At 45.3% G+C, this 875,762-nt stretch overlaps 1 protein-coding gene across 1 annotated transcript; it reads left to right on the top strand.

Annotated features, from left to right (window-relative positions):
- The first annotated feature begins 79,915 nt into the window (after positions 1-79,915).
- On the top strand, positions 79,916-643,490 carry LOC147726456 (complement component C6-like). Its single transcript, XM_086960580.1, has 18 exons — positions 79,916-80,067; positions 108,165-108,342; positions 171,724-171,880; positions 186,242-186,386; positions 194,753-194,894; positions 240,029-240,161; positions 300,664-300,864; positions 349,740-349,980; positions 425,503-425,628; positions 439,214-439,380; positions 462,273-462,498; positions 481,902-482,073; positions 494,675-494,786; positions 558,458-558,590; positions 582,583-582,774; positions 607,927-608,008; positions 616,366-616,604; positions 643,109-643,490. The coding sequence occupies exons 2-18, from the start codon at positions 108,197-108,199 to the stop codon at positions 643,294-643,296; spliced, it is 2,802 nt and encodes a 933-aa protein (XP_086816706.1). The 5' UTR covers positions 79,916-80,067; positions 108,165-108,196; the 3' UTR covers positions 643,297-643,490.
- The last annotated feature ends 232,272 nt before the right edge of the window (positions 643,491-875,762 follow it).

Genomic DNA, 875,762 nt, shown 5'->3' with positions numbered 1-875,762 from the left:
TAATTACATTTCTTTCTCAGCTGTGCATCCAGAAGCCAGACTCCCCGCCACACCCCAGGTTCTTCGTTTGCTACTAATCTTCAAGCAAGAGCTCAAACACTCCTGTCTACATGGAAATTAATCACGTGCTATGGATGAGAACGTCTCTGCTCCATAGTATTCAGGGATCAATGGCATGAGACTTCTCTCCCATCCCCATCTCCTCCTAAAACCATGCACACAACTCACTACTGATTGAAGATGCACTTTCATTTTTTGAGATTAAGCTATTCTTTTTTCCAGAGCTTGTTTTAGTTCTTATTTTAACTCTTTTTTAGGTCTGGCTCAACAGAGCAGCTGTCACTACACCTTATGTGATCAACTATTGCAGGCGATGTCTGTGCGTCTCCCTGCCTGTGCTGAAAATGGATGTGCTAAAAAACGTGTTGAGTCTCTTGTTTTGTACACTGTGCAGGCGTATAGCTTCAGGATGGGTGTATGGGGTGGAACTTCTCCTCCCTCCCACCTCCCCCCCACCCCCCCAAATAATTGCTCTGTCGGTTACGAGGCAGCATAAACGGTTCTGCTGCCGGTAATCACGAGTTTACTTTATCCAGATTACTGGGCCTGGGAGGAGGGGGTACGTGGGAGCACCGGCAGGGTACACTCCTGAGCTCAAAACACAAATCGAATTAAATTTGCACAATCCCAGAGGAATGGGCCTCTCGCTGCCTGTCATTTACTCAATTGTGCTGCTGGGGGTGAACCCTCATTCCTTGATGCCTTTGTCAGGGTGTGGCACCACATTCAGGGCCCAGAGCTTGAGCAGCTTGATAACATTCACTGTCTCTGCATGCCGGTGATTTTATCTGCGATTGGAATTCTACTCGTTCGTCCTGGGGGCGCTCTGCTGTGCTCACTCGTGAGGAGGCAGGGGGGCAGGCAAGTGGGGGAGACTGACGCTCTTTAGGTGTGTACATTTTACATTTTTACCACAGGTCGCATGTGCACTTGCTGTGTATATGTGCTCGACTTGTTCAGAAACTCTGATTTATGAGTTTCATGTATTAATTTATGTATGTTTTGTCTTGCCAGCAAGTGCTTTGACCCCAGGTCACCCCCCTCGCCGCACGGCTCCTCGTAGCTGCCCGAGTCTCTGCCCTCTACACCGCCGCTGCCGAGGGTTCACCCCTGGTATCCGGTGGCTGTGTTCTCTGTGTTTCCCCCCTGTGCTCTTCTGCTGTGTTTTTCCCCCTGTGCTTTATTGCTGTGTTTTCATTTTGTAATTTCTCATTTTGTATTTTGTTTTGTATTGCCTTCTCAGGCGCTCCTTGCGCCCCTGCCCTCTGTGCCCCCCGCCTCCGCTTCCTGCCGCTGCTCCCCGCGCCCCCACCCCCTTTTCTTGTGGTTTCCCGGTCCTCACCCATTGACCACCCCGCTCCCGCCTCCCAGCTGCTCCTTCCTCCCACTTCGTCTCTTATGGAGGCCGCGCGACGAAGGTAAGTGTGACCTGACCCCAGGTCACCCCCCTCGCCGCACGGCTCCTCGTAGCTGCCCGAGTCTCTGCCCTCTGCACCGCTGCTGCTGAGGGTTCACCCCTGGTATCTGGTGACTGTGTTCTCTGTGTTTTCCCCTTGTGCTCTTCTGCTGTGTTTTCCCCCCTGTGCTTTATTGCTGTGTTTTCATTTGGTAATTTCTCATTTTGTATTTTGTTTTGTATTGCCTTCTCAGGCGCTCCTGGCGCCCCTGCCCTCTGTGCCCCTCCCCGCCCCCGCTTCCTGCCACTGCTCCCCCGCGGCCCCGCCCCCTTTCCTTGTGGTTTCCCAGCCATCGCCCATTGGCCACCCCACTCCCGCCTCCCAGCTGCTCCTCCCTCCCACTTGGCCTCTTATGGAGGCCGCGCGGCGAAGTAAAGTGTGACCTGACCCCAGGTCACCCCCCTCGCCGCACGGCTCATCTTAGCTGCCCGAGTCTCTGCCCTCTGCACCACCACTGCCGAGAGTTCGCCCCTGGTATCCGGTGACTGTTCTCTGTGTTTTCCCCCTGTGCTCTTCTGCTGTGTTTTCCCCCTGTGCTTTATTGCTGTGTTTTCATTTTGTAATTTCTCATTTTGTATTTTTTTTTGTATTGCCTTCTCAGGCGCTCCTTGCGCCCCTGCCCCCCGCTTCCCGCCGCTGCTCCCCGCAGCCCACCCCCTTTCCTTGTGGTTTCCTGGCCCTCGCCTATTGGCCACCTTGCTCCCGCCTCCCAGCTGCTCCTCCCTCCCACTTCGCCTCTTATGGAGGCTGCACGGCAAGCCCGTCTGCGCCCGTCCGTGCCTGGACCGTGCCCAGCGCCAGAACCCCTGGAGCCCACGCCCCCCGCAACGCCAGACTGCACTATGACTCCAGCACCCTCCACGCACTCAACACCGAACGAGACCACCCCTGCTACTGATCCATCCCGAAACGCACCCAAGGGCCCTTCGCCTGCCGGAACTGCAGATTCACCGCCATCCAGCCCACCAAACTACCAACCAGAGAACCCAACCACCTCCGCTGCATCCTCCTCAACACTCGCTCCTCTCGCAAACACACCATCGAACTCTGGGACCTCCTAGACTCCACCACTCTTGACGTCGCCTTCCTGACGGAGACCTGGCTGAATGCCACCTCAGCACCAGACATCGCCATAGCCATCCCACACGGCTACAAGGTCTCCCGCAGAGACCGCACCAATGGAGTGGGAGGGGGAATCGCCATCATCCACAAGGACACCCTCAGAGTCTCGACCAACACCGACGACACCCTCACCATCGCCGAGCACATGCACTTCCAGATCCACACCGACCCCAACACCACCCTCAGAGAAACACTTGTCTACAGACCACCCGGACCACGACCACAGTTCAGCGACACCATCGCCGACCTCGTCAGCACCCACGCCCTCGCCTCCACGGACTACATCCTCCTCGGGGACCTGAACTTCCACCTCAAGAACAACAATAACGCCAACTCCACTGCCCTGATCGCCAACCTCGCCAACCTTGGACTCAAACAACTCGTGACGGAACCCACCCACGTAGCCCCATCTTCTCCACCAGCCCCCACATCTCCTTCAACGACACCACCGAGCCCCACTGGACCGACCACAGATGCGTCCACTTCACCTTCAGGAAACACAGCACCGCACCGAACAGCTGCCACGCCGCTGCTGGGGCAAGATCACCAAAGACCAACAGACTACCACCCTCGCCCTGAGACCACCCACCTACCCAACCGACCCAGACACCACCGCGAGCAACCTCAACCAGTGGATCAACGACTGCGCCGACACCCTCGCCCCTCTCAAGACCTCCACAACCAACCACACCAACAAGAAAGCCGCTTGGTTCACCGAAGACCTCCGGATCTCCAGGCGCACCTGCCGGAAGCTGGAGAAGAAATGGCTCCACGACAGAACACCAGACAGCCACACAGCCCACAAGAACGCCAGCCGCAGACACCACCAATTCATCAGGACCGCCAAGAGGTCCGCCTTCAAGGACCGCTTAGACAGCAACGCACACAACACCAAAGAGCTCTTCAGCATCGTGAAAGAACTCTCTAACCCCAGCTCCCACCATCACAAGACCTGTGCGACTCCCTGGCTGCCTTCTTTCACCGCAAGATCACCGACATCCACAACAGCTTCAACTCCGACATCCCCGCACCCACCACCGAGTCCACCACCCTTGCGTCCACCACCCGCACCAGCCGCCTGACCGCCTGGTCCAACGTCAGCAACGAAGACACCATCAAAATCATGAACTCCATCCACTCCGGATCCCCATCTGACCCCTGCCCTCACCACGTCTTCAACAAAGCCAGCACAACCATTGCGCCCATGCCTCCGAAAAACAATCAACAGTTCCTTTGAGACATCAACTTTCCCGGAAAGCTGGAAGCACGCCGAGATCAACGCCCTTCTGAAGAAGCCCAAGGCGGACCACAAGGACCTCAAGAACTTCCGGCCCATCTCCCTGCTCCCGCTCCCGGCAAAAGTGACAGAGAAGATTGTCAACAAACAGCTAACCCGCTACTTCGAAGACAACAACATCCTGGACCCCTCCCAATCCGGTTTTTGCAGCAACCACAGCACGAGACCACCCTCATCGCCGCCACTGACGACATCAGGATCCTGATGGACAAAGGAGAAACAGCCGCCCTCATCCTCCTGGGCCTATCAGCAGCCTTTGACACAGTCTGCCACCGCACCCTATCAGCACGCCTCCATGACGCCGGAATTCAAGAGAAGGCCCTGGCCTGGACCACATCCTTCCTCTCCGGCAGAACCCAGAGCGTCCGCCTCCCACCCTTCCGCTCAAAATCCACCGAGATCATCTGCGGCGTCCCACAGGGATCCTCCCTCAGTCCGATGCTGTTCAATATCTACATGGCACCGCTCGCCCACATCGCTCGACAACATAACCTCAACATCATCTCCTACGCAGATGACACTCAGCTGATCATATCCCTCACCGAAGACCCCCACACCGCCAAAGCCAACCTCCACAGAGGAATGAAGGCCGTAGCCGACTGGTTGAAGGACAGCAGACTGAAGCTGAACTCAGACAAGACGGAGGTCCTCCTTTTCGGACCCACCCCATCAGCCTGGGACGACTCTTGGTGGTTCAAAGAAGGGGGTTGCTGCACTGTTCCTCAGGAGGGAGAAAATTTAGGAGAAGCTGACGTGACCTAAGGTGTGGGTAGTACACCTTTGGGCATCCATTTAGTTGGATGTATTTGCCTCACACACCCAAAAGGGTGTCATGCTTCATCATTGGCGGTTGCTCCTCGTCGGGGGGGCGGTGCAATCCCCAACGGGCTCACCTCTAGGAGGGGCTCTTTAGCGGAGATCTTTTGTATCCAACAGCCCTATGGTGAAGTGAGGGTATGTGGGCAGAGTATCAGATGGACTCGGTGTAGTGATTAAAATGCAGTAGGGGATGCCGGAAACAACTTTATTCTGGGGGTCCCCCTACTACAATTAAAACCAGTGGGGAAAGGCGAATAGCTAGGGGTAACCAAATTAGGTAAAGTAATCCTAGAGAGGCCTTCAAAAAGAGTGGGTCAACATGTTTCTCGCATTTGGTTAATCACCTGCGATTCATCAGGACCTTTAAAATTGAAGTGAAGAAGAATTTTAAACATGCGAGTGTCATGTATGTGGTGTAGGTATATATTACCTTGGTGGGAAGTCCTATGCCTAAGGGTCAAGGTCTACGAGCCACATGAATGCTCGGCGGGTCAGTTCTACGAGGGCAAACCTTCAGGTGTGGCTTGCTCGTCCCGTGACCGCGTGGGTGCACCTACCCATCTCCGCCGAGTGGCCCACATCGCTAGGCACAGCCCCGGAACCCACAGACCACGCACGCAACCTGGGGGTCATCCTCGACTCCACCCTCTCCATGACCAGGCAAGTCAACGCTGTCTCCACGTCCTGATTCAACACGCTCAGAATGCTTCGCAGGATTTTCAAATGGATCCCTCCTGACACGAGAAAAACCGTCACCCAGGTCCTCATCACCAGCAGACTCGACTAAGGGAACGCCCTCTACTCAGGAACAACAACCAAGCTCCTGAGACGACTTCAACGAATCCAGAACGCCTCGGCATGACTGAACTTCGACGTCCCCCGACGCAGCCACATTGCACCCCACCTGAGAGACCTGCACTGGCTCCCTGTCAACAAGAGGATCACCTTCAAACTCCTCATCCACGGACACAAAGCCCTACACAACACCGGACCTATGTTATGTTAAATGTTATGTTAAATGAACTTTTTGAGCGCAACTAACACCGTTAGGTTCCTTGGCGCTTTGCTGAGGGAGCCGGAAGAAGAGACAGAAAGAAACAGCAAATTATAAGACTCAGTGAAGAGGAACGTTTTGAGGGAGGATCTAAACTTGGAGTAAGGAGAGGACAACCTAAGAGATAGGGGTAAGGAGTTCCAAAACGACGGGGCTAAAAATGAAAACCTAAGGCCACCGTGTTTCTTCCTCTTGAATCTGGGCACTGATAACAGGGCCATCTGAGATGACCGGAGGGTTCGAAGAGGGACATACGGGTGGAGGAGAGAAGAAATAAAAAGGGGGCTGTGACCTGCAAGAGATTTGGAAATAATGCAGCCAAGCTTGAATTTGCAGCGGGCAGATATCGGAAGCCAATGGAGACTTTTTAAAAGGGGGCGAACATGTTGATCTCTGGGTTGGTGGTAAATCAGGGGGGCAGCCTGATTTTGAATCAACTGGAGTCTCCTAAGTTGATAAGCAGGAATGCCTACGTATAGTGCATTTGCGTAGTGAAGCCTAGACATGACTAACGCAAGCAAGGCCAGAATAAGGGCATCGGTGGTAAGTAGGCGAGAGATTTTGCGTATTTTCCTGAGTTGGAAATGGCTAGAGGAAACTACGGCGCTTATCTGGGGCGTCATAGAGAGGTCGTTGCTTATGACTACTCCCAGACTTTTGTCTGAATTGACAGGGCAGGGGGGGCTGCCAAGGCTAGCAGGCCAGAAAGAAGGGTGCCAGGGATTGGAGGATCCCCCGACAAGAACCAACTCGGTCTTGTCGGGGTTGAGCTTCAGGTGGTTTGAGCCCATCCAATTGCTGATGAAACAAAGGGTGTTTTGAAAGGTGGAGATAGATTCATCAGAGGAGTCGATGGTGAAAATTAGTTGAATGTCGTCCGCGTAATTAAACGCGGAGACATTAAAACTGCGGAGGGAATGGATTAACGGGGCCAGGTATAAATTAAAAAGGAGGGGGGATAAAGAAGAGCCCTGTGGGACACCGCAAGTCAGCTCGACTTGAGTAGCGGAGAACTGGGACAGCCTGACTGCTTGATGGCGTTGAGTCAGGAAAGACCGAACCCAGTCCAGGGCGGTGCCCTGGATACCAGCCTCTCTGACACGGTCAACCAAAATACCATGGTCGACCGTGTCAAAGGTGGCCGACAGGTCCAGGAGGACCAGAGCCTGACAGGTATTAGAGTCGGCCCCCCTGCGTAGTTCGTCCATCACAGAAAGGATGACTGCTTCTGTGGAATGCGCAGGTCTAAACCCAGCCTGCTGGGGGTCCAAGACACACGAGTCCTCCACAAAAGTGCCTACATACCTCAACAACCGTCTCAGCTTCCACACCCCCACCCGAAACCTCCGCTCAGCCAACCTCGCCCTCGCCACAGTTTCTCGTTTCCGGAAAACCACAGCCGGCGGCAGATTCTTCTCCTACTTTGCAGCCAAGACCTGGAACGCTCCCCCCACCAGCCTACGACATACTCAGGACCTGCTGGCCTTCAGAAGACTCCTCAAGACCTGGCTCTTCGACCAAGACGGAGGTCCTCATCCTCGGACCCAACCTCTCAGCGTGGGACGATTCCTGCTGGCCAACCACTCTGGGGACAGCACCGACACCCACTGACCACGCACGCAATCTTGGATTCATCCTCGACTCCTCCCTCTCCATGTCCAAACAGGTCAACGCCGTCTCCTCCTCCTGCTACAACACCCTCAGCATGCTCCGCAGGATCTACAAGTGGATCCCGACCGAAACAAGAAGAACGGTGCCCTCGTCAGCAGCAGGCTGGACTATGGCAACGCACTCTACGCCGGAATCCCAGCCAAACACCTACGATGACTACAGCGCATCCAAAATGCCTCCGCCCGACTGATCATCAACGTCCCCCGCTGCAGCCACATCACCCCACCTGAGAAATGAAATGAAATGAAATGAAAAAAATATTTAATAAAGCGCACTGCGGCCAAGCGGCTTCCTGGCGCTGGGGACCTGGTCAGGGCTCACAGAGGGAATCTGGGGGACCTAAGAAGGAAAGGCCTGGGTAAAAAGAAAGGTTTTAAGGGCCTTTCGGAAATGGGTGTAGATGGGGATGGAACGAATGTGAAGTGGAAGGCTATTCCAGAACTGGGGGGCCAAAACAGAGAGGCGAGTGCCACCAGTTCTGGATTTGCGGAAACGGGGGATGTGCAAAAGGGAGAGAGAAGAAGAGCGAAGGATACGACTGGGGGCGTGGGATGAGATTAGGGAGGAGATGTAGACAGGGGCGGAGCGGGAATGAGCTCGAAAGGCAAAGCAGTCTAACTTAAAGAGAGATCTGAAACGGATAGGGAGCCAGTGCAGAGATTTAAGAACAGGAGTAATGTGAGAGGATTTGGGAAGGGAGAGAATGAGGCGAGCAGCTTGATTTTGAATGGCTTACACTGGCTCCCCGTTGACAAGAGGATCACCTTCAAACTCCTCACCCACGCACACAAAGCACTCCACAACACCGGACCAGCCTACCTGAACAGCAGACTCAGCTTCCACACCCCTCGCTGCCAGCTCTGCTCCACCAGCCTCGCCCTCGCAGCCGTCCCCCGCATCCAACGAACAACCTCAGGCGGTAGATCCTTCTCCTACCTCGCCGCCAAGGCCTGGAACACCCTTCCTACCCACCTACGGCAGACCGAAGACCTACTCGCCTTCAGAAGACTCCTCAAGACCTGGCTCTTCGAACAGTAGAGAAGCTTCCACCAACCCCCCCCTCGTCCCCCCCCCAGCGCCTTGAGACCCTCACGGGTATATAGCGCGCTTTATAAATGTAGTGATTGATTGATTGATTTGAAGCAGCTGTCAGTTATTAGTAGCACTGTAAGAAAGTCAGAATTTTTTTTTTTAATTGATTCTAGGAACGCGCATTTGACGTTTAAAACTTGTGCATTTAATTTTGGGTGACCAACAGCGAGGCATTGGACAGGATCGGCTTTTAGGGCACTGAGCACCTGGCGCTGCGTGCGGGGGTGCCGAGTTGGGGAGCTGTTGAAAATGATTGACCCTCCAAAGTCATAGGAAATCTCGCCACTGTCACTGTCATATCCACAGGCATTTATAGTAGACAGCAGTAGCAGAAATAAATCTGTGCTGGTCTGCACTTCAAGCCAAACTTAGGCTCTTTGTCGCTTTGATGTGCCAGATACACGAAAGCATTTGTCGTCTGTTCGTTCGAGTTAAACCTGAACACTTGTGGTCGGATCGTATCAATAGGTCCAAACTTTGGAAACACGCTCATCCAAACTTGGCGTAATTGAATGATGACATCACAAATTAATGCCCATAGGTAAGATAAGCATATTCTTGCAGTCTGCCATGAACATTTACCAAAACCATGATTTGACAGATAAAAGACCATGTAAGTCTACCTGAGTATATGCAAAAAGATTACACATAAGAGATAAGATACGAGAGGAGGAAGTATGCACAAGCTCACCTCACACCAGAGATTATTTCTTCTATTTAACCCTGGTCGTAGTTTGCATAGTAGCACTACGCGTAGCTACACGAAGTGCACTTCGCACTACGCAAGCTACGTGAACTGCGTAGTTCAGTAGGGAAAATGCTGTTCGCACTGATTGCACAGTGCCAGATGCTTGTCCGCACTGTGCAATCATTGCAAACGGCATCTTGCACAGTGCAAGCGGTCGTTTTCTGCCGCTTGAGTAGATATGTACTCGAGCTGAAGCTTTCTCAACGCGGACTGGTAGTTTCTCATCTCGAGCTGTCGCAAGCACACGCGACCACTCGCAATGAGAAACCTGACCTCCCTGCTTTGAGAATCTCGCCAGGAGACTTATTTTCCATGCTTGTGCTCAGCAACTTGATGTTGCTGATCGCGAACGAGGAAAAAGTCTCACTGGGATGTTGATTTTGCTCGCTCGCGGTCGCCAACTTGACGTTGAGGACTGCGAGCAAGCAAAACATGCCTGCCATGCTACGCGTTTTTGCACTGTGCTACGTGCAATTCACGTAGCGCGTAGTAGCGCAAACTACGCATGCGTAGTCCTACGCCCAGGGTTACTTTACATTTATATATGTTGTTTTTCACTTATCTCATTGCACTTTTATATGTATGGCACATCTAAAAAAAAATATGTTCACCTCCTGGTCCATATTTGCCTTTCCACTCTAGTATTAAATGTTTCCTTTTCATGTGAGCTAGTTACAGAAATGTATCAATTGGCTTCATTCTTAGCATGTCACACATGTTTACTTGTCTTCCCTGGTATTTCAGCCATCTTCAGAATGTGCTGCGAAGAAATGTAAAAAGAAAATTTCTAAAACGGCTCACATTTTACTAGTTGCTTTTTATGGAAGAATCTAGACAGGCAAGGGACAGGCCTGTGGCACCTTTTTTAAATTATATTAAATAGTCACAATATTCCTAATAAACATAGAAAATACTTGTGGCTGTAAAAAGTTTAGAGAAGTAAAATACCCATGCACAATTGCATCTGTGTTAACGCTTTCTTCTCCACCCCTGCTTGTGAACCACAACAATAGGCCACACTGCACTCACTTAATTGTCTGTCCCTCCATACACAAACCTCTATTGGATAATGATTCTCTGAATATTTTTGCTGAAAATACGTGTCATCTCATTCCCTTTCACTTCAATACATGCCAAGGTGTACTGACATTGCACGATAAGAGATTAACTCTCTGGCGCTCAAGCTCAACATCGAATTACTCCCACTTTTTGAAATGTGCCTTTTTTTGCAGTCACCCCAGATTTGTTTCCTTTTTCCTGAACCCTATTTTTGCTTGTTGTTGCACTATGTGCACTTTACCCCAACTAACCAGGGGTAAAGTGCTGATGCTCCCCCTTTCAACATGAAGAAATCGGTATAACCCTAATTGGCACATCTGAGCTACCTATAAGTCCCTAAAATATGGTACAAAGCGTACCAGGGGCTGTAAATTAAATGTCACTTGTGGAGTATAGCACCCAATCTACCATCCATCTCAGTGACAAGGCAAACGTGACTGCAGGCTTACCAAGTGTGGCCTAGGTGTTGCAGTTTTAGCAGTGTAAATTCAACCTGTCTTCTTGACAGGCCAAAATCTTCCTTTAAATATTTACCCCTAATCATCCCTAAGTAGGCCTTATTGCTCATAAAGCGGAGTGCATGGCATTTACAAGTAGGACATGTAGGAATTTACTGCTAAACATGGCTTGAGAGTGAAAATACCCCAAAATGCTAGTTTGACTGCGGCATGGCTGATTGTTCCACTGGAAAATACTGGGTTACATTATTATATTTAATAAAACCAATTTCTGTTTGAAAGCAGATAGTATCATATCTCAAAGACTGTTTTTTAATAGTTATTCGAAATGCAATTACATTTTTAAATCACATTCTGTATAACTATTAAGCAAAAGGTACTTTGTAGAAAGTAATTTCTTTACTGCCTAGAGCTTCCAGAGCACATTTGTGTGACCTCTGACTGTCATTTGGCCACTGAATAGTAGGGATAGGTGGAATGTCTCATTCCGCCCGTGCAATTGGTGGAATTTGTAGACTCCAGGTTACCAGTGCAACACAGATTTCCTACCAAATTCCGCCAATTGCCTTGTGCCAAATTCTTTTTCCAGGCTCCAGAAATCCGAGCTGGCAAGCAAAATTTGGTATCTCCTAACATGATTTTCTAATGCAGTCAGTCGAAAGTGGTCGAGAGCGGTCCTCGGTCAGACAATAGCTTTTCGATTAGATTTGCTGCGGCTCAAGTAGATTTTCTACTTGGGCGGCAGCAAAATCAACTCAAATGGCCACACCGCATGGTGCAGTTCAAGCTGATTTTTCAGCGCTCTTCATGCTACCTGTGCTAAATTGCAGTACGAGCAGCCCAACATGCATATTTTACGCCTGTTGGTGGAACTCCACTGAATCTCGCTGAGTTTTTATGTACCTCATTGGAATTCAGCTGAGTTAAACTCTGCAACTTCTGCCCACCCCTGCTGACTAATCCCTTTGATGAAGAGTGAAGTGGCTCCCAGACAGGGATAAAAGGCCTTGGGTGTGGGAAGGTGTTGTGCTTTGTTAACAGGATGGTCTGTGAGCTGGGCACAGGAACTTGATTAATTTCAAAGAGGACAACCCTGTCCTAAGCAGATGTAACTACCACACAGGCTTGCACTTGTCTTTTGTTCCCACAGTCAGACAGGCTCCAATGGCAGTGGGCCTCATGTTGACATTAGTGTCAAATCCTGCTGGAGTGTCAAAACCCGCTTGACTATTCTGCTGGGGTTTTACATACAACATGTGGGGCTCACTTCACAGGTCGAGGACAAGATGCCAGAATAATTCTTGTGTATCACTGTCTGGTTGCTGGACAACTCAGCATTTCTTCTACCAGACTTCTGTCTCTGAGTTTCTAATGTGTAGAGGGACTGCTTCAAGCTGGATTTTGGTGTTAGATGTGGGATGACAAAAGGATTACCATAGTACACTCCCCACACACACACCAGCCCTCAGAGCCTAAGATAAGTGTGGTTGAAGACTGTCACCATCTTGAAAATAATGCCCAGAGTGGGTAGTATTAGCCCCGGGAAACTTGACCCCATTAGTTAGGGAGTGTCCAGGGGGTAATTCCACCCAACAGCTCGTGTCAGGCACATATGTAGCATCTCCAGGCACCCACACCAGAACACTCCTGGACATGAGGAAGATCAGAAGTGAATTGAAGCTGCTGATCGCAACCCAAGAAGAGCTCTGGAGGACTGCACCTGCTCTCCCTTCTACTCAGTACAAAGAAGTAGACTCCAAGGGTCATAAGACTGACCTCCTCTTCATTCTACAGAAATACAACAGCGTATCGTGGGAGTTCTCTAAGACAAATAATTAGAAAGTAAGGTCCCAAGAAGCGTGGCGTTTTCCTCTGCATCAAATATTCATAATTATCCCCTTGTTTTATATACACAACATTGCTACATGCCCCATACATAGGTAGGTCACTAGAGAAACGCACCACATTCCAGCCAAATGTCGGAACCAAAAACCCTAAGCTTTAGAGAGGAGGACATTGGGGAACTTTTGAGAAGATCATCCACCCTCAATATCGGCAACCAAACGACCAACCCAAGACAAAAATCAGAGATTGAAAAAATCGCCAGACTAAAGAAATAACAGATCAGAACGGCGCTTCAGGAAGTGGTACTTTTGGAGCACCTGAGAGCGTGTCCTATTCTTTAAGACTACAAGGAAAGAATGTACGAGTCATCTTTGTAGACCAACCTGAATAACTGGGGGATTTCAGCCATTTCGGAACTAAGTGCTCACGCGATTGGATGTTCCTATCTATCAAGTCAGCTGAGAAGTTGAATCACAAAGAATTGGAACTCATCAAAGAACTTGGAGAGGCTCTACTATGGCTATCGAAAATGTCAAAGCACTTTCAAATAAACTGGAAAAAGACAGCGCCCTGTTTAAGAATAATACAAAAAACCTTTAGAGCATGAAATTACAAAGAGACATCATTAATTTCAGTGAAAAGAAGGTATACCCATATCTGGACAGAGATTTCTACAAACAACCCGAACACACAAAGGTTCTAAGACAATTCTCAGGAAGGAGCAAGAAGAAATTAATTTCATTCTCAGGCACCTCATCATACTCTGACGGTTCAGGTGTCGCCGAGCCCTCCACCAGTATCAGAGGTAACCAACAGGGTCAATTCTTCCTAGCCCCTGAACCTTTTTCAAAGAGAGGTCAAGGATGCTCACCAGCTCAAAACAGAGCCAAACGATGGAGAAATCACCACGAGGAGACAGACGTACAGATGGTAGAAACAGACCTGATTCCCATCTATAATCTATCAAATTGGAGCCTAGACCAGGAGGAGACAAAATTATTGATCAAAGGCTTGTCCTTTATTCCAGCTACACGTTCAGACTTTATTCAGGCCAAACTCGAGATGATTCAATTGTTCCGGAAGATGCGACAATAGGTATTCTTCTCAGACCAAATTAAAGAAACCAGAAACCAACTACTCTGGCTTAAAAGAACCTTCAACCTTCTGTCCACCGAACACCAGCATGCCTTTGGAACTTCAAACATTTGAAAAAAATGTTATGAGAGACATTGAAGTTCTAGAAAGGAAAAAGACATATGTGAAATTGAACTTGACAAAGAATGAGAAGTAAGCCCTGAAAAGAATCAAGAATGACCATCATAGAATTATCAAACCCGCCTACAGAGGGGGAGGAATAGTCATCATGGAGAGGAATGACTACGAGAGGGAGGTACTTCGCCAGCTAGATAATCCAGAGCATTACAGGAAAATCTGAGGCAACTTGAGTACCACATTTGTAAATAAAATAACTGAGCTACTTCGGGAAGGAGAAGAAAGCGCCTGTGAGGTTCCGTGACAATTGTAAGTGGTGTTTTCGACTCGCACGAATATGGTCGAGTCTGGTATCTATGAACCGCAAATGACGAGTTTAGTGGGTGTACGCAGTTTCACTGTATTAACCTAAACCGTTCGTCTGTTACGTGGGTTTCTTTATCTGTACCCACGGGTTCCATCTTAGATACGGCATCCATTTTGTCCCTTGCCCTCAAGTAGCCAGCGAACGGACGTTGTCCGCTTCTCGACCCTGGGATTCCCAAGATATCTGCGGAAGACACATGTCCTTTGAAAGTGTCTTTATGACGAGGGGGATGATACTGTAAGGCAGATGGCCCCGCTCGAGGCTCATCTTGCCGTGCCGGTTTATTGTCTCAGCCGTGCATCTCATTAGGCACGTCCCTTTGATGCCTGTAGCTCGTGTTTCCCGATACTTCCTCTTTTACACCCTTTCCGATCTCCCCACTGTTTCCATCTTCCTCTGCACCTGTCCCTGTTCCTTCTTCGATCTGTTTTACTGCCGATTGGAATGTACTAATGGTGGGAAGATGGGTTTTTACAGTTGGGAACCACCAAATGTTTCCGCACTTATGTTTCGGACTCTGAATGTATCAAAGTGACCAAAGCGACCCCTCTCGGGGATAATTATGGGAACCAAGTTGTAAACCTTTGTGTACCGTGTAAACCTATGGAAGAAACATGTATAAAAGGAGCGACCCACTTGCAGCAATTTGAAGCAGTCTCCTCAAGTTGCACGTGTTGTACTTGCTGTGACTTCTGTGTTCCCTGCAGTAATAAACCTCGAATCTTTGACGCCGAAGGAAGTGTCCCGTGTCTCTGTCATTCGTACGCCGGAGCAGGTTACCCACGAAGGTTTCAGGTGTTGTCCCCTGGCACCGCTGGGTCTTAAATAACCCAGTCCTTCAGTTGGCGCCCAACGTCGGGCTGCATCAGTGGTACCGGTCCAAGCCCGACGATCGTGAGGAACTTCGTGTGAAATCTCCGAGGGAAGGTGCACTCCGCTTCATCGATCCTGTTGTCGAAATAAGTGGCACAAAGACTTTTCCCGCGAAGATTCCCGCCTCCTGACGGCTGCGACGGACTGCTGCCCTGACTGTAGACCTGTTTTGGCGCCTGGCGTAGACCTTGGTATAGCGAGACGATTGACGGGCCTTCCTGGTGGCGCCATCGATCTTTGAGTTAAGTATTTGTGGGTCGCTCCCAGAGTTCTTGGTTGTGGTTGCTTAGTTGTTGCATGGTTCCATTGCATTTGTGGTTCTTGGTACTTTGTTGTGTTATTTGACGACTGCAGCCGCCAAAAACCAAGGGTTTTTGCTCTTTGCTGGGACTTGGTAAATCCCGTAACCCTTGAAGTTTGTGAAACATGGCTAGTGTGCAAGATGCCTGGTCGCTGTACTTTGTTTAGTTGTTTCAGACGTTGTGGTACGGATTCCCGACTGGAGGACTCTTGTCCGATACCTCCGGTTGGAACTCCCACTTATGAGCTCTACAGTAAGCACGGACTAGGTCCTATTACTTTTAATGAATATTGGATTCGTTACACCAAAAAAGATGGTGTCCTTAGTTGGCCACCTCATGGTAGCTTTGAGACCCCGATCTTAGATAATCTTGAGGCTAAATTGTTTACGAAAAAGTCAAGGCCGGCCATGTTTGATGCTTTTCGGTTGTGGCGTAAAGAAGCCCGACAGAGAGAGATTAGGCAGACTAAACGTAATCAGAGAGATGGTGTTGCTACCATTGTAAAGAAAGCAGAGCAGTTTCAGCGTGATAAGGAGGATAAGGAAAAGGAAGTGTTTGATAGGCTACAGCGTATGTCCATAGATAAATGCTATCCTGCTTTGCCTACGGAGTCGGATAAGAAGGAAGAATCAGTTGAGGATCCTTTAATGTCTTATCTTATGAAGTCGCCACCTCCGTATGTACAGGGTACCGCAGCTCCTGTGGTTCCCCCTGTACCTGCTCCTCAACCTGTTCCTCAACCTGCACCCGTTCTTCCGACTGTTCCTGCTCCTTTGCCTACTGCTATTCCCACTGCTCCTCCACTTCCACATACTCCTGCTCCCGCCACTGCTCCTGCTCTACTTACTCCTGTTGTTTCTTCTGTTTCTACCCCTTCTCTTGTTAGTCCTTTGTGCTATACTTCTCCATCTACTCGAAGTCGCACACCTCCTGTTGCGGCTAGCTTCTTTAATTCTCTCGGACCTGTTCTTGGGTCCGCTGGTTCAGACGGTCCTCAAAGGCGTAGCCAGCTTCCCGGTAATAGGGAGCGTGCCGCGCTGTATAATATGGCGATGGGTTGGATGACATATCCTCTTAGAAATCCTCCACGTGCTGTACTTGAAACGTTCTGTCAATTTAATATTCCGACACAGAGGTACGTTTTCGAGGAAATGTGCAAGGTTTTGCGCGATCAGATATCGGCCGATGCACCTGACGATGTGTTGACCGCTTTGTCTGATCTACAGCTTCAGTTCTCGAACGGACTGATAGTGGATACCAACGTTCGACGTGCTGTTGAGCGGTTATTATCTTTCCGTCCCACTCCTATACCTCAAGCTTTGTTTGTTGAGGACGTTGAGAGACAGTTAGATGCATCTAGTCAGTTTCCCATGCGGGAAGTTCCACCAGTGTGGATGCCAGGTGACGCTAATGTTAATCCGCCGATCTTGCCACATTTCCAGAGAGTATGGATTCATCTCCCATGGAAACGATCGGAAGTTTTACAGGTGAAACAATCTTTGCCTGACCCTCGCAAAAATCCTGCAGGGTACTATAAAGAATTGTCGCAGCTCGTAGACGCTACGATAATGAATCTTGCCGATATTGATATGCTGTTTGGCAATGTCGTACCGCAACCGGTATGGGCTAAGATTCGTCAGGAAGATCATGCAAACGAATTGGGTGGTGATTGGGCTGCCCTTACGGCGGCAGATACACGACAAACTGGTGGTGCTAAACCCGAGCAGTTGATTGCTGCTCTCCCTCAGAGAATAATTACGCTAATGAAAACACTTATGCCAGCTATGAGGGTGAACTGGGACAAATTGTCAGCTTGCAAGCAGAAAAAGGACGAGAGTGTCTCTGATTTCTTTACGAGATTTGAGGAGGCATTCATCGATCATAGTGGTCAGGATATGGGCACTGAGGGTGGTCAACGGTTGTTTGTGGATAAATTTGTCTCTAACTTACTGCCCGACTTGAGCAATAAATTGAAAAACTCTGAGAGTGCGTGGGCCGTCTCTACCTCGGCTCAAATATTGGCTACGGCACAGTATTATGAGAACAGAGAAAAAGAGGAGAACGACCGCGCTGATAAAAAGACGAAAGAACTTAAAACAAAAGTGTTGTTACAACAGGCTTATCCTCCGCGTTCGAACCAGAGTGATTCACAGCAGCGGAATCGATCGCAGCCACAATCGAATAGATCGCAATCTCGAAATGACTCCTCCTCCCAAAGGTCTTCGTTAGGATACAATCAGTGTGCCTATTGTAGACAGGAGGGTCACTTAAAATTCAATTGTCCTGTTCTAAATGATCGAAATAGTGGTAACTCCTCTAGGGGAGGTCGTGGTGGTTCTCAGCAGACATCACGTGGTAGAGGTTGTGGTGCTCAAAATGATCGTTCAGACAACTCATCGAATTCCAATAACTGTTTTGATCAACGTGGATCATCGCAAGGACGATCTGCGCAGTACAATGTAGACGATTATTACGTCGATCAGGGAACTGACGACAGTAATTACTAGGACAGCCATAGACAAGGAGAGGGAGTGGTATCAGTTCCGGTTGATCAGAGAGGGCCTTACGTCGCAGTTGCTACATCGGGCGTCGTTGAGCCTTTTCTGTTGGACACTGGTGCAGCGAAAAGTTCCATAATGCATTCGAAAACTCCCTGGCGCACCTTTGTCTGGCTTAACAAATGTTTCTGTTGGATTCTCTGGCGCCCCCGTTAGCAATCCAGTTTCGCGCCCTTTGCCTCTTACAATTGGGCCTCGTGAGCTTGAAGCTCCATTGATTTTGACTACTGGTTGTGGTGAAAATCTTTTGGGCCTGGATTTGCTAAAACGTTTGTATGCAACTTTGTATTGTTCTCCTGCAGGAGTAAAGCTTACGTTAGGAGAGAGGGTTGTCTCTCCTATGTACTTGTCTCTCGATAAGCTTCCACCGGAATTGAGTTCTCTTCCTACATCTTTGTGGGCAACAGGTCCCAATGATGTGGGCCTGCTTGACATCTCCCCTTACGTTGTTCAACTGAAATCTAACGTGCGATTGCCACGTATTCCCCAGTATCGTATCTCTCTTGATGGTGAACGTGCATTGTTAGCGATCATCTATGATCTGATCGAGAAAGATGTTATTGAAGAAACTCGGGGAAACGTGTGCAACAGCCCTGTACTGCCTATTTTAAAACGTACTGATCCTTCGAAACCACCTGTTTATCGTTTTGTTATTGATTTACGGGAGGTAAATAAAATTGTGATTCCTCAGTTTCCCGTTGTGCCTGACATCACGGCGCTACTGACTCTGATTCCAGCTTCAGCATCTTGGTTTTCGGTGATCGATCTGAAGAATGCGTTCTTCAGCATTCCGATTGCCGAAGAAAGCAGAGACCTTTTCGGTTTCTCTCTTGGTGGTCGCAGCTTCCGGTTTAAACGTGCTCCTCAGGGCTACTGTGAGAGTCCATCGATTCACAGTCAAGCCTTGAAGGGTCAACTGGATGCGTTTACGTTGCCGGTTGGTGCGGCCCTGATCCAATATGTCGATGACTTATTGGTAGCTGCAGATACTCAGGACACTTGCAAAATTGTTACGGTATCATTGCTGCAACATCTCTGTGACTTACATCACAAGGTGTCACCTTCTAAACTCCAATATTGTTGTCAAGAAGTAACCTATCTAGGTCACTTATTGTCAAAGGAGGGAAGGCGGTTGACCCCAGAGAGAATTGCAGCAATTGCGCGAATGACTGTGCCAGCAACCCAAAGAGATGTGCGTGCCTTTCTAGGTATCACGTCATACTGCAGACAGTGGATCCCGAATTTTTCATTGTTAGCGAAACCATTGGTGGCTCTTACGTGCAAGGATGTTTCAACTCCTTTACCATGGACGGAAGAATGTCAGAAGAGTTTTTCTGAATTGCGTGATTCATTGTGTTCGGCTCCTGTGTTAGGTACCCCTGACTACAGTAAGCCGTTTACATTATATGTTCACGAGAGGGAAGGTTGTGCTTTGAGTGTTTTAACGCAACCTTTTGGTGGTAAGCAACGTCCATGTGCATATTTTTCCTCGACCTTGGACCCGGTAGCTAGAGCATTGCCGAGTTGTTTGAGAGCAACAGCGGCAGCTGCGGTGTCCATCCGACAATCAGCAGGATTGGTCATGGATAATATGCTTACGGTGATGGTTCCGCATGCAGTTGATACTCTTTTGAATCGTACGAAAACTCAGCACTTGACGAGTGCGAGGTTGTCTGGATACGAGTTGACGCTGCTGGCAAGTCATATTCAGATAAAACGTTGCAATGTCCTGAACCCGGCAACTTTGCTACCAATTAGCACAGAGTCAGATGAAATAGCAGAGCATGACTGCTATTTGAGGACTGAAGAGGAAACAAAAGGTCGCGTGGACCTTAAAAACACTCCTTTGGAAAACCCGGATGGAACTTTGTATGTGGATGGTTCATGTTTTAAATTGCCGAATGGTGATGTGACTACTGCATATGCTGTTGTAACTTTGAATACTGTTGTGGAAGCTGCGAGATTGAATCAGAACTCTGCCCAGGCTGCAGAACTGATTGCTCTCACTAGAGCGTGTGTGTTAGCGAAAGGGAAACGTGTGAATGTGTTTACCGACAGCCAATATGCATTTGGCGTCGCCCATAGTTTTGGACGGTTGTGGAGAGAGAGAGGTTTTATGACGTCGCATGGTACGAAGATTCAGCATGGTCAGCTTGTGAATGATCTTTTGGATGCACTTACGTTGCCTAAGCAGGTAGCGATTGTTAAATGTAGTGCGCATCGTAAGGTGACGGATGATGTCGGTCGTGGTAATGCATTTGCGGATGAGACTGCTAAGGAGACTGCCCGGAACCTTAGCACCCGAATGTATGTGACGAGTTCGGTTAGGTGGCCTACGGAGACGAGTATGTGTGAGGATACTATCGAGAGTGTGATAGCGATACAGAATGAGGCCACCGAGACTGAAAAGGCGAAGTGGAAAGAAAGTACGGGAAAGTTGGATGCGAATGGTTGTTGGATTGATTTGTCGGAACATAAGAGATGGATGTTGCCAGATGCGTATGTGCTGGCTGTTGTGACAATGGCACATGGGTTAGCACATATTAGCGTGAAAGGTATCTGTAAGTTGCTGTCCCCTGTGTGGAAGAATGATGGTATCATGAAATGTGCTGAACGTCTGGTTAAGAATTGTATGGTGTGTATGTTATACAATCCTGGTAAGGGAACCCCAACACCCCCTGGTAGTTTTGCTCCTCCTTCATGTCCTTTTGAGGTGATTCAATTAGACTTCATCCATATGGAGCGATGCAATAACCTGAAATATGTTTTAGTTGTTGTTTGCGCATTCTCCCGATGGATTGAAGCCTATCCTCTCAAAGACAACACTGCTCTGTCAACTGCGAAAATCCTACTGAAGGAATATTTTCCTCGGTATGGAATGCCTCGGATTGTATGGTCTGATAACGGAAGTGAGTTTGTGGGGAGTGTGATGAAGAATGTGTGTAAGGGCCTTGGAATTAACCAAAAATTCCATAGCGCCAATCATCCCCAGTCAGCTGGTTTGGTTGAAGGGTATAACGGCACCCTTAAACTAAAGCTAGCGAAGATTCAGGCTACGACTGGTCTTTCGTGGCGTGACGCTTTACCCTTAGCTTTATTGTCAACAAGGGCGACAGTACACTCCCGAGTAGGGCTCAGTCCCTATGAGATAGTGTTCGGTCGTCCTGCAAATGTTTGGGGGGTCCCTAGACCGGGTGTGTTCTGTAATCTTGAGTACCCAATGTTGATTGACTATCTTCATGATCTGACTGCTAAACTGAGGTTAATTCACCAACAGGTTTACGAAGCATTGCCGACGCAGACGGAGGGTCCAGGCCACCAGCTCCAGCCCGGAGATTGGGTGGTGACGCGCAATTTTGCCCGTAAGAAGAATTTGGAACCCCGTTTCACTGGACCCTACCAGGTTCTCCTCGCCACGAGAACTGCCGTTCGTCTAGAGGGCCAGAAAAATTGGGTGCATGCCACCCATACGAAGAAAGTTCCTATACCGTTACCGGCAGACTCGTGGGTGAGGAGTGGCATTGCTTCAGCTGAATCCGAAGGATTGCCGGCTTTTGTACCTTTTAGCGACGCACAACCTGTCGGAGAATCCTCAGTACAGCAGAAAGACACTGTTGAACATTTGTTACCAAAAGACTCAAGACCAGAACATTCGACTGATCAGCAGAACTCTGTTCCCTCAACGGATCCTTTGTTTGATGAACAGACACGTCCTAAGAAAACTCGATACTTTTTGCGATCCAGTACTAAGGACAAATAAAAAGATTTCGTTCTGTCCCTTGACAATTGCATTATCCCGTTTTCCACGATCAGTCTGAATACCCGTATTATTGTAACTATTTTTGTATATATTGAAGTTTCGTTCCACATGTATTTTTGATTCCACAGCTGAGAGACATTTTTGCATATACATTGTGAATAAAGGCCGTAGGGCCGCGCGTGTACTTCTTTCTGGTTAGTAGGTCTTGACGCTAGGTTAAAGACCGTCGGTTCCTGGGAACTCCTAGGGATTGACTACTGCTACACAGAACGAAGTGCGTCAAGAAACGTTGCGGACGGTCATAGGGGATGGCGTTTTCAAAGCTGATGGACTTGGAAGAAGCTCAGGCGCAAAGATTCAAGCTACAACAACTTAGTCGTACCAAATGCTTTATGTTTCAAATATTCGTGTTGCTTTTGACTGTTTCTGCATTATTGGCGGGTGGGGTGTATTACATGATGTCGTACTTCTTACCTTCTGCCATACCTACTCCTACTTCTGACCCTAAACTTACCTCCACTGCATCCCCTCATTCTTTCCATATCTTACCCGAACACGAGCAGGCTAGACGTGCAGAATTCCGCAATAATTCCTTTATTCAGCTTCTTCATCAGCACCAGTTAGTGGTTAACACTACTAATTGTTGGGTGTGTGGGCTGATGCCACATACCACGGATAAGGGAATTCCATATCTGGTCTTACCGTATAGTTCTCAGGGTTCAGCTCGAGCATTCCAAACAATGTTTCGAAGCGCACTAGATTCTTACCCCAGTCGAGAGCCACGATCTCCCTACTTTGGCCCTGGCTCGTATCATAAGCCTTTGTCGATAGCGATAGAAGATTTGGATAGAGATATCTATGAGCCGTCGCTCATCCCAGAGGAAGAGGTACAAGCCTATAGGGTCCTGAGTAAGGTCGAGTATAGTGCGCTCACGAGTGAAAAACAGCTTAGAAGCTCGCCTCCGATATGGGTCGTACCCCACATTGGTAATTTTTGTCTAATGGGTCGTGGCCGAAGATCTAAGGCTCGACTTGGAGAGAGTGCTTGCTCCGAGAATTACATTCTGCCGATGGTCTCGTCCCCTGTGTTTCTGGCTGCCAAGGGTACATACTTTATCTGCCATGATTGTGCGTATGCATGGTTGCCCTCCGACTTTGTGGGCTCATGTTTTATCGCAAATTTGTTGCCTCCGACGTTCACTGTAGATGCAGATTATCACAAGACTAGAGTTGTGAGAGGCGTAATTAGCGAAGAGGATACTGCCGGTCAAGAGGCAGGAGACTTTTTCAAGGGTTTCCTCCCGTTTTGGGGGCCTATGGCTAATAGTAGGAACCTGAGACAGTTGACTCGGGTGGTGGAATCGACAGCTAATATTACTGCCAGTGCCCTTGGTAATATCACCACAGAACTTCAGGCGGATAGACTTATGACGTTACAAAACCGTATGGTTTTAGACGTGATCTTAGCAGATCGAGGTGTGGTATGTAAGGTGATCCATTCGAGCTGCTGTATTTTCATTCCAGATAATGCTCCGACTGTTTATCAAGCCATCTCAAAGTTGCATAAGATCTCTGAGTCCATACACGTGGACGTAGGGGATTGGACGCTACTTGGGTGGTTTTGGGGCCTGATGTCGACTTGGGGTTGGAATATTCTGATGATTATCGGAGTTGTTGTGGTGTTCCTGTTCACATGTTGCCTTTGTGTGCAGTGTGGTCCTGCCTTATGTGGCCTCTGTGCTACAACGTGTATAAGACAGCCGCCTGTTACCAAGGGAGCTCGGTTGGACAGAGCTATGCTGCAGCAACATCTAGATGGTTTGATAAATATCGAGTATGATTCCGACTAGTGCTTGCCTACGTGAGGGCAAAAGGAGCGTCTGAGGTTCCGTGACAATTGTAAGTGGTGTTTTCGACTCGCACGAATATGGTCGAGTCTGGTATCTATGAACCGCAAATGACGAGTTTAGTGGGTGTACGCAGTTTCACTGTATTAACCTAAACCGTTCGTCTGTTACGTGGGTTTCTTTATCTGTACCCACGGGTTTCATCTTAGATACGGCATCCATTTTGTCCCTTGCCCTCAAGTAGCCAGCGAACGGACGTTGTCCGCTTCGCGACCCTGGGATTCCCAAGATATCTGCGGAAGACACATGTCCTTTGAAAGTGTCTTTATGACGAGGGGGATGATACTGTAAGGCAGATGGCCCCGCTCGAGGCTCATCTTGCCGTGCCGGTTTATTGTCTCAGCCGTGCATCTCATTAGGCACGTCCCTTTGATGCCTGTAGCTCGTGTTTCCCGATACTTCCTCTTTTACACCCTTTCCGATCTCCCCACTGTTTCCATCTTCCTCTGCACCTGTCCCTGTTCCTTCTTCGATCTGTTTTACTGCCGATTGGAATGTACTAATGGTGGGAAGATGGGTTTTTACAGTTGGGAACCACCAAATGTTTCCGCACTTATGTTTCGGACTCTGAATGTATCAAAGTGACCAAAGCGACCCCTCTCGGGGATAATTATGGGAACCAAGTTGTAAACCTTTGTGTACCGTGTAAACCTATGGAAGAAACATGTATAAAAGGAGCGACCCACTTGCAGCAATTTGAAGCAGTCTCCTCAAGTTGCACGTGTTGTACTTGCTGTGACTTCTGTGTTCCCTGCAGTAATAAACCTCGAATCTTTGACGCCGAAGGAAGTGTCCCGTGTCTCTGTCATTCGTACGCCGGTGCAGGTTACCCACGAAGGTTTCAGGTGTTGTCCCCTGGCACCGCTGGGTCTTAAATAACCCAGTCCTTCACCTGGCTATCGAAGAAGGAAGCAAACTACTTAATAATCAAAAATCGCAGAAACCTTTGCTATACATCCTTTCCAAAATTTATAAAGATCCTGTGAATCCCCCCAGAAGACCAATAATCTCAGGGGTAACATCAATTTTGGACAGACCAGCAAAATATGTTGACATATTCATAAAACCACTCAGTCCTGCATTTCCCAGCTATTTGAGAGACACTATGCAAATGATCAACATCCTTGAAGGCATGCCATTTGATCTAATCTCAGACACTCTGGTCATGTTGGATATCGTCAGCATCTGCACAAACATCCCTCAAGATAGTGGCCTAGAAGCACTTGACCAAAAGTGTAAGAAACAGGCTCTATATATACTGCACCAAAGTGAGGTACAGTGTGTATAGAGTCCAAGGGTCTCCAGAGGTTTTGCAGAGGTTAAGGTTAGATAGAACCTTACTCTCTAAAGTGATAGCTTGGTCGATCAGTAAGGCAGTATTAGAGGACAGTGTAAAGCATTTGATGTACACACTCAGTCAGCAAATGGTCTCACCCACTCAAGAACTGAACTCAAGGCCAATTGTTTTGTATAAAAAATATACTGTTGTTTTTTTTCTAGAACCAAGCCAGCCTGGTGCAGGTAAGCATAAAAATACTTTTCAGTGGTAAATTACTTGTATGAACACAGTTCAAAACAGCAGTGTAACTTGTACTGGTTTTGGTTACAGTTTTAAGAAAGCAGTTTGCAACACATTGCCGGTATAGTACATTCAATTGAATGGGCTTTTTTAAGTAAAATGCAGTTAATTACTTTTCAGATTTTTTTGGATCCTAGATTCAGCCTTGGGACATTTCCTGAAAACAGGTGAGTAAATGCATTTTGGTTAAAGGTACAATTTTTAAGGAATAATATTGCATTTCAAAAGTGGACACTTAGAAACTTTTTTCATATAGAATCACCAATGTTATCCTATGGGAGGAAATTCACTTAGCAGGTAAGTTAGGTTATCACTACTTTTTCTTACTCAGTGCTGGATACTGGATTCAGCACTGGGACGTTTCCGGAAAACAGTTGAGAAAATCCGTTTTGGTTATTAGGCTGATTTTTAAGGAATATTTTCAGTTTTCAAAAGTCGACACTTGTTGGGAGAAAAAGTGTCAATGTTATCCTATGAGGAAAAATGAGTTATCGGTTTCAAGGTAAGTAATTGGTCTTTTGAGTTAAGGTTCTTCGGTTAGACTCAGCGGTCTCCCAGGGTCAGTGATGCACTGTTGTTGCACCCTCAGCGGCACTCGGTGGCCTGGTGCAGAGTGTTGAGACCCAATGTTATCCTATAGAAGATAAGGGGGCTCCAGTTAGTGGCGGCTGGTAAGCAGGCCACAGGGTTGTGGGAGCAAAGCACCTAGGGTTAGCTCAGGACTAAGTTAGCACAAATGGGGCAGCCGGGTGCAGGGTGCTGTTTTGAGGTTGGGTGCCCTGTTGATTTTAATGGAGATTCTCCGGGACAAAGAAACACTGCAGTCACGGGGAGGAGGATCTTCCAGGAGTGACCACCACTTCGAGGGGTAAATTGGGATGTAGTGGGATGGTTAGGCACTGTTGGGTTCGGCACACAAGGCCGTGGGGCATCGGGTGCAGGGGTGCCTTGGGACGTTGGATTTTCTTACCTGTAGGTAAAGGTCAGGGACCAATGGGTCCCTTCCCTGGGGCAGTTACACCCAGATACTGCCACTCTCCAGTGGGAGGGGGGCAGGAGCCTGTCCCTGGTCCGTGGTCACCCCATCCTCAAGATGGTGGAGACTCGAGGTTGTTTCAGGCACCCGAGGGCAGCAAGCTCTCGACCCAGGGGTCCAGAAACATGTCTGGTGGTGGCAGCCTAGGCAGTCACCCAGTCAGGTCACTAGGAGTTGGTCGAGTTTCAGGAGTCACCTCTAAGATGCCCTCGGTCATGCATTTTAAATTAAATCCCACCCTGGCATCAGTGTATGTTTAATATGCTGAGGAGTTTGATACCAAACTTCCCAGTCTTCAGTGCAGCCCTTATGGTGCTGTGGAGTTTGTGATGACAAACTCCCAGCACCATACACTCTTAATGACAGCACTGCACTTACAGTGCCCAGGAATGGACCTGGGTACTGTAGGAGTACAGGGCTCATGCACCTGTACCCTCACCACTGGCAAAGGGCACCCAGCTAGAGGGGTGACTGATGGATGCAAGGACAGTGTTTTCTGGGCATGGCACACAGGTATGTGTAAAGGAAATTGTTGTGGGTAGGGTGACCTGCCCGCAGACTGTGCGCTCAGTGAACGATGAAACAACGAGGTTTCTTCTCAAAGTTCGATTTATTTAATTCACACCTTGTGAATCCTTGAACTGATTATCGAAATCAAAGTATTAAACAATGGCTTCTTGCATACATAATTTCCATCTTATAACGCAATGTTCAAGCTTAACATCATTTTAAATCCACCCAATGCATTTCGGGTCTGAAAACCAAGACCCTTCATCAGGGGTCTGAAACAAGGGGAAAACAGGACCAAATCAGTTACTGCATCAATGTGTTCACAATGTTAACACACGTACGTGGTGTTCAAAATAAACGTTCTACCTTTGAAATCCAACCGCAGTGTAATATAAAAATCGGGAATCAGGTGCATGAAACTGGATAAGGTGCCAAAACGTGAATCAGTAAGAAATCAAATAGTGATTTGAGTAGAAAAAGATCGAGAAATAGGAGAGTGATATATCAGATGCATTACAAGTTTCACAAAACAGAGTAGAAAACGGAAAGCACAGTTCAAAAATTAATATGGAAAACACTCACGAAAGGACCGGAAAGAGCCACGTCTCAACTAGCTCTGTGGAGTTTGAAAGTCTAACAAACCGGAATGTGATCGCGGGTCATGTGATCAGTTATGACCAACCAATAAGAAGAAAGAAGTTCTCTCTTGCTCCCACCACGTGATATGAGTGAAAACGCTTCAAAATAAGGAAGTGCCAGTGTGTTCGGCCGTGAATGATAAAGTTACATACAAAACATTGAAAAGTAACGTGTGAAATGTGGAACATGAAACATCCTGAATATCAGCGAGCATCATGAGTCAAAACAATATTCGAAGCGTTTCGTGAAAAACAACACATAACAACCAGATCAAAGGATTTCTTAGGGGGACCAGTGAAGTTCAAAAGTCAATGTGAGATACTCAGAAGGTAAGTCATAGGAAACATGAGTGTTCTATCCAATCATTCATCCCGATCGGGTGAGCAGAATTTAATTTTTTAATCCAATAAAACTCAGCTCTTAGTCTTTGTTTCAAAGGGTCCATGTCTAGGCGTTGTGGGATAGTCTCCAGAACCATGAATCATAATTGTGCTATCTGATGCCCAGCTTCTTTCCAATGGCTTGCTATAGTGGATTACATGTTCACGAGTCGAATATTACTCTTATGTTCGGTTATGCGAACTTTGATTTAACGTTCGGTTTGACCCACATATACTTTGCCACAGGGGCATTTGATTGCGTAGATACAGTTAGTGGTATCACAAGTGCTGGTATGATGTAGTTCAATGGGATTGCCTTTGGTAGGATGTGTGAAAATTTTCCCCGTTATCACATTATTGCAATGAATGCAATTTTAACATTCCTTTCCAGTTCACAAATTCTTTTTTGGATGTGTTTAATAGTTCTTTCAAATTTTTCGATCTTTGGAATGCAAATGTAAATTTCTCACTGTATAAATCTTTTAAATCAGGTTCGGATTGAATCAATGGCCAATGTTTATTGATGATACGTTTGATTTTGAAAGATTCTGTTGAATATTTCATGACACAAACTGTCTTTTTCCCGAGAATTTTTTCTTTCTCTCGTTATAGAGTTTCCCTGTCCACTTTTTTGATTTTGCTGAGAGAGGTTTCTAAAATGTCTTGTGGATAACCTCTTTGTAGGTATTTTGCTGTTTGTTCCTTAAGTGATTCTTGTAAGTCATCATCATTAGTTGTGATTCTTTTCAACCTGATGTATTGTGACGTGGGTAGATGTTTTTTTAAAGATTCCGGGTGAAAGCTTTGAAATAAAAGGCTTGCATTCCTGTCGTTTTTTTTTGTGAATACTTTTGTCCTTATTGAGTTATTGTCTATCATCACTTGTACATCCAAAAATGCAATTGATTCATTTTCAATCGTGTGTGTGAATTTGATGCGTTCATTATGCGTATTGAGTGTCAAAATGTTCATCTCTAGTTGTTCTTTTGAGCCCTGCCATATTACAAAGATATCGTCTATGAAACGTTTGAACATTATGAGCCCTTCAGTCCAAACTTGGCTGTGTAAGATGTGATCGGTCTCAAATTTGTGCATGAAAATATTGGCATATGAGGGTGCCCCCCCAAAGTCCATCGAAGTGCCATTGCATTGGTTAAAGAATTGTCCTTGCCACTCAAAATAACTGTGATACAATGCGAATTGCATCAACTCCAAGATCAACATTTTTTGAGATTCTTCCAAATCGCTATTGAGTAGACTCCATTCCAAAGCTTCAATGCCCTCATTGTGAGGGATAGACGTGTACAGAAAATTAACATCTATTGTGCATAACCAATATGTGATGCCTTAATGTAATGTCACAGTTCTGAGTAAATTCAAGAATGTTGTGGTGTCCTTGATATATGTGACACTCTTCTGCACGATGGGTTGTAGAAATCTATCTACGAACTTACCAAACAAGCTGAGACTATGGGTCTGAAAGGAGGATTGATGGGATCCTTAAGAATTTTTGGCAACATGTACAGTTGTGGTCTTCTAGGATATTTCATTACAAAGAAAGCGTGAGTCTTTTGACTGATCCACTTCATTTCCAATGCGTGATCCAATATTTGTTGCAGGATTCGTTGATACTCTTGGGTGGGATCCGCCTCAAGTGGTAGATAAATGTCTTGGTTGTGAACATGATGATTCACGCTGTTTACATAAAATTCAGTGTCCATCAGGATAAGTGCGCCACCCTTATCTGCTTTCTGAAACGTCAGATTCTTATCATGACTGAGATTTTTCAAAGTGTTCCATTCTTTGGGTGATAAGTTGCTCTTGGTTGACTTATTGAAAGGAATTTTTTGAACTTCCGATAAAACAGATCTTTCAAAAGCTTCGATGGTGTTTTGCGAAAATGGAGCACAAAAGGTACTCAAAGGTTTAAAGTCTTTGTCCCAAGTGTCAATCGTTTGTGTGTCTTGAATGTCTTTGAAGAAAAATCTTAATTTCAGATTCCTAAAGAATTTGAATAAAGATATTTCGGTCTCAGCTGGATTAGAACGATATGTAGGTACGAATGTGATTCCTTTGTTAAGGAGTTTTGTTTGTGCCTTAGTGAGATTCTTTGATGAGATGTTAATAATTAGGTCGTTTTTGACATCTGGCTCCTGGTCCTTTTTGCCACTTCCTCTTTGGTTTCTTTTGCCCCTTCTTGTTGTATTCCTATTGTTGGAGGAGCGTTTGCTGCCAGACTTATATCTAAAAAAGCCGGTTGTTGTTGAATGATTTGGCTAGTGGAAGGTTTGGCTATGGTTTTACTAGCTATATTCACTGGTGTTCTTGATTGAGCTATGTCTGATTCGGAAACGACACTTTCTTGCGAAGATGCTGTACCAGATTTTTGAGTTTGCTGCTGTGGTTGCCATTTTCTCTGGTTGTATATCTCCGCCCACGTGTAAACTTCTTCAAGTTTATAGTCCAACATGTCTCGTCGGTACTTACGCACTTTTCTTTCATTGACTTCTTTCGCATACCGTTCTGATTTGTTGTTGATGTCTTCTAATGTTTTATACAGCTCTGGAATTTTGTTCATTTCCGACTTAATGTTCTTGATCTCCTCCTCAATTTCAATCAATGCCTTAGAGAGTTCTTCTACGATCAATAAGATCAAATCTAAGGAACATTTGTTCAAGATTTGGTACCATTTCTCTATAAATTTTTTGCTATTTTTACAGAGCCTTGGCTTTAGAGCTATCCTGAGTCCCCGTGGTATTCTTTGATTTTGTGATAGTGAATCAATGTGGTCGCATGCAACCTTTGGTTGATCTCTTTTTTGCTTATAAATTCGAATTGCCTAATTAATTTAGCTGTAGTTGTTTTTTGCGGAGTAAATGTTCTGGTCTCCTGTATTAGCCTGTATATTTCTTTAGCAGCTTCTGCTGTGTATCCAAGGGTCTCAGCTTTGTTGGTGGTTAAAAGGGCTATGTCATCGAAGAACTATTAAACACATCCAAAAAAGAATTTGTGAACTGGAAAGGAATGTTAAAATGCCAAAATTGCATTCATTGCAATAATGTGATAACGGGGAAAATTTTCACACATCCTACCAAAGGCAATCCCATTGAACTACATCATACCAGCACTTGTGATACCACTAACTGTATCTACGCAATCAAATGCCCCTGTGCCAAAGTAAACGTGGGTCAAACCGAACGTAAAATCAAAGTTCGCATCACCGAACATAAGAGTAATATTCGACTCGCGAACATGAAATCCACTATAGCAAGCCATTGGAAAGAAGCTGGGCATCAGGTAGCACAATTAAGATTCATGGTTCTGGAGACTATCCCACAACGCCAAGACATGGACCCTTTGAAACAAAGACTAAGAGCTGAGTTTTATTGGATAAAAAAATTTAATTCTGCTCACCCGATCGGGATGAATGATCGGATAGAACAATCATGTTTCCTATGTCTTACCTTCTGAGTATCTCACATTGACTTTTGAACTTCACTGGTCCCCCTAAGAAATTCTTTGATCTGGTTGTTATGTGTTGTTTGTCACAAAACGCTTCGAATATTGTTTTGACTCATGATGCTCGTTGATATTCAGGATGTTTCATGTTCCACATTTCACATGTTACTTTTCAATGTTTTGTAAGTAACTTTATTATTCACGGCCGAACACACTGGCACTTCCTTATTTTGAAACGTTTTCACTCATATCACGTGGTGGGAGCGGGAGAGAACTTCTTTCTTCTTATTGGTTGGTCAGAACCGATCACATGACCCGCGGTGCACATATCACATTCCGGTTTTTTAGACTTTCAAACTCCACAGAGCTTGTTGAGACGCGGCTCTTTCCGGTCCTTTCGTGAGTGTTTTCCATATTCATATTTGAACTGTGCTTTCCGTTTTCTACTCTGTTTTGTGAAACTTGTAATGCATCTGATATATCACTCTCTTATTTCTCGATCTTTTTCTACTCAAATCACTATTTGATTTCTTACTGATTCACGTTTTGGCACCTTATCCAGTTTCATGCACCTGATTCGCGATTTTTATATTACACTGCGGTTGGATTTCAAAGGTAGCACGTTTATTTTGAACACCACGTACGTGTGTTAACATTGTGAACACATTGATGGAGTAACTGATTTGGTCCTGTTTTCCCCTTGTTTCAGACCCCTGACGATGGGTCTTGGTTTTCAGACCCAAAATGCATTGGGTGGATTTAAAATGATGTTAAGCTTGAACATTGCGTTTTAAGATGGACATTATGTATGCAAGAAGCCATTGTTTAATACTTTGATTTCGATAATCAGTTGAAGGATTCACAAGGTGTGAATTAAATAAATCGAATATTTTTGTGAAGATGTTTTTTAAATTCTAAGTTTGGAAATATCACTTTGAGAAGAAACCTCGTTGTATCATCATTCACTGAGCACACAGACTGCAGGCAGGTCACCCTACCCACAACAATTTCCTTTGTACTTTTAAGGCACGGTCAGACTACGTGCGACGACTGCAGCGCCATTTTTTATTAAACTACTAACACAGAATAACAACTTCAAATAAATTGAGTGCACAGTGATAACAATCTTTCACACAGGTATGTGTGCCATGTGGACTCTTCACTTTGTTTTGCACCAAGACACGCAGCCTGCCAATGCAGTGTGTGAGTGTCAGGGTACAGGGCCTCTAAAAGAGGTCTTCCCTGGTCACAGTGCCCTGGGTACCTGTGGTACCACTTAAAAGTGGCTGACCTGTGGCCGACCTTTGGCCAGAGATGCAGATTGGGTTATTTTTTGGACGAAGAACACAGGCCCTGGGAACCTGATTGGCAGGGACCCAGGGCACACCAAGGAAAAGTGCATCAGTAGTCTTGCAAAAAGTGTGGGGGGTGGGTTACTGGAACAGAAACCCACTTTCCTACACAAAGTGAAAGTGCTCCCTGGTTAACTTATTACTGTGATTGGTTATCCATGATTGGCATATTTGTTTTACCAATAGGTCACTAGTAAAGTGCTTGGAGTGTGCCAGGGCAGGTGATTCAAATGCTACTAGTGGGCCTGGAGCACTGATTGTGCCACCCACATGAGTAGCCCTAAAATGGTGTCTCAGGCCTGCCACCGCAGTGCCTGTGTGCAGTCTGTGAACTGCCATGTTGTCCTGGCCAGTGTACACACTTGCCAAGCCTGACCCTTTCCTTTTCTTACGCATTGGACACCCCTATGCTAGGCCCAAGGTACCCCCTGGGCAGGGTGCAGTGTATGTGAAAGGTAGGACATGTACTAGTGTGGGTAACATGTCCTGATAGTGAAATACTGCCAATTTTGTTTTTCACTATTGAAAGGCTATCTTGCCCATAGGATAACATGGGGAATGATGTGTAACATATTTACCTGCATATCTTTCCATAGCGACAAGATAGTAATATGGAATCTGGTATCTCTGAACTCAGAAATTAATAACACATATTTTTGTGAAGATGGTTTTTAAATTCTAAGTTTGGAAATATCACTTTTAGAAAGTGGCTATTTTCTTGTTCAGCCTTTCTGCGTTACTCTGCCTGTTTGTGGATTGACTGTCTGGTTTGTGAGTGACAGGGGCTAGGGTGGCTCCAGGAGACTGGGTGAGTCAGCACTAGGCCGAATATTCCCATCTGCATGTAGAGTGGTGGGGAGGAGTAGCACCTGGGTCTGAATAGGGCTGTGCCTGCCTTCCACAGTGCTGGCTCCACCTCCTGTGGTGTGTCTGATGGCCCTGGCCCACACCCACAAAGGAAGAAGATGTGCCCTGGCAGAGTGCACCCAGAACTGGTTTGGACTGGGTCCAGGACCCCTCACACAGGAAGAACTAAGACTTTGGGGGTATAAAAGTAGAGCTAAGACCCCTGTAAGATTAGATTAGGACATTTCGTGATCAAGAAGGAATCTCTGCCAAAGAAGAACATCCAGGAAGACTGAGGAAAAGTGCTGCCTTTGCTGAGTGTCTGGGAGCTGACCAGCAGTTGCTGTAATTGCTGAGGAAGAGGACTAAGAGACTGTCTTCTGTGTGCTGTGTCCCCCTTACTTTAAGAGGAGCTGTGCTGTGTGCTTTGCCCCTCTGAAGCCTGCCAATCTCCAAGGGCCTGAGAAGAGCTGGCCTCCTGTTGGAAACTCAGGGATACAAAAGTTCTCAAGAACACACCCTTCCAGCTGCTGTCTGAGTGTCTCTGCACACAGCCTGTGTCTTTGTGAAGCTGCCCGTGTGAAATCTGACTTGGTGTGCTCATCAGCACACAGCTGGGGCCTGTTGTGAGGTCTGCTCTGCCTCAAGCGTGATCTGTCCCAGGATCAGGCCACTCATGCCCTGTGCAGACTAGTGTGCCACTGAGGAACTGCGGAGCGCCTGCTTTTCCCCAGTTCGCTGTATGTGCGTTGATTTCAACGCTGCTGGCACGGTATAGAAAAGGAGCGAAGAACTGGGGCCAAAAAATCACCGCCTGGAGACCCAGGAGCTTCATCAGCATTGTTCCTCCTGTCCCCGCCTAAAGAACAGAAAAACCGGGCTGGGATTGTTCCCAGCATCGCGTGTTGCCCAGCAACAGAAAGGCTCATCCGAACGGATCCGCGCTGAGAGTCGAGGAAGCGTCCAGTGTCTCCTGGCAACCAGGGCTTCACCACGCTCTGCAAATGGGATCGGAGTGCGCCCGAGGTCGGAGATCGCTGCCTGGGGCATTATTAACACATAATCTTGGAGAATTATGTGCTGGGCCAGGATTGTAGCATTTTGCTACGAAGGGCAGAGGGTGCATTGTTCTTTTTGTCCGTGAAGGACTGGGTTCTTTCCCAAGCAGTGCAACCTATTTAGCCCAAGTACAGCGGGGGCATTGTTGATCGGGGCGCACATTTTTACAGTGTTTTCCCCGCATTGAAAACCGAGTCTGTAGCCCAATTGACTCCCTGAGTCACTTTGCTATTGAAGGAACATTTATTTTCACAAGGATTACAAAGAACACTACAAGAGAACCTTTTTCTTTTAAAACATTTTTTAATGGTGTATGTTGGTGTTATGTCATTTTGATCTGCCTAATCTATATAAAGATAACTTTATTTTTATAAGTAACCTGAGTGGTGTCCATTTGTGGTGTTTCACTATATTACTGTCAGCGCTGGTACAAATACTTTACACATTGCCTTGGGGATAGGCATGTCTGCTCATGCCAAGCTACCAAGGGTGTGAGCAGGGGTTATCAACATTGTGTTTTACTTTTACCCTGACTAGAAGTAAGGGTCCCCATTTGGACAAAGGTACTTACCTCTGCCAACTAGAGACCCCCAGATCTAACAAAGAGGAATTCAACTTTTTAGACATCATAGTCAAACATGAAGACAACAGAAGGAAAGTGCATCTTTACACACAATGTTTGCCTTACCCCCTCTTAGAGCCATCATAGATGCGGAAATTGCCTTTTGTGTGCAAGCACAGTAGAGGGTGAACATTTTACCTATCACGCCATAATAACCAAACACGCTGAATTCACCATCTGCAACACAGGGAATGTGATATATTGTGTGATTTGCCCATGCAATTTGGCATATGTTGGTAAAACTACCCAGGACATTAAGAGGAGGATTACACAACAAAGCTCTCACATCAAGTGCAAAATATCAAATGCTCCAATGGTGCACCACTGTAGTGCTAGAGGCACTCTTATGGTCTGACACCACGTGATGACCTTTGACTACCATCATTTTAATTGACTCTGGTCTTTTACTTTACCCTAGCATGAATGTACGACCTCCTTCATATGCCTTGTTTCTCATGAAGGTTTATTTCTTGCAATCTTGCTGTCTTACAGTGAGAGCTGTCACAGAGTATTACAGCCTTGTCAAAAACAGAACGTGTGAGATGTGCATTTGAAAGCATGAAAGAGAGAGAGATGTGAAATGTACTTTTTGGACTCCAAGTGCAGTGTTATGAGCAGTGGTGCACAAATGTGAATTGTGTTGTACATTGAAAGATGAAGAATGTGATGCTATAAGCAGTGGTGCACAAATTTGCATCATGATGTACATTGAGAGATCAAGTATTTGATGCTATAGGCAGTGGTGCACAAATGTGCATTGTGTTGTATATTGGGAAGTATTATGAAGTTCTTACTATTGGCTTTGATATGGCCTGTTGTCATCGTGAATTCTGCCTCTGCCTTGCTTGAGCTTTTCTTCTGCAGACAGGCCCCCAGAGTGTTTGCAAGTTGTTTGGGTTAATTACGTTTAAGGTTGTTTTGTGAGAGATTGTTTAATGTACCCTGGAAGGCTTTCGAAAGCTCCATTAAGATAAAGGCTGGAACATGTGAGAAAGTAGAGGGAACCTGGGAACTCCTTTTGCCCTGGAATGGTTGCATGGAAGGTGGCCAATTCCAGTTAGTTTCCTTGGCACAGAGGGAAAGACTCTCAAACCTTCTAATGTGTTTTGAGACTATAAAGCCGGAGAATCTTGGCAGCCAGCTTAGGAGTAGTGTCAAAGAGAGGGAACAGAAGCGGACAATTTTTAACGGGGTCCAATGTACGTGTCCTATAAAGTGATAAGCAACAGCAAGAGTACAGAGTTCCCCCGGGAGAAGTCAACTAAATGACTACAACTAACCTCTCTCTCATTGAGTTTGAGTCACCGGTTGAACGACTTTTGTCATCCCACCCGATGATAGTCCAGCGTCATCATCGGTGAAAGTGTGGTCACTAAGGGTTGAATGAGGCTTGATTACCTAACCGTCTCGCCTCAATACCCCTTAACCTTTCTTTTTAATAAAGCAGTGAGCCATGCTATTAAAATTTCGCCCAATGGACTTTTTTTAATCTACACTCACGCTCACTATTGCACTTTTTTAGGCCCCTCACACTCACACACCCATTGGCAATGGAATAAAAGAACTCCGCCAAAGTGCAGCATCCTGTGCTGCCCGACGGGCATTGCACCGCCAGCCTGTCGCAGGGGCAGGATACCGATGATGACGCTGGACTATCATCGGGTGGGATGACAAAAGTCGTTCAACCGGTGACTTGTGTGAGGTATCCTTAAATTCCGCAAAGGGTTCACAACATTCACTTCTCCTGCTAAACTCAATGAGAGAGAGGTTAGTTGTAGTCATTTAGTTGACTTCTCCCGGGGAACTCTGTACTCTTGCTGTTGCTTAGCCAGCTTAGGAGCTCATTTGTGCCTGACTGCTAACCGGCTCCTCCAGCTTGAGTTGTCAAGGATGTCAAGTGAATGGTCAGGTGAGGTGATTTGTTTCTGACTAGTGTCATTGTGATGTGTGGTTCCAGTGGCTGTGGTCATTTGAGGGGTTTTGTTTGTGATTTGTTAGTGATTCAGAGAGCACATCCAAAGTAATAATTTGATGCATTTATTGTATATATCTTTCTGATTTCTTGCAGGATGCCCAGTATTATTTGCTGTTTGTTTATTCATTATTATTATTCACACATTTAACTGTTGCATTTACCAAGTGTGTTATTATTGCTTGCATATAAATATCTCTATCTATATACATTTGAATGTTGTTAAGTTGGCATCTGGGAAAGACTTTCTGTTAGAGAGCATTGCATAAATAAAACCCCGAGCCTTATTCTAAAAAGATAGTCTTTGCATTTTGTAAAGTGAATCCCCTTTCTAAGTGATGTGCTTTATGTCTCCTGATTGGCAGTGTTTGGGCCATTATGTGCGGTGGTATTCTGAGGGCGAGGCAAGACATTTTAGCGTCACAAATAGGGTTTACGAAAAGTACAATGTTAAAAGGGAAAGATGCTCTCTAAAATGTTCATGTTTTCAGTTGCAGATTCCTAGATGCCAACTGAGTTATGTGAGTGAGAGGTTGCCTCTAATATATGTTTAAAATATGAGGGGCAAGCACAGATATTTAAATGCATACAAGATTTTCCTCTTAAAGAGGGTAAACAACTTGCTATTACAGACAGAAAGAGTTGTGTCATTTTATATGCATTGCTCAGAATGTGTCAAAAATGTGGACAGTTGGAAAAAGCACATAATGAGCTGCAAAGGGAGTTAGTTAAAACTAAAGAGTCAGACTTTTTAACATGTGAAAATAAATCACTGAAAAGAGAGCTGAAAATGTACCAAGCACCAAAGCTGTTTATTTTTCCAGGTTGTTTAGACTGTACGTAGAGCTTTCTAGCCAGGTTGGTTTCAATTTCATCAAGGAACTGTTCAGCTTTGTAGTATTCTTTTACCCATAGGAAAGAGTTTGTCAGTGTACCCAGGGCTGGACTTGTCATAAGTGTCATAAGTGTACTCAATTTAAAATTCTTAACACTTCTTTTAAGATCCAATTTGGTGATTAGAAAACCATCCCCCTTCCTCCAGGTCTTCCCGGAGCCTTACTTTCGTCACGCTTTTCAAGGTATCTCTTACATATTTAATCCAGGGGAGATTGCCTGCTCCTGGGAGACCTAGTAGCTCTTCCAGCCCTCAGTGATAGGAAAGCAACTAAGGTGTTGGCCAGACTCTTCTCCACTACAATAGTGGTCAAATGACAATCCCTTCGGAAATTGGCCTGAGCCCCACATCCAGCCTTAGAGGGATCAACGGGGTGCCAACCAATTGACTCAATAACGGCCTCAAGAACCGATTCTCAACCACTTCTAGGTTATTGGCAGCTTTATGTCTCCAGAGCTCCACACCATAGAGAATGGAGCCCAGTGCTTGGCAAGTATAAATCTGGGTTCTTGGGAAACTGGTTTAAAGAAGGACCCCCAACGGACCTACAGCAGCCCACCAATATGTTGCTCCAGTTTGAAACTTCACTTGGAATTATGTGCTGCCCAATCCAGCCGCTTGTTGAAGGTGATTCCAAGGTGCCCAAAAGTGTGTCCCATTCAGGGTGGGATAGAGCCACATTATGCAGCACGAATTCGAAACCATGATTTTGTTTTTCCCACATTTATTTCCAGGCCCCTCTGTGTGCAAAAGCTACTAAATTTGCCCAGAGCCTTCTGGTTGCCCATGGGCGACATAGATAAGAGGAGTGTGTTGCCTGCAAACTTTAGCGCAGGCACCTTCAAATTAGCTTAGGAGCATCATTATAACACATGTTCAAGCGGGCGACCATATCTTTGAAATACAGTGTGAGGAGTGTGGGGCAAGGACACAGCCCTGCCTTATGCCTCTTTTAACCGGAAACAGTGCTGTCACTTCTCCTAGCCGACCACATCGGACCTGGGCACACTTCTGATAGTGGAGTCTTTCAATGGCTAGACGTAAGTAAGTTGAAGCACCCATCTCAGCCAGTACATGCCACACAACTTTCTGGGTACCAAATCGAGCGCAGATCTCAGGTCAACAAACACCATGTAGAGTCTTCCACCTTCAAGAGCAACAGTTTTCAAATATAATAACTGCAACCTAAACACTTGGACTACAGTGGACGTGCAGTTAAGGAAACCTGCTTGCAGATGGCTTAGGAAATCATTAGCCTCCATCAACTCTTGTAATCTTTCTGCAATGACTCTATTAAATTATTGTTGGGTGGTATTGATAAGGCTAGTGATAATTCTAACTATGAGTTGGATTTTAAAATACTACTCTGAAAATAACACTTTTAGAAAGTTGCCCCTTTTCTACCTAAACCAAATATGACTTTCTGCAGTACCCATGGTTGCATGAGCATGAATAGCTTTCCTGTCAGGGTCTTATGTATTCCTTCCAGACATGGGAAAATAATGGCTTAGGTGTGGGGCAGGGTGTTGCTTTCCTGAGCAGGTTGTCCTGGGGGTTGTACTCAGCCTTCCTGAGCTTGAAAGGGTGGCCTTGTGTTGCCCACCCACTTCCTGACTTTTAAGGGCTGCCTGCCCTGTAACTGACAAATGTAGCTCACGCCTAAGTGTGCCTGTCCATTGTTATCCTAAACAGATTGGAGCCAAATCCAGGACGGTTAGACAAACATGCTTGGGGATAAAAGTGGATGTGGCACTTTAAGATCCTCTCATCAGAATACTTCTGGACCTGAGAAATAGTCAGAAGAAGGACTGCCCTGCTGTCTGAAAAAGGAAGATTGGACCTGCTTGCCTTGAACTCAGGCTCCCCAGAATGGACTCCAGGGGTCAGTTGACTGTCCTCCTGTTTAATCTTCAGGAACACAACAAGCTTCCAAAGCCCTCCCTGCAAATGCCCATTTGGCCGCACCAACTGTAATTGCCGAGACCTGCCTGAACTCTGCTGCTGGCCTTTGCTAGAGTGAGTCTTAACCGCCATGAGGTGTTAACCAGGTCCTGGACCCTTGGCTGGCTTCACCGTGTAAACTCCTCCTAAAGAAAAGGAAAAGATACAGAGATTTGGGGCTCCACACAACCAAAAAGTGACCCCTTCAGACCCGGAATCGACCACCCATGACGACCGACAACGTAAAGCTCCAGTAGGAACTGCTCTTGATGCCAACAGTGACCATTCACAATTACTGCCAATATGAGGATCCAGCGAGACCAGCACGTTGTTCTGAGAGTGGCAGCTCATGTCTACTGCCAATGCAAAGCTCCTGCGATGACCGGTTCTTCACACCAAAGCAGCGACTATCCACAGCACCCAACCTACTCCTCATACCAACAACTAACTCCTCGTCGGCCCCTGCCAGCGCAGACAGCAGCTCTTAACGCAGACTTGAGAAGGTAACTCTTCAGCGAGCCAAACCTGGTCCCTCTATCTGACCGTGCTCCATCACAGCCAGCCTGATTTTGTGACTTTCCCTCGGCCCAGCACGACCAGGATGACTGCAAGTGGCACTTTTAGCTTTCAGGCACTATTTTCACATTAAAACGTTGAATATTCATAACTCTGGTGCTATTGTTTGGATTTTTAGCGTTTTAATGAATTTTATTTAGTACATTTTACTCTATATATCTAAATTGGTTTGGGACTTCTCTTGTGTTGTATTTTCACGTCATTCATTTTGGTGTGCTGCATAAAAGCATCACACATTGCCTCTAAGTTAAGCCTGCCATTCTGTGCACCATGCTACCTGAGGGTTAAACACAGGTTGAGGGAAATACTTTTGTGGTTCACTGTGGCAAGGATTGTGTTTATTATTTGAGTGGGGCTTCCACCCTCCTCAAACAATAACCCAATCTCTTACAGTTATGTTTTACAAAAAGCACAGATGTTTACTTGGTGAAATCTGCTCATTATGTTAACAGACGTCCCATATGGGAAAAGCTCAACAGATATCTACAAAATAGTCAACCTCCATGAAGCTGTAAACCTCAAACCTTCTCTACAACCAACAGGTTATCTTTAGCTCATTATCGAATTAGTGATGTTTGGGGGTGGTCTGAGACATACACACTTATTGCGAACTTCTGTCAACAGTACCTGATTTATACATGGATAGACGTCTCTCTCTACTTGCAATTTTCATTTATTTTGCTTTAGATTCGTATATTATTTCTATTTGTATTACTTTAACCATAATATTTGTTTTTGCGTTATTTGTTTTTGATAAAAACTCAATTCAAATATTTGGACTAAAAAGGAAAGCACGTCTGAATAGTTCAATTTTCAAGAGTTTTCTGAAATACACGTAGTTTGGTTCACATCTCAAGAAGAGGTTCAAGGCATTCCTCAATTTTGAGGCTTATACTCCCAGGCTCTGTTGAATTGTATTAAATTGAGACTTTATGACTAACTTTACAATTAAAAGCAGCAGCGGCCCGTCCCCTGCCAAAGTGAGGGATGTGGGGCGGGCAGGGCCGTAGGAGGGAAGTCTGGAAGAGGGAGGAAGGAGAGGAGGGTTCGGGGATTAAAAAATAATAATAATACAAAAATAAACTTGCCTTAACGTCGCCATCAGCTCTTTCTGCTTCTGGCTCTGCCGTGCGGCCAATCCTAAAGAACCTCTCCCATGAGAGCAGCTTCAGGATTGGCCTGAGCATCAGCAGCTTGTGCTCCCAGGCAGACTGGGAGCCTGTGCCTGCTCTCTCCAGCCCCAGCAACTCAATTGGGTCTGGAGAGAGCTTCACTGATCAAGAGGTGTTTGGCCAGCCTGAGCCGGCCGGCCAAACACCTCATGTGCAGTGAAGGGAGTACCCACCACTCCCCCACCAGCAGTTTCATCACTGGATCCACCCTCAAGACTCGTCAGAGTCCTGTCGGCGGGTCCAGGGGATAAAAAAAAACGATAATAAAACGTGTTTAAAACCTGTTTTATTATTGTTTTATTTGCTGATGGTGTCGGGGGTGCGACGCTCCTCCTATCTAATGGAAGGAGCTGCCGCAACTGATTAAAAGACAATGCATAGCTTATAAAACAGAATTTTAAATTTGATACTGTAGCATGAGGCACATAATGGTATGTAATTTTTTTTTAAAGAACACTTATTTAAAGAGCCTAACTACATGAATCTAAAATGAAACTAAGTTCAACTGCAGCCTATATTCTTTGCCTTTACATGGTACTTGTATCCTTTCGAAAACCTGTTCTATTCGTTATACTTTTTACAGTTTTGATGGTCTTTGGGATGATATGTTTCTTTCTGGCCTTGTCTATCTAAACGTGTTCGCTCCAGTGACTCTTTTCCTGTAAGTACTGCTGTAGGAACAGAGCATTACAGCAGCAATCTACCAGGAACACATTTCCTATGGTCGGTGTGGCCCAGTAAGTGGATTTGAAAAACGGTACCCAATTAAAACATAATGCAAAAGAAAAATAATAATAAAGCATATGCGTCAGTGTTTGGAGTGTGGGTTCTGAATATTTGCTTGGGAGAATTGGTGTACCTTAATATCCTTGCCAAAATATCAATGACGAAAATATTGACCACTTGAGTTATTTCCTATTGTGCATGCAAACACAGATGCAATAGCCATCTCTTAATTGTTTTCCTTTTGTTTTAAGAAAAATTATCTTTGAAGCAAATCATTCAAAGATCCATTAGTTATTTACTTTTAAGATAGTTGTTGCACCTGCATGCGCTCACATGGCGGCCATGAAGCAAAAAAAGCATTGTTAAAGCAGATGACACACAGCTGCTTCTTGCCTACGATACCAATACCCCCAACATTCATGAAATATTCTCTGAAGGAATGCTGAAAATGAAGGCATGGATGAACCTAAATTTTCTCCAGCTTAATACAAGCAAAACTGAAATCATGCTGTTTACGGAGGCAGTCACCAGCTGGTCCCGAGTTGGTGGCCGGAAGAACTAGGTGCGGCTCCAACCCCTAAACCAGTTGTAAAAAACCTAGGGGTTCTTGTTGACAATAAGTTAAACATGGAGGAACACATTGCATCCACGAAACGGTCCTGCTTCAATGCCCTCAGCCTCTTACGGAAAGTCTTTCACTTCCTCCCCCTCAATACCCGTAAGACCCTGGTACACGCACTGGTACTAAGTCGGCTGGACTTTAGTAACGCGCTTCTTATCTCAGCGAAAGACTCCGCCTTACAGGCCTTGCAGGTGATCCAGAATACAGCCGCCTGATTGATCACCAATGCCCCCTGCCGCACTCCCTCCCTTCCCCTTCTCCACAAACTGCACTGGCTCCCGGTTCGCAAAAGAATTCACTTTAAAATCTGCAGCTTAGTCTTCAAAGGTCTCCACCAGCTTGGTCCATCATACTTATCAAATAAATTGCTCGGAAGGCAAAGGCCTACTAGTTATCCCCCGCTTCAAGAAAACCAAATGGGGAGGTAAAGTCTTCTCCCACCTTGCGCCCAAATTGTGGAACTAACTCCCGGAGACGCTGCGATTAACCAACAATTACCTCAGTTTCAGGAAGAAGTTGAAGACATTCCTGTTCTGAGCTAGTCGACTTTACCTATATAGTCTTTATGTTATGTTATGTTGTGTTAACTTTATTTTTGTATAGCGCACGGCTACTCCAACGGAGTGTCCCGGCGCTTTATGGTGGCAGCTCCTGAAAACATAACAAACAAAGAAATCCAGAAAACAGCTAGACAGCACAACTAAAGAGTAAAAAGCCAAGTTTTAAAGCCTTTCCTAAAGGACAACAGATTGGAGGTGCAGCGTAAGACCAATGGCAGAGTGTTCCAGAGCTGGGGCGCTCTCAAACCAAAGGAACGCCCCCCAATCCGAGCCTTCCTGACTCGAGGCACCACAGCAAGAGACAGAGAGTTAGAACGCAGTGCTCTAGTAGGACGATAAAAAGCAAGCCTACGTTGGAGATATTTAGCTCCCAGACCGAAGAGTGCTTTATGGGCGAGGGTCAGTGCCTTGAAAATTATCCGCTTACGGATAGGGAGCCAATGGAGTGACTGTAAGAGTCCGGCCGCTCTGGCTCGCCTGTGAAGGCCGAAAATGGCACGCGCCGCAGAATTCTGCACGACCTGTAATCGCTGCAGTAAATAATCCGGGAGACCTAAATAAAGCACGTTGGCATAATCCAATCTGGAGCCGATCAGAGCTTGCACTGTTATCTTCCTGTGCTCTTCAGAGAGCAGAGGAAGGAACTTCCGGAGCATCCTAAGGATGCCAAAACATGAGCCCGTGAGGCCGAGAATCTGAGATCTCATCGTCAGATTGTTGTCGATCTTAACTCCCAGGTTTTTAGCGCGGAAGTATCCCATGTGGGGCGATTCATGCACTTTATAAATGAGCCAAATAAAATAAATTAAATAAAATAGGTTTCAACTGCAAGACCAATTGGTTTGTCAATGCTGATTCTTTCTGTTTGCACTTTAAGAAATAATGTTATAATATTCTCAATTGCTGCTAGTACTGAGGTGTATATGTAAATACAATTTTGCCTCAATAGTGGGAACATGTAAACAGACCAGCTAATTAAAAAAATATGAGTGGGCATAACTCACGTAATTTGCTGTAGAGTAAATAAACTGCAAAATATAGCAGAATTTCACAAAGAGGGTAACCCTGCATTTAGTGCTATTTTCATAGCGCAAAATGCATTAGTGTGTCAAAAATGAACCTGAGGATGCATTTTGCAATATAATTATCTCTAAATGCAATAGAACAGTAACCGCAGCAACCACCACCAGCTCCTACTCTGTTCCTATTCTATTGGGTAGATTTGTTGCCTCAAATTACATGAACGGACATAATCGCATAATCTTCTGTCATTTTGTACCACATAAGTAACACGTAATTACCTAAATTAGTCCAATTACTCCAGCGTAATTACAGTTTTGCCCAAGTCTACAAAAAAAGATTTGTGCCAGTTCCCTATTTTAAAAGCAACTTTTTACCCCAGTTGGTCTTCATAAATGTTAGTGCAAATGTGTGCATCAGTGGTGCAGATTAGCCTAAAATCCAGGGTAACAGACATAATATGCAATATCTCACACACACTTTCTCATACACACTCTCACACTACTCATGTTACACACAATCATAAACACTCACAGACTCTCACTGACACTCATCCCTCTCTCACTCACTTTTGTCGGCGCAGACAAAGGTACCCCAAAATTTAGACACCCCAAAATGTACCTTAAAGTTCCCACATTTTACTGGACCAGATACAGTGTTAAACCTCAGTTTCATGAGGTTATTTGTCCCCGCGTTAAGCTATTTCTCAAAACATCAAACGTTTTGAAATACTATTAACTTAATAAATGGTGGGCCCACTCAATAAAAGAGTTCTAGATCAATGTAAAGTTAAAGTTTTTTATTACAGAACGAAAAAATAAAGCAATACAGAGTCAGTGCCATGATGGCTCTCAATGCAGAGTTATACAGAGAATGCAAAAACAGAAATTATTCTAAGTCTCAAGTGGGCAGCATAATCGAGATGGTAACTGAGAGCATCCCTAGTAGGACAGGAAAGTCTTCTGGCTCACCCAGAATATCAAGTGTTTTTTTACATTATTTTAGAGATTACAGATTCTGCAGACACACTGTGGTGTAAGCAAATGTACCATTTCATCAGCAAATCAAAGCACATGAAAAATAAACGTCATACTGCCATAACACTATCCGACTACATGAATAATCATTCATCACCCTCTACGCTAGAGATGCTCGAACAACAATCACGGGTTATGTGAATGAATAGGACACAGGAAACAAACCGAAAGACCTTGGAAAATGATTGAGTTATGACATAAAGTTCACCAACAGCAGAATAAAAATAACAGTGGAATTCAATAAGTACATCTCAGCTTGTCTGTGTACTGCAGAGTTTGCAAGGAAAGTTTGAGTGACAGGGATGTCTTCCATCTTAGACAAAATGGCATTTGCACTCAATTTGTGGCCTAGTTAACATATATCAGGAAAACACACTTCTACACATCATATGCGTTCCAAAAGCATCAGTAATATATTTGCCTGGTCAAGTGAAATCAAGAGTGAAATTGCATTCTGCACATTGCTAATGATGCTGCACAAAAAATATGTGTTACAGCAAACAAATGATGGACGGAATGCTGACAATGCAAACATTCTCCCTAGTCAAAAGATTTGGGTTAAATCCATTGTTCTTTTGCCCACTACGCCACCCCAGTTTGGACCCAGCCATATGCAAATCAGTCTTGACCATGTGCCTCATGGGAACAGTCCAGACCGAACTGTCAGGCCACGTCCTCCCTGGACCGGAAGCAAGCATCCTGGGACAGGTTTCAGGGTATGACACCCTTCTTCAGCCAGGCTAGCTTGAATCCAGTGGCACAGTGAGCAAGGGAATCAAGTCTGGGCACAAAAAATATGAGCACAAAAAAATCTTTCACTTTTCCACACACTCTCCCTCACACACACACACTCTAGCAGTAAATTACACATACACATTGTCAATCACACAAACTGTCATTCATGCTCCCATTGTTTCCAATCTGCTTATGTTGTGTTATATTCACAGCAGCTGCCCCTTTCAGGCTCATCTTACCATGCTTGGTAAAATCATTCAATTCAAAACAAATGGCTTTCTCAATGCTTGCTTTCACACATGATCATGATAACATGATAAAATGGTGCAATTGCATGAAAAGGTGAACAGGATCTAGGTTTGGTTTTACATGTGGGTAAAGCAGTAACACTATTTGAAATGGGCAAGCCAACTTTGTAGAATAATTAGCCATCAAGTGATCTTTTGCCAGGGGTGACTACCTTAGGCAAACCTGGCTTCTAGCCTGTAACATTTTGAATTTTTAGATTAAATTCCCAACCATCAATGTTAACAAAATATCTAACTGCAGAATGCACCATTGTAGTGCCTAAAAAGCCAGGACTGGATGAAGTTGTCACACAACCAAGGAGCCAATTGGCAGCACGCAAAACTTTAAAAAAATAAATTTTCGGATTGAGATTTATGGCCTTAATCTTGGAAGCAATCAAAGGTATACCAGTGAAATGTTGAAAGGGCAAATACTGCATTTTTGTGTTGTTATTAGAATTCCTGTCTAATGGGAAAACATTCACACACAGATCTTGCAAAAAATGAAACTGCCCACCACAGTGATAGATATATCTCCCACTACAGTAGACCTTGTGGCACCCGTTGCACCACCCGTATCCCCCAGACCAGGTAGTGTGACTCTAAGATTATCTGAGACCCTTGTTTTCTGCTCTCTCACTTACCCACCTACACCTTTCCCTAGTTTTTGAGCTAATATACTGGCTTTTTGACATGGAAAAACATAAGACAACGGACGGGGTGCCTAGGGCACCGAACGGGAAAAAAACATCTCTTCAGAAAATGGACGGTGGTGTAATTGATAGAATTGACTTGCTCTTGTCAGAGTGTACTGACATTATTTCATCTAACTCTGGGCTACCTAATTTAAGCCCAACGGTCCATGTTTGAAAAACCACCTTTGAAATCCCTTGCGTCAGTGCCAGAGGAGAACGAGGACCCGTCAAATCTTGTCTGCCGCGATAGTCTATCAATAACCCAGGAGACTCCAATGATAGAATGCAGTTATAGATCTTCTATACTGGACAATGTTGATCCTGAACCAGAGAGTTGCGCTCCTACAGGGAGAGATTGCATGAACATTGAGACTATTATGATGTTTCTGAGTTTGTTGGAGGTCATTAAAGAGTTAAAACAGCAGGTTAAAATCCTCTTTGTTGCTGTTGGAAACCATATTGAGGGGTACACTAAAACCCATGTGTTGGTGGGGGAGTGGTTGAGGGGAGACGTACTGTGGTAAAGGTAATTGTCCATCTAGCCATTTAGATCAGTGCCGTCCACTCCTAAACATAGGTGTCCCACCCCCCACAGCCCCACCCCTGATACAAAATCATCTGAGAAATAGTGTGGAGTGGATGCCACCACAGAGGTTGTTTGGAGACTCTGGGGTTGTCAGTGAGGAGCAGTGGAGGGGGACAGGGGCCCTACGCAACCCTTCCCCACCCCCGTTAGCTCGTGGTTGTTGAAAAATGGGGCCCGAGGGGGGATGGTGCTAGGGCAGCTGTATATCTTGCTCATGTTCCAAAATTGCTTATTGGGTCACGGGAGAACAAAGATCCCTGACAAATAAAGTCATTCACTTGTTCTGTGAAACCAGACACTGCAATTCGATTATTGGGAGCGATATTCTAGATGTGGAAAGGCTCCCAACCTCAGCTGGTATGCAATATCTAATTTGGGTTTCTAATCCACATAACACCGTCCAACTTAAATTTTGTGCTCCGTCAGCTCTCCTGAGAATTCAGTGTGCAAAGACAGATAGGGGTCAGGTAATGAGACAAGTGGTGTTAGAAGGAATGACCAGTGACTGGAGCCTATGTTCCCACACACTCTGCATGTACTCGAAGACGTGTGGGCTGAGAATTTGTTGCCACTCTTCCCTCAAGGAGAGGAACCTCCCAGGACTAGGGATCCCATCCTGGGCAGTTTAGCAACTGCTTGTATAGGCAGGAAGTGCCGATGGTATCAATAATCGATACTATGCCTATTGAGAGTAATTTAAAAGCTAATCCAAATCCATTGGAGGCTGATTCCTCTTTGGAATCATTGGTAAGGTTTGCTTCGTGGAATGTCGCAAATAGCCAAACTTCTGCCTGATGTCGAGTGGAGCAAATTTATTGACTCCTTATACATATGCCTACTCCAGGAAACTTGGTGTCTTACACCATTTTATAGAAATGGGTACACATCCTTTTGTGTCGAAGCAACAAAGAGTACTAGGGGAAGGCCCTCAGGGGGGCTGGGCATTTGGATTACGACTTTGCTTCGATGTACGATTAGCATCCTGCCCTGTGATTCCAAGGACATTTTAGCAATCAGACTTCCTTTCCCCTCTGGTCTGTCCCTAAAATTAATCAATGTTTTCAATAGAGTAGAGGGTAGAAATGAAGAAACTACCATTATTTATGAACTTGAGCAACTGCTTCTGAAACATGGGGCAAGAGACCTTACTATGGTGGCAGGATATCTCAACTCAACCTTCGAACCGATAGCCACTGCTCCACATGACTTAACTTCTTAGTTGGATAACCATTGGGGCATACCCCACTTAGAACTGCCTACAGTTAGTCAGTCTCCAAAAGCAGGCCACCTGCTGGCATTAACACTTGAACACGATCTTAGAGCCACTAATGGCAAGTGTACTTCGGATCACCAGGGCCAAGTCACATTTAATAGACCCTGTCGAGTGAACACTGCTTAAATAAGACATGCACTAACATATGTGCTAGATATACATATTCACTATTAAATCTGCCTTCTCAGTTGGCATACTCGCTGCAAAAGATTATATCAGAGCACTACTCAAACTATTTTCCCTATTCCATTGAATGCATTTTGATAATTGTCTCCTTAAATCTCTTCCCTTTCTGTCCTCTTTTTCTGTGTTCCTTTTTTAGCCAGATAGCGACCTCTGACTCTAGTGAGTAGAAGAAATAAAAGGGTATTGGGAGAGAGGAAAAAGATAGAGTTAAATAAATGGTGCAGCAATAGGAGCAAAGTAGAGAGAGAAGGCATAAAAGCATGACGTAAACACATGGATAAGGTAGAGAGAAATATAAGATAAAAAGAGAAAGGCTGGGTAGCCAGGAAGATACATACAGATACATACAGATAAAAAGAGGTGGGTACAGAATGTACAGAATAAGAAGTGGAGCAATAGGCATGGTTTTACAGTGAGGTAGACGATAGAGCTAGTGAAAGGGAAACTTGGAGGGAGGCAGAAGTGTGGCTTACATCAAGGGGTGACAGAGAGTTACTAGTTGAAAACAGAAAGATGAATTATACATAAAGGCAGAGAGAAATAAAGGTAGATAATAGATTAGGTAGTGAGAGGTGCATGAAGGGATTCAAGGTAAAGAGAGCAGTGAGAAAAAAGAGAGGGGCAAAATGCTAGGATGTATATGGAGAGACAGGTCAGGTAAAGAGAGCAGTGATAGAGAGAACGGAAGAAAGAGGAGGCCTGAAGGGTAGGCAGTGATATGAGGCGTTGAGTTAAAAGAGGTAAAGTTGGGAGACATAGGTGAGGCACAGCAGTGAGGTAAGGTTTAGACAGCGAGAGGGAGACCCACAAGGGTGAGAAATAGAGAGTGTTGTGTGATGAAGAAAGAGGCAGAGTCAGAGATGTCTGTTAGAGAGAAATGTACAAATAGCACCGTAGTAAGAGGGAGGTGAGGTGGGAAGGGTGAACTGAAAAAGAGAGAAGGTGCTGAAATAGAGATGAGGCAGAGAAAAGGTGCTGAGAGAGAAAAGGTAGAGGAAGAAAGGTATCAAGAAAGAGTTAAGTACAGAGGTGAAGAAGGTAGGCATCAAACAAATGGTGAGTGAAAGACAGTGGGCATTTATATATAGATAGATAAGTGGGTGAGAGATGTGAGAGATGTGAGACAGAAATGAGGTACAGTCGGAGGGGTTAGAAAGTAAGCGGGTTAAAAGCGAGGTCAATGTTATTATATATATATAGAGTGACAGAGGCTAGGTAAAGAGAATGTTGCGGTTGACGAGTCTTCAAGTAAATGGAGGAGAGGCACAGACTGTGAGATGGAAACAGAACAGTACCTACAGACTTTAGTCGAGATAGCAGTTGAGTAAGATAGAGGGGTAAGGAGGTAGAGATCTAGAGGTAGGGATAGAGATTGGTAAAGAGACAGAGGTGAGGTCATGAGAGCGGGATAGACCGACGTAGGGGTGACAGCGGTGTATTGATATGATTGATAGAGAGGTTGGGTAAATCTATGTGATGTGGAGAGTTCAAATAGTGTGAGTACTGTGTTACTACCATAAAGTTGTAGTGATTGGTAGAGAGGTAAATTTAAAGTGATGAGACAGAAGAAGTGAGGTGACGATGGAAAGAGACAGAAAGTTTATTCTTTAATTTAATTGACATAAAATACATGAGAACATGAGGGTTAAGTTTGCGCAGGTAGGTATGCACTCTTAAGAGTCTGCAAAGTGTGCATTCCAAACTAACAAAAAAAAGGAATCTTAATACTATGCACAATGTTTTTATGGCAGTCCTGGCTATCTTGCTCACTTTTACCAGCAGGGCAGTTGAATGTCGGTTGTCTTGGGCAAATTCCCACTATGCCTGTGCCTTAAAACCATTCTGCAACAAGTGACAGAAATAAAACAAAGATCAGAATTGTTCAGTTACTCACACAATGACATGGAACCTTGCATCCAGGAGTACAGTTGATCGGTATCAAGGTACAAAAGTTAGGGGAGTGGTCTGGCCACGTGACAAGATGGCTGCTTAGGTCCGGAGCTCCGTGCTGTGAGGGAGCTCCAGACAAAGGCAGTGGCTCTTCGGCGATATTGGAGCAGCTTCTGAACTGCTCTCCTGACAACGGAAGGTCTGGGGAAAAGGCATTGTTAATTTTATTCAAAATGGCAGCCCCTTCTGCACGCTTCAGCTTACACAATTAACTCCCTTCATACCGGATGGCAAAATCACTTCACAGACTGTTTGAGCAGCGCAGAAGACCGGAAAGGCTGGAGGTGAGACGACGATTTCTCTTTGACTGGAGAGCACTTCCAGCTGATTTATGCCTTAATCATTCTGCGCTTTAGCTTCATATGCTGTAACAAAAGGCTGCCTGCTGCCTCCTGAACTCTGTGCTAAGGTGTTATTTACACATCTTAAGTATTTACCTCAGTAGAAACTGTGGAGTTTAAGAATGAAAAGAAACATTGTATATGAGGGCTTCAACTTCTCTGCAGTGCTACTGAGGTAACGTGAGTGTGCTACTTAAAACGTTTATCTTCCTGTCATGTAGCATTAACCCTTATACAAACTCCAATCATTCACAAAAGTAAAAATTTATATTTGCTTTATTTTGGATGACTGGAGCCCTTGAGGAGACTTTATAATTACTGCAGCTGGCTTTTCAGATGGAAACTATTTTCAGCTCGGTTTTTTCTTTCTGAATGCTTCCTGTTAAACTGGAAATATAAAGGACTGAAGTAATGTAAGGAAGTTAAAGAAGTTTTAATTGATGTCAGTCCACTTCTGAAATTCAACACTCTGCTGCCACATGCTGACAATACCCGAGGTGAATTCATGTGTTTCTGCCTATTACCCAGTATATTTTATTCAGTGAGGAGACTATTCATGGCAGAAACCTACGTGAAATCAGCGAAGCGCAAAAAAAAATTAAGGCCTGTCATGAGCACATAGCTGAGGTGAGGAGAAAGCGGAGAATACGTCAATCATCCTCTAGTTTCTTCACTGTTCTGTGGCTGTGTATTGAAGTGCGTTGTTTTTTGTCTACGAGCTTCTATTCACACAGAATCAAGTCATGCTTGCCTTCTCATTCTCTCATTTATCTGGGTGAGGAAACTTTTCTCTTTTTCTCACGTTTGGGCATCATTTTTATATTCCCTCATCTCTGGGATCCTCAATTCAATAGCAGCTGCTTTCACCTATCCAATGCTGTAATTGCTGATTCCTTGGCAATATTTTCATCTTTGTCAACTCTGACTGCTGTTGATAATATTGATCTCCTATTGTTTATTTCTTGCCATTACTCTGGGCTTCTTTACTCAATATGGAGCCCTCTCACACCACGAAAGCGCATGGTAATGCTTCTAGCATATGTAAAGACCCTGCAACTGGTAAGCGTCTTAAAAAAGACCCTCCATATCCATCAAAATCTCCGCTCCCTGTCACACTGGAAGACATTATGGAAGAATTACGCCTTATTCGCCCTTGTATGACAGATACAGCCATGACTCTTCAGAGGTTAGACGACAAATGGTCTAGTCTAGATATGAGGCTGACAGATGTGGAGAAAAAGATCAGTGATGCTCAGGTTACCAGTTTAACCAAGGAGGTGGAACAACTCAAGAAAGCTTCAGAAGATTTGGAAAATCGTAATCGACGTAATAATCTCCGAATTTATGGTGTGCCGGAAGATTCTGAAGGATCAGACATCATCCAATTTTTGAAGACACAAGTCCTTCCTATTACTGGTATCCCTAAACACTTAGACGTTAACATTCAAAGAGCTCACGTCTAGGTCCGAAGAATTTGTCTACTACTTCAAAGCCCAGCGGGATCATTGCATATTTCCTTCTATATTCAGAGCTCATGACGATTCTTCAGAATGGTAAACAACACAAGCAATTATTATGGTCTGGACATAAGGTGTTTTTCACTCAGGATGTTTCCAAAGCAACTGCTGCTCGACGGAAAGAATTCCTGGATACTGGATGAATGCCGGATACTGTCTCATACACCCGTATTTCTTCAAAGTGACCTATAAGGAACGCACTTTCAGCTTCGATGACCCAGCTGACCTTCGGAAATTCATCCACACCCATAAAGATGAACTCAGCAAGCCTTAATTTTTCAGTATTTTTATCTGTTGCTTGATATTGTTAATTGTTGCCTTTTTTTTCTCTTCCTTCTTATGTAGTAATGTCTTTTTACTATCTCTTCTTGTCATAGGTTCCCTCTGTGCAATTGTAATGCGTATTTCCCTTCTTCGTGCTACCCTGATGTTTGTATTGTTCAACCCGGCCCTCTGACATTCCTTCCTAATTATTGGTAAGTCTCCTTCATTTGTTATTCTTTGGTTGTAAATGGTCATTGGTGTTCTTCTTTTGACTACTCATGTTTTTTTCTCTCATCATGACTATTGTAACTTTGTTAGTGCTGTCTCCTGCTCAAGCGGTAGTCTGGTCTCCGCTGCCCGCCTCCCACTCCACTGTTTTTCACTTGCATGTGTTTCACGACTGAAGCCATTTGGCTTTTTGTCATCTTTTTTTTGCTTTCATTTTTTGGGGGACTTTTTCCCTCTCCTTTTTTTCCTTCTATTTATCTCCCCTTCTTCTTTTTCTATTTTCTTTTCTCTTTCTTCTCTCTAGTCCTAGTTTCTCTTCTTACCCTCTTCATTACTTCCTTCTCTTTCTTTTTGGTAACTCTTTCCCTATTTATTTACCTTTTACCTTTATGGTGCATATATGGACTGATCTTTTTTCTATCCACACTTCTTTCGATCCTCTACTCTCTTCTATCCTTCTTTCCTGCTTTTTTGCTCCTTCTCCATATTTCTTTGATGCTTTTCTACTCCTTTGCCTATTCTCTTCCTCTCTATTTAAATGACTGGTCTTAGAATAATTTCCTGGAACGTCAAAGGACTTCGAAATCCTATTAAAAAACAACATGTTCTTTCTCATTTAGCAAGACTGAAATGTCAAGTTGCTTTATTGCAAGAAACACATTTATCTCTACAGGATTTGCCTGCATTGCGTAAACAATGGGTTGGAGCAGCTTTCTGCTCTCCAGCTGTTACTCACAAAAAAGGTGTTATTATTTTATTTCATAAATCATTGACTGTTCAGTTACTTAATGAGTTACATAATACTGAAGGTAGATGGCTGTTTTTGGATAGTACTGTTAACAATGTTAAGTTTTCTTTTTGCAATGTTTATGGCCCTAATGGTATCGACCCCACCTTTTGCAATGATTTTTCAACGCTCCTCTCCTCCCATGCCACTGAAAATTTAATTGTGGGAGGTGATTGCAATCAGCTGATGGATCCCTTTTTGGACAGGAAATCACAAACCAAGTATGTTCCCAACAAGATGCAAAAATCCTTTCATAGAGCAATGTCTTCCAGAGGCCTTATTGACTCTTGGAGACTATCCCACCCTGACTCTCTTGAGTTTTCTTTTTTTTTTCCAGTTCATGCCTCGCATTCACGTATTGACTACATTTTTCTCACCAACATGCTTTTCAGTTTATGACCAGTTCAGAAATAGGTTCCATTCTCATTTCCGATCACGCCCCTGTTATTTTAGACATGGATTACCCCTCTCCTACTCCCACTTCTAGACGCTGGCGCTTTAATAATTCTCTCCTTCTAGATTCTCAGTTTGTTGAGCACTTTTCGTTGTTCATGGAATACTTTTTTCACACTAACGTTCATTCCACCTCTGAGTTTCACTTTATTTGGGACGCCTTTAAGGTTACCGTTAGAGGTTGTATTATCGATTATGTATCTGGAACATCTCTATTTAACTACCAATTCTCCTAATACATTGTCTTCTCTTTTATTGAAGCCAAGATGCAATTTAATAAACACTCTTGGGATTCCGCTTCCAATAGCCTTCTTAAATGTAATGCTAAAATGTACGGTGGGCGTAATAAGGCAGGCAAGTCACTTGCAAATTATCTTAAAATTAAACAACAAAAAGCTAAAATTGTATCCATTACCGACTCCCATGGTACACTGCAGTCCTCTGATGCTAAAATCCTTGATTGTTTCGTTCAATATTATTCTACCATTTACTGCCCAGAATCCAATCCCTCTTCTGCACAAATTAATTCTTTCTTTCACTCCATTCCTAAATCTCCTGATAATCTTGTTGATCTTTTCTCCCGATATACTCCTATTTCAGAGAAATCAATCAATCAATCAATCAATCAAAGCATTTATATAGCGCACTACTCACCCGGAGGGTCTCAGGGCGCTTGGGGAGGGGGGCTCCGCTACTGCTCGAACAGCCAGGTCTTGAGCTGCTTCCTGAAGGCGAGGTGGTCTTGGGTCAGGCGGAGGTGGGTCGGGAGGGAGTTCCAAGTCTTGTAGAAAGAAATACTTAACGCCATTACTCTCTTGCCCAAAGATAAAACTCCTGGCCCAGATGGCTTTACGATTTGTTTCTATGTTCAATTTAAAAATATTTTATTACTGCATCTACTTTCCTTGATTAACTCTTTTCTAGCCAAGGGAGAGTCACAGGGATCTTTTACTCAAGCCATGCTCTGTCTCATTCCCAAAAAATATAAAGATCCCTCCCGTTGTGAAAATTATCGGCCCATATCCCTTATTAATACTGATTGTAAAATATATGCAAAAATGTTAGCATTGCGGATTAATCATATTATTTCAGATCTTATAAACATATATCAGTCTAGATTTGTTAAAGGTATATCCATTACGGATAATTCGAGAACTCTTCTTAATATCATACATCTTGCCTCTAAAATGGACTCCTCTATTGCAGCTACTACATTAGACGCTGAGAAGGCTTTTGATCGGGTAAATTGGGATTTTATGTTTGGAGCATTAAGATAGCATGGTTTCAGTCCCCTTATTCTTCGTTATATTCAATTGCTTGATTCTGCTCCTTCTACTTCTATTTGGGTAAATGGTTCACAGTCTGATTATTTTTTCCTCCGTAGGGGCACTAGGCAGGGTTGCCCCGTCTCGCCCTTCTTTTTGTTCTTGCTTAAGAACCGTTTTTGGAAAAAATACGGCGTTCTTCCTCCTATACTGGTTTTATCTATAAAAACGTTGAGGTCAAATGCACAGCTTATGCAGATGACATCTTACTTTATATCTCTAATCCGCTCACTTCTTTACCTTCTCTCTTTTCTTTATTACAGGATTGCTCTTTAGTCTCCGGCTATAAATTGAACATAGATAAATCCGAAGTTTTGTCTCTTAATACATTTTGTCTCTCTCATCTTTTCCAGGGATCTGGTTTTGAATGGAACCCTAATAATATTAAATGTGTTAGTATTTTATATGCTAATACCATAAGAGAAACCATTAGAATAAATCATAAAGACGTGCTTAAAAAAGTTTCATCCCTCATAGATGGTTGGTCTCCTCTCTTTTTATCTTGGTGGGGGAGACTTGCAACTATTAAGATGATGTTACTTCCTATTATTAATTTCTACCTTTCTATGCTTCCTATTTCTCTACCGCATTATTTTTTTTAATCCATTAATACTCTCCTAACTAAATTTCTATGGAATAATCGTAAAGCTCGATTGTCCCTCTCTCGTCTGCAACAACCCAAAAGCTTAGGTGGAGTGAATTTCCCTAACATCTCTCATTTTCACTCAGCCTTCACTCTAAAACAAATATGGTCTTTTTTGGCTGATACTGACTCTCCCCCCACAACCGCCTGGAGTCCTCTAGAACTCGAGCAACTTGCTCCTTTTTCATTCCTCACAGCTATCCGTCTATCTCACCCTCCAACACGATTTCTTGCTCCCACTCTCAAATGCTCTAAAACACTTGCTCTATCCTTGTTTCGCTCCTTTCGCTCACAAGCTGACTTTCATTCTCTTACTCCCATCTGGTATAATAAGTCCCTTAAAATTAACAATAGGGCGCTTTTTTGGAAGGAATGGATTGATAAAGGTATTCTGACTTATAATCATTTACTTACTGATAACTCCCTGACAACTTTCTCTCACATTTGTGACACCTTTCATCTCTCTAACACACATTCTTCTCAATACCCTTTGCTCAAACATATTCTCACTGACATTATTTCCCAAAATGCTTTGTTACCCACCTCTCCCCCAACTCCCTCCCCTCCACCAGATTTTTCTCTCCCTTTCAAAGCTGCTAAGATCTATAAAATACTCTCTCAACCTGCCATTACTAGGACTAAATCTAAACTTGATTTACTTTGGGAACAAGACCTAGCTCAAGAATTTTCCCTGCAGTTGTGGGATAATATTTGGTCCAAAATACACACACTCTCCCGATCAGCTAGTACCACACAGACTTGTTATTTTTTTTACAATAGACTTTTTTACTTCTTCTGATTTATATATATTTAAGTTACTAGATTCTTAAAAGTGTTGGTCTTGCTCTCATGAACATAGCGATTTTTTACATTTGTTTTTCTATTGTCCTTTAGTTAAATCCCTTTGGTCTCGCATTTGGTTACAATTAAATAGCATTCTATTTATTTATTTATTTATTTTGAAAGTTTTATATAGCGCGGACAGGATCTTTGCAGATATCAGAGCGCTTTACACGGCTGGGAATGCCAGCAAGAGATTGGGGTTACACATAGGTAGAACACATCAATAATACAAATATAACAGTTAAATGTGTGCATAGATAGTCAGTGGCATCGATAATGCCAGCAAGAGATTGGGGTTACACATAGGTAGAACAACACATCAATAATACAAATATAACAGTTAAATGTGTGCATAGATAGTCAGTAGCATCGATAATACAGGTGAGATACATAGTCATAAAGTTCGAACAGCGATTTAAATGTGTGCGTAGATGGTAGTAGCAACACTAATTCAGGTGAGATACATAATCATACATGATCATACATGCATAGAGTTCGAGCAAAGTAATACAGGTCGGAGTAGGGTCTTCCGAAAACCACGCTAATCGGTCAAGTGTATTTGGCCATAAAAATGGCTTTTACTTCTTTCTTAAAAAGAGTGAAGGAGGAGATGAGCCTGGTTTCAGGGGGGAGTGAGTTCCAGATCCTGGGATCTAGCTACTGATTTTAATTTTGAAATTGTATATATTTTCTTGGGTGGCTCTTCACCTATTTGGAATGTTCAATGTAATGTTCGTAAGTTTATAGATCTTTTTATTGCAATTTCTTTTCAGATTATAACCACCAACTGGAAGGATACATACAAGATATCTTATAATGCTTGGTGGAATTTATTATTTCATCATCATAGACTTGATCGTGCCTTTGTCACCACGACTCCTTTATTAGTTAAGAGAGATTTGGTATGGATGCCATTAACTGACTTTCTTTCCAGAGGTGTCACATAATGTCTTTCTCTCAACTTCTTATTTTTTTATTGTACCTTGCAGTTTTTACATTTATAGAGTTTATATTGCACCTGTAATGTTGTTTTCTGATTTGATAGAATTATTTGCATTTACATTACCTTTAAGTATTGAGCTTTCTTTCTAGGTTGCTCCCGTTGTCTTCTCTTCTTTTCTCTTCTTTTCCTTCTTTTCTTTTCCTTTCTCTTCTCCTTTCTTTTCCCCCTCTTTCTTCTCCCTCTACACAAAATCTAAAGCTCATTTACCCCTTTTGTTTTTTTTTTCCAATTGTTATATTTTTTTTAATTCTTAACTCTTTTTGATGCCTTCTTCTTATGTACTAATGTTTTACATTGTATAACCGCTTTAATAAAGCTCTTTAAACTTAAAAAAAGGTACAAAAGTTATGTGCATCGGAAAGCATAGGTCGGCGTGCAACATAAGGTTGAAAGATGATATGCAGTGACGGACTGCATGGTGTTAGGCAGGATGGAAGTGTAAGATAAATTGCTTCAGTTTAGGGAAGTACAGGTCGGTGTACATCGGGAGCATGAATGTTGTGCATCTGGGAGGAAAGGGTGATATACAGCAATAGGCACAGGGTGGTACACGGTGGGATACTTGCCTGTGTGCATTAACGGGCATAGTGTGATGTGCAGCAGTGAGCATAGGCTCATTTGCACATTCTTGATGTCCATTAGTAGATGATCACATGGTCAAAGGCCTCTGTAGTACAAGAGTATGTATGAGTGTTGTTGGTCTATGCACATCGGAGCCTGTGCGTCTGTTCTCTTGTGTTCATGAGTATATGTTTGTTGATTACCAGCAAAAAAAATAACCACCTCTCACAGACAGCAAAGACTGCACCTCCCATCCATGACATCTGTTAGATTGTAACAGAGAAGAGAATTTAGCTCTAGGTGTTTTTGAGATCTAAATCCATAGATGGGCAGAGGGACCTCCAACTGTAAACCAACACTTCCCTTCACCAGTAGCCCATTATTTCAAAACAACAACTAGTGAAGGTTTGAAAATACTATTTACTCCTCCAGAAAGAATTGACATTGTAAATGGATTACTAACAGAGGCATACAACACGCAGACACACATTAATCATACAAATAGCAGGTGTGCATGGGTGCCTGTATATGTTAGTCTGTCTGCATGGGTAGTATTGGTGACAAAAGACACTGCATGTTGGTCTTTGTGCATGGGTGCCTTTATGTTTGAGGAACTGTTGGATGGGTGTCTGTATGTCTGTGCGCATGGTTGCCCATATTTCTATTTTTTGTGTGTGTGCCTGGTTTAACTCGTGTCTCTAGAGATGTCATTGTCGGTATGCAGTTGGGTTTCCATATGTTGTCTTCTAATCTGTACATATCTTATACAAGCCAAGCTTCTTGACTTGTCATGCTTGTTATGTTACAGTAAAAGAACAGGTGGAATTGATGTATTCTTCTTGGCTCTGCTTTCTTACAGGTTTAAAAACATAACTGCAAAATCATTGTTAATGGTACCTTCACTTCTCATGATTTCACCCAGGCATGAATTCACCCTGGCAGAGGGAGATGCAGACTGGAGCAGAATGCTGGGGAGCAAGCTGCAGGAAAGGCAACACGGACACAGGGCGTCTTAAGGATTTTGGGCCTCTGAGTCAAATGTATTTTGGGGGCCCCTGTTTGGAACAGTTTTGAATTCATGATCTAACTTCAGCCGCTTCGTGCCGTCTTTGGCCAGGTCCCTGACTGTGCACAGGCACCTGCGTCCAAATTCTAAATGTGTTTACATTTAATACTCCGAGACAGTGATGTGTGCTTTCAATAATACAACACAACAGCAGCTCACTAATATTACTGCAAATAATCTCTGTGACACCCTCCCATTTCTCATATGTGAGTTCCATGTTTGGATCTAAAATCAACTTAGGAATGTAAACACATTTCTCTGCAAAATGTCTGCAATAGACTCTCCCATATCACCCACATTAAAAAAATAAAGGAGAGGGGTGGTCTCGCTGTAGATTGAGTGAGACGCACACCGTTGGAGCTCCGGGCAGCCGCCGGTGAAATCAGCATTTCCAAGCCATAAAACAGCCCTCTGGGGTGCCCTAGCAGGGGGCGACTGGCTGGCCGAAGGGCCCAGGCTGCTGCCTGTGGGTCTGGCGACCCCCCTGATCATGTGGTAGCGGTGTGTGCAAAGGCAGAGGGCGAGTGCTCCAGCTCTAGGGAGTGCACCCGCCATCCTGTGAAGCCCTGCCCTGCGCACTCTCGAGAGAACGATCCCCGTTGTGGCCTTGGGATCACCGATGGGAGACCATCGGAAGATAGGTGCCTGGGCCTCTGGAGGTACTACGTGGGCTGGGACAGACTGATGCTGTTATCCTCCCGCTACAACTGGCAGCACCCTGGAGAGAGATAGCCTGTGCTGACTTCTTACAGCTCCCGTCTGGGAGCACCCATGAAAGAAACCCGGCTCTGATCAGCGGCCCAACTGGGAAGTACAGGTGACAGCAAGCCCACATGATCAGCTAAGGTAGGAGGGCTGGGGAGCATCAGCGGCAATAGACGGGGAGTGCCGTACCGGACAGTAGCCTGCCTCGCTGCCATCTTAGGCTTACATAGAACGAATCCCACCGAGGGCCTAGCTGGAACTGCCTGTTCGTCGGCGGAGGCACCTACCCCTTGGTGGGACCCCCAGGCCTTCCATGTTGCACTGCAAGCTACTCTACAACCTGGAGAGTTTGACCTGTGGCCCCCTGCGCCCGACTGGGCACGCCCACCCCTCGCCGACTCACACCGCCCTCTCGTTCTGAATTCTTGTGGGCCAGGACACGCAGCGGCTGTGCCCCGGCGGGGCCTCTCTAACTGTGGTTGGACACCGGGGCACTCCTTCTGACTTTATCGGGGGCATCGAGAGCTGTTGCAACCTTCCTGGGCTGCGCCGTGGCTGGGGCATGACCCTGGGTGGCCCGCATTGAGGCAACGCATTGAGGCCCCGGTTTTCCTGTGTGGATCCCCCTGAACACGGCTGTGCCCTTGGGGAATCCCACTGACTTTGCTGTGGACCTTGGCCTAACTGTGGCAGAGCGCGGGCCATCACCAGTCTGCGGCCAGTACAGGCAAGGTGCTGGTGACCTTGTGTCTTCCTGGGCTCTGAGGGGCACCTGGTGGATTGAATTCCCTACACACTGCTCACACACAACGCTGGGGCGCCTCCTGCCATATCAAAAGCCTGGATTGACATCCAGAGGATTGAAGCCTCTGTAGATAGCCACTCCAGAGTCAAGCTTCCGCCACCAGTACCGGTGAGTGTGTGCTGCGTATTGCTACCGGGCGCAACACAGCACCACACGCACCCCTCTTGACCTTAACAAACCTCCAGGGATAACCCGGAGCACCATCACCACTGTGGGAACTATTGCCTGGCCGGAGTGTGTGGCCCTCCATCAGCGCCCTGTTGGTGGGGGGCGTGGGGGGTGGGGGGGAGGGGGGGGTGCTATCAGTGCTTTCTGGGCCAGGCCTCTGCCCTCTCTTTGACACAATGCTGTTCATGCTTCGCACCTTCCCAACAGCCTAGTGGAACACTTGGGGAAACCAGGAGGGACTGACCTTCGAATGCCCTAGGGTCACTCTGCCTGCACCGAACTTCACTTCAACGACCTCTAGTCACTGTGGCCAGGCTCGCCCCCCCCTAGTCGGACCGGATGGCAACCAGTGCCTGTGTGACACCTCATCACCTGGGATCTACTGCTTGTGACATCACTTCTGGGAGGACATGACTCGTTCCCGGACTGGGAAGGAACCTCAAGCAGCCCCTAGAAAAAACCCAGTCATGTCTCTGTGGAACAAGCAGGACCGGCCTCAACAACGGACATGGCATCAGCAGCCGGAGGATCTTTTGATCCTGTCACGCAATCCATCATGGCCACCTTCATGCGTGAACTCAAATCTGAAATAGTCTCTCTTCGAACGGAGGTTCAGGCCTGCGTCAAAGAAATCCGGAGAGACCTGTTAGAGCTAGGAGGGAGAGTAGACGACCTCGAAAAGACACTTGATGCCTGCTCGGAGGATCAGGAACATCTATGGCAGTGCCTCGCCACCCTGGAGGAACATCACATTGAGTTGCAGATCGAGCCGGAGGACTTGGAAAATAGGAGACGCTGAAACAACCTATGCTTGCGAGGAGTTCCGGTTGGGGCGAAAGGCTCAGACATCATGAATTTTGTGGCTGATCTGTTTCAGGAAATCAGGGAGATGAAGATGCATCTCCGCCAGATTTGGACTGTGTTCACCGAGTCTCTGGCCCACCTGGACGACCGTGCCTCATTCCTGACATCCTGGCCAGGGTCCATTGCTTTACGGAGAAAGAGGCCATACTCAAAGTAGCCAGAGACAAAAAAGGAGCTCACTTTCAAGGGTACCCCCATACAGTTGTTCCAAGACCTTGCACCCACAACACTCCGTCGCAGCTTGGATTTGCGGCCTATAACAGATAAGCTTCCGGGAACTGGGTGTTCGCTACCAATGGGGATACCCGTTTGCATTCATCTTCCAGTGGGAATCCAAACGCTGGGTGCTAAGGTCCTTCTGAGAAGCTGCCCAACTACTCTAGATCCCAGACCCGCCACCCATGAGCCCCTCACGCTTGCCTTCCAGGGCCCGCGAGCCGGTGAAACCCCAATGGACCAAGGTAGATATGAATATTCAAACTGAAGTACTATCTCCGTCCCCTCAGGAAACTATGTGTCACTTATCACCCATCCTGGATCAGTTTCCCCTGTTAAATCTAGAATCACTTGCACCCTTAATGCTGCAAGTAAAATCAGGTTCCCCCTGCGATCCTGTTCCTCCCCGCACTCTGGTTGACGCCACCCATACTATTCTCCCTACCATGCTGGATGTACTTAATGCATCCATCTCCTCAGACATTGTACCGCCTAAATGGAAACAAGCCATGGTACGAGCACTTTTGAAAAAACCCAATCTGGACGCTAATAATATTAACAACTATCGTCCTATTTCTCTGCTCCCTTGGATGAGCAAAATCCTTGAGAAATATATCAATGGGCATTTAACGCTATTCCTCGAGAGAAACCATCTACTTGATGTCACCCAGACGGGTTCCTGCCCCAAGCATGGGACAGAAACCGCCCTGCTTGCAGTGATGGAGGAAACCAGAGAGGTCTTAGATCGAGGGGGATCGGTGGCAGTCTTCCTCCTCGATTTCAGCGCTGCATTTGACATGGTAAATCACAGAATTTTACTGCAGCAACTTTTTACCCTAGGAGTATCAGGCAGGGCCTTAACCTGGCTCAAATCTTTTTTGAGCGACAGATCATTTCAAGTTTTTGAAGGAGACACAATCTCCTTTAGTAAACCTCTAGGATGTGGGGTTCCACAGGGCTCATCTTTGAGCCCTACGTTATTTAACGTATATATGAGACCACTGGCTGAGATTGTCCGCCCATACGGTATTAAGATCATTACCTATGCGGAAGATACTCAGTTGGTGGTCTCCCTTTCACAGGGAGACAACACACTAGCAAAGACTGACCTGGCAGGTTGTTTAGAGAAAGTGAAAAGTTGGATGACCGCGTCATGCCTCAAGCTCAACGGAGAAAAAACTGAGCTTATGCTTCTTGGCTGCTCTGCTCGACTTACAATTAATTCTATATGGCCTCCCTGTCTGGGTCTCCCACCAGCCCCTAAAGACACCATAAAGAGTCTTGGGGTCTGGTTGGACAAGTCCCTGATGTTAGACAGCCAGGCAACCAGGCTGTCTGCCACTTACTTTGGTCTTCTTAGACTTCTCAAGAAAATCCTGCCTCTTCTACCTTTTGAAGCCAAACAAATTGTGATTCAAGGCCTGATCCAGTCTCGCCTCGACTTTGGCAATGCTCTGTATCTAGGAGCCCCTGATTACACCCTGCAGAAACTCCAGCTAATTCAAAATTGTGCTGCGCACACGTTGCTCCAGATCCCCCGTAGGCTCTCAGACAAGCTCGGGCTATGGAGCCTCCATTGGCTTCCTGTTAGTGAGAAAATTAACTTCAAATCTTTGTGCATTGCTCATCGGGCCTTTTGGGAAACGCGCCTCGTGATCAATCACTCCCTAATCACTCCATATCACCCGAAAAAACAGTTGCGTTCTTCCCATTCCTTTTTTGCCACAGTCCCCAAAATTAGGAAATCAAGAGCAGGAGGTCGGTCATTCTCCTATAATGTTGCCAAGATGTGGAACTCACTCCCTTTTCACCTGAGATCTAACCCTAATCTGCCTTCTTTTCGCAAACAACTGAAAACTTTTTTGTTCAATAAATAGAATCTCTTTTCGTCCGGCCCACGGGCCTCCTCAGCTAGCACCTTTTTCTTTTAGCGCTTGGACGCCTCAGGGCAGCAGTTCCCGCTTTACAAAACACATTTCCATTCCATTCCAAGGTGCATTACTCCAGATGTCCTTCCCTCTGGGGAGTCTGCACGTCATCCCATGAGAAACAGGACATCATCCAGCACATCCGCTCACTTAGGCCCCTAGCCATCAGACAAATAATTGGACAATGCACTCGCTGCCTGCCTATTTTGCTTTTCTCTGCCCACTGAGAAGGCCCCTTATGAAAACGAGACCAATGCTCTGCCCCCTCAGGATCACTCAGTGGACATAGCTGTCATGTGCCTGAACTGCGCCCCAACGGTGGCTCTGGTCTACGCTCCAAGAGTGTGATATGGCTCTCCGATGATCACTGTCTTTGGAACCAGGAAAAATCTGGACACAAGTTGCTCATACGAATTGCAACTCAAACAATGTGATATACCTGATAACATGTCCCTGTTCCTTACGTTACATCGGCATGACTACAAGAAAAGTGAAACAGCGCATTGGTGAGCACCGGAGTAATATCCGATGCAAAAAATTAACAACCAAACTGAGCCGACATTTTTTTGACCATAACCATACCCCGAATGATATGAAATGGACAATAATTGAAAAAATTACTGGTACCACAAACATCCCCACCAGACTCTTTGAGAAAGAACAGCGGTGGGTGTACCGTCTAGGAACCAACATCATTGGGCTCAATGATGATATCCCATGGAACACTGTACTTAACTGAAACCCTTTGACTCTAATGTTAGCCAAAGTCACCAATCATGTACGTCCGACCAGTAGCGCACTATTTACAAATAAACATCAATGTTGTAAATACCAAGAATCTAATTCCCAGATTCTGATAATATTCATATTCATGCAGTAAACATTGCACTTATTTTACTCCGCGCTCTTATAAAACGTGCAGATACAAGTAGATCTCAATTAAATACACAAACCAATACAAATTGTGTTATACTGGCGTAACAGGAACACTGCTGTTAGTCACATCCCCAAAACTAATAATCGGCCAATATAGCCTCTAGCCCCGATGTAAACAATACTATGCAATGTTTTGCATGGCAACAAGCACAACCAAGGCTTGCCGCTGTATACATCCCTTATTTTTTATTTTGTTGGCTTCTCTTTAAAGTCCGAAGACCGAAGCCCGAAGTCAAGGATTGGCCAGCTAAAGCAAGCCTCTCTTTGGGGACATAACACGAGGTTTCCATAGCAACGAGTGCAACCAAGCCTCGTTTTCACCGACCGCGCCCACGGGATAGAACACCCTGGCCTCGATCGGGAATAGCCACGCCCACCCGGAAGAGCGCCAACAGCGTTTCACAGCCCTTTAAAACAAATCCACCGGCCCCGCTCTCCATCGTCGGGGTCCGGTAGAGGTAGTACTAGGTGTACAAGCGGGCTGCGAGTGCTGAGGGCGTGAGTAATGCTGCAATGACGATCGGACCAAATCCATACTATCAAGCTAAGTCAATCGCGATTCCGTATGTTTCTAGCCTATGTTTTCTTATCTTTAGGATGTGCCAGGGACACTCCAACCCCCCTCCTGAGACCCATGGTGCAGATAGCGCCAATATTTAAAGTGAGACTTGTTTTTATATCATACTTGCGTGTGGGGGTCACTGACTCTTTGTCTATTGATCCTTTGAAACACTTATACCATGTGATTTTAACCCCCTTAAGCCACTCACGGCTTATTTTAAATCACTATTTTCACTACACTTCCCAGAACTAGTTGTATCATCCCTAGAGGGTTTGTGGATGGTGCTTAACTCTAGTAGTTATTCTGGGAACACGTTTGCTGCCACTTATTTGGAACACCATGAACCGAAAAGTACTTTGGCATAGCCCTACAAATAATTGTTTGTTTGTCTTATATGTCTGTTCGTACTTTTTCGTTCCACAGGTGCCGAGACACTCCAAAACTAGGAGTGATTTTTGGAATGAGCATTTGCTCTTCCTATTTGTTATGCACTTTAAACACCTTTTTATTTTTATTTTTTCACTTTCACGTCCCCAGGTCAGGGTGGACGATTAGAGAGTCCATACCGCCGGGGTTTATCATTGTCCTGACGAATGCCTAGGTAAAATAAAACCAACACTACGGCTGAAACATGTTGACATACTAATGATATATTAATTCTGAATTAAACCAATCATTACCTTGGCTTTACAATTCAGACACATAGAACTCTTGTATTCGTGTCCTAGGGATCATTAATAAACTTTTTTTAGATACCCTTTAGACACTTTTAAGTTTAAGTTTATTTATCCTCACAACACACCCTTTACACAATACCAGCTCCGCAGTCTTCTGGCGTCGCAGCACACCGAAGAGGCATTAGGTCTCTTCGGTGGGGCCCGATGATGAAGCATGACACTGACTAGGTCGGTGTGTGAGGGCTTTCCTTCAAACCCAAATAGGGTGTGAATATCTTGAATCTGTTGGCTCCATCCAAGTGGCTTATAAGAGACATTAACCTCTCTTCTTTTGTTTATTCATAGCTGTCATGTGCCTGAACTGCGCCCCAACGGTGGCTCTGGTCTACGCTCCAAGAGTGTGATATGGCTCTCCGATGATCCGCCTCCTCCTCAATTCCTTGGAGAGTGACTTCTCTGGGATGGCCTGCACCCTGGTGCCTGGCCAGTCCCTGGACTGGAATAGACTTTGTTGGCCATGTTGGCCATTGTCTTGCTCAAAATGTTATGGTCTCTTTTTCCTTCTTCTTCTTCTTCACTTCTTCTCCTACTCTTCTACCCTTGGCGGAGGGACACTTCCGAGGATATTGGAGACTCTCTTCTGACAGGTTGCCCTTTTTACATCTAGCGTTCTGCAGCGAATGCTACGGCCTTTAGGCCCTCCGGCCCTCCACTGGGGGGAGTCCAAATGCCCTGCATACCTCTCCAACTCTTCTGCCTATGTTAGCGCCTGCTCTTTTCCCACTGAGACCATGACCTCTGTACCTTGCCTGAAACTCCTCTCCCTCAATGTGAAGAGCCTCAACTCCCCCAACAAGCAGCGCCAGGTATGGGGATATCTTCTATTGCAAAATCCAGATATCATCTTTTTGCCAGAAACTCACCTCCTGAGAGAGGACGTCCATCGCATGGCACATCCCTGATACCCTCTTCAATTCTGGGTCTCTGCGACACGCCAAACCGGCGGGAGTTGCCATCCTCTATCGGGCGGGTATCCGTGGACTCCTGGGTAGTCAGTAACAAAAATGGCATTTCTCAAAGTAATGGTCAAGATTGGGCACCACGCTCCCACCCTGTGCAACATTTACACACTGAATCAAGCTCAAGGCTCATTCTTGCGGGATTTGTTACGAGAGCACATAACACACAATGACCCCAATCTCATTTTGGGGGTGACCTCAATTTGGTTTGGGAGGCGGGACTTGACCGGAGCAAGAGGTCATTTCAGGGGACGGTAGCCATGTCAGTGGCCTTGAAGCAGCAACTAACTGCACTAGGCCTTATCGACATCTGGCGCTGCCATTCCCCAGACGCAAGCACGTACTCTTAGTACTCTCATGTTCATCGCTTCTATTCGAGCATTGATTATCTCTTAGTCTCACACTCCCTCGTCAAGAACTCCTTTTCGGTGTCTACGTCTGATATCTCAATCTCTGATCACGCTCATATGGAACTCCTCATCCACGACAGTTTCTCTCGCCCCAAACGTGCTTTCTGGTGGCAATTCCCCCTCATATCCTCAGAGACCCCGTAGACATGGCGGAGAATCGAAACGCTATCACATGCTACTTTGAGATTAACGATCTCCCGGTGACTCAACTCCCTGTACTCTGGGACGCATTCAAGGTCACGATTTGTGGTAGCATCACATCCATCGCTATTGCTCAGGTTCTGGAATCTCACTAGTTTGAAGACAAACTTTCTCGCGACATAAAGGCACTGGAGATGCTAGATCAGGAGCATCCTTTGGCGATACATAAGAGGTGCCTTGCCATGCTCCGAGGCCAGCTCCGGGCACACCGAACCAAGAAGGCCGAACACACCCTTCTAGCCCTGAAACAGCAGTACTACGTTGGGGGGGACAAGATGGGCACAGTTCTTGCACACTGCCTTCGAATGCAGGCAGCCAAGGCGCATATCACTAAACATAAAATGGGAGATTGCACTTGGGCCACTACTGAGGCTGCTAAGCTCTAAGCCTTTCAGAATTATTACTCGTCACTCCATGCCTGAGAGTCCCGTACCAGGTATTGGCCACCATGGAGGCCTGCAGATGGTCCCCGATCAGTAAGTATCACTCCCAATTGCTAGAGGAGCGTATCATTCCGATGGAGCTCGTCGTCGCTCTAAAAGATCTTCCAAACAGCAAAACACCGGGCCATGATGGACTACCTGTCACGTTCTACTGCATCTTTCTACGACAGCTTCAATCTAATACACTTCGCCTCTTTAACTCTTTCTCAAATGAAGTAGGACTCTCCAAGGATATGGCCCGAAATCGCCCTAATTCCGAAGCCGGGGAAAGATCTTACGCTCTGCTCCTCCTTTCGCCCCATTGCACTCCTAAACATAGATCTCAAAATGTATACCAAAATAGTAGCTAAGCGCTTCCGCGTACATCTCCCAGGCCTTATTGAGCCAGACCAGGTGGGTTTTATTCACCTAAGCCAAGTGGCAGACAATGTACGCCGCATTGCACACTTGGTTGCAAAGGCTCATCATTGAAAGATACCCTCGTGATTAGTGTCGCTCGATGCTGAGAAAGCATTCAACCGAGTAGACTGGGTATTTCTCGGAGCTGTCCTACAGAAAATAAGGTTAGGGCCGCAGATGATCGTTCGAATGATGGCCCCTTATATCTCCCCGCTTGCTCTGGTGCGGGTCAACGACAAGCTCCCGCAACCCATTACCATACACAGGGGTACCAGACAGTGGTGCCCCTTATCGCCCCTCCTATTTGCCCTCGTAGTGGAACCACTGGCCATTATGATCCGCCAATCTCCTGAAATTCATGGCATCAAACTAGGGGGCCTAAATCACAAAATAGCTTTGTTTGCAGACTACCTCCTTCTCACACTGTCAAGCCCACGTTCCTCTCTCCCTGCCTTGCACAAGTTGCTCCAATCATTCGAACGGGTTTCGGGGCTCACAATTCATGGGCTCTCAATCTCACGATGCCTGCGGGAGAGATCGTCTCGCTACAATCGCTTGTTCCCTATCAATGGGCATCCTACTCCATTTGCGGATCACTGACATAATATAGAATGCCAAAATTTCGATCTACCAAAATATTGAGGTATAAATATATAATGCAAAAATATCGACCTCCTATATCCAAACAGGTAAGTACAAAAATATTGAATCAAAAATATTGATGTAAAAAATATAGTTAGTAAAAATTTCGAATTTTTTTAAATGCTTTAAATTAATTAAAAATTAATGAAATAATAAATATAATGAACTTAAACATACCTAAAATACTTAAATAACCTTAAAATTAATAAATAATTATTGTAAGTAAAAAAAACATACAAACATATATATAAATGTAATATTAATTAATAAATTACAATATTTTTACCGTAGGATAGCGGAAAGGGTAAAATTTACTATTACCACTCCAGTGAGTGCAACAGTAGGGAAAGCGTTGGATAGCGTAGGGGTAAAAATTACTATTCCCACTCCAGAGAGTGTAACAGTAGGGAAAGCGTTAGATAGCGTAGGGGTAAAAAATACTATTCCAACTCCAGAGAGTGCAACAGTAGAGAAAGCGCTGGATAGCGTAGGGGTAAATATTACTATTCCCACTCCAGAGAGTGCAACAGTAGGGAAAGCGTTGGATAGCGTAGTGGTAAAAATTACCAGTCCCACTCCAGAGAGTGCAACAGTAGGGAAAGCGTTGGATAGTGTAGAGATAAAAATTACTATTCCCACTCCAGAGAGTGCAACGGTAGGGAAAGCGTTGGATAGCGTAGGGGTAAAAATTACTATTCCAACTCCAGAGAGTGCAACACTAGGGAAAGCCTTGGATAGCGTAGGGGTAAAAATTACTATTCCATCTCCAGAGAATGCAACAGTAGGGAAAGCGTTGGATAGCGTAGGTGTAAAAATTACTATTCCAACTCCAGAGAGTGCAACAGTAGGGAAAGCGCTGGATAGCGTAGGGGCAAAAATTACTATTCCCACTCCACAGAGTGCAATAGTAGGGAAAGCGTTGGATAGCGTAGGGGTCAAAATTACTATTCCCACTCCAGAGAGTGCAACAGTAGGGAAAGCGTTGGATAGCGTAGGGGTAAAAATTAATATTCCAACTACACAGAGTGCAACAGTAGGGAAAGCGTTGGATAGCTTTGGGGTAAAAATTACTATTCCCACTCCAGAGAGTGCAACAGTAGGGAAAGCTTTGGATAGCGTAGATATAAAAATTACTATTCCAACTCCAGAGAGTGCAACAGTAGGGAAAGCGCTGGATAGCGTAGGGGCAAAAATTACTATTCCCACTCCACAGAGTGCAATAGTAGGGAAAGCGTTGGATAGCGTAGGGGTCAAAATTACTATTCCCACTCCAGAGAGTGCAACAGTAGGGAAAGCGTTGGATAGCGTAGGGATAAAAATTACTATTCCAACTACACAGAGTGCAACAGTAGGGAAAGCGTTGGATAGCTTTGGGGTAAAAATTACTATTCCCACTCCAGAGAGTGCAACAGTAGGGAAAGCTTTGGATAGCGTAGATATAAAAATTACTATTCCCACTCCAGAGAGTGCAACAGTAGGGAAAGCGTTGCATAGCATAAGGGTAAAAATTACTATTCCAACTCCAGAGAGTGCAACAGTAGGGAAAGCACTGGATAGCGTAGGTGTAAAAATTACTATTCCCACTCCACAGAGTGCAACAGTAGGGAAAGCGTTGGATAGCGTAGGGGTAAAAATTACAATTCCCACTCCAGAGAGTGCAACAGTAGGGAAAGCGTTGGATAGCGGAGGGGTAAAAATTACTATTCCCACTCCAGAGAGTGCAACAGTAGGGAAAGCGTTCGATAGCTTAGGGATAAAAATTACTATTCCCACCCCAGAGAGTGAATCAGTAGGAAAGCGTTGGATAGCGTAGAGGTAAAAATTACTATTCCCACTCCAGTGAGTGCAACAGTAGGGAAAGCGTTGGATAGCTGGGGGGTAAAAATTACTATTCCCACTCCACTGAGTGCAACAGTAGGGAAAGTAAATACTTCATATGTAAATAAAAATAAAATAAATTATAATACCAATTACAAATTAATTAAAATACTTAACACTTTTATATAATATATTAATTAATCAATTAAAAATGCAAATAAAAATAAATTAATAAAAATAATTACCTACTAATACAAATTATTTACCAATTACCAATAAATTATTTAAAAATTAGAAAATAATTAAAAATTTGATAAAATAAAAAAAATTATTTAAAAATAGAATTTCTTACAATTAAATTACTCCCCACCCTATTCATAACAATGGCTTTTAATTTTGTAAATAATTAATACTTAAATAAAATGTATTGTAATTTATATTGGCAATAGCTTAAATGTTTGTAAATAACTTTTGTGAAGATTATGTTCAGTGTATTTTATTGTGACGAAAATTCAAGAGCATTGCATTTGCACCTACACACACACACAGAGCCACACACACACACACATATAGATGTGGTGGTGGTGGATCTAGGGGATATGGTGGTGGTGGGTGTGGTGGTGGATGTGGTGGTGGATGTGGTGGTGGTGGTGATGGTGGATGTGGTGGTGATGGTGGTGGATGTGGGGGTGGATGTGGGGGTGGATGTGGGGGTGGATGTGGTGGTGGATGTGGTGGTGGATGTGGTGAAAGTGGTGGTGGAATAGGTGGATGTGGTGGTGGAAGTGATGGTGGGTGTGGTGGATGTGGTGGTGCATGCAGTGGTGGATGAGGTGGTGGATGTGGGGGTGGTGGATGTGGGGGTGGTGGTGGTGGGTGCGGTGGTGGTGGTGGATGTGGTGGTGGTGGATGTGGTGGTGGTGGATGCGGTGGTGGTGGTGCATGCGGTGGTGGTGGAAGTGGTGGTGGATGTGTTGGATGTGGTGGTGGATGTGGTGGTGGATGTGGTGGTGGTGGATGCGGTGGATGTGGTGGTGGTGGGTGTGGTGGATGTGGTGGTGGATGTGGTGGTGGTGCATGTGGTGGATGTGGTGGTGGTGGATGTGGCGGTGGATGTCATGGTGGATGTGGATGTCATGGTGGATGTGGAGGTGATGGATGTGGTGGTGGATGTGGTGGTGGATGCAGTGGATGTGGTGGTGGTGCATGCGGTGGAAGTGGTGGATGTGGTGGTGGATGTGGTGGTGGATGCGGTGGTGGTGGTGGATGTGATGGTGGATGTGATGGTGGATGTGGTGGTGATGGTGGATGTGGTGGTGGATGCGGTGGTGGATGCGGTGGTGGTGGTGGATGCGGTGGTGGTGGTTGTAGTGGATGTGGTGGTGGATGTAGTGGTGGTGGGTGTGGTGGTGGTGGTGCATGCGGTGGTGGTAGATGCGGTGGTGGTGGATGTGGTGGTGGATGTGGTGGTGGATGTGGCGGTGGATGTCATGGTGGATGTGGAGGTGATGGTGGATGTGATGGTGGATGTGGTGGTGGTGGGGGTGGTGGATGTGATGGTGGATGTGGTGGTGATGGTGGGTGTGGTGGTGATGTGGTGGATGTGGTGGTGGTGGATGTGGTGGTTGTGGATGTGGTGAAAGTGGTGGTGGATGTGGTGGTGGAAGTGATGGTGGTGGGTGTGGTGGATGTGGCGGTGGTGGATGAGGTGGTGGATGAGGTGGTGGATGAGGTGGTGGATGTGGTGGTGGAGTGGGGCTACTTATTTTTCCTCCTCAAGATAGGTGGGCCAAAGGTGTTATATGTGCCAATTGAGGTAGCTCAATATTCGTGATTCCCTTCATGAGTTCCCAAACTTGGCCCCAACAAAACCCACAGGGATATTGCACCTCCTTTAAAAAGACCCCTATTGGATTAGTCAAACTTTGCTAAATACACTGCAGTGTAAGTTAGAGCACTGAAACAATTCCTGAGATTTGCCAGGAGCTACCGAATACCAGGGGGGGTCCAGATAAAACGAAAGGTTTGAGATATTAATTGAACAAATTCTGACTATTTCGTACTGCCAGGGGCAACCTGCAGTAAAATCTGCCAGAAACGAGGTATCCACCCAGTTATTCCCCAAAATGTTCAGACATTTTCAAAATATTGTGGCAATAGTTGCCTGTACGGTTAATACCCAGCTGTATATTTATCTATACATTTGTAGACTTTTTTTTTTAACATCATTGCCTTTTAAGTGTGGACTAATGAATGAGGAACAACATTGAATAACAATCGCATCATATTTTGCGTATTTCCGTTTGGTTCCCACCAGCCCTATGCTCTCAATACCCGGCCACAATGTAAAGAGGAAATCCCCCATCTCTGATTCCGTATTACCGCAGCGCACTTTGGAAAAGTAACGAAGAGCTGCCGTGAAGGTGCCACTCACGCTTACTCTTCATTCACGTCTCAGCGACGCTGTTAATGGGGCCGAAAGAAAGCAGTACGCATCTTACACCTGACGCATTATTGTTGGGGCGAGATACACAAATGCCAACATGTAGTGTTGCTGTGTAGAGAGGAGGGACTTTGCTCACGTTCTTGCTCTCTTTATGGCACATGCCTGGGTAAGCTCTTTAATGAAACGCCAGTGGCACGTGCCTTATTGGTGATTTTATTTAAAATATTTATTATAGTATATTTACTACAAGACAGAGCCCGCAAAGCTGATCGGTGTATCCAGAGACAAAAGCCATGGTATGCTGAGGAAAGTTGTTACTCTGCCCCTGCTTGGCTTTGTCTCGCCTGCCCTCTGATGCCTCACCACCCCCTTCCGTGAATTTGAAGCGGCCAACACTGTCTTGATGAAAGACCAGGAAGGTAGAGACCGGGGAAAGGGAGTGTGTTGTGTGTGGGGGAGGAGCGAAGGCGAGGTCCTGCCCTTTATAAATCAGCGTGCAACCACTAGATTGGACACACTTGTGTCTCTGCACATACATCGCATATCCACACACCTTGCCCAGCAGACTGTTCAAGAAACTTAGAGCTCACCAGGAACACATTTGCATTGGAGGGAGGAGAAATGCGACACTGCGGGCAGGGGAGGGGCGGAGCGGGTAAAAAAAAAAACAAGACGGAGGGGAAGGCAGAGAAGGGGAGGGGGGAGGAGAAATGCGACACGGCGGGCAGGGGAGGGGGCGGAGCGGGGAGAGGGTGTGAAAGCAGCAGGGGCCTGGAGTGCGGCTGAGGGAACAGACGGCGATTTGGTGATGTGCACGCGAATATTAGGTCAATGCGCTTGCGCATTGACCTAAAAGCCACGGGCACAGCACCAAATCGCCCAGTTAGGTAAAGTTTGTTTAAAGCCCTATAGTATCGCTTCTCTATCAATGCGCATGCGCATTGATAGGTCACGAGACCTAAAATGCATTGTCATTTACAATGCCAACAGCTTAAACTCTCGCTAATGCAAGACCTATTGCATTGCACATGCTTGTTTTTTTTTACCTCAAGCCATGTTGCACAGCAGCTATGCAACCAGCCTAAATAAAAAATGAGGTTAGATCTTGCATAGGTGAGACCTATTGGCTTTGCCAATGCCTGCTCTGCTGCTTTCATTTTGCCAGGAACCAGGGGTAGCATTGGTACTGAGGAGTAACCAAGGGCACACTGGGCTGCGTACATGGCAACATTTTGAAGCTGTAAAGTGGGAGTGTTTGGGAAAAAGAGGGATGCATTTTCCACACTGACCTATTGAAGCAAGCAAAGGCAATTTTAGTCAGGAGACGCTAAAATAAGGAGTTGTGCATTTGAGGTGACTGGAAGTCATTAGGTCACTTTCCGCAGCTTGGATCGTGAGAATAACGTGTGCTGGTCCTGTTTCTAGCTACAGCTTACAGCAGTGGTGGTTTTGACTGTTGCTGGTGGCACGCAGCTTGCCCCCACTGTTAGTGGTCTGCACATTATGCCAAGTCACCTGTTGGCTTATGTTGTATTTACAGTGCGATAAAAGGCAGTTTGAATACTGTAAGGAATGCATCAAAAGAATTGGTTCAATGTCATTTGCGAAACCATGCATCCAACTGTATTGTCACGCAGATCAGACTTGGGAACGAATGTCCAATTCAAATTGACATGGTTTGCGTTCAGGAGTCCTCGGTGTTCTGCATGTTTTTTCAAGGAAAATATTGTTGCTTATATTTCCGAGTGTTAATACAAAGAATGACAGCACCTCGCGGCGAGCACCCATGAGTATTGGGTAAATATGCACGCACGATCAGTGATGGTATTGAAAATGATTTGTCCTTTTTTTCTGCAACTACTTCTGCAGTTGCACATACTGGTGTTTTCATTGCCTCACATCACGATTCACTTCATGCTGAGGAGTGCACTAAATCATGCTCACTCATGCAACCAGACAGACGCATTCTGAACACTTCCCATCTGCAGAATGGATTTGCATTTGTGTTTGGACATCTGCGGGCTATTGGTGAATCTTTCAGCCGTTGATCGGTTTATTTGTGTGTGTTGGTTGCTACTGTCTTTCAGCTGGAAAGTAAACAGCAGCCGCAGCTTGCATCAATTATCTGCGCAGATTGTTTACTCTCCATAGAGGACAGGGTTATGGGAACAGCTTTGAACTTCCCTATAATCTACATTATACCTCTGGCTGTGTGTGTGAATGCGTGTATGCATGTGAGTGTAGATTCTGTTTTCTATTTTTATATATTTGTATTAAAACACCCCATGTACCCTCCCAAACACCCCTCTCCTGTCCCGTAGCCTTGCCTGCTTCAAACTAGTTTTGTAGTTTGCATCTAGTAATAATTCCAGTGGCCCTGGCTATAGCACAGTGCAAAGTCATCCAGGAGATGGATTCTTGGGAGACAATATATCCAATTAATTGGTGGGTCTGACACGCGCTTTTGATTAAATGCTGAATCCAAAAATGTGTCTTATACCATGCAAGGTAATTATTGTGCATAATTTACTGTGTTTACGGTTGAAAAGACTGTCTTTTGTTCCCCTAGGAGGTGCTTTTAGTGTTTGGCTTGTTTTTGTCCCATGGGCCTTCAATTTGGCCACATAGGTTCCCCGGGGTGGCCCTTTGGCAGCTCTAAGCCCCATCTGCCTGACGCTCTTGCAGTTTTGACCAGTCATAAATTGACTCCAACACAAGGCCCAGGTTACTCCCTGCGATCATTTAGTTACCAGCGTGGAACTAGGAAGACTGAGAGAGCTCTGCATTATTATTATTATGAATGGTTTTTATTGGGCGCAGACATATCACCCTGTTGGGTCTCATGGCGCTATTATGTATGACATTGATTGTTTGAATAAATTTGGAATGAATGACAACAAATTGTTCAGGACGGCATTTGTTTTAGCACTTTGTGAAAGCTGATAATCTAAATCATTGCGACTGACATGCCTTTATTTAATTGCCTCAAGCTGTGCATGGTGCGAGCGTGAGCCACACTGTTAAAACATGGTATTTCAAGCTGGTATTTATTTTCGAGGTGGACTCGGTGTGCCCATAACTTTTAGCGTGATCTTTGTGTGCACCATGTAGCCGGTTCTTGCCACTGAGATACACATATTTAATGCAAGTGGGTGTCTTTGCCATTCAGGAGTCAGACATCACTTAAGAGGAAGTTGGCAGGTTTTGGAGGTTTTTCCAGCCGCATACATAAAATATTTGCTTCCTTTGACTCTGGTGACAGACTGCTGAGCAATGTTATATAAATGCTTGGACTTAGGGGTTCACTTTGATGTTACGAAACTAGTGCTCATGTAAAGCCTATGTTATGCCATCTATTAATGTAATAACTGCACTTTCACAATTGCTTTATTAACCTTCCTGCTTTCTCAAATTTGCTTGAAAATGCATGATTTTTCTTCTTTTTTTTTCAAAATTTTCTTGGGAGGGGGTTATCGCCCCAAACCCCCCTTTTGGGGTTTGGGCTCGCTCGCTGCGCTCGCTCACTACGGTGCTGTATGCAAATCACTTAGCGCCCCACCACTTTCAAATGTCACCCACCGCCCCTGATTTTTGGCCATTACCGACCGGTATTTGATTACCTACATCTGGCCCCTGGTCTTGTGCATAGGTGGCCTAGTAAACGCCTCATGATAGCTGTAACTTTAGATTGTACACATGTGAGGCTCGTCCGTGAGACACTGTTTTTCCTTGCAATCGCTTCCCGTTGCCATAAGCAATGCACATACCACTGCGTTGCTTGGACTGGGCAGATGATAATACTAGGCACTTTATAATGGTCACAGATTGGAGATTGGTCTGATATGCTATGATATAACGCAGTAAAAAATGGCTAACAGTAGTATTGAGAACGGCACTGTGAGCTTATCTTAAATGCTAATAAAAACAATAAAAAACGCTATTTAAAACAATGTGTTTAACAATTATTCAAGGATATCAAGGCAAAACTCTGCAAAATAGAGCTGGCTGAATCACGGGGGTCCCCGAAAGGATGGGACCCTGGGCAAGAGACCCACTTTGCCCATGCCTTAAAACGTTTCTCATGAAAAGGCAGTCAGGATAGGTTGGGTGCCTCGAGATATTACAGTTGCTCCAGAATTAAGCATCGCAGCATTAAGAAAGAAGGCCACCTCACAGACGATGTACTTCCCCCATATTTCTCTTTGAACGATCGACAGACTCGGCTTCAAATGTTTACTGAGGCTGGCAAAGCAAGTAGAGCTTAGGTCTGGGCCCCTACTCACCAGCCTGACTGGGACCCCACTGCTGGCCCAGGGTGCCCGAGGATTTTATGGTAGGACAGTCAGCTTTATGCCAATAGAGGCGTAGTGCCCAGGCCACACTGTTAACCCTTACAACGCTCTTGCAGCAAAGCAAGGTTCGGGCTGTGACTTTCAGGCATGGCATTTTGTATTTGTCTTTTTTCGAAAAGCTCATTGTATTTAAGCACAGCTGTTAAATAGAAAACTGGTGGTGTGGAACTGGCCCGATCAGATACAAGGTGGTCCCAGGAAGGTGTGGGCGCAGAGCATGTGTCCATTTTCCCCATGCCCGACTCACCTACCAGTTAGACATGGGCAGTTTTTCTATCGTGCGCCGATAAGCACCAGGAGGGGCCTAGAAGCAGTGTGTTCACGTTGTGTGCCATCTTGCTGCGGTGCCCTAATCCTTGGTGTAGTAGAGCTCCAGCTTGAAGCGACCCATTCCGACCCCAGGCACTATGATTCATTAGTATCATTCAGTGCGCGAGGCACCTCACCCCAGCCCAGAGCACATTAAGGCCTGGCTACGACCCTGGTTTACTATGCGTTGAACGACAAAAAACACAATTTGCATGACCTGCATTTAAAAAGCAACAGCGTTTGAGACGCTTCAGCTGCGGGTTCTCTACCGTATATGTCGTAAAGTGGGCACTGAAAAAACTCGCCCTGCAATGCAGATGTTCATAGTAAAAAGTTGAATTAGGTTTTTAGACTTCCAGTGTTCTCTAAACAAGAGATGTCTATGCATAGATGAACTGGCGGCTTCGTTGAAAAGGAAAAAATTCAAAGTGTTTGATTAATCACCGACTTTCTCGGTACAGTTTTCAGATCAGTTACAGTGGGGCATCCCGCCAGCTCCCTCCTATCTCGGGTGGTTTCGCAATGGTCGGAGACGGACGTTGCTTTCGGTCCATGTTTGCCTGTTACACAGACCTTGACTCTAGGGGTTTAAATTCCTAACCAGAGCAAATAAAAGCACCCTGCTGCGGGCGGGGGACTCCCTCGTTCCAAAAGCTGCAGCGCTTCAACCGAGGACGCCGTCCAAGAAGGTGTCGTGGGCCAAGGAAAGCTGCCTCTCTCGCTTCATTTACCTTCACACTGGGACCAGACTTCTTACAAGGTGAGGCCCCCTCCCCCGGGAGAAAAATATGGATTTACTTTACAATCAACCACTTCTTTAATACTTTATTCATGTAAATTGTGGGGTTACACCTATTGCCAACGCTTAATAAATCCGCAATACATTTTTTTGTAATCAAATACATATGCATTGATTCACTAAAGAGGCCACAAGCTGGCTTTTGCCTACTCAGGCCTTGATTACAAGTTCCAGAGTGCATACTCTGCATACGGAATGTACATTGCTGTGGGGTAAAAGTGCTCTAGAATCCTGAAATTATTAATAAAACCTAGAAAATAAAGACTAGCTTTGCAGATACTGATTTACAGGATGTAAACCACGCACAATTCTTAATTCAGTGGGTTTTTAGGCTTAACCAATGCTCTGAGCAAGTGGCAAATATATGCTGCGGCCTCTGTGTGAGGGAAGAGGAGGTAGGCGGTGGCAGGAGTAAGTGAGGGAAGGAAGGGGAACTTTTGTTCTGGCAGAAAAAAATAAGAGACTTGGCTGCTGGTGCTGGATCCAAAAAAGACTTACGCATTTTTACCGGGAAGAAGTTTCAGCTAGTTAAATCTGGTCTGCTGTCCCAACACTCTGAAAACTGGGTGTGGAAAGACCAGTCCCCTCAGAATCAGACAGAGCGGAACTCAAAAGGGTAATTCTGCTCTGTCGGGACTCATAACCCGGGCTCATTGTTCATTCACAAGCAGGATGTAGATTTAGAGGTGGGCAATAATGAGGAAGTGTCTAATCTAACGAAGAATTCAGAAGTAGAATTTCTACACCATAGAAGAAATTCCACTTGTGTATTCTCCTTGATTGACAAGATTCTCCAGGATATGGAATGATTTTGCATTATCGTTAAATTCTATATCATACCTATTGGCTTTATCTTCAAGTTAGATGCCGTCAGCAGTATTGCAGGGCAAGCACTCATTCTTTTTCCGCTAATGTTTCGAGCAGTGCATGATGAAGTGTATGTCGAAGTGAAGCCCACCACAGTTAACTTTAATGAGCGGATCATCCTCCCTGCACTTAACTTGGAAACACAAAATGAGGGCGTTCGGGGTCAGAAGGACGCGGGGTACGCTCCTCACTGAGAATCATTTTAAAAGGATCAGAAAGAGAACTTTTAGAATTCAACATGTGAGTTGGTGTTAATAACATGTAGCGGTGGGAACACCAGTAAATTGGCAGAGCCAGGGGGCTAGCTAGTCTTTCAAAGTAAATAAGGTCATTTCTTCAACATTAGTAAGTGTTTCCCTTGTCAATTGGACTGAATTACTTCACAGTGCTCTGACATTGGTCGCCGAAGGAAAATGAGGCGCTGTGAAGTAAAGATTTGGCTTGGCTCACAAACCATGGTCAAGTAATGAAGCAGGAGTTTGAGCCCAGGTTTCCTGGTTACACATTGCAGAATCAATTCAGCTCTAGGATGGATATTTCCTTCCATTTCACATTTAACAAATAAGGGCCAGATTTACTATTGCATTGCCCTGGCGTCACGCATGGCGCGACAAGGTCAACGCAATGCTTAAGTCGCATTTACCAAGCAACGCAAGACCACATTGCATGGTAAATATGGAGAAATATGGAGAAACAGAAGGCAGTGCAAGTCGCTGCCCTGCGTGGTTCTGCCCTGGTAAGGCTGTTCCCACACACCCACTCACGAAATTTGGCGCAGTCCCATATTTACCAAGACTGGAAAAGCTGGGAATGTGTCAATATGCTATGCCTTCCCTGGGAGGCGCCACAAGGAGAACTATCCTTAGAATGGAGAAGTGGCTCAGGTGTTTTGCAGCCAGTCCCAAGAGGGGAAGGGATGAGCCTCAGCCCAACATGTGGCTCCAGACTTGGGTGGCTTGCCAATATTCAAAGAATTATGAAGGAGATTGATTGAGAGTACAATTATTGCACAATTAACACTGTTCTTTTTTAACCAGATGTTAAAGTAGGATGTCCAAGTACCTTTTTAAATCTAAATCAATTGAAGGTAACATTGAAGGACCAAATGAAATAGCCTGTCTGAATATTGTATTTTTCATTACTTGTTTTAGGCCTCACCACCACAAATCAATCAATCAATCAATCACTGCATTTCTAAAGCGTGCTACATACCTGTGAGGGTCTCAAGGCGCTGAGGGGGGCATGGGGGGGGAGGGGTAGGGGAGGCACTTTTACTGATCGAAGAGCCAGGTCTTGAGAAGTCTTCTGAAGGCCAGCAGGTCCTGGGTCTGTCGTAGGCTGGTAGGGAGAGCGTTCCAGGTCTTGGCGGCGAGGTAGGAGAAGGATCTGCTGCCAACGGTGGTCTTCCGGATACGTGGAACTGAGGCGAGGGCGAGGCTTGCCGAGCAGAGGCTGCGGGTTTCGGGGGGTTGTGGAAGCTGAGTCAGTCGTTGAGGTATGCGGGTCTGGTGTTGTGTAGCGCTTTATGTGCGTGGATGAGGAGTTTGAAGGTGATCCTCTTGTTGACGGGGAGTCAGTGCAGGTCTCTCAGGTGAGGTGTGATGTGGCTGCGTCGGGGGACGCCGAGGATCAGTCGTGCCGAGGCGTTCTGGATTCGTTGCAGTAATCTCAGGAGCTTGGTTGTTGTTCCTAAGTAGAGGACGTTCCCGTAGTCGAGTCTGTTGGTGACAAGGGCCTGGGTGACGGTTTTTCTCGTGTCGGGAGGGATCCATTTGAAGATCCTGCGGAGGATTCGGAGTGTGTTGAAGCAGGACGCAGAGACGGCATTGACTTGCTTGGTCATGGAGAGGGTGGAGTCGAGGATGACCCCCAGGTTGCGTGCGTGGTCGGTGGGTTCCGGGGCGGTGCCTAGCGATGCGGGCCACCAGGAGTCATCCCAGGCTGATGGGGTGGGTCCGAGGATGAGGACCTCGGTCTTGTCTGAATTCAGCTTCAGTCTGCTGTCCTTCATCCAGTCGGCGACAGCCTTCATTCCTCTGTGGATGTTGGCTTTGGCAGTGTGGGGGTCTTCGGTGAGGGAGATGATCAGCTGGGTGTCGTCGGCGTAGCAGATGATGTTGAGGCTATGTTGTCGTGCGACGTGGGCGAGTGGAGCCATGTAGACATTGAACAGCGTCGGGCTGAGGGAGGATCCCTGAGGGACGCCGCAGATGATCTCGGTGGTTTTTGAGCGGAAGCGTGGGAGGCGGACGCTCTGGGTTCTGCCAGAGAGGAAGGATGTGGTCCAGGCCAGGGCCTTCTCTTGGATTCCGGCGTCATGGAGGCGTGCTGCTAAGGTGCGGTGGCAGACTGTGTCGAAGGCTGCTTATAGGTCTAGGAGGATGAGGGCGGCTGCTTCTCCCTTGTCCATCAGGATCCTGATGTCGTCGGTGGCAGCGATGAGGGCTGTCTCGGTGCTGTGGTTGCTGCGAAAACCGGATTGGGAAGGGTCCAGGATGTTGTTGTCTTTGAGGTATCGGGTTAGTTGTTTGTTGACGATCTTCTCTGTCACTTTTGCCGGGAAAGGGAGCAAATATACATTAAAAGTTGTTTCCTGTGCCATACTTAAATAATGTTAGTAGATAGGTCACCAAGGACACAATGCTCCATTGCCGGACTTTCTATAAACAATCTAATGCAAAAAATGATCTGTTAACAGAAAAACCCAGACCTGGAGTTCTAAGTGCTTTGCAATGAAGTCATCTAATAAACTTATACAAACCGAATAAAGAATTTTGAAACTGAAAACTCTACTTAAAAAACAATTATTGGTTTGCATCAGTCATTAAATGCCTACTCCAAAATTATTGGCTTGAGCCCGAGGCATAAAAATTAGTCCCGAGATTCTCCGGGCCAGTACACGTTCCCATTTCCTGTGAGGCCTATGTTTGGGATGTTGATTCAAGCAGCTAAGCCTTCCTCCTCAAGGTCAAAGTAAGTACGTCTCTGTAATCTTATTCTTCCCCTCTTCCTCCTATTGGAGGCCGCATTGCTGTTTTCCCCCAAAATGTGTGTAAAATAACTTTAGACGATTGAGTTCTAGAAACAGTCTCTCTCTACCGGATCACCTTTTGGGCAGCTTCCTCTCCAATGCCATGATCCTCTGCTCATTCTTCTGACTCCGTAAGAAGCTGCCCTGGTATTTATTTATTTAGATGTATGTCAGTACAGCGCGATCTTTTAGATCGTGGTACTTGACAACGCTGCCATTACAACGCAATTCGTTACAACGACTTGCGTTGGAGGGCGCGGATTGTGGAATATTATAATTTTATATTCCAACACCAGTCCACGTAACAGTAGGGAAGGTGTTGGAATATAAAATTACAATATTCCTTAACCAACAGCGCCATCCAGCGCAAGTCGTAGTAACGACTTGTGTTGTAATGGCAGCGTTGTTAAGGTAGTTCGGTGTAAACACCGTGTTCTAAACTATTTTCCCCATTTATTTTATTTATTTATAAAGTTTCATATAGCGAGAAAATGCGCGAAGATAGACAGTTTGGCACTGACCCCTCATTACCGCTAAAGAACAGATTTGCGGCCCTAACTGGCTTTGAGGACTGTGAGCATCTACCCCCTGAGCAGAAGCATGATGTTCCTGACCAGTCTACAATGGAGGAAGCGGTAAGGCCCCCAGATGTGAGATCTAATAATTATCTATCCTGGAATATTGCAGGGTTGGCCAATAAGCTTCAAGATCCACGGTGGGTGCAATATGTGAAGCAATTCACGGTAATTAGTCTCCAAGAAACTTGTGGATCGTGATCTATTTCTGGAAGGTTATAAGGCTTTTTTGGTCCCGGCCAACCCCTCGGTGAGCGGAAGACCAAAGGGTGGTCTAGCTGCATACATTTCTGTGCCTGTCGATTCTCAGATCCAGGTGATGCCAACTACACACCGTGGAATCCTGGCATTGTCCGTCAAAAGGGGGGATACCAGATGGAGTATTGTTAATTTCTACAATTCGGTAGCTTGTCTGCATGAAGACTGTAACATCACTACTCTGGGAGCGTTTATAAGAGAACTCTTGGGTCACAGTCTACATAATATTGTGGTTTCTGCAGATTTCAATATAAACCCCTGTGGTAACCGATGAACATCTTGTATCTCCGAATTGGGCTGCCCCGTAGGTGGGGTTTTCACTTCGAACATCATGCCCAAGGGGAACTGTTGAACAACATGATAAATGAACTGGATATGGTGGCTTTGATGTCTTTAACTGATCCATATACTAAGTTTCATGTGCCGACTTTTAAAGGGCAGGCTAGGTGGTCATTTATTGACTACATTTCAATTTCCTCTTCGATGCAATCTTCTTTTCATGGTTTTAATATTGTGGAGAGTGAGTTTAGTGACCATAATTCACTAACTGTTCATATGTCGGGCCCATTAACAGATAAGTCTGAGGCTGCTCCAACCAGGGGTGTACTGAGACCGGCGGATGGTAAGCACAGATTAAAATGGTCCCAGGTGTCCCCAGATACATTTTACAATGAAGTAAAAATATCCTGTGCACATGAATTAACAATATGTACAACTAAGGGTTTCTCCCCTAATGTGATTCTTGGTGCATATGAGTCAAGAGCGCAACAAGTGGGTAACATTTTAAGTGTTCCAGCTAATAGAAATACCACAAAGGGTCCCAGATGGTTTGATTGCCACTGCTCTAAAGCAGCAAAGAGGTTGAGAGAGGCTCTGGCAGCCAAACCAAAACTCAATCAGAGGTATGTGTTTGTCGAAAGGAATACAAGTTAGCCCTGGCCAAACAGAAGGGTGCCTTGAAGGAGGAAGCTTGGAGGGAGCTGATCGACTCAATCACTCTCAGGAATAGTTCGAGGTTCTGGAGTGTTGTGAACCGACCCCTCTTTCATCAGGAAGGGGGGGCCTAAACTCACATATCACAGAGGAGGAATGGGTACTTCATTTTAAATCCATGTTTGATTGCCCTCTTGAGCCTAACCCCCAAGAAAGACAGGTTACGAAGGACCATGTAATAATTTTTGAAAGGGGCGAGATCCTGGACGGTATCACAGGACTATCCATCAACAAAGCACCAGGCCCAGATGAGATCCTCCAGACTTATTTAGGGCAGACCGCATGTTCTGGGCCCCAATACTGGAGTCAGTATTTAATGCATCGGCAAGGAATGGCTGCCCCCAGTATTGGTCATCCTCCACTATAGTCCCTGACTTTAAGAAGCGCAATAAAAATAGTACCCTCTATTACAGACCCCTTTCGCTTATTGATTCGGTAGTTAAAGTAGTAGGACAGATTCTTTTACAGAGGTAATCAACCTGGGTAGATAAGCATAAGATCATGTTGGATGTCCAATATGGATTCCGGCCCTGACACTCTACAGTTGCTCAGTGTCTTAATTTATCTATGATACTGAGCAAATATACTGTTGCTCGCCCCGGAACCATGTGCCTTGCCTTCATGGACTTGTCATCTGCGTTTGACTGTGTAAGCAGGGACAAGCAGCTGAGATGAGGGCAATGGGGGTGGAGAACAGTATAGTACATTTTCTCGAGGACCTGCACTTATCAACTAAAGCAAATGTCAGGTTTTTTCGCAGGAATTGCAGGTCTCCAGGGAGTTTGAGATTAAGAGAGGAGTCCAGCAAGGATGCATACTGGCGCCTTTTCTTTTTTTAACTCTATATAAATGAACTGGATAGTGCATTAAGGTTAACTGGAGTGTATTACCCCTATGTAGGATGGCGTGGCATCCCTGTCCTGCTTTATCCGGACGACGCCGTCCTCATATCCAGGACTGAAATGGGTTTGCAATCCCTTTTAACCACATTCTCCAGATTCATGTCTGACCGGTGAATTGGCAATTAATAATTCAAAGTCCTACGTCATGAAAGTGGGGCAACAATCAAAAAAGAGCTTTCATTTTAGTGTTGGCCCCACTAAGATCCCTCGCACAAATGTATTTTCCTATTTAGGGGTTCTATTTGATGACCAACCTAAATGGGGTCCCCTAATTTTGAGGAAAAAAGGGGACCTGGCTCAGATAAATACAGCAATTTTAAATTTTGCCTCTAAAATAGGGAAGAAACCCACAAGAGCTATGTTGCAAGTTTATTAAGCTAAAAGCCTGGCCATAGACACCTATGGTAGTGAAATCTGGGGATGCATTGCCATAGATTCCCTTCAGGTAGTGGAGAATGACTTTTTGAAACGCTTACTATGTGTTCCACGAGGAACCTCTAATTTAGTGGTCCTTGAGGAACTGGGGGTCCCCTGCCTAAGTGATGCTATTGCTCTATGACCCCTGATCTTTTGGCTAAATTGCTGGCTGAATAAAGAGTTAACTCTCAGTCATTTAATACTAAGAGAGTGTATGTCTCTTGATAACTCTGCCCTTATTCCCTGGCTTATGTATGTCAAAAGAAGTTTTGATGGGTTAGGGCGGGGTGATCTATTCGCCAACCCTGACGCTATCGTCAAGAAGGATGTGGAATTAACCAAGATAGTCTTTTTGACTTTAAGGAAAGCGGACAGGGAAGCCGAAGAGCTGCTGAAACCTAGGGCTCCATTATGATGTCGGGCGGATCGCCACCGCCATGGTGGCGGTGGCGATCCGCCCGACAGAAATGCCCGCCCGCCACCCTTTTCCCCCCCGCCACATTACAATGGCGGGGGGGGGACCGCTGCGGAGCCAAACACCGCCCGGCACTTTTCCGCCCCGGTCGCCTTGCGGCCGGGGCGGAAAACGAGTAACATGCAGGCGGTGTCTGTCAGACACCGCCCGCAATATTACAATGGGCTTCTGTCAATGCCTTTCCGCGGCGGCAATGCCGCCACAGAAAGGCATGCGGTGTTCACTCTGGGGGCCCCCTGTGGGCCCCCAGAGTGAAGGCCAAAGGGGGGTGGCACACGGGGGGTACCTGTGGTACCCCCCTGCCTTTGCATACTCGAAGAGGCAGGCACCGCGCGGTGCCTGCCGCTTCGAATATGCAAATGCGTGCTTCTGTTTTTAACATTGTGGCGGGCGGAGCAGTGAGCACCGCCCGCCACAATGTTAAATTGAGGAATGCGCCCGCCACTGTGGCGGGCGCATCCTAATGGCAATGTCGGGACCCCCGCCCTTCAGGCGGGCGGTCCCGAGTTCCGCTAGGGTGGCGGGCGGGCAAAGCCCGCCCGCCATCCTAATGTGCCCCCTAGTGTCCAGATGTATTTAATGCTGGAAACAACCCTGATGACGGAATCCTATCTTATGGGGTCCCTGTCCTCACATGAGAAGTTCCTGCTAACTAGGTTCCAGGTGAACCTCTTCCACCTCTTGTTAGCCAGACCTAAGGGTTTTAGTAGAGGTCAAGTGCTAGCTCCCTGCGACTGCGATAGTCAGTCTCCGCAGGATTTGCTGCACTTTCTGTTTTTATACAAACTGTATGAATTTCCGTGTAAGCATTTTCTGGTTCCCATTTTAAAATGAATGAATTTTAGACAGGCTCGTCTCTCATTAAACATTGTGACCACCCGATGGCAGGCTTTGTTGAAAGTGAGCCCGTAATTCTATCGATGCCCAGGCTGCTGGCGCAAACCGCCTCTTAGTTCCCATTCTGAATAGTTACCAAAATAAAGAGACGGGCGCTGGGAGCAGGAATCAAGAACAGAGTTTATTTCTCATGAGGAGAGCCAGTCATTTCGGACACGAAACACAGTGTCTTTCGGGAGGTGCTCTAACAAGTGAGCTTGAGACTCTTGCTTTTATACATTGCAGAACATTTGATGATACAATCAGGTCAGTATGTCGCAAAAGGAAAACATTCCTATAATCCTCGTGATGATCCTACTCCACATACGTTCACAATGGGGACCCTTGACCTGCTGATAAGAGGGGAGGGCGATCGTGCAGCTGAGTGTGTCGTAGGATGTGTGCGCCTGATCATGGCCCAGGGGGTGGGGTGGCTAGGCATACAATAAGGGCAGTAAATGGTATCTCCTGGCTTAGGCGATGGCCTCGGACATGTGTGGTCAGCCGAACTCGGGGGAAGGGGTCATCAAAGGAGTGGTATTCATGCCTACGTGGACAATCGAGCGCGGAGGGAGGGCTCGTCAATAGAGGGGCATTCATGGAAGGGAAGGGGGTGCTGGTCAGGCGCGGCCGAGACTCTCAAGGACAGGGCTTTGCGGAAGAAGAGGGTTTATGACTTGCTCATATGAGGAGAAGGAGGGGGGGGGTCAGGGTGCATGCAGGGCCAGAGTCGCGCAGAGAGAGAGAGAGAGAGAGAGATCTTATGACCTGTACATGAGAGAACAGGGGCAGTCAGATACAACTGGGGGGGGGGGGCTATGTCAGCTGAGGCGAAGGATGCTTCTTCGAGAGGGAAATGAGGAAGGCCTGGGTCGAGCGGGAGGGTTACCTTTTCACATCAGGATCGTGCAAAGGGAAAGGGTTTCGTGGTCTATACATGAGAGAGAGAGTGCAAGATACGCGCAGGAGGGGAGCTGGGGATTCTAGTGGGTAGGGAGGCCATGGTGCCTGGAATGGCTGTACATATGCATAAGGGTACGGGTTCTTACTGACAGGGTGATACGATCAATAATTTACAGTATCTATGGAGCCCACAGGGAGAGGAGTGGGAGAAGAAGGGAAATGAATGCTGTCTATGTACATCGGTTTCGTCTGATTTCACAGTCGCCCCTTTTTACATAGCAGCAATCATTTTCGCAGCTGATGGCATTACAGGTAGACAAGCATCGTTGACGAATTAGCACTTTGTCGATACTAACATGTGACGTACAATCATAGACAGTCAAGGTGATGGGAAGAATACAGTACATAGGAAATTACTTCTTCGTTGTGTTCCTGGCAATTAAACGCACTACATCGCATAAATCTTTCTGACTTAAAAAAAAATGTGACCAATGAACAGTTTTGACCTGATAGTTGAGAGCGGAATTCAGTTCAATACACAAGATCTCTTCGTCACAGTGTCTTTTATCAGCGAGCCATCACTGGTAGGCTCTAATCCGGGTACTTTCGTTGGCGCTGTTGAGCACCGGCGGTGGAGCTATAGGTCCAGCTCGGTTCGATCCTTACGCGTTGCAGGGTGCGGTCAGTCCTCTGCTGTTAGACCACAGTCCTGTTCCCTAAACAGTCCGTTGGCGGCGCCTTATGCTCGGCACCTATAGTTCTGTGGCAACACCCTCTTCCCATATAATTGCAGCTTTTTCCTTTGGCAGAAAGTCACGTGGGAAGGTGGGTGGATGTGGTTCAAATAGTCGATAGGAGAAAGAGCGAGCGGAGTTGGGTCAGAGTTCCTGGGACACACAAAAGGGACCAAGGGAGCAAAGGATAACAAGCAGGCAGGCCCATCAATCGGGCCCAAAGAAGGCAGACGGAGACTCCAGGCACACGTGGGTTAGCAGTCGGAGGGCTTCGAGGCGGCCCGTCATTTTTCATTTTCCACGTTGAAATTGCGGTCTCGTCCCGTGCCTTGTCGCTCTGCAGCTCCACTTCTGGTCGATGTCATACGTGTCCCAAGGTCTGCAGTCAGGCTGAACGTCACCTCTGACCCATCTCCTCCGGTGATCGTGAATCTTTGAATGGGTACAAGACAACGTTTTAGAGAAATGGCAGAAGAAGACATCTACGCATATGAATTCCTCCCTCAATCCTCCGCATTTGAGTTCTTATGCTCATCGGTCACAGTCAGAGGTCTATTACCAAGTAGTGCATGTATCAGCATTCCTACTGAGTTTATGGCAGGTTTATTCATTGTCCTATTTATAACTCACATGAGGATAAATGACATTTCCATCAACTGTGCGTCACATCATATTCAATATTACAGAGCATTTCCTTTCAGGAACAATCATATTTTCAGACAGGGCGGGGGTGCTATCATCGAGAGTCGGGCAAAACAACATTTCCTCAAGGGTCAACAGCTACTCATGGTCATTATGTTTATACCCGGGACAGCAGAAGTTGTTCTATCAAAAATGGGGCAGGGATGCTTCGGGCGCTTGCGCTTGGGTGCAAAGGGGGTGGGACAATCTGGGTATTGGGTGTCAGTCTAGACGTTGGCGCTCGTTTCTGAAGAACAGACATAGGATGCCATTGACATACAGTTCCCCTATAAATGGCCAGATTTGGGGGACTTTAGTCGTCTTACCTGTCCTTTCTATCTCGGCCAATTCAAGTTCATTCATTTTACAGAAAGGAGAGGCAGTAACATGGCGAGAGATGTTCATTTTAGTTTCGGTCAATTTCGCTGAACACCTTTGCGTTCAAATATGTATCAAATCAGACTGGTGCCGGTGGGGCACAATTTTACCAAAAGAGGGAGAAACAAATAGGGAGACTCTCATAGAGAGCGAGAGTCGTCCGCAATCTAAACGAGCCATTTGGTACACGTATGACATGTAAGGAGAGACAGAGAGAGATAGAGAAAGAGATAAAAAGGAGCGGAGAGAGAGAGAGAGATAGGGAGAGAGAGAGAGACGTGTACGAAAATAGGTCATTTAGTGCGCTCACAACACAGAACGGCAAAGGTCAGGTGACCTATGGATACAGACAGAGGGGAGACATAAATTCGTACGTTACATACACACAAACTCAGACAGGGAAGACAGCACATATATTACGCATGTACGAGACATTCACGACAAGACAGGAAACAAGTGTTAGTCTACAAGATCTGTTTTTATATTTTCTACATATCGTTACTATCCTATTTATCTACGTGCTTAGCTCTTTCTGCCCTTCCCCCCTTTCCCTTCTCGCGTGTCATGCCTGCGAGCGTTCCCAATTACCAATACTCACACCTCGGTTGGCCGATCAGAGATTAACCTGGTTGCGCTAGTTACCCATGGTTGGATCTTAAACCATTTTTCAGTTCCTTCCTTTGGTGGAAAGTTCTCCAGGCTGAGGTAACGGCAAGTATTGATCGGGAAAACAGTCGGACAGCTTGGCTATATCTGCAAGAGTGTGAGAAAGGGGGCAGTGCATTTTGAACATCGGCAACATTTTCTAACTTCCTAGGCGGGTGGTGCCGTGGCAACCCTTACCCGTACAATTTTTCTTTGTCCTTTCCCTACCTAGTCAAAACGTCCAGTCATTTCATTTAACGCGTCGTTTCTAGTCAATTTTATTTTTGTCATTCGGTACTTGTCCAGTCTCTATGTCAGTCCATCCTCCCGTTGCTATGCTCTAAGGAGGAACAGTCATGTTTAAGCCTACGTCTTTTTTAAAAAACTTTTATTTGTCCTAAGGACCATGCTCATATTCCCTTTTTCCCCCTCTCATCGGCGGTTCGGTCGTCGTCCATCCATACATCAGCCAGTGTTCCGACGTGACCTGCAGAAGGGAGGAGAAAGAAGGGGTGGGGGGGCAACATTCAAAACCTCATCAACGTGCAGTAATCCGGAAATGCTTTACCTACCACATACTCGACCTATTTCCACGTAGTGCACTTCCCTACCATCACGGCGTTTAAGCCCAGATGGACCAGAAAGGTCAGACAGATAATCATTGACGATCTGTGTGACATGAGCTACCTGGTCGTAACCCCTTTCCATCGGGTACAAGGGTGGCGGTCAGGTGGCATTCCTGTGGTGTCGTTTTAGGGCTTCTAAAGCACTTTTCCGGCTGCCTGTGACACATAGTGTGGCTGCTGAATATCGGGTCCTTTTTAACCCCTTACCTTCATCATACTTTCTCGTCGCTCATAGTAGTAATATATTCAAAACTCATTAATGCAACCGCTACAACTATGCTTTCGTTTTCAAAATACTTTTAATAAAAAGTGTTGACACATAAATACAGGCCTACAACCCGGTGGACTAGCCGCGGAGCAGATTGGATCTGTACATAAGGAGAACAAAGCTGGTGGCAGTTCATTGCATAAAGTGCAGCAGTGCAATAAAATCGTATTAAACTCCCCTACAGAGCAGGCATGATGTATGTCAGTAATTCATCTTCAACAAATTCATAAATACATTGTCCAATGTTCATTCATTACCTTAAATTACACCAATTCATTTTTCAACTCATAATCGGTACCCACCCTTAAGTCAATTCATTGTCCAAGCACATACTCAATATCCTTCATATCTACTTTCATTATCCAAACGTTATATATATCTCGGGGTAAAAAGCTTGCGCAATCAGGGTGCAACAAAGTTCATTAAAAACGTCTCATTTTGTGTCGGCGCCATTTTGGGTGGGGTCAGGCAAGTTCCAGCACAGTCAGAGTATCTCTAGTCTCGCATGGTTGGCCCAGAACTTTCCATTGGCAGTTCAGAAAGTCTCGTGCAATGTGGTTAACAGTCTAACAAATATGGACCATGAGTCAAAGAGTGGGAAGGGCGGCAACAATTTTCCTACCGGGTCATTCTGGTGTTCCTCCGGAACTGATCAAGCCTGTGCCGTGGCGGCATCTTAGCCATTTCCGATCCGAGTCTGGTGCCGGCAGGAGTAGCACCGATGTCGTGGTTCCCAGTGAAGGGGGCGGGGGCACCCATGCAGAGGGTCGGGGGCCCCCCGGCTCTTATAGAATCTTCAAGGTCGAGGAGAGGCGATATGGAGCGGGTGCCCGTCCTGGGCAGAAGACCTCTTTTTGATGTTGACCCTCTTTAAGCAAAGAGTGTTGGGGTGTCGCTGGAAGCCTCCACCTGGAGGGAGGTGGGGGAGGGTCGTTCGCGCCACCTCCCCCTTCCAGCGACCCCGCGCCGTTCTCCGGCTCCATCGTTTTCGACATTGGCCGTGCCAGCCATTGATGATGGGGGGGGGGTGGTCGGCGGCTGAGGCAAGACAGCCCCCCCCTTCCCTTGGCGACATGTGGCGGGACTACCTTCAACTCTCCAGGGAGCGTGGAATGTAGCGGGACTGCCTGCACCTATGCAGGCGGCGGCAGGCGGCGAATTTGGCATCTGGCGGGACTACTTGATTCGCCGCCGTTCTTGCCTTGGCTTCGGCTCTGGACCAGCAGGCGATGGCATGCGGCGAATTTGAAATGTGGCGGGACTACTTGATTCGCCGCCGTTCTCGCCTTGGCGTCGGCCTTCGGCAAAAGCCGGATCGGGTGAGAGAGAGGGGTGGTCGGTGGCCAAGGCAAGACAGCCCCCTCTCTCCCCGCGGCCTGCAGGGCGGCAGAAGGGAGAAGATGGAGAGGTCCTTGTCATCCTTTGGACCGCCTGCCCAACATCATCTCCTCCTGACCGTGGCCAGGCGAGTCCCTCGTGCCTCCAGGCCTCGCCTTCCGGATGGGCGTAACCGCGGACCTGTTGCACTTCGGGAGCTTCCGGAACGGGGGTAGGTACCTATTGAGTTGTTTCTATTTCATGTGGCCGTTATTTGGGCGGGGCGGGCAATGAGGCAGACATGTTGGGAACAGGAACAGGCAGTGAAGCCTAGCTACCTCGTGGCTATGTTCTGCTATCGAATCTTTTCGCCATTTTACATTTCTTATTACGAATTATTTCTAATGTTTCTTATTTTTGGTGAAGTCAAAAGCTCATCAGGGGGTCACTGACTTAGCCTGATTTCTTTTTATTTTTCTTTCTCTTCCTTAGCGTGTTTCGAGCTAAAGCTTTCTGTTAGTAGGGAACGGTGATCACTTCATATTTTTATGTGTCCTTTTCACTAGGGGGGTACATCTGGACGGACCAGACGAGTCCCCTCCAATAAATGGTCCGGGGTGGAACGAGATTTATCGATCAAAAGGGGAACATATATTCCTTCATTAGGGTATCATCCTGGACAGACCGAGTGATGTACTTCCACTTACTAGGGTAGCCTCCTGGACGGACCAGTCGGTCTATTTTTCTACTAAATGGCCCATGAGTAGAGAGCATATGTCCTCCATAAGGGTAGTCTCCTGGGCGGACCATGCGAGCTACCCCACAATTACCAACCAGTGGGGAGTGGGTAGGACTGACGAATTCACAAAGGGGCATAACCTACCCTTTTCTACTTGCAAAGACTAGACAGAGTGTTTCTATTTCACGTTGTTTGCAAATAGAAAATACCTCAAACGAAACAATTCCTGAGACAACAATGTCCAGGCAACCAACCAACCAATGGGGAGAAAAACAGGCATGACGGATTACAACGGGGACAAATGTCTGCATTACCTGCCCTTCGCTATCCAAAAAGGAAGACAGAATATTTCTACTCGTCTCAGTTTGTAGACAGGGAAGATCTCAAAGAGCAACAATCGATTATTAATCGACTTCAAACAATTCAGTGGGGAGAAAAGTAGGCATGACGGATTACAACGGGGACAAAAGTCTGCATTACCTACCCTTCTCTATCTGCAAAGAGGGACGACGTTCCTATTCGCCGCTGTTTGCAAACAGAGAATGTCTCGTTCTCGAAAGAGAACCAATATGTCAAGTAGCCCTCAAAGCTAACTGAACCAATACCAACAATGCCAGTATACAAATACCGGTTTTCAATACAAACAATCAATCAATCAGGTGGACAGAGCCACCCTACCAATCAGGCGTAAAAACACCCTACTTAATCTTACCCGGACCGGACCATACGGACAGTTCTTCGACTCCCTCCTCCAGCGCCCGATCGTTCTCTTACTCCATGTAGCATTCCTGTGGGATTCCAGTCAGGACAATAGGTCACTCAAGAGAGGTCCGTTCAGAATTGGTGAAGTTCTGTCGATCGGCAGCCGGGCTAGGGCCCTCTCAAGGCAGGTATACTCCGATCATTTTAGACGTTCACTTCTTCGTCTGGATCTCTCTTACCGAACCCTATGTCACTGATGGACCCCGCGTTGGGGCGCCAATTGTTGAAAGTGAGCCCGTAATTCTATCGATGCCCAGGCTGCTGGCGCAAACCGCCTCTTAGTTCCCATTCTGAATAGTTACCAAAATAAAGAGACGGGCGCTGGGAGCAGGAATCAAGAACAGAGTTTATTTCTCATGAGGAGAGCCAGTCATTTCGGACACGAAACACAGTGTCTTTCGGGAGGTGCTCTAACAAGTGAGCTTGAGACTCTTGCTTTTATACATTGCAGAACATTTGATGATACAATCAGGTCAGTATGTCGCAAAAGGAAAACATTCCTATAATCCTCGTGATGATCCTACTCCACATACGTTCACAATGGGGACCCTTGACCTGCTGATAAGAGGGGAGGGCGATCGTGCAGCTGAGTGTGTCGTAGGATGTGTGCGCCTGATCATGGCCCAGGGGGTGGGGTGGCTAGGCATACAATAAGGGCAGTAAATGGTATCTCCTGGCTTAGGCGATGGCCTCGGACATGTGTGGTCAGCCGAACTCGGGGGAAGGGGTCATCAAAGGAGTGGTATTCATGCCTACGTGGACAATCGAGCGCGGAGGGAGGGCTCGTCAATAGAGGGGCATTCATGGAAGGGAAGGGGGTGCTGGTCAGGCGCGGCCGAGACTCTCAAGGACAGGGCTTTGCGGAAGAAGAGGGTTTATGACTTGCTCATATGAGGAGAAGGAGGGGGGGGGTCAGGGTGCATGCAGGGCCAGAGTCGCGCAGAGAGAGAGAGAGAGAGAGAGATCTTATGACCTGTACATGAGAGAACAGGGGCAGTCAGATACAACTGGGGGGGGGGGGCTATGTCAGCTGAGGCGAAGGATGCTTCTTCGAGAGGGAAATGAGGAAGGCCTGGGTCGAGCGGGAGGGTTACCTTTTCACATCAGGATCGTGCAAAGGGAAAGGGTTTCGTGGTCTATACATGAGAGAGAGAGTGCAAGATACGCGCAGGAGGGGAGCTGGGGATTCTAGTGGGTAGGGAGGCCATGGTGCCTGGAATGGCTGTACATATGCATAAGGGTACGGGTTCTTACTGACAGGGTGATACGATCAATAATTTACAGTATCTATGGAGCCCACAGGGAGAGGAGTGGGAGAAGAAGGGAAATGAATGCTGTCTATGTACATCAGTTTTGTCTGATTTCACAGCTTGTGTCGCTAAAACCACACTAGTTGAATTTTGGAAACCAAGTTTTGTTTTCCATAAAAAGCCCAATGAAGTTCGTGAAACAGAGCAGCGATTCAGAATTTCAGAAAATGCATGCTAGCAATAGATGAGCGAATACAGCAACTTGCGTCATCCAACTTACTTGCTACATGGAGCAGGCTGGGCAAAAGGGCTAGATAGCTGACAGTGGAAAAAATGTATTGAGAAGGCGAGAGTGAGTAGCTTCTTTTTTTTTTTTTAAGTTCAAGTTTATTGAAACCAAAAACATAGCATAAATACAAAATGTAATACAGTCAATCAATGAGAGGCATAAGAGATATACAAATGAAATTTAAGGAGGTATAATAAAACGGAATCAATAAACACCCATAGCTAAATCATGAAAAAAATAGCAAGGAAGGGAAAAAGAAAACAAAATAAAAGGGGGAATGGAGCATGACAATTCATAAAACGTAACATTGTATGCAAATAATGAATGTAAATAAAACAATGTGTGATAGACAGCAAGCAATAAATAAGCACAGAACTTGTAAATCGAAATAAAAAGAGAAATAAGCAAAATCATGGTGGTTTGTGAACATCATCAGATGGATTTTGGTAATTAACAATAACAGTTTGAGGAGAGGGAGAGGTTTTGGAAAGGTAGATAGTGAGAGGGATCCATAACATATCTCGTTTAACAGCCAATGAAACGGGGGTAACATAGTTGGTATCAAGTCTATGATGGAAACAAATAGCATTCCACCAAGCAGAATAACTAACTTTAGTGGAATCTTTCCAATTGGAGGTAATGAGATGAAATGCACCGGCTAAAAACAGGTCAAGCAACTTAAAGTGAGAAGGAGAAAGTGGTAAATCAGGGGATAGGGAACCCAAAAGGACATTGGGAAGGGAGAAAGGAAGTGTAAAACCAAAAATCTTATGTAAATGAGACCAGACCAGTTTCCAAAAGGAAGCAATGTTGGGGCAATGAAACAGCATGTGAAGTAAATCTGCATGTGGACAGGAGCTGGACCAACATTTAGGCGAGAGGTCTTGGGAAAAGGTGGCTAATTTTTGTGGAGTGAAAAGTAAACGATTATATAAAAAGTAAAGAGTCTGAGTGGTATTAGCAGCTCTGGACGTTTTGTGTATTTTTAACCACAGCTTATCCCATAAAGAAATAGGCCAGGATATTGATAAATCCCGTTCCCAGGCCAATTCAGTCTTTGATTTGAGTCGATGAGGCGAAGTCATAAGACAGTTGTATAAAAGAGAAGCGGACGGGGAAGAATCCAAAAGTGGGCGAATAGTAGAATAAGAGGAAGGTATCTCAGAGGAAAAAGGAAGAGATTGAAGATACTGAAGAAGAGCAGGAATAATGGTAAGCCTTAAAATCTGGAAATTTAAGACCTCCAGATTGTTTATCTTTTTTAAGAGAGGATAAGGCGATCCGAGGGGGTTTACTTTTCCAAAGAAATTTTACCAAGAGTGAATCTAGCCGCTTAAAATAGTAACAGGGTATGCGAACGGGAATCATGGATAGGAAATATAAAACTATAGGAGCTAGCATCATTTTGATGGAGTCCAAACGACCCCACCATGAAAGAAAGAGGGGATGCCATCTAGTAATAAAGTCACTCAATTTCTTTGTAATATAATCAAAATTAGCCTTCAAAGTGTCTGATATGGAAGGGGAAAATCATAATCCTAAATATTTTACCTTAGTTGACTGCCAAGAGAAACCCGTATGATCAAAATAATGACGTTGACATAAAACATTAAGGGGTAAAACTTCATATTTGTCACGGTTAAGACGATATCCCGAAACCTGTGAGAAGGCGTCAACTTGGAGTGAAAAGGCAGGAAGAGTGGACTCAGGGTTAGAGCAATAAAAAAGAATGTCGTCTGCATAAACCGACAATTTAACTTGATGGGGACCAGGGTTAAAACCGGTAATTTGGGCATCTAGTCGGAGCTTAGTAAGAAAAGGTTCCAATGCTACAATAAACAATAAGGGAGATAAGGGACAACCTTGCCGGACACCTCTGGAGAGGGAGAAATAATCCAAAATTTTTCCATTAGCAAAAATAGAAGCTCTAGGGCCAGAGTACAAAAGGGAGATGAGGGAGATTAATTTAGGTGAGAAGCCAATCCAAGTGAGGGCACGAAACATAAAGTCCCAACTGATCCTGTCAAAGGCCTTTTCGGCATCTAATGTGATGGCCGCAAGTGGGTAGGAAAGGGAAGAAGCTTTACTAAGGACATTAAAGAAAACTCTGGAATTATCAGAGGACAAACGTCCTTTTACAAAACCTGATTGTTCAGGACCTATAAGTTCGGGTAAAATGGGATCAATACGCAGGGCAAGTAATTTGGCAAAAATCTTATAATCCGTATTAACAAGGGAAATGGGGCGGTAATTTTTACTAAAAGAAGGATCTTTGTTGTCTTTGGGGATGAGGCAGATCATAGCATCTTGAAAGGTACCTTGGGAAGAGCCATTTGCAGTAAATGAGTTAAATAAAGCGAGCATGTGCGGAAGAAGAAGTTTCGAAAAATGATCATAGAATTCAATAGAAAAGCCATCAGGGCTGGGGGCTTTACCATGTTTTAAAACTGATACTGCATGGGATATTTCTTGGAGGGATATATCCGCTTCAAGTGAAGCAAAATCAACATGGGAAGAAGACGGAGGAGGGATGGAATAAAAGTAAGAGGATAAATCAGAGGGAAGCGGAGAGGACTCAGGGGTGTAGAGATCTTTGTAGAAAGAGACAAACTCCTGCAAGATGTCATCATCCTTAAAGTGAGAAATACCAGAAGGATCAATTATGGAGGAAATCCGAGTTCTGTCGCGGCGAATTTTCAAATAGTTAATTAAAAGCTTACCAATTTTATTTTGACCTCCATAATATTGAGCACTACTTTTTAAAAGATAAGAAGCAGCAGCGTCAGTAGATATTTTATTGAAGGCAACCTTAGCAGTAATGAGTTCTTTTAAGGAAGCGTCCGAGTAGGAATGAAAATATGCGTGTTCTAATTGTTTAATTTGAGTCAAAAGTTGGGAAGACTGTTTCTCGAATTTCTTTTTCTTCTGGGAGATGTAATTAATGATAAAACCTCTAGCGGTTGCTTTAAAAGAGTCCCAAATCATGGTTGGAGAAGAGTCCGGGGTGGAATTGACAGCAAAAAAGTTAGCAATAAAAGAACTGAATTGACCAGAGAATTTAGGGTCTGCAAGAAGGGAATTATTAAAACGCCATCTGCCAGAGGGAGGAGAGAAAGGGACTAGATCAAAGTCAACAAAAAGTGGGGCATGGTCAGAGATAAGAATAAAGCCTATTCCTGAAGCAAGTGTGCACTGTGTTAAGGATTTACTGAGAAAAAGATAATCAATACGGGATTGTGTCTTGTGGGGAGGGGAAAAGTAACTAAATTCTTGGAGATCAGGATGGCAAAGTCTCCATATATCATCTAAGGGTTTACGACGGGTGGCCAAGGTAAATTGATTATGCATTTTAGAATGAACAAATTTAACAGGAGATTTTCTATCAAGAATGGGATCATGGATTTGATTACAATCACCACCGAAAATAATATAATCATCATCAAGGGAAACCAACTTATCAGAAATAAATGGCCAAAAAATGTTGTCAACATTTACAGGGGCATAAACATTAAAAATAACCAAAGGTACATTATCGATTAGTAATTTGATAAGTATCCAACGACCATCAGAGTCTGATTCTAGATGGATAACAGAAACTGTGAATTTTTTATGAACTAAGATAACCACCCCATTCTTTTTTCCTAGAGCTGGGGAAAAGAAAACATTACCAACCCAGAGTCTCGTCAATTTAGAAGTTTCAACATCAGAAAGATGAGACTCTTGTAACATAGCAATATCTGTCTTTAGCTTAGACAGGTGAGATAACACTTGCTGTCTTTTAATAGGATTATTTAATCCTTTAACATTCCACGAGGTAACTCTGAATGCAACAAGATAAAATAGTACAATAACATGTAAAGCATACAATACAACAGAACGTCCATAGAAACAAATAACAGATCAGGTAAAAAATAGTAAAGAAATAAAGCAAAAAGGTAGAGGAAGAAGTAAAGCAAAAAGAGAGAAAAGTGTAGAAAGGGCAAGAAAAGAAAAAAGAAGAGAGGAAGGACCATTGAAGAAAACAAGATAGAACACAAAAAGGACAGACAAAGAAAGAAGTAAAAACTTACATAAACTGTAGGTCAAACGGAGGGAGGGAGGGTGGGAGGCCATATGAGGGAATGACGCTCATCCGAACTCACGGAGGAGAAGCGAGGCGAGGAGGGAAACAGCACTAACGAGCCACTAATGAACATAGGAGAGGAAGGAGTAGTGGGTAGACAACCTGTGAAAAGAAGAAACATGTTAATCATATGAAAGAAAACAAGTAACTAGAAAAAGTATAATTGGAAAGCAAAGAGAGAAGGAAAAATCCCAGGGAGAGGAGATGAAGAAATAGAAAACAGAAGAGGAAGAGGGAGCCAAGAAGATTAAAACTGCAAGTACAATAAAGAGATAAGGAAGAAATAAAAATGCACATCTTAGAACAAAGCGAAGAACACATATGCAGATGGCAAAAGTGTAACAAAGGCTAAGATATATTACGGAACAGCAGATGAAGAAGCGGTATCCATGGAGTCAGCATTGAAGGAGTAAAGAAAGCTCTTGAGTTTCAGTGGATCTTCATAAGAAGTAGTTTTATTGTTGACTGTAACTCTAAAGAGGCATTGATGATATAGGCCATATCTGGCACCGATGGAGCGTAACTGGGGTCTCAGTGCCAAAAACTCCTTACGACGATCTGCAGTTGATTTAGCATAGTCTTGAACAAAAAATAAAGTATTTCCAGACCAAGTAATCTTCTTCAGTGCCCTAGCGGCTGCCAGGACTTTTAATAAGTCTGTGTATTCAAGAAGTAAAGAATCATCCCTCTGGGCTTACTCATTGAAGGAGCAGATGTATGATGTGGCAAAGAAACCAGTTGATGCGCTCTCTGGATGTTCAGTGGAGGACTTTCTGGAAGCTTCAAAAGTTTAGGCAAGAAGGACTTAAAGAAAGAAATTGGATCCGATCCCTCTGAATTTTCCACTAGGCCATAAATGCGAAGGTTGTTGCGACGATTTCTATTTTCCAAATTTTCAATTTGTTTGTGCAGGCTGGAGACTTGAGAGTAGAGGGAGTCCACCTTGGAGGCAGAGGCATTTAAGGAGTCCACATTTTGTTCCAACGTTGTGACACGACCTTCCACAGTTAACCATTTGTTAGAAAGTTCTTGAAGAGTAGAAGTGGTTTCCTGGAGAGTGGTAGTAGTTTCTTCAACAAAGGGGCGTAGAGCCCTGATTTCCTCAAGGAGTAAATCCATGGTGACTGAAGAGGTTGATGAAGGAGGAGGAGAAGGTGGGTCCTTCTTTAGTCTCTTGGAGGAAGCTTTACCACTAAGAGTAGTGGGCGTGTTTGCTGGTGAAGAGGTCTTCGTAGGAGAAGCGAATTGAGAAGAGGAGGTATTTGAATCAGCCATGGATAAACACTGATATCGTGAGCCTGTGTGGATCAGGAACTTACGAGCAGTGGTTTTAGCATGACAAGACTCCTTGAGCAATTTACCCATAAGTAAGACCCAATATAGGGGAATAATAAGAAGCAGTGCTGTGCAGAAGGTATCAGCTGAGTAAAATAGAGCAAAGAAGAAAGTACCAGAGCATCAATGAAATCAGGCTCCTTACAAGGAGTGAATGGAAAAACAGGCGACCATTTCAATGACACAGGAACAAGGTTGCAGAAATGCCCATCCAAAACCTGTTAGTACAAGCGCATGAAAGTAATGTCCATATCATTTTTCCATATGACTTCTATTGTGAAACATACTGAAGAGATGCAGATAATTCCACAAGCATATTTTAGCAACATAGAAATATGGTTACAGAAATGCCCATCCAAAATCTTGTAATATAAGCGCCTGGAAGTAATGACCAAAAACACTTTCCTACATGCCTATTTAGTATGAAATATCCAAAGTCAGTAAACCGGAGTCATTAAATGAATAAAACAATTCTGCAGTTGAAGAAATTCAGCACACAATGAAGAGAAACTCTTCTCAGTAAGTAAAAGTCAATAAATGATTGAAACAATGCCACTTTAACCACATGCGCGCTGCTCTGATTCTGCTCATATGCTGACTTTTTAAAAAACGCACTTTACATGACGAGCTGGGCTCGTCATCAGTGTTTGAGGAGGCTACACCATGACGAGCCCAGCTCGTCATCAGCCTCGAAGGGGTTAAAAAGACACAATGTTCATTCAAAATAAATCTCCACAGCATGCAGGTTACTGTTGTGGGTTAATATGCAGTTAAAATTCACTTTGTGCCTTAGACCTGAATTCCGACCTTTGCTTGGTGAGTTTCCTGTCATAAATACTTCATTGCAGGCTTTAAAGAAACATCGCGTTATGGAAGTGAATTTCCTCACACTGCCAGCTGTAAAATGAAATGTTTTTGTTGAGCTGGTTCAGAGTGTAACGAGGAGCAGAAATGGGGCACTGCGCGCCGTAAAACACAGCCAGGACTTAAATCAATTAGTTAGCCTTCATGTGACAGACTTTGTTTCTGAATTTTCACTTTGCCGGTGAAGGAATTAAAACCTTAAGGGCAAAGACGAACAGCACTGTGAAAGCCGTTTCCTCACACGTGAGAAGCACTGAGGTGACGGTGACGATTACCAGAGCAGCGGGGAAGGCGTGATGAAGAAAAATAAGACTTTTTACGCCTGAACAGATTTTAAAAGCTATCACCTTGTAGCGCCAGTGTTCCGGTTGTCAGTTCTTCATTTAGTGGTGAATTATGAGACGGCTGACGCAGGAAAATCCCTCAGACTGCCTCGCCTCCCCAGGCAAGTTACGGGAAAGCCGCCATCTTCCTCGGGCGCTAGCCACGCCCCTTGAGCATCGTCTAACCCACTCATTTGCTCCCAGGCTCAATTGTTGAGCAGTGCTTACCGTGTTAACGGATGCGCAGGCTCCTCAGCAGTGCTCTTGTGCTGCTTCACCGTTGGCAGCCTACATCATGTGACGAGTGCACTTTGCTTCTCTTCGAGCACACCCCCAGGCTTAATTCCAGCGCAGCGCTTACCGTGTGGACGGACTTGCAGGCTCCTCTGCAATGCATTCGTATTGCCTCACAGTTTGGGGCCTTCCTTTGAGTCCCGAGTGTGGTTCTCTTCCCTACGCACTTCGGATGCCACTGTCATATGCTTGTGCCAGCCGCTGGCCGCTGCTCCGGCCTCAGCAAAACAAAGTTTCACCTTTGCTTCATGCACAGCAGGGAAGCTGCTCACACACTTCAGTTTCCGCTACCACACCTCTGTCGATGGTGTCGTCCTTTCTCGGCAAGGCGGCTACCACTTAATCTTCTGCGCACACTTGCGCACTGCTCTAGGAACTATCTCGGGATCCACACCTTCGTAGTTGCTCTTTTCTGCTCACGTCACTGCTCTCTCTTCTTGCCTTTTCTGTGCTAGCACAATTGGTTTGCTCCTCCAGACGGCCAGGTACACCTAACAAACACTTGAGTTTGTTGTTTGAGTTGATATCTACTTCTGCAATGGCCCTGCGCATGGCCCAATCGTCGTCAAAATTTTCGTGATGCAATTAATACCGGAACACAGTTTCCTTTGTCGAGTAGATATATTCAGGCAAAGGTAAAACCCAAACACAGCGTAGCCAGATACAGCTTGGCTCTCAACTGTCAACGCATCTGACACAACTCAATGAAATCAAATATTAGAACCTAAAGACATCACAAAATACATCACAAAGGACTGCAGCCCCAGCCTAGCTGGACCTGTCTAAATACAATACAATAGGTTGATATCTATGAAGAAGATGTGGGTGCCTTGTTGTCCTGACCTGGATGAGATTGTTTCAGTCATATATTCTATAAAAGTGATGTTGTCACCTGGTGGGTGATAGACTGTGTGCAGTTTGCACACTGGACTGTTGCTGCTCAAAATGTCAATGAAAATGTATTCGCATGAGGATATGTCCATTTTATGAGATTATTTCACTGCGATATCGTTTTTGAGAATGCAAGCGATACCTCCACCCGGTCTACTTGGTCTATATAATCTAATGATGTTTTGATAAGGTGGCACTGGTAGGTCAAGGGCTGGTGAGGGGGCACCAAGAGATTTCAGATGTGTTTCATACCATTGTTATCATCCTGCTCCAGCTGAAGGTGGATTTGTAAGCTCTATCTTTCTTGTTCACAAGTAGGAAAAGGACCTAAGGCCTGTTATAAATGTTTGCTTCTTCAACCAGCAGGTAGTTCATCATCACTTAAAGATAGAAGATATCTATCTCCTACCTGACACTCTCCTTTCTGGTTGCTGGTTAGTTATGCTTGATCTAAAAGACAAACAACAGGTTGTGTTAGGAATGCTTATCAATAGTCTAATCATTGATAAATGCTCAGCATTCCAACCCATTGTTATTTACCCACTGGACATTCTAGACAGAGCCCTGCCATATGTAATTAGCATTGACCCTGATCCTCGTTGAAACCATTCAACCCAAATTGCTAGGTGAGCCCTTTCCAGAAAGAACCATGGGCAACCCCAGACCAGTTTCAGTCCTATTAGGCATAGACATTGAGGTATAGCTTGGATCATGTGTTTTCAGCCAGCAAGGGCCACATATCTGGGTATGCCCTAAGCCACTTAAGGTGTAGCCTCAAGCAACAAATGGTGATGGACGGAATTTATTAACCACAGGCAATTGCTCGGGGTGGCATTCCAACCCATCATTTTTCTCACATCATTTTTCTCCCACTGTGCAACTCTAAACAGAGACCGACCTTATACAAATATGTATGACCCTGCTCCTCATGGAAACAGTCTATCCCAAACTGCCAGGAAAGGTGTCACCCAGAAGGGTCCACAAGACTGTTTTAGCCTTCATATGCCTTGTCAGTGAAGCATAGCTTAGATCCTGTGGCGCAGCGAGCAAGGAACCCACTTATTAGCATACCTTTGGCCAATTACAGCATAATATCAAATAACCAACAGGTGATGGAAATAATGCTTGCAAATAGTCTAACCCCTGCCAGTCACTTGGAATAGCATTTCAACCCATCGTTTCTCACCCACTGTGCCACTGAAGATACAGGCCTTCCCTTAGACGTCCTGTTCTAGTTTCTGAGTGGTCTGTCTCTAGCTTTTTCTTTTCCCTGTAGTCAGCAAAAAGAGACAGTGTGTGCTACTGGAGATACTATGTTGTAGGCTTGGTGACAAAATAAGCCTTTATGTCATCACACCTTAATGCTGCTGCCCAAGATCAGTCAATAGGGATGTTAAAATTAAAATTATACTCATTAAGAAAGTCTTAGATTTCCTCTTCACTCAAGCTAGGAAAATCCTTGTTATCAAAAGTCTAAGGGAATGGGGTTTGGTGGAGCACAGTTGGGCATTAAACACCTTGGACTGAATAATCTGTCAAGCCTTTACTCCATCTATGACAATAAGATTCCGCCACTGTGTAGATGTTTTGGTCAAAGAAACCTGTAGGTGGGGAAATCTGGTAATATATTGGATCGGTAAAACCAAATATATAAAAATTATTTTCATGCCTGCCGACTCCATGGGACCAGTGACCTCGCACTCTAATTTCCAGCAATGACTTTAAAAGCTATCTGAAATAAACTTTGGCATTTATTTGGAACAACTAAACCTACATTATGGCCAAATCTGTACTCTTTAGGACACTCTGTAATGGGCAGGCATGGTCCTCCTCAGCATTCGAAAGACTGTGGTATAAGCTGGAAAAGGAAGTGTACTAAGTACTCTGAAGACCACTTATGGCTGTGTCCAAGAACACATAAACACCATGAATCCCCTCTATTTGCTACTACTATCACTTTAAAATATTGGAATAGGACAGTAGGAAACCCAACGGATAAGCAACTGTCCTCCCTCTGTGATTCTTGTTGTATGTATTACAGTTTTCCTACCGAGCATGGCAGATAGAAGATAGTTACAATAAGCAGAATGCAACCCTCTGAACTAGGCGAATCATTTGACAAAGACACTCTTAAAATGAGAGGACAATGTGCAAATAGACTTCAAGTTAGGCCCAAAAGATTTATACAGACTATTGCAGCTACTCCACTGTGTTTGACAAGCTAAACTGAAGCATATTGCAGGCAGGGAAGATGCCACAATGATGGAAGACTTCATAACAGATGGAATCTTGAAAAGGTCAGTGCACTACAAGTAGGCCAACGATATCAGATGCTCACATACATTAGGAAATTATGACAGGAACTCCAGTTAGAGGTGTGAGAGAGGTCCTGAATGACTATTTGGCAAAGAGCAACATATCTTCAAAAGTGATACCTCACACTAGTGAGATTGAAGGTGTTGTTTGGCATCTCGGATCTGTCTTAAAAGGGCTGTGGCAGGTCGGATCGTATCTCCACATGTAATGTATGTGTGATCACATCTGAAGGTTCTGAAATTAAGTCCTACCCCTTAGCAAACATATTACCAATATTGAACTATCGCTAAATCCACTTACAGTTCTACGTGGGAATGTTAATGAAGGAAGGCTTTATACTCTATACTTGATGACTAATAAATTGATCTTTCAATTTTTACTGAACCCCAAACTTCCCATATGTGGGTTTGTGGTAGACTAAAATTTGGTATACCTTTCAGTGGAGAAATTGACGTGACCAATAGAGATCGGCTTGCTCATTATGGGAAGAAATTAACCCTGATTCATTAATACGTAAAAGGACAATATTCAACAATGCCTTTGCATACTCCTCCACAGCTCCTCATTATGCCTAGAATGGGTTATTCCCCCTAACCAACATGAAATGCTGTGACTATACTTGAGATAGCAACAGAGCACTAAAACTAGCTATTGTGTTACTATGTACAGTGTGTGGATTACAATTCTTCCTCTTCTGCCATGCAGTGTCTCCTCCCTGTGATATGTGGAATAAGAACTTAGAAGATATGCATGTACATATTCTAGCAACTCTGATCCTCAATGCTTTCTTTGTAATAATACTATAACAAAGATGTCTTGTTCATGTATGCCCCCAGTATGAAACCTTGTGGCTATGCTTATAGTGTTGTAATCAATACAATTTGTTGTAGGCTAACTCTGGACACTGACTGTATCCTTTATCTTAGTTTTTTCCAGAGTGAAACTCTCCTGCAGTCCTATGGATCACATCTGGCGTTTCTTGTTTTGTGTCCTGTTAAGCAGTCTAATTTCTACCAGTGAATCCTGTTTTTGTGAACGCTACTCATGGGGTACCTGGTCAAGCTGTTCAAAATCCTGCAATTATGGGACACAGACAAGGAGCAGGTTAGTGAGTTGAAATTCCAGTTTCAGAGTGAAGTTCTTGAAGAATTAGCAAAGTTATAATCCTGTTATCCTAGCAGCCATTTTCAAGAGGAGTCTCACATAACATTTCAGACTGTACTATGACAATGCACTGCAGCTCAACGAATTTTTTCTCCCACGTCAAGGAAATGCCATATAAAAATGTAGTATACAAGACTATTCCAGAAAGTGATGACAAATAGATGCTTTACCTCTGTAGTAATATTTACCCCTTGGGAAAATTGCCCAAGAAAACATCACCTCATTTGGTACCCCAAGCACATTTGATCAAGGCAAAAGTGATTGTGCCACAAGCTTTTCGGGTTATGTCCTCATGTTTTGGAAATCACCATGCTTATAACAACCCTTAATGTGTTATGGTCTACAAAGTGGCGTTTACCGACATAAGACTTTCCATGTTGGCTCGCTCAAGATCATCAGTGTGCCCTCTGTCAAATGGTATTGTCCCTTAGAAGCTAACACATGCTTCTTGATTTCAATTTAAATATAATCAAATGCAGATCCTGAGATACTCTATAAGTATAGCTCTTTATTGGGTCAATTTCTACATTGGGGAATCATTGGAAACACTGATACTTCTGAACTATTCCCAGCTGTTGACAAATGTCCTTCTCAGAGTCTACCAGTCAGATTCCTGGCCTTGCTGGCAGACTAAAAACACTCTATTAAGTATTAGAGAGGAGCTTATAACAACCCAAAGTAGCGGCCAAGCATGCCACTGCAATCACTGGATCTCTCAGCGACAATCGGTGCCATCAGTTCATTCGTTACTATTGTCCCGAACATATTTCTAGAACCATTAAACAAGGGTATCGTGATTCATGTGTGTAATGAATGTGCTTTTCGCTAAAAGGACACACCCTAACCCGACACTCCCAAAAGGCAAGGCAAGACCCAGCACTTCCTTAAGGCGAGGTAAGAAACCAAATCCAAATGTATGTAAAGTAACACACACAAGTTTATTAATGCAACATTTTAAAAAGGCAGGCCGATATATCAGTCATGGCAGACTCTCATATATCAAAAGTACAATTAAAATAAACAGTCAAAATAGAATGCAGTATGTACAAATAGCAAAGAATAGAATAGAATAGAATAGAATAGAATAGAATAGAATAGAATGGAAATGGTTAGAAACACCTCACAGACTGAATTTGCAGCATCCTTGCCAACTCCAGCTCGGAAAGTTCTTTCCACAGCCCAGGAAGGAGTTTCAGTCAGGACCCAAGTTCTGTCACCTTTCCACAGCAATACGTCTATTCTCTAGTGAACTTGCACCTGGCCCACAAAAGCTCCCAGCTTTAATACCAATTTTCAACGTGGGACAAAGCTTCTAGAAAACCCTGCCCCTTTCTCATTGGAAAAAAACAAGCTGGCTGGTACCAGTCTGCGTCAAGGCCAAGACGGTGGCTGACCAAGCCCCTGTATTTTGACTCTGAGACAGAGTTGTACATTCTACAGATAATATCGAGTTCACTCTTGTCAGTGAGGTGCGAAAAACAAGTGAGGAGCAGAAAGGCCTTGAATATGAGTCGCAAGCACTGCTGTGCACGCAGAAGCAAGACAAGTCAGAAAATAAGAAGAAATGAGGTCATGTCAAAGCCCACAGTAAGCACCTATAATTCTCATAACCCAAACAACTTGCAAGCACCACTGTGCATGCAGAAGCAAGACAAAGTCAGGAAACAAGAAGACATGAGGCCATGTCAAAGACAATAGTAAGTACCTATAATTCTCATAACCCAAACGACTTTCAAGCACCACTGTGCACACAGAAGAACTAAAGCAAGGCAAATTGAGGAAGCAAGATGGCAGGAGGCCATGTCAAAGCCAAAAGTAAGACCTTAATAATTCTCACCAAGGGAGGAGCCAGGACGGCGGCCAAGATGGCCGCGCGGACGCCCAGCTCCGCCGCTCACCCTCGACTCCCTTGATATCCTGCCCATGATCCTGCACCCCAGCCGCGGCCCCGTGCAGAGGAGCAGCGGCGGAGCCCGACCGTGTGACTCCGGTCCACGCACCGTCCAGGATGGCTGAGCATCGTCGTCCTGAAGTCTCCGGCCTTCAGTCCGGATGAGCCGGGACCTCGGGTTGCGCCATGGCTGCCTCGCAGGCGATAAACAACGGCCCGATCGGCCATGATAGTCCGTAGCCCCGAAGGTGAAACCGAAACCGCCTCTGCCGCAGGCATCGAGTGCGCTTGCAGCGTCGGACCTACTAACTGCTTCTTCAAGTTTATGGCTGGTATTCCTGACTTCGGGGACAGTACGCTGCGAGGCAGAATCTATTGCCCGGGCCAGATTACAACCGAATTGCGGTAAGAGGTGTGTGCCGCTGTGGTTGAACGGGGCTTGAGTGTGACTCTCCGCAACTCCTTTACGAACTGCACGTTCTTTGTTTGAGCCGAACTGCTACTGAGGCGGCTCTTTCTTTGTTCCTTGAGTCCCGAGGTCCCGATTGACTGCCTAGGGTGAAATGGCGCCTACGGTGAAAGATGTTTGGTTGGCCATCAATGATCTGCACAATGCCCTGAAAGGTCTGCGGACGGATGTACGCCCCGCGCAGCTGGTACCTTCTCCTGTTATGGCGCACCTGGTCACAGACGCATGCAGCAAGGAGTGTATGCCCACCTTGTCCTCGGCTACCGCAGTAGTTGACTCCCAGGAGTGTGAGCCGCTGGATGAAGGGACTAGGGAACATAATATCTGGGACGATGCGTCTGCTACCCTCTTTGATCTTCTACCAGCTCAACTGCTTCCTGATCACGGGCGCCCTACACCACCGTGGAATGTTGGTATGCCCTGGAGAAAAGCTCCTTTGTTATTACTGTGGTCATTGTTGTGGAACTATGTGGCCCCAACTGGTACTTTTGGTTTACTGCGACTCTTTGTGCACGGATTGGGAGGAATGCTGACTTTTTCCCGGACTGGTCAGGGCTGACCGCTGCTTCGACATCTCCTAAGTGATCTCGGTGCTGAAACGGAACATTGTTTGAACTGGAGACTTTGTACGGCTGGGATGACCATATACTAATGCCCACGCTCCTTCTTAGTGGATTTCCGCTTTTTGGGGGTGGGGGAGGCTGGGGGTGAGTCTGGGGCTGGAGCTACGGCCCTCCTCCGTTATTTCCCGCTTTTGGGGCTCTTGGGGCGACAGGCATGCCTATGGGGGGGGTGGGCCGTGGCCTTCCGCTGGTATGCAGGGTGGGGGGTTGGGGGATGGGATGTGTTTTGTGTTCCTTCTTTGTTTCTATGGCCCTCTTTCTTTTTCTTCTCTTACTCTGTTTCTTTTCTACTCCTATATATCTTCTTGCTTACTTTGGGATCGGGGTCCAGTGTTATTGGGGGGTTACTGTACTGTGTTTTCATGTGACTTAGCTGTTGGTCCTAGTTTCTTGCTGGTGGGACACTGCGTCTCGGTGAATGCTTCCTTTATCATGCTTCCCGCTATGTGCTCCTTTAATGATGACTGCTCTCCTGCTCCGAGATTAGCTCCGATTTCTTCTTTTGTTTCATAAAATTGCACGCTATAATATCCTCGAATCCTATTATAAAAGGAAATCCTCCCAACTCCTGGAACATTGTGGACATATCCATTTATTGATCCTTCATATAAGTCTACATTGACCAATGCTGTAATGTTTCCCTCGCTGCGCGAGGCCTTATATCCTCGTATGCTGTTGTCGATGATTATTGGTCTGTGCTTGTAATCTCCTGTAATGGTATATTTGAGGATTTCTAATAAAAAAAAAAAAAAATAATAATAATAATAATTCTCACCAATGCGCAATACAATACACATTTCTGCACAACTGCTTATAGCATCGCATACTTCATTCCTCAACGTACAACACCAAGCACATATGTTCACCACCACCCACAATACTGCACTTCGAGACTAAAAAGTACATTCCACACCTCTCTCTCTCCCTCTCACTGTCAGGTTGTCAGTAGGACAAGAAAACTAACCTTTTCGCAGCGGCCAGCGGGTACGATGACTAGTTGAGGAGTCTCCCGATTCCCCTGAACGCAACCCCCAACAGAGTAATAGAAACACTGCTGCAAGAGGAAGGGGGAAGGGATCAAATAACAAACTGTGCTGCAGATATCGCTCGTTTTCTGAAGAGAGAACAAAGAGGTATAATTTGCACCACAGATCAAACACATACAGGCTCACTTGAATATTAACTAATTCACACACTCACCAGGAGCCCTGCAGCGACCTTCTTGGTAAACATATGTGGAAACATTAATCCTCCTGTAGGTCCACCAAATATGGGAATAAAACAGGGAGACAACCCGGTTCTTACAAGCTTCAATGCAAACAAAATAAAAGGAGAACCAAATCCAAAACATCCAGGTCTGTAGAGAGCTCCTTTTTGCTGTTCGAATAATCACAGAAAGAAAAAATGCTATACAGTGGCTTACTGAACATGTGCTGTTAAATACACAGCAAGAGTCAACAGCAAAGTCAGCCACCGCAACTCATATAGCGGGAATGCAAATCAGCTGGCAATGGAGCGATAAACGTAACACCCAGCACACAGGCGCAGTTCCTTGACTGCAGAAATGTGCCTTGCGGTGTACGCTGTTAAAAAACACAGCGCACTGCGAGGAAGGGTAAAGCAAAGTTGCGGTTTGGGAGGGAAGCGCTCCAGCGCTCCTCCCTGAATGTTTACCTGACTTACTCCCCGTAATGGCAGGCTGGGCCAAGGAGACGGGTTAAAGTACAGCACCCGTTGTGTACATGTAGAGCAATAATCCTCGAAAAGAAAGAGACGCAGAAGTTTCTCAGGCATCATTCCAGCGGGGAAATTATCTTCCGCCTAAGTTGGAGCCCAAGTCCAAGATTGTCAAGCACTATTTCCAGGAAGAGGAGGTACTTAAGTTGAGGCCTTGCTACCAACAACATTTATTTCTGTAGTGCCCCACTGCCTGCTGGGAAAGGTAGTGCTGCGGGCTTCTGCTCCATTTACACCGGGGTATTAGCATACAAGGAAAAGATTTAGGGTGTGTGCGTGCCTGTCTTATTGTCTCCCAAAGCGTAATCGCTACACTCACGCCTTCAAATGCACATCCCACACCATTTGCTCCTGGAAAGACCGTTCCTCTCCGTGACAGCTCCCACTGAAAGACAGCAAGATTACAGGACAGAAGAGAAGCAGACACATGCAGGACCTTCCAACTTTAAGACTAGGGTAAGATAACACACTAAAGTCAGTCAAAATTGTGGTGGTTAAAGGTCATCATAAGAAACATCCTGCTCCACTGTAATCAGGCGTTGTAGCACACCAGAGATGCAGTAGGCATCTCTGGTGGACCCTTATGATGAAGCATGTCACCAACTAGGTTGGTGAGTGAGGGTTCTTTTAGCAAATCTGAGTGATTTTTCCAAATTTTGCTACCTTTGTTGGACACATTCTTTTGTTGTTTGACAGGTCATCATAGGGTGCCAAAGTCACAAAAGCTCTTTCACTACAATGGGATAGTCCTATCTTGTTTTACTGTTTCCCCCAAAAATGTCACTTAGTAAGTTAAGCTGTGTATATAAGTGCAAACATACCCTGTGCTTTATTCTCTCAGAGATCCTCCTTGCTTGTTACTGGGCACTTATTTCCAAAATCAATGAACATGGGTGATGATATGTATGTTGACACCAAAGTCCAAGAGACATCCATGTGGGAACTGGTGCTCTCTCTAGATGTATGTGTGAATGTGGTATGTATATAGCATGAGCCCAGCCAAAGGTAGTATAGCAATTTACAGGCTCAAAGATGATCATAATGTGAATGAGTGATAGAGGTAGCTGGTTTGGGGACTGTTAAAGCATTGTGATGTAGGGTTCTCTAAAGAAGCTCATCTACAACACTTTCTTAAAGTTGAGCAGCATTGGAGAAGTCCTGAAGCATATGAGGATGGTGTTCTAGATCTTGGATACATAGAAGGAAAAGACCTGGGGCCAGATATAGGAGCCCAAATACCGGTCGGAAACGGCCGATTTCGGCCGTTACCGACCGATATTTGGGTATTGTAATGTAGGGGGCTAGAAAATTACAGAATCAGTATATTTACCGATTCTGTAAATTTACCGATTCGGTAAAATACCGAATCGGTAAATATACCGATTCTGTAATTCAATATGTAGGTGGCACAGTTTACAGTGCCACAGGCCCTTAGAAATTTGTTATTTACCACCCAATAGTATTGGGTGGTAAATTACGAATTTCTGTGTACATGCACATCTGTGCATGTACACCTGTGCCATGTGGCACACATACATGCCCTAAGGGCATACATGCCCTTAGGGCATATATGTGTGCCACATGGCACACAAGCCAGAAACAGGGGTGCAACAGGGTGTCAAAGTGACACCCTGTCCCCCTTGGAAATTCGGTATTTTTACTGATTCGGTAATTGCCGAATCGGTATTTGCTATTGAATCCTATGGGCTTCAAGGCCCATAGGAATCATGGCAAATACTGATTCGGTAATTTTTTTCCTACATAGCAATTACTAAATACAGAATCGGTAAAATTCGGTATTTATCATTCGGTAATTTGCTATTACCTACATCTAGCCCCTGCTGTCTTAGTTTTTCTTTTCTGCACTTCTTAGAAGTTTGTTGGTGTCCTGGTTGCAGGTGTGGTGAGAACCACCAGAGATGGTGAGCTTGTCTGAAGGATAAGCGGGGTGCTGGTCCTGGTTCTTTAATACTAATCATACATCAGGTTTCATTCAAGCAGTACTATGCAGTAACTGCAATTGCATCTTATTGATATATAAAATTCATTAATGGAATTATTATAATCAGTACTGATCAACAAATAATAAAGAAATGCAAATTAATATTACAATCTACCAAGGAAAACCATAGAAAAGTAATTGCTCTCAGTGACTGCTGGCACATGTAAGAGCAGTGGGGCAGGGTGAAAGGGTGTAAGTCGACAGACAACGGGATAGGAAAAATGGAATAAAAAAATAAATGAACCACTTACCAAGTCGGCGATGCAGCGAGTGCAAGGTAAGTGGTTTTATTTATTTATTTAATTTTACCTATCCCATCATTTGTGGACGTACACCCCCCACCCCACCTCACCCCACCTCACCACACCTCACCACTTGCACCTGTGCCAGCCTCCACTGATTGATCTAGGCTTTAACATGACTTTTAGGCTGAACCTTGTTATTAAAAACCTTCTGGATTCTCTCACCGGCTCTTGCAGACCAACCTTAACTGTTTTCCCACCACTTTTCGCTCTTGTGAATAATGATTTACATGGTCCTTTAAAGATTTCCACAAGACACATATTGTAAGGGCAGATGTCAAGTCATAAAAGTTCAAACTTTCACTTTAGGGAGAGAATATCAGCAATAATGAATATCTTCCTCCCTGCAGTCTGGATGCCAAGGCAGTGGGGGAGGGGGATGCTTGCATTGATGGAGTTCCCTGCCGCAACTGACATGATTGAAAATGAGATGCTCACTTACATATTGATAAATGCTTGTGAATTCAAGAGTGGCGTTTGATTGGTTTACCTAATTCTTGACTATTCACGTTCGGGCTCTAAAGATTGTTTCATTATTGTGCTGGGGGATTTTAATTGTGCGATTTGTAATCTCCCCGATATTAGAATGTGTGGCTTCCCTGTGAGGAAGGGGAGCAAATTACCCACTTCTGCCATTCAAGGGTGGGGGAACTTTTTAATGAACTCTTACATCTGTATGATTTGGGGAATGCAAATGATCTCTTAACTACCCCTGAACCTATGTCCCATACCTTTAATGGCAAAGGTCTCGCATCCACCATCGATTTAATGCTATTTTCTCGGATTTACGCATCCAGGGTGCTTACTTTTAAGTTGGGAGAGTTTTCTTTGAGCGACCACTTCCCACTTTGTTTAAAGACTGCCCAGACTATGCTTTGTCCTAATAAGCTTAAAAACAGAAATCCAACTAAAGGCCATCTAGACTTGAAAAAAGCCAATGGCTACTCACTTCGGTGGTCAAATGTGGGCCCTGACTGGCTGATGAAGCAGTTAATTTCTAATAGCAATCCCGCCATTGTTATTTGTCTGAATTAGCTCTCTCTTAGTGAAAGCATTGTACAATCCTTTCTCGACTTATCAAAGGAGGTAAGGAACTTACTCCGGGTGCAAACCTGTAACAAATGAAAAGATCAAAGGTGGTTTGACAGAAAATGTACACAAGCGCATTCAAACTTAAAATTTTAGCTACATAGGCAGCCCAGATCTCTGTCAAAGGTCAGATTGGCAAGAGTAGAGTATAGGAGGGCTATCGATGAGCGAAAACGCTGTCTGAGAGACGAGGCATGGGAAACACTGCAAACCGCAGCCTGCCAGAAAAATAACATGGCATTTTTGAGTGTAGTTAGATCTCCGTTTCTCTCTTTGGGATAGAGACCATCAATCGAGATTGTAATCTTAGTAGATGCATGGGGTAACTTTTTCTCTAATGTGTATAAAGGCCAAGATGACTCTGATTTGTACTTGACCTCTACCGTCTCAATTTCTCAGGCAAAGAAGGTCTTGCAAGTCACCTTGGATGAAGTCAACAGAGCCCTCTCTCAGAGCCAGTGGGTAATAACCCGGGACCCGATGGAGTCCCAGTTGACCTGTTTAAATCTAACGTCCAACTCTGGGGTCCCTTAGTAACTGAGGTAATTAATTATAGTGCTAGGACGCTATTACCAAAGGCCTGGGCAGAATCCACAATAATCCCTATCTTCAAGAAGGGGATCGTCAAAATCCAGGATGTTACAGACCAGTTTCCTTGTTGGATTCAATGGTCAAAGTGGTGTTACTTGTTGTCCTGGAACGTCTGCAAGACTGGGCGGAAGACACTAAGGTCTTGTCTGGCCTACAATATGGTTTCCGGGAAGGATTAGTGACTATAGAACCGAATCTAAATGTAGCAATTATAATTGGCAAATACACAGGAGCAAATAAGGGAAGAGTATATCTAGCCTTTGCGGACCTCACAGCGGCCTTTGACTCGGTGAGACATGGTAAACTGTGGGAGGTCCTTGTAGCCATGGGGGTGGACCGCAATATTGTAACTTTCCTGCAGCAATTGTACAGCGGTGCCTCAGCCGGGGTCCGGTATGGTGTGGATGGGAAGTGCACTAAAGCTTTTCCCATTAGGAAGGGGGTCAGGCAGGGTCGTGTCCTGGCGCCTTGCCTTTTTAGGTCGAGCTGCGTGGACTGCGCACGTGCGCAGTCTCGCTCGCGAAATGTTATGTTTTTTGGTAGCTTACACTAGCTGGCTTTAAGCCCCGCCCCTCTTTCCCATTGGCCTGCATTACCGTTTATGCTAAACGGAGGCCAGCCATTGGGAAAGAGGTTAGTGTGACGTACACTTTTCTCTTTGTTGGAGGGCCACTTGGACGGGCTCGTCCGACCTCCTTCTGCCGTAAAAGGTTTCTTAACTATATGGGGTCCAACATGGCCCCAAAAAGATAACAAACCTTTTACTGCAGAAGGAAAGCAGGCGAAGAGAAAAGTCTACATCAGACAACTGCTTTCTCATCCCCTGTCCTTGTTTCAAGCTCCTCTGCTCGTTGCTCCTCCTCTGCCTCGTTTCCCTGCCTCTGTTTCCCGTCTTCCTTTCCTTCCTCACTCCTGTTACCTTGCCCACCGCACTCGCTCTCCTCCCTTCTTCCCTTGGCTCCTCTATTCACCTCCTATCCGTCCTCTCTTCCCTATACGTCTCTTCCCTCCTCAAGCGTTGGGGGCTGTGAGTTGCTTGAAATCCTCTCTCTGGACCCCCTCCAGGGCTCGTCCGCTCCAAACTTCTTGCGCTGGTCCCTATGGGCCGGCCGCAACCTCTACCAGGCCAGGCAGCGCTGTGCGTCAGTCCAGGCCCCGGTTGCCTCCTCGGTCCAGGCCCGCTGCCTCCCTAGTACAGACCTTGGCTGCCTCCTCGGTGCAGGCCTCTGTCCTCTCCCTGCTTGGCAGCGCTGTGCTCCTTGTTAAGCAAATGTTCCCGCCGGAATGTGGGACCCCCTCCCTGCCCTCGCACAGCTCCAGGCCTGTCTTTTCTCTTCATCGATACAATCCGGTTTGTGGGGAGGTAGGTTGGAGGTCAGCGGGTCAGACACTCGTGGGTTGGTACACATGGCCGGGGATGAGCCAGGGTCCGTCATTTGTAATAAGACCCATCTCCTGCAGGGCCGTTTCTAGGTGTTTTGCCACCCTAGGCAAAAATTGAAAAAATGCTGCCCCTCCCTTTTACTACAATCACTCTCTCCCCTGTCATCGATGTGTTGGGGAATAGAGGGCTGCTTAGGTGCCTCTCTATCTAGTCTGGACTGTCAAATCCGTATTAAAGTAAGTCATCTGTGTCAATTGTTGCAGCTATGTATGTTATTGCCCTGTTCTGAAGGGTATTAACTCAGTTATGCTATCATGAGCTTGAGTTGGGAGAACAGAAGGGCTACTGGCCTCTACCACCTCCAATCACACCCAACACAGGCAGATATACAGACCCATGCAGAATCAAGCCAACCCATAGTATGCTGATTTATGGGGCGAGATTCTCAAGACAGAGCAAGCTTTATCTTAGACAAGATATCAAGCAATGCCAGGATAATCGTTTTTGGGGCAGGCCCAGTACCAACTGTACAATAATAACACAGGCACACAGGACTCTTTGTACTTAACGGGTGGAAGACCCCATGTGATCTCAAGCATTTGCAATGCAATAGGTCTCGCATTTACGCAAGTTTAAGCTATCAGAATTGTAAATGACAATGCCTTTTATTTCTGATTTAAAAAACAAAACATTAAAAAAAGGCTTTGTCATTTACAATGCCAATAACTCAAACTGATGTAAATGCGAGACCTAGTGCATTGCAAATGCTTGTTAATTTATATATCAATGGATTGGGAGACGAGCTGCTTAAGACGGGTCAAGATTTTCCACAAGTAGGTGGTAGTTCGATACCCTCGTTACTGTATGCGGATGACGCAGTCTTAATGGCTTGCACATAAAATGGGCTTCAAAGGGTTTTATATGAAACAACAAGAGAGTAAGGGTATAATTAAGACCACTCTTTTACCCCTTCCGAAATGTACAATAATCAACAGAAGAGTGTCAAAGTAAGTTGAATAAAAAGAACAGGACTTAGAACCAATTGATGTCTATAGACAGGAAGGAGATTACCACCGTCTAGAGAAACAGAAATTTAGTAAAGGAGTTAGGTGCATGTGCTCAGTGAAGAAAAAGAACCCTCAGGCACGGCCTGTGAAGGTCGGTAGCCAATTGTCTTCATTGGGTTCACAAAGGTTGAAAAAATGAAGTGGTGATAAAGAAGTGCTTTAAAAAGAGCATGGGCTACTCATCACAAAATAACTTTATTAAGAGGGTAGCTCTAACTCTAGTAAAAACAGTGCAAATTAAAGGACTAGTGATTGGTTGAGTTAGTTTGAACCAACAAGTCCTTACTGAAGTGACAAGAAAACAAAGATGGTCAACATGTTTCTGCTTGAGAGCCAAAAATCGGCTCAGCATTCGTCAGGACCACAGGACTCTATCAAATACCTTAATGGACACTCGCTAAGGTGTCCAAAACTAAGGTGTAGAGAAAGAAAAACAAATATAAAAACTAATACAACCTGATTAGTGTAGACTTTCTATATTGGGTAAGTCTCCCCACAGTCTCACCCCGAGGGGGAGACAAAAAAGTCTGAAAAGTAATAAGAAAAACAAGTCTGTTTTAAAATATGACTATTATAACATTTTTCTGAAGCCATGTACTTTCATCAAACATGTACTTACATCAACACATGCACCAATATTCTGACTAGGAATAGTTATTCCTAAAGCATACAATCTCCGTGACTTGGAACGTTGAGCCCGGAGAAAAACATTTTGACATATGAATGTTCAGACAAGGCTCCTAATCTTAGGAGTCTAATTTTAAATAACACGCAGGTATTTTAGTCTGCGGTCACGGGGTGAATATATAATTTAAAAAAGTGCTCGTCATAGTTGTAAAGCCAACCGGAAGGTTGGAGTTGAGGAAATCACCAGGACGATCTTTGAAAGGGGCATATGAAAGTGGCCGGTCGTGTTACATACAGAAAAAAACTCACGTTTATAAGCCCTCAGTGGGACCTCATGGGCTGGCGGTGGGGGGAAAACCTTCACGCTCGGTCCATCTATAAATATAACGTGGTGCAACAAGAATGTTAAAAGGCACCCGTAATATTGTGAAATTAGTTAAACACGTAATGGCAGTGAAACGGTATCGCTGCAAGCACCTACTTTCTCCGATGCGACTCCCCGCCTTCAGACCTATTCAAACCGCGACCGCCGCCCGTAACACCAAGCGGCAATGAAGGCGCAGGTTTGTTTTGTATGTGAAAAACGCGGAAGCGCCAGAAGGGCGCGGCTCGCGTTAGCCATTGGTCACGTGCTCTTGCTAGGTCTCAAATAATTTAAAGGGGCCTCGTTCCACGCAACAAGTGTCAGTGCAAGGAAAGTAAAAAAAGACCTATTACGTTAGGGAAAGGTCAGAAGTGTGTTGGCAAAAGAAAGGGCACAGAAAGGAGTGGCATATAAATAACGCCCTATTTAAATTCACTAAGTAGTTCACCAGTATAACGCTATATCAGCCCTACCCCGTCAGTATTCATAATTATGTGATGCTGCGCCACAACATTACCCAACCTATTGCTGTGCACCAAGTGAGAGCTATCTTAGGAGGAGGAAGGGAGTGGGATACTGTTAGAAAAAGGAACTTAATGAGTCACCCACGAGTCATTTATATTGCTAAATAGGTCACTGATAATCAGAAAAATGCTGTCATGGGTAAACCATTTGTTATGATTATCGCCGCATTACCGTGCCCCACGGTATTTCATCGTTAAGGCCATGTAGGTGAGTGGCCAGACGATATATCCACCTCTGTTCCTTTTCAAAAAGGGTGCCCTCATTATTGGAGTGGATTTGCTCTATCACAACCCATTTCACATCGTTGGGGCTGTGGCCATTTTCCAAAAAGTGGGTAGTTAGTTTGGTAGTACTCCTACCACATCTGATGTTACTACGATGTTCCCCAATGCGTGTCTTTATCCGCCTGGTGGTCATACCCACATACCTCAGCTGGCAGGGGCAAGTAATCAAGTAGATTACATTACTCGAATTACAGTTGGTGTGGCTTCTCAAATGCCATTCTTTGCCTTCTTCCAGTTGTAAGACCTTGGTAGTAGTGGTGAGGTGACACACACTGCATCCCCCACAGGGGAAATGGCCTGTGACGGGTGGTAGACCCCAGACATTAAGCACAGTTTGATGGTGAGGAGTCTGATTGGTTCTGGGGCGGGTATGTACAAGTGCATCATGTAAACTCCTTTCTCTCTTATAGGAGAACAAAGGTTTTTGCCAATTGCGACCATTACTTGTGAGTATTCTCCAATGTTTATTGATACAACGACTCACAGAGTTTGAGATATTACTGAAGGTGGTCACACATGTAAGAGGGCCGACAGGTTCCGCTTCCTTTTCATGATCCTCCAACAGGGCCTCTCTGTTGTTATTCCTAGCCCTCTTGCGGCTCTTTTGTAGTACTTTCTTTGGGTATCCTCTATTTGACAATTTTACAGTAAGGTCATCAGCCTGGATGTTAAAATCTTTGAGATTACTGCAATTTCTACGAATGCGTAGATATTGGCCGAAAGGGAGGTTTTCCCTTAAGGGACGCGGATGAAAACTGGTGAAATGGAGGAGGTTGTTGGTGCTGGTAGGTTTGTAGTAGGTTTTACTCACAAGGCGGTTGCCAACTCTGGAGAGGGTCACGTCTAGAAAGACGATTGATTCGGAATTATATTGATGGGTGAATCTCAAGTGGGGGTCGCACGTGTTCACCCAGTCAAAGAAGGCTAAAAGGCTCTCTTCTGACCCTTTCCAAATTAAAAGCACATCATCAATGTACCTCTGCCACAGGATAACATTGAGAGTGTAAGGGTTACTGGCGTTCAAGATGTGTGTCTTCTCAAAATTGTAGACATATAGCCCCGCAATACTGGGGGCAAAGGTACTACCCATTGAGGTACCAGTCTTCTGTAGATAGATAGTATCTTGGTACTGGAAAAAATTGCGTTTCAAAGGGTTTTAGACAGTTTTAATGATTTTATGATGGATTTGGGCCTAAGTATCAATATTTCTAAAACCTTTGTTATGAACAGTGGCCAAGGGGCTCAGAGGGGTAGGGTAAGGGAGATCTTCCTGGAGGGTAGGAAGATAGCCCAAACAAAAAGCTTCACATATTTAGGCATCTTATTTTATTGTAATGATACATGGACCAAAACGATAGCCACTAAAAAGTTTGTGTTTATAAGAACAACTTCCCTTGCCACCTTCGCAAAGAAGTTGGGTAGGAAGCCACCAGGAGAGCTCCTGCAAATTTATAAGGCAAAATGTACATCAGTGATAATGTACGGGGCAGGGGTGTGGGGTTTTGATAAGACCCTCTTTCTAAAACTTGTGGAAAATGCGTTTTTGAGTTACATTCTGTCTGTCCCACAAAGTACACCTTCCTTTGCCTGTTATGAGGAGTTGGGTCTTCCTTTAATTATCTGACCTTATTAAACTTGAACCGATACTTCTCTGGCATAGGATATGGTCAAAGTTACAGACTCTGGGGCATATTAGCAAGAAATAGCGATATTAATCGCTAAATGCGTTTAGCGCATTTTTTTATTGCTGAGTATGTTAGCAGAGAAAACCTGCTATTAGCAGTATCGCTGACATGCAAAGCGGGTCCCAAACTGGTCGCTATCGCCTAAAAGCTGTTGCTAACTGCTGTTAGTGACAGCTTGCTAATAGGGCGATAAAAATATTGCCGCTTTAGCGGCAAAAAGTGCTGCTAAAGTGGCGATATGGGGGGGACACCGTCAAGCTGGCAGCATATGCGGATGACATCCTAATCACAACCGAGAACCCAGACCGGTCAATCACCGCACTTATGGACACCATAGATCTGTACGCGCGCGCATCAGGATACAAACTCAACAAAGATAAATCAGAGTGCAAACCCCTAAACGTGGTGCTGGGGAACTCGGGGTTAGCCTGGCAGAAAAAATCCCTAAAGTACCTAGGCCTGCTATTTGGAAGAGACCTTAAGACCACACTCGATCAGAACGAATCGGCACTACTAAACAAACTGAAAGAAAAAATAGAGGCTTGGTCACCCAAATTCATCACATGGTGGGGCAGAGTAGAGACAGTGAAAATATTGCTGACTCCTATGGTGAACTACATGCTCAATATGCTCCCGCTGACCAACACAGATGAATTCCACAAGCGACTAGATAAACTAATAAACAAGTTCCTATGGAAAGACAAAAAGCCCTGAATTAGCCTACAAAAATTCAGGCTGGGCAAAAGCCTAGGAGGCCTAAACATAACAAACTTTAAAACCTTCCAAACTGCCTGCATAGCTAAACAAGGACTGTACTGGCTAACCCCCGAACAGGAATACACCCCAGCATGGCTCTCACTAGAGAAGAGACTATTGAAAGGGCTTGAACCCATCGCCCTCCTCACGGCGAACAAACACCCCGAGATCACCAATAACCCCATACTCAAGAACACTAGGTCCGCCCTCCTCAAATTAGATAAGAAAATGGACACAGGCATTAAGAATACTGAGTGTGAGTCTATATGGTTCAACCCCAAGATTAAGTACCGGCAGAGAACGCTAGACATGCACTCCTGATGCAAGCACGGCATCTCCACTGCTAATCAACTGCATACCCTAGGGACGCACACCACCTTTGACTCACTTAAGAACAAATACAAGCTAGAAGATATCGAGCTATATAACTACCTTAAGATAAAAGTGTCGATAACAAAGGCAGACCTCAACAAGCAGTCCCCCCCCCAATCGTACAATATGCCACTAATCTAAACAAAACGGGACACCAAACGTCACACCTTCACAAGCTACTGAGCCCAGCAACATCCAAACTAAACAACAAGGCCATAGCATACTGGGAATCACTCCTAGACAGGAAACTTAGCGAGAGAGAAAAGGCGAATCTCTGGACATCAACTTCAAACAAGAAAGTCACCACCACCCTAGCCCAAACCAAATTCTGGCTCATACACAAAGCATACTGGACCCCCGCCCGCCTGGCGTCCTTCGGCGTCCGTGAAAACGACGCATGCTGGAACTGCAACAGGCAGAAAGACGACCTGGCCCACCTTATTTTCCACTGCCCCAAAGTAAAAAGATGTTTCTGGCACAAAATAAGCGAATTCATGGAAAGCGTGTTGGGCATCCCCCTACAGCTAGAATTTCACAGCTTAGCCACAGCCTTCATGGCCCCACAAATCCAATCCAGAGAGGACAAAGACCTGACAGACCTCCTACTCACAGCGGCGGTCAAGACGGTCCTGAACTACTGGAAAGACACAGGGAAGGAGTCCTTTAAGACCTGGTTTAACTGAGTTACCTTCCTACGAGGAGCAGACACCATAACCTCCAACCATACTCCCAAAACCCACACTAAGTGCGAAATGTGGCTCTCTCTGGATAACTATCTGTCCTCACACAAGCCACCGTAGACAATCAGCCGCTTAGTCATTCCATAACCTCCCGTGCGCAATGTGCTCCTATCAACATCACAGCCACACATCTCTCCTCCTATACTCTCTTTCTTTCCTTTCTCGCCGCCGGGGGAGACGGTCGGGGGCCCAAGACAAGAACAATCACTGACCATACGAACAATATGTAACCCAACCAGCCCATAATGCCGTTGCAACCTCTTGCTATGTCTCTACCCCCCCGCAACCCCCCACCCCTCCCCCCCCCCCCCGGGGCGCTCTTTTTGTGACTGTACCCCTGTATACTGCACCTTGTATATACAAAACTTTTCTTTTCAATACAAAATTACTGAAATTAACACCTTGGCTGCTAGGGATATTTTTTTTCTGTGCTGCAATCCCAGATTTACCATTGTTCATGACGAGCTCAGCTCGTCATCAGCACAGCTCAACTGTGCCTCATGACGAGCTGAGCTCGTCATGAGCATGGAAGGGGTTAAGAATACAGTGGCGATATGGCCCTTGCTAATTTTATACCCCTCAGTTAAATAGAGAGATCATGTTAGACACTCTGAGACTCGAAGGGGCCCTGCAGATTCCCTGGGTCAAGTATGTGCAGAGCTTCATGACTGATCTAGGTCATCCGGAATTCTTTACAAACCCAAGTTCCATGTTATCAACGTTTTGAAAGGGCTTAAAATCCGAGGGTCTTTTATTATTGGGAGAGATAAGAGCAGCAGATGAAACATCTAAACGCTGCATGACTCAACACCAGTTAACACTTACATGTTTAGGGATGGAGCCATTCCTGACTTTTGTACCCAGTGGCTTTGATAGAATGCTTTTAACTAAATTTAGATTGGGGATTGTCCACAGATTATTGTCTCTCCCTAAATTGAATGATTGGTCACTAATTTTGTTGCCCTGTCCCTGAACTCGCAATCTGCCCAGCCCACAATTCATGTAATTTTTTTTGTAAATTTTATGTGTCACTAAGGAAAGTCTTGATACTGCCTCTCTTAAAAAATTAAGGTTTTAGACAGTGTCACCCAGCGTTAATCCGACTCCAGTTTTTGGAGAATGAACATATTGCCTGGAGGATAGCTTTGTATCTGAAGAAAGTGCTCCGGCTTAGGAAAACTATGATATTTGAGGATTGTTAACAGCTGGGTTTTTATTGACTGGCGACGGTGGTTTTAAAATTATAATGTTTGCTAGTCTATCTGAAATTTGTGAAAAATGTCTGTTTTTAATTTTTTGCTTTTTGTAATGTTTATAGTTTATAATGAATTTTAACTGTGTGTTTTATGTGCTTTTATGATTATCCTACGAACAGTCGAATAAAGCTTTCCTTGACTTGACTTGACCATTCACGTTTAATTAGTTAGAAAATAATGCACTTCCAGGTCCCTGTTCCTCTTGGCATGCTCCATAAATCAATCCTGTCACTCATGTTTATTTTTATTTATTTTAAAGGTTTTTTGTATAGCGCTGGCTAGACCCGGAGGTATCAGAGCGCTTTACATGAGTATCATACCATAGTTGCAGGTTACATCGTTACAAAGGTCACACAGTTATTAGAGCCTGGCAACATAGTTACATGTAAGTTTGAGACAAACAAAAAGGACATATGCAAGGGAAATAGCAGGCAAGGGGAGAGATTCAGGGGAGGGGGATAGAAGCAGGAGAAGTAGACAGAATGAAGGAGGGAAAGAGGAGGGGAGGGTGAGTGACAGAGCATGGAGAGAAGAGGGAAGGGTGGCAGGGACACAAACCGGTAGACAAGTCAAATCTGCGTCCAAAGTCCTGTAAGCTGTGATCCCAGGGGAAGTTTTGTCATTTCCCCATCTCTGTTGCGAGAGGCTCCTTATGCACAGAGGGGTCTCTGAGACTCAAAGGCCTACATACTGGATCCTTCCCCAAAAAGGGGAGAGGGAGTGCTTTGGCAAGGGGTGCCATACCAGACCTCAACTGTGAGTGGCTCCCTTGGCGCTGTGGACTCTCTCAGCGGGTTCGCTGAGACTCCAGAGTATAAATATTGGATTTTTCCCCAACAAGGGGAGAAGGAGTACTTAGTCAAAGGGCACAAAAGGACAGGGGGCTAGGCAGTGTAGCAGGCAAGGGGAGATATTCAGGGGAGAGGGAATAGGAGCACATGAAGTAGACAAAGAAAGAGAGAGTACTAAATGGGAACAGACAGCATCAGTTTGGGGGACACACTGTTTTCTCTCAGTGGCCACAAGTTTGCCCCATCTCTAAGGTAAAAGCCTAGCACAGGCCATTCCAGAAGCTTTGCCCTCCAGGACATGAAGCACACAGTTTGTAATTCAAATTATTTTTCACCATTCACAGAAGTTTATAGTCCGCTGCACACCAGCAATCCAGATGTTTACACATTAAGTTCTTGAGTGCAGAGGATGATGCTCACAACTAACAGTGTTTAACACAGTCATCATCCAGGGGATATAGTTCCGAATCATGAGGCTGAGAGAGAAGATCATGAACCCAATGAAGGCCAACTCGTGGACCGCAGTGATTCTCTGTAGAGGACACGTATGTCAGAGGGAGCAGGCATAGGTTCTCCAGGACATTCAGAATGAAGTTAAAGTGGCACAAGACGTGGTAAGTGCGGGTGGAACGTGACATGGCACGTGACGTGGAAGAGTGGAAGCAAATGCAGAATCTCCAAACATACCTTTGAGGGCTTACCCATGCTCCAGCTCACCCCCAAGTCAAGAGTGGTGAGAGGAAGGGTGGAAGGAACAGTTTCAAAGTCTGCAGATCTTCCCCACTTCAAGGCATTCTTTACACAGGAGGCCATTAGACACACAGGCGTAAGGTGAATCGCTGATTTGGCTGTTTTGGATCCCACTAGCATTATGGAGCAAGATCTGTGAGGGACTAAAGCACATGTAAGAACTTAACACCACATATGCAAGTCACCATCTTGTGATCAGTCTGCACTCAGTTGCGTTTGCCAGCACAGATCATAGATAAGTAATTGGGCAAGTGCAGATTGTAGTAGTCAAAGTTACAATTATAACAGAGCAGGGGCCTCCAACGCGAGCGCTGGTATATTGGGGTACTGCCTTACACATATTATGTTATTGCTGCGAGAAAAGATCAAACATGACATAATCGAGGACATTAACCGCTGCCATTTTGGAGTCAGGCAGGGACAAGCAGTGCCGGACACCGCGGACGAAAGCTGGGGACCAAAGAAAAACTAGTCTGGATGTGCTGCGATCGGTGCGTCCTCCATTTTGAGGCAGATGCCGGCCATATCTTCTCCAAGGGATTTCACAAAGTGAACAGAAAATGTATTCAATCATCCTGCACTGTAACTGAATTGTAGGCGCTGCTATTTGAAACCCACTATCAGCCAGATTCATGAAGCAAAAATCGGCTCGCAAAAGGCCAGATTCTGCAAATCTGGCCCTTTGCGAGCGCTTTTTTTTGCATTTGGGATTCATCATCCCAAATGCAAAAATCGCAAAATTTGAAATCGCTAAATTGCGAGGAATCGCTTTTAAGGAATCTCTATTTGAGATTCCTGAAATGCAATTCATGAACCATTTTAGAATTGCGAATTCGCAATTTTCGGCCGCTATTTACAGCGAAGTCTGACTTCGTGGTAAATAGCGAAAACTTAGAAAAATCCACTTTAGTGCATTTTTCTAAGTTGGATGTTACCCACACACATGTCCTTTGAACATGATCCACATGTCCTTTGAACATGTGTGTGCGCAACACCAGTGTAAATCATCATTTCAAGGGTGCCAGGGTGTCCATAGGACACCCTGTAGCACCCCTGAAATTGCATCCTTATTTGCGATTCGCTAATTGCTAATCGCAAATAAGGATTGACTCCCCATTCATTCCTATGGGCCTATGGGAGTCATTCCTTATTTGCGATTAGCAATTAGCGAATCGCAAATAAGGAAGCAGTAGAAATCGCTATAAATCTTGCAATTTCTACATAGCGATTCCTTAATAATCGCTATTAAGGACTCGCAAAAGAGGAGCATGATGAATCTGGCGGTTAATGTGTTAAATAATATCTAAACCGGTAAATTTGAATCTCCTCTGCCGTGGGCCGCACTGGTCGTCCTAAACCGCTGCCATCTTGAAGTCAGGCATGGATGATTATTGCCTGGGGGGGCCTTTTCGGAGTTCAAGTCAGTTAATCACCTACCTCGCACTGCGTCTCTTGCCTTCATTGTGACTCTCTGGTGTGTGTTCTTTTGAACTCAGCAATTAACTTTACGCTGCCGGCTTTGCGGGAGCAGGGCTTCTCCATTCCCCGCAATACCGCCGCACAGCTAACCGGCCTTTCCCCCGCCTCACCGGAGGCCACGTCTGTGATGCCAGAGAGGAGGTTGGGCATGCGCTAGTCTACTCGGGTCGCCCTGCTCCTGTTCACTGTGTCACAAGTCGCCGCAGCTTCGGGAATGCTTTATTAAGGAAGCTCAGCCGGGTCCGTCCCAAGATGGCGCCCAGCACTCTGTAGCAGCTCTGCAACTTTCTCAGCCCACCTCGGGCACAGGATCACCACACTGGGTCTACCGTCAGCCTCTGTTCTGTTGCCTGTATGGAGTATTTCAGGGTCTGGATACCAGGATAACCTCGGATATTGAAGTGTACCAGTGCAAGGATGGCACATCATGAACTACATTAGGGCAATAGTACAATGGATGACCAGCCACCTTTTACTGTGGATCCCTACCAAATCCACATACCCCTTACTGCCAAATGAAAACTGATTACTGAGGGCCCAGACCTGACATATTGAGCTTACCACTGATACCACAGCTAGATATAGTCCAATTCCCTTACCATCAGCAAAATGCTACAAAAATCTGTTTAAGTTCTTTCTTATTTTTGCATCTATATGTACCAAAGCTAGTGTAGTCTTAAAAGTTTGTGGCCAATCTCATTGCATAGCCTTGAGTCTGACATTAGATCGCTGCTTCATTTACCTAGCCTAATTTATCTTTGCCCCTCCACTGTTGATATACTTTTACATGATAGTTGCATGACGGAACGCTGCATGCATTTAGCCCGCATGCCTTCACAATGCAGTCACTACCCCGACTGTGACGTTACCAGGCGTTACTTTACCACGCACCTCATTACAACAACTTGCTTTAGGGACGCTGGACTTTGAAATAGTATAAATTACTATTCCAACTCCAGTCCAACAGCGCGCCTCCTACTTGCATGGTAAAGTAACGCATGGTAACGTCTCAGTCGGGTTAGTGACTGTTATAAAGGTTGGTCGTTGCTCTGACTGTGGGGTACAGTATGTTTCCCTTACATGCTGCTCACAGGTTAAACTCTATGGCTGTAGAAAGTAATAGCATCACAGTGCAATAACATTTGCTCCTCTTCGACTTAGAATTCAACTATTCAGCTAAGGCCTCTCATTTTATATATGATGATATTTACTTGTGCTGCTCAGTGTGGATAAATAGGACACTGGACCAAATGTTCTTTTCATCTTAAATCCCATGGAGTCCAGAAAGTGAGAGCTCTTGTTGGATAATTCTTGCAGTCCATAATCAAGATTTGTAATACCTTACTAGAAGCGTGCAAATTATACCTGCGGTTCTCATGCAACATTTTAAATCATTAATGTTTATACAATCTTTTAAATTAATCTTAGATTATGCTTATTAATTGCTTTGCCTGCTTTTTTCTTTATTGTAACAATATGTTTGTCAACTTTTTTGTTATCACTGTATTGTACGGCTGACAGATGCACTTATGCATAAGTCAGACTCTTAACACCTTGCCTGCAGATTGAATTCCTCCCCTGTGCTGGACAATGCAGAACAGGGTGTAGTCGTGACGGAACCATTCCGTCATCAGCACAGCTCAACCGTGACTGATGACGGAATGGTTCCGTCACCAGCATCGAAGGGGTTAAAAAACAAAATTGTTATACTGAAGAATTCAATGATTCAGGATTTTTGTAGAGCACGGCTACTCACCAGTTAGGGTCTCAAGGTGCTGAATTGAGGCAGCGACAGTGATTGACTGAGATGCAGATGCAGTCAATTCCAGGTCTTCACAGCGAGGTAGGGGAAGGATCTTCCTCCAGCCGTTGTCCTGCATATTCGTGGGATGGTTGCCATGGCCAGTTGGGCAGAGTGGAGATGTCTGGTGGGTCTGAGAAGGAGAGGTGATGGTTGAGGTATGCAGGTCCGGCATTGTGGAGGGCTTCGTAGGCATGCATGAGGAGCTTGTAGGTAATTCTTTTGTTGATTGGGAGCCAGTGGAGGTCTCTCAGGTGTCCGGTGATGTGGGTGCGGTGAGGGATGTTCAGGATGAGTCTGGAAGAGGCACTCTGAATGTTCTGCAGTTTCCTTTGGAATTTTTGGGTGGTGCCAGCATAGAGTGCATTGCTGTAGTCGAGTCTGATGCTAATGAGTGCATGAGAGACCCTTTTCCTGGACTCAGTGGGGATCTACCTGAAAATCTTCCACAGCAGGTGGAGCATGTGGCAGGAGGATGAGATAGCATTGACTTGACGGTTCATTGATAGCACGGAGTCCAGGATGATGCAGAGGTTTTGTGTGTGGTCTGTAGGTGTGGAGGGGTTCCGAGCCATGCGGGCCACCAGGAGTTGTCCCAGGTGGAGAGGGTGGAGCCCAGGATGAGGACTTCGATTTTGTCTGATTGCGCTTAAGCCAGCTATCCTTCATCCAGGTGGCGACTGCCTACATCCCGTTGTGGAAGTTGCTCTTGGTGGCTGTGGGTTCGACTGTGAGCGAGAGAATCAGCTGGGTGTCATCGGCATAGCAGACGATGTTGAGTCCGTGGCTTCTGACGATATCTGCAAGCGGGCCATGTAGATGTTGAAGAGGGTGGGGCTCAGGGAGGATCTCTACTGATCTCTATGGAGTAAAATGGTGGAAGTCTGTCTCTCTGTGTTCGGCTGGTGAAGAAGGAGCAAATCCATTCTAGGGCTTTGCCGCTGATATCAGCATCATGGAGTCTTGCGTGGTGGGAGACGGTGTTGAAGGCAGCGAAGAGGTCCAGAAGGATGAGGGCTGCAGTTTTGCCTTGGTTAAGGAGGATGAAGATGTCATCTGTGGCAGTGATGAGAGCTGTATCGATGCTGTGGTTGCTTCTGAAGCCCGATTGGGAAAGGTCCAGGATGTGGTTCATTTTGATGAACCCGGAGAGTTGGGCGTTGATTGCCTTCTCAATGACTTTGGCTTGGAAGGGGAGCAGAGTAATGGGCCTGTAGTTCTTCAGGTCCTTCGGATCGGCAGAGGGTTTCTTCAGCAGGGGGTTGATCTTTGCGTTATTTCCGGTCTTATGGGAAGGACGCACACTCAATGGAGCAGCTGATGCTACAACAGAATTTGGGTTCAATTGAGGTGCCGGCTCTGTTGAAGATGTGTTGAGGCAGGGACCAAAGAGGGCTCCAGAGTGAATGCTCTTCATGATCCTGAGGGTGTCGTCAGAGGTGAGGGTGGTCCAGTTGGCAGGGTCTGCTGGGGTCTGGAGCCATTGGGTGTTATGGTTGCTGGTGGTTGAGAGTATACTTGGATCTGTGGGGCAGGGGTGAGGGTATGGTTTGTTCAGCATTCCATCCATCATTTGTGCTTTTTGCTTTTGTCACCCTGGGTGGCATGGATGTTCCCAGGTGTGGCTCCCCTGAAAACTGTGCCACTGGATTCGGGCTGGCCGGGCTGATGGGGGTTGGTGCCTTGGGGCCAGTCCTGGGGTACTTGTTTCTGGTCCAGGGGGAATCTGGGCTGGTGGTTAGGGCTAGGCTGTTCCCATGGGGAACATATTCGGGACTGGTTTGCATGTTGCTCGGTCCAAGCTGGAGTGGTATGGTGGGCAGGAGGACTATGGATTGGGCCCAGATCTGAGGATGGATGTTTGATTTGTTCGGTGTTCCATCCATCATTTGTTCTTTTTATTTGAGGTTAGGCCTCAGAGCTTCTCATCTTGGGTGTAAAGGCTAAGGGCGGAGAGTACAAGAGCAGATGCTTTTTTGGACCTGGCCAGGAGAGGTCAGGCCTAGAGTTTGAAATGTTTCCATTTTTTCCATTCACCATCCACCACCTTAACTCACGCATATCCACAAACATATTAACACACTCACAGAAAATGCACTCTACTCATTAACTACAAATAAATCCTAACCACATTTCAGTGTCTTAACAACCACTACAAAACCCCACAAACCACACCTATACACCCTTCTACCATCAAATGCCACGAAATTGCACCTTGACTCTCACACAAAACACCACTATGTCCCATATCACTAATAAATTCGCACATCGCCAACACAACACAAAGCCACAATATACATACTTTTAATCCATCCAGACTCACACTCACTGTTCATACAAAACACAAGCCCTACCCTCTTTTTACCAAAAACACACAACCAAACAATCCTTACACTACACTCCACCACACATATTACCTCTTCCAGCTACGAAATTTAACCCAAACACTTATAAATCGTGTCCATCCCCCTCACACATCACATACCCTCTTTTTCAAAACGCATCACCACTCCCTTTACCATTCATCTTCCACTCACCAACAATACTTTACATACAAATCCTTCTCAGAAACACACTACATCATTACCTCCTAGCACTTCTCCACAAAAAGAAAACATAACACACACACCAGCACAGCAAACTCTCTCACACACACACACAATTTCACAATCTGTTCCGTAATAAATAGAAGCATACACTCACCCTCATGATCATACAATTAATAAACATCCTAAACCATCTTTACTCCCAATTCTCTATCTTTACCAACACCTACCACAAATAATCCAACACAACAACTCTCCCACTATCGCCACAATCTACACACACAGACCCAACAAAGTGCCTTCTAAACCTGCTGGACGAGGAATACAATATAGAAATACAACACTATTGCAACCCTCAAACAGTTAATACCAGCACTAATGGCCCACCTGGTACAAGTTCACGAAATACTGCATACTCTTCTAGACAACAAAGTAACACCACCACCATACACAATCTCTAAACTGCTTGCTAATAATAATAAATGCTCGATCACTCTCTAAAAACAAGCACCATATCTACGACCTTCTCACTGACACACAACCTGACTAACTCTTCATAACTAAATCATATGGCTCTAGTGTTGCAGGAAGCCATTCCTCCAGGCTATCAAGCTATCACACAAAATCATATAGCTCAAAAAGGAGGTGGAATAGCTGTTATATTCAATCAAACAATACATTTCACCAAAGCTGACAACATTTCCATGCAGGGTTGCGAGGCCCTCATCACCAGATGCAACCCGTCACCATAGTCGTCATGTACCTTCCTCCTCCTCTATGGATAGCCACCTAGCAATACAGCATTCGCAGACACGTTTATAGACACATAGACACAGTTTTAAACCTTATAACACTGCACTCCAACCTATGCATTCTTAGTGACCTAAACATTTGGTTTCACAAACCCAATATGCCTCATCCAAAAACTATAGTCACTGGCCTAGTCACACTGAACCTACATCAGATCGTACACAAACCTACGCACATGGTTAGATACATCCTTGATGCCATTTTTGTTAATTCGGAAATAGTTATCTTTCAAATGATTACTTCAGTCACATGGTCAGACCAACACTTAGTAGCTTTCCAACATAACACACCACAAACCAAAACACCTTAGACCACCTTACATGCATCCACCTATTGAGTGTGGAACAAACTCAATTTTGAATAAGAAACACAACTAACATCCAACACAGATCTAGACACAATGAATTTTGATCAAAACCTTATGAGTGGCTACAGGAAGCTTTTGATATCCTAATACCACTAAGAACAACAAAACAGAACAAAAGAAAAGAAAACAAGCACCTTGGAGAAATTCAGAAATAAAAAAGATAAAACAACATATTAGAAAGTTGCAACTCACCTGGCTCAAAACAAACAGTAATCAAGACAAACTTCACCTATGCAAACTTAACAAAATATACAAGTCAACAATCAAAAAAGTTAAATAAAAATGTGTTATTCAGACAGAATTCAAAATGCTAAATGTACAAATAACAAGTTTTATAAAATTCTCACAGAATTTCGTAAACCGAAACGCTCAGAAGGAATTCATCCCATTACTCGAGTATTTACTAAAGAAATGGTAAATCATTACATAACCAAGCAGACATGTTGGACTCCTATTTGAAACAAATGAAAACCACCAGCACCAACCACTTTCCAAAAATCCCCTCCTCCAAGAGTAGGCTAACCTAGCCTCTGCATTCCTTCAAACAAATATCACAAAGTGAATTGATGGATCTGGTCAAGGCTAGCGGACCAGCTGGCTTCCCTTTTGACCATTGCCCACCACAAATCTTCAAGAACATTCTTTTAACTACCTCTTCTGCCAAACCAGTATGAAGAATCATCAATACTTCTTTAACTTTGGGAATCTTTCGAGAAGACCTAAAAAAGGCATACATATGCCCATTATTAAAGAAAACAAACTTGGAATCGCATCACCCCAACAATGACAGACCAATTACTAATGGACCTTTCCTGGGAAAACTGATAGAAATAGCAACATTCGTCCAGATGTCACAATTCATACTACCAAACAGGATTGGGCCCAGGAAGAGGCACAGATTATGCCCTCGTCGGCATCTGGGATGACCTTAAAAACACAGTGGACTGCAGCGGGTTGCTACACTAGTTTTCTGTGCCTTTGGCACAGTTGTCCATGATGCTCTAATACAAAGACTCTACTAAGTCAGCACAGAGAGGACTGCTCTCAATGGGATCACATCCTACCTTTAAAACTGAATAAATGTCATCCATTCTCTGCCTTTCTGAATCAAACCGTACTTTACAAAAGCAAGATTCCATCAAGGCTCGATCATTTCATCAATGCTTTTCAACATCTACATGAAGTCATTACCGGCAATGAGCAATAAATTTCACCTCAAATCAATGGTCGAAGTGGGGGGAAAAGTAGGGGAACTGTGGGTGGAGAATCAGAGGGCGGGAATAACCCGTGGACTGAGTCAGTGGGCAGAGTCAGAGGTGTGGCCAGAAGGAGCAAACCATCCCAGTTAATGGTATTTGCTTGGTATTTCACTGACCAGTTACAACTTATTACATTATTCAATTCAACCAATGGATACACATGTTTATTAAAGGTTGAATATGAGTTATTCACATTAAAATGTATTCACAAAGTGGGATACGTTTCCAATCACAGAATGTCCCAAATACACTTAAAAGTGGAAGTCAAGCCATTTGTCTCCGAGCCGTGCAGTTTCTGTCATCAGCACTTCTCCTCCCTTTTTCCACATGAGCAATTCAAACATGTATGACAAAATATCCCAGTTTGCAAATGTTTTCCACCTAATTATGGCTCTGCCATATTTGTCACATAATACATCATCTGCTGCATGATCTGATGATTTTAACTAATAGATTGTAGCTTAAATGGATCAAAAGGTAATAAAAAATGTGACTTGTGTTGCTACCCTTTGCGAAAGTTGACTGGTAACCTTTCTCACTGCTGCATTTGACTGTTACACTGGTACTAATGAAGCAAAATATTTGCAGAGACTTTCAGTATGTATAAAAATGTTAAAATAATAAAGTATCAGAAAATATACCGCATTACACCGCAGCCTTTTTGTGTACTGCATAATTTAGTTAACACTGTGGCATAATTTTGTTCTCTCTTGCTGCATAATTCTACTGGCCCCAGAGCAGGCAGCACATGTTAAAAGTGCTTGTGCATGGAGCAGAGAGGCTGTGAAGTTTGCGAACTTGGTTTAGTGTGCGTGCAAATCCTGCATTGATTATTCATGGTGAGTTGCACTTGTACTGCTGAAACCAGGCCAATTGAGGAACCAATGGGGAGGCGGGCTGGCCTCAAGGGTGCTGTGACCTCAGTGACAGAGTCACTGTCACTCTGGGGTGTATTGCTTAGTAAGACTGCCCGCAAGACTGGAAGTGATCTTCAGCATGAATTGTGATGGACAGGCCTTCAGGGTTATCCCACACTTGTCACTAGTATGGTCCACCTGCTGGTGCTAGGACACCATGGCTTCTACAGTCTAGGTGGGTCTTCTCAGGTCAAACATGGGAATGTGCTCCCTCAGAAGAGTGGTTTGATGGAGTGGTCATGAAGGCTGAACTTGGTTACCCAGTTGCAAATTCTGCTGCTCTAATCATAGTGCCAAATCCTCTCCCCCACTAAACACCATACTGCCCCAGTGAGAGAAACTCACACTGCCTTCAGCTATAACCCAATTGTGCTGCGCTATCAACACCTGGATGCGACTCAATTCAAATTAAGCACTAGACGAGTGATACGCTGCCTTAAAAAAACGTAATAACATCTTGGAAAAAGCAAACACTCATAGGGAATGCAAGTTTAAGTAAAGTATGTGAAATGTTAGCAGGGACAATGTGGTCTTAACAGGGCGCAACATGGAGAAATGCTTTATGCTTTACTAAATATATGATGCCCTATGGTGCCGTAGAGGTAAAAAAAAAAAAGATTACATAATCTCTTCTAACATCCACAAAAATGCCAGCTTTGCTTGACAACCTCTGTGCGTCAAACATGCACAAAAAGACCAACTCTGCTAAAAGACAATGTAATATTAAAGAATGTTAGTGCCAACTCTCGCTTGTGACACACAACAGTGCAAGTCATCCAGGCCGCCATGACTACCCCATAAAGAAACACTAGTGCACAAGCAGACTAACTTTGTTCAAAAGCTCTATATTAGCAGCCCCTCGCTGCCCCGCCCGCCTGTAGAGCCAGTCAGCACAGTGGGACGACGCCCGGACAGTGCCGCACCTTGTAGATCCTTATCTTGGACTCCCACCCCTTTGAGGGCGGAGCGGCATGGCACACCCCCGGTTGGTTCAGGCCCCCCAACCGCCCGAAGGACTAACGGGGCGCCGTCGTGGTTTCCGGAACCTCCTGCGGCTCACGGTCTTAGGCTCGGGCACCCTTACTGTGCCGGGCAGAGGTACCCTTACTGTACCCGTCTGCCGCAGAGGTACCCTTACTGTACCGGTCTGCCTCCAGATCGCCCTGTAACTCCGCCTGCAACACAGAAAAAACATTAAAACGTTCTGATAATTTCGCGCCGCCTAATATGCTGCTGGGTGAGTGGCAGGGAGGGTGCAGCACAGCGGGGGAAGAGGGCGGACGGCGCAGCCCCCGAACGGAGGCCGAGCGCAGGACCGGGGCAGGAAGCAGAGGACGACACAAAGGCGGGCCAGGCCCTATATACCTGGCCCGGCACGCCCACCCCGGAAGGACCTCCCCCGGGAAGCATGCATGCACGGGCCAGAAGGGGCGCGGGGCTCCCCGGGATCCCTCCCACCCCAGCGCACCAGGCCATCAGGGGGAGGGGGCTGGACTAGTGGCCACTAAGGAGGCTGCCCTGCCGATGTCCCCCTGCGTGGGACGCGGGCAGCAGCATTCATGATAGTCCCATACACAAACACATATACTGACCACAGGGCTATTAAATACCCATCAACTTCTGTTTCTAAAACACTAGAATGTGACTGAAATATGTCCTCTTGCAAGGAAACCCTGAAATGCTGATTAAGTCCTTCTTCACAAGCCTGAACATGAAATAATAAAATCTTCAAAGATAACCTTTCAGCAAGGAATAATGCATTCCAATTAGAACTCACATTGAGAAAGACTTTAAATATCCAAGGGGGCTGCAGACACGATCTCGTCATTAAACTCAGAAATGTCACCATCTACTTCCACAATCATGATGATTCAGGGAAATATTCACTATCTGCTGGCCTTCAATGACATTTTTCAGAACGTAAAAAAGTGAATACTAACCACAGTAAAAATTCCCTCAGCCCATACACAGCTGCCACCCCCAGGTGATGCCCACCCATGCTTCCCATCAACCCACTAGCCCCCAAACCACTTAAACTCAGGGGAAAGACCTGCCACCTTCTAGGAGTGCAGCTGACTATTATGCAACTGATAATCCGAGCCCTTTTATAAAAATGCACCTCATTAACACTCCCTCTCCCTTGATGCAGACAACATTTTATGTTCTTCCTTCTGCCCCACGTTTAATTCACAGAGACATTGTTTAGTGACAGCTTCTCTACTTACCTTAATGATCTCCTCTGCCCAGACTACAAAACCATTTAATAGATCTGAAAGGGTAAGAGAAGATGAAAAATTGCCCTAACCAATGCTACTAATCTGAATTGCACTGTCATTGCCGAAACAACCTATTTGCTGTTTGAATACATAGCATCGTGTGTCTTCACCGACCCCATGTTCTCTCCCATTGTCCCAACAGTCTGCCTCACACAGCCACAATCCTAAATTCCTGTAAATGTAAATTGATACTTGTATAGCGCACTACTCACCCGCAAGGGTCTCAAGGCGCTTGTACGAATACCACTGTGGAACCCATCCTGGCTTTCCTTGTGAGGCATCCTTAGCGTTTTGGGGGCCGTTGTGGAGATTAAGCAAGCTATTGCCCAGAGTTGCAGAGTGGGACTCCATGATTGGAATAGGCACCGAGGCGAGAATTATCAGGTCCGTGGAATTTTGAGCCCAAGACCCGCCGAAGCAGGGAATTGAACCCTGGTCCCGGGCTAGACCTCTGCATCAGGGTCTGCCGCTCTAATCATTGAGCCACACTTCTCCACTCACTGTAGGAACTCTTGGACGTGGCAATCCATTTTCAAAATAAAATCAATAAATGATATCCAGCCCACCAAAACCTACAAACCGTCCCTACTACTATTCACATTCACCCCCTTTGATCTACCTGAGACCTATGAGATGCTAAGCCTGTCGGTCAAAATAAAAGCATCCAATTCACCTATGGAGCTATGATCAGCTGAGCTCCTCCTCCCTTTCATTGACTTCGATAGAACAAACATGTCAGATGCAGCCCTACCCGTTAAACAAGAGGAGCGCTTCCTCTCACCGTACCAACTCTGTTGTGCCTGTTTGAACGCTGCTGGTCTTCGTGTTCCTGGGCCCGTGGTACCCGCAGTTTATCTTGTAATGTAATGTGTCTTGTAAAGCGCGCTGCTGCCCTGGGGCGTCATGGCGCTGTAGACCACTGGGGAACCCGTCCTGGCTATCCCTGTGAGATGGTCCCTACTGGGTATCTACAAGGTGAAACCAGGCATCCCCGGCGAATGTGGGGGGCCGTTGTAGAGATCAGGCAAGCTAATGCCCAGAGTTTCCGAGTGTGATCCCTGGTTAGAGTAGGCACCGAGGCGAGAATTATCGAGTCCACTGACCCTGGTCCACGACCCTGCCGCGTCGGGAATTGAACCCTGGTCCCGGGCCGTTCTCTGCTTCCGAGTCTGCTGCCTCTAACCAGTGAGCCACACCACTCCACTTCAGTCTACAAATAAAGAACTACTAAATTCTTTGCGAAGCCTCTTCAATACATTACATACATTTGCAGCAAAAGGGCTTCTTTCTTTTTTGGATCCATTTCACAGGGAAACAAATAAAGGGAAGAGAGTGTAAGAGCTGTTTTTGAAGTCACGGTTTTCAGCAACTGAGAAGACAGAAAAAGAGGCAATAAGGGAAGAAGTGAGAGAGATGGGGCAGCTCAGCAGCTGCCAGTGGCAGAGCGGAAACGGACACTGTCCTTGTCTTCTCTGGGTAAGAAGGAAGAGAGATAGAGCCATTTTCCTTCTCTGCCACACGCCTGTTCTCGAACGGCCACGAAGGGCGGAACTTTATCTAAAGACTTTCGCTATTTCTGCCATCCTGGGACGCATTACTAAAAACAGAAAAGTAGGGGAACGGATTGCATAAAATTAACGAAGTAGGGGCATGCAATGCCCTTCCAATCCCGCCCACTTCGACCACTGCCTCACATGCTAAAACTATGCAGATGAAACACAAATATTCTTTGAACTGGAAAGCCCCAAATACATTGGGAATGCCCAAATCTTCAGTTTCCTCAGAGCCATTGATCATTGGATGACATGGAGCCATCTCAAATTAAATGCTTCAAAAAATGAAATTTGCACATTTGACGATTGGAAAAATTATGACCGACTCTGCGCCTGGTCTCATGATCTGGAGGCACGCCTAAAGTGTCTAAGGAAGTAAGAAACCTTGCAATATCATGGACTCCAAGTTATCAATGAATGCCCAAGTGGAAACATTTGCAAGATCAACCTTCATTACAATGAAAACTCTGCAACACCTCTTCCCCACCTGGGATTTCCACAAAAGGTCCAGGCTACGATCTCCCTTGTACTGTCTAAACTTGAGTACGCCAATGGCCTCTGTAGTGTCGCCCTAGCAAGAACAGGCGGACACTACTTGTAGTTTTCAAAGAGCTTTATTATGTACGTCTGCATCACACCTCGTCCTATTCTAACTGCCCTAAGCTCGTCCCCTTTGGCCCCTCCATTTCCTGTTCCTCCCCCTAGCTCCACCCTGACCACTAGACTCCATCCCAACACTACATCTCCCCCCTTGTTAACAAAATACGTTTAGCATCTACCATATCTGTAGGTCCTCGATCAGCCACGCGGGTCTGCAGGCCGCCCGTTTAAGCTATGAAGACACATATCCAGTTCCATGGTGTGGCTTTCTATTGCCTTGACAAAAGTCTCTGTGGCTACAGGGACGCATCTTTGAAATTGCGAAATGTCTCGTGTGACCTTTGTGTTCCCAAAATCATGGCGGTTTCCGATAGGGTTCTGGGTTATCCACTCATCTTCAGTCTCCGGGGCGATCACGATTGCCCTTCGTGAGGTGACCATGAAGGGCTCCATGTGATGGCGGCAGTCTGTCTTCCTTTGGGGCTCTTGTTCGATTGACGCTTGATCTCCTTCATGGGAGGATGTTGTTCTGGTTCTCTTCCGAGCACCGGCATATACCTTTACTTCCTTTTGTCTTCTCCAGTGGAGGGCAGCACTGTCCTCCCGTCCAACGTCATGCATACCGGATGGTGATGCATCGTTTGGAAAGATCATCCGGGTTTGGTCCGGGGACTCATTTGCTGCCGCTGGTTGATTCACCCACTCCCACTCGTGTTTGGGACTGGTGAATCCTTTGACTGTCTGAACACGTGCATGTTTCCCTCTCCGCTGATGACGATTTGTCTCTGTCAACACGTCAAGTTTTTCGTGCGGAGTGACTGGATAGTCTTTTCTCATCCGGTGTGTAATGTCTTTTGTACCTGTTTTCATGCAGTAGGCCCTTTGAGTCAGACTCGCTGACCCCATCAGGGGTGACGGTATCTTCTTTATGTCTCGACATACCTGTGACTGACATGACAGGTTGTCTTGTGATGTGATGTTGCCTTCGGAGACATTGGTGTGAGATGTTTTGCCCTTGATGGGAAGAATATCCTTTGGTTCGATGGTGTGTTCGGGTGATTGAGGCCATGGACGTTGTCGGAACCATGACTTGGTCGACCAGAGGGATCGAGCAGACATGCTTTCTGAATCAGACGAGACTTTTGCTGATTTCCTTCGAGAATGTTCCTTTGGGTGTGTCTTGAATGGCAGATTTATGACACAGGTAGGCCGTGACAGGCTGCTCGTAGCGTCGGAGTTCTCTTTGGGATGCTTCTCTAGGTACCTTTCTTGCAGTGGCTTCGGTGCCATCTCACTGGAGAAGTTGTTTGATAGCCACATGTTTATTGCTGGTGTTTGATCCCAGGGTACTTCGTCTCTGCCTCTCTCATATAATGATAGTGGTCTCCTCTCAGTTTCCTCGTTGTCTTGGGTGTCATGGGTGTGTTTGTCTTTGCCTTTCCGGTGTCTGAGTGAAACACTCCGCCTTATGTGGTTTGCCACTTCTTCTCGTTTGTTTGGTGCACTGGCATCCATGCCATGGGTGTGATGTGTCCCACTGCTTGATGCCTCCTCGGACTCATCTACAGAATTTGCCGAATAGTGGGATGCCAAGGGTTGTTCGTGCACTGAATTCCAGTGTTGACATGATTGGTCCAATCGTTTATAGTTTGTCTTTCTCACCCGCTTGTGCAGGCTGTCATCGTGTCCATGGGTGTGATCTGTCCTACTTGATGCTTCGTCCTCTTCAGAATAGTTTGTGCCATACTTTGAACGGCTCCTTGAGGTTGAACAACTCCTTGAGGTTGTCTTTTGTATCGTTGACTCGGAGTATTCCATGTCTCTGTCAGGGTATTCCTGACTTTGTCTCTCCCGCTGTCTTATCTCTGGTCTGCCTTTACTCTCCAACTTTCTGGTTTTGTTTGTTATTTGAGCTTTATTCCCGGACATGAGGGATGTCTCTTTCCGGGTATCTTGGTGTCTTGCATTCGGGTGCAGTTCCCTTGATCCGTCTCTTGCTTTGACGCGCGCTCCAACTTCGGCCTTCCTGATGATTTCTTTTAGCGACCAATGTCCTCGAAGGATCTTGCGCTTTGTGGTAGACCTTGAACAGCCTTCGATTATCCGGAGCCGAACTGCTTCCTCATTCGTAAGTGTGTTGAAGTGGCAGCATTGTACCAGCCTCTGCAGGCGGTTGATGAATTTTGGCAGCGGTTCTCCTGGTTCCTGCCGTGCTGTGTTGAAGGTAATGCGATCATGATCCACGTCTGTCTGTGCGTGGAAATGGGCACGTAGCTTCTCTTGGAGTCTCTCATAGGTCTCGGTGTCCTTTTCAGGAAATGTTCTGACTAAGCGTCGGCCCTCATGACCTACTAGCTGGAGGAGTAGTATCAGACATTTTCCATCTCTTCGTTCACCGATTGCGTCAAGAAAATCGTCCAGTGAATCCAGCCACCGGTTCCATTCGGGACCAAAGTTCTGACTGTCAGTCTGTGTCACTGGGGGTTGGTACTTCAATGCAAGGATTGGGCCGGTGGGTTGCTTTTACCACCGCCATGAGGGAGGTGTGTTTTCATCTGCTACCGTCGCAGGATTGTTCGCTTTGTTTCCCGTCTTGTTTGCTGACTTTCTTCGGCCAAGATCCTGTGTCTAGCCGTCTCCTTTGATTTTGGGCAGGTTCACCACTCCTGGGTGACTACTGTATTCTGTCCGCCCTTAGCACGACTGTCTCGGAAGGCTTCACTGAGTTAGGCTTGGATTTCCTGATTTCGAAAATGGCCACCACTCAGTTGGTCCATACATGATGCTTGGCTCAGCACCTTCCCAGTGTTATTAGGGTGGCCTAATAGCTGCAGGTGATTTGGGGCTCTTCTTACTGTTGATCATCTATCTTCGCGTGGTGCAGGAAGTTTACTTCGGCACTTGCTTTTGCTCGTGTTTGTTACGTTCCAGATCTGTATTTGCTTGGTGCATTTAGGATGTGCACTTGCCTGTGCTCGCTGACTTCGGGACTTGTATTTGTCCATGCTTGGTATGTTCAGGTTTGTATTGGCTCGTGCTTGTAGCGTTCTGGATATGCGTTTGCTTGTGTTAGTTCCATTCGGTATTTGTGTCAGCTTATGCTTGTTTACATTAAAGCTTGCATTTGCTCAGGTTTGTTTATACTTGAAGCATGTGCTTGCTTGTGCTTGTTCTCAGTGTATCTCTTGCACTTGCCAGTGCTTGTTGTGTTTACCGTTGTCTTTATTTGTATCTTGCATTGATTGATGCTCGTTTTGTTACTCGTCTTGCGTTCACCTATGCTTGTTCTAATGCACTTCTTGCATTTGCTTGTGCTTGTTTGTCTTTATTATTACTTTTGTCTCTGTCCGTCTCTTGTATTTGCTTGTGCTTATTTCATTTGCTGATGTGTTTTCTTTCATTACGTTTGCTAACGTTGTTCTTTTTTTTCACTTGCCAATGCTTGTTCTTTTTGGTTGCTCCTTTATGCTTGTCAATGCTTGTTGGCTTACATTTACCAATGCTTGTTTCTTTGCACTTGCCAAGGCTTGTTCCTTATTGTTCATTTACATTTATCAATGCTTGTCCTTTAATTCTATTGGCCTGACTTCAAAATGGCCGACTCAGATCCCTGACAGGGGATTGGAGGAAATCGCCTGGTTCTAAGATGGTCGCCGACTTGGAAATCTCGTTTTCGACGAGATTTGGGGCTCTCATTGCTTTCTATGCATTTTCCCTTTGTATTCCGGTGCTCACTCACCACGCCGGGCTGCAGGCACCAGCGCACCAGGCCAGGACCACTGCACCTCCACGCTGGACCCAAATCGTCACCGGGGCTCCTTGAGTAACAGCTCACCCCGGACACCTTCACACGCAGGTAGGGCCGGGGTAGGCTCCCGACGTCCCGTTCTGCATGCACCCCGCGCGACCGTGCACAATGCCACGCATCAAGGGTTAGCTCCTGGCATTCGGCGCTCAACAACGCTCACACATTTGCGCTCCACGTGACTCACCGGTCACGGAGCTTCGGGTCCTTCACCACTGGGCAGTCCGCTTCAACTTCACCAGCGGCGCTCATTCAGGACACGTGTGTCGCTACAGCGACTCCTTCAGCGTGCCTCAAGGGACAGGTGATTCAGCTCCAGGGTTACGCGCAGGGGGCACAGCGCGAGCATCCCATCCTCATCGCCAGCTGTAGTGTCGCCCTAGCAAGAACAGGCGGACAATACTTGTAGTTTTCAAAGAGCTTTATTATGTACGTCTGCATCACACCTCGTCCCTATTCTAACTGCCCTAAGCTCGTCCCCTTTTGCCCCTCCTGTTCCTGTTCCTCCCCCTAGCTCCACCCTGACCACTAGACTGCATCCCAACACTATAGCCTCCACCACGGTTCATCTTTATCAACTATGAAAAGACTACAACAGATTCAGAACTCTGCTGTCAGACTACTCCTATATTTAAAGCCCCAAGCCCACATCTCCCCTGCCTTGGGGGCCCTATATTGGTTACCGGTTTCCAGAAGATCCAACTTCAAGCTGCTTTGTATCACCCACAAAGCAATACATGGAACAGGACCACTTTTCATTAGTTATAAAGTCACCAAATACATTCAACAAAAGAACCTCTGCTCAATATTGGCACCTCGCCTCAAAACCTCACCATACAAGAAAAAACCTGTAGAGGGTACATCCATCTCTGTTCAAGCAGGCAAACTATGGAATTCATTACCTCCAAACATAAGATCCACGGACAACTATCTTACCTTCAGAAGACTACTCTTTCCTACATAACCACCATACTCAAACTTAATGTGAAGCATAACCCTGTGTTTGTAAACATTTATAACTTGATTATATATATGTATCTAGGTTTGTGTATTTCTTTGTATAAATACGTATAATAACTATGGTTTTAAATAATATAGATATTATTTAGATCTGCTTAAGAAATGTATATATTACTTACAGTTAAATATATATAAATATATTCTATGCTTAACATGTTTGTAGGTCACTGCCCATGGGTCCCTGTTTTATTCATCTATCACAATATGTAAATATTATATTAACTATTTATCTACAAGTTTATCACTGATTAAATATTGAGGTAAAGAAAGAATTTAAAATATATATCTATAGTTCAGGGGTCGCTGACTTGTATATTAAACATCACCTGAAACTCACGATGTCTGCGGAAATGGTACGAGAGAGGCAAATGGAGGCAAAGGAGGTGTTTGGAAGTCTGCAAAGCACTTCTGCCAATCCATCACAAATGCCAAGTGTTGGAGTTAATAGAGAGACAGATGCAAAGTTGTTGCTTAAAAACCTGGAGAGGAACATGAAACTAGAGATCACTAAGTGGTGGGAACATAAATCACTTCGCAAGTATGCTGAAGTGGGGAAGATCCCGCACGGATTAAGAATTTTACTTGCCCCCAGCTTCGACAAACCTAATCCGAACATGCTGCGTGAGTGGGGGAGAGTAACCTCGCTGCTTCAATGAATCTTGTAAATATTTTGATCAAATATCCTAATATAGATCGCCTGGAAATACTGCAGGAAATAGATAAAATAAATGAAGAATTGAGTAAGTTGGACACAACTGATTACATCACCAAAACAAAGGAGGCTATAAAAGAGATACTGAAGAAACATGAAGAAAAAATCTAATTTAGAAAGGCCCATAAGTTTGCGAGTAAATTGAGCAGACTATGAGAATGGACAGATCTTCACTTTTGCTCATAAATTTGACAACGCAAGGAGACAGCAGTATAGTGAAAAAATAAAGAGCAATGCAATTAATGTAATAAACAACACAGACATCAACAATGACTCTTCCAGTATCAATACTGTTTCATTGACAAGTGAATCAGGCGTAGAAGTGGAGCATACGAACCTTAGGAAAACGAAATTAAGTGTTGGACAGAAGCTTGATTTTTTAGTGGAGAGAGACTTCAGACCTTGAGGCCGAGGCAACTAAGGAGGCCAATACAAAATGAAAAAACACAAGAAGACGCGACAGGCGCAAAAGAAGGAAACAAAAGCGGAAAGAAGAAAGCACAATGGCAGAGGAAACTACGTTGAATGACAAAAGTGTTATCAATCTGTCATCAGTTATTTTAACCAAGGCTGAAGAACTGCTTTTAGCGCTAGGTTTAAACTACTGCCCAGGAGAAAGCTTCAATTATGCGCGTACCCGGATTGATGTCTACTGTTTTATTAGGAAGCTAAAACTTAAAAAGTTCTTTGCCTTAAAAGCCTGCAAACAAACAACTGAGAATATATCAGCACAAGAGGGAGATAAAGGCTAAATGTTATCATTCACTGGCATTCCAGCTTTACTTACAATGCACGATTTGAATGAACAAACTGAATTGCAGTCTTCTTACATTAAAACTGATGTGGCCACACAAGAAAGACTGAGAAAAATCTATTTAGTGCAGAAAAGGGCTGGGATCAGCCCTTTCAAAGCTAAATCCTGCTTTGTGCCACTGACGCCAAAAGATGCAGTTGACACATATCATGATATAGCCGTTGCTGACCTTAAGAAATTGTATCAAAGTGTAAATAACAACAGAAAACAGAGAAATCTACACTACAGAAAATGAGAATATGACAAAGTAATGAAAAAGCTGGGTGAAAATCATGACATTGTAATAAAAAAATCTGAATAAACGGTGGTAATCTGGTAATTTGGCCCAAAAATTATTATGTACAAGAGGCACATAGACAACTAAATGATAAAGCATGTTACAAAAAAGCTACTAAGAAGGAGTATAATGCAGCAAAAGACACACTACAGAAACTGTTAGAAGTGAAATGGTTTAAAGTAGATAAGAGGGGCAGCTGGGTCATAGCCAAGATCAGGTATCATATGTATAAATTTACAGTGGCAGGCTATTATAGACCCAACCTGGATGATCCAGCTCCGTTGCGGGAGTTGCTGGCAGAGTTATTAACTTTTCAAGATCCATTAATTCTGGCTGGAGATTTTAATCTGGTGCTAGACCTCCTGATGGACAGAATTTATAAGAATAGAATTGTAAAATGATATCCTCTTTAATAAGCGCAATGAAGCAAATTGGCTGGGTAGATGTATGGAGAAGAAGAATGAGGAGTAAAAGGGGGTGTACTTTTCACAATAACAAATATGAAAAAAAATACTAAAACGCATTTGCAGTGAAAAGGCAGATTTCAATGAGTGTTTACATGATATATCTGCTAGACTCAAAGCCAGAGGGTATAGTGAAAATATCATCAATGAGGCCATAAAAAAGGCTAAAATTCGCCCGAGGCATAGTCTATTCAAGGGCGGCAACACTGATTCTCACAAACATGATAAAAGAACAGTACCTGGGTCAAGCAAGGTGAACACCCCTAGACTCATCACCACATACAGCAATGAGGAGCGGAAAATTAGATCAATCATTAAAAAACATTGGCCCATTGTTTTAACAGATACTGTGTTCTGTAACAGAATAGCAGAAACCCCTAGGAATACTTTTGGAAGAGCGAAATCAATGAGATCTATTCTCGACAAAAATTCTCCGGAGACTAGAACTCGAACTAGAAAGCCAGTACTTGGTTTTAAGAAATGTTCTTCTTGCAGAGCATGCAAGTTTGGCTGCAACAAGACACATTATTCTATCCCTTTTAGCGATTCACCTATCTCTATCTCTGGCGACTACAACTGCAGAACTAAATATGCAGTTTATGTTCTGACATGCACCTGTGGCCTTAACTACATTGGCAGTACGAAGCTACAGGTGCATGTCAGAATAATACAACACATAAGAGCCATCCTCCACAGTGACCCAGCCTACCCAGTAGCAAGGCATTTCAAAAGAATTCATAAAAATGATGTATACTGTCTTACCTATTACGTTATCAATGCTATCTCAAAACCACAGAGCCAACTAAGACAGTTAGAAACAAAAATCATCTTCAACAGTAAGTGGCCTAATGGTTTTAACAACACAGAAGATATGCACAATTTCCTTTGAACAGTTTTTGATAAGTAAAATTGGTTTCCGTGTGTTGATGACTACGATTTATAACATTGCATACTCTTGGTTACTCTTTTGATACTTGGCTAAGTACAAAATGATGAAAGGAATAATGATGGTAGCTGGTTGCAATAAGAACAGAATGTATAACAATTCTAGTAGCTGCAGCTGCAGCCAAAAAGACTTTCCCATGTTAGACTTTTTAGTATAATGAAGTTTTAGCAAAACATTTATATTTATATGCTTTTTCCAAAACCATTTTTATTAGGAGTTCGATCAGGTTTAAGCACAGCCCTCCACAATCAGGAGGAGACTGTCAACAGTAGATACAAAAAGACACATCATCGTCATAGCATCGAACCCAGTGCATAAAGCGGATTTTGCCAAGCCACTCCCACCCACCTACCCCAAAACACCCACCAACCCCGTCCACTACCCACCCCTTATCCCGCCCTAACCCGGTGCACGTGATCATAAGTCAGCCATAAGAGAAGGTGTACAAAGGTGGAGCCGGCCAACGGCCTAGGGTGCGGGGTCAACATCCTGTGGCAGTGCATCATCCATGTCCATAGGAGGGTCGAGAGTCAGGCCCCTATAGTCTGCCCACCGATTCCATATTTTGAAATGTTTGCGGGGACATCCCCGAGCCTCAAAAACTGGCTGTTCCAAGCCCATGATGAAGTCCAGGCCCGCTCTCCAGGCACGGAGGGGGGGGGGCTTGCTCGCTCTTCCAGGCCTGTGCCAGGTCCCTCTTCGCTACCACCAGTCCCAGCAACAACAAATGGCGCTTGTAGATGTTGCCCCCAACATTTTCTAGGACATGAAGAAGGCCCAGCCTAGGCGTACGGGGCAGGTCCCACCCCAACACTTCAGACAGACAGCCCCAGACCCCGGCCCAGAACCGAGTCAACCGCACACAGGACCACACAGTGTGAAAGAGGGTGCCTCTCTCCGAACCACACCTCAGGCATTCCGGGGTTGCAATCAGGCCCGCCCGCCACAAACGGTCCCTTGTGAAATACGCTCGATGTAGGTATTTGAACTGAATGAAGCGGAGGCGGACTGCAATAGCAAGTCCGCGGGGGGATTCAAGGGCCTCGCGCCAATCGTCTTCGTCCAAGGGACCGACATCGGCCTCCCACAGGGCCTTCTATGTCGAGAGCGAGGGGGAGCAGTGTGTGACCAAGGAGCGGTAAATCTGGGAGACTTTTTTGTCACCCAAATCTCCCATAAACAGTTTCGCCTCTATGGGACTGAAGTCCGGGAGCTGTTCCAGCCCCACCAGGCTAGGAGTAAGAGCGTGGCGAAATTGAAGGTAACAAAAGAACTGAGACCTGGGCATGTTGAATTCAGCACTAAGATCCTGAAAGGATTTAAAAGTGGTGCCGGAGAGGACATGTCCCAAGGACGAGACCCCTATTGCTTCCCAGCCGTCGAAGCCTTGCAGCGACGCCAGCGCCGGCAGCAGGCCATTACACCACAACGGCGTCTCCGCCGTCAGTTTACCCCACCAGCCCATGCGGTGCAGGGCCCTCCGCCAGACAGCAAAAACCACCTGAGTGACTCGCGGGAGCAGCCGCCTCCTCCTGGCCGAATACAACAGCGTATGAAGGGAGGCGTCGCCCATTAGAGAGTGTTCCAAGGCATAGGTCGGGTCACTGCGGTCCCCATACCACCACTCGTTGAGCACTAGGAGATGGGAGGCCTGATAGTAGGACAACATATCCGCGGTAGCCAAGCCGCCGCAGTAAGTAGAGAGGAAGCACGTACGAAGCGCCACCCTGGAGGCACCTCCAGCCCACAGGAACCTGCCCAACGCGGAGTCAACACTGCGAAACCACTGCGGATCAATCGGGTAGGGATGATTCTGCAGTTGGTATAGGAGACGGGGCAAGGCCACCATCTTAAAGATGGCCGATCGACCGTAAATGTTAAGAGGCATACGCGTCCACGTCTTGATGTCCAGCTGGACCCGGTCCCAAACCGGTTGAATGTTCCGGCTCCACGCCTCCGTGGGTGAGGCAGAGAGGAAAACTCCCTCCACCGCGATCCGAAGGGACACAGCCCATGGGAATTCCACCGCGCCACCACCCAGCACCCATAGGGTCGACTTGCGTGGGTTAAGAAAGAGCCCCGACGCCTGACCAAAGCCCTGCATCAAGTCCAGAACCCGCGGGCCCGTATGCTGCAGGTCGGTCATGAAGAACAGCACATCGTCCGCATACAAAGCAATGCGGTCCGTATGATCCGCGCTCCAGACAAAGCCGCGATAAAGCGAATCACTGCGGACCCTGGCGGCCAGCGGCTCCATGGCCAGCGCAAAGAGGTAGGGGGAAAGCGGACACCCCTGACGCGTGCCCCGAGTCACTGGGAATCGAGCCGAGGCCGCCCCCGAGACCCGCACCGAGGCCGTAACCTCAGTGTAGAGCAGGCGGACGTAAGAGATGAAGACCGGGCCGAGGTTCAGCTGAGGCAGAAGGGTGAAGAGGAAAGTCCAGCTGACTGAATCAAAGGCACTATCGAGGTCAGCCAGTAACAACGCCGCCTGATCCTCCGAAGCCCCGATCGCATCAATCGCCGCCTGTGCCCGCCGTATATTGTGCCGTGTTGCCCGGCGTGGCATAAAGCCAGCCTGATCAGGATGAACAAGGGCAGAGATATGAGGAAGCAAGCGATTCGCGAGCGCCTTGGCCAGAAACTTGGCCTCGGAGTTAATAAGGGAGATGGGGCGATAAGAGTCATGGCGGTCCGGTGGCCTTCCCGGCTTCTGGAACACGACGATTTCGGCATGACGCCAGTCCGGTGGGAGGCGGCCCTGCTCTCGCGCCAGCTCCAGGGCACGCAGGTAGTGCGGCCCGAGCTGTAGATGGAACTTCTTATAGAATTCACTGGGAAAGCCGCTCGGTCCTGGTGCCTTGCCCACGTTCAGTTGACCCAGCGCTTCCCCGAGTTCCTCAGCCGTCAGGGGGAGATCCAGGGCGTCACGCACCTCATCAGACACAGCAGCGGGGGGAACCAATGTGAGATAATCCGCAATAGCAGCGGGGGAGAGAGTCTCCCGGGAGGCATATTGACGCCCATAATAGTGCGCGAAGCTCGCGGCAAGAGTGGCCGGGTCTGTAATTGCCACACCTGCGGCACCGACGAGACCCGGGAGCGTAAGGGGCTGCAATGTCTGTTGACAGAGCCGATGGAGCATTGTGCATGACTTGTCGCCCCACTGGTAAACCCGGCTACGGGTGGCCAGCCACGCCTGGCGAGCCTCGTTCAATAAGACCGAAGAGTATGTTTCCTGCGCCTGCAGGAGCCGCCGCAGGGCAAGTTCATCCGCCGCATCTCTGTGGCGAGCCTCTAGTTCATCCACCCGCCCCGCCGCAGCGGCAATGCCCTCCAGCCGAGTCCGACGAGCCGATGCACACCAGGCAAGATCAACACCCCGCAAAGTGGGCTTCATGGCCTCCCAGACAGTCACCGCATCTACACCCACGGCAAGGTTGTCTTGCCAGTATTGGGCGATCTCGCCATGAAGATGCTGGGAATAGTCAGGTCGTTGTAGATGCCACGTGGACATCCGCCATCTGAAGGGCTGGCGCGGTCTATGTAGGTCTATCTGGACTGCTACCGGGGAATGGTCGGAGAGCCCGCGAGGCCGAATCGCCGCCCCTTTAACTCTAGCAAGGAAGGCCCTCGGGACAAACACATAGTCCAGGCGCGAAAGGGAGCCATGGACCGCCGAGACGTAGGTGTACTCGCGACGCTCCGCATGTAAATGCCTCCAGACATCTGCCCATCCTAGCACATCCATCATAGCCCCCAACCGCGCAGGGGAGGGAACAGGCGCCACCCCAGGCCTCCGCTGCCGATCCACAGCCACATCCACAACATCGTTCCAGTCGCCACCAATCACCGCCAAGGAGTCGGGAAGTTCAGTCCACAAGGCAAATAACCGCTCAGCCAAGGCCCATTGCAGGGGGGGGGGGAGCATAGACACATCCAAACACCACAGGTTCCGCACCAACCTTCCCTTGGACAAACACAAAACGCCCCTGAGGGTGAGCCACTGACGCTCGTGAGTGTATGCCAACCGCCTATGAATAAGAATGGCTACCCCCCTGGAACCCCTGGCAAACCCAGCATGGAACACCTGGTGGAAGCCAAAGCGCTGGAGACTCAGGGCCTTCATGCCCAGCATGTGCGTTTCCTGGAGCATGAGCACATCTGCTAGATCCCTCTTGGCCCAGCGAAGTACCGCCCCCCGTTTAATCTTGTCCAAGAGACCCCGGACATTCCAGCTAAGAACATGCATGGAGGTGCCAGAAGGCGCCAAACGAGGGACATCAACCATCGTCACGACTCACCCAGCCCCACAATCCCCGGCCCCCGGCCCAGGCCCCACACCCCAAAGTAGCATAGGTCAGAAAGATCACGTGCACCCCAGAGAACAGTACCCCAATACCCACACCCCCCACAACGCCAACCCCCCCAACTCGCCACCAAACAGCCCCAAACCCCCCACCCCCACCCCAATACCTCAAGAAACAATGAAGTATCTGTTGCGGCATACGGTACGTCAGGCACAAAACAGAGCGCCCAAAGTCAGGCATGCCAATGGATCCCACACAACCCCTTAGCACCAACCAAGCACACACCCAAAAACCTCCCCCAACCCCAACAGGAGGAAGCAGCCCTCAAAACATGCCCGTCCCCCCCCCCCATCAATAAGCACAATCAATAACATTGCAAAATATAGTGCATTTGTACACAGGAGTCCCAGCTAGGCACATAGGAGTCAGGTAATACTGCACCAGATGAGGTCCGAACCGTCGTGCAGCAGGTTGCCGCCGCAGCAGGCGGCCACAATAGAGATGCAAGAGTCAAGGGCCGGTGAACAGACGTCACGACCCCCCGCCAGAGTGATCTGTCTCCGGCTGTGTGTCCCCCAAAAGGGGGTCCCTAGATAGGGACCTCCGCCTCGAACGGGACTTGCGGTGCCGCTTCCCTTTGGCCTGTTGATCGCTCCGCTCCTGAGAGGAACTGCGGTGGGAGCCGGAGTGTAGCCCCGGCTGGACGTGTGGCCGAAGCCGGACCGCCTCGTCCGTCCAGGCAAAGACAGCCTCCGGAGAATCAAAGAAGTGGGTCCTCGAATTGTAGATGACACGGAGGCGGGCCGGGTATAGCAATGAGTATTGAAGTTTCAGGCCCCGGAGCTTGGCCTTGGCCGCCAGAAAGGAATGCCGCTGCTGTTGCACCAACTTGGTATAGTCTGGAAAGATCATGATTTTGCAATTATCAAACAGCAGGGTGTCCTTGAGTCTCGCCTCCCGGAGGATGGCATCCCTGTCGTGGTAATTCAGGATCCGAGCAATGATCGGGCGAGGCCGCTCCCCAGCCGGTGGCTTCTGTGTCAGGGCGCGGTGGGCGCGTTCGACCACAAAACAGCATGACAGGGTGTCCGGGGGTAACCAGCTCTCCAGCCACCGGGAAAGGAACACATCCATAGGCCCCTTCTCGCATCCCTCCGGAAAGCCCACAAAGCGCAGATTGTTCCGCCGTGCCCGCCCCTCGGCATCCTCCACACGGAGCGCCAGGCCCCGCTGCGTCTGCTCCAGGTCGGCCACTCTCTTCTTCAGGGCATCGACATCGCCTTCCACCGTCGTGACCCTGGTTTCGGCCTCCGTGATGCGAGCAACTGCGTTGTGGAGGTCCTGGCGCAGCAGCATCACGTTGGCGCCCACCGCGCCGATCTTCGCATCCAACATATCACGGGATTGCGTGATGGCCGTTAACAGCGCTGCATTGTCCGGGCCCGCCGCCTGACCCCCTCCGGCAGCCCCGGCACCATTCCCGGGGCCGGTGAACTTGTCGATGGGTCCCGTAGTGGCTGTATTCAGACCGCCTTTGCCTCTCGTCATGGCCGCCGGCGGGGTAGGCCAGTGATAGACACCCGCTATGGGTCACCCCACGGGAGCAGGTAGCAGATGAGACGTCCACGGCACCGCCGTCCCTCGGGTTCAGCTCGCCCCGGTTCGTCAAGAGATAGGCCAGACCCAAGGGGGGGGGCACACTCCACCAAGGCGCAGGGACCACCAGGCAAGGGCCCAAGGCTGGATCGCCGGATTGGCGCCACCAGATCGTCCGCCCCAGGGAGCGCCGCTGCCCCACGAGAGCGTCTGGGCAGGCCGATCAGGATACACTGCTGGTCCACACCACCAACACGTCGGGACCCAACTCCGCTGGGTATGGTCACGAGCCCCCAGTCTCTCGGCTCCAGTGACTCCGCTCCGGCGATGCGGACCAAGATGGATGACTCCCAGCCGGCGTCAGGGCCTCCCGGCGGGCAGGATGAAAATCGAGGCCCTGGCTCATCACGCGGCAGGTAGGCCCAGAATGGACGGCCCCCGATGGTCGCGCCAGCGGGGTTCTGGGGCTCCAACAACCACACCACCAGGATCCACCGGACTCCAGCAAACTCCTGCACTAGTAGAGATGGGGGAAGAGGGTGTAGGGCAAGGATAAATTAGCGGATAAGGATCGGGCCGGCAGGAGCTCTACAGAGCCGCGTCCGCCATCTTCGCCCTCGAAGCCACGCCCCCATATTTATATGCTTTTTAATGGTATTTTCTAGAAATTGATTTTACTATTATTAATATATGTGAAATTTGCATAGAAATTATACTAAGGACTGTTTTTAGAAATATACTCTTTTGCACTTTACACTTTTGCACCATTTTGCACATCAAGGTTTTTGCTGCTAGACAATTATGCACTTTACTCCGATATCCTATTGCATTCATCCAGAAATTATTTTTATGAAGATGATTACTATCATTTGCCTTTGCTTTCCATGTGTTTTAAATTATTTATTGGGATTTATCCCGCTATTTGCAGGACCACAAACCTTAAAAAGAAAATTGTTTTAACAGAAATAACATTGTATTTAAATACAGCAGATTTGTGATGTTATATCAATGTATTTCGACAGGAAGTTAAAATTGATTTACAGGTTTGTCTGGCTTAATAACTTTGAGCAACAATAATGCACAATGTAAAGCATTATGTTTGAGCAGCTGTAACTAGAGTCTGTCTTCTATATTGTCAATCATGTGACACGGAGTTTTGGAGGTGAGTGGGCACTAAGCAAACACTTTAAAAACAATATGGAGATCTGTGATTCCTCATGTGAACAAGGGCTCCTGAAGCCCGAAACGCGTTGAGTGTGGGTGCAAGATTTTAAATAAATAAACATCTTGCCTGAGACTGCGGGGTCTGTGTCTCCTTCTTCGCCGCCTGGAGGCTGGGGGAGTTCAAGTTTTTTGGATATATACATTTAAAAAATAGACTTAAAAAATAGCTCCAAGTACAGCAACACTTGAAAGAATGAGTTTGTCCAATATTTATAGGGAAATGTATATATTATTCTATGCTTAACAGTTTTATAAGTCACTGCATACTTTTCCTATAAGTTGTTCAATTAGATGCTTATGGGTCCCTATTTTAATGAAACCATCACAATATGTAAATATTAAAATAACTATTTTACCAACAAACGCTTCAATATTAAAATATTGAGGAAAGGATAACATTAAAAAAAGATTTAAGTCAAGTACAGCTACACTTGAAAGTCTGAGTTTTTACAATACAAATCTAAATCTAAACATGGTATCTTCCGTGTGCATGTACACCCCTTTCTAAGTAGTTAGGTATCTATATATTTATTACTTGAATCCTACTGTAGAAGAAGAACAAAAAATAAGTATAGATGTACACCCTTTGTATGTAGTTACGTATCTCTAAATGTATTACTGTGCTCCTACTTTAGAAAAAAACTTAACTCTCTCCAATACACTACTGTCTCACCCTATACCTCTCTCAATATATCTCCTACCTCCACTCTCTGACTCATTCCATACCTCATTCTCCTACTATGATCTCCAAAATAAACCTTTCTAAACTCTTCCCCATCCCTCCTTTGCTCACCCAAAACGTTATTTTACTTTTTTAAATTCATCCCTCATGTATCCCAAACCTCGTTTTACTACTATAATTTCTCTGATCCCTTTCTAGCGACTTGTCCCTCCTCCATCTCTACTTTTACTCATTCCAAGCCTCATCTTAGTTCTATGATCTTTCAAATAACAATGTCTAGACTGATCCCTCTTCTATCCCCCCATTATCCTATTCAATACAAGTAACAGCCTCGCATGTCCGCCGCTCACATTAAAACATATTTCCCTATACCAACCCACCACTAATCCTCTTTGGGTTCTGGAGCAGAGTACTACTCACCAAAAAGCACTTTGACACCTCGTCAGGGATCTTTCTCCTATAATATCTAAAAAAAACTTCTAGACTCTTCTCTCTTCTATCCCTCCATTATCCTATCAAATCCAACTAACAGACTCACATGTCCACTGCTCAAAGTTACATATTTTTTCCTATACTAACCCAACACTAATCTTTTTGGGGTACAGGGGTAGCGTAGTACTCGCCGATAAGCGCTTTAATGCCTCATCAGGGGTAAATAAGCGCTATATGAATACAATTACAATTACAACATGCTGTAGGATCAATCAATCAATCAAAAAATGTGTAAAGCGCACTACTTACCCGCAAGGGTTTCAAGGCGCTGAGGGTGGGAAGAGGGGGGGTGCTGTTGCTACTGGTCGAACAGCCAAGGTCTTGAGTCCTCTCCTGAAGGTTGGAAGGTCTTTGGTTTGTCGTAGGTTGAGGGGGAGAGTGTTCCAGGTCTTGGCGGCATGATGGGAGAAAGATCTGCCTCCGGCTGTGGTACTACGGATGCGTGGAACGGTAGCCAGGGAGAGTTCTGCGGAGCAGAGTTTCCTATTGGGTACGTAGAAGGAGAGTCGACTGTTGAGATAGGCTGGGCCGGTCTTGTGGAGTGCCTTGTGTGCGTGGATCAGGAGCTTGAAGGAGATTTTTTTTGTTGACGGGGAGCCAGTGCAGGTCCCTCAGGTGGGGGGGTGATGTGGTCGCTGGGAGGGACTTCGAGGATCAGGTGTGCAGAGGCATTCTGGATTCTTTGCAGTCTGTTGATGAGCTTGGTCAGGGCTCCGGCATAGAGGGCGTTTCCGTAGTCGAGTCTGCTGCTGACTAGGGCCTGGGGGACTGTTTTCCTTGTGTCTGGCGGGATCCATCTGTAGATCTTGCGGAGCATAAGGAGGGTGATGTAGTAGGTGGAGGAGACAGCGTTGACTTGTTTGGTCATGGTGAGTTTCAAGTCGAGGATGACTCCCAGGTTGCGTGCATGGTTGGTAGGTGGTGGGTGACCCCAGCGATGCGGGCCACCAGGAGTAGTCCCATGCTGAGGGGTTGGGCCCGAGGATGAGGATCTCCTTCTTGGCTGTGTTCAGCTTAAGGCAGCTATCCTTCATCCAGATGGCGACGGCCTTCATTCACTGGTGGAGGTTGGATTTGGCGGTGAGGGGGTCCTTGGTGATGGAGAGGATCAGTTGCGTGTCGTCGGTGTAGGAGATTATGTTGAGGTCGTGATGTCAGGTGATGCATGCGAGAGGCGCCATGTAGACATTGAAGAGCGTCGGGCTGAGGGAGAATCCCTGTGAGACGCCGCAGATGATCTCGGAGGCTTCGGATCGGAACGGGGAGGCGGAATCTCTGGGTTCTACTGGAGAGAAAGGAGGAGGTCCAGTCCAGAGCCTTCTCTTGGATCCCTGCATTGTGGAGTCGGGTGTGTAGTATGCGGTGGCAGACGGTGTCGAAGGAGGCAGAGAGATCCAGAATGATGAGGGCCGCCGTCTTGCCGTTGTCCAGTAGGATCCTGATGTCATCTGTGGCGGCGATGAGGGCGGTCTCGGTGATGTGGTTGCTGCCAAATCCTGACTGGGAGGGATACAGGATGCTGTTGTCTTCAAGGTGCAACAAACTGTTGCCTAGACCACACTTGCTTTAAGCAAAAACAATTTCATCTAGGTTAGAAAAATGTTTATTACATCCCAACCAGGCATCATTATTCAGTGCCATTTATTTTATGCTTTTTTCTTTAAAGTTCTACGACACAAAAATTAGCAGTAAAAGAACAAGCTGTACATCAGAATATTTACACTATTGTACATAGTTTTTACACACATAGAAACAAACAATGTCAAATTAATATGCTAACATCAAACATACTACAAAGAATTATTACATTGCAAAAAAACACTATCACAAACATATAATATCAATGAATGGGGAAAAAATCTAAAGAATGGGGAATATCGCCAAATAAATGACTCCAAATCAACAATATCTGGACTATGAAGTCCTAGTGTTCTTTTCAAATAGCGTTATATTCCACCACATCTGCCGACGCCTTTCGAGGCCAGGACTAACGTCCCTGGACTCTCATCAGGGCTTTTTTCTTTGTGTCTGTGAGATGCAAAGAAAAAACGTTTTATTTACATGATTTTGTTGTATTCCTCCATACTACAGGTGCATTCGACTACCATTTAAAAATGGAAGAACTCGCTACATACCAAGCTTTTTTGTGTAAAGGGGAAGGCTTGTAAATCTTATTATAAATTTCCGGGGCGCCGTGGGGATGGTTCGTTTTGTTTGACCAGGCAATCTAATCTGAAAAAGCATGGTTGAATTGGTTAGTGCCAACCCAAATTTCGGTTTACTGTCTGAAAAATCGAGAGTGGCTGCTTTAGCCTACCTTGCTCGTCGTTTAATCCTGCCGCCTATGGGCGTGGTGGCTGATAGGATGTTTCCATCTGTGGTATTCCTAAAGGAAACGTATTGCAAACATTGATGGGGGCCATCTCACTCATTGTAGTAGCGTAGTCAATATGCTTTAGGACAACCAACGCCTACCTTGCCCCTGTCTTCGTTTTTCCTGGCTTAATGCTCCATGGGCGCTAGGGTTCCTGTTAAATAAAGAAACACTTTTATGAAAGCGGTCTCTGACAGATTATGGCATGACGGTCAGAGCCCTTTTTGACTAACGGCGTTGCCTTCTCTAGTCGCGCCTCCTCCGCATCTAGGTCCGCCGCGGTCTCATTCAAAATGGCCGGCTGGCCTCCAGGCTAGTTTTATGTAAAGGCGAACCTAGTGCATTGTGGAACTTGAAGTCTTGGGATCGCCGGGCAAAACGACAATTGCTACGGGTGCCCAAATATGTCTTAATCGGCTGGTTGTCATATATTATGTCTGCTTATTTTCAATTTAAGAAATCGAATTAAGATTTTAAAAGCAATATGCAACTACAAACCATTGTTGTGGCTTGGAGAGCAAGTGTGTTGTGCTATGAGTGTGGTTTCAATCAAACGGTCACCTCGATTCTTTATTGGATGGTGCAATATTTCTGAAACTGAATACCCAGAAACGTGAGGCATGTCACTGTCATTGTTCGATTACATCACACCCAGGCGCCCCTTGGGGCTTTTACGGAATTTTAGGAACGGGGCCCACGGGCCAAGCCTGGCACGTCGAGCCTGACAACCAAGTCACTCCAGGAACTGATCAGGGTTCACAAGCGCGCTATCTCGGAAAGATTATTGAGTCCGGTTTGTGCACTATTAAATTTTAAAATTAAATATGCCTCCTTTTGAAGCAAAATGCGTTCGACATTGTGGCATCGATTTGTGGAATTAACTGTAAATAGGACGGACCACTTGAAGTCGTGCTCGTCGTGCATGGGCACAATATTGCATAGACCACATTTTTGCTCCTGCAATTGGACAAAATCCTTGCCCTCTAGGGTATTTGGGCAAGCAACACAATTACCACACTTGTGGTGGCCCTCAATAGGTTTCAGATTCCATTGTGACGGCAAGTCACTTTTTGGCTTTCGTACTGCAATATCAGCCCTAATCAATTGTTGCCCTATGCTCTGATTCTTTTTGTAGGCGAAGATTGGTTTGGGAAAGGGGCAGTCAAGGCCCTCCAAAAGGTGCCAATTCTTCGCCTACAAAAAGAATCAGAGCATAGGGCACCATAAGTGTGGTAATTGTGTTGCTTGCCCAAAAACCCTTGAGGGCAAGGAATTTGTCCATTCAGGAGTGAAATGGTCACACACAGAGTTTTCCAATTGCAGGACCAAAAATGTGCCCATGCATGAAGATTTATGTTGGCTAAACCTGCCAGCATGTTAATCACAGAATCAGCCAGCACCGGTCCCGCATCAAAAAGAAAGTGACTGCAGCTCCCATGGTGGAGCACTTTTTGGAGAAAGGACACGACGAGCACGACTTCAAGTGGTCCGTCCTATTTACAGTTAATTACACAAATCGATGCAACGATGTTGAACGCATTTTGCTTCAAAAGGAGGAATATTTAATTTTAAAATTTAATAGCGCACAAACCGGACTCAATAATCTTTCCGAGATTGTGCGCTTGTGAACCCTGATCAGTTCCTGGAGTGACTTGGTTGTCAGGCTCGACGTGCCAGGCTTGGTCAGTGGTCCCCGTTCTTAAAATTCCATAAAACCCCCAAGGGGCGCCTGGGTGTGATGTAATCGAACAATGACAGTGACATGCCTCATGTTTCTGGGTATTCAGTTTCATAAATATTGCACCAGAATCGAGGTGACCGTTTGATTGAAACCACACTCATAGCACAACACACTTGCTCTACGAGCCACAACAATGGTTTGTAGTTGCATATTGCTTTTAAAATCTTAATTCGATTTCTTAAATTGAAAATAAGCAGACATAATATATGACAGCCAGCCGATTAAGGCATATTTGGGCACCCGTAGCGGCCACGCTCGATTTTTCAGACAGTAAACCGAAATTTGGGTTGGCACTAACCAATTCAACCCTGCTTTTTCAGATTAGATTGCCTGGTCACACAAAACGAACCGTCCCAACGGCGCCCCCAAAATTTATAATAAGATTTACAAGCTTTACCCCTTTACATAAAAAAGCTTTGTATGTAGCGATTTCTTCCCTTTTTAAATGGTAGTCGAATGCACCTGTAGTATGGAGGAATACAACAAAATCATGTAAATAAAACGTTTTTTCTTTGCATCTCACAGACACAAAGAAAAAAACCCTGATGAGAGTCCAGGGACGTTAGTCCTGGCCTCAAAACGTGTCGGCAGATGTAGTGGAATATAACGCTATTTGAAGAGAACACTAGGACTTCATAGTCCAGATATTGTTGATTTGGAGTCATTTATTTGACGATATTCCCCATTCTTTTGATTTTTTCCCCATTCATTGATGTTATATGTATGTGATAGTGTTTTTTTGCAATGTAATAATTTTTTGTAGTATGTTTGATGTTGGCATATTAATTTGACATTGTTTGTTTCTATGTGTGTAAAAACTATGTACAGTAGTGTAAATATTCTGATGTACAGCTTGTTCTTTTACTGCTAATCTATGTGTCGTAGAACTTTAAAGAAAAAAGCATTAAACAAATGGCACTGAATAATGATGCCAGTTTGGGATGTAATTAACATTTTTCTAACCTAGATGAAATTGTTTTTTCTTAAAGCAAGTGTGGTGTAAGCAGCAGTTTGTTGCACATACAAAAAGGGTCTAGCCTAAACCATGTTCTCATAGACCTATCTCCTTAGGGTTTCAAAGTTGTCTTCAAGGTAGCGGGTGAGCTGGATGTTGACTATATTCTCGATGACCTTAGCTGGTAACGGAAGCAGGGAGATGGGCCGGAGGTTTTTGAGTTTGCTCGGGTCCGCCTTGAGTTTCTTCAGTGGGGCGTTGATCTCGGCGTGTTTCCAGCTCTCAGGGAAGGTCGCGTTCTCGAAGAGAGGTTGATGATGTCACGCAGGTGGGGTGCGATGGAGCTGCCGGCTTTGTTGAAGATGTGGAGTGGATATGGGTCAGACGGCGAGCTGGAGTGGATTGTGCCACATGGTCTTGATTGTGTCTTCAATGCTCACGTTGGCCCAAGTTGTCAGGGGGTCATGGTCGATGGGGTGCGGTGGGTCCAGAGTGTTTGGGCCTGTTAGGGTCCTCCAGGGGTTGAAGCTGTCGTGGATGTCGGCGATCTTACGGTGAAAGAAGGTGGCGAGGGAGTCGCTCAGGGCGGGATGTTGTTGCCGTTGGAGCTGGGGGTGGAGAGTTCCTTCACAACGTTGAAGAGCTCCTTGCTGTTGTGTGCGTTGTTGTCGAGGCGGTCTTTGAAGGAGGTCCTCTTGGTGGTCCTGATGAGGTGGTGGTTGCGGGTGGCATCTTTGTGGGCTGCGCGGCTGCCCAGTGACTTCTCGCTGTGCTATATGTTCTCCTGTCTAGCAGGTGCGCTTTGACGCTAGGAGTTCCGGGGTGAGCCAGTTAGCTCTCTTGCTGGTGTTTCTGAGGGTTGGATTTTTCAGCGGGGCTAAGATGTTGGCGCAGTCGTCCATCCATCGTCTGAGGGTGCGCACACCATCGTCAGGGTTGGAGGGGTTGATCGATGGGTTGAGTGCGAGGTTTGACTGTAGTTGTACTTCGGTGATTTTGCCCCAGCAGCGACGGGGGATCTGAAGGGTGAGGTTATGTGCGACTGGTTTCCGGAAGGTGAAGCGGATGCAGTGGTGATCGGTCCAGGTGGGTTCGGAGACGTGGCTGAAGGAGACGTGGGGGCTTGAGGAGAAGTAGACGTCAAGCGTGTGTCCGGCGATGTGGGTCGGCATTGTGACAAACTGTTCTAGTCCGAAGTTGGCGAGGTTGTCTATCAGGGTGGAGGAGTTGCTGTTGTTCTTCTCCAGATGGAAGTTCAGGTCTCCGAGGAGGATGTAGTCGGTGGAGGTGAGTGCCTGCGTGCCGATGAAGTCGGCGATGGCGTCGCAGAATTTTGTCGGGGTCTGGGTGGTCTCTAGACCAGGGTGCCTCTTAGGGTGGTCTTGGGGTCTATGTGGATCTGGAAGTGCATGTGTTCGGCGGTGCTGAGAGTGCCGTCGGTGTTTTTTGAAACCCTGATGATTCTTGTGGGTGATGGTGATTCCTCCTCCGAATCCATTGGTGCGGTCTCTGCGGGCGATCTTGTATCCATCCAGGTCTCGGTCAGGAAGGCGACGTCTCGTGATGCGGTGTTGAGTAGGTCCCAGAGCTCCACTGCATGTTTACGTGCGGAGCGGGTGTTGATCAGGATGCTTCAGAGCTGGTTGTGTTCTGTCGTGGCGGGTGTCTCGGTGTCTTTGATGCAGGAGAAGCTGCAGTTCCGGCAGGCGAAGGGACCGTGGGTGCGCTTTGGGTCGCCCTGCAGCAGGTGAGGATCTGTCCTGGGTTGAGAGCGATGAGGGTGCTGGCGCCGTATCGGGGCCGGTCTTCATGGCTTGTGCGGGGGACAAAAGGGCACACAGAGCAGAAGAAAACAGCAATGGGGCTACAAGGGCACTCAGAGAAACATACAAACCTAAGGCCACCACTGACCACCAGGGATGAGGCGCAGGTGGTAGCCTGCAGGTGGAGGAGGGCCTCGACTTCGGCGGTGACAGCAGGAACGCAGGTGGAGCTGCAGCGGGGGGGGAGCAACCAACATGGCAATGTCAAGGGTCGCTCTCCTCACCGCACAGCGGCCGCCATTTAAGGGGAGGTGAGAGGGAGGAGCAGCTGGGAGGCGGGAGGCAGATGGCAGGGGGCAGCCAATGGGCATGGAGGGGGGGCAGGCCACGGGGGATGCAGCGACAAGGGGAGCAAGCAGGCGCAACAGGGGGCAAGAGGTACAGAAGGCAAAATGGGCAGCGGGGCACAGAAGGACCAAAAGGACACACAAGATTATGGGGAACAGAAGCCAAAATGGGCAGGGAGGCACAGAAGGAACAAAAGGGAACACAAGAGCATGAGGAACAGACGGCAAAAATGGGCAGCGGGGCACAGAAGGGACAAAAGCGCACACAGAGCAGAAGAAAACGGCAATGGGGCAACAAAGGCACTCAGAGAAACATACAAAAGTAAGGCCACCACTGGCCACCAGGGATGAGGAGCAGGTGGTAGCCTGCGGGTGGAGGAGGGCCTCAATTTCGGTGGTGACAGCAGGAACGCAGGTGGAGCTGCAGCAGGGGGGAGCGACCTACCTGGCAAACCAACAGAACATATCATATACGAAAAACGAAATAAGAGAGAATGTATGAAATGAACAACTGGGATTTTTATTCTTGACCTGAAGGAAACTATATAAAAGCCCTGCAGAGACCCACAGGTTCATTTCCATCACTCTCTCTTTCCCAGTGTTCTTGCCCATTTATTATCAATGCAGGCCTTTCTACAAAAGTATATTGTTCAGGAGATATTAGGTGGTTACAAAGTAGGTTGACATTATGGTGCTGCCACCAGTGCCTGAGTCAACAGAAGTCAGGTCGGGGTGAGTAGAGTTCCATGGTCCTGGCCAAAAAAGAAAGTGCAGCTCTGGGGTCTGTCAGGGCAAGGCATGAACTTCAATTAGGTGTTATAAGAGGTGTTGTAAGCTTGCCCTTTGGTACTACTGTCATCGACCATGTGACCCCTGGCTTAGGATCAGAAAGGTATTATCGACTGCAAATCCCTGTTGGTTTCCTCTACTCCTGGGATAATAATGGTGTAGAAAATGTGTTTTTTCTGATGGTCCTGAGAGTGCTGCCATTGTTATCTCTTCTAATAGGAAATTCCTTCCTTGTCTCTAAATTCACTGCTTTTAAAATTTCCACTTCGGCTTTCATCCTTTGCATTTCCTCCTCCATGGGCAGGTCAAATAGAAAACAGCCAGTAACAGGGAGCTACATGGACATCTATTGCACTAAAATAAATTAAACTGACAATTAACGACATAGAGCCCTTTTCACTGAAAGACCCCAACAGGAGTGGCGGGCTGTAATGTGAGCTGTGCCCTTCACTGCACTGATGAACTGACCTCAACTAATGACCACTTCCCTGAGAATTCTTTGTTTTTTAATCTCATCCTGGATTGATGTGTTGGAACCCCACAAACTGTTGTATCATCCATTGTAGCATCCCTGATGGGCTGGCTGCTCATATGGTTGTGGCTGACATGGCAAACCATTCTGCCCATTGCATACATTCTTCTTCCTTTTCCCGTGGCGCTGAAGAGATTGGGGCATATTCTCAAGGACTTATTGCCGAGTTATCGGCACTTTATCGCAGCCAAATTGGCGATAAACATTTCGCCCGATTCACATGCCGGTGCTAACAGCCCATATCACCAGTTTACCTACGATAGCAGCCGCAAAAAACATTGCTAAAGATGACCCCGGCAACTATCGCTAATGAGAAGCAGAGTAGGTGTTCCCGTGCACAAAACAGCGAACACACCACTCCGCAACATTCTCAATGACCAGCAAGGTTGGCGATAAGAACACAAAACAGGCGATAAGGCACGTTAGCAGCAGAAATTTAACACCTGCACTGACCTGGTGTAAAGCCGGACGACAAAGTGCACTACAGAAGGGAGCCCAGCTCAGAGACACACCAGAAGAACAAAAGATGCCATGGAGCCAACGGACATGCATCTCAGACACCCAAGAGGGCCACAACACCCACCACCACCATACCCGCGGCTGCCCCCCCGGAACTCCCTCACCCCCCCGAGCTACCACATAGGCAGCGCAGACAAAGACAGTGGACCTTCAGAAAACACACCAGCCTCACAGACCTAACACCAGAGGATGTCATTGCAACTACAGGCTCAAAAGGACAACCATCCCCCACATCCGGAACATCATAGCCCACAGGCTGACGGCACCAACACAGCCGGCAACCAACATCCCACCTCAGACTAAGCTGCTGGCTGTGTTGCACCTGTTGACCTCTGATCCCTTCCAACCAACAACAGCCTGAGTTAGAGGAGTCTCACAGCCACCCCATCAATGTTTTTCACAACTGTCTTGGATGCCATCATCAGCTTGGTACCCCACCACCTTCACTTCCCCCACACTGGGCAGGAACAGCTGGATACCAAGCAAGGCTTCTATGCCATAGCTGGCTTCCCACACGTGTTGGGACAATTGACTGCACACATGTCCTACTTGTGCCCCCTGCTGACACTGCACACAATTACCGCAACTGAAAGCACATGCATTCCATCAATATACAGGCAATAGTGAACATCCATGGACTCTTCACTAATGTCGTTGCCACCTACCCAGGCTGTGTGCATGATTCCTAGATCTACTGACAGTCCATCGTCAACCGGCGCTTCCAGGAAGGCACCTACGGAAATGCTTTGCTAGCTGGCAAGAACCAAATGAACACACCACACACCCCAACTCCACAATCATGCAACTTACAACTCTGGCAATGCAGATGTTACAAGCTCACATTCAACATGCTGGACAACATGCCCACCCACCAGACACGACAGCACAACTTACTTTGGTATCCTGGGCTAGCCATGTAAATGAGCCATTAACGTCAAGGCACCGCAGCCACACAATAGCAGATAGTGGGGAGAGGTGGGAACCAGGCATGTGCGAAGGAGGCAAGTGACCCATGAATGAGAATGTACGCAATACCAAGTGTGGCGTGGATGTGCTGGCCAGACTGCAGTATGCAGACCATAGACATATCAATGTCGACATTCATTGCTGGTATTTGAGGTGTACTGGACAGTGGAAGCAAACATGTCACCGCAGGCAGTGGGTAAGACCTTGGACATGTAGCTTTGTAGTCCCCCAATCAATACGTAAGAAGAGTGGCATGGCCCGGCGTTCGCAAGTCCAGCATGGGGGTGTGATTGATTATCCCGGGATCTGGGCGTGGTTTAATACTGGAAATGTGCAAATGCAGGTGTCACTGTCTCAGTGTGGGTCTCAGTTGGGGGGTGTAAGTGGTTCCTGATGGGACTTAGACACCCATGTATGTGATCGAGTTTGGCTTCCATGCCGTCGAATCCCTCCCACACCTGTTCGGCCACCTCCTTCTGGCAGTCTAACACATGGCCTTGGAGTGCGATGTGTGCTTTGGTGAGGTGCTGGGAGCCAGCCGTGGTGGTGGGTGCTTCCTGCTGAGTGGTCTGTGCAGGGGGTGGGGTCTCCTCGATGCAGCTGGGCTGCCCTGCTCCTGGAGGTGGGTTGCCTGAGATGTCCATGAGCTGTTGTAGGACATTAGTGTTGAAGGTGTGGCGGTCCTCTTCAGCATCACTGAAGAGTTGTCTGGTGTGCTCTGCTGGAGGTGTTGTTTGACCCTCTGCAATGTGAAGGGGAGATGCATTTAGACATTGTGTTGACATGTAGATCAATAAGAGAAGGTAGTAATGTCCAAAACTGGAAAAGTCAGCAACATTCATAAACAACAATGTATTTCAATGAATAATTATGCGTTATAAGTGAACATGGTCAAAATAATATACACTGGGTGCTTAAGGAACTCAAAGCACCTACTACCTAAAGGTGCTATATCGGTGCACAACATTGTACAACCAAAAACAATGCTTGAAAGGTGAGATTCTATTAACAGCACACCAAAATCTATTTTGAATTATTACATATATGTTACAAACAGACCATTGAAAAATATTACATACAAATAATACAAAGTTCATTATATACACACCATATAAGCATAAAAAATGCTCTTACATAAACATGTAAATACATATATAATATCAACCTCTAACATGTAAAAAAACAGTACACATATATATACAACATCCTAATATAGGGAGATATAATTTGATTACAATTGTATACTCCTAGTAGAAAGAAACCTAAGACACCAATGAGTCATGTTTAACTTAAGGAGTCCTATGTAAAGAAACATAACTAGGAGTGACTAAGTGATTATAGTGCATAGAAATCCAAAACCCACCATAAATGGTAGTAGGAAGGTATTTAAATTTCCATCCACGAAGTGAGGACACAGCTCTCAACGTTTTGATAGTGGAATATCTAAAAGGACAAGACATGGGAATCAATACTACAAATGGGAATAAAATACAGAGCCGGTATCCGTAACACCTTTATGTAATATTTGTCAATGGTCTGTTTGTAACATATATGTATTATTTAATTATTCCAGCCTTGATAAAGTCTCTGTGGGAGACGGAACACGTGTTGGCGATGGGTATGCTGGGAAAAACTTGTTTTTAATGAACTTTGAATAAAGAAGAATAAACATTTTGAAGAGGACCTCTTTTTGATCCTACATTGGACCAGTGTTTATCCTTATTTCGTGTGAATCCTATGTTGCTTTACCAGCTATACTGGTGACAATAGTTCAATCTCTTATCCGTGCAATACGCCACTAAAGACTAAAATAATTCAAAATAGATTTTGGTGTGCTGTTAATAGAATCTCACCTTTCAAGCATTGTGTTGACATGTATGTTGGTGCTTTAGTCATGTTTACATACATACTGTATGACTATGTACATTGTGACTGTTTGGGAGGAGCTGAAAATTTGATATGGGACAGTGGACATTAGGACTACATGATGGATGTGAGGTTGTACACGTACATTTTCATCTCACAGTTTCCTGCTATGTCAGATGTGATTGGCCAGTTTCTACGCCCAAGCGGACCCAGTTGTGTCCTCTGTAATGCAGTGTAAGTGTTGCACTTTGTACCACATTGTCGTCAATGTGGATGTGCTGTTCTTGCTATGTGTGTGTGCTGCATTGTGGGCGAATCGCCCTTGCAGCTTTGATTTTCTTATCCCTTTGATGTGGTGTGCCTTTGACTTTTGTGCTTTTACCGTGCTGAGATGGTGGCGACTTGGGTCAATTGTCCTCTTAAACGTTTTTTGTACTCTTGTGCATTGTTTGTCTGCAGCTGTACTGTTGATGTCAGGGGTAGTTTGTGCAGAGTCTGTGTCAGAGTGTGACCTGCTCCTTTCCGGATGTGGTCCCCACTCAGCCACCTCAGTATTGTGCGTGAACAATGTCATGAAGATTTTACTGCAGCCATGCTAATCATCATGTAGTGTCACTTGCATTGTCTGTGTGCCTCTAAAATGTGCATCTTTGCAGGCTTTCGCACATGTGCATGTGTTGATTGTGGGATTGTTGATGTGTGGGTGGGACCCCTCTGGGCACATGGTGAACGGGGGCCCACTTGGTGTTTGTATGTGTGCTGCAGTGTGCTACGGGGATAAGGGACATGACCCAGGGTCATTGTGGTTGTGCATGTGTGCCATTGTGCCATCTCCCCCCGTCTCCCACAGTCCTCGGTCGTTGATCACCCTGTTGATGTTGTGTTAGGTTCTATCGAGCTGTGCCCAGACTCCCAAGTCCTTGCACTGTCTCCGCACTGATGACTGTGCCCACCATATTTCCGTTTGTGTTGCCAATGACACAGTGGAGTGTTGGTAGTGTTCTGTCACCTCCATGACGCTGATCTGGTTTGCGGACTGAACCCCGTCTTCCTCTTCCTCTTCTCCTTGGCCTTCCCCGACCCGAGGTTCCGTTCTGGTGGTCTGTTGGGCTTGTGCGGTTTGCGTTGGCCTCTGCACTCGGTCCGAGTGCATCCATGGTGCTACGCAGTTTATTTTTTTTCCCTGCGTTTTTGTTCAGCTTTTATGGTGCATTTTCCCACGTGAGGTGTGGGTATTGCAGGCCTGTCGCTGGTTATCGCTGATTTTTGTATCGCGATTGGCCTCAGCGCAACTATTTTTGCATTTGTGTTTCACATATTTGCGGCTTAGTGTTGATTTTAATGCGGTCATTTGACACGTTATCGTGTGCCTATTGCATTGTACTACCGTGTTTAGAATAAGTTACCACGCCGTCATTTTCCCACAATAGACTGCAATGTGAAGAGTTGCGTTAAGCTAATTTTGCAATGATTAACACACGTTCCTGAGACTATCCCCCATTGAGCCTATCGAATAAAAGTACTACTTTGCTGCAACCTTCCAAGTCTTGGAAAATTGCCCCAGGCAACAAATAGGCCAGAATCTACTGTTCTGGATTTCTTCCTCCTTTTCCTCTCTAGAAGTTCACTGGGAAGGGAGTGAAGAATATGGGCATAGTTGGTAATATCAGACCAAGATCTAAGAGACTGCCTGTCTTATTTAAGATTTTGTGTTGCAAACATTTTTGATGTAGCAAATGTCCATTAAAGACATCACAGTTACTACGTTTCTTGCTGCTCTGTTTATAAAGTCGCTGAAGGCAATTAAATCACCCACTGGGGAAACACGTGAAAATGGCGTCTCTGGCGTGTGTGGGTATTGCCTTCTGGAAAAGGATAGGAGAATTGAAAGTTGGGCTCTGGTGTCCGCACCTGCACAGAGATGTTCTACTGTCTGTGAATATCAGAGAGAATCCAGGGGCATAGTGATTTAGAAGGGTAACTAACACCACAAGAATGCCTACAAAAAACGTCTTTAAGTCTGAAACATGTTCTGTTATAATATATATTTTTCCTTTACTTGATACGTTGCTACTTATCATTTTCTTATATACTTAAAACGTTCTCATACAATTGCATGCTGTATTTTTTGCATTTGTTGATGGCTATGGCAATACTATTTAATTGCTATTAAGTGAAATTCGTGTCCTCATACTTATGCAATCTTTATTTCAGGCAAATTATCTATGACGATTATTACCGACAATATGGCTGTGATCAGTTTTGCAGCAAACATGAGCAGAGGGCATGCAGTGAACAAGCATGTCCCGTCCACTGCCAGGTCGGAGACTTTGGACCCTGGTCAGATTGTGATCCTTGTGTTAAAAAGCAGGTAGGCTGGAAATAATTGATTTCCTCCCACATAATATGTGGGTTTCGGGTTTATGGTCCTTCCTCCCTTTAATCCCTCACAGGTGCTGAACACTATTTGCTTTCCCCCTTGAAGAAAACAATATGAAGTTGAGCAATTGGTCACATGTCTCATTACAGGTGCCTATGCTCACCTTTCTGTTGGCTTTAATATTATCTAGATTATAACGAATTGTGTTAAACAACAGTCAGGCAATGCAAACTATATTGTGTCAAATCAGGTTGCTTTCCCCTATTTTATGGGTCATGGTATCTTTTGAATGGGGGTGGTGGTATGTTATGGTATATAAACTTAACCACTTACTGTGGCTAAACATACTCATTGCGCCTTCAGAAACAGGCTGGTTAATGTCCTGGTGTCTTTCGACAGGTATATTGGTGACTAATAGTGCAGATAGATTCCATACTTTTTATCTGAAGTTATAAAAGACCCTGCGCTAGTTTTAGTTTTTCTGAACTGAGGAACAGCGATAAGTCTATATTTTAAAGATCTCAAATATTGGAAATTGATACTAGGACAGAAACTATTGATAAGAGACAAGCTAAGGAATGCACTGGCTATTTATAATACATAGGACATTTAATCTGATGTGACTGGTCGTAGATAGTCATGAAAGACTTCAAGCACAGCCAATATCGTGCCTCCTTAATCGGCACTGGGGAGGTCTTGTGTATCCAGTAATTATCCCCGATCCTAAAAACCGAGCTCCATCTTGAAGTGCAGGCAGCACTTGTAATCCATTCTTACAACAAATTAAACCAGAGACATTTGCTCATATGCAATAAGATGGGTATGAATACATCGGGCCAGTTGTACGACTCGTTTTTGCATGCGCAAACGGGTTTGTGACCCGTTTGCGCACGCAAAAACCTACATGGCCATGTACAAAAGTTATTTTGCGAGTCGCAATAAATTAAGACTCTCAAAATAGTGTTCCCTTCCTAATAGCAACTGTCTAGCCATGTATGAATGTTTTGCGACCGCAATTGGGGTCGCAAAACCCTCGCAATTTATTGCCTCTTCAAGAGGGTGGTAATGGAGTTGCAAATGGGAAAGAGTCCCCAGGGGACCACTTCCCCTTTGTGACTGGCTCTAAAAATATTTGTAAGGGCAGGCAGTGGTCGCAGGGACCACTACCTGCCCTTACAAAACTCAACGAAAAAGTTTCATTTAAAAAAATAAATGCAACCCGTTTTGGAAAACTGCTTTAATGACAAGCAGTCCCAGACATGGAGGTCTGCTGAGCCCAGCAGGCCACCATCCTTGGGAGGGCCAGCCATTCCCAATGGGGTTGCTAATTACGAGTGGCTCATTAATATTCATGAGCCTCGCATTTTGCGACCCCATTGGGAATCCCAATCAGTGTCTCTGACATTGTTGTACATTCAAAATTGCGAGTCGCAATTTGAGACCCGCAATTGAGCGCAAATTGTGAGTCGCAATTTGGAATGGTCAGACATCTGGCCCATAGTCCTTGGCCCGTAATCCCACCGATCGGAATAAAGGCGACGATCCAAAATGGCGGATGAGGCATAACATCAATAACGACACTCCGACGATACTGTAATGAACCTGATCGCCATCCCGAGTGCCTGTTACCTGAAGATCTAATTAGACCTCACTTTTCATCGCTGCAGCTTTGCTTAATGATCTTAATGTTCTGGCGACCTTTAGCTTAAGCGGCTTGACCCTAAAATGGCGACTATATAAGAAGTAAGCAGAGCGCCACACATTCTCCTGCGGGGTTGAATGCTGAAATCCTATAATTTGTTGCAGTGCCTGATATTCATAAAGAATGATTTATTGCGAAGCCGATCCTTCCAGCACAGTGATTCTCAGGAGTGCTGAGCCTGACCTTAAGATGGCGCCCCATTTTAGAATTTGGCATTGTCAATGAGTGGTATGATCATCTGAAACTGCTCCATGACTGTTCCTGTTACTGATGCCCGCTTTGGACAATAATAATCTGACAACTCCAGCTACAACACAGGATACCCAATATCCTGCTGCATGAGGTTTTGTACGGTCAGCATCAGGGGTTAGGAGGCATTTTGAGTAGGCATATGTAGGAGTGAACTCGAAGTTACCCAGTGACCCCCGATCCATCCAAATGAAGCGGGTCTCTTCCCAGACAACCCCCTCGCTTGCATCACGGGGCTTTACCCATCAAAAGAACGCCGACCTGACTCAAAAATCTCTTTCCCAGCGTTTAGACATGATCTCAAGATAGCTGCCCTCCCACTTTCCTTCTGGGCTATTTAAAATCATTGGAGCCGACTAAATTCGAACTTTCAAGGACTCATCCCCCTTACCTGACTTCAAGATGGCCGCCTCATTGAGACCCACTGCAATGCTCTTTCCTCTGCTGATCTAAAATCATTGATCATTGATCATCTTCTGGACCTCGACCAGCCTTCACCGACCCCGTTCCCGCTCACCCACCAGGACCTTTACTCTGAGAACTTTCCCTGACAGCCGAGACCTAGCCATTTTGACTGATGCCCGGTGGAGCTACCTCACAAGCTAAAGGGGAGATGGGCTATCGATTCCCTCCTTGACCATCACCTATCAGTCTTTGGGCAAACTCTCCTGAGTCTCCTGCGTCTCCCCTGACCTTTTCGCCATCCCCCCTTCCTGCTACCCCCTACCCCTCTTCGCTCTACTCTTATCCTCTTTCCAGCTACTGTCCTTTGCCCTCACCTGTACTTGCCTTTAGTCCCCACCCTGTTTATCTGTGAACTCTCCCTCGTCAATTGAGACCTAGCTATTTTGACTGATGCCCGATGGAGCTACCTTGTTTAGCTAAAGGGGAGACGGGCCATGAATTCCCTCCTCCCTCCTCGGACTTCACCTACCCAGTCAGTCTTTAGACAGACTTCCTTTTGTCGCTCCTGTCATCTCTTTAGTCATCCTCCCTCTTCACACCTCCCCTTCCTTTCTCTCCTCTCTCAATGTATTGCTTATTTTGTTTTGACGTTATGTGTAATTGTTTATTTTCTGTTACATTGTGGAACGTAATGTAAAGGGCTCTGATACCTTCGGGTCTAGCCACTGCTATATAAAACTCTTTAAATAAATAAATAAAATAAGTCTTAGGATGGCTTTAAGGGACCAAAGCCAGAATTTACCTTGATAATGAAAGACCAACTGCTCTGTAACAGGAACCCCAAGATATTCAGTAATTGACTGAATGTGAGACAAGGACTGCGATTAACTTGCCACCTATTGGTTAACTTTCTTAAATATACGGTGCCTCACTAACTCACCCCGTCAGACACTCAATACTTTTTCCCTCTAATTATGCTCTCAATGAAATCATTCTTAATGTGACCTCCTTCGGATGATATGGGGTATACATCATTGTTCATTGGACTCTGGGGAGTATTGAGAGCTGTTGAGTACAAGAGCAACACAGTAATAAACCTAGCTTCTACCATGGTTTATGTAATATCATCCTCAATGTCCTTTTTAGGTTGAGCCTAGCGGCAGCGCGCATGCACTGCACGCTCAGCAAAACTGCTGTAGTAGTGTATGGGAGAGAAGCCGCGCCCACTCTCCTCCCATATTTTACATTGGCTTGTGTCATTGTCTTTCTTAAATGCTGTCTTCAGATTAGTTAATATGCTACCCCTGTACCCCAAAAAAATGAAAATATTTGTGCATACGTTTTGCTAACCCAGGAGAAATCCCTGAAGTTGGAACAGGGACGATAAAGGGCCCGTGATACCTCAAATTTCGACATTTTGCTAAATGAGGACAAAAAAAAGAAGGAAAAAAAAGGGCGTTACTCACCTGTGAGGGTCTTAAGCCCCTAGACGGTGGGGGGGGGGGGGGGGGGTAAGAAGCAGCTACTGAGCGATCAGCCAGGTCTTGAGAAGTTTCCTGAAGGTCAGCAGGTCCTGGGCTTGTCGTAGGTGGGTGGGGAGGGTGTTCCATGTCTTAGTGGCGAGGTGGGAGAATGATCTGCCGCTGGTGGTTGTTCGGCAGATGCGTGGGACAGTGGTGAGGGCGAGGTCCGCTGAGCGCAGCTAGCGGTTCGGGGTGTAGAAGGTGAGTCGTTCATTGAGGTATGCTGGTCCTGCGTTGTGGAGTGCTTTGTGAGCATGGGTGGGGAGCTTGAAGGTGATCCTCTTGTTGAACGCGAGCCAGTGGATGTCTCTTAGGTGGGCGGTGATGTGGTGAGGGATTCCAAGGATGAGGCGTGCAGATGCGTTTTGTATGCGTTAAAGTCTTTTCTGGAGTTCTACAGCCAAGCTTAAGACTAAAGGATTCCAGAAGAAGACAAGACAACAGTTTTTTCGTGCTCTGCACTATGAATCCGGAACTCAACCCAACACCAATTCAACATGTAGTCACTATCTGCATACTCATGAAACTAAAGGCCCACGTTTTCAAGCAACACCTCCTCCCGGTATAAGATTCCAATCACTGCTCTAACCATAAAGAACCAATCCCACCTCTTCCTTCTCCTATGGTACCAGACATTTGATCCACACTCCATCCTTCCTCATGCCACTTTGCTTTATCCCATTCCCTTTTTTAGGGTCGAGCACGCGATGTGCTTGCTAGACGCTGTTAGCAAAAAGGGAATTTGTTGGCTTGCGTGATACTTTTCTTTATAGATACGTAACTGGTCACTGCAGGCTGTGGGGTAAGGACATAACATGGAATGTTAGGAGTCAAATAGACACAGTTGGCTGGGCTGGGCAGCATGCTGGCTGCTCCTGGGTGGTCTTGATAGGGTCTTGATCTGTCTTGCCTCAATCTTTTTGTGATCTTGTAACTATCCTGAATAAACCTCTCAGAACCACCTCTACCTGAGTGAACTTGATCACTAAACAGGCCTTACACCTTTTACGTTCCTTTGTGTGGAACAGGGACCCCAGCACAGATTAATGAATGCCAGTCCGCTGCTCCTGACGTGATTGAGGTACTATTTTGTTCTTTTTTTACTTCCAGTGTCCAGCAAACAGGAGTGAGGGGCAAAAACATGCTCAGCAGGACAAACAAATTTGCTAAGCTTTATTTTCTATAGTTAACATTTTTTGCAATATCTTCCTTTCTCACTTTGCATTCATGTTTTGTGTTTGTTTTTTGCTCATGCTCGCTATTCTAATGTGTAATTTTTGTAATAATGCATTGCAGTACACAAAATCCACACCACTCCAAGGCAAGCCACTTCACCCCACCTCACCCACACAGGACCACTCAATCAAATCCACCCTATTCAATCCAATCTGCAACAGACCAATCCAGTCCACCAAAATCCACCACAACCCACCACACTCCAATCCTTTCAACTCACCCCACTTCAATCTGTTCCACTCCAGTCCGAAACAATCTGCCCCACTCCAAAACAGTCTGCCCCACTCCAATCTGCCTCACTACAATCCAAAAGAATCTGCCCCACTTAAATCCAAAATAATCTGCCCCACTCCAAAACAATCTGCCCCATTCCCATCCAAAACAATCTTCCCCATTCCAATCTGCCCCACTCAATCCAAACCAATCTTCTCCACTCCAATCTGCCCAACTCAATCCAAAAACATCTATCCCATGCCAATCCACCCATTACAATCCAAAACAATCTGCCCCACACCAAACCAAACAATCTGCCCCACACTAGTCTAAAACGATCTGCCCCACTCCAATCCGATCTACCTCACTCCATCCCAAATAACACCCCTACAATCCATTCCACCAAACACTAATCCAAATCAACACAATCAAATCTACCCTACTCCAATCTACCTCCCCTATTCCAATCTGCCCCACTGCAATGTGCCCAAGTCCAATCCAAAACAATCTGCCCCAATCCAAAATAATATGTCCCACTCCAGTCTGCCCCAATCCAAAACAACCTGCACACTCCAATCCAAAACTATCTGCACCACTCTAATCCACAGCAATCTGTCCCATTCTAATCCAACACAATCTGTCCCACTACAATATGCCCCCTCTAATCCAAAACAATCTGCCCTACTCCAATCCAAAACAATCTGCCTCACTCCAATCCAAACCAATCTTCCCCAATCCAAAAAAATCTGCCCCACTCCAATCCATGACAATCTGCCCTACTACAATCCAAAACAATCTTCTACTCTCTGATATAAAACAAACTACCCCACTCCAATCCAAAGGAATCTGCAGTGCCCACTCCAATCTACCCCACTCCAATCTAAAGCAATCTGGACCAGTCCAATCCCAAACAATATCACCAAAACAATCTGTCCCACTCCAATCAAAACCATCTGCCCCATCCCAAACAGAAATATTTTGTCCAACCTCAATCCAAAACAATCTGCCCACTCCAACCCAAAAACATCTTCCCCACTCCAATCCAAAACAATCAGCCACACTCAAAAACAATCTGTCCCCCTCCAATTCAAAACAATCTGCCCTATTCCAATCTGCCCCACTCAAATCCAAAACAATCTGCCTCACTCTAATCCAAAACAATCTGCCCCACTTCAATCCAAAGCAATCCACCTCACTCCAATAAAGAACAATCTGCCCTACTCCAACCCAACACAATCTGCTTCACTCCAATACAAAACAATCTGCCCCACTCTAATCCAAAAGAATCAGCCCCACTCCAATCCCAAAAAATCTGCACCACTCCAATCCAAAACAATCTGCCCTACTCCAATACAAAACAATCTGATCCAAAACAATGTGCCCAACTCCAATAAAAAACAATCTGCCCCAATCCAAAACATTCTGCCCCATCCATTCCAAAACAATCTGCCCCACTCCAATCTGAAACATTCTGCCCCACTCCAATCTGAAATATTCTGCCCCACACCAATCCAAAACATCTGCCCCACTCTAATCCTCTTTCGTAAATTGCATTTACTTTGTTTTTAGAACGATCTCTGTGTGCCCTCTCACTTGCACCCTAAATTGGGCCCCCCACCGCGCTTTTCGCGGAGCTATTTCATTTTCTTCTTAGCCTTCGTGTTTGGCGCCGGGCGCCATCTTGGGGGTGGTGTGGAGCGAGTGTGCCACTTGTGTGAGCGCTCTAGCGCTCATGTGCAACACAGGTGAGCCCTACTTAAAGCTCGCCTCCTGCGCGCAGCGGTGACGCGCAGCGGGAGCGCCGGACTCTCGCCGGAGTCAAGCCAGAGTCCTGCCCGTCTGCGCCCGTCAGCGTCCTGGAGGCGGGCGGAGCGGCGGGTGGGATTCTTTTTACAGGGATGTGTCCTCCTGGGACCCTTGTCTTGCGCTATTCCTCTAGCGAACTTCGCTCTTTCTTTCCTCATGGCTATGGCTGTCGCATTGTATTCCCTGGTCGTTACCATGGGAAATCCCGTTGCCCGGGTTGTGGCTGGCGCCCGACCCGCTCGCTCTTTTTACGGCCGAGCAACAACATCTCTAGCATGGGCTTCGGGTGCATGCTATTGAACACCAGGTCAGCTTGCAAACATGCGCAGGACATCTATGAGCTTCTCGATGTAGATAAACCACTATGCCTCATGCTTACTGAGACATGGTGGGGTGACTCTTCTAACCCTGACGTCGCTTTGGCCATCCCGCCCGATTATAACATCTTCAGAAAGGACAGAGCCAACGGAAGGGGAGGTGGAGTAGCGCTAGTGGTCCGGAAAGGAACCCCCTGCGAGATCCTGCCAGCCATTGACATCCGAGGCTCGGAGACCCTAGCCTTCTCGATCACTCTTTCGCCCCACCAATCCTTTAAGGGACTGCTTGTATACAGGCCACCTGGTTCTCCCGGCACCTTCTTTGAAGATCTGGATATGGTGCTGGTGGAGTTGGCCCTGAAAGCCGAACACTTCATCGTGGCTGGCGATTTCAACTTCCGGATGGATGATTCATCCGACCCGGCTGCCGCCAAACTTTCGGAGGCGCTGACCCCGCTGGGGCTCATCCCCTACTTTCAGGAGCCTACGCATGAGAAGGGGCACACCCTTGACCAGGTCTTCTCGTCTGTCCCTCTCGAGGGTATAGAGATCACTCCTGTCCTATGGTCTGACCACTTTCTCGCCAAATTTGTGATCAAGGGCATAGTTAAATCAGTGCCTATCCCGGCACATCAACAGGGTCGTGTCCATAGGGCTTTCCATCGTGTAACCCCGGAGATGCTGGCCCAGGCAGCTGAGGCCCACCCCTGCCTTCTTTCAGGTGATCTAGACAGGGATCTGCAGACCATGCAAGACTGGTTATTGGATAGGCTAAACGATCTTGCCCCGGAAGTAACATCTCGCCCGACACCGAAACGGGTCTCTGCGCCCTGGTTCACCGCTGCACTGTCGGCTACGCGGCAGCAGTGCAAGGTAGCCGAAAGAGCCTGGCGGGCACAATATGACACTGTTGCCAAGTTAACATACAAAACGGTGGTTAAGGCTTATCACCGGGACATCCGCCTGGAAAAAAAGGCTTATCTAGCCAGGAGAATTGATGCTGCCTCCAACTCCTGCAAGGAGATTTTCTCCATTGTGAGAGAATTTACCTCACCTTGGTCTAACACCTCGGACCAAAAACCATCTGACACCTGGGCCACGGACCTTGCTGATTTCTTCACGAGCAAGATCCAACGCATTCAGGAGTCATTCCTGGTACCAGTGTCTGCGGGCCAGACTGAACCTGACATCACCACACTGCCACAGGTCGGGCCAGGGGCGACGTTGAGTGTGTTTCCCTCAATCTCTGCTCCGGACTCCCTGGCTCTTATGGGCAATTTAAAATCGGGTTCTCCCCTTGACCCATGCCCTGCTACATTTCTGGCGAAAGTCGCGGAGGTGATCAACCCGTTGGCTAATCCACTCTTAAATCTTTCGCTGAGGCTCGGTGTGGTCCCTCAGACCTGGAAGCAGGCGATGGTGATTCCCTTGCTCAAAAAACCTGGTCTAGATCCGAAGGCCCCGGTTAATTATAGGCCCATCTCTCTGCTGCCGGCCCTCACAAAGATTCTGGAAAAGCACGTCCAAGGCGTGCTCTCCAACTTTCTTGAATCTAATGAGATCCTGCACGCCACCCAATCGGGCTTTCGTCCCCATCTCAGTACTGAGACAGCGCTCCTGGAGGTCTCGGAAACCATTAAAGGGGTTCTGGACTCTGGGGGCAAAGTCATGCTGGTGATGTTAGACCTGTCGGCGGCGTTCGACACCATTCCCCATGATGGTCTTCTCGCTAGACTTTTCGAGATAGGCCTACGGGGGACGGTGTTCGACTGGTTTTCCTCTTTCCTAGCCGGCCGCCGGCAGTCGATCTGGGCCCCGCCGGATTCCGCCGTGATGCCGCCTCTGGGAGTCGGGGTCCCTCAGGGCTCTATTTTGAGCCCGACCCTCTTTAACATCATTATGACCCCATTGGCGGCGTTGGTGGAGTCGCATGGTGCCCAGATCGTATCCTATGCGGACGACACCCAGCTCCTCTTCTCTTGTAAGAGAGGAGGCGACTTTGATGGGGAGAGTATTCGGGATTGCCTTGGGGCTGTTTTTCACTGGTTCCATCTAAACAGCCTTAAGTGCAATTCCGACAAGTCCGAAGTACTCTTCTTTGGGTGTGACACAGAGCCAGATTGGCAGACCTGGTGGCCACGGGATATGTTCCCTCCGTCCTGCTCCTCTCAGGTTGCTAAGAATCTGGGGGTGAAGATGGATAACAGGCTTACCTTGAAATCCCAGATCCTGGGGGTGTCGGGCATTTGCTTTGGCATCCTCAGGATGCTGCGGAGGTTCCTTCCTCTGCTATCCGTGGAACACAGGACGCTAACAGTTCAGGCTCTGATTGGGTCCAGGTTGGATTATTCCAACGTTCTTTACCTGGGCCTCCCAGAGTACTTGTTGCAGCGGCTTCAAGTGGTACAGAATGCCGCTGCCAGGGCAATCTTTGGCCTTAGCAGGCGCTCCAGGGCCTCGGGCTTGCTGGCAACTTTACACTGGCTTCCTATCCGCAAGAGGATCGCCTTTAAGGCGCTGACCCTGGCCTACAAAGCTCTTCACAAGGAGGGAGCCAAGTACCTCCAAAAGAGACTGGTCTTTTATCATCCGACCAGGTCTCTGAGGTCGGAAGCCCTGCACCTTGCTGTTGTCCCCCGGGTAAAGAAAGCGCGCCTTGGAGGCCGCTCCTTTGGACTGCTGGCATCTCAGCTGTGGAACTCTTTACCACTGGCCCTGCGGGGAGCTACCAGCCTACTAGCTTTTAGGAAAGGCCTTAAAACTTGGCTGTTCACTCAGTAGCCGGTCTTCCGTGAATCTCTGGCCCACTCTTCTGTTAGTTTTTCACCTGGTGTTATGTTTGTATGTTGCAGTTTTGTCTCTTTCTCCAATAAAGCGCCGGGACACTCTTTTTGAGTAGCCGTGCGCTATAGAAATAAATATATAACATAACATAACATAACATAATCCAAAACAATCTGCCCCTTCAATCCAAAGCAATCCACCTCACTCCAATAAAGAACAATCTGCTCTACTCCAATCCAACACAACCTGCTTCACTCCAATCCAAAAGAATCGGCCCCACTCCAATCCCAAAATATCTGCACCACTCCAATCCAAAACAATCTGCCCTACTCCAATACAAAACAATCTGCTCCAAAACAATGTGCCCAACTCCAATAAACAAAATCAGCCCCACTTCAATCTAAAACAATCTGCCCCACTCCAATCCAAAACAATCTGCCTCATTCCACACCAAAACAATATGCCCCAATCCAAAACAATGCACCTCACTCCATTCCAGTCTGTCCCACTCCAACTCAATCTACCTCACTCCAACCCAATCCACCCCACTCCAGTTCAATCTTCCCAACTCCAATTATATCAACCCCTCTTCAATCCAAAATGCCCCTCTGCAATCCAATCTGCTCCACTTCAAAATAATCTACCTCACACTAATCGTTTCCATCTCACTGCAATCCAATCCATCCCACTCTATCCCAATTACCCCACTCAAATACGTTCCACTCCAATTCACCCCACACCGATGCAATCCACCAAATCAAGCCCAATTCAATATACCCCATTCCAATCCACCTCACACATATTGAATCTGTCCCACTCCAGTCCAATACACCACAATCGACCACACTCCAATCCAATCCACACCTCTCCAGTCCGATTAGCCCCACTGCTGTCCAACCCACCCCAATCCACCACACACCAGTCAAGTCCAATTCACCCCATTTTAGTCCAATCCACCCCATTCCAGTTCAACCCACTTTACTCCAAAGAATCTACCCCACTACAATCCATCAACCACACTCCAATCCAACCCATTCAAGTCCAACCCTATCCATACCAATCCACCCACTCAATCCATTCCACCCTATTCCAACCCACCCCACTCCAATCCAGCCCACTGCAACCCATTCCAGGCCACTGCAACCCAGTCCACCCACACCACCCCACCCCACTCCAATCCATCCCACTCTAATCTAATCCATTTTAATCCACCCCAGTGCAATCCACTCCACGTTAATTCACCCCAACAAATCCAATCCACCCCAACTCCAAACCACCTTAATCCACACAACCCCACTCTAATCCAATTCAATCCACCCCACTCCAATCATATCCACCCCACTCCAGTCCAACCGAACCCACTCCAGTCCAACTCACTCCAATCCAACTGAACCCACTCCAGTCTAATCCAACCCACTCTGGTCCAATCCACCTCATTTCAGTCCAGTCCACTCAAATGCAGTCCAGTTCACTCCAATCCAATACACCCAATACACCCCACTGTAATCCACTGAACGCTAATCCACCCACCTCCTTCTAATCCACCCCACCCAAATCCAATCCACTGAATCTAATCCACCCCACTCAATCCAATACACCCCACCTCAATGCAATACAACCTGCATCAATACTTTAAACCCCACTCTAATCCTTCCCACGCCAATCCACCTAACTCCACTCCACCCCACTCCAATCCACCCCACGTCAATCCAGTCCAACCCAACCCAACCCAATCCAATCCACCTCACCTCACTCCAAACCAGTCCACCCCACCTCACTGTAGGCAACTCCACAACACTCTATTTCAATCCACCCAACCCCACCCCAATCCTCTCCACTTCAATCCACCCTACTTTAATCCACCCCACTCAAATCCAACCCACTCCAAATCACCCACTGTATTCTAGTCCACCTCACTGTACTATCATCCACCCCCCTCTATTCCAGTGCAATCTATTCAGCTCACCCCACTTCAATCCACCTATTCCAATCCATGCACCCCTCTCCAACCCATTCCACTAAAATTCAATGGATCTTAATCCACCCCACTTCAGTAAATTTCAATCCAGCCCTTTCCAAACCACCTTAATCCACACCACCCCAAACCACCTTAATCCACCTCACTCCAATCAAATCCACCACACTCCCCACCAATCCAATCTTCCAGACTCCAATCCTCCCAACTCCAATCCTCCCCACTCCAATACAATACAATCCAACCCACTCTGTCCAGTTGACCCCAATCCACCACAACCCACCCAACTCAAATCTGGTCCACACAAATCCAGTCCACTCCACTCCAGTCCAATCCACCCCACTGCAACCCACTCCAAAAAATCCATCTCACTCTAATCCCCCTTCCTGACTCCAATCCACCCCACCCCAATTCAATCCTCCTCAATCCAGTCCACCCCACCTAAATCCAGTCCACCCACTCAATCCAGTCCATCCACTCAATGCCACCCCACTCCAGTCCAATCCACCTCACTTAATCCAATCCACCCCACTGAATCCAATTCACGCCATTCCAATCCACTCCAATTTAGTGCAACCTACCCAACTCCAGTCCACCCCACCTCAGCCCAATACAACCCACCCCACCCCACCCCAATCAAACCCCCCCCCATCCCAACTAACCTCCGGTCCACCCCACCCCACCCCTATCCAATCCACCCCATTTCAATCCACTCCACTCCAATCCACCCCATTCCAGTCCGTTTCACTCCAATCCACTCCACTTCAATCCTCCCCACCCCAATCTACACAAATTCAGCCTACTCAACCCACCCTACTCTACCCCATCCCACTCCAATCCACCCCACTCTACCCAAATCCAATCTACCCCACCCCACTTCAGTCCATCCCACACCTCAGTTCAACCCACCCCACTCCAAATCATGAACCCACCCCATCCCATCCACCCTACTCCAGTCCAATCCACTCCACTCCACTCCAGTCCAAAATGATGCACCCCTTTACCTCAATCCACTTTAAACCAATTCACCCTATTCCACCCCACCCCACGTCACTCTATTGTACTCCACTGCACTCTACAACACTCTATGCCAATGAACCATTGAACTTTACTCCCCTCTACTCAACTCTATGACACTCTGCTCCCCCTACTCCACTCTGCAACACGCGACGCAACTAACTTTTAGCCACACTGGTGCATAACATGACAAAAACACATTGCCAAAATATCTTCTGTAGGCGAGACCTATTGCCTTTGCCAATGCTAGTACTTTACTCTGGCTAAACATACAGGGAATAAGTATGAGCAGGAGGGATTCTACATAGAGCAGCCTAAAAGATAAGTGCATCCTTGTCGAATGTTAATTTAAAAACGTTGCTGCTACAATTCCTTTGAAAAATATGTGACATTATCTTTGCGTTTTACTTCTTAATAAAAGATATTCAACATTCATTTATAAGTGGGTTTTTTTTTGTCACTAAATAAAAAGACAGTCATTGGTTCTTAGTATTTCTCCTTTTCACCCACAAATAGACACAGTTTGAGTGTAGTGATAGCTTTTACTGCACCGAAAAAAATAATCGATTCCAAATTAACCCGGGTCACACAGAAAACAGAGAAATAATAATGTGACATTTTTCATCACGAGAACGAGTCGGAAACGAGTTTGTGATTTTTTGTGGGTTCAAATTCACAGAGCGTTCTGCCCCTGAAACACCCCATTTCCACTCATGTGGGTAGATATGCCTATACGAAAACGTTTGATGAGTAAGTAGATTATTTTACAAAAGCAAACCGAACTTTGGAATTTCAGAACGTGGTTTATACTCACAAATGTGTTGTTATTAAATCACACTTACATGCAAATAGCTTTGTGAACGTTCTTTTCATATTCATTGAAAATCTGTTTCTCAATCTTCCTAAATATTGATTACAAACAGGAGGCAAGTGTATTAAGCATAAACAGTGAGATTAAGCCAGTGAGTGAATCCATTTGATCACAATATAGAGACATGGAACAGCTCATGAATCACAAAAGCCTCAACATGAATGAATCAATTCAGTTATGATTGAGAAACACTCTGCAAGGAGTTAAACATGGCAACCTACATGCTGACTCAGCCAGCTCCTCTCTCTTTTCAGTTCCGGGTTCGTTCACTTTTACGCCCATCTCAGTTCGGAGGTCACAGTTGTACTGAAGAGTTTGTTGAGTCCCGGAAGTGTATTCCATCCAAACTTTGCAACATAGAAGAACTGGACTGCAAAAATAAATTCAAATGTGACACTGGTAAGTTTGCTTCGTATTGTTTTGATTTAATTTTTTAATTAATATTTTCACCCATACTACCAAAAAAGCTGTGAATGTGACCTTATGGGGTCTTGTATGTCACTTCTGTCGAATTTTGCCACACTAGAGGTGGTGGGACCAGCCGCCAGTGGTACGGGGGTCCCACACCGGCAATTAGGATGCCACCGTCACGGTGGCATCCCCCAACCACAACATTGTGGAGGGCGGTTCACACAGCACAGCCCGCCGCAATGCTGAGGCAGCACCCTGTGTATTTGCATGCACAACGTGGCAGGCACAGCGCAGTGTTTGCCACGTTGTGCATGCAAATGCAGGGGGTACCATAGGTACCACCAATGTGCACCCTCCTTTACCCTGGGGGCTCGCAACAGGCCCCCACATTCAGAGACCGCATGCCTTTCCGCCACCATGGAAAGGCACATCTCTGCCTGATTTGTAATATGGATGACAGTGTCTTGCAGACACCGCCACTATATATAGCCCCTTTTCTGTCCGGTCGACTCGCTGACGTGCGAAAAACCGGCAGGCGGCTTTTCCGTCCACCGGGGTGCCCCCGCCATCGTAATATGGCGGGGGGAAATGGGATGCGGGCGGAGGAAAATGTTGGGAGGATTGCCACTGCCATTCGGGCGGTGGCAATCCGCCTGACATACTAATAGACCCCATTGTGATCTTGATTACTCTTTGGTACTTGTAAAAAGAGATGAAAACACATACAGAGACAAAGCACAAATAGTGTATGCACATTAAAACATAACCTATTGTCTTCGAAAGTTCTTCTTTATTTATACCCTGTTGCATATAATGTAATGAATAGCCAAGCTATATTTGTACCAGCCACACACATGGTCCAGTTAGATGTCGAAAAGTTACTTAAATCTTTTCCTATTATCTACAATCTGATTTTCCTTTCAGACGCATTGCTTTGTCTCTTTATGGGGGTTTACAGCTTTTGTGTAAGAAGTTTGTTTTATTTGCAAGGTTAAGAATACGTAATTGTTGGCATAGAGTAGTTACTTTTACATCCTGAAGTGTTTTAGATGAGTCCTATAGAGTTGCTTCCTATCATACTTTATTTAATAACTCACAGAGAGAACTTTTGAATGGAACAAACAAATATAATAATTAATTCAGAAATATTAGGTTTTAGTGGCTATGTTTCCAAGTATCCATTCAGCTACTACAGAAAAAGCTATATTTATTCACTTGCAAATAGGTGTCCCACAGCATCGAATACTACAACTGCAAAACATGACTAGAGTAACGCTACAACACAATTCAAGGAGCATACACACATTGGCCGTGAAACACATATTTTGCTCTAATGAAAATCCAACAGAACTTCACTGCCTAGTATTTTGGATAAGAATACAATATTTTGGCAAGCATGCTTAAAAGGTTGACCTAAAAAAAAGGCTAAGCTGTTTTGCCAGCCTCATGTAATATAAAAACATAAATAAAAATACATCCATATAGACATAAGTTCAGGGGTTTCTTATTTTATTGGTCTGTTCAACTGTCATTCACATTTTGCTTCAGCATGGAGAACCTCAGCTATTTAAATACAACAAAGAGGGGGGAGAGAGAGAGAGACAAGTGGATTCGGTCTCCCTTGGCAATATGGATAAACAAAATGGAATCCACTCAGAAAAGTGGTCGTGATCCCTAAAGTGATGGGGAGCACACAGTGTTGTTTAAATGCCCCTCACACACCAACAGGCCCCTTGGTGTCATGCTTCATCATCGGGGCCTTCGCACCCCTCTACGGAATGCGGCGTGCTACGACTTACGGCTACGTAGGAGCACTTGGTAGTGAACTATGTGAGGGTGTGTGTTTTTAGGGAAGAGATGTGAGTAAGTGAGGTGAGGTGAAAAAAGTGAGGTTAAAAAATACCTGGCTCGTAGGAAAAAAATTGTATATTATGTCCTCGGCTGGTATTATTAAAAAGGGGCAAGGTGCGGTTGATAATATACGTATTAGGGTATATCAACCTAAAAGTGTCAACATGTTTCGGGGTACAACGACCCCTTCTTCAGGACAAGGATATGCACATTATCCTCACCTTACTCACATGAGATGTCAAAGTGTATTCTACAAAAAAAGACTAGGTGAAATGTACCTAACAATGTTATTTAATGGATAAGTTCGGTTGCGCCCAATTGGCGTTGAAGATAACCTGTGGAATAAAGAGACAATATCAACATCACAGTCGGATGTCCAGGAACTGTGAAAAGAGCAATGCTTTCCTAGTATATGGAGGGTAAAAACCAAAATAAGGTTCATGAACCCTGTAAAAGAAGACTTAGAAAAAGACACACAGTTAACACAGACATATATCTACATTGTAAATTGCGTTCCCCAGGTGTGGTTATAGAGGGGAGGAAGGAGTTAATGAATGAAGGCTTACTTATAGTTCAAGGTTAGGAGACCTCATGAGCCTTAGCGTGGTATTGGGGGATTTCTTCCTCACTGCTTAGTTAAGCAACCTATAGGATATTAAGGTTGGGTTTTAGGTAAGGTCAACATATCCTAAAAAAAGGTTACAGAATGCTCCTCCTAGATGTGGTGACCCAACTCACGGTTACTGCATAGCCAAATCGCCTGCCTTCCCCTCAACGCTGCTCCGATGAAGTGAGGAGTGCAGTTGGCAGTTTTCTATTTTATACTCCCGGGTTGTCAATTAAGGGAGGTAAATTGGCTAGTTAAGCACGGAAGTATGGCCAAATACGGGTGTATTAGGCATACGGAACCGGTATTGCGCGTTGGGAAGGGGTGCGGTTCCTGGAGGAGAATGCACACGCTTTAAAAGCTAGTGAAGGGGGATCTGCGCATGCGCATGAGCGGTATACGAGATTCTGAAAAGACGCGCATGCGCTAAGGATTAGCGTCTCTGAATTAGTGCGCATGGATCCCAACTGTACGGCAAAGGTTGCCGGTTCTAGACTTATATTCAACCCGGGCATGGGGCTCTTTAATGGAACTAGGGCCAAAAAGTGATCGCTCGCCCGTTAGCAAAACGGGTAGAACTGGCTTATTAGAGGGGCAGCATCTGGGGCTGCAAGTGTGCATATATTCTCATAGATCGAAACACCCTGCACAGTGATAAAAGCTGGGGGCTATACAATCAACGCTAGGGTTAGCATGATTTTGACTCATATGTAGCAGCCTGCACATTGATAAACGATGGGGGCTATACAATCAGCGCTAAGGTTAGCATGATTTTGACTCATAAATGGCTGTAAGTTATTCAATAAGTCATAAGGAGACAGGCATGGAGTTTGTCAGGAGACTGTGCTGTGGACATGGTGACTCAGGTATTAGTTGTCACTATGTACTCAACGTAGCTGGCTCCAAGGAATAGAGTCATTAAGCCCAGAGGTGTCAGTCCCAAGGCGGAACACCAACCGCTGTTCTTTTTCAAATAACCCCGACTCTGTAGGCAGCTGTTCAATCACTGTCCACTGTAACTCATTCACACAATGTTGGTCCTCAAGGAAATGGGCTGCCATTTTAGTGGTTGTTTTTTTGCATCTAATGTTACTTTTATGCTCATTGATCCTTGTCTTGACTTGTCTTGCTGTCATTCCCACGTATTCCTTTTTGCAAGGACATGTGATAAGGTACACTACATTTTTGCTGTTACAGTTGGTAAAAATACGTTGTTCCCAACTGGTACCATTAGTGAAAATTAGAGTCTGGCTTTTCTTCGTAAGGTGACAACAGTTACAATTACCACAGGGATGATGGCCCTTTACTCCTTGTAACCTCGTCTGTTCCACTTTGTGTGTAGGAGGTCTTGTATGGACAAGCATGTCCTTTAGATTCCTCCCACGTCTGTGGGCAAACAGTGGTTTCTCCAAATTCAGTGAGCCGCTTGTCAGTGTGCGCCAATGTTTGTTGACCAGTTTTTGTACTTGGTTGGTTACTGGACTATAAGTGGTGACACAGACAGTTCTGCTCAGTTGGTCGTCTTTTTTAGGCTTATCTTCCAAGAGTGCTTCACGATTGTTAGTCCTGGCTCTTTTCATAGCCTTGAGAATAACATGATTAGGGTATTTTCTTTGTCTCAGTTTCATGCTTAAGTCCTTAGCCTGAGTTTTGTACTTAGCTATATCGCTACAGTTCCGGCGTAGGCGTAGGAACTGCCCATATGGCAAGTTCTCCCTCAGGTGACGAGGATGGAAACTGTCAAACCTGAGGAGGCAGTTCCTCGCCGTGGGTTTAAAATGGGTCTCGGTTTTCAAGAAACCTGCTTCATGGTAGATATTGAGGTCCAGAAAAACCATTGACCTGTTAGACATTTGGTGGGTGAACTTTAAGAAAGAGTTCTGGTCGTTGAGCCATTGCATGAACTCAGTGATTGAATTGCCATCCCCCTCCCAGATCACCAAAATGTCATCAATATATCGTCGCCATGTATGGATTCTTCCCCTGAAGGGGTTGCTGGGGTGGAGAATCTTTGAGGACTCCAGGTGGTGAACGTAGAGTCCCGCCAGGCTCGGAGCAAATGTACTCCCCATGCTGGTTCCATGGCTTTGCCAAAACAGGGTGCCTTCGTATTCGAAAAAGTTTTTGGTAAGGGCTAGCGAGATACATTCCATGACAACTCCACGGGGGGTTTGGTATTTCCATCGGTCAGAGTGGAGTACTTCTTCGATAATCAGAAGTGTCTCATCATGTGGGAGGCTCGTGTAGAGACTCTCCACGTCAAGGCTCAGAAGCATTTGAGAGTCAGGATCAAAGGGGTGGTTCTGTAGTAGTTGCAGCACCGCTTTAGTATCCCTTAGATATGTGTCAGTTGCTTGCACCAAGGGTCTCAAAAAGGCATCGGCGAACTTCGACAGAGGTTCGAGGATGGAGGAGATGTCGGACACAATTGGGCGCCCTGGTGGGTTTTCAAGACTCTTGTGGACTTTGGGTATAGTATAGAAATAGGGGGTGCGAGGATTTTTCTGCACCAGGAACTCAGATTCTTTTTTGGTTAACCAGTCATGTGCCAGGGCCTCCTCAATCATTCCCTCGATCTGTGTTCGTAGAGACTATGTGGGATCTTCTATCAGTACCTGATAGTTTCTTCTATCAGAGAGGAGTCTCCTGCATTCTTTGTCATAACCAGTAGTAGTTTGGATAACCACTGCCCCACCCTTGTCTGCAGGTTTTATGGTTAGGTTTTTGTTGAGTCTTAGTTCTCTGATTGCCTCATTCTCAAGTTTACTCATGTTCTGGAACACCTTCTGCCTAGTGTCCAGTTTTTTGAGTTTGTGCATGATTGCTTTCTCGAATGCCAACACCTCCACAGGGAGTTGGTTTGAAGAAAGCCCTCAGTTTAATGGTTCTAATGAAATCTTGGATTTCCTTGTGTAGCAGAAAGGTGTCAGGTTTGTTAGTAGGGACGTACCCTAAGCCTTTATTTAGTACCCTCTGTTGTAAATCAGTGAGGGGCCATGGGATCACCCCTTCCCAACGCGCAATACCGGTTCCGTATGCCTAATACACCCGTATTTGGGCATATTTCCGTGCTTAACTAGCCAATTTACCTCCCTTAATTGACAACCCGGGAGTATAAAATAGAAAACCGCCAACTTCACTCCTCACTTCATCGGAGCAGCGTTGAGGGGAAGGCAGGCGATTTGGCTATGCAGTAACCGTGAGTTGGGTTCCCACATCTAGGAGGAACATTCTGTAACCTTTTTTTAGGATATGTGGACCTTACCTAAAACCCAACCTTAATATCCTATAGGTTGCTTAACTAAGCAGTGAGGAAGGAATCCCCCAATACCACGCTAAGGCTCATGAGGTCTCCTAACCTTGAACTATAAGTAAGCCTTCATTCATTAACTCCTTCCTCCCCTCTATAACCACACCTGGGGAACGCAATTTACAATGTAGATATATGTCTGTGTTAACTGTGTGTCTTTTTCTATGTCTTCTTTTACAGGGTTCATGAACCTTATTTTGGTTTTTACCCTCCATATACTAGGAAAGCATTGCTCTTTTCACAGTTCCTGGACATCCGACTGTGATGTTGATATTGTCTCTTTATTCCACAGGTTATCTTCAACGCCAATTGGGCGCAACTTAACTTATCCATTAAATAACATTGTTAGGTACATTTCACCTAGTCTTTTTTTGCAGAATACACTTTGACATCTCATGTGAGTAAGGTGAGGATAATGTGCATATCCTTGTCCTGAAGAAGGGGTCGTTGTACCCCGAAACATGTTGACACTTTTAGGTTGATATACCCTAATACGTATATTATCAACCGCACCTTGCACCTTTTTAATAATACCAGCCGAGGACATAATAAACAATTTTTTCCTATGAGCCAGGTATTTTTTAACCTCACTTTTTTCACCTCACCTCACTTACTCACATCTCTTCCCTAAAAACACACACCCTCACATAGTTCACTACCAAGTGCTCCTACGTAGCCGTAAGTCGTAGCACGCCGCATTCCGTAGAGGGGTGCGAAGGCCCCGATGATGAAGCATGACACCAAGGGGCCTGTTGGTGTGTGAGGGGCATTTAAACAACACTGTGTGCTCCCTATCACTTTAGGGATCACAACCACTTTTCTGAGTGAACCTCGGCTATTGCCTCGCTTGTCATTTTCCCTGATCCCAGGTGTACACATACACGCAAAAATTACATTTTTATTAGAGGAATATGGCCACAATTTTTAGGCAGTTGCATGTGTTGTGTGGAATATACTCACAATTATTTTAAAAAATCACCGCAGCGGCTGGTCAAGGAATGCCCCATTGTTTTTGCCAGTGCTTGTTTCAGTTGTAACAAAATTACTTTCAGGAAAATTATATGATAAAAGAATATCATGGAGACACTTGCCAGGTGCAGGTTGAAGTGGCTGCCTTTGATTCTTTCAGTGGCCATCCATCTGGTAATGACTGATTCTCAATCTAAACATTTAATTCCACCTTTTTCCTACTACTTACTCTAAGTGACTTTTGATTGATTTTTTTCAGTTACCAATTGTGTTTTAGGTGGAAGCAGATATTTTACTTAGAATACTGTGAATGTGCAGTATATTTGTGCGTCGTGCATATTTGTTAGGTATCAGGCTTCTTTATTTCTTTGTCAAAATAACCACATAGAAAGCTTCTGTCAGCTCAGGAAAGTCTTGTCATAGAGTTGCTCTCTAAACTCTACAATAATGAGTTAGTGATTCCACACAATGTTCTAACCTGCATCTGCACACCCACAATAATTTCTATTATGTCTGCAACAACTAAATGCACTTTCCAGTAATTGGGCTGCATCTCTGTTCAATTGTAGCATGTTACATTTTTTTATAGTAGAAATAAGTCACTCTACATTTCCAAGGTATATATATTTTTACTGGCCTCACAAATACAAACTCATTCATAAAATGGTTGTGAAAAAGTCATTAATTAAAAAAAAAAGTTGATGCTGTGACAGTGCCGGGGTGTTTACACTGTATGGTTTGATAATGGCACTCTCGTAAATGCAAGACCTATTGCATTGCAAATGCTTGTTTGAAAAAAGCAGCCATGCGGCGCTTTCACTTTAAAGTTGGCTGTGCCCCTTTCCTTAGACGAGCAGTGTCTAACGAAAGGAGCGCAGGTGCCATTAAATTGAAAGTATGGTATAGGAAGCTTTTCCAAAAAAAAGCATTTGTTTGTCAACTTGACAAACAAATGCTTTTTTTGTAAAGGCGCCCCATGCGGCGGTTTCACTTTAAAGATGGCTGTGCCCCTTTCTTTAGACACAGCTCGTCTAAGGAAAGGGGTGCAGTCTCTATTGATGTAAAAGCGATGCATGGGGCAGTGTTAAAAAAAAAAGTAAAGAAATAGTAAAAAAAAACTTGCGTCCCTGTTCGGCGCTGCAAATAAATCAAAGGCACGGCCGCCACTGTATGAGCGTTGCGTGGCGTACTAAGAAAATAAAAATTAAAGCATTGTGGGTGACAGCATGTCGAAAACCATTTAAGCAAATAGTGCTAGGAGGCTGTAATTATAGCCTACTGAGTAATAACACTTGGAACAGGGGTTGTCCTCATGGGAGGTTACAAAATGAAACAAGGCCGTACTAAGGACGGACTGCTAAACCTATTGACCAATGAAAAGCCACAGTTTCTAAAGAACAATGACACATGCCAATGAAAAATATGGACGGAGAGTGGGCGGAGCTACAAGTTCATACCTGAATACAGCATGCCTCACAGAGCAGCGCATGCGCTGCCCAGGCTCGATCTAAAAATTGTGTCACTGAATATTTCATAGCTAAGCTACCAAGCTCCTGTGTATAGTCACTTTCATAGTTGTAATATAAATACATATTTGGATGTGTTGTTTCAAAACAGGTCGCTGCATCGCCAGAAGTTTGGAATGCAATGGTGAAAATGACTGTAAAGACAATTCAGATGAAAGAGATTGTAGGCGCACAACAAAATTATGCCCGAGAAAATTTGTGGATATCCCTAGTGTGCAGCGAATGGGCAATGGGTAAGGCAATGATTGTCATAGTTGTCCTCAATATTTGAGTTTTGATTTGCTCCTAAAAGCTGAGTAAAATAATGGCGAGGCTCTGGTAGATTGGAGCAGCAGAGCCATGCTTGTTCTGCTGCGTGTAAGCATTCTCCCACGGATGGAACCATTCTTCATCCTAGTATCAAACAACACAGCCACAAAATGCAAAAGCAGCCAGAGCGTAGATTGCCTCGTGCCTGTTTATGATAGTCTTTGTTCCTTGCAATCTGATTGGCCAACCCTTCAGCCCATCTGAGATCCTAAAATTAACACCAGTTCTCATGCCTGAGGCAGGCACCGAATATGAGAAGGACAAATGCTTTGTGTTCCACTTTGGAGGTGATAAATGTCAAGGTTGCCAAATAACAAGGATGTATAGTCTGGATTTTACCTCATGCTCCTTTTTTTCCACCAAAACACTTTCACTGCCAATTTGTCTCCCACAAGCAGGATCTTTTTCATTCCCTCTTGCTTCTTTTGGCACTGCTTTTCCATCTTGCTCTTGAACTTTTTAATCTCCTTTGCTGCCTTTCTCCTTTGTTGCGTATGAAAGTCTGATGATTAAAAAAGGTCCTGGTTTCCAATAAAGAGTGCAAGTGGCCCAACTGCAACCACCAGCTAGAATTAAGCCCTGGTTACTCCTACATTTAGCAATCTAGTAGCTGTATAAAAATGGGCAGTAAGCCATATTTTAACTTTTTTTTAAAATGAAGGCATGTCATCATATAGGTCTGGCTTGTCAGCGCAGTTGTCTGCAGGGTCTTTTTTTTAACAATTCCGTAAAACAGGGTTCTCCAAAGTCAGTCCTGGAGGGGCCAGATCCATGCCAGAGTTTTAGCCTATCCCCATTTAGATAAATGTAGTTATCTTAAAAATCTGGAATGGATCCTTCTACAGGACCGACTTTGGAGAACTCTGCCTTAAAATATACATAGAATGGGATTTGGCACCACCCAGAGGACTGTTCCCTTTCTCCTCAATTTACTTTTCTGTTCATTGTATCATTCATCCTCCAATGGCGTGCTAGCATTGCAATGCAGGAGAGACTATTCTACATCTCAAAATTACTCTGAATCATAACACAATATATTAATTATCTCCTATATGGATTGCTTTGATTGTTCACTACAACAAACATTTTATGTTTTAGTCAAGACTCATGAGTACATTTTGCCGCTCTGTCTTCCCCATTATTTTTAACCTCTGTTTTTCCTTTTTGACCTAATTTATGTTTATTTTCCCATTATGTTATCCCCCCTAGGATTTTTGCATATTATTTGTCATCTATTTCTTGCACCTCTTTCTTTCCTATTCACTTAATATTTATGTTTATTTCCCATTGTTTTTTCCACAGTCCACAGGTCTGGATCTAATGAGCTAGCACATGCAGATACTGGCAGGTGCTAATGATGTCTCTATGTGTTAGTACAATAAAGCCAGACCTGTGAGTTTTGCCAGCATATCTTATAGCTTGTGGCCAATGAATGAGCTAAGAATATTATTCCACAAAACTATGTGATAAATGACAAACACCTCGACCAGTATATGAAACAACATCCTGATAGACTATGCAAGAGAGCAGCTGTGTACAAAAAAAAAACCTGTCACTACGGTTGAAATGAGGACTCCAAAAGAAGCTAAATATTTTTATTGTCTCCAACCAACTAAATCTACAGACATTAAGGGCCTGTAAAGAATGGATTTATTCAGACAGAGATCTTGAAAAAGGTAGGCGAGGACAGCCTTTACTGGGAATTCTATAGTGTTTTGTTATAACATTTACTACTGCTGGCAAGGCATTGCAGCCTGTTACACTGGGCAACAACCAGCTCCAGAACCCTAGATTAGTTTAATCCACTGGTTATGGGTTTTTGTGATTAGTCTTGTGCTCTGAAAAAGACCCTTCCATGTGGTTACTCCAGTGCCTTTGTGATGTATTACATTAGTAGGGGTTAGGTGTGATCACTATTGGGGGCTCTGAGTCCATGCAGACAGTTGATGGTACTAATCGCTGAGCTGAGCTAGAGGACATTTGGTTTTGCTATGCTGCAGGGTATGACTTTCGCAGTAGGTTGTGATCTTTGAGATGAGGTTGGATAATTTGCGAAATACAATAATAGAGATTAATACGAATATGCATATGATTTAGAGTAGACTGCATTCAGAGAGGAGGCACGCAGACGATGGAAAGTAAGGAGAGTGTCATTCAAAGGAGAGGTGACAATCAGGATTTTAAGTCAATGTTAAAATGTTCATGCAGGGTTTTAGACGCTTTAGAAAACATGCATTTGGGGATACAAAGCTGTAGAAAGAAACATCGTTATTTGCATGTGAGATAGCGGTATATTAAGTACTTGTTTGATAGGCCCTATAATCAGACGAACAGTATATCCACTACCAGGTTACTCCTAGACCTTTGCAAGGCCTGCTGATCATCTCAGGACCAGAAGTGAATGGCAGGATGCACATATAAGGAATTATTGAGAGCTTTAAACTGGACTAGATTGAAGCAATAATCTCAAGTTAAAAGTAGAGAGACTATACAGGGTAAGTAATGCAAACATCTCATGCAAACATCAGAAAAAAGATTCCTCAAATGCTGGAGCAGATGTCTCCTGATGCTTATCCTTAAAATTTGCCTAACAGTAGCAATTACCAAAGTAACGTGGGATCTATTTGGATGCCCGTAATTTAGCATGGCAGACGTCAGTGATGAGGATGGAGTGCCAGACATTGGAAATGTGTTGTCTGTGTTCCTGTAGCTGGAAAGAGGAAACTCAGACATTGAAGTGAGGAGGGCAAGACTATGCTACTTTTAGACATACCAAGAGGCCTTTTGTTTAACAAGAAGATGCAGATTAGTCTTCCTGAGCACTGTCACTTGGTAGATGCCAAGGGTGAGAGTTGGGACTGCAGGTCCTGTTTTTCAAGGAGAGAAAGCATATAGGCCAGGCCTGTCCTTTGTCTGTCCTGAATTCCTGCTTCAGGAGGATTTCACACTTCATTGTACCCAGCTTGGAGCTCACTTTGAACAAAGGGTGTTTCTCTGCCTGATAAATATACTTGTAAGAGAACCACGCACCCCAATATGTGTGCTTTACAAAATAAAAATGAACCTAATTAAATCGCTTGGGCCCCCTTATCCAGTCCCTGGTCCACCCAGATCAATCTGGTTTTATGCCACACGGGAGTACGAGGCTCAACCTAAGACGCTTGTTTGGAGTCATGCATATGACTTAAAGGCAACCTGATGTCCCAGCTGCATTCCTTTTGTTAGATGCAAGAATGGCAATCGATAGCATCGAATGGCCCTACCTCTTTGCGGTGCTAGAGAAGGTGGGCATAGGCCCATAACTGCAAAAATGGATCCGGCTATTGTATACTGCTCCTATGGCATGTGTTATGGTCAACAGGGTAATATCCAGGGCTTTCATGCTGCATAGGGGGATGCGTCAAGGGTGTCCCTTATCCCCGATGCTATTCGCCCTAGCGCTGGAACCACTGGTGGCCTGGACCAGGAGAGACCCAGTGGTAAGCGGCATTGATCTTGGGGGGTGTTAGAACTGGGGGTCTTCAGTGGCAGAGGTAGGCACCTTTGTCTAAATAGGGACCCTTGCTTCTAGTCAGGGTAAGGGGGTACACACTTTAGAAAACCCCTGCTCACCCCCTTGGTAGCTTGGAACGAGCAGACAGGCTTATCCCAAGGTCAATGTGTAAAGTATTTGTAGCAATACTCACAGTACCACTGTCAAAACACCACAAATGGACACCACAGCAGTTTAGAAAAATAAAGTATCTTTATCTAAACTACACAAGACCAATACGACAAAAATCCAACACACACAGTGAAAAATATGACTTTAAAAAGAGTTCAAGGACTTGTACCATAGTAATCTATGGATGCGTGACTGTTCACAAAACTACCTGAGATGCGTAACGCAATGCAAACAAAGGGGTTGCAGGGAAGGTGATGCATCATGTCTCGCACCTCAGTGCGAGGGGACAAAATGGCACCTGGAACGTTGCGACAATCTGTCTTTATGTGTATAGGGACCAGGTTTGTGTACTTTGTAAATCTTTTCCGTGATAAACTGAACTAATAGAAATTTGTGTATTAGCAAAACTTTGACTGTTCAAGTATATATGTCATTGTGTTAAAGCGACTTTGCTTTATAATTTTTTCTTTAGGATGAGTGTTTGTATGAATGTGATATGAGTGTTGAATTGGCCAACGGTATGGTGAGGTAATTGTTGTAGCGTGTCATTATACTTTGTTTCTTTTTCAAATGAGTGTTTATTCATATGTACGGAAGTGCACAACTAAAAATGTTGCTCTTTGAAAAAAACTATTTAAAAAATTAAATGTTTGCCGAATAATGCACTTTGGAGTCAATTGCAATTCTTAAAGCACAATTTCATGCTTTCTTTCATGAATTGACCTTGAATAGCTATTTAAGCGAGTCTCAGTATTGGCAATTGTGTTGTTCTCTAATTCTGCACATACAGCATTCCTGTTGGTAGGTTTGTAAGGCCTGAAAAAACTGGAAGTAGAATCAGAGTGATGATATTACCAGCAAGTGATCTAAGTAAGAAATTGGGTTAAATGGTGAGGTGGGCGAAACCCTTCTCAAGCAGCAACCACAATTCTTCTCAGGGTGAAGTCACAAGCAAACTCTAGATGAACCAGTGCTCAACCCTTGGAGCTTGGAGCAAAGCAGTCAGACTTAACTCAGAGTCAATGTGTGAAGTCTTTAACACTTCAAACAGTAACACCACATAAGGATCCCACACGAGTTTAAAAAAATTGAGTAATTTATTAAATAAAAAATCAAGACCACAATGCCAAAAATACAATAAGTAGAACCAGAGAGATAGAGGTTAAAAGATTTTAGTAAAAACAGCGCCAACAATCACTAAGTCCCAACTGTGGATATCTGGTCGCACTGGACTGGGACAAAATGTGGGTTGGCTATGCGGACCTCATCAGGCCCTTTGATCATTGCGAGGATCCACGTCAAACATAAGTCATGCAGCCAAAACATATGTCATGCAGCCAAAGCGATGCATTGGTTCCAAAATGTGATGATGCTGCAGTTCAAGGTCCTGCGTCATAGTTGAGGATCCTGTCTGCGTGGGATTGTGAGGCGGAGTTCAGCGGTGAGGATGTGGCTCACAGTTGGGGCGAGGCATTGGTTCTGAGGAGCTGTGAGCCTGATTGCAGAGTCCAGCAGCGGTGTCAAGGCTGCCATCAACAAGGGATGCAAGGGTCTGTGTGGCAGATACAATGCACAGCAATGGTTCTAATGAGGCGATGGTATGCGATGCAATGTGGGTGTTGGCGACTGAACTGGCACACATGTCAGCGGCAATGCATCAGGTCTGCTCAAAGTTGAGCCGAAGAGTACATGTGTCAGTCTCATAGGATTCACCTTATGCTCACTTCCAATAGGCCAGGATTGGGATGGGGGCACCACTTGGCAGGGTAGGCTTGCAGACGGCAGAGTCCAGGTGCTGTGTTTAAGGTATTTGGTGCCTTTTGTCCCGGAGGCTCTAGTCAGTAGGACAGCCACCTAGCCCTTGGAGTCACTTTGGAGTCCTGGGTTCAATAGATGCAGGTCCAGTCCTTCTTACCCCGGTGAAAGGGCAGCAGGTCAGCACAGAAAGGCATCAGGTCCACCAGAGCAGCAGTCCAGTAGTGGTACTCCTTTCAGCAGCACAGCAGTCCTTCTTCTTGTCAGAGTATCCACTGGTCCAGCCGTTTACTGAAGAGGTGGTGTCTGAGGTTCAATATTTATACCTGGTGCCCTTTCTCTGGAAGGTGGGAGAAGCTCTTGAGATTTCCCTTTGATGTTCTCGGGCATCCTTCCTTCCCTGACCTGACTCCAGACTAACTACAGGGATATGCTGCCCTTTGTGTGAAGGCAAGACAAATCCTAATTAAGTGTAAGTAGGTCTGTGCCCATCTCCACCCTCCCAACCTGCCAGTAATGGTCCATCCAGGCACGCCTAGGCTCCCTAGTGTGTGTGGCTTTCTAGGAGGAATACAGAACGCCCAACTGTCAGCTGCACCTAGTCTTGAGACCCAGTGGCAGGATACAGGCACTAAAAGGCTAAGGCAGGGAAATGCCAACTTTATAAAAGTGCAAAAAGAACAATTGATGGACAGAATGCAAAACAATGTCTTATATTCAACCCAGGACAGAGATCTAGACTTCAATCCATTGTTTTTTTTTCTCCCCATGCCATTTCAGTTTGAACCCAGCCATATGCAAATCAGTCTTGACCCTGCGCCCAATGGGAACTGTTCAGTCCGAATCACCAGGTCAGGTCCTGCCTGGACTGGAAACAAGCATCCTAGGACCAGTTTTGGGGTATCACCCCTCATCAGCCAGGATAGCTTGACTCCAGTGGTATGGAGAGCACAAGACCCACGTCTGGGCATACCCGTCACACTCATGGTGACAAATGCAAAAAGACCAATTGATGGACAGAATGAGATTAATGTCATACATTCACCCCAGTACAGAGATCTGGGCCTGAATCCATCATTTTTTGCTCCCCATGCCATTCCAGTCTGAACTCAGCCATATGCAAATCAGTCTTGACCTTGCAGCCAATGGGAACAGTCCAGCCAGAACTGCCAGGCCAGGTCCTGCCTGGACTGGAAACTGGAAACAAGCATCCTAGGACTGGTTTCAGGGTATCACCCCTCATCAGCCAGGTTAGCTTGACTCTAGTGGCATGGAGAGCACAGGACACACATCTGGGCATACCCGTCCCACTCGGGGTCACACATGCAAAAAGAACAATTGATGAACAGAATGCAGAACAATGTCATACATTCACCCCAGTACCGAGATCTGGGCCTAAATCCATCGTTGTTTGCTCCCCATGCCATTCCAGTTTGAACCCAGCCATATGCAAATCAATCTTGACCCTGCGCCCATTGGGAGCAGTCCAGCCCGAACTGCCAGACCAGATCCTCCCTGGACTGGAAACAGACATCCTAGGACTGGTTTCGGGGTATCACCCCTCATCAGCCAGGGTAGATTGACTCCAGTGCCATGGGGAGCACGAGACCCACGTCTAGGCATACCCGTCCCACTCGGGGTGACAAATGCAAAAAGAACAATTGATAGACAGAATGCAGAACAATGTCATACATTCACCCCAGTACGGAGATCTGGGCCTACATCCATCGTTTTTTGCTCCCCATGCCATTCCAGTCTGAGCTCAGCCATATGCAAATCAGTCTTGACCTTGCACCCGATGGGAACAGTCCAGCCCGAACTGCCAGGCCAGGTCCTGCCAGGACTGGAAACAAGCATCCTAGGACTGGTTTCAGGGTATCACCCCTCATCAGCCAGGTTAGCTTGACTCCAGTGGCATGGAGAGCACAGGACACACATCTGGGCATACCCGTCCCACTCGGGGTCCCAAATGCAAAAAGAACAATTGATGAACAGAATGCAGAACAATGTCATACATTCACCCCAATACAGAGATCTGGCCCTAAATCCATTGTTTTATTGCTCCCCATGCTATTCCAGTTTGAACCTAGCCATATGCAAACAGTCTTGACCCTGCGCCCAATGAGAACAGGCCAGCGAGTACTGCCCATGAGGCACATGGCCAAGATTGATTTGCATATGGCCAGGTCTAAAGTGGGATGGCATGGTGAGCAAAAGATCAATGGATTTAACCCAGATCTCTTGACTGGAGGTGAATGTTTTGATTTGTGCTGTATTCCGTGTATCAATTGTGTGCCTTTTGCTTTCTCACCCTAAGTGCGCCGGGTATGCCAAGACGTGGGTCCCGGGTCACTGTGCCACTGAATTCAAGCTATCCTGGCTGATGAGGTGTGAAACCCCGAAACCGGTCATAGGATGCTTGTTTCCAGTCCAGGGAGGACCTGGATTGGCAGTTCGGGCTGGACTATTCCCATGAGGCACAGGGTTAAGACTGATTTTCCTATGGCCAGGTCTAAACTTGGATGGCATGGTGAGCAAAAGAACAATGGATTTAACCAGGATCTCTTGACTGGGGGTGAATGTTTTGGATTTGCTCTGCATTCCATCCATCAATTGTGTGTCTTTTGCGTTCTTGCCCAAAGTGCGCCAGTTATGCCCAGACTGGGTCTCAGACTACCTGTGCCACTGGATTCAAGCTATCCTGGCTGCTGAGGGGTGAAACCCGTAAACCGGTCCTAGGATGCTTGTTTCCGGTCCAGGGAGTACCTGGCTTGGCAGTTCAGGCTGTACTGTTCTCATGAGTCACAGGGTCAAGACTGATTTGCATATGGCCAAGTTTAAACTGGAATGGCATGGTTCGCAAAAGAATGATGGATTTAACTAACATCTCATGACTGGGGGTGAATGTTTCGATTTTTTCTGCATTCCGTCCTTCAATTGTGTGTGTCTTTAACTTTATAAAAGTGGCTTTTTTCACAATTGTAAGTTAAAATTAGACTTCACCACAAGTTAGGATTTTTTGTTACAAATCCAAAGACACCTGTTGGAAATTGCCCTTTTTGCAGGGTTATTCACAAACTTTTTGCTTCTTCCTCATATTTTTTCCTGACCTGTTTGTGTTGATTGTAGGACTCTGGGCACGTTATCACTGCTGGTCAGTGCTAAAGTGCATATGCTCTCTGTGTAAATTGTATTATGCATTGGTGTTTCTATGATTGGTATATTTGATTTACTAGTCAGTCCCTAGTATTGTGCGCTGTTTGTGCCCAGGGCCTGTAAATCAAATGCTCCTACTGGGCCTGGAGCACTCATTGTGCCATCCACATAAGCAGCCTATAAATGTAACTCAGATCTCCTCTGCATTATCTGTGTGCAGTCTAGTAATGTCATGTCAACCTGGTAAGTGCACCAACTTGCCAGGTCCTAGCCTTCCCTTTTCTTACATGAGTCACCCCTAAGGTAGTCCCAAGATACCCCTGTGGGCAGGGTGCAGTGTATGTGAAGGTAGGACATGGCTGATAGTGAAATACTACCAATTTTGTTTTTCACTATTGCAAGGTTATCTGGCCCATAGGAAAGCATGGGAGTTAATTTATAACATCTTACAAATATAACTTCCCATTGGGACCAGATAGGAAAATAAAGTTTAGTATGCCTGAACTCAGAATCTAAAGATGCCTCTTTTAGTAAAGGGGATTTTTACATTCTGTGTTTGAAAAAACAATTTTTAGAGAGCAGGTATTTTCTTGCTTAGCCGTCCTCTGTGCCTCTGCTAGGATGTGTATTGACTGCCTGACTTTGGAGTAACAGGGGCTCCAGAGAGTCTAGGTGAGTCAGGGCTGGGCTGAATTGTAGCAAAAACCCCTTTAACCGACCAGGGGATTGGACTACTATTAAAAAGTTGAATCAAAGGATCCCTTGGCGGACAAATTGATTATTATCAATCAAATCCCATGTATTAGAACTCTACTGCATGATACAATAAAAAACTTTTCTAAAAAGAAGCTTAATACTATAAACGATTTATAAAAATCACATTATTTAATAAAAAGAATTACATAACTTTCTGTTTGCAAACAATTTTGCAATTAATTGTAAAAATTCATTCCATAAAAACATCAACAATCCTAGTATGTGCTGTGGTCACTCGAAAGACAGGCTGCATGCCACACTGCAACCCGGGTATCACCGACAATGCCACCCGATGCCGCCACCGAGTCGCTGCTTGCACCTGAACATGTGGACACCGCACTTCACACCACTTCCCTTCACGACGACACCTTGGTATCCCTGGCGACGATGCTCCGCGCCAACATCGATGCCGCTGCATGCACCGTAGTTTGACTGCACCGCTCGTAAGTTACATGATGCACCGTCCTCATCCCACACCGCAGCCTTGGCCTATCGACGCCGGTGCCATTGACTCCAGTTCATCGGCCGACAACAGCGCCTCAGCAACGATGACGACGCTTCTTGCACCGTGACCTGCCAGCACCACGATGAGCACCGCATCTCTTTGCACCGCAGACCTGGTCTCACCGACGCCACTGGCGACTATCACTGAGCTGCAGCCTGCACCGTGTCGAAGGCCACCTCACGCCGCAGTACTGTCCTTCGCACCGCAACACCAGGCACCTGCTGGCGTTCCTGACTTAATAGGCGAGGAGTTCAATCTGGACCGACTTCTGGAACCAACGCCTGCCGATGCCGGCTCATCGAAGCTCATCGAGAGGTCGCCGATGCCCTACATTTCTAAAGGTACTGTTTTGCAAGTCTTCCCAACACCGTAGCTGGCCTGCGGTACACAGACAAAATATCGATTTTTAAATATCAATATAAAAAAATATCGAAGTTTAAATATCGATGGGACAAAATATCGAAGGTAAGTTATATCGACAGTCTTAATATCGATATTAGTATGATATCAGTAATATCGAAGTTGTAAAAATCGATGTCAATAATATCGAAATTAATAACTTCGATGTTACTAATATCAATTTTTAAATAAATTTAGTGTATATATATTGTATTTATTATGTTTTATTATTTATTTTTAATGTAATTTAATTAAATATTGTCTTTTACTACTGTAGCGGGTTGTGGGTTTATAGGGGAATAGGGTGGGAAGTAATTCAATTATGTTAAATTAATTATTAATTAGTAGTTATTATTAATTAATTAATTGAGAAATAATTTTTAATTATTTTTAATTAATTGATTAATTGATAAATATGTTCTGTAGCGGGTTATGGGTTTATAGGGGAATAGGGTGGGAAGTAATTTAATAATAATTAATTGATATATGTGTGTACATATTTTAATTAATAATTAATTGGTAATTAATTTCTATTAATTAGTTAATTAATTAATATAATTTTGTACATATTTATAATTATTAATTAGTTGGTAATTAATTAATATTAATTATTTAATTACATTAATTATAGTAATTTTTTATATATAATTTATTGTTATTCTTAATTAATTAATTGGGAAAAATAATATTAATTATTAAATTAAATTAATTACAGCAAATGTGCTAATATATTTACTTTATTGTTATTGTTAATTAATAATTAATTGGTAATTAAATAATATTAATTAATTTTGGGTAAAGGAGTATTTTTAGGGTTCAGGGTCAGTTTTCAGTTTTTGGGTAAAGGGGTATTTTTAGGGTTCTGGGTCAGTTTTCAGTTTTTGGGTAAAGGGGTATTTTTAGGGTTCAGGGTCAGTTTTCAGTTCATGGGTAAAGGGGTATTTTTAGGGTTCAGGGTCAGTTTTCAGTTTTTGGGTAAAGGGGTATTTTTAGGGTTCAGGGTCAGTTTTCAGTTTTTGGGTAAAGGGGTATTTTTAGGGTTCTGGGTCAGTTTTCAGTTTTTGGGTAAAGGGGTATTTTTAGGGTTCTGGGTCAGTTTTCAGTTCATGGGTAAAGGGGTATTTTTAGGGTTCAGGGTCAGTTTTCAGTTTTTGGGTAAAGGGGTATTTTTAGGTTTCAGGGTCAGTTTTGGGTTTTTGGGGTACAGGGATATTTTTAGGGTTCAGGGTCAGTTTGGGGTTTTTGGGGTACAGGCGTACAGGGTAAAAACAAAAAAATATTACATTAAATCAAATAAATTACATGAAAAAAATTAAAATTACATGAAATTATTAAGTGTTTTATTTATTTTAAATGTATATGTATTAGTTTTAATTTTGTTTTAATATTTTTATTCAATATTTGTAAAATTATATGTATTTTAAAATTCTTTTTACATTATTATTAATACATTTAAAAAAACGATATTTTTGATTCCGATATTTTTGTACTACGATATTATTTTTTCGATATTTTTGTACTTACCTTAATGAAGATAGGATTCTGATATTTTTGCTGTCGATATTTTTGCTCCGATATTTTTGCATTTCGATATTCTGTCTGTCGATATTATGTCAGACATTCCTGGCCTGCGATGCCCCGGTCAGCCATAACTGTATGGATTTGTTGTTCACTACGCCGTCATAGCCCCAGAAGGAGCTATCGACTTCAAGGAAATGTATTTCAATCTATTTTTGATTAGTGAAGATTTCTGAGAACTGTATGGTGGATTTTTATCATTTTTGGTCTTGTTTTGGAAAAATATTGGCGATTTTTCTAAACTGGGATGGTGTCCTTTTGCAGTGTCTTTACTGTATTACTGTTGGTTATGTGCAAATGCTTTATACATTTCCTCTAAGTTAAGCCTGACTGCTCATGCCAAGCTACCAAGGGGATGAGCAGCGGTTATTTTAGGAGTGGAACTCCCTTATCCTGACAAGAAGGAAGGGTCCCTACTTGGACAAAGGTACAAACCCTTGCCAACTAGAGACCCCCATTTCTAACACCACCATACATGAACTGATTACCTGTTCCCATTTGGAAATTACAGTTTATTAAACGTAATAAGGTAACTCCAATGTTATCCTATAGGAGAGGTAGGCCTTGCAGTAGTGAAATAATTAATGTCAGAGTTTTTTACTACCAGGACATGTAAGACTTAAATTATGTCTTACTTTTTAAAATCAATGCCCCGTGCCCCCAGGGCTGTCTACTTATATATTGAAATTGAAGGATTGGCCTGGCAAGAGGTTTATTTTGCCAGGTCGAAAAGTTAGTTTAAAACTTCACACACAGGCTGCATTGACAGACCTGAGACATGTTTAAAGGACTATTTAAGTGGGTGGCACAATTATTGTTGCAGGCCCACTAGCAACATTTAATGTATAGGCCCTGGGCACTGATAGAATCACTTTACTAGGGACTTGCAAGTAAATTAGTTATGCCAATTGGGTATTAGCCAATTGTACCTTGTTTTAAGTAGTGAGTACATGCACTTTAGCACTGGTCAGCAGTGGCAAAGTGCACAGAATCCTAAGGCCAGCAATAACAAGATCATCAAAAATTGAGGAGGAAGGCAAAATGTTTGCGGGAAGACTACCCTAAGGCTTCGTCCCAGGTTGAAGTCACAAGCAAACTCTAGATTAACCTGTGCTGAACCCACGGGTAGGTTGGAACAGAGCTGTCAGGCTTAACTCAGAATCAATGTGTAAAGCATTTAACACTTCAAACAGGTTAGAAAAATATTTTGAGAAATTTAAAAAAAGAAGACCAAAACGAAAAAAATCCAATCAGTGGAACCGAAGATATGAAGGTTTAAAGATCTCGGTAAATATCAAGTTTAATACATTTCCTTTTGATCAGTTCCTCATCACAATCCTTACATCATGAGGATCTACCAAAGCAGGTGCAACCAGCAATGATCGCTTACCATGTAGGCAGTCAGTACGGACAAAGTTCACACCTGAAGGAGGAAGCAACGAATACAGAAAACCACGAAGCCTCAAGTGCCAATGCCCAAGCACACCAACATGCATGAGGAGTCTAAAATGACGAGGAAATAACCAATGCATGCAGAGGAGAAAGCCCCCAGAACAATGAATGGCCAAAATAGAAACCCACAAGAGGCAACAGGAGAACTAAGGAAGCCAAAGGCATGTGCCAGTCAAGGAATCTGTAACCAGCTACACAGGGAAAAAGAGACATCAACACCACCCTGGGGGGACAGTACAACAGAAATAAACAGAAACACGTAAAGCCTCAAACAGGGGCTTCAAGGTAAGCATGAACTCTTGCACAGTTAGGAAGCACATGGTAATTACTTATTGATGGTGACAGACAAAACAGGAGGTTTCCTGGGTATAGATGTAATTTATAAACAAACCTGGACAGAGAGGAGTTAATTGTTTTTCCTTTGATAGAATAAAACTCATTAAACAGTTTTTGGGAATTCGCAAAGATTTCTAGTTCTATTCCTGGTATTCTGCAACTGTTTCAGTTTTCCCAGGAGTACTCATGAAATTGTTTAGTGAATTCCAATTTTCTATAAGCAAATATGCATGTGCATATTTACTCGTGTTTAGGCTATCTGTTTTTAAGTTTCAACATATAATAACTGATAAAACTCCTCCGAAAGCAAAATAGCCATCACTGGTGTAATGATATAAACACTGAAAAAACACCTTTGCAACCATAAACTAAGTGCCTTTGATAGAAAGGAAAAGATGAGTGAGCCATTTTTATTTCTTCCTGAAGGGGTGAATGCAATGTAACTTTGTTATACATGGTAGCATCAAGAAAGACAGGGCTAATATTATTCTGCTTGAGGTTTGTTGTTTAAGGATGTCACTAAAACATTGTCTCTTCTTCATTCTGCTTTTTTCAGTTTTGTGGTCTTTGGTCTAAAGATGTTAGAAGCATGTTTTGGGTATTATTTAGTTATTTTATAAACCGAAGAGAATCGGGAAATATCAAAATTCAATTTGATATTTTGGCTATATTTGATTTCACTGATAGGTAAAATGGCTGGTTTCATAAGAATCATTCTAAATATGTACCATCACATTTACCCACAGACAGAGAATGGGTGAAATCCTTGGATACATTAGCCCCTTTTTCTAGCAAGTCAGTATTGATTGTAAGTGAATTGCCTAACACCTCAGGCTTTAAACATTCAATTCAAGATGAAGTATATGTGAAAAGAATGTTTTCACCAGGCATCTGAGATAATGGTTAAATCAAGATACCAGACATTTGGTAAACATGGAACGTAGTGTCACTTGGAAGGATGCTAAAAAAAGTTCCTACCAAGTTCAATAAAGATTGGAGTGATATTGTTTGTATTTACAGTAATTCAGCTACGTATATGAAAAAGTTATATGATGGCATGTCAAAATCGATATCTGAGCTGAAGTGCTTCCCTGTAAGAGATCCTTGTCACTTGCTAGATAGTATGCTAAAAGCATCTTTACAATCTTCAAAGTTAATGAATAATGCTATTGACTTTGTAGTCCATTCTGGTGCAGTAAAATGTATTTGGATCTCATATACCATATGCACACGCTATCTAGACACATGCACTATCAGTGCAGAAAGCAAGCAATAATTAAAATTAAATTAAAATTCCATAAACACTGGAAAAACACTGATTATGTTGTTTTAATGGCGCGATAATGTGTAACTACTGATCACCACTGTTATTTTAAGGTATTGAAAAAACTGAAAAATCCCCACCAGAATTTACCAAAAATAGAAACTGAAAACAGCAAAACCTACTCATGTTGTAATGCCTAATCAAGTACTAATACTGGTCTCTTTCCAGGATGGGAATGGGCCAGGAAAACATTGGTGAATACTGACAAAGAAATACTATATGGGTGTGCCCAAACTTTCATAGCATTAATACCATAAAAGCACCTACTCCACCGCCACTGGGAGTTTGGTAACCTGAAAATTGTTGTGTGAGCAAGTATTTTAAAGAGTGTACACAACCACATTTTGTGAATCTCACAACTGGTTTTACTTCTGTCAAAACACTATTTAAATGTGTAGCGACTACTGATTGACCAATGTGTTTGGTAATAAAGGTGTTATAAGTGCTTAGGATATACTCTGTGTTTAGCCATGCAAAATGCCATTCCAATGTTTGGGAAAGCTGAGGATTTATGGACTGAGGAGTGGTGGCCTGGGGAACTTGGAGAAGCTCCTACCCCAAAAAAATGGGCAAAAAACCTGGGCATTTAAATGGACAATAACCTATCCATGGAGGAGCATGTTAAGACCCTATCAGGCAAGTGTTTTGGACTGATGCTCACGCTAAAAAAGAATTTCCCTTGGATTCCTCTCTCCACCAAAAGGGTCCTGATACAGGCACTTCTAGTCAGTAGATTAGATTACGGAAACGCTCTACTGGTGGGGATTAGGGAGGACCTGCTCTCAAGACAACAAGTCGTTCAAAATACGGCGGCACGTCTAGCATTGAACAAGCCAACATGTACTCCATCTTTACCGCTATTAAGAGAGTTACATTGGCTTCCTATTAGGAAAAGAGCAGTGTTTAAACTTTTATGCCTAGTTTTCAAAGCACTGTTTGGACTGGAACAAGATACCTGATGAAGAAATTAGAATGGTATACCCGGCCCGGCAGCTAAGATTCAGTGGCCAAAAGCTCCTTCAAACTCGGAGAATTAAAAAGGTGAGTGGCTGCGCCTTTTCCTACTTGGCCCCCAAATATTGGAATGCGCTGCCAGAAGACCTGCGGGCGTGTCCCACCTTTACTATATTTAAGAAGCACCTAAAAACCTGACTATTTTAAATGAGTAATGTTGCATTCTGTTGCCTGCTTCCCGGGCGCCGAGAGATCCCCTGGGGGATGATTCGTGCGCTATATAAACAATAAATAAAAATACTAATAAATGAGTCCATGTTTAATAGGCCCAGTCTGCCTTCTGGGGATGCACATTCATTCTGCACCCTGCGCTTCACAAAGGCCTCGAAAGTGTGGGAGTCAGAATCCAACAGTCTGAACATAGGAACTACTTCTTAGTAAGAGCAATGGTTATATCAAGTTGAGCTGGTTGTAAGGGTATTCGGGATGGTACACCACTTTCAGTCTCACATTCTTTGAAAATGGTTATTGTTTGTGTTAACATGTTTTTTTGAAATATGAAAAATGTGCAAATATTGTGTGAAAATTATGTTTGGAATACTAGAGTTTTAAAGATGCATAGAATCATAACCGCTGAATGATGTTGCACCTGAAATGTGTCACCTAAGTCAATTAAAAGTGTGCAAAAAGCTATTAATAGCTATGCCACATTTTCATGTGGTATGCCATTATTTCTATTGTTCTGTTCAACTTCTCCTGCTCACTCCCCCTCCTAATCAGTGCCCTGCTGCAAAGCCATCTCTTCACTTGTTACTGTAGATCAATGCAGAGAATTACTCCAATTTAGGTTTAAAGCATTTTATTGAGACAATACAAAAACATAAAAACACTTGTCACAAGAAATAGGTGCCAAGGCACGGCGATTGAAAGCGCGCTCCGGGCGCCAAGTCTCTCCCAATGAAAGGCCCATCAAGGCTAGCCCATCTTAGTGCATAGATAGAGACAGCAGTGCAAGGAATAAAGAACCCCCCACTCCTACCCCCCGTCCAGTGCTCAGATCCATCCCCCGTCCCCCCCCGCAGGTGAATCTCAACCAAGGACCATTCAAGAGGCCGATTCAGCAGGTGGCGTTAATCTCAGATGGCGGAGATACCTCAGACAAGTGAGTTCCCTAAATTCAGTGACCAGTAGAGAATGAAACGGCTGCCAAAGGTCATTAAACTACTCCACGTCCCCAGCCACTGTGAGCGACAACTTCTCCATTCCCAATACATGCCACAATCTGTGCAACCAACCGGTGATGGAGGGGAGTGTGGTGGTGCGCCAGTGTATGAGGATGTTCTGGACTGCTGAGCCCAGTGCTATAGCAATCTGTCGGCCTCTACGGGATCTCAGGGGATACATCAGCCGATTAGGAAGGCCCAGCAATATGTACGCGGGGAAGCGTGGCAGCTCAATGTCAAAGTGTGTCTCAATCTCGTCTATCACCTCCTTCCAATAAGAATGCAACAGTGGACAATCCCACAGGACATGCGTAAGTGTGCCCAACTGCCCACATGCCCTCCAACAGGTACCATCAATATTACGGTTCATCTCGCGTAGTCTTTCTGGGGTGTAATTCCAATAGGTGGTCACTTCAGTAAATGTTTCGGTAAGTCCCGTATGGTATACAGAGTGTCGTGCCCGGTATGAAATCTGGTCCCACTCTTCGTGGCTCAACGTCCTCCCCAATTCCCGCTCCCACCACTCCCTGCCCGGGTTGTAAAAGTGAGAGGAAGGAGGATGGAAAAACGTATAGATGTCGGAGATCAATTTTGCGTCGGAGGTGCGGGACAAGAGCCAACCTCTCATAAGGAAGAAGCATCCTGTCCGCCGTCTCCTATACCTGCGGGTGCAACGCCCAGTGGCATACCTGCAGGTATCTCAGTCTCTCCGTCTCAGGCAACGTGTATTCCTGCCTGAAACTCGGAAAGGGAATGAACGCCTTCCGAATCATACATATGAAACAGTGTCCTGCACCCCGCGGCCCGCCAGTGCGTAAAGGCCCCCGGTTCCATCCCCCGGTGTGAAGTCCGGGTTCTCAACCAAAGGTGTAAGCGGCGAGGGGAACGTAGTAAGACCGTGGGCGACACTAGTGGCGTCCCACACCCTCAAAGGGACTCGCGCAACAAGGGACACGTACAAATTGAGGGGGGGTGGTGGGCTCTACGCAAAAAGGGCACCTCCTGCAGAGGCCGGCCCGCCACAGCCTGGTCCTGGAAAAGCCAGTGCTTATCCGATTCCCATCTGCCCCCCTCCACGAGGCATCGCAATTGTGCCACCTGAAAATACTTGCGCAAGTCCGGTATCCCCAGTCCCCCTGCTTCTGGGGCCAATGTGGAAAGCGCCCTCTTCAATCTAGGTTTGCGGCCCTGCCAGATGAAACGCGCAACGTCCGCCTGCGTTTGCTGAATCCACCCCGATGGGGGTTGGAGCGGCAGAGCCCGGAACAAATAAAGAATTTGTGGCAGGACCGTCATCTTAACCGTGGCTATCCTGCCGAGCCAGGATAGCGTGCTTCTAATCCAACGTCCCAGTTCCTCCCTGATTTTCTTGCCCAAGGCAGTGTAGTTGGCGGTCACCATAGCAGGCAGGGTGGGTGCCAGTAGAATGCCTAGATAAGGCACGAGATCCGACGACCAGTGCATGGGGAAGAGGCCTTGCAGTTCGGCTCTTGTGGCTGCAGTCAGTGACACATCCAGGGCCACCAACTTCCCGATGTTAATTTTGAATCCTGCGACCGCTGCAAAGGCATCCAGCTCCGCAATGCACGCCAGGAGTGCCCTCTTTGGGTCGTCCAGGGTCAGTATAACGTTGTCCGCGTATAGACTGACCGTGTGGGTGTACCCCCCCATCTTCCCCCCTGTCGCACTCGGGTTCTGGCGTATAATCTGGGCAAATGGCTCCATATACAGAGCAAAGAGCAGCGGACACAGCGGACACCCCTGCCTGGTGCCCCTCTCTATTGCAAAACTCTGCGAGCTGCAGCCATTCACCCGCACCACTGCCGAGGGAAACTTATAGCAGTTAAATACCAGGGAGCGGAATTTCTCCCCAATTCCCACCTTCGCCAGGACCTGTTCTAAGTAAGGCCAGTGTACCCGGTCGAACGCCTTCTCCGCGTCCACCGCCAGCATCATTCTCTCTCGGGGAATCCGGGAGGCCTTCTCCAGGAGGTGTATCACCCTTTCAGTATTGTCCACCGTCTGCCTCCCGGGAACGAAGCCCGCCTGGTCTGAGTCCACCAGACCCGGCAAATGGTGTGCCAGCCGGGCCGCGAGGATCCCGTTGTACAGCTTGAGATCAACGTTTAGGAGGGAGATTGGTCTGTATGAGCCGCATTGGGTCCGATCTTTCCCCGGCTTGGGGATGACTGTCAAGGTGGCCTGCGCCCGGTGCGGAGAACGAGTTGAAAAGATGGGTGAGGATAGGTGCCAGCGTCGCACAGAACGTCTTATAAAAAAGCGACGTATAGCCATCCGGCCCCGGAGCCTTGCCGTGCTTGAGTTTGGAGATAGCGGCAATCACCTCCTCAATACGGAGGTCCCTTTTCAGGTACTCCACCCGTGATGAAGCCAGGGAGGGGAGGTTGAACGAATCCAGGTACTCCTCCGCCGCGTGCGCCGACAGAGGGTCGCTCGCGTACAGATCCGCATAAAACTGATGGAAGGCCTCAGCAATTTGGGCATCCTCCGTGATCGCGGCCCCGCCGGAGACCGAGATCTCCTTCACCAGGTGTTGTTGGTGCGCCACTCTGAGCTTGTTGGCCAGAAGCCGACCACATCTGTCCCCCCCGCATAATATGCATGTCGCAGACGTAGTGCTGCGTACTCCGCCCGGTCCGTATCCAGGGCCGACAGGAGTTTCCTCGCTGCTTTGAGTTGCCTCCAGATTCTGGGAGCTCCCGTACGGTGATGCATATGCTCGAGTTCGCGGACCTGTTGTGTAAGTTCGTCTCGTTTGTGCTGCCGTTCCTTGTTCTCCGCTGACGAAATGGCTATAAATTCCCCCCTGAGGACTGCCTTCAAGGCTGCCCATTGTGTCGCTAAAGAGGTATTGGCGTTATCGTTGTGAACCAGATAGTCACGGATGGTATCCGTAATGTGCTTTACTACCGTTTTTTTGTGTAGCAAGGTGTCCCTGAGGCGCCAGACCCCGCGCGCTGAGGACATTGGCGGTAAGCTAAAGGTGCCTGTGACAGGCGCATGGTCCGACAGGGAGAGGACCCCTATCTCGGAGGCTGTAGCCAGGGCACAAACTGGTCCCGTAACCAGGAGGTGGTCCAGTCTCGCATATGTTTTATGTGCGTGCGAATAAAAGGAGTAATCCCTATCGGTGGGATGGATGTGACGCCAAAGATCGTGGAGATCCAGGTCCGCCAGTTGGGACCTGCCCGCGGCCGAGAGTTCCCCGGTCTGCGGGTACCGCGGCGCCGATCTATCCAGAGACAAGTCGAAGACCATATTAAGGTCCCGCCCTATGATGATATGTCTGTCTGGAGTGGCTGTAATATCCACCAAGGCCGAGCTGAAGAACCGCTCCTGATGCTCGTTGGGGTTGTACACAGACCCAATGGTAAACACAAGACCCCAAGCTTAATCCGATACGCCAGCAGCCTCCCCTTCTGCTCTGCAAATTTGTGTAGAACCTCCCAATTAAAGCGCCTCAACACTAGAATTGCCGCCCCCGCTGTCTTGGTAGTGTTAGAAGAGAAAAGTTGTGTCGGGAATTTGTGAGAGCGCAGCCTATGGCAGTCGCCGGCCAGCAAGTGGGTCTCCTGCAATAGACAGATATCTGCCTGTGTGCTTTCCAGTTGGGACAGGACTGCTCTTCTCTTAACCGGATTGTTCAACCCTTTAACATTAAGGGACACAACCTTAGGGGTCGTCAAAGGCATAGGGACGAATGGGGGCACAAGCAATGGACCTCCGTCCAGGTGGGGCGGAGCAGAGGCGAGCAGCACGTGTGAGCCCAACTAGGGCAGGGAAAAGTCGCAAAAAGCACTGGACACCCCCCAAGTCCCCGACCCAACCCCCTGGCCACTCCCAAAGCCCCACCCCCCAACCAACTAGCAAACAAACCCACAGGCAACAGGCCACAAACCCCTGACCCTCCTCCCCCTCCCTCCCATCCCCTTCTCCCAACACCAGCACACCATAGTCCCAGTCTAGTCCCAAGGGGACAAGTCTGTGGTAAGTCACTTAAGTGGACATCCAGCCACTGCCCCCTCCCCGCAGCCCCCCCGCCCCCAGAACCCCCAAACCTGCATTGTGAAGAAGGCTGTAGTGATCTCTCCCCAGAGTGTTTTTAGGCCGTCAGCGCCACGTCACATGTCCTGATGGTGGGCGAGTCCGGTCTGGCGGACTGTTCTGAGGATCGCCTCCTGGACACCCTTGCCAGCCCTACCTATTAGGGCGCCTCCGACGCGGCGTAGGCGCATCTTCCTCCATTGCAGTGATGCCCAGGACTCTGCACGTATCTTGCAGTGAGCGGAGTTGGTGCATAGTTCCATCCCAACGCAAGATAAGACGAAAAGGGTGCCCCCAGGCATAGGGCGTCTCATGCTCCCTCAAAAAGTCAGTAGCGATCTTGAATGCTTTACGCTGCTGAAGCATGATGGCTGATAGGTCCTGTAATAAGGCAACAGGATGGCTCCAAAAGGTCAGGGAGTGCTTCTTCCTCGCCTCGGCCAAAATGCGCTCCTTGAGCAAGAAGTCCGGGAGAAAGGCCAAGATATCCGGCGGAGGTGCCGATGCTCGCCGCGGTGGGCCCACCCTATGTGCTCTGTCAATACGAATGGGAAAGTCCGCCGGCTCTCCCAGGATCTCCCTGAACATATCCCGTAGGTAACCAGCTGCGTCGGAACCCTCTTCCTTGGACGGAACCCCCCAGACCCAAATGTTATTCCGCCGGGACCGGTTTTCCAAGTCCTCGTTATGCGCTTGAAAGTCCAGCTGTTGATCCCAAAGGTGCAGCACCTCCTGCTGTAGTTGCTCTATTTCGTCGTCCCTCCTGTGGCCCGCTCCCTCCATGGTGGCCACTCGCTCTGCCAGGCTGTCCACTTCCCTTCACACTTCCCGCACCTCACCAGCAACCTCCTGTTTTAGCGTCTGAAAGTCGTCCCTGAGGGAGCTGAAGAGGGACTCCAGGAAGGATCTGGTGACAGGCGGCTCCCCGCCGCCCGTGCCCTGTGAGCCTCTAGAGGAGCTCGGCGATGGCTGCCCCCTGTCTGAGCTCTGCTGACCTCTGCGCAGCATCTCGGGGAGTATGCGTTCCCCCTTCTTGCCACCTCTGTTGCCCGCCATCCTTATAGAGTCTCATACCGGCCGGCCTGCTCTACTGCTGTTCCTTGACTACAAGCTCCTGCACCCGGGAGGGTCCTCCTCTGCTCCACCAGGTCCCCAACTGCCTCCGCCTGCACCTCCCAGTCCGGTCAGCTCAGGCACCTTCATCTCTAGGGCCAGCCACGTGTGTTCCACCGCTCGTAACAGGCTGCGGCCCTGCCGCTCCTGCCACCCTTGGGGACTCGCCCTCCGCACCAGCGCAGCACAGGCCAAGCGGGTCAGAGGCCTCCATGTTGTCCTCCACCTCCAGGCTCCACTCGGAAGGCCGTTCCGTCTGCCACTGCCCTGCCTCTCTAGCTGTAGGGCCCTGCCAGGGGCATGCGAACCTGCCGCCGAAGACTACGGCCTGGGAGGTCCTCCACCGCACTCCAGATACCCCTTAGCCCCTCGTTTCCACTATAAGGGTCATCGCGCTGGTCTGCCGCTACTACACTCCCGGGTCCACGCCCTCCAGTGAAGCCAGGCCAGGCACTCCAATATGTGCTGCGGTCTGCCCCCAGGAGCGAGCAACCACACGCTGTTCACCGGGTGCCCAGTATTCCGGCCACGGTGCTCCAGGCGCCTACACCGTGTGCCCACCTCACCTCCAAACGATCTCTGCAGCGCGCCGGGGCCCCACTACCATGCTGGGAGCCCGTCAGTGCAGCGCTATTTTTCAGTGTCCCTCAGTTTGATCGGGGAGGCAGGCAGTCCGCCGGGCGGGCCCGTTCACCCTGTTGCACCCCAGCCTCCGATCTTCAGTCTCGGAAAGCCATCGCCAGGGCCCAGCTCTGCCTACCGTCCAGCCCACCTCCGGCCTCCGCTGGCCATTGATCCCCTTGCTCCCGATGGTCAGCCCCCACCTGGGGGTCCGGACAGCGTCGCGGGGTCCAGCCGCCACCCCAGCCCGTGGCCCAGAAGCCCAGCTGAACACCCGCAATCCGCGGGGAGGGCCGCCCCGCTCAGGCACCACGTCTGCTCCGGTCCAGGCCCGCTGTACTGGGGTCGCCTTGGGCCGCCTCAGGAGCCTCGCCCACACTCCTCACCTCGTCTGCGCTGCTGTCCGCCCTGTGTCCTCCGGCGGCAGTGGGGTCCGCAGCCACCCCAAGGAGCTCAAGCCACTCCGCAAGTAGGCCACGTCCCCGGCCTTGCGTGGAGGACCGCGGGGACTCACGGGCTTCCGCTCCACCACACCAGCTCAGACCATGGAGCCGCAGCAGCGCACCTCAGGCAATCATGTCGGGCCTCTCCACGCCCGCTGTCCGTCTCCCGGTGACCCCCGCTGCAGTCGCCAGCAAGGCCTCATTCTGCAGTCCTCGCCCGGCACCCTCGGCCCTAGGCGCTGCCTCCACTCCGCAGCGGTCCTCGCTCGTGCCTCCGGGGCTCCACCACCGCAACTCCGGTGCCACACCTCGGACTCGAGGCGACCAGCCGGCGCTCCGAGTTCACCGCCTCAGGTAGCGGGCAAAATTCAGGGGGGAGATGCTATATTTCAGGATATTTAGGCCTGGGGCACCGGGAGCACGCGGAGAGCACGACCGCTCACTCCTCCATCTTGGCCACGCCCCTCTGAATTACTCCAATTTAATAGTGTATGTACATTTGTTAGAAAGCGTGTCTTGTGAATGAAGCTTCTCTCATGTACTCAAAGTATCATTTTCAAGAATTCCACTGCAAGTGCCAATGAAGACATGTTGGTGCTAATTCTATGAGTTATTGTTCAAGAAATGTTTCATTTGTATTATACATATCTGGAGTCCAGTTGCTGAAGAAGCAAGCAAAAGATGTCTCATACCTTAAGAAATGGGTTAGTGTTAAATAATTGCATATGTGTAATTATTATGTTGTTGTTTCTGACGTGCCCGTGCACCTTTAACCGTGATCATGCCATGATGATTTGTGTGATTTGACTTGTCATGCTGTTGATGCTCTAAATGAGTGGACAGTTGGAATTTTTCGCTTAGAACTAGGAATTATATACTTTTATGGCTTTGCATTTTCCAGTACTTCTGTAATTTGGGCCTTTATGGCAAATACATTGTTGTTCCCATGGATTTGTGGTTGGATTTTAAGGTGGTTTCCACGTGGCTGACACAAGAACTGCCTAGACAGGGGACGCAAAGCGACTTCAAGAATTGCTAGATGGCAGTACAAGCTTCAGGACTTTCATTTCAATGTAGAATATATCCCTGGTATTAGGAATGTCTTAGCTGACTTCTTGTCTAGATTGCCAGTTCCTGATGACAATGTTGTGGAAGAAGATAAGGATGATGATAATGTTGTGTCAATTTGTGAAATCTCCAAAGGTTGTATTGATGAGGATGCATGGAAATTAGCGTGTAGTAATGATTCTGTTCTTGGTGATATTTGCAATTTTGTAAAAACCCAGTGGCCTCGTAAAGAGTTGTTGTCTGATGAATTTATCCCTTTCTTTCATGTTGCCCAGGAATTGTCAGTAGTAGAAGGTGTTTTGTTTAGAGGTTTGCAATTAGTAGTTCCTCGGGACTTACAACCCAAGATTTTAGATATGGCTCACGAAGGTCATCCTGGGATGACATCCATGAAAAGAAGGATTAGAAGTGAATTCTGGTGGCCAGCAATGGATAAATGCATTGAACGTCATGTTAGAGACTGTTTGGATTGCTGTTTAAGTGATAAATCTCAAAAGCATGTTCAGTGTGAACGGTTTCCCATATCTAGACCTTCACGAGTTTGGGAAAGTGTATCATTGGATATTGCTGGTCCTTTATCGTTTAACAAGAGTGTGATGTACGCAATAATTTTGATAGACCAGTTGTCTCAGTGGCCTGAGGTAAAGATGGTTTCTAGCATAACATCTAGTGTTGTGATCAAGTTTTTGAACGAAGTGTTTGAAAGGGAGAGTTTTCCAGAATCTATTACAACTGACAATGGTGTGCAATTTGTATCCTTGGAGATGAGAGAGTTTATGGAGCGTCATGGTATCAAACATAGACGCGTGTCAGTGTATTATCCTAAAAGTAATGGCATCATTGAGAGATGGATCAGAGTATTTAAGGAAGGTCTTCAGCTTGCCTTGCAGAATGGTAGAGATTGTAAACAAACCATAAGTGAAGTTCTGTGGTGTTATAGAAACACACCCAGGAGTATGGGTGACCTGTCTCCTTTTGAGAAGATGAGAGGGACGAGGTGTGGTTCCAACTTGTCTCAACCTTGGGTGAGAATGCTTGGTTCCAGGAGGTCTGTTAACGTTGATCGTACCCCTTGTGGTGGTCCTTCCCAGTTCAGTGTCAATGATTGGGTCCGTGTCAAGAAGTGCAGGAATGTCAAGTCCGGTGAGTCTCGGTATTCCAGTCCTTTGATGGTCACGCGTGTTGGAAGGCAAGTTGTCGAACTTTCAGACGGTAACGTGTGGAACTTGTCTAGGGTTGTTAAGGTTCCTAGGTGGTTGTGGCCCACGGATGTATCTCCAGGGTCTAAGGTTTCATCCGGCTCGAGGTCTTCCAATGGAGCAGGAAATTGGAGGAAATTCTCGGGTCCTTCAACTCTTCACTGTTTTCCTGAAAATAGGTCTTCCTGTTCTTCTGATGACAATGTGCCAGTCCAACGTGTACAGAGGAAATGTCATGTTCCAGTCTGGTCTAAGGACTGTCATCTTTATAGTTAATTCAATCTGTGCATTCTATAAGTTGCTTTTCAGAAATTTGTACTTATGTCTTTTCTTTCCACAATCCTCAATGTATATTATTTGCTAGTTCTCGTTCTTTACCATTTTCTTGTATTACTGTAATTCTTCCTTTACGAAGGGGAATGTGTGGTGTTGTGAGTCATGCCTGGAATCAGGAACACTGCCGTGTTCTGGATTCCATGGGATGACAGTTACGACCCAGGTTATGAGATATGATGTGTTCTGCTTAACTCCTCAATAAATTATCTTATATCAGCTTTCCTGGCTCCGGAACCAACTTCATTTCAGCACCATCAGCAGATGTGGCTGAGAAATAGATATAGACAAATATAGTATTCTGTGAACAACACAGGAGCTTAAAGAGTCAATGCATTCCTATTAGAGGTTGATGCAGATATTATAAAAGCATAGTGAAGTTAAAAATCCAGAGACGGGTGCTGTTGGAGGCTTTGTTTCAGCTTTCGTGAATGGGCTGAGGTCGGAGATTAGTAATCACATTCAGCCAAGTGAGTGATGCTGGTTGACAAGGAATGTTAATGACATTTTGAAACTGTCTTAGAATAGTAGTGATTAGCTTGAAAAAAATAGAAAAGGCTGAAGGAAAAACTGTTGAGTGCCCAGACCAAACAATTTCGAAGTGTTGAGTGGGTTCAAATATGAATTCCTGTAAGAAATGACATGCATGGAGTCAATGGGATAAATCTAATCACAAGGTGACGAGGTAAATGGTATGATTGAGAATGCTGAAATGTTGAAAAGGTCTACGGCTTGTCATTTATGCAGGAATATCACGCATTATAAGAGGGAATAAGACAGAATTGAAATAGGATTCAGAATAATATACCACCTGCGGTGCAGAAAAATAATGCAAGGTCAAATATGCAGAATATGGGACAAAACATGTAAAGTCTAAACAGTTCAAATGACAGTACCTTCAACTCTGGTAATGTAGCGAAACATGAGAAATAAAATGCCATATGACTCAAATTATCAACAGAATGTCATGATCATCATTGATGAGATGGCAAGAACAAGATCGCAATGAGGGTGCCTGAGGGGGAGGAGGATTGCTTACTTGGAGCAGTCTTGGAAGAAGATCAAAATTTGCCATATCTTGACAGAGAATACAATGGTCATCCTGTTTCATTTTTAGGTCTCGCCTATGCAGCGCCCATGCGCTGCATAGGAGAGAGACCTTTAGCCTCTGCACTGCTTCCGGGGCAAAATCGTGCACGTGTTGCATTGCTTGCAATGGCAACGCGTGCACGACTGGCGATTCCCTTGCTGGAGCTCGCAGCGCCAAATGGTGGCTTTCATCTCACCTTGCTGCACGCTCCCGCAAGGGAATCACGCATTCCCCCCCCTCCCTGCTGCCGCGTGAGGCGCGTGATTGTGCTGGTTTTAGGACTTGTGCCCTGCCCCCAGCGGGCTAGACATCGTAAGTAGCAAACTCTGCGGAAGTGCCATTCAGTAAGCAAATATGTGGGGCTTTGTGAGAATTAGTAAGTGGTTAAGCATGTGGCTTAGACTATAAGCAAGGGAGTGAGTGCACAAGGTGCGGGAGACACCAAGAGTGTCTGTATACGTGGATACAATGATCGCGCAAGGCTGTAAATTGGTATGTTCTGGATTAATAGCGCTGTTTATGTACTACATTGCCTCTAGGAGCTGAGTGTAAATGTAATTTAAGCATAGCAGTGTTTTTTGTAAATTAAACGTGGTTATGCATTGAAATATGAGATCGGAGCCATGTGACGTTATAATTACGTCACCATAAATTACATCACATTAAAGTGATGTTGGGTGCTTTGTTTGTTACTGAAATTTACATTTGTGTTTTTATGGGTGATATTATTATTACCTTACCTACATGCATCTTCAAATAAAGAGCAATATTATATAGTGCATTGTAGCCACCACTTCCGTAATGCACAAAGAAGTATTGAACATATGTTATAGTAATCTCTCTACTCGCCACAGGGGTGTGCTATCCATGCGAGTTAGAACAGAAGTTCCTGATGATTTCTTTTCTGCTGAAAATAAGAAAGTGGTGCCAGTCACAAAAACATAAAACAGGCACTGGCAACGCCTAAAAGGTTTTTTTAATGGGAAGTACTTAAATAATTTAGCAGGTTACAACAATAAAGACACTAAAGGTAGGGCACCTTTTCAGAACAGAATGCATTTGCTGTACCCGCAAAGTAAATTATTGTGATTGATATTAGAAGCTGCCATGTGCATTTTGAGTGGTCAATTTAAGCATAAGCATGAAGCAGGTTCCTACGTGTGTGGGTAAATCACCTCCCGGCAGCTACCCTGTCGGTTAACTTGAAAGTTTTGATATTTCGTCAGTGTTTCATTGTTGATCATTTACTTTCTATTGAATAATCAAAGCACTCCTGCCCATAAATACTATTACAAATATACCCAGTTTCATATGGTAGTTATGGATATGCTTGTTACCCTGTCCCATGCTAGGCAGACCTGTTTTATGTCCTATCTAAAACGTGCCCAGTTCCCTGCTTTTAGAAAGCTACATGGTGTGCTGCCCGTCTCCAAAGCATGCCTGGTTCCACCGCCTCTGATTTTTTTTAAGCCCCAGCTCAGGACATGCCTGAACCACTGCCCCAATATGATGTTTATCCAGTTTAATGCCCCTATCCAAAGCATAAATGTGCCCTGCTTTTTAAGAGATATACGTTTTTTTGCCTCGGTTCAAAATATAGCTGGTGCTCTGTACCTGTCTGAAACATATGCAGTTTCATATTCCGGTTTCACATTTGCCTATAGTCAGCCTAAAAATATGCCTGGTTTCCTACCTATACAAAATATACTTAGTTCTACTTCGCCCAATCCATCCAGGTATCCTAAATTTAGTTTTTTGTCTGCTGCCCTATCGAAAATGAACCCTATCTTGTGCTATTCTAAAATCCTCCAGAAGTTTTTTCTGCTACACGCCGAAATATAGGTGTGTCTTGTCATGACCATGGAAGATATTCTTGGTGTTCTGCCACGCTCAAAAGTCCAAACAATCCCTGGAACCATACCACCATTAATAGAAAAGAAAAGTGTCTCTATCCTCTACCTAATGCAGTATTCCTTGTACCCCACCCCTCTTCCAAATTTCCTCTGCAGTCTTCTTACATCGTTGGCCTTCTGTCCTCGTCATAGGAAACAAGCATTGGCATAGCCAATAGGTCTTGACTTTGGGACCTTATAAGTGCTTAGCCATGCAACAGTTGATGTTGTTGTTCCAAGGATATTGTGCTGCATGACTAAATACTTATAAGGTCCCAAAAGCGAGACCTATTGGCTATGCCAATGCTTGTTAATTGATTCTTCAGTTCATTCTTTGAAAGTCCTGAACATACCTCTTGTTAGAAATGAGGGTCTCGAGTTGGCAAGGGTTTGCACCTTTGTCCAAATAGGGACCCTTCTTCCTAGTCAGGATAAGGGATTTACACTCCTAATATAAACCCTGCTCACCCCCTTGGTAGATTGGCACGAGCAGTCAAGCTTATCTTAGAGGCAGTGTGTAAAGCATTTGCACATAACCAACAGTAATACAGTGTAAGCACTACAAAAGAACACCACACCAGTTTAGAAAATATCCAATATTATTATATACTTCAGAAAAGATCAAAAACGATAAAAATCCATAAAACAGTACTTCAAAATGTTCACTTATCAAAATATGTTTTAAAAATAGTTCCTTGATGTCGATAGCTCTGTCCGGGGTTATCATGGTGTGTCGTGAGCAAACAAATCCAAACAGTTCTGGCTGACAGCGGCATAGCGGGCCAGCTACGGTGTCAGGAAGACCTGCAAACAGTAATTTTTAGAAATGCAGGGTGTCAATGACCTTTCGTTGAGCTTCCGAAACAAGGCGTCTGCAGGCGTTGGTTCCGGAGGTTGGTGCAGGAGTTGTCGGGACCCTTGAAGTCACACACGTGGCAGGTCGATCTCCTCTCTGTTGGAATCAGGAGCGCTGGCGTCTGCAGGTTTCGTGTGCTGCGGTGTGAAGTTCAGCGGTGCGGCGTGCGTTGCCCCCATGTCGTGGTGCAAGCAGCGGCTCAGTGGTGGCGTCGGATGGGATCGTTAGTGAGACCAGGGTCACGGTAAGAGTTGAAGGTTGTGCTCGTCACAGTGCTGGCAGGTCACGGTGCAAGCAGCGGCGTCATCGTTGCTGAAGTGCTGTCGTTGGCTGAAGAACTGGAGTCGATGGCACCGGCATCGGTAGGCCAAGGCTACGGTGTAGGATGAGGGCGGTGCGTCATATAACTTTACGAGTGGTGCCCTCAAACCACGGTGCAAGCAGCGGCGTTGATCCCGGTGTGGGGTGGCGTCATCGGGGATCCCAAGACGTCGTTGTGAAATGAAGTGGTGTGAAGTGCGGTACCCACAGGTCACGGTGCGAGCAAGGGGTCGGTGGTGGCGTCAGATGGTGTCTTCGGTGAGGCAAGGGTCATGGTGCGTCATTGCGGCGGTGCCCTCAGTGGTGCCAAGGCAGAGTCAGGTAGCGAGGCTGTGCGGAGTGCTCACAGGTTGCGGTGTGAGCAGCGGCTCGGTGGCGGTATCAGCAGGCATCGTTGATGAGACCAAGGTCGCGGTGCGGTATTGTGGCGGTGTCCTCTGCGGTGACGTCAGGACACGGAGTCAGCAGTGGCGGTGTAGACGTTATCGAGTGGCTTTTCCTCTGTCGCAGCACAAAACACGCAGTCCCTATTGCTGCGGGCAGAAGAGCTTGAAGTCTTTGTTGTTCATGAGACCTCTTGAACAGGGGGCAAGCTCTACCTCAATCCCTTGGAGAAACTCAAAAAGCAGATTGTAGAAAGTTCAGTCCAGTCCTCTCACTGCCCAAGACAAAAGCAGCCACTGCAGGCCAACACAGCAAAGTATACAGCAAAGTGGTAGGTCCTCCTCACAGCTTCTCCAGCTCTTCTTCTTGGCAGTCTTCTTGATCCAAAAGAGTTCTCAAGTTCAGGGGTCTGGGCCCTAATATTTATATTCCAAAATCCTTTGATCCCTTAGGCAGAGAGTGTCTGTGCCCAGCCAGAACCAGTTCTGCCTTCTCTGGTGTGATTTCCTGGCAGGAGGTGGAGACGGCATTGTCAGAGGGAGACCAGGCTCTTTGAGGTGCAAGGAAATCTCCTCCCACATCCCCCATTGCAGCCCAGGTCTAGTCAGCCCTTTCCTGACCCTACCTAGACTATCTGGAGCCACTCCTGCTCCCCAGCCTTCTGTCATCCGAAACCCAGGCAGGCAATCCACATTCAAACAGAGGCACACAGGATGACTTATCAAGAAAACACCTACTTTCTAAAAGTGGTATTTTCAAACACAGAATGTAAAAATCACCTTCACTAAAAGATGCACTTTTAGATTCTGAGTGCAGGCATACTAAACTTTATTTTCCCACCTAGTTCCCAGGGCATGTTATGTTTGCAAGATGTTATAAATGAACTTCCCATTCTGTTCTATGGGAATCAGGCAGCATTGCAATAGTGAAAAACAAAATGGGCTGTGATTCACTTCAGAACATGCCACACACACCAGGGCTTGTCCTATCGTTCACATACTCTGCGCCCTGCCCACAGAGGTACCTTGGGTCTACCTTAGGGGTGACTGACATGTAGAAAAGGGAAGGTTTAGGGCTTGGCAAGTGGGTGAACTCGCTAAGTTGACATGGAAGTTACAAACTGCGCACAGACTCTGCAATGGCAGTTCTGAGTTACCTTTTTAGGGCTACTCACGCGGGTGGCACAATCAGTGCTGCAGGGCCGCTAGTAGCAATTGGTTTACAAGCCCTGGCACACTTAGTGCACTTTACTTGGGACTAACAAGTAAATAAAATACTCAATCATGGAAACACCAATCCATAACACAATTTACCACAGGAGCACTTGCGCTTTACCACTGATCAGCAGTGAGAAAAGTGCGCAGAAACACTACGACAGCAAAAACAGAGTCAAAACCGGGAGGGTAGAAAGCAAAACCTCAGGGGCAACACGCCAACAGATGCCAAGTCTAACACGTCTCTTGTGAAGAGATGTCCAAGTTGTAGGAATCAGTAGTAAACACATTGTTAATCAAGTTTCAGCGGATGTGGCAGTCAAAATGGAATAAATGCAGTATAAACATCTATTTATTGTATGTGATTCTAGTCCAGTGAACTTGTTTGGTAGGGATCTTCTTTGCATGATGAATAGTGTTATGTATTGCACACCGGATAGTGTTGCAGTAGAAACACAAGATGAAGATCCACTTTTTAAACTTAGCGCAGAAGACTCAATTTGAGATGTACCCAGTTTTGAGAAAATAAGACCTCCCTCCTGATTTAAGACTCACTGTCAGAGAAGAGGTGGTGGATTTTTCAGGAAAATGAATTGGTGTGATTAAAACAGCAGGACCAGTAAGAATAAAGGTAAAACTAGATGCCATATTTTCCAGAACTAGACATTACAGATTATCTAAAGAAGCAGAGGAGAGAATGAAACCAGTGATTGAGAAAATGTCTGAGCAGGGAATCCTTTGAAAGGGTCTCCTGTAATGGGAATTAAGAAACCAAGTGGCAAATGTAGAATTGTTCAACAGCTCTGAAAGATTAATACCATTGTGGTTCATTATTGTCCTATGGTACTGAATCCAGCAGTAATACTGTTCTGAATTCCAGCAGAGGCAGAATGGTACACCGTCATCAATTTGTTTCAAGTGTTATTTTCAATACCATTGCACCAGGATTCACAGTTCCTTTTTGCATTTCAATTTTTGAATAAAGTTCTCATGTGGTGTAGAATCCAATAGGGCTATACAGAAAGCCCCCTTTAATTTTCTCCCAAATCTTAAAAAAGAATTTAGAGAGTTTGATATTGTCATGTAAATCAGTTCTAGTTCAGTATATAGATGACCTTTTATTGGCATCTAAGACAAAAGAGGACTGCAAAGTTGATACAGTGGCATTATTAAATAATTGAGAGGAAAATGGGCATAAAATATGGCCCAAAGAAAGTATTTTGAAAAGGAAGTTATCTATCTCAGACACCATATTAAACAAGCATTGGAAATGCAATAGGTCTTGCCTTTGTTTAAGTTAAAGCTATTTGCTTTGCTAATGGTATTGTATTTTAGCTATGTCTTATTGAGAGTTTGTATGTGATATGTTGTGCCTTTATGTTGGTTGAATTGTAATTGTTATGTGTGAGGTAGTTTAATGCATAGCGTTAGAAGGAGAAGAGCAGTGTTTAAGATCTGGGACGGAGAGTGAGTAGAAGAATAGCCTGAGGGTAATGATGTATAGTGAGGAGGAGAGTAGCATGAGGCAGAAGAAAGGGGAGTGGGGAGAGTAGTATGAGGGAGAAGGAAGAAAGCGTGGAGGAGATTAGCGTGTGTTTGAAAGAAGGAGAGTTTGGAGAGAAGTATGAGCCATAGTGAAGAAGAGAGGAGTAGAAGAGTAGAAGGAGGGATGTGAAAGGAGTGTGAGAAGTAGAGGAGTAGTGTGAGGTAGCAGGAAGGTACGATTATTTGCTTAGTATTAGGCATAAGGAAGTAGATCGTTGTAGAAGAGCAGTGTTAGGGAGATTGTAGGAGAAGGAGGAGGCGAAGACCAGTGTGATGCAGAAGGACTGAGAGTGATGAGGATAAGAGCAGTGGTAGGCAGGAGGATGGAGAGTGGTGTGAAGAAGAACAGTGTGTGCTAGAATGTTTGTGAGAGTGTATGAGAGTAGTATGAGGCATATGGATGTAGTTGTATTGGTAGTGTTGTGTTGTTGGTGTTGGTGGTGGTGGTGGCACTGCTTTGGTGTTGTTGAGCTAATGGTGGTTGTTGATTTTGACATACATCACATACAATAGAGGACACAGTCATTAATGCCCACACTAAGAATACCAAGATAAAGAAGCACGCACGGACTGGTGCATGGTGGCACAGGTACCCAGAAATACACACATACGGCATGAAAACAGCATTGTAATCATTAAAATACCCACTTGGCTTCCAATCATATAAACACACGACATGCATACGAATACTCGGACATCTACAACATGCACAGCCGTGTCCATACAACCGAATAGAGGGGAACACACATATATACATGTATTTGCAACACACACAAGCACACACATAAGGGTACACGCGGGAGGGGTTGGAAAAGAAGAACACCAACCATTCTTCCAGAGCTGCACACACAGGCCACAGGCTGAAAGCAGAGAAGCTGTGCTTGGTGCAGATACCGAAGGGAGAGGTCTCGCACTGCGTGGATGGAGGGTTGGAGGCAGAATGTTGGTGTCTGCACATTTTTTCTGCTTCACTATTGTTGTCCTCTACAGCTCTCTCATTTGCCTCCTAGTTTACCCAGGAGGATCTGCTGACTGCAGGTGTGAAAAGTAAAAGCAAAGCTATAAGGACCCCTTGCAGCGGGAGAAGGCTTCCACGAGAAGGGTCTAAATGGGCCTTGCTCACATCACACTGTGGGGGCCACTGGCGATCCAGCGAGTGGGAGACTCTGGGCGTAGTGTGGTCCTGGGAGGTGCACACCGGCATCAATGTCATTGTCACCTTTTGGACTTGTCTCAGATTGAGCTGATCAGCTTGGGGAGGAAGCCTTTCATTGTCCAGGAACCTGAAACTCAGAGTATACCAGGCTCTGACTTGGTCGGGACCTGATCTTTGGGGAGGCCTGGAAAGAAGCTGCAGAACTCTACTCTGGATGTAGAAAAATCACTACTCTCTGCCCACTCGCCTCCCCACTTTTTCACGACCTTCTCCTTACACAACTATTGGTGGACTCAGATTCATGTGTGGCAAAGCGGTGCCCATGCCTGCACCTGGACCTGTTATGTTGTCTGTTCTGTATTTCAGCAGTGGGATTCTTTTCAGTATTTGTTTTAAGTGCAAACATGCAATATAGCCATTTTAAAGCTGCATGTGAGTGCGTGCGTGTGCATGTGTCAGTGATAACTTTGTTTAACAAGCATTTGCAATGCAATAGTTCCGATTGCATTGCAAATGCTTACGCTTAAAACTGAGCGTGGCGCCGCTTGAAGGACACTGCACTTGTTTTCTTTTAACTTTAACCCTGTGGGGTTGCTTGAGGACTCCCTACAACGGCCCTAAGTTATAGTCTGACCTGGGTACAGATGGGCACATGCCTCTTTGGCTTGGCATGATCATGGGATTTTCTGCAACCCATCCTGGCACAGAAACCATAATCTCATGTGATCACTGTGCGACTGCGGGGTCACAAGTCTGCCGGTGAAATAGATGAGTGGTTTAAGCTCGTGCAATACAGAGGTGTGTATATGCTGTTGATGGCTTGTTCAAGTCCCGCACATGCAATCTGATTAGTTAGATTTCTGTGTAACCTACAGACGACTGGAAGTAAGTCCCACTGGGCCACCTGTCATCCTGCCAGGGTCGATAAAACGAGCATAATTGCGTTTGCTAGTATGACAAGTATTGGTTAAGGAGCCAAGAAAAAATGTGGTGTGTCCTGAACATGATCAAAATAACAAATATTTTGCTATTTCACGTACTCACTCAAACATTGTTCAGAAAGGGCAGGGCTTTTATTCATACTGCTATTCCACTGTGGGAACTGGAGTAACACAAGCTGGTAAGTGTCTGGCAGGCAAACTGCTCCTTGATGTGAGGCGGAGACTTCCAATCAGCAAAGGAATCGGGGCGAGGAGGGGCGGACAGCGGGAGCAGGGAAGGGGGTGAGGCAGAGGAGGCTCTTGGGTGGGGCTGACCTCATTCTTACGTCCCTCCCTGTAGTGTGCTGTCTTTGAAGAATCTCCTTTTGGAAGATGGCCTCTCAACTGGGAGGGAGTGAATGGGAGGGGGTTACAGAGAAACAATTACTCCTGAGTGAGGCGCCCCCGCACCCAAATGTCCTCTCACCTGGGAAATTGGCGGATACGTAGGGATGTGTGGAGGCGGTAAGGCCGAGGTATGGCTGTGTGACGCACGGGAAGCAGGAGACATGGGCAAAGAGAACTTGGCGGTGCTTGCTGAGGCTGACCCCCTCCTTTTGAAGCTACCCCTTTCATAAAGGTGGCCTCTCACCTGGGATTGACGGCGGCCTATGAACATGTTTAAGGTATGGGAGGGCGGAGGGGGCACAGAGATGCCACAGCTCATGTGGAGCTAATCCTCTGTCTAAATATACCTCTTCATGAAGATGGCCTCTTACCTGAAGCAAAGGAGAACAAGGAAAGGCTTGGGTCCTGTCACTGTCCGGCCTGGACCACAGCTATGAAGTAAACAAAAACAAATGGCCGGGCAGATTGAATTATTAGAACAATACACCACCTAGTGAAATCAGTTGCTAGGTTGGACAACCATTTGTGTTGAGTTAATTCTTATTTTATAAAGTTTTTGAAAGAGTTTTTGACATCAAAACACAACACAATATTTACACGAGTACATAAATACATTCAATCCACTGAAATAAACATGTCAAACAGAGTAATTAAACAAAAGAATTGTTACATAAATAGTCACATAGACAACTGTACTATGCCTCAGATAGATCAATTGTTGAGGCACCAGTCCTGAATAATAATGAACAAGTGGACTAACAGATTGTTATATTGGCCTACTTGTCAACACCGACACAAGATACATAGTAAAGTTCATAATAGAGTGCTATGACTAGGAATGACACATGAACTGCTAGGTGATTGCAAGTGTATTAATTAATTCCTATCAAGCCCCATCTATTTTGTATCTTGGACGGAAGGACGTCGACGCGTTTCGAACCCAATATGAGTCTGCGGGTTCTCCTCAGGACACGAACTGGGGGTCGCTGTCACTGTGAAATAACAATTAAAAAGTTGGTATCAGTGATGAAACTACCTCTAGGAACATCCTCTCTCAGACTCATACACTCCTACGGTAAATGCACCTTATTGATGAAGGGTTCAGGTTGCTCCCTGTAAACAGATAAGGTAAAAATATCTGTTTAGGATGTTGTTTAACAGTCCCAATTATACTACGCTTGTTAGCCCCTATTACCAAAACATACCTCATTAATACGCGTGTTATGCGGGGGGCGGGTGCCGGTACACGTTAGTTTTTTAATGTTCAGATCTTGGTTACTACGGAAAAGAGAGGGACCTTACGTTATTGCCAATATATTGTGCGCTACAATTGCTTGACCATTCGGTGTTGTACCGATTCCTACCTTCGTGTTTAAGCAGAGTTCGTTCTGACTGCACGCGTGAGGAAGCGGCAGCCGCCGCACGGGCTTGTCAGCTGTTAACACAAGGAACGTGCGATTAGGGATCTACTAGCATTCGATCATCTGGGTAAACAGATTGAGCATGGCATCTAACTTACTTGTCAGCGGGGTTGCAAACGCTTCGGTCCGGCACCCATCTACCTCTGTGAAACAGACACGTGAACCCGAGGGGGCGTGTCCGCTCGTATTTAAAGAAACTAAAGACCCGGTGTCTGTTGGGAGACGTAGTTTATTCAGCAATGTCTTTATTCTGGGGAGAAGGCTATATTGAAAATCGTGAGACTCGTGTTTGGAGAAACAAGCGTCCCGATGTCTGAGGAGACGTAGTTACATAGGGTATATTTTCAAACAACATCTATTTTCGGGGGTGATCTTAGAGTTCGTAGGATACGGTCACAAGGGCAGCAGCAAGCCATAACAGGGACACGTTACAAAATAAAGGTTCATAGAAAAATTGTTACAGATTGCTGAATTCGTTTAAGTCATTAAGTCCCGACATAGCAGTGTCGAATTTCAAAATGAGGTAGGCCTCTTTTTGTGCCAGTCGTGCGTCTGGGTCACCGCCGGCACCTGCGATGTTTTTAATGCTTGCCAAGATTGTCCAAATATATAAATAAACCGAGCGTGGTGTATTAAACATCTTTAGAGTGCATTTGCTGAGGAAGATTTTTTTTTAACGTTTTTTATTGAACAGGAAAATAATACAACATAACAAATCTTGTGATACAATACACAAATTAATACAAATAAAAATAGACTGAAAGATTATACATAAAAAGCATCAATGGGGAGTCTCCTGTAGTTTGCGGCATTAGCGGCAGCGTATCCTGGCGAACATTTACAGGACTTATACCTAGGGTCCTTTGAAGTACAAACCGCTCAGAAGGAGAACAGATGGAGAGGTTATATCTAGGTCTGTCCCGCAGTTGACAATGGATGGGGGTCGGTCCCTTCTCCACCCTGGGGTTATTGTCCCACTGGAGATGAATGTTGGGATGTGAGCTGGGTCTGCTGTAAATATGTGCGAAAGACACACCATATGTCCTTCGGTCTTGAGGTTGGGGGCTGTAATGTGTCATATATATCAGTCTGCATGTTACAATGGACATGCTACGCATCCATTCTGCCATAGTAGGGCAGTGTTGGCCCCAAAGCGAATTGCTATCTCTCTTTTTGCCAGCATCAGTGCTATGGCTACAAACCTATGACAGCAGGGTAGCAGGGTTTGATATGATTGACCGATCCCAGCAAGTCCAGTCTTGGAGAAGGAATGAGGGGTGCAGCAATTATTTTAGCTCTTGTTTGAAATACCTCTACCCAGTAAATCATAAGACGAGGATATGTCCCGGTCATGTGAGCAAAATCAGCTTCTGGCGCTCTGCATTTGGGGCAACTTGACGATTTGGAATGGTCAAATTTAGCCAATTGGCTTGGGGTAATGTAGACTCTGTGGATGAATTTAAAATGAAAGAGTTTGTGCCTATGATTTAGAGAATTCTTTTTCATTTGGTCAAGACAAAAAGTCCATTCCTTATCTGTCAGTGTGGGACCCAAATCCTCCTCCTCTCATGTCTCGTGCCTGCCTGAGTGCCAAATAAGCTTTATAAACCTTAGTAACCAAGTGTGTTCCCTCCTTGTCGCATATAAGCAATGTGAGTGGGGCAAAGTCTGCTGACGCAGGGCATCTAGTAACCTGGTGGCTATGAAAGTGTCCATATATGTCATCTCGGGGTGTGTACATATGTGCGAAAGTGTGCGCGCCCGGCCATCCGGGAATAGGTATCCAAGGGTGTCCAAACCTAATTTGATGAGGTAAGAGGTAGGAACGGGTTATTGGGTAGCGGGATGGCAGGGGAGTAAAGGGGGCCGTCGCCTAGTTTGTGTTTAAGGTGGTTGATAATGGTTGCATGTCATGGGAGTCCAGAGGGATCCCTTTTGAGATTAGGGCCTCCAATGGGGTGGGATCTGTGAGTTCGCTCTCAGGTTTCGAGTACGGCATGCAAGCATCTGGGTGGAACCAGTGGTGAGCAAATTGTGCCTGAGCCACAAGTAAATAGAGTTGTGGATCTGGGACAGCAAAACCACCCCGGCTATACGGAAGTGTTAAAGTATCCCAGGAAACTCTTGGTCTACGGCCATATCAGTCGTATAAGTATTCCCTGCAGTTGAAGGAAGAAGGCATTGGTAAGTGGGATAGAGATCGTGCTAAATAAATATCAAAATCTGGGCAACACTTTCATTTAATAAGTGCGATTCGACCAGCCGTAGACAGAGGCAGTTGGATCCAGCGTTCAACCTGTGTAGTGAGCTGGACAATTGCCGGACCTTAGTGCCGGACCTTAGTGTAAACGGATAACCTGTTCCTTATCCCTGTGCAGGTGAATACCAAGATACTTGGTGGTTTTGCCGGCCTTATGCAAGGAAAGTTCGGTCTCATCTGCCAGAGCTGCAGCCGTAATGGGAAATAGTTCCGATTTGTCCCAATTTATCTTCAATCCTGACATGGCCCCATAGCGGCCGATTTCCTCTATGAGGGGTTGTAGGTGGTCATTTGGATGTCGAGTAATTAATACAATATCGTCTGCGTACATGGACTTTACCAGAGGTCCTGAGAGGAACAGCAAACAGCGCAACATATGTATTTCTGCATGTGACGGAGCAAGGGGTCCAGTCTATTATAAAAAGCAGAGGGGAAAGAGGGCACTCCAGACGTGTCCCACGTGTGATTGGAATTGGAGAAGATAGAGAGCCATTCACCCGAAGTCGAGATTTCGTGGAAGAGTACAGTAACGTGATCAGGGCAATACAATTACCTGGGATGCCTAATTTGCACAGCGAACGAAGAGGAAAGGCCACTCGAGGGAATCGAAGGCCTTCTTTGCATCCAAGAGGGCTACTGCTGCTGGTGTGGTCGGTTCAATGCGGTTCATGACCAAGAAGACCATTCTCAAGTTTAGCCGTATACCTATGTGGTACGAAGCCTGATCGCACTGGGGAAATAATCTGTTTCCTTAAAAGTGATAGCCTAGAGGACAGCATCTTAGCAAGAATTTTATTGTTAAAATTTATTAGGGATTTTGGACGGAAGGACGCACAATTAGTGGGTTACTTACCCGGTTTTAATAGCCAGAAGATGGTCGCTTCTCGCATGGTGGGGGGGAGAGTTCCTGTCTCCATGGCATCCGCATAGACCTCCAATTAGTGCTGTGCCAGGCTGTCTTTGAATGCTTTATAGAAAACCCCGGAATGCCCATCGAGCCCTGGGGCCTTAGAGCCGGTCAGTGCATCTATAGCAAGTGTGATTTCCTCCACAGTAAAGGGATCTGACAGAAAGTCTGCTTGCCCTTTAGTGAGCCAAACCATCGCAACCTCTTTTAAGTATTCTAAATGTTGGAAAAAGTCCTGGGGTAGCGTGGTCTCATACAGGGATCGGTATTATGCTACCAATTCCTCCAGTATGTGAGCATTGTCCGTGGCCAGTGTGCCGTCCGAGCGTGTCACTGCTGCAATATGCCCAGCACCTCTGGGGGGCCGCAGTAGTCGTGCCATGGTTTTACCAGGGCGCACTCGCTCCCCGTACCTGCGTGCCACCTGGAATTTGCTAAGCAACGATGCTTCCCTATGAGCATGTTCATTAAATTCTAGGAGGAGGGCATTACGTTTATTCTGAGTTTGCGGCTCGGATGGGGCAGTATCTAATAAGGCTATGTCAGCTTCAACTTGAGACTTCTGCGAATCGACCGCAAAACCCCGGCCAGTTTAGATACAACAACTCCCCGGATATATGCCTTAAAGGCATCCCAGAGTGCGGAATATGAGTCCACTGTGCCTATATTCAAAGTAGAGTATTCAGTAATGGCCTCCTGCACCTCAGCCCAAAATACCTCGTCTAGCAGGGCAGAAGCCGGGAAGGACCATCTGTGCTCCCATAAGGCAGAGTGGGGGATGTGTAAGTGTATAAGCATCGGTGCGTGTTCCATAGGGTACGAGGTAACGTATCTACACCCATGGTCCATTGACATCCCAGGGCGTCAGTCAGCAGATAGTCTATGTGTGTGTATGTGGAGTGTGGTGCAGAGTTGAACGTGTAACCAGGGCTTGTGGAATGGTGTACGTGCCAGAGGTCTCGCAAGCTGAAGGAGTGCACAATGCTCTTCATCATTATAAGCGAGCGTGGCTTGGTAATAGCAAGAGGGTTGGAGGAATTGTGTGTATGGCTGATCCAGAGATCCAGGTCTCCCCCCATAAAAATAGTGTTGTAATCATCTTGTGTAATTGTACATGGAGGCTTTAGAAGAAATCAGGGTCATCTACGTTAGGGGCGTAGATGTTAAGGAATAGTACTGTCTTACCTAATAGTGTACCCAATACCAGCATAGAGTAGGTGCTATAGCTTGCGAAACATCTATGAGAACCCCAAGAGGATACAAACGGGGGAGAGCCCGGCATGGGGAGGTGTGTTTCCTGTAGAAATTCTATTTTTACATTATGTCGATGAAGGTAGGCCAATACCAATTTACATTTTGTTGGCTTATTGAGACCCCAAATGTTCCTGGTAAGTAACTTAATTACTACCGCTTGTGCTATGGTCATACCCAGCGATCATGACATATATGTCTGTCTAGCCAGTGGGGGTAATATCCGGCAAGTGTAACAGGAGATGGAGATCTATGGGGAAATGAACAGACAAAAAGACACAAAACATACCAATATGCCAAATAAAAAATTATTATGTTAAACAAATACCTCAGAACCCTCCCACCTCCCACACCTGGGCTCAAAGGCCCGAGAACCTTGCCCCACCCCAATCCACCCCAAAAAAAACCAAATACAAAGAAAGACCTCAATAGTAGTGAATTCGGAGTCATTCCTAGGGTTGGACTACGCCTCGGACATCCGATGCCTATACCAAAGCTTATGTAACTTGTAGAATATGTGCGAAAAATCAAAACAGCAAACCATTTTAAATTGTCTTGAACCACTAGAAGTATATGAGCAAATGATATGCATCAAATAATAACTACTGAGTCAAAACGAAAAGAGCAGAGCCCACTAACAGAGTTTAAAGTCCTCACTCCGGGGTAAATAGTTCTGCAGCGAGCTGCCCATCTAGAGATGAATGGCCGGAGGATCTCGCTGGGCTCCTATGAACTTCCCCCTGTCATTGTTTGCAAAATGCTAAAGTATCTGTAGCGCTGTCAAAGAAACAGGGGTTACCATCCACCAGAACCCGCAGGTTCGCCAGGTATACCATAGCATATTTGAGTCCCAGTGATCGAAGTTGGCACTTGACTTCTAAAAACGTTTGTCGAGCCTCTTAGACCGCAATGGTGTAGTCCAAATAGAAAGAGAGGACAGCCCCTTGGCACTGAACAGGGGATCACTCCCGGGCCAGTCTGAGTATCGTATCACGGTCCCTATAATTAAGTAGGCGCACCACAATGGAGCGTGGCAGAGCACCAGGCGGTGGCCGGGGGCCAAGAGATCGTTGTGCTTATTCCACCACTAAATGTCCGGAGAGATTCTCAGCCCCAAACAGGTCCTTCAACATGTTTTCGATGAAATGCTCTAGGCGACCCATGTTTGTGGGCGCCGCCACTCTCATGATGCAGACGTTGTTTGTGCGCGATCTGGCTTCTGAGTCTTCATTCTTGATCGCCACTGACTTCAGCAGCAGCTCCATCCATTCCAGTCACCGCGTCATGTCCCGAGCCTGGTCCTCAGGGGCAGATATCATCTGTTCCGCCTCCCCCAACCTGACGTTGTGCCCATCTAGACGCTCGCCCATCCTGTCAAGCCTGGATGTTAGGGTGTCAAAGCGAGCATCTATTCCATGTAATCCCACACTGAGCTCCGCCATGATGGCGGAGACCTCGTCTACAGACTGTAGAGGACACATTCGTTCTGGGTCTTCTCCCCTCTCGGGATTGTGGTCGGACCGTTCAGATGTGTCTGGTTAATGGAAGGTGAGTTTACGCTGTTTAGGGTCTCCTCGACCCATTGTTGCAGTGCACAGGTACAGGAGTGGTAAGCAAAAGTCCACACTGGATCTTACAGTAAGGAGTGAGGAAAGACAGGTCTCCAGTATCTGTTTAGGCTGTGTCCAGTGTGGGGAGGTCTCTCACCCTGGGACCACGGGAAGGCAGGGGTGCACAGGGCCTCTGTATGTCCAGGTGCAGAATGGTCCCCAGGCAGCTCACGGGGGCGCCAAGATGCCCACCTGAATGTACCCCAGGGCACAAGTGTACTGTCAGCCCCGCCCCCTGGATGGGGAGCGCAGTAGGGAAAGGACCTGGATTCCACCCCACTGTCACGTTATGGCCCGTGGTTTGATCTTGTGTAGGGGGACAAATGCTGATGCTCCATCAAGGCCTCCACGGGCATGAAGCAATGCGGCAGAGGTTCCAGAAGCCTCACTTATTTCAGCGAAATCTGTGAGGGGAGACACTCTTGGCAGAGCTTCTAATTTCAAGGCCCCCATATGGAAGTTCGCTGTGTTGCCCAGCAGGGAGGTGTTGGGCTTGACCACTGTTCTGCTGGAGCCAGGGGGTACTTAAAAGAAAGAGTGAAAAGGAAAGTCAGGGGAGGCCCAGCAACTTCACAAGTGCCCTTTGAAATCACCGGGCAAGAAAAGGTCCCTCTGATGGGTCGAGGAATGCGGCAAGGACCCAAGGGGGTATGGACCATAGGGCGATCGCCTCTGTGAAAATCACTGAAAGTTTTGACCTTTGGGCGTGGGGAGTTGCATCTTCCAGCCAGAGCGCAGCACGGGGGTAGGGAGGGTAGGGACGGGAAGGCCCATTAGCCCACTAAATTTACAATGGCCCATTTGGATCTCTGGGCCAGCTCTGTGGGGTTTGTGGGCAACAACTGGGCCCGGGCCATGACCCCTCTGCTCCCCACTCACCGGTCTCCAGGTGCCAATGGTCTCCCTCAGTTCGGTGTCACAGCAGACGAAGTTCTTTCCACTGCCGTGGTGATCGCGACTCCCCAAAGAGGTGGCGAGACTCGGCGGACCTCCGCCGCCCCAGCCTCAGGCTCACCCGTAGACCCTGTCTCTACGGGGCCTCTGAGCCGGGCCAGGCCTACTCTCCGGACTTCTCAGTGACGTCGCTCTCCGTTGTTGGGCCAAAACAGCCCCCCACACTCCGGCTCTTGTGCCCAGTTGGATCACAGCACGTTCCGGTGAGTGCTCACGTCGTTTCCAGCGGCATATGTTAAGTGTTTAATGATGTTCGGCAGTAGTTTTAGGCATCAGGTGCCGGAGCTTCAATGCCGTGTGGCCATTGTGGTCGACGGCTTGGCCACACCCCCAAGGAAGCTTTTTCATTTTTTAAGAAATGAGTTAGTGATAAATAATTGTGTTGGTTTAACTTTTACGCTGTTGTTTCTGATTTGAGAATCTATTAATAGCTTGTGTGATTCATCTATAAAGCCTTTGGGATTCTGCCTTTTTTTTTAGTTCTTTCACAGTTTTCCTTGTAGATGACTTGTCATGCTGTTGGTGCTCTTTATGAGTCTCTGTAACACTTTCATAATATTCTGTAATAAATACCCTTTTTGTTCCATTTTTGATCTAGAACTCAGTGCTTTATTCGTCTAATATTTTATTCTGTTTAGCTCGGCTAAATTGTGGTTTTCAGATGAGGAGTTTAGTCTCTAGCCGCTAAATCAAAGGAAGACACTGGAGCAAAAATATGTTGGCAAAAATTTGTAGTGATCAAATGTTGGGGTTCATGTGATTATTGGGGTTCACTTACATTTTACTTTTTTTAAATTAAAAAATGTTTGCATCTTCTTGCAATGCAAAACTCCTAAATGCTACAACATATTGAATTTCATTGCAAACCCCACATGTCCCAATGTGCCTGAGATTTATTCTTAAATCAAGTATTTTTTTTCCCTAGCTATAATGCTTTGTCCGGAAAAAGTGTTGGCGAAGTCCTCGATAACTCTTTTTATGGAGGAAAGTGCAACACAATACAGGGCAATCTCACCAAATATCGCCTTCCAGCAAACCTCGTGAATGTCACTTTTCAGGTACAAAGTTTCATATTGCCAAGCTATCTTTCCAAATTGTCTTTTCTCTCTACTAGTTCATCTTCATGTTATGCATGAAACATCATCAAGCTCTGAAATGGTATTACAAATGAGAAACAGCCTTTACAACTCATACCTTGCACTCCCACTCATCGCTTGTGCTCTATAAACCAGCATCTGTTGTCCGTCCCGCAGGTTAAGCGAGCCAGAACTGAAGGACACTCTTTCTGAGCTTTGGCTCCCAAACTCTGGAACTCTCTTCCGGTGAGCATGAGAAGCATTCAAATTCATGCTGCCTTCTGCAAAGCCATAAAAACTCATCTGTTCTCTAAATAATCGTTTGCTGCGTTTTTCGGCCATGTCACCTATCTTCTGTCTGAGCTTAGCGCTAGGACGCCCCTCGGCTGGGGCATCCATGCGCTCTATAAATAGTATGACATAACATAACATAACAGAGATTTTTACCACGTTGTACCTTTACCACACATTTTTACCACGCATGTTATTAGAAGACATATGCTTTTACAACTTATGCCTTTACCACGCATTTAAGGTAAGTTCGGGAGTGTGGGGGTCTCCACCCTACAAATACATTGTACATAGGAAAAGATTAGGCACTCACGGGAAGAGTTATAAAGTTGTTTATTTTCAACAACAGATGCAGGTTGGAGCGGATATATAAATATATATATACACAATGCGTGGTAAAGGCATATGTTGTAAAAGAATAGGTAATCTTTAAAAATGCAGGGTAAATAATGTGTGGTAAAGGCATTCAGGGTATTTCCATGCGGTATTCCGTCATACAACCATTACATATTCTAGAAAGAGGAAGAATCTCAACTTTATTTTATTTTTTTTTTATTTTATTTAAAAAGGTTTTATATAGCGCTAGCTGGACCCAAGAGAATCAGAGCGCTTTACAGGATAAGTTACACAAGAACAGATCAACATAGGGCAATTTGAGTCTTAACAAGTGGATAAGGATAAAGCATACTTCAAAGATCATGTAAACAGAATGAGGACTGTTAAATAAGTAGATAGAGAAGGGTTGAGAAGTTAGATTGAGGATGGAAGCAGAAGAGAGATTATAGGAAATAGTAGGAAGGAGTGAGTAGAGGGGAAACAAGGGTTAAATGGACAGAGAGTTCAATATACTTAAGGACCCCAATATTTGTTGAGAAGAAGCAGCTTGAGGTTTTTTTTTCATAGGGGGTACGAAGAGTTGCAGCACAGATCTTTGGGAAGGGAATTCCACATAGAGGGGGCATTACCAGAGAAAGAACGGGATTGCGTCTTTTTATTTTTGAGCTGAGGTGGGATAAGGATAAGGTCGTTAGTACTCCTCAGAGATGTGGTACACCCTGCTTTTTAAAGTTTGTCCGAAGGGTACGAAGGGGTGTTTTGGTGAAGGGCTTTATGAGTGATGCAGGCAATGTTGTAGGTGGATCTGCCTTCGATTGGAAGCCATTTGAGGTTTTCGAGGACAGGGGAGATGTGATCATGTCGCTCACAGTCAGAGATAAGCCTGGCCGCCAGACTGAGAACAGATTTAATCGGGGCAAGTTGGACTTTGGGGGAGCCAGCAAGGGTGGCATTGCCATAGTCAATTCTGGAAAGGACAAGTGATTGCACAACAGATTTAAAGTCGTCAGCTGGAATAAAGGGTTTAATTTTTTTAAGGTGTTGTAGAGTGAAGAGAGCCCCTTTAGTCGAGTTTTTTATATGAGGGGTGAGATTGAGATTCTGATTGATACTAATGCCGAGGGATTTGACCGAGTTGGATGTGGTGAGAGAGCAGTTGAGTGCTTTAATATCAGTAATCCAGTGTTGGATAGGCAGTAAATTATTCTTTGGAGCAAATAGGATGATTTGCGTTTTTCGGGGGTTAAGTTTGAGGTGGTTAAGATGAAACCAGGCTTGGATTTTAGTCAGGGCATCATTGAGATGTAAGATGTCATTGTGGGATTTGATTTTATAATAAAGTTGAGTATCATCGGCCTACTTGGAGGGAAGCCGGAACACTACCAGTAGCAAAGGAAGAGTTGATAATGTTGGTCCATAGTGGGCCAATGATGTGCTTAAGTTCCTGAAGCAAATGAGCGCAAAGAGGATCTTTGGTGATGATGTTGCGAACAGCGCTCTCTGATATCGGATGAAATTCACTCAAAGATGCATTGTTTTTTAGCTGGGGTGTCAATAAAGTTAGTATCATCCGGCGGGAGAGAGAGGAGGTGTTGAGGGGGAACAGATGCATGGAAGGAAGTGGAAGAAGGTACAGTTGGAATGTAAAGGAGGAGGTGTTGGCTAAGTAGAGTGGGGGTGGGGTAGAAAAATTGCTCAATCTTGTTCACTTTATCGGAAAAGAAACTAGCAATTTCTTCACACCACTCAACAGTGGCTAGTACTTTTGGAGGGCCTGAGGTGGTTTGTTTTTTGACAATGGTAAAAAGTTCTCTGGGTCAATTTCTAGCCTGGTCAAGTTGAGAGCGAAGGAAGGAGGCTTTTTCATTGAAGAGGTGTTTTTTATAGTTGGCCCTGGCATTTCTGAGGAGTACCAAATTAGAAGAGGAAGGTTAGTTCCTCCAAATGCGTTCAGACTGCCTGACGGCACGTCTCTCATTATTTAAGTCAGAGTTGAACCAGGATTTGGGCGGGATGTTTTCTTGTGGTTTAAGTTTAGTTGGGGCAATTTGATCAAGGGCTTCAAGGATAGAATTATTGTAATGCTCGGTTAGGTCGATGGTGCTATGGGGGGGGAGGGCAGTAATCGAGTTTTAAGATTCCAGCTCGCCAGGGGGAATGCGATGAAGATTTTGGGTTTGTTTCATTTGTTGTAGCTGGGGGTAAGAGCAGTAATAGAACAGTTCATGGTGAAGAGGATGAGGTGGTGATCAGACCAGTCAACGGCTGTGTGATCTTGGAAAGAGAAGTCAGATCTTTACTAGAGATAATAGCATCAAGTGTGGCACCCTTAGTGTGAGTTGGGGATTAGCAGAGTTGAGTCAAGTCGCTAATGTCCAGAGTATCCTTGATGAGGTTAGCTGCAGGGTCATTATTTTTATTCCAGTGGATATTATAATCCCCTAGGAAGAGATTTCTGGAGTTAGAGAGCGATGCTTGAAGAATGAGGTCAGACATCTCCTCGGCAAAGGTGGGGAAATTACCGGGGGGTGGTAGATGGTATGCAAGCGGGTAGTAGGGGAACCAGAAGTGGTAAATTCGGCACAGAGGTATTCGAAAGTGGAAGGGTCCTGGTGAGGGACCTGTGAAAGTTTAACTTCATCTTTAAAAATTAGAGCAAGGCCTCCTCCTATTTTATCGATTCTATCTTTCCTGAGGATGGAGTATCCTGGTAGAATGAGCATATCGATAATAGAAGCGGAAAGGGAGTTGAGGCAAGCTTCAGTTAAGAATGCAATGTCGATGCATTTGCTAAGAATGGTTTCAGCGATTTCCGTAGCTTGGCCAGAGGCAGATCGGCAGTTAATCAGTATGCAACTGAGGGGTAAAGTGTCAATGTATTGAATGGAGGGGCATGGGGGGATAGAAGTTAGTTGTTGTGGGGGCCTGGGTGGTGATGGGTAAAGGGGGAACCTGTCCAATCCCATGAGAACTGGGATGGCAGAGTGAGGGGAAGGGGGGTTTGCAGAAGAGGTGGAGAGGTGGAGATGGGTCGGGTTATACAGGGATCGGTGAGGTCATGGGGGTAGGATGGCAGGGGATGGGGCGAAGGGGTGAGTGGGGATTCACAGAAGAGGTGGGGTGTGGCAGGGTTATATAGGGATCAGTAAGGTCACGGGGGTTCGGATGGTCGGTGGGGTGGAGAGACAGGGGAGGTTGTGGTCGGCGAAATTCCCAAGGTCACTGGCCTCGAAGCATGGGGAGGAGGGGAGTTCGACGTTTATGTGCAGGAGGGGTAGACTTTGTTATGTTCAAGGGGGCCTGGTGGGGGAGGGTAGTTCCGATGGAGGGGTGGACTGAGCGGAGTATTAGTGTTGGAAAATCTAGTAGAGGAGTTATTGGAGGGGTAAATAGGTCCTTGGACGTGAGGCAGCTGGACATTTTTCAAAGGGACTGTGGGGTAGGTGTGATCCAAAAAATAGTTCATGGAGAGGATAGCGACGTAGTTTCTGAGGGAGGAGAGATCTAAAACAAGGGTCGAAAGGTGTAGGTCAATATTTTGGAGTGTCTGGGTAAGAAGTGAGGAATGAAGGTGATCAATTGGATTGAGGGGGTGGGGTGAGGAGTCAATATTGTCTCGGTGAGGGTGACTGGGCTGTGAGAGATGGGGAAAGCCTGGAGGGGGAGGGGAAGGGAGTTACAGTGGGGGGGGTTCAGAGAGGGGGAGAGAAGTTGGTATCCTAGGGTTCTTAGTGAGTAGGAAGGGGTCAGAGGAATTCAGGATAGTTGGGGTGTTGGGTTTGGGAGTGTTGATTGGTACATGAGGAGGAGGGATGATAGAAGAAGGTATTATGGGTGTTGTGGTAACCTTAGCAGGAGTATGGGTAGGTGTTAGCCGGGGAGGAAGGGTGAGCTATTGGGGGCATATGTGGAGGAGTTACACTGGGAGGGGGTGGAGTAGATCGTCAATCACTGGAAGGAGAGGATAGAGGAGGGTAGTTTTGGGAGGCTGCGAGGTTTGAAGGTGAGTCACAAAAGGTAGTTTTAGGGGAAGAAGTCAGGAGGAGATCATGGGGAGAGGGCAAACAATATTGACTATAGAATTAGGAGTTAGTGCGGACGCGTGGGTAAGGGTGCGAGAAACAGGAGTTTCCGATAAGCTTGAAGAGTCAGGGAGAAGGTGAAGTGGGGTCAAGGGGAGAAGGAGTGTGGGAGAAGAGGGGGGTGGGGAAGTTTACAGAACAAGAGTGCAAAAAGGGGGGAGGGTATGGGAGGCGTAGGGGGAAGAGGGAGAATCTGTAGAGGGGCGGATGGTAGAGAGGAAGTCATTGGATGAGATGGAACACGAGTAGAAAAAGGGGTGAGGGTATGCTAGGCATAGGGGGAAGAGAGAGAGTCTGTAGAGGGGCGGATGGTAGAGAGGAAGTCTTTGGGTGAGAATGGGAGGAGGGGGTGTCATTAATGGTTAAAGTATTCAGAACTATCGGAGTCAATAGTGCTTGGATATGGACATCAAGGGTAGGGGTAGAGGTAGGTGAATCAGGAAGAGGAGATAAGGGGACTTGAGAAAGCGGGGGTGGTAAGATATCTAAGTGAAGAGGGGGCGGTAGGTAAGAGTTTAGAGTATGGATGAGATTATGGGATAGAGCGCTGAAGTGGTGAAAATATTGAGGTGTTTTTCCTTAGCTTGAATGAGTATGTTTCCAGATTTGAATATAGAGATGTCTATTTCACCCGGAAAAGAGGAGGAGGGAGTGGTGGAGAGTTTCAGACCATAAGGGATTTTGCGGGAATTAGTGATAGGGAGGTGTCGGAGAAATATTCTTTTCCATTTGGATGGGCGTTTGGTGAAGAAGATGTTGTTGGTAATTATGGAGGAGGTAAGGCTATAGTAGTTGTCGGCAAATAGAATTTCTTGATGAAGAGTGAGGAGTTTATGTTTAAACTTTTTCTTACAATGTTTGGAGATATGTGGGGGGTAAAGGATGGACCAAGAGTTAGGGCCAAGTTTGGCGATAGGTGAATTTAAAATTATGGGAGTAAGTGAGAGGGGAAGCATGATGAATCAGCTGGTTAGGAGTGAAGGGTGGGAGGAGGAGCAGGGGATGAAGGGAGGCACGAGATGGTGAGGTCAATAGCCCAGTGGATATGGTGCGTAGATAAGTTAAGAGTGTAGTTGAAAAAGGTTTCACAGGACAGGGAGGTAATAGTGAACGAGAGTAGAAACAAATAAGCTTAACCACTAATACAGAAAAAAACAGCACTATAAAGTGCTGACTAAAGAAAGTGGGATTAGAGTTAAGGCACGTGGGAGTAGAGTTAAGGTTAGGCATAGCAGTAACATTATAATATTTGAGGTAGAACAATCAAAAGTGCATCATAAGGAATAGCAACGTAATCATAAAGAGTAATAGCATAGAATAAATCACACAGTAAAAGTAAAATAAAATTATATGAGTCCCATAGACCAAAGAAAATAGGGGCGAGTAACATAAATCACACAATTCGAGATAAAATAGAATAAAATAAAATAAAATAACATTAGTCATACGTAATATGCATACATATATAAGCAAAAGAAGTATGGGCAATTTCAGGTGCAAGAGGCATGAAATAAGACACTTCGGCTACGATATCGTCATCTTACTGATATTCCGATACAGAAACATTAAATGCCACTGTTCATTCCCATATTTGGCATCCACTTTGTTGTAATTTATGTTCTGTCCTGTTTCTACTACGCAACATCTATGTATGCCATTCATAACAGTAAGATCAATGGCAACTGCAATGCATGCAAGAGCAATACATCCCTGAGAGATTTTTCAAAAGTACTATTACCTTTAAATGGGGAATTACCCTATTTCTGCTGTTTGCAGTGATTGCTGTTCACCATTTTAAATCAGATATATGGCTCGGTAGCATATTGTGCCCCTTTTACAACTAAATCCCTACAAATGGTTCAGCAAACTAGCGTTAGTTCTAATATGGATGTTCTATAAAGAGCACCAGACATTTGTTCTGAATATCATATCATTAGAGAAACAAATTACCTTTGTGAATGTTTGGCAGGGAAACATGAGCAAGGCTGTTCGCATTTCAGGTACAAAAACTATAATGTGTTATTTTCTTTAAAAATAAAACTTTATTGATTTTCCATTTATATCTAGTGCATCCATTTAGTGCAGGTAAACATTTATTTTCTATCCAGTTTGGTGCTGTACAATATTTGACTACAAGTATTATGCATACAGTTACTGAATTTTAACAGGTATCGTTTGTCATACATGTTTACAAGGCATCTTCTCATTTGTACAATTAACTAGTGAAAACTGCCCATCTTCCCCTCCCCTTCCTCCCTTTGTTCTGGCCATTTTCTCTGTATGTAGGTGTGATTAGCGCCCTAGTCTATCATGCAAGGTGTCTCTATCGGTATTGGTCGTGGCGTTTGGCTTTTCCTGTGTGTTTCAGCTATACAATGGTTTACTGTGCGTTCAGGGTACTAGTTACAGGGTCCGGGTCCATGCCTTTAAGGGTTTCTAACATGATATCCCACTCCATGGCTGTCTGGTTTTTCCGCAACCCTGTGCCTCTTCTCAGCATATGGCAGCACTCTCAGCCTGTTGTAAATCATTTCAATCACATTGTTACTCTATGATCATATTTATTCTCTATGTCCTCGCCTCATATATTCCAGAATGCCTATCTGTGTTCTGACTTCAAAGCTGATGTTCTACAACAGTCAGTTAGGAGTTTGGTCAGCAGGCGTTGGGTTACCTGCTGCTGTGCGCTTAAATAAATCAACTATATTTACCTCAAGAAGTGTCTGCAGTTACTTTCAACACAGCCCCACCCCAATGCATCATTTCACTATGCCATGTGTAGATAGCCGGGGGTTTGCTGACTTCCATCTTATAGTTATGGACCGCTTGACTATGATTAGGGCAAGGTCCAGGAATTGGAGCTGGACTTTCTGCGGGATCGAGCGTTTACAGAGGCCTAAGAGGCACTCCACTACTGAGTCCTCAATGTGTAGGTGTCCCCCCCAGAATCATCCTAGGCGAGGGCATACCCGTAACATGTGGGCTAAGTCTGCTTCTGCTAGCTGGCAACGTAGGCAGTAATGCTGCATATTTGGGAACATCCGCTGCAGGTGGCGTGGCGTAAGGTAGGCCCTGTGGAGAACCATACATTGTATGAATTTGAATTTTGCATTTCGGGTCACTTTTTTGGGATATTCCAGTATGTTATCCCACTCCCTGTCGGCTATCGCCCGCCCAACATCCTCCGTCCATTTGTCTCACAGTTCGGCGAGTGGCGCCACATCGTGCACCCGGACGCTGACATATATCCATTTGAGATGATGCCCCCTCCCCATGTAGTAAAAGGTTTTGACTAATTTGTGGGTCGGGGGTTCATTTCTCTGGGGGGCCCAGTGTTTCCATTGCTTCTATCAGGTATAAGTGGCTTGGTACCCCTTTTCTTATCTTATCTTATCTTAGGGGATTCTTGTATAGCGCACTGACACCGGAAGGTTTCCTGGCGCTGGCTGAGTGCCAATGAGATGAAAAGACGGGGGTCTAGCCAGTCTGTGTGAAGAGGTGAGTTTTCAGGAGTTTTCTGAAAGCCAGAAGGGAATTGGCAGATTTAAGAGGGAGAGGTAACTGGTTCCAGAAGGCGGGGGCAAGGTAGGCAAATCTGCGACCGCCGTTTTTTTTTAGTTTGGTAGCAGGGACAGCTAGCAAAAGGCGATGGGAGGAACGAAGATTGCGTACCGGACGGTAAGGAATGACCAGTGATTTGAGAAAGGCAGGGGAGGTCCCGAATACAGATTTGAAGGTCAGGCAGCCGATCTTAAATGCAGTCCTCTGCTCCACCGGCAACCAGTGGAGTCTGTGAAGCAGTGGTCTTGCGGATTGCCACTTCAGGGTTTTATAGGCCAGCCTTGCCGCTTGGTTCAGTACAATCTGGAGCCTATTAAGGAGGAATTTAGGTAGGCCATAGTACAGGGAGTTTGAAAAATCCAGGCGGGAGAGCACCAGGGCAATCAGGACTTGTATCAGGGCCTCTGGTGTCAGGAGATGGGAAACTTTCCTAATTTTTCTGAGCTGGAACATACATGATGATACAACCGCGCCAACCTGAGGCTTAAGAGAGAGCTCCGAGTCAATTATGACCCCGAGGCTCTTTGCTGACTTAGCCGGGACGGGCGGGGAGCCGAGCTCAGTTGGCCAGAACTGTGGGCCCCAGTGAGTGAGACTGTTTCCTGGAAGGATTAACTCGGTCTTCCCCGGGTTCAATTTAAGCTGGTGGGAGTTCATCCAATGTTGGATGTGTAGCATCACTGCTTGACAATCGAGGGCTGCATTGGGGGTGTTAAGCGGGAAAATGATTTGCAGATCGTCTGCATAGTTGAATACGGTGATATTCCACCTCTTCAAGGAAAAAATGAGCGGCTGAAGATAGAGATTAAAAAGCAGAGGGGACAGGGACGATCCCTGAGGCACTCCGCAGATGGATGGGACCTGTGCGGCTGTGAAGGGACCAAGCCGGACCGCCTGCATTATGCCCGACAAGAAGGATTTGAGCCAGGCAGAGGCCAGGCCTCGGATGCCGGCTTGCTCGGCACGGTGGATAAGGATGTTGTGGTCCACCGTGTCGAACGCAGCCGACAGATCCAGTAAAACAAGCGCCTGTGATGTCCCTTTATCGGCATTAGCCCTAAGCGTATCCATAACTGCCAAGATCACAGCCTCGGTGGAATGGGCTGGTCTGAACCCAGCCTGATTAGGTTCGAGAAAGTTGGAACGCTCGATGAATTCAGATAGGCAGCCAGTAACATGTGCCTCCAGGAGTTTGGATAGGTAGGGCAAGAGGGAGATAGGCCGATAGTTGGCGAGATCGTCCGGGTCAGCTCCAGGCTTCTTCAGTAAGGGCACAAGGACAGCCTCCTTGAAGGAATTAGGTACTACTCCTGCCCCAATGAGGTGTTTAATAAAGGCAAGATGCAGTCCGGTATGGACAGGCAGATGTCGCGAAAGACAGAGGGGGGACAGCAATCATTAGGTGAGCCAGATTTGACTCGAGCAGCAAGTTTTGCCAGAGTGCTGGGGTCGAGGGCAGGGAAAGAAAGCAAGGAGAGCGGGTTTTCAGGGGGGGGAGCTGGCATATCATCAGGGAGGACTGAAGGAATCGTATTCTTGATCTTGGAAATTTTTTCAATAAAGAAATTATTTAAGGCATTACAAGATTCTTGCGTGGGGGTCTGAGAAGGAAGAGTCCTTGCATCAGACGTAAGCTCCCTCATGATTGAGAAGATCTCCTGAGATTTGTTAGGAGCAGTGAGAATCCTTTCCGAGATGTGAAGAGCTTTAGCTGCAATAATAGCATCTTTATATTTTTTTCTCGCAGCGATATATAGCTCTCTGTCGATGGGCAGATAATTACGTCTCCACCTACGCTCCGTCTGGCGCAGTTCGAGTTGCTGAGCTTTCAGGGTGGAGTTGAACCACTTGTGGGACTTACTGTGCCGGGAACGGGGGAAGCTGGAGGGAGGGGCAAAGCGATCACTGGCTTTGATGATCCAGCCAGTAAGATCTTCCACCAGAGTGTGGACAGTCGCAGTTTTAGATAACGAAGGACGAGTCTCAGCCAAGAATGAGAGGAATGCCTGAGAGTCAAGAGTGCTCCATTTACGGGCAGTCCCACCGGCCATGGGAGGGACCTTAAAGCAACCTCTGACTGTGATCACTGTATCGATCAAGGAATGGTCAGACCAGATACAAGGGGTGATCACAGGATAGGAGAGAGTGAGATTATGAGTCCAGATGTGGTCTAAAATATGACCCCCAGTGTGAGTGGGGGAAGTGACGTGTTGGTTCATGTTGAAGCTGGTGAGGACTTCAAATAGCTCAGCCGCATGAGGGCCAGCTTCCTTGTCATTATACCAATAGTTGAAGTCGCCAAAGATGGCGACTCGAGCAGATGAAATAAGTAGATTGGCTATCTGTTCACTGAGGGCAGCAGGGAACGAAGGCATAGGGTAGGGAGGACGATAAAGAATGATGATGGTAAGAGCACCCTCTCCGGTCTCTAGCTTAATGATGAGATTGTCCACGTCAGTGAGAGTAAAAGAGGAAGTGGAGGTAAATTTAAGCTCCTTACGGATGACAGCTGCCACTCCGCCGCCGGTGCAGCCAGAAGGTCGGTTCGTATTGAACAGGTAGTAGTCGGGGGGCAGAGCAGCTAAGATGTCAGGGAGAGAGTCATCATTCAGCCAGGTCTCGGTAAGTATGAGAATATCAGGTCTTTCATCGGTGAGGAGGAGGAAGAGATCAATCTGATGCTTGACCAGTGAGCGTGTATTTAAGTATAGGGCTCGGATACGTGTTTCAGTCACACTGGGGTCGGATAACTGTTTAGTGCAAGGGAGGGGAGGAGGTACATACCGTGCAATACCGAGGGCCGAGATAGTATCTAATGTCCCCGGGGGTAGTGCGACAGATACACAATCCAGATCCCTAAGTGCATGAGAGGAATAAACACAAGGGGAAGTGGCCTCCAGCGCCTCCTTAGCGCGGACGCGCGCAGACGGGCAGGACTCTGGCACGACTCCGGCACAGGTACGGCGTGTCCGCTGCCCGCGTCCGCTGCGCGGATGCATGACCGTCCCCTCTTATGCGCAACTAGAGCGCGGGGGATTGGACACACACCCAATATGGCCGCCGCTTGTCTGAACCTGGGACCAACTCCACAGCGTCTATACTCGGCTGGGAGTGGCCCAGGGCAATAAGGAAGAGTGGGAAGGAGTCAGCAGAGAGAGCTTATTAATTCAAGCTGATGGGAGTTGTTGCAGCAAAGTTAAAAAAACGCCGATTTTTCTGCCTTTTAAAAATGCCTAATACAGTTAAAATGACACAGCAGCACAACCTCCCGGCTTCCGCCTCAGGAGGGACACAGATAGCACTCAGTCAAACAGGCAGCAGGCTCGGGGAACCCTTTTTTATGCGCAACTAGAGCGCGGGGGATTGGACACACACCCAATATGGCCGCCGCTTGTCTGAACCTGGGACCAACTCCACAGCGTCTATACTCGGCTGGGAGTGGCCCAGGGCAATAAGGAAGAGTGGGAAGGAGTCAGCAGAGAGAGCTTATTAATTCAAGCTGATGGGAGTTGTTGCACTATAAATTGTGCAAAATAACAAAGTGGCTCGTGCTTTGGGGTCAATCCAATGACATATGGGAAGTGAATCAAACCCCTGCCCTGGATCCGAAAAGCAATTTAAAAATGCACAGTACTAAGTCTAAAATAAGTAAGATAAAATCTGTATTGAGAATGTTGGATAAAATTAATGTACTGTTCTAGCTCTGCGTAATCACGGAAGGCAGAATGCACAGCTACTGTTCTTAAAGATTCTGCCTTTAGCTTACGCATCCTAGCTCTATAGGTTAGGTATGAGTTCATTATAGTAGCTTTAGAGACTATACCAAAGACCCAGGGGTAATCATAAAACTGGGGAACACATATGTCACAGAAAATATGTTTCAGATATGCGAACCGCGGAATTCGAAGAACTTTATCAAGGCCCTGGCTATCAATAAAATGGCCTTTGGCAGACCTGGCTCCCATTGATGCCAAATTTTGTGTCACAATATCAAAGGGGCCAACCCAATCGAATCCTCGAGGTAGTTCAACCCTACTTCAGAATGACAAATGTTGTTCGCTGTGGACCTTGGCACTGCCAGCAGCTTAACTAGACAACTGTCTTCAATTCTCTGCAATAAAACAGAGTTATTATGACCCCAGGCACCTGCTCCATACAAGGCTACTGCATAACATTTTGCCTAAAATATGATGAAGTTCCTTCTCAGGTCTGTGTCAGAGTTTTGATGCAAATGTGAAGACTGCACAACAGATATGATTCAGTTGACATCATCAAGCCTCAGATTTAGACTTTGAAATGCACACAACATGTGTCAAGTACCGGAGATGAAACTCATTTACATTGGCATCACCCATAACTGAAAGGTAGAGCACCACCATTTCTTTTGCCAAAAATATTCCACCAATGGTCAGGCAATTTGCACTACAGATCTCTTCATACCCAGCATCAGTACAACAGGAAGATGTGACCTGAATTGCGGATACAGCTTCCTGGCGGCCGCAGGATCTATTTCATCCAGGAACTGTTCTTCCGCAAATTCATCCGAAGGGAAAGGAGGAAAACATTTCTGTTCTTTAAACCAGTTGCCAGGGAACCGTGGACACTGGATATGTTTTGGAATGCGGGCACGTCGTTTTATAATGCAATGGTCAGCTCCACAATCGAATACGTGTCTGGACATGAAAGATGTAACCAAGCTACCTTTTTCCCATACGAAATTCTCATGATCCATTAAAATCTTGTTATTGAATAGTGCCCCTACCATGTCGACCCCTTCATCAGACCAGGCCCTAATCCTGTGCCTTGTAAGCCTACTACTAAGAATTGGGATCCCCAATAGTGTAATGTTTCCTGCATATGGGGGGCAACGTACTTCCACCGCAAGATCTCCGACATCCACAACAGTTTCAGCGCTCAACCCCTGCACCCACGGTCGAACCTACGCACCCAGCCGCCATCCTCCAGACATGGACCGAGGTGACCCTCGAAGACACGACAAGCATGATGAACACCATCCACTCCGGATCGCCGACCGACCCGTGCCCCCACCACATCTTCAACAAAGCGGCCCCCACCATCGCACCCTATCTCCGAGACATCATCAACGCCTCCTTCAACACAGCCACCTTCCCTGAAAGATGGAAGCACGCCGAGCTCAGCGCACTACTGAAGAAACCAACAGCGGACCCGACCGACCTCAAGAACTTCCGCCCCATCTCGCTCCTCCCCTTCCCGGCCAAAGTCATCGAAAAGGTCGTCAACAAGCAACTGGCCGCCTTCCTCGAGACGAACGGATCCCTCGACCCATCGCAGTCCGGATTCAGAGCCAATCACAGCACCGAGACCGCCCTCATCGCAGCCACTGACGACATCCGAGCCCTGCTCGACAACGGTGAAACAGCGGCACTCATCCTCCTAGACCTCTCTGCTGCATTCGATACCGTTTGCCACCGCACCCTAGTCCAACGACTCAACGACACCGGCATCCAGGGGAAGGCCCTGGACTGGATCACCTCATTCCTCTCCGGAAGAACACAAAGAGTACGCCTCCCGCCGTTCCGCTCAGAGGCCACCGAAGTCATCTGCGGCGTCCCGCAAGGATCTTCGCTCAGCCTAAGCGTGGGCGGAAAATCCGTTCCGCTCGCGGATTTTGCGGATTTTCGGGAAATCCGCAATCCGCGAGATTTGCGGATTTCCCGCAAAATCCGCAAATTCGCACGCAGCGGATTTTTTTGGCGGCGCGCGGCGTTGGTGATACAATTTTTGCGGCGCGCGGCGTTTATCATCGTTTGCCGAGTTGTTTTTTTCGATAGTTTGCGAGTGCTGCGCCATTTTGGATCTTGCTGTGTGATCCCGCGGGAATTGGCGAGCGCGATTACGTCATCGCGGCTTGCCAGCGAGAGTTTGTCAACGCGAGTACGGCGAGATCACGTCTCGCGGTACTTCGCAAATTGCGAGATTTGAGATGCGGCGCGCGAAAATATAAATTTGCAATTCTGCACAAGAAATCCACCAGCAAGCAGCATAAACCTTCTAGAAATGATGATTTTTATGTGAATAACTCCTTAGTTTGACATTTGCCTGCACTTTTTTAGCGAGGAGTCCATTTTGGGGAGGGGGGCAGGGGGGTGGGAGGAAGGAAGTGCCCCATAGTCTTCAACTTCCTGTTCCTGTTCAGCAGGCTCCTCCCAGTGCTTTGTCCATCTCCTGGTCACTTTTCATTCGGATGTGGACCTGGAAGGATTACCTTTTGTGGATGCTGCTGGATCTTTGGATTTGAGGCCTTTTTGACTTTCTTTGGATCACTGTTGGATTAGAAATTTTACAAGTAAGTTTGTTTGGGGCATTACAGTTGCTGCAACTAAAATTTTGGGATTTTCGATTTTTTTGCTGTTTTGGGGCCTTTTCCCAGGGGTACTCAGTGGTGGGTGGACTGATTCTTTCTGTGGGTTGTCTTGAATTTAAACATCATGGAGGCCATAGATGAATTGGGATTGTGCTGATTTTTCTGTGTTTTTCGATTTTTTTTTTTTGTAAAATTTTGTGTTTTTCGATTTTTGACCTGTTGTTGGGGCCTTGACCAGGGGTAGTGAGTGGTGCATGGGGCCTAGTCTTTCTGTGGGCTGTCTTGAATTTAAACATCATGGATGGAATGGGATTGTGCAGATTTTGCAGTGTTTTTCGATTTTTGGGGGTGTTCATGGGGAGGGACATGCCATGTGGCTGGTGGCCATTTTGAGTGCAGCTACAGGCACTGGCCATGTGCTGGCAGGCAAGTGGCCATTTTGAATGCAGGCTTTGTTGTTAGGCCTCCAACCATTTTGCCTACTTTTCAACCTTTATTTATGCCAGGGGTAGTGAGTCTTGCATGGGCCTAGTATTTCTGTGGGTTGTCTTGAATTTAAACATCATGGAGGCCATAGATGAATTGGGATTGTGCTGATTTTTCTGTGTTTTTCGATTTTTTTTTTTTGTAAAATTTTGTGTTTTTCGATTTTTGACCTGTTGTTGGGGCCTTGACCAGGGGTAGTGAGTGGTGCATGGGGCCTAGTCTTTCTGTGGGCTGTCTTGAATTTAAACATCATGGATGGAATGGGATTGTGCTGATTTTGCAGTGTTTTTCGATTTTTGGGGGTGTTCATGGGGAGGGACATGCCATGTGGCTGGTGGCCATTTTGAGTGCAGCTACAGGCACTTGCCATGTGCTGGCAGGCAAGTGGCCATTTTGAATGCAGGCTTTGTTGTTAGGCCTCCAACCATTTTGCCTACTTTTCAACCTTTATTTATGCCAGGGGTAGTGAGTCTTGCATGGGCCTAGTATTTCTGTGGGTTGTCTTGAATTTAAACATCATGGAGGCCATAGATGAATTGGGATTGTGCTGATTTTTCTGTGTTTTTCGATTTTTTTTTTTTGTAAAATTTTGTGTTTTTCGATTTTTGACCTGTTGTTGGGGCCTTGACCAGGGGTAGTGAGTGGTGCATGGGGCCTAGTCTTTCTGTGGGCTGTCTTGAATTTAAACATCATGGATGGAATGGGATTGTGCTGATTTTGCAGTGTTTTTCGATTTTTGGGGGTGTTCATGGGGAGGGACTTGCCATGTGGCTGGTGGCCATTTTGAGTGCAGCTACAGGCACTGGCCATGTGCTGGCAGGCAAGTGGCCATTTTGAATGCAGGCTTTGTTGTTAGGCCTCCAACCATTTTGCCTACTTTTCAACCTTTATTTATGCCAGGGGTAGTGAGTCTTGCATGGGCCTAGTATTTCTGTGGGTTGTCTTGAATTTAAACATCATGGAGGCCATAGATGAATTGGGATTGTGCTGATTTTTCTGTGTTTTTCGATTTTTTTTTTTGTAAAATTTTGTGTTTTTCGATTTTTGACCTGTTGTTGGGGCCTTGACCAGGGGTAGTGAGTGGTGCATGGGGCCTAGTCTTTCTGTGGGCTGTCTTGAATTTAAACATCATGGATGGAATGGGATTGTGCTGATTTTGCAGTGTTTTTCGATTTTTGGGGGTGTTCATGGGGAGGGACATGCCATGTGGCTGGTGGCCATTTTGAGTGCAGCTACAGGCACTGGCCATGTGCTGGCAGGCAAGTGGCCATTTTGAATGCAGGCTTTGTTGTTAGGCCTCCAACCATTTTGCCTACTTTTCAACCTTTATTTATGCCAGGGGTAGTGAGTCTTGCATGGGCCTAGTATTTCTGTGGGTTGTCTTGAATTTAAACATCATGGAGGCCATAGATGAATTGGGATTGTGCTGATTTTTCTGTGTTTTTCGATTTTTTTTTTTTGTACAATTTTGTGTTTTTCGATTTTTGACCTGTTGTTGGGGCCTTGACCAGGGGTAGTGAGTGGTGCATGGGGCCTAGTCTTTCTGTGGGCTGTCTTGAATTTAAACATCATGGATGGAATGGGATTGTGCTGATTTTGCAGTGTTTTTCGATTTTTGGGGGTGTTCATGGGGAGGGACATGCCATGTGGCTGGTGGCCATTTTGAGTGCAGCTACAGGCACTGGCCATGTGCTGGCAGGCAAGTGGCCATTTTGAATGCAGGCTTTGTTGTTAGGCCTCCAACCATTTTGCCTACTTTTCAACCTTTATTTATGCCAGGGGTAGTGAGTCTTGCATGGGCCTAGTATTTCTGTGGGTTGTCTTGAATTTAAACATCATGGAGGCCATAGATGAATTGGGATTGTGCTGATTTTTCTGTGTTTTTCGATTTTTTTTTTTTGTACAATTTTGTGTTTTTCGATTTTTGACCTGTTGTTGGGGCCTTTTCACCAGGGGTATTTGAGTCTAGCATGGGCCTAGTCTTTCTGTGGGCTGTCTTGAATTTAAACATCATGGAGGCCATGGATGGAATAGGATTGTGCTGATTTTGCAGTGTTTTTCGATTTTTGGGGGTGTTCATGGGGAGGGACATGCCATGTGGCTGGTGGCCATTTTGAGTGCAGCTACAGGCACTGGCCATGTGCTTGGCAGGCAAGTGGCCATTTTGAATGCAGGCTTTGTTGTTAGGCCTCCAACCATTTTGCCTACTTTTCAACCTTTATTTATGCCCAGGGGTAGTGAGTCTTGCATGGGCCTAGTCTTTCTGTGGGTTGTCTTGAATTTAAACATTATGGAGGGCATGGATGGATTGGGATTGTGCTGATTTTGCAGTGTTTTTCGATTTTTTTGTGCTCTATAACTGAACTGATGTTCCTCTGTCTTCCATTTTTTTTAGGTGCACAAGACTCAAGAGAACCACCAGTGCCAGGAAGAAGTCCTGCAGCGGTGTGTGTGTGCAGCATAACGTCACGCGACGTCACGTCTGGCCTCAGACAACTCTACAATTCGTGCAACTGCGGCCTGCTGTCTGACCTGCTCTGAAGAAGATGGCCCCAAAGAAAGTTCTCCGTAGCTCCTCTAGCAAGAAAGTTGCTAGTAAGGAGCAGAAGAAGCAAGTTACCAAGGAGGCTGGTGTGTCACCCGCCACTTTTTTTGGGAGCAAAAGAAAAAGTACGCCTGCAGCAGCAGGATCTGCTGGGGACCAACCTGAGAGCAGCACCCCTGCTCCATTGGGTTCAGTGCCTCCACCACCACGCCAACTTAAGTCAAAGCCCTTGAGTGCTTCAGAGGCAGTCAGTGTACTTCTCCAATCACCATCGACCAGTGATGTTGGCTCATCGCAAGAAAGTAGCAGCAATGTCCCTGAATCAACACAGGTTGTTGTAACTCATCTGACAAGTGTTGAACAACCACAGCCGCAACAACAACACCATGTGCAAGTACACGCCCAAGTACATGTGGAAGGAGAGGCAGCAAAAGGAGATGCGCAAGCAAAGGTGCATGGACGTTCACAAGTGCCCACAATAGTTGTTCCTCCCGAAGTAGGGGCACATTTGGAAATCGACAATGAAGCTGAGGTATCATTGGAAGCCACTCCTCCTGATGATCATTCATTGTCTTCCACATCCCTAGCAAGGAAAAGATCAAGGGGGGTGTCTACATCTTCTTCAAGCCCACCTCGTTCTGGTGCAAGTGATCTGTCTTGGGAACCACGACAACTGCGGTCTGACAGTGAGGCAGAGGCACACCATGATCTGCCACCGGTACCTAAGCGTAAAAGGAAGGTCGTCCAAAAACTCAAACCTATGGAGTGTGATGAGGCTCAACAAGAAGTGACAGATACTGCTGGTGATGAAGCCTCTCACGATGACGACGAGGCAGTCATCACAAAGGTCACTGCAGCCCCACCGGGCATGCAGCAAAGAGACATTTTGACCCTATCCCGAGAAGCTGCTGAGCGTGATGATGATGTCGGCGAGGAGGCAATGGAAATGGAATCATTAGATTTGGAGTTAAGTAGTACACCAAAACCTACCGCTTCCATATTTCTTCCTCGCAAGAAGGTACCCACCTCGTCCTCGACCTCAATTCGTGGTGGTGAAAGTGCAAAACGTACTGAAGTTCGGCAATCCACATCCTCCACTTCATCTGTCATTAGCAGCAGGACCACCACCACCAGTATCGACGCCTCCTCCGGCGGCGGCCCCCGAAGACATTTCAAGTCTCCAGTTTGGGACTTCTTTAGTGTTTGCCCAAAAAAGGAAAACGTAGCCATTTGTAGCCTTTGTAAGCTTCGATATAGTCGTGGTAAGCTTGGTTCTAACTATGGTACCGGAGGCCAGAGAGGTCATCTTGAGAGAAGGCACCCTGTCGAATGGTTTCCGCACCTAGAGGCGGTCAAGAAAGCCGGAATTGCACGTAATGAAAACGTTGATTTGTCATCTGCTGATGACGAGGAGGTAGAAGAAGACGATCCAAACACTTCACTTACACCCAGTTCCCATGTCAGCAGCACACCCCATGGGAGCCACACTAAGAGTGTGGGAGAGAGTGAGACATCAATGCGGAAAAGTTCATCAGCGAGCGTAACTGGGTCGAAGAGATCATCATCCCGTAAATCATTGGTCCAGGGCAACATTAAAAAGATGTTGTTTACAGAAGCGCAATATGAACGCAACCACCCAATGACCCGTCTGTATAACACTAAGCTGGCTAAAATGCTAGCTCTGGACCTTCTCCCTTTTTCTTTTGTCGAAGGGGTTGGTTTTCTAGAATTAGTGGCAGTGCTCTGCCCTAAATGGAAGGTTCCTAGCCGGTTCTATTTTGCCCGAGTTGCGGTTCCAGCACTACATGAAGATGTTCTGAAGGCGATTGGGGCAGCTTTGCAGAAGAGTGCTGTTCACACTATACATCTGACAACAGACATGTGGACCAGTGGCGCAGGCGCTGATTACATGTGCATCACTGCACACTGGGTCTCTTTTTCAGGGGCTAAAGCAAAGCTAAACTCAGGTGTTGACACTAACATTGTTTTTAAAGGTGCTCGGAAACATGCAACACTAGCCATGTTTGGTTTGGAGAAACGTCACACAGCAGAAAACATTTTGGATGTCTTTAACACAAAGGTCCTTAACTGTCTGTCCCCACTAAAACGCAAGGTTGGTTATGTTTCCACGGACAATGGCTCCAATATAGTTAAGGCCATGAGGGACGGTTACTATTTCAGAGTGCCGTGTTTGGCGCACTGTATAAACCTGGTTGTCCAAAAATTCTTGGGTAATAAACTCAGTGCAGCGTACAGTGTATTGGAGAACTGCCGAAAAATTTGCAAGCATTTCAGGCATTCTTTTAAGGCCCGCAAGCAGCTGAGGAGCATGCTATATCAATGTCAAATGCCAGTGAAAGCACTCATCCAGGAGGTGGTAACACGTTGGAACTCAACCTTCTACATGCTTGAGCGTCTGTATGAGCAGTATACGCAACTCGATCAATATTTCTTGAAAGAGGGTATAGAGGAGCTGAGGATGGGTGGGCCGCAATGGAACATAGTTGAAAGCCTAACACGCATGCTTCGTCCTTTTGAGGTCTTCACGCGTGCAGTCAGCAAGGAGGACTCTAATTTGGGAAAAGCTATCCCATTGTTGTACATGCTGGAGGACCAACTGAAGGAGGTGTGTTCTGTGTTTCGAAAAGATGACAAAAAGAAAGGCTCTTCTTTGCTTCTGGCTGAGCAATTATTAGAGCTCCTACAAGGTGATGAACGTCTTCAAAAGATCCACTCAGAACAGCATTACATTTGTGCTACTATTCTGGATCCACGCTACAAAAAGGCGCTGGCAGGCAGAGCATTCTTTGCTTTTGCTGATGAAGATGTTACAAAGTACAAACGTTGGCTAGCCTTGTCAGCCAAGAAGTTTGAAACAGAACGGCTGGAAATTGAAGGAAATGGCAGTACATCAGCAGGCCATCCCCAGTCAAAACAATCCACTTCTGCACCTGTGGCTGTGGCACAAGTGACCTCTCAGCCGTTAAAGACACCGGCAACCGCATCATCTGCACGAAAGACAGCAGAAACATTGGAGGCTGAAGAGGATTGGCTAGCTCTGCGTGGGTTTGGTTCTCAAAAGGCCAGAGGCACAGCAAGAGCTACGCAAAGTGGAGGAACCTTGGAGGAGGACCTTGAGTCGATGGTGAAGGACTATCTGAATGACTCCACAGAGGTCTATGTTAATTCTGACCCATTGGCGTATTGGCATGGGAAAAAAGAATTGTGGCCACAGCTCACCAACCTGGCTTTAAACTACTTGTCTTGCCCACTCGCAAGTGTGTCTTCTGAACGGGTTTTCAGTGCGGCTGGTGGGATTGTAACTCCCAAACGGAGCCGCCTCTCGCCCAAAAATGTGGAGAGGTTAACAATGATCAAGATGAATCAGCACCTCATACCACCAGATATAAGAGTACGAGAGAGCGTGCCGGATGAAGAGGAGGTGGCCAGCACCATAGATGAGGGAATTTCTACTCTGTCAGGTGGCACTGACCTCACCCGGGCTGAATTCGCAGAGTATGATGACGAAGCCTTATTCTTATTCCTGGACCGTGATTCCGACTTCGAGCCCTGAAAATGAGACAACGAATCAATAACTTTCTTTTTCATCCTTATTCACTTTTATTCCTGTGTGTCTGTCTTTCTTTGTTGTGCACAGTTAATATAATTCAAACTTTAATCAGATTATCACAAAGACAAGCCCATCAGCAGAACTGTCTTCACTTGTTTGCTAATTTATTTGAAGGTGCCGCAGTCTGCATTCCTCAGGTTCACAAGTTCAGAAGAACATGCTCCTCTATCCTCCTCCTCCAGACTCCTATTTCCATCAAAGCAGAGGGCTGGTTTACGCCCAATGAAGAAAGACTCAGCACTTGTGGGGGTGTTGTTCTACCTCTTTGCAGGTGAGTTGACGGGTCTGGGGCCATTGCTGGGAAGCACTAAAAGTGGTTTGTGCCAAATCCGAGGCGGAAATTTTTTTGTGTTTTTGATGACTTGCTTGCCTTTGAGGTGCTCTTAGGGGGGGTTCCGTCTGTTTGTGGGTGAGTTTCATGGTCTGAGAGCATTGCTGGGACACTCTAATCTTGATTGCATTTGCTTTTCAGGAAATCCGTCGTGCCAACCCCGACTTATGGCCTAGCTACGCAGCGCGTTTGGACCGAAGGCCCAGAAATATTGCAAGTATGAGATTTTGCTTTTGGCCTGTTTGGGGGTGTTATGCTTCTTGGCGGGTGGGTTGCCGGGTCTTGGGGCATTCCTGGGAAGGTCTAATACCGGGTAGAAGTGGTTGGGACAAAATCCAGGCCGATTTTTTTTGGGCTATTTCAGACATTTTGCTCTATGTAGCGTTTTCGGGGGCCTGTTTGGGGGGCTTCCTGGTGTTTGCGGGTGAGTTTCGTGGTCTGGGAGCACTGCTGGGACACTCTAATCTTGATTGCATTTGCTTTTCAGGAAATCCGTCGTGCCAACCCCGACTTATGGCCTAGCTACGCAGCGCGTTTGGACCGAAGGCCCAGAAATATTGCAAGTATGAGATTTTGCTTTTGGCCTGTTTGGGGGTGTTATGCTTCTTGGCGGGTGGGTTGCCGGGTCTTGGGGCATTCCTGGGAAGGTCTAATACCGGGTAGAAGTGGTTGGGACAAAATCCAGGCCGATTTTTTTTTGGGCTATTTCAGACATTTTGCTCTATGTAGCGTTTTCGGGGGCCTGTTTGGGGGGCTTGCTGGTGTTTGCGGGTGAGTTTCGTGGTCTGGGAGCACTGCTGGGACACTCTAATCTTGATTGCATTTGCTTTTCAGGAAATCCGTCGTGCCAACCCCGACTTATGGCCTAGCTACGCAGCGCGTTTGGACCGAAGGCCCAGAAATATTGCAAGTATGAGATTTTGCTTTTGGCCTGTTTGGGGGTGTTATGCTTCTTGGCGGGTGGGTTGCCGGGTCTTGGGGCATTCCTGGGAAGGTCTAATACCGGGTAGAAGTGGTTGGGACAAAATCCAGGCCGATTTTTTTTGGGGCTATTTCTGACATTTTGCTCTATGTAGCGTTTTCGGGGGCCTGTTTGGGGGGCTTCCTGGTGTTTGCGGGTGAGTTTCGTGGTGTGGGAGCACTGCTGGCTATATATACTTTACTTTGCAAGAGGTTTGAAGCAAATCCATGGTGGCTGAGGGGACTTAGGGCCTAGCTGCAGAGCGCGCGCGGAGTGATTTGGGAAATTTGTGAAAAAGTGACTAAGTCCCCATTTTTGTACTTTTGCTCTTTGGCTGTTTGGGGGTCTTCTACTCGTTTTCTCCTGGGTTGACGGCTCTGGGGCCATTGCTGGGAAGCTCTAATACCGGATAAAAGTGTTTTGGACCAAATCCCAGGCGGAATTTTTTTTGTGTTTTTGATGACTTGCTTGCCTTTGAGGTGCTCTTAGGGGGGCTTCCTGGTGTTTGCGGGTGAGTTTCGTGGTCTGGGAGCACTGCTGGGACACTCTAATCTTGATTGCATTTGCTTTTCAGGAAATCCGTCGTGCCAACCCCGACTTATGGCCTAGCTACGCAGCGCGTTTGGACCGAAGGCCCAGAAATATTGCAAGTATGAGATTTTGCTTTTGGCCTGTTTGGGGGTGTTATGCTTCTTGGCGGGTGGGTTGCCGGGTCTTGGGGCATTCCTGGGAAGGTCTAATACCGGGTAGAAGTGGTTGGGACAAAATCCAGGCCGATTTTTTTTGGGGCTATTTCTGACATTTTGCTCTATGTAGCGTTTTCGGGGGCCTGTTTGGGAGACTTCCTGGTGTTTGCGGGTGAGTTTCGTGGTGTGGGAGCACTGCTGGCTATATATACTTTACTTTGCAAGAGGTTTGAAGCAAATCCATGGTGGCTGAGGGGACTTAGGGCCTAGCTGCAGAGCGCGCGCGGAGTGATTTGGGAAATTTGTGAAAAAGTGACTAAGTCCCCATTTTTGTACTTTTGCTCTTTGGCTGTTTGGGGGTCTTCTACTCGTTTTCTCCTGGGTTGACGGCTCTGGGGCCATTGCTGGGAAGCTCTAATACCGGATAAAAGTGTTTTGGACCAAATCCCAGGCGGAATTTTTTTTGTGTTTTTGATGACTTGCTTGCCTTTGAGGTGCTCTTAGGGGGGCTTCCTGGTGTTTGCGGGTGAGTTTCGTGGTCTGGGAGCACTGCTGGGACACTCTAATCTTGATTGCATTTGCTTTTCAGGAAATCCGTCGTGCCAACCCCGACTTATGGCCTAGCTACGCAGCGCGTTTGGACCGAAGGCCCAGAAATATTGCAAGTATGAGATTTTGCTTTTGGCCTGTTTGGGGGTGTTATGCTTCTTGGCGGGTGGGTTGCCGGGTCTTGGGGCATTCCTGGGAAGGTCTAATACCGGGTAGAAGTGGTTGGGACAAAATCCGCGCGGAAAAGCCTTTAGTTTTGGCACTTTTTGTAACTTAGGGTTCGTTAGGGTTAGCCCTAGCAGCAGGATTGCATGTGTATCGGGGTGTTCTAGATTTTTCAAACTGAGTTCTGGGGTCTTAGAGCACTCGTGAGAATGTGTAATTTTGGTTGCAAGTCATTTGAAGAAAATCCATGGTGGGAAAGGGGGGATTTGGCATAGTTAAAGAAAGCCTTTGCCACTATTCTTAACTTAGGGTTCGTTAGGGTTAGCAGTATTTCTATTGCATGTGTTTGAGTGGGGGGGATTTCGAGTCTTGGAGCGATGCTGGCTATGGCTACTTTTGCTTGGTTGCTTGCAAGTGGTTTGAATACAATCCACGGGGGGTAATGGGTAATTAGGGTACTTCGGCCTACTTTTACTTTCAAAGTAAGTTTTGTCTCCAGTTTTCTGCTAGGCCTCGTTTTTTGGGTGGGAGCACTGCTAGGAAGATCTATTTTTGTTCTAAAACACAGTTTACAGTACACCTAGCTTGAGGGGCAAGATCCGCTACATTAATTTGCCCATACTTACTTATCCTTCAAAAGGTGACTCAGAGTACGCACTTTCAAAAACATTGTACTGTCTGTCTACTAGGAAAAACAAATTGTGACTTTTTGCACTCCACAGCCTACATACCTTATATTTATTTATCAGTGGTGTTGTAATATTATATCACTTCCTGTTTTTCGTTGAATAATTACAGGCCGGGTTTCAGTCTCTGCAATGGGGAAAAAAGGATGGAGTCAGGCTTCACAGTAGCGAGCCACAATTCAGCATCAGGCAGGCAGTGGACAGGGTGTCTTCTGGTGACCAACATCGGTGGACGAAGCGTCGGCTGCAATGGAGGAGTGCCGCTAATAGGAGGATTTTTTTTCTGCGGGCAACTTACTTACCACTTCCAACAGGACCACTACAACCACATAGATACAGTATCCCTTGCCTTTTTCTCTGACTGTGACTGCATTTCTTTGCTCTCTCTCGGCTTCTACATTGATCCCTTAACACATCACTTAGTCCACTCCACTATCTGCACCACACATAGTCATTTGTAAGTGCTCCTACGTAATTCGCAAGTCGCAGCACGCCCCAGGCCGTAGAGGACTGGGATGGCCCCAATGATGAAGCATGTCACCAAGGGGCAACCCTGGTGAGTGAGGGGACACCTAGAAAAAAAGCAATTTCTCCTTTTCTATCTACTATACCTTCTGTCAGGTTACGCAGCCCCTAAGCGCCTACCGTACTATGAAACTACATTTCCCATGAGTAGGCGGGAGACTTGCAGACTATTTAGTGAGACTATATGAGAGTACCCTTGTATGTTAGGACATCACTTCACTGATGCCTGTCTTGTCTTCTCTTACAGGTATCCTTTCCCTGCTGACCCTACCTTTACCCATCCCACATTTTTTATTTTAGTTTGTTATTTTTCTCCCTCGCCTAATGCCTCGAACACCCTGTGTTTACACTTCTGGGTGTTGGTGACATTTGGAGGTGGAACCATATTTGCATCGACTGGATCACGGGGAGTAAACGTGACACCTTCCAGACCAACCCCATTGAGTGTTGTTGTGAATGGATTTATAGTGACCAGCAAGGCTCTCGGGTATCTGGCTACAGAGACCTTATGTTGAATATAGTTATCAATAATTCCACACAGGCCCTGTACTGTCGCATTCTTTCTTTCCACAGTTGTCGATGATATATTCTTACTCTGCTTGACAAAGAACCATTGCTAATGTGAAAGAACTTCAACCGAATTAGTAGTTATACTTTACCATTTGTTAGGCTACAATGTGGCACTGCTCTACTGTACTTCTGTCACCTGCTATATTCTCAGTTGTACCGTTGAATTGCTCAGGAGGACAAACCAGATTTCATTTTCTTTTTTTTCATAGGCATGCAACTGCCACTGTGTCACACCACTACTACCACCGCTATGAGGAAATTTTATCCGACCAAGATTGCCAACGTTATTCGGTGTTTCCCGTGGAGCCAGCCCTGGGCCTAGCCCTACTTTCAAACACAAATTACAGGTAAGATAAGCGTTTGGTGGTTTGGGGGTATAATGGAGTATTAGTACGAGAGACGAGAGCCTGAAGGTAGTACTACTAAAGTCCTAGGACTCTTGGATTCACTTCACTTAGTCTGTGAGAGGCACTTAGTGTTGAAAACATTTGGGCATTTACACTTAAAGGAAGAAAATGGAACTAAACTTTCAGGAAAACAGTCAACGTTAAACCCCCACCCACCAGGCAAGCAGTAAAAAACAGGTATGCTCAGATAAAGTTTGAAAAAGTATATTTATATCCCTAACAAAATAATCTCCCGCAAGACCCTCCCTAACCCCAACGATTGTCCTTCAAAAGTCCCCAAAAACCCAACTCCCAATTCCCACCCCCCAAAAGTCTCTAAAAAAGGGGCAAGGGACACTATGGGTGGATGCTGTTCACTTTTTGGGCCAGGGCATCATGCTCCTCGCGGAGCAAGGCGAGCTCCTGCTGAAGGCGGGACACCATCAGGGTGGTGCGGCGCAGGCGTGCCTTCACTGCCTTGCAGGTGCAAGGCCTGTGAGAAGCAGCTGTTGGCCTTGCTGCTCGGCGGTGGCGTTTGCCTTTGGCAGCCCGGCTCAGTCTCGGTGGACCACTGTGCTGGGTCACGGTGGCAGCCGGTGAGGCCACGGAGGACGACGTTGTCGTTGTTGTCGACCGCACACTTTCCACGTCCTCCAGGGCCACCAGCCGCCGATATTCCGCAACAGTGGCCTCGATTCTCCGTTGCCGGGCCGCTCTAGCCAGCTCCTTCCTCCTTGTTCGTTTGGAAGGAGAACCTATATGAAGAAAGAAAGACATAGTCTGTAACCAATGCTCTTTAAGATTAACTCAATCATTCAGCAGAAATGTGTGCTGCAGTACAACTAGCAACTTGCAAGCGCATTACATAACTATTGAGGCCAGTATCTATCTAACCTCACACTTCTTCATCCTTGCTCTAACATTAGTGGGAGTTTAAGGAACAAATTCTATGAGCACTGTGGACTTCCATTGGAGTCGACTATGAAAGTACACCAGTCTTATTCTTCTTCTTGTCTCTTGTTTTGGAAAATTGGTACGTTATTTTCTGCAAGCCGGCATAATGCCAGCGCGGTAAACTTGCACCCGAGAAAAAGAGACGCACGCCATGAGGAGTGACCTAGACTTGCGTTGCCGTTGCGTTACTGTACCCGTCCAGTACATGCAGGTGGTGAATCTCTTACTTTTCTATTACGGGTGGCACTGAGAATACTCTGTTACAACTCAAGGGCTACTGCTTAATTAATTTAACTTTCACCCTACAGTGGAAATGAGTACTAGAAATGGAAAATTGAAGAAGATAAATAATCTGATTATCTATCACTTCACATGGGATGTTTTTGCTTATATATGGGATGACTTTAGGTGCTTTGCTTTTTATTGAGTGACAGGCAGTGATACATCCACACATGAATGACTGAGTACTACTAAACTTATTAAGAGAGGTAGGGAGTGGCCACCATAATAACCGGATCTATGCAGTGCTTGCAATACAAACTACTGCTACTATTTATGGTAGTATTTGGACAAAATTAAAAGTTCTTTTCCTTGCCTTTCCTACACTGGAACGGACGTGCGGGTGCAGTGTTAGTGTTACATGCTCTTCAAAGTTACACTTAGTTCATCCACTGACCGTCTACTCTCTCTAGATCATGGGTACTCACAAACTTTCTCTCAGGGGCTACATTTACAGTGTAGTTTGGGGCCGAGGGCCGCACTGGTGGGGGCGGAGTCAGAGGGGGCGGGGCTAAAGCAAAACGATAACTTGTGACCATGAGGTTGCACACAGGTCCCTGCAGCAGATGCCCTCATCCACTGAGCCACCAGACCCAGCATTTACATACATCTCTCTCCCTCCTGCTGTCCCTCCTGCCCTCCCTCCATCTCTCTCTCCCTCCTGCCCTCCCTCTCCCTCTGTCATCTCACTGTGTGTGTGTCTATCTGTGTCAGCCTTCAGCCCGGGTTGAGACCGCTTCCTCAACGCGCACACACAGACAACAACACCAAAGTACTTAACAGGTCTTTAAAAGACCATTAACATATTATTGAGGCTTTGTTTGTTTTAGCGCCCCTGCTTCTCCACCCTGACAATCACTGCTTGCCCGGCCCCACAGAGCAGAGGCTTAGTTCTATTTCACCTCTTTGTGGCCTTGCATCTCCACTCTGCTCTGTGGGGGCCGGGGGAGCAGTGATTGTCAGAGTGGAGATGCAGGGGCGCTAACAGGTGAAATACAAAAAAGCCTCTGCTCTGTGGGGGCCGGGGGAGCAGTGATTGTCTGCAAGGTCAGCGCACCGCCAACGAAGGCTTGCCGGGCCACCACCGGCCCGCGGGCCGTACTAGGAGTACCCCTGCTCTAGATACACATATGCTATCTAAGAGTCAGATAGTAGCATGATCCAGGTATATGGACACATACAGTTTCTGTGTCACCCACCCAGGCTGTTGTCCTTCCACCCATCATTGCTTCATCATTCACCCAGCCATGCATCTCATATTCTTGCCTTCCCAGCTAGTCTTCAATCTCAATAAGTAAGGAATATATAAGAGCTTACCTCTGGCCGCCACCACCACCGTCTCAACTCTCACAGCTGCCGCCGCCGCCTCCTCCCCTGAAGCATCGCCCGATTCGCCCTCCGCCTCGGTGTCGAGCACCACCACCTCCACACTGGCCCCGCCACCAGATGTTCCACCTACAAAGTACATTTAAGAATGTTAGAATAAAGCAGTCACTAGTATTTGGTCTAGGAATGAAGACATGTGAAAACAATGTAATTTGTGACTGTCGTTAAAGTTAAAAAAAAATGTCCCTTTTTCCAGGGAAGGTTGTCTTGCTGCACTTTTTGGCACAACTGATGAAGGCTGTTTTTTTAACACGCACCATTTTTCTCCACACAGACAGAAGATGGACTTCTAACAACAAGATCAAGTTGAAACCAGGTGAGAGCTCGGCTCGACCACAAGAAATGTCTTCAATTAATCGTCAGCACTAACCACTTTTCCATTATCAGTTAAACGTTTAGTTTTATTATGACTTCATTTTAATAAATGTGTTTACTTTTAATAAAGCTTTTAAACTTAAATACAATCTGTGTTTTTTGGTCCAGACTAGAGTGACTGAGCGAAAGGTTTTGCAATTTTTGCAAGCATGAGTCCAGATAGAACACTTCAAAAGACATTATGGACAATCCCAGAGGACTGCACTAAGTTGATAGAGCTATTGCTGACTAGAATCATGGGAGTTTCGCCAACCGTGCAATCTTAGTTAGCTACACAGACAGACTAATAAGAATAATCTAGTAATACCACAGGGAGTCATAGTAGAGGCAGGATAAGAATTTAGATACAGTCTACAAGAAGAGCAAAGACAATTTTGAAAAAAGTCAAATGAGGAACGCTAGGAAAAATAGGTACTAGTCTAAAATGAAAACTTACTGGGGCCAGCAGAGGAGCCCTCGCCTGCCCGATCCTGGCCCTGTTGATGAACAGCATCCGCCGCCTGCTGCTCCTGTGTCCTCCTCTCGCCCCTGGGGGGAGCTGACGTACAACATGAAAGAAAGAACAGAAAACATGGATGATTGTTGCTTGTCAATGTCAACCAAATCAAACATTTCAAAAGAACAATAACAAAATATTTCTGCGAAATTATATTGATTATGGTTACTTTTCATTTATATGCGGACCTGTGACTTCGAAAGTCACGTAACTCACTAAACAAAGTACTGAAACGTTCACCTAGGACTGGCAGGCAGCAGTCCGCAGGCAAGACGCAAAGTGACAGACAAACTCCATTGTGATTTCAGTCAGATCAGTGACAACACTAACAGTTGCCTGCTACATTACCAGTCATTTAAATAGTCAAACTATCAATCCACCGCCACTATTTTTCTTATTGTCAGGGTTACAAAGGAAGGGGCAGATTTAAGCCCTTGCGGCTCTTTTGCGCCGTTCTTGCGTGACTTTTGTGACGCAGCAGCTAAACAAAAAAGGGCGCCATGGTGCGGCGTATAATATTATAACAACGTGACGCATTTGGGAGATGCATCCCGTTATAAAGCCCTGCGCCATCAGGGGGCGTTCCGGCGCAAGGGAGGGCATTCCTGCGCTGGAACACATCCTAATAGTGGCTGAGGGAAATCTACAAAATATCAATCAGTCACCTTTAGGACAATGATGCGTCACACAAACCCTGCACCTGCTTGAAGCAGACGTACGGCTTGACCCAGCATTGGGGAGATAGGGTACCCCAGAGCATTGATGGAGCTGCGCCATCGTTGCGACGCAACTCCAGCAGTAAAGCTTCGGTGACGTTTTGGGCCCATGGGGCGCCGCATTGCAAATACGGCGCACCATGTTTGGTGGTGGTAGCGGGCCGCACAATTAATGGCGCATCCCTGCTACTTTGCAGGGATGCGACGGTAATTGCAATTCTGCCCCTTAGGGGCATACTTACTTACGCGTTCTGGCGCATCTCCAGAGATGCGCCAGATCAAATGCGTCACGCAAAACTACCCTTGCGACACGGCAGATGTGCCTCATTTACAATGCGGCGCGCCCTGGCGCAAGGGTAGGCACTTGCGTGACGCATCTCGTCACGTAAGAGCGGCGCATCGCTGGAGTCACGTCGCCAACGCAATGCAACTCCAGTAATGCTCAGGGCCACCCAATACTTTACATGCTGTGTCAGTCCTTTCGCCTGCTTCGAGCAGACATAAGGAATTGAATTGACGTAGCAGCGTCGCAGAAGTGCCTGCGTTAAATCTTGTAGATTTCACGCAGGCAATTTTGCGAGGCGCACAGCCGCTGGACCGCCCACCCTGCGTACTAGGAACGCACCCATTGTGGTGCAGGCCCATGGCTTTATAACGTGACGCATCTCCCTAGATGCGTCATGCTGTAAATGACTTGCAGGGATGCGGCACGTTTACGCCGCTGTTGCGTCACGCAAGGCAACGTAAACGTGGCGCAAGGGGCTTGTAAATGTAATCTGCCCCCTAGTGTCTAGCATTACGCAGTTCTGTTAAGTACACTCATACATAATAGTTACTCAGGCCAATGAGACCACGAAATAGAAAACAAATAAGCATAGTAGCAACCCCACTGAGAAGGAGAGCAGTGCACCTGAAATGCACAGAAGATTTTGAAATATAATTTAACTACAATGTAATCGTCATCAGCGGCATTATTGGCTTGCTCCATGTAAAAAACAAATATTTGCAATACAACAACACAGAGCAGGAGAAAACATCATAGTAGTGAGTGATTAAATGCCAATGGCTACTACTACTCACCAAGGCCGGGGATCTCCAAGCCGAGCTGGTCCAGCAGGTCGCGCTCGCGGTCCAGGAGGTCCGTCCAGCGATGGGTGACCTGGCTGTAGGTGCGCTGGACCCCGTAGAGGTGGGATATGGCCCAGCACACCTTCTCCCACCGCTTCCGGCGCTCCCGCATGTTATAGCCGCCGGCCGCGATCCTGCCGCCTCCCGCGATGGTCCTGGGCAGGCGGCGCTGGACGAAGTAGACCAGCGCGCCCACTTCCTCCGGGCTGAATATCTCCCGGCGCGTCACCTGCTCCCCCCTCGATCTCACGCCTGCTGTCCTGCCACTGGGTCCAGCACTACTCCCCGCCGCCGCTGCGGCCCTCAAGTGCCTGGGCAGCTTCACGGCGCCTGGCTTGACCATGGTCTGGGCAGGTAAGGTAGGAAGAAGTAGAAAATTAAGAAAGAATAGGATAGGGAAGAAGAAAAGAAAAGAGTTTACAAAAGTAGTTTAAAAGTAAAGAAAAATAGCAGAAAAGACAAAAATATACAGCTAGGAAAAGAGAGGGATAGATAAGAAGCAAAATCGTAAAAAAAAAACTGAAAACAAGCAAAGGATGGGAAAGATATCAAGAGGATTAAACACCATGCCCAGACACAGGAAATGAATGAAAAACAAGATGGCCGGCGCCCGTTTCCGAGCGCGAAAGTCAGTTCGCGCGAGATTTTCCTCGCGATCTCGTGCGAACCTCTAGATTTCCCGCGCGATCTCGTGCGAACCTCTACTCGCAATGCGCTTACTGCGCGAGATTATACATAGCGGGCGGAAACGGAAATACGTCACGCAAACAAAATGGCCGCGCCCGTACTCGACCTTGGGGTAAATTCGCGTGTTGCGCTGCAAGCGGCTCGCGAATACTGCAAAAAAACTCGCGAAACAACAAGCCGCAAAAAAATAAAATGCTCATTCGCACGAATTGGCGGCTTCCGCGGTCGGTTTCGCACGACGCCGCGCCCCGCGAATAGCGCGAAAAAAACCGCAAAACGATTTCAGCAAAAGCAAAAGCAATGAGCAGGTGCAAAAGGTCAACCTCATGATTTGTAACGATTCTTTGTATTGCTTCCTGAGGGGGCCCTCCAGAATTCGGTTGCCTGCTTGCAACTATTGTGTGACCCTGCTCTGACCTTAACTGTATGCCACAAAGGTCCTGATTTACAGCTAAAGGAGCAGACAAGCAGGTGCCAGGCTGGAACTTTAAATTCTTTCAGTGACACATTAATTAGCCCCTAATTCATTATTGTCAGTTGGGGCAGGGCAGGTGTTGTAACTAATTTTGCAACAATGAAAGCACTTAGCAAGTGCAAAAGATCACTAATCAGGGCGCACTAAGGAAGCAGGTGCCAGCTAAAAAAATATTCTGTGACACATTAATCAGCCCCAAATTAATTCAGGTCACTTGAGGCAGGGAAGGTGTGCTTTGCTTTGCCGAAAATAATGTACACTGGACAACCAGAGGGTGTGGTGATGAAACAGAGGGTGGCATGGGTGGGCCAGAGGGTGGCATGAGTAGTCAGAGAGTGGCAGTGGTGACAGAGAGTGGCAGTGATGAAGAAGAGTGTCCCAAACAGGCTGGACACGTAGAAACAACAAGTTCGCAAAACTTGCGACCCGACAGGTAAGTTCGCAAATTGCGAAATTGTAAAAACCCTCGCGAACTGGCAGAAACACGGGCGAACACAAAAAAAAAAAAAAATCCGCAAATTCGCGGGAATTCGCGGATTTTGCGGATTGCGAATCCGCAAATCCGCAAAATTCGCGAACGCGAGATCCGCAAAATTCGCCCATGCTTAGCTCAGCCCCACTCTCTTCAACATCTACATGAAACCACTAGCTGCCATCGCCCGCAACCAAAACCTGAACATCATTTCCTACGCCGATGACACCCAGCTGATCCTCTCCCTCACCAAAGACCCCGACACAGCCAAAGCGAACCTTCACGATGGGATGAAAGACGTCGCCGAATGGATGAACAGCAGCCGCCTAAAGCTGAACACGGACAAGACAGAAGTCCTCATCCTGGGAACATCCCCCTCCGCATGGGACGACTCCTGGTGGCCCCCAGCCCTAGGCACCGCACCCAAGCCAACAGACCACGCACGCAACTTGGGCATCATCCTGGACTCCTCCCTATCGATGACCAGGCAAGTCAACGCCGTCTCCTCATCTTGCTTCCACACACTCCGCATGCTCCACAAGATCTTCCAATGGATTCCCACCAAGACAAGGAAGACGGTCACCCAGGCCCTCATCACCAGCAGACTGGACTATGGAAACACCCTCTACGCCGGAACAACAGCCAAGCTTCAGAAGAGACTCCAGCGCATCCGGAATGCCTCCGCCCGACTCATCCTGGACGTCCCCCGACGCAGCCACATCTCAAGCCACCTGAGAGACCTACACTGGCTCCCTGTCAACAAGAGGATCACGTTCAAACTCCTCACCCACGCACACAAATCCCTCCACGACCTGGGCCCTAGGTACCTCAACGACCGCCTGACCTTCTACACGCCCACCCGCCAGCTACGATCGGCGAACCTCGCCCTCGCCGTCGTGCCTCGCATCCAGAGAGCCACTGCTGGAGGAAGATCCTTCTCCTACCTAGCGGCTAAGACATGGAACTCCCTGCCCGCCCACCTGCGACTGACCCAGGACCACCTCGCCTTCAGGAAACAGCTCAAGACCTGGCTGTTCGAGCAGTAGCAGACCCCCCTCCCCACGCGCCTTGAGACCCTTCCGGGTGAGTAGTGCGCGCTATAAATGCCATGATTGATTGATTGATTGAACGGGACGTGTATTGCAGCATTTTCTTCCAGCACTGTAGTGCTAAGCGCAACAGGGGCGGCACGTTTGGGGAGAGTTTACACTGTGGTAGTAATAATGTGTACAGGGTTCCCTGGACGATATCTTGCACGATATAACTGATCTCTTGCAGGTAACGGCCTGCAGTCCAGTAGGACAGCCATTGAGGTTGGCTTGCATAATAATATGCTCGGAAGTCCGCTACCCCCAATCCCCCTCTGTTTGTCTCCTGCTGCAATTTTTTGAGGCTCCCCCTTCGCCGTCCAGCCCCACATATAAGGTCAAGGAGTACGGGGTCTAGGATGCGGAAGGTAGCAGGGGGTACTATGATCGGCAGGTTGGTAAAATAATATAAGAGGGAGTACAATATATGGGAGTACCACCATCTATGACACCGCCACACGGCCCATTGCTGAAAGAGGCAGCATAGTCCAGAAGGCGACCTTCGAGAGTATCAACCTTATCGCTGTATTAAGTTTGCCCTCCAGCATATCTGCATGGGACCGGTATATGTGTATGCCAAGAGGCCTAAAAGTGTGGTGCGCCACTGGCAAGGAATATGGCCCAAAGTTAAGCTCCTGAAGGCGGGCATGTTCTCGGAAAAAGAAGACATTTGATTTTGCTTCATTAATGTTGAGGCCCGATATACGTTCGAACCAGGCGAAAACTCTGGGGATGAGGTCCTGCGCATAGATAATTATGTCATCCGCATAGGTAGATATCAGGTGTGTTGAGCTGCCGAGCGGTATCCCAAGTTCACTAGCCTCCTGGCGTAGCTGCAGTGCCAGTGGTTCCAGCACAAGCACAAATAACAGTGGGGACAAAGTGCACCCTTGTTGCGTACCCCTGCGTACCGGGTACTCTCGCGATATGTGTCAACCTGTATGGATTATCGTGGTGGCGGCCTCGTATAATAAACACAGCCCCTGGAGGTACTCCCACGTGAGCGTATCAAATGCTTGTTGCAAATTTAGCAATACGCAACCGGCATTTTGAAAATGCTCGGGTGTAGTTGCCATTATGTGGTGCAGTCTCCTGATGTTTAAAGACGTGCTACTTGCTGGTATGAATCCACATTGATCTACGTGTATGAGTTTGTTTAAATAGGGAAGGAGCCTGTTCGCCAAGATTTTACATAGTATTTTGTACTCTGTTGCCAAAAGTTACAGTGCGCGGTACCCCGAAATGTCCAACGCATCCCTCCCCGGCTTAAGAATCAAAACCTGCTAAAGCCTGCATTGTAGTTGGGGGAGGTGACCCAATTCTAGTGATCTGCTGTACAGGTCCTCCAATTGGGGAATTAGGGGCCAGATGTATCAAGATACACTTTTGCGACTCTCAAATAGCGATTTTTAAGGAATCGCTATTTGAGAATTTTAAAATGGTATGTATGTAGAAATTCGCAATTTTTTAGCGATTTCTTAAAATTCCTTATTTGTGATTAACAAATTGCTAATCGCAATTAGGGAATCATTTCCCATTCATTTCTATGGGCCAGGAGGCCCATAGGAATGAATGTGAAATTATTCTCAATTTGCGATTCGCAATTTGCTAGTCGCAAATTGAGAATAATTTCAAGGGTGCAGGGGTGTCCAAAGGACACCCTGTTGCAGCCCTGAAATAAGCATGGGTGCACATGTGGTGCACATACATGCCCTAAGGGCATGTATGTGCATCACATGGCACTTTGAAAAATGCAAAAATGGGCATTTTTCAAGAAATTCACAAATTACCACCAACTTGAAGTTGGTGGTAATTTGCGATTCCTTAAGGACAATTAGCACATTTTTTTTGCTTCATAAATTGCATTTAAGGAATCGCAAATTTTGAGATTCCTTAAATGCAATCGCAAAATAAGGAATCACAAATTTGTGATTCCTCATTTTGCACTAAAATTTGCTACATACCATTTTGCTCAAATGAGTTTACAAACGCCGAAATTCTGCGAATTTCGACGTTTGCAAACCCATGTCAGCTTCATACATCTGGCCCTAGGTCCTCAGCGTAGGTGTAAAAAAGCTCCGCCGGCAGACCGTCTAGCCCCGGCGCCTTGTTTAGTGGGAGCCCTTTGATAGCTCTTGTGATAGGGCCTGCAAGGGTTTCTCGTGTTTCTGCAGTGAGCTGACGTAGGGTAGGTCCACTAAGAATGCATCTACCAGCGTAGCGTTCATTGGGGCTGGTTCGCCGTACAGTGTAGCGTAATATGTACAGAAGGCATCGTTTAAGTCCTGCTGGGTACGTACTGTGTCCCCCCCTGGTGTGGTAATTTCACTAATGATAGTAGTCGGGTGTAACCGCTAAGTATCTTGGCTAGCAGTGCCCCCGATTTGTCTGTGTCTGTATGCTTTACTTGGGTATACGCCCTGTAGTCAATAACCCTGAGGGTCTCTAGCAGCTCAGCATGTTAGATACGCACCTCCTGCAAGGGAGCCTGTTTCGCTGGGTCACTCGCCGCTTCCTGTTCCAACCCATTCATTTTGGTTTCCAACGCTTTCAGGCTTTTACGGACCTCCTGCCTTGCACTCACTGTAGGGCTAATCGCAGTGCCTCGTAATAATGCTTTGAACATGTCCCATTCAACTAAAATCGAAGACGCGGTTTTGCCATTCTCTGAAAAGTAGTTTGTGATAGTGTTGAACAGGGTGGAGTGGAATACAGTATCCTCTAACAATTGGGGCCATAGCTTCCACGTAGGGATCGTAGTGCATATTCTGCCCCAGTTAATGGAGATTTCTAATGGATTTTGGTCCGAGAAGGTTTTTGCTAAGTATGTGGCATGTGTCACTTGCGTGGGAATGGGAAGGGAGCATAAAATTCTATCGATTCTCGTGTGCAACTGGTGAACTGGGGAGTAAAAGGAGTATTCCTTGTTTGACAAATTCCTCAGTCTCCACCCATCACTCAGTGCCCACCCATCCACAAAGGGCCCCTGCTTGCTTAACAGTTCCCGCTCCACGTAGTGGAGGGTGTGAGCGGTCAAGCCTAGTATTCATAACCGTGTTACAGTCGCCCCCTATGATCCACAGGTATGCCTCCCAGTCCGCTAGTATCATGTTTACCCCATGAAGAATTTATCCTGGTTGAAGTTTGGGGCATATAAGTTACCCAGCACAATGAGTGACCCATCAAGTGTCCCATGAAGGAATATATACCTAATAATAATACATACCTAACAATACACCAATTAGATGGGGGTCTCAGGGAATGTTTAAAGACCTAGCGTGGATATACTCCCCATATAGAACAAATACTACACATACCTATCCACGGGTCTAAACAAACACAACAATAAACAAAAGAGAATCTGAAAAAGCAAAATCTGCCTCACTATCAAATGGAAGCTTATTAATATCCTGAATTAATTGGATGTCCTAATCACAAGGGCGGATTCCCATCAGTCACCAGTGTTTCCATGCTTCATCATCATCTCGGTCTCTTCCTAGTGTCGCTGTAGTGACTCTAAGGGCTTCGCCCCTCTCAAGAGAAGGCAAAATGACTTGCGGATGTTAGAATTAAGAACTGTTGATTATGTTCTAAACATGATGCGAGTTACTGATTGACCTATAGATGTGAGCAACTACTAAGTGTAATAGGAAAAAATGCAGTGCAAAGGAATATTTTCAAAAAGTGATTTAAAATTGGGCATTGAGAGAAAAGACTTTAATTAAATTAATGTCTCTCAGTGCTCAAGTCTAAAAACAGTGCCAAATAGACAGCTTTCAACAAATGGCTGTCATGATGATTAACTGGGTCAACATGTTTCAGCAATATGAGGAAAAAAACTCGTCCTCTGCCTTCTTCAGGACCTCAATAACATTGCTACTGCACAGTGTAAAAAATAATAATACAAAGTGAATTGAACAGGTTGGAATCAATACAACCATATAACCTGAAGTCCTAGTTGTGAACCAAATCCTCTGCAAATGTTGTGATGCAAACAGCCACTGTAACATAAAACAAATCAAGTCTTAAGACTGTTCTATCCCTTATCTGTGAGATAAACAAGCTTTCCAAATCGGAATTCTCAACATCATAAATTGACTTCATACAAACTATTTCTGGCACTGATGTATTTCATCATGATATACCTGATTACCAAATAATAAACAAGCATTACATGATTCCCCGTAATGCATGGGGATCAAACCTCAGCTCACGTGGCTGCAGCTCAGTGAAAGGAGGCACCGCTCTATGGGAAAACAAGAAATAAACAGGACCACGATTGTTAGGAAGCCCTGCTCATCTCATGTTACCTTGACTTATCAGTTAAAAGTAGCATTGGCTACACGTTCATAAAAAGACACAGAAAACACAATAATCTTGTTGGGAAACTGCTTAATTATACGTACTATGATAGGTGAACACCTCCAACCAACTGGTGAACACTTTTAATATCTTCTCATTATGTTACCCTATGATCACTACAAATCATTATACTGACTCCAGATATCATAGTCTTCATCACTATATCATCACGTGTCACCCTTGGTCTGATATTTAAGTGCTATATAAACCCCCTCCTTGTAGTCAATGTTAGGGTTCATATCTCACACCCATACTATTGCGACATCTCCACCTGTTTATTTTTAAATCCATCCGCTATATTCTCAAATGTTGTTAGCTTGGTAGCCTGCGGCGAGGCGGTCGACTATCACATGTCGATACCGATCTCCTCCTCCCAATGTGCTCCAACCTACAATATAATCTCAATGAGATCGCAATTCCTTGCCCTACGTGTATCGTAGTACATAGTAGGCGTCACAAATTGCATCTAAGCATGTGCCCAAGCTCTCGGAATCTAGTGCGCGGTGGCATATGTTAAGCTGACACACTCTACCACCACGGCGGTTTTGATCTCCAATGTGTGCGCGGACCCCTCTATATTTCGCCAGCCATTAATCACTCTTATGCAGACTCACCTACATCAGTCGGTCATCTGAACCATCTGGGGAGGAGTTTGGCGTAATGAGCTGCCATTGTTTTGAACAGCTACCACGATGACCACATCATTCTGCGACCGATCACATGATCGCGCCACAGGTCATCCCAAGGGCTTCTGGGAAATGTGGTTCACTTCCCTATTCCGCAAGGGAAACATGCGAACCTTTATAACCAGGGACACCATTTTTATACTGTGTAACATTTACTATGCCATATTGCCATATAGAGATAAAGAGCCTGCAATATCTTTCTGAACATTTTTTACGTGCCCCTTCATAAATAGTGGATTCAGTCTACAAAATGATAAACTTCTATCTTGAACAGCTTGTAATATTAAACATGATACAGTGCTAGTTGTTACAGCACATTAACTTGCTTCTATGGGGAGTGGCCCGTTATTCGGATTCATTGATTGGCACAAAACAAGATGCCTATATTATAAAGTGATCGCATTACAACTCAAAAAAGAGTGACCACTTAATTTTACATTTAATTGCTCTTCATCGATAATACAGGGTGCTACAAATCAAGTCCCTCTCATACATTCATTCTGCACCTTTTTATTAGTGTATGAAGACAAATCGGGACAGCGACTACTACATACTCACATCGCTCCATGAAAAGAAATAGCATGGGAAAAGTGTCTTCATATAGCATTGTCTTAATTGCCCATGCCTACTTAGATCTCATTTGTTGTTCAAGGGTGACTGAGTGTATAAATCTAGGTTAATGTCACAGCAACACCCACGGTAGTTCGTAATTTAAACCATGTTTGTCACTCCATAATTTAAAGACCCATTTCTGTTCTCGTGTCAATAGAAATTTTGAAATAACCGTGATGTGGTCGGGGATAAATGGTTGCTCTAATACCGTCCAGTGAAAATTATTTGGACCGTGACTGGCGTCAGAGGCCGTGTGTAGGCAGCATTCTCTAAACGTGTTGGCAGTCGTCAGGGCTTCATCCTTGCTCCACTGCACCTGCTCATGAGTGGGGCTAAGTACCTGCGCTTTGTGGGCAGCCTTCACGTTACGACATGACCGACGTCCTTGGGTCCGCTTGGGGCTGCTTGTCAGGCTTTGGGAGGTGGCCCCGGTCAGCGGGCCAGATCCATGACCTCTGTCCACTCCTCTACGTCTTCTAGGCTTTCAAAAAAGTAAGTCTTTTGGTTGTGAATGATTTTCAGGCGGGCAGGGAATGAAAGCGCGTATTTGAGATCCATAGCCCTTAGCTTCTTTTTGACTGTCTGAAAGGAGGATCTTTGACGCTGAACCATGAGGGTATAGTTGGGATACAGTGATATCCAGCAGTTTTCAAATTGTATTTGGGATCCCTCCCACGCTTTCTGGAGCAGTACATCTCGATCCCTATAATTTAGGATCCTGATTATCAGCGGTCTTGGCGGAGCGCCTACCTTAGGCCTTCCAGTGGGAATTCTGTGGGCCCTTTCCACACAAAAGAGGTCCAATAGTCTATCAGGGGCCACATGGTCATGGAACCACTGCTCCATAAAGTTGGCGGCATTGGGCCCTTCACTGAGCTCCCGGAGCCCGATAATGCGCACATTGTTCCACCTGGTTCTACCCTCTGCATCTTCAACTCTGTCTTGCTGGCCAGTGACTTGTCCTTGCAGTAGCTGAATTTGCGAGGTATGCTCCTTGTTTTGAGGTAGGATCTCTTCGAGTGCCTGACTATTGGCCTTCACTGTGGTTGCGAGCTTGGTGTGATCAGCCTTAAGTAAGGTAAAGCCAGTCGTGAGCGAGCCGATTTGCTGCTCTATAGCTTTTCTGGACTCCGTGACCTCTTGTAGTATTAGATCTAGCCTGTCCTGGAGTGTCTCTTCGTTAGTGGGCGGTATGCAGGTGGGCGACGGTGGGAATGTAGAGTGTTCTGGCTCTTCCGTGTGCTGCAGGTTGTTGGCAGTTGCCTCCCGTAATTTCCCTTTGAGTCGCCCCATGATTCTCAGTGGGCAACCCCTCTGGACCTAGTACTGGCAGAAGGGTAACAATTTAACTGCTAGTCGTTTTGGTGCGAGTGTTGTGTCCGCCCAGGTGAGCTACGGCAGCATGAGTACCCAGACGGCATGTAAGCTTAAATGCACAGGCAACCTCTGTGCGGCCTTGCGCCCGGTATGTACAATAATAATGGCATACAGTATGTAGCCAGAACCCAGACTCTCCCCCTCGCAGTCGGGCCCGGCCCCACACTCCACAGCGCTGTTCCTTGTTGCAGGTACTCTATGCCCAAGTTGCGATACGGCTGCCAGCAGGACACAGACCTGATACTGCTCAAGGTGATCTCTCAAGAGTCTAAGGGTGGAGCTGCGGTACAAACTCACTTCCATGCCCTCCACTATGGCTCTGCACATGTTCGAGTATAGGGCCGCCGTCTCAAGCACCCCGACGGAACACCCATCTCAACATAGGTCTCTAGCAGCCTGTGTGGTGTTGCCAAGGTGTCTTTACTGCGTATGTCCTGCGGTAGGCCTCAGTGGAGAGTCAGCCCTCTTATTGCTTAGCCCCAGGTTTATCTCCTCCTTGTTTTGGCAAATACATACTCGAATAGGACCTGGGCTGCAGAAAATCTTTTCAGGACAGGTAGGTTCGTCCGGGTATAGCTCCGCCCCCACACCCTCTGCCCAGCTCTCTTTCGGCTCACCCCCAGACCCATGGTTCAGCCCCACAATTCATTCGGGCCACGCCGGTAAAGGAGGTGGGGAAGGCAGGAAGTGCGGAGATATAGTGGATTGTGCCCCGCCATCCCCCGGTCACTCCCACCTGCAGAGCCTCGCAGGTCAGCGGGAAGCTGAGTCTGCATGTCACAGCGGGGCAAAGCCTAGGCCAGATCAGGTGTCACACAGGGCCTCTGGTGGCAGTGATGCATGCCAGCACAATCCAGCGTGGTAGCCCCACTCAATCCCCAGCAGTCGTCTCTCAAATGTTTTGTGCCCCGAGGGGGCATCGGCCGCTTGCCGCAACCGTCCGCCTAGAGGGGCATCCTACGCAGTTGCTTCCAGGATTCACGGCAGCCAGGCGCCCTCGGTGGGGCTCCAGACTTTAGCGCTCACAGTGGGCCACGCCCACAGGCAGCATCAGGGCGGCAGGGGCATCAAGGAGGTGTCGCCTCCCTACTGTTGCACTCTCTGGAGTGGGAATAGTAATTTTTACCTCTATGCTATCCAACGCTTTCCCTACTGTTGCACTCTCTGGAGTGGGAATAGTAATTTTTACCACTACGCTTTCCCTACTGTTGCACTCTCTGGAGTGGGAATAGTAACTTTTACCCCTACGCTATCCAGCGCTTTCCCTACTGTTGCACTCTCTGGAGTTGGAATAGTAATTTTTACCCCTACGCTTTCCAACGCTTTCCCTACTGTTGCACCCTCTGGAGTTGGAATAGTAATTTTTACCCCTACGCTATCTGACGCTTTCCCTACTGTTGCACTCTCTGGAGTGGGAATGGTAATTTTTACCTCTATGCTATCCAACGCTTTCCCTACTGTTGCACTCTCTGGAGTGGGAATAGTAATTTTTACCCCTACGCTATCCAAGGCTTTCCCTACTGTTGCACTCTCTGGAGTGGGAATAGTAATTTTTACCCCTACACTATCCAACGCTTTCCCTACTGTTGCACTCTGTGGAGTGGGAATAGTAATTTTTACCCCTACGCTATCCAGCGCTTACCCTACTGTTGCACTCTCTGGAGTTGGAACAGTAATTTTTACACCTACGCTATCCAACGCTTTCCCTACTATTGCACTCTCTGGAGTGGGAATAGTAATTTTTACCTCTACGCTATCCAACGCTTTCCCTACTGTTGCACTCTCTGGATTGGGAATAGTAATTTTTACCCCTACGCTATCCAGCGCTTTCCCTACTGTTGAACTCTCTGGAGGTGGAATAGTAATTTTTACCCCTACGCTATCCAACGCTTTCCCTACTGTTGCACTCTCTGGAGTGGGAATAGTAATTTTTACCTCTATGCTATCCAACACTTTCCCTACTGTTGCACTCTCTGGAGTGGGAATAGTAATTTTTACCACTTCGCTTTCCCTACTGTTGCACTCTCTGGAGTTGGAATAGTATTTTTTACCCCTACGCTATCCAACGCTTTCCCTACTGTTGCCCTCTCTAGAGTGGGAATAGTAATTTTTACCCCTACGCTATCCAACGCTTTCCCTACTGTTGCACTCACTGGAGTGGTAATAGTAAATGTTACCCTTTCCGCTATCCTACGGTAAAAATATTGTAATTTTTTTATTAATATTACGTTTATATAGATATATGTGTTAATAAATCAATTTGTATGTTTTTTTTGTACTTATATTAATTATTTAATAATTTTTAGGTTATTTAAGTATTTTAAGTATGTTTAAGTTACTTATATTTATTTTTTCATTAATTTTTAATTAATTTAAAGCATTTAAAAAAAATTGATATTTTGACTAACTATATTTTTTACATCGATATTTTTGATTCGATATTTTTGTACTTACCTGTTTGGAGATAGGAGGTCGATATTTTAGCATTCTATATTTTTACCTCGATATTTTGGTAGGTCGATATTTTGGCATTCTATATTATGTCAGTGATCCGTCTGATGCATAGAAAGAGGAAAACAATTAGGAGAAATGAATACATTTCTCCTCGTTGTGCCTCCCTACGCCTCAGCATTCAGATGCTTTTCCAAATTTACAATTTCTTGTAAATCTGGAGATGTGTCTAGTTCCATGGGTGTTGCGTGGGAACGCCCCTTTCACACAAAATACTTCATGTAAAAGGGCTGCTTTTACAAGGGCAGGAAAAGCCACGCAGGGTGGCTTTTCCTGTCCTTGTAAATATGGGGCAGAAAAATGTGCTGCTGGTGTGTCACAAAAAATGACGCACTGGCAGTACAAGGGGCTTGTAAATCTGCCCCCATATTTGTAATTAGGGTTTTGCTTATCCCTAGAGGCATCTACAGGCTATATAGACCGCTAATGAATATTTGATGCAAGACGCGTTGCTAAAGATCCTTTTAATGACAGAACTAGGATTACATGTTTTTTCCTAAACTTGGTCAAACTGACTTGTTTGTGTATATAGTTGGGGACAGATTTCGAGAAGAAGGCCATTAATACCAGAAAAGGCTCCTCACAAACTCAGGCTCGAGCGTGTTTAAACTCAGGAACCTGCAAAAGAAACTGATCAGCTGGGTAACTAACAGAGGAGCTTGGTAAACGGGGAGCAGGTGAAGCTATGCAGGTGTTTATGTACCAAGCAGAGTGCCTCAATACCAGCCGCCACCCATGCAGGTAAGAGCGGGGGAGCAGAGGACCGAGGGAGGGGGATTTCGACAGACGACAAGGGATTTTTTTATTTCTTTTCCCTCGTGGTCGTCTGTCAAATCCACCCCAACCCGGCCCCTCCGCCCTACCGCTCTTACCTGCACGGGGCACGATTGCTCAAAACCTCTGTAGTGGGGGACTAGTGCTACGAAGCCTTTACTGGGGTGAGATGGTCATGAGGCGTGAGTCCTAACACACGCCTAGTCCCTGCATTCTGAATAGGTTCTGTTAAAAGGAAATACAACACGTCAAGGTGCCAAAAGTCTCACTTGCATTTATTGCAAAAATAGCGAGTAGCGGAGGAAATCATTGCAACCGGCCGGAGGCCTCACACAAAAAAGGGCCGCTCGGAGCATGTTGGGGTATAATTCATAAAAGTTTAAATGGTTTATCTACATTTCTCTCTTTATACAAGTCTAGGGGCTGTAAACATCTGCGGGGGCGGGATTTTGATCGCTATCTTATCACCCTTGATCTAAACCCCGTTCTGGTCGACTGAACCTTTATTGCCTGTCATTTAGGGAAGAAAGTGCATCTCTTACCAGATTAGTTCAATCAATAATGGACCCAGCTCGGAAAAACCACAAACCACTTCTAGCTTTCAAAGGTTTATTATAAAGTCAAGATTAATTGCAGATACAGGCATCTCAAAATGAGATTCACAAGATATACGGGCCCAACTACATACATATGCTCTCTGAAAGCCCTCAGACGAGCAAAGAAAACGACAAGTACCAGTTCTAAAATTAAAAGGGCTGCAAGCATAGACACGTATTGTGATCTCTCCGTCATTTATGGCAGGAGGGAAAATGCAGGTTAGGCTGTCCCTACCCTGTTCTGGATGGTATCCCTACTTAACAAAATCTCAACCTATCAAAAGGTGTCAGCTGTGAATGACTTCCTAGGAAGATCACCCACTCTTAGTCTCTTGGTGAAAACCTATAATCCTCCAGTCATGACCCCTCTCTGCCTACCCATCTGCTCTCTAGAGGGTCTTCAGGCATCTGCTCTAACTCCACCCAGGGGTGCTGTCCCTAATACCAAACACACAATAATATTTGAGACGCCCCTCGTGAGACGCCCCTCACGTGGTGTTGCTACTGGCTTTTTCCATGATGTTCTTCATTTGGGCCTCGTGCGTTAGAGTTGACCTTGCTTCTCAGACTCTTCTCCGGCCCGCCAATACCCCTTAAACATTCCTGAATTCTCCTCCGTGTCTGTGCCAGTCTCCTGAACAACCCTCTATTCATTCGATGTATAATTGGATCCCCCCTCTCACTTGCAGACAGACATCTGCAGCTAGGATCCCAATTCCCATAAACTTCTAACAGAAGTTTGCAACATTATTTCTCGGCACAGACTAATACGTGTAAATCAGAGTCTTTTAAACATTTCAGGCCTACAACATTTCTCATAATGATTATATTTTTCAAATCCTTTCGTTAATCAATATCATATTAATACTCTACTTTATGATTATGTATACACATCTATAGAATATAAATCTATTGAAAACGGAATTACTAAATAACATTAGTGCAATCCATATTAATGTAAATGAACCCCTTTCCCAAACTCTTTCAGCTCTGGCCATGAGGCCTATTCCGTTCTGTGCTTGACATTCTTCCATTAGCAGCTACATAATATGGATCCGGATTAATCACGCCTAATAGGTTATACATTTTCACACATTTCTGCATTAGTTCCACTTCTATATAAAATCTCTAGATTAACTACACATTTCAGAATATAGGTGAATATAATATCAGCACTCATGTCATTTCTCTCATGACTTGTGCGTACTACATGTAAGTGTGGTGCACTCATACATTTTGTTCAGTTTGCGCTCTCTCAGTTCCCCCCTTTGATGACCTCTCGGGGTCATCACTAACATTTAAACTGAAGTGATTGCTAGTGTTCCTCGTTTCTGCGTTTCTAGAGCCCTCAGGCTCCTGTACTGATTGTCTTGTATGGCAGCTAATCTCTGTAGCTGTTCTCTCTGGGCTCTTTCAAATCTCCTTGATCTATACCATCTGTATGCCCTCACCAATCCCCACAACATGATCACACAGATCAATATTATGATGATAGGTTTCAGCACATACCACACGAAGCTCTTTCCTAAGGTGGTGAACCAACCTCCAACTTCACCCATTCCATGGCCCACTTTTTCCCAAACATTTTCTCTACTCAGGTCTTCGATCTCATTGTGGATATTAGTTATATTCATGATAACTTTCTCCAGGGGCTTTGAATTGTCTGGAATGTAAGTGCAACATTCCTGGACCTTCAAAGCCTTACAGACTGCACCCTCTTTTGCTAACAGGACGTCTAATGCAAGACGGTTCTGAAGCACCATGGCCCTTATCGATTGCATCTCTCCTTCCACCAGCATTAAGGACCTAGCAGTGCTGGCAGACAACCTGTCTACGACTGTTGCCAGTCGTCTAATTTTGACATCATTGAGGATCAGTCCCAAAAGAGGAAAAACAGCTCCGAATACATCTCCGACCATTTCTGCATCTCCTAGGTCTCTTCTCCCCCTCGCTGAAGCCTTGCCCTCGATGATCTCTAAGTCTTGGGCAGGATATATTTTGGGGAAGATAATTGCCAAGTAACATGATCCATACCAGTTGTCAGGCAATCTCACGTAGGCATTTCTTCCACACACAAAATATACATTTGGAATCACTTGCATTCCTTTCAGGAAATCTTTTGTATAATATTCTAAATTGAAAGCATGTTCACAACTGACTTCTCCTACGTATACATTTTCGTAATACATTTTGGCTCTGTGAAGACATAACTTTCCTCTCTGCGTTTTATCCAAAGCTATTGGACCACTACTACCCTTTCTCTTGTGTGCCTTCTCTTCCTCGGTCCAATCTGTTTTCCATTGTCCTGATTTTTTCAAAATCTTTTGCCTCCTGTATCGATCATCCACTTGCCCTATAAACTTCTTCTCGACTTCTGACACCTTGCATGTCAGGTTATTTCTGCGGGCATGTGAAGTATCTAAGGTAATCCAAGGAATGAAGAACTTGGCCAATCTGTCTTCACTCTTCCAGTAGTCCCATTTGTTCATCTGCTTGTAATTTGGGACTTCTGGTAACACTGAATCATAATTGGAGAAATAGTATTCAAAACTATCTCTCCCATAAAATATACTAAGCAGTAAGCTACATGTAATGCCATATGTCAACGGGAGGTGATGATATCTAATGCCTTCATCTACAGACGCCGGCAACTGCATGCAGACATAGCAGTCCTTAACCTCCATGGCATCCACGTATTCATACAAAAGTTTAGCATAAGCATTTGACCTATAGTCGCCTTGGGACTCATCCATGTGTAACCTACGGGCTTCTGCTGCTAATAACGCCTTCTCCTGTATGTTTTCATCTTTCTTGCCAGCAACGGTGGGTTTTGGTGTCACTACAGGTTTTTCATCGGTTACCTTTGCCTCACTCTCATGTCCCATAACATACGATACTGTAACTACTAAAGCTATTAGAAGTATCACTCCTACTATTAGTGTGCCTATTATACATTTGGCTCTAGTATTCGGGCTACCAGCCTCCATTTCGTCAGACAGTAGGATTCTCTCTTTTATTCCAACCCAAAGTTCTTTTCTTTCGTTCCTTTACAGTCTCTTTTGCTCCTTCAGTCTTTAGAACCACACAACTGGAAGCTGGCAAACTCCTTTGCAAAAGTCCTTTTTAAAGCTTTAACACAGACAACCCTAGCCCTTCTCCGTCAACTTATAGGAAGGTCCCTAAGATTCTCTGCTTCCTAGGCGCTAGGTAATCTTCTTTTTCTTGCTTATTTACAAAGTCTTTAAGCATCTACTATAAGGCTTGAGCCTGCAGCTTGGACAGCATAGTTCAATATTTCCAACCGAAGAACGTGCTCTTCATGGCTAGTTATCTTTGTTCCAAAGTCGGGGAATTGCAATTCGGTGAAAAACATGTGCTTTAACTTGCTTAAACGGGGAGGGTTGGGGAGTGTGAACGTTAGTGACCCTTCTGCTTCGACTCCGGGCACTAACAGCTGTACTTCCACTGTGATGATGGGTTCAGAGCTGGACACCAGCACCGCTCTGATCCTCCCTGTCGCTCGTTCCCAAGACATCTGTCGCCAGATATGTCCACTCAGGGGTGGCGTATCTTCTATTAGGCACACGCACTCTTCTTGACCTTCTTAGATCTGGTGCTTCAGCGCCCTGAGCACCTTCTTCCAGGTCTGAGTCTTTGGATATTGGAGGAAGGGTTCTCTCTGGAGTCGACCTCAGGCTTGAACTCCTTCTTTGAGGCCAGCTGGCTTCTCCACGTCTTACCCTTCTGCTCCTTGTCCTTCTGCTTTGCTCTCGCTCTCTTTCAGCCTTGTCAGTGTCTGATTCGTACTCCCAGCTGCTTTCTCCTTCAGTAGCATCGTCCGTTTCGCTGTTGTACTGACCGTCCTCAGGCTGGTCAGACTCGTTCCCTGCTTCTTCTGGCACCTCTACAGCTTGGCTGGCCCCCTCTATGGCTTCTCGGTCCACAGCTGGACTTCTATCCGAGAGAGGAGCTGTTTCTTCCAGAGGTGCTGGAACCCTCCGCGTATGCGACGCGTGGATCCAATTGGGCAGGCCTCCCACCTTCACTGCAGTGTTCGTGATCAGGATGATCTGGTAGGGCCCACGCCAACGAACATCCAGGCAGCTTCTTCTTACGTGCTTTCGCACAAGCACCCAATCACCAGGGCACAGGTCATGGCACAGGTCCTGGCACGACGGAACCTCGGCAGCCTGCACCTGAAGGGACACAGAATGAATGGCGTCAGACAGCCCCTTACAATAGTCCAGGATCATATCATCTGTGATGTTTAACAGTGCAGCAGTTGGTACAGACGGCAACCTCATTGCTCTCCCCATTAACACCTCGTGCGGTGATAGTCCCGTTCTTCTGTCTGGGGTACTACGGAGGCTCATAAGGACCAATGGCAGAGCATCAGGCCAACTCAGGGACGTTGATGAAAACATCTTTGCAATTCGGGCCTTAATGGTACTATTTATCTGCTCCACAATTCCTGATGCTTCTGGTCGGTAACTACAATGCAATTTCTGGTCTATATTCAGGGCCGCGCAGATCATCTTCACAAGCTCGCTGTTGAAATGCGTTCCCCTATCTGATTCCAAAGAGGCCGGTACCCCGAATCTTGGGATGAGTTCCCTAAGCAGTAACTTGGCTACTGTGAGGGTGTCACACCTACGTGTAGGGTATGCCTCAACCCATCTGGAAAATACGCAAACAACCACCAAGACATAACGGAGGCGGTTGCACCTTGGCAATTCGATGAAGTCTAACTGCATTCTATTGAACGGACCTCCAGACCTCCCTATGTGGCTCAATGCAACTGGTGTACTTTTCCCTACATTCAACTGCTGACATGTCACACAACGCTGGCACACTGCTTCGGCTGCTACTCTGAACTTAGGGTTATACCAGGTTTGTCTGAATACCCTCAGCATAGCGTCTCTCCCTAAGTGTACTGGACCATGGATTTGTCTAGCCATTGGGCTCACCATCTCATTGGGTAACACTGCCCTTCCATCTGCCGAAACCCAGAAATGAGCCTCACCCACCACACATCCTGCCTTTTCCCATGTTTGCTTTTCAAAATCGGGTGCGTTCTCTTGCATACATTTCAGCTCATCCCAAGAGTCGACAGTTTCCAGTATCATGGCTAATTCAGTTCTTACATTTATTCCGCCCACTTCCACTTCTGTGAAAGAGTACCCCTGTTCTGCACAGTACCTCGCAACTTCGTCGGCATATCTATTGCCTTGTGACACGAAGTCCATATTCCTGGTATGCGCAGTACACTTTACAACTGCGATACTTGCTGGACATTGCAAAGCTTCTAACAACAAACGCACAAACTCTCCATTGCGAATGGGAGAGCCCGAAGAGGTCATGTAACCTCTTTGAGACCACAACTGCCCGTAATCATGAACTACCCCGTAACCGTATTGGCTGTCGGTGTATATGGTGACTCGAATTTGGTTGCTTGCCAGGCAGGCACGCGTCAATGCAATAATCTCGGCTACCTGAGCGGAGTGTACTCCTTCCAGGCATCCAGCTTCCACAACTCCAGTAATCGTACATACAGCGTAAGCTGCTCTTAATTGCCCAACTTCGTCTCTTACACATGAGCCATCGACAAAGAAAACTTCATCGGGGTCAGTCAGTGGCTCATCCACGATGTCGGGTCTCGGTTTGGTGCATAGTTCAGTCACATCAAGGCAGTCATGGTCTGTACATTCATCATCATCGATATCACTTGGGAGTGGCATCAAGGTAGCAGGATTCAAAACAGAGCATCTCTTGAGGGTCACGTTTTCTGCAGCAAGAATGGCTTGCTCATAGCGCGTGAGCCTGCTATTGGTCAGATGCTGTGTTTTGGTCCTGGTCATCAACAGTTCAACAGAATGGGGCACGTACACCTCTAACGGGTGCCCCATCACAATGTTCTCGCAACGCTCGATACTGACACCTGTTGCAGCAACGGATTTGAGACATCTGGGCAACGCTGCGGCTACTGGGTCTAAAGTAGCCGAGAAATAGGCAACTGGTCTACGGGCATTCCCATGAATTTGGACCAACACAGACAACGCACAACCCTCTCTTTCACAACAGTAAAGCAAGAATATTTTATCGTAATCAGGCATTCCCAGAGCAGGAGCACGACACAGGTCCTCTCTCAGCTGCAAGAACGCCATCAAACAGTCTTTGTCCCATGGTACCGGATCGCTCACCTCCTTGTGCGTCAGTTTTTGCAAGGGTTTTGCTTTCAGTGAAAAGTTTGCGATCCACTGTCGGCAATAACCCACCATCCCTAGAAACATCCTGACTTCTCTCTGTGTTTTAGGCGCATTCATTTTCATGATCGCCTCTATCCTGTCTGGGGACACTTTTCGTTTGCCTTTCTCAATTCTGTGCCCCAAGTACTGCACCTCTGTCAGGCAGTACTGCAATTTTCCCGGGGACACCTTGTGCCCATTCTCAGCTAGGTGATTTAGCAAGGCAATGGAGTCCTCCCTGCAAGCCTCCTCTGTTTCTGACGCCACAAGTAGGTCGTCTATGTACTGGACCAGAACTGACTTCTGGGGCAGCACTAGACTTTCAAGATTTTTCTTCAGAAGCTGGTTGAAGATCGATGGGCTCTCTGTATACCCCTGGGGGATACGACACCATGTTAGTACGCGACCTTCCAGATTAAATGCGAAAAGAAAATGGCTCTCTTCGTCCAGAGGGATCGAAAAGAAAGCCTGGCAAAGATCTATCACAGTGAACCATTCGGCTTGAAACGGTATCTGAAACAGTATCACTGATGGATTCGGTACCACTGGACAACATGAGACAACTATGTTATTAATCTTTCGGAGGTCCTGCACTATCCTGAATTTCCCATTTGGTTTCTGCAAACCCATTATCGGGGAGTTACATGAACTACCCACGATTTCCTTCAGTATTCCCTGCTTAATCATAGACTCGATCACGGGCTTTATACCTGCAATCGTTTCTGGAGTTAATTTATATTGAGGTGTTCTTGGAAACTCAGCATGCGGTTTCGATACGATTTTCACTGGGTCCACCCCCTTGACCAGTCCAATCTCCTCCCCAGTGAAATCCCACACTTCTGGTGCCACGGTCTCTCTCAGATCCCAAGGAAGCTCATCCACGGTCAAAGTGGGATACAGCTCCACACATATTCTCGAATTTGCGACTTTGAAGTCAGCATCGTCATCATTGGTCAATACCTCCACTCCCTGTGGTGTGCAGTATATTGTACAATTTAATTTGCACAAAAGGTCTCTTCCTAGCAGACATACAGGACTAGAATCGCAAACCACAAACTGATGCTCATCGCTGTATTTCCCTATTTTCACCTGTACTGGTTCGGTCAATGGGCTAGTTATTCTCCTGTTTGCGACCCCCACCACTTGTATTGTCTCCCCCGACATGGGCAAGCCTGGAACTGCGGCTGATCTGATCGTGGATCGAGTGGCTCCTGTGTCCACTAGGAATGTCGTGGGGCACCCTGCCACTTCGGCCTCAACATAGGGTCCCCTTTGGTCCACTTCTAAGGCTGCCCCGAGGGTACAGTCTTCCCTTTCCACTCTCTGTCCAGTCAGTGGATCAACGTAATAGCATTCCTCTCCTCCTACAAACAGGGGCATCTGTCTATATGTCTTTCCCATGGTCCCTACTCTGGGTGGCTGAGGGAACTGGGCTCGGGGAGGTGGGGTCCCCCCTTTGAGCACCTTTCCTGGGTATGGCGTTACCCCCCTTCCTGGAGTGCTTTGAACCTCTTCCTCCTCTACTTCTTGTTCTCCAATTTCCACGTTGTAGGGACACTCGCGTTTCGAATGCCCCACCTCGTTACACTGGTGGCACCGGGTCGTCTTTTTCAATGTGGCTATGTCTACCCTAGGTCTAAAGGTGTAATTCTCCTCGCCACTTCTGTTCTGGTTATTCTGTTTCCTGCCCCCAGTCCCTGTTCCCTGTTGCTGTTGTTGCTGTCCACCCTTCCCAGCTGACTGCATCTGCACCACCATCAATTTCTCCTTTAGCTTCTTTGCCTTTGAATCAATCTCATCCCAGCAATACCTAGCATATCGCAGGATTTCGTCCAGCGGTTTACTTTGCCAACAAATCGAATGTTGCTGAATCATCAAACTAATATCCGGTCTTAGACCCAAAACAAATTTAGACACAAACTGCCCTATGTCTTTTGGGTCCATTACGTCCAACCCGCTATACTGTTTAAACGCCTTCAGCAATCTCTCATAATATTCATGAACTGTTTCTTTGGGTTCCTGTCTAGTTCGATCTATTTTGACCCAGTCTATGTCCTGCATTGGCACCTTGTCTTTTAGCCACGTCATCACTCTCTCATATTTTACCATGACTGTCTCGGACGGTCCATTAGTCCGTGCATCTCTCTCTGGTTCTGCTGTGGGCCACTCGGCACTAACCTTACATGTGGTCCACAAATCTCCTGGTACCACAATGTCAAACAGCGTGTTCAGGTCTATCCATAGCACCTTGGATATTTTTACAAACCTCTCCACCTGTTTATACCACTCCACCGGATTCTCCCTCAGTTTTGGGAAGGAGTTGGTAAATGCGGCTAAATCCCCCCTACTCCATGGCACATGCACATAGTTCCCATTCGCGACCTCGCGCAAAGGGTATGCCTCTATTCTCTGCAGTCCTCCCTCTGGTGTCATTCCAAGCATGCTTCTCCTGACGGTCCCTTTCTTGGACCACCTTTCTTCCCATTTATCCAGTGCCCTCCATGTCCTTATTCCTGTGATCAGTTCCCTTATGTGTGTTTTTAACCCTATTGTTCTTCTCTCATCCAAGTCTCGATCTGTATAATGTAGCCTGTGGTTACCCTGTAATGCTTTGGTCCTTGATAGGTCCACCATATATTTGCCTGCTAGTTCAACTTATTTCTCATGGATTGTTCTCGCCTTTCGAGTGATGTCCTTTGCCATGAACAGTATTTCATCCTGCTCATACATCTCCATTCTTTCTAGAGGCAAGGTACCATCCACCATGTCATCCAGATCTGACTTTAAGCTGGCGACATCAAGTCTCTTGGCTTTTATCTCAGCTCGCAGTATGTCTTTCGAAGGGGGATCACTGGTCTCTCTACCATCCCAACTCCGAGTCCTACGCTTGGGCTCAGGGGAGTTAAGGAGAGTTCTCCCTTGTTCCCATCTCTCTAGGTCCCATGCTCGGCCATCCGATCTTGGAAGGTGATGGAACACGGGCCTGTTACCCCCAATCTTATTTTGTCCACTCTCCCTTTCTTTTCTCTCTCCACGGTAGGATTCCCTGCTATTCTCCCTCCGGTCGCCATTCTCTCTCTGTCTAGTGTCACTCAGTACCTGGTAAGATCCTTCTCGGTTCCCCATATCCCCTGGACTGCGTTCTTGTCCGTAATCACAGGGGGTATGGCGAGGCCTCTCGCAACTCCCACTCTGTTCACCATTGCCAGGCACATAGTGGGTACACTTAAAGCTGTCTCTGTACTCCTGCGTTCTCCTGTCTCCTTCACTGTGTATTGGGCGGGACACCCCCCCACACTCAGGGTTCCTGTTTTCCAGGTCTGGTCTACCTCCACTCCTGTCCTGATGGGTGTCCCCCCTACTGTCCTGACCCCTCCCGTCCCACTCCGGACTGCTTTCATCAGCCCCACAGTGAGTCCGGGTCCTGCTGTCCTGGCTTTCCCTTCCAGGTTCCGCAGCTATGATGCTCTTGTGAGCCTCTACTGCCTCGTCCCACTTCTTCATGTACTCATTTAACTCCTGGAAGGATGGCGGTCTTGCCCCCCTTAGATCCATCGGCCATCTGGGGCCCCCCTGATCTCCTGTTGGATCTACTGCTGTGTGTACTGGGGTGCTCCAATCTCTCGGTCTGGGCAACTGACTTGAGGAAGTGATGGTATCATTCCTTCTTGCCATCTCTGCTCTCTCCCTGTCCCTTCGTACCTGTTCCTCCCCTCTTGCTCTCTCTGGGTCATAAATCGATACTATAGGGCCTATAGTCACAGGTACTTGCAGGGCATCTGGCAGTGCGTAGGATGTGGCACACTCCGTTTCTGGCACCCTTTGCACCACGAACCTTCCGACCACCTGTTGCAACGGACTAGTCTGGGACAGTTCTTTCTTTGCAGTGGGATCCCAATCCGTAATGGGAAGCGGTCCATATTCCCCTATGCTAGCCCCCCCTTCTCGGCTTGGCTCATCTTTACCTGACTCTTTGTTGTACGGGGGTGGCCTATCTGTTAGTAACCTATTTATCAGGCTGTCCTCTGTCTCGCTCTCATCATCTTCTTCTAGTGGGCTTTTGTTTCCGGGCGCTTCTAACACTGGGTACAGTTTATTTACTTCAATGTTATGCACTCTCCATCTTTTAGCATCCGCATCCCATTTTGCATCCTGCACTGCTCTTACCGATCGTTTCACCCTTTCTTGTGGTCTATTCAGGTTCCTCTCGTGCGCTGCCCTAATCCAGGCATTGAGAGCTTCAAACTGGGTCGGTCTAGGCATAGGTCTCATTGAGGTCATAACTGCTTTTAATCGGTGTAGCACCTCTAATCGAAACGTCCCGTACTTCGGAAACGTCAGTTCCTCATTTCCTTCTGTAATCTTACTCCACTCTGAAATCCACATTATTGTGTGTAGCCCAACATTTACCGCCATATAATAAGCTGGCGTACCCTCCGGCGGGGCTTCTTCCCCTTCATAAGATCTCCGCCTCTCTCTTTTAAAAGCCGCTCTTAACCATTTAAAACATTTCATGATTACACGCACAATTTCCAGCCTCGCTATTCTGTTTACTTCCTGATGACAATCCACCAATCCTAGCGCGGCTTTGCTAGCTGGCCTATCACAGCGCGGTCTTGCTCCGGCCGGCCAATCCCAGCGCGGCACTTTCTGACGTCACTGGTCTCCGCTTCGCAGCAGCACCCCTCCTTTCTCAGCTCGTCTCCCGGTCATGCATGCGTCCCATTCATACACTGAAAAAATGACTACTTCCGAACAAGCGGTCACTTCTCTCGACTGTACGTCCACAGTCTATCTGTAATTGTCACCACAACTGACGAAATGTCTATCGTCTCTCTGATAGGTTGCTTACACACACAGTAACTTCCGACCAGCGTCCGTTACTCACGCACTCACTCTTACGTTCCCCCTATCTCGGTCCTGCGGGCGATCAATGGTACCTCATGACCCCCTTCACACTGGTTGACAATTACTCTGGATGTCCGATACACCCGAACCACTTAAGCTCTCCTTGAACTTAAGATTTCCACCGGTTGCGCGCGCTCACAACCTGTTCCACAGTCACTCTACAGGCATTCAACTCCGCCAGACATTACAACATAGATACAACACAAAAACACCGCAATCTAACACGCATGACCCTTTATACTCACTCTCGACCGATACTGCTGCTTTTTCTTGTCTCACGTCATCCGGACCTTCTTCGGCAGGCGGTTCTTCCGATCATCGGTCTCTAGGGGCCTTGGGGTAATCTAACCTGGCCTAGATCACCTGCCTCAAGAAGGCAACCATCCTCTATAGCTACCAACTGCGGGGGCGGGATTTTGATCACTATCTTATCACCCTTGATCTAAACCCCGTTCTGGTCGACTGAACCTTTATTGCCTGTCATTGAGGGAAGAAAGTGCATCTCTTACAAGATTAGTTCAATCAATAATGGACCCAGCTCGGAAAAACCACAAACCACTTCTAGCTTTCAAAGGTTTATTATAAAGTCAAGATTAATTGCAGATACAGGCATCTCAAAATGAGATTCACAAGATATACGGGCCCAATTACATACATATGCTCTCTGAAAGCCCTCAGACGAGCAAAGAAAACGACAAGTACCAGTTCTAAAATTAAAAGGGCTGCAAGCATAGACACGTATTGTGATCTCTCCGTCATTTATGGCAGGAGGGAAAATGCAGGTTAGGCTGTCCCTACCCTGTTCTGGATGGTATCCCTACTTAACAAAATCTCAACCTATCAAAAGGTGTCAGCTGTGAATGACTTCCTAGGAAGATCACCCACTCTTAGTCTCTTGGTGAAAACCTATAATCCTCCAGTCATGACCCCTCTCTGCCTACCCATCCGCTCTCTAGAGGGTCTTCAGGCATCTGCTCTAACTCCACCCAGGGGTGCTGTCCCTAATACCAAACACACAATAACATTTGAGACGCCCCTCGTGAGACGCCCCTCACGTGGTGTTGCTACTGGCTTTTTCCATGATGTTCTTCATTTGGGCCTCGTGCGTTAGAGTTGACCTTGCTTCTCAGACTCTTCTCCGGCCCGCCGATACCCCTTAAACATTCCTGAATCCTCCTCCGTGTCTGTGCCAGTCTCCTGAACAACCCTCTATTCATTCGATGTATAATTGGATCCCCCCTCTCACTTGCAGACAGACATCTGCAGCTAGGATCCCAATTCCCATAAACTTCTAACAGAAGTTTGCAACATTATTTCTCGGCACAGACTAATACGTGTAAATCAGAGTCTTTTAAACATTTCAGGCCTACAACATTTCTCATAATGATTATATTCTTCAAATCCTTTCGTTAATCAATATCATATTAATACTCTACTTTATGATTATGTATACACATCTATAGAATATAAATCTATTGAAAACGGAATTACTAAATAACATTAGTGCAATCCATATTAATGTAAATGAACCCCTTTCCCAAACTCTTTCAGCTCTGGCCATGAGGCCTATTCCGTTCTGTGCTTGACATTCTTCCATTAGCAGCTACATAATATGGATCCGGATTAATCACGCCTAATAGGTTATACATTTTCACACATTTCTGCATTAGTTCCACTTCTATATAAAATCTCTAGATTAACTACACATTTCAGAATATAGGTGAATATAATATCAGCACTCATGTCATTTCTCTCATGACTTGTGCGTACTACATGTAAGTGTGGTGCACTCATACATTTTGTTCAGTTTGCGTTCTCTCAGTTCCCCCCTTTGATGACCTCTCGGGGTCATTACTAACATTTAAACTGAAGTGATTGCTAGTGTTCCTCGTTTCTGCGTTTCTAGAGCCCTCAGGCTCCTGTACTGATTGTCTTGTATGGCAGCTAATCTCTGTAGCTGTTCTCTCTGGGCTCTTTCAAATCTCCTTGATCTATACCATCTGTATGCCCTCACCAATCCCCACAACATGATCACACAGATCAATATTATGATGATAGGTTTCAGCACATACCACACGAAGCTCTTTCCTAAGGTGGTGAACCAACCTCCAACTTCACCCATTCCATGGCCCACTTTTTCCCAAACATTAATCACGCCTAATAGGTTATACATTTTCACACATTTCTGCATTAGTTCCACTTCTATATAAAATCTCTAGATTAACTACACATTTCAGAATACAGGTGAATATAATATCAGCACTCATGTCATTTCTCTCATGACTTGTGCGTACTACATGTAAGTGTGGTGCACTCATACATTTTGTTCAGTTTGCGCTCTCTCACATGTGACAGAAACATGTTAATTTCAGAAAACGTATGTATTGAACAGGTGGCAGGATTTGCTCATGGAGAAAATGCAAAACAGCCTTTAAGCAAGAGATACAACGTAGAAGCACACTGCTGACTTCTTTCATTTCTTACAATCGTGTTTCTGGTTGCCAACATCAAAAGCAAGGCTACACTTTAGTATGATATGCAGGAAATGTGCAAATGTACTACTGGAATAAAATGGCTTCTAGGCCTACTAGAGCCATCAAACTTACCAGCCGTGTAAAAACGAACATGCAAGATTAATAAGAAAACAACATTCATATTTGAATATTAAATCTATCAGTACACATTGTGATATGCAAATGCAAAAAAGTAATTGACGCCAAAGCAATAAGAATACAAGATTATGTTTTCACAGTTGTAACCGGTAAAGAGGTCTTTTGGGTAGACCTAAGTAGTCTGTGTTGCAATAGCTCAACATGGACGATTCTTTTCAGAATCCAGAGGTGTAAAAAGTTTGCACAAAATACTAGAAGAAATCCAATTGCCTCAAACTGAACTCGGGCAAGAACTAAATGGTAGTCCTCGGGAAAGATTCCTCACCATTGGAGTGTGCTTGGTGGCCCATAATTCTTGGACCCACGGATACACCTTGCTTGCACGCAAAAAAGACCTCAGAATCATCATAGACAATGAACTTGAAATGACCATCCATGTGAACACACTGTGCTCGTCCTGCTTCAACACCATAAAGATGCAGAAAAAAATATTCAAGTGGCTACGCCAGGAAAACAATCACCCACACCCTAATCTCCATCAGAATAGTTTATGGTAACTCCCTGTATGTAGGGATAACCAAGCCGCTTAAAAAGAGACTGCAGACGAGTCCAGATCACAGCAGCCAGACTAGTTCTCAACCTGCTACACCGAGCCCACATCACACCACACCTTAGGGAACTGCACTGGCTCACAATGCACAAGCATGCACACTTCAAACTCCTCACCTACACCTAAAATGCAATCCACAACAGTGGTCCTTCCTACCTGAACAGCCTTATTTACTTCTGCTTACTATCTCTGCTCAACCGGTCTCTTTCTAACACACACCACACACATACACAAAAGCAGAACAGGGGTCACCCCTACTTAGGTGGATGTACTAAGGCACGCATAAAGTGACGAATAGAATGCTTGAGTTAATCTCAGCCACTGGTAGTAACTGAGTGCCGTATCGCAGTCCATTGTTATTTTGCACACCATGCCACCCCAGTTTAGACCCAGCTATCTTCAAATCAGTCTTGGCCCTGCCCCAACCAGAACAGTCCAGCCTGGATTCCATCTAGATATGGGCTAATCACCCAGGTACAGCTTTAGTATGTCGCCCTCCGTGGGAGCAATATGCCTAGACTAGGGTCTTGTGCTCACTGTATCACTGGGACCATACTCCCATCTCCTTTTCTATGTCTCACCTGTCCCCATTTTCTGCCTTTCTCCCTCTTGCTCTGGGTCATAGTCTAATGTTGGAAATTGAGTTCCAATCCTCAAAAATTAGTGCAAGTGGCATTGGCATATAATAAACACTGGATGATGGTAATATGTAGAGAAAGATGGGATTAAGAATAGATTTGTATACAGTTATACAGGATTCCATCTATTATAAACACAATGTCAGTCACCAAGATGCAAAACTAAAATGAAATGCATGAGAGAACCTTACCTGTCTACATAAATGTGAAAATTGATTACGTAAAAATTATGTACACTTTCTCTCACACCAGGTTTCCATCTCCTTTTTATAAGCTGAACTCATGTAAATTACTGAACATTGCATATGCCATGAAGAGTGATAGTTTAATAGCTTCTGCCTAATGTATTTGTTTTTTCAGGATGAAACAAAAGCAGATGACTTAAAAACTGACTTCTACAACAACTTAGCTGACTTGAATGTTGGCCAGACTTCAACTGGTATAAGAAGTGGCTCTGGTTCCAGCTCTTGGGGAGTCCCAATTCTCTGGGGATCAACGACACATACATCATCAGCCTCAGTGTCTTCTCTGAAGGAAGCAATAAAAGCCTCTTATACAAAGGTATCTGCTCATCCTAAAATCCAGGGTCCATGTTCCAGCAATGAGGGAGTTGTCATAAATGATGCTGCAGTGTTAACAGGAATCAGTGCTACTGAAAGTGATTTTAGTTAGCAATTATTGCGTAATGGGTCTAATGAATTGTTCACTCCATTCTTAGAGGGAGTTGTGGAGCAAAGATAAATAACCCAGAACCTAATGTGTACTATGTACTTGTAAAATTGAGCTTGTTTGACATTGAGTGTTCTTTCATTTTCTTTTCTTCTTAGGTCTTGAATTCAAACAGATCTAATGGACTGTGAGCAGACCTACTGATTTCAACGCATTTCATATACTTTAGATGGGCTCTGAGTTAGCACATTGCTCACTAGTCGATGACTTTATATATCTCCCTTTTACGCTCCTGATTGGATGGCTTAGCTCCATGCACTTGTGCGTGTTCCCGCAGGATCATTTTGCTCTCTTAGGGATATGGCTGGATGAGTTGTATGCCTCTACTTCATACTTTATGGTACTCTATTTATTTAGTATTGAGCAGTCCAGAGGAGTCAATATGTTTCCTTGATCTCCAAAGGATGAAGGAAATGGTGCATTTCAGTCTCACCTTCTTTACCTTTCACCGTCTATCCTTCTGCCCCAACTTCAGTGAATGAGGGACAATGTTACATCTGAAAAGAACACTATTCTATTAGGAAACAACAAACTAGCAACTCGATAGATGCTCTTAAAATCCTTGACCTCAAACCCCTATGTTGGATTGTCAATCAACCCAACACGGGTGTTACAAGACGAGGGATTTTGAGAGCACCTATCGAGCATATATTAACTATCAAGAGATTCTGATAGTAACTATCCAGTTGTTAGTTTGCCGGACTAATTTGTTTTGTTTCTTGATGTATGTTAAAGTGAAATATGAACTGATATTTATTTTTTGGTTCATAATGATGCAAACCATATGGACAATCTCCTCCAGATCAAAACTGAAATGTCCAAAATGGATTGGGGCTATTTGAAATCATTGTTGAGGGAGCTATTTTAAACAGATATTAGAAAAAGGAAAATAATTCAGATGGTCATTGATTCTTTTCAGCATTAATTTGCAAATAACAATGGTGCGCTGAGGGACTACTCTCTTTATTGGGGATAGCACAATTTGTGTCTGGTGTTTTTGCTTTACAGGTGATAACAGTAATATCTTGCCTGTTTCAAGGGTTTTTTTATGTTGTAGTTTATGTTGTTTTGGTTACATATTGTGAATAATGTTATATAACACAGGTTCCTCTTAAATAGAATGTTGCTAATATAAAAGCTGCTACAAAATGCAGAAAAATGATGTGATGTCACACAACTGCTGTAGCTGCTGTGCTAGAAGCTGTTGCCAATGACCTGCTATTGTTGCTGCAGGTCGGATTGATACTGTGGTCCCGGAAGTGGTGACAGTTGCGGTCAATGCTCTGGTCCCGGCTGCGGAAGAAGGTGGGGTCCTATCTCTCAATACTACTGTGAACAATACTGTGGTACCTGCTGTTCTTGCAGTGGTTGCTGCAGATCAGGTCGTCTCTGTTGAGGCAGCTGTAGCAGCCATTGTGGTGGCAGTAGGTGTTCCTGTTGTCCCAGTTGTGATTACAACTCTGGTCCTTGCTTTTCTCCCTGCCTTGCTGGCAGAACCAGTTGCTGCTTTGTTCGCTGCTTTGTTTTCCGCTGTTTTCAGGTCGCGGTTGGCAGTGCTTGGCTTATCTCTACGAGATATGTTGTATTCAGAATATGAGCTTTAAGCTCAGCCTATCTGTCCGCCCATGTATTTTATTGGTTCCTTTGCCTGTCTTTTCGAAACTTTTTTTTTCCCATTAGTTAATTTGTTTGATAGTCCCTCTTTGTGTGCCTCCTTTTCTCCACTTGTAACCTCCCATAAGGACTGCCTCCGTTTCATGTGTTATTTTGTTACTTAGAATGCTGTAATTTACAGTTTTGTGAGCACTATTTTGTTCATGACATTTTCCTAGCTGCTGTTGAAAGATGCTCCCTACCCTTCCCGCTCCACAGCCAGCATGTACATGGTATTGTTGTATATTTTTTAAGCAGGGCGGCATGTTGCACTTGATCTTCAACAATGACGGTTTCATGCCTTTCTCTCACTTTCCGCAGCTCGCCCACCTGTATTTTTTAATATTAATTTATTTTCAAACAAGCACCGCACGCCACTCTTGATCTTAAACAATGTCGGCAGCTCACCTTTCTTTTCTTTAGCGTGGTGGCTCATCCAACTCTTTACATATGTTTTACACAGGCCCTCTCTCTCAGTGTACAGAATTACACTGAGTTTGATGGACATCCGGTAGCCCGCTCTGCTCAGGCTAGAAAGCAAGCAGAGACAATAGCGGTCATACACCTTTCTTTTAGTTTACACGGCTCGCGCAACTGTAAGGGGCAGATTTATGTTGTGTATGCGCCACGTTTGCGTCACGCAACTGTGGCGTAAACGTGGCGCATCCCTACGACCGATTTACAACGTGACGCATCTAGGCAGATGCGTCACGTTGTAAAGCCCTGCGCCGCTTGTGGGCGTTCCGGCGCAGGGTGGGCGTTCCAGGGCAGGTGCGCCTCGCAAAAGTGGCTGAGTGAAATCTATAAGATTTCACTCAGTCACTTTTAGGCCAATGCTGCGCCAAAACCCTGCTCCTGCTTGAAGCAGGCGTAAGGCTTGACTCAGCATTGGTCAGATAGGGCACCCCCGAGCCTTGCTGGAGCTGCGTCGCGCTTGCGACACAACTCCAGCAATGCGTCACTTTTACGGCACAGATGCGTGACGCATCTGTGCCGTTTTTGCCCCATGGTGCGCTGCATCATAAATGCGGCGCACCATGGGTGGCGTAGCTGTGGCGCATGTTAACTGGCGCATCCCTCGGGATGCGCCAGTTAACATAAATCTGCCCCTAAGTTTTTAAATTTAGCGCGCACGGCACACTTGATCCTAAGGGCGGCCTTTCACCTTTCTATCCTTTGGGGCTGCTTTTATGCTGTCATCTAAGGACGGATGAGCAGTGTTGTGGTTCTGCTACTCTCCGACCTGGGTGACCTCTTTGTGTGTCTCCACTCCCCACCCATAGTGCCAGAGGCAGCTCAGCTCACCATGGCAGCATTTTAAATTTTCAGCTTGGTGAGGTGGGGAACGGGGTTTGTAAGGAGGACCCTGCTGCCACTTTTATTTGCCTAGCAGGACAACGCATGATTCAACAACGCATACCTTTACAACGCATTTTTTACAACGCAACACCCATTACAATGCATTCCATTACAACGCATGCCATTACAATGAATATTTAATAACTACCTTTACAATGCATTCCATTACAACGCATACTACCTTTACAACGCATACCATTACAAACCATACCATTACATTGCATGTATGGTAAGTATTGTATAGTATAGGGGTCAAAATTACTATTCTAACTCCAGGGGTGTGCAACAGTAGGGTAAGTGTTGGATAGTGTAGGGGTAAAAATTACTATTCTAACTCCAGGGGGTGCAACAGTAGGGTAAGTGTTGGATAGTTACAAGCAAAAGAAATGGTGGAAGTGTTTCCCTGACAAGAGAGAAAACGTCTGCACATTAAGTAATATTCTTCACAGTGTAATTCTTTAAGACGTATAATTCAGAGCGAGATAAATATGCCTGTAAACGGGTGCTCTTGTGGCCTGATACACACCCACCACCAGGGATGTCAACAAGGCATAAAAGCCTAAATAACAAGAAAACAGATAACATGCCACTTCAGCACTCCTGTTTATGTTCAATTAGTATGTAACATAGAAAATCATCAGGCTATATTCAGAGTCCAAACCCGTTGTATTATCTAGCATTAGTTCATAATCGTAGTTCATATAGTGTCCAGTATTTGTACAACTCCAAATTCAGAGATCCAAGCCAGGTTGTATTCCTCCAAAGATTCTTTTATTAAATATCAAATAGTTTTATAACAACTTCACAGCTCACACCGCCGACACGTGTTTCATCTCACAGAGACTTTTTCAAGGCAAAAGAAGAGATATGTGGACGACTAATGGTAGGCGGTAGGTTAAGAAAACCTTCCTTCCTATCAGTATAAGTTAGGCTGAATGTCAGTTCTTCTAATATTCAATAAAGTTGCCGTTGGCGTAAAAGATTTGTTGTGCAGTAAAACAAAACTTGGCGGGTATTTTCTCCTGGTAGTTAAAACGAATTTGTGGTGAACAAGACCATGATAAGTCTCTAGCGAGTCAATAGTCAGCCGACTCAGTAACCATTGCCAAAACGCCAAAAAAAGTGTTGGATAGTGTAGGGGTAAAAATGACTATTCTAACTCGAGGGGGTGCAACAGTAGGGTAAGTTTTGGCTAGTGTAAGGGTACTATGCGTTGTAATGGTATGCGTTGTAATGGTATGCGTTGTAATGACTGCGTTATAATGACATGAGTTGTAATTGTATGCGTTGTAGTGTCATGCGTGGTAATGGTTGCGTTGTAATGGCATGCGTTGTAAGGGATGTTGCGTTGTAATGGTAGTACGTTGTAAAAGTTGTGTTGTAAAGGTTGTTTTCCTAGCAGGACAGCAAGATAGCAGGTATAGACAATGAGAACATTTCTAATTTCCATGAGTTCCATTTATTTCAGTCCCAAGACCTTGGTTAAGGGACTTGTGTGAAAAAGCCGGTGTTAGAACTGGGGGTTTCTAGTTGTCAGAGGTAGGTACCACTGTCCAAATAGGGACCCTTGCTTCTAGTCAGGGTAAGGAGGAAACCTTCTGAGATAACCCCTGCTCACCCTCTAGGTAGCTTGGCATGAGCAGTCAAGGCTAATCTGAAAGCAATGTGTAAAGTATTTGTACCAACACTCACAGTAACACAGTGAAAACACCACAAACTGACTCCACAACAGTTTAGAAAAATAAAGGTATTTAATCTAAACTACACAAGACCAAAACGACAAAAATCCAACATACACAGTTCAAGAATATGGTTTCAAAAGAGTTCTTAAGGTTGCGATAAAAAGTTCTTTAGGTTGAGATTAAATAATCCACAGTTGCGTGAAAAGTTCACAGTTTCGTCACGTTTCAGACACAGTACCTTTAGTTGCGACAAAGTTCCAAAAGCAGAGGCTGGTGCGGTGGAAAACAAGCGATGCGTTGCTCCTGAGACCTTGGGGAGGCGATGCGACAGCCCCGCTGCTGCAGCGGGCGTGATGCGACAAATCCGGTCCGTAGGGGGAGGAAGGCCAGTTGTATGGATTCCGGTGTGTAGGTTCCGTAGGCAGTTTGTTCTCGCAAAGGCACGGTGCGATGATCTCATAGGGGCTGCGACGATCTCCGGGGCGACGATGCGCGATCCAGCGGTGATCCTCTCTCTCGCAGCTCCTCGATGCGATGATCTGCGACGATGTTCGCAGCGACGTGATGCAGTCTGCAAGCAAGCGGTGCAGCATTCTCACCCAGCAACGACAGGCTCGGCGGCGACTCTTGCAGCGATGTTGATCTTCCCGCAATCAAAAGATGCGTCATCTTAGACAGCAGCAAAAGGGGCTGCGACGATCTCCACCTCCGTAGCGGCGGGGATTTCTTCGCACTGTCGGGGATGCGCTCCGCAGCGAGCGATGCGATAACTTTTCAGTTGCAAAAGTCTCTCAATCTTAGTTTCCAGCTTCCCAGCACAGATACAACTTCCAGAGGCCCCACAACTGGCTCAAGCACTCTAGGAAGGACAGAACTCTCTCAGCATTGTTCAGGGAAGCTGGGGGTGAAGTCCTCTTGTTCCTGGGACTTCAAAAAAAGGGAGCCAGCTCTTCTCAGGCCCTTGGAAATTCCTTCAAGACAGGGGACACAGCACAACAGCAAAGTCCTTCACCTCTCCTTGGCAGCAAAGCAACAGCAGGTCAGTCCAGCAGAGCAACAGCAGGACAGTCTTCCTTCTTCAGATTCAGCTTTCTCCTTGGCAGAGGTTCCTTCTTGATTCCAGGATGATCTAATTGTCTGTTATCAGGGGTCCTGTACTTATACCCCTGTAATGGCAGAGTTTTTGGCTTTATTTAGAAGTGATATAGATCATTAATCTTGCTCGCATCTAGTATAGGTATTCTTAGCCTGTGTTGGCCCTTTTAAGCCCTTTTTCCAGACCTAGAAGAGGATAGCTGCTTAATATGCCTTTATTCTTGACTTTAACCTGTCTATTGCCTATTGGCTTTGACATATTAGATATATTGGTATGGTTTATGTAGGTATTCTGACAGAGCTAAGGAGCATTTCACCCCTTTCAGGCCTACAGGCCTAAAGCTAGAGAGACTCCATCTTGATGGAAGCAGAGAGGCTTTTTAGGGCAAAAGCAATGTTTATAGTTATAACTGTTGTTCGCCCTAAGCGGACCGGAGAGAACCGGCCAGAGCTGAATCTAATCAGGAATTGTTCCCGGGCTCAGGTCTCTAGACGAAACAAGCAGACTGGTCACTGCGGGAGCGTCTAGCGCAAGGAGCCTGGTGCATGGGATTGGTGGGAAGAAGCTGCTGGCTGGAACTTTCCATGAGGAAACAGCATTCTATATTTGTGAAGTGCAGAGGCGGAGTCAGGCAGTCAAGCAGAGGGGAGTCGAGGAGTGAGTCAAGCAGAGGGCAGTCGAGGAGTCAGTCGAGGAGAGAGTCCAGCAGGGAGTAGAGGAGTCAGTCGAGTGAAGGTGGCGGTGCCAGAGAGTCGTGTTAAGGTGGAGGAGTGGAGAGCAGTGGAGTGGAGTTGGCAGAGAGAGAGAGAGGGTTCAAGCTGGAGAAGAGCTGAGTTGAATAGTGAGCTGGAACTGAAGGAAGCAGTCAGAAGCAGTGCTTATCAGGAGGAGGTGTGAATAGCTGGAGTCTGAAGTAATGCCTTTTAGAAGAGATAGAGGAGAGCTCGTGGACTAACCTATGGAAGCAGATGGAGTTAATTGGACATTGGCGCAGAGACAGAGTGAATAAGCTAGTGGAATGAACGGTGATCAGAGCGGCAGGAACCATTAAGATTGAAGACGGAAGGTGGAGAGACAGTTCGTGTGGGGGAGAGGAGTCCAGAGACAGAGCGATCAGCGCAGAGGTGTACCCAAGAGTGCAGGAGAGAGAGAGAGTCTGAGATGACCCAAGGCACAGACGAGAGAGGAACCCAGATGACAGCTAGAACAAGACTACACACTAATAAGGTGAAGGCGTTCCTGTTATATTAATCTACTTTACACTTGCATCTTAATCTTATCTTTATTCCCTGGGCTTTTGCATTGCTAATCTTTTCCCTTTCAGCGGAGTGTTCCTATTATGTTTAATCCTTCTCTTTCAAGCGGTGTGTTTTACCTATAGTCTTTGTCAGATCTGTATATGTATCTATATTATTGTGATTAAAGAGACCCCCAGTTTATTAATGAACTGCCATGCGCTTCATATTTTTGGTCAATATAGGTAAATGTAGCTCCTAGGTGAGTGCTAGGCACGTGAATGGATGAGTAATCCCAATCAGGTAAGTGGTGATCACATAAATAGGGAGTGAGTGGACCTATAGTGCCAAGAACAGGGGACGCATGATATTAATTGGCTAACTCCTAATATTGTAGTAGCAGACCCTTAGAGAAGAGACTTCCCAATATATATATATATATGTATAGGTGTTCATAGGAATGTGGTCGTCGTTGATATGCGGCGTTAGTGAGAACACTGGGGGGTCGAACCAGTGTGGATACCCACTAGATTGTGGCTTGAATAAGTGAGAGCGCCAGGGGGGATACTGACGTGGAGTTCGACAGGATTGTTGAGCGTTTGGAAACGGGAGCATTGGGTTCTGCAGGCCCATGTGTAGTCGCACCGGATTGTGCGCAATATCTGCCCTAGGGTAGACCGGTCTGGGTCTGAGTGGCCGCGAGACCAACTGATGTAAATAAGTGTGGTGTAGGGTATGGATATCCCTAGTAATCAGTGAGTATTCTTAGTATCCCTATAGATTTAGTGGTGTTTTTGATAATATGAGCTTGTATATTGCGAGTTCCCCATCTTCAGGTAGGTACCAGGTGCCTGGATAGGTGGTCCTGAGGAGGGAAGGTGATTACGTTCTGGCTGGGTTGGAGGGGCCCCTGGGGGCTGATCCCACCTACTCAGAAAATCCAGCCATTACAACCCCTCAAAGTCTTTGTTCTCTTTTTGCAAGTGGGCCCTGAGCCCGGTCTGAACCAGTTCTGGGTGTTTCTTGAGCACTTTGTTTTCCTGGCTTCTCCTTACTTTTCAGAGTGAGGGCCAGGGTCGTCAGCCACCCAGCAGGAGGTGGAGCCAGCATTGTGGAAGGCAGGCACAGACCTATTCAGGCCCAGGTGCTATCTCCTCCCACCACTCAAGTTGCAAATGCAGTCATTCAGCCTAGGGCTGACTCAGCCAGCCTCCTGGGGAATCCCCAGCCCCTGTCACTCTCAAACCAGACAGTCAATACACAAACAGGCCACGGCACACAGGAAGGTCAGACAAGAGAACAGCAACTTTCTAAACGTGCTGTTCTCAAACATAGGATTTAAAAACAACCTTTCCTAAAAGATGTGTTATTAAATTCTGAGTTCAGGGATACTAGACTCTTATGTCCTATCTTGTTCCTATGGGAAGAAATGCTGGTAGCCACTGTAGCCAGCATCCCCCATGTTAACCTATGGAGCAAGATAGCCTTACAATAGTGAAAAACTAAAATGGCTTTAATTCACTACAAGAGCATGTCACCTGCACCAGTACATGCTCTACCTTTCACATACACTGCACCCTGCCCAGGGGGGTACCTTGGGCCTTCCATAGGGTTGACCAATGTGCACAAAAAGGGAAGGGTTAGGCCTGGTCAGTGGGGATACTGACCAGGAGGACATGGCAGTTCACAGACTGCACACAGGCACTGCGGTGGCAGGCCTGAGACACCATTTTAGGGCTACTCATGTGGGTGGCACAATCAGTGCTGGAGGACCACTAGTAGCATTTGTCATCACTAGCCCTCGGACACTCAGTGCACTTTACTTGGGACCTCTTGGTGATACAAATATGCCAATCATGTATATCCAATCATCATAACAATTTACACAGAGAGCATATGCACTTTAGCACTGATCAGCAGTGGTGAAGTGCACAGAGTCCTATTGCCAACACCCACGGGTCAAGAAAAACAAGGGAGGAAGAAGCAAAAAGTTTGAGGATGACCCTGCAAGAAGGGCCAGTTCCAACAGCCGGATTTTAGGAAAAATCAAACATATCAATAATCAAGCGTATCTGATGGGCTGCAGCTGCGATTAGGTCTGTGCAATCTGTGCATGAGAGGTGAGCATGTTAATGCTTCTATTTATCTGTGAGATTAATCTCCTTACTTATGCAGCAGGGTAGAGGCAGGGAGGCAGATAGTAGTCTGCTTCTAGGCTAGGACGGGCATTTTTAGAATGCATATATTTAGTTTTAAAACTAAACCAGTTCTATATTTACCCGTGTACTCATTTTATGATGCAAAAAAGAATGAAAAATAAGAGCACAGTGGCAAAGTAGCCTCAATAGCTTGGCTTAGCACTGGCATAGCTACTGTGCCAAGGGCCCTAGTGCAAACAAAAATAACGGGTATGCCAACTCCTGCATTGGTGGTAAATTACAGCAGTAATCTGAGGGTTCAGTGGGTCCCTCATGCATGTTGGCCTTGGTGCCACTGCACTCTTGATGGACACGACCCTGATAGTGCTTCACACTAACTGGCATGGTGGTGGCAGTAAAATCTCCCAGCACAGCTATGCACTGCACCTTCATAAACTAGACAGTAGTTGTATGCTTCCCAGTGGCCTCGTTTCCCACTAGTGCTGCTCAATGCCTCTTGCTGTAAAATTGTATAAGTGACAACTGAATTCATACCGTTAGTACCACCTCTCAGTCATCACTCAGTCTCCTCTGTTGTTAGTCACCTAGACTGTTAATGATCCTATACACTATGTTGTTGTTGCTATTCACAAACTTTCTTGTCAAGGTGCCCTTGCTACTCACAGTAATGCGGTAAACAGCAGATTCACACATTATTGTCTCAGCAGCAAGCTGGCACATTAATGATAGGCTGCCACATGAGAGGCCATTGTAGGCATTGCACACAGGAAATTTAATTTCATTGGACAGTTGTTTTAGTTGCTGCGTGATGACTTCATCACACTGCTCTAGTGGGAAATTACTAACTACTTGTCATTGAATTATTCACAAAGCGTCAATGAAAAACAGCAGGCACGCAATTAACACATCTGTAGCTAACAGCCGCTTAGTATAATATTGTCAAGCTCACAAACGAGGACTATCAAGCTGGGTGAAGTAGCATCACATGCATGCACTTTCATACAGTGCTTATGACTATGCATGTACATGTCTATGCTGTCCCAGTGCTAGCAGGTAAAAACCAGGTTCCAAGGGAGGTAAGGGGCCTTTATGTCAAAATATCAAGGGCAAAAATATTGACCACCAGAATATTGTGGCGGTAATTATAGATTTACTCTTCCTAATGCAACTTTGACATACCTTACATATGTTCAAATTGTCAAGGTACGTATTTGTGGAGTTTCATACAGTAAATCTATAGAACAATTTATACTTCCATTAATGTTATTCTGGTAATCTATCATCTGAACACAAATTTTGGGCTGCATAGTTAAATACTTATACGGTCCCAAAGGTGAGACCAATTGCATTGCAAATGCTTGTTGCATTTGCCATGGAGGCATCTATTGTCACTTATATCTATCATGACAACTGTTATTACTGATGTGGTACTGAGTGGTTGCTGCTGTAGTCTCCTGTGTGTTTGCACTGGTGGGGGCAGTAGTGGTCCCTGCGGTTGTGCCTGCGGTTGTCCCTGTGCTGTTTATATATATGGTCTTTGATGTTATTATATCTGTGGTTGCTGCTGTTGTCTCTGTCATGATGGCAGATATGTTTATTACTGCGGTCCCTGCTGTAGTTTACAGCTTTGATGGAATCTGCTTTCACTTGTAAACTCCCTAGTTTGCTACTGTGGTAGGGTTTATGATTGCATCTGGCCAGTGTTGCGACTCCAGTTATTACTGCTGTGGCCCCTCCCGTGCTGTGGCTAATGCTGTTGCCATGATGGTAGCTGGAGTTTATGGTGTTGTTACTACTTTGGATACCATTGTCGTCACCTCTCTGGTTCTGTTGATTGTGGTAGCTTTGGTCACTGCCATTGCCTGTGCTGTCATTATGTCTTTAGTCACTGCTGTGGCCCCTGCTGTGCTTGCATTTGTTGCTGCTGTGTTAACTGGTGCTACTGCTATAGTGTCAGCTGCTATTACCTCTGCTGCAGCTGATGTGGCAGCTGTTGTTGCTGCTGTGGTCTCTCCTTTGTTGGCAGATGTTATCACTACTGTGGTGTGGTTCCTTCTGCCGTGGCAGCTGTTGTTGTTATTGTCCCTGCACTGGTTCCAACTGAGATCAATGCTGTTGTCCCTGCCTTACTGGCAGCTGGTGCTTGTGACCCTGCCATGGTGACAGCAGTTGTTGTCGTAGTAGTTCTTGTTTGATGACAGCTAGGGTTGCTGCTATTGTTCATGTTGTACTGGCAGCTGTTGTTGTCCCTATCATGGTGGCAGCTGTGGTCAGTATCAGACTGTCTTATAGGAAAATCTGGCAATGCAAAAAGGGCTGGTCTGACTGGTCAGTGTATGGGCCAGTTTATTGGCTGTTTGCAAAGGTTTTTTAATTTCAAATTTGTTTTATTGGTTTCGAGAGCGATATTAGGCATTACAAAACGGCAGGTGTGCAGCAGGCATATATAGCGAGCGAGACAGACAGACGCGTCTTTCTCCCCCTCACCGAAATTGTGCGAAGGTTTTTTAACGGTCTGATGGGGTGGGTCTTACAGTTGATTTCCCTGATATTACCACAGACATTGCCTGCAAGCAAGCACAAATGCATTCAGTCTTCCATGCCTTGCAAAACTATTATAGAACAGGCCTCTACAAGTTAGAAACTGTATTTGAAAATATGGGCCACTTTTTTGGTTATCTGATTCCCTCATGAGTGTAGTATGGTGAGACGCAGTCTAGTGGTTGAGGGGTGGAGACAGAGGGAGGAGCAGGAACGGGAGGAGCCGGGGAAGAGGAACCACGGGGACAGTTAGAGTAGGGACGGGGACTCGTGTAATGGCACCAATAAAGAGCTCAAGGAAAATACCAGTCGTGTCCGTGTGTTAATGGTGGGGACACGACAGCTGGCGACGAGGGTGGGATCAGGCAGACCCCACCTCAAGAGTGCCCCGTCCTGCAGCGTGGAGCGAGCTCCGCTGCAACCGAGACCCTGCGGCGCCGATAGCGAGCCCCCCCAGGAGCAGCCGGTCTCCCCTCGGCAGTGAAGAGGGTCGAGAAAAGAAAGCGGCGAAGTGTGCAAGCGCCGAAGCGCCACTGGAAGGAGCGCTGAGTGTGGGCGCTGAAGAGCAGAGGAAGAAAGCGCCAGAAGGTGAAGCGCCGAGTGAAAGCGCCAGAACACCAGCAGAGAAAGAGCCGGTTGCGCTGGACGCGAGTGTCCCATGGGCGCGAAGATGCAACAAGGACGTAAGTGAGGGTCGGGAGCCCACCCCGACATTGCCCAATCACCCCTGAAGCTCCGTAGTTGTAGAGTGTGGCGCGCTGCGAGTAAACGCAGTGAAAAGGGCAGCCAGCGCTGCAGGAGCAGAAGCCAGGAGCCTACCCTGACTCTGCCAGACCCCAAGAGAGAAGAGAAAGTGCCCTCGCGTGGAGGACGGCGCCCCACGGAGACCGCCTGCCAAGCGGTGCTGACCGAGCGCTGTTCGCGCCAAAACGGAAGAAAACCTCACCCCCGATGCGTGAGACATCGCCTACCTGACGCGCGGTAAACAGGGAGCTCGCCTGGATCGCGTCTGATTGCTCCAGTGCCTGAGGAGCGTCTGAAGAGGTGCGGAGGGCGAGCTGCATGAAGAGGCTGGCTGCCGGTGAGTGCTCCGTGAGACCGAGTGAGCTGAAGAATGCATGGAACCCAAATCTCGTGGTGAATGAGAGTTCCAGTGGGGCGGCCATCTTAGAGTCAGGCAGCTGGAAGGACATCCCTGTGAAATTTAGCGGCGGCCATCTTTAAGTCAGGCGAACAGTGGGAATAAGCATTGGTAAAGGACAAACATTGGCAAAGACCAAACAATCATTGGCAAAGGCAACAGACATCCAAACAAGCATTGGTACATGCAAATCAACAAGCATTGGTACATGCAAGGACAAGTGAATCAACAAGCATTGGTACATGCAAATAAACAAACATTGATACATGCAAATCAGCGAGCATTGGTACATGCGAAGACCAGTACAAGCAGTGGTACATGCAAATAAACAAGCATTGGTACATGCAAAGACAAGTGAATCAACGAGCATTGGTACACGCAAGTAAACAAACATTGATACATGCAAATCAACGAGCATTGGTGCATGCAAAGACAAGTGAAGCAACAAGCATTGGTACATGCAAATAAGCAAACATTGATACATGCAAATAAGTAAATAAGTGAGCAGTGACGCATGCAACTAGACAAACGCTGATACGTGCAAATCAACAAGCACTGATCCACGCAAAGAGACACAAGCATTGAGACACGCAGATCAACAAGCATTGGACAAATCGCAGCAAAGAAAGAAAACAAGTGTTGCTGAAAACCAAACGAGCACTGGCGAACATAACAGAATCAAGCATTAGCAAAGACCAAGCGAGCATTGGCGAAGGCCAAACAAGCATTGCTAACGTCCCAGCACATGACCAGACCGCAGGTTTCGACTAAGCACAGATCAACTACGAAGACGAGAAGACAAATGAACAGCCCGTGCTCTGTGAACATGATCCATCAAAATCCTCCTCTTATGGCGGGAGAAGAAATCTCACGACAGTTCAATCCCTGCTTTGACGCACCACCCCCAGGGATGCAGACGGATACCTGGAGTTTGTGTCTCAAACGGAACCAATGGCTGGCCACATTGAGTGATTTCCTGGATGCCAATGGAGAGCAAAGAGAGAGGAAATGCCTAATGCTGCTCCTCCATTTGGTAGGTCCAGAGGGCCGATGCCCAATCGAAACATTTTCCGACGAAGACACAGACATCTATAAAAGACTCCAAGAGAAGCTATGTGCCCGTCTCTCCGCACAAACGGAAGTGGATCGAGAGCGCATCGCTTTCAACACAGCTCGGCAGGAACCCGGTGAACCACTGCCAACCTTCATCACTCGGTTAACAAACCTGGTACAAGGCTGCCACTTCAACACCTTCACGAATGAGGACGCAGTCCGACTCCGGATAATAGAAGGCTGCGCAAACCCCGACACGAAACTCAAGATCTTGCGAGGAAAGTGGTCACTGGAAGAAATCATCAGGAAGGCTGAAATTGGACTGCACGTCAATGTAAGAGACAAATCAAAGGCCCCGAATCTGAAAGCAAATTATCAAGACGCCCGGACAGATAACCCTCAGAAAACAAACGGAACTGAAAGGAGAGAGAGGGAAGACAGACCAGCAAAAAGACAACGGGAAAGACGCAGTGACAAAGAAAATACAACGGATCACTCAGAGTCGGACTACTCAGCATCCGACTACTCAAGGTCAACCAAGGACTGCTCGGAGTCAGATGACCCAGAGTCACCCATCCAAAAGACAATTCCAAAAAGTTATTCACCCCCCAGGAGTTCCTCAAAGAGTCATTCAAAGGAGGAGGAAAGAGCATCAAGTGGGACAGATCGCACTCCTGGACAGGAAGGCATCCCACACAGCAAGTGGGAGAGAAAGACTAACCCTAGAAGAAAGGGTCGCACTGGTCAACACCGAAGGTCGGCGCAGGGACATCAGTCGACAAGCAGTGAAGACGAGTCCAAGGAAACATCTGGCCGGAGAACACATAAACCCCAAGTCAGAGGTGTTGGAACATCAAGCAAGTGGGAAGGAGAACCAGCAAGAAAAGATCCATGCTTTCATGGGCCCCGAAGCATCCATAGGCCCCGCGAAAACGACGAAACAGAGCGTAGATGGGTAACATCAGACGAGAAGGACGAAGAGGCGAAAGCTTGGGATCAAGCACAAGGAACAAGCACGGAATCTTCAAACAATCTCCCAAATGAGGCAGCATTGAAGATATTCCAACAAAGACACATGGAGAAGCCTTTCAAACACAATTCCGAAGGGGAAAGCAGCTCGTCACGGACCACCCGGTTCCGAAGACCACCTAGAAGGACAATCCCAAATGAACACTCACAGAGGGAACTGACGGAACACCCCTCTGATTCAGAAAACACGTCGGCCCGATCTTTTGAGTCGGCAGAGTCATGGTCCCGACAACGACCACGTGCAACATTCTTAAAGAAACATTCCCAGAGGGAAGTGAGGGAAAATTCCTTTGATTCAGACAACATGTCGGTCCGATCGTTTGAGTCGGCCGAGTCATGGTCCCGACAACGACCACGTACAACATTCTTAAAGAAACATTCTCAGAGGGAAGTGAGGGAGAACTCCTCTGATTCGGACAGCATTTCGGTCCGATCCTTTGAGTCGACAGAGTCGTGGTCCCGACACTGGCCATGGCGCCAAGCACCTGAACACATCAGCAAACCAAGAGACACTCCTCACGTCGAGAGCCACGTGTCCCACACCAATGTCAATACACAATCGATCCCTCCACCAGACAACCTGTCGCATCGAGCACAGGTGCATCGTGACACCAATACCACACCGTCACCCCGGGTAGGGGCAGCAAGGTTGACTCGAAGGCCCTGGTCCTGGTCCTATAAAGCGGAGGTCAGCAACGTGGCCAATAGCACCCAAATAAAAATGGACCAACCAGTCAATCCGCAAAAGAAGCCAGACACGGCGGGAGAACTAAGTCCTCATCGGAGGAGAACAAGACACACCAACATTCAGCCGACCCCAGGGTCTGCCTGTTCCAGGCGTGTGCAGGCGTGGGAGAAACAACCCGAGACAGCAAATCAATCTCCAAGTCATAAACTGACCTCCACCGTTCATACCTCACCGGCCGGCATCCCAGACTCGAAACAGGAAGACAGTATTGTTTGTGACCTGACGAAGCAAAAGGCAGTAAAGATAAAGGCGGTGAATGAATTACTGAACCAAGCCAAGACAGTCTCATCAGATAGCACCATACTGTCTGGCATACATGATCCTGAACTGGAGGACAGTGTTGCCTTCAACCGGACAAGACAAACGGAAGCAGAAGTGGATACGGGCGCTCGGAAGAGGACCAGAACACTATCCACCCATGAAAGAGATCGAGCACCTACACCACCAGTAGTTACACCACGGGAAAGAGACATGACGACTGCGGAATGTGAGAGCAGACAGTTCACACGCAACGTGATCAAGAATGCCCTGATTAAGACAACCGAAAAATTGACCAAAGTCAAGCCCACCTCGGATTCGACATTACTGAGGTTCGAAGAGCAGGCTGTTCGCCAACCTGTGTGGCGGATTGAAGAACTGCGAACACTAAGGACATTAAGCTCATTTTGTTAAGAAAGGGGGAGATGTAGTATGGTGAGACGCAGTCTAGTGGTTGAGGGGTGGAGACAGAGGGAGGAGCAGGAACGGGAGGAGCCGGGGAAGAGGAACCACGGGGACAGTTAGAGTAGGGACGGGGACTCGTGTAATGGCACCAATAAAGAGCTCAAGGAAAATACCAGTCGTGTCCGTGTGTTAATGGTGGGGACACGACAATGAGAACCACTTTTAATTCAGTTCTCAGGACTATTTTCTATCCCAGTCTGACCCTGGCTGTGATCAGTGCAGTTGCAGCCGCAGTGATAGCTGTTGTAATAGTGGTTTCTCCTGCAGGCCATGGTGTGGTGATTGATGTGGTCGCCGCTGTAGTCTGCTGTGACTGTGCACCAATGTCATGAGGAGTGCCTTGACAAACAAACTCTGTAGAGTGTCAGACAAACTCTATAGAGTTAGTGTAGACGGACTACTTTTTAGCACCATCAAAAATGCCAAAACACTATGCAAAATGGATAAAAGTGCGATCAAAACTGAAAGTCCTTCTCTGTGTATCATATTAATTGTCGCAGAGAGCAAAGATGTCTCAAGCCAAACCTAAGAAATATCAGAGAGCACTGAAATAAAGAGGACAGTGTGGATAGAAAATGCAATCTGCACCTGTGATAAAACCTTAAGACTAAAGCCAAGAACTGATTTCACTTCCCATCATTCTTATTACATTTGAATGAGAACAGGAAGACCAGCCTTCAATAGCAGGACTCTTTTCCCACAGGAGAATGATGGGCTACAATAAGGAAAGATGCATTTGTTGTGCCTTAGGGCCAGATGTATCAAGGCTTTTGCGACTCGCAAAGGCTGAAAATCGCAGATTTTCGGCCTTTGCGACTCGCAAACGGCTGTTTTGCGATATTTCACATGTATGAAATAATCGCAATTTATTTAAGCGCAATTATTTGCGATTCCTTCTTTTGCATAGCATTTAAGGAATCGCAAATTGTGCGATTCCTTAAATGATATGTATGACACATTTTTGGTGTGCGAATTTGTGTAAAAAAATCGCATTTTACCATCAACTTGTAATTGGTGGTAAATTGCGATTTTTTACAAAAATGCCCTAATTGGCATTTGTAAGGGTGGCATGTGACACTCATACATGCCCATAGGGCATGTATGTGTGCCACATGCACACACATGTAGATTTGAGGGGTGCAGCAGGGTGTCTTTGAGACACCCCTGCACCCTTGAAATAATTCTCAAATTGCGATTAGCAAATTGCGAATTCGCAATTTGAGAATTACTGCACAATCATTCCTATGGGCCTCCTGGCCCATAGAAATGAATGGGAAAATTATTCCCTAATTGCGATTAGCAATTTGCTAATCGCAATTAAGGAATTGTAAGGAATCGCTAAAAAATAGCGAAATTCTACATACATACCATTTTGCACTTCTCAAATAGCGATTCCTTAACAATCGCTATTAGAGAAGTGCAAAATGGTTTCTTGATACATCTGCCCCTTGGTCCTAAAAGAAGTATAGACACTCCTTGTTAGGAATCACTTCACTGTCCAGACACACCATCTGCCAATAAAGAAGACACTGCTAATTAGAGAAGAAAATGTCATGCTGCTGGGCTCTGACTTATTTTTGCAAGGGCTATATTTCATGGTCAAACCTGAATCTAGGAACTGTCACGTCAAGATAAGCGGCCTTTTCTAATTTGAGGTTGACTGTTGTAGAGAATTCAATCTATATTGTCACTTTTCAGTTGGACTGTGCACTGCATTAGTACTTCACATAGGGGGAATGCCTTTAATTTGTTTCGGCCTTTTTGTATTTCTGTATAGTATAATTAAATTCTTCTTTCTGTGCCTAGCACTCTGTCAACATAAGTGTTGAATGAGTGCATGGAAACATCATTCTTCATACAAAGTAAAGGTGCTAATATAAAAGAAAATTAAGTTGCTGCATCTCTATCAGAGTGCAGAAAGGCACAAGACATTCAGCCTCCTTGTACGATGTTTATATTTAAAAAACATGCTGGTGTGTCTGTGCTCTGCCTTGGCTGTTCTGATGGAAGAAAGATGTCCATTCCATTTGTAGCTCTAAAGTCTGCATAGTTAAATTTTGTAGACAACCCACAGGGACACATTTGATGGAGTAGCAGCCTGGGAGAGAGCCTGGAATCTCTGAGCCAAATATTGAACTTTCCAGCATAAGAAAATCCACACCAGTGTAATGACAAGAAAACAAATCCCCCAGTGTTTGACTAAAGTCTACCTTCTGCTAATCTTGAAATTACCTCTGGATAACATTTAAATGCTGAAAGCAGAATGTTCATCCTTGGTATTATTAGATCTGTCGGCAGCTTTCAACACAGTATCTCAGTATCCTTCCGACCAAGTATCTGACCAGTATCCTTCTGACCAAACTACAGGAAATCAACTTTTCGAGGAAAGGCATTGGAGTGGTGCAGATCCTGCATGACTGAGAGGTCCCAGGCAGTTTTCTACCACCGAATATGTCTACGTTTAAGACCTGGAGCCAAGCAGTTACTAAGGATTGAATACCAAAACCCACGTTATTTAATATCTGCGTTCGTCCACTGTTGAGACTCATAAAATTCTTTGTTGCCCAGTGTATGAATTGCACTAATGACATTCAGCTTATCATCTCGCTGCAGGGGTCAGGTGGCAATCCTACTGAGCCATTTCATCAATGTATGACAGCAGTATCTGACTGGCCAAAGTCCAGCTCGCTCAAATTCAACTGAGACAAGACTGAGGTACTTTGGATTTAAAAATTCCTGTGTACTAAAACCACTGCTACTTGATTGTTTGACCAGTAGCTGGATAACTGTTCCAGCTCCTGCTAAAACAGTCGAAAACCTAGTGATTTATTTGGAACTTGAACTTTCTCTGGTGATCCAAATAAAACATGTTGCATCAATGTGAATTTTCCTCCTTAAACTGCTAATGAACATCTTGCCTTTTCTTCCTGAATTAGCTCACCCTCTGGTGATCTAGGCAACTATATTAAGTAACCTGGACTACTGCAATTCTATATTTTTGTGGCTGGATGAAGGTCTTCTCAAGAAATTCCAAGTGTAAGAAATGGGATTATTGGTTGGGGGAGTTGGGGTGAAACTCTTTTCAAGCAACAACCACAATACTTACCAAAGGGAATCACACATTTCACTAAATTAACTTCTGCTTAACCCTCTGGTAGCCTGGCACAAAAGCAGTCAGGTTTAACCTAGACACTGTTTAAAGTATTTATGCAGCACCAAAATAGTAATAGATTGAAATCATAACACAAGAACAATCCCACTCCAATTTAGAAAAATAGACAACATGTTAATAAATAAAATGACCCCAAACCTACTGAAGTTAAGAATTATTAAATTTTTTGGTAAAATGGAGCTCCCGAAAGATCAAATCGCCAACCACGGGTATCTTGTCACGCTAGACCGGGGCAAAGTCAAAGGTTAAGGTCGACTGTAAAAGAGATTGTGTCGGATACAAGGGGTGGACAGGGGCCTAGACTCAGCTTACCTTTAGACTTGGAAAATGTAGTGAAAAAAAGTCCTGGAGATGGTAGAGCTCAGTTGGGCAAAGCAGTGTCTGAGGAAGAGTCGTCATCACCGGAAACCAATGGGTAATATCTTGGTAAAGCCATCAACAATGGCAAGAAAAATCTCTGCACAGGAAAGGCTAGATTCCAGGCCAAGGAGGTCATCATTATCCATGGGTAGCTGGTCGCTGTTGAGCCTGGTTAAGAATTATACCTTTAGACTTTGACAACTTTTTTGAAGTAGAAAACTGCCAACAGGATGAAGCTGCAAGCTGGAGCCAAAGAGAGCTTCATGAGGCCAGATACCATCACTAATAGGTGTAGCTGAACAGGATTTGTTTCTACGGAGCAGAACGTAGTGGGAGTACCAAGAAGTCAAACTGACTGGCGATGCTCCATGGGCAGATCAGCTGGCAGGGAGGTTCAAGTCTTCTGTTAGTTCTCCAGGCATGTTTAGGGGAAAGTGTTTCTTAGTCCCAGGTTTTAGGATTAACTAGAAGCAGCACTTCTAACACCTCTTCCAATGGTCCAGGGCCTGGGGGCACTACTTGCATGGGGGAAGGGGGTTAGGACTCACTCCAGCAGAGGCTGGGTTTTTATCAGCAGGGCAATCCTCTACTAGCATCAGGGCAGTCCTCTGGGGCTCCAGGCAGTCATTCTGAAGTCTTCCACATTCAGCACTTTACCCAGATAATGACATATCAACACTGCTCTGATCAGGTGGCCTTTGGAAGGAGTACATCTGTTTGGGTTAAATTGACAGTAAATTAATTATTATTGTAATTTAACTGCAGAATTCTAGTGTTCATTAAACACATACCCTGATACAATGGAATTCCACTGTAACATTTTTTAGGAGGAAAATAGCTCCCTTGATTCACTGACAGTCACTTCTAAAAATGATGAGTAACTTAAGGATAATCAACGCTGTACCATTACAACGCAGGTTTTACAACAAAAGTCGTTACAACGACTTTCGCTGGAGGGCAGTCTAGGATAGGGAATAGTTTAATTTACTATCCAACACCTTCCCTATTATCCACGGGGACTGGAGTTGGAATAGACTTGCATTGTAAAACCGGCGTTGTAACGGTACGCAGGGTAGTACCACACATTGTACCATCATACATCCAAGCCCTACTGCAAGCCCCCAGTCACATCAAACTTTTCAGGGACATAGGCCGGTATGACTTAGATTCCCCTTCAACTAAAGTCTGATGTACCATTTGGGAATAATATGGGCAAGTCAAGTGCGAGCAGATCTCTCTTACCCCATGAGTGAGCTCCTTCTATGGTGTGAAAGTCACTTGTTACGTCAATATACACAGTAGGCCCACAGAGGCTGGGCTACATAGTTAGTGTATTGTCTTGCAATATTTTATGATGGAACCCTTTTAGTTCCTAACAGACTACGTAGAACTGTGACGTATGTGTCAGAGCCTAATGCCATGACAGCTTGTTTTGAAAGGTTGAGTTTGCAGTTAGATGCAGCAAAATAAAGACTCTTAATACTAACCTCCATATGCGGCGTGGTCATTGGTGGGTACCCAGGCTAAGAAGTCGCTACAAATGGCGATAAGGATGGGATACGTTGTAGTGATTTCCCTTCTGGGCCCACTTTGGTTACCCCTTTGTTTTGCATATTACACATTTTAGACTGCTTGTACTTGCACAGCCATATATAACACTTTTGAGACATTATTTTAGAAATACACTGTACATCTTGTTTTGTTATTCAATTACCCTTCTTGGGATTCAGTCTGCACATTTTGTGCGAGGTAATCTAAGATACATAACATCATGTTGTGTTGTGTAGTTCCCACTAATCCGTAGGACCTGCACATTAGTGAACAACATAAACTTTGGGTAAGGTGTCTAGACTGATTCCAAGCACCCCTGCAGGATAGGTTGTCCTAGAGACCAGCTAGCTAACAGTGCCAGCATAAACCCCCCTTACCTGAACAGGGAGCGTATGGTTTCTGGCAACCGCTTAACATAACAGCCCAGACCCCTCAGGGATCGGGGGAATAGGTCAGACCTTTTGGCTCAGTCACTCATGCACTCTTGTCCTCTGAGAAATATATAGAGATTACACAATGGGATGTTTTCTAAATATTTATTGAACCAACGTTATTCTTATATAGAATACATGTGCTACGATAATCAGTAGACAGATGAAAGTGATTACGAGCACCAACAGAGTGAACAGCAGATATAGTTTGTTAGGACTTCCCCTGCTTGGATTATTGATTTCTCCAAGAACTCATTTATTATGCATGAACATCTATTCCTTAGGGGTTCATTCATGACGTTCCCCTGCCCGACTTTTACGTCAATACTTGCATTCCTAAACACCTTCTAGGTATAAATATACCTTCACTTACCCTGGCAAACCACGGCTCGGCTGCACAGCTCCATACGGATTGCCACGGCAAGTTCTGAGGGAATTCTTCACCTACAATCCAGCTCCAGTGTTTCTGACTCCCTTTGGGGGGATTTAGAGTTCGAGAACCGGAAAGAGATTCCAAACTCTCTCATTCTAAGGTTTGGAGAAGACTAGAACCTAGAGGGACTCTTGGCAATACTAACTATAGCTAAACTAGACTATAGAAAAACAGCACCTCCTTCTTACCTTGTACTACACTTAGGGTAGGTACACTGGGGTAGAACTAACTAGCAGCACCAGACGAGTATTCACATTTTAGCCTGTGTTATTTGTTTATGTATATTATGAATATATGTCATAGCTACAAACATATCTCTTGCACGAGAAATAAGACTGTTCAATAAACCCTTTTTATTGAAACGCCCGTCTATTTCTTTGTAGCTCTGTAGAAACGAAGTATGCACGATTGACTAGGTGAAACTGTTATCTATTGTTTCCACGATTCTGAGAACTGTTCCGATTCTAAAGGGAAACAAAGTTGTCATGTTTATTCGGTTGTCAGAAACGAATCCCTTCTTGTTCATTTGAGAAGTTTCTAGTGACCTCTGAGTTAGCTGGCACACACAAGTAATTAAGTTTTATGTACTCGATAGAGGCATACCGACCTCAGTCCTATGCCACAACTATAGTGTACATTATTCCAATGTGCAGAGCCTATCAGGGATATAAGAACTACACGGTACCCAATGTTTGGTAAGGCACTAATTTAACGCTAGATGTATTTATTTATTTAAGTCATTTGTAAAGTGCCTGAATCACCCCACATGGGGTATCTCCGCGCTAAGAACAGTGGGAGTTTAAAAGAGTGAGGTTTTTAATTTTTTCCGAAAGCTTAGATAGTTGGTGCAAAGCTGTATGTCCAGTGGAAGGTGGTTCCAGAGTTGAGGTGCTAGATATGAGAATGATTTACCTCCCAATCTGGTTCGCTTGATGCGAGGGACGTCAAGAAGACCTGTCCCATTGGAGCGGAGAGTGCACGATGATGAGGGTCTGGACAGTTTGTTGGCCAGATATGTGGGACCCAGCTGGTTGAGGCCCTTGAACACCAAACAGCAGACTTTGAATTGGATTCTTTTGCGGATGGGTAACCAGTAAAGCTTGCGAAGCAAGGGCAGTGACGGGCGCGATAAGGTGCACTGGTTACCAGACGGGCTGCTGGGTTCTGCACCACCTGTAGGCTGTTTAGGGCAGATTCCTTGGCAGATATCAGCAGGGCATGACTGAAATCCAGATGACTAAGCACCAAGGCATGTACCAGGGTTTTGCGGGTGGAAGTGGGAAGGAAATGAAAGACTCTGCGAAGCAGGCTGAGTGCGTGAAAGCAAGCGCGTTTGCTAGTAGCTATGTGCTCCTCAAGGTTGAGTTTGCTGTCTATTAGGACTCCTAGGTTTTTGACGACTGACTTAGGAGATGGTGCCGGGCCCATTTCTTCCAGCCACCAACTTGGGGACCAGCTGGTGATTGCTTCCTTAAAAAGCATTATTTCAGTTTTCCCTGCATTGAGCTGCCAGAAATTGCTGCTCATCCATGATGCTATGGTTCTCATGTCTTCTGAAAAAATGCTTTGGATGTTGGGGGTGTCTTTATCAAAGGTGAGGTGGAGCTGCGTGTCATCTGCGTAGGAAATGGGGATAAACCCAATCTCCCTGAGGAGTGCTGCAAGAGGGGCTACATAAATATTGAATAGCGAAGGGCTAAGACAGGAGCCCTGCGGTACTCTTTTGGTCACTGTGGTGGTTTTTGATCTGAAGGGTCCGAGATGCACTGTTTGGGTTCTGCCTTTGAGAAAGTCCCTCATCCAGTCTAATGCAGTGTCCTGGATGCCTATCGATTCTAGTCTTTCTAACAGGATCTGATGTGAGATGGTGTTGAATACAGCGGACAGGTCGAGCAGTATGAGAATTCCTGCTCGGCCGGCATCTGCCTGCATACGAATCATCAATCACGTTGACCAGGGCCGATTCGGTACTGTATCTGGGGCGAAATCCTGACTGTGAGGGATCGAGACAGTTGGAGGATTCAATAAGTGGGTATTAATATTTTTATCCAACAATTTGCTGTACAGGGGGAGAAGTGAGATTGGACGATAGTTCGCTATTATATCGGGAGACAATTTGTTGTTTTTCCTGATGGCCATTATCTGGGCTGCTTTCCATTCTTCAGGGAGCTTGCCTTCATTGATTGAGCTATTCAAAACTGTGTTCAGAGGCACAGCCAGTTCAGCAGCGAGTTTTTTGGCTGTTTTGGCTGGTAGCAGGTCTTTAGGGGAGCCCGATTTGGCTGAGTTTAGCAGGGATTCTGTGTCGAGGGTAGTGAGAAGGGGACATGTTTTAAGGGTGATAAGGCTTGGTGAGGCTTGGGCGGGTTTAGTGACTGTATTGTGGCCAGTATTTGCATTGGAGACGGAGATTTTGTTGTAAATGTCATAAATATTTTCAGCATAGTGATTGGCTATTTCATCGCACAGAGATTGTGATGGCTCTTCTTCAGGGCTGCAGGCTTTGGGATTAATGAGACTGTTCAGAACCTTGTAGAAGGTTTTGGATGTATTATCCGTTTGCTCCAGTTGGATGGCAATGTGTTTTTTCTGAGCAGTTTTTAGGTTCCTGTGATAGGTGACCAAGGCTACCTTGTATTTTTCTTTGTTAATACTGAAGTAACTCAGTTGTGCTTTTCTTAGAGACCCCTACTCATAAAACTCCATAAGATGTCTGGAGTGGATAGGGATAATATCCGCCATAGCTGAGTAGGACAAAAATCCTATGTATTAGCTGTTTGGTTTGTTCAACGTTGAAGGATACAGTGTTCCAAAATATTGTGCACCTTATCTTTGTTCCCTCGAAACTGCTCTGCATTTTTGATTAAAAAAGGTCCGATAACGAGACTAACACTGTGAACAGTGGAGCTGCGGCTGACCGAGCCGTAACAGCTTTTAATCATACAGGTTTTAATGAAACCGATGAGGATGCTATAATCATCCCTCCTAATTTAAGGAAAGCATCACTCTAAAACTTATAAAATATGGCCTAACACCTAGAGGTGGTAGAGCAGTTTTTGTGATAGAGGCAGATTAATCTTATCAGACAGAGGTATTCTACTCATGGATAGTATTCCCAGAATCACATCCAGCAACACATTTGTTTCACTTCTACAAAGAAGATGATCCACCTGAGGAATGTATTCCTTTTGAGGTTATTGAAATTCTTCTCACATACCAGGAGCATGAGCTCTGGTTTAAAGGCGCCCTAAAACATTTAAGTCACATTACCAATCAATCAATCAGCAGATTTGTATAGCGAGCTACTCACCCGCTAGGGTCTCAAGGCGTGGGGGGAGGAGGGGAGTCGCTACTGCTCGAACAGCCAGGTCTTGAGTTGTTTCATGAAGGAGAGATGGTCCTGGGTCAACCGTAGGTGGGTGGATAGGGAGTTCCAAGTCTTGGCCGCCAGGTAGGAGAAGGATCTTCCTCCGGCGGTGGTTCTGGGAATACGTGGTATGGTGGCGAGGGCGAGGCTGGCGGATCGGAGCTGGCAGGTGGGTGTGTAGAATGTGAGGTGGCTGTTGAGGTATTTGGGGCCCATGTCGTGGAGAGCCTTGTGTGCGTGGGTGAGGAGTCTGAACGTGATCCTCTTGCTGACGGGTAGCCAGTGCAGGTCTCTCAGATGGGCAGAGGTGTGGCTGTGATGGGGGATGTCCAGAATGAGTCGTGCAGAAGCGTTCTGTATGCGCTGGAGTCTTTTCTGGAGTTTGGCTGTGGTTCCTGCGTAGAGGGTGTTCACGTAGTCCAGTCGGCTGGTGATGAGGGCCTGGGTGACCGTCTTCCTGGTTTCGGTGGGGATCCACCTGAAGAGATTTCGGAGCATGCGCAGGGTGTTGAAACAGGATGACGAGACGGCGTTGACTTGCTTGCTCATTGTGAGGGTGGAGTCCAGGATGAAACCCAGGTTGCGTGCGTGGTCAGTTGGATTGGGGGCAGTGCCCAGGGCAGCAGGCCACCAGGAGTCGTCCCAGGCAGAGGGGGATGGTCCTAGGATGAGGACTTTCGTCTTGTCCGAGTTTAGTTTCAAATGGCTGAGCTTCATCTATTCCGCGACGTCTTTAATTTATTCAAGGAGGCTTGTTCTGGCGGTGGCGGGGTCGTTGGAGAGGGAGAGGATTAGCTGGGTGTCGTCGGCGTATGAGATGATGTTTAGGTTGTGTTGGCGTGCGATGACTGCAAGGGGGCTCATATAGACGTTGAAGAGGGTGGGGCTGAGCGAGGATCCTTGCGGCACGCCGCAGATGACTTCGGTGGCCGCGGATCGGTAGGGGGGGAGGTGGACTCTCTGGGTTCTTCCAGCGAGGAACGAGATGATCCACTCCAGGGCCTTCCCTTGGATTCCAGTGTTGCTGAGAAGCTGTATTAGTGTGCGTGGCATACGGTGTCGAATGCTGCTGAGAGGTCCAGGAGGATGAGGGCAGCTGTTTCCCCTTTGTCGAGCAGGGACCTGATGTCATTGGTGGCTGCGATGAGGGCGGTCTCGGTGCTGTGGTTTGCTCGGAAGCCGGACTGCGAGGAGTCGAGGGATCCGTTAGACTCGAGGAAGGCGGAGAGTTGTTTGTTGACGGTCTTCTCGATGACTTTGGCAGGAAAAGGGAGGAGCAAGATGGGGCGGAAGTTCTTGAGGTCCGTGGGGTCTGCGCTGAGTTTCTTCAGGAGGGCGCTGAGCTCGGCACGTTTCCAGCTCTCCGGGAAGGTGGCGGATGCGAAGGAGTTGTTGATTATGTCCCGGAGTTGGGGTGCGATGATGGAGTCGGCTTTGTTGAAGATGTGGTGTGGGCAGGGGTCAGTTGGCGAGCCGGAGTGGATGGTGTTCATCATGCGGGTGGTGTCTTCGGTGCTGACCAGGGTCCAGGTGCACAGGGTGGTTGTGTGGGGCGCTGGTTCGGAGGTCGGGTGCGTGGTATGTGCGCCGAAGCTGTTGTGTATGTCGGCGATCTTGTGGTGGAAGAACGAGGCGAGTGAGTCGCAGAGATCTACTGAGGGTGTGATGTCGTTGTTGCAGGCGCTGGGGTTGGAGAACTCTTTAACAATGCTGAAGAGTTCCTTGCTGTTGTGGGTGTTGTTGTCCAGACGTTCTTTGAGTGTTGTCCTTTTGGTGGTGCGGATCAGCTGGTGGTGTTTGCGGGTGGCGTTCTTGAGGGCTGTCATGTTTTCGGTTGTCGTGGCGCCAGGCTTTCTCGAGCGTGCAGCAGGTTTTCTTGGAGTTTTTAAGTCGTTGGTGAACCATGAGGCTTTCTTGCTGCCGAGTCTGCTGGGAGGGTTCTTCAGTAGTGCGAGGTCGTCGGCGCAGTTGGTAAGCCACTGTGTGAGGTTGCGGGCTGCTTCGTTGAGGTCCCTCGTGTTGGTGGGAGGGTTCTGGCTGAGGGAGGTGGTGAGTTGGTCGGCGGTGATCTTAATCCAGCTTCTGCGAGGAACCTGTTGTGGGTGGTGGTGGGTCATGGTTCTCCTGAAGTTGAAGTGGACGCAGCTGTGATCCATCCAGTGTAGTCCGGTGGAGCGGCTGAAGGCGATGTGCTTGCTGGCTGAGAAGATGGGATCTAGCGTGTGGCCGGCGTAGTGGGTGGGGGTGTTCACCAGTTGCTTGAGTCCGAGGTTGGCAAGGTTGTCCAGCAGGGTGGTGGCGTTGCTTTCATTGTTGTTCTCCAGGTGGAAGTTGAGGTCCCCTAGGAGGATGTAGTCTGAGGAGGTAAGGGCGTGTTGGCTGACGAAGTCTGCGATGGCTTCACAGAATTGTGTGCTTGGTCCTGGTGGTCTGTAGATGAGAGTGCCTCTGAGGGTGGTCTTGGGGTAGGTGTGTATCTGGAAGTGAAGGTGTCGTCGAAGTTGGTCGTGATTCGGATGGTGTTTCTGTGGACGATGGCGATGCCTCCTCCGGTTTGGTTGACGCGGTCTCTCCGGATGATCTTGTAGCCATCCAGGAGGGCTATGGCGATGTCGGGGGCTGAGGAGGCGTTCATCCAGGTTTCCGTGAAGAAGGCGACGTCTGGTGATGTTGTGTCGAGGAGGTTCCAGAGTTTGACGGCGTGTCTGTGGACGGAGCGGGTGTTGAGCAGGATGCACTCGAGGTGAGTGTTGCTGGTGCCTGGCTTGGCGGGAGCGATGCCGGTTCGGCGGCAGGAGAATTTGCAGGCTTGGCAGGTGAAGGGTCCGTGGGTGCGTTTTGGGATAGCTCAGTAGCAGGCGGGGTTCCGGCCGGCGTTGAGTGCGTGGAGGGTGGCGGCGTCGTAAGTCCGTCGTGTGGGCTGGCATCGACGGGGGCCAGGGGTCCTGGTGCTGGGTGCAGTCCAGGCGCGGATGAGCGCAGGAGGGCTTGCCTTAGGCGCGCCTTTGGCGCGCCAGTGGTGCGCCCGCTGCGCGCATCCGCTGCGTGTCCTTCCAGCGGCCGCCATTTATTACGCGCAGGTGATGGAGGGAGGCTCAGCTGGGAGGCGGGGTGCGAGGGCGACCAATGAGGAGCAACGGCGGGAAATCAGGGGACGGCGGCAAAAAGCAGCTGCATAATGGCGGAGGGGCCGCCTGAAGAGCAGGAGTGGGAGAAACAGCAGGCAGGCTGCGGCAGAGCTGCAGGAGAAGGGGAGCAACCTACCAGAGGTCAAGAGGTACCAGGCTCTGTCCACTAGGGAGACCAAGAGCAAAATGGCCGATTTTAGCCACATCCTGACATTGAAGAAATGTCAAATGATGAATTACTGACTCAACTCAAAAATAAATTACAGACAATTGGTCCAACATGTCATGCAGACTTTTACAGTCCAACCACCGATAGTTATTCCAAAACAAACCTCTCACCAGGGGAATACACTAAAAATCACTCCACAGACTTTTCACACAGTCATGGGAAAAATGCCCACAAAACATGAACAAATTCCATTCTGGATCGCTCCGAAAATTACTCAAATCAAAGCAGTATTTCCTGATACAGCCTACTTACCTCGGACCCTTGTTGCCGCCACTCGCCTTTTTCCCTCCCGAAGCCCTGGGAAGCTCTGGGACACTGCCATCCAGTCCATGGGGGACCGCAGTACACTGAGCGGGACTACAACACCCAGAGTCCCCAGGGCACGCTCAGATTGCATCAACACCAGCAGCGCCGGGAGGTACATAAAACCTTAGCGGCCCTCCCGCAGCACGGGACGCTTCAACAGCCTACTTACTCCGGACCCTTGTTGCCGCCACTCGCCACCACTCGCCTTTTGCCCTCCCGAAGCCGTGGGAAGCCCTGGGACACTGCCATCCAGTCCATGGGGGACCGCAGCACACTGAGCGCGCCGGGACTACAACACCCAGAGTCCCCAGGGCGCGCTCAGATTGCATCAACACCAGCAGCGCGGGACGCGCGCGGGCGAAGCGCGGGCCAAGGGCGGACCCGTTTAAGCCCGGAAGAGACCAGACCGGGCCCACCCTCTAACGTCTACCGTCGAAACTGTAAGTACTTTGAGCCCTTAAATTATACTGTCTGGGGATCATGGCGGCCCGTAGGGGAATGAAACCGACAACAGTAGGGCATGTAGCCGGGACTTTGGATCAATTTATTTTTAGGGCATCTTCGGTTTTGGAACACGAAATAGCCATAACGGAACGCCGTCTATCACTGGATCCGGCATTCTCCAAGAGATCCTCGTTGGGCCCTTTGGCCCAAGTGCGTACACCGGAACATACCCAATCAAAGGTTGTTATGGAAGGGTCAATCGGAGGGCCAAATTCGCACACCAGTAATCTATCAAACACAGTAGATTTGACTGAATGACCGTCACCCAATCAGGAACCAAACAAGGTGATTCCAGTTGTAGATGAGTCCATAATCTCTCCTGAATCACACTCCTACAAAGAAGGAGCCATTCCCAAAAGGAAACGGATGGGTGCACCACTTCGGGGCAGAAAACCCAAGCAGTCAAAACCCAACAATTCCAGGGAAGTATCCGCTGTGGAGCAGAGCGAGACAGTGACGCTTCCAGTAAGCGACCACGTGGAAGCAAATAATATCATACCATTAACCTGCTCAAATGCAGATATGTTGTTGGAAAAACTGAGTATGCTTATAACATCCGTAGTACAGCCCCTTGAAGAAAGATTAAAATCAATTGAACAAAGGCTGGTGAAAATGGAAGATCTAACCAGAAAGAATACAGACTACATAGAAGAACTAACTGCTAACACAGTACAAGTCTGAGTACCAACCGTTCAAGTCGGGTCTCCGCCAGCAAACCCGACGCTCCCCAGCATTTGTCCCCCACACCCTTTGGTTGTCACTACCGAACAACGAACCAGTGACCGATCAAGTCGTACTGGGATTAATGCTGCAGACAATGTACGACTTCCAGGAGTGGTAAAGCCAAAATCCTTAGACAGAGTCTCTTCAAAACAATCTAAGGATGACCACCCTAATCTGGACTTACCCTGTATTGACTTACCTCCTGAAAGTGTCCCTTACGTCGTTGTCCTAACTGGGGTCCCCAAATTGGGCCCTACCAGAACTGAAACATATATGGAACTAAAACGTAAGTTGATACACTGGCTGAATAATAATAGACCATTGCCAAGGAACGTGCAAAGCCAAATTTTGTTCGCCAGAAGAGTGGATTGGGTGGGACTTAGATCCAAAGATGTGGATGGGGATTGTGTAGTAATTAATTTCCAAGATTGTAGGGTAGTTGATCACGTGTGCAGGGGTTTTTCTAATATTTTAGACTCAACGATTCAAACAATGGAGCTAAGTTATTTTTACCCGTCATCTAATGTCCCCCCTACCAGTCTTCGCCTTGGGAATTCTGATGAATGGCAATTCCGACGCGAGAACAGGTCCAATGGAGAGGGTATGTGGGGAAGGAGGGGCAACGAGGATGTCTTAGGCTTCTCAGTAAGCAATAGGTATAGCGTATTGGATCTGGTAGACTGACCACCATCGCTTCCCCCACTTTCACTATTGCCCCTACTAGAAAAGCAAAGGACCAAAAGTAAAGAGGGGTATACCGGGACAATAGAACAGCTAATGCCTAGAGAAGTCATTGTGAGTGATAGGGGAACTCTGTCTCCAGTCATGAGGGAGATAGAGGCAGGTCTAAACACACAAGCAATGCTCAAGGATAAAACCGTTACACCCTCTGACAGTAGTCCGAACTTAGAGGTAGAATCTCCTCTAAGTGTGTCTAGTAACCAAGTGGGTAGACTGGAGTATAGGAGGCATCGGGTAAATCCGGGGAGTAGGCCGATGTCCTCGAAGGGGGTTCTTAAAATCCTGTCCTGGAACATCGCGGTCTCGCCGCAAAAATAGATCTACTGGATTGGTGCGCATTTGTAGATCTCCATGGGATCTGCCTATTGCAGGAAACCTGGGCTGTCAACCCTGTGCATAGAATGGGGTATGTCACTTTTAATGAGCCTGCTATTAAAGGCCCGAAAGGTCGACCATCGCGGGGGTTGTGTATCTGGGTAGGCATATATCTTGGATTCACTGTGAAAAGAATTGAAACCAATAGTCCTGATCTAACTTCTATTTTACTGACCCATAGCAAATTACAAAAACTGGCACTTATTAATATTTATTCACGGCCAGTTCGGCATGCTAGAACCTCCCAGACTTTAGACTCACTGATCACCCTCTTGAATTCACTTCCGGGTGATGTCGTCCTCATGATCGGTGGTGATTTTAACTGCCACAATGAACCCCTTAATGGTGTCCCACCGATTACTACAGAGGAAGATGAAATCTGGTCAGTCCCACCCCCAAATATATACCCAGTAAAGGGATGGTCCCCATTTGTTTTACAGTTGATCTCCCTAACTTATTTGTTTTCTGTAAGAGCTTGTAATGGGCGCTTTCAGGGGGACAACCCAGGGCAACCAACCTACAGAGGAATGGGCCACGCATCTGTAATAGACTATTTCTTAGTCAGTATGGAACTGTGACATAAAGTTCTTGACTTTAGTGTCATCGAGCGCTCGGAAAGTGACCACAATCCTCTGAGCATCGAGATGGACTTTTGTTTGTACGATAGGGATCAAGGCCCGGAAATCTCCCCAAGTAGTGATATTAGAATAGTAGAAGGAGGGAGGCATATTCGTTGGGCTACTATCAAACAGTCAAGTGAAAATATGGCAAAAATGTATAATAGCATAATCCCATTGCTTGAAAAGGCAAGTAGTATCGTAGAAATTCCCACAGAGAAAGGTGTGGGAGTGGATTTGGGTGGAATCCATAAGGAACTAGTCGCAACAATGGCAAATTTCTTTTATAAATCGAGGCCCACTAAGCCCAAACTTTTGGGTGATAGAAATCCCTGGTTTAATAGGGGCTGCAGGGATGCGAAGTGTACACTGCTTAGGGCCCTTAAACAAGGCAACAGGGTCTGTGTTACTGAAGCCAGATTTGCTTACAAAAAAATTATTTTTAACGCAAAATCGGAGTGGGAAGCAGAACGATGGCAGGCCATTCGGTCTGCACTCGTTGTGAAAGATTCAAGGACCTTCTGGAATTTAGTTCATACAAGGAAACCAGAGGGTAAGACTACCATTGATATAAACATCCCCGAGGAAGTATGGTCCTTTTATTTTAAAGAACTCTATTCTAATTCCCTAACTGAGAGAAGTAAAGTCCAAGCAAGCCACTTGGTACTAGACCCCAAATGGTGCATACCACTCTGCACAATAGCAGAGGTCCAAATGGCTCCAACCAAATTGCAACTGAATAAAGCACCTGGTTTAGACAGAATTCCAGGTGATCCCTACAGAGATGAACAGACCGTGTGGGTACCCTACCTTTTATCTTTATACAATGCCATTCTCCAAGGTTTATCAGTTCCATGTACGTGGATGGGGGCGGAGATTATCCCCATCTACAAAAAGGGCTCTCCGCTGGAACCAGCCAACTATGGGCCTATCAGCCTTATTGATGTGACACAGAAAATCTATGCAAGGCTCCTTTTACAGCGTTTACAGGACTGGATAAATGACAATAATATTTTGACTCCGCTACAAGCGGGCTTTAGGGCCAGAACTTCAACAATTGATCAACTATTTAGGCTCCAGGTACTTCACTGGAAGCATGTTGTTCTCGAAGGGGGTAGCCTATATCTTACTTTCATAGATTTGAAGTCAGCATTTGACATGGTGGACCGTAACCAGCTATGGAACATATTATTGGCCATGGGGATTCCACCATATCTATGCCACCAATTTAAATGACTCCACGAAGGGACATTCGCAAGAGTACGATTTGGCAAGTATGGCCAACTAACGGGCCCGTTTCCGGTTGAGAAGGGGGTTAGGCAGGGCTGCGTGCTCGCCCGACCCTCTTTTCCCTCTTCCTTACCGGGCTGATAGAAGACCTCCCTGCTATTAAGGATATAGACTCCCCAAAACTGGCCTCTCAAAGATTTCCCGTACTTATGTTTGCGGATGACACCCTGCTGCTCTCTAAGTCAGCAATGGGCGACAGATAATTAAATGAATATTAATTGGACGCATAGTCCGTCGTCCATCTTTACCACTCAACCATAGAGAACCCAGCTGAGGCTGAGGTATCTGGTGACACCCTCCGATACGCGGAAGCGTTCGAAAACTCTAGCGAACTGGTGAACTTGCAGTACTGGAACTTCGTTAGCAGGGTAAGACACCCTGTTCTTGCCTCGTTTGTTGGTGTTATCGTGTGAGGTGTTAGTCGGCTGACTATGTGAACCCCGTTTGTAACAAGGCATCAACTCTCCCCTTTTTACACAGCTTCCTGATCGGTGTGCGACAGGAGCGCTTTCACAATTGAATTATCGATTTTAAGGTAACATATCCCACGTTCTGTGATCACTAAGTGTTAAAAATAATATCTGTTTGGTCAATTACCCAAATAAAAGCCCCCTCTGTCTTTGAAAACAGTTCCATGATCATTGGGGATAGGGAATGAAGTTGAGTCCCTGATACGTCTGGTTGGAAGTACTTTCGATATAGGACACTGGATGATACCTAGATGGATGATTGAATCACCCTTTGAAAAAGGTAATTTAATGGACAGACCCATGTGATTATTTGGTACACAAGGGTCAATAGTACTAGTGGTCTTTAGTCTGCATTATTATGTGTTGCAGTAGTTAATTCTACTTGGCTGATTCGGAGATACACTGGTTTTGGCCCTACTCCCTTGGGTAAGCACACTGCCCTGATGGTTTTTTTTAATTGTTTTACTTTATATCACTACAACAGGGTAATTCCCTTCATTCTCCATAGGGTCATCTTTAACCCGTGGTTGCCCTACCACGTGTCCTGAGGAAGACTCGCACGGTCCAGGTCTAACTTACCGGATGACCATGGGTCGAGTTGAAACGTCAACGATATCTTTCCCACCTAGGATCGACATTTGCAATATATAAAAAAGTGCACACAATTGACATGGTTGTCTGTGTTTAGTTTATACTGACATCATTTGTTATTGAGTATTACTTTGTGGACCAGGTTCTGACACGGAAAATTGTGAGACCGTGATTACAGAATTGAAATGTGAATATTTTTGTTTATCCATTATCTTGAATTTCTTTCTTTTCCTTACTCACCGTACAAACCTTTGATCACTTCTTTTGTGCACGCTCTTTTTGGGCAACTTTTTACTCTAAAAAGCAAAAATATTTTTGTAGATCATCATTCACTTGTGTAGAGACAAATAATTAAATATGGTACTCTGAAATGTTGTTGTAGTGATATTTCTTGATTATGTGAAATAACTGAGTCCATATATATGTTGGAGCGGATTCTGTAAGAACGCCCAGGAACATTCTTACTGTATGAACATATACTGATTGAATCAGCCTAAAAAGAAATAGGCTCTGGACCATTGTTTATTCTTATAGCAATGGGCATGCAGCGGGTGTTAAACTAGTTTACCAATTTTTGTAAAAAAAGGAACCTTGTGGTTAACATCAATAAGACCAAGTACATGGTCTTCAACGCCAGCACTATCAACTGCCCCCACCCGATGATGAAGGGCAGACACCTGGAAAGGGCACCCATTTTCGACTATTTGGGTTTATCTCTGAACGATAAAATGGGGTGGGGTCCCCAAAAGGCTAAGGCCAACTTAAAATTAACCCAGGCCATGGGGGGGATTTTAAAAGTTCCAATAAATTGTGTTCTAAAAACAGTAAGCCCACCGCTTGAAATATATAAAGTCCAAGCTAGGTCGTCGTCCCTATACGGGGCAGAACTATGGGGCCATACATCACCAAACGATCTAACAATCATCGAAAATAACTTTATTAGGCAAATTATGACCTTGCCAAGAAACACACCGTTAGTGCCGCTAAGGTTGGACCTAAATATTCGCCCAATTGCAGATGCCATCGCTTCTCGCCCACTGCTGTACTGGGGGAGGTTGTGCAGTATGCCTGAGCTGGTGAGCTATAAGGAAGAACTGAAGGTGGTAATGACATCCCTAGGGGCAGATAGGATCCCTTGGTTATCATTTGTAAGGCACTCTCTTATTTTGATTGGATTGGAGAACCTTTGGTTTAATCCAGAAGTTTCTTGCTCAGCCATTTCAAAGAAAATATTGGCACACACGATAAAAGATCATAATCTAATGAAAGTATTTTGCTCAGCGAATACTTCAAGTTTAACGTATGGTTTCTTGGACTTTAAGTCACAATATGAATTTGAACAGGAAATTGATGTTATACAACCTACTTTAGCGAAGAAGCTCTATCTGCAATTCAGATATGGAACCTTGCCTCTATACGCAATCACTGATAGGTCGACGGGAGGTCCTGTTCGTCCTTGCCCAGGATGTCGAAAGGAGGAGGAAACTCCTGTCCATGTTCTGTCCGGCATACAAGAATATCTGGAAGAAGTGGATTATCCAACTGTGCAATAATATGGGCATCAGGAATTATCTTGTTTTTTTCAGGATCCTGAAGACAGACACTGACCCAGTCATTGTGGCTGCTGTAGTAAAGTTTGTGCTTTCTATGTGGTTAATGCGTAGGAACCTAAGTAAGCACTTTAGAGTCCTATTACTTGTAATAAGGTCACGCCGTGGAGCTGTAGCTTTCTGTGAGGGAGTGATTGTGCAATGTGTAGATTAGACGGGATTTTACAGTTTTAAACTTGTACATTTAACTTACATTTTTTATCCTTTTTTTAAACCTCTTTCTTCCCACCTCGATGAATTTTAATGATGATGAAATTGTTTTGATATCAAAACTAATGTAATTGATTTTTTTTTTAAACTACAATGATTGGAAACTGTATATTCTCTAAATGTATGGGCTTTTATGGTTATATCCAACCGCAATAAAGTCTTTGGGCCCGATTCACAGAATGAACTTACTACTTTTGGCATTCACAGAATGCACTTACTACTTTTGGTATTCACAGAATGAATTTACTAATTTCGGTATTCACAGAAGTTAGGACTACTAACTTTAGGACTCCTAAATGCCTTCTGTGAATACCGAAAGTCTTAAAATTAGGATTTTTCTGAATTTAGTAGTAGTAAAGTTAGGACTACTAACTTTAGGACGCCTAAATGCCTTCTGTGAATACCGAAAGTCTTAAAATTACGATTTTTCTCAATTTAGTAGTAGTAAAGTTAGGACTCCTAACTTTAGGACTCCTAAATGCCTTCTGTGAATACCGAAAGTCTTAAAATTAGGATTTTTCTCAATTTAGTAGTAGTAAAGTTAGTCCTAACTTTACTACTACTAAATTGAGAAAAATCGTAATTTTAAGACTTTCGGTATTCACAGAAGGCATTTAGGCGTCCTAAAGTTAGTAGTCCTAACTTTACTACTACTAAATTGAGAAAAATCATAATTTTAAGACTTTCGGTATTCACAGAAGGCATTTAGGCGTCCTAAAGTTAGTAGTCCTAACTTTACTACTACTAAATTGAGAAAAATCGTAATTTTAAGACTTTCGGTATTCACAGAAGGCATTTAGGCGTCCTAAAGTTAGTAGTCCTAACTTTACTACTACTAAATTCAGAAAATTCGTAATTTTAAGACTTTCGGTATTCACAGAAGGTATTTAGGCGTCCTAAAGTTAGTAGTCCTAACTTTACTACTACTAAATTCAGAAAAATCCTAATTTTAAGACTCTCGGTATTCACAGAAGGCATTTAGGAGTCCTAAAGTTAGTAGTCCTAACTTCTGTGAATACCGAAATGAGTAAGTTCATTCTGTGAATACCAAAAGTAGTAAGTGCATTCTGTGAATGCCAAAAGTAGTAAGTTCATTCTGTGAATCGGGCCCTTTGAACTGATACTAGCCCTTATGAGAAACACAGAATTTTAATGATCTGTTTACCAATGGGATAACACCACATCTGGAAGACTGCACCACTTGGGGTACAGTCTTTGCTGCTATCTACAGTAAAACCCATGGTGTTCCGTCTATGGCGGTAATACCTGATGTCTTGAAGCAAATTCAAAACGAATAAGGGGCAGAGCCTGCTCTGAATTTAGGTATGAAACTACTGAAAATTTTTGACCAGGTGTCAACGATAATGTTAGCTAATATTAAAGGAGAAGAAGCATCAGTGGTGATCCACCAGAAATTAAGGGAATTTGATGTAACAGAACAACAAGCAATACTCAGAATAATTGAAAAATCCTATGAAGAATTAGGCAGAGACAGTTTGGGTGGGAAACCAGTAAAACCACAACTGTCTGAAGGTCTTGAAAAGGACTCTACTAAACACAATCCTACATCTCCTAAAAAGAAGTGGGAAAATAGCAAACAACATTCCAAAGAGAAGCGTTCTCATTCCTGAGGTAGGTCTCCTCAAGAGGAGCCCTCAGAAAAGAGGTATAACCTCAGGAATAGGGAAAATTTGAGAAAACCTGATAGGTATCAAGATACTGATACACGTTCCTCTCGTACCTTTCAGATATCGTCGCAGACATCTGAAAGAAGGGGACGTCAGAACAAAAAGAAGAACACGTGAAGTCTAAAGACAATCAACACCTTCAGAAAAACAAAACAAAACCTCAATTCTCCAAAAAAAAGGTAGCAGGTCTGAAGATCAAACATGCCGAAAATTCTGAGAACATAACTAAAGAACAGAGAATGGCTGAGACAATGCTGTACAGTGCAGCAGAAGTAACAATGGCTCACCAGACCTTGAAGGTACTTCTGGAGACAGTGGACTTGAATGAGGACATTCAAGTTGAGACTGTAGACACCAGGGTTAGTTATCCACATCGGGTATATAAAATAGCACTCCGGATGGAGGGAGACATACCAAGAAAAGTGAAAGCACTCTTTTGGGAGCGAATTTCAAGGGGTTATGATATACTTCCAGCAGAACAGGACTGGCCACCAGAATTTGTCAGGGAGTGCCCACATGGGGAAGACATAATTATGCCAGCCTTCTCCGAACATGTTCCAGTACATTTAAAATATACTTATGCCAGGAAATGGGCAGTTGTCCTAACCCCAGCGTTATACAGAATTCATGTAGGATGGGATGAGGACTAACCTCACCACAAAATCCAGTTAAAAAATAAAACTATTGCACAAAGGCAGTACCCAATTAAGCAAGAAGCAAAAAAACAGGCCAGGGAGATCTTAGATCAACTTGAATACCAAGGGGTAATTGAAACATGCACCTCATCAATGAACAATCCTTTGTTTCCTGTTTCCAAACCAGACAATACATATCATCTAGTTTTGGATTACACACACCTGAACTCTTGTTCAAAGACATTTGCAGTGCAAAATGCACACTGTACAGCATTAATGAATAACATTGTGCGGAAAAAATATAAAATCACATTAGACATTTCTAACTGTGTCTTTTGTCAAAACATTGCACCTGAAAGTATGAATTTGACAGCTTTCTAAATAATGGGGACCCAGCATGTTATGAAAAAGTACCAATTGCATACAAATCGCATTTGTTCACACAAGTAGAAATGAAATTCACGTCTACAGAAAAAATTCTGAAAGCAGTTCAAACCGCTGTAGCAAAAGAAAGAGCCCTAGCACAGGGGAAATGCACTATGGTCGTGATCCCTGTACCAGCCTTACAGGCAGTTACGAAAGCAAGCATTCTGAATGCAAAAGCTTTACATCCAAGATTAATACAATGGGTTAATTCTCTTGCTGCAACTGATGTTGAATATGTTTTGATCCTTATTTGAAAACACAAGCATTCCTGCAATACGAACATGAATGTCCTTTGCCTACTGAGATTCACTCTCTCGACCAGTATGAATATATAATTCATACTGATGGATCTGCACAACCCGGTACGGGGGTAAGCAAACTTATAGTGCAGCATACGCGACCATTTAAGGTCGTATGCGTGATGGTAAATTCCGACCAATGGTCACAAAAGCACAATCTCTAGAAGATTGTACAGATCAGTGAGCTGAATTACAAGCATTAAAATTCAAATTCAAAACAACTTTATTCGGTTTCCATTATGAAAGCCATAAAAGTACAAATATACACAATAAAAACTGTTAAAAAACTTTAAAATTCATAGTACATTAAAATTAGTCTCTCTTAAAAAGGACAGAGCATTTACTAAGGTCCATTTTTTAAGGCAACTCTATAATTCTCATAAGTTCATGCGATGCCTGAGGCACAATTTTAGGTAATGTGCCACGGATTTTGAGACTAAGCTATTTTCCAAAAACTGCAACGCCAGGTATGCTGGGCGGCATCTTCGGACCTTCATTACTTTTAGAATTGGTAGAATCCACCTCTTGCGGAATGGCATATAAAATTTACAAAAGAAAAGAACATGAATTGTGGACTGAGGGGAGATAGAGTCACAAGGGCACGCTGTTGTATTGTGTGTCCAAATATTCTGAGAAGGGAATGAAACCATTGTATGAAAAAGATTGAACCTGAAACGGGTGAGAAGAAGTTTTTCAAATTGCGTCAGGTCGTGCTGCAGATACGGTTGGATGGATGGAGCTGATTGTATCATTAGGCAGTGTTGGACTGATGGTTTACCTATTTTTGTCATCATCCGTAGTTGGGTTAAGTGGGACAGGCATAGCTTTTTTAGTTCTTTTTTCGCTATGTCTGTTACTGACTGTGGTTCGTCAAAGAACCTCGAAAGACCAATATCTGCAAGGAAAGATTTTACATAGTATAACCATTTTATCTTTTTCATATGCTCTAGTTTCATACAGTCCTCAATGATTGCTCTTGTGAGCTGGCATTCGTCTGTGGCCCATATTCTGCGCCATAACATAATGGGCTGGATCTTAATAAGATCTGAGATATGATCCACTCCAAGTTCTAAATGGCAGCCAAAGGTAGTCGTGCTCTGTGGGACAGCTAGTAAGAATTTCAGGAAAGAATTTTCGATTTTCTGAATTTGTTCGACGTTTGTTATTCCCCAAACTCCTGCTCCGAAGATAGCCGTGCTGATGCATTTTGCATTGTAGATCTTTATCATCTCTGCCAGAGGTCTTTTTCCTAGACGGAGAGAGAAAGCTTTTAGAGCGCCCACTGTTCTTACGAGTGACAACTTGCGAGAGATGATTGCTTCTTTCCAATTAAACTCTTCGTCAATAGTAATGCCGAGATATGGGTAAGTTTTAGTTCTTTCAAGGGACAGATTGTCCACAGAAATTGTCTTCACTTTTTCCCCCCTAGTACCAGCGTGCATCACATAAGTTTTTTTATGTTGACTTTTAAATTAAGGCTTGTCATAAAAGTGCAGTAGTTATTTAGGGTACGTTGTAGCTGGATCGGGGTTCGTGCGAGGATCACCGCATCATCGGCGTATAGCAATGCTGGGATCGGTCGCCTGCCCGCTGCTGGGAAATCTTTTACGCCCTGTAGCATTGCAGCTTCGAGTCCATTAGTGTAGAGCGTAAATAGGAAGGGGGCCAGCACACACCCTTGCCTGACCCCCTTCTGTATTGGGAAGCTATCTGTAAGTTGGCCTTCCAACCCATATCGTACCTTTCCCGTGGCGCCAGAGTATAACTCACGTAAAAAGTCTACGATTGCTGGCTCAATCCCCATTTTCAGCATTATTAACCAGAGTTTAGAATGTTCTACACAGTCAAACGCTGCCGTGAGGTCAACGTAGACCATGTGTAGGCTTGCTTTTTTCGCTGTTATGTATTTTCCGGCCAGTAAGGTTAGATTCAAAACTTGGTCCACGGTACTCAGGCCAGCCCTCAGCCCGTATTGAAGATCTGAGAGTACCCCATGTTCTTTAGACCACTCCTGGAGACGATCAAGAAGTATCCTCCCTGCCATCTTTCCAACCGAGTCCAGGAGGGAAATGGGGCGATAACAGGAAGGACTGTCTCTGTTGCCTTTCTTGAAAATGGGGACCAAGATCGATGTTGACCAGGAATTAGGGAGGTTAATTTCCTTAGCTGCGTGCAGAACCTTGGTTAAAAGAGGGGACCAGAGATCAGGAAGGAGTTTGTAAAGGTCCATAGGAACGGAGTCTGGTCCTGGCGCTTTGGCGTTTTTTGCAGTCTTAATAGCTTTTATTGTTTCGTTAATGGTGAAGTGTATTTCTATCGGGTATTTCACCAATGGGAGGAGAGGTGGAAGGGCCAAGTCTCCAGATTTAACTTCTCCAAAAACCCCTGAGAAATGCTGCACCCAGTCCTCCGCATTTATTGCAACATCTAGGGAGGGACCCACGTTATTACTGGCTAAAAATGGGGTCTTGACTATTTTCCAGAAGGCTACGCTGTCTTTTTGAGTGCTGCTGTTTAGAAGTTGAGTCCAGAGGTTACATTGTATCTCTTTTTTCCTTTGTTTGAGTGCGTGCGTATATGATTTCCTTAGTTGCACTATCTCTTCTCTGTTTCGATCTTTCTTTGCTAGGGCTTTCTTTAAGTTCGAATAAGCTTTTGTGCACTGGGCGTTAAACCAACCTTTTCTTAGTGTGTTGTTTTGTTTTCTAGGTTTGGTTAGTTCATTTCCTATGGTTTTCACTATTGCGTTGTAGCCGGTCAGAATTTCAGATGCAGTTGCGGTAGGGTTTAAGCAATTGTCGATGTGAGTCCTGCATTTTTTAATTATTCTTGCGCTAATTTTTTCTTGGTCTAAATTACCCCATTTTAGGGTGAAGCCGTTCAATCTATTTAATGTGAGTGTTTCTTGATGCAGTAAAGCCAAACGGTCCTTAACTTGGATCTTGTGGTGATCAGGCTCTAGGTAAGTTAGTTTGAGTGGATAGTGGTCACTGAGTGCGTTGTTATTCACTTCAAAGTGCTTTATGCATGTGGCGTTATTGGTAGAAACTAGAATATAATCAATTAATGTTTGAGCGCCTCTTCCATTGAAAGTTGATGTAAATTGGGTTATCGGTGTCATTATCATGTTCCCGAACCCTATATCTAGCTCGAACATGATGGCCTGCATCTTGTTTCCTTCCTCCGTGTGAGAAAAATGAGTTAATGATCATCTGTGATCCCACATGTAGGGGTATTGCTTTTACTGCATATATGTAGATTGAAGTCTCCGCCCCAGATTATTGAGTGTGCAACTTTGGCGTATTTAATTTTTTGCTCATTTGTTACATCGCTGATTTCGCTTAAAGCTTTGGTTAGTTCCGTCGGGGTCATATTGTTATACAAGTTTATTATAGTATAGATAACTTGGTTAGTTACTTTAATGTTAATGACCTGATAATTCTGGTGGAGTACTATAGGCATTATTTCCTGACATGGCCAAAGGTTAGAGATGTATTTAATTAGGCCCCCTTTGCTTCTCCCTGAATGTGATTTTGTTGCATGGGAGAAGTATGTTCTATATCCCACCAGGTGGACTGGATCATTCAGCCATGTCTCCTGAAGACAGATTAAGTCACTTGTGTGAACCAGATCCAGAAAAGTTTTCTCCAGATGCTTAGTTGCTAGACCCGCCACATTCCAGAATAACATGATCCTCTCGGCGTCTGTAGTGGTGTTAACAGGTTGAATCGGCACGTCGAGGGGTTCAACCTCTGCCATTGAGTTTGGAGGGTCTATGTTCAAAGCTGCCTCGCATATTCGTTTAATTGAGGCAGGATGTGGCATAGTCTGCAGTCTAGTGACTGATTTGGAAAGATGAGGACCATCTTTGATCTGACTGCCTACATTTTGGGTTATGTGTTTTGGGGTGCGATCATGTATTCTAAGTTTTGATGAGCTTTGAGCCTTTTCAGACGTCTTGATCTTTAGGGTACTAGCTGGGGAGAGTAAATGTACTCTAGTTTTCAGCGGAAGACTCGAAGTATGAAGGTGTGATGATGGTCAGTCGATCATGTCTAGGCAGCTGTAATGATTGAAAGTTGGAATTCCAGTCCAGGGTTCTCTGTGCAGGTGTTGGTATGCCCTCCTGTCATAATTAATCCAGTCACCTCGTTCTCTGTGATCATATCCCCAGTCCCCCTGGAAATGGTGCCTTTGGTTGTTTCCTTGACCCCTGTCACCCTGATTCCAGTTTCTTGGTCCTTGGTCGGGTTGGCTCCAGGACCAGTTTGATGGCCAGTTAGGGTCCTCGAAGCGATGGTTTTGTCGGGGGTAAAAAAAGGATAAACGTTTAACATTTATTCCTTCATTACTTTCTGGAGTATCCCAAGAACAGATGTAGTCCACTGCTCGTGGGTTTTCAAAGTTAACTATTATACAATCGCCGTGGATTGTTTTTGGCTGGTGGCCTATCCAAGAGACCCTTCTCACCGTGGTGATTCTGGTGATGTTGTTGTTAGAGTGATTGGGCCTGTTGATATTTAGCCAGTAGCGTGCTTTGTTTAGTAAGGACCAGGTAGGTTCATCTGTGTCTTTATTTAATTCTGGGACCCCTGTTAATATAGCTACAAAGGGAGCTGCTTCCGGTGGAAGATTTACTACTTTTGGCCACCTTTTATTAGGTCGTTCTGATTTACTGGTTTGTCTCTGTGATTGTTCATGACGGGGGGTATTTGATGCAGGTGGAATGGAAGGAGTTGTTATGGGTAAGGCTTTTGCAGGAATAGTATTTGAAACTGATTGATTTTGGGGACCAGTAGTGATTTTAACATTGTCCTGGTTAGGCTTAGTTTTTGGAAGAATAGTTTGATTAGTTGATTTTTTTTTCCGGTTCTCTTGTGTTTTTGATTATGGCGTTTGTGGTATTTGTGGTAATCGGTTTGTTCACTAATTGTTTCGTTGTATTGGAAGTATTCATTTTTCCGAGGTTGGTGGTAGTGCCTAAAGAAGTTGAGAGGTCATTTTTCCTTAGGTTGGTGGTTGTTTTGGCGGTGGCAATTAATATAGCCATTTGTTTTTCTATTATTTCGAGACTTTTTTGTATAGGTTGTAGTTGATGTTTTACCATTTCCAAGATTTCTTTTAGCAGGGATGGTTCTATCTTGGAATGACTTATGCTCCTTGTCGGATGAGGAACCAACATTTCTTGTCGATTCTGTTTAGAATTGGATCTGTTCACATGGTCTTCGACTATGAGTACGTCAGAAGTAATGTTCTTAGTAGAATCTGTGATAACAAAATTCTGTTGATTTTGGTGACTAAGAAATAATTCAGAATCGGAATTTGTGACAATGATATGTGTTGGACTCTTAGGGCGTGATTCTATATGAGTCTGTTGTTTTGGGATTGCTCCTTCCCTTATACCTCTGGATTCTGACTGTGTTAAATCGTTATTTGTTGGTTGCAAACTTGCAAAAATATCGGGAGTCTGTTCGAGATCCTGAGAAGATTGTGAATTAGACAGTTGCGAGGCTACTGATAGGTCGACTGTGTTTGGTAGTGCGTGTATTTCGACGTTTATATCCGAGGTCGAGTTGGAGAAGTACAGCATTTGGGGTTTGAGCCTGTGCCAGCATGCCCATAGATGAACGTTGTGCTTGGTCTAGCTCGTATGAGACGCGGCGATCGATCATCAATACTGTTTGATCTATGGTTTTGTTCACTTTATGGAGAATTTGTTCAATGGGGCCGACTGTGGTCGCCATGTTTTTTTATGGTTTTACTTCTAGAGCCTCTTGTTGTCATTGTATATTTTTTTGACTGAGTGGAGTGAAAAAAATGAGCCTTAGATTGATAATGTGTCGTGATTGGTAGTAAAACACTCTGTAACTTCGCAGCAGACGGGCTAGGACGGGCCCACCCTTGGCCCAGGCTTTGCTCAGCGTCCCGCTCGCGTCCCGCGAGAGGGAGCGGTGACACCCTTGATGCGCCTCCTGGCGTGACGTGCTGGGGGTGTGGCTGGAGACCTCAAGGGCTGCCGGGAGTTGTAGGCAGCCCCTCGCCTCGCTCCACTCAGCGGCCCCGCTGTAGATGTTAAGAAACAGCCGGACGGCGGGAGGGAGGCGGTGGGGCTCTCAACAGCCTGGTGATGATTTTGGTGCGGGGAGCCTTCCCCTGTCGGCGCGATGCAGCAGTGGTTTGCAGAATGCAGGTACGGGCAGATACAACGTGTACAAGCATTCAAAATGGCCCTTGAAAATACGGATCACGATTTCCCCACACTCATTGTTAGAAATGGGGTAGCATGGTGAAGAGCGGGCAGGCCAAACTCCTGAGGACATGTGTGAAGCATCCACGCAGTTCTCACAGACAACACACGAAGCACCCCACAAAAAGAGACACAACACCAGTTTTGGTGAAAAAGAATTACTTTTGTATTGTACCAAACCTCCACAGGTAATCACAACTATCAGTATACTGCGCCAGGGCAATATTTACAATGGGGATTATTCACAGGGCAGGGCCAGTCGGGCTGCTGCCAGAACCATTGGGAAAGGATAATGGATGAATGAAAAAGATAAGTCCATCAGTTGCAATGCTGTAATAGAAAAACATAAGTATTATCATTGGGCATGAAAACTTATTAGGCGTCAGAATTAACATCAGGCATAGACATGCAGCAGATCTAAACCATGAGGCAGGAAACACAGTGTGCATAAGAATGGCATAGAACCTTAGGCAGGAATCCATCAACAGTGGGCATAGCATTAGCCAGGAGCCCAAACATAGCAGCCTAAAAGTAGTAGGCCTCAGAAGCATTAGCATAAGTCATAATTAACTCTAGGCACAAACTTGGGCACAGCCATAAATATACCCTCCACAGAAAGCATCCAACTAGGCATAGAAAGGTACCGGCATAAGCATATTAGAATAGGTACGACATTACCACCTGCCCAAACTTCATCAGCAGTTACCACTATCACATGAGCATGGGGTGTTAATGTAGAGGCACTCCATAAGAAATAACTCCTGATGTACAGTTTAGGTAAAATTGTATGAAACTGATGATGTGGAATGTACAGCAAAAGTATATGGAGATGTCAAGCGCTCTAACTATCGAAAAGCAATGGTTAGAATTATATATATAAATTAACTAAAATAAATACGAATAGATCCTTAAAGGTTCGTTATGTAAATCATCAGGTCTTACAGGAAAGCTTTTCTTTGATGATGTCATTAACTGAGAAAAAGTAGAATGTGAAAGGATTGCTTTTCTATTTTGGCAAAAATCAGCAACCATGATGCTTTCACTAGCAGTGCTGGATTTTGGGCAGTTCGATCGGTGCCACCACACTGGGTGCCAAGGTCAGGAGGGTGCCTTTCGTGCTCTGAATTCGGCGTCAGTCTCGTTGCCCAAAAGTCTGCACTGTTGAACACTGTTGTCCCTCTTTCTTTTTTCACAATGTTAATCTTCATAGAAATAGAAGAGAGATAACAGTGTTAAACAGATCAAAAGGCACGCTTGTATGCCCACCCATGCGCTGCAGTAAAATATTTGCTTTGCTTACGAGTCCAAATATAAAATAAAAGGTTTTGCATGTACGTTTGGGGATTTCATTTAATTGATCTAGGCACATAGAACCGAGCTTCGCTCTTTACTCGCACCAACAGTACATCTTCTTGCCTCCTTGATTACTAGAGATGTTCTACACCAGCTCAATTTTGTGTAATTCACTTTCAGTTTGTGAATTGAAAAACAAAGTAAGATGTAGGCAGGGCCAGCTCTGTGGTGTTGCAACATATATTATGGTTTTAGAAGCAACTGCTACTGAGTTCTTTAACTCCACAATTTTCAGGCAACAATAAACATGTCAGGATGTCTCCGGTGATTAATGTTCTTTCTTGAAAGAGAGAGATCGGAGCTTTGTCTAGTGGAACTTTTGATTCATCGTAAGGTAGCACAGAGGGTTAATAGGCCTGCTGTAAATAATGTGTACCATGCACATCACAAAGTGCATATCATGTAAATAAGTCAGCAGGTTACTGCTTTTGTCAGAGAGATCCTATTGTTACTTGCTGTTTATAAGTTAAAATCTTAATGTAGAACAGTGAGCTTTTAACTGTCATCAAAGAGCTGGATGAAAACTGCATGGTATAGGTTAGAGCATTATGATTTTATCCTCAGTCTTCCATTAGCATAACATTGCAAAAAGAGTTAATTTGGATAGCAATCAAACTCCCAACCCAGACCTTGCACTCTTAAACTATACTGCCTACAATATGAATGACATGACTCCTATTGTAGTTCTCTGTCTTATGTAAAGTTTCCCATATGCTGATTTACACACATATAATTGATACAGTGGCTTGGCAACAGTCTGCCCCAGGTGGCACTGGTTTTGGCGGCGGCCGCCTTCCCCGCTCTTACCTGCAGTCTTGGGGCGGCAAACCCCCCCACTCTTCAATTGGCCACCACGGGATGGCAAACACAGTGACTGTCATGGGCGGCCAAATGGCTAGCTATGCCACTGGATTGATTGTCTCTGTGTAATATGAGTGATGTAAATGGCTCTGACACCCTACACTGGTATCAGTGGTGCTATAGACGAATTTTAAGCATCTGGGAGAGAGTAGTTATGGAGGCTTGAGGGGCACTGTTGAAGGTGGTACTGAGGGAATCCCAAACGGAGGTAGTCATTGGGGGCGCCAACAAACATTGTCGGACAGGGCACCACCAGCGCTAAAGCCAGCCCTCTTCAGCAGGATTCACCTGGCAAGTGCCAGGTGTGCCAAATATCAATTTGCCTATCCTCGATTTCACCGCATGCCTCTTTCTTGCATTGCTTTATACTTCTTGTACTTTCTTGTCAGAAAACCCACTGTTTCCTAACTTTCTCTTCCTCTTTATTCTTCCTTTTTTGTCTTTCTCCCTCTTGCTCTGAGACAAAGAACTGCTTTTAGGTAAGGCTTTGACATTGTGCTTTTGGTTAAATATCGAGGTTGCAGGTGTCAGATTTGTGTTGAATATTTATGCTCACGTTAGCTATTATACAATCTATACTTTATGTTATTTGAATAAAGAATCCAATATTTTGCATGCAGTTACATAACTCAATCTAACAAATGTTTTTGTTTGTGTTTTTTTGTTTTAAGGATTCCAACTTTATTCGCATCCATAAAACGATATCTGTGGCAGAATTCAAAACAAAACAGTCCGACCTTCACCTTTCGGATGTCTTCTTAATGTCTCTGAAAGGTCTGCCTTTGGAGTACAACTTTGCTTTGTATGGCAGGATATTTGATGACTTTGGAACCCATTACATCACTTCCGGTTCAGTAGGTGGAACATACGACCTCCTCTATCAGTTTAGTACTGAACAACTAAAGTCCTCGGGTAAGCGCATCCACTAATATAGTAAACTATTAATCCTGGAGAAAATCACAGCCATTTACTAATTTTTATGTCTGGTTTGACAGTGTAGCTGTTAGAAATACATGGGCCCAAATGCATCAATATCGGCTTTTGCGATTTCTAAATTGCGAAAAATAGCGATTCGCAATTTAGAAATCGCAAAAGCCTATGCATGAATATTTTCACATTGTTTTTGCAATTCGGTAAAAATCGCTATTTTTACCGAATCGCATAAAAAATGCGAATTTTCAATTGCGAAATCGCAATTCCCATTCATTCCTTAAGGCCAAAATGCCCATAGGAATGAATGGGAATTGCGAATTTGCAATTTGAAATCGCAATTCATCAATGCATTTCAAGGGTGGAGAGGGGGGTCCAAATGACCCCCCCCTGCACCCACGAAATGTACTTTTCAGTATAAGTTACATGCACACATGTCCTAAGGACATGTGTGTCTGTAACTTAACAGTTTACAAAATGCATTTTTGTGCATTTTTAAACAATTTCGCAAATTACCACGAGGTTGAACTTCGTGGTAATTTGCACTTCCAATTTGAAAAATCGCACATTTTTTTTAAATGATGCATAGCATTTAAGAAATCGCAAAATTGCGATTTCTTATATGCTATCGCAATTTTAAAAATCGCAAAAAAGTTGCGATTTCTAAAATAGCATGATGCATCCCAAACAGCACTTTTGGAATCGCAAACGGCCGATTTTAAGGAACCGCACCGTTTGCGATTCCAAAAATGCTTGATGCATGTGGGCCTTAGACTCACATAAAGAGTGGCCTAACTCCCCAGTTTTCCTCCCCCGAGGGAGTATATCACTGTCACCTCGTGCTGTATCATTCCTCTTCATACGAAGTGCTGGCAATGCTATGCAAGTCTCTATTTTACATGTTAAATTCCTATATCTTTGTGGAAGGGACGCCTTGCAAAGCTATAACTCAAAATCGTGTTTTATAATTTGACTATGTGGATAATGTAAACATTTGAAGAATGATTCACATCCCATCAAACCTTCTAGTTTCCATGGCTCCTCAAGGGTTGTGAGACGGAACCACACATGTGTTTACCAGGCATTCAGGTTCCACGTAGTCTAAACCACGTATGTTTTAACCATTCATATGCCTCACGCATGTCTTTACAGCAAAATATGCGTTGTTAAGGCATGTATGACAAAGACATATGTGTGGTTAAGACTTATCGCCCTGACCACTGACCCCCAGCCTGAGGCCTAAAATTACGCCGTCCCTCCTGAAAACAAACACCCTCCCAAGCCCTAATAAGTATCCATCCTCCCCTAAGCCCTAAAAACTACCGACCCCAAAAAACTACTCTGCTCCCCATTCTCAAAAAGTATCCCGTTCCCTGCCACCCACCCTGAGCCCTAGAACGGCCCCACAAGCCCCCACCCTGAGAGCTAAATCTAGCCCCTCCCTCCTAAAATTCAACACCCTCCCCTGGACCCTAAAAACGTCCCTGCTCTTCAAGCCCTAAAAACAACCTGCCCTCCCCTGAGCCCTAAAACTACCATGTCCCCCTTCGATCCTTAAAAACGTCCCCGACCCCCCAGCCCTAAAAACAACCCCTACCCCAAGCCCTGAAAACTACCCCTAAACCTTAAAAACTACCCACACCCCTTAAAACACAGCGCCAGCCCACTCACCTCACCGAGTCCTCTCCTGATCCTCCTGTTTCCGCCTAGCACTAGCTAGACGGCGTACTGCCTTAACAACGCAAATGCGTGGTTAAGGCAAGCATGGTAGCACTTGCGTTGTTGGTACACCCCAATGATGCATATGCTATTTCTTCTTTGTCTCTGCATTAAAGGTAAATTACACTTTTTCGCATAAATACTAAAGAAGTACCAGTGTGTGCATCCTCTTGGTGTCTTTTTTCGTAGTTCAAATTTATTATCCAAAGTAAACATTACTTATATAAAAGTACAATTTCTATTATAGGTTCAAAATCAACCAGAGGAGGAGCACTTCATCACTTAAAGTAATAATGTGTTTATTTTGGTGATTGTATAAATCTTTCATTTAATTACGAACATAGCAGATTTCTTGCGAACTTTGTAAACTCACGTTTAAATCCTCGGTATAATGGAAGGATGGTATGATATGTATTTTAAATCACTTAGAGAGTATTTGGGTTCATGAAGGAACTCAGGGGCATATTATCAAGACAGGCAATCAAATTATTGCTGCTTTAGCAGCAGAAAACTGCTGCTAAAACGGCGATAATGTGCTTCATAATATGCTCTATGGTAGAGGCAAGATGACGACGGCTGCGGACGCTTGAGCGGACCTCTCTTGCCGGACCCTGCTAATGAGACCCTGTGTGTAGTGGAAAAGGGATTTCTCGCATTACCGGCGTCTCTCCACATCTTTGAATCTGAAAGGGCTTTCTGGCGGTGTACGGAGCTTACCTGGAGGTTTCTGTTGCCGATCACGGGACGCTAATGATGGTGTTTGTGCCGCTGATTCTGTCGGCTGCGAAGCGAGTGCGGACCCGTCGTGGTCTTTGGGATTTGCTCCTGGCCAGCGTGCGGCGCACCTGGAGGCCGTTTCCTAATTGTGCTGTAAGATTCAGGTCTTCTGCCTCGATGCCGCTGAAGGGCTCTCGCGGCAAGCCCCGCGGACAGGAGGAGGGAGCAGCAGAAGTGGCTGAGAATTCCGGGGCTGCTACACAGGTGAGGGGCAAGACTGTACAAAGCGATTACTCAGCTGTGAACAAATTACATGAATCTGCCCCCGATTCTGGGACTAAACTAAAGGGCATTCAGATTGAGAAAAAAATACCTGCACTTTTTGCCGGGATTAAAGGAAAGGAAAAGAATAAAAAGAAAGATAAAGGAACGGAGGCTGCTGAGAGTATAATCGTAAAGAATGCTGATACAATGTGTGGTGGGGCTAATGCTAGTGCTCCGGTTCTTATGGACTCTTATGGGCTTCCAATAATGACCAAATGGACAATAGGGTGTGCACCGTGCTGGAGGATAACATAAACATGCTGCATTCGGACCCCCGGGTGGCTCCTGCTCTTACTGTATCGAATGGGGGACACGGCGACAACATTAGTGATTCAGCAGGGCTTTCCTCAAGGGCTGATAGAACTCCTGCGCGACCGGATGGAAGAAGCGGCCGCAGTGGGGTTATTACGGAGGAAATAGGGCAGGGCACACTAACCCCCGAAGCTGATTCTGGTGACTTTTTCTCTCGCTCGGAGCAATCTACTTCGTCGTGTGAGGACTTGGCATTGCAATACTCTGCTCAACTCTCAATGTTGGATGGCAGTGATCATAGTAGTTTATTTTTGGAAGAATCTGAAGAATTAGAGAATGGGCAACTTAAAACTGTCAGGAAGCTTGATTTGTTTGCCAAGAAGGATTGTTTGATAAAACCACTGCTCCAAGGGGGACAAGGAGGAATTGAGGGGAAGGAGGTTTCTTTATCCATGATTTATCGCTCCATCATGTCTCATAGGGATAAAACGAGAGAAGAAAGTCAAAGACTCCAGAACTCTTGTTGCAAATTACAGAATTCTGTAAGACGTCTGGTTAAATCACATGCAGACTTTGTATCTAGATTTAACGAGGCAGAGGCCCGGATATCTATGTTAGAAGATGAGCTGTCGCAACATAAGGCGGCTACGGAACTAAGGGGTCAATTAGAATGGCGGACGGACAAAGTCCGTCTGCCATCCTGTTGGGGGACAGGACCGTCCGCCAGAGGGGCGGAGGTCCCGTGTCTCAAATTAGGATGCACCCGCCACAGTGGCGGGTGCATCCCGCATTTTTAACATTGCGGTGGGCGGTGCTGAAAGCACTGCCCGCCGCCATGTTAAAAATGCATGTTGTGCGTTTCAAAGCACAACATGACAGGCACGGTGTGGTGCCTGCCATGTTGTATTTTGAAACGCAGGGGGGTACCATAGGTACCTCCCATGTGCACCCCCAGACCCGCCTTCACCCTGGGGGCCCACAACGGGCCCGAAGCAAAGAACGTATGCCTTTTCGTGGCGGCATTGGCACCACGGAAAGGCATTGCTCACAGCACATCCTAATATGGGTGGCGGTGTCTGATAGACACCGTCACCATATTAGACCTTTGCCACCGCGGTCGCAAGACGACCGCGGTGGACGGGTAGACCGTCCGCCGCGGTCCCCCCGCCATTGTAATATGGCGGGGGGAAATAGGTGGCGGACGGGCACAGATGGCGGACGGATAGCCACCGCCTGCATGGCAATGGCAGTCCGTCCGCCATCCTAATCGGCCCCTAAGTTTGGCTACTAAGGAAGACACTATTTGGAAATTAACTGACATTGAAAATCAGGCTCGCCGTAATAATTTGAGGGTCCTTCAGATTCCTGAGGGGAAGGAGGGGCAAGACCCAAGGGGTTTTATTGTTGATCTGTTTAAAAAAGCCTTCCCTGACTTGACCCGATGGAAGGGACCGCAAAATAGAATGTGTGCATAGCTTTCCCTTTAACATTCGGCTGGGGCCTGGTCAGGAGTCCAAACCCAGGGCTCAACTGGTTTCATTCAATAGTTTTTTGGCAAGGGGAGAAGTTTTTACACATGCTAGACTGGATAAGAAACGAAGAGGCGGTGATGTGGAGTTTTTTGTGCGGCCATATTTGTGCCAACGCTCAGTTGAGCTCCGCTGGCAATTTCGCCAATTGATTCCTGAATTACAGTACTAACTGGCGTTGTTATATCTAATCTTTCCAGCTAAGCTGAAAGTTGTGTTTAAGGAGCGTACTTGTTTCTTCACTAGTATTTCCCACGCTAAAGAATTTCTAGGTTCTATTAAGCTTAGTCATATAACAGTAGGCCGAATTACCGTGAGGATATAGTGCCAGCACTATTACTGTTTTTTATTTTTTCACTTCACTTTGTTTTTTCTTGGTTTATTCATTGTGATTATGGTTGTAAAAGAACTCTTCAGGGAAAGGCAAGGGGCTTTGGCGAGCTTGCATCTACAGGACTCTGTGCCCTAAAGCCTCGTTAATGGGGGGGGTCTTGAGGGTGGGGGTATGGAATGGAGTGAAGTGGGTAGGAAGGGTTGGGGGGCCAGGGAGGGTGGGTAACACTTAGGTGGGGTAAAAAGGGGGTAATATTCACATCAGCAAGTAATGGCTTAAATTTTAAGAAACAAAAAAAAAATTGGTATCAAAGGGCAGAGTTATGTTTGAAGCAGAATAAGTACGTAAGCGTTAAGTCAGCTCCTTTAGGGTTAGTACTGTTTGTCTTAGGAGGGCCATTATACTACAACAATGCTATATAAAGGAATACAAATCTGTTCACTAAATGTCTCGGGTCTTAATAATTGGGCAAAGCGACAGAAATTAGCTGAGGAATTACGACATATTCAGCCAGATTTACTTTGTATACAGGAGACCCACATACCTTGGGCCAAGCGAGACATATTGAAAGAACTGGGATTTTTATTAATATCTGCCTCTCGACAATCAGGTATGATTCGAGGTGTTGCCATTTTAGGTAGGCGGGATTTTGTTACTACTTGGCGGTTTGTGGCAGATACATTTTGTCAGTGGGTCATATCCGAATGTGGGTTTGAGGGATATAAGATCACGCTATGTACTATATGTGGGTCTAATCTTGATGATCCTGGGATTTTAGTGGAATTAAACACAGAATTAGCTACATGGGAGCATCCTTTTGTAATTTGCGGGGATATTTATATTAAATTGACTAATCAGGCTTTACAGGAGGGTCCCCAGAAATATAATGGACGAAAACCAAAAGTCTTTAAAGCATTATATAATCTAACTTGTGATCATGGCTTAATGGATGTTTGGGGCAAAATTAAAGAACATGATATGGGTTTCACTTTCAATTCCCATCCACATAAAAAAAATTGTCAGATTGGATTATTTTTTTGCTCCTATTTCGTTACTAACTGACGCGTCTATTCAGGTGTTTCCGAGGATCTCATCGGATCACGCCCCTATTGTCTTAGAACTAGCTTTCGCTAGGAGGGGGCCTCCATATAAGTCTTTCACATTCGATCGGAAGATTTGTTTAAATGAAGAATTTAAGGAACACATGAATTTCTGGATTAAGGATTTTTTTCTAAATAATAATTAGTCAGGATCTACTACTGACTCTGGGATACTTTCAAGGCCTGCTTTTGGGGGGAAGTTCTTAGTTTCAGTTTACACCAACAGAGGAAACTTAGGTCAGACTTAGCTCAACTGTATGAGGCCCTGACAGAGGCGGAAGGTGCCTTAACAACAGGGATAGCCTTAGGAAAGAATGATGTTTCTGGATTAGCAAATAATGTTGCTAAACATCGTGCAAATGTTTTGGGGTTCTGGAATCTTGAGAATGCCAGAAAATATTTAATATTTAAACAACAAAATCATGAATTCGGGGAAACTATTGGAAGACGGTTGGCTTTGCGACTCCTCCCGAACTATGCAGGCACTGAAAGATCAGAGTGGGGTGCTGCCCTCTGATCCTCGACAGATACTCTCTATTTATCATCAGTTTTATACTACTCTCTATACTCAGCAGGGAGGATTGGCTGGGGGTGAAAGTGTATTTTTACAGGAGAGATTGGAAAAACTAGATCCTCTTGTGGTGGAGAAATTTGATTCCCTGATTTCCATGATTGAATTAGAAAGTGCAGTAAATAGTTTAGCTTTAGGGAAAGCGGCTGGACCTGATAGGATTCCTGTAGAGGTTTATAGGTTGTTTTTCCATTTAATCAAAGATGAGATTTTGAAGGTTTTTCATAAGGCACAATCAGGGCACCCGCCTAAATCTTGGTCAGAAGCCACGATTGTGGTGTTCTGTAAAAAAGATAAACCACCGGAGTTGGTGGGGTCATATCGCCCTATTTCTTTAGTAAATTGCGATAATAACATTTATTAAAAAATTCTGGCCAATCGATTCTCCAATGTTATTACTTCTTTAGTTACTGTAAATCAACATGACTTTATTCCTCAACGAGGAACTGTCGCACATGTTAATAAAGTTGTAACACTATTTGATATTGCTGACACAGAAAAGAGGGATTTAGCTTTGATTTTATTGGACGCAGAGAAAGCGTTCGATCGTGTGGAATGAGACTATCTGTGGCAACTACTGGATCAAACTGGCTTTGATAATAAATTTATTGTAGCTTTGAAAGCCTTGTATAATGTCCCTACTGCTAAAATCTCTGCAATTGGTTTTTTATCGGATCTAGTGTTTATAACTCGGGGTACCGGTCAAGGCTGCCCCTGTTCTCCCCTGTTATGTGCTCTTTACATCAACCCCTTTATAGAACAACTATCCCATAATGTCCGTATCCCTCCATTTCTGTTTCAGGATTTTCAGTTTTCCGTTTCCGCTTATGCGGATGACATAGCTGTGACAACCGTGGATCCCTCACTTGCGATCGGTGAAATTGAGCGGTTAAACCACAGAATTTGGATTAATTGCTAACAATAAACTTAACGTGTCAAAAACGCAAATTTTGTGTTCAGATAATTTGGTTTGGACTGATGAGCGGGTAGTTAAAGAAGGGACATACCAAAGTATTCAAATACGATCCTCCATGTCTGAATTGATGGATGTGAATTGGAATTTATTGATTCGTAATGTTAAAAATTCTTTGGATAGGTGGGGGCGTTTACATTTATTTGATAAGGTGTTGCAATATCATTAAAATGGTCCTATATCTATTCTGCTCATTACCTCTGGAAGTTACAAACACTAGACTGCAATACCTTCAATCGATCTGTGGGAAATTTATTTGGACCCCTAGTAGGCCTAGACGCACGATGCGCTTTATGACATTACCTCTTGAGAGAGGGGGCCTAGCGGTACCTGATTTTGCCCTATATTTTTCACATGTTTTTTGTTAAAAATGCGGGTTTTCATTACTGGGGAAGGATGTGGGAATAGTGCTATTGCACCAACAATTTTTGAAATTCTCATGGGCCCAATTGCTAGATAATGATTATTTACAGTAGTGGATGGAAGTTAATTTAAACAAACCCATTTAAAGTCTTGAATAGTGCCTACAAGGTGTGGAAAAGATTACGCATGTTGGACTCAATTGGTAAAATTTCATATTACACGCCTTTGAACGCAGTAAAGATTTTACCATTGTTTGTGTATTGGTTTCACCTTTGCACTGTGTTAAGTTAGCATGTGCTAGTTAGAAGTTTAAACGCCATTTTTCCTTTTCTGCTGCCTCTGCACACAACACATTTTTGTTAATACAGCTTTTCGCCTAGTTAGGTATTTTGCTTTACATGAGAATAACATGTTTGCTTATAATATCAGCTTTGCTTGGTAAGCTATGTCTGTACAGTGAGTGCCGAGGCCTTCAAGGTTGTTTCAACACAGCGCTTATTGTTTGGATTGATCAGCGCACAGAGTAGACATAATATGGATGCAGCTGTTGCCAACTCTGGGTTTATGCACAATTAATAATGCACTGCAAAAAACAGGAGACACACACTTGATGAATATCCGTATGCAGAGAGTTGGTGCAGGAAATGATGTGATCCATTGCTGCTGAACCCAAAGGTATGGGCCTTCTAAACCTAAAGAGACCTTCTGTAGATATAATATAATATACTAGCTAGGGAGGGTAGACCGAGGTTCTATTTAAACCTTTTTCCTTTAGCATTTTAACATGCTTTCACCCTTTGTATTTTATGGAATAGTAACCATGCTGTTAACCTTGTTCCTTATGATATTTTTGCTTGTATTAGCTAAGATACTGCGTTTGAGAACACTACATTTCAAACTCGCACATGTCCTCATTGACTCCTCGTTCTGGATTGATATGTTAGTATAACGAAAGAGTGTTCATGTGTTCCACGTTTCTTGAGGTGTTCTAAGTCCATGTTCTGGGTTGTCTAAATCATTGGGGTTTTGTAAGTACCAATGAGACACTGATAGCTAGTCTGGTAGGGGATTTTGGATGCTGAGGTGAGTTTTGGCACACACTAATTCACTGAGGTTCCAAGTCTCTATGCACAGTTCTGTATATGAGCAGAAATCCCTGCTACATGGCGCCCGATCGTTGGTGGTCTTATTACATGACACTTGAGTAGTACTTATATTGGTCCTTAACACCCTTCGCTATTCTTTCCGGAAAACAGTGGTGTCCGACAAACCTGCCTATATCTATATAGGTCTTTTCAAGCTTGATTCTTTCAAAACGGTTTCCTTGAATTACTACCCAGTTGTGCTACGTACTTTTTGTTGTACCTTTTTCTTTCTGTGTCGCTATGGCCGCGGTGGACATTCCACAACATAGTCGCATTGCGGTGCGCAATCACTTGTAAAATGATCATGTCCCCGTGGATGGCATGGCCGTGATTAAGGTGGTGAAGATTTTTTACTCGTGGGGGACCTTCCTGGCTGTGAACGCAAATACCAATGTGTTCGACACATACACTCCCACTGCTGTGCCACAGTACTATGCTCCATATAGGACACAGGAAGTTCCGATTGATGCTTGGCAGCACTGAGTTTGGTTTAATTGCGTCCTACCCACTCTTTAAGAGCTCCGAGGTTAGGTCCTTTGTCCATTCCAGGCAGTTTTGGCTGGATTTACGCCTCACCCTCAGCACGGGGCGTGTTCCGTTGCGGAATTAAGACGACTACATGTAGTCGCGATTAGCGTGATTAGGTCGTTAGTGCAATACATTACCCGCAATCTCCCGGGTGGGGCCCCGGGAGGTGCGGCGCTTCCTGCTGGACAGGGCGGAATGAAACTATGGGGCATATTACCAACAACTAGCAATAATTATCGCTATGTTGGCTTATCGGCAATATTTTTATCGCTGAGCTGCGGCGATTTTTCTCGCTTAGGAACCTTGCTATTATCAAGGTTTATCTCCTAAGCGATAAAAATCGGCCGAAATGCATGAATATCGCTGAAAAGTCCGTGATATTCATGCATTACCGAGCTAATGCTCTTAGCCATGTTATCCACCTACCATTGGATAACATTGCTAAGAACTGCTCAGGGGCAGGTGTTAGCTTTTGGAGATATTCGCGCTAGTCTCGTCCTGCATCACCAGTGCCTGCGCCTACAGAACGTATTTATGACTTGCGCGATCGCGCGACGATAAAATCTCCTGATCGTTTTCAGGTTTATGAACAACTCTCTCCTCGTTCTTTTCAGGACTCATCAGCCTCATCGACCGCTGGTGGAGGTGGCGGCATAGGTCGGGGTGGCCAGCAGGGTCGCGACCAGCCCCGCCCGAAAGACGGTAAAGGCAAGCAGGACGATTCAACACGGAAGATACCCCAGTTTTAGAAAAAGAAAGTTGCCGCTTTAACAGCGATGTAGGAAGGTGGATATCTGACTATGGTTACCCCCAAACTTTTTGCCTGGTGTTTAGCTGGTTTTTGACATAGTTGGCCTGGGATCCTGCTATTCAGGGCCCCAGGCTGATTGCTCTCTCCTTAAAATGGACTCCATGTACCCTAGGTGCATAACATAATTGGAACTGGTTCACCTTATAGGCCCCTGTAACAGTGTACCCTAGGTACCCAGGGCATAGGTGCATCCAAGGCCTACCAGGGGCTGCAGCACGTCTTGTGCCACCCCTGGCCTGGCCTCCAGATTTGACACAACTGGCTGATCACTGGGGTAAGTTGGTGTAATCACCTCTTACTTAGATATAGTATCCCTATATCTAACCTTAAACTGGACACATGTTAACCTGTAAGCCATTCCTATGGAAGGCCCCTGCAATCCTGGGGGCAGAGTGCATGGTTACATGTGAGATGGTGCTCTAGCAGGAGCTGAGCCTGTCTGCAGCTGTCGGGAACCACTCCCTAAGCTGTTCCGGGATATTGCCATACCATATACTCTTAAGTGCATTATAATCCTCGCGGTTAAATGCTATCTTTGGTTTGGCTTTATCAAACCATGTCGAGTAAGGTGTCATACGAATTGGAATACTATCCCCTCGCCAGTTCTGGCGACGGGGATAGCATTCCACCCTTCTAGAGGGACACGACATGTGTGTAGCCTTAACCCCGGTTAAAGTTAAACAGAGCCTCAGCATCACAAAATGGATGCTGCCACCACAGACACATGTCTGACCTCCTGCTGCTGGGAGTCCTTCCAGCGAGGAGGGCCTGGACAAAGGGTTTCCTGCCTGGGGAGGTGCGAGCACCACCCCAGACAGGGTTTTGTGTATTGGGTAGGACAGGGCTGAATAGATTGAGACATTCCTGGGGCACACAAGGTGTCCCTGTGCATAAGCCAGCCCAAACCGGTTCTGGGGCTTTCCAGCCCCAGTCCTGGCGAGGAGCTGGACAAAGGAGAGGGGGTGTAACCACCCCCCTTCCTGGTCCCACCCATAGGGGAGGGACCTAGCAGGAGATCCACCCCTCAGATTGGAATAAGAGTGGGAGCAGTGCCATTGCACAGCAGATCATCCTGAATCAACTTAAAACTAAGAAGACGACTGGACTTCGACATTCTGCTGCACAGAAGACTGAAGAAGAATCTCCCTTGTGGCCTAGGAGTGGCCACCCTGTGAACACAGGTACCAACCAGCGACCCAACGTCTGCTTTGCCGCCGCCTCCCGCGGGAGCCCGAGCCCAGAGCCCGACAAGAACCAGACTCCCAGACCTCTCAGAGCCCGATCCACAGTCCCTGCAAAGAAGGGACCCGTGGAGGCACCGAGTGACGTGGGACCGGACCTCTTGGAAGACACTCGAACAGCTGACTGCGCAGCTTCTGAGGCATCCTCAACGTTGTGCTTTGGGGATTGAGAACCCCCACCACCGAGCAGCCCTTGCACCGAAGAGCAGCCCTCCAGCATCTCCACGATCTGCGTGGGGCCCTTTTGCATTGTGCCACTCGACGCGCCATCCCGGCCACTAGCCACGTGGTCAGCGGCCATCTTGGCGACGAACCCGAAGATTTACACAGCAGGTCTGGTTGCTCCAGACCTACCCAAGCTCCTGTGAAAAGGAGCACCCGCTCTGACCTTGCTGGTCCGAGTGTTAAGCATCTTTCAACTTCTGCCTGGCTTGCCTTTGCCAAGGCCTGTTTGCTCTGATCGAGGTGCCGACACCGCCAACAGCGAGAAGCCTGCGTGGGACAGCTCGTGACCGACTCCTGGACGTCCTCGACCCCGGGTATCCACGTGGCTGCAGAAAGAAGCTACCCGACAACGCCTGTTTGCACCCGACATCGCCTGGTTCCAATCTGGTTCCACGGTAGTCACTGGCTAGTGACTTTGAACATTGTCCCCTCTGCTTTCAGGTCTTCACATCTTCAGATCCACCCTTGGATCCACCGGAACTCTTCTCATCGAGCCGCCTGCAGCATCTTCAGCTCCAAGCACCATCGACCAGCGTGACGAAACCCGACACTACTTCGACCCTGTGCACCCGCTTCCTGTGGGTGAGGTAACTCAGCTCCGCCGGTGCTCCTGCACTGGTACACATCCCAAGGGCCTGTGTTTTAAGTTTCTGCTCCGTAGGTCACTCGGAAGGTTCCTAACTTTCTAACTTTGTGCTTTTTACGCACCATAGACTTTGTATTGAAAAGTGCGTGCACTTTGAACACTGCACCCGAGTCCCGTGGGCCTTTCCCGACTTAGTTATTTCCAGTCTCGAATAGCTCCAGCGATTCCCAAGGCCCTAGGCCTCTTCACTTTCCTATTGGTATCTCTTATACCACTTTCTTAGTATATGGTTTAGGTGGCCCCTAGGGCTCATCCATATTGTGCAACTTTTGTGTATTTTAAACTGTCTTGTGATTTAACGCTTGTGCTTCTGTGCTCATAAAGAGTCCAGGGGATTTTAATAGTTAATAAATCAATATATATTTTCAATATATATCTGTGTGGTGTCCCTTTCATTTGGTATTCAAGGGGGTTGTGTATGGTATAACAGCTGGCTTCACATGCCTTTCAGAGTTTAGCCTAAGACTGCTTTGTCCACGTTACCACTAGGATAACTGGTCTACAAGGTTGAATTACAACCATCATCATAAGGGTTGCTTGGCATGGTACAAAGTGATCACTAGAATTAGTGAGCATTATATACCAGGCCAACTTCTCACATTGGTGAGCAGCGGATTGGGATCTGAGCTTGCTGTTGTTTTACCATTACAATCTTTGAGATTATCATTTGAAAGATCATACAGGTACCTGCTAGGTACATATAAAACAAGACTAGTATACATAAGTTCTACTGAACTTAGTTGTTGTAGAGCAAAGGGAGTAGCACACCCTAGCTACAACTACTAGATAGGTTTAGTAGGTAAACACCAGTGTAGGTAGATTGCAACACATCCACCCACACTAGAGCAATGTCTGGAGCAGAGGGGTCCAGTGGACTTACTCCTGTTGAGAGTGACCCTCCAAGGGCACCATCCAAATTTGCTATTTTTTCCTTTAAGGAATTAAGACAGCTTTGTGTCTTAAGGGGTCTGAAGACAGGGCCTTCCCCTACTACAGACCACCTAAGAGAGCTCTTAGACCAGTCTGAGACTCTAAAGCCCTCTAAGGCAAACCCCACAGGGAATGCTGAAGGAGGCCATCCTTCAGAGGATGACACTGTAGACACCCCTGCCCCTATCATCCTGGTAGATGAGGAAGCCTCCACCACTGGAGCTCCTCAGGTAGATGAGGAGGAAGAGGAAGAGGAAGAGGAAGAGGAGGAGGTGGAAAGCAGTGAATCAGATGATGACAGAAATAGTCAGGTGCTGGTCAGTAGACTGAACCAGGCTAACTTAAGTGTGTTTGGGACTGAAGCAAGGCTGACCTTGCCCAGCCACCCAAATGGACTTAACCAGGGGCATAGGAGGAGGAGGAATCACTCAGGTGAATCCAATACCTCCCATGTCTCTAGAGGCTCTCATGGTCACTCCAGAAGGGAGATGACTAGCCCTCAGAGAAGGGAACATGAGACCAAATTGAGAGAATCTCAAATTAGAGAGGCTGAGCTTAGGATTCAGAGGCAAGAACTAGAGGTTGCCCTGGCCCAAGAGAAACTTGCTAGAGCAAGACTGCCTAGAGAGAGTGGATTAGGATCCACTGGTGGCAGCACTATCCAGAAGGATAAAGACAGGTCCTTTGATACAAGAAACCTGAGTAAGATTGTGCCCCCCTACAAAGCTGGGGATGATATCCACAAATGGATGACTGCACTTGAGAGAGCCTGCATGGTACAGCAGATCCCTCAGGAGCAGTGGGCAGCAATATTGTGGCTCTCCTTTGAAGGTAGAGGCAGAGACAGACTCCTCACAGTTAGTGATGAGGATTCTAGAAACTACATGGTCCTGAAGAGTGCTCTGATTGATGGGTTAGGCTTAACCACTGAACAGTACAGGTTAATGTTCAGAGATACCCAGAAGACACAGACTCAGGACTGGTCTGAATTTGTTGAGTGTGCCACTAAGGCTCTGGAGGGCTGGTTGCAGGGAAGTAAGGTTACTGACTATACAGGATTGTATAATTTAATTATGAGAGAGCAAATCTTAAGTAATTGTCAAAATCAGCTTCTACATCAGCACCTGGTTGACTCAGATCTGACCTCCCCACAAGAATTGGGTAGGAGGGCAGACAAATGGGTCAGAACCAGGATCAGGCCTAAGAACCAGGGTGGTGACCAAAAGAAAGAGACTACCAAGCCTCAAGAGAAGGGTGGGGATAAAAGTAAGGAAAAGACTTCCCAAGGGCCCCAAAACTCCAAGAATGGGGGTGGGTCCCAAGACACTTCTACAACCCAGAAAAAGCCTTATTGTCATACCTGTAAACAGGTGGGGCATTACAAAACAGATAGCTGTTGTCCCAAGAATGGCAATAAGGAGAATATACCTCCAGGTAAGGCTCCAACACCTCCTGTCACTGTTAGCAGTGGTCCCCCAGGTGGTGGGAGCACCCCCAAGAATTTGGGTGGGTTTACTTTTGGAGGACAGGTGGACTCTGGCCTATCCAGGTCCCCTAACTCAGATACTCTTGTCTATGAGACTGGCATGGGGTTTGCCAATTTCACTGCTTGCCCAAACACTTTGAGCAAGTATAGACAGGAGCCCCTCATCAATGGCTTGAAAGTTGAGGCCTTCAGAGACACAGGGGCTAGCATCACCATGGTGGCTGAATGTCTAGTCCCCTCAAGGCAACTTTTACCTGATGCCAGATATCAGGTGACAAACATTGATGGCATAGAAACCAATCATCCCATGGCAGTAGTCAATCTTAGCTGGGGAGGTGTCACTGGCCCAAAGAGAGTGGCAGTGTCAGCAAACTTGCCTGTAGATTGCCTACTGGGTAATGATTTGGAAATCTCAGCCTGGGCTGAGGTTGAACAGCAAACCCATTCTAGAATGGTAAATCTCCATGGAAAGGTTAGTGGGGCTGTGATGGCTACAGCCCCAATTTAAGATGTCCTTCCTGAAAAGGTTGGGAGGGCTGAGCAAACCTCAGCCCCATCTTTAGATAACTTCCCTCCTGGAAAGAGTAGCAGGGCTGTACTAGTAACAGCCCATACCCAAACTGAGTCTCCTCCTGAAAAGGTTGGTGGGGCTGTGATGGCCACAGCCCAAACTCAAGCTGATACATGGGTAGTGAAGCCTGAAATGATGGATCACTCCACCCAAACAGAGAGCATTGAGGAGGAAGAGAAATCTCCCTCCCACCAGACTTTAGGAAAGGATCAGCCTCCTCAGGGAACTGATCTTACCCCTGATGAAGGAACTGTCCCAGAGGTTGTTAGGCCTGGCCTAACAGAGCCTCTGATGCCAGTGGACCCTTCTCAGGTGGGACCCAGTCTGGAGCAGGTAACCTGCCCCTCTCTACCTTGCCTTACTCAGCCCAGGGCTGCAGAGGACAAGAAGGACAGTGAGACCCAAAGGGCCCCCTGTCAAATAAAGCACCCCCATCAACAGATTAGGGGCACCGAAACTAGTAGCCCTAGTGAGGTGCAAACTTTAAAAACTCCTGAGGGATCCCCCTTAAAAGTAGTTAGGGACCTCCCCCAGATGGATATTGTTGGGCACAGCCAAACCTGGGACCCTAAGGGCCCAAACCTGAACTGTCCCTCCAGTAAGCCAAACAGAGGGACTCAGCCTCCAGCTTTAGGTAGCCAGAGGTTGACCCTGAGAGCACAGTGCAACTCAGTCAAAGAAAGAAAGGCACACATGGTGGAGAGTGATTGGAGGAAGCTGAGCCCTACAGAGGAGACTCACTTCAGTACTCCATCTCAACACCAGCCTTTGACTTTGCAAAGACACACCACAGGTAGAGATTCCCTATGGTGGAGACCCTCAGATACCCTTAGGGTGAGGGATTGCTTAGTGGACCATGAGACAGGGGGTTACCAAGCCAGAGCTGGTACTTCCTTATATGGCCACTTAGGCAATATAGGCTTACCTGGTCAAGGATAGCCTTATCTCCTTTCGTTTGGGGGGGGGGTTATGTAGGAAGGTGGATATCTGACTATGGTTACCCCCAAACTTTTTGCCTGGTGTTTAGCTGGTTTTTGACATAGTTGGCCTGGGATCCTGCTATTCAGGGCCCCAGGCTGATTGCTCTCTCCTTAAAATGGACTCCATGTACCCTAGGTGCATAACATAATTGGAACTGGTTCACCTTATAGGCCCCTGTAACAGTGTACCCTAGGTACCCAGGGCATAGGTGCATCCAAGGCCTACCAGGGGCTGCAGCACGTCTTGTGCCACCCCTGGCCTGGCCTCCAGATTTGACACAACTGGCTGATCACTCAGCTGGGGTAAGTTGGTGTAATCACCTCTTACTTAGATATAGTATCCCTATATCTAACCTTAAACTGGACACATGTTAACCTGTAAGCCATTCCTATGGAAGGCCCCTGCAATCCTGGGGGCAGAGTGCATGGTTACATGTGAGATGGTGCTCTAGCAGGAGCTGAGCCTGTCTGCAGCTGTCGGGAACCACTCCCTAAGCTGTTCCGGGATATTGCCATACCATATACTCTTAAGTGCATTATAATCCTCGCGGTTAAATGCTATCTTTGGTTTGGCTTTATCAAAACATGTCGAGTAAGGTGTCATACGAATTGGAATACTATCCCCTCGCCAGTTCTGGCGACGGGGATAGCATTCCACCCTTCTAGAGGGACACGACATGTGTGTAGCCTTAACCCCGGTTAAAGTTAAACAGAGCCTCAGCATCACAAAATGGATGCTGCCACCACAGACACATGTCTGACCTCCTGCTGCTGGGAGTCCTTCCAGCGAGGAGGGCCTGGACAAAGGGTTTCCTGCCTGGGGAGGTGCGAGCACCACCCCAGACAGGGTTTTGTGTATTGGGTAGGACAGGGCTGAATAGATTGAGACATGCCTGGGGCACACAAGGTGTCCCTGTGCATAAGCCAGCCCAAACCGGTTCTGGGGCTTTCCAGCCCCAGTCCTGGCGAGGAGCTGGACAAAGGAGAGGGGGTGTAACCACCCCCCTTCCTGGTCCCACCCATAGGGGAGGGACCTAGCAGGAGATCCACCCCTCAGATTGGAATAAGAGTGGGAGCAGTGCCATTGCACAGCAGATCATCCTGAATCAACTTAAAACTAAGAAGACGACTGGACTTCGACATTCTGCTGCACAGAAGACTGAAGAAGAATCTCCCTTGTGGCCTAGGAGTGGCCACCCTGTGAACACAGGTACCAACCAGCGACCCGACGTCTGCTTTGCCGCCGCTTCCCGCCCGAGCCCGAGCCCAGAGCCCGACAAGAACCAGACTCCCAGACCTCTCAGAGCCCGATCCACAGTCCCTGCAAAGAAGGGACCCGTGGAGGCACCGAGTGACGTGGGACCGGACCTCTTGGAAGACACTCGAACAGCTGACTGCGCAGCTTCTGAGGCATCCTCAACGTTGTGCTTTGGGGATTGAGAACCCCCACCACCGAGCAGCCCTTGCACCGAAGAGCAGCCCTCCAGCATCTCCACGATCTGCGTGGGGCCCTTTTGCATTGTGCCACTCGACGCGCCATCCCGGCCACTAGCCACGTGGTCAGCGGCCATCTTGGCGACGAACCCGAAGATTTACACAGCAGGTCTGGTTGCTCCAGACCTACCCAAGCTCCTGTGAAAAGGAGCACCCGCTCTGACCTTGCTGGTCCGAGTGTTAAGCATCTTTCAACTTCTGCCTGGCTTGCCTTTGCCAAGGCCTGTTTGCTCCGATCGAGGTGCCGACACCGCCAACAGCGAGAAGCCTGCGTGGGACAGCTCGTGACCGACTCCTGGACGTCCTCGACCCCGGGTATCCACGTGGCTGCAGAAAGAAGCTACCCGACAACGCCTGTTTGCACCCGACATCGCCTGGTTCCAATCTGGTTCCACGGTAGTCACTGGCTAGTGACTTTGAACATTGTCCCCTCTGCTTTCAGGTCTTCACATCTTCAGATCCACCCTTGGATCCACCGGAACTCTTCTCATCGAGCCGCCTGCAGCATCTTCAGCTCCAAGCACCATCGACCAGCGTGACGAAACCCGACACTACTTCGACCCTGTGCACCCGCTTCCTGTGGGTGAGGTAACTCAGCTCCGCCGGTGCTCCTGCACTGGTACACATCCCAAGGGCCTGTGTTTTAAGTTTCAGCTCCGTAGGTCACTCGGAAGGTTCCTAACTTTCTAACTTTGTGCTTTTTACGCACCATAGACTTTGTATTGAAAAGTGCGTGCACTTTGAACACTGCACCCGAGTCCCGTGGGCCTTTCCCGACTTAGTTATTTCCAGTCTCGAATAGCTCCAGCGATTCCCAAGGCCCTAGGCCTCTTCACTTTCCTATTGGTATCTCTTATACCACTTTCTTAGTATATGGTTTAGGTGGCCCCTAGGGCTCATCCATATTGTGCAACTTTTGTGTATTTTAAACTGTCTTGTGATTTAACGCTTGTGCTTCTGTGCTCATAAAGAGTCCAGGGGATTTTAATAGTTAATAAATCAATATATATTTTCAATATATATCTGTGTGGTGTCCCTTTCATTTGGTATTCAAGGGGGTTGTGTATGGTATAACAGCTGGCTTCACATGCCTTTCAGAGTTTAGCCTAAGACTGCTTTGTCCACGTTACCACTAGGATAACTGGTCTACAAGGTTGAATTACAACCATCATCATAAGGGTTGCTTGGCATGGTACAAAGTGATCACTAGAATTAGTGAGCATTATATACCAGGCCAACTTCTCACAAGCGAGATATGCCACAGATAGTGAGAATGCAGCTTCGGAATCAGACATGGGCTCTGACCTTGCTGGACAGCCTGGCGGAGATTACCATAGTGCGAGAGGCCCTGCGTCCGCTACTGAAGTTGACAGCGACTGATCGATATGTTGTTGTGGAGACAGCTAATACTAGAGAAGCTCCCCTGATAGACTTTATGAGATAGTCCTTTTAATTGAAGGTGACTTACAACGTACAATCAAGGGGGTATTTTGGGAAAATCTTACGACTACATATGACATTTTGTTAGCGGAGGCTGACTGGCCCCACCTTTTGTGCTCACAGCTCCGAGAGGGGAGGAGGTGATCCTCCCTAGTTTCGCGCACACGGTCTCGAAAGAGCATGCGCTGAATTTTGCAGAAGAGTGGGCTAAGGCTCTTGCGCCGGCTTTGTACCGTACACAGTGTGGTTGGGATACATTTCCCTCACACCACGAGATTCCTTTACGGTCTATGCCACAGCCTCAACCCCAATATCCCTTCCGACGTGAAGCTAAGGCTTCGGTCGGGGAAATCCTTGAACAATTAGAATATCAAGGTGCGATTGAAACTTGTGTGTCACCGAAGAATAACCCTCTTTTTACTGTGACCAAGCCTGACTGCTCGTACCGTTTGGTATTGGATTACCGGCATTTGAACTCGCATTGCCGTACCTGTGCAGTAGGGAATACCCACGGCTCTGCTCTTGTGGATGGTCTTGTGCGTAAGCGTTTTAAAACCACACTAAACATATCCAAAGTTTTTTTGCCCACAATTTGGACGGACTGAGTTCCCAGTGGACCAGTTGTACCTGTGGCGGCAAAGAACGCCGCTATAATCGTTTACCTATGGGCTATAAGAATAGTCCTGGCGTGTTTGCTGCCCGTATAGTCTCTCTTTTAGAGAGGATAGACACTGATGCATGTTTGTATATGGATGATATTTATCTCACAGACGACGAGCTTTGGGCGCATCTGTGTCACGTTGACCGCATAATTTGTAACTTTGCGGACTTCGGTTACAAAGTTAACTTTGCAAAGTCCCACATTGCAGAGTAAACAGTGTTGTTCCTGGGCTGCAAGCTCAACAATGAAGGTAGAGGATTGGCTCCTCACTTCTTGGAGAAATGCGCACAACTGCGCGCTCCTACAACTCTGATAAAGTTACAGGCCTTGCTGGGCTTTTTGAATTTCGGGCGTACTTATATTCCTGAATATGCCCAGCGTATCAAGCCTTTGTATGCTTTGATGCAACCAACTTTTACCAAATCTTGCTGGCTGCCGGAACATTCAGCTATCTTGCAATCTTTGCAGGCTGTTCTTCTCGAAACGAAATTCTTACTGACCCGTGATAACCACACTAACCTGGTGAGAAGAATCATCCCTGGGGCTGTGGGTTTCACGTACCTTACTTTTAACGAAGGAGACACGGTACCTATTGCTTACAAGTCACACTTGTACACTTCGGCTGAAATGCGGTTTTCCTCTGTGGGAAAAGTTTTGACAGCAGTTCAAATGGCGATTCTTAAGGAACGTGCGCTGTCACAGGGAAAACTCATGTTGGTTGTAACCCCGTTTCCTGCATTAGAGGTAGTGACGAAAGCCAGTGTGCCAAATTCTAAAGCTTTGCACCCTCTGTGAATACAATGGGCAGCATCATTGACGTCTCCGTATGTCACGTTTATTTTTTATGCCTACTTACAGTCGCAGGACTTTTTGCAGTATGAATTTGTTCATCCTGCCCCTATGCGGCCTTTGGAGGACTTCCATTGCATCATATACACTGATGGTTCAGCGCAGGTTGCGCAGGGGTCTAAGCACACATACGTTTCCGCTTGCGCTATTGTGGTCGGTGCCATGGTGAATGATGAGTTCAAGTCCAGATTCGTGAATACGCAGACTCTAGGGGACTGCACCGCACAATTGGCAGACCTTTGTGCTCTGATGCTCGCGTTGGAGTATGCTGATCCTGGTGTGACAACTCTTATTGTGAGTGATTCTTACTACTGTGTCCAGTCTTACAATGAAAACCTGTTCTTTTGGTTTCAGAATGATTTTCCAAGGGTAGCACAATAAAACATAAATTGATCTGGGTCCGAGTGGCTGAGCTTAAAGAGCAGTTGCCTCTCGTGTTTGTGTTTCATACTCTCGGTCATCAGCGCGTGGGAGTCCACGCTGTTGGCAATTCACTTGCCGATGAGGCAGCAAAATCAGCAGTATCGACATATTTGGTTGCAGCAGTTACACATTCCAAAAGTAAGATTGATGATGATATCTTGGCAGCTGTTGCTGCAACTGAGAAGGGAGGTTAATATCCAAAAGGATTCCCTTCGAAGTATTCATACCACTTAAGTCCTGATAAAGTTCCTTATGTGAAAATTCCTGACGTTGGTGAGAGGTTGCTTCCCAACGCGGACCGCAGGCCTACACTGATTACCGCAGCCCATGAGGGTGTTGCGTCTGCGCATGCGGGCGCTTCGGCTAATGTAGCTCAGTTACAACAAAGTATCTGGTGGCTGGGACTGTACAAACAGACGCGTGATTATGTCCTTCAATGTGACATTTGCCAGCAGATTAAGCCTTCAACTGCTGCGCGTCCGCCCCAGACACAGTTGTACATTTCTAATAACCCCCTTGGGTGTGTTTATTTAGATCACTGCGGTCCCTTTTCTTCTGATACTGCGTATAAGTACATTTTAGTAGCAGTTGATTCATGCACACGCTTTGTTTGGGTCTGTCCTCACCGCAGCGCTGATTCACGGACTGTCATAAGAGACTTGCATATCTTTGGAGGGATTTTTGCCTGTGGTACCATCCATTCGGATCAGGGTCTGGCTTTCGCCTCTAAGGCGTATAAGGATGCCATGACTTCGTTGGGGGTCCAATCAAGTTTTCGTCTCCATACAGACCTGAGGGTAATAGTGTTGTGGAACGGATGAACCTAGATTTAAAGCAGTCTTTGACGGCTCGAGTTAGAGGCACTGGCAAGAACTGGCTGGCCCATCTCAATGGCGTGCAGCGTGCTCTTAATAATCTCCCTAGAAGGTCTCTGGGTGGGCGGACTCCATACGAAATGCTCTTTGGTATCAAGATGTATGTACCGGACCTTGACGGTCTAGACTCGGTGGCTCAAGCTGCCTCCTTTGACGTAGATGAACATTGCGATGTTTTACAAAAGACAAGGGACAGTCTGGCAAATGAACATTAGCCCTCCACCTGGGATGATGCGTTGCAGATCCTGGTAGTTGGCTGGCTACGGCTACCCCAATTTGGAGAACTAGTTTGTGTGAAGATCGATAACAAGAAATAATTTGGTCCCTCTTATCGAGCTCCAGTTCCAGTGCTTGGATTGAAGGGCACAAGAACAGTCATTTTACCACCACTTCCAGGTCATAAGGAGAACAGGTATATCTCCATTGACAATGTCAAGATACACAGAGTGGCCGATTCTTCTTAGTATGACACCGGCAGTCTAATGTCCTTCGATTTTGAGAAATTCTGTTTTGGCCCCAGTTTCAATCCTGTGCCTGATGTTGCTCTTGAGTTGCCTGCGATTTCCAGTCCTTTATTGAGTATAGTGCCTGGTACTCAACATGATGACACTGACTATACTTATCCTACTGACTTATTGATGTCTGATTTGCAAACTCGCTGGCTACAGAATCCAGATTTTCATTTGACACTGTTTCCCACACATCTAGAAAGCCCTCGAAGATTTTTGTCTTGGCAAGACTATTTAAAAAGCATTTTTTGATTCCCCCTTGGACTTATATTTGAATGGTGCTTTTTTCGATTGGCCTTTTAATGACAATTGGTTTTGTGTTTTATTTTTTCCGTCTTGTCAATTAACACTATGTCGAGGAGAGAACTAGCATTCGACATATCAATGGAACTTTGGCTCCCCATTCCGCATCGCACAGAGTGCAGAGAGACCAGGCTTTTGTTAACATCACTGCTTGGCCTGTCTTAGATGGGATTGTATGGGATGCTGTTCGATTTCAGATTCATGGGCCCACTGAGGTTATAAATGTCCCTAATGTGCTTAGAGTGTCTATGGGGGATGTAGTTAAACAAAATATATGTTCCGATGATTGGGATGTTCAGGCCGTTGAATCATTGTTTTCTGATCTGAAATATTATGCTGCCTATGATGCTGAAGATTTGTACTTGGAGTCTGCTAATTACGGTGATTTGTATTGTTATCAACATTTTGGCAATCACTACCTGTATAAAGCTAATACCAGGAGACTCACTGTAAATTACACCCAGTGGGAACACTGTCCAGCTCCTATACAAGGCAGTTCTGCTACCTTTTTGAAAAGGTTCACTTGCTTTACAGATTTTAATCAATCTAATCCAAATGCCTTTTATTTTAAAATGGGTGATAACTCCATTTCCAAAGTTAGACTTACCGATACTAAATTATTGTATTCGAAGTCCTTTCTAGACCAGTTGGCTGTTGGGGGCTACGAGTTGTGGAAGGATATAATTGACCTTAAATCAGTTTGGGGTTCGAAAAGCTGGCAAGTGCAAGGCACTGAGGCTTTGCACTGTGCATGCCTCATCCCGAACCATATGTTATTTTTGAATTCTACTATTTCACAGACAACATGCTTTGGATTGGCTACTCCTTAAAAATTAAATGCTCCTTCTTTTCCTGATTTAGAGGAATATTCCTGTTGGGGTAATACTACAAAATTTTCCGTGAGAGAATTACAAACTCTATTATTGAATTCCTCCTTTAACATATCCAGTTTGGATACCGAAGGCTGGTTGCTCTGGCACAGAAGTGCTGATTCATGCCAGCATCATTTTCTGGGTTTAGCTCATGGCTTTACACAGGTCAGGGTAGATCTCTGTTTTGAAAATGGCCATTCTGTGACTACCTATTCTGTAGGCAAATTGTGTCAGAACTGGCTCAAACATTCTACCTTGGTGTCAGTTAAACTGCATTTACCTAAACTGACTGATGATGTTGATTTGAATGATTTTATTAAAGGCCCGGCTAAAGGTAGATCTAAAAGATGTATATGTGCTGTTTATAACAAATTCTGGAATGCTTCCCAGGTTGAGACGGCTACCCGCCTTACGGCTATTGATCAAGCTACTTTAGAAAAAGTGCTAGTAGTTGTAGATAACAGCATTAACACGCTCTCTTCTCGCATTTACACGTTATATAATATTGTGTCATCTGTTGTAGATATTGTGCAAGATGAAGTGTCTGCTTTGTACCACGGTCAAAATCAGTTGCGTTCCATTATGCAGTTTGCATGGACATTGCAGACCTGTAAGGCCGGTAAAGTGCCGTGGCATTACATGAATACATCCTCCTTGTTTGCCCCCTTTAATTTGACTGACAAGCAACTCTTACTATCAATGAAGGATGCTTCCTTTTCCATGTTACACATTGAGAGGTTGGAGCCTATACCGTTTTCTGTGGCAGAAGCCAATGCTGCTACGTGGCTAGTTCACGGTTTAATAACTCTGCCGTTTCCTTTATTCGACTTTAAAAATTGTGTGAAGTACTTTGCCATTGGCAGATACGAGCCTCTTGGAAGTTCTTATCTCCATGAAGCCTGGTCGCTTCCTTTTACATATAGATGTCTTAGGGAGGGAAGAGAAGTTTATTTGAATGGTGAAGAATACACTGAAACACCGGATCATTCCTTAATGTGTCAATATATCCAATTACATGGTTCTTGCAACCAAAACAAGCCTAATTTGGCCTGTATTTTGAAAGATACACCCGTGCCTGCAATTGTTCCCACATTCACGTTGCTGGAAAACGGGAGTTATTTACTTTTAAACAATGAGGATTGTTGTGGGTTAATAAAAGGGATTGCTTATGTCGTTACAGTCAGTGAACATGTAGTTTGTTGCAAGAATGTAATGTATCCACCCCCGCATGGGAAACTTGATGTTTCCATCTGGCTTAAGATTCCGACCTTGAAAGCAGAGTTCAATAAAATGAGTCGCATAAGAACTCTATTGTCCCAAAAAGAAGTTGCCCTCACATCTGCTCGTGAAACATTTGTCCTTCACGTGGCTAACAACCGCGCAGAAGTGCATGCCTTATTAAATACTGATTTGCCCTTGCACTTCGGTGAGTGAATTCACACTATCTTCAATGCGTCCTCCACTTCGGGGCTGGCTCACTTTTTTAAAGTTGTAAGCAGTGGCCAAGTGACTTCCTTCCAAAAGATTTTCGGAGTCATTCCAGCTTTCTTCCATTCTATTTTCTCCAGCCTGTTTGGTGGATTTCCCTTGCTACTGGCTCTTGCTGCTGGCGTGCTATTACTGTTCTGTCTATTACAAAATGGATGCACATCCTGTGTTACAAGACGGGCTATCTCGGCTAGGGCTCCTTCGCGCCCGGATGCTTGAGTACTATGGTGCGCTGCCTCTTGCTACACTGAGTGCAGCTTATGGATAATTGTTTCGATTTTCCTACTTTACATGCGTTCAGCCTGTTTTCCATTGCCTGAGTTGCGACTTCGAATGGGCCCTGGATTTGTGTCTCTGCAATACGGTGTCTCCTGATGCGGATTATAATCAACTTATGAGTCCCTTAGTTACTCATGAATAGCTTTTTTCTGATGGAGGGATTATGGCCTTTGCATCGATGCATACTATACTGGGTCGTTGGAATGTGTTCGCAGCGGCTCAAGATTTCTTGGCTCGCAGTTTCCTCGAGATCCCACTGAGTTGTCCTCTGATGGTGCAAGAGGCTCCGGTAATCAAAGAACATGTATGTTCTTTCCCTTTGTTAAATTGGATGGCTCTATTTTCGGATGATAACAGTGATTTCCTGTTGGAGGCTGTTGCTGCATATTTTGCATATTCATTACTAGGATGAACTATGTTTGCAGTCTCAGTTTTTGGACCTAAACATCTCGTTGGATTTTTTATGGAATTTTTTGAAGAGCTTGCCTATTGACTTTATCAATGTCCTATACTGAGTTTGTTCACAACTATTATATTTTTTTCTCTTAGATTTTTTAAGTGTCAAATTAGAGACTTGTGTTTGAACTATCGAACTTGAACCCTGCGTTCCCAAACTGGTCCCTTCATACTTGTCCTATCAGTGCTCGGATCAAAGGGAGGGTGTCTTGTGTATTGGTTTCACCTTTGCACTGTGTTAAGTTAGCATGTGCTAGTTAGAAGTTTAAACGCCATTTTTCCTTTTCTGCTGCCTTGGCACACGACACATTTTTGTTATTACAGCTTTTCGCCTAGTTAGGTATTTTGCTTTACACGAGAATAACATGTTTGCTTATAATATCAGCTTTGCTTGGTAAGCTATGTCTGTACAGTGAGTGCCGAGACCTTCAAGGTTGTTTCAACACAGCGCTTATTGTTTAGATTGATCAGCGCACAGAGCAGTCATAATATGGATGCAGCTGTGGCCAACTTTGGGTTTAGGCGCGATTAATAATGCACTGCGAAAGGCAGGAGACACACACTTGATAAATATCCGTATGCATAGAGTTGGTGCAGGAAATTATGTGCCATTGCTGATGAACCCAAAGGTATGGGCCCGCCCTTCTAAACCCAAAGAGACCTTCTGTAGATATAATATAATATACTAGCTGTGGAGGGTAGACCGAGGTTCTATTTAAACCTTTTTCCTTTAGCATTTTAACATGCTTTCACCCTTTGTATTTTATGGAATAGTAATCATGCTGTTAACCTTGTTCCTTATAATATGTTTGCTTGTACTAGCTAAGATACTGCGTTTGAGAACACTACATTAGAAATAAACATTTCAAACTCGCACGTGTCCTCATTGACTCCTCATTCTGGATTGATATGTTAGTATAATGAAAGAGTGTTCATGTGTTCCACGTTTCCTGAGGTGTTCCAAGTCCATGTTCTGGGTTGTCTAAATCATTGGGGTTTTGTAAGTACCAATGAGACACTGATAGCTAGTCTGGTAGGGGATTTTGGATGCTGAGGTGAGTTTTGGCACACCCTAATTCACTGAGATTCCAAGTGTCTATGCACAGTTCTGTATATGAGCAGAAATCCCTGCTACACCATCTATATTTGGGGATAATATAGCTCAAGGATCGAGAACGAAAGGTATTAAGATATTAGGGAATTTCTATACCTCTGACGGGGTCTGCAAACCTTTTGATGAATTAGCTTTACAATACGGCTTGCCCAAAGGGCAGTTTTTCAAATTTTTGCAGATCAGGGATTTTTTATGTCGGACGAACGCCAATATGACACCCCATTCTCCTATAGAGACGGTTAGACGACAGCCAAAATTTGGTGTCTTATATCAGCTACTTTTATCACATAGACCAGATGACTTGGATAAATATAATATAATGTCAAATGGTCTAGAGAGCTGGGAGAATTGGATATTTCAGTTGAGAAACTTATTGTAATTTCTAGGAGGAAGACACTTTTGTCTGCAAATTTGAAAGTTCAGTTCTTTAAGACCTTATTTGATTTATATTATACCCCCGCACTGACGGCTAAATGGGAGGCTGGGTTTGAGGGAAAGTGTTTTCGATGCGAGGATGATAATGCCAATACCGTACATATTTTTTTTAGTTGTGATAAACTACTTAGATTTATCACAGATATAGAAAAAATGTTGTCTTTAGTTATGATTTTTCGTTTGACTATTACTCCTGCTATGATGCTACTTGGGAAGTTACCTGCTAGTAGCCTTTTGAATGTACTACATCAACATTGACGGCTGGTTTTCTTTTCCATGACTGTTGGTCGTCTCTGCATTGCTGGGGATCGGCTGCAGAAAGGTCCCCCACCATTCGAACTTTGGCGGGCTAAAATGTATAGTTTATTTGAGCTAGAATGGGGTTTATTTTTGGTTAAAGGGCCCAGAAAACGCCAGATTGGTATCAGTATCTGGGGTGCTTTTCGTGATTATTTTGAGGGTTGAATTATTTGTATGTATGTCAATATTTGTATATAAGTCAAGGCCAATGCTGTTTATTTATTTTCTTTTTGTGGACATTTATTGTATATTGTATATTGATTTGTTAAATCTTGCTGCTGAGAAGCTATAAATAAAACAAATAAAAAAATATAATATGCTCTATGGAATTCCAATTGAAGCTCATGTTAGATGTCCTTCACATTTAACATGGGCTTCAATTGGAATTCCATAGAGCATATTATCAAGCCCATTATCGCCGTTTTAGTGTCAGTTTTCTGCCGCTAAAGCTGCAATAATTTTATCGCCTGTCTTGATAATACTCCCCTCAGTTTTTCATGGCTTCACAGTTGATGGGGTGACTTTTAAATAAAAGTTGTAGGCTCATGGTCCTATGATGATTCTGTTACACAACATGTTTTTTTTTTTTCAACATGTTATAAGGACTTAGACCCTCATTCAAGGAACCCAGAACATATCGATAACAGAGTTAACAAAGCATTGGCAAAACCAAACGGTCTGGCGTTAATTTGCCATGATAGCCATAGAAATACAGGCACATGTATTTAAGCTAAACCTCTTGGCTGTGCCAATACATGCTGTCTAAGTCATTGTTTTTTGCATTGTGTGCATAAATCTGATTAGGAAATAGGCAAATAAATGCTTATTTCTCGGTATTTTATTATATGTGCGATTGATTAAACTATTGGCCTTTTAGCATATTTTCAGAGAAGCGTCTCTATGTTTTTTTGTTTTATGATTATTACGAATGTGTGCAAATTACAAATTCAGTCTGTATTCTTCATTGGACTATCTTTGGAATTGTAATTAATTTATATGGCATTTTGCTTATGTATGTGGTCCTTAAAGCACTGATACCTCACCCTGGCAAAATGTTCCAGTAAAAAATGCTTATTTAGGGATTTATCGCACAATTCTATAAATTAGATATATGAATATTCCAAAATACAATATTCAATTCTCCAACCTCAGAACGATTGTCGGTTCAGACTGGTTGGTCAGGATTTAAACTTGTAACTTTCTTATCACTACTCAATGGGGTCTGAAACGTGTTGCCCAATTTAACACAGTGAGAGGGATACCATAATAATTACCATACACCCTAGTTCTTTCTGATTTTAATGTAATTCAGTGTTCCCTAAACTGTGGGTCATGGCCCACTAGTGGGTCGTTAGCTGATATTTGGTGAGTCATGAAAATTAAAATAATAAATAAAGATGTCTTTGAATTCTTAATTTATCTTGTCAGATATGCTATACTTCAAAGACAAAGGTCAAATGCCGGGCTATGTCTCTTGACAAATTGCTGCTTTATAACAAGCGTTTGCAATGCAATAGGTCTCGAATTTACATGCGTTTGAGCTATTGGCATTGTAAATGACAATGCCTTCAATTTATGTTTTTAAATATAAACAAAAGGCATTGTTATTTACAATGCAAATAGCTTAAAATCTCACAAATGCGAGACCTATTGCATTGCAAATGCTTATGTTTTTAAAGACGCCTTTCTTTTTCAAACCAAACCCCCAATTTATTCTTTTTTTTACTGAAATAATTTTAATTTAAGAGTAAAAGTATAACAAAATGTAGTTATGACATACAATTCAGAATTGACTGGTTGATTTTTTGAAAAAATCCCATTAACCACATGACTGCTGGCCATTTTCCCCCCCTGTGCTGGATTTTGCACTTTTGCTGGCACCATGACGAGCTCAGCTCGTCATCAGCACACGACACCCGTGGGTGATGACGAGCTGAGCTCGTCATCAGCATCGAAAGGGTTAAAAAATCAAGTAGTTATACAATACAAATTGAGTAATGGGAAATAACAAAATGAACCAATTTTATCTATCAATATTATATATATTTTTAAGAAGATTAAAGAGAGAAAAAGAAGAAAAAGAAAAAGAATAAAGAGAGAGAGGGAGAGAGAGAATAGAGAGAGAGAAGAGAAAAGAAAGATAAGAGATAAAGAACTAGCTGTGAAATTTCAGAAAAAGATGAGCGTGAAAACAAAGAGGTAGTTAAAGGTAGCCATAATAAGTCAGATGTAATTTTTTGCGAAATCAAAAAAGATGAAACAGTAGATAGTCTATGTTTGTCACAAATAAAATTCCACCAAGTTAGTATACATATTTTAGAATTATCTTTCCAACAAGTTAGTATAACTTTAAAAGAAAGTGCTGTACACAGATCAAATAGTTTATAGGTTGTGAAAGGAATATTACAATCAGCAGATAAAGACTCAAGAAAACCATTTTTAAAAGATGGTGGAACATTGCATGAAAATATCGTTAAACATTTTGACCAAGCAGATTTCCATTTTAGGAAAATAGTATAAAAAATGGGTCAAAGTACCTTCAGAGGAGAGACATGACCAACATAAGGGAGAAGTAGAGGGATCAAATTTATGAAGAAGGGGAGGAGAAATTACAGCTCTATTATCTACAAAGAATGAAGACTGAGTAATATTGGCAGCTTTAGGATTTAATTCTCGTGGGGACAGGGAAGAAAGAAAATTGTATATAAGGAATGCTTTAGGGATGGAAGGAGATTGTATAGTGGTATCAGTGGGGAAAGCGGGGTAGAGTCAGGGGGAAAGTTATTGGTTGAGAGAAAAGATTGGAGCACAGGCAGCAGTTGGTTATATTGTTGTAAGCAGGAATCGGGTAGGTTACATTGTTCTTGTAATTCAGCAAAAGACAAAATGGAGTTATGAGAAACCAAATGATGAACATAAAAAAGACCCTTTTCCTTTGAATATAAATATTGTATGCAACAAATATTGAGGGTATTTAAAAATTGGGATTTTAGATATGAATGTACAATTGGACATAAAAGTAACTTCATAAAAGGAAAAATCTTGTAGTAGTGAGCATTAAAAATTAATCCATTGTGGTATGGGAGAGATAACATTTTCATCAGTCAGAGCATAAAATTGACGAATTAAAAAGGCAGTATGATATAACTTATAGTTAGGAAAATGTACACCACCTTCATTCTTTGGTAGAATTAATTTAGATAAAGCTATACGGGCATGTTTGTTATTCCCAAAAAAAATCATACAAATAGATGCAATTTGGGAGAAATAGTAATTGTTTTAAAAGGCAACATAGAGAGCCTAAAAAGAACATGAGGGACAATCATCATTTTAATGACACCTAATCTACCCCACCAAGATAAATAAAGAGGGGACCAGGAAGAAAATGAATTCTTAAGTTTAAGTTTGAGAGCAAGTGTTTTAGGAATGGTAGGAGAAAACCAGACACCCAAGTATTTAATTTTAAAGGGACACCATGCAAAATTACTGTTATCAAACATGTAACTGTAGCAGGAGGAGTTTAATGGTAAGATCCAGTTTTAGAGAAGTTTAATTTGTAACCAGAGATATTAGAGTATAAATCAATTTCTTGCAAAAAGGTCCCAGGGATGTGAGGGGATTAGATTTATGAACCAGAATATCATCTGCATAGGCAGAGAGCTTGATTTCTAGGGATTTGTGTTTAAAACCAGTTACATGATGATTGCAGCAAATATGCCAAGGAAGGGTTCCAAACAGAGATGAAACAGCAAAGGTGAAAGAGGACAAATAGTCAAACACAATGTCCAGTGGTGCAGGCAAGAATCGGGCGCACAGGTGTATATTCCTGGTAACTGTATTTCCAATCGTTTAGGATGTACTTCACTCTCAGTGGTCCCACAGCCACTGAATGAATTTTAAACACAATATAACCTTGATCCGAAAGAGTACTTTAATTCATCAAAATTCCCAAGTGAATTACTCTTTATGTAGCTCAATTCACAAAAAGTCCATAGGCAGTTTTATAGGTATCCAATGAATGCATTTTATTTCACAATGTTCTGTTCATAACTCCAGATCACACCATAATAATCAATGCCAGCCGACACATTTCATTTATTAGTGACATCATTAGGACTGAAAGTTAAAAAAACAATACATACATGAGTGATCCCCCCAAAAATGTATACATTTCTCAGTAAAACCATCAATCTTACAATGTACAATCCATAGTAAACGGTAACACATAAAAAGCTAAACAATAGTCCCTGCCTATATCCAATGAGTGCTTCAAAGTGTGAAACCAGTGCACATCCTGTACCTTCACACCTATACTCATCTCCAAATCATTGTTGCAGTGTCATTCCTGCGTTACCGCACCTTAAAAATCCTTTCTCTTCCTTCTTTAATTTTTTGTATTTTGGTTTCTTTTTTACACCACGTCCACCCAATACTACCCCTATTTACTCACAAAAAAGAGTCTCTACGTGACCATCCTCAATCAAAACTTATTATGACCAATATTTCAAATAATTACCTTTAAACATTATTATTCGCAGTTAACTTCTAACAGGATACCCCTCTTGGCAGCATCCGTCTGTCCTCCAGATCACACATACAATTGAAAGGACAGACGGATGCTGCCAAAAGGGGTATCCATGCACTGAGAACCTCAAATTAATTTTTGCGTATGGAAGTATATATGAAGAGTTATCTAGGAAAATCTTTTACTGTATTACATCTTCATTCTAGCCAGGAACATGCACGAGGACTACACCATTAATCCTTCCAATAAACAGTTAGTCCTCACAAAAAGTGAAATGGATAATCACCACTGCGGCACCAAAATTTCAAGAATATACATCTATATGAAATGAAATGAAATGAAATGAAAAAGGCACTTGTAAAGCGCATGGCTACCATAAGGCCTCCCACCGCTGAGGACCTATTGAGAGAGTGTCCACCTTAGCTGGGTGGACATAAAAAATTTTTCAACTGCTTACGAAGGGCCAAGTGGTTTTCTTCCAGGCGAATGTGGTCAGGGAGAGTGTTCCATTTTTTGGAGGCCACGTATGAGAAGCGTTGTCCCCCACTTCTGGGCCTGTAGATTCTCGGGACAGTGTCTAGGTGTTTGTTTACAGAGCGAAGAGCTCTGTTGGGATGATATGGGGCAATGAGTGACTGTAGGATAGTCGGGCTTCTCTTGGTCATGATCTTATGAGTGATACAGAGGACTTTGAACGAGATCCTCTCGGCGACAGGTAGCCAATGAAGGGAGGTTATGGCTGCTCTGGCTGACTCTGGGGATATTCAGAAGCATTCTGGCTGCACAATTCTGGACTACCTGGAGTCTCCTTATTGTGGCCCGTGGTGATCCAGCATAAAGAGCATTAGTGTAGTCCAAGCGGGAAAGAATTAATGCTTAAACCACTAATTTCTTGGTTTCCCAGGTTAGTAGCGGAAATACTTTCCTCATCATCCTGAGCAGTCCAAAGCAACACCCTGCAACCTTCTGAGCTTGAACTTCCATGTTTAACTTATTGTCCACCCAAACTCCTAGGCTCTTTATCTGCTCTTTGGGGGTGGGTGAGGTGCCCAGACAATTAGACCAAATAGAAGTAGATCTCTGTGGAAGGGGTTTTCCCAAGAGCATCACTTCTGTTTTAGCTCCGTTCAGTTGCAAGAAGGAGCGTTCCATCCAGGCTGAGATATTTGTCAGACAATTGGCTAGATTTTCTGGGTTGTGTCCTGGTTGGTTGAGGGATACTATCAATTGGGTGTCGTCCGCATAGGTGATGATTCAGATGCCAAAGGGCTCAACAATTTTGGCCAGGGGACTCATATAAATATTAAAAAGGGTGGGGCTCAAAGATGAGCCCTGTGGCACCCCACATTTCAGGGGCAAGCTTTGGAGGAAAAGTTTTCCTCAAAGACCTGGAATGAGCGGCCCCCAAGGAAGGATTCCAGCCAGCTAAGTGCAACCCCCGACACCCCGCTTCTCTAATCCTAGAGATAAGCAGCTGGTGGTTAACGGTGTCGAAGGCTGCACTCAGGTCTAGGAGGATGATGGCCGCTGAACCTCCTGTATCCATAATTGTTCTGGCTTCCTCCGTGACAGCGATCAAGGCTGTCTCTGTGCCTTGCTATGGTCTAAAACCAGTTTGAGTGGAATGAAAGCAGCCGCTCTCCTCTAGATAGGAGGACAGTATACTGTTCACATAATTTTCTGTAATTTTTGCAATTCCAGGTAACAAGGAAATGGGGCGGTAATTGGAGAGCACCTCTGGGTCGGTGTACCGACCAGATTTTTGGACCAGATGGAATCCGCTCCTAGGAGCCCCTCTAACCCAGCCGGAACGTAAACAACTCCCTCCTTAGAACGTATTTACTATGGGTATGGATATATGTATGGACATCTCGTACCTAAGGATGGGGAAAGTAGCAATAAACAAGCATTGGTGTTCTACAATCCCTATTCACACCTATTAGTCTCGCGGCCACGTAGGCCCAGACTAGTCTACCCTAGGGCAGGTCTGATAATGTACCATTGCGCACTGTGTTCACTCAACACGCAATCCGGCGCGTCTACACACATGGGCCTGCAGTCCCAGTGTCCTCATTTATACCTGGTCTACAATCCGGCAGACCTACACACCCCTCTATCTTGGGTGCTCTCACTTACACACGGCCTACAATCTGGCAGGCCTCCACACCGTGTCCCTCCGGTGCTCTCATTCACACACGGTCCACAATCCGGCAGACCTACACACCATCTACCTTAGGTGCTCTCATTAACGCCGTATACCAACGACAATCACTTTCCTATAAACCCTTAGGGATGAAGTCTGTGGTTATCTATTCAGGATAGAACTACGGCAATAGAAATTGGTATGGTTTTCCGAATTACAATATGTACCCTCTGCTCTTGGCATCAAATGTTCCCTATCTCCCTATTTATTCAGTCACTCCTTACCTGATCGGGATTCACATCCGTTCATGCTAACAACGTCTGACTAGAAGAATTAGATTACCATGATTGAACAAGAATACAAGGCACATGTTGGTTCACTAAGAACTGGGGCATTTATTAGATTAAAAATAAACACAATACTACACAATATATATATATGCTGCAAAGAAAAGTAAAGGTTAAGATGCGCGCTTCACAAGGAAAGGGGCAGAGGTCACCTTGTTAATATGAAGTCTGGGCTCGGCAGTCATCTAGGTTCTCGTCTCGTCTCTCTGTGTCTTGGCTCGTCTCGGACTCACACCTCAGCAGTCACGGGTACACGTCTGCACCGCTATGCTCAATCTCCTCTGCTTCCCTCCAAGCCACTGGAACCTTGCTCGCTATTAGCTACTGTCTCTCTCTCTCTCTCTGACTCTGTGCGCTCCGCACTATTTCTCCTTCAGTCTTTCTCAGAGAGTCTCGGTTTCGGAATCTTTCTCGGACTTCAAAATGGCGATTGTCTGCCTCGGAAATAATTAATGGCAAAGATGCTAACGGCTTGCTGCCGCCTACAGACTGACTGACTCATTGCCTAACACTTTCGCTAATATGGACGCTGTCCCTTCATGGAAAGTTACGACCAAATTCTTGTACCTCCCCGTACCAAGGACACGTTCCCAGCTGGCCAGCCTGGAGTTGTGTCTTCGGAGTGGAGAAAAATACAGTCTTTCGATAAGGGCCAGCCTGAACCGGTTCTCTCCAAGCGAACAACACCTTGAAACTAAAACATTACACTTGACCTAGAAAGCCTCTCAAGCTACCAGGCAGAGGGCAAGATGGAGTCTGTCCCGTTTAAGGCCTACAAGGCCCAAAATATGCATAACTCCATAGAAGATATACTAATACTCTTGCAAAAGGACGGATCATCACTAATACTTATATATCTATCCCCTAGCTTAAGTTTATAAGCCCTGATCTAAAGAAAAGGGTACGAAAATGCACTACTGTGCCTTATGGCATAGGCATAGGTCCTACTTATAGTCCTAATCCCTATACTACAAGGGTAATAGGCTGGAGTCATTCTCCATCATCCTCCCTCTAAAAGAGGGTCGAAAAAGTCGGCTATTACAGTCGGCTCCTGTCTTTTTCAGCAGTGCTCTGACCATGGCTTGCTTCCATAAAGATGGAACCTTGCCTGTTCTTAAGGAAAGGTTGGTGAGTTCTAGGATGGAGGGGGCAGCTATATGAGAGACTAAATTTAGAACGGTAGGTGGAGCCATGTCTTTTGGGGAACCTGACTTTAGTTTATTCAAAAGAATCTTTAGAGAGTACAGGCTCATGGAAGTGAAGGCTTCTAACCTGGTTGCTAACTGTCCCCTCTTATGGATGGGAGTAGGCGTGGAGATGGGCAGGGGAAAGGTTAGTTAGATGGATTGAATTTTTGTATGAAAAATTTCTGCTACGTCATTACAGTGTTTGAGTGGGTCGGCTCCAGGGGGTGTTAATAGTGTAGGGGTAGTGATTGATTTAAAGATTCTAAACATTTCTTTAGGGGTGTTGTTAGCTCAGGACATTTTTCATAGTATTTAACTTGAGTTATTCGGTTTTCCAGTTTATACAATTTTATATCCTTTCTGTAGATTTGATTTTTTTCCCTCCGAAAAGTCTTTTCTCCACTGTCTCTCTGCTTGTTTACAATTAAGTTTAAGTTCTCTAAGACCAGCTGTGTACCATGCTATCTTTTTCAAGCCCTTTTTATTGTTTATGAGTTTCTTGGGGGCAACCATGTCTAATGAGGCTTCAAGCCAACAGTTAATCTCTAGCTTTGCTGATTCATGATCACCAGTTAACGTTGGCCGTGTGTTGTCAAGAATGTCAGCCCATTGCTCTATAGGAATCCTAGACCAGTTGCTTCCAGGTTTTTTTACGGCACTCCATGGCAAGGGAATTGGACTGTCAGCTATTAGGTCGGTATTTGTAAAAATGGGGTCCAATAAGTGCCCTTTGAGGTGAGTCGGTCCTCTACTATCAGATCGGGGGCTAGGGCCCCTAGGCTGTCAACAAATTCCCCTGTGCTGGAAGTGGAGGCATCATCGAAATGAATGTTCAAATCTGCCAGAACCGTGAAGTTGGACAGGGAGCTTACAGCGTTGGCTATATTTTCTGGAAGGTCAGCGTTAAAATTTCCCAGGGCCCCTGGAGGATGATCGATTAAGATCCCTGAGAAGGTGCTCGTTTGTGAAAAGCCGATAGCGAAGAAAAGGCTTTCGCAGTCACCGGTCGCCCCCTCTTTTATGCGGCAGCTGAGGTTGTCCCTATATTTGATAGCTTGACCTCCTCCTCTATTAGTTGGACGGTCTTGCCTCATTATGGCGTAGCCTGTTGGAAGGGCCTGGACAACAACTGGGTCTGAGCAGTTGTTGAGCCAGGTTTCTGTCAGAAACAATACCTCTGGGTTTTTTTCCTCCAATATCAGCCTAATTTCAGTGGCATGTTTGGTCATAGACCGACAATTGAGTAGGAGCATATTAAAATTTCGGGTAGATAAAAGAGTCTTCTCCTCTGAGTTCTCTGTATGCAGAACTAGGTAGCAATGTGGGCATTTCTCTTTTAAGAATGGGGGTTCAAGGATATGGTGGCATGCCTGTGAGCCTCTGAGGCCAGTGAGCTACAAGGCCAGTAAACTGCACGGCTGGGTACCCGAGGACCAGGGGTTGTGGCCCCTGGTCCCTGTCGGGTGCGGACGGGCGCAGACAGGCTTGCCTTTGGCGCGCCCGCACACGAGCCTGAGGAAGGGAAAGAGCCTGGTGCGAAGGGTATCAGCAGTTCAGGTAAACAGTAAAGTATCATTTTTAAAAGCAAGGTTGAATTTTTTAAAAGCACACTGCGCTAGCAGCACTCACTCTTGTGCACTGTGCGCTGTCTCATGCCCGATTAAACAATGACTCCCTGCTGTCTAGCGATCCCGCGTCCGATGTGCCAGCGGGGTGTGTCAGGCCGTGCGTGTCCGCCCTCCACTCAATCAGCCTCAGCTGTGGTGGACCGGGGTCGGAGCACACGAGCCTGAGGAAGGGAAAGTGCCTGGTGCGAAGGGTGTCAGCAGTACAGGTAAACACAGTAAAATACAATTTTTAAAGCAAGGTTGAATTTTTTTAAAGCACTCTGCGCTAGCAGCACTCACTCTTGATTCTCTCTTCACTTCATGAGGAGTTATATGCAAAAAAAAAACCACAGAAGTAAAAGATGTAGAGATGTGAGTGAGCGTGCGCTATAAAATGGCAGCCGCTCGCATGAGGTGAATCAACGCCACAGCCCAGGGAGCTGAAAAAAAAGTATTTTGGACCATTATTTCGGTGCTGAATGCTTAATGCCTTAAGGATATGTATGGATCACAGAGAGAAGCCAGGCATGATGTTAAAAGGCGAAAAGAGTGAATAAGCTCTGCAGTCGCAACGGAGCTTAGAGGACTGCAGCCATCTTGTTTTTGCGCGGAAGCCATGCCCTCTACCCCCAATTTATTCTAAACTGAAAGCAAGAGAGGCTGATTGTTTGAAATGAAAATTATAATTCTCAGGGGAAACGGTAAACCTGTTAGGATAGCAGATCAGGACCAGAAAACTGAAAGATTAGTTTTGTCATGTGCCCGACACATTGTGAAATCTGGAGTTGAGGCACTGCGAAATAAAGGGGGATATCTGGGCACGACATGCCATCAAAGGCTCAGTTTCTACATTCCACATTTTTATTACTCACTGTGGTGTTGGGCCACCCCTTAGGCCTCATCAACAGCAAAACATTTCAACAATACCTTAATGAGCACAGCCGCAAAAGGACTCCCTGGTTGCCAGACCAGGCAAGACTGAAGGTGGAGATAGAAGTGCCTATCCGCCTCAAGCACACATCGTGTGTTGTGCCTATACCTCAATAGCTTACAACTCTAGCCTCGCTGCGCGGTGGTAAACACAGAAAAGTGACAAACAAGTCGGCAGAAGAGGTGAGCTTCTGAAATGGCTTCTCAAACATGTCAACCATCTTTAAGTGTGCAGACTTTATTTTAATTTAAGGTCTCCTGGGAAGATAAACTACTATGAAAAATTAATATTTGGAAACATTACATAAGTGCATGATTTTACATTGCAATAGGCAATTCCAATATACAAATCAAAGAAACATCTAGGTAAATACCAGCTCAATTGCAGGAGACGTGGGTCCACTGGGATTTGATGTAAATACAATTTTTAAAAACACACGTCCCGTCCCGGGAGTGGTGCGTGCGGCTTCATTGTGAATAAGCGCGACCACTATAGTTAAAGCGAGATGCGCTGTAATTAAAAGAAATACATTACTAAAAGCGTGTGGCACACTGCGATGTCGTGGAACATCATTAAAAACCTACAGAAGCAGTGAATGTCGTGCTTCAAGTAGGAAAAACTAATTTTAAAAAATAGTGCTTACAGACTATATAACACGTACCGTGTAACAACCGCAGTAAAAGGGCCAGTCTCTGTGGGAAGTTACAAATGAAGATAAGGCGGTACTCAGGAGGGACTATCAAGCCTATTTACGAAGGGCAATGACACAAGCCAATGAAAAATAGAGGTGGACAGTGGGCAGGGCTTCAAATGCATATTTAAATACAGCATGCCTCGCAGAGCAGCTCATGCGCGCTGACTCTAGGCTCAACCTAAAATTGGAACTTGATATTTACAAGCTCCGCTCACCTTGCTGTCATTGAATGTGGCAATCTTGCTGGTGTGTAGGTAGTGTGAAAGTAAATGCTTTAGGATGTTGTTTTTGTGATACACAAACAAATGTAAATACCAGTAAATGAACTATACCATTCAGTCATTAGGAAAATTGGATCGTGGTTTTGAAAAGTTTGGCAAACACTGTTCTAATTCATAATAAATAATGAGTAACAGTCCTGCCTCAACACAATATTGTCCCATCATTCACAGCCCTTCACATGCCACAAAAATGTATCTAAAAAACAAAAAGAGCTCAGAATGAGCCCACCGTACACTAATCTCCCAAAGGAGACTCTCTGAGTTCAAGCATGTTACCGAATGTAGGTGAAGAGTTGCATTCTTTTTAGACCTCTCCTACAAACAGCTCTCGCGCTGTCACTGCTAATTGTATTGTTTACTGTAAGGGCTTGGTGCCCACCTATTCCTTACCATTCTTTGGCTTTATTGTCACTCTTAGTTCCTGCCTCTTAATTGGCCAATGCTTGCCAAAGTCACTTCTAATTCTTTTGTTTGAAGCATGGAACAAGTACTGATTGATTTAGGTTGAATAGTGTCCATCTGCTGTCCATCCACTGCTTGCTGTGATTCATTATTCTTCCCCTACCAAACCCCAGTAACCTTTTCCCCTGCCACCCCCACCCTTGTCTGTGTTGCTTTTTTCTTCCTACCCTCCCGCTGTCTGTGTTGCCCAACCTCATATCTGCCATAAGAAAAATAGCGCTAGGTAATTAGCCAGAACCATAGTAAGTATATAGAAAATGGGATTCTTGCATTTATTAAATATTTTAATGTGTGTAGTTCCCAAGTCTTCGACAAAGGTTCATATAATATAGGGAGGAGAAACATGGAGTGACTATAAAAGACCTCTCTTTCCCAAAGATTGGTTACATCACCGCACATATCAGCAGCACGCCTTCATTTGGCAAACCACCTTGCCTGCATTCATGGTCTTGCAATGTGGATAAGAAGGGTTTTTGTATAACCTACATATGGGAAGAAGTGTTGTTTGAAACGTTCTGGAGATATGTTCCAGTTTCATTGCTGGGTATGCAGAGGGATTATGTGGCATTTGCTTTTAAACTAAGAAATGTGGAGATACCTGTGATGAGTCCATGCAGGATGGACTACTGGGCTCTATTAGAATTTGCATGTGTGAGGATCTGGTTATATGTGTGTCTGTAGTCGGCATGCATGAAGAGGAAAGATATTTTCCATATTTATTTTCTCAACGTGTAGCGGTTAGTAATATTTAAGTCTGTACCTGTGTGTTCGCCAAAAGTGCATTTTGCTTATCCAATTGTTCTTGTACAGTCAAGAGGTGAGGTAGATCTTGTGAGTGAACTGGCATCGCACTTGGTAATGTTTGTTATGAGGAGAATATTGTGTGGCTCAGGTGTATGGAAATAGACAGGACTTCAGCAGTTAGCAAAAGGTGAGGTTGAAGATTTCTTATCTGTGCAAGGACAATTATCCTATGGTTTTGCCATATTGGTTGGAGAAGGTGAGTATGCTGGTGTGAGATTTGTTTCAGGTTATGATTTCGGTTCTGAGGTACATCTTTGAGCTGAGACTTCTTGAGAATAGCACAGACATTTCTAAAACCAAAGTGACTCTTTCCAAATATTGCAAAACATTTCCTAACAGAAAGGCACCCATTGCATTAATGTCAATACATGGAGATGCAGTAGGTAAGAGTTTCTTTGAGTAGAACAATGTATATCTTGTCTACATTGTTGATAGCAGATTTTGGAGTCAGGGACACATTTTCTAAAACTCAGAAAGTCCCTAAAACACACCTTTAAGTTGCCCACCTAAACAAATTGTCCTGCCTGTCAAACACTTAAGTCAGTCTTATGCATTTAACACCCCTGTCTCCAAGAAGACTGGTGAACTGATAATAGCTTTGCCATCACTCCTATGCATATTGAATGATGGATGACTTCAGGAGACGATACTACTTTGCGAGCTAATTGATTATCTCATTAACCGCATGACTGTAAATTATTACTCCCTTAGTTTCTCAATCCAAACTGCTACGAGTAGACCAGTCGGTGTTCTGCAGCACTTTACAAGTAGCCAAAATGAAATAAAAATACAATAAAAGTCTTGAGGCTTAGCAAGCATATGGCCTCTATTTTGTAGGCACTATAGTCAATTAAGAATCTTGCATGTCTACACTGAATCACAAATGAACAACTATTTCTTAGATCTTGTGTGATTTATCAAGCTATGGGAAAATATAGACAGTCACTTTGAAGTCATAAAAGCAATTTCTTAAAGAGAAGATGGTAGCTATTCGAAACATTAGACGTGTCTCAGTTGAAACAGGGATTAGACCGCCCTGTATTTCCTCTATGCAGTTTTGTTTTGGTCATTTTGAAAGTGAGTTGCCTAATGTGATAATTGTCTTTTTAAAGGATTTTGTTTTAAGCTATTCTCATCCATCCGTGGATACGTTTTTTCAGAAAAGTTTCAAATTAGAGGTGTTAGAAATGGGGGCCTCTAGTTGGCAGAGGTAGGTACCATTGTCCAAATAGGGACCCTTGCTTCTAGTCAGGGTAAGGGGGATACACATTTTAGATAACCCCTGCTCACCCCCAGGGTAGTTTGGTACTAGCAGACAGACTTATCCTAAAGGCAATGTGTAAAGTATTGTACTCAAAACACACAGTTATACAGTGATAACACCACAAATGGACACCATGCCAGTTTAGAAAAATAAAGTATTTTTATCTAAACTCAATAAGACCAAAACAACAAAAATCCAACTTACATGCAATAAGAATATGACTTTAAAAAGGCTTCAAACATTTGGGTCCATAGAAAACTATGGATTCTTGATTTCTCTCAAACTACATGGAGATGCATCAAAATTCACAAGGCCAAACAGCCACAGAGATGGGAAGCATCGAAAAGCAAAGAGACAGGATCAGTGATGTGTTGAATCCAGTCTGTAGGGGTAAGTGATGTGTCGACTTCAAGACGATTCTGATCCTCAGGTGATGAGTCGGGAAAACGTGCCGCCCAGTTAAGATGCGTGGAAATCTGGGATGCATCAGCGATCGATGCAGTGGCGTCGAGAGGCGCTTTATCGGTTTCTTCAGCTGCGATCCCTCGATGCGTTCGTTCTTGCAGCGGCGACAGGCGCTGAATCATTTTCGGCAGTGGCGTGCGATGCTTTGAGATTCTTCTCACACAGTGGTGCTGCATCGGGAAAACAGCCACAAACAGAATGACGCAGTGAATTTCATAGTTCTTCTGGTTTTTTCCAGCTCCCAGCAGCAGCCACAACCTCCGGAGGCTCAGAACTGGAATAGTCACATCCTGGCAGGTCAGAACTCTCAGCAGCAGAGTTCAGGGGAGCTGGGGTGAAGTCTTTGTGTTCAGAACAATAGGCCTGCACACACAGGCCCATGGAGATCTTCTTAAAGCAGGTTCAAAGCAAAGTTCCAGTATTTGTCCACTCCTTAGCAGAAAATAGTGAACAATGAAATTGGCCGTATTTCACTATCAGGACATGCCACACACACCAGTACATGTCCTACCTTTCACATACACTGCACCCTGCCCAGGGAGGTACCTTGGGCCTACCATAGAGGTGCCTTACATGTAAGAAAAGGGAAGGTTAGGGCCTGGTAAATGGGTGAACTTGCTAAGTCGACATAGCAGTTTACAAACTATGCACAGACAGTGCAGTGGCAAGTCTGAGATACCTTTTTAGGGCTACTCATGTTTGTGGCACAATCAGTGCTGCAGGCCCACTAGTAGCATTTGATTTACAGGCCTTGGCGCACTTAGTGCACTTAATTCATGGCTTACCAGTAAATCAAAAATGCCAATCAAGGAGAACCAATTGTAAACACAATTTACAAAGGGAGCACTTGCACTTTGACACGGATCAGCAGTGGCAAAGTGCCCAAAGATTCTCAGCCAGCAAAAACGAAACACAGCACAGCATGAAAAATACAGGAGGTAGAGGCAAAAAGTCATGGGAAACTACACCAAAGATATCAAGTTTAACAGGAGGAATTTGACCGAATTTGTTAGTGTGAATTTGAAAATGATCTGCGTGTCAAAAGTGTAATTATAAACTGAAAAGGCGAAAGAATGCACTATTCATACCATGGGTAACACTTAGTAGCTTACTAGGTAATAATGCAGCAACCCAGATCACTGTTGAGGCCCTACACCATATATGGATAGACAGTGAGCTGAAAGGCGATGGTGGCATACTGTGTCTGGATCTATACAAATATACCAGTCCCTTTACCACTGTACTACTTATTGCAATCTCCATCATTCTAGTGATCAGATTATCTTGGTTAATGGTGTTGAAACCTGCAAACAGATCCAATAAATTAAGTTACAGATCCAGGTCATCCACTAGGACATGCCAAATTCATTGCTAAAAGTGGGTATGAAACCAAATGGAACTCTTTTCAATATAGTTGAGTCTTCAATTAAAGGATATAGCTTATTTATCACCATATGGCTGTCTACAGTAGATAAGTGTTTCTTTACCTTCTGACTTTTGTGGATGGACACCCATTTAATAATTTCTGGAATCCATGGATCCTCAATGAATCATTGTTGGAAATTGGGGACCCCGTCGAGTTATGGCTGGAAGCAGGGGACCCCTGATAAAACAATTTGGATGATTTGACCGTACACAAAAATATAGAAACAAGCATTCATCAAACAAATACATAAATACACATATGGCGACATATATTATTTTTAAGTCACAGACAAATATAAAAAAATAACATTTTAATTTTAATGAGAAAGTTGGAGCTTTTCTAAACTCAGCTGATGCCACCAATTGTGCATTGTATATTCTGTTTGATGCATTTGCATTGCTCCCGCTAATCAATGATGGATTTGCATTGCTCCCGCTAATCAATCTGAGGATGCCAACTTAATTTTTCCCTCCAATTGCAAATTCTTTCGCATTTACTTAATATTTTAAAGTTTTCAGTTTTACATTTAGCTTCTTTAGTTACATACATTTTATTAATCTATTAATAATATTTAATTTTCTAAAGTCATGGACCCCCTGAGTAGGCGTCGTGGATCCCCGGGTGCAGTTGATTATACACTGGGAGCTAATGGATAAGCTACTGGGAACTAGCATGAGTTTTTTCAAGCAGTACATAACCACTTTTTCCTTTATTCTTACTTCAAACAAGAGCACCATAGGTCAGGCTCTTAGTATTTTTACCAGTAGTTAGCCAGAAGATCGGATTTCTTCCTGCTACTTTTTTATTTGCTCTTCGAATGGACATGCAGATTCTGAAAAATATGTTCTCCAGTTTTGCTTATCTTGTGTCAACTTTAGACATTCCTTCTCATGGTTATTTACGTATTTGTCCTGAATTTCTATAACAATTTAATCACATAAACTCTGCAATAGTTAATGAAAATGTATCTATCCTTAGGGATTATTTGGGTTTTTCCATAAATCCCTTTGAGGAGACATAGGGGCATATTATCAAGGGGGTTTATCTCCGCTTTTTTGGCTTTAAAAGCCAAGAAAGCGGAGATAAAATTATCTCCCTATTACCTAGCTGTCGCTAACACCAGTTAGCGACAGCTAGTAGGAGATAGCAACCATCTTGGGCCCCACTTTGCATGTCACTGATATTTATCACTAATGACATGCAAAGTGGGCGTGCCAAGATGTTAGCGACTGAAAACAGTCGCTAACATTGCTATCTCCTATTACCAACTTTTGGAGATATTCGCGCTAAGCGCGAATATCTCCAAAAGCTAACACCTGCCTGAGCATTTCTTAGCCATGTTATCCAATGGGAGGTGGATAACATGGCTAAGAGCATTAGCTCGGTAATGCATGAATATCGCTGACTTTTCAGCGATATTCATGCATTGCGGCGATTTTTATCGCATTTGCGATAAACCTTGGAAATACCAAGGTTTATTTGCGGTAAAAATCGCCGCAGCTCTGCGGTAAATTTTTGTCTCTAACCAAGCAATAGCGATAATTATCGCTATTGCTTGGTAATATGCCCCCCAGTTTCTTCGATTATATTACATGAATAGGTGTGTTTTGGGTTGCAGATACCTATATTTGAAAACCATTTCCAAGTATACCAATTTTACTTCAGCATAACACTTCTCTTGAAGCTTCCTTCTCGAACTACCGTTTCTATCATTTGTATGCAAGTTCACTTTCATCAGTTTCACAGGATCTGTTGATACTAACTACTGTTCATTCTTTCCAAAAGTAATGACTATTTGTCTTGAAAATGATTAGAGTGAGCTTCCATTCGTGGTTGATTTCAAGGAGTTTCTCTTGGTCCAATCTCTAACAATGACTTTGCTTTATCAAATGGACTTTAGACATCTGATTAGATTAATTTAAAAGGTCAAAATCAAGTTAAATGAGGTACTCTTCTGGTGTAGCAATAGCCTTTTTACCCTTATGTCTTTAATTCCATTAGTATGAACCTTGTGTGCTGTGTCCTGTGTCCTTATGGTCACACGCTCCTTTGCATGTGAACACTCCCTCCTCACAATTCCAGATTCCACACTGACGTCCTGTGTGGCTTGGCGGCTACTGTTGAGATCTGAAATGGAAGGCTGTGCTTACCATGGCATGGAGGGATCTCATGTAAAATGGCTGCACTTTCGGTCTTACACATTTGTCTGACATATGTTGCAGCAGAAGCTTTTTCTCTTTCCTTTCTTGTTTTTGGGCCCAACAATGATTTTGCAACTTAGCCACCTTAATCAGATTCTATACTTTACCCACAGAGGCACTGGTCCTCCAAAGGACCTTTCTTCGTCATAGTATGGGGTGCAAAATCAGGTTGTTGCGCTGCTGGCAACCTAATAACTAATTAACAAATTAGTGATCAAATTTAAATACACTACTCTCAGAACCATGTTATAGACATGGAGTATTGCTATTGGAAAACCAAACTTCCTAAAGAAATTTGGTCTAACAAGAATACATTTCCAGAAGCTCTGCTGTGGCTACACAGAATAAGAGCAAAAGAACCTGATGTTCTTAAAATTATCTATGACTCTCTTTATCATGCATTAGAAATCAGATTATTGCAGGGACATTTTCTGTGGAAAAACATCAAGACACAATTAATAAAGACTCAGAAACATTTTAGATACATTTGATATTGTATTAAAACTCCAAAATCAATGGGCCCGATTCACAAAGGCAAACTGAACCGAAAGCCTACGACTTTCGGTATTCACAAAGGGCATTTACTACTTATGAATGTCCTTTGTGAATGCCAAAAGTTGAACTTTATGACTTTCGGTATTTACAAAGGGCATTTAAGAGTAGTAAATGCCCTTTGTGAATACCCAAAGTCGTAAAGTTAGACTTTCATCTCATTTTACCTTTGTGAATCTGGCCCAATGTATATAAGTTACATTTTAAACAGAATAGTCATGAGTTTTACAGCAGGTAGTATAAAAGAAGACATTCAGCCAAAGTAAATCTATTGCTGTATAAAATAATCCATAATAAGGTTCAGACTAGAGTTCCCTACCACCAGCAATGGTAAGAGGAAGGTTCAAAGAGTTCTCTTAGCATAGGAAAACGGATCCAATTAGAGTCCACAAAGGCAAAGTCCATGGGCAATGGCTAGAGGAAAGGTGCTATAATCAGGAAAGTACAAGTCTGAAATCTCACGTATCAGCTTTGAATTCTCCAGCAGGCAAGTTCATCAGCAAAGAGAAAAAGGCAAAGGCAAAGGCATGACAAGGTAAACAGGCAGACAGTCAGCAATGGAGAAAAGAGGAAATGGAGAGCCCCCTCCGCCTAATAAAGTCCCTTTAAATACCCCAAATAGTTCATTTTTTACATCAATTATCATCATACAATGGTCTGATCATCATGCGTCCATTCTTCTGCTCATCAGGTACAAAATTGATACTCCAACATATTTTCCAGGTTGGTTATGAGAAACAACAGTCCATTCCGTCCTCACAGGTTAGTTGACAAGATGCCTATTATCTTTATTGCTCTTTATGTATTAAATCGAGAGTTCATGTTCCCATGATTTCACTCACAAAGAAGTACCAAGAAAGTATCTTGTCCTTTTAGGAATGTAGTGTGAATAATTTAAAGAAAGCAACATTGTGAAAAACAAACAAGAGTACATCATAACAGGCCATGAAATAATTCAGGCCTAAGGAAAAAGGCAATTCAATGCATTTAAAGTCAACATTTCTTTTTTAGTAAAAGAAATCTCAGAATTAAATTCAAGAATAATGAAATCAAGCATGTCATATAAAGAAATAATTGTAACATATGTCAGTGATTATTATATAGAAATGTTAAACTCTAATTATGATCCACTACCACAATTTTAAAATTACCTATGTGCAAACTATTCTTAAAAATAATTATAATAAAATCATTTTAGGAAATCTAAGACTCTAATAATGTCAATCATGTATTCTGAAAGTTTGAGTCATATACAATGTAACATGTTTTATTCGCACTAGTTTATCTTTTGCTATGGTGCATTACAATGAAGGCAAAAGAGATGCTAAGTCAAACCATTAATATTTGCACAATTGTATGTAAGACTCATTTGTTACATAGATATACTGCTTCATTTTGATGATTTGTGTTATTTTGTATCATAGAAAGCTTTTCCATCAATAATCTTTGATAACAACTTTTAAAATAATAAGGTATTAAGTTAATAAATATGCTGAATTAATTATTCTAAAAATCTTCTATTTCTACAAATCCAAGCACACTTTTATGGTGTTGGTACTTCATCATTTCTCAGTTTCAGTGTTATTTGTCTAGACTTGTGCAAAGTGCACATTAGAGTTTCATTGTCAAAATCGGTTTTTATGTTGTGTAAAGAATGATCAGCTTTTACGCTGCAACAAGCCACCCGTTGATTGCGAATCAAGCTATCACAATCATCCACATCAGATAACCACAAATTACAGTTTTGTTGTCTTAAACTTCTGGACTCTTTCAGTATTTTTATTTCATCAAAGTCTTTACTTTGCTAGTCTTCTAGTTCAAGATCAGATCTTGTTCTTTGCACTCCCTGTAGATTCTTTTCATACCTGCAGAATTTGATAATATCATCAGCATTATGCACAAAGAGATCGCCACTAATGATCTCAAGATAGAAGTCGCTTGTCCATTACCTAAGTTATCCAACCAGTTGCTAATAGTTGACAAACTTTTTCCTCTCATTTCGAAGGCACTATCAGATTTTAACTTTTTCGAGTTCTTATTTAAGTCAGTAATATTTTTAATTATTTTTCTAAATCTCCACTTTTATCCAGCATATAGGTGCAATATTGTTGAACTTTGAACAACGAACGGACTCTGACGTACTTCGCGATCTAGCTTATTGAAATCATTTCAATATCTACAACTAAAATACTCAAGGTGTACTGGTGGCTAATTTATCAATTATAATAGAAAGTTTTATAATTTTATGGGAGTTCAATACTACTCGTACAGAAGGTACTAAACCACCCAAAAATATCACCCATTATCTGATTTCTATTCACACTTCTCTTCATTCTTCCATTCAGCTCTTTTAATTTGCCTTCAATTTGTTTCACATGATACATTTTTAGAAAAACAATTCCTACGTTACAACTTCCATACCATTCTTACGGCAATTTATAAAAAGCATTCTCTCCATATAATACACTCCAAGAAAAATAGGATTGGCTCCTTCTAAATAAATTCCCCAGTTCTCATAAACATCAAATGTATGTTCACATTAATTAAAACCTACACATTTTGTGTTCATATTTTACCTTTTTTTATATATTCAAAGCTTTCCTTTATGTTGCCAGTCTAAATGGTAAACTTCGTTTACAACGCAGTGTTTACACCACATGACCTTTACCACGCTGCCATTACAACGCAAGTCGTTACTACGACTTGCACTGGGTGGCGCTGTTGGTTAAGGAATATTGTAATTTTATATTCCAACACATTCCCTACTGTTACGTGGACTGGTGTTGGAATATATAATTATAATATTCCTCAATCTGCGCCCTCCAACGCAAGTCGTTGTAACGACTTGCGTTGTAAAATCCGCGATGTAAAGTACCGCGATCAAAATGATCGCGTTGTACTGACATACATCCGTCTAAAGCTAATGCAGCCATTCCTTCTACTATTTTATGTTCTTCTTCCAGTAAAGTCCAAACAGTTAGTTTAGAAGGTGCAGTAGTTTTAATTGTCGCATTACCTTGTATACTGTCTAGTAAATCTATGACTTTCTTTTTCGCTCTTCTTAGTTATCATGTTAAGTTATTTCTATGTGCATAAGCCATGTCCAAGGATTGAGTTGGTCTAAATTGATTGTCCGTAGGCTCAGCTAGTGAAGCTTCAGGATGTGAATTTATGTTCTTTATTACAGGAAGTTCAGAAAAGATCAGATCATTGAATAGTAATATTGCAAATAATCATTACCATAAAACAAGCAAATCAATACTCTGCAAGAAATTCCAAGTGTTTATGGTAGATTATAGTAGGTAACACTTTCAGCAACTGATGCAGATAATTGCATACAATACGTAGCAATCACTAGCAATCATTGTGTCAATGTACTGATTCAGTAAACTATTGTAAACATTTATTGAACAATCAGTTTATGGAAAATCAAGATGTAAAGTGTTGTCATTCAAAGCCATGGAATCAGTAGTATTAGTTTTGGCTGTTTTAAAATAAGTTGTAAGCTTAGGATCTTCTATGGGTACATAATCTGGCAAGTTTAAAATAATAAGCATTGCAACTAATATCAAGGCAATAATAGAAAAAACTCCTGCATATACACATTTGCATCTAAGAGAGATTTCTGTGTTAGGCTTCATCATTCCTCCCGATTTCAGTACGGAGAAATACGCAGACCAGCTTCGTTAATGAGTATATTTAAGTTAAATTGTGTCAGTCCTTCAAGTGGTACACCAAGATTGAAATTCAAATCCACAAAAAGTTCTTTTAAAGGAGGTTCAGATGGACTCGTATTGTTAAAGTAAAAGGCAGAGAATTCTCGTTCCCATTCATTTGCTGCCAGATAAGTCCATTCGGGAGATGAGTACTTTTGGTTGGGTACTCTTGCTCCTTTTTATCTCCTTACTACTGTCACTCTGATCAGATTGCTCCGAGCTTACAGGAATGCTTTGTGGTGCTCATCCTTCAGTCAGACAGATTTTCGGTATCTTACATCTTCTGGGCCAACAGTCTATGGGTACAACTCGCTTTCTTGCTGCACTAAGCCCTTCGTTAGGGTCTGTGTCTCTTGTAGTCAACTCTACTGGCTTGACAATATTGGCACTCCGACTGCGGCGGATAATTCCCAAACTGGTCCACTTGGATCAGACTGGTTTCCTGCCGGATAGGGCAACTAGATTGAATCTTAGCAGGACCCGTAACTGGTTGATGGAGGTGCACAATCGTCAAGATCCCATCTGTTTGTATCCTTGGATGCCGAAAAGGCGTTTGACGCGGTGCATTGACCCTTTCTCGAAGGGGTACTACTCAAGTTTGGATCTGGCCTCAAGTTCCGACAGTAGGTGAGACTTCTCTATATGGACCCACGAGCCAGAGTAAAAGTCAATGGGTTGCTATCGGAGGATTTACCCATAAGAAGAGGGACCCGGCAAGGATGTCCCGTGTCCCTGTTGCTCTTTGCCCTTACTATAGAAGTAGTAGAGTGTGAAATTAGGCAGGAAAAAGAAATTAGAGGATTTAAAATCAAGCAGAAAGACACGTATGAAGAGAAAATATTGCTATATGCGGATGACGTCCTCTTGTATGTCACTCATCCTGCCACCACGATCTTGGTGTTGTTTACCACGCTGAGCCGTTATGGCGCTCATGCAGGTTACATGATAAACTGGCATAAGTCAATCTTATATACCCCCCGTCGGGGCGAGGGCTGGTCCCTCCTGCCCGGTGCGGTCAGGATTACAGACGAGGGGTTTATGTATTTGGGGGTATATATAACCTTGGACAGAAACATCTCATACCAGAGGAACGTTAAGCGGGTGCTTGAAAATTTTGTTGATGACGCTGCCAGGTGGAAGATGCTCCCCCTTACGATATTAGGGCACGCTTCAATGTTTAAAATGATTACGCTACTGCAGTTCCTGTACGCCTTACAAAATGAATTTTTCCCACTCCCCCGGGAGGTTTTTACTGACATAAATGCTGAACTGAGATCACTGCTCTGGCTGGGGAGACAATCCAGGATAGCCTTCGGTACCTTGCAAAGGAACCAGTATAACGGGGGGATCTCCCTGATGAATATTGAAGCCTATTAATGGGCGGAGCACCTAACATCTATTAATGATTGGTTTCACACTCCAACAGACCATCCCACATACAGCTTAGAGAGGACAATGGCGCAGCGCAACTGCCTGCACTATATATACGGGGGAAGGGGGAAGGAAAGACTTCATTAAGCAACACGGGTTACGCTAGGGATATGGGAGAGGTCGACTAGAGCAATTGGTTGGACTCATACACTGACGAAACAGACCCCAATATAGCACTGTCCATGGTTAAAGGAGCTGAAAAGCTGCGAGGGTTCAAGAGATGGGAGGACATTGGTATCTCCGTACTGGGGGATCTGATGAAGAGGGGGGACCTAAAGTCATTGCAGGTCTTGAGGGCGGGGTATGGGCTGCACCGCACTCAGTACCTCAGGTATGCGCAACTGCGACATGCATGGCGGGCCGAGGGGGCTCTTGCCTTGCCCTTACCAGAGTATCCCCCGCTTGAAGGACGCTTACTGCAGGAACGCATCCCTTGCAAGATAGTTTCCCTGACCTACAAAACACTGATCAATAATGTGCTGGACGGGCTGGTGAAGCTCAGAGAATCGTGGGAGCAAAATGTGGGAGAGATGGATACGGTGGATTGGGAGACAGTCTTGATGCATCCAAGGGAAGTTGCAATGAAGTCGTGTTTGCGGCTTATCAATATAAAATCCTGCATAGGGTATATTATGACAGGGTACAGTTGCACCACATAGGGCTGGCTAGTGACATTAATTGTCTCCGATGCGGTCAGGAGCAAGGGGACTTTGACCATACTGTCTGGACGAACCCCATAATACATGCATACTGGGTTGAGGTTCTGGGGGAGTTGAGTGAAGTGCTGGAGGTCGCTGTGCTGGTAGACCCTACGTTGGTGCTGCTGGGCATGACAAATGGTGTAGACTTGAATCGCCCACTCCTAATTTTTGTAGTTCTAGCAATGGTGGTGGCTAAGAGGGATGTGCCACGGGTGTGGAGGGCCCCCATGTTAGACATCTGGAGACATAGACATATGGACACACTTGCTGGCACACATATCTCTTCTATGCACAGCAGCTGGTCACGCCTTGACTACTGGCTGGTGGGAGACAAGGTGGCGGGCTGGGTGATGGAGGTAGAGAATCTGCTGTGCACGCTCTCTGATCACTGCCCTGTCCAGCTCACTTTATGCATTCCTACGATACTCACATGGCACTTGACATGCCGCTTCCGCTCTGAGTCCCTGGTAGATCCCCTCTATTTAGAAACCAAATGCGAGGGCATCACAAACTACTTCGCTGAGAATACGGGATGGTAGATAGTGCCGGAGTATTATAGGAGGGTTTTAAGCCCACTATTTGGGCACGTGCATCAGTACGAACGCTGGCATATTAAGGGATCTTCGGGGTCAGATTGCCAAAGTCGAAGATACACTCACTCGACTTGAACGCGACTATGAATGTGCGCCCACTGAATTGACTCTGGCGTCTCTTAAAGAAGCCATACTTGAACACGTGAAGTTGGCAGAAGAAGAAATTAGATGAGAGGGGAGGTGCCCTGGACATCCTTTAGCTCAAAAAATCGGACACTGCCTGAGCCACGACATCGTCACTAAGATAACAGATGAGTCGGGACAGGATCATTATAGCATTTCCAACATTGCGAAACAGTTTAGGCAGACCTACGAGACACTGTACACATCTCAAGGCGACACCGACCGGGTGGAATTAGATGCATATTTGTCACAGGTGACTATTGCATGGCTGTCAGAATGGCAGCGCGAGTATTTTGGTCTTCCTATTGCAATGGAGGATATCCGTTTGGCCATTGCTTCGCTCCCTAATAAGAAGGCCCCAGGTCCGGACGGATTTACCTCTGAAATTTTACAAAGCTTACGCGGAAGAGCTCGCCCCATTTTTGCAAGAGATGTATGCGGAGTCTTGTCATTTGTGTAGCCTCCCTCCGTCTCTTCACAAAGCCTTAATTATCACGCTCTTGAAAAAAGACAAATCTCCTGAGATCTGCGACTCTTATAAGCCGCTCTCACTAATTAATACTGACATAAACATTCTAGCAAACATTTTGGCCGCGCGCCTCCAACCCCGAATGCAGAATCTGGTTCTCCCAGATCAATCAGGATTTATACCTACACGTTCTACAACCTCCGTACTTTATTTGCACTGTTCCACACTCTCTCTCCTGAATTGCCAGCTGTGGCTGTTATGCTGGACGCCACCAAGGCGTTTGATTCAATTGAATGGGGCTATTTATTCTTTATCATGCAATGCATGGGCTTCTCCCCCTTTTTTATCAACTGCGTTAAACTACTGTATATGAGACCAACGGCGCAGATTAGGGTAGGCGGTCACACCTCGAGCCCGATTACCATCACTAGGGGCACTCAGCAGGGATGCCACTGTCATCGCTGCTGTTTGCCCTGACACTAGAGCCTCTTGCCTGTCTTATTCGACAATGCCACAAACAAGCGGCTATAAATCTACATCATCGGCCTCTTATCATTACGCTTTATGCAGACGACATGCTGCTTTTCATCCGTTTCTCTGGCTGTCTATAAACTGTGGCAATTCAAATTAAAAACAGTGCAAAAAGACAGTTTTAACAAATAGCTGTCTAAGATTATAAAGTGGTCAACATTTTTCAGCATGCTCAGACACCATTCTGTCTAGTACCTTTGTCAGGACCCACCCAATGATTGCTACTGCAATAGTGTCAAAACAAGATAAAATGTAAAAACAGGATTATATGTAAAAAAAAGGAGTTATGTCATATCTAGTACATTAGCAATGGTTGGTAACGATACAACCAAGTCACCTCTTAAGCCAAATTACCTCTTAAGTGGAGTGTACATTCCTTCCTTTGCAAGCACCGTATATCTGACCCGTCGGCTCGGCTGACCGTCTAGAGCATAGGTCTTCAAAGTGTGGGGCACGCCCCCCAGGGGGGGTGCAGCATCACCTCAGGGGGGGCGCGCACTCCACTCCACCTTCCATTGTTGCTTCCCACGTACGTTTCCTGCCTGTGTTGTAGACCCCCATGTCGAGTTAGGGCTCTCCCTGATTGGAGCAACCAGAACAGCCAATCAGTATATGGTTCCTGCAGCACTGATGACGACACTGACGTTCCTCCATAGAAAAGAACTGCAGTACATATGCCAGGAAGTGCCCCGAATTTTGCATACATAAAGCTGCAAAAAATTAAACTTTGTTGATAAAGCAGCGCTTCATCGCTGCTGCCTTTCGCCTCCTGATTGCTGAAACTCATATCGGGTTGCTGACCTTTGCCTAACTTTTGACGCCTTTCCCCTCGAGGTTATCATGGTTTGTAACCTCGCAGCTTCTGCCTTTTGCTCCAAGGATTTGACAACGGGTGCATTCTTCCTGAGGATTCCATTCACTAGCAGGTAAGTGTGAGGAGTTTTTTTATTTTTTGAAAGTCTTCCTCCTTTGCTTTTCTTCCCAACACTAGTGGGATTGTTGGGTGTTTTGGAGAGAAGAGGATGCGTCATTAATGCCAGAGCTGCTGACTTTGGTTTTGGGGAACCGGGGTTGAGTACTGCCATCAGCTCTATATCATTTGATCGTCACCAAAAACTCTTTATGGTAAATAAATGTGACCGTGATTAAAGTCGTTGGTGCTCATTTAAAGAGTTCAAATACTTTAGAGCTGAGTACACATGCCTAAAATAGCAAATATCATGAAATATGCCATCTGTCTCTCATAGGGCAAATATATATGCTTTCGTATGCAGCTGTTTCTGAAACTTTGGAAGGGTATCTTCTTTATAAGCCAACTATATTAACAACTGAATGGCTCTTAATTCTGCCAGAGAAGAAAGACATATATTCTCTCAAATCACTTATATTTTTTGTGCACACTTTTTCTTGGAGACTTTTCATTCGAAGTTTGTAATAAGCATCTGTCACCTAACCCAGGCAGTATAACAGCTTCAACTTACTAAACACTCTTACTTTAATATTATTTGCCATAAACAACATGGGCTCTGTAGGTGGGAATGTAAATGTAAAATGTAAATGTATAGGCATTTATATAGCGCACTACTTACCCGGAGGGTCCCAAGGCGCTTCGACCGCTGCGAAACCCTTCCTGGCTTCCCTGAGAGATGGTCCCTCAATGGGTATCTCCAGGGTGAGACCAGGCATCCCCAGCGGTCTGGTGGGGCCGTTAGTGAAGATGAGGCAAGCTAATGCCCAGAGTTGCCGAGTGTGAACGCTGATCAGAGTGGGCACCGAGGCGAGAGAATTATCGAGTCCGCTGACCCTGGTCCAGAAACCTGCCGCGCCGGGAATCGAACCCTGGTCCCAGGCCGTCCTCTGCTCTCGGGTCTGCCGCCTCTAATCAGTGAGCCACACTACTTCACTATGGCTAGCTTCACTATGGAATGGCTAGCGATGATGCCGAGGACCTGCTTCCAGAATTTGTTATCAAGTGGTGATGGGAGGGGGCGGGGGGAGGGGCTTGACGTCTAAAAAAGTTTAGATGGGGGGCTCAGCCTAAAATAGTTTGAAGACCTCTGGTCTAGAGGTACCGACGGAGAGAACGGTGCCTTCTTTATTCCTGAGCTGTTGCCAGGTGAGGTGAGGTAGCTTCCTTGCAATGTATAGACACCTTCAGATATACGGTGCTTGCAAAGGAAGGAATGTACACTCCACTTAAGAGGTAATTTGGCATATTGTAGGGAGAATCTGTTATATGCGGAAGAGCTACCTGTAACCTTTCCGGCCAAATGATATTTGGGAACCCCTATTAATTTATTTACGTTCCATTTCTGTACATGCTGCCTCTGATAAGGAATCTGTATAACTGCTAATGTTGGTTTTGAATATAATGTACTGTCATGGTAGATGTGTGGTAACAAGTGGAATCTACCTTGCTATGGGTATTTAATACGGCCTCTTTCCTTTTTTGTTTTTATTATGTTTGATAATATTATCCCTTTTTGCTAGCCTTTAATTGTCCACACTGTCCTTATATTGCATTATCATTGATATGTATTGTGATGCATTGTGAAAATCCTAAATAAAATGTAAAACATTTTTTTTTAAATATTCTGCTTTGTCCAGGTCTAGTGCCACTAGCTATGCGCAAGCTGCCGACAGTTGTCGCCATACCCTGGGTGCCCCGGTCCTTTTGTGTATACTTTCCAGCTCCCGGACCTGCAGGGCCAAGCTGTCCCTCTTTTCCTTACGTAGCTTGCTGTCCGCTGCCAAGATTGCTATGAAAGCGCCTTGTACTACTGATTTAAATGCACCCCATAGTGTAACTATAGCGGTCTCTGGTGTATCATTGTGGGTTAGTTAGTCCTCCATAGTGCTTTTTATTTGCTCTACAATCTCCGGACGCTGCAGCACTGTGTCTCTAAGTCTCCACTGTCTGCGAGGGATCCTCTGGGGTGGGAGCGAGATGTCCGCGACCACTGCTGCATGATCGGAGTGGGAAGCTGTGAGTATTTCAGTGTTTGTAGCCATAGTGTGAATGTCCTTGGTGCCCAGCAGGTAGTCTAGTCTGGCATAAGATTTATGTGCGTTGGAATATAAAGAGTATTCCCTTGCATGTGGGTGAGATGCCCTCCAAAGATCAATCAGGCCTAGTTCCTGCAGCCTAGAAAGCCCTTCCCTGGACAACGCGTCCAGTTGCCAATGTTGCCTCGCAGATCTGTCCATCGTATTATCAAAAACTAGGCTGAGGTCTCTGCCTATTAAAATGCGCTGTTTGTCTGTAGCTAAGACATCTGCAAGCGCGTCAAGCAGGAAACCCTCTTCTCCTTCATTTGGGGCATAAATCGTGCCTTTTATGAAATCCTGACCCCCAATTGTAAAGTAGTACGCAAGCAATCTGCCCCTAATCTCCGTTGCTTTCGGGAGCACTCTACCATTAAAGGTGCGCAACACCAGTATAGCCACCCCTGCTGTTTTAGTTGGATTCGAAGAGAACATCCCAGTAGGGAATACCCTCATTTTAAGTCTGTGATAATCCCTGGCCAAGAGATGAGATCCTTGCAACAAGCCGATGTCCGTTTATGTCTGTGCTAAGTATGAGAGCACCGCCCAGCGTTTAATTGGATTATTAAGACCCCTCAAATTCAGGGAGAGGATTTTAAGTCTAGAGTATTGCATAAGTGGGTGTATGTCCTGTCCACCTGCCGCATGACTCCCTGCCCTCCAGCCTCCATAATGCCCCAATTGACTCTATCAGAACCTCTAGTGAGTGGTCAGTAAGGTGCGCAAGTGTGTGCCAAATTGAACGGAGGTCCCAAACATTATCCCCCAAACATATGAAATACAAGAATACAAAACACAAGAACAAAGTCCTCTTAACAACATGAACAAGTGTACCCGGTTGAAGACTGTCGGCAGTCCAATGACCTCTCGGGCCATTCAGGAGAAGAAATGGGGTCCATATTGTGGCCAGGTTCCTGCTGCCCCCCGCCTACCGTACTAAATGCCCTGTGAGTCTACCATTGGAGCTCAGCTGCCCTCAGCCCTTGTCAAATCCGACGGTATGGTTTCTAGCATTGCTTGCTGCCCTCTTGTGATTTCTGCCAAGTCTGGTCAACTTATATTGCTTCATCTGTCCTGTCTCCGCCACCGGGGCCTGTGATTCTCTCGCGCTGGGGAACTTCGTTCTCCATCCCCATGTTCTCCCGGTGGGTCTAAATCCAGCAACTGGCAGGCTTCCTTCAGTGAGCACAGCTGGCGTAGCCTTCCCTCCCATCGGAAGATGATTCAAAAGGGGTGACTCCAAGAGTAAGAAATGTTTTGATTCTGCAGGTGGGTGGTCAGTGGGCGGAAATCCCTGCGTTTTTGCAGCGTTAAGGCGGATAAATCTTGAAATAGAATAGAATTGTGACCTTAGAACGCGATGGGGTGCATCGCCCGTGCTTTGCGTAGTATGTCCTCTTAGGTTAGAAATCTTGTATGCAGACCAAAATGTCTGCTGGCGGTGCCTTGTCTGCGCGGGGTGCTCCAACCCTGTGCACTCTGTCCATCTTGAGCTCTGAGTCCGGTGGCCTGCTGAGTATGTGGTTAAAAAGGTCTTTCACGAAACCAGCCAGATCAGACTCCTCTGCCTTCGAAGCCACTCCACGTATGCGGATATTGTTCTGGCGCAATCGGTTTTCAAGGTCCTCCAGGTGTGTTTGCAGATCCACATGGTGTTCTTGGAGGCGAATGATCTCTTGCCTCAGGGCCTCTACCTCCTCCTCACGTATGTCGCTTTTGTCTTCCAATTCCGCCACTCTATCACCAAGAGCATCTGTGTCCCTCCTGATCTCCTTTATTTTGGCCGTGAGATCTCTCTTGAATGTCTGGTGGTCGTCCTTAAGCAATAATAGAGTGATTCCATGAACGCCCGTGTGAGTGGCTCCTCCATTGTTGTGCCCAGGTGGCCTTGTCATGTTTCATCTGTGGCTGGTTTCTCTGCCGTCCCAACACCGCCAGGCTTCAATAGCATGTCTTTGAGGGAGCCACCCCTCTTTCCTCTTCTGGCGGCCATTACTCTACACTATCCCCTCTCTGGTCAAGGCAGTAGTCTGTTCACTCTGCAGTCGATGTGGCATTGTGCAAATCAGGGCAGTCCAGTCCCACGTGCGCCTATGCCACTGCCTCGCATCTTCTCCCCGAGGCACTAAGCGGAGCCACAAGACTGTAGTGCCTACCACCGGCGAAGGTCCACCAACTCCCTTCTCTCCAGGGCGTGCGCCATGCACTGCTATTGCCTGCGATCATGCTCAAAGTCCAAGCCTCTAGTAACTGCTTCCCGCTCAGGGCCTATCCAGCTCTCCTCATTGCCGCTTAGGTGTCCACCCCGGGGGCTTCGACGACTTCCAATGTTAGTTCACAAACTAATGTCTTCTGCCTCCAAGGCTGCTACTGACTCCTCTCTTTCTCTTCAATAGGTCTGGGGTATGACGCTTTCCGCTCTCTTACTAGGGCGCCTCACGTTGCATGATCCTAGAACTTCATGGCCCGTCCAACTGCCCACATTCAGGCCTTACGATGGTTGTACTCCCGTACTGACTGGGGTCCCATTTAGCCTCTGTTTCTGACGGTGCAATACTTGGCTGCAGAGCAATGTCCTGCACACTCTCAGGGCCCCAGAGCCCACTGTCAAACTCACTGCTCCTCTGGTACCAGCGCGCTCCCTTTTGGACCTCCCTTTTGACAGGTTGGGCCTGTCGCTCCTGTTGCCCAGGACCCTCCACAAATGCCTGCTGTATATTTGGCCCCCTAGGGCTGCTGTCTTTATGGGCACCCCCTCTGCTTTCATCAGAGCCCCGAGATCTCCGGCTGCAGAGCGGGGCCTCTTGTGTGCCTCTGCTCCATTCGAGGCCTCCGTCAGGGGCCGTTTGCGGTTTCAGCTGCAGCAGTATGCTCCCCGCAGCCTACCTCGCCATCTGGGTTTCCCGGCCCAATATCGGCCCTCTTCGGCTCCTCGCAGGAGCCGCCCAGCACGTCTGTGTGCCTTCGCGCTGCTGCTGCAAGAGCTCAGTGATCCCATCCCCTCCGTTTGGCCTCTGTGGCTGTCAGGGAGTCTCTGCCGTCCTCCCCCACGCCTCAGCAGCTATCAATGGGTGCGCTTTGCTTCTCAGCGGCCCTCCGCCTGCCAGTAGCGGTCCGAGCCCCTCTGGCCACTGGAGACTGTCTCAGTGTGAACCTGGGCCGGCGCAGTGGTGAAGGCTGCGAATTACGGCGGCACCAGGGCTGCAGAGCGCCTAGTGACAGTGCTAAATTGCAGCAGCGGGCAGGAAAGACAGCATGACCTGTCCTACCCCTCCGTCATCCTGGCCATGCCCCCATCTGGTATTTTTTAAGCAAATTTGGAAATTTAACAACCTAGTATTTATTTACATGGGCTCAGTTACCTTTCTCCCACCTGTGAAACTGCCTAACAAACTTGTGGTAAATGTGATGGGGCAGAAAGCATCAATCCAAGTACACCATGCAAACTAGCACTGTGGACGAGCACAAACTAAAAGAGGGCTGGGTTTGCTAAGTTTGATTGGCTAATGAAAAAATGATGCATTGTACAGCATAAATTTCGAAAAAATGTAATACATAATGAAAGAGAATGGTTTTAAATGGTGCATTTTACTGCCAAAGTATTCTTCAGGTATAATCCCCAATTTTCCTTTGTCCAAAAAAAGCCTACAACCCGAAAGTCAAGCCCAGGGATACTGTAACCCATGTGCTACCTAAAAGACCTGCTCATTGATAACATGAACCTCAAAATATGGGGACCAGGGGAGCACGGTGCGGTGCGTAGGGGAGTACAGCTTTCTTTTTTCTTGTCAGCCCTTTTCTTTCCTACTTTGTTTCTTGCTATTCCTTTTTTCCTTTCTTGATTCTTACCCCCATATTGAGTTCCTTTCCTTCTTCAGGACATTCTTCCTTTCTTACTAATTTCATCCTCCAGAACTTTCTTCCTTCTTACTACCTTCCTTCTTTCCTTTACTTTCCTCCTTATTCTTCTTAAATTCCTTTTTACCCTTCTTTTTCCATCCCCCTTCTCCCTACTTCATTCCCTCTTATTGCTTTATCTTCTGTCCTTCCTTTCTTCATTTGTTGGTCCTTCATTTCCATTCTTTCCTTTAGTCCCTCAGTCCTTCTGTATGTTGACTTTCTTTCTTTCTTTCTCACTTTCAATCTTCCATGCTTGCTTTGCTCCTTCCTTTGTCTTTTTCTGTATCCCTTCTAAATCCTCCCTTCCTTGCTCACGACCTTTCTTTTCCTTCCTTCTTTGATTTCATCCATTGTTACTATCTTTTTACTTCCTATCTTTTGTTTTTCTCTCGTTTTCTTTTCATTTTCCTTCTTGTCCTCCTTCCCTATTCCTTCTACCGATCTAATTCCCATCCTTTCCTCATTCTTCTTTGGTACCTTTGATCTTTGTCTTTCCTTACTCTTGCCTCCTTTTCACTTACTTCCTTCATTTTCCATTCTTTCCATCCCTCCAGTTTTACTCTTCTGTTTTTCATTATTCTCTTTCCCTTTGGTCACTTTTTCGCTAATGTTTTCCTTCGTTCCTGTCTACTTTTTGTTTTCTTTATTCTGTCCTAGCTGTGTTCATTCTTGCCTCCTTTTCTAGCACTTTTCATTAATTCTCCCTTTCTTTCTTCCCATACTCACCAGTGGTTCCCTTGGTGGCCTGATTCATCTTAGAGTTCCTTCCCATTCCATTACAGAACAGGGTGTACTACAGCCTGTGAGATACACAGGGGCACTCTTTTGGAAAAGGCTTAGGTTAGTGAGTGGACGTACCCCTAGTGAGTGAAGTATTTAAAGCAAAAAGATTCTTTGCTCCTTAGGTCGACAGGAGTGTTCCTAGAGTGTTCCAATCGAGTTGGGCTCTTTGGTTTGTGTAAAACACAGGTGAAAGATAGCACAGTGGGCTTAAGGGTTTTGTCAGAGATCCTCTTATAGGGCTGCTGGCTTATGCTCAAAAACAGGTTACTGGTTCTGCACCTAATTCTTGCATTCTTGCAAAGCCTCCTAAAAGAAACTTCTCTGGTCAATAAAATGAGTAACATTCAAAGACCATGCTCTCACCTGAGAAGCACTGTTCAATGGCATAAAAAAACTATTTCCACACTGGCCATCCTAAGCAGCACTGCCCCATTTTCACCTTCTAGAAAACACTCCCCATTCCTGCACTGCCCATCCTATCACAGCTTCTCTCTCTGTGAAAAAAGCAGTTGGCTCTCTTTGCTAGGCGTTGAAGCGGTGAGGAAAGCAGTTTATTTGATACACAGTTTTTAGCAGGTATCTTCCCTGGCAGAGATGTTTTAAAACATGGGAAAGATGGGCTCTGGCACAGGGGTCCAGCATTTAAGGTGTGCCCCTGATAGAGCCAGCTCTGTTCTGGAGAGAGTCTTGCCCTGACAATCTTGAATCATTCCTAAACAGATTGTTTTAAATAGCGTTTTCCTTTAATACATTTTTACTGTGTTGATGAGTGAGAGTCTACTAAAGACATTTTGCAGACAAATGTGTTCAAGTTTCATGCAATACCCATAAAAAAAAAAAAATATATATATATATATATATTACCTACTGGCGGTCGCCAGTAGGTAGTTATAGTTAGGATTTTTTTCAATGTTAAATCTGAAAATTCTATTTGGAATAACTTTGGCGCCGGTTGACGAATCTGCCTGAAAATTTCCTCAAAATGGCCTCGCGGCGTTCCGGTCCTTCCCTGAAAGTTTGGGGGGGATTCGTCAAGCGGGGGCCGAGATAAAAGGGGGGTCCCAAAACACGTTTTCCCCATGTTAATTTCCATAGGGCGGTCGATTTCACTTTTAGCCCGAACGGCTGAATGGATTTCCACCAAACTTGGCAAAATTGTAGGGACTGGTAGCCCGATGTGCCTTTGCTATGTCTCAAGATATGTGCTCCAGTGGATTTTGAGTAATTAAGGTTCAAAAAAATATATATATCTATAGCCGCGCTCCTTTACGCGCACCGGTACGCGCACCGGGCGCTTACCGCGACTTGCGCGCAGAAAGCTGATTGGCTCTGGGGTGTCTGTAAACATTCTAAACAGTCCGGAGCGGCCGCCATCTTGTGTCTCGGTAGGATCGAGACACGAGAGGTGGCCAAAACAAAGAGGGAAATGACCATAAGGGGGCAGAGTAGACCCCCCTTGACCCCCTAGGTTTGATGTGGGGGCCATAGAAGGGCCCCGCGGAGCAAAAAAAAAAATAAAAAAAATTTTTGATTTTCGCGGGGTGAGCGCCCGGTACGCGCACCGGTACGCGCACCGGTAAGCGTACCGGGGAGCGTACCATGGGGAAAAAGAATGACAGTTTTAAAAGTAGCTGTTTAAAAAAAAAATGTTTTGTTGTTTTTTTATACATACACATACATATATATATAAATGCATATGCATATATATATATGCATATATGTGTATATGTGTGCGTGTAGAGAGAGGTAGAGAGGTAGAGGTGTAGAGGTAGAGAGGTAGAGAGGTAGCGGTAGAGAGGTAGAGATTAGTAGAGAGAGAAGAAGAGAGAGGTAGAGAGGTAGAGAGTAGAGAGTGAGTAATAGAGAGTAGAGAGTGAGTAGTAGAGAGTAGTAGAGAGCAGTAGAGAGAGTAGCAGAGAGTGAGTAGTAGAGAGTAGTAGAGTGAATAGTAGAGTGAGTAGTAGAGAGTAGTAGAGAGTGAGTAGTAGAGAGTGAGTAGTAGACAGTAGTAGAGAGTAAGTAGTAGAGTGAGTAGTAGAGAGCAGTAGAAAGTGAGTAGTAGAGAGTAGTAAAGAGTGAGTAGTAGAGAGTGAGTAGTAGAGAGTGAGTAGTAGAGAGTAGTAGAGAATGAGTAGCAGAGAGAATAGTAGTGAGTAGTAGAGAGTGAGTAGTAGAGTGAGTAGTAGAGACTAGTAGAGAGAGAGTAGTAGAGAGTGAGTAGTAGACAGTAGTAGAGAGTGAGAAGTAGAGAGTGAGTAGTAGAGAGTAGTAGTGAGTAGTAAAGAGTGAGTAGTAGAGAGAGAGTAGTAGAGAGTGAGTAGTAGAGAGTAGTAGATAGTGAGTAGTAGGGAGTAGTGAGTAGCGAGTAGTAGGGAGTGAGTAGTAGAGAGAGAGTAGTAGAGAGTAGTAGAGTAGTAGAGAATGAGTAGTAGACAGTGAGTATTTGAGAGTAGTGGAGTAGGAGAGAGTAAGTAGTAGAGAGTAGTGGAGAATATTCCAAAGTTTGGCACAGCACCACTTTCACAATGAGTCCAATCAAATTCATATCACTTAGAGTCCTTATTGAAGCGCTGAATCTTGGTGTATATTCAAATGCTTTTATTTTCCTTAAGTTTATGTACCACAGCCAGCCGAAAGGTTTCGTTCTGTACAGCAGAACTTCTTCAGGGCGTTCTTATTTCCTTTAAGTTATGTCGGTATCCAGTTGTCATATAACTAGATATTTCTTCCAAATGTTAGACGAGACATAAGTATATTCTTATTCAAAGTGACTAGGTATCAATTTTACCCACACAATTCGGGCAGACTTGAGTAATTTATAGCATCCTCAAAGTCAGTCTTTCAAAAATTCCAAAGTATAGGACATGATAATCCAAATCCAAATGTTTCTCAAGAAAAGTAATTTACAATCGTTCGGAATATCGGTGTTTGGGCAGATATGATCCAGGGACCCCCAGTATGCAAGGGGAATTAGTCCCCCCTCTACAAACGCGCCAGTGGCGTGCATTGCAGAGAGGTGTAACAAGGGTGTGGCCTCATTACACTTCTCTGCAATGCAGCTCCCTCGCGCATACTGGAGGCTCCTGGTGGACCAGTTGACCCCAGGGACCCCCAGTATGCAAGGGGGATTAGTTCCCCCTCTGCAAACGCGGCAGTGGGCTGCGTTGCAGAGAGGTGTAACAAGGGGCATAGTCTCATTACACCTCTGCAATGCAGCCCCTGGCGCATACTGGAGGTTCCAGGTGGGCTAATTGGCCCCCAGGAGCCCCCAGTATGCAAGGGGAATTAGTTCCCCCTCTTCAAACATGCACGGGGGCTGCGTTGCAGAGAGGTGTAAAAAGGGTTGTGGCTTCATTACACCTCTCTGCAATGCAGTCCCCTGGCGCATACTGGAGATTCCTGGTGGGCTTTCAGGTGTTATATAGTTAGGAATTAGCATTAAAAAAACCTTTGAAATTCACTGAAAAAACCATAGGTTTCACACCAGTTATAGTTAGGAATTAGCATTTAAAAAACCTTTGAAATTCACTGAAAAAACCATAGGTTTCACACCAGTTATAGTTAGGAATTAGCATTTAAAAAACCTATTAAATTCACTGACAAAACCATAGATTTCACACCATTTATAGTTAGCTGAAAATTTTACTGACATAAAACCATTGAAATTCCCACGTTATAGTTAGTTGGACTCACTATAACTTGCGCGCCTGTAATGCACTGCTGATGACGTCACATATTACATCACTCATGACATGGTCAGTGACATCACTCATGACATCACTGATGACACCATCCTTGTGACAGAGTGACAGACCTAATTTCAGTGTAATGTAACGCTTGAAACACATATTCAAAAATAGAAACAAACATTTTCAAAAAAATGGAGATACCCAAACCAGTAACAACAACCAATTCAGTAATTCCACCATCTATATACACATCCACTCATTCACCAACAGTTCTATATAGTCACTCATATATATACTCACTCATCATATGTAGTGATACACCTATACATCCTGTTACACATCAGCAGTCATCCAAAAGTTACTCACACACATACTCACACATGCAAATAAACTATTGAACATCCATTTATTTGCATATACATTTATACACACACTACCACCTTACTTCTAAGGAAACATACCCATACTTACTCTCTTAAACAATCACTTATAGAAACACATACTTATTTAAACAGGAACTCCTACAATCTCTCACTATATATACTATACTCACTTATATACATCAATACTCACATATACTAGATTAAAACATATGTCGTTACTAATGAAGACACTAGTGAGACAGTCATTCACTCACTAACACACACATATACACACTCATCCACCCATACAGTCCTGCACATATGCTGTCTTCAAAACACATACAAACAGTGAGTCAGTCACCAACCCCTGCAGCCACTTATACACAAAGAGAAACACTGATACAAACATTTAAATATTTAAACAATACTCGCTAATATATGTATTCACTAAGATACACGTAATAAGCCAGTTACCCAACCAATTTTTTTTTAAAAAAAACATCCATTTACACACTTATTTAAACATTTATTCTTCCATCGACCTTTACAAATACATATATAAAACAAATTTATTTTTCAGAAAGACACACATTCACTGGATGGTGTCATCAGTGATGTCATGAGTGATGTCACTGACCATGTCATGAGTGATGTAATATGTGACGTCATCAGCAGTGCATTACAGGCGCGCAAGTTATAGTGAGTCCAACTAACTATAACGTGGGAATTTCAATGGTTTTATGTCAGTAAAATTTCCAGCTAACTATAAATGGTGTGAAATCTATGGTTTTGTCAGTGAATTTAATAGGTTTTTTAAATGCTAATTCCTAACTATAACTGGTGTGAAACCTATGGTTTTTTCAGTGATATATATATATATATATATATATATATATATATATATATATATATATATATATATATATATATATATATATATATAAGAACAAAACAGCACTGCACATACGAGAAATGGGAGGGCATCACAGAGTTTATTTGCAGTAATGTTAGTAAGCTGCTGCTGTGATACAATATTTGAATACACACGTCTCTATCCCTGAATATTAAATGTCAACACATTTAGAATTTACACCAGTGTGCCTGTGCACTGTAAGTGACCAGGCCAAAGAGAGCATGAAAGAGCTGAAATTGGATCATATATTGAAAGCTGTTGCGAACAGGGCCCCCCAAAATACGTTTGGCCCAGGGCCACCAAAATCTTTAAAATGTCCCTGTTTCCTGGACCTGGGAGTGAGACAAGTGTATTCTTTGGGCCAATGGTAGTGCCAGAGTTTCTGGGATCCAGTGAAGCAGGTCGCTCCTGTGGGGCAGTGATTGTGGCGAGTCCTTCTCTGGGATAGACGTTGAGGCTGATATCTTTCTGATAGCTTTCTCCTACACAGCTGATGAACAGGAACCTCTTACTTCTGTAGTGCTCCAGACGCTGCATTTTGATCATAATGCTAGTGATTTGCTTCTGAATGGTACAAGTTAGAAAAGATAGCAATAGGCCAAAGGATTCCCAGTGTCTGTGATGTGTGCCCTAGGAGTTTAATGCCCCGGCTTCCGTTCCTAAAAATATCAGATGTATACCACATGTAGAATGGTGCCCTGGGTGCTACATTGTAGTAGGGTGCTGTATTTAGGGGTGCACTGGCTCAAGATCCCAAGTCTGTCCCATGTCTAAAGGAGCTCCCAGGAATGTGAAGGTTGGAGAAAGGGGCGGTATTTGGAGGTGTCGCTCTAACAAATGACAACCCTTTACCATATCTAGGTGAGGTCCTGGGATGCTGAGGTTAGAGTAGGGTGCTAAGCCTGAAGATGCAATGCCTGTACCTATCGTGCAATGGATGTTGTTGGAGGCTTTAACTGGAGTTTTTTATACCTGAGGGTGCCAGGCTTAAATCATATCTGCCCGGTGAAGTAATCAAACGTTTACTGGCAGGGGGTTATAAAACTCCCAAATAAATAAATGAAAGGAATATAACTAAAGAAAGGGCAGAGATTAAGTGAGACAGTCAAAAATAGGATCCAGAGAGTATGCAAAGTTCACTGTGCTGTGAAGAACTGTCTGCTCTGAGACTAAATCCTTCACAGCGAGGCAGTAGGCAAAGGAGAGCAACCAAAGAAGAAAAGGCAGCAAGCACGAGGCAAATGCAGGAGTAAATAAGCGCCACACTACCAAAAGATAGCACTATGCAGGAGCTTTGTGCACGCAAATTTTGCGGCACTTCCTGCCATCTATGGTGCTGTCTACCTCATTGGTGGAACGTCAGTGGTGATGTTCCTACGTGCTGATTGACTGCTGTTATCCAATCCAAAAGCCCCATTTGAAATGGGTGAAGAAATACAGGGAGCAAACGTACTTGTGACGTAGGATAAATACATAGATGGATATATCTATGTATGGATGGATGGAAGGATGAATGAATGCAGGGACCAGTGCTTACGATAAACGGGTGGGCTGATAGATGCTTACGATTGGTTCTGGGACAGATGTATCTATGGATAAATAGGCGTTTGGCTGCATGAATGGCAAATTGCTTACTATAGGCGAGTGGGCTCATAGATGCTTAAGATAAGTGCAGGAACAGATGTATATATGTATATAAGTAGGAATGTATGCATCAATTAAAAGATGGTTGAATGGTGCAGTGCTTATGATGGATGGATGCTGGGCTTTAATTGGACCGGGTCTGAGGACCTGCACTTATTTTCAGGTAGCCTCCAAATGGGTCTCTATCGTGCTCGATTTTCGGCCCTCGCAAAGATAGTCAATTTTTTTTTATTGCACTGCAGTGAGAGCATGCACATCGATGTACGCATGCTTATTTTGCTCACTACTGAGAACTGGAGACGTCATGCTACGTTACCCACGTTGTCGAAGGAAGGGAAATCCTTTAAAGAATGTTTTTTTCCGAACGTAGGATAATTGAAGAGGATTTTCTAAAGCACACAATGCTACTTATCTTGATTTAGACCACAACCCTACTTGCATAGCCCACATCCCTTTAAGAGCTTTGCCCCCTTTTGTAGCACCCCCATTTTTTTCTCCCACTTAGAACCCTGATGACACCATAGTAACAAAGAAACAGTGTAAGCTTCCATTGAAATCTAAAATGGCACCAAGTTTCATAATTTGCCATCAACGCTGGCAGCCTTCTACCACAGTGCAAGAGTGTCTTATCAGCACGAAGATTTGTTATCCACAGAAATGTTGTGTAATTTGTGTAGCTATCTGCTGGAACACTCATCACCAAAAGGTATTAAAACATGGGAATTTGCCAGAAAAACATATACCATACCATAAAGCGATCCATAAATGGGCACACTGCCACTACACCGCCCTCTTCTCCATCCTTCCTTAACTTTACAAAATCAAAGACAGAGCCACACCAAACATAGTAGACACACTAAAGCAGTGGTTCCCAAACTCTTTTTTACTCGTGGCCCCCTGACATATTGCCCATTGGCCGCGACTCCCCATTCTTTTTCTTTTTTAGCGGGTGGGGGATGTAAGCCTGGCCTCGGGAGTACTCCAGTTTTTCTCCCTGAAAATAATTGGGATGAAGCCAATGAAGGTTTTATAATTATAGACGTAACAAAATAAAAATATATCATTTTTTAAATATAAAAATGTAATTGCTTGAGTCTGAAACAATACTCTTCAGCACCGGGGTCCAAATATGGAATTTTTTTAATTATTTTTTGTTTTAAAAAATTGCGTCTAGTTGAATATTTGGCACAACCTTGTTCGAAGGTAGCATGGAAAAGAATTAAGAGGCTGCCCTAAATATTTGCTTTCCACTGATCACTTTTTCTTTCTCAAAAATATACGAGAAAAAGGAAAAGGTAACTCCTATTTTCCTTGCTGTGTGCAACGAATGCTGCAAGCGCACTCACCATGTGCGCTTGGAGCACTGGGGTCCTCTTGTTTTCCAACAAAGTGACCCAGTTGCTATGTCCGTGAATCCGCCCTTGCCCTCCGGGACAGCACAGTGTGCAGGGGTAGCCTGCAACCTCCTCCACCAGAGAGCAAATGTTTCCTGAACCCGTCCCATCCCCCAGTAAAAGTTCATCCTCGAGGTCGGCCTCTCTTGCCACGGGAGCAGTGTAAAGGAGCTCAGTCAATCAGCCCGACGGATGAAGGGGCATATTATCAAGGAACGGCGTTAGCAATAATGTTATCGCAGTTCCTTGATAATATGCCCCAAAATGAGCCGCTGCAGGCAGACTGAAGGCATGAATGCAGGCACCGACCACTAACGTAAGCTTGCACTTCTAACGAACAAGAGACTGCACAGATGTAGATTGGAAGGTGCATGGATGCATGGTTAGGCAAGCCCTTAAATTGGACTGGATGACCAAGCAACCCACCCCAGTCTACAAAACTCACGCCACAGCTTTTGCGGCGCCCCTGCCTACTTTTTACGGCACACCGGGGTGCCGCAGCGCACAGATTGGGAACTGCTGCACTGTAGCAATACAGGAACTTAATTTCAACAACTGTCTGCCTGAATGCTCCTCAGCAAAGCATATTAAAACATGCAAATTTGCAGGTAAAACATACACCATGCCAATAGGTACTTTATAAGTGCTCCCAGTGGTACTACATCACCTCCAGTAGCTCGACATCTGCACGTTACTAAATTCTGTGTTTTAATGACCAACATACCCACCTTCCCCAAACCCACCCCCCTTGCTTAACTGTACAAAATCAAACAGAAACCCCCAGCATTCCTAGTAGCACCACTATACCCATACATAGGCTTAATTTTAACAGGTGTGTGCCGGAACACTCATCAACAAAAAGTATTCAAACATGCAAATTGGCGGGTAAAACATAAACCATCCCATAGCATGGTTTATAAATGGACCCAGTGGCACTAGATTACCTTTACTTCCTACACATGTTCAGGTTACAAATGTCCATGTTATAATCAGCAACATAACCACCTCCCCCAACCCCAACCCTGCCCTTGCTTAACCTTACGAAATCAAACAAAGAGCCCCTGCACTCCTGTTACCGCCACTATAGCCATACATAAACTTAATGTCAAAAGGTGTCTGCCGGGACAACCATCAGCAAAAGCTATTAAAACCTGCAATTTTGCAACTCAAACATACACCGTACCTTAAGACGGTTTATAAATAGTCACAGAACCACTACACCACCTCAACACCAGCCCTTGCTTAATTTTACGCAATAAAACAAAGAGCCCCAGCAAACGTAGAAGCGCCACTATAGCCATACAGAGGCTTCATTTCAACAAATGTCTCCCGAAACGCTCATCACCAAAACGTATTAAAACATGCAAATTTGCAACTAAAACATATCCCATGCCATAGGGCACTTTATAAGTGCTCCCAGTGGTACTACATCACCTTTAGTAGCTCGACAACTCCACGTTACTTTGGGGCATATTATCAAGAACAGAGTTAAGATTATCGCCGCTTTAGCTGCAGGTAACTGCCGCTAAAGCGACAATAATGGTCTTGATAATATGCCGTAGAGGTTTTCCACAGAAGCCCATGTTCACACCAGAACATGGGCTTCTATGGGAATTCACAAAGGCATAATATCAATCCCATTATCGCCACTTTAGCAGCAGTTTCCTGCTAATATGCCCCTAAATTCTGTGTTTTAATCACGAACATACCCACCTCCCCCACCCCTGCCCTCGGTTTACTGTACGAAATCAAACAGAAACCCCCACCATTCCCAGTAGAGCCACTGTACCCATATACAATGTTAATTTTAACAAGTGCCTGCCGGAACACTTATCAGCAAAAAGTATTCAAACATCCAAATTGGCGAGTAAAACATAAACCATCCCATAGCACGGTTTATAAATGGGCCCAGTGGAACTACACCACTTTTACTAGCTAGACATCTGTTACTAAAGTCATTTAAACACTCTTTAGAGTGTATAGCAGGGGATGGGTGAGTAAACAAAGTTCTAATTCCCAAACTTTTGATATACCGTCCCTTTATTATATCTATATTAAAGACATTAAATGGAATAAAAAAATTGACGAGTGTCTCAAAAGGGATAGTGAAGCTGAGCATTGGTAAAACCCAGACCACTTCACCACCTACATAAATCCAGCACAGGACACAGCCTAACAAATAGTATCACTTAAAATCACTAATGCCAACAAAGTCATGCAGAAAATATACAGCACATTTTCATTTCTTTTTTATCTCTCATACATGTATAAAACAGCTCTTCTAAAGAAGCACTACCCAACCACTTCGATTCCATAAGAACAGAGAATAATTACTACGTTTACTACAATATATTTTAGTATATCTACCTTTTTATTAATCACTGGTAAAAACTACAAAATCTATTAACTATACCCAAATGCAAACCAGAAACCATGTTCATATTAAATCTCAACCTATGATCTAATGATTCAAACTATGCGTACATATGAAAGGAACATATCACTTTTACTATCTCCATCTCCTCTCCATGTAATCTCCAAACACTTTAGACGGCCTCACAGTACCACAACCTACCTCGACTTACATTCAAATCTACCTCTCAGTGTCAAAAATGAGACCACAACTTGCCCACATAACATTTCTGGGTTTCCTTTTATGGCTTTTAACTTAATAACACATACATCTCCTACCATCACCCCACTATTTTCACAAAAAGTTTCATTTGCAAACGTGCAACATTTTGTTTATCTCACCCAAATACATTACAAACCCAAATTAACGCTGTACCTCATTTTCAAAACCATACAGTCCTATGAAGAAGACAAACTACACTTCTTCTCTGTGAAAAATCCTAAACATATATAAAGTACTTATTTAACAACAGGTCAAATTTTATGCATATTTTATAACCAATATCAAGCACCACACTTTACTAACACTATATTACTTTGAATTAAAAATACTTTCAAATTTAAAAATATCACCTCAAATACTTAATCACTACTACAAAAGACATAACAACGCTTGTTCATTTCAAACTCACCTTTATAGTTGGTATGCAGATTTCAAATGTCACACATGCATACAATTCTTTCTTTGTCACATAGTACATGTAAAGCACCGATTTAATCAAGAATGGAACCAGGAATGGCACAATTTCTCTGTCACTCCGCACATAAATACTTATAAAGAACGAATCAGAATACTTCATACCTTCAACGACATTCCAAAACTTATCTCCATCGGTTAATTTTGAATTTTCCATACGAAAAGCTACTTAATATTCCGTGCCACATGCAGGTCACAAGTTCAACCTATTTGATCACCACACTTTCTGGAAAATTCTACGGCACCTGCAGGTTAAAAGTTCAACAATTTTTTTTAACCTAACGATATAGTTTTGTAACATTTTATTGAACATTTAACGGCACGTGCAGGTTAAAAGTTCACAATAGGGGTCAGTAGTTCATCAGCTTTATCCCCAACTCCAGCAGCACCTCAGCCTATGCTCCCAGCACCATCAGACCCGTAGGAGTCAAGGCTTTCCACTTTACAAATACCGAATTCATTTCATATGCACAAATTTACCTTTGCACTCCCTATATAACACCCCCTAAGCACCATACACAAGTTACAATGTTCGAAACAAAACTTACTCCGATTAGGTATAACTACATGCTGACACTACTTGCACAGATGTGGCTCAGCGGCCACAGCACATGACTTCACAGCACACAGATTGGCCTCACGCTTTCATCCCCGAGTCCGGCAGCACCTCATCTTAGCAGCATAAGACTCTAGCACTACTTCACATATTTTCCGTACCCCAGAACTTTCAGACCAGTACGGGTCAGTAGTTCGTCCTAGTAGGTATAAACACATACTGAACTACTTACACAGCTGGAGTGCTGCGGCCACGGCACATGACTTTACAGCATAAGACACACACTTTGGGCTCACGCTTTAATCCCTGAGTCCCGTACCAGCTTGCCTAAGTAGCATCAGACTCTAGGCAATACCTCACTTAATTTCTGTAGCCCACCACTTTCAGACTGGTATGTATGAGTAGTTCGCTTCGCACCCCCTCTATAGCACACCCTAAATACCCCACAGAGGTTACAGTGCTCCTAGCCTCCTCTTTCCTACTTTTTTCACCCTTTTTCCCCCTTACTCGCTTCAACGGAATCACAAAACGACAGCCAACACTTCCTAGTTCCATGAGACCCAGACAATACCTCACATATTTTCCGTACCCCAGGACTTTCACACCAGTACGGGTCAGTAGTTCATCCTAGTAGGTATAAACACATGCTGACACTATTTCCACAGCTGTAGTGCAGCGGCCAGGGCATATGACTTCACACCATAAGACACACACTTTGGTCTCACGCTTTAATCCCCGAGTCCCGCACCACCTCACCTTACCAGCATCAGACTCTATGCAATACCTCACTTAATTTCCATAGCCCACCACTTTCACACCGCTAGCGGTGAATATTTTCTTTCGCACCCCCTCTATAGCACACCATAAACACTCCACAGAGTTACAGAGCTCCTACCCTCATCTTTCCCACAGTTTTCGCCCTTTTTTCCCCTAACTCACTTTAACGGAATCATAAAATGGTGGCCAACACTTCCTAGTTGCAACCGCTTGCACCGCTCGCAGCCAATCAGCAGCAAGCTCATGCTTGTGATGCCGCAGCCAATCATATGGCAGAATTCCCAAATATCGATATCTCTAAATTTCGATAGTTCTCAAAAACTACTGAACGGATTTACACCAAATAAACAAAAGTGTGCTTTCTACACCAAGACCCTTCTCCCTACCAAATTTAGGGTAATTCCGTTCACCTGTTCGACCTGTAGCCTTGCCTAAAGTTTCCTATGGAAATTAACCTGAAGAAAACACGTTTTGGGACCCCCATTTTTTCTCACCCCCCCCTTGATGAATCCCCCACAAACTTTCAACATAAGAGCTGATATGAACAAAGAATTAGTTTTGAAAATTTCCTGAAGATTCATCAAACGACGCCAAAGTTATTGGCAAAATAAAAAATGCTCTTCCATATGAAAACTTGGTCCTAACTATAACTACCTACTGGTATCTATGTACGTGTGTGTGCCTTTAAGAGACATCCTTGTTTTTTAAAGTGCCACAGTACTTAATTACTTGGATTGTGTTTTTGTTCAACTAGCGCGCACTATTTGTGTTGTTTCAATGTATTGTGTACATCTTTAGCGCATAAATCTGCATGCTTGGATGCAATATTACATTTTTTCCTCACCACTTGTCCCCTTCCAGCTTTTATTTTCCTTACATCAATGTGACAGATCAATGCTTTCCTGAATTAAAAGTTCTGTTATTCACAACCTTTAGGACTGACAGTAGAAGAGTCGATGGAGTGCATTAGGAAGGAGACACGTGAACGGTATCTGATTATCTTCTCAAGAACAACAGTGCGTGAAAAGTGTGTCAAAAAATACAGCTCCACTACCACTGAAGGTAAGGGGAAAATATTAAAAAACATTGGCAAATTCAGTAGGTCTAACTTGCATTTTCAATTATAAACCAGTTTTATATGCTTTACTGATACTTGTTAGAAATGAATTTGATTTGTCAAATCAACAAAGCGTGCAATGCTGTAACCATACTGCACTATAATAACTAGCACAACTAAACACGTTGCCATTAATGCGTGTGTAGATGTTATGTTTCCACAGAATCTGTGCTGTTGGCCACCTGTTTTCACTCATTGCAACACACTCATGCACTCACTGTATCACCAAGTATCTGCTCCCAGCAGCTTATCCTAGCTCCTCATAATGAGTCACCCATGCTCATACATTCACTCATTGTCTCAACATGCACCCACTCGTGGCAGCTTATTATAGGACATCACTAACAGCAACATAGTAATGCACTCATTCCTTGTCTCACTAAGCACCCACTTACTGCAGCTTTTCTAAAACCCTCACTCATGTGCTCACTCACTTCAACATACATACATTCACTCACTATATACCCAGTCACACCACCTCATACATGAAACTCCCTCAGGTGCTCACATCATTTCACTCACCTCTCAATTTACGTTATCTTTAAGCTGAAGCTTGGTCAATAGTCCCACTTTTGGATGCAGTAACACTTCTCTTTTCTGTGGTCTCTTGAGAAAGAGTGACAATGATATAAACGCTTATTTCCATAGGTGCCAGTGTTCAGCATGCATATGTGTGACACTTCTAAATTAGCAGTTTGGCTTTGTATGATATTTATATGCATTATAACTGAAACTTCAAAACACTTTATTTCAAGGAAATTGAACAAGAAAACTGGAGCAGTGCACAAATCTCCAGTCTCATTTTTTGCACTGAGGCACCTGGATTACTAAGAGTGTATGAAGTTAGGTGTCTTGCAACTTCCCAAGCTTCAGCCGCCCTCTGCGGGACCGAGGAAATAATTCCTGCTGAAGAAGAGACACGCTGTGCAGTAGGTGGACTGCTGATGCTACAATCCTACGGTACAGGCCCCGCTCTGGCTGAAGTCTTGAGTCACACACCATGCTCTGTCCCCTGCCGTCTCTCAAGATCTGTACTCCCTGCTGGCTAAGCTGATCCCAGTCACTGCACCCATGTACCTCCCACAATACCTTCTTCCTTCCTGCTTACTCCAAGTGTTGGTGCAGACTGGTTTTCTGCCAGCAGCTACAGGTTTCCTGTGGGTGGGACCTTATGAAATCCTTCCCTGAAATGGGTTGGTTAAGTTTAGTACTAGAACTCAATTGGAAAAAGAGGATTAAATTAACAGACACATGACATGAGACAATCTGATGGAGGCGGGAGTACCTGTCCCACACCGCTGTCGCCAGGTGCGAGATCCGGACCCCTTGTTTCAACGTTAGGCTAAGTAAGGACACCGACTGAGAAAGCCCTGCGAACCCCCTTAGTAGCTTGGCACGAGCAGCCAGGCTTATCTCCATGGCACGAGTGTACAGTATGTGCAACGACACCCACAGCAACCCAATGAGGTCACCACAAATAGACAACAACAAGTATAATCTTTATATAAGAAGATATACGGTATGACCACACGATACAAAACCAACATATAATAATGGGTAGTATTCCTTCTGATGGACTGGTAGGTTCTAATCCCAACTACCGCTTCTAACAACAGTTAAGTTTACTTCTAACCATTCCCAAAATGTTAGGATGCGTAACAATATACTCCTGTACAGTGCAATAGAGAAACAATGCCAAACGTAGCGCCACAGTCATGTACTTTGCAATAGAAGAAATAATGCAAAGCCTATTACTACCAGCATGCCCTGTGCAAGGCAGAAACAAAGCAATGCATCATGCTACAATCATACACTGTGCAATGAAGAAATAATGCAATGCGCCACGTTATAATCCTGTACTGTGTGATGAAGAAGTAATGGAATGTGCCACGTTACAATCATGTACTCCGCAAGTGAAAAATAATGAAGCACGTAGCGCACCCAGCATTTAGTTTGTCAGGCACAAATAAGGTCAGGCATCATACGACAGTTCAATAGTTCGTTAGCAGCTTTAATGCAAAGTGTAAAACAACAGTTTAGGTGCTCCATTAACAGTTGCGCCAATCATGGATCAATGATGACACAAAAGTACCGCTTCTCACTCCGGCCCCAGTAGTGCCCCTTCTTGGGCCAGCACGGGCCTAGATCCTAGCCGAAACAACAGGCTCGTGCAGCTAACAGAAGCGAGAGGCCTAGAGAGTGTCCCTCTAGGAACGCATCCCATTCCAGGTGGTGATCCACATTACCTAGTTGAGCACAACCCCACTCTCCCCTCCTCCTTCAGCAACTTGGGCCTTGATCCAGAATTCCATCAAGGAGCACAGCAAGCTCAGGCCGGTGGCTCAGCTCCTCCGGGGCTGCCAGTCCTTGCCGCTACTGTTTCACTCCGAGGACCCAATGACCAGGGCCTCCTTCCGGCGGTCTCAGTGGACACCGAGACCCGCACTCAGCGCTGTGGAGACTTACTTCCTCGACGCGCACTCTGCTCGTCCGAGACTCACCTCTTCTCTAGTGCACACGATGAACAGGCGCTCTTCAACAATGCCTCGGCTTGCACCTCGACACGCACCCTGAACGTCCGAGTCTCACCTCTTCTCCCAGTGCACACGATATCCAGGCGCTCTTCACCAAATCCTTGGCTGCACCACGACACGCACCCTGCGCGTCCGAGTCTCCTCTCTTCTGGTGCACACAGCGACCCGACGCTCTTCACCAACGACTTGGCTTGCACCACGACACACACCCTGCGCGTCTGAATCTCCTCTCTTCTCCTGGTGCACACAATGACCAGGCACTCTTCACCAATGCCCCGGCTTGCACAACAACATGCTCCCTGTGCATCAGTGTCTCAGTTTACTCCTGTGTGCCCACAATCACAAGGCACAACTTCCGAGAGTCTCAAGCTGCAAAAGAACGTGCACACCGCGTTGCTTGGGACTTCTCCGGAAACTTTTATGTTCCTGTGTTTCCAAACAGGGAGCCAGCTCACCTCAGGCCCTTGGGGTTCAAGACACAGCACAAAGCACAGTCCTGTTCAAGAAGGGGGACACCACCCACTGAAATGTTCCTTCAGTCTCTTCCTTAGTAAAAGCTACAAACTGCAGGCCAACCCTAGATCACGAAGCAAGGGTCAGTCCTATCCAGCAGTTTCTTCAGCAACTTCTTCCTTGGCAGAGGTTCTTCTTGACCACGAAAGAGGTCAAAGCCTTTGCGGAGTCCACCTGTCCATTTTACCATCCAAAACTACACCAAATTCTAGGGGTTTCAGTTCTCTTAGTTATACCCCTTCATGTCTTTGAAGTTCTTTGTTCTCAGGGGTCTCTGACCCCTCCCTAAACCAGTTCAGGGTGTGTCCCTCCCAGTGTCACCTTTCTCCCTTTGATACTGGGGGTCTGGTTTATAATCACTCGGCAATAGATGGGTCAATTCGTTTATAGCACCAGCCCAGGCCTTTTCATCTCCTGGGTTTTTCCTCCCCCTACTCTCCAGATGTAGGGCAGCCTGGTGCCATCTCAACCCCTCGCTGGGTCAAGACCTCTCCCAGCTCCTCTTACCTTTCAGATTAAGACAATCAATCCACATTCAGTAGAGACACACAGAAATGATTAAAGCACAAAACTCAGCCACGTTCTAAAAGAGTGGTTTCTGAACATACAGTGACAAAACCGCTTTCACAGAAAGATGTGTTATGACAGTGTGAGTTCATACATATTAAACTTCACCTCTCCGTTATAAACTTACAGGAAATTAGAGGCCAGATGTAGGTATCCAAATACTGGTCAGTAACGGCCGAAAATACCGATTTTCGGCCAGTACCGACCAGTGTTTGGATACTGAGATGTAGGGCATCTCAAAATACAGATTCGGTAATTTTACCGAATCTGTAAAATTACTGATTTGGTAAAATTACTGAATCTGTAAAAATACCGAATCTGTATATTAAGATGTAGGTGGCACTGTAAACAGTGCCACAGGGCTTTAAGGATTTGTTATTTACCACCAACTATTAGTTGGTGGTAAATAACGAATACCTGTGTATATGCAAATCTGTGCATGTACACCTGTGCCACGTGGCACACATACATGCCCTACGGGCATGTATGTGTGCCACACAGGGCCAGACTTACTACCGGGCAGTTTGGAATGCTGCCAAGCTGGGGGATGATTTAATTGCAGTGGGGGCTGATTTCATTCATGGAGACCTGCGTGTGCTTCGAAATAATGAAAGCAAAACGAATTTCGTTTAGTACACGCAGGTCCCCATCAACAAAATCAGCCCCCAGCTCAGCAGCATTTCAAACTGCCCGGTAGCCAGTCCGGCACTGGTGCCACATGGCACACAAGCCCTAATCAGGGGTGCAACAGGGTGTCAAAGTGACACCCTGCCACCCTTGAATTTTTCGGTATTTACCGAATCGGTAAATACCGATTCAGTAATTGACATTCATTCCTTAGGAATCAATGGCAAATACCGAATCGGTAAATACCGATTCGGTAAATACCGAATCCTACTGATTCAGTATTTTTTACCGAATAATTACCTACATTGGATTTACCGATTCATAAATACCGAATCGGTAAAATTCGGTATTTATGAATCAGTAAATCCAAATTACCTACATGTAGCCCCTGGGCTACCAAAACACAACACCCAGCCTCCCCCATTCTATCCTATGGGCAGAATAACCTTTCAGCAGTGAAAAACGAAATGAAGTGTTTTTCACTGTCAGAACCTAACACACACCTTAGTACAGAGGTCTTCAAACTTTTTGATGCCGAGACCCCCTTGTAAAATCTTTTAAGGGGTAAGGACCCCCTTCCGACAAAAATTTCTGGAAACTGGTACTCCTCATCATCCACTTTTGACAACCATAAATGCGCCTGTTAGACCTCATCACATCCATCCATCATTCATCCACCCACACTTTCACACATCCATCCATCCTTTCATCCTTCCATCCATCCACTCTTTCATCTTTCCAACCATACATCCATCCTTTACCCATCCACCCTTCCATCCATCCACCCATCATTCATCCACCCACCTTTTCACACATCCATCCATCATTCATCCATGCAACCTTTTATCCATCCATACATCCATCCACCCTTTCATCCTCCCATCTTCCCATCCATACATCTATCCTTCATCCATCTACCCTCTCATCCATACATCCATCCAGCCATCCACCCACCCTTTCATCCATTCATCCACCCATCATTCATCCCCCCCACCTTTTCACACATCCATCCATTCACCATTCATCCGTGCAACCTTTTATCCATCCATACATCCATTCATCCTTCATCCGTCCACCCTTTCATCCTTCCATCCATCCTTTCATCCATCCATCCATCCGTCCACCCTTTCATCCTTACATCCATACATCTATCCTTCATCCATCTATCCTTCACCCATCCACCCTTTCATCCTTACATCCATACATCCGTCCTTCATCCATCCACCCTTGCATCCTTCCATTTATTTATTTATTTATTGTGACTTATATAGCGCCCTATAACCCAGGGGTCTCTAAGCGCTTTGTTAGGATCAGCTAGACAATAAAAGATGCATCAGAATTCCATCCATTCATCCACCCACCTTTTCACACATCCATCCATCATTCATCCACGCAACCTTTTATCCATCAATACATCCATCCACCCTTTCATCCTCCCATCCATACATCTATCCTTCACCCATCCACCCTTTCATCCTTTCATCCATACATCCATTCTTCATCCATCCACCCTTTCATCCATCCATTCACCCATCATTCATCCACCCATCTATTCGCACATCCATCCATCATTCATCCATGCAACCTTTTATCCATCCATACATCCTTCATCCATCTACCCTTTCATCCTTCCATTCATCCACCCTTTCATCCATCCATCCTTTCATCCATCCATCAACCCTTACATCCATCCATTCATCATTCATCCACCCACCTTTTCACACATCCATCCATCCTTCATCCTTACATCCATCCATCCACCCATCATTCATCCACCCACCTTTTCTGTGCCTCTCTCATGGGGGGGGGGGAGGGGGTCAGTATCTCTCTGCGTCTTCTTCCTTCTTTCCCGATCATGGGAGGGCATCTCTGTGTCTCCCTGATGGGGGCAGGGGACGTGTCACGGGACCCACAGCTCCAGGCGTGCAATATCCATTGACCTCAAAGGGCTACACTACAGTCGGCTCCCCCAGCCCCCCTCCGCCCCCCCCACCCCCCACTTCCCCTCCTCCCCCAGCTCGAAACGGCTTCAGGGACACATACACACAGCCACACCCGAGTACTTGACAGGTCTTTAAAATACCTTTTACTTGTTAATGAGGCTTTGATGTTTTTCACACCTCGGTGTGAATTAGGCCTCCACCGTGAGCACCCTCGATCAGCCCAAGCCAGGAACTGCACTCTGACAGAATCTGCGACCCCCTTCCAAGGACTCCACGACCCCCCTGGGGGTCGCGCCCCACAGATTGAAGACCTCTGCCTTAGTATATGTCCTGCCTTTTACCTACACTGCTCCCTACCCAGGGTTTACCCGGGACCTACTACAAGGGTGCCAATGTGTATGAAAAAGGGAAAGTAAGGCCTGACAAATGGTTGTTCTTGTCAGGACAACATGCTAATTTAGCAAACTGCGCGCAGGCCCTACACTGCAGGCCTGAGGTCCCTTCTCCGTGCGCCTTTTCATTACTAGCCCTGGCACACACAGTGCACATCACTAGGGACTTTACTAGTAAGGCAAATATACCGAATCATGGCCAACGAATTACCATTATACTTTACATAGGGAACCCTTGTACTTTGACATTGATCAGCAGTGGCAAAGTACCCAAAGCGTCTAAAACAAAGGAGATAAAAGCAAAAAGTCAGGGGTAATCAAGCCAAGATATGCCAGATCTAACAGTCCCTCTATATCAATACATCAGTAATCTAAAAACAATTTGTTTTTTTTCCATTTATAGTTGGTTTTCTATATACAGAGATCTTAGGTTCCACTTTTGCAGTAGCTTACACAGTCATTTATGGTTCCTTCACCATGGTACTTACCGTTTAGCTTGTCATATTATAAATAAAAGTACTAGAAAGCAACCATTGGTAAATGCGATTGACCGCCTATGTTATCAATGATACGTTTTTTATTGATGTAAGTTTTAGCTTGTTGATCAGTTGGACAATATATGTTACTGAAACTCCATAAAAGTGTTATGGCTTGTTTATTAAGAAAGGCATTATATTGTACAGTACCATTAATTTTGGTTAACATTCAAGCATTTAATAGTGCCATCCCCGTGTCTCATGTCTAAATTCATTTGTCCCCTCTCCCTATAATGAAGAATGGTAAAATATTGTGCTCCAGATTTCTCTTTTACCTATTTTAAATTAAACCATTTCACAATCTTTCGTGACAAAATTTAGATTTTCTGAGGCAGTCTTTTCTGTGCCACACTGCCTGTTTTAAAAAGGGCCATAAAACGTTCTAAACAAGGGAAATTACGGCCAAGAGCAACAGCCCAGGAAGCAATATCAGAAGAGAAGAGGAGGTTGGTAAATGCAAGCATCCTGACATGGCCACCCGAGTATTCCAGTTCGGACCTGGGCGAACAGATAAATAGGGTGAACTGTTTGGTGGGGGGAGAATGAAAGGAAGTAGAATAACGAGCGGAGCTGTGAAATGGAGATGGTGAAAGACTGGGCACGCAGGAACAATGCAAATGGCTGGGATGGGCAAAAGGGACAAGAACAGTAGATATGTGGGTAGAACAGTGGAGACAAGTGGAGAGTAGATCGATTCTCGAATAGCTCATTTGGACCTGGATGTTTTATTGTTTGTTTTGTTACTTGTAGTCCTCTTTGTCAATGACAAATTCAGAATGACACGTACTGGAATACAACGAAAAAATGAACTATTTGAGCTACCCATACACAGACCTAAAGAAAGGTAGAATGGAGAAAGGGTGGGAGGGGAACTGGTTGAAAGGGAAAGGCGCAGTGGGTGAAACAACATATCAGGACGGGGTAAAATGTGGAACAGAACAAGTAGAATGAGCAGGAACAGGGCCGAATGTGCAGCCCAGGGCTGTGTGAAATAAAATCAAATATAGTACAGGAGGGGCGGCCTGGCCCCTCTCCTTGCCACCAGGCATTACAGAGACCCACGAAAGAAAAGCAAGGCGTCTAAACGGGAACACAGAAATAACGAGAAGAGGGAAATGCTTTGCCTTTATTTATGATATGTTTTAACTGTTCGGTGGGCTTATGAGGGCTCAGTGACATAGTGGGTGTTTTAACGGCACCTGTAAAAAGCACAGGGCCTTATTTATAAAGGACTTGCGCCGCCGGTGCGTCACTTTTAACATGGGAAAAAGTGACGCACCGGCGGCGCAAGTCCTTCATAAATAAGGCCCACAGTGTGTGGGATCCTCACTGTGAATGGAAAATATGATACTTTACCAGAGAAACAGAAGAGGCAGCAGGAAAAAAGGAAAATATCTGTTGTCATACGCACAGACTTCTCCATTTGTTCTTTTTTTTCTTCTTTTGACATGTTGCCATATAAACCCAACCAGCTCATACTACATTAGTTGGGAATTGTAATGGATATTTCTTATATACGTTGCACAAGACAAGGGGCCGTTTCTATATTTATTTCTAGTAATGGGAAACCTTTGTTGCGGTTCATTTAAAGGGCAACATCGCTGTGTCTCGGAAGGATTTGCGTCTCTGACACCTCTTCTTTTACTAGAGGGGATCTCCATACGAGATCAAAAGAATTCAATGCTTTGTGGTAAAAATATGGAAATCTTTAGTAGTGTTGTGTTACTTTTGAGTTAAGCTACTCGTTGATGCAACATAGCACAAAAATCTTGTAGAAAAGCATAGCACGTCATGGAAATATGGGATGCTTCATGATCTGTTAATGTGGAGGCAACCTTGGAGGTACCTGCACACATATTTGCATGCACACCCTCACACACTCTGAAACTTACGCCCAGTCCAGCAAAAATCTTTACGTACAGGGGTACTGAGCCCCTGCCACTGATGTGTACGATCGAAGTTGACGTCACCAGCGAACACCACTGTCAGGACCAAATTCCACGTCACGGAAGCCCAAAAAGGCATGCTGCTTGGATGCCACAGCGCAGAAGACCTGGAGCTTGTGTTTATTGCAAAACAAATCCACGACTCGCATGTGGAGGATTAACTGAACGATTTCCCTCAACTGTTGCAGGGGCTGGGGAAATTAAAAGATCACCAGGCCACTCTACAGATTGACAAGGCCATCAAGCCCACGGCACACAGTCACCACCGCGTCCCGTTTCATCTCCTCCCACTGGTAGAGAAGGAGCTGCAAGACCTTAAAAGACAAGGTGTAATTGCGAAGGTGTCGGGTCCCACCCCATGGGTCTCTCCACTGGTTATCGTGCCAAAACCCAAGCAGCCAGGGGCCATCCGGCTCTGTGTGGACATGAGTCTATAGGCCCGGGGTCAACAGCCCCATTGATTTTCTGTTGCGTCACCCTCCACCAGGCACCCCAGAGAGCAATCCCTGGACGAAGAACGCACTGAATGGTTTGTGAACATGGTGGAGACCCATGCTTGCCCGATGGACGTCACCCGAGAAGAAATAAGGGAAGCCACGGATGCCAATGACAAGCTCCTTAAGGTGAAAGAAGCCATAGAAAAGGGACAATGGCACTGGTTTCTTGAAAGATCCAAACTTGTGGACGAGCAGAACATGCATCACCAGCTCTGGAAAGCACGACATGAGCTGAGCAGGAGTGGATCCAGCCTGTTACTGCGAGGACAGATAATCGTCATCCCCATAACCCTCCAGGGTCAGTTGGTCACTCTCTCCCACCAAGATCATCAAGGGGTAGCCAAGACCAAAGCAAGGCTCAGAGTGAAAGTCTGGTTTCCAGACATGGATGAGCCTGTGGATAAAGAACTCCGGTGCTGCCACAACTGCACCATCACCGGCAAGGATCCTGCTCCAGCACTGACTGAAGCGCCGTGCCTCACTCCGTGGGCAAGGGTCAGTGTCGACTTTGGGAGTTTTCCTGATGGGTGGACCACTTGGGTGATCATGGATTCATTCTTCAAGTTTGCAGTGGTCGAGCTGGTACCTTCCACTCTGTTTGGCCACGTACGGCCAGCACTGGAGAAGACGTTTGCAATGTTTGGTCTGCCTGAAGAGGTGAACTCCCACAATGGGCCATCCCTTCCAATGGCAAGAGTTTCAGGACTTTTTGGCACAAAAAGCAGTAAAAAAACTGAAGAATCACACCCCAAAGCCCGCAGGCTAACAGGGAGGTGGAGAGATTCATGAGGACACTGAATTGAACCCTTAGGAGCAGAGTGGACCAGCATCATGACGCAGAAATATGTCTACACCAATTCCCCTTGGCGTACCGGCAGACCCCACACTCCACCCCCTCAACACTACTGTTCAGACTGCTGCCCAGGGATGCTATTCTGGAGGACTTCGAGTGGGTGCCAAAAAGCTTAAACGTGGAAAAAGCACAGCAGAAGCGACAGCCAACAAATGAGAAGGCGCCCCAAGATCGACATGCAAGGATGCCAAACCTGCAAGTAGGGTCACGAGTAGTGATCAAGGACCGCCACCCGGGGTGGAAGTTCCCCACCCCCTATGAACCAGAGATATGGACAGTTGTGCAGGTCGACAGAACCATGAAAACAGAGGAATGTGGCCTGGTTCAAGGAGATCCCTCCAAACACTGCACCCGCAAGCACCCAGAAGTGGGCAGAAAATAGTCCGGAGGACAAGGAATACTCACTCAACATGGTTGGACAGAACGAGTTTACCGTCCACCCGTCAACAGGCAACAGACGAGTCACCTGAAAATGAGGTGCTGGGCAACCAGCCACGAGCATCTCCGGAGACAAATCCCAGAGGTACATCAGGTGAAGATCCTGACCGTGAACAAGAACAGAGTATTGTGCCTAGAAATCAGCTATATCAACTGCACCCGAACCCAACCCGGCGCCCAGCCAGAAGCTGAGAGGTTTTATGTGTTAACGTGTTTAAGATTTTGTTTGGTTATGCATATTTTTTGATTAAAGGATGGGAAGGATGTAGAGAGCTATCTGGCCTTTCCCTTAAAGTGTATCCATTTGCACCCCTCATTGCCGGGCTCGGCCAGAGGGAATAAATACACAAGCAGTGGTTGCACGTGATCAATAGCTGAGCAGGCATCTGTCATTAGTCGCCAGCTTCTGTAAGAGAGGCCATGTCTCTCAAACCAAGATATCTGTTCTGAGTGACAGTTAAAGATCATAATTGCTTCAGTTTGGGTGTACTTATGTTAAAGTGAATCCTTAAAAAGTCCCCTGTTCATTTGTCCAAAGGGGTCTATTTGGAGTCTGTTGTTTGGAATCTTAGCATCTGTGGTGTCTTCTCTGGATACCTGAAGTATGAAGCACATGCTGAGGTAATGGCAGACTCCTTTATTTAATATTCCATTACTGCATGTGTGTATGTATGTATATGTATTTCTATAGTACAAACCTAAACAAAAGGCAGTGCACTCCAGACATAGCAATGACGAGTTTTGCGAGAAATAGAATTTCAAACCTGCCGCTATTTAAAAGGGAGAGAAATGATTGCTTTTTATCGGACCCCCCCTGACTTTTGTGCATCAATCACCAATCCGGGCATGTTATTCTGCAAAAACTTGCAATTTGGGTGGTATTTATTACCCCTGATAAATTCCAACTCAGCCAAGTTGCATTTTATAAGGTGCATTATTTTGCTTGCTTCATCTTCTTCAGCTGTCAGGTGAACTCGGATCATTGTCTGAAACTGACCTTTGAACTTGGCGACAGAAGAAGTTCTATTAAAAATGTTTTTCGTGGTGTTGGCGAAGAAATAATGTATTCATTCATTCATTCAGGTCTTGCTGGCTCTTCAAGCTGAAATGTAGATTGGGCGACGTCTGTCTTTCCATTCATCAGATAATTCAACCCATAACCCTGGTTTGCACGGGAAAGAAGGTACAGAGGGTCCCCTCTTTCACCTACTTGGGTGTCCTATTTGATGATAAAGACACTTGGGGTGCCCAACATAAGGCCAAATCAAATGCAGTGAGGAGATCGGCAGGAGCCATCTTGAATCTTGCTAGAAAATTGGGCTCAAGACCGACGAGCGCGATCCTCAAAGTATACAATGCTAAGAGTATTGAGAACAGGTTTTTAAGATCATTACTTTCTGTTCCCCAGTCTACCCCCACTTTTACTATTCATTCAGAATTGGGGGTTGGGTATGTCTCAGACGTCATAAAATCTGCCCCTGTCATTTCCTGGTTAAAAACCTGGTTAAATGAAGAGATTTCTTTACATCATAAAATTCTAGAAGATTGTCTAAATATGGATGGAGCACTTAAGATCCCATGGATGTTGTATGTGAAAAACATGTTAGCGCAGGTGGGACGTATCGACCTTTTTATTTCCACCGAGAGCATACGGAAGGAGGATGTTAAAACAATCAAGGAATCACTGATGAACCTTTTTATAACAGAGCGAGAGGAAATTGAACTCAAGAAAATGACAGTGAGAAGGAACTTTACACTCAAAACTGTCCCAGGTCCAGAACCTTACCTGGTATTTGTAAACAATCCATTCCACCGCTTTCTTTTAATTAGATTTTGTTTGAATTTAATACATTTTTTATTGGGCACACACTATAGATGGGATACCTCTGATAATAACAAACCTTGTGATTGTGACAACTTTTCGCCCCAGGACACTTTACATTTTATTATGTTCTGTGATCACTATGATAAAATCAGAAGGAAATATCTTGTTCCCATCCTTAGAGAGGCCCGCTTTGTACAAGTTAGGCCTGCACTCTTATTCCTGCAACTTTTGCACAATGCACACGTCACTTTCCATGTTGCAAATTTTTTAGTAGAAGGAGTACGCATTAATAAGAAGCGCAGCAAAAGCAATAATGGATTGATTATAAACGAAATTCCTTAAATGTAACCTCTATAAGAAAATAGATATATCGATGTTTTTAAATGTTTTAACTGTATCTTTTAACCTTTTTGACTGTATACATTAATTGTTTATGCACATGTCACTTTACATTACTCTGATGATATGAATTATGAACTATCATGTATATATATTATGTAAATATTCTTCTTGCGATTGTTTAACTTTTTGTGTGTAATCTTTGAAATGTACCCTGTGTCTTTTTATGATTTTTTTAAAAATCGAATAAAAGTGATTGACTGACATCAGATAATTCAGAAGCAAAGTGCATGCGACAGGTGCCTAGTGATTAGTTTCAGCCAAATGGTTACCAGTAATTGTGACTTACCCCAAGGGAAACAAGTGGTCAGAGCTGCCCATAAGGATGCCATACTTCCCGCACCCATGCACTTGTTGCGGAGTTGCCTATTAAAAAAAGAATAAAAATTGTTTTCTTTGACAATTGCATTTTATCGTCTGTGGTGTTTGCTTCCTAAGACTCTTTTCCATCTCATTTTAGGCTCCTTTATGCAGTCCTCCGAGAAATCTATTTCAATGGTAAAAGGTGGAAGGGCTGAATTCGCAGCAGCCTTGGCCTGGAATAAGACGGGGGCTTTCCCAGGGTCTCAGACTCTAACAGGTTGGATAGAGTCTACTAAAGATCATCCCGCTGTGCTCGATTTTAAGGTGAGAAGAAAACATGTTGTATTGATGAACCTGAAAATGCTGATGCACGCCCTCGGACCCACTGAGCTATAGTATGAAGTGCTTGCTCTATACGGCCTAAGAGGCTGATTGAAAATCTGTATAATCACAATAAATTCTCCATGGGACCTGCAGAATAAATTAAAACAGCCAGCTAATATAATCTGAGCACTGCCAAGCTCTCACATATCCTCCCTTGATCTCACTGTTAAGTGCTGTGTCGTAAGAAACAATATGAGTAGCACTCAAGCCACTCACAGACGATGCAACATCACTTACCACATGGGCTCCAGCAAGTATGACACCCTTTCGATCAAGCATTCCCCTATGATTTAGCGAGCTACCAGCTCTGAGTATCAGCTTTGGTTCCACGTGTTGAGTAGGAAGAACCATACAAATGCAACCAGACGATAATACAATAGCAGGCGAAATATGCAAAATAGACAAAGGCATGTTGGGGTACTCGTTTACCTAGTGTATCAATGGGTTTGAAGGTTGTTCGAAGCACAGATACTTGAGCAATGCAGGAGCATATGACCTTCTTTCCAAGTGCATCACTTATTGTTTTGCCTTAATTTAAATGATGTTCCAATGCCAAATATACCCAATTGTGTCCTCTAGTATGTCTGCTTTTTATTTCTGCAACAATAATCTTGGATCACTCTTTAGCTCTGTATTGATCTATGTCTTCACATATAGGGGCAGATGTATCAAGCCTTTTGCGACTCACAAAGGCCGAAATTTCGGCCTTTGCGAATCGCAAACGGCATTTTTGCATGTTTTGGAATGTATTAAAAAATCGCAATTTAAGGAATCACAAAAAATTGCGATTCCTTATTTTGCCATAGCATTTAAGGAATCACAATTTTTGTGATTCCTTAAATGCTATGTATGTAGCAATTTCATTTTGCAAATTTTGGTTAAGAAATCGCAAATTACCACCAACTTGTTGTTGATGGTAATTTGCGAATTCTTTTAAAAAAAGCACAAATTGTTATTTGTTAAGGTGGCATGTGACGCACACACATGCCCATAGGGCATGTATGTGTACCATATGCACACACATGTACATTTCAGGGGTGCAGCAGGGTGTCTTTGAGACACCCCTGCACTCTTGAAATAATTCTCAAATTGCGATTAGCAAATTGCGAATTTGCAATTTGAGAATTACTTCACAATCATACCTATGGGCCTCCTGCCCATAGGAATGCATGGCAAATTATTCCTTATTTGCGAATTCGCAAAATGCGAATTCGCAAATAAAGAATATTAAGGAATCGCTAAAAAATAGCGATTTTTTACATACATTCCATTTTGTGAATTCTAAATAGCGATTCGCACAAAATCGCTATTTAGGATTCGCAAAATGGAATCTTGAAACATCTGCCCCTTACTCTTCTTAAAATTCGCAATTAATACGTTCAGCAAAACTAATGCTCACCATATTTGGTAATGTCAATTTTTAGTCAAGTGGGTGTGTTTAGATACTATGTCCAAATATGCAAAAAATAAATATGATAATTAATGAAAGAAGATGTTTCACACTCCAGTATGAGAGATATATTAACTTCAAAAGCAAACAGTAGGTGTAAGTGGTGATTGACTTTATTGGAAAACAATAACATAAACATAATAAGTTGGTTAGCAGGAAAGATGTGAACGCAATCCATACTATAATATGACAGATTTGAGATGACACCACTGTGTTTTGCGGTTTCTCTTTCCACCAATTTCCGAAAGTTACCAACATTTGCAGGTCATTTTCCACCCTAAAAATCACTTGTAAAGTTACTTCTGGGGGCAAGAACATTCATTTAAATCATGGGACCTGTGGGGTTGAGTTTCTCCACTATAAAATAATTGAAATCAAAGTACAAGTTTGTTTTAAATGTACACGTGTGGAAATGTACAGTCTTACAGACCCATATGTAGAAACAGAAGTACTCATGATTATCTACTTCTTGTGTAGATATCCAGGAGTACATCTGGGATTATTTCTGAACTCCATAAAAGGTAAAGGTTTGAGTAGAGGGTTTTAACTCATTTTTTAAGATCAGGAAAGATGGATCTTGTTGGATCTGAGTGGGAAGGATATTACAGATCCTAGGATTTTGGCGGGTGAAAGTCTGGCACCTCCCTTTTTCCATGACTTTGATGTTGTGTGTGTTTCATTGCCCCTTGGAGATCTTCCTACTCCTTGATAGGTATGCAGGGTAGCTGTGGTTCTCAAGTTTACAGCACTAAGGGTGATGTAGTGAACATTGAAAAAAATGCAATCAAGTAGAGGAATCCAGTGTAGGTATTTGAGGGTGGTTGAGGATCTGTCAAACTTTGTTGCTCTTTTGATCATTTGGGCACCTGTTTGGAGGATTCAATTTCTGGGGATCAGATGTGAGACTGGAATATTGAACAGGGGGATGCTGTCTTCATCAGTATGTGACTAGAACAAGATTTGGATCGCTGTTTTGAAATCAGTGTTGTGGAGGAACACCTTCATGTTACACAGCAAGATCAATTGATATCAGTCTTCTTGTGTCTCCTAGGAAATTTGCATTCAGAAGCTAAAAGTGGTATTGATGTGGGATCTTCTGGATTTGGTGCTTTCAATAAGTTGTGGGGAGATACTTTCAAGATTCATTGTTGAGAGTCAGTTACAAACATGTTTGTGTTAGTTGTCTCTAATAATGAGCTATAGGTCAGTTTTCAGGAAGTTGAACTACAAAGCGTCTTAAACCCCAACAGAGTAAAGATGTAGGTTTTTAACAAGGTGATGTAATTTCTTCACTTAGTTTCAGAAAAAGCTGTGTGTCCTCTACGTGGTAATGCATTTTGATTTACTTGTCAGCCAAGGTGATTTGCAGGAGTTCCATGTAGTAAATGAATAGAAAATGATACACAAATAACTTGGAGGAACTGAGAAGGATTTCAGGAATGAGGTGGGATGAGAAGGAGCTTATTTGCATGAACTAGAACCTACTGTTTAGGTACATTATAAGTCACTGAGCATGACACAATCAATGGCCAATCTCTTTCAGAGATTAATTTTTAAATTGTAATGGTTGAAGGTGTTAAATGCTCCAAAGTGGTCCAGCAGGCTGAGAAGGCTTAGGTTGCTATTGCCAGTAATATGCAATACTGCATTGTGGTCTAAATCCCAAATAATGGTTGCCAGAAATTGGGTTATTAATTTTGGAGGAGGAGACCCCTGCCACTTTAATGATAACAATCGGGTTAGGTCAACTACTGGGAAAGTTTCCTCTGGCCAGTCCTGCAGGCTGAAGCTCCACAGGGTAAGGTTCTAGGTGCCAGGTCTCTCTTCTCCCAGGTCTTCTGCAAGGGCCAGTCCACTCCGGTCCACTGAGCTGTCTTTTAGTCAGGAGTCATTCTGCTTTTAGTGTCCCTTAATCAGACAAAATGGGTGGTCAGTCATTTATCCCTTGGAAATCAGTTCCCATCACTAGGTTAAAGCAACTTTCAGGAGTCCTTGAGTGCGGTTCCCTTCTTCCGAAAGAGGTTCTTCTTCAAATGGAGTTTTCCTATGAAAATTCACAAGCCAATGATCATTATTTTCTGTAAGTCACCCACCTCTTTTCACAGCACATCTTCTTTGTCTTACTGACACAGTATTTTAAAACCTTGTGTGTATTTGATATAATTGTGTCTACCTAGTGCAATCTAGACCGCAAGGTTGCACAGGCCACAGGGCTCCAGGTGCTTCGAGCGGGGCCGCCAACGTGGAGGTCAGCACACTAGCTTTCATCACGCTGGGGGGTTAAAAGGCCCGCCAATGCGAATGCGCAGCCGCTGGCATGCCAAAGGCGCGCCTAAGGCAAGCCCGTCTGCACCCGTCCGTGCTCAGGCCGGGCTCAGGGCCTGTCCCCCTGGCCATAGAGGGGGAAGTGCTAGGTGTCCTAGTATACCTCTAGAAGGAATGTCAAAACACCTCAGAATTATTTGCCCCTCCTGCAACATCCGTCTACAGTCTAGACCTTCTGTCTTAGGCCCCAGCAACATAATAGGTAAGAGGGACAATAAGGCGGGCCCACCACCCCTTAGAGGCATGCTGTTGAATGCTAGATCATTAATCAAACATAGCACGGAATGCGCTCGGCTCATCGGAGAACAAGACATTAATTTGGCCCCCATAACTGAATCATGGTTGGATCAGGCCTCCAGGCCTGGCTCAGCTAACGCTACCCCACTGGGATTTCACTGTCATACCTTGGCAGACCTCACGAAAGAGAGGGAGGACTAGCAGTTATCTACCACCACTCATTGGAACCACTCATATTTTACAATGCTTCAAATGCCTCTTATGAGGCTCTTTCATTTACCCTACGTACCTCACACCACAGTACCCTCAAGGGGATACTTCTTTATCGCCCTCCGGTACCTAGGGGTGGTTTCCTAGAACAGCTGGGGTCACTGCTTGCAGAAGGGTTATGCGCAGACTCCTTTTCTGTGCTAGGGGATTTTAACTTCCATCTGGGGGACCTATCCAATCCAGACACTGTCGCTGTAGTGCAGATGATGGAGGCAGGTGAACTTAAACAGCTGATTGGAGGACCAACATACAGCAAGGGGCATACCTTAGACGGTATATACTCCAATAATTCCACACTGACAGTCAGCTTGGTACTCCCTCTGGTATGGTCTGATCACAACGCAACACAATGTGTGTGTGTGTGATGTACATACCCTCGGCAGCCAGCATATGACATTTAGCCCGAGCTTGTCATGAGCACCGCGGCGCTGCCCGTGCCCCCCTCCCTCAGCACAGCAGGGGAATTAGCCCCGCAGGGGAGGGGTTAACTCCCTTAATGCTGTTGCTGCATTTCTGCACCATCTACTATCCCCTTATAGGAAAGCTAACTAGAGCAATTGGGTGAATCCAATTTTACCAACACCATTTCACAGAGTCCTAATACCTGTGCGAAATTGGATTGCTTAAAGTTAGAAATTGCAATGCTTAGTTCCTAAGAATTCATTTTTCCCTTTACCTAGGCCTCATCATCCATCTATGTAACGTTGCTGTCTAACACTTAATTTTTTTTAAGTTCAAGTAAAATTTTATTAGGAGAAACAAATTCGGCAATACAAAAATGAAAGATACACAGTATCATCAATAAGTATAATGGATTAGGATGTCACAGTAAGTATCAAAAGGTAAAGAATGTGAAAGGGGAAAAGGAAGAAAAAGAAGAAAAAGGAAATAAGAAGGGAACGAGGCTGGAGACGTAAAATGTGCATTGTAAGAGGCATAGTAATATGAGAAATAATGCATATATACGCAGAGAAGTAGATACTGGAGAAAAAAGAAGGAACGAAAGGCAACTCAGGGGGGTTTCAAAACTTCTTGCTGAAATGGGGACAAGTGAGAGGTACGCTTGGCACAAACATCCAGATAGAGGGTGACAGGAAGCCATAGCGCATGTCTTTTCGGGGCTAGGGAGAGGGGGTGAACAAAGGCAGTGTCCAGTCTATGATTGAAACATACATTAAACCACCAAGCTTTGAAAGTAATACCCTTTGAGTCTTTCCAATTCACAGTAATCTGTTGAAACGCAACAGCTAGTAACAAGTCGATAATATGAACATTCATGTCAACTGCGGACCAGGAAGAAGAGAGTGAGCCAAGGAAAAGGTCAGGGAGAGAAAATGGGACAGAAGTGTGGAAAATAGAGTTAATTTGGTTCCATACCATAATCCAAAATGCGTGCGTGAGAGGACAGAGAAAGAGCATGTGAAAAAGCGTGGCATTGGGGATAGAGCAGGACCAGCAGATGTCCGGGACCAAAGGGAATCTTTTATGAAGGAGAGATGGTGTTGTGAAGGAGACGATTATAAAGGAAGAAAAGTGTTTGAGTAAGAGAGGCAGCTCTAGAGGATTTGCGAAGCTTGGTCCATATTTTATCCCACAGGGAGGTGGGCCAAGATACGGCTAAGTCAGATTCCCATTGCTCTTCCACTGTGGTTTTTGGCCGAGGTGAGGGAGGATGATGGAAAGAATGGTAGATGGAGGACGCTGAAAAATTAGAGCGCAGTTGAGAATGCAGAGAAGAAATTGCAGTATTAGAGATGTTAGTTGGAGAAGAGTGAGGGAGGGAGTCAAATACAGACATGACTGCAGTCTTGAGTAGGGTGTATTTATGAATAAAGGAGGAGGGGAGAGAGAAATTACGGCGAAGATCAGAAAAAGTTGTAAAGGCAGACCCCGTGAATAGTTGGGAAACCCAGATCAAACCGCGTTGCCTCCAAGTTTTCCAGTAAAAAGGTTTCAAGTTGATGAGAATGCTATTATTATGCCATATAGTGGTGGTGAGAAGTTCAGTAGTGGAAGAGGGAGGATCTGGAGCGGAAGCTAAAAGTAGTTTTGCAGTGTATTTGTGAATGGGAGATGATAAGAATTGGGGTTTACGAGAGAAGGAAAGATACTCAGCAAAAGAGAAGGGGGAAAGAGAGAGGCGTTCAAGTTCAGCCCAAAGGGGAAGAGGCTCGGCAGGATCTTTGAGCCAAATAGAAGCTTGTTTCAGGAGGAAAGCTTTGTGATAAGCAGGAAAGTGTGGGAAATTAACCCCGCCCTCCGATTTGGGGAGACGTAATCAGGATAAAGACATGCGCGGTTTCTTACCAGACCATAAAAAAGAAGATAAAGTGTTATTGATTTTTGCAAAAAATTTGGCAGGGATGGAAACAGGGATATTGGAAATGGTATAGAGGACAATTGGGGTGAGCATCATCTTGATGGTGTCAAGGCGGCCCCACCAAGAGAGGTAAAGGGGTGTAATCTGGATGTAAGGTCAGATAGTTTCTGGGTACATTTAGTAAGGCATAATGAGATAGTATCTGGGATAGAGGGGGTGATATACAAACCGAGATATTTTATGTGGGTCGGACTCCATTTAAAGTTGGACGTCACAAAGTCCGGCTTAAAGGTGAATTTAGTGAGGGGAAGAATTTCACACTTATCATTGTTCAGTTTATAACCGGAGAGATGAGAATAAACGTTGACTTCGGCAAGGAAAGCTGGGATAGAAACAGATGGGTTCGAAATGAATAGTAAAATGTCGTCTGCGTAGGCAGCCAACTTAACTTGTGAATGAGGAAGAGGAAAACCGTGGATATTCGGATTTTGACGTAGCTTGGACAGAAAAGGTTCTAGGGCAAGGTTAAAAAGAAAAGGGGAAGAGGACAGCCTTGCCTAACGCCTCTGCCGAGGTTAAAAAAGGAGATCAGGCCATTAGCACAAACAGCTGCCCTGGGGTTGGTATAAAGGAAGGAGATGAGGGAAATAAAGTTAGGGCCGAACCCAAACCATTTTAATGCGGAGAAAAGAAAAGACCATTCAACCCTATCAAATGCCTTCTCGGCGTCTAAGGCGATTGCGGCTAAGGAATCATTAAATCGTGACGATTTAGAGAGAACATAAAAGAGGACTCTGGTGTTATCTGAGATAAAGCGACCCTTAACAAAGCCTGACTGTTCAGGACCTAGGAGATCTGGGAGAAAAGGATCCAATCTGATAGCTAAAGATTTGGCATATAATTTATAATCAATGTTGACAAGTGATATCGGTCTATAATTCTTGCAGTGTTGGGTGTCCTTCCCTTCCTTCGGTATAATGCATGTATAAGCGTCTGAGAAGGTACCCGAGGAGGCACCATTGTTTTTGAAGGAATCAAGAAGGTAATGTAGTTTGGGTAATAAAATTTTGGCAAAGTGTTGGTAAAATTCGACAGTGAAACCATCTGGACCGGGGGCCTTGTCTTTCTTAAGAGAGTGAAGTGCGGAATGTAATTCTCGAATGGTGAGGGGATTTTCAAGGGAGGACAAGTCAACAGGAAAGTTGGGAGGAGGTTGAATGTTCGTAAAGAAGGTGGAAATAGATTGAGCAGAGGGTTGAGTTTCAGAAGAATAAAGTGTAGAATAGAAACGAGAAAATTCCTCCAAAATAGCAGTATCTTTATGTTGCAAAACAGCATTAACATCGAAAACAGACTCAATATTCAATTTGTTTTGTTTAACTTTCAGATAATTTGCAAGAACTTTCCCCGCCTTATTTTTCCCCCCATAAAATTTCGAACTGGATTTTAATAAGTACAACGATGCATCTTCAGTAGACTGTTTGTTATAATTCATTTTTGCATTCACAAGGGCTGTTAAACTGTTCTGGGAGTGTGAGGTATAAAAGGAATGTTCTAGAGCTTTGATCTGAGATAGGAGGGCAGTGGTGCGTTGACGCGCAAGCTTGCGCTTAACGGCAACATGTCTAAAGAGAAAATCTCTGGCCGCCGCTTTGTAAGCGTCCCAAATAGTATGGGTAGCCAAGGAGGGGTCATCATTGACGGCAAAAAATTCGGTAGTGAACTCAATAAAGGAGGCAGAAAATTTGGGATCTAGAAGGAGGGTGTTGTTGAAACGCCATCTTTTAGGACCGGTGGATTTGGGTAAAATATCAATCTGAATCAGAACTGGGGCATGATCAGAAAAAACAATGGGACCAATTTCAGCATGGGTAAGGGATTGGGAGACATGGTGAGAAAGAAAAATATAGTCAATACGTGATTGGGAGTGGTGAACCGGGGAATAAAATGTGAATTCTTTACTGGTTGGGTTACAAATGCGCCAGGCGTCGACTAGGTTATGTTGAGAGATGGCGTGTGTGAATAGCTTATGGGACTTGTTAGGAGTAAAAAAAGATTTGGAGTGCCTATCCAAAAAGGGATCCAATGGCATGTTACAATCACCTGCTAAAATAAAATTGTCATCAATACATTCAGTAATACGAAAGGCAAATGCATTCCAAAAAATAGGGTTCCCACCTGTGGGGGCATAAACATTAAGTAGGGAAATAGGTACACCTTTTGAGGACAATTTGACAATTAACCATCTACCATCAGGGTCAGACTCGAAATGCATCACAGAATGGGAGAAAGACTTACGGAGTAACAAAGCAACCCCATTTCTTTTGCCATCGCCAGGAGCTGAGAAAACCTTTCCAACCCAACCCCTTTGAAGTTTGGCAGCCTCAATATCAGATAAATGGGTTTCTTGCAGGAAGGCGATATCAATATTCAATTTAGCTAGATGGGAAAGGATTTTTTGCCTCTTAATGGGCGAATGTAAACCTTTAACGTTCCAGGAAACAATGCGTACTGACATCAAGAATAATTAGCAAGTGGAAATGAAAAGAAGGAACTTAAGAGAGCCTCATAAAAGAAGAGAGATGAGAAAAAGGAGAATAAGAAAGGAAGGAAAACGGAGAGAAAATGAGAAGAAAATGTTGGAAGACACGAGAGCCCATATGAGAATGTAGTATAAATAATACAAGAGAAGATTGCAGAGGAGAACATAGGCTGTGGGAAAAGTGGAAAAAACTGATGGAGTGAAAAGAAAGAAAAGGAAAAGAGCCAGAGAAAGAGAGCAACAAGAAAAGCCATAGCGGGAAATCTGAGAAAAAAGAGGAAAAAAAAGAGCGGTAAGGTAAGATAATGGAGTTGTGAGAAGGAAAGAGAGAGAAAAGCGAACCAAAAGGAAAAGAGGTCACTAGAGAAAGGAATCAAAGGGAAGTAAATAGAAAGTTCAATGTAAAAAAGACTAGAAGAGAGATACAAAAATGACGAAAAGAATAAAAAAAGGGAGAAAGCATGGAAAAGGAGCATGTAAAGAACAGGTTTAGGGAGACAAAACCGACTAACAATGATGAGGAGACTAATAACTAAAAAAGAAGAATGACCAGATACTTACAAGGGTGAAGAAATGAGGGTACAAAATCTGGAAGGAGGACGGAAGGGATGAAAACGGAGACGAGACGAGGGGGGTAAGGCCAACCAACGAAGGCGGGAAACGGGGCAACGAAACGTCCAACCGGGGAGACATGACGGGCGCTAAAATAGGGAGCTGCAAAAAGAAGGAGAACAGCATAGTTAAATGAGAAGAAATATCACAAAGAAAACAATGAAAAGAAGACAAGCGTATCATAAAATGCAAGAAACATCAAAACAGGAATCCTGGCAAAAAAGGCCAGTCTTGAACCAGGTGAAGGAGCAACAAGCAGAATAACGAGAAAAACAGGGATAAAAAAGGTAGCAGAGCATCAGGAAATCCAAAGACAACTGTGCAAAAAGTCACGGAGGAAACGATGATGAAGAACCAGAGCTGGAGAATTCCATGTTACCAGGACCACAGGAGTTGAGGAAACTGCGAAGGCGCACCGGATCTTCATAGGTCGTGGTCTTGTTGTTGTAGGTAACCTTGAATAAACAGGGATGGAATAGGCCATATCTTGCTCCAATAGATCGAAGTTCTGCTCTCATGTCCAGGAATGCTTTACGTCGACTTGCTGTGGCTTTGGCGTAATCTTGGGCGAAGAAAAGGGTGGAGTCAGACCAAGTTAAGCGTGGAGATGCTTTGGCAGCCAAGAGTACCTTCAAAAGATCTGTGTATTCCAGAAAATACATTATGACTCCTCTGGGCTTCGCAGTTGGAGAAGTAGAAGAGGGAAGTCAGCCAAGCCTATGGGCACGCTGAATGTTGAGCGTGGTGTCTTCGGGTAGATGCAGAAGCTTGGGCAAGAAGGACTGGAAGAAAGTGATAGGATCACTCCCCTCGCAACCCTCTTTCAGGCCGTAAAGACGGAGATTATTGCGTCTATTTCTATTTTCAAGGTCCTCCACCTGTTTCTGGAGAGAGGACAGCTGCGCATCCATGTGGGGAATTTTGATGGCTGACTCTCGAAGAGTGGAGACAGACTTTTCCACAGTGGAGACCCTGGCATCCATCTGAGACCAGTTGTCAGTGAGCGTTTGCAACTTGGCATTAGTCTCTTCCATGTATGGGCGCAATGCTCTAATCTCCTCAAGTAAGAGCTCCATGGAGATGGCTGAGGAGGGTGTCGTGGGAGAAGGGGGGTTTTTCTTTAATCGCTTTGGAGTGGTTTTAGAGGAGGTCTGTGGAGAAGGATCCATCGTAGACATCGAATCACAGGCGTTGATGGATGTGGAAGCTTCTAAATGAGCTAACGCTGAAAACAGTTTGGAATTTTTTATATAGTTGCGCTTGGGGGTCTTCCCGTTATTAGTCGCCATGCAAATGTGCGTTGAGAGGATTACAGAAGACGCACAAACAGAGTCTGAGTAAGCAAAAAATGGGTAGTAGGGGCAAAAAGCATCCAAAAAGAAAAGCAAGAAGCCAAAAAAAGAGTCAATGTGGATCGAGGAGCAGTAAAAATATCGAAATGGCCAAAGAAGCAAGGAAGCTCCTAATATAGAGCGCAATAATAGTGGCAGTGAGAGAAGCGCATCACAAAATGGCGCCTCGCTCTGAGGAGATGTGAAAATCCAAGCATGTTCCACTTATGGAGCCAAAAAGCAATAAAGAGTCACCTGAAGCATTTCGGACGTTGTTCCCATAACCGCAGGCAAGTGGAGGAGAAACCAGGAGGCTGTGTGATGCTGTAAAGCAGACACGAACGGTCGCGTCTGTGCGCAGCTCCGCGGCGGCAGACAAGATGGCGGTCGCGGCCGCTGCAGAGCCGCGATCGGGACGAAAATGCGAGCCCGCGGGAATAGGGGCTTCAGACTGCTGCAAAAGATCACACACTAGAAGCCCGGCACTGTCCGACAATTGACGCTGTGCTCATGGTGAGAAATGGTGAGCGCAGCCCGCCTGTCAGTCCCGGCGCGGACAGAGCTCACCGCCGAGCCGCCATTCGGATCGGGCGCTTAGCCACGCCCCCTCTAACACTTAATTTGAGCCACTGTTTATTTTGTGTTATAATAAAGATTGGCAGACTTCATTAGCCAAGAACAAAATTCCTCGTAGCTACCATAGCATAGTCTACTTTACCGGCTGACTAACCTACTATGTAACATGTTGTGTGTTGAGAACCGATGTTATAAACGTTAAAGCTCCATGTGTTAGAATTAGTGAGAAACTCTTCGAATGTATGTCATTGCAACAGTTGCTCTTAGACTGTTTCCTATATATTAGGAGCATGTGAACCATGTACTATTGTAGTAAATGTGTGAAGATTTTGTCTGAAGTCTTATAAAAATGTGTGATTTCTCCATGTTAGGAGGAGACCCTTTCTCCAATCGTAGAAGGTAAATCTATCCTGGATTATCCTGGATTATTATGAGAACTTTACTGATTTCTTGCTGTGCTCTTTATTATTTGTAGGCTTATTGGGTATTCCATCTGATTACCTAGCTTTTGAATTTCTGTATTTTACTTATCTAACTAAATCTTAAATCTAAGATCCTTGTCTGTTGTCCTTTACCAAAAATGCTCATTTCGTTTCTTCTGTACATTGCTTACTTGGCTTATTAATAGAAACGGGTCCAGCTGAGAGCACCGAAGTCCGGTAGGAACTACACCGCTCCCGATTTGGCACCAGGATCCTGAAAATAAATGTAATGTGTGGGTTTGCATGCTGGTACCCGCAAAAATGTTGTTCAGACATTTTTAAAAAGCCTGTGGTGACTATGCAGAAGAGATATATTTGCTACACATAGTCATGGAGGAGGACTTTGTTGTTCATTTTTTTCATGGGTTTGTATGGCAGTTGCCTTTTTGATGGTATTGCTCAGGATTTTGTGCTTTGAGAATGTTATTTTTAAGTTCTTCTGGCTCCTGGCTGGGTATCTTCCAGAAAGTTAGTGTATGTGTGGTGTAGGTAGAGTCATGGAAGGCTACTTAGATATTGTTGCTGGGATAATGCTATTTTTTTAAGATCTGGGGTTCAATGACTTGAAGAGGCCTGATAGCTCCCTGATAAAAACGGGGTTCACTTCAACCTGTAATGAGGCTGCGCTGGCGGAAACAGGGATAGTAGGAGACCAATTATAGTTGGCACTTGGGCAGTGTACCTATGGAAATAGTTACATGATATCCCTATTTAGGAAAAATGAGAAAGAGAACATATTGCACATTTTGACGAATAAGACACTGACTCATTCTATTTCTAATGCACTTAAATCACTTTATGGCACCACGGGGCGAATCTACTTTAGCCATTTATTAGCTGTATGTAAGATGAAAATACCCCCCAACGCTGTTCTATGTTGTAGAAATGATAAAAGCAGATCAATGGCACTTTATGCATAGAGTAGAGGGAAGGATTCTGCATTTAATTTGCAATCTAAATACGATGGCGCCAATCGAGGCATTACACACTGCAATAGGTTTGGTAAGCACTTATGTAAGAGGATTGGCAGTCATAGTACTTTCGGGTCATCAACTTTTTCACTTGCAGGAAAACACCATTAGGAAGCTTATTAGTGTAGAATGATTTAATCTCGTAAGAGCTGACTGTATTCTGATGACAAATCTCTTATCCGCACTTGGACACTTTAGTTTTTTGGTTGATAGCTTTATTTCGATATCTTAAAAGCATTACATACAAATATAAAACTGCAAATCATCAATTAAAAATACATTCAGAAATTAAAACAGTAAGAGAATACCATCGATGGATACAATAAAATAGTTAAAAATGAATTAAATTGATATAGTCAGTCTTTTGGAGCGAATCAACCATGCCCATTTTAAAAATTTTGAGACAGTACAAACTATAGGGAGGGAGGTGTCAGATTGTAAAATACGTAGTGCCACCATATGCTGGTGTGTCCCTAATAGTCTGAAAACAGGTTTGAGCCAACACCTCCTTGGACGGGAGTAATCAGGGTACTCAAAAAGAATGTGCGCCACCGTCTCGGGCCTTGTGGAGCAAAGGGCACAAAAAGGCGACAACTGTACAAGCGTGTTCCATCTAGAAAGAAGATCCCCTGTCGGGAGGGTGCCCAATCTGAACTTGAAATACAGAGCCCTATCAATTGGCATAGTGATCAAATCCAGATAGGGTTCGTAAGCCGCCACGTCCTTCATTCTTAAAAAGGCTGCGGTGGAGTTGCAGTGACGGGGATTACCAATCAGTTTGGAGGAGACCCATTCCCAATATATTTTTTTCAAGTTGGCTTTAGATGGTGCAGATTTAGTGGCCCAATGAGCCCCCAGACCCAATTCCCCCAAAAGGTTTTTAACGTCCCTTAGCCATTGGATCTTATGCCAGCCCCCCATTCCCATCACCTCAGACAGCCCATCGGCGTATGATTTCAGTTCTGGGACCCTCCATAAGTGGGCCCATAAGAGCAACGGCCGGAGGCGAGCCTGGTCTTTAATTGTTTTACAGCCCACATCCAACAGCACAGGAACTGTAGGGGTGCTCAAGGGGAGAGTCAAAAGGTCTTTCAGAAATTTGCTCTCTGCCTTGGATAGAGCCTTCAGATTGCAGAGGCCCCAAAGCTCTGCCCCATATAGTGCTGCTGTGACTCCTCTTGCTCTGTAGATGTCAATCACGGGTGCCACGAACTGTTTAGATGAGGCGCGATACTCCCTTAGCAACGCACCCCCCACCCTTTTATGGCTAAGGATCATCTTGTTAATGTGGGGTGTCCAGCTCATAGAGTCGCTCACCCGTATTCCCAAGTAGTCAAATTCGGGGACTTTCTCGAGAGGGACAGAGTTCAGGGCTGGAGCGCGTCCTAGTTTCCGTGGTGGGCGCATGATCAAGTATTTTGTCTTTTCCACGTTGATCACCAGGCCCCTTACAGAGCAAAATTCCTGGAAACGATTTAGAAGCTTCTGGAGGTCCTGGGGAGTCTTGGCAATGAGGAGGGTGTCGTCTGCAAACAGCAGGGTGGGGATCCGTACGCCCCCAGGGAGGGTGCGTCTGCTGGTTCTTGAAGCAGCTGCTCTACCACACCATTTACGTACAAGGAAAATAGTGTGGGAGCTAATACACATTCCTGTCGGACGCCCCTGCAGACCGGGATCCTATCAGTCTTTTCCCCATTCTGACCCCAACGCACCTGGGCGTAGTTATCTGTATGGAGTTTGATCAGGAGCAACAGAATTTAAGGGGGCAGCCCAAGACCCTTCAGAACCCTCCAGAGTTCCTCCCTAGGAACCAGGTCAAAGGCAGTCTTCAAGTCAATGAAGGCCAGGTAAAGACTGCCTTTTCCCATCTCCACCACCTTCCAACGCAATAACATCAGTCTGAAAACCTGTTCGATGGTCCCCGTTCCTGAGCGGAATCCCGCTTGGAAGTCTGACAGAATATGGTTTTTGTCCACCCATTGGAGGATCCTCCCCAGGATCACCTTCCCCTCCACCTTTTGCGTCGAGTCAATCAGGCTTATCGGCCTGTAGTTCCCCGGACTGTCCCGACAGCCCTTTTTAAATATAGGGACAACCTCTGCCCCTTTCCAAGATTCAGGAACAGGACCTCCCTCCAGGATGGCATTCAGAAGAGCAGCTACCAGTTTACACCATTCGGTCGGGTAGGCCCGGAGTAAGTCCCCTGGAAGGCCATCAGGACCCGCTGCCTTCAAGGGTACCAGGGACTTAATTACATTTACAACCTCCCGTGGAGTGAAGGGATCCGGAATGCTGTCCTCTACCAAAAGTGCAGGGCAAAATGGCTCATTGAGGGACCCTTCTACCGGTGAGTATAAGGCCCTGAAGTGGTTAAACCAGATCTGGGCCGGGATAGTACAAGTCCTCAACGTATCGTCAGGTCGGTTCCTAGATCCCACCAAGTTCCAAAAACCCCTAGCATCCTTTTCTTGGCTAGCAACCAGGAGGTCCGCCCAGAATTTTTCCTCCCACTCCTTTTTTGCTATTTTTAGGGTTTGGGTGTAAATCTTCCTAGCCGACCTGATCCTAGTTTGGGATTTTAGTTTAACTGCTTCCACCAGCGCTTTCTTACTAGCCCCACATTTGTGGGTATACCAGCCTTGTCTTTTCAATGGGTGGACTCGGGTTTTGACCCCAGTAAGTCTAATTGGGACAATAAACAGGTTGCTTATGGCCGTGGTCAAATCACAAAAGACCCCAAACACCTCCTAAGGCCCACCCTCAGGAGAGTCCAAAATGCCTTGGGCTGTGGCCAGAAGTAGTGTTATAGCTACAACCCTTTCCTCAGAAAGGGTGAGCTTTGCCCATTTCAGCCTCCTGCCACAATTCGAGACAGATGTTTCCCCCTGTTTGACGATGGTACAGGACCAAGGGCTCTCCTTGCCCTCCTGCCACCAAGGGGTCAGAGCGAGAGAGAGCAGGTTGTGGTCGCTCTCAACGGATGTGATGACTTCCATATCCCTCACCGAACTCCATAAGCACACGTCAAGCAAGATGTAATCAATTCTTGACGTGTGGTTGGGCCTGTTGTATGTGTGGGCTCCCGCCTTGTCAGAGCTTGACCTCCCTTTAAGGGCCCTCAGGTCAAATTCCATGCTAAGTGTGTTTATCTGGATTGCAACTTCAGTCCACCTCTTTATCGGGGTTGACTCTAAGGTCGGAATCCCCCTCCTTCGATCCCCCTCCTCCAGATCCAAAGTGTCGTCCGAGCCCAAGGGCTCGAATGTACAGTTTAAATCGCCCGCAACCAGGGTGCATGATTTAAGTGGTGATGACCTTAGCAAGCCCTCTAAGAGAGCAATGGTGGGCGACTGTCTACCTCCCTTTGTGCCCCATGCATAGATGTTATAGATGTTCAAGATGGCGCGACCCCGGGCATCTTTTAGAGTGATATTAAGGAGATCCGGGCAGTTGGTTGGTGCTCTTCTAATCTGCAGTTTAGGGAAGTTGCCACCCAGATGAGGAGACCACCCGATGGACGTCCCCTCCCTGAGGCCGGGTAGACAGCAGGGATAGAGTAGGAGGAGTAGCCCACCTTGTGAATGGGCTCCCTGCTCCATGTCTCCTGGAAGATACAAATTGAGTACTCCTCCACAACGGTATTCCAGTCCGGCAGGGCCAGCTTCCTGTCAATTCCAGCCACGTTCCAGCTGAAAATCCTAAAGCCTGGATCCGTTACAGCTGGGACGCGGCCGGGCACGACATCGTGGCAGGCACCCCCCCTGACAGGAACGAGAGATCCATTGCCCTCTCCATTGAAGCCCTGCCCCCCACCAGATTCCCGGGTGACAGATGGGGCTATATGATTTGCTATTGAGGTGGATGGGCTGGTCAACGGTGCAGTAGGATGGGCAACCCCGCCCACTTCATTAGCCCCCAGGGCCACCCCGCAGACGTCATCAAGTCAATGACCTGAAGAGCCCCATTTCAGACCTGACCAAACTGCTTGCGGGCGGAACTGTGGTGCCGCCGGATACTCTACACACCCCATATTGTCATATTTTGTCGCAGCATAGGGAGCGCCGGAGCGGTTCATAACAGGCCGTGGGTAGAAATAAGTTAGATCCACCACATCGATGCCTGAGCTGCCCGCTACTGGATTATGGTTACAGATTGTGTGTGCAACTCTGTGGTCTTTAAAGTTTACTACCACACAAATCTCCTTCTAGACGTTTCTTACCCTGTCCTATCCAGCCTACCCTACGCACTCCAAGTATCAACCCGTCCATGCCAATAGGTAGCGGTTTGTTGGATTTTAGCCAATGCATAGTTTTGTTCTTTAAGGCCTGGTGGCTTTCAAAATCAACATCCTTCAGGGGAGGGACGTTGACAAGAACGGCAACATATGGGTGGCACTCCGGGGGAATATTTACTGGTGGGCACCTGGGAGTTGCTTTCAGCGGTATAGCTGCTGCAGAGCGTACTCCCGTGCGGTTCACAGCGTTTTTAGCCTGGGGAGCTTGGTCGGCACCCCTGCTTTTAGCTGCTCCATGAACCGATCGTTTGGGCTTGGCCACATCCCCACCAACTGGCAACTTAGCATTGCCGGATTTCGTGTTTAGAGCTTTTGGTGTCTCAAGGGAGCTTGAGTGAACCTGGACAGTATGAATACTAGTCCCTGGTTTGGGCACAGTGGGAGCTGTAGAAGCAATGGTTAAGTCCTTGCAGACTGCAGCAGTTGGAGTAATCGTTGTAGTAGGTACAGCCTGTACTACATCGACGGGCACACGCTTACCCATATTCCCTCCCATGCTGTCCTCTCTGGCTCTTAACTGGAGTTTGATAATAGTTTTCATGGAGAAAAAGTTGTCTAGTGTAGTCTGCTCAAACCTGTCCAACCTTTCCCCTAGGCCCATAACCTGATCAATGAGCAGGACTAATAGGGAATTGATCAGGACCTCTATTTGTTCGGGAGATACAGGGTCATACTGGCTTGCTAGTTTATCAGGGGAGTTTAAATGTGACCGCTCATCCTATGGTGTGGTACTCGAAGAAACATGCCCTCCTCCCATCTCAGGATTTGTTGGGGCTGGGCCGCTGCATGACTTAGAGTGGAGAACCCTTGAAACTTGCTTCCTCGGGCGCTTGTGCAGTGTGGTAAGGCTACCCTTACGCGAACTCACAACCCTTTTCCTTTTCCTTTTCCTGCGAGCTGCGGGGTCATGGGCTAAACACTGCAGAGGCAGAGCCTGGGGGGGCCTTGGTGTGGCAGAGGCAGATCTTGACCGATGGTGTGGCACGGGGGATCAGGGATGCATGGACCCAAGCCCACAGGGCTACCAATGAGAGGTGGTGATTGAGCTACTAATCTTTCCAACCTATCAATGCTTGCTCTTATGGCAGCCACCCGTGGTTGCTCAACGGTGTCCGAGAGGAGAGGATAAGGAGCAGGAATAATGGAGGGCGACTGGACCTGCGCTATTGCACCAAGCGAAGAGCGTTTGGCTGGTAGGAGATCCTGTGAGAGACGTCGCTCCAGCATCATAATCTCTTTCTCTATTACAGCAGCTACTCTAGTGATGAATTTATCCATAGTACCTATCATTGTACTCCCACGACCCCTCTCCCCTCCACCCCTTAGTATTTTCCCCGATCGAGTAGACATCGGGTGGACCCTTGGCCAGTGTTCAATCACCTTCGAGACCTGGGGTTTCAGATGATGGGGGTGGCCCAGCCCAGCCGCTGACAGCCCCGCCCTTTGCCTGGGCTTCGCTCGGCGTCCCGCTCGCGTCCCGCTACACGGCTGCTATTCCTTGATAAAGGGACGTTGCGGGCGGGGGGCGTGGTGTCCAGGGGGGGCGGCGGCAATTGCTGGCGATGCGCTGAGCCTCCTGGTCAGTGTAGTCTCTGACGCTGCTCCGCTTGCTCTGCCTCCCGTGAGCTCCTCGTTGTTTCTGGATGGTAGCTCCTCCTCAAAGCACAGAAGACCCGAGTTGCCCCTCGCTGACCACGCGAAGCGGGTGCGGCAAGCGGTGATGGTAGTCAGCGGTAGCCCCTAAGAAGGGGGAAGAGCAAGCCTCGGACGAGAGCCTCGAGTCCCGCACGATATCACCCACAGGTACCTTTAGTTTAAATTTGGTAGACCTGTAAAATATGAATTATTTAAGTCTTACAGGCTATCTGAAATCTCTTTTGAGAAGTAGCTCCATGGAATACGACATCTGCCTCTGTGGGAGAATAAAGAGGCTGGGTGAAATAATACAGTCTGGCTGTGTTTTGGCACCACAACCCTACTTAGGCGGGAACTTAGTGGCTCATTACGATGGCGGGTGGTCATCAGTCCACCCGCCATCATTGCAGTGCTGGGACTGCCGACCAGACGTGCAGCAGTCCCACCACACATGTTAGGATGCGCCCACCATACTGGCGGGCACATCCTGGGCTTTTAACATTGCTGCTGGCTGCAGCACCGTACGCAATGTTAAAAGTGCTTGCACTGCATTTCCCTTCACTACATGGCAGGCACCACGCAGTAGATGCCACTTGGTGCATAGAATGCAGTGGGGTACCATGGGTACCCCCCAGTGCAGCGAAACCCCCTTTCTAAACCCACATCCTTATTTGGTGGATGGTACCTGCTAGGCACCGCCACCATTTTAGTGGCCCTGAACCGTCCTCCAGACATCGGCGAGATTGCTGTTGGCAGTGAAGCGGCAGACGGACTTTGCATCCGCTGCGGTACCCACCACCACCCTAAATTGGCGGTGGGTAATAGGCTTGGTGATGGCAGAAAAACTGCCACCGCCAGCCCGGCGGTGGTGGTCCTTCCGCCATCATAATGACCCCCTTAGAGTATAGTGTCCATCAAAGTATTATTGGTTATTCTGAATTTCCTCCTGTTATCCTGTGTTTCAGACGTTTGGTGAAGAATTTGATGGGATGACAGGAGTTTTATGTTTTATTAGTTTGTTCTGCTTTAAAAGTCCCCTAGATATTTTTAAACCTCTTTTCGTAAACTATGGTATTAAATCAGCTAGAGCAACAACCCAGATGTTATATAGTCCAGTAAATGAAATGATGTGCTGCATACATTTAAATAAATAAAATAAAAAATGATATTAAACCCTAAATCATGAAGGTCAAATATTTTTTTAAATCTTATCAGAGGTACTATTTTAATACCTTTCTCTATAACATATACTACTAAGTTTGCTAGAGCCGCAACCTGGATCAAATATTGTACAGCAAATGAATTGATATGGGGTTCCTCAAGGCTCATCCCTTAGTCCGACACTTTTCAACATCTACGTGTCGGACCTTGCAAATGTCATCAAAGCACATGGGATGAGCCTAACCTCATACGCCGACGACACGCAGCTCGTTCTGGCCATTAAGGATAATGGTCAGGAGGTGGCCGAACGGTTCCAAGCTGGTATGATGGCAATCGGAGAATGGATGGCAGGCAACTGCCTAAAGCTAAACTCCGATAAAACGGAGGTGGTCATCTTTGGCAAGCTCTCACCATCCTGGCCCACAGCCTGGTGGCCATCAACTTTTGGCACCCCACCTTGTCCCGTCTCTAAGGCCAGAAATCTGGGAGTCATGTTTGATGACCAACTCAACTTTATGACTCATGCTAACAAGGTAGCTTCCACGGCCCACTACAAACTCAGGATGATTAGAAAAATCTTGCCTTTTCTACCTGACACGGCCGCCAAGACCCTGGTTACATCACTGGTTCTTACCTCCCTTGATTATTGCAATGGCCTTCTTCTAAACGCACAAAAAAGAGTTACAAAAAAACTACAGACGGTACAAAACGCGGCTGCTCGCCTGTTATCCAAAAAACCCAAATTCACCCCCATCTCAGATACTCTGAGAACCTATCACTGGCTGTCCATCCAAAACAGGATAAAGTTTAAAGCCATGTGTATAGTGTACAAAGTGATGCAGGACCAGGGGCCTCGCTTCCTTAAAGATCAAATAAAACTCTACAATCCAGTCAGAACACTCCGCTCCTCCACACTCAATCAACTGATCACCCCACGCAGCAGAACAGCTACTTGGGGCGACCGTCGTTTTCCGGCCGCAGCCTCTAAAATCTGGAATTCCCTACCTCATCACGTCAAATCCAGCTCATCACTCCTACAGTTTAGGAAACAATTAAAAACTTGGTTATTTGACCAGTAGCCACATCCTCAGCTCACCGTACTTCTCCTTAGGACAGACATTACTGCAGTCTAGCGCCGAGACACCCACGGGTATTTGGTTGCGCTCTAAAAATGCCAGTAAATAAATAAATAAATAAATAAATAAATAAATAAATATGTTGCAAAACGTTTTTATTTTATTTTAATGTAGGAAGATTTGGATTTTGCATGTTATATCACTGTTGATCTCTTTGTAAATCTAAACCTTTAATAAAATCTTGAATCTTGACAGGGATAGTGCTTTATTGTCAATTTTTTTTGTGTAGAATTTGTTGATAGTGTTGCATTTCTCTTTAGATATTGCTGCTTCAGACTTTGATATGATTCATAAAGTCCTTGATTGCTTTAAAGACTTATTTTCTTCTGTGGAGGTTTTGCTGATGATTCAGGTGTTTTAGATAACCTTGGATTTTGCAGTGAGCTTCCTGTGTGGTGCAAGGAAGTTCTTCAGGGATGTGGAGGCTTCCTGGGCTTGTATTAATACTAATACTTCTCCCTCCTCCCGACAGCATGCTTCTGAATTCTTGTGAATACCAATAAGCAAATGACTCCGCATTTGATGAGTATGTTTTGGGTGTGGCTTGCATGTCAGCTCTATCTCAAAGGTGTGATTGAGGTCAAAGAAGAGGGAGTCAATATCGGAAGTTGACATCACAGTTAGAGTTAGATGTTTCAACTAGGTGATTATGCTTTCTTGGAGTCAGTGTTCTTGAAAGACCTGAACAGTTACTTGCATAGTTTTGTTGGACACCTCGGGAGTGATGGGGGGGCAAAGATAATGGCGGTGTGACCAGTTCAAATGAAGAGCTGCAGAGTGTGGCACGTGAGTCTGATCCTGCAGATGAAGTCCGAGGCAGTTCGTAGGGTGATGAGCTGTTTGGGGTGAGCAGTTTCTAGTAGTACATTATGCAATGTTTTCTTCATGGATTTGGTTTTTAAGTTATGTGGGTAGCTGAAGTTACTAAGAAAGATGCTTTTTGAGTAATTGGTTGAAGATGTGTTTCTGGAATCAGAGATCATTGAAACAAGGTGGAGCCAAGCAAGAGAGAGCGGTAAATCAGCAGGAAGGTGGAACCTATCCCACTTGCTACAATGACCTTTCATATCATCTTCATGACTCATGGCTGGCGATATATCCTCTTTATCAGAGTTCTATTATTAACTCTGAGGCTGCAAACAACAAGGTTAACTGAGACAATCAAGGCGGGGAAAGCCAGAAGTAAATGCCAGCAGTAGCCTGAGAACTTAGGGAGCTGAGTGGGAATCTGCAGGGCTGTGGGACCCTAATGGGCTTAAGCAGGAACTGTTATATTCATTCACGCTCCATACATGTTTGCAAAACATGGCAATTTTTAACATTCTATGAACTGATGTTTTTCTCCACTTCTATCATGTCTTTTCTGATTTAGAACTTTTCATGTGTTTCTCGTGTTTTTGTCATTTTATTCAACACCAGATGTGACAATAAAATATGCAAGCACATAAATGGTTAAAAAAAAATGATGACTTCATTTTTTCATTTCACAGCTTGCCCCTATTTTGGATTTGGTGAAGGGTATACCATGTGCCGTGACTAAGCGTCGCAACTTACAGAAAGCTATTAATGAGTACATGGAGAGGTTTGACCCATGCAGATGTGCTCCGTGTCCGAATAATGGTAGACCGGTGCTGCTTGACAAAGAATGCTTGTGTATGTGCCAGTCCGGAACATATGGTGAAAATTGTGAGAAACGAGCTCCGGATTACAATTCAGGTAATCTATTAACACTGTCTGCAAACTATTGTTATTTACAGACTAACAAGATCAAGTAGAGCTAAAATGTGTTTTACTGGTATCACACTTTTTTCAGATACCTGTTTAACAAAAAGTGTTTAAAATGTTTAAAAAAGAGTTAATGGCAGGAGATGGGTTTATGCAGAAACTTTTATAGTGGAAAATAATGTGAAAACACTGGACTTGAACAAAGAATTATGAAAAATACCACACTAAATCAAGAAGTAACGCTTGAATTAAAAAAGAGTGCTTCGGATGAATACCAATGAGAGTGGATGGTCTCAAATTTGCTGCCTCTTAAAACTTTTTTTTAGTTAGATGCGCCTAGGACTATTTGTACAGTCCTCTTTTGATCCCAGTCCCACGCCCCATTCACACTGGCTGAGAAGCAGGCATAACATACACCACACAATACTGCACTGAAATATACCTTAAGTTTGCCAGCACCTATTGTAGAAGGTGGTTACTTCCCCGCACCTTGCAGGCTAGTGGAGAATCACCTTAAAAAAGTGCAGAGCCTTCCACCTGCCATCCTCAATGTATTGAATATTCTACATTTTCGCAGACTATTAAAAACTCACATCTTTCAGTCATAAGTCGGGTGCTTACTCCTACCTTTTCAGCACCAGTACAACTTTGGGGATGTTATGAAATGGACTCAAACCAGATCAACAGCTGGCAAGAAATTGTTATATTCATTAGTTAAAAAATGCCAGAATATTTCTTTAATAGTACGCGGTATGTCCTCCTCAATTTGTCCAAATCATAAAGTCTATCTGGAGAGTTAAGATGCTGATCTGGAGTTTCAAATTGCTTTTAGTCATCCGTCTGTCTTGCCACCAGAAACTTTTGAAGAGTCTGGTGAACTATTATGACCACTGCTGCGCTGTCGAGAACAGTTCTCACCCACATCTTGTTCCGAAAAAGATTTCTGAGCATTTGTGGCATGTTTAGTGGAAACTCAGGCCACCTTCTTCTTTTTAAACTGCACTTTTGTTGTGGAGATTTTTTTTTCTTTTTTTATACTAACGTCCGAGGGGCTTTGTGAGTCCGTCTTTGGTTTCACATACTCCTCCTGTCTGCGATCACCTCGACCCCCTCTCTCTGACCGCCTGCCTGTACAGTCCTGCAAGGAACGAGAAGGACATGTATCAGAATACTGATACCTTTCATTTTATCACAGTCACATAAATTATAACATTTCTAGGAAGGTTCCGGTTGTGGAGATCCAGTCTGAGATTTAGTTCTAGTCTTTAACTTTATTTTTATTTCATAGTTTTTTAGTAGACCCAGGTCTCTAAATGGCAGTTTCGGCCTCTAACTTGACTTTAATTTGTCGCTTATTAGCCTTGGTTCCCAAACTTTCACTACCTATAGAAGTATAGGTCTCAGAACTCATTTTAGGCAGCTCGCGTTCCTGACCGACAGCAGGAACTAAAGTGAGCCATTGGCCGATCGCCAAAGAAGCTGCCTCCGCTCTCATAATACTTAAAATATTTGAGAACACTCTGGCAAGTTGCCAATGAGTTTCTTCCACAAATATAGGGCAGGGACTGATCCATGTTCAGTATGAATCTGTTTACGCACTTCAGGAAAACCTGAAATGGAAGAAGTACCATGAGTAAGAGTGTAGATGCAAGCAAATGCAGTATCCCATATATTTGACACCTCAAATGGAGGAACCATACCAAGTGGAAGATGCATAGTGAGAATTCTAAACTTATTTTGGGTCCTGTACAGGGAAACACTGCCTGAAGCGTATTTGTTTTTGTGCCATCCAAAACGCAATCTTGCTACATTTGGCTGGGACCTTACCAATATATAACAGCATTAATGGTAACTAGGCTAATTGTGGGCATAGTGTCAAGTTTCAAGTTGATTTTTATTTGTTTGATTAATTAAAATCTTACAAAGAAGTACACATTAAAATATCTTCATTAATAAAATTTTTAACAACTTCATACAAATAATAGTGCTAATCTTTTTAAAAGAAGAAGCCTACATAAAATTTTCCCTAAGGCCTTTCGCAATCACAGTTAAAAATTTTACAAAAGCAGCATTCATTAATAGATCGTTCGGGTTTAGACATGCCATTATTGCTTGTCTACAAGTTCTTCTGCCTCGAGCATTAAATAACCGCCTGAGGTTTACTTTCCTTTCTGTTTCTATTGCAGGACACAGACACACCAAGTGCAAAATATCTTCTTGTCCCCCTTTACACAACCTACATATCATATTGCCTTCAGTTGTCTTCTAAGGTGGAAGATGGCACAAACCTGGCCATAGACCAAAGCGTACTCTGATAAATGCTCGCTTACTTTGGACAGACCAGGGAGTTTGAAGGTAATTTTGGACTTGCTTTTTTTGTAGTCCTTTACAATCGGCCATGAGTGCTTTCTTTTTACCAATAGTTCTTTGTCTTTTAGAAGCGATAGATGAATAACCAGTTTATTAATTGCTTTTTTAAAGCTTTCCTGAATGATTGTATTTTCTCAAATTAATGTAATTCCAAATTCTTCTTTAGCTTTATTTAAGTATATCCATGCTTGAAGTTTTTTGTTGACTACTACTTCTTGCCACAATGCTCGAGGCAATTGATTGTCCTGATCATTTTGTATACGGTTCCAAACTTTTAAAGCTTGGCCTTGCCGGGCATATTGCTGATTGTTTATCCCAAACTCCAGCCTTATTTGTGCCTGTGAGGCATTACGTGGTAGGTTGAATACTATTTTGTAGGTTTTTGCCACAGCGTTGTTAAGTAACTCCGCATCCTTGCCGTTTAAGATTTCGGCTCCGTATGTTAAAGCCGGTAATTGTTTAGCACCAATGATTTTTATTAGAGGACCGTATGTCAGTGCAGTTAGATTCTTTTGTATGGATCTAAATGCTGCGACCAAGCTATTTTCTTTCCTTGTGATATCCTTCCATTGGGGGAGAAAGCTTCCACTTTCATTAAATAAGACACCAAGATACCGATAGCTATCAACTTGCTCTAGGTGAGTTTGTCCCAGCATCCATTTGTTTTTTTGTCTTTTTTTCCTTGTGACAACCATTATTTTTGTATTTGCCTCATTTATTATCATTTGGTTATCCTTTGCATACATAAGTGTACGATCAATTAGCCTCTGTAATCCCACTTTTGTGTGACTCAACAACACCACGTCATCTGCATATAGCAAATTCGACATTTGTTTTCCGGCTAGTCTAGGCGGGTGTGAGTTAACTTCATTTAGAGTTTTGGTCAGGTCGGCTACAAATAAGTTAAAAAGGAATGGTGCAAGCACGCAACCCTGCTTAAGGCCGCGTGTCACCGGAATTTTGTTGGATAATGATCGGCCGTCTCCGATCCGCACCTTGACCCAATTTTCAGAATAGAGTAGTTTGATAAGGTTAAGTAGTGAGCCAGGTATTCCATAATCCTCAAGTTTTTTCCATAGAAGAGTTCTATTAACAAGATCGAAGGCCGATCTAAACTCGACAAAACAAAAGTAGAGAGACTGTCTAGCTAAAAGTGCTTTATCCGTTAAAACTGATAAAATTAAAATATTAATTGTGGTTCCTAAGCCTTTAATAAACCCTGTTTGGTTTGGGGGTAATATTTGCCTTTCTTTAACCCAATCCGTCAAAATTAGTAATAAAAGACCCGCAAATAGTTTTGCGTCCGTATCTTGGAGAGTGATCAAACGATAGTTTTCGGGTAGTTGCCAATTACCCTTTTTGTACACAGGAGATATTAATGATCCTCTCCAGGATTCCGGTATTTGCCCTGTTTGAATAACTTCGTTCAAGACCTTTGTCAAATAAGTAGCCCATAGAGCGGGGTCAACTTTATAAAGTGCAAACGGAATTCCGTTGGGTCCTGGCGCTCCAACCTTTTGTCTCTTTATTAAATTGGCTACCTCAGTCTCTGAGAAGTCTTTCACCGGGTCAGTTTCTTGTTCTCTTTCAGTGATCCATGTCCGAATGTCATCCTGAGAGTGAGACTCTACTTCCACATATAAGGTCTTTTTGAGGAATCTTACCCAGTCCTCTTCCATTATTGGCGAAGCTATCACGTGTTTATTCGGCCTGTTTATTTCATTCATTCTCTGGTATTTGGTTGCGGGCATAGCTAACTGCACTGGACCAGCCTGGAGAACTCTTGCTGGGGCACTGTTTGATGACTGCATTATGAATTACATCCAACTTCAATACAGCCTAAGCAAATGATTTAAGAGAGGAAGTGTCTTTGCCTATGTTAAGTTATTTGCATGTGAAAATGGCATATCTAGCCAGGTCACCCCGTCATTACTGAGAGGGCCCAGTCTTACATTCTGATGGGTATGTGTGATGTTACTCGAATGTTAACAGGATTTCTAAATACTCATACGCTCTACATGCAGCCGGAACTGTAGCCTCAGTATATATGTGAAATGTCTGTGAATTTGCATTAACTGCAGGAAAATTACCAGAGGAATAAAAATATTTGCATTATATGCTTCATGAGCCTCAACCATGAATGTATCAACTCCGCCGCCATTAGCGAGCCCATATCTATTCATAATAGAGGGACTGAGTCTTCCTAAATCATCCGTAAATGTTGGTGCAGCTAGCTCACAGTAGCACATCAAGACTCCTAAATCTCCAGAGTTCAAATGTTTATTGAAAAGATCAAATCTTTTTAAGTAAAACATGAACTGCGATTTTTTAGATATTTGAGACACATCATTGTTATAAGCATTATTAGAATGGCAAAAAACACAAACAATACAACCATGTTAATTGTTCCTAATATTACTCCAATCTATCACTAGTACTCCTACACTAGCGAGTGCATCGAGAGAGTACCCTACTGCCAGACCCTGTTGAAATTGTAATTGCATTTGTATAGCACTTACTACCCCTGACGAGGCGTCCAAGCGCTTTTCGGCAAGTAGCATACTACTCCGGGACCCATAGAGGATTAGTGGTAATTAGTATAGTGAAAAATGCAGTACATATTAAGTGATGGATATGTTAGTCCGTTATTTGGATTCGGAAGAAAAGCAGAAGGATAGAGGAGGAAAATGGTTTGTATTAATATAGCGCTTCGTACCCCTGATGGGGTGTTGAAGTGCTTTTTTTGGTGAGTAGCACGCTACACAAAACCCCATAAAGGATTAGTGATGAATTAGTATGATGAAATATGAAAGTAATTTGAATGGTGCATATTAGTCAGTTATTTGGAGTGAGAAGGATAGCGGAGGGGTAGAAGGGGTTTGCATTCATATAGCACCTGTTACCCCCCCTTTTTTTTCTTTTATAAAGTCTTCAATTGTGGGTGTTGACAATCGGCGGGTCCGGTTGTTCATAAGTCACAATGTGGAAAGGAAGCAAATAGAAAAATGTGTTTCATGAACCAATGTATATGGGGTGCCCTAAAAGCTTCTGTTTGTGCCCACGGACCCTCCGTTTCAGTTAAGCTACCTTTGGACGTTTTTAAGTCCAAAAACGTTCAAACAACTTCCAAAAAGAGAAACCAGAAGGTAAAACAATTGTAAATCTGACCTCCCCTCAATGTCTCACTCAACTCCAATAAACCACTCACTGTCCAACGTGCACTTTCACAACCCCCAGTGACTGCTCCGGCGTCCATGCTGCTGTATGAAATGAAAAGCACAAGGCTGAGGAATTTGACCTCACTGCCCAATTATGGAGTTCTATTTTTTTTATAATCATGAAAACATGTACTCTCAAAATTCTAGGCTTCGGAATGTTTAGTATTCCTAAATAAGAAAGGGCTTGGAGCACTTTTCTTGTTGCTATTAAAAAATGCTTGATGCTAAGAATAACATTTAAAAAATAACAATCTTTCTTAGGCGCTGCATCCAAACGTGGAAGGACAGCCTGTCGGAGCGCAGAAACACCAACTCTCACGCCGCTTTTTAAGAAGAAATGCAACATGTAAAACATTTTGAACAACACTGAACAGTTAGAGTTGAGAGCTAAAACACTGACCATCATATCTCTATAAAGGAAAAAGAATGCTCTGATTCAGTTATTTGATCTAACCTACAAGTAAACTGTTTATAGCTTAAAATACACACTTAAACGGTATGTGATTGCTAATATGTATATTCGCCAGAATGTTTTTGAATACAATGAAGCACTATGCTTATGACGATTTGCTCAATAACTTGTTTTAAACTTGTAAAGCGCTCAAACGCTTGAAACGGCCCGGTCACCGCTAGGGAAAACTACAAATAAATGCTCTCTCTACAGTATTTGTGATAATTTCGGTGTGAAGTGCCGCTCATCGACTTCAAAATGGACGCTGCTTAAATAATAAAACACCGGCCTTATCTCATTCTGCCAGAAGCACAGAAAAACATCTTTACTTAGTTGTCTGTGAGCACAAAATAAAGCAAGAACATCACGTTCTAGTATGTGCCCCTGAAACTAACAGTGCAAACTTCAGAACAGCAAAGTCTAACCATAAGAAATGCATGCTTGGCATTTTGTTATGCATGTGAAAAACATGTTCAAACCACCATTTCATAAAGATGCTAAGTTTAAAAGGGAAAACTAAAATGAAGACTAAATGTAAGCCATTTAACAGAGTGGAGTGGCACAGAGTGGAGGGTTGTGGATGGCGTAGAGAGTCGTGGACTAGCGTAGAGTTTTGTGGAGTGGCGTAGAGTGGAGTGTCATAGAGTGGAGTTTCACGAAGTGGAGTAGAATGGAGTGGAGTGTCATAGAGTGGTGTAGAGTGGCATAGAGTGGAGTGTCATATAGTAGGATAGAGTGTCATGGAGTGTTTTGGATCGAGTAGAGTGGAAGTACATAGAGTGCAGGAGCAATGAGTTCAGTAGAGTGTCATACAGTGGAATGGAGTGTCATAAAGTGTAATGGCATAGTATGTCGTAGAGTGAAGGGAGACAGAGTGGGGTAGAGTGGGGTAGAGTAGAGTGTCATGGAGTAGAGTGGAGTAAAGTGGCATGGGGGAGTAGCATATAGTGGAGTATAGTGTCATGAAGTATCATAGAATAGAGTGGCATAATATGTCATGAAGTGGCCTAGAGTGTCATGGAGTGGCATAGAGTGGACTACGGTAGAGTAGAGTAGAGTGGAGTGCTGTGGCGTAGAGTGTTGTGGAGTGGAGTAGAGTACAGTGGTGTACAGTGGCATGGAGTGTTGCGGATGGATTAAAGTAGAATGGAAAGACGTAGAGTGGAGGGGTGAGGAGTGGATAGAGTGCCAGAAAGCGGAGTGGCGTAGAGTGGTGTAGAGTGTCAGAGTGGAGTGGCATAGTGTATTGTGAAGCGTTGTGGAGTGTTGAGTGGTGTACAGTGGAGTAGAGTACAGTACAGTAGAGTGGAGTGTTGTGGAGTGGCGTAGAATGGTTTGGAGTGGATTGAAGTGGAGAGGCGGATGGTGTAGAATGACGTGGAGTATTGTGGAGGGTTGTGGAGGGAGTAGTGTGGAATAGAGTGCTCTACAGGGGAGTCATTTAGAGTGGAGCAGAATGTCATAGAGTTAAGTGGATTGTCATAGAATGGAGTGGCATAGAGTGAGTGGCATAGAGTGGAGTAGAGTATTTTACAGTGGAGTTAAGTTGCATGGAGTGAAGTAGAGGAAGTTGTGTACAGTGGAGTAGAGTTTTTATGAAGGAGAGTGGGGTAGATTGTCGTGGAGTGGCATAGAATGGAGTAGAGCATGGGTACTCATAGTACGGCCCGCGGGCCGGTGGCGGCCCGGCAAGCCTTCCTTGGCGGCCCGCGGACCTTGCAAACATCGTACCCATATATTTTTTTTTTAAAAGAGTGTCTGCTGCGGCGCGACTCTGAGCGTCTCTGCTGCTCTGTGGGGGCAGGGCGATTCTCGCATAGCCAGAGTGGAGCTGCAGGGGCCTAAGATGAGGTAAAATACAACAACGCCTCATTAGCATGCAAATGGCCTTTAATGACCTGTGAAGTGCTTGGCTGTGTGTGTGTGTGTGCGCCTGGAAGCTGTCTCAGCCCAGGCTGACACACAGGCAGGGTGATATGACAGAGGGTGACAGGGAGAGGGAGAGAGGGAGTGAGGGAGGGGGAGAGCAAGGGAGAGAGGGAGGGAGACGGGGAGTGAGACAGAGAGTGAGAGGGAGGGAGACGGGTAGGGGAAGTGAGGGGGAGTGAGAGAGGGGGAGAGTGAGAGAGGGAGGGAGGGAGAGAGGGGGGAGTGAGTGAGAGAGGGACTGAGAGACAGACAGAGGGAAGGAGACAGAGAGAGACAGACAGACAGAGGGAGGGAGACAGAGAGAGACCGAAAGACAGACGGAGGGAGACAGAGGGAGGGATGGAGAGAGGGAGAGAGGGAGCGAGGGAGTGGGGGAGAGGGAGGGAGTGAGAGAGCGAGAGAGCGAGGGAGAAAGTGAGGGAGAGAGGGAGGGAGCGAGGGAGGGAGAGAGAGAGGGAGCGAGAGTGAGAGGAGTGAGAGAGTGATCGGAGTGAGAGAGTGAGAGGAGTGAGAGAGTGAGAGGAGTGAGAGAGTGAGAGGAGTGAGAGAGAGAGGAGTGAGATGATTGAGAGTGAGAGGAGTGAGAGTGAGAGGAGTGAGAGAGAGAGGGAGGGAGGGAGGGAGAGAGGGAGGAAGAGAGGGTGTGGGAGAGGGAGTGAGGAAGCAAGGGAGAGAGGTAGGGAGGGAGGGAGGGAGCAAGGGAGAGAGAGAGAGAGGGAGGGAGTGAGGGAGAGAGAGAGAGAGGGAGTGAGAGGAGTGAGACAGAGAAAGGGAGGGAGTGAGAGAGAGAGGGGAGTGAGAGAGAGAGAGAGAGAGGGAGTGAGAGACAGACAGAGGGAGGGAGAGGGAAGGAGCGAGGGAGCGAGAGAGGGAGGAAGCGAGGGAGAGAGGGAACAATGGAGTGAGAGAGAGGGAGTGAGGGAGTGAGAGGGAGTGAGGGAGAGAGGGAGAGAGGGAGGGAGAGAGAGAGAGGGAGCGAGGGAGAGAGAGAGAGAGAGGGAGCGAGACAGGGAGCGAGGGAGGGAGAGAGGGAGCGAGATAGGGAGGGAGAGAGGGAGGGAGAGAGAGAGAGCGAGAGAGGGAGTGAGTGAGGGAGGGAGGGAGAGAGATGTGTGTATGCCGGGTCTGGTGGCTCAGTGGACGAAGGCATCCGCTGCAGGGACCTGTGATCAACCTCATGGTCATAGTTTTTTGTTGTTGATCTAGCCCGCACCCTCCCCCTCTGACCCCGCCCCCACCGGTGCGGCCCTCGGCCACAAACCACACTGTAAATTTGGCCCCCGAGAGAAAGTTTGTGAGTACCCATGGAGTAGAGTGTCACATAAAATGGAGTGGCATAGATTTGAGTGTCAGTTGAGCGAAGTTTTATGGAATTGAGTATAGTAAAGTGTCATAGAGGGGTGTGTTGTGGAGTGGAGTGGCATAGAGTGGAGTAGCATAGATAGGAGTGGCGAATATAGTCGCAGACTGGAGTAGGCTAGAGTTGAGTAGCATAGAGTGGAGTGTCATAGCGGACTAGAGTGGAGTAGTGTGTCAAAGAGTGAAATAAAGTGGTGTGGAGTGGCATAGAGGGAGTTGCATTGAGTGTCGTAGGGTGGAGTAGAGTGCCATAGAGTGTCACAGAGTGAACCTGAACCTTAAAAATTGATCCAGCGATAGTAGCCCCGACTCAGGGTCCCTAGACCCAACTACAAAGGCAATAATTCATTTATTTGAGTGCTGTTATGCCCCAAACACTCCTTGAAGCTACACCTCAGCTCATATGATAGGACCTCATCAATAAATAACTCTAAACCTTTATTCTATTATGTGACTCACTATTTTCCAACACTTCCAACAGTTTTATAATACTGGAAATAACATAATTGTGTAACATATGATAAATGAAAAGCTTTTATGGTGAATGTTAAGTATCATTACAACAATTAAAATACTTACGAATGTTTATAGAAAGAATGAAATCTTCGATTTTTGCCCTTGGCAGAATAAGCCTCTTTGCTTGCATGTGAATGATTGCTTTTTCAGTCTATAAGGAAAGGCAGAATTTCAAGATGGCTACTTTATTAGCATTAGTAACCCATCATGAGCATACCTGGGGATAGTGCGCCCGCAATGTACCAATTGCTACCTCCACATTGTGGCGAGAAACACCATACAGCTCAACACTCCATCCCATTCAGCAGCAAGAAAGAGGAGACAGAGACCCAGGTGTGTGTTCTACCAAGACGTATCCATTTAATCTATTAAAATTTGACCAAGGAATGGAAGGCAGTTGCATACATCAGCGATATGGAAATCAAGCAAATGCATCACACAGATACACTGACAATTGAAAATATGTATGATCAAAATACATTCCGCCATGACTCAGCAGTGGTATACAGTTCAATACTGAGGATCAACTCCCCCAGTTGCAAGCTCCTACAAATGGTTGCATTGCAGACAGCAAAGCATCTTCCATTTACATTCCCCAAAGTGGCCGGCACCTCGAGCCAACAATTTCTGTTCTCTACCAAGAATCAGAGGTAAATAACGCCATCAACATTCACTTGTACAAGTTCTTCACTTGACTAGGTGAGGACTGACAACAAATTAATAAAAATACACACAACACCAGGGAACTGCATAACGCGCCATCCATGCCAGGGCACCTGTGGCCTGGCCAGCCTTCAAGCAAAGTCCCCATCAATAATCAATCCCAGGCAACCCAGAGTAGGACTGAAAGCTCCAGTAGCACCAGCAGGACAGTCCCCGCTCCAGCCAGACCCATACCCAGATACACATTACTCCACCATGGGGGCAAACCAGAAAAAATAGCCATATTTGTCGGGTATCCGACCTTCAAGGAGAAGAGGTTACTGGCGACTCGCCCCCCCCCTGCGCGCAAGCACTTACCTGGAGATTGCCCCCATGCCTCATTTGTTTCCAAGTTGCAGAGCCACTGAGCAATAAATGAATAACCCCGGCTATGGTCAGCTTCCCTTTTGTTTCAGAAATTTTATTAAAAGACACCCAGGTGCAGGCTATGCTGCTGGGATGTTTGAGGATTGGTATCTCCATTTAGCCAATTTCGTGCAGACGAAAGAGAATGTGGGCCTCCCCGCGGCTTGTCATTAATGAAGAGGTGTATTAAGATACATGCATAAATACTCTATTGGTATAGCCTGTCATCCCCAAGACCTCTCAGCGCAAGTGCTGCATGACCCACTAGCTCCAAAGTGTTGCGATTAAGCCCCTTTTGTGAAATATACGAATTTTATGTCCTATAAGATATGCTTCGTTCTAGATCTGAATGAAAAAAAGTTTCCATGGAGCAGGTATTCTGCCCCTGCACTTAAAAGCCAAGTTACCTTATCTTGTATTTTGTTTAAGCCATCAGCCAGTGGTAAAAACAAAGGGCCTCATAAGGATGGCGGTAAATCGCATCCTCCGGTCCGGCGGTAGCCACCGTCAGCCCGGAGGATGCGGATTCACCACCGCGGCCACAGGAAACACCCACCGCCAGATTAGGATGGCGGTGGGATGGTCGTGGGAACAGCGGTGGACGGCAGGTCCGTCCGCCGCTGATCCGCGGGTTGTTGGGCGCTATTTGGTGGCGGTGTCTGCAAGACACCGTCAGCCAAATTAGGATATGTGTTGGAACATGCTTTTCCGCTGCGGCTTTTCTGCTGTGGGAAAGCATGTGGAACTTTGCTTCTGGGGGCCCCTTGCGGGCCCCCAGGGTGGAGGGGAGTGGGGGTGCACATGGGGGTTACCTATGGTACCCCCCAGCATTTACATGCACAAAGTGGCAGGCACCGCGAGGTGCCTGTCGCTTTGTGCATGTAAATGTAAAACATGCATTTTTAACCTTGCGGCGGGTGCTGCTTCAAGCAGCACCAGCCGCAAGGTTAAAGATACAGGATGTGACCGCCAGGGTGTCGGTCACATGCCAATTGCACCGGAGGGACCGCCGCTGCCCCTGCGGACGGTTCCTCCACCTCGGGGATGGCGGACGGACGCAGGTCCGTCCGCCATCCTAATGAGCCCCTAAGTGTAGGAGTACCCAAAGGCTTTGTTTATGGCATATTGCATTTTAGTAATAAATGTAAGGCGCAGACTTTGGTTTTATTTGTGGCGGACAAGTGTTTACTCATTTTTAGTCTTTGATATAATCTACGAACCTCCTCCTTTGTTTATTGATTGACGTATTTTTACATTTTCAACTAGTGCATTACTGCTGATGAAGGGATCCATTAGTCCGAGCAACTTGTCCCTGCTGGGGCACAGTAGAGCTAGCAGGTCAGGACCACCGGCAGGTCAGTTCCCCCCTTCAACTAGCACCATACCCCTAGCACCTCTCTGTAAAAGGGTTTTGATAATAACTTCAAGGATACTGCAGCATTTGAGTACCATTTGTAAGGCAAAACCCAGTAAGCTGCTTAGTGCATTGTCCCTGCTGGGGAACATCGTGACAATTTGGCCATAACCCAGGAAAAATCATAGGCAACAGAGGTAAGCGCTAGAAGGCCAGGACCTCCAACAAGTCAGTTCCCCACCCCCTCTAACCTGGCCCCATACCTAATCAATTCTGTTGGATGACCACCATCAAATCAAATCAAATCAAAAAGGCTTTATTCGATTTTAGGTTTAAAATCAAAAAAGCATACAGACAAATAATACAATACATTTTAAAAAACACATTTTAAAATAAATCTCATAATGGCTTTAAATTGCACAGTTAAAAGATTAAGCATGCTTTACACAACCTTTAGGCAACGTTGTAGGTAACAGTGTTCTGAAAGATTTAGTAATTACAATACATAAAACTGTTGTACGACGGTTTGGGACAATTAAAAGCCACTGAAAAACTACTGCCATTACTTAAATGGGTTGTTGTCAATGCCCCGGGGACTAGGGGAAAGCATGTAGGACGTATTAGGGTAAAAGTCATGTAGATTCCAGGTAGAAATAAGTCCATCGCCATTTTGAGATAGCCATGTCTGCATGTATGGCACAATGTGTCTGCTCCTAAATCGTATCAGGATCAAATCGCCCAAGATGTCTTTTTTAAGGGGTCCAAGCCAGCCCACCCTCCGGACACTTATTATTTGGCCATCAAGATGGTAGGGCAAAGGTCTGTTTTAGATAGCCAGAACTTGACCTTGTTCATAAGTTCATGTTGTCTCTCAGCTTTACCTTTTGTTAGTTCAGGGACTCCCGAGAGAACAATTACAAAAGGCGCTGCTTCTGGAGGTAAGTGTATATGGGTGGTGCGCACATGTTTAGATGGAATGTGACGTGCTGTTGTCAATTTCGGGGGGGCTTTGGGATTGATAGGCAACAAGGAGGTGGGAGTTGGCAATTGAGTAGGCACCGCTTCATAAGGAGTGATCAGATTAGGTAGGTTTGAAAGAGCGGTTGTCGGCGGGCATTGAGTTGTTACAACGTGGGTTGAGGATTTCAGGAGAGATTCAATAGAGTTCTCCAACCCCGTCAGCTTCTCCCCCAACGTAGTGATTTTGTCCATCAAGGGGTGTATTAAAGATTTAATCAGATGCTCGATCATAGTCAGAAGAGCCTGATGGGAGGATGGTGATAAGTCGTTCAGGTTAACAACAGGTGGCGGAATAAAGGACGAATTACTTAAAGGTGGTATAGGACTTAGAGAAGGTTTGTCAAGTTTTTGTGTTTTAGGAAGACTCCCGTTGTCTTTGTCCCCATCGATCTTCCTTTTGGCAGGTGTAACCCTGGGAGGTATTTTATGGGTATCAGGAAAGGATTTCAGCTCCCTTGGACATGGTGATAAGCTGCAGCATTTTAACGTGGGGGAAAGTGCTGCTGGAACGTACTTAACCTTACACAGGCTGTTTAAGTCATCCAGCCATGGAAAACTAGATGGAGAATGTGCAAATATATCATCCGGGATTTTATCGGACATCTCCCCTGTTTTGGGCTTAGGCATAGTTAAAGAAAGTACAAGTCGGAAATTTACCTCTGAACAGACAAAGGGGGTGGCCCATCCCCGTCCTCCTCAGTCCGATGAGGGCCGTAGAGGGCCCGCCCTTTGCCCGGGCTTAGCCCCGGGCGCCGACCCGCGCGCGATCCCGCGACGCGGGGACTGTTGTCCTTTTGATGCGCCTCCTGGCGCGCTGATCCCATGTCTGGCGAGAAGCTGGGGCGTCTGGGGAATGTAGTTTCCACCCCTCGCGCTCCGGCCGCTGTTGTACTTGCGGCGGCGAGGGGGAAACTGGCAGGGAGAGTTGACCCCCGGTGCAGGTAAGCCTTTCAATGTCCCCGATGCTGCTTGCTGGCCCCCCTATGATTTTTGGACAATCTCATAACTATAATATTGATTCAAGGTATAATATGCTAAAGTTTGTGATATTGACTACCACCCATTAAGGAAGAGCAGAACCAGTCAAGCAACTAATATTTTCTGCCCCCAAAAGTTTATATAAAGTAGTGACCTGCGGGCCTGTTCCCAGCACTGGGATAACGTTCTTCCCATATGTGTTCAAGTATGACAGATACTCCTAGGGGACTCATTGCAAATCCAGTGAAATATATGTATTGGAATGTTTGTCCTAAGAAAAGAGTGCATAATAGAAACTTGTCAGTTTGAGTATGGTAAAACGCAATGGAGCTCGTGATCATGGTAGGAGGGGCTGATGCCCTTGCTTAGCCTGGCACGTGGATTGTTGCTAGCCCTTACCAATCCTCACTGAACTGGTACAGTGACTGTGCACTTGGAAAACTGGGGCATTGCCTAAGAAGTAACAAAGCCAGCTACAATCTCCACTTGTAAAGTAGATGCCTTGACAGTTCTTAAAAGTTAACCTCCTTTCCCTCCTGTATGTACTCGATAGGTCACAGTACACTTTGCTCTGGCTGCTACCCTGAAGCCAACAGGGTCTAGGAAATTGTGGATTCCTACCAGCGAACCTGTGGGACTGCTTGGCTACGAATGTTGAAGCCTTAAATACCCCAGCACTAATGGCTGAAAAATAGGAACAGTATAGCTACCGCAACTTTCAGTGTTGTGGTACACCACAATACGTCTGCTCGTGCACAAAGAGACCTATTATGTCTGTGATCCTAAAATACGTCCCCTAAAAAATCCTTCACCCTTTTGGATGAAGTTCCACTTTAGTTGTTTTATTTATTTATTTATTTTATTTATTTATTTATTTGAGAATAATTTCACCAGAACATTCTGTGCAGTCTATTCAAATTCTACTCACAACTAGTTTGATGCCCCCTTACTCATCTGCTTGCTAGGACCCCTTAACGAGGATAAGTAGAAAAGTAAGTCACGTTGCCAAACTGTTAGTCCGTTGTGCCAGGTGGGTCAAAGCCCAATTTATGCTGTTTTGCTTGGGTTAAAATCCCTACTATTAAATAATGGCTCTTTGTGCATGCAAGGTTTCCCGGCCATGCTTTCTATGATAGCCTGAATGCCACCTGTACTGTCGCAGTCCTCCAAACGAACCAATGTACCTGCTTAGCCGGGAGAATACCAAGTCTTGGATAAAAGAATAGGATATATTTATCTTACTAAGCATTTCCTGATTCCAGCGGCTGCCCTCAAACTGATTGCCTAGATCATTATCTCTGGGCTGAGAGTAAGCTTCTGCAAGAGTTTTGAATTAGACTTGTGCTTCCACCAACCTGCCTCCACCCCTCAGCCAATGTAAAATTATTAAGCTCCCTTCTGTCTCTTTGAGATATCCCGGTGTTTGATTCCCCAAATTAGGTCATCTGTTCGGTACCAAGAGTTGAAGTGGTATAGTGCATATTTATATATGAAATTGAAAGAGAGCCAGTGAAATATTGGCATCCAGCTAATCCATTGAATAAATTAGTGAGGTATCTTTTGACCCACATTGGCCTGCTATAAGCTATCTATGCAGCGAGGTACAGAGTTGAGGCCCCTCTAGCTCCAGCTGTAAACAGCATTTTCACTCTTCATCTGCCCTTCTTTGATCATAATGGTATAATGGTCACCACTTTTACAGAAATAGGTTTGTCACCTGTTCGGGTCCCGGTGCCACAGCACCTGTTTCACTAGTAATAGATTCATCCCTGATAATAGCCATTGTTGCCCCACGAAACACTGGGACTGAATTTTGGGCAGACCTCCATGCCCTGTGTAACCCATGTACTGAGTTCCCAATTGTCTGGTCTAAGATGTTGGAGTCTGTACAATATAAACAGAGGGTAGTGGTGGCACAGGAAATCGCACCTCAAAACAGGAAAAATGTGATGTGGGTAACGTAGTGTTATTTTGTATTCTATTGATCATAGGTCTCGGTGCCAATCAAGGTAACAAAGCACAACACTACCTGGGGTGTTGGTGCACGAAAATCTATTCAGATTTTCGTGTTGAAGTTAGAAATGGCCAGTTGTACCTCTGCACTCCCAATATTCATCTCTTCATTTGTATCTATTTTCAATACATTATTCTTACAAACAATACAGACAACTTAAATCATTGGAGAAACTATTTTGCAGAAAGTAGCAACAATAAAAGTGCCATTGAAACAGTGCCTGCTATCCCCTGACTCAATTTCCCACCTTGATGAATCATAGTAAACGTTAATAATATACGTTGTCTTTAAGCGCATTCCATTTACAGACCCACTGCAGCCTAAAGAACATTGGTTGCCCCTGCTGGACTCTGATTTGTGGTCAGAATATTTTGTGGGCACCCATGGAGCTTACTTAGCTATCCCACCCATAGTGAGAATGTGTAGAACTGGAACTCTACACAGCTAGTGTGTCTGACTCCGCCACAAAACTCCCATGACTGAACAATATTCTGAAAGCAAGTACCGGTACTGGAGTTACCCATGTTTGTTATAGCATACGTGTCTTCCAGGTGTATGGTTGTGTTGTTGAAGAACTTTCTGCTCCCACCCCACTAGGCGCCATCGTCTGAGTTGCCACTACTGTGCTGAATTCTGTTCATCCCCTCCAAAATGTTGCCGGACCAATTGTCTGCACACACTGCCTTTATCTTGGGGAATTGTTCCTCCGGACCATGGATGGCACAAACAAATAAGAGAGACTTGTCATGCATATACCACGATTTATAGTTTTGTCACAGAATGACTTTAAAACAGTTCGCAACAATACATTTTAGGTGTCAGCCAGCCTCAAAATATTAGTAAAATAAATGCACTATAACACATAAACTACATATTAGCCTTAAGTCAGAGTTTCTTTACCATTGTTACTTTCAGTGTCAATCCAGTAATTGGTGTCTGAAATCAGGCTATTGGTTGTGGGGGACAGAAACTCCACTCAGCCAACAACCACATTCCTTGTTAGGGTGAGCCACAAAAGTCACTAAAATAATTTGTGCTTAACCCTCCAAAGTTCGGCACAAAGCAGTCAGGCTTAACTTAGAGGCAAAGTGTAAACCAATTATGCAGCACAATAACAGTAATAAAGTGAAAACACAACAGAAGAAAAACCCCAGCTCAATTTATAAAACATAGGATACATTTCAATAATAAAAATGAGACCAAAACAACAAAAATCCTGTCATTAGAACAAGAGATATGCAATTTTAAAGTTTCTGATACTTGGTTAGTCCCATTGAAAAAGTTACCTTCTTTAAGTCTGATTCGAAGAGTCAAGTAAATGGTGGAATGGGCCAAGAGGAGCAGGGCATCCCTCTCCAGGCCGCTTTTGGCCTCAATAACCCCATCCCCTGAGGCCAACCATTATATTTTTGTGGGAGAGCGGCATTGTGTCCAACCCCCCTGAGCGGATTTTGGTCCTGAGGACCCCATCCCCTGAGGCCCTGTGCATTATTTTAGGGGATGGGGTACGTGGCCCCTCTACCTGCGGCATTTATGGCAATGGGGACACCATCCCCTGGGGCCCACCAATATATTTGTGGTGAAGGGGGCACACAGAACCCTCGCTAGGCTGATTTTGGCCACGGGGTCCCCATCTCCCAGGGCCCGGCCTGATCCCTGCATCAGTGGAAGCTGGCATTTCTCCCGCCATCAGGAAGCAGCTAAAAATGCTGCTCTCTGTGGGCGGCGGCAATATTCAGATCTGTTTCCTTGCCCGCATTACTATGGGCAGGGAAACAGACTTGAAGTTCACTCCCAGCTGGTGGGAGCATTTTTAACGCTGGGAGCGGACTTCGTGTTTGCTAACACTTGGTGGGAGCTTTGAAATTGCTCTGGCTATGGTAGAGAAAGCCCAGTGCAGGCAGGGAAACCGCTATGTACTGGTGCAGGGCATCCCAGGACATAGCAGGAGCAGGCCCTAGGGGATGGGGTCACTAGGCCATTAATGGACACGGGAGGAGGGACCGCTTGGATCTGGCATACCTAGGGGGCTAAAAAAACAAGCGTGTCAGACCCGCTTGTCTTTTTTTTTTTAAACAAACTTCCATGGATTCACGGATCTTCCATGAATTAACAGCTACGTTTAAAAAAAAAAAGGGTTGGCCCAAGGCAGGGTCTCTGTGGGACCATACCACCATGCCTGGGGGGTCAATGTATTATTACCGTGCCTCTTTGTGTTTTCTTTTTTTTGCTCTTCTTGAGACTCAGGCCGAGATTTCCTGGTTGAAGTAGTGACAGTCATTCAGATCTGACCATAAGGTCTGTCGGATCAGCAGACCCTCCACATCCCTAGATATACCTAAATCCTTTTCTTTAATAACTAAAAAACTACTGAATGGATTTACACCAAAAAAAGATGATCTAGCTTGTTCTGTATGAATCAATAACATTTTGATTATGAATCAAAATAAATTACATTCCATTAGCTTTACTATTTTACTACTAGCACCCTAAACTAACACAATTAACAAGTATTTACACATATTTATACATAATTGTATCCATTGTACTTAGCAAAAGGGCACGTGTTTTCATTCCCTTGCAACTACATTAAAAATAAATGAATACTCAAACCCAGACCTATTGCCTTCTAACTTGTGTTCTATGTTGCTATATTATATTATATTATATTATATTATATTATATTATATTATATTATAGTATATTATAATATTACACTTACTGATGGTCTGTCAAATCATTATATTATGATTTCCATTTCCGTTTACTCGATCCTGCAACATCAACAACAAAGATTTTACACATTATTTGTGGGTTTTACGCTGTCTGCTTATTTTTATAGGCATTTTGTGACAACATTTGCTGACCAAACACTTAAAATAATAAAAATAACTTGTGTTTATTGTATTAAATAACCCACTTATGCCATTTCTAAGCACTGTAAATACAGATGTTAACATTACCCAGTTAATAATACCCAGTTTTGCAGCTTACGAGATGATGACAAATTGTATTACTCACAGCCTACAGCTGTAACTAGAGATATGGTTCAAACACAACATAGCACCCACCTGGGCAGAACGGACTTTCCATTATTTTGTTATTTGTTTCTTAAAGTGGCTGTTGATGGACGCTGGGGTTGCTGGTCTAAGTGGAGCCCCTGTGATGCTTCTTTAACAAGAAAGAGAACTAGAAGTTGTGATAATCCGATGCCCTTGAATGGAGGAAAGGCTTGTGAGGGGGAGCACGAACAGGAAGAAGACTGCCACTTCTCAATATTCGCTGACAAGTAAGCATAACCTAAAATAGAGCAAGGGAAATACTTGTGGAAAATGTGAATGTGTAGGAGCAATCTAGAGGTTCAGTGAGGCACTGCATTGTATGTTTACAACAATGGGGCTGATTATGATGTCAGTCGGAAAGCATTTCAACCAACTTGGTTTCGGAACAGTTTCCGACAGAATCAGATTTGGGGAGTCCGACCGACCGATTATGATGTTTCAAAAATAATTTCAGTTGGACTCCGAGTCTTCAATGGGAGCCTGTGTTCCGACCGACAACACAGGCTCCCATTGAAAAAAGGGATGGTTGCGGAAAACCTTTCACCATGTGGCGGGCACCCCATGGTGCCTGCCACACTGTGCATGGTTTAACACGGGGTCCCTTGGGTAGCCCCACGAGGCATAACCTTAGACCTCAGGGTCAAGGGGGGCCTACTACGGGCCCCCAAACCCCAAAATCAGATTCCAACAGCCGATATGTGATAGACAAACCAATTCGGAAAGGCTGTCCGAATCTGACATCGTAATCTCTCTGTCGAAAATGCGGTCCACAGAGCGGTACGAGTCTGCTCCGACCCAACTCAGTTTCTCCGAATGCCTGTCTGAATCGAGTCGGAAGGACAGAACGGTTACCTAACATCCTAATCTGTCGGTCAGAAAGGTTTCTGATTCTGAATGTATATGCTTTGAAGACACCTTATCATGCTGTACTCTTTGTTGCTAATCCACGTAAGTTGTGTTGCGTTCTTTCTATATATTACACACTGGGAACTGTAAACTTACACAAAGCACAAGAAGTTAGTTTTTATTTATCTGCACTGCATTTTTAAATTGTAGAAGTTTTAGAAATTCTCTATTGCTTGTTTGTATCTGCCTTATTAAAAACACACACTAAGGCTGAGTTCAAACATTAGTACTTGACTAGCAGGTTAAACATTTATGCCTCTGTTTTGAGAATCATGAAATCTGTTTTAGTATTTTGTTTTGTCGATGGTTACATCCATTGTTTAAATTGGCTGCTGATTTACAGTTCTTCCACAGTGTCATAGGGATGCCTACTTTTCCATCATTGAAGTGTACTTTGCACAGGCGTGCTTTACATTTTTATGAAATAAACCAGCATTTCACAGCTGTGATTAGTACTTTTCTTTGGTGAATTGGGCACATGTGTTAGCAGCTGTGGTTTATGTCAGTACTTTTAGTAGAAAGTTTCTCTTTTGTGAAGCATCTCCCAACCCTTTGCATGGTGCATTTATTTTAAAATACAGGGGTCGGCGGCACAAACTGCCCGGAGATCTTACTATATTTCTGATCTGGTCCAATTTGAACAAAGGTGCTTTTTAGTACCGTTGTATGGGCTCTTTTCCCAAAGATAAACTTACATGTGTAGATTTAGTTCAGGTAAAGTTATTGTTACACTTTTGAATAACATAACTACTTTTATCTATTCAGCATTTACAAATGTAAACTTTCTCAAAAGCAGACACACACTAGGGTTTCCTTCTAATACCCTAGATCGACATGAACAGTGTCAGTATCTCAACACCACTCACCGGTTAGTTAGGATTTTCCGTTTTCTTTCAGCCTTCCCGGTCAGCCCTCTTTACCGGAGATAATTCCGATAACATGAAAATATTATTCCTCATCCGGTATGGTAGTGTTCAGGCTTAAAAGGAAATGACCGCAAAGAAAAATGGCGGCACGTACACTGTCAGGTCAAGGTGGCGATACAAGGTTCGCTTGCTCCGTTACCAAGCAACATACACTGTGACGTCCTCTCAAGCGCGTGTCCGCGTCTTCTAACATAAAACGCTTCACGTCCCATGTTTCCGAATTCAGGAAGCAAAGTTCCTCCCACGGGCACAGCTGTTGACTCACGCACTTCTTCTCGCAGCAGAGTTCGAACACAGGAGATGCCACTTCACGGACACCGCTGTTGAATCACACGACTCTCCACGCAGCAGTGTTGTTACTAGAATGCATGCGGCTTGCACAAATGTAAAGTTTACCTTCAAACCCAAACTGTCTTCTCTTGAGATCGCTGATTTCAGTAACTATCGGTACACGTCCAATAGTGCGGGGAATGAGATTTTGATACCTTTTCTGATCACCTAGATACCTATCTCATTCATCCAATTTTGGATCGATTATTATCTGTCATTGAGTAAAAGGCAAACCCCCATAGGTTTAATCAACCCCATAGACTGACGCACCTCTGAAGAACCACTTACGACTGATAAAAGTTTAAAAGTTTAATATAAAATCAAAATCAACTGCATATACAATCCTCTCAGGATAAGATTCAACAAGTATACAGGAACTAAAAGGAACATAAATTCCCTAAAGAACCTAAGTCTACAAAAGAAAACGATTAAAATCAATTCCAGAATCAACAGATTAAAAAGCATAGATACAAAGTGGATCCGTTGCGTCATCTACAAAAAAGAATAAACAAGTTAAATCTGTCCCTACTCTATGCTAAGTGACATCCCTACTAGCAAGTCCTTTTTCCTAAAAAGGTGTCAGCAGTTTGACTTCCAAAAGAAGTTCAAACTCTCTTAGCCTCTGATGGAATTCTATGTCGAGAAGCAGTACCCTTTCTGCCTACCCATCCGCTCTCTAAGGGTCCTCGGCCTACTGCTCTCTTCTGCTGCTCTCTATGTCTTCAGGCCATCTGCTCTGAGCTCTTGCGCTGCTCTTCTCCCCAGGGTGCTGTCCCTAAATACACAATCACAGTATAGGTGGAACGCCCCTTTGACGCCCACCACGTACACATTCACATGATCTCATTCTAGTTCTTTCCATAGCTTCGTCTCTTCGCGTCGTCCGTTAAGTTGACCTTGCTTCTTAGGCGCCATCTTCGTCTTCTTGCTGGTGACTTCATTGACATTCCAGTTGACACTTTCAGAGCAAAGTCTATCACCTCATCAGAACTCTATTCATTACATTTGTGATTATAACCTCGTTTGGTCCTGTGAACGGTCACTTAAAACAAGACTTCAAATTCCAAGCGTCTCTTATCTCAATAGGCCATAAACCTCGTCCAGCATTGTCACTCTAAATTCAACAAGACCTTTGACTCTTGGCTCGCACGTTCAGATCAAAGCTATCCCTATTCCTGTGAGCCCACTAAATTACATGCAGTGGACTACACTCCTGCGAACCCTTGGTCAGCTTAGGTTAAAATCACACATGACCACACTATGCTAACATTCCTACAAACTCTTCTACACAGTATGACTTTTAACACACATATATATTTGAATTAGCAAATCATTGATTATACTTGAATCCATGTTACATAAAATATAACGTTATACTCTCATTCTTATACAGTGCTATATAGTCTGCACATTTCTTCACTTTACATTTCGTAACGTTTCTCCGCTTTATAATTACATACGTACATCTATTCAGCACGTTCCACTGTTCTTAAGCATTTCTACACATTTCTATATTAGCCCAACCTATATATACGGGCCTTTCTAATACTAATGTATTTTAGAGTAAATACAAGTACATTTCCTATTACATTGGTTACATCGGCTAACTTTACGCTACAAGTGCTACGTTTATGCGATATGCTTGTAAATATGGTACAGATATACTTTTCATTCAAATTGCGCTCTCTCAGTTCCCCCCTTTGATGACCTCTAGGGGTCATCACTAATTGCAATTTGAATGTTGCATTACACAGAACTAGTTACAAGATTCCCTCTTTTTATCGTCTCGAGAGCTCTCAAACTTTTATACTGTTGATCTTGTAAAGCAGCTAATCTCCTTTCTTGCTCTCTCATGGACCTTTGTAACCGGTTCGTCCTATACCATTTGTACAATTTCACTAAACCCAACAATGTGATTATGCAAATCAATATTATTAAGACAGGTTTCAATATGTACCACACAACACTTTTACCAAGATTGGCAAACCAATCTCCAACTTTTCCCATTCCATGACCTACTTTTTCCCAAACATTTATTTTTGTTAAATCTTCGATTTCTTGACGTATCTCTGTAATGTTCTGTATGACTTTCTCAAGTGGTTTTGAATTGTCTGGAATGTAAGTACAACATTCCTGGACCTTCAAAGCCTTACAGACTCCGCCCTCTTTTGCTAGCAGAACATCTAAAGCAAGACGGTTCTGAAGAACCATTGCTCTAATCGACTGCATCTCTCCTTCTACTAGCATCAATGACCTTGCAGTACTAGCAGACAATCTATCCACAACTGTAGCTAGTCTCCTGATCTTAACATCGTTAAGTATCAAACCTAAAAGAGGAAACATTGCTCCAAATATGTCTCCAACTACCTCAGCATCTCCTACTTCCCTTTTCGCTCTTATCGAAGCCTTTCCTTCTATGATCTCTAAATCCTTCGCATGATATATTTTGGGGAAGACAATTGCCAAATAACACGAACCATACCAATTGTCAGGCAGTTTTACATAGGCATTTCTTCCACATACAAAATATACATTAGGAATCACTTGCATCTCTTTCATGAAATCTTTCGTATAATACTCTAACCTGAAAGCATGTTCGCAATTAACTTCACCTACAAATACACTCTCATAATATGTCCTGCTTCGAGTTAAACATAACTTTCCTTTCTGCGTTCTATCCAAAGCTATTGGACCATTGCTACCCTTCTTCTTGTGTGCTTTTTCTTCTTTGGTCGTCGATGACTAGGGACCTTGGGGTAATCTAGACCTGACCTAGGTTGCCTTCCTCAAGAAGAAAACCATCTTTCTCTGCTACCAACTGCGGGGAATGAGATTTTGATACCTTTTCTGATCACCTAGATACCTATCTCATTCATCCAATTTTGGATCGATTATTATCTGTCATTGAGTAAAAGGCAAACCCCCATAGGTTAAATCAACCCCATAGACTGACGCAACTCTGAAGAACCACTTACGACTGATAAAAGTTTAAAAGTTTAATATAAAATCAAAATCAACTGCATATACAATCCTCTCAGGATAAGATTCAACAAGTATACAGGAACTAAAAGGAACATAAATTCCCTAAAGAACCTAAGTCTACAAAAGAAAACGATTAAAATCAATTCCAGAATCAACAGATTAAAAAGCATAGATACAAAGTGGATCCGTTGCGTCATCTACAAAAAAGAATAAACAAGTTAAATCTGTCCCTACTCTATGCTAAGTGACATCCCTACTAGCAAGTCCTTTTTCCTAAAAAGGTGTCAGCAGTTTGACTTCCAAAAGAAGTTCAAACTCTCTTAGCCTCTGATGGAATTCTATGTCGAGAAGCAGTACCCTTTCTGCCTACCCATCCGCTCTCTAAGGGTCCTCGGCCTACTGCTCTCTTCTGCTGCTCTCTATGTCTTCAGGCCATCTGCTCTGAGCTCTTGCGCTGCTCTTCTCCCCAGGGTGCTGTCCCTAAATACACAATCACAGTATAGGTGGAACGCCCCTTTGACGCCCACCACGTACACATTCACATGATCTCATTCTAGTTCTTTCCATAGCTTCGTCTCTTCGCGTCGTCCGTTAAGTTGACCTTGCTTCTTAGGCGCCATCTTCGTCTTCTTGCTGGTGACTTCATTGACATTCCAGTTGACACTTTCAGAGCAAAGTCTATCACCTCATCAGAACTCTATTCATTACATTTGTGATTATAACCTCGTTTGGTCCTGTGAACGGTCACTTAAAACAAGACTTCAAATTCCAAGCGTCTCTTATCTCAATAGGCCATAAACCTCGTCCAGCATTGTCACTCTAAATTCAACAAGACCTTTGACTCTTGGCTCGCACGTTCAGATCAAAGCTATCCCTATTCCTGTGAGCCCACTAAATTACATGCAGTGGACTACACTCCTGCGAACCCTTGGTCAGCTTAGGTTAAAATCACACATGACCACAATATGCTAACATTCCTACAAACTCTTCTACACAGTATGACTTTTAACACACATATATATTTGAATTAGCAAATCATTGATTATACTTGAATCCATGTTACATAAAATACAACGTTATACTCTCATTCTTATACAGTGCTATATAGTCTGCACATTTCTTCACTTTACATTTCGTAACGTTTCTCCGCTTTATAATTACATACGTACATCTATTCAGCACGTTCTACTGTTCTTAAGCATTTCTACACATTTCTATATTAGCCCAACCTATATATACGGGCCTTTCTAATACTAATGTATTTTAGAGTAAATACAAGTACATTTCCTATTACATTGGTTACATCGGCTAACTTTACGCTACAAGTGCTACGTTTATGCGATATGCTTGTAAATATGGTACAGATATACTTTTCATTCAAATTGCGCTCTCTCAATAGTCAATTTCAATTTTTGGTAGTATCCACTCGATCCGCATCCAATTGTAAAACTATGGTCATGCAGGGGTCACAAATACAGGTGGCTTGAAGAAATGTTCCTCCAATCAGTAAAATCCAGAAATAAATTTCTTCTAGATACAGAACATGTCCTCCTTGGTCGTGGATTTCAACCTCGTCACCAAATTTGGGAACACAGGACACAGTTGATTGAAGAAAGAAGGTTTATTGTAGTTATATTGTAACGACCCCCAGAGACCAACCTCTCAGCTCCACAGCCAAGCTTCTCTGCTGGACTCTACACCCCAGATTCCAGCAGTAGAACTTTGTTTCCAGGAGATGATAGGAATTACAGAAAAGATGTACTAGATTGACTTGCTGGATATGAAGGGATGCATAAACCCAGAGGCATAGTTTCTCCAATGGAGTAATTCAGTTCATTATCTGGTGACAAATTACACCTCAAGCCTGCCCCTCTCAGATTCTATATTGGGGATTTAAATAACTAGGTATATTTTTCATGGGAGACCAAGTGAACATTATAAAGGAGAAATTGTAAAGGAAACGTAGACAATATTAGGCTGATGTGAACGATTGGCGTAGTTTGCCCTTTCACTACAGTGGCGAGTCATACTGCACAAAATGGCACTTTGCCTAAAGTGTTGTAGATAACTAAGGCTACCCCTTACTGGGCTGATGATGCATTCTTCCATCACCTTGTTGCAGTCTTTTACATTCTTCACTGGTATGTTGGGGCCTTGCCTATTGAGCTTGCCACGGTTCACAAACAGTGATATTATGGTGGTATAGCTTTCTCGAATATTAGAACATACTGCTGGGCCTCCTAACTAGATGTGGTAAATGGGTGTTCATTTACCCTTTCCAGGAACTCTCCCTAAACATTGATCGGTACTGTATGGAGAAAAGAGTTATATGCAGGCATTACATGACAAAAAAACAAAACCGTCAGTTGCCCTATGATGAGAAGAACAGTAATTCGGGCATGGGACAACAACTGCGATTTTTGAAATGGGAGGGAATATCAATTAATAAAATCAGTAAAAGCAGTAGTTTGGTTCCGATTTGATGATCCTGAGGGGATTCATGGCCTGGAATAGCATTGGCACCTTATCTCTGGCAGACGTTTGGGATGCTTCAGGCCTTGAGACATTTGATCGGATGGAGTCTGAATATAAGATATGCAGAGCAAAATGCTATTGTTACCTGCCACTCACACATGCTTTGAAGAAACATTTGAATATCTATATATATAAAAACAAAAGTATGTCTGTCTGTTTGTCCTTTGTGCATTACTACACTATTCATCCGATCGGCATGAAACTTTGGGAAGTTGTTGAGTACACTCCCGCAAAGGTTAATGTAAAAAATAAATAAATAAATAAAATAACATTTGTTAAAAGTTGCTGAGTACACCCCCGCAAAGGTTTCTGGCAAAAAGAAAAAAAAGAAATATTTGTTAAATATCGGCCCCCCCCAACCCCAGGGCCCTCATAATCTTTCCAATACTGAACGTTTACAGTTTCCGGTGCGACTTGCTTTTGCAATGACCATCAACAAAGCACAAGGACAATCGCTGCAAGTGTGTGGACTAGATTTGGAGAATTTGTGCTTCTCACATGGATAACTGTATGTGGCCAGCTGAAGTGTCGGAAAACCTTCTGATTTATTTGTGTAAGGACCAGACCGAAAAACAAAAAATACAGTGTATCCACAAGCACTCGAATAAATAAACAGAATTAAAACAACACTTTAAAATGTTTTCCATATTAAAATGAATAAGTTTCAATAAAAATGACACAATGTAAATGAAATCTTATCCTAACAAGTTTCCTTCAATTTCCTTTCTTCTGAGATCGCAGCAACGTTCCTCCGATTGCCATGAAACTTTGGGAAGTTGTTGAGCACACTCCCGCAAAGGTTTCTGTCAATTTTTTTTTAAAATCGCCCCCCCAGGGCCCTCATAATCTTTCAAATACTGAAATAGACAGTGAATTTGCAAGCATTGTCGACAGTTATGGCCCCCAAACGGAAATCGATTGGTCAATCTACATCAGAAGCACGAAAGAAAAAGGCATTACGAGATTCAGAAACAGACGAGCAACGGGAAGCAAGATTAGAATCTGTTCGAATACAAACTGCTCAAGCCCGTAATTCTCAAACGAACGAGCAACGAGAATCAAGATTGGAAGCCGATCGAGTACGCACTGCACAAGCCCATGCTTCTCAAACGAACAAGCATCGAGACTCAAGATTGGAAACAGATCGATTACGCACTGCTCAAGCCCGCTCGAATTAAACAGGAGAGCAACGAGAATCAAGATTGGAAAACGATCAATTACGCACTGCTCAAGCCCGCTCGAATGAAACAGGAGAGCAACCAGAATCAAGATTGGAAGCCAATCGAGGACGCACTGCTCAAGCCACACTTAGAAATGTTTAAAAAATAAAATGAATAGGTTTCAATAACAATGACACAATGTAAATTTAAGGTTATCATAACGAGTTTCCTTGAATTTCCTTTCTGACTTCGCAGCAACGCGCGACGGGTAAGCTAGTTAATGATAAAGAAGATGCCTCGCCTCTTGAACATAGGCTACTTGAGAATCCTTTACAGGACAAAGCTACTTCCCTAATTTACAAGACCCCGGCCCCCTAGATCTCAAATGCTTTGGAAATAGATGGGTGGCAGACATGAATCATTTTGAAGATGCCGACTAGGAGGAAGCCCTGGTATGCCCAAGGCAGGTGGCTGCAACATCAAAATTTAGGTTAGCGGCAAAAGAAATTCTACAAGTCTATTAGAATTGTGGGAGATGGCAACTGCGGTCAGACAAGGAATTTTTATCATGTGTTATAGACTTGTCCAAAAATAAAGCAGTTTTGGGGAGGGTTCATAGATAATTTGGAACATGTCATCTGGATTTCGAATCCCTGGAAGCAAAACCTTACATATTGGGAATAAGAAAAGAGTCACCTCTGGCCAAATATGTAGCCTGGGCTTGGTGGAATGGCAAAGAGATGTTGCAAAGCTGTGGAGAAGTGAACAAGTGCAGAAGTTGGGGGTTAGCAATCTAATATATACCAGTGCCTATCTGGGGAAAGATTAGTCACTGCAACACACAGGTGATAAAAAAGTTTGATAACATCAATTAATTTCATATTATGGGCTGTCAATATGATGAGAAAAGCAAGAAGACCACGAGACAAAGGAATTATACCATTGTAGAAATCTCTAACATTCATTATACCCCCCTATACGAAGGATGAGATTGATAGTTCTTTTTCATTTTATGGTCTTGTCTTCTGTTTGTGTATTAGATAAGCATTGGCAAAGCCAACAGATCTCACCCATGCAACTGCTATTGGCTTTTCCAATGGATTCTACCCATGTTGTACACCAGGATAACTGCTGTCCAGCGTGGCTAAAACTTAGTAGCACACAGGGGAGTGGTATGAAGTGGCATAGAGTTTTGTGGAGTGTTATAGAGTGGAATGTAGTGGCATGTAGTGGTGTGGAGTGGGGTAGAGTGGCATGGAGTGGTGTGGCGTAGAGTGGTGCGGTGTGATGTGGCAAAGAGTGGAGTGGCATAGAGTTGAGTGTCATGGAGCGTCATAGAATGGCATTAAGTGTGTTGGAGTGTTGTGGAGTTGAACTGGAGTGGAGTGATGTAGAGTGACGTAGAATGGTGGGTCAAAGAACATAGTGGCATGGATTGAAGGGATGTAGAGTGGAGTAAAGCATCATAGAGTGTTGAGGTATAGCATGGAGTAGAGTGTAGTACATAGGAGTAGAATGTCATAAAGTTGAGGGCAGTGGAGTGTTGTGGAGTGGATTAGATTGTCATAGAGTGGTGTGGCATAGAGTGGAGTAGAGTGGTGTAGATTGACGTGGCATAGAGTGGGGCAGGGTGTTGTATAGTGGAGTGGTCTATATTGGCATAGACAGGCTTGGCGAAGAGTGGAGTGTTGTTGAGTAAAGTGTCGTGGAGTGAAGTGTTATGGGGGTGGTAGAGTGGAGTATAGTAAAGTGGAGTGTCGCAGAGTGGTGTAGAGTGGTGTGGCGCAGGGTGCAGTGTCGTAGAGTAGGTGTCATACTGTGGAGTGTCATAAAGTATTGTGAAGGGTCATATTTTGGAGTTTCGTTGAGTGGAGTGTCATAGAATGGAGTGGTGTAGAGTGGCATAGAGTGAAGTTGAGTGGTGTAGAGTGGAGTAGAGTGGCGTAGAGTGGAGTTGAGTGGCGTAGAGTAGAGTGAAGTGGAGTAGACTGTGTAGAGTGTGTAGAGTGTTATAAAGTGGAGTGGAGGAGGAGCATAGAGTTGAGAGGCTTAAAGTGGCATAGTGTAGAGAGGAGTAAAGTGCTGTAGTTTGGAGTAAAGTTTGGTAGAGTGGAGTGGAGTGTCATAGCGTGAAGTAGAGGGGAGTGGCATAGCGTAGAGTGGAGTAAATTGTTATAGAATGGAGTGGCATAACATCAAGTGGAGTGGCATAGCATAGAGTGAAGTGGCATAGATTGTTGTAGAGTGATGTGGCGAAGAGTGGCTTAGAGTGGAGCAAAGTGTCATAGAGTTGTGGCGTAGAGAGGCATGGCAGGGCATAGAGTGGAGTGTCATATAATAAAGTGTCATACAGTTGAGTGAAGTGACATAGCACAGCATAGAGTGGAGAGGCACAGAGTGTTGTGGTTTAGAGTCGAGTATAATACAGTGAAGTGGAGTGGAGTAGACTGGTTCAGGTTGGAGTAGAGTGTTGTAGAGTGGAGTGACGTACAGTGGGGATAATAGAGTGGAGTGGCTTAGAGTGGCACAGTGTAGATTGGAGTAAAGTGCCGTAGATTGGAGTAAAGTGTCATAGAGTGGAATAGAGTGGAGTGTCATAGAGTAGAGCAGAGTAGCGTAGCGTAGAGTGGAGTGGAGTAAAGTGTTGTAGAGTGGAGTTGAGTGGCAATATCATGGAGTGTGATTGAGTGTCATAAAGCGGTGGGGTGTAGTGTGGAGGGCCGTAGAGTCTTATAGAGTGGAGTGGCATAGATTCTTGCAGAGTGTCATCCATCATCTTGTGTGTTTTGCTGTTCACCCTATGTGGGAAGGGTATGCCCAGACGTGGGTCCCGTGCTCACTGCGCCACTGGAGTCAAGCTATCCTGGCTGAAAACGGCTGATAGCCAGAAACCAGTCCTAGGATGCTTGATTCTGGTCCAGGGAAGACATGGCTTGGCAGTTCGGGCTGGACTGTTCCCATGAGGCACAGGGTCCATACTGATTTGCATATGGCCATGTCTGAACAGAGGTGGCTTGGTGAGCAAAATAACGATGGATTAAACCCAGATCTGTGACTGGGGGTGAATGGTTTGCCATTGTGCAACATTCCGTCCATCATCTTGTGTCTTTTGCTGTTCACCCTATGTGGGATGGGTATTCCCAGACGTGGGTCCCGTGCTCACTGCGCCACTGGAGTCAAGCTATCCTGGCTGAAACCGGCTGATAGCCAGAAACCGGTCCTAGGATGCTTGATTCCGGTCCAGGAAAGACATGGCTTGGCGGTTCCGGCAGGACTGTTCCCATGAGGCACAGGGTCAAGACTAATTTGCATATGGCCATGTCTGAACTGGGGTGGCTTGGTGAGCAAAATAACGATGGATTAAACCCAGATCTGTGACTGGGGGTGAATGTTTTGCCATTGTGCAACATTCCGTCCATCATCTTGTGTGTTTTGCTATAGATTAGAGTAGACCAGAGTAGCGTAGAGTGGAGTAAAGTGTCATAGAGTGAGGTGGAGTGGCAATAGCATGGAGTCTGACTGAGTGACATTGAGTAGGAGGGTGTAGAGTGGAGGGGCGTAGAGTGGAGTGGCATAGATTGTTGCAAAGTGTCGTAGAGTGGTGTGGCATAAAATAGCATAGAATAGAGTAGAGTGTCTTAGAGTTGAGTGGTCTAGATTGGCCTAGAGAGGCATGGCTTAGCATGGAGTGTTCTAGAATGTAGTGGCATAGAGTGGAGCGGCAGAGAGTGGAGGATTGTAGAATGCAGTGGCATAGCATAGAGTGCAGTAAAGTATTGTATAGTTGTTAAAAGTGTTGTAAAGTGAATTAAAGTGGAGTAGCATATGAAGTTGCAACATGTTATCCACAACACTATCCATTGCCGGATCATCGTTCTACTATTTATTTATTTATATCACCCCTGATGTTATCCTTGCATGTGTCATAAATATACCAACAAAACACTAAAACAATTGAGACATTTCTAAAAGCTTGCTTTGTTTTTTAGGGGTGCTCTATGCATTAATGATGATGAAGAACGCAAGGAGGTGGATGGTTCTGAATCAGAAGTCACCTCTGGATGTGCTAATCCAATTCCACCAGAAAATGGATATTTTAGGGTGATAAGTTAATTTAATTCTCTACAATGCATGCCTTATATATTGTACAGTAGAATTGTTGATATACCACTGTCTGTGATTACATGTTCATGTGTGCACAAAGTGTAGCTGTCAACTAACGGGGCTGAGCCCATATGGTCTAGATCTGTTCTAGAATCACAAGTCAATGGTACTTTTTCTCAGCATGAAAGCAAGGAAGGTAGAGAAGTTCTAAACAATGTCAATCAATTCAATTGCAGTTTCTATAGACCTATAGTAACCACAGACCACTAAATAAGGTTAGTTGATACATTACAAGGCAAAAAATAACTGAATTTACAGACACCTCAAGACGACGGTATAGAAATAGGTTGGAACCAACATATAGCCAAATCTGCAAATAAAGTTTAAGTGAAACATAAGGCAATTAATTCAAGAAATAGGATGTAGAGGATCAGAAGCACAAATCAGAGCTCCCCTGAATCGAGGGTTGATGATAATAAAGCATTAGTTTATCCCTACACTAGCACTAATGTGACATCCCTACTTAACATTCTTTGGGGTTGGATAGGTAAAGGTGTCAGCATGGGGAGTCTTCCTTAGAAGTCTCTTCACTTCAATGGGTCAAGTAGCGTGAAGCTACTGAGACAGAGCTCATTCTAAGATGCTCTCCCTCCAAAGGCGAAGAAAAAGTAGGGCTCTTCCCCTACTTGTAAGACATTCCAATATCACAGGTGTCTTCCTAGGATAACTTTTGGGTCATGCAAACGGATCAGACCACATTCTCATAGGTAGTTTTTCACAGGACGACGATTCTCCCAAACAGCAACACGATGACCTTGATTCCCAGGCCTTCTCCGGTGAGAAAATACAACAGTTTTCCTTATCAGCTTTAACTTCCAATGCATACTCTGCTCTCCTTGTCTAACTCCTAACACAAAGGCATAATTCTAACTAACAAGGGTGCTTCTTCCACCTGCAACACAACTGTGAGGAAGAATAGAATCCAATGTGCACATGAAATTCAAACTATTAATTCTAATGCAAGAGAGTCCAGGGAAAATGTATTTCAGGCCTACAAATGTAGCTAACATAAGAGAAATGAAGCATTAGCTTTACGAAATTGCTTAGAATTTAAGTTACATTCGGTTAATATTCCTACCTACATAACACGATTGATAAACAGATGGTTGTCAGTTGCACAACACGGGTGCTTCTCTTAGCTTCTGTTAGTGTTTTCTGCTGGTTACATTTGATTTTCCACATTCATTCTTTATGTATTTACATATTGGCCTAAATACATCACGTTTTATGTTATTACATTACAAGATCCTAATACTTAGGTTAACACGACAAAGGATTATATGTGGATGCGTTCTCCTCGTGTGATTATAATGCACCCCTACAAATGATAACGAGTTTTGCGATACATCACACCCAAATACATATGTGTATTCTAGACAGGCTGGAAGGCACTCAAAGAGCTAAGGCCAGAGAATTGCCCACTTTCTAAAAGTGGTACTCCTAACCTAGCAATGGCGAATCCAACTTTGCCAGTAAAGAAGCTTTGTCATTACCAATCCAAAACTATAAAACATAAAGCAGCTATTCCTCTGCAATCAGGAATTGCAGCTTTAAAGTATTTCAAGGAATGCCCAAAGTTAACCTATGAGAGGAGCAGGCCTCACTGTAGTGAAAAATGAATTTGGGTGTTTGGTAGTACCATGGCATGTAAAGCTCACAGGTACATGTCCTACCTTTTGCTTACATAGCACCCTGCCTTTAGGGTCCCTTCGGGTTCTACCTCAGAGGTGACTTATAGGTAATAAAAGGGGATTTAAGGCTTGGCAATTAGTTTTAAATGTCAAGTGGAAGTGGCAGTAAACTGCATACATAGTCCCTGCAATGGCAGGCCTGAGACAGGTTTGAAAGGCTACTTATGTGGGTGACACAATCAGTGAAGCAGGCCCACTAGTAGCATTTAAAATACACACCACACATATATATTGTACCCCTTTACAAGGGACTTACCAGTAAAAAAAATATGCCAGTCAGGCATACACCAGGTAACTAGACACAATATTGAAAAAAATATATAGAATGGACAGAATTTCGAATGGACTTAATATAGTGGTTATAAATATCGACATGCAGGTAAGTAATATTGACTGTCAAAATATCAAAGAACATAATATAGGCATTAAAATATATCGAATTTTTAATAATATCGAATTTTTTTAAGTGTTTTGTATGTTAGTATATGTGTTAAAAGTGTATAATTTTTTTGTAATGCATATTTAATTATTTTTAAAGTAATGAATTTTGTTATATAACATTTGTGTAATTTAATTCTGGAGCGGATTGTGGGTTTATAGGGGAATAGGGTGGGAAGTAATTTAATTATAGTAAATTAAATATTATTTTTTAGGAATTAAATATTATTTTTAATTTAATTTTGTTTTTATGGGCCATATGTATCAAGCAAAATTGCATTCGCAAAATTTCGACGTTTGCGAATGCAATTTTGCCAAATGGTATCTATTAAGGCAAAATAAGGAATCGCAACATTTGCGATTCCTTATTTTGCGATTGCATTTAAGGAATCGCAAATTTAGCGATTCCTTAAATGCAATGTAAAAAGCACCAAAAAAGTGCAATTTGGTCTTAAGGAATCGCAAATTACAACCAACTTGAAGTTGGTGGTAATTTGCGATTTCTTTCACAAATGCACTTTTTGGCATTTGTAAAGGTGCCATGTGGCACACATACATGCCCTTAAGGCACGTATGTGCGCCATATGCGCACACATGTAAATTTCAGGGGTGCATCAGGGTGTCCTTATGACACCCTTGCACCCTTGAAATTATTCTCAATTTGCAATTCTCAAATTGCGAATCGAAAATTGCGAATAACTTCCCATTCATTCCTATGGGCCTCCTGGCCCATAGAAATGAGTGCAAAAGTATTCCTTAATTGCAATTCGCAGTAAAATTGCGATTTTTTACATACATCCTCTATTTGCAATTCTCAAATAGCGATTTCTAAAAAATCGCTATTTGAGAATCACAAATCAGGATATTGATACATATGGCCCTATGTTCTTTAGCGGGTTGTGGGTTTATAGGGGAATAGGGTGGGAAGTTATTTAATTGTAATTAAGTAAATATGTATTTTTATTTATTGGTATTGATAATTGTTAATTAATTATTAATTAGTGATCGATTTTTATTAATTGGTAATTCATTTTTAGTAATTGATTAATTGACAATTATGTTAATTGTATTAATTTATTATTCGGAGCGGGTTGTGGGTTTAATGGGAAATAGGGTGGGAAGTAATTTAATTGTAATTAAGTAATTATTTTTGTGTATTGATAATTAATTTATTGGTAATTATTAATTGGTAATCTTTTTATTGCGTATTACATTTTTGGCACTGAAAATTAATTGGTTCTTAATTAATTATTAATAGATAATTAATTTTGAATAGATAATATTTATTGGTATTTATAATTAATTAAATAATAAATATTTTGTTATTGGTAATTAATTGTAATTACTTTTTATTGGTATTGATAATTAACTTATTTGTATTTAAATATTCAATCATTACTTTCCCTACTGTTGCACTCAATGGAGTGGTAATAGTAATTTCTACAATATCCAATGCGTTCCCTAGTGTTGCACTCACTGGAGTAGGAATAGTCATTTTTACCCCTATGCTATCCAACGCTCTCCCTACTGTTGCACTCTCTGGAGCGGGAATAGTAATTTTTACCCTCCCGCTATCCAACGCTTTCCCTACTTTTGCACTCTCTGGGGTGGGAATAGTAATTTTTACCCTCCCGCTATCCAACGCTTTCCCTACTGTTGCACTCTCTGGAGTGGGAATAGTAATTCTTACTCCTACGCTATCAAACGCTTTCCCTACTGATGCACTCACTGGAGTGGGAACAGTAATTTTTACCCCACGCTATCCAACGCTTTCTCTACTGTTGCACTCTCTGGAGTAGGAATAGTAATTTTTACCCCTACCCTATCAATCAATCAATCCAGGAATTTTTAGAGCGCGCTACTCACCCGTTAGGGCCTCAAGGTGCTGGTGGGGGGAGGGGGGGTCGCTACTGCTCGAACAGCAAGGTCTTGAGTTGTTTCCTGAAGGCAAGATGGTCCTGGGTCAGCCGGAGGTGGGTGGGGGGAGTTGAGGGGGATGGTCCCAGGATGAGGACTTCCGTCTTGTCTGATTTCAGTTTCAGGCAGGTGAACTTCATCCAATCCGCGACATCTCTCATTCCTTCCTGGAGGCTGGCTCTGGCGGTGTCCAGGTCGTTGGTGAGGGAGAGGATCAGCTGTGTGTCGTCGGCGTAGGAGATGATGTTGAGGTTGTGTTTTGCGTGCGATGGCTGCGAGGGGGCTCATGTAGAAGTTGAAGAGGGTGGGGCTGAGAGAGGATCCTTGTCGGACGCCGCAGATGACTTCGGTAGCCGCGGACCGGAACGCGGTTCTTCCGGCGAGGAACGAGATGATCCGTTCCAGGGCCGTGCCTTGGATTCCGGTATCGCTGAGGCGTTGTATCAGGGTGTGGTGGCATACCGTGTCGAAGGCTGCTGAGAGATTCAGGAGGATGAAGGCGGTGGTTTCCCCGTTGTCGAGCATTGACCGGATGTCATCGGTGGCTGCGATGAGGGCAGTCTCAGTGCTGTGGTTTGCTCGGAAACCGGACTGTGATGGGTCGAGGGATCCGTTTGTCTCGAGGAAGGCGGAGAGTTGTTTGTTGACCGTCTTCTCGATGACCTTGGCAGGAAAAGGGAGGAGCGAGATGGGCCGGAAGTTCTTGAGGTTCGTGTGGTCCGCGGTGGGTTTTTTCAGGAGGGCGCTGATCTCGGTTTGTTTCCAGCTTTCCGGGAAGGTGGCGGAAGCGAAGGAGCTGTTGATGATGTCCTGGAGTTGGGGTGCGATGATGGAGTCGGCTCTGTTGAAGATGTGGTGCGGGCATGGGTCGGTGGGGGAGCCGGAGTGGATGGTGCTCATAGTGCGGGTGGTGTCTTCGGTGCTCACCGGGGTCCAGGTGCAGAGGGTGGCGTTTGGGTGCGTTGGTTCGGTGGTAGGGTGCGTGGGCATTGCGCCGAAGCTGTCGTGTATGTTGCCGATCTTGCGGTGAAAGAACGAGGCGAGTGAGTCGCAGAGGTCTTGCGAGGGTGTAATGTCGTTGTTGCAGGCGCTGGGGTTGGAGAGCTCTTTGACGATGCTGAATAGTTCCTTGCTGTTGTGGGTGTTGTTGTCCAGACGTTGTTTGTATGTAGTTCTCTTGGTGGTGCGGATCAGTTGGTGGTGCTTGCGGGTGGCATTCTTGAGGGCTGCCATGTTCTCTGTTGTCTGATCCTGGCGCCAGGTTTTCTCCAGGGAGCGGCAGGTTTTCTTTGAGTTTATGAGGTCGTCGGTGAACCACGAGGCTTTCTTGCTCTGGGTTCTGCAGGGTGGTTTCTTCTGTGGTGCGAGTTCATCAGCGCAGTTGTCGAGCCATTGTGCGAGGTTGCGGGCTGCTTCGTTGGGGTCCGTCGTGATGGTGGGAGGGTTCTGGCTGAGGGAGTTGGTGAGCTGGTCGGTGGTGATCTTGCTCCAGCTTCTGCGGGGGCCTGTTTCTGGTGATGGTGGTTCGTGGTTTTTTTGAAGGAAAAGTGGACGCAGCTGTGGTCTGTCCAGTGGAGTCCGGTGGAGTGGCTGAAGGAGATGTACTCGCTGGAGGAGAAGACGGGGTCAAGCGTGTGGCCGGCGTAGTGGGTGGGGGTGTTCACCAGTTGCTTGAGTCCGAGGTTGGCGAGGATGTCTAGCAGGGTGGTGGTGTTGTTGTCCTTGTTGTTCTCCAGGTGAAAGTTGAGGTCGCCTAGGAGGATGTAGTCAGAGGAGTTGAGGGCGTGCGGGCTTATGAAGTCTGCGATGGTTTCGACGAATTGAGTGCGTGGTCCCGGGGGCCCGTAGATCAGAGTGCCTCTGAGGGTGGTTCTGGGGTCGGTGTGTATCTGGAGGTGCAGGTGTTCGGCGGCTGTGAGAGTGTCTTCCGAGTTGGTCGTGATGCGGATGGTGTTTCTGTGGACGATGGCTATGCCTCCTCCAGTTTGGTTGGTGCGGTCCCTCCGGGTGATCTTGTAACCGTCCAGGATGGCTATGGCGATGTCAGGGGCTGAGGAGGCGTTCATCCAGGTTTCTGTGAGGAAGGGGACGTCCGGTGCTGTTGTGTCCAGGAGGTTCCAGAGTTCAACTGCGTGTCGGTGGACGGATCGGGTGTTGAGCAGGATGCACTTGAGGTGATTCTTGCTGGTGGTAGGCTTGGCGGGTGCCGGCCCGGAATGGATGCAGGTTAAGTTGCACTCTCGGCAGGGGAGGGGTCCGTGGTGCGTCTCAGGGTGGCCAGGTAGCAGGCGGGGTTCCGGCCGGTGTTGAGTGCATGGAGGGTGGCGGCGTCGCAGGTCAGTCGGGTGCGTTAGCATCGTTGGGATCCAGGGTTCCTGGCGCTGGGCGCGATCCAGGCATGGATGGGTGCAGACGGGATTGCCTTTGGCGTGCCTTTGGCGCACAATAGGCACGCCCGCTGCGTGTGAACGCTGCGCGTATGTGCGGATTCTGCCATAAATGGAAAGTGGGAGGGAGGAGGGAGGGAGGAGCAGCTGGGAGGCGGGAGCGGGGTGGCGAATGGGAAGGGGAGAGGGTCCTAAAGAGAAAAGGGGGCGGGCCGCAGGGGAGCAGCGGCTGGGAGTGGGGAGCGGGGTGCAAGGACGGGAAAGAGGAAAAAAGGCACAAATCACTCAGACAGCACACAGGGAGAAAGAGACACCAGTCAGGGGCACCACACGAGGAAAGACAACACTGCTGGCACAGAGGATCTGCAGCAATGGAGACACAGGATTCACAGCGTCAGGGGCGGCAGCGAGCAGGCGGAGGGAGCAGGGACCGTGTGCACTCAGGAGGAGCCACGCGGCGGGTGGAGCGACCGTCTCTGACGAGGTCAGGTCAGGTCTCCACTCCCCGTCGCGTGGAAGTGCCTTAAGTGTCCAGTGGGAGGGAGGAGCAGCTGGGAGGCGGGAGCGGGGTGGCGAATTGGAAGGGGAGAGGGTCCTAAAGAGAAAAGGGGGCGGGCCGCAGGGGAGCAGTGTCAGGGAGCGGGGAGCGGGGTGCAAAAGCCGGGAAAGCGGAAAAAAGGCAGAAATCCCTCAGACAGCACACTGGGAGAAAGAGACACCAGTCAGGGGCACCACTCGAGGAAAGACAACACTGCTGGCACAGAGGATCTGCAGCAACGGAGACACAGGAGTCACAGCCTAAGGGGCGGCGGCGAGTGGGCGGAGGGAGCAGGGATCGGGTGCACTCAGGAGGAGCCACGCGGCGGGTGGAGCGACCGTCTCTGACGAGATCAGGTCAGGTCACCCCATCCAACGCTTTCCCTACCGGTGCACTCACTGGAGTGTGAATAGTAATTTTTACCCTTCCTCTATCCAACGCTTTCCCTACTGTTGCACTCACTGGAGTGGCAATACTACATTTTACTCTCCCACTATCCTAGCCTAAATAAATTGAATACTTTTTATTAATATTAAGTTAATATATATATATATATATATGTATTAAACATTTTTAATGCATGTTTATTTCTTTTTTTACTTACATTAATTATTTATTAAGTTTAAGGTTATTTAAGTATGTTTAATTATGTTTTAGTTAATTATATTAATTATTTTATTAATTTTACATTACTTTTAAGACATTTAAAAAATTCTATATTTTAACAAACTTAGGGGGTCATTAGGATGGCGGACGGAAGGACGTCCGCCGGCATGAAGTAGGTGGAAAATGCCTTTTTCCAGTCCGCCAGCCGCGGTCACTCCGTCCGCCACATTAGGATGGGAAGCACTGTCAAATTTACGTACGCCGCGGAAGAACAAGCACCGCCGCGGAAATACACCCGACCCCACGGCAGACGTAACCAACCAGAGTCACCGCCGTACAGAATGACGTCTCCGACCGTCCACGTAATCACGATAGCGGATAAGACACAGCAAATGCAGCGGAAAAAAACGCCAGCCTGAACACGGCGGATTCAGCACAGCGGAGAGGCAAAACATTGCAGAGAGATACCCACCACAGGCAGATCTCCGTCATGGACCCAGCTCTGAACGCATTTCCGATCCTCTTCGTGCTCCACCACCACCAAGTCATGGACCGTCGCCGACGACGACGCAGGTACTTAAACACAACAATCGCTGCCGGAAGGGCAGTACCTGCCGGGGCTGTGACGTGCGGAGGGGGGAGGTGCATGTTGGGGAAACAGCATTTACGATACCACCAATATATCAACAATGCAAGTAGACAACTAGGAATGACACACAGAAACCACTACACACGAATACATTATTTTATTGCACATATTAGTAAATAACTCCCAGAGTAGGCAGGAGCATGGGCACTGGATGAAACAGAAAAGGTTCATCTGAGGTAGCACATGAGAGGGCACAATGCAGTATCATAACAGCAACAGGGCAGTGTTCATAACAGAGCAGGTACATCAGAGGCAGCACATGAGAGGGGCACAGAGCATCAACAGTCCATGGCAAGGCACAGAGCAGGTACATCTGAGGCAGCACATGAGAGGGGCACAGAGCATCAACAGTCCATGGCGCACAGCAGGAACACAAGTGGCAGCACATGAGAGGGGCCAAGTGCATCAACAGTCCATGGCACACAGCAGGGACATCTGAGGCAGCACATGAGAGGGGCACAGAGCATCAACAGTCCATGGCAAAGAACAGGTACATCAGAGGCAGCACATGAGAGGGGCCAAGTGCCTCAACAGTCCATGGCACATAGCAGGGACATCTGAGGCAGCACATGAGAGGGGCCAAGTGCATCAACAGTCCATGGCACACAGCAGGGACATCTGAGGCAGCACATGAGAGGGGCACAGAGCATCAACAGTCCATGGCAAGGCACAGGTACATCAGAGGCAGCACATGAGAGGGACCAAAATGCAGCATCCTAACAGCAACAGGGCAGTGTTCGTAACAGAGCAGGTACATCTGAGGCAGCACATGAGAGGGCATAATGTAGCATCCTAACAGCAACAGGGCACTGTTCATAACAGAGCGGGTACATCAGAGGCAGCACATGAGAGGGGCACAGAGCATCAACAGCCCATGGCAAAGAACAGGTACATCAGAGGCAGCACATGAAAGGGGTGAAGTGCATCAACAGTCCATGGCAAGGCACAGGTACATCTGAGGCAGCACATGAGAGGGCATAATGTAGCATCCTAACAACAACAGGGCACTGATCATAACAGAGCAGGTACATCAGAGGCAGCATATGAGAGGGGTTAAGTGCATCAACAGCCCATGGCACACAACAGGGACATCTGAGGCAGCACATGAGAGGGGCCAAGTGCATCAACAGTCCATGGCAAGGCACAGAGCAGGTACATCAGAGGCAGCACATGAGAGGGGTGAAGTACATGTCCATTGCACTGAGCAGGTACATCTGAGGCAGCACATGAGAGGGGCACAGAGAATCAACAGTCCATGGCAAAGAACAGGTACATCAGAGGCAGCAAATGAGAGGGCACAATGCAGCATCCTAACAGCAACAGGCCAGTGTTCGTAACAGAGCAGGTACATCAGTGGCAGCGCATGAGAGGGACCAAGTGCCTCAACAGTCCATGGCACACATCAGGGACATCTCAGGCAGCACATGAGAGGGGCCAAGTGCATCAATTGTCCATGGCAAAGAACAGGTACATCTGATGCAGCACATGAGAGGGGCACAGAGCATCAACAGTCGATGGCAAAGAACAGGTACATCTGATGCAACACATGAGAGGGGCACAGAGCATCAACAGTACATGGCCAAGAACAGGTACATCAGCCGCAGCACATGAGAGGGGCCAAGTGCCTCAACAGTCCATGGCACACAGCAGGGACATCTGAGGCAGCACATGAGAGGGGCTAAGTGCATCAACAGTCCATGGCACACAGCAGGGACATCTAAGGCAGCACATGAGAGGGGCACAGAGCATCAACAGTCCATGACAAAGAACAGGTACATCAAAGGCAGCACTAGAGAGCGGTGAAGTGCATCAACAGTCCATGGCAAGGCACAGGTACATCAGAGGCAGCACATGAGAGGGGCACAGAGCATCAACAGTCAATGGCAAAGAACAGGTACATCAGAGGCAACACATGAGAGGGCACAATGCAGCATCCTAACAGCAACAGGGCAGTGTTCACAACAGAGCAGGTACATCTGAGGCAGCACATGAGAGGGGATAAGTGCATCAACTGTCCATGGCAAAGAACAGGTAAATCAGAGGCAGCACATGAGAGGGCACAATTCAGCATCCTAACAGCAACAGGCCAGTGTTCGTAACAGAGCAGGTACATAGATGGCAGCACAAGAGAGGGGACAAGTGCCTGAACAGTCCATGGCACACAGCAGGGACATCTGGCAGCACATGAGAGGGGCCAAGTGCATCAGCAGTCCATGACAAAGAACAGGTACATCAGAGGCAGCACATGAGAGGGCACAATGCAGCATCCTAACAGCAACAGGGCAGTGTTCACAACAGAGCAGGTACATCTAAGGCAGCACATGAGAAGGGATAAGTGCATCAACAGTCCATGGCAAGGCACAGGTACATCTGAGGCAGCACATGAGAGGGGCACAAAGCATCAAAAGTCCATGGCAAGGCACAGGTACATCAGAGGCAGCACATGAGAGGGGCCAAAATGCAGCATCCTAACAGCAACAGGGCAGTGTTCGTAACAAAGCAGGTACATCAGAGGCAGCACATGAGAGGGGCCAAAATGCAGCATCCTAACAGCAACAGGGCAGCGTTTGTAACAGAGCAGGTATATCAGAGGCAGCACATGAGAGGAGCCAAAATGCAGCATCCTAACAGCACCAGGGCAGTGTTCATAACAGAGCAGCTACATCAGAGGCAGCACCATGATGTGTGTCAAGCGGCCCGTCCCATGGGCATAAATAATGCAAGGGTGTTTACAATGGACTATCTACACACCAAGTAAAATGACATGTGAGTGATGTGAACTACACCTCACAGCACTGAATCTGGTGAACTGCTCGACCTAGTAGCCTCGGACACAGTGGCAGGATCTGATATCGGATTGGGAGACACAGCCATAGCTCTAGTGACTGACACATGAGCCATAGACCCAGACACACTGCCAGCACCAGAAACAGGAGTGTGGGACACAGCCACAGCTCTAGTGACTGACACATGAGCCATAGACCCAGACACACTGCCAGCACCAGATACAGGAGTGTGAGACACAGCCACAGCTCTAGTGACTGACACATGAGCCATAGACCCAGACACACTGCCAGCACCAGAAACAGGAGTGTGAGACACAGCCACAGATGTAGTGACTAACACATGAGCCATAGACCCAGACACACTGCCAGCACCAGATACAGGAGTGTGAGACACAGCCACAGCTCTAGTGACTGACACATGAGCCATAGACCGAGACACACTGCCAGGACATGACCATGCACAGTGACCAACAAATACCATGCCAGCATCAGAGACATGAGAGTGGCGGACACACACATTGGTAGTACCTGAAACAGGAGAGGGCACAACTGACACAGTGCTACTACATGAGGCATGACAGCGAACAACAGACACAGTGCCACTATCTGACACATGAGAGTGAACTGCAGCTGACCCACTAGGACCACTGAAATGATGAGCCACAGGGCTGTATGGGCCAGGAGGCAGGGTGGCTCTGGGAGCTGGGGACAGCTGTACTTGAGCGACATTGGGGTGGGCAGGTGTCACAGGTGTGTGTCTCCGTTTCTTTGGGATATGGAAGGGCACCCAGGACATTACTGGACTGGTGAGTGTCCCTGGCCTTGGGAGCTGCCCTTTCCTTTGCAGTGTCCTTGCCCTTGGGAGTGTCCCTGGCCTTGGGAGGTGCCCTTTCCTTTGCAGTGTCCTTGTCCTTTGCAGTGTCCCTGGCCTTGGGAGGTGCCCTTTCCTTTGCTGTGTCCTGGTCCTTGGGAGTGTCCCTGGACTTGGGAGGTGCCCTTGCCTTGGGAGTACCTTTGGAGGGGGATGCCTGTGTTACATGTGAATCCCTGTCCCCCAACACCCCTTCATTATCCTGTGTGTCAACTCCAGGGTAGCTGATGTCGTGGTCTGTGAAAGATTTCCCTGTCCTAGGGGATGGTGTCTGTGCACTCCGTGCCCTGCTGCCTGTGGCTGCTTCTAGTGCAATATCACGAAAATGAGCCCTGCTCAGAAATGTCACTCTCCGCTGGGACATCAAGTTGTGTGGATGGGAGAACTGAAGTAGAACCATGTCCCTGCGACTTTTGAATGGCTGCAGACACTGTGTTGGATAACGACTGAACTGTTCTGTGTAGACCAGCAACATCGCCATGCATCCCCTCCATGAATGCTACCACCTGCCCCAACTTCCTATCGTGGTCTAGGAATGCATTGATCATGTTGGTCTGCCCTACACACAGCTGTCGCAGCAGATCAACCGCCTCAGCACAAAGGGCACTTTGTGTCACAGGGGCAGGGGCAGCGGTGCCTGCACCGAAGGCCACTCTGCTCCCCTTACTCTGGCGAGCACGAGCAGTACTTGTTGCAGTTGCTGGCAGTGTTGGCCCTGTGTGCTGTGTACCGACTGAAGGTGTAGATTGCCCACTCCCTGTGTCTACCAACAGTGCTAACTCACCAACACCGTCTGAAGATGAGGACGATGCTGTCTCCACATGTGAGTCCTCAGGGACAGTCCTGTCCCCCTCTCCGGGGCTGCTCTCTTCAGTCTCAGTGTGCGTATGTGTGATTTCGGATTCTGATGCATTGCCACCACTGCCCTCTGTCGTTTGTGGGTCAGTGCCCTTGGCCAAAGCTGTAAGAGAGAAAAGAGGTATACGTAAGTGCCACACTCACGTGCTGCAAATTGCAAAAACAAAACACCTTGACTGCTGACCAACATGTAGCCCCCATAATGCACAAGAACCACCCCTACCAGACATTTTCATGTCAAAGAACCGGGGTGCCTGTGAAACATGTACTTCTAACAAACAGGGCAAGTGCATGCAGACCACCACAGATGTGTTGCCATGAGAACACAGACCTCAAGGGCATGTCCTGGGACCCTGCACTACAATGCAACTGGTATGTCCACCTAGCTGACACGGATGCCAACGAACACTCCGATAATGGCACCAGCATGCTATTGCAGCACAACATACACACCACGGTTTGTCACAACTGCGTCTGGCATCAATACATGCATGGACTTACAAGTCACAAACACATTCAGTGTGCTTACCGCTAGTGTGCTGCTGATCCCCTCTCAATCGGGCAGACTGGTCAGGATGCGTCACTGCAATGATACAGAGCATCAGAGGGGTCATGGTGCGTCATGCAAGCTGGGATGAACGTGGAATCTGCCCCAGTGTCATCTCTGCCACATTCTTGCTGAGCCTGGAGATGTCGTCCCAGCGCTTGTGGCAGTGTGTGTGTCGCCTATTGCACACCCCCACTGCCCGTACATCACGTTCTATGGTCCTCCACACGGCCTTGCGAAGGTGCAGCTTGACCTACCATGATGGGAGACAAATGGGGAAAGTCAGTGGACATTTGGACATTCACACAGATAGGAGCAACACGTATCCTTCAGCAGCCATGCACAGTACAGCACATGTGAAGGTCCCACAGCACACCGCCAAGATTGCAGAAGCCAGGAGTCAGTGACCACCTCATGCACACCAACATGATCCCCACTGCACTTACCACCTGTCCGGCGGCACCGTAGAGCCGGTCATAGTGGCGGAGCACACCGTCCACAAGGACATCCAGCTCCGCTGCGGTGAAGGGACGAGACCGTATCTCTCGCACTCTCGACATGGCAGAGTCCCGGACTGTGGCACAACAGCAGCAGTCAGAGGATTGGTCAGCAGCAGCTGATAGAGGAGTTGGGTGCAGGCAGCAGTTGGTGGATTGGTCAGCAGCAGCAGGTAGAGGTGAAGGGTGCAGGCAGCAGTTGGTGGATTGGTCAGCAGCAGCAGGTAGAGGTGATGGGTGCAGGCAGCAGTTGGAGGTTTGGTCAGCAGCAGCAGGTAGAGGTGATGGGCGCCTGCAGCAGTGGCTGGAAGCAGTGGATGTGTGCTGCAGAGATTCAGACATATATAGGGTCCTGAGCTGATATCAGTGGCACTCGTCTGCAGCCATTGGTTTTCCCGGGCTGCCTCTTTCAAAAAGAGCCAAGGACTGGCCCTGCTGTGGCGGTGCACGGCTTCCGCTATTTTTTTAAATCACTTACGCGCCCCGCATTACCTGTTTCCATTGGCTACATGTGCAAGGACCGTCACGGTCACACACCGGCAACCGCATGTGCGTGGTACCGCGATGGTGCTTCATTTGAAATTCAACATTCACTGGTGTCACAATGGCGGAGCACGCATTCCGCGGGGGCGGGGCAGGTTAACACATGCATTTGAATGTGCAAGTGGGAATGGCAGTTGGTACCCCCCCTTACAGTCACATGCCAGCACCCACCGCAGACCACCGGGCCTGGCCGCTCACCCACCGCCGGGTGCAGGTGGTGGGTGACCGCCCTGTGTAGTGATATCAGCCTGGCATGGTTGCCCCTGGCCGCTCACCCACCACCGGGTGCAGGTGGTGGGTGACTGCCCTGTGTAGTGATATCAGCCTGGCATGGTTGCCCCTGGCCGCTCATACACCGCCGGGTGCAGGCGGTGGGTGACCTCCCTGTGTAGTGATATCAGCCTGGCATGGTTGCCCCTGGCCACTCACCCCCCACCGGGTGCAGGCGGTGGGTGGCCGCCCTGTGTAGTGATATCAGCCTGGCATGGTTGCCCCTGGCCGCTCACACACCGCCGATTGCAGGTGGTGGGTGACCGCCCTGTGTAGTGTTATCAGCCTGGCACGGTTGCCCCTGGCCGCTCACCCACCGCCGGGTGCATGCGGTGGGTGACTGCCGGGCGCAGGCGGTGGCTGACCACCCTTTGTAGTGATATCAGCCTGGCATGGTTGCCCCTGGCCGCTCACCCACCGCTGGGTGCAGGTGGTGGCTGACCACCCTGTGTAGTGATATCAGCTGGCATGGTTGCCCCTGGCCGCTCACACACCACCCGCACCCCATGGTCACCCACCGCCCGCACCCCGCGGTCACCCACCACCCACATCCGGAGTTGTGTGAGCGGCCTGAGGCAACCATGCCAGGCTGATATCACTACACAGGACGGTCAGCCACCGCCTGCACCCGGCGGTCACCTACCGCCCGCACCCCGCGGTCACCCACCACCCGCACCCCGCGGTCACCCACCACCCGCACCCGGCGGTCACCCACCGCCCGCACCCGGCGGTCACCAACCGCCCGCATCCGGCGGTGGGTGAGCGGCCAGGGGCAACCATGCCAGGCTGATATCACTACACAGGGCAGTCACCCACCGCCCGCACCCCGTGGTCACCCACTGCCATCACCCCACGGTCACCCATCGCCCGCACCCTGCGGTCACCCACTGCCCGCATCCGGCGGTGGGTGAGCAGCCAGGGGCAACCATGCCAGGCTGATATCGCTACACAGGGCGGTCACCCACCGCCTGCACCCTGCGGTCACCCACCACCTGCACCCCGCGGTCACCCACCGCCCGCACCTCGCGGTCACCCACCGCCCACATCGGCAGTGGGTGAGCAGCCAGGGGCAACCATGCCAGGCTGATATCACTACACAGGGCGGTCAGCCACCGCCTGTACCCGGCGGTCACCCACCGCCTACACCCGGCAGTGTGTGAGCGGCCAGGGGCAACCATGCCAGGCTGATATCACTACACAGGGTGGTCAGCCACCGCCTGCACCCGGCGGTCACCCACCGCCCGCACCCCGTGGTCACCCACCACCCGTACCCGGCGGTCACCCACCAGCCGCATCCGGCGGTCACCCACCGCCCGCACCCCGCGGTCACCCACCACCCTCACCCCTCTGTCAACCACCGCCGGCACCCAGCGGTCACCCACAACCCACATCCGGCAGTGGGTGAGCGGCCAGGGGCAACCATGCCAGGCTGATATCACTAGACAGGGCAGTCACCCACCGCCCGCACCCCGCGGTCACCCACCGCCCGCACCCCGCGGTCACCCATCGCCCGCACCCTGCGGTCACCCACCACCCGCATCCGGTGAGCAGCCAGGGGCAACCATGCCAGGCTGATATCGCTACACAGGGCGGTCACCCACCGCCTGCACCCCGCGGTCACCCACCACCTGCACCCCGCGGTCACTCACCACCCGCACCTCGCGGTCACCCACAGCCCACATCCGGCAGTGGGTGAGCGGCCAGGGGCAACCATGCCAGGCTGATATCACTACACAGGGCGGTCAGCAACTGCCTGTACCCGGCGGTCACCCACCGCCTACACCCAGTGGTGTGTGAGCGTCCAGGGGCAACCATGCCAGGCTGATATCACTACACAGGGCAGTCAGCCACCGCCTGCACCCGGCGGTCACCCACCGCCCGCACCCCGCGGTCAACCACCGCCCACACCCCGCGGTCACCCACCACCCACACCCCGCTGTCACCCACCGCTGGCACCCAGCGGTCACCCACCGCCGCATCCGTGTGACGTGACCAAAATATAAGGCAACATGTATAATTTGTATTGTGTTGGTCAAGATGTGATGGTGTGGCCCAGATGTGTGTTGTTGGTCAATTGACATCTGCTCCCATGTACTCCCACACAGGAGGGCTCCAAATGTGCATCGACCATACACTGTGCTGGAGTACATAGTTGAAGAGGAGGTAATCCGCAAATTCCGGCTGGACAGATGGAGGTTGCTGGACCTTGAAGGCCAATTGTCACCTCATCTGCAGCCACGCAGGCCATATCCAGGAGCAATTACACCCACAGCAAAGTTGATGGCGGCACTTCACTTCTTTGCAACTGACACTTTCCAGTACACAGTTGGACATGCCGGGGGGATGTCCCAATCCATGTTCAGCATGGTACTGTGGGATGTGCTGGATGCCATGATGTCTTACAAGGATGATTACATCCATTTCCCACGTCCAGCAGAGCTGGCTGCAGTGAAGGGTGACTTCTATGCCCTGGCCCAGATCCCACACGTAGTGGGTGCCATTGATGGGACACATATTGGTCTGATTCCACCCCAGGCACGTGAAGTTGTCTATCGTAATAGGAAGCACTACCACTCTATAAATGTGCAAGTGGTGTGCCTGGCTGACAACATCATCTCCCATGTGTGTGCAAGGTTTCCAGGGTCCGCACATGACTCCCACATCCTGCGGAGCAGCATTGTCCCCCAACTGATGGCTAATTTGCGTCAAGAACTAATCACTCCGCGCACCACATCTCTGAACAACAAGACACTAGCCTTTTGGGAGCAGACCATACAAAGACCCCTAAACGAGGAAGAAAGAGCCAGGCTATGGACGGCAGCGTCCAAAAACAAAATCACGCCACAACTAGCACAGACCAAATACTGGTTACTTCATAGGCTACATTGGACACCAGCGAAACTAGGGAAAGTAGGAGCGAGCGAGAGTAGCACATGCTGGAACTGCCAGAGGGCAACAGGAGACCTATCCCACATGCTATACGACTGCCCCAAAATCAAAACTTTCTGGAACAAGGTCTACAACCTCATAGACACAGTCACAGGAAGCAAGACACAAAGAGGACTAGCGGGGATAGCCACCGCCTTCCTGTCAGTAGAACTCCAGTCCAAAGAAGCACGAGACCTGGTCGATGTACTTCTGACAGCTGCGGTTAAAACTACCCTGGGTAACTGGAAAGACACCAGCAAGGCCACCTTCAAACGCTGGTTCAACTGGGTCACGTTCCTCCGGGGGGCTGACAACATCACTGCCAAACACAAGGCGGCGAACCACACCGCTAAAGATAACATGTGGGAAGCTCTCGACGCATATCTAGAACAGTGACCAGCATCTCCCCCCCCCCCTCTTTTTTCTTTTCTTCTTTCTCCTCCTCTCCCCTTTTTCTTTCTCTCTAATGGCCCCACCAGGCCGCAAGTATTACGAATGTTTTGCCCTTGTTTTTGTATACAAAATGCACTCTCAATAAAGAATATTTTGAAAAAAAAAAAAAAAAAAAAAGAAAGTAAGAACGTGCGTGGCTTGTAGGTGAGTGTGCTGTGATGACTACTGTGTTGTATGTATGCCATGCTGTTACCACCAATCCTGGTAATGATGTATGTGTCTGTCATCCCCCCACCTAGGCGACTCTGCGTACCCAAACTGACCGTGGCTGCTGAGCCCCCTTCGGAATCCAACTACCCCAGGAGAAATGCGCTACAATGAGGCCCATGGGCAGACACCTAGGGTGGTGGAACGTACATTTGGACTGCTGAAGTCTAGGTTTCGCTGCCTTGATTAAACCGGAGGGGCCCTGCCTTACTCACCCGGCAAAGTATGCAAAATCGTGGTTGCCTGCTGCATGCTCCACAACCTGGCCTTACGCAATAACATTGCACTGATCATGGACCCTGTAGGCCAACAGGTTGCTCCGCCTCCCATACCACCCATGTCCAGTGATGAGGATAGTGGGGAGGAAGAAGGTGTGGACCAGAGGCGTCAGCTCATTGCTCGCTACTTTACTTGAATGTGAGTAACTACCTCTTGTGCTGGTGCTCAAAGCGTGATGTATGTTCGCTGGTGATGTGTGGATGTGGTGTGTGGATGGTGCCTGGTCTGGTATGTTCTGTTTGCAAATGGGTGTGGGAGATGGTGTACGTCCAATGCTCCCTGATGTGTGTCCTGTGATCCGCTTAATTGTGTGAGTGTGTGTGGGATGTTGCTGTATGGTGTGGTGTTATGGTTGTGATTCAGTTTCCTGACCTGTGCTTGTTGTTCTCTCATTATCCCTAGGTCACTCACACAGAGACATGATTGTCAAGTACATTGATACCTGCACCTGGTAATGACAAGTATTAAGACGAACCTTTGATTGAAACATGGAGGTCACACAGCATTGAGTGTTTACGTGGTGTTTATTTACAGGGTGTGGATTACTTTTTGTGCATATTTACAAATAGGTGTTGGTGGGGAAGTGAGAGTTGAAGGTCATATCAGATGAAAACACTATGGGGACACCACATTGTGTGATGTACACCTAGTCCAACAGACGTGTGCCAATGCTTGGCATTGTGGTGCAAGATAGTTCGCAGAGTGAATCCCAGGCTCAAGGAAGGGTGAAGTCAGTGGCGGCCCCTCTTTGAGCGGGTGGATGGTGCATTGCCACTGCTGTGAGCTGGATCCAGCCTCGTACGGCCCCTCCGTCTTGGAGCCGGAGTGGTCCCAGCTGTGGGGGCAGGTTGTTCTGGGACAACCTCCCTGTCAGTGGCCTCAGGTGATGGTGGCGGTGGTGTTGGTGCCCTGTCCCGCTGGCCACTTGGGGGAGGGGGAGGTGGTGTTGGTGGCCTGTCCCACTCGTCACTTGGGGGACGGGGAGGTGGTGCTGGTGCCCTAACCCGCTGGCCATTTGGGGGAGGGGGAGGTGGTGTGGTGCAGGATAACCACTCCCTCCAAAGAGCTGTTTGCTGCCCCATGATGTCAACAATTTGTCCCAAACGGGTGTCCATGGACACCAACAGCTGACAGGTGTCTATGAAGTCTTGGTGTGCACGATCGGCCTGTGCCTGCGACCGCTCGTAGGAGGCGATGGCATCCAGTGTCTCTGTCCCAGGATGGGCTGGGTGTTGTTCACGGCTTCGCCTTGCAGCTGCACTCCTGTTTGTGACCTGGGCCGTCACCTGTGTCCTCACCCGTCCACTCTCCCTGCTAGCCTGTGATGTTGATGGTCCATCATCGTCCGATGGGTCAGGCAGGATGGCAGTGGCAGGAGTGGTGGTGGTGGGGGTGGTGGTGGTGGTGGTAGCTGCACAGGTCACAGTGGCAGTAGTTGATGTTGGTCCAGTGTTGATGGTGGTGGAGGTAGGGATCTCCTGTGAGCCTGATGGCCCTGGGAGTGTAGTTGGGCCGGCATCGTCCTCCGCACCCGAGGTGTCTACCGGATCATCACCTGAGAGTCCAGGCTGTGAGGGGGGGCGACTGGTGCTGGCGGCTGCTGGTTTCTCCTGTCAAGTCTCGGTCACCTAAGGGACAAGAATATAGAAATCAATTATGTGGACATGACAGGTTTGTTGTTGTTACATTTCTAATTTGTAGGGAATGAGCACATGGTTGTTGGTGTCATCAAATTGGTGTGTTAGACAGTACTGGGCATTATGGTGGTGTGGAGGTGGGGAGACAATACTTGGATATGTGTGGGCCGGTCCTGCTATTGGATGGTGCCCCTGTGAAGATGGCTACCTACATATGAGTTTGAAGAGGGAGATGCAGTGGTCAGCACATGGTAGGCGGACTCCATCTTGCTCTGGGATGGGACATGGGGGCCTCTTGGGAGCTGTAGTGCTGGACCTACCACCCCACCCCACCCTCCCTGTGAACATGGGGGCCTGTTGGGAGTTGTAGTGCTGGACCCACACCCTACCCCACCCTCCCTGTGAACATTGGGGCCTGTTGGGAGTTGTAGTGCTGGACCCACACCCTAGCCTACCCTCCCTGTGAACATGGGGGCCTGTTGGGAGTTATAGTGCTGGACCAATTCCCCCCAACCCCCCCCCCACCCTCCCTGTGAACATGGGGCCCTGTTGGGAGTTGTAGTGCTGGACCAATCCCCCCCCACCCCACCCTCCCTGTAGACGTGGGGGCCTGTTGGGAGTTGTAGTGCTGGACCCACCCAGCCCTCCCCCCACCCCCACCCTCCCTGTGAACATGGGGGGATGTTGGGAGTTGTAGTGCTGGACCAATCCCCCCCCAACCCCACCCTCCCTATAGACGTGGGGGCCTGTTGGGAGTTATATTGCTGGACCCACACCCTCCCCCACACTCCCTGTGAACATGGGGGCCTGTTGGGAGTTCTAGTGCTGGACCCACACCCTCCCCCCACCCCCACCCCGACCCTCCCTGTGAACATAGGGGCCTGTTGGGAGTTGTAGTGCTGTACCAATCTCCCCCAACCCCACCCTCCCAGTAGACATGGGGGCTGTTTGGAGTTGTAGTGCTGGACCCACACCCTCCCCCACCTTCCCTGTGAACATGGGGGCCTGTTGGGAGTTGTAGTGCTGGACCCACACCCTCCCCTCCTCCCCCACCCTCCCTGTGAACATGGGGGGCCTGTTGGGAGTTGTAGTGCTGAACCCACACCCTCCCCCCCACCCTCACCCTCCCTGTGAACATGGGGGCCTGTTGGGAGTTGTAGTGCTGGAACCACACACTGCCCCCAACCCCCACCCTCCCTGTGAACAAGGGGGCCTGTTGGGAGTTGAAGTGCTGGACCTACCACCCTACCCCACCCCACCCTCCCTGTCAACATGGGGGCCTGTTGGGAGTTGTAGTACTGGACCCACACCCTCCCCCCAACCCCCACGCTCCCTGTGAACTTGGGGGCCTTTTGGGAGTTGTAGTGCTGGACCCACACCCTACCCCACCCTCCCTGTGAACATGGGGCCTGTTGGGAGTTGTAGTGCTGGACCCACACCCTTCCCCCCTCCTGTGAACATGGGGGCCTGTTGAGGGTTGTAGTGCTGACCCCACACCCTCCCCCACCCTCCCTGTGAACATGGGGGCCTGTTAGGAGTTGTAGTGCTGGACCCACACCCTCCCCCACCCTCCCTGTGAACATGGGGGCCTGTTGGGAGTTGTAGTGCTGGACCCACACCCTCCCCCCCACCCCACCCTCCCTGTGAACAAGGGGGCCTGTTGGGAGTTGTAGTGCTGGACCCACACCACCCTCCCTGTGAACATGTGGGCCTGTTGGGAGCTGTAGTGCTGGAACCACACACTCTCCCACACCCTCCCTGTTAACATGGGGGCCTGTTGGGAGTTGTAGTGCTGGACCTACCACCCCACCCCACCCTCCATGTGAACATGGGGCCCTGTTGGGAGTTGTAGTGCTGGACCCACACCCTACCCCACCCTCCCTGTGAACATGGGGGCCTGTTAGGAGTTGTAGTGCTGGACCCACACCCTCCTCCCCACCCCCACCCTCTCTGTGAACATGGGGGCCTGTTGGGAGTTGTAGTGCTGGACCCACACCCTCCCCCCAACCCCCACCCTCCCTGTGAACATGGGGGCCTGGTGGGAGTTGTAGTGCTGGACCCACACCCTCCCCCACCCTCCCTGTGAACATGGGGGCCTGTTGGGAGTTGTAGTGCTGGACCTACCCCCCACCCACCCTCCCCCACACTACCCCACCCTCCCTGTTAAAATGGGGGCCTGTTGGGAGTTGTAGTGCTGTGTGATAGTGGTCATTGGTTTGTACTTACCAGTCTCAAGTCCCTCTTCTATTCCTTCCAGGCTCTCTGGGGGCAGTATGCCCAGCACCTTCTCCTCCCATTCTGAAAATGGTATGGGCTCCGGGGGAGTGCCGCCGCCAGTGTGGTGTGCAAGCAGGTGGTTCTTGGCCCTGATGCCTTTCACCCTTGCCTTGAGGTCGTGCCACCGCCTCTGGATCTCGTGTTTGGTGCGTGGCACAGTCCCTGAAGCATTCACTCTGGTCACTATCCTGTTCCACATGTTGGTTTTGGTTGCAAAGGTGGCCTGCTGGACTAGGTTGCCGAATAGATGTGGTTCAACACGGATGATTTCATCCACCATGACCTTCAACTCAGTGTCTGTGAACTTGGGGTTTTTCTTGGGTGCCATGGTGTGTGATGTGCAAGGTGTGGGTAGTGTGGGGTGGGGTGTGCAGGTGTGCAGGGTCTATGTGTGTGTGTGTGTGTCTGCTGTTTGTGGTATTCTGCCTCTTTCTTCCAGCTGTGCTATGATGCAAAGGATTGTAGTAATGGGAGGGATTCCTTTTATACTCTGTGTGGTTCTTGTGTCCCAATGGTTGTTGGCAGTCAGGTGTTCTGTGAGTGTGGTGACTTGGGTGCTCTTGTATGTGTTGGGGGGCCTTGGAGCGTGTCATTTTTGGTGGTGGGTGTTTCAGGTGGGTGGGTGTCCTGTTTTGTGTGTTTTCTATTTACTTCCGTCTGCCATTTTAGAATCGGTTTCACGGCAGGGGTGATGTTCGTTTGGTCCTTCTGCAGTCATGCTCCGTTTTCCAATGATTTCGCGGCGGTCATGGGAGCTGGTGAGTTCTGTAGGGATTGCGGGGCTATCCTAATCGTGCGGCCGGACCCTCCGGAGGTCGTGCGGCGGTTTGCCCTGTTTCCACGGTGTTTGCGTCCGCGGCGTAGGGAATTTATGTTGTACCGTCCGCCTATGGCGGTCTTTCATGTGATCCGTCCGCCGCGGTCAATGTTTGATGTGATCTGTCCGCCGCGGACGGTGTGTGATGTCAGTTATATCCTAATCGCTACCGCGGATTATCCGCGGAGCGGTCGGGAGTATTTTTCACCCGACCATGGCGGACGGAACACGTTTCCGTCCGCCATACTACTCGACCCCTTTATTATTTACAACTATATTTTGGTTCCAATATTTTTGTACTTACCTGTTTGTAGATAGGAATTCGATATTTTGGCATTCTATACTTTGTCCAAGATATTTTGGCAGGTCAATATTTTTCTTGATAGTGATCCATACACCAATGTCATCATGTTTAGGAAAAGGCTCATGTCATTTTGCACTGGAGAGCAGTGGTAAAGTGCTCACAATCCAAATGCCAACATAAAGAATCAGCAAAACGGGAGGTAAAAGGCAAAAGGTCTGCGGAAACACCACCCTAAGGATGCCAGGTCTGACACCTCACCTGGAGCGATTATGTTGAGAGTTCCAGCTCAGCCTCCTTGTATTCTCTCCCTTGTGATAGATGCTGGTGGAACCTATTGAAGAGACTATTGTGCATCCTGACGACCTTCCATGCACTAGTACAGTAACCAGGGCATAGAGACAAATAGGATACTACATACTTCCCTTTCTTACAAACAAAAAAAACAAGCAACATTGAGATTCATGTCATAAGCAGATAAAAATTACAGACAAAAGCACCAATGCACGTCTGTCACTTAGACAGCCACTGAATAGCCCAACCAAGCAACAGATCTTCTAACTCTCCATCACAACTATGCACAGCACAGGGACTACGAAGCAGTCACAGTAGCCTCTGCAACAACCTGCGGGAAACCTTATAACCCCTCAATAACAGTAAAACTCACCAAGACTCATCTCAAAACATAAGCCACAAGACAACACAATGTGGTCAATCGCACATTTCGGAAGGGTCCACCTCAGATATGAGGGAACTTTCGAACCACTGACAACACTTCATGTACCATCACACTCAATCAGGGCATGGAGATACATAGAATACCATGTTAGGTCTTATAAAGTTACTGAAAACTTTATAAAGTTGCTGAAAACTTTAAATTTCAAAAGTGATCTTGTGTCCGTCGTACAGTGGCCACCTTCCCTGTCCGATTTTTTGACAATGGCTCCATTGAAAGCTTTGCTTTTTTTTAAGAGACAAAAAACATGCAATTCCGTCCCCTAGCAGGGAGAAAGCAGGGATTACTCTGCCCAGAGCAGTCATGAGTGTGGACGAGGATGTGCTGCTGGAACTGAAAGAGGTGTCTGAGCACGGAGAGGTGGATGTGGTCAGGGAGATTGTTGAGTACACTTTCGCTCCACTTGGTGTGTTCTACAATACACTTTCTGTGCAGCACCAGCCAGCTCACCGAAGAGGGTCAGTGAATTTGGGAAATGTTTCATCCCCAGGCATTTCAATGACAAGTAGTAGCTAAGCTACAATCATCATTGGAAGACAAATGTACCTTAGCTAAAAGATCCCATGGCTGGATGGTTCTCCAATCCTATACATCATTCCGACAGGCGGAATACCTCGGACAACATACTCGCCCCGCTTGAAACGCACGCTAATGGCAACCAGATTTGGGGTATTACAAGCCTGGATGATAAACCAGCATGGAAGTATACAGGCGTCAAATCTTGTAGCTTATGTGGTGTACCATGGCAAGATTTTATCCATCTCATATGTGTCTGCCCCAGCTTAAAACTGAAATGCGTCCGCTACTAAATAACGCTTTTAATGACTGAGGGATCCGAACTTATAGATCCGCCATCATTAGAGGACCTTGTACAACAGACCTTCAGCTGACCTGTAAAATGATGACATTTCCATTATTTTATGAGAAAAACTACCTGGCACTGCCAGCACAGTAATGTTTAGAATCTTTATTGCAATTTCAAAAAAATAGTTAAAAAAATTTCAATGTTAATATTTGTTAAAACCATAACCCCGACAACAACCTGACAACACAGAATTACGAACAAATTTTAATTGGTCTCATGATAAGGACATCACTTCCGGCTTGTAGGATAAAATAATTAACAAGCCTTTTTTTTTCTTCTTTTTTTTTACATACATTTAAAATCATTTATTTGTTGTTAAACTATTGATACTTTACTTGTATTATGACATTGTTATGGTTTTAATTAACTTAAACAATAAAGAATTGTCTTGTAAAAACTAGTAGTACTGCAGTATTTGGATGTCTAGAGTGGCATCTACACTGCACCAAACCTTTCTCTACAAAACAGACTGTGAAACTTTGGAATGTTACAAACCTCACTACCATTATTTTGGTGTTTGTTTCTGCTGTATGGTGGAAACACCTAAGGAGTCTCTGGACTTGGAATTGTAATCATGTCCAAATCTGGAAAAAATTAGTGAACATTGTAGCAATCATATCAGTTTTGGAAAGACCTAGGCTAGTATTCTTAGCCAGTTTGATTAATGTAACGTATTTCCACATAATACAGTTTTGAAATATATATACTTATATTTTAGAATTATTATTTACATTTTTAGCCTTTTTAGTGGTATGCACATTAGTTAATTTGTTTCTTGCAAAGCTGCATTAACAATTCTAGGGCATTAATGTTCAATTGATGCCCAATCCTGTGATGTCACTTCCTGTGATGTCACATCACAGGCTTAGAGGGGCCTTGCATGTTCTTATTTTGCCTGGGGCCCCACAAACCCTAGTACAGCCCTGATCATAAGGCTCACTGACAGAGAAAGTCTGAAGCTCACTGAACCGCCGGGTTAAAGTTATGACAATGAGGAAGTATGTCTTCCAAGCTAAGAGTAACAGGTCTCAGAAATGCATTAGGATGAAAATCTTTATTTGTGATAGACAGCAGATCCAAATTGCGATCCAAGAGGAAGTGACAAGATTTGTTTGTTTGTGTAGTGTCTACTGTATAACTCAGTTTCTCTGAGATGCTTCAAAGAACTGCATAGCAGGGGTTGCATTGGCTAGTGCAGGCTAAGTAGTGGTTCAATAGGAATTCACAGAGCGAGTCGGCCCTATGATTAATCAATTTCTTATATATGAGAGAGATCGTCCTATCAGGCAAGTTACCGTTGAGTATTCTGTCTTCCAAAGGGGAAGGCTCTGAAGGCTCAGCACCACCGGGTAATAGTGACAAGAGAGAATGCCGAACCGGCCCATATCTAAACTATTCAGAGGGTGCAAGCTTATATTCCTTCTGCATCACGTCGAATGACTTAATCTCATCCTTCCCCCAAATATCCCTAACTGAGGAGATACCAATAAGTTCCCACCTATCAAAACCTTTTGTCTTCCATAGCTTACCAAGGCTCCCAGTGTCCCACAGCAGGGTGGCCATAGTCAGCCTACCTTTCCAACCCATGGAATCTATTGCCCCATGCCACACATGTACCGAATGTTTAGTAGGCCCCGTCAATTGCACTCTATTAGGTCTATAATATAGGGCTCTGCTATAGCTATTACCGGGGAGCAGCCACTTGTCCATGGCGTAGCCGGGGTCGTCAATCTGACCATATGTACAATGATTTATTGCAGCCAAGTGGGCCGCCCAGTAATATCGCTTAACATCCGGGAGGGCGATACCCCCATCGTACCATGAAAGAGTCAACTTATGTAGTGCAATACGTGGCCACCCCTCCCACAACAAACCTCGCTGTAGACTCTCTATTTCACGGAAATAATTCGAAGGCACCACGTCTAGAGAGTTTTGTAGGGTGTAGAGAAAGCGTGGGAGGGCCATCATTTTAAACAATGTCGCTCTACCTAGTAATGAGAGAGGGAGCTTCTCCCAATTGGATATATCACTCTTGAGTCGACAAAGGGGGGGAAGAAGGTTATGAGAAAACCTATCCGACGAATGCAGAGAAACGAAGATCCTGAGATATTTAAATCCTTCTACACAAAACTGTATAGGACAATTCCCCGGAAGCCCCGGAGGATCACCCCTCAACACAAACAAGACCGATTTGGCCAAAAGAGGCAAGGACATCACAGACTACAATGAGAGACTTACACGGCGAGGCCAGATACAACAAAATATCATCTGCATACAGGGAGATGCGGTCCTCCCACTCAGGGGACCACCGCAGCCCCCTAATCGAGGGCTCCCATCGCACCCAGGCAGCCAGAGGCTCTATAGCCAGCGCGAAAAGAAGAGGGGACAGTGGGCAGCCCTACCGGGTGCCACGTCCCAACAAAAAGTGGGCCGAGACCTTATTATTTACCACCACTTGAGCCAAGGGCTCCGAGTACAGGAGGTGCACCCAGCCAATGAAGCCAGGGTCGAACCCAAACTTGGCCAACACAGCCCACAAATATGACCATTCAACTGTATCAAAAGCCATTGTAGCGTCTAATGACGCTATCATAGTCGGTTCTCGCAGTGTATGCGCTCTAGCCAAAACTCCATGTAGTCTACGCAGATTCAGAGCTGTGTTCCTGTGAGGCATAAAGCCCGATTTATCCGGATGGACTAGATCAGAAATGACCTTTATCAGCCTGTTTGCCAATATTTTAGCCAAAGGTTTAGGCTCTGCGTTAAGTAGGGAGATAGGTCTATATGAAGCACAGCTGGTCTTAACCTTTCCCTCTTTATGCATGACAACAATTGATGCTATTCTCTGGTCCCTCGGAAGGATTCCTTTTTCTCTAGACTCCAAAAACATTCCTTTTAGATAGGGTGCAAGGCGGTCAGGTCTAAGCTTGTAAAGTTCTATAGGAAGACCATTAGGGCCCGATGCCTTACCAGAGTGTATGGAACGGATAGCCAGGGCGACCTCGTCCGCTGTAAGGTCACTGTCCATGAAATTTTTATCTTCCAAAGAGATATGTGGGAGTTGTATGTCACAGAGTAAAAGAAGTGAATCAGCCTCCGGCCTGGATGAAACCGAGGTATAAACAGAATGGAAGTGTTTGGCAATCTCCTCAACGATAGACTGAGGATTTATAAGACCCTCACCCTCCTCCGATATAAACTCAGGGACAAGACGGCTAGCCAGTTCCTCCTTATGCAGCCAAGCGATACGTTTTCCTGCCTTGTCCCCCAGGTCATAGAGCCTGCCCTGTTGCTCCCTGCCAAGTGCTTTCGCCCTATCTGTGACTATCGCCTTATAATCGTGTTGTTTAAGGCCTAGATGATGGAGCCTAGACTGTGTCACTTCTTGCTCCAATTCTCTTTCCGGGCACTCAATTTCAGATTCCAGTTCCACCACCTCTCTCTGCTTCTCTCTCTTGGTCCCCGCTATCAGTGACAAGGCCTGACCTCTAATAACAGTTTTAAACGCCTCCCATAAGGATATCGAAGAAGAGACAGATCCCTCATTCGTAACAAAATATTCTTCGAGTTGAACCAGAAGGTCCTTACGAATCTTGGGATTGAGTAAATACCAAGGGTTTATAGGGGCCACTCTCCCTGCTGAACCGTGATGTACTACAAAAGGGACCCATAATGGAGAATGGTCCTAAATCCCTCTAGCTAAATGGCTGACCTTCGCCACATATGCAAACTGTATTGTAGGGACCAAACAATAGTCAAGTCGCGACAGACTATTATGCGCCCCAGAATGGAATGTATATTGTCTCTGACTCAGATGCAACATCCTTCAGCAATCCACCAGACCCATTGCCTCTATAAAGTCGGGTAGCCAACTCACCGCCCGCCAAACTCTCGAGGGGGATGTCTGTCTATATCGCCTGAAACGACAGCGTTAAAGTCACCTCCCAAAATCAAAAAACTCTCCGAGAGAGACAGGAGGACCGACCCCAGATCCGCCAAAGTTGTGGCTTGAAGCCCAGGTGGAACATAAATAGAAAGAAAAGTGATGTGGTGACCCTCCCACAAGCCTGAAACTCCAACATATCTACCCAGTCCGTCTTCCCATACAGAGGCAACAGACAGCGGAAACGCGTTACAGATCAACACTCCCACCCCTCTCAAACCGAGGTGAACCCTGAATGTGCGATCAACTTATATCCCATTCTGTGCAGTGCCTTACATGAGTTGCCAACCAGGTAAGTTTCCTGAAGTAGTACCACATCTGGTGCCTGCCTCTTGAGAAAATGAAGAACCACACTACGTTTAATCTTGTCCCCTAAACCGTCCCCTAAACATTCCAACTCAACACTTTTATTTCACTACCCCCCCATTGCCTACCCAGTCCTGTTCGCCTCTCCCCACATGCCGCTCATTTGACCAATACTTAATGCTGATGATACCTATACCAATACTAACCATGAACATTATCCCCCAACTACCCCCCCCCCGTTGCCCTGCCCACCGGGCTCTAAACTGCCCACCGAAACTTGCAGAGTGCCAGTCGCCCCAAACACTTCAAAGAAAGAAAATAAACGATGGAGGAGGATCCCACACCACCACACCCACCCCGAACCCCACACCAAAACAAAGTCCCCCCCTGAGCTCCAAGTCAAATCAACCCACGAAATTCCAGAAGGGCGAGTATCCAGTCAGTTTCGCTCAGCCCGATTCACAGCAAACCGTTAAAGGTTCACTTGAGGGGCCAGATGCGTCTCACTCCCGTTCCAGGTCTGCTTTCTCTTCCGCCCCGTTCGGTGACTCTGCTCCATCCCCAGGAAGAGTGTCCAGCCAGTCAGACACAATCTCCGGGTTGTCAAAAAACCAAACCTTCCCCCGAGCCTCCACCCTCAAGCGCGCAGGAAACATCATGGCATACTTCAGACCTCTATCACGTAGTTCCTTTTTAAGTGCCAGGAAATTTCGATGCTGCTTCTGCACTGCCTGTGTGAAGAACCGGGAAAAAGGAAAGGGTGGCATTCTCAATACGAACTGGCCCTCCAACTCTGGCCATCTGCAGGATAAGGTCTCTGTCATGGAAGTTCAGTATCCTAGCAATCAGCGGGTGAGGCAGAGCCCCGGGTTTAGGCCTTCCACCGGGTACCCTATGCGCCCGCTCCACGGTAAAAAGCTTACTGAGGCCCTTGGGCTTGAGCTGTTTGAGAACAAGGTCCTCCACAAAGAGATCAGGAGCAGGTCCCTCTGATCTCTCTGGAACTCAAAGTATTCGTATATTATTTCTCCGGGCCCTACTTTCATACTCATCCTGTTTACGTTCCACCTGTTCACAGGAGGATTGGAGCATGCGTACATCCTGCTGGGCTACGTCGTCCACCAAAGTGGATGTCTTAATGTCCAAGGCTTTAACCTTCTCGTTCACCTTAGTTAGATTCGCCCGTATAAGATTCACTTCAATAGACACCGTATCCAACTTGGCGTCTATAGTCTCCATTTGTTGCCCCAGAGAGGTTTTAACCCCCTCTATGGTGCCCATAATGTCTTGTAGCGTGACTTCGCCCTCTTTGTCCGAGTGCTTCCCAGAAGCCGCCATTGGAGACACCGCTCCAGATAGCAAATTTTTGGGCTCGGTGTAGCAGTCCAGTATATTGCTTTGTCCTGGCTTCAAGACCTTCTGCGCTCTCGAGGAGTGTCTCTCCCCCTCTTGCTTAGATGCCATTTCGCCTGCTATCTAGTGCTCAGTCAACCTCACAGTGGCACTCCACGCAGCTCTGCAGTATCCCAAAGTACAATTGCAGTCAGCTCCCCAACAGCAACTCCATGCAGGCACCCCGGGGGTAGGCCAACGCTTCAGGCAGTCCCGTCCGGCCAACTCACCACGTCCGGGTACACCAGGTCAGGGCGATTAACCGCAATTTTTCTCCCTCTTCGGGCCCTCCATGCCAACTCCAGGCCCTTCAATGCGTCTTCCACTGGAAAATACAGGTGGCGCAGCGGAACCCACTGGGGGTGCAACACCACCACACCCCGATCTCACCGGGCCACTCCGGAGCACTGACAATCAATCAGGGAAGAGTTGGGGCTATGGTCCCACAGCACACACTTATCGCCGGTGATTTCCCGCTGCCCATCTCCTTCCCTCACCGTCCCCCCATAAAGCGGCCGCTCCCGATGCACCAGGGTCGTTTCAACTCTTCGCCCAGGAGGGGAGAGGGGAGGTACTCGGCTATCTCGCTGGCTGTGCAGTCCGCCGCTTCCACCGGTTATGTGCCGTCTGTAGGGGGACCCGATCTGAACTTCCGGTTTCGGGTCCCCGGTGTTGATCAACTCCAGGTCGGCTGGTAGAACTACTCCAGCCCCCGGTCTCCGTTATTGACAGGCCCGATTCTTTAAGTGGCCATAACTTTTGAAAGGAGCCGCTCCGGAGCTCCAACTCAAGCCCGAGGCGCACCGCTTGCCTTCTGACGCAGTTTTCCGGGCTCAGGAGGCAGGAGGAAGGACAGGACGTTGGGGCCAGCGGACGAACTCGGCGAAGCGGAGAGTCTACGTGGCCATCTTGCCCAGGCACGTAGCTCCTCCGCAAATAGGCTTTTAAGGGTGGATTGTAACTACACTGTGTTAAAGACTATAGACAGGTTTGTGTTACATGGATTTTCACAGATCACTGTAGTAGACAAAGGTTTTGTTGTAGGTCACCCCAAAACTACAAACCTCTCGTAGACAATCTGCTCCTGGTTCAGGGTTTCGTAAGTAGCAGAGCAGCTACCACTTTAACTACTCGTACCCCTGACGTCCCCAAAATTGGTTCACATTTAGTCCCCATATTACTGTACGCGGACAACGCTGTGCTCCTAGCTTGTACAAAAAATGGACTGAAAGCACTTTTAGATATGTTTTTATTTTTGCCCTCATATCACCACCGATAAGCACCGACCAGACTTCGAACTTCCCTTGTGCTCAATATCGAGCTCTAATTCAATCGGAATTACTTGGTTATATGAAGTGATCACCACCTCCCCAACCTAACTGAATTGAGAGGGTGTAAGCATTGGATGGAAATATTTTAACAAATCCCAAAACCTTCCTTTTCCATTCTCATTATTACTTCGTCTGTCCAGTGCTTTAAAGAAAATCACTGATCTCTTCTAGGCCTGCCACGTAGGGGCCAGAGCTTGAGTCCAAAGCTTACATATTTCCCTTCTTGCTAGCATAATTAAATAAAAGACCAAATAGCAGCATTTTACATGTGGAGTAAATGTATCGCTATCCTGCTGGGTTATCCCAAACATTAATAAAAACAGTGCTTACCTCCATATCAGTTCTCAAGGAATGAGAGATAGTCCTACCCACTGCTGACCAAAATTCTTCTAATCTTGGGCACGTGGCAAAACATATGCATGTCATCTGCCTCTCCACTGCCACTCCGCTTACATTTTGCATCTCCACTTCCCTTTATCTTTGCCAGCTTTTTTGGTGTTCAGTAAATTCTATGCAGGATAAAGAAGCCATTCTTTCTTAGTGTAGCAGATTTAACCACTGAATAAAGTGTAGAAAAGTTATTTGCCATGACTCAGCCAGCTTCGCTACCGGAAAGTTTCCGTCCTATGCAGAGTATGGCTCTTTCATCTTGTCCTCCGCCATTAGCAGATACTGGTACCAATGCACCACTTCTTTCTTCCTAACCGTTGAGTCCTGAAGATCTATTTCCATTTGTCCAGAGTCGAGGTCCGACCAATTCTGGCTTTTAAGCCAAGCATTTACTTGGTAGATTTTAAACCTATAGATAGCCCCATCCATCTTTTTATTCCAAAAGCTCCTGATTATCCTTTGCCCATCGTCCACCAACTATCCTCATCTGATGACATCACTCTGTTTCACAGGCTTCGCAGGACTATCAAGCAAACACTCTGGAGTTTCTTGGGAATCCCATATGGGGGGCAAGCTACTGTAATAGGCTACACCCAAAATTGATTTAGCCTCGTATCAGGTTCTTGCAGCTGCCTGCAAGCATTCCAATCTGACCTTTTAAAAAGATGTTGGTGCCCCAAATTTGTAAGAGATGCTGTCCTCAGGCAGGCCAGCCAGCATAGCCCTGAAAATAACTCCTATCAGGGACTCATCAGGACGTAGAAGAAGCATTCTATTAATTTCTTAATTGGAAGGCTCAGCAATAAAGTTGTAAGTCGGTGAGTCTTAGGTCTCCTACACCAGCTTTCCATATCAAGTTCTTCCATGAAAGGCGTATTTCTCTGCTAGCCCAGATAAAGGATGTAATTCTCACTTGAAGTTTCAAAAGAGCCTTTTCCTCAAAGGGTGTTATCAAATAAAAAAGTACGTTTTGGAATGACAGACATTTTCACTAAGTTAGTCTGCCAGTATATAGAAAGTGGAAGGTTCTACCATCTTTTTAATATCTCTCCTATCTCCTTGCCAACTTTCTCGAGATTAACCGCTGTGATTTTCCCTATGTCTTTGGTTATTTTTATCCCCAAATATCTCATTTCAGGAACGCTAGTTATCTCTCTACCATTTTGGTTCCAGGTAATTATTTCTGTTTTCTCTTCATTGATTTCACATCCTGCAAATGTAGCATATTTGTCAGGAGGGAGAGCCAGGAAAGGGAAATTGAGAGGCTGAATACATGGCTTTTTGATGGATTCTGACAGCCAGCAGTCAGGAACTCAGGAGAAGGAGAAGAGTAAGCTTTTATTTGAGGCTAAATAGTCACAGAGGACCACTAGAAAGGGGTTTCGACAATCTGGAGTGAAAAGTATAGGAAGGGTAGAGGAGCTTCTGCGGTCTGGTAACCAGTATACATTAAGATCCCATAATTACCGCCCATGGGTAGTAGATGAGGACAGTTGTGTAGGTGATAAAAAGAGCTCTCATTTACCAGTGAAGTTGTAAGTTGAGAAGAAAAAGATCCAGGGTAATAACTGCCCGGTTAAAGATCCCAACCCTAGAAAAATGCTAACAAAGCTATCAAATGTATCCCTGTTGAAGGGGGAAAAAGGTTTATCAGCCTCAAAGGTCCAAAAAATGACACCTTCACTGAGATCATTCTTTAAAGTCGTGAATGGAGGGGCGTGGCCAAGATGGCGGTAGGCTGAGATGTGTTTTCAAGTCTCTCTGTTCCCCGCACTGCGGAGAGCGGGCCGCCACCCTCTAAGAGATTTTCTATCCCGGATGCTGGTTGAGAGGGTGAAGGGAACGGATCACTAACAATGGGTCCCGGAGAGAGACCTGAGCCGCCGCCCACTGCGTGAGCTCCCAGCACCGGGACATTGGTTGATCCAGGCCGGACCCTTTGGGATGCAACAGCAGCGGGGAGAGGGTTCACCACGGCACTGGAGAGCTGCGGCCCGCCTGCAACAGAGAAGCCGGGGCATACATTGAGGAGCTACGCGCATGCCTTGCTAGATGAAAAGGAGTAAAGGGTGGCCACACTGATCGTGGTGCTGCTCGCCTACCTGTCGGACTGGTGCCCGCGGCCAGAGGGAGGTGCCACCTGTGATGTGCAATGAGCGTCAGCACGCTGAGAGCAACACAGATATCCAGGGCCCAACAGTGAATGTATGACATTGTTCTGCATTCTGTCCATCAACTGTTGTTTTTGCATTTGTCACCCGGAGTGGGACGGGTATGCTCAGATGTGAGTCCCGTGCTCTCCACACCACTGGAGTCAAGCTATCCTGGCTGATGACGGCTGATAGCCAGAAACCGGTCCTAGGATGCTTGATTTCGGTCCAGGGAAGACATGGCTTGGCAGTCCGGGCTGGACTGTTCCCATGAGGCACAGGGACAAGGCTGATTTGCATATGGCCATGTCTGAACTGGGGTGGTGTTTAGTGCAAAAAAACGATGGATTTAGTCCCAGATCTCTGTACTGGGGTGAATGTATGACATTGTTCTGCATTCTGTCCATCAACTGTTGTTTTTGCATTTGTCTCCCCGAGTGGGACGGGTATGCTCAGGGGTGAGTCCCGTGCTCTCCACACCACTGGAGTCAAGCTATCCCTGCTGATGATGGCTGATAGCCAGAAACCGGTCCTAGGATTCTTGATTCTGGTCCAGGGAAGATATGGCTTGGCAGTTCGGGCTGGACTGTTCCCATGAGGCACAGGGTCAAAGCTGATTTGCATATGGCCATGTCTGAACTGGGGTGGTGTGGAGTGCAAAAAAACAATGGATTTAGGCCCAGATCTCTGTACTGGAGTGAATGTATGACATAGTTCTGCATTCTGTCCATCAACTGTTGTTTTTGCATTTGTCACCCCGAGTGGGACGGGTATGCTCAGATGTGAGTCCCGTGCTCTCCACACCACTGGAGTCAAGCTATCCTGGCTGATGACGGCTGATAGCCAGAAACCGGTCCTAGGATGCTTGATTCCGGTCCAGGGAGGACATGGCTTGGCAGTTCCGGCTGGACTGTTCCCATGAGGCACAGGGTCAAGGCTGATTTGCATATGGCCATGTCTGAACTGGGGTAGTGTGGAGTGCAAAAAAACGATGGATTTAGGCCCAGATCTCTGTACTGGGGTGAATGTATGATATTGTTCTGCATTCTGTCCATCAACTGTTGTTTTTGCATTTGTCACCCCGAGCGGGACGGGTATGCTCAGACGTGAGTCCCGTGCTCTCCACACCACAGGAGTCAAGCTATCCTGGCTGATGACGGCTGATAGCCAGAAACTCGTCATAGGATGCTTGATTCCGGTCCAGGGAAGACATGGCTTGGCAGTCCGGGCTGGACTGTTCCTATGAGGCACAGGGTCAAGGCTGATTTGCATATGGCCATGTCTGAGCTGGGGTGGTGTGGAGTGCAAAAAAACGATGGATTTAGGCCCAGATCTCTGTACTGGGTTGAATGTATGACATTGTTCTGCATTCTGTCCATCAACTGTTGTTTTTGCATCACTTCATAAGCCCAGCAGTGTTGGTGCAACAGCGCCTGGAAGTGTGGAAAGTGCTGCAACATACTTTTGGCTGCTGGGCGTGCAAAACCTACACTGTGGAGGAGTCGCTCCAGCTAGCTGGTGAAATCTGAGTTTTTGTAGACCAGGCCCTGACCAAGGGACAACAATATCCAATAGCTTGATGTCTGGCATCATGTGCAAACCATAAAGAAAACTAACCTCGCCTTAATTTTGAACTGCGTAAAGGCGGCAAATTGTCGGAGAATGCTACGTCTGATTTTAAGCTGGACTCTGCGTGCAGGCTCTTACTGCCCTGGAAAAAATGCTAGCGGCGATTCAGGCCAGCCTACAGTCCATTGATGGAAAAATTGAGGCGTTAAATGGCCGCATGAACCACATGTGAAGATGGACTACAACAGGTTGCTGCTAAAACCACGGATATTGAAAAGATTCTGGACAAAAATGAGGACATTGAAACGCGCTCATGGCGCAATAATGTGCGCATTTTGGGCATGCCGGAATCAACGAACGTGAGTTGTCTGGAGGAATACATTGAAGCCCTGTTTATTGATATCTGCGGTGCTGAAAACCTCTCAAAAATGCTGGTTGTGGAATGCGCCCATCGGTCTCTGGCAACGCGCCCACCTCCTGGTGCCCCTCCTAGGCCCATCATAGCGCGTCTTCTAAATTTCAGAGATCGGGACACTGTACTGCGTATCGCTCGACAAAAGGGTACTATTAATCACCAGGGAAATGTGCTGTTGTTCTAGCCCGATTTTATGGCCACTGTCCAGGCAGCAAGGAAGGAATTTCAAGGTGTCAAGAAGCTGCTGGTAAAGGAACAAGTACCCGACACAATGCTGTACCCTGCTTGCCTTCGTATAGGCACAGATGACAAGGCGAAGATCTTTGCCAATCTGAAGCTTGTCATGGACTTTGCTAGAACTTTGAGACGCCAAAAACAGTCCTCAGGAAATATGTCGGACATTGACGAATATTATGCCAATGTACATCTGTTCACCAGTTCCATCTGGTGGTCGACGTTGTCATGTTTATTCGGCACCAGTCATTTCATCCCTAAAGCAGCGCAGGTGGTTGTAAGGGATATATCCAAGACATGTTTTTCACCTGAGCTGCGCCTGTCACTTGTATGACTTATTTCTTTTGTAAATGTTTGTGCGGCTCATCCAGGTCTTAGCTGTCCTCGTTGCATAATGGTTTGTTGTGATGATGTTTCCCTTACAGGCATTTGATCGTAAGTGGACTTCAGTCTGCCTCATCTCACCTGCACAGATGGGTTTTAGCATTTGTGTCTGTCTTTTACATCATCTTGAATATTTTTTTTTATTTGATCAATCGGCAGGAGGGCTGTAGGAGGGAACCTCCATTCTCTTGAGGCGGCCCCCTCCCTTTTTCAACTGCGAGTGGTAGGTGCCGCTACGTCCCCCTATGGCTGTACCTCACCATGCAATTGCTGGCCTTTGTTCTTTGTTGGGGTTGTTTGTAGTCATAGGTTATGGCTTTGGTGAATTGGGGCTGCCAAAGTGGGTGGGGAGATTGCATTGTCTGGAACTGCTATAAATGTTGTGATCGATTCATCAGCCATGGTTGTGGGCCTTGTTATGGTATTACTGGAATGTAAATTGGTATATCTTCAGAAGGTGTTCACACTCCATTCTGGCAATGTCGGGTGAAAGATATAATTGTATAATATGGAATGTCCGCAGACTTAACACCCCCAAAAAGGTTTGCCAAGTGATGGCGTATCTAGAACGTCACAAGGTTCAAATTGCTTTATTGCAGAAATCGCAACAGAACAAACAGGAGGAAAATAATATTGCGTATAAATGGGAGGGATATAAATTAGCATCGTCATTATCTACCTATGCGAGAGGAGTCCCGTAAAATCAAAGTAAGGATTCAGGAACATATTAGGACACTAAAGGTAGGAAAACTGACCTCACGCTTGGTTCGCCACTTTCAAGAGCAGCGACTCAATTTTAGGGACTTTATTTATTTATTTTATTTATTTATGCAATTTTATATAGCGCGGACTTTACCCGAAGGTGTCAGAGCGCTTCATAATAGGAACAGAAATGATACAAACTGAGAACATTACACGAGCAACAGATTGCAGAGGCATACGTTACGTTACATACGGTAAAGTGATAATTGTGAGCAAACAAGAATACATGAGGTAGTAAAAATTGTGAGAAACCAAAAATACATGAGGTAGACAAGGTAATTGTGACACTTGTGAGCAAACAAAATACATGAGGTAGTAAAAATGTGGGCTACCAAAAATACATTAGGTAGTAAAAAGTGCACAGGAGGAAAAAGTGACAAGTGTGCAGGCTACAAGAGAAAATAGAGTATAATTTGCGGTATTATACTGCAATATATGTTAGACACTCAAGCACAAGAACAAACGATTACGTAGGCAAAAGTGGCACTTGTGCAAGTATCAAAGGTAAAAAACATGTGAGAGGAAGCAAACCGTGTGTTACAGGGGCAAAGTGGTGAGTGCAAGTTGCAAGAGGGTACCAAACACAAGTACATGGATAATACTGTAATAACAGGCAAACACTCTAACCGCAAGAACACACTGGGAAGACACTTCCATGGACATGAGAAGTAGAAATTTTCAGTAGTGGGAGATCTTCCTTCAGATAAAAGAGAGTTGCTTTTGAAGGTGTCTCTGGAGGAGGAGAGCTTTGAGGTCCCTTTTAAAGGCCTGGGAGGAGGCGGTGGTCCGGAGCTGAGGCGGGAATGAGTTCCAGATTCTCACTGCGTTGCCTGAAAAGGATTGGGCCATCGTTCTTTCCTTCTTGAAAGTGGGAGGTTCAAGCAGTAGATTCTCCGCATTGCGTGAAGGTCTAGAACCTCCAGAGAGTTTCAGTTTATTCGCCAGGTAGCGAGGAGAAGAGGAGTGCAGGGCTTTGTGGGTGATACAAGCGGTCTTGTAGATAGCTCTAGCCTCAAAGGGAAGCCAGCGGAGGGTAGATAACATCTGTGTGATGTGATCGCTTCTTTTGGCCCCATAAATGAAACGAGTTGCTGAGTGGAAAACAGACTTAAGTGGGGACAAGTGGGATTTGGGGAGGCCAGTAAGAAGAGAATTGCAGTAGTCGAGTCTGGAGAGGACCAGTGCTTGCACCAGGGTTATAAGGTCCTGCTCCGCGAAGAAGCGACGGATTCCCCAAAGAAGGCGCAGTTGGTATCGAGCTGATTTCGCAATGGAATTGATGTGGGGAATTAGATTGAGTTTTTTGTCTAGTATGACACCAAGGGATTTGGCGCTGTCGACAATGATGGGTTTATTGTTTAGTAGATTCATCTGATCCATCCATGATTGAACCGGGGGAGGAGAGAGTGAGGAGGAGAAGAGGAGGAATTCAGTTTTGGAGGGATTCAGAATCAGTTGATGAGTTGACATCCAGTTTTGAATGGAGTCGAGAGTGGAGCTTAGGATGGAGAGATCGTGAGTAGAGGCAATCTTGAGGTAGAGTTGAGTGTCGTCAGCATAAAGATGATAGTGAATCCCCGATTTACTTAGGAGATTTCCCAGTGGTTCTAAATAGAGATTGAACAGTGTGGGAGCAAGTATCGAGCCTTGGGGAACACCTTGACCTACCGCCACAGGAGGTGAAAGACTGTTCAATATTTTGATCATTTGGGATCTGCCAGAAAGGAAGGATGCAAACCATTTAAGCACAGTGCCCTCCATGCCCATTCTCTGTTGAAGAATATTGAGGAGGGTGTTGTGATTGACAGTGTCAAAGGCTGCGGAAAGGTCAAGGAGAATTAGAAGGCAGGACCCCCCTGAATCGAGTATCCTCAACGCGTCATCAACCACTTGCAGTAGGGCTGTTTCAGTGCTGCAGTTTTGGATGAAGCCGGACTGACAGTGGTCTAGAAGATCATTGTCCTTGATATGACAGGAGAGTTGTTTTGCTACACATCTTTCTGTGATCTTCGCCAGAAAGGGAAGGTTAGTGATGGGGCGGAAGTTGTTGAGGTCATTCGCATCAGCAGTGGGTTTTTTCAGAAGAGGGGTGACCTGCCCAGTTTTGAAGGAGGCAGGAAGGGAGCCTTGCCAGAGGGAGAGGTTGATCAGAGTGGTCCAATAGGAGAGGGAATGGGTATAGAAGTCAATGGCAATGGCGATAGGGTCTAGAGAATGGTTGGATGGCTTCGTTTCTCGTATGCACTTGAGAAGGGCATCTTCAGATATGGGGTCAAAGCTCTGCCAAATGGCTATGGATTTGCGCTCCTCTGGAGGGGTAGGATGAGCGACCTGATCCACAAGTGATTTCACTTTTTCATCGAAGAAAATAGCAAAATCCGCTGCTCTCTTTGTAGAATCATCCACCTTGGAGGTTGGGGGAGAGCAGTTAGGCATTTTGATGAGATCGAATAGTTTTTTGGGTCTATTTTTGGCGGAGTCAAGGAGGGTTTTGAAGTGTGTCGCTTTCCCAAGGAAGATGTGCTTGTGGTACTTGGATCTTGCTGAGCGAAGCTTGGCCAAATTGTCAGAGGAGGGCACTTGCCTCTATTGTTTCTCCAGGGATCTTAGCTGCTTCCTTTCCTCATAAAGGGATTTGTTGAACCAAGGTGCTGAGGGAGTGGGCCTTAACCTTTTGCTTTTGAGTGGAGCGACTTTATTAATTTCAGCTGCAAGAACTATGAGGCTTTGAGAGGTGAGTACGTCAACATCTAGGTTTGGGTCGAGCCTTGGAAGAGATAACAAAGCTGATTCACAGAGGGGACCGACATCAATATTTTTAGCATCCCGGAACCATGAGATGGCCCTCTTGGGTTGGCCAAGAGTTATAGAGTGTGAAAGTTGAAGAGAGAATGGGATGAGGAGGTGGTCAGACCAATCTACATGAATTGGGGTAGTGGTAGAAAGCATGCCTGCTTTAGAAATAACAAGGTCCAGGATTGCGCCCTTAGAATGAGTTGATTCAGTGCAGTGTTGGATAAGATCGTTAGTAGAGAGGAAAGTGGCCAGTGAGTTCGCAGAGGAGTCTTGCGGTACTCCCCAGTGGAGATTGAAGTCACCCACGAAGGTCTGATTGTCACTTCGCGAGTATTGGTCGCTGATGAAGTCGGTGAGTTCATCCATAAACGAAGGGCCACTACGAGGCGGGCGGTAAATGACATGGAATCTGAGGGGTGAACGGTGTTGCAATTGAAGCTCAAGAGAAAGGCATTCAAAGGTTTTGGAGGAGCTGTTAGGAGAGGCCTTGAGTTGGAGGGTGTTTCTAAAGATGACTGCAACACCTACCCCCGTGTTGTCAGTTCTCTCATTCCTAAGTAAAGAGTAGCCTGTGGGTAATAGGAGATCAAATATAGAGTGAGATGTATCTTTGAACCAGGTCTCTGTGAGGAAGAGCATGTCAATATTATGAAGGGTGATGGTATCGGAGATTTCAAGTTTGTGTTTTACTGCAGATCTGCAGTTGTGAAGCATGCAGCGCAGCTCTGTCAAGACTGTTTTGGTGACGGGGGCACTAGGGCTCTGAAGGGTGATCGGGATATTGTACTTATGAGGGGGTGCTCGGGGGGGTTTAGGTGGATGCTTTGTTCTGACAGAGGTGATGATCGGAATGGCGTAGATAGTGGGGTTGCTAGGGTATTCCGGTTGAGGAGGGGTGGCGTTCAAGGGCTTGAGTGAGTTAACAGAGTTTCCCGACGATAGGTTAAGCTTGGCTGTACTGGGGTGAGGGGGCGAGGTGCATCTCGTGGGAAGTTGGGAAGGAGTAGCGGTGCAAGAAGGGGTGACAATCTTAGAGCATAAAAGATGGACGTGCTAAAAAGAGTAGTAGGAGATGCACACAGTGTGGAAGGCATACTGGCTAGGAAGGAGGCACGATGGATCTTTTATGAGAAGGTGGACCAAGTGGGCCTGGATGACTGTATCGAATGGAACAAAGTAGTTAGATAGTCCATCCGAGATGTGTACAATGTAGCGTTTCTGGATTTGATCAGAAAAACCAAAGGAGCATGCTGAATGTGGGGGTTAAAATACCACAGTGTTTTAGTACCCCAAATTCATTTTTGCAGTATTGTCATTGATGGTAGTGATGGTAGGTGTTTTCTAGAAAAATACAAAATTAAAATTCTCCGCCATTACAGACAGAAACTGGGTAGAAGTAGAATAACAGTAACGATCTGTATGTTATTGGTGGATAAAGTCACTGTTTTCAACATGCCTACACTACCACTAGGGCATCTAAGCAATTTTTATAATCATGGTACCTGGAGTGCTGTAAGGAGGGTTTCCGCATATGTTTGTCTCCAGTCATGTGGTTGAAGGGGGCAAGTGTAAATCCGTGACGAGTGGAGTTCCGCAACTGCAGTAGAACAATAGTAATGAATTACATAGCACTGGGGGATGACTGACAATGTTCCCAATACAGTCTTATTCTCTAGAATGATATTTTCAAGATAATTGATGCATTGACAGTAGGGTCGTCCCAAAGAATTGTCATAAGTTTCTTATTTGAGGAAAACTACTGGGGTAAATCATTGTGATAATACTATGTATAAAATCTTTACATTTGACTCACACGGCTATGCGGTAAGAGTATGTGTGCGTGCTGAAGGGCGTTGAGAGAGCCTTGCGGTTTTGACACTCACTAGATGAGATATTGTAGATGCGGGAGCATTGAGTCTTTAATGATCCACGGATTGGAGCGACCAGACTTTTTTACAAAGTCGGGGTTCCTCGAAGTGGGTGACATGATTTGTGAGTGCCTGAGATGTCCGATGGTGGTCGCCACATAACTTAAGATCATAACACAGATATACCCCTGTGCTAGTCAGTATGAATACTAAAATACCGAGCAGAATACATTTTGGGAGGGTAGGCATATGATTCCGCATGCATAGGTGAATATTCAAAACACTCAACAAAGTGTTTCGCACTTACTGATCCACATGTGTGTATATACCCAGAGGTTGACTGGCGGCAACTGCGTGCGTCCACAGGGGACGCATGGCTAATGAATCGAGAATACTCCCCAGGAGGTGTGTTGCCTGTATGAATTCTGGTGGCAACCACTGCAATTGAGTTGCATTTTTTACCGCCTGGGGAAAGTTGCCTGGCAATGTTTTAATGTTCTAAGATGTCCTTACTGGTTGGCACTATCTTTCTCTTTCTTTCTGTTTGTCAGTCACCATAGGCTCAGCTTGAAGTATCAGTGAGGTGAAGACTGGCCCGAGCCCCGATGAAATTACCACAAGGTGTTGCCAATGAAACATGTTGGCCTTTCTTAATTGAAATGGTCTGAAACATACCGTTCTTCATTTTTCACCTGAGTGTGCTCACAGCATCCAATAAAGTATGCTTATTTGTCCACCCTAAGCGTGGAAGGGTATACTCAGACATGAGTCCCTTGCTCATTGCACCATCAGGATTCAAGCAAACCGGGCCGAAGACGGCTGTAATGCCAGAAACCGGTCCCCGGGAGCTTGTTTCCTTCCCAGTGTAAGAATTGGCTTTTGTAGTTTGGTTTGCCCTGTTCCCATCATGCACTGGGACAGGAACAGACTAATTTGCATACAGCCAGGTTCTGAAACTGGGATGGTGCAGTGAGCTAAAAAACGGTGTTGGATCTAGCCCTGATCTCTTGACTGGGTGAGAGTTTTCTGCTTCATTCAGAGACTCTGTCCCTCACCACCCCTTGTTGTAAATATTTTTGTCCACCCTAAGCGTGGAAGGGTATACTCAGACATGAGTCCCTTGCTCATTGCACCATCAGGATTCAAGCAAACCGGGCCGAAGACGGCTGTAATGCCAGAAACCGGTCCCCGGGAGCTTGTTTCCTTCCCAGTGTAAGAATTGGCTTTTGTAGTTTGGTTTGCCCTGTTCCCATCATGCACTGGGACAGGAACAGACTAATTTGCATACAGCCAGGTTCTGAAACTGGGATGGTGCAGTGAGCTAAAAAACGGTGTTGGATCTAGCCCTGATCTCTTGACTGGGTGAGAGTTTTCTGCTTCATTCAGTGACTCTGTCCCTCACCACCCCTTGTTGTAAATATTTTTGTCCACCCTAAGCGTGGAAGGGTATACTCAGACATGAGTCCCTTGCTCATTGCACCATCAGGATTCAAGTAAACCGGGCCGAAGACGGCTGTAATGCCAGAAACCGGTCCCCGGGAGCTTGTTTCCTTCCCAGTGTAAGAATTGGCTTTTGTAGTTTGGTTTGCCCTGTTCCCATCATGCACTGGGACAGGAACAGACTAATTTGCATACAGCCAGGTTCTGAAACTGGGATGGTGCAGTGAGCTAAAAAACGGTGTTGGATCTAGCCCTGATCTCTTGACTGGGTGAGAGTTTTCTGCTTCATTCAGAGACTCTGTCCCTCACCACCCCTTGTTGTAAATATTTTTGTCCACCCTAAGCGTGGAAGGGTATACTCAGACATGAGTCCCTTGCTCATTGCACCATCAGGATTCAAGCAAACCGGGCCGAAGACGGCTGTAATGCCAGAAACCGGTCCCCGGGAGCTTGTTTCCTTCCCAGTGTAAGAATTGGCTTTTGTAGTTTGGTTTGCCCTGTTCCCATCATGCACTGGGACAGGAACAGACTAATTTGCATACAGCCAGGTTCTGAAACTGGGATGGTGCAGTGAGCTAAAAAACGGTGTTGGATCTAGCCCTGATCTCTTGACTGGGTGAGAGTTTTCTGCTTCATTCAGAGACTCTGTCCCTCACCACCCCTTGTTGTAAATATTTTTGTCCACCCTAAGCGTGGAAGGGTATACTCAGACATGAGTCCCTTGCTCATTGTACCATCAGGATTCAAGCAAACCGGGCCGAAGACGGCTGTAATGCCAGAAACCGGGCCCCGGGAGCTTGTTTCCTTCCCAGTGTAAGCATTGGCTTTTGTAGTTTGGTTTGCCCTGTTCCCATCATGCACTGGGACAGGAACAGACTAATTTGCATACAGCCAGGTTCTGAAACTGGGATGGTGCAGTGAGCTAAAAAACGGTGTTGGATCTAGCCCTGATCTCTTGACTGGGTGAGAGTTTTCTGCTTCATTCAGAGACTCTGTCCCTCACCACCCCTTGTTGTAAATATTTTTGTCCACCCTAAGCGTGGAAGGGTATACTCAGACATGAGTCCCTTGCTCATTGCGCCATCAGGATTCAAGCAAACCGGGCCGAAGACGGCTGTAATGCCAGAAACCGGTCCCCGGGAGCTTGTTTCCTTCCCAGTGTAAGAATTGGCTTTTGTAGTTTGGTTTGCCCTGTTCCCATCATGCACTGGGACAGGAACAGACTAATTTGCATACAACCAGGTTCTGAAACTGGGATGGTGCAGTGAGCTAAAAAAACGGTGTTGGATCTAGCCCTGATCTCTTGACTGGGTGAGAGTTTTCTGCTTCATTCAGAGACTCTGTCCCTCACCACCCCTTGTTGTAAATATTTTTGTCCACCCTAAGCGTGGAAGGGTATACTCAGACATGAGTCCCTTGCTCATTGCACCATCAGGATTCAAGCAAACCGGGCCGAAGACGGCTGTAATGCCAGAAACCGGTCCCCGGGAGCTTGTTTCCTTCCCAGTGTAAGAATTGGCTTTTGTAGTTTGGTTTGCCCTGTTCCCATCATGCACTGGGACAGGAACAGACTAATTTGCATACAGCCAGGTTCTGAAACTGGGATGGTGCAGTGAGCTAAAAAACGGTGTTGGATCTAGCCCTGATCTCTTGACTGGGTGAGAGTTTTCTGCTTCATTCAGAGACTCTGTCCCTCACCACCCCTTGTTGTAAATATTTTTGTCCACCCTAAGCGTGGAAGGGTATACTCAGACATGAGTCCCTTGCTCATTGCACCATCAGGATTCAAGCAAACCGGGCCGAAGACGGCTGTAATGCCAGAAACCGGTCCCCGGGAGCTTGTTTCCTTCCCAGTGTAAGAATTGGCTTTTGTAGTTTGGTTTGCCCTGTTCCCATCATGCACTGGGACAGGAACAGACTAATTTGCATACAACCAGGTTCTGAAACTGGGATGGTACAGTGAGCTAAAAAACGGTGTTGGATCTAGCCCTGATCTCTTGACTGGGTGAGAGTTTTCTGCTTCATTCAGAGACTCTGTCCCTCACCACCCCTTGTTGTAAATATTTTTGTCCACCCTAAGCGTGGAAGGGTATACTCAGACATGAGTCCCTTGCTCATTGCACCATCAGGATTCAAGTAAACCGGGCCGAAGACGGCTGTAATGCCAGAAACCGGTCCCCGGGAGCTTGTTTCCTTCCCAGTGTAAGAATTGGCTTTTGTAGTTTGGTTTGCCCTGTTCCCATCATGCACTGGGACAGGAACAGACTAATTTGCATACAGCCAGGTTCTGAAACTGGGATGGTGCAGTGAGCTAAAAAACGGTGTTGGATCTAGCCCTGATCTCTTGACTGGGTGAGAGTTTTCTGCTTCATTCAGAGACTCTGTCCCTCACCACCCCTTGTTGTAAATATTTTTGTCCACCCTAAGCGTGGAAGGGTATACTCAGACATGAGTCCCTTGCTCATTGCACCATCAGGATTCAAGCAAACTGGGCCGAAGACGGCTGTAATGCCAGAAACCGGTCCCCGGGAGCTTGTTTCCTTCCCAGTGTAAGAATTGGCTTTTGTAGTTTGGTTTGCCCTGTTCCCATCATGCACTGGGACAGGAACAGACTAATTTGCATACAGCCAGGTTCTGAAACTGGGATGGTGCAGTGAGCTAAAAAACGGTGTTGGATCTAGCCCTGATCTCTTGACTGGGTGAGAGTTTTCTGCTTCATTCAGAGACTCTGTCCCTCACCACCCCTTGTTGTAAATATTTTTGTCCACCCTAAGCGTGGAAGGGTATACTCAGACATGAGTCCCTTGCTCATTGCACCATCAGGATTCAAGCAAACCGGGCCGAAGACGGCTGTAATGCCAGAAACCGGGCCCCGGGAGCTTGTTTCCTTCCCAGTGTAAGCATTGGCTTTTGTAGTTTGGTTTGCCCTGTTCCCATCATGCACTGGGACAGGAACAGACTAATTTGCATACAGCCAGGTTCTGAAACTGGGATGGTGCAGTGAGCTAAAAAACGGTGTTGGATCTAGCCCTGATCTCTTGACTGGGTGAGAGTTTTCTGCTTCATTCAGAGACTCTGTCCCTCACCACCCCTTGTTGTAAATATTTTTGTCCACCCTAAGCGTGGAAGGGTATACTCAGACATGAGTCCCTTGCTCATTGTACCATCAGGATTCAAGCAAACCGGGCCGAAGACGGCTGTAATGCCAGAAACCGGGCCCCGGGAGCTTGTTTCCTTCCCAGTGTAAGCATTGGCTTTTGTAGTTTGGTTTGCCCTGTTCCCATCATGCACTGGGACAGGAACAGACTAATTTGCATACAGCCAGGTTCTGAAACTGGGATGGTGCAGTGAGCTAAAAAACGGTGTTGGATCTAGCCCTGATCTCTTGACTGGGTGAGAGTTTTCTGCTTCATTCAGAGACTCTGTCCCTCACCACCCCTTGTTGTAAATATTTTTGTCCACCCTAAGCGTGGAAGGGTATACTCAGACATGAGTCCCTTGCTCATTGCACCATCAGGATTCAAGCAAACCGGGCCGAAGACGGCTGTAATGCCAGAAACCGGTCCCCGGGAGCTTGTTTCCTTCCCAGTGTAAGAATTGGCTTTTGTAGTTTGGTTTGCCCTGTTCCCATCATGCACTGGGACAGGAACAGACTAATTTGCATACAGCCAGGTTCTGAAACTGGGATGGTGCAGTGAGCTAAAAAACGGTGTTGGATCTAGCCCTGATCTCTTGACTGGGTGAGAGTTTTCTGCTTCATTCAGAGACTCTGTCCCTCACCACCCCTTGTTGTAAATATTTTTGTCCACCCTAAGCGTGGAAGGGTATACTCAGACATGAGTCCCTTGCTCATTGCACCATCAGGATTCAAGCAAACCGGGCCGAAGACGGCTGTAATGCCAGAAACCGGGCCCCGGGAGCTTGTTTCCTTCCCAGTGTAAGCATTGGCTTTTGTAGTTTGGTTTGCCCTGTTCCCATCATGCACTGGGACAGGAACAGACTAATTTGCATACAGCCAGGTTCTGAAACTGGGATGGTGCAGTGAGCTAAAAAACGGTGTTGGATCTAGCCCTGATCTCTTGACTGGGTGAGAGTTTTCTGCTTCATTCAGAGACTCTGTCCCTCACCACCCCTTGTTGTAAATATTTTTGTCCACCCTAAGCGTGGAAGGGTATACTCAGACATGAGTCCCTTGCTCATTGCACCATCAGGATTCAAGCAAACCGGGCCGAAGACGGCTGTAATGCCAGAAACCGGTCCCCGGGAGCTTGTTTCCTTCCCAGTGTAAGAATTGGCTTTTGTAGTTTGGTTTGCCCTGTTCCCATCATGCACTGGGACAGGAACAGACTAATTTGCATACAACCAGGTTCTGAAACTGGGATGGTGCAGTGAGCTAAAAAACGGTGTTGGATCTAGCCCTGATCTCTTGACTGGGTGAGAGTTTTCTGCTTCATTCAGAGACTCTGTCCCTCACCACCCCTTGTTGTAAATATTTTTGTCCACCCTAAGCGTGGAAGGGTATACTCAGACATGAGTCCCTTGCTCATTGCACCATCAGGATTCAAGCAAACCGGGCCGAAGACGGCTGTAATGCCAGAAACCGGTCCCCGGGAGCTTGTTTCCTTCCCAGTGTAAGAATTGGCTTTTGTAGTTTGGTTTGCCCTGTTCCCATCATGCACTGGGACAGGAACAGACTAATTTGCATACAGCCAGGTTCTGAAACTGGGATGGTGCAGTGAGCTAAAAAACGGTGTTGGATCTAGCCCTGATCTCTTGACTGGGTGAGAGTTTTCTGCTTCATTCAGAGACTCTGTCCCTCACCACCCCTTGTTGTAAATATTTTTGTCCACCCTAAGCGTGGAAGGGTATACTCAGACATGAGTCCCTTGCTCATTGCACCATCAGGATTCAAGCAAACCGGGCCGAAGACGGCTGTAATGCCAGAAACTGGTCCCCGGGAGCTTGTTTCCTTCCCAGTGTAAGAATTGGCTTTTGTAGTTTGGTTTGCCCTGTTCCCATAATGCACTGGGACAGGAACAGACTAATTTGCATACAGCCAGGTTCTGAAACTGGGATGGTGCAGTGAGCTAAAAAACGGTGTTGGATCTAGCCCTGATCTCTTGACTGGGTGAGAGTTTTCTGCTTCATTCAGAGACTCTGTCCCTCACCACCCCTTGTTGTAAATATTTGCGAGTGAGTCACAACTCATTTTATCTTGGAGAAGCAAGTTTACACTTTCTCTCACTACTCTTTGTGCATCTTTTCACATATCACTTTTTATCTTTTTATTTTTCTTCACCTCTGAAGCATTAGTCTGACACTAATTTCTTTTCTCTCGGTCATGAAAGTCACCAATGATGAAAATCGTGAGCAAACTGGTGAGTACCTACCAGCAGCTCCCTTGGTTATGCTTACGTGAGGTACTTTCTGGCCACTCACATATTTTTCTCTTCTTGGTTACACTAACAAGAGGGTTTTCAAGGGTGCTAGACTGACAAACATTGAAAATTGGACACTTGGGTCCAGTGCTATTGGCATTTCTTAGAAGCCAGCGTTTGGGCAGAGACAATATTATACTGTCCCTAAGATCCTTGAAAAAGTTTTTGTGTCCTAGTACAATCAGGTCTTTTATATATTGATGTTCATGAGTGGAATGTGACCTGATTGGTAATTCCCTCTTATGCTCCTTATTGTGGATGACTGTAGTATTCTCATGTTATACTGTGTGTTCCCTTTCACCTTGTCCCTCACTGCTCAGCCAGTGTGAGTGTTCCGTGTAGAATGTTGGCGTGATTTTCATGAGTGGAATGTTTGGGTGCCTGAAGTGCGAGTGTTGTCAGTTGAAAGCTGGGCTGAGCAGCTAGCAGGCTGCTGCTGGTGGGGCTTGTACTTCTACTTATGGACTTAATAAATCACATCAAACTCAACTCGGCTAAGTCTTCTATGTCTCCTGAACACATGGGGCCAGCCCAATACATTTTGGCAACGATCTTGATGGAATTTATCCTTGCTCAACGTGCCTACCAAGAGGAGATAAGCTAAAACTGATGTGTCTAAGAAGTATGGCATTTGAAACAAGTAACAAGAAACTCAAGATAAAGAATCTGTTCAAGCACGCCTCGCAGCCCCACCAGTGTCAACTACACCGGACAGCCCCAACGCAGGCGTGCTGTGCCCTGATCTATGAGCTTTCAATAACTAGAAGTACGTTATCCAGGCTGCCTACATCTTTCTGGAGAACTTACTCCACTAGTAGCGCCAACAGTGCATCAAGAAGTTAAGTATATAGTGGCCGCCTACTAACGTGTCTTCAGTGCACAATTTAGTGCTTTTGTTAAATGATATACTGTTTAAGTACAAGTTTCACATGTATGACTTTCAACAAACCACGTCTCGTCAATGTGTGGAATTTGGATGAGGTTTCCTGCTCTTCATGCCTCTGTGTCAGCGCAGGATTTGGGAAGGTCAAGTTTTGCCAGTTTACTTTGTTGTGCCTGTTTTTTTTTGATTGATGGCATTTCTAACGTGAGACTGCTGAATGTGTCCTAAGAGAGGGCCGTCATGGTGAGAAATTTACAGTTTAAAAATGGTTTTAACTTGTATCTTCACTTCTCTACTTTGAGGCCAGTAGAAAAAAAAACAGTTGCGCTGCATTTTCAAAATTGAAATACAGCTTGCGCACCTTCCGTTGTCCACGGTGTTGCCCGGAGCACCTGTAGAACTTTCCTTGACGTTTTCGTTGCCAGGCAGTCCCCAATGGTGCCTTTGGATGCTTTGCAGCAGGAACGTCCCGGGAGCCATTCGGCCTGCGTCTCCTTTGCGTTACGCCATCTTGGAGTTGGAGTATTCAGACATTCAGGTTGCCTGTTATGGCACGTGATGGGCCCTTCTTCCTCCTTTCTGCCAACCACGTTGTGTGCGCTGAATAACGTTTTACATTTGTCGAAAGCCAGCACCAGTGTCGCTATGTGAGTGTAGCATTCCCTTTTGAAAAATGCACGTCTGGTAACACCAATACATACTATAGGTGAATAATGCTCAGTTAAATCAGAGATTGCAGTTTTAAAAATGTCAATGTCACCTGCTCTCTCTGGTTTCTGCATCTGATTACAGATTCTTAAACCTTCTGGACCAAGACTATGTAGAAGCATTCTCAATTTACGTTCAGGAGACAAAGTTCCAACATTGTCCTCCAAAGTAGCTATATAATTGAGAAAATATTCCTTCCACTCAGACCACTTAAGAATTGGTTCCCCAGGTGAAGTAAAAAATTCCTTAGGTGTACTAATATGTATATTGATGCATGAAGAAGATGAAGCAGTGTTAGAAGAATCACTTGTGGAAGAAGAATTGGTATTGCTCATGCTTGTTTCAAGAAGGTACAAACAAAACCAAAATAAAAACTAAAATGTTGAGCAAACTTACAATGCTGGTCGAAATTGTTGAAAACGCTGAATACATACGTTGAAACTGAAGAAGAAACAAGGTACTGATGTGCTCCAAAAGAAATACGAACTCGTAATTCAGTCCGAAGAAATTCAAGATGGCGGCACGTTTAAAGCGGAAGGTTGCGCAACGTGACCTCTGAATTGCCAATCAAAGCGCATCTCGTACGTAACATGTCACAAAGCAACGACGAAGCGTGGAGGTGCGAGCGCTTGTTCCATGCACACACGCTTTGCTAGGCAGTGAATTGAAGAAGTGCGCAACAACGGAAAGGCAATTTAAAAGGTAAACATGCAGACAGGGTTTACTTTTCGGAATGAAAATATCAAATATGAATGAAGTATAGTTCGAACATGAACCAGCCAATGTACTCACGTTTTGTCAATAAATTTCCTCAGAAATACAATGTTACCTGAAATTGTAGTTTAACCTCAACCAACATTTTACAACGAAGAGCAAAAAAATATATATATTCCCAGAAAATAGTTAAATCTTTGTAGTAAGTTGTAGAAGTAGATTTGAAGAAGAAATCGATGAATCCTCGAAGAAATTGATGAATCCTACTCAAAATCAGAGTACAAATAACGAAGAAGAAGAAAAAATAAATTCCCAAAAATGGTTATTGGTTCTTTAGAAGTATCCCGATCGTCACCAATTTAATGTAGCATTCCCTTACAAGTAAGACAACCAGAAGAAGAATTAAGTTGCAGCTTTAATCCATGAAGAAGAGCACATCCAAGTACTTCAGTGACAGATGGAAGAATGATCAGTGGTACATCATAGAATTCTAACAGTGCTCTGTAGAACACAGAACACCAGCATTCAAAAGGATACACAAGAAATGCAAGCATGCAAGAACGAGACATTTAAAGGAAACACAGGATACTACATGTTACCAGACGTGCATTTTTCAAAAGGAAACAATTGGAGAATGAGTAAGTAGAGGAATATGTTTCCCAATTGAAATTGCTTGCCATGCATTGCAAATTTGGAGTATTACACGACGAACTCATTCGTGATCAAGTTGTTGTGTGTTCCAGGAATAAGAGTATTCAAGATAGACTGTGGATTGAGGGAGAGTCTATTTTGAAGGATGTGATAACTTTACTGAAAAAAGCTGAATTATCTGCTAGAAGCTCCAAAGCTTTAGCAGATCAGTCCAGAACTACTACGGTTAACAAAATTTCGGTAAAAACTAATAAGGAGTTGTCGGACAAGAAGGGTGATAAGAAGTTTCAATCCAATAGGAATTCTCAGAGAAAGTCTTCTAATTCAAAATCTTTCACCGGGAAAACGTATAATAACAATGATTCTTTTTCCTTTGCTTGTTATCGTTGTGGAGATAAGAACCACAATGCAGGTTTTGAGAAATGTCCTGCTAGGTCTGTTAAATGTTCTAATTGTGGGGTTATGGGGCATTATGCTAAAGTCTGCAATAGAAATTCTTCACAGCCATCTAAAATTTTCCATGTTAATGATTCTGATTCTTCTGATTATGATTCTGACATCGATTCTCCTTCATCTTCTACATCTGAAAAGTTTCAATGTAATATGGTGATATGTATTGACAAGAGTGTTAAAAGCTACTGTTAAATGCAGTGCATTGTCATAGATAGTGAAATTCTTTTTCTCTTGAACTAGTTTTTTTTGTTTTAGTTACTTGTGTGGGTGAAGATACAAAAGTGAGTCAAAGATGTGTGAGCCTCAGTTTTTATAGAGTTTGCAATGTTCCATAAATTGTTCAAGCTGTTAAAATAATATAAAATTTTCGTGGAAGAGTGAATGACGAAATTGTTATGGGCTTATTGAATGATACATTCATCTGTACTGTGGGGATATTAAAATAATTGTTTTGTGTTTTTATGGTACATAATTTAGGAATTTGTTATTTATATGTATTTATACTAATTTTACTATTTTTTTACTGTTTTTTTTGTTTTAGAAAAATGGGCATAGTTGGTATTTGTTATTTTAGAAAAAGGGAGGTTATGTAGTATCCTGTGTTTCCTTTAAATGTCTCTTATTGACTTTGCATTATTTTTCATTATTAATTCTTAACAAAATTTGATTTTCAAGTAACTCATAAGTAAAATGTCTGACACTAATCCTAGTGTTAATCCTGCTTCTACAAGTACTTCTTCTATCAATGCTAGTTCTGCTTCATGTATTAATATCAACATCAAAATCAGAGTACAAATAACGAAGAAGAAGAAAAAAAAATTCCCAAAAATGGTTATTGGTTCTTTAGAAGTATCCCGATCGTCGCCAATTTAATGTAGCATTCCCTTACAAGTAAGACAACCAGAAGAAGAATTAAGTTGCAGCTTTAATCCATGAAGAAGAGCACATCCAAGTACTTCAGTGACAGATGGAAGAATGATCAGTGGTACATCATAAAATTCTAACAGTGCTCTGTAGAACACAGAACACCAGCATTCAAAAGGATACACAAGAAATGCAAGCATGCAAGAACGAGACATTTAAAGGAAACACAGGATACTACAGTGAGGATTGTTAGAAGAGCAATCGTCCACTGGAGTGAAATTTACTTCCAGGCAGTTTCTTCCTTTGAACTGTGTTTCGGGTTTGGTTTGTCATGAACACTTCGGGGAGTCATGTGGTGAGTTTAAATTCTTTAATAAACCAGAGAGCCCTTCCATCTTCAATGGGCGTCGTCTTTTCTCTAAGATTCGTCCTGTTTGTCTCTGCTGCAGGGTACTATCTTCTTGCAAGTCTCCAGGAGCAGTTTTTTTCTGTACTAAGTACTATATGCGTATTTGCAACGTCTGTCCATCATCATCGTCACAGATACAGGCACACCAATGACATTTAGTGTTTTGTTTTTAAAGCTTACAGTGAAAATGTGTAGGTTTTGTCTCTAGTTTCAGTTATTCAAACTTTAAAAAAAACGAGTTATGTATCTCGTTTGACATGTCTTATGCTCTTTGGTAAACCAAAACAAGTCATGTATTTTGAATGAAATGTCATAGTAAGTTGCTTGCATTTTTCAGATGTAGTATTCCTGCAGAATAGATCTTTGTGTCTCTTCTTCACGCTTGTGTTACTGATTTTATAAGCCTTTGTACCTTGACTTTAGGGGTTGGCCTAAGGGGTGTATTCCCTTGTTACGTTTGGTATGGGTGTTAGCCCCATTTCCACGTAATTTTTCTCTTCACATATTTGCTTTTAACCTTCTTGCTGTTTACTCGACACTTCTTTGCTTTATGGGTGTGTTTTGGGATATCTATCCCCCCACCTCGTTTTGTGTGTCATGTTGAGTGTAAGTCGCCCAGCGCCTCACCTTGCTGTGTCCAGTGTGTAAGCCGCCGTACATCTCACGTTGTCAGGTTGTGTGTAAGCCGCCCTGCGCCTCACATTGTCATGTTGTTTGAAAGCTGCCCTGCGCCTCACGTCATGTTGTGTGTAAGCTGCCCCGCGCCTTACGTTGTCAGGTTGTGTGTAAGTTGCCCTGCGCCTCACGTTCAAATGTTGTGTGTAGGTTGCCCTGCGCCTCACCCTGTACTTTTATGTTGTTATGTTCTGTGTGTAAGTCACCCTGTGCTTCATGTCAATGTAATGTGTGCTTCTGCCACACTGTGCTGCACCTGTGTTGTTTTCTCATGCTGCACATGTTCTTGGGTGCTAGTCCCATGCAACATTAGTCTTTACACTGTTTAGCTTTTGGATTTGTCTCGTCTTAGCATGGTCCCTTACATGATGGGTGACGTTTTGGTCACAGTCTCCTTAGTTGAGGAGTACTTCTTTGGGTGTCGTCCATCCCTTGTGTGGAGTTTTGGGGTACGTTTTTCCCTTTACTCTTTTCATTTACTTTTTCTTTGTTCACTATTAAAGGAGGAGGAGGGTGTTAGTATGTATTTCTATTCTTTCATCCTTCTTTCCTCCTTTGTTTGTCTGTTTTCCCTCTTGTGATGTGGTTTTACCATTCATCCCAGGGTTTATGGACGGCTTTCATCATTTGTACATTGCTAGGTATATGTGTCTCAATTTTAATGCTCTATTTATTTTTCAATTTAAAAGGGTGAGGATATGTAGTATTCTCATGTTATACTTTATGTTCCCTTTCACCTTGTCCCCAGCTGCTCAGCCAGTGTGAGTGTTCCCTGTAGAATGTTGGCTTGATTGACATGAGTGGAATGTTTGGGGGCCTGAGATATGAGTGTTGTCAGTTGGAAGATGGGCTGAGCAGCTTGCGGGTTGCTCCTGGTGGGGCTTGCTGTAACATCTACTTATGGACTTAATAAATCACATCAAACTCAACTCTGCTACATCTTCTATGTCTCCTGAACATTTGGGGCCTGCCCACTACAATGACCTACCTTGAGGCCACTTTGGGGCACTTCGGTATAGGCGAAAGATTCCAAAAGAGGATCTCTAGCGCCTTCGACCACCCAACCACAGTAATTCGGGTAAATGACATTCCTCCACCCCACTCACAAATCATTATGGGCACCAGACAAGGGTGCCCTCTGTCACCCTTACTCTTTACTCTATACATGGAGCCTATGGTTCATAGAGTCAGATCCCGCCCGGCAATACAGGGAATCACATTCGGTGGCAATTAACATACCATAAGTCTATACCCAGGCGATGTTCTGGTGACTCTGGAGAACCCGACCTCCTCCCTACCGGCCATCCTTGATGTGCTTGCCGCATTTTGCCAAGTAGTCGGTTTTAAAATGAATATTCATCAGCCGCAAGCCCTTAATCTAACATTGCAACAAAAATCGCTAACTACACTTCGCCAGACCTTTCCTTTCCAGTGGGCCACTACACATATTCAGTACGAAGGTCTACAGATTACCCCTATGATACGCGAGACAGTGACCCTCAATAACTATGCTCTGACGTGTCAGATATGCTCCGATCTCGCCCGCTGACAACACCATTCACTCGCCAGGCTTGGGAGGATAGCCGCAGTGAAAATGGCAGTCCTTCCTCAGATCTTGTACCCATTCCAGGTCCTGCCACTAGAACCACCACCGGGTTCACCTCACTCCCTCCAGGATGACTTGAACCACTTTGTATGGGCGGGCAAATTCCCCAGCAGAGACCTGGCGTATAGGTTCCTCTTGGAGGGTGGTCTGGGGTCCCGGATCTTGTCCGGTACTATCTGGCAGCCCAACTAAGACCCTTTATCGAGTGGTCACGTGTAGAGTCTGAAAACCACTGGCTTTTTATGGAAAGGGTGCTTTTCTTCCCAAAAGCGCACGGCTCCCCAACTTGTATCTCTCCTCCATCACCAAACCTGCGCTAACAATATGGGACAGGGTGGCAACTGAGATGACCCTCACCTTCTTACCTTCCCCCCCTGACACCCATAGTAGGGAATCCCGACTTCACTACGGCCCTTATTGACCCCAGGTTTCACACTTGGAACCAACGTTGGTCCCACTGGGATGCAGATCTTTGGGACACATTTTTGATGAGGAGGGCCCCATTCCGTTCGACTCCCTCCACCAAGAACACAGCCTTCCCGAAAGCAAACGTTGGCACCACACCCAGATGCGCCACGGGGTAATGGATCTGGCAAACCGCCCAGGGTCACAACGACACCTTACTCATATGAACGCTGGTTACTTTCTAGCACGACAGATACACAACTCTTTACCCACCTGTATAAACTACTGGCCTATGAAAGCCCAATCATGAAATGCCCCGCCAAAAACAATGGAAATTCAAGATAGGTCAGGAATAATCTCCAAAAGAATGGGAAGATATTCACTACTAAGCGCTGGGATGCTTCCGAGTAGCCATGCGCTATATAAGAGCCTTCCAATTCCAATTCCAACTACTGTGCCGTAACAGCCAGGAATAGAAATAGCTACCAAAATGATAACCTATTGGCATCTTACCCCGTTTAGACTACACAACATCCCAGTCACCTGACTGTTGGTGCCAATGCGGAGCTTCAGGCATGCTACTTCACATACAATGGGAATGCCCGAAGCAAGCCCCATACTAAGCACAGATTATTTATGACACAGACAAACACCTAGAACCAGATATTCCTAGATTCCCAGCATATATTCACCTGGGGCTCCCTAATGCGCTTACCTTTCCATTAAAATCCTGCAGGGGTAGATAGTTTGGATTGGCACTGTTAGTGGCTCTCCAGAATAAACTATTGCACTGGGGCACCAGACACATTCCCACACATCAAGGCTGGCTCTACAGACTGTGGTATATAATGGGGATGGAGCGAATCACCCTCACAATGGAGAAGTGTGGCTCACTGGTTAGAGGAGGCAGACCTGGAAGCAGAGGCCAGCCCGGGACCAGGGTTCAATTCCCGGCTCGGCGGGGTCTTGAGTCCAAAATGTCCACGGACTCGACAATTCTCAATCTGGTGCCTACTCGAACCACGGGTTCACACTCTGCGACTCTGGGCAATAGCTTGCTTAATCTCCACAACGGCCCCTCGCAGCGGGATGCCTGGCTTTCACCTTGCGGATGCCCTGCTGGGTATCTCACAGGGGAATACCAGGACGGGTTCCCTAAGCAAGCGCCGGGACGCCCCGTTGGGGCAGCTGTGCGCTATACAAGATACAAGATACACTGCATACACAATAATGAATCAGGGCTCAACATTCCCCAAGCTCTGGAGGCCCTTCCTATCCCTACTGACAGCAGAATTTCCCGAGCTTGCATGCCCCAAGTACTTACGCTTACTTCGCTTATCGGAAGCCAACTTTGCACCAAACCACGGCCATTGAATTGGGTTGGCGGGGGGAGTTACTTGCTCTTTCTTATTGCTTTCTTTAAACAGGTAACCGGGTCCGGGGTGGGTGGGACGGGGGAGTTTTGGGGTTAATATACAATTGTATTCACTGCAGTTGGTGGCCCTTGCCAACAGCCATCTTTATCTGTACTGGAAGGTATTGAAGAAAGCGGTATTACCCCAAAACAAAAGTGTTTAGAAGGTACGGTGAGTACAATGAGCGAAATAAGGAGCTCAGACTTGTGAGATCTAGGTACCCCCTTAGTGCACCCAGCTGTTCCTATACAAAATATGTTTTTGGGCCTAACAGTGTAAGAGTCAAACCTGGGGCCAAGAGGAGCCATTAGGGAGGGGCCCAGCAGTGCAGATACAAACCCCAATTTCAGAGGGTGTTTCGTTTGGGAGCCAGCAGCACTAAAGTGTGGGATGTGGCGCAGGAGATGCTCTTCCAACTAACTCAGAAAATTAAAGCACGCTTATCAACCTCTGAGGCAAATCAAAAAGAGATTCAGCTAACCTGTTCTAGCTTGGAGGGGAATATAGAAGGTGTAACCCAGCTAACACAGGAGCTGGAATGCGGAATGCAAGTTTACAGATACAAGTCCAAGAGAATACTCAAGAAATGGTACATCTGAAGCAGAGAGAAAAAGCACTGATGGAAACACTTGAAAGTTGGAAAATAACGCAAGAAGGAATAATTCACACAGGAGGCCACATTGGCAAATCTGGACAAAGAAATCCAACAAATACATAGAGACTCTTTTAAGCTGCATTGAGGGCATAAAAAACCATGAAAGATTCTGGTGAACTTTTTTATCTTATTCCTTGAAAGAAAAATTTCTGGGGTTAGCCTTGAAGGAAAAAGCACAGCAAGCGCAGGGGGACACCTTCAAGATCAGGTCAGACATTTCCAAGGAAGCAGCAGGCAGAGAGTGGGAATAGGAAAATAGAATGGAGGATCAGAAGGAGTTGGGAGCTACCACACAACTGAGGTTTCTCGTAATTTTAAAAGTTATGTGGCACAATTTGTTAGATCCAGAAGAAGTGGCCAAATTCATATTGGAGGCAAAGCGGGGAAATTTAGACAAATGATAGACTGACGTGAAAAGATGTTATAGGCACTCCTAATAGATGAGCTCAAAAGGCAGTAGTAATGCCTAATTATATAATTGGGAGGGTTTACATGGGAGGGTGCACATGTGGTGCGGAGCATAGGGGAAAAAAACGGTTTTATGTCCTCAAGTCAAAAAGGAAAACATATAAGGAAAGCACCAAGCAGGGATGTTAAGGATGCTTTAAATGATGAGCTCAGAAGGAGACGGAGTAGGAAATATGAATAAAGAGTCTTTAGCAATTCTATGTTGGAATGTAAACGAGTTACCGGTAAAAAAAGAGGCAGCAAGTAATCCTACAATAATTAAAAGACCATAACACCCAAACAATCATGCTTCAGGAAACTCATCTTTTGAGACAAGAATGCAAGTATCTCTTCCTAAAACAAAGATGGGCTGAGAGTTTGGTTACCACAGATCAAATGCACAGTACTAAAGGCATAGTCATATTATTAAGAGCAAAATTGGGGGTAGAGCTAGTTAGGCACAGAGCCGATGAGGGAGGACGTTTGATATTTACTGAAATAAAAGTGCACCATAGTCCCTATACACTAGCAAGCTATTATAGCCCAAATAGTGACAATGTTACTCCGTTGACTCAACTTTTCTCTAATCCGGTAGACTTTGATGCTCCCAATATTTTAGGTGGGGATTTTAATATTTTATGGGTTAATAATCTTGATAGTTCCTCAGTACGGATCCAGATTACTTTCCCAAAGATGAGGGCATATCTGATGGATATGATGGAAAACTTTAACATCTGTGATGTTCTTCATAGCGAAAAGGGGAACAGTAGGGATTATACCTTCCACAGTAAGAAGAATGGACACTGCTCTAGATTAGGCTACTTTTTTATAGACATGAAAGAAGTGGAGAAAGTAGTGGGGATAGACCACCTTCCAATACATTTGTCAGACCACGCAGCAATGCTTTTAAAAATGTAGATAAGAGACTCCTGTAGCATTAAAAGGGAGATGGCTAACAGACGGATATTGCTGCAGGCAGAAATAATGGCAAAGTTGCGACACAGCACAGAGGAGTTTTTCTCCTGAAATCTAACATCAGCTCCCGTGCAGGTGGTATGGGATTGGCATGGCTTAGGAGAATTGTTATCAGTGACTTGGGCTAGGGAAGAAAATGTGCAGCTTACTAAGTTAGAAGTGAAATCGCAGGATATGCTAAAAGCTGATCTGCATCATGGAGAGGAAAGGAAGGGGCTCTCAGGAAAATTATGCCGTAATAAGAGGTTAGCAGAGCAAGAGATATTGTGTACGGGGAGAGTTGTGGAAAGTTATTAACCTGAAAGTCAAGTTTGGAAAGAAATCTAAATGTTATTAGGAAGATCATTGTTGGGGGACAGGTCTGATAGTTGAAGAGAGTAATAACATTAGAGCTGCGTTTGCTAAATCTTTTCAGGGGTTATATACAGAAGATTTAGTGGTAAATGAGGAAGAGCCAGAATGCTGGTTTCAAGAAAAACACCACCCCAAACTGACTAGTGATCAGTCACAATATTTGGGTCAAGAAATTAATAGTAGTGAAATTTTGGATATAGTGAAAAAACAAAAAAGAGGAAAGGCTGCAGGGCCAGACTGGATTCCCAGTGACCTATATTCTGCAATGGTGGAGGGGATTATCCCCATTTGGGTCAAGTTATTTCATTCTATACTGATAGAAGACATGCCAATTCCAGAGTCATGGAATGAAGCGGTAATTTCCCTTATCCCGAAGCCTAGTAAGAACCCTTTGCAGTGTCAATATTACCATCTGATCTTGTTACTTAATAGTGACTATAACATTTTTACCAGTATCCTTGCAGCTCATTTGAATAAAGTGATTGGGCAATTGATACATCACGACCAAAAGGGCTGTCTACCTGGGAGAAATATGAAAGAACTTAATCCTCCCCTGATAGGATCAATAGACCAAGCCGTAATACAAGGGGCATTTGATTGTGTTTATTGGAGGTGTCTTTAGAAAATTTGGGACTAGGTAACAATTTGATAGACTCAGTGTTTAAGATTTATAGCACTCCAACTGCTAGCATCCTGGTGATTGATAGTTTCTCATCCCCAGTAAGAATAGAAAAGGGGACAAGACGAGGCTGCCCTCTCTCTCCAATACTGTTTGGTCTTTATATTGAACCTTTTGCTCTAAATCAAAGAATGAATAATGGGATCAGGTCTTTTGAAGTGAGTGAATACTAAGGAAGATCTCCCTATATGCAGATTCTTTCATGGTTTATACATCAGCTGTAACCTCTGCTTTGCCACACTTTTAGATGGGTTTTATGGTTGTTTGCAGGGGCTGAAGTTTAAGGTTAATAAGAATACATTTTACATTTTAACTTGTGGTTCAAAGAACACTTGCTCAAAAACGTTTTTTATTGGAGAAACACCCGTAATGAAAACTATGAACTTCAACTAACTGGGTATCTTATTTAATGCCAATTTCAGCTGGGATCGATTAAATAATTAGAGGTCCCAATCGGTGGTGGTGGTGGGTGAAACACTATTCAGGTTCGCAAAGAACTTGGGACAAAAAAGCCTCCAAAAGAATTGAAAATGCTATATAAAAGCAAATGCCTCTCTGTGGGAACACATTGAGCTGGTGTGTGGGGGCACACCTGTAAAGTCCCTTCAGGTAGTACAGAATAGGTTTTTAAATAGACTTTTAGGACTTCCCAGATCCACATGGAGTTTTATTTGCCACTATGAATTGGGGTTAGGCTTTTTAGAAGACATGGTGGGTTTGGCGCCCATTCTGTTACAAGTTAAAATCTGGTCCTTACCGGAGCAAAATTCCTGACACAGAATTGTGGAGGATCATCTGAAACAAAGTAACATGCTAGCCATTCCTTGGAATAAAGTACTCTTCGAGACCTAGGATTGAGTATTTGCTTCGAGACTACAGATAAGATTAGCTCACATACCAAGGTCCTGGTTAAGGAAATGTACTTTTCCCATAAAGAAAAGAAGAGATTTATAAAAAACTTCTGATATGGTCACAGTGCATGTGTATATTCCACTCTCAACTTGTAATAGCATGGAGCCCTACTTAACGTGCATAAAGGCACCAGAGCACAGGTTTGATTTAACATGGCTTAGAGCCAATATGATTAATTTTTTAGGGGCTTCTCTTGTTACTGGGTCCTGGTTTGCTCTATTTTTGCCATGTTGTCCGTGTGATGGAGTTTCTAGCCAGTCAACCTAGCACTTCACGCTATTTTGGACTTTGTACTCTGCTTTTAGAACTCGGTTTTTACACCCCATTTTGATTGGAAAATGTTTTAACACATACCAAGAGAGTCTACTGGTTTTTTAAATCGCCTCGAGTCTCCAACAATTTGTTATGCGGTTTTGAATTTTATAATTCAGGTACTGAATTCAAGAAAAATATATGCAGCATGATTTATCTATGGTGCTTGGATGATCAGTGATGTATATGTTATTAACAGAAGTTTTATGATACTGATCTGTTGTTACTTTGATATGTGTTTTAAATATGTGCTTTAATGGTCATATGCCTGACTGAATAAAGATTTTTATGACTTTGACTTTGACAAACCTTGGGTGTAAATGTTTCACACTTTGTTTTGTTAACCCCTCTTAGAAGAGGTTTACATTGTTTTTCTATCTTTAATTTTGTACATATATGTAATTTTATGATGGTATGCATGATAGTTCCTTTGGGGGAAGCTTATGTGCAATACTCTGCCTCAGATGGTTATGGTAACAAGCCAATGATAAAGGCTAGGTTCCTCATTGTTTCATTGGGAAAAGTCATGTAATATGTCATATTCCATAGGTTTGATCAATTTATTATGAAGCTTTTATTGTTCTCTGTCACATGCTAGTGAGGACAGCCCTATCTCTTGTGATATTACAGTTGGCCAGATAAATGTGATTTCAAATGTATCCATGTAGTAGAATATAAGGTGTAGGTAGGTCTTCATATGAAGTGCTATCAATAAAATACCAGTTAATTCCAGTTGTCTCTTGTAAGTGGTGTCTATGTAATGACATTTGTTGTGTTCAATTGATATTTTATAACCAGTAAAATGTCTACGTTAAAAAAAAGAATATTCATCAAGCACATGAAAATTAACATTTGCAACTGGTCAGCTGGAATATGCACTAGAGAGAGTTCTAATTCAGAGAAAAAAGAGTGAAGCAAAAAATAATGTTGAAACAGTTCATTGTCTTTAAATTGCCACTTTTTCTTGTTTTGCAGAATCAGAAGAAGCAATATTCAGTAGCAGAAGAGCTGGAAGTTGTATGCATCTCTGGCTATGAGCTTGTTGGGTACCAGTTCTTCAAGTGCTTACCAGATGGATCTTGGAGACAAGAAGCCGTAGAGTGTCGCAGTAAGAGAACGCCAACCTACGTGTCCTTCTCACCATGCCTGTGTATTTAGTATACTGCTGATGTCCAGGGGCTGTTAGTAAATATGTGTACTTATAAACAATCATTCAGCATGTCACAACTTTATCCACAACACTTAATTTATTACACTTGTGATTATTTTGACTAATACTATTCAGCTTTAACTGCACAATTGTTCAGTTCAGAGGGCAGCCAAATGTTATTGCTTTGGAGAGATTTCCCAAGTTATGATACTTGAAATGCTGAATTAATTCCAGAAGAAAAGTCACGTTAGACCAATTGAAGTGCATATTTCTTTAAACAACTGACTATCAAGCTATTTCATCAAGAGACGTAGTTTGGTTGAGGCTTATCAAGATTGCAGAGATCACTGCAGCACCACAGGAACCACTCCAGGAAATATCAAGAAACCAAAAGAATATGCTAGCCTTTTTAAAAGAATCAAGTACTAGTCAGTCGCTTAACAAAGCAATCTGTAAAATGTTGACCTTGGTACTTTGAGAGGTAGCCAGTACCACTACGAGGGAGTCATTGTTAGTGTGTTTGATAGGGTCAAGGACAAATCAAACCCATTGCAGAAATCCAGGGACAGTTATGCTGCAAAATGTGCACCTTCTGACAAGAGTGAAAAGCATATCGAGCATCTATTACTGGAGCGAAAATAACAGGCGTTGATACTACCAGTTTATGCAGAAAAGGGAACCACAACGTTAAAATACTTTTTATAAAAATACACAGAAGTAATGAGCCATTTGTTGAAGTTAAAGAACCCTGCAAAAGGTATGTGGATGTAAATCAAAAGCCACATTCAGAACGCCAGGTTCGAGTTATATACTAATATGGCAGGGAGCATTTTTCCTATATGTGCAGTTAGGGAATTATGGAAGTTGCTCATGAATAAGAGCCTAAGATAATTTTACAGTCACAAATTTCGAATGGCTACTTCCAGTTCAAACTTGCGTAGTAACGGTTATTGCTAAGTAATAACCGCGTAGTAATAGCATGCGAAGTAATGGCATGCGAAATAACATCTCATATTCCATTGAAACTGATCGTTTATGGCAGTCCTCTCTATCTAGGTCATGGGTGCAGCATACAGAATAACACATACAACTTTTTATCACTGGAAACCCCTGTAACAGGAATCAATATTTTAGAGGGTTCTGATGAGGACTGAGAATTAAAGATAGGTCTTGTGGCAAGCAGTGTGAATATGAGCATTAAATAAATAGCAATGTCACTTTTTGAACCCTATGAAGGTGAATATGCTGAGATAAATCTTTGAAGCCGGAAAAAAATATACTTTTTGCTGAGCTGGTTCCATGCTGTGTTTAGTAGACTGCCGCGTTTCCTTATTTGCAGTTTCACCGTGTGCAGGTTGATCATTGAACATGTGCCAAGAGACCCAAGGTACCTTGTAGTTTAGGGCAAGGTCAGTGGGTAACAGACTAGAAACACCTGGGCAATCAGATTAAGTTTCAAAACACATTTGGGTAATCCTGCATCCTGCATCCTGTTGTATGTTGTTGTCATTGTAGAGTGCTTGTGTTTCTTTTAAGTGTCCCCAAAGAGGGCTGGACCCTGACATCCATGAAATTGAGCTGTCGACCAGTAATACTAACTGGAGGCAGCTTTGAATGTGCCTCCACATTATTCCTCATCTGCGTGGGACCAAGAGGTGCATTTACTGACCCCTACTCAATGCACATTTGCCAGAGAGTGGAGACCCTTGTCTGTAGGATGGCTGCTGTAGCCCCAATGGCACTTCTGATGCTGTCTGTGTGCAGAGAGCACTATCCTGTAGGGTAACGATGCAGGGCACAATCGTAGTCCTCCCTCTGATCTTAGTGGGTTGAGTAAGCCTCCCCACATGCTGACCCGCTTCTTACTTCCCCAAAGATATCCTTATATCTTAATACAATCAACGGTAATGGGTGAGTGCCTCAGCCACTGTTAGTTTTCCTAGCATCACTTTAGTCCATCCTTTGTTTGCCCACTGCATTATACCAGACATGGTGCAACCATAGGCAAATTAAATTAGTCTTGGTCCTACTCAAATAAGAAAATTCCAATCTGACCTACCAGGCCACTTCTCTTCTGAATGGCAGCATTTTGCCAAGTTAGACATGCAGTCATTTATTCCGTGCTTTACACCAGGCTTTTACATGTTTCTGAGCATTTCCAATGTTGGCAAAAATTCAACTGAGTGCTGGAAGGCGATGTTATTTGCCCAGGACAGACCAAAAATCAGGATTAAATCAATATCTAACCTGTCAAAGTTAATACCATAACCACAGAGTCACAAGCCAAGTCCGCAAGATGCAGTTCACAGTGGAGGTGGATGGCATGATGGTGAGGTTTTATCCTCCAAACCGGGAAAGTAAAGCAGGCCCCACATTTCCTGCATCACTTGGCTCATCCTCCATACCAAGAAAATAGCAAAGCTGCTGATGACAATTAGAAAATGCAGCAACAAGGGAACACAGTTGGCTGGGTAGTTGGAAAGCCTATGCTGAACACAGTTTGTTAACTAGTGTGGCACTCTGTAGCCTCGCCTTCAAACAGAAGTTTGTGTATCACTGAACCAGTACTCCTTCACCCATCCCACCAATTTCCTTCACTACAACAGATTTTCAGTGATACAAGGATTCCCATGTCATACTGTATCAGTTAGATCCATTTTCAACATGTAGATTTATCCAAGACTATCCCAGGTTTCAAGCCAGCTCTACTGAGCTATGATATATGAGAACGGTTACTTTACTATGAGCTAGTTTGGTCAACTGGTCATTGCCTCCATTATCACTTACTTGACCAAAGCATCTCTCAGCCATGAGGAATGCCACATAAGCTCAAGCACACTAACACTATCTGCTTGCTCAAAGAATCCTGCTAACCCCAACATCTTAATTAAAATAAGGCCTATTTCATAGCTATTTCAGGCCGTCCATGCAGAGCTTACGCCTTAGTTAGACATGAAATAACCCTTCTGTTTTGAGTGGAATCAACTAACTGATAATCTAGCCTTCAAAATGACATGGAAGCTACACTGATGGATGGAGAGTTGCTTATAGTGAAAGACCAGGGCAATGCATGGGCCTTGACCACGCTCGAGCCAGCCACTGCCTAGATGACTGAGCACTATAATAATACGGTTCCTTTCTCATCTCCTAAACCCATCCCTTGAAACTGGGTGACTTCTTCCCTTGTTTAAGGTCACGTGAGTAGTGCCACAGGATCTTGCATTTTTGCTGACCTTCTTTAATGCCCACAAGAGCTCCTGCCTGGTATCGTACCCGCGCTCCCTGCCTCCTACTCTAACATTGCCAAAAGCAGCATAGCGCCTCATAATTGGATAGCGCTATAGCGCGAGTGCCTCTAGATTGTTATTGTACCATTTTGCATCGCTTTGAGTACATTTACTGCTGCGCTGTGCCTGAAGCCCGCATTATTTGTACTTTCATTGTATTGTGTGTTTTTCATTGTATACTGTATACTATACTGCACGCCGCATTGCCTAATTAATCTGCAGCCTTTGATGTGCATTTGGTGAACCTGCCTACCTCGAGTTTACGCGAGGGCCGCCATCTTCATTGTTGTTGTTGCCTCGTAGCACCTCCTCCACAGCCCGCCCCGCCTCCCAGCTGACCCTCCTTCCCACAGACTACACATCCCGCTCCTAGCCTCGCTAGCGCTGTGACCCCTCTGGCGCTTTCAGAAGTGGTCGCTCCCCCACAAGAGCTCTTGCCTGGTATCGTACCCGCGCTCCCTGCCTCCTACTCTAACATTGCCAAAAGCAGCATAGCGCCTCATATTTGGATAGCGCTATAGCGCGAGTGCCTCTAGATTGTTTTTGTACCATTTTGCATCGCTTTGAGTACATTTACCGCTGCGCTGTGCCTGAAGCCCGCATTATTTGTACTTTCATTGTATTGTGTGTGTTTCATTGTATACTGTATACTATACTGCACGCCGCATTGCCTAATTAATCTGCAGCCTTTGATGTGCATTTGGTGACCCTGCCTACCTCGAGTTTACGCAAGGGCCGCCATCTTCATTGTTGTTGTTGCCTCGTAGCACCTCCTCCACAGCCCGCCCCGCCTCCCAGCTGACCCTCCTTCGCCCCTCCCCTTCCACCATCCACATATGACAGATGCTCTTGCGCGCAGCGTTCACGCGCAGCGGTCGCGCCCCAGTTGCGCCGAAGGTGCGCCAAAGGTAAGCCCGTCTACGCCCGTCCGCGCCTGGACCGCGCCTAGCGCCTGTCCCCCTGGCCCCTGCTCCACCCTCCCTGCCCGCATTAGATACAACCCTTCCACCCTCTTAGCCCTAAACCCCGGCCGTCTCCCCCACTGCGCCCAAGCCGCTCCTGGACACACCCATGGACCCTTCACATGCAACTCCTGCAAGTATGACAGCACCAAGACCATCTCCTCATCCACGAACACCAAACAGAGACCTGACACCAACCACCTAAAATGCATCCTGCTCAACACCCGCTCGGTCCACAGGCACGCCATCGACCTTTGGAATCTACTAGACACCATCTCTCCGGACGTCGCCTTCCTAACAGAAACATGGATGAACGCCTCCTCAGCCCCAGACATCGCCATTGCCATCCCGGAAGGATATAAGATCATCCGTAAGGACCGCACCAAGCAAACAGGAGGAGGCATCGCCATCGTCCATAAGAATTCCATCCGCATCTCAACCAGCTCAGACGTCAACCTCGCTAGCGCAGAACATCTTCACTTCCAGATCCACACAGACCCCAAGACCACACTCAGAGGCACCCTCCTTTACAGGCCAACTGGACCCCGTGCACAATTCAGTGAAGACATCACTGACTTCATCACCCCACACGCCCTCCCCTCCGAGGACTACATCCTATTGGGAGACCTCAATTTTCACCTGGAAAAAATCAACGACAGCAACGCCACCACCCTTCTGGACAATCTCGCCAACCTAGGACTCAAACAACTTGTTAACACCCCCACCCACTTCGCAGGTCACACACTCGACCCCATCTTCACCTCCAGCAAACATATCTCCTTCAGCCACACCACAGTCCTCCATTGGACAGACCACAGCTGCGTTCACTTTGTCTACAAAAAGACCACAACCCACAACCTCCCTCAACCTACTCTGCGAAGAAACTGGAACAAAATCACCATCGACCAGATCTCCTCATCGCTTCTTCAAAACCCCCCTGCCCACTCCTCGAACCCCAACCAAGCAGCCATTAACCTCAATCAATGGCTAACCAACAGCGCCGACAGCCTAGCACCCCAGAAAAAACGTCAAATCAACCCAGGCAGCAAAAACGCTCCCTGGTTCAACGATGATCTAAAGAAATCCAAGAAACTCTGTCGCTCCCTCGAGAAGGCCTGGAAAAAAGACCCAAACACCAGCACCAAGGACGCCTTCAAAAACGCCACCCGCACACACCACCAACTGATCCGGACTGCCAAGAAAGCTGCACTTAAAGACCGACTAGACAACCACGCCCACAACAGCAAGGAATTATTCAACATCGTCAAAGAATTTACCAACCCCTCATCCAACTCCAACGACATCACTCCCTCTCAATCCCTTTGCGACTCCCTAGCCTCGTTCTTCCACAACAAAATCGCAGACATCCACAACAGCTTCGACAACCAACCCGGAGACCAACCCACACAACCTGCTGCCGCACCCTCACCCCCCTTGAACATCCTTAACGACTGGAACCCAATCTCCACTGAGGACACCATTCGCCTGATGAATTCCATCCACTCAGGATCCCCCACAGACCCATGTCCTCACCACATCTTCAACAAAGCAGACTCCATCATAGCACCTCACCTCCGAGACGTCATCAACTGCTCCCTCAACTCCGCCACCTTCCCGGAAAGCTGGAAACACGCCGAACTCAGCGCCCTTCTGAAAAAACCCACAGCTGACCCCACCGAACTCAAAAACTACCACCCCATCTCACTCCTACCATTCCCAGCCAAAGTCATTGAGAAAGCTGTCAACAACCAGCTCGCCGCCTTCCTCGAAACCAACAAATCTCTCGACTCCTCACAGTCCGGATTCCGAGCAAAACACAGCACTGAGACCACCCTCATCGCAGCAACAGACGACATTCGAACTCTACTGGACAACGGAGACACAGTCGCCCTCATACTTCTTGACCTCTCCGCAGCCTTCGACACAGTTTGTCACAGCACCCTCCTACAACGCCTTAGAAACATCGGAATCCAAGGAAAAGCACTGGAATGGACCTCCTCGTTCCTTGCCGGAAGAACTCAGAGAGTCCGCCTTCCCCCCTTCAAATCAGAGGCCACCGAAGTCATCTGCGGCGTGCCACAAGGATCTTCACTCAGCCCCACCCTCTTCAACGTATACATGAGCCCCCTCGCAACCATCGCACGCCAACACAACCTCAACATCATCTCCTACGCTGACGACACTCAACTGATCCTCTCACTCACCAAAGACCCTCTCACCGCCAAAACCAACCTACATGAAGGAATGCAAGAAGTCGCAGAGTGGATGAAGCACAGCCGTCTGAAACTGAATTCAGACAAAACAGAAGTCCTTATCTTAGGTACCTCTCCCTCCGCCTGGGACGACTCTTGGTGGCCAAAGGCCCTAGGAAAAGCACCCATCCCGACGGACCACGCACGGAACCTGGGCGTCATCCTGGACTCCTCACTCTCGATGACCAGACAAGTCAACGCCGTTTCATCATCTTGCTTCAACATTCTTCGCATGCTCAAAAAAACTTTTCGATGGATCCCCACCGAAACCAGAAAAACGGTCACCCACGCTCTGGTTACAAGCCGCCTGGACTACGGAAACACCCTATACGCCGGTACCACCGCCAAACTTCAGAAAAAACTCCAACGCATCCAGAACGCATCAGCTAGACTCATACTAGACATCCCGCGTAAAGACCACATTTCTGGCCACCTGAAAGACCTCCACTGGCTCCCCGTCAATAAGAGGATAACTTTCCGCCTCTTAACCCACGCACACAAAGCACTTTACGAACTCGGACCCGAATGCCTCAACACACGACTTTCCTTCTATACCCCCTCCCGTCAGCTACGCTCCTCCAACCAAGCCCTTGCTGCTGTACCTCGCATTAACAAAACCACCATGGGAGGAAGATCCTTCTCCTACCTGGCAGCTAAAAACTGGAACTCACTTCCCATTCACCTTCGCCTCACTCAGAACCACCTAGCATTCAGAAAGCAACTTAAAACTTGGATATTCGACAAGTAATTCCCCACCTTTCTTCGAGCGCCTTGAGACCCTCTGGGTATGTAGCGCGCTATATAAATTATCTGACTTGACTTGACTAGATATTGGCCACTGCTTGTATGCAGTCAAAACCCAGATATCCCTCAAGCTGCAGAAAGACTGTTGTTGCCATCAGTGTGTAGTGTTTTTATCTAGGAACCTGAAACAATATTACCAGTTTATGCCCTTACACGGCTACAATCAATAAATACCCCTATAATGGCATAAGAAACAGATCCATATTTCAGTAAATCGCCCTTGCAGCCCAAGGCATGGCAAAAGCTACTTCCTTAGAGTCCTAGAAAGCACAACGAGTTCTTTCAACACACCAAACCTCCAGCAACCTGGGAAATCCCTGCTTGCTTTGTTTTGATTTGTAATAGAACTCCTGCGAGCACTGTAAGAACGGCCAGTTCTTAGTGAAATCTTTATTGACGTCTTATGTCCAAACCTTACGTCAAACTCGGACCTTTCAGGTATAATATACCAACGTTGCCTTAAGCAAACACACGGTGGAGGTTTCGGAGCAGAGCAGCTAATCTACTTGCCGAGAGCCCAGCAGATGCGGAGAGCCCACGGACGCTGCCCCTCCTCTTTGACGCGCTGAGAAAGACGCTGTCTTTTCTCCTGCCGAGAAAATCCAGCTCCGGTGTTTCCAGCCTACCCTTACTGGTGACTGGGATATCAAGTCCTGAGAGAGAGATGCCAGACCTCCTACATTCTATTCCCAAGGTACAGTGCTGACTAAACCCTTAGAGAGAATTCTTGAGTCAGATTCTTGGCAAAACCTTACTTAACTTAAACTGCTACTTACTTACTCCTTCCAACGTATTAGGCTTAGGTCAGGTACATCTGGGTAGGCGTATTTTAGAAGCACCAGTCGAGCACGTTAGCCTATGTATAATGTATATATATTTTATCCATTTTAAAGTGTCTTATGGCTAAGAAACCATATCAATGCTTTTACAGTATTATTTCATAATACTCCTTTTACTGTACGTACTTTACTTTATATTAAGTATTGCAATTGTGGCAATTCATTTCTCTTGCATGAGAAGGAAGACTGCTCAATAAATAATACCTTTTATTGAAAACGCCTGTCTCTCTATTCTCTGCACTCTGGTGAAACTAAGAATGCACATCTGACTGAGTGAAATAGCTGTCTATTGTTTCACACGACTCTAGAGATTGACTCTTATTCTGAGGGAGCAAAGTTGTCATGTTTATGCGGTTGTCGGAAGCTGAATCCCTTCTTGTCTGAGCCAGGGAAGCTGATCACTTCCTATTCAGTCAAGAAAGTTTTCAGTGACCTCTGAGCTAGCTGGCGCAAACCTAAATTAAGTTTAACATAGTCAGTAGAGACCTAGATTACCTCAGTCCTATGTCTACACTGCTGTTTATGTTGTTCCAATGCGCAGGGCCTATAGGGAAAATAGGAACTACACTACATGGCGCCCAACGTTTGGTAAGGCGATAAAACTAACTCAAGAAGTTAGAGTAATTCAGTTGTGCCTTTTCAAGCAGGCCCTTTCTCCCGTAAATACTCCAATAGACGTCTGGAGTGGGTGAAAGGTTAAAATCCGTCAGAACTTAGTAGGAAGAGATTCCTATGTAGAGTTTCTGGTTTAGTCAACGTTGAAGAATACAGTGTTCCAAAATATTGTGCACCTAATCTTTAGTCTCCTTGAAACTTGATCTGCAAAAAAAAACCTTTCTGCCAGTAAAAATGCCAGGAAGTGAAGACGAAAGGGAAGCAGCTAGATTAGCAGCCCAACTAATGGAGGCTGACACGAGTCTCCTACAGAATGACCGGAATGCTATCCTCATTCCGGTCAACATTACAGAAACTATAACTCTAAAACTTATAGAAAACGGACTGTCATCACGAGGTGGTACAGTCATTTTCGTGATAGAGGCACACAAATATCGGCAGACAGAGGTATTCTATACATGGATAAACTTTCCAGCGGCAAACGCTACAACACACGAATTCCACTATTACAAAATAGAGGAACCTCCGGAAGAATATACACCTTTCGAGGATATTGAAATACCACTAAATTACCAAGAGCACCTGCTCTGGTTTAAAGGTGCCGTAAAACATAATGATCACATCACCAGGCTCGGTCCACTAGGTAGACCAGGAGCAACGTGGCCGGTTCTAGCCAGCTACACACCACATCCTGACATTGATAAAATGTCAGACAAGAAACTTTTAGCCCAGCTAAAATTACTAATTAAAATTCACAGACAGTTAGTCCAATATGTAATGCGGACTGCAACAGTCCAACCAGCTGTTAATGTTCCACAGCTGACCCCTCATCAGGGAAACACAAATAAAATTACACCACAGAACATACAATCATGTCTGGGAAAAACACCTGCAAAAGGGGAACACATTCCATTCTGGCTAGCACAGAAAATAACTCGAATAGAGGCAGTATTCCCAAATACTACCCCTATTGAGAAACACAGAATTCTGACCATCTTCCTTCCAATGGGGGTCGCACCACATGTGGAGGACTGTGACACTTGGGGCACAATCTTTGCTTCCATCTACACATGGTGTTCCGGCTCTGGCGGTAATACCAGATGTGCTAAAACAAATTCAGAATGAATACGGTCCAGAACCTGCTTTAACCCTTGGAATGAAATTACTGAAAGACTTCAAGCAGGTCTCGGCTATATTATTAGCCAACATAAAAGGAGAAGCAGCATTTGTGGCGATCTGCCAAAAATTGAAAGAAACAGATATAACAGATCAACCAATTGAGCTTGCCAGAATCATAGAAAAATCCTATGAAGAACTAGGTAGAGATAGTTTGGGTGGTAAACCAGTAAAACCCCAACTACTTGAAAATCCTGAAAAGATATTTATTAAAAATAGTCTAAACACTCCTAAAAAGAGCTGGGATGGAAATAAACAAACCACTCCCAAAGAAAAAGGTTTCCAGTCCAGAGGAAGGTCTCCTCAGCGGAGAGAAAGAGCTCCGAGCCTAGAACACCAGTCTCCCTAAAGGGAGCCGTCTGAAAAAAGATACAACCTTAGAAATAGGGATAATTTGAAAAAGCCTGAAAAAGCCTGATAGATATCAAGATATTGAAACACGTCCCTCTCGATATTTTTCGCAAAAATCGGAAAGAAGAGGACGGTCAGAACACAGGGAAGAGCACATCAAGTCCAAAGACAAGGAACTTGCTCAAAGTAAAAAATTACAATTTCCAAAAAAGAAGGTAGCCAGTATTAAAATAATCGAACATGCCGAGGATACTGAGGACACAGCTGAAAAATGGAGAGTGGGCACAGACAATGCTAGACAGCGCAGCAGAAATCACCATAGCTCGCAAGATCCTGATGAATCATCTGGAGACAGTGGACACGAATGAATACATTCAGGTGGAAATTGCAGATACCAGAGTGAGCGAACCTCATAGGGAGATAAGACTAGGAAGGTAAGGGGTCTGTTTTGGGATAACCTCTCAAAAGGCTATGACATCCTGTTAGCCGAGAAAGATTGGCCCCCAGATTTTGTCAGGGAGTGCCCTCACGGCGAAGAAATGATTATGCCTGCCTTCTCAATTCATATTCCAATACGTAGAAAATATATTTATGCCAGAATATGGGCAGTAGCTCAAGCACCTGCATTATATAAGAATCACGTAGGGTGGGATGAGGACTCTCCTCCTCACAAAATCCAGTTAAAAAGTCAACCAACTGCACAAAGGCAGTACCCAATTAAGCAAGAAGCTAAAAAACAGGTCAGGGAAATCTTAGATCACCTTGAATACCAAGGGGTGATTGAAACATGCACCTCTCAAATGAACAATTCTTTGTTTCCTGTCTCCAAACCAGACGATTCATATCGTCTAGTCTTGGACTACAGACACCTTAACTCATGTTGCAAAACATTTGCGGTACAAAATTCGCACAGTGCGGCACTAATGAATAACATAGTTTGCAAAAAATACAAAACAACATTAGGCATCTCTAATGGATTCTTTTGTCAAAATATATCGCACCAGAAAGCAGGTATTTAACCGCTTTCTCAATAATGAGGTCACAGAAAAATTTCTGTCGACTCCCACAGGGATTCAAGAACAGCCCAGGTTTATTCTCAGCAAGAGTAACAGAGTTATTACAAATGTATGATGATGAGGCATTATCCTATGTCGGTGACATCTATCTCACAGGCGACGATTTGGATACTCACTTGAAAAGAGTGAACACCATAATACTTGGGTTTGCAGCAGAGGGTTACAAATTCAACTTTAAAAAGTCACGAATTGCCCAACTAACTGTCCTATTTTTAGGATATGAATTATCAAGTGAAGGCAAAAGTCTAGCAGACAACGTCTTAGAGAAGTGCGCTGTACTCCAAGCACCAAAAACGCTGAAGAACTTACAATCGATTCTAGGCTTCCTGAATTTCTGAAGAACTTACATTCTAAATTATGCAGAGAGGGTTAAACCTCTGTACCAATTAATAAAACCTGATTTCAAACCAATAAATTGGACTCAAAAACACACAAAAATTTTGAGATCACTGCAAACAGACATGTTAGCTAAAACAAAATTAGAAACACGTGACAATACACGCAATCTTGTAATCCGAGTCATCCCAGGAAGATGCGGATACACGTACCTGACCTCTAATGAGGGAGAAACTGTACCAATAGCTTACAAATCACACTTGTACACAAAAGCGGAAAAAACATTCAGTCTTACAGAAAATACTGTGAAGGCGGTTCAGACGGCCATAGCAAAAGAAAGAGCCCTAGCCCAAGGCAAAAGAATAACTGTTTTTACAGCAGAATCAGCCTTTGAGGCATTATTCAGCCCAGTTAATCTAAAAACGGTGGCACTGGATCCAAAATGGATACAGTGGGTAAATTCTCTTGCTGCAGAAGACGTGACATACTATTTTGTCCCGAACATGAAAAAACGGAATGATTTGAAATATGAAAAAGAATATCCTCTGCCAATCGAAATTCTGCCTCTCCAACAGTACTCTTGTATAATCTATACAGACTGATTTGTACAGCATTACAATGTAGATGATAAATCCTACAATGCAGCCTGCGCGATTGTTAAAGGTCGCTGGCTCTGCGGTAAATTCAGACCGAAAATAACAAAAACTGAATCACTGAGAAACTGTTCGGCTCAGCGAGCTAAAATCAGATCTTTAAAGATGGCGCTTGAAAATACCGAACGTGAATTCCTGACACTAATAGTGTGCGATTCGCATTTCTGCGTCAAATCTTACAATAATGATTTGCAGAACTGGGTTCAAAACGATTACAAAGATGACACAGGTGCCACAATCGAGCATAAAATGCTTTGGAAACAGGTAGTTCTTTTACATAAAGAACTACAAAAGACTCACGTGATACACACTCTGAGTCATCAACGTGATGGCGTTCACGTTGCAGGGAATTCATTGGCTAATACAGCCACAGCGGAAGCAACTCAACCGGCTTCCGTAGCCACAAAAAAGCGTTCAGAAAAATACATAGACGGGGAAACCATGCTAGCGGTAAAAAGGTCTTCAAAAGGCAACTGTGCAGCACTACCCGTGAACTATCCACTCAATTATACATACGTAATAGACGCAAACTCCGTTCCTTTTGCTCGAATCCCTGGAGTGGGGGATAGGGTCATTCCAAACATGAACAGGAGAGTCTTATTAATAGCAGACACACACATGGGTGAAGGTCCAAGGCTCAAACAGATGAAGGAATCTCTGACAGAATTACAATCAGAATACTGGTGGCCGGGGATGAGCCTGCAACAGTATAAATTTGCAAAAAGCTGTCCAGACTGCAACAGAGATCGCAGTAACGAGCCAACCGGAGTATTGCCATGGCCATTTCTGTAGTTAGCATAAGGCTATCTATACTTAAAAACCAGCGTCCTATTAATTTCTTTTAAGACTAAATTGACTTTTAAAATGTGGCCCCAGCGCTCGGCTGACGCCAGAACTGTTATAAAAGATTTGCGAGTCTTTATCGGCACATACGCAATTGTCATGAGTCATTCTGACCAGGGTCCTGCTTTTAGCTCTCGAGCTTATAAGGAGGCCATGACCAGCATGGGCATTGGGTTGCGGTACTCTTGTCCCTTCCATCCTGAGGGAAACGGGATTGTGGAAAGAAAAAACTGAGACATAAAGCAATCTATAACGGCAAAGGTATTAGGTTCGGGTGATGGGTGGGTCCAGCATTTAACAAGTGTCAAACGTAGTCTTAATATTCTGCCAAGAAATTCTCTTAAAGGTTTCAGCCCGTACAAACTATTGTTCGGAACTAGAATGTATGTTCAGGATTTAGATCTAACTTCAGTGGTAGAAGATAAGAAAAAATGCTTTGACATCAAAGATCGTTTGGCTGTTTTACAGGACTTAAATGAAACAAGAAAAGCCCTGAGCAACATAAAGTTAAAACAACAGCCAACAACAACTGAAGACACACCACCTGTCCCAGCAAGACCTGACTGGATTCCAAAGATTGGGGATCTGGTCAGAGGGAAAATAGCGGTGAAGAAGGAATTTGGGCCTTCTTACAGAAAAACAGTACTTGTCTTAGCAGTCAACGGAACAAGATCAGTATTACTACCGCCCCTTGCTGGTAAAAAGGAGAACCGAGTTGTGTCCATCGACCTGGTAAAACCACAGTCATGTGGCCAATAATAAGTAGTAGGCCCAGTGGACTCCCAAGAAATAGCAGAATACCAAAATTTGCTACTATCCAAGAGGTTCAAACTGATAGACTAATCACATTTGATAAACCTGCAGTGAATGAAAAAAGGACTATGCAACAAACCCATGGAACTTGTGCCTCTTGAAACCCAAATTGAAACAGTTCGTCAAGAAACACCAGTCTATAACGATGTAGCCTCAGACTGTGCTAATGAAAGAAAAATTGAAAAAGCAATCCCAACAATTGACAGAACTGCATCTGGATACTTCATCAATTTCGATAACTTTTCTGAAGATCAAAGCGACCCTGAAGTAATGCCAGCAACAAAGACTTTTAAAGACAAAGCAACAGAATTCTTACATCAACTCAAAGAAACTTATCTTGTATCTCCATGGTTAGAATTTTGGATTGTGCTAGGTGTACTTTTCCTCCAGATTTGGCTCATCATGGTACTTTGTTTGGGAAATTCATTGAGGGAAAATACAGTACAATGGACACAGCAAGTCAGAACATCAACATCGAGAAAAGAGAACTGTCATCAGTGAATTTAACAGCCATTCCAATACCCGGCGGGGTAGTTTGGGACAAAACGGATTACGAAATATATGGACCGGTCGAACTCTTGAAATATACTCATCAGTTTGAGGTTTCATTAAGTGATTTTGTAAAACCAAGTACATTCTCTGATGATTGGGACTTTGAAAGCATAAATAATATGATGTCAGATTTAGTAATGTCAGCAAAATTTACAGAACATGATTATTTACAAGGTTCATCGAATTATGAACAGATGTATAACTATAACCACTATGCAGACCACTATTTGCATAAATCTGCTCAACCTAGAAATGTTTTTAAATATAATCAATGGGAACATTGTGCAACTCCACCTAAAAGCAGTTCAAAAACATTCTATGAGAAATTCTCATACTTCTCAGGTTTTAACACAAGTGATGCAGAAACATTTTATTATAAACTGTTAAATAAAACAGGGACAAAAAACATGCTGACAAATACTAAATTGATCTATTCGGAAACATTTTATGAAAAATGATTACATTCGGTTTTGATTTTTGGAAAAATAACATTGAAACAAAAACCATCTGGGGTACAAAAGAATGGCTGGTACAAGGCCTAGAAGCATTATTTCGAGCCTGCATGATCCCAGAACAAATAATGTTCTTGAATGACACCATTCAACAAACTACCTGTCTTGGCCTAGCCAAGATAAAAGACTTAAACAAACCGTCTATTCCAAATCCAATGCCTGATAATACAACCACAGATATTGATATAGACGTATCCAAAATTTTACACCAAAACAGAACACATCCTGATTGGAAAAAGTGGTTAATCTGGCCAACAGACACAAATAAATGTCAAGATAGATTCCTGAACAAAATACAGGGGTTAAAAATGACCAGACCAGACCCTAGATACTCCCAGAGACAACATCCAGGGATAGTAACAACATACAGTGTAGGGAAACTATGCCTTGAATGGCTACAAACATCCACACTGGCAGAAATTAAGCAACACCTGACTTTACTTAAAGACGGTGCTGACTTGCGAGATTTCATAATGGGACCACACAAACAGCGTCAAAAACGTTTCATAGCGGCCAGTATATACGCTGCATACAACGAAGCTTGAAAAGTGACTCAAATTGAGACAGCAGAGAAAATACGAGAAATTGATCGTATTAATTTGGAAAAATCACTTTCTGTTGTGGACAATGGGTTAATGACTCTGTCCTCCAGAATATATTCACTGGACAGTATTGTATCATCTGCTATAGATATAATAGATCAGGACTTGCTAATGTTACAACATGGTCAGTCCCAATTACGTTCTATTGTACAGCTAGGCTCAACAAACTACCTGTCTTGGCCTAGCCAAGATTAAAAACCCATAAACAAACCGTCTATTCCAAATCCAATGCCTGATAATACAACCACAGATATTGATATAGACGTATCCAAAATTTTACACCAAAACAGAACACATCCTGATTGGAAAAAGTGGTTAATCTGGCCAACAGACACAAATAAATGTCAAGATAGATTCCTGAACAAAATACAGGGGTTAAAAATGACCAGACCAGACCCTAGATACTCCCAGAGACAACATCCAGGGATAGTAACAACATACAGTGTAGGGAAACTATGCCTTGAATGGCTACAAACATCCACACTGGCAGAAATTAAGCAACACCTGACTTTACTTAAAGACGGTGCTGACTTGCGAGATTTCATAATGGGACCACACAAACAGCGTCAAAAACGTTTCATAGCGGCCAGTATATACGCTGCATACAACGAAGCTTGAAAAGTGACTCAAATTGAGACAGCAGAGAAAATACGAGAAATTGATCGTATTAATTTGGAAAAATCACTTTCTGTTGTGGACAATGGGTTAATGACTCTGTCCTCCAGAATATATTCACTGGACAGTATTGCATCATCTGCTATAGATATAATAGATCAGGACTTGCTAATGTTACAACATGGTCAGTCCCAATTACGTTCTATTGTACAGCTAGGCTGGACGTTGCAAAATCTGCATTCAAGATATGTGCCTTGGCGTTTAATCAACACAACGTCATTGTTCTCTATCTTTAACCTTACTGATAAACAAATCAGTTTGGCACAAAAAGGAGTAGACTATACGATTCTGAGCATTAAAAAAAACTTGAGAGATTACCATTGACAATGTCAGAAAGACCTGTCATTGAATGGATAATACACGGAATTATCACAATTCCGATAACAACTTTCCAATTAAAAAAATGCCAAGAGTATATACCAGCAGGCCAGTATGAAAGGTTGGGTAAAGGTTACATTAAGTCATGATGGAAATTACCTTATACACACACATGTTATAGTGACAAAAAACAGAATGTATTTCTTAGTGGTAATAATTGTAAACAATCACTAAGCGGTATACTTCTGTGCCAAGGTATTAATTTGCATGGGGCCTATGAGGGGACTTCAAATAACCTTTCATGCCACCAGCATGGCACACCTGCAACACAAATAGAGCCATTCTTTAGACAACTTTCTAACGGGAGTTACGTTCTAATAACGGACCACAGCTGTTGTGGCATGGTGCCAGGAAAAGCATATCTCGTAAGTGTTAGTTCCATGGTCACTTGCTGTATGCAAGCATTGTATCCAACCGTCCCTACTGATACCGAGGCGACGATTCGGCCTCCGTTGAATATCTCTTCTATACAAATTGATGCTTTAAGCAGAATGAAGTCTGTGCTTTTACAGACAACAGTGCCTATTTTTGTCATCAAAAGAAACGTATGATTTTCAAGTTGCAAGGTCAACGGCAGAGATACATACACTTTTATCAATTAATTGCCCGGTGCATTTCGTGGAAATGCTAAGCCAAATCCTAAATATGTCAGAGGCCAGTGGTATCACAAATGTATTTAAGACAATTTTTTCGGGACTGTTAACACCCTTCGAAGCAGTCCTGGGCATCTTTTCCAATTTTGTCCATTCGGTCTTTGGAGGCCTACCACTAATTTTGGGACTCGTGGCAGGAATCTTATTTTTGACCCTTCTGCTCCGATATGGCAAGCCAAAACGCAGACATGACTCCAGCAACAATGGAAGAAACGATCCTAGCAATACCAGCTACCAGGACCGCATAACTAAAGTCCTTGGATTTAGCCCGGCTAAGAGATCTGAATATGACCTGGTTTCTTTCATTCAGACCTATATGGCAGAACTGCATCTTACCTGTGCTTCGATGTATGCTATGCGGAGAAGAATGCGTGTTGGACCCCTGTCTTACACTACAATCAGCAGTACCAATGGATATTGATACTGTGCTAAGTCCTGTAACGGCTCATGCATCGTGTTGTGCCCAGGGGTTACCAATCCTGATGTCGGCATTTGTTGAGACTTCTCCACTATGATTAGGTGGTGGCAGTAAAGCAAGAAATGAGAGCAACATCACCCAGGTACGACCTTCTGTGAGCATTGCTGATCCCGACACCGATGACAGCAATCATTCTCACGACTGCCCAGTTACAGCGTTTTCAAACCATGGTCGAACTTTCACCTGAAGCTGTAGACTGTTTTTTGGCACATCTATCTGAAGTAATGTTCTCCCCCGAACCAAAAGAATAACTTTTAAGCAAACCGGCACACAGCGTTCCCATGAACTCTGAATTCGGCCTTCAGCTTTGAAAAACAAAAGCTATTGAAAATATTTGGAACAATTTTTTCCCGTGTAAACGAAATTATTTTTTTCCAAATTCCAAAATATTTACCTTTTTTTGGCACATGTACTCTGCTTACAGTAGAACTATTCATAAAGAACAGAGCTTCTATTTTTAGCTAATCTAGAGACAATATGTTACCGCAGCCTCTAGCACACTCACAAGCAATTTCATTTATATGTGATGAAATAGTCTCGACCTTCTTTTCTGTAATTAAGAGACATTTCATGTGGGATTTTCGTAAATCGTTCAGCTAAAGATATATGTAATTTTTTTGAATGATTACACTGCTTAAAAACGTACAGTACCTACAACGTTCCGTGTATTTTGCATACACCATTTCAAATGCAAAATGTATTTTGGGGTGGGTTGGAATACACATGCATCTTTATTGCTTAGTTTTTAGTAATTGATGGACATAAAATCGTGGAGTGGGTGTAGTGTTTTTATCTAGGAACCTGAATCAATATTACCAGTTTATGCCCTTACACGGCTATAATCAATAAATACCCCTATAATGGCATAAGAAACAGATCCATATTTCAGTAAATCGCCCTTGCAGCCCAAGGCATGGCAAAAGCTACTTCCTTAGATTCCAAGAAAGCACAACAAGTTCTTTCAACACACCAAACCTCCAGCAACCTGGGAAATCCCCGCTTGCTTTGTTTTGATTTGTAATAGAACTCCTGCGAGCACTGTAAGAACGGCCAGTTCTTAGTGACATCTTTATTGACGTCTTATGTCCAAACATTACGTCAAACTCGGCACCTTTCAGGTATAAATATACCAACGTTGCCTTAAGCAAACACATGGTGGTGGTTTCGGAGCAGAGCAGCTAATCTACTTGCCGAGAGCCCAGCAGATGCGGAGAGCCCACGGACGCTGCCCCTCCTCTTTGACGCGCTGAGAAAGATGCTGTCTTTTCTCCTGCCGAGAAAATCCAGCTCCGGCATTTCCAGCCTACCCTTGCGGGTGACTGGGATATCGAGTCCTGAGAGAGAGATACCAGACCTCCTACATTCTATTCCCAAGGTACAGTGCTGACTAAACCCCTAGAGAGAATTCTTGAGTCAGATTCTTGGCAAAAACCTACTTAACTTAAACTGCTACTTACTTACTCCTTCCCACGTATTAGGCTTAGGTCAGGTACACCGGGGTAGGCGTATTTTAGAAGCACCAGTTGAGCACGTTGTATATATATTTTATCCATTTTAAAGTGTCTTATGGCTAAGAAACCATATCAATGCTTTTACAGTATTATTTTATAATACTCCTTTCACTGTACGTACTTTACTTTATATTAAGTATTGCAATTGTGGCAATTCATTTCTCTTGCATGAGAAGGAAGACTGGTCAATAAATAATACCTTTTATTGAAAACGCCCGTCTCTCTATTCTCTGCACTCTGGTGAAACTAAGAATGCACATCTGACTGAGTGAAATAGCTGCCTATTGTTTCACACCACTCTAGAGAGTGACTCTTATTCTGAGGGAGCAAAGTTGTCATGTTTATGCGGTTGTCGGAAGCTGAATCCCATCTTGTCTGAGCCAGGGAAGCTGATCACTTCCTATTCAGTCAAGAAAGTTTCCAGTGACCTCTGAGCTAGCTGGTGCAAACCTAAATTAAGTCTAACATAGTCAGTAGAGACCTAGATGACCTCAGTCCTACGTCTACACTGCTGTTTATGTTATTCCAATGCGCAGGGCCTATAGGGAAAATAGGAACTACACTACAAGTGGATAGCGACCTTCTGTGCTCTCACACGCAAGGCTAAATGAATGAAAATCACCTGTGTCTGAATAATTTTCATATTAAGAACATTCATACATTATATGCAGTTGCACAAATTATTGGTGGAACTCAGTTATGGTATAAATGTCCAATAGACTAGAGTTTTACGCCACAAGTTATTGGTACACTCTATAAATCTAAAGGGGACATGAATAGAGTAAAAGTGACTCACACTTTGAGTGTGCTCCAGAACAAGACCCTCTACCTGGACCCTGGAACCAAGTGGAACTGGATTACCTGTCTTTCACATGCTTTCCTACCATTGTCTTGACCCCACTCTGCAGGAATATGTCCACTACCTGGACTTGATGTAACCTAAATCAGCTGATGCTGACCAGTCCTTCCTAAACCCAGTGAATGCAAGCATCAGCTGGGCTTCATTCTACCTGATCCTTTTGGGTACGATCTAACTCTTCCAGCTGAATACACTAATCATTTAGCTGATACATGAAGATGTCGTTTATATGATCAATTACTGCAATAATGTCTATGCTAGGCATCCCGTAAACATTTTTAATAATATACAGCAGGCAAAAGACAATGCCACCTGTGAGGATTCGTAACTGGTAACTGACAAAGCCAGATGATAGTCTACCCAGCTCCCTAGAATGTGAATTTCCTATTGTGTAGAAGATTACTAAGACAAGAACAAAATACCGTCTGGAAAGGGAAATGGGGGTGAAGAGAAAAAGAGACATCAGAGCTCACAATATAATATAGGTAAAGCACAGATATATATTAGTACCATTGGCAAACAAATATGCACAAGCAATCAATCTGAAATAACAATAGGGTTTGATTACCGGCTTCCATGTGGTTGGCTGATGGGAACCTAGGCTGGCGCTATCGTTAGTTCGAGCCCAGGTAGAAAGTCGGCAGTAAAGCAAGGTAAGAAGGGGCACAAGCCATAGAACAGATCAAATCCAGAATCAGTAATTGTGGCCAGCATACAAACTCAATGGTCAGCAAAATCCACGTGTGGCTATCCTGCTTCCTGTCGTAAGTTTGGTATAATTGTGCAGTGTGTGTGTTTGTCTGAAGTGTACCCAGGGAGGCTCTGGACCCTGACATCCTTGAAATTACACTGTTGGCCAGTACTGCTAACTGCAGGCAGTGGCTGATAGGAGAACCTCTGCTGACACAATGACCCGGAAGTCCCATGACCTCCATTCTGCCTAGCTGTCACAACACCCATAGGCAGGTCCTCAACAACCTGGAAGAAATACGGCTCACAGATCTCCTCCATCTCATCCCAGGAGTGGATCAGAATCTCAAAAGTCCCTGCTTATTCCCAACACTAACCATCTCAGCTTTGGCTAAAAAATCGGATTACACCGCCCATTCCAACTTTACATTTGCTGCCAACTAAACAACACATTGAACTCAAGGTCCTAACCCTTCCTCGCAAAAACTTCCCCCATCAGGTACCTTAGTATCTTGTCAATGTTCTCCTACTTAACCAAGTAACCGGATGCCTATGATCTTTCTTTCCAAATCTGTCGCTTTTCTGCCAATTGGAAACTCTAATTTTGGAGTTAGATCCCTGAATTCCTTGTTCCTCTTGATACCCTTGGTGCTCTGAAGAAGCCAACTGATGGTGCAAACATTCTATTAAACAACAGGGATAAATATTAAAGGCCTTGGACCCCTACAATTGGTTTTTAGACTGTTATTCATACTGTGATATCTATGATAAATGTGTTGACAAGATTCTAAATGATTCTAGCAGGAACAGTAGCGTTTGCTTTAGCACATACTTGTACTTGAACAGTAGCTTTTGCTTTAGCACACACTAATATTTGTTGTTAGCAATGGGATTTCTAGCTAGATGAAACTTGCGAGGCAGAAACCACCACTCTAGTCAGGATAAGGGAGTTACACGTCTAAAATAACACCTGCTCACCCACTTGGTAGCTTGGCACGAGCAGCCAGGCTTATCTTAGAGGCAGTGTGTAAAGCATTTGCACATGACCAAAAGTAATACAGCGTACGCACTGCAAAAGGACATCACACCAGTTTAGAAAAATATCCAATATTTTTACGTATTTAAAATAGACCAAAAATGATAAAAACTCCACCATACTATACTTAAATGTTCACAGTTCAAAATCGATGTTGATTAAAAAAAAGTTCCTTGGGTGGATAGTTCCGTCCGGGCTTTCACGGCGTTGTGAGCTCACAAATCCGAAAACAGTTCTGGCTGACCGCAGGGTCGTGCCCAACTACGGTGTCGGGAAGACCCGCAAATAGTACCTTTCAGAGATGCAAGTCGATGGGGCTCTTGAGGTCACTTGCATTACAGGTCGAGCTCCTCTCTGATGGGATCAGGAGCGCTGGTGCCAACAGGCGTCGGGTGCTGCGGTTTGAAGTGCAGCGGTGCGGCGTGCGATGTCCCCAGGTCACGGTGCGAGCAGCGGCTCGGTGGCGGCGTCACATGGAATAGTCGGTGAGTCATCGGTCGCGGTGCGAGATGGAGGCGGTGCTCGTCACGGTGCTAGCAGGTCACAGTGCAAGCAGCGGCATTGTCGTTGCTGGTGCGCTGTCGTCGGCTGACAAACTGGAGTTGATGACACCGACGTCGGTGGGCCAAGGCTGCGGTGTGGGATGAGGGCGGTGCGTCGTGTAACTTACAAGCGGTGACCCCAAACCACGGTGCAAGCAACGGCACTGATTTGGGTGGGAGGTGGCATCAGAAAAGCCACGGCATCGTCGTGTAGCAAGGCAGTGCAGAGTGCGGGCCCACAGGTCACGGTGTGGCGTTGCAGCGGTGCCCTCTGCGGTGCCTTAAGGACACGGGTTCGGCAGGGTCGAAGAACCTGAAGTCTATGCTGTTCCTGAGACTTCTTGAACAGGGGGCAAGCTCTACCTCAAGCCCTTAGAGAGTCTCACCAATTTGGTTGCAGAAAGTCCAGTCCAGGCCTTTCACTGCACACGACAGAAGAAGCCACTGCATGTCAGCTCAGCAAAGCATGCAGCAAAGCGGTCGTTCCTCTTAGCAGTTTCTCCGGCGCTTCTCCTGTGATGTCTTCTTGATCCAGGTGATTTCTAAAATATAGGGGTCTGGGACCCTGCATTTGTACACAAAAATCTTTTGATCTGCCAGGCAGAGGGTGTCAGTGTCTGGTCAGAACCAGTTGGGCCTTCTCTGGCGTGAATTCCTGGCAGGAGGTGGAGACAGCTTTGTCAGAGGCAAACCAGTCCCTTTGAGGTGCAGGAAAATTCCTCCCCCTTCCCTCATCGCAGCCCAGGTCTAATCAGCCCTTTCCTGACCTATCCAGACAATCTGGAGCCCCTCTAGTCCTCCAGCCTTCTGTCCTCCAAAACCTGGACAAGCAATTCACATTCCAGCAGAGACATACGGGATGACCAAGCAAAATAATACCTACTTTCTAAAAGTGGCCTCTATGAACTCAGAATGAAAAGGGCACCCTCGCTAAAGGCTGCGTCTTTAGATGCTGAGTTCAGACATATCAAACTTCATTCACTGATACCTTTTTCGGGCTACGTACGTGGGTGGCACAATCCGTGCTGCAGGCCCACGAGTAAGGGTTGACTCACAAGTCCTGCCGCCCGCAGTTTCCTTTACTGGAGACTGACTGGTAAGTCACACATCCAATCAGAACACAATTTACCACATGAGCACCAGCGCTTTACCACCGATCAGCAGTGGAAAAGCGCACAGAAACATTATACCAGCAAAAACCGGGAGGGCAGAAAGCAAAAACTCGGGGGAAACATGCCAAAAGATGCCTAGCCTAACACATGTGTACTGCTATTGGCCAAGTAATGATGGAATATTCTGTAGTAGACAACAAAGTAATAGCAGAGGGGAGCAAGCTATCTTCACACTTATCTTTTTACTGCAGTTTTACACACACTAAAGACAATTTTACATTATGGTGCATAGTGTTTTTTACTATCTTATTAATATTTATTGTCATTTCTTTTTGCTATGCAGGAACAGTGTGCAGTAGGCCACCAGTGTCTGAACCTGTCTCCATTTTCCCTTTCCAAACGGATTATAAGATTACTGAAAGTGTCCAACTAAAATGTCCACCTGGATTCCACGTTACTGGTCGAACACACTATACATGTGGAAAGGGTCTGACCTGGGAGCCTCCTATTTTGAAACCAATTTCCTGTGAGAAAGGTTGGTATTTTATATCTGGAAGTCCTATAGCATTGTATGCTCAATAAATCTGTGATTCTCTACACACGATGCAAAAATCTGGCCTAAAAAATCTTCTAAATCTCCAAAGTAAAATGACAGCATGACAAGTTGAAAAATGTATAAATTGAATCCTGAGAAGGGAGATTTGACAAAATGTACGTGTGCTGAATCTGTTGACTGGTCGACGATATTTATACTGTGCACCCTAACTTCAGGTGTGTCTTTGTCCCAGTTTTGCGTGTACCAGTAAATTCATGCATAAAAAAGATCGATTTCTTTTCTAAAAGACATCACTGAATCATATGAAGGGGAAGGGCAGTCCAGCAGCTGGAGCCCTAAACTGAAAAGGATGTACCTCCTCAACAAATATCAGATTAGAGCGTGTTTTATCCACCAAATTCCAATGTGAACTTCTAACAGTCCTGGTAGAACTTCAAGTATTTGTATGAGAGACCATATCATCACAGCCCTTAAAAAATAGACCACCCAGCTTAAAGAGGATCCTTTCTTGAAATAATGGTCAGTGCAATGCTTGCTCAGTTGCCATGATTTAATCTTCCCAAGGCCAGATATCAGAAAGACTGCTGCATTCTGGACCCTCTTCAAAAGGGGCTATCTGTGATGCAGGAATGCTATCGTATAATACATTTTAGGGAGGGCTGTTCGACACTAGATAATATTTTAGCCCTAGTAATGATTGCAGAAAACTGTGTCAAGGTGAGAAAGACTAAGGTTTACGTAGCTTTTATCGATTTCAGTAATGTCTTCGACAAAGCTGATCATCTCCTAATATGGCAAAAATGAATACATTAGGTAATCCCACATTTTTTATTCAGGTCAATAATTTGCGTATATTCTGATAACTTGCTAAAAGCTTTGCCCAGTTCCAAACTAGAGTATATCTCTAATATTCAAGTTCCAAAAAGTTTAAAACATATAAGCATTTTATTGTTCTTGTTATTTTTTTGATATTATTATTAATTAACATTTGATAGAGCACATGGCTACCCTTAGGCATTCCAGCGCTTATGACAGCGACAGTCTAGCACAGTAGGAATATCTGGCAGATTTTCCTGAACTGATCAATAAGCACAATGTGTATCCTCCAAAATTAGATTTTAAGCTAATTTTGGTATTAATGTACGGTGATGACCGAATGTTTCTTACGCTAGCTGGTCTTAGCTAGATACTGTAGCAGCTTTATTCAGAAACCCATAACTTAAGCGTGCAGAAAGGAAAGACAAAAATGATGGTCATGGTGGTTTCTGGGTTGAAATCTCGAAACAAATGTTTTTATGAGTGGTCAAAATTAGAAACAGTACAGGTGGATAACTACCTAGGGACAATTTGCTTGAATAAACTTTCCTGGTCTAAACATGTCGAGGGGCAAATGTTTAAAAACTAAGGGGCTGATTAAGACTTTGGCGGTGCTGTGCCGGCTCTCCGCCGACATAGCACCGTCAAAGCTGTGCAAAGGCTTCCCGTCTTCTTACGAGCTGAACTTGTGTTAGGCAGACATTCCTTTGCCTTTCCCATGGTGGTGCCTGGAAACAGCAAAAAAAGTTCCAGCACACATGGACGGTGAAGTCTATGGAAATGCAGACAGGGGCACATGTTATTCCGCCTGAATGTATTCCCATGGCAGGGGTGATGGGGGTCCTGTTGGGCCCCCTCTCTTTCTGCACCACCTGTTTTTTCATGGCGGGACTCTTGCCATGAAATGGCTGGAGGTGCAGGAACTCGTAATATGCTCAGCGGGACTGGCGCAGTCCCGCTGACCATTTCATATTGTGGCGCAGCTTCGCCACCGTCAATCAATCAATCAATCAATCACTTGTAAAGCGCGCTACTGACCCATGAGGGTCACAAGCCGCTGAGGGGAAGGGGTGCTGCTACTGCTCGAACAGCCAGGTCTTGAGGAGTCTTCTGAAGGTGGGCAGGTCTTGGGTCTGCCGCATGTGAATAGGGAGGGTGATCCAGGTCTTGGCAGTGAGGAAGGAGAAGGATCTGCCAGCGGATGTCGCTCGTTGGATGCAGGGGATGGCGGCGAGGGCGAGGCTGGAGGAGCGGAGCTGGCGGGTGCGGGTGTAAAAGCTGAGTCTGCTGTTCATATAGGCTGGTCCGGTGGTGTGGAGTGCTTTGTGAGCGTGGGTGAGGAGCTTGAAGGTGATACTCTTGTTGACAGGGAGACAGTGTAGGTCTCTCAGGTGGGGGGTGATGTGGCTGCGACGAGGGATGTTGAGGATCAGTCGGGCGGAGGCGTTTTGGATGCGTTGCAGTCGGCGTAGCTGTTTGGCCGGGATTCCTGCATAGAGTGCGTGGCCATAGTCCAGCCTGCTGCTGACGAGGGCTTGGGTCACCGTTCTTCTGGTTTCAGTCGGGATCCATTTGAAGATCCTGCGGAGCATGCGGAGGGTGTTGTAGCAGGATGAGGAGACGGCGCTGACCTGCTTTGACATGGAGAGGGGGGAGTCAAAGAAGAATCCTAGGTTGCAGTCGTTGATCCACTGTCTGAAGTTGTGGGCAGCGGCGTCTGGAATTGTGGGGTCGGTGGGTGGGCTCTGGGTGAGGGCGGAGGTCCGCTGGTCTTCGGTGACTTTGCTCCAGGAGCGGCAAGGCAGTTGTTGGGTGCAGTGGTGCGTGGTTGGTTTATTGAAGGTGAAATGGATGCAGTGGTGGTCGGTCCAGTGGAGTTCGGGGGTGTGGTTGAAGGCGACGTGGGTGCTTGTGGAGAAGACGGGGTCAAGCGTGTGGCCGGCGGCTTAGGTGGGTGTGGTAACGAGTTGTTTGAGGCCGAGGTTGGCGAGGTTGTTGATCAGGGTGGCGGATTTGGTGTCGTTATTGTTCTCGAGGTGGAAGTTCAGGTCCCCGAGGAGGATGTAGTCCGTGGAGGCGTGGGTGCTGGCGAGGTCGGCGATGGAGTTGCTGAACTGAGCCCGGGGCCGGGGGGTCTGTAGACAAGTGTTCCTCTGAGGGTGATGTTGGGGTCGATGTGGATCCTGAAGTGCAGATGTTTGGCGGAGTTGAAGGTGTCTTCTGCGTGGATGTAGACCTTGAGGGTGGACATGTAGACGATCGCTAAACCTCCTCCGAATCCGTTGGCGCGATCCCTGCGGGTGATATTGTAGCCGTCCGGGATGGCTATGGCCATGTCGGGCACCGAGGAGTCGTTCCACCAGGTCTCGGTCAGGAAGGCAGCGCCTGTGGTGTAGGTGTCGAGCAGGTCCCAGAGTTGGATGGCGTGTTAGCGTGCGGAGCAGGTGTTGAGGAGTATGCAGCAAAGATGGTTGGGTCCGGTCTTGTGCTACTGTCACAGGTGAAGTTGCAGGTGCGGCAGGAGAATGGTCTGTGTGTGTGTTTTGGGGCGGTTTGGAAGCAGAGGTGGTCTCGGCCGGCGTTGAGTGCGAGGAGAGTGTTGGCGTCGTATCGGAGTCTTGCGTCGTGGCGTGCGTGGGGTCCAGGGGTTCTGGCACAGGGCGCGGGCCAGGCGCGGATGGGCGCAGACAGGCTTGACTCTGGCGTGCCTCTGACACGCCTGCGGCGCCCGGCAGCACAGCGGCCACCATTTAAGGTGAGGTGGGAGAGAGGAGCAGCTGGGAGGCGGGAGCGTTGCGGCAAATGGGTGTGAGGGAGCGGGAAACAGAAGGCAAAAGGGGGCGGGCCGCTTGGGGGCAGCGGTGGGAACAGGAACAGTGGCGAGGGGTGAGGGTTACAGAATGCAAAAGTGGAAAAAAGTTAAAAATCAGGCAATGGGCAGAGCAACAGCAGTTACAGGCAGTCAAACAATGCACATGAAGAGAACAGCAGAATTACACAGCGTGGCACAGCAGCGGCGAACTCACTAAGGCAGGAGGCAGTAGGGGGAAGGCACGGGCACAACTGGTGGAGCTGTGCGACGTGGGAGGTGACCTGGCCTGCTGGCAGGGACAGGGGTCGCTCTCACCACCGCGCAACGGCCGCCATTTAAGGCGAGGTGGGAGGGGAGAGCAGCTGGGAGGCGGGAGCGGGCGGCGAATGGGCGTGAGAGAGCGGGAAACAGAAGGCAAAAGGGGGCGAGGCCGCAGGGGGGCAGCGGCGGGAACGGGAACAATGTCGAGGGGTAAGGGTTACAGAAGGCAAAAGTGGAAAAAGTTCAAAATCAGGCAATGGGCCGAGAAACAGCAGTTACAGGCAGTTAATCCACATTAAGAGACAAGCAGAATTACACAGCGTGGCACAGCAGCGGCGAACTCACTGAGGCAGGAGGCAGTAGAGGGAAGGCACAAGCACAACTGGTGGAGCTGCGCGGTGTGGGGAGCGACCAGGCCTGCCTTCTGGGAATGACTGTTCAAATTTGTAATCCGGCAGGGCGGTGGACCGCCCCTTTTCTTTTTTTTTTTGCAGAGTTTTATATAGCACGACTTGACCCGAATCGGGTATCAGAGCGCTTTACATAGCACCAGTTACGTTACATGAGGACACACATTAATTTTTTTTTGTTAGGCATGGGGAGATTAAGTGATTTGCCCAGAATCACAGGATGTTTTAGCATCAATACCGAGACTCGAACCCAGTTCCCAAGGGCCAAGGTCGAGCGCCCTAGCCGTTAGGCCAATTCCTCTCCCCACTGCTGGACCATCATGAGTGTGGTGGTCTGAAGATCGATGCACTCGTAATCAGCACTCAAGAATACATTTCAGTCATTCGGGTGACATTCCCAGTTGCTCATATGGCCTGTGCATGTTTGAAACGTATAGGAAAGATCAAATATGGTTTAGTTTGTTCAATTGTAGAGAACAGCTGCTTATCACCACCCTGACATGGTGGTCGTTGGACATGTTAGCCTCCAAAATAACAACCATATTCTTAACTTTAGCCTATGGACTAATATGATGGCCAAAAATGGAAGTGGAACGTTTTGCAGGTTGGATCTTCTCTCTGTCCCAAAAATATAAAGCTCTGTCTTACATCTATTAAGGTATGGGCGTCATTTGGGGCTATTTAGGGGTCTCAGCTATGACCTCCAGCTTGCTCCCTGCTACACCTGGCACTTCCTTTGTGACCCCGGGCAAACATTTGTTTCTTCTCAGGCCAGGGGTCGCAAAGGAAGCGTCAGGAGTAGCTGGTAGCAAGCTAGAGTTCGCAGGTGCCACCCCTCACCATCTCCAAATGATATCCATGTATTAAAGTTGAGACTTCTTTTGTCCAGTGGAATTTCTGACTTCTTCAGTGAGTTTCAGCAATGTTGAAAGCCCAGCACAGATAGTATCACTCAGATGTTCATACCACATAAACTCTATACTTCATTACTAGTCTCACTATTGACAGTGCTGTATTTGGCAGACATCCTCATTAGTGGCATGCTTAATCAAATGAAACAAGAAAGACGCAGACACACAAGTAATACAAAAGAGTGCACACTATCATGCTAGCCAGATTTAATACAGTTATGCTTTACAAATGTAAGTGATAGAAAAAAATACTTGTACAATCAATCTATGCAGCTCACCTTTTAGATGTTGTTCAATCATCACACCTACTGATAATAAGCATCACTTTGCCATTTTTTTACATGTAGAGGACCCCATTAACTAAGGGCTTTTGTTTGTCAATGATCATGTTTTACTACTATTCTAATGGACTTCAGTTCCTCTTTAGATTAAAGAAATGCAACAAAGAAAATGAGTGGTGTTTTTGGAGGTCATTAAATTAAAGTAAAAAGAAATATTGATGGGCAGAATGCAGAACAATGGCATACATTCATCCCAGTACAGAGATCTGGGCCTAAATCCATTGTTTTTGACCATTGGTCTTGACCCTGCACCCAATGGGAACAGTCCAGCTCGAATTGCCAGGCCAAGTCCTCCTTGAACTACAAGCATCCTAGGACCAGTTTCGGGCTTTCAGCCCTCATCAGCCAGGATAGCTTGACTCCAGTGGCATGGAGAGCACGGGACCCATGTCTGGGCATACCCGTCCCACTCTGGGTGACAAATGCAAACAGAACAATTGATGGACAGAATGCAGAACAATGTCATACATTCATCCCCAGTACAGATATCTGGTACCTAAATCCCTCATGTTTTTTGCTCACCATGCCATTCCAGTTTGGACCCAGCCATATGCAAATAAGTCTTGACCCTGCGCCCAATGGGAACAGTCCATCCCGAACTGCCAGGCCAGGTGTTTGCTTTGTTCACTTTAAGTTGGCAGGGTATGACCAGACAAGAGTCCCTTGCTCACTTTGCCACTGGATTCAAGCTAGCCTGGCTGATGAGGGCTGTTAGCCCGAAACCGGTCCCAGGATGCTTGTTTCAGGTCCAGGGAAGACATGCCTTGGCACTTCGGGCTGGACAGTTCCCATGAGGCACAGGGTCATGACTGATTTGCATATAGCTGTGTCTGAACTGGGGTGGCAAAGTGAGCTAAAGAACAATGAAGGTTTCAACCCAGATCTGTGACTGGGGTAAGAGTCTGAAAAGTTTCAGTGCTCCGTCCATCATTCCCTTGTGTTTGCTTTGTTTGCCTTAAGTTGGCAGGGTATGCCCAGACGTGGGTCCCTTGCTCACTTTGCCACTGGATTCAAGTTAACCTGGCTTATGGCTGTTAGCCCGAAACCGGTCCCAGGATGCTTGTTTCCTGTCCAGGGAATACATGACTTGGCAGTTTGGGCTGGACTATTCCCATGAGGCACAGGGTCAAGACTGATTTGCATATAGCTGTGTCTGAACTCAGGTGGCAAAGTAAGATTGAGAACAATGACGGATTCAACCCAGATCTGTGACTGGGGGTGAGTGTCTGAAAAGTTTCAGTGCTCCGTCCATCATCTCCTAGTGTTTGCTTCATTAACTTAAAGTAACCAAAACATTAGCATTAGACTTGCCTTGCTAACTCCCCAAAGGACAAAGGGCCAGATGTAGGTAAATATCATTTATCGATTCTAAAATACAGAATTTTACAGATTCGGTATTTTAGAATCGGTAAATGATATGTAGCTAATGATTCGGTAAATTTTACTGAATCGGTAAAATTCGGTAAATACCGATTCGGTATTCCCTATTCATTCCTATGGGCCTGGAATGAATTAGAATTACTGATTCGGTAAATACCGAATCGGTAATAAGGGTTAGACCTACAAGGGTGGCAGGGTATCACATTGACACCCTGTTGCACCCCTGTATAGTGCATGGCTGCACATGTGACACATGTATGTCTGCCACATAGCACTGAATAAAAAGCACAAAATTGCTTTTTAAAAGGTATTCGGAATTTCGAATCCTTAAATGTAAAAAGCACTCACTTGAGTGCTCTCTACATTAAGGATTCAGTAATTTACCGAATCGGTATGTTAAGAATTCAGTAATTTACAGATTCCTTAAGTTACCGATTCGGTTACCGAATCCTACAATTTGGCCACCTACATCTGAAAAGCCTAATTCTGGTCGGTTACGGCTGAAATTCGGTAATTTCGGTCATTACCGACCGGAATTAGGCTTCCTATATCTGGCCCAAAATCTTTAAAAGTCTCATGTTGATGGCTACCAAGGGACAAGACCAGATTTTTCCATCAGGTGATTGCAGACATGCCAAACACCTAGGGCCAGATGTTGGTAAAGTACATTTAGCGATTCTAGAATACAGAATTTTACCGATTCGGTATTCTAGAATCGGTAAATGCTATGTAGCTAAATATTCTGTAAGTATTAGCGAATCGGTAAGATTAGGTGTTTACCGAATCTGTATTTACCGATTCGGTAATTGCTATTCATTCCTATGGGCCTGGAGTTTCAGTAAAATGGGGAACACATTCAAGGGTGCCAGGGTGTCACTTTGACACCCTGTTGCACCCCTGAATCGTGCTTGTGTGCACATGTGGCACACATACATGCCCCAAGGGCATGTATGTCTGCCACATGGCACAGTTGAAAATGCACAGATTTGCATTTTCAAAGGTATTCATTATTTACCACCAACTTATAGTTGGTGGTAAATAACGAATCCTTAAAGCACATGAGCACTCACAAATGTGCTTCCTAAATGCCATTTACCGATTCAGTAAATAACGAATCGATAAATTATGATTCGGTAAATACAGAATCGGTAAATACCGATTCGGTATTTATCGAATCAACACCTACATGGCAAATGGCTCAATACTGGTCGGTAAGCCTGAAATTTACCGTATTTTGGGTTTACCGACCGGTAATGAGCCACCTACATCGGACCCTAATGTACTACAGTATTTTCAAGTATGATAAATAATACGATAGCCACTATAAAAAGGTTAATACACATTTGTAGGCAGCACAAGTAGGTATTGCGAAATATGTCCAGCTGCTGCTCTTTGGTGCTCTTGTATCAACATCCTTTACATTTTCGCTTACTTCATATATTAAATGGGGACCTCTACTTTTAAACTGCCCAGTCAGGATTACATGACCATTGACCTGTATCTACTATCCACTTAGTTGTAGGATTTCTTTTGAAACATTTAATGTATCATTTATCTTTTTTTCTGCTTGTTAGTTGGACTGTTTACAAAATCAGTGTTTGACCAATCTTGACGCACTAACGTGTTCTTCAAAAATATAATCTTAGTTTTGGTTGCAATAAAGACTTTCCAAGAGTAGAAAACCAAGTCTTGATGTTCTGTTGCATTGAGTTAATACTAGATCCAAAATAATGGCTGCATTGTGAGTAACAATGTGAAGAAGCTCAGAACCTATGCATTTATTTAACTAATACTGAAATCTCCTAATTGAAGAACTTTAAGCAACAGCAATGATTTATACGTTCTTATAGGATGGGAGAATCATACCCCATACACCATTGCGTTGATGGAATCACGATTTGAGTTTAACTTTTAAGATTAGCAAATTTTCAAAAGACTAGCTGGATAGGGTTTCAATTTTGTTGAGCAATATAACTTTAATATGGATTAAGACAAACCTCATCCTCTCTTTTCTTGACTGTAATATTTGTGAATAGTACCTGAAAACAGACTAAAAACTACAAGAATCTGTTGATAACAGACTAAAAACTACAGGAATCCGTTGATAACACTAAAAACTACAGGAATCTGCTTCACCTTGTGGAGAATCTATTTCTCAAAGGGTGAAAAGAATGCCTCTCAGTTTTAGGTCTGGATTGGCAGCACAGATATCAAACAGATCGTTTGCTTACAAAATATTTAGATTGGGGTTTGGGTCCTCCCCTTCAAATACTGGATTTCTCTCACCCGATTCTATTGGCTGTTAAGTTTTATCTTTTCAACTACTTCCATTTAATTGAAACTACTGACTCCCTCCAATGTGTCTCGCTCTGATCCTCTTCGTGCACTTTTTGTTTCCACACCCAATTTCCTCGATCTTGTTGACCAAGCCAGCCCTTCCCGGCACTTTCTTTCAAGTGCCACCAGAACTGGGTATTTCTTTTACATTTCATGGAAATTAAAGTTGACTTATACTATGCATTTAGGAGCTTATTTACAATCCCATGCGGCAGTGGTGCAGCACTTTTTTTGACATTTTGTAGACCCATCTCTTCGAGGCCACGTAAGACTACTTTGGCTGGCTTTTCATGCCCTTATAGATATGGTGTAAGGCAACGCAGCGCAAGTCACTGCGTTGCCTTACACTGTGTCAGGGAGGCATTTCAAGGGCGCCGCGGTGGGTGTTCCCACGCAATGCCCATGTGTTTTGCCGTATTTACAGATTTATGTTTATTTCTCATCGTTGTTTCCTCTTTCTATGTGCGCTGCATTCTGCAGCACACATAGAAAGAAGGAAACGCCTCTTAGGATTGTTTTTGTGCTGGAAGGCTCCCCATCAGAAGGCAGGGGCTGTGCCGTGATGTCATTTGTCCCGGGGCCTTGCCCGACTCGCTCCGAATCGGGGAGTGAGGAGGCAGCCACCACCTTTAAAGGCTTAAAAGGCCTGAACACAGTAGTGGGTCAGAAGAGGGGAGGCCCGCAACAAACACACCTTGCATAGCGCCGGCCCACCTCGGGCCCCCTTCAGATTTCGGGCGGGAGGAGTCCCCTGCCCCACTAGACCTGCATCCGGGACACACGGCCCACCCTGAAATTCTGCTGAAGTGGGGGTGGGAATATTGGAGTCTCCATTGCGCCTACGTTTGGGCCTATTCTGAGCTCCAACAAACCAGCACTCCCCAGGATCCGAGCATAGGCAGCCCTGTGCTCCCACAGCATCTCAGAAACAGGAGGGTGCAACTGAGAAGTGTTGTCACTAGACTCTCACATCGCTCAGGGTGGAAAAAGAGGAGAGGTGGGGGGTTTCATATGCACACCCCGTCCCGCAACCTGGGTGCTGAAGCACTAGCAGCACAACAGCACGAGAGAAAGGACACAACCAGCTGTAGCAGTTGGTCCATAGAAAATGGGAAAAGCGTAGGCCTAGGATACTAACCCCCACCAGGGGTCGTGTGCATGGAACGCAATAGACGGGACGTCTCCCGCCACTGTGAAAAACTTAGTCTGGGATAGTAGGCCCCCCCAGCTGTCTCTTACTGAGCCCTGGCCTGGATCGTGAATAGCGGGGCCCCACCCCCAGATGGCGCTTGCGTGACCATCCCCCGGATCATGAGGGCTGTAGAGAGTGAGGCATGGGGGGCTGGTGTTGTGCCCCACTAAAAATGTCCATTGCGGAGCAGCAAGGCGCATCCTGCTGGAAGTGGAGCCCGAGTGTCCAGACCTGCCCACAATTTGGCCTCCAGTATTAAGGAGAAGACTGCAGCCCCATCAGAGGAGCGTCCACCCAGAGAGCAGTCATGGCAGTGAACAGAAGAAAGGAAAAATTATCACTAAATGACATGTTTAGGAAGTAGAAAGGTACAGCACAAGAGGATAAACAAGTGCCGACTACTTGTGACACCAGGGTGAAATCGGATGAGGGAGATGGCCCACTAAGTCCATCCTGGAGTCCTCCATTGCTTCCCTGCGGGCCGACATTCAGGTTATGAAAGTGGAGCTAACATCGGACCTTCGGGAGGTACGGCACGATATGGAGGAGGCTGGTGACAGGGTAGCCGACCTTGAGGATCGAGAAACGAGCCGAAGAGAAGAGCTGGAGTGGTTACAAGAGGTACTGAGACTCAAGGAACAAAATCTCGACCTGCGGGCACACAATGAGGATTTTGAGAATTGTTCCAGTAGGAATATTCACATTAGGGGTGTACCATCTAAAGCAACCTCGGTGACTATGTCTCTGATCTCTTCAGACATATCCTAGGACAAGCAAGTGAAGCAAATCAGCAGCGCAACCGTGCCCACAGGGTTGGTCCCCCCAGATTTGAAAAGACTCCCCACTGATATACTGGTCTGTGTGCACGACTTCCAAGCAAAGGAAGACATCCTTAAGAGTGCCCGGGAGGTGCAGTCAATTAAAATTTGGGGTCACACCCCAGTGCTGTACCAGGATCTCTCCTGGATCACTCTCCAGAAATGTAGAGCCTTCCACCCTGTGACAGAACATTTGAGGAAAGCTAACATTCCGTACACTCTTGGACATCTCTTCCGGATAATTTTTTGCCTCGAAGGAACTGTGCCCTAATTGAGATCCCTTCACCTTGCTCCAAGTAGAAATCCCTGGAGAAACACAGAAACCAGCACTTTCCCCTAGCAATAAAAGAGTGAAACAGCAAGGGTGATTGACGAGTCAAGAATGCCCCGGTTCGAACAAAGCCAGATCCCAACACCATGAGAAAAGAAAGGCAGGCTGTGCTTCAGGCACTGTGAGGGGAGTCAGCCCTATCCAAGGCATTAGGAAACTTCAAAAGCCCAGTCATGGCCGGTGGCAGGAGAGAGCTTGGTGGATGATGGGTCGGTGACCGTGAAGAGGCTGCAAGACTGACGAAGGTACACCTCGATGCCCTGCTTGCCTGAGGGCGGTGATGCCGAGGAGGCCTCTCCCGCAGCAGACGCAGACCGTGACTGGACGCTGACCCGTACCAACGATGATATGAAGAACTTTAGTTGTATGCTGTTACTACCTATGTTACTTCTTTTTTCTCTCGTTGGGGATACTTTTTGTCAACTATTGTTTCCTTCTCCTCCACACCATTCCACTTACTCAGTGCTAGACTATGGCGCTTCGAGATGGCTTTTTATACCCACACTCGTCCCCCACACAAGCTCTAAGACAAGCGATCCACCTAGCATTCAGTACACCACAGCCCCATGACTCAGAAGCTTTGCATTATTAGCCTTAAAGTTTGAGGCCTAAATAGCCCAGTAAAGCGCACAGCGGTCCTGTCTCTCGTGGAGCGGTCAGGTAACGCTATCGACCATACTCATAGGGGGGACTTTAACCTAGTGATGGACTCAGACTTGAACCGTTCTTACAAGCGTTCTTCCCAGACAGGGGCTTTCTCACTTGCCGGTCTGCAATGGTGGACATTTGGAGATTCCTCCATCCCTCTGCCAGGGACTATACATTCTATTCTGCAGTCCACAAATTTTACGCCTGAATTGACCATTTTCTCACGTCAACGGCATTGACTAAGTGTGTCAGAAAGGTGTGCATTGAGCCCCACTCTCTGTCTGATCACGCCCAAATCACATTGACATTGAACCTACGTGCTATGCAATTTCGCCATTCTCGGTGGTGCCTTAGAGACACCAGGCTATAGTCCGAACAGACGGTGAAGACGATTTGCGCAGCTATAAGGGACTACATCAGCACCAATGACCCCGAGGAGACCTGACTTGCATCAGTGTGGGAAGCTTTGAAGTCGTCCTTCGAGGCGAATTCCTAGCTATCGTGGCTGCTGCAAATAAATTGGGCAAAGAAAAGCAGTCACAAATTGAAACCAAGGTCTCCGAGCTTGAATAAATTCACAAATGCACAGGTGCCCCTCGGGTCTGGAGGGAACTAGAAAAACAGTGCCTTCTCCTGCGATGTCTGGATCTAGATTGGACAGAGTACACCCTCTTACAACTTAAGCATATGTTCTCCATCAGTGGGACCGTGCCGGCCACATGCTGGGACACAGGCTGCATGGTAAAATATTGTCTGGGTCAATCGATGCGATCCTTAATGCTGAAGGGGAGGAGGTGCACTCTGATCCCGAGATAGCTGAGGTCTTCCAGATTCTTCTATAGTAAGCTATATGTGGGAGAGGATGACCCATCGGGAGATATAGAAGCCTACCTGCAGGACATCCCACAGACAGATCTCCAACCAGAGTTGGCTTCCCCAGCTAGATCAGCACATCCGTATAGATAAGGTGGTAGGCCCAGATTCTTTTACCCCCTGTTCTTTAAGACGTTTTGCCAAGAGCTGCCCCACCTGTTGACTCGACTGTTCAACCTGTTCCTGAGCTCTTGGTCTCTGATGGACACGATGCATGAGGCTTCCATCTCAGTGATCCTCAATCCCCATGAAGATCTTAAGGAATGTGGGCCATATCGGGCTATTTCCCTGATTAACACAGATGCCAAACTGTTCACGGGCATATTAGTGACACCCCTTAATCCACTCATGTAGGGCCTGGCGGACCCAGACAAGGTGGGATTTGTCTCGAGCAGACAATGTGGGGATGATACGAAGCACCTCATCCACCTCACGGACCTTGTCCGGCGTTCATGGAGTGAGGCCATTCTTCTCTCCTTCGATGCAGAGAAGGCATTTAACCGAGTCCATTGGCCATACTTGCTTGCTATGCTCCGTCGGTTTGGTTTCGGGGACAGGTTCATCTCCTGGATGCGCTGAATCTACAGTGCTCCCAGAGCGTTGGCCAGGGTTAATGGGATCTCTTCCGCAATATTCCCGATATCAAGGGGAACACGCCAGGATTGTCCCCTCTCCTCACTCCTGTTCGCACTTTATATGGAGCCCATGGTACATAAGGTATGGTATAACCCTCAAATTAAAGGAATATGCTGGGAGCAGATGCGCACGATTAGTCTATAAGCTGATGACTTTGTCCTGTCCCTGAAAAATGCACTAACCACACTCGCAGCCCTTGTGAAGGAATTTAAAGAATTCGGTGACGTCTCCTGGTTTAAGGTAAAGCTACCCAAATCACAGATCTCAAATCTCTCAGTTGCCCCTACCCTGGTGCTGCACTCCAGACAGAGTTCCCCTTTTAGTGTGCAACGGACATGATCCCATACATGAGTATCCTTTTGGCTCCCACTCCTACAAGGACGTTGGTCGCTAATTATGATCCCCTTTTAGACCAGACCACCAAGACTCTATCCATCTGGGTTCGTACTGGCTTGTCATAGGCTGGCCGCATTGCTGCCGTCAAAATGACGATCCTACCGTGTATCCTCTAAATCTTTCAAACCATACCTCTATCCCTGGCTTGTCGACCTTCGGCAACTTGCCATTAAATGGTTAGTCTGAAACGGCAAACAGCCGCGCCTCAGTCATCAGCGTGTCACTCGTCCTAAAGCGGAGGTGGGTGTGGGGCTACATCAGATCTTTAGGTATTTCCAAGCCATGCAACCACCCGCTCTCAGAAAAGCACTGGTCCTTTATGGATCAATCGATTGCAGGAGCCAATATCTAGAGGGAAATGTGGCTTCCATGCAAGCACAGGGCATGGGGATTTTACTCCTCTCTTGTAACGATCTTGAAGATGTGGGACGTGGTTGCTCTTTGGCATACGCTTACAACATTCCCCTCGCCGATAACACCAATAGTAGATAATCCGGAATTTCCCCAGGATGCAGATCCGAGGTCTTTCAGCACTGTCACGTAATGGGTTGCTAATGGGTGGGGTTGGTTTTTGACCTCAGCGGGATCATTCCCTTTGACCAATTACGTCTTGAGTATTCACTACCAGAGACAGACGTGTTCCTAGACACGCAGTTGAGACACTGGGTGACCTCCCCAAGCATCGAGCCTGGGGCTTCTCGTCCTTTGACCTCCCTTTGAAAAATAGCTAGTATCTAAAGAGGGGGACAAACGTATCATCTCTGAGCTTTATGCCTTCTTTGTGCTGTGCACCAACCCAATCAACTCAAAGGGGCAGCTTAGGTGGGAAGAGGAGTTGGGGCGTCCACTCTCCAGCAAAGAATGGCAGTATATTCACTTCAGAATTCACCACACAGAGCACCACATGGAGGGCACAGAATCTGCTTACAAAGTTGCCTCCTATGGGTCCCTAACGCCCGCCCGGGTCCATAGTTGGAACAAGAAGCGCACAGCGTTATGCTGGCGGGGATGTGGTCAAACGGGCTCTCTTTTTCACCTTTCCTGGAACTTTCCCAAGCTGGTCAGATACAGGGAGCAAATCTTGAATGATATTGATCAAGCCTTACACATGACCATCCCCCACTTTCCTTCATACATAATATTGGGTCTCCCCAATGCCTTGACCTTCCCCTTGCGAACACTCAGTGGCAGACAAATAGCTCTTGCTTCGAATGCTGTGCAACAGGCTCTCTTGGCACGCTGGGGCACTAATGAGATCCCTGACCACTTAGCATGGCTTAGAAGACTATGGGTGGCAATGGCTATGGAGCGCATGTCAATGATACTAAATAATAGAGCGGATGAATAGTCAGAGTTATGGTCCCCGTTCATTGCAGTGCTATCGAAGAAACTCAGTGAAGTGACCTGCCCAAAGTTTCTGTAAATCTTGCGCATGGCGTCTCCAAACAGCAGGGATGCTGCGTAGGTTGCCACCTGATAAACTACACCCCCATACAACACACTGGGCCCTGGAGGATCAGTCGACTTTAGGTAAAATCTACCAAGGTGCGAAGGAGACAAGTGAGCGGGAAGGGGTGGGGTAGCGGTGTTGTTTTTCCATACGTTAATACTCTCTATACACTGTTTTTTTCTACCTCTTTGTGTCCTTCACTTAATTCTAAGCTGTTACTCCATATATAAAGCTTTCGTAAGTAGACTCCCAGCCAGCCCCAGGGTTGTAGGCATCAAGCTGTGTGCTACTAGTTGGATGCCAATTGGTCCCGGCCAATGGTTTTAGGTGTGAGCTGTTTAAAAGCCTTCTGATCTCATTGCATGTTAGCAGCTCCCTCCATGCCAAAGGAATGCCAGCTCCTGCAGGAGGTGGGGAGCTGTCAGGGACTGCGGGTGCCTTGAGGCTCCCGCCGTGGTCCCCAACACTATAAGGTGGGTGCATTGGGTGGGACCAGGGCTCCCACAACAGGGGCCAAGACCCAGGGGATGGGCTACACTGCCTTAAATTAGCCCAGGAGGGGGGGCAGCGGCCCCTCCTCCCATTATCATTATTTTATTTAGATAAAAGGTTGGGGATGGGGTCCCCAGGGCCAAAAGCGGCTGTGGAAGTGGGCCATGCAGCCCCCTCCTATTATTAATAATATTTTTTTTAATTTAAAAAAAACAAGGCGGGCCCCGGAGGATGGGGTCAAAATAGGCCTGGCCCAGGGGGAACGGGGTCCCCGGGGAGAAAATTGGGCCAGTGTAAGGGCCGAGGTAATGGCCCAGGCTAGGAGGGTCACACGGCCCCCTCCCCAACACAGAAAGAAGAAAAAGAAAATAGAAAAACCGGCAAGTTGCCAGAGGCCCTTCCCCCTTTCTTCACCACTCTAAAAACACGCTTCCTGGTGCTCTGTTGGTTGAGGGATGAAGTCCCCTTGGCTGCTGAGAGTCATTTTAGGCCAATAAGACTTCCTCTTTCCTCCAGTAAGTCCCACACACTGGGATTGCTGAGAGGTGGTCGGAGGCAATGCCCCCTTTTCCACCACTCTGCAAACGCACCTTTTAGTGCACTACTAGTTGAGGGATGAAATTCATTTGAATGATGAGGGTCATTGGGGGCCAAAAAGCCTTCCTGTTACCTCCAGTAAGTCCCAAACAGAGGGTTGCCAAGAGGACTACTGAGACCCTGTCCCCTTTCTCCACCACTCTTCAAACATGCCTCCTGGTGGACTGCTAGTTGGAGGATGAAGTCCTCTTGAATGCTAAAGGTCCTTGGGTGCCAAGAACCCCTTCTGTTACCTCCAGTAAGTCCCAGACAGCAATATTGCTGAGAGCTGGTCAGAGGCCCCATCACCTTTCTCCACCACTCTGCAAATATGACTACTAGTTAAAAAACTATAGAAATTCACTGAAAAAGCAAAGGTTACTGGGGCGTTATAGTTAGGAATTAGCATTTTAAAAAACCTTAGAAATTCACTGAAAAAAACAAAGGTTACAAGAACGCTATAGTAAGGGTAAGAGTTCTTTCATACAAAACCAGTGAATTCAGCAGTTATAGTGAGCTGATCTAACTATAATTCATGCCCCCGCAATGCACTGCTTATGACCTCACATATTACATCACTGATGACATCTCAAATGACATCATCCACACAATCACTGACGCACCCATTCACAACCCATTAGAACCTTTCATGAACCCACTCCCACACAACCATTCACAAACCCATTCACAGACCCATACCAGTACTTGCACACTCAATCACTGATTTAGAGATCTACACAAACATTCACTCACTCAGTCATACAGCCACTCATACACCCCTCACTCACTAATACAGCCACTGACATATCCACTTATACAGCCACTCACACACTAAGTCCGTCACCTATAGAGCTACTCACACACCCAGTCACTCGCCCATACAGTTAATCACACAGCTATTTACTCACCCATACAGATACACACAAACACACTTACTCATACAAATACTAACACGTACTCACTCATCTATACAGTCACTGACACAAGCACACACTCACCCATACAGCCACTCTCACACCTATACAGTCACTCATATACCATATCACTCACCAATACTGCCTTTCACATACCCAGTTACTCAACCATATACCACTGACACATCTGCTCACTCACTCACACAGCCATATACACACTCACTCACCCATACAGCCCCTCACACATGCACTCACTACCAGAAAGCCACTGACTCACCCACTCACTCATCCATACAAGCAGTCACGCACCCCCTCACCCACCCACCCACACGGACACTCAGACAGGTACTCATCATACAACCAATCACTAACCTATAGAGCCACTCACATACCCACTCAAACACCTATACAGCCACTTAGTCACCAACTCACTCATCCATACATTAACTGAAACACCTAATCACTCACTTATACAGTCCGTCATTCACCCACAGAATCATCCATACAGGCAGTCATACACCCATAGATTTACCAATGCACCTTGATATATATATTTAAGACTCATAAACATTTTTAAAGCACTCAGAGTCACTGGATGATGTCATTTGAGATGTCATCAAGGATGTCACTGATCATGTCATGAGTGATGTAATATGTGAAGTCATAATCAGTTTATTGTCGAGGCACGAGTTATAGTTAGCTCAGCTAACTTTAACTACTGAATTTCACTGGTTTTGTATGAGTGTCTAACTACCTCTCTATTTCAGAATCTGCACATCAGAATGTGTAGCAAAAGCATCATACTGCATGTTTTCCACCATTCTGAGCCACAGAAATTACAGTTTTGCAATTTTCCACATACAACTTTCACAAGGTTTTACCTAGTGACATTCATGTAGGGAAAAACCATGTAGACTTTCCACTGCTGGCTAGAAAGGTGCTGGGATTGTCTGAGAAGGACTATTAGCTCTAAGAGACTGGAACTGGCATACCAACTGGCAATACCCTTGAAGGGACTGCCAACCACATTGGGACACTTTACCCTTAGAGACTTTCACCACTGGGAAACAACAGGATTTGATACTATAGGACACTTATTTGAGAATAATACCCATGTAGACTTTCAGACATTGTTATATGAATGGGATATTCCGAGGGGACAACTCCTTCTATACAGGGAATAGTGTATGCTCAGTCACTCATGCTCACTTGTTCTCAGAGAAATATACAGAGAATACACAGTGGGACGTTTTCAATAATATTTATTGAACCAACGTTATTCTTGCATAAAATACGTGTGTGTTAGAAATGGTGGTCTCTAGTAGGCAGAGGTAGGTACCTCTGTCCAAGTAGGGACCCTTCTTCTTAGTCAGGGTAAGGGGAGATACACTTCTGAAATAACCCCTGCTCACCCCCTTGGTAGTTTGGCATGAGCAGACAGGCTTATCTCAGAGGCAGTGTGTAAAGCATACAGTAACACAGTGAAAACACTACAAATGGACACCACACCAGTTTAGAAAAAGTAAGTAAAACTTTATCTAAACAACACAAGACCAAAAATCCAACATTCAATACTATAAAAATAGTTGCTTTAAAAAATACGTCAAAGTCTAACAATTCCAGCCAATCCCATTGGTATGGGCCAGCTAAAGCGTCGACAGATTCGGCTATAGTAGCTTTCTTGTTGCAGCCAACGCGCCGATGCAAATTGGTCGGGGCAACCGTCACGGGTGTGATGTGAGATGGAAACGTTGCAGAGTGCAGTGTCCTCACGGCTCGGTGCAGGCAGCGGCTTGTTGATGGAGTAGGTGAGACCAAGGCTTGCGTTGCGCGGGTGAGACGGTGCTCGAGGCGATGCTGGTTGATGTTTGAGTCAGACAGTGACAGAGTCTGTGCAGCGTGTAGCGAAGTGGTGCGGAATGCGGTGCCCACAGAATGCGGTGCAAGCAGTGGCTCATTGACGGAGTCGGTGAGACCAGGGTTCCACTGCGAAGTGAGGCTGTGCTCTCTGCAGTGCCTTCAGGACACGTAGTCTGTGACGGACTCGGTGACGCAGTCGGCTGCTCTTTTCTTCTGTGGCGACTGGAACCGGCGGAGCCAGAGACGGTGCCCAGAAGGATGGTGGGGTCTTTAATGTTCCTGAGACCACGCGAACAGGGGGCAAGCTTCACTTCAAGCCCTTGGAGAAACTTTGAAAGCAGAATACACACACAGTTCCTCTCCTTGGCAGAAACAACTACTACAGGCCAACCCCAGACAGCTTACAGCAGAGGGGCAGTTCTCCTCCTCGGGTTTCTTCCAGCTCTTCTTCTTGGCAGAGGTTCCTCTTGATAAGCTCCACTCCAAGCCCTTGAAGAAAACTCTAACAGCAGGATAATGAAAGCAGCGCAGTCCAGTCCTTTCCCTGCCCAAGACAGAAGCAACCACTGCATGCCAACCCCAACAGCACACAGCACAGGGACAGTACTCCTCCTCCAGCTTTCCTGGATCTACTTCCTGGCAGGTTCCTTAGTACGTCAGTAATCTGAAGTTCGGAGGTATGGGCCCCAATATTTATACAGCAAATTCCTTTGTTCTCTGGTAGCAGAGAAGCTCTTTTTCCAGTCAAAACCAGTTCTGGCCTCTCTGGTGCAGCTTCCTTGCAGGAGGTGGAGACAGTATTGTGTAAGGCAGACCAGGCCCATTAAGGTACGAAAGAACTCTCCTCCCGCTACTCTGAATGCAGCCCAGGTTTATTCAGCCCAGCCCGACTCACCCTGGAAAGGCAGGACACACCTCAACCCCCGTGGCTGTTTGAGAGAATGCACCTTCCCAGCCCCTGTCACTCCCAAGCCAGACAGTCAATACACAACCAACAGAGGCACACTGGATGGTTAGGCAAGAAAATACCTACTTCTAAAAGTGGTATTTTCAAACCCAGAATGTAAATAATACCGTCTCTAAAAGATGTATCTTAACATTCTGAGTTCACGCATATCAAACTTTATTTTCCTATCTTGTTCCTATGGGCAGTTATGCTTATGAGATGTTATAAGCAAACTCCCCATTCTATCTTATGGGGACAGATAGCCTTACAATAGTGAAAAATAAGATTGGCGGTATTTCACTATTAGGACATGCCACACACAACAGGGCAGGTCCTACCTTTCACATGCACTGCACCCTGCCGACAGTGGTATCTTGGGTGGTGACTACCATGAACGAAAAGGGAAGGGTAGAGCCTGGCAAGTGGGTGCACTTCCAACGTCGGCATGGCAGTACCAAACTGCGCACAGACACTGCAGTGGTAGGTCTGAGTTACGTTTACAGGCTGCTCATGTGGGTGGCACAGTCAGTGCTGCAGGCCCATTAGCAACATTTGAGTTACAGGCCCTGGGCACACACAGTGCACTGTACTAGGGACTGACTAGTAAATCAAATATGCCAATCATGGAATCACCAATCCATAAATGCAGTTTACAGGGAGAGCATATGCACTTTAGCACTGATCAGCAGTGGTAAAGTGCCCAGAGTCATAAAACCAACAAAAACAGGGTCCAAAACAGGAGGCCAAAAAGCAAAAAGTCTCGGGATAAACCTGCTTTAAAAGTCAGGTCTTACAGTGTGCTGCAATGATTAGGAGGCAGAAGCAAACGAAGGAGATTACAAGCACCAGGAGAGCAAACAGTAGATACATTTCTGCCAGGGTGCTGAAGCAATGAATATATGAAGGCATATATGCAAAATGGTAACCTAACGTATTCCTACGATGCAAACCCTACTCTAAGTCTACCTAGAGTGTGTGAAGGTGTACAGCCAAGAATCCCCCTTGGGACGATTCAACCCCATTACCTGATGGGAGAGATTGAAGGACCCCATCTTGGTCTCGAGTTGGACACCCCTCACGGAATGTCAGACGGGTCTGTGGTGATTTCTCAGCAGACAGGGACCTTCGGTGTTAGCAGAAGCGCCTCCTCTACCAATCTATCGGGATGCCTATTATTTATAATAAAAGCAGCCTTCACGATGTGCACACTAGATAAGTCATGTTATAGCTATGTGGATAGCGCTGTAACCCCATGGATGAAGATACGGCGATTTTTGTACATAGTGCGTAGAGAGGCCTAGTACATGTTGTTCAGTGAATGGTGACAATGTTGTGCGAAGCTGGATGTATAAACAAAGTTGTTTCAGAGAAACTAATCCAACATTGTCATGCATCCAAATGTCTGCAAAAGGTCACAGCAGAAATGTTATTTTCTAGGACAATGTAAGAAATAAGCTGCCTTGCGACATGGGCCTAACTTGGAAATATAACATTAGAGAGCAGTGGAAAATAAACCCAATAGGTCGAGGCTGAGTAGTGGTCTCCTGGCTCTATAAATTCCTACTAGAATGCACAGGTGTTACCTCGCAGACACTGGGGGCCATATTTTTGACCTGGTTTGTGTCGTTTTTGCACCACACAATGTGGTGCAAGAGCAACGCAAACCTTAAGACAGGTTTTTGAAGCCATGCAAAACAACTTTCATGGCTCTTAGTGGCTCCAAAAATCTGGACTAACACAGCACAATGTAAATCGCTGAGTTGCGTTACTCTGCCCTGGGAAGGTGTTCGTTAGGGGTTGCCTAGGTGTTCCAACGCAACTCCCATGAATTTTAATGCATGCCCAGATTTACAAGAACTTGCAAACCTGGGGATGTGCAAATATCGTACACTTTCCTAGGGGAGGCATAACGGGGAAATATATCTCTATTTCTCCTCGTCTCTTCCTCTTTCTGTTTGCGCTGCATTCTGTAGTACACCTAGAAAGAGGAATAAACCTCCCAGGATTATTTTGTGCAGGAAGGTGTTCCTTCCTGCACAAAAGCAACCCTGCATGCAACGCAGGCACCCTTGCACCATGGTGCAAGGGTGCCTGCATTTGCGCTAGGATGCCAAACATGCGCCAGCACATGGGAAAGGACAGGAATGCGCCTTATTGCCTTAAATACGGCACATTTCAGCCCTTTTCTTCACACAATGCACTGCACTGTGTGACTTGATCATAATTATGGATCTGTGACACTATACCCAGAGGCATCCTCTGCCTGCCCTTGTTGCAGAGACGTCACAGCAAATTATGTGGAACATAGCCAGGAGGTGGGAAGCAGCCATGCCACCTGCATGAGAGAAGTGGAGGCGAGAGGGTGTTCACAGGTAGAGGGCAGAGCGCTCTGTAGGGAGGAAAGGCGACGGTCACATATAAGACTCACTGCAGTAATCTGGGATGAGTTAGTGCTCACTTACAATGGTAACGGCAGTAAAGATGACCGACCTTCTTAATCGGTAGGAAGGAATAAGTAACAATAGCCGGCCCCTACTGCTTCTAATAGTATACTTTATCAGGAGCCAGTCTCAGCGACACGGAGAATATGCACTAAATGAGTTTGGGTGGAGCTGCAAGTGGCGGGGAGCGACCTGGTGCAGATATAACATCACCCATAGTGGATGTCTGCTTAAGATGACCCCTTATAACAGTTATATCCCAGGAGGGAGGGGGGAACCTCCCTCACATGGCTACAACAACCACTAAGTTTCTAATGCAAAGTGCTAGCAGGGTACTCTCCGGGGGAAAGCATGATAGGGGTGGATACCAGTTTAAGGTTTGCTTTAATAGTGTATACAAGAAAAAGTGACAACATATGAAGTCTGTGATAACCGTTGGTTATGCAGTTCAAGCGGATCACTGAAAAAATATCGAGGGTCAAAATTTCGACTGGCAAAAATATCGTGGACAAAATATCGACAGTCAAAATATCGAGTTTGTATCTACAAACAGGTAAGTACAAAAATATCGAGTACAAAATATCGTTTACAATAATATAGTTATAAAAAATATCGACTTTGTTAAAAACCGTGTTTAATTAAATTAATATTAAAATGTAATTACTAAAATATACTTAAAAATACTTAAATTAAATTATAATAATTAAATAATAAATAAACTTAATAAAAATAATTTTTTACAATCATATTTTGAAAAACATATATATATAATAACATACTATAATTAAATAGGATACTATTATATTAGCGTACAATACCAGAAGTGTCAAAAATACTATTCCCACTCCAAAGAGTAACGACGGTCACATTATCGACTTGCAAAAATATCATTTAAAAACTGAAAACTGACCCTGAACCCTAAAAATACCCCTTTACCCAAAAACCCAAAACTGACCCTGAACCCTAAAAATACCCCTTTACCCAAAAACTGAAAATTGACCCTGAACCCTAAAAATGCCCCTTTACCCTAAAACTGAAAACTGACCCTGAACCCTAAAAATACCCCTTTACCCAAAAACCCAAAACTGACCCTGAACCCTAAAAATACCCCTTTACCCAAAAACTGAAAACTGACCCTGAACCCTAAAAATGCCCCTTTACCCATGAACTGAAAACTGACCCTGAACCCTAAAAATACCCCTTTACCCTAAAACTGAAAACTGACCCTGAACCCTAAAAATGCCCCTTTACCCAAAAACTGAAAACTGACCCTGAACCCTAAAAATGCTCCTTTACCCAAAATTTATCAATATTATTTAATTACCAATTAATTATTAATTAACAATAACAATAAAGTTAATATATTAGCACATTAGCTATAATTATTTTAATAATTAATATTATTTTTTCCCAATTAATTACTTAAAAATAACACAAAATTATATATATTAAAAATGTACTCTAATTAATGTAATTAACTAATTACAAATAAATAATTACCAATTAATTACTAATACAAAATATGTACACAATTATATTAATTAATTAACTAATTAATATTAATTAATTATCAATTAATTATTAATTAAAAATATTAACAAACATATATTAATTAATTAATTATTATTAAATTACTTCCCACCCTATTCCCCTATAAACCCACAACCCGCTACAGAATTACATTACGCAATTATTATAAAAACAAAATTCATTTAATAAAATATTTTATAACATTAATACACACTTTTCACACATATTATTACATAAAAATACACTATAAAATATTATATATTATTAAAAATTCGATATTTTTGCTATCTATATTTTATACAGTCGATATTACTTCACTTACCTGAAAAACGATATTTTTGTAGTCGATATTATGTCCAGTCGATATTTTGTCCAGTCTATATTTAAAACTCGATATTATATCCAGTCGATATTTTGGAGTCGATATTTTGTCTGTACACCAGTTCAAGCTTTAATGTCTTGACAAAACGGGTATAGAAAGATACATGCATTGACTGCTTTGTAAAGAAATATGCCAAACATGTTGTTCCAACTGGAGAAGTTGCAGAATTTGATCAAATCAGTACAAATATGTTTTTAAAGTAGGGAAAATCAAGAATAGTAATTTCACAATTTTTAGAATCCTGATTCAGGCGCAAACTGCTGTTTGTGCCTGAATCAGCATGCCAGGGGCTTGTGGAATGAATGCTATAATAATAACATGGTCAGATAGTCCCAAAATCCTTGAACATGTTCTAGTACTTATCTATTTGTATTACAGATAGACCATTGGGTAAATGTAACCCAGGGCAAAAGGAAATTGGATCTGAATGTGTTTGCATGTCTCCTCAAGAGGACTGCAGGTAAGAGAATGGTTTACAGGAAACATTTTTGGGGAGTTTATATCATTTTGTTTCTAAAATTATGCATTGGTTATGCTAAACTGGTTTAATTGTGGCACACAAGCATGACATGCAGCATCTGATACCAAAAAATAAGTATCAAGCCAGAATGACCAACATGTAAATGTGCTGCTAGAGGCAATATTTGTTGACTAATGTTTCATTTTTACCCATTAATAAATATTCAGGGACATCCCACAACGAAGTACAAGCACTGTACAGGATAGCAACATAATCAAGCTTAAACAAACAGTCAACACAAGCTGGTGAAGCCAACCCACACATTAAGCTACATTTCAAAGAAAGAGAAAATCTTTAAAGTAGGTCAGTTCTCCAATGCATTCTCTGCTACCAAACTATAGTTTTCAGACTCCCCTAGAAACACAAACCAGTAGCCTTAATAGCAAGACAGGCCACCTTGATACACAGTCTCATTCCCAATCGAACCGCTGCTGATTTGAAAGAATTATAGTGATCTAAGTTTACTTCATCCTCAGATACTAGTCCCAGCATCCAGCAGTGCCTTGAAGGAAGCAAGCACTTAGGAACATTAGCCAGAGCCACATACGTTTAGTCCAAGATAGATATGACAAGCAGCTAAACCACTGAGAGGATGTCAGTAGCTGAAATGAGTGACACAATTCTATCAGCAGAAAACTTTGGTAGTTTCAGATTTGGGGATAGTTTGATATTCATATTTTAGAACCACCAATGGGGCTAATAAATCTGGAGATCTTGCTTAGACAGCCAAAACTGTGACCCCCATCTCACTGAATAGTGTCTAGAGATACACAGCAATGGCTGCACCAACAAAGGGTAAAAACTAAAACCTGACACCAAAGAAAGTGTTATCATGCACTGCATTTATTATGATGCATCGGGGCAAACTGAGTGCTGGATTGTGAGTCAGTGTGCGCCCACCCCCTTACCATGTATGCCCAGGGCCTGTAAATCAAATGCTGCTGGTAGGCTTACAGCACTGATTGTGCCACCCACAGAAGCAGCATGTAAAATGTGTCTCAGGCCTGCCATTGCAGAGCATGTGTGCAGTCTGGGACTGCCATGTCGCCTTGGCAATTGCACACACTTGCCAGTCTCCAAACCTTTCCTTTTCTGCATGTTAGTCACCCCTAAGGTAGGCCCAATGTACTCCTGTGGGCAGGGTGCATTGTATGTGAAAGCTAGGACATGCCCAGATGTGGGTGGCATGTCCTAATAGTGAAATACTGCCAATTTTGTTTTTCACTATTGCAAGGCTATCTGTTCCCTTAAGCCAGAATGGCCAGTTTGCTTATAACATCTTATAAACATAACTGACCCAGGGAACAAGATTGCAAAATAAAGTTTAGTAGGCCTGAACCCAGAAAGTCACAGTGCATCTTTTTGTGTGTGTAATTTTAACATTCTGTGTTTGAAAATACCACTTTTAGAAAGTGGGTATTTTCTTGCCTAACCATCCAGTGTGCCTCTGCTAGGTTTGTGTATTGCATGTCTGGCTTGTGAGCGACAGGGGCTGGGAGAGGGTAGCAGCCCTGGCAGTCTGATGAGTCAGGGCTGGGCTAAATGGACTTGGGTTTAATTTAGAGTAGGGGGAGGAGATTTCCTTTCACTTGCCTGGGCCAGGTCTGCTTTCAACAATGCTGTCTCCACCTCCTGCCAGGAAGCTGCACCAGAGAGGACAGAACTGGTTTTGGCTGGGAACAGACACTCTCTGTCTTCATAGAACAAAGGATTTATGTGTATAAAAAGTGGGACGCAGAACTTTAGATCACTTCTGGGAAATCAAGAGGAACCTTTGCCAAGGAGAGGAAACGGAGAAACTGAGGAGGATTACTGCCCCTGTTCTGTTTGCTGTTTGGGGTTGGCCTGCAGTGATTACTTGTTGCAAAGGAAAGGAGAAAACGGACTTTGCTGTTTCATTGTCACCTGCTTGAAGAAAAGATCTCCAAGGGCTTGAAACTGAGCTTGCCTCCTGTTCTGAAGTCTCAGGGACACAAAGACATCACCACCAGCTCCCCTGAATTTTCTTGCTGGGAATTGCAACCTGCAAAGAGGTGCCTGCTGCTGTTTAGGACCTCTAGAGACTGTTTGTCGCTGGTAGCTGGAAGAACGACGCAAGAAGAAGAAGCGTGCCACACCCGCACTGGGTTCCGACGCCTTGCCGAGCAACCAGGAAGAAGTGTGCCGCATCCACACTGAGTCCCGGAACATTTGCCGAGAAACCTGTTGCAGCGCCTGCCGTGTGGCTGCAAAGGTTCATGCATTGCATCGGATCATCGCATCGAGCCACCATTTTTTGCATCGCACCGGATCATCACCATGCATCGAGGTGCCATCTTGTTGCATCGTAACCGGAACACAGTAAGAAACAGACGCATCGCCTCCTCTCCGGTAAGGAACAGACGCATCCTCTCCCATGCGCGGCAGTAAGGAACAGATGCATCGCCTCCCCCGAAGCAAGGAACTGATGCATTACCTTCGCTGCAACCCTTTTGTTTTTTTTGAGTGATGCATCTAAGATACTTTGTGGGGAAAGTGTTGCATTTACAACTTGCAGTGAACGGAACTGTTTCTACCATTTAAGAGCCATATTTTTGATACTTTATTGTGGATTTTTGCCACTTGGTCTTGTTTAGATAAAGATTACTAATTTTTCTAAACTGGTGTTGTGTCCTTTTGTAGTGTTTTCTCTGTATTACTGTATGTGTTCACAAATGCTTTACACACTGCCTCTGAGATAAGCTTGTCTGTTTGGGCAAGCTACAAAGGGGGTAAGCAGGGGTTATTTTAGAAGTGTATCCCCCTTATCCTGACTAGAAGCAAGGGTCCCTGTTTGGACAAAGGTACAAACCATTGGGAACTAGAGACTCCCATTTCTAACAGTAGTCCATTTCCTTAGTTTAATGAGGGCCCGGGCCCTTGAGGCAAGTGCTATAGTGGTAGATCTGGTGTACAGGGTTAGGAAACTCTGGCATTAGCATTGCTAGAACCTTTCTTATGGGAAGGGTAAACCTAATTACAATGCAAAACCTCTCCAAAGAGTGAGTGATTGTCAGTTTTCTTTTTATACTCATCGCCACTCATCAAATTATAAGCTGTAGTTTTAAGGCGGCCATCCAGCATGGAGAAAAAAACAGTTCTCCTTACCCAGCCTTGCTTCACTAGCAATCACAAACAATCTGCAATCTAAAATGTCTGCTTGGATTTTGAGATGTACTGTGAGATCATCCACCTGATACCCCCTTAAATGCCTGTCTATAAACAATCTCACGCCCCCATGCACAAGGTTTATATTTGGAGATTTGGAGGTTTATATATACTCAAGTGCTGGTACAGCCACCAGCACTTGCGGCCTATTCTATCGGGCCGTATTATAGAAAGTGCCCCGGGGAGCGCAATGGTCATGTGCGCCTGCTTTGTGCTTCCACGGGTGACTTGGTATTACAGAAGGGGCCACAGATTGTTGTGCAGCCCCTTCTGTAATACAGATAATGCTGGTGCACACGTAGCCCTATCTCAAGAGGGTGTTCCATCATTTTCACCATGCAAATGAGGAATCGCTTTAATTCTGCACCTGTGCTGTATTATGGACGCAGGTGCAAAGGCAAAGAAACTGTGAGGAGGTGCATAGTGCACCACAAAAAGGTTGTGCTCTGTCAGCGCGCCCTCCCTGAAGGGGGAAACGGGGTCCTATGGACCCCCGCAGACATCCCCTTGCAGGCAGGTGCAGTCACTCACTGCACCCGCCTGCAAGGGCATCTCTAATCCCTCTTAAAAGTGTTTGCTGACTGCAAAGTGAAACACAAAGCGGCTTTGAAGCAGCTGTTCCATTTTTCACTTGCAAGCACTGCCTCAGGGCAGTACAAGTTTGCGGCTGCCCTAAGGGCAGTTCATTCTTCATAATAGGACGCACTTTCCATGTTTGTACATGGCACATCTCTTTAAAGGTGCGTCATGGTGCAAACAGGAAAAATATGCCGTATCTGTTATAGGGCCCCTGTGTCGTGACCTGACAGTATGGGCAACGGACAGTAGGGCGTTAGGACCCTGTGGGTCCTCAGGCAGGGTGACCAGGCCACCGGACACCAGATCCGGTGACGACACAGAGAAAGGGACAGACGATGACCAGGACGGGGACGAGTAAGGATGTGCTGACGGGACGCTGTACGATGTGCAAATAAAAGGAATACCTGACTAACCTGTGTCCTGTGTTTTGGTGTGCCGCCCAGCAAACAGCATGAACACGACAACTGGCGACGAGGTCAAGAGACGGATCGACGCGTGTCCACCGAGGCGCCATCGGAAATAAAGGAACACCCATGGATGCGCAAATAGTGGGACTTAGATGGAAAAGAAGAAGAAACATTGGAATACACCTCGACAGCCTCCGAGAGCAGATCCAGCCGACCACGGTAAGCGCTGAAAACAAGAGCGCGATTAGAAACTAGTGGAGCGAGCTCTCGCGAGATGTGTGGAAGAGGCTGGCGCAGGCCGTCGCGAGAGTATCAAGAGCACCGGCGGCCATACTTGAATGGGGCGAGTTAAGAGAACAGCGCTGAGAACAGCGGTGGGCCGGCCCCGGCGAAAAGGGTGCAGAGATGCTGACTCTTTACGAGTGGTTGGCTGTGCGTTAGGGGAGACCTACGTGTACACGGCCAAGTGATCTTGTATGTCTGTGTCAGCCAGGGCCCAGGCTTGAGGACATTTAGAATACAGCAGTGACTGGATAATTGATGAGAGCATCATTGACTGTTGATGCGAAATGAAAATAATAACGACAAACAAAAAAAAAAAAAGAGAAGAGAAACTATATTTTAAGTGGCGGCCATCTTATGAACAGGCAATGCAATTGTGACCGCGAAAGTGCACGGAAACGGTGGCGGCCATCTTGAATGAGGAACAAAGGACAAAAAGAATGGAGCGGCCATTTTAAGGCCAAATAACGTCGGAAAGGAAGGAAATGAAAAGAACATAAAGACAAACTAAGGAGACGAAATAAGGACGGAAAGAACAAAGATCTGGAGCTTGCTAGCTGGAGAGAAGAGCCAGAGAAGTGACAGGGCAGCTGCAGGTTACCGCCATTTGAACTCACCCAGCAAAAGACAGTTGTGGCAAGGGGTGTAGCTGCTACAAGAAGACTTTTATGATAAACATTTATGAATGGGACATTCAAGAAAAGAGCAGAGGGAAACAACTGAACAGACATGGCAAAGGGCAAATAAGAAGAATAGCATAAGACAAGGTGAATTAAGGAGAACGCGAATAATAAAAAAAAAGGAACAGAGAAGAAAAGACAGTAAGAAAACGAAAATAAGAATGGAAAAGGTCTGAAAAGAGAAAGAAAATAAAAGTTTGAGTGAAGAATAAAGAATAAATAAAGCGCAAAAAGTGCGCACAAGTGAAAAAGGGCAGCAAGAGAAAGAAAGAAGACGGTGCAATAAGAAAAAGGAAAACAATAAGTGAAAGGAAGAGAAGAAAAAGACAAATCGACAAGGAGAAAAGAAGAAAATAAAGAGGAAGAAAGAAGATAAAGAAAATAAAGAGAAAAGAAGAAGAAAAGAAGAAAGAAGATAAAGAGATAAGAAGAAAATATAGAGAAAAGAAGAAAAAAGATAAAGAGAAAAGAAGAAAATAAAGAGGAAGAAAGAAGATAAAGAGATAAGAAGAAAATAAAGAAGAAGAAAGAAGATAAAGAGATAAGAAGAAAATAAAGAGAAAAGAGAAAGAGAAAGGAAGAGAGAAAAGAGGACAAAGAGAAAAGACAAAAGGAAAGCAAAAAAAAAAAAAAAAAGGAAGAAGAAGACTAGAAAAGCCCAGAAGAGGCCGAATAAGAAAAGAAAAAAAAGGACGAATAAGAAAGAAGTAAAAATAAAAGAAAAGCCAGAGATAAGGCCAAAGAGAGGAAAAGACAAAAAAAGAGAAATAACAAAGAAAAGAGGGACAAAGATCACCAAAGAAACAGAAAAGAGAAAAGGAGAACATAGAAGAAAAGAAAACAAAAGAAAAGACACAAAGACAAAGAAAATAAAATGGATAAAAAGGAGCAACGTGACAGCAACAAAAGGAAAGGATAAAGACATACAATGAGCAGAGCGGACAGGCACTACCAAGGAAGATCAAGGCAAGGGACACTGCACGGCCAGGACCAAAGGTGGTGAGACAGAAAGAAACAAGGTCGATATTAAGACAACCGGTTCTCCAAGGATTCACTGGCGGTGACGAAAGTGAAAGGATTGATGATAATGGCTGTCTCCGACCGACAACAAACAACAAGGAAAAGATAGCGTGTCAAGGAGCTAAAGGCGGATGAAAGAAAAATGGCAGCGGCAACTGCAGCCGCATAGAAGGAGGAAGATAGAGGACAAGGAAGCGATGGAGACATTAGATCACGAAGGACATTCAGTAAATAGCAGAGACTCATTGAAGAGATGTAGAGTGACAAGCTCTCTCTCTCTCTCTCTCTCTCTCTCTCTCTCTCTCTCTCTCTCTCTCTCACTCTCTCTCTCGTTCACCTCCATCCATATAACTGTGAATGAGGACTATGGTAAATGTGTCACGAACATTTGTTTGCAACAAGGGGGGAGATGTCGTGACCTGACAGTATGGGCAACGGACAGTAGGGCGTTAGGACCCTGTGGGTCCTCAGGCAGGGTGACCAGGCCACCGGACACCAGATCCGGTGACGACACAGAGAAAGGGACACACGATGACCAGGACGGGGACGAGTAAGGACGTGCTGACGGGACGCTGTACGATGTGCAAATAAAAGGAATACCTGACTAACCTGTGTCCTGTGTTTTGGTGTGCCGCCCAGCAAACAGCATGAACACGACACCCTGGTAGTGAGAAGGAACCCTCAAGCACCCAGAAGCACCTCTGAAGGAATATCACACACTTTACGTTCAGGCACAGCATGGTTTACCACAGCAGAGAAATAATGCTAAAGGATACTGTGAAAGACCATGATGTCTTTGAAGACTAATGTCCAAATTACTAAAAATCGTGTGGAGCAATGCTGTGTGAAAATAACAGATCAAATAGCACACTGTCCTAGCTACAGTGTTATGCACGCCATTGGCATCAGCGGCGGTGCGAAAGCGAATAACACAATGTAAAAGTTCTTATTGAGTGCTATCTTGCATGATATTTGCACATTCAAAATTCAAGGGTGGATTCCATAATATGAGCAAATATTTCGAATATTACACATATTGTGCATCGAAAAAAATAACACATTGTCACCCACCCAAACGCATGCCTGTTGTTTACACCTCTTTTCATTCCACACTAAGGCCCTCCTTTACTATATTTTGTCACACATCAGCACAGCACGCCTTCCTTCTGCGCTGCCATGCATCAAAATAAAAGGGCAGGAAAGCGCCTTATGTACAAGATACAGCATATCCCTGCCCTTCTCCCCGGCGCCAGCGCACAAACAGCAGCCATGCACCAATGCAGACACCCTTGCATCGTGTTGCAAGGGTGCCTGCGTTGCGGGGATTATTGTTTTTGTGCAGGAAAGGACACCTTCCTGCACAAAACCAATAATCAATGGCATTTTCCTCTTTCTATGCTTGCTGCAGAATGCAGCCCACATAGAAGGAGGAAAAAAACGAGGAGAAATAAAAGTATTTCTCCTTGTTCCACCACTAGGCGTGCGTAGGATTCTGACGCATTCCCAGCTATACAAAACGTTGTAAGTCTGGGAATGTGTCATGTTCCATGGATGTTGCGTGAAAACACCCACAGCAATACCCATGGAACTCCCCTTTTACACAGAATAATGCCAGGTGCTGCTACTTTCAGTGATTTTAGCTGATTTTACTTTGCAGGAAATCGAAGTGGTGTTTTTCCTGTTATCAAACCATTATGCCAACTTTGCATAACTTCATGGCTTGTCGATATGCAAAGCAGTGGCATTCCGCTCTGCACTGGTGTCAACTTTCGGTGCAAAAAAACTGTTGCGCGTGAAAGCTGTTCACTACTACTCCTTGCGCCACACTGCATCGTGAGCCCGCAGGCTTTACCATAGTAAATCGGGGCCTAAGTATATCTTCTGAACGACCTATAAAACCTATTGCGTCTAATCTAATACATTTGGGAAATTGTGCTGTGCGGGTTTGAGAAGCTTATTCAACGTGAATTGGGGATCATATTAAATCATTCCCATATCTAGGATTAGCTCCAGTCCTGGCTGTATCTAGATAAATGACTGTCTTCCCTTATCTAGTGTAAGCTTTAAAGCAACACAGAGTTCGGTAAATTTCAAGTATAGCCCTCTTTTCTCCTCGGATAAATTATTTCTATTTTTTTCGTAGTCACTATTCAGAAGACCTGTGTATATTCGATGCAGCTACAGAAAGCACTTTTACAAAATCCAGCTGTGAATACTTGGCTGAGAAGTGCCTGGGAGAAAAGCAACTTCATTTCCTGCATTCTGGGGCCTGCCAAGACGTCAATCTGAGCTGGGTCCTTGATAGGATACAGCTGTCTGTAAACAGCACAGTACAGGCGCCCTGCGGGTATGACGTGTGCTACGACTGGGAAAAGTGTGCAGGTGAGTCTTTCAGAGTCACAGGCAGTCATTTAGACCTTTGTGGTCTCTTCAATGTTAAAGTAAAACAAGACATACGATTATATGTCTGTAATTTCTTATAATAATCCTACATTAGTAGCATATTATCTGCATGCAATGTACACATGCATAGGTAATAGAAGAAAGCATTTCGTTCTTGTGGCTAAAACATTGTATTTGATGAACAAATATACACAGAATTAGCGTCATTTTAGAAAGAACAATGATTAATTTGGTACTGCTCATTACAAAATGGCGTTTTCATTCAGTAGATGCAAAAAGTGTTTTCAATAACATTTCTTGATCAAAACTACAGCTGTAATAATTTGTATGCCCATCATCCTCATCTCAGCCCTTACCTGTGAGGTGTGTTCCACCTCTGGGACAGGAAAATATCAGTTCATATACTGTGAATGTAAGTTCCTTTCACCTAGGGTGACCAGAGTTTCAAAAGGAAAAACCATGGCAGGCCAAACATAGAAGGAGGACTAATAGATTATAATGAATATGGAATGGGCATACAAGAAAGAGTGTGGGGTGCACAAACAAACACACACGCAAACACAGACACACACACACACCTGCTTCACAAAGGTAAACTTACTCTTTTGGGTAAGTTTACTCTTTTCGGTATTCACAAACAAATAATTTAATAGTAACTTTGGCCCACATGCATCATTGTCAATTGCATTCGCAAACGGTGCGACTCGCAATTTTCGGCCGTTTGCGAATGCAATTGACAAAATTGGGATGCATCATGTTTTTCGCAATTTTAGGAATCGCAATCATGTTGCGATTTCTAAAATTGCGATTGCATTTAAGAAATCTCAATTTTAGATTTCTTAAATGCAATGCATGAACATTTTCAATTTGCGAATTCGCAAATAGGGAGAGGTAAATTACCATTAAGTTGACCTTCATGGTAATTTGCGAAAAGTTAAAAAAATGCACAAAGGTGCATTTTTGAAAGTTTCATTTTACACACACACATGCCCTTGGGGCATGTGTGTGTGAAAAATGCACTTAAAGTTATATTTCAGGGGCGCAGGGGGGGTCCTTTGGACCCCCCCCTGCACTCTTGAAATTGCATTCTCAATTTACGATTCGCAAATTGCTAATCGCAAATTGAGAATGACTTCCCATTGATTCCTATGGGCCTCTAGGCCTCTAGGCCCATAGGAATCAATGGGAAGGGATTCCTTAATTGCGATTCGCAAATTGTGAATCGCAATTAAGGAAAATTAAGAAATCTCAAAAAAATTGTGATTTCTTAATGCATAGCCTTTTGCGATTTCTTAATTGCGATTCCTTAATTTTCGCAATTAAGAAATCGCAAACCTCAACAATGATGCATGTGGCTGTTTATGTCTGTGGAGACTGCAATCGGGGTCGGGGGGAGGGGAGAGACTCGGCACACAAAGAGACAGGACAGGCCGATGTTTTCAGCATAGAATGTGGTGACAGTGACCTTCAAAAACTCTGAAAACTGTTCTGAAGTTTGCAGTTCAAAAAAATATTCCATACTAAAGCTGTGCTACTTTTAGAGATGTAACAGAATAGATGTATTGAAGATACTTTTACTTTTAAAGTTATCTTGTATTGTAAACCTGGTGTATCAAGCATAATGATGGCTAGCGCAGACTTGTTCTGAAGGCTTTAAACTCTTGTTCATTTCAAGCCTTTATTTACAAGAAGACTTTATGTTTAAAAGCATAAGCTATGTCATCGTGTCATGACCTCCTCCATGCCCAAGTCCCTCTTCTTCTCTCCACTGGGAGTTCTCCAGCTGACCTCCTGTGACCTTGTGTATGATAATTGGTAGTCATGTAAAGCCACTAATACCTTGGGGTTGGGCTCACACTATAAAACTGCAAAAAAAGAGGTTTGGTCTTTAAAGCCTTTTATGTTTCTAACTTAGCATTACTCAACCCTCTAGAAACCCGGGACATATATTTAAAAGTGCATAAAGTGCCGGGATAGATTTCCGGAAACCGGGACTGTCTGGGGAAATCCAAGCCATCTGGTCACCCTATGCTACCTTAACCTCATGCGCGCAAGCGGAATTCCGCTTGCACGCTGAGATTTTAAAAAACGCACTTTACGTGACGAGCTGGGCTCGTCATCAGCGTGCGAGGAGGCTACGCCATGACGAGCCCAGCTCGTCATCAGCGTAGAAGGGGTTAATTGGGTGACGTAAACAGGACTGGCATTCACAGCATCTTTCTAGTTTATAGGTCTCGCCTAGGCAGCGCGCATGTGCTGATCTAGGAGGGCCTGTAGCCATCGATCTCCTCCTCTTCAAGCACATTCGTGCTTGTGCTGGTATCCACCTTGTGGGAGCAAGCAGCGGCGCGCGTGGTAATTGAAAACGTTTGGCTCTCGCGCCGCCGCTGCTCGCTCCCGCAAGGTGGATGCCAGCACAAGCCAGAGTGCATTTATCTGCTTTTTCAAGGCGGCGAGGTCGCGTCACCCTCCAGAAACAAATGTCCATTTTTAAAATGCCTCCAGGTAACGTATAAAAAAGAGAGCAGAGAATCTGAAAAGGGCTGCTTTTCTTTTTTCTGCTGCATTTACCGTCTGTGTACGTCATGGACCAATACTCGGATTGTTATTGGACGATATTTACCCCAGCTCCCTAAAATATGCAACTTCTCAGCCGCTCCAGAATGAGCAGGCAATTTAAAGAAGCCTGAAAAGCTGCAGCATGAATACATTATTTGTATTGTCACTGCATCATATTATCTTTGTAAATACGCATTTGTAGAGTTTTGTTTCTTCGGTTAAATACGGTAAAAAGTGGCAGCTGTTCCAGGACGATCCCCGAGTATCATCTAAACACTCCAAGAGTTCTCTTCCTGTTGATTGGCTTACAGGATATTACTCATCGCGCTATAGATACTTTAGCCGGCGCTGGGGGTCATCCTGCAGATTCTTCCATGTGAATGAAATGAAATGATATGAAAAAGGATTTATAGAGCGCATGGCTGCCCGGAAGCGTCCCAGCGCTGAGAGTGCAATGGACAACTGAGGAGAAACGGTAGGGTGGAAGGAGTGAATTTTAAAGTTATTGTGGGAAAAGGTGCGTCTTCAGCAATTTACGAAATTTCATAGTGAGACCGGCTTTCCCTCACCAGAAGCCGTGCGATTGCTCCAGGGCTGTGCGACCACAGGGCGTCTACACACAAAAACACTGCTCTCCGCACTGCCCTGTCCGACTGAGCCAATACTGGGATTTTGGCATGGTTTGGCTCAAACTTACTGTTTCATTCAGTGCTTAATTTGTATTTTTTTTAAACGGTGCCCAAAGTTTGTCCTCAGGAGCCGGCTAAAGAATGCAGGCTTTGCTTAGTCCCCAGGCAGCTTAATATTGATTCTACCTCTTGCCTCTTTCTTCCATTATCTTACACGTCCTGTCTATTTGCTTTCAGTGTCACTTTTTCATTCCATTCCTTTTCTCCTCCACCCTTCCTTTTCTTTATGCGCTGGGTCAAAGTCTAACAATGAGAAATAAGTTGCAACCCTTAGAATTGTGTGCAAGCGCTCCCAACTCGCAGCCCCCAGCAGAAACTCAGCACTGACTGAACTGTTATGTTATGTTATGTTATGTTAAAAGGGACTTTTATAGCGCAGCGGCTACTCCAAAGGAGTGTCCCGGCGCTTTGTGCTCCAGACCTTAAGAAAGAACTGGAAAACATAACAATAAAAAGACAGAAACCAAAAAAAGAGAAACGCTCTAACCAGAAAACTGGGTTCAAACTTTTATGATTGCTACAACTCTACAGAGTCAATTTCCTCAAGACTGGTATCCTATGCATTTGCCCGTTTTTTATTGTTTTTGCAGCGTGGCACACTTTCCATCCCCACTCCTAGCATCTTTTTTGAAAGACACACCTACTTCTATTAAGTGACATTTTCCCTTCCTTTTTCATAGTCTTCTAGTATCATCTCTATTCCAACTGATGGTCATTTTCATCTTTCCTTTACCAACTTTTGTCTCTCAACCAGTTAACTCTCATCCTGCACACAACTGAACGTCCCACCATTGCAAAAGCAGGCCACCTGAAAAAAATAATCATAAGTTACTCCTGCCAAACAGAGGACATGCAATTTAAAAACTCCGTGGTCTTTCTTTCTCCTAGCATCACCTTTCACCCAGTCTAAGTAACTTCTACAAAGTCTACTCACTCACATCCTCTTTATTGTCACCCAAACACTCCACGCTGTTGTTATAAGGTGTCTCGTACAAAAGAGTGGATGGAACCTCAGTGGGTTCACGCACATGATTAGGTGCCCTTGAGTTAGGCTTGTGTGACCCAAAATCAGTTCTTTGAAAAGTTGAAGATGCCTTTGTAATGCCTAGCAAAGGACTTTGACTTGTCTCCGCTTAAAAGGGTTACGGGCACAGAGTCAAAGGTAATCCTTTCGAGCGAGCCTTCTGTTTAGTCCACTTTGAACTATGCATGTTTAATTATTCAACCAAGCAGCGATTTAACGCCCGACGCGTTTAGAAGCCTTCGCCTCTTCTTCATACATCACCCACTGGCCATTACTGTTACCCAAACAGAGTACTTGCCTGACGCACATGTCCAGTCGAGAAAGGTAAATCTGGCAACGCCTTTAGCAAAGCTGTGCCAATTCTACCAGGTGCTTCCAAGCTGCTCCCTAATTTGGACACTGTGGGATGCACAACAGCATTCATTATATATTTAATTATATTCTCCCATGTTTCAGGGGAGAGGCAGTACATAGCTAAAAAGTCGCACAGCAAGGACACAATCACTTTGTTGACTGTCAAGGCTTCAGCACGGGAATATTGGCTTGTTTTACTAGGGAACAACTGGTGCACAGCCAGCACACTGCGCCATAGTGGTCCACCGCACTGTGGAGGAAACCCAAAACCAGGCTGACTACGACGGAAATCAGGGTTCCATCAGAATTTAATATAACAGGACTGAAATCAAGGAAAGCAATGGAAAAAACTTTCATGATAAAATTGTACATCTGTTCTTAGTAAATTATAGAGTAATAGGACTATTAAGACATACAACTATGCCATATTTTGGCACCCAACCTTCATCCTCAATCCCAAACCAAATGCAGCCACTGGAAACGTGTTGCCCTTGAACTTCTACCACCTCCCATGCCCATCAGGTGATATTTACATAAAACATAGGTGAGGGTGGAGAACCAGTGTAACCAACTAAGGGAAAAGTAAGTTTCGTAGAAAACGCTACTTTTTCCATGATTAGGTTTTATACTTGTAAAACATAAAATATAAATTGTGGGCACAGCCTCAAAGTACAAACGGTCCGACATTTTGGTTCCTCTCTGAGCTTTCTGTTATTGCACTCGGATATATGACACAACAACTGACACACACCTAAAACCAACCTGGACTATTAGCTTTGTCAGTGATAGTTAGCTGTTTAGTATAATGGAGTAAAAACCATGATTTTGATGTAAATAATATTGAAAAAGTTTCAATTCCGAAATTGTAAGTCTGTGAATTAGACACTGCGGAGCCCCGTGGAAGAGGCAGTGGTCTTCAGAGTGTCTCAATCGCTCCTGCTATTTTCACTTTATGTTGTAGCTGTACGCCCCTTTTTCTCCGTTTCATCGCGTCCATCTACAGATCTTACACCTCATCCCGTTCCTCCTCCGTACCCGCATTTTACTCTCTCCTGAATGCACTTCCTTGCATCTCCTTCATTTCAACACCCCCGAACACACAACGCACCCACTCTCTGTAAGCACTGCATTTTCTTTTACTTTTGCCTTGTCAATATTTTCAACACTATGCACTTCCTTCACGCACATTTGCAGTGAACTGCAATATGTGACCACTGCTCTGTGCTCTCAGCAAAGAAGTCCAGGTCTGGATGACTATGTAGTCTGAACACCTTTTTGGTCCAGTGAGAGACATTATGAGAAACTTGCACTGCTTTCAGCCGAAGATCCAGGGCGCGCAATCATGGCCAGTTATAAACATATGGAGGTGACTTAATTCAAAGTATGCATTATACAAGAACAATATGCTGTACGAAAAAAGTCCAGAAATACAACATCCTTAATAGCAACCACGCTTAGAGAATGGAAGATTACCGTGATATGAGTTTAGCTCTCACCCGTTACGGCCAGCCTAACGCAGGTAAGGCGCAGGAATACATTAATTCAATAGTTTGAAAAAAATCATTTTCTGCTCAAAAGTAGGAAACCCACCCCATGTGGTAGAGTGTTAAACAATCCTTTCTTACTGCATATGTTGGTGGGTATAGATTTCACACAAAAACGTTAAACTGTTTGACAATACAAAATCAACAATACATACAAATATGTATTTATATACCATTATTTAGCAAATTGGACTCAATTATCAAGCAATAAAACAAAAAACACAGAACCAGCAAAACCAAAGTAAGGATTTGAAATGATGGGACCTATAAATTATCCACAGAAAAAATTCAACCAAAAACCACACACACAAAGGGAGTAGATACGAAGTAGTAAAGAGGAACGCGCTCAGAGGGGTGAGCCAGATTCCCCATGGCACTTGTCTTTTTCAATAAAGTAAATCTAGAAGTGACTTCTGAACACAATCGCCCCAATACTAGGTCAGTTTTCAGGTGCTGTATCAACAAGTACACAAACATGCAAAAAAACATTTCAACAACAGTCTCAACATAGCCAATTAGAAGTGAAAAATAATCGAGCAATAGAACTAGGACAATTTAAACCAGTAGTATTCTGTCCAAACCAGCACCACAGACAGGAGCCTGCCATGGAAAAAAAGAACCAAAGTAGACCAAAACAACCACAGAAACACAAGGCTGTCATAGCCAGGCTAATGCAAACCGAGTATTAATTACAGTCATTCAGAGAGATTCATATTTATGTCTCATATAACACACTCCATATATGTAATCTGATGTTTAAAGCACAATACAGGTTGTAATGATGCAGGCAGAGTATGTGGTGCATTTAACACAACTGATTCTTATTGTTAAGAGATGAACAATGAATAAGTGAACAATGAATAAGTCTGGCGCGAGATGCAACAAGCTCCAGGAATGTATAGCAGTGTGCATGGATTATGAGGTACAATTGGAAGGAGTATGGGAGGGTAGGGGGCAACACTAACAACGGAAGGGAGGGAACTAGGCAACCGGACATAGAAAACAAGCATTGGCATAGCCAATAGGTCTCGCCTTTGGGACCTTATAAGTATTTAATTATGCAGCACAATATCCTTGGTGCAACATCAACTGTTGCATGGCTAAACACTTATAATGTCCCAAAGGTGAGACCTATTGGCTATGCCAATGCTTGTTTGTGTTTCCCATCAGAGGCAGGGGGATTCACCTACGAAGTTACCACTGCCCTCCCATCCCCTCACTTGGGGATAGTATGCATGAAGATGTGATTACAAACATAAGTTGTGTGGGCACTACTTTATTGTTGATGTAAACAATAAAATAGTGCCCACACAGCTCGTCCACTATACTCGTCGTTAACAGCAAAGAAACAAGTGGCATCTCAAATCACACTCTTATTAACATAAACTCTCCGAAAATGGATTGCCTCGCACCGAACAATTTGCAGCTAAACAAACCCACTCCCTCCTCAATGAGCCAAGTGTCCATGACCAATCTAAATGAGCAACTATGAATGGCTAATCGAAAGCCAACTAGAGAAACAACTGACACCTTAGAGCTACTTAACTTGTAATTTCAATGCACGCACTAAACGTAGTTTTCTAAAATTAAGATTGGGGGTGATTAACCTGTCTTGCCATCTTCCCAAATGGAAAAGAGAACAAGCCCCGGAGACATGTCGATTTTGCTGCAAGCATAGGGAAGATATCATTCATGTTGTGTGCCTGTGCCCCAGTCTCCAGAACGAAAGAAGGCTCCTCCTGCGGAGGGCCTGGAATAATAAGGAAGTCAGATCATGCAGATGCGCAGTATTGGCCAGCTTCGGCCCACAGAACACACATTTAAATTGCGCACTGGTGAGGTTTATGGACTGCGCAGTAAAAAAACTAGGGAAGGGGAGATGCCAATCGCTAGCTCAGCCATAGGCGCAGATGCTTGGACCTCCACAATAAGGACAATTACTGCCCTGTGGGGATCTCGAGAAAACCGGATGGAACTGCAAAAGTGCAATTAACACAAATAAAGGGCCTTGCACACAGGCTGGATACCTTCTGTGTGCTAAACACTATGCTGGCCACAATCATTTTGAAGAGAAAGTCTCCAAAGGTGCAGGGCACAAATAAGAGAGTTCGGACACATGGTGGGCTGGGCATTCTTTTTTTACTTTTACTACTGCTATCTAACAAGTGTTACATTTTTATTCATAAATCTGTCAATTTAATAAGCATCAAAATGTTTTATCTTTTGTATTGTGCAAAGGATTTTTTTCAAATCACGCAATAAAGTTTTACTCACTTATATATCCTGAGCATGCTAAGTGCCCACACCTCCCACCTACTTGCACCACCAGACAACACCTATGGCGATCCAAGACACTGGCCGAAGCAGAGGCCGAAAAGAAAGAGCGACATGATGTGTATGAGTGAGGTGACAGATCTAGCCAAATCATATGGCCTGTCGCCAAACAGAGAAAACCCCACCTCCAAGATCCAGGGTGTCAAGGGAATTGGGAGAAACCCCATCCAACGAGAAAGGCCAGGCCATCAACACATCACATCAATATCCCATGGCATACCTCCCTCAGAAACACAACAACAGCAGAAATACCAACTGCATGTTCATAAACTGTAGATCTGCAATCATGTATGCAACAGATCTGGTGGAAGTCATCTTGGACCCCGATATTGATGTCTTGTTTGTCACTGAAACATGGCTTAATGAATCATCTTACCCGATCATTGACATGCTGGTCCCCCTGGGTTTTCAATCATCAAGAAAGACAGAAAGGACCGCCAAATTGGTGGCATTGCCATCATCCAAAAGAACAGCGGAAACAGACAGCTTTACCTACAATACATTTGAATATCTCAGCACCACCATAATGATGAAAGACAAAAAACAACAAATCGTCACCTCCTCTACCACACACGGGCAATAAACCCTCGTCTCAATTGACTGGTCGGATCACCACATTATTCTGTCCCACGTCAACCAAGCAAAACCACACCCAATCCGTATGCAGAAAACCCTTCATCGGGGAGAGGAGTTGGCCTAACGGCTAGGGCGCTCGACCTCGGACCTGGGGATCTGGGTTTGAGTCTCGGAAACAACGCTAAACATCCTGTGATTCTGGGCAAATCACTTAGGGCCATATGTATCAAGCAAATTCTGCGAATTTCGGCCTTTGCGAATGCAAATTTCCTGAATGGAATGTATTAAGAAAAATTTGGTGCAAAGGAAGGAATCGCAAAATTTGCGATACCTTAATTTGCAATAGCATTTAAGGAATTTTGCGATTCCTTAAATGCAATGTATGTAGCAAAAAAATTTGCAAAGTGCCCTTAAGGAATCGCAAATTACCACCAACTTCTAGTTGGTGGTAAGTTGCGAATTCCTTGAAAAATGCACATTTTTGCATTTTTCAAAATGCCATATGACGCACATACATGCCCTTAGCATGTATGTGCGCCACATGTGCATCCATGCATATTTCAGGGGTGCAACAGGGTGTCCTTTGGACAATCCTGAACCCTTAAAATGATTCTCAATATGCGATTAGCAAATTGCGAATCGCAAATTGAGAATAACTTCCCATTCATTTCTATGGGCCTCCTGGCCCATAGAAATGAATGGGAAAGTATTCCTTAATTGCGATTCCCAATTAAGGAATTTTAAGAAATCGCAAAAAAAATTTGATTTTGTACATACATACCTTTTTAGGATTCTCAGATTCTCAAATAGCGATTTCTTAAAAATCGCTATTTGAGAATCGCAAAACTCGATGATGATACCTATGGCCCTTAATCTATCCGTGCCTAACAAAAATGAATGTGTGTCCTCATGTAACGTAACTGGTGCTATGTAAAGCGCGCTGATAGCCGATTCGGGTCAAGTTCGCCCTATATAAAACTCTACAAAAAAAAAACCTAAAACATAAGGTAGATTCCACTAGCTGATCTTGCAGAAAGAATGATGTCACTACTTCCCACTACTTCAGATAACCTCTCAACAACAGAACTTACAACCCACTACAACTCAACAATGACAGCCGTCCTAGAACAAGTAGCCCCTCCGAAACTAAAAAGGGTTAGAAACACCCCCCCACCCCCCGAGATCCAGGTTTGACAAAGACCTTAACTCTGAAAAAAGGCAACTTAGAGCTGCAGAAAAACTTTGGCAAACAAATCCATCCATAACCCACCTTGACCAGCTCAGAGGGGAACACAGGAAATACAAAAACCCATTGCGAAAGAAAAAGCTACCTTCTACCACAACACACAAAATAATGTTGAAAACTGCCCCAAAGAGCTTTTCAGCATCATCAAACAACAAACCACCAAGGCAACAAAAAAATCGTCAGGTCTCCAAAGAACGGTGTGACAAACTTGAAAATGTCTTCAATGATAAAATCATTAAGATTGAGCTCTAACTCGAAGGCCACACTCAGACTTCCAATGGAAACCCCCACCTAACAAAAAGGAGAGAATCATCTCCCATTCACACTCCTCAGTTGCCCTAGCAATGATCTTGCTACCAGAGATCACTGGGTGCATTCAAATCCAAGAGTCCCCCACGTCTCCCAGGCACTGGAAGGTGTTCATCCTACTTTCAGAGGTAGACTTCTCTAAACTGATTGCTAATTCCAAGCCCTTCTCCCACCTTGCAGACACCCTCCCAACCCCCCACCAAAAATGTAAATCACACCCTTGCCCCTCTCTGGCTAGGATAATAAACAGCTCCTGGAGGACCGGAGTTATGCCAGACTGCCTCAAAATAGGTCAAATCACATCACAGCAACAAAAAAAAACCAACGCAGATCCGAATGGCCTCACCAATTTTAGACCTGTCCCCAACCTTCCCTTCCTAGCCAAAATTCTTGAGAGATGTGTTTTCTTACAGCTCATCCAACACATTAACCTCAACCATCTCATGGACCTTCATCAGTAGGGCTTCAGAAAAGGATGCCACACAGATATTGGTATACTGAATATAGTAGGCGACTGAAAATAGCCACACTAGATGGTGTACATCTTTTAAATGCCACCCTCAGAGAAGTATGATACTGGTTATCTTACCACCACCTGAAACTCAACCAAATAAACACTTGGACTGTAGAGCGGGTCTAATCACCTGTGAGGGTATCCAGTCGATGTCATAGGCATGCGAAAAATAAGTGATTTGCCGAGAATCACAGGATGTTGAGCTTACACCTAGACTCGGACCTTGATCCCCAGCTCTAAAGTCAACAGCTCTGGTCGTTATATCACATCCTCTCCCAAGATAAGTCAGAAATTCTTCTCATATGCAACAAAGGACAGACCTCCCCAGATCCAAGAATGGCTAAGTTCAATTCTGAACTGCAATCTAACCCCACTTGACTGCCAAATCTCAGGGATTCACTCTGGATCCATGACTGAACATGAGGGCCCATATAAAGAATACAGCAAAGAGTGCCTTCTACAATCTAAAACTCCAGAACAAAATCAAGCCTTTACTTCCGCTGAATGATCTTAAATCTGCCACACAAGCTCTGGTTTTGTCCAGACTGGACTACAGGAATACCATGCTCATCATAGGCCCTGCGAATTCTCACTTAGGCCCCCCAAGAACCACACTAAATGCAGCATCTAGGATTATCACCTGAATCAAAAGATGCGATCACATCTCCCCTCCTTGAAATATCTAAAGTGGATCCCCATTGAAGCTTGTTGCACCTTCAAAACTTCCTGTCTCACTCAAAGACCTTCATACCGGTAAACCCGCCTACCTTTTGTCCAAACTCAAAAGGCCAGGCCAGGCAAGAACCTAAGAATTACCAACACCCTGCTTCTCATTCCTAAAAATCACATACATAGAACCCTGGTACGTTCCTTCTCGGGCAATGTCCCTAAAATCCGGAACTCCCAGTAAATATCAGGACTAACCTCTTCTTCAGGAACTTTAAGAGACAGCTAAAGGATCACCTCCTAAATCATTCTCTTAGCCCGCTGGATAACAATCACCTAGCGCTGTAGGGTTTCTATGCACCATTATTCTTGTACTTTTTTCTGTTTCTCTGTAGGTCGACCCCTGATTTGACTCTCGACACAGGTGTTTATCTTGAACTAATTGTTGTCTGTTATAGCCGTGATATTGTAAAGCGCTCGTAAACCTTTGCATCTTGCTCGTGCTATATAAAACCCTTATAAAAAATATAAAAAAATAAAGATTACACAGATCATTGTTTCTGTTCATAAAAAGGGCAATGATAAGATCATTCATGCTCTTTACTTTAAGCTATGTTGCACAACGTCCACAAGACCTACCAGGTTCGAGTCTAAGCCAGTGGCAGTTGGTAGCATATAAACACAGTGGGGCGCAACATATTGTAAAACATACATACGAAAAAAAGTAAATTAAAACCTACATCAAGGAGCGTGGCCAAGATGGCGAGTGGGTAAGACGTGTCTCACTCGTCTCCCCGCGCCCGTCCGCCCGCCGAGCCATTACCAGGCACTCCGGCTTCGCCAAGAACCCCTGGTAGTGAAAGGGGAAATAGCTGGAGCACACGGACGAGCTGCGGACCCAGTGGCGCTGCGGTAATCGCCCGAATTTACTTCTAAAGTCGCTGAAGTGGAGAAGCCTAAAATGGCGGCGTGGACCCCAGACTGAGCGAAGGGGAGTGTCCGGAGGTCGGATCGGGCCCAGAGCGAGCAGAGCCGTGGAGCGCTGAAGCCGAATAGCGAAAGCGGCGGGAGCCAAATGGAGGGCTCATGCAGGCGAAGGCACGCATGCCGGTCAGTCGAGAGCCACAGGATGCTGCAGAGGTGACAGCATAGTGAAGTCGAAGTGCGCAACCAAGCAGACAGAGATTGGGCTACATTGCGCCCAAATGGAGCAAGACGGTAGGAGAAGACAGCTCTTGGGCAGCCGCTTGTGAGGCGCAAAGCAGGGAAAGTACTCGCCCGGTGCCAGGTGGCAGAGATCCGACGAGACAAGGGGGACTGATTGCTGCAGAGCATAACAGAAGGGGGAAAGCGGCCTGCTTGGGATTCGCTTCCATCAGCCACTTGCGGAGGTAGCCCGAGAGGGAGGGCAGCCCAGGACAGGGGAAGAGAGGGGTCCCAAGACTGCTGCAGGGGAGCAAGCAAAGGGAGCATACACCACACAGACAACAAGGAAGCAGGCCGGCTTCCATCCACCGCTACCTGTGACTAAGTAGAGGGAGCAAGATTATTGCGGCTACACAACGTAGACCCCTAGCGAAGGATATTGCAGGGGTTAGGGATTCCAGCTAGGTCGTGACAGCACCTATTATCAAGGGACCAGGGCACTCATGTAGCTCCACTGTCCAGCACCTAAGATCATCTACTAAGCCCATAGACCCGATCTACCCTGTGGAGGAAAAGGAGGAGTGGAGAAAACTTGGACCGCATCCTGCATGGGTGCCCATTTTGGCGGCGGGGAGACATTTGCGCAGAGGCGATAATCCCGAAGCAATAACGTATTAGTGGACAAACAGAGAGAAGGTGACTGGTGAGGCGCATTGGGGGAACGGACACGCCAGAAGCAAAGACACTGCGCTTGTTCGCCGGTAGTGCATTCCCATATCGAACCGTTGATCTAGCCACACTGAACTTCGATTGACAATGTCTACAAGACGTGGCAACAAAGATAGAAATGTGAAAGACATGTTTACCAAGATGACGGAGGAATGTGGAGGAGATGGGAGAGAATCGCCGACCGCGACAGGCGGGCAAGAAATGGACAACGCTGGGGAACCGGTCACGCGCACCTTCCTGGAACATCTCTTCTCCACCCTCTGAGAAGATTTGCAGGCTCTCAGAGGTGACTTTTCCAAAGAGATTAAGGAAGTGCAAGAGGACCTAGACGCAGTTGGAGAAAGAGTCGCCACCATGGAGGATCACAAGTTGGCCCGGGATGAGGAAGTGGAACAGTTACAGCAGGAGGTTCTTTGCCTTCGGGCCCAGCAGATAGTCATTCAAGCCCATGCAGAAGATTTGGAAAATCGGTCTCATAAAGAAGAAGGAACGGATATCACTCGGTACCTCCAAAGCTTTTTCAGACACATCCTGCAAGAGCCCCAAGAATTTGAAATTAAAATAGACAGAGCATACAGGGTAGGCCTGCAACAGAAAGCACCGGCACCTCCTCCCGATATCTTGGCATACCTACCAGATTTTCAGTTAAAAGAACAGATACTAAGGAAAGCGCGTGGCGCCTAACCACTGATGTACCAGGGCCAGACCATTGCCTTCTACCAGGACTTAGCCACGATTACACTACAGAAGCGGCGGGATTTCCAGCCAGTTACGACTCATCTCCATAAACTAGGCATCACGTTTTCATGGGATCACCCCTTTTGACTTATCTTAATTTTGGGGACAAGTTGCATCAAATCCGGTCTTTACAAGAAACCTCTCGCATCCTTGAGTTCGAGAACCCTCAATAAGAAGACTGGGAGAAAGGGGACAAAAAATCACAGAAAGAGAGTGAAGTAGTGTGGCTAACTGGTTAGAGGCGGCAGACCCGAGAGCAGAGGATGGCCCGGGACCAGGGTTCGATTCCCGGCGCGGCAGGTTTCTGGACCAGGGTCAGCGGACTCGATAATTCTCTCGCCTCGGTGCCCACTCTGATCAGCGTTCACACTCGGCAACTCTGGGCATTAGCTTGCCTCATCTTCACTAACGGCCCCACCAGACCGCTGGGGATGCCTGGTCTCACCCTGGAGATACCCATTAAGGGACCATCTCTCAGGGAAGCCAGGAAGGGTTTCGCAGCGGCCGAAGCGCCTTGGGACCCTCCGGGTAAGTAGTGCGCTATATAAATGCCTATACATACATACATACATACACAGATGTGTCTGGGGTGGCAGACTTTCAGAAACAAGGTCGAAACCAAATTTGGACACAATCGCACAAGAGAGACAGGCCATCCTGGATTCCCTGTCCAACGAGTCCTGCTCCAAACTGATGCGGGGGTCGGGCGGATCTCCAGGGAGCGGGGAGGGGGGAACTGTTGGTCACAATATGCACCCTATAATCTGGTTCACCAAGGGCACGCAGACTGGCTCTGTGGTTCCTGGACAATTTTGGGGTATACTGATTTTTGTTCTAGTTGGGGTTAGGGAGGAGGAGGGAGAGAATCGGCATTCAGAGACTTTACGTACTGCGGGCTCTGGTCATTATGGGGCTTTAGGGGGCTTTAAGTTGGGGGAAGGGAGGGGGAGGGAAGGAACTGGTATGATGGGTGTTGGTGTTGCAGAGGCGGAGATTACTCAGGGGGGAAAGGCAAAGCGACAGGGTGAGTGCACGGAGTGAACGATATCTCATATCATGTTGTACCATACAGTGAAAGTGGTTACCCTAAACGTGAAGGGCCATGCAACCCCATTAAACGGAAATCCATCCTCTCATATTCAGAAAACATGGTTGCAGATGTGTGTCTCCTCCAGGAGGCTCACCTCATCTCTAAGGATTGCACTGGATGAGGTCACAAGCCTTCCCCCATCAGTTTTTTTTCTCCACCTTAGATAAAAAAGCGGGGGTGGCTACATTGGTCGCAAAGCGTTTTTCCGGGAAAGTGGGGGATAAGATAGCTGAAGTCAAAGGTCGTCTCTTGGCTTATACATTTCAGGTCAGGGGGCAAACATTAGCGGTGGGGACGATATTTGCTCCCAACTCCGTGCAGGAGAAATTCCTGAAAGCGTCTCTCTCTGAGGTCTTGGGCAAACAGGAGCTGAGGACAATTGTGGGGGGGGGGGGCTCAATATCATCATGGATGCGACCAGAGACCGGCCAGGTAACATATTCTGTCAAACAGGGGAGCTGTTGAGAGAGTGGAAGGAGTGGCTTCAATCCAGAGGGGTTATGGCGAGTGGTGCACCCACAGGCCTCATAGTTCTCCTTTTACTCCCATGCACAAAGTACTAATGTATGCCTAGATCACTTGATAGGCACAACAGAAATAAATGCAATGGTGGGGGAGGTGGACATTACACTGGCACCACTCTCTGACCACGACGCAGTGACTGTCTCCCTTCAGTTTGCCCCCGATACGTAGACAGCCGGGATGTTGGCGACTCAGGGAAAGCATGCTTCACATGGAGACAGTGACATGACAGGTACATAAATGCATTAAGGATTACCCAGAGGTTAATGACTCCCCTGACATCTCCTTGCCCACTTTGCGGGGAGCCCTAAAAGCGGTAGCGTGAGAGGAACTGATAGCCATCTCCGCTGCAGAGAATAAAGAGCGCAGGGAAAACAGGGAACATCTCACAGCGCAAGTATTAAAACTGGAATGGGATCACGGTCGGACGGGGGCACCCAGGCTTTGGCGAAAGTTGAAAGCGGCACAAGCACAATTGGAGGGGCTCGATCTCGACAGAGCCAAATATGCAGTGCTGCGTCTCAACCACTCCTATTATGTTGGAGGGGATAGGGCGTATGGTGTCGAGTAAACTTAGGTCCCGCACCCAACAGAGTCCAATCAATTGTGAATGACAATTGGGGACAGGGTCAACAAGGATGAAGAGTTAGCGCAAGCATTTAGGGGTTTTTATGCAGATCTATACACGAGGGAGGCCACCTTAGGACCATTACTGATGGCATACTTGCAAGGGGCAAACACGTCTGTGATAGCTAGAGATCAAGTAGAACTGTTGAACGCCCGATCCGGATAGAAGAAGTTAAAGGGGCGATATCACGCCTCAAGCTTATGAAATCGCCGTGCCGGTGGGTTTCTACAAATCCTTTTGCCATACCTTAGCCCCAATCATGACAAGATAATTTATCTCCTTTGCGGGGCCGGGGTTGATTCCTCCTGACATGCTGGCAGCATCTATAGTAGTCCTGCCCACACCAGGGAAAGATAAAACCCTGTGTGGCTCCTATCACCCGGTGTCCCACCTCAATGGAGACCTTAAGCTGTTCTCCAGCATCTTAGCGGGGAGAATAGGACCCTTAATGCCTGGGGTAATAGAACCGGATTAAGCGGGATTCATTCAAAATAGGCAGAGCAGTGATAATACCAAACAAATTCTACATTTGGTTGATAAAGCTTGCCGCACACACATGGACGCCCTGCTCTTAAAGGTTGACATCGAAAAGGTGTTTGACCGGGTGGATTGGTACTTCCTAGACCAAACCTTGATCAACTTAGGCTTGGGAGACCTGATTCAGAGCATGGGTGACAAGTTGTTATAGCTCGCCCACTGCTTCTATATGGGTCAACGGACTATCGTCTCAACCGTTCGATATCCAACGAGGGACAAGGCAGGGATGCCCATACTCGCCCCTCCTATTTGCATTATATATCGAGCCGCTGGCCCAGAAAATCGGAGACAATCCAGACATCATGGGCATTCCCTATAATATCCTTGCTTCTCTGGAGTACCCGGATCGCTCGGTCCTTACATTTTCAAGGGAACTGGAGTCCTTCGGCCAAGTCTCTGGATTCCGGGTGAATATCGGGAAGTCAATGATACTCTGCCTGGATGGAAAACGGGCAGATTCGAGAACGGGAGATAACAGTTTCTCAGAGATTAGGTTAACGGAATCCAACCAATACTTGGGGATTGAATTGGCCCCGTCTATCCAGCAGACAATCACACTAAATTACACTAAACTAGTCCAACAGATTACGAGGTAGCTGCACAGCTGGAAACCGCATCAATTGTCATTGCTGGGATGAGTGGCTGCATTAAAGATGTCTATTCTCCCCAAAGCATTGTACTTGGTCCAGACGTTGCCAGTCTTGCCACCAAAAGGCACACTTTACAACCTGCAAAAGGAGATACTCTATTTTGTCTGGGCAGGGGCGCGGCCACGTATGCGGAGGGAGCTGAGGCATCTGAGACAAGAGGAGGGAGGTTTGGGGATCCCAAATTTGCTAGATTATTTTAGGGCTGCCCAATTATGATATTTAGTGGAATGGAGCAGATCAAAATCGGAGAAGAGATCGCTATTTCAAGACAGGGCATTAGCAATACTCTCCCTGTGGAAGGTTCCCTATCTGAAGAGAGCGGACTGGCCGCAGAATCTTCAGGGCTCACCTATCACAAAGCTATCAGGATTGGAACGGGGTGGTCAGAAGAAGGGAACTCATGACTTTCCCTTCCCCGATGACTGCCCTATTTGAAAACAGGGAGTTTACCCTGGGGCTCGATGGAAAGGCATTCTATTTGATATTGAGGGGATCATACCGTTTTCACAACTAAGACAGGACTATACACTCCCAGAGACAGAAAGGTTCTGCTGTTTACAAATAAGACATTGGCTTCTTCATCCAGAAGTTCACTCGAAAGTCAATAGACAACTGACAAGATATGAAAAATGGCTGGTAACAAAGCTAACCTATAGGAAACTGATCTCCGAGCTTTATGACATGTTACATCCACCAATCCCAACGCAACCCACTGCTAGCCAGAAATGCTGGGTGAAAAAGAAATAGGAAAGGAGCTCACGAGGAAGGAGTGGGGAGAAGTCTATTACAGGGCTAAACATACTGTATAAAATACAGCCAGCAAAGAAACAGCTTTTAAAATTGCCATGTATTGGTACTTGACACCAGTGCGCCTTAATAAAGGGAACCCAGACCGCAGCCCCACTTGCTGGGTGGGATGCGGGGAGGAGTGGACATTGCTGCACTTGCTATGGGACTCCCGGTCCTGGCCACATACTGGCCCAAGATATTGAATCAAATAGATCAGCAGTTCGAGACACAGATCCCAAGATTCCCAGTTTATGTAGTGTTGGGGCTCCCCAACCCCTTAACGTTCCCTCTGTAGTCACGCAAGGGGAAAAAGATGGGTCTAGCTCTGGGGGCGGCACTTCAGAACATCCTACTGGGGGACACAAATTATCCCGTCTCACCCAGGATGGCGTCACAGATTATGGCATATCCTGGGGTTGGAACGGATACGGATGCAATTCAGTCATCCCCAGTCCTAATTTAGAATGGCCCCCATGCATGGGAAACCCGCCCCAACCAAAAACCCAAATAAAAAGCCTGGGCATATGGCTGGACACAAATCTAAACTTTAAACAACAAGCAACCGCCCTGTCTGCCACCTGCTTCGGCTTGATGCGGATGCTAAGGAAGGTGTTGCCACTCCTACCTTTCCAAGCACGCAGAATAATGGTGCAAGCCAATATTCTTTCTTGTTTGGATTACGGAAATTCCCTATACCTGGGGGCTCCTATCTCCACCACTAGGAAACTCCAGACTACTCAAAAGGCAGCTGCTCGCCTCCTCCTAGGCCTTAGCCGGCGAGAATCTAGCACAGCAGCTTTGAAGAAACTCCACTGGCTACCCATTAAGGCCAGAGTTCTGTTCAAATCTATGTGCATCATGCACAGGGCCATGTGGAAGACCGCTCCATCTATGATTTGTTCTCTGGCGACCCCTTATCTTCCTCATAGATCTCTGAGATCTAGTACAGCTTTCTTAGCCACAATAAACAAAACCAAACGTGCTAGATGGGGCGGGCGATCCTTTTCCTGGAATGCCGCCAAGGCTTGGAACTCCTTGCCTGGTACCCTTCGCAGTGAATCTAACCTGCTGAAATTCCGGAAGGATCTGAAAACTCTCCTTTTCACCTAACTTGGCTCTCTTAGCCCTCTCTTGATTCAGACCATACAGCGCTACGAGGCCTCCGGGTTGTTTGCGCTTAACAAAACACAATTAATAATAATAATAATAATACAGGCTTCCCTCACAAACACAACATCTAGATTCAAAGAAGTTTGGCAGCCGCTTTTGTCTCTACTTTCTACAGAATTTAACGAGATCACATGCCCCAAATATCTCCGCCTTCTCCGGCTCACGGCAATTGATGAGCCGTCCACCAGCACTTGAAAATTGCTATGAAGTTTTCTCTGCACACTATTTTTTGTTTTTCTTTTTTAGTCATCGCGCATACCAGTTCGGGGGAGGGCGGGGAGGCAGGGGGGGTTTATTCGAATACCTTTTGACTATGTTGAGCATTATTAATTCTTAATAATATGTTGTAACTATATGAGCATTTTGTACGCCTCACAAATTTATTGGGGAGCATATTGGATGGGACCTTTGCAGGAAATAGTAAATGACGTAATACATGCCTTGATCTTTTGGTACACAATACGCATTGTAAGGCGGCTATGAAAATTGAATACATGCTAATGATGTCAATATAAACAAAGTTAACCCTAAAACCTACATCAAACATCTAACAAAGAAAAAAAGAAAAATTACTTACCGTATCCTGCAGTACGTCCTTGATGCACTCCAGTCCCTGGCTCCAGACTCCTCTGAGCGCGAGGTAACTTCACACAGCCAACTACTTTATCCAATAAAGATGCTGCTCTCCTGCTGTTAAGCAGCATGAGTGAAGGATCTGGATTGGCTGGAGCAGGCTGCCTCAGCGCTCCAAAATGCAATGGAGGCATGTGTCTGTTCTCCAACCCATCTTTTTAATTTACGCATGTCAGGCATAATTTGGCCAGTAGAAAGATAGACGGCCAAACCTACATGCGAACTTCAAACTGAAAGGTATACTCTTCATCACTGTCAATCAGCAGTAATGATGTACTGGCCCCACCCTGCACTCCGGCAGAGAGAACAAAATAAAATGGTGATAGACTCATTTATTACTATTTTAGTTTTCACCCTTTCTGCAGCAGTGTGATGGGGGTGACGCTCCTCCACTCCTGTGGAGGAACGCCGCTGGTCTCAGCGTCGGCTCAGAATTTGTGAATCTAGGCAAATTACTTAATCTGCCTGTGCCTAAAAAATATGAATACGGCAACCTTCTGGAATGTAACTGTGCTCTTATAAAGCAGTCCAATACCTTTGGGTCTAGTTTGTGCTACATAAACCTTGCACAAAAGAAATGGGCACTGTAAATTGAAAATCAGCGCCTGTATGACAGCCCGACCTGACACCTCCATAAATAGAGCAAAAACCATATGCACTATCTCAGAATGATCCTTCATTCAAATGATCAATTTCTCCTAGTATGATTCCTGGAGAACAAATCTCTTGCAAGCTGCCTCGGCTAGATCAATGGATAGTTTGCTTAGAATCTTTCCAAGCAAGCAGTGAGGCAACAAGAAAAAAAACAAGCATTGCAATAGCCAATAGGTCTCGCCTTTGGGACCTTATAAGCATTTGGTTATCCAGCACAATATCCTTGGTGCAACAACATCAACAGTTGCATGGCTAAACACTTATAAGGTCCCAAAGGCGAGACCTATTGGCTATGCCAATGCTTGTTTTTATGTTATACTTGAAGCAAAAGTCACCCGGAGACCCGTAGCTGCTCAGCTCCTGATTCGCCATGTGGTTGCATTTTGTACTTGGTAATCGGAGTCCTTTTGGGCAACGGAAAGCTGTGGACCACCATCACCAAGACAAGTAAGGGGTCCCCGCAGCTTGTTTCTTGTATGCGGTTGTGGATTGAGGTGGGGGTGGAAATGTAGCTGCTGGGATGGGGGTGGAATTGCACCTGTGCTTAGAGGTATCTGCACACTCTGGCTCAAATTAAAGTGCGGGTACTTGTCCATTTAAAGCAAGTTTCATAGAGAACTTTGGTGCTTTAGAGCGGTGTTATCTAACACACCGGCTCACTCAAGAGCTTTTCTTATAGCATAGAAGTTCAAATTCAGGTTGATCGTGAAAAATCATTCCAATCCCGACAAGCAATCTTGTAAAACTCAAACGTCTTGAGAAATAATAAATAGGTCTTTTTAAAAACAAAACAAAAAAAACTAATGTATGGCTAGTCTACTCGCAAGAAACCACATAATCTCGCCAAAACAGAAGTCATTCAAACAAGACCCATAACGAGCTACAACCAAACATTGGCCGCGCAGCCATCGGCGCTGCGAAAGTGAAAGTAATTGCGGCTGTAAGGGTGCCCGCGAGATGGTGCCTGTGCTCTTAAGCGTCCCGCGCGCGGAACCACTTGCTAGTGGCCGGAGAAAGCCCTTAAAAAAGCCAGTTACTAAATGTCTCACTGACAGTGCATGCTCGCTGTATCAGCGAGACCTAAAAAGTACCACAATCTGCGGGCTAGCAGCAGAGGGACACTAATAAAACAATCAATCAGTATTTTGTCCATGTCCTATCCAAGGGACTAGGGCACAAAGAACAAGAAAGTGGAACTAATGCACTGACAAATGAAAAACAGGGAAATTACATGACGATGGATCAAACCAATGGTAAGTAATAAGCAGGCGAAAAGTCCCTTTTTGCTGTTGTTTTTTAAAGAAACAATAGCGTTGCAGCGAAAGTGCATGTGCTGTCTCAGGCAAGACCTAAAAAGAAAGAGATGAGGATAAAGGAGGAGGACATACAGAATAAGTGAGCAGGCATGAGAGATAGTGTACAATGATATGAAAGGGTGGGTAGAGTAAGAGAACAAGAGAGAAGGGATGTAATGAAAGAGAATGTAGGTAAGCAGAAGAAGAGTTACAAAGAGAGTGAAAGAACGTGAGAGAGAAAGTGAAGAGACAAAGAGAGAGTGTGAAGAAGGAAAGGAAGGAAGAAACAAACAAAGGAAGGAAGAAACAAACAAACAAACAGAGAAGGGGAGAGAAGAAACATGACTTAGACAATGGAATCTAGAATAAAAATAGAAGTAGTTTGGCTGCTGCATGCCACATTATAAGGCGAGCAGACTGATATCCCTCCTGATTGCAAGTTTTACTGGGTGCAAGATAACATTCAGTAAAACCAAATATGTGTGGAAACTTTTCAAAAATCAGGAATTGCATGTGATGTTAGACCCAGTAAATTCAGAGTTTCCGAGTCTGGGTGCGAAATAACATTTGGTAAAACTAAATGTGTGTGGAAACTGGCCAAAAACAGGATTTTACATATTGTTACTGAACAAAAATACCTGCCATGCCCAATAATAATAACTACTAATATTTGAGTTCCAAATGTCAAGCAATCAATATTGAAACGTGGCTTCAGGCAGTGTTGGGTGCTAATATCTGCCAAGGCATTCCCCCTGAATTTGCAATATACCGAAGGGATCTAATAGGTTAAAAGGTGGGAGGAGTTACTGCAGCGATTTTTAGGGATTTTCACTGTTTCTCATTCCCTGTCTCTAGAGGTTGAGAGGTCGTGACGGCATGGGCTTCTGTATTTCCCTTGCTCCTCAGTGTTTTTGGTGTACCTCCCTCCCGCACTGTCCTCTGATTTCTTGGAATCGAGGTACTGACTACTAATACACTTAAGTATTCTAACTGACTGTGCTTGGTGATTTTAATCTGCATATGGAGGTGTTCACGGATAATGCTGACAGGGCATTGGTAGAAGCCTGTCAGGTTCTTAATCTACCCCAGTTTGTTAAGCTTCCTACTCTTCGAATTGGCCACATACTTGACTTTTTTTTCTAACCTTCCTCTAAGCCATGAGACACCCCTCCCCTTGTTATGGTTGAATCATTTCGTCATTCCTTTCATTGGGAGGCAGGTACAAGGAATTCACAATTTGCAACCCAGGGCTTAACTGAAGTAAATTTCTGAAATAAAGTAAAGGAAGCCAATATGCACTAATTTCTTGCATCCTCCCAACTGGTCTTTTCCAGAAACTTGAATGAGGATGCTATGGAATTTAATAAGTGGCTACAGGAGTCATTTTCTTCACTCGTTACCACTAAGGTAACCCACTCTAAACCCAGAGGCACTGCTGCCCCTGGTTTTCAGCTGAGTTCCGGGCTATAAAAAACACAGTGCAAACAATTTGAGAGCCAGTGGCACAGGGATTCTAGCTCTGCTGGTAAAAATTGCTATCAATAAGCTATAAAGGACTACCATAAAGCCATAACTGTTGCTAAAGGTACTCTCTATATGGCCTGCATTGATACAGAGAGAGATGCATTCAAGGAAATTTTCAAAATTGGAAAATCTTATTTGCATCCTATATCTTGCGAACCGTCCATTAAGACCTTCGATGCAGGTTATGAGCAACTCTCCTCCTTTTTTGAGGATAAGATTTTGAGAATTTATGATACTGTGGCCATGTCACTTTGTGGCAGAGATCCATGGAAATCTGCTGATCCTGGCACTGAAGGGACTGTGACCTGTTGACACAGGCTCGCCACTAGATCAGGATCCCCCATCTTTTTTTAGGTTGTTCGCCACATGTATCACTCCAGTGCTCAATGAGCTTCTCAATCATTCCTGGAAGCAGCATCTGTTCCTGCATGCTGGAAAAGGGTTACAATAATCCCATTCCTAAAAAAGTCTTCTGTTAATCCAAGCATTCTCTCCAACTACTAGCCTATTTCATTGCTACCCGTGAGTATGAAAGTACTAGATAAAGAGGTTAACACCAAATTATCAAACTATTTAGAAACTAACAGATTTCTCCATCCCAATAAATCAGGTTTTCAACCTCATCATAGCACAGCATCGTCCATCCTTGAAACATCTGAAACTATTACATTTGCACTGGATCAAGGGAAGAGTGGTGCCCTCATTCTGCTTGATCTGCCTGCAGCCTTTGTCAGGGTATCCTTTGGTCTTGCAGAGGCTGGTAGATATAGCCAGTGGGGGTTTGACTTGGCTTGGTTTGGCTTTGGCTTAAGTCATTCCTTGAACGGAGAACATAAGTAATCTGGCTCGCACCCCACTCTTCATTATACAAAAGGCTTGGTTCAGGAGTGCCACAGGGCTGTTCCTTAAGCCTCTCCTTGTTTAACCCCTTCACTGCGGCGGCAATTCCGCTGCAGTGCTAGAGGGGAGGGGGGCAGTGCGGCGCTCCCATGCTCGTGACGGAACCGCTCCGTCACGAGCCTCGGGCGCACTGTGCATGTGACGGAGCGGTTCCGTCATGGCCCCGCCCGCTCAATGGAACGTCCAGCGCAGGTGCGGTATCCGCGCCGCGCAGGCGCGCCGAGTAGGCCGTGACGGAACCGCTCCGTCACCAGCACAGCGCGACCGAGGCTGGTGACGGAGCGGTTCCGTCACCAGCATGGGAGGGGTTAATATTTACATGGCCCATCTTGCCACTCTAATTGAATCTCATGAGATGACAACCATATCATATACAGATGAGACACAACTGCTTCTTACCTTTGATCATTCGACCTCCCATAAAATCTATTCATTTGGTTCCTGCCTGATGGATGTCTTACATTGTATGCAGAGGATTTTCCTCCATTGCAATGCAGACAAAACCGAGATTCTCCTATTTGGTAAAGCAAAAGATCTCCTGACCAATTTTAATTGGATACAGGTTATTCCTACTGTCCCCTCTCTGCCTACGAGAGGTACGAATTTGGGAGTAGGAATAGATTAAAAGCTATCAATGAACATCAAGATTAACTCAGATGTCTGTTCCACTTTGGGTCTGCTACCTTCCTTTAGAAGTTCTTGGACTTTTTAGTAGTCAAGTACCACAGGACAGTAGTCCATGCTCTAGCTAGACTACTCTAACTGCCTGTACACTGGGGTGCCCAACTATAGGATCAGGAAACTTCAGAAAGTTCAAAATGCTGCAGCCCGGCTCATTTTGGGCCTATGTAGGAGGGTTTCAGTCCCTTCTTATCTGCGGAAACTGCACAGCTTACCCATTAGGAAAAGGGTCTTGTTTAAAGCCTTAATTTTCTTCCATCAAGGCTTGTATAATCAAGCCACTAGCTACCAGATCACGCAAATTCTCTATTACACTCTCGCTAGAGCTCTCCGATCGGTCTCAGCGCTGTCTGTGAAAACTCCTAAGGTTCGTTTTGGCCAGATCTGGCGATTGCTCCTTTTCTGTGTTGTCAGGCAAGGCATGAAACAAGCTTCTGCTCTATTCACGAGCTATTCAGTTTGAAACTCGCTTCATGAAGAAACTAAAAACGATTCTCTTTTCAGCTAACCTACTGTGAGTGGCTATTTTGATTCATGCAGAGGAGGGGCTGGACACACTTTTGGGGTAGCTATGCACTCTATAAATTGGTGCATTCAGTCTTTCATTTATTCATTCATTCATTCTATCTATATTACAAGTGCATTTTTCCTAACACTCCAAGGATTAGAAGTGGTTCATTGGGTATTGTTAGTTACTTATAACGTACTATAGAAACGCTGATGTGCTATATTTATGCATCCTAATGTTGCATAGGCTTTCTGTGAGCCACATGTTAAATCCTGGGCTTAGAAAATAGGGTGAACTCCAAAATGGATGCAACAGTGAAAACACAGAAAAATTAGAATACTCGAGAAAATACCGGCAGTTAAGTAACTCTCTTTATTTAGAGTGTACTCTTGTTCTTTATTCGAGTTTGAAGACTTACTGTTTCACTGAGTGAAAGTTATTATTCTTTCAGTGCTTAAATGTTTGTCTTCACAGGTACAACGTCCCAGTGTACATGTCTGCTGCCCTACCAGTGTCCTGTGCCGACGGACGATAGACCGATCTTCTGCATCAAGACAGGGGTGACGGGAAGAAAGAAGACAGGCGACATCTGTGCAATGGGTGCCATTAAGTGTGCCAAAATTAAAGCGATTGTACTGCACGAGGGCAAATGTGATGATTAGCATTTACAGGACAAAAAGGGGAATGGTTTTATTTGAGAAGAAATTGTTGTGAATCATGTTTCTTCAAAACGCGTATTTTGTATTGATATTTGAATTAAAAAATGGCTGAGTCTAGTAATTGGGTTTGGGTTCGTTATATATTTTAAAATAAAATAAAAGTGTTTTAACGTGGTTCTTTCACGTACCAAATCTAATTTGTGTTCGTCTAAAAATGTTGTACATGAGTAACAAAGACACTTACAATGTTTTAAGTGGATGGTCACATGCTGCCTGGACCTGAAATTAATAATTTTCTAACCGAGACTTTGAACTAGCATTGGCCACCAACTAAAGGGAGTATACGATTTAAAATTGGTTGAATTTTAGGTCCTACAAATATTTGTGTCTTGTGAATTTCCTGTAATTCTGGTGAACGCTACCGGTAGTGCACAAAGTTTTCTGAAATTGAGTTTTTACAGTAAAATTTGGACTATTTTCAATGCCATCAAGCCAGAACTAACTAGGTGAGGACATTTTGACAGTTTACATGGAAAACTTTCACCATAGCATAGATGTAGGAAAAGCAGGAAATTCCAATAGCTATATATGGCTCAATACTCGGGATCTATGCAACTCTTATCACGCATGTTAAAAACTCAGCAACCGTCTAGTTTCATTGCCTTGTCTATACAAGCTGGATGAATGGTAGATTTGGTTAGTATGGGCACTGCATCATGTTTGGTTTCACCTTTAGAGCAAGATACAATGTAGAAATTTGCAGAAACTGAGGGCAGAGTGGTTGTTATGTGCACACTATTATGTTTTGAGACAATTGTCTACTATATATGCAGTTGGTAGATCATAAATGAAATTCAATTTCTAAAGACAATAACCTGTATTGCTCCATTTAAGTTTTTGGGCAGGGGAGTTTCAGATCTTCCTAGTTATGCCGGTACCATATCCTCCAAGATATGTTGTATAAAGGCGAGTGATTTATTTGTTAAACAATAAGTGCTGGGACCCAAAGATTTGCTCAGACCCGTGGCCAGCAGTATCAAAGATCAGGGTTACTGAATGGCAAGGCATTGTAGCCTTGATTCCGCCACATGGCTAGGTAATCCACCACCAGACACTCCCTATCTTTTTATCTCTATATTGTAGGTTCATTCTCATTCCTTCTTTCTGTCTCTATTTTTCCGTCTTTCTCTTCTTCCTTCTTTCCCTATTTTGTGGTTTTCTCTCTTTTACTTTGAATGAAAGTCTGTTCAGGACAAATCAGTGGCAGTCCACGACAAACATTTGCAAAGCAATAGGTCTTGCATTATTTAAAGTTTGAGCTATTGCCTTGCAAAGGAATTTTTTTTTTTCGTAAAAAAATATCCCAGCTGTAGCATAAGTAATAAAATAAAATCCAGAAGCAACAAAAGGGTGCAGTACCACAGGCTGATACTAGGCGTCCCCGTGAAGTTGTAAAAGGGACCTCTATTACCCACATAAGGTATTGCACCCCTACTTATGCTACTGCTGAGATATTTTTTAACAAAAAGATACATAACAAACATTATTATTTGGAAAGACAATAGCTCAAACTTTCAGTAATGCGAGACCTATTGCATTGCAAATGCTAGTTGTTGAAGCAGTATTAATAGGGCAGGATGGTGTGAGGGGCGGCGGGAGAGGGATGAATACTTTGAGGCTGTGTTTAGAAATGAGAGTGCTTTGCTATATGGGAGTGACAATTTGCATAGTTGTAAATATTGGTATCGCTGTTGTGAACTGCATGTATGCATTTTTATGGCACCTAAAGATTGAGTGATTTACCTAAAATCACAGGATGGTTAGCCTCCCACAGAGATTGGAAGCTGGCTCTCCAGCTTCAAAGTTGTCCACTAAAGCTATTAAGCCACATCTGCTGTTCTCTGCGTATAGTTTTTAGCATTGAAAGTAAATCTTTACAGTACGACAGACAAAGAATAACACAAACAACTTTCCCAACGACAAAGGAACAAAGACAATGTAGCTACTTCCTAGGAAATAAACAAATAGCTTTTAAAATAGCAAAACGGCTACCTTGCCATTAGAAAACAATGTTTTTAAAAGCTGTGCCTACATACGCTCCCTTTCTGAAATACATAAATAATTCGAGACACACTGCTTTTCAGATGCCACAAAAGCACATGAATAACAAAATGTTTTACAATTACCGCATCAATGGCGACAGGAGGTGGGAGTCCTACGCCTCAGGAGGAGCTGGAGGAAATGCAGGCCACAGTCAACAGTGTGGAGACGGTGCAAGGTGTTGGGAGTCCGGAAACAGCCCGATAGGACCTGACACAACAACAACAGGGTGAGGATCGACCAGGGACTGGGGGAATGGAGGGAGATGGGCACAATGGCACACATGCAGAACAATGTGTAGCACACTGCACACCCACAATGACCCTGGATCATGTTCCTGATACCCACGGCACACTGCAGCACACACACATAACAAGAACAGCATATCCACATTGACGACAATGTGGTACAATGTGCAACCCCGACACTGCAGAACAGAGGAGACAACTGGGTCCGCTCATGCGCAGAAACAGGCCAATCACATCTAACATTGCAGGAAACTGTGAGATGCAAATGTACGCATACAACCTCATATCCGTCATGTAGTCCATATGTCCACTGTCCCGCATCAAAATCCTGAACCTCACGAACAGTCACAATGTCAACATACATCTCCTCTTCACATTGCAGAGGAACACACAACACCTACAGCAGACCAGACCAGACAACTCATTAGTGATGCTGGATCGGACCACCACACCTCCGACACCGACGCCCTACAACAGCTCATGGACATTCTAGGCAACCCACTCCCAGGAGCAGAGCAGGGCAGCCAAGCTACATAGAGGAGAGCCCATCCCCTGTACAGACTACACAAAAGGAAGTACACGCCACCACGCCTGGCTCACAACAACGCTCCGAGACACACATGGCATTCCAATGCCAGGTGTCAGAATGCCAAAAGGAAGTGGCCGAACAGGTGCGGGTGGCATCAGAGCCCATAGAAGCCGAAATAGGACATATACGTGGGTGTCTTATTTCCACATACACTGCATCAGAGAAACATGCATTTGCATATTTCTTGTACTAAACAATGCACATAGAGTAGCTAATATCATACAAACACACATGCTGGACCTGCGTACGACGGACCAGTCCAAACCCTTTACGCATTGAGTGGGTGACGACAAAGCTAAATGTCCAAGGTCACACCCGCTGCCTGCGGTGACATAGTTGCATCCGCTGCATACAGCACAATGTAATGTTGTAGGGCCTGGGCCCTCATGCATACATTATGACCACATGGACATACTCGGATGGTTTGTGGAACTGGCTACGGGCACGTGCGCCCGGCCCCTTTATTGCCAGGGTCACATGTCTCTTACTGTGGGGAAAGTCCCCCTGGCCTTTAAGAAGGCCATAGTTGTCCCCTAATGAAGAAACTCGGGGCAGATCCTAAACTGCTATCCAATTACTGCCCGATCTCTTTGTTGCCTTTTGTGGCAAAGCTATTGGAAACCCATGTAGCAAACTGCCTGTCTGATTTTTTGGAGGAATCTGGCTATCTTGACCCCCACCAGGTGGGCTTCCGGACAGCTCATTCGACAGAAGCAGTCATAGTGGCAGTAATGGATACTCTTAGAGAACATGTGGATAGGGGCTCCCCACGGGCACTGGTATTGTTAGATCTTTCAGCGGCGTTCGACACGGTTGGCCATGAAATATTGGTCGACCGTGTCGAACTGGCAGGTGTCCAGGGGGCGGCTGCCAGTTGGATGTCGTCTTTTCTAAATGACAGGTCTCAGGCAGTCCGCCAAAGGCCCCACCTTGCCTCCCCGCACATAATCACATGTTTGGTTCCTCAGGGCTCAGCACTGTCACCGCACTTATTTAACATCTACATTTCTCCTCTGATTCGATCTCTGAAGTTGAGAAACGTGACAGTTTTTAATTATGCAGATGATCTGCAGTTGGTCCTCGAGATGGATGGTTCCGATCGCTCAGTGGCGGAGTTCCATGAAACACTGCTGTGTATACAGCAGTGGATGGATTGTAACCATCTGAAACTTAACCCGAGGCAGACAGAGCTTGGCTTGACCGGGGACAGTGGCAAATTCTGGGGTCTTCATTACTGGCGCACAGAGCTCGGTCCATCTCCTTCTCCTTCCAGCTCAGCCAAAACGCTGGGGGTCTCTATGGATAAGGATCTAACATTAAAAACCCAGGTGGGCAGTGTGATATCAAAATGCTTCTTTCAGATGAGGAAGATCAGGAAAATCCATTGATTTTTCACTCAGGACGCTCTGGTCCGGATCCTAATGGCTACGGTCATATCACATTTGGACTATGCGAACTCTGTATACTTAGGGATGCCAAAATGCTTATTTAAGCGATTACAGTTGGTTAAAAACCAGGCAGCTAGGTAGCTCATGCGCCAACCCAGATGGCAACAAATCAGCCCAGCGCTTCAGAAACTCCATTGGCTTCCCATCTTCCAGCAATGCGTTTTCAAAACAGGCTGCACTGTGTTTAAGGCCCTGTATGCAAAAAGCCCTGCTTTCATTACTAACCTGTTACCTAGATATGTGCCAAACCGGACTCTTCGTTCATCCTACCTCTGTCTGCTTTCTGTACCCAAGTTCAAACGAGTGCGTCAGGGGGGCCGCCGTTTTGCGGTTCTGGCACCCAAACTATGGAACTCGTTCCCTTTGGAAATTCGATCCTGTACTGACATCATGCAATTCAGGAGGCTCCTCAAGACATGGCTGTTTCAGCTAGCCTACAATCTGGGATAATTGAGAGCTGTGGTCTACTCAGTTCGCCTCCAGTTTCTTTCTGTTCTCTGGTCAGCGCCATGAAGCCACCCGGTGTAAGTGCGCTCAATAAATACCCATTAACATTAACATGTACTGTCATGCTTGTACTGGATGGGTGTGGGGTGAGTGTAAGCCAGCCCGAACGGAGTGGTTGGTGCTGGCAACAACTTGCACAGTGAACACCATTAAAACAAAAACAGAAAACACCAGCATTACATAAACAACTGCAAAGCATCATGGTGGTAGCCGGAGCAAGTACGTAGGTCACCCAATATGCAAACATAAGTGTCCGTGATTTGAACTGCAGTGAGTTTGGGGCACCAGAGCAGAGCGTGTTCATGTGAATGGATTGTCTAGGATTGTGTTCCTTCGGAATATACCTGATGCAGCTGCAGTGGGGTGTGTGACACCTGCATCATCTCCCTCATCATCGTCCCAGGTCTCCCACACTCACTAAGGTGATATTGCTGTGTAACCTCTCCACAGCACAAAACTCAATCAGTGACGGTCAATGGGTTGCGGTGAACTGAGCTAGTGGCACCTGCAGTGCTGAGCAGAGTATCAGGTAGATGATGGATGATGGTATCCACAACAGGTGTGAACAATTCGTTAGTCTGTCAGGACCACTGTTTCGACTCTGGCAGTTGGCGGTTAGGGGTGGTCCTGGTGGTGGTGGCGTGTGTCTCCTGCGGTGATGCGACGTCCGTGCCAGTCAGGACTCAATTTGATGTGTGAGCCCTGGTGTACCGCAATTGAGGCAGGAGGCAGGGGGCAGCGGACAGCGCAGGGCCACATACACATGGTGTCGATGACCCGGAGGCCATCATCTCAGAGGCCATCTAATATCTCAGAAGACAGGGTCCCTGACTTGAGCTGCATAGAGTAACTGGCCCCGTATGCACTGCGGCCGGCACAGGCAAACAACCATGGGACGGTGTCTTGCAGTGCAGTGAGATGGGCCACGTGAGTGGGTCCTCATCGATGTCCGAGGGGAATGTGGCGGAGGGTTGTGAGGGAGAGTGGAAGGTGTCCTCCAGGGCATGATGCAGGGGGCTGTAGCTATCCGGAAGCGGCAAATGGAGGAGTGGAATGCTACTGCCTTGTTACTGCCACCAAATCGGGATCAGCTACATGAGGATGAAAACAATCCGCAGTCCATAGACTCAGACGCCACCAAACTTCAACTAGAGAGTGCCCATAGATGTCGGGAAACAGACTAACTGACACAGGAGCTGTGAGGGGATGCAGTCTGCGATGATGCCGGTACATTGATATGAACTCGGCCATTGCCAAATCTAGACTCAATCCCATTTGTGTAACCTATTCGACCACTGTGTGTCCCGGAGGCAGCGGTCAGCAGGGCCCACAGCCACATGTCGTTGGCTTGCGATGCACAGAAGTAGTGACACCAGAGCAGTTGTTGGTAGTGTTCGATCACCTCCATAATGATGATCCTTTTGTACTCCGGACTGAAACACGTCTTCCTCTTAGGCCTCACCTTGCGTGCATTGATATGACCTTGGCCTTCGGGAAATCAAGACTCAGTTCCAAATGTGTGACCAACTGGTCCGCAGTGACGGCCCAAGCCAGTGGTCTGCCAGGGACCACATACACGTGTGGCTGGAATGCTATCCGCAGACTTGGTGGCACCATATCAAAGGTAGTATAGTGATTTAAATTCTGCCCTATAATGGGTCCTCGGCCATTGTGCAATCAGGACGCAGTTCCAAGTGTGTGACTTACTCAAGCGCATTGTGGCCCGAGGGCTGTAGTTTGCGTGGGCCCACATACACTTGTAATTGTAATGCTATGCAGAGACTTGGTGGCACCACATTGAAGGGAGTATAGTGACATAAACGCAACCATAAAGAATTTTCTCAGCCATAGTGTAATCAATACTCAGTTCCTAATGTGTGACCTACTTGTCCTCTGTGTTTGCCGGTAGAGTACGTAAATGAGAAAGGAGTACTGCAGGTCTGTGTCGCCGGAGCTGTGATAGTCTGAGGGGGCTGCCAAGGTCACGGCCCTCAGGCTTGGAGCTTGCACTGCCACGTGGTGGGCCCACTTTGACAGACGCCGGCATCGGCAGGTGAGCTGTGAGGTCTTGGATGCGCAGGAGCAGGCAGGATGGGTCTGGGGACCTGTGGCCAGGGGTGCAGCAGGCACACAGCAGGCACACATAATCGCAGGCCCAGGCAAACACGGGGACGGCCTCATGGCGGAGTGAGAGGCAGAGACGTTGGGCATTCCGCCCAGAGTTACGTGCCTTTTATTTACTCCCCTACACTGGCCTGGCGTACGCTGGGCCAGCCCACTCCGCTCCTGCTTACAGGGGGGGGGACGTAACAGCCACGTTTCCATGAGATTCCCCACTGGCTGGGGTGACATGGTTGCGTCCACTGTCCAGTACACTCCAGACACCAGCAGTATATGTTGACATGGATATGTGTGTGGTCTGCATACTGCGATGCCCAAATGACCCTCCTATACATGGGCAAAGGACATTGAATAGATGAATAACAAGGAAGTACAGAGTGATGAATCTCAAATTTATTCTTGGATAGGGCACAATTTATTACCATAACATTACTATTTAGTTTTACTCAAAAGTTTCAAATGATTTAGTTTCACACACACATGCCGATGGACCAGTCCCTGACCCACAAATCACTTAAAAAATAAATTGATCAAAAGACTTACAGCAATATATACAATGATCAACATAAAACATACAAATATGTATATAAATACAAAACACAGTTTCTCCAATACCCTAACAAGAAATTTGAAACACTAGTGTTCACCCATACTATCTGGGTGATACACGACGCGGAGGCGTTTCAGCCGTCAATTTCTTCAGGCCTCCTCAGGACAAGGGTAAAGTAATGTTTATGTGCTTGCGTCACATTAATGGATTTGCTCTCTGTCTCGGAGTCGGTACCAATCCCTGAGTTTGGGCACCCTCAGGTGTGGATTCCGAGGCGGGGAGCACCAGAGCAAATCGAAATTGCCTACTGTTTAACTGGAAGTGGACAGAGAACGATTGATTTCTTTTGGCAAACGGGAAACGGAGGCCCGGGTGGACCAGATGGTGTGCACCATTTAAGGTAGCACCATCAGGAGCGCAAGTACCGGTACGCTGAGGGTGCCCAAACTGGTCCAATGGCATGTGTGTGAAACTAAGTCATTTGTAACTTTTGTGTAAAACTAAATGGTAACGTTAGGGTAATTCATTGTGCCCTAACCGGGAATAAATTTGAGATTCATCCCTACGTACTTCATTGTTATTCATCTTTTCAACTGCAGTCTGTCCAGCACATCAACGCCACACTTGGCATTGTGTGCAGTCTCATTCATCGGTCACTTGCCTCCTTCGCACATGCCTGGCTCCCACAATCTGCTATTGTGTGGCTGCTGTGCCATGCCGTTGATGGCTCATGTACATGGCTGCCCCAGGTTCCCACAGTAAGTTGTGCTGTCATGTCTGGTGGGTGGGCAGGTTGATTGGAATGTTGTATGTGAGTTTGGAAAGTGTGCATTCCCAGAGTTGTGAGTTGCATGATTGTGGACTTGGGGTGTGTGGTGTGTTCATTTGGCTCTTGCCAATGAGCAGTCCATTTCCATAGGTGCCATCCTGGAAGCGCCAGTTGGTGATGGCCTGTCGGTAGATGTAGGAATCATGCACAATGCCTGGATAGTTGCCGACGACATTGGTGGAGAGTCCCGAGTGATCTGCTATTGCCTGCACATTGTTGGAATATGTGCGCTTTGTGTTGCGGTTATTGTGTGCAGTGGTGCCAGTGGCCACAAGTAGGACATGTGTGCAGTCAATTGCCCCATGACACATGCGGGAAGCCAGCTGTGTTGTCAACATCGTGCTTGGTCTTTGGCTGTTCCTGCGCAGTATGGGGGACATATAAATAGTGGGGTACCAAGCTAATGGTGTCGTCCATGGCCGTTGTGATGATCTTTGATAGGGCTGGCTGGGAGACTCCTCCAACTCTGGCGGTTGTTGGTTGGAAGGTACCAGGGGGCCAACTTGTGCAGCATGGGCAGCAGCTTTGTCTGAGGTGTGATGTTGGTTGTGAGCTGTGTTGGTACCGTCAGACTGTGGGCAATGATGATCAGGATGTGGAGGATGGCATCTGTTGTTCTTCTGGTGTGGCTCAGAGCTGAGTTCCCTTTTGTGGTGCAGGCTTCCGTCCGACTTTGCACCAGGTGAGTGCAGGTGTTAATTTCCTGCTGCTAACGTGCCTTATCGCTGGTTTTGGGTTCTTATTGCCGAACTTGCTGGTCATTGAGAATGTTGCGGAGTGGTGTGTTTGCTACTTTTGGCACAGGAGTGCCTACTCTTCATCTCATTAGCATTAGTGACCGTGCTGTTAACTCAGCGATAAGTCCCAGAGATTTTTAGATATTGGTCAATTATAGAGCTGACAAAAACAGCACATTTGGGCTGTAGCGAGGGTCGATGGGAGCGTGCGCTCAGTGAGGCTGCAGGCTCAGTGTGCTGCGTGGGTCTGGGGTGCCATGTTGCCGAATGCTGCCAATTGCTGTAAGGAGCCTCGCTGGGACTTATCTCTAAGCTGGAGTGCTGGGTCCCTTTTAGGACTGCAGTGTTCCAGAGCAGCCTTTATGGATTTCTGCCTGGCTGGCCATTGCCTTATTGTACATTCACCTGGCTGTTGTCATTGTCGGGGGAGGTGTATGACAAGCTCGACCTTCTCAAGCTATCTTGCGGAGGGTTTGTGTCACCGTACTGACTGTGAAGATTGGCACTGAATTGCCTATTGTGCCTGGTGCTCTACGCTGTTCCCCCATGAGGCAGGATTATCTGGTGTCCCCCTCTACCACGTGCTGCTCGTAGTGTGCTCTGTGGTTCCTGGGACTGGGCATTGCTCAGTTGGTGGCCTCTAAGTGCCTCTGGTCAGCGCTGAGCCTTCCCCCTCTGGCGCTTGTCTGGTGTGACCTTCCTGATCTCAGTGTGCTGCGCTGCTCCTTCTGGGTACTCCCTGTCACATTAGCTTACAATCAGTTTCTGTACTGTTCAGTGCGCACTTCCTTACATTTGGCTTCGCATCACCGTAATAGGGGGTGCACCTAATGTGTCTGCAATGGGGAGAACAGACAAAACCCAGCCTCACCTCATGTTTCAGGCATGAAAACCTGCTAAATCTTCACAAACGGCAGCCTCGAAGGCGGACGCCTATGGTGATGCCCCTCCCACACTGTAACCACTCGATTTGCAATGCAGCGCAGCCTTCAATCCATAGAGGGCACGATGGTGGCGGTGACCCATCGTCTAGATCACCTGTCTGCGCAGCTGGAGAAGCAGAACTTCTGCATGGGGGAAGTTGAACAACGAGTCTCTGCTACGGAAGATAAGTGGAGTGAAGTTGCTGGGAAGGTGCTCAACATGGAGAAGGTGTTGTCTCTCATTCAAGCCAAGAATGAGGATTTGAAAGCGCTGTCCCAGCGCAATAACATCAGGCTCACGGGGCTGCCGGAGTCCACGAATGTGGCGAAAATGGAAACTTTCATGGAGAACCTCCTTAAGGACATCTTTGGAACTGAGCACCTATCCAACATGTTTATCGTCCAGCGGGCTCATCGCTCTCTCACGGCAAAACCTGTCCGGGGTGCCCCTCCTCGCTCCATAATAGCAGAACTCTTAAACTGCAGAGACCGTGTCACTATTTTGCGATTGGCCACAGACAAGGGGAATATTGAGCACCAGGGTAACACTTTGGCCCTTTTCCCTGACTTTACAGTGGATGCGCAGTCTGCTAGAACGGAATTTAGTGCAGTGAAAAAAAATGTGCAATCTGAAGAGTCTCATATGCAATGTTATATCCCGCTCGTCTAAGCATAGATCCAGATGGTGACTCTAAAATCTTCTCCAATCCCAAGGCTGCCCTCGAGCATGCTAAACAGTTGAAACGCAGATGATGTGAGTCCAGCATGGCCCAAGAAGAAGAGGACTAATAGGGAGATGTGTTGATTGTTAACTATCTTATAGCTTCACTCTAATTCAGGGTTGTATTACGCACACAATTTTGCAAGTCATATACGTGTATGTTTACCAGGTGGGGCAAGTTATAGTGTACGCTGTGGTGGATGTGGTTCGACACTTTGGCACAGTTACTAGGCCTGCTCGGCCACCTCCTACTGGTTGGGGGGCTAGTAGCACACTGCGCCCCCCAAATGGGTGTACCCCTAATGCAAATTTCTCATGTTTGGTTTTGTTGGGGGTGGGTTTTATTGAATTGGGATGGCTTTGGCGAGTTTGGGACCCTGAAGTGGGTGGGGGGGTGGGGAGTTCGATTGGGAGGGCCAGGCCGACATTGCATTTATTTTACAAAGGAAAAAGGCTCGGTCAGCACACCAAATAGTGGTCTCCAATATGTCAATTCTAGACAGTACTAGATCTCCATTGTATAAAAAGGGGTTTCAACCATTAAATAAGGCTGCTACGGTCAACAAAAACAATGTCCATTCATTGTATTTTATGTAGATATAAAGATCCAAAGCAAAGGGTGTTCTTCAATTTCTTTATTCCAAAAGTTCATTTAAAGACCTTCTCAGCTCACAACGCCGACATGTGTTGTGTCTCAATCCTGAGACTTTTTCAAGGCAGATATTGTAAAGGAATCCTTCCGTTCACTAGCTGTACGCAGCGGGTCAACCTATCCGTTGCTGCACGACAAAACACGGAAATGTGCTGATACACCCCAGAACCCAGGCTGTTTGGACTTAATAATCACATAGGGTAGCATCCTGATTTAAAAAACATGAAGACCAAAATTTCTTCAGGACAAACCGTTTTTCCTAATATTCATATGGCACAAAAGTATCTGGGACCTGGACCGTGTTGCAACACGGCGTAGATATAAAAGTGGGCCCTCTTCAGATATTGTTAGATGTGTTGTCCTCATTCATTCAGTATTTACAACGAGTCTAGATAATTCGCCGTGTAATCACACGGTGTAGTTATTAGGGACCACCCTCTTCTCGTACTGTTGGAGTGATCCTTATGTATTCAGCAATAATACTTTCAGACCATGATAAGTCTTCAGAATGTCGCGTAACCACCGGGACGGGACGACAGCCTTGTAGCCTACCACCCAAAATTCTGCAACTAAACATTGTTAAGTGAGTCTTTGCACTTCCACTACCACCCAAAATTCTGCAACTCGACATTGCATTTATATTGTGAATTTGCTGTAAAGTCATGTTACGTTACTTTTGGCATACATGGTGTGCTATATATTGCTGGTGTAAATTTAATGATGGATGGACGGTATGAGTGGTAGGGTTAAGTTCCTCACCTGGAACGTGCGTGGACTCAACACCCCTAAAAAAATACGATGTGTTCTGGCGTACTTGGATAGAATGGAGGTGCAGGTAGCCTTACTCCAAGAGCCGCACCTCACTAAAGAATCAGCACAAAGAGTGGGCGCACGCTGGGCAGGTGCGAGAATTGAGTCTTCTTATTCTACTTATTCTAGTGGTGTGATGGCTCTTGTTAAAAAAAGGGTCCCCTTTACTATGGTTCGGACTGACACGGATGAGCATGGGTGAGTGGCAATAGTACATGGACATTTGGGTGGCATGAGTGTGCTGTTGGTTAACGTGTATGGGCCAAACACTGATGATCCGTCCTTCTTTGCGGATGTAAGTCGCCAAAATTCTGGGTTACCTCCAACAGAGATAGTTTTGGGTGGCAACTTCAATGTATGTCTAGATGTCACCTTAGATAGGGTCGGTAGTGGAACAGTGAGGCTTAAGCAGGCAGCGGAGACACTATTGGGGATATTGGATGCTAGCCAACTACATGATATCTGGCGCCTTCAAAATCCTGTGGGTCTAGAAAGCACCTTTGTATCCTCAGTACATGGACATGGTCCGCATACTTTTCTGGCTTGTTTCCGAGGTCGTTTGCACTTGGGCGGTGAAGGTTGGGCATATGGCTCGAACACTCTCTGATCATTCCCCTGTGGTTTTTGAGCTGCAGGTACCCACATGTGAGCGGCCGTCCTTTACATGGTGACTACAGCCGACTGAGTTAACCGACTCGGTTTCTAAACAAACTATCGGCGAGGGGATTAGAATTTTTTGGGGAGAAAATGAGGGGTCGGTTGAAAGTGCTAGAATGCTGTGGGAGGCATTCAAGGTGATTATCCGTGGGGCTTGCATAGGAGTGCAATCGGGAGTGTTGTGGGACCTCTGACACAGAATTAACAAATTGGTGTCTGATATCTCCACACTCGAGCGCGACTGCGAGAGAAATCCCTCTCCAAAGACGTTAGCTGCAATAAGAGATCTTGTCACTGACCATAATGAAACAGCTGATCAGGAGTTATTACACCTATCTAGACACAGCACTGCCCACTATTATGGGGAGGGGGGCCACCCAAGCCGTTCCTTGGCGCAGAAGCTAGCAGCGCCACATAGTCAAGAGTGTATTAAGGAACTCCTAGATGACGATGGGGTTGCACACTACTCCACTCCCTACATTTGTGATATAGTCTAACAATTTTACACTAAACTTTACGTGGCTAGGGGGGTCACACCAATTGAAGAGATAGACGCCTATTTTGAAGATGGTGCACTGGGTGACTCCCCAATGCACAACGGGAACATCTAATGCAGCCCTTTGATATTGAGGATGCTAAATTAGCTATAATGTCATTACCTACATGTAAGGCCGCGGGGATGGACTGGCTCCCCAGCGAGTTTTATAAGGCCTATGTGGCCGACCTTGCCCCTAGGCTTCTTGCTGGCCTATGAGGAGGGGAGACTTCCACCTACCCTCAAAGAGGCCTTGCTCGTGACTTTGTTGAAACCAGATAAGACCGCCAATCGGTGCGAATCCTATGGGCCTCTCTCAATCATTAATATAGATGCTAAGATCCTGGCAAAGATGATAGCCAACAGGCTTCAACCGCTGGTCCCTCTCCTGGTCCTACCGGGCCAGTCGAAATTTGTGTCTGTGCTCTCTACGACACATAACCTTCTCACTGTGTTCGCCACATTGCATTATTTTGATCCAGATTCTCAAGCAGTGGCGGTGCTGCATGATGCAGCAAAAGCTTTTGATTCCCTCCAATGGGATTTCATGTTCACGGTTTTAACTAGAATGGGCCTTCCGACGTTTTTTTCTTCAATGGATCAAAGTGCTATAGACAGAACCAGTTGCTTGTGTGCATGTCAATTGATGGGTGTCTTCGGCGTTTCCCATAGAGAGAGGCACACGGCAGGAATGCCCCCTGTCACCGATGCTTTTCTTGTTGGAACTGGAGCCTCTGGCCTGTAAACTTCAACAGAGGCATGCAGCAGCCACACTATGCTTTCGGCAGAGACCACTTGTGGTCTCCCTGTAAGCCGCCAACATGCTATTGTAAGTTTGTGATCCTGCCATTTTCTTGCCAGAATTGCTCCTTGAGTATGTTAAATTTGAGCGGTATTCAGGCCTCTGGATTAACTGGGCAAAGTCGGTGTTGTTCCCGGTCATGGCTGGTACGAGAGAGGTAGAGCTGGATTTTCCGCTAACGTGCGATATATGGGGGTATGGCTGCACAGAGATCCGGATATGGTGATATCTGAGAATTATGGCCAACCCATTGCGCATATCACTGAACAGGCAGAGCGGTGGGCGCGCTTGCCCCTCTCCATCGCAGATCGAATAGCAGTTATTAAAATGGCTTTCCTACCTAAGCTGCTCTATTTTTTTGTTAATATCCCAATCAAGTTGAATATTGTGCTGTTTAAGACGCTCCAATCGGCAATACTCACATTTGTATGGGGTGGAAAGAAGCCTAGATGCAGTGGGGATGTCCTGGTGCAGCCGTTTGATCGCGGTGGGTTTGAGGCTCCTGACCTCCGACTATATTATCTGTGCGCGCAGGCAGAGTTTTGGCACTATTGGCACTTTCCGCAGCGGTTTCAATCGCATATTGCTATCAAATTAGACGCTGTCCTTCCAATGCCACTGCAGGCAGCAACTCTTTTTGGGGGTTCAGAAGGCCCTAAGACTGAAATTAACCCCGTGCAATGCACTGCATGGGCTTGGAAGACGCTGGCTAAAAGGGCGCAGCTTCTTTACTTATATGCCCCTCTGCTGCCATTGGCCTCGCATCCAGACATTTCTGCGGCAAGGGAGAAGCCTGCACTGTGGGAGTTGGCGGCTATCGGGTTCTCCCGGATGGGGGACCTGTATAAACAGGGTTGGTTCAGGTCATTGCAAGATGTACAGGGGGTAAGAATCATCGTGGATTCATGTTGAGTTTTACTTATGTCAGAGTCCGGCAAGCCGTTAGAACCATTTACCCGAATTTTCCGGATGAACCTACGACTCTGCTGGCACTGCAGGCGATGCTGGCAGGGGAAGAGCAAAAGGGCCTAATCACCAAACTATATATCGCCTCCCTGTGAGAGCGGGAATTGGGGGAACACCCCTCATATCTTAGATGGCAAGCTGTGCTGGGGTTCTTCCTCACACCAATCAATCAATCAATCAGTGACATTTGTAAAGCGCGCTACATACCCGTAGGGTCTCAAGGCGCTGGGGGGGGAGGGGTGCCGCTACTGCTCGAACAGCCAGGTCTTCAGCTTCTTCCTGAAGGAGAGGTGGTCTTGGGTCAGGCGCAGGTCGGTCGGGAGGGAGTTCCAGGTCTTGGCGGCCAGGTAGGAGAAGGACCTTCCTCCTGTAGTCGCTCTTCGGATGCGGGGGACGGCGGCGAGGGCGTGGTTGGCTGATCGGAGGTGGCGTTTGGGAGCGTAGAAGTTGACTCGGCTGTTGAGGTAGCTCGGGCCTTGGTCGTGTAGGGCTTTGTGTGCGTGGGTGAGGAGGCGGAAGGTGACTCTCTTGCTGACGGGGAGCCAGTGGAGGTCTCTCAGATGTCCGGAGATGTGGCTGGTTCGTGGGATGTCGAGGATGAGTCTGGCTGAGGCGTTTTGGATCCGCTGGAGTCTCTTCTGGAGCTTGGCGGTGGTGCCGGCGTAGAGGGCGTTGCCGTAGTCCAGTCGGCTGGTGACGAGGGCCTGGGTGACGGTCTTCCTGGTCTCTGTGGGGATCCACCAGAAGATCTTCCGTAGCATGCGTAGGATGTTGAAGCACGACGAGGAGACAGCGTTGACTTGCCTGGTCATGGAGAGGGAGGAGTCCAGGATGAAGCCCAGGTTGCGTGCATGGTCTGTCGGTTTGGGTGCGGTGCCCAGGGCGGGGGGCCACCAGGAGTCGTCCCAGGCGGAGGGTGAGGAGCCCAGGATGAGGACCTCCGTCTTGTCCGAGTTCAGCTTCAGGCGGCTGGTCGTCATCCACTCGGCTACCTCTTTCATCCCTTCGTGTAGGTTGGCTCTGGCGGCGGCGGGGTCGTTGGTCAGGGAGAGGATCAGCTGGGTGTCGTCGGCGTAGGAGATTATGCTGAGGTTGTGTTTGCGTACGATGGCCGCGAGGGGGCTCATGTAGACGTTGAAGAGGGTGGGGCTCAGAGAAGATCCTTGGGGGACGCCGCAGATGACTTCGGAGGCCTCTGACTTGTATGGTGGTAGGCGGACTCTCTGTGTTCTTCCGCCGAGGAAGGAGATGATCCATTCCAGCGCCTTGTCCTGGATTCCGACGTTGCTGAGGCGCCGTACTAGGGTGCGGTGGCAGACCGTGTCGAAAGCCGCGGAGAGGTCTAGGAGGATGAGGGCCGCTGTTTCTCCATTGTCCATCAGGGCCCGGATGTCATCGGTGGCGGCGATGAGGGCGGTCTCGGTGCTGTGATTGGCTCGGAAGCCGGACTGTGAGGGGTCGAGGGATCCGTTCGTCTCGAGGAAGGCGGCCATCTGCTTGTTGACGGTCTTCTCGATGACTTTGGCTGGAAACGGGAGAAGCGAGATGGGGCGGTAATTCTTGAGGTCTGTGGGGTCCGCTGTTGGTTTCTTGAGTAGAGCACTGAGTTCGGCGTGCTTCCAGCTCTTCGGGAAGGTGGCGGTGTTGAAGGATGTGTTGATGATGTCTCGCAGGTGGGGTGCGATGACAGCGTCGGCCTTGTTGAAGACGTGGTGAGGGCAGGGGTCGGTCGGTGATCCGGAGTGGATGGAGTTCATTGTGCGGATGGTGTCTTCGGTGCTGATCGGGGTCCAGGCGTGGAGGGTGGTGGTGGGGGGTGGTTGTTCGGTCATGGTGTGCGTTGGTTGGTTATCGAAGCTGCTGTGTATGTCTGTTATCTTGTTGTGGAAGTATGAGGCGAGGGAGTTGCAGAGGTCTTGCGATGGGGTGATGTCATTGTTTCCTGCGCTGGGGTTGGACAGCTCTTTCACGATGTTGAAGAGTTGCTTGCAGTTGTGTGCGTTGTTGTCCAACCGGTCCTTGAATGCTGTTTTCTTGGCGGCGCGGATCAGCTGGTGGTGCTTCCGGGTGGCCAGCTTGAAGGTGGTCCTGTTGTCCGGTGTAGGTTCCCTTTTCCAGACTTTCTCGAGGGCTCGGCAGTTCTTCTTGGAGCTCTTGAGTTCGTCGTTGAACCATGGGGCCTTCTTGCTGCCGGGTCTGCTGGGCGGGGTCCTCGGTGGGGCGAGTTCGTCCGCGCAGTTGCTGATCCACTTCGTGAGGTTGTCAGCGGCCTGGCTGGGGTTCGCTGAGCTGGCAGGAGGGTGCTGGCTCAGGGAGGTGGCGAGCTGGTCTGCTGTGATCTTGTTCCAGCCTCTGCGGGCGGCCTGTTGCTGGTGATGGTGGGTCGTCGTTCTCTTGAAGGTGAAGTGGACGCAGCTGTGGTCCGTCCATTGAAGCTCTGTGGCGTGGCTGAAGTCGATGTCTGTGCTGGATGAGAAGACGGTAATTTGGACTGCATGTTGCGAGCTAACATTGTAATATTCGCATTATCCACTTTAAATACCACCACCAGCTATATTATACCCCTCCACAACTCTGTAGGTATGGTTTGCGTGAGTCTGCTAGCTGTGTGAGGTGCTGGCAGGCTGATGCTGACTTCCTGCATGTGGCATGGATGTGTGCAGGTATATTTGCATTTTGGTCCAAGGTGGTGAGTGTGCTTACTGATATCGTGCTGGAACCGATACATTGTGCTCCGGAAATCTGCCTTCTTGGATATGTCAAAGGTCTTAAGCCCTATAATAAAACTACCCGAAGCTTCATGCCCCAAGGATTTCTGGGCTCCTCTTACTGTATACTTGCTGACCCACCCAGATCTGATATAACCTGTATTATATATGCCTTTTAATGTCTGTGATATAGTTACTTTACTATGAGAGTCCTACCATTAAATATGTTTATGCTACTCCACTCATGTTTGTCCATGATGTATAAGATTCTTCAAAATGCGCAATGTACTGTTGTCTGCTCTGCCGGGGGGTGCGAGGGGGGTTGTCCATTTCTGGATATTGCTATTTGATTCCCATTTATCGGTTTTTCACCTTGCTTGTTGAAACTAATAAACATATGTAAAAAAAAGAAAAAGAAAATTGCAGTAGAGTCTCAGAAACTGCCAGTATAGTAGGTTTCCTGAAGGCCTTGAAGTGGTGACTTCCATACAGGAGCAAGCTGTGACTGTCAGTGTTTCTTTTTAAGATCTTGGTATGCAATCTACCTTCAGTCAAGTGGATCATCACGTCCAAGAAAGATATTCCTGTTTCTGAGATGTTAACCGTGAAGTGTAGGAAAGGGTTCAGTGTATTGAGCCACTCAATGAAGAGGGTACAAATGTCTTTGCCTCCTTTCCCAAAAACTTGAATGTTGTCAATAAAGCGACGCAAGGATAGGATATTCATGTGATAGTGGTTAGCGGTGGACAAGATGTGCTCTTTTTCGAAATGAGACACATAGGCAGACCAGACTTTGGGCAAAAGTACTGCCCATAGAAGTCCCTTGATTTGGTGGAACAGTTTATCGTCATACTGGAAGAAATTTTCTGTAAGGGCCAAAGATGAGCACTTCATGATGACATTTGTAGGAGTGGGTGAGGTCCAGTATGTAGACCAGAGGATGTTTTCGATAACCTCCAGGGTGGCTGCCTGGGGGGATAATCGCATACAGAGCCTCCACATCAATGGTGACCAGGAGGTCAATCTGTGGTCTGTCATTGTTAGTTAACTCAATTAGGTTCAATATGTCACTTGTGTCTTGTACAAAGGAGGGTGTATTTTGGACCAGATGTTTTAGAAAATGGTCACAGAACTTTGAGAGGGGTTCTAGAAGAGAGCCTATACCAGACACAATTGCTCTTCCAGGTGGGGGCAGGATACCCTTATAAAGTTTTGGAAGAGTGTAGAAGTAGGGGGTTCTCTGGCTTTTGTTCACAGGGAAATGCACCTTGTTCTTGGACACCCACCCTTGACTTTCAGCTGAAGAGACTATGCTGGCAATGTGAGTCTGAAGTCAATTTGTGGGATCTTCGACAATCGTGTGTAATATTTTTGGTCTGATAACTGGCAGAGGCATTCTCCATTGTAATCAGGAGTTGACATGATCCCAATAGTGTTTCCTTTGTCTGCCTGCTTTATTGCAATGGTTGTGTAATTATCAAGAGATTGGATGGTTCTAGATTCTATGTTAGATAAATTGTGAAAGGTCTTAGTTTTACAACTCTGGCCAACCTCCTTGAGAACTGCTTGTTCCAAAGTTTAGAGTTCATTTGGGACTTTACTCAAATTTGGAGTAAATTTAGAGTGATTATGTAGCCCAGAGTCTGTTGTCCTTCCTCTGGTTTGCTCAAGAAGAAAGCTTTTATTCTTATTTTTTTGAAGAAATTGTGTAATTCACAATTGCTTTTGTCGTGTAGTTCCTATAAACCTACATAGGATCTGCGCGTTTAGACAATATAAACTAAGGGATTGGTGTCCAGACTGATTCCAGACACCGCAAAGGATATGTTAACCTGTAGACCAGCTAGCTCACATTGCCACTATAAGCACCCCTCAACCTTACCAAGGAGCGAATCAGTGGCGTCACTAGTGTGGTGCGGGGGGTGCGGACCGCACCGGGTGATACATCTCATGGGGTGACACCGTTATGCTGCAGCCTCACCTCACCTCTGCTCTGCTTTGCTTTATAATGAACCCTGAGCCTAATGAAACGTTGACACTTTTATGCTCAGTAATTCTGATTCTCACTTTACGTGATGTGTGTCCCACGGACATTTAATCGCATAGATTACTGCATCAGTATTGCAATCTGAGGAATGTTTTAGAGCAATTTTCTTGCCTGTGTGTTGGCCAAAGAAACTTTTGTCTTCAGAATTTTATTCTCTGATATTCTTAGACCGTGTGTGCGCGAATAAAAGTTTGTGTGTGAAAACAGTTTTGAAATAGGCTTCTTGGTCCAAGACTTCCCATCTGCGTGAAATTATTTTTTCTAATTTGGTAGCCCGGTGAGAGAACTTCTACACGATAACGTCTCTCTTTTGCTTCTGGATCGTGATGGCAAAATCCACTATTTCCCGAGGAAATCCTCGTTTGATATAGCTCTTTGCATTTTGGTCACTGAAAAATACGCAACTGAAAACATTGATTGATTCGTTATATCATGTTTTGATAATATTGTGCAATCTGATTGGATTCGTCAATCATGCACTGTTTTGTTGTCGCAAAGATTTAATTGTGAATATATTAAAAAAATTTAATTACTAATCGGATTCACAGAGTCTTTGTTGAATTTATGTTTAAGTGATTAATTATTGTGTTGAAACCTTAGGGGCTATTTGCTGTGAGCTTCGATAGAGTATGGAGTTTTCTTCGTACCCATTTGAGTGATAATCTTTAGGAAACCGCCTGCATCATCTCACCCCCTGCCTGCACGGTGCAGGCAGAGGTGAGTTGGTGCAGGCAGAGGGTGAGATGGTGCAGGCAGGGGGTGAGATGGTGCAGGCAGAGGGTGAAATGGTGCAGGCAGGGGGTGAGATGGTGCAGGCGGAGGGAAGATGGTGCAGGCGGAGGGGAGATGGTGCAGGCGGAGGGGAGATGGCGCGGGCAGAGGGAGAGATGGTGCAGGTGGAGGGAGAGATGGTGCAGGTGGAGGGGAAATGGTGCAGGCGGAGGGGAAATGGTGCAGGCAGAGGGAGAGATGGTGCAGGCGGAGGGAGAGATGGTGCAGGCGGAGGGAGAGATGGTGCAGACGGAGGGGAAATGGTGCAGGCGGAGGGAAAATGGTGCAGGCAGAGGGATAGATGGTGCAGGTAGAGGGAGAGATAGTGCAGGTGGTGCAGAAAGAGGGAGAGATGGTGCAGGCGGAAGGGGAGATGACGGAGGGGAGATGGTCAGGCAGAAGGGAGATGGTGCAGGCAGAGGGAGAGGGTGTAGGCAGAGGGAGAGATTGTGCAGGCAGAGGGAGAGATGGTGCAGGCAGAGGGAGAGATGGTGCTGGCAGAGGGAGAGATGGTGCAGGCAAAGGGAGAGATGGTGCAGGCAGAGGGAGAGATAGTGCAGGCGGAGGGGGAGATGGTGGAAGGGAGATGGTGCAGGCAGAGGGGAGATGGTGCAGACAGAGGGAGAGATGGTGCAGGCAGAGAAAGAGATGGTGCAGGCGGAGGGGAGATGGTGCAGACAGAGGGAGAGATGGTGCAGGCAGAGTGGATATGGGGCAGGCAGTGTGGATATGGGGAAGGCAGAGGGGAGATGGTGCAGGCAGAGGGTGAGATGGTCCATGCGGTAAGTTGTGAGGGGGTGACACCATGAGTTACCCGCACCGGGTGACACCAACCCTAGTGACGCCACTGGAGCGAATAGTTTTTGGCAACTATCGAACATGAAAACCTTGACCCCACAGGGATCGTTGAAACAGCACAGTACTTTTCGCTCAGTCACTGTGCTGTCACTTGTTCTCAGAGAGATATACAGAATAAACGAAAGGGACATTTTCAATAAGCATTTATTGAACCAGCGTCATTCTAGTATACAATATGTGTGCTGCGACAACTGTTAGACAAAAACAGATATATACAATTACAAGCACCAACAGCGTAAATAAAAGGTAGAATCTACCATGGTGCTAAAACAGTGAATATATGCAGACATATAGATGCATAGCAGTATTCATGCATATTCCTAGGATGCTAACCCTAGATAAGTGTACCTAAGTGTACTTAGCCTGTATGTATGTAGGTGTAAAGTGAAGAATCCCCCAAGAAATAGCCAACCCCATTACCCGATGGGAGAGAATGAAGGACCCCGTCTTGGTCTCCAGTTGGACACCCTGCACGGGATGTCAGAGCACTGCGTGCTGGAGTTTCTGCATGCAAGAATTTCAGCGTCTTGTGTCAGCATGTAAGTTTCTCCTCTGGTTTGCCCAGCGAAAATGTGGTGTTTATATACCCGAAAGGTACCCTCAAGGTTTCTACCTAGATGTGTCATGGTACTGTGGGCCTGTTGCCCAAGGATGACGATAGCGATGTGCAGAGTTCTTATACAGAAGATTGTAATCCTGCTGGGTGATGCTAAGAATCCTCACAATTTTCTAAGAAAACCACACAACATTTATTTGCCACCTAACTAGGTAAAAGGTCAGCGCCAGAGCCGTTATGTAGAGCAAGGTAGGACAAATGTAGGTAAAAGGTCATGCAGCTACCTAAACCTACCTAAACCTATATTGGGGTACATTGGGGCTCATAACAGTTTGGAATGTATCTATTTTTGTTGTGGGTACAAACCCAATCCTTTCCTTAAAGCCTTTCTTTCTATCTCTGTGAAAGTACTGGAAGAAAGATTAACTATGAGTTTTTCTTATCCGAATGACTCTCTTATTACCCGCCTCTCTCCTGAATGCTGCCTACCAACCTCAATGATAATACAGTAAGCAGCATATGTAGTAGGAGCCACCAGCTGAATTAATATTTCGCACATGAACATTGACAAAGCTAATAGATTTGCAATGGCAAAACCAATTGGCTTTGCCACTGCTTGTTTAATGTCTGTTACTGCCATATCAACTTTGACCATCACAAACAGAAAAAAAAATAATGACCCTCACCCTCCACAGCAGGAGAGAAAATTCCCAGAGTGGGGGCATTAGTTGTTTTTTTCATAACCAAACTCCTGCTTTGGGAGTTTGTATCTGTAAAAAAAAAAAGGTTTCGTGCACGGCCACTTAAAAGACTGTGGTCGTGCACCAAACTTTCAGTGCCTTTGCAGGAGCTGCCATGGCAGTTGCCCCTGTGAACACACAGAGATCACCACTGGGGGCATTGATCTCTAATTATGGCGGTCTTCTGTCTGTCAGGGTGGTGGACGTAATGTCCACCCCCACCCTGACAGACACAGGAAAATCTGCCATACTATACATCTTGTGTCTTGGACCAAAGATGATCCAATGAAGAGAGAACCACTGTACCTCTGTACATACAAACATGGCCTCTTCCTGATCAGTTCTCATGCTGTGAAGACTCACCTGACTGATTGGTCATGCACAAGCACACTCAATGTGGACTGCAGAGGATATGGCTTTGCCAAGGTGATCTGCTTAGTGGTTATGTTAGGGGCACACACCATTTGGAGCAGTACTGTGTCCATTTAATGGCAATTGCAGGCCTAGCATGCACCACACTATAGTGTTAAGGCAAAACAAGTATTTTCAAAGTATAATTTCAGCAATGTAGCTAGTCCAAACATTTTTATGTTTCTATTAAAAGAACATTCTACAACTCGCCTTACAACACCCTGACATTAAAGAATAACTTGTTGTCGCCATGAAGCTTCAATTGATTCCAACAAGTAAAGCTGAGACTGGCTTTCAAACACTCTTTATATTTGGGGATTAACCAATTGCACATGCTTATATTTCTTTCTGGTAGCAGGTACTCTTGTGATAAGGTCTGTGTCTTCCTTAGCATTCTTTCTCCAGCTGGGCTCTACTGCACAGGAAAACCCCTCCCCATCCCCATCCCAATCCCACCCGTCCTTCACCATCAGGAAGGGGTACCTCAAGGGCCACATTAACTGTTCAGGGAAGTTAGTTTTTTAACAAAAAGTATGAGTACTGCTTTTGTAAAATTAAAAAAGCATGAGCATTTGGGTCACCAAAGATCTCATCCACTTTGACATCTGTGTCCTTCAAGGTCACGTCAAGGGGGTGAGAGCGAGAAGGCCAGCAGGGTCAAGTTCAGACATGGATTTCTACATCCGGATGTCCTTCAAGGCGAGTCGGTAACAGGAAGAAGGCAAACAGGGTCATATTCAGATGCAGATCTCTGACCGCCCGGACCCCTTGGGCCTTGGAGTAATGGTCCAGGGCAAAGAGGAAGTAGTGAGATCCTTGAATCAAACAGATGGCCTAATGGAAAGGTTGCTATATGGGGGTAATTTTTTTAGTTTACAAATGGCAGAGACTGCTTCCTCAGAGCAATGCCTGAGGAAGGTGGGAAGTTATTGGAGACTTTTTTTAAGGGACACAAGTGCAGCAGGTGCAGTGGCACTGGAGCCAGGGTTATGAGGGGCCACCCACCCCAATGCTATCTTACTAGCAAAAAGGGGATGGGTGTAATGTCCTTGCAATCATTAGGCAAAAACAACAGTTGATGGACAGAATGCATAACAATGTCATACATTCACCCCAGTACAGAGATCAGGGCCTAAATCAATAGTTTTTTTGCTGATCATGCCATTCCAGTTTTAACCCAGCCATATGCAAATCAGTCTTGACCCTGTGCCCCAAGGGAACAGTCCAGCCCGAACTGCCAAGCCAGGTCCTACCTGGACTGGAAACAAGCATTCTAGGACCGATTTCGGTCTTTCAGCCCTCATCAGCCAGGATAGCTTGTTTCCAGTGGCATTGAGAGCACGGGGCTCACGTCTGAGCATACCCAACCCGAGCCTAAACAACCCCGAGAACATTTTGAAAAAAGAGTAGACAAATGGTGCCTTTTCAAGCAAATGTGAGGAAGCAGGAAGGTTAAAAAAGCAAAGCTATTGAACTATTTATCATTTAAGAAATTGTCAAGTTTATGACCTATAGAGGACAATCTTTGCGTATGCTGATGTTATCCTTTGCCCATATTAACTTTTGAACACACTGATACATAATGTTTTTAACTTTACAATAAATACATTCATTGACTGTGCGGTGCTGTACATCAATATGATGACACTATTTCCTTAAATTAAATTTTCTGTTTTCATGCAAGAAACGCCATTTTAAAAAAAAGTGCCGAAAATATTAATGCATTTCAAGTAGTACTCTGAGTAAAAAATGCCTGCTTGTAACAGCAAAGGCATCCCACGTTATCTTTTCCCAGTAGAAAAGCCATCCCAGGGTGTGAGGGAAGCTTTTTTTCACTCTCTGGTCCCCTGAGGCTCCTTATGTTGGTGCCCTTGGAATCCTTCTCAATCTTGGGCCACATGATATCCCTGGTCTCCCTTATGCCTTGCAGGTCTTGTGCACTATTACCTGGAAACTCTATGCTTGCCATAAGACATGTGTCTGCAAGGAAACAGTGCAACGCTACCTTGACATGAATGTTGGACTGACAATTCCCCAGAAAATTCATCCAGTGAGAGCAGCACACTGTCCTCCAGCCTACCAGGGTATTTCCGCATGTACTTCGTCATCATGGAAAAATCAGATGTGGTGGGAATATGATGGTCAAAGAAGAAATGTGACCACGCTGTTTAAAAAAAAAAAGGTGACATGCTACTACTACAGGAAAGCAATACTGCATGTAGCGCTCTAGCAGAATGCAATGATTAAATATCGCCAGGTGTGTAATATAAACTGTGTAATAAATAATGTTCAGGGTTTGCTGCTGTCATACAGTAAAAGGTGCTTCGCACTGGGCTGTCCGAGAAACTAAGATGAAAAGAAAGTAAGAAAAATGTGCTGATATTTCAAATATACATCTGTGTACTTCCAAAAACACAATATTGGTATTATTAGTCTAAGCATTTGAAAATATCTTAACATTTGCATTGTGCCCTATCATAATTTAGTATCTGGGCACATCATGTCCACAGTCCACAAACTTTCCCTATTAAAAAATAAGCAGAAAAAGGCTCGTAGTTTGAATACCTGTTCTCCACACATGCTCTCAACTTGAACCACAGGCACCGCTCCTAGTGTGGCAACATTAAGCGAGGCTCCTCATTAACTTTGCAATTTTCCAATAAGTTGTAAATGCATTATTTGTAAATTCAATTCGCCTTTTGCAGCCCGAGGAACAACAGCAAAGGCTAAGCTTTTGCAAGCAGGCTAAAATGGGACACTGGTCAAGCAATTACAGTTCATGCTGACAAAAAAGAAAACCTCTTGTATCTGGCATCTCGGCTCTGCCTCACTAAAAGTATTTGTCAGAATTTACTGGAATAATAGCACACAAGAACTTGACATGAAAATAAGTTGACGTAGCATACATAACACAACAGACTGAAATCATTTCTGCCTATACCTTCTGAACATTTATTACCTGATAATGTCAGAAGAGTGCGGGGAACGGGATTTTGATATCAATTTATGATTATGATAAATTTAATAAAGAATCCCATTCATCTGTTTTGGACCGATAATATCTGTCATTGAGGAAAGGACCACCCCCGCATTGGTTAGACAAACCCCATTAACTGACGCCACTCTTAAGAACCACTTACAACTGGTGAAGTTTCAAAAGTTTATATAAAGATTAATTTGAATACGATACAATCCACTCAGGATAAAATCTCAAAGTATGCAATACAAAATCAATTAAAATATCAGTGGCTTTAAGCTTCGGTGTGAAATGGTTCCTTCTGCGTCATCTGCAGTAAGACAAAACAATAATCAAGTTAAAACTGTCCCTACTCTAGGCTATGTGACAATCCTACTTTGCAAGTTTCTTCCCTAAAAAGGTGTCAGCAGTTTGACTCCCTAAGAAGTTCAAACTCTCTCTAGCCTCTAAAGGAAATCTTAAGTTTCAGAAGCAGTACCCTATCTGCCTACCCATCTGCTCTCTAAGGGTCCTCGGCCTACTGCTCCCTTGCGCTATGATGTCTCAGCGCATCTGCTCAAGGCATCTACCCTCGCCCTTGCTCTGAGCAATTCGTCTCGCTGTTCCTAATCTCCCAATTGCTACTTCCTCCCCGGGGTGCTGTCCCTAAAATACACAATCACCGTGTGAGTGGAACGCCCCTTGACGCCCACCACGGACTTCCCCCGATGATGTCAACTTCCTGCTTCTTCCATTGGTCCACTCTTCGCGTCGTCTGTTAAGTTGACCCTTCTCCTTTGGATGTCATCTTCATCATTTCATCGTCGACATTTATTGACTCTCTCAGCTCAAGTGTCATAGGAACTTGGACAAGGCCTTAACTTATCTGTACACTTCTTAACCTTCTAGATCATATGAATGGTCTTGTCAAAACATAGTCCACTTCAACGTATACCTCTCCTCACGTTCGAACAACAAGTTCCGTCCGGCATTGTCACCTTAAATCTAACAAGTGCTAGACTTCTCGGCTCTCACGTTCACATCAAACTATTTACGACCTTCACAAGACCACTAAATTACATTCATGTGATTATGCTCCTTCGAACTCTTGGTCAGTCAGGTTAGAAACACAAATGACCCAAGCTCTTCCAACATTCCTATAGAAACCCTCTTGACGGTATAACCCTTGGCCTACATTCATATATTCGTACTTTAACAAAAAGCCCTAGTTATACTTAAACACATTCTACATTAGACATATACTTATATAGAATACGACTACATAGAACATAACTTATGCATTTTCCTTGGTTACATCTTTATGTAAGTTCTCTTATACATTTATCCACGTTTACGTCTTTCCACGTTATTTCCTCGCCGCTTCTCTCAATGTAAAGTTACACATTTTAAGTTACACACGTACACGAATTCTACTGTGCACGCTCTATATTTCATAAGCATTTATACACATTTCTATACAATTGCCCTTCATGTATACGGGGTTTCTAAACTTAATGCATTTTAACGTGTGAATACATTTACATTTCCTATCCCATGTTATCACATTCGTTGGCCCTTATGCTATAGTTGCCAACTTTACATTACGATGTGCGTTTCATTCCTACGTTTATAACATATAAGTCTAAATATGGCTACTATATACCTTTCGTTCAAATTGCGCTCTCTCAGTTCCCCCCTTTGATGACTTTTAGGAGTCATCACTAAAAGCAATTTGAATACATAGTTTATACTGAACTAGTTACATCTGTTCCTCTTTTTATCGATTCAAGCGTTCTCAGACTTTTATACTGTTGATCTTGTAAAACAGCTAGTCTCCTTTCTTGGTCTCTCATCGATCTTTGTAACTTGTTCGACCTATACCATTTATACAATTTTACTAATCCTAATAATATAATTATACAAATTACTACTATTAATACAGGCTTTAAAATGTACCAGACTATACCCTTGCTTATATTAGCAAACCAACTTCCAACCTTGCCTACTCCATTTCCTACTTTTTCCCAAACATTTATTTTTGATAAATCTTCAATTTCTTGATGAATCTGTGTAATGTTCTGTATGACTTTCTCAAGTGGTTTTGAATTATCAGGAATATAAGTACAACATTCCTGAACTTTCAAAGCCTTACAAACTCCGCCTTCCTTTGCTAATATTACATCTAAAGCAAGTCTGTTTTGTAATACCATTGCTCTAATCGACTGCATTTCACCTTCTACTAACATTAAAGATCTTGCAGTGCTGGCAGACAATCTATCCACGACTGTCGCTAACCTTCTAATCTTAACATCGTTAAGAATCAAACCTAACAATGGAAACATCGCTCCAAATACATCTCCTACTACTTCTGCATCTCCTACTTCTCTTTTCGTTCTCCTCGAAGCCTTTCCTTCTATGACCGCCAAATCCTTTGCATGATATATTTTGGGGAAGACAATTGCCAAGTAACACGAACCATACCAATTATCTGGAAGTTTTACATAGGCATTTCTCCCACATACAAAATACACATTCGGAATAGCTTGCATCCCTTTCATAAAATCCTTTGTGTAGTACTCTAACCTAAAAGAGTGCTCACAACTAACTTCACCTACAAATTCACTCTCATAATACGTTTTGCTTCGAGTTAAACATAACTTTCCTTTCTGCGTTCTATCCAATGCTATTGGACCATTACTACCTTTCTTTTTATGTGCCTTCTCTTCTTCCGTCCAGTCTATTTTCCATTGTCCTGACATTTTTAGAATCTTCTGCCGTCTGCATCGATCATCTACTTGTGCTATAAACCTTTTCTCTACTTCTGATACTTTGCAAGTCAGATTATTTCTACGTGCATATGATGTATCTAACGTATCCCAAGGAAGAAAGAATTTAGCTACTCTATCTTCCTTTTTGTAGTAGTCCCACTTATTCATTTGCTTATAATTCGGAACTTCAGGCAGTACCGAATCATAATTCGAAAAGTAGTACTCAAATCCTTCTCTACCATAAAATATACTAAGCAGTAAACTACATGTGATCCCATAAGTCAATGGGAGATGGTGATACCTAATGCCTTCGTCTACAGAAGCCGGCAATTGCATACAAACGTAGCAATCTTTGGCCTCCATGGCATCGATATATTCATACAATAACTTGGCATATGCATTTGACCTAAAGTTTCCCTGTGACTCGTCTATGTGTAATCTACGAGCTTCATCTGCAAGTAACGCCTTTTCACGTATAACATTGCTCTCCTCCTTCTTTCCCACAAGAGCAGGTTTCAAAGTCGTTACAATTTTTACATTCGCTATTCTTTTATCGTTTTCATGGCCTGTCATGTAAGATATCGTTACTACTATGATTATGAGAAATATCACTATTGCTATAAGTGTACCTACTATACATCTAGCTTTTCTGTTTAGGTTGCCGTTCTCCATGTTATCAAAACAGCGTCCCTCGTTCTCCAGCGAAAGTTCTCTTTCCAGTCTTTGGTTACTTGTTTGCTTTCACAGTCTTTAAAGTGCTTGTTATCAACAGGTATCTTTTTCACCACAATGTCTTTTCTCTTCTTAGCAGCAGACAACCCTAGCCCTTCTCCGTCCTCTAAATGTAATCCCTAATTTTATTCTTCTTTCCACTCGGTGCTAGGTTATCTTCTTCTTTATAACATACGTACAAAAGTCTTTTATGCATCAACAATTATTCTCGGACCTGCAGCTTTCACAACAATAATTAACAGTTCAAAACGAATAACTTTTTCTTCTTCTTCGGTCATTTGCTGACCAACTGTTGGAAATTGTAATCTTTTTAGCACTAGATCTTGAATTTTACTCAAACGTGGGGGTATGGGAAGAGTGAAAGTCAGTAACCCCTCAGTCTCGAGTCCAGGTGCCAACATCCATATCTCCACTGCCACAAATGGATCGAGATCGATTACTTTCACGCTCTTCACTCTCCCAGATTTCTGTCCCCAATACATCTGCTAGATAAGTCCACTCTGGGGTGGCGTACCTTCTGCAGGGCACACGTACCCTCCTTGATCTTCGTGGACTCTCAGTTCCTGAATCTGTCGTCTCTTCCTCCTGATCCGATTCTTCAGCGATCGGGGCAAGAGTTCTTTCCTTTTTCCTTTCCGAAGTTGGCCTTTTCCTTCTCTCCGGCCAACTAGCTTCTTTGTTTTCCCTCTTCCCGCTCTTTGTTACAGGACCCGTCTCCTGGTCACTCTCAACTTGTTCAGTTTCTGATTCGGTCTCCCAGTTACTGTCTTCTCCTGAGACGACTTCGGTCCCGCTAGTGTCCCGACCTTCGTCGCCCTGTTCCAACACAGTTTCAGTTTCTTCGCTCACCTCCACAGCTTGGCTTTCCCCCTCTATGGCTTCTCCGCTTCCCGCCGGATTCTCATCCGAGAGAGGAGCTGTGTCTTCTGGAGGTGTTGGCACTCTTCGGGTGTGTGAGGCATGTATCCAGTTTGGCAGCCCTCCACACTTCACTGCAGTATTCGTTACAAGTATGACTTGAAACGGTCCTCGCCAACGCACGTCTAAGCAGTTCTTCCTGACGTGTTTCTTCACCAGGACCCAGTCCCCTGGACTCAGGTCATGGCACAAGTCTTGTATTGATGGAACCTCTGCAGCCTGGACCTGGAGGGACACAGAATTTACGGCATCAGATAGTCCCTTGCAGTAGTCCAAAATCAAATCGTCTGTGATGTTCACTAGCGCTGCAGTCGGAATCGATGGCAACCTCATAGCTCTCCCCATTAGCACTTCATGTGGAGAGAGGCCTGTTCTTCTATCAGGTGTGCTACGTATGCTCATGAGAACTACTGGAAGTGCGTCTGGCCAACTCAGGGATGTCGATGAACAAACTTTAGCCAGTCTGGACTTGATAGTACTGTTAATTTGCTCTACGATCCCTGAAGCTTCCGGTCGATAGCTGCAGTGTAACTTCTGATCGATGTTTAAAGCTGAACACAGCATCTTCACCACTTCGCTATTGAAATGAGTTCCTCTGTCCGATTCCAAAGAGGATGGCACCCCAAACCTCGGTATCAACTCTCTAAGTAACAATTTTGCTACTGTAAGTGTATCGCACCTACGTGTAGGGTAAGCCTCGACCCATCTAGAAAATATGCAAACAATCACTAGCACATATCTAAGTCTGTTGCATGGAGGCATTTCTATGAAGTCAATCTGCATCCTATTGAAAGGCCCCCCAGACCTTCCTATGTGACTCAAGGTAACTGGTGTTCTCTTACCCACATTTAGTTGCTGACAGATCGTACATCGCTGACACACTGCTTCTGCCGCTACTCTAAATTTAGGGTTAAACCACGTTTGCCTGAATACTCTCACCATAGCATCTCTTCCTATGTGAGCTGATCCATGCAATTTTCTTGCCATCGGACTAATGAGTTCATTTGGTAATACTGCCCTTCCGTCGGCAGACACCCAGAAATTCATTTCACTTTTCTCGCACCCAGCTGTTTCCCAGCCCTTTTTCTCATCATCTGGTGTATTTTCCTGTACTGCTCTCAATTCGTCCCATGTATCTATAGTATCTAATAACATGGTCAATTCAGTCATTTCCTGGATTCCCCCCACTTTTGCATCAGTGTGAGAATATCCCTGCTCTGCGCAGTAACGCGCTACCTCATCGGCATATTTATTTCCTAATGATACAAAATCCGTATTCTTTGTATGAGCTACACATTTGACCACAGCTATGGCCATTGGTTTTTGCAAAGCCTCTAACAGAAGTTTCACGAATTCTCCATTCCTAATCGGAGAACCCGAGGAGGTCATGTAACCTCTTTGAGACCACAACTGCCCGTAATCATGAACTACGCCAAATCCATACTGACTATCAGTGTATATAGTGACTCGAAGTCTTTCGCCTGCTAAGCAAGCACGAGTCAAAGCCACAATTTCAGCTACCTGTGCGGAGTGTACTCCTTCCAGGCAAGCGGCTTCTATAACTCTGGTAATCGTGCATACTGCATAAGCTGCTCTCAGCTGACCGACATCGTTTCTTACGCAAGAACCATCAACGAAGAAAATTTCGTCTGGGTCTGTCAATGGCTCATCTACGATATCAGGTCTCGGTTTGGTACATAGTTCAGTCACATATCGAGGCAGTCATGTTCTGTACAGTTTCCATCTTCCACTTCGTTCGGAAGTGGCATCAAGGTTGCAGGATTCAAGACAGAGCATCTTTTTAGGGTCACATTCTCGGCAGCCAGTATGACCTGCTCGTAGCGTGTGAGCCTGCTATTCGTCAGATGCTGAGTCTTCGTCTTTGTCATTAACAGTTCTACAGAATGTGGTACATACACTTCTAACGGATGACCCATAACTACGCTCTCAGATCTTTCAATGCTGACACCCGTTGCAGCTACGGATTTCAGACATCCGGGCAACGCTGCGGCTACTGGATCTAATGTAGCCGAAAAATACGCCACTGGCCTGCGCGCATCTCCATGGACCTGTGCCAATACCGCTAAAGCGCATCCCTCTCTCTCGCAGCAGTAAAGCAAAAAAGGTTTCTTATAATCCGGCATTCCTAGAGCCGGGGCGCGACATAAGTCCTCCCTCAGCTGCAAAAACGCCATCAAACAATCCTTGTCCCATGGTACCGGATCACTCACTCCTTTGTGCGTCAGTTGCAGTAACGGTTTGGCCTTCAGTGAAAAATTTGCTATCCACTGTCGACAATAACCGACCATGCCTAGAAACATCCTGACTTCTCTTTGTGTTGTAGGCGCGTTCATTTTCATAATCGCCTCTATTCTGTCTGGAGACACCTTCCGCTTTCCCTTTTCAATCCTGTGGCCCAAGTATTGCACCTCAGTCTTACAATATTGCAATTTACTTGGAGACACCTTGTGTCCGTTCTCAGCCAAGTGATTTAACAAGGTGATGGTGTCTTCTTTGCAAGCTTCCTCAGTTTCTGACGCAACAAGGAGGTCGTCTATGTACTGGACCAGAACTGAACTCTTGGGCAGTACTAGACTCTCAAGATTTCGTTTCAATAACTGGTTAAAGATCGATGGGCTCTCTGTATACCCCTGAGGGATACGACACCATGTTAAAACACGATCTTCCAGTTTGAAAGCGAAAAGATATTGGCTCTCTTCATCTAACGGTATCGAAAAGAAAGCCTGACACAAATCTATCACTGTGAACCATTCAGCTTGGAACGGTATCTGAAACAATATCACTGATGGATTCGGTACCACTGGACAACATGAGACAACAATGTTATTAATCTTTCGAAGATCCTGTACTATTCTGTATTTTCCACTAGGTTTCTGCAAACCCATGATCGGGGAGTTACATGGACTTCCCACGATCTCCTTCAGTATTCCCTGCTTAATCATGGATTCGATCACGGGCTTTATTCCTGCGATCGTCTCCGGTGTCAACTTGTATTGGGGTGTTCTTGGATACTCAGCATTGAGTCTTACCAAGATCTTTACTGGTTCCACTCCTTTGATCAAGCCTATTTCTTCTCCAGTAAAATCCCACACCTCAGCTGACACTTTCTCCCTCAAGTCCTGTGGAAGCTCCTCCACTGTTAAGGTGGGATAAAGTTCCACGCATTCCCTTGAGTTTACAACTTTAAAATCAGCGTCCTCATCATTTGTCTGCACTTCTACTCCTTCTGGTGTGCAATGTATCGTGCAATTCAGTTTGCACAGCAAATCTCTCCCTAATAAGCACACAGGACTAGAATCGCAGATCACGAACTGATGTTCGTCACTGTAATTCCCTATCCTCACCGACACTGGTTCGGTCAAGGGATTTGTCATCCTTTTGTTCGCAACTCCTACCACCTGTACCGTTTCTCCTGACATTGGCAGACCCGGGACTACCGCAGATCTCAACGTAGATCGAGTGGCCCCTGTATCCACCAAAAAGGTTGTAGGACATCCCGCTATTTCAGCCTCTACGTATGGTCCTCTCTGATCTACTTCCAAGGCGGCTCCTAGAGTACAGTCTTCGTCCCTACTAGCCCGCTGCCCTGTAAGAGGATCAACGTAGTAACATTCCTCTCCCCCTACAAACAATGGCATCTGTCTGTAGGTTTTTCCTCCGTTCGTGATGCGAGGTGGTTGAGGAAACGGGGCTCGAGGAGTCTGAGTCCCCCCTTTGACAAACTTGCCCTTCGGGACTGTGGCTCCCTTAACCACGTTGTTCTGAACCTCTTCCTCCTCCTGCTCTAATTCCCCTGTCTCAACGTTGTAAGGACACTCGCGTCGCCAGTGTCCCACCTCGTTACACTGATGGCATCTCGTCTTCTTTTTCAGCGTCTCGATATCCATTCTCGGTCTCGGTCTTTCTTCCTCGTCTCTGCTCTGATTATCCTGTTTCCTTGCCTGCGTCCCTGTTCCCTGCTGTCGCTGTTTATCCTTTCCAGTAGCTTGCATTTGCACTAACATTAGCTTTTCTTTAAGCTTCTTTGTCTTCGAGTCTATCTCGTCACTACAATACCTTGCATATCTCAGAATCTCGTCTAAAGGTTTGTTCTGCCAACAGATCAGATGCTGTTGGATCATTAGGCATATTTCTGGTCTTAATCCTAAGACAAACTTTGAAACAAACTGTCCTATGTCCTTGGGATCCATCACATCTAACCCGCTGTATTGCTTGAATGCTTTCAGCAACCTCTCGTAAAACTCATGCACTGTCTCTTTCGGCTCTTGGGTAGTCCGATCTATCTTTACCCAGTCTATGTCTTGTACCGGCACTTTCTCTTTTAGCCACGTTATTACCCTCTCGTACTTTTCCATGACTCTATGAGATGGACCATTCGTCCTGGCTTCTCTCGTTGGCTCACAAGTGGGCCAGTCGACACTAAGCTTGCACGCTGTCCATAAGTCTCCGGGTACTACGATGTCGAACAGTGTGTTCAAATCGACCCACAGTACCTTTGAGATCTTCACGAATCTTTCTACCTGCTTATACCACTCGACAGGATTATCTCTAAGCTTTGGGAAGGAATTGGTGAATGCCGCCAAATCCCCCCTAGTCCAGGGCACATGGACGTAGCTTCCATTCGCGACCTCTCGCAAAGGGAAGGCTTCCATTCGCATCAAATCTGTGTCCTGGGAACCCTCAAGTACACTCCGTCTAACGGAGCCCTTTCTGGACCATCTTTCCTCCCATCTATCTAGATCTCTCCATATTCTGATACTTACGATCAATTCCCTTATGTGTACTTTCAGCGCGATCGTTCTGCGATCATCCAAATCCTGATCTGTGCAAGTTAGCCTGTGGTTACTCTGTAAAGCCTTAGTTCGTGACAGGTCTACCATGTACCTGTTTGCTAAATTAGATAAGTTCTCATGAACTGACCTCGCTCTTCGAGTAATATCTTTGGATAGAAACAGTATCTCATCTGGTGTATATGAGTTTAATCTCTCTAGTTGCACTGTACCATCAATCAATTCATCCAGATCTGCCTTCAAACTCATCACATCAAGCCGTTTCGCTTTTATTTCAGCTTTCAGCATCTCAGTTCTATGTTCTTCCCTCATATCCCTCTCACCTCCACTATGCGCCCTACGCCTGAGCACAGGTGAGTTATGAGGAGCTCTGCTTCCTTCTCTTCGTTCCCACCCTTCGAGATCCCAAGCCTTTCCATCTCCACGTGGGGTATGGTGGAATAACGCTCCGTCCCCCAACCCTACATTCCGATTTCTAAGCTCGGTTTCTCCAGGTGTGAGATAGGATCCACCGTTCGATCCTAACCCATTATAACTTGCTTGTTGTCTGGTGTCACTTAATAAACGATAGGGTCCGTCACGGCCCTCCATGTTCCCGTGACCTCTTTCGCGATCACCGGAGGAATGGCGAGACGTTTCGCGACTTCCTATGTTTTCGTGACTCTGACCACTATCTCCGGATGTATGTCGAGACGCTTCGCGACTCTCCATATTTCCGTGACTCCAATGTCTTTCATTCTCACCTGGGGCATGGTGTGTGCACCTGAAGGTATTCCGGTACTCCTGTGTCCTATGTTCCCCTTCACTAAAGGTGACACGAGGCACCTCGCCACACCCTGCACTTCTGTCTTCGCACATTAGCCTATTGCTGTTCTCAGTAGGATAGGTATCTCTTCTGCTCTCTTGGCTTCTTCCCTCCCACTCGGCGCTGCTTTCGCCAGCTCCACAATGAGAGAGAATCCTGTTATCCTGCTCTCTCCACTCGGATCCTGTTTCTAAACTTTTATTCCGAGCTTCTTCGGCAGCGTCCCATTCTCTCAGGTATTCCCTTAGTTCCTTATGGGTTTTCGGTTTAGGACCCCTCAAATCCATTGACCCTCTTCGACCTCGCTGTTCTACTCTGGGACCCGTTGCGGAATCAAATGGGGTACTCCGACTTATTGGTGCTCGTATCTGCCTGTGGGAATTCATTGTGGCATTCCTATTGTCCTCTTCTGCTCTTTCATTATCCCACCGTGCCTGTTCATCCTGCTGGACCCCTTCCGGGTTATAGATTGACACAATAGGACCTATGGTGACCGGAACCTGTAAAGCGTCCGGCATCTGGTATGACCTAGCGCATTGCGTCTCTGGCACGTTCTGGACCACAAGTCTTCCCACTACTCTCTGTTCCGGACTAGTTTGGGGTATCTCTACGGTCTTAGTAGCGTCCCACTCTGATACCGGGATCGACTTATACTCTCCCCACCTAGTTCCGTCTACTTGCGGTAATATGGGACTCGCAAGTTCACCGCTATATGGAGGTGGTTTATCTGTTAACAACCTGTCTATTAGATCCTCCTCCGACTCACTTTCCTCATCTTCCTGTTCTAGAGGTTTTCTTTCTCCCGTAGCCTCTATCATGGTGAACAATTTGTCCGCTTCTATCTTTTGCACCCTCCATTTCTTGGCTTCATCGTCCCATTTAGCATCTTGCACTGCCTTTACCGATCTTCTCACTCTTTCTTGTCGCCTCTTTACGCCCCTTTCGTGTGCTGTTCTAAACCACACACCAAGAGCTTCAAATTGTGTTGGCCTCGGTAGAGGTCTCATTGAAAGCATCGTCGCCTTCAGTTGGTTCAACACTTCTAATTTAAACGTTCCGAATCTTGGAAACGCCAGCTCTTTTTGCCCTTCAGTTAGCCTATGCCACTCAGAAATCCACAGTATTGAATGTAAGCCTACATTTACTGCCATATGATATGCTGGTGTGCCTTCTGGTGGAGCTTCTTCTCCGGCATATAAATTTCTCCTTTTCTTTTTAAAGATTTTCCCTAAACCCTTAAAACACTTCATTTTGCTTGATAACAACCACCAGTCCCTGTGCGACTCTCGCTAATCAGCCTATCCCAGCACGGTTCTACGCTGACGTCACTTGTATCTTCTTCAGCAGCTTCCCTCGTTTCTTAACTCGTCTCACGATTTCGCATGCGTTTTCATTCATACATTGAAAAATGACTACTTCCGTCCAAGCGATCACTTTTCTCTGACTGTACGGCCACAGTCTAACTGTAATTGCTACCTCAACTGGCACAGCGTCTTTCCTCTTACGGTCGGACACTTGCCTCAACTGATAGGTTACTTTCGCACAGTAGACGTACGACCAGCGTCCGCTACTCATTCACTCACACATACGCTCCCCCTATCATCGGTCTGTCGGGAAATCAATGGTACCTCATGACCCCCTTTCAGTGGTAGACAAATTACTCTAGGTGTTCGATACACCCGAACCACTTAAGTCCTCTGGACATAAGATTTCATCCAGTTGCGCGCGCTCACAACTTTCCCTCACTCACACTACAGGCATTCAACTCCGCTTGACATTACAACACAGGAACAACATAAAACACCGCAATCTTACAACGCATGACCCTTATACTCACTCTCGACCGATTCTGCTGCTTTTCTCTCGACGCACCGTCAGCACCGTCTTCGGCTGCAATTCTTCTTCTGGTCGACGATGACTAGGGACCTTGGGGTAAACTAACCTGGCCTAGGTCGTCTTCCTCAAGAAGATAACCATCCTACTCTGCTACCAACTGCGGGGAACGGGATTTTGATATCAATTTATGATTATGATAAATTTAATAAAGAATCCCATTCATCTGTTTTGGACCGATAATATCTGTCATTGAGGAAAGGACCACCCCCGCATTGGTTAGACAAACCCCATTAACTGACGCCACTCTTAGAACCACTTACAACTGGTGAAGTTTCAAAAGTTTATATAAAGATTAATTTGAATACGATACAATCCACTCAGGATAAAATCTCAAAGTATGCAATACAAAATCAATTAAAATATCAGTGGCTTTAAGCTTCGGTGTGAAATGGTTCCTTCTGCGTCATCTGCAGTAAGACAAAACAATAATCAAGTTAAAACTGTCCCTACTCTAGGCTATGTGACAATCCTACTTTGCAAGTTTCTTCCCTAAAAAGGTGTCAGCAGTTTGACTCCCTAAGAAGTTCAAACTCTCTCTAGCCTCTAAAGGAAATCTTAAGTTTCAGAAGCAGTACCCTATCTGCCTACCCATCTGCTCTCTAAGGGTCCTCGGCCTACTGCTCCCTTGCGCTATGATGTCTCAGCGCATCTGCTCAAGGCATCTACCCTCGCCCTTGCTCTGAGCAATTCGTCTCGCTGTTCCTAATCTCCCAATTGCTACTTCCTCCCCGGGGTGCTGTCCCTAAAATACACAATCACCGTGTGAGTGGAACGCCCCTTGACGCCCACCACGGACTTCCCCCGATGATGTCAACTTCCTGCTTCTTCCATTGGTCCACTCTTCGCGTCGTCTGTTAAGTTGACCCTTCTCCTTTGGATGTCATCTTCATCATTTCATCGTCGACATTTATTGACTCTCTCAGCTCAAGTGTCATAGGAACTTGGACAAGGCCTTAACTTATCTGTACACTTCTTAACCTTCTAGATCATATGAATGGTCTTGTCAAAACATAGTCCACTTCAACGTATACCTCTCCTCACGTTCGAACAACAAGTTCCGTCCGGCATTGTCACCTTAAATCTAACAAGTGCTAGACTTCTCGGCTCTCACGTTCACATCAAACTATTTACGACCTTCACAAGACCACTAAATTACATTCATGTGATTATGCTCCTTCGAACTCTTGGTCAGTCAGGTTAGAAACACAAATGACCCAAGCTCTTCCAACATTCCTATAGAAACCCTCTTGACGGTATAACCCTTGGCCTACATTCATATATTCGTACTTTAACAAAAAGCCCTAGTTATACTTAAACACATTCTACATTAGACATATACTTATATAGAATACGACTACATAGAACATAACTTATGCATTTTCCTTGGTTACATCTTTATGTAAGTTCTCTTATACATTTATCCACGTTTACGTCTTTCCACGTTATTTCCTCGCCGCTTCTCTCAATGTAAAGTTACACATTTTAAGTTACACACGTACACGAATTCTACTGTGCACGCTCTATATTTCATAAGCATTTATACACATTTCTATACAATTGCCCTTCATGTATACGGGGTTTCTAAACTTAATGCATTTTAACGTGTGAATACATTTACATTTCCTATCCCATGTTATCACATTCGTTGGCCCTTATGCTATAGTTGCCAACTTTACATTACGATGTGCGTTTCATTCCTACGTTTATAACATATAAGTCTAAATATGGCTACTATATACCTTTCGTTCAAATTGCGCTCTCTCAAGAGTGAATAAGATCAGCAGTATTTTCCATTGTAGTATATTAAAAAAGAATACCGCCAGATAGGTCCAACAGCAGAAGTACCAGCGACCCCCTTGCCCCATGCACAAAATCAGTCAAGAAAAAGTAATTAACACATAGACACCGAATGTAATTAACAACACATAGACACCGTTGATTGCAAAATATAAACCCATTAGTCCTTGTTAAATAAAAAAAACACATTCTTATCGTTATGAAGTGAAGAAACATGAAATGCCATCCCTCGCTGTCTGCTCACTGAAAGAGGCGCTGTACAGCCTCATCATGGGCTTCAATGGGAGCTGGTGCCAAGGGTATCTGGGCTTTGGTGCCGGTCAGGGCTGATGGACCCCCGAGGGCAGGGGAGCATCAGACAAACAGCACTGAATTTAGTTACACAGCTGAGGGAAGGGAATTCACCACAACGCTTGTGCGTGCACCAGGGCCCGACGGAGGGGGCATGAGTAACTGCTTCAGATAATCCATAGTTTCCTAATCAGAGCAGAACCATCTCTGGAACACGTGAGCATAACAATGTCATACATTCACCCCAGTACAGAGATCTGGGCCTAAATCCATCGTTTTTTTGCTCACCATGCCGTTCCAGTTTGAACTCAGCCATATGCAAATCAGTCTTGACCCTGTGCCCCAGGGGAACAGTCCAGCCCGAACTGCCAAGCCAGGTCCTCCTTGGACTGGAAACAAGCATCCTAGGACCGGTTTTGGGCTTTCAGCCCTCATCAGCCAGGATAGCTTGTTTCCAGTGGCATGGAGAGCACGGGACTCAAGTCTAAGCATACCCGTCCCACTCGGGGTGACAAATGCAAAAACAACAGTTGATGGACAGAATGCATAACAATGTCATACATTCACCCCAGTACATAGATCTGGGCCTAAATCCATAATTTTTTAGCTCACCATGCCATTCCAGTTTGAACCCAGCCTTATACAAATCAGTCTTGACCCTGTGCCCCATGGGTCCAGTCCAGCCCGAATTGTCAAGTCAGGTCCTCCCTGGACTGTAAACAAGCATCCTAGGACCTGTTTTGGGCTTTCAGCCCTCATCAGCCAGGATAGCTTGTTTGCAGTGGCATGGAGAGCACAGGACGCAGGTCTGAGCATACGCGTCCCACTCGGGGTGACAAATGCAAAAACAACAGTTGATGGACTGAATGCATAACAATGTCATACATTCATCCTAATACAGAGATCTGGGCCTAAATCTATCGTTTTTAGCTCACCATGCCATTCCAGTTTGAACTCAGCCATATGCAAATCAGTCTTGACCCTGTGCCCCATGGGTCCAGTCCAGCCCGAACTGCCAATCAGGTCCTCCCTGGACTGTAAACAAGCATCCTAGGACCGGTTTTGGGCTTTCAGCCCTCATCAGCCAGGATAGCTTGTTTCCAGTGGCATGCTCTCAAGAGGCCGCTCTCAAGAAGTCAGGTTGGGCTTCCATCTCTAGTGAGCTCACCAAGGGAGTGCCACAGGGCTCATGCCTAAGCCCCACATTATTCAATGTGTACGTGGCCCCCCTGGCTGACTTGTTGAGATCCTTTGGGTTCACCCCGGTGTCATATGCCAACGACACCCAACTTCTGTTCCCTTTTAAAACCTTCACACCTGCACTAAAGAAATCTTTTGCAGATGGAATGAGGGCAGTGTCAGAGTGGTTGGCCAAGAACTGCCTACAATGTAATGCAGGTAAAACGGAAGTAATGTTGTTTGGGGAGGCAGTGACACAATGGTCCCCCGAATGGTGGCCCTTGGAACTGGGACCTGTTCCCAGCCCCAAACAGACCATTAAAAACTTGGGAGTGCTATTAGACCAAGCACTAACATTAAAAGATCATGTAAACCAAGTTGCAGACACTTGTTTCAGGGCCAATGGACTGCTGAGAAGGGTATTTCCATACCTACCTGACAGTCATAGGAAGACATTGGTCCAGGCATTAGTCATTAGCAGATTAGACTACTGCAATGGTCTTCTCTTATCAACCAATGAAGAACAGCTTAACAAACTGCAAATAGTCCAGAACACTGCGGCAAGACTAGTCCTCAACGCTCCACCTAGGACTACCTCCCGCCCTCTACTGGCTAAACTCCACTGGCTCCCAGTGCGGCAACGCATTAAGTTTAAAATCCTATGTACCATTCACAAATGTCTGACAGGAACGGGGCCCAAGTATCTCACAAAAGCCTTCTCACTTTATGTCCCTGGACGTTCCCTACGCTCCAGTAACCTCCAGCTACTACAGGTACCCAGAATAAAAAAATCTAGGCAGGGAGGTCGCGCCCTTGCTCACACTGGTCCTGTCCTCTGGAACTCACTGCCCCAGACACTGAAACAAATTACTAATCATTTAACTTTCTGAAAATCCCTTAAAACCCATCTTTTCACTAACATTTAAAAACCACCTATGTAATTCAATCAGACACTTTTCTGAACATGAACCAGCACAAACTGTATTCCCTTACTGGCAAAAGCGCGGAGATACCCCTTCGGGGGTCGAATCAGGCGCTCTATAAGAATATAAATAAAGAAATAAAGAAATGGAGAGCACAGGACTCACGTCTGAGCATACCCGTCCTACTTTGGGTGAGAAATGCAAAAACCACAGTTGATGGACAGAATGCATAAGGATTTCATACATTCACCCCAGTACAGAGATGTGGGCCTAAATCCATCGTTTTTTTGCTCACCATGCCGTTCCAGTTTGAACCCAGCCATATGCAAATCAGTCTTGACCCTGTGCCCCATGGGAACGGTCCAGCCCGAACTCCCAAGCCAGGTCCTCCCTGGACTGGAAACAAGCATCCTAGGACCGGTTTTGGGCTTTCAGCCCTCATCAGCCAGGATAGCTTGTTTCCAGTGGCATGGAGAGCACAGGACTCAGGTCTGAGCATACGCGTCCCACTCGGGGTGACAAATGCAAAAACAACAGTTGATGGACAGAATGCATAACAATGTCATACATTCACCCCAGTACAGAGATCTGGGCCTAAATCCATCGTTTTTAAGCTCACCATGTCATTCCAGTTTGAACCCAGCCATATGCAAATCAGTCTTGACCCTGTGCCCCAGGGGAACAGTCCAGCCCGAACTGCCAAACCAGGTCCTCCATGGACTGGAAACAAGCAACTTAGGACCGGTTTCGGGCTTTCAGCCCTCATCAGCCAGTATAGGTTTTTTCCAGTGGCATGGAGAGCACGGGACTCAAGTCTGAGCATACCCGTCCCACTCGGGGTGACAAATGCAAAAACAACAGTTGATGGAGAATATGCATAACAATGTCATACATTCACCCCAGTACAGAGATCTGGGCCTAAATCCATCGTTTTTTAGCTCACCATGCCATTCCAGTTTGAACCCAGCCATGTGCAAATCAGTCTTGACCCTGTACCCCATGGGAACAGTCCAGCCAGAACTGCCAAGCCAGGTCATCCCTGGACTGGAAACAAGCATCCTAGGACCGGTTTCGAGCTTTCAGCCCTCATCAGCCAGGATAGCTTTTACCCGGTGGCATGGAGAGCACGGGACTCAAGTCTGAGCATACCCGTCCCACTCGGGGTCACAAATGCAAAAACAACAGTTGATGGACTGAATGCATAACAATGTCATACATTCACCCCAGTACAAAGATCTGGGCCTAAATCCATAGTTTTTAGCTCACCATGCCATTCCAGTTTGAACCCAGCCAAATGCAAATCAGTCTTGACCCTGTGCTCCATGGGAACAGTCCAGCCCGAACTCCGAAGTCAGGTCCTCCCTGGACTGGAAACAGGCATCCTAGGACCGGTTTCGGGCATTCAGCCCTCATCTGCCAGGATAGCTTGTTTACAGTGGCATGGAGAGCACGGGACTCACGTCTGAGCATACCTGTCCCACTCTGGGTGACAAATGCAAAAACAACAGTTGATGGACAGAATGCATAACTATCTCATACATTCACCCCAGTACAGAGATGTGGGCCTAAATCCATCGTTTGTTTGCTCACCATGCCGTTCCAGTTTGAACCCAGCCATATGCAAATCAGTCTTGACCCTGTGCCCCATGGGAACGGTCCAGCCGGAACTCCCAAGCCAGGTCCTCCCTGGACTGGAAACAAGCATCCTAGGACCGGTTTCGGGCTTTCAGCCCTCATCAGCCAGGATAGCTTGTTTCCAGTGGCATGGAGAGTACGGGACTCACGCCTGAGCATACCCGTCCCACTAGGGCAGGGCCCGAACATTAGGGCCAAGGTCACCCTTGTACACAGGAAACAGGACCCAAGCTGCACAGGACGAGAGATGGGACTTTTGCCCGTCATTTCTTTATAGCAAGGGGTAGACAGCCTGATATGGGCCTCAGGACGATGAGTGATGGCCCAGTGGAGTGGATTGGGCAGATGGCACAGCCTGCTTCACAGAGCAGGAGGTATCATTAGTGCTGCAGGTACAGTGGCACTAGGGCCCAGCTGTATGAAGGGCCAACTAAACACCACTTTTGGATGTTGTTCTATGCTCCCTTGTTTGCATTAGGGACCAGTACACATTTGCAGTGCCAGTGTTTGGACTTTGGACCAATGGCCCAACGGAGGTGCAAATTGAAGCACAGGAGAAATGTTAGCTGAGTCTCAGAGGGATGGCAGAAAGGGGATGGGGCAAGATGGTGGCCGATGTTTTTAGCAAAGGACAGAGGCACTGCCTGCTTCTCAAGGCAGTATCTATCCGCGAAGGAGGGGCAGTGGACGGCAGTGGAGCAGGACAGTGAAGGCCCAACTGCCTCACAATTGTGACTGTCTGCCTTTCCAAAAGGGGCACAGAGGGGCTTATTTTCTTGCTTGTACTAGGGCAGAGGTCACCCTTACTGCAGATAGGAGGCAGCACATGAGAGCTCATTTCACAGAGACACAGAGTCTGCTTTGTAGATTGGAGTGATGGCCACGCATGAGGGGAAGTGCTAAAATATGCAGAGGAGACAGCTTGCTTCTCAGGGCCGCACCTATCAGTAGTGCAGCAGGTGCAGTTGAATTGGAACCCAGGCATACAACACCCTAATTTTTGGTCAATTTCTGTTAAGTTTGATATATTTGCAGTCTTATTTAGAAAGGCTCATTTAGAAAGGCATTAAAAACCTGGCTTTTTACTAGTTAATTTTGCTGTTCCTTTTTTGCAGTTATGTTTCCTTTCCATTAAAGGACTTCTTCGCCAAAGCGCCGGGACACTCCTACTGGAGTAGCCGTTGCGCTATAGAAGAACCCAATTAACATAACATAACATAACATAAGTCTCTAAATTAGTGTGGAATATGCGCTATAGGAAAATACCACTGATATGATCCCATAGGCGCCATCCCCCACACTTAGCCCTGCCCCACCTGCTCCACCCATCTGTAACATATATTTTTGGAGGAGGGCCCAACTTCAAAACATTTTGCTTAGGGGGGCTCAGAGCAAGAATGTTTGCGGGCCTCTGGTCTAGGATGAGGTAGGGGATATCTGTGGTTTGTTTGTGTAGCCAGTTTGCATTTAGTAACACCAGGCTAGTAGGTGGTGCTGGGCGAAGGAGGACATGGAAAGGACGAAAGTGGCTGATGTGGGAAGAGGGCGGAGCAGTAGGGCTGGCTGAGGCGATCAATGTGAGGAAAGGCCGGATTGAGGGCAAGCACTGAGGTGCAAGAATAAAGGGCAGGGCTACTCTCTGAGTTTTCTGGAGCCGATTGGACCGGGTGGTCAGTGATGGAAACAGAAGGTGCAGGCATGGGCGTAGGAAGTGTGGGGGAGGCAGGGGATATATCCTCCCCAGATTTCAGAGTGGGGGGGACAAGGGTGGGGGGCACGAGGAAACAAAAGATTTTCCCCTCTCCCTTCTGTTATCTGCAGGGCAATTAGCATGCGAAAGCGCTACTTAAAGGGCCTGCACTTGACTTGCCTGCAGTCAGAGGCCACCAGCCCTCTGCCTTTTGTTATGCTGCAGCAGTATGGCTCGGCATTCTGGGAAGGGCAGAGAAAGAAAAAAAACTCTGTCTCTTTTCCTTCATGCCCAGAGATGTCAAGGGCATGTTCATTTTCCTGATCTGCCTCTGGCAGCTGCCCTCCTCCCCTCTCTCTCTCTTTATTCCTCCATCTCTTTCTGTCTCTGTCTGTCATATGGTTACTACGTTTCTATATATTGTGTTAAGTTAGCATGAGCTTATTAAATGTTTAAACGCCATATTTTCTTTCGGCTTCAGTTTGCACATGACACCTAATTGTTATGGTAGCTTTCAACCTAGACGAAAGATGTGATTTATTTGAGAATAATATGTTATTGCTCTGATATCAATTGTGCTTGGTACACTTGGTACAACTGTCTGCACACTGAGAACTGCACCCTCTAAGAATAACCTAACACAAGGTTGCTGAAGGCCTGATCCTCGCACCACATTAGACATAACACAAATAATGTTGTTGCCAACATTGGGCTCTACGCGGGTTTAAGATAGAGTTACAGGGAATGAATCAACACACTTGATGCTTCGCATGCAGAGAGCTGGTAGCTGTTGATGTGATCTACTCCTACTGAGAATTAGAGGTATGGGCCCGCCCTGCTAGAACCCAAATGAGATCTTCTTAGATATAATATAATATGCTAAATAGGGTGCGCGAAATATAGGTGATACAGAATTCTATAGATTTTTGCATCATAACATGCTATCACCTTTTGCTTATTATGGATTAGTGACTATGCTGCTAACTCTGATTTTTATAATATGTATGTTGATATTATACAAGATACTGCGTTTGAGAACTTTGCATTGAAAAATAAACATTTCAAACTTGCACGTGTGTTCTTTGCCTCCCAGTTTCGGTTTGTAATGATTATATAACGAAAGAGTGTTCATGTGTTCCACGATACCTGAGGTACCCTAAGTTCATGTTCTGGATTGTCTAAGTCATTGGGAAGTTATTACTACCGATGAGACACTGTAGCTAGCTTGGTAAGGGGATTTCTGAAACAAAGGTGAGTTTTGGGTCACCCTAACTCACCCAGGTTCTAGATCTCTGTGCACAGTTCTGTGGGAGAACGGAAACCCTGCTACATGTCTCGCTCCACCTTATGTGCTGATTTCAAGAGACAGCTCTTACGTACTCTATTGCCTTTCCTTTTGTTTATTTGTTCCCCTGTGAAATGGATCCAACAAAAGAGCGGAACACTTTGGCTGGAAATGTCGTCATTTACTGACTGTTTTCTATTGCAAAGTACAACCTCAGGACGAAAAAAATACGAAAAATAATTAAATAACTAAATAAAGCAACACAGAATGGTCAGCAGACAGGCCAGATTGTTGTTATTTATACCCACATACATTAGCGCCACTTTACAGAATTTGCCAGTGAAACGCAACTTTCTTTTTATCTTCTTCCTTTTTTGAACAACATTGTTTTCCCAGGGTGAGGAAGTGCACCATTCCTAAAGGGACTGCAATACCTGGTTGATGGGTGGAGTGGAAAACGTTTAATATGATAGTTTTCAGCTGTTTAAATTATTTTAGTTTATAACATGTGTACCGCTGTTCTGTGTTCAGGGATGTGGTCTTTTTTAAACCAACTGCTTACATTTTGTAATGATATAAGCAATGGGCATTGAAATGGGTCCCTTCCTGGTCCTATAGTCATGTCCTGAACTTTTCAGACACAATTACTTACTGATTTCTGAATAATGAGTTTAAAACCGTTTTGCATTCCCTATGAGTGTTTGCTTTTTCCAGGGTGTTATTACATTTGTTTCAGGCAGCATATTACTGTTGTCTAGTACATAATCTGAATTTAGTCGCAGCACAATTGAGTTGTAGCTGCCCTCATCCTCCTGGACCTCTCTGCGGCGTTCGACACTGTCTGCCACCGCACCCTAGTGAAGCGCCTCAGCAACATCGGAATCCGAGAGAAAGCGCTGGAGTGGATCATCTCGTTCCTCACCGGAAGAACCCAGAGAGTCCGCCTCCCTCCGTTCAGATCCGAGGCCACCGAAGTCATCTGTGGCGTACCACAAGGATCTTCACTCAGTCCAACCCTCTTCAACGTCTACATGAGCCCCCTCGCAACCATCGCACGCCAACACAACCTCAACATCATCTCCTATGCCAACGACACCCAGCTCATCCTCTCCCTCACCAACGACCCCACCACCGCCAGAGCCAACCTACACGAAGGGATGAAAGACGTCGCCGACTGGATGAGGAACAGCCGCCTTAAACTGAACTCAGACAAGATGGAAGTCCTCATCCTAGGATCATCACCCTCCGCCTGGGATGACTCCTGGTGGCCCCCGGCCCTGGGCACCACTCCCAAATCAACGGACCACGCACGCAACCTGGGATTCATCCTGGACTCCTCCCTGTCAATGACCAGACAAGTCAACGCCGTATCATCCTCGTGCTTCAACACCCTGCGCATGCTCCGTAAGATCTTCAGATGGATCCCCACTGAAACCAGGAAGACCGTCACCCAGGCACTCGTCACCAGCCGACTGGACTACGGGAACACCCTCTACGCCTGAACCACAGCCAAACTTCAAAAAAGACTCCAACGCATCCAGAACGCCTCCGCACGACTCATCCTGGACATCCCTCGAGACAGCCACATCACCGGACACCTGAGAGACCTGCACTGGCTCCCCGTCAGCAAGAGAATCACGTTCAGACTCCTCACCTACGCACACAAGGCTCTCCATGACCTGGGCCCCAAGTACCTCAACGACCGCATGACCTTCTACACGCCCGCCCGCCAGCTACGATCGACCAGCCACGCACTCGCCACCGTACCACGCATTCGCAGAGCGACCGCCGGAGGAAGATCCTTCTCCTACCTGGCAGCCAAGACTTGGAACTCCCTCCCCACCCACCTACGGCGAACCTAAGACCATCTCTCCTTTAGGAAGCAGCTCAAGACCTGGCTGTTCGAGCAGTAACATACCCCCCTCCCCAAGCGCCTTGAGACCCCTCCCGGGTGAGTAGCGCGCTTTACAAATGCCGTGATTGATTGATTGATTGATAGCTGAAGACAGTTTGATTTTCTCTTAGTGGGGCAGTATGGTGTTCAGTGTGGGAGAGGATGCAGCACTCTGGCCAGAGCTGCTAAATTTGGAACTGGAGAACTATGTACAGCCTTCATGACCAGTCCACCAGACCCCTTTCCTGACAGAGCACATTTGATGCAACACCTTAGAAGGCCCTATAGACCTTAGAAGCCCTGGTGTCTTAGCACCCGCATGTGGACCCTAACGGAGGCAAGAGTGAGTTAACCTTGAAGGCCTGTCCACCACAATCCATACTGCAGTTCACCTCCAGTCTTGTGGGCAGGCATACTAAGAAGCACACCCTAGATCGACAGTGACTCTGTCGCTCAGATCACAAGACCCTTCAGGCAAGTCCACCTCACCCATTGGTACCTCCTTTGGCAGTAGTGGTGCAACTTACCAGGGGTTGGCAATGTAGGATTTGCATGCACACCAAACTTAGGGGGTGATTATAATGGCAGTGGGACCACCACCCCGGCGGTCCCACCGACATCAGTGACTGCATAACCGCCCGCCATATTACAATGGAGGGCAGTTCCCTGGTGGTTGGAAAGACCGACCGCCATGCACCCGATGGGCTCCTTGAACCCGCCAGTGAGGCAGAGGGGCTTGTGGTTCCTACAATGCTGGTGGAGCCTACCAGGCACCGCAGTAGGGATTACAATGTCCCTTACCCGCCAGCCTATCCATGGCAGTTCACCCGCCAGGGAAAAGCTGGCAGAAAGGGACATTGGGGGCCCGTAGTGGGCCCCTTTCCACCTGGCCCCCAGACATGGGACATCAGGGGCACCTATGATGCCCCCTACATATCACTGCACCATGTGGCAGGTACCACATTGTTCCTGCCACGTAGTGCAGTGATATATGTAACATGTCCCTTTTTTACATTGAGGAGGGTGATGCAGCCAGCAACACCTGCCGCACTGTAAAATAAAGGCATTGCGAACGCCATAGGGACAGTCGCATTGTAATGCCAATTGCGGGGCCACCACCTTGTAGGCCAGCGGTCCCATTCCCCGATCCGATGGCGGACCGACTGAAGTCCACCTGCCATCGGAATCAACCCCTAAGTTTGCAAACTTCATGGTCTCTGCTTCATGCACCAACACTTTTAACATCTGCTGCCTGATTTCAGGCCACTGGAGTTATGCAGCAATGGAGGCCAAAATTATGTTGCAGTATTGCCTAAATTATGCAACAAAAAAAGGCTGCAGCATAATGCAGTACATTTTATGATACTTTATTATTCTGACATATTTATACCTACTAACAGCCTTTTGCCTCATTAGTACCTGTGTAACATACAAATGCTGCAGTGAGAAATGTGACCATTCAACCTTTGCAAAGGGCCCTACACTTCACAGCAACATAAGTCACATTTCTTTGAGTAATTTGTTATCCCTTTGAGGCACAAAATTGTTTTGGGAGAAATCGTTAGATTATGCAGCAGATGATGAATTATGTGTCAAATATGGTACAGCCATAATTAAGTGGGAAACATTTTTTAAACTAGGATATTTTACCATTCATGTTTGAACTGCACTTGTGGAATAAGGGCATAGAAGTGCTGATGACAGAAACTGCATGGCTCGGAGACAAATGGCTTGTGATTCCACTTCTAAGCATATTAGGCACATTCTGTGATTGCAAATATATCCCCCTTTGTGAATGTATTTCAATGTCAATAACTCATACTAAACCTTAAATAAACGTGTATCTATTGATTGAATTTACTGGTCAGTGAAATGCCAAACAAATACTAAAAATAGGGAAGTTTTGCTCTTTCTGGCCACACTTCTGACTCCGCCCACAGACCCAAATCTCAGGTTATTCTCGCCCTCTGATTCTCCGCCTACAGTTCTCCTACTATTTTTCTCCACTTCCACTGCTTCCTGCCTATTATGTTTTGAATGTCGAGGCCTTTCGACCTGAAGCATTATCGGAGCCTAACTGGGGTTAAGCTCGGCAGTCGCACATCACAGTTGGCTCATGCGGGAGCTGGGGCTTTAAATTAGGAATCACAGACAGCATACGGCACTTTGCCTGTGCCTTCCCACTTCACTAAGAAGCCTAGTAAAGGTACCAGATGACACTCTATCAGGAAAAGCACTATATTGCAGTCCACGACTTTCCTTAAACACAATAATGCATTCTGGGATAGATAGTCTTGCATTACATCAGCTTAACAAAGTGGATTAATACACTGAGAGCAATGTCAGGAAAAGGGAAAGCCCATGATGATATTATGAAGTTCTCTGGTAACATTAAAGGTAAGCCACATTTATTCAGGCAGTACCACCATGAACCCGGATAGAAATATGAGGACCCATTTTGCAGTCGCACCAAGTGTAAACCAAGTTGCCCCATTATCGAGTCTGTACCATTAATAGCCTGACAATGTTAAAAATGTAAAACTTACTTTTCAGATTTAGGTGTGTTGTCGTTGTGTTTGTGATTCACAAATCTTGCAAGAGATTTACTCACAATATTGCACCAACAATCGAAATGTGAGTATCCCTTATGACCCACTGTGCCAGTTGCCGCCTCGTCCACCTTTAGAATTTCCAGGCCTCCTAGGGCATCTTCTTGAAATACTCAATAAAACATGTGCCAAGTGCTTTAGCACCACATGCCCTCTATGCTGTCTCTTTGTATTTTTCTGTGACAGCTGTGGGTCTTATTGAATTCGGGACACTCAAGTGAGCTTCCATTAAGAAACTATGTTTTTGAATACTGTACAAATTTCATTTTCAGCAGAGTAACTTTAAATTTTAAAGCTCCAAGTGGACAAAAATCACAGATGAGGTCATCAGGCAGTCGTGGCTCTTTAGCCAGCAGCCCTTTGCATACTTTAAAATGCAAACAATCCAGTGTAGGGAACCAGGGAAATGACTTTTTAAAGATTTAGCACTATATACGACATAGAAATGTATAGCGCCTATTAGTACATCTGGTCACGCTAGACCTGCTCAAAGTCAAAGTTTCAGGCTGACCACGATGAAGCCCTGTGGGTCTACTCCATGCGGTAGGTCTTGGTCAAAGTTTTTACCTTCTGACTTAAAAACTTTTCTGGAACTTTTCTTCCCAGGGTCTGTCAAAGCTCTCAGCTATCAAACAAAACAATTGGTTCTGTCGGGATGTTTACAATTGCTCAGAGTACTGTTTCTAAATACAGAGAGCAAATACTTATTTACAATACATAGAACAATGATTCATGAAAGGAAAAACACACCCCAAAATAAGAATCAGTAGTATATTCCAAAGGAGTATCAAATACAAATGGCTGTCACAATTACAAATTCAACTGCAGCAAGGAACAATAAGTGACAGTGGTGAAAAAAGTGACATGTAGTGATTTAGTGATATGAACACTACACTATATAAAAAGAGGGGATGGGGGACGTTTTTTGTCCTGTTTCTTTTTGCACATGTGCTGCAAGATCCAATAATGAATTAAATCATGATCATGAGGGCTGTGCGGACGTACATGTCATGTCGAAGTTTCGACCCTGGGAGTAGCGCAAATGTAAAGTGCATCATAGCGGGTCTTCTTCAGGACTATGGAAGGATTAGTGGACAGCCAATGTGCAGAAGTCTCAGTAGACTAAATCAGAATGCAGTGATTAAACTGCACCGATCAGTAATCCTTGTCAGTTTATCAGGTTATCAGAAATGACAAAGAGGTCTCCACCAGCCGGTTGGAGCCTTATCTGTATCTTCACTTGACTTCCACTAGCCGGTTGGAGTCTCGTGAAAAGGCCTATCGATTCAGGCTGCTTAGTAACTTGAAAGCATGTCCGGCTGGCAGCCGCTCGGACCAGTTAGTGAGAAGCTCTCAGCTATTCCTGATTCGGTGAGGGTTCGCTGGCTTGCCCTGCGACAAGCTCCTAGTCAAACTTATGGAAGTCCAACCTCCGGAGCTTTCCAGTGGGACGAGCCAGGGATCAGGCCGGCACACCGTTCATGGTGCGTGGATTGGCTCTTGTAGTTGGTCCCAGTCACCCTTTCTACATGCAGAAATAGAAACTTTTACAGAGCTTTTACTTGTGGGGTCCCTCATTGCTCTTCACTAGGCCGGATTCGGTGAGGGTTCACCAGCTTGGATTTCCGCCTACGCCTGGCAAACTCTGGAAGTCGGATCCCTGGAGCTTTTCATCGGGAGGAACCTGGATGGCAGGCCAACTCATGGTTGAGGGTTGCCGGCCTGGCTGGCCAGGGCGAGTCGTCCACTTATGGAGCTTTTTTCCAGAGGTGCCCCAAACTTCTCCAAACCTCTGGAACATCTTCCTGAAGTTTCCCAAAGTGTCTTAAAGTGTCCAAAACTTACTCCAATGGTCTGGAATCTCCAAGATGGTCCTTGAAAGGGACTTCAGTTCCCACAATCCACTTGGACAAAACCCTTACAAATTCACTGGTAGTTCTCCAGGCTGGAGATTCTTGGTGGTGGTGTTCCAGGTGAGATCTGTTAACCTTAAACTTGCAGGGAGTCCACTCTTTAGTCCTTTTGAAGCAAGGTAGTCCACAGGGCTCTAATTCCAGATTGTGCAACAGGTGCAATCTTTAGAGTCCAGGGCCTGGTTTGTGCAAATCAAACTCCTCAGCAGGGACCCTTCTTCTCCCAAGTTTGAAGCAGCATCATCTGAGAGGCTCTGTCCCGTTGAGATACTTATTCCAAGTTGGGTCAAGAAGGAGGTCACTCTTGTCCAATTGGGTGCAGCACAACGCTCCTGGGTATGACCACATCCTCTAAAGTTTGGCATTATTTTCTCCCAGAAAGCACAATTGTTCCAAAATTCATCATGGCTGATTTTCCAGCAGAGGGAGCAGAACTAACTAAACCAGCCCACAAGATGGCTTCATCTACATAGGTCCACTCCCCTTACATTTTGGAATTCCTCTTTAATCCCCCTACCCAGCTGTGGGGCAGGGGGGAGTGGTGTAAATGAAAGTGATTTCTCCAGCTTGTCTCCTCCTTGTCTTGAAGAGCATTATTTACTACCTCACCCCCTGGCTCTGGTATTCCTATGCCCAGCAACCTCTCCTCCCAGAGAGGCTTCTTAACCCCAGGGGTAATGTAACACCTCATCAAACAGCCTGGCTGATCAACCTACCTCTGACCAAGCAAGGCAGAGCACTAGAGGGCTGAAGTGTGTCTTACAGACAAGAAAGTCTTATAACTTCTTGTCTGTAAAGTTTAGAATAAATTCACCAATACCACATTGTTGCATTTATCATTAACATTCTTCTGAGTCCTTTAACACCTTAGCTGCGTGTAAACATTTCTCCCCAGTGCTGCGCTGTCCATTAGAACTAGTGCTGAATGGACGTTCAATGGTCGTGCGCAGCACTGCGGAGGTAGCGCTGCTGACGACCATTGGCCGTCAGCAGCACTTAAGGGGTTAATCCTAGTTTTATGGATGTTCTTTATCCAGTTATTAATTAATAACATCTTGCAATGTGGGGGATCTGCAATGGAAAAATGAACTGGCCAATTTCTCCAATACCAGGGCCTATATAAGGACCCTTGTGTACCTAAAGGACCTCACACCCCTAGAATACCTATGAAAGACTTTAGGGGTTCTGATTATATCAAAATATTACAGATCCTCACTTCACAGTGCTCCTAGCACAAAAGCCGATTTTGGGAAGCTTTTTACTACAATGTGGGCAGTGAAATGTGCAATTTTACTGAACCCAGGGCAGATAAAACTCATTTTATAAGGGTCTTCCTCGTAGATATCTGACCCGCCGCCCCTGAGACACCTAGGGGAATCCTTGGGGATGCCTAATATGCCTCAACATTGTAGTTTATCAATTTGTATGTGCCCCAAACCAAAAAGTCGAGTTTGGGCACAATGTGCATTATAAAAGCAGTCCTACAACATAGGGCTACTTTTAAGTTGACCTCAGGCTTCAGCAGTGCACACATGCAAGTGCAGAAAGGGCTGCTGGCCTCTAACCAGCCATGCCCTATTATATACTAGGGACTTAAAGGCAGTTCTAATCCCCCTGCTCTATTATGTACTAGGGCCTTAAAGAAGAGGTAATGCCAATCATAGGCGTACCCTTACCCATAGTGCACCTTAGTGTATGTGGGTGTTTTCACTCTATTTTTAAGTGTCACTTTTAGCATAGGACTGGTTTTGGTCCTGGTTAGGCAAAGCCCAGGGTCAGTCAGAGTCAAGAACCACCAGTACCAGTCAGCAAAAAGTCGGGGAGTGCCCAGGGCACAGGATGGCTTTGCAACACTAGAGACGCACAAACTCAGAATTTAAAACATAACACCATGGTTGGGAGGGTTCTCTTTAATAATCAGAATTGATTTAAATCCTAATGAACCCATTTTCCAACATTAGTATAATGAAAGACTGGAGAAAAATCATAACGTTCTAATCTATATTTTGCAGTTTTCATGCAGGTCTTTGATGACGGTTAATAGCTCACTGTTCAATGTTAGGATTTTAACTTATAAACTGCAAATACCAAAAGAATCTCTCAGGCAAAAGCAGTAACTCGCTGACCTATTTACATTATATGCATTTTGTGATCTGCATGGTACACGTTCTTTGCAGCAGGCATATTTCCCCTCTGTGGCTACCTTACCATGAGTCAAAACTTCCACTAGACAAACCTCTGATCTCTCTCAATAAAGAACATTAATCACCGAAATTATCTTCAAATTTTTATTGTTGCCTGAAATATGCTAGAGACCAGGAATGCTGCAGTGGGTACTTATCAAACCATAATGCACTTGCAAACATGACGCCCCCACCCTAAGTCAGCGACCTTTATTTGCTTGGTGCATGAAGATGCAAGATTCATATACATGTTTTTTTTAACATTTGGTCTGATTACTATGTGAATGTAAATACCAATAAAGTATACATGCAAACTGTGACTACATGCCTACTTCTCTCAATATTTCACTTCAAAAGTATGCGATTGTATTTGTTTAATGGGCGGTGGTTTGTATAGGGTCGCTGGAAAGTCCACAAGGTTGTCCCTGTCCCCCCCAGAATTTTAGTGTCTCCTACGCCCCTGGGTGCAGGGACAGGCGCAAGTTCATTGAAGCCGTACACATGAAGCGGATGGGGCAGTGGGCGAGGTAAGCTTCGATCAGGAGGAGAAGCGAGATAACTTAAAGGAACTGGGAAAATGATAGAAACACTGGAGCCCAGGAACTCCTGGAGCAGAGACACTGGGCACTCCTTCGCTCCTACTCGGACACGAATTCATACATGGAAACAAACATAGGTGAAAAGAAAATATTAAACAGTGCATTTTTTTAACAGTTCACAAGTGCATACCGCTGCTCAACATAATACGCAAAATTTGATATTGGAGCTCAGACTGACACTGTTTTCAGAGTTATTCACAAAACGCGTGAGAAGACTGGACTTTTCATCAGCTATGTACCATGGGGCAGATTTATGTTAACTGGCGCATCCCCAGGGATGCGCCAGTTAACATGCGCCACGGTGCGCCACAGCTCCGCCAGCCATGGTGCGCCACATTTATAATGCGGCGCACCATGGTGCAAAAACGGCACAGATGCGTGACGCATCTGTGCCGGAAATGTGGCGCATTGCTGGAGTTGCGTCGCAAGCGCGACGCAGCTCCAGCAAGGCTCGGGGGTGCCCCATTTTAACAATGCTGCGTCAAGACCTACGCCTGCTTCAAGCAGGCGCAGGCTTTTGACGCAGCATTGGCTTAAAAGTGACTGAGTGAAATCTCATAGATTTCACTCAGCCACTTTTGCGAGGCGCACCTGCCCTGGAACGCCCACCCTGCGCCGGAACGCCCACAAGCGGCGCAGGGCTTTACAACGTGACGCATCTGCCTAGATGCGTCACGTTGTAAATCGTTCGTAGGGATGAGCCAAGTTTACGCCGCCTTGCGTGACGCAACAGCGGCGTAAACGTGGCGCAAGGGCCTCATAAATCTGCCCCCAAGTATCTTATTATGAGAACTCCTTCGAGTTGAAATGCGCTGCGTGTGTTATGCCAATAAATTAGACTCTCAATCGAGAATACTTTACTTATCGTGTGTTTTCTTTTTCTCCAGCGGTGTGTTTCATTTTAAAACGTTATTATGAACTGTTTAAATGCTTTAAAGAGTACTTTTTTTTGCCAAAAAAGGGTAATGATGATTGTATGTTTTAAGATTTGGCTGGTACAGCTGTTCATTCTAGTTCCCTGGCTAGGATACGAACTGGGGCAGCTGCAGGATTAGTCCTGGCAGTGGCGGCTGGTGACATTTGAAAGTGGTAGGGCGTAAAATAATTGGGGGGGGGTGGTTAATATCATTTATAAAGAACATATTGAAGACGTAACCTTCATATTCATTAAAATAAATCCTCCAGATAATCTGGTAATAGTTTATTGAATTCTGCATTAAGCTTTGCTACATAAATGCTTTTCTTTCTTTTGGAATGCTTCAGTATATGGGTCTATTCTCAGCCAGGCAGATAATTGACACATTGCGAATTCTTTTTAGGCCACAGTTATATGCAATACTATGGAGCGGCTATGACAAGAATTCAGCAACTATTCACAGCCTGACGTAGATAGGATAAGCATAGTTTTCTAAACTGAGGAGCTTCCGTCCAAACACTTGTAATAGTAAGTACAATGGCAGTGATGTATCTGGGAGATGCACTGCTCAAGAGAACAACGATCCTTATTCTAAATCGGTGTCGTCCTTTGACAAACATATATTCATTTATTTAAGCATACAAAAGCTGTTCAATGTCATTCAGAAAACAAGCTAAACTAAAGCATCTTATTTGTTGTGAGTTAAAGCTGACATAACACTGTTTTCTGTTATTTAAGCTGCATGCATGAGTCAAGTAGCAATATAGGAAACCCACAACAACCGTATTACAAATTAATTTAAACCATCTATGCAGGCATAGTAGCTCAGTAAGTTAAATATTCGCTGCTAAAATGTGAGTGTAATTAGCTGGTAACCTGTTCGAATCCATGCAGGACAAACTCATTCTTCCGATATCATTAGTTTGAGTACGAATAAATTGTAACTGTCACCTAGGTCCATGCACGATCCCTGATAGTATTCCCTCAACACCTGTGTGTTTTGGTGCCCCCGGGGAAACACGAGTGGCACAAATAGAGCAATCAGTATACAATCAACCCTGGTGCAGCCGTGGGCGCTCCAGCGGACATGGAATGTGGTCTCTGCAGCTTGCATTTCATAGGGTCCTTTGTGCTGCTATCAAGCCGAAAATACAAACCGGGGTATTAAAAGAGACATTTGAGGCCCTGCTTGTTCACGGGGGTTCGGCAGGTAAATAAGTGATCAGAACCCCGCCCCCCGTTAAATTACTTGTAACTGAAACTTCCAAGTTATACAGTTTAAACATTTTAGGCACTTCTTATACATCTAGAGCCCCACACCTCCATCACCGGGAAGAAGTAAAGACAATGTCACACAAAACGCAGGATTGTTCCTTCTTTTTATTTGCGCACTCCAGGACACAGTTGTTCTGTACAATCTACAAACAAACACATCACATACAAAATCATGACTTTGTCACACCGGCGGCATCGTGATAGTGGTCTGCCCGGAGGGACGGTAAAACGGAAACACACCTTTAATAACGCCCTCTCTAATTAACTAAACAAAATCTATAATTCAATCGTGCACAAAACACTTTAAAATTCTCTTGTACATATAATTTATAAATCAACCAGGCCGAAACAGTTAACTTACCTTAGGCTCCGCTTCCCGCCTTCAAGTCCTGACTCCCGCGGCGCCGTCCTGTTTGAAATTTCCATGGTGCTCGACTCGTCGTGACGTAGCAGGAAGGCTGCAGGCAGCATCCCTCCCCTCCCCTCCACCACAGCACAGCGCTGTGATAGGTTCGGCCGGCTGCCCTACCTACGTCATTTCTCTCTGTATGCTGCAGCATACAGAGATCAGGGAGAGTGGGAGGGGTTACGCGAGGGCAGGGGGGAGCGGCTTGCCTACACTGTAAATAATGTATGTTTGGGTAGCCTCTCAGGCTGCCCAAACAGACAGTATTACCAACAGTGGGCAAGCCGCTCCCCCCTGCCCTCGAGTAACACCGCCCACACAGGAACCAAACTTCTGCTTTCTCTTCTCGCCGTGCGAGAAGGCAAGGCAGAAACAAATGGTAGTTATTATCATTGGTAATAACTACCTTTGTTTGCCTTCTCGCACGGTGAGAAAACAGGGGGGGCGGCGCCCAAACGCCCCCATGGACCAGCCGCCGCTGTCTATGATACTACTGTTGCTAGTGTGAATCTTCTGTGTTATGTTTATAACGTTGCTAAGACATATAGCAGCCTATTTACAAGCACCTAACACCACAGAGCGTCACTTTTATTACGCTTCGGTGGCTTCGTGCCATTTTCCATATTTACAAGGTGGAGCTAAGCCACTTAGCTTGGCTTAACACCACCTTGTAAATATGCACCTTTACGCTACAGTCCTCTGCATCAAAGGGGCGTGCAACGGGTGTTGCTGTGGGCATCCCACCGCAGCATCCAGTGCTTTTTTACGCTGCCCCAGATTTACAAGGCTGAGGCAGCGCCAAAAACTACTGCCAAAGAACACCAGGCATTAGAATGGCGATACAAGGAAAAATGATTCCTTCCTGCACATAAACAATCGTCCCTGTAGAGCAGGCTCCCTTGCAACATGGCGGCAGAGGGCCTGCGCCAGCGCTAGGGGAATAAAAGGCATACGCCGTATTCTTGTGAATATGGCGCATATCAGCATTTTCAAAATGTCAGAGCGCGGCGCTGCCAAATTTAGCGCAGCTCCTCGCTTCAACATTTTTTTGCAAATATGCCCTGGAGTTTCAGAATTGACAGTTGATGGTGAAGGAGGAACTGGGAGGACTCATGGAGCCCAAATAAAGCCTGTGCACTTACTCACTGCTGTGCTGGAGCCTAACTGTACTGTGATGACTTGCCATTGAGGCGGTGAAGATGGGGCGGTTCTTTGCGCGAATCTGCCTTTTCACAGCATACTGAGGGTCCCATAACACTGTTGCAGTAGTCTTTCTACTATGTCCACTGACACAGCTTCAACGTTGGCAACGTTACCGGAGTATGCACAGCGTGTACAGTACTCCTATGCTAGGCTTGTGCTTTACAAGCACTCACTAAGATGTATCACAATTGAGAGAGTCTAGATGAGATAAAAACAGACACAGACACAAACGGTTTAGGAGAAAGAAGTAATGGGAGACCATATGGTGGTCTTTAAGACACTATGGGGCACATGCATCAAAGGTTTTTGCAAGCGCAAACGGTGCGATTTGCAAAATTCGGCCGTTTACGATTGCAAAATTAGCTTTAGCAATGCATCAAGGGTCAAGGCCCTCGCAATTTGAGAATTCGCAATTAATTGCGAGTTCTCAATTTGAGATTGCATTTAAGAAAAGGCATTTTGTGATTCCTTAAATGCAATGCAAGAACCCCTTTGGAGTAGCGATTTCGCTGCCAGGGGGTCGCAAATTACCATGAAGTTGAACTTCATGGTAATTTGCAAAAACTTTGAAAAAAGCACAAAAGTGCATTTTTCAAAGTTGTAGGTTACGCACACACATGTTCTTGGGACAAGTGGGTGTGCAACATTTGGTCACAGATCAATTTCAGGGGAGAAACAGGGTGTCCTTTTGATACCCCTGCACCCTTGAAATTGCATGCGCAATTTGCGAGGACCTAATTGTACTCGCAAATTGCTCATGCAATCTCCCATTCATTCCTATGTGAATGGGAACCATTCCTTATTTGCAAATCGCAATTTTACGGCTCGCAAATAAGAAATGTGTAGGAATAGCTGTTTTTATAGCGATTCCTACATGCATAGGGTTATGCGAGTCCTTGATTGCGATTCCTTAATAATCGCAATTAAGGACTCGCAAAAACCTAGCTTGAGGCATGTGCCTGTATATGAGATATGAGAAAGAAGTAATGGGAGACCAAACGGTGGTCTTTAAGACACTAAGGGGCACATGCATCAAAGGTTTATGCGAGCGCAAACGGTGCGATTTGCAAAAATCGCCCGTTTGCGATTGCAAAATGGCCTCTTGTGATGCATCAAAGTGTTGGGGACGCGCAATTTAGGTAATCGCTGTAATTTGCAAAAACGTTGAAAAATGCACTAAAGTGCATTTTTCAAAGTTTCATGTTGCACACACACATGCCCTTAGGGCATGTGTGTGCGCAAAATGGGTGCACACCGCAATTTCAGGGGAGCAACAAGGTGTCCTTTTGACACCCTTGCATCCTTGAAATTGTGTATGGGAGCCATTCCTTAATTGCGACTCGCAATTTGCGAGTGCCATTCCTTAATTGCGACTCGCAATTTGCGAGTCGCAATTAAGTAATGTTGCGGAATCACTATTTTTATAGAGATTCCTATATGCATTTTCTTTTGCGAGTCCTAAATTGCGATTCCTTAACCCCTTCGCAGCGGGAGTGATTCCCCTGCTGTGCTGGGGGGGGGCTCGCGCACAGCCACAGTGCTCGTGCTCGGTGCACGGTGCTCGTGTGCTGATGACGAGCTGAGCTCATCACGGCCACGCCCGTTCCGTTATAACGCTCGCACAGCAGGGGAATGATCCCCGCGTGTGAGCGTTCTAACGGCCATGACGAGGCATGGGAGGGGTTAATAATCTCAATTAAGGACTCACAAAATCCTACCTTGATGCATGTGCCCCTAAGTCATTGCATGTCCCAGCAAAATATCCGCTTAAAAGCTATGTGATAAAAGAGAGCTGTCCGTGACACGTATGGTAATTCCAAATGACATCAGGTCATGGAATACCACACACTAGAAAGATAGGTCTTAACAGCTTCAACTCCACAGCAATACAGTACAAGTCAAGGCAAAACATTCTATAAAACATAGGATGGTTCCAAATGACATATGGTAATTCCAAATGACATCAGGTCATGGAATACCACAACACGTCAAAATGAAAGCTTAACTAAAAAAAATAATCCAAAAAAGCCTTTGTGCATTATAAAATGTACATTCACAAAGCAGCGTTTTTAAATAAAAAAAATGTATACCGATATGCTGCTACCAGGAAACCAGTTTACTTTAAGCATTAACATATATGTAGGCTGTTGCTTGACAAAGTCCAGAGAGGGAGAAGAGGTCAAAGTTCATAGGCATCAGAGATCATTCATGTCCCTTGATGATAAGGATGGAACGACGGTATTTGGGCCCAGATGAAACCTCCTCCGTTGTTTATTTACATAGCGTTTATCTACAGAGAGACTGACCTGTGACTGTGACACTTTCCAGACTCCCAGTTACTGGAAACGCTTCTCTCGATATTTAATCAGGGAATTCCTCAACAGATAACTCCTAAAACCTCCCAGCACGTGCATGCTGCAGTTCAGTAAACCCGCTGGAGTGCATTGCATAATTCTTGCTTCCGGTAAAGAAAGAAAATCATTTTTGACAACGAGAATAATCTGCGATCCCGTTATCATGAAATATATGCGTAACGCAGATTTGTCCGATCCTTTCCATATCCTGTGTTCTTAACCTTTTTGGCACAAAATGAACACAACCAAATAGCCATTCCCATAGAAGCCGCAGTAGGGGGTATATATGTAAACATTGAGGGATGTTACTCCGCGCATGAGTACTTTTCTTGCCATATATAATATTTCTTTTTACTGTCATTATACAATATTGTGGCGGCTTTTTATTGCTCTCACTGTTGTTGTTTCTTTGTGTCCTTTTGCAGCTCTAGATTTAGGTTTTCCTCTGTTTGAGTGTCTGTATTTCCGCTTTGATGTGCCTCTATCTTACCCCCATTGCTTGAAAAGGACGCATTTACCAATAAGCAGCTCAAGTGGTATGTGCGTAGTGCGTGTATCTCAACAGATGATGATATCAATTAACACGGAAGTCGGAGTGCATTGTTGTGATGTCACACCAGAGCACAGTGAAAGTCGTTGTACAGCACATTCATGGCTCTGCGATGGTCAATGTGTGACATGAAGGGAGCAGGAGAGCACTATATCTACAGAGATAAGGTTCTCTCCTCTGCTCTCCCTAGCACAGACGCAGAATTTAGCTGACATTTGCACCATAGTGCAAGGGTGTGTGTGAGAGTCTAGCAGAGGTGTTATACTGGAAGGGTTCCCTTTCAGTAAAAATGTTATGCTTCTACCAGCTTTAAAACTTTTCCTACTTTGTATGTCTGCTGTACAGTGCAGGACACATGGAAAGTCGAAAAAGAAAGGAAAAATTAAAACATTTCTAATTTTAACCCCTGCTTTAATATGGCGTTAATTTTTTATACAAAAAAACCCTGTCTCACATTTGTGGTAGATATGGTTTTGCATCAAACAGCATGGGTGGTTGCATGGGAAAGCCATGTAATGCACCCTTGGCACTAAGTAATGTAAAGCAGCACTTCGCACTACTTTGAGTTACATTTAGGCAATTTCCAGTGCAAAACAAGTTTTGCGTTGGAAAAAAAACCAGTTTGTGCTGGTTTGTATCACTTGTGTAATGCAGAGTGCAAAATGTTGGTAAATCTGCCCCTATGAATGCATTACTTCTACACTTGTGATACGTGCTCTATAGCGTTCACATGTTCAATACGTATTTTTTTGACTGATGTAGTGACTCCGTGTCCCATGGTGACAACACTACAAACCACCCTAAGGTTTGATCAGCAGCATGCGGTTTGAGACAGCAGCATTCTATCATCTGTCATACAGGTATGTCTGTTGCCTCATGCCCGCTGTAAATACAGTGTGGCTTCATTCAATACAATGTCAATTGCCATCAAGCCACTCAAGTATGTTGCAGGAACCATTGCCACAGCCATATCATCTTTCCCTATACCAGGATACCCCCAGCCTGAAATCTTGGAGGAAACTTTTTTTTTAATGCAGAATATATATAGCCCCCAACCCTCCAAGGGGGGCCCATCCGACCCAAGGACAACGAATATCTATGGGATATTGTGAGAGTCTTGGGCCCCTCTCATCACCTTCTGCAGGGGAACCCCAACATTTTGCGTTGCACAACTGTTATGAATTATAGGTGCAACATGGTTTCAGAGTACTTGCAAGTGTAACTTAAGCAGTGTATGTTCATTTGCATATAAAATGCTTGTGAGATACTGGTGCCAGCTAACAGTAGTGTTAGAAAAGTAGATGAGTGCCCAGGCATGGGGAAAGCAGGAAACTCCTCAAACACAGGGGCGTTGCCTAGTCAGTGAGATTCAGGCAGTGCGAATCTCAAATATCCCAATTGAAAGAGCAGTGGGCGACCAAAGGAAGGGGTGAGATGACCAATGTCCGACAGGGAATGTTTCCATGGGGGAGTACTGATTTACTAATTTGTTTGTAAACCAGTCAGCATATATATTTAAGGTTCCATCTAAAAAAATGAGCCAGTTAAAAGCATTTAGTGAAATGAGAATGAGAAAAATCCACACTGACATTGGAGAATCAACTCTTGACCGCCAGACCCAACTACCAGGCCAAGGATGCATTTGGGGTCTCTCAAATCAAACAATCTTACTGACGCTATGCCCCTGCCAGTCCCAACTGGGCCTGGTAGTTCTCAACGGGATCTCATGACTACAGTCACGTACATTAAAATGGCCTGGAGTCCCTGACCTGCTATCACTTATTTTAAATACATTTTCACTGCATGCATTCTTCTAAATCTCTGCTACAAGAGGCTTTGATGCTGGAGTCGTCAAATCGGTGCATGAAGAAAGTTCTCCATGTTTCCAGTCCTTGCTTCTTAAATTTAATTTTATCAAGTGACTGAAGGCCAGATGTGCAATACCCGAGTTGCAAATAGAGGGTGTGCCAGCAAATTAATATGGCAAGTCGAGCCAGAGCCAAACCAAGCCTCTGGCTTGGCTCTAAAAATACATAAACAAGCCAAGCCATGAAAATGTTTGCCATGTATATTGCACATCAAACATAATGTAAAAATAAAATACAGTCTCTCCCAGTGTACTTCTTCAACATGTGGACACATTTAACCTTAGTACATCAGATTATATAATTGTATGAACAGACATTTAGTAAAAGTAATAGTTTTTAAACATGAACTTAAAAACATTAGTGGCTCGACCCCCTCCTCCCCACCCCCCCAAGGAGAATCACATTAGTAAAGTAGGGGGCCACATGTACAAAACTTTGAAATAGTGAGTTCCTAATTGTGATTTCCTGCGAATCGCAATCAAGAAATCGCTATTTCAAATGTATGAAACTCTTTTGAGTTTCATTTGCAATTCACAGTGGGTCAAAATAGACATACCTCATGAATATTAATGAGGTTGGTCTCAGCTTGTGACACACTGGGAATTGCTAAAATCACAAGAATGTTGGCCTGTTGGGGTTAGCAGACCACCATGTCTGTGATTGCTTTTACATAAAGCAATGCTTTTTTTAAAAAATGCAGCCCACTTTACTTAAAGGAAAATAGGATGCATTTAAAAACAAGAAAAAAGTTTTCTTTTCAATTTTAGGTCGGCAAAGTGGGAACACTGCCTGCTTTTAAAAATACTTTTACCAACATTCACAAAGGGGAAGGGGTCCCTTGGCGACCACTTCCTATTTGCAAATGGGTAACCACTAGTTTGAAATTGGCAATATATTGCGAATGTTTTGCAACTGCATTTTGACCGCAAAACATTCACACATACCACAGTGATTCAGTATTAGGAAGGGATGCCCTAAACATGCCTCTTCCTAATACGGAATTGATAGCCCAATTTGTAATTCAGTAATAGGTTACGGAACCACAAATAAGGTTTTCTACATCTCAAACGGCTTGTTTATGTTCGCAAATGGCCGATTCTGCAAATCGGCCTATGTGCAACTGTCAAAAAGGTTTGTACATGTGACCCTAAGAGGCAAGTCAGTAGTCATGTAAACCCAAAACATGAGCTAGATTCTTATTGTAGATGGAGCAACATAATAGTCGACGCGCTCACACCAATTCCTTGGACTGACTATGCCCATGTCACGTTTAACGGCCTCGTCAGTCTCCAATGCACACACACCATCATCAGAACAGCCAGCTGAAACTGGAACAGCATCACTGATGAGAACGAGAACACCGCTCTGAACACCACTGACCCAAACACAGCAACAGCCTCCTCAAAGCCATCAAGAATTTCAACAATTGGATTGCCTCCTACTCCAACTCCCTAACCCTCCCCCAACACAACAATGCAGCAAAGTTCCAGACCCCAGGTCAGTTGGTAAATGGAGGAACTCAGACTAATGAAATGCCACTGCAAACAATTTGAGTCCAGATGGAAAATGAGCCAGGACAATGCAGACAGGAGCACATTCAAGTCCACCTAGAGACGTACCACCAAAAGCATGGCTCTGGCGGGCTGCATCCATGCCAGCACCAACAGAAGCAAAGAAATCGTCTCCACTGCGAAATATTTCACCTCACCATCAGCTGCCTCTAACATTGATAACTAGCTTGCAGGGCCTCTACCACAATCTCTCTCAATTCTTCAGCAACAAAATCACTGTTGTATACAACAACTTCATCCCATAACCGGACCATCAGACCTTGCCAAATGCCTCCTGATTTCATGCAAAGAATCAATGCTAACCATATCCTGTCATCATCACAGAAGAAATCACTGCCACCATGAAGTCCATCCACTCAAGGGCCCCTTTGGAATCCGGCTCCCAGCACGCTGACTCCAGAGGTCTACAACCCATCAGCACCATGCTCACACCCATCAGGTCCTACAACGCTCACCAACTACAGACCGAACTTCCTACTACCATTCCCAGACAAGGTCTTAGAGAAAATCATCAATATACACCTCACCAAATACCTCAACGACCACAAACTCTTCGAAACCGCTCATTCTGGTTTCAGACCCTACCACAGCACTGAAACTGCCCTCATCACTGCCACGGATGATATTCACTGGACTGTGGGCAGAGGAGACACAGCAGCACTCATCCTCTTGTAGCTCTCTGCAGCATTTGACACAGTCTCCCACCCCATCCTCATCCAAGGCCTACACAACATCGAAATCCAAGGACCTAAACTCCAATGGATCTGGAAGGACCTAGTCAGTCAGCCTGGAACATTACACCTTGGACACCTGCTACCTTGTTGGAACTGGCCCCCAAACATTTTGCCTGGCTCCACCGATTTTTCTGATCTTCTTTTTGTTGGCTCTAGGACTCAGGGCACTTTACCACTGCTAATCAGTGCTAAAGTGCACGTGCTCTCTTCTCTAAAACATGGTATGATTGGTTTCTCCATGGTTGGCATATTTGATTTACTAAAAAGTCCCTAGTACAGTGCACTGTGTGTGCCCAAGGCCTGTAAATAAAATGCTACAAGTGGGCCTTTAGCACTGATTGTGTCACCCACAAAAGTAGCCCTTCAAACATGCCTCAGGCTTGCCACTGAAGCACCTCTGTACACACAGTATTTAACTGCCATTTCGACCTGGCCAGTACACCTACTTGCCAGGCCCTACCCTCCCCTTTTATTACCTGTACGGCACACCTAAGGTAGACCCTAGGTAGCCCCATGGGCAGGGTGCAGTGTATTTAAAGGACAGGATATGTGGGTTTTTTTTTTTTTTTTTTGGTAAACCTTTATTGGTACTTAAATCAGTTACAATCAAAGCATTTCAGACCACCATGATCGGCCATCAAGACAGAAGCGGTTAAAACAAAACAAATAGTCCATTGCAGCACAAAGCTCCGCTCCTCAAATACTCGGTTGTAACCCAGGAGAGCATTATTACCAGAAGGTAGCAGGATTAAAGAAGGTTTCTTTTTAGATTAAATAGAAAGAGAAGGATCTGTTGCATTACACTTAAGACATAACAAATCAGGGGATATTCGATAGACAGGATATTCACAGTCAGGAATACTGTCGGTAAGGTATTTGCGTTCCAGTTCAGTACCAGGATAATCAATAGGCAATGCAGTTCTCCCACCAAACAGTTCCAGGCCGCAGTAAGCAAAGCATTTAAAAATCCACCCTCATTGTCCGAAATAAGAAGAGCATGCGGAGAATTATCTCCATGCAGATCCCAAGAAAGAAGAGAGAAGAGGAAAGTGAAGACAAGCCAAGAGCAACAAAAATAAAGAAGGCCATAGAAACGAAAAAGTAAAGAAGAAAAACAACAACACCCCTCCCCCACCCTCCCACCCTGCACCCCTGCATATGGCTACGGCCTACCCCCCTAGCAGTGTGCCTGTCGCCCATTATATGAACCCGAAATATAGACGAGAGAATCAGAGAAAAGAGAGAGAGACAATAACACACCTTAAGGTAAAGAAAGAAAGAGGGGAAAGGAAAGAAGTTAACTAGTATCCCACGGTAGGAGAAAGAAATATGTGGAGGGTTCCCGTTGCGGGTTCCCCGACCCCCCCCACCGCCACACAGCGTTTCAACTACTTCGGGAGTAAAGTCATAACATTGGGAGCACCCACTTAAACAGGATAGTATTAATAGCTCAGCATTTCAAATCCCACAGTAAAAATATAGATCTCCCCAAATAGCAACGATGGCGCCCCGAGCGCCCTCGACTCCCACAGACCCGCAAGATCCAAAGCACAAATTACACCGCTCATGTAATGCTGGGCCGGGCTAGAAAAGTACCAACTGGAGCACGCAAGTCATTCCGGGAGAAACCAAAGCTATTGCGATGTCCCATGGCGCGGTTCGCTCAACCTCCTTCCACCTTCACACACGGAGCCAGTTATCCTTTAGTCGATCCACTCCGAGCCGCCAGGGAGTCTCTTAAAGAAGCATGTTCGCCTCTCAGCCACCATTTGTCTCATCCACACCCGGCCGCGGCTCCTTCACAGGGAACTGCAGCATGTGCCCCACAAAGAGTGACTTACAGAGCTGGTGCCGGCTTACAGTTAGCCATCGGGTCCAAAGGCAACCAGAAACACCCTCACGCCACTTCCAGAATGTGATCCTCCGGCCCCCAGGGGGTATTTAATCGCCACCCCCGGTATTCGATTCACTCGGCCGCCGCCATGACCAGTTTGAACCCATCGAGGTGCCACTTCCATAGGAATCACCACCGAGGCGCAGCTCAGACAAGCTTCGGAGTCGCCGGCCCCCGCCAGATAGAGGAGCGTAGTTCGCCGGAGCCCCAACAGTACTGCATCGCACGAATGCCATCCTCACCCACCACTGGCAGGCGCATACAGGCCCCCCCAGCCCAAGAAGTACCACAGCAGCGTTTTACCTCCACCGGCTCCGGTGAACCGGAGCGTAGGTCGCAGATTAATGTAAACAAGCAAACAGTGTACCTCCAGGGAAACAAAGAGCAGTTCCCAGTGTCCCGTTGCCGATGAAATGTGCTGGGGGGGGGGGGGGTGGGGGGGGCGGACGGCATAGAGGGACGGTGCAGCACATTGGTCTGGGAGTAAGTTGTCGAGGGGCATGCCGACCTCCGTGACGGGCATCCGGCGTCTTCCGGGTCCGTGTGGCCGTTGTTATTCAACTGGCGGCCGGAAGCAGTGCAGCGTGAGGTCCAGGCTGCTGGTATTTGGCGGGCCGCACCGTGCAAAGGAGCACATCTCCGTTTACAGAGCCCGGAATTTCCCCTGAATCAGGCGCCTCATCTCAGCGTCCCCTCCGACGCACAGAAGCTCCGTGTCTGCACGGGACAGGCGGTCATTTCAGGCGGTGAGGGAAGAAGGTCGGCGGAGCCGGGACCCCGAGCGGCCATCTTGGTCGCCGGCCCGGCTCCGCCCCAGAGGATATGTGGTTTTAAGTTCTACATGTCCTGGTAGTAAAAACTGGTAGATTTGTTTTTCACTACAGGAAGGCCTGTCTCTCCCGTAGGTTAGCATTGGAACTGCCTTGTAACACTTTGCAAGTGTATCCTCCAATTGAGAGCTGATAGCAAATTGGTAGTTTGGTGTCTATGGACTTACAATTTAAAAACTCCCTCTTTTAGTAAAGTTTTTTTCAAATTGCAGGTATCAAAATGACACTTTTAGAAAGTTACTGGAATGGGTATGGAGAAAACTCTGTACTCTATAGAAGCTCACATCCAATGGCCCCTAAGGTTTCATCCCAATGATTAATCAAATAAACATAGGTTCAACAAAGGATATTTGATAAGAAACCTTAGCACCGTAGCGGTTGTGTTTGCTGTGGGTCGTGGACTTTGCTTGGACCCTTTTCTTCCCGCTACCGGATTTACAACTTGCGGAACCCGCTTCGCGGGTCCCGCTGCGCATCAGCACGACAGGGGAGTCTTGCTGCACCAGTGCGTGAAGGTCCAGGGCTGCGAGCGTGCGGGGCAGGACTTCAAATCCCAGAAGTTCCTGCACACCACGCCTCCCGTCACCTGGCCGCTCTCCCTGGACACACGCCCCGCCTGTAACCATACGGACCACCTATATAAGGAAAGGCTAGTTCCCGCTAAGCGGGAGCGTCCCGGGAGAAGCCCGGGACAAGGGCGGGACCGTCTGTGGCCGTCAGTGGACTGCAGTGGACGGGCGGGCCACCCCTCTAACAACTCTTTTAAAGGTGAGCACTTATTACGGATACTAAAATGGGCAACAACGAGAATGATGATGTAGAAAACAAGATTGCTGACGCCTCTGTTTCCCTTATTACCTCCTTTGAGTCAATGATAGACTCCGCTTTTAACGAAATAGTGGAGACCGAGCGAAGGTTTTCTATGGTTTCTATCAATAGCAAAACAACTTCCACAAGTAGCTCCAGTGGCATCAATGGTAATGCACATATAAATCCAGAAATAACCGTGGTAAAACCATCATATCCCTGTGTTGATGTGCCCATAATTCAGGATGATGAAAATACTGTCATCTACACAGCACAAGTTTCTGCCTCGACATCACCAGTGGCAGCAACGCTAAAGCCAACACTGACAATGATATCCCCGGTACCCACTCAGACAGAGAGTGTTACTACAATTGTAACTGCCTCGCAGGATGATGTCATTAATGTGGACATCATCGACTCCAGTAGTAACAAGCCGGGCAGGGAGAAACGCAAAAGAGGCACATCCAAGTTAAGTGCGAATAAAAGAAAACAGTCTGTATTCCACAAAAACCAACCAACACCTCAAAGTCTGTGGAATAAAAACAAATCATCGGGGGTACAAATCGTCTTGACAGAGGATAAAGTGGATAAAGAATCCGCGGACCTGGATAGCTTTTCTGATGTATCCATCACTAATTCTTGTGGGAACTCTAAAACTATATGGACCCAAACTACAATAATGGGTGATAATTTTAATCTATCAAGACAGAATGGAAATATGATAGAAACCATAGTTGATACTATTTTTAATCGAATTGAAAAACAAATGATCAGCCAGTTTAATAATGTTTTTAAAAGACTTGATCGATTGGATAACCTGGTTAAAACTGGTGAAACAAAAAGGAAAGGGTCAATCATCTTGGATCAAGTTAGAGCAGATCGCCTTTTGAAGGAATTGGAAAATGCAAACAATATATTGTCATCAAAAAAACAGGTAAATATCACGACCTCGGGTGGGGCACTAAGCAATTCTGTTTCTGCCTCTCCATTGACGGAACAATTATCAGTAAAACCCACAACCACTAAAAAGGGGCCAGCTATGAGCAAGGTTAACACATCCACGAAACCAACTCCTATACCTGCCCCTAGGACAGTTGTCATTCCATCGACTTCTAATACCTCTGCTCCAAGCAACAATAGTGGCCCAACCATTTTAAGTGCAGCTCCAAAACCGACAGCGGTTAATAACAACGTGGGCACTGGCTCCCAAGGGTCTACTAAATCTTTTAAACATCAAGGACCAGCATTACATCTGCCACCGGATGCCTGTCCTTTTGTTCTGGTTCTAGCAGGTGTCCCGCCGTTGAGGGAGGATCAGGGGGAATCGTGGGTGCAATTGCGGAATAAGAGCATAGACTGGCTAACTAAACACAAAGGTGTTGGTTTCGATATCTCTAGAGAGATTATATCTGCGCGTAGGGTATCGTGGGTTGGCCCTTTACTCAAGGACAAGGAAGGTGACTGCGTAGTCCTCAACTTTAATAATCCTGGGACAGTAAGAAACCTCCTAAACAGAAATTGCAATTATTCAACCATTCCAACTGTTGCAACTATGTTACCCTTGAGTTATTTCTACAGACAACCGGCCACTCAACCTCGCCCACCCCCTATGCAATTCACAGTGCCATTAACGCATTCACAACCAGCACCTTTTATGCATTTTCAACCACCACCTGTGCATTTTCGCCCACCTCCTATGCAATTCCACCAACCCTATTTCCCATTACAAATGTATAATAGATATGCACCACTTTCGGACCTGGATATGCAAGACTGACCATCTTCGACTACCTTTGTCGATTCTTCTCCGGTATCCGAACTCCTGATTGCCCCGGAAAACTCGCCTCAAAGAACCCTGAGCAAACAACATCAGACCCTTGCTCATTTGCCTTTGGACTCAGTATTGTCTATTGTTAGCTGGAATATAGCTGGCCTAAATTCTAAATTGAAAATTTCAGAGTGGCTTAAGTGGGTTGATAATAATTGTGATATATTGTTGCTACAAGAAACATGGAGTACAATGTCACCAACAATTGAGGGCTTCTGCTGCCACAATCTTAAGGCTCTGCCGTCACCCATGGGTCGACCTAGTGGGGGACTATCTATTTGGTCCAAGATAAAATACGGGGTGCATATTAAATTGATCCCTACACCAGGTATCTGTTGTATTATGGCCATCAAGTACATCAACAGATTGAAATTATGTATTATAAACTTTTATAATAATGATTTTGTTAGTCGCCCAAATGGCAATTTTATATTATTGTTTAATTTTATCGATGAAATTATGGGGGGGAAAAAGCATGGATCTTTCGATGGTATCTGCATCGGAGGGGATTTTAATGCACACTTGTATCGCCATAGCCCAATATGTAAGAATGGGGCAGAATTGAAAGATTTTATAGCTTCCCATGACTTAGTTAATGCTATGGAATTTGCAGGTACAGGTATAAATAATGTAACAACCCCCACTTTCATAGGTAAGGGCTGTGCTTCTACGATTGATTATATCTTCACATGCCCTGAGTTAAGTGAAATAACCTTAAAAGCTGAAGTCGTCTGTTCTGCATACAGTGATCACTATCCGCTTAAAGTTAACATACACAATCCCCAGACCTCAAGGGGTGCAGCGAAACCAGATGTAGGTCCTTTAAACCTAGCTTTATCAACCGATAGATTGAGACTAGCATGGAAGGGAGCTGACAATAAAGGGATACTTTCCAGAGTAATTAAAAAACACCCTGAGACAGTTGAGACTTGCCTGTCGCATACAAGTCCTGGCAATGAGGTGGTTGGCGCTTTTGGTGATCTATGTAGGTCAATTAAAATTGAATCATCTAAACCTGTTAGGCAGAACATCTCGCAGGGACCCCGATGGTTTGATACCTCCTGCTCTAGGGCCAACAGGGATTTGAGGGCTGCACTTAACACCAGCCCGAGGGACCCTCAACTTGTGAGAACATTAAGATCACAATATAAAAGGGTCTTATACATTAGATCTGAAACCCTAGTAATTAAACATTGGGAATCACTCACGCGCACCGCCAAACTGAAGGACTCAATGGGATTCTGGAAAGAAGTCAAGTCGTTAAGATCGCTTGGCTCTAACATCAGCCAAATCAACAGTAACATAACGGGCGAGGCATGGGTAGAGCATTTCTCCCAACTTTATGCCGCATCAGCTACCCCTTCAGACACTGTCCATCCATCCCTTAGTGATGAACCCTTGACCTTTTCATTATTTGAGGTCGAGGACGCGATCACTGATAGTGCTAGCAATAAAGCTCCGGGCCCTGATGGTCTCTCCATCGACCAAATAAAATCAGAAATTAATTTCTGGGCTCCTCTTTTATGCAACCTATTTAATAACCTAAAAGACAGCTCAATCCCCGAATCCTGGTCGAATAGTGTCATCGTGCCGATTTTTAAGAAAGGCGATAGGTCGGATCCCGCTTGCTACCGCCCGATTTCACTAATCGACAATACGTTAAAAGTCTTGGGAAGAGTAATCTTCAGAAGGATAAGGGATTGGGCTGAAGAAAATAATATTCTTCACTGTAGTCAATTGGGTTTTAGAAGTAAGGTGGGCACCACAGAACAATGCTTAAATCTAAACCTGATTATGGCTAAATATATTATTGTTAAAAAATCCCCTCTTTATTTAGGTTTTATGGACTTGAGTTCTGCGTTTGATTTTGTTAACCGTTCTAGGTTGTGGTCAGTTTTGCTTGATTATGGTTTGGACGATTCACTGGTGTATTTCCTTTCTTATTTACATAGGGATCTAAAAGCACGAGTACGAATTAACAATGATGGTGATCTGTCCGACGACATCCCTATTAGTCGAGGTGTTAGACAGGGCTGCGTACTCGCCCCATTGCTTTTTATTTTATATATTATTAGGTTAAGCAACACTTTGAGTGAGATTGTTAAGGATGTCCCCATAATAAACGGCTCGCCCATCACTACTCTTCTCTATGCGGATGACGCTGTACTGATGGGGCGTACGCCGAATGCATTACGCACTTTAATCTCCGGCTTTGTTGCCTTCATGTACGACCTTGGTTTAAATACCAAATTTAAAAAATCTTTTATAATGAATTGTGGACCAAAGAAGTATAACATTGCATCCATTAAATCGGGTAATAATATTTTAAAATGCACCAGCACTTTTCCTTATTTAGGGTTGACATTTTCTAATTCAGGCTCATGGCAGCAACATGTAGCCTTTGCAAGTAACAAAATTGGCAAGTCGATTAACTCGATCCTATCCCTTCGCCAACCGAAACTGGCTGATGTTGTTACCCCTCTTCTTTCCATCTACCGTACCCAATGTCGACCTACTGGGACTTACGGTGCAGAAGTATGGGGATATTGTAACAGCTCGGCCCTTCAGGTGGCAGAAAATAGATTTTGTAGGAGGGTGCTAGGGGGAGTCCCCTGTGCTCCCACTTTGATTTGTCATAATGAATTGAGGCTGCCATACATTGCTGATTTTATAAAGTCAAGGCCTGCCCTATTTTGGATTAAAATCTGGTTAAACCCAGCAGCAATATTGACTCGTAGTATTATATCTGACTGTTTGTCTAGTGATAGATCTCAACATATACCTTGGCTAAAAGCAGTCAAAACTAGCCTGCAACAGGTGGGATTAGGATCTTTATTTAGCTCCCCTGACTTAATTGTACCCGCCCATAAAAACAGCATTAAACGGGCACTTTTGGAGGTATATACTGAGGAAAGGATGAGATCAGAATCTGGGAAACCTGTGGTCATGAAATATTCACGCATTTGTGACCCAGATGCTGATAATCCTAACAGTTTTATTAGATATTTGACATTGCCAATAGGTAGATGGAACCGGAGTCTTTTATTTAGGTTCCGGGAGGGAAGCTTAGTTTATCTGCTTAGCTTCCCCATTGGCTACAATAAAAATTTAGAAGAATTGGATTGTCCATGTTCTTTAGGTGGACGACAAAATCTACTGCATTATTTCTTCTTTTGTGGCCATTACAAATTGTATACATGTCAATATTTAAGACCAATTTTACGTAAATATAATCTACGGGAATCTATTCCTGCTCTACAATTTTTGCAAATGCTGCATATGGATGATGTTATTTACTCTGTTAGCTGTTTTATAAAAGCCTGTGTAAAATCTAGGGCAACCATGGAAACTGGATAATGGATAACAGAGTTATGTTGGTTCACGTATTTGAGTATCAGTTACTAAATAGCAATAATATTGAATGATTTTATGAGATATTACTATATTGGGCAACTGTGGACATTGATGAATTAATACTCTTTAGTATTAGGCACTATGCACTTTACAAATTATATTATGCACTTTAAGTCATCTTGCTGCTTAACCTAAAACCTAATTCGATTATTGTCTTATGTGTATGAATTGTTTTTTAATGTTTCTAATGTATTCTCATTCTGTATGTACTTTTATGGATGTATTAATCCGAATAAAGATCATTTGAATTGAATTGAATTGATAAGAATCAGATAGGTAATTGCATTCCTTAATTGAATTCTCAATAAATCTTAGTCATAACCAAACAATATGATGCCATACATGATTAACAAATCAAATCAAATTATACAGTTTATCAATGTCTTGTCAGTTGCTAATTTTTAGCGACCCCAATGCATTTCGGGTATCACCCTTCTTCAGGGGAATGACATGTAATGCAAAACAAATCTTCAATGGCCTCCTGCCAGAACGCAAAAGAACAAACTGAATACCTCATATTTCAGTCCATATTACACATGTTGTTTATCACTGTCCGCAGGCATGTTAAACTAACCCAACACCGATGTGTGCGGAAGTGTTCTAACGGGAGCAATGCTGGCCATGCAGTTTGTGAACAAACATAAAAAACTTGCATGTCTCGGAAGACATTGCAAGTGTCACAAAGTATCATCATTTCCACAACGACTTCTTGTGTGAAAATACACCTTATATTGAATACTATGTGAAAGCTCATAGTGCAATCATAACAGGCCATGCAATGGACACTACCCATGCGTGCGCTGGTGTGCAAAAAATCTCCACAATAATTCATACCGTGTACCCCCTTAACGTAGTTGCAGTTGTGAATGACCTCAACCTGTTGCTACCAAGTCTCCAAAGCTCTAATGTGCCCCTGTTATATGAAAAGCTCACAGTTATTATCTGCGATGCCATTAACAAGTACCTTGTTCACAATATAATGGGCAGAGTACCTTACCTCTATGCTGTTTGTTGTATGAGTCAGACATATCTTCACTGCCAGGTCTTAAATTAAAGACAAGATGAGACGGAGGATTACTATGAAGCCTTCTATGATTACTATGAAGCCCCCTTTTCCAACAAGTTATTGGGAGTATCTCCCAGTAAACTCAACCGTTCACAATGCATCACACGGCGTCAGCGAAATCCTGGCGTCAAGACGATGCGTTGACGGTGCTTCCTTATCTACCAGTGAGTCACACCCATTCAGGTGTGACAGAATCAACAAACTTTATTGTTCAATGTCAGACCAAATGTGAAAATATAAGGTGTGATGTTACCAAACAACAATCCGCCATACCTTAGGGGCCATTAGCTGTGTGCTTCTATAGAGTACAGAGTTTTCTCCATACCCATTTCAGTGACTTGTTCTAAGGGTACAGTGGCAGATCTGATAGCGCTTAGAGACCTGCAGGGGATAATGCGCTTATAAATAAAAAAAAATAACAAATTAATGAACATACCACACACGAAGCAGCACGCACTGGTTCACTTTTAATTTTAGAGTAATAGGGATAAATACACATTAGAAAAACAAGGTGTGCAGGTTGAAACCACCCATTGAAGTACTTTTAGAAAGTTGCCATTTTCTTGCTTAACCATTCTGTGCCTCTGCCTGTCCCTAGAATACAATTCTGGGTCATGTTAGACCTGGCATCATTGGCATGGGTCTCTCTTCCCCTCTCCTCTTCCTATCTTTTATATTGGCTGGATTTAGATGCCCTGGACGCCGTGCCACAGCTTATCAGTGACACAGCACAAATGCTCCCTGAATAAAGATGACTGTATGCCTAGATCTGTGTAGCATGCCTAGATCTGTGTATCATGTTCCGATAGAAAGTTACCCTCCATTTCACTGTTACTACTGTGAAATGATCCGTTCTCTTAGACCAAAATGGGCCGGTTAAGGATTACCTTCTGTCATCCTATCTGGCCCCAGGAACCTGATAGGAACTTCGAGTTTGATATGTTTATGCTCAGGACATTGAGAGACACCTTTTAGTGAGGATCGTTTATATATCCCATGTTGGGAAATGCCTCTTCTGAAAACAAGGTTGTTTTTGCCTAAACTTTACTGGAGGCTTTGCGAGTAAGTGTATTGGCCGACTGGTTTTGGAGCAGCAGGGCCAGCTGGGTCAGACCTGGCTGGAGAGAGAGATTGGTATTCAGAGTATGGGGTGGGGTGACTCTTTGATCCGAGCAGGGCCATGCCTGGCAAGGTGAATGATGGCTCCACCTCCCACTGGGTGTCTGAAAGCAGACCCCCTCATTCTGAAAGGGCAGGATGTCGCTTCGTAAACCAAATGGTCTCCGACCCCACCGAACTGGTTCTGACTGGAGTTAGTGATTTGCGACCTCAGAGAACAAAGACTTTTTAGGTATAAAATGCTGCGCTGGAACTTTGTCCAAGTGTGTTCTTTCTGGATGTCAAGATGAAACTCTGTCTGAGAGAACAGAGGAAAGGCCTTTGAAACTTTCACCAAGCTTGCCGAAGAAACTACCCGAGGGCCTGAATCAAGAGTGCCTCCTGCAGAAGTCTCAGGGACATTAGACTACACCCCGTCAGCCATCGGAATTCCTGTGCGAGGAATTCTGCTTGCAGGTGAGGCCTCTATCGAGTAATCCGGAGCCTCTACTTCTACTGCAAGGGTTGTGGACGGAACCTCTGAAACCTTCGCTGAATCTGTGCGGACCGCTGCAGCTAAGAGAGAGCTGCCGCCGCTGAGAGCCCGCCTGAATTTCAACCTCTGAAACCTTCGCTGAATCTGCACGGGCCGCTGCAGCTAAGAAAGAGCTGCTGCCGCTGAGAACCCGCCGGAATTTGAACCTTCCATACTTTCGCTGAACCTGTGTGGGCCGCTGCAGCTAAGAGAGAGCTGTCGCCGCTGAGAGCCCGCCTGAATTTGAACCTTTGAAACCTTCGTTGAATCTGCGTGGGCCGTTGCAGCTAAGAGAGAGCTGCCGCCGCTGAGTGCCCGTCCTTTGGCCCAATTTGCATATATCGTGATTCGCCCTGTGGGCGGCCACAGCTGAAAGAGCTGTTGCCCCTGAGTGCCCGCCCTTTTGCCAACTTTTGCATCATCGTGATTCGTCCTGTGGGCCGCCGCAGCTAAGAGAAAGCTGCTGCTGAGAGCCCGCACCTTTGCTAACTTTGCCTCATTGGGATTTGTCCTGTGGGCCGTCGCAGCTAAGGGAGAGTTGCTGCAGCTGAGTGCCTGCATCTTGTTCACCATTGTCGAGGATTGTCGCTATCATCTCGTGGGCTGCCGCAGCTAAGAGAGAGCTGCTGCCGCTGTGAGCCCATCACGGAGCTGAAAGACGAGAGTCATTGCCACCAATAACTCGGGCTGCCGCAGCCGCGTGCTGCGGCTGCTGAGAGCCCGCTTATCCCCGAGTGCCCAAATCATTGTCGGTACACGCTGCGGACCTCTGCAGCCAAGACCTTTGGTCGCTGGGAGTCCGCCTGTCACCGTCTCTGCTTCTTCGAGAAGCTACGTGCTGTGTCCCCTTTCATCGACAGGTATCTCGTGCGCAACGGGTCACGTAGGCCCCGGCCTTGAACTCAGTCAGTGTCATGTTCTGGTGAATACGTTATTGCCTTTTTGAGTCCCTACTGGTTGACGTGAATTGTAGTTGTTGAAACGCTGTGAGAGTTTTGAGTCAAACTGTTAGATAAAGATATTCTTTTTCTACACCTACCTGAGGTGTGTCCTTTTGTGGTGTCATTACTGCCTTATTGTACATGGTCATAAATGCTTCACACACTGGCTCTGAGATAGGCCTAACTGCTCGTGCTGCGTTACCACTGGGTTGAGCAGGGGTTGTCAAAGGGTGTAGCCCACTTGCCCTGACTTAGGAAGAAGGGTCCCTATTTGGACATTGGCGTCAGCCATTGCCAACAAGAGACCCCCATTTCTAACAGGTCAGATGAACTCACTCTAGACAGCCACACACAAAGGGAGCTGAGGTGTGCCCAGCAAATCCTGATGGGATGTAGCAAAGGGTTCACCCAAACGTAGTCACTGGGACCTGGGTAATATCAGTACTGAGAAAGGGGGGTCCCAGCAATCAACAATAAATTCAAACCGTTAAATACCAATGAATAAAGAAAAACTTAATTAGCCTGCACTGTTGTTTATTCACAATGTAGGCATAGGTTAGTCATCCTTAATTTGGATACACAATCACAAAATGCATAGTGCCCCAGGAAGGGAGGGAGGAGATATAGTGCAAGGTAGTGTGGGTATAGGATAGTGACAATAAAAAACAGCCAAATGGCCTCACTGTACTATGTATCGAAATCAGACATAGTAAAAGAAAAAGACCATTGGTTCAGTACATCATTAGATAAAGATCATACTCCACATATCACATTGAATGACTAAATGATGGGGTGAAGCTGATAAACATAAAAGCTGTCGACGTTTCGACCCTCTAGTAATTGCAGGCGTTAGTTGTAACCTTGCTTCTGGCTCTTCTTCAGGACCGGGACGGGGCAGGCAACCATGGGTTGCTCGTCTCCAAGTTGGAAGTTGGAATGGAGAATACCTTCATAAGAAGAATTACTTCAGGTCATAATGTGATGTAAGGCGGCCCTCGAGTAGGAGTTGAATGTGATGGGCACTGAAGTTTGTAGCAGAGTTGGCGTGGCGCGTTGTCACAACATCGGGATTTGATCGTCGGAGGCAGACTGAATCTGTCTGTGCGCGGACTCGCGTTCGGAAATTTATTGTTGATTGCTGGGACCCCCCTTTCTCAGTACAGAACATCCTGATGGCCCATCACAAGGCTGATGGGTCTTCCTGAGCTAGAGGTGGTGGGAGAAGTTGACTCTTGCACCTCAATAGAGCTGTGCCTGTCCCCACACAAAGCAGTCTCTACCCCCCTCCCTTTGTAGTGTGTCTAGAGCCAAGGTCCGGAAGGTCAGGGTCTTTTGCAATACAAGGACTTTCCTTTATAATTTTCCAAAGGCTGAAATGGGTATAAGTACTGGACCTCTTACAATAAATAGTCAGAACACTTCTGGATTGAGGACCTTCTGTCAGTAAGAAGAGCTATGTTGCTGTCAGGAGGGACTGCCACTGGGCGGTTTGCTTTGCTGTGCTGGCATGTGGCTTACTGCTTCTGTCCTGGGAGGTTAAGGACTAGACTTTGCTTTTTACATTCCACTTTCTAAGTTTCTTCAAGGGTTTTTGCTGAGCTTGCCTCCTGTTGGAAGTCTCAGGGCCATCAAAGACTTCATCTGACAGCACCTGGGCTCTTCTGCTGAGCGCCCTGCTCTGCCAAGTGGTGCCAATTCCAGTTCTGGGCCCTTGAGTTCTGGTGCTAAAAGAAGAAAACCATGCATCCACTTAAAGAACAACTTCGGAAATGGCGCACCCCTGCAAGAATCGCTGCATTGCCACTGCCTGCATCAAAGTCGTGGTACCCGCTCGCCAAGTGTATGACGCACTGACAGCTGTTTACATCAGAAGCTCCAACTTTGCCGCAGAGTCCCAAAGAATCGCCGCAGTGTGAGTCTTGTGCACAGTATCACCGACGTCTGTGATGCACTGCCTCCAACATGCCTCCAACGTAGCTCCTGTGGATTGACAACAATGCTGCGGAATCAATGCATCGTGCTGTGACATTGACTCATCATAGACACTGCATGGCCTTCCGGAACCGAGGTATCACACTCGCAATTGATGCATCTCCAACCCTGCGTCTCTCATTATCACCGGAGTTAGCGACTCAATGACTGCACCGCTCCCAGAAGCCGACGCATCACATACTACAAGCCACATCATCACCTTCTTTGTGCAAAGCATCTTCACCGAGCCAATGTGCCAACCACCTGTATAGCAGTGAGGAAACAATGCATCACCTGCCTTACCAACGTCTCACGTCCCCTGCGCCATGCATCGTCTTTGGTTTTTAACGCGTCAAAGGCACTTTGCCCTGGTAAAGCGCAACCATTGAATTCTAAGAGCTATAACTTTATTTAACCTTGACATTTCGTGCTCGATTTGTATAGGTTAGATTCTTGTTGTTTTGGTCTTGTTTTAATCAAATAAATATTGGGGGGAGTTGTGTGTGTAGGTGTGTGTACTGTGTGTGTAGGTATAATATATATGTGTGTATATATATATATATATATATATATATATATATATATATATATATATATATATATATATATATATTACGCTCGACTTTCAAAAAATCCAACAGAAAGAGGCAGCACTCGCGGACCAAGGTCAAGCCAGGGTTTAATTAGAGGGAAAAAAGAAAGCACAGACGCGTTTCGGCGTTAGCCTTCGTCAGTGTGTCATTCGTCCACATCCAACAGTCCATGTTATAAACAAACACATACACCATAAGCATTGTCATAGACATAGGACTACACCCCTTACGCCACTGTGGGCGCCATCTTGGAATGGTGTTTTCCCTGAGGGGTCTTTACAGATTTAAACATGAAAAAATCATGGTTAAGATAAAGCCGTGGATCGGCTGGTGTCCTATGCTACATATGTACATTGCTCGGGGAATCACATTAGTGCATAAAGAACAGAGAGAAGTCACAAAAATCATCAGGCACATGCAAGGAAAAAACGAAAAGCATTATTATCATCTGTCCTATATCATCCAATGAACCAATATTCCATCATATTTCATCATGGTTCCTAAATAATACTATTTAAAGGATGTTTAACAAGAGTTCATACTTCTCGATAGATAGAGTTCGCAAAGGAAAGAAGTATTTATACTATTTACAGAAATGAGGTTGGACTAGATATAACCACGTACATATACAATAGGATATCACCTTGCTCATGTATAGTGTATATGTATATTCGTTAGAAATTGAGTATCCAAGGGTGCATTAGCACATCCATGGTAGTCCATCCTCATTATCGTCGGGGGACAAAAGTATATAGGTATCATTATATACATATTCGTACAGGTAGGGTATACACAGTGTACAGAAATTCATAAGTAAGGTTCATAGATCTCATAATTGGAGCAATGTCGACAGAGTTTAGTAAGAAATGTCCTGCTGGTCTACAAGGTTCACATGTACATTCTCCCATGGAGCACACCTGTTCTAGTTGGAAGTTCATTACAGTGTATAGGGCTTCCTATGGGAATGGACACTCAGCAGATACTATGTTGTTACTTGCCCAAGTGATATGCTAGTTCCTCCCCGCTGTTGAGCCCACCAGGTTGTTTCGTGGATAGATTGATTATGTATCTGGACTCTAATCTGCGGAGTCGCCTCAGCCTATCACCTCCTCTTACATTCGGGGGGACCATGTCCAATCCGAAGAATCGGAGTAGCTTGCGATCTTTGCTGTGCTCCTCTGCAAAATGTCGGGCGACCGGATATGAGATGTCAACTTTCTCGATCGCCCGTTGGTGCTCCAGGATCCTCAGCTTGAGTTCCTTGATCGTACTGCCTATGTAGCGTAAGCCACACGGGCAGACCAAGCAATACACCACAAACTGGGAACTACATGTAATGAAGTGCTTGATAGGCACTTTCTTCCCGGTGTCTGGTATATCAAATGATAGCACCCGTTTGCTTCCACTGCAGGCCTTGCAGTGTCCACAGGGGAGGAAGCCCGCCATCCGCTTCAGGGAGTTTGCTTTTGGTGTTGGTTTTTTAAGATGGCTTGAGACAAGCATATCACTGAGTGACCTAGCCTTGCTAAATGTGATTAAGGGGTAAGCAGGTAGGTCATCTGCAAGAACGCTGTCGGTTCTTAAGATGTTCCAATTCTTCATTAGCATTGCTTTTAGATCCCCCGCTCCTTTTGAATAAGGAGTGATGAGTCTAAATTTACCTTCACTTTTGTTAGAGTTTCTGTTCCTTCCGGTTATGGGAGTATCACTAGCCAACAGTTGCGATCTCTGCAACTTCCTTACTTTTTTAAGGGTCTTAGTAAGTAAGGTAGTGCCGTAACCCCTCATGGAAAATCGTTCTAGACACTCCGAGGCAGCCACCTCGAAATCAGAATCCTTGGAGCAGTTCCTACGGATCCTCAATAGCTCTCCGTATGGAATGCTGTTCTTGAGTGGGGTGGGATGGCTACTGCTGGCAAAGAGTGTAGAATTGCCAGCAGTGTCCTTTCTATGCAAGGTGGTGTGCAATTGATTATCCTCAATGTACACTCTCAGATCCAAGTACTCCGCTCTCACCGGACTTACCGAACCCGAGAAGTGTAGATTGAGGTCATTGTTGTTGAGGATCCTGATGAATTCCTCTGCCGAATCCATCCCCCCATCCCAGACAATGAACAGGTCGTCAATGTAACGATACCAGCTTTTAACCTGCCCTGTCTCCGTCCCTGCCGTGCAGCTCCTGGGTACCTGCTCCTCCCACCAGCCAACGAAGAGGTTCGCATAGCTGGGGGCAAAGCAGGTACCCATCGCCGTCCCAGATGTTTGGATATACATCTGGTCCTCAAAGAGGAAAATGTTGTTTGTGAGGCAGAACTCAGTGAATTCTAGAATCATTTCGTTGTGGTATGCATATTTCATTGGACGTTGTCCTAGAGCATGCTTTATGGCTTCCAGACCCTGCCTGTGATCTATACGTGTATAGAGGCTGGTTATGTCCAACACCATGAGCAGGTATCCAGAGTTCCATGTCAATTCCTGGATCTTGGTCAGGAAGTCTTTCGTGTCCCTTATATAGGATTCAAGTTTTATTACTAAGGGAAACAAGATGTTATCCACGAAACGTGACATGTTCTCGGTCAAACTCCCAATTGATGATATTATCGGTCGTCCCGGAGGTTTTTCCATGTCTTTGTGGAGTTTCGGGAGATGATAAAAGGTTGGTAACATGGGGGTGTGGTTCCTGAGGAAGAGGTTTTCATCCTTCCCGAGCATGTTCTGGTTGTACCATTTCTGTACTAAGGCATCATATCTCGTTATGCTGGTCTGATACACTGCATTCGTGCATTCCTTATAGTAGTTGGTATCCGCAAGTTGCCTCAAAGCTTCAGCTCGGTATAGTTCTCGACTCATAAGAACCACGTTGCCCCCCTTGTCAGAGGGCTTGATGACAATAGATTCCTCAGTCATCAGCCCCTTCAAAGTATATATATATTACTCCAAATGCCCCGAAGTTCAAGAACGCACACCGAGGCAGAAGGTTTTCCAAACCATTTATTTATGCAGAAACCGGCATTTCATCTCGAGTTTGCTTCTCCTTTTGCCTACGCGTTTCAAAGCCTCTCGCCTCTTCTTCATGGGCAATCCAGATTTGCACGAGTGTGTTTGGCTCCCACAATCCCTTGTCTGCTAAATTATTTTCATTGGCCTCAGGTGTGCCATCTTTCTTCAATAAAGTCATTTTTACGATGCTTGCTGGGAAATGTGGTCCTTTTAAGTGCCGATTTTTACCTTCCAATAGGTTTGTGCAGTCCAGAATAATTAAAGTATATTGATTAAGCCCTCCAGTGGGCCCCCAGGATGTAGCGCCGGTTTCTTAATGTTAGTTCTGCCAAGCCGAGACAGGATTCAAGCATTTTTCACTTCCTGACGGCCCCATTCCTGTTCTTTGGGGGGTGCAGCTCTCCACGGCCGGAACCGCCGTGTATCACATTACTCCAAATGCCCCGCAGTTCAAGAACGCACACCGAGGCAGAAGGTTTTCCAAACCATTTATTTATGCAGAAACCGGCATTTCATCTCGAGTTTGCTTCTCCTTTTGCCTACGCCTTTCAAAGCCTCTCGCCTCTTCTTCATGGGCAATCCAGATTTGCACGAGTATATATATAAACACTTTAGACCTTTCCTCTGAGGATAAGCCTAACTGCTCTTGTCAAGCTACCTGGGGGTGAGCACAGGTCATTCCAGTGGTTCCCAAACTGTGTCCGCAGTACCCTGGCGCTGTCAAAAATAGCCAGGCGCACCGTGAACAGATACACACCTAGAACACAGTTTGGGATGCACTGGTTCATTTTTAGACAGAGAAAGCAAGAAATATTTCTAGAGACACAGATTAGTGACTAGTGGCCCCTGCTGACACTTTATGGGATTGCACCAATCACTACAGCACAAGGGAAATCGATGGGTAAATATGTAATCACTGGGATTATGTTTTTAAATTCTATTTATAAAGTTGTATTTAGCGCAAACAAGATCCCGAAGGATATCAGAGCGCTTTACAAAAACGGTGGATGGAAGGACATAAAAGCAATGATGACATTGAGTAAGAATACAAAAAAAACAGCAAAAAAACAAGGAATAATCACAAGGCAAATAAGACAGGATGAGTAATACAATAAACAGGTAAATAGCAGGCTATGCAAGAAGGCACACTATGCGGTAAGGAAGAACAGCATCAAATGTTTGTAAAATGAATGTAGGATCACTAGCTTCGAGCAGGAAAAACCTAGTCCAATTATGGTAAAAATGTATTACTTAGGACTCTTTTGGCTTCCAGTTTGAAAGCAGCTGTGAGGAGATTCTGAGAATCTCCAGTGGAAGAGAGTTCCATATCTATGGGGCAGCGCCAGAGAAGGCTCGGTGACAAGTTCTCTTTTGCTGAGGATGAGTGGTTTCAGGAGGAAAGTGTTAGCGCCTCTTGAGACTCTACCACCACATTATAATTAAAGTTTTTGCGCTAGGTATCTGGGAATATTAGGGGACTCTTCACTGGAAAGTCAAGACAAATGTCAGATCCCATTGGTAGTGTGTCCCGCCCTTTGACCCTGTTTTCCAGGCAGGTCGCTCCCCACGCCGCGCAGCTCCACCGGACTGCGCCCTTGCTCCTGTAACCAGCAGCTGCTCCTGAGGGTGTTCGAGGCCCGCCTCCACCCGCAGGCTACCACCTGCACCTCATTACTGGTGGCCAGTGGTAGGCCTTAGGTTTGCTTGTGCCCACTCGCATTTTTGCCTGTCATCGCTCTGTTGTTTTGTTCTGGTATTGCTTTGTACTGTATCTGCTTCTGTCTTTGGATTGTATTGCTTTGTGACTTATTTACTTTTGACACTTTGTTCCCTGCCTTTGCCTGTGCTTGTTTTCCCCTCTGTGCCCACTCCCTCGCCGATCCCGGTCCCCGCCGCTGCGTCCCCTGCGGCCCCGCTCCCGGCCCCCATTGGCCCTCTCCCCCCACCCTCCCCTTCTTATGGCGGCCGCTCGTGGCCGCGCGCAGCGGGCACACCAAAGGCAAGCCCGTCTGCGCCCATATGTGTCTGGACCGCGCCCAGTGCCAGAACCCTGGACCCCGAAGACACCCCCGCACCCGACTGCACTACGATGCCAGCACCCTCCACGCACTCAACCTCGGACGAGAACACGCCTGCTACCGGGCCACACCAAGCGCACCCATGGACCCTTCTCCTGCCGGAACTGCAGCCTCACCAGCGTCCAGCCTGGCAAACCATCAAGTAAAGATCCCAACCACCATCAATGCATCCTCCTCAACTCCCGCTCCGCTCGCAAACACGCCATCGAACTCTGGGACCTCCTCGACTCCACCGCCCCAGACGTCGCCTTCTTGACGGAGTCCTGGCTGAACACCACCTCAGCACTAGACATCGCCATCGCCATCCCAGAAGGCTACAAGATCTCCTGCAGAGACTGCACCAACGGAGTGGGAGGGGGAATCGCCATCGTCCAGAAGAACACCATCAGAGTCTCGACCAACACCGACGACACCCTCAACACCGCCGAGCACATGCACTTCCAGATACACACCGAACCCAATACCACCCTCAGAGAAACCCTCGTCTACAGTCCACCCGGACCACGACCACAGTTCAGCGACTCCATCGCCGACCCCATCAGCACCCACACCCTCGCCTCTACGGACTACATCCTCCTCGGGGACCTGAACTTCCACCTCGAGGACAACATCGACGCCAACACCACCGCCCTAATCGACAACCTCGCCAACCTCTGACTCAGACAGCTCGTAACAACACCCACTCATGCCGCTGGACACACGCTTGACCCCATCTTCTCTACAAGTCCCCGCGTCTCCTTCAACCACACCACCGAACCCCACTGGACCGACCACAGATGCGTCCACTACACCTTCAGGAAACCCACCACGCACCACCGTACCCAACAGATGCCACGCCGCTGCTGAGGCAAGGTCACCGAATACCAACTGACCACCCTTGCCTGAGACCACCCCCTGACCCCACTGACCCGACACCGCCGCCCTCAACCTCAAACAGTGGATCAACAACTGCGCCGACACCCTCGCTCCACTCAGGACCCCCACCGCCAACCACTCCAGCAAGAAAGCTTCCTGGTTCACCGAAGACCTCCGGGCCTCCAAGCGCACCTGTCGAAAACTGGAAAAGAACTGGCTCGCGAACGTACACCAAACAGCTACACAATCCACAAGAACGCCACCCGCAGACATCACCAGCTCATTAGGACCGCCAAGAGGACCACCTTCAAGGACCGCCTAGACAACAACGCACACAACAGCAAAGATCTCTTCAACATTGTAAAAGAACTCTCCAATCCCAACTCCAACACCATCGACATTCCCCCCTCTCAGGACCTGTGCGACTCGCTGGCCAACTTCTTCCACCGCACGATCGCCGACATCCACAACAGCTTTAACGCCATGACCCCCACATCCACCGCCGAGCCCACCACCCCCACGACCACCAGGCGCACCAGCCGCCTGAGCACCTGGTCCAACGTCAACGACGGAGTCTCCAACAAGACCATGAACTCCATCCACTCCGGATCCCAGTCTGACCCATGCCCACACCACATCTTCAACAAAGCCAGCACAGCCATCGCCCCCCATCTCCGGAAAACGATCCACATCTCCTTCGAGACAGCAACCTTCCTGGAAAGCTGGAAGCACGCCGAGATCAACTCCTTACTGAAGAAACCCAAGGCAGACACCAAGGACCTCAAGAATTTCCGGCCCATCTCCCTGCTCCCGTTCCCGGCGAAAGTCATAGAGAAAATCGTCAACAAACAACTGACCCAATACCTCGAAGACAACAACATCCTGCACCCATCCCAGTCCGGCTTCCGCAGCAACCACAGCACCGAAACCGCCCTCATCACCGCCACCGACGACATCAGGACCCTAACAGCGCGCCTCCACAACGCCGTAATCCAAGAGGAGGCGCTGGCCTGGACCACATCCTTCCTCTCTGGCAGAACCTAGAGCGTCCGCCTCCCATCCTTCTGCTCCAAGACCACTGAGATCATCTGCGGGGTACTGCAAGGATCCTCCCTCAGCCCAACGCTGTTCAATATCGACATGGCTCCACTCATCCACGTCGCCCGCCAGCACAGCCTCAACATCGTCTCCTATGCCAGCGACACCCAGCTATTCATCTCCCTCACCGAAGACCCTCTCACCGCCAAAGCCAACCTCCACAGGGGAATGAAGGCCGTCGCCGAATGGATGAAGGACAGCTGGCTGAAGCAGAATTCTGACAAGATGAAGGTCCTCATCCTCGGCTCCACCCCCTCAGCCTGGGACAACTCCTGGTGGCCTATCTCGCTGGGAACAGCACCAGCACCCACCAACCATGCACGCAACCTGGGGGTCCTCTTCAACTCCACCCTCTCCATGACCAAGCAGGTCAACGCAGTCTCCGCATCCTGCTTCAACACCCTCCGAATGCTCCGCAGGATCTTCAAGTGGATCCCCTCCGAAACGAGAAAAACCGTCACCCAGGCCCCGTCACCAGCAGGCTGGACTACGGAAACGCCCTCTACGCAGGAACAACAGCCAAGCTCCTAATACGGCTGCAACGCATCTAGAACGCCTCGGCACGACTGGTCCTCGACATCCCCCGACGCAGCCACATCACCCCCCACCTGAGAGACCTACACTGGCTGCCCATCAACAAAAGGATTACCTTCGAACTCCTCATCCACGCACACAAAGCCCTACACAACGCCGGACCAGCATACCTCAACGGACGACTCAGCTTCTACACCCCCACCCGCAGCCTCCACTCAGCCAGCCTCACCCTTGCCATGGTCCCACGCATTTGGAAAACGACCGCCGGCGGCAGATCCTTCTCCCACCTCACCGCCAAGACCTGGAACACCCTCCCCACCAACCTTCGACAGCTCAAGACCTGCTGCCCTTCAGAAGACTTCTCAAGACCTGGCTCTTCGAGCAGTAGCGTCTCCTCCCCCCCCCCAGCGCCTTGAGACCCTCACGGGTATGTAGTGCACTTTACACATCCCTTGATTGATTGATTGATTGATTGATAGATTGTGTCGTTAAACATGACTATCAACAAAGGGTACTGTCTCAAAGATGTTTAGCAATCACAGTGCACAAAGGGATCATGCAGCGTCAGATCTGATAACCATAAAGATGACTGAAACTGAACAAGAATAAAATGGAGGTTCTGGTGGGGTGTGGTCGGAGGGGGGGGGCAATAATCTCTGGAGCTGCCCTTCAGGAAGCAACTGAAGACCTGGCTGTTCGAGCAGTAGCGAACCCCTACCCCAAGCGCCTTGAGACCCTCCCGGGTGAGTAGCGCGCTATACAAGTGTCATGATTGATTGATTGATTGATTGATTGAGTATTTGGAGAACAAGTGCTCATCACACACAAACAGATATGAAAAAATGTGTATTTGCTAATACCTATTCAAGATAACACAGAAAAAATGTAAAGAGCATCAGAAGAAAGTAAAATAAAGAAACAGCTTAACCAATAATCGAGACGGCTTCAGTTGTGTATGAAACATGTAACCAGAGCAAGGACAGCGAGCATCAGTGAGTTAGTGGAAAGAGTAGGGTAAAAAGATACTTTGAGAGGCTGGTGAAAACATATACTAATGATGTAACGGAAATCAAAACAAACATTTTTAAATGGTTTTGGCATGGGGTTTCAGATCCACTTTCCACCAATGGTCATCCTAGTCTGTCTTCTAGATTGGTGGCGAATTAACCTGCTGAAAGAGGCTTCCGCCTGCGCCATCTTGTGGAGTTCCATGTACCACTTTGCCATGACAGGGGCGAGAGAGAATATCCAGCAGGTTGTTGTAGCCATTTTGGCTACAATCATAGCTAAGTGTGGATTTACTTGATTTGGGCCTCGTCTTTAAACCTCAGAAAGAGATTTTGTTTGCCGGTCTAGGCAAGTAATTGCACCGTCACCTTAAAAAGTAAAGATGGGGGAGGAGCCAAGCTCGACATCGAGATGGCCGCACGTTAGCTCGGCTCCGCTGACCTACCTGCCTAAACTCGAATATCCTGTCACTCATCCTACCCAAAAAGGACAACAACTTATATGCAAAGCTCTGCAGTCACTTACCATCCATCCTGGTGGATCCGGCGCTCAGTGGATCCGCAGCGGCGTCCTCCCGGAAAGTGCGGCCTCTCCGGGGTTGAGACCGGGGCCTCGCCCATAGCGAGTTGCCGGTGAGACGGTGTCGGCGGCGGCCTCGGGTGGAGGATTGGGGCCGGCCGGAAGATGCCGATGTGCGAAGAGCCCGGAGGCAAATGAACGCGCCTGGGACTACCGTCCGGTACCTTACAGGTGGTGTGCGGCAAGTTGTGGGTGGGGGACGCCGTGTTGGTGGCTCCCCCCTTTGTTGCCACCCGGCCGTACCGGACTCCATCGCTCGGTGGCGGAGAGTGATCCTAACGGAGTGGTGTCGCCGGCGGGTCCCCCTCTTTTGGTGGTCATCATTTTGGCGCCGTGGGTGCGGTTTGTGCGCTTGGGGGAGATCCCGCCGGGGCCCTATTGGTGAGCCAACCTCTGGAGATGATTCCGAAGAGACGGCGCAATTGTCGCAAAATGGCGGCTGGTGCCATGTCCTGTGTAACGTCCCGGGATGCCGATTCCTTGCCCTTGTGCTCCGCTTGGACCTGCACTGGTGAGCTCGAACCCACGATTGGCGACGTCCTGCAAGCGTTGAAGAATTGGAAATTGACCATGGCCCAGGACTCTTGTGTACAGGACGATGTGATGGCCGCCATTGCTCCCGGGTTGTCTCTTGAGGACGCGGATGGGCCGAGGTGGTCGTTGATTGTTCCCCGCTTTCTGGTTGGGGTAGCGATGATCCGATATGTGAGCGGATAGAACCGCTGGTGATCATTGACACTGGTATACACGACTGCCGTGAACAGCTCCTGCACTGCCATCGGCAGAGGAGGTCCCATGGGTTGTTTCCATTGATCGTCCAGCGACTTTTCCACGGCCTTTTCTCATCGCCATGTTTTATGCCCACTGGATCGACACACATCGTGACGTTAGCTAAGAAAGGACTAGGATGAGTCCGGTTCTTACTTCGGAGGACTACTAATCGGTTAACGGAGTTATGGACTGCCCCAAATTGTGATACTTTGTTGATTCCTTCATATTTACATATAACTGAACACTTGCCAGTTTCGTTTTGGGCCACGCTCATGGTTTGTGTGGGCGGGAGGCGGGGGGCCGCGTCATCTGCCACATGGTTCCTCTCCCCAGGCTTTCCTTTTTTCTCTTTCTTTTTCCTTTTCTCTATATCATCTCATTCTATATTTCGGGTTCATAATTAGGGCGACAGGCACGCTGCTGGGGGGGGGTAGGCCGTAGCCTCCTGCAGGGGTGCAGGGTGGGGCGGGTGGATTAGGGTCTATTAGATAGTTCTTTGTTTCTATGGCTCTTTTGTGTCCTTTTCTTGGATCTCCACGACTGTGCGTAATCCCGCGGAGTGAGTTACTGGGGGGGAGGAATAGGTATTATATGTAATATGGTACCCATGGCTCTGTTTATCCTGAATTAGTTGCTTCGCCCCCAAGCACGTTCGCTATTTGTATTATTGATCGCCATTACCATCGTGGGGCGGGTACAGTAACGTGGAGTCCCCCTACTTCCCTTTTTCTTTAGTCCTTTTGTTTTCTTATTTCTCGGGTTGGGTTGTATAATGATTGCAACTTATCTGTTCAGTTTGTCTCTGGGTGCAAGTGGTCGTGCATGGACACTACCAATGAGGAACTGTAAGCGAACCTATGTTTTGCATGCTCTGGACCTTTCTGATTATTGCTTTTTGGCTGTACTGCTATGATACAGTTGGTTTGTTCCCCGCCACGTACACCAGGTTGCTACCTATACAACTGATCCTTTATTCTTTTAATATATAAAAATTAACCTCCTTTGATCCTATGTCGAGTGGTTCCAGTTAGTTAGTATCATTGACTTGCAGTGTTAGGTAATATCGTCTAACCACTCCGTGCCTTTAATTGATAATGGTGCTTTCCAGTTTTGTTCCGTGGCCGGCCCCCGGGTTGTAGGCCCGTATTTGTATGCATCCATTTCCTCAAATAAAGGTTTTCAAAAACTTTAAAAAAAAAAAAAAGTAAAGATATTCAAAGATGGGCGCTAGGTTTGATTACACATCTGATTATAATACCTTCATCAGCTTCATTCAAATTATTTTCAGGGCAGCAAAAAATGGAAGTGCTCCCGAGGTTGGGCTTACATTCCCTTACCTGGCAAAAAAAAGTAACATAATGGGGAGCTGCGGCCAACAGCCAAAAGTCAAGGGAGCCGTGGGTCGAAAAAGCTGAGAACTACTTGGTTATTCTGAGGATGTAACTTACTTACTCAGACTAGAGTGAGGGTTCCTATTTGAACAGGGTGCAAACCACTGCCAACTAGAGACACCATTTCTAAGATTGGTGATCAGTGGTGAGGATAGAACTTGTATTTGTGCATTACATACAGTGATTGGTGTACACTACTTCCATTTCTCAGACTATTACGTACCAATATATACTATTTTCTCCTTTTTCTCTCAATTGGTCCTCTTTCTACTTTTGCTCCTGCTTTATCTTCATCAACATGGAACTCTGTTTGGTGGCTGAACCTGTGAGGCCTGGGCAGAATGAAAATTAAAGTCTCCTATCAGTCTACACTATGAAGGAGGTGAAGTATTTCTGCAAGGAGATGGGCTGGTAGGGAAGAGGAGATCCCCAAGGCAAGATCTTCAGACAGCCCTGTTTGTGTGTGAGAAACACGCTGGCTAGCAGCATTAACAAATGGCTCTGGGGAGGACTCTAAGGGGGAGGAAAGAGTCTAAAGGATGTAAAGACTTGGAACGTCCTGGAGGATCCCAAACCCGAACCCTACGAGGGCAGCTGCTCTAAGAAGGAGGCAGAGTAGGAGACAAATTATTTTGCAGAGGCTCCAGAGGAGAAAGGTAGCCCACGGAGAGGGTTTAACCTGCTAGATCTATGCAGGGAGCAATGTTTCCTCACAAATCCAGTCCCCAGAAGAGCTCAAGGACAGACAGTTTGAGAGGGATCCTAGGTTGCAGCTGGCTGCAGAAGAGGGAGGAGCTAAGGCTGACCAAGCCCTGACAGAGGAAAAGGAAAAGCTTTTAAATCAGGATCAGAGCTTGAGAGAGCTGGATATGGAAGCCAGGAGGACTGAGTCTAGCACATATGGTGGCAGCAAAAGTATCATGTCCAGCACTGAAGAAAAGGTCCACATACCCAAAGACTTGGTTTCTAACTTCAAGGAGGGGGTGACATAGACTAGTGGGGTCAGGCATGTGCGCAGGGTCTCTGAGGAGGATTGGGGAACTGCCACTGAAAGTCACATTCCTGATGGTGGGAGGGACCCTGCACTGGCTCTAGAAGGGAGTAACAGGGAGAGGTGTGCCCCCACAAAGGAGGCCCTGGTAAGGGTGTATGGAATCACTCCAGAGGACGGTAGGCTGAGTTTGAGAGGCAGTCAGATATTGTCTCACCAGAGTGGGGATTTTGTGGGATACTTTTTCAAGGCACTAGATAGTTGGGTGAAGAGTAATATGGTGAACACACTTGAGGGACTGTACAATTTGATTGCTGGATAGCATATGTTCAGTAACTTTTTCCAGATTTATGCCAACACTTGGTGGAGTGTAAGTTCTCTGACCTCAGGAAACTTGCAAGAGAGGCAGACCTCTGGGTGAGTGCCAGGGGGTCTGGGACGGCATGTACGAGTAATCCTACAGGGGTGGCTCAGGTTTTCCCCATCAGAGTGAGAGGGAGAGTCACAGTGACCCAGACAGGTCCCAGTTTAGAAAGGGAGGGAAAGGGTACCAGGTCCTTTCCAATAGTAGGAAAAGGGGGATGGGGTTGATAAGATGCCCAGGGTATCCTATTTCCCCCCTTGGGTTGCTCTCAGAGTGGGCCCAAGCAGGGGACTCGGACTGTACCAGGAGACTATCCACTGATTGGCGTCCCATAGTGTCAGGAGAACTTGGGGAGGGTGGGGTGGCTGCCACAAGTGTCCCACCAGTTCTGGTGTCTGTGGCATTACCACTCTTCAGAGAAGGGTGCATAAGTCCAGAAGGAGAGTGCACAAGTCCAGATGAAGGGGCAAGGGGGGCAGTACCCAGGGGACAGATCAGAGGGTCAGAGGTTGCCAGCTCAGCGATCAGAGCACCCCAGGACTGACCCTGGTGACACCACTTCTGGCTTGCTGTGTCAGATGGTCAGGAGACCTGTGCCCGGCAGCCTCTAGCACAACACTTACAGTAAGTGTTTCCCTTGGTGGGTGGGTGTACTCCCCTGGAAGTCCTGGCTTTCCAGGCACATGTTCAGCCTGAGGGTACAAACCCAAGGTTGAAGAAACAGTCTCATGATACCAGACAGACAGAGTTGCCCTCGGGTTGGGGACAGACATCAAACCCAGGGTGTGGAGCGGGCCCCCTCACTGTGTTGGCCATGGTGGTACTATGTACCTACTGGGATGCATCTGTGAACAAGTTATGGTTAGGTGCTGCATAAATGGGGTTCCCAGGTGAGAAGGGTCCCCCATGGGCCAGTTCAGTGGGTCCTGAGAATATAGACAGAGGGATCCAACTGGGTTCACAGAGGCGTTGAACTGGGATGTTCCCATGCATTTCTGGGCTAGCGAAGCCCATCAAGGTATTGATCAGTGTACCCTGGCTTTAAGCTGGAAGGAAGGTGTGTTGGACTGGGTCCTTTATACAGGGTTATCCCCAAACTATTTGCCTGCCTCCGCCTATTTTTCTGATCATGTTTATGCTGGCTCTAGGACTTTGGCCACTTTACCACTACTAATCAGTGATAATGTGCATGTGCTCTCTCCTCTAAAACATGGTATGATTAGTTTCTCCATTTATTTTATTTATTTATTTTGAAGGTTCTATAGAGCGCGAACAAGACCCTTGCGGAAATCAGATCGCTTTACACTCAGTTAAGAAAATTATACGCAAAATAGAAACAGGTAGATCAAGTATACATAACATATTGTGCAAAGTAAAGCAAAAAGGTGCAAAACAGAAAAGTCCCGGCAGTGGCAACTGTGGTGCCTAGATTGTCTGCTTGGAACTGTGTCATAAAAGGACTGCTGGTGGAGGCACTAGTGAACTCATAGTTTCCTCAGATATCGATCATGTGAATTTTTCCATGAGTATTGCTTTTACTTCCTTTTTTAAAAGTGCCGTAGAGGTGATGCGTCAGGTTTCTGGGGGTAGAGCGTTCCAAATCCTAGGTACCATCCCTGAGAAGGACCGTTTATAAGTTTTTTGACTTGTTGAATCGGTGTGGCTTCAATAGTAGGTTTTCAGCACTTCTTGTGGCTCTAATACCACCAGAGGTAGTCTTATGAGTCATGCAGGCAATTTTCAGGTGAATTCTGGCTTCAAATGGTAGCCAATTCAAGGATTTTAAGTCAGGGTATAGGTGGGACCTTCTTTTCGAGCCCGTGATGAGTTTCGCTGCAGCATTGATGGAGGCTCTTAGTGGTGCTGTGGTCGCTTTGGGGAGGCCACAAAGAGAGACACTTCCATAATCCACCCTGGGGATAACTAGCTCTTTAACTGCCATCTTCAGTTTCCTCAATGTATTTTTCTGGAAGTTTTCCCCCTTTGTTGCGTTGCTAATGTGTTTATGCATGTTGAGGTTGCAGTCCAGGGTTATACCCAATGGTTTCGCTGAGTCCACAAAGGTTGGTTGAACGTTTAATGCTGTAAGATGTTTGAACCAGTCATGCAAGAGGGGTATTTTGGCTGGAGGAGCTATTAGGAGGAATTCACTTTTTAGTGCGTTTAGATTGAGATGATTCTCAGCTAGCCATGACTGGGTGTTCTTAAGCGTTGTGTTAAGCAATTTGATGTCTTCTGGTATGTGTATCTTATGGTATAGTTGTTTATCATCTGCGCACATGTGAAATTGTACGTTGGATGCTTGCAACAGAACAGTAAGTGGTTCCATGAATAAATTAAACAATGTCGGGGATAGTGCGGACCCTTGAGGGACTCCCAAAGTTACTGGCACGAATATGGACAGGGAGTTGAATTTGTGAGTCCGGTTTTGAAGAAAAGAGGTAAACCAGTTAAGCACTGACCCTGATAGGCCTATTCTGTTATTGAGCAAATCTATCAGGTTCTCGAGTTTGACCGTATGAAAGGCTGAGGAGAGGTCTAATAGGATGAGTAGGCATGAACCATTCTGATCAAGTATTTGTAAAGCATTGTCAATTATGTGTGTCATAGCTGATTTCGTGCTGTGCCCTGCTCTGAAGCCTGATTGGTGTTTATCAAGAAGGTCGAAGTGATCAATGTGTTTTGTCAATTGGCGGAGTACACATTTTTCCAAACGTTTGGCCAGGGTAGGGCTATTGGAAATAGGGCGATAGTTGTTTAGGTCTGTGGGGTCATCTGTGGGTTTCTTTAGGATGGGTGAAACCTGTCCTACTTTGAGGGTGTCCGGGATACAAACTTGATGGAGTGAGCTGTTGATGACACAGGACCTGTATCGCTGTACGTCCTCAGTTAAAGACTATGATCCTCTATCAAATACAGTGCAATTATATACAAACAGCGATAAAATAGAAACCAACTAAGGAGTGGGCAGAGGGGGATACAATGAGAAAAGCTTGCAATAGGGGGAGAACCCATGCGGTCTTGTTTACTGTCCAACAGACTGATGGGGAAAAGTGGGGCAATCATAGAAGACCTGTTTCGCTGTATATCCTCTATTAAAGACTATTGATCTCTTTCAGTTCCAAGCTGTGGCCAGAGGGGATACACAGAGGGAAGCTTGTAGTTAAAACATCGGAAGCTGACTGGACCTATGGTAAATAGGGCTATAGCACTGTGGTGATGTCAGTCCAAGATGGCCGAAACGTTAGCCGAGGTCTTGATGAACATTTGTATAGTCCTCTGTTTGTTTCCAATACCAGGGAGGGACCCCACGGGTCCTGTTTGCTGTCCAACCGACTGAGGGGGATTTTTGGGGGAATCAAGGAAGTCCTGTTTCACTGTTAAGTCTCTGTAAAGTCTATGGTCCTCTTTCAATTACAGTGGAGCAGTAAGTAAACAGCAGTGCTGTAGCAACCCACTAAGTAGTGGCCAGAGGGTGGAGGAGGCCCCTTGCCCTTGTATTATAAACAAACAGCCATTTTGCGCAAAGTAAATACCCCATCAGCCATTTTGCAATAGAGAAGATCCCCTTAGTAGATCCCCTTAAATAGTAGGAGCCACTTGTCCCTCGTATATAAACAAGCAGCCATTTTGAGAAGGAAAAACATCCCCTTTAGCCATATTGCAATAGTCAAAGTAAAAGTAAAAAGGCCGCGCCGAAGTCACTGCATATGTTAAATATGCAAGTCAAGAGAACTGAACAAAGATACAACTACCTCGCCCTTGCCGTCATTGCTGTAGTCGTCTCTGTTGTGGGGTTAAAGTGATCTATCAATAGTGCTTCCTTGGTGCGCTGTGATAGGATTTCCAAATGTGGAGGCCGCTGTCTGAAAAGTGTAACCTATATAGGCAATGCAGGAAGTAGAGTGAACACGCTATCGGCGTTGTTGGGTGAAAGGTTGGCCCTGAGGGGGCGGGGCTGAACTGCGACCTCTATCTAGGAGCTGCCATTATGCGGCTGATCCGAACTGGGCAAGGAAGAGGAAGAAAGAAAAACTCTCCGATCTCGGAGGTTTGCTGGCGTGCTGTCCTCGCTGCTGTGGGGGGCTCCTGCTTCATCTAGAACCTACTCCACAAGCCTCCATGTTGTGGGCCCGCCCTTCTAAGTGCCGAGAAGGCATCCGCCAATCAAATGTGTGCCAATCAAATGCTAGTAGTGGGCCTGCAGCCCTGATTGTGACATCCACAAAAGTAGCCCTTTAAATATGTCTCTGGCCTGCCACTGCAGCGTAACTGTGTGCAGTTTTTAACTGCCATGTTGACCTGGCAAGTACACCTACTTCCCTTTCATTACATGTAAGACGCCCCTAAGGTAGGTCCTAGATAGCCCCATATGCAGGGTGTAGTGTATTTAAAAGGTAGGACATGTGGTTTTAAGTTCTACGGGCATGATTCACAGAATTACCTTAAGACAAAATCCTAAATGTACTACTTTTGGTATTCACAGAATGCACTTACTACTTTTGCTATTCACAGAATGGATTTACGACTACTAACTTCACGTCCGCATTCGGGCTGCAGATTCCGGCCCGGAGGTGGATTTTCTGGCCCAGAGGCGGAGCTGTCGGCTTGGAGGCGGAGCTTCTGGCTTGGAGGCGGAGCTTCCGGCCCAGAGGTGGAGATTTCGGTAAAGGCTAAATCTCCACCACCGGCCGGAATCCCCACCTCCGGGCCAGAAGCTCCGCCTCCAGGAAAACAGGAACAGGAAAACTTGGCTTTGCGTCAGGAGGTGGTGTGATATAAACCTGGAGAGTCTTTATGGGAAGCTCCTTTTTCTTCCACTTTTAAAAATTCTGCAAAAACAGGAGCCAGGCCTAAGACGACAAATACATTCATGACATCGAAACAACCACATCGCCAGTACAAGTCACAGTAGCAGTTCCGAATGTGCCTTTATCTGCACCAGAACGTTTCTTTGGAGATAGCAATAGGTTTAATGTTTTTATTAACCAGTGTCAATTGCATTTCATTTGTAAACCACAATTGTTTCCTACAGATGCAACAAAGGTGGCTTTTGTGTTATCTTATTTAGGGGGTACTGCAGCTAACTGGTCCATCCCATACATTGACAGAGATGATCCCATTTTGCATAATTGGCCTATGTTTAAGAGAACTATGACACAATTATTTGCAAAACACACCTATGTTCAAGCCAGTGACAACGAGTTGCTCAACTTAAAGCAAGGAAATAAAGATCTATTAACTTATGTAACCTCGTTTAATAGATTATTAACTGAGACTCAGTGGCCAGAAGAGAAACGTGCTTCCTTATTTTATCGGTGTTTGTGAGATGATTTAAAGGATGCTCTGGCACATATTGTGGAATTACCTGATGATTACTCAGATTTTGTAGATTTAGTTGTTAAGTTGGATCATTGTTTAGGAGAGAGAAAAGGGGATAAGTCAAGAATGGAAGCTAGGTTTTCCGTAATAAAACATGACAAGAAAGAGTCAGATAATAAGGCATCTGAACCAGAACCTATGCAGATAGGAACCATTAAAGGACCTTTAACTAGTGAAAAAAAAAGAAAGAAGGAGAAAATTGAATTGATGTTTATATTGTGCCCGATCTGGACATTTTGCCAAAGATTGGCCAATAAAGCCAAAAATACCTAAAAAGACAAATGCCTTAGTGATAACCCCTTCTGAGCAGGAAAACTAAAAAACTTGTCAAGAATGGAGATCGCTTGTACGAGTAATAAAAAGTTACAGGTCTCCTAATACCTAGCAAATACAGTGACTCATATACCTCGACATTTTGTGATTCAGATTATTTTAATTATCAGTACACAACTATGACATTCTGTACCAGTCTTATTGGATTCTGGATCTACGGGTAACTTTGTGGCTATTAAGCTAGCTCAAAAATTACATATTCCCAGAGAGTGGAAAAATCAACCAGAATCAGTCTGTGCAGTTGATGGGTCCGAATTGTGTAGAAATCAACCCTCCACTTCTCAGGGGTTCCACTGATAATTAGTTTTTTTAAACTCACAAAGAAGAACTTGACACAGAAGCTGGAATATAAAAGTACATTTTTATTAACCTCAAATGAGTGAGACTACGTCACATAGAAGCCTTAGCAACTGAATGAGGCAGTCTGCTAGAATGGTCTTACTTCACGTCTTATATACTATTTATCCTGCCCCAGGCATGTAAGGGAGTTGTACCAATTACATTCCTAAACAAATGGAAAATCTGGAGGGTCAGCAGGTGAGTAGCCTTTGGGGTTTTAGCAGGATATGGGCAAAACATTATAATTACATCATTCACAAAGGTTAATCTGATTTAGATGGCACTGCAGGGCATGGCATGATTACATGTACAGTATCCCAACCCAAAAGTTAATCATTAAGAATGTCCCAAATTCAACCTCCAAAAGCCGGACAAACCTATAATTGAAAGCATAACCCATGTAATGAAGAAACACAAAAAGAAACAGTAACAGATGATGAACAAGATAAGGCATGTGCAAGGAAACTAAAAGTTAACGATGTCCTGAACATTGATTGGCAATCTCAGACAAAGTAGTAGTAGTAGTAGTAAAAGCTTTTATTCGACATTTTTGTCATTAAGCCAACATACATATAATACACATACTTTTCGATAAAATAAAAATTTGTTACAATGAATAAAAACTTTACAGACATTCATATTGTGCAAAAGCGCTGATCGGACAAAGTGCAATTCTGGGCAATTCTGGGCATATTCATTAATCATGAGTTTTAAGGGGGATATACATACCAGGGTTTATACTAGACCAGTTCAATCAATTTTTTAAAAACAGTTATATACAATAGTAAAAATATTAAAAAGCCAATAATAAAATCAATTAATCCTACAATGGTAATCCAAGCTTCTTTCTGATTATACAAACACCATGGAGAAACCTACTCAGACCAAACACTAATAGCCTACTGTTAGAGGATCTAAATATGCGTTCTGCCTCTTTGAATGAACGTGTCCCCATATTTTTACATAGAGGTATGATCCATTTTTTTCGAGATGTAACATACAGTGGACAAAAGAAGAGGATATGAGCCTCATCTTCTTTCAGATTTAATTCACAAGAAGTACAATAAGGATCTTTACTTACTCCTCCCCACCGGCAGGAATTTGATTTAATCTGTAACACCCCGTATCTAAATTTGAGGAAGACAGATTTAGCCAGGGGTGGCTCAATTTCGTCCATAAAGGGTTCAAATGAGGGAAGATCCTTGAATTGCAAAAATGTGGACGTTAGTTGTCCGGTGGCACGTTCATATATATGATTATTCACATAGTTCCAGTAGGCAGATTTTACTTGGGTCTTACAACTATTAGGCAAGGTAATAGATACAGCTGGTGTTTCCCAGAAATGTGACCTATTTCTGTAAACCAGTAAGATACATGTCTCAGCCACTTAATTGTATTGAATGAATCCAACTCCCTAATTTCCAATAAGCCTGCTCTGTAGTTAATTAGTTCCGGGGTAGACCATAATCGCACCCAATAAAGCAGTGGTCGCAAAAGGCACAAGAAATCGGTGCGCTTTACATCAATATCTAAGTAGAACGACACTAAAGGTGTTCTTAGGGGCAATCTTAGTAAGCGTCTGAAAAACTTGTTTTCTACAACGTCAAATGTTTTTTTGGAGTAGGGCCCCCAAATTCCGGCCCCATACAAGGCAGCGGATTGGGCTTTTGCTTGGAACACGTCAATCGCAGGTGTATTAGCTTTAGATGTACTCCCACCATGAATCTTTAAGATGGGCAATGAATTCTGTGTAAGTGTTAACCTGCTTTTGTCGAGTTGGTTCGCCCAAGACATTCTGCTATCCAGCCTAATGCCCAGATAGTCAAATGAATCCACATACTCAAGTTTGTTATTATTTAGGACCAGGTTCTTCTTGAAGGATTTGGAGGGATTAATTGCCATATATTCTAACCCCTTCATTACACAATAGCTGTTAAATTTATTTATTAGGTTTTGCAGGCCTTTCGGAGTTTGGGATATAAGGATGGTGTCATCCGCGAATAATAGTGCAGTGACTGCCTCGTTGCACAATTTGGGTGAATCATGATTGCATTGAGCTAAGTAGTGGGGGATATCATTTACGAACAATGAAAAGAGGGTTGGTGCTAGAACGCACCCTTGTCTCACACCTCTTTTCACTGGGATGGGTCGGGTGAGTTCTCCATTTCTACCCCACCTTACTTTAGCAAAGTTGTCTGTATGCAATTTTATGAGATTACCCAACAAATCGTCCGGGACGCCCATCTTCTTTAAACACTCCCATAATAAGTGGCGGGGAACAAGATCGAACGCAGAGCGTAGGTCCATAAATGCAACATATATGCTACTCTTCTTAATATTAACATACTTCCAGCATATACACATAAATCTGTACACTTGGTCCACAGTGCTAGTCTTGGATCTGAACCCTGATTGGTAATTGGATAGGATTTCAGAGTCGTCAATCCATATTAAAAGCCGATTTAAAATGTGTCTAGCAAAAATTTTCTGTAAAATATCGATTAAACTAATCGGTCTGTAGTTCCCTGGGTTGTATCGATCCCCTTTTTTAAAGATAGTTATTATTTCCGCCCCTTTCCATGTTTCAGGGATCGGGGTACCCAGTAAAATTGAATTGCACAAGAAATTTATATACGGGCTCCATACCTCCAAATTATGGGTGAATAGGTCACCAGGTAATTTGTCCGGACCTGGAGCTTTTCCTGCCTTAACTGCTTTTATAGCACAGAGAGTTTCATTAATACTAAATTGCACCGGAGTAGTGCACTGAGTAAGAAACCTGGGGTCATTATATTCACCAGGGGACCCTACTTGATCATACAAACCCACAAAATGGTCAAACCAAACCTTTTCTTCCAGGAAAAAATCCCTATTAGAACAGCCTTTTTTGTTGTTTTTGGCTATTAAATTCCAGAAAGTGCATTGATCATGTCTCCTAGCTGCACTCAAAAGGTCTTCCCAGATTCGATCGTCCCATTCCCTTTTTGCATTAAGCATGAGGGTTTTATAAGCTTTCCTACACTCTCTAACCCTCAACTGGTCTTTAGATTTCACAGCAGTAATTAGGTTGGATTTTGCTATACTGCACTGTTTGTTGTACCAAGGCGTTTCTAGCTCCAGTTGCCTATTTACATTAACTTTTTTGGTTGTACAACATTTACTCAGGAGGGGAGTTAGAGATTCCACTAGGTGATAATGCATTTCCAAAACCTCGTGGGATCCCAGCCTTATGTTTGCATATTGGGGGACGATATCTGAGAAGGAGTTGTAAATTCCCATGAGTGTCTCTTCTTTTGATAGAATGTGGGGCCCTTTAATTGCCTTCCTATTGTTAGAAATAGCAACCTCAGCTACCCCGCTCTCACTTTCCGTCCCGCAATCTTGCGTCTAAAAAGGGTCAGATAATAATCCTAACTGTAGGGGAAAGTGGTCACTTTCGGGTCTGTTCACGACCTTGAAGGCCAACAGTAGGTACCAGAGGTTTATTGAAATTAACATAAAATCGATCAGGGATTTAGACAAACCTTTACTAAAGGTAAAATTGGCCGGTTTATCTGGATCTAATCGACCATTACATGCCCGCAATCCATGCGATACAGTCAGTTCATAAATTTGCATAGCAGCCACTGAACATTTTACATGTTTTACATTATCTAAGGGGGGGATATCAAGCGCTCTATCTTCTGTTTCTAGTAATTTTTCGAGCCCCACTATGGGTTCGAACTGGCAGTTGAAGTCCCCACCTATATATATTTTAGAATCCGGCTCTATGTTAACTAAGTAAGAACTGAGTTGTTCAATAACCATTGATGCCTTGTTTTGTGGGGAGGGTCTATTATAAACATTTATCATATGAACATCTCCCACATTTTTCGTGGTTATCTTAACACCGAGTAAATCTTTAGAAGGAAAGTACAGTGATGATACAACAACATCCAGGGAGATACTTGTCCATATTATTAGACCCCCGGAGGGTCTACCTCTTAGTGATGGAGTTGCCCCCTTGAAAAACGTTTTGAAACCAAGTCTATGTATAATATTGGTGGCCCATGTTTCCTGCAAAAGTATGATGTCATGCTCCTCAATAAAGGAGCTCCAATTTCTGTCGCACAGGTTCCAGGACAACCCTGCGATGTTCCATGACAAGATCTTTAAGTCACGCTTTGGCTTGCAGGGTTCATGGCCGATAGGTTCTTGATCAATTAAGTGGCTTGTAGCCGAGGGATGTCTCTCATTAGGAACCTCCGGGTTTGTCAGTGCGGCTGCCTGAATCCAATGAACTTGGTTGTGCAAGGGACATGGAGAGGAACCATGGCCCCCAGTGCTGCCTTCAGCGATTACGGCTGACCCATGTTGGAGGATTAAGGTACTTCTGTGTGTTTTCCTCGGTTGCTGTAACTTGGAGTGATCTTTCCCCACCTGCTGATCCTTATAGAATGGGTGGGCAGGCAGACCTTTGGGTGCATCCTCTTTATTTGTTTGTCAGTAACCCCACCATGACCAGTTCTTATCTGACCCTGCAATTAGCGGTGGTATTCTTTCAAGTGGTGTCGGAGGGTCGAAAAAGGAATATTTATTGGTCATCAAACCATGTTGAAGTGGAACTCTGCTAATCTGTTCCCCTTGCATCGGGTAGAAATAACTAAGGTCGCAGGTCCCGATTCCTCGATTGTTACTTCGTGGCTGTTGGCTGTAAACAAGTTGGGCAACAGAAGGATCTTTAAAATTCACCAGGATACAATCTCCTTCAATGTCTTTTAATCTTGTTCCCACCCAACTGACTCTTCGGACGTGGATGACCTGGCAGTTTACTGTGTAGGGCAGAGGTCTATTTTCTTTTAGCCAATATAAGGTCTTGTTTTTTAGCTCGTCGTATGACTCCCTTTTATTTGGTTTCAGTTGTGGGACCCCAGTGAGAACTACCACATACGGTTGGCACCCTGGTGGAAGGTGTGCATTGTGAACCCTTTTGGGCATTTGCGGGACAGTGCTACAGTCAGATGTTTGGGCATTGGTGTTGTTGCTAGTGGCTGCAGATTGCGTTCCATTTGTTGGATTAATGGGTGCCTTAGTTTCCAGGGTGGTGGTCTTTGATGTATGTTTAGTTTTACGTGGAGCCGGCTTTGGTGGATCAGCCAGTTTCGGTCTATCACTGGTTATTGGGTTTTTCGGGGACTCCATACCTGGTCCTTCCTGCACAGTATTTGACCTACTCGAGGCCGCTGCCTTTTTTGAGTTCAAAGCCCTGTCTTTCATAGCTGGACAAGGTTGATAAGCTGGTCTAGGTGACATTGGACTTTTTTCCGATCTTACAGATTCTTGATCAATCTTTGAGTGAAGTTTAACCAGCGTTTTTAGGGCAAAAAAGTTATCCAAAGATGTTTGTTCGAATTTGTCCAAACGGACCATTAGCCTTTCCAGTTTTACTGTTACTGGCTGTAATAATGATGTCATGAGGGAAAGGATTTCTTCCATCGACTTCCCTGGTGCCGGTGTATCTACGGAATTGTTAGCTGATTCGATAGTAACAACGGTGTCAACATGATCTCTTGTTTGATTACACTCCATGAGTTCTCCATGATCATTCCCGTTGTTCATGAGATGATTTGCTACTGTTTTACTCTGGTCACCTACATTCATGAAGTTCTTACGTATTCTTTTTAGGGTTTTTAATCTATACGCTTTACGAGGGGTGACCGGTCTTTTCCGTTTAGCAGCTGTCCGCCCTGTCATCTTGGGAGGTGATTTGAGGGGGTGGACTGGGGGAGCGTCATGTATCATTACTAAAGGCAAGGACAATGGTACTGAGGTTAAGGTGTTGTTTGTTTGGACGTTTGTTGGAGATTTTTGTAGGGGTGCCTGGTCAGATGTGATTTCATAAAAATCACTGGCCCGTCGTGTATCAACGACACATGGTTGTGTATCACTAGGGATGGTAACAATATTAGAGTCAGCTGGTATGAGGCTATTTGAGGGTGATTTAGCCTGTGCGAGGGACCCCATAGAGGATCGTTTATGAGCCAGGTATTCCCGTGACAGTCTGCGTTCAGCTAGTATAATCTCCTTTTCTACCACTGACACCGCACGGGTTATGAAGTTGTCCATAGTCCCTAACGTGGTATTTCCCCCTTTTCGTGAGCATCTGCCTGAGCGTGTTGCCATTGGTGAAAATGCAGACATGAGCAGCTCGTTTTACAATAGACAGAAGGCTTACCGGGTTTGTTAGGGGGGTGGCCCGTCCCGGCCCCTGCTGGCCCCGGACGGCCACAGACGGCCCGCCCTTTGCCCGGGCTTCGCCCGGCGTCCCGCTTGCGTCCCGCAAGACGGGCTCTCACTTGATGATGTAGGCGAGGCGGTGGTGGGCGGGGCACTCAGGGGGGTGCTGACCAGATGTCAGGTGGTCACGCAGGGACTCCTGGGATAGTGAGTCCCTGCCGCGCTACCCCTGCAGCCTCCTCGGATGTTTTTTTACCCACGGTGTTCTCTCGGGCAGCAGACAGGATCCGCGCTGGTTATAGTTGGTGGGACCACCCACAAAGGCAAAGCGGCGAGCAGTGGATTACAAGCTCCAAGGGACAGGAAAGTTCCACAGCGTCTCTGGCGTTTCGTGGGACACACAGGGTAGGTGGGTCCGCTTCCTTTAATCGGTCTGCCGGTGGTGGGCGGGGCACTCAGGGGGGCACTGACCAGATGTCAGGTGGTCACGCAGGGACTCCTGGGATAGTGAGTCCCTGCCGCGCTACCCCTGCAGCCTCCTCGGATGTTTTTTTACCCACGGTGTTCTCTCTGGCAGCAGACAGGATCCGCGCTGGTTATAGTTGGTGGGACCACCCACAAAGGCAAAGCGGCGAGCAGTGGATTACAAGCTCCAAGGGACAGGAAAGTTCCACAGCGTCTCTGGCGTTTCGTGGGACACACAGGGTAGGTGGGTCCGCTTCCTTTAATCGGTCTGCCGGTGGTGGGCGGGGCACTCAGGGGGGCGCTGACCAGATGTCAGGTGGTCACGCAGGGACTCCTGGGATAGTGAGTCCCTGCCGCGCTACCCCTGCAGCCTCCTCGGATGTTTTTTTACCCACGGTGTTCTCTCTGGCAGCAGACAGGATCCGCGCTGGTTATAGTTGGTGGAACCACCCACAAAGGCAAAGCGGCGAAGCGGCTCCCGCGCAGCGGAAGCGGCGAGCAGTGGATTACAAGCTCCAAGGGACAGGAAAGTTCCACAGCGTCTCTGGCGTTTCGTGTAAGGTCAGTGATTATCTCAGACAAAGATCGCTCAGGGAAATTGGCCTTGCGAGGTCAGTTTCAGGTGAAGAGGTCAGTTTCTTACAGTTCATTTCAGAGTCAAAAAGAAACCTTAGTTATTGTATACATGAACTAAGAAGGCCAGGCCACTTTATTCGCCAGACTACCTTCACAGGCCTACGTGAGGGCAACACAAAATGGTGGCACAGAACAAATTGGAGTCAGACTCGAGAATTACAGAACCTCAATTGTCTTCAGGAATGATAGCAAAGAAACCTTGCCCAATTACAATGGTCTGTCAAAACGGTCACGCAGAAATGATACGTTTTAATTCAATTGATACACCTACATTTGGTCTTATTTTGGGAGTGCCTTGGTTGGCAACACATAACCCCAAAATAAATTGGATATTACGAACAGTAACCTTAGATTCCTCTCACTGTCGAGCATGTTGTTATCAAGAAGCCCCTAATGATTCCATGACTATTTTGCATTGTGCCAATACTGTAACACCATGTCCTAAAATAGCGCTTGAATATCAAGAGTTTAAAGATGAGTTTGATCCCGTAAAAGCTTGCACATTACCACCACATAGATCATACGACTGTCGTATAGATTTGATACCAGGGGCTCCACTACCAAGTAGTAGAGTTTATGCTCTTTCTGAAGAAGAAACAAAATATTCAAGAACTTATTTAGATGAGTTATTGCATCAGGTTTTATCCGTCACTCAACATCCCTCCGTTACTTCGCCACTATTTTTCATTCCTAAACGTTACGGTGGCTTGCACGAATGTATAGACTATTGCGTGTTAAACAAAGCTACAATTAAAAATAAATATCCTTTGCCACTAATTCCAGTTCTTCTTGACCAATTACGCCATTCAACTATTTACACCAAATTAGACCCAAGAGGGGCTTACCACCTTGTTTGAGTTAAGGAACATGATGAGTGGAAAACAGCTAACCGAACCAAATTTGGATTGTTTGAGTACAAAGTCATGCCCTTTGGCTTGTGTAATGCCCCTGCGGCTTTTCAATACTTTATAAATGAAGTATTGCATGAGTTCCTTGATATCTGTGTAATTGTTTACATAGATGATATACTCATCTATTCTAAAACCAAAGAAGAGCATACACATCAAGTGAGACCAGTTCTTGCCAAATTACAAGAAAACCACTTATTTGCAAAATAGAAAAATGTATCTTCAATACAGACACTGTAGATTTTCTTGGATATTGTGTGTCCCCAGCAGGCATTATGTTGGATCCAAAGAAAGTAAGTGCCATAGAGGAATGGCCAGAACCCCCATCAGTAAAAGAATTGCAGAAAAGTTGGGGTTTTGCCAATTTTTATAGGCGTTTTATACCACACTTTGCAGAGACAGTGGTGCCTATTACTAAACTTTTACAGAAGGGACAAATATTTTCCTGGACAGATCAGGCAGCTCAAGCTTTTGCTCATTTAAAAAAGAAATTTACTTCTGCACCTTTATTAAGACACCCAGATCCGGATCTTCCTTTTTTTGTAGAAGAGGACGCTTCACAAATGGCGGTTGGAGGAGTTCTCTTACAGAGACATACTCAAGATGGACAATTGCATCCTGTAGCATTCTATTCTAAAAAATTACTCCCTGCAGAGCAGAATTACACAGTGGTGGAGAGAGAACTTTTAGCAACCAAATGAGTGTTCACTGAATAGAGACATCATTTAATGGGAGCAAAATATCCTGTTACCATATTCACCCACCATAAGAACGTACAATTTTTTAGTTTGTAAAAGCACTCACACCTCGTCAAATGGGATGGTTGAATTTTTTTAGTGCTTTTGATTTTTAATTACTTATAGGTCAGGAACACAACAAGTGCAATCAGATATTTTATCACGATATGGTTACACTATTGAAAAAAAATAAAAGCGAAATCATAGATTTGAGACCCCCCTTCTGCTTCAGGAACAAAACCTTAGTCTTTTCCACTGAAAGGGGGAGGTTTTGTGTGTTGCGACCGGAAGAGCCGTGTGTCAAGCAGGGCCCTTCAAGGAGGCACAGGCCTGTGTGGCAGTGTGAGAGGGAGAAAGAGAGGAATAAAGTAGGAGGCAAAGAAAAGCGCAAGAGGGGAGGCAGGAGAGAGAAGAGAACAGAATGACTGGAGGCAAATAAAGAGGGAAAAGAAGGAGTGGGAGAGAAAAAGGCAATAAAGAGAAGGCAAGGACGAAGTAAAATAACCAAAGAGGGTGAGAGAGGAAAAGCGGGCAGATCGCAATTGTAGAGACAGAGGGCAGAGAAGGGGCAGCGATGACAGATGAATGGAGATAGTGATGCACGCGGCAGGCAGTGCCGCATTTGAACCAAGCTGTCTCAGCTAAGACAACATAGTGGTCTCCCGTCCTCTGCGGCCAGGCCTACACCCCACGGACTCTGAAATGCACTAGGGCCCCAGGTCCAGCCCACTCTGCGGAGCTCGGATGAGGGGTCTTCCTGCTCGTGCAGTGTCCTGCGCCCTGTGAAACAAGCCACCCCAGGCCAGGGCGGGGTTCTGCACTCGTCTGCCAAGTGTAAGGCCTCTGGGCCATCTCTAGACACGGGCCCGGGTGCAGACGAAGTCTGCAAGAGTGAGTCCAATGCAAGCCAGCCTGGCGTGGTTTAAGCGGTGCGCCTCCTCTTGGCGCTATTTAAGCTCCAGGTCCGGGTCTGAAAGCTCTTGAATTAGATCTGACCTTTCGGAAGACCCCTGAGCCCCACCTGTTTCTTTACTAGTCCACATACTCGTGATGCATTTCACAGTTAACCGTTTCAGGGCCAAGAGGAGCCATCTGGTGCCTTACACAGCGCTTTACAAGGCTGCGATGTTTATTACTCGTTAGTAGATATGCCTAGAACTAAAGACACTGAGGGGAAGAAAATGACTAAAATGTATACCAAACTAGCCATCTCCCCGAAGACCCTTGATTGTTTGCAACATTATATTTGTTTTGACACTTCCAGTAGACCCCTGTGTATGGGAACAGAGGGATTTTTGAATGAGATACCCTTCCCCAAAGTCTTATGCAACTGCATTGGCAAACACGAGTGGTGAGAGGGTCATTTAACTCTTTACAGGCAAAATAACATGTATACTTTCGCAGGGCGGCCTTTCAACGTTGTACATTGCAGGTACCGCTTCTGCGAGCAGCAGAGGCACGGGGCTCGACGCATTCCAAACACTGCCCTTACTTTAGAAACAGGCCCGTTTTAGACCATAAACTCCTCGTGCTGCTGCCGCTTTGTGCACCCACTCAGCCCCCGTGGAGGAAAACAAAACGCAGCCACAGGCCGCGCACAATGGAGGCCGTGGACTGTGTAATAAAAACACGCGCAAAGCAGCAACTGCAAACAAAGCTGACAAAGCAGCCGATGGGGGCTCAGTGTAGACAAGAGGTAAGGTGGCCTGTTGCACCAGAGTGGAGAGAGGCCCCTTCCTCCCCCCTCCCGGGGCTTTGCAGAAGTGGATACAGAGCAGGAAGAAGTCTATTAGCAGAGCCCGCAGCGGGGGAGTCCCTGTGATGTCCGAGCCAGGGAAAGTGACACTGAGTCTGCTTACAAGCAGAGGGCACCGGAAGCGCACGTGCAACACCAGGCTGTGACACCTTCAGACAGACAGGGGCATCTGTGCTGCCCATCCTTCCACCTGGGACCACCTAAAGCACTGCCCCTACACGACTGCTGCTCCCACGGCACCCTTCTGGGCTTCTTGGACTTCCATCACCCAGGGGGTCGGTACTTTCAGCACCCTCCAATACAGGGGGCTCCAACCTCTTCAGTACTAAGAGCTACTTATCCTCCCAAGCTACCACAATCAGTGGTGTAGTGGATTCCACCCATCTGAGTCTGTCAGCAGCGAGCACATCCGCGCATCTGGAAGGATGTCAGAAGTAAACAAGCACCTACGGGCCCACGGACAGCGGGAGGGGGCCGGAACGGACAGCGGGAGGAGGGGCTGGAACGGGGACACGAACAGCGGGAGGGGGGGGCAGGAACAGGCACACAGACAGCGGGAGGGGGGCGGGAACGGAGAGCGGGACATCGCGCAACCCACCCCTGAAAACGACACTTCAAAAATGTCGAAAATAAAGCTTGAAAAAAAAAAAAAAAACAACCGCCCACCACCGCGATGACGATCAGAAAAGGGTGGAGAGGGAAGAAATCGCGGGAACGCCCACAAATCTGGTCCGGCCATGACGGACAGATCTCTGTTCCAATGGCTAGCCTCCATTTATGGAGCTAGCCAATGGAACAGAGGGCGGATTCTCAAGCCACATAGTATTCTCATTAGGTTTTCGCCTGCGCGAAAAGCTGCGCAGTGCGCACCTTTCACTTAGGCGAAACCTAAAAAGAAGTCAAGTAAGATTATCGGATAATCGGAGCGCCTTTGGAAAAGTAACTGATTTATGATTTTGTTAATGGCTTGCAGTCAATGCACATTCTTGACCCGATGTACTGCAAATCTTTGAAAGGTAAAATGCTGACATTCTTTAGCGTGTTAAACAAGCATTTGCAATGCAATAGGTCTCGCAGCATTTAAGTTTGAGTTATTGGCATTGTATATGACAATGTGTTGTATTTCATTTTTAGCAAAGTCTGTATTGGTGTATAAAGATGATTTGCAAGATGATAGCTGTTGCAAAATATTAAGCAATGTTGGCAATAATATTATAATAATATTGTAAGTTACTGTTGTACTTATAAGCATTTTGGTAGCGCATAGTGAGGTTGTGGTGCCCCTGAGTGATGCTGTGGTGGTGCAGAGTGATGCTGTGGTGATAGGATAGATAGTGAGGGCAATAGATAGATAGAGGGAGGGCGAAAGATAGATAGAGGGAGGGCGAAAGATAGATAGAGGGAGGCGCGAAAGATAGACAGAGGGAGGGCGAGAGAGAGATAGAGGGAGGGCGAGAGAGAGAGAGATAGAAGGAGGGCGAGAGAGAGATAGAGGGAGGGCGAGAGAGATAGAGGATGTGTGAGGGATGGAGTGTGGGCGATGGATGGAGTGTGGGGTGAGGGATGGAGTGTGGGATGAGGGATGGAGTGTGGGGCGAGGGATGGAGTGTGGGGCGAGGGATGGAGTGTGGGGCGAGACTGTCCCATTGTTCGGGTGCTCGAGGCGAGTTTGGGGATAAGGAGCAAGATTCTGCCCTGCCAGAGAAGACGGCACCTGACTCTGACCGAGGTTGTCCCGGCCTCGGACTGAGATCGACGGCTGTACTGAGGCCCCCCTGTTGACAGCCTCTCTACACTGTGCTTTCAGAGAACAGGGTGGCCAGACAGCATCTGGAGCCGGAGTTCTACTGCCTAGTGTCGCCTGCAGACCACACGGCGCTGCACAGGGTCTGCAGCTGGATTCCTCTTACTAAGCAACCTGGATAAAAGGCGGAGTGGCGCCTGTGACGATCACCTTACTCAGCTCACTGAGCAATCTTTGGCTGTAAAAGTCTCTGCCTCGGATTGCACAGGCGGATCTCTGCAGCAGGAGCACAAACCCCCAGAGCTGTGTTATATTGCAGGATTCCGGATCTATGTAACGGGCATATTGTTCATTGAGCTGTCTGACTGGGAACCTCACGCTCTGCAGAAGCTGCACTAACACACTGAGCTATCCCACTTGCATTGCACCTAGTGGCTAGGTCTCTGCGGAGGGAGCGTAGACCGGTTGAGCTGCCTTCATGGGACTGGAACCTGTACACTGCACGCTCTGCAGCAGGTGCATGACTCATCTGAGCTGTCTCACTAGATTAGGGACCCGAGCACTGACTGTCGCATCTACATCTCTGCACACAGGTCTTTAAAATATTGAGCTGTGTAACTGGGGTTGGAACTGCCGCCCTGCTTCATGCACACGAGCTTCGCTGAAGCATTAACCCACCGAGCTATCTTACCTGGACTCCCTGCTGCACGTGCACACAAACCTCAGAGGGTGCATCCGAGCTGTTTTCATTGGTTTGGAACCTTTCATGGTAGTTGCACTGAGATCTCTGCAAGGGGTGCATTAACCCCCCCCCCCCCCCCCCCCCCCCCCCGAGCTGCGTGCCAGCAAAAGTTAATAGCTGAATTGTAACGAAGAAAATAGAATAATATAACGTTGCAAAGTGTTCCAGGGCAGCGCGTGACTGACAGTCCTCAAATGAATCACTTTCATTAACTGCAGTTCTCTTTGCCGGGTGCCGGCTGAAATCACACCCAGCCTTCACTGTATGTACCCTGTCTTGAAAAACGAAATAAAAGGGTTTGAAATACCTCTTCTCCCATTGAAAGGCGGCAGCTGCCTTCCCAGCGTTAAGGCGACCAGCATAAGAACCAAAAACATGCGTTGGGGTGTGTGAGGTCAGAACACAGCGGGAGCACGACGTAACAGTAACACACACACACACACACACACACAGAAACACAGACGCACAGAAACACAGACACACAGAAACACAAACACCCACACACAGACACAGAGGCACACACAGGTATAAACACAGAGACACACCCAACACAGACACACACACACAGAGCGCCAACACAGACAGCCAGACTGTAACTCTGTACCCAGGAACAGCATTTCATGGGAAGTTCATCGCCTGTTACTAGAACCCTATGTAGACCAATACAACTAAATACGTTTTATAAAGAACATTCGAATGAAAACGGGAGCTAAAGAAAACACAGGCACATGTTACACCTATTTGACACCTTCTGGTAAAACTCCCCATGATGAAATGAAGTGACAGGAAGCAGGTGCTCCAGCCTCTGCTCATCACTCATCTCAATTAGGGCCTGGCAGAGACGCAGGCCCCGGGTCCAATTCTAGAGAGGCTGGAAAGAAACAGAGGCCCGGTGCCGTCGGCCCCTTTGAGACAGTAAATTGCATTTATGACCCAGATAATGATTCTTGCAGAGAGGGAGACGGCAAGGCCCGGGCGCCGGGAGACCTCGAGTTCTCTCTTAGGAAAGGAGAGCTCTGGTGAAAGGCGGAGCTCCCTCGAATCTGCCGCAGTCTGTGAGATCATGGGGAGAGCTGTGATGTCATACACATGGCTCAGTGAGCAAAGAGTCGGCGGTGACGCCTGGTATCTTCAAAAGATCCCAGCTGGAAACATGCGAGGCGGACTCAGACTTCCATCCTCCCCAGGTCGGTAAATTGACTGCGGTAATTGTAACACCTGTTCATAAAAACACTAAGAAAGGCACAAGAAGGTATTAAATGCTAAAAAAAAAAAACACGCTTTTAATATTAAAAGGGGGTTCTTATTAAAAATAGCAATGTTGTGATCTAGACGAGAAATGGCACTGATGCCTTCTAGTCTAAAATGTGCTGCTAGCGTGAAAAAATAAAACAGAAGAGTTAGTGGAGTTGCACACTGCAATATAGGGAAAGCGTGATTCTGATTACATCACAAAAATCTTTAAACTGCTTATGTCCCTCTAAAGCAGCAGAGTTCTCAATGCAAATAAAACTATGTTATAGGTTGAGCTTGGTTCTGAAATTATACTCAAATGTTCAGGGTATCTGTTGGGAACTCGGGCAGTAGTAGGGAGGACTGTTGTCAGAGCATTATCGAAGATTTAATCTGTTTCAATGTATCCACGCTTCAAGGTTTCGGACTGTTGTATCAGGCACAATGTGAGAACAGTGGCAATAAAATAGTAGTGGGTTAATTAAGCACATGCAACGAACAGAGAAACTGCCGGTAACATGCTCTAAACCCAATGAGATGGCTTAGTTGGGTGTCTGCAACAGCAATCTCTGTGTATACTCAATATCACAGATTCCATTCTAACGCCGGTAAAATAGGGGAAACACCCATTACAACGACGTTGTTTTCACGCGCTGCCATCGCAACGCGACTTTCACATCGCAGGAGGCTTTACATTGCATGCTTTTGGAACGCATGCTACTAATGCGCATTGACACTAACATCGCTTTGACAATAACAACGCACACGAACCGGAAGATGACAGCACGATATGCAACTGAAATAAATTACATAACTTTGACAATAACAACGGACACGGGGACATATTATCAACGGGAGTTTATGTCCGCTTTTTTGGCTTTAAAAGCCAAGAAAGCAGAGATAAAATTATCTCCCTATTACCTAGCTGTTGCTAACACCAGTTAGCGACAGCTAGTAGGAGATAGCGACCATCTTGGGCCCCACTTTGCATGTCAGTGATATTTATCACTAATGAGATGCAAAGTGGGCGTGCCAAGATGTTAGAGACTGGAAACAGTCGCTAACATCGCTATCTCCTATTACAAACTTTTGGAGATATTCGCGCTAAGCGCGAATACCTCCAAAAGCTAACACCTGCCCTGAGCAGTTCTTAGCCATGTTATCCAATGGGAGGTGGATAACATGGCTAAGAGCATTAGCTCAGTAATGCATGAATATCGCTGACTTTTCAGCGATATTCATGCATTGCGGCCGATTTTTATCGCATTTGCGATAAACCTTGGTAATACCAAGGTTTATCTGCGATAAAAATCGCCGCAGCGCAGCGGTAAATTTTTGTCTCTAACCAAGCAATAGCGATAATTATCGCTATTGCTTGGTAATATGCCCCACGAACACGGAAGATGATAGCACGATATGCAACTGAAATAAAAGCAGATTATGTCATGAGGGCCAACTAATTGTTAACTGCAAATAACATGCACTTGCTCACAATAAAAACATTTTTGATATTGAGGCTGAAAGATGACCGCACAGGCTGAAAGATGACAGCTCACAAAAACCTTTTTGCCATCGAGGTTGAAAGATGACAGCACGAGATTACAGCATGATATGCAACGGAAATGAAAACGAATTAGGATTATGACATGATCGCCTTGACAATAACAACGGACACGAGCATGGAAAATAACAGCACGATATGCAACTGAAATAAAAGCGGATTATTACGTATTAGGACATGATGCATATGCAATACAAAAGGCAAAAACACGGAAAATGACAGCACGGGGCTCGTAATAAAAGCAAAAAGAACAAGCCGTATCTGTGCACATCTCCTATCCCTACTCGTGTAATCGCTGGAAAATCTGAAACTCACACCCAGGGCTTTGAGCGGGCCAGCTCCCGCCGCGAGCTGGTATGCATTCCAGCAGGCGCGCGTCGCGATCCGGGCTGCATTGGCATGCTGTGGAGACAAGACCTGGTCGCGCGCACAACGTTATCCTATGGGGAAACGCTGCGCGCGGCCAGGTCTTGTCTCACTTCAGTGTTCTCAGACTGCTGAGACGCCGACAATAGTTCTCTGGCGAGTTACTAGCCGAGACCTAAAAACGAAGGACAATTTTGAAAGTGATAAAATACTCACCGTGGAGTTCAAGAATTATTTTCAAGCACTTTCATGCAACAAAAAGCAGAAGCATGCCTAAAAGGAAAGAAAAGAACTATAATTAAAAACTTAAGAGACTTCTGTAGGATATTATTTAAAAGGACTATATATAATGCTATGAGTAAGTGAAGACCAGCAGCTCATGCACTTATGAACAAAGATTAATACTTTTAGTAAATGCTATGTTTTGAATTACACAACAGATGAATACCATTCTTTTATTTGTTATTTACAGGTATTAATCAAAAGCCAATTTAGGCTGTATTCTTTCTCAAGCACTGTTCTTAATGAAGCACTGTTTTTGATGAAAATAATCGCAAGCATAGAAAGGTATTCTTCATTAGTAATGTTTATTAGATAAGACCGTACAAGTATAGTTAAAAAGTAGAACCAATATAGTTTTACATGTGTTTTCTCTTTTACAATAGAAGCAGTTTACAGACTCAAGTGTATCTGACCTTCTGAGCAAAAAAGGAGAGGTGCCAAGAGAAAAGTAAAAACTGTGCAGTGTTTCTTTTAGTTTATTATTTCGTCCCATGTTTCCCCCTTCCCCTGGAGATCTATTCTTGCAAAACTGAGTTGTAAATTCAGTGGGGCAGGTATAGGTTTTTAGGGGCGGAAGAGAAAGAACATCTAATCTCTCATGTTGAACAGCATGGACTTCAGGTGAGTGAAGGTTTAACAGAGCGTGACTGCTCTTGCCAAGCAACCAAGAGGTGAGCACTGGTTATTCTGAGGGTATAACATACCTACCCTGACTAGAGTGAGGAGAACCTACTTCCTTACACATAAAAGTGAGAGACAGCACAGTCAGCAACAGAGACGTCTCACCCTCCCATACACACACAGAAAAGGTACCTCATGTACATAAGGAGTCTGAATATTCATAAGTGTACAGAAGCAGTACAGCTGTAAAAGTGCACGTTCCTTACAAAAACACACACACACTCTTACACATATGAAACAGTTATATAAATAGCACAAGTTGCAACACTGGATGCTTGAATGCAGCACAGGTACAATAGAGCAGATATTGTCCCCTCACACAGCAGTGGTACAACATAGAGATTAGCAGGACTTTCTGCCATCATGCTGAAAACATACAATACATATAACATAAGATAGCAGGAGCACAGAACAGACAGTCATACTGCAAAGTTCCCTCATACAAACCCTTATGGAACAGCATGAGGAGTAGCAATGAACATGTCCCTCAGAATTACATGTCCAACCTAAAGGAACACCCTCTGGCCTCTCAGAACGAGAGTAAAAGTATCAAAGAAAAAAAGGTTTGAAGTGGGGATGTGAATACACCTTAAACTCGCCCCATGTGGAATAAATCAAACTTTATTTCATCAATGTAATGAACAATTATTTCAAGCGTGCACTATAGTTTTCAGATGCATCTCTCAAACCCAATAGATGACTTCAGGAAAAGATGTATTACCATTATTATTATTATTATTATTATTATTATTATTATTATTATTAATAATATTAATATTGGGGTTGCTATTATTAATAGAACATAGTCATAACTCACATAAAGAAAGTTCTATTGTATCTAGCATTTTGGAGACATCGTCTTGAAATAAACAATGAAAGTTTTTAGCAATAATATAGGGGGTTGTCAAACTGTGCATAACTTAATGTATTACACAATGAAGAAAGACTATATAAGTGCTAAGCTAAACAGCACACTTTGACAAAAAGGATAAATGAGTTTAGATACACACATCATTTGTGTTGGGATGGAAAAGTCCTGTATCCCTGCCCTGAGTGCCCAACTGTACTGTTGTCTGGTTCTCGAATGCTGATTCCTTTGTCATAAACACGGATTATGTGTGTGCACCATGACATGCCTGCCTCAGGGATTGCCATCTTGTTGGACCAGGAGGGGCGCCCAAAGTTCTACCCTCATAGTGGCGGAAGTCTACTGCTTTCACCAATAGATAAGCATCACAAGCGCAGTGGTGGGAGCATACTGTGTAGTGATCAGTAGTAGTGAACAGGTCCTTTTTACCTTGTGTCACTGGAGTGAGGCCTCCAGGCTCACTCACCTTTCAAAATTTCCGCTGCTGTGTGCTTACCCCTAATTGACCCTTGGCCAACATCAGCTAGATGTGGAGTGCTGTGCAGGAGTAGTGACTCTGAGCCAGATGCATGTGTGCCAGAGAAGGGTACAGTACAGGGATAGAGCAGTAATATGTAGTACACGTGGGATTAGTGCATGTGCTGAGTGTATGCATACCTGTGAGGAATACATGGCATGAAAAATGTAATGCTGTGCAGTGCAAGCTCAATTGAAGCATGTGCTGAGTGTATGTGTGCTTGTGTGAAGTACAATCCAATCAAGGGTGGAGTGTTCTACATGCAGCATTCCCATTGTGAGTGTGTGTGCTGGCAGTGTGTGTGTGTTTGCAAATAGCACACCCTGGTACAGTATAGACAAGCTTCAGTGCTGAATTGTGCGTGCAGACTGAATGTGTGTACTGAATGTATGTGGACTTGTAATGGTACAATGCATGGAGGTAACAGTGCCAGACAGTGTGCTGTGAATGTAAACTGAGTAAGTGTGCCTGCAATGGTACATTATCTGGAGGACTTTCGGTTCCATTTTGGGAAGCCCAGGCCTGCAGAGGAATCCCCTACACAGATTTGTGTATTGCTGCATTCCGGTGAGCTGGATGGTACACATTTGAGGAAGGGAGAAAGAGACTCCCACTTAACAATCCAAAAGATTGCTTTTTGATTCAGTGGTAGATCACTAGAAAGGGGCCTGGACACATCTCTGGAAGGAGATGGGGCTGATAACAGAATCATAAAGAGTAGGGCTGGGAGCCCAGGATTAACCTTTTGATGCAAATATTACTGTAGCTGACATCTAGGTGTGAACTCTGGTCACTCCCAAGAATTGTTTTGTGGGACAATCAGCTTCTGAACCTTGCTCATCGGTGGCTTCTCTGCTAAGGTGGAGGAGCATCCCCCCACCTGCCAGCAGCCAAAACATGAAAAATAAAAACATTATAAACCTGTGTTTATTATTGTTTTATTTTTTCTCCGTAGCGTTGCCTAGTGGAGGGGCCACGGAGATGACAAGCAGAAGGGAAGTTGTAGGTGCACAAGTTGTCAGTGCGCATGAGGGTTTGGCCAGCCATCTCAGGCCGGCCAAACACTTGTGTGCACTGAAGCTATCTCCAACCCAGCTGCTTTGCTGGGTTGGAGACCAGCAGGCACAGGCCTCCAGTCTCCCTCGGAGCGCAAATCATCAGCGCTCAGGCCAATCCTGACGCTGCTTTCATTGAGCGTCAGGATTGGCCCAGGGGATTCTGGGAGCCTGTGCCTGCAGTGCACTGTGACTGAGCCAAAGAGGAGCGATGGAGACTCAAAAAGGTAAGTTATTTTATTAGAAGTTTTTTGTTGTTGTTCATGCCAGTATCCCCTCTCCTTCCACCACTTTGCCAAGAAACTAGCAGCTACTGGCCTTCCCTGCTGTAATTTGTCATCTGCCAAACATCCAGGAAGGCCGTGTGAGAAAGGGAAGCTCTGCATGATGTCTGCTGTGACCAGGACTAGGGACAAGGACTGCTAGTCTCCCTGCTGGGTGAGGGGACATCTTTCAGGAAAACAAAGACTACCTGCCCAGGAGCTTCAGCACCTGCCTGCTTGACAAGACCAGTGTGACCTGTGGGAAAGAGAAGAGCACTGGAGGGAGTGAGGTCCAATGGGGAGCCCTGCAGAGAGGACTCCCTGTTCAAGGGGAGATGCAGCTGTGCACTGATCAGTCCATAGCCTGTGTGCAGGAGTGTTGGTTTTGTGACCCCAGTATGCCAGGAGAGGGCCGCCGTAGACTGAGCAATGTGTTAAGTGTTGGCAGTTGGGGATCTTATGAAGCCCATATCTCTGCTCCGCTGTGACCCCATATGCCACGATGGGCCACTGGTAAAGTTGCTGCTGAGACTCGTAACCGCTGTGGTGGGGGTGTTTACACCGAAGGAGTCTGTGCTCGATTTGCCAAGTACCTCAATAACACCATTTGGCAGGAGGAGTCGCCAGTACCTACAGTACCGAGACGTGCTGTCGCCCGAGGCGGTGTTTGGTGGATCAAGCCCACCTAGCAAGAGAACTGTCTGCTGAGGACTGCAGAGGACACCGTGGATGATGCCACACCCTTGCTGCGCTTGAATTGGTAGCTGAAGAAAGGATTCAGCCAACCCACCCCCGTTCGGAAGGCATATTTACCATGCCTTCACGAGCTGAAAGCTGGAGCGATAACTGGTAGAGCAAGCAGCGCTGCCTGAGAGGGAGGGCCTGCACATCTGGGTACAGCCACTTGGGCCGTGAGCAGACTGACTTTTCCGAGCAGGATTAGAACTCGCAGGTGTCGCAGTGAGGACACCCTCTGAAACCCTGAATTTTCCCATGCTGCAGGAGCGGGTAATTAGGCCTCTTGGGCCACAGGGGACTCACTGCTAACAGTGCTGCAGTACCATAGACATTTTTTACTAATTCCTGAAGAGTCAAAGGGCAACTCTAGAGTACGGCCTATAAATGAGCATTCCCTGGATTTGGCAACCAGTGAATGGGGAATAATCCTGAGCATGTTACAAAAAAGAGATTTGCCTAACAAATACTATATCCTTGACCTCAAGGGGACTATGTTATTGCTTGTGTTTATTGTTATTAATTAGCATGTGTAGAGTTAGAAATACAATATTTATTTTTCTTATGCAAGCAAGTATTTGTCTGGACATTGATTTATTGTTCATACTGTTTGCACTTTAAGTTATGAGTTGTGTTGACTTACCTGTGTCTACACTTCCCCACCGAGGGAATCTGTGACTCCTCGACCACAGCTACTACTGATAGACGAGTGCAGAAGAAGGGGGACTTGGCCCAGTTGGTCAGGATCCATAGTAAGTGGGGCTCCAGGTGGGACATCAAGTTTAAAAGGCCTCAACCACCACAGTTGGGCCCAGTAGCCACGGTGTGCCCTCTGAAAGGGGTTCTCACAGTTTGACATCATACTCTAGCACTTTTTCTTCCCAGTTTCCTCAACCTTTGTGGTCTGAGAGGAACTCTTATGCCCACTCGTAGCTAGAAGTATCCTAGGAAGAATACAGTGTTAATCTTTGATAAAAGTAACTTATGAAGGATTAGTACTGATAATGGTGTGATGGGAGCGGGGGGCATTGCAACCACTAATTACACTCCCTGCTAAACTTCTGTTCTTGGCTTTTTTGAAGGTGGGTTTCCAGGCAGATAAAGTCTGTGCTTTGGTGTGAGAGAGATACTCAAGGGCTAGGCAATTTCTGTGCTAGATAGTTTTCAGGTTCCTCGTGAATCACCCTCAAAACCCTTGAACCTGGTGGCTCTTCCACCAAAGAGCCGCCGGTTGAAAGTGATGATCCCCTACCTTTTTTGGGTGAGGCAAGTGTCACTCATTTACCATGCCTATGTCTATACCCACGAACAGAGAAAATGCAGGATAGCCACTTCTTACAGGAGACGTTTAATTTCTAGTATTCAAAATGAAACCTGGTCTTTCGGTGCTTATTTTCTCAATACATTACCATTGCTTTCCTGTCGGCAGATCATCAATGCTGTGAAGAGTGTCGCCTCAGTAGCGGCTCTCTGCACAGCACATTCATCCCCATCAGGCGGGTAGGGATCTCTCACTAGGGCAAATTGCCCCTGGTGGACCAGTGGCCCAGCCAACCACCCAAACTTAAGTGACCATCTACAATCAGTAACTTCTCAATATTAATGAAACAGAAAATTTCCCGAAAAAAACATAATTACAGGTATTATAGTTTTCATTTTATTTATATTTTTTAAAGACACACTACAAACCAATTACCTACTGGCATAATATCTTAGCTGACTGGACTAATTACTGCTACCATCAAGCAGACAATACTCATAGACTGAAGAGGATCATTTTCACTAAAGGGCAGTAGATCTGGCTTCAACCTAAAATCAAGAGGAAGGGAGCTTTACAATCTGCTGCCAAGAACTAACAATTCCAGATCCATCTCATTCCAAACATATAAGAGGCCAATATTACTAGATTTCAGAGTGAGCAATTGTGTGTAGTCTTTTCCCTGAGATAAAGGGAGTAAGACTATGAGAAAACTTGTACATTAGATAAAAAGATTTGAATGCCATACTCTTGACAATCGCGAGTCAGTCCAGAGAGTAATGCCTATGGTCATGCTGTCCAATGTGATGGCTTTTAGAATCAAGCATTTTGCAGCATTCTATACGTGTTGAAGTCGATCTATTTTATACAATGGCAGCACTCCAAACAGAGCTTTAGTATACACAAATTTGAAATTGCTATGGTAGACCTCAGCTCTTTGGTGGTGATCAAAGTTAATGTATGCTGGTCTCTGCTTGAAACTAGCAGAGTTGGTGAAAAGTGTCTTGAAAATCCAAGTCTATAGGTGAATCTAAACCAATTTTAGCATCTCAAATAACCCTATACATTACATGCTTTATTAGAGAAGGAAATAGGATACAGTGGGAGCTGGAAGGCTTTTTGTCTTGACAGAAGTTGGCATGATACTAGCAAAACCTTGGTGTTACACCTATTTAATTTGAGGCCAATATGTCTCTTCTAGATTGCTACCTCACCCAACCCATACCTCATCACACAATAATCATGTTAGGGGCCATTGTCTTCAGGTTCTCAATATCCTTAAAAGTGTCTTGATAAATATATTAAAAAGGAGTTAAGAAAGATGCCTCTGGAGTGGCCCCACATTTTACCGGTGTGTGCAAGGAGTAAAATTGTCTTGCTTCAAACATTGCTTCCTGCCACCATAAATAATCAGAACTATTTCAATCGTGGATCTGATATCACAAATCTGGGACCTTAGGAGACAAACCAGCAAACCAGAAGTTCACAGTGTCAAATGCAGTGGATAGATGAAGTCAAATTCAGATGGAAAACCTTCCCTCAAGTCCTACAACAGTAAAATTACCCAGAAGGAAAGTAAAGAAAAGTATCTATTCCAGGCTGCAGATAGAAGCTGGATTGATGACTGTCCAAGAGTACTTGCCTGGCTTCCGTTCATGCCTTGGTTTAGGTAACCAAGTAAAGCCTACAATCCAACAATATTAAAGAAGGTCAAGATCTAAAGCTAGCTTCTTAATAAGAGACACTAGCACTGAGTTCTTCAACCTCTGTCTGTTCAACAGAAGGTCCTGCATGTGGAGCCAGACAAGAAGAGTATTTATACAGTGATTGAATCACAGAATTTTCAGCCTTTGGACTGTGAATCATTTTTACTCCAAGAATGTTGCATTTTATGTCTTAAGAAGGAAGGGATTGTGTAGTTCCCTGTATCCCCATTTTAGGTTTGCTAGGGTGGAATATTAATATCAGATACGACCACTAATGTCATCTTTATCAACAGAGGTATTAGACTTACATAACTGCTGGTATTTTATAGACAAAAATACAAAAACAAGGCCACAATAGCAATGACAGTTATTAGATGCCCCACAAATACTTTATTAGAGAAGAAAGGCCGCACTAGCACTGAACATTACAGAATGTCCCCACCGTTGTTTCAGATAGAGAAACAAGTGGGCATATGTACAAACCCCTATCACCACCACAACGTCACTTTTACGGGTGGCGATAGAGGCTGCGCCTTATGTAATAAGATAATGAGTGCATAGTTGAAGAATACCTGTTGCCCTGTTGCCTATTTTGAACACTACTTTGCCTCCATTCTGATGTGTCATGATTGCGGCTGTGTCAAGAGCTACTGGAGATGGTGAGCTTGAAGGCCAGATAGGCAGGGGGCTGGTTGTGATGGTGTTGTAAATGATGCTGCTTTGAGGTTTTCTAATCTGACAATCGTAGCTAGCGTGGTACTGCTGAAAAGAAGCATCCAACGTCCAGGGGTGACCTCCTATCGGGTACAGCCTCCTGCTGTGTCCCACTGGAGGAATCAGACAACCAACAAAATAATTGCATTCAAATGTAAGACTTGGGATCGAGATGGGGAAATAATCCATTCCAGAGACAAAGCAGCTTTGGCAGATACAGAATCTGATTTTGACCGCGTGGAGCTTTTGGCACCGAACCTGAAGGCTACAAGTGCAAGTCAAGGACAACACATCTGACTTCCAGGGAACATTGCCAGCTTTAGCTTCCAGCCATGTCTCGCTGGAAGGAATGGAGAAAAGTAATAAAGTCCCAAGGCAAAACTTTTGATTGGTGTGACCCACAAGGCTTACCTGACTCATGGGCGTCCACAGACATTTTTCCAGGGGAGAGGGGGGGGGGGGGGGGGCAAAATGTTAATGTCATCACTATCCTCCAACATGATGTTTGCCAGGTGAGGCACAAGAAACACTGGGCACAGGAGGACCCATGGGGGGCAGGAAGCAGGCCGCATATGATATCATACACCATAGGGTTTTTTTTTGTTTTTTGTTTTTTTTTAAAATATGTTTTTATTGCAGAATTAGAAACAAGACATCGGAATAGACCAACCATTACACTTATGGCATCTCGACAATTAAAGTGAAATAAACACATTACACAGCCGTTCAGCCCACATCCCGGGGGCCGGGCGGCGTGCCAAACTTCCGTTCCCCGGCAGATGCCTCAGTGAGTGCCCTTCTCGGGCGTCAGGTCAGTTATACCATATAGTATCTGCTTTTACCCCTCAAAACCCCTCCCCCCCTTGCACCATCGGGCCCCAGAGTGCTCCCTGGTTCGTTCCCAACAGTTCTTATCCGCCTCGTTCCAGGCTCGTCTGTGCCTACTGAACTATGTCGCAGTTACTACCTTTCTCAGGTCTCCCTCCCCCCCTCCCTCCCCCCCCCAACTGCTGCTAATGCGGGTACCCATAGTCCGTCCCAGCGCCTAGGCTCGACACCCATCAGGATCCTCACTCAGTCACTCGATCTACATGGAACCCTGTCCTATCTCTACTCTCCCTCTGCATCTTCCGTCATATAATCACGCAATGCTTGAACCACCAACTCCCAGGCCCTCGCCAGCTCCAGGCTTTTCTCGTCGCCAGTCCTAGTGGCCTGTCGCATCCTGATTACACTCTCACAGCCCGACCACTTCAACAGCTCATTCATCCATCTCCTCACTGAAGGGCCTTCTTTGGACTTCCAGTGCCAGGTTATCTCTCGTTGTGCTAGCATAATCCCCAGATCAATAAATTTACTTGTTATTTTCGTCCTCTTGGTATGAGGGAACCAGAGGAGCAGACACGTCGCCATATCAAAGTCTACCTCCCTATCCGTTACCGTATTCAGGAGTTCCCCTACTTCCGGCCAGTACGCCCCCAACTTCGGGCATCCCCACAATAGATGATCTAGATCCACTTCTGGTGTCAAGCATCTTGGGCACGAGGCATCGGGCACCTGAAAATGCAGTTTCAATCTCTCCGGGGTCAGGTACGCCCTATGGACAATGAAGAAGTGCACCTGTTGAAATCGTGCGTTCTTCGTACCCTTCCACGTCCTATTCAGCACCTGGTTCCAGATAGTATCCGGTATGGGCTTGCCTATGCTGACCTCCCATCGCGACTTTAGCGCCAACAGAGGCGCCAGTCCCTCATTCAGCATTCTATTGTGGAGGCAGGTCACTGCCTTGACGGTGCCCGCTGCCATCACCACATATTGGCATGCCATGGTCACCTCCGGCTCTGCCAACCCTCCCCTCCAATGTCGCTGCATCGCTGCCACCACCGCCGCATGCAGAAGGAAAGTTCCGTCTGGCAATCCGAATTGCTCCTGTAGCGTCTGATACGGGACTAGCGCCCCATCAATATATAAATCCCCTACTACCTGTAAGCCCAGCTCCTCCCATGCTAATAGTTGGGACCAATCGCCCCCATGCGGCAGCGCGGTCAGCATTCCCAGCGGTATCTCCGGTGCATACGGCCGGTCTCTTTTTGCTCTTTTCAGGCTCCTATTCCAACATAGTTTAAGCGTCCTTTCCTCCATCGTAAGCTCCTTCATGTCCAGTTTTTGTTGCATTACGATATACGACAAAACATACCTCTGGATGCCCATCCCTCGGTCATGGTCAGGACCCCTGAATTCCCTGGCCACATTCTGTGTTAATACCTGTAGTTGTGCCGCCAGATAATATAGTTCAAAGTCGGGGACGGCCATCCCCCCTTCAGATTTGGGTCTAGTCAGAGTATTCAGTGCCACCCTGCGCCGTCCGTTGCCCCATAGGAAGCTAGTTACCAACATCTTCAGGTCCCTAAAGATCCTTTGCGGGATCCATACCGGTAGCGTTCGGAAATAATAGAGGAGTCGCGGGAGTGCCACCATCTTCAACAGTGCTACTCGACCCAACACAGATAGAGGGAGGGAAGCCCAGAAATCCATGCAACCCTTCAGCGCGCGAATACAACGTCCCACGTTCCCCTCCAAGAGGTCCGCGGCCTCGTGATAGATGCGCACCCCCAAGTAGGTGAAACAGGAGGGCTCCCACACCACCTCTCTCGTCAGCTGAGGGCATAGTGTACTCTCCCGCAATGGGAATACAGAGGTTTTAGTCCAGTTTACTCGGAGGCCCGACAGCTGCCCAAATCTGCTCAACATGTCCACTGCACCCTCTAGTGACCTCCCAGGGTCTGCTAGATACAATAACAGGTCATCAGCGTACAGTGATATATAGTGCGACTCTGGCCCTTGCGCTATCCCGTTATACACGGCGCCCTGAGGTTCCGTGACGATTTGAACCCGTGTTTTCAATGTTGTCGAAAATACATAATATTGGTATCAGCGAACCGCAAATGATCCATTTAGCATATCCTGGTGTTTTCGCTATGCTGCGAGCAAGAGTACCCCTGTTATGAACACATTTCTGATCTACCCACGGCATCCATCTTAGATCATGGCAGCCATTTTTGTGTTTCTTGCCCTCACATACGCAATAACCTCTGATCACCTCATTTCGATTAAGGACACGTAGCCTTAGCCGGAGATTCACCTCTTTTCATGACACGTGCACCTTAAACCAGATCACGCTGTAGCTACATGACTCGACAAAGGCTGCCTCCTCTGCCCGAGGCCAGCCCAACTGAACTGGTTCTCGTGTCCATTGTCCCGATCATGATTAGGCGGCCGAAGCCGGTAGCCGTGCCCATTTACAACCCACAAACATCTCTTATCCCGCTTTTCTATCTTCCACACCTGGCTCCGTTCCTTTCTTTCTGAATCTTTATTAGGGGGAGGTAACGAAATTTATGATGAGGCGGTCCAGCTCTTGAATGCAATATTGACAAGGGATTGTGATGAACTAGTGGGAACCCCTCTTCGTAGATGTTTGGTATCAGATTTTATCGACGGTTCCTGTGTAACGCCAAATATTTATTGTTTAGGACCCAAGGGTTTTGGGAACGTACCAACATGTGAAGAATTCGCCTGAAGGCCAAAATTTAGTATATAAGGAGCAACCCTCTTTGTACAATTTGAACAGGCTCCTAGATACTGCCCATGCGTAGTTTCTGTGACTTCTGTGTCCCTGCAGTAATAAACCTTTGGTCTTTGACGCCACCATCGAGAAGCCCGTGTTTCTGTTCATTTGCGCACCAAGGCAGGTGGAACTCCGGGGTCTTTGGGTGTTGTTCCCTGACACCTCTGGACGGAACCAAAAAGTCCAGAACTCCAATTGGCGCCCAACGTGGGGCGACGTCATTCGGTACCGGTCCAAAAGCCTGAAGAGTTCGAGAAGCTTCGTGTGAAGATTCCTGAGGGAGGCGCCCCACTTCATCGATCCCGGCATATCGCAAAAGTGGCCCGAAGTTCTCTTCCACAAGGGTTCCCGTTCAGGACGGCTGCAGTGGGCCGTTGCCTTGACCGTCGCCCTGTCTTGGACCCGAGGTGCAGTCCTTAGTACGGCGAAACGTGACGGGTTTCTCCTTGGTGACGTCTTCAGTGCCTCAGTTAAGTATTTAGTGGTTGCTAGCTAGTTGGTTACTTCGTGAGGGTTGTTAAAATCCTTTTTGGTTCTTGGTTTGGTTTAGTTTCGTAAGATTATCATTGGTTGTTCTGGTTACGATAATCTATTTGGTTCAGTTTGGGTATCGATACATCAGTCCGTTTTGGTAGGCCTAAAAGTTCTTGGTTCAGGTGCACATATCTGTTTTGTGTTTTGTTTGTTTTGTGTTCCGGACTGAAAAATGGTAAGTCGGAGAAATTGTATGTTGTCGTGCTTTGGTTGCAACAGTGACTCACGATTGGAGGACTCATGTCTGGTTCCTCCGATTGGGACTCCCTTATATGACTTGTACTGTAAACATGGTGTGGGTCCTATATCTTATAATGAGGTGTGGGTCCGCTACACTGAGAAAGATGGTGTCCTTAGTTGGCCACTGCATGGTAGTTTTGAACCCGAAATTCTTGATAATTTAGAAGCGAAATTGTTTAGGAAGAAAGCCCGGCCGGCAATGTTTGATTCTTTCCGTTACTGGCGAAAGGAATCCAAACAGAGAGAAATTAAGAGGTTAAAGAAAGAACAGAAAGAGAAAGAAGAGTTGACTCTAGAGCAAGCAACTAAACAGTTGCAAGATAATGAGTGTGAGAAGGCCATAGAGGTGGCCATTAGAGAGCATAATTTAGCGATCGACAAGTGCTATCCTGCATTGCCATCGAAAACAGCTAAGATACTAGAGGACCCCGAAAACGATCCTCTGTTGTCTTATCTGTTACGGTCACCTCCACCGTATGCACAAGGTGCTACGGCTCCACCTGTACCGAATGTTCAATTGCCGGTTGCTGGACAACTTGGTATTCCCGCTCCTGCCCCTCAGAATCAAGTTCCTGTACCTCCTGTGGTTAATGTGAATGTTCCTACGGCTCCTCCTCTTCCTGGGTTGCCGACTTCTATACCTGTATCTGTCTCACTTACACCTACTGTTCCACAAAGTATCTTCCTCGATACTCCTACTGTTCCGCTATCTGTTCCTACTTCTACTGTGTTCTCTACGTCTGCGAGTGTGTTGACTCCACTTTCTGTTCGTCGAAGAATCACTGATTCTGTTTCTAATATTCTGTCTCCTTTCTATAAAACTCTAATTAAGACTCCTACTTCTGACTCTGTTCAGAGACGCAGCCAGCATCCAAGCACTGAGGAACGGGGAATTTTAGATTCCACAGCTCTCAGATGGATTTTGAAGAGTAGGAGATATAGTACGAGAGACGTGCTAGATACATTTATGCAGTGGAAGGAACCAACGCAACGGTATGTCTTTGATGAGATGTGTTCGCTGCTACGTGAAGAGATAGAAGAAGATGATGTTGAATCGAATTTAGAAGATTTAATTAAGGTTCAGAAAGAGTTTGCTGCAGGTATGATAGTAGGTGAAAATATAGAAGAAGCGATGGAACTGATCTTAAGTTTTAGAAATGATCCATCTCTTCGCTCACCGAGAGATTTAGAGAAAGGTAAGACGAAGCTAAGTCGCCAATATCCAATGAGGGAGGTTCCTCCAATTTGGCGCGAAGCTGTGCAAGCTGATAATGTTCGTGGTATTGTAGCTGCTCCAGCCCAATTCCAAAGGGTGTGGATACACATTCCGTGGAAGCGAGCTGAAGTGTTAGCAGTGAAACAGGCCTTGTCGGACCCGCGTAAGAATCCTGCTGGATATTACAAGGAATTAACACAGACAGTTGAGGCTTGTATAATGAACTTAGCAGACATTGATATGTTATTTGGCAATGTAGTTCCGCAACCAGTGTGGGCTAAAATTCGTAGAGAAGATCATCAAGTTGCCTTAGGTGGTGATTGGGCAGCTATCACTGCAGCGGATGGTCAGCAAACGGGTGGTGCAAAACCCGAACCCCTAATTGCTAATCTTCCAGGTAGGATAATAGACTTAATGAAGACTCTGATGCCCGCATTGCGTGTTAATTGGGACAAGTTATCCGCATGCAGACAGAAGAAAGACGAAAGTGTCTCCGACTTTTTCACGAGGTTCGAAGAGACTTTTGTAGATCATAGTGGTCAAGATATGAGCACAGAAGGAGGACAGAGACTGTTTGTCGATAAATTTGTGCATAATTTGTTACCTGAGTTATGCAATAAATTAAAGGATTCAGAGAGTGCGTGGGCTGTTTCTACAACTGCACAAATACTTGCAACTGCACAATATTACGAAAATAGGGATAAAGAGGAAAAAGAAAAATCAGACAAGAAAACGAAAGATTTAAAGACTAAAGTTCTTTTGCAACAGGCGTATCCGCCTCGCACGAATCAGACTAATATACAACAGAATTCATATCAAAGGACAGATTATAGTTAACCGAGGCCTCAATATCAGTGGAACCAGTGTGCGTACTGTAAGAAAGAGGGTCACTATAAGAATGAGTGTCCAGTCTTAGCGCAAAATAATGCTGCAACAGCTCAGAGAGGTCGTGGTGGTTTTGTGCAGAATTCTAGAGGTCGAGGGCGAGGTGCTATGCCTCCACAGACGAATGATCGTCCTTCCAATCACTTTGATCAAAGAAATGGACAGTCAGCCCAGCAAAATAGATCTCAACAATATCTTGTTGAAGACTATTGTGAAGCGGATGAGGGATTTCAGCAAAATGGGTACTAGGACAGCCATGGACAGAGAGAGGGAGTAGTATCAGTTCCAGTGGATCAGAGTGGGCCTTATGTCGCAGTAGCAACATCAGGTGTAGTCGAACCATTTCTGTTGGATACTGGTGCCGCAAAAAGTTCTATCATTCATGCAAAACTCCCTGGCGCACCTTTGTCCGGCTTAACAAATGTTTCCGTAGGTTTTTCAGGCGCCCCTGTTCATAACCCCATATCTGGTCCTTTGTCTATTTCTGTTGGACCGTGTCAATTGAAAGCACCCCTGATTTTGACGACAGGTTGTAATGAAAATCTGCTTGGTTTAGACTTGTTAAAACGACTATATGCGACATTGTACTGTTCTCCGGAAGGGGTACAGCTTATGTTGGGTAAAAGAATCACCTCTCCGATGTACTTGTCTATGGATGCACTTCCGCCAGAGCTGCGTTCACTCCCTGATTCTCTTTGGGCGACTGGTCCTAATGATGTAGGCCTGTTAGAAATACCACCATATGTAGTAACTTTGAAAGCAAATGTGAAGTTTCCAAGAATACCTCAATACAAAATATCTAGTGAAGGTGAGCGTGCACTTTTACTGATTGTGCAAGATTTAATTAAGAAAGGTGTGGTTGAAGAAACTAGAGGAAATGTTTGTAATAGTCCTGTATTACCGATTTTGAAACGAACTGATCCTACAAAACCTCCAGTGTATAGGTTTGTCATCGACCTCAGAGAAGTCAATAAGATTGTGATTCCGTAGTTTCCTGTGGTTCCAGACATTACTGCCTTGTTAACATTGATTCCTGCAACAGCTACTTGGTTTTCAGTTATCGACTTGAAGAATGCCTTTTTCAGCATTCCAATAGCCGAGGAAAGCAGAGATATTTTCGGCTTCTGTCTAGGAGGTCGCAGTTTCAGATTTAAACGCGCTCCACAGGGCTACTGTGAGAGCCCATCTATTTACAGTCAAGCATTAAAAAGTCAGTTAGATTCCTTTGTCCTTCCTCCAGGTTCTGCTCTAGTGCAGTATGTAGATGATCTTCTAGTGGCTGCCGATGACAAGGAAACTTGCAAAGCAGCTACGGTTTCGTTATTGCATCATCTGTCTAATTTGAATCACAAGGTATCACCTTCAAAAATGCAATACTGCTGCCAAGAAGTGACCTACCTAGGTCATCTCTTGTCAAAGGAGGGAAGGAAGTTGACCCCAGAGAGAATAAAAGCAATTACGCAGATGAGTGTTCCACGCACACAGAGAGAAGTACGTGCCTTTTTAGGTATTACCTCTTACTGTAGGCAGTGGATCCCAAATTTTTCTCTTTTAGCGAAACCATTGGTAGCTTTTACTGGGATAAATGTTCCGAGTCCGGTACCATGGTCTGATGAATGTCAAGAGAGCTTTTCTGAGTTACGAAATGCACTGTGTTCAGCTCCTGTATTGGGTACACCTGATTACAGTAAGCCATTCACGCTTTACGTTCATGAGAGAGAAGGTTGCGCGTTGAGTGTTCTGACACAGAAGTTTGGTGATAAACAACGCCCCTGTGCGTATTTCTCATCAACATTGGATCCGGTAGCTAGAGCGTTACCTAGTTGTTTGAGAGCTACAGCGGCAGCTGCGGCTTCCATTCGACAATCTGCTGGTTTGGTGATGAACAACATGCTAGTGGTCATGGTTCCTCATGCGGTGGATACACTCATGAACCGAACGAAGACACAACACCTTACCAGTGCGAGACTATCTGGTTACGAGCTGACATTATTAGCGAGTCATATTCAGATCAAAAGATGTAATGTATTGAATCCAGCAACGCTGTTGCCGGCTAATCAAGAGTCGAGTGATTCCGAGCCACATGATTGTTGTTTTAAGACGGAGGAAGAGACAAAAGGACGTATTGACTTAAAGGACACTCCATTATCAGATCCAGATGGCACGTTGTATGTGGATGGGTCATGTTTTAAATTGGAGAATGGTGATGTGACTGCTGCGTACGCAGTAACGACTTTTAAGACGATTGTGGAGACTGCAAGAGTGAGTCAGAATTCTGCCCAAGCTGCAGAATTAATAGCTTTAACCAGAGCGTGTGTTTTAGCTAAGGGAAAGAGAGTGAATGTTTTTACAGATAGTCAGTACGCATTCGGCGTGGCCCATAGTTTTGGCCGTTTGTGGAGAGAAAGAGGTTTCATTACGTCCCATGGGACTAAGATTCAACATGGTCAGCTAGTTAACGATCTGTTGGAATCTCTAACCTTGCCGACTGAAGTTGCGATTGTGAAGTGCAGTGCTCATAAAGCAATCACGGATGATGTTGGTCGTGGGAATGCTTTTGCTGATGAGACCGCTAAACAGACAGCTAGAGACATGATGAGTAGAATGTATGTTGCTACGTCCGCAAGGTGGATTGCTGACTCTGGAATGTGTGAGGATACAATGGAAAGTGTGAAAGAGATTCAGAAAGAGGCAACTGAGGAGGAAAAACGTGTATGGAGAGAGAGTACGGGCAAGTTGGATTCGAATGGGTGTTGGATTGATTTGACAGAACAGCAGCGTTGGATGTTGCCTGATGCGTATGTGCTTGCAGTGGTGACGATGGCGCATGGAGTAGCGCATATAAGTTCTAAAGGAATCTGTAAGATGTTGGCTCCAGTCTGGAAGAATGATGGGATCAGTAAGTGTGCAGAGAGAGTGGTGAAAAATTGTATGGTATGCCTGATGCATAATCCCGGCAAGGGAACTCCAACTCCTGCTGGTCACTTCGCTCCTCCTTCCTGCCCCTTCGAAGTGATTCAGTTAGACTTCATTCACATGGATCGCTGTAATAATTTGAAATATGTCCTGGTGGTAGTTTGTGCTTTTTCCAGGTGGATCGAAGCATACCCACTAAAGGACAATACTGCCCTATCAACTGCCAAAATTCTTCTCAAAGAATATTTCCCTAGATTCGGTATGCCACGGATTGTATGGTCAGATAACGGAAGTGAGTTTATAGGGAAAGTTATGCAGAGTGTGTGTGCCGGCCTAGGTCTGAAACAAAAGTTCCACAGTGCAAACCACCCTCAGTCTGCTGGTTTAGTGGAGGGTTACAATGGCACCCTCAAACTGAAACTAGCTAAAATACAAGCATCCACAGGTTTACCGTGGCCAGACGCACTTCCTTTGGCTTTGTTATCAACGATAGCAACCGTACATTCTAGAGTGGGGCTTAGCCCGTATGAGATAGTTTTTGGCCGCCCGGCAAATATTTGGTGTGTGCCAAGGCCTAAGGAGTTCTGTTCTCTAGAATATCCTATGTTGATAGACTACCTTTACGACTTGACTGCTAAATTGAGTCTTATTCACCAACAGGTTTTCGATGCTTTACCAAAGCCTCCGGAGAGTCCAGGGCATCAGCTGAAACCCGGCGATCAAGTGGTAATAAGGAACTTCGCGAGGACGAAGAATCTTCAGCCCAGATACATCGGCCCCTTCCAGGTCCTGCTTGCAACGAGAACAGCAGTTCGTGTAGCTGGTCGCAAGCATTGGGTGCACGCATCCCATGTTAAGCGTGTACCTTTGCCACTTCCTTACGACGACTGGGTGAAGAAGGGAATTGGTGCCTCCGAATTTGAACGCACGCCAATATTCATCCCTTTCAGCGATGCCGAATTGATCACTGACTCTCCTCCTGAAAAGACTCCTTTGAACTCTGAACAATTGTCCCCTGCATCAGAAAAAACTCTGCCATCTGCGAACTTGAACACTGCAACAGTCACCAGTGATACGCTATTTGCCGATCAAACAGTACCTGCTAAGCAAAGATATAATTTACGACTTCGTAAAATGGACAAATAAAGCAGGCAACTGCATATTGTGATATTTTGAAATATTGAACTTTTGCCCTCAGCCAGGAAGTTTGCTATTGTTTTATTGTTTTTAAAATTGCCTTGCCGTCTGGGTAGCCGTAGGGTCGTGGCTGTGTGCCTAGCTGAATCTGCGGGGGTCTGACACAAGGTCGATCTTTCTGTTAGTTCTGGGAACTCCCAGGGCTGATAGAGGCATTTTCATCTACGTACACATCATCAGTGGTCGCGAGCGGATTGTAGAAGATGGAGCTTCCTGCGCTGCAACGAGAAAATGTGATTTATGTTCGCAGAAACAGACTTTACAGAATTCTTCACAGCAAATGCTTTTTGATGCAATGTGCCATTACATTTTTAATTGTTTTGATAACGTTGGTGGGTGGAATCGTTTTCGGTATAAGTTTGATTTTTGTGCCAGCAACTACAGTACCTCCCCTTAATCCTGTTACTTCTACTGTTTCCTCTATACACTCTTTTCACTCGTTTCCTGAACATGAGCAAGCTCGACGCTCAGAATTCATTAACAACACTTTTGTACAGCTCTTGCACCAACACCAACTGGTAGTTAACACTACAGACTGCTGGGTGTGTGGCTTGATACCCCACACTATGGATAAAGGCATTCCCTATCTGGTTTTGCCTTTCAGCTACAATGGATCATTTCAGGCCCTTCAAACCATCTTTGCTTATGCCCTTGAGACCTATCCTCCGCGTCCACCACGTTCCACTAAATATAACTCTGCCAACAAAGCCTTAGTCCAGGGAATTATTGACATGATCAAAGACGTCAATAATACTCCATCATACCCTAGAGACGAATTGCGAGTCTATTTAAGTTGGAATTCTTCAGAGTATCGCCTTAGTTTGGGAGAAAGCAAGCGTAAAAGCTCAACTCCAATCTGGGTCGTACCTCATCGAGGTCAGGTCTGTTTGCAAGGTAATGGGAGAAATCCGAGAGCTCAGCTAGGGAGGAGTGAGTGCGTAGAGACTTATGTGTTTCCGGCTAACTCTTCCCCTGCCTTCCTTACTGCTAGGGGTACCTACTTCATCTGTCGAGACCGAGCATATACATGGTTACCTGCTGACTTTTCAGGGTCATGTTATATTGCTCGATTGTTGACACTGCTTCATCTGACTACCACAGGACTAGAGTAGCGAGAGGTGTCTTCAGCAAGGAAGATACCGCTGGTCAGGAAGCTGGAGACTTCTTCAAAGGCTTCCTTCCGTTCTGGGGGCCTATGGCCAATAGTAGAAACATACGTCAGCTAACACGGGTAGTTGAATCTACTATTACCGAAACTGCTGGTGCCCTTAGCAATTTGACAGCTGAGCTTCAGGCGGATAGACTCATGACGTTGCAGAACCGTATGGTTCTAGACGTTATACTTGCAGATCGAGGTGGGGTATGCAGAATGATCCAATCGAGCTGCTGTGTCTTTATTCCCAATAATGCTCCAACAGTCTACGAGGCGATCTCTAAGCTACACAAGATTTCCGACTCTATACACGTAGACAAAGGAAACTGGTCCTTCATGGAGTGGTTTTGGACTCTGATCTCAGCATGGGGATAGAAGGTTCTAATGGTCATTGGTGTCATCTTAGTATTCCTCTTCTCATGCTGCCTGATTATCCAATGTGGTCCAGCCCTATGTAGCCTTTGTGCTGCAACCTGTTTTAGGAAACCACCTGCGTTTGGAGAAAAAGCACGAGAAAGGATGATGATACAACAGCATGTCACTGACCTGATGAGCATAGAATTAGATTCTGACATAGACTGAGTAATTGCCTATGTAAGGGCAAAAGGAGGGTCTGAGGTTCCGTGACGATTTGAACCCGTGTTTTCAATGTTGTCGAAAATACATAATATTGGTATCAGCGAACCGCAAATGATCCATTTAGCATATCCTGGTGTTTTCGCTATGCTGCGAGCAAGAGTACCCCTGTTATGAACACATTTCTGATCTACCCACGGCATCCATCTTAGATCATGGCAGCCATTTTTGTGTTTCTTGCCCTCACATACGCAATAACCTCTGATCACCTCATTTCAATTAAGGACACGTAGCCTTAGCCGGAGATTCACCTCTTTTCATGACACGTGCACCTTAAACCAGATCACGCTGTAGCTACATGACTCGACAAAGGCTGCCTCCTCTGCCCGAGGCCAGCCCAACTGAACTGGTTCTCGTGTCCATTGTCCCGATCATGATTAGGCGGCCGAAGCCGGTAGCCGTGCCCATTTACAACCCACAAACATCTCTTATCCCGCTTTTCTATCTTCCACACCTGGCTCCGTTCCTTTCTTTCTGAATCTTTATTAGGGGGAGGTAACGAAATTTATGATGAGGCGGTCCGGCTCTTGAATGCAATATTGACAAGGGATTGTGATGAACTAGTGGGAACCCCTCTTCGTAGATGTTTGGTATCAGATCAGATCGACGGTTCCTGTGTAACGCCAAATATTTATTGTTTAGGACCCAAGGGTTTTGGGAACGTACCAACATGTGAAGAATTCGCCTGAAGGCCAAAATTTAGTATATAAGGAGAAACTCTCTTTGTACAATTTGAACAGGCTCCTAGATACTGCCCATGCGTAGTTTCTGTGACTTCTGTGTCCCTGCAGTAATAAACCTTTGGTCTTTGACGCCACCATCGAGAAGCCCGTGTTTCTGTTCATTTGCGCACCAAGGCAGGTGGAACTCCGGGGTCTTTGGGTGTTGTTCCCTGACACCTCTGGACGGAACCAAAAAGTCCAGAACTCCAGCCCGACCGTGCCTGTGCCGCCAACGGCTCCATCGCCAAAGCAAATAACAGAGGGGATAATGAGCATCACTGTCTCGTTCCCCTGCAAACCGAATAAGCCGAAGATACAAGAGGCCCCAGTCGTACTTGCGCCTTTGCCGACGAATAAAGCACCTTAGTCCACCTCTGGAAGCCCTCCCCTATCCCGAACTTCAGCAGCACCCCATCCAGGTATTCCCATTCGAGGCTATCGAATGCCTTTTCGATATCCACTGCTAACACCACAGGATCAAGAGCCGATGCTGCAGCGCCATCTATGACTCGGATCAAACGACGAATGTTTATCGAAGTGCTCCTAGTTGGGATAAATCCTGCTTGATCCCTATGAACCAGAGTGGTCATGTGCGGTAGCAGCCTAGTAGCCAGGATGCGACTCAAGATCTTGTAGTCCACCGTTAGCATGGACAATGGGCGGTAAGAAGTCACCTCTAACGCACCCTGCCCGGCTTCAACAGCGGCACCACTAGTGCCTCCCTCATGGAGTCAGGTAAGCACCCCGCCTTTTTAGCCTCCGTGTACATCATCAATAGTCTGGGGGCCAGTATATCAACAAATTTGGCGTAAAATTCTATTGGTAACCCATCCACTCCTGGGGTTTTGTTCCGTGCCATGTGTTTAATTGCCCCCCTAATCTCTGCCAATGTGATGGGGCCCCCCAGTTCCTTCGCTTCTTCGCTATCCATCACCGGTAGAGGGATCGGATCCAGGTATTCACCTATTTCCGATGTCTCCGCCTCTAGGTGGCATTCATACAGTCCTGTGTAATAGGACTGGAAGCGAGCCAGGACCGCAGACTGAGAGTAGACTACCTCCCCATCCTCCCGTCTTATACTCATGACCGGGCATCCCCTAGGTTCTGGGACAGCTAACCTGGCAAGGAGCGTGCCCACTTTATCTCGCTCCTCATGTGCCTTAACAACATACAACTTATAATCATAGCACCGCAGCCGTTCTGTCTCAGTCGCCACCACTTCTTTAGCCTGCAGCAGTTGTTCCTGTAAATCCGGCCGCTCGGGCCTTCTCTGTTCTAACCCCCTCAACGCCTCTTCCGCTTTCGCTAGGTCATTCAACACAGTCTTCCTCGCATTCGAGAACCTACCCATGCATATCCCTCTCACCACTACTTTCATCGCATCCCATTCTATCGACCTGGTCGTAGCTGAGCCCCCATTTTCCTCAAAGTAGCAGTCAATGCCCTGTCTAACCGTGTCGCTAAACACCAGATCTTCCAGTGTGTACGGACGCAGTCGCCATGAGGGGACTGCCGATCTCACCTGCTGCCACTGCATTGTAATCAACAATGGATTATGATCCGAAATGGTCCTAGTCAAATATTCAGAATGAGTCACCACAGTCGCCAAGGGGCCACTACACAACACCGAATCTAGTCTAACATGTAGGTCGTGAAGTGCGGAAAAATAGGAGTAATCCCTGCTCTCCGGATGCTGTGCCCTCCACACATCCACCAATCACCACCTCTCCTGCCATTCCCTCCTGTGGGTTGCCAGCCTGCGTACCGGGGAGTCTACCAGCGGCGGGTGCGACCTATCCAGCTGCACATCAGAGATTGAATTAAAATCTCCCGCCAGTAAGATAGGGCCCGCCAAAAAATAGGCCAGGGAGCGCGTTAAACCCTCAAAGAAGTGAGCTTGATCAGAGTTGGGGGCATATATATTACACAGGACCACCTCCCTACCATAGAGTCGCCCCTCAACCGCTATATATCTACCCTCGGGATCCACTCCCTGATTCGTTGCCTGGAATGGTGTCCCCGCCCGTACCCATATTAGCACCCCTCTGGCGAATGCTGAATAAGTTGTGCCAAATACCTGACCCCTCCACCTCTTCTGTAAAGCCCCGCATTCTTTCTCGGTCAGATGGGTTTCCTGAAGCATTGCAATCGGTACGCCCCTCCTCACCAGGCAAGCATGCACCTTATGACGTTTCACCATCGTACGAATACCTCGGACATTCCATGTAACACATTTCAAATTAGGTAACGTCCCCATAAAGCTCTTTTCTGCACAGTGGCGCTAGCCAACAAATGACCCCCGCATTGCAGCAATTGTACACCCCCTTTGAAAACGTCCCCACAACTCCCCAAACCCCCCTCCCCAGGACAGGACCTAATAACCCAGCTTCAGTCCCGTTCCAAACCTTCAACACCCCACACATTATGCTAGTCTGTGGTCGTCACCACAGAAGGCCTTAAGGGCCTCAAGAGGTCTATGGAGCGCCAATCAAGGGAGGCCGAGCTACCACCCCGCGCCCACAGTTCCATGCTGCTTGTGCAGCCCCGTACCTGGTGGACCAATAAGGATCTGGAGAGACTGTACCATCAGACTGTCCGGAATTGTTCAATGTTCTCAAGCCTCACTCATTAAACAAGCCATCCGCAGTTTGTGGCGTGACCGCTGGACCCCCCGCCCCCCCATGTCTGAGTCGTCACCTCCGGATTTCCCTCCTTCCTCCTCCGATTCCGACCCTCCGGACGTTTTCTCCTGCTGCGACCCTGTGATGGTCGCCGTTGCAGCCAGCGCTCCCCTCCTGTCAGCTGGCATTTGTGCTTCTCGCTCGGCCCTTTTAAGCTTATTCCGGGAGCGGATGCGCTGTGACTTTCTGATCCGGACTGGTTTCTGCCGATCCCTTCCGCTCTTGTGCGCACGGTCCGTCCCTGCACGATATAGTTCAAGCCATGACCATGCTTCGTCAGGAGTCTGAAAGAAGTGGGTCCTGTCATCAAGGATCACTCTCAGTTTGGCAGGAAAAAGCAAGGAGTATTGGATCCCTCCTCTCTCATTTCCTTTTTCACTGATAAGAAGGATGCTCTGCATTTCTGGACGTCCTGCGTGTAATCCGGGAAGATCGTGACTTTGTTGTTGTCTACCTGGAAGGGGCCCTGGGATCGTGCCCTCTGTATCAACAAATCACGGTCCTTATAGTGCAGCAATTTGACCACCATCGGCCGAGGCGGTTGGCCCTCCAGGGGCGGTTTGGCAGGGACCCTATGCGCTCTTTCCAGGGAGAAGAAGGGAGACAAACCCTCCGGCGCCACAACCGTCTTAAACCAGTTCTTCATATAGGACACCGCATCCCCTTTCTCAATTTTTTCTGGAAGGCCCACTACCCTCACATTATTCCTCCGGTTACGACTTTCCGCATCCTCCGCTCGCCGCTCCAGAATCGCCAGACGGCCGAGGATATCCGTCAGTTTATGTTCTGCGGTGACCACTGCTGGTTTCAGTTCTTGAAGCAATTGTTCATTCGATTTCACTCGATCAGAGAGCTTGGCGTGGTCCGCCCGCAGCAGGCCTAGCCCCGTCGCGACCTGCGCAATGTCCTGGTGCAGCGATTCCTTCGTCGCGGTGATCGCCTCCAGGATGGTGTCAAGGCGCTGATTGAGCCTCTGTTCTTGCAGCGAGGCTTCCAATGGGGGTTGTGCACTGCCAACTTGGGCTAAGGCAGCCGCGCCGTCCCGTCCCAGTGGCGCAGTTAAGCTATCCCCCAGAGCGGCCATCTTGCCTGTGAGGTGTGCGTCACTCGGGTCGCTATGACGGGCTATACCAGGTCACCGTGCTCTCCCTACAGGCTTCTTGATCTTGATCTTGATTGAGGCAGGTGTTGTCCAGGGCCGATCGCGTCTACTATCCAGCCCAGCACACCGCAGTTTATAATGCAGCCTTCCTATTTCTCTGTCCCTAGGCCCCCCAATGCCACGCCTCGCAATCTCTAGGCGTGTAGCCCCCGCCGCAGGTCTCCAGGCACACAGAGCAGTCACTCCAGCTCCCGTTGCTGTCAGGCTCATGCAGGGACCGGGGGGGGGGGGGGGGGGGGGTCAGGTCCGGGACCGGGTCCAATCTCTTTGCCGCTGCGCACACAGTCTCCTTTCTCCCAGCGCTTCCCAGCTGAGCGTCCAAGCCCCTCTTTTATCCCGGACCCCCTCCAGCAAAACCTCACCAGTCCTCGGGCGAGCGGCCACTGCAGGCTGTCGGCGCCACCGCCCAGGGGTGATCAGACATCTACCAAACTCTCCTGGCAGGGAGCGGGGAGGCGGGAGGGGGAGGGGCGCCGTTCTCACCGGGTCGGTAATGTTCTGTATCTCCGCCGCACCAAGCCGACTCCAGTAGTCCTTGCCTCGGGCCTCCGCGCTGCTCGCTCCACAGTGCAGCCCCCGGTATGCCTGCTCCGTCCGGGTGCGCAGCTCCCAGCTCACCCGAGCGCCAGGCGCAGCCATGTTCTCTTTGTGTTCTCCCGGATTCCACCGAGCTCCAGGCTCCGGCCAGCGCGCTTCTTCCGGGGTCCCGACGGGATCCAGTCTCTCCCCTCCGGTTCTGCAATACCCAGTTCCGCCAAATCGCACCTTCAGGGGCACCAACGGCAGGATTCTCAGGATTATAGAGGGACTCGGCGCGGAGCTACATGCTCACACAGCCATCCCAATCGGCGCCCAAGCCACGCCCCCATCATACACCATAGGGTTATTGTGCCACAGCCATCTCTTTCTTTTGTGGCCTTTGGTAGATATCATTCACACCTTCTAGCAGTTGACAAAGAAAAAAGCGTAGCTCAGCTTCAGACAGGAGCGGCTCTTGGCCAAAAGTGAAAAAGCACAGGCTTGCAATGGGTTTAGAAACCTGATGCAAAGGCTTAATGTCTGATTAGAAATTTCTAATCTGTTTTTATGGCACAACTATTGAATACACCACATTATTCATACACACATGATCAAGGCAGTGAAGGCACCATAACTGCATTATTTAAAAAAACATGTAGAGTCAGTCTGCATTTGGTGTTAACGTGTACAAACGAATGAGAATTAAAATGTATGACAAATGTATTTATTTTGGAAATGTATTAACTTAAACATATTAAAATTAATAAGATCAAATATATTACCATAAATAAAATAACAGCGGTTCTCTTCCAAATTAGAAAATAAAACATATAAACTTAACCTGGATAACTGTTGCAGGAACTGGAAACATGTACAGTCTTACTGAAATTTAACAGTCAAATTTTTTAATGAGTAGTATTTTTATGCAGTTTTTGTTCACTGGTTAGTGTACTGATCTCGAAAAAGGAACTGTAAACATCTGTTGTCTTATGCAAATGTATCAATTACTTTGTCAATCAGCTGTTGATTGTTTTCATCAATTTTTGCTCGATGTATGTTCATCATGAACAAACCCGATAGGTAATCATCTGCCATTGTCGACCTCAAAAATGTTTTCACCCTTCTCGTTGTGCTGAAAGACCTTTCCACTGTGTAAGTGGTCACTGGTAATGTGAGAGCAATGAGAATTACTTGCTGTACTGATGGCAATAAATCTGTGTGGTTTAGCAACTCTAGAAAACCATTGTCAAACTGCTTATCCTTCGTTGACCAGATCTGAAACAATGTGACTGCTTCAGCTTCCAGGTTTTCAATGTCGGAAATTTCTCTGATGTTTGCAATATGACATTTGGATTGCTCAAGTGTCATTTTTTCCAATGTTTTGGGTAAAATGAGAACAAACTCAAATTTTTCTTGTTTTCATTGCCAAACTGGCTTTCTAATGATGCAATGATAGAGTCCATGTATGGCACATAGATAGATTGGCGATAGTATTTTTTTCCATAGAAGAGGAACCAAAATTAGAACAACATACTTGCCGGCCACACTGTCTGGAAACACAAAGTTCGATGTTCAGATTTTTTGCCAGTGTTTGAACTTTTTTTTAAATGTCCTTAAATTGCTCTTCTGCTTTTTGTTTGTGATCACTGAACACAGTCAGAAGGTCTTGCACGTGATTACATACCTTGAGGATATCAAGCGGAACAGCTTGGAGAGCCTGGTTTACAGATTCCAATCTTGATGAGTAATCTGAAATTATGGACAAACATAAGAGAAAGCTCACTGTGCTAGAGGAACATTGCAATTGATATGCATCCTGGCATGTTTTCCCTGATGCTGTAGTGACGAATAAGCTTAATTGCTTATAAAATCTCTTGAAAGTGTGAGCTAAAAATTCAAATGCTCTTGTATTTTGCTGCCCATTGTGTTTCACTCAGCAATGGCAGATTAGGAATAAGAGATCTTCTTTTTGGACTCTCACAGAAAAACTTGATGATGGTTTTCACTGTGCCAATAGAATTCCGTATATCAGGAACAGCATTCAGGTCATTAACAACCAAATTAAGTTTATGTGCAGCACAGTGAGCAAAAGCAGCTTTAGGATATTTTGTCATTATTATGGCTTGAACACCACCTTCCTTCCCTGCCATTGTAGAGCATCCATCATATCCTTGGCCAAGTAGTTTTTTCTAAGTTTAATTCCAAATTTAGAACATGTATCCATAATCATATTTGCAATTTAGATAGCATCTATTTCTTTTAAGGTTGCAAATCCAAGGAATTCTTCGCTGATGGCAGCTACAGTGCAACTTGTCGTGTCTACAAAATGTACTCCAAGTGACATCTGTTCTTTTCAGGATATGTCAGCACTTTCATCAGCAATGATTGAACATCCATTTGACCTATTGACTAAGGATACTAGATCTTCTCTTAATGTTTCTTCACATAATGTAATCAGTTTATGTTCAACTTGAACAGTTGTATGACGTGCATTAACTGGTTCATTTTCCAGATGGTTTTTTAGGGTGACATCTCCTGCTTTAATGCGAAATTGGTACATACTTTGCACGTTTCTGGATGTAATTTTTTCAACGTAAAGCAATGTCATGTGTGCCACAAAATAAGAGGGTAGACAAAATTGGAAATAACTTTTTATGATTTCCTTCAACAGGCCTTTTCACAGCGTTGTCTATTTGACAAACAATACTTGTTTCTGGTTTCTTTCTGATCGCCAAAAAGTGAGTTGCATCAACTTGTGCGTTTTTATGCCAAGACAATAAGACATGTTTGCATTTACTTTCATGAAAGTCTTTATATTTAGTGAGAGGCATAGTTATGAAAGCTCTTTGTATCCCACGAGGAACAGGCTGTGGAAAAACTGTGCAGAACTTGCAAATTACACCTTTCAGTTGTGAAGAGTAGCTAAGCCATGGTGAATAAAGATTAATCCACACAAGACGAAAACAGCGTGTTCCACCTGAATCTTTTTTGAAGTCATACATCTCTGGTGGAGTATACGTATTTATTAGAAGATTATATTTTACAATGTTAGTTTTTTTGCTAAATTAAAATCCAATCCAATATCATTTACAGGAGCATCAACATCATGGCTACATTCTGTTGGAGCTGAAAATGGACCTGCAGAACTGCTTGTGCTTGGCTCTTCTGCCTCCTCCTGTTCATCATGTCTAGATTATTTTCTTGCTTCAGTAATATCAGATTCTACATCATCCAATTTTCGTTTTGAAAAAAAAATGTTGATGTCCATTTCTAAAAAGAAATGGGTAAATGGGGATCATTAAATACTCTGTTCATCACTAGGCTGGCTGTGTTGAATAAACTGAGTTGTAGGTGAGTTACATGAAAATTCCCTTTGAATTTCTCCGGCAAGGGGAACCAAGTTGCCTTGCACAATGCATAATTATATAGGTAAGATGAGATTTGTGAATGTTAAATAACTCACCTAAAATGCACTATTTATTGAAGACATACAGCCCTGTATGCAGAAACAAAGTTGCTCACACACAAACATAACCCAAATCCATGTATTAACTTATTTATGCAAACTTAAAAAAGCCACATGGTCACAGCCGATGCGGCGCGTCGGCTATGATCATGTATCTTGTTTTTATTGAATGAAAACTTCACCTATCAAATAAAGAAAGAAGAGAGAAACTTTTTGGATAAAACAAAGTTTTCAGAAAATGTATTGGATCTTGGGGATCTATTCATCATAAGTGTGATTGACATTGGATTGCATTTCCAAAAACTGCAATACTTTATTTTGTGATATCTCAAATATATTGGTATGTGCTGAGCACCCTTCTGTTTATGATTTATCTAATGTTTATGACCTGTTACTCCTCGTCCATAATCTTTCCTATTCAACACCTTCATTCCCAACCTTCTGTAGTAGGTCAGAATCATTACACACACAATGGGACAGGCCTTATCATCCTCAAAAGGATGAATGCAAGTGGCGATCCACTGGAGTTTGAATGCTTTATATAACTGACAGGAAGGTTTTTGCGGTATGACCATTAACACACTCAGTTCTATATATTAGAGACAGAAACTGCTAGACTGCATTGCGCCACTCACAAAATGTGGTTGCACGAATCTAAATCACAGCCAAAGCTCAACGCTTACCCCAAAAAATCCCATAGAAGGTTCCGTTTGAACCACAGCTTCACTTAGTTTCACAAAGCACAGAAAGCAGCCTGCAGGATTCTGTGCCCCGGCAGCAGAAAGCGTCCAGTTTTCTCAGTTCAACGCCCTCTGCAAGCATGGATGACCTAGCTCCTAGAGGCGATCCACATTACAAGTGTATGACACACGAAAGTGCACCCTGCCACTTTGTGCAGCTGCGTCCCTGCATAGAGAACCACTAGCTGCTAAATAACCACACATATAATAAAAAATAATAACCCTTGAAGTTCTCTTGGTGGAAGGACATGGTATCCCACACTGCACTAGGAAGTAAGGCATTCGGGACATGTATGTCACTACAGCAGTGTCCAGACGATTACCCAGTATCTACTACAGATGAGGTACCTATATCTGGCTATCTGTGGAGCACTGCACCTCCCTGACTCTTCCTGGCACTAGCTGCAGAAACAACAGAAACACATTACGATCAGGCTCTACACTCTGTCCGACCGAAGAGTGTCCTCAGTGATCCACGTGGGGCGAAAAAAAGTAGGGGAACTGTGGGCGCAGAATAAGAGGGTGTGAATAAGCAGAGGATTGGGTCAGTGGGTGTAGTCAGAAGTGTGGCTAGAAAAAGCAAAACATCCCAATTATTAGTATTTGTTTGGCATTTCACTGACCAGTTACAGCGTATTACGTTATTTGACTCAACCAATGGATACACATGTTTATTTAAGGTTTAATATGTGTTCTTGACATTACAATACATTTACAATGTGGGATACGTTTCCAAAATACGCTTAAATGTGGAATCACAAGCCATTTGTCATCAGCACTTCTCCCTCTTTCCTCAAGAACAGTTCAAACATGAATGGCAAAATATTGTAGTTTGCAAATGTTTTCCACATAATTATGGCTCCACGATACTTGCCCCATAATACATCATCTGTTGCATAATCTGACAATTCTAACTAAAAATTGTTTGTAGCTCAAATGCATCAAAAATTACTAAAAAATGTGACTTGTGTTGCTGCAAAGTGAAGACCCTTTGCAAAGGTTGACTGGTCACCTTTCTCACTGCTGCATTTGTATGTTACACTGGTACTGATGCTAAATCTTTGCAAAGACTGTTAGTATGTATAAGAATGTCCCTTTTAGGGATAAAACGTGTTGTTGAGATGATACCATTTGTGTCATTAATGGTGCTAACCTAGTAGACAGTATTTTGGCGAATATTTTGGCATCGCTATTTATGAGGGATATAGGTCTATAGGACCCTCTTTCAACAGCTGGTTTGCCTTTTTTTAGGAAAAAAATTATTTGTGTTAAGTTCCATGACCTAGGTGCTTGCTCCCCTTTCCCAATAGCCTGAATCACTATAGACAGGAGTGGTATTAATTCCTCCGCACGTGTTTTAAATAGCTCTATAGGGATCGTTCTTCCCCTGTAGCTTTCCCTGATGCCAGAGAGTAGATAGCTGTTCTAATTTCAGTCGATGTAAATTGAACACATTGCTCCGGGTCAATAGGTAAGACTTTATTTAGGTTTAGGTATTTCTTAATTTTGTCTTTATCCACCTCATTCTCCGGGGTATGTAGCTCCTGATAGTATTGTGCAAATTGGTTTAAAATAGCCTTTGTGTCTTGAAAGATTTGATTATTGGCCCCCTTAATTTCTTTAACGGCCGTCTGCGCTCGATTCTCGGCCACACTATATGCTAATATTTTCCCTATCTGTTCCCCACCTTCATATTGGCTTAGTTGGTATTTCTTGATTTTAATTATTCTTTTTTTCCCTAAAAATCTTTTTTAAAGCTGATTTTAGATCAACTAGTTTAAGACGCAATGCCTTCTCGTCATCTCCTTTTATAAGCGCTTCGGACAATAAATTTTCCATATTAAGTATATCCGTTGTCATTTTCTCATCTTGATTCCTACGTTCCTTATTTTGTTGCCATATATACTGCTGGGAAAACCCACGGATGCTAGCTTTACATGTATCCCAGACTATCCATGGTGCTGCAGAGTGGATATTGAATTCTACAAACTCCTTTATATGTTCTTTTAATTGGCCTAAAAGATAGTATCTGTAAACAGATATCTAGGGAAAGAGAACACACGGGGAGCTTGTCTTTCCGTTGTTATCTCAAATGTCAGCATAATAGGGTTATGATCGGAAGTGACTCTAGGGCAAATTGCCATAGTGCCATTTTCAAGGATAACATCGGAGACCCAAACCATATCTATGCGTGAGCATAGCTTGTGTGCGGCAGAGTAGTACGTTTAGCCTGCTACATTGGGGTATAGATATCTCCAAGCATCCTTAATTAGATGAGTTGCTGCTAGATCTTCCGCATCCTTTGAAAAGATCCCCTTCTGGTTGTATCTAGGTTATAGTCCATAATGCAGTTAAAGTCTCCGAGCATAATGAGTTCCCCTTCCCACCCAAATAGTTCCAAATTAATTTGATCAATAATCCGGGGTTCGTCCACATTAGAAGCATAAACACCACAGATAGTGTATTTAAAGCCTTCAATTACTACTTGTGCCAATGCCCATCTCCCAGCTTTATCAGTCAGTGTCTTATTTACCTCTACTCTAAGTTGTTTATGTCTTAAAATTGCTACGCCCCGGATAGAAGCGTTAAAGTTTGTAGATACTAGGACTACATAGCCAAGCTGTTCAAGTCGTTTCCTATCTTTGTATGCTTTGTGAGTCTCAGTTAGTACTATAATTTGAGGGTTATACATTTTGAGCTCTTCAAACACAAGGTTCCGTTTAATTTTACTATTTAAACCAGATACGATCCACGTTAAACATTTTAATTGAAACATTTACAATAATAGATTTTACTATCCTTGATTACGATGTAGTCTAGTGTTTTCCCTTTACTACCCCCTTCACTTATCTCCCCTGAATTTATAATATACCAAGTGTACCCAAAAATATCATCATCTTTGCTTATCTTCCACACCAATACTTTTATCAGTTTACTTGCCCTCGAGATGCTTTTTTCCCCTTGAGCGATAACCCCCCACCACCCCTTACTAAGCCCACCCCCTCCCCTTCTGTTTCTCCCAGCCGGCCCCCCCTTTCTCCTTGCTGCCATTGAAATGGCAGCATGCTCAGAATCGTAGCACAGAGGATCCGGTACTATGACCAAACTAAGTATCCTGTGCTATCCCACAGTCATTAAGGAGAGAATAAAAAAAGAAAAAAAAGGATAGAAGAAAAAAAAGCATAGGTTATATTGAATCAATAAGCAATCAGTAAGCAATATTAAATCAACCTAAGCTGCAAATTAAGTAAGAAGACAAATAGGTGAATTCACAAAAGTTCAGTGATCCAATAATTCATCGCGATATATCCAAAACTTCAATGGCAGTGGACTATACAGTTTCTGCTGCAGTATAAATATCAATATCAATGTTTAGGTCCATGTCCACTTTTCTCCACTTTCCATTTATCTACAATGTGCTCCACCTCTTTTGCTTCAGAAAAATAATATGTTCGACCATTCTTTAGAACCTTTAGTTTAGCCGGTTCTTGCAGAAATACCTGACCGCCCAATTCTTTTATCGGGTCGATAAATTGTCGTAGCTGCCATCGCCGATCCATAGTCAGCTTACTTAGATCAGATCTAACAAAAAAAGTAGTTGAGTCCGTGGTCACTGGAGTATTTGGTCTTGCCTTTAATGAAATCGCTTGTCGTAGTAAAAAGTTACCGATATAGATCAAAATAGGACGTGGGTATTGATTATTTTTGTTCCTTTGAACCAATGGGAGTCGGTGGGCCCATTGTATTTGCGATTCCCAGTCCCAGTCTGAGAGATCAGGAAACGCCTTCTGAAATAAATGCACTATGTATGCTCTAGCGTCCGCTCCTTCCGCTCCCTCTCCTATGCCAAAAACGCGGAGGTTCTGCCTCCTCTGTCTGTTTTCTAAGTCTTCAAGTTTGATCTGCATCTGAGAGAGTTGAGTCTCATGTCTATTCAATATTGTTTCAGAATGAGCTACTTTTTCCTCCGTTGATACAACCCTCTGTTGTAGTTCTTCCATATCCTGAGACATAGTCCCAAGTTTGCCAGACATCTCGAGAAGTGATGACTGAGTTTTGCTGCTATCTTCTCGCATCTGTTGATAGTGATGTTGTGCTTCTTGTTTTTGCTCATTAAGCAACTGCAAAATCATCTGAAAAGATGAAGAGACTTCCCCCGGCAGAGTCCAGTCCGCTAGTGTAACACTTTGAGTGAGAGTGTTATCGGTATAATCAGGCCTTAAATGGTTTGACATATTGCCCTTTACTGGTTCAACCACTAGGGATGAGCATGATGAAGAGGATGAAAAAGCAGGTAGTGCGTCTTGCACTGGGGTAGTCAGAGATGGTGTTAATGTTGATGTTAATAGGGGGGTCGCCCCTGTTACCTCTGAGCCCCCCATATGTGTGTCAGAGGTCAAAGAAGGACCTCCTATCATTCCAGTCATTTCTTCAGGTGCATCAGATCCAGTAACAGCATCCTCCAATGTATCCACTGCCGCTGTCCCTACCGAGATTGTCCCCCTTGGTGTAGTACCTGTTTCATTCGGGCTGCTCCCAGACAGTCTCAAGGCCATTGTTTTAACACCACCTTTTGCCTGTACCCACTTCCTTATAGGGCTGTTTTCGGCAATCATTTTCACCGTTGTTAGATTAGGTTTGCTTGTCATTTTTTAAAGTTTATTTTTCACTTTTCCTTTCCCTTTCCTTATACCACTGTCGTTTCCTTTGGCTGGGTGCGATGGCATGAAGTTAACCTGATCTGGGCAATCACTATAATTCTCATCCGTGTCTGACCCATCTAAGTGCTCAGCCGATTTAATCTGATCATCTTGCTTTGCCGCCCCTGTTGCCTCCAATCCGTTTCCTTGTAGTTGGTCAGCCGCTACTATCGATCTTTCCCCTTCAGTTAAGGCGCAATCTGATATATCTTCTATGACCTCTATTGGTAGGGAGGTAGACAGGCTAGAAGACGGCGTTGAAGAATTTATGTCTTTTAAAGTTTTTGTGTTGAGCTGTGACCTGGTGTCATCATCGGTAGCTGACAAGGTAGCCGATTGTCACTGTGTGTCATTACTATCAGTAGACGCAGCAGGAGCACTTAAAGCACTTAGAGCAGTATCGGTGTTAGTATCAGTAACAGTGTCAATGTCAATAATATTATGCTCCCCCCCTGTTAAATTAGCTTTGCCTTTCGGTTGAATTAAAGAGTCAGTAGTAGCAAGACTTGGTATGCAATTATTAGGTGCCACATTAGGGATCAGGTTAGAGTTCACACTCAAATTTTGTGTGCGGGGAAGCGTCTTACCTGCATTCAGGCCAGATTTCTCCTGTTTTCTCTCTTTCTTGCCGCCTTCTGGAATTAAATCCGTTACTGCTACTGCCCCTGTCGCCTCTGTTGTTACTTCAGGTTCCACTGTGTTAGCTCCCGTCTGCTTTGTGGTTCTTGTACTCTTTACAGGGTTCTTCGGCGCCATCATGGGCAGAGTTGTTGCGGCAGTTGTTGTAGGGCCAGACCAATCAAAACCTATTTTCCAATGAGCCAAAAAGCTTAGCCGGGTAAGTACCGTCCACCCCTGTGGGGTCTTCAAGGTCAGCCGCGGGAGATTAATTGTACGGAAAATCTCTCTGACCTGGTACTCGAGGGATCGCAGCCTTAGCATCCGCCACAGGTGCTGCTCCCACTCCGCTTGTTCCCCAAAGCGATTTCCTCACCAGTCTCGCCGGCAAACCGTCTCCTTGGTTGTGTTGAGCCTTCGCTGCTCAGTTCTGTGTGTTTTGCCACTATTCCACTTCTCGGAGATTACAGGTTTCACCTCTCTCCGCTTCTGCCTTATTCCGCTTCCTCCTCCTTGCTCCGTGGCACCCTGCTCCCAGCTCCCAGCGTGGCTCCTGCACCGGCTCCGCTGAAAAGTTGCTGTGTAGCCTATAAGTCGTTTAGTCCCAGGCTCCCCGAGCTCCCCAATGCACTCGTAACACCCGCCGCAAGAGCTGCTCCCACACTGCTTGCTCCGCTTGTTCCACAGAGCGGTTTCCGCACCGGGCGTCTCGCATGTAAATTATCTCCTCAGTCCCGCTGAGCCTCAGCCGCTCAATTCACTATTCCACCACTCCAGGTCCTCTGTGCTATACTGTGAGTGCGGTCCGCTCCGGCACTCCACTCCGATGCTCGGCGATCGCGGGTTTTCACCTCTGGTCTGCTCCGCCTTCACCCGCGCTCCGCGGCTCCCTGCGTGGCTCCTGCCTCGGCTCGACTAGGAATTTGCTGTGTAGCATGTATGTTAGCGAGCAGGGTAAGTTGATTATCCCGAGTCTCCCGGTGTCTTCTTCGCTCAGCCCCAGTCTTGGCCGCGGGATATAAAAGTCAAAAAAACAATCAATTAACGGTCATAGTGCTGCCGGATCTCCGCAGCTACTCTCTGCACTGACGGCATCAGTCAGCCATCTTGGCCACCATGTATAAGAATGTCAAACTAACAAAGCATCAGAAAATGTACCGCATTACACTGACGCCCTTTTTTGCTGCATAATTTAGTTAACACTGCAACATAATTTTCCTCCATTGCTGCATAATTCTGTGGCCCCAAAGCAGACAGCGCATGTTAAAAGTGCTTGTGCATGAAGCAGAGAGTCCCTAAAGCTTGCAAACTTAGTTTGGTGTGCGTGCAAATCCTGCATTGCCGATCCCTGGTGAGTTGAACTACTTCTGCAGAAACAAGGCCAACGGAGGTACCAATGGGTGAGGTGGACTACCCTAAGGGTCTTGTGACCTCTGAGACATAGTCACTTTTGCACTAGGGTGTGCTGCTTTGTTGGCCTGCCCACCAGACTGAAGGTGAACTTCGGTATGGATTATGGTGGACAGGCCTTCAAGGTTAACCCACACTTGACACCGCTAGGGTCCACCTGTTGGTGCTAAGATACCAGGGCTTCTAAGGTCTAGCAGGCCTTCTAAGGTCTAGCATGGGAATGTGCTCCCTTAGGAGAGAAGGCTGAACCTGGTTGCCCAGTTCCAAATTCGGCAGCTCAGGCCATAGTGCCAAATCTTCTCCCCCACTGAACACCATACTCTTCCACTAAAAGAAACTCGCACTGCCTTTAAATGCAACCCAATTGTGTACCGCTATAAACTCTTGGAAGCAACTCAATTCAAATTATGCACTAGACAAGAGTAATAATATGCCTGAAAAAATAGTAACAACCTCCTGGAAAAAGCAAACACTCACAGGCAATGCAGGAATAAGTAAAGTATGTGAAATGTAAGCAGGAACAACATGCTTACCTTAGTGCTTGTGCCCTCGTTATTCAGAAATCAATGAGTGTTTTTGCCTGAAAAGCTAAGGACATGACTACAGTGCCCAAAGGGACCCGTTTCAATGTCCATTGCTTAAATCCTTACAAAACATAAGGAGTATGGTTTTTAACCCCTTAGCAGCGAGGGGGGCCGCACGGCGCTCCCGTACTCGTGACGGAACCGCTCCGTCATGAGCCTCGGGTGGGCTGTGCTTGTGACGGAACGGTTCCATCACGGCCCCGCCCGCCTAATAGAACGCTCAGGGCAGGCGCGGAATTCGCGCCGCGCAGGCGCGGTGAGCAGGTCGTGACGGAACCGTTCCGTCACCAGCACGCAAGGGGTTAAAGACCACATTTATGAATGCAAAGCTGCAGTACACTACACATTTCATAGACTACTGAAAGGAAAAAAGCTGATAAGGATCACAAGAAACATTTTCTACACCACGCATCAACCAGATATCGCAGTACCTCCAGGAATGGTGAACTTCCTCAGCTGAGGAAAAAAATGCTATTCAAAGACGAGAAAAATTAAAGTAGTGCTGCCTTCATTGGGAAAGTCTGTTGGCGCTAAGGTGTTTGTGTGTGAATAAAACCAATCTGGCAACTTTTTGACCACTCTGTCGTGCTTTAATTTATTTAGTTATTTATTTTTCGTATTTTGAAAAAAAAAATTCTCTCCATTCCGAGGCTGCATTAGAAAATGTCAGAAAAAGACATTTCCAACAAAAGTATTAATTCTTTTTTAGATCGATTTCACAGGGGAACAAAATAAGCAGAGGAGAGGAAAGAGAGGGTAAGAGGCAGTTCTTGGAGTCACGTTTTTCAGTGTAGAGCTAGACAGAGGCAGAAAAAAAGGAGAGATTATGACTCACTTCAAGCTGTGGGAGCAGGCAAGCCCCGACCTTCTCTCTTGATCTTGCCGATCAGCAGCAGTTTTTCCGCTCCTAATATTGACGGCCCTGCAAACAAACATCACTGTGGGGGATGTGTCCTTACGTGTGGTTCTTTCCAGCGTAAGATAGGTTGCGCAGCGGGGGCGGACCTAGCCATGCCTGGAGATGGCCGCCATGTCAGCAAGCTCCTCCGGCCGTGTCCAAATCCTACAATTATCCTGATCCAGTAACCTGTAAATCGTCCAACAACCAAAGAAAACTGTACCGGAAGACGGCGGCGACTGGGGGGCGTGTTCCCTGCCGTAATCATTCATGCTGTGAGGAGAAAAGCCTGTGGGGCTTCCTGAGCTGGGGAGCGGCCTGCGCTGCAAGGGTGAGCACGCCTCGGTGTGTTGGCTACGTGAACACCGTGGACGGAACTGAGCGAGAACTGAGGGCCTGGTCAAGCCACTCTGCGGCTGGGGCTGACCGTGACTGCAGCAGCGAACGACAATCTGCATCCTTAGCCAGATGCCCTCTTGTAAGCTGAGAATTGGCAGAGGGGTGACCGAGGAGCCGAAGCGCCACTGCCGCAATGAACGACAGGCGGGCCTGGTTGTGAGGCCTACGCTGGGCGGCCTCTCGCTGTGATGTCAGGTCGGCTGTTGAGGCTGCCGTACTGAACTCCATGGCTCCTTCTGATCCTGCGTGCTGCTGAGGGCGGTGACAGAGGCTTTGGTAACCAGCAAGCAGTTCTACTGACTGTGAGGGAACATGGTGTGCGGCTTTTGGACATTGACCACGGCCTCGTGCAGGGCAGTTAGTAGAGCCGTGGGAACTGCAACGCTGCTCTGCCTCTGCTCTGTTGGCTCTAGCTGTGGTGATATTGACCCTTTTGTGGATGTGAAAGAGGGAGACTGTGAACCCTGCAGCTGGCTTGCCTCTGATAGCTGTTGCCCGGGGGAAGATGGCTGTTACTGTTGAGACCTGGAACTTATACACTGCTTCCCCTGCGAGTAGCCACATGTCCCACGGACATGGCGGCAGACCGTGTGCACCAATCTGGGTAAAAGAGGGGATCTCGACTTGGTGATTTCTGGTCACGGACATACTGTGATATTAACCGGCCCCTCTAGTTGAAGCTATTGCGAGGAAATGCCTCGGAGGGGACTGGCAGTGCAATCCTGTGGCAGAGCAGCTCAGCTCAGAGTTTTGTGACCCTTGCTGTGAAGTCTGAGTTATTGCCTCGCCATAACTGGAGTTCCTTACTGCTCAGGGGGACCGTAAACTCACTAGTAGAGACTCCCTAGGGCGGCTATCAGTACACTCTACATAGGGGTGAGAGGATTCCCTAGACCGAGGCGGCACTGAACACATCGGCCGTAACTGCTTATTTCTTGTCACTCACTTGCTACAGGGGAGGTCATTAGACTCTGTGAGGCGGTCCTTGGGCGTCTCACTCCAGCTCGACTCGCTTCTCTGAAAATGGGGAAGCCAGATAGAAACCAACTCAAACTGCATTTTGAGCAGTCGAAGAAGACAGTGGAGAACAACTCAGATGTCCCACCTGGCAGCCAGGCAAATATGTCAGCGACGAGCACTGACACGGCTGTGGTTTTTCATTCTATGTTCACGACGATTCAATCGACACTGTCCAATATTGATGGGAAAATTGACTCCTTAACCTACCGGGTTGACAGCATGTATGAACGTCTTGATAGACACAGGGAAAGGATAGACATGGCGGAGTGCCATATTTCCAACTCGGAAAATGCACAGTGACAAATGGAGGCGAAACAATTGAAAATTGATAAGACTCTGCCGGCAATCATGGCAAAGGTGGAGGATTTGGAAGCAAGGCCAAGCCATAATAATCTGCGCTTTATGGGTGTGGCAGAATCGATCAATACAGGCAACATGGAACACTACATTGAGACTCTACTGATTGTGCTCCTTGGCAGAGACACCTTTTCGAATGTATTCATAGTAGAAAGAGCACACAGATCTCTAGTGCCGATGTTGGCAAGAGTAAGATCTTTCATGGCCCAAGGAAGTGAATAAATACTTCCAAATAAAGAACGCACAACCTCTGCATCGGAAATCTCTTAGAGTCTCACAAGAAAAACAAGGCAGCACCTCTGATGTTGAATGAAGTGCGGCCTCCTTTGCGCTTCCTGAGCAAGAGGGGCGGAGGTATGGGGTGGCCCAGAGAAACACTATATATGGACTCAGATAAGTACTGGACATGGTTGTTTGGGATTTAAATCTGCTATGCAAAAAAGGGCGGTGGTGCACGCTTATAGTGAGCAAGTGCATGTCTCACAGTTGAGATCTACATCCTACAATTATTGATAGCCCCTTGATGTTTTTTAAGGTTATGTTGTATGTATTATTCCTTTTTTTCTTAAACCGGATTGGATTGGACAGACGACCGCCCATGTGATGTAGTCACCAGGAATATCGGCTGGCTGCTACTGCCACCTTGTGTACACCACAGCTTAGTGTTTTCAGTATGGGAATGCGTAAGGGGGGCATTGTTATCCTATTCTTGGGTTTGCCTTCGCTATGATTGGATGGCGAAGTGGGTGGGGAGAGGTAGGGGGAGGGGAGAAAGTTCATAAACATGGTCAGTGTAAAGAAGTTCATTGCCGCATACACTGTGATATACACATGCACACAAAGCTACCCTGTAACTGCAGCCGCACTCATTGGGAATGGATAATGGGTCTCGAGGCACGAGAAAATTAGTGTTCATGACATGGAACATATGAGGGCTAAAAAATCCACAGAAGATTAGGAAATTCCTTGCGTACTTGGACCGTCGTAACATAGATGTAGCCTGTCTTCAGGAGACTCGCCTCACTAGCGCCACAGAGTACAGAATAGAAGCTAGATGGGCCACATATAGACTAGCATCTTCCTAGTGCTACTTATGCCAGGGGTGTAATGCTTCTTATTAAATTAGGTATACCTTTCACGCGGCTCCACTCGCTAAAAGACGACCAGGGGAAGTATGTTATTGTACAGGGAGATTTTGGAGGCACAATCATAACTATAGTCACAGCATATGGACCGAACATTGATGATCCCTCCTTTTTTACAGATATATGGACCAAGTTCCGTACGCTTCCATCATCTGCAACGATATGGGGAGGGGATTTTAATACATGTCTGGATCCCCTGGTAGCTAGGTCCACTGGGAATGATAGATATGGGAGACACTCTACTAAGTTACTCAGAGATGGTATGGAGGATTATGCTAGGCTAGATATCTGGAGACTATGTCACCCTCTGCCGGGAGGGCACTTGTATCTCTACCACTCACAACACGTTGTCCAGGATTGACTTCTGGATTGCCACTGCGGATGTTGGCGCCTGGCCTACTGATATAACACACATGCCCAAAACCCTTTTAGATCACTTGCCATCCCCTCACACACATGGTGACAGTATACATGGCGCCTACATCCTAGTGCATTACAGGACTAAGTATTTCAATCTGACCTATGACAAGCTATCACTGACTACCTTGAGCATAATGTGGGCTCCATGGATAGTGCAAAGGTGCTGTGGGAGGCTTTCAAGGTAACAATTAGTGGATTCTGCATCGTCAAACATGCTGGTATACTCAAAGATATCCGTAGACAGCTATCCTTTGTTGAAGCGGACATAACACGACTAGAGACCGCATACACTAACGCCTATGACCCCAAACTCCCGGCTGAAATTAGGGGGAAGGTTGACACTTACCACGAGTTTGCGGAAAGTGAACTTAAATATATTTCACGTAGATACACGGCATAGGTGTACGGAGAGGGAGGTAGGCCGGAACGACAGCTTTCCGGTAAGATCCGTTCCCATGCACACAATGTCATATATAACCCAGATTGTGGACGCACACGCCATACCCAGATATGATACCCCCTCTATTTCGCAGTGTTTCTCGGACTATTACGGCCATCTATATACGGCAAGGGCAACACCCTCTCCCACTGAGTTTGAGTCCGTACCTCGATGATATAGCCCTAGCGTGGTTTTCTGTCGAACATCATGAATACTTTAGACACCACATAACGGAAGATGAGCTGCGAGAAGCTATCAACTCCCTTTCAAGTAATAAAGCACCGGGCATAGATGGACTACCCGGGGAATTTTACAAAGGATACAAAGACTTATTGATTCCACACCTGGCGGCCATGTATGAGGAGGCACAAGAAGATGGCGTGTTGCCCCCTACCGTGCACGAGGCATTATTAATCACTCTCCTTAAACCTCATAAAGGCCTGGTTAAATGCGAATCATATCGCCCGCTGTCACTAATCAACATGATTCAGAAAAGGGGGTGGTGATGAACAGAGTGTCTGAATTAAGCAGACCACTCTTACCCAGTCCAAAGATCAGGGCTTGATCCATCACCGTTTTTTAGCTCACTGCACCATCCCAGCTCAGAACCTGGCTACATGCAAATTAGTCTGACCCTGGCCCAGTGCATCATGGGAACAGGGCAGACCAAACTACCCAGCCAATTCTTATACTGGGAAGGAAACAAGCTTCTGGGGACCGGTTTCTGGTATTTCAGCCGTCTTCGGCCCGGCTTGCTTGAATCCTGATGGTGCAATGAGCAAGGGACTCACATCTGAGTATACCCTTCCACGCTTATGGTGGACAAAAACGATTCAAAAAAGGGGGTGGTGATGAACAGAGTGTCTGAATTAAGCAGACCACTCTTACCCAGTCCAAAGATCAGGGCTTGATCCATCACCGTTTTTTAGCTCACTGCACCATCCCAGCTCAGAACCTGGCTACATGCAAATTAGTCTGACCCTGGCCCAGTGCATCATGGGAACAGGGCAGACCAAACTACCCAGCCAATTCTTATACTGGGAAGGAAACAAGCTTCCGGGGACCGGTTTCTGGCATTTCAGCCGTCTTCGGCCCGGCTTGCTTGAATCCTGATGGTACAATGAGCAAGGGACTCACATCTGAGTATACCCTTCCACGCTTATGGTGGACAAAAACGATTCAGAAAAGGGGGTGGTGATGAACAGAGTGTCTGAATTAAGCAGACCACTCTTACCCAGTCCAAAGATCAGGGCTTGATCCATCACCGTTTTTTAGCTCACTGCACCATCCCAGCTCAGAACCTGGCTACATGCAAATTAGTCTGACCCTGGCCCAGTGCATCATGGGAACAGGGCAGACCAAACTACCCAGCCAATTCTTATACTGGGAAGGAAACAAGCTTCCGGGGACCGGTTTCTGGCATTTCAGCCGTCTTCGGCCCGGCTTGCTTGAATCCTGATTGGTTTGGTAGTTTGGTCTGCCCTGTTCCCATGATGCACTGGGCCAGGGACAGACTAATTTGCATATAGCCAGGTTCTGAGCTGGGATGGTGCAGTGAGCTAAATAACGGTGATGGATCAAGCCCTAATCTTTGGACTGGATAAGAGTGGTCTGCTTAATTCAGACACTCTGTTCATCACCACCCCCTTTTCTGAATCACTAATCAACATGGACACCAAAATTCTAGCCAAAATCATTTCCCTTAGATTAAAGTCACTAATGCAGAAGCTGGTTCTGTCGGACCAGGTGGGCTTTATTCCGTCACGCTCCACTTCTCAAAATTTACAGACCATATTTGCCATGTTCCATCAACTAAAGCCAGAACTGCCGGCTGCTGTGGCTTTGCTAGACGCAGCAAAGGCGTTTGATTCTGTGGAATGGCCATATATGTTTTATGTCCTACGACAAATGGGATTCCCAGAACTGTTTTTGAGATGAATAACATTATTATACACAGCACCATGTGCATGGCTGAGAATCAATGGCACCACATCTGAACCCTTTAGCATCTACAGAGGGACGAGGCAGGGATGTCCACTGTTGCCACTACTATTCACGCTAGCACTGGAGCCTCTGACGTGCAAAATACGTCAAAGACACGCAGATACAGTGCTACAGTTCCAATTGCGTCCGGCTAGCATATCACTTTATGCAGACGACATTGTTTTATACACTAGATTCCCGAATACTAACTTATATACACTTATCCGAATATATTAGGTTTGAATTTTTCTTGGGCCTCGGTATTAATTGGGACAAATCAGTGGTCATCCCGCTCACACCCACGATGACTAAACCGTCCCTTTATTATCCATTACAGTGGAAGACAGAACCAGTAAAATATTTGGGTGTCTGGATACACCGAGACTCTGCATTAGTGGTGCGTGAAAACTTTGGCAAAGCAATAACCAAGCTGGAAGATCAAATAGATAGATGGATCAGGCTGCCCTTGTCGCTGGCTGATAGAATTGCCCTACAGAAAATGGTGTATTGCAACGGTTTCTTAATTTTTTTATGAATATACCAATTTGGCTTCCACAAGTTTTGTTCACCAGACTGCGCACGGCTCTGCTTCACCTGACATGGGCGGGGAAACACGCAAGGATAGGATGGAGGAAACGGACAAAAGACTCTACATTCAAGGCGGCTTTGGTGCTCCTGACCTCCAATTTTACTATTATTGCGCGCAGGTGCAACATGCCCACTATTGGCTACAGCTGCACGGACATGTACCATATATAGCTGTAGAATACGAAAGTATGCACCCTACTACCCTACTCACACTTATCTCGTCACCCAGACAGTATGCTCCAAATTCGGAGATCCACACAGCGATTTGTACCTCAAGAGCATGGCACACACTAGTGAAGCGTGTGCACAAACTCCCAACCTTGGTAAACTCCTGTCACCATGGTAAACCGTTGCAACTCCGCCCTGTCCCTCATGACAAACATGACAGATGTACATGACCTCACAACCTTCTACAATTCCACTGTACTTGAAATCCTGGACTCACCAGCACCCCTCCAAGAAAAAAACGTCTCCCCCAAAATTTCCAAACCCTGGTTCATTGAGGCCCTGAATTCGGAGCGTCAGCATCTAAGAGCTGAAGAGAGTCTATGGAAATCTGCTCCTGCCATTGATAACCTTGAGCATCTTAGAAGATTTAGCAATTCATACAATAGGAAGATTCTTAAGGTAAAGGCAGACTTTTTCAGAACCCAACTGAACCAAGCCATCAACCGGCCAAAGAAACACTTTGAAATCGTCAAGCAACAATCATACAATATGACTAACCCTGGGGAACTAAATGACCTGGCTACACCTACCTGTGATGTGCTGGCCAATTTCTTCCAAGAAAAGACTAAGACCATCGAGCTAGACATCCAATCCAAGATGGCGCTCCCGCAATCTTTGGTCCAAGATTCTAAATGCAAAGCTCTATTCAAAGAACACTTAAATAAGCCAGGGAAAGTCACTAAAAACAATGCCTCATGGCACACCTTCTCGCCAATCTCTCAACAAATAATCGACAACACTCTTCAAGCAATCATCCCCTCCAATCATTTCTCTGACCCCCTGCCTCCTGCCCTGTTCAAAATCTTAAATACATCTATCCTACCACTATGGGCAAAAATTGTATACGCCTCCCTGAGTCAAGGTGACAGTCCAGACTGCCTTAAAATAGGGCAGGTCACACCTATACTTAAGAAAGCGGATGCCACTTCATCTGATCTCAACAACCACCGTCCTACATTCAACATCCCCACTTTGGCGAAACTATTGGAGAAATGTGTACAAATTCAATTATGCAGCCATATTGACAAATACAACCTCTTAGACAGTCACCAATCTGACTTCCGCCGAGGTCACAGTACAGAATTGACCACAACAAATCAAGCCTACTGATACTTCTTGATCTATCCACTGCCTTCGATACGGTCAAGCAGGACAACCTCCTATCCCTATTGGAATGAAGGATGGGCCTCTCGAGCACAGTGTTGCAATGGTTCTGCTCCTTCTTGGATAACATATCCCAAAGAATCAAGATGAAAAATTCACTCTCTCGTCCCTCTGTGGTCACCCTTGGTGTCCCTCAGGGAGCAGCCCTATCACCCATTCTTTTCAACCTCCTAATGGAGCCTTTGGTGAATTCACTAAAATCAGCGAACATTCTATATCACCTGTATGTGGATGACACCCAGCTGTATCTGAAAATCTCCACCCCAGAAGACTTTATTGCCCTCAACTCGATTCTAATGAACACTCAAAGCTGGCTCACTAGCAACCACCTCATGCTGAATCCAGAAAAACGGAATTCATCCTCATCTCGCCAACGAACCACACACCGAAGTTAGACCTATGGTTAAAACACCTAACCTCCTTTGACTGTGTTCCCCGCATCATTTACTCAGCAAAATCACTAGGTATCACCATAGACAAACATCTGAATATGCATTTGCACAGCCCCATAGCCACCAAGGGAGCTAACTACAAGTTGAGTATACAAGGGAAACTCAAACCCTTCCTCCCTCAGGCTGATCTAAAAACGGCAGTACAAGCCCTAGTGCTACCAAAATTAGACCACAGAAGCACCACTCTCTGTGGTCTGCCCAAATACAAGCTGGCTCCATGGAGGGCATCACTGAATTCAGCGGCTAGACTGGTATCAGGAACCAAAAGAAACAGTCACATCTCCCCGACCTTGAAAGCCCTGAACTGGTTGCCGTGTGAGGCAAGAATTCACCTAAAAGTGGCCTGCATGACACACAAAGCAATTCATACCAATGCACCCAGTGTCCTGACCCTAAAGCTGGAAAGGTCTGGAGATTGCAGACAACTACTAAGTGCGAGTACTTTCCTTCTGAAACCTCAATCCTTCCAAAAGAAGAGTACTGGCTGCAGAGCTGTCCCGGGGATCGCTCCAAAGATTTGGAACTCCTTACCTCCAGCCGTTCATGGAATTTCTTCCTTTACTGCGTTCAAAAAAGAAGTAAAAATACTTCTAATGAACAAATTCACCGCCTAAGTCTTAATACTAGGAGGCCACGGTATCGTCTATAAGACTCGCTTATCGTTGCCTACTGCCGGTGGAATAAATCAGACTTTATAAAAATATATATATATTTTATTATATATATATATATATATATATATATATATATATATATATATATATATATATATATATATATATATATATATGTAGATAAAGTTTGTCCTGCAGACTTCTTTTCATTCCACAAAGCAGACGAGGTGAACCCAACACCACCGCCATGACGCGTTTCAGCCCTCGTGGGGCCTTGATCACATGACATGGGAGAGGAAGTTCTACCTTATTTAAAGTGCAAGTATACATTCTACTTCCTATTGAACGATAGACATGGAAAACATACTGGTAGTTCATAGTGTAAACACATTGGATTCATGGTATTTACATCAGAATTATTCCACCATTTCTTCTTTCAAACATAATGCAACCAATAGGATTAAAACAGCAAATAACCATAAATAATATAAATAAATAATATACATATTATTATCAACATTACATTAAATATAGCATCAATCATATAAATATTTAAATACACTATTTTATAAATAAATAAATAAATAAATATGATTAAATGTGAATGTTCATAATAATATGCTGTTTAAAAATCAGATTGTTCATAATGCATCCAATAAAATCCTATCGGTAAATACATGATTAATAGCAGGATAAAGGGATTTATTTTTAATTTTTTAATAAAATCTTTAAAAACCCTTTTCATTGAATCCATGTTTGGTTTGGAAAATGATGCCCAAGTGGGCAATTATCGAACCATAGTGGTTTCCACAACCTTGTGCAAAATCGTAAATGGGAGTACATTTATTTAAAAAAATCTAGTGCAAACCATGTGTAAAAAATGTAAAATATAAAAAATTAATTAAAAACTGGAAAGTTAGCAGCTACCGGCATGTGATTATATAATCATAATGATTTAATGAAGATAGGTGAAAAAATCTTCACTGGTATTTAAGCCATTTGGTACCTTACTGTCCATTAGTATTATGTGCCTGGTTTCTAATTTGCGCGATAAGGACTCACAATTTCCTCTTCTCTGTGGTGGGACTGTGTCAATAACAAAGTATTTGAGGTCTGCAATGTTTTTACCATGCACTTCCTCAAAATGCCTTGCAACCGGGTACGCGGTATCGCCGTTGGTGATGGGCCCGTATCTGCTGGTGTATTCTCTTATGGACCTGAAGTTTGGTGCTACCCACGTAGCGCAGGCCACAAGGACACTCCAGCACATATACCTCGTACCCCGTTTTGCAGGTCAGCTTGCTCTGTATGATGATTGGTTTGTTATTGAGGGGAGTCATATATTCTGTCCTGCTTGTCCCAAACTTTCAAGCTTTACAAATTGCGCATTTAATGAAACCCTTATTGCTACTGAGCCACAAAATGCTCTATGGACAAGCGATCTGTGGAGCGCGAAACCCGTCACAAGGTTTATGACTGCAATAAACCTCGCTATTTTGGCTTAACGAACCTGCTACCCTGTGTTATTTATGCGAACTTAGTGCTCTGCGTCACTCCGTTTTTTGGACATATTCATTTCCGGCTGCTCCGCCAGTTGCGAGCCACCCCATCCAAGGCGAAGGATTTCCAGAAGGAGTAACTTTGTTTGGAAATATATGCTTATGGGAATGCATATATGTATATATATATATATATATATATATATATATACATATTCACTGAAAAAACCATTGGTTTCAAACCAGTTATAGTTAGGAAGTAGCATTCAAAAAACCTATGAAATTCACTGAAAAAACCATAGGTTTTAAACACGTTATAGTTAGGAAGTTGCATTTAAAAAACCTATGAAATTCACTGAAAAAACCATAGGTTTTACACACGTTATAGTTAGCTGGACATTTCACTCATATAAAACCAATGAAATTCCCCCGTTATAGTTACTTCAGCTAACTATAACTTGCGCGCCCGCAATGCACTGCTGATGACTTCACATATCACATCACTCATGACATCATCTATTAAATGGGTTAGTTCTGAAAATTACATATATTTTATATATGTAGATCTGAAGGTTGGTTGAAGAAGAATTTAGTATATAAGTGTATAAACGGTTGCTTTTTTGGTGAAAAATAGATTGTATAACTTACTGATTAAGTATATCTTAATGAGTACATGGGTTACTGAGTAATGTTTGAATATATACATATCTGTGTCAGTCTGTCAGTTTCTGTTTTAGTGGCTGAATGTGTTGATGAGTAGCTATATGACTGATACATTATGTCTATATAGGTTATTGTTTCTTTATTATTAGTAAGAGTGTCTGAGTGTCTAAGTGTTAATATGCTACATTAGGAGATTTTACATATTGCATACATGCAAGAATGAGTGACATACTATTTCTATATGTTGTAGGCAGCATATGTCAGATGTTAGATGTTATCAGTGATGTCATGAGTGATGTCACTGACCATGTGATGAGTGATGTAATATGTGAAGTCATCAGCAGTGCATTGTGGGCGCGCGAGTTATAGTTAGCTGAAGTAACTATAACGGGGGAATTTCATTGGTTTTATATGAGTGAAATGTCCAGCTAACTGTAACATGTGTCAAACCTATGGTTTTTTCAGTGAATTTCATAGGTTTTGTAAATGCTACTTTCTAACTATAACGTATGTAAAACCTATGGTTTTTTCTGTGAATTTCATAGGTTTTTTAAATGCAACTTCCTAACTATAACGTGTTTAAAACCTATGGTTTTTTTCAGTGAATTTCATAGGTTTTTTGAATGCTACTTCCTAACTATAACGGGTTTAAAACCAATGGTTTTTTCAGTGAATTTCATAGGTTTTTAAAATGCTAATTATTAATTATATCGTGATTACAACCTATACTTTTATCAATGAATTTCAGTAAATGTTTTTATCAGAAAAAAACAGTTTTATTGATTTGCAGAGTTGTTTAGGGACTCCTTGTAAAGCTCTAGTGGATTAGGGAGTGTCTACCTTGCCTTTTTTTGAATGTTTTGAAATTTGTCAGTTTTTGAAGGAGATCGCCTTTGTAAACTTTCGTGCGCGACCGGGTGCGTGCACCATGCTATAAATTTCGGGAAAACATTGCAGTTTCGACCCATCGAATTTCTTAATAGACCCCCCAGAGAAGTTATAATAGGTCAAGGACACTGTACCTTGCCTTCTTTTTAACGTTTTGAAACTTTTCACTAAATCGAACAGGACGCCTTTTTCAACTTTCGTGCGCGACCGGGTGCGTGCACCCCGGGGCAGAAAAATAAAAAGTTTTATATTTTAACAATTTTGAACTTGGATCCCCTGAGAAGATGTACAAGATCAGGCTGTGTTTAGCTTTCCTACTTTTTACGTTTTGAAACTTCAGTGAATTAGACCGATACTTCCAAATGATGTACGTAACCAGGGAAATGTCATCGCGTACACGTCCTAATACGCGCATGTGAAGTCATGTGACTTGAAAACAACATTTCCAATTGGTTCTTAGTAGTTTCTATTCTGGAATTTTCACGGATCCCACCCACTTCCCTCACTAACGTTTTTACTCTCAAGGGAGAAGAACGTTTTACATCTTTCCGAAGACTTTGGTGAAATGGCTGCCGCACAGAATTCATCATCAGAATCTGAAGAAAATTATCGGCTACCTTTAACAAAAAGGAAGGAATCTTTCATCTGGCAATTGTTTACTTTTCCTAAGGAACAAAAAAAAGTGAATGCGCCCAAAGTCACTTGCACAATTTGTGACGCAGTTCTTTCAAGAGGAAATCCTTCGAAAAAAGTATTCATTTTCAATACATACGATGATGAGGCATGTGAGACAAGTGCATCCTGAGAAATTTGCACAGGCATCGACAAGAGCTCTGGCAACACAACTACCATCAGCTGTGGCCAGCACATCTTCTGGTGGACGACCTGCATCTCCATCCAGTGCAGAGATGGACTTGAGACCATATTTGTCAAAGGTACATATGAAATGCAACTTGTGTGGAGAAATTATTGTGTACGGAGAGCAGAGCCTCACTCTTATTGAAATTAAAATTAATAATCATCAATGCTTCTACAGAAGATGATTTTTCTCATTTCATTTTGATCCTGTTTCACAGTTTTAAAGTTCAAAATTTCGGTTCCAGTTTTAAAAATCAAAAACAATATAACACTTGTTAAAAAAAAATAAAGTTCTTTTCAGAACTAACTCATTGTACCAAAAAGAGCTCTATTCACAAGGTGAAGTATCGATGCTTTTTTTCAGGACAATTATGCAAAAAAGCGATGATACTTTGGGCATATTATGAAGGAGACGTAATACATTATCATCGGTTTCATCGACACAACACTGCCGATAAAACAACGACAATAGCCTTCATAGTATGTTCTACGAATTGCAACCGAAATCTACGTTAGTTGTCTTTACATCTAACATTAGATTTGATTGCAATTCATAGAGCATATTATCAAGGCCGTTATCGCCGCTATATCTGCAGTTTTCTGCCGATAAAAGCGGCGTTAATGTTTTGCCTATCCTTGAAAATATTCCCCAGCACCTTCTTGAAACAGCATTACATCGCCTGCCGTAAGACCACTTTGCATATGTTGCGCACAGTAAGTTAATGACATGCAAAGTGGGCGTACATCAAAGCACAAGCAAAATGTGGTTGGAGGGTAAAACACCCTATCACGAAAAGAGGTGTTGTGAGAAAAAGAGGTGGAATAAACTTGTTTATCGCAGGACTGCTAAAGCCTGCTCTAATCAAGCATTCGGCAGCGTTAACATGGGGGGGTGGAAAATAAAACTGAATCCACCCCGTCCCCTAATTACAAGGCACACATTACTGCATGAAAACAACGTTTGTTTTCACGCGGTAATGTTAAGTACCGCCGGCTGTTACAGGATTTACTATCACATATGTGTTGCCATTGATATTAACGCACTAACACCGCGGAAAATTCCGCCGATAGCGTCGATATTTTGAACGCCGAGCAGCGGCGATTTTTATCACTTACGAGCCTTGCTATTATGAAGGTTTATCTCCTAAGTCTCTGATTCTCAAACTGTGCACTGCGGCTCCCCTGTGCGCCGTAATGGGTTGCTAGGGGCGCCGCGCACAGTCTAGGGTGACTAACCGTCCGTAAATTCCACAGACATCCCTACCCTGTTATCTGCAATTGTGGCCATCACAAGTAGCTGCGCTGCTCCCCTCTGAGAGGCCTCACTCCCACTGCTGGAGCGTCGTCGCACTCCTCCAGGAGCACAGGAGCAGCCCCTCCCGCCCATTGAAGTTCTGTATCGGGCTCATTACCACTTACTGAATGAAAATAGGGCACTCAAGGATGTTCAAGTATGTAGCGCTCCTCCTGCTACAGCGTACAGAAGGGATTGTGTTAGGTATAAAAAAGTGAAACGCCGACGCTACAATGATATAGAACACTTCCTTTAAAGAAGCCTATAAATAAGTTTAAAAGATCAGGTTAACCTTCTTTTACTCTCTCATCATTCTTGAACATAAGTATTTACAATATTATATTCAACAATGCCATGGTTGCTGCTTTTTTATTTTAAGAAATTAGCAATCATTGACAAAGCCAATAGTCATGGCTTCTTTATCGTGAGAAAATACTTGCTATATTATATATCTGCATAGAATGACAGAAACAACAAAACACCAGTCGGACGCAACACTATGCTAAGTGCAGATTTTTAGCCTATGTGTTTTAAACTGCCCTCTAAATTACATCCAACACTCTCTTTGAAGAGACCCCCCCATTTTTTAACACCTCTTAAAGCCCTGGAAACAACACCATTTAACATCTAACATCATTTACCTCCAATGTTTTCATATATCAGCGTTGCTGAACTGACTCAGTGAAATGTCGCTGATTTCATAAAATCACTTTTAAGGCGCTCCTTATGACAGTGCATGGAATCCTGCGTGGAAGTGCTCACATAAAAAATGACACTGGTATGACCAGGATAGACAAAGGAATAACACAGTGATGGAAAAGTTTCTTTATTTTTTTATACTTACCTAAGAAATAGTAACAAAGTAAAACTAAATTTCTTTAAAAAAACATAGTATCTGTGGAAGAAAAGTAAAAATAAGGTTATAATGTACATTTCATAAAACAAAACAAAGTAGGAGTGAATGAAACAGAAAGTGAAAGAAAAAAGACTGAGGGAGAGTAAGAGACAGAGACAGAATGTGTAGTATATAAATCAATGAGTAAGATAATTAATTGAAAGAGATAATAGCACTGAAGGAATGACTGTCTAAACGAAAGTAAAGTGAGAGAGAAAATAAGAGTATGATCAGTGATAGTACACGAAATAAACAGTCTCTTAAAGAAACAGAGTAAGAGTACAGGAATATCTTAAGGAGATAGATAAAATAAAGGAAAAACAGTAAGAGAAACAGAGTGGAAAAGGGTGAGTAACAGAAGATGAACGGAGTAGAAATAGACAAGGACTGTAAGACACAGATAAATAGAAATGAAGTAGGGTAAGGGAAGTAAACTATGGGCCTTATTTATGAAGGCCTTGCGCCGCCCATGCATCACTTTTAACATGGGAAAAAGTGGCGCATCGATGGCGCAAGGCTTTCATAAATGAGGCCCTTTAGATTTAAGTTTAAGAATTGAGCATAATTAATGAAAGCAGAGTAAGGAAACAAATATTAAGGTACGGTAAGACAAACAAATTAAGATTCTAGAAACAAAGGTGATACAAGGTCAATAAAGGTGAGTCACCATGAGACAACGGAAGAAACAAACTGAAGAGATAGATAGACTGAATAAAATAGTGACAGAAAAGATGTTAGAGAAACAGGAGAGAAAATTAAACAACGCAAAATGTGGATGAGTTAAACGGAATAAGCGTGACTGAACAGTACTGACAAAGGAAGGGGATGAAAAGAATAAGGATAAGAGAGAGGCAGAGGAAACTCTCGGATGCTATTAGTTGTACTTACCTTATAAATGTAATATCTGTGGAAGACAATAAAAAAATCTGTTATAATACATATTTCTAAATCCAATGTAACAAAATAACTTAAACAACATATTACATGGTTTATTTTTGCTGTCCTCAGAATATATTGATTTTCACTATAAACAGTGATTTCAATAGTAATCATCATGTAACAGCGGGGAAAAAAACACAATCTAAATGATTGTGTTTAAAAACCCCGTACAAGATCTCTATACATAATATAAATACCTGAAAAAAACATGTCTGAAATGTTTTTCTCTAATTCGCAATTTCTTGAGTAAGCACAGTACATCTTCAACAGTTACAAACTAATTAAACCATACCACTTATTTTTAAATATGTCTCAACAAAGCTCCGTGCAAGTATGTTCTTAAAACATTTATCTTAAGTACACATTTTCTTCTCTCATACCTTTCCGCGTGGCCAAATAGTATAAGTTAACGGGTTATTTTTTAAATACCTCTCAACAAACTTCCGTCCAAATATGTTCTAAAAACATTTATCTCAAGTACACATTTTGTTGTCTCATATTTTTCCGCGTGGCCAAATAGTATGAGTTAAGTAGTTATTTTCTCAAATTACTTAATCTTAGTCTTATCCATTCTTTTCTCAACCTTTCAAATAAAAATTCTAACGTGTTCTGTACCATCAAACATTAAGTAAACTTTTACCTGATGCTATCACTATGCCAAATACAAATTCCATTTCTAGATTTGCACACCCTCAGTCACATGATATTTCTAAACAACAGAGTTTCATATCTTTACAGTATTATTTCTTCCTACACCAAGTAATTTTACTGAAATTTGGGTTGCAAAAATAGCAGATAAGAATTAGTTAAGTCAAAAGGCAAACGTTTCTTAAAAGTCAATTGACTATCATTGCAGAGCGTCCAGCCTGTTGGAGACTTCAAATAAGCTGTGAAATGTCCTGATGATGTTGAAGGCCCTTCATGACAAATAATGGCTTCAGTCACAAATATTGTTCTAGAAATAGATATTGATATACTGGGAGGGTTTGAGGTATTCCAGAATAGGACAGGCGCACTCCCTAGTGGCCGCACATTATCGTGTTACAGAGTGTAAGATTCCAGGCAAGGGGGCGGGCGGTAATCCCTCTTAACCGCTCAAAGGTGGATTACAAATCCACACTAATTCGTACAAAAGACAACAAGTGCCCCTGCTCTAGGAAAAAATTATAAAGATTCGGTAAGTTCAGGTTGTGGTACAGCAGTAAATTGCGCACATCAATGGAGTTTCAGAATCCACAGTAAGAAAGTTCAAAGGGGTAGAGTCTTTGTTATAGAAAACAAATTTATTGTTCCTCTTGTTCTGGCCAACACGTGTTTCATCGCAGGGAAACAGACTGCGAATCTTCAGGGCCTTTAGGATAGCAAAACCGGAAGTAGTGTATAGGCCAAGAGTATTAATATTGCGCTAAATAAGCGTGGTTAGGTGATTCCTTAGAACGTTTGATAGGAAAGACCTTGCCCGGGAGGAGAAGAGTTTTAAAGCGATGCGCTGAAAAACGGGTATTTAAGGCGGGTACACCTCAGAAAATTAGATCTCCCTCCTGTAGTTCCCGGCGCCGTTCTTCGTAAAAACGGTCGATTGTTCTAGAAATAGATACTTGAGAAGCCACAACATTTTTTATTAAAGTTGACAATTTACTCCCATCAGCTCTGCATCGTTGAAACATTAAAATTACATATTGTCCATTTCTGTGGATAAATAATGTTGATAACAAATCAGAGTTACATTGAGAGCAGACCATGTTCTGATGTGCATCTTTAACTAGTTTATTAAAGGACACTTCTTTACAGTCTGGTAATGTTAAATATATAAATCTTTCAGTGTGTATATCAGTAGTACTTGAAAATGAACAATTATCACAATTATGTTCCCATTTATAAGAAAGGCCAAAAAGACTATCAATATCTACATCTTCATCTCCAAAACTATAAGCATATACATAATAAATTCCTGACAACCTTGCTGAATATTCTGAGAAAATTGATTTAGTCCTGCACATATGTCTAAAACATTCCTTAGTTCTGAAACACTTGCTACTTCACTATTACCACTGCTACATTTTTCAAATACAGAATTTAATGAACAACAAAATGTTTGCTCCCGATTTTGTACAATCTGTAGCTGAAAATGTTTTAGAAAAAAAACAACATTAACTACTACATTTGCATAGCAGTTGACACCAGACCTGTTTTCAAATTTAAATCCAACAATCTGTTCAATACTAACCATTTTCTTACTACTACCAATGACAGCTACGTATTTTTTTTCTTCGTTTCTCTACTATTTCAGTACATTTTTCCTCATTTATCCTTTTTTGACTAACCATACACTTTTCAATTAAAGGATATTGAGGTAAACTTGGAGCATATTCTCTTCTTAACCTATTATACTCCTTCACACAATTTAAATCTGCACTAATCTTTGTCTCATCAAAATCAATTAGATAAAGTCCACATAAAGTTCTAACTCGAGATAAAGCAACATACGCCATACCCTCTTTGAATACAGTGCTTCCAATATTTACCAAAGCACAATCTACACTTAAACCTTGAGATTTGTGAATAGTCACTGCATATGCCAAACAGATTGGAAATTGCTTCCGACGGGCATATAAGTCTTTCACAAGCAAAAAACGAGTTGAACAGCGACTGAAATGTTGAACTTCCTCAATTCCATCAAATTTGATTCTTAAAAATTCAATCTCATCTCTATTTGAGTAATTGACAAAACCAACAACATTACCCATTGCTCCATTTACCAAACCTCTTTCTACATGTAAATTTCTCCGTAAAATAATCAGACAATTTAAACATACATACAGATTTTTTTCTAAGCCAGCAGTTTTAGATATAGGTTTCATGAAGAGAATCCTATTTTGACTTCAACTTTTCAGACAAAACAATAGTACTACCTTCATGCTCTGTTCTATCTTTAGCTTCCAGTTTCTTAATTTCTTGATTTTCTAACTTCAACATTTTTTCATTGAAAACCGAACATTCTTTGAGAGTTGGCATCAAGCATATGACTGACTTATCTGCTACCTCTTTACTATATATTTTCTCAGGTACATTATCTTCATTAGGAAACAGCTTGCAAAGTAATTGTGTTCGTAGAGTTTCTTTCGCATCTTCAGTTAGTTTTCCAATCCTTATATCTTGAAGAATATTTCCATATTTAGCATCCTTTGCCTGTCGCATATTTTAAATCAATTCAGTATATTTGAAAGTTGACCATATATTAACATTTCCAATACTGCCCAGGCACTTTCTGGTCTCTTCAGGCGTAACAGTTTCAAATACAGGTTGTCCTTTCACAGGAGTTAGCTGCAGTAGGTCTCCAAAAACTATGACATGTTTACCTCCAAATAACACATCATACTCTGTCTTAAGTATCTGTTGCATTCTTAAATGCACAAAAGCAAGCATTAAATTGGATACCATGCTTACTTCATCAATAATGAGAAGTTTCTTTTTTTTAAGGACTCTAGAAACTTCAAAACAAGTTTCTCCAGATAGCTTGTGATATTGTAATTTATTTTCATGTTCAACTGGCAGCATCAGTAAACTATGTAAAGTAATACCTTTAATATTATGTGCTGCCAATCCAGTTGGAGCAGTAACAACACAAGACAGTGTTGACTGAGTTCTTTGCTGTAGATATGTAGTAATTCCTTTAATTGGGAAACTTTTACCAGTTCCAGCTTCTCCACTTACATATAGTCGAATAGGTTCAAATGACATACATGAGCATTCTTTTTTCTCATGACGAAAGCCATGCTCAATGTGCTCTGTCACTTCATCATATATCTGTCTTTGCTCAAGATTAAATTGCTTCTCCAATTCTTCTAAGTGTATTACTTCCTCTTGACCTTGCTGCATTGCTCTTTCCACCTCATCCATGGCAGTGGCTGCTTCATTTTGGATAATTGGTTGTCCCAGTGGATCTTGACTTAATGAAGCCGAACTTTGACTACCTTGTGAACTGTCTCTAGCAATCTCCGCTGCAATTGTTGCTTCTTGCTCTATTTCGTCAATCAACATTTGGAGATAATTACTAAAAACAGGACATTCGATACTACTTTTAGATGCGTTAAATGAATCTTCATAACTATCAAAGTCACCAAGTAGTTCCTCTTCTGTACGCCATGGTTTAAAGAGTTGCAAAAGAGCTAAATAATAAAATTCTTTTTTGTCAGGTGTTTCGCAACTCAGTTTTTGGTGATTAACCAAGTGTCCTTTTCTTTGTTTCACCAGACATCCTTCATGTCCAATTACAGCTTGTACACCTTTATCAATATTCTCTGTAATATTCCTTTTAAAACTGTAGTTTTGAAGTATTTCATACAGACAAATGTTTTCAAGCAGAGTACTTCTATTTGGATAGTATGTATCCAACATATTTGTTTTCAGAATGTCTGTACTGTTTGGTTCTTTCTGTGCTAAATATTCAATTTCTTGCACAGGTTTCAGAACACGGTTTCGTGTTTCTGCAAGACCCAAACTCACCCACAGGATAGTTCTTGATTTTGCATAAAAACTTGCTGATGATAAGCGATCACAACATTCATATGCTCCAATTTCTCGATGAGACAACATCTTCAAACTGTACGTATACATTTTCTTGCTTAGGCTCTTTTCATGAGAAATGTCTTCCCACATCTCCTTCAGTTCCGTCTTTTCAGATTTCGTGATGTAAGACGTTACATATCGAGCCACAGCAATAGAGTTGTCTGCAACATATTGTATGTCCATGTTAGCATTCCACATGGACAAAATGACTGGGTTATAGTCATTTATATATTTGGACTCTTCACCTCTTCTTCACTTGTACCTATTATTAGGTGACCTTCTTGTGTTGTTATGTCGCAAAGATGACATAAAATTGTTGACTCTTCCTTTTGAAAGTACCGGTCGTGCAAATCCAAAACGGCATTTGGTGTAGAATGTAGTCTTTGATTTGAATTTTCGCCGACAATATTTTCCACAACGATGACTTTTAAAGCGTAACACTTTTCCTCTTAAGTCCTTATCAGTTGTACTATTAGGTATGTCACAAGTGGCATATTGTTCAATAAAAGACAGTATAGTCTCATCCGAGTCTGTTCCAAATTTTGGAGCATCCTTGATCCATAACAGCATATGAATATGAGGAGCACCTCTTGCTTGATATTCTTTTCTCCAAAAGAAATCCAGTACTTCACCAAGAGGTGGATTTTTCTTGTTTGTAATAAAAGACATCATAGCTTCAAATCTATGATTAAAATATCTGCAAACATTAACCGGATCTAACGAACACAGTTCTCCAGGTGTCTTGTAGTTTATATTTTCCATGTTTGCATTCGCCTCCCGAAGAAATTCAAGTAAATCTTCCCAAGCATCCTCTGCACAGCTTAGAGTTAAAAACCATGTAGGTGCTCCTAAGTTTCTAAGCATGCATTTCAAATCTCCATGACGACGGTACCAATACTCATTAGTACCACGCTGACAAGCCATTAAATTAATTAGGTGTGAATCCAAAACACTATCTTTCTGTTGCACTTTATCCATAAATTCCTTTGCTGAAACATTTTGCAGATGCACTCCACTTTTTAAGATATGGTTTACTGCATAAGAAAGACCAGATAAGTCACTCTCAAACAGAAGATGAAACAAATATGGAATGCATTGGCGAAACCTCGGATCTTCTGCATATAATCTTGTTGTCCGGTACTCAGATGCAGGAACCTGCTTAGGTCGATCGTCATATCGTGTACCTTCACCTGTAGGGAATAACTGTGGGAAACAACGACCTTCCAAACTTTCTTCTCATACACTAATAGGATTTCCTTTTGCTTTTTTCATCTGAAATAATTCAATAGCATTCCCTATTGCTTCTTTGGAATGCATTGGATGAACACTGTAATGCTCATACATTTCTTCACTTCTGGATAAGTCAACTTTTTCAATTTGTCCAATAGACAAATCACTGTCCTCTTCTTCACTTACTTCTTCTTCTTCTACGTATACATTTTTATAGTATTTATTGTTTTTGACTAAATACAACGTTGCCTTTTTGACTTTTCTAACATCCACTAAATCTTGCCAGATTTTCTTACTCTTTGTAGGTACACCATTAACTAGAATAACTAGAGGTTCCTCTTCTACATTTTCATCCCCAATTGTTTCCATATTTTTTTTTAACACTACCCATTAATCCTCTTTGTAAATCTGAAGGATTTAATTTGCCAGTCTTAAGCTCCATACGAACAATAGCCTGAAAAGGATGTACACATTGAATCAGAATAGTCTCATAAGTATTTAAATCCATCAGTTCCTATGGAATATTTATCAACTCAAGATTATTATGTACAGCTCTAGCAGGCATTCTATTTTCATTTAATTTATTATAACAATACTTACAAATACGTTGCTCAAAACCCAAATCAAAATAGTTTTCTACCAACAAATAAGTTGCAAAATCTTTCCACTGACTATTATTTTCATCTTCACTTTTTAAATATAAATCAACTAACCTAGTTTGACTTTTGTAAAGAATGCGTCGACAACACACACAAGGAAAATTTGGTTTCTCACCTGCAATGACCTTAAACTTTGTTATTTCCTGTTCAAAATTTTCAGTATTAAAATTTCCAACATTTTCTAACACATTTCCTTCTATAACTATATCAGTTTCTGCATTGTCTTCATCTGGACCAAAATAACTTACCTCAATTTCTGCACAAATCTTCTTAACATCTAATTCACATCCATGCAAAAGAGCACTATTTAACTGTTTAAGTTTAAGTGCTGGACTTTTTGCATAATACAACTTTCTCACTAATTTTCTCATTTTTGTATGATGCACTGCTAACATCCTGAAGTGATGAAACACACTCTGGCATATTTTTTTAGAAAGACAAGCCAGAGAATGGCCTTGCAGACCTATTTTTTCTCGCACTCTACAATGGTCTAATTCTTGCAACATTACAATTTTTTTTAAGACTTTCCTTAGTGTACTTACGTAAGAAATTACAAAAGAAATCAATTGAATCCTGTTGTACACTGCAAATGCTATTACAATTCCAACTGTAAACAGGAACATTAGGACGTCCCTCTAAAACTTCTCCAGCTATCACCTCTTTTGCATTTCTAACCACAATTTTCTCTTTCTCAATAGCAGAACCATCCTTCACCTCATATGCTCGACCACTGGTGTCAACTGCATGCAACAAATCGTTACTTTGAAAGTAACTCTCTTCATTAAAAAATGGCTCAGAAGTTGAAGTATGCATTCACTTCCCAGAAAACACTTTACAAAAATTACTTCTATTTATGTGTCTCTTCCATTTACTCTTAGCTTTTAAAACTCTGATTTCCTTATTTAGTGTATTTATTCTATTAATTACTAAAATAAATAATTTTCTTTTTGTCTCAAACGCGCGCTCAACAACATCCTCTATATGTTTTTTCTTCTTATAAAAAGCAGATTTTCTTTTAGAAACTTTCTCCTTTTTTAATAAATTCGAAACTACTCTGTTATAAAACATACGCTTCCTGATTTCCGTAAACTGATTCGTACGTCTTTTACTGTACATATTTTCCTCTCTGCTGATTTGAGAAACATTTTGCTTTTTTCTAGCATTTGTCCTTGTAGATAATGATAACTGTTTTTCCTTTTGAAGATTATCCTTTGCATTTTTCCTTTGACATAATCTTTTTAAAAAATCCTTGCTTTTCTTACCAGGAGAACTCTTCTTTTTATCCGTCCTTTGTTGTTTTGATAATTCTTCTAATTCTTTCCTCATCAAATGGTATGTCCGGTTATACAGCTTTCTTTTTTCATTTCTAGTCGGCATAATAATTTATGTTTCTGATGAAAATGACAATCTGTAAAGAACAAACATAACAAATATTATAGTTGGCTACTAGCATATAACATACAAATTATAACCACAGATTCATTTTATAAGTAGAATAAAGACAAAGAAACAGTCTCTGAACAGAGTAGGAAATCCTGTAGTGAATGTTGGTTCTAAATTTATGACAGACCATAGCTGTGTCAACATTATAGACGTATTTTTAAAGCATACAAACAGTACACTGTTTTTCAAGAACTGTCGGTGATCCTTGTGCTTTTATTTTTTTTACTATACTCTCTTATACACTTCATGAGAACATGTATTGTCACTCTCATAAAGCAGATCAACGACGAATAGTACTAGACAACTGTCTTCAAGAATGCTTTAGTATCCAAAATAATTTTATTTATTTAAAAGTTCATATTCTAAAAGAACTTGAAGCATTATTTCATCGGGTACTTCTTCAGATTGATCACCCTCATCCTCCAAACTCTTCTCTTCCCCTTCCACCATCTCTAAATAGGCACTGTCCAATGTTTTATCCATAAAGTCCTCATTTTCATTTTCATTTTCATTTTCCTCCTCAAAAACTCCATCTAGTAACTCCTCCAGTAGATCATTAGCGATTTCAAAATTTAATTGACTTTTTTCTGAATAAATCTCAATTTTTCTAATTTTTTTCTTTCTTCTGTATCCTTTTAATAAAATATAAAGTCTAAATTATATCTTTTTCATAGATAACTTAAAAGTACCTTTACTAATTTTTAAACTACATACATTTTTATACTTTCTAACTCATTAACTACATATATTAAGATAGCACCTTTCTCTTGTTTGAAAACAAATTGACACTATGAGCCTAGACATTAACACTGTTCCTTTTTTTTTCAATAAATAATTACTGCTGTAAAAATATATCTTACTGTAAAATTTGTTTTTAGATTTTCTGGATATCACAACTATTGATAAACTTTATAATTGATTTTTAGGGATCCATTTTCTGAGTTCACCACTACAAACTGCTATTCAAACTATATACAGTCTGAAGGGGAGGCTCACATTGTACAAACCATAACATTCACTTAACAGATTACTACTTCCCACAGAGACAGTTGCTTTTATGTTTCAACAGCATACTCAGCATGTGAATTTCATAGCATGTACAAAATTGCATGCTAACCATGAGGAACCACATCATAATAAAGCTCTGTAAATGTATGTAAAACAGTGCACACAGATAGTACAGTCACAGATATACAGAAAAGATGCCCATCACACCAAGAGCCATATCATAATACACCTCTGTAAATGAAGAAAAAAGACTGCCAAAGATAATACAGCATGAGTTTGAGAAATAATGAACACTTAGCAAGAGTTATTCAATGGAAACAGCAAAGAATTATAGTCAAAGGATAGATGAACCAGAACTGCATCGAAAAGAACACATGCACCAGGCCCATAAAAAGATAGTGTCAACTGTCAGTGGAAAAGTATCTCAAAATACATATCTAGTACAAGCAGATACAAACATGGCAAAAATAGAAGATAAAATCATGCTCCAAACCGAAACTTTGCAAATATTCAAAAAAATCTTGCTTATTATTTTAATCTGCACCCAAAAAAATTGCCTTTCAAAAATACCAACTCACCTGAAAAAAAGAATGTGATTCCTGAAAACTCTTTAACGTAGAAGGCAGGTTGTTGCTGTTCAGCACCAAACACTATAAAAAAGAGAAATACTGAAATGTAATTAACATATTACAGACATATTTATTACACAACATAGAGCCATTGTAGCAAACAACAAGCCTAACAGATAAATTCCCTAAGATTCTCTACCATTAGATATCCTAATGCCTAACTAAGTTCAATAATTGTTTTTTGAACACATCAAATAACTAAATATTAAATAAAATATTAAATATAGAGTAGAAAAGAGACACAGGACAGGAGAGATACAGACTACAGGAGAGAGAGAGACAGTAGCAGGGAGAGGAACATACAGAGACAGACCAGCATTCAAAGCACAAATGGAGAGACAGAAAAATAACAGCAGCACAGAAAAGACAAGAAAGAAAGGGAAGGTACAATAAAGAAAAAGATGAACATGGAGAGGGAGTCACAGAGTAGAAATAACAGACAGAGCACAAAGAAGACAAAAGACAGGAGGCAGAGGGACAGAGAGGACAGCATGCAAACACTACAATAGGGTGAGAGAGCAGAAGGAACACAGAGATGGACAAACAGAGCAGAAGAGAGAGAAAGATGGAGAGAAGAAGAGTGAATAAGAGGGAGAGAGATATACACCACCATACAGACAATGTAGGAGGAAGACTGAGAACAGGACACAGAGAAAGATACAAAACGAGCACGAGAAAGAGAGAGATATCACAAGGGAGAGTGTAGGTAAGAGTGGTTTCAGGCCAGAAAAGAAAAGAAATGAATAAATATAGTAAAAAGCGCAACAAAGACAGAGAGAGCAAGAGAAACAAAAAGAATAGGACACAAAGGGCCTCATTTATGAAAGCCTTGCGCCACATATGCGTCACTTTTTCCCATGTTAAAAGTGACGCACCGCCGGCGCAAGGCCTTCATAAATAAGGCCCCATGTGAGGGAGAACAACAACTGCATAGAGAGAAAATGTATGAGAGACAGGAACGGTAGAAATCAGAGGATAGGCAACATGGACAAAAAACTGCACAGTAGACAGAGATACAGAGGGCGAGCCAGACACACTAAAATATATGAAGTAAGCAGCACAAAAACAGTATGTTGAGAAAACGAAAACAGCAACATATGTATACTGACTCCACTAACTTAGTGCAAGAACGTATCTGTTACAGGAACTTCTGCATAACCTCATACTCACATCTCTTTGTTTCCCTTTAGCCCCAACCCTTTCCCCTCTGAACTCTCACCCACCAGTGCAGCTCTCGGCCACAAACCACACTGTAAATTTTGCCCTCCATATTTTTACATGTAGGTATGGTACAACATGTAACATCATACCTACAGCAACTGAGTACTAATACCTTTGACACAGATTCATAGCTGCACAAGTTAAGTAAAACGTCTGCCTACGCCAGGGCTCAAAAGTGGAGCCCGATAGACAGCAAGCCTACCTTTAAGAAACTGCCTGTGCTGAGACCCGAACAGACCCGGCCAACTTAAAGCCCTGAAACTATCTTAATGTCTCCTCTCTCTTTAAACCTTTACATTTCACTTTCAAACCACGTTTGCTTTCCATGACACACGCTTTTTTTTCAGTGTTCCACATTCAACGCCTAGACACTTTTCCCTTTTTAGTATCTGAAGCCGCAACTGCAACATGGCTAATGCACGAATTAATTAGTCTACCTTTCGCGTTTTTTCAGTGTTCAAATTCTATAAATTTCTTCACATAAATAGATACGAGCGGCTCAGTACCTCCTACAGTCATAAAACCAAGTCGCTCCCTTTCACTTACAAATGCCTTAGAGACGGCAAAAAATGTCGGGCAGATTTACAAGCCCCTTACGCCACTTTAGCGTCACTTTTAACATGGGACAAGTGAAGCAAAAGTACCGCATGGAGCATGTTAATCTGCCCCTATATCTGTATAGATATGAGTGTACTGAAACATGTAATTAGTCGTTCACATCCAGGCACTTTCAATTACATGACTTATTTAACTAGAAGCGCTGTAATGTTGCATGTCTTTTCAAAGATACACCAGTGCCTGCTATAATGCCGACTTTTTCCTTATTCTTCAACAGTGGTTATTTTTTTTTCATGTAATGAGAATTATTATGAGTTTTTAAACGACAAAGCTTACGCGGTAATAGTCACTCTGCATATGCTTCCCTGTAAGAATGTAGTTTATCCACCCCCGCATGGGAACCATGATGTTTCCATCTGGCCGCGAATACCGGCCTTGAATTCAAAGTTGAATCACAAGACATGAACAAGAGCCTTATTGTCACAAAAACAAGTTACCCTCCCATCTGTTCACAAACATATCTCTTTCACTTAGCTAATGTTCACAGAGAAAATAGTGACCTTCCTTTACAATTTGCTGAGGTGACTCCCATAATCTTTAACGCATCCTCCACTTCAAGGCAGGCCTATTTTTTTTATAACTACTAAGCAATGGTTTAGTGACTTCTTTGCCAGAAATTATTTGAAGTCCTTCTGCTACTCTTCACTACATAGTCGCCGACCTATTTTTCTGGACTTCCTGTTCTACTACCAGTGGCTGCGGCTTTTGTGTTCCTATTTTGTTTATTACAAAATGGATGTCCGTCCTGTCTTCGCAAACGAGCGGAGCACTTAGAACTATTTCGCCAGAGGATGCTTGAATACTATGGCATCCTGCCACTCGCGACTTTGAGTGCATCATATCGATTATCATTTCGATTTTCCTATTTCACCTGTGTGCAGCCTGTATTTCATTGCCTGAACTGTGATTTCATGTGGGCCCTGGACTTATGTCTCTGCAACTTGGTATCTCCTGAAGGGAATTACAATCATCTCATGAATCCGTTAATTGATCATGAACAGCTTTGTTCCGACGGAGGGATTATGGCCTTTGCAGCGATACATGGGGTTCTGGGTCATTGGAATATATTCACAGCGGCGCAAGATTTCTTGGCACACAGCTACATAGAAAAGACACCGAGTTGTCCTCTGATGGTACAAGAGGCTCCGGTAATTCAAGAGCATGTATGTTCTTTTCCTCTTTTCAATTGGATGGCTGACATGTTTTCGGATGATAACAGTGACTTCCTTTTAGAAGCGGTAGTTGCTTATTTCGCCTACTCAGTTGTTGGATGACTCTTATGCAAGCCATTGACGTCTACATTTTTTATTCCCTCCCTATCTTTTTCACGTTTTCTTGGACTATTTTTTTTATATGAACAGACCTATTGGCTTTACTAACAGTGGACATTACAATTTCGTGCTGGTCAGATTTTCGTGTTTTATGTGGACTAAATTTTTTTTCCTCACCTACTCGATTTCAAACTAAACTTTTTATTGAACTCTAATTTCAACAATTCAGTTGCATATCTTATTTTATCTTCTTTGAAACGTACTCGGAGCAAAGCAGGGTAATATATGCTACATGTGCCCTGATTAATGTGTAAAGTTAGCATGAGTTTTTTATAAGTTTAAACGCCATTTCCCCTTTCAGCTGCTTATTTGCGCCTCACACTCCTCTGCTGCTTTAGTTTTCCATGTACTGAAATATTTTCAATTCATACGAGAAAAATATGTTCTTACACTAATATTTGCATTACTTTTCGAGCTGTATTTCAGATGGAGTACTGAAACCTTCAAAAGATATGTCAATACAGTAGTTCTTCTCAACACTGATTTTCGAACGTTCCAACAGATAACATACATGCAGCTCCAGCCAACTTGTCGCTTTTGGCACGTTTTGTTTTCCTTACACAATAGCATAACACAAAGTTGATAGTGCTTCGCATGCAGAGAGCTGATTGTTAATGAGCTGATGTCTAACCACTAGCATTTTCATGTATCGTTGCTAAACTTAAAGGCAAGACACCTTCTTAGATTTAATAAAATGTAATGTACTTCCTCAGAACGGTGTAGAATAAATTTTGCTAAACCGTATTCATTTTACATCATACTATGCTTGCACCGTTTGTATTCTATGGACTAGTGACTATGCCGATTACTTTGTTTCTTACAATATCTGTACTCGTATTAGATAAGAAACTTGCCTTGAAATCAGTGCATTACTGAATAAACATTTCAAATATACACGTTCTCTCTTTTAATCCATATTCTCAACTGAAATGATTGTATACTGAAAGAGTATTCATGTGTTCCACGTAACCTCAGCTGTACTAAGTTCATGTTTTCTTTTGTCGACCTGAGTTACTCATACTGCAACCCGCGGGCCTATGGCGGTCCGTCAAGCCTTTCTTAGCGGGTCACGGACCATGCAAACAGTCGTACCTCTGGTAAGAAAATAATTTATTACTGTTACCAAGCACCGCCGCAGTTCCGCTTCACTCACAGTGGTAATCACTGCTCCCCCTCTTCTACAGACCAGACGCTATGTCGTATTTCACTACTTATCACGCTTTCATCTCCACTATAACAAACACTTCTCCACCAGCCACCAGAGAACAGAGTGGAGATGCAGAGGCACTAAGAAGTCAAATACGACATACCCTCTGCTCTGTGGAGCCAACCGAGCGGTAATTGTGAAAGTAGACATTCACTAGCGCTTCAAAAAAGCATCTCAATTATATAAATAGTTTTTTGAAAACCAACCAAGTACTTTGATGCAACTATCTGTGTGTGCCTGCAGAGCAAACTTCCTCATCCCGGACTGAAGGCAGACACAGACAGGCACACACATACTAAGATAACACAGGGCAACGGAGACGGAAAGCAGGAGGGAGATAAAGATGGAGTCAAACGGCAGGAGGGAGAGAGATCTATGTATACTCGGTCTGCTACCTCAATGTATGAAGCCATGTACTGCACGAACCTGTATACAACCTCATAATCACAAGTTTTTATTTTATTTTACTCGGCCACCTCCCCCTCTCACCCCACCCCCCCCCAGTGCAGCCCGCGGCCACAAACCACACTGCAATTTTGTCGTCTGACAGAAAGTTTATGAATACCTTAAGCATTAGCACTTTTTGACGACGGTATCACATGTGTACTGCACGAACCTGTATACAACCTCATGGTCACAAGTTTTCATTTTATTTTACTCGGCCACCTCCCCCTCTCACCCCACCCCCACCAGTGCAGCCCGCAGCCACAAACCACACTGTAATTTTGTCGTCTGACAGAACGTTTAGGAATACCTTAAGCATTAGCACTTTTTGACGACGGTATCACATGTAATATACCATTTCTCTCTCTATCTGCATTATCTGTGTCTCTGCTAATAACATTTTTTCATCTCAAAACCAACTTCTCTGATTATATGTAAACGCTTCAAAATCACACAAATAATTACTGTCTATTTTAAACATATTTTATTTTCCATTTTTTGCTGTACACCAAAATTATATACAAAACTATAATTTACACTTGAAAGAATGTGAAGAAAAGGCGCGCAACCCCCATTAAATTCACAGGACTTCAGGCCCCCACCCCCTCCCGTCTGGTGTGGCAGCCCAAGGTAACATATATATTCAAGATACACACAGAGCCGCATCTGAACGTTTCACATCTCTGTAAACATCCATTTGAATGTTAATTAGGCCTTGCAGTTGTTTTACCCCTTCTAAAAGCCCCTGCAGCTTTACTCTGCCTACTAATGAAACATTCATGTACACCTAACAAAAAATTTTAAATTCCCCCCCCCAAAATGTTGTTCCAGTTTCTTCTCTGACTGACAGTGAATTAAAAAAACTAAAAGTAAAAGATTACATAAGAACATGACTGAAGACCATTCAGCTTATTGAAATTTATTATTCAAAATTTTAAACTAATAATTGCAAACAAATAATGTCGTTAAAGAGTGATGAAACGAAATGGAAAAATAGTTTTAATAATACAAGACATTGTCACAGTCAAAAATGAGGTTACTCAGAGACTGTGAGGGAAATGAACCAATTATAGTGACTAAACCACATTTTACGGTACATGACAAAAGAAACAGTTACAGACTTACCTTTACCAATGCTTTGTACGATGTAGAACAGTGACAGTCACAAAACAGATATTCGTTTGACGGAACTCTCAATAATGCTTCTATCACTGCAACCAAAATTCAATGGCACAGATATCCTGTCAATACAGACTCATATATGTCTCTTCAACCAATCATATTTGTTCCCGCACAATTTTAAAATCAAATTAACATTTCAGTTGGTTGTCCCTTACAATATTTTCAATGTCACATAAAGGTCACCCATCACCCACTGCCTTCTCTGGCTGTTTCCATGGTAACACCTCATTCTGCACCTGGCTGAAGGCACAGGTCAAAAGTTCATATCTCAACGTTCTACATCAAACCAAGAATGCTGATTTCCCTCCAAAAACACCTGCCTATCCACTGCTCTGTTACATGTCATGTTTTTGACACCCAATAGTACTTTTCGTTTTACATAAACATTAACATGCAACGTAGTCTTCAATCTTGAGGTATTAGAATCAACCAATCATTTTTAGTTTTTCAACCACACCAAGCCTCATCCATTTTTTTATCCTGACTTTCAGCTTCTAACTGCCATTCCACTTCCAGAACCCATCGGAGTACTACTGCATCTGCCTTGAAAATGAAGGTTTGGCTTTTAGGACACAGCTATATTCACTGGAGTGGAAAATATGCAGCAAACAGAAGAATTTCCAACCTTGATTTACCAAATGTGCAGATAACGTGGATTGGCCAGAGAGGATTGAGATGTCACCAATTGATACCATTGGTGAAAACTTGTATGCATCTCCCAGAACCTGACCTTATAATTGTGCACTGTGGTGGGAACGATCTAGGCACATTTACTGGGGTAGGTCTGGAAATGCTTCTAAAAGACACCTTTCAGCAATTGATGACACTTTTTCCTCGAACTGCCTTGGTATATTCCAATATATGCCAAAGACAGAAATGGAATTGGTCCAATCAACATTGTCCACAATTTGAGAAAGCACGGAAACATGTGAATAAATCTGTTTCTGCTTACATGAGAGACTGTGGAATGGGTTCAATATACAATAATAACTTGCGTTACAACATGCAAGACATCTACAGAGGAGATGGTGTGCACTTCACAGATGAAGGGAATAGAATATTCCTCCTGAATTTAAGACTGTGCATTGGATCCTACTTCTAGGTACATAAATCAGCCGCAGAACCCAAAAGCTCTTTTCAGAGCTACCCTACCTCTGATCACTCAAAATGATTATCTTTTTCTAACTTTTTTCACTATTTTTCACCAGGGTACGCTCCCCGGTGCGCGTACCGGGCGCTCCACCCACGAAATGTATTTTTAAAAAAAATATTTTTTGGCATATATGCCCCTCCTAAACTCCCCTCAGAAAACCTAGAGGGTCAGGAAGTGTCTACCGTGCCCCCTTCTACCCATTCCCAACGTTGTTTGTCCTCCATCTTGTGTCTCAATTCTACCGAAACACAAAATGGAGGACTCCCGTTACGCTGCAGGTGCGCGTACCGGGGCGCGCACCGGTAAGCGCTCCCTAAAAAAAGGTGGGAAAGTAATTTTCAGAAAAAACACTGGAGACACTTTCATCAAATATAGAATACACCCTACTACATAGCAGTCCCTACCATTTACCCAAATTTGGTGAAATTCCATTGAGACATTTAGGCTGTAGGCCTGTCTAAATATCCTGAGGTAAATTACATGACAAAAACACATATGAAGAGTAAGAATTTACAACCAATTAAAAAGTTTCTTTCATTTTCTACGATTATTTCCTGACATTTGATTAGTTATGTACAAGAATATATATAAAAAAAGAGAGGGAAGCACAACCATTTTGACTACTACGTCCTGAAGTACATTTGAAAAGGAATTACACTAAGAACCTCATCTGCTTTCTCAAAGGTAAGTTGTTATTTTGGAAAGTGAAGTATGTTGTGCACTTTAAGTTAATTTGAGAAAAAATATTCTGATATTATGTACTATCCCTCTGTAATAGTTATAGATTAAGATAGGCGTCTCTGTTATAGTTATAGATTGAGTTACACTTCTCTTATATAATTATAAATTTACTTAGGCTTTATCACATACATTTTTTTATATTTCTAATTCCAGCCGGATACCATACGCTGCCCAAAGATAACTTCACTGTTAAAAAATCCAAACTACATGTCTGAACTTAAACCCAACATTGCCTTATATCTCTACTGATATATTTATTTTTTATGCAATTTACAGCAACAAAATGGAAGGAGAAAAGAATATTTCCTTCAAAATTGTTCTGGAGAGCAACAATGAAAAAGTTATTGAACCCAATGATAACTTAGAATTCATGGATGAATCACGGGACTATGAACTACTTCAATGTGTAGAATCAGTAGATTTCCTGATTCAAAATGAGGACATTTCCGACAATCAAATATTAGAAGTTCTGTTAAATTTGGAAAAAGAATCTGAAAAATACATTTATATTTAATAATTCTAAAATTGTTTCAGACATTATTCATTTTTATATGTAATTCTTAAACTAATACCAAATTGATTATAATGTAAAGTCAGACTTATAGTATACTGTACAACTTTTTTGTGTTACATAGTAAGTTTGCTCATAGTTACTTCCTTTCTCCCACTATATTATCTCCAATGAGTATTTAACATCTCTTTATCCTCTCCTTCCTCCATGTTGTTTCTGCTTTCCTGACAGACTATGGTATGAATTCCAAATACCACAATAACTTCTGTAACAACATACAAGATATCTACTAAGGAGACGGTGTATATTAAATTTTAGACTCTGCATTTGTACCAACATGTTGGTACTTTTTTTTTTTAAAAACAACAAAAAGAACAATTAATAAACATACAATTTTTGAAAAGTCTGTCATACTTTTTTCCCCATAGTACGCTCCCCGTGCGCTCCCCGGTGCGCGTACCGAGCGCTCCCCCCGCGAAAATAAAAAAAATAAAAAAAATGTTTGCCCCGCGGGCCCTTTTATAGCCCCCACAACAAACCTAGGGGGTCAGGGGGGTCTATCCCTGCCCCCTTATGGTCATTTCCCCCTTTGTTTTTGCCACCTCTTGTGTCTCGATTTTACCGAGACACAAGATGGCGGTCACTCCGGACTGTTTTGAATGTTTACAGACACCCAAGAGCCAATCAGCTTTACACACGCAAGTCGCGTAGCGCGCCCGGTACGCGCCCCGGTGCGCGTACCGGGGCGCTGCCATAGATATATATTTTTTGAACCTAAATTACTCAAAATCCACTGGAGCACATATCTTGAGACATAGCAAAGGCACATCGGGCAAACAGTCCCTACAATTTTGCCAAGTTTGGTGGAAATCCATTCAGCCGTTCGGGCTAAAAGTGAAATCGACCGCCCAATGGAAATTAACATGGGGAAAACCGGAGCGCCGCGAGGCCATTTTGAGGAAATCTTCAGGCAGATTCATCAACCGGCGCCAAAGTTATTCCAAATAGAATTTTGAGATTTAACATTGAAAAAAATCCTAACTATAACTACCTACTGGCGACTGCCAGTAGGTAATATATATATATATATATATATATATATATATATATATATATATATATATATATATATATATATATATATATATATATAGTTAGGATTTTTTCTCTATGGGGCTTTTGAAAATTCTATGTCTAATAACTTTGGCGTTTGTGGACGGTATCGGCTGACATTTTCAGGAAAATGGCACATTTTGTTTCTGAGCAGCCCCTGAAAATTTGGGGGGGTTTCGTCAAGGGGGGGCCGAGAAAAAGGGGGTCCCAAAACGCGTTTTTCCCATTCATTTTTCCATAGGGCGGTTGGCCTCACTTTTAGCTCGAACGGCAGAATGGATTTGCACGAAACTTGGCAAAATTGTAGGGACTGTTAGCCCGATGTGCCTTTGCTAGGTCTAAATATATGTGCTCCAGTGGATTTTGAGAAATTAACGTTTTAAAAAACAGATATATCTGTGACAGCGTCCCGGGTAGCGCTCCGGTTTGCGTACTTTTCGCGTAATGGAACTTTGCGAAGCGAAGCTGATTGGCTCTCCGGTGTCTGTCAACATTCTAAACAGTCCGGAACGGCCGCCATCTTGTCTCTCGGTAGGATCGAGAGACAAGAGGAGGAGAAAAACAAAGGGGGAATTTAATGAAAGGGGGCAAGGTAGACTCCTCTTGACCCCCTAGGAATGATGTTGGGGTTATTAAAGGGTCCCGTGGGGCAAATAAATTTTTTTTTATTTTTCGCTGTAGAAGCGCTTCCCGGTTCGCGAACCGTGTCGCGAACAGGTAGCGAAACGGGAATTCGCCATTTTGTGTTTCGTTTTAATTAAATTACAAGATGGAGGAAAAACAATGTGGGAAATGGGTATAAGGGGGTACGGGAGACGTATCCTGACCCCCTATGTTTTCTGAGGGTGGCTGAGGATGCTCATATATGTTGATACATGTCTTCCAGCGGCTGCGCGTGAGCTGATTTTTTTTTTTTTGCTGCGTGACGTCAGTTAACGTTCGATTCGAAGGAAATCAGGAAGTGTTGACCGCCATTTTGTCACTGCGAGTAAATATATTGTTAAAAATAATTGTTATAAATTAATCTGTATTGATAAACATTGTCTGCGCCATCTTGCCTTTTTTCCAATGCCACACTTTTGTCGTGCACGGCAGCCATTTTAGATGCCTTGACCAGACCCACTCTCTGCAGGCCGCCGATCCTCAGCATGGCTCCCCACCCTCGCAAGCATCTCCCCCACGCACTGGTCACCCCCGCTCTCTCTCTCATGCATGGGCCATAAACCTCCCCCCATCTGCGCTGCTCTTCCCTGAGAATCACACCCTGTGCCCGCCCGACCCCTCCCTTTCACCCTATTCACTACCGCACCCTCTGACACTCCTCTTCCTCTGTGTCCGATTGTCTAGGCCGGTCCCAGGCTATCACCTAGCCCTGCGGATGTAGTTTATGGCCCCAACTGTAAAGAATCACCCCTCTTCAAAGGAGTTACAGTAGATCAAGGCCCCCACCCCATGAGATCCGTCACACCACACGCGTTCCTACTATCTGATAACGATCCTGTATTGTGATTGGGGAGGGGATTCTCACTGTAAGGGTGTGTGGGACCGAGCCTGAAGCGGAAGATTCCAGGGACGCCTTTTTGTACATCAAAGTCTTCACAATTATGTGTCACATTAAAAATATATTGCACTCCAACAAAGTAGTAGGATTATAACACTTTAATAACTTATAAATATATACAACGCTCCAACAAAGTAAACACGTTAAAAAAAAACATTTTAAACAACTATTTACATGGCAGCCTGCTGCAACATCCATCTCAAAGCATTCACCGTCCGCTTGATACTGTTCTTGCCCCTCCTTCCTCGGAGTAGCAACAATGGGCTGCTGGTCTGTCTTTTAGTCGGCTTTGGGTTATAAAAAGCCTACAAAATCCGTCGGCCTGTGAGGTGGCGTCAGTAGCGGACCGTTGTGCGAATAGGCCGAAGGCAGCACAACGCGCCGAGATCCGGACGGCACCCAGGTGGTGTCCAGCAAGTTGCCGCACTGGTCTGGCCATCCTACAATGCTGCGCCGAAAAACGGCGTGGGGCGCCCCGGGGGGGAGGCGGCGCGAACGGGCCTCCCCCGCCTCCCCAGGTGGAGGCTCCTCAGCTGCAGTGGGGCGCCCCTTGGCGTTTCAGTCGCCATCCAGCTGAATTGCGCCCGCTCTTGCGGCACAGTGCCTCATCCGCCATTCAGCTGAGTTGCGCCCGCTCTTGCGGCTACAGCGTCTCGCCCACCATCCAGTTGAATTGTGCCCACTCTTGCGGTGCAGCGATAGGCGGCTGCCACAGGACTCTCAAAATGGCGGCCGGCTCTTCGGATTTGGGCCTGGTCCACTAAAATGGCCCTGGGACACATTTGAACTCAGACGTTTGCCTGCTAGGGCATGGGCCCCATTCCCGAAAGCGTCCCCTCAGCCTTGAAGATTCTACAAAAGTCATCGGGCCCCAGACTCCCGCAGGCTTCCGGTGGGGAGCGGCTGCCATGATTGCTTGCGTAATGGCCACGACGGAGCCACGAGATGGTGGTGCTCTCATGCTGACGCCAGCTTCACTCTGAAACATCCAGAAACACTGTAGACTACCAATTCGATGACTTCCGGTGGAGCCCCAACGTGACCCGGTAGGGAAGAACTTGCCCTCCCTTCTTTTGACTGATGGTTCTTGTTGCCTGTCCCCTCTGTTGTCATCTAACGGAACCTTTTTGGACTGCCGAGTGAGAAAAAAAAAGGTGGGGCTTTCATCATTTGGGGAAAAAAATGTTCCAATCCAATGAAAAGTGTTATTTTTAGGTGATATGATCAAGCCTTCCATCATTAGGAAACCAAAAGTAAAATGAACCAATGAAAAGTCACATGACCTGTTATGCGGCTTTGGGCTATAAAAAGCCTACAAAATCCGTTGGCCTGTGAGGCGGCGTCAGTAGCGGACCGATGTGCGAATAGGCCGAAGGCAACACAACGCGCAGAGATCCGGATGGCACCGAGGTGGTGTCCAGCAAGTTGCCGCACTGATGTGGCCATACTACAATGCTGCGCCGAAAGACGGCGTGGGGTGCCCGGGGGGGGGGGGGAGGCGGCGCGAACGGGCCTCTCCCACCTCCCCAGGTGGAGGCTCCTCCGCTGCAGTGGGGCGCCCCTTGGCGTTTCACTCGCTATCCAGCTGAGTTGCGCCCGCACTTGCGGCTACAGTAGGCCGAAGGCAGCACAACGCGCCGAGATCCGGATGGCACCAAGGTGGTGTCCAGCAAGTTGTCGCACTGGTGTGGCCATCCTACAATGCTGCGCCGAAAGACGGCGTGGGGTGCCCCGGGGGGGGAGAGGCGGCGCGAACGGGCCTCTCCCGCCTCCCTAGGTGGAGGCTCCTCAGCTGCAGTGGGGCGCCCCTTGGCGTTTCACTCGCTATCCAGCTGAGTTGCGCCCGCACTTGCGGCACAGTGCCTCACCAGCCATCCAGCTGAGTTCCGCCCGCTCTTGCGGCACGGTGCCTCACCCTCCATCCAGCTGAGTTCCGCCCACTCTTGCGGCACAGTGCCTCACCCACCATCCAGCTGAATTGCGCCCGCTCTTGCGGCACAGTGCCTCACCCGCCATCCAGCTGAGTTGCGCCCGCTCTTGCGGCTACAGCGTCTCGCCCACCATCCAGATGAATTGCGGCCACTCTTGCGGTGCAGCGATAGGCGGCTGCAACAGGACTCTCAAAATGGCGGCCGGCTCTTTGGATTTGGGCCTGGTCCACTAAAATGGCCCTGGGACACCTTGGAACTCGGACGCTTGCCTGCTAGGGCATGGGCCCCATTCCCGAAAACGTCCCCTCTTTTGACTGATGGTTCTTGTTGCCTATCTCTTCTGTTGTCATTTAACAGAACCTTTTTTGACTGCCGAAAGGGGTTCTGGTCCGACCGCTGGTTGGTGGAGACATTTTGACTATATCCTGGACCTGCCCGGCTTCGCACAAAATGGCGCCGGTATAAATGGGACTCCTAACTCCTTGTTGTGTACTGGTTGCCCAGCCTTGATATCACGAGATACGTATGCAGTTTTAAAGCACATGGCGGGCGGGGACGAGTACTGATTGAACATTTGGACATCCCTATTGATATTAAGTTCTGATGTGTTATTGATTACTGTACTATTGAAAGTTCGAATTAACGTCACCCATGGTACTTGCCCGCAAATGTATATCTAGATAATTTTATTGTAACTGGCCCTGTCGTACTTTAATTATAAAATGTACATCCACCGATTCCGCAACTGTTAGACACCTTAGTTCTTGCAACCTAATGGCCCGCCCGTTACGTTCTTCTACAGTGTAAATGTCCCCTCATCATATACGATTACAGTTTGCTCCGTGGCCGGCCCACGTGGTTGTAGGCCCGTATTTGTATACTGACATTTTCACAATAAAGGTTTTTAAAACAAAACATGGTAGTAGTACCTAGATTGTTAAAGTTTTGAATAATAGCCACTGTTTTCGAATCAGTAAAAGGCAAGTGAAATAAAGCAGCCCGATTACATGACGGTTAAACGGTATAATACGCAGGAAAGCAGTAAAGATAAATGGTCAAGGGCTGTTGTGTTTTCCACTCCTGCAACATAAAGTGATCGATAAGAATCCGATATTCATGCCTATCAGCGACTAAGACAGCAGGTCGAGCCTCTTTTGTTCAACGGCTCCCTCATGGGACGAAGAAACGCCCTTTTTCTAGAAATAGGAATATTTTACTTGCAGGACAGTTGTAAATTTCCCGGGAAAATACATTAGCCTGGAACATTGTTAGTGATAAACTGTAAATGCATCTGGGTCCTTTGCTTTACAAGTCAGAGTGAGAAAAAAAAAGGTGGGGCTTTCATCATTTGGGAAAAGAAAAATGTTCTAAACCAATGAAAAGTGTTATTTTTAGGTCATATGACCAAGTCTTCCATCATTAGAAAAACAAAAGTAAAATGAACCAATGAAAAGTTTTATTAACAAGTCACATGACCTGTTATGCTTACATTACGCTCCCCGGTGCGCGTACCGGGCGCTCCACCCACGAAATGTATTTTTAAAAAAAATATTTTTTGGCATATATGCCCCTCCTAAACTCCCCTCAGAAAACCTAGAGGGTCAGGAAGTGTCTACCGTGCCCCCTTCTACCCATTCCCAACGTTGTTTGTCCTCCATCTTGTGTCTCAATTCTACCGAAACACAAAATGGAGGACTCCCGTTACGCTGCAGGTGCGCGTACCGGGGCGCGCACCGGTAAGCGCTCCCTAAAAAAAGGTGGGAAAGTAATTTTCAGAAAAACCACTGGAGACACTTTCATCAAATATAGAATACACCCTACTACATAGCAGTCCCTACCATTTACCCAAATTTGGTGAAATTCCATTGAGACATTTAGGCTGTAGGCCTGTCTAAATATCCTGAGGTAAATTACATGACAAAAACACATATGAAGAGTAAGAATTTACAACCAATTAAAAAGTTTCTTTCATTTTCTACGATTATTTCCTGACATTTGATTAGTTATGTACAAGAATATATATAAAAAAAGAGAGGGAAGCACAGCCATTTTGACTACTACTTCCTGAAGTACATTTGAAAAGGAATTACACTAAGAACCTCATCTGCTTTCTCAAAGGTAAGTTGTTATTTTGGAAAGTGAAGTATGTTGTGCACTTTAAGTTAATTTGAGAAAAAATATTCTGATATTATGTACTATCCCTCTGTAATAGTTATAGATTAAGATAGGCGTCTCTGTTATAGTTATAGATTGAGTTACACTTCTCTTATATAATTATAAATTTACTTAGGCTTTATCACATACATTTTTTTATATTTCTAATTCCAGCCGGATACCATACGCTGCCCAAAGATAACTTCACTGTTAAAAAATCCAAACTACATGTCTGAACTTAAACCCAACATTGCCTTATATCTCTACTGATATATTTATTTTTTATGCAATTTACAGCAACAAAATGGAAGGAGAAAAGAATATTTCCTTCAAAATTGTTCTGGAGAGCAACAATGAAAAAGTTATTGAACCCAATGATAACTTAGAATTCATGGATGAATCACGGGACTATGAACTACTTCAATGTGTAGAATCAGTAGATTTCCTGATTCAAAATGAGGACATTTCCGACAATCAAATATTAGAAGTTCTGTTAAATTTGGAAAAAGAATCTGAAAAATACATTTACATTTAATAATTCTAAAATTGTTTCAGACATTATTCATTTTTATATGTAATTCTTAAACTAATACCAAATTGATTATAATGTAAAGTCAGACTTATAGTATACTGTACAACTTTTTTGTGTTACATAGTAAGTTTGCTCATAGTTACTTCCTTTCTCCCACTATATTATCTCCAATGAGTATTTAACATCTCTTTATCCTCTCCTTCCTCCATGTTGTTTCTGCTTTCCTGACAGACTATGGTATGAATTCCAAATACCACAATAACTTCTGTAACAACATACAAGATATCTACTAAGGAGACGGTGTATATTAAATTTTAGACTCTGCATTTGTACCAACATGTTGGTACTTTTTTTTTTTAAAAACAACAAAAAGAACAATTAATAAACATACAATTTTTGAAAAGTCTGTCATACTTTTTTCCCCATAGTACGCTCCCCGTGCGCTCCCCGGTGCGCGTACCGAGCGCTCCCCCCGCGAAAATAAAAAAAATAAAAAAATGTTTTGCCCCGCGGGCCCTTTTATAGCCCCCACAACAAACCTAGGGGGTCAGGGGGGTCTATCCCTGCCCCCTTATGGTCATTTCCCCCTTTGTTTTTGCCACCTCTTGTGTCTCGATTTTACCGAGACACAAGATGGCGGTCACTCCGGACTGTTTTGAATGTTTACAGACACCCAAGAGCCAATCAGCTTTACACACGCAAGTCGCGTAGCGCGCCCGGTACGCGCCCCGGTGCGCGTACCGGGGCGCTGCCATAGATATATATTTTTTGAACCTAAATTACTCAAAATCCACTGGAGCACATATCTTGAGACATAGCAAAGGCACATCGGGCAAACAGTCCCTACAATTTTGCCAAGTTTGGTGGAAATCCATTCAGCCGTTCGGGCTAAAAGTGAAATCGACCGCCCGATGGAAATTAACATGGGGAAAACGCGTTTTGGGACCCCCCTTTTATCTCGGCCCCCACTTGACGAATCCCCCCCAAACTTTCAGGGAAGGACCGGAGCGCCGCGAGGCCATTTTGAGGAAATCTTCAGGCAGATTCATCAACCGGCGCCAAAGTTATTCCAAATAGAATTTTGAGATTTAACATTGAAAAAAATCCTAACTATAACTACCTACTGGCGACTGCCAGTAGGTAATATATATATATATATATATATATATATATATATATATATATATATATATATATATATATATATATATATATATATATATATATATATATATATATATATATATATATATATATATATATATATATATATATATATATAGTTAGGATTTTTTCTCTATGGGGCTTTTGAAAATTCTATGTCTAATAACTTTGGCGTTTGTGGACGGTATCGGCTGACATTTTCAGGAAAATGGCACATTTTGTTTCTGAGCAGCCCCTGAAAATTTGGGGGGGTTTCGTCAAGGGGGGGCCGAGAAAAAGGGGGTCCCAAAATGCGTTTTTCCCATTCATTTTTCCATAGGGCGGTTGGCCTCACTTTTAGCTCGAACGGCAGAATGGATTTGCACGAAACTTGGCAAAATTGTAGGGACTGTTAGCCCGATGTGCCTTTGCTAGGTCTAAATATATGTGCTCCAGTGGATTTTGAGAAATTAACGTTTTAAAAAACAGATATATCTGTGACAGCGTCCCGGGTAGCGCTCCGGTTTGCGTACTTTTCGCGTAATGGAACTTTGCGAAGCGAAGCTGATTGGCTCTCCGGTATCTGTCAACATTCTAAACAGTCCGGAACGGCCGCCATCTTGTCTCTCGGTAGGATCGAGAGACAAGAGGAGGAGAAAAACAAAGGGGGAATTTAATGAAAGGGGGCAAGGTAGACCCCTCTTGACCCCCTAGGAATGATGTTGGGGTTATTAAAGGGTCCCGTGGGGCAAATAAATGTTTTTTTATTTTTCGCTGTAGAAGCGCTTCCCGGTTCGCGAACCGTGTCGCGAACAGGTAGCGAAACGGGAATTCGCCATTTTGTGTTTCGTTTTAATTAAATTACAAGATGGAGGAAAAACAATGTGGGAAATGGGTATAAGGGGGTACGGGAGACGTATCCTGACCCCCTATGTTTTCTGAGGGTGGCTGAGGATGCTCATATATGTTGATACATGTCTTCCAGCGGCTGCGCGTGAGCTGATTTTTTTTTTTTTTGCTGCGTGACGTCAGTTAACGTTCGATTCGAAGGAAATCAGGAAGTGTTGACCGCCATTTTGTCACTGCGAGTAAATATATTGTTAAAAATAATTGTTATAAATTAATCTGTATTGATAAACATTGTCTGCGCCATCTTGCCTTTTTTCCAATGCCACACTTTTGTCGTGCACGGCAGCCATTTTAGATGCCTTGACCAGACCCACTCTCTGCAGGCCGCCGATCCTCAGCATGGCTCCCCACCCTCGCAAGCATCTCCCCCACGCACTGGTCACCCCCGCTCTCTCTCTCATGCATGGGCCATAAACCTCCCCCCATCTGCGCTGCTCTTCCCTGAGAATCACACCCTGTGCCCGCCCGACCCCTCCCTTTCACCCTATTCACTACCGCACCCTCTGACACTCCTCTTCCTCTGTGTCCGATTGTCTAGGCCGGTCCCAGGCTATCACCTAGCCCTGCGGATGTAGTTTATGGCCCCAACTGTAAAGAATCACCCCTCTTCAAAGGAGTTACAGTAGATCAAGGCCCCCACCCCATGAGATCCGTCACACCACACGCGTTCCTACTATCTGATAACGATCCTGTATTGTGATTGGGGAGGGGATTCTCACTGTAAGGGTGTGTGGGACCGAGCCTGAAGCGGAAGATTCCAGGGACGCCTTTTTGTACATCAAAGTCTTCACAATTATGTGTCACATTAAAAATATATAGCACTCCAACAAAGTAGTAGGATTATAACACTTTAATAACTTATAAATATATACAACGCTCCAACAAAGTAAACACGTTAAAAAAAAACATTTTAAACAACTATTTACATGGCAGCCTGCTGCAACATCCATCTCAAAGCATTCACCGTCCGCTTGATACTGTTCTTGCCCCTCCTTCCTCGGAGTAGCAACAATGGGCTGCTGGTCTGTCTTTTAGTCGGCTTTGGGTTATAAAAAGCCTACAAAATCCGTCGGCCTGTGAGGTGGCGTCAGTAGCGGACCGTTGTGCGAATAGGCCGAAGGCAGCACAACGCGCCGAGATCCGGACGGCACCCAGGTGGTGTCCAGCAAGTTGCCGCACTGGTCTGGCCATCCTACAATGCTGCGCCGAAAAACGGCGTGGGGCGCCCCGGGGGGGAGGCGGCGCGAACGGGCCTCCCCCGCCTCCCCAGGTGGAGGCTCCTCAGCTGCAGTGGGGCGCCCCTTGGCGTTTCAGTCGCCATCCAGCTGAATTGCGCCCGCTCTTGCGGCACAGTGCCTCATCCGCCATTCAGCTGAGTTGCGCCCGCTCTTGCGGCTACAGCGTCTCGCCCACCATCCAGTTGAATTGTGCCCACTCTTGCGGTGCAGCGATAGGCGGCTGCCACAGGACTCTCAAAATGGCGGCCGGCTCTTCGGATTTGGGCCTGGTCCACTAAAATGGCCCTGGGACACATTTGAACTCAGACGTTTGCCTGCTAGGGCATGGGCCCCATTCCCGAAAGCGTCCCCTCAGCCTTGAAGATTCTACAAAAGTCATCGGGCCCCAGACTCCCGCAGGCTTCCGGTGGGGAGCGGCTGCCATGATTGCTTGCGTAATGGCCACGACGGAGCCACGAGATGGTGGTGCTCTCATGCTGACGCCAGCTTCACTCTGAAACATCCAGAAACACTGTAGACTACCAATTCGATGACTTCCGGTGGAGCCCCAACGTGACCCGGTAGGGAAGAACTTGCCCTCCCTTCTTTTGACTGATGGTTCTTGTTGCCTGTCCCCTCTGTTGTCATCTAACGGAACCTTTTTGGACTGCCGAGTGAGAAAAAAAAAGGTGGGGCTTTCATCATTTGGGGAAAAAAATGTTCCAATCCAATGAAAAGTGTTATTTTTAGGTGATATGATCAAGCCTTCCATCATTAGGAAACCAAAAGTAAAATGAACCAATGAAAAGTCACATGACCTGTTATGCAGCTTTGGGCTATAAAAAGCCTACAAAATCCGTTGGCCTGTGAGGCGGCGTCAGTAGCGGACCGATGTGCGAATAGGCCGAAGGCAACACAACGCGCAGAGATCCGGATGGCACCGAGGTGGTGTCCAGCAAGTTGCCGCACTGATGTGGCCATACTACAATGCTGCGCCGAAAGACGGCGTGGGGTGCCCGGGGGGGGGGGAGGCGGCGCGAACGGGCCTCTCCCACCTCCCCAGGTGGAGGCTCCTCCGCTGCAGTGGGGCGCCCCTTGGCGTTTCACTCGCTATCCAGCTGAGTTGCGCCCGCACTTGCGGCTACAGTAGGCCGAAGGCAGCACAACGCGCCGAGATCCGGATGGCACCAAGGTGGTGTCCAGCAAGTTGTCGCACTGGTGTGGCCATCCTACAATGCTGCGCCGAAAGACGGCGTGGGGTGCCCCGGGGGGGGAGAGGCGGCGCGAACGGGCCTCTCCCGCCTCCCTAGGTGGAGGCTCCTCAGCTGCAGTGGGGCGCCCCTTGGCGTTTCACTCGCTATCCAGCTGAGTTGCGCCCGCACTTGCGGCACAGTGCCTCACCAGCCATCCAGCTGAGTTCCGCCCGCTCTTGCGGCACGGTGCCTCACCCTCCATCCAGCTGAGTTCCGCCCACTCTTGCGGCACAGTGCCTCACCCACCATCCAGCTGAATTGCGCCCGCTCTTGCGGCACAGTGCCTCACCCGCCATCCAGCTGAGTTGCGCCCGCTCTTGCGGCTACAGCGTCTCGCCCACCATCCAGATGAATTGCGGCCACTCTTGCGGTGCAGCGATAGGCGGCTGCAACAGGACTCTCAAAATGGCGGCCGGCTCTTTGGATTTGGGCCTGGTCCACTAAAATGGCCCTGGGACACCTTGGAACTCGGACGCTTGCCTGCTAGGGCATGGGCCCCATTCCCGAAAACGTCCCCTCTTTTGACTGATGGTTCTTGTTGCCTATCTCTTCTGTTGTCATTTAACAGAACCTTTTTTGACTGCCGAAAGGGGTTCTGGTCCGACCGCTGGTTGGTGGAGACATTTTGACTATATCCTGGACCTGCCCGGCTTCGCACAAAATGGCGCCGGTATAAATGGGACTCCTAACTCCTTGTTGTGTACTGGTTGCCCAGCCTTGATATCACGAGATACGTATGCAGTTTTAAAGCACATGGCGGGCGGGGACGAGTACTGATTGAACATTTGGACATCCCTATTGATATTAAGTTCTGATGTGTTATTGATTACTGTACTATTGAAAGTTCGAATTAACGTCACCCATGGTACTTGCCCGCAAATGTATATCTAGATAATTTTATTGTAACTGGCCCTGTCGTACTTTAATTATAAAATGTACATCCACCGATTCCGCAACTGTTAGACACCTTAGTTCTTGCAACCTAATGGCCCGCCCGTTACGTTCTTCTACAGTGTAAATGTCCCCTCATCATATACGATTACAGTTTGCTCCGTGGCCGGCCCACGTGGTTGTAGGCCCGTATTTGTATACTGACATTTTCACAATAAAGGTTTTTAAAACAAAACATGGTAGTAGTACCTAGATTGTTAAAGTTTTGAATAATAGCCACTGTTTTCGAATCAGTAAAAGGCAAGTGAAATAAAGCAGCCCGATTACATGACGGTTAAACGGTATAATACGCAGGAAAGCAGTAAAGATAAATGGTCAAGGGCTGTTGTGTTTTCCACTCCTGCAAAATAAAGTGATCGATAAGAATCCGATATTCATGCCTATCAGCGACTAAGACAGCAGGTCGAGCCTCTTTTGTTCAACGGCTCCCTCATGGGACGAAGAAACGCCCTTTTTCTAGAAATAGGAATATTTTACTTGCAGGACAGTTGTAAATTTCCCGGGAAAATACATTAGCCTGGAACATTGTTAGTGATAAACTGTAAATGCATCTGGGTCCTTTGCTTTACAAGTCAGAGTGAGAAAAAAAAGGTGGGGCTTTCATCATTTGGGAAAAGAAAAATGTTCTAAACCAATGAAAAGTGTTATTTTTAGGTCATATGACCAAGTCTTCCATCATTAGAAAAACAAAAGTAAAATGAACCAATGAAAAGTTTTATTAACAAGTCACATGACCTGTCATGCTTACATTACGCGCTGCGCGCCGCGCCCTGGGTCGCTTCCGGGAAGCTGCGCCTCGCGCACCGGAGCACTTCCGGGTGCGCTAACGCGGCGCGTCATATGACGCATTACGCGACAACGCAGGTCCAGAATATAGTCAAAATGTCTCCACCAACCAGCGGTCGGAACAGAACCCCTTTCAGCAGTCCAAAAAGTTCTGTTAAATGACAACAGAAGGGACAGGCAACAAGAACCTTCAGTCAAAGAGGGGAGGGCAAGTTCTTCTCTACCGGGTCACGTTGGGGCTCCACCGGAACTGATCGAATTGGTAGTCTACAGTGTTTCTGGATATTTCAGATTGAAGCTGGCGTCAGCATGAGAGCACCCCGTGGCTACGTCGTGGCCATTCCGCGAGCAATCATGGTAGTCGCTCCCCATCGGAAGTCTGCGGGAGTCGGGGGTCCCGGTGACTGTTGTAGAATCTTCAAGGCTGAGGGGACTCTTTTGGGAATGGGGCCCATGCCCTAGCAGTCAAGCGTCCGAGTTCCACGGTTGCCCAGAGCCATCCTTTAAGGCCAGGCCCAAATCTGTGGAGCCGACCGCCATTTTGTGAGCTCCGTAGCAGCCGCCTGTCGCTGTACCGCAAGATTGGGTGCAATTCCGTTGGATGGCGGGTGAGACGTTGTAATAGCAAGAGCAGGCGCAATTCAGCTGGCCGAGCGAGGCACTGTGTCGCAAGAGCGGGCGCAAGTCAGCTGGTCGAGTGAAGCGCTGGGGTGTAGCTGAGAAACCTCCACCTGGGGAGGTGGGGGAGGCTCGTTCGCGCCGCCTCTCCCTTCTAGTGCACCCCACGCCGTCTCCTGGCGCAGGTATATGTGATGGTCGGACCAGGGCACCGCAGGACGTGTCTTCAGGTCAAACGGATTGTGGGACAAGGTGTGGAGCAGGCGCAATTCAGCTGGCCGAGGGAGGCACTTTTCCGGAAGAGCGGGCGCAAGTCAGCTGGTTGCGTGAAGCGCTGGGGTGTAGCTGAGAAACCTCCACCTGGGGAGGTGGGGGAGGCTCGTTCGCGCCGCCTCTCCCTTCTAGTGCACCCCACGCCATCTCCTGGCGCAGGAATATGTGATGGTCGGACTAGGGCACCGCAGGACGTGTCTTCAGGTCAAACGGATTGTGGGACAAGGTCCAGAATGGAAGAGTCACTAAAAGCCAAAAAGTTCCGCCTGACCCCGGGAGCCGGCCGCCTATGTCGGGGGCGATCTTAGGCCACATCAGGGCAACAAGACTTGAGGAGGGAGTAGGAGAAATCCCGGGAATGGCGGCATGCATTTGGATCGATGTTGCAGCAGGCTGCCATGTAAATAGTTATTTAATAAAACGTTTTACCCTGTTACTTTGCTGGTATGTTGTATATATTTATAATATTTGCATAGGGTTTGTCGTTATTTTGGGTGGGGTGGGCGGCAGAGCCGAGCTGTCTTGCAGACATCATGGTGTCGAGCTCAGTTCCTCTCACTAGTTTTGTATTTCTCATGAGGGGTTGTTCATAATGTTTCTATTTTAGCGAGGTCAAAAAGAGATCCCATTAGTGGCCTACTGATTTTGCTTGATTCCTTTTGTTTTTTAACGATTTTTCACTAGCTGCAAAGACTAAACAGAGTATTGCGGCTCTGTGCTTGTTTGTAAATAGAGAATGAACCAAAGAGAACCAATTCCAAAACAATAAATGCTAGGATAACAATCAATCAAATAGAGAGGGAAGCAGGCACGACGGATTACAATGGGGGCAAAGGCCTGCGTTACCTACCCTTCACTATCTGCAAAGAGAGAATACTCCTAAAAGAAAAGAGATGGGGGGGGCAGCGTTCAAAGCACATCAGCGTGCATAAACACGAAAATGTTTTTACCTACCACGTACTTGACATTTTAAAGCTTTTGATATTTGCTATTAAAAAACCATTGAAATTCACTGAAAAAACCATAGGTTATAGACCATATATAGTTAGGAATTAGCATTTACAAAACCTTGTTTTACTCACACAAAACCATTGAAATTTCATATATAGTTAGTTGCACTAACTATATATCGCGCACCCGCAATCCACTGCTGATCATGTCACATATTACATCATTCATGACATGATCAGTGACATCACTGATGACATCTCAAATGACATCACTGATGACATCACTGATGACATCTCAAATGACATCACTGATGACATCACTGATGACATCACTGATGATATCTCAAATGACATCACTGATGACATCACTGATGACATCTCATTTGACATTACTGATCACATCACTGATGACATCATTCATGTGATAATACGGTGAACCTCTTCAGACTCTAATATAATCTTAGATACACTCAGAGTAAACAGACACTCACAGACTGTCACTCATCCATGGAGTTACTCACACACCTAGTCAGTCATGCAAAGAATCAATTACACTTCTATTTCCTCAACTATACAGTTATACACACCTTACTTATTCAAACATATACTAACACATATTTACTCTGTTATACAATCCCTGATACAAGTTCACAATGATCCATACAGCCACTCATACATTCACTGGCTCTTATGCACAGTTATTTATATATGTCAACTCTCACATGTCCTGTGTTTTACATATGTACTTACTTTGACATGAGGCACTGATATCCATTCACTCACTAATACACTCATGCACACAGTCAACCGCCCATACAGCTGTTTCCACATGCACTTTTGAACCCATACATCTAGTGAAACAACTGCTCACACATCTATGCACATAGTCACACACCTCGCAGCCACCCACACACACACTCAGTCTCCCATACAAATACTTGGGCAACCAATTAATAACCCATATAGTTAATCATAAATCTACTGATCAACACATGCAGCAGTTTACAGAACAACAGATATAATGATGCACAAATTAAGAGTTTAGTCACTAACCCATGCACTCAGTGAGACACATTTAATCACTCACTCATACAGTCAGTCATGCACCTACTAAATCCTTTATCCAGACACTTATACATCCACTCATTCTTCAATATGTAAGACATATTTTGACTTTTCAGAAACATAGAGTCACTGGATGTTGTCATCAGTGATGTCATCAGTGATGTCATTTGAGATGTCATCAGTGATGTCATCAGTGATGTCACTGATCATGTCATGAATGATGTAATATGTGACATGATCAGCAGTGGATTGCGGGTGCGCGATATATAGTTAGTGCAACTAACTATATATGAAATTTCAATGGTTTTGTGTGAGTAAAATAAGGTTTTGTAAATGCTAATTCCTAACAATGGGGTCGATTAGGATGGCGGACGGACTTGCGTCCGTCCGCCACCCCTGAGTAGGAGGGACCGTCCGCATGGGCAGCGGCGGTCCCTCCATGGCAATTAGGATGTGACCGCCACCCTGGCGGTCACATCCTGTATGTTTTACATTGCGGCGGGTGCTGCTTGAAGCAGCACCCGCCGTAATGTAAAAAATGAAAGCAGTGCATTTGCATGCACAAAGCGGCAGGCACCGCGCGGTGCCTGCCGCTTCGCGCACGCAAAGGCAGGGGGGTACCATAGGTACCCCCCATGCAACCTTCACCCAGGGGGCCCACAACGGGCCCCCAAAGTGAATGTCCGTATGCTTTTCCACGGCGGAAAAGCCGCCGTGGAAAAGCATTACTTTCCCTACATCCTAATATGGCTGGTGGTGTCTGATAGACACCGCCAGCCATGTTAGTGCTTTTCCGCCGTGGTCGCCTTCCGACCGCGGCGGAAAAGTGGAGAACAGATTGTGAGACCCACCAGCCATCCTACTTTGGCGGTGGGTCTTTCAGGCCTCCTCGGCGGATTCCCCGCATACTCCAGGCCGGCGGTGGCTTCCGCCGGCCCGGAGTATGCAGGGAATCCGCCATCATAATGACCCCCTATATATGGTCTATAACCCATGGTTTTTTCAGTGAATATATATATATATATATATATATATATATATATATATATATATATATATATATATATGCAAAAAGGGAGGAGAGAACTCTGGGCAGTCCTCAAGTTTATACTGTAATACTGTGCCTGGAGTGATAATTGGCTTTTGTCATTTTACAGCTCGGCAAGGACAGCACTGTGCTAGTCCTATGCTTAAAGACTTTGCTGTAGGAATGGCAAAATACTTTGTCCTTTCCTATCTCGGAGTGGATGGCACTGTGCTAATCCTATGCTTAAAGACTTTGATAGAAAAACAGACATTTGAGGTGAGCAGATCTAGAGTGTCGCTGGTGTTGAGAGTGCTCTAACAGGAGCTGCTTTCCACCTAAAACTTGAGAACTGCCCAGAGTTCTCTCCTTCTTTTTTGCATAATTTATGCATCACTCTATGCCTTAAAGGGTTTTGTTTTGATATATATATATATATATATATATATATATATATATATATACATCACTCATCCCTCATGACATGGTCAGTGACATCACTCATGACATCACTGATGACACCATCCAGTGAATGTGTGTCTTTCTGAAAAATAAATATGTTTTCTATATGTATATGTAAAGGTCGATGGAAGAATACATGTTTAAAGAAGTGTCTTAATGGATGTTTTTAAAAAAAATGATTGGTTAACTGGCTTATTAAGTGTATCTTAGTAAATACATATATTAGCGAGTATTGTTTAAATATTTAAATGTTTGTATCAGTGCTTCAGTATGAGTGTCTGTATCGTTTGGTGGGAGTGTTACTTAGCACATAGATGCATCAATGACTAACTCATTGTTTGTATGTGTTTTTAAGACAGCATATGTGCTGGACTGTATGGGTGGAAGAGTGTGTATATGTGTGTGTTAGTGAGTGAATGACTGTCTCACTAGTGTCTTTATGAGTAACTACATATGTTTTAATCTAGTATATGTGAGTATTGATGTATATAAGTGAGTATATATGAGAGTGAGAGATTGAAAGAGTTCCTGTTTAAAAAAGTATGTGTTTCTTTAAGTGATTGTTTAAGAGAGTAAGTATGTGTAAGTTTCCTTAGAAGTAATGTGCTAGTGTGTGTATAGCTGTATATGCAAATAAATGGATGTTCAATAGTTTATTTGCATGTGTGAGTATGTGTGTGAGTAACTTTTGGAAGACTGTCGGTGTGTTAACGGATGTAAAGGTGTCTCACTACATATGATAAGTGAGTATATGTATGAATGACTATATAGAACTGTTGGTGAATGAGTGGATGTGTATATAAATGGTGGAATTACTGAATTGGTTGTTGTAACTGGTATAGGTATCTCCACTTTTTTTGTAAATGTTAGTTTCTATTTTTGAATATGTGTTTCAAGGGTTACATTACACTGAAAGGAGGTCTGTCACTCTGTCACAAGGATTGAGTCATCAGTGATGTCATGAGTGATGTCACTGACCATGTCATGAGTGATGTAATATGTGACGTCATCAGCAGTGCATTACACGCGCAAGTTATAGTGAGTCCAACTAACTATAATGTGGAATTTCAATGGTTTTATGTCAGTAAAATTTCCTGGTAACTATAACTGGTGTGAAACCTATGGTTTTTTCAGTGAATTTAATAGGTTTTTTAAATGCTAATTCCTAACTATAACTGGTGTGAAACCTATGGTTTTTTCAATGAATTTCATAGGTTTTTGTAAATGATAATTCCTAACTGTAAGTCTCACTTTATAAGTAAGACTGTTAACGCTCTAGTTTGTAGTGTAGTTCCTATTTTCCCAATAGGCCCTGCGCATTGGAATAACATAAACAGTAGTATCGACGTAGAAGTGCGGATCTTCCAGGCCTCTACTGACCATGCTAAACTTAATTGGGTTTGTTACCAACTAGCTCAGAGGTCACTGGAAACTTTCTTGACTGAATAGGAAGTGATCAGCTTCCCAGGCACAGCCAAGAAGGGATTTAGTTTTCCAACAACCGTGCAACATGACAACTTTGCTCCTCAGATCAAGAGTCAATCTCTAGGGTCGTGTGAAACAATAGACAGTTATTTTACTCAGTCAGTGGTTGTGCAGTTTACATTCACAATATGTAGAGAATAGAGAGACGGGCGTTTTCAATAAAGGGTAACCTTTATTGAACAGTCTTTCTTCTCGTACAAGAGAAATGAATTGCCACAATTGCAAGACTTGTTATTATAAAAAGTACGTACAGTAAGATGAGTATTATGAAATAATACTGTAAAAGCATTGATATGGTTTCTTAGCCATACAATGGGTTAAAATGAATAAATCATATATACATTCATATATACAATAGGCTAAAATACTCAACTGGTGCTTCTAACTACGCCTACCCCAGTGTACCTGACCTAAGCCTAATACTTGGGAGGGGAGTAAGTAAGTAGCTTTAAGTTAAGTTGGGTTTGCCAAGGTTTGCTTCAAGAATTCTCTCTAAGGGTTTAGTCAACACCATACCTCTGGAATAGAATGATGGAGGTCTGGTATCTCCTTCAGGGGGTCAATATCCCAGTCACCCGCAAGGGTAGACTAGAAACGCCGGAGCTGGATTTCTCTGCAAGAGAAAAGACAGCGTCTCTCTCAGCGCGTCGAGGAGGAGGAGGAGGGGCAGCGTCCGCGGGCAGCTTGCATCTGCTGGGCTCTTGCAGGGGGACGCCTGTTCAACTCCTAAGTTCACCACACCATCGTTTACTAGTTAGCAGCGATAGCAGTAGCGATAGCAGCTACGGTATCATCAGCATGACAGCTACTTCAGCAGCAGCGAGACAGCTAGCAGCATCAGCGAAACAGCAGCAACATCAGCGTTTGCTTAAGGCAACGTTGGTAATATTTATACCTGAAAGGTGCCTTGTTTGACGTACGTTTTTGGACATAAGACGTCAATAAAGATGTCACTAGGAAGTGATCGTCTATCAGTGCTCATTAGAGTTCTATTACTAATCAAAACACAGCAAGCGGGGATTTCCAGGTTGCTGAGTTTTTATCTTGTTGAAGAACTCGGAGTGTTAATCTAGGAATCTCAGATAGTAACTTCTGCTATGTCATTGCACTAATTGGTTGCAAAGGAAGTGGCAGAGAAAGCGATTCTGAAATGTGGCTCTGTTCGTGTGAGGCCAGAGACGAGTTTCTGAATATTGCACTTGAACGGTTATGCCAATATAGGGAATAAATGGATTTATAGCCGAATAGGGGCATAAGGTCACAGTATCGATCAGGGTCCTAGATTAGAACGCGACACCCACTCCACGAATTCATATCCATCAAATTACTAAAACTAGAGCAATAAGATGCATGTGTAACATTGCCCACCCCAAAATACATATATGCATTTGAAATAGGCGTATTTGTAATACGTGAAAATTTAGGTACTGTACGTTTTTGAAGCATAGAAATCATTCAAAAATTATAGCATATGAAATCAATGAACGATTATGCAAAAAGAATTACACATGAAATATCTATAAATACAGAAGAAGGGCGAGATAATTTCATCACATATAAATGCATTGCAATAAAATGTGCTAGAGGCTGGTGTAAAGTTATTATGTCTCTAGATGTATTTAGAAATAGAAGTTGAAGTTTCTGTTCTCTATGAATAGTTTTACTTTTAGCAAAGAATTTTTCGTGACAAAAAAGGGGGAATATTAAAAAATGTTCAATTCAAAAGAATTAAAGCTTGAACGGGGAAAATAGAGTTCCAACGCTTTTAGCCGTTTTTGTTGTTCAAAACTGAAGGCCGAATTCAGAGTTCATGGGAACGCTGTGTGTCGGAATGCTTCTCTAAAGTTATTGTTTCTGTTCGGGTGAGAACATCATATCAGACAGGCTCTCAAAGAATTGGTCTACAAAATCAGGTGACAGTTCGACCAAATTCGATAGTGCTGTAACTTGGCAGGTGTGAGAATGATTGCTGTCATCAAAGGCTGGATCAGCACTACTCACAGAAGGTCGTACCTGGGTGATGTTGCTTTTGTCACTTGCTCCACTGTTACCACCTAGTCGTAGCACAGGAGTCTCAACGAATGCCGTCATCAGGATTGGTAGCCGCTGGGGACCACACAATGCGTGAGCCGTTATCAGACTTAGCGAAGTATCGATATCCATTGGTACTGCTTATGGAAGTGAAAGACAGGTGTCCAACACGCACTCATCTCCGCATAGCATACATCGTAGTACAGGTAAGATGAAATCTTGCCATATCGGTCTGAATGAAAGGAACCAGGTCATGTTTACATCTCTCAGCCTGGCCAATCCAAGGACTCTAGTTATTCTGTCCCGGTAGCGCACTGCTAGGATTGTTTCTTCCATTCCCATAGGAGTCATGTCAGAGCTGTGACTTGCCATAACGAAGCAGGAGGGTCAAAAATAAAATCCCTGCTACAAGTCCCAAAAATAGGGGTATGCCGCCAAAAACAGAGTGGACAAAATTTGGAACGATTCCCAGGATTGCTTGAAATGGTGTTAGCAGTCCCGTAAAAATCGTCTTAAATATGCCTGGGATGCCTGTGGCACTAGACATGTTAAGGAGTTGGCTCAACATTTCTACGAAATGCACGGGGCAATTTGTTGATAAAAGGTCATGAACCTCCGTAGCTGTCCTTGCAACTAGGAGATCATACGTCTCTTTTGATGACGTTATGGGCACTGTTGTCTGCAAAAGCACGGACTTCATTTTGCTTATAGTATCAATTCGTATAGAATAGAGATTCAGACGAGGCCAGATGGGAATCTCTATGTCTCCAGGCCCGCTCGGGAACAATGCTTGCATACAGCATTTGACCATGGAAGTTACGCTTACGAGATAACACTTCCCTGGCACAAGGCCACAACATCTGTGATCCGTTCTTAGAATGTAACTCCCTTTCGCGAGTTGCATAAAGAAGGGCTCTATCTGCGTTGCAGGTGTGACAAGCTGGTGGCATGAAAGGTTGTTAGAATTACCTTCACAGGCTCCGTGTAAATTAATTCCCTGACACAAAAGTATACCGCTTAGTGAACGTTTACAGTTTTCACCACTAAGAAATACATTTTTGTCGCTGTCACTATAGCATGAATGTGTGTATGGTAATTTCCATGCTGATTTTACATATCCTTTACCCAATCGTTCATACTGGCCGTAGGTATGTATTCAAGGCACTTTTTAAATCGGAAAGTTGTTATAGGAATAGTGATAATTCCGTGTATTAACCATTCAATGACAGGACTTTCTGACATTGTCAATGGTAATCTCTCAAGTTTTTCGATGCGCAGGATTGTAAAGTCTGCTCCTTTCTGTGCCAAGCTGATTTGTTTATCAGTAAGGTTAAAAATGGAAAATAATGACGTTGCGTTGATTAAACGCCAAGGCACATAGCCTGAACGAAGATTTTGCAGCGTCCAGCCTAATTGTACAATAGAACGTAATTGCGACTGGCCATGCTGTAACATTAGCAAGTCTCTGTCTATTATATCAAAGGCAGAGAATACAATATTGTCCAACGAATATATTCTGGAGGACAGAGTCATTAACCCATTGTCCACTACAGAAAGTGATTTTTCCAAATTAATAGATCAATTTCTCGTATTTTTTCTGCTATTTCAATTTGTGTGACTTTCCAAGCCTCGTTGTACGCAGCATAGATGCTGGCCGCTATGAAACGCTTTTGACGCTGTTTGCGTGGTCCCATGATAAAATCGCGCAAATCAGCACCCTCTTTAAGTAAAGACAAGTGTTGCTTAATTTCAGCCAGTGTGGATGATCCTAACCATTTGAGGCAGAGTTTCCCTACACTGTATGTTGTTACTATCCCTGGATGTTGTCTCTGGGAGTATCTAGGGTCTTGTCTGGTCATTTTTAACCCCTGTGTTTTATTCAGGAATCTATCTTGACAGTTGTTTGTGTCAGTAGGCCAGATTAACCACTTTTTCCAATCAGGATGTGTTCTGTTTAAATGTAAAATTTTAGTTACGTCTATCTCAATATCTGTTGTTGCATTATCAGGTATTGGCTTCGGAATAGACGGTTTGTTTAGGTCTTTGATCTTAGCTAGGCCAAGACAGGATGTTTGGTGAATTGTGTCATTTAAAAACATCATTTGTTCTGGTATCATGCAGGTTCTTCTCTACCGGGTCACGTTGGGGCTCCACCGGAACTGATCGAATTGGTAGTCTACAGTGTTTCTGGATATTTCAGATTGAAGCTGGCGTCAGCATGAGAGCACCCCGTGGCTACGTCGTGGCCATTCCGCGAGCAATCATGGTAGTCGCTCCCCATCGGAAGTCTGCGGGAGTCGGGGGTCCCGGTGACTGTTGTAGAATCTTCAAGGCTGAGGGGACTCTTTTGGGAATGGGGCCCATGCCCTAGCAGTCAAGCGTCCGAGTTCCACGGTTGCCCAGAGCCATCCTTTAAGGCCAGGCCCAAATCTGTGGAGCCGACCGCCATTTTGTGAGCTCCGTAGCAGCCGCCTGTCGCTGTACCGCAAGATTGGGTGCAATTCCGTTGGATGGCGGGTGAGACGTTGTAATAGCAAGAGCAGGCGCAATTCAGCTGGCCGAGCGAGGCACTGTGTCGCAAGAGCGGGCGCAAGTCAGCTGGTCGAGTGAAGCGCTGGGGTGTAGCTGAGAAACCTCCACCTGGGGAGGTGGGGGAGGCTCGTTCGCGCCGCCTCTCCCTTCTAGTGCACCCCACGCCGTCTCCTGGCGCAGGTATATGTGATGGTCGGACCAGGGCACCGCAGGACGTGTCTTCAGGTCAAACGGATTGTGGGACAAGGTGTGGAGCAGGCGCAATTCAGCTGGCCGAGGGAGGCACTTTTCCGGAAGAGCGGGCGCAAGTCAGCTGGTTGCGTGAAGCGCTGGGGTGTAGCTGAGAAACCTCCACCTGGGGAGGTGGGGGAGGCTCGTTCGCGCCGCCTCTCCCTTCTAGTGCACCCCACGCCATCTCCTGGCGCAGGAATATGTGATGGTCGGACTAGGGCACCGCAGGACGTGTCTTCAGGTCAAACGGATTGTGGGACAAGGTCCAGAATGGAAGAGTCACTAAAAGCCAAAAAGTTCCGCCTGACCCCGGGAGCCGGCCGCCTATGTCGGGGGCGATCTTAGGCCACATCAGGGCAACAAGACTTGAGGAGGGAGTAGGAGAAATCCCGGGAATGGCGGCATGCATTTGGATCGATGTTGCAGCAGGCTGCCATGTAAATAGTTATTTAATAAAACGTTTTACCCTGTTACTTTGCTGGTATGTTGTATATATTTATAATATTTGCATAGGGTTTGTCGTTATTTTGGGTGGGGTGGGCGGCAGAGCCGAGCTGTCTTGCAGACATCATGGTGTCGAGCTCAGTTCCTCTCACTAGTTTTGTATTTCTCATGAGGGGTTGTTCATAATGTTTCTATTTTAGCGAGGTCAAAAAGAGATCCCATTAGTGGCCTACTGATTTTGCTTGATTCCTTTTGTTTTTTAACGATTTTTCACTAGCTGCAAAGACTAAACAGAGTATTGCGGCTCTGTGCTTGTTTGTAAATAGAGAATGAACCAAAGAGAACCAATTCCAAAACAATAAATGCTAGGATAACAATCAATCAAATAGAGAGGGAAGCAGGCACGACGGATTACAATGGGGGCAAAGGCCTGCGTTACCTACCCTTCACTATCTGCAAAGAGAGAATACTCCTAAAAGAAAAGAGATGGGGGGGGCAGCGTTCAAAGCACATCAGCGTGCATAAACACGAAAATGTTTTTACCTACCACGTACTTGACATTTTAAAGCTTTTGATATTTGCTATTAAAAAACCATTGAAATTCACTGAAAAAACCATAGGTTATAGACCATATATAGTTAGGAATTAGCATTTACAAAACCTTGTTTTACTCACACAAAACCATTGAAATTTCATATATAGTTAGTTGCACTAACTATATATCGCGCACCCGCAATCCACTGCTGATCATGTCACATATTACATCATTCATGACATGATCAGTGACATCACTGATGACATCTCAAATGACATCACTGATGACATCACTGATGACATCTCAAATGACATCACTGATGACATCACTGATGACATCACTGATGATATCTCAAATGACATCACTGATGACATCACTGATGACATCTCATTTGACATTACTGATCACATCACTGATGACATCATTCATGTGATAATACGGTGAACCTCTTCAGACTCTAATATAATCTTAGATACACTCAGAGTAAACAGACACTCACAGACTGTCACTCATCCATGGAGCTACTCACACACCTAGTCAGTCATGCAAAGAATCAATTACACTTCTATTTCCTCAACTATACAGTTATACACACCTTACTTATTCAAACATATACTAACACATATTTACTCTGTTATACAATCCCTGATACAAGTTCACAATGATCCATACAGCCACTCATACATTCACTGGCTCTTATGCACAGTTATTTATATATGTCAACTCTCACATGTCCTGTGTTTTACATATGTACTTACTTTGACATGAGGCACTGATATCCATTCACTCACTAATACACTCATGCACACAGTCAACCGCCCATACAGCTGTTTCCACATGCACTTTTGAACCCATACATCTAGTGAAACAACTGCTCACACATCTATGCACATAGTCACACACCTCGCAGCCACCCACACACACACTCAGTCTCCCATACAAATACTTGGGCAACCAATTAATAACCCATATAGTTAATCATAAATCTACTGATCAACACATGCAGCAGTTTACAGAACAACAGATATAATGATGCACAAATTAAGAGTTTAGTCACTAACCCATGCACTCAGTGAGACACATTTAATCACTCACTCATACAGTCAGTCATGCACCTACTAAATCCTTTATCCAGACACTTATACATCCACTCATTCTTCAATATGTAAGACATATTTTGACTTTTCAGAAACATAGAGTCACTGGATGTTGTCATCAGTGATGTCATCAGTGATGTCATTTGAGATGTCATCAGTGATGTCATCAGTGATGTCACTGATCATGTCATGAATGATGTAATATGTGACATGATCAGCAGTGGATTGCGGGTGCGCGATATATAGTTAGTGCAACTAACTATATATGAAATTTCAATGGTTTTGTGTGAGTAAAATAAGGTTTTGTAAATGCTAATTCCTAACAATGGGGTCGATTAGGATGGCGGACGGACTTGCGTCCGTCCGCCACCCCTGAGTAGGAGGGACCGTCCGCATGGGCAGCGGCGGTCCCTCCATGGCAATTAGGATGTGACCGCCACCCTGGCGGTCACATCCTGTATGTTTTACATTGCGGCGGGTGCTGCTTGAAGCAGCACCCGCCGTAATGTAAAAAATGAAAGCAGTGCATTTGCATGCACAAAGCGGCAGGCACCGCGCGGTGCCTGCCGCTTCGCGCACGCAAAGGCAGGGGGGTACCATAGGTACCCCCCATGCAACCTTCACCCAGGGGGCCCACAACGGGCCCCCAAAGTGAATGTCCGTATGCTTTTCCACGGCGGAAAAGCCGCCGTGGAAAAGCATTACTTTCCCTACATCCTAATATGGCTGGTGGTGTCTGATAGACACCGCCAGCCATGTTAGTGCTTTTCCGCCGTGGTCGCCTTCCGACCGCGGCGGAAAAGTGGAGAACAGATTGTGAGACCCACCAGCCATCCTACTTTGGCGGTGGGTCTTTCAGGCCTCCTCGGCGGATTCCCCGCATACTCCAGGCCGGCGGTGGCTTCCGCCGGCCCGGAGTATGCAGGGAATCCGCCATCATAATGACCCCCTATATATGGTCTATAACCCATGGTTTTTTCAGTGAATATATATATATATATATATATATATATATATATATATATATATATATATATATATATATATATATATATATATATATATATATATATATATATATATGCAAAAAGGGAGGAGAGAACTCTGGGCAGTCCTCAAGTTTATACTGTAATACTGTGCCTGGAGTGATAATTGGCTTTTGTCATTTTACAGCTCGGCAAGGACAGCACTGTGCTAGTCCTATGCTTAAAGACTTTGCTGTAGGAATGGCAAAATACTTTGTCCTTTCCTATCTCGGAGTGGATGGCACTGTGCTAATCCTATGCTTAAAGACTTTGATAGAAAAACAGACATTTGAGGTGAGCAGATCTAGAGTGTCGCTGGTGTTGAGAGTGCTCTAACAGGAGCTGCTTTCCACCTAAAACTTGAGAACTGCCCAGAGTTCTCTCCTTCTTTTTTGCATAATTTATGCATCACTCTATGCCTTAAAGGGTTTTGTTTTGATATATATATATATATATATATATATATATATATATATACATCACTCATCACTCATGACATGGTCAGTGACATCACTCATGACATCACTGATGACACCATCCAGTGAATGTGTGTCTTTCTGAAAAATAAATATGTTTTCTATATGTATATGTAAAGGTCGATGGAAGAATACATGTTTAAAGAAGTGTCTTAATGGATGTTTTTAAAAAAAATGATTGGTTAACTGGCTTATTAAGTGTATCTTAGTAAATACATATATTAGCGAGTATTGTTTAAATATTTAAATGTTTGTATCAGTGCTTCAGTATGAGTGTCTGTATCGTTTGGTGGGAGTGTTACTTAGCACATAGATGCATCAATGACTAACTCATTGTTTGTATGTGTTTTTAAGACAGCATATGTGCTGGACTGTATGGGTGGAAGAGTGTGTATATGTGTGTGTTAGTGAGTGAATGACTGTCTCACTAGTGTCTTTATGAGTAACTACATATGTTTTAATCTAGTATATGTGAGTATTGATGTATATAAGTGAGTATATATGAGAGTGAGAGATTGAAAGAGTTCCTGTTTAAAAAAGTATGTGTTTCTTTAAGTGATTGTTTAAGAGAGTAAGTATGTGTAAGTTTCCTTAGAAGTAATGTGCTAGTGTGTGTATAGCTGTATATGCAAATAAATGGATGTTCAATAGTTTATTTGCATGTGTGAGTATGTGTGTGAGTAACTTTTGGAAGACTGTCGGTGTGTTAACGGATGTAAAGGTGTCTCACTACATATGATAAGTGAGTATATGTATGAATGACTATATAGAACTGTTGGTGAATGAGTGGATGTGTATATAAATGGTGGAATTACTGAATTGGTTGTTGTAACTGGTATAGGTATCTCCACTTTTTTTGTAAATGTTAGTTTCTATTTTTGAATATGTGTTTCAAGGGTTACATTACACTGAAAGGAGGTCTGTCACTCTGTCACAAGGATTGAGTCATCAGTGATGTCATGAGTGATGTCACTGACCATGTCATGAGTGATGTAATATGTGACGTCATCAGCAGTGCATTACACGCGCAAGTTATAGTGAGTCCAACTAACTATAATGTGGAATTTCAATGGTTTTATGTCAGTAAAATTTCCTGGTAACTATAACTGGTGTGAAACCTATGGTTTTTTCAGTGAATTTAATAGGTTTTTTAAATGCTAATTCCTAACTATAACTGGTGTGAAACCTATGGTTTTTTCAATGAATTTCATAGGTTTTTGTAAATGATAATTCCTAACTGTAAGTCTCACTTTATAAGTAAGACTGTTAACGCTCTAGTTTGTAGTGTAGTTCCTATTTTCCCAATAGGCCCTGCGCATTGGAATAACATAAACAGTAGTATCGACGTAGAAGTGCGGATCTTCCAGGCCTCTACTGACCATGCTAAACTTAATTGGGTTTGTTACCAACTAGCTCAGAGGTCACTGGAAACTTTCTTGACTGAATAGGAAGTGATCAGCTTCCCAGGCACAGCCAAGAAGGGATTTAGTTTTCCAACAACCGTGCAACATGACAACTTTGCTCCTCAGATCAAGAGTCAATCTCTAGGGTCGTGTGAAACAATAGACAGTTATTTTACTCAGTCAGTGGTTGTGCAGTTTACATTCACAATATGTAGAGAATAGAGAGACGGGCGTTTTCAATAAAGGGTAACCTTTATTGAACAGTCTTTCTTCTCGTACAAGAGAAATGAATTGCCACAATTGCAAGACTTGTTATTATAAAAAGTACGTACAGTAAGATGAGTATTATGAAATAATACTGTAAAAGCATTGATATGGTTTCTTAGCCATACAATGGGTTAAAATGAATAAATCATATATACATTCATATATACAATAGGCTAAAATACTCAACTGGTGCTTCTAACTACGCCTACCCCAGTGTACCTGACCTAAGCCTAATACTTGGGAGGGGAGTAAGTAAGTAGCTTTAAGTTAAGTTGGGTTTGCCAAGGTTTGCTTCAAGAATTCTCTCTAAGGGTTTAGTCAACACCATACCTCTGGAATAGAATGATGGAGGTCTGGTATCTCCTTCAGGGGGTCAATATCCCAGTCACCCGCAAGGGTAGACTAGAAACGCCGGAGCTGGATTTCTCTGCAAGAGAAAAGACAGCGTCTCTCTCAGCGCGTCGAGGAGGAGGAGGAGGGGCAGCGTCCGCGGGCAGCTTGCATCTGCTGGGCTCTTGCAGGGGGACGCCTGTTCAACTCCTAAGTTCACCACACCATCGTTTACTAGTTAGCAGCGATAGCAGTAGCGATAGCAGCTACGGTATCATCAGCATGACAGCTACTTCAGCAGCAGCGAGACAGCTAGCAGCATCAGCGAAACAGCAGCAACATCAGCGTTTGCTTAAGGCAACGTTGGTAATATTTATACCTGAAAGGTGCCTTGTTTGACGTACGTTTTTGGACATAAGACGTCAATAAAGATGTCACTAGGAAGTGATCGTCTATCAGTGCTCATTAGAGTTCTATTACTAATCAAAACACAGCAAGCGGGGATTTCCAGGTTGCTGAGTTTTTATCTTGTTGAAGAACTCGGAGTGTTAATCTAGGAATCTCAGATAGTAACTTCTGCTATGTCATTGCACTAATTGGTTGCAAAGGAAGTGGCAGAGAAAGCGATTCTGAAATGTGGCTCTGTTCGTGTGAGGCCAGAGACGAGTTTCTGAATATTGCACTTGAACGGTTATGCCAATATAGGGAATAAATGGATTTATAGCCGAATAGGGGCATAAGGTCACAGTATCGATCAGGGTCCTAGATTAGAACGCGACACCCACTCCACGAATTCATATCCATCAAATTACTAAAACTAGAGCAATAAGATGCATGTGTAACATTGCCCACCCCAAAATACATATATGCATTTGAAATAGGCGTATTTGTAATACGTGAAAATTTAGGTACTGTACGTTTTTGAAGCATAGAAATCATTCAAAAATTATAGCATATGAAATCAATGAACGATTATGCAAAAAGAATTACACATGAAATATCTATAAATACAGAAGAAGGGCGAGATAATTTCATCACATATAAATGCATTGCAATAAAATGTGCTAGAGGCTGGTGTAAAGTTATTATGTCTCTAGATGTATTTAGAAATAGAAGTTGAAGTTTCTGTTCTCTATGAATAGTTTTACTTTTAGCAAAGAATTTTTCGTGACAAAAAAGGGGGAATATTAAAAAATGTTCAATTCAAAAGAATTAAAGCTTGAACGGGGAAAATAGAGTTCCAACGCTTTTAGCCGTTTTTGTTGTTCAAAACTGAAGGCCGAATTCAGAGTTCATGGGAACGCTGTGTGTCGGAATGCTTCTCTAAAGTTATTGTTTCTGTTCGGGTGAGAACATCATATCAGACAGGCTCTCAAAGAATTGGTCTACAAAATCAGGTGACAGTTCGACCAAATTCGATAGTGCTGTAACTTGGCAGGTGTGAGAATGATTGCTGTCATCAAAGGCTGGATCAGCACTACTCACAGAAGGTCGTACCTGGGTGATGTTGCTTTTGTCACTTGCTCCACTGTTACCACCTAGTCGTAGCACAGGAGTCTCAACGAATGCCGTCATCAGGATTGGTAGCCGCTGGGGACCACACAATGCGTGAGCCGTTATCAGACTTAGCGAAGTATCGATATCCATTGGTACTGCTTATGGAAGTGAAAGACAGGTGTCCAACACGCACTCATCTCCGCATAGCATACATCGTAGTACAGGTAAGATGAAATCTTGCCATATCGGTCTGAATGAAAGGAACCAGGTCATGTTTACATCTCTCAGCCTGGCCAATCCAAGGACTCTAGTTATTCTGTCCCGGTAGCGCACTGCTAGGATTGTTTCTTCCATTCCCATAGGAGTCATGTCAGAGCTGTGACTTGCCATAACGAAGCAGGAGGGTCAAAAATAAAATCCCTGCTACAAGTCCCAAAAATAGGGGTATGCCGCCAAAAACAGAGTGGACAAAATTTGGAACGATTCCCAGGATTGCTTGAAATGGTGTTAGCAGTCCCGTAAAAATCGTCTTAAATATGCCTGGGATGCCTGTGGCACTAGACATGTTAAGGAGTTGGCTCAACATTTCTACGAAATGCACGGGGCAATTTGTTGATAAAAGGTCATGAACCTCCGTAGCTGTCCTTGCAACTAGGAGATCATACGTCTCTTTTGATGACGTTATGGGCACTGTTGTCTGCAAAAGCACGGACTTCATTTTGCTTATAGTATCAATTCGTATAGAATAGAGATTCAGACGAGGCCAGATGGGAATCTCTATGTCTCCAGGCCCGCTCGGGAACAATGCTTGCATACAGCATTTGACCATGGAAGTTACGCTTACGAGATAACACTTCCCTGGCACAAGGCCACAACATCTGTGATCCGTTCTTAGAATGTAACTCCCTTTCGCGAGTTGCATAAAGAAGGGCTCTATCTGCGTTGCAGGTGTGACAAGCTGGTGGCATGAAAGGTTGTTAGAATTACCTTCACAGGCTCCGTGTAAATTAATTCCCTGACACAAAAGTATACCGCTTAGTGAACGTTTACAGTTTTCACCACTAAGAAATACATTTTTGTCGCTGTCACTATAGCATGAATGTGTGTATGGTAATTTCCATGCTGATTTTACATATCCTTTACCCAATCGTTCATACTGGCCGTAGGTATGTATTCAAGGCACTTTTTAAATCGGAAAGTTGTTATAGGAATAGTGATAATTCCGTGTATTAACCATTCAATGACAGGACTTTCTGACATTGTCAATGGTAATCTCTCAAGTTTTTCGATGCGCAGGATTGTAAAGTCTGCTCCTTTCTGTGCCAAGCTGATTTGTTTATCAGTAAGGTTAAAAATGGAAAATAATGACGTTGCGTTGATTAAACGCCAAGGCACATAGCCTGAACGAAGATTTTGCAGCGTCCAGCCTAATTGTACAATAGAACGTAATTGCGACTGGCCATGCTGTAACATTAGCAAGTCTCTGTCTATTATATCAAAGGCAGAGAATACAATATTGTCCAACGAATATATTCTGGAGGACAGAGTCATTAACCCATTGTCCACTACAGAAAGTGATTTTTCCAAATTAATAGATCAATTTCTCGTATTTTTTCTGCTATTTCAATTTGTGTGACTTTCCAAGCCTCGTTGTACGCAGCATAGATGCTGGCCGCTATGAAACGCTTTTGACGCTGTTTGCGTGGTCCCATGATAAAATCGCGCAAATCAGCACCCTCTTTAAGTAAAGACAAGTGTTGCTTAATTTCAGCCAGTGTGGATGATCCTAACCATTTGAGGCAGAGTTTCCCTACACTGTATGTTGTTACTATCCCTGGATGTTGTCTCTGGGAGTATCTAGGGTCTTGTCTGGTCATTTTTAACCCCTGTGTTTTATTCAGGAATCTATCTTGACAGTTGTTTGTGTCAGTAGGCCAGATTAACCACTTTTTCCAATCAGGATGTGTTCTGTTTAAATGTAAAATTTTAGTTACGTCTATCTCAATATCTGTTGTTGCATTATCAGGTATTGGCTTCGGAATAGACGGTTTGTTTAGGTCTTTGATCTTAGCTAGGCCAAGACAGGATGTTTGGTGAATTGTGTCATTTAAAAACATCATTTGTTCTGGTATCATGCAGGTTCTGAATAGTGCTTCTAGACTTTGTACCTGCCAATCTTTCGAACTCCAAATGGTTTTTGTTTCAATGTTATTTTTCCAATAATCAAAACCAAATGTCATAATTTTTTCATAAAATGCTTCTGAATATATTAATTTAGTGTTTGTCAGCATTGTTTTCATTCCTGTTTTATCTAACAGTTTGTAATAAAACGTTTCTGCATCACTGGTGTTAAACCCTGAGAAGTACTTGAATTTCTCAAAGAATGTTTTAGAACTGCTTTTAGGCACAATGTTCCCATTGATTATACTTAAAAACATTTCTAGGCTGTGCAGATTTATGCAAATAATGATCGCCATAATGTGTATAACAGAACAACTGTTCATAACTAGACGAACCTTGTAAATAATCATGTTCTGTGAATCTAGCTGACATTACTAAATCAGACATCATGTCATTAATACTGTTAAAGTCCCAATCATCAGAGAATGTACTATGTTTTATAAAGTCACTTAAGGAAACCTTCAGTTGATGAGGATACTTCAGGATCTCGACCGGACCATAGATCTCATAGTCAGTTTTTTCCCATACTACCCCACCGGGTATTGGAATGGCTGTGACATTTACTGTTGACAGTTCTCTTTTCTTCACGTGGGATGATCTGTGTGGTTTGAGGACTAAGTTGATGTTCTGACTTGCTGTGTCCATTGAACTACATTTTCCCTCAATGAATTTTCCCAAACAAAGTACCATGATGAGCCAAAGCAGGAGGAAAAATACACCTAGACCGAACCAGAACTCTAACCAAGGGGAAATAAGGTAGATTTCCTTCAGTTGATGAAAGAGTTCCGTTGCTTTTTCTTTAAAAGACATTTTTGTTTCTGGCATCACTTCGGGGTTACTTTGATCCTCTGAAAAGTTGTCGAAGTCGATGAAATAACCAGAGGCAGTTCTATCAATTGTTGGGATTGTTCTTTCAATCTGTCTTTCGGTAGCACTTTCTGATGCCACATTATTGTAGACTGGTGTTTCTTGACAAACTGTTTCCATCTGTGTCTCAAGAGGCACGAGTTCCATGGCATTATTGCATAGTCCTTCTCTGTGTACTGCAGGCTGATCGAATGTGATTAGTCTTTCAGTTTGAACCTCTTGGATTGTTGCAAGTTTGGGTATTCTGTTGTTTCTTGGGAGTCCACTGGGCCTACTGTTGATTATAGGCCACATGCTTGTTGTTTTACCAGGTCGATAGATACAACTCTGTTCTCCTTTTTACCAGCAAGGGGCGGTAGTACTACTGATCTTGTTCCGGTGACTGCCAAGACAGGTAATGCTTTTCTGAAAGAAGGCCCAAAATCCTTCTTCACCGCTATTTTTTCTCTGACTAGATCCCCAATCTTTGGAATCCAGACAGGCCTTGCTGGGGCTGTTGCTTGTGGTGCCTCGTCAGTGGTATCTGGCTGTTGCTTTAACTTTATGTTGTTTAAGGATTTTCTTGTTTCATTCAGGTCCTGTAAAACAGCCAAACGATCTTTGATGTCAAAGTCTGTTTTTTTATCTTGTACCACTGATACTTGACTATCTAAGTCCTGAACTCTCATTCTAATTCTGAACAATAGTTTGTATGGGCTGAAACATTTTAGAGAATTTCTTGGCAAGTTATTAGGACTGGTCTGGACACTTATTAGATGTTTGACCCACCCAGCGCCTGAACCTAATACCTTCGCTGTTATAGACCGCTTTATGTCTTGGTTTTTTCTTTCTACCACACTATTCCCTTCGGGGTGTGACGGACAAGAATACCGCAACCCAATTCCCATGCTGGCCATGTAAGCATGGCCGGCGCGAATAAGCGCTAAATTGCAGAAATACGATCTTAGCAAAACTGAAACTACTTACCAGGTTCAAAAGTTCAGGCTCATCATTAGTAGCCATTTCCTGTAGTGCTTCCTGAGGGGCCCCTCCAGAGTTCATTTGCCAGTTGCAACTATTATGTGACCCTGCTCTGAACCTCAGAATAGTTACACATATGCCACAAAGGTCCTGAATTACAGCTAAGGGAGACAAGCAGGAGCCAGGCTGGAAGTTCAAATCCATTAATCAGCCCCTAATTCATTATTGTCAGTTGGGGCAGGGCAGGTGTTGTAACTAATTTTGCAACAATGAAAGCACTTAGCAAGTGCAAAAGATCACTAATCAGGAAGCACTAAGGAAGCAGGTGCCAGCTAAAAAAATATTCTGTGACACATTAATCAGCCCCAAATTAATTCAGGTCACTTGAGGCAGGGAAGGTGTGCTTTGCTTTGCCACAATAATGTACACTGACTGGACAACCAGAGGGTGCTGTGATGAAACAGAGGGTGGCATGGGTGGGCCAGAGGGTGGCATGAGTAGTCAGAGAGTGGCAGTAGTGACAGAGAGTGGCAAACACAAAAAAAAAAAATCCGCAAATTCGCGAGAATTCGCGGATTTTGCGGATTGCGAGTTCGCAAATCCGCAAAATTCGCGAACGCGAGATTCGCAAAATTCGCCCATGCTTATGGCCATGGCCTCCTTATAAGCTCGAGAGCTAAAAGCAGGACCCTGGTCAGAATGGAACGTGGCAATTGCGTATGTGCCGATAAAGACTCGCAGATCTTTCTTATAACCGTTCTGGCGTCAGCCGAGCGCTGGAGGCCACATTTTTTAAGTGTGTTTAGCCTAAATGATGTACAATGGGACGCGTTTCTCTTTTTTGATAGCGCAAATAGATTGCCTGATGCTTTCTATTAGGGCTTCTGACACTGCACTGGCCGGTTCCCCACTGCGATCTCTGTTGCAGTCTTCACAGTTTTTTGCAAACTCATGAATACCTTCACTCATTTCCGGCCACCAGTACTCTGATTCTAATTCTCTCAGAGAGTCCCTGATTGTTTGGTGTCTCAGACCCAATCCCATATGTGCTTCCTGTGTGAGGAAGCCCCTCCGGTCCCTGTTTGGAATTACCCTATCCCCCACTCCAGGGATTCGAGCAAAAGGAACAGAGTTTGCATCGATTACGTATGCATAATTGAGTGGATAGTTCACGGGTAGTGCTGCACAGTCGCCTTTTACGGTCGTTTTTACTGCCAGCATTGTTTCCCCGTCTATGTATTTTTCTGTACGCTTTCCTGTGGCTACGGAAGCCGGTTTAGTTGCTTCCGCTATGGCTGTGTTAGGCAATGAATTCCCTGCAACGTGAACGCCATCGCGTTGAAGACTCTGTGCGTGTATCACGTGAGTCTTTTGTAGTTCTTTCTGTAAAAGAGCTACCTGTTTCCAGAGCAATTTATGCTTTATTGTGGCACCTGTGTCATCTTTGTAATCGTTTTCAATCCAGCTCTGCAGTTTATTGTTGTAAGAGTTGACGCATAAATGAGAATCGCACACGATTAGTGTCGGGAATTCACGTTCTGCATTTTCAAGCGCCATCTTTAAAGATCTGATTTCAGCTCTCTGAGCCGAACAGTTTCCTACTGATTCCGTTTTTGTTACTTTCGGTCTGAATTTACCGCACAGCCAACGACCTTTAACAATCGCACAGGCTGTATCGTAGGATTTGCACTCTACGTTGAAATGCTGTACAAATCTATCTGTATAGATTATACAGGCGTACTGTGGGAGAGGCAGAAGTTCGATTGGCAGAGGATATTCTTCTTCATATTCTAAATCATTCAGTTCTTCGAATTGCTGGGCGAAATAGTATTTCACATCTTCCGCTCCAAGAGAATCTATACACTGTATCCATTTTGGATCCAGTGACACTGTAGGCAGGTTTACTGGGCTGAATAGCGCCTCGAAGGCGGATTCCGCTGTGAGGATATTAATCCTTTTGCCGTGTGCTAGTTGTCGTTCATTGGCTAATGCAATTTGCACTGCTTTCACAATTTTTTTTGTGTGACTGAATGTTTTTTCTGCTTGTGTGTACAAGTGAGATTTAATAGAAATTGGTACCTTTTCTCCCTCATTAGAGGTCAGGTACGTAAATCTGCATCCTCCTGGGATGACTCGGATTACAAGATCGCGTGTGTTGTCACGTGTATTTAATTTTGTTTTTGCTAACATGTCTGTTTGCAGTGATCTCAAAATTTCTGTGTGTTTTTGAGTCCAATTGATTTGTTTAAAATCAGGTTTAATTAGTTCGTAGAGATGTTTAACCCGCTCTGCGTAATTTAATATGTATGTTCTTCCGAAATTCAGAAAACCTAGTATGGATTGTAAATCCTTCAGCGTTTTTGGGGCTTGGAGTACAGCGCACTTCTCTAAGAAGTTGTCCGCTAGGCTTTTTCTTTCACTTGATAATTCGTATCCTAAAAATAATACTGTCAGATGGGCAATTCGAGACTTTTTAAAGTTGAATTTGTAACCCTCTGCCGCGAACCCAAGTATAATGGTGTTCACTCTTTTCAAGTGAGTATCCAAGTCGTCGTCTGTGAGATAGATATCATCTACGTAAGATAATGCCTCATCATCATATATTTGTAGTAACTCTGTTACTCTAGCTGAGAATAGTCCTGGGCTGTTCTTGAACACCTGTGGGAGTCAACAGAAATTTTTCTGAGACCCCATTATGGAGAAAGCGGTCAAATACCTGCTTTCTGGTGCAATGTTTTGACAAAAGAAACCATTAGATATGTCTAATGTCATTTTATACTTTTTCCTAACTATGTTATTCATTAGTGCAGCACTATGCGAATTTTGTACTGCAAAAGTTTTGCAACATGCATTAAGGTGTCTGTAGTCCAAAACTAGACGATATGAATTGTCTGGCTTGGAGACAGGAAACAAAGGATTGTTCATTTGAGAGGTGCATGTTTCAATCACCCCCTGGTATTCAAGTTGATCTAAGATCTCCCTGACTTGTTTTTTAGCTTCTTGCTTAATGGGATACTGCCTTTGGGCAGTTGGTTCACTTTTTAACTGGATTTTGTGAGGAGGTGAGTCCTCATCCCATCCTACATGATTTTTATATAATGCCGGTGCCTGGGCTACTGCCCATTTCCTTGCATAAGTATATTTTTTGTGAATCGGAATGTGATTTGAGAAGGCAGGCATAATCATTTCTTCTCCACGAGGGCACTCCCTGACAAACTCTGGGGGCCAATCCTTTGCAGCTAACAGAATATCATAGCCTTTTGAGAGTTTATCCCAAAATAGACCCTTTATTTTCCTAGTCTTATCACCCTCTATACGCAATGTTATTTCGTATATCTTATGGGGCTCGCTAAGTCTGGTGTCGGCAGTTTCAACCTGAATGTATTCATTCGTGTCCACTGTCTCCAGATGACTCATCAAGATCTTGCGGGCTATACTGATTTCTGCTGCACTGTCTAACATTGTCTGTGCCCACTCCCCGTTTTTCAACTGTGTCCTCAGTATTCTCGGCATGTTCGATTACTCTAATACTGGCTACCTTCTTTTTTGGAAATTGAGATTTTTTACTCTGAGCAGGTTCCTTGTCTTTGGACTTGGTGTGCTCTCCTGGGTCTGACCGCCCTCTTCTTTCCGATTTCTGCGAAAAAGATCGAGAGGGACGTGTATCAATACTTTGATATCTATCAGGTTTTTTCAAATTATCCCTATTTCTAAGGTTATATCTTTTCTCAGAGGGCTCCCTCTGGGGAGACTGGTGTTCTCGAGTCTCGAGTTCTTTCCCTCCGTCGAGGAGACCTTCCTCTGGACTGGAAAACATTTTCCTTGGGAGTGGATTGTTTATTTCCATCCCAGCTCTTTTTAGGAGTGTTTGAATTATTTTTAATAAATAATTTTTCAGGATTTTCGAGCAGTTGGGGCTTTACTGGTTTCCCACCCAAGCTGTCTCTACCTAATTCTTCATAGCATTTCTCTATGATTTTGGCAAGCTCATTTGGCTGATCTGTTATATCTGTTTCCTTCAACTTCTGGCGGATCGCCACAGATGCTGCTTCTCCCTTTATGTTGGCTAATAATATAGCCGAGACCTGCTTGAAGTCTTTCAGTAATTTCATACCAAGAGTTAAAGCAGGTTCTGGACCGTATTCATTCTGAATCTGTTTTAGCACTTCTGGTATTACCGCCATAGACGGAACACCATGTGTTTTTGTGTAAATGGAAGCAAAGATTGTACCCCAAGTGTCACAGTCCTCCACGTGTGGTGCGATTCCCATAGGAAGGCAGATGGTCAAGATTCTGTGTTTCTCATTAGGGGTGGTATCCGGAAATACTGCCTCTATTTGAGTGATTTTTTGCGCTAACCAGAAAGGAATTTGTTCCCGTTTTACGGGTGTTTTACCAAGACATGACTGTATGTTCTGTGGTGTAATTTTATTAGTGTTCCCCTGATGAGGGGTCACCTGTGGTACATTAACAGCTGGTTGGACTGTTGCAGTCCGCATTACATATTGGACTAATTGCCTATGTATTTTAATTAATGTTTTTAGCTGTACTGACAGCTCTTCTTTTGACATTTTTGCAATGTCCGGGTATGGTGTGTAGCTGGCTAGAACCGGCCACGTTGCTCCTGGTCTACCTAGTGGACCGAGCCTGGTAATATGATCATTATGTTTTAGGGCGCCATTAAACCAGAGCAGGTGCTCTTGGAATTTTAGTGGGATTTCAGTCTCCTCTAAAGGAGCGTACTCATCCGGTGGTTTCTCTATTTTGTAATAGTGAAACTCTTTTGTTCTAGCGTTTGCAGCTGGAAAGTTTATCCATGAATAGAATACCTCTGTCTGCCGATATTTGTGTGCCTCTATCACGAAAATTACTGTACCACCTTGTGGTGTCAGTCCGTTTTCTATATGTTTTAAAGTTATAGATTTTCTTAAATGTACCGGGATGATTATTGCATCCGGTTCAGTCTGTAGGAGACTCGTGTCTTCCTCTATTAGTAGGGTTGCCAGCCTAGCTGCTTCCCTTTCTTCTTCACTGTCTGACATTTTATAAACGCAGGCTTTGCAGAGTAGGTCTCCAAGGAGACAAAGATTAGGTGCACAATATTTTGGAACACTGTATCCTTCAACGTTGAATAAACCAGAGCTTTACATAGGAATCTCTTCCTACTGAGTTCGGGCGGATTTTAACCTTTCACCCACTCCAGACGTCTATTGGAGTATTTACGGGAGAAAGGGGTCTGTGTGAAATATGCATGACTGAGTTACTCTAACGTCTTGCGTTAGTTTATCGCCTTACCAAACGGTTGGGCGCCATGTAGTGTAGTTCCTATTTTCCCAATAGGCCCTGCGCATTGGAATAACATAAACAGCAGTATCGACGTAGAAGTGCGGATCTTCCAGGCCTCTACTGACCATGCTAAACTTAATTGGGTTTGTTACCAACTATCTCAGAGGTCACTGGAAACTTTCTTGACTGAATAGGAAGTGATCAGCTTCCCAGGCACAGCCAAGAAGGGATTCAGTTTTCCAACAACCGTGCAACATGACAACTTTGCTCCTCAGATCAAGAGTCAATCTCTAGGGTCATGTGAAACAATAAACAGTTATTTTACTCAGTCAGTGGTTGTGCAGTTTACTTTCACAATATGTAGAGAATAGAGAGACGGGCGTTTTCAATAAAGGTTAACATTTATTGAACAGTCTTTCTTCTCGTACAAGAGAAATGAATTGCCACAATTGCAAGACTTATTATTATAAAAAGTACGTACAGTAAGATGAGTATTATGAAATAATACTGTAAAAGCATTGATATGGTTTCTTAGCCATACAATGGTTTAAAATGAATGAAACATATATACATTCATATATACATTAGGCTAAAATACTCAACTGGTGCTTCTAACTACGCCTTCCCCAGTGTACCTGACCTAAGCCTAATACTTGGGAGGGGAGTAAGTAAGTAGCTTTAAGTTAAGTTGGTTTTGCCAAGGTTTGCTTCAAGAATTCTCTCTAAGGGTTTAGTCAACACCATACCTCTGGAATAGAATGATGGAGGTCTGGTATCTCCTTCAGGGGGTCGATATCCCAGTCACCCGCAAGGGTAGACTAGAAACGCCGGAGCTGGATTTCTCTGCAGGAGAAAAGACAGCGTCTCTCTCAGCTAGTCGAGGAGGAGGTGGAGGGGTAGCATCCGCGGGCAGCTTGCATCTGCTGGGCTCTTGCAGGGGGACGCCTGTTCAGCTCCTAAGTTCACCACACCATCGTTCGCTAGTTAGCAGCGATAGCAGTAGCGATAGCAGTAGCGATAGCAGCTACAGTATCATCAGCATGACAGCTACTTCAGCAGCAGCGAGACAGCTAGCAGCATCAGCGAAACAGCAGCAACATCAGTGTTTGCTTAAGGCAACGTTGGTAATATTTATACCTGAAAGGTGCCTTGTTTGACGTAAGTTTTTGGACATAAGACGTCAATAAAGATGTCACTAGGAAGTGATCGTCTATCAGTGCTCATTAGAGTTCTATTACTAATCAAAACACAGCAAGCGGGGATTTCCAGGTTGCTGAGTTTTTATCTTGTTGAAGAACTCAGAGTGTTACTCTAGGAAGCTCAGATAGTAACTTCTGCTATGTCATTGCACTAATTGGTTGCAAAGGAAGTGGCAGAGAAAGCGATTCTGAAATGTGGCTCTGTTCGTGTGAGGCCAGAGACGAGTTTCTGAATATTGCACTTGAACGGTTATGCCAATATAGGGAATAAATGGATTTATAGCCGAATAGGGGCATAAGGTCACAGTATCGATCAGGGTCCTAGATTAGAACGCGACAAGTTGTTCTTTAGAACACTCTGGTACATTCTATCGTTGGGCTACATATGGCTGATATTTGGGCTACATTTGTATTTTTTTGTCTCTGGTGGCCATCTTTGGGCTACATTGGGCTACATTGGGCTACATTGGGCTACATTTGGGCTACATTTGGGCTCTAACATATATATAGCCCAATGTAGCACAATATATATTTTTTTAAAGTTAATTTTCGTAAAAACCACTTGAGTATAGCAAAGGCACATCGGGCTACCAGTCCCTACAATTTTTCCCATTTTTTTTTTTATTTTAAATTTTATTTTTTATTTGTTTTTGCCATGGAGTGCTCCTGGTGCGCGCCCCGGTGAGCGCCCCGGAGAGCGTACTCATTTGAAGCGCCCCGGTGCGCGAACCGGGAAGCGTCCCGTTAGCGCCAATGTCGCAAACGAAAACATGATCGTGACGTATCGCGTAGCCGCGTCCGCGTGATACGCACGGCGTAAACGCACCAGGAAGCATTCGACGCGCTTACGTGACGCGCCCCTGGGCACGTAGCGTAAGCACGTCGGGTCATGTGACCTGAAAATAACACTTTTGATTGGTTCACAACAGTTTTGTTTTCCAAAAGATGAAAGACCCCACCTTTTTTCCTCATTTTCACTTTGTTGTTTTTGTGAAGAAGACCTGCATTGTGTAAGAAATGGCTTCACTGGTAGCAGCTGCAGGTGCATCTGCACCACCACCACCTCCACAACCACCACAAGGACCACCACAAGACCACATTGGTGGTCATGAAGAAGAGGAGGACGAAGAGGAGCAGGAGGAGAGGCAATATCTCCCTGAGGACACTCCCCCATACAAACCCAAAGAACATTTTATTTGGGAGTTTTTCAAAATGCCAAGGGGTGCCAAAAAAGTAAATGCAGCAAATGTGACTTGCCTCATCTGTGACCAAGAACTGTCAAGAGGGAACCCAAACATGAAATATTCGTTTGGGAACCACACAATGATAAGGCATATGCAGAGGAAGCACCCAAACAATTATTCAAGAGCAGAAGTCAGGCAACTGACCAAGAACCCTCCCCATCCTTCAACTTCAGGCACCTCCAACCAACCCACTCCATCGGGTGCAGAGGCTAGGGAGATGGTCCCTAATGTTTAAACCAAGTTTTCAAAATTTAAATTTTTTGCATATATTGCAACAAAACTATATCTTATGGTGAGCAGAGCATCACTTTACCTAATCGAGCTGCAGACAACCATCACTGCAGCAAGCAACCTTATTTTTTTCTATTTTTTTGCTCCAGTTGAGCTGTTTGCAATTCCCTGTCTTTTGTTTCACCCCAGAAAAACTACAAAAAAATATAAAATTGTTCTGAAAATCCCTCCAAAAAAAATGTTCCAAAAAACAAACAAAAAAATATAAAACAACAAAAAGAAAAAAAAACTGTTCTTTTCAGAACTACCTCCCATTTATA

Source organism: Lissotriton vulgaris, chromosome 3_1 (assembly GCF_964263255.1).
Source record: "Lissotriton vulgaris chromosome 3_1, aLisVul1.2, whole genome shotgun sequence".
NCBI lineage: Eukaryota > Metazoa > Chordata > Amphibia > Caudata > Salamandridae > Lissotriton > Lissotriton vulgaris.
Note: the sequence above shows the minus strand (reverse complement) of the source record. Positions and strands in the feature narration are given on the sequence as shown.

Excerpts from the sequence above, each read along its gene's own strand:
- LOC147726456 (XM_086960580.1), top strand. The coding sequence starts at position 108,197 with ATGGATCACATCTGGCGTTTCTTGTTTTGTGTCCTGTTAAGCAGTCTA. Across the intron at positions 558,591-582,582 it reads AGAAGCCGTAGAGTGTCGCA|GAACAGTGTGCAGTAGGCCA; the intron begins GTAAGAGAACGC and ends TTTGCTATGCAG. Across the intron at positions 616,605-643,108 it reads CGACTGGGAAAAGTGTGCAG|GTACAACGTCCCAGTGTACA; the intron begins GTGAGTCTTTCA and ends TTGTCTTCACAG.